The following is a 1,153,433-nucleotide window of genomic DNA, read 5'->3' as shown; positions in this document are numbered from 1 at the left end:
TATACCAAGCACTGTTCAAGCATTTTTGCATATATTCAGTTAATTACCCCCATTTTACTGAGGAGGAAAATCAGGCACAGAAAACTCATTTGTCAAGTTCGTATAGCTTCTATATATTTAGCTGAGATTCAAATCTAAGGAATTGACTTTAGTTTCTACCCTTTTAAACACTGAGCTTTAGTTCTTAATTTTATTATGAGACAAATGACAAACTGTGAAGAAATACCTTCAATACTTTAGATAGATAAACAAATCAATAGTCAACAAAAAGCGTTTACAAATTGAGAATAAAATCATCAAACAATATCATAGAAGAACGGGCAAAGGTTGTGCATAGAAAATTCGTAGACATTCAAATCTGAATTGCCAATGAATATTTTGAAAATGTATTCATATTCACATAGAGAAATATAAAAGCAAGTAACAAAGAAATATCACTTCCTCTCTGACTGGAAAAAATGAAAGAATAATAAAACTTATTGCTGGTCGAGTTGTGAGAAAATGCTTGCTCATACTGTATTAGTAAAAGCAATGCAAGAGAGAGAACCTAAGATTTCAGAGGCTTAATACAATAGAGATTTAATTGTCACTCATGTAAAGTCCAAAAAGGGGCAGGAGAGTATTCCTGATGGGCAGGTGGATCTCTTAACAGGCAGTGACTCAGGAAACCCATTCCCTTTCATTATTTTTATTCTATTGTCTTCAACACAAGAGTTCTAAGACACTGTACTCACCTGCATCAGATCCAAGGGGAAAGAGCAAGGAAGATCAATCATAGAAAGATTTTCTGGGCTAGACCCAAAAGAGGTACATGTCGCTTTCTCACATTTCATCGGCTGGAAATCAGTCACACGGCCGCCCCTAACTACACAAAAGGCTGGCCAGTGCAGTCTAACTGGGTGCCCAGGAAGAAAAAGAAATGGGTTTGGTGAGAAACAAGTCAATCTCTGGCACACGTACATTACCAGTTATGCATTTGTGGAAACTAAAATTAAAAGACCAAAAAAACCAAAGATTGAGTAAAAAAAGTGGCCCAGATAAAAATAAAAATGCCGTTTATAATTATAATATGATCTTACTTGTAATATATATACATATACACAGAATCATACGCATGAAAGGATGGTTACTAAATACTTTTAAATTTTTTTAAACTGTTAAAAATTTTTTTATTTTATTTTTCAACTTTATTGAGATATAATTAACATTTAACATTGTGGAAGTTTAAGAGGCATAATGTAATGATTTGATACACTTATATATTGCTATATGATTATGACATGTGGGTTAGTAAACACTTCCATTATCTCACATATTATCATTTCTTTTTTATGACAAGAACATTTAAGATCTACTCTCTTAGCAACTTTCAAGTGTATAATACAGTATGGTTAACTATAGTCACCATATAGTACATTAGATCCCCAGAAGTTATTGATCTTATAACTGGAATTTTGTACCCCTTGACCAACATCTCCCATTTTCCCCACCTGCTGAGACCCTGGCAACTCTCTACTCTCTGTTTCTGTGAATTCAGCTTTTTTAGATTCGCATATAAGTGATATCATACATTATTTATCTTTCTCTCTCTGACTTATTTAACTTACCATAATGCCCTCAGGTCCATTCATTTTGTCCCAAATGGCAGGATTTCTTTCTCATGGCTGAATAATATTCCATTATATATGTATACATATATCACATGATCTTTTTTCATTCATCCATAGACAACCACTTACTTTGTTTCCATATCTCAGTTATTGTGAATGATGCTGCAATGAACATGGGAGTGCAGATATCTCTTAGAGATCCTGATTTCACTTCCTTTGGATATACATCCAGAAGTGGGATTACTGGGTCATAGTGTATTTACATTTTTCATTTTTTGAGGTATCTTTATACCGTTTTCCAGAATGGTCACACCAATTTATACTCCCACCAAGAGTGCACAAGGGTTCCCTTTTCTCCACATCCTCACCAACAGTTATCTCCTGTCTTTTTGATAATAGCCATTTAAACAGATGTGAGGTGATATCTCTTTGTGGTTTTAATTTGCATTTCCTTGATGATTAGTGATGTAGACCATCTTTTCATGTACCTGTTGGCCATCTGTATGGCTTCTTTGGAAAAATGTCTATTCAGGTCCTCTGCCCATTTTAAAATCAGATTGTTTATTTTTTGCTATTGAGTTATATGGGTTCATTATATATTTTGAATATTAACCACTATCAGATATGTGGTTTGCAAATATTTTCTCCCATTCCATAGGTTGCCTTTTCATTTTGTTGATTGTTTCCTTCTCTGTGCAGTAGCTTTTTAGTTTGACGTTGTCTCATTTACTTATTTTTAGTTTTGTTGCTTGTGCTTTTGGTGTAAATCTAAAATTGCTGAGACCAATATCAAGGAGCTTTTTCCCAATGTTTTCTTTCAGAAGTTTTATGGTTTCCAGTCTTATGTTTAAGTCTTTAATTCATTTTGAGTTAATTTTTCTATGTGGTTTAAGATGGGGGTCCAATTTCATTCTTCTGTAATGTGTTTATCCAGTTTTCCCACCACCATTTATTGAAGAGACTATCCTTTCTTCACTGCATATTCTTGGCTCTTTTGTCAAATATTAGTTGACTACATATGCAATGGTTTGCTTTTTTAGGCTCTCTATTTTATTCCATTGGTCTGTGTGTCTATTTTCATGCCAGTACCATACTGTTTTGATTACCATAGCTTTGTAGCATAGTTTGAAATCAGGAAGTGTGATGTCTCCAGGTTTGTTCTTCTTTCTCAGGATTGCTTTGGCTCTCTGGGATCTTTTGTTGTCCAATATGAATTTAGAATTTTTTTTTCTATTTATGTGAAAAATACCGTTGGAATTTTGATAGAGAATGCATTAAATCTATAGATGGCTTTGGGTAGTATGGATATTTTAACAATATTAATTCTTCTGATCTATGAACATGGGATATCTTTCCATTTATTTATGTCTTCTTCAATTTCGTCAGTGTCATAGTTTTCAGTGTACAGATCTTTCATCTACTTGGTTAAATTCCTTCCTAAGTATCTTATTGTTTTTGATACCATTATAAATGGGATTGTTTTCTTTATTTCTTTTACAGATATTTTGCTGTTAGTATATAGAAACTCAACCGATTTCTGTATGTTGATTTTGTATCCTGTAACTTTAGTGAATTCGGTTATTAGTTCTAACAGTTTTTTGGTGGAGTCTTTAGGATTTTTCTGTATATAAGATTAAATCAACTGCAAATAAAGACAGTTTTACTTCTTCCTTTCCAATTTGGATGCCTTTTATTTCTTTTTCTTGTCTAATTGCTTTGGCTAGGACTTCCAATACTTTGTTGAATAGGGATGGTGAGAGTGGGCACACTTGTCTTGTTCCTGATCTTAGAGGAAAAGCTTTCAATCTTTCACTGTTAAGTATGATGTTAGGTGTGATCTTGTCATATATGACGTTTATTATATTGAGGTACATTTCTTCCACACCCAATCTTTTGAGAGCTTTTATCATGAAAAAATGTTGTATTTTGTTAAATGCTTTTTTTGCATCTGCTGAGATGATCATATGATTTTTATCCTTCATTCTATTAATGTAGTGTATCACATTTATTGATTTGCATATGTTGAACCATCCTTGTATCCCAGGCAATAAATCCCACTTGACAATGGTGTATGATCTTTTCAATGCGCTGTTGAATTTAGTTTGCTAATATTTTGTTGAGAATTTTTGCATCTATATTCATCAGGGATATTGGCTGGTAGTTTTCTTGTAGTGTCATCTGGCTTTCGTATCATGGCAATGCTAGCCTTGTAAAATGAGTTTGAGAGTGTTTCCTCCTCTTCAATTTTTTGGAAGAGTTTGGAAAGATTAGAGTTAATTCTTCATTAAATGTTTGGTAGAATTCACCAGGGAAACCATCTAGTCCTGTGCTTTTCTTTTTTGGGAGGTTTTTGATTACTGATTCATCTCCTTACTTATTACTGGTTGTTCAGATTTTGTATTTCTTCATGATTCAGTCTTTGAAGGTTGTATGTGTCTAGGAATTTATGCATTTCTTCTAAGTTAGCCAATTTGTTGGCATATACTTGTTCATAATAGTCTCTTGTGATCCTTTGTAGTTGTGTGGTATTATTTATAATGTCTCCTTTTTTATTTTTTATTTTATTTGAGTCTTCTCTCTTTTTTTCTTAGTCTAGCTAAAGGTTTGTCAATTTTGTTTATCCTTTTGAAAAGCCAGCTCTAAACTTTATTGATCTTTTCTAGTGTTTTTCTACTCTCTATTCCATTTATTTCTGCTCTGATCTTGATTTCCTTCCTTCTGCTAACTTTATGCTTAGTTTGTTCTTCTTTTCTAGTTCCTTGAGGTGTAAAGTTAAGTTGTTTATTTTGAGGTCTTTCTTGTTTCTTAATCTAAGTGTTTATCACTATAAACTTCCCTTTTAGAACTGCTTTGGCTACATCCCATAAGTTTTGGTATGTTGTGTTGCAATTTTCATTTGTTTCAAGATATTTTTTGATTTTTCTTTCGACTTCTTCTTTGACACTTTGTTGTTCAAGAGTGTGTTCTTTAATTTCCACTTATTTGTGAATTTTCCAGCTTTCCTCCTGTTATTGATTTCTAGTTTCACACCATTGTGATCAGAAAAGGTACTTGCTGTGATTTCAATCTTCTTAACTTTGCTGACTTGTTTTGTGAACTATCATGAGATCTATCATGAAGAATATTTTGAGTGTCCTTGAGAAGAATGTGTATTTTGCTGCTGTGGGATGGAATGTTCTGTATATGTCTATTAGGTCCATTTGGTCTAAAGCATATTTCAAGTCCAGTGTGTCCTTATTGATTTTCTGTCTGGACGATCTAGCCATTGTTGAAAGTGAGGTATGAAGTCCCTACTATCATTGTATCATTGTCTATTTCTCCCTTCAGATCTGTTAATATTTGCTTAATATATTTAGATGCCCCATGTTGGGTGCATATGTATTTATGATTATTATATCCTTTTGATGAATGGACCCCTTTATAATTATATAATGACCTGATTTGTCTCTTGTTACAGCTTTTGAGTTAAAACCTATTTTGTCTGATCTAAGTATAGCTATCCCTGCTCTCTTTTTGTTTCCACTTGCATGGAATAACTTTTCCCATCCATTCACTTTGAGCAAGTGTATGTCCATAAAGCTGAAGTGAGTCTCCTGTATGCAGCATATAGTTGAGTCTTGTTTCTTCATCCAACCATCCACTCTATTCCTTTTGATTGGATAATTTAATCCATTAACACTTGGAGTAATTATTGATAGGTAACAACTTACTAATGCCATGTTATTAATTTTTTCTGGCTGTTTTGTAGTTCCCATGTTCCTTTCATATTCTCTTGTTGCATTCCTTTGTGAATTGATGATTTTGGTGGTATGCTTTAATTCTCTTCTCTGTATCTTCTGTGAAACTACTGTAGTTTTTGCTTTGTGGTTACATGAGGCTTACATAAAACATCTTATAGATATAACAATCTATTTTATGCTGATAAGAATTTAACTTTGATCACATACAAAAACTCTACACTTTTACTCCCCCTTCTCTTTTATGTTTTTGATGTCACAATTTATCTCTTTTTCTATTGTATATTCATTAACAAATTATTGTAGCTATAGTTATTTTTAATAGTTTTGTCTTTTAACCTTTATATTAGAGTTATGTGGTTAACACACCACCCTATTACAGTACTGACATACATTGCTTAATGACAGGGATATGGTCTGAGAAATGCTTTGTGAGGTGATTTTGTCATTGTGAGAACATCACAGAATGTACCTACACAAACCTAGATGGTATAGCCTACTATACATCTAGGCTATATGGTACTAATCTTATAGGACCACCATCATAGATGCAGTCTGTTGTTGACCAAAATGTTGTTTGCAGCATGCGACTGCATCGTGTATTCTGAAATTGACTATATATTTGCCCTTACCAACGTGTTATATATTTTCATATGTTTTCATGTTACTAATTAGCATCCTTTCATTCAGCTTCTTGTAAGGCAGTCTAGTGGTGATGAAGTCTCTCAGGTTTTGTTTTCCTGTGAAAGTCTTTTTTTTTTAATTGAGGTATAATTGACATATAACATCATATTAGTTTCAGATGTATGGCAATAATGATTCAATATTTGTATATATTGTAAAATGATCACCACAATAAGTCTAGTTAACATCTAGTCTAGTCAATAGGTCTGATTAATATCTAGTTTAGTTAATATCTAGTTAACATAAAGACATTCCTTCATTTCTGAAGGGCAACTATGTAAGAGAGAGTATTCTTGTTTGACATTCTTTTTCTTGAGGCACTTTTCCTTTTGGTGAGGAAGATTTGCCCTGAGCTAACATCCATTGCTGATCTGCCTCTTTTTTTTTCTTCTTTTGCTTGAGGAAGATTAGCCCTGAGCTAACATCTGTGCCAATCTTCCTCTATTTTGTATTTAGGATGCCTCCACAGGACGGCTGTTGAATGGCGTAGGTCCACGCCTGGGATCCGAACCAATGAACCCAGGCTGCCAGAGTGGAGAGCACAGAACTTGAACCATTCAGCCATGGGGCTGGCACCTCTTTCAACACTTTGAATATATCATCCCACTCTCTCTTGACCTGTAAGGTGTTTGCTGAGAAATCTGCTGATAGTCTTATGGAGAGTCCCTTGTAAGTTACAAGCTTCTTTTCTCTTGCTGCTTTTAAGATTCTATCTTTGTCTTAGATTTTTGACAGTTTTATTATAATATGTCTTGGAGAAGATTTCTTTTTTATTTATTTATTTATTTATTTATTTATTTATTTTTTTAATTTTTTGTTTATTGCAGTAACATTGGTTTATAACATTGTAAAAATTTCAGGTGTACATCATTGTACTTCTATTTCTGCATGGACCACATCATGTTCACCACCAAAATACTAATTACAACCCATCACCACACACATGCACCGAATTATCCCTTTCACCCTCCTCCCTCCCCCCCTCCCCTCTGGCAACCACCAATCCAATCTCTGTCCCTATGTATCCGTCCATTGTTGTCACTATCTACTACTTAATGAAGGAAATCATACGGTATTTGACCTTCTCCCTCTGACTTATTTCACTTTGCATTATACCCTCAATGTCCATCCATGTTGTCACAAATGGCTGGATTTCGTGCGTTTCTTATGGCTGAGTAGTATTCCATTGTGTATATATACCACAGCTTCTTTATCCATTCGTCCCTTGATGGGCACTTAGGTTGCTTCCAAGTCTTGGCTATCGTGAATAAGGCTGCAATGAACACAGGGGTGCATGTACCTTTGCAAATTGGTGTTTTCAAGTTCTTTGGATAAATACCCAACAGTGGAATAGCTGGATCATATGGTAGTTCTATCGTTGATTTTGAGGAATCTCCATACTGTTTTCCATAGTGGCTGCACCAGTTTGCACTCCCACCAGCAGTGTATGAGAGTTCCCTTCTCTCCACATCCTCTCCAACACATGTTGTTTCCTGTCTTGTTAATTATAGCCATTCTGACGGGCGTGAGGTGATATCTCATTGTAGTTTTGATTTGCATTTCCCTGATAGTTAGTGATTTTGAACATCTTTTCATGTGTCTGTTGGCCATCTGTATATCTTCTTTGGAGAAATGTCTGTTCAGGTCTTTTGCCCATTTTTTAATTGGGTTGGTAGTTTTTTTGTTGTTGAGATGCATGAGTTCTTTATATATTTTGGAGATTAAGCCCTTATCAGATGTATGGTTTGCAAATATCTTCTCCCAATTGTTAGGTTGTCTTTTCATTTTGTTGATGGTTTCCTTTGCTGTGCAGAAGCTTTTAGTTTGATGTAGTCCCATTTGTTTATTTTTTCTATTGTTTCTCTTGCCCGGTCAGATGTGGTGTTTGAAAAGATGTTGCTAAGACCGATGTCGAAGAGCGTACTGCCTATGTTTTCTTCTAGAACTTTCACAGTTTCAGGTCTTACATTCAAGTCTTTAATCCATTTGGAGTTAATTTTTGTGTATGGTGTAAGGTAAGGATCTACTTTCATTTTTTTGCATATGGCTATCCAGTTTTCCCAACACCATTTGTTGAAGAGACTTTCTTTTCCCCATTGTATGTTCTTGGCTCCTTTGTCAAAGATTAGCTGTCCATAGATGTGTGGGTTTATTTCTGGGCTTTCGATTCTATTCCACTGATCTGTGTGTCTGTTTTTGTGCCAGTACCATGCTGTTTTGGTTACTATAGCTTTGTAGTATATTTTGAAGTCAGGAAGTGTGATACCTCCAGCTTTGTTCTTTTTTCTCAGGATTCCTTTAGCTATTCGGGGTCTTTTGTTGTTCCATATAAATTTTAGAATTCTTTGTTCTATTTCTGTGAAAAATGTTGTTGGAACTTTGATAGAGATTGCATTGAATCTATAGATGGCTTTAGGAAGTATGGACATCTTAACTATGTTAATTCTTCCAATTCAAGAGCATGGAATATCTTTCCATTTCTTTGTGTCTTCTTCAATTTCTTTCAGCAATGTTTTATAGTTTTCGGTGTACAGATCTTTCACCTCTTTGGTTAAGTTTATTCCTAGGTATTTAATTCTTTTTGTTGCAATTGTAAATGGGATGGTATTCTTAATTTCTCTTTCTGTTACTTCGTTGTTAGTGTACAGAAATGCAACTGATTTTTGTATGTTGATTTTGTATCCTGCAACTTTACCATATTCGTTTATTACTTCTAAAAGTTTTCTGGTGGATTCTTTAGGGTTTTCTATATATAAAATCATCACATATTAGGCCACAAAACAAGTCTCCATAAATTTAAGAAGATTGAAATAATACCAAGCATCTTTTCTGACCACAACGGTATGAAACTAGAAATCAACTATAGGAAGAAAATCAGAAAAGCCACAAATACATGGAGATTAAACAAAATGCTACTGAACAACGACTGGGTTAACGAAGAAATCAAAGAAGAAATCAAAAAATACCTGGAGACAAATGAAAATGAAAATACGACATGCCAGAATTTATGGGATACAGCAAAAGCGGTTCTAAGAGGGAAGTTTATAGCAATACAGGCCTATCTCAACAAACAAGAAAAATCTCAAATAAACAATCTAACAATGCACCTAAAGGAACTGGAAAAAGAAGAACAAACAAAGCCCAAAATCAGTAGAAGAAGGGAAATAATAAAAATCAGAGCAGAAAAAAATGAAAGGGAGACCAAAAAAACAAGAGAAAAATTAATAAAACCAAGAGCTGGTTCTTTGAAAAGATCAACAAAATAGACAAACCTTTAGCTAGACTCTCCAAGAAAAAAAGAGCGAAGGCAGAAATAAGTAAAATCAGAAATGAAAGAGGAGAGGTTACAACAGACACCTCAGAAATACAAAAGATTATAAGAGAATACTATGAAAAACTATATGCCAACCAATTCGACAATCTGGAAGAAATGGATAAATTCTTAGAATCATACAACCTTCCAAAACTGGATCCAGAAGAAGTAGAGAATTTGAATAGACCAATCACCAGTAAGGAGATCGAAACAGTAATCAAAAACCTCCCCAAAAATAAAAGTCCAGGACCAGACGGCTTCCCTGGTGAATTCTACCAAACATTCAAAGAAGACTTAATACCTATTCTTCTCAAACTCTTCCAAAAAATTGAGGAGGGGGAAGCTCCTAACTCATTCTACGAAGCTGACATTACCCTGATACCAAAACCAGACAAGGACAACACAAAAAGAAAATTACAGGCCAATATCACTGATGAACATCGATGCAAAAATCCTCAACAAAATACTAGCAAATCGCATACAACAATACGTTAAAAAGATTATACACCATGATCAAGTGGGATTTATTCCAGGTATGCAGGGGTGGTTTAACATTCGCAAATCAATCAACGTAATACACCACATTAATAAAATGAAGAACAAAAATCACATGATCATCTCAATAGATGCAGAGAAAGCATTTGACAAGATCCAGCATCCATTTATGATAAAAACTCTGAATAAAATGGGTATAGAAGGAAAGTACCTCAACATAATAAAGACCATATATGAGAAACCCACAGCTAATATTATCCTCAATGGTGAAAAACTGAAAGCTATCCCTCTAAGAACAGGAACCAGACAAGGATGCCCACTGTCACCACTCCTATTTAACATAGTATTGGAAGTCCTAGCCAGAGCAATCAGGCAAGAGAAAGAAATAAAAGGGATCCAAATTGGAAAGGAAGAAGTGAAACTGTCACTATTTGCAGATGACATGATTTTATATATGGAGAAGATTTCTTTAAGTTGAGTTTTCTTTGGAGATTATGAGTTTCATGAACTTGGATGTCCAAATATCTCCCCAGATTTGAGAAGTTCTCAGCCATTATTTCTTTAAATAAGCTTTCTTCTCCCTTCTCCCTCTGTTCTCCTTCTGGGATTTCAATAATTTGCAGATTGTTTCTTTTGATGGTATCCCATAGATCACGTAGGCTTTGTGGACTATTTTTCATTCTTTTTCTTTATTTTCCTCTGATTGGATGATTTCAAGAGTCCTATCTTCTAATTCACAGATTCTTTCTTCTAATTATTTCATTCTGTTGCTGATAATCTCTCTTGCATTTTTTCATTGCATTCATTGTATTTTTAAGCTCCAGAATTTCTGATTGGTTCTTTTTTGTGATTTCTATCTCTTTGTTAAACTGTTCACTTTTTTCATGTATTGTTTTCCTGATTTTTTTGAATTGCCTTTCCAAAGAGCTAATTGTAGCTCATTAAGTTCCCTTAAAACAGCTATTTTGAATTCTTTATTGGGCAAATCACAGATCTCCATATCTTTGGAGCTGGTTACTGGAAATTATTGTGATCCTTTGGTGATGTCATGTTTCCTTGGTTTTTCATATTCTTTGAAATCTTGTGTTGCTGTCTTCACACGTGAAGTAGCAAATCTCCTCCAGTCTTTACTGACTGCCTTCAAAAAGGAAATACCTTCATTCAGCCCTGCTAGAGCTTCTTAGGTTTTTTTCAGATCTTCTATGGAAACACCTGCTCAAACACTTCCTTCTTCTGGTGGCAGAATTCTTAGGCCTGTATGCCCTCTCTTCACCCCAGAATGCAATAGTCCAGGTGCTGAAAGCCTCTCTTTTGCTTTCCCAAGAGTAGTGCTAAAACTCAAGTTTGTGATCTTTCCCTGGCCCACAGATTTGGGACAGCTTTCTGCAAGTGCTCACTCACTGTCTGCCAAACCTCACTCTCATTACCATTGGGAGCACACACAGGGAGCCAGCCACAGCATGGGTATGTGTGTGTGTGAGGCATGTGGAGCACTGGGGGTTTTCATGGGCCAGTTGGGGGAACCCACGGACAAGACATCCCTAGCTCGTGGGAAGGCTTCATTTTGGAGTCCGTGATATGATAAGTAGGATTCATGTCCCTGCAATGCCCTCTGAGAGTCCTAGCTGCTGTTCTTCCAGCAGCTTCCAGCCCCCCAGTAGTGTAGCTCACAACTCAGTACTCTGAATGGGGTGAGAGAGAAATGGGCCTCTTTGACAGCATCCTGCATAGCTGAGGAAGGCAGATGCTCACTCACATACTCTCACCTTACCTTGCAGAAGAAATCATGGGCCAGAAAGGTCTCTCTTGGCACTGAGCTGTGCTGCCTTGGAGAAGGGGTCACATAGGTAAAGTCAAACTGCTCTTCTTACCCTCTCCAATGCATCCAAACTCAAATTTTTTTGCTTTAATGGTGTGCTGGATCTTCTCTGGAAACCCAGACTTCCACATCGGCTCTGTTGTCTGTGAGTGACTGTCTAAGACAGTGTTCTCCAGGGACTCCCAGACCACGGCTGAGAGAGACAGGAGCTGGTTCACAGGCCACTTCAGGATCTGTAGTTGGGACTGAGGTCTGGATGCCTATTACATGATGCATGGATGGATGAGTCTCCTCCTGAGTGCTTTGGGTATGGTATTGGATCCCACAGCTCCCACAAAGGCGCTTTTGTTCGTAGATGGATGCCAAAAGTTGTTGATGCTAGGATACTAGCAAAGAACATGTTATTCAGCCATCTTGCTTACTTCACTCTGCTGGTTACTAAATATTAATGGTGATTATCACAGGATGGCAGAATTTCAGGTGATTTTTATTTTCTTCTCCTTACCTTTATTGATTGGTTGGCTTCTTTTCTTTTAATTTTCACAATGAGCAGGTGTTGTTTATATAATCAGAAAAAAATGAAACTAGTTTTACTGTGGAGAAAAGAGTCTTATAATAATGAAATGAAATTTATTTGCTCCCATCCTTTGTTTTTGATTCCTGCTGAGAAAATAGTAGGATACTTACACAGTTTATGTCAAATTGCCAATCAACAACAACTGTAGTCTTGCCATGGATGATCTAATTTTCAGTGTCATAAATTTATTTCTGGATTTTTGTTCTGCACATAGATGCCAGGAGCTGGGAGCTAGGAGTTACTTACCATTTATCGAACATTTACTATGTCAGATCTCTTAAGCATATCATTTCAACTGTTTCTCAGGTCTGAAGAACTATCTCCATATTTAAGATGAGAAAATTAACACAAGACTAAATAGCTAGTTTGTAACCAAGTCAGTATTCAAATCTAGTCTTGACTAATTCCAGAACTTGTACCATTTATCATTATGCTCTATCACTAAGTTTACAAAAATAAGTAGACCATACATCCTTGTCGTTACACACCTACAGTTGGTCTATTTATCTGCAGAGGAAGCTCCTAAATAGACATTAGCTCATTTAATCCCCATAGCATCCCCACGAGGTAGAAATGTCCATGTTTAGAGATAAAGCAATTAAAGCCAGAGAGAAGTTAAACTCTTCCCAATACTTTACAGCGTGCAGACAAGTGACAGGCCTTCCGCAGATAGTGGTTCCTAAACTCAACCTCACCATTTCATTCTGCCTGGAACTCCTGTGCTTTGAGGTTTCTCACTAATTCGTGCCTCAAAACAGCCTATCCAGGGAGCTGCAACTCCAGAGAAGTTCTAGACTCATCCCACGCTCAATACGAAATTAGGCTGCAAGAGGATTGATGCATTCCTTCCAAATTATCAACAACACACTAGACTTAATTAACCATCTTTTCCCCAAGAGCTCAGGGAGTATTTCTTGTCATTGGAATCAACAGAAACATGATTTTGCCTCTTGTGTAGACAGAAAGAAGAGGTTTAAAAGTATTGAGTTGTCCTTTGGTATCCAAGTGTAATTCAAATTTCTCTATCCAGCCTCAAGCATGTGCTCAAATAGAATCAACCAAACAGGAGATTTGCATGCTGCCAATTGATGTATCTCAGGTCACAGATGTCGTATCCATTTGAATGGTGTGTCCTGGTTTTGTTTTCCTTAAGAAGAAAACAGATACACGCTGTGTACTTGGGGTAAAGAAGTAAGGGACTGAAGCTGGTTATAATGTTTCTATTTCTAAAAGACCTCTGTCTAGCCAGGGGTTATTGGAGTACAAGCCACTTTGTGTCCATGAGAGGTTTCTCCAGCCCACCCCACCCCCCATCTCTGGCCCAGATCCTCCTCACATGGTGGGAGGACCGTGTTCACCACCTGGAGTGAAAGCTGACAGGAATGAGCACAGGCAGGGAGCAGCGAGACACGAACGCGTTGTCATGCATGACTGGCCAGCAGCTATCAACGGCAATTAAACATGGAGAGTTCAGGATCTTTTTGGACAGGTTCAAGTTCCCTGGCACTGCTGTGATTAGATGTTTCGCACTGTTTCCCTGTAGTCAGGATGTGACATATTCCCTTTTTTTGCTCTTTTTTCATCTTTTCTGTGCCATCCTGGTGCTGCCTGATCACCCAGCACAGACGTTTAGATAGCTTCATTTCCAACAAGAGCCTGGTCGAAGCAGATGCGAGAGGAACCAAATCAGAACTGGCCTTAATTCGAGGGAAATCAGTTTTTTAAAAAAAATGCTATAATATTTTCCAGATGCATGAATTTTAGCTTAGTAGGTATAACCTGCCAAGGAGAAATGCCTATCATTATTTCCTTTTCTTTGTGCTGATTTACATCTGGAATAGGATTCTGCAATTTGGCTTCTTTAGAACTCTGCTTTTCCAAGGGAACTGAAAGGATGCTAAGCTGTGCTTTTTAAGTGCCTTTGGTTACTTAATTCTCACAAAGTTTGCGATGGTCAGGTTGCTGGAATTCTTAAAATGGCTGACATGTAAGTAAACAGAATTATACTTATGAAAATGGCCTCACAGGGAAAAGAAACTGGCTCATTTTAACAGAGTTAGATACTAGTTTGGAGTATGGGGGAAAAGGAATTGATGAAGGAAAGGAACCCATCTCTCTAAAGATAAATGAAAATAGAGGGAGGAAATTGTCACTTATCTCCTGCCCCTAAGATCTGCCTACAATCATGATTAACTTCCCTTAGTCTGATCATTCCCATTGCTCCTCCGTTAACCGAGTAATTCACTAATATTTAGGGAATGCCTTCTGTGTCATGTGCGAAGTGTGTAGAGTGGGGTTATAAAAAGGTATAATTCAGTGTGACACTTACTAATCTCCCATACATGTCAGGAACTGTCCTAGGCATGGGGATACCATGAGGACTAACGTCAGGTGCCAGCAGCCAAGGAGGGGACACAAACACATCTACACAGAAGTGTCAATATGAGGACCAGAGAGGGGACATCCGGGAAGTGAGAGTCTGAAGTCACAAAATTATAAGGGCATCTGGATATGGAGCAGAGAGTAAACAAATATCTCTTAGATGCAAGAAAGTGAAATGATTTTATAAGTTGTAACTGAGGGGGAAGGGAGATACTAAAATCTAACTAGCATATAAGAGATGATCAATTCAATTAAATCAAAAGCACTGTGTCCTTGGGGCCAGCCCCATGGCCCGGTGGTTGAGTTCCACACTCTCCGCTTTGGCCGCCCAGGTTTGTGGGTTTGGATCCCGGGCGTGGACCTACACCACTCATCAGGCGTGCTGTGGTGGCGACCCACATACAAAATAGAGGAAGACTGGCACAGATGTTAGCTCAGGGACCATCTTCCTCAAGCGAAAAGAGGAAGATTGGTGACAGATGTTAGCTTAGGGCCAATCTTCCTCAGCAGGAAAAAAAAAAGCAGTGTCCATTTTTATTACATTAAGATAGGTAAAACGTCATTAATGGAGATGAGTGTGCTGTGCATTGTTCTATTATTGAGAACATAAAAATATTTATAAAGGCTGCTCACTGCTTCAAGGCTGACCTCTCTTGAATTTTAAAACATTGAGGTCTCCTTTGAGGGTATTTTAGGAATTTAATTCAGAAGTTTGGGAAAGTACTATTGTACTCGATTTGGCTCTGAGTTAGAAAACGTGCGTCTAGTTCATGACTTGAGGTATTCCCTTTTGCCTCCTCAAAACTTGGTTTGAAAAGTAAGTGCTGTAGACAAATAGGAGGCTTTTCTGGGGGTAGATAACAGATTTAAGCTGTTTGAAAGTGGGGTCGCTTAACATTTTGATACATGACAGAGAGTCTGCTTTCTTGCTGAGGGATAGCCCCTGCAGGAATCCTTGGATGTGGCACTCATGACCTGTATCCTTAATATGTGAAAGGAAACAGGAATTGGACTGCAGTCAACGCAAAAGAGAAAAGCAGTAGACGAGAAAGTGCATAGGCTGATCCTGGCTTGAATTTCAGTTCTCTGCCTTCCTAGCTGTGTGACTTGGGGCTACTTTCTTACCTTCTCCAGCCCCAAGTTTCCTATTCTATAAAAGGGAAATTATACCTCTTAATAGGGTTATTGTGGCATGAGAAATAATGGAGGTGAAAAGTACCTGACAGAAGATGATCAATAATTATTATTGATAATTACTGTGATTATTATCATGTGGGTTCTGGTGACTGCAGCCTTGGAACAGCCTTGATGTTTTGTGCACAGTTAGACAGGTGCAGGTCAGAAAATAAGAGGTAAACCAACAAAATTGGATTCTGGCTTTATTAATTTTATAAACCCTATTTAAGCTCCTAGCCAGCCCTGGTGGTCTAATGGTTAAGATGTGGTGCCCTCACTACTGCGGCCTGGGTTCATTTCCTGGTCAGGGAACTACACCAGCTGTCTGTCAGTTGTCATATTGTGGCTGCTGTGTGTTGCTGAAAGCTATGCCACTGGTATTTCAAATGCTGCAGGGTCACCCGTGGTGGACAGGTTTCAGCAGAGCTTCCAGACTAAGACAGACTAGGAAGAAGGAGCTGGCCACCCACTGCTGAAAAAATTGGCCATAACAGCAGTAGAGCATTGTCTGATATAGTGCCAGACAGGGAGAGGATCATGCAAAAAGACCGGGCAGAGTTCTGCTCTACTGTACACAGGATCACTAGGAGTTGGAATCAACTTGATGGCACTAACAACAACAAATTTAAGCTCATGCTTATAGTTTTGGAGTCCAGCTTTCAGGAACTGTCTGCACATCTTTAACTTCCTAATTCCCTTCTAAACATTTTTAGTGGCTGCCTCCTTGAAAAGTGTCTAAGGAGGATTTATTGCTAATGCACAGCATCTAAAGAATTAAGCATGTCAGGGCATCAATACTAGAAAAGCCTCTAGACATTGATTTTTCCTCTCTGTGAAATGGGGATAAATGGATCATCTGCTAGTGAAGTCCACCTGAGAAGTAGCAAATAAAGATGACTAGAAAGCAATGTAGGAAGCTTAGTGAGTGTATTAGTTAGTTTTGCTGTGTAACAAACCATCCTAAAACTTAGTGACAAAACAACAATCATTTGTTAGCTCACAAATCTGTGGATTGGCAATTTAGGCTGGGTTCACTTGGGCAATTCTTTTTATGTTCCTACCTGGGCTCACTCATATGTCTGCAGTCAGCTGGCAGATAAATTGAGGGCTGGGTGGTGTAGGATGGCCCTAGTCACATGTCTAGGAGTTGGAAGGCAGCCAGCCAAGGTGCCTAGGTTTTCCTTTATGTGGCCTTTCCAGAAGGCTGGCTTGTGCCTTTTCATATGATGGTCTCAGGATTCCAGTTGTAGCAAGAGAAGGCAAACCTCAATATCACAAACACTTTTTGAGCCTCTCTTTGAAACATGTTTGTTAATGTTCCATTGGCCAAGGCAAGTCATATGGCCAAGCCCAGATTCAAGAAATAGAATCTGAGGGAGAAATGGACCCCACCTCTTCATGGGAGGAGTTGCAAAATATTGTGGCCATTTTTTCTCAATCTACCACAGTGAGGGAATGTAAATGAAATAGGAGTCCCAGGTCTACCATCTAGGCAGAAAGGCAGGGGTATAAGGAATTAACCAATTTACAGAGCACCCGATAAGACTAGAGTTGATTGGGATTACTCAAAACTTCAAAAAGATAAGATTTTTTGAACAGGTCTTCTGTGAGTAGGGGTGGATGGGAGGAGACTCTGCTTAGTACAGTAGAGATAGCCAGAATTGCTATTGCTGTCGTTAAGAAACAAGCCATGTGTTGTTGGTTTGGTTGGCTAGAGTGGAGAGTTCAAGTGTGCAATTATGAGGAAGTTGGAAGACCAAGCTGATAAGTGCCAGTGGGAAGAGAATCTTTAATTAATGCTAATTCTCTGGAAGTCAAGACACCTTCTACTCTGGGTCTTATCATTCATTAAGAAATAAAACGTTTTAAAAATTATTTCACTTCCTTGAACACTTACCTATCAAATGGAAATTATGGAATAAATAATCTCTTAATTCTATTTGTGCTCTAAAAATTGATTTTACCTTTAATATATTTTCACTCAGTTAATGCATTTAGACTCTGCCCGCTTAGACCTTATAGAATAATATAGAAATAGACCATTCATTCCACCAATACATATTTATTGCGTGATTGATCCTGTGCCAGGAGCTGGGAAACATCAGTGAACAAGATGGACAAGGTCCAAGTCAAAGGTGGTGGATGGGGTGGGGGAGGGGGAGAGAGAACTTACAGGGAAGCAATCAGTCAACATGATGGTTACCAATCATGTTAAACATCGTGAGAGCAATCAATAGAGTGATGAGATAGATTAAGTGTGTGTGTGTGTGTGTGTGTGTGTGTGTGTATCAAAGGCTACTTTAGTTATTATAACCATGGAGGTCCTCTCTGAGGATATGACATTTAAACTAAGACCTAAAAATGAGAAGGAGCCTGACATGTAAAGAACAGATATGGAAGAATGTTCCAGGCAGAGGGAATAGAAAGTTTAAAAGTCTTATGACAGGGGCCAGCCCCGTGGCATAGGTGTACACACTCACTGCTGGCAGCCTGGGTTCGCATCCTGGGTGTGCACCTACACACCGCTCATCAGGCCATGCTCTGGCGGCGTCCCATATAAAGTGGAGGAAGATAGGCATGGACGTTAGCCAGGGCCAGTCTTCCTCAGCAAAGAGAGGAGGATTGGCATGGATGTTAGCTCAGGGCTGATCTTCCTCATAAAAAAAAAAAGTCTTAAGACATAAACAGGTAGTGAAAACAGGGAATTGTGGTAGGGAACGTACAGAGTGCTACAAGAAATTTTGTAAAATCAAAGAAGAGAGCTCAAGCATAAACAGGGATTCTCCATGAGCCAAGCTCTTAATCACCAAATAGTCCTATGAACAAAGACTAAGAGAAATCCTAAAAGACACTCAAGGCAGTTGAGAGACACTAAGAAATTAAATTTTACCTTAATCACAAGCAATGCCAATTACAAAAGAAAATGTTGGGAGATAAGTCTACAGAAACCAGTGGAATTGACCAGATAAAGAACTCTCTAATGAACTCAAATATAAAACTGCAAAAAGATAGACCCAGGAAGACTGAGGCCAACAATGGGCAAAGGTCATGAAACTGGAGAGAAAAATAAAAGAAAAGTCTAACTATATTTGGAGACAGGAGGACAAAGAAGAAAGAGATGCACATTTTGGGATGTTTGGTGTAATATTTAGCAGGCAGGTTATAGAAAGAAAACCAAGTTATTCAATTTCCATTTGGCCTCTGTGTTTTGTATCACGTAGAATGATACTGAAAAATTAAACATATAGAACAAGAATGTTGAAACAGACCCTGAACTCCAGGATAGGGAACAGTGCAGGAGGTCCTGGTGCAGATGAAGCAGGCATAGGACAAGAATAAGCTGAAGTGGAGTCAGCCCTCATGGGCTAGTGGTTAGAGTCGGGCGCTCTCACCACTTGGTGGCTGGGGTTTGTTTCCCGGGTGCAGAACCACACCACCTGTCTGTCAGTTGCCATGCTGTGGCAGTGGCTCACACAGAATAACTAGAAGGACTTACAACTAGAATATACCATGCACTAGGGCTTTGGGGAGGGGAAAAGAGAGAGGAAGATTGACAACAGATGTTAGCTCAGAGCGAATGTTTCCCTGCAAAAAAAAAGAAGGTGAAGTGTTGGGATATTCCTGGCAAGGTTTGACACCGAGTGGACAGCTATTTGTTGATAATCCATCCTTATCTGTGTTAAGAGCCTGTATTATTGTGGTTTGAGTTTTGTCTAAAAATCAAAGGCAAACAAATGTATTCTGTTTAACAGAATATTAATGGCACTATGGAATCATTTCTATTATAATCAATATTTACATTCTCATGGAACTTCTTTCTCAAAAACTCTATTTTTATTTCTACTTTCATTTATCACAAAGCTTAGCCATTTTCTTTCAACATAGACTAAGGTAATTGCCATAAGCTAATAATTCATCACCATCATCACCATCATCATCTTTAGCAACACATTTATAGGTTGTATTGTGCTCTGGTACACTTTATCTTATATGATCTTTACATCTACTCTGTGAGGCAGGCAGAGCAAATATGATTTTACCCCCTTTTACAGATGAGAAAGAGGAGGCTCAGAAAGTAAGAGCAATATGTTGTGATAATAGAGCTAGGGAGTTGCTTGTATATACTCAAAACCAAATTTTTGCATTCCATGCCCAGTACCCTTTATCCTTAACCATCTCGTGTTCATTAATTTAAATGCATCTTCCTCCTTTCCCCCAAAAATGTGGAATAAATAATTCACAAGTTTTAATTTATGAATGTACTGCTTGTGTACAGAGGATTGTCTAGGTTACATTTGAATTTGAATGTAAACAAGCTAATATCCCTGATTTTTCTCATTTCCATGCCTTAACATATATGCTGTTCCATGGATGAAGATATTTCTCAGGCCTGCTTTTGCCTTAATGATGAGCTCAGTGGGGTCCAACACACTGAGTTATTAAGGTCCTGTGATCATGTGCTTTGTGATACTACGGTTGGAAGGATTGCTTCAGCCTGTCCCGATCAGTGCCTCTAGCTCACAGGGCTGGGGCTATCAGGCCTTTCGGAAGATAAACATCTTAATAGAACAGGTATGTAAGATCTCTATTATCACTCCAGAGGACCCAATTCCTGAGTAATCCTCAGTGTCTGGCTCATCTCATCAAATCCCTCTCTAAAACACAGCACTGTTCTCCCACAATGAGATAATCTGTAAGAGGAAAGCTTACAGTTGAAGAAGGGAAATGGAGGAGAGTCTGGCATTTCTCGTTAATTTGATAGTTATGTCTTAAACAAACAACCCACAGGCATTTGAACTGAGTTATTTATTTTGCCTCTGATGCCCCTGTCTCAGAACAAAAGCAAATGTACTATTAATTCTCATTTGCAACACTAGTTTGATTTCGATTTCCATCTCAATTTACTTTTATGCTTTGTCGTGGTGTGGGTATGTGTTTAGGATCCAGAGATGTTGCAATAGAAAGACTGGATTGGATTAAAACAAATGTTTATGAGGTTTTTTGTTTGGCTTTTAGATTTTACCTGTCTTTTTGTAAGTTTCCCCTCAATCTGCAATATCACTCATTTGGTCATACTTATTCTTTTGAAAAGTGACCCCCTTTTTTCTTTCTTTCCTTTTTTTTTTTTTGTTTTTTTTGAGAACCTCTGAGTATCTGAGTATCTGATATATATATATCTGAGTATTCCATTAACTGCTAGATTGGTTCCACAATGTCTTTGTAATGGCTTTTTGCCTCCTGGGAGATTTCTCTCTATCTTATATTCTTAATTAATAAGTTCTTTACCAATTGCCACACAATAATAGAGTATTCTTTTAAGCTTAGGAAATGTGTTGGTGCTTGTTAACTCATTCTAGGTCTCTATCCTAGAAAATCTGTGTTGATACCACTGACGGAACTTCCGTGCACATAACTGTAGGTATTCTAGTCCTAAGAGAAAAGGATGGCACAATTGATTCCCCAGCCTTCAAGTGAGCTTAGTCAGGTAACCACTTGTGGATGGGAAAAGCTAAGTGGCAAATAACAGCAATAGCTGTAGGAGAACAAAGGTTAAGAAAATCATTTAGATTCTTGAGTGTTCTTGAGGAAAGAAAAAAACAAAAGATGATGTTACCAGTCCCCTGTCAAAACGCATCTGACTATAACTTCCTGGGGGCAGTAAGATGTAATTCAAGGGATGTTTCTCCATCTTCACTCCATTTACTCATTCGTTCATTCATTCATTTATCTCTCATACTTTTCAGCAGTTATTATATGCCAGGCTTAGACTGACAAAGAGGAATAAGACACAATTCTTACTCACAAGAGAAAGATCTATGTCAGGTGTATCCTTGAAGACCAAACAAATAAGAGATATACGCAGGAAGGAATTATCAATTGAATATTCATCAGATGGAGTAGGGAAGACTACTTCATCCTATGCCCTAAGGACTTATATGCTATACTTTAATGAAATGTTAACCTGAAATTTTTCAAAGAACTAAGGGGTCCAAAGTAAGAAGCCGCAATGCCGCCACAAACTGAGGTGGAGGAGGGGTGGGAGTGAGGAAGGGAGACCTTGCAAATTCATTTCGAGTTTGATAAGGTGAGAGAATTCTGAAATACTAGAAATTAATGGGCCTGAAGGAATAGGTCAGGTCTCTCATTCTGTGGACGAGGAAAGAGGCCAAGAGAGGTTAAGCACACTGTCTAAGGTGAAATAGCCAATGAGTGGTAATGTGACTCTTGTCTTGCCTTTTTCCATTCAATCCAGTGATGTCCTACTGAATATTTCTGAATTCGAGTGTCAAACTCACCTCCTTCCTTCACATTCCCTCTGCCTTGCTTCAGGCCCTCATGGTCTGCCATCTAGACAATACAATAGCCACCTTCTTGATTTTCTTCTCCCAGTGTTTTTGTACTCTATCCTTTCCACAGCCCCCACCCAAAATTGTCTTCCTTATTAAGAGCTCACTGTTCTAAAATCTTTGATGGATCCCATGCCCTACTGAATAAAGGCTGATTGGGTACAGCATTCAAAATCCTCCTAGATCTACCTCCAAACTGTCTTTTTAGACTCTTTTTACTTTTTCTTATGAATCTTGTGCTCCAATGGCCCAAATCACACCTTTTACAGACCAACTCTAAGTGTTTGCTCATGTTTTCCCCTCTGCTCCCAATCAACTAACATGTGCCACGTACTATCCAAGGTGTTGGAGATACAAACTTGACCAAGTTGGACAAGGTCTCTGTTCTCTTGGAGATGACGTTCTAGTGTAGAGGCTTTGGCCAGTGTCCATATAAATTATCATGCTTCTTTTGTGCTATGATTCAAAAAATATTTGGGAAACACTGTTCCAGTAAATGACTTGAATGCTTTTCACTTCCTTCACTGTCTATCAAAATCATATCCATTCTTCAAGATCCGGATCAAATGCAGACTTCTCTATGAAACTGTCCTCAAGTCCCCCCATTGGTAATTTCCCTTCTGTATGTTCATGTTTAAGTCCTTTGCAAGTTTGTTCCATCAACAAATATTTATTGGCCACCTACCATAAATGCCAGGCATGGATCTAGGGGTTAGAATTACAGCAAAGAAGAATAGATGATATAAGCAGGAACCATTGTTTAGTCATCTTGGTATCCTTATCTTATTTAAAAGATTTCTCAAGTACTTCATTATCTTCTACATTAATTTTACAATATGTTTGTGTAACATATTTTATAATAATAATGATAGTAGTAGTAATAATAATAATATTAATAATAATAATGACTTTCCATGCACTTTCATTTAATCATCACAACAATCTTAGGAAGTAGTTATTCTTATCATGCTCAATTTACAAATGAGAAAACTGAAGCATGAAATTGTTAGCTAACTTTCTCAAGGTCATATTGGTGGAAGGTGGCACAGGTATTCGATAAATGCTTCACGAGTTGACATGTGTCACATAATTGATCACATCTAGAGGGCTAGGTGATATTTAAAATATAATTACTGAAAAATCGCTGGCATGTTTTAGTGATCTTTGGAATCCAAATAACCAAAAATGTCTACAACCCCTTTATCCCAAAGTAAAATCTAGATCATAACCTTGGGGAACTGAACAATAAGCCCTTCACCATTCAAACACTAGAAACATAGGGTGGATTAGCAACACCCAAGCAGCAGGGGTTTCATTTGAGGATAAGTTAATCACTTGCCAAAAGCATGATAAAACTGGCTGTCTAACTCTAGAGGGTTATGGAGGCTTTATACCAAGAAGTCAATACATAACAAGAGTAGTTACCTGCTCTAACACCTACCTGAGGGAGGGGACTAGATCAGAGGATCCCTGAGTCTCTTGTTCTTTTCGGTTCTGCTCTAGTCAGCGTTGCTCCAGCACATTTTCTTCAGCCTACAGTTCTTCTGTAGATAATACACAGTGCCCATGGGCCTACCCATCTCTGCCCTCTCATTGAAAGGCAAAATCTCTTCAGAAAAATGCTGTGTCAAGAGCAAAACTCCACAAAAACTAAAAATCACAAGACATACGAAAGGACTAAGTTGGCCAGGGGGATTGGGCTGAGGGAGAACGTAATTACGTGAGTTGGAACTTGGCCAGCAAACAAGGATGAATGCAGAAACAGGAAGGCTTCCATCCTGTGAGAAGTTCCAAGCAAGCCTTTGGGACTAGAGGTGGTCAAGGTCTACGCTTTATGTTTCACTGATTTCTGCCATCCCTGGAAACACATTGGCCCCTTGCTGAAACGGTTAGTTCCAAACTGACTTGAAGAACAGCATTGCTTACTAAAACATCAGCATTATCAATTACTCTGGACAGTCTAGGAAGCAAAAGGGATTTAAGTGTTGGCAGGATTATGAAACACAGTCCAGCGTGTGAGAAGGAGAGAGGAACGGAGGACGTGCTATTTCAGGAGTACAGACAGGTTGTACTTAGAAGCTCCCTAGTGGCTCTCAAATCTCGTCCCTCCCTTCCCTTCCCGCATCCACCAACAGTTCAAGCTTTTTTGACTGGCATTTTTGCCCGGATTGTGGCAATGAGGACACTAAACTCTAGGGGGAGCTCAAGCTTCCCTGGTGGGTTCTATGCTCTGGGTTGGGAGTAGGAACTCGCGATGTTGCTTTGAAATGCCCAGTAAACGGGCGATATGGCAAGAACCAAAAAGCTGATGGCCGTCCCTCTGTCAGGAGACCCTCTGTCAGGAGCTGTCTACTCTCTTGGATAGTTCCATCTCTCTCGTGCTGCTGCAAAGCAGCTTGGGACTTCTTACATGAAAGACAAAACAACTCAGGGATTCAAAACAAAGGGCAGGTGCCAGGTGCTGGGGGGATGGCAAGTTAATGTTGAATGGGTTCAGAGGTTCAGTGTGGGATGATAAAAATGTTCTGGAGGTGGAGAGTGGTGATGGTTGCACAGCAATGTGAATTTACTTACTGCCTCTAATTATACACTTAAAAATGGTTAAAATGGTAAATTTTATGTTATGTATATTTTACCACAATTTTTAAAAGTCTTTCATCGTGGATTTGGATAGATTTAAAGATTTCAATTTCTGGCGTATTGCAATGATGGCATCTTTAAATAAAGCTATATCACGCTTTAAAACAAACAAATGAATGGCATTGGAGGCATGTAGACCTGTGAGCCTCTCAGGTAAATTACCCTCCAAATTCACCCTCTCCACGGGAAATGTACTCAGAGAAAGCCAAGATTGGAGTCCACCTTCTTGCCTTACAGAGGAGGAAACTGAGACCAATGCAACAACCTGTCTAAATCTCAGCCCATAGTCCTGAAATCTTTATCTGGACCCATGATGCTATTATCCATTTCCATACTTTGTTCAAGGTGTTACCCAGGCCCTCACCTCCTAATGCTCTGTGTGGCTAGCTTAGCCCCTCAAGACTCTAACTCAGTTGTCACCTTCTGTTGGAATGGATTAGACACCCTTCTCTGTCCTCACCTGTGTTTATTGTTTTTCTTTCTGAATTAGACAGTGAACTTCTAGAGTGTAAGGACCATCTTTAAATTCTTAATACAAAAGGCAGTGTCTGGCACACAGTAGGTGCTCCACAATATCTGTTGCAGTCAACTTCACCTAATATGAATCCCTAAACAAACTCCGTTCTCCAATTCCTGCAAAGACTCCAGAATGACCAAGCTTAGATAATGACCCCCTCTGTGCAAGGAGAACTCAAATTCTTGTGCAAGGAGGTCACTGGAGAAATATGCAGGTGACAGAACGAGGGCAGGGAGTGGAACCAACATCCAAACCCCAAATAGAACTCTAAACTGGAAGCATTCTTCACAGAGTGATAATACTCCACGGCAGCGCGGAGTTAACTTGGCTGTTTCATTCACTCCTACATCCACTTGATGTCACTCTCACTGCCCAGTAGGACTGTGTGTCGAAGGCCTTTGGTCACAGAGCTTTGTGAAAAGCACAGCTAAACCAGGTTTGGGAGGTACTGAGGGTTTCCTGGTGACAGAGTTACCGGCCAGGCATCATCCTACCTGAACTCCCTCCTCCTTACTCCAAGAACAAGATACCCTCGCCCTGTTTCATTTCCAAGTTCTTTGTCCTGAAGACAACCCAGAGAGAGACCAATACTTGTCGTGCTTGGCACTGAGCCCAGCATAGACGGGCAAATGCCACCACTCACCTGAGACGGGACTGGGGATTAAATTTAGGAACTTTTCTTCCTATTCTCCGTAGATTTTATTTTTTCTGCTGTGAATTCTCCAGTTTGTGAGTTGACCAAGTATATTTTTCCCCAAGATAGAAGTTTGCTGTTGGTTAGTTTGTAGTTCCTGAGAATGCAAAAATAAAACAAGAAATTTAGCCTGGTCCGTTACAAAGAGTAAAAGAGTTGGACTATCCAGTTCTCTTCGTGGCCCTTGTATTCACTTGCTAGGTGACGTTGAATGGGTCACTTAAGCAGATTGTGTCTTTTAAATGTGTTTTTTAAACCAGATAAGCTATGTGGATAGTTTTAGGGTCACGATGAGAAGAATGTGACAATCTTTCTAGAGAACTTTTGAGGAAAATGTACAATATAAAGCCTGGCTGGCATTATTCTCCGTTCTGAACCTGATCAGTAACTTACAACTTTGGAAATTCACAACAATAGCTGAGAGCGAGCTGGAATCATGAACGTACTTTCCCCTCTCCTCTCTTTCACCCTGTAGCAGTCTCATCAAAGTGCCATGTGACTGAGAAAAAAGCACTTAGCTTCTGTAAGCCTGGATTTAAACAATTGCTCAACGTAAAACCCAGCTCTTGCCAGTGAGCCATTCATTGGCAAAGCCCATTGGCCAGGGTGAAGTACTCTGGGGACAGCTGTCTGCTGCTCCCAGAAGCCTTGATCCTCTCACTGCTGTCTGCTTGCAGCCTGAGCCGCAAACACTTGTCGGTTCATAGTTATCTCCTGGTGTCACAGTTCAAATGAGATCTGATGCTGCTGCAGAATCATGGTTCTTGTTCTTCTCCAGCCTGGGCATGAGTGCTTTCTTTTTCTTTGCTGCTCTCTCCTAATCAGTCAGTTGTTTTGAGCGCTCAGGCGGCTCTGAAGAGGGTCTCAGGAGCCTCAGTGACTCAGCAACGCCTCCCATCTTGGGTGCCTGTACCTACACGTGGCCCTTGCTGATATTCAGATGAATATCATCCAGACTGTGCTCAATTGAAAAGACACAGTTTTGTTAACCACATACATAAAGGACCAAGACAGCCACAGACAAGTTCAAGTTACTCAAGCAAATGAAATGGTTTTCAAAAGCTCTTCCTTCAAAGCACTTAACCATTGGTAATATGTGGTTATACATTTTGTTTGTTTAAAATTGTGTTCCCCATAGCTGGTGAATTCCACGAGAGCAGGCACCATGGGTATTTTGTCCTCATTGAACTCCAGAGCCAAGGCTGGTATAGGTCTCATGCTTGTACTCACCAGGATAACATTTAATGGAAAAAATCGAACTCTTCAGAAATCTTTATTTCAGAGACTCTTAAGGAGTTAAAGCTGATAAAAGAACTTGAGTGATTATCTTCTTCAATTTCCCTTAAAAGAGTGAAATAACTTACCTAAGATTACATAACATATTAGCAGCAGAGGAGTATGCTTCTGGAAGCTCGTTCATATCAATTCTATTTTGTTCCCTCTATGTCCTCAGGGTTCAAATATTTCCTGGTATAGGGTAGGTGTCACATGTAGTTCCAGGGACCACAGTGTGAGATCCACTGGTCTAACAACACCAAGCTTCCTATACTTAGCTGAGACATCAGATGCTTAACCACAACCACATCTGGGACTTGCTTATCCTTCATCCCCGCACGTCTTTCACACAGCCTCTCCTTAGTGTCACCCAATGTACACACTTCTACTATAGCACGTACTATATTAGAATGAAACTTGTTCTGCCTGCCAGTCCCCCCCACACGACTTTGAGCTCCTTAAGGAAAGGCATTATCACTGAGCCCTAAGGGACTGGTGGCAAGGGGGTCCTTTTGCCCAGAGCCGCTCACTCCAACAGAACAAGACCCGGTTTGGAATAGCAGAGCAGAAATGTTATTCATTGATCAGTGAATGGAGGAGGCAGAGCTCATGCTCTAAAATAGCTTCTCCCGGAAGGGAAGGTGAGCAGGGTTCTTACGGGATGTGCAGGGGGAGGGGTCTCTGCGTCATCGCTTGGGGTGGGGGCATTTGGGGCATGCGCAGATCTTCCCTTCTTACACACGTTTCCTTTTGCACAGGGCACCCCATTGCCAACTGGGACCTTTCTGGTTTGGACCGGTTCTGTGGTATGGCTGGCATTGTTCTGCCTTGGTTCCTATAAGCAAACACAACTTAAAAACAAAGCATTAGACATGGAAAAGGTTTTAGGGACTTCCCTGGGTGACAGCATAATATTTCCCCTAATCTCACTGTGATCCCAGAACGGTGCCTGGTACATAACAGGAGCCCCATAAATGTGTATTGGTGGGAGAAGAGCTGAAAGCAATTATGATCAGTCACTCTATACATTCCTTCAGACCTGTGTGCCAAGGATATAGTCTTTTCATATCCTGGTCTTCCAAACTCAGCAGACACCAGAGAATAGTTAAGGATAATTGAAATTGTGGGGAATGTTTACAATAGCACTTGTACCATTACACCCTAACCACACATCATGTGTGTTCCATGAGGGAAGGAACAGTGAGTGAAATTTCCGAAGGAACAAGGAGATGTGTGTACAGAGAAGGAAGGATGAAGATAAATGAGCCTGTTTCCTGGCATGGAGAACCTACTCTCCAAATGTTGTTGTTGTTTACCGTGAATGTTGGATGCATCGGGCACATTATCCAACTTTCAAAATGAATAATTTACATGGTGTTTCTGCACAGGATGAAAATGCAGCAGCAGAATCCTGGAGAACAGGTTGAAGAATCCTGCTGAGGCTGCTGGAGTGGAGTTGGGGAGTGCATTACCTAGTACGAATCCCAACAGTGAATATTCTAGAAGTCAGATGTCCTGATGAGGGTGTGGACTTTGAAGTCAGAGCCCACTTGACATCATGTCTATGCTACTTTCTATGTGACCAGAGTCAATTGCTTAACCTGTTTGAGCTTTAGTTCCTTCATCAGTAAAATGGAGCTGAAATCTTGGCCAGTCTGAGGATTAGGTGAGGTAATGGATATAAAGCGCCCAGCACAGGTCAAGGCAGGTGCTAGACAATGAATAAATGGCAGGTATTATTATTCCACTAGCAACTCCATAATATTCTGTATAATCACAGAGACTTTTAACATATGTTAAATGGATTCTCATAATATTTTTAAAGAACAATTAGAAGGACCTTGATCCAGTGATCAAAACACAATTCCACCTTCACATGGCGGGAACAATGGCACCAGCGTTCAAGGAAGGCTCTAGTGCATTTGTTTGGATTTTGTCATGATTTTGTCAATATAGGAGTGAAAATTCTCACTCAAAATAAATCCAAAGTTAAAGTAGAAATTTAAAATGCCAATGTTATTGCTATTATTATTAATAGATCTCATTTAATGATGTCTAATATTTGTCAGAAACTGTGCTAAGAGCTATATAACTATGATTTCCATTTACTCCTCCCATGGATTAGGAGGGATTTACTCTTATTAGAATATAGGTTCTCTGAAGTAGGTACTGTTATTATTCTAGGTGGTAGGTACTACTATTGTCTCCATTTTAATTTTTTGTTGTTGTTGTTGTTTTTGTTTGTTTGTTTTTTGTTTTTTGTGAGGAAGATCAGCCCTGAGCTAACATCCATGACATCCATGCTAATCCTCCTTTTTTTTTTTTTTTGCTGAGGAAGACCGGCTCTGAGCTACCCTCTATTGCCAATCCTCCTCCTTTTTTTCCCTTTTTCTCCCCAAAGCCCCAGTAGATATTTGTATGTCATAGTTGCACATCCTTCTAGTTGCTGTATGTGGGACGTGGCCTCCGCATGGCCAGAGATGCGGTGCGTTGGTGCACGCCCAGGATCCGAACCCGGGCCGCCAGTGGCAGAGCGCACACACTTAACTGCTAAGCCACAGGGCCAGCCTTATTTAATTTTTAATTAAAAAAAATTTTTTATTTTTGGTGAGGAAGATTGGCCCTGAGCTAACATCAGTTGCCAATCTTCCTCTTTTTGCTTGAGATAGATTGTCCCTGAGCTAACATCTGTGCCAATCTTTCTCTATTTTGTATGTGGTATGCCGCCACAGCATGGCTTGGTGAGTGATGTAGGTCCACACCTGGGATCTAAATCCATGAACTCCAGGCCACTGAAGCAGAGCACGTGAACTTAACCACTACACCACTGGGCCGGCCCCTGTCTCCATACTAGAGATGAGGAAGTTGAGGCTTGGAGACAAGCAGCTCGGGAATGAGCCCAGAGATGAAAACACGTGGCAAAAGTAACTCACCAAGGTCACATGGCAGAGTGCTCGGGCCAGGACTCAACCCCAGGTCAGCCTGACTCACAAGGTCATGGCCTTCCCCTCAACTCTGTATGGCTTCCCATATATATAATATAGAATCATTCCATCACACCTAGAGTCATGACTCCTGGTATATTTACCGACCAATTTAGGAAACATTTAGCAGGAATGGTACTATGTTCAAAGCTCTGTGCTCTCCGTGGTGGGAGATTTACTAACGGATATGTTCTGATCTTGTCTTCAAAGCAATTTGCAAATAACAAAAGGTATAAAAAGAAACCAAAACTGAGTACAAAGTCAGGTGTGGGCAAGGGGCAGAAGCGCTGAGTAAGAATCCAGGCAGCCTCTAGCTTCCAAATTGGAACTCTTTTGATCTAGCGTGGGCCTCTTTTAACTCCTGTCTGAGTGGCACAGTTCAAGACGGATTTTTGCCAAGGTCTGGGGCAGACAGGCCGGATGGACTGCTTTTAAATCCACAAACTCCCCCACGTCTGGCCCATCAATCCAAGATGTTGTTTCTTCCCAAGATATCTCAGACGCAGCTATCTTGGCAACTAAGTTGCATATCTAAGTTGAAATCATAGGTTCAATTCTGCTGATATCTTCCTGGTAGCCTGGCTGCTCACCTTTTCCCCCTCTCTGTCTTTTAAAAATGTCAGCCTCTCACCTTAGCTGTTAACAGAGTGTCTCAGGAAACTCTCTCCTCACACTTCTCCACTCACTTCCTCAGGGTTTCTCATTTCAGGGCATACTGGACTAAGGCTGGCTGGTTAGAAGTGAGAGTGGACCAGACTAATTTGCAAAGTGAGATTAATCGATGGAGGTTGTTCCTTATAATGCATTTTTAACATACCTGCTGTTGTCTGGGGGGGGTGAACTCCCTAATTTTATGTGGTTGTTTTCAGAAATTAGTATATGACTGACTTTTTTGCTTTTGACTTTATTTTTACTCAAACACAGGTTTCAGTTAGAAATGAAGGCAAAAACTTCGTTTTAGTGAAATGAATGAAAGTCATGATATAAATATCAAGATGCCTAGATATAAGCATGTATAGAATAGAACAGCACATCTTTTTCCCGGTAGCAGTGGTCCATAAGCACGGCACGGTGTGAAATATAGGAAGCAAACTTATAGGGATAAGAAATATGCATGGGAGGTTTCAATGTTCTTGTGCGGGCCAGGGCAATATCAAGAGAAGATGGTAATGAGTAGTTTGGGGACTGCATAGGGGTGTCAGTAAAGGAACGATGGAAGTAAGGGAGTGAAAAAGAAACAGACCCACCAGGACAGGAGGAGAAGGGGGTAATGCTTGGGAGAAGGAAGGTGCTAGAGACAAATTCCTGTTTCACTATTTTTCGTAGGTCCAAAAATGTTAGAGTCATAACAACACCACCAGCACCACCACCAGCACCACCACCACCATCATCATCATCATCATAACAGCAATGATAAAAATAGCTGTTGTTTATTGAGTATTGTTTATCCTGTGCCAAGAGTTACACTAGATGCTATCCAAACATCTTTCTCCATTCCTTATAACAGCCCTGCATATAAGTATAAACTATATTCCCACATAGAAACTGGCACCCAGGGAGGTTAGGTAACTTGCCCAAGGTCAGGCTAGCAAATGGCCAAGCCAAAATTCAAACCCAAGTTTCTCTGACATCAAAGTGCTCAAAAATACGTCTACCCCAGGTCTCATACAACACTTTCCAAAGTGGTAAGACACCTTGGGGATGGAGGGATTGACTCAGCAACACCTACTACGCACCCGGTAGTGAGGGCAGCCTCCTCCTTCCAAACGGCAGTCATGACACAGCACACAGATCCCGGAGTGAGAAACTATCGGGCTGGAAGGGGCATTGAGAGTCTTCTGATCACCTAGCTTCATTCTTGAAGACTCAGAGAAATGAAAGACTCTGTTTTCCAGACTGCTGGTCTCAAGCTTTTTCTACTTCTTTGGTATTGTTTTGTATGGGGCTGGCCCTGTGCTGTAGTGGTTAAGTTCAGCGTGCTCTGCTCTGGTGGCCTGGGTTCATAGGTTTGGTTCCCAGGCGTGGACCTGTACCACTTGTCAGCCATGCTGTGGTGGTGTCCCTTATACAAAAAATAGAGGAGGATGAGCACAGATGGTAGCTCAGGGTGAATCTTCCTCAGCAAAAAAAAAAAAAAAAAAAAGGAATTTTTTCTGTCAATATAGCTACAGTTTTTTAAGCATTTATTAATCCAGGTTCTGCATGAAGTTACACATTTTAATACAGTATTTTTATTATTATCTATATTTTATTGATGAGGAAACTGAATTTTGAGGAAACTGCCTCATTGTTTGATGTTAAAAAAAAATTAAAATAAAAACCTTAAGAGGTCTGTATAAAATCTTCAGCATCCTTCTGCCTCCTCCTACAAACTCAATCCTTGTTGTTTAGAACACTCTTTGGCACACAGGCCTGCACTGTATCATGCCATGTGGGTCCTGTTGTCCTTTGTGAATTTATTGTCCTTTTTAATTTTATTTTACGTGAACATAACTCACCGTTTGATTGTATACTCCTTTAGCCTACCCTACATCACACCTTGCATTAGGTTATATATGCGGTAGGTACTTGATAAGTATTTTAATTCAACATTTATTATGAACCTACTAGGGACCTTACATATGTTGTTTCGCTTACTTCTCATGATGATGTTATGTGATAGGTAGTGTAGTCTCCATTTTATAAATGAAGAAATCAAGGCTCAGGATGGTTAAATAGCCAACCAAAGCTGGTTTGATGACAATCGGGTCTCAAGAATGAGTGGACTGGGAGGCCAGCCTCGTGGCATAGTGGTTGAGTTTGGCACACTCCGCTTCGGTGGCTAGGGTTTGCAGGCTTAGTTCCCAGGCGCGGACCTACACCACTCACCAGCAGCCACACTGTGGTGGCAACCCACATACAAAATAGAGGAAGATTGGCACAGATGTTAGTTTAGGGCGAGTCTTCCTCAGCAAAATAGAAAAAAAAAGAGTGGACTGATAAATGAGACCCCTCGGAAAACCAAAAGCACCAAAAAGAAGTCTGTTTCACTCAAGTTGGATGAGAGATTTCTGTCATTTCAGTGTTTACTTTAAGGCAATCAGAAATTTTCATTAGCTAAGAGAATATACATTCTTTTTTCAGTGGTCAAAACAATGGCCAAAATAGGATAAACCAGTGACCAAAAAGTCAGATCACATCCAGAGTAAAGATTTCAATATATGCATAACAATGCTCTCAGGCCAGGCTCTTACGCACAGGTCTCCAGAGTAGGGACGTTCATTAAGGCTATTCTATTCTCAGTTGTGTGATCACTGTTCTTTTTGCACTGGTCAGCCAAAATGAAAGAAAAACCTCATTTATTCTATCTAAAATGAGATCAGTGGGTATTCCACACGTGTTTAAGGAAAAAGCTTATGTAAGGGAACAAAGTCTTAGATTGACATCTTCGGTGTCAATGAACCAAGGTTGCAGATCCAGCCCCATGCTGGGGCATTGACTTTCAGAGAAGAAAATGCTCCTGTTCGTGCCTCTATGGAGCATATCTAACTTTAAACAGTTTTCTCCCAAATGAGTGTGTTGGTCCTGGAAGGAGTCTCGTGGGTCTGACTAACTTGGCCAGCCCACGACCATGACTGAGACAAATCCTTGCCAATAATTCCTCAGTCAGCACTGTTGTTTTGTAGAGGAAGGATAGAACATGTGCAGAGTAGTTACATACAGCCAAGACTCATTCATTCGGATTTCATTTGCGCATCAGACATTATTAAGAAAGTACTATGGGGCCGGCCCCATGGCTTAGCTGTTAAGTGCGCGCGCTCCGCTGCTGGCGGCCGGGTTCGGATCCTGGGCGCGCACCGATGCACCGCTTCTCCGGCCATGCTGAGGCCGCGTCCCACATACAGCAACTAGAAGGATGTGCAACTACGACATACAACTATCTACTGGGGCTTTGGGGGAAAAATAAATAAATAAAATCTTTAAAAAAAAAAAAAAAAAAGTACTATGTTCTGGACAATGGGCCAGGCCCTGGGGGGACAAAGATGAATAAGCAAGGTTCTAGAATTCAAGCAGCTCATGGTCTAGTTGGGAAGGATTATTCTGTGTTAGTGAAAAGTATAAGATACAGATTAGTTTTAAGGTCCTGATTTCTTAAAAAAAAAAAAAAAAAGCCAATTTGAAGGGATCAGTTAGAAGTGCATGTTCTTGAGTTCTACCTACTGAATCAGAAACTGTTTGTGAGGCCCAGAAATCTGTGCTTTAACCAGCTCTCTGGGTGATTCTGGAGCAGCTAAAGTTTGAGAACTGCTGTATGAGAGCACGTGACACAGGAGTTGCAGGAGATGAGAAGGTGTGGGCAAATGGTGTAGCATGGAAACACTTGCATGACATATAAGATTTAACAAAGAGATGCCACTGGGAAGTCTTCAAGCAAAGGAGTAGCATGGTCCCATTGGCATTTTAGAAAGAGCCAGGAGAAAAAGTCACTGAAATTTTTCTACTTTAATGATATCAGGCATATGGATATTTGCTATATGGCCAGCCCTGCAGAAGTACAGAAGGAACCCAAAAGACAAAGGCAACATTTGGGACTCCTTTTGGTTGTAGGATGATCCTCCATTTGTGATTCAGAAATTTAGCCTGTTATTTTGCTAGTGCAATAAGCTTCTAGAGTAAGTTTAAATCAAGTGATAACCTAATCACTTCTAATTTGTCTACAAGGTATTCCTCCACAAATATTATCCCTGAAGGCACTTTAGATATATTGACACCTTATTTCTCATAACGACCTTACGAGGTACTATTATTATTGCCATTTAAAGATGGGGAAAATGAGGCACAAAGAGGTTAAGTAACTTGCTCAGAGTCACACAGCTGATAAGTGACAGAGCCAGAGTTTGAACCCAGACCAGAGCTTAACTTTTCACCATCGCCCCAACCACACTGTGCCAAGTTCTACTGCTATGGTCATGAAAATCAGTAGGCCTATTTGTGTTGTGGGGGGTGAGGAGCTCCAGGAGACAGTGAGGCATTTTCCAGATGTGGAGTGTGATTAATTTACACTATGTTGGTAGTTTTCCTGAGGACCACAGGGAGCGGGTGAAGTCAGCATCTCTAAGAAACTTTGTCCAGTGGCTCATCATCCCAGTCTATTCACATGCATTAGGAATCTCTGCAGACCCTGGGACAGGGGCCTTGCTGAAGATGCCGCTGAGACCTGAGCTCTTTCTGCTTTGAATTATTTCTAATGTGCTCCAGGGAAGAGCCCGAGACTCCTCTGCATAACTAGACCACAGGTGGGAGTTGTAAGGGCCTAATATCCCTAAGGACTTATTATTGACCAGCCCTTGTGCTAAGCATTTTCAACAGACATCGTCTTATGTAATAACCACAACAACCAGAGATAAAAATCACTGTCTCTATTTTATCTGAGAGCCTGAGGTTAACTGACTTGCCCAAGGCCATAAATAGTAGCTGGGACTTGGAAGTCAGTCCTATATAAAATAAACCCCTTGCTCTTTCCAACTTACTGTATTTGAGAGACACTTTTATTTGCCTACCCAGAGCACTTCCATCTTTCATCCTTGTTGACAGAGTCCAGTTTTGTTCAGGGTAGCAAAGCTCCATGTCATAGCCAATCATGACAATCGTGATTCTGGATTTCCCAGCCTCCCTTGCAGCTAAAGGTGGTCATGTTATACAGTCGTCTAGAGGAGATTTCTGGGAAAGATTTTGTTTCCTCCATAAAAGGAGACAGACATGACTGGCACAGAGCCATTCCCCTAGTTCCCTTCATCCTATCTTGGATGCTGACCTATGGCTAGGTCTAAAGAAGCCATCTTGGATGAATGACGGAAAACCCAAGGAAATTGAAGAGATGTGAGCCCCAATATGATTGAGCTGCTGAATCAGCACCAGAAACCACTCACTTCTTGACTTTTTTTAAAATTTATTTTTATTGAGATATAGTTGACATATAACATTGGGTAAGTTTAATGTGTATAATGTGTTGATTTGATACATTTATATATTGCAATATAATTACCACGGTAGCTTACACCTCTGTCAAATCACATAACTATGATTTCTGTTTTTTGGTGGGAACAATTAGGATGAAGTCTCTTAGCAACTTTATAATACAGTATTGTTGACTATAATCACTATGTTGTGCATGAGTGATTATCTACTTTCTACTTGTTGCAAGTTTGTACCCTTAAACCACATCTCCCCAATTCCCCAACCCTCAGCCCCTGGTAACCACCATTCTACTCACTGTTTTTACAAATTTGACTTTTTTAGGTTCCACATATAAGTGATATCATACAGTATTTGTCTTTCACTTATTTCTTATGTCAGAATAATATGCTACTGTAAGACAGGGTTTGTGTTTCGTTACTTGCAGCCAAACATGTTCTCACCCGCTAAGCTCTATTCTGTCCCTGAGATCTCACCTCCTGGTTCCCAAACACGTGTCCTGTGAACTGTGATCCCTTTGACCCCCACCATAAAGGGGGAATTACTGGTTATGGACAATACTGTGCCTCAGAGACAATGAGGAGGTAAAGATCTTGTCATTTTTGTCTCCAAATCTGGCTCCATATAGAAATTGTAGTTTATCTACAGGAAGCTCAGATTTTCTTTCTGCAAAACATAAGGAAACACCATGCATCCACTTTAACATTATATTCTTGTTCTCTAATTCCAGATAAAACATGCTTCAGTGCAACCAAGTAAATTCAAGCTTTGGAGCAGAAGAAATTGGATCACGTTCAGAGACGTTTGAGTGAGCGGCTCTCCTCCTCTGTTGCTGTGTGTGGGGAGCAGTGGGGACTTCTACTTTAACTTTATCTTGCTCTGTGTTCCTACACTCGAAGAAGGCAGGGAATACAACTGTCCTCCCCAGTTCTCATGCGAAGGGCTCTGCCTTCACAGAGTAAAAAACTCCTTCCTTTCAATTCCTGGAATTTTTTTTAAAAAGATGTTTTCTTTCTTAAAATTATAAAATGTAGATTTGGGAACAGCCTTGGGAGTCATTTGGTTCAATCTCTGCTCTCAAATAAATCAAAATGAAAATCCGACTACCTTTTAAAAAAAATTCCTTGAGAAGACAGATAACACAGCTGTCTTCGGCAGAATTTGATTAAACTTGTGTCAAGTATTTCTTCCTTTGGCTTAATTGAACCTCCTTTCTTCAATGAAAAATGTAAAAGGAGAAAAAGAAAGAGAAAAAAACCCAGACTATTGCTTATTCTCAAAATAATATTTTATGGACTTGCAAATAATTACTAATTCTTTCTTTCTTTTTCCAAGATGAAACAAGTCTAAATACGAATCTTATTAGAATCTTTCCATTTCCATCTTTTCATTTCATCTTTCAGAGTTAGATTCAGGTAATACTGTAAGATTGGGCTGTGTGGGCCACACGGCCCTCCTGCCACATTCTGCTTACACACCAACTCCTTTTCCACGTCCTTCTCTTCTGCTCTGCAGCTCTCCTCCTTCCCTCTTCCCAAACACACACAGACACACATCTTCCATGGTCTTTGGCATCCCCCAAGTCTCCCTGCATCTGGATGGAGGGGGAATATGCTTCTCTGAGACTCTCAAAATATTCCCCATCGGCCACCACACATTCAGCCTTCAACTAGGTTTGGCTGTTCTCCTTTGATATTCTGTTCACTGTTTCCAGGATTCCAAATTATTTTTTTTAATGTAGCAATTCTACTAGACATGGGGCTGAACCCTCAAAAGGATGTAAGCCTAGTGATTTCCTGCCTTTTCCTGTTGTTATGTTATTGCTCTCTATCAGCTTTTTCTGTGTGAGAAGATGCATTTTCTCCTCCGCCAGAGACCACCAGCCCAAGTGGCCCCATCCTTCGGGCTCAGTGCAGTCAGGGAGAAAAAAGGGAGTCTAAAAGGAGGACTCATTTCAGAATTAAGTGCAGGCTGAGCCAGTGTTATCGACAGAAACGCTCTCCCTCATAATCGGTCTGCAGATAGACTCAGAGACTTGGAAGGCTTCAGCCTTTGAAGAGGAGCCATGAGGTAAAGCTATGTCCTGGCCAAGCCAGCGGCCGCCCTCTGAGTGATGGGTTGATGACACCATCCTCTGTCAGCACTATTGTTTCTGTCATCCCTAGAGACCAAAGCAAGCACAAAAGCTAAGAAAACTATGAACTCAAAAGCAAATGAAGTCACTCTCGAGGTTCCGTAAGCAGATCCTTCCTCAAAACGTGGCTAAATATCCTTTGCATCTCAGAGCACAAGAGGAGGGTCTATTGCCTATTTTCTTGAAGAATATAATCTATTTTCTAATTTTATACACTTCCAAACCTGTCTCTTCTCTGTGGAGAAAACATTTCTCTTCTCTTTATTTACTATTTCTCTTTCTTTTCGTTTACTTTTTCACCAAATATAAAATGTACACTGCCCTGCAGTAAAGACCACTCCGCACATCCCTGCATTTTATTTTCTCCATCTTTTCTCCTTTTCTGGCGCTGCTTTATGACAGTATCCATGAGGATTTCCACAATCTTATTAATATTTAACATTTACGGTTAGTCTCTTGAGCCACCACAGAGACATATATTATCTCTTTGCAAGATTTAATGTCACCCTTAGTGATTCATATTCTCAATGGTACGCTTTCTACTTAGGAAAAAAAACACTTCTTTATTTCCAAATTAAAGCATTCTGTGCCCAGCTGAAGTTCCGCGGCTCGGGCAGAAAGAGCAGGTAGCAGACGATAAGGTTATTTACACTTCATCCACCAGGGATCAGAAGTTTTTCACAGAAACTTTTGGAATTATTCAGCTCACATCCTGTATTTATATTTCTTTTGAAGTGCCTTAAAATATAGACTTTAATTAAATTAAAAACTTAGAGAGGCCAGACATTTAACTTTGCACTGTCCTGTAAGAAAGTTTGCTCGGCAACCAAATATTATAAACTCAATATCATGGGATTGATTGACCTATCAATGGGAACAAATTATCTTTTAATGTTTTAGCAATGCCCATCCACATACCAACAATTACGTAGTCGTTGAAAATGATTATCTATTCAAAAATGCAATCAGCAGATCTCACTGGGAAATACTTGACTGGTTTACTTTGAGTAACGTGAACTCCAAAGATATAAGGTCGATTTATTGTTTTTAAACGTTCTCTAATGCTGATTTCTATATTCCAAATTGGTCATTCACCTAACTAGTGTTTTTGGCTCCAACCCCACCATAAGTATTTGAATTTGCTGTATAGTCTATGCAGTTCAAAGCATCTAGGTTTAGACACCAGACAGGCCTCATTCGAATATGGACTCCATTTTTCCTTGCTGGGTGACCTACAGAACTAGCATTTAATCTCTTTAAAAATATCAATTAGCATAATACTGAGAATAACAACTGTACTTATTGAGTTATAACTAAGTTTTAGTCACTTTCATTGGGGCATCTGCCAGTCATTTCTGACGGATGGGAAAGTTCATGCATAGAGTCAGGTGACCCTGGCCACATCCCTGAGCTCTGTGCAAAGCCACATTATGTCACAGTGTTGGAGCACTTTCTTCCACCTCATGGAGACCAAATGCAAAGGTTGGTGAGTTTAATAAAAGATCAGTATGCCCCTGGTGGTCCAAGGTAAGTGTTTTGTTATTCTTTATCTTAAATGTCATTATCGCTTTTCAAGAAGCATCTTATGTGCCTGCGGATGATCCTAAACAGGAGGGCATTTCCCCTCCAAATATTCAGCCTCTGATTCAGGAGTATCTCTGTGATGTCTTCCTTTTTATTTACTTAGTACTCTGCTTTAATCTGGGTAAGTTAGTTGCATCTGCTCCTCCTTTTGAAGGTCTTTAAGATAAACTGCCCTAACCTCAAGAATTAGCCAGACAGATCTAGTCCGGAGTTTGAACAAGAAGGTAAGGAGCATAAGAGAACAATCTACTTTTCTGGATATTCTCTTGTTTTAGTAACTAACACTTATTAAGTGCTTACCAATATTATTATTCTCGTTTCACAGATGAAGAAACTGGGGTCCGCAGAGGTTGAATGACTTGTCCAAGTTCACGTAGCTTCTAAGGGACAGAGCCAAGATTCACACATCGCCTCTTGAGCTTGAGTTTGTAAAATTTGGGCTGTCTTGCCTCCTTCTTTGATGCAAAAAAACCCCCACTTCAACCCCTTTTGTTTTATTTTCTCACTTGAGATTCTGTCTCCTTCTTCTTCAATGTACGCCATGCGAACAAATAGGTATGTTCCTGACACCTCTCTCCAATAAGCATCTCAGGTTCAACTCACTATAGGTTACTCAGGAATTGCCCAAGAACCTTATTTTCTCCAAACATCTTCATAAAGTTATCCCATCAGAGTTCTTTGTTTATGGGGGAGGGGTGCATAAACAAGACATGTTTCTTAATTTTCCAAGTTAATAACCAATTGTCATATGGATACAGAAGACAGACAGGTATAGATATATAGATTTTAATTGGATTTTTTTTTTATTGTTGAATTTTAAGAGTGCTCTGTAATTTCCGATACCAGTCATTTAATAGCAGCTACTTTTTTTTTTTTAAGATTTTATTTATTTATTTTTTTCCCCCCAAAACCCCAGTAGATAGTTGTATGTCATAGCTGCACATCCTTCTAGTTGATGTATGTGGGACGCGGCCTCAGCATGGCCAGAGAAGTGGTGCGTCGATGCGTGCCCGGGATCCGAACCCGGGTCGCCAGCAGCAGAGCGCGCGCACTTAACCGCTAAGCCACAGGGCCGGCCCGGCAGATACGTTTTACAAATATTTTCTCCCAGTCTGTGGCTTGTCTTCTCATTTTTTTAACAGTGTCTTTTGCAGAGCAAAAGTTTTTAATTTTAATGAAGTCTAATTTATCAATTTTTTCTTTAATGGATCATGCTTTTGATGTTGTCAGTACCAAGCCCAAGGTCACCTAGAATTTTTATTATTTTATCTTCTAGGAGTTTTATAATTTTGCATTTTACATTTAGGTCTATGATCCACCTTGAGTTAATTTTTATGAAGGGTGTAATGTCTGGCTCTAGATTCTTTTTTTTTTTTTTTGCTTGTGGATGTTCAGTTTTTCCAGCACCATTGTTGGAAAGATTGTCTTTGCTCCGTTATATTGCCTTTGCTCCTTTGTCAAAGAGCAGTTGACTATATTTGTATGAGTCTATTTCTGGACCCTTTCTTCTAGCCCATTGATCTATTGTCTATTCTTTCTCCAATACACACTGTCTTGATTACTGTAGCTTTATAGTAAGTCTTGAAGTCAGGTTGAGTCAATTCTCTGAATTTGTTCTTCTCCTTCAATATTCTGTTGGCTATTCTGGGTCTTTTGTCTTTACATATAAACATTAAAACCATTTTGTCAACATCCACAAAATAACTGGCTGAGATTTTGATTGGGATTGCAGTGAATCTATAGATCAAGTTGGGAAGAACTGACATTTTGACAATGTTGAGTCTTCCTGTCCACATACATGGACTATCTCTCCAGTTTTAGATTGTCTTTGATTTCTTTTTAGTAGAATTTTGTAGCTTTCTGCATATAGACCTTGTACGTATTTTTTAGATTTACATCTAGGCATTTCTTTTTGTTGTTGTTGCTAATGCAAATGATATTGTGTTTTTAATTTCAAGTTCCAATTGTTCATTGGTGGCATATAAAAAAGCAATTACTTCTGTACATCAGATATAGATTTTAAAGATGATATTTATTACTGAGTAAAGCTGGATTTGAGGATGTGGATACAACTGTGCCTTTCTAATGCTGTATAGTGGATTAGACCATCTTGCCTACCCACTTAGACACAGCTGAACAGCCACAGGTGACTACCAGACTGCCCCAAGGAGACCACCCCAGAGAGAAGCAAATAATGTGTCCCGACGACAGGCCTTCCACAAAGAGGGAGAGAAGCCCAGGAAGGGGAGAGCCAGCTTTACTATCGGATAAGTCTCTCCTTCTCTTGGGGGCAGGAGCAAGGTCAGAGGCTGAGAGAGACAAGGAACACAACTCTAGCAGGAGCTGCCTGTCAGGAAAACATGAGACTGCAGAATAGGAATTCCTTCCAAAATTCTACGCTAGCTCGTCCAATTTGAAAAGATTTAAAAAATCAAGAGAGAAAGCAAAAGCTAAAAGTGGCATCAAAAAGTAATTTGCTGTGTATTGGTGGTTGTATGTGTTTGTGTGCGTGTTTATACATCCCTTATAACATGTATATCAAACCTTCTGAAATCAGTTCTATCTAAAATATTGTCCCCTAAGGTCTGGGCCTCTTACATACATGGCACCTCACCAAGAGTCCTGTTTCCTTTTTTTTTTTTTAAAGTAATGTGTCATTTAATAATAAATTATTAATCATAAAATGTGGACCAAAAAAGCACAAATAAGAGTATAAAAACCACTTGTCATGTCGCCACTCAGAGTTCAGTATTTCCTTCTATGCAGATATATAGAAACATACATATTTAAAAAGAGGATAGTAATATACATACATTTTTATAATCTACTCTTTAACTTCATATATCTTGAAAATTTTTACATCATTAAATAAGCTTTTACAAGATGACTTTTAATGTCTGAGTAGTATTCTATTAAATGGATATGTAGATGTTCCATAATTTATTGAGTCAACCCCATATTCCTAGACTATTAGGTTGTTTATAGATTTTTCTTTATCTTAAACAGTCTTATAGGAACATCTATGTTCATAAATCTTTGCACAATTGTCTAATTATTTCTTAAAGTTCCAACCCTAAAAAAAAACTTCCTGTATCACTAGGTATGCCCATTTTTTAGTCTTTTTAAACATTTGTCAAACCAGGCTTTCACCTGCAATGCTCAATGAATTGATTCTCCCAGTTTCTCAGTTACACACATGTAGTAAATTTGCCACCTTTGGAAACTTTTTACAGCCATTTAGATCATGTTTAGACCGTGGACTATTCTGGAAGAATAATTGAATTAATGAAGATTCTGAAGTTAGGAAGTAGCAAAGAGAGCTAACCCCCCAAATACCACGGTGCATGCACAGTTATGCTTTTCTCCAACTTTCTAAACTTCTCAGAGTAATTGAGACTGCTTCTTTGGTTAAAATGCTGTATAGAGAGAAACTCCTTAAGCTCTGAAATACCTTTTTACCTGGATCCTGATAGACAGCAAAATCTGTGGTGTGACAAATGGCATCTGACATCCAGGAAAGAACATATCCTGAAAAATAAATCCCTATCTCTCATCCATCTCTAATTTCAGGGGACAGGCTCTCGTGCAAGATCCGTATTGGCCTCTGACTTCCACAAACACCAAGTCTTGGTTTTCCGGCCCTATAATCAACTTGGCTGAAACACAGTTACAACACAATCTGAGTTAAACTTTGTTCCCATAAACAGCCATGACATACTGCTTGTCTAAAATTGATTTCTAAGGAGAAAAATATAAGTAAGTGAGCCACTATTTTAAAAAACATATTTTTGCTGTTTTTTAAAAATGGGTTTAAAGAATCCATATTTTTGCATTCATATATATCCATCAGTGTGTTTGGGCTATTTGAGAAGAATATTTTTAATAGACATTAGGTAATTAGGACCTTTTTTATGAGTAATTCAAGGCACAGTACTGTTAAAAATTAAGTATATTTTCATTCCTTTTATAAACATTATTGAGTTCCACTTTGCATTTGATATGGATGATAGTAAAATAAATAACATTTTGACCCAAACTTAAGAATCTCCCAATATAGGTGAAAAAATGCTGAACATCATTAGTCACGTTGAGGAACTCATCATTAGTCGGAGAAATAAAATCAAAACCACAATGTGATAGCACATCATACTCACTAAGATGACTATAATAAAAAAAGATGGGGGGCTGGCCCGGTGGCATAGTGGTTAAGTTCATGCATTCTGTTTCAGTGGCCCAGGGTTCATGGGTTCGGATCCTGGGCGCAGACCTTTTCACCACTCTCAAGCCATGCTGAGGCGGCATCCCACATAGAGTGACTAGAAGGGTGTACAGCTATGACATACAGCTATCTACTGGGGCTTTGCAGAGAAAAAGAGAAAACAGGAGGAAGATTGGCAACAGATGTTAGCTTAGGGCCAATCTTCTTAAAAAAAAAAATGGACAATAGCAAGTGTTGCCAAAAATGTAGAGAAATTAGAACCTTCATGCATTGCTGGTGGGATTGTAAAATGGTGCAACCACTTTGGATACCAGTTTAGCAGTTACTCAAAATGTTACACATAGAGTTACCATCTGAGTCAGTGGCTCCACTCCTAGGTATATACCAAAGAGAACTGAAAACATATGTCCATACAAAATTTGTACATGAATGTTCATGGCAGCATTATTCATAATAGCCAAGAAGTGGAAACAACTTAAATTACCATCAACTGATGAACGAATAAACAAATTGTGGTATATCCATACAATGGAATATTATTCAGCAATAAAAAGGAATGACACGCTATAACACAGATGACTTTTAAAAATATCATGCTACATGAGAGAAGCCAGGCACAAAAGGCCATATATTGTGATTCCATTATAAGAAATGTACAGACCAGATAAATCCGTAGAGACAGAAAGTAAATTAGTGGTTGCCAGGGGCTGGGGTAAGCGGGAGGGGGAAGAGAGTGATAATGGTACAGGGTTTGTTTGGGGATGATAAAAATGGCCTGGAATTAGATAGTGGTGATCGATGCACAACCTTGCTAATCTATGACATACCATTGAATTGTACTCTTTAAAAGAATTAAATTTATGATATATGAGATATATCTCAATAAAGACATTAATAAAAAAAAAAAGAAATTCCCAGGATAATGTGATTCATTCCACCAGTAAGGTAGGGAAAGGCTTCATGAAGTCACTAATATCTGTCCCAAATCAGGGATGAGTAGGAGCAAGGTTAATGAAGGGAGCGGAAAAGGACTTCTAGGTCAGGGAATGATACAAACACCTAGTAGATATGAAATAAATATTTTTTGAATGCATTAATGATTTTGGAGAATTAATTGATTTGAAAATGTCATGAGAACCCCCTCTCCAGGTGCCAAGATAATTGGGGACATGTCAGAACAATATGACCAAGCTGGATTGGGAACCACTGTCCCTTGGCTGACTGCACAATGACAAAGTTGTGATCTTGTTAGTTTCCTCTGATGTAAAACACCTGTGAATTTCTCTCTCTATATATATCTCTGACTGGTTTGATCTGTGACAAGCCTCTAGAAGAGATTATTGCTATTCCTTTTATCCTAGACCGTGTCTACAAATACAGATACAAAGTCTGGTGAAATATTAAGCAAATGCTAATCATCTCACCTCATATAAATAGGAAAATTTGTGTTACATATTTTCTTTTTTAGCTTTTCAACAAACCTTTTTAGAATAGAAGACTGTAGACTCATGTGTATAAATTCCATACATTTTCTACATTATGAGTGATCTTTATAGAATCCACAGCTAATCTCTTCTATTCCTATATTTCAAGGACATTTAAACAAGCTGAATGTTTAAAATATGTTAAAATTAAATTCAAAAACCACAATTTGAATACCAGGAGGTTTCAGCTATGGAAAAATTTAGTTAAACCAATGAAGGTAGGAGATGGCAATTAAATGGAGTTCGGTGCTACATAATTTAACTTAAGAAAAACATAATTAACCTGCATATCATTCTACATCGTTGATTATTTTAAGAAGAAGATTTGGGGCTGGGATGATAACATGAACCAACCTGAGTAAAAAATCATGTTACCTAGGAGAAACTGTCAGTGGTTTGCAAACACGAAGAGAATAGACATCTGAGAGGTGAGTTAGACGGTAATAGGATTTTCCCCTACTGTGGAAACTTAAGCTACAGATTGGAAAGCTTTTATGTGCTATCACCTTTTGAGTGACAACTGTCGATAGGAGTTGAACAGTGGTGAGGTCAGTATGGATTTTTTTCTAGGTCTCCCTGCTGCCATTGCCTGTCATGAGAGATGTCATTTTCAAATCACTTACATCCATTCAGCTATTTTACTGCACCAGAATGTGGCAAAAACATTGAGGTAGTAATAATTATTTGTTTTAAAATTTCTTCATCTCAATGCATACCAGGTTGGGAAATGCTCTGAACGCTGTTTAAAGCTTCTTGCTTTAAAAATAGGTTAATAACCTGCAAGTAATTTTTTTCAAAGACTTGGATAATTTAATCTCATAGTGTATTTTATGTTTCCTTTAATGAACAGAAAATTACTTTTGTTTAAAAGACTTTCATTCACTCTCGTACATTTTTCATCTGATGTAGAGAAAAATCAATTATTTTAAGAGTTAAGTTCTTTCTGGCAGTTCATTTAAGTAAATCCTACTAAGTTAAATGCCCATCAGTATTTTTTCCTTATTTATCAACTCCAAGAAAAGAGCTATAATGTACAGAAGTGGAATATAATTTGCTGTTGAGGAAATGGCATTGAGTTTCCCGTCGGTTAAAGACTGCTAGTTGGAATACAAGAATAATATGTTAACTTCTACTTGACAACATTTACTTGATGAGAATTATTCTAGAATTAGAAAAGGAGGTGGCTATTCTCATATCTGTATAACCAGATTATGCTTGCTGTAATAAATGCTCAGGTGAGAATAGAGAAAGGATGTTAAGTTTGGAATAACTATAAGCAAAATCATAGCTTACAATTTAGACGTGCATAATGTTTTGAAGTATATAAAACACTTTTACATACATGACATAATTTAATCACTCATACATGAATTTTATGTAGTCAGGAAATGAGGTGGCTAAAAGGAAAGACTGCCTTCATACTGTAAATTAAATTATATAATACATCTTATGGCCTGTCTACATTTGATTAAAACACACAATGTACTTATATCTGTTTCACTTCATGAGGTCCTAACATTTGATTAGGTATCCACAAAACTGTCAAAATATATAAACTAGCAAAATATAAAAACTAGCAAAATATATACACTCTCAAGGGTAAAGATCATACCTTTTATTTGTGGATTTTTCTATACTGGCCCAGATATCAAAGTGACACAATCAGTAACGATTTGGTGTGCTATTTCTCCCCAAAGGCATTAAATAGTGAGGACATGTTAGTTGGAAACTTGGGGGGCTCTCAAACAGCTCCCCTCACCCCCAGCCGGTTCAGGACCAATTGAGAGACAGACAAGGAGTGAGGCAGAAGGAACTCTGGGAGAATGTGGCTCAGTTGTGCAGCAACAATGGGCTTTCTGACATCCTCACCTAGCCCCTGGGAAACCATAGGACTGTAGGTCTCCTTCACAGGGACAGAGCCTGCCGAGGTAAAAACAGTAGAACAAGAGCCGAGATGAAAGGAACAGGTAGCAGAATGAGGAAGGCCATCAAGTCCATTTCATCCTCTCCAACAACTCACCAATCTGATACTTTGGAGGTGTGAGTGAGGTGACAGAAAGATGCCAGAGGGACTCAAATGGATGTCCCGCCATACTAAAGTCCCTCCACTTGGAAATGTGAGGTGGGCAAACAGGAGGGTGCCCCTAACTACTATCAATAAATAACAGACAATAAATACATTAACTATAATATTTCTTGACTATATAATGTTGTGTTATGTGACATATCTTCAAAAATAATTTTGTTAGATTTTGGTGAATATGCAAAATATGTGATTAAGCATATATGTACAAAAAAAGGGATCTTATTGAGAATTCATCCTCTTAAATACCAAAACTAGTGAAGAGAAACACCTCCTGGTTGTTTCTTGCGCTGTAAATTACCTCAAGTCAAGAGAGGTTTAAAATAGTTTAAAAATGTGTATTGAAATGTTCATAAGAGAGCTGAAATCTACAATACTGCCAATAAATTTATAATTTAAAAGTTGTGAGCTTTAAAATGTATATCATATGGCAGATAATAATAGTAATATTCAAAAGAATATGACTGATATTTATTGAGGATATACTATGTTCTAGATATTACATTAAACATTATATATGTCGGGTTTCATTAAAACGTCACAACTGTCTTAGGAGGTAAGTACTATTATCATTTTTACCTAAGAAATGTGTACTTGACTTGAAAATTCCATACAGCAACATTTGAGTTAGACTATCTGTATTAACTGTGTTTTCTCTTTAATTAATGGGAGAGATAAACATGAATCCTATCCTCTTTCATGGTAAATAGAACCAACATCAGTTTTCTACATGTTGGCTCTTAAAATTATTCTAGTTAGGAGATATGAAAGTTATTATATGCCTACTGAGATGTAGGCATTGAATAATATAAATAATTAGTCCAGGGAAGCAACATGTTTCAGGAATTATTAGTAAGAAAATCATCAGAAAGACCTGAATTCAAGTCTCAACAGCACCTTTTTCCAGCTGTGGACCTTAATCTCTTGAAGATTTGGTTTGATCCTCTCAAAAATGGGAATAATAAATGCTAGGTACCTCACAGGGTTATTTGAGAGTCAAAGAAGATATTAAATGCAAGAAGTAGTATAAAATGAGTTGCATACATAGAGGCAAGCTTTTCTCCTTTATTTTTCTGGGTTTCCCCTTCTTTCTCCAGTTCACCCCTAGGCCCTCTTGCACACTCCTTCTCGAAGCTTGCTCCCTCCTTGGTCAGGGTTCTGGGCTTAGCCCTTCCCCACCCCATGGTAGTTGTCATTTCCACCATCTCTGTGGTCACATCATGTCGCTCAGGGTTTTCTGTCTGTAGCTTGATTACAAATCACTTATTTTTTAATTTTTATTTTTTTATTTATGTTTTACTTATTTATTCATAAATTTTTATTATTTTTTATTTATTTGGTGAGGAAGATTGGCCCTGAGCTACCATCTGTTGCCAATCTTCCTCTTTTTGCTGAGGAAGATTAGCCCTGAGCTAGCATTTGTGCCCATCTTCCTCTGTTTTGTATATGGGATGTTGCCACAGTATGGCTTGATGAGCGGTGCGTAGGTCCACACCCAGGATCCAAACCTGGGAACCCCGGGCCGCCAAAGTGGAGTGTGCGAACTTAACGACTACACCACCGGGCCGGCCCCTATATTTATTTATTTTTTATATTTATTTATATATTTATATTTATTTTTATATATTTATATTTGTTTTATTTCATTTTCATTTTATTTTATTTTCATTTTTATCTTGTGTTAGAGCAAACACACACAAATGAAAAAGCTGAAACATACCTATTCAGTTTTGGGATCAGGCTTAGAAAGAAACACTTTTTTATTGCAAAAGTCAAAGACCTCAGAAAGAACATCTTTTATCAAAATGAGATGAGTTCCCTTAAAAATTCATATTTTTTAAACTAAAATATACATATTAAATAAAGTCCATGACATTCAGATCCTTAAAGACACGAGGCTTTGGGTATTATTTTTATAATGTCTTCCTAAGTTCTCCTTCTGTCAAGTTTTCTTGGATCCAGTTCCTACCCTTTCAGGTAGTCTTTGACTTTCACTTGGAAATGAAACCAGAAACCCACACTGATAATTGGAGACTGTCATCTGAAGACCAGACATCACCTGGAATTAGCTTCTACCAAGCCACTGACGCAGGCTTTGCCATGGCATCTGTCTTCTATCCTCTTTGAATCATAAAGTGCTAGTATTGAAGGAACAGTAGAGGTTAGATAGCTCAGAGGTTCCCCTCCACCACTTGAATATCAGAACCTCTTGAGAGATTTAAAAACACACATATTACTTGGACCTAGAATAGCTGAACAGGTGAGAGAAACAGACACTAATTTCTAGACCTCAAGGTCTGGAAGAGAGTCGGGGGACCAATTATGTTGCATAAAATGGAAATCCTGTGCAGAGATTTTTAGTCTGTCTACCCCTGCTGGAGAGCTTGAAAAATTTTTTTCTTTAGGGTTGAATGTGCTGGTTGTCCCCTCTCTTTCTGGGATGATCCATCTCCTCCTCTTCTAAGTCAATGCTCCCCAAACTCACTTCATTGTGGCAAGATGAATCTCAGTTCCCAAACATGTGTGAAGACAAGGCAACTTTCTCTACAGTTGAACTTAATCTTTATTTCAAGCTTCCATTCTACCAGAGCATGGAAACCCAACCTCAGGCAACTCAGAAATACTTCAGGGGCCATTCAAATGCCAAGACATCAGGGTGGGGATGAGCATAGAATCTTGACTTGATATCATCTACCCTGTTGGCATTCCTCATTCCTGTGGTCTATGGGCACCCCCACCTCTGTCCACCATGGTCAACTTCTCTGGTTTTGGTTAAGGTCACCAACGATCTCCATATTGCTAAATTTAAGAGAGAATTTTCATTTTCCTCTTATTAAGACATCCATCAGCTTTTGACCTAGTTGACTATTTTCTCCCTAAACCACTTCTTTCCCTTAGCTTCCGTACACCACGCCCACCCAGTTTTCCTCTGGTTTTTTTTTTTTGCTAATTTTTTTTTTAGACCTATCTCCATATCCTTCGGGAGTGCCTCTGTTTTGGAGGTTTTCTCTTCTCTCTCTCCATTTTCTCACTATATGACATCTTTTATTTCTATTGCTTCAAATATAATCTAATTTTGATGACTTAGAATTTTTATCTTCAGGCCAGAGAAAGTGTTCCAACTCTATACTTGTATATTTGATGATCAACATTACATCTCTACTTAACCATCTCCAAGACACTTCTGAGAACAAATCCAGAAGTAAATTCAGAGTCATTGCGTCTACAAAACATGATTATCTTCTAGTTTTTCCACCCAGAACAGTATATTCTTGAATCTGTCCATTTCACTCCTTCCCCTATACATCAAGTCCTTCCCCTATACATCAAGTCCTATGACATCTTTTCCCCAAATATATCTTAAATCCATTCATATCTCTCAATCTCCACCACATAACCTGAGTCCAGGCCAGCATTGTTGCCTTCTTGGACCACTGCAATGGCCTCCTATCTGGTGACATACACTCATTCTTGCCTTCCTCCAATTCCTTTTCTGCAGAGTAACTGGAGTGATCTCTTAAAATGACTCTAATCACATTACACCCTTCCAAAAATTCTTCAGAAGACTTGTGATTGCCCTTAGGATAACGTCACTAATATTTAACACAACCTGCAAGGACCTGTATGATGGCATCCTTGACTGTATCTCCTGCATCATCTTGTGGCACCGATCTTTCAATCATTATGATCCAGACACACTTACCCAACAAAGCTCCTACATATCTCAGAGTGTTGGTACTTTCTTTAGAGTTTTTAGCTTTCTTCTACTATAATGGTCTCCAACATCTTCCCTGTTTATCTGGACAATCTTCCACACCTGGACAACCTTACCCATTGTTTGCCTCATTTGAGGCAAAGTCTCCCCCAAATTCTCAAAATACGCCTCTTATTTTATACTCTCACAGTAGTATAAGTACTGCGTTTATTTAATGTCTCTCTTCATTACCATATACCCAGTACCTGGCGCAGTACCTGGTAAATAGTAGGTAATATATATTGGATACACAAATATACAGCCTGTATTAGTTTCTTGTGGCTGCCATAATAAATTACCAGAAACTTAATGGCCTAAAACAACAGAAATTTATTCTCTCACAGTTCTAGAGGGTAGAAGTCCAAAGTCAAGGTGTCAGCAGGAGCATGTTCCCTCTGAAGTCTCCGAGGAAGAATCCTTCCTTGCCTCTCCTCACCAGCTTCTGGTGACCCCAGGCATCCCTTGGTTCATGGCAGCGTAACTCCAATCTCTGCCCTCATCTCCACATGGCTCTCTTCTCCCTGTGTCTCTTTGTGTCCTGTCCTCCTTCTTATAGGGCACCAGTTATTCGATTTAGAGCCCACACTAAGCCCAGGATGATTTCATCTAGAGATCCTTAATTAGTTACATCTGAAAAGACCCTATTTCCAAATAAGGTCATGTTCTGAGGTTCCAGGTGGACATGAATTTTGGGGGTCACTATCCAACTCACTACACAGCCCATCCCCTGATAATTCTTACTGTTCCTTTTTCCTTCCTCCTGCCCCCTCATCAGCTGGAGTTCATTAGAGAAGCTGGCTCCATCGTTAACATTTATAGCAGGATCTTTCCCAGCTGCTCAATTAGAGCTTAATTCATGAAATCAAAATAACACCTTAGGGGGGAAAATTCCCCTGTGATTATACTTATTGGTGAAACAAGGAACATCTTTAGAAAGTAGATACACTTTGAAGAAGGGAGAGAATTATCCAGCTTTCCAAGAGGCTGAACATAAAAATGACACATGGTACCTATTTTATGTGCCTTGCTTCCAGACAGGAAGTGAACTTAAACATAATATTCACTTCAATTATATGTGTAAATGTGAAAAAAGAAGTGTATTATTTTTGAAATCCACGATCACATAATCTGCTGTGAATAATGATGGGGAAGAAAAACTCTCACTTGGCCCAAACAAGCATTAGCACAGCAAACTGTTCACTTTGCAAACGTGTCTTGGGAAGAACATTCTATGACATTGAGCTTCCCATTCATAAAGAGACTCAGCCAGAAGCACTCGGGGCACCAAATTCATGAAGTATCCCCAACTCTCTGTCCCTAAACTACCACCTGAGAAATATAAGGTAATGATTTTCATAGTCCTAGTATGTGGCTATACTTCCAGCATGTTCCACGCCCCATATACCCCCCGGCCCTCGCTTTGCCAGACTCCCACCACTGATGGTCGCGTGTAACCACGAGAAGAAGCTGACGCCCAATGCTGGCGAGCAGATGGTAAAGCTCTTCCACTCTTATGTCCTAGTGGCAATATAAAGAAATACAGATCATTGTTAAAGTGATTTCAGGATATATTTTTTTAAATATAAAATTAATTGTGGGCCGGCCCCGTGGCTTAGCGGTTAAGTGCGCCCGCTCCTCTGCTGGCGGCCCGGGTTCGGATCCCGGGCGCGCACCAACGCACTGCTTCTCCGACCATGCTGAGGCCGCGTCCCACATACAGCAATTAGAAGGGTGTGCAACTATGACATACAACTATCTACTGGGGCTTTGGGGGGAAAAATAAATAAATAAAATTATAAAAAAAATTGTTATGCCTTCCAAGTTTAAGAGATTTACAAACTTTTACTGAGCATGGGCCAGGCTTGGTGTTGGGCAGGGGTAGGCAGAGGTTAATAGGGAATGGTTCCTGATATCAAGGAGCTCAAGTTTCATAGGGGAGACAGACATGTAAATAAATAATTATGACATAGAGGGAAATGTTAAATAGTAGAACTCTGCTCTTGCTTCAGAAATAGGACTGGAAAAAAAAAATCCAAGACAACAACAACCAAAAAGGAATGAGTGGAATCTATTTGTGTGCAAAGCAGAGAAAGCTTCCCAGAGAAGGGATCTGAGCAGATTTTTAAAGGATGAAGGGGGATTTTTACAGACTGGCAGTCTTGGACAGGGTGGAGGGAGGGAAGAAGTAGCAATGCTGGGAAAGGGAGTAAGTTGTGCAAAAGCAGGAGACAGGAATAACAGGGATTGTCCTAGGAGCTATGAGAAATTTGATAATGCTGGGACATAATGGGAGTTTGGTGACCAGAGGATTGTCTCAAGAGGTAGACAAGGCCAGAAATGAAAGTCTTGTGCATCATGCTAAGGATCATGGACTAAGACCGGGGAAGATTTATTTAAGAGACTTAAGCTGTGTGTCTGTGTGTCTGTGTGTCTGGGTGTCTGTGTGTCTGGGTGATGGTGGTGGTGGTGGTTGGGGGAAAATATGGTCATAATTAACCCATTAATTTCACTCCTATACCTGGTGGTCCAGTGGCTAAGATCCAGCACGCTGGTCACCATGACCCAGGTTCGTTTCCCACTCAGGGAACCTCACCACCTGTCTGTGGTTGTCATACTGTGGCGGCTGCTTGTTGCTGTGATGCTGAAAGCCATGCCACTGGGATTTCAAATACCAGCAGGGTCACCCATGGTGGACAGGTTTCAATGGAGCTTCCAGACTAGACAGACTAGGAAGGACCTGGCCACCCACTTGCAAAAATATTGGCCATGAAAACCCTATGAACAGCAGCGGAGCATTGTCTGATACAGCACTGGAAGGGGAGAGGATGGTGCAAAAAGACCAGGCAGGATTCCACTCTGCTGTGCGCAGCGTCGCTAGGAGTCAGAATAGACTCAACAGCCCTGACAACACAAACCGTTAAAATAACCCTAAAATGGTAAAACTACCTTTACTCATAATAATAAAATGATAGCTCAATAGCAAAAAGAGAATTTATTATATTATTGCACATCAAAATAAGGAAATACTATGTCACATTTAAAACATAATGGAAGACTTTGTAGCATATGACAAAAATTATATACTCTTAAATGTGACAACATAAATAAAATGAGGTGCAATACTCATAAACTGAAATTATTGTTTTATCGAATTCTTTGATTTTTCTATGGAATTTCAGGTAACCTCTAAACAAATGTCATAGTGAACAGAAAATGTTTAATAAAAATTAAAATAGTTAATGTTTATGGATGCCGTTTGTTAATAGTATTTAAAAAAATAAAATTCACTTTTTAAAAGAAAGTTCTCAATTATCACATTCTCATCCAGTAACATATATCCAAAGGTTGTGTCTTGCTGTTGGTGCCAGTGAATGATCATTGTCTTCTAAGTAACTGAGTGAACGTACTTGCCCAGGAGAAATCAGTGAGTATAAACTGCAGTGTTCAAGTCCTCTCATTTGTATACTGCTTTGGAATTTGTAAAGGACTTTCACATACATTATTAAAGCATGTGTCTGATACACAGGTATCGCCACATGAGTGAATTTCTTATTAAACAAGTTTTGGTCTTGCCTGGGAAACTGAGTGTTTGGTTATTCGAGAACAGAATTTAGTTTGTCTGGGTTCAACCTACCAAACAGTCTGAAGTGCTAAACCTGCTGGCTCTCCAGCCCTTCTCAGAAGGAATATGCAATATCTGAAGTCTCCATGTAAGAATTACTGCACAGTCCACCATTCTGTGTGTGGCCTAAGACAGGAGACCTAATGCTCAGGCCACCAGGAAAAGTCTCATGTCTTGATGGATTTGGTTTTTGTTTTTTTTTTGTTTGTTTGTTTGTTTTTAAATTTTTTGTTTATTGCAGTAACATTGGTTTATAACATTGTAAAAATTTCAGGTGTACATCATTGTACCTCTATTTCTGCATAGATTACATCATGTGCACCACCAAAATACTAATTACAACCCATCACCACACACATGTACCCAATTATCCCTTTCACCCTCCTCCCTCCCCCCTTCCCCTCTGGTAACCACCAATCCAATCTCTGTCCCTAGGTGTTTGTTTATTGTTGTTATTATCTACTACTTACTGAAGGAAATCATACGGTATTTGACCTTCTCCCTCTGACTTATTTCACTTTGCATCATGCCCTCAATGTCCATCCATGTTGTCACAAATGGCTGGATTTCATCGTTTCTTATGGCTGAGTAGTATTCCATTGTGTATATATACCACAGCTTTTTATCCATTCGTCCCTTGATGGGCACTTAGGTTGCTTCCAAGTCTTGGCTATTGTGAATAAGGCTGCAATGAACACAGGGGTGCATGTACCTTTGCAAATTGGTGTTTTCAAGTTCTTTGGATAAATACCCAACAGTGGAATAGCTGGATCATATGGTAGTTCTATCGTTGATTTTGAGGAATCTCCATACTGTTTTCCATAGTGGCTGCACCAGTTTGCACTCCCACCAGCATTGTATGAGAGTTCCCTTCTCTCCACAACCTCTCCAACACATGTTGTTTCCTGTCTTGTTAATTATAGCCATTCTGACGGGCGTGAGGTGATATCTCATTGTAGTTTTGATTTGCATTTCCCTGATAGTTAGTGATTTTGAACATCTTTTCATGTGTCTGTTGGCCATCTGTATATCTTCTTTGGAGAAATGTCTGTTCAGGTCTTTTGCCCATTTTTAATTGGGTTGGTAGTTTTTGTAGCTGAGATGCATGAGTTCTTTATATATTTTGGAGATTAAGCCCTTATCAGATGTATGGTTTGCAAATATCTTCTCCCAACTGTTAGGTTGTCTTTTCGTTTTGTTGATGGTTTCCTTTGCTGTGCAGAAGCTTTTTAGTTTGATGTAGTCCCATTTGTTTATTTTTTCTATTGTTTCTCTTGCCCGGTCAGATGTGGTGTTTGAAAAGATGTTGCTAAGACTGATGTCGAAGAGCGTACTGCCTATGTTTTCTTCTAGAACTTTCACAGTTTCAGGTCTTACATTCAAGTCTTTTGGATTTGGTTTTTGAATAATAGTTCAAGTGAATTAACTATGGTAAGAAGATCTAGTAAGGTTCTTAAATATCTATAATGAATTTATTCATTCTTTCTAAGGGTTTATTGGCTTCCAAGTAACGCCCAGCATTGCATCTGCAGCCAGAGAGGGTAAATTTACCAAAAATTATTGAATGGTACACTCACAATGGGTGAATTTCATGTTATGTTAATTATACTTCAATAGAGCTATTGAAGAAGGAGGAGGAGGAGAGGAAGGAGAAGAGTAGAGAGAGAAAGGTGAATCAAATTACCCAACTGTCGCAGTGGGAATTCCAAAAGGAAGAGGGCAGGATAGAATAGAGTTGCTTTTCCCAAATTTTAATCATTCGTTGGTAAATTTCCAATATTTGCCTTATCATTTAATATCCATATTTTTATTAATTGAATAGTTCTCTATTTTGGGGTATTATTTTTAAAAACTATAACAACCTTATTCTAATAGTTCTTTTTAAACCAGCTTGTCTTTTTTTTAAAACCTAAATTGATTAATTTAAACAGGAAAAAGAAAAAGAGACGCCCTTGTGCTATAGGAGCTAACAACGTAGTTCGAGGAGATAATATATGTAAATATGCATCCAGATAAATTGTATACCAAATCAAATTTTATATAATTAAATGCTATAGTTAATAAGCAGAAGACAAGCATTATATAACTGAGAGAAAAGTGAGATTACTGTGGGCTAAATTTGTGAAGAGGGTAAATCATAGAGATATTGGGAATTGAACTGGACGTTGCAGAATGGGTAAACTTGGAAAGATGGAGGAAACAAATTTTATCAAATATCTGTCACTTATTGTGCCCCTATCATATGCTATGCTAAACACATTATTGGCAATTTACACACAAGTAGTACATATTATCTTATTTAAATGTCATAGTAATCATGTAAAAGATGTACTATCATAGTTTACATATGAGGAAGTAGGGGCTCAGAGAGGTTAACGGACACACTCGTGGTCACACAATTTGTAAGCGATATAGCCATATTTCAAATCCATGTCTGTTTGACGACAAAGCCAATGTTTCTTCTGGAAGGAAGAACAGTCTAGGTAGAAGGAAACAGTATGAGTGAGGCCATGAAGTCATGTGTATGACATGTGAGAGCCTCTCCTGCTGGGAATAGAAAGTTCTTGAAAAATAACTCATCACCTATCTTCACAGAATTATGATCTGCTATGATGGTATGTCTTTCCACAGAAAGAAGAGGAATATTTACTATTAGGAGAGGAGGGAGACCTGGATCCCAGGGATTTCTACTCCAAGCCAACTGGATGATTTAAAACTGGTTGTCTTTAGTGCCGCTGTGTTCTTTAATACGACTGCATCATTCTTTCTCTCCATGATGGAGCTGTTCCTCAATATAACGACTATACTAGTCTACTACAATCATTTTAATATTTCATATACTCAACAGGAAGATGTGGTTCAACGAGAAGATGTCCCATCCCCTAAACACACACACACACACACACACACACACACAGAGTCATTCGAGGGCGTAAAAAATGATCAGAGCATCTTCTTCCATTTCTTTGCAGTGAAAACGTGTATAAATTATAATGTGAGCAAATAGAATTTGATTCTGCTTTAAGAGTCAACAATAGTGTCAGTCTAGCTCGCATTGTCCAATCTCAGAGGTGACATGTAGAAACGAAAATATCTGGGTTTAACATTCAGATATTTTACAGGATTTCTAAATAATATTTTTTGCATTTAATTTTGAGTTTAAAATAATACACGCACCTTGTCATGTACCTCTTGGTCATTGTATGTCTTTTTTGGAAAAATGTCTATTCAGGTCTTCTGTCCTTTTTTAAACTAGATTTTTTTTTTCTATTGGGTTGTATGAGTTCTTAATATATTTTGGATATTAACCCCTTAACAGATATGTGATTTGCAAATGCTTTCTCCCATTTCATGGATTACCTTTTCTTTTCGTTGATGGTTTCCATTGCTGTACAGAAGCTTTTTAGTTTGTTGTATTTTCGCTTGTTTATTTTTGCTTTTGTTGCCTTTGCTTTCGGTGTCAAATCTAAAACATGATTGCCAAGACTGAAGTCAAAGAGCTTACCCCCTATATTTTCTCCTAAGAATTTTATGGTTTCAGGTCTTACATTCAAATCTTTAATCCATTTTGAATTGATTTTTGTGTATAGTTTAAGATAGGGGTCCAGGTTCATTCTTTTGCATGTGGCTGTCCAGTTTTCTCAACACCATTTATTGAAAAGACTATCCTTTCTCCGTTGTATATTCTTGGCTCCTTTGTTGTAAATTAATTGACTATGTGCGCGTGGCCTTATTTCTGGGCTCTCTATTCTGTTCCGTTTATCTGTGTCTCTTTTTATGCTAAGAGAATAGACCGTTAGTATTGTCACTATAAAAAAGAAATGGTAATTATATGATGTGATGGAGGTGTTAGCTAATGCTGTGGTGGTAATTATTTTGCAGTATTTAAGTGCATATAATCATCATGTTGTACACCTTAAACTTACACAATGTTATATGTCAATCATATCTCCATAAATCTGGAAAAGAAATTAAACAGTGCCTTGCACATAGTAAGAAAAAGAAATTAAAATTAAATAAATAAATAAAATGATACATGCTTTATTATTAAATTTAGAAAATATGAAAAGGCATGAAGAAAATAAAAATGATCCCAAATTCTATTACTCACAGATAATCGCTATTAACTTTTGGTTATATCTGTTTATCTAAGACCAGGGGTTGGCAAACTAGAGAATGTGGAATAAGCCTCAGTGGCCTGTTTTTGTAGAGACAAGAATGGATTTTACATTTTTAAAGTGTTGTTAACAAGCATATGCAACAGAGACCATGTCTGTCCTGTAAAACCTAAAATATTTCGTATCTGACCCTATGCAGAAAAAGTTTGCCAATCTCTAATTTAAGATGATTGCAGATCAAGTTTTTGAAATAAAATTAGGACCATTGTGAATTTTCCATTTTTAACATACTTTTGAGCTCAAGAATCTATTATAGTCATTTTCCTCTATGTTTTTTTAAAACATTTTTTTTATTGGCTACGTAGAATTCCTTCATAAAATTCGCTGTGATTTATTTAACCAGTCTCTTACTGTTAAATATTTAGGTTGTTTCTAATTTTGGCTGTTATAACTCTGAGATAAAAGTCTTTGTATTGAAATAATTTTGCACATCTCTAATTGTTTCCTTAGGAAAAAGTCCTGGATGGTAATCACTGGGTTAAAGATATGAAATAGTTTTATTTCACTTTTTTTTTATTTCTTCATTCATATCTCAAACTCCAACTGTCTTTGAGAGTGCTACTTCTCCACATCCACTCACAACCCAATTCGTCACAAACCATGGGTACTATCATTAAATTTATGAGTGTATATATATACTTATCTATTTCTTGTGAGGAAAAAATGGCATTTCATTGATTTCGTTGAAATCAATGAAATGATCAATTGAATGAATTCAATGAAATCAATTGAAATGATCAATGTTTATTGATCATTTATATTTGTCTTTTTGTAAATTACTTTTTAAAATAACTTTTGAACACTCTCTATTGAGATATTTGCTATCATTGATTTGTAAGAATTCTCTCTTTGTATTAATAATATAAATTCTGTCACATATGTTGTAAATGTTTTCTCTAATTTTCATGAATCCTTTAATATCATGTCTCAAGATTTGGCATAATGTAATCAATCAATTTTTTGCCTTATTGCTTTTTATATTTTTATGTTAGAAATGCCTTTCAAAGCAGATGATTTCATTTCTTATATTTATTTAATTATTCAACCTATTATTATTTTGCGTTGCTATGTAGTGTGAGTTGAAGATACTCTTCTTTTTTTTTGTCCAAGTAATTAATCAATTGTCCCAGAACCATTTAAAGAATAATTCAGATATTTTCCCCATTGATTTTAAAAACCACCAATACTGGACTATGTTTCTGGACTTTTTCTTTTGTGTCATTTCTGTTTGTCTTTATGTCAGTTGTATCTCTATATTAATTAATTAGTATTGTAATGCATTTTTACTATCTTTAAATTTTTTCCCTGTTATTATTGGAAAAATAAATTCTTCTGGATGAATTTTAAAGTCATTATAGAGGTTTCCCTTTCCTCATTATAAATTAATGCAGCACAGAGTTTTTTTACACTTTTTGGTTACCCGGGATTTCTCTCCATAAAAATCTTTTTTCATGTCCCTCAATATAGTCTTGTACCCTATATATGCAGGAAAAAGCATATAGATTGAACCCATTTCTTATCAAGTTCATTCCTGGGTGCATATTTTTAGTTGATATTTTGAATGGTGACTTTTTTCTTTTTATTTTCTCACTCATAAGTATGTATACTTTGCTAGTAGCCATCTTAATAAATTTACCAAATCTTCTTATTAGTTCTAATTGTCTGTGGTTGGGTTTTCTGAATTTTCCAAGTCAATAACTGTGCATATTGTCTGCATATAATGGTTTATTTTTAGTATTTTTGCATCTTTTTTCTTAGTTTTTTTTCAATTCTTGCCTTATCTTTTGTTGGCTGGAACTTCCAGTACAATGTCAAGTAATAATGGTCACAGTTTGCATTCCTGCCTTTATTCTAACTCATAAGCATGCTTCCAGGAATACTAGCTACCATTTGTTTGGCTCTTACTTTTTGTCTGGTACAGATTATTTCATGTAATTATCAAAACAACCCTTTGAGGTAGGTTCAATTATTGTCCCCATTTCATAGGTGAACAAACGGTTTTATAAGTTGACTTGCCCAAGATGAAGTAGTTAGCAAGTGACAAAGCTACTTTTGAACCTGAGGAAGACTGACTATAGAGTATAGTCTGTTACGCACTTTGATGTCTCATCATAAAGTATCATTTTGCCTCTTAGTTTGAAATAAATGTTTCCACTTAAGGAAATATCTGTATTTTTCTAATCTAAGTCATTTTTAAAAATCATAAATATATAGTGAGTTTCATTAAATCTCCTTTCACCAATAATTGAGCCACCTTTTGTTATCTATTGAGCCATCCTTGCATTCTTAGAATAAACTTATTTGACCATAACATATTCTTTTAATATACTGATGATATGATTTACCTAAATTATTTTACACAGTGTTTATCTTCATTATTATTTTTTTCTGCTTCTCCTATCAATACTGAGAGAAAGATGGTGAAATCTCTCAAAGTAATGGAGATTTTAAAATTTATCCAAGTTCTATCAATTTTTACTTTGCATACTTTTAGATTATTTTAACACGGATATACAAGTTTAAAACTATATGCATCCCCGGTGAACTAAACCTTTTGTAAATAAGTAGTCATCATTAATAATACGTTTTGTATCAGTCTATTTTGTATAACAATGATATAGTTAAAACTGCTTCTTTCTGGTTTAAATGATAAATTTTTCCTTCTTTTTCCTTTTATTCTTTTTTATGTTCTTTTATTTTTAGCGTGTCCCTTGTAAACACCATATACAGGATATTTTTGCCTACTCTAATAACATAATTAATGAGTTCAATCTCTTTAAATTGACTAAGATGAACCATATAGTTGGATGTAATTGGAATTTTTCTACCATTTATTCTCTGATTTCTATTTACACCTCTGTTTTCTATGTTTCTTCATTTTTTTCTTCTTTCTTAAAATGTTTGATTTATTGATATTTTTGGTTTATTATTTTTTCTTTTTTTTTGTTTATTTTTGTTTATCCTATACATATGCATACTTTCTTGCCCCATACAAGAACCTTAGAACTCTTAGTTCCAAACTCTTCTTTTGAATTATGACTATTGCAGTTATCAATTTAAAAGGCAAATTTGCCTCTTATTTTATTGCAAAATGAGTTTACTCAGGAATAGCAAAATAATTGCAATTCAGAATGTGTACACAATGGCAAACCATAGGCAAATCCAGAAAACGAATGGGGGGAGCTGCCTTTATAGAGAAAAAGGGGGAGGAGGGAGGAGCTGTTCTAAATGAAAGTCCATTGGGGGAAAGTAGCATTTCAGTGCGACAACGGCTTCTCATTGGCTGAGCTGCAGCATTTCTCATTGGCTGGGCTGTTGCCAGGTGAGGAGAGAAATCTTCCTGCAGCAGTAAAGTAGTTTTACTTCCTGTCCAAGATGCAAGCCTCCATCTCTTCCTGTTTGGTGTAATTGACAATGTGTGTCAGGCATGAGAACTCTCCCTACAGGCCTTCCCAATTCCAATTTAGTTAAGGTTTCTTTTATTAATGTCCACATGGTACAATATTTTAGTTCTGCTCTTAATTCATCTGCACAAATTAAACCTAATTATTATTATTTTATCCAGACAATGTTTGCTTAAATTTACATCTTTTGGTTACTATTTTATATACTCAACATTTCTTTTTGCGTGTCAGATGACCCTTTGGTAAATCATTTCTTTCTTCTTGGAATGCATCCTTAAAATTTCCATTGGCACAGGCTTATTGATGGGAAATAGTTTCATTTAATTATAAAATAAAATGTTTTCATTATAGAATAAAATCTCTTTATTTTGCACTCATGTTTGAAAGAGTTTTTCCGGATACTCAATTCTAAGTTGATAGTCATTTTCTATCAGCACTTTGAAATTATTATAACAATATCTTTTGGCTTCTTTTGTGGCTGTTGAGAGGTGTGTTGTCAGTCTAATTGTCAGTCTTTTGTAGGTGACCTTCCTTTTCTCTCCAGCTACTTTTCAAAAGCAGTCTTTGTCTTTGGTGTTCTGCAGTGTCACTGTGTTATGTCTAGGTATGGATTTCTTTTTACTTATCCTGATTGAGAAATGTTAAACTTCCTCAATGTGGGTTTGTATTTTTCATCAGTTATGAAAAAATCTCAGTAATTATGACTTCAAGTTACCTTTATGATCTCCTTTTGGGACTCTGACTAATTATATGTTAGAACTCACATTAGCATCTATCTCTCTTAATTTCTATTTCATGTTTCATATCTTCTTGTTAGTTTCTGCTGCATTCTTACTGTTTCAGATATATCTTTTAGGGGACTATTTACTCTCTAATTGTATTTAATTTGCCGTTTAATCCATTCATTGAGGGTTTTCTTAACAACTATATTTTCACTTCTGGACATCCACTTTGTTCTTTTCTCAGATTATACAGTCATTCCTGGTGATCACCTGGAGCTTGCCTATTGTTTCATGATTCCATCCTTCAGTTCTTCATGTATTTCATACATAACTACTCAATATTCTGTTTATGATGATTCAAATGTATGAAGGCCATGGGGATCTAAATCTGTGGTTTTTTAATTTTCCTAATTTTTTCTTTTCTCTCCCCAGTAGAGGCTTGTTCTCTTTTGTGCTTGATGATCTTTGTGAACTCCAAGTTGTACAGTCTTTATCTGTGGAGATTCTGCAGGATTAAATTAGAGGTGCTTTCCTTCAGATGCAATATATGTTTGCCTGTGCTGTGAGTAGATGGGGCCATCAATCTACAATCCTTTTAGCTGCCTTTATGGATTCTGTCTTGAGAAGTTGTCCGGTTCTAAGCCTATGCTTTACTATTGACCCAAAACATTGTGTCTTATCCATAGGCTGTAGGGCTGCCATTGGCATCGCTGTCAGGATAGTGCTGGTCCTCTGGCCAGCTCACTGTTCCCAGCAGTCAGTCTTCATGGTTTGTCTCCATGGTTTGTGCCCATTCTTTTGAAGTAGGGTTTGGGGGAGAGGCTTGGAGATTTTCCCTTCTTCCTCTAAGCCCAGCAGTACAACAAGTATCTTTTGCAGCAGGAAGGTCCCCTAGACTATCTGGTGTGCCAAACTTCTGAAAGTAGAAAATCCTTGTCTGATTTTCAGCAGGAAAGTTATATGCCTTGAGTATAAAAATAAGAATAAAAATTCTAGGCGTTATCATGTAAAATGCAAATAAGATCCAATTCAGCCTGATGTGACATATTTCGAAACACAGTAACAAATAACTTGACTGCCTGAATTACACCATAAAACTTACTTGATGTGCTAAAGAAGCACTTCTACTTACAAATAGTTTAGATTGTGAAAGCCTTTTCCTGATTCCATTTGTTGGCAAATCTGATGTGACACATTTCAATTGACTAGGCCATAGCATCTTGGTACCTTTTAGTTTCATTTCTATTTCTATCATAATTATTTTCTTCTCCCAACCCTTTCAACATTCTCACATTTTTTATACTTGTATTTGAGTGAATACTCCCAAATAAGTAGAAGGATAGTGAATATACACTAGATTAACCCACAACTCAATGGCTAGCACTACACAATGACCTATGCTTGCTAACCCTTTGTGCTGATAGCAAAGACAGTGTTTCTTGTTCTAGCTATAGCTTTGGTCTAGCTGCAACCCTCTTTACTTCCCATGGCCTCAAAACTAGATTTTCAAATTGTCAATAAGCAAAGAGATGGAGAAATTATAGGTCCTGGGGAACGACGGTGAATATGGGGGAACTGAATTTGGTCAGAACACACGTACATGATCTAATTGCATGTAGCACTATGCCAAATACCATACTACATAATTATACTGACATGCTCTTGGAAACTAGAAGTATGCAATATAAATCAGAATATATGAGGTATGTAAAAGAATCACAGAGAGCAGAATAAAAATATTAACGCATTCCAGAATAAAGTGTTTATGTCACCTATAGGTTAATAGTGTATGGATTTTGGGAGTAGACAGAAGAAAATATTCATGTTGGGAATAAAGTCTAAGTTTAACCATTGCAAATCTTTGTTGAGCTGGGCTGAAAAGAAATTATCAATAGTTTTGCACCAATTTATACTGTTAAGAAAGGAATGCTTCTTCCCAGTCCTAATGTTGCATTCGTTGTTGGTGACACACAATAGTGTAACTAACTCCCATTCTTCTCCATGCTTTTACTCACTTTCAAGGAGGTGGAGTAACTCCCGGTAAAATTGGAAACAATAAACTGAGGATGCTCGATTTGGCTTCTGCATTCTCCATCTTGGGAGCAACCTGCTCCTGGGGAGCAGGCATTCTCCTCAGCTCCAGTGGGGCAGGTGCTTTCCCCATTATGTGAGGGGTGGTGGGGAGGGGTGGGGCTGTCACCCTCCAGCCCTGCCTGAGGTGGGGCAGGTAAGTCAGCCCGATTCTCTCGTTCAGTTAGCAGGTCGATTTGGCTCAATATGCTGTATATGTTATATTGCCCAACTTACCCTTCTCAGTAACAAAAGGGATATTTTGCTTTTGTCTGCTGACTCTTGTCTTACTTGACTCAGAATTCATGGGGGCAAGAGGAAAGCTACTTATTATTTTCTTTTTTCATCAGTAGCAGCATCACTCAGCCATTCTTTTTGTATTGTGGGATCGGAAACCAAAATGCCATTTGTAAAAATCTCTAAGAAATGTACTATATAAGAAATGTGCTGTAGCATCACAACACCAGCAAAGCCAGTTCCCAGAGGTGATGCACTGTGCAGGAGAGTGAACACACTTCTTAGTTCAGCTCATCGTCTAGGCATCTTTCCAACTGTGCCCACATTGTTGCTTTAGAGTGCCATATTTGATACGTTCTATCTCCAGGACAGACTTTAAGCTTATCTTCCAAATTTACTTTGCAGCGAGAGCTCTTCTTGTTACATTTCTAGCTGTAACGATTGCCAGAGAGAATGTTTAGAGGGAGGCTGCATTTATCATTTCTGTTATCATAATTTGAGGTAGTTTGCTGAATTTATTTATCTCCTAAGACAGGGTTTAGAGAAGATCAGAGCAAAAAATTACATTTTATAGTTACAAATGTTGGAAAAGAGCTACAGATAATCAGACTATGAGACCATTTAGCTCACTCCTCAGCATAGTGTGTCCCATTTCGCGACAGCAAAGATCTACTTGGCATTGATAGAAATATTTTTTCCCAAAGCTAAAATTTTTGAATTTATTCTGAATGCCAATGTTTATGCTCCTTGAATCAACATTGTGAATCTATTTCCATGGATAGAAGTTGGTATCACCTTCAGCTTTGTTTTACTCTCGCCTTCTTTCCCTGGATTGCTCACACACAATGTGTTTCCGTTGACTATGGCAGAAAAACTTCTTTTGGTTTGTTAATTCTCATAAATGGGTTCTTATGGATGTTTTATACAAGATATTGAGCCAACTAGTTGATTTTTTAAAAATCAAATTCTGAATGGGATTACTATACAATTGACCCTATTTTGCAGGGTCAAATGACTCAATAGTCACCATATGGCCAATGGTGAAACTGACTCACCTTGGCTACATCTACTCAGTTCAACAAACATTCATTGAGGGCTTATTAGGAGGTATACACAGTGCTAGGCCGGGAACAAATGTGCATTCCCCTTTGTGTCAATCAAGTAAATAGTTACTTTTAAATCAGTTTGATTTGTTGATGTCCTAAAAATATTTTTTTATCTTTTTAGGGTTTTTCTTTTCTAGCCCATGTAAACTACAGCTAATTGTCGTGTTCCTTGTTTATTTGAAGAATTTCTAATTATGCACTGCTTAGTGCTCAGGCTACCTAAGGCTGCCAAAAGGGCTGATGACAAAGGACATCCACAGATGGGCAATTTGGGGATTGAGAAATTTAGTAAATGACAAATTTTTTTTTTTTAATTCACACTTTATTTCAAACAGAAACTAGCCTGACTTAGAATATAGATTTCTCTGATTGTGTTTTATTTCCCATTGGGTTTCCATTCTGTGAAGCAGAGCTACAAGAAAGCGTTAGCAAGAAATGTGTACATATGTGTACATTCATGTCTTAGTTAACGGAGCCAGACAGTGACCCTACGAAATTAGGAAGGAGGCAAATTCAAACCCTCCTGCTTTTGTCACACACACACATACGCACAAACACACACACACCACAGAATAAGTATGACGAAAATGAATTATTATAATAAAGGTAAGAAAAAAACTCTTAATATGAGGAAAAAGGTTAATAAATATTGTGTTTTGGGCTTGTTTTTTTTTTTTTTTTTTTGCAGGGAAAGATTTGCCCTGAGCTAATATCTGCTGCCAATCTTCTTCTTTTTTTTCCCCTCCCCAAAGCCCCGGTACATAGTTGTATATTCTAGTTGTAAGTCCTTCTAGTTCTTCTATATGAGCCACTACCACAGCAGGACAACTGACAGATGGGTGCTGCGGATCCATGACTGGGAAATGAACCTGGGTCGCCAAAGCAGTGAGAGCGCCAAATTTTAACCACTAGGCCATCAGGGCTGGCTCGTAATAAATATTGTTTTTAAAAAGACCCTTTCTGACTCTAAATACCACAAAAACTTTCTCAATGCCTGTGTTTAAACACAATACAATTTTCTGATAAGAAATTCAAAGTACATTACTCATCAGGTAACAAGCACTGTTACTTTTTAACTCTTTTCTAGAAAAGGGGGAAATAATGTATCCATTCATTTATTTTTTCAATTTTTATGTAATATTTACTAAGTGCCAGATTCCATGAAAAGTGCTGCAAATAGAAAGTAAAATCAGGTTGCTAGCTGTGGCAACTAACAGTCTGTGTAGAAAGACAGACATCTAAACTCACAAAAACAGTGTTATACAATTTGTGCTATAAATACAGCTACTGATGGCAGTTTAAATTTAATACATTGTATGTTTTGCCTTATAATCATCAAAAATGATGAATCAAAAAACCAATCAGCAGAAAGTAATCATTATGAATTTTCTTAATTCCAGTGTACCACGGAATCTTCGTAATGGGGAAATTGGTCTTCTTTAATTTTGTGTCCTTCAAGGATCCCTAACGCAGTTGAAAATGTATAAATATCTTATTTATACTCCTGTATATGAGATCTTTGGGGATCTGTGGTTTTCTAGAACACTTCCAAGTTTATTATACACTCATTGTTAACTCCTATGAATAAATTACATTTATTGAGCAATTATTATGTGCAAGCCTCTATACACACATTATCTTATTTAAGCGTCACAGCAATCCTAAAAAGTAGGATTTTACAGATGAGATGCCCGACGCTTGAAGAGGTTGAGTAACTTTCCCAGAATCCCACAACTAGTAAATGGTGAAGCAAGTATTTGAACCAAAGTCTGCCTTAGTCTAAAACCTTGCTTTTGACCACTATATTTATTGCCTCCCATTTTGTATAGACGGTTCCATCAGCTTTTCTGCATTTTTGAGAAATGAATGGAAAAATCCAAATAAAAGAAATGAAGTACACAGGTTCTTTGGTAATTTAATAAGTTAGAAGCTATTTAAACTGTAGGGAACTATAAAAAAAAAAAATGCAAGTAAACTGGCCCGGTGGCATAGTAGTTAAGTTCACACACTTCACTTCGGTGGCCCGGGGTTTGCAGGTTCAGATCCCAGGCGTGGATCTACACACCGCTCGTCAAGCCATGCTGTGGTGGCATCCCATATATAAAGTAGGGGAAGATTGGCACAGATGTTAGCTCAGGGACAATGTTCCTAACCAAAAAAAATATATATATATATACAAGTAAGGGATCTCCATTAATATGCATCTTTGTGGTAACTGATCGTTGTTTTATTGAAATACATATTATTTTGCAGCCCAGTAAAACAAGAACTAGACCAGTGATTTCTGTCTACTTTTATTTATTTATTTTTTGTGAGGAAGATCAGCCGTGTGCTAACCTGCCAATCCACCTCTTTTATTGCTGAGGAAGACTGGCCCTGGGCTAACATCTGTGCCCATCTTCCTCCACTTTATATGGGACGCCACCACAGCATGGCTTGCCAAGCGGTGCGTTGGTGCGCACCCGGGATCTGAACTGGCGAACCCCGGGCCGCTGCAGTGGAGCACATGCACTTAACCGCTTAGGCCACTGGGCTGGCCCCATCTGTCTACTTTTAGATTTTCTGTCTTTCCACCCTTGGTTTGAGGAGTGCATTGAGGGTAAGGGCTTTAAAAAATCTTAGTTCAAAGTGAGAAGTCTGATGGGGAACTTCAGTAGTCTGAAACAGATTGTTTCTTATAATACTCAAGACAGGGTACAGGATACAGTCAGACTTCTGCTTTAAGATCTGAAAATGGGTCTGCCTGGTGGGCCTATTTATAAAGTAAAGCTTTTGATAAAAGTATATCTTGCAGCACATCTGGTTTGATTTAGCAAAGTCCACAGAAACAGTGTATTTGCCTTAGAAACCTCATCCTTAGGGGTTTGGGCATACTGAATTATCCACGAATATTATCCAGACATGAATAATACAATGTTCTTGCCTTTATTAGCTACCTAAATCACTGGTCATGAGCATTTGTTTCTGATGAGTCATGTTACTTTTCTGATGAGTCATGTCACATTACTGTACTCTTTCGCAGGGAAGAGGCATGTCATTTTGCCGAAATGAGTTACAGCCAGACACTGAAACAATGAACAAAATAAAGTACGTAGTTAGAAAAATCACTTGATCAATAGGCCCAAAATATCAAACAGCTCTAATGAAAAGTACAGAATGTTCACACTGGAAGCGAGGCAACACTCATCCAGTCTACTTTTCGCTCTGCAGTCTCTTCGAGGATTGAAAAGGAGTGCCACGTATTCAGTTTCCAACACTCTCTTCCAACATATCACTCTATTGTAAAACAATAAATCACTTTCGTTTTCACAAATGCCAACAACATGTTATACTAAAAGGAACCCAGCTTGGAGTCAGAGAAATTTGGGTTTAAAATTCAGACTGGCCATTTACTAGTTCTGACGTCAGACAAGTTAGCTAAGTTCTCCCGGCTTCTGTATCCTTGTATGTAAAACTTTGCAGAGTTACAGTGTGTTTTGAAAGAGATAACTGATGTAAGATGCCCAGCACAGTGTCTGGAGTCAATGAATAAGTGGGAGTTACTTTTATAATGGTTTCTTGTTACCTTGACTTTCACAGATGTATTAGCAGGATGCCTCTCTCCATGTGTTGTATTTACTCAACTCAACCAACATTTTATTTTTCTCTTTTTAGGGTATGAGTCATGAAATTGTGTGAAAAAGTGACACAGGACAAAAACTATGAATCAGAACCACTAATCATGTATGTCCACAGATAAGTCATTTGATCTCTCTGGAGTTCTATTTTCTCTATAACATGTGGGAACTGGAGATCATCCTGAAGTTTCCCTCCAGCTCTGATGTGCTATAATTGCATGATTTGAACTTTCAAGAGAGGCAAAACAAGATCAAGCAAACGTTGGGTCCCTGGTTACTCCTTTACATACTAATATAAGCTGGTTAATGTCCAGTTTGTGAAACAAGCCATTTGATGAAAGACTCCCATAGTCAGGGAGAAGACTTATCAGATGACACACAGGCCAGGCCCACAGTAAAGGTATAAATGAATGGTGGAATACAAAGAAAATTGTTCCACATCTGATTGTGACTTCTTGTCAGTATGGAGAATCTTAAGGGTATGTTGAAAATAAGAATAAATTCTTTTGTAGATAAATTGAAGTTATCTATAATGATGGCTAATTGATATTTACAACAAAAGCTTGATATAAATGACATGAAATGCTAAAAATATTGTTAGTCTTACAATTGTTAGTCTTAGGCTCTGTTCTTTTATCATCATAATCAACAACAACCATAGTTGTTTGATACGCATCAACAGTATTCAATATTGAGCATTGACTGGCATATTCATCAAATACAGTGTTTACTCTCTAAGGTAAAGCATTTCACAGAGAAAGTGAACGTTGATATCCATGGGAGGAAGACTTTATCTTTAAGAGGGATCACATTTTCTGAAACATTAGATCTACACAGGATTGGGGACCATGAGGGAAAATGCTGCACTATTTAAAAGCCATGTGCGTGGTAGAACTCTGCCACTCTGGAGGACCTATTTCAGTTTCGGTTTTCTGGAGACACGATGACTTGCTAATGGGTACTTACAGTCTTGGGAATAATGTACTAAGCAGCACCCTGGAAGCTTATTTTTATCTGTAAAATAAGGGATAGTAACAGTATCTACTTTACAGGACTGCTATAAGGATTAAATAAGATACAGCTTTGCATCAATAAGTACTTAATAAATGTAAGCTATTATTAGTAGTGATGATAATATACTAGTAAGTTGTACTTGGGAACTTCCTAGAAATCAAAGTTCCCCAAAGAGCTCATATCCAGGACTCTAAATAAGATATTTGTAAATCTGCAACCATATTAGGGTTTTTTTGGCAGATATTAAACTAAGGATATAGAGTAATATGCCTCTTGAGAAAATTCTGTGTGTACTCTAGAATTAAGAATATTTTTAATAAATGTTAGGCTGACAATACTTTTTAGAGAACTCATAGATTGGGAAGGGGTGGAGTAAGGGCAGATTGTGGTACTTGAAACTGTTGGAGAAATAAATAACGCGTGGAAACTTCTCGGGATCCACTGTCTGAATTGTAATGCAGGAAAGAACAATCTTGACTTCTGGTTGGCCTGCTTAAGTTTAGGGCACATAGCTGAGCCGAACCATCACAAAGGAATTATCTAAAGAAGGGAAGATCCTTTGCCTGCTTCTGTGATTCAACCAAGGAACCAACCCTAATAAAGAAATGAATATCCTTTGAGGTTAAAGCAATATCACTGATGATAGCAGAGATCTTAATGGAAGCACTTTTTTTTTTCTTACATATGCTTTCTGAATAACTTACCACATACGATTTGCTTCAGGAAATTCAGGTAAAATTAATAATCTGTTAGGAAATTTTCAAGCTGCAGAATAAAAAAGTTGATTTACATTTGTCTTGACAGTTGGAAAAACATGTTTGTAGGATGTTTGCTTCTTAAACAACTACTTAAGAAATTTCATGTCATTTGGTAATAATAGAGATAAAACCATTTTTCATGGTTTGAATCAGGGATCAAACAACAGAAAACACTATTAACATCTCAGTTGAGTATACATATGTGATAGCGATTGAGGAAATAATTGAATTTGAATCAACTCAGACTGGATTTGAAGATAAGAGAGTTGTTTCTAGAAGTGACTTTTTTTAAACACAAATTACATGGTTCTTTTAGGCGCTAATTTTGTTACTTGTAAAACTCCATTTTTTTCTTACTTTTCTTCAGGACTGAACTAGGCATGTACAAGAGATTAGTAAAGGCCCCCACAAACACTTCATTGCTTTGTCTTATTTGGCTTTGATTGCTTCAATACCATCCTCCTGATTCTTTCATTCTGTCTCCTCTGGATGTAATAAAGCTTCCCCTGGAGTTACAGAAGCAAAGATATTCTCACCACTGCTCCTGAAGAGAGAAGTGAAATTCTCTCCTCTATATATTCGGCCGTGCTTCCCTTTAGGGGACACCCAAACACCAGTCTCCGCCAATGCCACGTGAAGAGATACATTCTTTTAATTCTTTAAGTGTCAGCAGACAAATGGATGTGTGCTATAAATTCCATGTTAGGCTGGGACATTATCTTTTATAAATTCTAAATCCACCATAAATATTATTTCTTTGTGGAGTACAAGTTGGTGGTTACTAGAAGAGTTTCTTCACAGACCTTCAGTCACTAGGATTTCGAGGGATTGGTTTTCATTGTTTTGAAATGATTCAGTGGTTCCCTAGGGAGTCAGATACCCTAGACCAGAGCCTGTTGTTTTCCTGATAAGATCCCAGAGTAGAAAAAATAATCCTAATATACTACCTTATGTCTTCTTTAATTTCTGGTAGCTCCTAGTGTTTCCTAGTTGGCCCATAGATAGCTTTCCATGCAAAGAATTCATGTCATTCATGGCTTCAAAAAAGGCAGAGCCGGCCTTTCACAAAGAAACTCGGCTCAGAGTTTCAAAACGAGTTTTTCAGAGCCCATAATAGAGAAAAAAGTCTGAAAACTCAAAGGGTTTTTGGTTTGTAAGAGTCAAGCTTATGCGAAAGATATATTTTCAAGGAATCTAAAAACATGGTATCTTAAAACTAAGGCCAGGAATCTTTGGTCTGTGAGTTCTACATTTTTTCCATACTCATTGTCAAAGCCCGGTTCAGTGAATGGGCCAAAGGAAGTAGGTGGAGGGAGGCAGAGGAATGGTCTGTGTTTCCTTTAGCTCAAAGCAGTGGACCAGGAATATGGGTGAATGTAGGGCTGTAGAAGAAGATGAGGCTAAATAGGAAGGCAGAGGTCAGATGACGAAGTGTCCTTCATGCCATCCTAAGAAATTTGGATTTGATTCCAAAGGATAATAGGGATCCATTGAAAGATTTAATGCTGAGAGTAATATAGCAGGTTTTCTCTCAGCAAGATTTCCCTGGCAGCAGTGAAGATAGTTTATTAAGAGAGATGGGTGTTATTTGACTTATGGTGTTAGGAAGTTAGCAAGTGCAGTAATCCAGAGAAGGCAGAAAGAGGGCCTAAATTAAGGCAATAGAACTGGAGGAGGAAGATGATAGGGCAGGTTATTTAGGCATAAAATTTGTGGGACCCCTTGACTGAGGATGTAGGAGAAAGCAGGAAAAGGAGGTTCATGGAATGACTCCAGTGTTTCCACCTCAAGTACTGGTTGTCCCACTCAAGGAGCAATAGAACTGAGGGCAGAAAAAGCAGTTGGTGTGGTGAGGACGGGTTGGCGATGGTATGAATTTTGGACATCTTAAGTTTGAAGAGGCAGTTGGAAGGAGCTGAGGATTTAGATTTGAGAATCTAAATTTGGTGGCAGATGATGCCAAACACCTGAGTGAGGTTTTTACCTGTAGACCCTCTCCTCCTCTGAGTTAATGTTGTTTCTATCTCCTTTTCTAGATAAGAAATTACCTTAATGTTTTCACTCACTATAGAATGGCATACATTTAGTAAAGTGCTTTGAATTTCTTTAGGACTCAGGAACCAGGTAAATGTACCCATTATTTTCCAAAACAACTTCATTATATATCTATGACTCACTTTAAACCCTCCTAAGTTAGGAAAAATGAATTTGTGTGCCTTCCAAGCATACTATTTTTGCAAGGCCCAACCATCATTTTCTTGATTGAGTTCTTAGGGACGAGCTTTGAATTGGACTCAAAATCTAGTTCAGTTTACTTTATAGGTGAGGAAATTGGGACCCAACCTCAGTGCGCTTCCAGAAGGTCATCCTCCAGCTAGGATTTCATATTTTCCTCTTTCTCCGCTGATCTACAGCTTAGCTATTTCCACCCCTAGTTCTTACAAAATTATCCATCTTCTTTACTATTTTCTTTTTTCTCTCTCTCAACACTTCTTCAAGCATTCTATAGAACAAGCTCTCACCCAATGAAAAATTAGATGATGACAATATGTGTCAATAATATTTGATATCTTTATATTGAAAAGAGCTGTCCTCTTCCAGTTGTAATAAGTAAATACCTTATTTGACATCCTTAAAAAATTACAAAAGGAACATTTTTAACCTTTTTTTGGTTGTTGTTATGGCATAGCTCCATATGTGAATTCTTGCACACTGAAAGTGTCTGATGGGTGTTTTTATATCTACCACACGGTGTTAAAGTTGGGTCTAGATGATGTAGTGGTACTGATATATTTTTTATGCTTCATGTACTAAATTTTTAAAAAGTTACACCTGCAGATTTTTATCTGTGTTCCATCAGCATAAACACTCCAGGATCAGCACTTTTCAGTTCTCCCATGAAAAGTGATGAGGTCTTACAAGGGCTGGGGTCATATGATCTGTCTCAGTGCTGTCTTAAACTGTGCCAGAAGCTAGGGCATAAAGTGAGTGCTATTTTGGCCACACTTTACTGAATTCCCTCTCCAGATGCTCCACATATTTCACAGCAGAATTAGTAACAGCCATCATTGCGGAAGAACATAAATGCCCCAACCCCTCTCTCAATCCCTAAACCGGTTCACAGCTACTATGAGCTGAAGATGATGACAAACTTATTCTATCCACCTGACTGTGCAAAAAGGCGATGTGCTGGAAGGCTGTGGAGCTCCACGGAGGGGAGGAGGGAGGTTAGGGGAAACGTCATGGGAATGCAAAAAGTTTGGCTTTGAAGACCGAGATTTCCTTGCTCAACATTCTGTATATTTTATAGGGCCTAAGAGGGCAGCCAATAACCCTCAACCATGCTTCAGACCCTCAGCCCCAAGCTGGACTTGTCATTTTTGTTCCAAACTCACATAATCCTCCCACAAGCCCTTGCATGCAAATCCACTGCAGCAGGTAATTTGCATAGCCAAATATTTCTTGAAAAATTTCTCTGGGGTGAGCTTACCTGGGAATCTCTATGGTGTCATCTGAAATAAAGTGACCAGGATTTTAGTTTTCATTTAAAACTGCAGTCTGGCTCAGCAGTTCTATCAAAGTGATGCTAATGCACAATAATATTCATAACAGCCCATGCCTTGTGGGAGGGTGTATTTAGAAGTTTTTCTTTCTGGGCTGCTATTTGAGGCGTGTGGATCAGTCTTCTTAGCATGGCATCCCCTCAAATATAGTAAATGACTGTCAGCAAATAAGTGCCCAAATCAAACTAAATCTTCATTTTTATGCTACGAGATGGGAATGAAGCACCCACATGAACTTTAGGATTCTGCAGTAGTCTTTATTATTGGTTATCTATGTGGCCTACATGACTGGGTGGTAACTTGCAGATATATTTCTCCAATGTTTATTTTCCTGATCAAGCTGTATGAAAACTGAGTGGAGCCATGTTCCATCTTAATGTCCATCACTAATTTTATACCTCCAGTACATGACTTTTCTCTCTAACATCTGCCCTCCAAAGCATTAGAAATGCTAGGAGATTCATTTATGTGAATGATATAGGAATTTTATGACATGTATTTCTTTTGGTGAGGAAGATTGGCCCTGAGCTAACATCCACTGCCAATCTTCCCCTTTTTGCTTGAGGAAGATTGTTCCTGAGCTAACATCTGTGCCAATCTTCCTCTGTTTTGTATGTGGGATGCCGCCACAGCATGGCTTGACTAGCGGTATATGGGTCCGTGCCTGGGGTCCACGCCTGGGGTCCGAACCTGCGAACTCTGGGCCGCCAAAATGGAGTGTGCGAAATTAACCACTATGCCATCAGGCCTGTCCTATTTTTAAAAAAATTCTATGCCTCTTTAATTATTAGTGTTTTGGTGCTCTGACTTTTGGAGTTAGACAACAATTTTAGGCCCCCAAAAGTTAGATTATCTAATTATTGTAAATAGCATCCACTAATTTTCCCCAGTTTTTTAGGCTATTGACTATAGTGACCAGCACATCTTGGACTATAATCCTGAGGAAAATTGTCCCGAGGGAAAATAGTTTTGAGGAGTTTAAATGACAAATTCAGCTCACTGCATGTTTGATCCAGCGATTGAACTATTTAAGGTGCTGATAGAAATGAATTGATGGAAGAACAGTCACTTTAGTGGCTTCAGGTTGATCTGAATCGCACTGATTTCCATCTTATTTTGGTTTATTTATTTAACTGATTTATTTATTTATATTTTTTTTAGTGAGGAAGATCAGCCCTGAGCTAACATCCATGCCAATCCTCCTCTTTTTGCTGAGGAAGACCAACCCTGAGCTAACATCTATTGCCAATCCTCCTCCTTTTTTCCCCCAAAGCCCCAGCAGATAGCTGTACGTCCTAGTTGCACATCCTTCTAGTTGCTGTATGTGGGACGCCGCCTCAGCGTGGCCGGACAAGCGGTGCGTCAGTGCGCGCCTGGGATCCTGATCCAGGCTGCCAGTAGTGGAGCGCGTGCACTTAACTGCTAAGCCACGGGGCCGGCCCCCTGGTTTATTTATTTAAAAGTGCAGCTCATAGGCTTTGTTTAATTATTGGGGTAATATGTTCTGCCACCCTGAAATCTCTATCAGAAAATCATAGATTCTTTGGCCTGGAAGTTATCTTGACTAACTGCCCAGACCATAAACTGCCTTCAAGCAGAAACATACCAATATCAGTCTACATGCTTTTATTTTATTTTACTTTATTTATTTATTTTTGTTGAGGAAGATTGGCCCTGAGCTAACATCCATGCCAATCTTCCTCTATTTTGTATATGGGACGCTGCCACAGCATGGTTTGATGAGCGGTATGCAGGTCTGTGCCCAGGATCTGAACCCACAAAGCCCAAGTGGCCAAAGCAGAGCACACAAATTTAACCACTACACCACCGGGCTGGCCCCTACATGCTTTTATTTTAAGCCTCAAGAAAGGACAGTTTCACAGCTGCACCCATGTTCCCTTTGCTACATCCAGAATGGTACATCTTCTCTACTTTAAGACTCTGCTACCCATCCAGCACCTACAAACGTACACATACACACACTCACACACACAGACACGTGCACTACCATCCACTGATGTAGACCATTTCCTGTAGTTTCGTCCCTTACAGAAACCTTTGTATATAACACTGACTTTACAGCACTTGAAAACACATCCTAGGTTTCTTATCCAGTATTCTCCTTTGGCTGGGTTGTGAGGATGTTAACAGTGAATGGTGGAGGTGGAGTGAGGCCTCTGTTATCATGCAAGCAATTGCTAACTGTGGACCTCTGACTTTGTAATTTGTTCTTTATGGACTTGCCTGCAGCCAATAAGCAAAATCAATAGTCTTGGCTGAAAAGTAAGCAAGTGCCAGTGTGTTATGTGACAGGTGAAGATACATGTGCTTACCAGGGGTCAGGGGGCCACATCAAATTTCTCTCTGACTTCTTTTCAAAAAGCTCAATCCATTTAGGGAGCATTCGTCATTGGAAAATGTTGCAGCGGGGAATAAGAACGGCTGTGGCTCTTCTTTTCTCATTTAACGATGTTTGTTTTCAACAGCCTGTTCAATAATGTCACTGAGAAGAAATTATGTGAGAAGAATAAAGTGCTTAGAGTCTATTTATTTATTCATTCATTCATTTCTGTAGAATAACACGAGCTGTTGCTTTCTCATGTATATTAACACACCTGCAGTTGTCTCAACATTTGTTTGTTCTATTCCTTTCCAAGATATAGGTAAGTCTCTTCCCATTGCCATGGAATTGATTATCTGTAGTTTAACATGGAGGGAAGGTTATATGAGCTAGATGGGAGACATACATATCTCCAAGCCAACATTACGGTAGGATGTAAATCTTCTCAATAATTTGGCTTCTGATAAGATGCCAAGACCCTTTTCTGTTTTCCACTTAGATCCATCAGCCATCAGGCAGTTTTGGAGAAGGATATAAAATAAAAGACTAATAAGTGAAACTGGATTCAAAAGAACTAAAATAAAATGGGCTTTGAATCTTTGATATTTTATCACTGCATTTCTCCATTTGGCTCCTCATATTCCAATTTGTTTGAATATTCAGTTCAGAAAGCAGGGTTTCCCTCTCAAGCAGAATTTCTTAACCAACCTGGTAGTGAATTGAAACAAGTAAGGGACAGGGGATTTTCCTTTTCTTATTCAGGGAATTTTGCAGACCTTGCAGAAGACCATGAACCTACAGTTCTAGCAATAATGAGGTGGGGTTGTCCACGCAAGAGAATGCTGAGCAACAGCCTTGTGGTTGCCCCTTGGCAGGGGCTTGAGAACACAGTTTCATGGGGCATGCAATCTGCTGCTTCGACTTGGAAATTCTTCCACAGGAAAAATTACATTTAGGACATGTTTATGTCAAGTATAGCTTGACTGTAGTGATTTCTGTGTTCATAGTAGTAAATTTGATTTTGTTTTTGTTTTAGAATCATAATCAATCTGTATTTTTGCAGTTGTGTCATTCCAAGGGCAAACATACATGCTTTGCTAAGAACCAATAGAAAAATTAAGATGATAACCAGCAAGAACTATTTAAGTGGTACCATGAGTTGTTTTGAAATCCTTTGAGGAATCAGAAATCTATGGCATCAGAATTGATGCTCAATAAGATTACAGGTTATCTCAGTACACGAATTCATAACGATGAAAATTCCTACCTGCCAAAAGGATATATAAAACCCAGCTAATATCCCGCTTATTTCATGTTATATTTAATATCACAGAATTCCAGTGTGCAAAAGTAATTTGGGCAGTATCTTAGAGTTCATTGGGCCATGCATTTCTCCCTAAACATAGTATAAATTCCTTGAGAGTAGGGACTGTGTCTTACACTTCTTTGCATTCACTGTATTTCAGCTACCAATTCAGTCTTCTTTTTTTGCTGAGGAAATTCACCCTGAGCTAACATCTGTTGCCAATCTTCCCCTATTCTGTATGTGGGTCACCGCCACAGCATGGGTGCTGATGAGTTTTGTAGGTCCGCGCCCGGGAACCAAACCCAGGCTGCCAAAGTAGAGCGTGCCGAACTTAAGCACTAGGCCATGGGGCTGGCCCCCCAATTCACTCTTATATGAGCAAAATCTGAATCTGAATTTGAGGCTGACATGTATACACAAATTTATCTATGTCTATGTGTAAAATATGTGTAAAATACATATATGAGATACATAAAGCTATGTCAAAGTAAGATAATTTGTTTTTGAATTAGATAAAGCTATATATATAAGCTTCAATTTCATTTGCACATTATCATGTTTATTTTGTATTTATGTTTATAACAACTATGATAATAGGATACGGAATAGAAGTCCTCCCTCTAGAAGAATTCAACAGCCATTCCAATAAGCTACCCCCCTCTGCTGCCATGAAGTAATTACAGAGGGACAAATACTCTTCTAATTTATAGACACACAAACTGCTAGAGGGAATGTGAAGCTATGCTGTCCAATGTGGTAGCCACATGCGGCTCTTGAGCACTTGAAATGTGGCTAGTCAAAATTGATACCTCATTTAAGTGTAAAATACATACCAGAGTGTGAGGACAGTATGAAAAATACATTGTGAAATATCTCATTCATTCTTATTTTATTGATTAGATGTTGAAATGACAATATTTTGCATATGTTGCATTGAATAAAATATATTACTAAAATTAGTTTCACCTGTTTCTTTTAACTTTTTGAACCATGGCTACTAGAAAATTTAAAGTTTCATTTGTGGCTCATATTTTATTTCTATTGGAAAGAAAATGATCAAGAGTGACTATCCAACTTAACACAGGCTGCCAGAACCAAATCATTATATCAGATCCACTTGACCATTTATATAAATATCATTTCCTATTTGTATAGGCTATAATTAGACAACTGTCACATTTTTGTACATTTTTCCCTTCAAAAAAGACGTCTAAATGAATAACTACATGTGGTTAAGTATTTCATTTTCATTATGCTTCTTACAAAAATGAATTTATATGCACCGGCCTGGTGGCTCAGCAGTTAACCACAAGCTCTCTGCTTTGGTGGCCCAGGGTTCACAGGTTCGGATCCCAGGCACAGACCAACACACCGCTTGTCAAGCCGTGCTGTGGCAGCATCCCCCATAAAGTAGAGGAAGATGGGCATTGATGTTAGCCCAGGGCCAGTCTTCCTCAGCAAAAAAAAAAAAAAAAAAAAGGAGTATTGGCATCGGATGTTAGCTCAGGGCTGATCTTCCTCACAAAAAAAGAAAACAAAATGAATTTATAAAGCAAACCAAAAGCTTTGTTTGACCTGGTGTTCTAAGTTTGGGAGTATAAAAAGAGAGTCACAGTAGCAATTTGCAACCTTATTCATGGACAGATAGAAACCATTTGCAGGTGTTTCTCCTATTGATAGTATCCACTTACCGGTTTGCTATCCTCCTCCTGCTCTAGCCTTCATGTTGTTCCTTCATGGTTCAGTCCAACATCACTACACCCTCAGCTTCACTCCAAATGCTCTAATTTAGAGTTTTCACGCTGTACATGTTCACAACTCTGAAATCGAGATGCAGCTCAAGATCGATGATATCATAAGCATCATGGCACAGTTTAATTGACAACATTTTTTAATTTCTTAGAGATAGGTAAAATGATGCTCCTATCTGTATTTGATGGTATTTTAGATTTGATGAAAAGTGGTGAATCGCGTAGAGAAACTTTATGAAACACAGCTTTCAGAGCCCCATCCCGTACACAACGAGCCACAACATTTGGGGGGTGCAGCTTGGTAATCTGCTCTTGTCACACACCCTCTCAGGGATTCTGATGTGGTCTTAGGACCAGTATCTCAAGGAACAACACATCTCAAGTCCTGTTTATCACAGTGTGGGCATCCTGACAATGACATCGATTCAGTTCATCCACAAAACAACCAATTAACCAATAACCATTTTTACTTAGTACCAACAACTGCTAGGCACTGAGCACGCCATAAGAAATGGGTAAAACAGTCTTGCCTTTCACAGTGCATCAGGATTTTTTAGATTCCAGGATTCTCCTGAAGATCAAATGTAACTCTTTTGTCATTCTAGACAATCAGAAGGGAAGCATTGTTCAGTGAGGAGTCGACTACTACCTCTGCGAAGAGTCAAGATTGTGTGCTGACCACTCTGGAGGGCAAATCACCTTTTGCTGAGGAGTGGAGACTGCAGGCCCGGAACCGTGGCAGGGATGTAATTTGAAAGTTGGATCACAGGCTGCACAGGAGGTAATGAGTTCCCACTTTTGACTTAATTAAAACTTTAATGGTTATAAGGACCAAAGTCTCTCCTTAATTCCATACCAACTGAGGGCAGCAATTTCAGTCATTTTGATAATGTTGACCCGAAGGGACAAAAAAAGGGAAAAAAGCTTGACAGTACTAGGATCCTGGGTTATCCAGGTCACTTTGAGCTCTAAGCCAGGAGAACATTACTATCCTATGGCTTAAGTTATCTCCTAACTCTAACCTAGCCGCTTGACATAGACCCATCAACCTGCTGAGGCCCTTGAGGGGCCATTTGGAAGGAGATAAGAGTCACATTCACAGAAATGGAGCTGGAATTTGAAGCACTCTGGGAATGCAAGAAGCTATCCTAGATAGCCTATGGAGGGAACTAGAGGGCCCCTTATGCGGCATCCTTTGAAGGCTGATAGGAAGGAGCTTCACCCCCTTCCCAGAAGAAGTTTTCTCCTTGTCCTATCACAGATGGTTGAAATTTTCCATTGGAGATTCCTTTGATAACATTAAGATATTTTCTCCCCCAGCGGGCAAATTCACTTAGTAGATATGACATATTAAACTATCATTAGTCATCCATTCCTTGAAGTTAAATACTTAATAAGTCATTCAACCATTATTTATTGAGCCACACGTATAGGTCACACACTGTGCTAGGCACTGGGAAGCAAAAGCAGATACAGCTTCTCAACTCATGGAGTTTACAGTCTAGTAGTAGAAACAGGTATTAATAGAAAAAAATTGCAATTGTAAATGCATGAGCATAAATGAAGTAAATAAGAGAGACGAGCATCAGCTTATGCACTAGACACTAGTAACAAAAGGACTTGAAACTAAAGTAAGAAGTCAAGGAAAGAAAGCTTCTTTGAAGAAATGACTCTTGAACTAAATCTGAAATAGGAATAAAGATGGGTAGGAATTGACCTGGTAAAGAAGGAAGGCAGTGTTTGAGCCTAACTAGAATGGATTTCAGCCCTCTTAAAGACAGATTTTGTTTGATAAGATTTCTTATTGACAAATTAAGGAGGATGGTACACCTGCTAGAACATGAAAATATCTTTGCTAGAGATTATTTCTCATATGTTTGTGAAACGAATCTTTGCATATTAACAAAACTTAATAATTTAATTATAGGTAGCAAATCAAATTTATTTAAGGGGGTAGAGAGTAGATAAAGCTCAGACAATTGAAATCCACATGCAATACATATATTTATTTTAGAAAACAATTTACTTTCTTCTCTGAACCAGAATGGTCTGGATCATGTAAAAATAATTTGTGTGTATATGTATATGTGTGTGTGTTCTATTCCTAATATAGAGGTTGCTAAAATAAGAAATGACTGGTCATCAGGGGAAGGATAAAAGAGAGAATAAAAGCCCATAAGAGAAAGGATGTAGGGTTTAGATCATCCATTCTTAATGGCGGTAGGAGAAGAAATCAAGGTTGAAGGGAGAAGGAAAAATATGAGATTCCAAGCCACTAATGGTTGAACAGTGTGAGACTTCCCAAATCGTGAAAATCGAGACCATCGAGTCACTGGTGATTCTATACAGCTTCTGAAAAGGGTAGCATGCAAAAACTTTTTTTTTCCTGAAAGAATTGAATTGATTTCAATTATGTGTAGCAAGTATTTTCATCTTACATGCCAAGTCCTATAGATCGAAAGCACATACTTGAGAGTTGAATTTAGGATTGTTGAAATAACTTTCTAGACCCAGGATGGAGCCACTCCTGCTCAGGTGTCATGTCAGCAAACTGAAACTTAGATAACTTTTGTGTCCTTGTAAATACTCCACTTGACCAGATACCGAGTATATCCAGTCAGCCAATCCCCAAACGCCAAACCAACTCTGGGCTCTATGTTTATTTCTTGTTCCTTTTCACTCCAAACAAGGTTGACTATGGGGACCCAGCCAATCAGATATCTTCTGTTTTTCCCTTCCTTGTTCTTTATTCTTTATCCTATAAAAGCTTCCTGCCTTCAGCCCCATTTTGCAGATCGTCGAATGGAGACTGTCCACTTCATGAAGTGTTAAATAAAGTTTGTTTGTATCACCTAAATTGTCTTCTTTAATCATTTTTTTAACAGGATACAGAAACCATCCCAGCTTGGCAGGAAAGAGCACCCTAACTCATCAGCGAAGCCTATCATAGACCAGGCAATAATGATGTGATAACTGGCCCATCACATTTTTGCTATCTCTACTCTAAATAGTCTCATCACCTGCCTTTTACTTATTTTTCTCTTTCCTTTGGCCACCTAGAACTATTGCAAGAGACAAAGAAAAGAAAACCATTTATTAGATCTTTACAAATTTTTATTATTACAGAAGCAATATTAGTGCATTGCTTTTTTTTTTCTTTTAATGATTTTAGAGAAGAGAAGACATAAAGTCAGCAAATAACAAAGGCAATTTCCTTAACATAAAGTTGAAAGTTCTAAAAAAATTTGCATTTCCAATGCTGGGAAGTGTCAGGCATTTTTTGGACTCAAATCCCCTCATGTCACATCAGGGCAAGAAGGGTAATGTTTATAACATTTGAATCTCTGAACCAGTGACTAAAAGATATCAGTGTTACTTAGCTGAGATGTGAATAAATATTCATAACAATGGCACGCGCATAACTAATTGAATGACTTTTGTTAATATTAAACTAGATATTCATGGACATGTGCCTTTTTCTATAATGAAAATACTGCCTTGGGCTAGTTTTGTTTTTCTTGTCTAGAACAATTTATGTGCTTTCACTGAAATGAATATAAACTCCTATTCTCATGACAAAAGAATTCACCATTAATTTGAGGAAAGAATCTCTTTATTCCCTTTGTGGTATACTTGATTGAAAATGCAAACCCTAAACTTATCTTGAAATTTTTGTTCATGCATTATGTTTAATTTCAACAATACACTCAATGTCTATAAATAGGGATTTCCAGCATTATTAGGACCAGATGTATCGTTATCAATTCCTTAAGAGATTTTTTTCGATTAATTTAAAAAATAATAAAAACAAAGCAAAACCAAATAAAATCGCTATGTGGCTGTGTGTGTGAAATTTGAAACTAATATTTTTCTTATTTCCTCAATCTTTTTTTCTCCTCTTCATTTCTCCTTATGTGCATGGCAATGGATATTTGGGTTTTATTGGCTGCTTAGCATTTATTCTCTCTTCTTAACAGCACCCAGACTTCCTTTTGGAAAACGAGCTCCTCCTTGCTGTGATTGGTCCTAGTCCTCCCTTCCACTAAGATGTCTAGGGACCTGTATCCACCCTCTTGCTGGCACTGCACCATCAAGGGAGCTGGCAGTGATCTAAGTATGACCAATTAGATATTCTCTCTGAGAAGGTTGAATGTTAAACAAGGTAGGCAAAGCTGGAATGAGCTCTTGAAGGTCTTCCATCTAGAAGCCACGGTAGCAGTGTCCTGACCAGCCTGTTCCTGTGAATGAGATGATTGCTCTGTGTCTTGCTTCCTAGACCTCCAAGTTTCCTTGATTTCTGCTCATTGACCAGCTCTTTCTTCTACCACCAGCCAACTTGGTGAGCCCCAATATCCTTCCAATAAATTCCCATTAGCATAAGGTAGCCAGAATCTAACAAACACTGACATATACTCATCTATTTCCTACTCTACTCTCTTTCTGTTAACTGATGACATTCATAGCTCAGTAATTTATACAATAGCCCCCTGTTAGATTCCAGTTTGCCAATACATTGATTCATCCCCTAACATTTGCCTGATATGACCTGATAAAAAATTTCTGTGACCTGAGTAATACACTGAACACAGGGGTATATAAAATTCACAGTATGACCCAAGAGGTTCTTCAATTCACAATCATTCTGTAGTGATGGTAATTGAATTGAACTTGAAGCTGTTGAAGCAACTAGACTTATCATGTCAGAGCATCAATATCACTCTTTTATTGTTTTCAGGACTTAGAAAACCAAGAGATGATCTATAAAGACCTGAAAAAATACAGAGGGATTGGTTGTTGTATAACCTGCTTCTTGGGGCTTGCTCACAGGACTTGTTCTAGGGCAGAGATTTCTAAACTTGGTTAATAATCAAAATTACCTAAGATCTTCCGTACAAACTCAAATTGGGCATCCTGACCCAATTCAGGATATTCTGAGTCACTAGGTCTGGGGTGTAATTAGTGTTAACAAATGTGTACAATTTAAAGAGAGGGGGACTATATTCAGGGACCCCAAATGAGATGATTTCAGTACTTGAGAGGAGAAATTTTGAAATTTCCAAATTAAGGCAATAATAATAGGAAATAAATAGGAAGGAATGGATTTTAAATATATTTAGGAGGTAAAATAAACCAGCCATGCTTATGATTAAGTTAATGGGGTTGAAATAAATAGAGCCAAGCATGAACTCTAGGTTTTTAGCTTACAAAACTGGGTAGATAGTGTTTCATTGTTAAGGCAGAAAATACTGGAGGAAGAACAAATTTAGAAAAAGGTGTGTTTGGAATTCATGTGTTAAAAGTTTTGTGTGATGCCCAGAAAAAATTTTCAGCATGGAAGCATGGTCTGAAGCTCAGGTTAAAGCTAACATCCAGAGATACAAATTTGAGCACTAACTGCATACAGGTGGTGGTTCTAATCATAGACCGGATAAGATCATTCACGGAAGTTTTGGAAAAGGAAGAGTGTTGAGTCAGGATTAACATTTCAGGAATACTAACATTTAAGGAGTATTAGGAGAAGAAATCTGGGAAGAGGTATGAGATGAAATGCCCAGAGGAGGTGGGAGAAGTAGAAGCAAGTATAGACAGAGAAGAAGAGAATACTATGGAAGAGGAAGCAGTCACCATTGTCAGCTACAGTGAAGTCTGTGAATATAAAGACTGAAAAATGCAGATTGAGTTTGCAGAAGAGCTCAATATATTTTTGACCAAGATCATCAAGTAAAATTTTGAGAGCAAACTTTGGGTAGAAATGGGTTGAAGAATCAAGTAGACTACACAGGTAGGCAATTGTTTCAAGAATCATCAGGTGTTTCATTCAGTTCAGATCTTCCATCCCATGTACAGGCCAATCTTGGGTTCACAAAATGCCAAGCACCCAAATTCAGGGTAATTATGCAGTCAGACACTGCCCTACAAGGTTCAACTCGATGGCAGAGATATTTAGCTGTTCACCGAAAATTCATGCACCCCCTTTCATGGTGTAGGATTGTTTCTGGTTGAAAGCTGTGTAGCCACCGGCATTTGCAGCAGCCTTTGTATTCAAGTGCGGCCATAAGACTAATTTTCCCCCATGTAATGACAGTTGTCACTTCCTGACTGAGGCTTTTAAGAAACAAGAATCTCTACTTTTTCTTTCCTTGTCCGTCAGCTATATGCAGAGGACTCCAAGGCCCAAGGTCATGGCAGAGCACAAGATGGAAAGAGTCTGTGCATCCAGATCTTTCAAGAGGAAGCCAACCAGGAATATCTGCATTGGATTATTATGTGTTATGTTACTGAAATGTTGGCATTTATTTGTTTTAAACAGTGTTAATACAAACCATATCTGAGCACGATATTGACCAAACTTGTAGATAACTGAATTATTAAAAAAAAGATTTTTTTATATATGTGGATGTATTGGCATCATAGAAATGTAGGTTACAACATTTATTTGTTGCAAATCTGAGACACTGTGGTCCATCTTCCAATTCATTATTTACAAACTTGGCTAATTTAAACTTCAGTGATACTATTCAAAGGTAACAAGTGGTATTAAGTACTAACTAACTAATCAATTAATTCAATTTAGAAAGCAAATTAAAAGTAAATAAAATGCAACTTTTTCTACTAGGTGATTAAACTTTAATGATTCACCAATTATTTTCCTTGTGGGTTGCATTAAGATATCTTCAATCCATTATTTCTACTCAGATAATTGTTTGATAGTATGCCTGTGTACCAAAAGGATAGAAACAAAGATGAGATGGGTTTTTTCTTTTTCTTTTTTTTGTGAGGAAGATCAGCCCTGAGTTAACGTCTGCCAATCCTCCTCTTTTTTGCTGAGGAAGACTGGCCCTGGGTTAACATCCATGCCCATCTTCCTCTACTTTATATGGGACGCCACCACAGCATGGCTTGACAAGCAGTGCATCAGTGCACGCCCGGTGTCTGAACCGGCGAACCCCGGGCTGCCGCAGTGGAGCACGTGCACTTAACGGCTTGCGCCACCAGGCTGCCCCCCCACTTTTCTTAAATGTCATCTTAAAAAGTAATGCAAGTTTTTGCTCTGGAGCCAGGGAGGCCACGTATGGCTCTGTCCTCTGCACGAGTGTATGGTTGAGGCACAAGTGGGGTCAAAATCCTCTCCTGCTCCCTTTATAGACCATGGGTCCAGGCAACGACTGTGTCTGGGCAGAAGAAGGGGACATCTTTTTCTAATTTGTACAAAAGCAACATGTGGGCTATCAATGACCCTGGACAGGGACACTTTCTTTCCTCTTTAATGTTGGAGCTCATTTAATACAACTACATAGAAAGCTACCTTTTTTTAATGGCTTCATAACTTCGATTAATAGACATATTGAATTACTTTCAAATATCTGCTCTTACAGACAGTAGTGCATCGAATATCCTTGTACATATGTCTGAGGATTATTCTAGGATAAATTTGTCAAACTGACATTGCCACCTCATAGATTTGATGTATTTGTGATTTTGTTAGGTACTATCAAGTTACACTCCATAAATGCTGGGTTAATCTACAGTTCCTCCAGTAATATACGAGACTGCCTGTTTATTCTCACCTCCAACAACTGATGTGTTAGTTGACTTTGGACCTTTGCTAATTTGCTAGGTGAACAGCCTCCTCTAGAGCAGTTTTATTTTGAACTACTCATTATGAGGGTAGGACCTTCTCTTATGTTTAAAAACCAATTTATGTCTCTTTCAGTGAACTGTCTTTTTATTTGTATGGTAAGCCTGTGTACATTCTTCCATTTTTTTTTCTTTTTTTTTGGTGAGGAAGATTAGCCCTGAGCTAACATCTGTTGCCAATCCTCTTCCTTTTGCTGAGGAAGATTGACCCTGGGCTAACATCCATGCCCATCTTCCTCTACTTTATGTCGGATGCCTGCCACAGCATGGCTTGATAAGCAGTATGTAGGTCCATGCCTGGGATCCGAACCTTTGAACCCTGGGTCGCCGCAGCAAAGTGCGTGTACTTAACCACTATGCCACTGGGCCAGCCCCTATACGTTCTTCCATTTTTAACCTTTCCTTGTCAATGTGTTTTAAGTGTGTGTTTATTGTATATATCACGTGGTTGGATTTTATATTTTGATATAATTTGAGAGTCTTTATGTTTTAACAGGAAAGTATATCTCATTTATATTTACTGATATGAAGTATACCTTTCAGTTATAGTACTGTTACCTTTTTATGTTATTATTCTTATTTTTATGCTTTTTCCAATCTTTTATTGTATGATTTATGTTTTCTTTACTCTTTTTAATACAAGTTTCTTTCTGAATATCTGTATTCTATTTTTAATCTTCTAGTGATATAATTTACAGCTAAAATTTATAAAATATAATAAATCCTTTAGGCAGTATCTACTGTTTCCTTACTTCAAACAATGGATAAATTAGTATATTTGTATTTCTTCTCAGCTTTTGTCCTCCCACACTTGATTTAACTAATCATATTATTGTTATTAGGTTTTCTAGAGCTTTCCTGTGTTTCTGTAAATGTGTTTTAATATATACTACTTAGTATGTCAGATTTACATCTTTTGACACCCACCTTTCCCCTTCCCTCTCTATAAAAGGTGAGAAAATTAAGCTATATACTCTGCCTTCCTCCTTCTCATCCTTTTCCCACCTCACCATTATTTATTGTGTTGTATTGTTTTTATTGGAGTGATTTCAGAGAGGAAAAGAGAGAAAAGATCCCTTTACTCTGCTATAATTAGAAGTCTCAATTCATCTTTGTCTACTCCATCGTACGTGGTACATTATTCTGCATGTAGTAGTTACTCAATATATCTAAAATATTGAACTTGACCCATCCATGGTTGAACTGGCCTGGAAGAGTGATTTAATCCATTTGAGCATATACACTCAGTTATAGGCAGCACTCAACAATTAAAAGCCTTCCCCTACAAAGACAGAGCATTTACCCCTGAGCTTATCATGTGACCAAGAGCAGACCAATGCTCATGCTCCCTGCAAGCAGGCAGATCCCATAAGTGACCTCCAACAGGGGCTGATCCATGCATTTCCAGTTCTTCCTCCCAAAGTCATCAGTCACGTAATGGGGGACAAGAATGAGGGACTGTGTAATAGAGGCTAGGAGTTTTTTACTAGAGAATCTCTCTCCATATGGAAGGAAACATCAGGAAAAGGAAATGTGTCTCCCCCACACCCCCCAACTATCCCATCCCAGTATCTCACCTGCTTCATATCGCTCCTGAAACAATTCCTAAGTAGACCAGGCAGTAGCTAATAATCACAACAACCAATTCCAGAAGGAAGGTAATTATATGAGGACACTTTAACCAATAATTACTCATCTTTTGGCATTTGGGATTGTGGTGGACAAAATAATGGCCCCCAAAGATTTCCACGCCACGTCCTAATCCCCAGAATTTTACAGCAAAGGGGTGTTTGCAGATGGGATTAAGATTACAGATCTTAAAATAGGGAGATCATCCTGGATTATCTGAGGGGCCCAATCTAATGACTTGAGCTTTTAAAAGAGGACGGTGAAACAGTCAGTCAGAGAGATGCAGCAGAAGGGGAGGAGGCGGGAGAGATGTGGTGTGATAAGGCTTCCATGCACTGTTGCTGGCGTTGAGATGCAGGGAACTACATGCAAGGATTGAGAGAGGCTTCGAGGAGCTAAGGGTGGCCCCCAGCAGACAGCTAGCAAGGAGACAGGACCCCAGTTCTACAGCCACATGGAACTGAATTCTGCCAACAACCAGAAGGAGACTGGAAGGAGAGTCTTAGAGCCTCCAGGAAGGAAGGCAGTCCTGCCAACACCTTCATCTCCGCCTGCTGTTACTCTAAGCAGAGTATCAGCCTGCTGTCCCTGGGCTTCTGACCTACTGAACTGTGAGATAATAAATTTGTGCTGTTTTAAGCCACTGAAGTTTGTGGTAGTTTGTTACAGCAACAATAGAAAACTACTACAGGGATAATTCAAGCAAAAACAAAACCCACTTTGGAATCTGGTGGTCTACAATGGCAGTCCTCAAGATCTGTGTAGCCCAGCCACTTAACAGACAAGTAACTACAGGAAGCAGCATGAAAGTATAAATAGACTTGAAGATCAGGCACTTTAAAATATCTCTGAGCTATTAGGAAACAACGTAAGTAAAAGCAACTGATAATTTCTTCCATTCATTTGATAAATTCAAACATCCTGATCAGTTGCTGGCTTAGTTTTCCCAGTCTGTGTAAAAAATTTATATTCAGAATGTAACTTTCAACACTCCTTCCTTTCCTAACCTCTTCTGTCTTCACTTGGTATCTTGCATTTCCTCAACAGTACGTTAGCAGTGAAACTGTACATTTCTATCTATAGGGTTAGTTGACTTGGCCTCAAAAAATGAACTAAACCAATAGACACCTTGTTCATTCAGATAGTTAAACAATAGTGACAACTCTAATTAAATCAAAAGGAAGAACAACTGGCTTACCAGTTTTATCCCTCAAGTTAGTATTATTATTAATTATATTATTGCACAGCAAATTACTTAAATGCTTTGCTTTGGGGATATTTATTTTATTTCACCCTCACGATATTCTTGGATGTAGATCACAGATGACCACGGAAGCACAGAGTGGTTAAGTGAATTGACCAAGCTAACACAGTGAGTTCTCGGTAAAACTGGGGTTAGTACACAGGTTTTCTTATTCCCACCTGCTGATTTTTTTTTCCAAATAAGTAAAATCCTCATTGTCTTTTAAAGGTCCAGCCAGATGGATGGCCCTAAAACCCATCCATTGCCTTTCGTTATAATCCAGTGTTTTACCAGCTCACCAATGATTTCTCTTTAATTCACCACGTAACAAATGAATAAAATTTTGAGACAAACACTTTTCTTAATTAAAGAAAATTTTCCCTAAACTTACAATTGTCATTATTGCCTTCTAGAACAATGATGATGTGCCAATTAATACAGTCATGCACTGCCTAACGATGCTTCAGTCAATGATGGACCACATATACCATGGTGGTCCCATAAGATTAGTACCATATAGCCTAGGTGTGTAGTAGGTTATATCATCTAGGTTTGTATAAGTACATTCTATGATGTTTGCACAATGACAAAATTGCCTAACAATGCAGTTCTCAGAACGTATCCCTGTCGTTAAACAACATATGATTGTGTATAGGGAATTAGGCCTCATTGCTGGTCCTCCTCTTCTCCGTATTGTGTAGCGCTTAATGCCTCAATAACTCTTAGTTTGTTTCTCTTTTGCTGATGGGGGTTGCCATCCTTGCTCTGTGCTCCCATACAGAAAAGAATTGATCCCTTTCAATGAGAAGATAGAAGTGTAAAGAGGAATTACATACGTGAAACAAAAGAGGTTTAGTGACTTTTGTACCATGCAAAATCCATTCTCATAATTTATCTCTGAAAGGATATAGAGGAGGGATATTTTCCCTGTTTATCTTTTGGAAATTTTGAATTTTGTATATATGCAAACTATCACCCATTCTGTAAGTAAATTAAACTTGAATCTTAAAAAGAAAAAAAGTTAAAAATAGAAGAAGTCGTACAAACAAACAAAAAGCAAGCCAACGAACAAAAAGAGGGTTACAGTTATAGTGGACAATGTCAGTAGTCTGCCTAGATGCCCAGGATCCTTTTTCATCTTTTCTGTGCCCTCCCCCTCCACCATGCCCACTTCTCCATGCTTCTCTTCTATGGACCAGTATCTGTAGCTCTGCCCTGGAGTGCTGCCCTTGGACTACTGGGGCTATTTTGCCCACCCTATACAGAGATGTGGATGTTTGCATTCCAACTGGGTGGCCCTTGTCCAAAGGCTGATGGCTGTAAAAGTACCAAAGTCTAGCTCCCTTGTTTGAGATTGGGACAATTCTGAAGTGTCACCTACACTTGAAAGTTCCTCTCAGAGATCTACCTTTGGAGGAACTTTTGCCTGAGATGGCACTGATGCTGGGCTTCCTCCCTTTCCTTATCCTGCCTTCCCCACTCTTTTACTGGTCTTCCTGGGAGCATTTTCTGAGTAGTTTCTGAAATTATTTGCATACGAATCCTCATCTCAGGGACTGCTTCTGCAGAACTCCCCTGAGATAGTTGGCACCAGCAGTGGTCCTAGGAAGCCGACTCTGGGGACCAGATTCTGAACTTGGCTACTCAGTGGCCACCTGAAAACAAAGGCCCTTTATGGGTGCTAAGTGGAGTAGTGACTATCCCTGGCAATAGCATACAGTCACTAAGACTTTCACTTGTGTGAAGTTGGGCTGGCCTACAGATGGAAAGGATGCTCTGACTCACACAACATAGCTTGCATTTGAAAGGCATGGGTAACATCCCCAATAAAAGAACTGTGAAATTTGTTGGTTGTTGCTGAGCGCTTTTAATGCATCAAAGAGAGAAAAATACAGGGTTAGGTCAGTCAATTACCAACTTAAGGCACAGTATGAAAGGCAGCAGGACTTTAAGAGTGTTTAAAGAGATCCTCATATCCTTCAGCTGGGGGAATGACCATGCTGAAGACCAGGCACAGGATTCAACAGTTAGAGCAACAAAACTTCAGACTGAATTTAGCACAACAAATGCCCTACACCAAAATAAGGAAGGAGGGGGGACCCTGAGACTCAAGACAGGTACATCTGAGTGGATATGCTATAGAACATGGAATCCCTAGAGTCTACTGAATCCTTGGACTGCAAAATTGCCAAACTCTCTTTTTCTAGAAGACAGCAGTTCCCTTAATGCTTGGAGATTATGCAGAAGCCTCAACTCAGGTGCATTGAAAGGTAATACTTGCTCTCCTCATGATCTGCCTCCACCTTTCTTCCTGACCACTGGACTGATAACTAGAATTAGGCCTCAGCATCACTTAGCCAGGGAAATTTTGGCCTTATTAAAGGAGGAAGAAATTATTTGCCACAAGGTCTGTAGGACTTGGTTCATATATGCTATCAGTTCCTGGGAGAGCATGCCTAGCTGTAGATATTGAGGATGCCAGACGAAGATAGTGGTTCAGGAAGAGTTTATTCATATAAGGCCACTCTCCTGTGACTCAGCATTTAGCACTCTGGTAAGGGCACCTGGAGCTGGTCCTAATTTGCTGCTGGAATAGTTCCTGGAAGCTTGGAACAAATAATGACCTGGCAGAGTATTGAGAAAGGGATCAAAAGATTTAGAAGTGTGAACATGACTACATTCCTCATGAAGGCCCAGAGGGAAGTTCCTTCTCTACGGCAATGAAGAATGTGTGTGGGAGTAGAGCATGGAATCGTTGTTAAATTCAGTAGTGGTGGAGAGGAATCTAGAATGGGTGGTAGAAGAGGGAAATGATAAAATGTTGTCACTTCAGGACCAACTGCACCAGTAAAGACTGTAGCTTGTTTGACTAACTCTCAAACTTACAGTTTTTCCCCAGAAATTTTGAGCAACCACCACCTTCAAGAGTTTTTAATAGAATGGAGTGAACTTAACATGAAATGTGAAGGAGTTTAAGCAGGACAAGGGGTGGACTGTAGCAGAAAATATTGGTACTTTGCCCAGATCCTCTCATATTGTTTGTGATATTTTCTGTGCACAACATCCACTGCCCATACCATTGAATTCTGTGTGTTTTTAATGTCTGGGACTTGAAGCTTTTCTTCAGAGGACTGCCCTCAGGCTACTGGAACTGCTTTACTGTATACCTGGAGAGCAAAACGTGCATGCTTGGGGTTTACCTCTCCCCTAGGCTGGCCCTTGACAAATGACTATCAGACACCAGAATGTGAAGTCCAGCTCCCTTTGCCTCTGCTTGGGACAATTCTGGGGTTTAATTTATTCTCTAAAGTTCTCTTGAGGGACCAGGCTGAAGCCCAAGCTCTGTGGCATGTTGCCTGAGAACACACATTTACCTGGCTTCCTTCCTTTCCCTATTCTGTGTCTCACTTCCTTACTGGTTTCCCCTGGAAGCGCGTCCTGGATAAATCACTTCCATAAGGATCTTCATTTCATGGTTTCCTCTTGGAGAACCCAATCTAAGACCTCAACCTTTAGTCTCACATATTGTCGACGGAACGAAGTACTATTACATCTTTCGGGACAGCAGTTTGGCAATATTGCCAAAGACAGTCAGTAGACTTTTAAAATGTGTATAACTTTTGAACTATCCACCCCACATAAATATTCATGCACAGTAAGGTTTAATGCAGCGTAGTTTATAACAGCAGTGAAATCGAATGAAAACAATCTAAATATGCAGTAATAGGAGATTTGGTAAGCCACGATACATTCATATCATGGAATATTAGTGATTGAAAGTCAATTTATTTAAGAAACAAGAAATAGATGAAACAAAAAAATTCTTCCCGTATGTTCAGGCTGGTGTTCATCATCCAACCTGCCTACCTAATATCTTCTATTATGTAGAAACTAGTTCATTCATGAATCTTACAGTGGTTTAGGAGGCATTTCTAAATCATCTAGTAGTTAAGTGGGAAGAAAACTGCACTTGGAAGCCCAAAATCTTGATTCAATCCCCGTTATACTATTTACTACCTATAGGAAGCCTTAAGAAAATCACTTTACTTCCATCTCTATGAGAAAAATTTGTATTTCTTCCATTATGAGAGCAATAAAAATTGGGGTTAACCAAACAAAAGATGTGCTGGCTTCACTGCAGTAGGCATCAGTAACCAAGATGGATAGAAAATATTAGCCCCAACATAGCTGGTAATATTATCCAATGCTTTAATCAGAGGATCTAGGGTAAAGCAGGGTTATAAATGTTAAAAATTTTCTTCAGGAATGTCTAAGTCCATTTGAGCGTGTGGGTGGAGGAGAGATTGACTGTTGTCCCTCAATATGCATGCTTTCCTTCTTTAACTGTAATAGAACTTTCGATTTGGACAAAAAAAATAGAGACTATATTTCTCACCTTCCCTTGCAGTTAAAGGGTAGCTGTGTGATTAAGTTCTTCCCAATAGGATGCAAACAAATATAATGTGCAGTTTCTGGGTGGGGCCTAAAGGGAAGGGATGGTCCCTCTCCTTTTCTCATTGTGTAGTTGGAATGTGGACATAGTGGTAAGCCATCTTGAACTACGCAAATTAAGGTAATGCCCTAGGAATATTTTTATTAGTAAGTGTTCAACAAATATTGGCTGTCAGTATGATGCATAGATTCAGGCACATAGTGGGTACTCAATAAATATTAGTTTATTTTTATATTAGTCTGCTTGGCCTGCCATAACAAGATAGAACAGGATGGGTGGCTTAAACAATAGAAATTTATTTTCTCACAGCTCTGGGGGCTAGAAGTCTGAGATCATGGTGTCAACAAATTTGGTTCCTGGTGAGAGCTCTCTTCTTGGCTTGCAGACAGCTGCCTTCTCACAGTGTCTTCACGTGGACTCTCCTCTGTGCACACGGAGAGCAAGAGCACTGGTGTCTCTTTCTCTTCTTATAAGGACCCCACTCCTATTGGATTAGGGCCCACCCTTATAACCTCATGGAACCTTAATTACCTCCTTAAAGGCTGTATTTCCAAATAGTCGCATTGGGGGTTAGGACATCAACATGTGAATTTTGGAAGGACACAATTCAGTCTATATAATTTTGCTCATCCATCATTCAGTAACTTCATATATAATTATTGCAAAGAAGAGACATATTAGTAAATGGAGAGATTCCTGGTAACAGAGCACATGAATTTCCTAAACATTGATATATACTTGTCGAGTCATTTGTGTTGGATGTTCTAACAATCATATCCTGGTTATATAACTATGTCTAAATACTTATATCCATACATTATGGGGGATTTGATTTTAAATAGATTAAATTGATAATTTGTCTACGTAGTGGCAAAGTTAGAATACTACTATTTTTGTTTCTCTGATAATAAAAAATGTTCAAGTAGGGCCAGCCCGGTGGAATAGCAGTTGGGTTCACACGCTCCACTTTGGTGGCCTGGGGTTCAAGGATTTGGATCCCTGGTGCGGACTGATGCACCGCTTGTCAAGCCGTGCTGTGGCAGCCTCTCATATAAAGCAGAGGAAGATGGGCACAGATGTTATCCCAGGGCCAGTCTTCCTCAGCAAAAACACAGGAGGATTGGCAATGGCTGTTGGCTCAGGGCTAATCTTTCTCACAAAAATAAAAAAAGAAATGTTCAAGTTGGCTGAAAGTCATGGTTGAAAGCTTCTGCTTTTTTCTTTCTCTGAATGTGTAGCTTTGGTAGACTCTAACCTCTGCAAATGCAGAGATTATATTTTTCTAGTCCATCACTACGTAATAGGTGCTCAATAATGTTTGTGAATAAACAAAACTGATTTCTCTTCTTTGCCTAGACTATAAGCCTTGTGATGGATCAGGTTCTATCTTATGCTTTGTTTGATACTGATCTTCTTTACCTCACTCATTGCCTAGCAAGTTAATATCCATTCAGAAAACCCTTTATAAAGTTGAATATATATGACAAACTATCTAATGGAAATTTTTATAGAAGTTCAATTGGTAAGACTCCTTGTCTTCAATGTAAGGAGCCTTTTTTAAAGTATGTATATTTTACAGAATAAATTGTATACTTTGGCCTTAAGAATATTGGACCATGACCCTTTCTGGGCTATTTCTCAAAAAGCAAAATACAAAAAATTACCAAGAAGTTGATGCTATTTATGAGGAATTTCTTTTCCAAGAAGATAATTTGTCTTCTAATGGAACATTTGTTCAATTTTTAATAGTATTTCTGTGAATGTTACAGACTATTTTTAATAGAAGAGCCCTGAAATATCTATAATTCACATAATAGGGACTCAGAAGTAGAGACACAGTCCCAGACTCTACCACAAGAACAGGAAGTTGGTTTTCAGGGACCTGTGCACCAAGCACTGTGGAAACGGGGAATGCAGAAAGCATGGGAGAGAGGAGTGTGAGAAAGGGCACAGAGGGAGCAGACATGCGTGAAGACAGTGACAAGACTGGCCTCATAAAATAGAGAAAGAATATTTCTGTAATTTCCTCAACAATGAGGAAGAAGCTTCCCATGAAGATTATACTCGTCATGTGACCATATGAACTCCAGCTCCATCATTCTGTTGTATTCAAGTCTCTTCCTTAAAATAACACACACACACACACACACACACACACAACTTCTTGGACCTCACAGGTCCCTCTGGCTACTTGCCTATCTCTCTCCTTCCCTTGGCAGTTACTTGTATTCTCTGCCTGATACCACAAGTTAGCACCTACTTTTTCTTCAATTTCCGCTCAGTTGTCACCTTCTTACAGAGGTATCTTTGGCCTCACATTAGTCAAATCCCCCTATTGTGCACTCTCATAGCCTCATGCACCTCTTCTTTTTAAAACTTCACACAATTGTGATTTCACATATATGTGTGTGACGATTTGATTAATATCTGAAACTCCACTAGGCTATAAGCTTCATTAGGTTAGGAATAGTATCTGATGATGATGATGATGATTATTGTTATTGCTATGGACCTAATGTTTATGTCCCCCCAAATTTATGTGTCAAAGCCCTAATCCTCAGTGTGATGGTATTTAGAGATCGTGCCTTGAGGAGGTAATTAGATTTAGATGAGGTCCTGAGGGTGGAGCCTTCATGTTGGGATTGTCCTTATAAGAAGAGGAAGAGATCAGAATCCTCTTTCTCTACACCCTGGGAGGATACAACAAGAAGGCGGCCCTCTGTAAGCCAGGAAGAGAGCCCTCACCAAGAACCACATCTGTCTGCACCTTAATCATAATCATGGACTTCTCAGCCTCCAGAACTGTGAGAAGTAAATGTCTGCTGTTTAAGTTACTCAGTCTATGATATTTTTTTATAGCAGCCCAAGTTGACTAAAACTATTATTATTATTATTATTTCTATTTTCCAGCCCTTAGGACTTAATTGGAGAAAAACATGGCATTAGGGGCAAGGAAATGTGAAAATTTGAGATAAGACCAGTCCCTGAACAGCTCCTGTGTGTCACATGAAAGTTATTATTCCAAAGAATTAGATTTTTCAACATCTTGACATTCTCTGGCACTTGTTGAAGTTGCCACCCAGCATAACTGTAGCTTTCTCGTCTTATATACCTATATCTCTCTTATTTATTTTTTTTTTTTGCTGGGAAAGTTTTGCTTTGAGCTAACATCTGTTGCCAATCTTCCTCTCTTTTTTTTTTCCTCCCCAAAGCCCCAGTACCTAGTTGTATACTTTAGTTGTAAGTTCTTCTAGTTCTCCTATGTGAGCTGCCACCGCGGCATGGCTACTGACAGATGAATGGTGTGGTTCAGTGCCTGGGAACCAAACCCAGGCCACCAAAGCGAAGCATGCCGAATTTTAAGTGCTAGGCCATCAGGGCTGGCTCTATACCTAAGACTGTTTGATTTGCTATGTGCCTGAGCTGCTGTGAGCACTTCTTCCCATGCCGAGCTTTGCCTTAGACAGCCTATCTCTCATCACGACCCGATGAACTGTGGCCACTGCACATAGACTGGATCCTTACCAGCTTTCCTGCACACAAGCTGCTTCTGGATGACAATGCTCCCTCCCTTTCCAGATGAGAAGGTGTTGTCAATCTACCTAAGGCTGAACCTGGACATTATTTCTATTGTGAATCTCTTGTCTAGGGCTCGCTTAGCCGAACCGATTATGTATTTCTGAGTGTCTTATGAGCAAGCTGCCAACCAGGCCAAACAGTCTGCTGGGGAATTTGAGAAAAGTGTTAACTGGGGCTGAGTCTGAGCTTGCCAAGTTCACAGCTCACCCTGATATTCAGTGGAGACATTCAGTGCACTTAACACAGTTGCCCAGTCCCCCTTGCTTTAGTTAGTGTGATGATTAATGCCTTCCTTGCAGGGTAGAGTTCACTGAACCAAAGTGCATGCTCATGGTCTACATCTGGCCAGGAGACAGATTTCCCCTGGAAACGTTTCTAGAAGCCAGGTGGTCAGTCTCATGGGACCTGAGGCCTTCTTGGGGCACAGATGTCTGAACTATTTGCCACAACGTCTTTGGGTGTTATGGATCCACCTTTCAGAAAAATGCAGGGGCATTTTGGAGTTTGCCATTAGATGCTCTGGCCTCCACTGTGGCTCAGTGCGTATATAACCTCTGGTGAGAACAATTTAAATGCACCATTAATCCCTCGATGGTCACGAGTAGCTGTGCCCTCTGGGGTTTCAGCGGCAGTGCAACTGGCAACAACTTTCTCATGATTTAGCAACGAAGCCAACAAGCTTTGGCTCTGGATCTTGCTTCTTCTCCACAGTTTTATCCCTGATTCAATTTGTTAATTTTTTCCATCATGAGAACTTTCTTTGGCTTCACCTACTTGCGTGCCAATGCTGGGGCACAATCATAATGTTTTTGTCTCCTTTAGAAGGTGAGCATGTAAAACAAAGGGCAGGACCTTATATTTACCTATAGTCCTAACACCCAGTGCAGCACTTGGAAAATTGTGAGTGATCAGTACATATGTAGAACTGAACAAAATTCTTTTATGTCTTCTAAAATTAAGGCTCTGTATTTCCCTACTGTATTATTTCAATTCCTTTAATAGGAAGTTGGTACCAATTATCATCATTATCATGATATCATTTTCTCTAATATTATGCTGGTCATTATAGAAAGAAAATTTTGTAAATGTGGTTTTGCTGCTATAGAAATACAGTTCAAGATGGCTAACATTGCCTTGGGTCTATGTTGCCAGAAGCACAAGAGAGTAAAAGCATTAAATCAAAATAGGAATGGTCAGGTCATATTTAGGTTGGGGGGGATGTTTGAAGTGAGGACTCAGATCTCATGTGTACACAGGTGGACACGAGGAGGGGACTGGCTGTGGGAGTTTTTTGTCAACACAGACTACAGGGAAGGGAAGCACACTGCACTTCTCCAGGAGGCACCGTTAACTTTGCAGACTATTGAATAGAGCCTCTTCTGCGCCCTTCTATGGACAGACATCACTAAAGTTAAGGCCTGGAAGAAATAATAGAGAGCATCTAATCCAACCCTTTCATTTTACAAATGAAGAAACTGTGACCCAGACAGGTGAAATGACTTGTCCAAGGTAACACAGCTAGTTGGTGGCAGAGCTATGCATAGAACACAGATTTCTGAAATCCAAAGTTAAGATAATATATGTAAAATATCTAGAAGAGAACCGGACACCTGGGACATATAGTGAGCTTAACGGTGGCTTCAAAATATAGGTCCATGTTTACAACCCCGGAACTTGTAAATGTTACCACTTAGACAAAGGGTCTTCGCAGATGTAATCAAATTCAGGACCTTGAGATGACATCATCCTGGACTACCTGGCCGGGCCCTAAATCCGATGACAAGTACCCTTCTAAGAGACAGAAGAGAAGAAGATATGGATAACAGAGGAGGAGGCAATGTAGCCACTGAGGCAAAGACTGGACTCAGATGCAGCCACAAAGAGTGCCAACAAACAGCCGAAGCTGGAAGAGTCTAAGAACAGATTCTCTCCTACAGCCTCCAGAGGGAGAGTGGCCCTACTGACACCTTGATTTCAGACTTCTGGACTCCAGAACCATGGGAGAATAAATTTCTGTTGCTTTAAGCCTCCGAGTCTATGGTAATTTGTTACAACAGCCACAGGAAACTGATACAGTAGGTATTAAAGAAGTAAGTCCTATTCCTTGATTCTGTTGCCCACTTCTTCCCTCTGCATCAGGATGTTCACAGATCACTTGTTATTTTAAGTAAATGGCAATTAGAGCAACCAGGACCCCCGCTCAGCACCACAGCCTCCCTGGGATCCAGGGTAATGTAGTGAAGAGGGCGACCAGTTTGCCTCATTGAATCTCAGGGAATTTTATTGATCTCGTGATGCCTCCTGGCATCTTGGGAGCAGGCAATAAAATATCTCAAGTCCAGTTTGCAAAAAGAAATTTTTATAACAATTTATATAGCTTCTGTCCTGTTCATGTTATATAATTTTCCTCAGTTCATCCCACCCCCTAATTACCATAAGAATCCACATCACACAATATGCTACAGACGAGTTATCAGGAAATCTGGAAGAAATAAACCTGCAATTGTGATCTTAGCCTCCAATTCAGAGAAGATTATAAATTGAGATTCCATTCTTAGCTGTTGCTTATGAGCACTTGGCATCATGTGAAAAATGTGCTAGCTCCCAAACACTAGAAAAGTCGCCAGGTAGATCGAGACACTGTCAACATCTCAACGCATAGATACATGTGTGTCCTTCCTAGTGTCCAGCCTCATCAATAGACAAGACAAATATACAAATACAGAAATCATATATGCCAAATAAGAGGAAAAGAAAGGGCACGACTCCTCTTATAGATGTTCTAAGACAGAAGGGAATGCCAGCTACCACCAGCTAGCCCTACAGAAAATGAGACGTCAAATCTTAGCAGTAAAAGAATGATCCAGGGAGAGCAGAGTGCAGAATAGCCCAAGGCCAAGCTGACTGCAATACTTGTCTCCTTAAACTGGGCAGGTACAGTTTAACAGTTTTGAAAGAGTACATTCCCTTCCTTGCCAATACCAACGATGACTGCTAGTGGAAGGGCTTCAGAAGGAGAAAACAGGGATGCTGATATCTGAGAGGTCAGGACAGCTGTCCAAATAATGACACTCACCTTGACACAGCTCCTGCTGTGCCTGCTCAGTGAGTCCCATGGCTGTCATTACCATGAAAATCAAGATATTCCAGAAAATCCTTGTTGTTTTGAATTGTCTTGGTTTTGCCTTGTGGAATGCAGTTCTCTATGAAAGGACCATCTGTCAAGCATTTCCAATACCTCAGGAATGAATGAATGAATGAATGAATCTAATATTGTTCCCTTCTAATTGTGCACAGGAGTTTTGTTCCTCGTAGCGAGGATATCTTGGGGTGACCTTAAGATACAAAGATACAAGTTGTTTGTTGGTGAACAGGGCATGTACTTTAATGTATAGATAACTATTTCCTCTTTCCTCTGCATTTAAGGAATAATCTTCGATGATAGACTCAATTTTCAGAGAACTCTTGAATCTTTTTGGTCAAGTATTCCAGGCAGTTAAATTTCACCCTAAATAAAATCTGCCTAATTGGCACAGTTCATTTTCAGCCTTTCCCAAAAGACTCTTTCGTTCCCCCATGGGCTCAGCAAACCGGGGATGTTCATTAAATTAGGATTACTATTTGGCTCTGACAGACAAATGTGTTTCCTGGAGCAATGTTGCTTGTACATTTAGAGTGTTATATTGCTTTGTTTTAAAAGACATCAGACTGTTTCTTGGTGTATTACCAAGAGAGCAACATTAATCCTTACAGCCTCAAGTAGGGATACTTTTTCAGTGAATTTAGCAGTGGGATTACATCATTCAGGGATATAGATCTATACGTCTTGCTGCCGTAAATCTAGGTTTTCCCAAGTTTTTATACTTTGACCAATGAGTAACAAAATTTTCTAAGATTTGCTAATTTATTCATTCAGATTTCTTTTTCAACACTCAGCACATACCTATTCTTCTGAGTGTCTGTTCTTCTTCCTTTAGTTCTCAGTGCAAGCTCCTTGAAATCTTTGATAGTAATAACCTGATTGGCTTCTCTTCCGTGAGTAACTTAAGTTTAGCATGATTTGACTTTTGATTCTTACTTGCCTCTTTATTTCTCTTAGAATTACTCTTCTCATCATCAAACTTCTGGAAACCGTTTGTTGACTACCTTTAAAACATTTTCCTGAGCCAAAAAGAGGAATTTACATTTTCCCATCAGAATGCCTCACCTCTGAATAATTTCCAGAGTGGCCTTGATAAATATTAGTAGGAGCTGAATTTCTCTTCCTTTTCTGTAAGAGAAGAAAACAAACTAACACAAATCTTTAATGTCTGAGTTGATGTTGCTCTAATGTCCTGTGCAGAGTTACTAATATTTCAGATGTTTATGGGTTAAGAAAAAATAGTTTTAGGAATAAATGACCTTTCTAGCTTCTTCTGTTCTAATGTCGCTAAGAACAACAATGATCCTTCAGAAGCTTCTGATGAGGATTGATCCTGCAAGGAGGAACAAAGTTCCTGGCCTAACACAACTCAGTGAATCAGCTCAAGGAAAAAAAGGATTGCATACAGGATGCTATTTATGAACTGAGTCTGGCTTAAACCCTCAGGAGCAAGTAGCCAAAGTTTTGGGAGTAGGAGAGTTAGATTTTTTTTGAGTTATTAGTTATAAAAACCAAGCTAAACAAATAATCTTAGAGTGCATCAATTTCTTGGATTCCAAAAATTAAAGTTAGAGGAAGGAAAATTTATACCAGCATTCAGAAGATAAGACAGCACAGAAAAGAGCTGAAACCAGGATAAAAGATTACAATTGATGAGGGCAATTTAAATGGGTTTTTGTCAAATAGTCACAGTGAAAAAATACTCGAATAAATCAACAGGCTTCATTTTTATCAGAGGCTGATACCAAATGAGGACATTGGACTGGACGTCAGTCAGTGCCTGACGACAGAACTCATCTTGTTTTTCCCTTCCTAAAGAGGCATCCAGACACAGTTCAGCACTTGACTTGAGTGTTCCTTATTTCACTTAAACCAATCAATATTTATTTATCTCATTGCAACAGTGCTCAAAATACAACAGAAAGCTGCTTAAGTATTAACTTAAACTCATATCTTATCTCCTTGATGACTTGCTTGCATGTGCATGTGTCACGTAGACAAAGTAACTGGACAAATGGCTATTTGGGGGTTTTAATGGGTTGCTTGCTTGGATACCAACAAATTCAGCCCTGGTAAGGTCATGGGAGGGATATCAAAACAACGCTCTTTCTATCCTTTACCCGCATATCAAACTAATGCTCATGGTTGCAATTAAACCCTACCTCTTCCAAAAATGTCTGGCTGCTCCAGTGTACCATGTTCTCTCCTCTAAACTTTTATAACACTTGTCAAATGTAATCTTCATCATCGATTTGACATATATCACATACTAAACTGCAGTGTGTTTGTTTAGGCCTTGTGTGTGCACATGCCTTTTCACCTCAATGAAACTTCAAGTGGTTCAAACGTTGGAATTAAGAAGTCTTACCTCATGGTCTCCCTAACCAGCAGAGAGCTAGGCACACACAGGGACTTTGATTAATTAATTAATATTAATTTAAAATATGCGTGGGGCCAGCCCGCCCAGTGGCATAGTGGTTAAGTGCCCGGGGTTCATGGGTTCGGATCCCAGGCACAGACCTATGTGCTGCTCATCAAGCCATGCTGCAGCAGCATCCCACATATAAAGTAGAGGAAGATGGGCACAGATGTTAGCGCAGTGGCAATCTTCCTCAAGCAAAAAGAGGAGGATTGGCAACAGGTGTTAGCTCAGCGCCAATCTTCCTAACACACACACACAAAATGTTTAATTATTTTATTATAAATGATGCAATTAATTAACAGTTAATAATAATCAATTATTCATTTACCCTACAAATATTCATAAAGGATCTACTATGTGCTTGGCACCATTATAAGTGTTGGAGATTCAGAACTGGTAATATCTCTGCCCTCATGGGGTGTGTATTCTAGTCAGGAAGACAAACAATAAACAAACGATGCAACAAATAAATAAAATAATCCCAGATCAGGATGAGGGTTATGAAGAGAAGTGAAGCTGGGTAAATGAACAGAGAGAATTAGACCACTGCTTACAATAAATTCCTTCAAGAGAGAAAGAATTTATCTACTTGTTTCCTTCTCATCTCCTCTTGCATTGGTCAAATTTCACTGCATAAGGAGATAACTACCTTCCACTTCTGGGCATATCATTGGGCCCCTTTGGCAGCTCCTTGAGAATTCAGATTCCTCATTCTGTGGTGCGGTCTTTCATCCAATCTGGAAGTAGAAGGAGAAGTCAGAAACTCTGTGTATGTGGTTGATAGGGCTCAGGTGACAGAATCACAGATTTAGGCCAAAGTGGTGGCTTAGGCAGAACAAGTAGCTGAAGTTCTAGGAGGCAGGTGAGGCTGAGAGAATCTAAGGAAGCAATTAAAATATAACTAATATAGTTACACTTTGTGCTACTCAGACACATTCACACTCTCCCAATTTATATCCAATCCTATACTACCATATGGGGCCTCCAGTGTGTGTGTGTGTGTGTGTGTGTGTGTGTGTGTGAATAAGATGCCCTAATTTCTTCCTGCGAGGAGAGCCACAAGCCCAGTTTTTTAGTTCCCTTCAAGGTGATAGCCCATCTCAAACTCCTGAAAGACCTAAGGCCTGATGGGGTGACCCGGACCTTTATCCCCAAGGAGTCTGAAACATTAGTTGTCCTTCTCTATTGGGTTACAATCGCTGTAATTGTCCATAACAGTATTAGTGGGCCTGGATACTTAAAAAATGATTCCCCTAGGATCCAGACATACTCCTCCCTATCTAATTACATTGTGTTGTAGCAAGCCAAACTTCTCATTGTAATCAGGGTCAATTGCTCTCCACGATAATTAGCTACAATTATTCCAGTAGCTCCTGCTGGTGCGCTGGCATGAGAAGCCCAAATTGGCCAAGGGCAAGTCAGAGCTTCCAGTTGAAGGGAGTTCTTACTGTTTCCTCTGGAGGAAGTATTCTACCTCTAACAACCAGGACTCGATGCTGATAGAGCTTTAGGCTACGAGTGTGTGAAGTACAAATTCCACAAGTGAGTCACTGCATGTGATGGTGAGAGGGTCCATTCCAACTTTCATTCTTTGGTTCCCAGCTCATGTATGATAACTATGAGGGACATAATTCCATATATCATTCATTGGTTCACTGAATATACTGCTTGCTGGAGGACAGTACCCCAAATTCAGAAGATGTCCCCCTGCTGCACCTTAGCTAAGCCTTCAACAGCTGACTGCTTTTGGATAATGGGGTACATGGTAACACCAGTGAATTCCATGGTCATAAGCCCACTATCACATCTTTGGAATAAAAGCAGTCCCTTAGGAGGCTATGGTGTGTGGGCTACCATGTTGATGACGAAGGCATTCTGTAAGCCCTAAGATTCTATATGTGTCTGGCTGGCAGAGGCACTGAGGGCAGGGAAGGAAAACTCTTATTCAGATTATATATAAATTTGAGTAATGATGAATCTCTGCCTTTTCAAAGTAGAAGGGCAGAGCTATCTTTGACCTACCACAGGTGGCTGGTTAGTCAATGGGGCCATATCAGGGGCTCAGTATTGTTGTCTGCTGCCAGCAGGTTGGGCACTCAGCAGTGTCAGCAGCTAGAACAATCTTGGTGAAAGGGAACCCATGTTGAGCCCAGAATAGTCTCCATCTTTGCCACCATGGCCATTCTGTTCTAGGCCCGTTGCACTGAAGCGACCTTGAAGAAAGGCTAGCTGACATCTCTAGGAAAGATTATTCTGTCCACCTGGCAGGATGATGAGAATCTCTACTGCACTAGAGATGTTCTTTGGTGGACACCAAACTGAGACACAAAGATCGTCACGTTTGGAAGCCATCCCTATATGTCCAATCACATAGATTTTCCCTAGACCTCCTTGTCACTGATCTTCCAGTGTTACTCTTTTCAGGTGCCCAATCAACAAGGTAAATCACTTGCTTCTGCCTAGGAATTAATACATATCTCTATTTCAAACTTCAGACCACCTCCCTTCATACAAAATGCACAACTAAGTGTATGTCTCAAAGCTCTGCCCACTGGGAGAACTTCCCTTCACTGCTATCCTCCAGGGCTCCCTGAGGTGGGGCTATAATGCAGAAGTGGTCCATTTCCAGTTAGAGCCAACATTGTACCAATCCATCTATAAACTAGGCCTATGTCCTTTTCTCTTCTGTTGATTGGCCACTTGGTAATCACCCTCCATTCCCCAACACACACACATACTTACCTCCAGTGAGGCCATGATGTGTATTGAAGGAAATGTCATTGTAGAACACAGGTGGGTGATAAGGGAGTCTGGGGTGCCTCTCCATGTAATTTACTTGCGCTTTTTGGATCTGCTTGAGGTTGGTCCTGAATGCATCATTTCCATCCCATAATGAATAGCTGCTGTGTCCACCCAAATTTATAACTAGGTGAACCCAATAATGCTGAGTTCATGATGGGTAGCTCAGGTTGAAGTCGTTTGGGCCCTGTGGTCAGATGCTCAGTGTCTACCATGGCCAAGTAGTAAGTCAGGATCTGTTTTACAAACATGAAATGGTACACTGCCACATACAGCATAGTCTTATCCCAGCACTCTAAGGTTCTGAGCTTTGACCCTCCTACAGGGGCTTGCGAAAGATGCCACATAGCAATATTATCCATTACAGAATGTTGCAGCACCACAGGATTTGCTGATACTGCCCAAGCATCAGAGAAACTTTCACCATAGCCCAGACCACACAGAACTCCCTCTTGCTCTGAGCCTCATTCAAAACCAGAAAACTTCATAAATGGACCATAGCAGTAATCCCAAATGCAGTATGACATTGCTTCCAGAATTCAAAGGGATCCAACAGATATTGAGCTTCTTTCTTAATGGTGGAAAGAACAAGGTACAACAATTTGTTCTTTATCTCAGAAGGGATATGTCCAAGGCCACTAACTCCTAAAATCTTCACCAGTGTGGTAGGTCTGTGATCTTTATGGTTTTCTCCCACTCAGTGGCATGCAGATATCTTGCCAAGACTGTAGCATACTTGCCATGTCCTGTTCCTCAAGGCCAGTTCACATGATATCATCCACAAAGTGAACTGGTGTTATACTTTATGTAATATAAAGACGCTTGAGGTCCCCATGCATTATATTATGTCAAAAAGCAGGAGAGTTAACATAGCCCAGGAACAAGATAATGAGGGTATGATCCTCTCCTTGCCATGTAAATACAAACTGCCTTTGATCCTTCCTATTACAGTTTTGAGAAGAATTTGTCAAATCAATACCGACATACCAAGTGCAAGAGGCTGTGACCAAGTGCAAGAGGCTGTGTTCATCTTTTTCAGTGATAACACCATATCAGACAATAGTTGCAACTGCATCTACCAACTAGCTAAGTTTACTGAAGTTCACTATCATCTGCTAAGATCCATTAGGTTTTGTGAGACCAAACAGGTGAATTAAACAGATAAATGAGAGACCACCATGCCTGTATCCTTCTGGTTTTTAATGATATTACTAATTTCTGTCATTGCTTCAGGAATGTGATTTGCTTCTGATTTACTATCTTGAGTTGGGTGGGAAATTGGGAGGGGCGGTTTTAGGGACTTGGTCATTTATTGGTCATTTTCCTGTAATAATGACCCTAATTCCCACGTTAGGGAACAAATGAAGTTATCCACTGTATTACTTTACTAGGGCTGCCACAACAAAATAACCACAGACTGAGTGGCTTAAACAACAGAGTATTTTCTCACATTTCTGGAGGCTACAAGCTCAAGATCAAGGTGTCAGCAGGTTTGCTTTCTCCTGAGGCCTCTCTCCTTGGCTTGCAGATGGCCACTTTCTTGCTGTGTCCTCACACGGTTTTTCCTCTGTGTGTGCACATGTCTGTGTCTGAATCTCCTCTTCTTATAAGGACACCAGTCATATTGAATTAGGGCCCACCCTAATGATCTCATTTAGCTTAATTACCTTTTTAAAGACCTTATCTCCAAACACGCTTACATTCTGAAATACTGGGGGTTAGAGCTTCAACTTATGAATCTGAGGGGCAGAGGACAGGCAATTCAGCCCAATGTGTTAGGTTGTATTCTAAAATCCCACTATTCTGAAATAATGTCAGAAAATTCAATTTAAGACAATATTTTGAGCTAGTTCATTTATTTTGGGTTAGGCTTTTCTCGTTTCATTCAAAATAAGCCCGTTCATAAATAACCTAAAAATAAATTCTTAATTGGGCTCATGGTTTATATTTTTAAAAACACCAGATGGTGTTTGCTGCCTAGTTCTTACTCATACTCCCTGGCACTCTCTGGGTGCAGATTTGTTAAAATGCGGTGAGCCTGGGTCGGTGTGTGCAAGTGGTTTTCCTAACATCTGGGTGTTATAAAATCATGACTGAGGGATCCCACAAAGGATGGTCCCCAGGTGTTCCTGAAGAATTGATTCCCTGTGTAATTCCCGGAAGAGCTAAAGATGGCTGTTGGTGTTCACACATGGAAAGCAAAGAGGAGAATTGAGTCAATTACCTGAATAATTATAGCTTAAATGAGCCCTTCTTTTCCTTATATAAATACTTCAGGAAATTTTGAGGGCAAGGACTTCATATGAGACATCTAAAAAAACTATCCTCCACTTTGCTTAGGGTATATACACGCTTTTGATATCAATGGTTCTCAACCAGGAGTGATTTCGTTCCCATCCCAGAGGACATTTGGCAGTGTCTGGAGAGGTTTTTGATTGTCACAACTTGAGAGAGATACTGGAATCTAGCAGATAGAGGAAATGAATGCTGATAACCAGCCTACAATGCACAGGACAGCCCCCTACAACAAGAATGTTCCAGTCCAAAATGTCAATAGTGTCAGGGTTGAGAACCAAACAATCCTCTCTACAAATTTGTCTACATCTGTGATATGTTATACCCAAAGTTTTGTGTGGGAGAATTGGGGGCAATTAATAGGGTTTGTTTTTCTCTTTGATCATATTTACTGAAATTATAAAACAAAAGTACTCATTCAATAAGGGAAAAAAGAGCAATCTTAGGATATTATATAACTCACTAATTTGGACTAGGACAGGGACCTAGAAAGCATATAGAAAACTCATTCAAAAATTACATTATAATTTTATTTTTTACAGATAAATCACACATTTGAAATTCCTAGCACAGCACTGCAGATATGAGCCACCACTTCGGTTGAATTTTGGTCAGATTTAAGTGTTTCTGCCCTACACTTAGTTTCAGGTTATGTATTTGAATTCTTTATCTTCAAAATCTTAATCTTGCAAAGCAACTATCTTTTTAAGAAAATTATACATTGTGCAGAAGAGTACACAGATGGGTGACCACATTCTTTAAACCAAGTGGAAGGTTCAGAAGTTTTTCTTGGGACATTAATTTTTCTTTAATGAAATGGGGAAATGGTCATTTTACCCCTTGTTGGTCTTTCCTACCGTAAGAAATTTAGCTGTGTATTTATGAGAAACATAATATCCGTCCTCAGACGAGGCATGTGGCTTTGCAAAATCATGGAAATCCTAGTCATCGAGAAATGTGATTTTTGATTCCTGACTCACATCCCTCATCTCACATCTCACAGGAGAAAGCATCCCTGAGGAAACAGTAAGCTTAATTTTTTTCTCCAGGTTTTCCAAATCTGTCAGATTATAAGGAACACCAGAGGTGCTTATTTAAAACACATTTGCAGGTAGATGTGTTTATTTTAAAACAAGCTCTCCAGGTTATTCTTATGATGTGGCAACGTTGGGAAATACCACTCTAGGATGTGGGTCTACAAACTATAGCCCATGGGCCAAAACTCTTCTGCCATCTGTTTTTGTAAATCAAGTTTTATTGGAACGCAGTCAAGTCCATTCATTTACTTATTGTCTATTACTGCTTCCGCACTATAACAGCAAAGTTGAGTAGTTGCATGTGGCCCACAAAGCCAAGAACATTCGCTCTCTGGCCCTTTACAGAAACAGTTTGCTGACCCTGCCCCAGACAGGGGTAAAGCGCGAAGTGGTGGATATGGACGAAACAGACTCGCTCTCTGCCTAAAACTGCAACACGGTACTTGCTCAAAAACAAACAGAGCCATTCACTTAAGTTCCCTGGGAGTCAAGCAGTTTGAAGGAACTAATTTGCTGCTTCAATTAATCAAGACTTATTGAGTCCAGAAATGCATTCAGAAATATTTTAAAATATGAAGACCTCTGCCTTTTGGGAAATTGGCCAAATATAACATATATAAGTCAATTAAAGCAAGATGATATGCTCCGCTGTATACTACTGACTAGAAAATCACCAGAACGTAAAGAAGGCAAAATGAGATAAGGAAGGTGCTAGGTTAAATATGAGATTATGCCGGGCATGGAAGGAGTGAGTAGTAAATACATACTCGACTGGTTGACTGCTTGACTGACCAATTTATTGGTTGATACGTATCAGGAGAGTTTGCATCTTGATGAGCAATGGGAAATAAGATTGGGTACTGAATTCGTTATCTATTGCTGCACAACCAATTACCGCCAAACTTAGTAGCTTAAAACAGCAAATGTTTATTATCCTACACCTTCGCTGAAGGTAATGAATCTGGGAAGACTTTAGCCAAGTGGTTCTGGTTCAGGGTCTCTCATGAGGTTGAGATCAAGATATAGGCTGAAGCTGCAGTCAAAAAAAAGCTTGACGGGGGTTAGGGGACCCACTTCCAAGATGGCACACTCACATGGTGTAGGCTGGAAGCCTCAATCTGTGGCTGGCAATAGGCAGGGGACCTTCATTCCTTAACACATGGATCTGTTCACAGGGCTGCTGAAGTGTCCTCACCATGTGGCCACTGGCTTCCTGCACAGTGAGGGGTCCAAAGGAGAAAGAGATCAAGGAGGAAGCTGCAATGCCTTTATTGACCTAAGACAGATATGCCATCACTTTTGCCATATTCTACCTGTTGGAAATGAGTCAATATCGCTGGCCCATATGCAAGAGGATGGGAATTAGGCTCCAACATTTAGAAGGAGGAGCATTGCAGAATTTGTGGACATATTGTAAAACCACTGCAGATACTATCAATAAATGTGAGTCAAAGCAAGAATCTGAGACTAAAGAATTGATGTTCTTCTCATCAGGCTCAGGAAGACATGCGGTTTGTTTCCACCTGTAAACCCCAAGCCATCAGCCATCATTAATCAACTGAATTATCTCATTTGTGGATTTTTCAACTGCCCTTGTCATAATCCATCCAAAGGATGTTTTCTCTTGATTTACTCAAAGAGAGGTCAGTCCTACAGGTTCCTCTCTCTGTATGCCCTTTCTCTTTTACCAGAGAAAAATATGGGGGGGAGGGGATAAAATGTAACATTTTTTTCCCTTTTATGGCTCCAATGTGTATATTGTTAAGCCATGCAGAAAAATCATGAAGCTTATGATAAAATACTATAAAGAAAAAGGAAACTAAGTCTCTGGAGTCATTTAAAATAAGAAGTATGACATCTTATTTTTCACAGATAGGTAATAATAGACTTTATTGGTAAGTAAAGTAATTACTTTAGTTTCACTTATGGTATTGGCTTAGTGTTTATACAGTTGTATCTTTATTCTTAATTTTTTTTCATGTCATCATCCATTAACATGTGTACTTAATATTACAAGCTACTGGTGATGAATTATGTGTACAGCTCAACTTATCATCACCACACAATTTTTTTTTTTTTGGTGAGGAAGATTGGCCCTGAGCTAACATCTGTGCCAGTCTTCCTCTATTTTGTATATGGGATGCTGCCACAGCATGGCTTGATGAGCTGTGTGTAGGACCATGCCTGGGATCCGAAGCTGCAAACCCCGGGCTGCTGAAGCGGAGTGAGCAAACTTAACCACTACACCACCGGGCCAGCCCCATCAACTTATTACCACACTTTTAAAGATGATTCTAATCATAACCATTAACTAATTAACTTATTTAACCATTCCTCAAATTTGTTTTACCTGCCTCTATCAGTGGTTTTGATCATATAGTACTCTCTCATCATTCTTTTGGTAAAATATTATCTTAAATTTCTTCTGAGAAACGACCTCTGGCAGACACTTCAAGACTTGTCTGGGATTGATAATATTCTTAATGTCAAAGGGTGAACTCTGATGGCCTTAAGTCAATCAGTACATCCTGTCCGTCTGGCCGCAGAGATAGGAATGAGTATGACCCTATCTGGGTCAGCAAGCAACAAGACCTGGGCTCTTTTTCAAAGGTTGTGTGAGAAAGCTTAACTCCTTTCCTTGGAAGCCATTTTGCTATCAGGTGGGAGTTCCTTGCTTCGCAGGGGAGAATAAGGATGACGCTCACACCACAGAAGGAAGAACAGAAGGAAGCAAACACTGCGTGAGTAACACTGCATGAGCCCCTGGATCAAGACTTACCAGAACCAGAGTTGAGTTTTCTGTCACTTGAAATTCAAAAAATCCTAACTGATAAAACATTTACTTGTTGGATTTAATTGAACTCTTTTTTTTTTCTTTTGGTGAGGAAGATTGGCCCTCAGCTAACATCTGTGCCAATCTTCCTCTATTTTTTCTATGTGGGACGCCACCACACCATGGCTTGATGAGTGGTGTGTAGGTCTGCACCCAGGATCTGAACCCACAAACCCAGGGCCGCCGAAGCGGAGAGCACGAACTTAATCACTACACCACCGGGCTGGCCCCAAATTGAGCTCTTTTTTGTTTTTCTGTATATTAGTTTGCTTTCAAAACTCTTCGTGTATAGACAGCACAAATTAGATCACTGGGCTCTCACTGGGCCATTTCTCAAGACTGTGGTTCAAGTAAATGTTATTACTGTTGAGTTGTCTCACTTTTATGTGGGCTTGGGATGGGACAGTAAGATGATTTTTTTTTTAAACATTAAGTCTCCCTGGGGGGCATGTCATTTGAGGCTTGTGTTTGTCATGCTTGTGGTGCATTCAAAAACACTCACTAAATTCAATCTTTGAATTAAGCTGTAACCAAGCTTGTATATTCATTAGAGAAGAAAAATTCTCCTTGAAGAAGTTCAAATTGTTTATTGATTTTCATTTCTGTGTTCAAAGGAAGCCTGAGTAAGTCTGTCTCAGCACAGTCCCCATGGGACTGAACAGCCAACGAGAGCATCACATTTAAACCCAACTGAGCAGCTACCAACCAGAATGGGAGGATTCTTCTAAAACTATATTAATAAATAGCAAGAGGACGAGATTTCCAGTTCAATAAAGTTGATTCTTAACAAGGAATAACAAATTTGCCACAGCTGGCAATAAATGACAGTTTAGGGGAAAGCTTGAAAAAAAATGAAAACAAAATAAGGGAAGTAGAACTTGCATTTGGGTAGCCTCCTTGTGCCTTCAGCTACGGATAGAGAAAATTTTAAAAATCACTTCTTAACTTTGATAATTTAGCTGTCTATGTGGTAACTCCATTGCTTACCCAGTTGGAAGAATGTATGTGGTGGTTCGAGAAGACAAGAATATGGATGTTCTATTTGTTAAGAGCCACACTTTTCCACATGAATACCCTGTCAGGCATCTCTGAAAGAGGCAGATACCAGTTTATGAAAAAGAGTATAAAGATGAAGATTTTGTGTGTCTTGAAGCAAAATCTAAAAATTAGCTTTGAAAAATGAATGTGAGGGTTGCTGAATTTTCATGGCCCTTTTATAGATGTTTACCATCCAAAAAAAGTCACCACATCCTGATACAAGGAGGCTGTAAAATCTTTTATTGCCCTCGTTTCCTTTTAGAAATAAAATTAAACATGTTGCATTTTACCAAGTATAAAGATAAACTTAGGAAGATAGATCTTCTCTCCCAGATTCAAGATTGTAGCCAAAGAGTTTTTGAAAAACATTGACATTTTAGTTGTGTTGTTTTTGTTTTTCTGATGAGGAAAATTGTCCTTGAGCTAACATCTGTACCAATCTTCCTCTATTTTTGTGGGATGCTGCCACAGCATGGCTTGACAAGTGGTGCGTAGGTCTGCATCCGGGATCCGAACCCGTGAACGCTGGGCCACCGAAGTGGAGTGCGTGAACCTAACCACCACGCTACTGGGCCAGTCCCAATATTTTAGTTTTTCATTGGTCCTGGAAGACTCAACAAGAAAATGGACCAAAATCAGTTTTAAAATCAGCCAAATTTTGTTCAGAAAATTATATGAACTGAATTTTTACCTTTATAAAATAGGAGAGGAAATCCTTTGACTATTCTACTCCTCAAAAACTCAGTTTTTAACCCCAGTTCTGCCAATGCAGTCTATAGGCCTAGAAAAAGTTACTTCATTTCTGTGTAAGTTTCCTCATCTGTAAACTGGAGAGATATGCATTGGTTCTGCCTGAGAGGGATGTTTTAAGGATGAAATATGATAGTGTTGGCAATAATATTTTGGTTCTACAATGAGAAAAATTTTCATCTGATAAAGGTATTAAAATAAACACCATCAAATTTAAGCAGAAAAAAATCAGGCTGCCTCCAAAAAAGAAATTTAGAATAACTGGCTAAATCGGTAGTGATGTTGAGGGCTGTGAACTCTCTCAGCAGGATGACATTCATGTGAGAAGCCTAGGGAAAACGCATGGGTCGAGAGGGTTCTCCCATTTATCAGCAAGCCTTCATTAAGTTGCATAATTATAATTCTCAGAAAATAATTTTCACCATTTTGTATTAAAAGGAATCATTTATTATTGAAAAACATTGTCTGATCGAGAAATCTGATTTTTTAAAAATGCAGTGAAGTGTAGTGTCACAAAGTAGAGGCAAAATCTTTTCATTCTGGTCCTGGATCAAGCACTGTGCAAGCTTAAGAAATTCATTTATGCTTCCAGTGTCTGTGCAGACACAGCAAACATCCAGATAAGAGGGAAGATCATGAAGTTCTTAACCCAGTATCTATTAGAGCTTCTGGAGTGTACCTTTCTCTGGTGACTAGGAGGTACCCAGAAGAGTTCCAAGGGCCTTGGATGCCTGAGGGTCCTATGCTTTGCACAAAAACTCTCACAAAGAGTCCCTTGCTTTTAAGACCCATGGAATCTAGCTAAGCCAAGCCTCCTTCCCTCATATGACTATGATCAATTGATTTCCAGGTTATTACCTCATATTCATTGACTAGTTTGGAATCCAACTTACTACTTTCATTTTTATTCCACCTCCTGATACTATTCTTAGTCATTACAATGTGCATGTGAATGAGCCAGTCAGTAGATGAGTTCTTGGACTTCCTCAGCTTCAACGACCCTCACTTCTCGTCCCTCCAATCCTCTTGTACTTGGGGTCTCATTCTGGACCTTCTCTTCTCCTGGAGTGACTCCCTGTCAGCCTTAGACTCAAACATCTCGCTCTTAGACTAGTACACACTTTCTTGGCAGCTCTCTCACTGCTCCGTCTCTTCTACCCCATGGAGAGACCAGTCCTTTGATCCCCTAATTGTTTCCCAATCTACCAGAGCCCTGCTGGCTTCATGGCCTCTGCTACCCAGCTTGGACCCCATAATTGATCACCTGCTCCGTTTTCTTACCAGCGCCTGCCACCAAGAGTCTCTATGGTCTCCTCACCCCTCCTCCAGCCTCATCACCAGGCTGCCTGCCTCGTCTTCTATGCAGGAAGAGTACCAACTTGCTTACAGTTCTCTACAAACATCACACAAGGCTGTTTTATGTCTTTGAGCCTTGCCATGGTGTCTGAGATTTGGCTCAGGCATCCTCTGATCTGGAATTTACCCCCTGACACTTTCCCCCAGCCCTTTTACAGACAGAACTAAGGACCTCTGCCCCTGCACACACTGCTCTCATGGCCACCACAGTACTGACCACACACTAGTGACAAGATCTGCTAACATTTCTGTCTTTCCCAGAAAACTACAAGCTCTCCTGGAAGAGAGATTTTATCCTTTTAATCCTTGATTCTCCCAATACCTATCAGAGTAGCAGGGATATTATAGGTGCTCAATATATGTTTCTTGAAATGAAGTGAACAAAATCTCTGCTCTTCTTCTATATTTGCTCCTCAAATTCCCTAATCAGAAGCAACTAAGCAACCAGGCTTCTTTGTTCTTGTACCACAGAAAGGCACATCACCATTATCCCTCTAGAAGGCAAACTCCACGAAAGCTTGGCTGAATCTCCAGTGCCTAGAACAACTAAGCGTATATTAGGTGTTTAAACATTTATGGAATTTCAGTATTGCATCTAAATTTATAGTTTTCTAATAATAGATGGGCTCAAAACATATCGAATTTTTTTCTTACACTTAAGCAGGTTTTCTCTTATTTTCATCAGAGATTACTCTAAAATTCTCTCAGTCTCTTCAAGCTTTCTAACACATCTCCAGATGCTTATGAGAAAAATTCCCTCTGCTAAATACCAATATTTCCATCAACTTGATTATTGACTAACACTAAGACTTTATTATTTTTTATTTATTTATTTATTTTTCCCCCCAAAGCCCCAGTAGATAGTTGTATGTCATAGCTGCACATCCTTCTAGTTGCTGTATGTGGGACGCGGCCTCAGCATGGCCAGAGAAGCGGTGCGACGGTGCACGCCTGGGATCCCAACCCGGGCCACCAGCAGCGGAGCGTGCGCACTTAACCGCTAAGCCATGGGGCCGGCCCTAAAACTAAGACTTTAACTCCACGCTTTCAAACACAGGTAATGTAAATAGGTCTATTGAAAAAATTCTTTTGCATTATTGTTAATAATTATTTGTCTTATTAAATCATCTTACAATAGCCAACAAACTATATTTCACTATTGTTATCAATAACCAGTTCGTATAGTCTGCACACGTGGATGTCTGATCCTGTGACCTACTGTGGAAAAATTTGGGTGATCCCAAGATGCAGAAATTAGTATCTGCTATCAGGTAAGTCACTCTTAACCAGTAAGAGAAGACAGAGAGAGATTTTTGTTGTTGTTGAGGAAGATTCGCCCTGAGATAACATTTGTTCCCAATCTTCCTCTTTTTTTGCTTGAGGAGGATTCACCCTGAACCAACATCTGTGCCAATCTTCCTGTATTTTGTGTGTGGGTCACTACCACAGCATGGCCCCCGATGAGTGGTGTAGGTTCACGCCTGGGAACCGACCCCAGACTGTCGCAGCAGAGCACCAAACTTAACCTCTAGGCCACGGGGCCAGCCCCACGTAGAGATTTTTAATTATTCAATACTCTTCCCATAAAAACAGGAAATTTTCCATTATGGTTGGGGTCCTAGAAACATTGGCTGGTAGTTCAAGACAGTTATAGATCTTGCAAACAGTAATCCATTTAAACGTATCTGGCATGCCAATTATTTCAAAAATTAAAATTCAGTTAAAAATGAAAAGATTAAATCTGTGTTTGATCTTTATCTATATTTAATCTATCTAAATCACAAGAACAATTATTTTATAGTTTCCAGATATTTGTCTTTAATTTATTCCTTTCCATATATGCCCTATGTCTTTAGCTCAAGAGGCATTCTTATCACAGTTTTCAGAAAAACTATAAATAAATGCAGGTAAGACACTTTTTCAAAGTTCTCAAGAGTTCAGTCAAACTTTCTTTGTTTTAAGATTTTCTTGCGTCAACTGTTACTTGAAATAGGAGAAAATAAGAGTTAAGTTTCTGGCTCTTCAAAATATATTTATGTCTAAAAATATAACCCTACCCATCATCTCAGAGGATGCATTATCTTTGTAAAGCACCCTCCTTTAAAAAAAAATGTCTCTGGCTCTAAAGGAGATTTGATTGCAATGTGATTTGTTGCAATATAATTTAACCTGGATGTAAGCTATAATCAAAAAAGCAGAAAATGGCTCATTTGCAAATTAAGAGACATGACCTATCAAAGTACAGAAGCTTTATTTATTGCTTAAAAACACAGAAGATTTATTTATGACTTAAAAATTATGAAGTTAATTTTTTAAAAGTATTGAGTTCAGAAATAGAGTTTAAAACCAATTAAATTAATACCATTGATTTGAAACTAAATAAAAGCTTTTTTATGATTGTCATTATTTTTGAGCTCACTATGTCAACTCAATAAGTGTTTGTTAATTAAGTTAATTGTTTTGACTAAAGAAAAATAGACTTTTACATTAATGTCATCATTTATTTCAATCCCTGAATCAGATTTTTTTCGATACTTGGAAAGTTTTCTGCTGGTTTGCAAACTGTTTGTCCAATTTCCAAACAAGCTATTTCATTACAAGAACCATTATATATACTCAAGGTCTAGAAGACTCTCAGAAGAAATGGAAAGATCAAATGCTACTTATGCTGACAAATATGCACTTCCTAGACTAGAATATCCTTACTACTAGAAATAAATATTGAGTAGAATTTTTTGAGAGAATGAACGTGAAACTAGAACGTACTTCTGGAAGGAGAAATAATGTGTATAAAGAAACAGGGGCAGAAACAAAACGGGGAAAAGTCTTGAAAATGTTTGCCTGGAAATAACACACCCTACCATAGCTTTATCATAAGAGAAAAGCATATTTTTACTCATAAGATTCTATTGTTAAAATCCCCATATTTTATATCATAACCCTTTTAAAGATATCATTTCCTATCAGGAAAATCAGCTCAGAAAACTAGGTGATGGAGAATCTGTATTTCAACATTTATTCATGTAAGTTGCTGAAAAAAAAAATGTCTTTGAATATATTTATAAAGTGACTGTGGCTGGCCTTGTTTTATAGTGACACCATATTGATCCAAGTCATTGAGAATGTGCCAGATTTTGTCTATGTCATTTGTTTATAATATAATGAGTGAGACTTGGTTTTCCTGTCTTGAGATCTAAACACTAAATTAAGGTATATTTATGCATGATTTACAGTGCTTCCGAATTACTCACAGACAACTGAAATCTAGCTATGGGCTAAAGAAAGGAAAAACAGTTTTTAGAGGCGAGCTATTGGTCTGTATCACACCAACTGAGTGTGGGCCACTATACCAAGAACTGAAAATACAAAGTTAGTTCCTGAAGGAATTTATAACCTATTAGGGAGACTGACACAAAACAGATCATTATAAAACAATATAAAGGTGCAATGGTAGATTGGATGACCCATATTGCCCTGGGCCTTCTGTTGCAGTTCAGTGTATAAAGCATTTCTCTCTTTTCAATTGTGATTTCAAAAAGTAGTCTGTAAACCAAACAAATTCAACAATTTTATGAATTTGGCCCAATTATCTTGGTCAAAGTTTTTATGGTCATTTTAGTATATAGTTTTATATCTGTTGGATCACAGACAACCCAAGAGTTCATGCTTTAAAACTAGCCTGAATTTCAGATGGCTAAGAAGATAATTTTGTTTCAGTTCAATATCCTGTGCTGTTCAGAAACTGTCCCCAACCTTCCTTGGTACGCATGCTGGTAACAGAATGACTTGCTGCAAAGTTATTTGAATTTGAATTTCCTTTTGCTGCAATCTTAAGGCTTCTGAGAAAAAAGTTCTGGCCAAAAACACTTGTTACAATAGTTCTTGCAAAATAAGCACCTGTTGGTCCTTTCTTTGATGTACTATGGAGACCAGCATTTGACTACTGCTTTTTGAATGGTTTCTGATGCATCCACATGCCTACAAAGCTACAGCTTCCACTCCCAACTCTCACTCTCTGGATATAGACCACTTAATGGAGTTTCTCCACCAGTTTTTGGGTTGTGTTCCAGTTTCTTGGTACTCCTCAGCACATCTGTCTGGAGACCTGGTCTCCTGCCCAGTTCCCGCTTCATTCTTCTCTCTCAGCAAGTAGACCTTACTACTTCTTTGAGATTTATTCCAATCTAATAAAACTCCCTAGAACCATGATTATGGAGCCACATTCTTCAGAGACTCCTAATGCTAACCCTTTCCATCAGATTAGACTCTTTGGATAGCGACCCTCTGAAAGTCCTGCATTTACTCTACTCCTTTAGCAGTGACAACAGTAGTGCTAGCCACTTCCTCAAGTTAAACTCCCCAGCCCCAACTTCACTATTCCTATAACAATGTACTCTTTCTGTTGACTTGCTTTAAGTTCCTAGATGCCCTTGAATCTGAGACCACGAAAGCTAGGATAAACATCTTTACTGAAATTGGGGCAAAATTTTATAAATACAGCTCCCTCCCTTCTAAGACTGGTGCAGAAAATAAGAGTAAGGAAGAAATTTGGCTATAGATGTCTGACATGGCAGAGGTGGTTCAAATATTTCTGGGCCCTTAGTATGTTGCAAGAATGGTACTAGGCAAAAGGGATCTAATGGTAAACCAGACAGAGAAACAGCCACAAAAAAATGTTTATGGTCCGATTGGAGAGAAGGTCAAGTGAAAAAGATAGTAAGCTTACAGTGTGTGCATACTGTGTTAGGTGCAAGAATAGAGGGTGATGGGGACATATGAGGGATTCTAACCCAGGCTTAGAAGTTCAAGGAAGACTCTTTATTGGAAATTATAACTATTTTTTGATATTAAGTATTAAGGAAATTGCTGGATAAAGTAGAAGAGTTAGAGAAAGGCTAAAGTGTTAGAGGAAGAGGAGCTACAGACAATACACGCAAAAGAAGAGATGAGAGAGAAGATGATGTATTTGGAGTACCAAAAGTCTTTCATTCTTATATGATTATAATCATTAGAAATAGGTAAATACCTAGAAGCAGGCTCTAAAATCAATTTAAAATACTCAGCATCCATAAAATTCACCTCTAATTTCTCCACGTAAATCTGCTCAAAAAGTTTATCTAGCAAATGCACCTAAACTCTTTGACTTCTCCTATTATAAATGTTCTCAATGTTCCAGTCTACCATCCTAAAATCTGTCTTAGTCTCTTTGCCTTCTAGGTCTTCAAGGGCTGTGATGAGAGCAAAAATGGAAATCCAAAATGAAATACTGAAGCATAGCTTGTGTTGCTACAACAGTAGTTGACAATCCTGATGGATGTGCAATAAACAAAAACTTGGTGGGGGGGATAACAGAGGTGGATGGTGGGCTGGGAGAGACCTGGGAATGATGATTTCAGAACAACTGACTAATGGAGAATAAGGGATCTATTTTATCGTCCAAAGCATTGTATGAGACTTTGCTTATAGAACATGGGGCTCAATTTTTTGCCTGGTTGCTTGGTTTTCTGTAGCCAGTTGCTACAGTCAAATCAGCTAGAACATTCAGACCCAATATAGTGAAATTGTCTTCTGGGCTTTTTTCACTTCTACTGCGAAATTGACATTAGGTAACCCATATAACTTTTTTCTTCTCCCTCTCTCCTCTATGAAAATTTCTCTCTCGGATCCCTCAATCTTACCACGATGCAAAGAAAGACCTGATAATAATTAACACTCCGAAGGGAATTTATATTTCAGTGGATAAATGCCTGGCTCCTTAATTTCTAGGCATCAATTGTCAAGTAGGTCAGAAATATTTCAGGGAGGCACTGGCACCATCCTGCTACCCAGAATCCATATCAGTAGGCGAACATCTACTCTTCCCTAATTCATATGCCTCTGAGAAAGCGTTTAGTGTCCCTTTCAGCAGGAAGGCCACTATGTCTGAAGTGTGTGGGTACAGATGACAAGCCCTGGTCCAGGAAAGCATCTAACCTAGGAAGGTCGGACAGATAAAAGATAGCAATGGGAAGACCAGGCAGAACTAAGGAAGGCAGAAAGAAAGATGGTACCAGGGAAGTCTCTAGTAGCAAGTTTCCAGACAACAAACTGAAACTGAGAGGTGGGACTGAATTCAGGAAGAACCAGATGCCCGATTACCTAATTAGGAGGATCAGGGGTCGGAGTCAGACTTGGTAGCAAGATTGACAGCGGTGAATCTCACACACTTTCTTGGCCTTTAAGCCAGCCAAGCATACCCACCCAACATGTACCCACAAAAGTGACGAGGCAATAACCAAAGACCTCCTCAACTCTTCTTGACATTCAAGCCCTTCAGTGTCTATCTCTGATATCTACACCTTATTTATGATCTTGCTCCTCTCCATCTACATTTCAATCCTCTATCCAAGGCTAGGACTCCTCCATTGGCTCTTCTTAATACTTTACCACCTTGGATATTCTTGCCATGGCCAGCCCATCATGAGTCAACCCCCAACTCCAGCCAAGATCTGGAACCCTATCTGACCTTGCCCACTTTTAGAGATAGGACATTGAGACATTAAGATTGTCCTCAAAGCCTGAAACAGGACTAAACTTACAGGTGAAGGAATCAAGTAGTCTATGCTTTAGGAAAAGGATATAAACAGCCTGGCAACTACTAAACACACCTTTAAATACAAATAGCTTCCAGACAACATACAGTAACTCTAACAATGAAAATATAACATTTTGAACAGACTTCCAAATACGGATGTATTCTATTTTTATTGCATCACAAAAAGTCATAACCTCAATATTCACTTAGTAGTGACTAAGATCCTTTTCTTTCCAGCCCTAGGTGGGTATTCGCCTCTCTGTGTGCTACCACTGCACTTGTTCTCAATTTTATGCTTCTGAGCTCTCGGTACATTCATGCTATACCTGCCCATGATCATTGAACTGACTAGGAGATACATATTTTTTAACATTTCACGTCTCTTTTGGAACAAATTCAATATGATTAACCATTCTGCAATCTAATTCAGACATTACAACAGTATTAAGTACCCTGATTTTTGAACTATTTTTAACTATCTGTTTAAAACCTATATAATTTTGAATTTAAATTGCTTTTCCATAACATCCAGGGCCATGCTTCATTCTCCACGTCAGTGATGAAAATCTTCAAAAGAAACAATGGGTCTAAGACCCTCTCCTGAAGAAAACCTCTTGTCCCTCACTCAGAGAGTCAGCTCACATTTGTATATTTCCATTAGTGAGAAGTATCTCCATTCCCATGAAGAGTCTAATCTCAAAAGCTGTTTTTATAGTATGTCATTGGCAAGTCGACTTGCTGAAGAGCATTCTAATCAGTAATGTTGAACGCCTTCCATAAACGAGATGGCTGTCACCAACGTTCTCTTGTTTCTGTCTCGGGTGGCAATAAAAAAGAACAAATAAAAAGAGAAAACTATAATTGGTCTGGTAATTGAGCCGTGAAAATGTGCTATAAAGAATGGAAACTGAAAGAGAAGCCACAGAAATGGTGACATTCCAGATAATTCAACTAGCATTCCAAATAAGTCACCGGTGCATCCTGGTTGGCATACCTGAAAATATTTTTTTTTCTTACATTAAAGGAATGTCGGCTACATTTCGGAAGCAGCAGGATTCACTTCAGGATTTCCTCACTTCACTAAAAAGACATATCTGAAAAGGCTGTAATTTTATTCAGAGCTTCATTAATTTGACCCTTTGTCCTTACATCGGGAGAATAAAAGAGAACTTTTTTATTACAGCTGGCTGAAATATGACAGCATGAAATTTTTCCTACCTCTTCTGCCCCCAATTCCTTGTTTTCTACCTAATCTCTCATCAAAGGAGCTTTATTAGCAATTTACGTTGTGGTATCATTCTGCAATGATGATGCGTCCTTATATAAAGAGAGCATGTGTCTGCCATACACTGCAAAAAACTCTCACAACCTGGATCATCAATTGATACAGTCCCTGTTGAGACCACTGGGCAGAAAAGAGGACCAAAATAGCTAGCAAAAGGAAAAAAAATGGTTTAATTCCAAGACCTAAGTTTTTCTGGGGAAGGGTGATTTTGGGGCACAGTATGTCACTATGGCTGGAAACATTACTTAATTCAGCAGCGCTAGCACGGTGGATATGCTTTTGAATTAAAAGCCATAAGTATGAGTACACAATGAAGAGCTGTAACGTGGAGAACCCTGGTAATCATAGCTGCAGGTAACGGTCAAGTGAATGACCTTGTCTTACTCCTGTTACTTCCTCCCCACCACACACACACACACACACACACAGACACGCACACACACACACATATTGAGATACTACTGTTAGATAACTGAAATATTGTAACAGCAGTGGATGGAGATGAGCTGGCACAATGAGAAACCACCTGTTTTCCATAATCATACCATGAGGCAGCGACTGCAGACTCTCCAGCTCCCCCCTCCACCTTCCTAAAGGTATTTAGAAGTCAGGATTGGCTCTTTGTGTGAAGTTTTAGTTGTAATATATTCAGTGGTGGTGATGGTAATTATTCACAACAAATCAGTTCACAAAATCAGTCAAAACATTTATTGAACACCAGTAGGTTCCAAACACTAGTAACTGAACATATGGCATTGAATGAGACAGGGCCTCTGCCCTTAAGAAGCTTATATTCTGGGACAGAGATAGACCCCTACCCTGCAAAAAACCACAGATAAATAATTATAAAAATAGTTTCAGGGGCTCGCCCCGTGATGCAGTGCTTAAGTTTGGCATGCTCCACTTCAGCGTCCAGGGTTCAAGAGTTCAGATCCTGGGCACGGACCTACACTACTCATCAGCCATGTTGTGGCGGTAACCCACATATAAAGTGGAGGAAGACTGGCACAGGTGTTAGCTCAGGGCTAATCTGTCTCAGAAAAAAAATTAATAATAGTTTCATGTGTCCACTTGTATTTTGAAGACGATAAAATAGAGACAGAGAATTACGTGAGAGTGGAGGTGGTTGCTTTAGCTAGGTTTGTCAGGGGAGTCGTCTCTGAGAAAATAACAGTTGGTGTTTGAATTGGATGACATTTCAAAGAAGGTAGCCGTGGTGGGATCTGGGGGAAAGTGTTCTAAGCAGGAGATCAACTAAGTGCAAAGTCCCTGAGATGGGAACAGAATTGAAAAGTTTAAGATGCAGAAATGAGGGCCATGTGGCTGGAGCAGGCTGACCAAGAGGCATAATGGCAGGTGGCGGGAGATGAAGTCAGGGAGGAAGGGTGGGCTAAGGTCTTACATGGTTTGATGCTCATGATGCGGAGTTGGAGTTTATTCTAAGCATTGCGATGAGTATTTTTAGAAGGGATTTTGGCAAGAATAGTGGTGACCAGCAAATCTCTCTGGATTTCTCTTCAACAGGCATTCAGTCTATGGCATTACTGCAGTCTAATAACCCACTGCAAAGTTACTGGCTTCTGATGATATGATGGCTTTTCTCTAAGCTCAAGGTGGATACAAACTCTCACTCTAAGGGTGAGCTATTGGGACAGAATTATATGAAATATTCTGCAGGATGGGATTATCCCAGCCTGAGTGACCAGGGAGAAGAATAGGAGATTCTTTGGTGACAATATTGTGGTTAAAGTCATATCATATTTTGAACATTTTACTGGTAAAGTTTAAATACAATAAAGTGGGTAAAGGACACTAATCTTAAGGGTACTACTCACTGATTTTTTTTTATTGAGGTATAATTAACATATAACATCATATTAGTTTCAGGTATACAACATAGTGATTTGATATTTGTATACATTGCAAAATGATCACAACAGTCTAGTTATCATCCCTCATCACACATAGCTACAATTTTTATTCTTGTGATGAGAACTTTTAAGATCTACTCTCTTAGCAACTTTCAAATATGTAATACAGTATCATTAACTATAGTCACCATGTTGTACCATGTTGTACATTACATCCCCATGACTTATTAATTTTATGACTGAAAGTTTATATCTTTTGACTCTCTTCAACTATTTGGCCCACCCCTTCCCCCCGATCTTTGGCAACCACCAATGTGTTCTCTGTATCTATGAGCTGGGGGCTTTTTTTGGCATGTTTTCTGTTTTTGTTTTTTTATTCCACATATAAGTGAGATCATATGATATTTGTTTTTCTCTGTCTGACTTATTTCACTTAGCATAATGCTCTCAAACCCCATTCGTGTTTCACAAATGTTAGGATTTCATTCTTTTTTATGGCCAAATAATATTCCATTTTGCGTGTGTGTGTGTGTGTGTGTGTGTGTGTGTGTGTATCAATCACATTTTCTTTATTCATCTAACCATCACCAGACACTTAGTTTGTTTCAATATATTGGCTATTGTAAATAATGTTGCAATGAAGGTGCGGGTGCATATATCTTTTCAAGTTCGTGTTTTCCTGTTCTTCAGATAAATACAGAGAAGTGGAATTGCTGGATCATGTGGTAGTTCTAGTTTAATTTTTTGAGGAATCTCCATACTGTTTTCCATAGTAGCTGCACCAATTTACATTTCCACCAACAGTGGGTAAGTGATCCCTTCTCTCCACATCCTCACCAACACTTATCTCTTGTCTTTTTGATAATAACCACTGTAACAGGTGTGAGGTGATCTCTTATTGTGGTTTGATTTGCATTTCCCTGATGATTAGTGATGTGGAGCATCTTTTCACATACCTGTTGGCCGTCTGTATGTCTTCTTTGGAAAAATGTCCATTCAAATCTTCTGCCCATTTTTTAATCAGATTATTTGTTTTTTGCTATTGAGTTATGTGAGCTCTGTATATATTTTGGATATTAGCTCCTTATTAGATAGATGGTTTAGAAACATTTTCTCCCATTTGGTAGGTTGCCTTTTCATTTTGTTGATGGTTTAATTGCTGTGCAGGAGCTCTTTAGTTTCATGTAGTCCCATTTGTTTATTTTTGCTTTTGTTGCCTTTGCTTTTGGTGTCAGATTCAAAGAATCATTGCCAACACCAATGTCAGTGAGCTTACTGCCTATGTTTTCCTCTAAGAGTTTTATGGTTTCAGGTTTTACATTCAAGTCTTTAATCTCTTTTGAGTTAAATTTTGTGGACGGTGTAAGACAGGGGTCCAGTTTCATCCTTTTGCATGTGGCTGTCCAGTTTTCTCAACACTATTTATTGAAGAAATTGTCCTTTCTCCATTGTATATTCTTGGTTCCTTTGACATAAATTAATTGACGATATAAATGTGGGTTACTTCTGGGCTCACAATTCTGTCTCATTTGTCTGTTTTTATGCCAATACCATACTGTTTTGATTACTGTAGCTTTGTAATATATTTTGAAATCAAGGAGCCTGATGCCTCCAGCCTTGTTCTTCTTTCTCAAGATTGCTTTGGCCATTCAGCGTCTTTTGTGGTTCCATGAAAAATTTTAAATTGTTTGTTCTATTTCTGTGAAAAATGTCATTGAAATTTTGATAAAGATATCTTTGAATCTGTAGATTGCTTTGGGTAGTAAGAACATTTTAACAATATTAATTCTTCCAATCCATAAGTACAGAATATCTTTCCACTTATTTGTGTCTTGTTCAATTTATTTCATTAATGTCTTACAGTTTTTAGTATACAGGTCTTTCACCTCCTTGGTTAAATTTATTCCTGGGTATTTTATTGCTGAATTTTTACTTCAGTATATACTATGTACCCACCATTCAAATCAAGATATAAAACATTTCCAGTATTCCAGAAGGATTTCTCATGCCCTTTCCCAATCAATATCACTCTTTGTTTCTCATTATGGCAATCATTTAACTATTTAATTTAACTTTAATTTAACTTTTAAAAGAAATATGACCTTATTTTGGCCACAAGCTTTGGGCCAAAAGTACATATATAATTTTTTTCTTATAAAACTTACTTCAATTTTTTTTTCAGGTACCATATCATGAATCTTTTCCAGGTACACAGGCATATTTTACAGCTGATGGCTGCATAATATTCCATTGTATGGATATACCAGATTTTATATAACAAATTCTCAATAGCTCTGCATTAAGATTATAATCAATTTTGAGCTATCATTAAACAAAATAGCTATGAAAATCCTTGCATTAACATCACAAGTATGTATTAGTTTGCTAGGGCTGCCATAGCAAAATACCACAAACTGAGAGGCTTAAACAACAGAAATTTATGTTCTCACAGTTTTGGAGTCTAGAAGGCAAAAATCAAAGTGTTGGCAGGTTTGGTTTCTCCTGAGGCCTCTCTCCTTGGCTTGCAGATGGCTGTCTTCTCGCTGTGTCCTCACATGGCCTTTTCTCTGTGCATCTGCATCACTCTGTGCATATCCCTCTTCTTATAAGGATATCAGTCATATTGGATTAAAGTCCACACATATGAGCTCTTTTGACCTTAATTGTCTCTTTAAAGGCTCCGTGTCCAAATACCATCATATTCTAAGGTACCAGGGGTTAGGACTTCAACACAAAGGTAGAAAAATAAGAACCAATTAAAGCCAAGGTAAGTAAAGGAAGTTAATAATAACCATAAGAGTGGAAAGAGATAAAATATGAAACAACAACAAAAATGTAAAAATTGGTTAATTAGAAAGATAATTAAATTGATAAACTGCTAGCAAGATTGATCAAGAATAGAAGAGAAAATACTAACTCCAATATCAGAAACAAATGAAATACACACACACACACACACATACACACACACACTCAGGTCTTACAGATATTAAAATTGTAAAAAGGCAATATTATAAATAATTTAATGCCAATAAATTCTACAACTTAGATAAAAGGGGAGAATTTCTTGGAAAAAAAACAACTTATCAAGTTCCAAATAGACCAATATTAATGAAAGAAATTGAATATGTGATAAAAGCCCTCCCCACAAAGGAAACTCAAAGTCCAGATTGTTTTACTTGTGAATTCTATCAAAGATTTAAGGAAGAAATAATATATTCTTATTATTCTTATTCTCAAAACACATAAATGTTTTGAGAAAATAGAGAAGGGAACAATTCCTAACACATTTTACCATGTCAGCATAACCCTGACACCCAATTTGACAAAGACTTTACAAGACAAGAAAATTATAGGCTATGGGGATCAGAATTTACCACCCCAAAATATGTCTCTTTGGCTTGATTATTTTTTTTTTTTTAAGATTTTATTTATTTATTTTTTCCCCCAAAGCCCCAGCAGATAGTTGTATGTCATAGCTGCACATCCTTCTAGTTGCTGTATGTGGGACGCGGCCTCAGCATGGCCGGAGAAGCGGTGCGTCGGTGCACGCCCGGGATCCGAACCCGGGCCGCCAGCAGCGGAGCGCGCGCACTTAACCGCTAAGCCACTGGGCCGGCCCTGGCTTGATTATTTTTAAGAACAAAAGACTCAGAAAGAAACTTTGACCTTCTCCCTAACTGCCTAAAGGCATTTAAGATAGACAGCCTGTCCCAGGAAGAAGCTATCACTACAGATAACTCTAGATGTGGTAGACTGGGAGGAACCTTGCTGAGCCCATTTTTATCAAAGTTTTCTCTTGGGTCCCATTGTCTATAGAAGGCCCAGCAAACATTTGTTTACCAAATATTTGCTTTTCCATCTCCATGTGAATGGCCTTCTTTCCCTTTGAAGTCCCAAACCACTACCCCCAGCATCCTCCTTTGTATTTAACTAAAGATGGTATTTAAGGTGGTGGCTTCAGCCATTTTGGTGAGTTACTCAGTTATCCTGGGTTTCTCCCACGTGTACATGTTACTAAACTTTGTTTGATTTTCTCTTGTTATTCTGTCTCACATCAATTTAATTCTTAGACCAGCCAGAAGGACCCAGAGGGTAGAGGAATAATTCTCCCTCCTCTACAAGGCCAATATCTCTCATGAACAGAAACATAAAAATCCTTAGCAAATTATTAGTAAACTGAACCCAGAATTACATGAAAAGATTATACATAATAACCAGCTGTAATTTACTTCAGAAACAAAATTGGTTTAACATTTGGAAATCAACCAGTGTAATTTAGCTCATCAATAGGAAAAGGGGAATAATATATGATCTATATAATCATCTCAATAGACATGAAAAAAAGCATTTGACAAGAGTAAACGCATATTCATGATTTAAAACAAACAAGCAAATCCTAAGAAATCTAAAAATAGAAGGGAATTTTCTCAAATTTTCTATTATTTCTATAAATTTTCTATTGTTTCTATAAATTTCCTATTATTCTGATAAAAGGCATCTTTGGAAAACCTTTGGCTAACAATATGCAATGGTGAAATATCAAACAGAAACAGAAACAAGGAAAGAATGTCACCACTGCTTTTCATCATTGTATTGAAGGTTCTAGCCCATGCAATAAAGCAAGAAAAAAAAAAATGAAGGCCACATAGACTAAAAAGGAAAAAATAAAACAGCCTTTATATGCAGACAACACAATCATATATATATAGAAAGTCCTGAGAATCCACCAAAAAAACACACCTTATTGAACTAATAATGATTTAGCAAGGTTGTAGTATACAAAGTCAATACACAAAATTAATGGCATTTCTATACACTAACAGCACTGGAAAATGAAATTTTAAGTTTCCATTTACAGTAGCACTAGCAAATATAAAATATTTAGAAATAATTTTTTTTTTTTTTGGTGAGGAAGACTGGCCTTGAGCTAATATCTGTTGCCAATCTTCCTCTTTTTCTGAGGAAGATTAGCCCCGAGCTAACATTTGTGCCCATCTTCCTCTATTTTGTGTGGGACACCTGCCACAGCATGGCTTGATAAGAGGTGCACTGGTCCATGCCAGAGATCCAAACCTGGGAACCCCGGGCCACCGAAGTGGAGCCCATGAACTTAACTACTACACCACTTGGCCAGCCCCAGAAATAATTTTTTAAAAAGTTGTGTGTGTGTAGTACCTCTACAGTTGAAGCTACAAAACACAACTGAGAGAAATTTTTAAAAGCCTTAATAAATGGAGAGACATACCATATCCATAACCTGGAAGAATCAATATAATTAAAATATTGATTTGTTGCAAATTGATCTACAGATTCCACGCAATATAATCAAAATCTCATCAGGCATTTTTTAATAGATATTGGCAAGCTGATTCTAAAAGTTTTATGAGAACGCAAAGAACGTGGAATGGTCAAAATAATTTTGAAAAACAACAAATTTGGAAGGCTTACTCTACCTGACTTCAAAACTTACTATAAAGCAACAGTAATCAAGATAGTATGGTATTAATGTAAGGAAAGACAAATCATTGGAACATAATAAAGTCCAAAAATATACCCACACATAAATTTTCAACTGATTTTCAACAAATGCATTAAAGCTGTTCAACACAGAAATTTTATTAACACATGGTGTTGGAACAATTGGACAAAATATGAATAAATAAATGAACCTAAACTCCTCCCTCACAGTCTACACAGAAATTAATTTGAGACAAGTTGTACACCTAACATTAAAAGCTATGATATAAAGCTTCTAGAGGAAAACAGACTAAGATTGTGACCTTGGAATAGGCGAATATTTCTCAGCGAGGACACAAAAAATACTAACTACAAAAAAATTGTCATATGTTCTTCGTCAAAATTAAAACTTCTGTTCATCAAAAGACATATTAGGAAAATGAAAAAGGAAGCCACAGAGTGAAAGAAAATATTTGCGTTACACATATATGACAAAAGACATATCTAAAAGATATAAATCCTACAAATCAATTATAAATAGACAAATACCCAATAAAAATATATGCCAAAATCTTGAACAGACACTTTACAAAAACAATTATATGAATGGCCAATAAGTACATGAAAGTTTGACTAACACCATGAATCATTAGAGAAACTCAAAATAAAATCACAGTGGCTTATCACTTCACACTTAGAAGAATAGCTAGAATTAAAAAGACTGAAAACACCAGATGTTGGCAAAAGTTGTGGAGCAGCCAGAGCCAATGGTACAACTACTTCAGAAAATTGTTTGATAGTTTCCTATAAACTTAAAAGTTTACCTACCCCATCACCCAGAATTTCTACTCCTAGATATATATTCAAGATAAAAGAAAATATATGTCCACCAAAAGACTTCTATGAGAATATATTTAGTAACTTTCTTTATAATGCACAAACATTGTAAACAAACCAAATGTCCTTCAATAGGAGAATGAATAAATAAATCGTGTTATATTTATATAATGCAATACTGCTTAGTCATAAGAAAGTATGAACTACTGATATACTCAACGACATGAATAAATCTCTAAAACACTGTGTTGAGCAAAAGAAGTCAGATGCAGGAGTACACACTGTGTGATTACACTTATATGAAGTTCAAGAACAGGCAAAAGTAATCTATATGATAGAAAATTGAAGACAGGCAAAAATGGTTGCCGATGGTGAGGAAGAGATTGGAAGGGGGCACAAATGTTCTATATCTTGACTTGGCTGTTGGTTATACAAATGTGTACATTTGTCATAAGTAAGGGAATTGTACTCTTAAGATCTACACACTTCACACATAACAATTTTACCTCAATTATTAAAAAGTTAAAATTTTAAATGATAAAATACATTCATAAACAAATCTGCCACCCAAATAATTCTTGTGGTGACTGTTAGTCCTAGAAAAATAGAGAGCACGCTAGGGTATGTGCCAAGTTTAGCATGTTTTAAAATATACTTTAACAGAGAGGCTCTCTTTAGGGCTCAGAATCTGATCTCATGTCTTCCAATGCCTCAGTGTAGTTATACATTAAAGGTGAGAGGATTAAAAATAGAATCTTCTAAATTTCCCTAGAAATAGACCTGCCCGTGAGGCAGCAGCAGCAGCAACAGCAGCAGTAAGAGCTCAGGACTGATCTCTGTTCCCCTCTTTCCCCAGCCTTGCTTTGAAGACAGAAGTGGGTCATCTGGTCTCCCCGGCTTTCAGAGAGGCTGCCAATACGAGGGTTAGTCAGGTCACTGGCTTTCTGAGAAACATCCCCCAAGAAACGCATTCAGATTGTCTGCTCCCTAACTGAACCTGATGGGATGTGATTGTAAACATGAGTATTTGAGGAGAAGAGTGCCCCAAATTCACCTGGTAAATTACAACCATACTGATGTATTTGCGTTCTCTGAGCCCACTAGTCCAGCTCCCCAACACATGTATTGGAAACTGTGTGAAGACTTGATGTAGAATTTAATATGTGGGATCCCTATTCCCTGCCTTACTCCTCTGGCTATCAGTAAGCAGTAAATTAGTATTCTAGAAGAGGAATAGATTCCATGCTTGCCAAAATGCAGCAAGGATTGGCCAGAATGGCTGTAAGCTACAGTTTTATCCATTCCCTCTACAAGGGGCACAATAGAAAACACATCCTTATATTATCCAGCTGTCCCCCAGATTCCACAGAATCTTAAATGAGGGCCATTTGCACAAATAGGATTCAAATGTACCCTGAATTTTATTTTAATTATGAACCAAGAAGCTGTGACAACAGACACATCAGGCCATCTTGGCAATATGGTCCTGTACCACAGAGATAACTGTTCTTGATGATTGTCAGAAAATTTGATTACTTTTCTATCAGCTGTGTCTACAGTCATAAAAATTTTGAAAAATCAACTACTATCTATTTGTTTATCTGAATTCCACAATTTAAACTGCCCTTTGCCCTTTGATAACTATTTAACCAGAGGGTGGTCAATTAAAACACCAGATCCTAGATATATTTTAGTGACACCCATGGGTGTGGTAAATGAAGAAATCACTTCCAAATGTGGGTACAGAGAATACCTCATTTTTCATTTACAGCGTGAGAAGTGTTTATCACCTATTTTGTTACTTAGCCCATTTCTCACTCCAAAGCAAGCTACCCAAACTTAGTGTCTGGCTTTTTAAAGAAGACTTCAACGAGACAGCTCAGCGAAAGGGAGTTCCCTTTCAAAAGCACACACATACAGGCAAACACCCAACGAGACCCTCCATCATTTCTTCATGATCTTATAAAAGGGACAAAGGGGAAGACAAACATTTATGGAGAGGGAGATTTTTCTCATAATGGCCCCATTAAATATGTTTGTTGTAGACAAATAAATGTGGAGGGAAGACATGCAAGCCTGATGTTGAAGAAAGGCTTGTTCATGCTTAATACATGGGAGAAATTTTCAAGAGCTGTTCAACCATGTTAAAAAATATTACCGCTGTGATGCTGCCAAGGACAGGGAGACCTATGGTGGCCAGCTGAATAAGTGCTGGCCGTTCAAGTTAAAGTGCCTGGGGGCAGAAATAATTTACGTACCCAATTTTTCCAGTGTGTCAACAACTGAAATTTCAAGGAGGAATGCGTGTATCATGGGCATACGGGCTACTTGTTTATACACACACACGTGCGTGCACACGTATACTCATACACTGGAAGTCCCTGAAATTTACATTTTTTAGAAAGAGAAAAGTAGAGCAAAGGAAAATGGGTTGTCAACTTGCACTGACAAGAGCCTTACCACCTCTCCCATACCCCAGGATTACCTGTGGGCTATGAAAACAATCCAAACAACAGTCTAAGGATATAGGATAATTCCAGAATATGGAGTTAAAGGTTGCAGTATGCTTTAGTCACAAATAACAAAAGAAAAGCCATATATCTTTCAGCTCCTTCAAACTTTATCCTCCAAAGCAAATTATTGCAATTATTAAAGCCAGAAGACTGCTATGGTTCTTTCTTCCAAACGATACTGTTCAACAGTAATAAGATAGTTAAAAATTCAGATTTCACAACCGAATTGGGTTGGTACAAAGTCTCTCTCTGCCTGTGGCAAAATTTATTGCGACTCTGAAAGCTCTCTGCCAATCACAATTATAATCACGAAACCGAACTGGTATTGCAGGTCATATAACCAAGTCTTCAAGGAGAGGATGACAAGATGGATAGGAATTTAATGGATTTATGGTATTAGACAATGAAGAAAAATACCTGTCTGGACTAATCATAAACTTTTCTTTAGCTGCAATTAACCTCGTGTTGAAATACTATGTGGAGGCTGTGTAACTGATAGCACTTAAGGAAAGCAGTGAATGTCTAATTGTCTGGAGCTTTTTGGAAAAAAGAGCTCTTGAAAATGAACATTTTCACCAAATAATATAACACTGTGCTTATATTTAGCGTGTGTTTGAGAGAATATTTTAGAGCTTTAGCTTGCAATGAGAGATATTCAAGCATTGAACCCAGCACCAAAGATGGTGACCAAAATACATCTGTTGCTCAAAAACTTTTTCCTAAATAATTAAGCGGACCTGTAATCATAAGAAGGGAATCATGTCTATTCAATTAACATAGTAACACTTGAAATGAATACAGCAACAGAGTATAGCAACAGCAGCAGAATGAAACCTAAGATGAAAAGAATAGGCTGTAAGCTCCTCAAGAGCAACGATCTTACGCTTTGTTGTCGCTATTGTAGTTATTTTCTGTCTCCTCCCCATTTTACATCCAACATTTAACAAAGTGCCTGGAAGATAATGGGCACTCAAATATTTGTCAAAAGTATATTCATTTGGGGCCGTCCCGGTGGTGTAGTGGTTGAGATCGCATGCTCCGCTTCAGTGGCTTGGGTTCCCGGCTTTGGATCCCAGGCGCAGACCTACGCACCATTCGTCAAGCCATGCTGTGGCAGGCGTCCCACATATCAAGTAGAGGAAGATGGGCATGGATGTCAGCCCAGGGCCAATCTTCTTCAGCAAAAAGAGGAGGATTGGCAACAGATGTTAGCTCAGTGCCAATCTTCCTCACCAAAAAAATAAAAGTATATCCAATAAATAAAATTATTCCCAAACATTGTCTGGTAAAAACAGTGTCTGGGCCCTGACCCTACACTTCAAACCATGTCATTGATTTTCACTTGCCTCCTCTAGCAAGTATTTAGTCCTATAACAATCAGGAATTGTCTTCTACCAGAGTGGGAGGGAAATAGTTAAACTTGGCCAAAAGAATGTCTTGGCTATTAGAGTTTACCTCATTTTACTTGATTTCCATGATATTTCCAGACTCTTGGTCCTGATTTTTATCTGAATTTTGACTTCAGCTACTTGAGTGACCTTTCCATGCAGGTAGTTTTAAAGGTATCACCTCTTACTTATCTGTGTCCCAACCTTGGGCCCACAGTTTTCTGTGACCTAGATATGCACATGGACTTACTTCATCAGTGCACCTTCTCTCTCTGAATCTTATTTTGATCCCTAACTATCTTTAGAATCCCAGACCATGGTATAGCATTTTTGGTCTTGGACAACATAATAGAATTGGTGAATGGGACTTCATTCATATATATTGTTGATACATTCTTTGGTTTCAGAATATATTTCTTGATGATCTTAATTTGGATACACAGAAATACTTCTTGGTAGGCTTGTAATTTTTTTAATTAAAAAAACTTTATCATTAACTGTGAAAATAAAATCCCCAGAATACATAGTGAAGGCAGCAAGAGTGGAATGGTTGTTTAATTGTTGTCAAATAATTTGAATTTTTGCAACACAAACTGGGTTTGAATATACTAATAAATAGCAAAAATTGTTATTTTTGAGTGTGCATGTGTGTAAGTTCTGCTTTAATTGGAAAGTATTCTGCAATACATTGTAGAGTGATCATATAATTTATTGTCCAAGCTGAGACACTTTTGAGAGTGAACGGGTACACAATGAATAATTATACCAGGACAACAGGCATAAATTGAGACTGTTCTGAGAAAACTGGGATGTATGATCACTCCCAAAGAAGTGACTGGGGCTCATTTCAACAAAACTGACAGACACCTGGAAGCAACTTGCATGGGAACCTGTGCCTGAGAAACTCTGGTCAGTGGGTGCCCACACTCAGCCAGATTGTGAGTCATCGTTCTGGAAGAAATTGGGTTTTCAGTTTGGACTTGAGCAGTGTTTTGTAATCTGTCTCCTAGAGATCTGCCAAGTTCTGGTTGAACACATGGACTCCCAGAAATCATCCATCTTGAATTGTTTGGGACAAAAATAGATTTCAGAAGTCCCAGGAAAAATAGTATAAGATTTCTATGAAACAGAAATGAGGATTAGAGGTAAATACATATGGGAATTGTAGGACAGGGGGCAAATGGATGCTAGAAATATTAGGAAGGAGGACAAAAAGTTTTAGAGGTAGCTAATGGCTATATGTATGTAAATATGATGCATTGATTAAGTTGGAAAATTAAGCTCTAAAAGAAGTCTTCTGTTACTGTTTTGATATTTAAGTTTTTGGTTATTTTCTTTTCTTTTTTTTTTTTTTTGTGTGAGGAGATCAGCCCTGTGCTAACATCCGCCAATCCTCCTCTTTTTTTGCTGAGGAAGACGGCCCTGGGCTAACATCTGTGCCCATCTTCCTCGACTTTATATGGGACGCCACCACAGCATGGCTTGCCAAGCAGTGCGTCGGTGCACGCCCGGGATCTGAACCAGCGAACCCCGGGCCGCCACAGCGGAGCGCGCGCACTTAACCGCTTGTGCCACCCAGCCGGCCCCAATTTTCAAAATCAGTAGTTGAAGTGGGGTCTAATTTACCTTGGGGTCCTTGAAGGCATTTGCCATCTGCTCTTCTGTACCTAAAATCCCCTCAAGAACAGATCCTTCCTATATGCCTTCCTGTCCTGGATACAGATATTTTCATATCCTAGTGGTATAAGGTAATGAGGTAGGCAGAAAGTTCTAAGATGGTCCCAAGATTCCCATTGCCTGGTCTACCTGCCCTGTAAAATCTCCTCCCCTTGAGTGTAGCTGTGACCTGTGAGTATGATAGGATAGTTACTCCCTTGATTTGGGTAACATTATATGACAAAGATAACGGGATAGTCACTCTCATGATCATCTTCCTGGAAAAGCTGATTTTCGGTAGAGCTTAGTGTAAGGGCCAAATAGGCTTGTTACAACCTCCTAAATTGAACGAAGCCTCCCAGTCACAGGCAGTGGCTGGAAAACCACACGCTGTGACACTATTACAGTGGAGAGGAGCAGAAAAGGCACATCCTCTGCACACAGCAAATCCCAGAACAGCAAAGGGCCTAACTGAGCATGCTCATAACTTCTCTGGAACTCACCAATCAGATAGTTCTCTCATCCTGCCCTCCTGGTGAGGGGGAGGGCAAGAGGTGGAAAGGTAACCTCAGGGAGCTCCCTCCATATGGAACTACGAAGGCAGAGGAAAGTAAGTTTTCCCTCCAACAGAAAACTGGAGATATATAATCAATCAGCTTTCTGTCACTTTATTTTGAATCTAAATGGCTTAGATATGCCCCTCCCCCCATCAATTGAAAGAATGATGTGGGAATATATAACAAACTCTCTCAATTCCGTAATAGGAAGGCTAACAAGCTGATTTTAAAAAGGACAAAAGATTTGAACAGACACTTCACCAAAGAAGATATATAGCCAATAAACCACTAAAATATGCTCACATAATTAGTTATGAGGACTAATTTCCTTAAGACTAACTAAGGAAATTAAAATTATGAACATAATGAAATATCAAAAAACAACCGCTAGAATGGCTAAAATTTAAAAATCTGATAATACCAAGTGTTGACAAAGATGTGGAGCAAGTAGATTTCTCATATGTTACTGGTGGAATGCAAAAGGGTATGGCCACTTTGCAAAAGAGTTTGGCAATTTCTTATAAAGTTAAATATATATTTACCATACAATTCAACAATTCCACTCCAAATACTTACTTACCTGAGAGGAATGAAAACATATGTCTTGCACAAAGAGTTGTACATGAATATTCATAGTGGCTTTATTCATAATAACCAAAGGCTGAAAATAATCTAAATGAAAATCAACTGGTGAATACATAGACAAATTGTGGTACAACCATACAATACAATACTACTCAGCAATAAAAAGGAACAAACTACAGTTATGCACTGCATCATGATGTTTCGGTCAATGACAGACCGCATATATGACAGTGGTCCCATAAGATTAGTACCACATAGCCTGGGTATGTAGTAGGCTATACCATCTAGATTTGTGTACATACACTCTATGATGTTTGCACAATGACAAAATCACCGAACGATGCATTTCTTAGAATGTATCCCTGTTGTTAAGCAACGGATGACTGTCCGAATACATGCAACAATGTGTTTGAATCTCAAAAGTATTGTACAAAGTAGAAGAAGCTGTTTATAAAAGATCATATGTTTTCACTTATAGAAAATTCTCAAATAGGTAAAACTACAGTTATAGAGAGCAGGTGAGAAGTAACTGGAAACCAGAGGTTGGGGGAAGGGGTTGACTGAAAGGGAGAATGAGGGAACTTTTGGGGATGATGGAAATATTCAATATCTTGATTAGGGTGACTGTTACATGATTATATGCATTTGTCAAATCTCATGAGACTGACACTTAAAATGAGCAAATCTTATTTTACGTAGAGACTGCAATTGCAGTCCTAGGATTATTTAACGTTTCAGGATACTGGAGAGTGATAATCAGAGCTGCTGCGTGTGGTTATGTAAGTTGTGTGGTGAAACCTGCTCGGTTGAGTGCAGAATGCCCATTTGAGAACCCCGGTAGCCCCAGTTATCCTCTAGCTTGGATCGTTTTCCTGCCCTTGTCTCACCCAAACAAAGCAGAGACCATCCTAAACCTGAATTTGTAATATAATTTCCTTCTAAAGTTTTAATTAAGAAATTTTATCCACGCAAGTATAAACAACCTCAACTAAGTACAAGGCTTTATCACATTTAGTAGAATGGGGACAGAATAGACACTAATACACATAGTGGTCACATCTTATCATCTTATCTGTCTGCTTACTATCCTTTTACTTGGGCACCTCATGCTGTAATTATCCAGTTGACTCAATGTAAATTATGTGGGGCGGATATTGCCCTTCTCCTGCCCCAAGTTCCAAGATGGGTTCATAACCCAGGTCCAGCAAAAGTATTTCATCCCCCTAGCTACAGTATTTGATTCATGGAAAGTCATGTGACCCAAACAGGAAGTTAGGAGATACATTCCTCAGGCCTATAAGCTAAAAAGACCATGTAAAACTAAACCTCTTGGTAGCTTTCTTTATGCCTCATAGAAAGAGCCTGCCTGGGAATGTGGCCAAAAACTAAAGCAAAACTGAGAGATGGAAACAAACAGAGCCCTACAATATTTTTTGGGCATTTGAATCCTGCCATGCATGGACTTTTCAGGTACTGGAGCCAATAAACATCTGTCATGTTTAAGCTAGTCTGAGTTGAGTTTCTGTCGCATGCCACCAAAAGAGTGCCCACTCTTACGAAACATACACTATAGGAGACTTTATAAGACAGAACAAAAACTAAAATGCAGAAAGTGCTTTACTCAAAATTATAGGCAGTTGATATGTTGAAGACTGAATTGGCATCAAGACCTCACCCTAATCCTAAAATGACCAGTGACTCACTTTGGAATGTGGAATCAATATCTCAAGCTTCCGAGGAGCAGTTTTCTCATATCTATGATGAAAGCATTGATCTAATCCACTTTGAACTCTAAATGCTGCAGGGACTTTATGGCTGGCCAAATGAGAGCCCTAAAACTGTTAGTGTAAGCAGCCCTCCTCCAAGATTTCCCAGTACATGTTATCAGCCATTGATAAGCACAGAGATCTTATTTTATAACCGGTAGAGAAGGTTTGGGTCTGGGTGGGATGAGAAAGGGCATGGCAGTGGCCACACTGAGACTTCTTCATGAGAGTTCACAGGCATCATCAGAGGAAAGGAGGGAAACAAGAAAGGGCAGCCAGGGAGGACAATGTTTGGTGACACACTTGGGCACAGACTTGTGTGGGAGGCCCTCTTTAGGAGACTTCAAGAAATAACTGAGGTATACTTGATGGGGAGTGGGGAGGGGAGATACTGGTAGTCATCAGGCCAGTGGTGGCTCAAGCTTTTAATATATGGTCATTAAAAATAACTGAAATATGAAAATATGTTCCATTCTATTCATAATCAAAATGAGAATTAAAATTATGCTGAGATGACATTTTAACCTATTCATCATTGCATTTAAAAATCATTCTAGGGGCCAGCCTGGTGGTGTAGTGGTTAAGTTCGCAAGCTTTGAAAGCCTGGGATTGTGGGTTCAGATTACGGGCACAGAACCACACACTGCTCATCAAGCCATGCTGTGGCAGTGTCTCATATGCAAAATAGAGGAAGACTGGTACAGATATTAGCTCAGGGACAATCCTCCTCAGGCAAAGAGAGAAAGATTGGCAACAGATGTTGGCTCAGGGCCAAATTTTCCTCATCGCCCCCCCCCCACCTCACTCCCCCCAAAAAAAATCACTCTAAAACTTAGTGCCTTAAATGCAGCCATTTATTACCTCTCGTGAGTCTATGGGTTACTGGGCTCAGTAGGGTGGTTCATCTGGAGGTATGACTTTGCTGGAACATCCAAGAAGGCTCGTTCACTTGGTGGGGTCTGGCTACCTGGTAGCTCATCTGGGGCTAATGACTAGAGTACCTTGGCTCTTCTCCATATAGTTTGCACTTCTTATTGTCTAGGTTCTACAAGAGTGAGTATTTCAAGCTTGAGAAAGCAAAAGCTGCAGATGTCTTAAGATCCAGCTCCAGAAGTTATGCAATGTTAATTCCATAGCATTCTGGTGGTCAAAAACAATTCACAGGGCCAGCCCAAATTCAGAGGCAAGGGATATAGACTCTGCCTCTTGATGGTAGGAATGCAAAGAATTTGCAGCCATCTTTAGCCTAACACAACTTGTATAGAAGAAAATTTGACAATATCTATAAGAATATAAAGGCACATACACTTTGACTCAGCCATTTATTCATTGCAGTATTTTTTGTAAGAGTAAAACATTGGGAAAAAGGTAAATGACCAACAATAACAAATCCACCTTACAAATTGTGGTACATCCATACAATGAAGTAATATGCATCTATTAAAAATGCTGAGAATACACTTTATAATATATGAAAATATATCTAAGATGAATTATGTGTGAAACAATGCATAGAATATTTTGTGAAATATAAAAATATCTCTAAAATGAATTGTGATAAACAACACAGAGCATATTGTTAAATTTATTACAATTTCTGGGATCAAATTGTGCTGGTCGCTTCCAGGGAGGGAACTCTGTGACTAGATAACAAGCATTAGAAGGTAAATACTCTTTTATAACTTCTGAATTTTATACTATATGATTGTATTCTTATTAAAAATATAATTAAATAAAATTATAGTTTTCCAAGTTCAAACACTATAACACAGCAACTGTACTTCTTAGTGTCTACTCCTAGAGAAATACAAATCGATGCACACAAAGAGGCATGTATAAGAGTGTTATTGCAGCACTGGTTGTAACAGCATAAAATAGAATAACCTAAATAGTTATCGAGAGTAGAATGGTTAATAAATCACTGCATAGCCATATAATGGAATGCTATGCAAAATTTTAAACATTAAAACATATACTGTGGCTTGGTGGTTAAGTGCGTGCGCTGCGATGCTGGTGGCCTGGGTTCGGATCCCGGGTGCTCATCGAGGCACCACTTCTCCGTTCATCCTGAGGCCGAGTCCCACATACAGCAACTAGAAGGATGTGCAGCTACGACACACAACTATCCACTGGGGCTTTGGGGGGAAAAATAAAATAAATAAAATCTTTAAAAAAAAAAAAAAAAAACATATATACCGACACGGAAAACTCTCCAAGATATATTCTTGAATATTAAACAGCTCAACCCTCAAAAAAAGAATTATGAGTTCAGTACAAAAACATCATTAAATATGTCTATACGAACACATGCATACATACATGCTCAGACATAGGACAGAAAAGAATCTGGGGGCCTAGGGAGCTTCAGTCTCTGTGTGGTTGCTTTTCTAGAATGACAATTATTTTTTTATTACTTGTAAAATTATATATTAATGAAATTAAATCAAATAAAAAATAAATGTCAACTTCTGGCTTAAGATGGTGGATTTAGCACTTTCAAACAGTGGCTACTGTCTCCTAAACCTCACTTCCATCTTCTTCAAACCTCATCCCACTTGACTGAAACAGAAGATAGAAAGAGACAAGAACAGCTAAAGCAAGCAGTGGTGATAAGTAGAACACAGTAAAAAGTAACAGGGAGGAAGATGAGAGGAGTTGACTAAATAAAAATAAAATAACACCATCACATCCAATGCCAAGAGACCAAGTAATTTACTAAAATGTGCTATAAAAATAATTATTTTATAGAATGCAGTGTATGTGATTCAAATCAGTGAAACATGAGCTTGTTAGCTATCCTTCACATATTCTTGAAAAAAAAAATTAAAGCCCATTTTCCAATAAAAGTGAGATTGATAATGTGCTATAAACTGTCATATAGAATCCTTCCTGAGTCGAAATGGGTGTGAAAAAAAATGTGCTTTATTCTACATTTACAGGAGTAGTACAGTGAACGTTTCCATCTCCTTATTAATTCATTCAAAGACAGGTCCTGAACCTTCCATGTGAGATACTCAGATCCTACAGAGCCTGGTAGAAGAGACAAGCATTCAAACAATTACAGCAAGCAAGTTTCTAGGAATATGGCTGGTAGACCACTCATTTGGGCTTGGGGGAAACAGGGAAGGATGATTAGAAATTACTGCCGATAATATTGTAACATCTAATACTTTGAGTCCCTACTAAGCGCCAGGCATTGTGCTTTAAGCTTTACATACTTTCACTCTTTAATTCTTTCAACATTCCTGTAGGATAGATATCGTCATTATCCCATTTTTCTGGGGAAGATTCTAATGGGTAGAGACTTAAGTAATTCCCTTAAGGTTGTACAGTCAGTAGTGGAGCCTGGATTCCAGCCCACATCTGTCTGGCCCCCATGCCCTTTATGTTTTCAGGAGCCATGAAACATCACTGGCATCAGGCAATCAGCTTAGCTGATTTTTCATGGATTGGTAGGCTGACACTGTGCCAGTTGAAGGAAGCATAAGAGAGGTAGTATTTTTGAAGATCAACAGGTGGTTTATCTTGGCTGAAACTCAGGGATTGTGAAGGAAAGTGGCAGAACATGAGGCTAGACGCGTAGGCATAGGCTGAACCATAAATGGTTACATGCCAGTAAAGGAATTTGGATTTTATCATATACACTATAGGGAGACATTGAAATGTGAGGACAAGTCAAGGATCAGAATTCTGGCAGCACAAACTGCAAGGTATTCTAAACGTATTCCAGAAGAAAAGAGATCAGTTAGAAAGATGTTTAAAGAGTCCAATCAAGACATACAAGTAGGGCCGGCCCCGTGGCTTAGCGGTTAAGTGCGCGCGCTCCGCTGCTAGCGGCCCAGGGTTCGGATCCCGGGCGTGCACCGTCGCACTGCTTCTCCGGCCATGCTGAGGCCGCGTCCCACATACAGCAACTAGAAGGATGTGCAACTATGACATACAACTATCTACTGGGGCTTTGGGGGAAAAAAATAAATAAATAAAATTATTTAAAAAAAAGACATACAAGTAGCTTGAGCCAGTAAGAGTGGAGAAAGTATCAGTGTGAGAACTATTTGGCCTCTCAAATTCATATGTTGCCAGCCTTCTGAGAGAAAAGTAATAAAATTGCACTAAATAATAATAAATAGAATTATGTCTGTATATCAAGGCACCAAATGTACCGTTTTATTAACATTCACATTCTAACACTGGCAGCTACAGCCATATGTTGCTGTTCCCTTCCTGCTTTTAATTCTTGGGCCACTGACCCCAGTCCCTGAGTGATTCCTTTGTTAACATAGGGCCGAGAGAATGTCGATTTGACTTGTTAGGATTTCATAGCTCGGAAGAAGATTGAAAGATATCGTGCAGAGTTAACGGATTTGTCAGCGACTTACTAAATGCAATATACGGTCTTGGCTAACTACCATCTTGTTCGCTTATATGCACGGTCTTCGTGTTTCATATTTCCTAGTGTCCCAGGGTGAAATTCTCAATGGGTCTGGAAGTGGGAAAAAGATGAAACTAAAGCAGGTTAATTTTGCTGCTTGATTGCAGCCCTGGTAAAGGATGGGTACATGAGGAGATTGAAAATACTAGTTAAAAGTGAGACTTGAGATTACTTTTTTTTCCAATTATCCATCACCACGGAAAATCAACTCAGTCACAGTGCCAAGAATCCTTCTTTGAATGGAACACATCTCAAGTCAATGAGTGCTATAGTGGATCACTTTGGGCTGCCTTTTTAATTTGAAGGGTGTTGATATTTTAAACGTGTCCATTTTAAAACAGTATTGTAGCTACTACTTGTCACTTTTCAGGCAAATATTTAGGGACTTAAATTTTAAGTATTAAGGACAATTCTTTTCCCTAAGGAAAACTTTCAATTATAAATCTTTGTTATCAGAGAAAAGAATTTAAATATTTTAAAAATTCTGAATGCTAATAACAATAAATACTAGTAAAAAAGAATTGCTTTAAGTCCCTCTGTCACAGAGGAGGCAAGCTGTGCAAGGAGTGATCATGGGGACTGGGAGCTGGGAGAGCTGCTTTCCTCATCTCTACCCACCTTTGTGGTGGCACATCACCCAATATCCCAGGGTTTCCATTTCTCCACCTACGAAGTGGAGATAAAAATGATTTTCTTTATCCCTCATTGGCTTCTGGGGAAGGTAAGTGATAGTGTGGCCCAGGCCAACCACTTGGTGAAAAATCAAGATTTCAGTTAATCAAATTTTTTGGTTTTTTGAGATCACAGTAGCAAAGAAAGGGTCTAAGTGATTTTTTCCACTAAATTAACTGACTTTTAGTTTCACTGAATTGATGGAGTTGGCCAGTGCTTTGGTCTAGATTGTCCCCTCTTCTTAGACTGATCCCGCATCCCATCAAGCTACGCTCTGCTGATTTTACCTTCCAAACATTTCTCATAACTGCCTTCTCCTCTCAACACCTCTGCCATTTCCCTGGTTCAGCAACGTAGCATCTTTCAACAAATGTTGCAGGAGCTTCTTAATTGATCTCCCTGTCTCCATTTTTGTCCTATTTCAATCTCCCCTCTTATTGTAGCTCAAGTCATCTTTCTAAAACTTAATCTGACTTGTCTGTGGCTTCCTATTTCCTGTGGGATAAAGTCCATGCTCCTTAGCCCGATTTGCAAGAATTTTCATGAACTTGTTCCCCTTTGTGTCTTCAATTTTTGCTCATTGTACTGCCCACCTTGTATTTCATGTCCTAGTAAAAGCAAACTCTCGCAGTTCCTTGTATACACCAGGCTATGTCATCCCTCTAAGGCTTCCCTCTGCATGGAACATCATTCCCACCTTTCTTCACCCAGGTCACATTCCTCACTACTCAAGGCTTCGCTGGTCTCATGTCCTGCTGGAAGCCTTCCCTAAACATCTCATTTGAGTTGAGCCTCCTCCTCTGTTTCCATAGCCTCTGTGTTCACCACTACCGGTGCACTAAGTTCTTACACCAACATGGTGTTCCTGCACACGACTACAAGCTCTTTAATAGGAGGGACTGCATTTTGATGGTCTGTGTCTCCAAAACATCGGACAACGGATGGTGCTTGGTAACTTTCAATAACGTCCTTTTCTCTGATTCTCCCTCACTCTTCTATCTTCATTCTTTCATTTCTTCTGTAGAACTTTAAAGCTGGAGTTAGAGACCATCTGGCCCAAGTCTTCTCTCTCCCAACCCATTTACAAGAGAAAACTGAGGTCAGAGTTATATGCTCAAGATCATACAACCAAATAGTGGCAGAGGTAGAAGTAGAGCCCAGTTCTCCAGAGAACAAGGGGCTAAACTAAATGAAATAAAAGTTATTGTAAAGTTCTTGGCAGAATGCCCTGCACATAGTAGGCACTTAGTAAGTGGTAATCCACTTACTAATCCACTGGGTAATCTTAACCCAGTATCTTTCCATGATGCACACTGCCTTTCTGCAGAAGACACTCTTCTGATTGCTTTCTTTTTCCTCTTCAGTCTCTTGAGTAGATACCGCTACAGAAATCAGAGCTTTGAAAGTACTCAAGAGGAACTGTATATTATAAATCCAGCATTGCTGACTGCTGAAGCTGTGCTATTAAAAATGTTAACTCACCAGGACCAGAAGCACCCCAATGAGGGTGCAGAGTTTTCCTGTTACGTTTAATTAAAAGATCATTTTTATGACAATATCATATTAGGGGTAATAAAAAGATCATAAATTGCTTCATGAGGTCACCAAGAAAGTTCCAATGCCCCATTAGTTTTCATTGTCCAGTCCCAGGATATCAACACTCACTTTTATCACAAAGTACATAAAACATATGACCTTTCTGGTTGCAGTACACAAATGTTCCCCAAAATCATATTGAAATTGTTTCACATCTTAAACTTATTACTGCCAAGGGCAGATGTAAAATGTGACCAATATTTTATATGCCATAAAATGATGAAGTTCCGGAAAATTACAGATGTAAATGCTTCGATCTCTGAAACTTAACATGTCATTCTGTAAATAGCACAATTCCAACCTCCTATTTTAAAATTATAAAATTTACATTATTATAAAATTACAACCTAAAACATACAGTGGAAAACTGTATATAAACAATACTGGTAAACAGAGATGATTACTGTTTAACTGAAGCGTGAGGTTTTGTTTAGAATGGAAGGGAAAATTATTTTAATTTTGTTATTTATGGAAAGATGTTATTCTGCAAAGATGTATCTATCATAGTCATTAAGAAATGGTTTTATATACTGTCAAAAAAAGGCTAAACTATTAACCATAATTTAACGGAGAACCCATCAATTTCCACAGGGGTGACTGAATCTTCTGTGTCTTTGTTACTTTGGTTTGGACATGCCTGCTTAATATTCAAAAAATCATAGTGCAAAGGAATTTCCAGAAGTTTGGTTCTCCAAAGTGGTTTTATGAAGCACTAATTTCTAAAGCCTTTGTAAAATGATTTTATTAAGACCTTCACTGAAAACCTTGATTTTTCTTTATCACCTGGTTTGTTCCTCTTTCCAAAGGAAGGGACCAGCCAAAACTGTCTGTATGCAACAAAAAGATAAAAATTTCAATTAGGCTCAGTGCTGTCATAAGCAGACCACATGAGAAAGGTTGAGATAATCCACATTACATATTGATGTCTATCAGTGCTGAGACCACAGCCGTGTTTCATTCCAGGCCTCTTTTGTAGGTTTGGCAGCCACTGCACCCAATAAAGCCCTAATCATATTAATTTATGCCCCTATCAATTATACATTCAGATTCCTCAGATAGCTTGTCAGTTTTTATTCACTATTTTCCGAAAAATACGCCTATTACAGTTACTGTGCAAACAGTAGGACTGTCAGAAACGGAGATTTAAAGAATATTACTTAAAAGAGGTGGGCTTCCTTAATTTATAAATGTTGTATTATATGTCATACATGTGCTAATTTTAAAATCAGGTGGAGTTTGAAGATGGAAGTCACATGAAGGACTTTCACGAAAGGGGGGGAACCTTCTCAATCCCTTTGTCGTGTTTTAATAGTTCTTTAAACCAAACAATCTTTGGTCTATCTCTGTAAAATATCTCAGATATTTTTATTCGAAACTATCATTTATTTTTGTGTCTCAAACAAGAAGAGTCAATTAAATAAGACTTTAAAGGCACTGTCCTCACGCTCTCTTGCACTGTGTGGTCGAAGTTCTCATGAAGGTGGTTCCCGAAGCGTCTGTGTCCTGTCTTCGGAAATGGTATCTCAAGCTTCTGGCTAAGGCAGAAGTGTGCCTCAGGATGGTGGGAGAATTCCTCTCTATCAGCAAGGGTTAAGAGAATATCAGGATCCCAGGAACCAGGAACACTGGGGACAATTCTGAGTTAATGAGTAACTCACATCGTAAGATTCTGGGAGTCAGGCAGTGACTTAGCCAGAGCACGGGGAGGAAAGCAAATCAAGTCTAGCTCTGGGGCCCTCTGCTTCTGCTTTTTTGTCACCATTCCCCAAATCAGCTGTCCATTCACGTCCATGCTTACCTGACTCTGCTGGCTGACAACTAGTTCTTAATTCTGAGTTGGCTCAAAGCTGAGACTTTCCAAGAAGAGGGGCAAAAAAGACTCTCTATATGGGGGACCTGAGTGGTCACCTAAACATTATATGGAAGGATAGGGAAGTTGGATCTGTTTAGATCATGTTGAACAGGGGAAAGTCCTTCGTTCGTTGATCAAAAACATATAGAGGTCTATAAAAGAGATACAGGCTGACTCATGGAGCTTAGATTCTACTGGGAGAGTGGTCAACCAACAAATAAAGATATAATTACAAATTGTGTTAAGTGTTGTGAAGATGAACGTAGGATATTAGGAGAAAGCAAATCAGGGGACCTCATTTTGATGGGAAGGTCCTGGAAGACCTCTGAAGAAGCAATATTGAAGCTGAGAGTTGAGTAGGAGTCAGCAACAGAAGAAGAGGGATCTGAAGACCCAGGTTATCTCAACTTCCTAACTCCACAGAAATGACAGTAAGGAATTTAAAACTATAAACCCGCAAGGAGAAAAAGAATTGTTACAGGAACAAACATGGGTCCCTTCTTGGGAGTTAAGTCAAACTGCAGCAGAAGTAGTTGTTTCACAAAGCAAAATTTTTATTTGCGGCATGCAGCGAAGAAAAATGGAGACCACAGGCAATAATTTCACAAAGCTATGGCTCCCTGAGCACAAGGAAGTGAGTATCTTTATTTGGGGCAGGGAATGAATATTCAAAGGGGAAGTTTCATCATCGCGTGTAGAGGTGGGCATAAGCTTGTACATGCATTGTTGGAAATCATGCTTCTACATACCATGCATGACAGAATGAGAGCAGAAACCACAGCAGATGTATTAACGAGATGTTGGAAGTTGGAAAGTCTAGTCTTTCTTTGGGTTCCCCTGAAAGCAGAAGGTGAGAAAGGCCTTATATGGGAAGTGAACCGAGACAGCAGAAATGAGAAGGGGGAAATGTGAGACAGGAAAGGGGGGTTCGTGAGCTGGTTACTGCTGTGCACCAGTGGGTCTCAGGTCCTTCGGTGGCTTTCTGAGGAATCATGTAGCACCAGCACAGAGCAGGCTAGAGTATTTATTCATGACTCCCTCCCCCAACTGTGAAGGGCTGCCTCCAGGAATGTTAGAACTGCTGTACGTCTAGACTGCCTCCAGGCAAGGACTTCAGACAGCCCTGGGGCCGCAAAGACAGGAGAGGCTGAGACCATACTTGATGTGGGATGCAGACAACATGTGTGGGACTGTCCACCGCTGCCCTGACATCAGCTGGATGGAGGGTTCTTCCCCCACAGTGTCCCACAAGTGGCTGCTACAGGCAGAGAACAAACAAAGGAAACAAGACTGACTGCCTGCAGGGGGACCACCAACAAGAACAAAGCTGGCTCACATCACAAACCCCACGACCTCTGAAGGCTGGGTGTGAGATGGAGTTGACAGCAGTAAAACTGCTTGAAAGTCTGTGTAAGGAGTATTTACTAACCCGAGCACCCCTTCCCCAGCCCAAGCCACCAAGCGTCTTCTTCTCCCTCTGCCAGAAGAATGGAGGCTGTTTTCTAAGGAGCCCAGTGGGGACCATCACTGAAAAACAACCATTAATGATGGTAATTGCTCCTACTCTCTGGCTATCTTTTTTATTGTTTCTTTTGCAGTTCTTTGAGTAGCTGTAGTCTTTTTCTCTACTTGTTTTCCTTTTTCTAATTGTGTTTACATGGTTCTGTTAGTTTTTAATAAGGATCTTCCTTTACGTAGTGTGACTCCCAAGTGAACACTTGTGTGTATACGCCACCAGGAGCTACTGTGCATCAGGTGAATGTTTTCTAAGTTCTAGTCTCACCTCGTGAGAAGGATAGTCTGCTGAGTTGCCCTTCTGCCAGACACCTATTCTCATTGCTTTTGTCTTGATGGGTAATCCTCGGAGAATTCTATTTCTCAATTTTACCAAGCTCCTTCTTGCCCTTTTCCATCCTACCCCCCTACCTTGGCTCCAGGCCTGAAAGTGATATGGATCACTTCCACAAACATATCATTGAACAGAACTAGTTTTCTGGCCCACTTAGATGCAAAAGAGGCTGGGAAATGAAGGCTTCCTGTGCCCAGAAGGAAAACAAAAATAGCAAGTAAACACATTGTGTTGTCTCTGCACAGTTACCCTGGTCAAGGGTCAATTTCAGTATTCTAGAATCCCAGGAATATTATTCCCCTGCCACCTTACTCCCACCCCATTCGATTTTCACTCATCTCTATTTGTGCACTGACTTTCAGGGACCAGATTTAAGATAATCAGTGCAGTGCCTGGGAAGTTCTCTGCCTGTTGACAAGAGAATGGAATTTCCCTGGGGTATATGGGAGGAATTTGGGGAATGCTGGAGTAGACTAGAAGACCCAAGAGTTGTTTCATTTAAGAAAGGAGAATGGTGCTGGAACAGACGATGAATCTGATGCAAGGACTAATCAGAAAGTACAAATGAAATAAGCTACAACTATCCCCTGGAAAGCAGAACCACTAAAACTGATTGATCCAGAAAAGATGGACTCATTGAGAAAGAGAGAGAAAATGGAGAAAAGAAGGAAAAGGAGATGTCTTAGTCAGCTCATAACAAAATACCATAGACTGGGTACTTAACAGACATGTATTTCTCACAGTTCTGGAGGCGGGAAGTGCGAGATCAGTACCAGTATGGTAGGGTTCTCGTAAGAATCCTCCTCTTGGCTTGCAGATAGCTGCCTTCGTACTGTGTCCTCACATGGCAGAGAGAGGAAGCTCTGATGTCTCTTCCTCTTCTTATAAGGGCACTAATCCCATCATGGGGGCTCCACCTGCATAACCTCATATAAACCTAATTACTTTCCAAAGGCCCCCCACCTTTTAATGCCATTACGTTGAGAGTTAAGTCTTCATAAGGAATTTGGGGTGGGGGAAGCAGACAGTTCAGTCCATGACAGGAAGTCTGTTGAGAAATAAAATTTATTAATGAGTGGCTTTTCGGCAAACACGTCAGAAAATACAGGAAGTAAGCATTAAAGACTTTCCTGTTTATTGTAGGATATTTGATTACTTGTTATTAATCAGAACAGAGAAGTTCAGGATGAGCAGCTGGCAGGATATTAACCCAAGGATCTGTGTACCATTTGTTACGTCTTACTCACATCACTGAGAAGGAAATTCTTTGAAAAGAAATTTGACATAGTAAATGCCTTTAACAGACAGTAAATTTTACATGGGTGGACCTCAAGGGTATTCTGCTAAGTGAAATAAGTCAGATGGAGAAAGACAATTACCGTATGACTTCAGTCATATGTGGAAGATAAACAAACACATAGATACAGAGAACATATTGGTTGTTACCAGAGGGGAAGGGGAAGGGGGCAGGGGGAGGGCGAAAGAGGTAAAGGGGCACATGTGCACGGTGACAGATGGCAACTAGACTTTTGGTGGTGAACACGATGCAGTCTATACAGAAGTCGAAATGTAATGATGTACACCTGAAATTTATATAATGTTATAAACCAATGTGACCTCAATAAAATTTTTTTTAAAAGACTATAAGTTTGGGCCGGCCCCGTGGCTTAGCGGTTAAGTGGGCCCACTCTGATGCTGGCAGCCCGGGTTCGGATCCCAGGCGCGCACCGACGCACTGTTTCTCCGGCCATGCTGAGGCCGCGTCCCACATACAGCAACTAGAAGGATGTGCAGCTATGACATACAACTATCCACTGGGGCTTTGGGGGAACAAAAATAAATAAATAAAATTATAAAAAAAAAAGACTATAACTTTTACCTGAGTGTCTAAAAGACAAATTTGTCTCCGTTTAAGAAAATAGTTTTCTATTGCTTTATCAAGATTTTATATAAACCTTAGCTAAACTAGGGTCATTATACTGTAGTCAGCTCTTTATTTTCCATGATAGAATAACACTCTTCCCTTGGCCTTTGAGAATTTTATTTAAAAATTGTTGTTTAAACATCCACTACATGGAAGATACTATCCTCGGAGTGAACAGAATAAAGTCCCTGGTCTCATGGAGCTTCCATTCTTTGAGGGGAAGACACGTGCATGAGCAAGTAAATGGACTAGAAAAAGATCACGTGGTAATAAGTGAGGTGAAGACAATTCAACCAGAGTAGGACAGAGAGGGATCAGGAGGTGAGGAAAGCCTCTCTCAGAAGAACACATTTAAGCTGTGGTCTCAATGAAAAGGAGGAGCCCGCCATGCCAAGATAAGGGGGAAGAATATTCCAGACAGAGGGAGCAGTGGATTCTCAGAACCACGAATGATCTTGTTGAATTAAACTATAGAAGAGGAGCATTTTGGCTCAAGGGTTCAGGTGAAAAAGAGAGGAGATGGCAGGGGATGTTGATAATGGGGGAGCATATGCATGTTTGGGGGAGACGATATATGGGAAATCTCCGCACCTTCTGCTCAATTTTGCTGTAAATCTAAAACTGCTCTAAAAAAATATTATCTATTCAAAGAGAGAGAGAGAGAGTAGATTGAGATGATGTTGAAGAGGTAGACAGAGATCAGATCATGCAGAACTTTGAAAGCCAAATTAAAGATTCAGAACTGTCTTCTAGGTGTTATTATAATTCTTCCCATCTCCTTTTTGCACATCCCTCTTTGCAATGCGCCTTTGGAGTGCCTCTCATCAAGAGGAGACGTCTCCTTCTCTGCCCCTAGAATCTCTGCAGGTCTTGTGACTTGTTTTGGCCAGTGGGACGTTAGCAAACATGACACAAACAAAGGCTAGATAAGCACTAGTGTGTTGGGGCTTGCTCTCGCTTGCTGCTCTTTGGAACTCTGCCTCCACCGTGGGAAGAAGTCTGGGCTAGCCTGCTGGAAAGAAGAGACCACATGGAGAAGAGAGGAGCCATCCCAGATAAACCCTCTACTCCTTGACCAACTAGCCAACCACAAGACCTGTGGGTAAGGCCCCCCCCCATACCATCTGCCCCAGCTGATCACTCTAGACCAGAACAATCATTCAGCAGACCCATAGAATCAAGATTGAAAATAAATATGTGTTGCTTTAAATCACTAAATTTTGGGATGGTTTGAAATACAACAAAAGCTAACTAATTCAGTGTGATAGGAATCCTCCAGAGGGTATTAAACAGAGAAGTGACCTGATCTGATTTACATGTCCACGTTTTTCAATCTCTCCAACAGTAGTGCAGAGGGTGGATAGTAAAAGGATAGTGAGAACAGGAGATCAATTAAAAAGTTAATGAAGAAGTCCAAGTGAGAGATGAAGGAGGCTTGGACAAGTCTGAAAATATTAGCATAACAGTTGCTGTGGTGTCATCCAGTTCCATGGTTTTAAATATACTGTATTTGCTGATGACTCCAAATTTACATGTGCAGCCTGGCCCTCGTCCATGATTCCTGACTCAGACATCCAGTTATGCCTTTTGGACAGCCTCATTTTGAGGTCTAATTGGCATTCCCGATGGAACAGGATGCGTGATTCCTGCTGATTCCATCTGCCAAAAAGACATCAAACCTGCTCCTCCCATAGTCTTCCCATTCTCAGTAATTGACCATCCCAAACTTCCAGTTGCTCAGGCTGAACACCTTCAGTCATCCTGGACACCTTTCTCTTACATTCCACATCCAATCCGTCAGCAAATCCCATTGGTTTGGCCATCACAATATATATCATTGATCCAATATATATCCTGATCCAAGCTACCATCATCTGCCATATGGATCATTGCTATAGCCCCTTAACATGTCTCTCTGATGCTTCCACCATACCAAATGACCACTCTAGACGAGAATAATTATTCAGCAGACCCACAGAATCGAGTGAAAATAAATATGTGCTGCTTTAAACACAATAGTTTTCTTTTTTTTAAAATTTTTTGTTTATTGCAGTAACATTGCTTTATAACATTGTATAAATTTCAGGTGTACATCATTATACTTCTATTTCTGCATAGATTACATCATGTTCACCACCCAAATACTAATTACAACCCATCACCACACACATGTGCTGAATTATCCCTTTCACCCTCCTCCCTCCCCCTTTCCCCTCTGGTAACAACCAATCCAATCTCTGTCTCTACGTGTTTGTTTATTGTTGTTATTATCTACTACTTAATGAAGGAAATCATACAGTACTTGACCTTCTCCCTCTGACTTATTTCACTTTGCATAATACCCTCAACTTCCATCCACGTTGCCACAAATGGCTGGATTTCATCATTTTTTATGGCTGAGTAGTATTCCATTGTGTATGTACCACATCTTCTTTATCCATTCGTCCCTTGATGGGCACTTAGGTTGCTTCCAAGTCTTGGCTATCGTGAATAACGCTGCAATGAACACAGGGGTGCATGTACCTTTGCAAATTGGTGTTTTCAAGTTCTTTGGATAAATACCCAACAGTGGAATAGCTGGATCATATGGTAGTTCTATCCTTGCTTTTTTGAGGAATCTCCATACTGTTTTCCATAGTGGCTGCACCAGTTTGCACTCCCACCAGCAGTGTATGAGAGTTCCCTTCTCTCCACATCCTCTCCAACACATGTTGTTTCCTGTCTTGTTAATTATAGCCATTCTGACGGGTGTCAGGTGATATCTCGTAGTTTTGATTTGCATTTCCCTGATAGTTAATGATTTTGAACACTTTTTCATGTGTCTGTTGGCCATCTGTATATCTTCTTTGGAGAAATATCTGTTCAGGTCTTTTGCCCATTTTTTAATTGGGTTGTTAGTTTTTTTGTTGTTGAGATGCATGAGTTCTTTATATATTTTGGAGATTAACCCCTTATCAGATGCATGGTTTGCAAATATCTTCTCCCAATTGTTAGGTTATCTTTTCATTTTGTTGATGGTTTCCTTTGCTGTGCAGAAGCTTTTTAGTTTGATGTAGTCCCATTTGTTTATTTTTCTATTGTTGTGTACAAATTACTACAAATCTAGTGGCTTAAAGCAGCACAAATTTATTGTTTATTATTAAAACAACAAATTATTATCTCACAGTCTGTGGATCAGGGGTCCATGTACAGGTTAGCTGGTTCTTCTGCTCAGGGTCTCATCAGGCTGAAATCAAGAGGTCAGCAATCTCATCTGAGGCTCAGGGTCTTCTTTCAAGCTCACACGTTGGCAGCACTCAGGTCTTTGTGGTTGCATAACAGAGATCTTCATTTCTTGCTAGAAAAAGTGTTGGCCAGAGATTACTCTCAGCAACTGGAATCCACTTGTGGCTTCTCACCACATAGCCCCTGTAGGCATTTCTCAGTATGGCTCTTTGCTTTCTTCTAGGCCAGCAGGAGTGCACCTGCTACTGCTTTTCTTTTTAAGGGCCTGCCTGACTAGGTGAGGCCTGAGTAGCATCATCTCCCTTGTGATCAGCTCAAAGTCAATGGATTCGTAACACAATCACAGGAACGATACCCTATCATATTCACAGGTTCCACCCACACTCCAACAGAGGGAATTACACAGGGTATGAACACCAGCGAGGCGGGTTCTTGGGGACCATCTAGAATGCTGTCTACCACACCAATTTTCACTCTGTTCTCTGAGTAGCAAGTAGAGTAATCCTGCTTAAAAAGAAAAAAAAAAATTAGATCATATTAATCCTCTGCTGAAAACATTTCAATGGCTTCCCATCCCAGTGAAAGGAAAACTCCAGTCTTTATCTGGTCTGCAAGACCCTACGTGATCTGTCTCTCCATGGCTTATCTGACCGTGTCTGCTCCCAATCACCCCCTTGCTCAAGTCATTCCAGATATCTTGGCTCCTTACTGGTCCTTAAACACACCAAGCATGCTCCCATCTCAGGGTCTCTGCACTTGTTATTGTCTCTACCTGGAGCACACTCCCTCCAGATATTTGCACACCTCACTCACTCACAAATTAATCGATTCTACCCATCTGAATGGAAAGGAATTCAATAAATATAGTATGTATCTGGTCACTTTCTAGCTCCCTGACCTTGTTTTATTCTTCTTTTTCCCACTGAGTGAGTTTGCATCCTCCAAGAAGCAGATGCCAAGGTGGATTTCTATGCACAAGAGATTTACTGGAGGAAATACCTTGTAAGGATAAAGGGGAGAGGGAGGAGGAATAAGTGGGCAGAGCCTTCAGACTCAATGTGGGTCTGACACCTGTGAAAGGAGAAGGGAAAGGGGGAAAGACTGGGGAGGAAGAGCAGGTAGGGAGGGCCTCAGATTGCAGTGCAGCTCTGAGAAAGTCTTGGGCAAGCTGATGGGAGGCCCTGGAGGAAAGATGGCCCATTAGAGGAGTCCCATGTTGAGCAGAAATGATCAGGCTCAGACATTCCTGTTCAGTCACTGTTTAGGATCAGCCTGGGGGCAGAGGTCTCACTGTGAACACAGGAAGTGGGGGTGGGGGAGGTGTCCACCTGTATGACAGGTGGAGGCCATCAGCTACCTGTGCTCCTCAGAGCTGGTTCTCTTAAAGAAAGGTCAGAGAGACTCACTTTTATAGTAACCATAGCTGCTATGTATATTTACTCATTTTAATCACCCCCCACCCCCATTAGAATGTAGGCTCCCTGAGGCCAGGATCTCTGCTCTGTTTCCTGCTATCTCCCCAGTGCCTATCACATAATAGCCACTTTATAGCATTTGTAGACAAATGACTAACAATAGCTAATCTTTTTTGAGTGTTTACTAGGTACCAGGGATTGTTAAAAGCGCTCATACTTTAACTCGATTAATTCTCACAACAACTACATGAAGTGAATGCTATTTTGTCCCCATTTTGCAATGAAAGAACTGCGGTAGAGAGAGCCTGAGTAACTGAACTAAGTTCTCATATCTAGCAAGAAGCTCAGGGTTTGAACACAGAGCCCAGGCTCCTACCCTCTGCTTTATCCCCTCTCCCAGAAAGAATAAATGAATCCAAACTCAGGATATGGGTGTAGGCGGAATCCACAGAATTACTAATGAATTGAATGAGAAAAGCTAAAGAAACAGAAAAACCAAAGAGTGCTCTGCAGTATTCGTCTTAGACAATTTGGCAAATAGTGGGTATTGAAATGAAAAAGATTGGGGTTTTCTCTTATCTTTTGTAAGTTTAGGGAGGAAAACTGTTTTAGTTTTGAGAGGTGTATTAAACATCCCTGAAGTCACAGAGTAGGCATCTGACTATCCAAGACTGGATTTCTAGGGACCTGGAAATACGGATTTAGAAGTCATCCTCATAGAGTTGCTATTTAAAGGCATAGGATGAGATGAAATCTTCTAGAGAAGCTATGGAGATAAAGATGTGAAGTAGGCTCAGGGCAGAGCCCTGGATGGATCTTAAGGGCATTACACTGAGTGAAAAAAAAGTCAATCACAAAACATCCTGTATAATACCATTTGTGTAATATTCTCAAAGTGACAAAATTATAGAGAACAGATTAGAGGTGGCCAGATGTTACTCTTGCTGAGAGGGTAGATGTGACTATAAAGTGATAACGTGAGGGCTCTTCTTTGTGGTGATGGAACAGTTCTGTATTCTCTTTATAGTGATGATTGCACAAAACTATACATAGGATAAAATTTCTTAGAACTATAAACAAAGTGCTTACAAAAACTGATGAATCCTAAATAAGAATATGGTCTATGACTGAGCCAGCCCTGATGGCCTAGGGGTTAAAGTTCAGCACTCTCACTGCTTCGGAGGCCCAGACTCATTTCCCAGTCATGGAACCACACGACCCGTCTGTCAGTTGCCATGCTGTGGTGGTGGCTCACATAGAAGAACTAGAAGAAATTACAGCTAAGATATACAACCATACGCTGATGCTTTGGGGAGGGAGGAAAAATAAAAGGAAGATTGGCAACAGACATTAGCTCAGGGCACATCTTTCCCAGCAAAAAAAAAAAAAGAGAATATGGTCTGTAGTCAGGTTATTAGTATTGTAGCAAAGTCAATTTCCTGGTTTGGACGAATGTGCTCTAATATATCAGATGTTATCAGCATGGGGAGCTGGACGAAGGGTCCACAGGAACTCCCTGTGGCATTTTGGTAACTTCTTGAAAATCTTAAACTCATTCAAAATAGAAGGTATTAAAACATATAAAGACATTCTTTCTGTAAAAGTCCTGTCTGTACATTTATTTAGATTTCCTTAAATGCTTGTCAATAAAATTTTATAATTTTCTACACCCAAAAAAAAAAAGAAAAGAATAGATTCAAACTAAATTCCTTTTGCTCCTAGATTGAAATATTTTAATACAGAAATAGACTGCAGAGAGGAATGCATTATCATTTATAATACTGGGGGCCATTTAATTCATTTATTTATTCAACTGACCCTGAGTACCCATGATGTGCTGTGCAGTATGCTAGACAGAGGGAGATGCACATGTAAATAAATGATGCACAGTCCTGGCCTCAGGGAGGTCCCATTCTAGTGTGGGACACTAGACAAACAAAACTAACAGCTACAATGCAACATTTTATAGGTGATTTAAAGCTCTCACTGTGGTCATGTATTATGGGAGATATGGAAAGGAAAGCAAGTACCAGTTTAAAACCCTATAAATACAGTTTTTTTAAAAGGCAGAGACATTAACCTTGTGTTAGTCTTCAAGGTCTGAGGACAAGATTATTTTGGTTTCCAATTTTGCCAGACTTCAGCTCCTAATACTATTAAATAGTTTCCTAAGCAAGAAAAATGACTTGGATCAATAATAATTAGGCTATCCTTCTACTGCTCAGACCTCAGAAGTAAATAAGCTGGAGAAAAGCCTGCCCAGTTTTGAGGTACACTTAGTTACGTTGGAACAGGCAGGAGGGGATCCCCGCTTCTCAAGATAGGAGGAGACAGGAAAGTTATAAAAAGGACTGAGCCCTGATCCCAAGGAGGTGCTGCCGGGGTCAGTTGGTTCTTTTTATTGAGACTCAAATCAACCTCTTTAATTTTCTCCTAACAGAAGACTTAGCAGAAACAAGCTGTGATGCAAAAAGGGAGAATCCTAGACAGTGAGAATGACCTGCCTTGGCGTCAGTGGCAGGAGATTGGGAGTGACTGGAGGTGACTGTCACTTCCTTTTTTGCCCACTATATTCAGTGAACTGTCCTCTTTTCCTTTTTAAAAAATGGTTGGCATTTGATGAGGAACAAGTTATTTACATAGTCTCAAAGAATCTTCCACCAAATATTTATAAATTTAAAATAGTAACTTTTAATAATAGAGACACGTGGCAGACACACCTTAACCAATGATCAGAGTTAACATCCCCAATATCAGAAGAGACTGACATCATTCAGTGAGGCACTGAGAAAGACGCAACATCCCGTCTGTGGTGTTCCTGCCCAAAACAGAGAAGCTAAATCTAATCATGTAGAAACACCAGATAAAGCCATATTGCAGGACATTCTACAAAATTAGTATACCGTACTCTTCAAAAATGTCAAGGTCAAGACACAGAAAGGCATAGGAAGCGTTCCAGGTTAAAGGAGATTAAGATATACGACAACTAACTGCAATGCATGATCCTGTGTTGGATTCTGGACTGGGAGAGGGGAGAGGGGACAGCTCAGTTAAGGACATTATTGGTACAAGTGACAAAATTTGAAAATGGACTATGACTAGATAAGAACATGGCACCAACGTTAAATTTCCTGTTTGTGGTTATTGTGTTCTAAGTATACAAGAGAATATCCTTGTTCTTAGGAAATATACTCTGAAGTATTTAGAGGCAAATGAAGACAACTGTTCCAACTTTCAAATAATAAAGGGAAATTTTACATATACGTATATACCTGTGTGTGTGTATATATGTATGTATATATACTGAGAGAGAGAGAGAATGAGAGAGAGAGAATGATAATGCAAATAGGGCAAAAGGTTAATTGGTGAATCTGGGGAAAAAGTGAACACGGGAGTTCCTTGAATTATTCTGGCAACTTTTCTCTATGTTTAAAATTAAATCAAAATTAAAAATTTAGGAAATCGGGGCCGGCCCCGTGGCTTAGCGGTTAAGGGCGTGCACTCCGCTGCTGGCGGCCTGGGGTTCGGATCCCGGGTGTGCACCGTCGCACCACTTCTCCAGCCATGCTGAGGCCGCGTCCCACATACAGCAACTAGAAGGATGTGCAACTATGACATACAACTATCTACTGGGGCTTTGGGGAGAAAAAATAAATAAAAATTAAAAAAAAAAAAAAATTTAGGAAATATGTGCTTGTCGTTGAATACTCAAATTGATCAGCCCCCTTGCATGCATTAGGTCAAATTAGGGTAGCGATTTTCCTCAGCCCCTGGTAGCTCCGGCCTTCTCCGCGTCCATACCAACGACAAGATAGGGGCAATAATAAAGGAGTGCACAGAGACTGTGACAGCACAGAGAGGAAGCTCCTGACCCAGGCTGTGGGTAACAAATAGCTGCCCAGGGTTGGTGACCCTTGAACTGAGTCTTAAAGAATAAAGTGTGGTTAGCCAAGCGATGGAGAGCTGCGTGGCAGGAGTGTTTGCAAAGGCAGGGAGATTTGTGTCTCTTTTTTCCCCTAAAACCTATTCTTTGTCCTTCCCTTCTCTGTGTCCGGGAAGAGTCCATAGAGAAAACTCTACGGACTATATCACTTGGACTCCCTTGCCCTCTGTCTTCCGGAGGTTTGACCAATGGAAGACACTAGAAGGAGATGCAAGGCCAGGCAGAGAGAGAGGTTGAGGTATTTATTCTCACTGTGGTTTTGACAGTTCCTATTGAAAGCTACTGCTCCTGTGACCTGACCCCCTTCACAGTTCCAGCATTCTCCAGGCCTCAGTACCCCAATTTATTCCTCTAGCCTCTTCAGTCTTGGAGTAGCAACGGCTTCCTGCTATTGCTAGTTCTGTGTGCCTCATCAACTTTGTTGGTTCCCCTAATTGCCCACTTTCCTGAAAATAATTCTTCATTAAACTATTTGCAGGTAAATTCATTTGAGTGTGCCATGGGTTTCCTGCTAGGACCCTTCCTAAAACACAAGGTGTGGCCGGAGCACAGGGCATACGAAGAAAGGTGGGCGATGAGACTCACATGGGGCAGGGGCTAGACCAGAAAATGCCGGCTTTGGCTTTTATCCTGTTGTTGCAACAATCCGGACATTACAGAAAAGACAGTGCTGTGTGGGGAAGAGAACTCTGCAGTGAGACAGACCTCAGTTGTGTGACCTTGATAAGTGACTTAGTCTGCCTGAGCTGTTCCCTCATTTATGAAAAGAGATTAACCTCACAGGGTTAATGTGAGAAATAGATGGAGATGCAGCAAGTTCACCTGAAAGCCCAATTCCAGAACCATCCCTTTCAGAAGGCTTCTCCGACTGTATCAGTCCCCGGTGACCTCTCCCTTCTCTGAACGTCTGTTGTGCGTATAGTCATAACCCAGACTTCATATCTCACCATTTGTAGTTATTTTATGTATGTATATGTATAATTGTTTGCTGTGATTCTCCATCTAGATTTTAAACCGTTTCATGTCAGGGACCATGTCTTACATGTTTTTGACTCTCACCGTGTTAGGTGCACTGGGGACTTAATAACACTTGTTGGTCGATAAATGGCGAGAAATGATTTTGAGCATCAGAGCATTCAAGAGCACATTCGTAATCCTCTTCCATTGTTTCTGATCTCTCTACCTCTAATATGATATCATTGGAGTAAAGGGGCACATGTGTATGGTGATGGATGGAAACTAGACTTTTGGTGGTGAACGTGATACAGTCTATACATAAGCCAAAATATAATGAAACATACCTGAAATCTACACAATGTTATAAACCAATGTGACCTCAGTAAAATAATTTAAAATAATAATAATAATATCATTCTAAAATCAAAACGAATGAAAAATCTTTCCTTCCTTCTTTCCTTCCTTCCTTTGAGCATAGCTTTTAGTACCTACTACATGTAAATAGCCATAGACATTATTTATTTGTTTCATTAACTATGATCATTTAGGAATGGGGAATTTGGAACAGATATACAGTTGCAAAATTAAACTATGTTCATGCTTCAAAAAAAAAAAAAGCTTGGGTGAAATGATAAAGAGGAGATGGTATTTCACAAGTGGACATAATAGGGTCCCCTCTCTCACTGTGTAAATTTTCTTTTTCCTTTGCTAAAGTTTTGATGGCTATTTTTTTTTCTTCCCCATCCTCTGTAGTACTAGGTCTTTCCATTTAACAAATTTTTCCTTAAAGAGAAATGAGAAACTTAAAATAAGTAGAACTAGGACTAACATTACCATAGCACTTGATAATTTCCTCACATTGCCTCATTAATGTGCAGGGCACTCACGAGGTCACTAAATATGATGATTATCACTTTTGGCCAAATTAAAATACCAAGGAACAGAGAGGTTAACTGAGTTTCCCACTCCCTACACACAAAGTTATTGCTGAAGCTTTTAAATGGAACTCATTCTAAGCTTCAGCCTGATTGTCATGGTTTCTTACATCCCTCTAAATGCCTTCTCTAGTAAAGAAAAAAAATAAGAGATCCTAGACCAGAGAAAGCAGGAGTTGGTTTTTCTAGGTCTGAAGGATAGACCTATGCTCATTTCCTCATGCTCTTTCGTACAGGAAACAACCCAAGACAGCCCTGGCCTGGACGTGGTCAGAAATAGAACTGATCAACAGCATGGGCCTGGTGACAGGCCAGCGTAGGTTCTACAGGCCATCAATTTTATGTGCTCCTTCCCAGGAACTCTCGGAAAGTGGGGTTCCCATTGGTCATGGAGCCATGGTCCAGGAATGAGGTAGGAAAGAAGCATATGAGATTTTTTTACCTCTGTACTGAGATTGGGACAGCTGTTCACAATAACCAAAAGCACCAAGGAAGGAGTGACCCTAACCTGTCTCATTACGTTTATTCCCCTGTATTTGTCAGTGACAAAGCCCATGAGCCCAATGCCCATTATTGACCCAATGCCTACAGGGGCATGGCAGGTGGTGTACATGAGGAAGGGGAGCAGAGTGGACATAGATATACAGCTACTGTCCTGGACTGAGTAGTCACGCCTGGGGCAAGCTGCAAAGTGCAGGACCAGTCTAAAGAGGCTAGTCATCCTTAGCACCAGCAGGCTGCTGTGTGGGGGTGTGGGCCCAGAGGAGGTAACTATGCCAACATTTTAAAAGAAGCAAGAAATCTGAATTTCTGTGGGAATATGATTTATGAAATCACTTAAGTCTTATTTAAAACATTGTGCAAAGCAAACATTCCATGAGTAACCCGTTTATGGCCCCTTTGATAAGCAGAGATGCAGTTTGATTAATGAGCATGGTATTCATCTTGGTTTGGGGCCCCAAAGCAGACCCTAAGATAAGGTCTTGGGTGTGGGTAATTTATTGGAAGGTGATTCCAGGAAACACATGTGAACAAGAGAAGGGAGAAATGTCAATAGACGGTGCACTAGAGAGCAAGTTACCTCCATGGACAACTGGCGTCCAATCCCACTGGGACCCACTGGGAAACCTTGAGGAACACACTTCAGAATCAGGAGGACTGGAATTATTGGGGCATTTGGACTCTCATCCCTCGTTGGTTGAGAGTTGCCCCCAGGGGCATGATCACATGTGCACACTTCCAGGTTGTGCTTGCTTACAGGGTAGCAAGCTCCACGGAGCCAGAGAAGAGAGATGCAGGTCAGGTGGGAAGCTGACTGTGTGCTGGGATATGTCTTCTGCACCTGCGGGTAAACTCAGGTGGACCGAGGCAATCTGGGCAAGGCACTGGCTTCACGTGCTGCACCTCCCAGGCTGGAAAGAGGCTTTTCTCATTCACAGTTTCATGAGATTTGGTGACAGATCTGAAGTGAAAATAATCCAGGTGGGAGAAAATGGGAGATCAGGATAACATGGCACTGTTAGGACTCTCCCTTTCCTATGAGTGGCTCTAGCTAGGAGATGGAAGGGAGGTGATATGAATATTCTGGTGCAGGGTAGAACTGAGAATAAAGATGCGAGAGGATAAGGAGAGGGTACAAATGAGGCAGCATTTTCTTTCCACTTTTATTTTTTTTTTGCTGAGGGAGATTCGCCCCGAGCTACCATCCATTGCCAATCTTCTCCCCCTTTTTTTTTCTTTTTTTTGCTTGAGAAAGATTAGCCCTGAGCTAACATCTGTGCCAGTCTTCCTCTATTTTGTATGTGGGTCACTGCCACAGCACGGCTTATGAGTGGTGTACGTCTGCATCCAGGATCTGAACCGGCAAACCTGGGCCGCCAAAGCAGAGCATGTGGAACTTAACCACTAGGCCATAGGGCTGGCCCCTCTTTCCACTTTTAAGATTAGTAATTTCTACGATAATGAAAAGGTTAAGCTTGCGTGTTGCTCAGACTGTCATGAGAAGCTTGGCATTGTGCTCTGGTGTGGGAATGTTCTTTGCAGAGTAGAGAAAAAGTTGACTGACTTCTGAAAGATGATCAGTTTCCTAGATAGACACAAAGGGAGCCCAAGAGGTCATCAATTCAGTTCAATAAGCACTCACTGAGCCCCAGCATTAACGCACTCCTCTGCCTCCTGTTGTGGCAGAGGGATATGTCTGTCCACATTTTAAATAGTGCTTTTGAGCTTCCAAGTGCACAGTAATCAACTGGGGAGCTTGTTAAACGTGGATTTGGGGAATTTGGAACCTGCATTTTAACAAAAGTTTACCCGATCCTGGTGTGGGCGGGGTAGATGACAGTTTGAGAAATTCGCACCAACTTCCTACCGCATCTGCCTCTAGTCCTCGTGATAGGGCCCACTTGATGTCTTGCAGCGTTTTGCTGTCACTGAAGGCTGACTTCCTCTGGACTTGGAAAATTTATGTGAATGAGTATTGGTTACAGTTGAGGAGAAATTTGCACATGGGTACTATATAGTTTTCAAAATAAGGGCAGCTGTTTAAACATCCTGAGCTTTGAGAGGCAAACTCGATAGGAGTGTACACATATGTGTTCACATGCACACATATGACAGTGGTAGGATAAGTGCAGAACCAGTGATATTAGACTCTATTTTCATAAGAAACCAGCATCAAATACAATCAAGCCAAGTTACTCTTTGTAAACACTCACATGCTGGTGTCTGGGATTTTTTTTAAGAGGAGGGTCTCCATTAGTATGAGGTCAAGTTCTGTTGGACTTTCCAAAGGGACATTAGTTTTTGTCTTTGTCCAGTAGTTTATACTCAATAATTACAACATTTGTAGCTACTGGTAGTTTGTAGCTGATGTTATTTCCCCACACTTGCCTATGCCCTGGAAACTCTGCCCAGTGAATTCAAGGGTATTTTTCCCCTCAGTTTTGTGATGATTCCATTCCACCAACAGGGTGCTGGAGTTGATTCTGTCCCCTGGATGTCTTTTAGGACATACTATTGAGATTATCAAAGGTTGGGACAAAAATATTCAATGCCAAGAGGCGGTAGGTTATATTCAATAATACAGTGCCTGGGTAGCTACACTTTACACCATGGGCACCTGGGTGACATGTGACCAGAGGCTCCCCTGTCCTCATTAGCCAAACACGCCTCTGTCCATGGAGGGAAGGAACAGTGTTAGTCATGAAAAGAACAGGCCTGTTGGTTTTTACTTCCACCGTGCGTTTCAGAAGCAAATATATATCAGAACTGTCTATAGAATATCCTCAAATGTGTTAAATTTCCCTCAAAGAAACTTACTTGAAGGATGTTGAGAGATCATATTGTAATTTATATATCTGCCTTGAAACAAGTTCTGTCTAGGCTGTAGCGTCCTTGAGCTAAGTGCCCATGTTTAATAACTTTCTCTAGCAAAAGAACTGTTCCCGGCGTTCTCCTTGGCCTCTTAAGATGCTGAATGTTCTTCTTGTTCAGATGGCTGCTCGACTGTTACAGTGGCATCTCTAATTCCAAATATGCAGTCTCCTAAGTGGGACGAGTTCACGAAACTCTACTACCCTTAGTGCAGACTTCGGTTACTATCCATCTTCTTCCTGTATTAAAAATTCAAGTGAGGGGGCCATCCGGTGGTGCAGCAGTTAAGTTCACACGCTCGGCCTCAGCGGCCCCGGGTTCACAGGTTTGGATCCTGGCGCACACCAACAAACCGCTTGTCAAGCCATGCTGTGGTGGCGTCCCATATAAAGTGGAGGAAGATGGGCACGGATGTCAGCCCAGGGCCAGTCTTCCTCGGCAAAAAAAAGGAGGAGGATTGGCATCGGATGTTAGCTCAGGGCTTATCTTCCTCACCAAAAAAAAAAAAAAAAATTCATGTGAGAGGAGTCAGGTAAAATAAGAAATGATATAGAAAGGGGAGGGAAAAGAATATATAGTCATGGTTATTGTATTCGTCTGCTTGGGCTGCCATAGAATTCTACCATGGACTGGATGGCTTAACAGAAATTTGTTTATTTATTTATTTTTTTTTATTTTCTTAATTTTTATTTTCTTATTTAATTTTTTGTTTATTGCAGTAACGTTGGTTTATAACATTGTATAAATTTCAGGTGTACATCATTATACTTCTATTTCTGCATAGATTACATCATGTTCACCACCCAAATACCAATTACAACCCATCACCACACACATGTGCCGAATTATCCCTTTCGCCCTCCTCCCTCCCCCCTTCCCCTCTGGTAACCACCAATCCAATCTCTGTCCCTATGTGTTTGTTTATTGTTGTTATTATCTACTACTTAATGAAGGAAATCATACGGTATTTGACCTTCTCCCTCTGACTTATTTCACTTTGCATTATACCCTCAATGTCCATCCACGTTGTCACAAATGGCTGGATTTCATCGTTTCTTATGGCTGAGCAGTATTCCATTGTGTATTTATACCACATCTTCTTTATCCATTCGTCCCTTGATGGGCACTTAGGTTGCTTCCAAGTCTTGGCTATTGTGAATAACGCTGCAACGAGCTGTGAGAAAATAAATTTCTGTTATGATCCAGCTTGATAACAGAAATTTATTTTCTCACAGCTCTGGAGGCTGGAAGTCCAAGATTAAGTGCTCTCAGGGTTGTTTCCTGGTAAGATCTCTCCTCCTGGCTTGTAAACAGTCACCTTCTCACCACTGTGTCCTTACATGGCATCCTCTCGATGTGCACATGGAGGGAGAGAGAGCTCTGGTGTGTCTTTCTCTTCTTATAAGGACACCGGTCCTATACAATTAGGACCCCACCCTTATGACCTCATTTAAACTTGATTACCTCTGTAAAGCCCCATCTCCAGATAGAGTCACATTGAGTATAGGGCTTCTATATATGAATTTTGTGGGGACACAATTGAGTCCATAATATTTACTATTAGAATTTTAATTTATAAGTACTAATCAAAAAAATTTCATATTCACAGAAAAATAAATCCTCTGACAAAAATCATTTCAATAAGTATAATTTGTTCTTATTTCTCCCTTCTACGGCAATCCAGTCAATCCTCTATAATCCTTTTGTTAGTAGATTTCATATATAAATATAGCTATACAATATGTACATCTGTTTATACCTATATATAATACATTAATTATAATAATATAGATATATAGATAGAAGCATATATATATATAATGCATATATATGTCTATAAATACATCTATGATACATCTATATATACACATATGCAATATATCTTTATATATCTATATACAATGTGTATATTGATCTATAGATGGATAGATAACTATAGATAGCTATATAGCATGCACTTACATACTGAAACTTCAAGTTACTTCTCCCATCATCCATCAAATGAAATATAAAAGTATCAATATATACTTCAAGGCTTCCCATCCTCAAACTATCAAACTCTGGTCGTTTTCTGGAACTTATTCTCGACAAACTCACTGGTTTGTCACTTGCATTCATTCATATTTCACTTGGCAGCCTTCTTCCTTTTCTCCTAAAGTCTAATCAAAAGGTACTTTGTGTGAGGGAAAGAAAGAGGGAGGGAGACATAGAGAGAGGTGGCAAACTCCCTATCACACCTCCTTCCCCCAGAAATGTCTCCCTTCAATTCAGCATCTCCCAAGCACCATTAATTTGCATTACTTAGATTTGTCCTTTTTGTGTGTTCTTAAAAATTTGTACTTCCTCAAAACACAGAGACTAAGCCTGAAGCTAGAAGATACCAACCAACTCATCAATTCAGTAGGAAAGAAGATTAGTCAAACTCTCTACTTAACCGAATCACCCGTCTACTTGACAGAATGACTTCTACTTCTGCCACTGCGTTTGGATTCTCCTACAAACAGCACATCATGACAGTCTACATTCATTAGCTGCTCTCAAAGCCACTGACACAGGTTTTGTCTATGCCATGGAAGACTAACTGGCTGAAAAGTGAAATTTTAGGTCTATAAAATTATCCACAGAGTGCCGAACAGCTGAATTTACTTTTTTTTGTTAAATTGAAACAAGTCATGTTTTGATCTGAATTTTCAGGCTTGATTGAATCACAGTTATGAAATGACCATCTGATTAGTTTCGGGGGTACAAAAAGAATTGTTTTTGGGGCCGGCCCCGTGGCGTAGTGGTTAAGTGCGCACGTTCCGCTGCTGGCAGCCCGGGTTCAGATCCTGGGCGCGCACAGATGCACCACTTCTCCGGCCATGCTGAGGCCGCGTCCCACATACAGCAACTAGAAGGATGTGCAGCTATGACATACAACTATCTACTGGGGCTTTGGGGGAAAAAATAAAATAAATAAAATTAAAAAAAAAAAAGAATTGTTTTTATCTCAGAATACTTGAAATATATATATAAATAAATATTCACTACTCATGTACATTCTATACATAATGAGATTTTATATTGGTCTAGTGAAATAACAGAATTTCTTCAGTTCAGAATAATGTCTATAATCAATATAACTCAGATGGTATTATTACCAAGGGTCTACTCATACAGACATACACACACAGAGTAAAACCTCATATATAAATCCATTGATAGAAAACAAATGAAAAAAGATAAGAAATAGTATGGTACAAAATTTCAAGACTTTCCCACATCAAAATTTTACATTAAGACCAATTACCACTGCAATTTCTGTTGTATAATCAACTGAGGAATGGCTGACTGCCTATTTTGAGTTCCCAAAATTGGTCCCAGGATGGGTGTGTAGGTTTGGTCAGAATGATTTCCCACCCTCTGTAAGATCAAATCAAACAGAGCAACTAGGGTGCCAGTCTTTTCATCATGTAGAAAACAAAAGGAACAAAGTCACACTCAGTGTGGTCTCTGCCGCCAATCACCTGGGGCCCGTAGCAAGAGGTAGCAACAAGGTCTCCTGGCTTTAATGATGCTTCTGTGGAAATCATTTGAAGCAGTGTTTTCTTCAAGCGTGCTCTGCAAAATGCTTGTCAAGTGAGATGCTCCACAATAAAAGGATTCTATGGTCAAGCAAACTTGAAAAACACTGACTGCTGTGTCTCCCTCTGGGAGAGTCTTATTGTATCTTAGCCTATCACAGGCATTGCAAAGCCACCGCATAAAGCAACCTTTTAAACCGTGTTTAAAACAATGTTTCTCCTAACATTCCTTTGGGAAATGTTGATGTACAGAATTTTAGTTTGGTCTTAGACTAAGTAATCTGATCTAATTTTTCAATGATAGGAAAATATTCAGGGCACTTTCCTTTTCATGGTTAATAAACATACAGGACACCACAAAGCTCTTCAAAAATTCCAAGAGCCCAATGTTGACAAAGAATCTATACTATTCCTCAAAAGAATAAAGGCAATAAATGACACAATACCAGATATCTAGTACTGCCTTATTTTTTCTCACTGCTATCAAGTTGATTTTTAAGCTGATTCAAACCCTGTGCTATCCCAGCTGACCCAGTGGGATCACCACAGGCTATTTCATATGAATTTACTAGAATAAAGTAGTGGAAAGGCTCCACTGTCTACATTTATACACCAAGATTCTGCACTGAAGAGAAAGGCATGCTGTAGTATATCTAAGTAATTACCCTTTGGATGCTCTTATTTTGTGTCTTGTGGGGTTGTGCTTACGGCCAATACATCTTAGAGGTGATATTTTACTGTGAAAATGGTGTGTGTGTGTATGTGTGTGGAAATCTCTGATAGTAATACCATCTGAGAAATGCAAGAAAAGCTACTGCATCAGACCAGTGGTTTTTCCAAACCTGTATTTCATCTGTGCTTTGTCGTACCAAGAATTGATGGAATGAGTGTTTGTCCCGTCCTTTGCTTTTTTCTAGGTAGTATGTTTTCTTGGCTTTACTGTCATCCTGAGCCTTGTTTTGGAGGGCAGAAGAATGCTTAGGTCATGTTTAGTTTTTATAGCCTTGTTTAGTGGAAATGGATCCTTTGGGCCCAGTCTATGCCCATTGCCTAAATTTAAAGCTCCCTTTCTTGCAGGTGGGTTAATTTATATTTGTTGATGGCACAATGAATGCAAATAACCACACGGGTGACCTTTAGGAGTCTGTAAGAGCCAAACCAGTTATGTGAGTGTCTCGAATTCAGAAAAGGATTTAATCACCCAGGAGTTATTTTGGAAACCTATAGAGAGCTAATCTGTGGTAAATAATCATGTGTTTCTACCATACACCTGGATGAGTGGTATGGTAAAAGGAAATCTGAGCAAAATTACAGAACCACTAGAATGGAGTACCTGTTCTGTCCATTTTATTACATCCCTTTCTATCCTGGCAAGTCTAAACCTATACCTAAAATGAGAACATAATTAAGACTGAGTCATGACCTAATATGAAGTGATATATGAGAGAAATAAATTGTTTTCTCATGATCTGAGAGCTCTTGTTAGGGAGACTCTGTCCAAGAATGTCCAAAATGTTGCTCTGGCTGCAGCTAGTAAGGAAATCAACTAAATGAAATACCTGATCTTCTATCGCAGATTAGCTCTCTATATGTTTCCCAAATACCTACTGGGTGATTAAACAGTTTCTTCCCTCAAGAAAAAGGTATTCATAGAAATGCTAATAATGAAAGAGACCCCTTGTCTGGAAGCAGCAATGCAGAAGCTACTCAATCCTAAAAATTTTTACTCTATTTGATCAGTAGAGCTAATTCCATAAATCTACATATTTGAAGCTAATAAAACTTATTTCAAATATAAATAGCTCTAATTTAAAAGTCAATTTTGAAATAAGGAGAAAATGACTCTTCTGCACAATCGGAGGGAAGAGAAAAAAGTGAAAATGACTGAAACTTTTCACTCATGTTTTGTGCTATCAAAATCTGTGTGATTCATGGTTTAATTCATCCCTCGTCTCCCCACAATAGATCCCACTCCCCCAACCCACCACTAAGTCCTACTTCACTATCTGAGGGTCAGTCTTAACTTTAAGCAAGAGCTTTTCCCAACACCCGGAATCCAGTATTGCCACTAGAGTCATTCTGATTGCTGGCACTCCAGTGCTGAAGACTGATGTTCCAACTTATTCCATTGTACCTAGTTCTCTGTTTCAGTAACCCACTTTTACCTCAGCCTTAAGGAATGGACGTTTTCAGCTTTTTGACAGGTTGGAGGATAGAATATGATCTTTTTTTTTTTAATTATGTTAATGAGGTCATATTGGCTTACAACATTGTGTAAATCGCAGGTGTACATCACTATATTTCAGTTTCTGTTTAGACAGCATCCTGTTCACCACCAACAGTATAGTTTTTATCTGTCACCATACACACGTGCCCCTTTACTCCTTTCACCCTCTCCCCACACACTTCCCCTCTGGTAACCCCTAATCTATTCTCCTTATCTATATGTTTGTTTGTTTATCTTCCACATATGAGTGAAATCACATGGTGTTTGTCTTTGTCTGACTTATTTCGCTTAGCATAGTACCCTCAAGGTCCATCTATGTTGTTGCAAATGGCACGATTTTGTCTTTTTTATGGCCAAGTAGTATCCATTGTATACATATACCACATCTTTTTTATCCATTCATCCATTGATGGGCACTTGGGTTGCTTCCATGTCTTAGCTACTGTGTATAATGCTGTGATGAACATAGGGGTGCATATATCTTTTCAAATTATTGATTCCACATTCTTTGGATAAATACCCAGTAGTGGGATAGCTGGACCATAGGGTTAGAATCTGATCTTTGAAGTCCACCCTACTTGTCTAACTATTGGATTGACACATAGACTTTCTCTGTACTTCTTAATGTCTGCCACCTTGGGGCTCTGATCATCTTCTGATGGTGGTTTGCCCCATACTCTGCTTTTCTTGAGGGTGAGTCAATTAATTTAACCATTCTAGTTATATTCTGTGACACAACAGGTGTCTCATCTGTAATAAAATTGAAAAAAAATAATATCCTAGCCTTCTTAAAAGATAAAGTAACCTCTTCATTAGAAAATTACCAAGCTAATGGGAATTATAGAATCTTTGTTGACTTATTGGGATCATTTGTGTTTATTGAAAGGATTTTAGCATGGCTGCAGTATTTATGGGAAGTAGGGGCATTTAAATTGTTTACAGTTGATGAAGAATGAACAGAATTTTAGCTTGTCTCCTCTGGTGCCTTACTGGTTGGAAACCAAAAAAAAAAAAAAAAACCTACTCTTAAAGGAGAAAAGGTAAAATCTTATATGATGAAACTTGTAAAAAACAGCTTTAAAACTTACGAGATCAGAAAACACACATTAAATTGGACAAAAAAATGAACATTGGAACTTGGTTGGGGCTACTGAAAGCCCTTACCTACCCAATAAAACAAGAAAAAGAAACAAAAGACACACAGATTGGAAAGGAAGAAATAAAATTATTTGCAGACAACATGATTGCCTATGTAGAAAATCCCAAGGAATCTATTAAAAAAAAACTAGAACTAATAAGTGAGTCCAGCAAAGTTGCAGATAAAAAGTTCACATGCAAAATCAATCATATTTCTGTATAGTAACAATGAATAATTGGAGACTGAAAACAATAATAATATTTAAAATAGCTCAAAAAAAGAAATGCTCAGGTATAAATATAATAAAACACATATGGAATCACCATACTAAAAACTACAAAAAAGTGATGAAAGAAATCAAAGGAAACCTAAATAAGTGGAAAGACATATCATGTTTATGGATTTGAAGACCCAACATAGGAAAGACGTTAATTCCCCCTAAACTGATCTACAGGTTTATTGTAATTCCTATCAAAATACCAGAAGGATTCTTTGTAGATAGAGACAACTTGTTTCTAAAATTATATGTAAAGGAAAGGATGTAGACTAACAAAAGTATTTTGAAAAATAAGAATAAAGCCAGAAGAATCACACCTCCTGGTTTTTAGACTTACTATATAACTACAGCAATCAAGACTGGGGGTATAGACAGAGAGACAGACATGTAAATTAATGGAAGAAAACGGAGAATCCAGAAACAGACCCACACAAATAGGGTCCATTGATTTTGACAAAGATGCAAAGCCATCTTAATGGAGAAAACGTGGTCCTTTCAACAAACAACGTTAGAACAATTGGACATGTATAGGCAAAAAAAATGAACCTCAACCTAAATCTCATACCTTATACAGAAATTAACTCAAAATCGATCATACATCTAAATGTAAAATGTAAAAATATAAAAATTCTGGGAGAAAATCTTGGTGACCTGGGGTTAGGCAAAGAGTTCTTATTCATGACATCAAAAACACAAATCAAAAAAGAAAAAAAACTGACAAATTGAACTTCATCAAAATAAAAACTTCTGTTTTGCTAAAGACACTATTAAGAGAATTAAAACACAAGCTACAGACTGGGTGAAAATATTTGCAAGTCACATATCCAACAAAGGACTTGTTTCCAGGATATATAAAAAGCACTCGAAACTGAATAGTATGAACACAAACAACCCAGTTAAAAAATAGGCAAAAGACTTGAGCAGACATTTTACAAAAGAGAATATACAGAAAGCAAATAAACACATAAAAAGATGGTTAACTTCATTAGCCATTAGGGAAATGCAAATCTACAATGAGGTACCACTGCACACCTATTAGAATGGCCAAAATAAAAATTATTGATAATATCATGTGCTGGTGAGGATGCAGAGCAACTGGAATTCTCACACATTGATGGTGAAAAGGTACAGCAACTTGGAAAATAGTGTGGCAGTTTCTTATAAAGTTAGACATACATTATGTCACCTGGTAATCCCACCCCTATGTACTTACTGTAGAGAAATGAAAACATGTGCACACAAAACTTGCACACCATGTTTATAGCAACTCCATTCATAACAGCAAAAAAATGGGAAACAACCCAAACATCCTTTAACAAGTGAATGGATAAACAAACTGTAGTATATCCATACAATGGAATACTACTCGGCAATAAAAAGGAACAAAGTATTGATACATGCAAAAACTTGAATGAATCTCAGAGGCATTATGCTGAGTGAAAGGAGCCAGTCTCAAAAAAATCCAAGCATACTGTATGATTCCATTTTGAGACATTGGAAAGACGAAGCTATGATGACAGAGACCAGATCAGTGACTATTCAACATTACAGGTGGGGGTGAAGGGAGGGTGTGGTTACAAATAGATAACACATGGGAGTTCAGGAGGTGATGGACCTGTTCAAAAGGATGTAACGAAAAAGATAAACTCATCCCACCCCAAAAATGAATTGTGAGTTATAGGATTACAGCCAGACAGAAAGTACAGAAATATTTGTATTACTATGTAAAGGTGAGCTGTAGGTGCATGGGCCTTTAGGATGCACAGATCTGATTTTTTGGAACTGTTTATTTTGAAATAATTATAGACCCCAAATAAATTGCAAAAACAGTACAGAGCGGTCCCATGTACTCATCACCTGGCTTCTCCTTATGTAACATCTGACATAACTATAGTATATTATTAAAACCAGGAAACTGACATTGGCATATTTAACCAAATTACAGAAAGAAATCCAAGGACACACATTTGAGGAATGGCAGGATATAGTCATACAGAGAATTAAAAAGAAATTTTAGGGAATTACAGGGAAACTTTGCCATCCTGTATCCTGATTGTATTGGTGGTTATACAAATCTACATACAGCACGTGTTGAAATTCATAGAACTACGCCAGAAAAGGGTCATTTTCACTGTATGTTAATTCATATTTTTATGAGACTCTCTCCTAATAGAGGGATAGCCTTCTAACTTCTATTTAAAATGTGAAATTGAGTAATTGATTCAGACTAGTGACTATAAGGTGATAGCTTACTAAACCTAAGTATTGCTTTTGGAATATCTAAGAAAAACTTTAGTTCACCATACACATATGCATCTCTTAGCTGTGTAGAAGTTATTTAATTCCTTGGGAAAGTTCTGTTAATTCAGATACAAATAAGTGAACTATTTAAAAATGAACTAGAATAAATACCTTTATAATCTGTTTAAATGCTTGGAGGCACAATTAAGTCTGTAAAACGGAATAAACATTTTTGAAAACCTTCTTCTAAGTGACTGATCAAATCTGCAGATTTAAAAATAACATAATACGTGTATGCTGATCTTAAGAGCCAAAGAAAAAACTAATATCTTGAATATCAACTTTGTAACCCAAAAGAAATTTTCTGGGAAAAAGAAAACTAGATTGATCAGGGAAATTGTTGAATGGCCATAGAATCCAGGACCAAGAAACAAGCTAATAAACAAGACTGAAAAGCGCCACTTAGGAAAAATCAATAACTTAGTTTAAAAAAAGAGAAATTGAAAAATATTTTCCAGATTATCTCTCTAAATTAAGAAGTGTGACTACAAAATTCTATTGAATAAGTAAAATAAAATATAAAAACAGTCTTGATGGGGCTGGCCTCATGGCCTAGTGGTTAAGTTCAGCACGCTCTGCTTTGGCGGCCCAGGTTCAGTTCCCAGGCTCAGACCTACACCACTCATTGGCAGCCATGCTGTAGCAGTGACCCACATACAAAATAGAAGAAGATTGGCAACAGATGTTAGCTCAGGGAGAATCTTCCTCAGAAAAAATAAAAATAAAAACACCCTTGATTTCTAAATAGAACCAAAGTGAAGGAGAATACAGGAGGTGCAGGGGAAGAGAGTCAAGAATGTTACCAGAAAGCTAGAGAGCTGGAAAGACAGACCCAGAGAGCTTCACACACAGAAAGTCACAGAGTGATACATGGAAGAAAAAAGTCCATTAAGCAACATTCACAGCTTGTGATTTTTCAGCATATTGTTACTATTTAAAGTAATTCTTTTTCCCCAAGCAAAGCTTAAAGAAAAGTAAACAACTTCTGTGGTTCTTGCTCCATAGCCAGAAAAAAGTAAAGTCCAAACTGGATATCCTAACGACATACAGTGAATTAGGAAGAGTGCCTGACTAGGAATTGGAAAATATGGGTTCTAGTCTCAGCTTCTCCTGAGAAAGTACACTCATCTTCTCTGATCTGCTATCATATTTAAATGGGAATAATAATCGCTGCTTTGCCTGTGTCACAGAATTTTCATGAAGATCAAAGAGATAATAAACGTGAATTTTGAAAAGTGTAAATTACTATATACATAAGATATGATTATCATATTTAACTGATGCAAATGAAGAGCTCCAAAGGAGTATTAATTCTATTTGAATACATTTCGCTGTGAAAAGACAGGACTTGGTTTTATCTGAATGTTCAAGGTATTTGTGGTTTTGGTTATCTCCTTCCGGTCTAGCCCAAAGGCAATCATTTTCTTATTCCTTTGCTTAAAGTCTGTTTCTCCTACTGTCCCCTCATGTTCTATCACCCCGCCCCCAAAAGCTCCTCTCCAAAAGTAGTTAAAACTCCAAAATAGGAGACAACTCGTGTAATAAAAAAGATAATTTCTATTCCCCAACACCCCTTTTCATCAAAAAAGTCATTGGTAATTATATGATTACGTCCAGAGAGTGCAGCAATATTTGTATTAACATGTAAATCTCAGCTGAGGTGAGGTTGGCTTTTAGCACACATAGATCTGATTTTTTAAAACAACCTTTTTATTTAGAAATAATGATAGACTCAAAAGAAGTTGCAAAACAATGCAGAGAGGCCCCACATACCCATCACTTAGCTTCCCCCAATGTAACATCTCATATAACCATAGTGCATTGTCAAAACCAAGAAATTGACATTGGTGCAATTAACCAGGCTACAGAAGGAAAGCTAAAGACATAAGTTTGAGGAGTGGCAGGGAATCAAGGGGAACTTTTAGAAAAAGACAGATAAAAACCAAGAGTCAATAGTTTTCAGAGTGCCCTGATCATGTGGAATGAGTGAGAATGTGGTCTGTTAGAAGAGAGAAGACAGAGTTCACAGGCCAAACGTGTAAAGAAGGTATTTGAGGCAGGTCCAAAGAAACATGATTTAAGATGTTTCTCTGTAATTTAAGATGATATAAGAACCATCATTACGTTTGCACTAGAGGTTTTAATGAAGAGTGAAAAGAAGAAAGAATGGTTAAGATGTACGCTGTACACGAGATTTTGTCAAGTTGAACTGAATCATACTGAGATTTTCTATCTATAACTTGTCTAATTTTCATTCTCCCAGTGTCTGGGCAACCTGCACCAGGAGTAAACATCATGAGTGGTATAGTAATTAATAAAAGAACCTTAACTAAATTGGAGTCAGAATGGCCTGTAGGGGGAGCTCTCACACGCTATCACGTATCATCAATTACACCAAACAGGAAGAGACAGTGGCTTGCATCTTGGGCAGGAAGTAAAACTATTTTACTACTGAAGGAAGACGTCTCTCCCCACCTGGCAACAGCCCAGCCAATGAGAAGTGCCTCAGTTCAGCCAATGAGAAGCCATTGCTGCTCTGAACTGTTACTTTCCCCCAATAGAGTTTCATTAGAACAGCCCCTCCCTATTCCCCCTTTTTCTCTATAAAAGCACCTTTCCTTCTTTCTTTTCCAAGTTTGCCTATGGTTTGCATATCATGCACATCCAGAATTGCAATTCTTTTGGCTATTCCCAAGTAAACTCATTTTGAGGTAAACTAACAGGCAAATTTGCTTCTGAAGTTGACAGTGGGGAGGTTGGTGTTGCAGAGTAGGGAGGTATATGGGGAGAGGGAGAGAAAGAATCATAATATGAAGAGCCCAGCTTTGGGAGGAGAAAATCCTAATCCTTCTGGCAAGTGGTGAAGTAAAATCCGTTTTCTCAAATGGAACATTTTCAGTTTGCCAGCAGCCAGAGTCCATATTTCCTTATAACTTCAATGACAAGTCTTAAAGCAGCCCAGATCAAATTTTGTTGCAACAAATCAGTCACAACTAAAATGTATGAAAAGCAAAAACATTTTCAATATTCCAGTACGATGAAATAATTTGAGTTTAATTTTTATTTCTACTATTCTCTTTAGTCTAGACAGAATCATTTATTCAATTGATAAATAATTTCAAAATTCCTTGGCTCTCCTTAGAATCATTCTCCACAAGAATCACACAAAGAGTTGGAGGAAAGTCTAATTTTTGTCTTTGATGTACTTTCCGTGATCTTTACATTTTGACCTTGTTTATATTTTCAGAAGCCACGCATAGAATTGTGGAGTTAGTCAATAAGATAATCCAATCATCAATAGGATACAAACTTCTTGTTTATTAATACATGATTAAAAATGTATATGATAAAAAGATATCGACTGTAACCAAGTATGTGGATGACAAGAACAATTATGGTTCAGACTCCTAATCACTGTGTGAGCTGTGCACCCCAGCAAAAGTCAATAGTCTGTTTAAAAGTCACAATGCATCCTCCTCTTCTTTTTTTTTAATTTCAAGTCCAGCCATGGGACTTGTTATCTTTTATTTTATATCTGGGTTTATTTTCATAACTTTAATTCACTGAAGAAACATTTGTTGCACAACCACCCTGGCTCTGGTCCCACATTAGGCTCTGATGATACAGAAAATATTCCTGCCCACAAGGGGTCATGCTGACTGGATATTATCTAAATCTTCAAACTAAAACAAAGGGTAGGAGACCAGATGTATCAATATTTTACCATGCTCGTTTGGAGATCATTCATCAGGAAGCATGAGCTCTGATTGTTTTAGCGAGAGTGGTGTTAGCTTGTGTCCTCCCCGGCTTTCTTCTCAGATAAACACATTTTCCAGAGGCTGTGGAGACTGGGGGGTTCAGTCTGTGACCTGGGAACCAAGCGAGAAGGACCGACCATATGGGCACTGCAGCTGCATCTTGGGTATCATTAACCAACGAAGCTGCCCAGACAATTAAAGCTTCAGAGGGTATACGATTATGCCTTTATAAATATAGATAGATATAGGCATGTGTGTGTAACTTTCATTCCAGTGAGTCTGAAATAGTTAAGCAGAGAGCTTCCAGGTGGCTGCAGCCAAAAAAGATGATTACTGTTTATATCAGATATAAAGAGGAATCGCTATTTCCTCAAGATGCAATGAGTGAAGAGAAAGTCTTTTTTTTTTTTAACTCCAATCTGGACACCATTCTTCCCAGCAGGTTATAAACTGTGCCTTCCCACTGCCCAGCCTCTGTCCCATAAACATAGAACACAGGTAAGAGAGACAGAGATAGAGAGATGAGACAGAGAGAGAGATAGAGAGATGAGAACTACAATGCAAAATCATTTCCTAGTAATAAATAGCTGGTGGCAGTCACTTAGCAGAGCCCGCTGAAGGAAAGCAATCCTGTTAAATGCTGGCTTTGGACAGATCTGGAAAGTAGCTATAGGTTAGCAATATGGTTGATAAGGACCTTATGTGAAGTGTGAAGAACTTTGGAGAACTAAAGCTAAGATTTGAGAGCTTGGGCATTCTTTGCAATTATTATTAAAAGCTTCTATAGAAGGAGACAATCTCAATCTATCCTGACATGACAACTGGACATAGAAAAAAAGGATGAAGGAAGAAGAGAATAAAGGCATTTTCTAAAGCCAACCGTGGATAAGGGTTTCAAAGTTTAACAATTAGGAAAAAAAAGTGGAAGTTAATATCCCCACTTGATGCCACTTGTAATTGCTTACATTATCTTTTTGCTAATACAAAACCATCCCCATCCACGGTATAAATTCAGTCGTTCTCAAATAACCCTTTTGTAGCCCTAATTATAAAGTTCCTGCTTAAGTCTGAGTAAAAGTACACAGGAGTAAAAATAAAAGTACACTAGACAAGGTCAGCTAGCTGCCTGCCAAGGGACCTCCTCGGATAGTGTTTATAGTCGATGGAGAACTCACCAGTTCCAGAATGTGGTCCTTAAATTCAGAAACTTGATTTTGAGGCTATGTCAACATTGTGTTCACTCCTGAGGGTTAGACTCATGTTGTCACAGCCAACAAAAGCCTGATGTATAAAACCAGGCTAATGCTTGAGAGTGTGGGCTTTAGAGTGAAACAGACTAGTGTTTGAATCCTGGCTCTGCCATATACTTAGCTATATGATCTACACCAGCCTTTTTTTTCCATCTGCAAAGTAGCAATAATAACTTGCTTTAAAGGTTTTTTGTTAAAATTATTTGGGAAATGTATGTAAACAGCCTGTCATACAGCAAGTACTTAATAAATGGTGGCTACAGAAATGTGGATTTACAATGAATAATGCTGTAACTGTTCTAGGATCCAGGTCTTGGGTGTACACATCAAATTTCCAGACCATTAGCCCTCTCTTACCTGACTGTCCCCTTTTGTTCAGAAGGTGTGTCCTCAGAAAAGATACAAAATATTGGTTAGGCTTGTACATACTAAATTAAAAATCACATTCCAGTCTTGTACGTCTGAGATCATGCTTTGGGTCACCTTCTCTGGAGCCTTGGGTATTCCCTAACTTGGCGTGTTTATAGCAACTCCTTGGTAGACATAATGCGTAATCACGTTGTTACCTTTTAGTCTCCCAGAAGCCGAGCTTCTTTGCTTTATTTGCAAATTGTTTAGGAGAATTTCACTCCTACTCCAAACCCTGCCAATAGCCCCTAGCTAAAGACTCTTTCTGGTTAAACTTGCAGATAGATATCTGGTTTAGATGGCCCCATCTGATAGTGACACTTATTTTTGTGGGAAATAGAGTGGGCAGAGAAGAAAAATAGCCCAGATGACCATCCTATTAAGGCTTTCCCTAAACTAGTGAGCCTCAGGTACATTTTTAGAAAACAATAGCTATTATTCTCCTGGGCACGCACATAACACAAAAATCTGTTCAAAAATACCCGACTAAATTGTACCCACAGATTCCTAATGCAGACTGGCAGGTGTTCAGCAGTAGAGCATCTCTCTATATCTTGGTTTCCTTATCAGTAAGACTGGGTTAAGAGAGCCTACCTCACAGGATGGTGTAAGAATTCCCCGGGAAAGCACATACAAAGCACGACTGCTGGTGTCTGGTACAGAATGAGTACCCAGTAGAAGATAGAGATGATGGCAATGATGGAGACCATGACGATGGAAAAAATTTAACATAATACTTCTGCACCCCATTAAGGTAATTTATGTTTTCCAGCTGTAAGTATATTATTGTTCCATTCAATATAATACTAAAATACTCCAAAATATGTTTGTTGTCTGTCTTGGAAACCTTCCTTGGGGTTGATATTCTTGTACTAATTCACGCTATTCACTAGGCTATTTTAACATTTAGTGTTGTATGCACATTCCTTCACTGTTAATGGATAGAAATGAAAATATTTATGGAAAGATTTTGCCAAGCAGGAAGACCTAGAGCCTAAGAGCTGGGATATGCTACTAATAACTTACTTATTAACATTATGGAAGATGATCGACTTTTTATTATTAGTTAATAAAATTTATTTTATAGAACAGTTTTAGGTTCAAGGCAAAACCTAAAAGCGGAATGTATGGAGAGTTCCCATATACTGCCTCCCCACCACACATGCACAGCCTCCCCCATTGTCAACATCCCGCCCTAGAGTGGAACGTTTGTTACATTGAAGAACCTACATTGACACATCATAATCACCCAGAGTCTATAGTCTACATGAGGGTTTACTCTTGGTGTGGTACATTCTATGGGTTTGGACAAATGTATAATGACATGTATCCATGATTATAGTATCATACAGAATACTTCCCCTCCCCTAAAACTCCTCTGTGCTCTACTTATTCATCCCCCCTTCCCCTCTAACTCCTGGCAACCACTGATCCTTTTACTGTCTCCACAGTTTTGCCTTTTCCAGAATATCATATAGTTGGAATCATACAGTATGTAGGCTTTTCAGACTGGCTTCTTTCACTTAGGGATATGCATTTAAGGTTCATTAAGGCCTTTTCATAGCTTGATAGGTCATTTCTTTTTAACCTTGAATAATATTCCATTGTCTGAATGTACTACAGTTTATTTCTCCATTAACCTACTGAATGACCTCTTGGTTACTTCTACATTTTGGGAATTATGAATCAAGCTGCTATAAACATCCATGTGCAGGTATTTGTGTGGACACAAATTTTCAATTCATTTGAGTAAATGCCAAGGAGTCAATTGCTGGATCGTATGTAAGAGTATGCTTAATTTTGTAAGAAATTGCCAAACCGTCTTCCAAAGTGGCTGTACCATTTTACATTCCCACCAGAAATGAATGAGAGTTCTCATTGCTCCACATCCTCACTAGCATTTCTTGTTGTCAGTGTTCTGGATTTGGGCCATTCTAGGAAGTGTGTAGTGTTATCTCATTGTTGTTTCAATTTGCAATTTCCTAATGACATATAATTCTGAACATCTTTTCATGAGCCTACTTGCCATTGGTATATCTTCTTTGGTGAGGTATCTGTTAGGTCTTCTACCCATTTTTCAATCGGGTTGTTAGTTTTCTTATTATTGAGTTTAAGTGTTCTTTGCATATTTTGGATAATAGCCCTTTATCAGATGTGAGGTTTGTCTTCTCATTCTCTTGATATTGTCTTTCACAGAGTAAAAGTTTTAAATTTTAATGAGGTCCAGTTTATCAATTGCTTCTTTTATGGATCATACCTTTGGTGTTGTATGTAAAAAGTCATCACCATACATACCCAAGGTCATTTAGGTTTTCTCCTATGTTATCTTATAGGAGTGTTTAGTTTTGCATTTTGCATTTAGGCCTATGATCCGATTTGAGTTAATTTTTGTGAAGAGTGTAAGGTGTGTGTTGAGACTCATTTTTTGCATGTGGAGGTCCAGTTGTTCCAGCCCCATTGGTTAGAAAAACTATCTTTGCTCCATTGTATTGCTTTTACTCTTTCGTCAAAGATCAGCTGACTATATTTGTGTGGGTCTATTTCTGGGTTCTCTATTCTGTTCCATTGATCTATTGTCTATCCTTTTACCAATACCACACTGTCTTGATTACCATAGATTTATAGTAAGTCTTTTTTTATTTAATTTTTGCTGGGAAAAGTTCACCCTGAGCTAACATCTGTTGCCAATCTTCCTCTTTTTATTGTTCCTCCCCAAAGCCCCAGTACATGGTTGTGTATTCTAGTTGTAAGTCACTCTAGTTCTTCTATGTGAGCCACCACCTCAGCATGGCTACTGACAGATGGGTGGTCTGGTTCGAGAAGTGAACCTGGGCTGCTAAAGCAGTGAAAGTGCTGAACATTAACCACTAGACCATCAGGGCTGATTCTATAGTAAGTCTTGAAGTCAGATAGTGTCAATTCTCCAACTTCCTTCTTCTCCTTCAATATTGAGTTGGCTATTTTGGGTCTTAGCCCTTTTCATATAAACTTTAGAATCAGTTTGTCAATATCCACAAAATAATTTACTGGGATTTTGATTGGAATGGCACTGAATCTATAGATCAAGTTGGGAAGAACTGACAGCTTCTCAATACTGAGTCTTTCTATCCATGAATGTGAAATATCTCTCCATTTATTTAGTTTTTCTTTGACTTCTACTTATCAGAGCTTGCTAGTTTCCCTCATATAGCTCTTGAACATATTTTTTAAGATTTATACCTAAATATTTCTTTTTTTTGGTGCTAATGTAAATGTGGTGTAAATTTGGTGGTAATGTGTTTTTAATTTTAAATTCCTTTTGTTCATTTTCATATAGGAAAGCAGTTGACTTTTGTATATTAACCTGGTATCCTGCAACCTTGCTATAATTGTTTATCAGTTCTAGGAGGCTTTTTTATTGATTTTTTTAAATTTTCTACATGAATGACCATGTTCTCTATGAACAAAGACAGTTTTATTTCCTCCTTCCCAATCTGTATACCTTCTATTTCCTTTTCTTGTCTTGTTGCATTGGCTAGGACTTCAAGCACCATGTTGAAAAGTAGTGGTGTGAGGAGACATCCTTGCCTTGTTCCTGATCTTAGCAGGAAAGCTTTCAGTTTCTCACCATTAAATATGATGTTAGCTGTAAGTTTTTTGTAGATTTTCTTTATCAAGTTGAGGAAGTTCTATTCCTAGTTCACTGAGAATTTTTATCATGAATTGGTGTTGGATTTTGTCAAATGCTTTTTCTGCATCAATTGATATGACCAGGTGATTTTCTTCTTTAGCCTGTTGATATGATGGATTACCTTAATTGATTTTTTTGAATGCTCAACCAATCTTATATATCTGGGATAAATCCTCCTTGGCCATGGTGTATAAATCTTTTTATACATTGTTGGATTAGATTTGCTAATATTTTGTTGAGGGTTTTCGCATTTGTGTTAATGGGAGATATTGGCCTGTAGTTTTCTTTCCTTGTAATGTTTTGGTTTGGTTTTGATATTGTGGTAATGCTGGCCTCATAGAATGAGCTAGGAAGTATTTCCTCTGTTTCTATATTTTGGAAGAAACTGTAGATAATTGGTATAATTTCTTCCTTAAATGATTGATGGAATTCTCCAATAATTCATCCAGGCCTGGTGCTTTCTGTTTTGGAAGGTTATTAATTATTGATTCAAATTATTTAATAGATACAGGCTTATTTAAATTATTTCTTCTTGTGTAAATTTTGGCAGATTGTGTCTTTTAAAGAATTTTTTCATTTTGCCTAGTTATCAAATTTGTGGAAATAGAGTTGTTCATAATATTCCTTTATTATTCTCTTAATGTCTGTGGAATATGTCCCCTCTTTTATTTCTGATATTAGTAATTTGTGTCTTCTCTCTCTCTCTTTTGTTTTTGTTTTTTTTTTTTGTTACTTCGGCTAAAAGCTTATCAATTTTATGGATCTTCTCAAAGAACCAGCTTTCAATTTTGTTGATTTTCTCTATTGATTTCCTGCTTCCAGTTTCATTGATTTCTGGTCTAATTTCTATTATTTCTTTTACTTTGCTTACTTTGGATTTAATTTGTTCTTCTTTTTCTAGTTTCCCAAGGTGGAAGTTTAGGTTATTGATTTTAGATCCTTCTTCTTGTCTAATACACGAAATTCAATGCTATAAATTTCCCTCTAAGCAGTGCTTTTACTGCATCTCACAAATTTTGATAAGCTGTATTTTCATTTTTATTTAGTTCAAAATATCTTTCAGTTTCATCTGAAATTTCTTCTTTTACTCACGTCATTTAGAAGTGTGTTGTTTAATATCCAAGTGTTTGGGGATTTTCCAGCTATCTTTCTGTTGTCAATTTATAGTTTAATTTTATTGTGATTTAGGAACAGGCATTGTATGATTTCTATTGTTAAATTTGTTAAGGTGTGCTTTATGGCACAGAATATGGCCTATCTTGGTGAATGTTCCATGTGAGCTTGAGAAGAACATGTGATCTGCTGTTGTTGGATGAAGTAGTCTATTCATGTCAATTATATCCAGTTGATTGATGGTGCTGTAGAGTTCAACTATGTCCTTACTGATTTTCTGCCTGCTGGATCTGTCCATTTCTGATAGAGGGACATTAAAGTCTCCAACTATAATAGTGAATTCATCTATTTCTCCTTGCAGTTCTATCAGTTTTTGCCTCATATATTTTGATGCTCTGTTGTTAAGTGCGTACCCATTAAGAATTGTATGTCTTCCTAAAGAATGACTCTTTTATCATTATGTAATGCCCTTCTTTATCCCTGATAACTTTCCTTGCTCTGAAATCTGCTTTGTCTGAAATTAATACAACCATTCCTGCTTTTTGTGTGTGTGTGTGAGGAAGATCAGCCCTGAGCTAACATCCATGCCAATCCGCCTCTTTTTGCTGAGGAAGTCCAGCCCTGAGCTAACATCTATTGCCAATCCTCCTCCTTTTTTTTTCCCCTTTTTCTCCCCAAAGCCCCAGTAGATAGTTGTATGTCATAGTTGCACATGTCTCTAGTTGCTGTATGTGGAACGCCGCCTCAGCATGGCCAGACAAGTGGTGCATCAGGGTGCACCTGGGATCCGAACCCGGGCCGCCAGTAACGGAAAGCATGCACTTAACCGCTAAGCCATAAGGCCGGCCCCCTGCTTTCTTTTGATTAGAGTTAGCATAGTATATTTTCCTCCATCCCTTTGCTTTTAATCTGTGTGTGCATTTTTGTTTTTGTTTTTGGTGAGGAAGATTGGTTCTGAGCTAACATCCACTGCCAATCTTCCTCTTTTTGCTTGAGGAATATTGTCCCTGAGCCAACATGTGTGCTCATGTTCCTCTATTTTGTATGTGGGATGCTCCTACAGCGTGGCTTGACGAGCAGCGTGTAGGTCCACGCCTGGGATCCGAACCTGTGAACCCCGGGCTGCCGAAGCAGAGCATGCAAACTTAACCACTATGCCACTGCGTTGGCCCTAGAGTGTGTGTTTTTATATTCAAAGAGGGTTACTGGTAGGTGACATCTAGTTGAATCTTGCTTTTTGATCCACTCTGACAATCTTTGTCTTTTAATTGGTATATTTACATCATTGATGTTTAAAGTGATTATTGGTACAGTTGGATTAATATCTACCATATTCATTACTATTTTCTATTTGTTGCCCTTGTTCTTTGTTCCTATTTTTGTCTTTCACAGTTTTTATACTTTTTGTGGTTTTAATTGAGCATTTTATATGATTCCATTTCTTCTCCTTTCTTAGCATACTAATTATATTTATTGTATTACTTCTTTTTAGTCATTTCCTTAGAGTTTGCAATATGCATTTACATTTAATCCAAGTCCACTTTCAAATAATGCTATACCACTTTCTGGTTAGTGCAAGTATCTTATAATAACAAAACACTTCTAATTCCTCCCTCTTATCCTTTGTATCATTTCTGTCATTCATTTTCACTTATACATAAACGACAATCATTGAATATATTGTTGCTTTTATTATTTTGAACAAACTGTTACCTATTATATCAATTAAGAATAAGAAAAGTAAATGTTTTTATCTTAACTATACCTTCTTAAAAGCTCTTTCTTTATGTAGATCCAACTTTCTTATCTGTATTGTTTTTCTTTTCTCTGAATAACTTCTTTTAACATTTCTTGCAACCAGCTATACTGGCAACAAATTCTTTCAATTTTTGTTTGTCTGAGAAAGTCTTTATTTCTCCCTCACTTTTGAAGGATAGTTTCACAGGGTACAGAATTCTAGGTTGGTAATTTTTTCTCTCAACATTTTAAATATTTCGCTCCTCTCTCTTCTTGCTTGCATGATTTCTGAGGAGAAATTGGATGTAATTCTTATCCTTACTCCTCTATAGGTAAGACTTTTTTCCTCTAGCTTCTTTCAAGATGTTTTCTTTATCTTTGATTTTCTAAAGTTTGAATATGATATGTCTAGGTGTAGTTCTGGCGTTATTTTTGACATTTACCCTACTTGATGTCCTTAGAGCTTCCTGGATCTGTGGTTGGTGTCTGACATCAATTTGGAGAAATTCTCAGTCAATATTCCTTCAAATATTGCTTCTGTTCCTTTCTTTCTTTCCTCTTCTGGTACGACTGTTGTGCATATTATATCTTTTGTCATTGCCCCACAGTCCTTGAATATTCTGTTCTTTTTTTCTGTCCTTTTTCTCTTGCTTTTCAGTTTTCAAAGTTTCTATGTCATATTCTCAAGCTCAGAGATTCTTTCCTCAGCCATGTTCAGTCTAGTCATGAGCCCATCCAAAGCATTCTTCATTTCTACTACAATATTTTAGATCTCTAGTATTTCTTTTTGATTCTTTCTTAGAATTTCCTTATTTCTGCTTCATTATCCATCTGTTCTTCTAAGTTGTCTACTTTTTCCAATACAGCCTTCAGCATATTAACCATATACATTTTAAAATTCCTGGTCTGATAATTCCAACATTCCTGCCATATCTGATGGTTCTAATGCTTGTTCAGTCTCTTCAAACTGTTTTTTGCTTTTTAGTGTGTCTTGCGATTTTTTGGTTGAAAGATGGACATGATGTACTGGGTAAAAGGAACTGCGGTAAATAGGCCATTAGTGATGTAGAGGTGAGGTGTGGGGAGAGGGAAAGTGTCCTATAGTTCTACGGTTAGATCTCAGTCTTTTGATGAGCCTATATCTCTGGATTGTGAATTTCACCAATGCATCTCAGTTCTCCCTCCCCCCCTTAGGTGGGACAGGATAGTTTGAGGAGCTGCAGTTGAGTATTTCCCTTGTCTCAGGTAGGTTAGGCTCTGATAAATCCCCATAGGTTAGGCTCTGGCAAATTAGTTTCTCCTGCAAGCATTCCTTGTTAAAAAAAAAAAACAAAAACAGAATGCTATGGTGTATTTAAAAATGTTTTTTTCCCCTTCTTCCTGCCACCAATATGAGGAGTCCCATCTATAAGTGGCTCCCCCTGGAGTTTTTAACTCTCACATTTGTCCACACTGAGCCTCTAGCAATTTGTCAATTTCAGTTCAAATTTTCCAACCCCGGTACTGGTTCCTGAGGAGGTTTCAGCTCCAGCTCTTGGGTTTCTATTCCCATAAGTTGTAACTGTCTTTATTCATCTGTCTGTCTCTCCAATTTTGGGGGAAGCAGTTTGCCCTCTGACCTTACTTCTCTAATGGATCTAAGAAGAGTTGATTTTTCAGTTTTTTCAGCCTTTTACTTGTTAGGGTGGAGGGGTGACTTCTGAGCTCCTTACACACCAGACTGCAATCATTGACTTTTGAATATCCATATTACCTAGCTCATACTTCTTGGACATGAGTATGAATAACAGCCATAGAACTAAGTACTGACTTAAGGAAACTCCTGTCAGCTTTTTGATTTGGATCTGCTGAACCAACAGTGAGCCATTGTAATGGTCTGTTTTAGCTTCGTTAGCTGTTATATTTCAAAGAGCCTACAATATTATGATCTGTGACAAAGAAAGTCTTTGAGGGAAAAATAGAATTATTCTATATACATAATTGAGAGATGAATGGATAAGCAAATAAGTAATTTTCTCAGATCCCCCATATCCTAAAGCCTACCGATACCATTAATACATCCAGAAATGTTTAATATCAAAATCCAATCTGAAAGCAAACAAATAAATTCTTTCTTTATCTTGAAGAGAATACACATTAAGTAGTAACATCTGATCTGTGAAAGTTTTAAATGATATACCAATATACCCAGGCAGGTACAGTAGTGTTCTTCATCATGCCTAAACTCTCCTTGTAGCCTCAATTAGGTATTTTTGCTCCCTGTCCCTGCTCTCTGATGAATCTTGCCAGCCAGATATCATTTGGTTTGCAGACATATACACAATCTTTTCTGTATTTAATGCTGCAAGTAAGATGTGCATTTTAAAGAATAAGTCTTTTTCTTTGGTTTGGGTAAATTCATTCACATTCTTGTTTTTCCCTCTTGTCACTTTTGGCACATAATTATCCAGCCTGGTCAGGGTTGGGGGAGGTAACACGCGACTCTTGAGCATGGAAACAATTAACCACAAGATTGACTCTGGGCGGTGTTCTAAACTAAATAACTGAGCTAACCAGCCCTAACAATTGGTGTTCTAATAATCCCTGAAACAATTAATTGAGGAAAATAATGCAGCTGGTTAATTTTTCTATTATATAATATCAAGCAACTGATTTTACTTTTATCCATATTATATTGAATTACTGTTTTAAAGTTGAAGAGTTAAAAAAAAAGCAACAACCTTTGTGCAATGGAGGGCAGGAGAAATCTGTTCAGTAATACCTAACACATCTAGGATTCAATTCAATGACAGAGATCTCAGCTACTTTTTAGTACATCAAATGAATGCACTGGTGGTATTTGTAAACATCTGGAAACAAGAGACAAAAATACATTATTATTGGGGCCGGCCCCATGGCGTAGTGCTTAAGTTTGGCATGCTGTGCTTCAGTGGCTCGGGTTCATGGGTCCGGAGCCTGGGCATGGACCTACTCTACTCATCAGCCATGCTGTGGTGGCGACCCACATACAAAATAGAGGAAGACTGGCATGCATGTTAGCTCAGGGCTAATCTTCCTCAGCAAAAAAAAATAAAAATACAAAAGTTAAAAAAAATTATTATTTAGGCTCATACATATTTGCGTGTCATTGGGCATTCACATTTCTACGATAATGCATATTAATTCCAAGTATTTTAGAAAAAAACTACTGGTGCCATTTTACTAATTATTATTATTTCATTTTTTTCCTCTAAATACTTTCACTGGTAACCAAAAAAACCTACAAAAAATGGAGGAAAAATCGTAACATCTCTAGTAGGATATCTTCATTGGTCATTACGATTCCTGATAAGGATTATTATCTTTTTGTTTATTTGTTTGTGTGTGTGTAAGATTTTTGTTTCACATTGTAATACACTTGTATTACACCCATACTTTGAAAATCTGAGCATGGTTATTCTCAAACAATTCCATGAAACACTGAGTGTGAGCAGAAATGAAAGGTGATTTTTTAAAATATACTTATGTTAGTCTCTTGGTTTGGGATCCATATGCTTCCTAGTCATCCTGACTCAATGACCACAATTTAAATGTACAGTTTTCTTTCCAAAAAAATATCCTGATTGACTGAACAGATTTAGACCAAATAAGAACCCAATTTCCTTCTGATTTCTATTTGACATTGTGGTTCCTTCTGTTTACAGACCACTAGAATTCAGGAAGAACCAGACACAGGAGAGTTTAGGTAGGATTAGATGAGAAAATTGCTGTGGATACTAGACAACAGCCTTTGCACAGTTCACACAATGTCTGGAGAAGCAAGCATCTCCTAGAACTGCTCTTACCATCTCTGACACCATCACTCTGTGCCAATGCGGCAAGGTCTTAGCTGTCTTGATTCAAAAGTATTACCTCTATCAAGTATCAAGAGGTGAAGACTGATGACATAAAGGAGAATTTATCTAATGAAAAACTTTCTCTGTGAAGTCACTAAGCAAATTAGTAGAAGAACGTTGGTGACAATACTTTTTCCCTAAATAGAGTTGAATTGCCAAGGCTCTTTTCTCTCAGTAATTCTTTGTGACATTTTATACACTGTTAATCCATTATTATAATTTCAAAAAAGGAACCAAGGAGGCTTGCTACTTTAAATATTCCAAAATCCTCAAAAGAAACAGGTTGTTATAGGCCAATTAGATGCTGAGGTCCTGAAGGACACAGGAAGATTCCCGTGTCTTAAAAGTCTATATGGTTCTCCTGTAAGCCACTTACCTACTTCCTTTGAGAAAGACAGAAGGGGGAAAAAGATAAATGCTCACAGGAACTGATGATATAACACCGTGCAGCTGCTAATGCATATGGATGTGTCATGCAAATATCCCCAGCAGAAACAAGTTCTTTAGTTTAAGCCTGCAACCATATTCAGCAATAAAAGAGTTTCCAAATCAAACTGCTGACTCCTTTTTTTTTTTTTTTCTTATCAAAACACTCCAGCATACATCTTACCAGGCAGAGTAAATCAAAAGAACCAGCTGGAGTTACCATCTCTTGTTTTTCCCCTGGATATCAGGTGTGGGCTGCAATTTTGCAGATCAATTTGTGAGCTGAAATAAGCGGCTGTGGTCCACTAAAACTCAAGATAAAGCCATTTGGGCAATGCTTGTGCTAACCTTCCAAAGGCCTGTCTTGGCAAAGGGACATTGTAATTTACCAACTGATTGGTTTTTTTTTCCTGACTAAAGATGTGTGTTGATTACACTTTTATCTGAACAGAAAAAGATCTGGTTTGCTGGCAGCCCGGGTTCGGATCCCAGGCGTGCCCCGAGTCACCACATCTCCGTCCAACCCGAGGCCGAGTCCCACATACAGCGACTAGAAGGATGTGAACCTACGACATACAGCTATCTGCTGGGGCTTTGGGGGGAAAAAATGAATAAATAAAATCTTAAAAAAAAAAAAAAGAAAAAAAGAAAAAGATCTGGAGGAACTCAGAGGAATCCTGAGTAATAGAACTTTGTTCTCTTGTCTTTATCTTTTCTATTCCTTAAGTTTTAAATAATGCAGATTCTCTGATAAGTTGATAGGAAAAGTAGATTCAGGGGAAGGACAAAAAAAAAAAAGAGAGAGAGACAATAAGAATAAGAAAAAAAGAGGTGGAAGGAATTTGGGGAGCGATCTTGTCACATTAAATTTCCCAAAGCATCGACAGAGTTAGAGCATATAGCTGTGAATTTATTGCGACATATACTTCTCCTTGTGCTGGTACTGAGTATTTATTGAAAAGTTCTGTATTGGGGAATGAAAAATGTCAAACAAGAAACTTCAACTGTTACCTAGAGGGGACGTTAAACGGTAACTTGGGAGCGATTCGCTCCAACTTTTTTATGGCTGGGAGAAGGAATACCACTTTGACATTTTTTTATAGGGATGTATGCTGAAGCTAAGCACTTAGAAGAGCGAGGCGGTCGAGATTAGACGCGGAAAGGGAAAATGAGTACGTACCTGGGGATAAACCTGCATTTGTGCTCTACGGGGAAGCAGGCTAGGCACTCACTTTGAAGGCACCACTCCAGCGAAACGCCATCAATTCTGAATGAAATTACTTGGGGTGAAATTGCGTATCTGCAGGTGGCAGCGTCTGGGATGCGCTCCGGGTTTCTTCCTCCCTCCAGCTGGGATTTGACTGGCTTGACTGGAAGATCGCCCCTGAATAGCCTAGACTTCTGTGAAAGGGCCTAGCGTCCCCAAAATAGCCACTAGTTTCCTTTGCCCTGGCCTGACAGCAGCGCGCTCCGAGCAGGGGGACACCTATTCCTCTTCCTTAAACCTGGAGCTCTGCAGTTGGTGGCTTAGCCTAGGACAGCCAGAGGCGAAGGCGAGGAGGTTGGGAGGAGGAAGGCCAGAACCGGAAAAGGCAGCCAGTGTCTGGTTCTCTTTCCACCAGGAATCTTGGCCATCGCTTCTATTCATTAACAGAGAACTCGGTCCATTCAAAGAGCTCAGGCCCCAGTCGGGCTGGTTAGAAATGGCTTTGGGGATCTTCCCTCCCATTCGCGCCCAGGGTCAAGTCACATTAAAGGATGTAAGAAGCCTGCTCCAGGAGCCGGCCATCTACTCTTTTTCTTTGTTGTTTTCCTGGAGGTAAGGCGAGAAAAACGTTCACAGAAAGAGAGTGAATGGTTGCGATTTGCACCCCCTTCGCGCCCCTCGACGCAGGCAATTCCTCGCACTCAGCTGGCGGCGCGGCCCGGGCGGCTTCCGCGCGGCTAATATACATATTTCGAGGAGGAGGCTGGGGGGCTGCCTCTTCGCCGGGTCAATGTGTTAATTAAAAGTTGGTCCGAGTTGGTCAGCACGCAGTCCCAGATGTGCTTAACAGCATGCAATTAACACATAAGGCAAATCTTTTTGAAGATACCAGAATTGAAAACCTCCCAAAGAAACTCCACCCCGCCCCTGCCCTTAACGTGCAATAGCAATGGCAAATAAGGGAAAAGTCATTAAAAGACGTAATTAAATGTGGGCCGCCGTTCTTGAAGGGGGTCGGGCTGGAAAAAGAAATTCTCTAAATCTATATATTTCAAAAATAAATAGCAAATTGATTTTTTTTTTTTTTCTGCAGGACGTGCAGGCACGAGATCCGTTTCCCTCCGTTCCCACTCCATGTATATTAAACAGCGGGCGAGCGGCGGGTGACCCAGCGAGCGCACGGAGTCCCCGGCCTGGCGCGGGTCCGCGCGCCGCCGCCGCCGCCGGCGATTGCAGAGGGGCCTCTCGCAGCCAGATTGGTTTCTACATCCAGGGATAATTACGGCACGCTCACTTGCCTAGCGTCCTTTCTATTTTCAAAAAGTGCAGAGGAAGGGTGTGTGTGTTGTGATAGAGTCATTCTAGATAAAATATATTTATAGGAAAAGTAAAAGTATTGGTGGAGACACTTAATATCATCATCGCCCCCAGCGGAGAAGCCGGTCCGGATTCCACTCGCCCGAGGCTGAGGCTGCTTCTGCCAGCTTGCGCCTGCCGCAGTTTCTACCTGATTTAGCCTCTTGCACTCGGTTCTCAGGCCTCCACGACTCAGTTTGCTTCTATTTGTCTTATAATTCGGGTTTACTCATTTAATATATTTTTGCCACCTTTCAGAGCCAAACAAAGACCCCGATCTGTTAGCCCCCCCTTCTCCCCTCTACACACATTCACACAGGCACGCGCGCGCGCACACACACGCACATATGCACACACGACTCTGCAAGTTCCTCACTTGCCAGGACTTGCGGAAGCCAGACCAGGACTTGGTGCCTAACTGGGCACCCTGAGGCCACACAGACCCTCTAGTCAACTTCTTGGTTATCATCTTAGACTTGTGTCTTAGGATGGTCTGGTTTCGGGGGTGACATGTGATTCCATCACCAACACCACCCAAAAGAGGACCAGAGGTAGCCATCGTAACCAATTAATTGTATGTATCGTATCTAAAGGGCGTGCCTTATTGATGACACCTAATGAAGCAAATAATGGATTTGCAGTATCTTGGTTATTCATCTGGTCCTTCTAGAAACCTGAGTGTTAAGGAGAGATGGATAGTGATGGATGGAGAGAAAGAGAGAGAGAAAGGGGGGAGGGAGGGGGGAAGAGAGGGGGTCGGCTACAGATCCTTGCAAACGGATCAGATTTGTTGAATGTCAGCGGGAAGAAGGCAGTCTGAGCCGTGATTTAAACATGGGCCAGTATCGTTAACTAGTGTCCAACGACTCTCCCCCACCCCCTCTCTGCCTTCCTGCCGCTCCCTTCTTTTCTCTCTTTTGTAGGATACAGAAGGTGAATAATGAAACCATTTTGCTAATAGTTTATGAGCCATGAGATTGGAAATGTATATGGATAGACCGGAGCACCAGACTAAAATCATTTGAAAGAAGCGTGAGGCTTGGCAGGGAAAGAAACCCGCCGTGTCCTCTCTCCCCAGACCGGAGTGGAATGGGACGCATGGGGTGGCCTTGTGCCTCTCCGCTCCATCCGAGGGCAGCGGCTTGGCCCGTCCTCCCGCCAGACCCTTACCCTCCTCGTCTCCCCGAGGGGCTGGAGCGAGAAGGAGATGAATTGGGGCGATGGCGAGATAGCGCGAGCGGGAGATAATCGTTATCACCAGGATTTTTCTTCCAGTGATGGGATCTAAAAAGATCTATCACACTGGGCAGCTTTCCCCGAGGCAGAAAACAATAGACGTGAACTTGGCGCTGAAGACAGCCACCGGGAGGCTGTCTGTGCATCTGTCATTTCTGTCCCTATAGAGCCTGTTCCCCTAGTACGAACACCCAGAACCTTCGAAAAACGCCGCAAGCACCCATCTGACCCCCACACTCGGCCCGCGAGGCGGTTTCCACCCGCTTTCTTTGCGGAGTTAGTACACTTTCAAAGCCTAGACTCCAGGGGCGGGATGAAGGGGAAACCGAGGGAATAGGGGGAAGTGTGGGTGGGGTGAAAGGTGAGGCACTGGCCTGGACCCTCTCTTCCCAGCCCACAAAGGGGCCGCAAAGCCTGGGGAAATTCTCGAAGCCAGCTCGATACAGTGGCCCAAGCCAATGGCCCGCGAGACACCGCCCCACATCTGGCCGAAAGTCCCGGAGAGCCAGGGCGCGCGGGAGAGGGCGGGCACCGCTGGAGGCGGCTGGCTCCCGGCCGGGCTCTCCAGGCGGGTTAGCAATTGGAGCGGGAAGGCCGGGACAGGTATGTAGGAAGGGGCGCGCAACCAGGCAGGAGTGCCCCGGGACGCCCGGGCTCCGTCCAACTCTGTCTCGGGGTCACCCTTAAGCGCGCTTTGGGCCGGGGCCGAGGGGTCGCCCTTGGGGAGGGGAGGGAAGCGCAGCCGTCTGTCCAAGCGGCCGGAGCGCGGGCTTCCCGGGGGCTGGAGATACGCGCGCACCCGCCTGCGTGGAGTTGGGGGCAATGGGCACATCCTGCAGGGAGAGCGGCCGCTGTAACCCCCTAAGAACCTCTGCCTTTTCCTCTCCTTCACAACTCGGCTGGATTCTGGGGAAAACAAAATAACTTTTCCGTGGACGAGGAGGAAACTGGCGGGCAGAGGTATTAGAAGCAGCGCGAATGGGGCAGCAACGCCCCCAGACCACCTGCTTCCGGATCCCTCTTTGATCTTCTCCCGCGGGTAGGGGTAGAGGTTAGGCATTTGACATTTCCGGTTATAGGCGGCGAGATGGTGTTGGGTGTGGGTAGGCAATGGAAAGAAGCAGCATCCCCGTTCTCTGGCTCCCTACCCCCCAACCCCCGAGCTAGAGGTCGCCTTTCTACCCGTTGGGCAGGCTTGGCCCCCGCTCCGCAGGCCTTGCGTGGAGAATGGAGCCTCCAAAGGGGGGCAGTGCAACCTCCTTTCACCTGTAGACCCTCACCTGCAGCATCCTCAATTTCTCCAACCCCCACACCCACCCCTACTGCCTATTCTCTTGACTCCGGTTCGTGTGAGACATCCAGCATAAATTTAGTGAAGCAGCCTCTAGAACTGGGGAGTTTGGAGCGGAGAGCGAGTGTCTGTCGTCCTTTCGGGGAGGGGGGAGTATTTTTGAGGAAGCACCTAGATTGAAAATAAAAATCGGACTAACCCAATCACCATTCGCAATGCGGCCCTGGCTTAAGGAAAGGGGGAGGGTGGACGGCGAGTGGTGTTAGGACTCCCAGGCAAATAGATCTCTTCCGATCGGCAGGTGGGGGCGGGCTCGGCCAAAAGGCGACCGGCCCTGGGGAGCGAGCGAGGAAGACCCCCGGACGCCCTTCGGCAGGACGCGCCTCCCCGAGAGCTTGCTACCCCCAGGCAAGCGAGGACGTAAACCTGGCGTGCGCCTCCGCTCTCCCTGCCTGGTCAGGGGCGAGTGTTCTAGTACAGTTGCCGAGAGGGGGGTTTGTTGGCACTGGACGGTTGCAGTTGCCCTTGGGATGGGAACCCTGCGCTCCAGGAACTCCTTTGTGCCTTCTGTACTCGCCCTTTCCCAGTGCCCTCCCAAACTTGGAACTACCTAAATTCCCGTCCTGGCATTTGAAGAAAACCCCAAGTCCTGGCAGTTTCCCGCCTTCCCTCCGTCGCTCCCGTAATCCCAGGGGAAACCCAGCTCCGGCTTCCCCACCCCCCTCTGCTTCTAGAGCCAATCCCCAAGAGCTCCGCTCTCCTGGGCCTTTGCCCTTCCTGCCTGGAGTGCCCGGCTGGGCGATGGGGCCAGAGGAGCGAGGTAGGCGGATAGGGAGGGTCAAAGAGGCCGAGTGGTTCCCCCCTCTTGCAAAAATAACAAAACTACTGGAAAGTAGAATAAAATTAAATTCCACCCCCTCGCCGAATCTGTCCCCTTCCAACTCCTGCCTGGAGAGTGGCGGGAGGGGTGGTCGGGTCGTCCCCGGAAAAGGGGGATCTTGCGCAAATTTACGGCCGCTCCTCTCATTTGTTAGTTGATTCCGTCTAAAACTTCGCTATTTATAGGCTACACGCGGCAGCCCTGCGGCCGCTTCCCGGTGCGAAGTGAGAGAGGTCCCCGCGGCGCCGCGCGGCCCGTCTCGATTGCGTCCAGTGACTTGTTTTGTTTTGTTTCTGCCCTCACAGCGCAGGCAGCCGGGGTGCGATCGCGGGGAGGCCGGAACCCCCCACTCGCTGGAGTTGAGAGAGCGGCTCTGCAGTCCGACCATGTGAGTCCGCGCTTGACCTCACTCCGCGCGCGCGGGCTGGAGGGCGCGGAGGTGGCGCTGCGCTCCGCCGCCGCGCCCGCGCCCCTCGGCTGGCCTCCGCCTGCGCCTCTGCCCCTGCGACCTCCAGCTCCCTTCTTCTCTTTCCTCCCCCTTTGCTTTCTCCCTTCCTTTTCTCTATTTCCATGCATCTTTGACTCTCTCTGCTCTCAACTTCCAGCTGAGTTTGCATCTGGGTACAAAAAGAGACAAGACTGGCCTTTACGCGGGAGGCGGGGTGGGCTGGGCGCGTGTGTTTTATAAAGAAGAGAACTGTGTGCGGCTGGGGGTGGAGGAGGCGCATGATGTAGCCTGCCTGGAGCGCAGCCCCGCGCGCTGGGGGAGGGGGCGAGGCGCGTTCGGCTGGAGACCTTTCCTTCCGCCCGGGCGCCAACCGTGAGGGGGAAACGCTGGGCTCAGCAAGGCTCACCATTTGGGACCATCCCTGTGCGAGGCAGAGACAGATGTCGTAATCGGAATCTCGGAACCGCCCGGGAGGAGGGGAAGGACGTGAGCATGGGCTGACTGTAGCCGGCAAATAGAGTCAGAGTCGGGTTCCTAAATTCCTGGTAGAACTGGGCGCTGCGGCGCCTTTTTCCCCAGCGGCTGCGGACGGGACTCGCTGGCGGAGACAGCAAAGGCGCAAGCGGATGGCGGCGGTCCGTGGGCCTTAATCTTGTCCTCTTTTTCTAAATGCCGGAGCCTAAGAAGATGCTTCGGTGTTTTAGAACCCAGACGTCAAGGGGGCGGGGAGCAGGACTGGAGAGGTTCCCCGAGCCCGGGGCAAGAGGAGCGCTGGGGCGCGCGTCTGCGGCGCGGGGAAGGGCTGTGCGCGCCGAGCGGCGGCCAGGCCGGCTTTCTCGTAGGTGCCCGGCGGCGGGCGGGAGGCTCCCGCACCGCGGGTCAAACTACCCTTTCTCCTCAGAGCCGAGGCACGACATTTGGGGGGCGGGGCTGGGGGATGCGAAGACGGTTGTGATTGAAAATAATCCGGGGCTTGTATCCATTTGGCCGAGGATAAGAGCCCCAGTGCGGAGAAGAGGAGGAGTTAGGAACCAGCGAGGGGCGAACCGCGGCCTCGCCTCTCGGCGCGCGCGCGCGCGCGGCCTGTGCCCTCGCCAGATAAGAATCTAACCCGCCACCCATTTCTCCTCTCACAGTGTATGTCACAACTAGAATCTCCCTATGGTCTTATCCCCAAAGCGCTCAGTCTGCCTTTGTGCATAGATTGGTGGGGAGCTAAGACCCCTCTGTGCCACAGAGAGGGAACTTTCCTTTCCAGGGTCTGTGCTCCCAGAGTTCCCCGTCACGAAATGGGGCAGGGGTGTGTCCCCAGCCCGCGTCCCTGCTTCCTTCCTGGGCTCACACTGCAGGGACAGTCTGGTTCAGACAGGACGGGGGCCGCCCAGACCTGGCCCAGAGCTGCCCGGATGCTCACCCCGGCCCGCCCCAAACAGCTTTCCAAAACTCAACTGCCAAGTTCAAAGCAGAAGCAAGTTTCTGTTGCTATCCCCGGGCCGCGTGCCGACTTACGGGTAGATCAAACTTAGTACAACTTTATAGCCAGAAACTAGCGGCAGGGACTCGTAAATATCAGAATTCGGGGACTAGGGGTGCGATATCTTAGTATCCCATACCCATTCCCCGAAGTCCTAAGAGGAGGAAAAGGAAGGAAGGAGAGAACGAGATCAAAGTAAGAAAGATGGAAGTTAAGAGGAAATGAGAGAAAAGACGCGGTAAAAGAAAGGTGTGGTCAGAAAGAATGACCTCTAGCTAGCTGTTTTTCCTCGTTGTCCCCTTTGAAAAGAACACGATGTTTCGAGAGCAGTGGGGTTAGCCCAAGCACAACCACGCTCACCCCAAGTTCTCTGGCCGTGGCCGGCTAGTGGACGCGCGTCTGCGCGCGCACTGGCTAACTTGCGCTTCTCAGCCTCCCCAGCTCCCGACCCTCAGCCACATTCGACTACCTTGTCCCCAGTGTGCTACACACGCGTCGCTCAGGAGCTGGTCAACGCTGGAGAAGGCCAAGCGCGCCCCCTCCGCAACCCCTGCGATTCTCCTTTGGCATAGAATCTGGGACCGCAAGGTGGGCGCTGCGCGCCAGGCTCCGGTACTGCAGTGGGAAAAGAGTGCTCGCCTTAATCATTCTGCTTGTAGGAATTTTGGGAACCGGTAGGGCTTTTTCCCGTCTCTGATGGGATTTTAGAACTTGGGAGCTTCCGCGGCTCAGCGATGTAAGATAAACTTGCCCTGAGCCCTGGATTAGCAGTCTAGGCAGCCATGCCCCCGGATTCTTCCAGTTCTCTCTCCTGGCTGCGGATTCTTTTCTGTCCCTGTCCTTCCTCGCTGTGCCTCTACTGAGTGGCCTTCAGACCCCTGGGGCTTTCCCCGCAGGCGAGGGTCTAGATAGGAAGGACCTCTAGTTCTCTTCCTCAGTGTAAGTAAAGATGACATTCCACCATGCGGACAAAACTGGAGAAGAAACTGTGTATGGAAGGAGGTGAGGGCAGAGAACAGGGACGCCTGTTTGTTTCCGAATAACTAGTGAAAGGACGAAGAAATGCCACTCTTTCCAAAATAGCTCACGTTTTTCAGGGAACTCTGGAAAGTGACAGGACAAGGGATTGTCCTGTTAGAAATTCCTCAGGTCTGCGAACTATCAGCCCTGGGAAGAGGCGATGAGAAGGAAACCATCCACGAGGGTTTGGCAGAGGACCACCTGTGCCCACCTGCGAGCAGGCCTTGCCCCTCTTAGATGGCCTTAGATCATGGTTACAAACAGTCGCCACCGTTTTATGAATAATCAGAGCATAGACACCTGACAGTCCCTAAGTCATGCTTTGCATGGTGCCATGAGCTGCTGTGCCCTTGGGGGTGGGATGATCAGCTTGAACCATCCCAGACCAAGAGAGTTTCATGAGCCCTAAAACTTTCTGCTGCAGTATGCCAGTCCCTGCCTTCTTCAGCCTTCAGCCTCACCCTCAACCCCTGAGCCACCATCCTGTGTTCTCTACAGCATGGCTGGGTCATCTGGGGACTAAAATGGCTTAGAACCAACTTGGGGTCACCTCTCTCCCTTTCCTCAGCTAGACCTTTGACTAGAAAAAAAGTTACTCTGCTGAGTGTGTGTGGATGGATGAAGGCAATGGCCCCCTTTCCTAAAAGCTGGAGCAATTCCTTTCCCTAGCCCCAGGAACAGTCTTTCTTGGGTCAATGATCCCAGGGCTCCAGCCGTGGGGTAATTTCTAACCTATGTAAGGAATTCCTAGCCTGTATGTTCTCCCTTTTAGAGACTTCTCTTACTAAGAACTGAGAACTTAGAGGAGCCGAGTACAGTCTCCCTCCAGGATTTCATTTGATCATTAAATTTACACCTATCTGGGCAAAGAGCTGAGGCCTGAAAGGTATATAGAGGGAGGGCATTTGGGATAACCCAGAGAAGAACTAAGTGACTGTTGGCAAGAAATTTCCATTAACTCCATGCTTTCCTCTTATGTCTCACCAGTTTAACTTCATTTTTCCCCCTTAAGTGAAGAAATAGAATTCTCAGCTTCTGTGACTATTTTTGCCACATCCTTAGATGTATGTTGTGGCCGAGCGCTTTTAGAATGGGACCCCTGAATACATATGCTACCTGCAAAGTTTTCTGTGCACTCTTTTATCTCACTTAATTTTGACATAAAATGTAAGCATTTATTTTCATCAAGTTCTTGTTCACCTTCAACAGGTTGGTTTCAGTTTCTATAGTTCTCAAATTTCCTTACAATAACAGTACATGAATTAGATATGTTTAGCTTCTATGAAACAGGATTATTCCCACTACAGTTCTCCAGGTGGTTCTGGCTAAAACCGCCTCGGCTTTCACCTAAATGAGACACACACTCCAGATGAAAGTGAGTGTCTTTTTTTTTTTAAACCTGAATTATTCAAAGACTTGTTCTTTTATTTCCTTCTGCTTGTTTGGAATGAACCTGGTCATATTAACATTTAAATAGATATGTCATAAAAGATAAACATGACTTTTTATGTAGAAATTTTCTTTGAGATTTTTAAAATCATAGCTAAGGTATTTAACATAATTTCAAGAGATTGTATCTTTGAAATTCGTTGACAACTAGATTTATTTTCAGAACTGTCTATGTAACTTTGTCATACTTCTTTACAATTATATCCTCTGCTCTAACTGAATCTGCCGTCAATTGTTTAACAAGTATATATTCAAATGAGGTTTTTTGCACTTAAGTTTTTTCAACATTTCCCCTTGTATAACCTAGTTGACAGGAAAGTTTGCAGCTCAGAAAAATTAAATTTGGAGCATATAGTATATTCTACTGACTCATTTATATAATCTCTATTTCATTAACATTTTAATAGTAAGAAAGATATTTCTTTTTGAGAGATAATATGTCTTCTTTTTCAAGGAGGCTTACTGAATAATTAGTTTTTCTCCAGTGTTCTCTGTTTTTTCTATCAGCTATATCATTGTTTCCTATTCATTTATCTCATGTAAATTAAGGAAAGATTCAAATTACTGATTTATAATAAATCGTATCCCTCCTCTTACCAGAGTCATCAATATTCTATTATTTCAAATTAAACATTTTAATGTAATTTAGAAGGGAAGAAGTTCCTACATATATTCATTAATCAGTGATGGCCAGATTGGCTCAACTATTGACAAGAAACATTTGGAAGTGAAGATGTAACATCAGAAAAGTTGAAGTGTCTACTGGCAAACTGACAAACCAGAAATGCCATTCAAGAGCAAAGGGCTCGTGATAAATGACGCTGAAATAAAGGGAATGAGGACAATTTGTCAGCCACTGATTTTCTAGATGTGGTATTTCACTCCTTAATATCATTTGGGTGATATATCGTGCGAGAGACTTGTATGAGAAGAAGAAGATTCTTGCTTTTCTTATTGGGGGTTCAAACCAGTATTTTTTTTAATGAGGTACGATTTCAGATACCATAAAATTCAACATTTAAACCATTTTAAAGTATACAATGTAATGGCTTTTGCTGTATTCACATTGATGTGCAACCGTCACTCCTATTTAAGTCCAGAACATTTTCATCACTCCAAAAAGAAATCCTGCATCCCTTAAGCCGTCACTCCCCATTCGCCTCTCTTCTCAACCACGGCAACCACTAATCTGCATTCTGTCTCTATGGATTTGCCTGTTCTGGACTTTTTGTAACTGACATTGTTTAACATTTGGCCTTTTGTGTCTAGCCTCTTTCACTTAGCATTATGTTTTCGAGATTCATCCATGTTGTAGCATGTGTCAGTACTTCATTCCCCTTTATGGCTGAATAATATTTGATTTTATGGATATACCACATTTTGTTTATACACTCCTCAGTTGATGCACATTTGGGTTGTTTGTACTGTTTGGCTGTTATGAATAATGCTGCTGTGAACATCCATGTACAAGGTTTTGTTTGACTGTGTTTTCATATCTGTTGGGTACATACCTAGGAATAGAATTTCTGGGTCATATTGTAACTCTGTGGGTTTTTTTGAGGAATTTTGAGTTAAACTCTATGTTTAACGTTCCACAGCGGCTGTACAATTTTACAGTCCTGCCAAAAACATCTGAGGGTTCCAATTTTGACACACCTTTGCCAATGTTTATTTTATTTTCTGTTTTTTTTTTTTTAGTTACAGCCATACTAGTAGGTTTAAGTGGTATCTCACTGTGGTTTTGATTTGCATATCCCTAATGATTAAGGATGCTGAGCATCTTTTCATGTGCTTATTGGCCATTTGAGTATCTTCTTTGGAGTAATGTGTATTCACAGTCTTTGTCCATTCACAGTCTTTGTTGTTTTTTTGTTTTGTTGAGTTGTAAGAGTTCTTTATCTATTCTGAATATTAGCTCCTTATCAGATATGTGATTTGCGAATATTTGTAATTTCTTTCATTCTCTGGGTTGTTTTTCACTTTCTTGATAATGCCCTGTAATTCATAAAAGTTTTTAATTTTGATAAAGTCTAATTTAGCAGTAGTTACTTTTCACAGTAGGTGCGTTCCCACAGATTAAACATAACACACAAAAAAATTGAAAACTCCAAACCGTAAAAAAAGAGAGGACTCTTCTGTAATGTCCAAACAACGACTTTATCAAATGCAGATTATCAGGCACTAGGCAAAATTACTGCTGTTGTTCAAGAAAAGGAGACAGCCACAGCTACATTGACCTTTTTCTTAAAAGAAGTCCTGAGTTATTCAGATAAGTTGTCTACCCCAATGAATGAGATCTTTTATCTCAAGATGACAGTAGTTGTTTTTTTTTTTAAATTGTCATTGTCAAATTCATCTACCAAGACATTTCAAATAGTCTCCTCTGTTTAAATAACATTAAGGATCTGCCTTAAACCAACAACAACCAGGAAAATCAAAGGAAAGGTTGACAGGGCGTTCCTGACTTAGCAGTTTCCAACGCACAGCCACCCACAGGCCTGTGTAGCCAGGTGACATACTTGTAAAGTTCCTGGAGAAAGGTCTTGGAGTCAGAGGGAAGAGAAACTAAATTATTGCAAAACATTTTAAAAACAAAAATTAATAAAAGAGGAAAGATAGAAATGGACATTATGGAATGCAAAGGCTTTGCCTATTCTCTCAAATAGGCTCCTTTTGGGTAATTAATTTATGGATTAAAAATAACCAAACAGTGTTTTGAATCAGATCTTCATTTTATTTAGTTACTGAGTAAGAAGGCTTATGGTGAACACTGATTTAGACATCTCTGATTCTGTTCATCAGAACTCTTGGGCTAGATTCCTGCATCTGTCATGTTATGGAATATGCTGTTGGGCAGACCGCTGGATATTTTCTAATTGTCCATGCATGGCTGTCGTCCTGAACAGTCCGGAAGGATCCTGAGGGAAATTCATTTTCCTCACTGGTAGAGTAACACCTTCATCCCTCAGTGATGGTGGCAAAAAAATGAAACAAGACATGTGAGAATTATAGGACATTTTGAAGTTTTAATGTGTGTTTCCTTGTTTGAGTAGCAGTTACAATGAACCCAGTATGGTCCTAAGATTTAATAAATATTTAAAAATTAAGTTTTCATACAACCCTATGAGGTGGGTAACTGTTAGTTTCCCCCATTTTACAGGTGAGAAAACTGAAGTGCTGAGTTTTTATATAACTTACTCAAGGACGTAGAGCTGATAAGTGGCAGAGCTCGATTTTGAAAACTCAGGCATTCTGGTTCTAGAGTCTGTGTTCTTATTACTACATTGGGCTGCTTATGTTTAAAATCTAGAGATTTCAGATGATGATTGGAGTCTCTGTATTAAATGATTCAATAAGTATTTATTGAGTATCTATTATGTGCCAGACTTCTCTGAAAATATTGGAAGGTCTAGGAATACTCAGCTGCATTACTGCATTCTCTCAGGGCAACAATCAGCTGGAGTCGAGTTGTTACTGCCATCTTTCAATGGGGTCACCAAACTTGGCTTGATTCGTTCATACCTGCATGCACCCTGTAATCAATCACATTTGCTACTGCTAACGTGAGACACAGGCAAGGAAGATAGGTCACCACCAAAACATTAAACAGAAAGGCAATAATAAACATAGGAAAAAACCATTATGGCAAGAATTTAATTCTGCAACATTCTCTTGCAGCTGTCATTAACCACAGATGAATGAGCCGACGAGAGTTGGTGGGTATCCACTGGATACTTGGGCTGTTGAGCAAGCACTTAAAATTTAAGAGTTTAAAATCCAAAGGTTGAGAAAAACCAACACAAAAAGCGACTATAAAATAATATATGGGAAATAGAGTAAAAATCCCACTAATTGGAAATCTTTAATAATTAGTCTTTTAGGCAGAGATCTTTCAGTCATAGAGTTTGTTTTCTTATTTTATGCACAAAAGGTGAATAACAAGCAATATCAGATCTGTTCCAAAAGGCAGGCTTCAGAATATGCCATGAAGTTGGGAAACAATCAGTCCCATCTCTAGGGTTTTCAGAAAATTCAAGCAAGTATAATTGAGCGGTGTTCATAGAAATTATCCTGAATGCTACGGGCTCCAGAAGAGTCTTCTGAATGGAGAGAGAATTAAATATGCTGAAAACTATATTATTACATGTATTCCGTTGCATCCTAATTTTTGAACAATGGTTAATTATTAATGACAATACTTGATAAACAAGAACCTTCCTTTTGTAAATATATAGATGCCACCAAAGAGTTTATTCTAGCTGTTTGCCCACTTAAGAGGGAAGATTCTGCTTTTTGAAGGTCTGGTACCAAGTAGAGGAAATATTTCAACACGCTCTGTGCTGTGGCCGATGTCGCATAGCTTGGTCCTCGCCATGACTTGGCCAATACCATATCTGTGAGCATGAGCCAGATGTTCTGTGGAACAGTTTGCCAGGCTGACTGACACAGATGCATACAGCACTATTGGCCCAGCCCTGTTTTATGTGTCTTTAAATAATCAGCAGAAAATCCTTTCTGTGTTGAACACTTGCTGTGATATAGTTTGTTTAATACTATAGAATGTCAAAACAACTGTGAACTTATTGCTTTGTTGAACAATGTGTGTTGAGTGCCTGTTAGGTTTCAGGGCAGAGTTTTATAAAGGCTTTCTCCTTATACCATTCTATGAGGTGGGTGGGTAGGTAGCCAGGTAGGTCGACTGAGAGACTATTATGAATGCCACAGAGAGGAAAGTGAGCTTAGAGAGCAAGTAGTGAGGGTGCAGATATGGGTCTCAAACCCAGGCTTCTGATATCAAGTTGAGGGCCCCTTGTCCATAACGTCTCTTGATCAGCATTTCTGAGATTGTGTTCCACCTGAATACCGATGTCAGAATGACCTGGGATATTTGTGTAAAGTACAGAGTCCTGGACCATGCTCTGGAAATACTGAATCCCCAGGAGTCAGCATTTTTAATAGTCCCCTCAATAGATTTTTTTTATTCTTGGTGAGGAATATTGGCTATGAGCTACGATCCATTGCCAATCCTCCTCTTTTTACTGAGGATGATTGGCCCTGAGCTAACATCCATGCCCATCCTCCACTACTTTGTATATGGGACACTGTCACCGCATGGCTTGATGAGCAGTGCATAGGTCTGCACCCGGGATCCGAACCTGCAAACCCCGGGCCACCAAAGCAGAGCACGCGAACTTAACCACTATGCCACGGGGCCAGCGCCTCAATAGATTTTTATACACAGTAAATTTTATGCATTGCTGGTCTAGATACTAAAAATTTTGAAATATTTGGTTAAGTTAATTTGACACTAAGAAAAGATAGCTTGAGGAGAAAGGAGAAATTTTCTGAGCACAAACAGTGAATGTCAGTGGACTCTTAATAGTTAACCTCACAAATTGGGATTTAAAGATTCAAAGTGATCTTCCCATTTGGGGAGGCTGTCCGTATTTGAGGTATTTCACAGAGGTGTGATGTTTTTATAACATAGTTTATAAAGCGTGTTGTATGGAACCATACTTCCACAGAATATTCATTAATTCGTCAAATATTCATTAAAGTGTCAAGGACCACGTTAAGCGCCTGAGAAACAGCAGTGAAGAAACAGCATGGACCTTGACTTCATGGAACCCACAGTCTGTTGAGGAAAGATGTTAATAGGTGCTCTGCACCAAAAGTTTTCTTGTAACAAGTGAATTTGTGGAATAATGGGTTCAACAGGTTTCTTCACTGCAGGACATGTCAGAGCCTTATGTGTACTAATATGTGCGGCGAATATCTGAGAGAAAATTCTTGTATGTGATATTTTCCAGACTTACCACAGCATCTTTCATATAAGAACAACCCCTAGGTCTGGTGTTCCACGGAGCACCTTTTGGATCACACTCTGCTTACACATTTCAGTGAAATCCTGTCCCTCTCTGGAAGGGCCAAATCTGTGGCACTTGTATAGATACGGGGTGTATTATAGAAATGGAATCCCACTGCACCCCCACCTCCCAAGATAATTTTGTTCTGATATCCTAGTGAGCACTGGGACAAGCCACGGGCAGACTTTTAGTCAAAGAACTAGTGTCCAGGGATATAGGTCAGCTTCGGGCTATCTTCGGAGGTTGGGCTGGGTATGAATTTTAACATGGAGTGGATCCCTGGATGTGTCTCTGGTCTCTCCAGCTGGGGAGTGATTGAGGCAGAAGAATTGTTTCAGGGTCCTCCAGGGATCCTGAGGCCATCTTGAAGTATTTGGTGTGGGAAGAGTGTTAATGGGGATCACGTGGTCTCCCTACATGGAAGGCTGCATATTATTTGAGGAACACCCAGCTTTTGACTAGGTGTATAATCAGATTATTTGCTGAAAAATACCTCCTGTCTATGCATTGCCTACTTTTATGAGGATAGTTGCTGGGAAAGGGAAAATATAAGCATTTTCAGTAGGCTACCTAAATCCAATTACTCCCAATTTTTTCCTTTTTCTTCTTCTTTTCCTCAGGCAGTGGCTATATCTAAACAGAACAAAGTGACTTGGCAACTGCTCAGTTAACTCAGAATGGTATGTTCACCTGATGGATGGATTTAAATAGTTTGGTTGTTGACATTTATCAAATTACCCAGAGAACTGCCACATCACCACCTCGATTCATGCGCATAGAGAGTTCTTAAAGAAGCTTCTTCAGAATTGTTTGTTTTTCATAGTTATCATAATATTTAAAGATATGTTGCTTTATTGTTTGTTAAGTACGTGCTTTATTCATCAGCAGGTCTTACCACGCATGCTTCCTCATGGACATACAAAGTAAAATAAAGAAATGTAACAGTATCTCAATAATTCAGGTAATCATCACCTGAGTGTATAAATACTTGAAACAAACTGCTTTTTTTTTCCCTTTTCCAGAGTTGCCTGAATAAAAGTTCACCTTTTCATTCTTTTTGAGGAGACCTCAGATCTCTAAGTGTTAGTCTCTTAAATTCAAAGTCTAAATTCAGTTTATTGTTTTAATCTCTTTGAACAAGAGAGTTAAATGCAATTGCTGTCTTCAGGGAGCTTCCATTTTAGGCTTGGAGGTGAAGCGTAAGTACATATATTGTTATAATACCAAGTAAATATCTGATAAATGCTAAAGGAAAAGGTTATAAGCACAGTGATTGTGGTTCAAAGGAGTTTAATCTGGCCGTGAAGAATTAGAAAAAGCTGATTCCAGGAGACGGCTTTGAGATTGGTCTTTAAAAATGGGTAGAGGTGTAATTGGTGTAGCAGAAAAGGAAGAAATGGGCTTAGGGTTTTGTATATAAAGGCAAGAATGTGAATAAAGACACAGAAATGGGAAAATATGAGGCCTATTTGGGACACAGTAGAGGTGTATTTAGGATGGAGGAAGAGGGGGAACTAAGAGGGAAGAAGGTAGAAATCTACCATTACTGAGGGCCCCTTAAACGTGATATACTGCTCGGTGTATTATCTACCCATTTTCGCTTTTCATCCTCACAACAAGCAGGGCAGATTAATTTGAGGCCGCTGTTCACCAAGAGTCACGTACTGTTTCCGTTGTACAGTCATGTGTCACCTAACCACAGGGATACATTCTGAGAAATGCATCCTTAGGCAATTTCGTCATTGTGCGAACATCATAGAGTGTACTTACACGAACCTAAATGGTATAGCCTACTGCACACCTAGGTTATATGGATCTTATGGGATCACTGTCGTATATGCAGCCCATGGTTGCCCAAAATGTCATTACGTGGCATATGACTGTATGGTCTTTCTGCTGGGAAGTGACTGCCAAGGGGGTACCACATTTCCCAGGCCCCTTTGCCTCTAGCTGGGGCCAAATGATTGTTCTCAACAATGTAATGTGCATGTAACTTCCAGGCTAAAGCAATTAGGATGCCTGTGTGCTCTTTCCACCGTGGACCATGGAAGGGAAAAGGCTGTAGACAAAGGACTTCAAGATCCTAAGGGAGAAAGGGCCATTGGATGGAGGAGCCAGGGTCCTGCTTGATATGCACCTGGACTTCACATAAATAAGAACTAAATTTCCTTGTGTTAAGCTACTGAGTTGTGGAGATTTATCTTTATAGCAGCTGGAGTTTCCTTAATACAGGTATTATTACAGGCTTATTTAATACAGGCTCATAGATGTAACTTACCCCAAATCACATACATAATAATAAGCGAGGCCAATACAAATCCAGGTCTGTCTTCAGGATGCTTCTTTTTTGATTGTATTCCCATAGTTTTAGCTACCGTCTGTGTGCTAATAGGTATCAGTTCTTCATTGTGCGTCCAGACCTCTTTTTATAGGTCCAGGTGTAGACAGTTACCTACTGGATTTTCCTACTGGAAAGTCTATATTATTTAGGGCATAAAATAAACTTTTAAAAATAAGACTCCAGTATACAGTGGATTACATAAATAAAGTTTTTTCCCCAAGTAGAATAAGCGTTCTGGGTGGAATGCTTGATCTAACCTATCTACTTCATTGACCCTTTGGTTTTTTCCATAGTGTTTTCCTGCTGTTCCCTAAGGTGTTGTCTCATTGGCATGTTAAAGCTAACCCAACTCCTGATTATCTGAGAAGAAATCCAGGACAAGCAGTTTCCTTTTAAGCAAGTGTCAGAGGTTGCACACCTTGGCTCCTATTCCATTGTCAAGAAGTTAGTCGTATGGACATAGGGAGGCTGGACGATGTGGTCACTAGTAGCTGGTTCTGTGCTCAGCTGAAATGGTATTAGATGAAAGAGGAAGAGAAGGGCTTTGGAGGTCAACCATCATTCCAACACAAAGGCTGTCAGATATTAAACCTCAATGAGTTTAGAAACACTCAGCCATCTACTCAAATTGACTTCTTTATCTTGTACTCCCTAACTTGGTTAATGACCACACCACCCTCCCAGATGCCCAAAGACCAGGTGATATGCTTTGACTTTGTCTTTTATCTTACTTTCCATTGCCAGTCATTTTCATCTCTTCGATATCTTTTGAAACTGCCCGCTCCACTTAATCCCCTAATCTGCCTTGGTTTGTGCCTTCATCATCGCTAACGTAGACCTATAGGATGGCCTCCTACCTGGTCACCCTGTCTCCACTATCAAGGTATCAAGGACATCCTTCACACTACCAGGAGAGTGATTTTTCTAAAATGCAAATCTGATGATCATTTTACTCCCTTTTTACAACTCTTCAGTGATTTCCCATGGCAAAAGTCCAAATTGCTTTGCAGAGCACAAAAGGCCCTCTGTGGTTCAGTCCCTGAATCTCTCCAGCCTCATTTCTGACACTTGACTATTCCCTTCCCCCAAACAGATCACACCCACAGCTTCAGTTATACTGAGCTATGCCAGACTGTTTCATTTCTTTGTGTCTCTGCTCATGTATTCCTTCTGCCCAATGAATGATTATATATTTTTCAAGATCCAACACAGCTGACACCTCTTCTGTGACATTATCCCAACTCCTCTCCAGGCAAAGTTCATCACCCTTTCTTTGTAATGTTCCATGTATTCCCTGAATTTTATTGAATATCCGTCCCTTTTAGGCTTTGTTTTTAAGCGCTGGATGTGATGAGCAGAAATAGATGTGGTCCTTGCCTTGCGAAGCTTGCAGTCTAATGGCAGAGTTGGACATAAATCAAATATTCCCACAAACAAATGTAAAACTACAACTGTGACGAATACTATGAAAAAGAAAAAAGGGCACAATGATTAGCCCATAATAGGAGAATTTGACCTAGTAAGAAAATACAGGGAAGACTTCCACTGAGGAAGGATGCTTAAGCTGAAATGTGAAAGATGAATTAACCGGGTCAGAACAATGAATTGTAGGCAGAGGCAAGTGTCCACAAAAACATTATGTTAGGAGGGAATTGGGGATTGTAGGGGAGGACAAAAATTTCCCTTGACCCTCTTAGGGTCCCTGGCTGGGTCTGAAAATTAAACTGACAAAGACAGATTAACAGGAGAAAATCACACAAATTTGTTTAATGTAAGTTTTATTGTGACATGAGAACCTTCATAAGAAAATGAAGAACTGAAGAAATGGTTAAACCTGAATGTTTTTGTGCTAGGTTTGATGAAGAGTGGAAAGTCGTGGAAAGATAAGATAGGATAGGGCAAAGAATATAAGCTAAGCCTGGTGAACTGGGGGAGACTTAGCAAGGCCTGTTCATCTGGATTCTTCTCAGTGTCCCTCCATCTTGGAGACAAGAATCTTCCTTTCCTCTGGGTGTAGAGAGGGTGCCTCTCACATGAGGGTCTTATGACCTGTTTCAGGGGAGAAGACTGGGGGGAGGTCAGAGTAACCTTCCTGCTTCTGCCATTTTCTCAAACTTCTGCAGCCTAAAATATTCAATGTGCCAAGGGGACACATTTTGGGGTAGCATGTCCTGAACCCCATCGGGATATATGAAGGGACTGAATAGAGACAGGTAGGGGCATGGGTGAGGAATGGAAAGCCATTTAAAATGAGATAGAAAAATATGATCAGGGTTTTTTTTGTTTTTGTTTTTTTTCACCAAAGAATTCGTCCTGACTACTGTATGAAGAATGAGTTTGAGGGTTAGCCCAGTGGATGATGCCAAACTTTTTAGTTCAGGCAAGAGATACTGATATATGGAATTAGGATTGTGATAATGGAGGTGAAATTATTCATATTTAGGATTAGATGAGGGAGAAGGAGATATCAAGGATGGTCCCTATGTTTCTGGATGGATGATAAGGCTAGTCATGGAGAAAAGAAACACTAAAAGAAAGCTAGTTTGGAGAGAGTTTGAATGGGGATATCTAGGAGTGTATAATAAGTGTACATTAAGTATAATTCTATAACTTCACATATACTGTATTATAATTACTGTTGTGTGTTTCTCTTTATGAGACTCTGAGCTTGTCAAAGGAATGGAGCTGAATTTACTTGTTATTATTCTTATTCTTTTTCATTTTTGTATCCCCAGTACCTATTACTGTAATTTACGCATAATATTTGCCTAGTAAATGTGTGTGAACAAACGATCTATCTGACCCCAAAGCCCACACAATTTCTCCCCCACCAGTAATAGGGGCAAGAAACACTGGAAAGGCAAGTTGGGGCTCAAGTGTAGAGTGTTTTTCAATCCCTGGCTAAGAAGTTACATTATGATACAAAATGTAATTAAACCTTAAATTTACATTTGCTTCCAATCTAACCTTTGTTTCAAATAATGCTTCTGTTATTGTTAAAACCCTATAATGTTTATTCAAGGGACATTCTCTCCTAAGTAAATCAAAGCCAGCCAAGCTACAAGAAAAACACAGAGATCATCCTCAAAAAATGAACTATGCCTTTATGTTGCAGGACTAAATGAAATTAGAATGAATCTACAGGAAAAGGGTTGACAGATACAAAAGAAATGTAAATAGGCCTATTCATTTTTTCACTCTCTTTCTATCTTATATTGGAGGCTAGCATTCAGCCATTAGGGCAGGTCTAGAGAGGGATTCAGACATTTACACGGTCCATTGCTGGGTCTATTTTCACAGCATGGATCTGAAGGGATTAATTTTGAAGGGCCACCACTGTTTCTTGGCGTCAGAGTGCTAGAACAATATTTTGAATCTGTTGAATTCAGTACTAATCACACAAACAACCTCTCTCTATGGTAAAACACAGCTATGTCTATAAATGCCCCATGAAGGGTTTGGGATGTGGGCCCCTTAAAACTGGCTTGTGCAAGACCTTGTTTGAACTCAGTTGGTGCACAATAATGAATGGTGCTGTTTCAGTTTCATTAACCCAGACGGAAATGAGAGTTTTTTCTACTCTAATCCTGAAATTGGATAAAGTGACCCTTATTGTTTTATGAGAAATATATATATATATATATATATTTTTTTTTTTTTTTGGCTGAGGAAGATTGGCCCTGAGCTAACGTCTGTGCCCATCTTCCTCTATTTTGTGTGTGGGATGCTGCCACAGTATGGCCCGATGAGCAGTGCACAGGGCTGCACCTGGGATCCTAACCAGCGAACCCAGGGCCGCTGAAGAGGAGCGCATACACTTAACCACTACGCCACTGGGCCGCCCAGAGAAATCTATATTTTTAAGGCCCCATACCTATCTTACCCCCCTACATGAAATATGCAGATAATTGAGGCCCGAGTGTGTATTTCTTCCCTTTGTATGCATTTTTGTGTGATTCGTTTTCTTCCTTTGGAAAGTTGTATAATCCCTATATAATGTGAGCAGAGGAGATAGTAGTTGGCTTGAATGAACCCAGAGTTTCTTCTTAGAGATCTTAACGATGAGAATCAAAGTTGAGTATCATGTGACTGATGGCTCAATCATATTGATTTTAATGATTGGGTGTGGCAAGCATGATTAAATAGAGCCACAGACTCTGAGACCCGGTCTATACAGTGTGAAGTGTAGATCTAGCAGTTACCCCGTAACTTCAGGCCACAAAGATGGCCAAGCTGAATGGAGGTCTTAGAACTGTCGGTGTTTGGTAGAGTGGTTAAGAGCCCGGGATCCAGAATCAGACTGCCTGGCTTCGTTTCCTCTTTTAGCCACTTACTAGTGGTATAACCGTGGTCCAGTTATAGAACTCTTTGTTTCTCAGTTTCCCCACATTTATTTATTTATTCATTTAGTGAGGAAGATCGGCCCTGAGCTAACATCCGATGCCAATCCTCCTCTTTTCGCTGAGGAAGACTGGCCCTGGGCTAACGTCCGTGCCCATCTTCCTCCACTTTATATGCACAGCCTGACAAATGGTGCATCAGTGCGCGCCCGGGATCTGAACCAGGGCCGCCTCCGAAGGGTAGCGCGAGCACTTAACCAGTGAGCCACCAGGCCGGCCCTAGTTTCCCCACGTTTAAGATGAGGTTAGTAATATGTTTACTGCATAGGATTGTTGGGAGAACTAAAAGCATTAATATCAATAAAATGCTTTGAACAGGGTCTAGCACACAGTGAGGGCTACATAATTTCTAGCTACTATTATTACATTAGGAAGATGCTTAGATGGGAGCTTTGTAAAGACAAAGATTTTTGAAAGCAAGGTCAGTGCAACTTTTGGTGAAATGTAAAGAATTTTGAACTTTTTGGTGAAGCATTAAATACACATCATCTGCTTGACCTTTTAAACTGAATTATTTTAGAGACTGCTTTCTATAAATATTCTCTAAAAGTATTCAAGTATCTGGGGCCAGCCCAGTGGCGTAATGGTTAAGTTCGCGGCCTCTGCTTCAGCGGCCGGGGGTCCCAGGTTCAGATCCTGGGCTGAACCTAAGCACTGTTTCTCAAGTCATGCAGCGTGCCATATAAAGTAGAGGAAGATGAGCACGGATGTTGGCCCAGGGCCAATCTTCCTCAGCAAAAAGAGGAGGATTGGCAACAGATGTTAGCTCAGGGCTAGTCTTCCTCACACACACACAAAATAAGTAAAAGTATTGCAAGTATCGAAAAATATTCTAGAGAAATTGAAGACATAGGTATCATTTAGTGAAGGTTAAAGACCTCAGGATGATTTTGTTTGGTGAAGAGAAAGCCAAAGAAAGTTTACCAGGCTGGACTTGGAAATGGGTTTATTAAAAATTATAATAATATCAACTATTTATTGAATGCTTACTATGTCACCGGAACTTTATTTGATTTCAATTAATTCTTTAATTTTATTTAAATTGTTTTTTTAAGCTTATTCTAGCAAAGCTGGGTATTTTTTTTGTTTTTTGTTTTCTGGGAAAGATTCGCCCTGAGCTGATGTTTGTTGCCAGTCTTTCCTCTTTTTCTTTTTCCCTCCCTAAAGCCCCAGTAGATAGTTGTATATCCTAGTTGTAAGTCCTTTCTAGTTCTTCTGTGTGAGCCACCGCCATAGCACGGCTACTGACAGGCGAGTGGTGTGGTTCCGTGCCTGGGAACCGAACCTGGGCTGCCAAAGCAGAGTGCACTGAACTTTAACTGCTAGGCCATTGAGGCTGGCTCTCATTTAAGTTTTTAATCATTTAACTTCATTTAATTCTCATGGAATTCCATAAAGTATTATCTCCATCTTACATATAACTAAACTGAGGCTCAGAGAGGTGATGTTGCTTTTCAAGGTTCCAAAACTGTTTCATACCAGAATCAGAGTTTGAACCCACTTACGACAAATTGCAAAGCCAGTATTTTTAACTTCTATGATCTATATGCTGTTATTTATATTAATAACTATCATCAATATGGCATTTAAAGCACTTTAGAAAGCCCTATAAGTTAAGCAGTCTTTAAGTCCCAATTTTATGGATAAGAAATTTGAGGCTTAATGAAATTGATTGATATGCCTAGGATTATTCACTTACTGCATATCCCATTCATATGGCTCCAGATTTTCTAATTTATCCACAACCATCTAATGCTAGAGAGTCTTGCCAATTCCATACTTACCAACTACACAATGGGCTGACGTATGGAGAGAGAGAGCAGAAACACCAATGAGAAAGAGATTCAGAGAGGAGGGCGAGCAGCAAGGATGTGGAAGAAAAGCAGAACCATAACTACCCTGCATTGTCTCTGCCAGTTAGGAAATATCTAACTCGGTTGTCACATTCTCAGTAGTAGGATGACTGGCTCCTTGATTTTCTGTTTTTTATTAATGATGTCAAAATTATAACAGAAAATATTTGTTAGACTTTAGTAAGAATATTATGACTTTATGGGTGTTAAAATGCTAAGGAGTTATGGGGAATTGCTTTTCCCATGGTTTGTAAGACATGATATTTGTCCTACCTATTACCATGTTGTATTTCAAGTAAGCATCATTAGGGTCAACACATTTGGCTTTTGATAAAATATTGTCAGTAAGTCCAATAGATGCTACAGGAACTAGCTCACTTCTTTAAACATGTCAGGCACATCATGGGTTGTTACTAGTTTGGTTTGAATTAGTAGCAAATCATTATACTCTATTTGGGAACTTGCCAATGAGATGACAACCAGAGTTAGGACCTGCCAGCAATCACTGTTATCTGTGGTGATGGCTTTATACATTCCTCTCAGGATAATTAAGATATTTATATCCATAAAATGGAAAAGTGCCTATCTTAATCTATTTTATCTATAACATCTACATAGAATCCAGACATTTTAGCAGGCTGAGTATGAGATCAGGATCTTGGAAAAAAAAAAAACACACACGTTAATAAATCTTTCATTCAGTCTTTTCTCCTCTCCGTATCCACTTATACCAAAAATTACCATTGAGAAATAGTCCATGGATTGGAAATGAGCCTGCAATAAACTCATTCATTCATTAAAATTTATATTGAACAGCTATCAGATAATAGGCACTGTTCCAGATGTTGGGTAGTGAATGAAACAGACAAAAGTCCCTGGGTTCATGGAGCTTATATTCTAGTGTAGAGACAGTTAGTGAACAATGTGAGTGGATAAATCTATAGGATATAAGATAATGATAAAGTGCTGTGAAAAGAAAAAGGAAAGGAAGGGGATATGAAATGTTTGGGAGGGTGAACTTTAGGTCAGGTGGACTGGGAAAGCATCCATAAGAAAGTGACTTTTGAGTACAGACCTGAAGGAAATGAGGAAGCCAGCCTTACAGACGTCTGTGGGAAGAGCATTTCAGGCAGAGGGAACAGCAAGTACAGAGGCGCTGTGGGAGGAGATGCGTGGCATGTTTGAGCAAGGAGGAGGGGGAAGCTGGAGCACAGTGAACAAGAAGATGAGCATAGAAGATGCAACAGAGAGGTCCTGGGGTGGGAGGGGTAGGATCCTGTGAGGCCCTGTAGGTCAGAGTTTGTAGAATTTGACTTTCTATCATGCCAAAACCAGGTGGGTAGGGGCAGAGAGGGAGGAGCTGTTCTGGAACACGCATGGATGGGACTCTTTTCATTTCAACTCTCGTTTATTGAATACCAGCCACATGACACGCACTGTGCTGTGCTCTGGAGGCCCAAAGCAGAAACAGGAATACATTTCCCTCAAGTTATTCAGTCTGGTAGAGGAGATAGAAAAGTAAACACTTAAAAATGCTACACTCTAGGGCTGGCCTGGTGGCATAGTGGTTAAGTTCGTGTGCTCCGCTTTGGCGATCCGGCGTTCGCAGATTCGGATCCCGGGTGCGGACTTAAACATGGCTTATCAAGCCAATGCTGTGGCAGGTGTCCCACATATAAAGTAGAGGAAGACGGGCATGGATGTTAGCCCAGGGCCAATCTTCCTCAGCAAAAAGAGGAGGATTGGCAACAGATGTTAGCTGAGGGCTAATCTTCCTCACCAAAAAAAAAAGCTACACTCTGGGATAAACTTCCCTTTCCCAAGTGAAGAGTTTTACACAAGTCTGAACAAATGCCCCACCATATTTTCCCTAAAAGTTAAGGGAAGGCTCACAATGACCACAGAGACCTCTCTCACTCAGCAGCACAGAGTGACTGCCCACTTCCTCACTTCCCACATGCCACACATCTCTCCAGAGAAGAGAAGACACAGTTAACTATAAAACTTTTTCTTTTTTTTTTTTGCTGAGGAAGATTGGCCCCAGGCGAACATGTTGCCAATCTTCCTCTTTTTGCTTGCAGAAGATTTGCCTGAAGCTAACATCTGTGACAATCTTCCTCTATTTTGTACGTGGGTTACTGCCACAGCATGGTCACCAAAGAGCGGTGTAGGTCCGGGCCTGGGAACTGAACCCAGGGTGCCAAAGTGGAGCATGCCAAACTTAGCCACTAGGCCATGGGGCTGTCCCCCAACTATAAAACTTTTTAGATCTTCATGCACAGGTGACAGTGTACCCCATTTTATGGAATAACAATGTTCTTGAAAAGCCATAGATGAATTGAATTTGGGTCCAGTTAGTTATAATCAAATGAATTCTAAGACATTAGTAATGCCAATAAATATATCACATCATTTTGTGAAATGAAAAAGCATCTCATATTTTTTCCAGTAAGGCAAAATCTTCTTACCCTGCCAAAGTAAGAGTATAGCTGTAATCAGACACCTCAATCTGGGAGGACTAATTTTCTTCAGCCTTGCTCTGTAGCAAGAGTGTTAGATCTTTGTGGCTGATGGGCTAGTACTGTCTTCTGCATCCAGGTCAGGGGGATATTGGTTATTTTGTCCTTGGTTATTTGCTACTACCTAGCACTTATTTACAGCTTCATGTATCAAACTCGCAGGAAACTTTAAATTTTAACAATTTTTACTTTTTGTGGTGCAGTGTAAGGAAAGATCCCTGATCTCAGTCTTATCTTTAAATAGTGTTAGAGGTCCCACTCTCTCTCAGTCCAAATTCTTAAAGGGAAGAGTAGCAGAGAATTTGCAGTCGTCTTTAATTAACCACAGTTTGCCCTCTGGTAACAAATTAATTATATTCTTCCCGAATGAAAAATACTCTCCTTCCCTCCCAATGCCCCAAAAGTCTCTTCCCTTTGTAGCATTGGTTTAAACGTCAGGATTTTGTCATCTAAATCAGGTCCACACATGGATGGGGCTCCCTGGAGGGCAGTTCCTTGAAAATGGGTTTCTCTTAATCTGAAGGCCTGTGAACTAAAAAGATAAGTTTCTACCCCTCCACGCGCCCCACTCATTATATACACAGAGATAAAAGAACTGATATAAACACTCTCATTCTAAAAGGGGGAGGAGGAATGTTACTGATCCATAGCAGTTCTGAAATTGAGCTGGTCACATGTTTCCAGTTCCTGGCTTAAGGTCCAGTCTTGCTGCCTCAGAATGATTCTCTGAGGCTCTTGTCTCTACCTTTGATATCTTGGTTCCACCTTTGAATCAACCTTCCTTAAAAAAAAAAAAAAAAAAAGGCCCATGTTTGCAACTGAGAATCTTTCTTAGCCTATTTCCTGCTGGTAGAAGGTTGGGAGTCTAAAGGTGTCTTTTCATGTGTTATCTCTGTCTGTTTTAGTGTCAGCTGGAAGCCCTTCTACTGATACAATTCTCTTAAAAACATCTGGGTTTCCCATGACTTGTTAGCATTTACTTTATTAGTCAAAAACCTCACCTACATAGCTCTTCGAGATATATCCTTGTCTGTCTTGAGTCCTGTGTGAAGCTGCTATAGAATAACACTTAAGATTCTTGGAAGTTCTATTGTTTCACAGAGAAGGTTTATGAAGCTTGCTCTTAGAACTTTAGAAAGCCTTTTGTACAGCTGAACGGTTCTGTGGAGCACCATCTCAAATCTTTCTGAGGTCTTAACAAAGACTCCAGATTTGATCTTTATCTTGAAGCAATAAAGTATTTCTTGCTTTGAGAATCCTTTTTGAGAGACTAGAGATGAGAAATAGTTTCTTTTGAAACCCAGCAAATCCTGAATCTAAATACTGCTAAAAAAAGTTGAACAGTCTTTCCTGTAATCTCTCTCTCTCTTCTTGAATTATATTATAGGCAGTTGGAAGATGCCAAATAGCACTTTCAACATTCTTCCTGGAAATCTTAGTCATAGTCCCAAGATCATTAGGAACTCTGTCTTCTCTATTGTCCACATTGCTATAGGTAATAGTTTCCTAACTGTTCTGCCCATATTTAATTCATGTCCCCTTTTCTCCAGCCTCCCATGTATTTTCTTCTCTGTCCTTCAAGTTCTCATCTCCTTGAGGCCCTTCCAGCTTTCACTAACCATCTCTTCAAGGCCCTAACAGCTAGTGCCTACTACTTCGTCCCAAAACCAATGCTACACTTTTTAGATTTTTTAGACAGAATCCCACTTCTGGAAGCAAATTCTACTTCAGTTATGTATGGCTATGTGAACACTCACCCTAGAACTTAGTGGCTTAAAACAATCACTTTATTTTGTTCATGATTTTGTGGATCTGGAATTTGGGAAGCGCTTGGCTGGACAGTTGGTGCTTGGGGTCTCTTCTTCAGTTGTGGTCAGATGGTGCCTAGGGCTGTGGTTACCTAAAGTAGCTGGGCATCCAAATGGGTCACTCACATGGATGGCAGTTGATGCCAGCTGTTGTCTGGGAGCTCAGGAGGCATTGTCAACCTGAGTGTCTATATATGGCTTTTCCTTGTTATGTGGGCTTCTCACAACATAGTGGCTAGATTCTAAGAGAGGATGTCTTCAGAGATAATGTTTCAAGATACTCGGATAGAAGCTGCCAAGTTTCTTTTGACTCATCTTTGGAAGTTCCAGAATGTCATTTTTGTTGAATTCTAATAGCTCATTTTCAATGGGTGGAGCTATTATCTTCTCAATGAGAAGAAGAACAAATAATTTGTGGCCATCTTTAATTTTCCACGTGGGTTATCAGAGCCCTCTCAAACTACCCCACTTTTGGGGAGATATTGGTGACATGTGTGCTTACTGAGAGCCAGCAGCATAAAATTTGCGAGGTTGTTCTGGGGAATCTGTGGTTTGGGGGAGGTACATAAGGAATTCCAATCCAGAGAAGTCTTCTAACTAGAAGCTTTTTTGCCCTGAAAAAGTTCTGAAGTTTATGAAATCTTGCAAACCTTTAGAAGATGCCTTTCTTCTTTGGCTCATTCATATTGTTCACATAGTTTTGAATGCCATGGACTAATCTGTACATAAATTTTGAAATTGTGTGAATCCCTGTCAGAATGGTCCATTTGTTACCTTCAGCTGGACGGTCCACCCTATTTTATAGTCTCTGGCAGGACTCAGTGACCTTTTAACAGTAGTGTGTCAAAATCTTGACCTTTTGTTTTGGAGAGCTGGGTGCTAAGGAGGCTGGAACGGTAAAACAGTGTGGTCATATCCCATGTGTGAGGGAGTGTGGCGGCCCCTGAGCTTGAGGCTTAATGGCTGGATGTGCGTTGGAGGAGGTGGAAAGAGGGGGCCCAGGGCAATTTTAGTGAGCCCTTGTCTTTGTCAGTCTTTGCACCATCTTAGGCTCCTGGTCCCCAGTGACTGACTTCTATCCTACTTCTTAAATGGAGACCTGGCCCTAGGCGGCTTTCTTGTATGGCTGCACACTTGGAGCAAATAATAATAATAAAAAAAATCAGGACTCTTCTGGAACAATTAGGACATTTGGCCTCTAACCTTGAGTGGCATTCATGAAAAGATGGGAATGGAAGCAGGGCTGACTCTTAACAGGGAGGAAACTAAAGCCGGGAGTCACTTGGGTAAAATTCAAGATCAGATGCACGCAATGGCTTGGAAACTGAGAAATCCCAGCAAAAATCAAAGGCAGTGATTTCCTGAGGTCAACAATAAGCTAGGTTTGTAGGATGGGATCAAGAGAGAGGCAAACAGGCAGAGGTTTGCTATGGTTATGAGCAAGCTGAAGGTCTGTGAATCAGGACAAAGTGGTAAAAGGGACCACATTTTGGAGGCCAAACAGACAAGTTTAGGTGATTTGAAGGCATTTCCTTATGTGAGGGTGGTATAGTGGTTTTGACTCACTGCGGTTGCTTTTCAGAGTGCTATGCTGAGAACAATTCTGAGACCACGTTTGGTGTGTACGTGAAGGGGTGCCATGACTGATTAGCAATGTCTGCCATGGTTGCCTAGGCTGGCTGGGGTCGGCAGCCTGTGAGCCATGTGGTTGTCATCTGTAGCCAAGCTGATGAAGAGGAGGCTGGCACATGGACTCTAGGGTGTGGCTTTGAAAAGCTCTCTAGTCAGCAACAAAGTAGGCTAGACGAAGTGGCTTGGAATTAGAAACTAATTGAACTGGGATGATTTACCCCTGAAAAATGTCAAAGCTCACCTACTTCAACTTAAAAACCCTTTAAGGATATGGTGTGTTCTGGAAGCCAGAAATTAAAACCTCTCAGAGTTCACTAACACCAGAGCTATTCATGAACTATGACCATTTTGCCACTAGCTCCTTGGATTTTTTTTTTGGCCTTTTTCCCACTCATGTTGAGAATATCACTCCTCCAACACCATTAAAAATTGAGAATGTTTACTATTTCCCAGGCTTCTTTGATGATATATCCAGAACAATTAGCACACATTTGGTCCTGTCCAAAATATCCGCCGGACATTTGGTTCATGGGAAAAGGTCCTTGATATTTGGTCATCTCTGAAACATCCCTAAGCCATTTGGTCCATCAGGCATTTGATTCACGTCAAAAGGTCCTTGACATTTGGTCCTGTCCAAAAAGCCCATGAGCATATTTGATTCATGCTACATGGTTTTGGACAGGACCAAATGTCAAGGACCTTTTGACGTGAATCAAATGCCTGATGGACCAAATGTCTGATGGTTGTTTTGGACAGGACTAAATGTCCTACAGTGATCCAGAACTACTGAGTGCTTCATCTAGCTCATTCTAGAGCGGAAGCAAGCAGACACATCTGAATGCATTTGATTGTAAGGAAAAGGAAAAGGACCTTGGCTTCATAATTCTTGCCTGGGCATAAGATGGTCTTTAGCTCTGGATTTGTAGGTGTTGAAAAGGAGTATACGAAAGAGAGTGTAGAGTCTGTAGCCAATTTTCTTTGTGTTTTTGCTCAATGCCTGTGTAAAGCAGTGTTGCACAGCATCTAAATGGAATGAAACTCTCATTCCCATTCTATGCCATGAAGTTCTCTTGGAATATTCTCTTCACTGGTGAAAAGAATTCCTGAGCACCTAGGTGGGAAAATCAAGCTGATATTTTGCTCTTGTGCATTTGTTGTTGTCCAAAATCTGTCTGATGGGTAAAGTCCTTGTCTTTTAGACTATCCCATTGCATTTTTGGGTGTGGGCTACAGGATATCACAATTTAACATATGTGCCCATGCAATCTGTTGTAAATATATTATTGTAATGATGTTTTGTTTTGTTTTTGGTGAGGAAGATTGGCCTGAGCTAACATCCGTTGCAAGTCTTCCTCTATTTTGTGTGCGGGATGCCACCACAGCATGGCTTGATGATGAGTGTATAGGTCCGCGCCTGGGATCCAAACCCACGAACCCCTGGCCGCTGAAACGGAGCCTGTGAACTTAACCACTATGCCACCTGGATAGCCCCTGAGATGATTTTTTAAAAAGACCCATTTTATTTAATTAAACAGAGTTCTGGCAAATACCCTCGGAGAGCTATAATGAACTATGGAAGTCCAAGTGGTGGAGAAATGATGTATAGGAGGAGATGGCAAATGACTACAAGGAGGTAGCATTTAGGAAGAGATTTGAAGGATGACTGGGATTGTGATAAGTGGAAATAGTGGTGGAGTTTGAGAGAGAATCAAAAGTTTCGGCGTAGTGGCAGCTATATCTGGTTTTGTTTGAACAGGTTAAGAGTGTGTATGGTAAAGAATTAGGAGAAAAGCCAGGAAAGATTTTTCAAAATTGTTGAGAGACTTGAATGCCAGTTTGGGGTATTTGTTTTTAATTTGATAAATTATGGGGAGGTACTGAATTTTTTAAAACATAGCAGTAAGATTATCAAAGTCGGGAATGACATGCTTTAAACAGAGTTCATCTCAAATGGGCCACTCTGTTTATGAAGATTTTTATCTATATAAGCACATAAATATGTACATATAAATTTCCACAGCCAAAGGAAAAGGTTGTATTTTATGGCATAAAATTATATTTTTTTGGCTCTGATTCAGCAGTCATAAAATCTAACTATTTCCAAGCATGAGAAAGATGGAAAACACTCTTTATAACATCTTAAATAATTGTATGGAGGCCTATCCTGTGGCCCTTGTGCATAAGTAGCTTACACTGAATTTTAGGGGAGTTTTTTAATACATTTCAGCATTAAGTTTGGGCATAGAAACAGACCATATATCTAATAGGTAACTTCTCTGTGAATTTCCAGTCCCCCTATCTACAATGAAATGTTCATATATGCATTTAAATGCAACTATTAAGAAGAACTTGAACCTTTTCCTATGTCTGTTGCCTCATAAAGCAAACTTTCCAAACTAAGCCCAGGCAAAAAAAAAAAGCAATATCTATGTATAAGTTTCAGCTTCCAAGTAAAAGGAGATGACTAGAAATCACACAGGACTCTCTATCAAAGAAGCATTGGCATTTGATTTGGTCATGAATAAGTTATGGTTGTAGTTTGAATGCTGGGTAATGTCACCACTAATAAAAATTAATGTGACCTAAGCTATTAATACAGGCAGGAAAGTTGGAGTCGTGTAGAATCTGGTGAACATCAGTCAGGGGCATCTTTTCAAGTGTTCTTAGAAAGAGGAGGCTTGAAGTAGTATTATTTACTTATTTTTAATTTTTCTGGTGTAACATAACAGAGTTGCAAATTTTTCTTGTTTTTTTCTTCCAAGTACTAAGATTAAGCCAGACTATTAACATCAGCCAGAGGATATTGAAATTAGTCAATGTTTGAGTTCTGCTGTAATATCTCTGCTTAGCTTACAAAACGACTAATACATGGAAAATGATCAGTCTAATCAATGCATTTAGATCTTTTTCAACTGTCTTTTTTTTTTTTTTTTGGTGAGTAAGATTGGCCCTGAGCTAACATCTGTGCCAATCTTTCTCCATTTTGTATGTGGGACCCTGCCACAGCATGGCTTGATGAGCAGTGCGTAGGTCCATGCCTGGGATCTGACCCACAAACACTTGGCTGCTGAAGTAGAGCACGCTGAACTCAATCACTACAAGTTGTTAACAGTTTTTAAAATTTCTCAGTTCCAAGTAGGTAGTAAAGTGAGGGCAAGTGAGGGAGACCAATTTTTAAATCATGATAGGCATATAGAGCATGGTAAAAGCATAAAATTAGGTAGGATCTATTGTTTTCCAAGAAGAATTTTTACAGCGTAGTCCACTTCAGATCGATAGGAGTGAGTCTGGCACAATTCAAAGCCAGGCAAAGGAGGTTGTCAAGGTTAAGGCAGTAAGGCTGGAGACCAGGTTATGGTCACAGGAGGAGGGTGACAAAATTCAAAGCCAAGTGTCTCATGTCAGCCAAACTTCAGGCTGGCCAAGCAGCTTGTAACAGGATAGTTGATGTTGCCAGGAGGATTGCTAAGGGAATTTTGATTTCAAAAAACCTCCTCTCCTGGTAAGTGAGGCTCTTTATCCTAGTCAGTTTAGAGCTTTTCTTCTTCTGTTATATCCTGTACCTAAAGTAAACCATCAACATCTTTTGCAACCTTGTCATCTCAATCGACACTTCACTAAATAGTTTCAGGAACTAGTTATAGAATCACTTAAAAATAACCAAAAGGGAGGCTGGCCCTGTGGTGTAGTGGTTAAGTTTGCACGCTCCACATCAGCGGCCCAGGGTTCACAGGTTTGAATCCTGGGCGCGGACCTACCTATGCACTGCTCATCCGGCCATGCTGAGGCAGCGTCCCATATACAAAATGGAGGAAGATGGGCACAGATGTTAGCTCAGGGAGAATCTTCCTCAGCAAAACGAGGAAAGTTGGCAAGGGATGTTAGCTTAGGGCCAATCTTCCTCACCTGAAAAAAGGAAAACACAACCAAAAGAACACTGAGACCAAGTGATGTGTGTGTGTGTGTGTGTGTGTGTGTGTGTGTGGTGTAAGCTGAGGGGTTTCCTGAGCTGTGATGAAGCAGAGAGGGATAAGTGAGAGGAGGTCTGGCCTTCATACTGCTGTTTACTCAGAGAAGCTCTCTTTTGATCTCTTATATGTGGAGATTCCAAGTACCATTACTTTAAAAAACAATGGTTCCCTTGCTTGAAAATTGTTTGAAATCTATTGCTCAGATATGATTGCATTTAAAACTTACCTAATCTTAGGGGTTTTTTTTGGTTTGTTTTTTGGAGAAAACATATGTTTCTGTTCTTTAGCAGTTAAGTCTACCATTTTGGTTGCCAATTTGGGTATGTTGCATTAACATTTAATTTCTACATCACAATCTTATTCAGTCACTAATTTAGTTCTTAAAATGATAATTTTATGATCCCAAGGTTTATTTTTTTAATCTAGAAAGTGAAATAAGGTGAAGGTGAGAATTTTTATTGGTTTCTACTTCATGAAACATCTGACCTTTCCCCTTAGGAGACTCCAAGGTCACAGCCCAACTACTTCACATGCTTTGAAATCAGGGGCTAGAAAAACTGAGACTTGAAACTAGAGGCGGCTACTAGGAAGGGGCAGGGGCTGGGCTGATCGTCCGTGTGCGGGCTTGGGGAGGAAGTCAAAGCAGGAGATTAGCGTGCAGAATGTGTTACCATGGAGACAGGTCAGTGCTCCTATATGAGTTAGCCTCAGGGAAGTCCAGTGAGTGGTAGGTGGTGGCTGTTCCAGCCAGCCAGGTTGTCCAAGGGAGACCAGTCAGCATGGATCCAGAAAGACAGGCAGACTCTGGGCTTTAGAGAGGACTCATGTGCAGGGTCTGGGTTAAAGTACCCAGACCATTCTGATTAAGGCGTGGGAGATAAACAGCTCAACCCAAATCCTGGACCACCACTCACTAACTCACGGCCCTGACCAAGTTATCTAATCTCTCTAGACTCCAGCTTCTGTAAAGTCTGTAAAAATGAGATAGTGCCTACCTTGTAGGGTTACTGTGATGTTAAAAATAAGAAAGCACTTAGCACACACCTGAACCACACAAAGAATGCAACTTATGATAGTTTTTTTAAAAAAATTGGTTATTAGGGTTATGCCTAAAGTAAAGTGGGGATTTGATTATAGAAAACAGGAGCTCACTTACTGGGGTTAGGATACCTGGACAGCACAAGACCAGAAGAATGATGGTTATGATGAGATAGTTAGCCTTCTTGGATTGCCCTTGACTAGAGGATGGATATCATGCTTAGAATGGAGCTGAATTTGCATGTGTGTCTGATGGGGTCTCTTTGGGAATGAGAGGGTCACAGGGACTAGGAACTAGATGGGATATTGCACTTACTTTAATTATCCAACTGAATTCACATGAAACCATGTTTAATCCATGATCCTTCAAAAGCTCTTTTCTAGAGACTAACCCATCATGTGAAATTTCCCCAAGATTTGTTACTCGCCATCGAAGCCTCATCTGTAAGGAAGAGTTTTATGATGAATCTCAAATCATAGAGTTTATAAAATTGTTCTCAATTGCAAAACATGAAATATTAGTTATGAAATTCATTATGAATGGGAAAACTGCTCCTTTTCATCACATGATGATGTCACTATTTTCTTCCAGTTCTCCTTATCCTAAAGCCCAGTGCCCTGTGCTACCCAACACTTGGTTGCTCCAGGCTCTTTCCTACCTCTGTCTCCACTTCAAGACACTCCAGTTCTCTGGCTTCAAGACCTTGCTTCAAGACTAGTCAGCTGATAAGATAATGCTGTCTCACCCTCATACAGTCCATTATCATTTACAAAGTGCTTTGCCCCTTTGATCTCATTTCAGTCTCCCTCCTCAACACGATGAGACAGGAATCATCTCCATTGAATGATGAGGAAATGAGGCTCAGATAGTTGAATTGCCCAGGGCCAATCGGCTGGTAAATGACAGAGCCTCATCTAGAAGTGACTCTCTCCACTTTACCGTGTTGACTGCAAGCTGATGGAGGTTTACTATTTGCCCCTCTCCCACTTCATTTGTGTTTTAAACCCTGGCTTCCAGAGTTTTCGCCAGTTGACTAGGCACTCACTAGGTGCCAGCTCTCTGCTCTCAGAACACGCTGTCCACACCAGCACTGCTCATAGGGGCTACATGGGAGAAAATGGCAGTCCTGTCTTTGACTTTGTTTTCCTCTTGAGTCAAGATAAGTGTATGACAGATGTAAGAAGCTGTGAAACTTAAAAAGGAACAGGCACTGAGGGAAGAGCAGTGTCTGAGAACGTTTTGGGCGCCGGGCCCTGTTCTAGGAACAATATCATGTATTATTCTGTGGTAGCATCAGGATCAGAGCAAACAGGGTGGTTTTTTTTTTCAGAATAAGTCAGATCAGGATGCTCCTCTGCTCAGGACCCTGCAGTGGGTGCCATCTCTCTGATCTTGTCCCCTATCATTGTCTGGTGCCCCACCCTCGCCCACCTCTGATTCCCGTCACCACTTGGGTCTGCTTGCTGTCTCAAATATGCAAGCAATGCGAAGAGATTATACTTCCTTTTTTGGGCACGAGGAAGCCACTGAGGGTTGTGAGGCAAGGAGCGGCATCAGTCACCTGCATAATCCATTCTTTGACGTAAATACAATCACGTCATTCTCCTTTTAAAATCTTTTAACTGCTACCCATTGAAGCATGACAGCCAGACTCCATAAACTGGTTGAGGAGCTCTCCATCTTCCCACGCCCCGCTTCACGCTTCACATTCTAGCAGTGCCTGCAGAAGGAGGATGACTGAGGGAGGATGCTGGAGCCCCATACTCTCCATCAGCTCCCTACCTCCTCCAAGCAAGCCCAGATAAACTTATTAAAACTGTGTGCTTGTGTACGCACCAAGCTTCAAGACAGATCTCCAACCCAAGCCTTCCAGATTGAGTCCTTAAACCCCCCGCAACGTAGAATGGCAGGAGCCATGCTGAGCAACACAGAATTATTTGGAGTTTCCTACTCACAGCATATTTTCCCCTCTGCTGAGAAAGGTCTCTCTCCTTTTTTATTTTATTTTGTTTTTTTCCCAGTTTTATTGAGATATAATTGACATATAACATTGTATAAGGTTAAGATGTACAGCATAATATTTTGATGTAGGTATCTACTGCAAAATGATTACCACAATAAAGTTAGTTAATAATACGTTGTGTTACATAGTTAAAATTTTTTTTTTGGTGATGAGAACTTTTAAGATCTACTCTCTTAGCAACTTTCAAAGATACAATAGTGTATTATTAATTATAGTCACCACATTGTACATTACATCCCCAGAACATTTTCATTTCATAGCTGGAAGTTTGTACCTTTGACCACCTTCCTCCGTTTCCACTGCCCCGCACTGCTGGCAACCACCAATCTGTTCTCTATTCCTATGAGTTCTGTGTTTTTAGATTCCACATATAGGTGAGATCATACAGTATTTGTCTTTCTCTGTCTGACTTATTTCACTTAGCATAATGCCCTCAAAGTTCATCCATGTTATTGCAAATGGTGGGATTTCCTTCTTTTTTATGGCTGAATAATGATAAATATACCACATTTTCTTTATCCATTCATCCATCGATGTTTGTTTAGAGTGTTTCCATGTCTGGGCTATTGTAAATAATGCTGCAATGAACATGGGGGTGCAGATATCTCTTTGAGATGGTGATTTTACTTCCTTTGGATATATACCCAAAAGTGGAATAACTGGGTCATATGGTAGTTCTATTTTTAATTTTTTGAGGAATCTCCATACTGTTTTCCATAGTAGATGCACCAGTTTACATTCCCACCAGTAGTGCACGGGGTTTCTTTTTCTCCACATCTCGCCAGCACTTATCTCTTTTCTTTTTGTTGATGGCCATTCTAACAGGTCTGACGTGGTATCTCATTGTGGTTTTGATTTGTATTTCCCTGATGATTAGTGATGTTGAGCACCTTTTCATGTACCCATTGGTCATTTGAATATCTTCTTTGGAGAAATGTCTATTCAGATTCTTTGCCTATTTTTAAATTGGATTATTTGTTTTTTTCTATTAAGTTGTATGTAGCATATATTTTGGATATTAACCCCTTATCAGATATGTGATTTGCAAATATTTTCTCCCATTCCATAGGTTGCCTTTTCATTTCGTTGATTGTTTCTTTCGCTGTGCAGAAGCTTTTTAGTTTGATGTAGTCCCATTGTTTCTTTTTTGTTTTTGTTGCTTGTGCTCTCGGTGTCATATCCATAAAATCATTGCCAAGACTGATGTTGAGGAGCTTTTTTCTTAAGTTTTCTTCTAAATGTTTTATGGTTTCAGGTCTTAAATTTAAGTCTTTATTTTGAGTTATGAGTGGTGTAAGATAGGGGTCTAGTTTCATTTTTCTACATGTGAATATCCAATTTTCCCAGCACTATTTATTGAAGAGTCTGTCTTTTATCCATTGAGTATTCTCAGCTCACCTGTCAAATGTTAGTTGATCATATGTCCATGGGTTTATTTCTGGAATCTCGATTCTGTTCCATTGGTCGACGTGTCTGTTTTTATATTAGTACCGTACTGTTTTGGTTACTGTAGTTTTGTAACACAGTTTGAAATCAAGAAGTGTGTTGTCTCTAGCTTTGCTCTTCTGTCTCAGGATTGCTTTGACCATTTGGGGTCTTTTGTGGTTCCCTATGAATTTTAGGATTTTTTTTCCTATTTCTATAAAAATACCATTGGGATTTTGATAGGAGTTGCATTGAATCTATAGATTACTTTGGATGCTATGGACATTTTAACAATATTAATTCTTCCAGTCCATGAACACGGGATATCTTTCCATTTATTTGTGTCTTCTTCAATTTCAGTCATCAAGGCTCTCCTTTCTTTCCTCTCCTTTTCTCTACCTTATCAGCTACCTGGCCAACTCGAGTAATCCTCTAAGCTCATGCTTGGCCTTCTTTGACCCATTCTCCCCCCATCTCATGCCATCCTGTGTTAGGGGCTTTTTTCTGTGCAACTGTTTGTGCACATGTTATACATTATAGAAATTATCTGTTTTTCACCACCCTCCCCAAAGACTAAGAGCTTCTTGTAGACAAGGCCATGTCAGATTTACCTTGGATGTGTGAATGATGGATTAGAGAAATATTGCTTGGAATAGAGTTGTTTTTGTTGTATTTTTTTGTGAGGAAGATTAGCCCTGAGCTAACATCCGTTGCCAGTCCTCCTCTTTTTGCTGAGGAAGACTGGCCCTGAGCTAACATCCGTGCCCATCTTCCTCTACTTTATATGGGATGCCGCCACAACATGGCTTGACAAGCGGTGCGTCAGTCCCTGCCCGGGATCCGAACCTGTGAACTCTGGGCTGCTGAAGTGGAGTGTGCTAATTTAACCACTATGCCACCGGGCTGGCTCCTAGGGTTGGTTTTTAATAAATGCTTTTTAGAGAATAAATGACAAGAACTAAGCTTTGGAGAGGTTATTCTGAAATCTGAGTGTGAAGTAATTCCAAAACTTCTCAACTGGGAGGTGCAGAGAAGAGTTGGGAGGTAATTTCATTAGCCCAGGCAATACACAATGAAAACCTGAACTAGAGAAGTGTCAGCTCGTACTTTGTGGGCCCCAGTTTGCTCATCTGCAAAAGAAGACTTTTTAATAGCATCTATGTCATAGTATTGTTGTAAAGGTATACCGTGCTGAGAACTCAACACATATTATTATTATTATTTTAAAGATATTTGCATCAGTGGTGAAGAGCACAGCTCGGGACCATGCTGCCAAGATTGTCCCAGTTCCCAACCTAACTGATTTGTGCCTCTGTTTTTACATCTTTAAAATGGAAATAATAACAGCACTTAATTCATAAGGTTGCTGTAAGATTTATATTAATTAATGGATGTCCAGTGTTTAGCCCTGGCATGTAGTAATCTCTTAATAAACATTGGTTTAAAACGCACACATGCGAGAGAGGAAAGAACAATTGTTGAGGTAGAATCAACGTGACTTTATCATTAAGTGAGTGTGCACGTGGGTGAGTGTGTATTTGTTGGCATGTGAAGTAGAGTAAGGGAGGAGAAAGAATCTAAGATAAATTTGGCTTGGGGACTGAATGACCCTACAGATAATTGATACCTTGAACCAAGATTGGGAGCAGAGAAGCTAGAATGAATTTGAGTAGTTGAGCCAATATTTAATTCAAGTCTGTATCTGATCAGTTTGAAATAGTGATAGGCATCTATGTATTAATGGTAAGCCCAGAGTCTGAGATTTCAGATGTAGAATTTATGATTTAAGAATTATTAACATGTATTTAAAATAATAATACTTAATATTTATTAAAAACTGTGAACACTGTGCCAAACATTTGATATACATTATCTTACTTAATGCTTTCAGCATGCCTAGATAGGTACTGTGATTAGCTACATCTCACAGATGGGGGAAACTGAGGCACAGAGCAGCTAAGTAACTTGCCCTAGGTCGCTGATTAAATGGTTAGCAAGAGTTTGACTCCAGGCAATTTTATTCTGGAGTCTACACTATTTTTTCTTTTTTGGACTGTCTCCAAGGCAAAGGTTGAAGCCATGAGTTTTGCCAGGAGAGCATGATGAGAAGGAGAATGTGTCCAATAGGTTTTTTTTTTTATTGAGGTCATAATGGTTTATAACATTGTGAAATTTCAAGTGTACATTATTATTTATCAGTTTCTGTATAGACTGCATCATGCTCACCACCAATAGTCTAATTTTTATTGGTCATCATACATATGTGCCCCTTTACCCCTTTTGGCCACCCCCGCAAATCCTTCCCCTCTGGTAACCACTAATCTGTTCTCTTTGTCCCTGTGTTTATCTTCCACATATGAGTGAGATCATGCAGTGTTTGTCTTTCTCTGTCTGGCTTATTTCGCTTAACATCAAACCCTCAAGGTCCATCCATGGTGTTGCAAATGGGGTGATTTTGTCTTTTTTTTATGGCTGAGTAGTATTCCATTGTCTATATGTACCACATCTTCTTTATCCATTCATTAGCTCATGGGCACTTGGGTTGCTTCCACGTCTTGGCTATTGTGACTAATGCTGCAGTGAACATAGGTGTGCATAAGTCTCTTTGAATACAATACGGATGTTTTTGACCTAACCATCCACATCCCTTCACTGATGTGAAATGAATGATTGGATGTTAGAGGTTCAGGCTTTGTGGCCATAAAGTAGAGGAAGGTTCACTGGCTCAGACTGTCCTATCAGCAAGGCACTGCAACACCCAGTTCACAAAGAAAACTGGGTGTCTCAGAATCATCTGGGATGGTTGCTCAAAAACAGACTCCCAGGGCTGGCCTGGTGGCGTAGTGGGTAAGTTCGTGCACTCTGCTTTGGTGGCCTGGGGTTCACAGGTTCGGATCCCAGGCACAGACCTGTGCACCGCTTATCAAGCCATGCTGTTGCAGGTGTCCCACATATAAAGTGGAGGAAGATGGGCACAGATGTTAGCCCAGGGCCAGTCTTCCTCAGCAAAAAGAGGAGGATGGGCAACAGATGTTAGCTCAGGGCTAATCTTCCTCACCAAAAAAAAAAAAAAAAAATCAGACTCTCAATTCCCAGCCCTGACCTACGGTACAGCAAGTCGGGGTCAGCCTAGCACACGGTGTCTTTAGTAAATGCCTGAGAGATTCTGATGGGCAGCCAGTTTGTTACCCGCTCCACTGACCAAGCAATATCGCCTGGGATTGAAATGTCTCTTTGTTACATAAAGTGCAGCCATAAAGGTTTTCTTGTGTGAGTCCTAAACCAGCTATGAAGGTGATTTTAAAAGAGGAATTCCCAAAATGTTGAGAGCAATCACAGGATCGCTGAGGTAATTACATAGCCTCCCCAAGTGACTATTTTGTAGGGAAATGCTCATTTGGATTTGTAGTTTCTGGTGTGTTTAATAAATACCACTTTCATTACTGAAAGAGCCTCACTTCATAAATGTGGTTTTTCTGGATAAAAAGGAAAACATAGAGGAGCAGAGCATTCATCCGATGTTATTACCATGTATTCTTCACTTCATTGTCGCTCTCTGTGTTTGGAGAAGAATTGGTCAATTGGGTCCTTTTCTGAGCTCCATGGACCATCATCATCTCTGCTTATATTTGAATTGTTCATGGCACTTTGACCTTTACAGAGAACAGCTCTACACTCATGCTAAGCATTGTTATTATATAGTGGAGCCTTTGTGAAATGGTGGGGGAGGATCCAGCTAACACCTGTGCTACAGGCTGACTTCTATTAGAATTCCATAGAACATTTCTCAAAATATGATTTGACCTCCGGAGAATCTGAATCCAGGCAATGATTAACATTGTTATATCAGGGGCCTGCTGAATTTTCATATCTTGGTTTTGGTAGATGGAAAATAGTTTCCTGGCCTGATACGTTAGGCCTGGGTGCAATTAATTCATGGCTAACTCCTTTATATTAGATTTCATAGATACTGTTGGAAACATCCAGCATATACTTTATCCCACAATAATTACACAGAAAATTAAAAAGAATCAATTCCAGTTTAACAATCTTTTGCTTAACCAATTTTTTGCTCTGCTTACAGATCTAATTGCTTTAATTCTCATTTTGTTTTTCTATATAGTAGGGATCATAGCCACTTCATTACATCTTTGTAAGGGATAACTAAGAATTAGAAAGGATATCTTTAAAGGGACCCTAACTGTGGAGAAGATACCGTCATTTGAATTTCTTCTGTGGCACATTTCTCTTTGGCCCTTCATTCATTCCTTTAAGACATATTTATTAAACTCCTACTCTGGGCCAGGTATGCTTCTAGGTGCTGGAGATATCACCATGGAAAAAAAAAATAACCAGAAAATGCCCTGCCCTCATAAAGTGTATAGACTTAGAGGACGAGGCAGATAGTAAACAAAATAAGTAAATTATGAAGTCTATTAGAAGGTGTTAAGGCTATGGGGAAAAACAAGAGGAAAGCAGGTGGGGATGACTGGGCTGGAGACAAGGTGGTGTTTCAGTTTTAAATAAGGTACTGAAGGGGGGTCCCTTCTGAGAGGGTGACACTTGAACAAAGTCTTGAAGGGGGTGAGGAAAGTCACGGTAGCTTCTATTGAATGGTGTTCCATGGGGCATCAGTCCCAAGAAATGCTGAACTTAAAAAGAGTTTCATTGTTCAATGAGTTTGGAAATAATTTTTAGAGATTTACAGTCCTTTTTAGCATATTAAAGAATTTGAAAAGGCCGACTGGAAAGAAACCTGTTTAACTCGAACATATTTAACAATATTTTTCTCCTTCCCTCCCTCCCTCCCACCTCCCTTCCTTCCTTCTTTCCTTCCTAACATGCCAGAGCACCGAGATCATAGCTCTGAACCAAGCTTCAAATGTGGGTACGACCCTGCTGACTGATGATCAGTAGGGCTGCGGAGGCAGAATGGTCCAGGGGAGGTGCATCCATTCTGGAACCTTCGACCTAAGTGTGAGACCTGAATCTGCCACTTTGTCCCTGAGCAAGTGAACTGTTTTTATTTTTAGTTTCATCATCCAGAAATTGGGCATAATAATGCCAACTCCGCAAGGCTGTTGTGAAGATTACATAAAATGAGGTGTTAAAGCACTCTCTGAATCGTGAGGTAGTACAAATACAGGTGTCTTATATACCTTGTATTTGCTTTCTTGGTACTTGGGATGAGTCAGTTCACTGTTACCACCCTGTCTAGGGTTCCTTTGTAAGGAGCTTGCCCTAGGAGGGCTAAAGGAGAAGGAGCAAGCATCCTGTGTGTGTGAAAGAGGAAAGAGCTGCCCTGTTCTGGACCGGAATCTAAAACTCAGGCCTTATTAGCATTAGGCTGCAGCCAGTTAAATTAAAGGGCCACAAGCCCATTTCTCGGTGTTAGCCACTGGTTCCCAAGCTTTGGTGCACGCCGGAATAAGTTGGGGTTTTAAAAAATAAATTACCTTTGCCTGGCTCCAATCTTCAGACATTCTGACTTAACTGCTATGGGATGTCGCTTGAGCATCCGGAGTCTTAAAAGCTTTCGAAGGGATTCCAGTGTGTGGCAAGGTTTGGAGACCACTGACATAGCTAATCCCTGTGATCCTCTTTTTTAGCAGCCTGGCCAAGAGAAGAGCTTACAAGTCGATCACCGTTACAAATCAATGAAGTTGATTTTCTTTTCTTCTGGGAAGGTAAACAGGCAAGAAGGAAGAAAGGGACGGAAGACAATTTGTTTTTATTAGCTGTCTCTTTTGACCAGGCATGATGCCTTCATGTGCATTATCTCATTTAATCCTGCCAAAAACCCTGATACTTAAATATTATAATTTCCGTTGAAAGATGCAATAACTGATCATAGAGAGTTTAAGATCATTTTTTAGGAGTTTGAAACAGGACATTCGGTATGTTTTCTGGGTCCTTTCCGCCATGCTGTGACAGCCACTCAACCCTCCTTTAGGTTCACAGTGCCCTCTCTCACCTTCTTCGTTTACCACTCCTTAGCTTTCTGGCAAAAGCTGGTATCCAGCATTTATATATCATGTCAAATGAAGTCAGTGTTAACTTTTTTTTTTTTATTTTTTTTGCTGAGGAAGATTCGCCCTGAGCTAACATCTTCCTCTTGCCAATCTTCCTCTACTTTGTATGTGGGTCGCAACCACAGTATGACCACTAATGAGTGGTGTAGGTCCGTGCCTGGGAACTGAACCTGAGCCACCAAAGCAGAGCTCGCTGAACTTAACCACTAGGCCACTGTGCCAGTCCCCAGTGTTAAAGCTTTTTGGAGGGAGGGGAAGATTTGCATTTTAAGCTTAAATATGATTGGGAAATGACATACTTTATTTCCTGATCAGAACTGTACACATAAGGTACAGCATCATAACAGTAAGTGTAGGAGTTTTGTAAGAGAGAGGCCTCTTCTGGCATAGCTCCCATCCCATAGAGCCCTGGCCTATCAGTAAGGCCGGCCCTGCTTTATTTATTTATTTATTTTTGGTGAGAAAGATTAGTCCTGAGCTAACATCTGTTGCCAGTCCTTCTTGCTGAGGAAGATTGACCCTGGGCTGACATCCGTGCCCATTCTCTTCTTCTCTATATGGGATGCCACCACAGCACGGGCTGAGAAGCAGTGCACCGGTCTGAGCCTGGGACTCGAACCTGCGAACACCGGGCGGCCAAAGCAGAGCGTGCGAACCTAACCACTACACCACCTGGCCCTGCTTTTTTCATTTCCCAGATTAGCTAAAGAATTTTCATGGAGTAGGAACAGATGCAGGCAAATGCTCTCCTCTGATCATAATTTGTTCATTTAACATTTGGGGAGCACCTACTGTGTGTTAGGCAGTAGGAATAAAATGATAACTAAAACATCTGTTACACTAAAGGCATTTACCACTGAGCAGCAAAGACACACATATTAACATAATTACAGTGACTATGGTAAGCACAGTCCTAGAAGTATGTTGATGGGGGCAGAGAGAAAGGAGTGACGGACCCCACTGGGTGGTCACGGGAAGGAGAGTGGGAGGCAGCATCTGGGAAGAGTTCATCAAGGAGGTGACCTTTGAAGCTTGTGATTGGGCTCACTCATTCCATCCCTTTGGGGGTCACCTAAATACCAATGCTCGAAAGACCATTCCCTGAGGATGGTAGGGCATTTATTCAAGAGGAAATCCAGGTTGTAAGAAGTTGCGTGACTTGCCCAGGGTCGCAAAAGCAGGAAGAGGGAGAAATTAGACTCACACACAACTGTTCTGACTCCAGGTTTTGTGTTCTTTCCATGACACTGAGTTTCCTCTGCTGTTTCAGCAACTGGCAAGGCCACATAGCTGAGAACATAGTCGGTAACTTGAGGCATCGGGTGACACCTTGATTATTTTTTCCAGTTGAACCTGGTTGCCAAAGAAAACGTTTCCTCCCTTCTGAACCCAGGCAGTGAATGCGCAATCTCGGAAGGAAAATAGAGCCTTGAAATGAAAGAACTCCAGAAAACCCCAGGTGTAAAATAAAATCTGAGATGTATAGTTCTATTTGGAAATTTCTGGTACAAATATAGGTGTCTATAAATCACCAATTCTATTTTGCCTTGGGTGTTATATAATTTCATATGTTACAAATTAGATTTTATTTGAATAGATGCAATTTTATTTCAGATGCTCCTAAATTATTTACATTCATAATTTTTCCCCCATCTTTATTACCAGCTTAAGTTGCTGCCAATTGACTAATGATTCCCACATAAATTCCTCGGGCCACACATCTCTTCTAAATCTTTTCCAAGGCTAGTGGACTCTGGCTGTTCCACAGGGCTTTAAACCTAACATATCCCAAATCAAATTCATTATTTTCTTAATGTAGCCTGTATTTGTACCTCTTTAACGTTCTATCATTAGTTCAGTTGCCCAAGCTAGACTCTAAAGTCTATTGATTCCAGTTTCCTGCCAAATATCCCTCCAATCCCTCCTTCTCATCTCCATGCTATAATTCTGCTTCAGGACCCCATTCTTTGCCACCTTACAGCTACAGTGGACCTTAACTCCACTCCCCAAAACAATGGGTATTTCCCACACGAGTCTACCTTTCTTAGCACATGGAGAATTGTCCAGCCAGCTTAAAACCAGAAACCTCTTCTTATTTTAATTCAATATTCAAATATTTCTAAAAGGCTGGTACATTTTCCTGTGTCAGTTAAGTAAAATACCTTGAAAATAAATTTCTTTGCTGATTGAAGCTTTTATTGTGTCTCCAGGCCATCATTCTGAATAGTGGTGATTGTTATATGCTATCCGTGTTGTAGTCACCATGACATTTGGCTTAAATGAATGTGTTATTCTCTTTAAGATCAGTGTTAGGGGCTGGCCCATGGCTTAGTGGTTAAGTGTGCGCGCTCCGCTGCTGGCGGCCCAGGTTCAGAACCCAGGCGCGCACCGACCCACCGCTTGTCCAGCCATGCTGAGGCCGCATCCCACATACAGCAACTAGAAGGATGTGCAACTATGACATACAACTATCTACTGAGGCTTTGGCGAGAAAAAGGAGGAGGATTGGCAATAGATGTTAGCTCAGGGCCGGTCTTCCTCAGCAAAAAGAGGAGGATTGGCATGGATGTTAGCTCAGGGCTGATCTTCCCCACAAAGAAAAAAAAAAATCAGTGTTAAAATAAACTATTCTTACATCAGTGGTTCTTAACCTTTCTGGAGTCATGAGCCCTTCTGAGAATGTGATGAAAGTTATGGGTCTTCTCTTGAGAACAATGCGCGCGCGCGCACGCACACACACACACACACACACACACACAGGCATTTTGCCTACAACTTTAAGATTTTCTTAATTCATCCATGGATCCCTAGAGCTATCATGAAATCTGAGTTGAGGACCTCTGCCTTATATGAAATTGTTTTTATTCTTTCATGTCAGAGGCATAGTATCAATTTCTATTTTAAATAAATGTTCTAATGCATGTGGTCCTACTTGATTTTATTTGCTGTAATACTTTCCCAGTCTGTACCATGTCTTTTGAGTCTGCACTGGGACAGGGCAATTGATCTACACAGTCATTCCTGATTCCACCCTTAGCTAGCTGTAGGACTTTATGAAGTCCTATAACTAGCAAGATATAGTAGAAATCAACTTAGATTCTCAGCCAGGGGACCTGAGTACTTGTCTCCATATGCTCTACTAACTTTGTAAAATTTTTTAGAAACACAATTCTGGTGTAAAATGAGGTACATCTGCCATGATAATAGTTTGTTGTATTGGTTGAGTGCTTTCACTTCTGCTGTTTCATTTTATCCCAACAAAGACCTGGTGAGAAGGTTGATGAGTTAGAGTATTCAATGCATAAGGATAAATAGGGAAAGGAGCACAGAAGCTTGCTCAAAGTTAGTTACATCAGGAAATATGTATGAGGTCCCATTCTGGTTCTAGCCCCCAAGTGTCTTCATTGTAGACCTGTGCCGTTCAACTAACTTCATGATTTAATTCAAGCTACACATGAGTCTAAGGCATCCAGGTCAAAACGGTTGGATCCATTCACACCAAATGAGATCTGTACAACAATCTGATTGTGTTAGAAAGAAAGTTGTAAGCAAGTGTGAATGATGACTAATAACATTTTGGCTTATATGGTGGGCTGCTGATACACTCTGTTATTAATCATTTTATCTCATTTTAAAGAGACCATGTTGGAAAAGGTAAGTTTGAATATATTTTTGTGTGTGGATTTTTTTCTGAGCTACACTTAACAATACTTAGAAATTAGAACTATGACTTTGTTAACTTTACCTGAGCTCTCCAGCATATTTTTTGTATCCTCCAAAAAAACCCCAGTTTTACTAGGCTGCGCCCTCTCTTTCTCTCTCTCCTTCTCTCTCATATCCTGTTTCAGACTTGTAGAAGCTTAGAGCTGGAGGAACTGTGGAAACTGATTAAATCTCTCCTTGTGCAAGACGGAAACTGAGGCCCAGAATGATTAAATAATTTGCAAGAGGTCACACACAGCTGATCGGTAGCAGATGCAAAATAAGATCACAGGTCTTCTGACCACTGGTCCTCATTTATTTTTTTATATTTTTTGTTTGTGAGGAAAATTGCCCCTGAGCTAACATCTGTGCCAATCTCCCTTTATTTTGTATGTGGGATGCCACCATAGCATGGCTTGATGAGCGGTGTGTAGGTCTGTGCCTGGGATCCGAACCCATGAACCTTAGGCCACTGAAGTAGAGTGCACCAATTTAACCACTACACCATGGGGATAGCCCCTATTTTTATATCTTTTTAAGCAGAAAAATTAATTTTTCGACACTCAGAAAATTCAAATTATAGAAGATAAAGTCTCATAACTGCTACAAAGTCATAATGATTAAGGTTACAGTTGCTTTCGAAACACAGTTATACATGTGTCCACCCTTCCTCCCTCCAACACACTCTCATTAAGCTCTGCCTCATCAAAATATGCTTCTCCAATGAAATAATTTCACCTTTGATCTTTCTCGGTGTTTTCTAGGTTCTGTCTGAAATATGGAGAAATAAGCTTGCAATTTCCCTAGTTAAAAGGATAAAACTTTTGCTACAGAAAATTTCCAATTTCTTTCAAATTGAAAATTGGCATCCTAGCTCTCCAAAGGGGATTTTTGTGTCAATTAGTGCATCAGAAGCCATTTAATGAGAGCCAGTGTTGTACTTGGCCCTATGTTAGGCAAACCTGAAGAGATTAAAAAAAAAAGAAAATACATAATCCTGTCAGAAAGGAATTGAGAGGTGAAGAAGAAATTAAAAAATAAACCCCAGAAACAGATAAGGAAAAATGATGTCATATGTAGAAGTGAACATTGTGGAACGGAGAGAGAATGATCAATACACCCAAGAATAGTAAATAACGGCTTTGTGGGCAAAGAAGGATTTGAACTTGGCCTTGACCAATGGATAGAAGTTGAATAACAATGAGGCAGAAGTGGGCCTTAAATGTTTGGGCAATGACATTGGAGTAGGAGTGTAGAGTGTGTGAGACGGGCAGTGGGTGACCAGCCTGACTGAACCATGGGTGCAAGATCTGAGTAGTTGGAAAGAAAGTTGAATAGGTAGGTAGGTAGGCAGAGAGCTTGACAGTGAGGGCTCAAGGCACTTGAATTTGAATCCTAGCTGTGTAACTTTGGGCAAATTACTTAACTTCTCTGTGCCTCTATTGCCTTAGGTAAAATGGAATACCAAAAATCCCTCTCTCATATTGTTGTTGAGAAGATTTAATTAGATTTACAAGGTCTAAGCACAAGTAAAGTTTAGAACAGTGCCTTTTGTGTGTTCCATCCACCTTAGTAAGCATTTTACGCCCTTTGGTTTGCTTGGGCAGTGAAACTGAACATGCTACAACAATATTAACTATTATATTTAGGGTGAAGCCAGAAAATAAAGACTTGAAAGTAGTCTGAGGAGTGTGAACTTGAATAAACAACAGAGAGCCATTCTTAGGCAGAATTGGATTTAGAGAGTCTGGGCTTAGAAAGGATCTATTCAAACCTCCAGAGAACTTGAATTCTCTGCCCTTGCCCTTTGCTAGTTGCTCAAACATCTCACCCCTGGGGAAGGAAATCCCTCGGCTGCCTGCACTGGCTTGTGGATTGGTGACAAACAGCGTGGAAGGCATTTGTCTGGAAAAAGAAAAAATTGGATTTCAAGGGATTAAAGTTAGTCAAATTTTTATGGGTATTTCCTCTTTGCCATGGGTCTTTAAGGGTCCTGTTCTGAGGTTAATAAGTAAAAAAGTTGGAGAACCAGGTTGGTAGATTGAATATTAACGAGCCCCTCTTGGATACTTACTGAAAAGTTATCAGTGACATCGATAGATGATGCTACTCAAGTTCTGAGTAGGCCCTTGCCTTCTTTAGGATCATCTTTGACACTGATAACTTCTAAGCACAGGACAAGACTGCACCAATTTATCCTTCTGGCATTCCAAGGAGACTGAGAAGCAGAGCCAGAGGACTATGACCAATTGTTAAGAGTGGCGAGCACTGTTCAGGTTTCAGAATCCGTCTCCTAGTCAATAGTCCTGAGACCTTTTTAGGTTTACCCTAGTGAGGCTCTTCTCCAATTCTGATTGTCTGGTCTTCGCATAATTACATTGTCTTCCCTATGGAATTTGCTAGTGACTCTTGATCTGTGACTCTAAAGGGAAAAGACCTAACAAGTTACTAGCTATTTTCATTAAACTTAGCCAACCTCTCAAATAGGTAAACTCTTTTTAAACCTAACGCAGCTGCAGATTATCTTGGATGAATTCAAAAGTTTTTCTCCCCATTGGTTTTGCTTTTCAGATTTGACACTCTCCTCCATGGTTTATTTTTTGCAACCTCGGCTTCTGCTGTCATCTTTTAGGAATTTGGAATCAGTAGGAAGAGTGGCTTTAATAATACATGATGGTGACCAAAGTCAACAAGAGGCTTGGGGAAAAAAAAATTCCTAACTCCATTCTTCTAAGCCAAATGGGGAATTAGTGGTTAAAGAAGGGTAAAGTATTTGCCAAATCTGGTGCTAGATATTTATTTTTCAGTAATGTACACATGATGATTAATATACACAATATTATTAATAGAAGCCACATAAAACATACCAATGTACAAATAACACAAACTAAATATTATAAAAAGATACGATCTCTGTTTTACCTGTCATGTGGCTGCACCATCTAAAATACATTCTCATGTTTGCAGAAATGAATATTAAGGGTTATTCTTGAGACCTTTCCTACGGATTCTAGAGGACATAATTATAAAAATGACAAATACAGTGAATAGCCAGCAATAATATTTTTCTATGAAAAAAAAGTTTTCCTGCTGTTATAGAAGAATTCAAATAAAAGCCAGTTATCCTTTCTGCCCTTTCTAACTCCCCTTGTGGGGGAGATGTCAGTAGCCCCCCCCAAATTTCATGATGTGTCTGCAGAGCCTCTGAAGTGGGGACTTAGGCTTTTATTTCTTTCTCTTTCTGGCTCTTTTTCTTCCCTGCCCCCTCCTCGTTTTTAAAAGGCTTTAAAGAACATCTCTGGGAGACAAAAATAGCCCCAGTTGTGAGAGGCCTACACACCGGGCATGCAACTGAGAGATGCAAGTCAGCAATGCAAACGCGAACATGAGTGAGTGGCCCTGCGTGGATGCTCCTGGCTGTCTTGGTGCCGACTCTGCGCCTGGGCCCGGTGGGTAGAAGGGAAAATGGTTTTTCAGGGGTGGGAGGTGGGTCGGGGAGATTTGGGGTCCGGTAATCGAAGGCATGGAAACCCCAGCCTTCGGGCCGAGGGGCTCTTCCTTCCCCTCCCCCTACGTTTTGAAAATTTATTTCGCCCAGGCGGGGATGGGCGACGGTCAAAAGGGAGCAGTTGGCACTGAATGTCACCCTGAAGGTAAAATGAAAGACAAAAGATGAACGCAGGCTTGCTTTCCGTTTGCAGCGGCTGCAGCGGCGGCAGGAGCAGCCGGATTTAAAGGGGAATAAAAAAAAAGCAGACGCACATACACACAGATCTACACACCCAGAGGCGTCAATTATGCCAACGCAATAATGCATTCACATCCTGACAGTGCGGAGAATTTTTTTTTTTTTTTTGCAAAAAATAGAGATATTTATTTTGCAAAAGAGAGAGAGAGAAACGCATGCAAACAGAAACGTGCACATACCACGTAACCACCCGAGGAGAACCTGGCAGCCTCTCGCTTCTTCTGCCAAGTTATCATTGAGAAAACAGACAGGCATCATGACGTCCTGGGTCACAGGGAGTGCGGACCGACGCTACCAAGAGAAAAGGGAGGCGCCTCGGCGCTCCGGCTAGCCGCGGGCGCCCCTCTGCCCCTCGCAGCCCGGCTCGGTGAGTCCCCAGCCGCTCGGGACGCGGACCCCGGGGGCCAGGCCGGCCCCGCGCCCGCGGGGACAGAGCGGGTGGCCGTGCCCTTGCCACCGGCGGGCCGGCCAGCACCCCCTCGCCTGCTGAGGTCGCGGGAGCCCAGCGAGAGGAGGCGTGTTGTAAGATGTGCAATGTTCCTGCATGGGGGTTTTGTAGACTTTCCTAGCCCAAGAACCCGGCTTCGGCTTCTTTAAAATCCCCGACGACTCACCCGCTTAACCTGCTGCAGTTGTGACCCTGCCAAGGTAATTGGTCCAAATCCTTCTCATCAACATCTGGAGACAGACATTTGCATCGGGGGCATTCTCGATTTGCAGTCCTGGTGGAAATCTCTATTGCCACCCCCTTCCCCCTTCACTTGTTTAGAGTCTCTTGGAAAAAAAAAAAAAAAAAAAAAAAAGAGCACCCCCTTCCTCAATAACACAACCATAAGTCCTGTCCACCTCGGGTAGACTTGCCTTACCATGACTGCAAAACTGCCAGCGCGTGTGCTAGAGACACAGATAAATTCTCATTTCAGTGAGATTTGTTTTTTAAACACCTCTCCCATCCCCCTTCCAGGAGAGAGACTTCAGGGCTTGGGAAAGTGGCGAAGAGTGAGGGCAGAGTTGGGGCACTGGGATTGGGAGGGGTTGGGGGGAGTCCTCCGGTCTTCTGGGGCGAGGGGATAGGGGAAGGGGTCGTGGGCGAGAGGGTGGTGTCAGGAGTTGAGGATGCTGTCATGGGCTGGAAAATCCTTCTGTGATTGCTGCTGCTGTAGTCTTAGGTGTCTCCGTGCTGTCCTCTACGCCTCATTCCCTCCCGTCGGCTCCCCAACCCCTTCACCTTCCCCAGGGAGTCGCTGAAGTTGCACGGAGGTCACCCGACCATCATTTAAGTATTTTAAATCACCTACCCCCTTCTGCTCCTCAAGTGTGTCAGAAGCGTCTGCAGGATAGAGGTCCTCCCCTCGCCCCCCCACCCCATGTTTGGTGATGGGAGATTCTGAGAGAGAGAAAGACAGAAGAGGGCAAATCTCTTCTCTTCCCCTTCTCTTCCCTTCCATAGCCTTTTCCTAGCTGCACCCCCTCCCCCTGGCAGAATCTTAATGAGCAATTCTGGAAGAGTCCAGAAGGGCCTGGAGAAACCCCCGCCTGCCTCAGTGCTGTGGAATGATTATGTATGTGTTTATTTATTGTGCTGGCTTCGGGTATGCTGTGAATTGTCACATGGGTCTGCTTAGGCCGGGGGAGCATGCTTGCTCTGCTTCCGGTAGTACACAGAAACAGTGGCCGTAGAACAGGACACAGACACACACAGAAAGCAAATGATTTTGCTAACGCAAAGCGGAGGGCAATGTTGAAAATAGCACCTTCTCTCTCTCTCTCTTAAAAAAAAAAAGAAAAAAATTCTCAGCATGTGAGTTAAGAGAAGCTGTTAGGTCCACATATGACCTCCTACTACTTTGAAAACACTCCTGCTTAATACTTTAAGTCAAGATCAAGAGACCTGCGGATGTTTTGAAGTGTTTTGGAGCAGCTGAATGACTTGGTCTAGTTTTGAAGAGAAACTCTCTTTTGTTTCTCACGCTGCCCAAAGACCAAATAGGGGAGTGTGTTTGGCAAATGCCCAAATTCAGAAGCAGCAGGCAAGAGAAAAGAGGAAGAAATGTCCTCGAGCCAGCAGAAGGCAGAAGAATGGGGTTGGGGAGTGGTGTCAGGGTTCTTTTTCTTTCCCTGGCCAGTAGATTTGATGTTATCAAAATGAGTTAACCAACCTGAGAAACAGTTCTGTCATTGTGGGAAAGAGAGGGAAATTTAAACAGTTCTCGAATCTGAGCTGAGGAATAGCTGACAATAAGAAGGTAGGTGAAAACATTGATGGGGATGAAGTGACATTGATGGAGCTTCTTTTCTTTCAAATATGAAAATAGTCAAGTATATCACGAAACAGGCCTAGATGATCTTTCAAACATATATTTGTCTGTTATTCATGGCTTTGTCATTTTTACGAAAACAGTTCTCGTAACTCTTTAAACTCACATTTCATAGAATTAGAAGTGTGTATACTGAGGATGGTATCTAGCACATAAAACTGCCCCTTGACTGGGGTGATGAACGTAGATAAAAGATCGTTTATTTTCTTTAATAAATCCAAATAGCGTTTAAATCTTCACGCACAGTTATACCAAAACCTCCTGGTCGTCTGTAACGGGCATTGCGAAAGGAGCAAAGAGCCTTTCTGATGGGTGGTGCTTTAACAGAATAGAGCAGATCAATCGATTAGGTTTCCATGTGTGTGCTGCTCAGTATATTCTGTACAATTTTTCCAGAAATTAAAGAGTTACCAAGAGAGTACCTGTTCCCATCTCCTACTGAGCACCACTTATTACTGCCGCAGTATTTCAATATTAAGTGATCTTCAAGATATTTCATCTTTCATTTTAAGTTCTGAATTTGAATCAGCATGTGAATGGCAGTGCAGCAAGATAAGGTATAGCTAACTATGCAGACAGCTGAAGGGCTGGTAGGGAGAGCGTTCCTGGGAAGCGTATCTGGGGTTGTTCTCAGTAACCTTGTTGACAGGGACGTTTCGGTTCCGGCTAGAATTTTAGCAAGAGACTGCCAGAGGTAATGGGCTTATGTTTGAAATGGATCATAAGTGTCTCTTTTTTCTCCCTCACAGACATGCTATGCACCTTAGGTGAACACTCAGGGCAAAACTTTCCTGGTGGCTGATATTTTTTAACACCGACAAATCCTTGGATTAGTGTGTCAAAGAAAAGGGGGTTATTTACGAGGTTCTCCTTTTGTTTACAGATGTGTGGATACAAGTGGCATTAGTCCTGTTTTATTATTATTTTTTAATGTCTTGCATCCTTGACTCTGTTAAATGCAAAACAAATCGTATCTGAGAAAGTTAAAATATCCCTTACAGATTGACTTATGAAATTGGCTTCGGACATTGAAGATCTCATTATCCTAGTGAGGGAAATTTATGATATAATGCAGGAATTCTGTGTTTGTTTCAAAATTATTGGAAAACTAGGGGAACAGAAAGATTTTGAGGGAAATGCCAAAAGCCACATTAATGAAGAAAAACACTGTTGAGATACTTTTGAATAATAGATAGGCTATGTAATGGTCAACCACAAGATAAAATTTTTACACAGTATTTTTATGGCTTTAAATTGGCTGCATTGTAAACTAAGCTTACTACTCTATTAAGTCATTATACCTTTCAATTATTTAACATTTCTGGCCAACCTATCTTCTGTGGTCTTTTTCTGTACACATCAGAAATGATATGTATAGTAGTAATTGTTTGTTGTTAGTGTGGGGACTTTGCAATGCAGCAAGGTTTAATTTTAACTTCTTGGGACAAATAGTACAAAGAATGCACAGAGGAAAAAGAATGTTATGGAAACAGACTGAGCCCTGTGAAATGGAGATGCCTACAGAATCAAAATGTACCTAATACAATTGGAGTTATTCTCACTAAGAAACCTTGACAGTATCTGCCTTCTAGGTATGGTGCATTTGGAAATATATCTCCATTTAAATGCAGATCTTCTGTTTTCTCCAGGGAGCAGTTGGTGAATCTTTCAATTGAACCACTGGTATGAGAATACCAACTGAAAATTTCTCCATGAACAATAGAATCTGTCATTTGGAAGTAACGATTACCAAGTTTCGTAATATTGTGATTTTTTTTTATTCATTTAAAATATCTTTAGAAAGTCAAAATAATGTACTGGGGCCTCTTGTGCAAACAAAGAAATTTTCTCTTGTCACTTTGTTGTCAGTTTTTTAAAGCTGTGAAATAATACGACTTTGCAATTCAGTTTTTCAGTAAGCATTGTCATCGCAGTAGAGTACGTGCGCCTTAGCAGTCAGAGCAGAGAATGATGAATAAGTTCTGCGTGCTCCTCACCCTGTCCTGCTGGCGGATGGGGATGGGTGCTGTTGGAGAGTTTAAGGATCTTTCTCTGGAATGATCTTCTTTTGATTATTTTGAACCTAATTTATAATAGTACTTTGTATAAGGATCAATGGTGGTGGTGGCCAAAAAGGAAGGCCAGAGTCTGTGGGGTCTTCTTTTAAGAGATGATGGCACAAAGTAAGACAGTCTTTTGAAATAGAATGTAGGTACACTGCTTTATGGTTTCGGATCTTCAGATTCAGGTAGCTGGAAAAATCTTTGCAAACCTTTAAAGAAGAATTCCTGAAGTATACATTGTGATAATGTTAAGACTCGTCTTTATCTTGTAGCTAGGGAAGTTTTCTTTTTCTTGGAGATTAGATACCATTCATTTACTCAATCCTGATGATTTCCAACTGTGAAAGGCCGCAACCTCCTTAGCTTTCCTCCTCCATTGTATTGGGTGTCAGTTCCACTTCCCATGCTCCCTCCAACATGTACACCATATACAGATATCTAATGGTGTATTTATTACCATTATGCTTGATAATACCTGTAGTTGTCAACAAGAATCATCCGTAGTTTTAAACCAAGCCTCTGTGTATATTTCTACTACGAAGGATACTTAGTTCATTTAAACAAGGGAATGACCATAGTTACCACAAAAGAGGGTCTAATATGGGGACCAGCCCAGTGGCGCAGGTGGTTAAGTGCACGTGCTCCGCTGTGGCGGCCCGGAGTTCACTGGTTCGGATCCTGGGCGTGCACCAATGCACTGCTTGTCAAGCCATGCTGTGGCGGCGTCCCATATAAAGTGGAGTAAGATGGGCATGGATGTTAGCCCAGGGCCAGTCTTCCTCAGCAAAAAGAGAGGAGGATGGGCGGATGTTAGCTCAGGGCTGATCTCCTCACAAAAAAAGAAAAAAAACAGGGTTGAATGTGTTTGTAATCCCTGTGATAAAATGCCAAGACACTGCAGATTCAAAGATATTTTATTTACTAATGGATACTTATGGCTGTTTCAGATGGCACATCAGCTAAAACAAATAACCTGGATAGAACTCTATAAAGGATACTAATTAATGAGTGTACTTATTTTACTTCACTTCTCTTATATAAATGAATTTTTCTTTAACTTGGCAAATATGCACATCTGACATAGTGATTTTTTACTGTTTTGAAGATTCAACTTCAGGATGCTAACTTTATATGAAGCATAGCACAACTTTCATATTCCTATTCTGATAGATACTTTGCAGTAGGATAAACAGTGTTTCCAGATATCTGTGTTACTAGAGTGGCCCGTTTAAATTAGATTTCACTGTAAGATATATTAGATTAATAAGTCTGATTTTTATGACCAATATAATTTATATTCATGAATACCTGTTTTTATTAGAGCAATTATAGATTATAAAGCAAATTTCTGTATGTGTTAAATACTAAGAACAACTAGCATTTTATAGTGCATTACAGTTTATAACCATATATTATCAATAAGCTGTTCTTTGGAAGAATATATATTGCACTCTGTTACTTAAGAAGGCAATCAGTTTTTACAATTTAAACATTATATGAAAATAGATTCTTTTATCAGAGTTTCCTCCTTCCCTTCTTCCCTCTCTTCCTTTTTTCTTCTTTCCTCTCTTAATGCAGAAAAATCTAATGACATTTTTTTTTTGGTGGATCATGTATAATTGCCTATCACACGTTTCTATTAAAAAAGGAGCTGTAACCAGCAATCCAACATGAGTTTTGGAATATATCTTCTGCCTACCAGTGTTCTTGAGGAAAATGTAAGGTTGCAGAAATCATTTCATGCCCTGTATGTTTTCAAACATAAATCAGGAAAATTGTTAGCGAGTTATAGCTCTTCTTAGAGACTGTGGCTATAGTGCTATAGTAAACACAGGCTATATATTTTTCCAAGTTATTATGTGTGGAGAGAAATCCAAAGTTGGCTATCGAGATGAACAGTTTAAATCAGTTATTAGAAATTCATTTTCTATTTAGTATGAACATTTATTTTCCAAAGGTTGCAGAAATGGGACATAATACCTGATGAGCCTTTGGATTCATCACCTTCAGAGTTAGAAATTTGCTCTTTTTAGCTAATATGTATACTATTGAACATTGATCTTTAGCTAAGGATCAGTCAAAATGGTCCTAAGCAGAGTTTATATGATCTGGTTTCCCTTTTCATCGGAGAACAGTGGAACTTTGTCTCTTTATTTCTAAAATGAAGGAGTTTGACTTAGTGGTCTCTAGCTTACTTGGCCCCTGTGATTCTGAATTAAGTGATTGATTAATAATGAATCAACCAATTAATTATACTCCTGTTTATTTCTAGTCTATAAACTAATTATTTACTTAAGTATGGCCTTATGTCATGACTAGAAATATTAATATGTAGAGTAGTAAATGAGTTCAGTGGTTTGAAATGAAAGCCTCATGAAATTTAGACACTCAAATTTACATTAAAATTTTTCATTTGTAGATCAATTGTTAGATATACAAAACACATATTTTTTTTTCTCACAGAAAACAAGCTTAAAGGCTGATTACTTTCCTAGGCTAGACGGTAAAAGCCTATGTTACTTATTGGAGTGAAATATTGTATATCAGGGATGAAAAAAATGTGAGAAACAGTTCTATTATGATACAAGTGATAAACATAACATAAAAGCCATAAAATTGAATGATAGTTTATCATTTATCTAGACTCTGGAGGGTTGATGTTTAAGAGAATGCACATATAACTGGAAGTTAAAAAGATAGATGGAAACTATGGCCGAGTATCTGAAAGGGATTTTTAGAAACTTTCAGGATTTTTAGAGGCTGGTTGCAAAGGATAAGGTTTTTCCTTCCCTTGGAATAGCATAATATTAGCACCACTTCTAAGTTTATCACCTGTGATGAGATTTGTTTTTTGACACTCAAATTCATTGAAAAGTGGGAGAGTGAGGAAAGACGGAGAGAAAAAATTATTCTCTGAAGTAATTGGCCAAGATGTGAGAGAAGAAAAGATGGTAGGCAGTTGAAGGTAGAAGAGAGAGGCGTGTGTGTGTGTGTGTGTGTGTGTGTGTGTGAAAGATAGTCTGGTCTGCATTGAACTGATCTGTAGAATGAGAAACCAAAAGGAAAAAGAGGGAAATGAATGTGTGTATATTCTTCCTGAAGGGAAAGTACAGTATGTTAGTTATGTGGAAAAGCTTTGGAATTAGAGTTAGAGCTGCCATTTTGAAATTTTTGCTGGGTCACTTACTGCCTGTATGATCTCGTGAATTTATTAAATTCTCTGATTTTGTCTTATCTGTAAAAATGTGTGTACTAAAAGTGCCTTCTTCCAAGATGGTTGTGAGGGTTGAGTGAGGCTCATGGGTATATGTTGAGTTTTAGGTGTTGAGGGAAAGTCATTGAGTTGACTAGTTCTCCATGCTGACCAGGTCTGACCAAGTCCTAGGCCAATTTGTTTAGCTCCAGAGTGGTCTTTGGTAGGCGTGTTCTTGTCCACTGTGGTCCGAGAACTGGGGTAGGTACTTAACATATTATTTTATTTAGGTAGGAAACAGGAAATAGTACGCAGCTGGCCAGTTGAATAGCAACCCTGATAATTCTAACGTATACAGTGCCAATTGGTAAGGAGCATGTTTACTTTCCCTTACAGATGGCCACAGCTTGTCTAAATAAACAAGTGAATGACTTTGGAAACAAAAACAGTGTATTCAATAATTGTTTTTTTTGTCTCAAGCATTGCCTGTCATTTGCACTTTTGCCATGACATTGATATTAATTTAAATTTCCTGGATTTTTGTTAAGGCCGAAGGAATCATTGTTTGGCAGTAAATACTTATAAATAATGATATAAGTTCTATTTTAAAAAAAGACTTCCAGGATATAACAGAACTAATTAATGTAATACATCAGTTGAACTCCAAGTTCTAGATTCTATACAGAGCTCTTTCAAGAATATTTTTATTTTTATGTATGATTCACTGATAAATGTCTAGCCAATTCTTCCATCAAAAATGGACTACATTTCAAAGCATAAATGAAGCAGCAGATCAACAATTATTCAAGAAATTTGGGCTGTTTGTACAGACAATATATTATTAAAAAGGAGATCCAAAAATCTGCTTGGATTCTACCTGAGATTGGCCGTATGCTCTGCTCTGATTCGAAAGACAATAATGATCAATGGAATTCCACATTTTGTGAGCTGTTACGCCTAGAAACTGAAGTGGACCTAGAAATCAAGAGATATTTTGGGATCAAGTTTGAATTTAAAAGTAAACATTTAATCGCTCTTAGCAAAATTCATTAGGCCCTCAATGTAAAGAATAAGTGCTAAACAAATAAAGAAAACAATCGTTGGGTGCTTAAATATGAGTCAATGTTAAAAACTTTGACATGCATATAATTATTTAGAAGTAATTGCAGACATGGCATGAGCCCTGGAAGGCCACGAATAACCTCCAAACCATTATTTGTTGAGGAGTTGTGGCTGCCTATGAGACTGATTATAGCTAATCAAATTGAGCTTGAGTTTCTTTAAATTTAGGAAAATTTATTAAACACATCATACATTTAGCATCATCTTAGGTCTGTCAGAGAATACGAAGGAATTTCAAGATATAGTTTCTATGTTTAAGGGACTTACACCAGCTTTAGGTTAGTACAATATACACACATGATACTATTAAGATAACAGTACAATATAGAATTGTGTAGAAAATGAATGCTACATGGCGAATTCAGATGTATCCTCTAAAGAGTATGGGACAGAATCAGAGCTTGGGTTGTCGTTCAGGCTACCATTTGCTAGCTGTGTGACCCTCAGCTCTTTAAGTTGTAGTTTTCCCATTTGCAAATTGGGCATAGTTACCATGAGATATCCATATCTTATAGGATTATTATGAGGATCAAATGAGACGAAGTATTTGAAAGTGTTTGTGCTTTATGCTAGAAATTACACAAATTACAAGAGGGAAGGAGGAAAGATGTAGTGCTGGTAGCACCGCACTTGAGAGTGGGGGCCATATCTCCATTGACTTTATACCCCCAGTGTCTGGTACCGTGTCTGGTTTCCAGAGGAGGCCCAGTAAATGTGTGTAAATGCATGCACGCTGGGCACACGGTTAGGTCATTCTTTACATCTTCACAATAATCTTGTATGGTAGATATATTGTCTCTATTTCGTGGATAAGGAAACAAGAATTCAGAGAGTTTAAGCAGTTCCCAACCTCATGCAGGTAGAAAGTAGTAGAGTCAGGAGAGGAAGCTAAACCTATTCACCACCAGAGCCCAGACTTACATTATGTGGGATCTCCAATGTAAGGGAATTATCATTACTTCTGAACAATAGTGTGGCACAAATGAAAAGCAAAGGCCTTGGATAATTCACCAGTTGCCCAGGCAGCTCCTGGGCCGGCTTTTGGATAAATCGGGGAACACGTCCCTGTGCTGCCTGACACATTTAACATGGCCTTTTTTGAAACTGTCAATTCTGATTTCTGCCCTTTGAAGTAAAATACACAATAGTGAGAAAATGCCATATAATAGACCATAACCTAGACTTGTCCTAAGGACAGAAGGGAGAGGAAGTGCAGTGAGGAATACATAGATGATGAAGTGGTTGCCAATAACTTGGATTAAGTTTATTACAGCAACCACCACCCCAGTCTCCTATGCTCTCTTAACTTTCCCTCTTAGAGTGGGCAAGGTCTAGAATTTCCATTCTTCTCCATAGTGAGGGTGCTAAAGAAGGTGATTCCACTCCCCAACAGCATATTCCATGTTCTTCCATGCTTGCCTGCTCCTCCTATCTCTACAGGCTTATTATAGTAGTAGGTTGAGCTGGAGTGAAGTTCTGCAGACATGCCCAGTATATAGTGAACAACAATAAAATAGCCCCCAACAAAACAATAATTTTAAAACTGCAGCCTCTGAATTTGGAAGCAGTATACAGAATTAGGGACCACACCACCCAATCCTATATTAATTTTCCCTCCGTTTATTTGTGAGGCATGTCAGAGGGTCTTAAATACTCAACACAGGATTAGTAACACACTGTGGCTTTGAAGGTTTCTATAAGAAACAGAGGGAAATACATTTTAAAAATTGGGATTAATTTTTTAAATTCTGTGAACAGATAGTCCATGGCAGGTCAGGACAGCAGAGGTAGAGACTCTGTTTAAGATAAGCCCAGGGAATACCTTACGCTGTTGTCTGAGTCCAGTCGGTAACAGTGTTTGGTTTCCCAGGTCGGTAACTGTGCTAACACACTGGAGATGAAACCCAGAGGGGAGACACTTTCCACACTCCTCCGTGACCTGTGGTGAGTCTGCCGGGTTGAATTGTGTGAAGTTGTCAAAGGTTGCTCTGCTCTCCAGCACTTGGCACCAGCGCCGCTGCAATGTGATGCCGTTGGTTTTCAGTAAAGGTTCCTTTCTGCAGGGCTGCAAATACAGATCAGCTGCTACTGTGTATACACAACCAGGGAGCAAATCAACCAGCACATTTCAAGCAGCCTTTTTAACCCCGAGACTTTCCAAGATCTCTTCTCCACGCAGGAAGTTTCCTTCTGTCAGATTTAGCACTGTGCTCTTGTCATCAGATCCGAGCTAGGCTCCCTGCTGCACAGTAGAGAGGCTTCCTTAAGACATTTGTCCTTGAAACTGCACCAAACTCTTGGAAGAACCCAGAACGTGTAAGTATGTATGATTTAGGCAGCGAGAGGACAGGGCAGAGCTGCAATCAACCATTATACAATATCCGATTAGCAGAGCAGGAGGAATTTTTCCGACGTTATGTTACATTCATTTTCAATTCGTTCTGAGGAAACAAATCAATTCTAGCTTCTGATACAGTGACTTTGCAGTAGGTGGGGTTGTAATATGTTAGCTTTAACTATTTGCTGTGCTCATTCAGCATTTCGATGTGACTTGTGGGACAATTATTGTGGGCATTAAACTATAAAACTTCTAAATTGTTATTAGGAATTATAATTGTTGGTCATGTCCATCTTGAGAAACAAGTTTGCTGTGGGGAATGTTTGTAAAGAATTAACCACGTAAATTCATGGACAATCGAATGAATTTGTCCTGTTCTTGCTCTTAATAAAACATATTAGTTTGCAGTTTTAATTTACTCTGAAAGAGCATTCCACTGAGGTTTTGTCTTAATTGAATTCTACCCAGTGCTGTCTGTTTTGTGTTTTACTGTCTCATATGTATCTGTTTAAGTTACTTTGCTGGGACTGCAGACTGGTTAAATCTGTGTTTAGGTACTCTTTCGATCCTGAGAACATTCAGGTAAAATAAATGCTCACCAAATTTTGAGGGGGTGGTGGATTTGCTTTAAAGAGTGATCGTATTATCTTTGGAAGCTTTTTAGATGCACAACCTGAATGGCTGTCAGATGTAGACCACAGGCTGAGTACTCTGAGGCTGTAAGTCGAATCTCAGCTTGTCCACTTTTGCAACTCCAAAAAATAAAAGCCCGTGCCCCCTTTCTATCAATTTTTAATATGTACCAATACTTATGTTTATAGGATTAATTTCTCTCAGATTAGTCTGATTGATAGCTGGATTGTGGTTTCTTAAGAGCTTGCTCCCTGAAACCCACAGCAGACCTGCATTCCATTTAACTGGTGAATGTGAAACGGGTAACCATGGATTCAGCCACCACTAACTGCCAGTGCAATGACTTGTTGTAAACAATACAAATGAGCCAGGAGAGCAGAGGCAACCAGACATGAAATGATTTTAATAGAAATTACGGTAAAAGGTCATGTGATATGGTCTCAGCTTCTGTTCAGTTTTAAAGGGAAAGTCTTCCTTTTCTTCCCCCACCGTCCCCCCCACCTCTTTCTAACCAACCCAAGTAGGTATCTCCATAAACTTGGCAGGTCCCCCTCTCTGCTTCCATGGAGAAGGGTGGCCAGTCTCATTCTGGGCAAAGTGTGGTGACTTGTGGATTTTTACCGGTAAGTACCTTTCTTTTAGAAACAAAAAGGAAATCTGTGTATTCCAGGGCTTCCTTCGTGGAAGGTCATGCTAATTGTGTGCTAGAAGTCCTCAAGCTTTGACGGAAGAGGAATAGGTGATTTTGTTTTTTAGCTTTCACATGATGCCACTGTCTTTGCTCTGCCTTCCTAAATCTCTGAATTATTTCGTAACCTTGGTCTTTCTGAAAACTGTTATTTGCTTTAGAAGCAACTTCTGCAATATGGTAATGAGCACATGCAGATACTCGGAGAGGTGCTGTGCCTAACCTCAAGGTTTTCATCCACGCAGACCTTTGCTGAGTTCTTCAAGGACCAGGCTTTGCAATGCTTTTTACATTTCTCTGGTAGAGATGGTTTCCATATGTGAAAATGATTGTATTCATAAATTTGCCTTCGACCAAGAAATATTAACAAATTGTACCCGTGTTAAGCGCTAACCTCGTGGTTTGTTTGGTGTACCGATACCAGCTATCAGTACTCTAGTTGTCAAAGTTGGAGGAAAAATGGGCACACAGAAGCCAGATTTGGAGGGTGGACCTAGTTGGTACCCAGTATGCAGGAATGAAGGAGCTCAGAGTCACTGTCTCAGACAACCACAGGCACTTGAAGCAAAGGTCTGCCTCTAGGTGTGTTGTGTCTCAAGGTGAAACAGACATGAACTGGTCTCCTGAGCCACACCACCTTCTACCCGCAGATGGTGGAAATAATCGCATCATCTTGGAACAAAAGATAGTGATGTGTTTATACTTTACCTCCTTTTAACATGCAGATACTTCTGAATAGATGCGTAATTGTACATATATAGATGTCATAGTGAATAATAGAATTTCAAGTGTTTATTCGTCTATTGATACCTCCGCTATGATAGACCCAACTAGCGCATGAAAAAAGCATAAGGGTTATAATTTAAAAGCTCAGGAAGCTGTAACAGCATCAGCTCCCTCTATATACACTCAAGAGTTTTATCTAGCACACTCTTTGTTTAGGTCTGTAAGTGTTAACATAGTACTTAAGCTTTTTTTTTTTTTAAATGAAGCTTTTAAAGATGTTGGAGTGCCTCACTGCATGCTGAGATGGAAGAATTCCTCAGAATGTTGTGGTTAGCTGTGACCTCACCGTTTGTTTGATAGTCTAATGCTAGCTTTGTTGATCAAAAAGAAACAAAAGAAGAAATTCTAGTTTCATGTTGTGGGGGGAAGGAGCAATTTGAAACCAACATAGTAACACCAAGTCCAAGTGAGGTTTTGGGTAAATTATAATAAAACATATTATTTTGACTTTCCAGGCCTTGATTCTCTAAGTTTAAGAGTAGGAATAAAGTGAGGCTGGCCCCGTGGCCTAGTGGTTAAGTTTGGCACACTTCACTTCAGCAGCCTGGGTTTGTGGGTTTTGTTCTCGGGTGCAGACCTATGCCACTCATCAGCCATGCTGTGGCAGTGACCTACATACAAGATAGAGGACGACTGGCACAAATGTTAGCTCAGGGCAAATCTTCCTCAGCAAAAAAAAAAAAAAATAATAAAATAATAATAATAATAAATAAATAAATAAACAAATAAATAAGGAATAAAGTGTCAGCTGCCGAGTGTTGAGGAGCACCATCTTTGGAGTCAGACATGGGTTGGAGTCTTTGCTCTGGACCTCACCACGCCTAAGATTTAGAGCAGAGTGGCTTCTCTATGAGCTTCCACAGCCTCATCTGTAGATTGAGGATAATAATGCACACCAATGGGTGGGTGAAAGGGTTAAGTGAGATAATGCATAGAAAGTATTTCACACCATGCCTGGCATATAGTAAGTGCTTAATAAACTGTTGCTGGTTTCATTGTTATTTCTGATTGAGGACACATACAATTAAGTAGAATTCTGCTCTATGTGTTGGGTCAGAGAAAGACAATGTTCACTCATAGTTTGGTTCTGTTCCAGTGACATTTGTACACTGTAGTCACTTGTCATCACTTGGGAGATGGTGATTCAATTTGTAGCATAGTGTAGTGTTTTATATAACATTTACTAAAAGGCAAAAGTAGTATTTTAATCCTATATATTTTTCCATTTTTATGCAAATTATTTAGGAAAACTAAGTTTTTTTTGTATTTAGGATTTCTGATACTGTGGGTATTCAGGCAACATGCACATTTCATCTAGATCCTATTGCTAGAGTTGAGAGCAAAGGGACACTTAAATGTATGACATTCATAATGACATCAATCCTAAAAGCTTAAAACTAGTGTTACTAGTTGTTCTCAAAGATAATCATATATACTAAAGAGCAGTGATGATTAATATACTAGTAAACGTGGAGGTTATATGCTACCAAAGAGGCATTTCTTGAGAGGATTGTCTACATGTTCGCTATGTCCTTTGACCTTTGAAGTCTAAGTTTCTGATTCTCTCTCTCCTTCCTTCCCTCACTCCTTCCTTCCTTCCTCCATTTCTTCCTTTCATCCTTCCTTCTCTCCTTCCTCCCCATCCTTCTCTCCTTCTGTCCCTCCCTCCTCCCTTCTTCCCTTCTTCCTTCCTTCCTCCCTGCCTCCCTCCCTCTCTCCTTCCTTCCTTCCCATCCTTCCTTCCTTCTTTCCTTCCTCCCTCCCTCCTTCCTTTCTTTCCTCCCTTTCTCCCTTCCTTCTTTCCTCTCTTCCTTCCTCCTTTCCCTACTTCCTTCCTTTTACCTTCCTTTCTTTCTTTTAGCTCCTATATATTCTCTCAGCTATGTAGCATTTTCTTTTCCTTTTTGAACCAGAGGGGTTCAGAGAAGAGAAAAAGAGGTACAGGAGACCCACGATCTTTTTATGTCAGCCCTGGTTTTATAAATGGAAACTTTAAGAGGAGTCAGAAAAACCTGCTTTTCTTTCTCCTGCTGTTGAACTGGAGAGGCACATCTGAAGTGACCTGCAGACCCCAGGGAAGCCTTGCTCGGTAACTATTTGTTGATTCATTGATTAAATGGCATGGAGGGAAGGGGCATCAAGCACGGAGATTCCCTTAGCAGTGAAAGCTTTGAAACCCCAAGCTGCAATGAGCAGTAGGATGGCTTCTCTGTGACCTTCCAACAACTAATCTCCTTTAAGAACTGAATCAAAGCAGTTCAGGGATTTTGTGAGATGGCTTTTGCCCATAGTTGGGTTTTTGGCAATTGCGTGTAGAAGGCAATACGTTCTTCACAAGGATATGAATTTTTTTTTTCAGAAAGGAATGAAGACGGGGTGCCAGCAGAACTCTCTAGAGAGGGACTCTTGTTTATCCATGGTATTGTTCAGGCCCAGACAGCTGTAAGGTGGATGACTTTCTCACACTTCTCAGCCAACCTTCTCCTTAACCACCCTCGTCTGATGATCTGGTCAACAAGCACACTGTGAATGCTGTGGGCCCTTCTCCATAATCTTCTCTTCCGAGGGCAGAGAAAAAGCCTGTGATTAGAACCGATATCATATGAGTGACAATGGGTATCTGCTATCTGTTTCTAGGGAGATCTTAGCATGTGTAAATTAGAGCTGGAAACTATTCATTTAAATGGATGAACAGCTTGTCCAAAGTTATACAACTTGTGAGTTGTAAAACCAGGGCTTGAACTTGGGATTTCTGATTCCGGAGCCGGCACTCTTTTGAGAGCTCCTGCATCGTGGTGAATAGACTACAAAAGGGAGAGTTTATATCATAGTGGAAAAAAAATCCAGCTTAGGAAATGGTAAGACTATCCTAAAAGAATTGCTGCAAAGATCCTATGGGTCTGGTTCTAACCCTGAAGCCATAATTTAGGAACTCTGTGATCCTTGGGAAAGAGACTAAACCCTTCTGAGCTGTGGTTTCATTCATTGTAAAATTGAGATTAAAATAACTAATCAAGGGGCTGGCCCGGTGGCGTAGTGGTTAAGTTCACGTGCGCTGGTTTGGCAGCCTGGGGTTCACAGCTTTGGATCCCGGGCATGGACCTAGGCATTGCTTGTTAAGCCATGCTGTGGCAAGCGTCCCACGTAAATATAAAGGAAGATGGGCATAGATGTTAGCTCAGGGCCAATCTTCCTCAGCAAAAAAGAGGAGGATTGGCATAGGATGTTAGTTCACGGCTAACCTTCCTCACCAAAAAAAAATAATAATAATAATAACTAATCAATAAATATAACTAAGCAATAAATACAAGGCTTATATTTTAGCTTGTTGTGAAGATTAAGTAAGATTACATATGTGAAGTGCCTAGTCCAGTGCTTGACACAAGATAGATATCAGTAAACATTGTTGCCATTCCTCTTCCCTTTTCAAGGTTGGTGGTCATGGATGGTAGAATTATGAGACAAGGCTTTTAAGTGTGCATCTGGAATGGTATATAGCTCAATGGTTTTCAATATTTTCTTCTCCTGTAACACATACAGAAAACGTATGTGAAGACTTACCACATGCCTGCATCAAGTGATCCATAAATAGTCATATGATGGTGGTGATGATAATGGTGGGGGTGGTGACGACAAAGATGCTGATGCGGATGGGCCATGTGCACATACCACAGATGAGCCCAAGGCTATAAGCACTTCCCAGAGCTTTAGCTTGACTTGCACTGCTTTCTTTCCTACACTAGCAGGGAATAAGACCTAGGTGAATAAGACCTATGCCATTGTAAGTGCAACTCCACTCGTTTAAATTAAAAAGAAAATAATCATCAAAGTTCAGGACTTTATTACCGGTAACAAGTTACTAGCAACATACCAGTTGGTCTAGAAGATGCCATCTTTCCTGGAAGACTGTGATTTTGAAAGATGCTTTAGATCACAGTCCTGGACCTAGAATACATGGTTTTGAATTCTGGATCAACCACTCCCTAGCTGTGATGACCTAGGGAAAGAACTGAACCTAAGTCTCTATTCCCTCATCTTTAATTGGAATAGTAGTGGTACCCACTTCATGTGATTATTGTGAATGAGTTAACCCACGTAAAGTACTAAGAAAAGTGTCTGGCACACAGTAAGTTCTCAGTAAGTAGTAGCAATTTTTGGAGTTTTTGTCTTCCAGTTATTTGGCGGGGCAGCATCCTCTCTTGAGATTCTCTCTCAAGATTGCCTTTATCAACGTTAGCTATGGTATCATCAATACGTAAAACTGATTTTTATTTTTCACATAATAAAAGCTGCTCTTTATTGTGCACTTACCAGATAACCAGGCATTATGTCATGTGTTTTATACGGCATTTTAATTGATTTAATTCTCCCATTACTCTTATGAGTTAATATTACGCCCATCTTATAAATGAGAACATTGAGTCTCCAAGAGGTAATAGAACTTGCCCAGCTAGTGAGTGACAGAGCCAAGCCTCAAAATTTATAATCGTCCCTACATAGCTTCCCTGCATGGCCTCATTAAGTTGGAGACAGTTTGCAGAGGTGATGGGAAAGGTGTATTTTCTGGAATGAAAGATAGACCCAAGAATCATGAAATGGATTTATTCTAGGGTATTCAAAAGTCTCAAACCAGAAACATGGAAAATGATCACAGTAAAAAGCAATTGAATTTAGTTACTCAATTATCAGGAAATCTAGAAATATGACTTAATTCCATCTTATGGACAGGAAAAGATAAGAGAGGTGGAAGAGGATAATGGATAATGAGGAGGAGGAGGAGGAGGAGGAAGAAAAGGAGGAAGAAAAGGAGGAAGTTGAGATAGAAATAGAGAGAGAGAGAGACAGAGAGAGATGCCTTGGACAAAATAATGTCTTAGGGGAGAATGATGATCTGAGACCATCTACCTCATCATTCTCCCTTAAGACATTATTTTGTCCAAGGCAGTGCAACTAGAAACAATGCATTTGGGATTTACACTATGGTATTTTACCTTTAAATCCAGAGCACTCTTCAACTACAGTGTGCTACCGTTTGCGACAGAGACGTTCATACAAAGATATAGACACATGGAGAGAAAGAAGTTTGAGTGCATTGGCATGGGGGCAAATAATGTTAGAACCATCTTTTCACTTTTTCAGATATTAACACTGGAGATTTTTCTATAGCCCTGTTGTGCTTTTGTAACTATAGGCATACATTAGATTAATCTATATGTAGGAGACTAGATGTTTAATAATATTTAATGCTTTTTATTTAAAAGTAGTTTTTACCTTTCTTCTTGAATTAATTAAAAGAAAATCTTGTGAGCTAAATAAGTCACATTTTCTTCCCAATTTTACAGATGAAGAAACTGAGTTATACAGAGATTAAATTATTTCCCTAAGATCATAGCAACTTATAGCAGATATGAAAGTCATTCTCTGGTTTTTGAGTCTCCAGAAAAAGATTTCTCTCTTTACTGTGATGATCCCTTCTAACTGGTGTGGTTATCACTTAATCAACTTCTAAGAACTTGGGGACACATGGATGGAGGAGAGTCACACCTGTATACATAATCAGGGTCTTTCTGGGAACCAGAAACAGAGGGTGACCCTTTATGCAGGTTTCGCACTTGCCTGCAAGTCTAGGATACCATAATCCGATCTTTAAGGAATGATGTAAGGGCTGTGGTTTACAACATTCTTTTTGTGCTAGAATCCGGGCTGGACACTGGAAAGAATCCTGTGCCTTCTTGTGCTTTAGCCTCCTGGGGTCCACCAGACGCTATGGTGTCTTCCCCAGACAGTTGCCTGCTGCTCCCACGATATGTCGGACTGGCACTCTGTTTGTAGAGCAGATGGAGTTCCCTTCTGAGAGGTACCTCCTGCTCTGCATGTTTGTTTTGAAGATGTGGGTTTGGAGAAGTATGGGGGACCAGGAAAAGAGGGAGGTACCAAACCATTGTGGGAAAAAGAAGATGCAGTCTAAGGCACAGTGGAAAGAGGGAAATGGGAAATCCTCGTCATTTTCAAGGTTAGTGCCAAGCCAGACCACCTTCTTAAATCAGCTTAAGAAGAATCCCTGAAGTTAGGCCACTAGGCAAAGACCTCAAGGTCCTTCTTGGGAAAAAAAATGGTAGCTGTCAATTACCCCTTTTCAGTGTTTGAATGATGGGGGTCGAGAGGAAGGATTGAAAGCCGGAAAAAGTGATGGCTTTCCACCTTTGCCTTTCGAAGGTCGTGGAACCATATGACTAGCTTTGAGCAAAGCTGCCTGAGAATAACTCTGCTTATGGATAAATAATTGTTTTCTTACTTCATCCACTGAAATAACATGCAGAATGACTCCCCTCCACTGTTTCTCTAAATTTAAGTATTTCTTCTAATAACACATGATATGTGTGTGCTGAAAGTTTATGAAGTCACAAATTATCATTTCCCTTTTACAGCTGAGTTAACTTTAACAAGATTAAGTGGCCTGTTCAGAGTAACACAGCTTGTTAAAAAGAGAGCAGAAGACTAGAAATTGGGTCTTCTGACATCTAGATCTGGATTGATTCTGCCTCTTAGAGATTCCAGTCTTAGAAGAGGGTCAGTGCAGGGTAAGACTAAAGACTGAGTGTGAAGAAAGTCAGGAGGTGGGAAAAAACAGCTCTGAAATGTTTGAAGGAACAATTTGTAATGTCATATTTTGTGTTGGATGTAGTATCTATGACTACACGATGGTGCAGATTCTGATTTTGTCGTCAACTGAAAAATGAAGGAAAGGAGAGACTTGGAGGCTCTCACAGGATGCGGATTACCTCTCTCTACCCAGTCTTCAGGCTTTCCTCTCTTTCTGAGGCCAGGGAATAGAGTAGAAATAATATAATCTGTGCTGCTCAGAAGATGAAATTGAGGCAGCTCGAAGCAAAAGAGAAACGCTCTTGTACATGCAAGCTTAGTGCCCGTGTTTATGGTCGTTTCACCCACTTTAGCATGCAATAGAAGAGTAATCCTTGTCAGTAACATCATCTTAAAAGTGAAGGGAGAGCTAATTGAGATCCAGTGTGTGGGTAGATGGTGCAATATTCCTCATCAAAGCAACTAATACCCTTAGGATAAAACTGCGTGAGCCTGATACTCAGTAAAAAAAATGAGTGTCATTCTTTTTCCTTTGGAATGAAACCATACAAGTCATGTGGATATTAGAAGGTGACATGAATGTGTATTCTCTCTCATGTGAGCTCTGTTTTACTAATATCAGGTAAATGAGATCCCAATATAGCTCTTTGTAGTAGGGTGAATTTCTTGGCTTGGCTTAATTCTAAGATTATGACAGAGAAATTATGTATTCGATAATGGCTCTGAAATCTTCAAGTTGATCTGGCATTAGTCAGCATTTGACCATAGATTCCCGGTAGGAAGTCCATTCAAGCTATTGCTAATGCTTCAAAAGTACTGTGTGTGACTGGCAGAATGAGCAAACCAGTGTCATAGAGATGTCTGCTTTTTGCCCTCAAACCATCATTAACCAGTAGCAGCTACCAGCTAATATTTCAACATTACTTTTAGAATGTCAAACTATTACTCATCATATGGACAACAAATATGTTCAGTTAAAAGATACTTGCTTCAAAGCAAGATGGGTCTTTGGTGTATCTCAACGTTGTTTGTACTCTAGCGGTTTACTCTGTATTTCTCTTCGTTGGATTATTTAATAATCAATTTAATTTTAGTCAAGTTTCACTTTAATACTTCTAGAAACGAGAGGAAAATATTGCCTACACTCATTTGCTGTTTTCCACGGACACAGGACACAGCAAAGGTAAAAGATAAAAGATCAATTCTTATGGATCTCATAGTTCCAAGCTTTTAAGGCTGTGTTATAGAAACTTTGTAATTATTGTGGGTAATCTTGCAGAAAATTAAATGTTGAGTTTGCATATGTGAAGAAGTTTGGACTCTTTTGCTCACCATAGCTTGTTAGTGCTGAGCATCTCAGTGTCCCTGACAGGCTTTGGGCTTCACTTCACTGATAGTAAAATGCTATTTGTGGAATAAGTGAAATCCTCCGTGGGGCACGCCATCTTACATCTGAGGCATATTTTACAGAGCTTTTGCCTGTAGTTTACGTGTCTGTTTCAAAATGACTCTAGACTAGTGATTCTCAGCTAGGGGCACTTTTGCTCCCCCAAGGGACATTTGGCAATGTTTGAAGACATTTTTGATTATTATAATTGGGAAGAGTGTGCTATTGGCATCTAGTGAGTAGAGACCAGGGATGCTACTAAACATCATACAATGCTTAGGGCAGCCCCCCCCCCCCCCACAACAAAGACTTATCTAACTTAAAATGTCAACAGTGTTGAGATTGAGATGCCTTGCTCTAGACTCTTCCAAAGTTTAAAAGGTAAGGGAGAAAGTGGCAGCTTAAATATTTTCAGATTTTTTTTTCTTTTTGCGAGGAAGATTGGCCCTGAGCTAACACCTGTTGCCAATGTTTCTCTTTTTGCTTGAAGAAGAGTGGCCCTGAGCTAACACCTGTGCCCATCCTCCTCCTTTTGTATGTGGGACACTGCCACAGCAAGGCTGATGAGTGGAGTATGTCCATGGCTGGGATCAGAACCTGTGAACCTGGGCGACCGAAGCAGAGCACGTGGAACTTTAGCGACTACACTGTGGGGCCGGCCCCCAATATTTTCAGAATTTTTAAATGGCTGATTTCATGATTAGAATTTTCCCCATGGGATATAGAATAAAGATGAAAAATACAAACAAGTCACATATTTGCTTTAAAAAAATATTTGGGCAACAGCTCTACAACTATGATACACAACTATGTACTGGGGCTTTGGGGAGAAAAAGAAAAAAGGGAAAGATTGGCAAGAGATGTTAGTGCAGGGCTGATCTTCCTCAAAAAAAAAAAATTTAGAATGTAATATATGTGTTGTGGCTAATTGAGCTACATATAACAACCACCATTCCAACAATAGCCATAGCTACAATTTCTATAGAGCTTACCGTGTACCAGATACTGTCAAAAGTGTCTGTCCATATACTAACTGAGATAATCCTCAAAGCAGTTCTGTTGAAGAGGTACCATGACCGTGCCCTTCAATACACAGACACTTCAAATACTCGAATCTGTAGGAATAAGGTGAGCTCCTGGCAGGAAGCGTAAGGAACAGAGCAATGCCAGTACTGACAACAATATATCTGGAAAGAGGAAGGCTTTATTTTTCTAAATGCCCCTGGTTGCTCTAGCTTTTATTCTATGGTGCTATTATTGCAAAAGTGCTTCTCTGGGAAACTAGGATTGCCATCATAAAGCAGGTTTATATTTGCTTCTGGAGGGAGAAGAAGAAAAAGATTTTATAACTCTCTTCTTGCCAGTGCTGCACCTGGCCCTGTGCCTATCTGTTTTTACATCTCCAGTAGCCTTTCTTGACTGAACTGGTCTTCAAGTTGTGTGTAAATGACAGAGAGTATCCACTGTGCTCAGCCTTGTAAATACCAAGTGGTCGCTTACACCTGTGGCGGTCACCTCCTAGTTGGCTGTCCTCTGAGGCGGTCACCTCCTAGTTGGCTGTCCTCTGAGTCTCATTTCCAGAGTTTGCAGAGGGGATATGAGATTCTTTTTAAATTTCATCATTGGGGTGGGTTTGATCCGCTAAAACCTTATGTTTGAAAGAAAAATAGGTAAAATTTCTCTAAGCAAGCTTCGTGGGAGATTCTCCAAGAACACATTTAACAGTGGATTTTTCCCTGGAAATGCCACGTTGAAAGTCCTATTCCCAGTGCAGATTTCTGTGGGAATGGGGAAGTTAGCTAGATTTGCTGCTTTCACAATCTACAGAGGGTTTTGTGTCCAGGGAAGTAAGTTTGTCATCGCTAGATCTCTTACCTTGGCCCAACTGGTCTATTGTATTAAACCTCAGTTGCCATCAAAAACTGGAAAGGAAAACATCACAAATCACTAGAAATATATCAGCATTCTGAGCAGCAGGATTTATGGGGCACTAATGGATATCCTAGGCTATTTATCTTTCTAGTAGCAGTTGAAACACCTCTGCCTTTTTCTTACTATAAAAGGCCTTCCCGTCAAGGAGCTATAGAGTTCCCAAGCCTAGTACTGGAGTTGGAGGAAAGTGACACCCTGGTTCATGTTTTCTTTAATTTCTTGCTCTCTTCTCCTTTTTGCCCCTGCCTTCCTCATTGGAAACCCAAAATAGATTGCAGTAAGGATAAATTCAAGTTTGGGGAGCCTGTACAGAGACTGGCATTATTGGCATGGACAGCGGAATGGAAAGCAGTACAATTCACATGTTCTATATGCCCTTCTGTTGCAAAGGCTAGTCAGCTTTCACTTATTTATCCAGGCTTCTCTGGGCCTGAAGGCTGATTCCTACATGCAATTCATATGGGTTACTTTGTTCATCAAGTTCCAATAAAGTTTATGAGGAATGCCCATGCTTTGGAGGACGTCTAATATTTTGCACATGTTATCTTCAGCCCTTTCTCAAGCTCGTGGCCTCTCCTCACTCTTGTCTTCTGTGGAGGAAAGACCTAAAATGCAGGTGAATTATAGCCACATCAGGAGGGGCTCCAGCTCCTTCGAGACTTCTCCCCATGGCAGTCTGTGGTTCCATTTGATAGGAGCAGATCTAGGTTCTGCACCTGGCTTTGTCTTGTGACCTTGTGACCGTGGATGAAATTACTTAATGTTGCTCAGTTTTCATGACTGTAAAAATGACTCAAATTATGTGTACATATATGTATATGTATTATATATAACATGTATATGATGATTAAATGATGTAAAATATACAAATCACAAAATATAATGAGTAAAGAGTTTGATGGTTTCTGGGGTTACACTACTGTACATACTACTGGAGTCTTGAGAAACTTGTCTTAGTGCTTAGCTTTCTAAAAAATGTCGTCCAAGGACTACAAATCTAGAATTGTCTCTGTACTCGTTAACATGCAGATTCCATGCCTCTAGCCCAATGGTTTGAATAAGAATCTCTTGAGGGTGGGATCCAATGGCTTGTATTTTTAGAAACACCTCATGTGATCCTCCTAGACTTTGTAGCTTGAGGAGCACTAGGCTAGCCACTAGCCTTTCCCATTCCGTGACCCTCTGTCCTTCCTCCAGCTGTATAAGTAAATCTAGAGAATTTTAGCTCCTGTAAAAGAAAGTTCTTTTTTACCTGATGGAGTCTGTCTTTGAGTCTAATAACTCTCTCTCCCGAGTTTATAAGCAGTCCTTTTTATGGTAGGCCCCACATGGTTGGGTAACCTAAATGATGTGATAATGAGGATGGACCAAAGGTCACAAGATTGTGAACATGTGTGAGGAGCTTGTAGGCTTAGCCTATCAGGTGAGGGAAAGGTTAGGGCACCAACTGTATCCACACTTCAAAGCATGTAGCTGGTTTGCGCACTAACTTAATTACTTGGGCTGTTGATATCTTTGACGAACATTTCTAGACCCCGGACACAGTTACTACACAGGAGGAGAGAGCAGGAGGTGGCTTGTTCGGTTGCCAACTTGCTAAAATGTTTTTTAGAGTCAGCTGGCTTGCTTAGTCTTCTCTTGCTCTTGGATTAAATATAAAAATAACTATGTAAAGCATATCAACCCTCTTTTCCCTGTCTGCTGAAACTGCAATCTCCTAGGCTTTTTCTAGAACCCATTAAAAAGGGAGAGGAGGGGAGGGGTAACAATATGTAAAACCCCAAAGCCCCACATTGGATATTCTCCCAGAACGGATCCTGCTGTTAGATCTCAACTGAGGGAGGAAAGAGCTGGTCACATAGGCACCTGTTTGGTTAAGGGTTGATTAAGTACGTTGAGCCTGTCTTTATTCTCGTTCTTCCTTCTCTCTGTAGCCATGTTAGTTTTATTGACATCTCCACCAGAAGCCTGGAAGGCAAAGAAATACAACCCGAACCAGGTGATGTTTTCATTTCTAAGCCATAAAAGTGTTTGATGTTAAGAAACATTTGAAACTATAGACTGAAGGGAGGCATCTGTCTCTACCCGGTTTTTGCTGATCCAAACCAGCCTTGTTCCTGTTTCCACAAAAACAGGAGCACTGGTTTGCAGAAGCTTTCCAACGAGAGGGACTTCAATCTCTGACACTCCCCTTTGATTGTAGCTCTTGGGAACAGATTTTCTCTGTCAGGTGTTGCTTTAATTTTTTTTAACCTCCTTACAAGGAGTATTTTTGTGTTCACGTACCTGAGTGGTGGGCATTATTTTGGAGCAGCTGATCTGGTGACTTTTCTGCAAGTGGTGTGATCTGAAATGTAAAGAGACAGGATTACCCACACCCCTCACTGCTCTGAAATTGAATACGGTGCCCTGTTCTTTGACGCCAAAATGTGGCCTGCTGTTGAAAAGCCAGGATGTTTAATAGGCAGAGACCAGGGGAGAAATTTTCAGCTTTTCATCCTTCTCGCTCTTGTAAAGTCTCTCATACAGTGTGCCACTGCTTTCAAAACATGGTCATTTTAATGATAAAAATGCCATGGAGAGAGTGCCGGAGCGTCACGAAAAACCAGCTTCGGCATCCTGCATGACGTTCCAAATATTAATACGAATAGAATTAATTCACACGCCGGGGGTGTCTTGGGAATCCATTTTAAATTGGCGCTTAACTTGGGCTTGAGATTTCCCCGTGGCTGCTCAGGTTGAAAAATGTTTGCTAAACAAGGCAGTGCTGGGCTGCCCTCAATCTATAAATTGACTCCAACTAGTTCATTAACTAACACTTGATTTTAACTAGCAGCAAACGTAGGTTAAAAAGTAGATAGCTGTTTCATGTCCTTGCTTAGCAGTAAGGTTGTTATGAATGTTATGCCTGGCCTATCACTCTTAATTTATTTTGGGGAAAGTGCAAAGATGATATCTTTATTATTAGTGGATTATTTAATGATGTAATTTCTTAATTCATTAAGGATTTACTCTAGGATTGAAAATATATCTGTTTTGTAGATTCAGTGAAGAGGGTGCTGATTCCTTGTATCTTGCATTAAATTTCGTTTGTGGCTAGACTAAAGTGAGACTTTCTGTGTCTTTCTAGTTCTCCCTAGCCTTGCCCTTCTATTTCTGCACAGTGAATTTAATAAAGAAACTATCTTGGAGTAATAATTCCAACAAGCCCGGGACATTCCTTTGGGGGAAGAAGACTGACCTTTTCCTGTTTTTAATAAAACCTCTGTGAATTTGGGCTTGCCTCTTCTGCAGTCCAGCGCAACTGTCTTTTTATTCCATATTTAAGGGTGGGGTAAGCCCATTTATTTCCTCTGAGTAGGTAGCATGAAAGTGGTGCTGGGCTCTTGTGAGGTTGTATCCCTCATGCCTTTTACATTTAGTACTTATTTACACACATTTAGGCACTTTGATTTATATTCTCTCTTTAGTGGTGGTTGTTAGATTTTGTTCTTTATTTGTAATTTAATACCCCACCTATTTCTAAAAGAACTGAGAAATAGCGCTTTTGTAATATGAGGTTGAACTATGCTCTGGTGATTGGCAGGCCATTTTATCCTAACTGTGACACTGGCAATTTTAAAAGCTTCATTTTTGCCTTTGTCTTGAACGAGGAGCATTTTACACGTTATTAATTCCTGAAAATCCCACTGGATGGATAATTTGGAATGGAAGAACTTAAGACCTTTGGGGGGAAAAAAGAACAAATCCACAAAATCTCTTCTGATTATTCTTTATGGTCACTAAAAATATTTAGCATACTAAACAAAATAGCCTAACCATGAAAGTTTGATATGTTTTAAAATAGGATAATGGGTGTAAAATAATCATTCCTAAGAGATATCTCCTCCACAGCCTCAAGAAGACACTTGTGAATTTGTTTTGATTTTTCGGGCATACCCAGAGGTATTTATTCCCTTGTGTCTGTCTGTCTCTCTATCTAGTGTTCAATGTCGTTTTGATTTTATTGCTCAAAGTTGACTCTTTTCTCCTGAGTCCTAGCATAGTCCCTGAGAAATAGAGTAATTCAGATGCTTGAAAAGGCAAAACGCTCTTGATAACCTTAATTTAATATATATGACACAGTGAGCAGGTTTCTATTAAATCCCAATAAACAAGGTTAGGGTGGCTTTATCCATGATAACGGCGTTGGTCCATCCCTCTTCACCCACACAAGAGTACAGTTTTATGGCCAAGGTTTATTTTGTATCATCTTTCCTTAGCTCTCACTTAATTATACAAATATGAGAATCAAGTAAATGATGGAGACATTAAGAAGTTCAGAAGAAAGGGGAAATCATTGGACTCATAAAAACCTTTAAGTGGATCTACATTATCTTCTAAATTAAATATAACTCTGCAAAGACTTTTGTTGACCTTCACGATCTGCCCTCAATCATCATTTCCTAGCATTCTTTCCCACTTCAACCATGTACTGTGCATTGCCTTCTCAGTAGGAGATTGGATGGTAGCGAGAAACTCATAGTCTTTTAAAAAAAAAATATTGTTGTTGTAAATAAAGCACAAATAGAGAAAATTACATGAATCAAATGCATATCCTGATATTCGGTATATATGTATATTGTATATATATTGTAGCCAGCCCTGATGGTCTAGTGGTTAAGATCTGGGGCTCTCACCACTGCAGGCTGGGTTTGTTTCCTAGTCAGGGAACCACACCACCCATCTGTTAGTTGTCATACCACAGTGGCTACTTGTTACTGTGATGCTGAAAGCTATGCCACCAGTATTTCAAATACCAGCATGTCACCCATAGGGGACAGGTTTCAGTGGAGCTTCCAGACTAGACAGACTAGGAAGAAGGACCTGGCCACCCACTACCAAAAAAAAAATGGCTGTGAAAATCCTGTAAATAGCAGCAAAAGATTGTCTGATAGAGGATGGGAAGGTGAGAGGATGGTGCAAAAAGACCAGGTTCCACTCTGCTGTACACAGAGTCACTAGGAGTCAACTAGAGGGTACTAACAACAAACAACAAATATGTATCATATAAAACATGTGTCCATAAATGAGTATATGTATATGTATATTGTATACGTATTGTATACAAACCAGGACAAGAAATAGAATTTTACCACCCAAAAAACCCCTCCATGTGCCTCACCAATCACAGTCCTTTGTACCTCCCCCATAAGTAACCATTATGCTATTATAATAGTCACTTCATTATAATTTTAGAAATACGTTTATCACCCAGTGCACATCCCAAACACTATGTATAGTCTTGCCCATTTAAAAATCGATACACCTCTAAGTCTCTTTTAATCTGTAAGTTCCTCCTTAATCCCTTTCATTTCCTTACAATTTATCTATTGAGGAACCCGGGCTGTTTGACCTACAGTTTCCCTGAGCCTGAATTTTCCCAACTACACAAGCATAGTGCAGTTCAACATTTTCCTCTGCCTCTGCGTTTCCTGTATATTGGCAGCTAGGTTCCAAGACTGGATCACACTCAGGTTTGATCCCTTTGGCGAGACTACAGGTAGTGGTTGGCAAGGGTACAACCATGACTGAAGCTCAAATTGTCCTACTTTAGCCGGTGGGACCTCTTTAAGTTGGGTCATTGCCTTAAAAGCCTTTGGTTACTTCCCTTCTATCTGGTAATACAAGATGTTCTGGGTTCATCTTGTATATTTCCTGCTCTAGATCTGGAATCAGCCATTTCTGCAAGGAGCCTGAGTTTCTTTAGGTGAGACATGTTACACTCTGGGTGCTAGGGATGCTCATTGCTGCTAGGTTGGTCATTGTTTCTTAACTCTTGCAAAGGCCAAGATTGGGGATCTATCTCTATCTATATCTATCTAATCTACAATCTATCTATATATATCATCTAATAAACTCATAATATAATATATATATTAATATATCTATACATATCTAATTATAATGTAGACATATTAATAGATCTTATAACATATATAATATAGATATATCTATATTTTTATGAGTTTATTTTATTACATATTTTATGAACTTTTGAGTTCATGTTGATACTCCAATTCAAATTTGAGATTACTGAGTTCTATTTAACCTCTTCTGCATTACATTTATATATCCTTCCTTCCCCAAGAATCTTGATTCTCAGAGGATAATAGAATTAGAATATCCCATAATTACTCATTTGCTTCATCCCCTATTATGCACACAGTAGTCTCAGGAGAACAGTACTAATACTAGTACCAAGACAATTATTGAAAACATTAAAACTTTTTTTTGCATATGGTCCCCCCATCCTTCCCTCATTTTTACGTAGTTGTGCTGTATCTACATTGTCAGAGCTTATAGCCCTTAGATACTCTGCTCTGTACTGCTTAGCCTCCCTTTAGTCTTAATTCCACAGGTAACTATATATTTTACTATTTGCCACCAGTCCTTACGTTGATGGTCTCTCTAATTGGTTTGATTGCCTGAAGCTCATTCTCTAAACTGTTCTTCAGAAAGGATTCAGGGCAACAATGTTCTTTCAGTTCTTGCCTATATCCATAACAGTTTGTTTGAATCCTTTATACTTGCAAGTCAGTTTTGCTGGGTATAAAATTATTTTCTTTCCTCTAGTATATCCAATAGGCAACTCTATTTTCTTCTGACCTAAAGCATTGCTTTAGAAAAATCTGATGATAATTTAATTTTCTTTAACTACAAGTCATGTAGTCTTTTTGCCTAGAAACCCAAAGGATTTTATTAGGACATGTCTTGGTATCAGTCTTTTGGGTCGGTATTGTCAGGTACAAGGTATAAGTTTTCAATGTCATTTCAAGATTTTTTTATATTTTGGGAAATTTTCTTAAATTATAGTTATTAGAATTTGTTATTTCCTTTATTTTGGTTTCTTCTTCAGAATCTCTTGTTATCCACATGTTCAATTTTCTTTGCCTACCTCGCTATTTTTCTCTTTCCCTTCGGATCTTTTTACCTCTTTCATTTCTTTTGTATTTTTAGCTTTCTTCCTTTTTACCTTTTATATTTATTAAGGGATTATCTGTTGTGTTTATTTGTTTCTAGTTTAGTTGGCATTTATGAAATATTTTTTCCCTTTATTTCTAATTATTTTCTGAGCCTTATCACCATATTTACGAGTTTTTGTAATCTGATTGTGGTGTTCTTTTATATTTTGTATCATTTCTTTTTCTTTTCTTTTTTTTTTTTTTGGTGAGGAAGATTGGCTCTGAGCTAACATCTGCTGCCCATCTTCCTCTTTTTGCTTGAGGAAAATTGCCCCTGAGCTAATATCTGTGCTGATCTTCCTCTATTTCTTGTATGTGGGCCTCTGCCATAGCATGGCTTGATGAGTGGTGTATAGGTCTGCACTTGGGATCCGAACCTGTGAACCCCGGGCCACCGAAGTGGAGTGTGTGAACTTAACCACTATACCACCGAGCCAGCCCCTATTTTGTATCATTTCTTAATGTCTTTAAGCTTCTTTTGAAATGGTAAGTTATAATTTCATCTATTTTATGAGAATGTCTTTCCAGCATGCATTTGTTGTTTTTAGGGATGTTATTCTGCTCCTTATTCTTTTTTGTAATTATGATAACTTTGTATGGGATTTGACCTTGATACTTTTTAGTTGTTAATTTTTATGTAAAATTAATTTTCCTCACCTTTTATGGTGAAGTAGCGTTCAGGAAATCTCACTAACTTCACAGAGCTTTCTCTTCTGTGTTTGTGTGTGTGTGTATGTGTGTGTAGGGTCGAAACAATATGGTAGATTGCTGTCAGGGATTCCCTGGCTGCTTTCCCCTCTCCCACTTTGAGCTAGACCTTCTCTTTCTTTCAAATCTCTTGTTCTGTATGCTCAACTTTGATGCCACTCTCAGAGTTTCTCATCAGTGGGGGCTCGCGGTGGAAGGGAGCCCTGGTAGCTTCATAGTTCATGGGGGCTAACCTGCTCTATCCCTTTCTATCCTACTTACCATGGGCCTCTTGCACTTAGATGTTAAAATGGACAAAACCCCTTCCACTTATAGCTGTTGTTCAAAATTGGCTCGCAGAACTTTCCAGTGAATACACTTGGCTATTTTAGGGTTCTTCTGTTGTCAGTTCCATTAGATGCCACTCTCATTATTACCTTCTTCTTCCCATCCAGATGCTGAGTCCATGTAGAATATGTGGCCACTGGTGGTTTGCTCTATCAACTTGTATTTTGGGGTTCATGAGGAAATCTTTTCTCTAGTTTTGTTTTAAATGTTGTCCATGGGTTTTGGGTTTTGTTGTCCAGTTGTTCTATTTTTATAGTATTCAAAGGATTAAAAACTATGCTGCCATTGCTGCCAACATCTTTCTGGAATTCTCTCCCCCCATCGTCTTTTAAGTAGTGCCCTATGTGATTAGTGGCATGCATCTGAGAAACAGCAGCCCAGGAAAAGGGGTGCAGCCTGGGTCTCCAGAAAGGCTTTCTTCTGTTCAAGCTAACTAGCCCCAATAGGTTGGAACCCATGAGTGCAATTTTAGTGGCACCATGTTCTAGCCAACTTAGCTAGTCATCCCAGAAATAGAAAAATGTCTTGCATAGTTTTGTTTTTGTTTTGGTATGAATTCAGCTTTTCTTCCCTTCAATAAACATGAGTTTCTATTTGTACCTAGACTTCATCCAAAAATAAACATATGATGACCTATAAAAATACCACAGTAACAAAAGATAAAATATAATTGATAATATCTGTTTGAGTGCATTAGTCAAAGTAGACTAACTGCTGAAACAAACTCCTAAACATCTTGGTGTCCTAAAGTGTTTCTCACTTATGCCAGAGTCTAACTTGGATTGGGGGGGTGGTAAGTAGGGTGCTCTGCTCCACACAGTTATTCAGGGACCCAGGGCCATCCTCCAGGGCCTCAGAGTCTGGAGCACCGGAAGAGAAAGAACACAGAATATCTGAAGGGAGGATTTTAGGGACCAGTGATGTCAAACATCATTTTTACCCACATACCACTGGCCAGAGTTTAGTCATATAGAACAATCTGATAGCAAGGGAGGCTGGGAAAGGTAGTGTAACTATGTGCCCAGGAAGAAAAAGAAATGGACTTTGGTGAGCCTAGCATCTGCCGTGGTGAGGGAGAAGAAGAAGGAATAATTTACCAGTGTAGAGAGGGCATTTCAGCCAAAAAGGAATTGTCTAAAGACTTAGTTGTGGGGAAGAATATATTGGCTTTGGAAAACTGAAAGAATTTTGGTGTAGTTGGACCATCAGGTGAAGTTGGAAAAGGAGGCTGCAGTGGCCTCATAAGAATGGGCTTGCTTATTATCTGAGGATTCTAAACCTTATCCTGTGTGAGAAAAAGGGCTATCAATGGTTTATAAGCAAGAGAGTGCCGTAATCCAATTTGTGGGTTTTTTTGTGTGTGTGTGAGGAAGATCGGCCCAGAGCTAGCATTTGCCAATCCTCCTCTTTTTGCTGAGGAAGACTGGCCCTGGGCTAACATCCATGCCTATCTTCCTCCCCTTTACATGGGACGCCGCCACAGCATGGCTTGACAAGCAGTGCGTCGGTGCACGCCCGGGATTTGAACCAGCGAACACCAGGCCACTGCAGCGGAGTGTGCGCACTTAACCGCTTGCGCCACCGGGCTGGCGCCTCCAATTTGTGTTTTTGAAAGACAATTTTGGCCCCCAACTATTATCAGCAATGTCTGTGAAATTGAAGAAGAAACCTATTCTGAACCTTTCTTGAACAGGCACCTAGTCATCTAAACCCAGGAAAAACTGAATTCACCTCTGCCTGTGCCCATCTAAATCATGCTTACTTGGTAGGCTCCCATTAATGTGCTACAATCGCCACCAGAGTCTGCTGTGAGTTCTATAAATTCAGACTGGAAATGTAATTTCAGATCTCACCGGGCCTGTGTTGTTTCAGTGATATTATAATCAATGGCGGGAGCTCCCTTTGAAGCTCATAAAGTGACCTCTTTTGACATTGATTTCTCATCTGTTTTTTTTCTCTGACCTTTCTTCACCTCCTATGTCTCTTTATTTGCTAAGGCATAGTATTTTATTGCCCGGCACCCTTATAATAACCACAGTAGCCATACATTTAGCTTTGTTCATGTCATTACTACCTAAATAGACGCTGTTGTGGCAAGATCTAGTCCTAGGAACTGGTGTTGCAAAGCTCTCAGAAGGGGAGACTGTTTTTCTTTCGTTAGAAGATACCAAAGTGTGCTGTCGAGGAGTCTTCTTTGCTCAGACTGGAGTCTAGGAATATTGCCACACAAATTTAGTTCTTTCTTTTGAGTAGAACTTTCTTTTGAGCCCTGAATTGAGAAAACCTCAGAAAATGATCACAAGTGTGGCATCAATCCTTACACGGACATTTCTAAGACATTTCCGTGTCTTGCTAAAAGCCTGTAGGAGGTTAAATAGGAAGGTAAATGAAATGTGCATCTTCCTTAAAGAAGTGTGTGGTTTGTCTGGCATTTATGCTCCCCCCAGTGTGACCTTTAGAAGAGAATATGATCGATAGCCTATTGGATCGTCTCTAGTCTGGCTGTCAAGGTTCAGGAGGGGGAAGTTGAGGAATTTCGATGCAAAACACCTGAAATGGTGAAATGCAAACTTAATCGAAAAACACTCATGTTTTTTTCAGTAGTTTCCAGAAGGTTCCTAAGGACCTGATGTGTGATGGGCTTTTTCATTTTGGGCATCTGCTGTCTTTGCCTAGATCAACATTCCAACAAGGGTTTGTTTTGTTTTTTCCCCCAAAGCTCAAAACTGAACATGTCAGCAGTGAGCAGCCACCGAGCTTTGTAAAGAATGCCACGGCTGACAACTTCACAGCTGCTAAGGAGTTGGCTGAGGCTTTCTTGTAAAGCAGTACTGTACACAAAAGCCTTTGAGGCATTGGGACCCACCATGGAGTTTCCAAATGCCCTTACTCTTGGAAAAATATGCCAACCCCTCCTTACCATGTTGCCCCAATGTCTAGTGATAATAACCATGACTCTAGCCAGCCCTTTGGTAGCTCTTGAAAGAACACAAAGGGACTCTTCTTCTGTGCTATCAGAGTAAAAAACAAAACAAAACAATCACCATATTTTAGGAACAAGACCATTAATTTATTTGTCATGCCACTCAAATTGTTTGGACCAACAAAAGAAATAATTTTGGGAACACATAAAAATTTTTGTGTTAATATTTATTCTTGAATAATTCAATGGATGTCTAATGACTAGAACAAGAATGACACCATTTTTCTATGTTAAGAGTTTTTTTGGCAACCACTTTAAGCTACGTGATTTCGATATGATTAAGGATGAATGAATGAAGGAAAGTGAAAGAAAAGTACGTCTTGATCTCCATGTTCATCCCCAGGTGGCCTATTTATTTTCATCCAAACTCCCATAATATGCAAGAGCCCTCTGAGTGATTAAGAGTGATTAGCTCATAGACTGGCTAGAAGACACAAGATTCCTTAACCAACTGCCCCAGATTGCCTCTGAGAAACCATGTAAGGAATGTCCTGCTGTTGTTAACTCTCACCATCAACCACACTACAGTTCTTATTATCTCCCACCCCAATAAAAGGTAGACATTGTCCTCTTCTAAAAGTGCTTGTTGGCCATTGACTAGCAGTTGCCCATTAGAAAGTCTAGAAATGTTCAGTCAAGTCAAGAGGAGCTTCTGGTTTCTTTGAAGGAGTTTTGGATATTTTGTCAGAGATATTATTAAACACCTGGTTCTGAACATGTAGATCTCTCTGCGACCATTTTAGAAAGATGGGGAGTGAGACAGAGTAATATTCTAGCATAAATATAAGACATGCTTACTATTTATGTAGTAACAAGGAATTCATTTGGAATAATTTACAGATGGAGATTCCTTTGATGTTGATGCATTCAGTCACTACGCAACTTGCCCCAGCCTTTGCTTCAGGGCTGCCCATTGTGCCTTTGGATATGTGCAGATCATTTTCTGTACCAAATCTTCAAGTTGATCTGTTTTGAATCACTCCAGTTCATTCTGGGGCACTTCTTCAAAAGTTGCATAAACACCTTCTGCATAGTTTTAAAATTCAATCTCAAAATCCAACGTCTATTTCCATTTTATGTTCTTAGTATGTCTTCCTGTACACCTTGAAATGATTCTACTGGGGTTCTTTATTCAAGATGCATTCCCTGCTCTTGCCATTGTTATTGTCACAGAACTTTTGAGTATTTTATAAATGGGAAATGGGACTCCTGATGGGTTATGTTGCTTTTTCGTAATCCCACTCAGCTGTTGAAAAACATGTCAGTATTTAACCCAGCTATCCTGTCTCTTAGGGCAACTCCTATTCCATATGGCTTGTTTCTCGCTCACGTATTAATACAGAAAATGGCACAGTGACTGTTCCAGAAACCTAAGTAAAGAATGGCCCATGCCACTGGGCATGCGTTGACTCATAATCATTGCCCTTTTAATTTGAGGCTCTAGCAGATGGAAAATTATTTAGATGTTGCAGAAACAGCAAAAATAATGTTGGCTTCCTCTCAGCTTTTGCCTGGAGAAGCCTGAGAAGCCTGTTTCTTATAATTAGAAGGTGCGTGTGAACTTGAACTGTAGCACAGAGTCAACCATTGTGAGCATGAACTGATTCATCTTTTAGAAGTGACAAGTGAAGAAATCAGCCTAAGGTTGCCTGGAGCTTTCTTCAGGATGATACCTGAAGGGAAACCCTTGTAGGTTCAAGCCAAGAATTATCAAATGACCCGGTCTTTCCTGCCCCCACCCTCCCTTTATTCACTTCTTTATCTCTTGTCTCAGAACCACCTGAGGACATGAAACTGCTGACTTCAGCTTCTTGGCCAGTGCATAGTTCTTAGATCCTGGATGTGAAATAAGGAGGAAAAAAGTCTTTCACAAAACCTTTCTTCCATAATTTCATTTTCCCCTTTGTCAGCCTATATGCACATCTTAAAAAAATTTCTCTTTCTACCTTGGAGTCTGTTCCGGTCACTAATTCTTTCTCACACCTGGCTATTTCTAACCTGATGGCCAAAGCAATGTTCCTTGACTGGAGCAGTCATTTTAAATGACACTATTTTTATCATTTGGAGCTCTAGAAAGGTCTTCTAATAACGGACGCAGACATTCAAGTCCTAGTGATGCAGTGAGTTAGGCCATGACTGTCCCCAGATTTCTTGATTATTGGTTTAGTGACGGCTTTGTTTTGGTGGCAGTCCCATCTGCTGTGACCATTTATAAACAAGCAAGTTGAGGAAAAGGCAGTCGCTAATACAGCAGAGGAAGAGATGTGATGAATTAATCCACATCTAGGTTTGGGCGATGGGTAGCCTGGAGCCCCTCCTTCTGCCCTGAAGATTCTGCTCTTCCAACCATAAGGCCATCCTGAGAGCACTGGTTATTGGAGGTTGGCATTTCGTCCATTGACCACCAATCACCGCCTCTCTCTAGAGTTTCTTTTGAAAGGGAAGAGATGCTTGGCTTCCGTGCCGGCAGCCTCCAGATGAGGAACCATTCATGTGCAGAATGTCTGGCCCCTCTGTTATTCAAACTTGAGTTGTCCCCTAATGACCTATGACTTCAGATGATAAAGTTGCACCAGTTATGGGGTCTATCCCATCTAATAGAAAATAATGTAGTTTTTCTGGGGAAGCCACTATATTTTATCAAGCTCTTTCTTATATGTCACCTAATTTTTGTTGGACTGCATCTAGTTTTACTACTTCAGCAACTTCCCCGGGCCAAAGAATCCATTTATTAAAGCTGTGTTGCCAGAAGTTCTTTTTCACCTCTCTGGCTTGGATATCTTGGCACATCACTGTAGACAATTCTCGGGGTCCAGGTCAGAGGATCACATAGGTAAGATTGCCTTCTAATAAGGTTCTTTGACATCTCAGTTATTAAATTCCCTTGAATGAGGTTTAAGCACATCTGACTTACAGTGAAGTTTGCTCTCTGTGGAGCATATGCCATAAATCTGATGGGACGTTTTCTCATATTTATGCTGTTCTTTGTAGATTTACTTTACTAATTACTAATCCAAAATGATGCCACCTCTTTCCCAGAGCAGGTAGTCCTCCCAAATGGGAAGAGAAGACCTTCCTTTCCATATGGTCTTCCCAAATGGGAGCAGAGAAGACCACATTCCACTTTCCTTTCTACCCCATCCCGGCTCACTTTCTTTTCTCGTGGCCTCTTTCTTCTGGCTGCCAGAATAGCTACTGTTGACTTCTCATGAGTGGCACTGGCTGGTCTCCCTGGATTGGAACCAGCTCTGGTGCAGCCTGTGGCATGAGAAGAAGATGCTTGAAGCTCATGCTGCAGCCACGGGCTTAGGAATTAGGTGGAAGGCACTGGACAGTGGGGAGACCATGAGTGCCCAACACGGGCAAACCCCTTAATGCACATCCAGATCTTCTTCATGTGGCTGATGGGCACACCAATTTTCATTCCCTTTTCTCTCCTCTGCTGTGTTACCACCTTATCGCTTCCTCAAAAGAAATTCAACATAAGAATTTTCCCACCATGGGAAAAGTTATTTCTTCTCTTCTTCAAGAAGCCTTACTAACTTTAGTTATTCTTTGGTCTTCAAGGAGACATGATTCTTGGTTCTGTGAATCTCGTGTTAGCATTTACCAGATGATTTCTTACAGATACTAGTTCTGTGAGGTGGAGAAAAGTATTCCAGGTAGATAAGTTTAGGAAACTGCATACTTCATCCTGCTTCTTGGAGAGTCACACTAGCATAGTAAAGGCTCTGAGAATTCCTGCAGTTAGGAAATTAGTTTTTTGGGTAATCCTAGAATTTCCCATGGATAAAAATTCTGGTCTGAGAAAGCTTGCCTGAGGAAGAAATAGTTAAGTTCTGACTTAAATGATGACTAGAATTTGAAGTGAGGGAGTAAATTTGGCGGTAACATTCTGGGCTGAGGGAATACAAGTTCAAGGAACTCTGAAGATCATTGTGACTGGAGAATAGTGCACTGAAGTGAGAGAGGACCTAAATGAAGCAGGAGGTGTTATCCACCTGGTCTCCCCCCAAAGATGGCACTACTGGAATGGGGGAGCTTCCTGTGCTTGAGACATTGGTGGAGGGGGGCCTGGTATTTGCATATGGGTCTTTGGTTGCATATGGGTCTCTGGGTCTCACTGCTGCCCTCTACAGGAAGAGTACCTCATTGTCCGCCTAGTTCCTGCTGCCCTGCCTCCATTTGCTGCAGAACCCTGTGCTGGATGAACTCACTATCTGTTCTATTTACTTAGGACCTGGGACCCTCTTCGCTGCCTCATTTGCGCCTGAGCCCTATCTGGCATTGTTGCATCATTACTGCCTGGAGTCTGGCCCTGTGTTCCACCTGGACTCTAGTACGATACCCACGGCCTCCCAGTCCCAGCCTCTGGTGGGCTCCCAGCCAGTGCCGTCAGTGACTGCCCACGTCCCTCCACAGGGCACACAGGACCTTCTGCGGCCTTCTGTATTACACTAAGGCCAAGGGAGCAACTAAGGAGCTAGACTTGGTCTTTCTCTCCACTTCTCCATGTTACCCCCACCCTTATGCTACTGAGTTGCCCCAGGTTGGGAGCTGGGGAGCATCTGGTAAGCTGGGCCGAAACAGGAAGTGGAGAAAAACTCTTTACATGCCTACCTGCTCCAGTATTTCACTCCAGAGAACTGCGTCAAGACACATATTTCAGGGTTTGCTGCTGTTCTATCTACCTAACTTCTTCCTCCCTGACACCCTGGGCTAGAAAGGTGGGCTAGTTCTTTTCTCTAGTCCCATTTTGTATTCTGTCTCTCTTGGCCTGTAGTCAAACACTAAAATCCAGTCTAAAAGCCAAAGTTCTTACTGTGGAAGTGAGAATTCTCTTTCTTGCTTTCTGCAAAGCTTGGCTTTTGAAACTTTTGTCTAGTTACAGGGGTCAAGCTTTGAGTCTCAAAGCTGAGCAATGTGTTCTTTTTTCTTGGTCATTCCCGTCTACTCCCTCCATAGGGACAATAATCCTCATGGCTCAGCTGTGGAAATGGACAGGTGCAAAGGATTATGATTTAATACATCAACTTAATATTTCCAAAATATTCTCCCTGTTAAAAAACAGGAGCAAGGTCTGCTAAGAGAGCTATTAGTAACTTGGACTTGGACGATGACCATGGGATTGAGAGAAATTAATGGATTAGAAAAATATCTAGATGGTAGGGATGACAGTACTTGGTGTTTGATTAAATAAGGTGAATTGATTGAATGTCGGGATCTCAGGTTTCTGGTTTGCGTGGATAGATGGTGATGCATTTACTAAGACACAGAACATTGGAAAAAGAATTGGTTTGGGGGACTAGTCCACTTTTGGACATGCTAAATTTGAAGTTCCTGTGAGATATCCAAGTAGAGATACCTAGTAATCAGTAAGATGCACAGATTTATAGCTCAAAAATGGATGTTTCTAAAGGAAATCATATCATAATCATAAGGTTGGTTGGTGAGTATGAAATTAGAAGAGTGATAACTAGATTAATCAAATGATAAATAGTTTGATGCAACTGTCTCAGAGTAGGCAGAGGCTTACCAATGAGACTTGATGATAAATAAGTCTATTGGTTAGTACTCCGTCTCCCATGGCACATCCATGGTTTACCTCTATCTCCTCTTCTGAAAGACACAGCCTTCATTTACCTGTTTAATATAGCGAATCAGTTTATGGCAAATCTTTCCAACTAGGGAATAATTTTGGCTCTTCCCAATGATGTTGCATATCTCTATTCTGATTCTGTGTTCTTCTTAAGAATTTACTCTCAACAGTCAATTTTATTTCTATTATTACTATATTCCCTAAATACTTGCAAAAATATTGATGAGTGATGAAGCTAGAAATATAGGTAGGAGCGAAATAACTCGAAGATGTTTGGACTTTGTCTTAAGGTAGGTAATGGAGAGCCATTGAAGGGCTTTAAACCAAACAGTGAGTAACATCATTTGGGTGTACTTGACTAGGATGACTTCCTTGAGCTAACGCCAGCAAGTTGATTCATTCGGTCAATTCAATTCCCATTTATTGATCATCTTTTTTATATAAGATGCTGTGCTGGAGCTATGTGGATATAAAATTAAAAGTTAAAAAAAAGTCTCCTGTTTTTATGCTAGTACCTATTTGGGATATAAGTGGAAAAAGTTAGCATTAATTTTAGGTTTGATTTGTAAAGGAATGCAGAGCATAGGATGTCAATGGTTTGTGACATAATTCCTTCTATTGAAGACATGCGTTAACCCTCTCGGGTCATGTCCATAGACATTATCTTTTTCAGAACTGGAAATGCCATTCTACTTATTCTTGTGGCCCTCATCTTGTCATTTAGCAGAATTATTTTATTTTTCCTCAGATACCTCATGGAAAGTCATCTCAATATATCATAACTATATATGTGTGTGTGTGTATATATATATATATATTTTTTTTTTTTGCTGAGGAAGATTTGCCCTGAGCTTACATCTTTGCCAGTCTTCCTCTATTTAGCATGTGGGTTGCCACCACAGCATGGCCGCTGGCAAGTGGTGTAGGTCTGCGCCCAGTAACTGACCCCGGGCCGTCAAAGCAGAATGTGCCGAATGTAACCACTAGGCCATGGGGCTGGCCCCCATAACTACATACTTTTATTTTATTTTTAAATGCTAAAAAAAAAAAAAAAAAAAAAAAAATGGAAGAAGCAAACAGGCCAAAGACTTTCATGTGAAAATTACATATTTCAAAAGAAAACTAGTAGCATAGAAGAATGTATCTCTGCGGGAAAGTGGCAAAGGGATACTTTTAGGGTTGGATTTTAACATCTCTGACCAGTTGGGTGAAAACTGTTTTGAAGATGTATTACATTCCCTGATCAAATGGAAAAAAATGACACCTGCCGTCGTATCTAGGAAACACTCGGCTAACATGGCCAAGAGCCACACACTCCTCCCCACATTGCCTTGCTGTGAAAGCTTTCCAATACCCCATCCTTGGCAACTGGGGCGACCTCGTGCCTCCTCATGGAGACCAGCCATCTCAGACAATTAGGGAAAGCTCTAGACTTGTCGTTATTTTCCCTTGGAAGTTCCCAAGTATAGTTAATAGGTGATCTTTTCTCTTTAATATTTAACCTAGCAGATCTCCCTTTTCTGCCACTTTTAATACCTGAGTCAACTTTGTAGATACTTATACTTTAAATATATGAGTCAAGATGTTTTGATGGAACCATGTTGCGTTAAAAATTTCTATCGGGTACACTTCAGGGTTGTGTCAATGGTTTCCTGGGTTTTGAACTTTCTATAATCTGGTATTATGCTTTTTTGTTTTTCCAGTCCTACAGGGGTTAATTTTCTTCACTGCTGTGAGTGTTTGATTTGAATTCTCCTATATTAATGTGGTTTTTGAAATGAAAAATCCCTGCCTGCACAAAGAGGGCCTTGGATAGTTTTGCATTTGCAAATAAAGCCCTAACAAATGCTCATTTAAAAAAATATATTTTCCCAGCTGAGCACTTTAAGGCTATATGCTACATCTTTGTGTTCACTTCAATAAACCAGGTGTGCTTCTGGAGATTAGCTATTTTTTATAAAGAATGATTTTGAAATAAATGACAATGGGCTCATTTCTCTTTATGCTGAGGATAACATTAAACGAAAAGTGCCGTGATTAGTTTTAATATCTCAGATAGCTTAATGAGTACTTACTAAAAATGTGAGTGTGTGTGTGTGAGAGCACAGGCACAGAAGGTAGATATATGTGTACACATGTGCCTGAGTAATTTTCTAACATCTTAAGTAATACCTGTCAAGGATTTTAATAACCTGGTGCCAATGAATTATTCTGGTAGCTGTTTTTGCTGAGGCTTTCAGCAGGAAGTCCATTTTCCCGTGGAGCTGGTGTTTTTCTTTTTTAAAAAGTGCCAGTCGGAAAATGTGAAAATGGACTGGGATTTTATGTGTCAATTATAGTCAGTGATGGCGTGCCTCTTCATAAGTTATCTAAAGCTCTTTTGCACTTTACGTCTCGTCTGTAATGTGAGGTGGAGGTCAGCATAGGGATGTGGATAGGTTTGGAATGCTTACTATGTGGATTACATTCGGAACCAACAAGAGATGGATGAGAGATGTCCAAAAAGGGCCTACATTAATTTATATAGAATGAACTTGGAGTGCGATGGAATTGTGTCATTCCATGGATCTTTCTAGTACAGTCCTGTAGTTAATGAATAGAGTGAGTTGGTGCAGATGGTGGGAGGAGCCCCATGGTTGAGAAAGTTAGGTAAGCGAGAGCCTAGGGTATTAGAGGGCTAATGTAGAAGTGGCTAATCACAGGGGCCAATCTGGGCAGGCATTCCTGGGTAGCCAAAAGAAAGGGTGATCAGCAGACAGAGTGATTTCACAGGGATCTCTCAGACATCCTGTGGAGGGGAAAGAACTGCCCTGAGCTGCATTTCAAGGTATGCTACCCAGTTCAGTAAACTCAAGAGGTGATTATTACTTGATTAGAGAGTTGACTCAGTCTTCATTATTTAAAGACAGATTATCCAGGGAACAATAGTCAAAGGATCCACTGGGTTTCTTTTTCCTTTTTTTTTTGTTATTTTTTTTTTCCTTTTTTCCTGCCTTTGGCTATTTTAATGCTATTGGCATTTTTCCAGGAATTGGAAAAAGAAAAGTGAAATTAAAATCTGGTAGATTTTTTCTTTTGTTCAGAACCCTGGGTGCTGATATAAGGGAAGGGATAAGATTGAAGCAGTAGCTAATAGGCAAGTGGGTGAATATCCAGGAAAGACAGTTATCTCTATTTTCTGTAACCCTAGGTGATTGATCTTTAGCTCTCCATTTTGAGTTCTTAGTTTTTGTTTTGTTCCTGTACGGGCACAATCTATATAAAGAACTTTAGCACTTTGTCTATACAAATGTGACTTAAATTACTGTCTATATGTGTTTTTAAGAGCCAGGATGTGGATGCAAATAAACGTGATTCTCCTGTTGAGAAGCTGGCTCAGTGTGAGAGTAATGAATTAAGAACCAAAATAGCTAAATTTAAAACTCTGGGTTTAGATAATGGCTCTTGAATAAAAGTATTGAGGAGCACTATTGACACAGGATTCTTTTTTGGCCGCTGTAAGGCTGAAAAGGGTCAACAATGATGTGTTTCATTTCCGGAAGTATGACAGAGAATTTTGGTTACCTAGACCTAACTGGTGCAGTATTCATTTATTATTGATAGGTTTTGAAAATGACACAAACTTTTCAGGTTGAGTCTGCGGATGTTATATTGTTTGTGTAAATGGGAGAGAGAGGCTTCCTTTCTGTAACGGAACCCAGCTTCCTCCTTTCCATTTATGGAAAGCGTCTTTGCAGCCCAATTTAGCTGCGATTGGTGAGGGCACTCACTTTGCTGTGTCTAGGCTTGGAATATGATATGATCGCCCCGTAGATATATACAGTTTGTCTTCTTTGCTGAATTTCCTAATGGATGTTGGGGTTTGAGCAACTATACATAGGTTATTGTGGAATGGTTTTTGTTTTTTCTGAATGCCAAGAAATGCTTAATGTTTGGCCTTAAATTTGAACTGGAGCTGGGAGCAAAAGGAGAAATAGGAATTTATGAGAGTGTATTTTTTTAAATATATTTGTTTGTTTGTTTTGCTGACAAAGAGTCGCCCTGAGCTAACATCTGCTGCCAGCATTCCTCTCTTTGTATGTAAGCTGCCAGCACAGCATGGCCACCGACAGACAAGTGGTGTCTGGAAACGAACCCGGGCTGCCGAAGCAGAGCGTGCTGAACTTAACCACTAGGCCACCAGGGCTGGCCCAAGAGTGTATTTTTGAGGATACAGGGGGAGACATCAGGCCACCAAATAATGGCACAATTAATATCCTGTTCCAGAGAAGGTGGTATCATACCATGACAGTGGATGAAAATCGTGGCTTTCTTCACGAGGAACTAGGAAGCATCCTCATGGTACAGTGGAAAAGCTGACAAACAGCAGTTCCCTGGCTGTGTCACCATCGTTGCTCCTTGCCAAATCAAAGCTTAGGGCTGCTCTCATTTAAATAAACCCTTTTAGAGACCGTTTACAAAAAAGTGAACAGATCGGGTTTCTAAATTTAGCTGTGACAGCTTATAATTAGAAACATCTCCAAATTTGTTTACAAACACCTGCGCAGATACTGTATGTTTGCTGTTTTCGAGTGGGCCTGTGGTGGCACAGAGAATGGGGAGTTGGGGGGTGATGAGGTCCTTGTGTTAGTGTGTTCTCTTACTGTTGCTGGATAGTCTGCAGTGTGCCTGTGTGTGTGTGCATGCACGTGTGTACATGTGTGTTTGTTCGTGTGTGTGCAGATTTTTTCTTTACTTTCCTCCCGGGTGAGTGCCTCACGCTGATCCAGCAAATGCTCTGGCTTGCGTCACACTGCGGAACTCTCCTTTCTTGGGAATCAAAGAAATCGGTGGTCAGTTATTATTTGGGACAAGGTTAGATTTTAAATGACACCCTAGAGAGAAATTTTAGCCACTAATTTTAGCAACTCAGGATCTGCACTGGATAAAATGCTTTCTCTATTTCCATAATTTCTATATTTGTATGTCATTCAGCATACTGCATAGCTGTGTGATTGAAGAAAAACAAATAGAGAGAGCTATCCATAATATAAATAATTCTACATTTTATCAAAGCAGAAATACATATCTATGGTTAGAATGAGCCCACCTATGGAAGTGATGGTTTCTTTCAAACTGAAATGGGATGCTATCAGGGAGCATCAAAAGATGACAGCAGTTGAAGGATAGAACTCGAACCTGCTTCTCATTGATTCTGGATCATAGAATGTCCTTTGAGAACCTATAGGTGCATTGCTTTGAATATAACGGTCATGATATTTTAGGACGAGCATAGTTATTCCTTTCAAAGAATGTAAAAAAAATATTGCATGCCAAAGCAAGATTGAAAATAAAAAGCAAAATTAGCACACATACACACAGACCAATATGTAATCCTAATTAAAGTGGAGATTCTGTAGGAAACTAAGCAGGTGTGGGCTTTAACTGACACTTGAGTCTGCCAGCTGGTAGGGTGACAGTCAGATGCCTGTGTACTCTCCAATATCCAAGACCACTTAATGTTCTGGGGAGCAAACAAAGTAGAAACAATAAACAAAAACTATATATACAGGGCTTGTTGTGGAAACTGACTTATCCAGAGAAGCAAGCGATGGAAAATTTACTTTTCACATCTAATCTGGACCTAGCTAGCTTCTTTACTGTCATACATGGGATCAATTAGATGAAATGACTATTTTAAGTCTCTACTGGATCTATTCCTTTTAAAACTGTGTACTGTATTCTGTACAGATGGACGTGTGCTTATGTGGGTGAGTATGTATATAGACACTCTTTCAACTCCTGAATTGCACTACTTTTCTACCAACCTGCAATGCATGTTTAAAAGATTTAATGCATTTGCTGTCTCGTATCAGAAGAATAATGGGGGGATTAGATGAGGAAAAAGGGTTTTGGGCACAGCCTGCAGGCTGTTATTTTCACCAACTGTGGTGTCAGCTATGATCTTTTTTCAGTGTTTCTGACTATGGGGCCTCTTAGCTAGAAATCTTTGGGTCTTTGTGATTTCATTTTTTTTATAAAAAAGAGGAGAATATTTTTCAGGCTTTTCCTGAGCACCCATTTTGGACAGAGTTTTAAGCCAAGATTGAGGGGGAGGGTATGGACTAATATAGGAGACCGTCCTCGCTGTTGAGAGTGCCCAGTGTGGAAGAGAGTGACCAAATATATGATAGGGCAATGGGATATATTGCCAGAAGCTACAAATAAAACTCAGCATGCTCTATGTTGAAGTAATTGATCTAGTATGTCTTTCCTTCAAGCCTAGCAAATTTCTGAGCCTCCCTTTGGGTGGAGTGGAGTAGGGCCAACAGGGTCAACATCTATTGAGTACCACTGTGTACTAAGCACAGATACAGGGAGTAGGATTCCAAGTCAAATTAGGTTGGTTTGAATCATTCAACCTAATTGCCTGTGGATTGCATTCTACCTTGGACAAATGACCTAACGTCCCTAATTCACAGTTTTCTCCTAATCCAAAAAAAAAAATCGCATAGGATTTTTTTGAAGGTTAAAGGTGTACTAGCATTGTGACGGTATTTCACAAGAGAGGAAGCAATTTAGTTGTTGATAGAAAAATCCCAAAATATTCCAAAACTCAAACCCTCATCAGTGGAAAAAGGAAAAAAAACGGTTTGATTCCTAACTCACCACCATAAAAGTTGAACTAAAGCAAAAGTTTTACTTATTAAATCCCAAAGTAACAAGATGAATAATTTGAAAAGAATTATAAAATTCCAGTTCAAGAGCAAGTGAATCTGGAAAGGAAGGAAAAGGGGTGTTTCCTTCTCTGTGGCAGACAAGTGTCAAGATGACAGGGGCATCCTCTCAGGTTCCTTCTTCATCAGACTGTAGACAGGAGGCGAGGCAGTGACTTCAGAATTTTCTTAGCCAAGCCACTGAAGAGACAGAGTTTGAACTCATCAGCCTAGTGACTTTTTCTTCCATGACCAGTCCAAAAATCTATTCCGTTGCCACTTACATAACCTATTTTGAGACCACTAGTCTGAAATTTTAAAAGAATATAGTGTCACAGTTCTGATGAAACAGAAGGCAAAAAATAGGAGGGCAATTATGTATGCCATCGGAGATATCATATTAAAATTAAGCTAGTAGTTCTTGTCATCCCTCACCTTTCTCTCTCTCTCTCCTCCCCCTTGTAAGTTGTGTGTTTTGTATGTGTGTCTTGTGAGTGCATGGTGTTGACCTTTATTTCCACGTGTTCCCATGGAACCCAGCCTACAGAGATTAAGACAGAGTTGATGTTGTCATGTGGATCACTCCGTGACTGGCTACAGAATACTACTATTCAGGAGGCATTGAGACAGAGTTAAAAAAAAAAAAGACAGTCTTGACACTGCAGGAGTTTACGTTAATGACGGAGGAACAGAACATACCATGGTACAAACAATTTGAGAACTCATCAAAAGTTTGTGAAAACAAGTACAAATTGAAAGGGTGAAGCCTATGTGTGTAAGTGCTTTGAAAGGGAACTCGTAGTGGATTTAGTTAAATCAGAAAAAATATAAAACTTGTGGAGAAGTGAAAATAGGCTTCTTAAAGAAATGTAGGAGGGGATATTAAATATTTCCCCTCTCTAGGTATTAGAGAGGAGTCTGAGGAGACCAGAGATAAAAAGGAAAGTAAAGTACTTGTCATCAGGGAGCAGAGTCCTCCTCTCAAGACCTTTGACCACCTTACCCAGTATCTACAGAACAAGCTCAGCTTGTGGTCCAGGGACAAGCAGCCCGGAAATGATTCCTTTGACCTTGGAGGAGAGATTCTTCTCTGGTGGTCTGTGTTTTCCAGCTGGGATTCAAAGAAAGGATGCTGCTTAGCTCACAACCCCGGCATGACTGAGGAGAGCTAAAAAGGAACGAGGTAGGGACCACCTTGGGAAAAGAAGTACCGTGATGTTGACCAGTTGACTGGCTTCTTATTATGTGTGATGTTGGAATTAATGGGGTACTGACTTTGGCCAGAGGCACAGATGTGACTTGGGCTAATGTGGGAGTCCTAGATCTTCTTTAAACTCTGAGAAATACTTTAGTATTTCTTTTGCATAGCTCTGCCTCCAGCTCATAATTTTTTCAGGGAATCACTAAAGATTTAATTTCAGGCGAATTTTTGACTTTTGTATGAAACCTAAACATTCTGTTAAATATTGAAGGGCCTAGTGATTTTTTTTTTTTCTATATGTATCTCACTTCTGTGGCCAGAGATATTTGAAGAGGCTGGCTTTGTGGAGAAAACTGTCAGTAATTTGCTAAGAATACAGGCCTGCTTCTCAATTGGCATTCTGAGTAAACTTGACCTCATCCCTCAACTTATAATTTCTTATACATCTACTAAGACTAGTAGTAACAAGAGCTATTCATTATTTAAAAAGTGCATTAGCACTTTGCTAAATACTTTTTTTTTTTTGCAGGGAAAGATTTGCCCTGAGCTAACATCTGTTGCCAATCTTCCTTTCTTTTTTGTTTTAACCTCTGCAAATCCCCCAGTGCATGGTGGTACATCCTAGTTGTGAGTCCTTCTAGTTCTTCTACGTGAGGCGCTGCCACAGCATGGCAGCTGACAGATGGGTGGTGTGATTCTGTGACCGGGAAATGAACCTGGGCCACCAAAGCAGTGAGAGTGCAGAACTTGAACCACTAGGCCATCAGGGCTGGCTCTAAATACTTTTTTTTTTTAATTGAGATATAATTGACGTATAACATCATATTAGTTTCAGGTGTACTAAACACTTTTTTTTTTTTATGGTTAGGAAGATTAGCCCTGAGCTAACATCTATTGCCAATTCTCCTCTTTTTGCTGAGGAAGATTGGCCCTGAGCTAACATTCATGCCCATCTTCCTCTACTTTATATGTGGGACGCCTGCCAGAGCATGGCTGGATAAGTGGTGCATAGGTCCATGCCCAGGATCTGAACCTGGGATCCCTGGGCCGCTGAAGCAGAGCGCACGAACTTAACCACTATGCCACCGGGCCAGCCCCCTAAACGCTTTTTCTATATCATCCATTTAATTCTCACCACAATCTTAATGAGACAGATATTATTAGTTCCACTTCAACAATGATGAAATTGAGGCCAAGGCACGTTCAGAAACTCGGCCAAAGTCACACAGCTGGGATTTGAACTCAGGACCAGCATGCTCTATCTTGTCCTCCATCAACAAGGAGGCTTTGGCAAGGTTTTTGGCGTTGAATTAGAAGACCTTTTGAAATACTTTCAACGTGTTAAAAACAAAGTAATTTATAGATAGATAGAAGGTGTTATTTTCCTTACAACACAGGGAATGCTAGTTCTTGACTCTTTAATTTATGGTGTGATGTTCCATCTTGGATAGCTTGCCAACAGCTCCTCCATGTTATTGAAAGTACCGTTAAGCACATGGCGTACTCGCTATGATACAGTGTGCTCTGTAGGCTGGCTCCTGCTCTGTCCTCACAGAGCCTCTGAGCACGGCAGGAGAAGAGAAGGAAGAGTGGGAGGGACTGAGCCGACTCACCTTGCTTCCATGCTTTCGGCTTGCCCCCATCTTTGTTGATCTCTATTAAAAAGGTTTTGTGGGAGAAAGTTGGCTTTTGTCTCAGGGGAAGCAGCGATCCTCCTGGTGGTTCAGATGTCAGTACCCTGGACAACAGAACAATGTGTTTAATTGTTCTGTGGCCAGCGTGAAGCTTACGATAGTGCCAGATCCCCCAGTGGTTCACAGGACTGAGCTGAATTGGGGAGAAAAGTCCCTCCAGGCCCATCTGAACTTCAGAGTCAGACGTGGCAGAGTTTGAGACAGACCAAGAGGAACAAAGGAATTTCAAAAAGACATGTGTTGAAACAATAACAAAAAAAAAATCCAAAGCCTGACTTTGATATAAAAGGATTTCAGAGTTGAAAAGGGAGAATTTCAGTAATGTGGGAGAAATAGGAATGGCTTCAATATTCAGAGGCCATCTCTGTGCTAGCCTCGCTGAGCTCCCAGGGCTGGGAGGATCCCGTGGTAGTTCAGGTGAGGAATGGGCTCTGGGACTCGTGGGTTTGGAGTGGGTGATGGATGCAGCAAGGATGCCAGGTGGAACCAGGCACTGCAGAAAGGAAGACAGGTGCTTCCAGAGGGAGAAGGGCTAGGACACAGCAGGAAATTTTTTTTTTTCTTTCACGGTCCTCCCTCTGTCCTGGGCGTGGACCACGTTACCTCTCTTTGCAGGCTGCACTCTGGGCAAAGTCCTTGCTGGGGACTTGATGCAGCACTCAGCCATAGCTAATGAGGTTTCAGGGGGTGCTTTTCTAATATAAATAAAGGATTACAGGTGCACCCCCTTTTCATCTACCCGTCCCTTCCATAAGCCTTAGTCATGGGTTGCTGCAGGCATATGGCCACAGGGGACCGTCTGTGCCTAAGGCTATCAGTTGAGATAGCTATTTAAGAGGTTTTACTTCTACATCTGAGCAGCCAAATTGTGCATGTAACAATGGGGACCAATTATTGCACAATAGAGCATCCCTGATGAAACATAGAGAGTGTGTGTTTAATATGCAATGAACGACACCATCTTCTTCTAAACAATGAGGACATTTCCATGCTGTTTGGAAGAACGGGGGTTCCATTTTAAAGTCTTAGTTGTTTGTGAAAGTGGTATATAGTATCATCTCGCCCATGATTCTCAAAACAATCACCCCAAACTAATGAAACAAGTAATAATAAAATGTCGACATTTAGGTTCATTTATACGGGATATATAACTTTTTTGGGTTTGAAGTGTCATTTATAGACCCTTTTCTTTGGAAATTGGGTCTTGTTGGGTTCTCTTTTATCTCCAGTTCAAGCAATTACAGTGTTGAACAGTTTAAAACCCTTAAAAAAAAAATCCGTCCTAGGGGCTGGCCCAGAGGTCTAGCGGTTAAGTTTGCATGCTCCACTTCGGCGGCCCGGGGTTCATGGGTTCGGATCCTGGGCGCGGACCTACACACTCCTTGTTAAGCCATGCTGTGGCAGCATTCCACATACAAAATAGAGGAGGATTGGCACAGATGTTACCACAGGGCCAGTCTTCCTCAAGCAAAAAGAGAAAGGTTGGCAATAGATGTTAGTTCAGGGCCAATCTTCCTCACCAAAAAAAAAAAAAAAATCCACGCTGTTGACGATTGTTTTCTAGTCAACCTGACTTGAACATGAATCCTGAATTGAGAATCCTAATTTCCCAAAATGTTCTTCAAGTCTTCTGTTTTATCGTCAAACAGAAATCACTGGGAAGAATGCATTATCTACTTGGGATATTTTATAGAGGAAAAAGTGAGGCCCAGGGAGGTTAAGGGATTTGATCCAAGATCATAAAATGAAGGAACTGAATAGTCAACAGAGAACTTACTGAAAATTTAATTTTCAATAACTAAAAGGCAATGGCAATAGAAAAGGCAAAAATTCAACATGCAGCTTTATTAAAGAAGGTATTTCTATTAGAAAAAATATGGTTAGCATGCATTCTTTATATAATACAATAGCACAGTTTTCACGGGTCATATTTAAAGAGACCAGCTCATTGTGGTTTGCCCAGGACTGTCCTGATTTGTATACTTTAGCATGTGGGAAGCCCGGAATTCCAGGAAATCTCTCAGTCCTGGGCAAATAAGGATGGTCGGTCACACTGAATATGTCCTACCCCCCGCCCAAAAAAAAACCCTTCAATATTAGAGTTAAAGTTGTCATATTTTTCCCCCTAGGCTAAGTTTCTTCATGCTCAGCTATTTTCTCTGAAGAAGGAAACTGAAATCTGTGAGGTAGCAATGTATGTTAGCTTTGCTGCTATTATGGTTAGACGGGGAAAATCAGCATTGAGTCTGGAGTATCCCTTCCTTCTTCTAGAATTCTCTTCTTATCCTCTCTACCACATTTAAGACGATGATGGGAATATGGAGATTGGTGGGGGAATTCCCTCCAAGCATCATTTTTCTGGCACCCTGTTCCCGATTGGAGTGTTTCTATAGCATCCAAACCCTGCAAGGAGCAGAGTGGAGGGTCGGCAAACTTTCTCTGTAAAGGGCAAGATAGTAAATATTTTACCCTTTGCTGGCCGCCCATGGTTTCTATAACACAGTCTCTCTCTGTTTTTTAAACAACCCTTTGAAGATGCAAAAACTCTTTTTTGCTTTCAGGGTGTATAAAAATAGGCTGTGGACCAGATTTGGCCTCCATGCCAAAGTCCTGTAGAGCATTGCTGTCCAACGGAAATATAATGTGAGTCACATTTTTAATTTTAAATTTTCTAGTAGCCACATTAAAAAAAAGTAAAAAGAGGGGCCAGCTGGGTGGCGTAGTGGTTAAGTTCATGCACTCCACTGCAGAGCCCAGGGTTTGCAGGTTCGGATCGGATCCTGGGCCAGGAACTATGCACTGCTCATCAAGCCATTGTGGAGGTGTCCCACGTATAAAGTAGAGGAAGATGAGCACAGATGTTAGCCAAGGGCCAATCTTCGTCAGCAAAAAAGGAAGATTGGCAACAGATGTTAGCTCAGGGCTAATCATCCTCACCAAAAAAAAAAAAAAGTAAAAAGAAACAGGTGAATTTAATTTAATTTAATTTTTGTGAGGGGATCAGCCCTGTGCTAACATCTGCCAATCCTCCTCTTTTTTTTGCTGAGGAAGACTGGCCCTGGGCTAACATCCGTGCCCATCTTCCTCCACTTTATATGGGACGCCACCTCAGCATGGCCTGCCAAGCAGTGCATCGGTGCGCGCCTGGGATCCGAACCCAGGAACCCCGGGCCAACGCAGCGGAGCGCGCGCACTTAACCGCTTGCGACACCGGGCGGGCCCAGAAACAGGTGAATTTAATTTTAATAATGCATTTTATTTAATCCACTATATCCTAAATATTACCATTTCAACATGTAACCAATATAAAAATTATTAATGAGATATTTTGCATTTTTTTGCTACTAAGTCTTTGAAATCTGGATTCGCCACAGTTCAAGTGTTTAATAGCTACATGTGGCCCCTGGACACCATATTGGACAACACAGCTCTGGAGCATCTTCATAATGTATAATTTGACAAACGTTCAGCCTCTCTCCTCTAGTCCATTAACCTGTCGATGAACACAGGGAAAAAAAAAGATCTTCCAACTGGAAGGTGGTTTAGAGATCAACTCATCTAACCTTTCGTTTTGTAAATGAGGAAGCTGAGGGTCAGAAAGCCTAAGCAGTTTGCTCAAGGTCACACAGTGAGTTTAGCAGCAGACCTGATACTGGATCTCAGATTTCTGGACCTGCCAGTGACCTTCCCATCCCGCTGTGAGGTCTCTCAATTATGTCACTTTGGCTTTAACGACTCTATGCTTGGGAGTCATCAGGAAAATGGTTGATTTTCTAGTCACAGTGATGTGTTTATTCTATGCACAGCTCAGTGTTAGGTCCTACTTATGATCGTGGCAAATGTGTGAGGGGTCTGGTTGAGAAAAGGGGTGCTGTCTGTGGCTGGACAGAAGAGTGAAGAGAAGGGGAGACCTGTGCTTTCTTTGGTCGCCTGGATGACGGACATGTAGATAAGATACATACGCGCGCATGCGTCGTGCGTGCATATGTGTCTGTGGGGCACTGCTTATGGACCATCTCATTGTGTCTTTATCCTAGACAGCAACCTAGATAAAGGGTGGAATCTGAGGGTTGGAGTCTGGCATGGTGGCGAGGATACTGAGCGTTGGTTGTTCTCTTTTCTTTGCCTGGGAAATGCCTGTCCCTTGTGCTAAGGGGAGGACTCAGTTGAGTAAATATTAGTTGTGTAATCAGAGTAAATGGAAGAAAGAGAAGTCTCATTTCTTTTTATAAGCAGCTTAAACCCATGACTTTCCTTACGCATTTTCTTTCTTTTTGGTCAGTGTGCATTTTTCTTTTTTGGCCCTGACTCCTTTTCTCCCCACTTAAGGGAGTTGCAGACCAGCTAAAGAATTTTATGAATAGGAGAGCGCTGTAGTGCATTTAGCTTCGGAAAACGTCCCTTGGAATAGATTGTTTCTGAGTCAAGTGTATAAATATTCTGGCTCAAGACTATACCCTTTTTTCTTAATGAATTGGTCTGGCGGTACTTAAAGCCAAGTGTGGTCTAGCAGAGTGCTCCAGAGAGAGAATTGAATGGACACAAATCCCAGTCATAGTTTTCGACTTTATATAACGCGTTTCACAATATATTACAAAATTAACTTTATGACAACTGGAAGAACCTGCTGTGTAAGTCGGTCAGTAGTAGCTGGTGTCTTTTCTTCTCTTTCCTGACCATCTCTCTTTAGTGAATTTTGGAGACACAAACAGCTGCCATGGGGCCTGCTGGGTTTCCTGGCAAGTCATTCAAGTTTATCATCCCTTACAAGTCAGTTTCCAAGGTAGTGAGTATAAAAAAGGAATTTTTCACGGACTACTTTAAAAGAGGGCTGCTAATCAATTTTTCTTATTATTTTATGCCCTCTGCTTTTTACACTACCCCCACCAGCTGGTTAATCGTGCAAAAGCTGAACACTTCATTAGCTAGTACATGTTCGCCCACGGGCATTTCTGTAGTAAATTAGTTCTTTCTATTTATACAGGTAAGTCATGGCAAAAGTCTTATAAGGTGCCAAAGGTAAGGGTTAGAATTAATTTCTTCTTCTTTTTTTTTGAGTTTTGTAGAGAACTCATTTTAAACTTGGAGCTCAAGTGATGCACAATTACTTTTGAATTTAAGAGGAGATGGAAGGGAGATATTTTTCTGGAGCGTCCAGTATAGTTTAGGGACGGCTAGTGTAGTTTTCTGTGCAACCTTTGATTTTCAGAAAGCGGGGGCATCGGGTGCCGATATTTAGTATTTTTTCAGGGCAGTAAAATTCAAAAAAAGGCAGGGTAAAGGCTAAACAGAGTCATCAACAAATTGTACCAGAGGGTTGGTGACATGTGCTCATGTAGTTGGGTATGTGGCCCATGCACAGATCCCTTAACTACATGTGAGGTTTTGTTGTTTTTTTTTTTTCCCATTTTGTGCTAAGTTCCAGGAATTGGAAAATATTCTTTGCCAGTTTTATTTTGTCAGAAAAACTACTTGTGTATTTGAGGGGAAATAGTGATGGCTGACTCCTGAAATTTGCTGTTCCTAAAGACACAAAATTCAACCCAGAAGTTTCTCTCACTCCTCTCCTGGGAGGAATTATTTCCACTAGAGTTTCTATAGTTTTGCAAATTCAGCTAAACAGGCAAAGCTCAGACCTTTTCTGAACTGGGCGTCAAATCTTGATAAGTCTGTCCTCAAAAGGAGTGTTGGGCTTGTATCTGCTGGGTACAGTTCTCTGCATGTTTGAGTAAAGTTTCTGCCTCCAGTGAGGATTCTTTTAGTCTTTCTATTTTCTGCAGAAGAGTCTTCTGGCAACATCTACTCTAGTTGTTTCCTCTATGGATGTTTTAAGTCCTTCCAGATCTGTATAGTGTGGTAATGGTGATAGAGGCTGAATTCATTCCTTCCATAAAGCTGAAATAAGATGCTATTCTGTAAGGTCTGTATCCCTTTATAGATTACGTTGAGAGAAGATGCATGTACTGATGGAGGTGACAGGGTGCAAGGGTTGTATAGAAATTCTGGGAATGGGATCCAGAGGGAAATACAAGGCCGAATCTGCTCGTGCTTTGAATTTTTGCTTCTTGTTACACTTTCCAGAAAATGGGGATAAATGTCGGTTGATGGCTGTTCTCTTTCCCAACTCTGCGAGTAAGACATTAGTTTAGAAAACCTTGATAGGCATGAAGATTGGAGAAAGGCTAAATTGACACAACAATTATGCACAAGTGATGCTCTTGATAGAGAAAGCGTCTTTCATTCTTTTAACCCTTTAAGGTCAAGTATGATACCATATTGTTATCTTTGCTTTATTCTGTTGTATTTTTATGCCTGGAGTTTTCACAAAATCCCACCCTAAACTAGGAACCCAAGCTTTGCCTCACGTGTTGCACCTCCCTTCTGATCTATACGTAGCTTCTTTTGGCATGGTGGGCCGATGATTGCTGGGAGTGAAACTTTTTCTTTTCACATATAGCTTTAATTCCAGTTTAATGGTGTGGTTTGTGGCTCTGTGCTTGCAGTTCTGTTCCTGTTTAAATACTAAAATCTATCGTTTGTCTCCATTTCTAGACAACATAATTGCATTGCTAACTGGCAGGAGCAATTAAGTGTACAGCATTATGAAAAAATAAAGGTTTCAGGCCCTAAGATGTAACTTGACTTCTAATTACACTGAATCCCCTCTGTAAGGGTGGCTGGTAAAGGCAGAGAATGCATGTAACAAAGAACTAGAATATAAGGAGAGAGATCATTCAGTGGAGGTTTTAGTGAGCTGATTGTCTTTAAGCTGGGGCCGGTCGTTGGGTGTAAGATTGGTGCCCATTTCTTCTATTTATTATATGGGTTCAAGCTTGATTAATTCTTTTTTTTTGGCGAGGAACATTGGCCCTGAGCTAACATCTGTGCCCATCTTCTTCTTTTTGTATGTGGGGCGCTGCCATAGCATGGCTTGATGAGCGGTACATCGGTCCACGCCCGGGATTCAAACCTCCCCGGGCCGTCAAAGCAGATCCCATGAACCTAACCACTAAGCTACTAAGCTGGCCCCTATTCATTCTTTTTTGAGTACTGGAGATAGTAACAAAATTGTTCTCTGTGATTTTTCTGGAATTATTATAGTCATTAGGAAGTTGTTTGGGGGGACAGTATGTTTTGGGAACAGGATAATGTGTGGCCTCTGATGGGTGATTTTTTTTTTAATTTACGTAAAACATTTGAAATTCTTACCTTATAAGATACATCTTTTCAAACAATCTTGGGAGACTTGGCCAGCAATAAAACCTAGAAAAGAAAGTGGTACCGGCTGGTCAGAGAAATTCTGGCAGTTGAGTAAAACCATGAATACCCTAGAGTGGGCTCTTTTTTTTGGGTCCTAGCCAAGGTTGGCAGGGAGGGCATCTCCTTTGATGGAACAAAATTTTCCAGCAGTGGGGCTCAGCGTGGAATGTTTTTTGTTAAACAAGTCATCCATAAGGCACCGTAGGCTGTTTTGTGTAACAGTATGTTGCAGGCTGCAAAGTTAATGCAGTTAATATACAACTGAACTTTTGGGGGGTTACTAATCCCTTAGGCAGATTCGCTAGAAAAGGCTACACATTAATAGCACTCCAAATCAGACACCCTCAAGTGGATAGCCACGTATGCTATCACATGTAAAACATTACACCATTTTAACCAAACTCAGGGCAGAGGTGCTGTTTAATAATCCTTTTGCTGGAGCGCTGGCCTTCTCTGAACCCATAACTCTTTGAGAAGAAGTGAATAGCCTTGAGTGAGTGGACATTTTACATACTCTTTAATTAACACTGAGTGATGTCTTTAAAACTCTTATCATTTGCAGGGTCTTCCAATAAGTGTGACCGACTTGGTTCTGACTCTATACTGAGTTTAATTGAAATGAAGCCTTTCTGGCATCTCTTTCTTTGCCTTAAAGGGAAAGATGTTCTTTTGCTCTGTGGGCGCTGGATCCAGGTGGGGATCTAGTCAGCAGGTAGAGTGGTGGCTGTCACACAGGCCACAGGCCAGGGCTTTTTTCATGCTTCCAACTCATGTAGGAATTAAATCACAAGTTGCTGAAATTTCCATGGGGCTCAGCAGGCCAGATGAGAAGTCAGGAAACTAAAGGCAAAGTGGTAAGTCACCATGCACGCCTGACCTCAGTGGGGAAGAGTGGGGCAAAGATTGTTCTTTGCTGGGGGTCATGGGCTTAGCTTTTTATCGTTTTACAAGAATTTTCCTTTTTCAGCTATTTCTTCTCTCATCTTAGGCCATGTATTATTCCAGACAGGAAGAATATGTAAAAGGGGGAATTGAAAATCAGAATGAAAATGACCTCCATGACTATGGTAATTTAATGGTAGTGTAACTGTATAATCTTGTATTAGCGGTTTTCTAGGGTGGGAATCTCCTAAGACTTTGGTATGGTCCTCTGTCTTTTCTTCTTCTTCTTCTTATTATTTTTTTGTGAGGAAGATCAGCCCTGAGCTAATATCCATGCCGATCCTCCTCTTTTTGCTGAGGAAGACTGGCCCTGAGCTAACATCTATTGCCAATCCTCCTCTTTTTTTTTTTTCCTTTTTCTCCCCAAAGCCCCAGTAGATAGTTGTACGTCATAGTTGCACATCCTTCTAGTTGCTGTATGTGGGACGCCGCCTCAGCATGGCCGGACAAGCGGTGCATTGGTGCGCACCTGGGATCAGAACCCGGGCCGCCAATAGCAGAGCACGCGCACCCAACCGCTAAGCCACGGGGCCAGCCCCGGTCCTCCGTCTTAAATATAATTTATTAGTATAACGAACATTCATCCAATATTTATCAGGACACTTGGCTTTTGTTGCATTCTTCTATTACCACAGCAAATGTCTTGATCCTGGGTTTTGTGTAATGTGAATATGGACTGCACTTGGACCTTTCTACATAGAAGTGTGGGCAAGGATAAGAGGTCAAGCTTGTAGATATCACTGTTTTAACAGCCTTAGTAGATGGTGAAAAAATTATTAGCGTTTGAAAACGACTAAAATGGAGTTTCCAATTATCTGTGGACATTCTTGGCTTTCCGCACTATCCTTGACCACAGATAGTTAATTTTCTTGTGCACATACTTTTTCCACGATACATATTGATTTACCCCAGAAATTAGAACTAAAAGCCTTAGACTTATGTTATTTAGGTTTTTTAAAAAGAGACTTGTTTTTGGCCCCAATTACTTTAAATAGTCATCATCATATTGAACTTTAATTTTTAATGACTGACACTGGCAAAATCGTTCTCCAGAAACACGTGCTAAATAATTCTGGACTTGTTTTCACTAAACAAAAGCACTCTGTGGATTCCTTTTTCCTATTTCCTAGATTTCTAAAGACTTTTTTGAACCTGATGGCACCGTAGACTCCAGGACCAACCAGGCGTAGCTCTTTGCCTTCAGCATCGATCCTGGTCCCCAAGCCTTGTAGCCTTTGGACTACATCCTAGCAGGATGATGAGGAAGGTGGGGGAGTGTTTAGAAGCACAGGGTCCACAGTTAGGTGACCTGGCTTGAAACCCAGTGCTGCTTCTTATGAGGGAGTGACCTTGGTCATGTTACTGGAACTCTTCATGCCTCAGTTTCCTCCTATGTGAAGTGGAAAAGATATTATTAAATCCCTCCTATAGTGGTTGTGAGGAATAATTGAAATAGTGTTCATAAAGGTCTTAGCATAGTGGCTGGCCCACAGTAAATGAACACTAACCTTTAGTAGTGGAGACAGTATGTCTAATGGTTAAAAGCAAAATATATCTCTTGCTAATTAGCTGAGTAATCTTGAGCAAGTTACATAATCTCTCCACACCTCAATTTGCTTTTCTGTAACAAAATGGGTTAATAATAGTACCTACCTCGTAAGGCTGTTGTGAAGAATAAGTAAGGTGGTGAATATTAAAACAGTATAGTTTCTGGCATAATAAGTGCTGTGTAAATCTTGGTGTTATTACTGTTATTCTTACAGCTGCTGGGAAGGAAGACCTAAGGCACTGTCAGGGAGAAGCAAAAGATGGTAAAGATTGGAGTAGGTGAGTAGAAATAGAGAGAAAAAAAGGAAAAATAGGACAGAAAGAAAAAGATGGAGATTAGGAATCAAGAAAAAAAAGTACAAACCAGGCCTTATGGCCTAGTGGTTAAGTTTGGCACAACTCTGCTTTGGCAGCCCAGGTTTGGTTCCTGGGCGCAGAACCACACCACTCGTCTCTCAATAACCATGCTGTGGCGGTGGCTCACATAGAAGAACTAGAAGGACTTAGAACTAGAATCTACAACCTTGTACTGGGGTTTTGGGGAGAAAAAAAAAAGAGGAAGATTGGCAACAGATGTTAGCTTAGGGTGAATCTTACCCAGCAAAAAAAAAAATTGCATTTGATGGTGAATGATTGAGTGATGCTCATGTCTCCAGGTCTCAGTGTCTTCATCTCTTTTTTCCATGGAAATTGGAGTGAGTAGAGTGGGTGGGTGTGGAGTGGGTGATTGCAAAGATCCCTCTTGGCTCTAACCTCTGGTAGTGTCATCTGAAGCAGCCATGACAAAGACAACCCACCTGTCTTAGCCTGAAGTGTGTACAGCTCTAAAATTTCTTTGAAAACCATATGCTACAGTTATGTTTCTACCAATCATCGCAAAACCATTTTGTTTTCCAAATGCAACTTTTAGGTTTATGATATCTTTTGAATTTCGTGCCGTGTTGTGACTATATCTTCTATCTACCATCCCAATTTAAAAGATGGCCCCAGGGACAGCCCCATGGTCTAGTGGTTAAGTTTGTCCTGCTCGGCTTTGGTGGCCTGGGTTCAGCTCCAACTCGTCAGGACTACACCACTCCACCACCATGGCCTATACCACTTATCAATGGCCATGCTGTGGTGGCAACCCACATATAAAATAGAGGAAGATTGGCACAGATGTTATCTCAGGGCAAATCTTCCTCAAGCAAAAAGAGGAAGATTGGCAACAGATGTTAGGTCAGGGTGAATCTTCCTCAGCAAAAGAAAATAAAAAAAAGAGATGGCCCATTCACTCATCCTTCGCCACACCTGGTGACTTTTCACAGACCACTCTGGAACTAGTTAGTCCTGATGGGCAGTCAGGGAGAGGTGGCAATGACACAGATGGTCTTCACCAGGTATAGGTTCTTAGTTGCTGGGAGGATAAATATTCCCCTTCCCCATCCCCAGCTTTTAGTTTGGGGAGCAGGGGGGTTGAGAGGCGAGTGGTCGTATCACAACAGAAGCCTGGCAAGGAAGTCCACACTCCTGTAATTGTACCAGGAAAGCGTTGCAAAGAAGGGGATTTCCAGAGTTGGCTGTATATGGGTGGACGGTGACTGTTAAATTGTAGTTGGTGTTACGTAAGTTTAGCTGTTAAAGATTTTGCCTTCCTTCCAAGTAGATCCAAGAAATGGTAAAACCTCACCGTCACCCTGACTGGTGATTTCGCTGTCTCCAGGCTCCGTCTCTGCATTGAGGAACCGGCTCAGGACAAATCTAACTTGTCCTTCCAGAAGTAGGATTAACTTGAGGCCTGGGCGCCACGTGGGTGCAGGAGGCAGGAGCGTTACCCAGAGCTTCCGTGTGCATCTTCCTTCCGGATGCTGGGCTTCTGCTTTCTCTCCTGTGCCCTCCAGATTGGACTCAGCTGTCTACATGGGATGGCTAGACAAATGCAGCTAATTCCATTTCTTAAAATATATTGAGAAGTAAACTGCAGGAAAATCTTAGCTCTTTTAGAGGCACGCTGGCTTTTGTTCAAGCCTACTGTACATTTTGATAAAATGGTGCATTAAATTAAAGTGTTGCATTTGCTTCTTTTCTCCATTGTGAGAGGATCTTGGCCAAAGTAGAAGGATGTGATGGTTTGATAAAAGAGAACCGATCTGGCAATTTTCTGTGCCTCCACCCTAGGATAGTTTTCAGAAATGTGTCCATCCTAGCACACAAAAGGAATATTTATTTAGAAGATACGAAACTTAACGCCTTAGTCCCCCTGGACTATCGGCCTGGCTACTTCCTTTCTTTCCATGTGTCTATTGAGTGCCGACAATGGGTTGATATTGCTTCAGGTGCTGGGGGTGCCACGTTGAACATACAGAGTTTACGTTGCTTCCTAAGGCCTTGGAAGGGCCGTATTACTCAGTCGTGAAATCTTACAGTCACTAGACGTACCTGTCAAGGTGCCAGGCGAGCACAGGGTCGATGCCTCCATTAAGCCAGCCCTGGTAACTGCTGCTGCTGCAGCCTCCCAGCCATGAAGCCCGTTGGGAAGAACTCATTTACTATCAAGTATAATCAGCGTTAAAAGAAATGACCATCAGTAAATTTGGGAAGTCTTCGTTTTAATTTCCTCGCCTCAGTGTGTGCATATGAGCGGCCTGCCATTTGCATATGCGAATCCTATCATAACAGCTTCAGGAAGTGATTTGTTAATAATCAAGTTCTCCGAATGGCCCTAAATCTGTGGTTGATGTGGGTCTGGATAAAGCAACCCTTCCACCCGCCTATTTTGGGGACCATGTTTTTCGCAGGGTTTGAGCCAGAATGAAAACTAGCCATCAGAACAAAATTTAGGACAGCTGGGGTGCTTTGCAGCAAAGACTTTTGGCTCTACAGTTCAAATAATCACAATAGCAGTTCGATTTAGCCTTTGGCTGAATAGCTTTGGCAGGGCACAATGAAAAATAATTATTTCAGGGCCTGCTTATTTTTCCCTTAACCAATAAACTCTCAGACCTCTTCAGGCTTATGTAAATATTCTGCTGTGGAGGAGGCCACGCACACCATAATATCCCTATTTAGGAAATGGTTGTATTTCACCCTTGTGGGCCGGAAGGCACAACTCAACAACTTTTTGAGATATCTGTTTAGAATGGGGAAAAGAAAAAAGATGGGGAGAAATTTAATGGCTGGAAAGCGAGCCCACAGTCACAGCTACAGAGAAAAAAAAAGTTGAGTCCCAGGCCCTCCCTTAGAAGGCAGGGCATGAGGAGGTGTTATTGGATCCGATGTGGAAGCAACAATATTGCACACAGTATGCTGGACCATGCTAAGTGTGGTATAATAACATCGAGGACAACAGTCTAATCCTTTGTAGCTGTAGCTTTTTAGGCTATAGATTTGTCAAAATTTTTTGTTAAGCGCTTGCCTGCTTTGCTCTCATTGCATTCAGTATGTGGGAACTCTGTCCTTGTTTCATCCTTTTGCCCTGGGTTATTTGAATGGAGTCATGGAGAGGTGGATGGGATAAATTAAGCATGGCGGCAAGACGAACGGCCACCCTAGACCTGAAGCCCTTCAAGGTTTTTGCTCAAATCCCATCAATCTTCTGTATTTTATATCTGCCTTTTCAGGTCAGCTGCATCTTAGTGAAGGGCATCTGTGCCACTTGACGACCAATTCCTCTTCAACGAGAGTCCCTGGGTTTGCACTGAGTTGGTCAAAGCTGAGTGTTAATGAGATCTCGGTCATGGGTTTGATCCCTACAGGAGCCAGTTAACTCCATTCTGTCCCGTTCACCCCTGCCAGCTGCCTTAGGTCATGGGTGGAATGGGGTGAGAGAGTGTGAATGGCTCACTACAGACCGTCCCCACTACTGGGCAACCAGCTAGTCCCACTGACAATGAGTCAGGAGCGTTCTCTCTGAATGGCAGCAGATAGAGCATTAGAAACAGAGAAACAACCATGAACTGAATGCTGCTTCCCCTCCCCTGTGCCCCTGTGTGTGTCGGGGTGTCGGGGTGGGGGGCATGTTGGGGTAGGGGTGGGTGTTTCTACTGTTATGAAAGGGTAGAGTTTTCTTGCTTTGAAAACCCTGCACAAATCACACTCATACTATGATCCTCATGATCTGGGTTTACTGAGTGGCATTTCTTCTCAAAGTATCTTAAAAAAACATTGGTAGTCATGTCATGCATCAGGATGAATTTCTAAATGTAAATGAGATTCTCCCAGTAATTTATTTACATTTGTTTTCAGCACAACAAATGAGACATCACGTAGCTTCATAATTTTCCGTGACCGAGTCACCAGCATGCAATGTGTAATTTACCGTGATTTAAGATGCTTATCTGTAGATTTTTCAACAGTACCTTATAAGGCTTAAACAAGAGAAAGAGATCCTCTGTACTATTTCACTTCTTGCTCTCCTTGTCCTTGCTACCCTCCCGCACAAGTGTTCTGGGGCCCACTGAAATCTATAATCTTGCTTGCATCTTTGAAGGATCTTGCGTGGAGAGTGGAAGATATTGGTCCTTTTTCCATTTCAAGTAGGGCTGAGAAAACTCTGATATAAAGAAGAGGAAGCAGTATTTCCCTTTGGATGTTAGAATGTGTGAAGTCACATAATTTGCTGTTCCAGGCTTTGTTTCCTCATTTTAAAATGTTATAGTAGACAATCTTGGCAGTTTAGCAATAGCATTCTAGGCCAAGGTGGAAGATAGACTGTGTTTGATGGATAACTGAATATGTTATGAACTCTATCCAGAAGCTTGGAAAATTTGTTATATTTTCCTACAGTTTTATATATATATTTTTGCTCAGGAAGATTGTCCTTAAGCTAACATCTGTGCCCATCTTCCTCTATTTTGTATGTGGGACACCGCCACAGCATGGGTCAATCAACAGTGTGTAGGTCTGTGCCCAGGATCCGAACCCTTGAACCCTGGGCCACCGAAGCAGAGCACGTGAACTGAACCACTACACCACTCGGCCAGCCCCTGCAGTTTTATATTTTTATTTTTAAAATGTGGCACTATGATACCAGTCTTCCTTAATGGTTAGCACCCAGGTCCAAAATAGGAAAAGATCTCCTAAAATTTAGCATGGGCCACTTATATGCTAGTTTTCCCAGGGATCTTGTGTGTGTGTGTGTGTGTGTGTGCACGCTTCTTTGTTGATTGGAAGAAAGCAATGTGAAGGTATACCAGGATCTTTGAGGTTTAGGGAAGAGCAGGAAAGGGAGATGCCATATAATTATTCTGTGGCCTTGAGTGAGCCTATAGCTGGAAGTCCATGAAGAGTGGTATTGGGGATACCAGAGATCTGGCCGTTTTATCTGGATACCTAATCATGAATAATTCACGGTGTGGCCTTGCCCTATTCCAAGCAACCATGGAGATCAGTCAATTAGAAATACTTTCTGATTAGAGTGAAGATGTAGAAAGGGGTTTTTTTAAGTATGTTCTCTAAGCAAAAGTTTCTAGTTTTGTCCAATAAGCAAATATGAAGAGCTTTCTGTAGGGCAGCCATTGTAGTAGGCACTGAGGATGAATAAGGTATAGACACTCCCACCAGCGTGTGCTCTGGTCCTCTTAATATAAAAGAAAACCTCATTTCTAGAAAGAAAAAATAAAGATGAGTAAAAGAGAAGGACAAATGTGACAGGCTCAATGTTTCTTAATACACAAAGTATCTTCTTTAATTATTTGTCTCAAATTCACCTGGAATGTACTAGTTAGCAGTTTTTGCTGAGTAGTATTTGACTATCTCAGATGTGTGTTTTGGTCCTGATAGTCTGTCCTTTCAATAGTATCCTTGCACACTCTAAGCATTGTTCTGCTTCCAACATTTTTCTCCTTACACAGATATGCTTGTAAGATATTTGTCAAGGTTTTTCAAGCATTGACATGTAAGCAAATGTTATCAAAACATGAGAAACTCCTTTGGAAGTGGTGGGAAAGTCGTGTATTTGTGGGAAATTATGTGTATCTAAATCCTCCCTCTGAATCTTTCTCTGCTGGAAAGCTTTCCAACTTTGAAGCAAGATCTCATTTGGCCAAATTCTGATCTTTGTCTAGTGCTGGTGATAGCTGTTCAAGTGCTATGTATTTCTAGTTTGTTTAATAGAGAAAGGTCAAAAGCAGAGAGTTTTCTTCAACCTGAGCATTAAACTGTTTAGAGTTCTTCCATGAGAACCACAGATAGAGAAAAAACCTAAAATTTATCTTATGAATAAGACATCTGAACTTTTTTCCAACTTTAAAGTTTTAGTGGGTGGTGGTTTTTCATACACCTTCAAAATCTATAGTCTTGGTGAAAAGTTATATGAAACATTTTTATTTGTGAAGCAGATTTTACTAAGCACACACTCTGGTTGCTGTGCTGAGGATGTCTGGTTGAAGAGTCGGGGAAGATGAGCAGGCACATAATTACAGCAAGTCATTGCACCATAATGTGACCCATGCGGTAATATGTTAAGTGCATGATAGCAACAGGCTTAAGATGCGGTGGGAGTTCAGAGGAAATGTGAAGAGGTCAGAGGAGACTTCGCAGATGAAATTTTGTTTGACAGGATGTACAAAGGATGAGGAATAGTCACCTGGCAGACCTAACTGGGGAGGGACAGTCATGTCCAAAGGGCCAATGTGACCGAAAGAGCAGAGATATAAAATTACTTTATATTCAAAGAACTTCAAGTCATTTGGCTGGACTGGAATACGGGCTTTGTGGATTGGGAAGGGAGGAGCTGAGCAGGAAGGTGAGGCTGGAAAGAGGTAGGAACCAGATCACTGAAGGCTTTGTGCACTTTATTAAAAAGTTTGATCTGTGTTGAGTAGAATTATAGAAGGGCATTGAAAGATTTTAGCAGAAAGGCAAGATGTCTAAGTTTTGATTTTGAAAAGGTCGCTCACTCCTGGGTGCAGAATGGATTGGATGGAAGCAGGAAGACCAGTCTAGGAGGCAGTCAGGATAGAACACTCCTTTATGTCATACTTGGGAGGTTTGTCTTCCTATTTTGCTGGAGAACCTGGCCTAACGACGTGGAGACTTGGAGTGTTAGAGCAATGAGAGGATGAAAGAGTTGGGGTATCAGTTCAGGAAGGGAAGTGAAATGAGAGTAATTTAGTCAACAGGCAGAAAGGCCAGGGGAAAATTTAATAACCGTATTTCCATAATAAAGTTTCGCTCATATATATCAATTTGTAGTTCAAATCCAAAATCTATTATCCACGATTCTAAAATCCAAAAGAAGTTGTTGGTTTTTATTTTTTAATTTATTTTATAAATTTGGCCACAAAACTTATTTGGCAGCAAAATCTGACCTTCACTGACATTAAGCTAATTACATTCTTTTGTTTATTCCACTGTGTGACTATGTATATCTTTTACTACAGAAATATTAGTGTATTTGATTATGATCCTGCTGAGGGATTATGTAATTGACGGTGTATGCCTCTTGTTGTTATTGCTGCTGCTGCTACCACTATTAACTCTTACTATCAACTAACATTTGTACAGCATAATACAGTTTTTAGGACATTTAATATTTTTTTATTTCAATTGACTTTTTCAAAAACCCCATGGGATAGATACTATTAGTACCCCATTCTAAATACATGAAAAAAACTAAGGCACAAAAAAGTTAGGTGACTTGCCTAATATGACATATTTAGGAAAGGGTCAACCTGGAAATTCACTCTAATTTCTTTTTTTCCTCTAACTTGAAACAAAGTAAGCAGAAATGTCCTGACAGTGAACACTGCAAATAGTGGAATAGGTTCCCCTTCTTTTGAGTTCTGTAGACTCTTTTTTTCTCCAGGGATCTTGTAAATAAAAAATCAAGATAGATTCGGTGGTGTCTGATGTGACTCAGATGTGATCCTGTCTGACGGCAGCATGAATAATAACACTTTCATTTATTCTCAATGTGAACGAGGCTCAGAAGAGTTGTTTTTATTATATTACGTTCTTCTCAGTTTGTGTGTTGGTAATTTCCACCCTAATGTATTGCATTTCCCTCCTCCCTGGGCAGAACCTGTAGTGAAAACACTAGCTTGATGGCTGTAGATTATACACTCCTCCACAAGATAGTACAACTGTAGAGCTGCCCATTGGACAAGGTAACTGATGTCTACAGTTCTAAAATAAGAAGCTTTTTACTTGTATGTCATGGCAGAGCATTCTCTCCCAACTTCTGATCTATAGCGTACTTATTGCTGAAGCCAACATCCTAATGTTACCAAAGAGTAAAACCCTCCATCACTTATTGGTTTGCAGTCTGTTAAAAAGTGACAACAGGCTTTTTTGGTTATGTCTCTCAGTAAAACAGCTCACTTATTGGATTTTCAGTTTTCCTGTATTGTGTGAGGGTAAACTATATAGACATAAGCCTGGATAGATAGGCGTCAAGTGTCGAAGTTGATAATTACATTTTGCAAATGAATTCTGTAAATATTCATATTTTACTCGGATTATGAACTTCTTAATGACGTTAGCCAAACTGGATCCATTTATAACAAAGTTTAGCAGAATACCTAGCTTTGGAGACATCTGCAGTAGGGTCAAAGAGAGGAGATATAAAGGAAATATCTTTTGAGGGTTCTCTTCCTGAATTTGTAGGTAAATTATTTGTAAGTGTGTGATTGCAGGGAATCAATGCTAAAACAAGATTTCCAGCCTAAATGTTTCTCCCACGTAATGATGATGACAATAATGGGTAGTAGAGGTTGGAGGAGGAGGACAGGAGGGAGAAGACGGAGAAGAAGGATGAAAATAATGATGATAGCTTAGATTTGAAGAGCAGTTTACAGTTTCACTAAGTGCTTTCAGAGATCGTAGGGTAGGCAAGGCGTTATTTTTAAAATGAGATTTAGTCTCAACTAAATTTTTACTTGTTTAAGGTCACTTATCCAATCACTTGAGAAGCCAGATTCCATCTCATCTGACTCCAAGTTCAGTAATTGTCCTATTACAGTCTTCAAAAAAAGGAAATGGTACCTCTCTTTATAAAAATATATGAATAATGCTGTACTTACAATGAGTAAGTTGATAGCATCTCAGTCTACGCTATATTATGTATGGTACATATAGAACGTATACTATATTACGTTGGAGAATATATAGTACATATTTGTGTACTGTTTAGCATTTTGTTAGACTGGATTTTATTCTCATATTATCACTTTTTCTCTTTCCCAACTCTTTTCATTTTCCCACCATCTTTTTATCTATGTTCTAAGATTTGTACTTGACCAGACTTATTGGACTTTTTGCAGTAAGATTAGAGAAGTAGATTTCCTTTCCAGTCTACTCCCCAAATCAGCTGTTTCAGCCATAGGAGGGAGAAGCTAAGATCAGCCCAAGTCTCCTTCTCAGTATATTTCTTCCCATTCTCACTCAAAATCTAGCCAAAAAAATCTGATGTCCCTGAAATGTCTCACCATACATTGTCACGCATAATTAAGATCCTCACTAATATCTTGGATCTTATATATATTTTTTCAATTAGTGAGAAAATATGATAGCATATACAATTTTATTTTACTAAGCAAATTTTCTTACACCAAGATGGCATAAACACTTAGAGACTCTGTGTAGAGGAAAAAAACCCTTCTATAAACCCCCCCACATGGAATGATAAAAAGAAATTGTGTGAGTTTGTGCCAGGTTTTAAGAAAATAAATCTATGTTTCTATATATTTTACTTCTTCCAAACTATGGATTTAATTCATATTTAGGTAGTGTAAATCGGAAGCATTACCAAGAAGAAAAATTTACTTTTCCAGCAGGGATCTGGAAGATGGCCCTTAACAAATGCAAAATTTGACATTCATATAAAAGGGAGCTAAAAAAGACCAATAAAGAGGTGGCAGAAATAGATTGCAGCCAGAAAAATACAAAGTAATGCAAACCTTCAGCCCCTGCACTATTTTCAGAAATCCAGGAGCTGACCTATAAGGGATCCTGGGCTGTGTTGGTATGTGGTGTAGTATTGAGAGGTAACTGTTATATAGAAAATAGATGATTGGATTCACATTCCTAGGAAGCTGACTTTAGAGGAGGGTCACTCTTCATTATTTGCAGAGCATATTATTCCATGGTTTTCTGCCTTATTTTTTTAGTGATGCTTGGAAAATATTCAGAATTCAATTACTTTTTGGGCTGTAATGAATGTCTGGGGAGTGAGGGTCCTGAGAAATAGAAGATTTGGGTCTGATTAGTATTTGGTGTGGAAGTCCTGCATCTTATTTAATCATATACCCTACTATCCAAGAGACTAGTAAAGGTGGGTCATAAATAAATGAATTGAAATAAGAATAATTGAACCCAACTTAAATCTAAGGTAACTAATATGCTCCTCTTTTCACATCATACATGCATTATTTCGTCTTTGGAATTTCCTTTTTAAATGCCTACAAGGAAGAACTTGCCCAGCCCCAGTGTGGAGCTGGCAGGCTGTCCAACTCCATGATTATACTAGTTGGGAATTTCTTTGGGAAGACTGTTCAATGCTTTTTATTACTTCGACTTCCTTACCTGCACAATTTCATAGGGGGCCAATATCCTAGGGGAAATGTGAAGAACAAGTAACCAATGAGAAAAAACAGCATTGGAAAGCATTTGTTTTAAAGCAAAAAGTTATGAACACAGATGCAGAACAGAATGGTACAGAATGAAAACAATTGAGGGTTTTGATAGATATGTTAGAAAATTCGAGTCACTGAACGATTTCCTATTAATTCTGGGGCACTTATACTATTTTTAAAATATCCCACAAACCTTTGCCTGACAAAGAAAGAGTACAAAATAAAGCCTTAGTCTCTGCAGTGACAGCTATTTCCATAGCAACCTGCCTGTCAATCAACACCCACTTCATCGAGCTTCAGAAAACACCCCCAGAAATAAATGTCAAAAGTCTTATGCGAGTTCCAAATTTAAATCAAACTTTAAAATAAATTAAAATAAGAACCCAAACACCCACAGCAGTCGCAAAAGTAAATTTTATTTTGGAAGGAGGGAAAAGGGGGTAAAAAAGCAAAGGTCAAAGGAATTCTTTAAGCATATGCAAGATGGAAAAGAAGAAGGATAGGTGTCCTTCAGCCCTTTCCTAGCGTTGCTTGATCAAGCATCTTTCACCTGGAGGAACATCAACTGTAATCCATCCACAACTTTTTCCTCTTGCTTTAATGACTGACTTTCATTTTCATGACCATCACGTTATATTCACGTTTTCCATTCCCTCTGGTATGCTAATGGTTCAGCCCCTCATTTTGATGGTATGAGGTGAGACAAGGTGCTAATAGCCAGTCAGGTGGAGGAACGTGCTTGGTCACTCTTTCAGCGGGTTCACATTAAACTAACACTGACTAGCCCTCCTGGCAAGTAAAGTGATCTCACCTGCCATTTTTAGGTCCTTATGTTGCAGAAGAAGAATTTAGCACTAAGCAATTCCCACCTCTTTTACCTGGAGATAAAATACATTTAAAGCCTAACACAGTTCAGTGGTAAGTCATCTGACTTCACTTCTCTTTTCTATGAGTCTTAAGTTCCTTAGCAGAGGAGCATTTTAAGGAACTATAGTTTATCAGAGACTGTAGAATGCTCATCCTTCAAAAAGTGGAACGTGTTGAGTTGACTTGTTAAAATGTCTACCGCCATGGAAGCAAAATCGTTAAGGGTTATACAATTTCACATTATTTGCCAAATTTATTATAATTGTCATTCAACATCATATCAGTTCGTACACTTCTATTTTTTGCTATTAATGAAAGGCATTCTCGAAACACTCCTTTGGCATCCTAAAGTTATGTATGCTCAGAAAACTTACTTGTATATAGTCACCTTAGCTGCACGTCTTTTTTCTCAGTGTATAGTAAAGAAAGCTTGTGATAGTGCTGTTATGGGTTGAATTGTGTCCCCCTCCTGAAAGATATGTTGGAGTCCTAATGCCCAGCACCTCAGAATGTGATCCTATTTGGAGATAGGGTCTTTACAAAGGGAACCAGGTTAAAATGATGCCATTAGGGTGGGCCCTAATCTAATATGACTGGTGTCCTTATAAAAAGCAGAAATCTGTACACAGACACAGATATGCATAGAGGAAAGAAAATGTGAAGAGAATCAGGAAGAAGACAGTCATCTTCAAGCCAAGGAGAAAGGCCTGGAACAGGTCCTTCCCTTACAGCCCTCAGAAGGAATCAAGCCTGTCAACACCTTGATTTCAGACTTACAGTCTCTAGAACAGAGATGATAAATTTCTGTTTTAAGCTACCCAGTTTGTAGTACCTTGTATGGCAACTTAGCAAACTAATAGAAGCCCCAAGGGTCTAATTCAGTGATGTTCAAAGAACTCAGAGTTAAGGGAGCAGTGAGCCTTGCTAACTGCTTGGTGTGTGGACGAGGCTGGAGAGCTTCCTGGCAGAGTATAGTTACTGAGGGAAAATTGGGAGACCAGGGAGGGGAGGTGGCTCGAGGACACTGTGGAAGGAAGGAGATGTTCCCATACTCTCCAATTCTTTTAGCCTAAACTTAGCCTGTGAGTTTGCCTTTCCTGAATTGCCAATGTCAATGTCAACTTCTTGTTATCAGTAACTCAAAATAAGGGTTATTGAGTTTTTCTGTTGCTATCAGGTTAGGAGCTATGTCAAACGCTATCAAATTAGGTGTGCATAAGTAACTGTTTCCAAGTTAATAAATTGGGCCCGTGATCTTCTTTTCCTCAAATTTTATGCATTGGAATTTTGGGGCCTCTATGATCCCATCCCATGATCATTTTTTAATTTACATCAGTGGATATTGATTGTATGCCTCTTGGAGGCATAAATACTTGCAAATTTTATTAAATTCTCAAATTCTAAAGGAAAACAAAGTCTTAAGTAGTATAGAAATAGACGGGCTTCTTAGAAGACTGGTCAAAAGCCTTTGATGGGAATCCACCAGAATTATGGAGATCCAGTCAAGGGCAGATTTACTGAGATGCTGATGAGATTTAAGCACCAGGTCATCTCTCTTGCCTGGGCCCCCTCCAAAGCTCTGTTTATAATTTATGTTTATGTTTTTGTATTCTTTTTGTTAAAGAGAGTCCCTCTTCAACTGCATAGGTTTCAGACACCTCAAAACGGTGACATGTCCCTGGTTCCAATGATGGTGTGGCTTCAAGGAACCAGTAAGTCCTGCAAAGGGGGCAGGAAGCCAGAGCCAGGGAAAGTTAGCACAAGGCTGAATACAGAAATCAGGGATAAAGATGTGAATAGTCCAAACTCGTGGTCAAGGCTGAGTTGAGGTTAGCCACTCACAACCTCTCTTCCCTCCAGAGCTGGTGAAAAGAGTCCGCTAATTTCACAGTTTTCCAAGTCGCCACTCAGATAGGCTCTGAGAAGGCCGACCTTGCTTGCTGGCATTGTAGTGTCCACCCGTACACCTGTTTTCCAAATGCCAGAGAACTCTCTTTTCAGTGGGGACTTCCTTTTATGTTCCAAATATGACCTAAAATCAGGAGAAACAGGTTTGGAGGCCAGCATTTTATATCACTTTCACTTGGCTTCCTTCAGCGATAGCCAGGCAATGTGTCATTTTCTCTGTAGAGTATATATGCAGCTGGAGAATGAGTTATTTATAATAAGAAGACTTTGCATTTATGGAGATATTTGCATAGTAAGCAGATCATATGAAATTGGTGGCATCTGGGGGGTAACCTTGGAATCATGAGTATATCTAATTATTTAATGTGGCTTGCCGAAATTTGCAGACCGTTGCCCATGGATATTTTAGCCTCTTGGTGCTGAAACCTGTTTGCCACAGATCAAAGGCATTTGCAGATCGAATCTGTCTCGAGGGATGGGTAAGGAGGTAAGGGGCTGGTATCATAGAGAAGAGAATCAAATTTCCCTATCTTTTGTCTTTTCCGCCTTGGCTTCCCAGTCTCTACTGCACACCTAACTTAATCTTATTTAGCCATAATTTTGCATGCAAGGTCATTGTTCCCCTGGTCTTTGGCTGTTTTATTCAAACCCTATTAGGCTCTCCAGATAGTCATTCAATGACTCCTGTTCACAGGGCAAAATTCAGTGTGAAGTTCTATCTCCAGCTTTCGTTCCATACCTTTGAATGAAAAGATAACCTTTGACAATGCTCAGTTCTTTATGAGGATCACTCTAGCACATTGCCTGACGGGCGGCATATATGTGAGAGAATTCATTTGGACAGATTTTCTATCGAAGGATAAATACACCCCCAAATCACAATGGTAATCAGAACCAGCCGCCTCATTTCTGATGATTTTACAGATCAGTTGGGTTTCAAAGATGTGTCCACATGACACTGTTCCCGCACAGAGTTGTTTTGGCTGCAGGGGTGGCTGTGATTTTCTCTCTCTTTTTTTGCTTTCCAGCTGCATTTGTGAGTGTTTTCATCCTTTGCTAAAATATGTTTTTAAAAAATGTGATTAACAGTCATTTTCAGATACAGATATTGGTTCTCCTTCGCCAAAGAGACACAGCATGCAAGAACAGGCAAATATCAAAATAATACAAAAGGGTATGTTTATTTATCAGAAACTGTGTTAATGACTACATCTGCCCCTCTGATTTTGGGCTGGCTGGGATCATCTCTGCTCTTCTGATTTGCTGATGTTTCCCCCTGCAGTGAAATCTCTTCATTTTTTACCCCATAAATAAAAAAATCCCCATGGTTGGTCTGATGTTTATGCTCCGAGTGTAAGTTAGAGCAATTTAAAATTTGAAAACTGTACTCAATGGGATATGCTCACGGGATACATGGATGTAGAGGTCTGGCACTCTGAGCTTTCCTTAAACAACTTTCAGATCTGAAGTATTCATGCCAAACACTACTAACAATAGACAATGAACTGACCTACTCGCAGAGCATCGCAAAGCAATGGGAAATTTACCTCTGTTTTATAGCCTGCCATTTTTATTTGTTTATTTTCCAAGTCAAATAAAATAGTGGACTTATTTGAGTTGCTTGGGGCTGTGTCTCCTGATATTTTCGACTTGAGAGCTTTGAAAGCCCCAAGGCCAGGGGCTTGGTCATCAGAGGAATTGCATTTACTCTAGGCCAGTTTCAGGAAAAGTGTACATCATCTACCATCCTACGGAATGAATTTTAAAGGGCAGTCTTGGAGGTCATACCTTAAAGGAATAAATCAACCAATACTTAGTATCCCCCTGTGAGCCCTGCATTGTGCTAGGTACTCTGAGAGAGGTAAGAGGGGGTAATATCTAGTCTTTTAACATGTAGAATTTATATCAGATTGACTTGAGCAGGAAGCGTTTTAGTAACAAGGAAGCAAGGTAAAATTACAGAGATGGAAATGAATGTGACACATTAAGACATAAAATATTTCTCTTACCATAAAGAAAGAGGATGTTTTATCTGCTTGCAAATAAAAGTTTGGACGTATACAAAATAATCCTCCCAAATATGTTTGCAACAGGTAACGTAGAAACCTGGCCACTAATGTCTCTGGTCAAAGTTTTAGAAAGGTGTTGCTTGAGTTTCTGAGTCCTGCAGAATATTCCTGGTGTCTGGTGGGAAGATGCTCATTTAGCCAGCAGTTGGTTGGGGAACACTGGTCTATTTCAGTAAGTCTCTTTACCAGGGAAGGAAGTCAAGGGCCACTGTCCCTGACTGATAACAGTAGGACTAGTAAAGTTTCTGGAGGTAGAAGTTGGGATGCTATTTCACATGGCAACTTTTCATACATGTCTGTGCTACCTTCGGGGTTTAATTCTTTACCACTTCTTGTTTTCCCTACTCCCCACTCCAAGAGTTCTGACACCACTGGCAGCCCCAGCCTAGAGAGTGCAAACAATCTAAGGAAATACAGTGTATTTCCCATGCAAATTCAAGGAAATCTTTTCCAACCAGTTGCCATCCAATATCCCATTGGATATTAGACATTCTAGAGCAGTCACTGGAGGCAAGGCAGCTGCTCTGTCCTTCCACTGAGTGCATATTCTGACTGTGGAGATGTAATATGGTATATGGAAAATGCTTTGTGTTTGGATCAGAAGTCTATGTTCAAGACCTTGGCTCTGCTATTTAGCTTTGTAGCTTTGAACAACCCCTTTGCAACTTGCTGAGTTTCACAGTACTCATCTGCAAAATGGAGATAATGAGACTTATCTTGCCCACATCACATTCTGGCTGTCAGGCTCAAAGGACTTAAAAATATGAGTGATTTATAGTGGTGAAGATTTTAATGTGTTCTGCGCTGGGTTTGTGGTTTTGCTGCCCTAGCTCTTTTGTGTAAGTGCCTAGGTTTTGGGGATATGTTTGAGCACAGTGGGTTAAAGGTGAGACTGTGATGTGGGACTAGACCCACAGGGCAGGAGACCTGTGGTTTTTTGACTCCCCTTGGTAGATCATTTCTTGTTTGTATCATGGCTCCTGTCTTGGACACACTATGGATCACTTCACATCTTCTCTTCCTCTGCATCTGCTCCCACCTCAATCCCGTGATTGGGCTGGGACCGTTTTTCTTATTGACTCTTGACTCCCCAGCACCTAGAACAGTGTTTGGCACATAGTAAATGCTCACTACATCTATACTGAATGAACACTTGAAGGAAAAAAGGAAAGAGGAAAGGAAGGTGGGGGAGGGAGAGAAGGAGGGGGGAAGGAAAGAAGGAAGGAAGTCCAACACTTCTTTGATAGGTTTAGAAAGCTTGGTTTCATCAAGGAAAATCACCTAAGAATAGAACAAGAAGGGGAACAGTTTTATGGAGACTTCCTTAATAAAGATATTTATGAGATTGAAGTTTTTCACTCCCTAATCCTCCAAAAGGAAGTCATAAATGGTTTTTGACAATAATCCTTACAAGTGCTTATATATTCAGGCACTGAGCTGAAGATAAGGATAATGTCCCTGAATTATCCAGTAGCACAATAACAACGTTCCACGGTTTGTTATGAAAATGCCATTGGCTTAGGGTTTCTTTTTTGTCCTGACTTCCCCCTTTGGAAGGAGAGACTAAAGTTACTGAGTTAGCAATTACATGGTAGCGTGGGAGAATATCTTAAAAATTTTAGACTGAAACCATATGGTGATGGCTCTCTCTCTCAACTTTCTCCCCATAATTTCGAGAGGAATTGAAACGTCACATTCAAGTCTTAACGTTTTGGGATGGTGGGGCATTCTACTACATTTAGAATACTGTATGTCTATGTATATGGGATGATGAAATATACCTTTTGCTCTCTTTGTGAGTACCCTGTGAATTTGATCTCTATCATCTCTGAATTCATTACAGCCCTTTTAAAGATCTAAAGAAAAATCTCAATGGATTATTTAAAGCATTAAATCACATAGAATTACAATGGTTATTAGAAGCCTGAAACTGGTGATAAGATTTATCCAGTACTGGTGGGGAAGTGAGCCTTTATCACCGATGACAATAAATAAAATAGCACAGCAGCTTAAAAAATTACTTTGACAACAGTTTACTAAATAGTTAAAATCAATCATTGTTATTAAGCCAGTTTCAAGGTAACTATAGTGCAATATTGGCTCCACATATTCTGTGAGTTTTCTTGAAGTTATATGTATATTGTAGTCTTAAAATGAATAAACTAAATTATCAATGATATTATTAATAGAATAAATTTAAGTTGTATATGTTAATCACTCAGATAAGTATATCACCAGTAATATTAAATAAAAACTGTGAGTCTTTACAGTATCAAATGAATTGTTATAATATTCAGTTATATTTTACTTTTTAACATACTTTAAAATGATTATTAAATTTATTCTTAGCAGGATAAATTATCCTGAATATTGAGCATGTGTTTATTTTTCTACACTGTATCATAGTATACAAAAAAAAAGTTTGATAATAAGCCAAAAGGACTCAATTCTGTGGCTTCAAAGCCATTCCAATTCAAACTGGATTCAGCTATGTGAGTTAAACAGTAGTCTCTTGGTTTTAAGATTGAGCCAATTCTGTGCCTAAATATTACTTGTTGCTCTGTTGAAAACAAGTTATAACATACTTGGGGATAAAATATGCATCAATAAAGACCACTATGATTTACATGATAATGAATTTACTGACCCTGAAGTTGACAATTTAAAAGTAAGTGAGAGCACTTTTCCTATCAACTTGTATAGGCTACTTGACTTAGAAATGCGTAGAAAAAAAGAAGAACTTTGATATAGAAAAGTTGTGGTTTTGGATCTTTTATTAAAATATTTTTTTCTAATAGTCAGAAGAGCCATTTAAGAACCAACTCTAATGTTACCATACAAGACATTAAATGAGAATTTAGAATATTGTAGATGTCAGGTTATCTTTTGAGTTAAATGTAATAAACAACGGAACTTTCTCTTTGGTTGACATTGACACTTTGAAAAGGAAAACATGACAGAACAAGTCCTTTTGTGTGTTGTCTCATCTCTTTGGCCTTCCTGAAGTCCTAAAAGTTTCCTGTTACTTTGGAGGGCTTATCTGTGAGTGCCAAACAACAATTGTGCTAGAAACTTTTATTGATTTGACTGATTGAGCTGGTTGTTGTCGTGTGTGAACCCACAGTGATTTTAGCATGGTGGTGCAAGGACACTAAGCTTGGGTTTAAAATCTAATTTTCATTCCTGTTTATGCCACTGTTAAACTATGTACCTTTGGACTAATCATAGAACCTTTCTGGTCTTGAACTTCTTCGAAAGAAGGCAGTTGGGTCTGAATAATTCTCAATTTAGGATTCTTGGAGGAAGTAATGGGAGAATGACTCATTTTCAGGATTTTAAAAAGTCTAATGAAAATAAAACATAAAATGTGCACAAACTAACTAAAACATCTCCTTGTTTTTGGTTTTGGTTGGGATTATATACTTTCCTCTTTTTTTTTTTTTTTTTTTAACAGCATTCAGTTATTTTATACCAATTCTGTCTGGCAATAATATAGCTTTTTATTAATAAAAGTAGAACTGTTATTATTAACTAAATTCGGTTTGATTGCCAAACACAAAACAATAGGAATCATGGGAGAAGACTCTAACAGGTGTCAAGTGTCCTTGGTAGTAAAATATCCAGAGTCCCTTTACTATTTTTAGTTCAGTAATTTCACAGTGATGTACTATTTATGATGGCAGCTAGATAGCAAAATATTATTCTCACTTCACAGGCACTCTATCTAAATTGTCAGACAGCATCATTCATGAGAATAAACGAATGTTTTTGGAATAAATCAATTGGTTGATATAATCATACAGATTAATTTCCTAACCAGCACAATCTGTTTTCCTTCAGAACTTCTTTGGGTTATATGCCCATGGTTTACCATACTTGGGGAAATCTTGGATTGGGTACCATTTACCTCATTGTAAATTTGGTCGGTAATTCCATTCTGCTGTATTTTTAAATCCTCTCTAAAACTTGTGTAAACAGGCGGGATAAATAAACTGGGTAAAACATACCTTGTTGTCTGTCAGTTCTACTTTGTAGAAATCACTCAAGAGAGAGCACTAGAAGTTAAGGTCTTTGGGAGCAGGGACAGGTTCTACTGGAGTTTCTGTGCCTCTGATGCTTATTATAGTGCCTGGCACATAGACCATGTTTAATTACACAGGATGTTGGTAAATGTCGTGAATGTCAGGGTCAAGACTCTAGTATAAATTACTTGTTTCTTTTAATTCTATAGACAAAACTTTCTCTATTCATTCGTGAGATTATGATTAATTAGATAATTATGAGTATTCAGTCTGAGTTAAGCCATATTTCCAAATTAGAGGTTACCATTCAATTAATGGTATTCTTAGAATTAATGATGACTTCCAATTTTTAATTTTTTTGGTCCAACCATGTAACTACTCATATGTCATCTGGCCATTGAAGTTACTTTTATGATGAAAATTTGAAAATTAAAAATGAGTCTCAAATCTTATAAATACAATGGTGGATCTGATTCTGCAAAGTATTTATTTAGATATTTCCCCTTTCCAAAATTTAAATGACATTGCAGTGGCCGATAACAAATGAATTACTGATTATTAATACTCTGAATTTTAGTTAGAGACAAGCAAATAAAACTTATACACACACATTAATTTATTGTTTTTAGAGTGTTTGCCTTTTCAAAACAAATATGGCCCAGATTCATTTTAATAAAAGAGAAACTGATGTTTGTTGAATAAAATTATTTGTACACATTACCTTACTTAATCTCTCAGCAACGTAAGCTAAGCATTATGTTCCCTGATTTGCAGATTGAGAAACTGAGGCTTAATCAATTTAAGTAATATGTTCAAGCTAGTAAGCGGCAGAGCCATTATTCATACCCATTTTTTTTTCCCCTTACTCCAAAGGCCATGCATTCTCCAACGTTCTAGATCACTCCAAATCAGTACTTTTTAGTTTTGGTATTTCAGTCAAATGAAAGTTTTTGGTATATATTTTTATAACTTCCCAACATAGTTTTGTCTGGTTGTGTCTGGTTGTGATGTTTAGTTTGAGTTCAGAAATTCAAAAAACAAGTCCAATCAAAATAAATGTTGTAAACAGTAGCTAACTGATGACCACTAGAATATTTGGGTGTTAGAAGGTATAACAGTTATCTATTGCTGAGTAACGAATAACTCCAAAACTCAGTGGCTTCGAACAATAATGAGGACCTATGATCTCTCATGGTTTCTGTGGATTGGAAATTTAGGTGCAGCCTTGTTGGGAAATTCTGGCTGAAGGTTACTCATGAGGTTGTCTGTCACCAGGAAGCTCCATTTGGACGTTGGCCAGAGCTACAGCGAGAGGAAGGCTTGAATGGGGCTGGAGGACTCACTTCCAAGGTGGCTGCTCATGCAGCTGGCAAGTTGTTTCTTCTCCATGTGAGCCTTGCCTCACAGCATGGTGGCTGGCATCCCCTAGAGCAAGTGATTCTTGAAAACAAGGCAGAAACTGCAATGTTTTTGATGACCTAGCCTTGGAGGTCACACACCATCACTTCAGCCATTTTGAAGTGGTCACGCTGGCCAGCCGTGATTCACTGTTTATTCACTACTTTTATACACACGGGTGTGAATAGCAGGAGACGAGACCTCAGAGGCTCTCATGGAGGCTGGCTATCACAGATACAAATACCATATATGTATAATTTTATACATAATTTTGTATCTGTACTAATTCCTTAATTTTCAAGAGCAGGAAATAGAATCCAGAACTTCTCATATAACTTGAGGGAAGAAGCTACCTTAAAATGAATGTTGTACAATACGTATAACATTCTCTTTATTGGTTCTAAACTCATTAACAGTTGGAGATTTGAGCTTGGCTTTTTTCTAGTAGAGATTCATTGTGAAGGGCCATTTACGTGTGCTGAAGGGTTTAAGTTATCCATGCTTAGCCATTCATTTTTGATGAGCAGGTGACTTTTCTGATGTAAAAGAGATTTTAAAACATAATTCTGGTTAGTCACCTTGTTCAAAATGCTGTTATGTCTCTCCATTTCCCTCAGTAAAAGTCAGAGTATTTATAATGTCCAAGAAGGCCTTTCCTGAGCTGCCCCTCTCTCCTCCCTCATCCGGTCTCTCACTCTCCACTCATGTCTCTGCTCCAAACACCTTGGCCTCCTCACTATTCCTTGAACTTACCAGGCTTGCTCCTGCCATAGGGTCTTGGCACTGGCTGTTTCCTCTACTTGAATACTCTTTTATATATCCTTGTGATTAACTTCTTCCGTCATTCAAGTCTTTCTTCAAATGTTACCTTTTCAATGAGGTTTACGTCGACCATCCTCTAATATTGCTGGTCTTTGCCTAGAACAGGAGTCGGAGACATGATAGGTGCTCAAAATTTTTTTTATTGAATAAAAAAATTATTGATGAAGGCATAGGGGAGGTGCTGAGGCTGCTTTTTAGTGTCCAAGGCAGTTTGATATCATCCGCTTGACTCATTTTCAGACACTGGTGCTTGGTCTTTGTCAAGAGTCTCTAAAGGCAGTAATCAAGTGTGAATGTGCTTTATTTCTGTGGGAGATTTTCTGTAAATCTGAGATCAGCACTCATATCTTTAGAGTTCCAACGTAAAAAAAGAACAGAAGAAAAGAAAACCACTTCTGTTAAGGCATATTCTAGGGGACAGGTTGATATTATTTAAGGGAGAAAATTAATTGAGCTATTTCTGTAGACATTAGGCAAATTGTGTAACTCAGAGTTAAAAAGCAGCTTGGGAGTATCAAGTATAGGGTGCTTGCATGCGCTTTATGATGGTCTTAGCTTATGACCTTATATCACTTTTATTTCTCTATTAAATCAAGATATGTCTCATTGAGGCCGCTGTCCCACATGACACAGCATGGTTCATTTTGATGCACGTGAGCAGAATTGTCTCTGATTGAATGGAAAGGTGTATCTGTCTTTGACATGTACATAGTGTGGATGGTCTGTAGGCAGGAGTTTTGATCAGCATGGATCTCCACAGAATGGGAACAGAATGCATAGGCCCTTGCCATGTGGGTTGAATGCTTTGCTGAACTTCCACCTTCCCTAGCCTTGAAGCTGTGTCTTGCCTTCTGCTCTGTGGGTTTCCAGTGAAATGTCCCCACGTGATTCTTTGCTTGAAGTTAGTGCAACAGGAGACAACTGATCTTTTAAAATTTGTGAAACATCTAAAGAAATCAAAACTTTATAAAAGATAACTGGTATGGGTTGAATTGTGTCCCTTCAAAAGATGTTGAAGTTCTAACCCCCAATACCTAAGAATGTGACATTGATTAGAAATAAGTTCATTGCAGATGATCACGTTAAGAGGAGATGAGGTCATTAGGGTGGACCTTAATCCAGTATGACTGGTGTCCTTATAAAAGGCGTAAATTTGGACACAGAGAGAGACACAGGGAAAATGCCATGTGAAGATTGGGTTACACTGCCAGAAGTCAAGGAACTCCAAAGATAGCCAGCAAACCACCAGAAGCTAGGAGAAAAGCATGGAACAGATTTTCCCCCACAGCCCTCCAAAGGAACCAACCCTGGTGACATCTTGATTTTGGACTTCTAGCCTCCAGAACTGTGAGGCAATAAATTTCTGCTTAAGCCACCCAGTCTGTGGTACTTTGTGACAGCAGCCCTAGCAAACTAATACAATAACTATTCACTTATGTATCATAAAGCAAGCATTAAGCAGCATTCAGATGACACTATAACAATCCACTTAGCACATTTTACATGTGAAAAATCTTGGTTATAAGCAAAGATTGTGGACTAGGTTATGCTCACGTAATGAAGTAATAGTTTAATGCACATTTCAATGGAATGTTATTTGTTAATTATAGTAGCTTGATATTGACTTACCTGCTACAAAATGACTGTAGATATTATTTGAGTATTAGAACAGAGGCATGAAGAGATATTACCCCTTTAAGAAGCAGACATGGAAATGATCTTGTCTAATCTCTTCATATTACAGAAGAAGGTACTGTAGTTGGCCTCAGTAGAACCACACAAGCTAGGAAGGAGGCTGGGTCCAAGATTCCCAACCGCTCTTTTTTTTTAAACCAAATTCCCTCTCTTGCAACCTATGAATCATCATAGAGTAGCTATTCAACCAGTGTTTGCTGAATGAATAAACGGATCTAGACATTTTTAAGCAAGGCTTTAGGGTTTTGGTAAAATACCAGATATTTTTCACTAGTTTAAGTAGATAAGAATTTTACCTCTTAGAATAGGAAGAAAAGGAGACGTGAGCTGGTTTTGAATCCCAGTGCGCCCAGACTTCGCTGTGTGAGGTTGAGCAAGTTAACCCCCTAAGCCTGTAGAGTCACAACATCTTCATGACAGAGATGAGAATACCTTGCAAGGTTATTGTAAGTATGAGATAATGTATATAAAGTGTGGAGCACAGTTCTTAATATATTAAGTGCTCAGTAGTGGCTCTCCGTCTTTAAAGATAGTACACATAATATTTTTACGTACCTAAACTATGCTGTCGATATGGCAAGTGCATTTGCGCTGCCTGGTCTGTTAATAATGATGAGGTGTGAACCCAATTCTAGCTCTCGTCTTCCTCCAATCTTCTTTTTATCCAAGAGCAGGGCGTCCTTACGCAGGTAATTGAGGCTGTGTGATCCAGAGAGGGCAAAGCTGAATAGTTCGCACAAGAGTCCAGTCCACAGCCTTCTCTGTTCTGACACCTTGTTGTACTCCACCACATGAGAGAGTCACAATAATCACAAGTAATAGACCACGCCATGCATGCTTATTTCAGTAGCATGCAAAAGATGAGGACGTGGCACACTGGCTCCAGCCCAGGGTTCGTGGGTTGGGTGAAACATGCAAATACAAGTGCCCCTGTTTGGTTATCTTTTCTGCAATCTGCTTCCAAGGCTGGATATCGCCCACATTGTCTTGATGGTCATTTATCATTTTGTCATAAATTATATAAATTTGTTGAAATGCATTCTAAATCTATTTATATTTTTCTTACTTGTCCAATAACTTGGGGTTTATGAAATCTAGAAGTTCATTTCATGCTGGATGAAGGAATATTTTTACTTATCTCTTATAAATGGAGTGATTAGGGATGTACTCATATATGCACACTGCTGAGACGAAAATCACTGAAAACTGATTCTTAATTGTGATAATATAAATAATAAAATGTGAGCAAAATGCTAAATTATGTAGGGATGATGGAACAATAGAAAATATTATAAGTGCCTTTATATTTGCAAAAATGAAGTAATGTCTAGATAAAATATGCCATTTTCAAAACCTATTTTTAGACTGATATCACACAGTGACATGAGGATAGTATAGTAAAATAATAATAATATAATTGTGCCATGTTGGTAGGCAAATGACGCTGGCAAAGGTGTAGAAAAAGCATGTTGTTAACACTTGAAAGTTCATTTTTAGTTTCTTTTGTTTTTTTCTTCATCCTAACTTTTTCCTGTAGCTTTAAGAAGTAGAGAGTTATAGGCAATGTTAGGATCTATTCTTTAGATAAATCATCTGGTTTACATTTTAGGTATTTAGCTTTTCTTGCATTTTATTATAAGAAACAATTGCTTGAAAACAAGGTCTTTGTTTTACAAGAAGTTAGCTGCTTCCACTTGAAATCACAATCCTTTGTGATATTAAAATTAGCTCCTTAGTGGGAACTATGATGTCACCAAGGTGGAGAAGCAGCATCAGTAAGTAGCAAGGGGATCAATCCTCAGGAAACAAAGATCCTGTTTTTGTGCAAATATCTTTAGTGATTAAAAAAGGAAAAAAAATGGAGCATGGGTGAAAGAGCTATTGGTGCTATGTTTTTAGAGAAATCACTGAAAGCTATTTAGCCATGCAAACTGATGACCTTTACAGTTCTCTCAAGGTTAATGGGGTCCAGGAAAATGGTAATGTAATAATTTGGGTTTCTTGGATGTCCCGCTGACTTAAATTGTATGTTCCTCACATTTCCTAACATTTTGTAGGGTGGAGGAGAGTATTGTTGATTATAAAATGTATTTGGAATACCTCTGTCCTTATTCTAAGCTCCTTTCTATTTAGAGGAGTGATGCAAAGTATATAAGGAAAGATGACCTCAGTGGGAAATTACATACATTCTCCCTTCTATTCAAATTAAATGGGAGGCTACAATTTGTAGCCCAAATATAAAATAGTAAAGCATATTTGTTACAGGAAATTTGTAATGTAATATCACAACTCTTAAAGTCTAAGACATTCGTGACCAGAAAACCTCAAAAGCTGGGAGTTCAGTAGGACTACGTTGCTGAAATACGCATCTAAAAGGTCTTCCCACTGTCCCCGTGTGAACAGCGAAGGGAAGCTGTTCACTCCTTTGCTAAGGATCCAGGAAGGAAAACTGGACATGGGTCTGGGTTTCTGTCCATAGGGCTGACAAATGAAGTGGCTGCAGGTTCCCTGCATGAATATCCTGCTAGTGGCAGGCTCTGCAGGGCCGCCCTTAAGGAGCTCTTGAGAGGCCAAGTGTTTTGGTGTTATCAAGAGGGCCTCATTATACCGAGGGAATCAATTTAGAATGACTTTAATGGCACTGGGAGTCAAACTGCAGTATAGCCCGATGACAAAGAGAATTTAAAGTACCCTGTATTTATTATGCCTTTCTCTCTTTAATTATGTCTGTCTTTAACATTCTGCTGTTAGCTCCTTTAATGTTTTTCTTCTCCACGTTTTTGGCATTTTTATGATTTGCAGTTCCATTCTAAATGGGCACATGTCATAATGTCATCTAATTCTATTGAGAAAAACGCCCCTGTTTCCTGTGGCTTTTGGCCAAGCCATACTCTTATTTTTGATGGTGATATTCCTTTTCACAGATTATGTAGGCTGTGCAATATAAAGTAGAAGATTCTTTCCAGTTTGAAAAAGAGACTTAATGCTTTCTTTTGCAATCTCCTTGGGGGCATAGGTGATGTGTCTTACAGTCAGATCCTTAACACCTGATACAGTGTCTGGCCACTGAGAGTGCTTATTAATTGTTGGCTGAATAAATGAATGAATGAATGAATGATATCAGCATTCAGACCTAATCATGTTATGTTATTTAATATTAATATAAAATAGAATTTTGTCCTCCGTTGACTGGGTTGGGGGAGGGCCTAGCACTTTTGGGGTATAATGAATACATAACATGGTATACTGGATCAAAGTCTAAATATTTTAACCTTTTTGGACATTCCCTGACTTTTTTCTCATCTCTCATTCATTTATTTATTTATTCAAATGTCAAAATAAGGCCCCTACTATGTGCAAATTAATACCATATTATATTTTCTCCTCTCTTTTCTTCTTCTTTTTCACTTCTTCTCTTCTGATTTATCTATTCGCCTTTTACGATTTTTACTCTTCTTCTCCCCTTGGATCTTACTCTCTCCCTCTCATCTGCTTTTCCTCCTCTCCTCTCCTTACTGTCTCCACGCTTCCCATTTCCTTTCCTTGGTCTCCTTTAGTACATATCATTTCTATTTCCAATCCTCTGCATATATATTTTTTATACTCTCCTTGTAAAAATATATCCCATCATCTCCTTATCTACCTGTTCCTTCCCATTTTCTCCTTGTGCTTCTCTGCAAAGTCCAAAGAAGCAGAGACATAGTCATGGAAGGAATCATTCCAGACTCTTCACCTTCATTTTAAAATCTTGCTCAGATTATGACAACTGATCCAATAGATTCCATTATCTTCACATAAGATCGTGCCTAAAACTCTTCAAGCATAAGATAAACTGTCTTTAAAAAAAATGTAAATAAAAGCCCTCCCAAAAAGCTATCGTTTGATATTCCTTAGTAACCCATCTTTTGAATCCTGACTTTGAGTGGAGATCCCAGTTCCCTCTGCATTTCTGTTGGTCTCTGCTTTACGTGCAGAGAGGCCCATAGCAAGAAAAAAAGAATAGAATGTGATCAATGTGATCAGGATACAAGGTTGATTTATAACAGAACAAAAAGAACAGGACAAATGTAGTCATGGAAGAGAGAAAATGCCGTAAGCCATTCTTGAAATCCTGATCTCATTTATGTATTCATTAAAATAAATTAAAGTCTAGATACCATATTAGGGACTAGGGATTCAACAGTGAACCAGACACAGCTCCTCCTAAAGAGGATAATATTCCACTATAGTGTGGTGAGCAGCGTGATGGGGCTATAGGAATGGCACCCAACCCAGAACTTGGAAGGATGAGGATACACTCCTTGGAAGACATGACAGTTACGCTGAGTCAAGAAGGATAATTTAATAGTAACTAGGAAACGTGGTGGGAGGCAGCAAGCCATACCAGGTAGTTGAAAGCATTATAGGAATGAAATGACTAGGACATATGGTTTCTATGATATGACTACAGAAAAGGAGGCCATGGGGATGATATCATAAAGGTCTTATTGGCTATGCTAAGGAATATGGACCTCATCCTGAAGCAATGGGGAGCCTCTGAATGATTTTAAATAGGGAAGTGACATTTTGGAGAGAATCTCTGCAAGTATCGTGGAGAATGGGTGGAGTAAAATTGCAGACAGGGACAGAGAGAAGGTTGTAGTATCAAGGGGAGCAATGGCAGTTGCCTTCCCTAAGGTGGCAGGTGATGATGGAAGTAAGTGATGAATTCATGGTATATGAAGTGGATAGATGGACAGGCCATGCTGATAGATTGGATGCAAGAGATAGAGGAGTTGCAGGAGGTCAAGAATGGCATTCAGTCTCTTGGGTTCTGAGAAAAGGTATTATTTTTGAGGAGTCATCTCAGTCCTCTTTGATCTTTAAATACAGGCTAGTGTTCCTAAAAGCTTCCAAATTGTCATCCCTGAAGACTAATGCCATCTTCTCTTTCATCAGAGTGAACAGCAAGGCTGGCTTATGAAGATGCTCTTCATCTGTTTGTAGAAATCCTGCATAGCAAGAGCAGGACCACAGAGGGTTTTAGGCATATTCTTAAGTTGTTGAACAGTTTGGATTGAGCTCGGTGTTGTCAAGTAAATGGCTAAAATGTATTTCCTACTGTCCCTTATGGATGAGTTCAGTCAAAATTGTTGTATCAGGATGTGTGTATGTGTCTGTGTTTATGTGTGCGTGTGTGTGTACACATCTTTATACATGTATGTCCATTCACAATGTGCATATGTGTGTGTGTGTTTTTGTATACAGATACATTTCTTCCATTTCCCCCATCACTGGGAGGATCTTGTTTAATGCCTATGAGATGATAGTGGTACTTGTGAGATGGATACCTAGGAACTGGGTACTGGAGAGAAGCCATTAACCCATTTCCACAAAAGTAAGCCAAACAATTGTCAGTTATCATGATTTTTTTTCTCACTGCCTGAAGTCTGGACTAAATTTGAACTGGTAACTTGGAAGTGAGTGACTCCATAGCCCATTACCAGTCCCCTGAGATACATAATCCACTTTAGAGATACATTTTAAATAGCCTACTATGGGAAATGTAGTTAGCAAGCTCGGAGATATGCTAACATTTAAGAATGCTCAGAAATGCACTTACAGATTTAAGGAAAAAAGTCTTTACAAAGAGTATAATGCTCATGAAAGAGACGATTCATTTTATTAGAGCAATTAAAACGTTGGCTCCTGTTTTCATCCATCATACTCATGAAATAAAAATATATGGGAGAAAAAGCGATATTTACCTGGAGATAAAATTTAAAATATAAGGAAGATAAAAGTCCATTTTTCTGAAAGAAGTCACTGAAAATCTGCTGTAAGTTATAATTCAGGCAGAACCTCATCATTATGGACCAGGAGCTGGAGTGAGATCATTGTGGAACAGGAGCCAGGGTGAGCGCAATCTCTACCCAATATTTTTTGAGGCACAAATGTAGCCAGGAGTGAGTCATTCAACAGGGTACCTCAGAGGTGGAGGGTCTTGGATATAAATGGGCAAGACTGCAGCACAGGAAAATCCATCACCTTAACCTTGGATGTGCCGTCGTCATCTGCCGGTGAGTTCACAGAAATCAACTTCTCTGATTCTGGTCCGTGCGTTAGGTCATGTTCACGCTGCAGTGATGCTTCAGGTGACTCAGAGATGGCTCGTAAATCCGGCTCTCTCTGCTCCCAAACTCCAAGTGATATAACCTTTCCCTCTTGGGTTGCAAATAAGTTATACGAAAATAACATGAGAAATGATTAATCTGTGTGGACTTTGCTCATTGCCTTCCTTTGAGAATGTGCCAGTGACGAGAGACCTGGAGACTTTAGTCCTGTCAAGGAAAGGTAGGAGAAAGAGGGAGAGGGTGAGGAAGGGAGGGCTTTCCATCACCTTCTTTGTTTATTCAACATGTGTCAGCATGGGGTACCAAGAAAGGGTGGGACTTAGAGAAATATAATTGCAATTTCTTGGGGCTAAATGTACTACTTTGCAGAGTTGTTTTAAAGGGTGAATGAAATCATTCACACATTCATTCATTCATCGAGTATTTGTTGAGTTTTTACTAATTACTAAAGAACCAAGAGTAAATAAAATAAAGTCCCTGCTCTCATGGAACTTACGCTCTAGTGGGTAGAGCTAGATCTAATAAACAATTGAACAAGTAAATATGTAAAATATCAGCAGGTGGATGGTAAAGCAAGGTAAGGAGTGAGAGGGACCAAATGGTGATGCTATTTTAAATATGAGATTAGAAGAAGCCTCTTTGATGGAGGAGGTGCCATTGTGCAGTGACCTGTGGGTAGTGAAGAGAGAAGACTGTAGGGAAGCATCTAGCACATTTCTTGGCACATGGTTAGCACTTACTCAGGCGTCACTATTGTTATAATTACTGTCATCATTATCCTTGATAATAATGATATACATTAAGCCTGTATGCCCTTTTGAAATGTTGGGAGTCTGTAAAGTATTATGGGAAATTTGGTTTAGAGCACACTTATAACAGAATTCTGTATATATAACAATTTTTTATTTTCTGTTACAATTTAACTTTGGGGATAGCTAATAATGTTTACAGGAAAATCAACAAAAGCTTGTTTTTTTGTGTGGTTAAATATCTTGCAATTTCTTTCCCCTTCAGTACAATGAAATATTTCTTGCCAACCTCCCTTGTGTCGGGCACTCTGCTGGGCACCGGGGAAACAAAAATGTGCACTTGAGTCTTTGCCCTCAGGAAGCTTATAATCTTATATTTTTCCCTAATAATTCCAGACTCTTGTACTATTTGTTTGATTAGAACGTGCAGGAGGGATTTATATGCTGACAAGGCTCTGTCGAGTGTAGGAAAAACAAGTTGCATTTGAGTGTTAACTTGGATGTTTGTTTAGTTTTATAAAATATGTAAGAGGCTTTTCCATTAGTGAATAAGACTTTCAAAAAGCTTTCAGATTCTCATGTCACAAGCAGTAGTTAAATGTCACTAAAGGGGAGTCGCAAAGACTGACAGCTTGGAAACTTAAGCACAGTGTGTGGTTTAGGATGTGTGGTCCAAGTGAAGCCCCCATTCTCATCTTAACTGAGGTCACACAGGTCCAACTGATTCATTTGGTCTGAAAAATCCAGACTACATGGGAATCCAGAATCCACTTGGCAACTTTCTAGTATCCTTTGGCCTTTGTAAGCAGCATATCACACCCTGTCTGGCTAAAGTTAGGGATGAAAATCTCAGCCTAGGTGTATTTCAATGCTGGAATGAAGTGGAAGTTGGGAAAGTGCTTTACACCTGAGAGACACATATGGGGTGTGTTAAGTGGCACAAATAAAATACACCTGGAAGTTGCTTTCCAGAGTCTGTTCCTGCTATTTCAGAGTCTGTAGTTTACTTTGGGACCAGACATGGCACCTGCTCAGAGAGGCCTTCTCTAACTATAACATAGCCATGGCTCATCACCCTCTACCTCCCTTCTCTCTTTTTTGTTCTTCAGAGGAACGTTCTGTTGTGTTCTGTTCTATTCTGTTCTATTCTATTCTATCCTGTTCTATTCTATTCTATTCTATTCTATTCTATTCTATTCTATTCTATTCTATTCTATTCTATTCTATTCTATTCTATTCTATTCTTTCTGTAGTTCCCTGTTAGGTGTGCATTTATCTATTCATTGGCTGTCTCCTCCATTAGATGTGTAAGCCTTGTGAGGGCAGGAACTTTGTCTTGTTCACCTTTGTATGCCCAGTGCTTTGCCCAGAGTGGGCTCTCAATGAGTATTTGCTGAATTAATGAGTTGTAGCCATGATGGATGATAGCAGCAGGAGTAACAACAACAAAACCCTTGGGATTCAGGAGAGCTCGGCTAAAGACAGTCATAGCTCTGTGACATCAGAGCAAGTCTTCTAGTGTTTGTTCAGATGGCAGGGCACTTGGTGCTCTTTGTGGGACCACATGAAATATTGATACATGAAATTAACTATTTTTTCTAAACTTTGTGATACAAAAGTGGTACTATGTGTGAAATGTTAAAAGAACTATATGGATTGGGCTAATAAGTTGTTTGCATTGATGGTTTTTAAATATATAAACTTTTAACCTTTTAAATATTTTTTTATTTTTGCAATTTGGATAAGGGATATTATTATTCAAATTTAACAACAGGACTCATTGATTCAGGTTGCAAAACAGCCGTGTTCTGGGGTAGGGGTGCATATTGATTAACGTTCACTGCTCTAGAAACATCATCATTGCCCTTCATGCTATCCTTCAGGTTCTATCCTTCACTGACACTACTGACAACATCTGGATGGTTTGAGCCAAGCATAGAACCATGTTGGAAAAATCTCTGATGACATTTCTTTGTGAGTTCAGATCATTTTAAGAGAATTGCTGGATATAATAGAGATTTTCTTAACGTTGCTGTAAATAATTTATGTAGCTTGTTAATCATCCACATTTCAACTAAGAGTCATTGTAAAGAGCTCAGGATATCTCCCCTCTCCCTGAACCTCCTACGCACACCATTCAGCTAGGCTAAACCCAAACCAAACTTCTCAGACAGTAAATTTTCTGGAAACTGTTCAAATATACCAGCAATTAGATATAGAAGAACTTTCTTCTCACCAACCCTTTCCAGTGTCTTGCAGACACCTACTGTTGAGGCACAGGTGGAAGCCCATGGAAATCAAGACATACTGCCTAGAAAGAGAAAGCTACAGGAACACACTTTTTCTCTGAAAATTAAGGAAAGCGTGTGCCATCACTGAGTTGTTGGGCATAAGTGAATAATGAGTACACATCAGAATGGGAAATTGTATGAAGGAAATTTGGTGCTGTGTTTAGACACACACTCGTGTATACATGTTATCAAAGATTTGGGTTGCGTTTTTGATGGGTGGTATCTTAGAAATCATATTTTCACCTATTGCTTAATGATTTTAATTGGAGAAAGGGTGATACATTAGGTAAATCTAGAAATCTCTTCTTTTTGAATGAAAAGATACTCATGTCTGATGTTTAGTTTCATCTTATTGACAAGAATTACCCACCCCTCAATTCTCAGACAAGTAGTTAGATACAAACAGTAGGCCCTTGGACAGGCAAGAAAGGCTCCGTCTGCGCGTCTGCCTTCCAGGTCTCATGGTGGAAGTGTGACTGTTGCCCTTCCAATGAAAGGGCTACGACTGAGGGGCTATGGTTACTCTTAGCCTTCCCTCTGGTGGAATAGAAAACTTGAGGCACTCCAACAATGCATAAGAGGCTTTTTCTTGTTCTTTATGCATATTTACTTTCTCATTCACTTTTGTCTGAATAAGTATTCGTAATAGACGTTCTCCTTGAGCATGTGGTAAATTACGGTGATAAAGGGGAAGGCTGCCCGGAAGTGTCTGGTCCTGCTCTCTGAAAGGACCGTCAGCTGGGAAGATACCACGAGTAGCACTTGTAAGGACCAGAATCTCAGCTAGGGAAAGGTACACATGTGAGGCCACCAAACCCAAAGCGTTACCCAAGAATAGGAGCCAAGTATGAACTGAATAGTCAAGCCATCAAATCAGAACCCGCTGGATCTCAGAGATGGGGTTCTCAGACAAAAGGGCAGAAACTAAGAATGAGGCCAGAGCCAAGTGCTAGACACACAGGGACACTGAGGAAGGAACTCCACAAAAGCAGGCAGGAGGTGGGAGGCAGTGGGCTTGTTACCTAGTTTCTGTGTCCACAGGCAAAGTCATATCCTGAGTGATGAAAGTTACAATGAGGAAAGCAAAGGACAGGTATGAGAGATCATGGGCAGAAGTCAAGGTGAGACCAAAAATAGTCTTTCACAGATAGTCGAAAAAGTCTCTACCATTTTTATGAAATACCTAAATTCTGATGGTAAGTCATTTTTCCTCTTTAAATCTCTTATTCAAGGTGACTAGCAAGAAAAGATGCTGATGGACACATAGATCCTCTGAAGTTAATTATGATAAGTAATGTAATAGTAATTATGCAACTCTGGGTGTGTCTTTACTTTCTTCCAAATGTGTTCTCTGTGGGGCTTAAATACCCCAGAGCCTTAGATTGAATACCCACCAAAACAGACCCCAAGACGCGGATTCAAAGGCAAGTAATTTATTGGGGAAGTGATCTCAGCAGAAAAGTGAGGAGGTAACAAAGAGAAGGGAAGGCAGCCAATAAAAGGTTTCGTTGTTGAGGAAGTTACTTCTGTGTATAACTGGAGTTCAGTCCTGCTGGGAAACCCTGGGAGGCCTCTGAGTGATCCCACCAAGAGGTGAAGGAGATGGAGTATTTGTCCACCGACTCTCCTGTCACTCATTGGTGAGGGCTGCAGTAGGAAACTGATTCCCTGGCACATCACCACTGCCATACAAGCAAGCAAGCACAAACCATCACGGTGGCCAGAGAATGCCTTCTGGCAAAAAAAACGCAGGTGATGGCAATTGAGCCAGCCTATACTGAATTGGTAAGGGAGAAGGGCTGCGGGCAGGGACTGGTGGCCTCTGCTATATCCATTGAGTGCCTTGGAGACTGTCCTGGTCTTAAGCTCATATGACAAAAAATGGTAGACAGGAAATGAGCACCCTCGTCAAACTCTTGACTTGGACTCCTCTAAAGGCCTAGATGGAAAGCTTAGACGAAACCTCCAACATCCCTTCACGTGTCTTTTCCCCTGAAATTAGGTTTTCCCCTCAAAGAGGAAGTGGGATTGTAATCGAATCACATCCCTTATTAAAGCACATGCACGCTGAGATGTTCCAAACCTTTAGCACTGGAAACGTATTTCCAAGCAGGAAAGAGAAGCTGACCCAGGCAGCAGCAATGATTATTCTCTCCTTGGGTCATCACTGAAGCCACTAGCATTCTGCTTCTCCATGGGTTGCTGGCTTTTCTTTACGTTTTTGGCCCAAGCATAGCTGCGTGCTGCCCCCTCCTTAGCACAACTGTGTTAGAGAAAGGATATAAAATAAAAAATGCAAAATTAGCTACAAAAGTGAATATTTATCCAGAATGAGAAAGGAAATCACAACAAATTTTAAATTTAACAAAGCCTACAAATATCACAACGTTAAAAAACTCAGAAAAACAACAAAATTTTAATTAGCTCTCTGACACTCCTAGAAAACATTTTTTTTTCCTACAGTTTTTGGCTACATGCTCTTTGATTGCCTCTTCATATGACAACAAAGATTTTTGTAATATCATTTTCTGTAGAGAGAGTAGAAAGATAATTTAGTCTTTCCTCTAGCATGTTGATTGAAATTTGTTCTTTATTGTTGATGGTTTAAAAAAGCTTCTTTCAGTTACACTGCTCATTATTGGCAATGTTATGTAAATTTTTAGGATTGTTGTCAAATTTTTGGAAAAACTCTGTCAACCTTCTTTCATATATGAGCTGTGAAATTTAGAAGAATTTTCTAGACTAGCATCTCGCTTCATACATTTCAAACCTTATTTCTCTTCCAAGACCACATATATTCAATGCCAGGCCCCCAAAGGACATGTTTACATCTCAGTATGACTTTTGGCCCTGCATTCTCAGACATGATGCCCATGGTGGATGGAGTGGTAGGAACACTCCTGCAAGTTTCCCCTACACGGGAATGACTAACAATAATTTAGCTACATGTGGAAGTGATTGTGAGCCACATAGATATAAGCTATTAAACCCACTAACTGTAGTGCCAACTCAACTGTCCATTAGCTAAATTCCAAGAATGTCTGTGGCCACTCCTAGGCCACCCAACCAAGGAGAAGTATGGAGAGAAAGTCTGAGATCAATTGTTGTTAAAATATCTTGCTCTAGGAAATGTCACCAAAACATGCAAACATGTGTACACAGGACTTGGGAGGGGCCTCCGTAGTGGTGGGACCTAAAACTTAGACTTCTTTAGCTTCGTGGTCAGTCCACCTTTGCCCACAGGATGGTTTTAGAAGTTATCATAGTCTTTACTTATTTCAATCCTGTCTAGGAGATCTATATTCTAGCTCCCAAGGACTGGTATGCATTTGTACGGATCTTGCTTACCCCTTTGCTTCCCAATTTCTTACCTGTCTCTGTGTGGTAGCCCCTCCTGTCAACCTGACTCTTCTGAATCAAGCATAAGGTAAAGGTTTTAATGCATTTACCCTCTTAGGGCATTGCCACTAGCTGTCCTGAGTGCCCCTCCTCCCATGAGTGATGAGATTATGGTAGTTGATATCATGAATGACATCAGACAAATGGCTTTTAAGCAAGACTTAACCACCATTGCCTTCCACAATATAGAAGAGGTGAGTTTTATCCCATTTAACTTTATGGAAAAGCAATTTCTTAACTGAAAGTGATAAGCATATCATTTAAATGAAAAATATAGGGGTGAGGAAGATTTTTCCATCATAGGGATATACAAAGCCATTGACTAGAATTTAGTCATCAGGGGGACAACTTTGCCTTTGAAGTGTTTGGAGAAACTTGCAACACGTCTTGTTTCTCCAGCCTGGCTCTGAGGGTGAAGTTTCCAGCGTATTACTCTGAGTTTTATTGGCCAGCCTCTTCCGGTGTGAGGAGGTTCTTTGGGAGAGGCACGTCTGTTGGCCAATGAATCTCTTTAACAGGGATCTTTTCCTATAGGGTTGGAAGAACAATGGACGGTGACTTATAAAGCTGTTCAAAAGAGCTTCTTGCCTACACCACCACCTCTGATACTTATAAATGCATTTTGAAGTTCAGAGCTATTCACAGACTCTCTCCAAGTGATCTTGTACAGGTTTGGTTTTGTGAAAGTAGCCTTGGGATGTGTACCTGCCGTAAAAAAGGTTCCACACTGGCAAACTCCTGCATGATTCTGAAATTGGCACCTCCCTTTTGCCTGTGAGGAGGGCATTGCAATAATAGGGCATAATAGTTACATACACTAGTGATTTGTATGAAATTATTCTTGAGTTTATTATTTAATAAAGAATATTCAGAAATAGGCAAGTAAAAAGTGTCATTTATGTTACAGATGAAAAAGCTACATATATGTATTAATGGAATTCATTCACTGGTTTATGGACCCAAACTTCTCCTGGGACTCTACAAATCCACATGCATGTAGACTCCCTCTCAGTTTGATAGGAATGCAGATTAGTCACCAAATATTATCTGTGAATAGCCTAGGATTATGCAAATAATTCTCTAGTGGGTTCCATGAGAGATTCTCTTCTATAGTATATAGCCTAGAAAAACTTTGAAGGGGGACAGCCCAGAGATTTTCAGCACTTTGGGTTGATTGTGCTTTTGCTGAGCAGACATTTTTATAGACACCTGGGCCATCCTCTCTGTACAAAGAATCTTTGTAAACATTTCCTCTGGTCAGCACTTTCCTGTTATAGGAATGGTTAAAATTATCAGGTATCGTCCCCAAAACAGATGTGTGTTTCTGCCAAAACGTTGTAAAAAGCATCCATCCTGAAGATGTTAGAGAAACAAATACTTGCAACTGAAGTATGTACTCTGCTTGCTAAGACTCTGCCAAATAAACCTTTGATGTTTAGGGAGCTATTTTTCATAAAGCTAGAGCCAGCTCATGTGAGCAGGTCATTTCCTAAGTGTGGGATGGATGCAGCTTGAGGCTTGGAAGGTCTTACGGGGTCATAAGGATTTATTTTGAGCTCTCAGTTCTTCAAAAGCAAAAATATATACCCAAGAGTATATTCCTGCCAGAGGCTCAGAGAAACCTGGGCAAAGCCCTTGTTTCTTTTGTTTCAGGAAACAAAGCATGAGGTTTGCGTGAATCCTACACATGGGAAGCTCTAAATGTACTCATGCTCTTTGGTTATTTATAGCACATGAGTCTCCACCTAACCCCCCTTCTTATTATCTCTCCGCCCCTCCCCCCGCACCGTGACCCTATGTTAGATCTGACGCTTATCTTTAGACGCTGTGTGACCACAGCAAGGTTGTGCCTCTGGGAAGAGTGGCAGGATCTGGGGTTATTTCGCCTAATGGAGGAGACATCCGTTTGGAATATTTTCACCTTCTCGGAGAGAAGGTTTTGCTCTATATAAGGAACCCAATTAGCAGGCAAGATCTCTTTGATATCATTTTATAGAAGGAAGCATTTTTCTAGTAATCTGGTATTGCAAAAAGCACTGCTGTTGTGTATTACCAGCTTTTTGGAGTAGATTCTTTATATATATATATATATATATTCACAAGAGAGGGATCATTTTATTCATATTTGGGTAAAATAAAAATTCTAGTTAACAACAACAAAATTTTTCATCCAGAAAGATCTATGATACCTGCTTTTGAAAAAGGAAATAAACATTTGAAGATACGTCAGGAAATTACCAAAAAGAAAAAATGATCAATGCGCTACGTTTGATCCTAATTTTAATAATAACGAAATACTAGCACATTTCATGTAGTATTTCATTTAATCACCATGCGACATATCAGGTGTGTAGTAGCATTCCCCACTTCACAGATAAGGAAGCTGAGGTTTAGAGAGTTAAATAACCTATTCAAGGTCACTGAGCTGGTCAGGTTTAAACTCAAGTGGTCTGACTCCTGGACCAGAGCTTTTGACCATTATCCTAACTGCCCTTAGATACAATTCTCTGATGGCTCATGTTCTCTTGTGTGTTGTGAAGATAAAATTGATGATGATTGTGACTTAGGCACCTGCAGGTGGCCTGAAAAGACCAGTGCATATGGTGTCACCCTTTATACGGGCAGAATCCTTATTGTGCATTAAACTCTAGGTCTCCATTCAGAAATATCAGGTGCCTCTTTGTCTATTGCTTGTTGTGGGGTGGAGTTCTCCACTATAGCCCTTTTGCTACTGAAAGCCAGTTATATGGCTGGAAAGAGTAAATTTGGAAGCCACGGATTGGTTTTAAGAAAGGTGTTCTACTATCTACTCTTCCATTCCATTAGGATAATTTCCTTTCTTTGCCTTTTCTCCTGAAAATGCTTTATAAAACCGCAAGCTCTGCAGAAATTGCCCTCGTCACCCTCCAATTGCATCCCTGCCCATGAGTACAGCGTTGGGATGAGCAGGTGCTCTCCGTATGGGAGGAATGGGGAAGGATACGCTCCAGATATGGCGGGGCTTTGTTTATGGTGGAAAACAAGCAAACAGTGAGAGAGAATCTCTCGGATCTGTTGTTTCAACTTAGCATATCATTGCCCATCTAGGACAAATCACTTTTGCCTTGTTTTCAGATCTAAAAAAAGACTCTTTTCTTAGAAAATACCCATCTTACACCTGTGTGTTTTCTATCCGGTGAAAGGCAATGCTGTGGTGTTTGTATTAGAGAACTTAACGTTTCATTGTTTTCTTCTTCATAAAGTGGCATTGGGTGCAGCTAAGCTGTTGCAGACTTGATGTCAAAGTTTCATGTTGCAAAAACACCCGTTTTTGAAAACAGGGAAAAAATCCTGGCATTTTAGGGAAAGGTTTTCTCTGAAGGAGGGAGGAGAAAAATATGGAGAATAATGAATTCATCAAGCTGAAAATGCACGAGGCAGCGAAGCGCTCAGGCTTCAATACGTGGCAAATGGAAAGAGAGCTCCCATTACTGTCGAGATGCACAGACACAGCCCTGCTAATCGCTTGGTCATGCTTCGGAGACACTAAGTCATCACAGGCCATGACATGGTGAGAACAGGGTGCCAGGGGTTTGTTGTAAGAAAAAATTGTTGATTTAACATCCATAACCAGCAGGACTCCCTTCCCCGACCCTCATCCTCAGATGACAAGCCTTGGTTGGAAAAATGCTTGTGTGTGATGTGTGTGTGTGTGTGTGTGTGTGTTTAACTCTCCAGGTTCAACACAATTGGAAATAATAGAGGAGGTAAAAATTGTTAAGTGACTACTTGAACCAAATGATTAATTTTTATTTATTTCCACAATTTACTCTCTCATATGTGTAGATGTGCAGTATTAAATATAAAATAATAAAAGTTAGCATTTATTGAAGAGTTCTTTCGTGCCAGGTGCTGTTTTGAGTTTTTACTTGTATTATCTTATTGACTCCTCACAACAGCCCTATGAAATAGGTTATCATTATTGTCTCCATTTTATAGAAGATAAGTAGCCTGCCCGAGGTCACATAGTTAATGAATAGTGGAACCAAATTTGGAACTGAGATTGGCTGACCCCAAAGCCTATACTGTTGACCACTGTGCCTTGTATTAGATTATGTCCTTTGAGAAATCTAGAGAAACCAGAGGACAAATTAGTTGAAGAGACAAAGTATATTTTTCATTCTTTCAACATATTTTATTGAGTACTGTACTTATGGGAGAGTGGAAAGACAGACATGCACATAATGCCAACTTAATATCATTTTTTGCCGTAATGGAAAGATGCATTGGGGCCAAGGGTGTCATGGAGGAAAAGGCACCCCTATTTCCAGAGATTGCTTTTGTGTGTACTGCTATATAATCAGTGGTTAGCATCATATCTGGCTATCTTAGTAAGTACTCAATAAAGAGTATAGTCAGGAAAGGATGCAAATGGGTAACATTTGATCTGAGACTTTATGGATAAATAGTAGTTTCCCTATGGAGAAGGTGGGAATAGGCATTCCAGAATGAGAGAAGAGCATATGTAAAGACAGGAGACCACCTGGAATGTTTTGGAAACTGCACTGGCTCTATACTGCTGGAGCGTAAAATGGAAGATGAATGAGTGGGGGCAAGAGAGGGAGCCAAGATTTGTTAACAGGCAGAGTCATCATGGACATTGTGTACCATGCAGCGGGATGTGGGTTTATCTGGATGAGTGAGGAAACCATTGAAGTAATGTGAGACTGTGGAGGAGTGGTCCAGGTGAGGTTAGGGAAGCAGCCCCTTGGATGATGGATTGAAGGGGTTGGAGGACTGGTCAAGACTAGAGTCTATTGCAGTGCTGCTGGATGAGATTATGTGGGGGTGAACTGGTACAGTGCCTGTAGAGTTGGAGAGGTGGGGTACACTTAAGCAATATTCAATAGATAGAATAGAAGAGGCTGGTTGTTCATTAGATATGAGGAAAGAGGAGACGGGAGGAGCTGAGGATAAATTTCTGGTTCAAAAAGTTAGTAAGCAATGGTGCCACTAATTTGATGAGGAATGTAAAAAAATGGAACAGATTTGGATTAAAAACTGTGAGTTTAATTTTGTTAGGTTTGAGGTTCCTTTGGGACATATATCTGGAGATGTCTAGAAGACAGTTGGACACCCATGACTCAAACTTAGGCAACAGGGCTGTGTTTGAACAAGAGCCATCAGCAGACATGGAATTCATAGCTAGGGAGTTTTACTAAGCAAGGTTTTCATTCCAAGCATGGTGGTGAAATACAGAAGGCAAGCGTTAGTACTACACAAATTCACAAATGGGCAAGACAGAGTAGAGTTTAGTAGCCCATAGATGGGGTTATTAAAAGGACTTCATGAAAGAAGGGATTTGGAACTAGAAAGTTAGGTTTTAAAGTAGGTGGAAAGAAAAGAAGGGGAAACAATAGTATTATATGGAAAAGTCGTCAGGTTTAGCAATGTTATGTTTTAGAAGCTTCCCTTGGGAGATGTCCATGTCAAATATTGGATTGTTTGGCTCTGAAGGTTATGGTGCTTTAGGAATTACTTTAAAAAGAACTAGGGGAGCCAGCCCCGGTGGTCTAGTGGTTGAGGTTCGGCGCGCTCACTGCCACAGCCTGGGTTCATTTTCCAGTCGTGGAACCACACTACCTGTCTGTCAGTTGTCATGCTGTGGCAGCGGCTCCTGTAGAAGAACTGAAGGACTTACAACTAGGATACACAACCATGTACTGAAGCTTTGGAAAAAAACCCAGAGAACTAGGGACTCAGTGAAGCATGGGTTTGTGTTAAATCATTATTGAGCCCTCTTCTGAAATTGGACAGCTGACTATATGTGTAATGTGTTGGTGATGGTCTTCCTCTAAAATAAAAGTTTAATTTTCAATCCAGTTATTAAACACGTATTATAGTCCTTGTTATGGTACCAGTCATAGTTCTAAGTACTTTATATCTATTAACCCATTTAATTTTTCACAACACTTCTATAAGGTAGGGACATTTATTATCCCATTTTACAGATGAGGAAACAGAGGCACAGAGTTTGAGGGATTTCTTAAGCAGCTAATAAGTGGTTGATTCTGGATTTTGAATCTAGATGTTCTGGCTCCATTACCCAACACTATATTGTCTCCCTGATATCATGATCAGAAGACTCAAGAATCTAAGAATCCTGGCCATGACCAAGCTTTCCAACTCTTGAGAACCCCAAGGGATATTCATGACTGGCAAATCACAGGTCAGGGTGGGGGTAGAGGGTGGGGGTAATACTTTATTCGGACTGTATGTTTGGTGCCAGATCCCAAAGCAGAACTCTGGTAAGTTCAGAGGAGAGGCTTACTGTCCCATGAGGCCAATCCTGAATCACGAATTACACCCTTCAAGGAAAGGCCTCTCCAGCACATCACCATGGTCTGAGGAGCTGAGGCCAGAGGAGATAGTGTCAGAGAGCGTGGGAGTAGAGGAACATTTCAGTTTTCAGACTCAACTCAGTCTCAGCTACATCTGTGAGTATACGTGGACAGCTTCAAGAAGAAAAGAAAAGAGGGCGGAGGAGGAAAAGGGAGAGAGAGCATGGGGGCAAACTTCTCTTCTGGAAGGTCTGCTGACTATTCAGATGGGGTGAGTGAAGGAGAGGTCCCAGCACATGTGCACTTGGTCGCTGTGGCCTTCAGCCCCTGGAATGTTTCACCTCTTTAAGCATGAAACCTAATCAGCTCCAGAAATGTTTTCCTCTGGGAAAGGAGGGTGGAGAGAAGAGGACAATGATGGAAAGAGACCTTGGACTCCTTCTTCAAGAGGCCAAAATGGTCCACAGTTCTCATTTCATCAATGGATACACAGAGAAAATTTCTTTTTCAATGCAAGGTACCTGTACATTATGGGAACATGCTAGCTTACATGCATAGAGATGGCTCTTTCTGTCCTGAGTATCACTGAAGAGATTGGCATTCAGAAACATTGCACACAGCGTTAGGGAACTGAGACACGGGCTTGGCCATGGGGTTAGAAACATGGATGGATATTGAAAGATAGGTAATGGATATGCCTTTGCAGAGTTCAGCCCACGATGTCCAAGAGATCTTTCTTGATTCTCATAGGATTAGGGTAGCACATTTGAATAGATGATGTTTTATTCCCTGTGTGAAAAGAATTCAAACATCTGGGTTTTAATACCAAACTCGACACTGTGTCCTTTAGGCTAGGAGCTAGGAAACTTGTTAGGTGAAGGCCAGATAGTAAATATTTTCTGTTTCTATTCAACTCTGCCATTGTGTGCAAAAGCGGTCTTAGGCAATATGTAAATTAATGAGTTTGGCTGTGTCCCAAAAAAACTTTAGTTTTAAAAGCAGGTGGGGGTGGGAGGGTGGAAGTTGGGGGAGGTGGATTTGGCCTACTGGCAGTCATTGCCAACCCTTGTTTTAGGCAAATGACTTGACTTCTCTATGTCTCTGTTTCCCCATTCATCCAGTTGGTTAATTATTCTCACCCAACAACTCAGGAGGTTGCAAATACCTGGCTTAATAAATTGTTCATGGAAGAAAGGAGGCTGGGTAGAAAGTCAGGACACTTAGGCTCTTGGAGCCCCAGGCACCAGCCAGCTGTGGGACCTTGGCCCTGTACCTATTCTCAGTTTTTAAGGACCTTCTCAGCTCTCACATTCCATGTAGAAGTGTTTGAGAAAGTGCTCTCCAAGCATAAAGTAAAATTAAGACTATAAGTGTAGCTACAAATTTATTTCAAAAACTAGTCCTCCTCCTATCTTAGGTTAAAAACAGAAGTACAAGTCCTTACGGAAAATTAGTTTCTGTAGTCTCTAATTTTTAAGAACTTTTCCTCCTAGTGTCATTAGGTTGCATTAGAATTTGACTCCTAAGGGATTGACAGACAACGTGCAGGGGACAGGAGGCAGAGGAAATGTGCCATAGTCTAGAGGATGACAAAGAAAGTTTCTCCTAAAAAAATTTTTAATCCAATAGCGGAGCAAGTATATAATTTCTTGCTCCAATACTGTTCCTAGAATTTCTCCAAACAATGTAAGAAACAGACATAAAAGAAAAAGAGATGACATTCCACTGCCTTTAACCCTTTTGTGAATATAAATGTAAAAAATACTCAGCGTAATATAAGAAAGAAAATGATTCCATCTTTGCTCTAGAGGCTCCATACTCTGAGTCCAGCGTGAATAAACTAATGCAGGTGCTGGGGCCAGAGGAAGCTCCAAATTCACTTGTTTCCCCTCTGGTGCACTTAACTTAAGGCGGGATACAGCATGGAATGTGCCTAAGCACTCTCTTTCTCTCTCCTTCCTTATGAAAGTCATCAGAGTAATAAGGAGGAAAGACAGATTCATTTGAGTACAATCCATCGTTTAAGCACAAAACAAAACACAAACCTCATTATTGAAGAGTAATAAAAATGAGTCTAAGTGGCAGTTAGGTTCCTACAAATAAAAATTGTTACCACTGCTGCCATTGCTTGTCTTTGTGAAATGAAGAGAAGAATGCTACCTTTGTTCAATGAGCGCATAATTAAGAGGTGTTTAACATTGAAGTCTATTGCTTTAAAAAGATATTGCCATGTAAATGTCAGACCAATGGAGACATTGGGTTATGAAGGTTATACCTGCTAAAGGTAAACTTAATAACACAGCCAATGGGACTGACATGGTTTAGAGATTCACCCAATAGCTTAAACATTTGCAACCTCGTGGAGTAGCATCCTAGTTTAATTCTTTCCAACTTCTTTTTATTTTAGGCTGGGAGTGCTGGAGTGGATGGGGGAAGGGAGTAATAATATGTGTGCTGTACACATACACACACCTTTAGAAGCATTTTCTCCTTTGAGACACCGGGCTATACTTACATAGCTGAAAGTGAGTATTAATTTAGAGTTATTCAAGTGATCTGTATTTTGCATATTTATATGTCTTCAATACCAAACAATTTCTTCATTCTTTTTGTATTAGCACTAGCAATTTTGTTGGCTACACCTTTCAAGTAACTTGGATTGGATGCTTCTATTCGTTGGTGTTAGGTAAATTGCAAAACATGCTCTGAAGTAGATTTCAGCCCTGGGATAATTGCAGAGCTAATGAACTTCCAGAAGGTGGTTGGATCTGTCATGGAAAGCAGTCCATTTTGCAATTTTTGTCACAGGGTGAGACAATTTGATGCTGAGCTCTTTGGGGTAAGAGGTTAAGGTGATTTGTCCCAGGTGTCTGCTCCTTGAAATGGAATATGTAAAGAATCCTACAGGGGACTGGTATGCAGTAGGTGCTCAGCAAATGTTCCCATTGATGTAAGAGATGTCCTGGTTATTCCATCAGTTGCCAGTTTTTTAATCCCTTTGATTAAGAATGGCTCTTTGCAATCAAAGAGATTAGATCCCAGACCTCTGTGTCTCTAGCACCTCCCCTCAAGGCTTAAAAATAGAGCAACAGAATGCATAAAGGTTGAGAATTGAAGTGGATACTTTCAGAATTCTGTGCATGCCTTTTTAATGAGCACTGTTTATTTCCAAAGTGCTTGAGAATCCTTTATTTCTCTGAGTAAATGAGACCAGAGCCAGAATAAAGGAAGGACCCTCCAAGATCCAGGACAATCCAAGATGGCAGGACAGTTACACCGTGATAGAAGAATTTATGACTCCCATCACCTGCGCTCAACCCTTGCTTCTGGCTTTTTGTGCTTTCTGGTTTTCTTCCTTTTGGATACTGGCTTTCCCAAAAATTAAACAGAAGCTCCTTCTTTTTGTCTTCCTCTTTCCATATCTGTCCTTGATCTGGCCAGTTTGTTGTATTAAAAAGGTGATAAAAGATAGGACACGGAAAGAAGAATGTGAAATAGAACGATGGTTGTTCCTTGGTTGATAAAGCAATCTGATCTCATTTCTGAGTCTCCAACTGATGTTTGTTTTTATTTAAAATGTCTGTAAGGATAACTGTTCTGAGTCTATTATCCAAGATAATAACATTAACTAGCTTTGCTGCAGAATCAATAGAAGTAACAAAAATATACGTCTGCTGATTAAAAATGACACAAAACAAATTTGTTAACTAAAATAGATAGACTTGACAGCTTGAGCATACATCATATGATGTTTAAATCCTATCTGGGGTTCTTATCTTTTTGGAAAAAAAAATTAATAAATTACTTTTTAAAGTGTGTTTGTAGCCTGCTGAGAAAATTCTGAAAAAAAAAAAAAAAAGGAAAGGTAACCCAGAAACTGCCCTCCCTGTCCTCCAAGGGGAGAGAAAAAGAGAAAGAGAATGGTGGGAGTCAGGGAGGGAAAGAGACCTGTATACTTCATCCAGGAAAAGTAATTGAAAATGCTAATTCTGTGCCCACAGACTAAAACTTTGAAGGACAGGTCCTTGTCATTGGACTCCTCGAGAAACAGCAGAGCAGAAATAAAAATAGATCATTGACCAAAAATATCCCTTTCCAACTGAGAAGTTTTAAAGTGCTGCTGCCCATTTTTCTGTTGAAAAAATTATCAACCAGCCTTTTTATTCTTTACCTTGAGAACTTTGGAGACTAATGTTTATGTGGTTTAGGGATAACAATATTATGAATCTCAGTTTAAGAAATGTAGAGATCTTTTTATTGCTATTTTTTTTTTCCCCTTGGAAAATGAATTATCTAACAGAGTCAAGTCCAGGTTATTGTCAGATCAGGAATTTCAGAGGCTCAAGTCAATTAGCAAGTTTTGGAACAATGAACATAGTTGGAAGTTACCTACTTTTTTTCTTTCAATAAACAGAAATGTTAACGATAATGATTCCAATTATTATAATAAGCCCTTTCCACTCTAACTTAAAACTCAAGAGTTACACCAGGATTTGTGACTTATTTACAGTGTATAACCAATGGGGTGGAGACAGTTATGGCAACATAGTTTTGGAAAGTGCCCTGATCATATAGTACATTAAAAACTAGGCATATACTTATTGGTTCATGAGAATGAAGAATGTTGTTAGAATGCAAGGCTTGGAATCCATTCCTTCTTTCTTTCTTTTATTCTTCAACATACATTTATTGATCCGTCACTGTTCTGGGCACTGGGCATACAGCAGTGGCCAAAGGAGACAGAGCCTCTGCCCCCATAGAACTTACATCCTAGTAAGAAAGTAAACAAAGAATAATAATAGACAGTATGTCCGGTGATGGAAAAAATAGAGTGAGGGAAGGATGGTTGGGTTGTAATTTAAAATAGGGTGGTCAGGGAAGACTCCACTGAGAAGATGACCTTCGCAACAAGACCTGAAGAGGTTGAGGGAGTGGTTATGTGGACGGCTGGAAGGGGTGAAGCCAGGAGGTGTGAGCAGCAGATACAAACGTCCTGAGGAAGACAGGTGTCCGGTATGTTCAGGGAAAGCAAAGACAGCAATGGGACTGGAGTGAGGTCTACAAGGAGAGAACAGGGAGAGGTGATGTCAGGGAAGAAATGGAGTGGGCTAGGTGTGTAGGGCCATTTAGGTCACTGTCATGCCTGTGGCTTGTCTTCTGAATGAGAAGAAGCCATCTACGGGATTTTGAGGAGAGGAGTAACATAATCTAACTTACATATTTGTAAAGGATCATTCCAATAGCTGTTTAGAGAATAAACTGGAGAGAGGCAAGGAAAGAAACAGGGAAACCTACTAGGGGGCAATGCAATAATCCAGGGGAGACGTGACAGTGGATCCGACCCTCGAGGTGCACATGGAAGTGGAGAGAAGTGGTTGGGTGTCTCTGAATATACTTTGAAGATAGTGGCAACAGGATTTGGTGATGGTTTGGATGTGGGGTAAGAGAGAAAGACAGTCTTTGAATTGCAGACTCTCATTGCACAACCTTAAAAACCTTAGACGATTTCTAACTAATATCAACTATAACAACAAAAGTTTACATGTGCGCCTGTATTGTACTTTAAAGATTGAAACACTTTTATTTACATTATTTTAGTTGAACTTATACATTAACTCATCTTTCAGATTAAGTAACAGAGGACTGATGATGTTAATACTCTTTATCAAGTTTGCCAGTCAATGGCAGAGCAGACACGTCAACTCAGATTGCCTGCAGAATTGGTTTCATAAAGGTAATCTTCCTAATTAAGTGCTGGGACCATAGCTTATGGGGTTCCAGCATTTCAGTTATCTAAAGAGCTTTTTTGAGGAGTTGAGTCAATGCAAAACATCTCTAATACTGTTGTTAGGAGTTCCTGTAGTATATGGACATGGATTATCTTTTGAAGATGGAAGTGCTGACCTACAATGAAGTGCATTCGACCATGCACTTGGTGTTCTTTTTTTCTGGTAACTAGCAATTAATTTACCCAGTTTGGGCCACCACACTCTCCTCCAGTGACTCTTGTGTAACCCACTGGCAGTTATTTGTGGTTTAGGGACGCCTTCTGAATTACTGGAATAGAGCAAGACTCATTAACTTAACCAACAATTAAAAATATGACTTTGACCTCTGATAGGATGCTAACCAGCTGACTGACTTATCACAGTTTCCCATCTATTTATGGATGTGGGCAACAACTGGCATTGTTTTAGCATATCAAGGGCTTTGGCAGTTGAGAAAGCCAACCGGCCCCACTTATTGGTCTAATGGATGGATTCAAGGCTGAAGAGCAGGTTGAACTACCTATTAAATGGAAAATAATATAAATAGAAACAAAAGCCATACCAATTTAGTTCATCAGAGGTCATAATATCTAAACATCTTAACCTCAAAATCATTAGTCTTGAATATCAATCAATATGGATTCTCTCAAAAATCAATTTGCCGCTACAAATATGATTGTTTAATAATTCACAAGTTATGGACCTTCAGGCTAGAAAAGGTGAGCATAGCTGAAGGAAATGAGGTAATCTCCAGCTCACGTAAGATTTCAATTAAAAGAAGAGAATGTCTACAAAATATAGTTTAATGTTAGGTGTGACAAGCTTTAATGTGTGTGTTTTGAGCTGTATGTCCTACTGGGAAGATATCAGTTTAGTTCAGTTTCATTGTTCACTTTCAGATCAGAGCTATTTAGCTATTTTCCTGAAGTATCCATAAATATTTTATTAAAATAAACCATAGCAAATTTCACTTTTACTTACTAGATTAAAAACAATAATTTTAAATAGCTAATGAATGGTGCCAAATCATACAGACATTCTTCTCTGCAATATTGGGGAGAAAGGACATGGGAATCTTAGAAGGCATTTTGGTAACTGTTTTGTGACTTTTCTGTTTTATATCAGAGAAGGTGATGTTGTTTTGTAAATTTTGCCTTTGGAGGGGTCCTTGATCAATGTCATCAGTTTGGATCAGATGAATTCCCAGTATTTGTAATTCTAACACATCTCTTTCATGATAAATCTGTTCACTGAAAAGATGTTTTTAAGCCTGGCTTTATGAGAGGGCTCCCCTATCCTGCAATTATACAATGTGGGTAATTTACTGATTCCTATAGGTTGATCTTTGATTCTCTTCACTCTCTATTCTCCATCAAGAATCTTCTGGCCTAAAAATCTCGTTAAGCTGTTATGAGGAGAGACTGTTTTTGTATTTTGATTTTTTTTCCTCAAACAGCAGTTTTTGCAGCCACTGACTAAAATGTTCTTCTACAGTATTTTATAATGGAATAGATAACTGTTGGGTTGGGGGTTGCCAGGGTCACTGCTGTACACCCAGGAGAATGTCCTGTCACCTGAATGACTTGGTCCTGCCCCCACCCTGGGCCACACCCCCATGTAGGGCTGGGTGACCTTTCTGTCTATTTGCATAATCTTCCTTCCTTGGATTTATTCTCCATGCCTGGGTCAAAAAAGGGGGCTCATTAATAAACATTTATTGAGCACCAACAGGGTATTTGGTTCCAAATATATTCCCTTCCCCGTAGGCTTGGAATCCACAATTCTGGCTCCCAGCAGTCACCTCTGCCCTGATTTTGAGAAGAGTAAGTTATCTAAGCGATTGAAAGGACATTCAAATATTTGCGAACTTCCAAGGGAGATAGTCCTTCATCTAAAATGTCCTTTTAGATGGTCAAAAATTTCTAAATATTCTACTTGTCTAGTCAAGTCCAGTGAACTGTGAGTTTCTGGGATGCAGATAAGCCTTGATAAGGTTAAAAATATTAACACTCATAGATAATAATTAGGGTATCAAGTTAAAAGCATCTGTTCAGTTAGATGTGAGGACTGTAGAGAGAGAGAAAAAACAACCTCATAAAAATTGAAGAACGTTGTCAAGGTCATTGGCATATAATTTTTAAAGTCATTTGGGCTAGGTGCTGTTGTGCGAAAAATTCGATCAGTGGGCCAAGTTGAAGAAGACACTGTGTTGTTAGGATGTGTGAAGGAAGCTTTTTACTGAAGCATGATAAATAATTGAAAATGCCTTTAGCAAATTCCTTTTTTAATGGGAAAATACTTTGTCATGCAGTTTTTCAATTAGTATTCACTAATTCAAATTGGATGATCATTTAGCCAACTGCACATTAGATTTCTAGTGATGCATTTTCTCATCTTCATTTTTATTTGTGGATTTTTCCGTGGATAGTAAAACCTTTGGTGGCTTTAATAATGTGTCTACTAGTGGTTCTCACCATTTTCTGCCTGATGCAATACCTGAAGGATTAAATTCAAAAATCACCATCAGTGGCTCAATTGAACCTGATTTTGGTGAAGGGCTATGGGATTTGTAGCTCTATGAGTTAGAATCTGGGGTGAGGAAAGGGATAAATTTTAATTTGAGATAAAGAAGGTGGTGATTCTTTTATGTGCTTCTGCCCCTTCCCCTCAGAGTCAAAGGAATCCACACATATCAGTTGTTTTCTTTGCTGAGGAAGATTTGCCCTGAGCTAACATCCGCTACCAATCTACCCCTCTTTGCATGTGAGCTGCCACCACAGCATGGCCACTGAGAGACGAGTGGTGTAGGTTCAAGCCCGGGAATCGAACCTGGGCTGCCCAAGCAGAGCCTGCTGAACTTAACCACTAGGCCACTGGGGCTGGCCCCACACATATCAGTTTTGAAAGGCATTCTCCATCTCATATTTAGCATTCTTGTTTGCAAATTTCTATAGAAAGGCCAACAGTCCAAAATGTACTTCCTAAAACATCAGCCAGTCAATCATTTAAGTATTTCTTATGCACTGAAGGTGAACTCATCATTGAATTAGTTCAGGGGCTGCAGTCAACAGAAACCTAAAAGAGATCCTCTATCTAATTTTTTTTTTTTTCAATTTGGTGAAAGCAAAGGCTAACCAAAAGTGAAGTTCTTTGGTCTCCATAAGGAACTTCAACATTCAGTCATTCATTATTTAATGAGTATACCCCCACAAGTGGGTAACTACTATCAGAAAGATTTTCTTATATTTACATTTGTTTATTGCCTCCCTTTCCCATTAGAATATAAGTTCTATGAGAGTAGAGAACTTTATGTCTCTGCCTTATCCCCAGAGCTTAGACTGACAACTGGCACACAGTAGAAATTCCATATAGTAGAAATTCCGTATATATCTGTTAAATGCATCCATGAGTGATTCAATGAATGATTAAATATGTGCTTAAGAAATATTTCTCAAACAAGTTGACAGGTGCTCTGAGACCTGAAGGTTCAACAGGAATTAGCCTAAGAAGAAAAAGTGGATGGCAATAGCATTTACGTTAGCACCCCCAAAATTAAATACTTAGGTATAAATCTAACAAAATATGTGCAATATCTCTATGAGGAAAACTACAAAACTCTGATAAAAAGAAATCAAAGAACTAAATAAATGGAGAAAGATCCTATGTTCATTCCTGGGGCATCAGGAAGTTGCTAGAATGAGGAAAATAGAGCGAGAAAGTTGAGCTGGGTGAGAAAGGAAGGGCAGGGTGGGAGAATCCCCTGGGATAGCTATGTGTCTAGACCACAGGTGAGCCTGCCCCCACTGAAGGCGTACATCTTCCTGCATAGGAGTGTCAGTTTCTACTCTCTGATCTGGTTCTCCTGGTTTCTAGTTGCAAGATGACTACTAAGAATTCGAGTTGGAGCCCAAGGGCTTGGGAGCAGTGAAGATAGGTGAGTGGAATCAGTGGAAGCAATTAATCCTCTGTGGAGACTTTGTACTCCAACCTAACCCTTCCCTTATGATGAGATTTCTATGAAAATGTGGGAGTCATTGATGAAAGAGATATACAGGGATGTCCCTAACGTTTGTGGGGCTAGGGCAGGAGTACCGATGGAGGCCCATGTACCACGATTGTTGGAAAGCTACAAATCAAGGTAACAAATTGTTAAATAAAACATGTTCTATTGTTCTGCTTTGACAAATATACCTTCACGATCCTTTTTACTTAGTCTGGTCCACATACCAGCAGTATCAGTGTCATCTCAGAGCTCATTAGGAATGCACACTTCCAGGCCCTATCTCAGATTTACTCAATCAAAATCTACATTGTAACAAGACCTCCAGGTACTTTGTTAGCACATTAAACTTTGAGAAAACTGTTCAGAATGACCTGGAATGCCAAGTTCTAATGTAGAATCCCCAGATGTCTTGGAGTACTGCTCCAGAACGTGGCAACATGACAAGAACTGTCTCTTGGCCTCCAACCCCTATCCTGAACCCCTATCTTCCTACTCCCAGCTTCTTCCAACATCTCAAAGTGCCTTGTGCACACATGAATGGATACCCCAGTCTACACATTCGTATCCCTTTGAAATAGCTGCTTTTTGGCCTCCCCTTGGGCCCAGGAGTGTACCATTGGCAGAACAGTCCGCCCCTGGGAGGATGGATGCAGGCCTGAGGTAAGTTTAGGATCATTAGGGTAGGGAATTTCAGGGTTCCAGGACTTAACAGGGTCTAAAAAGGGGGCATGGGCTCTAGGTGGGCACATGCCCTTGACTTTAAAGATGTCTCATACCATGGAGAAGGGCACAGCCAGAGAAGGGCCCACTAAAGTAGAGGGCCCAGGTTGGAGCTCTCCTTGCTCTGTTAAGGATAGTACTAGATAAGTGTATCTCTTTCTCTGGTTATGAGATTATTGTGGTGATGGCATTCAAGCTAAACTGTCTTCAACAAAATCAGGTAAAGAATAGATGGAAACTTGCTCTAGAAAACTCATCCGCATATTGAAAAAAAAAATGGAGCTATTGAAAGTCATCCAGGATCACAGGCTTTGGGGGTTGACAACTCTGAGGTCTGAGTTTCCTCCTATTTGGAGTGGTTTGGAGAAAGATGTGTCATGAGAGACTTAAGAGATTGGATCCTGACACAACGAATATAAAGAGTAGAAAAAAACGCATATGTGCAATTTTTCAGTGGCATTATATTTGACGTGTCCATAATAAATTTCACTTGCATTTTCATCGTTAGTCAAAAACTAGCTCCCTAAAAGATATTTTGTACCCTCTTTCAAAATCTGGCTCTCCATCAAATGGAATCTCTTTTTTTAAAAAAATGTAATGAAATGTGATTAGTGCAAATGTCTGTGAAATTTATTGTACTATTAAAATCCTATCGAGTCTTTGTTTATGAAATGTATTTTTCCATATTTGAAGTTTAGGGAGGCTTGATAATGAGGCTTTGAAGATTCATGGCCTCTTTTCTATGGCTTAATTTAGGCTCTATATCAAATATGTAAAATAACATTATATCTTCCCACCACCTCTGTGAATCATATATTTTGTTATTATTTCCCTGCCAGGGTTTATTTTTTCCCTCTCTTCTCCTTTTGTAAATACAGAACTACTAATAGTAGGAACATTTTTAATAGAGAGAGCCATTATCTAGAGCAGAAAGAAGGAGGAAGTTTGGATGATGATTTCTCCTTCCTGGTCTACCTCTAGGATTAGATGGACACGTACTGATTTGCATTCATTGTCAGCCTGCACCCTCACCCCTCCAAAAACTCATTCCATTTTAGGAAATGCATATTCCATCCTGTACTACCAATATTCAAACTCCTCATGGCCCATCATTCAGTTTCTTTAGGGGGGGAAATGACTTGCTCAGCAGAGTTGCCCATGAGGTACAGAAATTAAGATGATCAGGCCCCATGGTCTACTCTGGGGGGAGATAAGATTGCTGGCGGTACACCTGTGTCTTAAGGAACCATCCAGTGATGTTTGATCCTCCCTCCATTCCATCACAAAGCAGTTAAAGCCATTCCTCACCTCTTCCACAAGCAATTCTTAGGTTCTGCAGTTTACTTTTCTCTTAACCTACGTTTCACCAGTGATTTCGCATTGTTCTAAGGATCAAGACCAAAATCCTAAACATGGCCTAAAAAGTCCCTGTCTGGTCTGGCCCTACCCACCTCTCTCATCTCATCTCACCCATGCTCCCCACCCTGTGTGCCTGCCCTGCTACCTCCTTTCAGATCCTTGCACTCACCTTGCTCCCTTCTGCCACTGAACATTTGAACCTGCTGTTCTCTCTGCTTAGAAATCTCCATGTCGTATCTTTGCCTAGTTAATACCTACTGTTTCCTCAGATATCTGCTGTATCTTCTCATCCTCAGGTAACCCTGACTTGGCTTCTCTGTATTGGTCAAATCCCTTTATTGAACACTTTCAAGGCACGTATGTTCAAGAATGTGGCTTTGAGTAACATCAGCCTCTCCCACTAGCCTGAAACTCTTGGAGGGCAGAAACGTGTCTGCGTTAGCTTTTCCCTTGTCTTCCCAATGCTTATCATAGAACCCTGCCCAGAGTGGGTCCTTGATGTCCCCTGTGAGAAGGATCTTAGTCTTCTCAGGGATTCCCTAAGGACTGCCCTGCATATTTAATATTTGGCAAAATTCTGTCCAATTTTATAGGTTGGTGGCTCATTTAAAAATGCTTCATTTGGGGATAACAGAGGGAGATAGACACGTCTTCATTCAAGTTTTCCAAGAGGAAGCCAACAAATGCTTTAGAATTACATAGTTTGCTGTTGTTAGATTATACATTGTATAAGGCTGTCTTTAGAGGACTGAACTGGCTAAGGAATTTTATTAACTTTGAGCCCAATTTTTATCCTGGGTGGCACCAGAAAGTGTCACATACTCTATCCCTCTACCTCTAGGCAAGCCTGTTTTCATTCTCCCAAGCAATGGCAGTTTATACCTCAGAAGGCAACTCCGTTCCCTCCCTTGAAATCAACATCACAGTCAGGATGCTTTTCTTATTGCCTAATAAAAATTCCTTTCGCTATAATTTAGTAAGCCCATTTCCTTTGTTCTTTCCTCCGGGGAGAATCTGTTTTGATAATTATTCTTTAAATAGATGAATCACATTTGTATAGTGTCTTACAGTTTACAAAGTGTTTTAAGTATGTCGTCTCATCGAATCTTTGAACAACTCAGGGAGTTGAGTATTATTTCCCCTCCTTTCACAAAACAGCCCAGAGAGATTGCAGAACTTGTTCAGGATCACATGGCTTGTACCTGACACAGATGGGTCTCACATCCAGGTGTTTGTGTTTCTAAACTCCAAGTTGTTTTCACAATACCAGGAGCCCCCGTCTGTATGCGAGAAGAGTGATGTTCTACCTAGATCTTCCTTCAGTTTATCACCATCTTGTCATATTAACGTATATGTTTTCTCAGTTGCTATTTTCCACACCTGTGCTTGTTTTCACTGTTCTTTTCTGAGCTCTAAGTTTTCCACATATAATATTGGTTACATAGCCATGAAATACAGTGTCTTAAATAAAAAAGAATAATTAGATGTCAAAGATTCCTTATATACTGCATTTTTATTCATACATTCGGGTATTGTGCTGGCTTAGATTTTTAACACAAGAATTTGTTAGCCTAATAATGACTTTTATAATTTAGGGAAAAAAAAAGAGAAGGTCCCTACTTGTAGGAACGCGAGATCTAATGGACGAGATGACAGATGCCAGACTTTGCAGATTAAATATCTAGTCTGAGATATTCCTTCACACCCCTCTCTCTGCCATGCTTTCATGTGGGAAGAGTTCTTTAAACATTCACAGACAGAAGGGAGTTTTAGGCACTTAGCTATACTAAGCCCTGTCTTTTTTTTTTTTTATTATTTTTTGTTTATTGCAGTCACATTGGTTTATAACATTGTATAAATTTCAGGTGTACATCATTATACTTCTGTTTCTGCATGGATTACATCATGTTCACCACCCAGATACTAATTACAACCCATCACCACACTGAAGACAGGGAGGAAATCAGAAAAAGACTTTCCCAGAGGTCCCTAGTCGAGAGGAAGTAGCCAGGTCACCAACATTCAGTGGTACATGGATAACACTGGGGCCTCACACTGCAGTTACCAGCCTGTTGGCCATGGTGCCCATCTGTAGTCAGAGGGCTGCTCTCCCAGATTCTTCCAAACCACTTCCTTCCTCTCTCTAGTTCTTTTCATTTCTTTGTGTTTATTCCATAGTTCAGAACTAGAACAAAGCTTAAAAATTGGACTTCTCTCTTTGCAGACTGAAAAAAAAAAAGAGAATAAAACATTTTTTGTCCTTATTTGGGTTGTATAAATTATGTCATGTTTGACTATTGTTTTAGAATCATTAAAAAATTTATTAGGTAAAATAATTGCAATAGCGATCTTGTAACAAGAACCATACTAGGTAATTCTTTTAAAATGAATTATCTATAGTAAAGATTGTGTCACAGTTTATTTTGTGTGTGGATATGTGTGTGTGTTTTTCTCCTTTAGCCGAATGGTTTTCAATAGCAATTACTGAAGTGTCAATGACCTTCTGGTTCAATTGAATTAAAAAACTTAAATGAAGTTTTACTAGTATCAGTCTTTGCTGTCATACAGGTAATTGAGAACATGATATATGCTACAACAATGCCACCTATAGTTAGTAGCCTTTGTTTAAAGCAAGGTAAAATTTTACATATGCTGCAACAGAAAACAGTCTAAAATAAAAGTCTATTAATCAACAATGTTCATGGAGAACCTACTCTTCGAAGCATGAGGAAAAAACAAAGAAATGGTAAGAGTAAGATACTGAAGTAGTGACTCTTTCAGGGAAGATAGGACTATAGTTAAAAAAGAAATCCTTAATAAGAAATAGATAATATGTGTTCCAAACCTCTTCTAAGAGTAGTGGCTTCTCCATTTATTTTCTTTATGGTATCCTAAGATGAAAAGATTTTCTGACTTTTAGTTAGAATTTATCCATCTTTCTCTTTAGGGTTGATGCTTTTTGTGTTGTCAAAAATAATTTTCTTTTTCCTAACTGAAGGTCATAAAGATATTCTCTCATATTGTCTTCTTAAAGTCTTAGAGGTTTGCTTTTCACGGTTTTTAATCCATCTGAAATTTGCTGTTGCGTATTGTATAAGGTAGGATTGCTTCTAAGGATAATCAGTTGTCTCAGCACCATTTACTGACTAGTTCATCTTTTCCCCACAGATCTGCAATTTACTTTTGTTAGGTACCAAGTTACCATCTGGTGTTGTCTTATTTCCAAGCTCTCTATTTGGTTCCATTGATCAATTTGTCTATCCTTATATAAATATCATATTGTCTTAGATTAGCTTTATAATGTGTCTTGAGGTCTGTAGAAGAAGTCAGCAGAAGGATGGACAAATAAATTTGGTATATTAGTAAAATAGAATATGCTAGAACAGTGACATCAACGAACCACAGCTGTGTGTGTCAACATAGATGAATCGAGAAGCTTGACAGTTAATGAAAAAGCAAAAAACAACCAGAAAGGACTATATACAGCATGCTACCATCTTGAAAGATCACTTAGAAATAAATCTAAATGATATATTATTTAGGGACACATTCCTGTGGTAAAAATAAGGGAATGATATGCACACAATTCAAGATAGTCTTTACTTCTGGTGAGGAATGGTGCTGAGTTTGAGGAAGGGTCCATGGATAGCTTTTGGTAATGCTCATTACTTAAGCTGGACGGTAAGTTCAGGAGAGTTCATTCTATTATTATGTTTCATAACTTACATATGTGATACATAAATTCTTTTCATGTTAACTATTACAAAAATAAAATTTTAAAACTATAAGAATATGTACCTTATGATAATTTTATAAAAGCATATGCATATTAAAATTTTAAAACCTCCAAGGGACTAGAATTATTATGTTTTCTTTTCTGTATATTCCAGACTTCTTTTTGTAAAGTTCTAATTCAAATTAAATTTATACACATGCATACACATATGTGTATATATAACATTTAGGCAAACTGATACAATATAATACAGTTCAAATCCTGGTTCTGAGACTGACTAGCTCTATAAATTTAACAAGTTATTTAAATACCCTAAGCCTCAATTTCCTCGTCTATAAAGTGGGAATAGTCCCTCATGGGGTTCTTGTTAGAATTAACAGTTCCTGGCACATGATAAGCAGTCAGTAAAGATTATTTATTTATTTTATTATTATTCTAATTAATAGAATCTCTATACATGTATGTGTACTGTGTGTGTACACATAAATATATATGTATATATATATATATAATTTTCCACTTTGTTCTAGAAAGTCTATTTGGTTCATGTGTTTACTCAGCCTCATTTTTTAAAAAAATGTGTCATGGATTTTAGCTTTGTGTTTGAAAGCACAGTTTTAAGGTTTTTTTTTTCTTTTAAATAGATGTATTTGCAGATTTTTAAAGGAAAGATAGATGAGACTAAAAATTCATGTGTTTCAGTTTGCAGACAGCCCAGATATACAGTCGTCTCAATACTTATAGAGGGTTAAAAATTTGTTCTAGGATCTGGGAATATGGCAGTGAACAACATATTCGTGGAACGACTGGGCATACAGTGGTGAACAAGGGTTCCCATTCTCATAGGGCTTACATTTTGGTAGAGGTAGATCAACAAACAATAGAAGAAGAGAGAGAGAGGGAAAGAGAGAGAGAGTGAGAGAGAGAGAGAGGAGGAAAAAGAGAAGGGAAAGAAGGAAGAAAGGAAGGAACAGCGTGAGTAAAAACTAATTGTAAAAACAATCACATCTTACAGCTAAGTATTATGGAAAAAATAAAGCTAGGTAAGGGGAATAGAAAATGCTGGAGATGTGGTTGCTGTCTTATGTAGAATATTCTAGAAGGCACTAATGGGAGTGAGAAAACAGTCAGGTGAGTATCTGGGACAAGAAAGTCCCCCCAGAGGGAACAATGAGGAGCTCTGAGATGGTGCGTGGGTGGTCGAGGACACAGGAGCCTGAGTGGCTGGGGTAGACCGAGCAGTGATGGGAGACGAGATCATGGAGTCCCTTGGCAGCAGATTGTGTGGGGCCTTAGTGGAAGTTGTAAAGGTTGTGGCTTTTACTTAGTGAGCTGACATGCTCCTGGACTGCTCTGAGCAGAGGAGTGACAAGACCTGACATATTTTTAAAAGATCACTCTTTAAAAATGGGCAAAAGACTTGAAAAGACACTTCAAACGATACACACATGGTCAACAGGCACATGAAAATATGTTCAAAATCATGAGTTATTGGAGAAAGGTGAATTAAAGACACAATAAGATACCACTTTGTACCCACTAGAAGGGCTAAAATTAAAACAAACGACAAGCCCTGCTGACAACAATGAAATGCTTGTGTGTATGTAAAGCAACCTGAACTTTTTTTGTTGCTGGCAAGTGTGTAAACTAGAACAATCGCTTTGGAAAACAGGCAGTTTCTATGAAATTAAAAGTTTCTACCCTATAGGGGCTGGCCAGGTGGCATAGTGGTTAAGTTCAAGCTCTCCGCTTCAGCAGCCCAGGGTTTGCAGGTTCAGATCCCGGGCACAGACCTATGCGCCACTCATCAAGCCATGCTGTTTCAGGCAAGCCACATACAAAGTAGAGGAAGATGGACACAGATGTTAGCTCAAGGACCATCTTCCTCAGCAAAAAGAGGAAGATTGGCAACAGATGTTAGCTCAAGGCTAATCTTCCTTGCCGAGAAAAAAAAAATTTCTATTTTATGACTAGTGATTCCACACTCAGGTATTTACCTAAGAACAATGAAAACATAGGTCCAGAAAAAGTCTTGTACAGAGTGTTTGTGGCATCTTTATTTGTAATAGCTAAAAACTGGAAACAATTCCACATGTCCATCAATGAATAATGAATAAATTATGGCTTATTTATGCAGTGGAATACTACTCATCAATAAAATGGTATGAACTATGAATGTACTCGACAACATGGATGAATCTCATAAATATGCTGTGCAAAAGAAAACCACGTGCAAAAAAGTGTGTAATGTATGTTCCATTCCTGTGAACTTCTGAAACAGGCAAAACTAAGCTTTGGTAATAGAAATCAGAACAGTAGTTGCCTCTGTTTGGGAGGTAATTGACTGGAAAGGGACATAAGGAAAATTTTCTGGGTTGCTAGAAATGTTCTGTAGCTTGATTGAGACGGTTTTAAGGATGTATATACGTTTGTCAAAACTCATCAGTTAGTACTCTTAGAATTTGTGTATTATTTTTTGTAGGCAATAGTTAATTAATTAGTAACGTGATACTTTAATTTAAAAGAGAAAATAGTATCACTCTGACTTCTCTATAGAGGATAGATTGAAGAGGGCAAGGGTGGAAATAAGGAGACCAGTTGGGATGCCATTGCAGTGGTCCAGGAGAGAGATGATGGTGGTGTGGATCAGGATGGTGAGGGTGAGGTGATGAGAACTTGTCAGGCTCTGGATATATGTATATATTTTTAATTTTTTGTTTATCGCAGTAACATTGGTTTATAACATTGTATAAATTTCAGGTGTACATCATCATACCTCATTTCTGCATAGATTACATCATGTTCACCACCCAAATACTAATTACAATCCATCACCACACACATGTGCCGAATTATCCCTTTCGCCCTCCTCCCTCCCCCCTTCCCCTCTGGTAACCACCAATCCAATCTCTGTCTCTATGTGTTTGTTTGTTGTTGTTATTATCTACTACTTAGTGAGTGACGGTATTTGAACTTCTCCCTCTGACTTATTTCACTTTGCATAATACCCTCAATGTTCATTCTGGATATATTTTGAATGAAGAACCAAATGGATTGCATGAGTGGTGTTAGAGAATGAAAGAATCAAGGCTATCTCTAAAGTTTTTGGTCTGAGCAACCAGAAGATGGAAAATATTTGAGAAGTATAGATTTAGTTGAAGGGTGAGAATCATCAGGAGTCATTTTGGAAATGTTGATTTTGAGATGTATGGTAGATATCCAAATGAATTATGCTGAGTAGGAAGATGGATAAATGAGTCTGGAGTTAAGAGGAGGCATCTTGGCTAAAGTTATAAATTTAGGATTTGTCAGCATATATGTGGTATTCAGAATTGTGGATGCTAACTGCGACCACCTAGGGAGTGGGTGTAGAAGATAAAAGAAGAGGTCCAATTGTTATAATTCTATAACAATTAAAGGATGGGGAAATGAAAAATCAACAGAGGAGACTGGGAAGAAGTAACCAGTGAGGCAGACAGCAAAAAGAAAGTGGGATCCCTAAAATTTGGCAAAGAATATAAGAATCTAATTGAGCCTTTTCCAATTCTAGGTTCTTTGTAATCATTTTTATCCATTGCTAAATACTTTTAGCCTCACAGTGTTTTTCATAATCTGTCTTCATAATCTTGAACTCTTTATCCCCTTTAGGATTGAAAGTATAATTTTAAGATTACTGCAGAATACTAGGGTTTCATCTGTTTTTTGTTTTACTTTGTTGTTTTTTTCTATTTTAGTTAAACTTTGGGTTTTGTTTATTCCTTGATAGAAAGCTTTTGATGGGTAAATGATTGGCACATGAGTGACACAGGAATTGTTCACACCAATCTCTGTTAGCTTTCAGAATTTTATAATTTCTTCTGAAAGACTTGGCCATTTCCAATGTCTGTAACTGTATTGTCAAGCGTGTGACAGGCTAGCTCCTATGTACACAACGGCTTTATTTCCAGTGCATCACCACAGGGCAGTCTTTTCTGAAGGCATTTTAAGAGATTCAAATTTAAGTTAAAACCAACTCCATATGCTGTTCCCAATGCAAATAGTTCCAATGAGGTGACAATCAGATGAACAAGTTCCAATGAGGTGACAATCAGATGAACAGCTAAGTTCACACATGCTCGGGCAGGATCACTGTAAGATGTCATAACTTACTCCTCTTCCTGTCAGCTGGCAAGAACCTTAACTGAGGAAACACAGCACATATATTTACATGAACCATACCCATTTATATATGATACCCTTGGTATTCTCAGGCATACATCATATACACATATTTAGAACCTGATTGGGTAATCAGAATATTGTTCAGCTGGTGGAATGCTCAAGCCAGGATCATTGGCTCATTTAATATAACGTCCCTTTATTTACACATGCCTTGATCAACTAATTAGGAACTTTTGAGTACATTATATTGAAAATTGCATAATACATTCTGCTCCTGTTTCCTTAGAACAGGCCAAGATTCATCATGTTAAATTAAGCAGCAAGAAGCAGGAATAACAGTGGTATTTCCAGAGCACAGAAGGAAGCAATCTGAACTTGATTTTGGTGGCTCCCATGCAGGGATAAGAATTTTTTGTTGGGTGACTTCACAGAGCTTTCCTGAAAATGGCCATTTGCAATATGTGATTACTTCTTCAGTGGAGAGGGGCTGCACTGAGGTTTTATTAAAAAAATGTTATTATACTGTATTATTACTTGTGGCGTTTTTTGTCCATGCAGTCTTGCAATTAAAAAAAAATAGTGTTGGGCCGGCCCCGTGGCTTAGCGGTTAAGTGCACGTGCTCCCCTGCTGGCGGCCGAGGTTCGGATCCCGGGCGCGCACCGACGCACCGCTTCTCCGGCCATGCTGAGTCCGCATCCCACATACAGCAACTAGAAGGATGTGCAGCTATGACGTACAACTATCTACTGGGGCTTTGGGGGAAAATAAATAAATAATTAGAAAAAAAAAATGTTGTAACTTGTATTAACAAATCCATTATCTCATAATTTTAGAAAAATGTCCCAAGATGAGATATTATGATGCAACGTTACTTATAAGCTAAAAAAGCAAGCTGACAACTGATTAATGTTCAGAGATAATTTCTCTTCCATTTAACAATTAAAAAATAAAGTTGAGCATGGAGTCTATAGAAAATCCAAAGTCTGGGTCATTTTTCATTTTGCATAGGCTCTTAAATGTTTTCCTTCTTACTATTCTTATGATTTTCTTCCATTGCCTCCCAAATTGAGAAATCATTAATGATGGGGACCATATTATTGCTTTTAGTATTTACATTTTTGTCTGTAAAAAGATAAAAAGGCATGAATTTATTCATTTCTCTCAGCATTTTGAAATAAGACATGAAAGAGTATTTGGGCTACATTTTATATTATTTCTAAATAATTTTGGCATTCTTTCTACTTTGCAAGTGGAGCCTTGCTGGTACAGTGCTTTGATTTATGATGACATCACGTCCTTTCAGAGACAACATTATTATGTCACTGAACTCGAAGTGGTGAGGTCAAAAGTACGCAAGGAGTAATTATGGGCCCACAAGACCATGCTTCAGTTCAGAGGAAGGCGAGCAGGGCCGAGAGTTAGGATGAAGGAGCCAGGGCAGAGGGGAAAGAAAAGAAGAAAGAGAAGAAAGCAAATCCTGAAGTATGGTCATTGGCCTGAGCAGAAATTTTACCCTCAGCATTTTCCTGCTATGCTTTGGGAAGTGAAAAAACAAAAAATGAATGAAGAGAAAAAAAAAAAAGCCAGCCAGCCTTTGAAACTTTACTCAATGGCATTACAAAGAAAGGCTTTGGAAAACAGAGGGGTTACGTAAATGAGAGCAGGTGCGGTTGTGCAGAGGTAACTATTCAGCATATGTAAGTGCAGTTGGAAAATCATTGTCTTGCAGAGAATACTCGAAATTGGTCCCTAATGGCCTTGGTTTTTGTCATATGGTCTTGATTATAAGGCTAAAATTGCATTGCCATGCCTTTACTGTGAACGAGATGGATGGATAATTATTACGTGCGCTGAATACCTTTCTGCAAGGAGGAACCAGGACATCCCTGGTCACTGTAGCTACCATTTCGCCTGGCTGTCAGAAAAGCTCTCAGCGGCCAATTCATCACCATATTTATGTGGAGGAGAAATGGAAATGTGCCTTGAGGTTGGGTGTGCACACTCCCACGTACATATACATATGCAGATTGTTGGCAAACCAGAGTGGCTCAACTTGAGTGATGGTAGGCAGTGTTCAGAGAAGCAGGAGCATTTCTGGAAATGAGGGATACAGAAATGAAGCAGTGAGCCCTGTAGCAAATTGATGACACTTGGTGGTGTCCACATGCTGGTAGCTGACACAAAACTGTACCAGGAAAGATGTGGGGCTCCGGTTGAAATGTTGCAGGAAGTTTAAAATTATTGACAATAGGAGCTGTCAAGTAAACAAGAAATGTTTACAGAAGACCAATGTTTTTAGATACACTAAAAGAAAAAGTCTTCCCTTCGTTAATATTTTTAAAACCTATTTTGCTATTTTGCACAGTTCTCAGGATCCTCTCAAAAATTGGATATAATGGCGGTAACTAAGATTCCAACTGCTGTTGCTGCTGAAGATAAATTTTACGACTATTTAATATTTGCCACCACCACCCTTTCTGGCAAGGACATCAGAGGTGGGGGCCATGGGGAATAAGAACAAACACAGCACTCTGTCCTGAGTGGGTAAGATTCAGGACAGCACTGAGATCCCTGATCATGACCACACAACTCATTCATCACGGCCATATTTATTATGCATCCTGGCCTTGGGAGGCTGTGGCTTCCCCTTTCCCTGCAGCCCTTTGCAAAATATGGGCAATTAGCTATGAGGGCCACTTTCTCTTCCACACTGAGCCTTGAACTTTGAGGCCAGCACTGAGGGGACAAACAAATCACAATTTGTGAAGAGCTCATAGAATGTCTAATGTGAGAGCAGGCACGGGTTTGAGAGAATAAGGTTCTGAGTCCAAAATCAGTGTTTGGAAGTTTTCTGATTGTGATATATAATTTGCCACTCGAAGCTCAAACAGTGTGTGTGTGTGTCGGGGGAGTACACAAGTTGATTGATCAGATTAGCCAATTAGCCAGTCACCCCAGTTGTTCTGCTGATGAGCTTTGGATTGTTTTGATGCAGGATGTATATTGTAAGGTAAGGAGTAGCCAAAACAATAAGGATGGATGTTTCTTTGTAAATGAAAGAAGAAGAGGGAAATATAAAAGTGTAGATAGAACCTATATATATAGAGAGAGAGAGGTTATATATATATATATATATGCAGAATCGGTGTGTTATGCAGAACCAATGTGTGTGTGTGTGGATATGCTATATATATACACGTGTATATATATATATATTCTTATACAAAAATATTTAATAGAAGGTATCAGAAAACCTGTAACAATTATTTTAGCATATTTAATGCAAGCTTTTATTTTCAGGTGTATATATATTGATACATGGCTCCAATATACCCATTATTATGCTATACCACATGGTAATTAAATCTGGGATTCTAGGGCAATAAAACATGAGAGTTACACTCTTTTGCTGCTGTTTTTAGCTTTCATTTCTATTGAAAAATGCTAAATTAGTAGCATTTTATCATTCCTGATTTAGCTCTTTTAATAAGAAGCAGAAGCTAAAAACAGTCCAACCAAGCAGTGGAAGTCTTATCACAAGCCAGTAAGATCAATAAGCTAAAAAAAGTATGAAAAGTTTTTGAGTGACAGCTTAAAAATGGAAAATTTAAATATATATCGCTGCCTTCTGCTCCATTGTGTAATGCAGAAAGCCCATTTTGGCAGTAAGTTTTTAAGCAGTCAAGGAAGTGATTTATTAGTATCAGTGGATTTGTGTTTATGTTTCATGCTGTAAACTATGCTTATAGCGATATATCTGTATTAAGACATTAATACTAGGAGTGCTACCTAAGCTTAACATGACTAATGTTGTTCAAAGTGTAGTTTATTGGGCTGTAAATAGTAACATCAGTATTGACACTTGCTGCATCACCTAAGTGACTGGATAACTTGTCTGATGCTAAATGACCATGCTGCTGACAGTATGTAAAACATAAATAGTGACCACGAATGATATTTCCTGCTACTGCTGGTGTTTGTATTCCCCTTTGGTCTGCAGGGAAGGAGTTCTATGTGTACAGAAACATGGCTAGCTTTTCCTTGTGTTTATCAGAGGGATTTGATGAGAGGAAATCATATCTTGATTTTAAACGTTCTTATTTCACGTGACCACTAATTTTATGTCCCAAATAAGAATAAATAACCATTGTCCACAGTAATGAAAGGATGGCTAGCAAATCAGGAATTGCATTTGGGTTTAACCTTCTACGCCCAAGCTAGGTCTTTACCTTGATACGAAGCTGGTTGTTAATTATTCATTCATTAAACAAGTTTTAATTGAGGGTTGACTACTGTCTTAGTCTGTTCGGGCTGTTATAACAAAATAGCATAAACTGGATGGCTTATCAGGAATAGAAATTTATTTCTTACGGTTTTGGAGGCTGGGGATTCCAAGATCATGGCTCCAGCAGATTTGATGTCTGGTGAGTTTGGCTTCCTAAATGGCTCTCTTTTTGCTCACTTGGCGGAAAGGTCAAGGGAGCTCTCTCAGGCCCCTTTTGTAAAGGGTGCTAATCCCATCACGAGGGGTCCACCATCATGACCTAATCACCTCTCAAAGGCCTCACCTCCTAATCCCATCACATTGGACGTTAGGATTCAACATACAATTTTGTGGGGGACATAAACATTCAGTCCATAGCAACTCTATATGGTGGACACCGTTGCCAAAGACAAGCATATGTTCTAAGTTTGATTTCTTTTGTTGAAAATCAAGACAGTATTTCAATCTGTTTGAATTTCACCAGATACTCTCTCCTTTATTAAAGGCTATAAATGATAAGAAAGAGCGTTAAGAAACGCTCTTTCTTAAAAGTTGCCTTCAGGAAGCAAAGCAGTCACATAAATCGTGAGTATGCTAATTTATCTAGGTGTTCCTAAATATACTTTGTAAAGACTAATGACACATATTAAATTAAGCTTCGAGTTCCTTAGGATTGAAAGAGAATAGTCATGTCTAGTAATTCATTCTTTCATTCATTCAACATACTTTTATAGAGCGCAGGCTGTGTGCCAGGAACTGCGTGGTTCTCTGGAGAATTAACGATAAGTGGAGCACATCCCTTATTCTAAAGACGCAATCAAATGGTATCACATTTTGTTGAGGTAATCCAAAGGAGTTATGAAAAAGTTATTTTTCCCCCAAACTAATAAAAAAGAGGAATTAGATGCATGACATGGTAATGATCAAACATATTTTTGTTAGTTTGTAATTTCTTGCTAGTTATAGAATATGAGAGAGGCAAGCTCACTGAAATGCTAAGATATTCATGTACTTTGCCTGCCCTTTTCACCACAAATATCTTACTTCTTGGGATTAATTGCATGGTGACAAGAAAGATACCAGTTTGGGTAACCCATAGAAGATGGACAGCTTATGATGTAAGATAGTAATACAAGGTGTGCTAACTATGCTCAACGTTATTAATCTTATTAAAAACAAAAATAAGCAAGCATTGACTGCCTTCTTTCAGTTGAAAGGAGGTAAGTGCCAGAGAAGACAGTAAACTAGGAGAAGGGGATTTTTCTCATCAAGAAAACAAGAAATACATGTTCATCTTTTCAAAGCCATAAAAGTTTGTGCCTTGTGCCCGTTAAGGAACCTTTAATATTATTTGACTGACTTTGCAGTAAATAAACCTGCATCCTTTGCCTGCTTGCAGATAGTGGCCATGTGGTTAACGCTCAGGGAACAAAGAATGGGGGAGTCACCAAGAAAGTTCTTTCTCTCCTTTCATCCACATCCAGATCGAGGAAGCTAGAGATGGATGTGGCTGGTCAAAACTGCTCCATTCAAGAAGCCAGTAGAAATAGGAAACATTAAATTTCCAAGAAAAAGCTCTAGGAAATAGAGCTTCAGGGTGGTGAAGGTGTTGGGAAGGCAGGATGTTCTCTCCTTTTCTAGTTGGTCCGTTGACAGCATCCAGGGGAGTGTTAAGTCCATGGTAGATTCCTCCCCCAAAGTCTACCAGAAAGAACACAAAGCACATTAAACATGTTGTTATTTCTTAGACCCTAAATATATCCCTGAAAAAGTGCACAAAATGATGGCAGAGTAAAGGTTAGCAGCCCAGGGACCTATGAAATCCAATGTTTTTTCATTAATTCCTCATTGCCTCCTTTGTTAGTTGAAACATTCAGCTTTGGTCTAACAATCAGCTAAAAACCATATGCAAAAAGCTTATAAACAAACGCCCACTTGAACCATCTGGTCTTATAACACATACAAGTGATTAAGCTTCAGAGCTATGATTGTTAAATTTTTAAAAACACAACAACCCCAAACATCCCCAAATAGACTTCTTATACAAGTTTATAGGGAAGAAAACATGTGATGCTTTACGTAGTAAATAATATGGAGAGAATAAAATGACTTTTTTATTTCTCTACTTCTCTCTCTGTTTCTTTCTTCATCATGAGTGTTATAGAAAGAGAAAGGCTTAAGATACAAACATATGGACTAAAAATACATTTATAGTTCCACTATACTGAGGCTACATGGTTAACAAACTAGAATGGTTTCTTATCTTTACCTTCATTATTATTTTTGCCCTTGATAGAAAGAGAAACTTGCATGCTGGAATGTATGTGTGTGCATGTGCACACAAGGGGATGTCTTAGTTCCTTCTAGAATATACTAAGCAATCCAGGCTATTTGCAAATAATGAATTCATACTTTTTGTCCATAATGACTGAAGAAAGGCAGGTCGGGGGAAATTAAATATGTTAAGAGCTCTCATTTTAATTGTATAATATCGATACTATCTTTATGGTTAATTTCCTTGACGAGTCGTAGGGCGTATGGATTGGATTCTTTGTATATTTCTAACATGGAAATGATTCTAAATTGGAACATTTCATTTAGGTGACATCACTGAAGTGGAAAAAGGTAAGTGGTAAAGTGTACCACAAGCGTATGGAAATAACACAGCTTTCTAGCTGATGACTGTTGAAATGAACAACACGTAGAACCAAACATTCTCAAGTGAAATAAAAACTCTAAGTGAAAAATCAATATCATTTGAGGTCCTCTCTTTCTATCTTCTCAATCTTGACCGGTCCGCATTCCGAGATTTATCATGTCAGATGGAGGGAGGAAAGACAATAGTTGAAAGAGGAGGAGAAAGAGTGTTTAGTTACGGTAATGGTGACTGATGTACCAAACAAACCCCCCAATACTAAATGGTTCACATATAATAAAAATTCATTTTTCTGTCACGTGAAGTCCACAATGGGTATTCCTGATTGGGGTGAGTCTCTTTCAAATGGTGGTTTGAAGGCTGAGCTACTTCTGTCCTGTTGCTCTCTGACTTTAATGGATGGGGTTCAAGGTTGCCAATATCATCTACAAAAGCCTGTGGAAAGGGAAGTGCTACAGACTGTGTGTGGGAGGGTCTTATGGACCAAGTATGGAGAAGCTTCTCTCACTTCTACTCATTTTCCGTGGAGGAAAATTCAATCACATGACCATACCAAACTGCAAGGGCAGCTGGAGGATGTGGTCTAGTCATGTGCCAAGGAACAAGAGGAGAGGAGTTTGGTGAACTGCTGGCTAGTCTCCGCTTTAAGGGGCAAAGAGAAGAAAAAGATGAATGTTGATGCAGGACACTGTATAGTATTTTTTTCTTTGTTAAGAAGGAAACAAATTAAAGCCTTTTTCAGTGATGTGCTGGTAAACTGTCTCTCTGGGGGGTGAAAAAAACACCTGATTTGTAATTTTTGCCAATTTCCTTGGTGTAAATACTCCCACTATGGCTGATTTCAAGCTACCAACATGAAGTCACTCAATCTGGATCGGGGACGAGATGCACAGACTCAGCTCTAGCAAGCTGGAACAAGCCACTCTAGCACTGCATTTTACTAATGAATTCTGAGAAAACACGTCGGAGGCAGCCCTTTTTGGGAAGGAAGTGAGTGTGCATTTTCCCCTTTGTATTTGACACAAGGAAAGATTCACTTCAGAATGGAATGATCATCTAAAAAACCATCAATATGATGTATTCATATCAAGAACAGAGGGGGGTATACACATTTTTGAGTCAGAGAAAAATAGCACCAAGGGCACAATGAGTCAAGGCTGCCCATCTGTACTGAATCCTGGGTCACTCTATGGCAAAATTTAAAGCTTCTAAAACAACTTTCCAAGGAGTGTACCAAGAAGTCAGATGTCACTTATGGAATTTCATATGACTGTTCCCGTAATTGTTTTCCGAAAAGGGGGAAAGATTTGGAGATGGAATGGATAATGGTGATGAGAGAAGAGAGATGCCAAGGGTGATTCCTTTGTTTCTGTCTGTAAAACGAGTTGGATGGTGGTATCAGTCCCTGTGAGAGAAGGAAAGAAGTGATATAAGCTGGTCTGTGTTTTAAGAAAACAACTCTGAAATTTAAATAGATGCTCAGATCTCAATTGGCTAATTAATTAAGATTGTTATTAATAGACCAATGGCTGTATATCCTTCTGAAATTTCCACTATTGCTTGTCTACTTTCGCTGTCCAAAGAATCAGGCCATGTAGTGAGTGATCAGTTTGAGTCATTCTTACTATTCTGCTTGATCCATGCAGATATGGTGCTCTCAAATCAAAGTCCAGTGGTGCACGTGGACGATCAAGACGTGTGATGCACTAGGCTTCAGCCCAGTGGTTTTTGCTCTGTGTGGGTTTGTTTCCAAGTGTTACAGTCTTTCAAGTGTAAAGATAGAACACCTCTTGAACTGACGGTGTAGCCTGAGTCTACATTGTAAAGGCTCAGTGTTTTGTATCAGGTACACACTTCTTTGTTTAATTCGGAGGGTTAGAGACATCACTAAGATTCCAATGTGTTCTTTTTGTGTGCAACACAAGCTGAGGCAGATCAAAACCTAAGAATGAATTAAATCTCTGATTTATTGGTTCTAGTTGGTTACTGGTTTATTTTAGGCTGATTGCTATTTTTGGAAAGTACTACAACTGGTAGCGACAGATCAGGTATTGAAGTTTCTCAAACAGTTAAATCATTCACTTAGCAAATAATGAGCTGTTTCAGTTCTCCTCCTCCCATATTTTTTAATGATGGTACAAAGTAAGCTCCTCTAAAACTAACTTTCCTCATGCCGACCTACCCTATTGAATTTTTTCTTAACTGTGGTCTGCCAAAAAACAGAGCTAGGACTTGGCACACCAGTTTTGATCAGACCAACCATCAGAATCATAATGTCCTGAGTATAAAGCTCACTAATTGAATTTCATTCGCTGGACTTGAAATATAGCAGCCAAGACAGAGAACACTGTCGGCTGTTTTTTATGAGGTCCAGAGTCTAAAGTCATTTTTAAAATGTGAGTGATGCAGTTTCTTGTATCTTTCATTTAAAAGGCTGCTTGGTAAACAGTGTTTCAGATTAGTGTATTTGTAATTTAAATGAAGACAATACATCAAGCTGAATCTGAAAAGAAAGGAGAAGTTTAGGAAATGATTTTCTCTTTTTGTGTGATCTACTGTAGAAAACAATAAATAAATAGGGAAGGAGAGAAAAAAAAAAAGGTGTGTGGATTTTAGGAGGCAAAATTGAACTCTTTCTAGAAGAGTCAGTCCCCATAGCTAAATCTTTGTTTTCTTTGAGCAGACTAATACATTCTGCCTAATTCATTTTTTATTTTGTCTCGGGGTCTGCTTTTGCAGATTTGCCTCAACAAAGGAAGCATCATGTTACATCTTTTAAATAATTGATGGCTCTCAGTCCAAGCCAGCTTGAAGGAAATTCTGAAAATAGGTACTGATTGAGCAAAGGCTTCCTTCTTCCCCTTTCTTCCCTCTTCAGCATCCTCTACTCATCTTCGTTTAACAAAACTACTTTTCCCTCCTCCTTTTGTTTCTTCCCCTCTTTGACTAGTAGAAGATAATGGTATCATTTGGTTGTAGGCTTTACTCCCCACTTGGTATACCTCATTTATTTCGTATCATTCTGCGTATTTTATTAAAGATGGGGAGCTGTTAATTATAAGCTGACTGATGTAATGAAGAGCTCTTAATTAATCATAAGAAATGCTATGTCATAATCACCACTAGAGACGGTTTGTTGGGACTGTAAAAAATGGGGCTTAGAGCTTGTCCCTCTAAATTTGGAGTGTGCTATCTCCAAGGGTCGAATTACTCTGGAAGCTGGGTCAGCCGTGGCCTTGCCCACCTCCAGCTGTTCCTGCAGGTTCAAATAGTGTGAGCTGATCTGTGTTTTCCCCCCAGAGAGAGAAGGGCATCTCCATCTTACCTCACTGTTGGGGTCATTAGCGATTGTCTATGACTTGCAAAAGCCATTACTGCTTTCAGGCAGCTGTGGTTGGTAGGACATTAGACTGGTCCACGGTGAACCTGGCTTCTAGTCATGACTTGTTAGTCACTTTGCCTTCCAGGTCCTCCATTTCCTCACTGGTAAAATGAAGGCTTTGGAGTGGATCATCTGCAAGAACTCTGTCAGCAATTGCGTTCTTGTATCCTCTAGGGAAGGGAGTAATAAACCAAGGGGAAGTTGCACTCCATTTGATTTTGGGCGCATTAATGGTATTCCGAGTTTGAGTGAATACACTGTGTGCATCCTCGTTGTTGACCTTCCTCTTTCTTTCCATTATTTTTCTTTTCTTCTGGTCTTTCACTTATTTATTCTTTTCTGCTACGTATCCCTTCTTGACTTTCCATGTTTCCAGAGTCAAAGTGGAAGGAAGATGATTGGCAATGTGTTAGAATGGAGCATCTTGACTGACTTAAGGAGGAAATCACTTATTTTCAAAATATTCTTCCTCACTTTCAGAACAGTTTTCTCCTTCAGAAATTGCATCAGAAAGTAGCCAATATTATTGAATTTGGGAAGACTAACTATAGAGTGGCAAATTCTGGAAGATCTAAATCTGGAATTCTCAGTTTGGGCTCAGTTTAACTCGGGGAAAGCCTTACACTGTGTCCGTCACTGAAAAAGCTGTATCTAAATTGATGGATTATTGTCCACTCTCAAAACTGTATCTGTCTCTGACCTACTGTTCCTTTCAAGCGACATATGTTTATTATATTGTTCCATTTTTCTCCCTTACTGGAGCAAGCTTGGAGTGCGGAGGGCTAAAATCATCTTTACCCCAAATCTGCCCAGTAACAAGTAGCTCGTTCGTATATCCCGTGCCTGCCCAGGATAATCTTTTCTGATTGCCTTTATACAAATCCTGAAAAACATCTTCAAATAATCAAACCTATTTAGACCCACAGGAGCAGCGTATGGCAGGGAATCTAAAAAGCTGAGGAATTGCTTCTGTGTATCTTTTATTATCTGACTATATACTAAAGTTATATTCAGAGGGATCATAGGAACTCTCTGTGTGTCCCATTTAAAAATCTTCTGCTATTCTTTTACTTTTTGAGATTATGTGCTGCACAGGTTTCTGTATCTATATGTAAATAGATTACAGGTAACTCCTCCCAGTAAGATGTCTTCCTAAGGTTTTGGAATCAAAATGTACTTTTCTCCACATTGGTGTTGTTAATAGTTGGGTTCCACTGTTGTGCTAGTATGTTTCAGGAATATTATGTGCTAAATGGCTTCTTTCTCTCTCTCTTTTTTTTTTTGGTGAGGAAGATTGGCCCCTGAGCTAACATCTGTTGCCAATATTCCTCCTTTTGCTGAGGGATATTAGCCATGAGCTAACAGCTGTGCCAATCTTCCTCCATTTTGTATGTGGGATGCTGCCACAGCATGGCTTGATGTGTGATGCCCAGGTCTGTGCCCGAATCCGAACCCAAGAACCCCAGGCCCCACTGAAGGAGAGTGTGTGAACTCAACCACTACACCACCAGGCTGGCCCCTAAATGGCTCCTCTTTTTATTGGAATATCCATTCTCTGTACCAATTTAGAAGCTGAAGAACATATTTCTCTCTCTCTGCAAGTAGAGAGGTAATTCCCCATCTTCTAAGGAGATGACTACAACAACCCAGAGGCTGCTGCTAGTGGGAATGGGGGTGGTGTAAGTCCTGTTGCTTTGGGGTCAATGACTTTGTGGGTGAAAAGACACTGATAATTTAGTTCTTTGTATTTGCTCTAAAAATATTCTCTGGGATAGGGAATGGAACCCAGATGCTTCCTCCCCCAATGCTACACTGTATAACCATGTTTGGGTGGCACCATTCACATTGTAATCTGTGTGAAAGATGCCCTCTGGAGTTGTGCAATGCAAAATCCGTGTGAATGTATCTGGTACTTCTTAGTCCTGGAATTAATTTGCTTGTTGTCAGTTCCTATGTCCAATCTCAATAATTAATTGAGTATAGGCAATTCCTAATTTACAAAACAGTAGTGTCCGAGTCTACATTTTAAATTTGGTTGTTTGTAATTCAGAATATTTGCAGACAGGGAAAAATGAGTTTCTAGGTTACACACAAAAAAATCTTCTCAATCATACTGTAGCTGAACTTCTAAACAGAAGATCTGTTACAGCAGTCTTGTTTTCTATCCTTCAGTAAATTATCTGCAATATCATGTAAGAAATCTTCTAGCTGGGTTGGTTATCACTATTTAGGACAGAATTAATCTGGGGAACTGTATATTGCATTCTGTAGTAATAGGAGATCATTGGGGTCACAGGAACAAATTCCACATAAGCTTCCAATGTCCCATCGTGTTCCCTCCCTCCCAAACCCTGAATAGGACAGAGCATGAAATGGAGAATGAGTTGTGTATGGCAAAAATATGCAGAAACTGGGGTCGGGGGAGAGCAGTCAAAGAGCTAGGTTCTAATTCATCCTTCACCCCTACTTCCCAAGAACTCCCAAATAGCAAGATCCCAATTGGCGATGGGACGACTAGCTCATGTGTCTTTGGGCTCAGAACACTTCACATTCTTTTGTAAAGAATTATGGAAGCACTAGGCATCCATCTTTTCTCTCCTTGCAGCAACTCCTGAAGGTCTTGTGCATGACTGAAAGGGAGATTAGTGACTAAGGTAGTAGTTGCTCCTCCCCAAGACTCTGAGAGCAGGATGCCACTGTCTGCTGACCTGGGCTGCCCCGTATGTATGGGAGATCACAAGTAAGAAAGATGATCCTGTGTTGAATGCTTCTGCTCTGAGATAAAGTCTGTGTGTGCCATCAAAAGGAGAACTCCTTCCAAAAACTGTTATTTCAATATGAATGTTATTTTGAATTTTCATTGATTTCAGAGGGGGCTTTGACAAGTTATATATTTCAAACGTTAACTTGAAATCACAACCACATTGGTCATGACCATTGGCGTTATTACAGCACAGCAACACTATCTGATGAAATCAGCACCTGAAGGATTTTTGTTCCTTCAAATCCTTCTTTGGTACTTCTTGAGTCCTAAGTTTTCTTTTTTTTTTTTTTTTTTTTTTTTAAAGTAACAATCTAAATTAGTTCCCCTCAGGCTTCTTACCCCGTAGTGTCAGTTGGGTGGGTTCTCGCCTAATGTTTCTTTATACTTATACGAATTATAGCTTTTTAACAGGCCTCCTATATTCACAGTCCTAGGAAATAAGCAGGATTGGATTTTCGTGTTTGAGTCATCTTGCCTTTTTTCTCACTCATGAATGTACTGGAAACATCCTCCTATTTTTATTTGCAAAAGCACCTTCCTCTCTTGATTCTAGACTCTGTCCAATTCCAATTTATACTGGAAGCCTCTTTGGTCTCTGGGCTTAGTGGATCTTCCGCTCTCACTCTATGCAAGAATTTATTTTAAAATTATCCCTTTGTTTTCTAATACTCAAATAAGTTTCTCTTCAGCCTGAAAACAAATGATCAAAGTTTGATTCCAGTTGCTTTTCGTAGACTTGGGGTATTAAGGTGAAGTTGGAATTGAAACGTCAATCTTGTTTAATTGTCAAACATTTTACTTTTAACTTCGTTCTTTAAAGAAAAGGGAAAACCTGTGGGTTTGAAGGGTGTCTTTAGTGAATACGATTTACAGCCCCTCTGAGAATCTTCTAATCACAGTACAGGCGTCTCTTGGAAGTGGTCACTCCCCAAAGTCTATGGTTACAACATTCATGCCTCAAAGGGTGTGATGGAAAATGGCCCGGTGCCGCCTGATTGATGAGTTTTCCTACATCTTTTACTTAATAAACTGCACGGGAGTGTGCCCCAAACAAATTATTAGGGGCGTTTGGGTTGACCATTGGTCTCAACCTTCTCTTCTTCTGCCTTCTCCTTTCCCTGGGCTGCAAGTCCAGCACAGAATTCCCCTGAATATCCAAGGGATCACTGTGTTGCTCTGAATAGTTTTCTCTGATATGAAAGAAAAGATATAAGAAGTATTTAGTTAAATCACGTGGAATTGCCATTTTTGTAAGTCAAGATTGGTAGAATATTGGCAGTTTCATGAGGTTCAACGTCATAGATTCCTCTGGTAAACATTCTACCTAAAACAGCACGTTGAAGTGCAGATTTGGCTACAGCCCACTGTGGAGTCATTTAAAACAGAAGCTTCAAGTTTTTCCAATCAAGAAAAACTTTGCTTCTCTGGCTGTTCCCTTTTCTGAGGACCAGAGAAATAAGAAACAAACCCCTCATATTTGGAGAAATGCATATATTTTGAGACTAATGTGAAATGAGTAGATAGTCTTTTTGTCCCTGTGGTGGAAGAATTTTTATTTCCTGAAAGTTATATATGGGTGTTATAATGGAAAACGCTTTGGAAACTTAACTGGAGCATTCGCTATAAATAAGAGAAGAGCTGAAGATTAATAAATCTGATAAAGATGAGAAGAAAACTTAAAATAAGAAATGAGAACTGTACCTTACTTTGAGTGTTAATACAGCCCTGAGTATATATATAGGAAAAGTCAAAGACTCGCTAAAGGCAGAACGTAGTAAGTCATAGCTATTAATGCCTGCTTAACTCTATTGCCTGGGAGATTTTATTAAATGCATCGGCCAAGGAAACTGACCTCACTTTTTTTTTTTTCCTTTTTTGGGTTGGATCCTTGCTCACGTCACGTCGCATAAATGAATAGAGCTGACAATTTACTGGTTCATCAATGAAACAATATTAAATTATGAAGATGTAAAGAAAAAATCCTACGCTCACGTTGTTTGAAAGGTAAGCTGTTCCCCTACAAGATTAGGAGATATTAATGTTCATTGAAAACCTACATAACATAATGCCACGTGATACACATAAGAGGGTTAAGTGTCCTCTTGGCATCTCTGATTCCCGCTGTGGACCTGGCAAGTATTTCATTAGCAACGTACATGAAGAGGCTCCCATGTTTTCCTCATTCTGTCTTTTCAAATGCAAAAATACCATTTTTCATGCTTTTAAAGTGTTTTATTTTATGTGCTATTCTGACAAATTGGACTTTACTGATTGTGTGTTGCAGTGATTATGTGGTTCCTTTTGAAAGATTTTGCCCTTATTTCTGTTGATTCACTATATTGACCATTAAGCCATGGTTGTCAGGGTCAGAATAATTTCTTAATTCTTGTCTTTGGTGATACACAAGGAGTAAAATATTATTTTTCTATATGTCTTGTTCCGTGCTTAAGATAGGAAGCTTTCTCTCCCTAATTTGACCTTCTGTGAACTTACTAAAAGTTCTTGGTATGCTGTCACTTACCAATTGGATACCTAATTCTTTCCAAGTATATCTAGGTATTAAGTCCCCTTGTTGGCTACCATCAATTACTCAATTTGTCTCTTAGACTCAAGTCCTTTACTTGGCTCCATGGACCCCATTGTAATAATTATCATATAAAGATCAGAGCATGGAGGGGCTTTTTCAGTGGCGAGAGTTTGTGCTTCCATCTGATTCTCAAATGGGTTCACAATTCAGGAAAGGTGACAAATTACTGCCCTAAATGGTTAGCTCCTCCAAGGCAGGATCAGTTATTCATTTGTTATCCCTACTACCTGCTGCAGTGCCTGGCGCAGAGGAGGTGTGCAGGAAATCCATGCACACTTGCTGCCAATGATGCCTCTCCATCCAGCTTGGTACCGAACCCTCTGGAGCAAGTCAGATTTTCTGAACAGCATTCAGCAGATTCCTGCTTCAGTGTGCAAAATGGCACTTTAGAAGTTGAATTACCTTTTTCATGGCGCCCGAGTTGCTTAATTTGCAAATGGAGAATAATTTAGGCAATGGGAGAATATGTTTCCATGTGTGAAGTGGATTGAAATGAGTTTGGTGTTCTCTCTGCTCCTTCAGCTCAAATGATCCTAAAATGGAGTTCTGGCCAAAAATCATTCAGTTACATGATTCTGGGATATCGTCTGTTGTTCTATGTGACATCAATTTAGTTTTAATTATTGGTGATGCTTAAATCTGTCTTCTTATAAACTGCAGGTGTGCCTCGCTTTAAGAAAACTGGAATGTGCTTCAAATTCGTGCTCAAACTATGCCTTTGCTTGAAGGGGCAATTATTTGCACTCTCAAAATAGCTTGGCTTTATAAAATAATTTATCACAAGACTCCTTTAAATAACTAACTCTCTCAGAGCATTTAAAATATGATGTGATTTGAAAAATCAATGTCCACTGGCTCAACTTTTCAAGAACACATCTGCTTTGTAACATGAGGCTGGAGAAGGGGGAGGAACGAAGCTACGAGGACTGACGGTCTTAAATGAGCTGAAGAGGAATTAATTTTAATTTACAAAATAATTTGCTTTTCTAGAGTTTCCCAGGGAAAACACCTTCACCTTTATCACCTCCAAAGTACATAAGAAAAAAAAAAAAAAACAGGCCAATTTGAGTTTGGAAAAGATAAATCTATTTCTTCGGTCGGTCACATTCTGCATTATGCATGTGCGTAAAAGTGAGGTTTGCTTTGATCCTGACTATTAAAAGTTTATTTTTAAACTCAGACTGGGCAGGAATCCAGCGATGCTCTTTCTCCCTGCAGCACATCCTGGTTTCAGGTCCCCAGCCTAGCGGAATGCAACTCAGCAGCAGGAAGTAGTTGAAAAGTGTGGAGACTTGATGGGTGCTGAGGGTTTCTCTTCCCCCTTCTTCCCCTCCATTTTTGAAATTCAAATTGAATGCAATTTTCAGCTCATTTGAGCCAGAATATACTGTGGCTGAGCTTCAGTGGCTCTTAAATTCAAACTCACAGGAGAAAACAGATATCATCTGTCACAGTGGGTGGGAGAGAGTACACTCCAGCATTTTATTCATGGGAGAGAGAGCTCTAGTAACTAATTCAAACCTTTCTCACTAATCGACTAATCATTCACCAGCAAACTTATCAACTAATCAATGAAACCTTTAAGACACTCGTCTTATGAAGTCTGGGAGCAGTTTCTCTCTCCCTTTTAAAAAAATAGTTGTTCAAGTCTATTTTTGTGTTGCTGGCATTTCAATACCTTTTTTTGCAAACTGAGACAGAATATCATGGCAATCTTTTTTCTGCCCTTCCTGACTATTTTTATTGTTTCCTTCTTTAATGTCTTTGTCAATGCTGTTTATTTATGACTGAGAATTAGCAGAAAGCTTACTGCTGGCTACGTGGGGCCAACATTTGGAGTTTTTTCTTTCCTGAACAGACAGCTTGAAAAATATTCTTCTTTCTTGGAGCAAAGGTAAGTTTTGCTCCAAGAAAGAAGTTTTAATTTTACCACTTAAAAGAGGAAGACCCACTCCTACAGTCCTTGAGTTTGCAAATGTGGCTCATCTGCAGGGTGGCTGTGTCAGGATGGCTTGAGAATGCCTCTCGGGAAGCTTCTGGTACTGGGTATGTGTCTAGGGAATGCAAATGGGTTTGAACAATTGATAATCTGAAATCCGCCCTCCGATTTCAGAAAGGATGTGATGTGGCACACTGGTTCTGAAATGTAGGTTTTGTTCCTTACCACTGGTGCTTGTCTTTGACTGTTTTAGTGTAAGCCAAAATTCCCATGGGACATGGAGGCCATTAGCTTTCCCTTGCTTTTTTTTGGTCGAGGTCCATGAGAGACAAGTTAATTTTGATGTTATTTCAAAGTAAGTAGGAGTAAAATAATTTGATCCCTAAATACTATCATTTCTAATGAAATTAGTTCATAGCATCACACTTGGCGTTTAAAAATGTTTGCAGTAAGTGTATGATTAGGCCATATATATTTATACCTACTTGTGTGTGTGTGTGTTTACATATCCCCAAGGTCTCCAAGAATATGACAGCAGGAATTTCCAGTCATTTTCACGTTAATAAAGGCATCGGCCACTTTATCCTCTTAGTGGTAATGTGCTTGTGCATTGGGTAGAAGACATTTATTTCATTTCCTTTATAAGAAAGAATACCCTGATTTGTTAACCTTTTTCTTACTATTGTACCTCATACAACTTCCAGAACTACATTGTTGTTTCTTCGATACAGCTGTAAGAAACCAAAACCTACCTTGACAAAGAATCCAAACTTTTAGCTAGTTACAAAATTAGTTAATAGAATTTTAGTTTTTCTACTAAAATATCTGATCTTTTCAGTTTATAAGAAGTTACTGAGTATTTGCTGTGTACCAGACATATAACAGATAAAAGAGTGGTTTTCTTACCTAAGTGAGGTAGACATTGGAGATGAAATATCAGCATCAGTTATCTGGGAGAGGGTGAAGCTTGAAAAGGCCCCCAGTTTCTCAAATGACCTCAAATCTGCAGTCCCCCTCCATTTCCTCAGTTGATAAACACTGGTGTAAAACAAATATGATTTAATGTTGAGGTGGTCGAAAGGATGATACACCAAATAAACAGTGAAAAGGTTAACAAAATATGCATACCGAGGTGCTAAATGTATAGTATTCCTCAAAAATGCTTACAGCATTGGGCAAGGGGCGGACTGGGGGGTGCTGTTACTCTGCACTGTGGGATAGGCAGGCCAGGGATCAGTGGGGGGAAGCACGGAGGACCAGGTCTGGAGGGAGGCAAAGCTGGAGTCAGGGAGAATGTTTGAGGGAGGGTCCTTAGTGGTGTGCTGGAGCCTGCTCATACCAAGAGAGCCAATTGTTAAATTTCTGGGATTTTGTGAGCCAGCTCTTACAAAATATTATTAAAAATTAAATTGCATAAACTTACAATTAATGAATGATATTCAAAACAACAGTAGTAAATACTCAAAACTTATAATTTTGGGGGCTGGCCTGGTGGCGTAGTGGTTAAGTTCGCATGCTCCGCTTCAGTGGCCCAGGGTTCGTGGGTTCGGATCCCGGGTGCGCACCACTTATCAAGCCGTGCTGTGGCGTTGTCTCATACAAAACATAGAGGAAGACTGGTACAGATCTTAGCTCAGGGACCATCTTCCTCACCAAAACAAAACAAAACATCACTTTCTAATTATTACTTCCCCCTGTATGGCTATTATCTGTGCTCTTGAGGTCTGTCTATTGTATCTGGATGGTGGAAATACTATATAATGTGAACTGCTGCCCATTTCTTCCCAACTCTGTGTAGCATGATGTCATGTTGGTAATCATGGCTGTTGAAATCAGCCATGGTGGGAGTATTTATACCAGAGAAATTGGCAAATGCTAAAAATTGTTTTTTTTCTTCATTTGAGAGCCAGTGATTAAATTTTACCAGACAAACACTGAGGATGGGGTGGGAGTGGGGCTAAAGAACTGGAAAGTGTGAGTGGAAAAATGTCAGCAGGTAGGGTTGTGTAAGGAGAATGGTTCGTCTCAATGAAGAGCAGGGCTTTAAGTTAGGCAAACAGTTTACAGTTGATTTATAAATAATTGGGAGCCATTGATATTTCAATACTTTTTTATTATTATTGTAATATATGTTCACTGCAGAAAATTTGGGAAATAGCATAATAGCTTACACTTCTATAATGTTTTCTCTGTGCCCCATACCTTTTTTTTTTTTTTTTTGGTGAGGAAGATTGGCCCTGAGCTAACGTCTGTGGCAATCTCCCTCTATTTTGTATGTGGGACACTACCATAGCATGGCTGCCAACAAGTTGCATAGGTCATCTCCTGGAAACTGAACCTGGGCCACCAAAGTGGAAAGTGCCCAACTTAACCATTAGGCCACAGGGCTGGCCCCCAACCCACACCTTTTAAGTGCCTTAAATATAAGAAATCATTTAGTCCTTGAAACAGCTGCATCAAATAGTTGCTATTATCCCATTTTGAAGATGGGGAAGTTGAGATAGAAGAGTTAAGATGTTTGGCCAAGTAGCGCAGTCCCACGTGGCAGTTCACTCTGCTCTACTGCCGCTCAGTGGAGAAAATGACAACCAGTCATCACCTCACCCCTGGAGCGCCTCTGAGAAACTGGACTAATTGTGGTATCATTTAGGAGGGAGGAGGGGACCTCTAGTTGTAGACAATTACGATTTGAGGTGTGGGGAATCTAAGTGATGAGGCTTCCAAAGCAAATCAGCCTGGAGAAGGCATGTAAGCCTAATTTAGGGACAATCCCTGCTTGTCGTCATGAGGAAAGGTTGATCATCACGGGGATTAAGCAGAGAAAGAAGACCTTTAAGGAAAACTAAGCTTTGGGAAGAAAAACAAGGAAAAGAATCAGTGAATGAAAGAATGAGCATGTGGAAAAGGAGGAGAAAGATGAGAGAGGCGTACAGAACAGTGTCATGGACATAAGGAAGGAGAGATTGGGGAAGTTCTTGCTAATTAACAACACCAAGGGCTTCAGGGAGGTTTTATAATGGTGGTCATATAATTTGTCGTCCAAATCGAATCACTTTGTGAGGGGAAGGGGCGCTATTAATAATTAGGCCGGAGACAGACATAAGCAGCCAACAGTGATGTCTGGTCATGCTAGGTTTTCAGATGGAGGAAATTGGCAGATTTCTAAAAGTTCATGACGGTCTGGAAAGGATTTCTCTTTAACCAACACTTACTGAGCATCTACCGTGAGGAATGCTGAGTGCTGAGGATAAAGATACATGTGGCAAAGTTAAAAAATATTTTGTAGGGGGAAAAAATACAGACAAAATTGGTACATGAAGCGTAATCATCCTTTGCCACGCATACCAGGAAGAAGTCACTATTCACAGTTTATTAATAGCTTTTTCTACATATTTTAGTGTTTACAGAGATATCTGTCTAACTAGTTTCATTTTCAACTGAAAAATGCAACCATGCCACATATAGGTCTGCAGTTTGCTTGTTAACATATATACATCTTTTCATATTCATCTTTAGTACCCCCTTAAATGAACATGCCATAATATATTTAGTCTTTTTACTTTTTTTTTTGCTATTTCCAATAATGCTATGCAAATTTTTTTATTCTTCTGTTCTTATATTTCTGTAGGATAGATATCTAGAGTAGGATTGCTGAGCCAAAGTGTATCTACATTTTCAATTTTATGAGAAAGCATCGGTGGATCGTTAAAAAATTGTATAAATTAACACTTCCACCAACGTTGTATGAAGACCCATTTCCTAGTCAACCATGGTTATATCAGACTTTCAGATTTTTTCCCAATTTATTATTGGGAAGTGGTATCTTATAGTTATTTCAATTTGCATTTTAAAAATTATTAATGAAGCTGAGCATCTTTTATAATTTTTATTGGACATTTATATCTTTTTTAGTGAATTTGCATTTTCATATTCTCTTGCCCATTTTTTCTATTGAAATAGTCATCCTTTTCCTTATTTGTTGAAACTTCTTGCATACTAGGAACATTAACCCCTTTTCTCTTCAGTGTGTTACAAAAATCTTTCCCTGTTTTATTTTACCTTTTCATTTTGCTGTTGATAATCTATCTTTCATCAAGGAGAAGTAGTCAAACATGTTTGTTTTGATTTTTTGTGGCTTCATGTTTTCCCATCTTGCTTAGATTGGACCCTTCTCCCCTAAGAGAAAGAAAAGTAATATTTATTTTGTTCTAAATCATTTACATATTTTTCAACATAATTCTTGATCCTCCTAGCTCATAGATGAGTTGGGAAGACAGCTGCAGAGACCAGGTATTTCCACTTCATGGGGTTAGTGCTCTGAGGGAGGCCCAAATGCCATGAGACCCCAGAGGAGGGCATTTGGGTGGAAGGGAGGGAAGGGTGTGGCTGGGCTTCCTGAAGGGTTGACATCTGAGCTGAACCTTTAAGGCTGAGGCAGCAGGGGTAGGGAGGGTTTCCAGCTGAGAGAAATGACAAGTCAAAGAGACATGAAAACTTTGAAAAGCCAGTAAGTTTCACAGAAAGAGAAGCCACGTGGTTTCTCAGGGTGGGTCAAGGGAAAGGGAAAGCTTTTTTTTTTTGGTGAGGAAGATTGGCCCTGAGCTAACATCTGTTGCCAATCTTCCTCTTTTTTTTTTTTTTATTGATGTCTTAATAGTTTACAACACTGTGAAATTTTGGTTGTACATTTTTGTTTGTCAATCACCATATACATGTCTCCCTTCACCCCTTGTGCCCACCCCACACCCCCATTGCCTCTGGTAACCACAATACAGTTTTCTCGGTCCATGTGTTGGTTTATATTCCACATACGAGTGAGATCATATGGTGTTTGTCTTTCTCTTTCTGGCTTATTTCACTTAACATAATACCCTCCAGGTCCATCTATGTTGTTGCAAATGGGATGATTTTGTCTTTTTTTATGGCTGAGTAGTATTCCATTGTATATATATACACCACATCTTCTTGATCCAACCATCAGTCAAGGGACACTTGGATTGCTTCCACTTCGTGGCTATAGTGAATAATGCTGCAGTGAACATAGGGGTGCATAAGCCTCTTTGGATTGTTGATTGCAGGTTTGTTGGATAGATTCCCAGTAGTGGGATGGCTGGATCATAGGGTATTTCTATTTTTAATTTTTTGAGGAATCTGCATACCGTTTTCCATAGTGGCTGCACCAGTTTGCATTCCTACCAGGTGTGTATGAGGGTTCCTGTTTCTCCACATCCTCCCCAACATTTGTTGTTTTTTGTCTTGGTGATTATAGCCATTCTAACGGGCATGAGGTAATATCTTAGTGTTGTTTTGATTTGCATTTCCCTGATGATTAGTGATGTTGAACATCTTTTCATGTGCCTATTGGCCATCTGTATATCTTCTTTGGAGAAGTGTCTGTTCATTTCCTCTGCCCATTTTTGGATTGGGTTGTTTGTTTTTTTGTTGTTCAGTTGTGTGAGTTCTTTATATATTATGGAGATTAACCCATTGTCAGATATGTTTTGCAAATATTTTCTCCCAGCTGGTGGATTGTCTAGCCAATCTTCCTCATTTTGCTTGAGGAAGATTGTCACTGAGTTAACATCTGTGCCAGTCTTCCTCTATTTTGTCTGAGGGATGCCGCCTCAGCATGGCTCAATGACCAGTGTGTAGGTCTGCACCTGGGATCCGAACGCACAAACCCTGGGCTGCCAAGCAGAGTGCACGAACCTAACCACTATGCCACTGGTCTGGCCCTCATATTTTTAATGAGGAGAGAACTAGTTTCCTGAATTTTTCAAAATTTCCACAAAGAATAGATATTACTTTTATGGTCAGTAAAAGGAATTTTAAACTGAAGAAAAGGAAAACTTGGAGAGTGGGATTAAATAAACTAAATAACAAATCAGTAAGGGTAAGAAAAACCTCCCCCCAAAAGTATTAGGGATGAGACTAAGGTGGACAGGGATCCTTGTTTGAAGATTAGGAGGAAGGTGCTTGTCATCTTTAATATCCATGTGCCTTCCTGCAGTGACATTGGGACCAGATGGTGACAGGTGCCACCTAACTGAACTTGGCTTTCAGCCTCTCAACTTTCAAGCCTCATTGCGGGCCACTCCAGAATAATATCCCATTATCTGTAATGAGGTCCTTCCTGACTGACTTGGCAGTTAAAATCTCCACAACGTTATCCCATCACACATTCCTAATTCTACCACACCATTGTGTTCTTCTGCTCTTCACTTTAAAAAGCGTAACCACATTCCACAATATATACAAATATTGAATCATCATGTTGTACACCTGAAACTAATCTGATGTTATACAGCAATTATACCTCAAAAAGAAAAAGCGTAACCACTGTGGGACCTTGTGTGTTCCACCCACATGCTTCCTACTTGCAGTTCCTTGTCTTTGGGAGCCCTTCCTTAACTCTTTGTCAGGCCTACTGGAATTCCACTTATGCTTCAAGGCTCAGCCTAAAATTCGTTTCCTTCCTGTATCCTTCCGTGACCTCTTTAGCTAGAAGAAACCTGGATGTTGAAATGTGCACCAGTACCATTTAGGACTCATCCTAAAGCAACAGAGTAATATAGTGATATAGTCCTGCATGTTCCTTACTAGATCGAAATTTCCAGAAGGGCAAGAACTGTGTCTTCTACTTCTTGGCAGTTCTCAGGTCTTTAACACAGTGAAGTCCCACCTTCCCCAAAAAAGGCTGGAACATCAAACCCATCTGCAGAAACAGACCTGTGGACAGCAAAGGCTAGGACACATGAGGGATGAGGGTGCTCACAGAATAAATACTCAGAATGTAAAGTCGTTTCCTGAAAGTAAGAGGTTAGGAGCTTGAGGAGAGGGTAATTCTAAATAAACCTCAGAAGGAAGTGAGCTCAGGAATGCACAGGCAATGACTAAATGGATTACCTCGTTTTCATGGTGGAGGGCCGAGTTGAAGTTATGTGGAATGAACTGATAATGAGACAAGTTCACATCTTCCTTCACGTTTGGTGACCAAAGAGCAATACGGATACAGAAGAGACCTGAGAATATCTGAAGATCTGAAGCAGAAAGAAAGAGGTGAGAAGAGAGATTCAAGACGCAGGAGAAAAAGAAGGATGCTTGTGAGAAGGCAGAAGTGAGTCAGAGAAAGGTTCTTCAGAGGGGATGTGAGTCAGAAAGGAAGATTACATAATAAACTTGGCAGAATGTCTATGAAGTGAGGACAGTGGTGAGGAGGTTGACCCTGGCCTTAGAGAGGGAAGCTCTCCAGTGAAACCGTGTGGTGCCTCATAATTTGAGTGAGGTCAGAGTGACATGGTGTGGGCAGAGGGGAGGTGTCGAGGGGTGCTCTGGGGAACCAGGCACAGTTTCTGTGAGGACACTGGGAGGATGATGGCATAGCAGGCAAGGTAGCTGTCCTTGGAAAGGATCACAGACTTAGCAGCGTTACAGTTGAATAGCATCGTAAACCAAGAAGGGGCCCAGGAGATCTGGTTCAGTATTCTCATTTGGTATTTAGGAAAAAAGTCTACAAAGCTTAATGTCATCTCTCAGGTCCCCCTTGCTCTACTCTCTGCCTGCCTTTCTGGACTCATCACGTGCCTTTCTGTTCTCTCTCTAAACTCCAGCCAAACTGCTTTCCATCCCCTAAACCTTACATTCTTTCTCGTTGGCACCTACAGTTCTCTCTGTCTGGAAGGTTCTATTCTTTGCCTAATTCCCATTCAAATTCTAGCTCTCAGCTTAAAAACCTTTCCTTAAAGCATCTTCCCTTTCCCCTCTCCCACACACTAGATAAGGTCTTTATTATGTGCTTCCAAGAATTGGTCTCCTATGTCTTAACTTTTGTGGGACATATAGTTACTTCTTGACCGTCTCTTTTATTTTCTAGATTGTGAGTTCTAGTCAGTCCCATCTTCTAGTACTGTACCAGTCACAGAGTAGTTGCCCAATAAAAATCTCTTGAGTGAGTGAAGGAAGGAAGAAACATAAATTTAACTGACAAGTTTTCACCACCAGTTGTTGACGGAGCCTGCCATGCTGCTTCTGAAACGCAGTACAATCAGGCTTAATTCAAGTGTGGTTTGAACATTCATGTGCAGATTTGGGAAGCCAGTGGTTTTTTTTTTTTTTTTTTTTCCTCTAGTATTTTAACCATTTCTAAGTGTACATTTCAGTGGCATTAAGTACATTTACATTGTTGTGCAGCCATCATCACCACCACCCATCTCTAGAACTTTTTCATCATCTCAAATGGAAACTCTGTATCCATTAGACGATAATTCCTCCTTTCCCCCCACCCTCCCCCCAGCACCCTGACCTTACAACTACTCTAGGTACCTCAGCTAAGTGGAATCATATAATATTGTCTGGCTTATTTCACTCAGCATACTGTTTTCAAAGTTTATCCATGTTGTAGCATGCATCAGAATCTCACTTCTTTTTAAGGCTATTCAATATTCCTCTGTGTGTATATACCACATTTTATTTTTTCATTCATTCATTGATGGACACTTGGAGTGTTTCCACAGGAGACCAATGTTTTAAATCTTGAGATACATAATCTATCATGTAACCTGGGGGATGGTCAGTGGCATAAAGGCTAGTGGTTTCAAGCAGCGGAGGAAGCGTAGATTGAAGAATCACCATGCGCATGTCAGAGTCAACAAAAATGTCCAGGAACCTAGAGACTTAGACAGGAGGGAGAGGAAATGTTTCCGTTGGGTCAAGGCAGCCTTGATATGAAGAGGGTGATGAAGATGGGTGCCATGAATTTCACATGATAGTAAATATTGAAAAGTAGGATTGAGAGAGACTCATTTTTCCCTTTCCCTTGTTATCAAAATGGAGGAGTGAGATGAATAAGAAGGGGCCTAAAAAAATAAGACATCAGCTGAGAGGAGAAACTAGGGCAAGAGGTGAGAAATAGATGCAGGATGAAGGGGAGTTTGGCCACAGTCTAATAGGTATTCCACAGGGCACAGGGGAAAGATGTAATGATGAAGGAAGAGCCAATCACGTCTTAATTCAAATCCATCCTACAATCTTCATGTAGGAAGAGTCCTCAGCACTACAAGATCAATGACTATATTGTGTAGTTAATGACAATCTGAAGAAAGAGATTCCACAGCCACCATTAGGCACCAATCCCTCATGTGCAAGACTTTCTTCTTTTCGACTAGACTGGTTTGGGCCCTTTTCTTCTCCTTGACTTTTCAGTAGCTGGAGAAGAATTATTCGTACTCATTCCATCAAAATCCCTCACACGCCTGAATTCTTTCTCAGTTAAAGATAGCAACTAGATTAAACTCTTTTTCCTTTCTTTTATTTTATTTTTTTTGGTGAGGAAGATTGGCCCTGAGCTAACATCTGTGCCAATCTTCCTCTATTTTGTATGTTGGATGCTGCCACAGCATGGCTTGACGAGCAGTGTGTAGGTCCGCACCCAGGATCTGAACCCGCAAACCCTGGGTCACCAAAGCCAAGTGCGTGAACTTAACCACTACACCACCAGGCTGGCCCCAAACTCTTTTTCCTTAAGAACATTTTAGTTACAATTTTCTAAGCCTTTAATGCCCTTTGAATTATCTGCTCTAAGTTCTCTTGAGTTAGGTACACCAGTTGGAGTAGCCAGATTTTCTCATATCCTGTTTGAAGTTAGTGTTCTCCTTAATTATCTGGTAGCTCCCCCTCACCATGCCAGTATCCAGTATGGCATGGCCTTGCCTTGGAGTGAAAGAGCGCCATATTTCTGAAAGCAGCCTGATGAGGGGGGGCTCATTACGCACCATCCCCATCAAGCTCAACCTCTCAGCCTAGAGGCAGAGTAAGTAACTTTCCAAGATATTGCTGGCCCTGAGATTGTGTTACCTCTTTGGAAAAATTATTTTTTTCTTTCTACTTCAGAAGTCCAGACCATCGGCCCATTTCAAGTTGCCTCTGATCTCTAACTGCTGCTCTTCAGCCCCTTGAATCCATCCTTGGGGACATTCTCACTGGTCACTTTGCAGAGCCCCCTCAGGCCAAGAAATCCTCTCTCACTTTGTTTCCACTTAACCCTTGCCCTTCAAGGCGGCGAGGCACCTTCTCTGGGCCTCCTCCCTTGTAGTCTGTTATTACTTGCAGGTGATTAGCGGGTGGCTTCTAAGCAAAAAGGAACATTGCCCCAGGCACCGCTCTCCCAAAGGCTCTTGCCATTTTGCTACAAAAGAGAAAAATCAAGCCTTTGAAGAGTGTCTATACACTATTCATGTACTTAGAAAGAAAGGAATGTCTATAAAATTTCAGGAACACTATTAGATTTTACTCAGTTATCAGAAGACAGAACTATTGGGTTCTGTCTCGGATTGCTTTTGGAATTAAAAAGAAACAGTTGCCTTGGCTAAATGTCTAGGCTTTTAGTAAAAGCTTATTTGAAAATTTCTCTCTAGACGCTAATCTCCCAACCAGTTGTATTCCAGTGAGACAGAGTGTCCATGAAATATAGTAATTGGTGCTGCGTTGAGCTATTTTTCTTGCAGGGGGAGCTAGCTGCATCACAGCATGCTACGTCCAAATTCAGCATTCCATGTGCACACCGGCTACTTACTGACTAGATGAAAACTCCCTTCTCTACCTCAGTCCTCCAGACTTCTTTGTCACCTACACTGCTACCTTCAGAACCCCCAGGGGAAATATTATGTGCTTCTTTCAACATCTTGAGCTACTGTCCCCGGCATTAACTGAAACATACTTTTTTTTTTTTCCTGGATCTCTAAACTATCGCTCCAAGTACCATGTCCCACTCGGAACAACAACAAAACTAACCAGTTCATTTTCCTGAGTTTTTAATTGCTGGTTTCTCTCCTTTTATTTTTAGTGGAAAAATAAAATTAAAAGCCCAGCAGAACCTCCTCCCCAACTCTGCCAAATAAACATTACCAAACCATTCCATAGTATTTGGATTCAAGATGTGCAAGAGCCCCAAGATCATACGTGGAGTCATTTTTTTTCACGCGTGGTCTCAGTTTTCCTGGGAGGGAAGCTGGTTGTGTTGAAGTAGCTGATTGTGTAGCAGAATGTTTCCCAAATGTGCTCAGAGTCTCCAGGGCAGGACCTGGCACTCTGCATTTCAACAAGCACCCAAGGTGCCTCCTTGGGTCCAGCAAGGCCGGGAAACACTGGTCCATTCATTCTCACATTTTGCTAGCAGAGGTGGCCGGATCTCGGGGTTGTCCGAGGGAGTGTGGAGTTGTTTGTGTGGCCTTTTTCTCTTGCTTGGCTCAGATTATTTTGTCCTGAGGAGATCATGAACACTGAACAGCAGGCCCATTTTGAACGAACCAGGAAAAGAGGCAGCCTATTAAAAAAAAAAACAACCTAACCCAAAACAAAACCTGAGGGGTGTGTTCTCTTTTATTTGAGAATAACCTTAGGAGGTGTAAAGTTGAAATACTCCTCAGGGCAACTGCTGTCTTGCTTGTCTCAACATGTTTTATATGACAACAATAATAAAGGCTGTTTCGCCATCCTGTTTAAGTCACAAAACCAAGTGGATTCTTTGTTTCCCTGCATGAGAACTGCATGTGGCTCCTATTCCCTGATAAGGTGGCTTAGAAAAGTGACCTGTTGCGATGACCTGGAAATCTTCTTGAGTATAATCCTCTAGATAGTGGTAGATGATAGAGAAGAAAATCAGGCAGCTTTGGGGTGTGCTGGGGAGAGCTGCTGGCTGTAAATACACATAAGGCAGACAGCACACTTTTATTATCTATTGAATAAGGCAGGCTGGGGACTGAGGGACAATTGAAAACAGTATCTTGGGTACATAATTGAGTTTTAGATGTTCTCATCTCACCCAGGGCTGCTCTGCTGTGTGCCCAAGTCCCGTTTCCACCCTGCTATCAATAAACCCGAGCTGGGGCTGCAAACTAGATCAACAACAAAAAGCCATGACATTAGCCTTTCCTTTATTTGCAACACTCTTTGGATTGCCATGGCAACAAGAGTTTTAATTATGGAGAGCCAAAATGATAACTTGTATATTAGATGTGGCTCACTTTTCCCCATGGATGAAACTCTGATTGGAGAGTCACTTTGTAGGTGGCTTTTGCTTCTAGGCTGGATTTTATTATCTGCTCTGACAGACAGCTCTTTTGCTCATGGAATGAACCAGAGGAAGCTGAAGTCCTGGCTGAAGGGGCTGCTGGCCAGAGGCCCTGGTGGGGATGAACTGGACCTTTTTGTCTCAGAGGCAGACTGATGTACTCATCCCTCATGAGTTTAAGAATCAAGCGAGCCATTACCTCAAGGGCTGCTTTTGGCTTCCCCTTTCGACCAGTGGAAATCCACGTGTTAGGAGAGAGACTTGCATGAAGTATCATCTGGTAATCAGCCTTGACAACGTTCAGGATTATGCTAGGGGGGCAAACAAGTAATTCGATTGCCGTAACAGTCATGGAAATACACAAATCACAGCAGCTTTGCAATCAGAGCTATGGAGAGGGAAATGTGGGAGAGGGCGTCTTCCTACGCATGCGCCCCCCTGCCCTGCATTGCTGGATCTACTAGGCCGTTCCTTGAATTTCTCTTCAGGCTTGGAGAGGCACTACACCATACCTAACTATTTCCGGGCTTCCTCTTTCTGAAAGCTCTTGCAAAGCTAAATAATCTTCCCCTTAGGTAAGCATAAATCATTGTCTACCTTCTTTGCTGCTTGAGTAGACCTTTTGATACGTTCATTAATTATGGCCGCTGCCTGGTGGCACAGTGATGGCTGAGTCACCGCTGTGAGCATCTTTCCTGGAACGCCCCCATATCTGACACTGGGCCCTAAAATCCAATTGAACGTTAAAGAAGCCCTTCTTCTCTGTAATGGACGAACGGATGGTAGTGAGGAAAAGAAATATGCCTGGAAAATGTGGCAATGTGGTTGTAGGAGTGAGAATAGGAGAGGGGTGGATACATGGAATATTGATGGAATGATGTTGTCCTGAAACACGCTGCCACTGTCTCTAATCTCTGGCAACCCCTGGAATAAGACCCTGATCCTCTGCTCAGTAGATTTGCTGCCTCCGTCAATAGTCCAGTTAATCACAATCCCAGTTTTCGAAGGCCAGAATGCCCATGCAGAACTGTTTAGAAATAGGCACCATGGTTCTGATTTCTAATCCCTTCCCACATTATTTTTTTAAAAATTCCTAATTTTTGCTAAATCTTGCTTAACTAATGACACAGTTCTCTGTGTTTGTTTTGCTTCCACGTTCAGGAAGCTTTGCGGCTATGATTTTGATTTTGGAGTTTAGGCATGTTAATTAAGCCTTTGTATGAAACCAGAGGGTTCTGTTTCTTGTTTGTTAGTTTAATAAGATTTTGTGTCAAGAATGGCACTGAGAATCTGTCAGAATTAGCTTGGCTGCATATGTGTAGCTCAGCGCTTTGAGACCCTTGAAATGTCTGTTTTTAGGACATCAGCAGGGGGCTAATGAAAAGGCTTTGTTGATTTTAACGAATTGCAAGCCACTGTAGCCAAAATAAATATAATCTGCTTTTTGGATTAGTTGTCACAGATGATTTTACCTACTAACAGTGATTAAAGAACCCGAATGGACCAGGAACATAGCTGCTCTCCAGTGACTCTTGCTAAAATAGCAATAAACAGAAGTAAATAAAGACTTAGGGCATTAGTTATCTTTAATAAACAATGACACCAAATATACTGCGTGCAGGCGTGAAGGGGTAAGAGTGGGGGCTCCAGGAAGATCGGGGTGTCAAATACCTACATGGTGCCCGATTGTTAAAATAACTAGAGTACTCCCCTGTAATGTTCATCTCAGTAAGAAGTGGGTGGTTAGAAACACAGAGCTGTCTTCTGGTTTCCCAGCCCCCACTCCGAAGCCAATCCCATTCATTGCCATTCTGCTCTCATCTTCCTGTGGACTCTGGGACCAAAGTTGAAATCCTGCAACTATAGGATTAGAGTATGAAAATGAAGGAAGTGTTAATGACTGGTGTAATTATTAACCTTCTTGCTGCAGTAATTCTACCCAGTTAAGGAACAGGAGACCAGCACTATATCCTTGCCTGTATTTTTCTATCCTGATGAAAAGAATGACTTGCCCTCATGGACAAACCGAGCCTCATTTCCCCAGGAACATCTGACTGTATTTTCCCTCACTGCTGCTTAACATTAACCAGAAGAAGAAAAGTTGTGGCTGAAACCCTCTTAGGTCGAGTGTGTTTGTTCCAGCTGAAAGATGCCTTTAGTAGGCAGGAAAAAATCCTCGGATGTGAGAACCTATGGTTTTCCTATTTTTAATCTTAGCAAATGTTTTAAATTATGCTGTGGTTACTTCATCTCAGATGGCAAAGTAAGTGGCAAACAGAGCTTTCCTTACCTTCTTTTTCCCCTGGAGGGTAGACATTATGGTATGTGTTTACAGATGCAGAAACTGGTAGGCTCAACACCCACAAATGAGTCATGGCAAGGACCAGTGGTAGAGCAGCAGCCTTCCAGTACCTGGGTAACGTGGGTGTTAGTTGCACTGTTGGCTGGCCCCAAACAGCACATACCCACTCCCAATTCCAAAGGTTATCATCTTACCTATGGTTATACAACCTCAAGAACTAGTAGCTGTCATTTATTGAGTTCTTACCATGTGCCAGGCACTGTACTAAGTGTCTTACAGATGGCATGCCATCTAAGAGCTTACAACAAATCCATTCGTCCCGTAGATGTGTATTGACTGATCTCGAGTACGAGGCTCTGCTGTAGAGATACAGCAGGGAATAAATTCGATACAAACTCCTGCCCTCTTGAAGTTTTTATTCCAGTGACAGGGGTTAGGACAATAAACACAATCAATTAAAAAATAGTGTTCTATTGGAAGATGGTAGGTGCTAGAGAGAGAAAACGGGAGTGGAGAGGTGTTGCAATTCTAAATAAGGGAAGCAGCAAACCACCCCCAGTGAGGAGGTGGCTTCTGAGCCAGGGCTTGAAGGAAGTGCGGGAGCAGCCATGTGGGTATCTGGGAAAGGCAAAGACAAGTGCACCGACCTTGAGAAAGAGCTGCCTGGAGTGTTCTAGGTGCAGCAGGCAGCCGGAAAGGAACGGAAGGAGAGGGAGGTCAGAGTGAGTAAGAGGTCAGGTCTGTAGGAGTTTGCAGCCCCTTGTAAGGACTTCACCTTTCCCCGCAACCCCCCTGCCCCCAAGAAGGTAGGAAGCCCCCTGGGGGGTTTTAGGCAGAGGAATGACATTATCTGTGGTAACATTTTCAAACCCTAAGAGATAGGTAGCATTTCCTCATTTCACCAATGGAGCCACAGAGAGAGTGCAGAGTTAGTTCAGTTAGTCCTTGTAAAAAGTCACAATGTGATTAAGACCAGAGAGCATGCTGTCTTCCTCCTCAACACAACTACTCCGCTCTGCCTCCTGATGAAAGATGAGTCTGGTGTCTACATGATGTCTTTCTTACCGGCAAATGGGAAAAATCTTGTAAACATTATTTTTCAGATGATAGCTTTTGAATATCTGGATTCAAAGTCATGAGTAATTGGACCATTCAGGGTACCATTTGCATCATTAAATCCAGTTTTCCAACAAGACAGCAGAATATAGTGAAATCTGTAAATTGGGTGAAATTGCTTGAGGTCCCGTAAACAGGAAGTGGCGGATCTGGGATTTGAATCTAGGTCTGCTGCTTGACTGTGAATCTCATGCCCTACTCATGCATCACGCTGCCTCTATCGCTCTTATAACTTTAGACACTAAGCTGCATTCAGCATACACAGGGAATGAGGTATGGTACTCTGCTTGCACTGAGCAGATGCCCGTAGTAGTGACCTTTTTATGTATTTCCTTCCCTTAACCTCTTCCTCCACACTCCAGGACAGATCCTTGGGCAGGTGTTATGACCAGAGGGGCAAGTATCAAAACCCTATAGCTAGAAAGAGCAACAGTGTAATAAGTGACATAGCGTTGCATAGAGGTAGTCTATTGGAGGCTGTCTCTAGATTTCATTTGTCTTCAGGAATTTCTTTTCCAAATCCTGTAAACCACCACTAAATGATATAGATATCGTTGAATATCAGTAAGGGTCTATTCTTTCATGGTGAATTTGCAAGGTAAATAAGCATCATTAAATGTTCTAAACTAATTCTTATAATGAATGTGAAAGGCCATACCCACTCAGACAAATGCAGGCTGTACATACAGAAAAATGTACACACACATACACACCCACACACCACCAGAGTTCTCTGTTTTCTAGGTCTTCTGTGCAACTTTGGTGTTAGGTATCTTGATCAAATCTATTTGTAAGGTTTAAATAATTACGCTGTCTTTTGTGAGGAGCCAGACCTTGCTGGGGTCAAGGCCAAATTCTGGACATGCCTTTATCAAGAAGATTTTACGTCTAAAATCTTTAGAATTTTGCTGGACTAAATAGTTTTGTAGCACAAGCACAGCCTTGCTATTTTCCTTTTCTAAATAACCTTGGATTTCAACCTTGTATTTTTTACCAAGAAAGTGCTGCTACATGAACGAATGATATACAACTTCATCTTGCTTCCTGCAAAAGTTTTCTGCGATATATTTCTGAAGTTATCACACACTGTGGTTCTACCTTTTTGTAGGGTTTATGTGGCATCTGCCACCATTTCCCTGAATAACATAACAAGATGCCAGCGATATGCAGCCTTAGACTTATTAGAATAAAATTTAATACAGGTGCTCTGTTCATTTTCCATGGAAGTCTTACTTGGGTGTCTGGCATTTTGAAATAAGAGGAAGTAATTATCTTGTTATACCACTATACACTGACAGGTGGGATGGACCTGAACAAAAGCTTGATTCTGCTTAAAATTCAAATTAACACCCGGGTCAGCTCTGTGGTGGTGTAGAAACACGATATTTCTCCTCCATGCAAGACTAATTCGGGTGCGTGACGTGAGTTATTCTGGTCTGATTTCTAGAGAAGGGCCCCAGCTGTGGTGAGAGCCTGTTTGGTTTTTCCCTGCAATCTTTAAGATAAGAATAAAAAGAATGTATTCCCTGTTTTAATAAGTTATTAAGGAAGCAAACTTTGTTTACTGGAAAACATTGTTAACCCAGCAACGGATTTATACTGGTTGGTGTTCAAATTTTGGAGCTGCTTTTCAGCCTGAGCCGAGGGCTCTAGCTGTGGGATTGGTCTTCTCACCAAAGCCTTGGAAATAGGATGCTTCTCAGTTCAAATCTAGAAATGCTGTTCCTTTAATGACGAACATTTTGACAAATTAAATGTAAAAGTACTGCTGCCATGTGGATGGTGTTTTATTTACAAAGGGACAAACTACCAGATGACTTGGAATTAGCAAACCCTTGGCTCTAGGAGAGAGAGCATCAACCTGAGCAGATAAGCACATGAGGCCTCATGTTTGAGATCCTCAAAGTGATGGCAAGCTAATTTCCCGTAGTTTCTTTAGTGGTTAGATATAAATAGTTTTACTCTGAAATAGAAACATTAAAGAAAGTGAATTTATACCACTTTATATTTGAAACTGAGATAAAAATATGTAACGGTGGGGCCGACCCCGTGGCCTAGTGGTTAAGTTCAAAATGCTCCGCTTCAGCTGCCCAGGGTTCAAAGGTTTGGATCCTGGGCGTGGACCTACACCACTCGTCAGTGGCCATGCTGTGGCAGCAACCCACATACAAAACAGAGGAAGATTGGCACAGATGTTAGCTCAGGGCTAATCTTCCTCAAGCGCAAAAAGAGGAAGATTGACAACAGATCTTAGCTCAGGATGAATCTTCCTCAGCAAAAACAAAACAAAACAAAAAATGTAATGGCTAATACCAGATATTTAATTATTATCACTAATTTTATTTGCAGTTTATGAAATGTTATATTACTCATTTGATATTTATAATAAATCTGTGATGGTGATAGTATAGGCTTCATTATCCTCGTGTGATAGATTAATACCTTAAAGTTTAGAGTTTGATTTGTCTAAGGGCATAGACCTTATTTTGGTTTTCAGATTTTCTTATTTAAAATATAGAGCTTTTAAAATTGTATACCATTGACTTTCATAGATTATTTTTCTTTTTAGCTAATGCTCCAATTTATATTATATATATTTATTTTAATTCAAATTGCAATTTGCTTATCACAGAAATTTGGGTTATAGAGAGGTCCCTTAGATTGCTATCATTTTTTTTATCTCATAGTGGAAAAGTTAAACAATAATGAGACAAAAAAGAAGATGGGAAGAGTGTTTGATGAAGTTTGGATGTGAGGAGTAAGATGGGCATATAGCATATCTATAGAGAGAAGTGTGCATGATCTGGAACTGTGGGGAAGAAAATTTGCACTTAATTTTACCCTTACAAGTAGGTAACAAATGGCAGTCTCATTTTTTTTTTTCACCAAGATATAGAGTTGAGGTAGAATGAGATGATAGAGACAGCAAAGTTTTCCTTCTAAGGGATGATGGGTCGCATATTGGTTTTCCAAACTCTCTGTGTATACAGAGGTGATTACATTCATTAGTACATTTAAAATGAAGGATAAAAGAATTTTGAGTATTTAAAATAAACTTTAAAATATCTATATCTGAAAATAGGAATATTCCCAAGAGTAAACAAAATGAATTCTCCCAGAAGCTGATGTTTGGAACAAAATTACAAATGCCTTTGTAGATTTTAAATTTGGCAAAACATGTTCTACCATCATTTAAAAATAACAGCTCTAAAAGGCTCATAAATAAAGACATAACAGGCATTTTGACATTTAATACAAAAACAGCATTTTGATGAACTGGGTAAAAATGAATCACAGACATATGGATTACATATTTCTTATAATGTGCCTGAGTTTTAAAATTGAGGTGGTGAAAATCTGGCAAAATATTTTTGGGGAATTTGCTATATATACTATATTTAAAAAGAGGTGAAGATGAACTCCAGACTGCTGTGATTGCTCATGACATTGAATTTGATAGCTTTTCATTTGCGTATAAGAAATTCTTCTGAAATAGCTCAATCTCTCCACGTGTTGTGGAAATGAGTTGCTGGAGACGGTGTATACCAATTCATTTGGTCACATAGTCAATCAACAAGCACTTATTACCAGGTGCTTGCTGAATGCCAGGCTTTGTGAATGTTGGGCACTGGGACGACTTCTAAGGTGGCTAAGATGAATTGTGGACTCTGCTGTCATGAGAGGGGTAAACAGTGGTAGGAAGGTGCTCACAAATTTCTGGGTAATCCAAATACTTTGGGGTACACAAAAGAGACTATTTACAGGGTATTTACTGTGTGCTGGTCTAACCACTTTCCATTCATTATCATGTTTAATTGTTAGATCTCCATAAAAATAGAGATATTATTATTTCCTTTTAATGGATGGCAAAACTGATGTTATGTCAAAATGTATAGACTAAGTGATTTGTTAAGTGACCGTGGTAGTATGCTAATTGGTAGCTGCCAATGACCCCATGCCTTCTGTATTCACACCTGTGTGTAGTTACTGCCCCTTGAATCTGGGCTGGCCTTGAGATTCACTTGAACCAATGAATTGTGGCAGAAATGGCATTGTTCCAGTTCCAAATCTAAGCCTTAAGTAGGCCTGGCAGCTTCCGCTTTGGTAGTCTTGAAAGCCCCAAGTCACTGGGTAAAAAAGTCTAGTTACCCTACCGGAGAGCATGTAGAGAGACACATGGAGAGGGAGGGGCCCTGAGACTACAGAAAGAGAGAGAGAGAGAGAGAGAGAGAGAGAGAGAGAGTACAGCTAGAGCCCAGCATCCCAGCTGAGCCCAGCCCCCAGCCAACCAGCCGCTGAATGTATCCACATGAGTGACCACCAGTAAGATCATGAGAAGAACTGTCCCACTGAGCCCAGCCCACATTGTAGAACTGTAAGCAAATACAGTGGTTGCTGGTTTTAGCCACAGAGTTCTGAGTGGTTAGTCACACAGCAAAAGAAGACCAAAGCTGTGACTGAGTAGGTTTTGAATCCAGGTCAGTCTGACTAATGTATACATTTTTCTTACTGTGTTGGCTCACAAGTTGCAGAGGAGGAAGAGGGGAATGGAATCCAGTGATATTTGAGCACCTCTCAAAATGGTCTGACATGAATAAATTGTGAAAAAGTTAGAAGACTTTTTACTTTGTACTTTAGAGGAAAAGAGAAACATTCCAGTGGTACAGGGCCCATCCCTAGGGCCTTCTTGCTGCGTGTACCTTGTAGAGCATGTATCAGAAAGAACATGAGCAGATGGCCCCAGATTCTCATTCCTGATACTCTTCCTGGGCAAATGCCATGTAAATGTTTGTATTGACTTTATTTAGAATTATCAAACTATTAACTGATGCTAATGAATTCCTCTCTTTCTCTTGGGAGTTTATAAAGTGAACACGGACAGGAGCTTTAAAAAGTACACAAGTGCAACACACACATAGACACATGGGGGATGTTATGAACCGTGACATAAAACAAATGGTGATCAAAAGACGTGAAACAGGGGCAGCATGCAGCGGCCAGGGAGAGTGGAGGGTCCCCGGCTGGTAACACAGGGGAGCACTTGAAAGGATAATTTTCCGGCAAGTCCACGTTTGAAGTGATGTCATCTTTTTATTCTCTCAACTCAATTGCTTCTCTGAAGCTCACTCTTTCCATTCTGATGAGGAGCAAAAGTCTTACATCAAAGATTAATGCTTGAATTGAGGCTGAAAGGGAGAGGGAAGTGGATGGGCACATGTGCACACACACACACACACACACACACACACATAGAGGTAGAGAAAGAGAGAATCACAAACGACTAAAAGTTCTTGAAAATATGATATAAAGGAAAATAGCCGTCTTCCTCCCCCAATGAATACTTCACAAGATTGCCTGGAGTTTGGATGTGAACTGTCACTGTGTGCACAAACAAGGGGTACTGTTACCAGCTGTTTCCTTTGGAAGTTTGTCGTGGTCAAGTGTGTGAAAAGGGGCATCGTAGAACCATCAGCACTTCCCGTCCTGATTTGCCGAAACAGCTATGACTGGGTTCTTTTCTCAGCATTACCGTGAGATGACTTGACAGTGTTATTTTTCCGTTCCTCCTTTGGGGAAGATCTTGAATAGACTACCCATGCATCCTGTGTATGCGGTAAAATACCAGTAGTTCAAATTTCTCTTTATAGTCAAGTACACCTTTCCGGGGTATTTTTTAAAGCTGTGCTGGCTGTTTTGGGGTGGATGGTGGATAGGTTTACTTCTGTACTAATGCAGTCTGCATGTTGAAAGAGAACATTCTCCCTTTCTCTTCTCCATTCCGTCTGCAACCTCCTTGAGGATGATGGAATGCATGGTTGTTTTTCTCAAGGTGTGCTCAATTGTGACAGTCTATTTGGCCTCTTCTTGCCAACCAAGGGATGAGAGGGTGAGAAGCAGCCTGGCTTCTGGGTGACCCTGCTGTTTCATCTTGCCTGTCTTTTTTCAAGTAGCCCCACGGAGGGGTGATCCAGAAGTTTCCTGGGTAACTAGCAACCACAGGCTGCCCATTATAGCCCTTCAAGGGGTGATGGCAGTCTCCAGCAGCCAGAACCAAAGAAACTGAGCAAATGGAAGAGATTCTGAGGAACCTTCCATGTTTGCTGATAGAAATTCGAGGGAGAAATTTGAATACGTAGCCTATATTTTCACACACTAGTGATTAGTTCTCTTCTACTTCCAGTTTCTTCAACTTGTATTTGGATCTTTGAACAAAGGTCTGGGAGATAGAACCTGAAAATAAATCCCTCCTATCCTTTGCACATTTTCTCAGAACCTAGGATTTCTGGATGGAGTAGGAAAGAGGTAAAGTACCTGTTCCCTGTCACCTGCCTGTCTGTTGAAACCTTAGGTCCTCCAGCCAGGTAGCAGCCATGGCGGCCAGTTCCCATGGACTATCTTAGGGCACAAGAGATGGGCGACCTCCTGCATTTGGTCCCCACTGCCAGACTGTTAACGTTGAACACCAGGAATGCGGGCGTCGGCACCCTGCTGGCTTAGCAGAGGAAGTATCAAGGGTTAATGTGCACAAGAGCAAGCCATTCGCACAGTTAGCTGAGCCCTTTTGGAAATTGTACAATTCAGTTTTGTAGTGATTTCAGCTGACAATTAGATATGTTTACATGGTCAAAGCCCTTTTTCATACTGAGACGTTTTATGTGAGTGCTCCTTCTGAGAAAAGCTAAAAGTTTTAGAAAATTGCAGGGCCACTGATGGTTTGAAAAATGACCTCTTCACAGTGTGTTTCAATTACAGTGGAGGGACAGTGAGCGTTTTCCTAAATAACACTTTATTTCATGTGTGTAACGAAGCTCATATAGTAATCGATATTAAATACGCGGATCTACGCTGGGGCCAAGTACACATGCGGATATGCTGCTAATACTGATTAAAAAAACCTGAGAATTTTCCTCTTCGGGAGACATTACAAATATTTGTTTATTAATCCCCCGTGGCAGAGCTGAGATTAGAACCCAAGCTTTGCCTGCCAACTGATTGACTTTATCCTCTGATGATAGTAGAGCTCATGGAAATAACAGTATAGGAGGAGAGTGTAAAGTTAAAAAAAATGGCAAGGAGAGTTGCTGTGATTTTTAAGAACTTGAAATAGATTTTTCTTGACCAAGATCTACTGGAATAAACTATTCTAGTGCTTTCCATGTTGTCATTTTCTGTTTGCAAATATAGCATTGTAGTTTGCTGCTATTAGTATAGAAATATGATGCATTGTCTTTATTTTTTTTCCTCTTCCTAATTCCTCAGGATATAACTGTGGTCCTTTCAAAGTCATAAAAGGGAAAAAAAAACATACATCTACTGCTTTCATATAAGCCTCCTCAGTGCTTTGCTTTTTTGTTTATAATTGCTAATTATAAACAATTGCTAATAGCAATGCTTACAGCATATAGAGTTTTGTACGTTGTAAAGTACTTATTGCCTGGGTGATATTATTTGATATTCACAACTGCCCTTTGAGGTAGACGGACAGATATTTTTATTCCCATCTTAGAAATAGTTAACAGACTCAATGTGCTTGAGGGATCCTCAAGGGCCACAGAGTGAGTAAGCCTGAAAAAAATACAGAGTCAAGGGGCTGGCCCTGTGGCCTAGTGGTTAAGTTTGGCACACTCCGCTTTGGCGGCCCAGGTTTGGTTCCTGGGTGCGGACGTACACACGACATCAGTGGCCATGCCGTGGTGGCAACCCACATACAAAATAGAGGAAGATTGGCACAGATGTCAGTTCAAGGACAAGCTTCCTCAGCAAAAAAAAAAAAAACCAAAAACAAAATACAGAGTCAGCGCTTGAACCCACATCTCCTGACTCCAAAGCCACAATCCACTGATCATGTGAGGCAATAATGGCACATTTAAGAAAAACTCTGAATATTGGATATAATATTCTCTATACTTTCCTTGGTATGATTGGAAAACTATAAATATGAAAGATGCATATATAGAGAAATACTGTACCAGAATTTTATATGGGCACACCTCATGATTTTTTAATAGATATTGTAGTATCATCAGTAATATAGAATTGAACATATAGGAGATAATTATTTAATAGAATGTTACTATATATTATTTACCAGTGTGAATATAATTGCAAATGTATTTGAGGAGAGACAGATGTAAAAGAGGTTGATTTGAATAAAGATATGTGTGTATCTTCCAGGTATTTTAAAAATATAAATAAGTGCAGAAAAACATAGGCTTCGAAGTTGTGCAGACCTAGGTTTGCATTCTATTTCTGCCATGTGTAAAAGACTGTAAGACTTTGGATATATTAATATACTTTTTCCAAGCTCGCTTTTTTTTTCCAACTGTAAAATGATGATTAAAAGACACACTAGCTGAGATGATTTATATTGGTTAAATGAGTGCTGAATAAATGTGTATAAGGTGCATTGTATATAAAATGCATTCAGTAAATGGCTGTTACTAATAAGCAAAAGCAACAGATGTATAGAGCTACCATTTATGTTGGAGTATATAGTTAATGTGCTTGAGTATATGCTTCTTAATATTGACATGCCTGCAGTCTCAAAATTTTCTTAGTAGATATCTTTGTAATTTACCTTTTTTCAGGACTCCGTTCTTATCAGTGTGCATAGGTGAGTTTTTTTTTCTTTCTTCTCCCCAAAGCCCCAGTACATGGTTGTATATCTGAGTTGTAAGTCCTTCTAGTTTTCTATGTGAGCCATTGCCATAGCATGGCTGCTGACAGACGAGTGGTGTGGTTCCGCGACCGGGAACTGAACCCGGGACACAGAGGTGAAAGTGCGGAACTTTAACCACTAGACCCTGAGGGCTGGCTCCATAGGTGAGTTTTTAATAAAGTAACAATCCTGTTAAGGAGTGCCTCCCTTCACACATTTGGTTTGCTCCAGGTCTAATGAAGTCTCCATATAGTCAATGATGGATAAGGCACCTCGCCATAACAAGGAAAGCATTGTCTGCCCCATTTCCTCACATCAAGAGTATAATAGTGTTCTGTCAAACTTATTCAACGGTGTCCTATTTATTAGAAATGCCAAATTTTCATCCTCTGTCCAGTCTTGTGACTTGTGCTGAATTACTTTCAATTGCTTTTGTAAGGTCAAGGCCTTTGTGACAATCCAGTGGAAGTTTCAAGGAAGGTGGTGATTATGGATTCTTCTTTAATTCGTTGGAGTGCTCGTAATAAAACTAATGAATGGAAAGGACTGAACATTTTCAATTAGCTGCATAGAGTAACATCCTAAAAATAATTCGTGGCTGAGATGCTGTGTCGTTATTTTAAAATACTGTTTCTAGTTTGTAAAGATCTTGGTTGAGTTTGCTTTGGAATCAAGCCATTTGGGAGAGAGAGAAAAACCTACAGTGTATGTGTGTGTGTTTGTGTGTGTGTGTGTGAGAAGAGCTTTTTCATTTCCATGCAAAATAAAGTAATAGTGACTAATGTTTTTTAGTGGTTTCTAATTTCACAAATTTTTCTCTTATTCATATTAACTCTTTCCTCACAACAATACTTTGAGGTCAGTATTATTATTCTATTTATTTTAACGAGGAAACAGGCTGTATATGGTTGAGATTGCCCCCTTAAGTTTACACAGCTAATAAGAATTGAGGAGTTAAGCCAGGTATTGCGACTCAAAATCCAATGCTCTTTGTACCATACACATTCATGTTTCTGGGTTTTTCTTTGTTTGTGTTTATTTGTTGTGTTGTTGTTGATGGTGGTAGTTTGGTTTTGTTTTTGAAACAAGACTTTGACACTTTAGTGCTTTTATTTTTTATTTTTTTTAAAGATTTTATTTATTTATTTATTTTCCCCCCAAAACCCCAGTAGATAGTTGTATGTCACAGCTGCACATCCTTCTAGTTGCTGTTTGTGGGACGCGGCCTCAGCACGGCCGGAGAAGTGGTGTGCTGGTGTGCGCCCGGGATCCGAACCCGGGCCGCTAGCAGTGGAGCGCGCGCTCTTAACCGCTAAGCCACGGGGCTGGCCCAGTGCTTTTAGGTTTAATCATGTGTATCTGTCCCTCAGATCTCAATTCAATAAAGAGTTGTTCTGCTAACACTTACTGAGTGTCTCATACATTGAGTGCTTGGTATAGGCATTGTGCTTGGGTCTAGGAAGTTAAAAACAGATTGGATAAGGCCCTTATCTCAGGAAGTGAACAGTATAACTTATAGTGTCAGATCTTTCCAGTCTGGTTCGGCCTCGGGGAACTGGGTGCCATCCATGGTTTGATAACTGAAACCACCAGGTGAGTGCGTGCTCTTACTTTCTTAGACAGGGGAAGGTCGCAGAGTTATTGGTCAAAACTGGATTTTTGTGAATCTGGATCATATGTGTTCTTGATTGAGGCTTTATAGCTGTCAATGCTTCACAGATTATGATATTATTCACATATATTATCTCATTGGCTCTCCATGGTACCCAGTGAAATATTTATTATTACCCTGATTTTAGACATGAGGAGCCTAAGGCTATACAAGGTCAAGGGACTGGGCTTCATTTTCCTTATTTGTAATGTGAGCTAGTTGAAAATTTCTTGAAATTTCCACCCATGTAATCCAAAAGCGAGGTCAAGGAACAGGTACTTGTGATTTGTGAGTGTCTCAGTCAGTTCCAGCTGTAACAGAGTACCATAGACTGTGTATGGTGTGGCTTAAACAACAATCATTAATTTCTTGCATTTATTTATTTCAATAAATAAATTAAACATTATTTCTGGAGGCTGGGAAGTCCAAGATCAAGGCACTGGTAGATTCAGTGTCTGGCGAGGGCCCACTTCCTGATGTAGATGGCCATCTCCTCTCTGTGTCCTCACATGGCAGAAAGCGGTGAGAGAGCTCCCTGGGGTCTCTTTTATAAGGACACTAATCTCGTTCATGAGGGCTCCACGCTCATGACCTAATCACCTCCCAAAGGCCCCACCTCCAAATACCAGTATATTGGGGGTTATGATTTCAACATATGAGTTTTGGGGGGACACAAACATTCATTCCATAACAGCAGAGGTCTGGCCTGAAATGGCCAATAGCAACCAAAACATTCGTTTTTTTAAGTGTCTGTCTTATCTTTAACATGCATATGAAATTTGCATTTTGCTACATAATATGTTTTAGTGTAAAAAATTGTCCCCCAGACCCAAATAAGAATAAAATTTGTGCTGCGGGAGATACCCTATGTTTTTTCCTGGGGGTAAGTACCCTCTGGCACACTGCCTTACACTGGGGAGTACCCAACAAGACCAGGTAAATCCCACATCCGTCCCGGTTTAACTATCCTATGTTAGAATTAGTGATCTTAAATTTAGCCCAAGGTTTTACAATTTGTTTTTCTTTTGCTCTCTCTCTTTTTGTCTTTCTAATTTGTTATCTACTATTTTATTCCAAAAATTATTTGAGGGGATTCTCACAAGGACATACAATAAAATATAAAACATCTGAAAATAAGGTGAAAGACAAGCCAGGCTGTCCCAGCAAGATTCAATTGGGATGTGTTTTGGGGGTAGATATCTATCTTATGCTCTTGCAAATTTGCTAGAAATAGACGATTGATTTGGCTCAAAGCTGACCCCTAGCCCAGACACTCTCAGCCTGAAGTTTCGCCTTGTCTGTATCATCCACACTTAGGAGGAGCCCACGCTTATCCTAGCCCTGAAGACTGAGGGAAGTTTCTCCTTTGGGTCCGCATAAGGTGGACACACTCTGTGATTGCCAGCCATCCTGATTAACACTCCCATGGCAAAACTCATGCAGAGTGTCATTTGGCTGCCTATCACAGCATCCCTGAGGAAAGCTGGAGGATATGATACCAAAACCGAGTGTGACTGTGGCAGGCCTCAACCCAGGTTTTCTGCCTGTGAGTCCACTGTGATTTCTGACGAGGATGGATTATAGTCTTGTTTCTTTCCCATCCAAATAGCATTCTGGATAGAGTTAAGAGAAAGTGTATAATAATATTTTCAATGTAGTGTTTTTCTCATTAGGAGAGAAAATGAATAAGTTGGAATTTTAATGGTGAGCTTTTTAAATAGCAATCCTTATGATTTATTATGCTCTGTGGGATTTTATTCACAGTCTTAAGATCTTAATAAAAATATATATTTAAAAAGAGGAGTTGTTGGCTTCTCCCAGTGGAACAAGTTTTAACATGAGAGAAGAAGAAGAAATTTGCACAGAAGACTCAGAAAGAGTGATCTTGATTGTTTGTGCCTTCCTTCATTAGATGGATATGAATGAGAGCCAGCAAGAACAAGGGATATGTCAGCTGGCATTGTTCTGATCACACACTTATTTGAAACTTTTGATTTGGGGAGGTCTCAGATTATGCACTCCTCATAAAGGTGCATTTCCAGAGTTTATATGTGTCTGGTTTATTCCACTTTGTATATTTAGTAGTGAGCCACATGTGAGGCCAAGTCTGTAAGATGTCGCAGTACAAAGGGGTCGTCTACTGGTGGCAGAGGTGGGGGGAATCGCTATTCCTTGGCGATTCAGGTCTGCCAACAATAGTGATAAAAACTTAGACTGGACTGCACACATCATACTTGTTCATTTTGAAATAGACTCACAAATTGCTGCAAATCCCTCACTATTTCTTTCCAGCCCTTTCCTGGTTCCAGACGTTTGATTACAAATGCAGCATTTCCTTGCTAATGCTGTGCAGGTTGATAAAACAGTTGCCGATCTGGAATCCCTAAAGAAATTATTAATTATCTGGTTAATGTGCATCAGGCTGTGGGAGTGTTAGATTAATCACCAGCAGTGGGATGAGTTGCTGAAGTGGATTTTGTTTTTTTTTGTCTCCTGTCACTCGGTAATGGCTTTTCCTTCCTTCACCATCAGGTGAACAGGTGCAGAGATGCTGTATTTTCATTTTCCCAGAGTCAGGAACAGCCGGTGTCCAGGCGATGCCTTTTCCTCAGTCCTGCTGCATGAGCAGTTTACAACACAGAGGATTACCTGCTCAGAATCTTCCAGCTTTTGGAGATTCTCCCAATGTGACAGGTCCTACTTCAACTTTTTCAGCATTTCAAATGTGTGCACGTATACACACACATCTCCCCAACATACACACACTCATGTATACACATGCAAACACATATGCAGGCAGTTATAAATGTACATGGAAAACTTCCAGAGATATTTCTGGATGCTATGAATGAATCCAAGCTCAACACTTCATCTCATTTCTTTCTTTAGAAACACGTTCCTTATCTCTACGTGTAAAAATACAAAGGAAAAAGCTGTATGTGGCTACTTCTTTGAGAGAGAAAGAGAAGCTGCATACTAGTCATTTGGTAGTGGGTAATATAACACAGATATTGCAAGAATTCTCTGGATTCTTCCTCTACTTTCTCTCTTCTAGGTGCTGGGTCCCATGTCCTAGGAAGTTATCTTCATTCAGGTCGATCATTCGTTTGTGACATAATCTATTCATTATGATAAGCTCATTTTCAGAATGTGAATCTTTGGTTTCCATGTTGTTAATGTGTCTCGGAGTTTGTGAAGTTGTTGAGGAAGTTTGGCTAGTGTTGCGGGTTGTAGAAGGCAAAGGCCATCCTTGGAGCGAGTTACAGGAGAGCTTTGCTGTTCAGTTAAGACTGTACTTCCTGACCCTTGGGAATGCAATGACAGAGGCCCTAGTAGACCACGGATGCTGAAGGTTTCTATTGGTTGAATGAGTCCATGTCAAATCTAGGCTCTCTCTCTTCTCCTTAGACTTGAGGCTGAGACTTCTCAGGAGAGTATTCTGCTGCTTCACAATGATGCTAAGGATGTAAAACTATCAGCAGCACTATTGATTTTAGCTTATTATATTTATCCAGAGTTTGACATTTTTTCTCTTTCAGTTTGAATAAATAAAATGGAATGGGGGGCATATATAATGGGAAGGTAGAGAGAAGTAGCCAGTTGAAACTAGTAAAAAGTCTGAAATGTAAAATTTTTGAATGCATGTTTTATTACTCTCTAGTACATACTATACTTTTCAAGTTGTTTCTAATTAGAGGTCTTTCAGGATCTTCTTTAACCAATATATGAAATATCTTGTAATTAATTTTCCTTTAATAATTAAATATTTGTTGGGAGCTCCAGATACTGGGGCTACAGTGATGACAAGACAGACAGAGTCTGAGCATATACAGACCTTAAAGTCTAGTGGGGGTGTACCATGATTAAATAGGTATACGAAGAACTATATAGAATTCCAGACAGTGATACGTGTTAGGAAGAGAATAAAATGGAGGCATGATGGAGAATGACTAGACAGTCAGAGAAAGCTTGAACTTTAAGGGGTAACCTTTGAGATGAGAGCTGAATAATGAGAAGGAGCCGACTCTAAAGATTTGAGGGCAGAATGTTCTGGAAGATGAACAGCAAGTGGAATGGCCTTGAGGTTGGAATGAGCTGGGCTGGTTCTGGGAACAGAAAAAAAACCAACACAACCGGAGCCTCGTGAATGAGGGAGGGTTGAACTGGATGTTTGTAGGTAAACTGAGACCCCGGGACATTCAGTCCTGGAGACCCCAGGAAGAAGTGTGCACTTCATTCTGTGTGTGGAATGGACAGTCATTAGTATTTGTTTGCCTAAAATGTGCTGAAAACCTTAAAGTTCATTTAAGTACAGTCTCTGCAATATTTCTTGCATCTTTAATTTGCTTGGCTAATCTTTCTTTATGCATAGTACGAAGAAAAATTCAGCGTATATTGGATTTTCACAAGAATTCTGAAATGATTCCAGTTTGAATGAAATAAAATGCCATTTTTTGCTGGATGGCATTGAAACGAGTGTCACAGGCAGTTATCTGCACTGGGCCCTTAATCTCATTTGGGGTGAGGAATTTTCCTTGAGCAGTTCAGAAGAGGGTAGCCTTCTGTTATGTGTATTCTCTTTATATCTCTGCTCTGTGCTAAGATCCCAGTAATCACTTAGAGCCCCAGAATGTCTGCCTTGTTATAAACTTCTAGGCAGGGGCTGGGGTTTGCAGCCACATAAAATGCAGATGACTCATTTGTGTTTCTAAAATCTAAGCCTGCCTAATAGTCACACAGCCACAGGGGGGTTTTTGGTGTTAAACCGTCTTCTGGACTTCTCATTGAGCATCGAGTCTCTGGTCTTTGGGTCACTTCTACCTACTCCTAGGGCTTCGTGAGCTCGCCCTGGTAAGTAAAGCCAAGTTTACTTTGTTAAGTTCAGCAGTTCCCAGCGGCAAAGAGATAAGAAAGAGGAAAAAAAAATAAGTATCTTTAGCAGAAAAGAAGCTGTTTGTGTTTATAATGGGCATTAAGTACACTTTTTAAATGATTTTATTTAATTTTAGCAATCGCACACTGCATTTACCAGAATATCTGAAATAGCCGGTAAACTTTGAAGTTTAACATAGAGGGTTTGATTAAGCTACTTGTCTCTGGCGGAACCAATTCCTCTGCAGGTAGAATCGTCTGGGTTATTTTAGGAATGTAAGTTGCAGTAAGTCATCCATGAGGGTGGATTGTTGTTGTTTATCTTATTTAGAAAATTAAGAAATGAAATCTAACTAATCATCAGTTGGGGGGAGTGATTGCATTTGCAGTAAATATTATAATCTATAGCCGTCTCTTGAGTTTTCGTTAAGATTTACTACTTACTGAATCCTACCCGCTTTGTGGTGGGGGTTTTATTGGAATCAATAAAGCAACCCTGCAAACCAGCTCTGATGGTCTAGCGCTCTCACCACTTTGACGGCCCAGGTTCGCTTCCCGATCGCTGAACCACACCACCTGTCTTGTCAGTTGCCATGCTGTGGTGGTGGCTCGCACAGAAGAGCTCGAAGGACTTAGAGCTATGTACTGGGGCTTTGGGGAGAAAAACATAATAATTATTATTATTTAAAAAAAAAATAAAGCAACCCTGCAAGGTAGGTATGAATACTGTCCTTGTTTTGTAGATGAGGAAACTGAACCTTCAAGAGGCTCAGCAATGTGCCCGAGCGGAGAGTTGCAGCCAGGCTCTTTGCACCAAGCCCACTGCCTCCTTTCCTTGTGCTCTGGGCTGTGTGCTACCCTCCTCGAAGCAATGTCCAAGTGTCTAAGGAAGACCATAATTGGATCCTGGGTAGAGTTACCTCTTGTCTTGTTAATGAAATAATGATCAGTACCTGGTAGCCTGCTGTCAGAGCTGCAGAGGATGGTTGGTGTCGATGGCATGTAAGTGGCATTTAATTTAACCAGGACATCCACTGCCCTCATCCTCAGTTCCCCAGGGCACTTCTTATTTTCTCGGATGGATTTTTCTCCTCCGCATCTCTGGGTATTTCTGCAAATGAGGCTCAGTCTATCCCCTGAGTATATAGGCTAGCAGGGACCAGCTGTGCAGGGCTCTGCTGCCTGCTGTTCCCTCTGTGAATCACGTTCACACCCGCCATTCCTTACAGCTAGGGAATCAGATCCTAAGCATATCGCTTCAAACTTGTAATCTTGTTATTTCTGATCTTTCCTCCATAGTCCCCCCTGTATACACACATACAACCACACATATACATGAACATGCAGTCACCGACACACACACACACACACACACACACACACACACACCTCTTTGCCTAAGTGCCTGTTTTAGCTTAAAAAAGAGATTGACCCTGGTGCTAGATAAGTCATGGTCTTTAAAAAAGCACGCCATAAAGAATTACATGCTGAGTAATGTGTCCTGTGAACATTTCCTGTGGCAGAGATTTGCCACGGTGCAGCATTATGTAGTACTAGTCAGACATACTTGAGGACACGGGCCTTGAATGCACAATAGACTAAGACAGAGAGTCAGGGTGACACAATTCCAGGTGTGTTTTACAAAGCTCAGAGAAACACGTATACACATACACGCAAATATGCAAACACACTCATACATACAGTGAAACACAGGTGATTCCCTTAAAATTGGGTTGTGAAAGCAACCGCAGCACTAGGCTGTTCACACAAAGCCTATTCATAAATGTTTGGTGAAACAATAAGAGCTTTATACTATACGGACAAGTGGGAACATGAAAACAGAAAGAAGTTCCGTTGGCCGGCAGTCACCGTGGACCTCAGGCCAAATGTGTCAACAGGAGAGAACCGTCACTCAAGCTGGCAGATCCAATGCTACACGTGTAGTCATGTAATCTATCAGCACGTTCCATGAGGTAGAGCACCCTTGTACTGAGTATTGTTTGGACTGTTAGGATTGTTTTCAATAGGGAGCCACAAAACCATTTCAAAAGCTCTCGTGTTTTCTAGCTGGTGCAAGTCTCAGAAGAGATGAGAATCTTCACCAGCTCACTACAGAGCTCTAGAACCTTCTAATAGAAATAGGTCCAGTGTTGAGGTGTGTGTAGGCGGATATACTGGAGGATAGGCAGAGAGGACTCAGATTTCTCCTCTCTCTTTTTCACGGAGGCAGGAATAATTACCATTATTTTCAAGGTCAGAACCACCCTGGACCACAATACAGGATTGATATAGAGGATGAAGAGATGATTCGGAAAATAGAAGTTTAGGAAATAGCGGTTGAGAGATAAGCCTTGTGAAGATCATGCTAATGGACTTGGGTTATAGAAAGAAGTATTGGTAGACACCTTGCCCCTGATTGCTTTGTGAGAATACAGCTACATAGCTGAAGAGAGTACATTTAAATTTTATAAAGGGGAGGGATGACTTGAATTATATACTGGGAAAAATCTCTTGGAACCAGATACAGTATTTTATATGTCGGAAGTGGAGAAAGGGGGATTAATAATTCCATGCAGGTGAATTGACTGTAGCTTTGCTTGGAGGGCCTTTCTAGCTTCTGACTCTCTGATTCTGCTCCTGCCTATTTGCACAACAAGGCAGATGAATTTCCTGGCTATCCCAGCCCCCCTCCACGTGCCCTTTCGATTCCAATCATGCTTTCCTAACACAGACACGTAATCACAGAATTAAGCAGCAATGAATCTGGGATTGCCTCTCATCATCAAGCCTTAGTTTCCTCTGGTGTGACTACTAGGAGCAAGTGAGTGAGAAATTTGGGCTCCCTGCATGAATATTCTAGAAGCTTATTTCACTTGGCAATGTGACACCCTTAGTGCACTTCTAACTTCTGCTATTTCTCTTCATAGTCATTATCTGAGATTCACGAGAACTGGATATGGTTACATGTCCTGGAGTTCTCTCTGGTGTACACTTTGCAATTTAAAGATACAGATATAGTAAAGGTACTATGATTACCTGTGAGCCCTTAGTGTAACTAAAGGAGATCAAGCTGCCGTGGTTTAAAATTTTATTACATAATCTACCCTTGGTCCACTCCTTAAAGCGTCAAGGTCCTTATGATTTGGGACCAAGAGAGAAAACGAGGCTAACTCTTTATATAAAGGTTTGAGATATTACGGTAGGTATATTAGGATAAAATTTATATACTAGGTTAAGATTCTTTCCCTTTAAACCAGACTGAACTGATACTGTTTCAGACCATATACTGCAACACACACACACACACACACACACACACACGCACTCACACACACACCCACACACTGCCCAGATATCATTTTGCTCAATTCTCTAACTGCTTCTGGGAGTGTGTTCCCGTTTCTGTTTTACTCTGGGAGATTTCCAATATCCGCAATCTGAACACCAAGTTGAGTGGGCAATTTTTTCCCCCACCCTTCTGGAGAAACAGTCAGCATGTTGTATTAAACCTGAATAATTAGAATATTTTGTTTGTCTTTAACAAAGCTCTGAGAATTCCAGGTTTGTGAATTGTCAGCCTGGAAGCACTGGTCCATTGTTAGAGATAGCTTAGTTCCTCTTCTTTGACTCTCCTCTATAGCTCCTGATCATTGAGGACTATATCAAGTGCAACAAATGCTTGTTTATGGAGTATTCTATGCCTTATTATTTAAATCTTTTATAACGGGGTTATAAAAGCTTCTGATTCTGAAGGGTAAAGAAAAACCTAATTTGGATTTCTTAAACAGCTTTATGATATCATACAGAGAGGACAGAATTGTTGAATTGACAAAAGCAAAGAGATGAAGGGAAAACACCCATCTGGTCTACTGGAAGGAGCGATTCTGATATACAAGTCTTAGGCATAGAACATAACTCAGTTGATGAAGCAGTGGGTTATGGCTCTGCATCCAGAGACTTGGCAGGTAACCCAGCTGCCTTCTGGGCCACTGTGGCTACCAGCACCTGCCAGACCCATCTTCTGATGGGCTGTTTGGCTTCTGCTACTTTTGCCACCTACCTTTCGTTTGGGCTTTAGCCAAACTTGCCCTGTCTTCCACCATAAGCATATGAATGTTAGCATCATCTGAGCATCTCTGACAGCTTCCGTAGATGCTGTGTGAGATCTGTAATTGCATGATTGTCAATGCAGGTGGGGAGCAAAGCACACTGGAAGCGACCTTATGCAAACCCCTACTACTTTCATGGTGGCTGGTAAGTCCCTTCTGGTGTTCACGCATTGAAGTCAGAGAGGAATGTCAGAAGACATTCTGTTCCAATGGAAATTCCAAAATGATCTCCTAGGTCTTCTAGATTGCTAAGTGTCAACTAAGCATCTCTTTCCCTCATCTTCAGTGGCCCTGAGCAGATGAGCCATTGCCTTTGAGCCTTTATTTTCAAGGATAAAATTAGTGGCTGAAGGAGTGGAAATAATAACATGAACTCATTCCTTTCAAATCACTGTTCAACAATATTGAAGAACATAAACACTGTGAACATTGTCTATAAAATTTAGCACTAATGAGAATATTTATTCAAAGAATAAATTCCAAATGTACCAGTGAATATTATCAATGAAAGTGGTTAAATACTCATATGGAAACAAAATCCAGGGTATAATTCATATGTCTTTGGTTCTTAGCCCTGAAACTTTCTTGTTATTACCTGTAAAGTTTCTTAACCATTCGTCTCCAAAAATGTCCCCAATTTTTTAAGGGAATTAATAACATATGTCCAGATGACCAATCTGCTGTGCCCTCCTACTTTCCTTGAGACCCTTAGAAGTCCTTTCTAGCCCTTCCTGTGACCCAAGATCATGCCAGAGAGAAGCACATGCTCTTTCACTCCGGAGGCACTTGAGTTAATGGGAGTGTGTTGAGTTGAGGAAGCTCGGGTTAGGGTGGCCTTTCTCATTGCCAAGCTAAGAAGATTTCCTTTCCACCTTGGACAACAGTGGAGGAAGATGTATCATAGTGTTCCATAGACATGTTTTCCCATAAAAACAAGAGTTCATTTACTTATGAGTTAGGTAGGCTTCTCATGTTCCAGGCTTTATCTTGAGGGGACAGCTTATTATCTCATTTCACCCTCATAATTTGTGAAGAGGTGGCTTTGTATTTATTGTGCAGAAGTCTGCTTTAGAATGTATATTTGTTGTGCAGATGAGGAATGCCTACTGTGTGCCAGGAAATGAGCTGGACCCTGTCCAAGATTGCTCTCCTACTAAGTGATGGGTAGGACTGGACTTGGACCCAGCTGTCTCTCCCCATCTGCCACGCTGCCCATGTGGTCACAGCAATACCGACATAGTGACGGCTCTGTAAATGGAGAGGTGATGTCTCACTTTTTTTTAAATGACTGGGTTCTTCAGAAATTGTGTCCCCCACAAAAGGAAATGATTACCAATTTTCCTAAAATTGAACTGAGGCAATTGAACCCTGAGATGACAGTCAGAACCACACCATTCTGTATTTTGGATGAACAAGGTAATTTCACATATTTGAGCCATTTATTGATTCTTCTTCTAATCTCCTGCTCCCCTTTGCTCCCTTACTAATCATACTCCTGGAGACTTGATTATGAGTCAGAATTGTGGGCTTTGCAGGAAAAGCCTATATGAATGGGTTTAAAGTCTTTTTGAAATGGCAACGCCATTTTTAAAACTATGTGTGCTCTTAATATTGGAGAGCCATTTTCTCAGTGTAGTCCACATACTCACTGGCAGTGCTAGTTAAAAATGCAGATTCAAGCCAGCTCTGATGGCGCAGGAGTTAAAGTTCAGCACTCACTGCTTCAGTGGCCCAGGTTCGCTTCCCGGTCGCAGAACCACACCACCCATCTGTCAGTTGCCATTGCTGTGGTGTCAGCTCACATAGAAAAACTAGAAGGACTTAAAACTACGATATACAACTATATACTGGGGCTCTGGGGAGGGGAAAAAAATCCACCCAACGTCTTTAAAAAACTGCAGATTCCTGTGCTCCTTTCTTGATCTATTTAATCCACATTTCTCAGGGTGGCCCAGAACTCTGAACACTGTACAAGGTGATCTTTAGGCACACTGATGTTTGAGAGCTACTGATGCAAAAACAGGTGATCTAAGGCGTGTTGACATAAACAATCCATAGCCAATCTATAAATCAAAATTGGGGTGAGTTTATTATGAGCCAGATCTGAGGACTGGGGCCTTCCTTCCTCAAGGAAGGAAGGGCACTGAAGAAATGGGAGGTAGGAGTGGTTATATACTGTCTTGGAACAAAGAGCATACATCACATATGATAGGAATGTCCCTTTTACAATTGTCATGAGATGCTTAGCTGGCATAGCAGGTCGGTGGTCACAAGGTGAGTGGTCACGAGGTCACAGAAGGTCAGTAATTAATCCTTAGTTTAGGGAGAGATACTTTTCCTAAAGGAAATGCCGAGGTGGGAGAAGTTAAATCCCTGGCTTTAGGGGCATCATTCTTGTCTTTGGGACATAGTAAATATTTAAAGCAGATGTACAATGCATGCTCAACAGGCCACATCAGGCCCTTTTGGAAAAACAAGGTCAGGCTGAATTAGTTTTAACCCAAATGGCTTCCTCATATCCTCCAATATATCCTATTGCTTTTCATTTATTTATCAGGCAGAAATGGTCAGGGACATCTAAAGTCCCCCGCTCCAAGAGTTAACTTAATGGTTTTACTCCTAAGTACTTTTTTTGTATGCCAAATCCTGCGGGTCCTTCTCATTTGTACATTGCCTTCCCCCCCCCATTCATTTCTTCCCAGAGTTACTTTTTCAAACTTCCGTGCTCTTCACGACGACTGATCAATGAACTCACACATGAAAGCCCAACTTCAAGTCTTCTCATCTCTTTTCATCCCCTCCACAGCAAATGCCCTTTCATCTTCTCAGACATTCCAAAATGTGGCTGAAAAGATGGCTCTGCAACAGACGCAATTCTTTCTAGGTCTCTAGGTAACATTTTAACCTGTGTAATGTTCGCTGCACAGCATCTTAAGTAATATTCCAGGAAATACACTGCTGCTTGTTAAAAAGGATAGGACCCCAGAGATGTCTTTAAATATGCCTGTAAAGTGAGAGGTGCCAAGAGAAAGATAATATGGCTGATTATAGTTATTTACCTTACGTTTTCATTCGCTTTTAACTGGGTGTAATTTAGGGGCATGAAATCTCTTATTGGAAGTGTATTTGCATTAAACAGCTCTAAGCAACCATGAAAGTGCAGAAACGGAAAAATTGACAGACTGGGTTCCTAGAATCCCAAAGTAGCATTTTTGTAATAGGCATACAAACAAATCGAATAAACATGTTTTGCTTCAGCGATTTAAAGAATATGGTCTTTGGAGTAATTTGTCTTTTTTTAACTATCATTTCTAACCTTTTCATTGCCTATCTCTAGTTTGCAGCTCCCCCTAACAATCTGCGGCAATTTCCCAACCAGCTGTTGGTGTTCTAGTGCTGGTGTTTTGTTTCCATTTTCTTGAGCTCTCAAATCAACCTATAAAGGGGATTACCTGAGTGCTGTTGGTTCCCAGGTTTGCATTTAGCAGTAGGTTTGTTTTTTTGTTTTTGTTTTTTGTTTTCTCTAGATGCTTCAGTGTATGGAAAGTTCGCTTGAAAAATTGCAGTGGCCCTGAATTACGATGCTCAAGCCAAGTATCAGAAGATAGTTCTATTAACGCGAGCTCCTCTTTCTTCCCAATTCATAGTAACAAATGTAAGCATTGATCTGTTGAAATTTTAGCTTGATTTTTTTCAGGTATGAGTAAAGGTTTGCACAGACTTTCTTTGGAAGAGAATGTGTGTTCATTTCATCAGTCTTGGCATGATTTAAAAAAAATCTTTTGGGGCCGGCCTGGTGGCTTAGCGGTTAAGTGCGCGCGCTCCCGCTGCTAGCGGCCCGGGTTCGGATCCCGGGCGCGCACCCAACGCACCGCTTCTCTGGCCATGCTGAGGCCGAGTCCCACGTACAGCAACTAGAAGGATGTGCAACTATGACATACCACTATCTACTGGGGCTTTGGGGGGGAAAAAAATCTTTTGTATGTACTTACCCCTTAAATCTTTTGTATATACTTACCCCTTGGAGACAATGAGGGATAAATAAAATCAGTGTTTACACTTGGACTTGGTGGAAGAATAAGTGAAAGGAGAAGCTTCATCTTTTGCTTAGGATTTTGAATCTCTAGTTAAAGAGAAAGCAAAGAAGCCTTTTGTTCGTGTTCTTTATAGTTATGTTCTGATTTCCACTTGGACACACTTGGCAAACACTAATTTTTCTGTTTTATGAGGGGATACTGCCACTTAAATTATTAAATAGAAAGAAGGAAAGAGGGAGAAAAAAGAGGCATGAGAGGAGCTCTTTTTGATTCCTTTTCCTTATCTTCCCAAACCCCTCAAGTTATATTTTAATTCAGGTCTGTCTGACTATAGTTAGTGAATGTGTTTTCAGTAACATCTCCATCATTAGGAGGAAGAGTTGAATCTAAGCTTATTTCCAGAGTCATGAATAAGATTTCCTCATTTGAGAAGTCCCTTTAGTTTATTTGGAACTTGCTAAGATAGAAGAACATTTGTATCCTTCAGAAGAAAATGTTATCTTCCAATTAGAGCTGAGGAAGAAATTCTCAATGAGAGACTTACTCTGTTTAAACTGACTACCTGTTTTCTCACCATGCTGATAAAATGACAAGGATTTTTCCCCCTAATTGGCCCTTTAGTTTTTGATCCCCATGTATGTTATGATGTGCCTTCTGTCAAAAAACCCCAGAGATCAGTAGGTCTTTAAATTAATAGGCTTTATGGTCTTGCTCTTAGATAGATGTCAGTCATATTTTTTAAAAGTGAGAAACTAGCAAAAATAGTTTCCAAGTAATTTCCCTCACACTTGAAAGAAATGAGAGAAGGGTCTTATTTCCTGTCAATAGCGTTTTTTTTCATAGTCCAGTTCCAAAAATTTAGAGCAGTTTTACATCTCAAGGAAAAGTGATATCCTTTTATAAATCAAAAGCAATATGAGCACCTATGGAAAAAAGATAAAAAGAAAAAGCATATTTCTTTGTGTATGGGGCAGGTGTTTATACCCACCTAATTTTTATGGTTTGTCCTAGTCACTGAAAGAAATAAGTATAAGGAGTTATACTGTACATATGTAAATCAGAGCTGCACCCTGGCTTTGAAAAGAAATATACATTTGGAGTTAATTTTTGTGCATGGTGTAAGGTAAGGGTCTACTTTCATTTTTTTGCATGTGGCTGTCCAGTTTTCCCAACACCATTTGTTGAAGAGACTTTCTTTTCCCCATTGTATGTTCTTGGCTCCTTTGTCAAAGATTAGCTGTCCATAGATGTGTGGGTTTATTTCTGGGCTTTCGATTCTATTCCATTGATCTGTGTGTCTGTTTTTGTGCCAGTACCATGCTGTTTTGGTTACTATAGCTTTGTAGTATATTTTGAAATCAGGGAGTGTGATACCTCCAGCTTTGTTCTTTTTTCTCAGGATTCCTTTAGCTATTCGGGGTCTTTTGTTGTTCCATATAAATTTTAGGATTCTTTGTTCTATTTCTGTGAAAAATGTTGTTGGAACTTTGATAGGGATTGCATTGAATCTATAGATGGCTTTAGGAAGTATGGACATCCTAACTATGTTAATTCTTCCAATCCAAGAGCACGGAATATCTTTCCATTTCTTTGTGTCTTCTTCAATTTCTTTCAGCAATGTTTTATAGTTTTCGGTGTACAGATCTTTCACCTCTTTGGTTAAGTTTATTCCTAGGTATTTTATTCTTTTTGTTGACACAAAAATTAACTCCAAATGGATTAAAGACTTGAATGTAAGACCTGAAACTATGAAACTTCTAGAAGAAAACATAGGCAGTACGCTCTTCGACATCGGTCTTAGCAACATCTTTTCAAACACCACGTCTGACCGGGCAAGAGAAACAATAGAAAAAATAAACAAATGGGACTACATCAAACTAAAAAGCTTCTGCACAGCAAAGGAAACCATCAACAAAACGAAAAGACAATCTAACAATTGGGAGAAGATATTTGCAAACCATACATCTGATAAGGGCTTAATCTCCAAAATATATAAAGAACTCATGCATCTCAACAACAAAAAAACTACCAACCCAATTAAAAAATGGGCAAAAGACCTGAACAGACATTTCTCCAAAGAAGATATACAGATGGCCAACAGACACATGAAAAGATGTTCAAAATCACTAACTATCAGGGAAATGCAAATCAAAACTACAATGAGATATCACCTCACGCCCGTCAGAATGGCTATAACTAACAAGACAGGAAACAACATGTGTTGGAGAGGATGTGGAGAGAAGGGAACTCTCATACACTGCTGGTGGGAGTGCAAACTGGTGCAGCCACTATGGAAAACAGTATGGAGATTCCTCAAAAAATCAAGGATAGAACTACCATATGATCCAGCTATTCCACTGTTGGGTATTTATCCAAAGAACTTGAAAACACCAATTTGCAAAGGTACATGCACCCCTGTGTTCATTGCAGCCTTATTCACAATAGCCAAGACTTGGAAGCAACCTAAGTGCCCATCAAGGGACGAATGGATAAAGAAGCTGTGGTATATATACACAATGGAATACTACTCAGCCATAAGAAACGATGAAATCCAGCCATTTGTGACAACGTGGATGGACATTGAGGGTATAATGCAAAGTGAAATAAGTCAGAGGGAGAAGGTCAAATACCGTATGATTTCCTTCATTAAGTAGTAGATAATAACAACAATAAACAAACACATAGGGACAGAGATTGGATTGGTGGTTACCAGAGGGGAAGGGGGGAGGGAGGAGGGTGAAAGGGATAATTCAGTACATGTGTGGTGATGGGTTGTAATTGGTATTTTGGTGGTGAACATGATGTAGTCCATGCAGAAATTGAAGTACAATGATGTACACCTGAAATTTTTAAAATGTTATAAACCAATGTTACTGCAATAAACAAAAAATTTATATAAAAAATAAAATGACCTGATGTTTGATCAGAAAAAAGAAAAAAAAAAAAAGAAATATACATTGGCAAGATTTTTTTTAATTAATTAACGGAGATTTTTTTTTTTTTTTGGTGGGGGTAAAATGGACTAGAAATAAACAGCTGTATACTACGTCATTACGCTGCTGCTTGGAGTGATTTTCCCATTGATTAGTCTCAGGGCTAACGCTGGTTCATTCCTCATTTCATTGCTAATTAACGTCAGTGCAGCTTTTGACCACTTGACCGTGTTCTCTGGTGAACATGTGCTGGTTTGGCAAGGAATAGCTCTCTCCTCACTCCCCCTGTCCTCCCCCCACTGCCTCCTTCCCCCACCCCCAGCTCCCTCATCTTCTTCCTAAAAAGAAGATTTTAAGCTAGGAGGGAAGGAGGATAGCCTTTAAGTTATAGCCTGCTAGTTCCTCTGTAAAGACAGCAAACTTAATAAAGAGATTATATGCAAGCAAGAGAAATAAACATAGCTACTCTACCCAAGCGTTTGATGGAGGGGCTGTGTCAATACGGATGATTCGCTCAGGCTCCCATATGAACTGGCTGGCTTGGTTCATTTTGCATTTGTCTCGTTGATTCAGGCTTTTTCAGAATATTTACAGGACAAATTACCTGACTCAGGGAGTTACGACCAAAGATCTTTAAAAGAGAAATTGACCATTGGCTTTAAGGCATCTATTTTTTAATACTGTGTACCCTGTAGTTCCTGAGTCTGTGAAATGAAAGTCATTGCCAGATCATAGTTTCTTGATCTGACCCATAGTTACAGCTTTTGCGAGGTGATCCACAGTCAAGCAGAACATGGGTTATAATCGGAGCCGAATACTCAATTTGGCAACCCAGGATTAGGGATGGGAAAAATCCACAGTTAAACATAATGAAAATCACTTGCTTCTGTTCCAGGTCAGGAGGTCAATATTTTTATAAACTCAAGCCAACATGCATTTTGGAAAAGACTTTCCAGAATCATTGAATAATGTGTTGTTTTGACTCAATTCCAAATGAAAAAAAATAAAAATAAAAATAAAGATATGATTTCTGCAGACTGAAAAAAAAATAATAAAATTTTCTCCCCTTTCTAAATAAAAAAAAAAAAAAAAACAAATCATAGCATCTCTTTTAATTGCATCAAACATTACCTTGCCTTTAGAAAATAATTTCAAATTCGTTTTGATTCTTGCAGTTTGATGCATTGTATTCCCTAATCACAAAGCAGGCTTCCTTCAGATCTACCTTGTAGGAGCAATCACTAGAAGACAACCTTGACATTTCTTCTGCTTTGTTCCATAGTCATTTTCCTTGACATCATCGTTTTTCCAATAAGCATTTTAGTATGTATTTCTTGCCTATCTGTTTATGTCTTATCATCTCTATAAGATTGTAAGCTCCTTGAGGGAAGGAACTTGTCCTGTTCACATTTGCAGTTAAATAAAGACATACTGGTGGCTTTCTACTTGGCAAACCTTGTACTTACAACAAATGATGCACTCAGCTGAATGAATGAAGGAGCTCCATCGTTCTTTGATAGTAACATCATTCCTTGGTGATTTATCTTTAACATTCATTTTATTCATATCTTTAAAGTTCATGTCTATTCCTATGTGCCTGATGGGGCCCTGGCACTATATTAAGTCCTATGAAATTTTAGCTGATCTAATAGAGACTTGGGAAAATTACTACTTGCTGAAGCATCAGAAAGACATTGGGGAATTATTGCTGAGTCTCAGAGGATGCTTTAGATTTTGAGTAGATTGTAAGCTCCCTGCATTCAGGAACTGTGTCTACTTGTTCACCAATATTTTTCCAGTATCTGTGGTATTGCCTGGCAAGTTGTTTGCTCAATAAGTGCTATTGGAGGAGGGAAAATGGATGGGAGAGAGCATTCTAGACAGCAAGAACTGCATGATCAAAATCTTGGAATCTGGATGTATGTTTGTTTGTACAAGAAACAGCAAATAGTTTGTTGAGTGTGATATATATTAAAAAAAAACACAGAAAATAAGTTTGGAAGGGTAGCTTGAGACCAGACTGTGAATCATCTTAAATATCCAGCTAAAGAATTTTGACGTTTTCTTCTAGGCATAAACTGAATATGGTTAATGACTGATAACTGTGACATTTATTTAAAGAAAATTGCCTTAAAACAGGGTAAGCTTGGCCATCATATAGTAAGAACACAAAGAGTTGGCTTTTATTTTGGTTCTGGAGATACCAAGCAGGGCGGGTGGTGGAGAGGATGGTTTAATAATTCAGATGTGCTGGCTGTAATTGCTGTAATAGCTGAACACTGTTAAAGGATGTGAGGACAGTGCTGGGTTTATTGCTATAGATTAGCTTGCCGCTGCTTCGCCCTTTCAGTGAATTCAGTTTCTCCTTCTTTTCTTTGCCTTCTGTACCACTGGTATAAATTGGTTCATAGAGAATCCAACAGACTCAGCTTGAATAAGCTGAGGCCCTCTAAACCCCCAATATCAACTTTTGCTTCCTTAAAGAGGATAGCAGAAACTGAAATAGTCCCTCATAGCTTTAAGTACCACAGTTAAATATCCCATAATATTATTTATGTTACATAGGAGCCAATTTTCTTTCCCCTTTTGGAGGTAATGTATAAACCCCATAGGGAACCTTCAGGATAAAAGGCAATGCTCTTATTTGAAATCTAGAGCCCTAGGGGCTGAAAATCAGGAAGTATGCCCCTTTTCTTCTGAAACTGCAAAATTAACAGACCCCCAGTGAGAGAGTCTCCTTTTTGGTAGGCACACCTGATATGATATTTGCCCTGAAGTATTGTAAGGCTAGAGTTTAGAATTGGGTTCTCGTTATCTGAATACCACAAGAGGCACAGTAAGAGTTCTTCATTAAAGTATGTTTTCTTTGGTAAATTAGATGTTAACTTCACATTTAAATATCTGCTCACAAAGAATCCACTGACTTAAAGGTAGACACAGCATGAAGGATGCATTTCCTCAAAAGTCTCCTGATTTCTCTCGATACCTCCTTTCCCTCTTGCCCCCTAAAGGAAAAAAGTCTCTGTGAATAAAATGTAAGAGTCTAAGATAGAACTTTATTGAGAATATACCTCTTAATTGACCCATGTTTTGCTATTTCCACGTGTCTGACTCTCCAGAATATAAACTGATGGAGTACTTGCAAGTATCTGTTGCCAAGCTTTTACAGCTTCTCAAGACAGAGGCAGGATCATAAGTGAACTACCTATTATATATGTGTGTGTGTGTGTGTGTGTGTGTGTGTGTGTGCGCGCGCATGCGCTCTTGCACACATATGTGTGTAAAGGAAAGAATTTTCTTATTATAGTTCCGAAGAAAAGTAAGTTGCATTACTTGAGCATCAAGGAGAGATTCAGCAACAGGATTGATTGTAATAAGCCTCACTGTTTTACTAAAAATCCATTACTTATTGAGCTATTAAGTGATGCAAAGGATTAGGAGAATTTTAAAAAATCTGATAAAGATGATAACAGTGGAGCATTTTGTGAAATTTGCATGTGAATTTATAACATTAGAATCTGTCGGCAGACAGCGTTATTTGGCAGAAGGGAAAAAACTGTACAATACATAGAGGCATAAAAAATGCAACAGCGGAGTTTCCGGCCAGGAAACCTTTTTTTCCATATGGGCATCCATATGTTTTATCTTGAAATCCATATTTTTGGCCTTGATACCCATATGTTAGCTTTTTGCCCAAATAAGATTGTGTAATCATTCTTTATTATTTCTTCTTTCCTAGAAGTTATTACTCTAAGGTTTGGGGGTAGGTAGGAAAGCAAATGGACTGTTTTACATACTAGGAATACAGACATGGGAAAGAAGCAAGTGCTGTAGGAGGGACAGGCACAATGTATGTGTATGTGTGTGTGAATATATATTCATTTTTAAATACTAGGTTCATGTCTATTTGGTCAAGACGAGACTCCCATAGGTTGGGTTTTTATTATCACAGGCCATCTGTGTCAGGTTACTGCATCCACGTGTCCTACTGGGCGATGAAGAACACTTCCAGTGTGGGGGCAAAGAGGGATGTATTTGGCTGAGTACATGCTTCTGTACATTGGAATTGCTCAGTATTCACTGTAGAGCCCTGATTTTGTTATTTCCAGCCCAACAGGAGCAGGAATGGGGTACATCATTCATTCTATCATAAATGTCTAATTACGTGTAAGACTTCCCCTCTAGACCATGAACTCCTGGAGAACAAAGCTGGGATTGTATTTCATTCATTTTTGCATCCCCAACTCATAGCTTATAGTTGGATTTCAATAAAAGATTTTAGACTTATACATCTATAAAAGTTTGTTCAAAAGGGGAAGATGATATAGGCTTTTATAAAACCCCTCAAATCAACAAATCCTCAAGCAAGTAAACTCACTTCATCACAAGAATTTAACGTGGAGATAAAATTAATTGTATTCAATCTGCATGTTGGGCTATCTCCATATTAGATTCCATCTAATATTTTCAACTCTGGCCTAAAGTAAATGAAAAGAGACCTTTCCATCTTTTCTTCCACTTTCTATACACAATAGAATAATTATTAGATTTAAATGATCTCATAAATTCACCTAGAATTAACTCTTGATTTATTGAGAATTGATTTGCCAAGAAAGCAAAGCCAAGGGATGTATGAGATATCCCACTCAATGAGAAATACTGCTGGGAAACCAAACAAAAACCAAGAACAAACCACGTATACCTGCATCTAAAAGGAGAGCCACAGAGCACCCTTCCATGACAGCAGCTCGTTTGCCCTCTGGAGATTTAGGTGAAAGCAGAGGATGGTGCACAGTGGATTTGCAAAGGAGGCCAGAGTGAAGAAGTTCCTTTTAGAAATAATTTTATTTTGTTGGAGGAATTTCTGCTGTCCGCCACTTTCCATCCTCCTTGTTCTGGTGGCCCAGCAGGGTCAGAAGTGGATGTCCATGGTCTGGCAGCCTCAGGACCTTTGATTGACAGACTGCTGAATTGCTCTCTGCAAGGAAGGCTGCTGCAGTGTGCCTAGCATGTGCAAAAACCCTCTATGTTGACCATTTCCCAGGCATTTTGGCTTGAAATTTGTGCTTCAGCAACCTTCTTTGAAATGTGTCAGGGCCACCTCTGCTGGATATCGCTCTATGTGGAGAGTCAGCATCTTGACCCCCCTCTCACCGAACTAGAAAGGTGTCAGCAATCTTTCACTTATTATATTCCTGGGAAAAGATGCTGAGGTAACTCCAAGCACTCAGGGTGTAACTTCAGTTGATAAGCAGAGAAAGTAAAAGTTCACTCCTCTCAGGGTTTCCCAAGGATTTTCAACTGTGAAATTCTGTCTTTTGCCTTTTCTCATTCTTCTGAGGATTGGGATGCGAGTAGGAGCTTATTTTAAGATTCCACAGGGCAGCATTTCATTCCTTGACTCTTCTATTCTTTGCTGCATTACCTCACCGCATTAGTCCTTGTATCTCCCTCTGATGGCATCCAGTTCCCTTTCCATTCACAGCGGCCGGCCAGGGATCATATCTCTGATCCACTTAGAAACACAGTGAGCTCTACCCCTGAGAATGTAAACGCTTTCTCAGTCACATCTATTGATCTTCAGGGCTCTATTTCTGGATTTCCATTCACACACTCATTTGGCATTTGGGATATTGGCTGTTCCTTTGAGGGACAAGAGTTAAGTTGGGTGCTAGGAACTCGATAAAGAATATTTCTTTGATTCTGTAGAAGCAAGTTTTACATAGGTATTGATGAGAGTCTGTATGAATCCCATACTCCTGTAAGTAAAATAGAGAAAGATAAAGAACAGTAAATTTGTCTTGCTGGGCATGCTGAAGGAAAAGAGCACTTTGAAAAAAAGGTTTTAATAATGTAGTCATTTCATTGAAGCTTGGTATTGTGGAGCCAAGTGTGAGGTAAGTGAATAACTAAAATAAAGAAACAAACAAATAGTTAAAGAAATTTAGTGGATGATTCCTAGATTGAAATTCCTATTTCTAAAGAACAACAGAGCATATTCCTTTGAAGAGTCAGTGGTTGCTACAATTTGGAGATAATACATTTTATGATGTAGGAAATAAGGAAAGGGAAAAGCAGAATTGGGTTAAAAAAATTCTTCAGCTGTAATAATGAGTTGTTGCCATGAGAAAAACACCTAAATTAGAGGCAAGTGACTGTCTGTTTTAATAAGAGCCATAGTGGAAAGCCCTTCTCGAAACAGAAGTAAAATAAGGGAAGGATTGCGTTGTTACAGGGCTAATTTGATGAAGGGACCTCAGTAAATTGTGATTGCACAGTTAATAAACCCTAGAGCTTTTTTTGGAAGACGAAATTAGTTGTTCAGTGGTAAAAAAAAAAATCAATTACCAATTGTGTTGTTTTCTTTAACCAATCAGACAGAGAAACCACCATAATAATGAATATGCAGAGTGAATACAACCTCACTTCATCTATGATTTAACTCCGTTTTTCAATAGGAGACTGCAAACTGACATTTCTAAATGAGGAAAATATTCCTTCTTATGGCATTGAAGGGATGCTTCCTATTCTTTTCATATAAAAGGCCTGTGGAGAAACATGAACCTGTTTAGGTATGTCTTTTAATACAGGTTAATGAAGATAAGTTTATATAAGTTATATAAGATAAGTTTACATAAGTTTTAATACAGTTTAATGAAGATCTTGTGGTATATTCAGAGCGGAAAAATTAGCCCTTCAAAGGAAGGGGGTGGGTGTTTCTACATGGACGGAAAATTGACAACACCTATGAATAGGTCAGTTTTGTTAGTAGATAGAAAAATGCAGAATTCCATACACAGAGCCATAGTATATGTGTTTTTAAAAAATAAACAGAGCATTATCATTTTTGTGAAACAATTCCAAGTACAAGCCATATCATCTTTTTAGAAAAGTGACAGTCTATTTAAGGACCGAGAGTCAATCTCCCCATTTTTCTTGACCTAAGTCAGACATGTATCAGGATAGAAAGTCTTGGACCTAAAAGTGATTGTGTTTTAATAGTTTTGATAGTTCAAGTTTAAAATCAGTTCCTTGAAACTTAGAAGGTATTTTTCCATAGTGAGAATGTAATATATGACAATTGGACTATTTCAGGAAAGCTTACTTAATTGATATGTGGCTGAAATACTGTACATATGAAACACTGAGTGAAATGGTCTGAGGGGCCCTGTGGGAAGACTTGGGCTCTGGGGTCAGCCAGAACCAAGTTCAAATCTTTCTCTCAACTCAATGACTGTGGACAAGTTATTTTGCCACTTGGACCCTCAGTTTTTTAATCTGAAAAGTAAGGAAAATGATACCTTCTTAAAGGGTTGTAGGTAAATGCCCAAACAATGAAAGCAGTTATTATAATTTGGAGATCTTGGCAATCTAGTAATTAATAGAAAAACAAGACACTATTTTTTAAATCGAAGAACAGTTTTTAGCTATTAAATGGATTCTTGAGGGAATACAGGCTTATAAGAGGGTGAGGAAGCTTTTAAAGGCCTGTTTGCAGCATATTCATAGATTATGTTGGTGTGGCCAATTCTTTGTTACATTTTTTTCATACCCAAATGTGGCCCAACTTTCATTTCTCACATGTTTTGCTATTAGATATGCTTCCTCTATGAATACATTTTATACTGCATTTAAAATATTAGATTGCAACTATCAGTTTATGTGAATGTTTTCCCACTATGACCACAAAGTATTCTTATGTTAACCGGACAAACATTAGGAGACATGGAATTGTCTTAGCTCTGATCAGTGAGGTATAAGGAGGGACAATTCCCTGGTCCAGCTCCAGGTGACCCTGTAGGCACGGGACAGTGTGTCTCAAGTGCAAATGTAAAATGGAGTGGATAAAGCTCAGGTTAGCTGGAATGGGGGTAGGGAAAAGGATCCTACTTGTGTTCAGCTAGTTATTCCTACTTAAAGGACAGTCATACTCAGAGATTATCCATACTAGGCTTAGTCTGGCAATTCAAAACTAAAAGTGAATTAGAAAACATGGAAAATATCTTCAGAAACCAATGACATTCATTAGAAGGTCAAATAGAGGAAAGGGATTAAGAAACGGATGAAGGTAGTTATTGGCTAGAGTTTCTAGGAAGGGATTTATGTAGGAGGGGATCTGAGTTTAGCCTTAAAGAATGAATAGTAATTGGATAGGTGGAAAGAAAGAGAATTGGAAATAAACATAGCTTATTTTATCAGAGGAAGAAAGGAAGGCCATGTGAAGATCAACTTATCTGAAGGAATGGTAGCATGTACCTTGGAGGAGCAGTGAAAACTTGGGCTGGAAAGGTAGTGAGGGAATAGGAGACTTTTCCCAAACAAAATCTAACTTGGCAACTTGGAACTCTAATTTATAGAATAGATAAAATGGAACCCCAAAGGTTAGTGGTTTCACATACCCTAACCCTAACCCTCCCCTCAGCATCCCCCAGCCCACATCTCCTCTCCCCAGACAGCCTTGGAAGCAAATCTGAGCGATTCTGACTCATAGTTCTATTCACATGCATATTTATAGATTGAATAGTTAATATACATTCTATACATATATTATACTATATATGTTCAGATAGCATGTAGATGGTAATATATTATATATTTTAAACATATGATTAAATGAATATGTATTACATGAACACACACAAATTACATATTTATTTTTATATTTAAATGAATCAAACTTTCTCTTTCTGCCATGTCTCTTGCTATCCTCCTGAAATCTGCTCTGAACCACAAGTCATGTAGCCTCTTTTGTCCTTCCACTTGGAATATCTGGACTTCTGAATGTCATGATTGATTTTTCCCTTCATCTGAAGGACCCAATAAGAGCTGAGGGGAGGGGATTTGCTGAATGCAGAGTCACTGGTCTTCATCCTCTTCCCTACACCTCAAAAGCAAAAACAACAACAGAAGGAACAAGGTATAAAAGTGTGTGGAATGTAGCCAGCCTCTTTATTTACTGCTGTACCATGTGGCTGTCATCAAAGGTTTAGTTAATTTGTTAGGAACTTCTTCATAAACCAGAGTAAAGCAGCTGTGAACTTCACCATGATGAGATCAGAGTCCAATATAGCAAGCAGGGCATGTGCTTTCAGATATGTTCCAAGTGAGACATCATGTCCATTTCTCTCTCCAAAACCTTGACAGAAGATTCCAGAGAGAGATGAGCTGTTCTAGACTAGAAAAAACTGAGAGGTAAGCTCTAGATATTGAAGAACCCTCAAAGCAAAGATTTTAGCAGCCCATGAGAAGTTTTGCAAACCTCTGAGAAACCTTCTCTTTGTTGGTATGGTTATTGAAAACCTTGAATCCAAGGGAAGCTTGAGGAAGGTTCAGACAGCCACTACACACATAGACCAGGGTAAATACATTGATTTTAAAACAAAGATAAACTTACCAGTAACTGGCACAATGCCTTGGACATAGTAGGCTCGCAATCAGTGTTTCATGAATTGAGATTTATTTTTTTCTGGAATCATGTGCATAACAAAGAGTGAATTTGATTTTGTTAACTTTTGAACATGGCGTTTGCCCTGCTAGGTAAGTCCTCTTTGCAAATATATATGTAACCCAGCATGCTGGATTCTTACTATATATTCATAAAGCAACAGATTTATGTTTCAGTCTAAAATCAAATTGGCAAACCTAGTTTCCCACAGCAGAGCATTAAGTGACTTGCTGAGGGGATTCCAGAATATTCCTCACAAGCCAAAAGGGGATCCAAGTAAAGGTAAAACTTTAGGAAAGCACAGTCAACAAGGGAAGAAGTTTGGTAATGCTGATTTATAAAGACACTGTAACTTTTAAACGTGTACTTTCAATCTGAAGGACTGCAGTGGGGATTTAAAATATGACTATTTAATTTTTTAAAATTACATAAATTAAGTGAACAGCCCATTAGCAGGACGCCATCAGGATCACATGGCCAATTCAGATCAAGTTATATTATCTTGCCTGCCAGATTTGAATAAGAATTAAGAAATTACTATTCCAAAGTGGTGTGGGACATTGATCCTCATTTGCAATGATATTCTTCACGGTAACTACCTGTAACTGACTGCTCTGACAGCTTGCCCCTGAATCTTTGTGGGGCTACCATTGGGGGATGATGAGAAGCTGCTAATTAATTGTTCTACCTGCCTTTGATGAAGACTTATACTGCAGGGACCTCGTGTTAGAGCAGGAAGACATGCCTAATTTAAAAGAAGCCAAATATGACAGCCATTGGACTTCACCTTTTTGTCCACTTTTCTGGATTAAGTTTAATCTTCATGGCCACATTGAAGCAGGAGAATCTTTCATTCTTGTCACTACTGACTCCCTTCTGTGACCTGCATATTTGAACTTTTTTGTGTGTGTGAGGAAGATTAACGCTGAGCTAACCTCTGTTGCCAATCCTCCTCTTTTTGCTGGGGAAGATTGGCCCTGAGCTAACATCCATGCCCATCTTCCTCTACTTTATATGTGGGATGCTGCCACAGCACGGCTTGATAAGCAGTGCATAGGTCTGTGCCCCGGATCTGAACCTGCGAATCCCCCGGCCGCCGAAACGGAGCACACGCACTTACCCACTACGCCACCCGGCCCGCCCCTGAACTTTTTATTTTAAGCAAATGAGTCATGACAATCCCATTGAACAGCGCATCTCAGAAACAAACCCTGCTTAAGAAGATTGAACTCCTCTGGTTCTGCAGCTGTCTTAGTGTATTGATAATCTATGCAGAGTTTAAGAAAGAAAGAGGTGGATCTCAGTCAATACAGACTTCTGCTTTTAGATAGTGTTATTTTTATCTAGACAATGATTTCAAAACTGTGACTCTCTAAAAAATAATAAAAATATCAATACATTTTATGTCTCTTGGACGCTTCAACAGCTGACAGTGTGAAAATAATTTAATTTCTTATTATGTAATTTTAGAAATTAAAGTTAAAACAAATATATTCTCAGTTTTACTAATGTCATTTTTAATGCTATTTTTTAAAACTCTGTGATTTTGCTTCTGCTTTATCTTTGTCTATTTAAAGGCCATTTTCTACCCCTTCCTATTTTCTCTACCATTAATAAGTTAACTATTTCCAGGTACAACTGAAATCCTAACTTCTATGTGAGCCATCCTTGACTACTGTAGTACATATGCTTTATACTGAACAATTTAGTTCTAATACTTTGTACCTTGCCCTTACCATTTTGTTAGTCTTATTGGGACAAAAATCTATATTTTGTTTATTTATTCCAGCACTTATCACATTGATGAGTACATTCTATGTACTAGGAATTGCTTGGTGTTCCTTTCTTCATTAATTCACTCAACAAGCTTTCACTGTTCTCCTACCAGGAAAGGCATTGTACCAGGCACTCAGAATCCTCAGTCCCTCCCCTCAAGGAGCTTACACCTAGTTTGTGAGCAATCTGGGAAGCCAAAAGAGGGCCGATGCTCTGATAGCCCACAAGCCTTGCATTCTGATTCAAAACCTACAGGCAGTCTAAGGAAGTGAAAAGATCAAGGAATTTATAGTCCGGAGTCCTGACTATGCAACCATCATCTGCGTATCCTTGGGAAAGTCACTAAAACCCTCAGAATCTCATTACCTTCTCTGTAAAAGGGCAATTATCATCATAATGCCTACTTACCCATAAGATGGTTGTAGTGGCTGAACGAGGGTATGATATGGAGAGTGCTTATGTTATCCTCTAAAACATCATACAGAATTTTATTTAGAGGTCAAGTCCATGCCTTTTCTTTAGGATTTTTTTTTTTTTTTAAATCCAATGCTGCGACCTCACTGCATTCAGAAGACTCGTCAGCACAGTTTTGGAATTCTGTACTTTGAAAACATGACAACAGATGCTAATGTATGGGGCTATATAAGTCACTTACCAGATGGCTCACAACACATCTTTCCTATTAGATTTATGCAATAAATCTTCATTCCCCTTGAAACGTTTGTTTGAATGTGTCCATAACTTTTTATCCTCCTTTCATATGTTTGTGGAGTACACATCTGGCTTCCTTAACATCAGATTATAATTGGGGTCAGGTACTCTTTCCCTTGACCTGTGTGGCAAAATTAGTCTCTACTTTTTTTGTAGAAGGGAAGGTGGCAGCAGAAGGGTTTTGCGATAATGATGAGAACCCTAGGTAAACAGGGAAATTTGCAGGAGTCTTGATATTTTTACACCTCCTTTGATGTGGTTACAGTCTCTCTCTGCCCTTTAACCCCTAGCCCCACTCCCACTCGCTCTTAACTTCAGATGCTATATGAGAAGAGGATGGAGGGAAGTTGTGTGGCAATTCATAGGCAGAGGAAATGTAGTTTACATCTATTAATATCTTTGAAAAACGACTTTCTAGTGCCAATGATACTTATTCATTACAGTTAATTTCTTCAGATGAGGATGCTCTATTTGACAAGCTACCAAGCTTTGCAGTTGTTTTGAAGATAACCTGCATCTGCCTTCTATAGCTTTATATATTTGGAGACCATCCTTTAGTGAGAAAATTATGGAAGATGTTGAAAAAATTAGGAGTTTATTTAGGAACTGGTTCATTCTAAATAATTTTTACCAAGATTTTCTTCGGTAACATTTATTCATACTCATCATAAGAATCATTTAATTGACATAAAAGTAGAAGCATTGCAACTTTGCAAGTTTAATTTATGCTTTTTTTTCTTTTATCTTGTATTTTAGGGATTATCCCTGTGGCTCACTGCAGAGCGACCTCAGCTTCAATTAATATTTATTTTTTATCTGTAGGTTCAATTGTTTTAAGGTAGAAAGAAAGCATATTAAAAGGCGGTAATTATCCTAGTGTGTGTTCAATAATAATGGATCAGCAATGCTTTTTATCTTTGCAAAATAGTTAGTTTATCTTTATACTGAATACTTTTAATATAAATGAGAATATATTTGAGAATTCTAATTTTCTCTTGATTGTAGATTCGTACCTCATGTTCCTTAATAATATACTTTCTCACCATATCTAGTTTTGTACTGTCATATGATTATAAACCAGTATGTTAAATATTTCCTAAATAAATAAAAAGGAGAGAGTAAATGATGTTGGTGTTATAAATGTAAATACTAAAGGTTAGAAGCATTTGCCTGATTAAAGTCAAGTAAAACATTAATAAGTGCGTTATAAAATTGTGAATGCAGTTTGGGACCTATATTTGGATTAAGCGAATGGAAACTCACTTAGTAGAAATCTGTAGGTGGCTGGCTGAATGATTACATCAAGTCTCTTCCTCTTTCTGAGTTTTAGATTCTGCATCTGTAAGATAAATGTTAGATAAAATTATCTTTGTGGTTTCTTCTGGCACTGATGTATCAACCTTCTGAATATTAATGGGTGCACCCAAAGTATTGAAGGTGCATGAAAATAGTATCTTCTTTGAAGTAGTTTAATTATTATTTACAATAATTTGTAAATAAATGCACACCTTGTTAAGTACAGAGTCACTTCAGATTAATATCTATCTATATAAATCACAAATTCGGAATTCATGAAATCCTAAATAATGATGTTTTACTAGATTGCATTGGTGCCACCAAGACATTTTGCTGGTTTAAATGTGATGTAAGTGTACCTTATTTGGAAAAGGGCACTGGGAGATGGGGGTGAATTTAGGGACAGAAAGATGGCTGCTAAATTCTCCTACTTTGGGAGAAGAACTGCATTGGGATTGAGGTAATTATGGAGGGTTGTTCAGAAAATTCCATGACTGTGCTTCCATTAGCTCTCTAGCGATATTGTCACTAACGGGATAGGGGGAAAAAAAGAGAAAGGAAACAGCAAAATAGACGTCTTGTCTTCAGTCTGCTGGGTCTGCATTAATGCAGTATCGTTGCAGCTGCTATCTTTTTAAACAGCTCTCTTTTTTTTCCTGGTGGCCTTTTTTTCCCCCAACCAGAGTAAGCCAACCAGATTTTCACTTTATAAAACTGGGACAACCCAGCAGGGGACAAGAATTTCATGAACTATCTTCTGGGGATAATAATATCAGTAATCAGAGAATGTCATGGTAATCGCAGAGAGCAATGAATTGCAGTGGACAGGAAGTCAACACTGTTTTGTTTGTTCTTTCTGAGCGTGAATTCAGTGCTCCATAACCGTTTACCAAAAAGTTGAGCTTGAATGCAATCCCCCGTAAACTCTTGAACTCCAAGTTATTTAGAGACCAAGACAGATGGCAAAGCAGATTTGCTAAAGAATGATATAAATGGACTATATTCCAGTGGCTATATGTTCACCTATTTGCCTTTAGAACTAAACTATTTGTGCTTAAGCCAAAATTGTTGGTTAATATCCAGTTTCTCTCATCTCACATTTGGTCTTTGTCCTTTATGCTCACCCAGCACTTTTTCTACATGTCTATATAGCTGTAATTTAATAATTTCTTTATTCAAAAATATATTCCATGGCCTATTTAGTTCTAGGCATGATGCTATATATTAGGACATACAAGGATAAATAAGATAAGCAAATCCAAAATTTACATGGAAAAATAAAGATCTCTTAGCACTTTATCCATACTTTTGTAAAATTGTAATGAGAATATTCATACTTTTGTAAAATCTATACTTTTGTGAAATTATCCATATTTTTGTAAAATTATAATTTTATAAAATGAAAATTTGATCATTCAGCAAGTTTCTTTTGGATATTTCAAACAAACAAGAGACCAATAGTACAGAATAAAAGCACAGAGAAACACACTGTGAAAACTTAGTACTTATTAAAGATGGCATCAAAAAATTAATTAAAAGTGGAAAGGACAGATTGTATTTTATGTGGCTTTTTGAAAATGCTTATTATATGGAGAAATATAAAACTGATGCCTTCTTAAACCTTTTATAAAGCATATTATAGAAATAATTGTGGAAGGTAAAAGCTTAAAAATAATGCAGGAGAATATCTTCATGACCTAGAGATGGAAAAATATTTTTTAAAACCTCAAAAGGATAAATTAAGACAAAAAATGTTGATGAACTTATTTATATAAAATTTAAGGGTTTACATTTAACGAAAAAAAAATAAAATTAATACTCAGTTAATAGAACAAAATAATTACTTATGGTGTCTAATATGACGCAAGATTAATGTCTAGGCTATAAAAAGAACTCCTGCAAATTCAGAAGAAAAAGATAGCAATCCCAGTTGAAAAGATAGGCAAAGGATATGCTCAGGCACTTTATGGAAGAAAAAACCCAAAGAGCTAGCAAGCCTAATTAGATGTGCTCAAACTCACTAACAATAAGAGAAATGCAAATTCCAACAACATAGATTAGATAGGCAAAAATTAGAAATTGGAATTGCGTAATGCCAAGTGTTAGCAAAAAAGTGAGATCTGGAACTCCTCACATATGGTTGGTGGAACTGTAGACTGGTATAGCCAATACAATTAGCCCTCCTATCGTTGGTTCTGCCTCTGTAAATTCAACCAACCATGGATGGAAAGGCCTAGGAGGGTTAATCTGCGCTGAACATGTACAGACTTTTTTTTCTTGTCATCATTCCCTAAACAATGTAGTATAACAACTATTTACATAGCATTTGCATTGTATTAGACATTATAAGTAATCTGGAGATGATTTAAAGTAGTATAGAAGGATGTGCATAGGTTATATACAAATAGTATGCCATTTTATATAAGGGACTTGAGCATCTATGGATTTTGGTATAGGGGGAAGGGCCTGAAACCAATCCCTCCCTACCCCATACCAAGGGACAACTCTATGTACATACTGCATGCCACAAAACTGTGTGCAACAGTTTTGTTCCTGGTATACCTCCCAAAGAACTTCTCCCACTGTCATAATGACATAGATTCCAGGGTGGTTATGCAGTATTATTTGTGGTGGCAGGGAGCTGGAGTGTCTGTCACTGGAAGACTGGATAGATAAAACGTGGTGGGTGTATGCCTTGGAGTACTGCACAGCAGTTAGAAGCGAAGATCTAGGTGTGCTCATAGCAATGAGATACACTAAGTGTAAAACATAGTGCTGAATGAAAAAATAAGGAAACAGAATGGATTATATAACACAATACTATTTACATATATTAAAAACATATACACACAAAATAACATGGCATACTTTGCAAGAATGCTTAACATATATGAATGAGCATACTTGCAATTTTGCAGTAGGGGCATGAGAAATAGAAACATATAAAACATGAGACGGGTCTTGCACAGACCACCAATGATGATGGTAGGGGTGCTGGGTGAGGGATGATCCCTATCCACAAGGATCTCACTGTACAGTGGAGGAGACAGACACATAAGTAATTATAAAGAAATGTGGTAAGTACAATTATAGGGATCTGTACAGAATATTAACATGTATTACTTTTCTACTAGACTAAGGTTTCCATTAGGGCAAATACTGTTTTGTGTTGTTTTTGTTTACTCTTGTACTCTTCCATACATCATATATTTTATATATATACATGTAAAGGGTATCACCCAGTCATTACGTTAGTCATGAGACTGAAGACTGAGGTTTAAATCTAGGGAGCTTTGTAATTCTAGTTTTTCATTTTTTGCCTGATATCCATTCTAGGTGATGACATTTCTCCCTAACAATGGCTGTTTCTCTATCAAAAAAACGCCTTCCATCTGCAATCAGAGTGCTCATAACTGCTGGTGGGAGTATAGGTTGTTAAAACCACTCTGGAAAACTGTAGTATCTACTAATGCTGAACATATGCATAGCCTCTGACCCAGCAATTCCATTTCCAAGAATATACCCAACAAAAATGAATGCCTATATGCACAAAATATCTTCATAGCGTCATTTAAAACAAAAAACTAGAAAGAACCCAAATGTCCATCAACATTGAATAAAGAAATAAATGAGTAGAAATAAATATAGTATTTGTATAAAGGAATACTATATAACAATGAAAATATACCACTAGTGCTATATGCAATGTGGATATATTTCATAAATATAACATTAAGGAGAAGAAGATAGACATAAAACATGCATTCTGTGTGGTTCAATTTATAAAAAGTTCAAAAACAGATAAAAGTAACCTGAGATACTGACAAAGATAATGCTCACCTTTGGGGAAGAAGGCAGAAAGAATGATTTGGAGAGGTCTGAGGGGCTTCTTGGGTGCAGGCAATGTTTTATATGTGGATCAGGTGGTAATTAAAAAGTGTGTTCACTTTGGGATAATTAATCAAGTTGTATGTGTATGATCTGTGTATTTTTCTTGTATATATGTTATACTTTAATTAAAAAGTTTACCAAAATACAAAAAGTAAAGGCTAAACAGTATATTGTTCAGGGTTATATACTTAAGTGATAAAACTATAAAGACGTGCAAGAGAATGATTGCTTCTAAGGTAAAGTTACTGGTTATTCCTATGAGGGGGAAGGAGTATAAGCATGAAAAGCATACACAGTCGGATCCTAGGGGACTAGTTAGCGTCTTCCAGTTTTTAACTTAGGTGGGGTTACACTGGTATTTATTATGTTATTGTTTAAACTTTACATATATGTTTTATGTTTTATATTTTGTGTGTCTGATACATTCATTTCACAATTTAAAAACAATTTAATGGAGTTTTGCTTCTGGATAAAATGGAATAAGCACAATCCACCCTATGTTTCCCACTGAATTCAGCTATGAAACCTGGACAGAATTCACGGAGCCACTATGTGAGGACATTGAAAAGTAAATAGTAGCAGATGGATTGGGGAAGAAGATCAGTATTGGAAGTACCCCTAAACGGGTGGTGAGTTTACCATTGTTCCCCTTCTGGTATCTCCTGACCTGATCTCATTGGAGTTGAAACCCAGAAGTGGGCACCAGAGCTCCAGCAGAGAGAGCTCCGGGAGAAGTCCTCCGGGTCAGCCTGAGGAGTGGTAAAGATAAAAAGAAATATCTTTTTTCCTTTCTTTTCTTCATTTCCTTGCATCCAGGCCCTAAGTAGTTCCACGGCAACATCAACAATAATGCCAACAGGAGTCAAACATCTGAGAGAGGGGAGCCTTCTTCTCACGTCAGTGGAGCTGTGTCCCAAGAGGTGGAGAGCATACACATAGCTTTTTTCTCTCTCTCCATTCTTGCACTACTTGGTGGCCAAGTAAGAAACTAAAGCCCCAAATTTGTAGGTGGAAGGCTGAAAACGGGAGCCCAAGGAAATAGAAAATACCAGAAGTAATGCAGTGGGTTAAGGGCTTGGGAAAGTGACCCCATAAAACATCTCCCTGGGCTTACCCCTAAGCTGACATGCACAGATCTGATTCTAATTTATTGTATCAAAACTTTGATAATTAAACAGATAAAACGTTATCTATGTCCATACTGGCCACGGGATGGTGCATGTATAGGAAAAATCTGAATAGCACCACAAAGACTGAAAACTGACCTAACATTGGAACCATAGCCCACAGAAGAGTAGTTGGAACTTGTGGGCTGACCCTCTATAGTTTGATTGCCTGCTAAAACAAAAATATCACATTGTCCATAGGATTTAAACAAGGTACGTAGTCTTATAACATGACATTAAAAATGTCCAAGATACCATGCAAAATTACTTAGCATACAAAGAACCAGGAACATCTCAACCTGCATTGAAAAGACAATCAAAAAGATGCCAATAACAAGAAGATACAGATGTTGGAATTATCTGACATAGCCTTTTATAGAAGCTATTATAAAGAATACTCCAAAAATCAGTGACAAACACTCTTGAAACAAATAATAAAATAGAAAGTCTTAGCAAACAAAAAGAAAATATAAAGAAGAATGGAAATTTTAGAACTAAAAAATACATTAACCACAATAAAAACCTTACTGGATCAGCTCAGTAGCAGAATGGAAATGAAAGACTAAAGAGTTTGTAAACTTGAAATTAGGACAATAGAAATTATTAAGCCAGATAAAAAGAGAGGAAAAAAATTGGGAGACAAATATACAGAGCCTCGAAGACCTGTGGGACAAAGAAAAATATTTGTTAAGTCCAACATTTGTGTCATTGAAGTTCTAGAAGGAGAAGAGAAAGAAAGCAGTACAAAAATTTTTGAAGAAATAATGGCAAAAACTTCCCTCATTGAGGGAAAGAAAATAACCTATAAATTCGAGAAGTTCAGTGAAAACCAAGTAGGATAAACTCAAATAAATCTATGTTCCGACACATCTAATTAAAATGCCATAAAAATAAACACAAAAAAATCTTAAAAGTGGTTGGAGATAAAATATGCATTTCCTATAGGGGAACAACAATTTGAATGAATATAGATTATCTCATCAAAAACCACAGAGAGCAGGAGGAAGTGACACAACATTTTTAAATTACTGAAAGGAACTGCCAACCCAGAATTCTATATCCGGCAAAGGTATTGCTCAGAAATGAAGGTGAAATAAAGACATCCTCAGATGAAGGAGAACTAAGAGAATTTGTGGCCAGCAAACCAGCTCTAAATGAATTTCTGAAAGTTCCCCAGATAGAAGGAAAAGAATACCAGAAAGAAACTTGGAACATCCAGAATGAAAGAAAGAAAAAGAAATAGCAAATATTTGGTTACACATCATAGACTATTCTTCTTCTCTTGAGTTCTTTAAAATACGTTTGACAGTTGAAAGCAAAAATTTTCACTTTGAATGATGGAGTTTTCAATGTATGTAGATGTAACATACGAGGCAACTACAACACAAAGGAGAAAGATAAAGGGAACTATAAGGTGGTAAGGTTTCCACATTCCTCTTGAAGTGGTAAAATTGATTCTAAGTAGACTGTGAAAAGTGAAGGATTGATATTATACTCCCTAGAGCAACCACTACAAAACTACATAAGAGATAATAAAAACACAGTAGACAAATTAAAATAGAATGCTAAAAAATGTTTGAGTAACTCAAGTTTCTCCTCAGAAACTGAGAACTGAATAACTAAGAGAACAAATAGAAAACAAATAATAAATTGGTAAATATAAATCCAAATGTATCAATAAAAATATTAGATGTAAATGGTCTAAATGCAACAAACAAAAAGAAATTACCAAAAGGAGTAAAAGAAAACATGACCTAACTCTGTACTGTCTATAAGAAACTCCCTTTTAATACAATACTATATGTAGATTAAAAATAAAAGGATGGGGGGGCTGGCCCAGTGGTGTAGCCAGTAAGTTCGTGCGCTCCGCTTGGGTGGCGCGGGGTTCGCAGGTTTGGATCCCTGGCGTGGACCAATGCACGCTTGTCAAGCCTTGCTGTGGTGGCGTCCCATATAAAGTAGAGGAAGATGGGCACGGATATTAGCCCAGGGCCAATGTTCCTCAGCAAAAAGAGGAGAATTGGCATCAGATGTTAGCTCAGGGCTAATCTTCCTCACACAAAAAAAATGATAAAGAAAAATAAAAGGATAGGGGCCAGCCTGGTGGCTAGTGGTTAAGTTCACATGCTCCGCTTCAGCAGCCCAGGGTTTGTGGGTTCAGATCCTGGACACAGACCCACACACTGCTCATCAAGCCATGCTGTGGTGGTATCCCACATATAAAGTGGGGAAGATTGGCACAGATATTAGCTCAGGAGCAATCTTCCTCAAGCAAATAAATAAAGCAAAATAAAATAAAAACAAGTAAAAATAAAAACATAGAAGAAGATGTTCCATGCAAACACTACTCAAAAGAAAGCTAGATCAGCTATGTTAATAAGATAAAATAGACGTTGAAGCCAAAGAACACCCCCCAAAACAAAAACAAGCAATAATATCAGGAATAAAGAGGGCTATTACATAATGATAAAGGGATCAATTCACCAAGAATATGTAACAATTAATGTGTATGAACTTAAAAACTAAGCTTCAAAATACATGAAGCAAAAACTGATAGAAGTGAGAGAAGAAATAGACAAATCCGCAATTATAGTTGGAGACTTCAACACTCCTCTCTCTGTAATAGATAGAACTAGTAGACAGAAAACCACCAAGATTGTAGAAGATTATAGAAGAACTGAACAACATCATCAACCCACTGGAACTAATTGACATATTTTAGAACACTCCACCCAATAAGAGCAGAATACCTATTTCTTTTCAAGAGAATGTGGAACATTCATCGAGATAGACCATATCCTGGGTCATAAAACCAATTTACAAAGTTTAAAATGGTTCTGGACAACATAGGAAGATCCTAAACTCACCTCCTCCCCAAGACACTGAGTCTACAGCTAAATACAGAACAGTTTCCTCTTAAAACAAAAACCTAAAGATTGGCTAAGTGATGGCTACACATGGGGCAAATGACAAGGAAACCACATGCACGCAATTTAGATGAATCTTCATGCTGAATGAAAGAAGCCCCTCTCAAAAGGTTACATACTGTATGATGCCATTTATATGACATTCACAAAAAGACAAAATGGTAGTGCTGGAGACAGATCAGTGGTTGCCAGGAGTTAAGGGTGGGGAGCAGTTTGACGATTAAGGGGGAGAAACTCCAGAGAGAATTTAGGGGGGCAGGTAATGGAATTGCTCTGTATCCTGATTCTTGTGGTAATTACATGAATCTACTCATGTGTTAAAATTTGTAGGACTGTACACCAAAACAAATGTTGATTTTACTGTTTTATAATTTAGAAAATAAAATTTAAAATGTTTTATACTGAAAAGAAAAATTTCCTGCCATCGTGGCAAGTACAGTATAGCAGGGTAGAGCGGGGAGATGGACAAGAAATTAAAAAGTATCTCAAACGAATAGAATTGGGATTGGATTTACTGCTAATAGAGGTGCTCCGATTTTTTTGTAGTGAAAGTGTTGTTTCTAAATTAACAGAGCCCCATAAAGCTATTTTATCTTTGATAGTTAAATATCTCCTATGCAAAATTTTTTTGCTGTTAATTTACTTAGAGAAATTTTTCTTCATAGATATATGAAGGCAAAATTCTGCCCAAGCTATAAAAATTATTATAAATTTAAGGTAATGATATTTGAATTGATGCTCCAAGTTTGGCAGAGAATTTGGCTGTGTGTAAAAATGAAAGGTTAGAAATCTATTACGAAAGCAAAAGAAGAGTTATTTTGGAAGATGATTTGAATTAAATTATTCTGTCTCCCTCTCAATGAATTTGTGTGTGCTGATACAGTCTTTACAAGTTGTTGGACAAGTGATTTTTTTCTGTGCCTTAGTTTCCGCAGATACGTAATGGGAGGATAGTTATTCTGGCAGCTGATACATTTCCTGAGACCATATCGGCATACATATGGCACACATATTTAAGCACAAGGCTTAAAGGCCCTTGAAGAAGAGCATCAATATTTACCAAGTTTCAATATTTTATTTCTTAAAACCAAATATATCTTTTCCTCATTTCACAGTTTAAACATTGATGAAGAAAATGATAGAAATTTGTAATTAGGGAAATGTTAAATATTTACAGTTAGAAATAAATGGCTATGGAGCAGAAATGAAGGAGGAGAGATATCTTTCTATTGTCTCTGTTTTTTTTTTTTTTTGTGAGGAGGATTGGCCCTGAGCTAACATCTGCCAATCCTCCTCTTTTTTGCTGAGGAAGACTGGCCTTGGGCTAACAACCATGCCCATCATCCTCTACTTTATATGGGATGCCTCCACAGCATGGCTTGACAAGCAGTGCATGAGTGCGCGCCCGGGATCCGAACCGGCGAACCCTGGCCAGCGCAGCGGAGCTCACGCACTTAACCACTTGCGCCACTGGGCCGGCCCCTTTCTATTCTCTTTTTAAGTTTGAAAACCCACATGAAAGAATGAAAGGAAATTTATTCACACATGCCAGAGTTTGAAGGCTGTAAGAAAAGCCATATAGAAGAAGAAATATGGACATACCTTAAATCCCTTTAGAAGACAAAGATATCATGAAATATATATATTTTTACTACATTAGAGAGACAGTATATGTGATTTCAATATGGTCATCCTGGGAACGCTTAAAGCAGACCTGCAGTAGAAACTAATATGTATGCTTGTTGCTTTCCCCTAAAAAATACATATTTCAATATTGATAAGGACATACATATTTAAATAACAATAAGGGCATTCTTTAAAATATGTCATTGTGTTGTTATAGCTGCACAAGATAAAGTGCATGTGCATACATATCATATTGTATATGAACACTTAAACTCTGGCCACTTAATAGTCTGTCCAATAAAACGTGTGTGTGTGTATGTATGTATGTGCGTAGCTTGTATGGAGGCCCACTTAATAAATATGTTTATTACTTGAGAGCATGTTTTACAATATTACTCTTCGTAAAAGTGGTAGAGATGACATTTCGCTGCTGTTCAACAGCATGTTCACAATATTTGCATTTACTGAGCAAGAGCGAATGGTAACAGAATTTCAGTGTTAACGCAAATATCTGGGCAGCTTAATTCAAATATAGTTTATAATTGCGCTTTCCAAAGATAAACTGGAGGCTCTGCAAAATGTCATGTCTTCTCTTGGATGATCTTTCCTTAAACATTTTTGTTGGCATTACTATAAGATGTAAGACTCTAGAACTTCTACAAAGTAAAAAATATACATATATGTTATATTAAGTATGGATGCAAGATCTGCTGATATTGTCTGATATAGGACTTAGCGTATAGAAAATACAAAGGTGACTTTAGTCCTGCTCTGTCCACTTCCTTTGCTATCGTCATGTCCCAAGAGGAATGTCAATGTAAGTAACATCTCAGTGTCACCAGAGAAATGAAGGACTTTCCTTTTTAGCATTATCAGTCAAATAGCAAGAGTAAAATCTTAAAAATGGTGTTCTGTTGTATTGTATATTTAATATGCATTGGAATTTTGTATCGTTCCAACTGCTAAAGCAATTGCACTCTGTTTGCTTTTTTTAAGTTAACTCTGATTTTTTTTTTTCCCTTTTTGATTGTAACATAAAGTTTTCAAAGACAAAAAGGAAGAAAGGCCAGCAGGCCCATTTGAGCTGTGAAGCAGCTAGGAAACTTAAGCTGCTTCCCACTACAGCATACTTCGTAAATGTGTTTCTGAAACTCTTAAGGTAAGACTTTAAAAAAAAAATTGGACAATTGTCAAGGATGGTTGATTTTTAAGGCTTAACTACCTGAGCAATGTTCATTTAAAATAACATATGAGTCTCAATCAAAATGATCTAAGCTGGGCAAACGGCTGCTTTGTCCTTCCCTTTCAAGAAAGTTCCGAGGTGCTCAAAATCTGCGAGAGTGAAATTTCTTCGCATAATGCTCTTTATTCCTTTTTGGTAATATATATATTTTTTCTGCATAGCTTTAAAAAATTCAAGACTCTTGGAAACTTTCTTGTAAGAAACTATCCTAGTCAGAGTCCAACTTTTCTTTATTTCTCGTTCATCGAAATATGGATTCACCAGAAAGAGTGTGAGGGAAAAGAATTGTCTTTTGTGTGTGAATCACATTTTTCTGTCAGGGGTCACTTCCTGTTGTGCTGAGGGCTGCGATCCGTTATGCTTTTTGGGGTGTGGCTCCCAACTGTTGGCCTCTGTGGTGGTGGAGGAATCTGGAAGCCAGGAGCCCATATCTCAGGCCAGCTGCTCTGCTGGGCTGAGGTTATTATTCAGTGCCATCCCACATTCCAAACAGTGACTTACCTTCCCAGAGAACTCAAGTTGTTCTCCCATGGGCTGGGCCTCTGGGCAGTGTCTCCTTAAGTGGACAGATGCTTCCTGCTTAAGTCGGTTTAGTTATTCCACTCAGACTACCAACCCGTAAAAGTGTGTAAAGATGACAGTCATTCTGGAGAGAAATGCCTAGATGTCCCCTACTTTACCTTGCACTCTTGGCACATCCTTCCTTCTGGTTGAAATGAAAATTTCTAGGAAAGATTTTTTTCCCTGGATCCTTTTTGTTCTTTTGTTTCCTTAAACCTTTGTTTCGGGCTGTTGTAGTAGAAGTCTAGAATCATGAGTGGGTGCCATCAGGGTCCTTAAATGTAACCTGAATTCATGAGCAGACATTTTTAAATGGCTCTCATAAATGTTTTAAATGTGTTCCACAACAGCACTCACCTCCTCATAGGTAATTCTGTTAACAAGACTGGCCTTTGGCTGCTTTATACTGACTTGTTGATTTAGGGACCAGCTGCCTCCTAGGAAATTGTGATCAAAAGCTATAAAAGCAGACCATAAATATGTCCAATGCATGAGTAGGAATTGAGAAACTTGATTTGTCCTGCAGCCCCATCTGGGTTAAAGATTGGTGCCACTTGAAATTACTGTCCTTAGAGAAGTTGTTAACATCCCCCCAGATAGTTTGCATGTGCGCGTATGCGTGTGTATGTTGTGTATTTATAATTTCATCCCACATCGTCCTCTCCAATTTTATGATTATAGATTGTTACCCCTGTCTCGCTCCTTCTCTGTCCCTCACACTCTGTAACTCAGAGAGGATCAGGGAAGCTGGAATGTCCCAAATGCTACTTCATTACACTAAAGAGAAATAAATTATTTTTTTAAGTAGAAAGAAGTGGGGTGAGTATGTTAAAATGATTTAGAAGAAAACACTCAAGAGTAGACCTTTGGAAGTTCTAGATGGAGGCATGCAGTGGAGACCTGGGGAACAGAACAGTTGCCTATAAGCAGAAGAGTGGGTGTGGGAGTGTGCCGGATAGTTCTTCAAGGAGTTGATGTCTAAGCTCAGACTTCATTAGAATTAGCCAGATTAAAGTGAGCAGGTAGGATAAAAGGTCTTGTACTCAAAGTGAATAGCAAGGACTAAAGCTTAGGATTGAGAAAGAGATATTAAATATTTTTATTGATTGATTGATTTTGGTGAGGAAGATTCTTCCTGAGCTAACATCTGTTACCAGTCTTCCTCCTTTTTGCTTGAGGAAGATTGGCCTTGAGCTAACATCTGTGCCAGTCTTCCTCTACTTTGTATGTGGGTCACCGCCATAGCACGGCTTGATGAGTGGTGTAGGTCCGGGCCTGGAATCCGAACCCGTGAACCCGGGCTGCCGAAGCTGAGACTGCTGAACTGAACTACTATGCCACCAGGCGGGTCCTTATTTTAATTTATTTTTAATCTCTAATAGTAACTTTTCTCAAAAGGATGTAGGAGGAAAATAGTTGAAATATAACAGAAAGTGGGAATAAGGGATTTGACTAGTTGGACTACACCCTTGCCTGGTTCTTAATTTGCTCATAGGTTTGAGATTTAATTGCTTTCTGAAAGGATGGTGATTGTCTCTAAGCCAGTGCAACTTGTATGAGATATACCTGAAAGGCCTGGAATTTTCTGTAAGAACATATTAAAATTTTAGGGGGAAAAATTCTTAGAATAAAATAAAATTTTATTTACTTAAATTTCGTTTTATTTCACTGTAAACTTAAAGAAAAATAAAAGCCTTTCAAAAATGCTGTAATTCTTCCTTTTCTAAATTTGCTCTTTATTCTATGGTATTGTATTCTCTCATACATGTCAATGGTTCTTAAAGTGTGATCCTGGGACCAGAACCACCACTATTAACTGAGAACTAGTTAGAAACTCAAGTTATCAAGCCCCATGGAGACCTCCTGAATCAGAAACTCTGGACATTGGACCCAGCAATCCCACATTTTAACACTCCCTCCAGGTGGTTCTGATACACATGAAATTTTGAGAACCACTGATGTATACTATTCATGTTTTCTGTGGGAAATGCTTTATACTATCTTCTCATTTATTAAATCAATTTTTGTATAGTTTTAATAACTAAATTTTAAATTCCTTATGGACAACGATCCTCTCTTTGTTTGTAACAGCTGTATTGAGGTATAACTGACATATAATAAACTGCATGTTGAAAATGTACAATTTGATCAGTTTTGACATACGTATATACCCATGAAACCAATACTATAATCAAGGTAATGAGCAGGTATATCACCCTAAAAGTTTTCTTGTGGCTCTCTGTAATCCTTCCCTCTTACCTGTCACAGTCCTCCTCTCCCCATCCAGGGCAACCACTTAGCCATCTCTGTAGATAAATTTGCACTTCCTAGAGTTTTATATAAATGGGATCATAGAGTATGTACTCCTTTTTTGGTCTGGTTTCTTTTACTCAGCATAATTATTTTAAGATTTATTCATGGTGTTGCATCAATAGTTAGTTCCATTTTATTACTGAGTACTACTTAATTGTATGAATATACCACATTCTGTTTATCCAGTAACATGTGGATAGACTTTTGTGTTGTTTCCAGTTTGGGCTGCTTACAAATAAGCTGTTATGAACATTTGTGTACAAGTCTTTGTATGGCCATAGGATATCATTTCTCTTTGGTGAAAATCTAGGAATGGATCATATGTTAGGTGTATGTGTAGATTTTTAAGAAACTGCCAAACTGTTTTCTAACGTAGTTGTACCATTTTACATTCTCAACAAGAGTGCATGAGTGTTCCATTTGCCCTAAATCCTCGATATATTCAGGCTTTTTAATTGTATTCATTCCAATAGGTGTGTAATAGTGTATCATTGTGGTTTTAATTTGCATTTCTCTAATGACTAATGATGTTGAGCATCTTTTCATGTGCTCATTTGTCATTTTTACATCTTCTTTGTTGAAGTGTATATTCTAATCTTCTACCTGCTTTTGTATTAGGTTTTTGCTTTCTTATTATTGCATTTGACAGCTCTTTATTTATTATAGATACTGGCCCTTAATTAGATTTTATGATTTACAATATATTTTGCCAGAGTTTGCTTGTCTTTTCATTCTCTTAATGGTGTCGTTCAAAAAGCATATATTTTTAATTTTGAAGAAGTCTAATTCATCAATTTCATCTTTTATGTATTGTGATTTTGATTTTATATCTAAAAGAAAACATTTTGACTAACCAGGTCACACAGGTTTTCTCCTATGTATGTTTCTTGTAGGCAACATATAGTTGAATTTTGATTTTTTAATCCAGTCTGACAATCTTTACCTTTTAATTGGGATATTTAGACCACTTATATTTAATGTGGTTATTGATATGTTTAGATTTAAATCTAGCATCTTGCTATTTTTTCTATTTATCTCTTTGTTTCCTTTCTCCTTTTTTATTATGTTTTTTTGCCTTTTTGAGGATTAACTGAATAATTTTCTTTTATTCCATTTCATCACCTCTGTTGGCTTGTTAGCTACAACTCTTTGCTTGTTGTTGTAGTGGTTGCTTTAGGATTTATAGTATACATCTTTTACTTATCATAGACTACATTCAAGTGATATTATACCACTTCATTTATAATTTGAGATGTATAATAGTAGACTCCATGGCTCTCCTCTTGACCTTTGTGTTATTGTTGTCACATATTTTACTTTTATAAATATTATAAACCCCACACTACAGAGTTATTATTATTTTTTTGTTAAACAGTAAATTATCTTTTAAAGAGAAGTAAATAATAAGAAAAAATGTATATTTATCTATGTAGTTACCATTTCCAGTGTTCTTCATTCCTTCGTATAATTCCAGATTTCCATCTGGTATCATTTTCTTTCTGTCTGAAGGACTTCCTTTAACATTTCCATTAACAGTGCAAGTCTGCTAGTGATGAATTATTTCAGCCTTTGTATGTCTGTAAAAGTATTTTTTTTTTTGGCTTTGTTTTTGAAAAATATTTTTATTTTAGTACTCTAAATATATTCATCCACTGTCTTCTTACTCACATTGTTTCCAATAAGAAATCTGCTGTCGTACTTAGCTTTGTGTCTCTACTAGAGTGTTTTGTCTCTGGCTGCTTTCAAGATTTTCTCTTTCTCAGTGATTTTGAACATCTTGATTATGACATGCTTTGGTGTAGTTTTTCTTATATTTTTTTATGTTGGCGTTTTTGGAGATTCATTGATCTATAGGCTTATCAGTCTCCCTTGCCTCAACTTTAGAACATATAAAATATAGTTATCATAACTGTTTTAATGTCCTTGTCTGCTAATTCTAACATCTGGGTCAGTTTGGGGTCTGTTTCAATTAATTAATTTTTTTCTTTTTATTTGGGGTTTTATGTTCCTGCTTTGTTTGAATGTCTGGTAACTTTTGATTGGATGCCAGACAGTGAGAATTTACCTTGTTGTGTGCTGGCAATTTTGCATTTTTATTAATATTCTTAAACCTTGTTCTGAGATGCAGTGAAGTAACTTGCTGAAAGCTTGATTCTTTAGGATCTCATTTTTAAGATTTGTTTACTTGAACTGGAACAGTGCTCAGTCTAGACTAATTATTCCCCACGATTGAGTCAAGATCCTTCTGCGTACCTAACCCAATGCCCCATGAATCATGAGGTTTTTCCAGTCTGGCTGATGGGAACAGGTACTACTCCTGGGCAGTCTTACCTCTAATCTTTTTGAATGGCTCTTTTCCCAGCCTTGGGTGCTTTCTTTACATGCATCTGCTGATTAGTATTCAGCTGAATCCATCTGCAGATCTACAGAGTTCACTATCTGTGCAGCAATCTCTTCCCCAGTACTTTATCCTACAAATTCTAGCTGCCTTCATCTCCCCAGACTCTCAGCTTTGCCTCCTTAACTGAAGGAGTCTGCTGGACTCTGCCTGACTTCACCTTCTTGCATATGATCTGGAACCTCCCTCAGGGCCGTAAGCTGGGATGATCATAGGTCTTAACCACATTTGTTTCTCATCTGTCAGAGATCACTGTCTCTCCTTTCCTCATTCCAGTGTCTTACAAATTGTCTATTTTGAGTAGTAGGGTAAATCTGGTCCCTATTACTCCATCTTGGCTAAATGTAGAAGCTGCTCGTCCTATTTTATTGTCATTTTATATGTTAGAGCTTATTACACAGTGATGGAGGGTAAGAATAATAACATTGTTCACATTTATTGAGTACTTGCCATTAGCCAGGTATTTTTCTAAACATTGTACAAGCTTATTTGATCCTCACCACAACCCCAGGAGATAAATGTTATCTATATTTTACAGATGCAAAAACTGAAGGATGAATGACTGGCCCAAGGGTTCAGAGCCAATAAATGTCAGAGCCAATATATCAGCACAGGTTTCCTGAACTCGTCTCTTAACCTTGCTGTACAGAACTACTGTCCACCAGAAGCAGCTCGCTGTGGAAGGTGCCTTAGGACTGGGTCACAGTTTGTGCTTCAGATGCAAATCTCAGCTCTGCCACTTAGGCAAATCACTAAACCTTTCTGGGCCTCACTTCCTCATTTGTAAATAGGGAATGATCATCCCTACCCTACAGAGTCCTTGTGAAAATGAAATAAAATACCAAGTGCAAAGAATCTAGCATAGTGGCTGTCCCATTTACTGAAAACTTGCTGATTAAATATAAGGTGTGGTCATGCTCAGCCTTGGAGAATTTCTCACTACTAATTGGATAATAAAGCTTTTAGTGCAACTCTGGTGAGGACATACAGCAACTTCGTTTAATTTTTTATTTTTAATTACAGCTTGTAGGGGTTTAATTTTCAGAGAGTTTTCATATCCATCTTTACACTCATGCTGGGAGAAAGAGCTGTTTTTCCTCCTTATTTTACAAAGAGAGAAACTGAGACTCAGAGAGGTTAGAAGATTTGGTCAAGACCCCATGATTAGCACGTGGCAGAGCCAAGGTTGCCACTCAGGATTTCTGACTTATATCCGTATGAGTTATGTCCATATATCTTATATGGACAAAATGTCAATCAGTATTTGAAAAACGCTTTGAGAACGTCAATCAGTGAACTTTTAAGTGGTTGTATTTATGTTCTGCATGTTATAATTAAAACCCAAATACTGGGTATTTTTCTAGCAAATGGGCATGCATTTTGGTAAACGAGTCCTTATGTTTCTAAGAATGAAGGGAGTTGTTTCTTGACTCTGGCTTTGTTGAAAATTAGCATCTAGACTAGACTTAGTTTTCCAAATGCCACGTGACTCTAGCATGACCCTCAGAGATGATGAGGTACACAGAGTTGCAAAATTAGATTTTTCTTTCTCCTTCTAGACTTTTATATTGTGTGCATTTTTGAAGACCATCTTTAATGTTTATTTTTAAATGTGATACTATGTGGGTGGTATTGGTGCCTTTCTTTTTATGTGTCTGGAATTTAAACCTGCAGGCAATAAGAGTGCTATAGTAAATTGGCCCTAGACAGTTAATAAATTCTAAGCAGAGATGCATAAATCAGCAAAGGGTATTTTTTTAACTTATTTTTTTCCCAAAGGGTGGTTAAGGGAGAACAGGAAAGAAATGTCTTTTGAGAATTGTTTCCTATCAGTTCAGAAAATAGAGGAAAGCATTGAGCGATGCCCAGTGCTGGTGAGCAGATTGTCATTCTTAGGTTTGATGTTCCAGGGTTTAATTGTCTTTCATGTGAACAATAGCAGACACTCTCTAGTGTGCTATGCTAACATGATAAAAGGGGGTCGTTCTTGCATAGCAATGCCTTTTTTTTATTATTAGCGTAAAAAATTAGCAAGCTGGAAGTCGTTAGAAGGAGTTCCACTGGCATTAATTGTAATGCAGCCTGAATTTGTTTGCAGACCAGTGCCGCAAGACAATAGCAGGGAGAAAAAAGAGTAATATTAATAGCCTTCCACTTATTGTATCATTTTAGTGGGCCTTAATAAGGTGTCTGCTGTCAACCGGAATTTATTAAAAAAAAAAAAAAAAGACATAGTAATTGATGTATTGCAGTTAGTATGAATGAGGGCTCAACTTGATTAATGTGTGAGTTGGCTTTTTAAGGCATTTTAAAAAGGCTTCTTAACTGGGTCTTAAGAGACTGGCACAAGCCCACTGTAAACTACCTCTTTGCAGTTGGAAAATAGGCTGACAGCTGCTGATGTCTCTTGTGGGTTTTTCTCTTTTTTTCACTTCCTGATCAGAGAAAACTGAAGCAATATACTCCTCGTCAATAATTGCAGTGCTTAAAAATCTTATACAGGGATTTTGACTCTTCTCTCCAGAGATAACTTTCCAAAGGTTAAATTAGTTTTACTTGTGTGTGCTTCAAATATCACCACTTTCAGTAAGGAGTGAATTTGATTGTTAAATAAGCTGCTATTGTGTGGGTTGCTTGAACCCAGACCCTATGTGACAGAAGCTGTCTTTTTTTTGCTGAGGAAGATTCGCCCTGAGCGAACATCTGTGCCAATCTTCCTCTTTTTGCTTGAGGAAGATTCTCCCTGAGCTAACATCTGTGCCAGTCTTCCTTTATTTTGTATGTGGGTCACCGTCACAGCATGGCTGCCAATGAGTGGTGTAGGTCCACACCAGGGATCCAAACCTGCAAACCTGGGCCACTGCAGGGGAGCGTGCAAACTTAACCACTAGGCCATGGGACTAACACCCAGAAACTGTTTTGATGGAGGAGATAGACTTGGTCCACGAGCAGTTTCAGGTCAAGATCAAGATCCATTTCTTCATTCTTAGATGGCTTGTGTTGTTTCCAAAGTGTGTGTATTTGGGGTGGAGAGGGAGGTGAGAGAGAGAGAGAGAGAGCAACCAGTCATATCTGTATGGAAAAAGTAAAGAGCAGGCTTCCCAGAAAATTTCCCTTTACATCAGTTTGAGATCCATTCCTCCATTTCTCCTTTTGCTCAACACACTGCATATCAACTCGACGCTGTATTTTCTTTTTACAGAAAGCTTTTTGTAAGAAACAAAGCAACTGAGTTATAATCCCAGGAGAGACAGGAAAAAAAAAAAGAAGAAGAAAATCGAAATATTTTGCTTTCTTTGGTAGCCATAGGTGTCAACACAATGCCCCAGGTAGTAGGTCACCTCTTTTGATGATAATAAAAAGAAGATATTTGAAGAATTCCAAGCTGGCTGAAACTATCAGGCTATCACCATGCCAGGCTGAAGGAAGCACCTCATTGTGATTCAGCACCACTGCCTCCACTTGAATTGAGAGAAAGTCCATAAACATGAGAGAAAGAAATGAGAATGGAAAGAGTTGAAGGGAAAACCTGTACTCTGCACAGTCCTGTGGGGGGACTCTTTTGCTCAACTGGATTTGTAAGTTGGCGGCTGACATGGGTCATGTTCCGTGGGTGCACCAGCGAAATCATCTTTGCAGCTGGGCTTATCCGGTTGGTTCACAGGTGTTTTGGCTTATATGTGAGTGAGTGAGTGTGCAGGCAGGGACAACTGATTGGGTAGATTAAGTTCAGCTATATCCCAGAAAGGGCGCTTCTCTCCACATGTCATGTATTCAGACTTGTTGCTGCCTTAACATTATCATCTTCACACTGAGTTACAGAAGCATTTTGTCTTCCACTTCAGCTGGCCACAGGTCCTAACTTACCTTTTGATTTCATACGTTTGTTTTTGTTGTTGTTAAGGAAGATTCACCCTGAGCTAACATCTGTTGCCAATATTCCTCTTTTTTTTTTGCTTGAGGAAGACTTGCTCTGAGCTAACATCCATGCCAATCTTCCTCTATTTTTTATGTGGGTCGCCACCACAGCATGGCCGCTGATGAGTGGTATAGGTCCGTGCCTGGGAACCGGATCTGGGCCCCTGAAGTGGAGCACACTGAACTTAACTGCTAGGCTATGGGGCTGACCCCCATATGTTTTTATTGTTCATGTTCAGAGTTTGAGTTTTCTCATCTGTAAAATGGGGAAATAATGATACCCACAGGGATTTTTCTAAGAATTAAATGAGATAATTCACAGAAAGCACTTACCCCAGTGTCTGGCACCAAATAAGCATTCAAGTCAGCTGTCATAACATCTGCAGCCACTTTAGGCTCAAGACTGGGCTACTGTTTGTTGTTTCTTAGGTGCTGTTGCCAGGAACCTGGCTTTGTCCCTAAATCCTGTATTGTTCAAGCCAACTTTAACAGGAGTGTTTTTTTATTTTTTGTTTTTGCTGAGGAAGATTTTCCCTGAGCTAACATCTGTGCTAATCTTCCTCTATTTTGTATGTGGGTCACCACCTCAGCATGGTCACCGATGAGGGGTGTAGGTCCACATCTGGGAGCTAAACTTGGGCCGCCAAAGTGGAGTGTGCCAAACTTAACCACTAGGCCGTGGGACCAGCCCCAACAGGAGTGGTTTTTTGTCTCAGATTATTGAATCCAAGTATCATAACAGTTATCCATAGGTCCCAAGAGATTTTGAAAAAAGTATATTACCTCGTTTCTTCAGGATGAAAATATATGTAGGACAAATTCTCCCAAGATGGAGCCTGACATTGACCAAGAGAGCTAACCTGAAAGACTCTCCAGCCAGGAGCTGTTTGTTGGTCCACAGGTATTTTCAGAGGACAAGGCATTTCTAGAGCCTTGAGCAATGTGACTTGCTATTTCTGGTGTCCATTAGCTGAGACTATTAGACAGCCATAAGTAGCAACACCCCCCGCTACATGTAGACATTACCATTTCCACTAAGTGCACCACTTTCTGTTTCTCCTGCCCTAAGACATGAAGGTGGAAAGCATGAGTACTCTTACACTGGGCAACCAATTAAATTGCATTTCAACAAAATCTATTACATACCCACTTATGCTTGGATTTGTGCATAAATTTGGGTACCTACAAGGTATGTGTTTGATGCTTTAAGATGTACAAAGATGGATAATACAATTCCCTGATCTTCAAGGAGATTACAGTCCAATAAGAAAAGACAGATGGGGGGCCAGCCCCATGGCCTAGTGGTTGGGTTCAGCATACTCCACTTCTGTGGTCCAGGTTCCATTCCCGGGTGTGGACCTACACCACTTGTTGGTGGCCATGCTGTGACAGTGATCCACATACAAAATAGAGGAAGATTGGCACAGATGTTAGCTTAGGGTGAATCTTCCTCAGAAAAAAAAAAAAAATCATATAGGGGAGTCTTTGTGGCAGCTGCATAGACATCCAGCTGAGCCTAACCTCCAGCTCCCTCACAAAGTAATTGATAGCATTGTGTCTGGGTGTATCCTCTATATCAGGAGTATCACAGTGTTTTAGATTTTTATGTGTGTGTGTGTGAGGAAGATTAGCTCTGAGCTAACATCTGTTGCCAATCTTTCTCTTTTTGCTGAGGAAGATCGGCCCTGGGCTAACATCCATGCCCATCTTCCTCTACTTTATATGGGACACCGCCACAGCATGGCTTGATAAGCGGTGCATAGCTCCATGCCCAGGATCCAAACCTGTGAACCCTGAGCTGCTAAAGCAGAGCCTGCAAACTTAACCACTACGCCACCAGGCCAGCCCCAGTGTTTCAGATTTAATGGAAGGCTTACATATTTTAGAAGGTATAAACAGACTTTTAAAAACTATAAATGGTAAAAAATATATCCAGTGAAGAGATAGATAATCAGTTGAATCATTTCATCGAGAAATTATCGTGAAGTGGTTGAAAAATAGGCACGATGAAATAGAAAGATGAAAGCTAGAGCTAGACATCAAAGGAACGCACTGTGGAAGTTTATAGGAACAAATGTTTCATGGGGGCTCAGGGGTTGGGAATGGCCTCTTCGAGGACCAGCCAGCTTAGCTTAGCTGGTCTTTGAAAGGGAAGTAAAATGTGATGGGTGAATACATTGGCGGGGGTGGGCTGGACACAGGGAGATAAGTGAGTGTATGTCTCTGTGTGGGGGGCGGATATTTAGTGTTCTGGGCCTGCGTGAATAAGATAATGAGGTGTGAGAAGGAGACAGAAAAATGGAGGAGCTAAAGTGGAAGTGTGTATAGAAACTGGTAGGATTGCTACACAGAATGCTAAATTGAGGACAAAATAGGAAAGATCCCAAATACTATACAGAAGAGTTTGGAGTTTATTATTTATTATGTAGGAACCTGTACCACTGAACATTTTTGAGATTGGATCTGACATGATCCACACTGCGTATTGGGGAGCTAACTGGCAGCATGCGAAGGGGACGTTGATAAAGACAGCGAGTCCACTCTGAAAATTAAGCCTAGATTCAGAGGGCTTCTTGTTTCTCTTTGATACCAGTCAGCCAATTGGCCTGTAGATACTGCTCCAGAAAAGAACCTTGGCTATTTTTCACCTTTAGCTTGATTCAGTCCTTTAGCAGAATATATACCTGTCAGGATATAAACATTTTAGATGTGTGTTTGTGTCCTTGGGAAGGATGTAGAGAGCTACCAAGCTTGCAAAATAGTTACAAAGAGCAGAGCTTCTAATAGATTTAGATATTGAAAGCTAAAAGTACTTCTATAAAATCTCATTTACAGAAAATTTCTGGAATGAGTGGGCGGTGCCTGGTGCATACCGTCTCCTGGGACTTAAAAAAGTGAGTAGAACCATAGTCAGAAGGGCTTAACTGTGTTTCCAGACAGTAGACCAAATAAATCTTGATCTGGAGAACTCTAGTAGGACTTTAGAACAGAAGCCTGAATGAGTCCCATCTTTGGAGCTAAACTTTCTGATCTTGGATTAGATTCTCAGCCATTTGGGGCCTCAATTTGTTTGTTTTTTTTTTCTTTTGCTTGAGGAAGATTAGCCCTGAGCTAACATCTGTGCCAATCTTTCTCCATATTGTATGTGGGTTGTTGCCACAGGATGGCTGATGAGTGGTGTAGGTCTGCACCTGGGATCCGAACCCTTGAACCTGGGCTGCCAAAGTGGAGCGTGTCAAACTTAACCACTATGCCAATTTCTTAATTTGAAGAATCAGATTATTCAGCTGAATTTTTTTCTGGACAATTCTATGATTTTTCAAGAGTCCCATAAACCCAATTTTGTTCAAAATTCAGTGTAATTGTAACATATAAGTGCCTGCTTACCTATGCTCAATTTTGTCCTGTATTCCACAAGATAGCAAAAAATATTTTCTTGCATTCCAGGAGTTTACAATCTCATTGTAGAAATAAATCACAACATATGTTAAATTGCCAAAATATGTGTAATACACAATAAAGTGCTTAGGAGATAAATGAACTGTTTTTCATGATTATATCAGAACTTTCTCACCTTATTTATGTCTTTAATTGCTAAGCTGTGTACCATGGTTTCCACTCCAAGGAATTTCCTATGCAATATACTGCTTACCATTATAGTGCTCATTATCTTGATTAACTAATATTGGTTCTTTATTAACACCTTGTAAGAAAGAGTGACAAGAACCCAGCATATATCAGTAGTATCTATGAAGAAGCCAGCATTTACCACTAACCTCTTTAAAGCTGGTGACTAATTAATTTCAAGGGTGAAGGCCTGGTCCCAGCCCTGTGGCATAGTGGTCAAGTGTGCGCACTCCACTGCTGGCGGCCCAGGATCGGATCCTGGGCGTGCACTGATGCACCGCTTGTCAGGCCATGCCGTGGCGGCATCCCATATAAAGTGGAGGAAGATGGGCACGAATGTTAGCGCAGGGCCAGGCTTCCTCAGCAAAAAAAGGAGGATTGGCATGGATGTTAGCTCAGGGCTGATCTTCCTCACAAAAAAAATAAAGGAAAAAAAAAGAGTGAAGAACTCAGACTAGACATAATTTTCAAGGAACATTTCTCAGTCTCAAGTAAACTAAGCATAAGCAACCCTTTTGAGACACTTGTTTTTTCTCTTTGCTTTGGATCTTTATTGATTTAACTGGTAAACTTCTCAGTAGCAATAGGTTCATCTAGTTCATTCTTTTTTTTTTTTTTTTTGCTGGGAAAAATTCACCCTCAGCAAACATCTGTTGCTAGTCTTCCTCTCTTTTTTTTTTCCTCCCCGAAGCCCCAGTACATAGTTGTATATTCTAGTTGTAAGTCCTTCTAGTTCTTCTACATGAGCCGCCACCACAGCATGGCTACTGACAGATGAGTGGTGTGGTTCTGGGCCTGGGAACCGAACCCAGGCTGCTGAAGGGGAGCATGCCAAACTTTAACCACTAGGCCATCAGGGCTGGCTCATCATCTAGTTCTTTCTTTATTAGTCTTCTTTCTTATTGTCCAGTCTGAGGTCTCTTTGTCAAGGTTTTGGATCCTCTAGTTTTGACTGAGCCATTTAGTGATTCTTTATACTTATTATGTAAAGTTGAAATCAATTTTTGCCCTCCCTAAATATCAGTTTCCTGATATTCGTTTGATAGGTCTTGTTTATTTCTATAATATTCAGGAAAAAATAAAAGGACCTTTACTAGGGGCAGTGAGAGGTGCACACTTCTGCAAATTGGCAGGCAACAGTAGTTCTCTGCTAAACTACTGTATTTCAAAACTGATTTTGATGCCAAAACAGACTAAGAGCAGAAAATGCATCTTTTTGGCTTAAGGGGTCACACTGACTCAGAGTGGGCAGCTTTTGGTAATGAGTGGACACTCTGGATAGTGTTCTTATTCCTTCTTTACAAAAAAATTATCTTTCTAATTAGGCATAGTTCTTTAACCTTTCTTGCTAGTCCTGCCAGGAATTCCAAGAAGAGTCTAGAAAAATCCGATTACATCATAATATCTGATCAAGTATAAAATGCATTCAATGAAAGCAAAATACTGTGTTGGTGGAGAGAGTTTACATATATCATACTAGTTAAGTAATCTACGCATCTAAACACATGGGTCTATACCACACTTTTTTTTAATGTTACAAATTTCTAGAAGGCCACTTCTTCAGGAAAAGATAAAACATTCATCAGCACTTTGGATTACAGTTTTGATAAAATACAGTGATATTATCTAAGTACTTAGATATTAAATAAGTGATATTTCCAAAGATCTTTTTGACTCTTTCTTTCTTGGTAAACTCTTCATCAGTAGATTCAGTGAGAAGTATAAAACCTATAATCAATACCATCAATCTTTCTTTTTCCCATTTTGGAAAACAGCAGACTATTTATTAAAGATTGTAGGAAAAGTTTAATTTCTAGGGAAAATGATATATAATATGCTCTTTTCATATTAAACCCTGCTACCTTTAATTTTACATACATTGAAATGTAATCAAGAATTGTACCTTTGATTATTGGTATAAAGGAGATAGGAACTCTATAAATTATATAATTATCAGATCAAAGATACACATACATGTGTTTGATCACTAAATCTCATTTTTAGCCTGTTTCCAGACATGGTGCCTAGACGAGGTTTGAGGTTTTTGTTTTGAAACTACCTATGGTGAATTAAGTAGCAACTACATCTGTCTTTTTTTTTTTTTCCTGAGGAAGATTGGTCCTGAGCTAACATCCGTTGCCAATCCTCCTCCTTTTTGCTTGAGGAAGATTAGCCCTGTGCCAGTCTTCCTCTATTTTGTGGGTGGGTTACTGCCACAGCATGGCTGACAAGTGGTGTAGGTCTGCGCCCGGGAACCAAACCCACTGGAACCCAGGCCACTGAAGCGGAGCGCACCGAACTTTAACCATTAGGCCATAGGGCCAGCCCTGCAACTACATCTCTTTTAAGGATGCAAATGTTATTGAACTTAATGCCACTCCCACCAAAAGTAGTATGTTCTTAACAGTAAGAATACCTAAAATAACTAACGAATGATGTTTTTTCTGGAAAAGAGGAAAAGTAATAAGGTAGCATTTGTTAGAAAGTATATTCAGGTTGACAGCATAGGTAAAAAGCAAAAACCTAGTTGTCATTTAACAAACATTTTCACAATTCATTTCATTGGAAAAAATAAAATTCAAAAAGAGTGATTTTAGGGCTGGCCCAGTGGAGTAGCAGTTAAGTTCTCAGGTTCCGCGTCGGTGGTCCGGGGTTCGCCAGTTCGGCTCCTCGGCGTGGACCTACTCGCCGCTCATCAACCCCATGCTGAGGCGGCATCCCACATAGAAGAGCCACAACTCTACAACTATGTTATACAACTATGTACTGCGGCTTTGGGGAGGAAAAAAAAGAAAAAGAGGAAGATTGGCAACAGATGTTAGCACAGGGCCAATCTTCCTCAAAAAAAAAAAAAGGCACGATTTTAAAGAAAATATTCACTCGGAAGATGCTGATTATTTGGCCATCTACATTTTTAAATTATGCATACATTTTTATTTGAAATCTTAATAAATATATTTAGCTCATTATAGACAAAATGTCTATAAAACTGACAAGTAAGTCTTTTCTTGTAGAAGGATCCAAAATAAAGTGCATTACACCTTTCAGAGTCTCCATTTATTTAGAATGAAAATTTGAAGGTGTAATTAGAAATATTCCTAATAAATCAGCCACCCAGGAAGAAACTTCATAAATGTCTTGCTGCTGAAGAAGATCCTTCAATGAGGACACTTAAAAGAGTCTTGTCCTATTTTTAACCCAGGACGTGATCTGGAAAAACTGTAATGTGGATGGCTCAATATTGCTGTTGTTTCTCTAAGCTCTATTGAAGGAATTCAGACAGCCTTCTAATGGGGAAGACTCTGAAAGTTCACCTAAAGCAGCTGACATTTCTGAATATTTGGGGAACATGGGTCTTTTTATTTTCTTATTAATCTGTTTCCCTGATAATCAGTGTCAAAGCAAGTTTTTCAAGCAGATTATTCCTGATAGCCAATGCAGAAATGAAGCAGGAAGAATCCTTTTGATCTGTTGGAAGTAAAATCTGTTTGCAGATAACGCCCAACAAGAGCATTTCTGTTCCTTGGCTCTCCAAGGTAATACAAACAAGTAGAATTTAAGTTCAGCAAAAGATAAATAAATAAATAAATGGAAGGCTCCTATAGGCTTTTGAATGCATACCTTTATATATCGAAAGATAACGATTTGTCTAGCATTGTTATATAACGAATTTCTTGTCTTCTGTTGGGTTCATGTGACGAATTCCAGTTGATAAGCCTCAGACTCTGGAGTCGCTTGTCTGGCTAGTTATTAAGATTAAGATAAGTACTAAGAACGAAAGATACAGTGCTTTGTACTACCTTTATGGGATTGGGCCACCTAGGATTCTGAGTGTAAACAATGAATTAGTTCACCCTGACTCTCTTTCAGACCTGAAGTGAACACTGTAAATAGTGGTGAAACATGATTGAAGCAGAGTATGAGGATTATTTTTTTTAATAGAAAATATTTTTCAAATTACCAAAAATTCTAAAATATAGATAAATATGGCCGTAAGTTTATAGAAGAGAGATATACTGTCTAATTGTTCTTGTTATGCTGGTATTCAGAAATAAAGATGTAATTAATGGGTTGTAGGTAGTTCATATTAGAAAGGCATTTTATCCTCATAAAATATGCCAAGAGGAAAAAATACAAGATATTTAAGTGCATTTAGGGGATTGTAAGATGAAAGATATATTAGTAAAAAATATATTTCTAATGCATATTCAAAGCTAATATTGCCTATTACATGCTTCTCACTAATTTTTCAGAGTGAAAAAAGTGCATGTACTGTTCTCTAAAGCTGATGGATTTTCCAGAAGCACACCAAACAGAGACAAATATTTTCCGAAGTTCAGTCAATGATTCACGCTAAATATAGTAAATATGAGCTTTGCTGCAAATTGGTAGGCAACATTTTCAGCACAGCAAAGTTTAACTGTCTATGCAATCACTGGAGTAGTGATAGAAAGGGGTAATTTAACAAGCATTCCATAGCAACACGCTGTGCAATGGAGAGCGCTGGGTAGCTATTAATTTTTGTTAATGAATTTAAAACTAGATGTATGGAAATGGTTATATGAAATGTATACACTGCTAAACAGTTAACTAGTCCTTAGGGCTTAAGTTTAATTATCTGTGTGTAAATCATTTTGAGCAGGGCGATCTAATGAGTCAAAAAGTAAAACCACCAAGAAACCCATATCTAGCTTTGTAATGACTGCTGAACACAATTACCCAGCTATTCCAACCTGCAGGTAGAGAAACAGTTCACATGTGTGTGTAAGACTCAGTCCTCTTGGGAGCACTTGTCAGGACTGTGTGGTTTGCTGCCTTTCCCATCCTAGAACCATGTCTGGCAGAGGAGATGGCCCAGTGCCGTCTCCTCTGTGTGCTTCTAGACACTTCTCTGCCTTTTGGTTGCCATCTAGTTCCCTCTAATCCAGTGGTTCTCAATTGGGGCAGTTTTGCGTCCCAGGGGACATTTGGCAATGTCTGGAGATGTTTTTGGTTGTCACAACTGGGTGGCTGCTACTGATAACTAGTGGGTTGAGGCCAGAGATGCTGCTACACATCCTACAATGCACAGGACAGCCCCTACGAGAAGAATTATCTGGCCCCACATGTCAGTAGTGCTGAGGTTGAGAAATGCTGTCCTATTCTGACACTTTGGAACAGCATTTATTTATGATATTTTAAAAAATGTATAGTAGCTACAGAAGGAGGCAAGAATGGAGTTGTCACCTCTCCGCTCCCTAAATGTATTGTTGTGTGTTCAAGCTTTAGAGGACAAAGCCACTGCCATGGTGTCTGTTGCCAACCAGATGCCCAGTGTCTGTCTGTGGACCCTTCAGCTCAACAGTTGTGATGTTTGGATAAGAGGGCGGAGACAAAGAGTAAGTTCACCCAAAGCTTAGGACCACTTAGTAGAATTGCAAACCTGGACACGCCCAATTTAGAGAGAGACAAGATGCTGAAGAATAATGAAAACCGCCCTGCCGACACAGGAGCCTGGGCTGAGATGACTCATGGGGTCCATTCCAGCCCCATCATCCCTGATTGGTTGTGGAGAAAGGGATATATTTACAGTTAGGAAGAAAACATGACAGAATGCAAAAAAAACCTGCTCCTAGTCCCCTGAAGAAAGTCATGTTAGGAATTAAAATGTATCCCTTTCCTTTCCACTCCAGTTAATCATGGTGCCTTTTGAACTCCCTCGAGGCGTTTATTAAGATTCCTTCTCGGCTGAGAATAAAGATAAATAACAAGCAGGCTCTCCACCCCTGTACAGTTTATTAAGTAAAACTCAAACTGGAACATCATGCCATGTTAGAGCAGATTTATAGTGAAAATACTAAACATTACTTGAAAACTTTAGATAGAAGACATTTATACCCTCACACATTTTCAAAATTTTCATAATATAGCATCCTGGTAGCAGGGATTGTACACAGAAGGCTTTGATGTATTATGACTGGTGTTGTCAACACAGCTTTGTGGCCTAACCAGTAATCATAATATATCATTAACAACCGTCTTGTCTTGCTCATTTTAAAATAAGAAAGCAGTAGCCACCCCACTGTTGATGGCCATTGAATTCCTTACCTGGAAGGACTGTGGGATTATCAAAGCCCTGAAAATTCAAGCCGCTGTGTCTTTTCTTGACGTGGTAACGGCACTGTTATGGGAATCCAGAAACTTGCTTTCTGCAACTGAATCAGTTATGAAAGGTAGATCATTGAAAAGATTTGCATAAATCAAATGAAACTGAAGACTCTGGCTCAGCCTTCTCTGGGCCTCGGTTTCCCTCCCCCTTTTTTTATTTGGTGAGGAAGATTGGCCCTGAGCTAACATCTGTTGCCAATCTTCCTCTTTTTGCTTGAGGAAGATTGTCACTGAGCTAACATCTGTGCCCATCTTCCTCTGTTTTGTATGTGGGACACCTCCACAGCATGGCTTGATGAGCGGTGTGGTGTATATGTCCACGCCCACGATCTGAACCTGTGAACCCCAGGCCCCAGAAGGAGAGTGTGCGAACTTAACCACTGCATCACCAGGCTGGCCCCTCTCTCCCTTTTGAGGAATGTTAATTGGGTCAGAACTCCTCTAAATTATGAAATAAATGACTTTGTTACTGTGAAAAATCAAGGAAACAACCATATTTGAGATCACTAATGAGTATAAAAAATCTGTTACAAATGTTCACACCCTTGAACTCAGTGATTCCATTTTTAGGCTTCCTGGGAAAGTAATCAGAGATCTACACAGGGGTTGGAATGGCTAACTACTGGCCTGGGACAAAATCTTGTCCCCTGCCTATTTTTGTAAATAAAACTTTATTGGAATACAGTCACAGCCATTTATTTACATATTGCCTATGGATGTTGCAGAATTGAGCAGTCGAGGTAGAAACATATGGCTCAACAAAACCTAAAATATTGTGGAAAAATTTACCAACCTCTTTAGACAAAGACATATGTTTATTGTTTCCTTGTTTATAAGTAGAAATATAATTTATTATAGAGCATTGTTAACTAAATGGCAGTAAATCCCTCTAATGAAATATCCTGTCCTGCCCAAAATGTTTATCAAGAATTTTTGAAGACATGGAGATATTTTCACAATACAGTAAGTGGGAAAAGTAGTTTTCAAAACTGTATTTAGAGTAAGATATTAACCATATAAAGATGTCCAAAGAGAATAGACTAAATGGAAACAAACCACAAAATAGTTATTTAGGGATAGTAGGTTATGGGTAATTTTAATTTTCTTCTTTTTATATGATCTAAATTTTCTACCGTGTTTTTTTTTGTCTGGTTTTGTTTGTGAGGAAGATCAGCCCTGAGCTAACATCCATGGTAATCCTCCTCTTTTTTTGCTGAGGAAGACTGGCTCTGAGCTAACATCTATTGCCAATTCCACTCTTTTTTTTTTTCCCCAAAGCCCCAGTAGATGGTTGTATGTCATAGTTGCACATCCTTCTAGTTGCTGTATGTGGGACACGGCCTCAGCATGGCCGGAGAAGCGGTGCGTTGGTGCGTGCCCGGGATCCGAACCCGGGCTGCCAGTAGCGGAGCGCGCGCACTTAACCACTAAGCCACGGGGCCGGCCCTACCGTGTTTTTCAAAAATTACTTTTACCGTCAGGAATAAAAAAGATTAAAGCGTTATAGTAAAAAAGAAAGAAAAGGAAGCAAAGAGGCTCTGGGAATTCTTCTGTAGGCTATTTCTTTCTTGGAACAATGGAAATGAGGTTTTCCCTTCCCTTCCTGGAGCAGAGAGACCCTGGGCGGAGGGTACATTGCTATTCCAGGAGAGTGGAGTCAGGTTTACTACCAGCACCGGCTGTTGCTTTTAGATCCAGAGGTTTACAGATTAGCTTACGCCTAAGAGTAGAGACTTGGGAGAATGATGGGTGAACTTGGATACTTTGGAAGAAAAAGAATGAGTCAGAAAGTTCCAGAATTGGAGCCTTCTGGGGAGAGGGAAAAACTGAGTCAGGTACTGAAAGGAGGCCACTGGGTGCATTGGAGCAGAACAAGGAGAACAATACAGTTTACTGGGAAAGGGCGCAGAATAAGGGAGGTGGGGAAGCAGTTCTGACAGGCGTCACCTGTTTCCCAATTTTGCCCAGAGTCTGCTTTGCTCTGAGTCAGATTTTTCTTTTCAGATCTTCAATGTCTCCCCACTCAAGCAGATGATAGCTGCCATGACCAGCTTTGTCTTTCTACAGGAGGTGGAATAAATTACACTGTAGGAATGTAATCTTTATATTATTTAGGTTCTTTATTGTGTCACTGGTAACATTAGGTGAAGAAAAGTTGCATCATCTGTAACGCGATTCTGATCAAGGCTCTTGCACATTTGACTACCTTTGGTTGAATTAGATTTGTTCACATTTAGCAAATACGTGTGGCACCCCTTCTACGTCAAGTGCTATTCTTAGCACTAAAGACACCAAGGTGGGCAAGACAGAAAAACATTTTTCTGCCCTCGTGGACATTGAGTAAGAGGTCGGAGAAATAGACAATATATATACACACACACACACACACATACATGCATATAATATTTCAGATACTGATAAGTGATAGGAAGACCATAAAACAAGGTAATAGGCTAGTGACTTTGGGGAGTGGGTTGGGAAAGCGCTAGGGGTTCTCTGTGGAGAAAACATTTGATCTGAAACGGGAATAATGAGACAGAATCAGCCATGCAAAAATTCAGTTCCATTCAGCTAAACAAATATTTGAATTGTGCTAGGTACTGTTCTGCTCACTTGAGTTGTAGTAGTGAATGAAACAAAATCCCTGCTTGGGTGAAGTTGTCATTTATTTATGTGTGTGTGTGCATGTGTGCTGCATATAATACTATTTTGCACACACGCAAATGCGTGCTATGAAGAAAGATAAAGTGCGCACGAGAGAGCGCATGACTTGAGTAGGATGAGGTGCGTGAGTATTATTTTATAGCGAAGTTTGGAAACAGCCTGTGAGTTTGCATTTGAGTAGAAGCCTGAAAGGAGTTAGGGCAAGGTGTCCGAGTAGAGTGTCCAAGCAGAGAGCCTTGAGGGGGGGGAGCTGGGTGTGTTTGATGACAGGGAGAAGGCCGATGAGGCCAGAGCTCGGTGTGTAGGTTGCGGAGCAGTGGACTATGGCATCAGAGCAGAGCCGGGCAGAGCTTGTGAGGCCTTTTAGATGAAGGTGATGAATTTGGATTTTATTCCTTTGGGGAGGTTTGAACGTGATCCACGCAATTTCCACTTAGTTGAGAGACTTAATAGAGATAAAAGTGGGAAAGAAGGTATAGATACTTATTTTAGGTTTAAAATATCCAGACAATGCCCATCCATTCAGTTCCTCCCCAATCAGAACTTTTATTTGAGCTGATCTTAGGAAGAATGAAATATTTAGGGAGGATCTGATTCTTAATTCTCCTGCCTTGTGATGAATTTCAAGAGCTATCCTCTGTGTTCATAAAGAGGTTCATCTAGCTGGAAGGAAGGAGAAACAGAAGGATTCTTCCTCTCCTTTTCCCCTCCCCTCATTCCTTAGTTTTATTAAGAATTGTATTTTCATTTCCCAAATGCTGCATATTAAGATAACAAGCCAGAGGAGAATGCACCCAAACAGTGCATGAGGTAAAATTAGGACAATACTTGAATTCCTGAGGGCTGTAATTAAAGCTATCTGGATTAAAAAAGAGTTATTTCAATTCAGATTTATGTTCCAAGGAAACAAAAAAGGAAGAAAGAATAGGAAAGTGAAATACAGCAAAAAGAACTCTTAATTCCAATGTATTCAACTCACCCATCAGAAGAAATGGCATTAATTCCGGTACCCAATTACAGTAATGTGGTTCAGAACACCTCAGTAGGTGTTTCAATCTCAAGCCAGGACTAACATTTGTAATCCTTTAAATGCACTTAAGAAATTGATGTTACAGCCCCACAATCTGTTAGGGGCTTTGCTTGCTGGATGATTGCAAAGTATCCCACCATTAATTGGATCATCAGAATGTGATCCGCGTCCTGGTCCCTGGATTATGGAAGACTGACTCTGCTCTGACGTGTTGAACCAGAAGCTCCTTTTGCTAGAGATTTTGACCCTTAATGTAGATAAGTGGTATTTTTCATCAATCTTATCTTGCATTAAAAAAGGGGAAATGTCAATTCAATGTGGGGCATTTAACTTAATTCAACATCTTTTAATTTAATACCTTGGAAAAGTTCGTCTCTCCGACCTGCCTCACACTTCTGCTGATGGAATATTTCGTAAAGCCCTGTTGAGAAACGGTTGTCTTCTACGCATTAATAAAATCACAATTTTGAAACTCCCTGCTTTTTATGGTATTGTTGCAAAAAAAAAGAAAAGAAAACTTCACAAAACCTAGGCAAAACAGAACAAAATTAAACTCAGTTTCTTAATAATTTTATTTATTTTTTAATTTTTTTCCCCAAAGCCCCAGTAGAAAGTTGTATGTCATAGCTGCACATCCTTCTAGTTGCTGTATGTGGGACGCGGCCCCAGCATGGCCGGAGAAGCGGTGCGTCGGTGCGCGCCCGGGATCCGAACCCAGGCTGCCAGCAGCGGAGCGCGCGCACTTAACCGCTAAGCCACGGGGCCGTCCCTAAACTCAGTTTCTTAATAGCTCCCTTTCTGAGGACAGTGTTGAAAAGCTGCATGGAAGTAAAATTAAAAAAAAAAAAAGGAACCTGTTTCATTTGTCTCCTATTCATCTGTGTTGGAGCTCTGGAGCAACTAGGTTGCTTGATTGCCTGGTCATCATGAATTTAGGACAAGGTAGAAGGGGTAATTTTATTCCCTTTAAGGCAGAAAGAAAGCAGAATTAATCCATACTAATGTTTGTTCACAGTCCCCAATTTTTTGACGGTATATATTTCACAGGTATAAAGTCTGGATTCCAGTGTAGTGGGTTTTTAGGAAAACTGTACCAGCTCAAAAAAGAATTAACATCCCTGCATTTGTGTGCGTCAGCTCACACCTGACCGATGAGACGGTAAAGCAGACTTCAACCATCTTTTACTTCGTCAAAGATTTGTGGTATAAATACAGTCAAACCCATGGCAACTTTGCTTCTTGGATTAGCGGTGGTGCTTTTCTGCCAATGGGTAGATAAAGATGCATGTCTTCCCGTGAAAACCATTTACAACTGAGTAAAATGGCCAGGTTAGTCTCTTGTTATCAGGTTGTCTTGTAAGTGTGTCACGTACCGCTTAATTGGAGTCTTAGGGGACAGTCAGGTTGCTGGTGCACCTCCAGGCGGAAAGTACCTCTGCCACTTGCTTTAAGGATGCTGTAGTTTGGAGAGAGAAGTGGAGTTTGTGACAGAGTAGTCTGCTGGCTCCTGATGCTCTGAAGACAAATAGAATCTCAACCACAGCTGCTGCAGCCAGCGCCCTGGTGGTGCCATTCAGACAGCTCTCGGTTCAGACTTCCGTGTGCCCTTCGTTCCTAATGGGGTCCCTTGGTAGTGAGTGCCATGCGAGCACGGGATGGATGAGATGCTCTGCAGACCTGTGTCGGACTTCCCTTGTAAGCAATCTCTTAACTGAACTGTGAACCAGGGTTCTCTTACGCCATAGTCTGAGGATATAAATTCAACTCTGAGACAGAAAAGGAAAAGGAAGTTAAGAGCCTTCCGTAGAACTACGTACTGTGAATAGGTTTATAGCATAGATTTCCTAAGTAAGACTGTCTTGCATCAAAAATGATCTTTGATTGTTTGGTATTTTTTTTAGTCATCCTTGCCAGGTGAACAGCAGAGAAAAATACCTTCTGGCCTTACTTTGTCCAATCTGGCAATGAGCTGCTAGATAAATTAATTTTATTCTCCTTAATGGCCCAAAATCTACTTTATATTAGAGGGTTACTTAATTTAGCTTTGAAAAATGAAAACTAGACATGAAAACTGGACCTCATTAGGAAAAATATTTTTCTCTTTTTAAAAATCATCTCTGCCATCCTAAGTCTGGATATTTTCTTCTTGTTTTTCCTTTTTAAATGTAAAGATTAATAATAATAATAATAATAAAAAGTGATGTTTGCTCTATTTGCTGAACCTGGATGAACCGGTATGTACATTTCCCAAAGGTTTTCTGTTAGAACCAGACACTTGGCTTTTTGTCTTTTATTCTAAACCGCAAGCTACGTCTGCCCCTGGAGGGTGGAGGGGAGGTTAAGAGGTGCCGGCGTGATAAAGTAAACCTGCCATAAGCTACCTGTCTTATTGGTTTAGGTTTTCACCTGGCCCGCCACTGTCCCAAGGAGGCATTATTCTTAACCATTCTCGAAAGTGGGCAGCAAAATGCTCCTAGACCTTGTTCGTTCATGTTCAAGTTCCATCCTAAATGAAGTTGGCAGCTGTTTCTGCCTGGTGTTCATGTACCTCTACAGTTTCCTCCCTGATTGAATTCCTCTAGAATCCCCCAGGACAAGGATAGTGTGCAAACCAATGCTGACCAGACTCCTAGCCCCTGGTGTTGAGAGTAAGATGTTTACCCTGAAAACAGGCCTGTTTTATGCTCTAAGATTTCCTAAAAAGCGAGAGGGGCTCCTGGGAGGCCAGTGCTGGGAGTCTACCTTGTGTGTGTGTCTGTCTGTCTGTCTCTATCTCTCTCTCTTTCTCCCCTCCCTACTTCTTCTCCTCTTGCTCCCTCTCCAGAAATTAGAAAAACAAATCCTATTTTAATTCAAAGATCCACAGTACTCTTTAATAAAGAGGCTACCAATCCAATTTTGATGATAACTATAACCATTTAACAATTATTTCAACCTTAAAGAAGTGCTGTTTAATGTGAATGTAGTTGGTTAGAGCATGGTAAATCGAGGCCAAGGTCGTGAATTCCATCTCTGTCTAGGCCAGTTATTTTCACTCTCTTTTAATAATGTCACAGTATTCTTCTAAAAGTTGTCAAATGTCTTAACAACGTGTGCCTCTAGTCACTGCAGTATCAGAAAAGGAAGTGTCAAGGCTTCAAAGTCATTATCAAAACTGGGGGGGAGGAGGGAGACTGGGACTGGCCCGGTGGTATAGTGGTTAAGTTCGGCATGCTCTGCTTTGGAGCCCAGGGTTTGCAGGTTCCTATCCCGGGCGTGGACCTACACCACTCATCAAGCCACGCTGTGGTGGTGTCTCACATACAAACTAGAGGAATGTTGGCACAGATGTGCCAAACAAACAAACAAACAAAAAAAATAGGAGGAAAAATTGACAAACATAGGTATGCTAATTGTCAGTGGTATCATCTTCGTATACTAAAAACAACACTTTTGTAGATTGAAAAACAAACTAAAACCAATTTTGATGCCACAGCTTCTGTCATCCATTACCAGAATCAGAACCAATTTTCACTTGGTGATACTGAGAAATTATGATATGAGTAAACAGGAAATGATCTCATTCTTTCTTCTCAATTCCTGGTTTCAGGTGCTCAGCTAGGAGGGAAGTGTAAGGCAGAAGAAAGGTGTTTCCTCTGGTGGGTACAGATAGAACACAAGAGCTAGCTGTAAGGGTGGCTTTGGTCTCCATTTCATGCCTTCTCAGTTACAGCTGTTTAAGGGAAGAGAAAATTTTGGGGAAACAGACTAAAGAAAAGCTCATCTCCCAAATCTGGCTTATAGTAGGACTTTTTGCTGTATGCCACCATAAATCCACTCTCCCTTTGAAAAAATATTCCTGCAATGTAAAGCTTCTGAAAGCTGGATGCCCTTGTAACCTACTTTATAAGAAATCCGCACCCATAACTATTAGACAAAATTAATTTCAGCACTTTTTAGATTGTTAATCTTAGAAAGGACAGCTCCCCGGCTGATCCCACAGGTCGTCTTTCCTCATGCTGGAAGCCAGCGTGCCGGAAGCTGTGGTCATGGTTCATGGCTCAGGACCCCATCAGCCTGCTTTTTAGCTCCCTGTGGCCTGTCAGGATGAATTCCTCATCTTCTCCGGCCCACTATATCAAATCTTCTTGATGACTAGATGACTTGAGGGAACCTTTGGGCTGCAGGCACAAACCTATGGGTTTATCCCAGAATTTGCCAGTCCTAAATCAGTGACTCTCCACTTCTCCTCCAGTAAGGATGGTTGGACATCAGTGCATTAATTCAAGCATGAAATGACAGTGTTAGGATTCTAAAAATCGGAGATTTCTATGGAAAGGATTGCCTCTTCTTCTTCTTTTTTTTTTTTTTTTTTGGTGAGGAAGGTTAGCCCTAAGTTAACATCCATTGCCAATCCTCCTCTTTTTGCTGAGGAAGACTGGCCCTGTGCTAACATCTGTGCCCATCTTCCTCTATTTTATATGTGAGATGCTACCACAGCATGGCTTGATAAGTGACGCGTAGGTCCACGCCAGAGATCCGAACCCTTGAACCCTGGGCCACTGAAGCGGAGTGCGCAAACTCAACCACTACACCACCGGGCCAGTCCCAAGGGTTACATTTTTTTAAAGCTAAATATATCTTTATCTACAAATGGACTAATACTTTCTCATATGGTAGTTTATTTGATATTCTTATTATTATAAGGTGATCTCATGCTCGATCTGCCCAGTACTAAAGCTTGGAAACATTTGCCTTTTCTTCTCTAGTGTGTGTGTGTGTGTGTGTGTGTGTGTGTGTATACCTGTGTATCTAGCAGCCTGTTTTATGTGAGATTATCATTCTCAGTTATTTTTCTTCTTTTTCCCTCTTTTGTCTCTGCCACTCAAACCAATTTCAGCCATCCACCAGCTCTCATTTGGGATAATAGCCTCTCTTTTTGCCATCGTCTTGTCATGTTTGATTCGGCTGCACAGGGTTTTAAATTAGCCAAAACGTTTGCACGCTGGGCTTGCTCTGCCGCCATGACGTGTTGCGGAGCCATCGCACCGCTTGATGCTAATATTGATGATTGCTCAGAAAAAAATAAGAAAGGGTTGGTGGCGGCGGTGACGCTCATTCACGCCAAGCCCCTTTATACAACAGAGAGTGAAGAGAAGGGTGGCCTGTGTTCCCGCTGCCTCGCTGGTCATCCCATTGTGCTGGTGCCAGGCTCCCGCTGGGAAATTACGGTCTCGTTTAGGCCTGTGATTGTCGAAATAAAAACAGTAAAGAAGTAAAATAAAATAATAAGAGATGTGCGGTTACAGTCAATGACTTACTGCTGATGGGTGTTAACTCGTTGGTGAGAAAGGAACCTAATTTTCTAAATCTGCCTCCCTCACCATGCGTAAGCAGGACCTGGAGCTCCCAAAATATTGTACTTGTTTCGGAGGTAAATACAAAATTGAGCATGTACATGTTTTTTTTTTTTAACTCTGCTGTTTGAGACAATGTGACTCTATTGAGCTAGTTCCACATGCTTCTAGAGCAATGGGATAAAAAGTAGAAACTTCAATAAATCAAGCAGTTATTTGTTTACAATTCATCAAAAAAAAAATCACTTTAGGGGCTGGCCCCGTGGCCTAGTGGTTAAGTTTGGCATGCTCCGCTTTGGTGGCCTGGGTTCAGTTCTCGGGTGTGGACTTGCACCACTCCTCGGTGACCATGCTGTGGTGGTGACCCACATACAAAATAGAGGAAGATCGGCACAGATGTTAGCTCACGGCGAATCTTCCTCAGCAAAAAAAAAAAAAAAAAAAGAAAGAAAAAGAAAAATCACTTTAAGTTCTCTCATTAAATGTTACAATATAAATATTACAGCCTTATATATTTTTTTTGAGCTTTGCTTTTGCTATTTTACATGACTCCTGTTATGGGTAGTTTGTAATCCTTTTAAAAGACTGGAAGTTATCATGCATTTCATCTTGCCACTCATTTCCATAGTCAAGTTAAGCAGAGCTTTAGCACCTTCTCTCCTCTCCCACCTGTGGTGAAATGCACCTACCTCCCTGCCAAAGCTGATCCCAGTCCTTCCTGTGTTCTCTAAGACTCAACTCTATGAGTTAGTCCCTCCAAACATGCTGAATTCTGCTAATTCCAATGACCTCTTTCCTATTGTGGGAAAAAAAAACTAAAACAAACAAACAAAAAAACCTCCCCACACCTTGATAACTGCTCAAATAGCTACTTTGCTTTTTTCATTTCCCTCGCCATCACTTTTCTCGTAAAAGTGTTTCATGGGCCCGATCTCCACCGAGTCATCACAATCTACTCCTTAACCCCTTGTGATCTGCTGCTGCCTCGCCACTGTCCTTCAATTACTGCCTCTGTGGTCACCAGTGACCTTCCAGTCATGGAATCTGTTGATCTTATCTCAGTCCTCATATTCTTGAACTCTCTGCTGTATTTAACAGCCCTTTCCTTACTGACACTTTCTTGTTCCTCAGCTTACATGACCCTGTGCATGCCTGAATTGCTCCCTGTTTCTTAGCCAACATTTTGTTTCTGGTGCCACCCAGCCGATAGCATCTGCCACCATCATTCTTCCATGAGTAGGGCTTCAAAGTTTGTCTATGTCTGTAGTATCCAACTGTACATTCCAGGTTTGACCTCTCTTCTAATTTCCAATGCTTCAAAATGCTGTCTAAGCCACTTGAAGGTGCTGCCTGAAGCTCAACATACCCATATATATATATTTTTTTTTTGCAGGGAAAGATTCGCCCTGAGCTAACATCTATTGCCAATCTTCCTTTTTTTTCCCCTCCCCTAAGCCCCAGTACGTGGTTGTATATTCTAGTTGTAAGTCCTTCTAGTTCTTCGATGTGAGCCACTGCCACGGCATGACAACTGACAGATGGGTGGTGTGGTTCTGTGACCAGGAAATGAACCTGGGCCGCAGGGGTGAGAGCGCCAAAGTTCAACCAGTAGGCCATCAGGGCTTGCTTTCAACATACCCATTTTTCAAACAGTCTTTCTTCTCTTCCTTTCTAAGTTATCACCTGACTATCTGATTTTGTTAATGGCCAGTGCTTTACTCCAACATCAACACTAACAAACTTCCTAAGTCATCTTTGACACTGCCTCTTTCTCATCCAGTTTTACGGCTTGCAAAATGCATTAGCTCTACAATAGTTTATTTCGTCGTCATTACAGTGCTGTTAGTTGGACAACACTGTCCCCATGTTCATTCTACAGAGGAGGAATTGGAGACTCTTGATCTCATCTCATCTTCAACGTTCAATGTCCCATACCTCCCACTGCATAGAGAATAACTCTATAACATGGCAATAGGGCCCTCTCCAAGCCAGCCTCAACATATACACTACTCATACCATTATGTTGATACTTGCTTGCTCTAGAGAGCTACATATGGGTGCCATGCTGGCAAGTTTCCCCCAGCAAAGTCTCAAAGAACACTTTTTAGATGGACTGTGATATACAGCAGACTGAATGCAACTATACTGACAGAAATTTGGTAATTGGATTAACCACCTTGATTTAGACAGACGGTCTTTCTCCTAAATTTAGACTTAACTAGTGTCTACGGCTGCTCCTTTAAAAGAGGGGTAAAAAAAGAACACAAATGAGAGGACTAATTGGCCAATTTTGTATGTCAGATTTTTCACAGAAACAATGAGTCCAGGTTTTGAAAAATGACCAAACTACCTAGAAGCAGTGAAGTGTCACCGTACCATAAAGACTGCAGATCTACAAATAGATATCTCGTCATTATTGTAAAGGATAGACAGCCTAGGCAATTGTGTCTAAGGCAATTAATGATACATAGAGCCTTGGAACTGGATATCAAGTGCTATGGATCTCATGATTGAATTCTTACGACTAAATGGATTTTCTTACTGGATGTGTTATTTCTCAATTACTCATTTTCAAAATACTATGTGATCAAATCCTGTTTTTATAAAATTTGAAGTGTAACATGTGTTGTTCTTTTGATAAAATATGCAATTTTCTCAGCAAAAGGTCAATCCACAGGTGATTTTTGGAGCACTTATTATATGGAAGGCATCACACGAGCTCAGTGAAGAGGTTTGGGCTAATTAGTTCTAGAGCTTCAGAGCAAAGTGGTGGAGAATTGTGAACACACGGACCCGCCTGTCACTGTGAGTGTTAGTACAGTCGTTGCCTTTCAGTCATTCAGAACTGCTGCTACTCTCCTCAATCTTGGTGGATGACCTATAGGAAAAAAAAATGAAATTAAATTAAAAAGTGAAGATGGTGGTGGTGGAGAAATTCAAAAAGAGTGTAATGAAATGAGATGGCCTTGTCTTCTCCCTGACTTTGGTGTCTTGGGGTACGCTATCAATGGGAGTGTTTCCTCTATTATCTAATATGACCATTTTACCAAACTACCTTGTGGGCTTTCATTTCCAGAGTTGTCAGATGGAAGATGCTCCTCAGGCCCCAGCTGTTTCTAGAAGGGGTTATGTATATGACCCTGAAGCAGGATGACGTTTCGGTAGGTAACTTGTCTCTCTCTCCTGGATTAGGAGAATAATGCTCATGTTTTCCACCTACCAGAGGAACCTGGCCAAAACTAATAGTTCAAAGGAACTTTCCATTCAGTTTAGGAGCTTCAGTCAATGTTGAGCAAGGAGGAATTCCCTGAAATGTGTATCATTTTTGTTCTTTTGTATCATAGTTGTCCTTTTTCTGTACGATGTTTTACTTTTTGCTAAAGTACTGCTGTTCTTGAGCGGAGATGGTGATGGCTTTAAAAATAAGGGAGGGGGTGTTAAAGGAAAAAAATTAATCAAAATGATATTAAATGCACACTGATATCGAATGAGCCGTTTTGCCATGCTTGCTTGTAGAGACGAATGCACTGTCGTGTTTTGTATTAGTGTTTTGCCCCTTGTACACTGTGGAAGAGCCCAAGGGCGCCTGTGAGCACCTTGAAGCTCCATATAGGAAAATAAAGCGTAAAGAATCATTTGCAGACAGGCTGTCCACTCAGGTAAAGGGTAGAAGCAACTTAGGAAAAAAGAACAATGGATAATAGTCTTCTAACTTTGAAACAAATGTATGTATATATTTTGCAAAGAAACATCCCCAGTGAATGGCAAATATCTTTCTCGTCATTCTTGGGGCTCATTTCTACCCTATCTGGGACGAGGCCTTACATTTAAAGACCCAAGAAGGCCTTCGCAATAATAATGAGTTCTGGTTTTCCCCAATTCATTGCCTGGAAAATTATTTGTAGATGATCACAAATTAACTATACCCAAATGCATATTATGCTTTGCTGGATGAGAATTACCTAAATTTGTTATCTAATAGTTTACCTTAGGTAATTTCAAATTTACTTACTATTTCTATTAATATTTAGTATAAAGTCTACAGCTTTTTCTCTCTCTCTCTGTCTCTGTCTCTTTGTTGAATGCGAGGCAGAAAAACCCTTATTTTCCCCACAGCTCTGTCTTCTCAGGCTTCCTTTGGTAAAAGTGAGTTTAGATTAGATAATTTTAGTTCTTTGTGTGGAGCTATTTTTAAATGTAATTTTTGCTAATAATGCAATTAATTGTGTCTTGTGCATAATTTGCAACACAGTGTTGAGGTTTAAGAAGCTTCATTTTATTTTAATTAACAACTGATCGGTAATAATAACCAAGAGGTTGCTAACACGACCAGCTTTAACTCTTAAAAAAAAAGGCAGCAGACACATTAACTCCTCCTCTTCCTTCCCCTCCCCACTTTGAAATATTTAATAAGAATGCCATGTATAAAATTACCCTGTTGGAGGTAACGAGAGTCGCATCCCAATATAGATCACAGTGGAAAATCGCTCAAAATTGCATGAGCAATCCCTCCCCCAGCCTCCCCTCCCCCCCTCCCCTACTCTCCTCCCCCTACTCCTTTCTAATTGTCTGTCTCATAGTTCGGTTGTGGGGGGTGGGAGCGTGCAAGGTGGGTATTGTGACATTTCAGTTTACTGGTTCCTAACAATTCCTTTGCACGTTCCATTAGCACATTATTTATAGCTTCATAAAAGCGTCCTTCTTTTCTTTCTTCGAACAATATCCTTGTATCTCTGATGATAATGCTATCCGAGGATTGAACTGTTATTTTTAAAAAATCTATTCCCTATGTCAACTCCTCATTGGCTCACTCCATTTAGCATCCCCCTTGTCACACTTAAAAGTCAGCCCTTAAATCTCAAGAGACGCGGCTCAAATCGAGCAGTTGAAAAAGGTCCGAGAGAGGCTGGGAGAGCCTAGATCCTACATCTTACAACGTGCAGTTCCGAGGCTGCCGAGAGCCCTATCTCCAGATGCTTGTATAAACAGGACTTCCTAGAAATCATTACCTCATAACTCCTCATAAGCTTACACCTGACAAGCCTCTCAAACCGAGAGGGCTGTGTTTTCCCTAATAAATTCCTTTTTGAACCCACTTGTTAGTCAAGCGTTGTGCACACAACTACAGAAAGGACCCTGTGTCTGGGGCATAAATTACTCTTCTGTGCCACTGTCTTCGAGCACCCCCCAGTTATGGATTACTTCGTTCTCGACTTGACAGGAACATAATTAGAACTGTTGATGAAATCTACCAAATTGTTCCTCCGTGGCCTCAGTGGTCAGGAAATTTGGCTGAGTCTTATTTGTCACCGAAGTGGAGGCTCTAAACACTTCATATTAACTATGTTATTAATGTGCCCATGAATTGGTAACACTTGAAGTCAGCCCAGCCCTAATGGCACCTTGCGATGAATACATTGTGGGGCTGCATTAAAAGTTTCAGCAGAGAGAAAATGCTAATAAAATTCCTGAGTGTATGTGTGTGTGTGTGTGTGTGTGTGTGTGTGTGTTTGCTGTTGGCACATTGATGCTTTCATTTCAAAGCACGGCCTTTTTAGGCCTTTACAGATCCCATAGTTTGTGCATTATTGAACTTGACGATATTTTAGCTGCTTCTTAATCTCATAAATCCTCTAAAAGGTGAGAAGGCAGTGAAGTAGAGTGGTTAAGAAAGAGGCTTTTGGGAATGAGTTAGGTCTGGGTTCAAATCCTGGCTTCCTCGCTTATTAGCTCTGGGTTTCTTTTTTTTTTTTTCTTTTTTTTTTGAGGAAGATCAGCCCTGAGCTAATATCCATGCGAATCCTCGTCTTTTTGCTGAGGAAGACTGGCTCTGAGCTAACATCTATTGCCAATCATCCTCCTTTTATTCCCCCAATGCCCCAGTAGATAGTTGTATGTCGTAGTTTCACGTCTTTCTACTTGCTGTGTGTGAGACGCGGCCTCAGCATGGCGCGAGAAGCGGTGCATCGGTGCGCACCCAGGATCCGAACCTGGGCCGCCAGTAGGGGAGCGCGCGCACTTAATTGCTAAGCCACGGGGCCAGCCCAGCTCTGGGCTTCTTAAACGTGTTTCTCAACCTTGTTATGCCTCATTTTCCATCAGTAAAATGGGAATAGTGTAGTTGTAAGGAACTAAGTGAGAACACCTCTGAAAGAATTTAGCACAGTGTCTGGTTAGTTGTCAGTGAACCGTCCTGTGATGATAATGATGATGGTGATGATTCATTGCAGCCTGATCCCTCCTGTCATCAGAGATTTCTCCTTGTGTGTGCACATGTACTCACAGTCATGCTCCAGAATGGCAGGAGTTCTAGTTCTCTTTGAGTAATGGTTATAGTATTGGAGAAAAAATAAACTTCATAGGTTAACAACTGCAAGGGGCTGTTGGGTGTACTTTGAATTCCACAGTCGTACTAGCAACGTGATTCATATTTATTGAGACAGCTTAATCTTCTAAAATAAAAGAATGAAATGTGTCATTGAAGCATGTACCTGTATACCTATATCCCATTGTTTTTCCTGTCTTTACCAAAGATTTGAGCCCCTTCTCATATTCCATAGAATGATCTTTAACACTGCATATATATCCCTAACCATGGAGCTTTGAGACACCAGCAGGTTGACAAATGTTAACTGAGCTGTGTACCATGATCAACTGTTATGAAAACAATGTTGATTAGGATGATGGGTTAATAAAAGAGAAAGAATAAAAGATGTGCCACTGGTGAGAGGATATCATTCTTTACATAGAAGTTCCAGCATCGCTGGAAACATGGTAATGAAGTTATTGGTCACTGAAACGTGGCCTTTGGTTTCATCTGTTAATTAGACATGAAAAAATTTTTTAAAATTACTTTTTTTGTGTGTGTGTGTGAGGAAGATCAACCCTGAGCTAACATCCATGCCAATCTTCTTTTTGCTGAGGAAGACCGGCTCTGAGCTAACATCTATTGGCAATCCTCGTCCTTTTTTTTTCTCTTTTTCTCCCCAAAGCCCCAGTAGATAGTTGTATGTCATAGTTGCACATCCTTTTAGTTGCTGTACGTGGGACGCGGCCTCAGCATGGCCGGAGAAGCGGTGCGTCGGTGCGCACCCGGGATCCGAACCCGTGCCGCCAGTAGCGGAAGGCACACACTTAACCGCTAAGCCACGGGGCCGGCCCGTAAAATAACTTTTTTATGACCAGTTGTTCTTTTTGGGTCAATGCATTGTGCATAGGTTTTCTACTTGTAGAAAATACAAATGCCCACACATGTAGAGACTGCAAGCAATCTCTAAAATATTAAGGAAAAGAGCTTGTTGTGTGTGTGTGTATGCACCTCTGCCCCCCAAGAATAATTAGATAATTTTGTTGAGAGGGTATTCGTATTCTGATAACATGACTTTTACCTGCCTTTGTTTCAAACATTGTTAAAGCTTTTACTATTGCTGTGCACTTTTCTTTCTTCTTCTTCTTTTTTTTTTTTTTTGGTGAGAAAGATTGGCCCTGAGCTAACGTCTGTTGCCAATCCTCCTCTTTTTTTTTTTTGCTTGAGGAAGATTGTCCCTGAGCTAACAACTGTGCCAATCTTCCTCTATTTTGTATATGGGCTGCCACCACAGTATGGCTTGATGAGCGGTGTATAGGTCCACACCCGGGATATGAACCTGCAAACTCTGGACCACCCAAGGGAAGCACACGAACTTAACCACTATGCCACCGGGCCAGCCCCACTATGCACTTTTTCTTTTTTTTTTTTGTGAGGAAGATCAGCCCTGAGCTAACATCCATGCTAATCCTCCTCTTTTTGCTGAGGAAGACCGGCTCTGAGCTAACATCTATTGCCAATCCTCCTCCTTTTCTTCCTCCCAAAGCCCCAGTAGATAGTTGTACATCATAGTTGCACATCCTTCTAGTTGCTGTATGTGGGACGCGGCCTCAGCATGGCCGGAGAAGCGGTGCGTCGGTGCACGCCCGGGATCCGAACCCGGGCCGCCAGCAGCGGAGCGCGCACACTTAACTGCTAAGCCACAGGGCCAGACCCCCGCTATGCACTTGTAATAATAACCCTCTGATATAGGTACTATCAGCATCCCCACTTGGCAAATGTGGAAATACAGCTTAGGTAATGTGGTCTTCATTTGCCTCTGCATATCTTCCTTCTGTGAAGGATATGCTTCGCAAAAAAGACTCAGCCAACCAAACAAACAAAAATATAGGTAAATAAGTCCTTACATCAAGGTATTTTCAGAGTTTTCAGCCCAAACCAACCAAACAAAAACACAACTTGCTTTGAATCCTTTAATTTGCAGAATAGATGTAAAAATTTGGCTTTATAACAAGACTGTCTAGAATTACACGAATCCATTTCCTTCATAGCTAACAAGGCTGTGAAGGTCCCAGGCTCCAGATCAATGCTCCTCCCTCTGGGAAGTAGCCTCCGAATTCAAACTCCGGTTCTGTCTTGGGCGTGAGAGATGTTCGGTCATTGCTAGTTTCAACCAGGAAAGAGTTGGGTTGTAAGCAGAGAATAATGAGCAACAACACAGTTGAAAATGATTTGCGTAGGCACAATACTTAGAGCTAGAGATGTAAACAGAATTCAAAACTTCATAATTTTTCTTAATCATGTCCCCAATTTCCAGCCTGTGAAATTCTGCTCATCTTTCGAGGCCCTACTCAAATGCTACCTTATATATGAAGTCTTTCTTGCTCCTGGTTCTATTTGGAATTAACCATTCTCTCCCCCAATTTCTCTTAGCATTTAACTTTTCTTATTTACCTTTAATGTTCTCCACACATCCACTCTGACTCTATATACACAGTTTATACTCTTTCATTCATTTATTCATTTCACCAATTGATGAAATAGGACAATACACAAAAAGTCAATTTAAGAAAGTCTAATGTCAAATGACTTATATGAAATAAGTTCTGTATTTATCAAGAGGAAAGTAAAATCATGGAGGACTAGAGAATTTTAAGAAACTTCACCTCCATGCGAGGAAGTAGATATTATAATTCCTGTTTTAGAGGTGAGAGATGGGGGCTGGCCTGGTGGCACAGTGGTTGGATTTGCACACTCTGCTTCGGTGGCCCTGGTTTGCAGGTTTCTATCCCGGGCATGGACCTACACACTGCTCATCAAGCCGTGCTGTGGCAGCGTCCCACATACAAAGTAGAGGAAGATGGGCACAGATGTTAGCTCAGGGACAATCTTCCTTAAGCAAAAAGAAGAAGATTGGCACCAGATGTTAGCTCAGGGCCAATCTTCCTCACCAAAAAAAAAAATAGAGGTGAGAGAGATTAAATTACTCCACGTTGTGCAGTTAGTGAAGGACAGAGGCAGGATTTTATCACAGCTCTTCCCGCAGTTATTATCAGATGCTACAAATCAGAAAAGAAACCAGAGAGCATCGAATAAATGCAATATAATTACAGATGACATTTTAGTAAGTTTTAAAAACCAGACAGAATAAGGAGAGTGTCTTAGTACACTAAGCGAGAACATTTTAGAGAGATCTTTTTAAATAAAATCATCAGACTAGTATATCACCATGTTATTTTTAACATGACTTCTTTAGTAACAAAATAATGCATATCTATTGTACGATATTTTAAGAATACAGACAAACCTAAAGAAGAAAATGAAAATCACCATTGTTCCATTAGACACAGAAAGTCACTGTTATCATTTAGTATAAATAATTCTTCCAGGGTTTTTCTTTGGTCATAACCTGTAAATCTGAGCTGTATTTTTCTTTGAGTTTTGGAGCAATCAATGCATCATTGTCAATGTCTGTGATGGACAGCAAGGATCACCCTCCTTCTGATATGGCTGGGAAAGAGAGAAGAGAGAGCATAGAGGGCTCTCATGAAAATTCTGCCCCAGTTGTAGATACTGAAAATTAGTGGCCAATGATCACTTGGTCAGTTGATCATTGCAGAGCTTTCCAAACCTTTCTAGCACCAAAGTATGGAAAAGTATAGAGGAACAATTTCAAGATCCTTTCTGAACTGAGAACCAGAAGCAATGACAGTGTCATTCTACTAATGACTCAGGGATCCAATCTGAAATTGGAATCTATGTAGTATGGATTAAGAGCAAGACCTTTGGATTCAGAAACATTAGGCCCCTTACCCTCAGTTTCCTTATCTATAAAATGGGATCAATGATATCCCCCTCAAAGACTTATTAGTATAAGGACAAAGTTAAACTAGGAAATGTTTATCAAGCAATTTTTCACATGCTATCCAATAATATTCTGATATAACAGCATTATTATCACTAACCTCTGCCTATCATCTATTTTGACTTCTGAGCTAGGTTGTAAACTGTGCTTGATATGGGTGGCCAGCCCAGATCGCACAGCTAGTACTGGAAACTCAAGGTCAATGGCTGTGCCAGAGCACATTATTCCACACTGTACATTCGCTTCTGATACTGCATTTCAGTGGACTGTTTGTTGACAAGGCCAGATAAATGTATCGTATTAGAATTGTACCTTCGGCTAATGTGAGTTGACTTACTGATTGCACACCGTCTGTGTGTCTCTATGCATGTGTGTGTTTTTTCCTTAAACAATTTGCTTGGATTATGGAGACTTGAGCACTTTATCATTAGAACTTAACTTAAATTCAAAGTAACTCTATCTACCTTCCCTTTACATCTTGGCATTTGAGAATTTTTAAGTAAATCTTGCTGCTCCCCTAGTCTTGTTAGTAAGGGAAAGATAGGAAACTTGAGTGGGATTTTATACCCCCCACTAGATGCTACAAAGTCAGCGTTGATTGACCCTTCAACACAGATAATAGATTGGCTTCAGACCACAGGTTGGTTGGGAAGGTTTTGTCACAGAAGAGCTAATGGATTCAGTTGTAATCTGGGGAATTCGTAAGTGATGGGAGACTCATCTGCTTAAGACCATGTACCTTACAGTACTGGGCTGAGGACACCCTATCATTACATTTCCAGAGGGTCCTTGTTAGGATGCTGATGCCAAGGAGTCATGTTACCTTAAGTTCTTCTCAGTCTAAGAAACTTCGTAGAGTATAAGCAACCTCACTGAGGTCACACAGCTGTTCAGTGGCAGAGACTGGATTTGGACCCAAGACTGCCAGTCTACCCACCCTGTACATTTCCAGCACCAATAGGAACCAGACTGATTTGTCTCATTAACTTACTAACTTATTTCTTTCACATTAAATATAAGTAAGGATACACCATCTTGGAGTTTTCAGGCTGTCTTTCTTTCTTTCAGTCATTGAAATGTTGCTAATTAATTCAGATCATTTTCCTTATGGCAACACATTGCATTTGCAAAGCTCCTTGCAATATATCTTTGCCTGCATTATCACATTGGATGCTTACGACAACCCAATGTAGATAGTATTAACCAAATTTTATTATTTTCTTGTCTTTTTACGAGGAGGATGTCTAAACAATGTTTTATATAACCCTAAGTAGTGGAGCTCAGTCCGATATCCAGTTCTGCTGAGGCTCAGGCCAAGGATTTCTCCATTTAAACCTTGCCTTAAGGAACAGAAAGAATGTAAGAAGGATTTGTTTCTGGGCCTAGAGCTTTCAGAACCGACATGTAGAGATCACAGTACTGCACTTCGTGCATACCTTGTCATGAAGTGGGGAAGAGGAACCACCATTACTATCGTAATTTTTATGGTGTGGGGCCAGAATCTCATGACAAAGAGAGACTCTCGCAAGAAGCGGGCAGATGGGTCAAGTTATCAGGGCCAGGCCTCTCTGCCACTGTGACAAATTCTGTAGACGCCTGACCTCCTGATCCTAGTACAGTCTCTGCCTTCAAGCAGGACCATATGCAGACAGATATTGAATATATGTTTTTAAAATATTATTCTTCTTTTAGTAAGGTGGGGCAGGTCGACAGCAAACTCAACATGGTTCATGGATTGTTACTTCCCATCTTCATTTCATGGACAAAAATGTGCTACAAGTCCGCCATAATAAGACACTAATTTGGTAATTTGGTGTGTGCTTCAACATTCCTTATCTGGAGCATATGCTAGTGGATGCTCATATTTGAAAGGATGACTCACAGTTAATCATTCTAAGAAATAGGCTTACCACTTCATAAACTCTAGGAAAGACTGTTTTCTTTTCTAAACATTTAAATTACTCAGCCATTTTATGCATTAAAACCCAATTATAACTTAGTATGTTGGAGAATTTCAAAAGCTGTTCCCTGCAGGATCTGTGCCTAAGACTACATTTTATCATTCAGTAGTTCACACTCTAATGCAGGCTTTAAAAAAAAAAAAAAACCCGGCAGCAGCAGCTCAAAACACAGAGAGGCACTTGACAAGACATTGGGCGTTGCTCCCTAATATGGCCGTTCTCGAGGAATGTGGGGGAAAGAGTGTCATTTTCCAGCTTCCCTGGACTTTGCTCCGTTACTAGATGTGCATGTGGTTATATCAGAAAAGGGATAAATTAGAGAAATGTCTTGCAGTAGGAGACCTGTCCCCAAGTCCTGTAGAGCTCCAGCCAGGGGTATGTTGTAAAGAGTGTATACAAAACAGACTTGTCTTTCATTGTGATGGGGGACAGTTGATCAGTAGCAAAAGATATGAATGTTACTTTAAGACTTTCTTCCCGACGGGTTGTGAAATCATAAATCAGTAGCCAGTAGACGTTTTGGATTGCCCTGAGAAATCTCTGTTAATCTAATGCCTCGAATCCTGTAAAGAAAACTTAACATTCCCACCAGAAACCTGGTGGCTCTAACACTCTAGATGAGACAATAAACAAATCAGTTGAATTGGAAAACCTAAAAGTTGAGAAGAGCTGGAATTCGATTTATTGGTCCACCTAGAAAGGGAAATGGAAATAAGATTAAGTGATTTAAATTTCTTAAAAAGAATGCATTTTCTTTTGTGTTTTTCCTCCTGGCACTAAAGCAAAGCCATATTTACGTGGTAACGAAAGTAAGATTGTGGAATTCCAAAGGAAATATAAAGAAGGACTCCCTAGCATCTCCAACCCCATCGCAAGACAAACATCTCCAAAAATCATCAGAGAAACATGCAGTTAGTTTCTTTCTAAACATAAAGGAAACAACACAAAGAATCCATTGCCATCACTCGGGATCTTTTGTATAACCTTATAAGCAACAGTACTATGGCACTCTTCCTTTAGCCACTAATATAAATCTATCAATCAATTTCAGTATTGTAAATGCATTAAATGGTAGAACAATTGGCTGTTAGAGTTGAAAGGGGTCTTTGCATCCAGTCCTGTTGCCTCCTTATACATCAGAGACATGGTTCTCAGGGAGGGTCCGTCGCTCATGCACAGTCTTTCAGATAATGGAATGCTGGGACGGAAATCCAGGTCCCTGATGTTAATCTACGGTTCTCATCACAGGATTTTTTTCTGAAATATCTTTGAATTTGGGGAGTGAGACGTGTGAGGGAATCAGACAGCTAGAAGGCTAAGATACAAGTCAAAGACCCTCTTTTCCCTTCTCTAATTGAGTAGACTCATCTTCCATCTCAACAACAATTAAAGAAAGCAAGCAAAACTATGAGATGGCAGCATGTTTTGAATCTTGTCTCAAATCAGGAGTGTGTCTTCTACGTGGAGCCTAAGTTAAGATAAGCGTCTGGGTTATGTGCCTTCTTTGTAAATCTGGAAGATTGTATTAAGGTTCCAAATGATATTGAGATTTGCTGAGTAAAGTCCTGCTTGTCAATAGCTCCTCTTGTTGGATATTTAAAGTTCAAGAGCTTTGTTTGCTTTGGTTAAATGATCTGAAGTGTTTCAACAGCCATTGGCCCATTTATATAAACAAATGAAGGAACACACTGATAATCCATGATACCCGGAAGCAGCCAAGTCCAAGGAATAACAGAAATCATCGATGACTTAAAGATGTCTTCCACACACCTGCCTAATTCACTTTGTTAAACGACAACAGGTGTGTGCCAATGGGCTTGAATGGCGTAAGAGGGAAGGACTGGGAAAAAATATTTACTACTTTGACATGTTTCTTTCTTTAAATTTATTAATTTGTGAGCCTTTTCCTAAGAAGTGCAATGACAACCTTGATAGGACTAATTGTTTGCAAGAGATAAATTTTCTTTTGTTGCTGGTCATGCCTTTTATGCATGAGACAATTGTAGTTGGATTTGTTAAAAAATTGGTTTTCTCCAAGTGTTAGTTATTTTGTGTAATTTCCCATCCATTCAGACTTTCAGAAACTATCATTATTTCTTAAGGAAACTCATTTTAGCACAGTGACTTTTTTTTTCTAGTTAACATTCATCACCATACATAGTTACAAAATTCTTTTTTCTTGTAATGAGAACTTTTAAGATCTACTCTCTTAGTAATTTCCTAATATGCAATACAGTATTATTAACTATAGTCACCATGCTGTACATCTCCATGACTTATTTATTTTATAACTAGAAGTTCGTACCTTTCGACCCCCTTCACCATTTCACCCACCCCCGACCCCCCACCTCTGGCAACCACCAGTCTATAGAACGGTGACTTTTAAAGCTACTTGGGCACAATACGTATCTATGTATAGGTTGAAATTCACTATCAAATAATGTCACATTCGAACAACTCTAAAAAAATTACATCTCCATCTTTATAGAGAGAGTGAGATGGTCCCAGTCTGAGATCCTGTGATTTATCACGCCAGAGTTTCTAAACACTTAAAAGGTGGATGTGATGGTGCCAAAATTCTAACTCCCATCCTGCTTGGCTAGGTGGTGGAGAGTTACTGAGGGACCTTAGAACATGGAGGTCAGAGCCTGAGCTTTGAATCCACATAGACCCAGTTTTAAAGCCCAGCTGTTGTCTGTGAGTAGTCGTGTGACACTACACAATGTTAGTAAGATAGAGGTAATAGTATCTACCACAAAATACCAGTGTGGGACTCAAGGGAGACAATGTATTAGGTTGCATCATACAGAATTTTCAATATTTGATCATTATTAACCCCACACAAAAAAATCAATAATTTCAAGTGGTTCAGTTGAATGGGTAAAATATTTAGAGTATTTCTCAGCAAACTGAAAATCCTACTAAATAGCAACTTCAGAAAAGGGGCTGGGAGGAGGGAAATCGGAATTTTCTAGCGAAGGTAAAGCACACATCCGTGCCGGGAAGAGGGAGCAGGCGAGGTAAGAGGGATGACAGCGGCAGTGGCCAGTGGCTCCTCTGTCCAACTGTCTGTGATGGTTGGCCCAGCCCTGGTGTATCCTCATTAGCTAAGATTTTTATATGAATTAACACATATATAGCAGAATCTGTAAAAACAAGTTAGGCTGGGGGCCTGCCCTGTGGCTTAGCGGTTAAGTGCGTGCACTCCGCTACTGGCAGCCCAGGTTCGGATCCCGGGTGCGCACCGACGTACCGCTTGTCCGGCCATTCTGAGGCCGCGTCCCACATACAGCAACTAGAAGGATGTGCAACTATGACATACAACTATCTACTGGGGCTTTGGGGAGAAAAAGGGAAAAAAAGGAGGAGGATTGGCAATGGATGTTAGCTCAGGGCTGGTCTTCCTCAGCAAAAAGAGGAGGATTACCATGGATGTTAGCTCAGGGCTGATCTTCCTCAAAAAAAATAAAAAAACAAGTTGAGCTGTAAAAACTTCATATTGTAGTTTATTCATGTTTTAGAAATATTTTCCCAAAAACCTCTAATCAAATATTAGCAGCTCACAAAGGTAGGGAAAGCAAAGTTCATGAAAAATAATGAGAGAGCAGGTAGACGAAGGAAGAAATAGTTCCATGGGAAGGAGGAAACAGCTTTCATGAATGGAGTTGGCATTTTGTAGAATTTAAAATGAGCAAAGTCTTACCGTGTTCTCTCCCCCAGCATATGTGACACCTGGACCTGTTGTCAGCTGTTAGAAATATCAGGTAATATATGAACGCTAACAAGTCTGAGTGGCTAATTGCAAAGCAGTGTATTGTCTATAAGAGGCTTTAGCCAAGTGCTGGATGTGCTCAGCAAAGAATCTCAGAGCAGCTGAACCACCTGCTCTGGGTTAACACATCTTGGTTCACACAAGAACTTGAGAACACTCCAGAATTCTTGAATGATTGCCTAGAGTCGAAAGACTCACTGGCATGGGAATTTGAGCTGAAAAAAAGATGACATCATGTTGTAGATGGGACCGTTGTGTCATAATCAGAACCGAAGGCAGTTTGTTCTGACATAAGACAGGGAGAGTGTAGACATTAGGTTTGGTTTTTCCTACAGTTTACATCAGCTTTAACAAATTGTTTTCTCCTCTTTTCTTCTTCCCGTTGATCACACCATATTTTGATTATTTTCTTCCCTCAAGTTTCTTAATGTCTTTAAAGAGAAATGAGGGAATCAGCTTAAAATCTTCAAGGTGGAATGGGATTAAAATTGGATGGATTCTCAGCTTATCTTGACTCTGGAACATATTGTGAGGGTTAGAGAGAAATGGTGACACATAACTGCTAGGCAAATGGCAAAGAGGGGTTGGCAAAGATTTTAAGAGCTGTAATTGGGACGTGAGGACTTCTTGAAGGCTTTCCTTCTTTAAAATTTTACCAGGCTATGCTTTCGTACTTATTAAATTTGGGTGTAGAGGCATCACTTCCCCTAAAGAAAGCCCCATTTTTCTCCCGGAAATAGAGTGAAGAACTCTTTTCTTCTCCTCCCTGACACATACCCCCTTCATGGGGTATACATCTTTCTATTGCTTGGTGAAAATGGGAATTTTCCTTTCTAACATTTTATTGTTTGTTGTTCCACATCCTGTAAATGTTCCCATTGTTCTGCAGAGCTGCGTACTCTCTTTTCTGTTAGGGTCAGCGTTTGAGGTGGTAGGGCATGCAAGTCTCTCTCCAATTTCTTTTCTTTTTTTTTTTTTTTGAGGAAGATTAGCCCTGAGCTAACATCCGATGCCAATCCTTCTCTTTTTACTGAGGAAGATTGGCCCTGGGCTAACATCCATGCCCATCTTCCTCTACTTTATATGGGACGCTGCCACAGCCTGGCCTGACAAGTGATGTGTTAGTGAGCGCCCGGGATCCGAACCTGCGAACCCGGGCTGCTGAAGCAGAGCACGTGCACTTAACCGCTACGCCACCGGGCCAACCCCTCCAACTTATTTTTTCAAAAGTGTTATATCTCTGTATTTAGCATCATTCCTGGAAACTAACCACGTCCACAACAAGTAGAATTGTCTAATTGGAGTAGTGAGCTGAAAAACAGTGAGTATAACCAAAATAAAAATGCTTAATAAAACTAGTTTCAATCAATTCAACCACAACAAATTACTTAATACCCACTAGGTGGAAAGAGCTGTGATCAGTCCTCCAAGAGAGAAAATAATGGAAAAGAAGACCCAGCCTGTGCCCTGAAGGGACTTAATCCTGTAAAAGACATACTTATAAGGCAAAGGACCATATCACAAGACAGAATGTGATTTGGGCCATAAGAAATTTGCTAGCAATATTAGCATAAAAGAGGGATCAATTCTTTTGGGTGAATAGAAGAAACTCCTCTTAAAGGAGATATATGTGAGGCTTTAAAGAATAGGTAGCATTTTATACAGTTTCTGTTATGTTGGTTTTCCTCCTTGTTACAAGGCTAGAAGTGCTCATTAAAGATAAAAAATCAGAACATACAAAGAAACTGAAGGAAGAAAATTTAAAAACACCATACCTGCTGGAGGACTACTGCTGTTAACATGGGGCAGTTAGAACATGGGCTGGTATTCCACTGCTGGGTATTTATTCAAAGAACATGAAAAGATGAATACATAAAGATACATGCACCCCTATGTCCATTGCAGCGTTATTCACAATAGCCGAGACTTGAAAGCAACCTAGGTGCCCATCAAGAGACAAATGGATAAAGAAGATGTGGTATATATACACAATGGAATACTACTCAGCCATAAAAAAAAGATGAAATCTTGCCATTTGCAACAACATGGATGGACCTTGAGGGTATTATGCTAAGTGAAATAAGTCAGAGGGAGAAAGCCAAATACCATATGATCTCCCTCATAAATAGAAGATAAAAACAACAACAAACAGACACGCAGAGACAGAGCTTGGATGGGTGGTTACCGGAGGGGAAGCAGAGAGGGAGGAGGGCGAAAGGAGTGATTCGCACATGTGTAAGGTGACGGATGGTAATTATTCTTTGGATGGTGAACGTGATGTAATCTACATGGAAATCGGGGAAAAAAAAAACAAGAGAACATGGGCTGAGAGCATGGGGATGCAGCTGCCAGGCACCTGACAGTTGAACTGACTGCTGGGCATCTGATGTCCAGTATACTTTCTCTTTCCCAGTCTTCCAAATGCTCTCCCATAAGTGCTCATACCAAGCTAGGCAATGCTGGCTTATTCCTCTGTAATTTCCTATTCCTTGTTACAATATTTATTAATGCCCAGTAGACAGCCTCATCTCTCTGCAAGGGAAGGCAAGGAAAGCCGAGAAGAAATGCCCACCTTTCCTTCTTCTTGTCAATATTTAAATGCTGTATCATATCAATCCATTAATTGGTAATTAAATGACAAAAACACCACTTTCTTTCCCCTCGAATGACACCAACTTTCCTTCCTCCCAAAAAGCTGTTTCAGGAGATTTTAGCGGGATGAATAAATTGTCTTTCTTTTAACACTTTTGTTGTTTAAAAAGCCTATTGTTTCATTTGAGGTGTGAGGAAATGTGCTAACCTTGTCTTCGTTGGTGCAGCAGAGCAGAAATGATAACTGTATATACATGTTTTTTAAAATAAAAATAGAGAGGAACAGGAAGGAGAGAGACAACTTATTTAAATCCTGAATACAGTCAGACCTCATATGCATTGTTAAAAAAAAAAGCCCTAAAGAATTGCATATGGATTAGAGGGATGAATATTCTATTATTTCAGTCTGTTCTGCTGATCTTCTTATTGTGACTTTGTGCTTCAGAAATCTGCTAGGAATTTGGCTTTGCCATCATAGGCAGTAATTTTAAATGTGTATCAAGTACTTGATAGTGTATGATTTGCGTGCTGTTGCATTCCTATTCCCTAAATTTTCCACCCATTTATTACTTTTTTCATACTGTTTTAATATTTCAGGATGATGAATATATACAGCATCATTAAAGGTAAATAAAAAATGCATGAAATTAAAAAATGGAATATTAGATGTTTCTTTGCTATAATCCCTCGGCCCAATAGGAATGAAATGTCTCTATTCTATCAAGTAATCCCTAAACATGATTAGGACCCTGGGGGTGTCCACATAGCCCACCTAATATTTGTATCACCTAAGCCTATTTATGTAAGGTTTGAGTAAAAGTTGTTATTAGAAGACCTATAAACCCATTTTACAATTCCGAAAGATATGCTTGCCTCTTAATCTTTTCTACCTTTATTATTTTTGCTGGAGTTGATGACAATGTGTTCTTAATTCATTCTTCAGAATGCTATTACTGTACATTTTTTTCATACTTTGATGAGACATTGGCTATTCTATTGAAATACATTTTAGAGACCAAGGATTGCATTCAGCAGTTAATCTGCATCTTGTAGCTGGTTTTTCAATATTTATAGGAAGGAGGAGAGTTCCTTTCCTAGGGTCTTTTATAACTTCTAGACATTGTTTGATATGTGTCGAGAGCAAGTTTTCCCACAGCGTTTTCTCTTTTAAGGAAGTCTGTTCTATACTGACTTACTAAGCCTCTGGGCTTTTTTAATTGTTTTTTTCTTTAATAACAACAGTTTGCACTCTTTGATGCTTTGTGACAAAATTGTTTAAATTTAGTTTTGATTTTTGAACCAAAGAAAGCAGGGTTTTGTAAAGAGAATATCTGAATATAAAAAGACCAAAAAATGTTTTCTGTAAACCATGAGTAGGATAAGGAAGCCTTGATATATGCCCCACCTGGCTTAAATGACTTCTTTAGAAAGATATTCTGACGTTTTTATTTTTTGGTGAGGAAGATTAGCCCTGAGCTAACATCTGTTGCTGATCCTCCTCTTTTTACTTGAGGAAGATTGGCACTGGGCTAACATGCGTGCCCATCTTCCTCTACTTTATATGTGAGACACCTGCCACAGCATGGCCTGACAAGTGGTGCATCAGTGCGCGCCCGGGATCCAAACCTGTGAACCCTGGGACGCCAAAGCAGAGCGTGCGAACTTAAACACTGTGCCACCAGGCCAGCCCCAAGATATTCTTTCTTTATTAGCAAATCTTCATTATTCACCTTCTTTGGAAGGCCTCTTTTAGAGAGAAGTTTTTTCAAAACATCATAAAAGTCATATGTATGATGCCTTTTTTCTCTTCTCTCCAGTTATATTTTAGAGGATACCTTGCTTCTCTTAATACAGTTTACTTCTTTTAAATGTGCAAATATTGGTCTAGCAATTGCATGTAAAGCACTCTTGAATTTCAAGAAACTTAGGTGTGCACCAATTGAGTTCTTATTCCAGACACCTTAAAGTCCTAGGGCGTTTCTGAAAAGGCATTATTTTACTATTCACCTCTAACTAAAGTCATGGAAGGTGAAGATCACAATTATGAAATGTGTTCAGTGACCACAATGTGCAATGAACACTTACTGATGTGGTATATTTTAAAATCATGTTTCAGACAGCACCCCAAAGATATGACGGGACCTTTTAAACCTTTGCTCCTGTTTTGACAACTTAGCCCTGATACCTAAGAAGAATCCTAGTAGCAAAAGAGGCATTCCATTAGCATCGGTGTAAGTCAAGTTCAAGTTGGCTTTTCCTGCAAACACCAGGGTTTGAGTGGAGGAGCCACACTTTGCAAGTCTTCCGTTTGCTATCCACGCTGTCAGCAATTGTGAAACTTTCCCCCTGGAAGCCAGTTTCTATGTGTTTGTTCCTCATTTTGCAAAGAAAACAATGACACCAAGTAACATACGGCCGATAGTCCCTTGGCTGAACCTTATTCCTAGGAAGGCATTTAAGAGCTGGGAGAAAAAAAAAAGTTTTAAATAGTCCACACGCTCATGCTAGAAAAATTAATAGCGAGCCTCTGCTTTCGTAATGGTCCTGTGACATTGCTGCCCCGTTGTGTTCAGTTCATCGGAAATCTGAGCCACCCACCACCAGCTGCGCTCAGCCGTACCCAAATGTCTCGGGTTCAGTTGGCAGATAAAACTCTGCTGTGTCGCAACTGCAGTGTGTGGGGCCTACCAGGTGCAGAGCGGCCGGGGAGGCCTGAGCCCGGGTGGTCTTCTCCCAAGGCAGGTGGCAGGAGTGGCCGTGTGTGTGTGTGTGTGTGTGTGTGTGGATTTGGGAGAATATCCACAGATCCCCAAGAGGAGGGGGAAAATCTGGGCCCCTATTCTGAATATTTTCTGGATTGAGTATGTAGTAAATGCCATTCCTCGAAGCCCTTCCAGATGATGCTGACGCCAGCGATGTAGAGAGCAGTGTAGCCTGTGGGTTAGAGCTCATCCTTTGCAATTAGTTCCCAGCTGTGTGACTTTGGGCCATTTATTTAAAGTCTCTGGCCCTCAGTTACTTTATTTGTAAAATTAGGATAATAATATCGCATATCTACTTTGAAGGATTAAATGAGATATTCCTTTTAAAGTGCTTAGCTCTGAGCCTGACACATAGTCAGCACTCAACAATATTACCACTGTGAAGCTCTCGTTTGTGGTATGTGCAATGCTTTCCTTTTATAAATGGAGAAACTGAGGCTGGAGATCATGAGGTCACCTAAGACCCCTGGGCCAAGAACAGAATTCGCTTTTCCTGGCTTTCATGCTATTATGCTAACCACTGATCTGCGCTTCTTCCCTGCATCAAGCCCGTAACATTCCTATTCTTGATTAAAGCGAAGGGAGGATTTAAGAAAACAATGGTAAGAAACAACCTCACAGAGATTAACTTAATCTGCTGCATCTCATCCTTGGAGCTGATCATATTTGAAATAAAAAACAATATGTTTTCAGGCAGTATCTCCCCACAGCTAAAATTATCGGATTTTTAAAATAGAGCTTTTACATTGTTGGTGAAATTGGCAAGTTTTTAAAAATAATTGTTTTGGGTAACTCTATGGAGTCTGGTATGCTTCTAAAACTATCCACAGACATTTAAATGGGCTCTGAGCCTTGGGCAGAAAAAGGTGGAAAAATGTTTACAGTTCAGAGTTGTGAACGTGTGCTGGAGTGGTTTGCCTTAAGCAATACAGAAACTCCTGGGAGAAGCCAAAAGCACATTTTCAAAGTGAAACAGACTGAAGCGAGTAGTAGAAATATTACATGGTGAGACTGAAAACCATTTATGAGACTGGATTAAACAGCATAGACAATGAGGAATCTTTATGCGTCTATTGATAATGAGTTGTGTCTGCATTCACAAGTTAGTTTGCAAATTAATATTTGGAGTTGGCTAAACAACTGGTTATTAATTTTTTGAGAAGCAAAAAGTGGAATTCACCAGTTATTTGAGTGATTTTGACACGCAATTCCCCAAACAAGCAAACAAAACAGTTTGTGTATATAGGCATAGTATAATTCATCTCCCTCTAGGTTGTGAATTTCATTCTACAGATGGAATTCCCTTCTACCCCAAAAATAAATACGAAATAAGCCCAGGTCTGCTGCTCATGTCCACAGTGCAGGCAGGCTGCTAATTTGGTTTGATTGCTAGATATGGCTCAGTGGTCCGGGGTGTTTCTTCTCACCAAATAGAGCAGGAGCCTTTTTTTTTTTTTTTTAATCGCCAAGGAGCAAAGCCTTTTGGGCACATTAGTGCTACTTTCAGCAAGTAATGCAAAATGGGAAATAATTGGGTTGAGGAGCTCCTGGGATATTAGTGGTGCTGCAGGCAGGAAAGCAGGCATTGGAAAATAAATGACAAATTAGTCTGCTTAATCTCTTTATTGTGAATAGATGCCACGGCAGAGGTTCATAATACATTAATAAACACCAGTTAATGCAACTGAGATACTATTTCTCAAATTCACAAGAGTGGTAAGAATTCTCTCCCGAGAGAGTAAGCATATTTACCGAATGATCTTCCCTCTACATAAGCAAGACTATGTGGTATAAACCCAGGTAAATAATAATCATCATTATATGTGTATAGTGCTTAAGCAATTATGGACAGTTTAATACATATCAACCTGCACAAGCTTCACTATGACATCCCTGGGAGGCACAGATTTTTCTATTTTCCCATTTTTCAGACAAGCCACCTGAGAAGTTAAATGTGCAAATGTTGCTCAGTGTTAAACAAGCAAGAATTTAGATCTTGATTTTCTGGCTTCAAAACTTGTGTTCTTGGGGCTGGCCCTGTGGCATAGTGGTTAAGTCTGGCACTCTCTGCTTCGGCAGCCTGGGTTTTCGGCTTCAGATCCCAGGCACGGACCTATACCACTCATCAGCCATGCTATGGTGGAGACCCACATACAAGATACAGGAAGAATGGCAGAGACGTTAGCTCAAGGCTAATCTTTCTCGAGCAAAAAAAGAGGAAGATCGGCAATGGATGTTAGCTCAGGGCGAATCTTCTTCAGCAAAAAAACCCCCCAAAAAACTTGTGTTCTTGCTACCCCATTACCCTACCTATGTAGAATCAAATCTATGTATAACTCTATATAATATAAATTCTGATATTTTCTGAGTGGAGTTATATTCCCTGATCCATTTTAACTAAATTCCATAATATTGCAAGTATAACTAAATTCCCAAATATTACTAGATTCCTGATATTACAAAGACTGCCCTTACATGTCCCCCTAGCACTGATGACATAACGGAGTCTCATGACATTTTACCTATGGAAACTCTGAGACACGCAGAAGGTCACAGCTGAGCCCGTTAGCATCCAGAAGTATCATTAACCAGGCTTGTCAAGGTTACATCTCTAGGTGCTCTGACTTTTAGCTGCTCATATCATGTGTTTGACGAACAGCAGCATCTGAGTCGTGCACTTTCCACTTTAGCGTCTCCAGAACATGAGTCAGCCATCACGGCTCACGGGATCTGTTAGTGACTGGGCATCTTTACAGTAAACCTGTCCAACTCCAATTTGGCTGCTCCTGTAGTTTATTGTCCACAGTACTAACACTCAACTATGCAGCTGTACAGTGTTCTTTTGTGATAGTTAACATGATATTTTGTAATTATTCTAATACTTGTTATGAGAGGGACGTTTTTGTCTGTGTCCCTTCTATCCTCATTTACATCAGCCCTGTCCTCATTGCTATATGGTATCAGGCACTAAATTTATGCTTATTGGTCAATTGACCAGAGGTGCTTTGGATAACCGCAATCCCTCTTATTTGTTTACATAAGAGCACCTACCCTGCGGTCAGTTAGGATATGGTCCTAATAGTAATGGGAAAGAGAAGATGTTATCTGGCCAAGGTCATGGAGAGGGACGAGTAGATTAAAAAGATGCACAAGGGATGCAAACTATAGAAGTTAGACTTATATTTGAGCCAGAGTTATCAAAATGTATTTCTAAGAAAGAAAAACTGATTGCTAACGAGAGGAAGACAAATCATGGTACATAGTGAAGAATGCTCGAAGCAAACATTGCTCATTGTCTTATAGCATCTATGAATGCTGTGTCTATGGGGTCAAAAATGGTTGCTCTCCCAGTGGCTGGCCCTGTGGTGTAGTGGTTAAATTCAGCGTGCTCCACTTCAGTGGCCTGGGTTCGCAGGTTTGGATCCCGGGCGCAGACCTACACTGCTCATCAGCCATGCTGTGGCAGGGACCCACATGTAAAAAATAGAGGAAGACTGGCACAGATGTTAGCTGAGGGCTAATCTTCCTCAAGCAAAAAAAGAGGAAGATTGGCAACAGATGTTAGCTCAGGGCGAAACTTCCTCACCAAAAAAAACCTGGTTGCTCTCATTTTCGCCTTGTTCATTATGTAATCTACTGTCTGAACAAAGAGCTTGCAGAAATTGGAGGCCCATCACCCCCAAAATAAGTTAAATAGAAAAGTCATCCATTCAGTGATTATGCAAACATGAACGTTTTTATAATTTGGTTTTTGCAAAACACTTAAATGTATCAGATTGTCAGATAAAAGCAAAATTTTCCTATTCTTTCTAAATGAACTTTAAAGAAATGTGTTAACAACAGACAAGGTAAAACATTGTGGATTTCATGTCTTTGTCTAATAACCTTCTTAATCATTTATTTGAGTCTTCAACTTGATTGTTTCTTTCAGTATCTTCTCTTGAGAGTGGGACTCAGACACTTGCTTGGTAATTATGCCTTCTACATTTCTGAAGACAGTCTGTTACTGTTTTCTCTAAATAACCTGTGATCATGTGATGGATAGACAGTATTACCTCTGTTTTAATGAGCCCTCTGATCTTACAGGGCCCGGCAGTGTGCCAGAGTTGGCTCCTGGACCTCTGTTTTTGTTCTACATTCCTCAGTACTACAACAAAAATTATTTACGTTTTGCTTGAATAGCTTAAACACCATTTTAGAAGACTTTAGATTGCTTTTGAACACATTTGAATGCATCTTTAGCCATCACTGGGCTTAAAATGGAAACCCTTTTTTCAGCTTATCTGTATTAAACACCTGTAAAAATCAATGGTACTGTATTTTTTTTCTTATAATGCTCTGTTCCTTTAACTAATGCCAGAAATAATGCACAATTTATTCCAGCATTTCTTTCCCCTTTGCCTGATGTTCTCCGGTAGTAAGAGGCATAGTATATAAGAACTCACTTCTGCTGACTTAATAGTAAAATTGCCAGGTTGATGTTGAAATGCACCAATTGGAGACTAATCCTCAAGAAGAAATTTGCTGTCCCTCCTACTGATTATCATCCGTCTTCTTCATAATGAATATGCAGAAAGTTTATTTTCTTTTTTGCAAGTGTGCACACTTACATAAATGACCAATAGGAGAGGTGAGAGTTAACTAGTGGTGTTTTTCTGAGCATTGTTATTTTTCCCTAAAATCAGAAGTCATTACATTTATATTGAAAATATTGAGTGGTTTGTATGAGCTTTATGCCAAACTAAGATTAGTGTGCTGTAGCCCATTACAAATGTGGAAGATTGACCATTTTTTATGAGTTAGAATAAAAAATATGATAATAATGTCTTCTCATCATCATAAAGAGAGATGATAACGACTAAATGAAATATTTATATTATCTCATTTTATTTGATAGGTTCCATCTTCTCCCACACCAAACACTTCCTCAAGAGCCTCCCATTTAAAAAAGAAATCTTTGTAGAATTCAAGTTTGTCATATGTGTCCTAATAAATCCAGTAAGAAATCGAATATTTTACTCATTTTTTTTACTCTCTTTAGTTTCTGAAATTTGTTTTGCCTCTCAAAACAGAGTCCAGTGATGTACTATGTCTTGATCAGGGCTGTGCGTAAAGGCGGGTTACATTTTAGTTTCTATATGCATCTCCTATTTGTCTGTTCCCAAGTATTGCTTTTTGAAAACTGGGCTAATTCTTAAACAAAAATGCATGTATACATATGTGCGTATATGATACATATATATCATGTATGCTCTCTATTGCTGACCTGCATCTTCTGTATACCACCCTGTCTTTCCATCACCTACATTTTAGGCTTTTCCCAGCCTGTGTCTCGGAGGTCGTGTCTCCCGTCTCACGCACTATCTTGCCTTCTTCCCAGCTGGACCCTTTCCAGACTTAAATGTTTTCTTTGCGAGTTAACATATAAAAACACTGACGTATATGCCACCATAAAGTCATGTCAGGATTGTTTTATAACACTTATGCTCTGAACATAGGTTATAACCAGCAACAAAAAGGAACAGAAATGGCATGGAGAAAAGGTCAGGTGTTCCAGCCATTTGCACAAGGGCATCAATGCTCGTATTGCAGCATCCGGTGCAAGTTTGGGGAAGGAGACGAGCCCCGATGATCTGAAGGTGGGAAAGTGGATGACTTGGCCCTGCTGCTGTTCTGTTTTCGCTGCCACCACTCTCATAGAAGATTCTGAGTGCCCAGGAACAGTTTTCAGGCATGTAGTTATGTCACAGTGCTTTCGTGTAGACTGAACTATCCCTCTCTTTTGCTCCATCTCTCCCTTCCTCATTCCCCGCGCTCATCTGATTGAAGTTCGAGAAAAGAAAAAAGATTTGAGGCTTGCCCGATTTGTTCTGACATAAAGAGATGTTTAGCTCTGTGAAAGGTGGTGCAGCCAAGCTGAGCGCCTGGCTGACATGTCCACAGCGTGTCTTCGGGGACTGCTCACTCCCTGTCCCTCTGCTCGGCTGCCTCACGGCCCCCGGAGAGCTCTGTCTACCTTCCCTGTGAGAGCGGTGACAGTCCCTCGGGCACTGATGCTCTACACCTTGTTAGATCTGATGAAAAGAGACACCATTTTCAGTTTAGCACTTGTTTCCTACAGGAGGATGAAGAAAACATTTCTGAGGAATTTTAACTTTTAAGGTGAAAAAAGGCTCTATTTTCTGAACACATTGATTCGTTTTAACATTTTCTTAAATTTCAAGAAAACATTTTGGATTTAGCACAAAAACTGTTGGTATCGCCCATTTTTCCTTAAATCCCTAATCTGCAAGACTTCAAATGACAGAAATGTAACTCATCCTGCTACTTTGTAGTTGGTGCTACTTATTGGCCCCAATTCACTCTCTTCTGTTTTTAGTGATGACGATCAGAGGTCTTTTTTGTTTTCTTTTTTGGTGAGGAAGATTGGCCCTGAGCTAACATCTGTGCCAATCTGCCTCTATTTTTTGTATGTGGAATGCCACCACAGCATGGCTTGATGAGCGGTGTGTTGGTCTGCGCCCGGGTTTGAACCTGCAAACCCTGGGCCACCAAAGGGGAGCACTCGAATTTAACCACTATGCCACAGGGCCAGCCCCTGTTTTCTTTTCTTTTACTATAACAAAGCAGTCAGACCCATATTGGGTTCAGATATTACATTAAGATGTAACAAGAACAACAAAAACACCAAACAGCCTTGTGCAGTGGGAAGGAGTAGAATTTTAGAGTCAAAGTTAGTTCCAGGGCCTTGGCTTAATTAATTATCTTTTCTAAGTCTTCTTGACTTATCATTAACTTTTAGAAAAACATATAGTTGGAGAAACAGTACCCACCTTGCAGGGTTGTTGGGAGACCTTAATAAGGTAATGCAGAAATTTAGCACAGCACCTGGTATGGAAACATGTAGATATGTACACATGTAAATCAGCAGAGCACCTGACAATTACCAGCCACTTAGTTTCTTCTCTCCCTTCTCTCCTTCCTCCCTTCCTAACTTCTTTCTTTCCCATTTGGGGAAAAAAAAAATGAGACAAAAAAATATCCTTTGACAAATATATATGAACTGAAACCTGATGTCATGCATAATGATGTTATGAACTGAGCAATGGTCTGGTTGGGACTGGAGATTGTTACCAAACCTGATGTTTCATCTCCAAATTGTTAATTTTAGATTCATTGGTGATCTCTAATCAAGAGTCATCTGAGTGTCTAGTTCAGAAGGGACTGTTTTCAGCCAAGTCATTTTACATGGACTTTGTCTCGTCCGATCAAAGCCCAGATGTTGTGACATGTCACGTTATCTATGACCCATGCTTTAGCTTTAGACCACCCGAACATCAGGAATTCTAAGTTTTCTTATCAGCAAGGATCCAAAAACGTTTGGAACATATTTGGATCTTTCTCTAAATTCCCCCAAAGAGACTCATCCCTGAAATGAGTCTCATTTAATCAGTCAGGTTTAGCATAGGAGGAATTCCACATTGGAGGAAGGTTGGGTGAGTACATTTCTAAGATTTCACTCAACTCTAGAGTTCTGTGACCTTTTGATTCTAAAGTAGGAATGTGCCACACACTCCAGCATCTCCATGCCCAGCTATGAAATTGGTCAATTTCTTTTGTTGTCTACCCACCTCGCATACTAGGTCCATGAATATATGAGTGCACCGCGAAAGCACTCAACAATGGCTACTATTATTACTACTTAATGAGGCAGGTTTCTTAGGTAGCCATCCTCATCTTGGTTCTCTCTCCCCCATCCACCCCGTTTGAAAACTATAATCACAATTCATGATAAATTTTTATATTGGCAGAAGGAAGAGTAGTTATTTTAGCACAGCTGAGCCCTGCCTGCTTTCTCTCAGCTATCCGTATCCCAAGGTTCCTTATGCTATATCACCAAAATGAGACACCCAGACCCTGAAAGAAAAAGCAGTGTGCCCCACCCATTTAATGCTTTCCATACTACATTTTAAGTATTTTTAACAATGTCAGAAACAGAAAAAAAACTGTTGAAAAATGGAAACAAATTAGGATGGAAAATCCAGTTTGCAAACTAAACTTAGTTTCTCTTATAGCAAGGTAAGTTTTTCTATGACTCCTGAGGACCATTCTAATATGACTACAAGACTTGAACCATATCCCGAGAAAAAAATTGAGGAAAAGAATTTGCAGAGCCAGCCCTGATGATCTAGAGGTTAAAGTTCGGCACTTTCACTGCTTTGGTGGCCCGGGTTCAGTTCCTGGTTGTGGAACCACACCACCCGTCTGTCAGTAGCCATGCTGTGGCAGAGGCTCACAAAGAAGAACTAGATGGACTTACAACTAGGATATACAACCATGCACTGGGGCTTTGGGGAGGGGAAAAAAGAGGAAGATTGGCAACAAATGTTAGCTCAGGGTGAATCTTTCCCTGCAAAAAAAAAGAAAAGAAAAGAAAAAGAAAGTTTGTGTACCCTCACTAAATGGCAACACATTTCACATAGAAAATTATAGGATGCCCAAGAGAGGTCCCCTACCTTTGCAGATAAAACAATGCCATTAGGCAGTGGAACAATTATATTAAAATTTTGGGAACTTCCAACTTGTTCTCCAAACCAGAAGCTGGTTTACTAATATGCATGTCAAACCATGACTCCAGCCTGCCATGAACTTGATTGTTAATTGTCAGTTAGTGATTATAGCCACCTCCAGCATGCATTAGAGCTCAAGAAATACAGAATTGGGCCTTTAATCAAGAATGTGGAATTGCCAAGCTATCACAGACGAGAGAAAGCTGCAGATAAGTTACGGAGCCATGGACTCACAGACAGGGTTCCTTTACAAGCCCACAGGTGCCCTTTATGCCTTCTCTCTCTACCATAGTGTGATAAAGGCAGTAACATCATTGGATGATGGGTTTATTCTCTCCAAATTTCAAGATTGAAATAGAAAGGCGACACCTGGATATATTTCCCAGGACAGCCAAGCGCTGTCCAGCCCTCACAAGATTCCCAAAAGCAAGTGAAGCTCCAAACAAGTCTATTAGGGGATTTGTTTTCTGAGCTCAGTATTTCTTACAGTCGAGTTTTACCTGATACTTAATTTAACTCCATGAGTAATCTAATACATGGGGGCTGGAGACTAGAGCGAGGTGAATGGTATTGTGGCCTGCACATTATGCCTGACCTTGCAGCTGAGTATTAATTTGGAGGAGTGGAATTAAAATTTTCTATTCTTTTGCATTGTCATGCCTCACATTGATAAGCACAAAGAAATGTAAATAAAAAAGACCTATTTCAAAACCTTCCGTACAACCTTTTTGTTTTATGACAAAAGACAGTTAATTAACATACTAGCAGTAAGCAGCCTTCCCAAACTCATGCTAATTATGTATTCTGTTGACCGTGACTCTAGTCATAAGGTAATTGGCTTGCAGCAACATGACATTTCAAATCATCTCTTGAAATTACATCAAAAAGCCAGCCTGTTTTGTTTTGATAGGGGAACAATCAATTTGATAAGTGGTAACACAGCTCATTGTTTCACATTAATTAGACTAATTGCTGCGTGTTAGCCTCTGAAATAGACAGAACTTGGAGAAGACAAAGGCTGCGGCCTTTAGCATGCAGTGCGTGTGATGGTTCCACTTGCTTGCACAGACTGTAGGCAGCAAACAGGCCTGTGAGGAGGCAGCCTTGCGGGAGACTGGGTGTTAACAGTAGTTCGATGTGTTATGCTTAATACACTGGCTTTCAATTATAGCATCCAGGTCCCAAGTCCCACAGAGGAAAGAAAGGACGACTCCGAAGAACTGTTTCCCAGCTAACCAGGTTTGCGTTTGAGGGAGTTAGAACAGCCTTCCAGTCACTCCCTCTCCTTCAAAACCTATAGGCTTGGGGCCGGCCTGATGGTGTAGTGGTTAAGTTTGCACGCTCTGCTTTGGTGGCCAAGGTTCGAGAGTTTGGGTCCTGGGCGCAGACCTACACACTGCACATCAAGCCATGCTGTGGCGGCATTCCACATACAAAATAGAGGAAGATTGGCACTGTTGTTAGCTCAGGGATCTTCCTTAAAAGCAAAACAAAACAAAAGCCCATAGGCTCTAAGTCAGATGGAGAGAGTCAAATGTTCTGTGATCTTACTCATAAGTAGAAGATAACAACAACAACAACAAACACATAGATACAGAGATTAGATTGGTGGTTACCAGAGGGGAAGTGGGGAGAGAGGAGGGCGAAAGGGGTGATAGGGCACATGCATACAGTGAATGGTAATTAATCTTGTAGTCTACAGAGAAATTGGAATACAATGATGTACACCTGAAATTTATATAATCGTACCTCAAAAAAAAAAAATACCCATAGGCTTGGGCCTGGCCCTGTGGCATAGTGGTTAAATTCGACACGCTTTGCTTTGGCTGCCTGAGTTCACAGGTTCGGATCCTGGGCAGACCTGTACCACTTGTCAGCCATGATCTGGTGGCAACCCACATACAAAATAGAGGAGAATTGGCACAGATGTTAGCTCAGGGCAAATCTTCCTCAAGCAAAAAAAGAGGAAAATTGGCAACAGATGTTAGTTCAGGGCGAATCTTCCTCAGCGGAAAAAAAAAAAAAGAAACCCATAGGCTCTTATGTCCCTGCCAGGGAGACCCTACTTATGTCTCTTTGTAGTACCCTGGGCATAAATCCTTAAAAAACAACCTGAAACAAAACAAACAAAGCCAAAACACAACAAAAATACCGAAAGGAATAAAAAAGATTCATTTTTTCCAGTTGCAAAACAGCGTGTTTTAACCCACAGAGATTCAGCAAATGGTCATTTGTGGAAACCTAACACCAGCCCTGCAAATCCCTTTCACTTTGACAGACTGTACCTTTGTTTAGTCTCCAGACCACCAATTTCGCCAAATTGGACCGTGCGATCTTTATGACCACAGCACGTGTCAATCTCAATTGGCAACGAAGAGCATTTCGCTTGTGACCTGCCGGGACTTCTGATGCTCACACAGGTTGATGGTATCGTGTTACTGGGTGACTGATGCAATGGAACAGAACTCCTTTCCAAGTAAAAGGCATCCAGCGCTTAAAAAAACCAGATGCACTGCCTCTGTCGCTCTGACGCTGTCTAGTCATCCACACACGACTTCGGAATCTTGCTCACTAACTAAACAAACGTGCAAATCGGCAGCCTGTTGTGTGTGTACCTATTCACGTCTCTACTGCTTTTATATGTGAAGTGGGAACTCGGTCTAAATATTTGATGCTGCAGTTGCATTTCACCAATTCAATGCAGTTAGATGGTAAATCACCTTGTTGGCTTTGGGCTGTGTTTGACCTAAAAGACAAAGTCTCAAACAACAGACTCTGCCAGCTGCTACAGCAGCTCAATTCAAAGAATAGTTTTCACACGTTCGTGGTGTGGAAAGGACTTTCTGGTTCTCACTAGTTTCTTTCGCTTTACCAGGAGTAGTGGTGTCTTTGAATAGGAAGGACAGCAATGTATAAACATAACAGTTTTTTTCCTAAGATACACAGCTGCAATACACATCCCAAAATTGTAAGTATGATGTTCCTCCATTTGTAAATGCTTATGGGCTTTCATTGAAATTACAGAGGGAAATATGACAGTGAAATTTGGACCTGGCTTGGAAAATGAATTGGAAACATTTAAACGAGAATGATTTGCTTCTGTGTATGAAAGCATCTCGGGTGGGGGAGGCGGGGGTGTGTGGACATTTGTACCAAAGGAGAGCATTTCAATTCTTCTTTTTATCACTCCCTCAAAGGAATGATCCTTTTGCAGGAACTTCAAAGCACAAATTCGTGTGGCAGGTTTAATTTGGTCATTTAAAAAAAAAAAAAAATAGTGTGTGGTGTAGCAGAGGCAAGCAATTAAATGATTGCTCCTACAAGTTAATAAATCTTCTACAGCCTTTTAAAAAGGTACAAGGATTTGTGATTTAAGTGTGCTAATGTGCTGTTTTCCCTGTAAAATCCCAGGGTTTATTCAGAAAGTAAATGATGGGGAAAAAAAAAAGTACCAAGATTGAAGCCCCCTTAACATTCAGTTTAAGTGTTGGTTCCACTTGCCTGAGCACAAGTTGGAAGCAGCTTTGTTAGGATTCCAGCCGGCACCCTCCCTGTCACTACTGGTTCTTGTATAGTCAAACCCCACTCCATGCCGAGCAAATCTTTGCTCAGTTAAGCAAGTGTCAGTCACTGGTAGGCTTGGCTGGCGGCCCAGGGTTGTTAGACTTTTCCATGCTATACCTGAATGAGATAGTGATGGGGCATTGCTCCCCAGAGTTGAGAAACTGGATAAAAAAATTAATTAATTAAATTGTCATGGGGCTGACAGAATAATTTTGAAAATGCGACTTACACTTCCAGTGTACAAGCAGAACACAGAAACTACTGCTTGCTTGGGGTGAGGTGATGTATCATTTGGTGGGTCGAATTTTTTTCCACCTCTCAATGGTGGATTTGGAATGGCAGGTGGGTGAGGGAAGAGAGAGGTACTGGCAGATTATTAATGGGTATAAAGCCTTTTGGTCAGTTACTTGCTTATTTCGAATGGGCCTGTTATCTGCTTCACAAAGGCTCCCCCAAAATAAAACGCTGTGGAATAAAGTTACAAGGCTTTGGAGTGGGGAGAAAACTCTGACAGCAGGTAATTTCTGCTGAGGAGAAAAATAAGGATCAGAGAAAATCAGGGATGGAGTGGAAAAAAGACATAGAGTAGGAATAGTTTTTAAATAGGAATGCCTGGCAGAGCTATTAATCACACAGAACATTCTGAGCTACAGGGTCATGTGTGCTGCCAAGGCTGAAGGACAGAGGGGGGGGACAGAAAGCCCTGAATACACCCCCAAAAGTCTCCCCCAATGTGTAACATGGAACACCTGTTCAAATAGGCTAAAAAAAGTATATAAAAATCTAAGGAGTTTTAGTAAATATTTAGAGGCTTTGGTTTTTACTGTTGAATTAATGTTCTGCTGTGATGGTGGCAATTCTTATTCTCATCCTAAAAGGGAAAGGTGAATTTCATTGATGGCAATAGATTATTTGGGTTATTCAGCAGCATTGATCAGAGCAGGGAAAGGGGGGAACACTCTGATGAACCCAAACACTCCAGCAAGCCTTTGTTTCAAGAAACTATTAATTGAAATTTGCTGGGAGAAATCAGAAATTACCATGGGTTCTGAAGATTTAATAACTTCTTTTAAAATAGATTCAGTCCTTCTGTTGTGTACATGTGCTTTTTAATGCATAATTTCTCATGGAAATTATGTCATTTCTTCTTATAGCTGTGTCTGTGTTGAAAAAGGACAATTCTGAGAGTTGCTGGCATTTGGCTCCCTCCGTGTCCACCTCACATTCTTCCTAGAGGTAAATGTTTGGGGTCTCCGTCGGGTGGTGGAACTGACATGGCACATGGTAGCCATTCACACTTCAGTCTTTCACTCACCACTGTAAGCACAAACTCTCTGGTTGACTTCACAGAATCTAGACTTTCAGGGCTCAGCCAAAGAAGAACCCATAGCAAAGAAAAAAAACACATACATGTAACAAAATATGTACAAAATATAAACATGTACAAGTCACTATTGGGTGCTCGCTGTAATACAGCATGGCACAAGGCATTGAGGGCATATCTTGAAGATATATAAGATCATGTTTCCCTTTAGTAGATTACTTCACCTTTCTTAACTTTGGTTTCATAATCTATAAGTGGAGATGGATGTCTACCTCATAGAGTTGCTGAGAAAATTGAGTATAACGCTCCTAGCCTGGTGCTTGTCACATATTAAGTGCTTCATGGCAGCCATTTTGAGAAATGTGGGTTATTTACCTGTGGTAGTAAAGAATAAGTGCGAACATCTGAAATTTTCTTCTAATATAATCAGGGCCATATTCGCATATGTGCAACCTGTGTAGTCACACAGGACCCAGTGCTCAGAAGGGCCCTAGGCTTTCTTTAATGTTCTGCTGTCACCATCTTGAAATTCTTAATAATTTTGGAACAAGGGCCCTGTATTTTCGTTTTGCATAGGGTCCCACAGTTATGTAACTGGTCCTGAATATAGTTCATTGATTTTGCCCACAATTTCTATTTATTTTCCAGTTACAACTTTGTTGGATATTTTAAACTAGGTTTTGGCATCATCAAGTACAAAGTAACCACTCAATTAATTCTCCCTTTTTTGTACTTTCTTGCTTCTTTATTCCTTCAATTAATGTCTGGTTAGCTCCAATCACACAACAGTTCTCATCTTTCCCTGGGCCCGCTGTCCCATCCGCTCGAGAAGATGTGCATTGCTATTCCTTTGTGTCATGAGTACCCTTCCTGCCCTTCCTGGATAAGCTTCACTTAGCCTCCATACAGGTCAATTTCTCTACCTCCCCCAGCAGAAAGAACCCTTCCTTTGGGGAGTCCTCAGAGCACCATGTTGTACACCTATTTTAACACTTATCAGTCACTGCATTAGACAGTCAGCTCTTTCAGGAGTCAAGACTTTCTCTTTTTCACACCTGTCTACCACCATTCTGTTGCAGAGTTGGTATTCAGAGTTTGTTGACTAAGTGAACTAACAAACCAATTACCAGAGCTCCCAAGAGCACAACTAACTCATTTTCATCTCACCTTTAAAAATCTGTCTCTGCTTTCCTTCTGCAAAGTATTTTTGAGCAATGGAATGCCTCAAATGTATGCAATAGGAACCAAATGGAAAAACAAATAGGCAGGATTGCCTCTGAGGTAGAAATGAGTTCCTAAATGTCAAGAATTGGTGCGAAATTAAATGGACATCATTGTGTACCATGCAGTCAGTAAAATGGAATACATTTGTAACTCCTATTCGATTTGAAAACATGTTAAGACCTCTTAAACTCTTGTTCCAAGGTCTTAAGCATGTTTCTTTAGCACAGGGATTATAAATTCAGGGGTTTATAAGTCTTTAACCCATGGACCCACCAGACAATAGAGAACCAATAGGCAGGGATGCGTTCGATGGTGGGCAGAGATGTGAGTCAGGAAATTCTGTTGAAATTGAATGCTAAATTTCATAAGCATATGCAGTTTTCTGAGGAGAAAGTCCCTGGCTTTCATCAGATCCTCAAAGGAGCCTCCGGCCTAAAAGTAATTAAAGACCCCTGCCTTGGTATTTCAATTTGAGAAAATGATGTTTCTTTCTTGTTAAAGTAGAATACTGTATATAATGACTTACCATTATTAAAGGGATGCTTTTCTGACTTTTAACACCACCCCCCCCACACACACACATATGCCCCAGTTTATGAACTGTAATTTAGAAAAGGTGTTTCTTAAATGGTCTCAAGTTGGTTGAAATATTTGTGCTTGCTTTTCAAAGTTATCTGAATTGTTTCCCTTTTTTCTTTCTGGCCTGTATTCTTCCTGCTTTGCCAAATTCTGCAGTGTATAGAGATGCACCAAGAAAGGGAAGTTGAGAAAGCACGTGTGCCATTGGCTACTCAGTGGTGCATTCCTTCTGTTGTTCTGGGCTGTTTTTAGAATTCATATCATTGACGTGCTTGGGGTATTGGTGACAAGATGTTAATGGTTCCCTTACTGGGCAGACAGCTGTGTTGAGAGGTGTTAAGTTTTCTGTTAAATCATCTGTTTTATTACTTCAAATTTACCTGCAATGTTCGCTCATTTACAATGAATTTTTGGTCTATTTTTCTCATCTTTAGCAACTTCTGTTTCCTTTCTGCTTTTAGCATCATTTCATTTGAAAGGTACTGAGATTCTTCCTCCCCTCCCCTCGATAAGTTAGGATATTTTTACTCACAAATTAATGTGGGTTTGGGAGGGCTCCCCTTCCTCGAGAACATTGTGTGGTTCTAAGGCTACATAAGTGGTAATCCCCAATTACCAACAAATGAAGTGTTTGCAGTTATCATCCAGATAAATTCACCCAGCTTAGTAGAAGGGTCTGGCATGTTTCTGTTTTGTTCCTTTTAGTTTGTGTTTCTGTTGAGAATGTAAGCTGTGCCAGGGGTGGGTAGAAGCACAATTTTATCCTCTTGGTTGAGATTTTGCAAACTTTTTTTTTGTGTGTGAGGAAGATTGGCCCTGAGCTAACATCTGCCAATCCTCCTCTTTTTGCTGAGGAAGACTGGCCCTGGGCTAACATCCGTGCCCATCTTCCTCCACTTTATATGGGACGCCGGCCAAAGCATGGCCTGACAAGCGGTGCGTCGGCGTGCGCCCGGGATCCGAACTGGCGAACCCCGGACCGCCGCAGCGGAGCGCATGCACTTAACCGCTTGCGCCACCGGGCCGACCCCTGCAAACTTTTTGTTGATGTAAAAACTTCATTGTGATGATATATCCCAATGTTCTTGGCTTTTTTTGTCATTGCATATCCCTTGTTCCCTCTCCTCTGAATTCTGTTCTGTCTACCTACAGTCTGAATTGAAATCACTCATAATTTCTACAGTCTTATATCCAGTCTTGTGTATGGATTACCCTTGCCTACCTGTGTGAGCTGTAAGCTTCTGGAAGACAAGGGCCTGTCTTCTCTGTACCACCCATAAATCCTAGTCTAATGTCAGACCCATTGTTAATGCTTTTAAATCTTTGCTAATTCAATGATTATAATGACCCTCTTCTATCCTGAGGAATCAAATCGGCCGTTTAAGCTGTGGTTCTGCAGGCTTTGGTTGTGTCTTTGGATGTTTAAAGTCTGCTGAGATGGATTCTTTCCTGAAATACTTTCTAAACATGGCAGGAATAGCAAGATAGAGTCACTGTGTAAAGGGTAGAAATGCTAGACCAAATTCAACTGGCCCTGAATGTGAAATGTTTAGAAATGAAAAAATCAGTGTCATATTTATCAGAATTCCTTAGTCAGGAGAACACTTTTTCATCCATTGTCAATTTTTTTGAAAAGGGTCTGATGGGTATTGCAATGATGTAGGTCAGATAAGATAAGGTAACATTTATTGAGTGAGCTCTTGGGGATAGTATACATAAGAGTTTATGGTCCTCTTGGACCAGCAAAGAATAATGGTTAAGAATACTAACTATTTGGGGGCTGACGTAGTGATTGGGTTCGCATTAATCACCATTTTTCCATGAGCCAGGCACTTCTTTAAAGGCTTTGCATATATTCACTTATTACTTCACAACAGCTCCATGAGGTGCATATATGATTATCCCCCTTGTACAGATGAAGAAACTGAGGTACAGAGAAGTTAGGTTGCTCACTCAAGATCACATATTTCTGTCTATCTCTTGAATCTGTCCTTTTTCCTCCATCTCTACTATCCCTAATTTAGGCCACCCTACCGTCACCTCCTATCTGAACTGATACAGAGGCCATGCAACAAGTCATCTTGTATCCGTTCTTACTGCCCAGAGAGATTCTGCCTTTGGCTGGTTTAACAATCCATTTAAAACTCCAATCTGTTCATGACACTGTTAGTGGGCACGCGTAGCTTATAGGATTTACAAGAGGCAGCTCTTCTTGGCTTTCCAGAGGCCTCTTTCATCCTCTCTCTCTTGCTTGTGGTGCTGGAGCACTTCTCCCATACTCCCTCACATATCAGAGTCTTTGCACATGCTGTCCCTCTATCTAGAATGCTCTCTCCTTTCTTGGATCCCCGTTTCATGGGCTTACTTCTACTCACCATTCAGATCTTAACTCAAAAGTCACCACCTCAGGGAAGCCTTCTCTGACTTCCTAGCTAAATTGGATGCCACTTTTATAAGCCTTTGAGCCCTCAGGGACTATATCCATTTGACATACCGTTGTGTTCCTAAAGCTAATACTGCCTGGTGCATAGAGACAACGATCATTTGTTAAAGGAGGGAAGGAAAGAAGGAAGAAAGCCCTAAGGTGCCAGGAATAATTCAGTCTCTCTCTTCTTTCAACCAAGAAATCAGGGCATGGAGTTACATCTGGCTTATATCCCCACTGTACTGCTTACTTAAGGGGAAAATGCATGAAATGAGAAGCAAGGGCAAAAGAAGAGTCAAAATAGATGCTGAGAAAAATCCAAAATAATATCAATAGATATTCTGCCCTGAACAAGGAGGAACATAGCTCCCCACTTTTTAAAGGTAGGCTCTGCAGAGTGACTTCCTTCCCAAAAGTACAGTATGGAAAGAGGTGGGAAAGAGGAACTTTACAGTGGAGGAACTTGACTACATGACCTCAGCCAGGCATTCAATGTCAACATCAACAGTGATAAATCATGTTGATTGTATGTATGTACCTTTGATATGATGTGATGAAAACAGCACTTTTCCTCTGTGGTCTTCTGCCCCAAAACCCATAACCCCAGTCTAATCAGGAAACAAACATCAAGCCAATCTCAGTTGAGGAATTCTATAAAATACTTGACCAATACTCCTCAAAATTGTCAAGGTCGTCGAAAAAAAGGAAAGTCTAAGGAACTGTTATAGTCAAAAGGATCCTGAGTAGTCAAAACAACTAAATGTAGGGATCCTGGAACAGAAAAAGAACAATAGGTAAAAATTAAGGACAGCTGAATAAAGTATGGAGTTTAGTTAATAATAATGTATCAATATTGGTTCATTAGTTGTGACAAATGTACCCTGCTAATGTAAGATGGTAACAGTGTGAGAAACTGGGTGCAAGATATATGGATGGGAACTTTCTTGTATTATCTTCACAACTTTCCTGCAAATTTAAAACTATTCTAAAATAAAGTTTATTTTTAAAAAGAGTGATGCTGAGGTTTTGAGGTTGGGTGATTGGGAAAGAGTCAGTAGTGTCAAAACAGCACAAGAATGAACCAAGAAGTCCCTGCCTTTGAGCATTAGGAGGTGTGGAGGGGGTTGGTGGCGAAGCAGACCTCAGGGTTAAGGAGAAGCCAGGAGCTGAGGAGGAGGAGGTTCCACAGAAAGAGGCAGGAAAAGAAGGAAGGGAACTAGATTGGATCTAGAAGACACAATAGAGGCCAGTGAAGGATTTTTTGAAGCTTTGGAAAGATGTGCGTTTATCCATAACATAGGAGAAGAAATTCCTCAAATGCTTCTTCCATTCATTTTTACGAGTAGAGGTGATTGTTAGATGCATGGTTAGGGATTGTGATTGGGTTGGTTTTACTCTAGGATGATTTTGTTAGCCAGTTTTTTTTTGTTGAGAGAATCCCAAAATACTGGTGTCTGTAGGTCTTTTCTCTAGAACCTTCTAGTTCTACCAGAGTCCTCTAGTGTCCTGCCTTGGGGATATACAATTGCCTGAGGGCATTCTGGGAGCCCAGCGGGGAGGAGAGGTAAGGGTATGCAGACTTTCCTTTAATGCCCTCCTTTTCAACAGGGTATTCTGAGGCACTCTGCTTTCCCTTCACCTCACTGCTCCTAGTATTCCCGTCATTAGAGTTTCTCTAACTCAATTACTCCAAAGACAAAGTGAGGAGGAAGAGTGGTTGCTATGCTTTTGAGGGAGTAGGTAGAGGATGTAGGGGCCAGACTTTCTGCCAGCCCCACTTGTATTTGGTCCCGTGCCTCACCCCACCTTACACCAATACCTGATACCAAATGACCTTGATTCCTGGGCTTTCGGAGCAAAGAGTTCTGCTTCTTGTTGATATCCCACTACGGTTACAGTTGACTTCTTGCATATCTCTTAGACCGTTACCACTCTGCACACTGCTCTTCAACTTCATGTCCCAGAGTTCAGGGTCAAGTACGCCTCCTATTCTTATCAAAGATGAAGAATGCGTTTCTGTTTCTCCTTGTTGTTTTACTGATAATTTCTGAGGTGAAGGAGACAGAAAAGTCTTTACCTTCTTAAAATCAAAATTCCAGGATCTGACATTTAAAATCTCTTTTGGTTTCTTATATGTGTGTTTGTGTTTTTATAACATATGTTAAAATTTAATGTACCTAGGCTGATTATTTATCTGTTTATTTTAATGCAAAAACAGATGTAATTAAGGAACAGAGCATCAGTTTATTTTTCTGAGTCTGTTGGTTTAAGGTTTAGTCTTTAGAGCATATTACTTTATGCCTTTGAGGCAGTCCTCACATTTTTTGAGAGTAAGCAGCCTTTGTCAAGTGATGCAAGAATCCAAGCTTGTTTTCTGGAATGGAAATTAACTGAACCTGAGGCCTTTTCTTGTACCACCCCTTTTGGTTCTTTTCTCTTTTAATATTTTAGTGGTTTTTTAAAAATGAAAAAACAATTGATTCTGGCTCTTGGTTTCTTGAGCTGTATTCACTTGTCAGCTAGTTTGAGGGTGGAGGGAAGGAAGACAGCTTTTCCTGAGTCTTTTTTTCCCCAAAGAAGGAGAAGGCTAGAGATTACCCAGGTTCATGGTCCCTAAAGAAATAGCTCCTGCAATCCAGGGAAATTATGTCCTAGTGAAATGCCGTCCTTTTTCATTCATGCAACTTGAACTTTCCTTTGGTCAAACTTCAACTGAGCTGAGCAAAACCTTTCCTTTTCTTCTTTCTACCCACTGAACCCTTTTCACTATGCTCTGGAGTAATAACTCCAATAACTCTCTCTCAGAGGAGATCACTGTCAAGGAAAGGGGCTCAGTCAGTAGAAAAAAAAGAAATGTTGCCCTGTTAGTAAATGTCAACCCAAACAAGCACATCTCCTAAGAGGCTTCCAAATGGATGCATCTTCATTTCTCAACATGGTAATGGGATTATTTTACCCCTTTGTGTAACCTGTGTTTTGCCAATAGGAATATATTAGAATATAGGAGTTTATGAAGTGGCTATCAGAAGAGACTCCTGCTACTGCAGAATAGAGTTCCCACCTACAGAGGCTGAGAAAGTGCTTGGTCCCTGATTCTCCCCAAGCTGTCAAGTTACTAAGGGATACTTACTTTTAGGAATGTTTTCCCTAGGTCCTATTGAATGTAACTACTGTCCCCTAAAACCCAAGACCTACAAGAATTTATTTATTTTGCACTTACATCAGCCTTTACTCTTTCCCATCATGCTGTCATGTCTTAGCTGGCGAGTCCAAGTTTTAGTTTGTAATCGTGAATGCTTATAAGGCAGGAGGCCAAGGCTTCCTAAATTGCTCACTGAGCCTCATTGTAAATTTATATTGAACTCTTAATGGTGGGAGCATTAAAAAGTTGGAGCTTCGGAAAGGTGATCTCATTTCAGAATTTTTTTCTCTTCTATATTCTCTGAGTTTAACCACATTATTTAAAAAAAAAAAAAAAATCCTTAGTTAAGCCAGAAGTCTGAAGTGTAATTGTCATTGAATTTACTTTAATGATAAAAACAGGAAGGAGATGATCATTCATTCAGAAAATGGTTATTGGATCTGCTATGTCCTTAGAAACTCAACTAAACCTAAAGATGAAAAAGATACAGCTCTTAGCCTCAAGTCACTTAAAGATTAGAAGAAAAGCAAAACAAAATAAAAACAAGAACCATATAGTGCCTGTTAGTATATATTATGCTGCATAACAAATTACTTGAAAAGTTAATAGCTTAAAACAACAAATATCTATTATGCCACATCCTGGGAGCAGCTTAGTTGACGAGTCCTGACTCCAGGTCTCTTATGAGGTTGCACCAAGGTGTTCTCTAGGACTGTAGTCTTCTGAAGGCATGACAGGGCAAGAGAATCTGCTTCCAAGTTCACACACATGGCTGCTGGCCGGAGGGTCTGGGGTCCTTACCACATGGGCCTCTCCATGGGGCTGCTTTCGACATGGCAGTTGGCTTTCCCCGAAGCGCATGATCAGAGAGAGAGAAAAAGGGCCCAATAGGAAGCCATAGTATTTTTTATAACCTAATCTCAGAACTGACATACCATCACTTCTGCTGTATTCGATTGGTCACACAGACTCATCCTGGTGCAATATGGGAGGGGCCTATGCAAAGATATGAATACAAGAGTGGGGAATCTTTGTGGGCCATATCGGAGGCTTACCACCGAAGTCTTCCATCCAAATGCTGACCTACTCACTTTCCAAGACTAGCAGTGAAGAAGCATGATCAAAAATATCCAGATGTTAGCCAACACCGTGGGAAGAAAAGAACAGTAAAATTTAGAGGTGGGGTGGTATAGACATGGAGGATAAATATGGGCCAACCAGAAGGAACAACAGCCTCAGATATCAGTCTAGGAAATTTGTTATATAGAAATTCTGAATTCTAACTGTCTGACATGATTCTGGTTTTGCAAAGAAAGGGATTTAAGGTTACTCATTGTATTCCTATTTGCAGCAGACTAGGAGTGATTCTTTTTCTGTAAGGGATCATGGTGCCTTATGAAAATTGAAATGGGAACAGCATGAGAGACTGTATTTGAATAGTCCCCTCTATGGCTGTAAATATACACCACTATATTTAATGCACTGACGCGGGGTTTGTTGTAAGATAATCTAAGAAAAAATTTTGTCAGTGCATTTACAAAATTATTTCTGATTTGGACTGAAGCGTCGTATTCTACTGCATAGTTCTCTGCTTAATGACTGAATTACTTTACATAAAGAAGTCTATTAAATAGCATTTATTCAATCTGAGAAAATGCACTCAAGTACACTATGCGTTTTCCCTATTGCCGCCACTCCATTTTTACTTCAAATATATGAAAGGTACCTAAGCAAATCCGATTTTTACCTCCCTTTTTCTCCTGAATATTTGTTTTTGAAGCATTGATTGAGGGCTATAAATATCTAAAGGAACTTTTCTCCTCTGGCCTTCCCCGGCTTTAACCTGGCAGAAACCCTGGGAGTGTACAGCGAGAAGTAACTAGAGAAAGGAAAGATAAATTACACTGGTATTACAGTCATGTGTCACTTAGCGATGGAGATACGTTCTAAGAAATGCATCATTAGGTGATTTCGTTGTTGTGCAAACATCATAGAGTGTATTAGGACAAACCTAGATGGTACAGCCTACTACACACCTTGGCTATATGGTACTGACCTTATGGGATCACCATCGTATATGCCCTCCGTCATTGACCAAAATGTCATTATGAGGCACATGACTGTACTTCCTAGTTCTGTACTTATGCTCAGGCTGACTTCCAAACCTTGCTTAATTTAGGTCTAGATCTAGAGAAATAAGCCAGATATAGGACATGATAGGAAATGAGATCATATCTCATTAGTAAATCATGCGTGGATGTCACGGAGATAACGAATAATACTGACACCATGCTTCTTGTCCTTGTGTTTGTGCTCAGATAAGTCCTTTTGATCTAAGTGTTATTAAAATATTCCACTTTTTTTTTTTTTCTTTTTGTGGGGAAGATCAGCCCTGAGCTAACATCCATGCTAATCCTCCTCTTTTTTTTGCTGAGGAGGACCGGCTCTGAGCTAACATCTATTGCCAATCCTCCTCCTTTTCTTTTTCCCCCAAAGCCCCAGTAGATAATTGTATGTCATAGTTGCACATCTTTCTAGTTGCTGTATGTGGGACACGGCCTCAGCATGGCCGGAGAAGCGGTGCAGCAGTTCACGCCCGGGATCCGAACCTGGGCCGCCAGTAGCAGAGTGCACGCACTTAACCGCTAAGCCATGGGGCCAGCCCCTAAAATATTCCACTTTAAAGTTGATATTTAGACACATATGCTACTGGTAAGATGCACTAACTATAGGTAATGCCAAGAAATCTTGACCTTCCCTCTTTGAGCTTTAAAATAAATTTTTTGAGGCCAGCCCCATGGCATAGTGGTTAAGTTGGGTGGCCTCTGCTTTGGTGGCCTGGTTTGGTGGGTTTGGTTCCTGGGCATGGACCTACACCACTCGTCAGCCATGCTGAGGCGGTGACCCACATACAAAATAGAGGAAGATTGGCACAGATATTAGCTCAGGGCTAATCTTCCTCAAGCAAAAAAAGAGGAAGACTGGCAACACATGTTAGCTCATGGTGAATCTTCCTCACCAAAATAAATAGATAAATAAATAAATAAAACCTTTTCATGTATTTCTTATACTAGGAACAAATAGAAAATCTAGTTGACAGCAATGGGACTAATTGCGATTTTTCGTGGGGAAAAAAAAAAAAGCAAGAGCTGAGTTCTAGGTCATGGCTTTTTGCAAAGCATGTAATACAGTACCTAGGCCTGAATTTCCTCCTCTGTAAAGCTACAGAGAGCTGGCCCTGGTGGTCTAGTGGTTAAGATTCAGCGCTCTCACCGCGGAGACCCGGGTTGGTTTCCCAGTCAGGGAATCACACCACCCATCTGTTGGCTACGTGTTGCTGTGATGCTGAAAGCTATGCCACTGGGATTTCAAATACCAGCAGGGTCACCCATGGGGTACACGTTTCAGTGGAGCTTCCAGATTCGACAGACTAGGAATAAGGACCTGGCCACCCACTTCCAAAAAAACTGACCATGAAAACCCTGTGAATAGCAGCAGAGCATTGTCTGATATAGTGCAGGAAGATGAGAGGATGGCCCGAAAAGACCAGGCAGGGTTCCACTCTGCTGTCCACAGCATTCTAGGAGTTGAAATTGACTCGACAATGGCGCTAACAACAACAAAGCTATGGAGATCTATTTGACTTAGCAGGGTTTTCCTAGCTCTAAAGTTTTATCAAAAAACCTACTGGCTGATTTTCTTTTGAATATATATGTAATTTTTATGCACCAATGGTATGATAAAAATGATAATACTTCTAAAACAAGTACAAATTATCAATAACAAAAGTGTTTCTTTCTTATAAAGTGAATTTCTAGATTGCTTTTGTAAATATATCTTAGAATGTTTTTGTGAGGGGCTATGGCTCTGATGCATTGATCATGAAGGGCACATCCAAGAAATTAAAGTGACAATTTTGTAAGTAATCTCTTCGGAGATCAAATCTTTCCCCAGATATGTTGTTCTCTGTGATACCAAGTTAACACTGTTTACACTGCTTACTCTTTAAGAATGCTTTCAGCTGCAAGTAACACTGATGCCAACTCACGTTGGTTAAAAAATAAGCATTTTGTTATCCCATATCACAGGAAACTTAGAGATAAGTACTTCCAGTTTTGTCCAACTGCTTCACAGTGTTGAGATTCTGGGTTGGCATCTCTCTGATTCTCCTGGGCTTTCCTTTAAAGTCAGAAGATGGCTATCTCAGATCAGAGTAATGCATCTCTATAGAACAGTGTCTCAAGCAAATAACTATACTCAACCAAAGCATGGGTAAAGAGGATGAAATTACTCCCACTAACTCAGGTCAATCAGAATTCATTATGCTAGTGTTCAAGTCTTTCTTACCCCCTACAATCTGACCCTCAAATTTATCTTCCAGCCTTATTTCCCATTCCTCTTCTACTGGCTTCCTCTACTATATTTTTCTGCTATTCTCTGAAAAATGCACTATCTATTTTTACTTTTGCACCATGCTTTTTCTCCTCCTTGTACATTTTCTTTGCAAGTTAAAATCCTACCCAAACATTGATGCTTTTGAACAGGATCAAAAGAGGTTGAGTGACTTTCTAAGGCATCATACTACCCAACGTGAGATTCAAGCCTGAAAGAGTCAGAGGTAATAAGCTTCTGTAACAAACATTCTCCAAAATAGTGTGGAATAAAGAATATCAATGTTTATTTCTCTCACATGTGAAAGACAACAGCAAATGCTCAGCCCCTCACAGGTATTTAGGAGACCCAGGCTGCTAGTATTTTGCCATCTTCAACCCATGGCCTCCAAGGTTGCACTGACTTTGGTCTTTCCAGCCAAGGAAAGGGGAAAAGAGCAAAGTCCAGGTCCAGATATTTCCTCATGAGTAAGTGAGGTGGAAGTTGCATTTTTGCTCATAATTCGTTGGCAAGAGCTTGGTCCTGTGGCCTACCCACTGCTAGACTGGGAAATGCAGTCTTCCTTTGAGTCCAGGAAACAGAGAAGAGCAGATTGGAATGGACATGTAGCCCTTGTCTGTCACAGACCAGGAATACAGATCTCATGCCTTCAGGTCTGGTTCTAGTTCACGTTACTGATCGTTGTCCTTTAGTCACTTATGATAAAGCCAAAAAGGAAGGAAGTCTGGTGGAGGGCATCATCCTTACAGCGCATGAATCTCTGTGTGAATTGCAACAATTAAACCACGTAAGGGAGGGAATCCCCTTAGTACTCCTGGGCCCCTTGCATCTCATTTTAAAAACTCTGAGCAGCAGTTTTCTTTTATAGACACTAAGAAATAGCACACCAGGCACTGTCCACTTCCCTGGTGGCTGATCTTCAGGGAGTAGCAGATCAGACATGTTCCGTTGCCTTCCACCAATTATACCATACCTAAACTCCCACCACTCTGAGCTGGGCGTGCTCTGTGCCATCACTGCTTCAAGCATGCAGCAAAACATGCAAAATGTTATGATTTGTTACCATGCTGACAGCGTCAACTTAACTACAGCTGACAAACAGTTTTTAAATAGAACACGTCAGTTCATTACTGTATTTTCCATCTGTGGTTTTTTTTTTTTTCCTTTCCCACACTTAACACCAAACATTTGAAGAATGTTGCCCCAAAGGTTGGGTTTAGACTTCCAGTCACTTACATGAATGACTTGTTAAAGATTATATTTTGGAAATGAGCAAAACAGTAAACAGTGATTTTAAAAAAAGGACACCCTTCTCTTGCTCCAGGAGGCAGTTCTCAAAACTGTTTTTAGTGGTTTGGTTTATACTGCCGAGCATTCTTCTTTGCTTTCTCGTGCTTTCTTCGGCTCTGATATTGCCACTGAAACTAGCTTTTCCCTCCAACTCTGAGCAAAATTTCTATGAAGTTCAGAGCGCATGCTGCACAAGATACAGGCCTGTGCAAACCGTGCCCTCACACTGTGGTGTCTAAGGTCCTGGCCATTGTAAAGGCTCATCTCGCCAACTCTTGGCATTCTGCTGACAGGCAGGCTGCATCCGTGTTCCAATTCTCTACCTTCTGGACACTTACCTGCTCAGACGCACCCTTTCCCTTTCCTCCTGCTATTTATTGAACAGAAAAACTGAAATAGCCCATTATGACAGTTAATGTCAAAACTCCATTAAATGCCTTAATTGTGTTTTAAATGATGTCTTAGGTCTGTGTGTCCTTATGATGAAATGTAGAGTGACGATTTAGGTCTTCGAAGTCTATTCCTGCGATGGTTCAATTTGGCTAGCTTCTGTGTCACTACAGATTTTGAAATTCTAAAGAAATTTGATTAAAAAAAAAAAGTCTTGTTAACACTCGACTTTTCATTCTGGGCACTGAGGGTATTCCTTGCTGTTTCGTAGTTTAGGCTGTGGCTGCAAATGTTTCGACATCGGCTCAGAACATCGTCTCCCAGGGAACATTTTGCAAGTGTTATCTCCTTGTTCACAGGAATCCGAGGTGGACCTAGTGGAGAATTGTTTAGTGATAGAAACTGAAATAGCAATAAAAAGAGGGATGGCCAAATTATGTAAAATCAGAGTGTATGAATAATTCAGGACTCGCTTGAGTGCGATTTTTATTTTTGTTGTTAAATAATACTAGCATTTCCTTGAACTAATAACACACAGACTAACCAACTGGTAAGCTGTTTGTTGGGGGTTTGGGGTGACAGGGAGGAGGAAAGAAGAAAGGAAACTGGGGCCAAATTGTCGTCTTTTAGAGATTGAGTGTGCTCAGTGAAACATTGATGTAATCATCTGTTGTATAGTTCCTTAACTGCATTGAAAATAAGGAAATGAAACCACAGAGAACTTCATTAGTACATCTTTGTTTTGAGATCATCTGGCATAATTGTAATGTTTTATGAACTCCCTTGTCTCCTGAACCTCAGAATTTGAATCTAGTGCTTTATATATTTTTTTAAACATAAATTCTAGGATAAGTGCATGCATGTGTTCCTGTGGTCATAGAAATAAAGTATGTAAGTGGTTCTTTTATTACAACTTCTGAGATGTAGTTTAGATATATATTTACGGTGGAAGAGAATGAAGGCCTCTGCAAGGAACTTATTTGAATCTCAAACAAAAGCTATTCTTAGCTAACAAGAGAAAAATCTTGACTACAATTACGTCTAACATCATGGGTATTTTAAATAGGTTAGGAGAGGAATGGAAAATGAGGGAAGGTGTTAAATTATTGAGAAAACACTAAACATTGGAGAGAGAGAAAAATAAGATGTAAATTATGAAAAAGCAGCTCTCAGAGGAGTATGATGGGGTGACATGAACCTTTAGCTAGTTGAATGAATAGACGAACGCTGCTTTTAATGGCCTTACTTAATCTAATGAAATTGTAATTAGCTCAGGAAGAACTGTATTAACTAAGAGATCAAGAAACAAAAGCAAGAGACATGGTTGAAAATGACTAGATGGTACCCCAAATTATGGTGGACCCATCCAGGACTGCAGAAGAATGCAAGAGAATATGATTTTGAATTTTAAAATCAAATATATTCTTTTTAGTTCTAATTCTTTGAGAGAGGGTGCAAGAGATTTCATAAACCGATAGTGGGAAATATCTTGGACTGAATATAAACTAGAAAACATCAAGAGAGTCTGGGCAAAGTTCAGACAGGAATCCTATGGGAGCATAGTCTTGGGGAGGTCCCTTAGAATGCAGTTCTGTCCCCCTAGATATCACCACAGTATTGTCCAAACCCTGCAAAGGGACACAGGAGAATTTGAATCCTATTAGGAATTTGTGAGAGATTGAAGAGGGAGGAGATCAACTGAGGTTGGGAAATTCTGAATATATAAGAAGCTAGTCTTTTAGCACAAAGGGATATATTTATAGATGTACAACAGAAACTAAAGGTAGGATCAGGAAATGTGATTTCCTAGGAGGTAAAATAATCTAAATTATTTTTCATTTTAATTAAAGATTAATGATGAAAAAATTGGAAAAGACAATTTCTGAAGGAGCTAGATGTTATAAGGCAGATTGTGCTATCGTTAAGTACATTAATATTAATAATAGTGCAGCTAATAAAGTAGCATCGCTTTTATAAACATCCTCGTGTGTGTGTGTGTATCCTGTGTCTTAAAGTTTTAGGATTAGTTTTAGTTTTTTGTTTGCTTACGTGAGCTTAGCAAAAAAAATATTTTTAAACATTTAAACATCTTCTTTTGCTTTTAGCAATTTTTATTTTAGTAGGTAAAACCCTTATTTGGTTCTTGACAATCCGTTCTTTGCTTTTTCTTAGGTCTCATGATCTGAGATAATATGTAATATAATTGAGTATGATCAGGCAAATCAAGGAAATAAATTCTAAGTTCTCAATCAGAAGATATATCAGAATCACCTCAAAAGTATTTTCAAACTACACAAGCCCATCCCCCCAACTCCCTCAAACCCCAGTTCCCTGGGAGATTCTAATATGCTCTCTATTCTTAGGAGAAATATAAAATTGGAGTTATTTCATACTTCTTTATTCTGCTTTCTGATATCTATACATGAGATTATTTATAATGAACAGGAGACATCCGAGGAGAATTTCTTTTTAAGGAGAAGGAGAAACAAAGAAGGAGAAAATATTTCCCCAAATTTCTCATTGGTTCAAAAGATTGAATACCTGTGAGCACTGACAAGGAATATTTTTTATTATCAACCATGCATTTCCTGTCACCTTCTCTGGCATGCTTGTATTATTTATTTGTAAGGAAGGAAATGATTACTGTCAAGCTATTTTTGTCTAGGATCTAATACTTTGATAAAAGGAATAAAATGGAGATCTCAGACTCACTCAGAAAGAAACTCAGAGGGTTTTCGTGAATGATGATCATTAGCCTTGTTATGAACTATTGACAACACGTTATAGCTTTGTTGAGAGCAGAACTTGTATTCTTTTAAAGAACTAGTTAATTAGAAGTTCTTTCTAATGAAAATGACCTAATTCTGCTGCTAAGTGCTGACTTAAAAAAAAAAAGAAAGCTAAATGATATAGTTTGCAAAAATGCATATTGATCCGCATAAATCAGTAAGTTAGAACATGATTGAGGTTCGAATTCCTCTAGAGTTTCTAAAATGTCCTCTATCTTCTCAGTGCAATAGCAGAAAATATTTGCCTGCATTTTGATATCCAACATGGGAATTAGATATTAATATATACAGGGAAAGACAGAGACAGAGAGAAAATACTTAACACCTCAAGAAGGAAGGAATCCTGCCATTAGTCACAAGTGGCAAGGCCGTGAGTGACTTACTCAGTCATCCTGTAATAAGTGCAAATCTTTCTTTCAGACCAAAAAGAAAAGAGATTTAAAAGCATCTACCAGCCCTATTATATTTAAGTGCTTTTGTGTTGTGCTGGAAAACCTAAGCCTTTGTAATCAGGCTGTAACTATTTACTCACACAAGACTTGCAAATAACAGAAAGAAATGTGAAATCAGTTTCTTTTTGAAAGCTGGAAGAAATGGGGTGTCATAATTATTTTGGAAATGGAGGCCTAGCTGTTTAAAGCTTATTAGGGTTTATTTTCTAAAAATTTCCACTTTGTCAGCCAAGGTGACAGCAAGGCCAGGTGACCCCAAATGAGACTTATCAACCTCCAGACTTTTCAGTCAGACGCTTGTCACCTTGAACTCACCAGCATTTGCACACGACATGTCTGTGTACCACTGTGCAGGACATAAGTATGAATCTGACCAATCTGGCTCCTACTTTGCACGTTAATGATTCCGAGGAATTATCTGGGAATGAGCTAGAGAGTTAGGCTTGCCACTTCTCTATGATTTCTGTCTTACGTGGTTACATCTCTGGCTTTATGAGGCAACCACGTGAAGAGACAGAAGTGAAAAAGGGGATATTTGCAGGTGCAAATGTGGTCTCTCCTGCATCAGGGCGCCAGAGGTGGTATGTACGTTGGCTGACTTCTTTTTGCTTGCTTTGATTAGTCCACTAAAGTTAAGCTCTTTTGAACTGTGACAATATGATTGGTTTAGCGTTTGGAATGCAGAAGTCATTAAATGAATGTGAAATGATTGGTTGATGGACCTCTTCTGCATATGCTCTCACGGTTAAATCCATTGTTGGACATGGAGTAATAAGAAAAAATTGAAGGCTAAAGATGCTTGCAAATATAGTATTTATTATCTACTGTTTTCATCACACTGCTCTTTAAAAAAAATAACTAAATAAATTTACCTTAATTTCTCTATGGTCTTACTCTCCAGCATAGATTGAGGCAAAAGATTAACCTTTGCTGAGTGAAAGAAAGAATGTGTTATGCAAATAGTGGAGAAGTTAAAATGTAGTGTACTCTCCTTTTCTATGAACTTATTACCCACAAACCAGGTGTATTTCTTATTTGCTTTGGATAAGACAATGATATTGCGTAGTGTTTTGAATTTGGTTACAAAAATAAGTGCATAGTTAGCAGTTTTAGGTTGCATCACATTATTACCTATTTTGAAATTTACTGGTTGCGTTTAGTGCTGAAGTAGAAAGATAAGGGACCTATGTGTGTTATTGATAGACCAATGAGTCCCAATAGTCACCATACTTAGTTCTGTGTCATGAACGTACAAAATTTTGTTTTGCTGAGTACATTCTACTCTCTTACGCTAGAGCCACAATTCAGAAAGGACACAGGGTACATGAGAAAGAACATGGGTCTGGGAACTGAGTTCCAGTTGTCACTGACCAGCTGTGGGACCTTGGAATCCTTTCTCCTCTCTGGACATCTGTTTTCCCTTCTGTAAACCCCACTCCCGCTATGTGATTTGTTATATTATAGAGATAATATAGATTAGAGGAGAGCAATCTGGAATCAAAGAGCCTCCAGATCTCCTTCTGCTATAGTTTTCTCTTTGGTGAAATGAAAGTAATGATAGTAATGGACCCATAGACTTTCCATGACGATTAAAGAGATAATTTATGCACAACGCCTGACTCTGTAAGCATTTAGCAAATTTCAGCAATTGCTAGATCTCGTTCTATATCTAAATATATATGATTGCATGAGAAATTGTCCCAACCTTTCAATAACTCACCTTAAAAAATGTCCAGGCATTCCCAGGGTCCATCGTGATAACTTCTGTCAGGTAAAGAGAAGAATTGCTGGGTTTTCCATTTCAGATCTTATACACGGAGCATTTTCAATTTTGAAAATGTCAGCTCTTTGACAGTACTCCTTTAAAAGCAGCTTTGTTGTTTTTCAATTACATTTGTTAAGCTTGAAATCCATAATGTGAATGGTAGGCCCTGGTGGTATTTATATAAAAATTAAAACTGTCAAGTTGTATTAAAGTTTAATCACTGGATGTGGCACATGAGTCACAATTTCTTTGCACTTCCCCTCTTCATACACTTTTTTCTTTTTTTCTATAGATCTGAGCTATGGAAACATCATGTGCCTTTTGTTTAAATTTTAAGACTCATGTTCTTAGAAAATTCCTCAGTCAGTTTATGTAGAAGACAACGAAGCAGAAGAAACTAACATTGTTCTATGCAAGGTGCATATAATAGGTTGGGTGCTGGTCACTTTACATATGGCGGCTCATTGAACTTGAACACTACCCAGTGGTGCATTATTGTGCCCTTTGTACAGGTGAAGATACTGAGTCTCAGAAAGATAAGCCAATTGGCCAAGGTCATTCCCCAAATACTGAATCCTAACCTTCTATCATATTCTTCTAACACCTACCTGGGTGAATCTTACATCCCCTTTTCTGACCTTAAAGGTACTTCTAATTACCTTAACATTTGTGACTAGATTGTTAAGAAGACGTGTTAAGATAATTTTAAATCCATTATGGTTCAAAATGTGAGACTGTAACCAATAGTACTTTTTGAAATAGTGGAAGTCTTTTGAGGGTGAACTGCATAAATGTATTGCCCTGGCGGTTTTTATATATAAGGCTCCTCATAATAACAGAGACACAAATAGCATTTAAATAACCACTAAAAAAGGGGTTTTCCTCACAGTTCGGGTTTGTATTCTGGCGTTGTTTTGGTGTTGTGTCACAGCTGAGTGCAGTGACCTTGAGGATAAGGCCCATGGATTCACACATTAACATTGCTACCTCATGTGTCCCTCTGAGGACCTATCGCCATAGACAGGTTTCTATCCAAAGCTTAGGTTTTCTCTCAACTCCAGTGTGTTTATCACGTTTGAGAAATGAGCATCTGTTCTTGCTATTTCCTCTTCTCAGAACAATGAAGTTAAGTTTTTCTTCCTTATGGGTTTAATTCCAACTAGATGTCCCTCAAAGCAGAGGATGATTTATTATTCTTAATCCAAGTAGTAAAGTTTCACAACAGGCGTACTATACATTTCAGCCAAAGGTAAGCCTCTCCCATAGGTCTACAGTCTATTGGGGCCTGGTGGGCACTCTCTGGTCAGGAACTTCTTCAGCGTCACTGGGAGCCCAGCCTCTGAACCTGGGGTGGGCTAAGAAAGGTAACTAGAGACTGGTTCCACAGCCAGTGACCCAGGAATTGGTAGACCTGCCAGTCAGGGTCTGACCTCTGACTCTGTAGGGGACGCTGTGGTGTGCTGCCCAGATCCCCTTCCAGGACAGAGAAGTTCATTCCCACAGCTGCCGGGAGTGATGCTTCACAGTGGAGTCTTCCTCTGGAGTTAGCCCCTGACAAAGGAAGCTGCCTCTCCCAGGGTTCCATGACTGGTCTATTCGCAGGTACAAAGGCCCAGCTCCCGTGCCTCAAACAGAGACAGCTCTGAAGGACCATTCGAGCTCCAGAGCTCCTGGTGGGATCCACTGCATTGCACTTCCACCCCTCCCTCTGCCCATTCTGCTTCCCACACCACTCCTTTTTTTGGGAGAGTGGAAGGGGAGGGTGAGGAAGATTGGCCCTGAGCTAACATCTGTTGCCAATCTTCCTCTTTTTGCTTGAGAAAGATTGTCTCTGAGCTAACATCTGTGTCAATCTTCCTTTATTTTGTATGTGGGTTGCCGCCACAGCATGGCTTGATGAGCAGTGTATAGATCCATGCCTGGAACCCAAACCCACAAACCCTGGACTGCTGAAGCAGAGCGTGCAAACTTAACTACAATGCCACAGGTCCGCCACCCAACTCAGTTCTTAAGAGCACTTCCTAATAGACCTCTTGCACACAAATTCCAGAATCTATTTCTCAAGGAATCAACCTATGACAGCCTCCAACAAGTTTCTCTCTTTGGTCTGTTTTATAATTTCCAAAGATCTGAGACCAGATCTGAAAATGGCTCCTAGATACTTACTCATTAACATTAATTAGTCTCAGCAGGTTGCTCTGCTGATAATTAGTTTGCAGGTACCAGGCAGGTGAAGGCAGCAAATGTTTGAATTTAAGGCAGCAGGCAAATCTAGGTTTGACTGTGGATAGCAGCTCTGGTTGTATTCATAAGTCAGCATGGGAGGGACAATGGAATAGAGAGTACGTGTATTGTTCCACAATTAGAGATCTCTGAGAAACAGTCCTGTCTGGGCATTCAGAATAGTAAATACCAAATTTGTGTGTGTTATGTGTGTGTGTGTGAGAGAGAGAGAGCGAGAGAGAGAGAGAAAGAGAGAGGGTGTGAATCATTTGCAATAGGACTACTATATTGTGTTAGATGTTGGGATTATAGAGATGAATAAAGACAAAATCTCCATTTTAAAGATGAAGAAACTGAGTCTCCATGATTATCCAATAGGAACATAATTATTCAGCAATGGAATCAGAATTCTCACTTAGATTTGACTCCAGTACTGTTGTCCATTACATAATAGCTTGCTGATTCTCATCCGTTGTTTTTAGTGGTCTGGAACATATTAAAAAGAAAAGTCTCTGTGTCAAACAGGTAGAATAAAAACTAAAATAACACTGGATGTTTGATTTGAGGTTGTAAATATTTGTGGAAACTCCTCATTAGCTCTCGTTGAGAAGGTCTTTATGTTGAGTGGGCTGGTAGCTAAACTGCTGGGATACCATTGGGTAATGGGATGAGCTGCCGGGCTGAATGTTAGCTTTCCCTTGGAACACCCTCTCGCACAGACTTAAATCCTGGATCTTCTCTGCTAGAGGAGTCTATCTCTAGTGCTTTATATTCTATTACCCCATAATATACAATGCGTTTTATTTATGTTAGTCATCTTTTATAGAGAACTGTCACAAAATACGTCATTGCTGATTACAGCCTGTATGGGCGAGCTACACTGGTGAATTATGCCCCTTACCATCGATCATGCCAATAGTACCTTGCTGGGAAGAGAGGAGGATAAATCCAAAAACATGATAGATGTACTTCAAGAGGTGAAGAGATGCCTGGGTGTGGAGACAAACCTATGGTTGAAAATGCCTAGAGGTGCCCTCCCTTCTTTTTTTTTTTTTTTTTTTAAAGATTTTTATTTATTTATTTTTCCCCCAAAGCCCCAGTAGACAGTTGTATGTCGTAGCTGCACATCCATTCTAGTTGCTGTATGTGGGACGCGGCCTCAGCATGGCCGGAGAAACGGTGCGTCGGTGCTCGCCTGGGATCCGAACCCGGGCCGCCAGCAGCGGAGCACGTGCACTTAACCGCTAAGCCACGGGGCCGGCCCCCTCCCTTCTTTTATCTTCTAACTTCTCCACATTCATCTCCTTAGAACGTGCTCTCCCCAGCTGTTGTGAACATTTGTGGTTCTCATTGCCCACCTGGCCATGCTCCTAGTAGTTCCTCTCGTCTTCCAATAGCAGCCATGTCCATCCCCACTTTCTCCTTTAACTTTAGCAGGATTTGGAGAATTTTCCCCCTCTCTCGTAATATATATATATATTATATATATTACAAATATATAATATATATAATTTATATATAAAATTATATATATATATTTTTAAACTGTATATAGTTATATATATTTAAATATATATATATATATATATATTTTTTTTTTTTGCTGAGGAAGATTCACCCTGAGCTAACATCTGTGCCCATCTTGCTCTATTTTGTGTATGGGTCACCACCACAGCGTGCCTGCCAACGAGTGGTGTAGGTTCGCGCCCAGGGAACCGAACCCAGGCAGCCAAAACGGAGCACACTGAACTTACCACTAGGCCACGAGGCTGGCCTGTCTTGTAATGTATTTTTGAAAGTCATGGAATATTCCTTTACCTCATTAACTCTATAAAATCTTTACTACCAACATATTTGGTGAGGTTCTATAGTATATATATATGTGTATATATATATGTGTATATATATAGTATAAATCTATAATATATAGTATAAATCTATAAATCTTAAAACTATCTAAATGTTGTCTATGCTAACACAGATATTTGACTAGAACTTTAAAAATAGCCATTCAGTGCAAATTGGTGCAGCCTCTATGGAAAACAGTATGGAGATTCCTCAAAGAATTAAAAATAGAGATGCCCTATGATCCAGCCATCCCACTACTGGGAATCTATCCAATGCACCTGAAATCAACAATCCAAAGAGGCTTATGCACCCCTATGTTCATTGCAGCATTATTCACCATAGCCAAGAAGTGGAAGCAACTTAAGTGTCCCTCGACTGACGATTGGATTAAGAAAATGTGGTATATATATACAATGGAATACTACTCAGCCATAAAAAAAGACAAAATCGTCCCATTTGCAACAACATGGATGGGCCTGGAGCGTATTATGTTAAGTGAAATAAGCCAGAAAGAGAAAGACAAACACTGTATGATCTCACTTATATGTGGAATATAAACTAACACATGGACAGAGAAAACTGGACTGTGGTTACCAGGGGCAGTGGGGGTGGGGGGTGGGCACAAGGGGTGAAGGGAGTCATATATATGGTGATGGACAAACAAAAATGTACAACCCAAAATTTCACAATGTTAGAAACCATTAAAACATCAATAAAAAAAAATAGCCATTCAGCATTTATTTATGCTATAAGAACCTGTAAGAGGGACTGTGCTAGGGATACACAACAATGAATAAGACACAGTCCCAACCCTCAAAGAGTCTGAAGTCCAGAGAGGGAATACAGACTCATGAAGAAGCAATTATAATAGAGTGTGGTAAGTGCTAGAACAGGAAGAGGCCCAGGTCCTTGGCATCACCTGAGGTGCATCTCAGTCAGCCTTGGGAGGCTTGAAAAGTCCTGAAAGACAGACATTAGGATTAGTCAGGGGAAATTTGTGTTGGGAGTGTAGTGGGGAGGGGTTGCCATGTTGTGTGAAGGTCAGAATATTATTGGAGTACCCTAAGCCACTGATTATGGTTATCATGGTTTGTTGTAGTTATTGGTAGGGCTGTAGGGAAGGGAGAGGTGATACAGAGAGAAAGGAGTCTAAATACAGATTTAGGCCAACTCCAAAAGGGCCTTATTAAACATATTAAGCAGTTTGACCTTAATCCTAAGAATAACAGGGAGCGATTAGTGGGATTTACCTAGAAGAGTAGCAGGAAAAGCTCACTGTTTTACAATGATCACTCTGGCTTCATTAGCAAGAATTAAGGTGAGATTGGGCCTTTTGCAATAGTGTTGGTGAGAGGTGAGAGTACCTTCAGTTATGACAGTGACTCTGGGAAAAGAGATAAGTGATAAATTGGGAGTAATTAAAAGAGAAGATATAACATTTTATTTATGCAGGAGAGACTCCCTGGTGTCAGGTTTGAGTAAGTGAGAGGAGAGTGGTGTGGTTCACCAGCATGAGGAACACAGGAAAAGAAACAGGGATGGGGAGGGGTGATAACATTTGAAGTCAAGGTGCTCATGGGACAGTCACGTCATGCTGTCCGTTAGGCCCCTGGCTACATGGTTGCAGAGCTCCATGAGCGAGAGACAAAGAGACAAGAGCGAGAGACAAAGACCATTACCATAGTTACAAAGTAATTAAAGGCATAGGGTGGATGAATTCACACAGGGAGAGTGGGAAAACCAAGAGGCAACTCATCTTGGAACCCAGAAAACACGCTTGTTACACAATAAATGGATGAACAACAGATGGCAGAAGGCAAACTGAAAATAGGGCCATATTTCCATGTTCACATTTTTACTACAGTACGAATAAATTCTCAACAACAACTAAAAGCCAAAAAAAGAGAAAAGAAATCATTGTGTCCCCCTACCTTAATTTTTTCCACATTCCTTTTTAGATCCTGTTCATGTATATTCAGTTGTCACGCCCTTTTAATCAGCGTGTGGATTTAGTGCTGCATTCTAGTCCCTTTCATTAATATATTATCAGCATTTTTCACATTACTTCAGAGTCTTCATTACTGAACGATGGTTTGGAATATGACAGTGCCTTTAGGAAAGTGTACAGTATTCTTCTTGAAAGAGAAAAAAAAGAGACAGATTTGGAGGGTTTAGCAACAACGATTTTCATTCATAAAGTGAGAGTAATGTGATGATGACACAGCATGACTGATGTACAGAGGAGGCTTAAGTTTAGAATTTCATGTTGCTTTTGCAATGCATCGCCTCCGACCACACTGTGTAATGGAACATCATGTGCTTTCACATCTGCGACCTGAGCAATGCTCCAGTGCAGGCTGAACTGTGGCCCCTGCTGCAGACTTGTGACACGGGGTAAATCATCATCTTGAAAGGAACCTAAATGTTTTCTCGTGCCTCCCTACACGGCTTCCAAGGTACAAAGAAATGGGAGCCAGAGAGAGCTACGAAATACCAATTCTATTGTCTCTGAGAGCAAAGTCTGACCAAGCTCTTTAAAGAAGCCCGGGGTCTAAGTACCCTTGTCCTTAGGTCAGAAAGTCTGGGTTTGGGTTCAAATCTTGGCTCTGCCACTCATAAAGTATACTGACTTTATGACTGTGAGTGCATTCACGTTTAAATTGTGGCTCAATATTCCTTTTATAGAATTGTTCTGAAGACTAAATGAAATAATATGTAAATGATATCATACTTAAGTATTAGTTACTGTTTCATTATTTTTATTGTTATAATCATCTAGTGCTTATGTTTTAAGTATAAAATTCCTTTAGTACTTTGGCATATTATGGCTGGGACAGTATCTGTGCCGGGGAACTTATCAGGGTCTTGTAGGGCATGATTTCTAAAGGCCTTCTCGTTTCTAGAAGTGCATGAGCCTGTGGGTACCCTTTACCCTCCATTGTTCATTTTATCTTTTTTAGCTTCAAAACAAGCTGATCTGCAGCTACTTCCTCAAAAAGATCCAAGTTTAACTATTTTCCCTTAGATGGATCTCTCTCTTTTCTTCACGAAAGAACTTAGAGGCTGCTTGTTGGAGATTTATGGATGTTTTTCTATCTTTTGGAATTTATTGAAGCCCTGATATCTCCTTTTGTCTTTTTATACTTCTGATTAGGTCTATCAAATATTATTTATACAAAAGCCCTTTCATAATTTGAACTACAATTAATAATTTCATCAAAAGTAGGGAGATCTCTAGGGTCTTCAGTGGGATCAGGAGTGCAGAAATAAATTCCCTAAGTAAGGTACTGTATCTACATCAAGGCAGTCCGTGGAGTAAATAAAACTCTTTGTTGCTTAAATTATATCATTGTGTTTCTGGTGGAAGTTTTAAACCAAAAGCAAGCTATATCTATGTGGAAAATGCATGCATTCCATGGTGAATCTTTTATCTGTTTGGTAAACCATCCAAGTTTCTAATTCCGATCTCTTGGAAACAAAACCAGTTTACACACTTTTACTATGGATATTACAGAAAAGCATATGTAGTTTAAGTCCAAAGTTTCTTTACTTAAAATCACAGTTTCCTTGCTTGAGATTTTTTTCATGCTCTCGTTTGCTTGTTGACATCTCTGTCCAACCCAAATGGTCAGATCAAGAGCAGGTTAAGACCTTTAGAAACCGTCTTGAGCGTTAAAAGGGATGCCCACCTCTTCATCTCCTACCTAAAGATAATTAAAATAAAAACAATATCTAATTACAAGATAGTGTAAGATATCAACAAAGTTCTGATTTTTTCACCTTAAGAGTACTTCAGGTTTTTTTCTTTTTTGGAAACATCAAATATCAGTTTCTTTCCAAAAAAAAAAAAATAATAATAATGTATTGGTGTCCCTGCTTTGCTGCTGCCCAAGCAGATTTCTTAGCTTCTCTTCGGGTAACCTGACACTGGGTCAGATCTACTAAGCTATTCCGGAATCTGGTTCCCCAGCCAGAAGATGTTGGTAAGCGAAAAATAACTCAGTACGTGGTTCTATTTTATAAAACTTTTTCTGAGGTCATTGGCAAATAACACATACCTTTCAAGCTAACGATTTTGCCTTTAACTGTTGAAGAGTGACAAAAAATAGGTTTTGACAGTTTAAAAAATTATGTTGGAGAGAGAAAGCTTAAGTACTCTAGCGTTCGTATCTGAGTGTCGGAATTATTGTTTTTCTCACATTGCATTCTAGCTATGGGATAAAGGTAGAGCTGTATAAATCTAGAAGTTTCTGAAATGCTGTGGAGTTGAAGGATCTTCTGGAACTAGTCATGTGCAGCTTCTGCCCGAGCTGCTGAATTCCTCTGGGATGGTGGAGCAGAGGGAGCGAGCGGTTGAAAAGGGCAGAGTTTTTTGGGGAGCTGAACGTCAGAGGCCCATTATTTTTGAACTGGAAATTACCTTTGCAATCATCCATTGCAGATTTTGCTAACTGGCTGTATGTGGGCTGCAGATATGGTTTGTTTGTTTCTTTGTCTGTTGGGCTGAACGGTGTTATTAGAATTCGAATGCATTTACATGGCGCCTCTTTTCTCCAGTTCTCTATGAATCGCATTACTCCATGTTGCTGAAACCTGCCTGGTACCTGCCTGATCCTATAGGCATTGGAGTTGATGGAACTGCTACCTTTGTAAGACTGCCATCAGTTCATGCTGATGTCATCTCCGTTTTATAAAGGGATGGTCTCAGAGGCTGAGAAAGGTTGTGTTCACCTACGGGCATGTAGAGCTAAGACCAGAACTCCGGCCCCCCGACTGCTACAGTAGTGTCATTATCACCACGCAATTTGGGGTCTGAAATTTAAATGTACCCCATTAGCTAGATCTTTCAGAAAAAGAAAACATACAGCTTTCAAAATAAATACTATAAATAAATTTACCACCTGCATATCTAATGGTATCACAGGAAAAAACAACACAATACGGTAAATAAACTCAACAGGACTGTCCCACGTTATTTTCTCAAAATATTTCCAGGGATAGGCCTATTAATGATTTTTCTAGCAGTACATAAGGAAGCTTTTTAAATACAATATATAAGCATCAATGAATAAAGACATATTTTTTCCTATGGCAGGAATATTTTAGATGCATACTTGGACATAGTTATCAGCATCTCCCAGTTACAAAATTTTGACAAATTCTGACTTTAGATATATATTTCACACACCATTAGAATACATTAGAATATATTATAAATTCCCTTAGAGTAGGGCTCTTCTTCATTGTTCTACATATTTTACTTATTAGATAACTGTATGCACATTGCTATGGCAAAGATAATAAGGCATTAAATTAGAAATGTGCCTAATTTAAATTTTCCAATTGAATTTTTTCATACTGCTATAAGCATATGTATATTGATGTTAAAGACCTATTGAGTATCTTTATTAGATGAGTAAAATTAATATAAAAGGCGAGTATTGTATTCTTCTCTTATTTAGGGGAACTTTTAAAAATTCTCATTAATTGAAACATGGTGTTTGGTTTATTTGATGAAGAAATATATATTTTGAAATTATTTGTAGCAAAGTCAGGTGATAAATCAAGGCTGATGCTTTATCTATCCAGTACCTGGCATAGAGTGAATGAATATCTGGTGAATGAATGAGTGAATGAAAGGATGAGTGGATGAATGAATGGATGAATGGGTGGATGAATAGATCTTTGTAGCAGGACCTTGACCATGGATCTATTATCAGCGTTTTAAGAAAGGGCAGGAGTGGGGCCGCCCGGTGGCGTAGTGGTTAAGTGCGCGCGCTCCGCTGCTGTCCGCGGGGGTTGGGATCCCGGGCGCACACTGGCGCACCGCTTGTCAGGCCATGCTGTGGCCACGTCCCACATAAAGTGGAGGAAGATGGGCACGGATGTTAGCTCAGGGCCAGTCTTCCTCAGCAAAAAACAGAGGAGGATTGGCAGATGTTAGCTCAGGGCTGATCTTCCTCACAAAAACAAAAAAAAAACGGGCAGGAGTTGTTGAATAATTATATACAGAACGTAATCCAAAAATAAAGCAAGTATTTTTTGTTCAAAATATGGTTTTCAGAGATTAAATGAGATAATCCGTGTAAAGTATTGTGTACTTATTGCTTAACATTTTTTGTCTATTATTATTTATTGTTATCAGCATTATTTTCTCCTTTTTTCTGTTAATTGTTTAAAATTCTAAGGAATTTAGAATATGCTCAATGAAAGAAAATATTGATCTTCTAACTATGACTTGAGAAGAGTATGTGGGGAGCCAAAAGCTATAGCTGACCTGTCTCCCAAAGCTAAAGGACCTTGGCACATGCTTAAAACACGTACTCGTGAAAAGATGCAACCATTTATAGAGTAAAACCTGAATAAATGCTAATTCATGCAGAAGAATCCAGGACAATGGAACTAGCTTTCAGGCTGCTTCCTCTTCCCACATGTTCAAGTCTCCCATGTGCTTAATAAAAAATTAAACCCGTCTAGACCCAGCTATGTTCATGAGCCGGTTCTATCTTGCTCCTTTCTCTTTTCTTCTTCTGCTTTTCTTCTGCTTCCTAAAAGGGGGCTTATCCTTGGTTTTTATTCCTTTTTATTATTTCTGTGTATTCTCTTTCTTAATGGTATTATCTACCCACTATCTCTATGCAGGAGAAATCCAAAATCTTACTTTCCAAGCCAACTCATACCTTCACTCAATGTCTCTATTTTCAAATGTCTACCAGAAACCTCAATTCAGATGTTTCTTCAGCACTTCAAATTCTACATCTCTCACTATACCTCCATTACCAGTCATCTGGAAGTTCCTGCAATTTATCCTTGGTCTTGCTTCCTGTCATTTCTTTCCATCTCTACTGCTAGTATGCATACCTAAAAACTGTAATTAGCATTAATACTCTATTGCAATAGCCTCATAACTGACTTCTTGACTAATATTTAAATACTCTAGGCCAACTTACAGATGGCTGCTTCATGTATACCCAAGATTTTTCCTCTTCCATAGTATAATATCTTCCATGGCTCCCCAAGACCTGCAACAATACCCATATTTTTTAGCCTGGAAGTTGAGACTTTTGATGGCCATCAATGATCTTTCAGCTCGCACTGTTTTCTTACATACACAAAATACTTCAGCTAATTTGGCCCAATCACTCTTTGTCTCTTACGCATGGTGACTTCTGCCATCCCATTTACCTTGAATGTCTTGTCAAAAATCCATTATTCAAAGACTACCTCATAAGAGACCCTTGGGAAACAGCCCCTGATCACTCCGTTTGGAAGTGGTCTTTCCTCTGAAATGGAACTGCGCTCTGTTCATTCTTATTTTGGGGCATGAATCAAACATTGCCTGACATCATGGTTTTATCGCTATCTTCAATTCTCCTACTGAATTCTGAGGTCAGGAGGCAATGCTCTAATCATTTTTTTGATCTCCATTTCCCAAAGCATCTACTTCATGCTGCTCGTGTCAATACATATATTAGGCACTTGTTGACGTGTTTCACGATAAAAATGTGATTTAAAATAAGTCGGTTTTTACTTATAAAGACAAATGTTGTATGCTTATATGCTTAAATGAGAGCTTATATGTAGAATCTAAATAAATAAATAAAATTAAAATGAAGCTCATAGATACAGAGAACAGATTAGTGGTTGCCAGAGGCAGGAGGTAGGATGTGGGAGAAAGGGATGCACTGTTTTTTTTTTTTTTTTTTGTAATTTTAAATAAATTTGAATATTTAAAAAGAAATAGAAAAGAAAATATATACAGCAGCTTTATTCACTATATCCAAAACTTGGAAGGACCCAAGATGTCCTTCAACAGGTGAACAGATAAACAAAGTATGTCACAGTGGTTGTGACTCTTGAGGTATACATGGGCTGCAGACACAGGGGAAGAAAAAAAAAGATTTCATGAAATATTTGTCCCCAGTCTAAGCTGGAGTACCTCATTACATAGGACATTTATTGTTAAGAGCATATCTCCTGCAAATCCCGGGATTTTCACTTCTGCATGAAAGGCTGAGCAGACTCTGTTATCCCCCAATATAGTTTTTAAGACAAATTACTGTAGTAGCTAATCATTCATTCAGCTCTGGCTATATGGCTGTATACTAACAGTGATGGGTACTTTAGTATATTTTCTTTAATCCTCTCAATAATGCTTCCAGGTAAGATTCATTATCTTACATATGAGGAAACTAAGGCTCAGAGAAACTGACCTGCAAAAAAACAATAATACTAAATAAACTAGTATTTAATAAATGATAATAGCTGTTTGAGGTCTTACTATGCACTAGGCATTCTCTTGAGCATTTTACATCCATTTCATCTAATTGTCAGAGCAATCCGAAGAAACTAAGACACAGAGCACAGGGCTTTGTACGTTATAGACAGTCAAAATATATCCAATGGATGAGGCTCAGAGAAGTTAACAAAGTCCACTGCTGGCAGGCTATTTGCTAGAGCCCGGAACAGAGCCCCCCGCAAAAAAGTGGGTTCTATTTTGATGCTAGATTTTGAGGCTTAAAATACAGTAATTATAGCATAGGCTCTAAACCAGACTGTGGAATTTAAATCCTGGCTTCTGTTCTTTGTAGAGTGTGATCCTAGACAAGATAGTAACTTTTCTGAGATTGAGCTTCCTTGAGTATTGAACTTATTTACATAATATTTACCTCACAGGATAATTATAGGCAGTCAGTAAAAAAAAGTGGTTCCTCCTTTCTCAAAAAAAAAATGTTTTTAAAGGAGGAATAGTATTAGGATATTAAAGCATTCTTAATGGTGAATGGATATTTTATAGACTGTAACAGGGCAACATACATCAAGGATGTAGCTTGGAGTTTGGAGCAAGACATTCCTGAATTTGAGTGTAGATGCTGCAACTGTTAGCTGCGTGGCCTTGCTCTGGTCATAGAATAGTTCTGAGCTTCTGTGCTTTGGTCTCCTCAACTCGAAAGTGGGTTTATAATAACTTTTTGACAGGACTTTTGTGAGGATGAGAGACAATATATGTTAAATGGCGAGCCCGTCATGGGCCACCTTCGATAATAAAGCATACCAGTAATTTAGGTAGGTGCAACAGCTTTGCTGACTTTTTACCTTGACTTTTAAAATTTCATTTTAGCCAATAATCTCAGGTGTAACTGCCTAATAGTTGACAATCCTCTCATGGAATTATTGTTTTGTGAATAAAGTCAAATGACACTTTAATCAGATCTTTTTTAATAGACTGCACTTTCCCTGCCTATCTTGTCCCAAGATCTCGTCCCAGGATGGAAATGCATACTTAACTTTTGAAGCCCAGAGTAAATATAAGCTATCATAAAGAGAATATTCATCTGAAGAAAAACATGCAAAAGGCTGTCCCTTGCCGTTTAGACATTCACATAGCCGTAGGCAGGTGACCGCTTTCTAGTTACTCGGCTATCTGCTTGGCATTGTATAAGTTGTGTATCTATTTAAGTAAACTGTACTAGTAGCAATCAAAGGCTTAATGATTGCTTATATTTTTCCACCATGAGATATATTGGAAATTACAGACATCATGGAGCTATAGCTGACAAAAACCCAGTATCTCGTTATTCAAATACCTTTAAACTTACTCTTGCCATAACCCGCGATAAACATTGCATGTGATTAGATTATGGTTAACCTATCTGGATGGCATTTTAGGCTCAAAAATTCCCTCTTCTTTCCATATGCCCTTAGTTTTCAGAAATAGTGTCTTTGAAATTTTGGCCAGTAACCCCTCCTTTGTGTGTTTTTTCTTTTCTTTTTTTAGAAGTCAATGTGACTTTAAAAATTTAAGGAACGAGGAAAGAAAGGAAAACCTTGTTAACTCAGTATGGTTTGCTAAGTCAGCATGATAATCACAATTTGAGTCAAGTTTGCTACTTCTTATGACCTTGGACAAGTGTCTTTCCCCTTGCTGTGCCTCAGTGATCTGTTCGAACAAGGATATGGGATTATATGATTTGAAGATCCCTTCTCGTTCTTAAGTTCAGTGATTGTAAGTGATTTGAGCTTCATCAAGTTTTATTTGTAGGGGAAGAGAAATTGGTTTAGATCAGAAAAGAGATTATGTAATAACCACAATCAAATATATAACATCTACACTAACTGAATAATGGATAGAGAACACTGGGTCTACAGCTGGAGGCATTCGGTCTGACTCATGTCTGACCCAAGAGAGCAGAATTATTGAGATCAAGATGGATGAAGTAGAGGCTTCTGAGGAGACTCTGATTCTCTTTTTATATACCTGCTGACAACAGGTCAGTGTCTGTGGTGTAACTTTTAATATAAATTATGAATCTCTTCTTGATAATTAATAAAATACTCATTGCCATTTCATCAAATATCACGCTACTTTTCCTACTAAGTCAGGTAAAGATTTTCAAAGTGATGAGATGTTTTCACATTGAAACCCATGGAATGTGCTCGTGTCCCAAAGCAGTTCGTATGGTGCTGGGAAAGTTCCAGTAAATGAATTAACAGTTTCCTAATTTCTTTTTCAGTCTAAGTAATCCCCAAATTTGGACTGGGGTTATAAGACTGAGAGAGAAAGATGGAATGAATAGGAGCATCAATAAATATATCAAGTAGCTAAGAAGGAAATCAGGGTTGTTTTTGGTCTGCTCCCTTATAACATTTTCCTCCATCCTCTTCCCCACGTAATTCCCTCCACACATGTGTCTTCTTTGCATAAATGTACCTCCTGAGCGCCCCTATGGGAGGAGTTGTTATCGTCATCCTTCTGTTGGGCTGAGAATTGATTGAGCAAAAGAAAGAGAGAGAGAGAGGCATAATACTAACAGAATAATAAGGCTTGGGTTCTTTTGTCACAGTTTTACATGTGAGTGCACCTCTGTGAGGACAAGGATGCTGAATGAAGAGATCAAAACCCGACAGGTTCGCTTTACAAGATTTGTGACAAAGATTGCTTTGCTTTACTATAACATTCTATTTTTACCCCCACTGCCTTGAGATATTTTGAGTTTGTCTTTCTATTGCTACTGGTATAAAAAGTTATATCAGTGGCAAGAAATGAAAGGTGAAAAAGAACCAGGGATCCGTAATACTCCATTAGTGAGCAGCAGTAGAGCTGTCTTCCACCTCAGCGTGTTGAGTTCGGCGAAAGCCCAGGGGTTAGCTGAGGGCCCAGGTTCTAGGAACAGCATGTTCAAAAGCTTTGTGAGGTAGTGGAGGGCCCTACGGCCAGGATGAAAAAAAGCAACTCCAAGGTATGATGTTCCAGGCTCTCTCCAGATCCCTTAGTGTCTGGCCACACCCCCCTGGTCATGTTTTCCTCACATGCTGGGCACTTTTATCTCTCCTACTCGTTTCTCTCAGCTTGGAGCCCACTTTCCCTCAGAGAGCACCTTTTGAGACAGTAGAGCTGTCAGCACAGTCCCAGGGGGCAGCTTGCCTGGGTTAAACTCTGCTTTCTGTTAACTAGCTGTAACCCGAGGCAGGTAGGTTAACCTTTCCTCAGTCTCCTCGTCTGTGCTAAGGATGATAACAGGACCTGACTGTGAGGCTATAGGGAGGATTAAACAACTTAATACGTGCACAGTCCTTAGAAAAGTAATACATAGCAAAAACTCAGTAAATGTAGCTATGATTATCATTATTATTGTTGCTAACGTTTTAGTCATTCTCAACCTTCAGAGCTATTTCATTCGTGGAGTCTCCCCACCCCTGTTGCCAGTCTTCTCCTTTTCCGTGCCAGTTGTCTCGTATCTGCCCCTCCACATCCACCTCCAGCCTTTCCCACTGGCTTCCACTCCAGGAGGAGAGCTCTGTAGACCATATCAACAGGGCTCCTGGGTTCTCTGGCTTCCACTTGGTTCTGGCCATTGCAGAGGCTCAGTAGGAGACTGGAGAGAGGAAGAAAAGTGAGAGCAAAGTGTTTATTCTCCAAATTACCACCCCCGCCCAGACTTGTTCTGGCAGTATTCCTCAACCAAAGGTCACAGTTCTCTTCCACACAGCTCTCCCTCTTCCAGGGTGTGCATCCCTCCTTTGGCCTGGGGGTGTAACAACTCCACTGCTTCTCCCCCTGGCTTCCTGCATTATCCCTTGTGGCTCTGCTATGTCCTGTAATTAGTCTCCTTACAATTAGTCCCTCTAGAAGTAAACCCTCCTGGGATCATCCCAGGTGGAGTGTGCCATCTGTATCCGTTGGGCCCTTACTGATATATTTCCTCTTTCTTCCTAGTAGAGATTCTCAAACTTTAGTGAACATAGGAATCAATTAGTGAGTTTGTTGAAAATGCAAATTTGCAGATTCCTGAATCCAAAACCCTCGAGACTCTACTTTGTAGATCAGACATGGGACCCAGAAATTGACATGATTAGCAAGAGCCTCTGGGGATTCTGATAGCTGTAGAAGTACCAGGGCTTAGAAGGCATTGCTTTTAACCATCTTAGCATTTATTTCAATCTGTTTTGAATTTTATTTAATTTTTTACAGATGTGTCTTCCCTACAAGACTGCTATGTACTAGTTTTTCCATTGATTACAGTTAATAATCACAAACCTAGATAAGGCATTATTCTTCTTACTTTACAGATGACAAAATTAAGGAGACCTTGGGTAGTATATGCAGAGCTGGTGATTATCTGAGATTTATCTACGTCTACATCTGTTGGGATCCAAAACCTTTGTTCTTCAAGTCGTGTGCCACTACCCATGCATGGTGAAAACTGTACCAACTTAATGTTGGAGCGAATTTAAGCACAACCACAAATCAAAAAATAGAACTTCACCTTACAATACCAGAGGAGGAAATAGTGGATTTTAACCAGCTGAAAACTCTAGGCATATGTTAATTTTGTAACCGGTTTTCTCTTTAATGATTCATTTTCATTCTCCTCTCTCTTTTTTCCTGCCTTCACTCTCCTCTTCTCCTTCTTATCCTCCACTATATTTTATTGGTCAATAATGTGAACTAAAATGTGATTTGTAAAAAGTAAGTATTCAAAATTAGCATAACCATTGCAATTGAAAACAAAGGATTTTTTTTTTCAAATAATAAAGATTCTGTTTTTTTTAGAGATTTATTGAACATTGTGATACTTCTTGAAGAGGCCTCATGATCAACAAGAACATGTTATGGCTTAAAAAGATTCACACTATAGCCATTTTTTTAGGAAGTATTATATGAAAATGTATTCAATACGCTTAGGAAGGAAACCAAAATGAAAATGTGAGGAAAATGAGCTGAAATGATTTCCTCACATAAATGACATGTGCCAGTGTAAATAGTCCCTTCCCTTCCTTGCCGCCGCTAATCCATTTTTTTTTTTTTCTGGGGAAGATTTGCCCTGAGCTACCATCTGTTGCCAATCTTCCTCTATTTTGTATGTGGGTTGCTGCCACAGCATGGCCCCCGATGAGTGGTGTAGGTCTGTGCCAGGGAGCCAAACCCAGGCCACCAAAGCGGAGCGTTCCGAACTTAACCACTAGGCCATGGGACTGGCCCCTCGACTAATCCATTTTTGTAAGTTGCTTTTTTTAGCCTATAAATGATGAGAATGGATCAGAAAAAATTTCTATAGGAGTTGGTGCTCTTAGGTAACTTGTGAGTTTAATCCAAAAAGCATTTATTAAATGGCTGTGGCATAGGCTGTCAAAAATTTACAATCTTGGGAATTTCATGCAAATCATAATCCAAGGATCTGTCTGTGTAAGGTACTTCTATGCTATGTATTGTCATTCGGTGTCTGCCTTTGGGAAAGCATCTTGAGCTCAAGAGTTATGTCCAGTTTGTAGGCATTAGGATTGTCAAAGAAAAAGTGCTCCCTGACCCGACTAGCTCCTACAAAGCACTGGTTCTCACTAGCTCATGGCCTTGGGCAATTACATAGCCCTCCAAGCTTCATTTTCCTTATTTGTAGGAAAAGGGGGCAGTGAATAACATACCACCTATCCTAGAGTGTTATGGTGAGAATTAATAAAGCAATGGGCCTATAGCACTCAGCAGAGTGCTGGTATTATTATTGTTATTGTTAACAGCCACTGCGAGTGTCATTATCACAGTACTCGAGAGTTGGATGACTGGAGAACTAGATACACACTCTTGGGCTATAATCCATGAAACTGATTCCCTGAAAACTGGGCAATATGCATTGAAGAGCTGGACAGCTCCGAGTTGTAAACCTCAAGTCATGAACCAGTTTGTATACCAGTTCCAAGAAAGGATTTGTCCATGATCTCAAATTGCCTTTTTCCTTTACTTGACAGGTATTAAGGTATTTCAAATTGTGGTCATATTTAAGCCTACTACAGAAAGCCCGGACTTTTCAAGGCTTGAAAATATAAGTGAAAGATTAATTTTGCTTCTTTTCAAACTATTTGTTGTTACTACTATTGATGTTTTTAAGTGTTGTTTTCTTTAGATATCATCACTGGCAGGGGCAGAGAGGATACAGTGAATCCAAGTCAGCCCGTTTTGTTATTTGCAGCCACTCTACTTTAAAGATTCACTGAGGTAGATATTTGCAGTGAATATGACATTGTGGATCATTCATTCACTCAACAAACATTTACTCCAAGTCAAGAAATGAGATTATTTGTAAGATTTTAAATTTTTTCCTGGTTTCCATTAATGAAATTTGCCACTTTAAAATCTTGTTGGATTCTGAAGACCAGTGTACTCTTTGCATGAATTGTGTAAATTAATAATCATTTTACTCAGAGCTGACCCTGAAAGATCTACAATTTGCAAAAGAGAAATGCCAGATATTGATGGAAAAGAGTGTCTGAAGTGGTGGAATTCACTTTCTAAATCCTTTTTTTTTTTTTTTTTTCTGGCCCTTAAGGTCTCTCCCCAGCAGGAGTTTCTGGTGGACTTTGCAAGGAGAAATGGTGGGTTGGACCTACTAGATTGAGCCTCTGTGAACAAAAGAAACTGAACAAATGAGATCCTTGTAGCCCTTCAAAGGGAATTCTATGTGCCTTTACTGTCTTTGCCTTGTTCTCGATTCCTCTGCTCATCCATTCTTAGAATTGGAATGTTTTAATCATCTTTCACCACCTCATAATGCCTACTGGTGTGCTGGTCCTATGAGCTGAGGCCCGATACGATTTGTCGAATTGAACTGACACATCTTAATAAAATATCAGTTTCCTTGATCAAAATTGCAAACGCAACAAATGGACACAGCCTCTGTCTTCTGATCCCTCTATCCCTCTACTGAAGTCTGCCCTTACCCTCTTTGGGAAATTTGAAACTCCATCTAGAATGTCCTTTATTTACTCTTAATTCTAATTTTAAAACAACAGAAACCCCAGGCCATGAATACCAGTTAACTGCCATTCTTCAGATGATATATATCTGATAGGATATATATATCCTATTTCCATTTTAAAAGGATTGGAGGGTTTGTTTTTGTTTTTGTTTTTGTTTTTGTTTTGGTGAGGAAGATTGTCCCTGAGCTAACATCTGTGCCAATCTTCCTCTATTTTGTATGTGGGACACTGCCACAGCATGGCTTGATAAGCGATGTGTAGGTCCGCACCCGGTATCCAAACCCGCAAATCCCGGGCCACCAAAGTGGAGCTTGCAAGCTTAACTGCTACGCCACTGGGCTGGCCCCAGGACTGGAGATATTTTTTATTGGTTATGAGAGTAAAATAATTTACTCTAGGATAGACAGCCTTCCATCCATCCATCCATCCATCCCTCCATGCAGACAATATTTATTGAGTACCACATCTGTACCAGGCATTGTCCTTCATGTTGGGGAGACAACAGTGAGCAAGATAGACTGGTCCCCATCTTTCATGGTGCTTAGTGTTGTGTGGGGGATATGCACAAGCATGGGAAAATCCTGGATGCTCTGGAAACCATGGACACTCACCTCATTCAGGGATGCAGTAAATGGGGACATATCCTTGAAGAAGAGACATCTGATCTAAGATCTGAAGGCTGAGCAGGAATCAGCCAAGTGAGGAGAGGGATGATAAAGTACTAGGCTGAGGGAACTGTGTGTGTGAATGCCGGCAGGCAAACACGCTTGTCCCTTCTGAGGAGCTGAAGGTATTTCCATAAGGCCAGAGCTGAGGGATATGAATGAGGCATGACATTCAGATTCTCTTTAACAAATTACTAGAGCAAGAGAAAATTGTTCCATTAGTATAGTAGGTGTATTAGGAAGCAAACCCTGGTATACCTGGTGCCTAGCCTAGTCCTGAGGACACAGAAGGTACTCAATAAATGTTTTATGGCTGATTGGCTGGCTGAATGACTAAATGACTATCCAGTACTATGTCAGGAGCTTCATACTTTGATTTCTGCCTTTCTGTAGTTAGTCTTTTCATTTTATTATGAGACTGGTGAAAGTTTAAAAACAATAAAAGGGTTTTGAAAATCGAACAAGAAGTCAACAAAAAGCAGGCAGGTTTTAAATGCCTGATGCGTGGGTGGACAGCCAAGTGGTGGATGGAGGAGACACTGGGGGGGGGGAGTTTGGTGGGGTACATGGGCTGTAAGTGGTACCCGAAAGTTTCCACCTGAGGAGACCAAGTCAGCTTGGCCAGAACCCCCCTGTTAAGCTACAGTGAGGAAATTGAATCATTATTTCTTGTAACTTGAAGTGACCATCATTATCCGGGCCTGAAGCAGTAACAGGCAGCCTATTCTTGGAAACTCTAGCCTAGAACCATGGTAGTATTTTCCACTAAAAATCTGGGGGCACATTATCTGGCAGAGGTATAAAAATGTATAAGTTAGAACCCTCCCGGGAACTCCAGGATATATGATCATTATAGACGTGAGTTGTCAATGGGTGTGATGACCAGTTTTCATAGGGCCTTATGGGTACATATGCTTTAAAGCCAGTTAGACCTTGTTTTAAATGATGCATCTGCCTGGTACCAGCAGTGTAAACTTTGGTAAATTTCTTTACTTCTCTAAGCCTCAGTTACTTTATCTGAAAATGGGGATAATAATACCTTCTTAGGGGTCATTTGGTTGAGTCAATGAAAAAAATTAACATCAGTGAGTCTTAAGACTATGCCTGTGACAAAATATGTTCTAAATAATATTATTGTTATTTAAGATAATAATAGTAATAAATCAGCCTAACGTATGGGAATAATCAAACCCTTCCAGGAGTATATAACCACTTAAAGTCTTTGACTTTCCACGTACCCATCATTCCCAGGTCTGTAAATGTGTTTTTGTTCTCAGTTCAGCTTTTATCAGGATTCCCAAACTCACTGATTAGGCTGGCTCTCAGGCGCCAACCTGAAAAAGAATTTGACTTTGTCAGGATTGGGAAAATATTTGTAAAATAGTACAGTCAATAAATATATATACCGTAGACTTTGAGTCGCTTTAAAAAAAATTGCCCAGGGGGTAAAAAAAAATTCTGGGCTCACCATGTTAACTGGGTTTGGTTTAGTATTTGGACAAAGAAATCCCTGAACTGAGCAGAAAGATAAGCGCCTTGACTTGCAGTAGATTAAGAGACCTGCGTTGGTGAGAACAAACCCCCTCTGAGGGCTCCCTGAGTGCCGCCACATTTAGATTTCAGATTATCTGCCGCTGAATGGTGGAACGGCTGTTTGTTTTATGAAACAATCGCTAATGACATTAAACAGACGGAGCCCCTTCCAACATGATTGTTCATTTGCGATAAACTGAGAGAAGCCCACCAGAGATTGAAAAAGAAAACTCCTAAGTGCTTCATTTTGAGGCTCTGATGATGTTCTATGGGAGGTGACAATGAATGGAAGTGAGACTCTGATTTGGAGCACATTTAGATGGAGGGAGGGGTAAGGCAGCAGAGAAGCAGTGTGAATTTGCTTGCTTTTATATTTATATTAAGGAATTGAGTAATCATCATTTCATGACAAGTTTTCCAAGGAGGATTGTCTTTTTTTTTTTTTTTTTTTAAATGCTGTCCGTCTGTTCATTTCTCCTCCCCCTACAGCTCCTGGCAGCCTGAAGCTGGCACCAAGCATTTGCTGTGTTAAAAAGAGTGGTATCTATTAGTTCAATTAGACATTAGACATTTACTTTTGAATATATTTGGAGCCTGATTTGATTTCGGTCCAGTCATTTAAAATTGAGAGAGCAGAACCGTGTACAGAACTGTGTCCAGCTATCTGCAGCTCTGAAGTCTTAATTGCAAATTCAGATAAGGACTAGATAGGACTGTCTCTTTGTAGACCAAAGGTATTTGCTAACACCTGAGTTAGAAAGGGTGGTATTCTGTATTTACTAATTCAGGCTTTTGCCTTTGGATTTTTATGGAACTTTCAATATTTTGATTGAAAACAACAGTTTGCACCAGCATTAAGAGAACATATGTGGGTAACATCTCAAACAAGCCTCGCTTGTGTTTTCATTATTTTGGTCCAGCTCAAAATTGAAATAGTGTTTACTTTTAAAAAAATTGTCAAAGGCCATGTTACAGCATTAAGCTTTTGTTTTATACACAAAGAAATATATTAATGAAAAGTGTTTTAAGTGCTTATTATAGAGATGGTTTGTTTTGAAACATAGGCTTTTTCACAGCAGTTTTACACTTCATTGTGTACCATGAAAGACATTCTAAGTAGAGGTTGTCAGTCTCCCATCAGAAGTAGAGTACGGCTGGGGAATGGAGCCATTTAGGATGTCACTCAAGCAAGACTAATCTAGAGTAGATATCTTATAAATAACCAGTAACGAAAAAACAAATCATTCCTCTCCCCACCAGAGCAGAGAGAATTACTGCTTAGGAGAAGGAAATCTTTATAATAAAGATTTACAGTTTGAATTAGTGAATTGTTTGGAGCAAAGCATTGCACAAAGTTGCAATGACAACCTTTAGATAGGAGTTCAGGAAGCTGTGAAAACGCTTTTATGAAGAGAAAGAGGGATCTTGGATATCTGCACGTCTTCCTTTGCTCTTGGGGTAGTGGGGGTGGGTACCCTAGAAACCTACCAGTTACTAGATATGGGTTTATGACAAGATTTTTTGGTCTGTAATACATGCTCTTCCCCTCTTACACCTCAAAGATATTTTCAAAATTAACGATGATCACCATTTTATAAATAGAAAATTGTTGTACACATTTAAAGCAATGGTAGAATATAATGAATATTCTTTTTCTTTTTTTTTTTTGGTGAGGAAGATTAGCCCTGGGCTAACATCCGTGCCCATCTTCCTCTACTTTATATGGGACACCACCACAGCATTGCTTGACAGGCGCCCGGTGCATCGGTCCGCGCCCGGGATCCGAACCTGGGAACCCCGGGCCGCCAAAGCCGAGCGCGTGAACTTAACTGCTATGCCACCGGACCAGCCCCATGAATATTCTTTTTTCATTCTATGTTATTTCAATTGTCATTATTTAATCTTTTACTTTGTTGAAATAAATACTGGCTTCTGTAGATATTTGCAGGGTCCCTAGCTTTGGAAATCTTACCCATACTTCTCCTCTCTTGCCTCCTTCTCTTTTAAAGGACGTAAAACCAGCTATCTCTCAATTCCCAGTGGGAAAAAAAAAGGCTTTATCAAGACCCATTCTGAGAGCTATATCTGTCAGAGAGGAAAAACCTGATTTTCTTGATTCCAATAAGTACAAATTCCTCTTGTTGAAGCTCCTGGTGTGTCCCAGTTGTGATGATGTGCAGAGAAATGACTGGGAATGTTTTGCTGGTTAAAATAATCTCCATTTCCCCACTCTGAATCATTCTCTTATTCCAGGACCAGGAAACGGCCTATTTCCTGGGATCTTTGAGCCTGCCTACCCATACTGTACCATTCTGATATCCTAGAATACAGAGGAAAAGACGGAAAACCTCTATTTATATATTACCTTTGTTTCAGTAGTTCGATTTTAATGGGGTCGGGAGAGAATGGATTTTACAGAATACCAGAGTTTTCCATTTTTTTGCGTCTATTCCCATACATGCCTGTAAGTTAGAGCAGATGCTAGCTACATTTTTCAGGTAAGAAAGTTAGAGTACTCAAGGCTTCCTTAAGATCTTACTCAGGGATCCAGACTGCTTCGGGTTTCTGGGGCAAGATAACCTGTAACCTGCAGTGGGCCAGAGTGAGGAAGCATCTCTGGATGGCTACTTATAGGGGCCCATCGTCCAAGGGGAAAGTACTCATTGTTTAACTAGAATCCTTGAAGTTAGTAGATGCAAATAACTCCTGGCACATAAGCTGAAAAACTTTTTAACATTATATGTTGCAAAGTAAATCCTTAGCATAAAATTACAAACTGCTTCTTGCTGTCTCGGCCACTGATCATTTACACTAAAGAGAGAGGATGCGGTTCCGTCTGTTGAGTGTGTGTCCTGATGGGGCCACCTGAGAATCCGCAGAATATGAAGACTGGGTGTGGGAGATTGACAGCAAGGGCTGAGTTCAAGGTCATTCTTCCCTGATATGTGGGGACCACATGAGGTAAATATGACTAAAAATAAATTTCATTTTCACCATCAATAGTATAACATGCTGTTCTATATAATAAAGTTAGATAAAGATATAGATATAGATATACATGTGTAATCAATAATTTAGAATAAGAAATTCTGTATAAAAGATGCATGATGCAGTCATTTTGACAATTCATTTAGTCATTTATTTAACTAAATGCTCCCTTTTCATAACATAATATGCAGTACCTGAGTTTTGGGGGCTCTAAGATGTAGGGTTCTAGTCTAAACGGAATAAAAACAAACCATGACTTGAAATTTCCCAAATTAATTTCTGCGTTGAAGGCAAGTCATGTAATTTGCTACCACTCTGAGTGAGATTTAGTATAAAACCATAATTTAGGAAGTTAAAAACATCAAAAAAATTCACCAGTTTACTGCTTCAAAAAAAATAAAGTCACATTTTATTAAGAATATCTTATCTCATTAATAAATAGTAGAAGAGATAAAGACATGAATTGCTTTGGAATCCACAAAATATCCTTTATGCAGCCCCCTTCTCTTTATTGTTCTTTGTAAATGTGTGCATAGAATACCTGAAATATATAAACAAAAAAAGATATATTATCCTTCTTCTATATTCTGTCGTAATCTGCCTCTTTTAAAGAGGCCTTGTTACATGTTAGCAAATTTGATGTCCCTGTCATCGTCTTGAAATATTTGTTGAATGAATGGATGGATGCATTCCCCATCTGTGTAGTCAGGTCTCAATTATCCATTATAATGGAGTTGAAATAGGAAAGGAACATTTGAGAATGAAATCCACAAATCATTGAGAAAGTTCATGGGAGCCATTACTTATAAAGTTTCCCACCAAATCTTTACCCAACTTGATGAAAATGTGGCAAAAATGGCTACCCATGAGTTCCTTCTCTTTTTCCTGGCTCTACTGACTTCGATATTAAGGAATAAATTCTAAGTTAGGGATCGAAACAAGTATCCAGAGGCTGAATGATTATCTCTGAATAATCACAGCAATAGGTGGGGCTAATTCAGTGTCCCTATATACAGTTTAGAAAAGGATTTTGTTTTAAGCATAGTTGGTAAACTTGAACTAAGAGATCAGGAGGTAAGGCACCCTAAAAGGATATTGAACAATGAAAGTTGACTGTCACCTTTGCAAGAGAATAGAGAGGGGAAAACACAATTTAAATGCTCTAGGGAGTACTTTCAGATACGGGACTGTGGAGTAAATGTGTGAGATATTTCTGTCCTTTTGTAACAGTGAATCCCAAGATAGGACTGTGGTGTGTGCATGTGTGCATGTGTTTCCATCTGTGCATGCGTGCTCCGGAGGGAAGGATCGGAATTCCCTAGGGCCTGGACCTCTTGAAGACATGAATAGGCTGTGTCAAGGTCACATTCATTCTTGGTCTCATGTTTCAGAATATTTGGAAGGAAGGATTTTTTTTTTCCCTTCTCTTTTGAAATGTCTAGCTGCTTCCCATTAAGTTACTTTTGAAAGCTCTTATGGTTTGGGAAGAAAAAAATAGCAGTAAATTCAGCATGGTCTCTGACTAAGGGCCTGCAAGCGACATTGGTAGGATAACCAAATGCCACAGAGAGTTGATAACACCAAGTGGAGTCAGTGCTGAGCAGCACAGCCCAGGAAGCCCGGCTTTATGTTGCGTGCAGGATCACTGGTGACTGATTTTATTCCTGCTCTGAAGAAACTGTAGACAATACGCGCACACATAGTCTTCTTTCTTACCACTCCCTGCCCCCACCCTCCCGTGATATTTGAAACCAGAGTTTCTTACACGGGGATATGAAGTCGTAATACATAATCTTTACTATCTCCAAATAGACTTTGTTTTTCAGCTAGGAAATTATGTATGCTTTAAGTTTATTTAAGCTATACCTGCAGACTTTGTTAAAGGACTACCATATATGAATGTAAGAATATATTATGTGTTCTTAATATATTTGCACGACTATTAGAAAATACGCAGAAAGCCCAAAAGTACCTCTGAGATTAATTGTTTTTTCATGGAACCTAGACTTAAGATCAAAGGAAACCTGTAAGTAGGAGTTGTATTAGTTTGTTGAACTCCTTTACTGATACTTTTTCTTACTTTTGTTTTTTTCAGAAGGAGGGTGGCGGTAATAGTTAATATGAACTTTTAAAATATCCTTTGATGGTTTTCTTTGGCCATGTCTCATATAGATCAACTTTTTTTGATCATGCAAAGAGTCTGATATTACAGACCAGGCAAAAGTCTCTCAATATTAATTGAAAGAATCCAATTCAGGTCTGGCCCCATGGCGTAGTGGTTAAGTTCAGTGCGTTCCACTTCAGCAGCCCAGGTTCAAGGGTTCGGATCCTGGCGACGGACCTACAACAATCATCATTTATGCTGTGGCGGCGACCCACATACAAAATAGAGGAAGACTGGCAATAGATGTTAGCTCAAGGCTAATGTTCCTCAGCAAAAAAAAAAAAAAAAAAAAAAAGAATTCAATTGAATTGACATATGTTTGCAAAGGAATAAAAGCATATCATATCTATAAGCACTAGTGTGCAGTTTTAAACTCTTAATATAAGAAACATGTTTATGTATGCATAGGAACATCTAATGATACTATGCTGTGTGTATGTGTGTGTGTGAGACCCTTTGCCTTCAGCTATCATTTGCCCATGCTAATTGGTAATGCCTGCAGGTTATGAAGACAGTGAAATCAAATATATTGTTTCCATTAATAGAAGTGAGACATCATCCTGGTAGAAACTTACCTTTAGTTGCTAATCTTGCCTTTCTTTTATTTTCAATCTTTAGATACAAATACAGTTGAGTGAGAAGAGACAGCAAAGGATTCTCGTTGGAACAATTTTGTTCTCAGCATCATAACAATTTTACTCTTTTAATTCTCCCATCAATCCAGTGAAGTAGTTAGTGTTATAAACCCATTTTATAGGGGAAGAAACTGAAGCACAGCAACATTAAATAATGTGCCCAAGACCAGACAGCTAATGAGGCATAGATGGGACCCAGATGCTAGTTCCAGAATTCATGCTCTTGATTACTAAAATACTTCTATAATATAGGAAAGGTATATATAAAGGAAGAAATGTGCAAGACTAAAGTAGTTAGTAATTCCCATCATATTGAATCCATGCGGGACTAAACAGTTCTTTGATTTGGCTAGTTTTAGTTTTAATGCCCAGCAATTCTTTCTGAAGAGAATAGGACCTCTGGCAGTGTATTCTGAACTGCTTGCCAGAGGTAAAGAGAGGTGTGTTTCTCCTGTTTGCTTCAGGAAAGAAACATACATAAAAGTAAAGAATTAGTTCCTGTCTGGCATTTTATCAACTTCACTAAAAACTTTTATTTTTTTCCCCTAGAGGCAGCTGGGATGAATTGTTGCAAAGTGCCTACCTGTTCAATAAGAAATCTATTCTCTCCTGTCACATGCACCTGTAACTTCCATTGCTAGAACCTTTCAGAAAATGGAAATGAAACAAATGTGTAATTTCTTATACAGAGAGAAAGCAGAAAAAAAGAGGGCTGTTTGCTCTCTTGCTATTGAAACAAAGAGCAAATCCTGCTTTCTTTTTTTTCTACTTGACTTTTAAAAACTATCTATATATAAAACATTTAATTCTTATTTCCCATTTTCCCCTCTGTTAAATGGGAATGATAGCTTTTCCAAGTGCCTGAATATTCTGGGGTTAAAAGGCCTATTGAGTCTGGAATGGAAATATACCTATTTTCTTTTGCTGTGGCTGAGGGCTCCTTGAAGTAACCAAGCCACAGAGCAAAGACGATGGCCTTTATCATATAGAGAGTGGACGACCAGATGGCCAAGCCGATTCTACATAATGACTCTCACTCTGGTGGTTTGTAATTTATGAAGTGGCCTTCTAATCAAAGGCGCTGTTGGCTGCCAGAGAGCTCTGCCACAGCATGGAAACAGCTTCTTCCAGAAAGAAAAAAAAAATCAACCCAATATTCTTCCACCTAATGTGATAAACAGTCCAAACCCAAGATTAACAAAGACAATTCTGACTTTTATTTCACAAACCCTGAGGAAAGAAGACAGGGGATAGATTATTTAGGGAGAACTTTTCTTTTCACTTCCTCGAGGAAGAGACAGGAAAAATTTCAGCCACACTTGTGACTTGTGTCTTTAGGGTCCACTTGTGTCTTGTAGGCCCTGATGCTGAGGCAGGGCGGTAAAAAAGGGGAAAAGATAAATAGTGGATGAAAAGCAACAGGAGAGAAACAATGAAAGGGATTTGCACAGCTGGGCTGGGCAAAATACCCCCACCGAATGCCAGTAGCTGTCTTTTCGTCTATGAACCATAGACGAAAAGACATTGGAGGGCCCGGCCTCCTGACAGTTGTTAAGTCTGGTGTGCTGCGCTTCGGTGGCCCAGGTTCTTGGGTTCAGATCTCAGGCGCGGACCTGCACCATTTGTCAAGCCATGCTGTGGCGGCAACCTACGTACAAAATAGAGGAAGACTGGCACAGATGTTAGCTCAGAGCGAATCTTCTTCACCAAAAAAAAAAAGACATTGGAGGAATATCTCTAATTTCCATAACCGAAACTTAAAAACAATCAGACATATGATGAATATGGTGATAATTCTGCAACCTCTTCTCACAGTCTCTAAGATTTCGCCTCTTCATCTCTTTTACTGGAGCTAAAATTCCTATCGTTCATGATCCCAGTTCTTTTTCTAATATGACAAAGGCCTTGCTAATCCAGCTATCGACATAAAGACAGTTTCCAAAGAACTTTGCTTGATTTAGAGGCATACACTGCCCCATTTTCTCTTAAGCGTGTAAGGAGACTAAGAATAACCCATCCACGACTTGGTGTTGGGTACATTTCCAATCTGGCATGCCAAAATTCCCAACTCCGAGGTGAGAAATAAATCTGTTTCTTTGAATAGCAATGAGAAAGATGGGTAAGCATTTTAAAAGGGTAGATGATGAGAGCAGATAGTGGTGCTAAATGGAATTTTATGTTCTTAGGAACCATTCGGTGTGAAATGATAGAGTGTTTTCTGATTAGGTGATTTTAGCTTTTATGGTGAGAAAATGGTTAAACACCAGGCACTCTCCTAAGGTGTTTCATATGAGTGCTTTTCTCCTTTACTGAAAGCCCGTCAGGGAAATGGAAGATGCATCTCATTTGATTCAAGTGAAACAGTTTAAACTGTTATGGCTTTGAGTTTAAAAAAAAAAAAAATAGCTCTCTTTAGTAAAGAACTACATCTACAGTATGCTCTTCTGCAAGTGGTGGCCTGGTGCCTATCAAGGTATCAATTTGTGACCTTTGGTAGCCATTATGTCACTGGACAGTAGGTTGTTGGGACATATATTAAAGAGTCACAGCCTATGGAGCTTTCATATTTTTAAGCCAAAATGCCAGCAGTTGGGCCGGCCCAGTGGCTTAGCAGTTAAGTGCGCACGCTCCGCTGCTGGAGGCCCGGGTTCGGATCCTGGGCGTGCACTGACGTACCGTTTCTCTGGCCATGCTGAGGCCGAGTCCCACATACAGCAACTAGAAGGATGTGCAACTATGACATACAACTATCTACTGGGGCTTTGGGGGGAAAAATAAATAAATAAATAAAATTATATCAAAAAAAAATGCCAGCAGTTGCATCATCTCCCAATGAATTGCATTTAAATGGGGTTAGGAAGAAGAGCAATAAAGTAAGAAGAAACGCTTTGAGGACAGCAATTCATAATCAGAAAAGCGAAGAGATATTAAAAAAGATCACAAGCTATTAGCAAATAACAGATTTTTTAAAGCAGTGCTTTGAAAACTAGAAGTCGAATATAGACTGATAGAAAAAGAATCAAGGCAGCTTTCTGAGGAGAGAGAGAATGTCCACGGCAACTGGAAGGTGGTGCCCGGAGAGGTAGGTGAGCTGGAGAGCGAGCCAAAAGTAGAGGAATGATTTTGTTCTCTCTGAGGCGAGACTTCTGCCAGATCAGAAGCACAGTGCCCTCTGTTGTTCGCAAGAGAACTGCAGGATTGCCTGAGAACAGGCCTGGCGTTTTTGCCTTGTAAACAGACATCTCTGCAAACTGCGACTGATGATAATCAGTAGAGTGAGGAAGAAAGGAAGGAAGGAAAGAAGGAAGGAGAGATGGAAGGAAGGAAGGAAGGAAGGAACCGATTGATTTGTGGCCACCTTTGTATTATTTGAGCACTAACTATTGTCCAGATGTTTAAAACCTGAAATGTATTAAATACGGTTTTCCTGGCCTAACTATTTGAGTTTATTAACATAGGAAGTGCTCCTCAGGAGAAAGGTACAATTTAAGTTTACTGGAGTTAATAATGGAAAAGATCTATCAACTTCCTCACACTTCCTTTTTTGTTCTGGTGAACCTCTCTTTACACACCAGCACTTAATGAACCTTGATAGAAAAGTACTGATGCTAATATCCAGTGTTCTCCTTTGCACAATTTATATTTCTCAGTCATGATTGTTATCTGTCATCGACATGGAAAACACAGGCATTGGAAACTTTTTTTAACTAAAATCACAGTAAAACGAACACTGCTCAGCTCTGTGTTTTAGTAAATGAAACGTTGCTCCAAGACTGACAACTTCATTCAAGCGGATCTTTTGGAATTACATTCAACAGCTGCTGTTAAGCAGCTGACGACAAGGGAGCCCAGTTTGATCTCCCCAGCCCCGGGACTAGCAGGGTGCGGGGTTGTGAAGAGCACATTGTGCTCCCTTCAGACCCACACACGGCCTACTCCCCATCGTGCTTGTTGCCAAACACCGGGCTTTCTAATCGCTTTGTATTCACTCAGAGATCCAGGAAGTCCAAACCCAGCCAGACATATGCAGAACAGCTTAACAGAAGCCGCTTTAACAGGTGCGGTCGGTAAGGTCTTAGGGAACCTGAGAGACACCACAAACAATGGGGGATGTTGGTCAGTAGCATCTGTTGGCCCCAGTGCACAGGATGGCACCAGTCCCTGAATAGCACTTTGCCATAGAGGCCGGTTAATTGATCCTTAAGTGATGGCATGAGAGTGCAAAAAAATATTTAGACACCTTAGCTGGACAAGTCCCCTGCAAACAGACCACTGCTGGGTGGCTCTTGTCGGCTCCCTCTGCTCTGTATAGTGCCAGAAACAGAAGGGCCTGGAATAAAGAGCATGTACCTGTTCAGAATTAAAAGGGATGGATGAGAGAGTTGATTGAAGCGGATGCCTTCCTATTTTGAAAATAGGCAACTGCAGAATGCCACCACATTAGCATCTTCATAAGTAGACGGGTCGCTGTCCCATTCTGTCCTTGTCTGCAAGGCTATGTGGTGGACTCCAGCGGACCCCACTCACATGCCATGTTGCATGATTATTTCTAGTTTTCGAGGCCCACTTCGTGCAGTCATTGATTTGCTTTCCTTATCACACTTGGGATCACCCACCTCAATAATAACACTTGATTAAAGTCAGCTTGGAAAAGTTGGCTGACCCTACAGCATCCTTCCAAATCCTATCCCCTTATAAATACAGGGATGACTTATATATTCCACATAAGGAATAGGAAATTGTGCGTTGGCCAAAGGTTCATGAACTTACATGTGTATACTGAGCAAGCATGAGAGAAAGCCTTAGAGAATCCTGTGTGTTTAGATAGAGCAAATTGCAGAAGAAATTCGAAAAATCTGCATTAAGGTAGAAAATAGCCTATATAAATAGTTCTATTGCTATTCAGACTCTTGGTTTGGTACTGATAGTAAAAGGAGAGAGAGAGAGAGAGAGAGAAGGAGAGAGAGAGAGAGAGAAGCAAGGCCATGTTTTAAGTTCTTTGAAATTACTGGGAAAGTGTTTGCTTTTGCAGCTGGGGAAACATTTGACTATTTTGTATGTTTTTCTTATTCTGGATAAAAAATGAGGTCCCAGGCAAATCAGGGTAGTTTGGCTTTCTGGGATCACAGAATGTCCATTTCTTTTCTGTCTGGGTAATGTGGATTAAAAAATGTGATATTTCGGGGCCAGCCCCGTGGTGTAGTGGTTAAAGGTTCGGCGTGCTCCGCTTCAGCGGCCTGGGTTAGCGGGTTCAGATCCCAGGCATGGCCCCACTCCACTCATCGGCCATGCTATGGCGGCAACCCACATATAAAGGAGAGGGAGACTAGCACAGATATTAGCTCAGGGCTGATCTTCCTCAAGCAAAAAAGAGGAAGATTGGCAACAGACGTTAGCTCAGGGCTAATCTTCCTCAGCAAGAAAGAAAAAAGAAAGAGAAAAAAATGTGATATTTGTAACCTGTTCTGAGCAGGCCTTGATCAAGGATATACATTTACAGGTGAATTAAGAGTCTGTTCTTTATGATAGAGTCCAGCTTTATCCTCTGCTGCAAAAAGCCTCTTCTTTTCTCAACTATATTTGTAAATCAGTAATTGTATCCCAATATAGTCCTATCAGAACACACACACACAAGTTTTTTAAGAGTAATGCCTCTATTTCAGTACTATTCATTATTTGAGGTGCATGTTACCAACACCATAGAATTAATCTTTATACAATCCCCTTTCTAGTTCAGGAAACTGAAGCAAAATGGGGTTTATGGATAAGCAACATTATACACAAAAGAAGGGTGAAAATTTATTGGACTGTATCATTAATCGTGTTTTTTGGCCTCCTGAGCACAGATCTTCCTTGAATTATACCAAATGCCATTTTCATAGATTAATACTATTTTGGGGTTTGAATAGACTTGGTATAAATTGGTCCATTTCTCTCACTGTAAAATCAGTCAACTTAGGCTTAAAGAGATTGAATGATTTGCCCAAAGTCACACAAATTGTTCATAATAGAACCAGGATTGAAGAAAGCTACCCATAGATATTTTGGTATGAAGTGTTTATAAATTGTTTGACAAAATCATCATATCTAGTTTAGAAGGAAATGCAATCATGGTGCCCATAGGTCCAGTTCGTCTACATTCCTGTATCAGGGATATCTGGAGAAATCAGAGAGAAACTGCACTGGTGGGGGTGGGGTGGGGGGAGGGGAAAGGGATTGAGCTATTTCATTGTATCGTTGTGATGATATAATGGAGCTGTGCAGAGGAACAGAGCTGTGTGGATGATCTCGTGAGGATCCAGCACTGGGACAAAGAGGTATATTAACACTGCCATTATTTTTATCACATGGTCTTACCACAGTGTCACAGGGTGAGGTGGGAGAATGGTGGTGGCACTAAAGCAGAGAAAGGAAGCCTGGTGAGATTGGGGTCACTACTTTGAAGTTTGTCTCTGCCGCTTATGGGTAGATATGTTCCAAGGGAATTTAAATAACCCCTCAGAATGTTTGTTTTAGAATCTATAAAACTGGAAAACTAACATCATTTATCTCACAAATAGGTAAAAGGACTAAATGAGATTATGTGTGAACAAGGATTTTGGAAGCTTTCAAGTGACATGTTTGTGCTAGAAGTGAGTCAAATAAAATATGAGGCCTATAAAATTGATTAATTCCATTAAGCCCATTTTATGGGTTCTTAGATGAGGTTTCCTTTGCTAAATCATATTGATAATTACTGCTAATAATCCAAGGCCTTTTGAATATGTTGAAGAAAAAATTTTAAGTTAAATTAGGCTGTTTTAAGGAAAATATTCAGAATTTTATATAACCAGGTATGATACAAAACAAAGCAGAATGGTGTGTGTGTGTGTGTGTGCGCGCGTAGGCACAAGTACATGTGTGCACACATACACAGTGCATTTATTTGATAAGTAGACAGTTTTTGGAATTAGGGATCAAATTTTGTGTACTTAGTGTTTGACAGCTAAGATCTCCAAGGTAAGGGGTGAAGAATCAGGGGTATTTCTATTCTCTCATCAGAAGTTTACTATGCAGGCCAATTGGCAGCTACAGAATATAAATAAATGGTATGATGTTCCCAGTGATACCTTTAAAAATTAATAAATCTGTCTGCATTTTCAAATTCGATACAATTCTTGTTCTATTATCAGGCAATGAAAAATGCTATTAAATTAAGAACTTTAAGCAAAGAATTCTTTGAAAAGTTGGCTTTGATGCTTCTGCAATTTACAATCACGAGGATAGCAAACTGGGATGTAAAACAGTGTACACATAAAATTAATATTTTGCTAATTAGAGCATTTTTGCCTATGGGTATCAATGTTTCGTCGGTTTTGTATTATTTTTCTTTTGTTCAGCCTAGCCTGGGCCTACATTACATTCCTCGCATCCAGGAAAAGCGTGTGTCATAGCAGAAAGCACATAGCCTGTGGTGACAGAGTCCTGGGGTCATACCCTGCTTCTGTCACTTACTGGCTTGGTTTTCTTGGATAAATTAATGTCTGAGCTTCATTTCCTTCTTTTCATTTATTCATAAAATGGAATTATCATAATATCTACTTCTATATATTTTAAACATTAAATTAGATAATTGCACAATAAAAGAAGGCTGTTATTTTTACCTCATTGAACTTTTTTTTGAGTGTAAACAAAATAATGTACGGAACGCATGCAGAACAGTCTTTGAGACATAGCAGGTACTCAACAAATGTTTTCCGTTTTTCTTTGGCACAAACTCTACATTAAAACCTATGTGAAACTCTATCTTAAATAGTAACACCACCTTCTATTTGTATACTTCTTTGTCACTTACAGAATGAGTTTAATGCACAGGTAGTTGCCCTATAAGAAAGACTAAAATATAAATATAAATCTCATAATACAATTAAAAAATAATGGCTTCTCTTGGGGCTGGCCTGGTGGCGTAGTGGTTAAGTTCACGAGCTCCACTTCAGCAGCCCAGGGTTCGCGGGTTTGGATCCCAGGCACGGATCAAGCCATGCTGTGCGGCATCCCACATACAAAATGGAGGAAGAGGGGCACAGATGTTAGCCCAGAGCTAATCTTCCTCACCAAAAAAAAGTAATAATAATAGCCACTCTTTATTGACTATGTCCTTTACAGATGAGGAAACTAAGTACAGAGCGTTTAAGTAACCTTCCCAAGGACAAACCCCTTGGAAGAGACAAGAGGTGGCATGGAAACTTAGCCACCTCCTAACCAATAGGCTACCCAGCCTGCAAGACTACATGCAGTGAGATCCTTGACAATGGGACAGTTCGGGGGAAACCTAGCCTTTAAACTCAAGAGGGTAAAGATTTCTCTGTCTAGCACAGTGTCTGGAACAGAGTGGGTACTGGATAAACATTTCTTAAATGAAAGAAGGAAAAGCCAAATGCAAAAGAAGATGGGAAAATTGAAGAAGTAATATCTTGAATAGACACACCTCTAAATGACATATGGTTATAAAGAAAAATTAAATGCCCTGTACCGAGTCCTCTGATGGCTCAGCCAACAATATCTTGAGGAACTTCAGACTGTCTATTTGACCCTAGCAAAGAAGGCTGCAAGCTTTGGTAAATAGAGCAGAAACATAGATGTTTGCTAATATGGAACCAAAATTAAAACCTGCTCGGAGAACTACAGAAAAATATACTTGCCTGATCTCACCTGGAGAGCGAAACAAATGGGTACTAGAGAAAATCTAGTGAAATGACATCATGAAGGCTGATGGAGCTCCAGTGGCAGTGGGCCAGCAATATTGCTAGAAGAACAGATGGAAGATGGGACACATTTGTAGCCAAAAAGAGACTACTCATAGGTAACACAGCATGCATTGCCAGGAATAAAGATGGTGAGATGTGGAAATAACCTCTATAAGTCCTATGTGCGTGTGTTTCTTAAACTCAGATTTTTATTGTTGCGTGTATTTTGCAAGTCTTCCACTAAAATCTGTGCAATCCTGGCATTGTTGAACCTTTGTTTTCAGGAGTGTGTTGAGAAGGGTGTGTGTGTGTGTGTGTGCGCGCGCACCCAAATGTGCAAGACTAGACTCAGATGAGATAAAAGATCTGATTAAAACATCAAATGAGTTACTCTGTGAATATTGCACAGTTGATGTTTACTTTCTAAGGAAAGGATGTGGGCTTGCGTCTCTCTTGTGTGTAAATATTTTGCTTAGCGCCTAGTGCAGTGCGAACAACAATGTGATAAACGCTTGCCAAATATAATACAAATAAATAAATTGATTTGATGCCCTGAAGTTAGGTATTCTTTCTTTTATTGCCATTTGTTCAGACACAAGGTAAAAGAGACTCTAGCAGACAATGCGTTTCTTACTCCCTCATGTTTCCTTGTCCACCCAAGATTGATGTTTTTAGCTTTGTTCTCTTAAAGCACTTAACCCTTTCAAACCTTCCTATTAGCACCTTAGATAAAAAGAGAGATGCAGCAAATAAATGAATAGAACCACACTCCATGTGGCACCAGATTCAGAGCAATTGCAGGTAAAGGAAGGTCTGGTACCTAATGGCAGTAAATGGAATGGTTAAGAGCACAGGTTAAGTTCCCGTGAGCAGGGTTAGAATTGTTTCTGCCGGTTCAACCCACTATAGAAGTTGTAGTAACTTATGAAGCCTCAGTTTCCTAATCCGTAAAATTAGAACATTTATTAAGGTTATTGTGAGGATCAGATGAGCTAAATTATGGAAGATGCTGAGCTCAATCCTAACACGTCGCAAACTTGGGATACTGAGCAACACTGACCATGATGACAATGTCGATGATGATGGTGACAATGAAGATGATGATGATGGTGGGAGAGCACTTGTAGCTAACAGCTTGCTAGGCAAACTCTTAAAAGGAACCATGCCAAGATCTGTTTCTAGTTTATGTTTCTGGGACTAAGACTTCCTTCAAATGTGCTCTTGGATTTTGGAAAACTTAAACCAGCTCTCTAAATTAAATTACCCTGAAGAATTTGTAGTTTTAATATGAAGGATTTACTGAATTGTATGCCACATCCAGAAAAACAGTTTTATTACTGAGATATTTATTCCGGGGTTCTCTTCATGTTACTAAGAGTCACTTCGAGGATGGTGTTACCGTTTTATTTCAGCCACCTTGGCACACTCTCCTACCACTAATAATGAATGAATAGAGTGTGCCTGTGTTGTAGAATTTTTTTCTACTCAATGACTTTTCTCCTATGTAGCAAATCTGGCAATGGGATAGACTTTCATTGTATGCTACTGGTGCAAAGTCATATCTTCTTGGGTTTTAAGACACACGTTTTATACAAAGACGTGTAGCACAGCTAGCAGCCTCATTCCATTGGTCTCTAGTGACTCTCGTGGTGAGTCTGGACTTTGACAAAAGGAGGAATTCACTCCATTAAGCAAACATACTGGAGGCTCCATATCTTGTTGGAGTTGAGAATTTAATCTTTAACAATGAAGCAAAACTGAAAGACACTGCCCTTCTCATTCGATGCTACACCCATTTTGCATTTACCAGGAAAGGTAGAACTCTCCTTTTTTTGAGGTAAAATCTTCCTAAACTGTAAGTTTGAGGTTTTTGTTGTCTGAGAGAGTCCAACACCAGAGGGCGATGTGAATATAACATTTTAAGTCGTTTTTATATATAGCTTATTTTGGGTGTGTAAACAGGATAAGCATATTTTGTGTTCATAACAGTTAATTTTGCCTCTTAAGAATTTTTTTTTCTGGGAACTGAAATTTTATTCTCTCTGTCCCTTTTCTTACTTTTGCATTTTTCAAAGAACTGAAAGATTAAGAAAGCATTTACTTAACTGGTATTTATTGAGTACTTACTATATGCGAGATACCATATTAAAGATTTGGAGGGAGTTAGTACAAAAATGAGTAAAGAAATATTTACTGGTCAACTGCTGCGTACAGACACTCTGATAGGTTCCATTGGGACTATAAGATGAACCAGGCAGGTCCTGTCCTCAAAGAACTTACAGTCCACTGAAAAAATATGGCTCTTTGCTTCTCTTCTGTCATTAAAGACTATTGACTTAATCCTGAATCCTTCCTCCCCCAACCATTTTTTAAGACTTAGCTCAGAAAACCTGTCTCCTTTGTCCCCTCTCCCAAGTAGAATTGGCCCTGTCCTTTTTCAAGGCTCCAACCTTCTTTTAAAGACATATCACATCTATGAAGAGCATTACAAATAGGGGGACTTTCCATATAGGATGGAGGGAAGAGCTGGAGCAAAAATCCTGGAAATACGAATGCATTCGATATGTTCCAATTAAGTAGAGATTGTTATATTTAGGTTGCTTAAAGCAGAATTGTGAGAAATAAACTCGGAAGAAAGATTTAGGTCAGTTTGTGAACAGACTTGAATTGCAGGTTACAAAAATCTTGATTTTGTTCTGCAGAAATGGAAAACATGGAGTAAAGTGCTTGAGAACAGCATATAAGATGGATTAGAAAGAAGCAGAGGGGCCGGCCCCATGGCTTAGCGGTTAAGTGCGTGCTCCGCTACTGGCGGCCCGGGTTCGGATCCCGGTCGCGCACCAACACACCGCTTCTCCAGCCATGCTGAGGCCGCGTCCCACATACAGCAACTAGAAGGATGTGCAACTATGACATAAAACTATCTGCTGGGGCTTTGGGGGGAAAAAATAAAGGAGGAGGATTGGCAATAGATGTTAGCTCAGGGCCAGTCTTCCTCAGCAAAAAGAGGAGGATTAGCATGGATGTTAGCTCAGGGCTGATCTTCCTCACAAAAAAAAAAAAAAAAGAAGAAGCAGAAAAATGGAAGGAGGGATATCACTTAAACCACTGGTTAGGAGAGTCAGGTGGTTGGAATTTAACTTGGAGAACGTAGAGATGACTTAAGGTTAGAACCAATAGGTCTTGGAAACTTACAAATTTATTCAAAGCACTTCTGTGCAAAAGTGGTATTTTTTGGTGACTATCAATTAATCTTTCTCATGACAGTAATAATTCAAGGCTCAGGAAGCAAGTGCTTTGCTATGCTTTATTCATTCTTTTATTCAATAAACAGCTATTGAACATCTGCCCTCTGTCAGGCCTTGAGCTGTGTTCCAAGCATTTGGAGATGAATAAGACAAGGTTCCTGCCTTCAAGGAGCTCCCAGTTTAGTGGGAGAAATAGCATTATATACAAACCAGTAGGAGAGCACAAAATGATCGTGCAATAAGAGATGCAATAAGAGATGCCTCCAGGGAGGAGGTGATCTTTCCGAGTTTCCAGGTGAAAAAGAGATAAGTGGGTGTGTGCAGGTGTGTTGGGATGGTGTTGTGCGGATGGTATTTTAGCCTGAGGGATCAACAAGTGTAGTGACATAGAATTGTGAACAGGTATAAAGAAATAATTAGAGGGGCTGGCCCAGTGGCTTAGTGGTTAAGTTCAGGGTGCTCCACTTCAGCAGCCAGAGTTCGGTTCCCTGGTGAGTACCTACACCACTCATCGGTGGTGATGCTGTGGCGGCGACCCACATACAAAATACAGGAAGATTGGCAACGGATGTTAGCTCAGCGCGAATCTCTAGGAATGGCTCCTCTGTTTAGACAATGTTCTGTTTTTATATCTGATGTGATTCCCTTATGTCGGACAGTCTTCCCCTCTGAGGATGGGGTTGCCAAAGAAGAGAGAAGACACAGGTTAGGGACTGTGATAACTCAGTGCCAGTTATATTTGAGAATCAATTTCTTATATGATTAAAAAAATTGTCAACTGAAAATTAACACTTTAAATTCTGTCCACTGAAACAGTTAAATTCAGAAGGTGGAAAAACTAAAGAATGTCAATATATATAAAATCCCATATTGATAAATGTGACATAGTAAGTTCAAAGCCACTCCAATAAATGTCAAATTTAATACAAAACACCTCTGCCTGCAAATAATCTCTAGAAATGAGGAAAATAGTACAAATAAAAAATTGAACCTTTTAAGTTCTTGATAATTTTTTAGTTACTCTGTTGGTTATATAGAAAGAGGTGTGAAAAGCATTATTTTTCTACAAGCATCTAAGACAGGGTTACCATTTCTTTCTTCTTCTTTTTTTTTTTTTTTAATGTTAAGCACGTTCCTTTGCAGGGCTTAGAAATCTCTCTAGTCCAAAATTGAACACAAAAGGCCTCCTCTTGTGCTTTTTTTGTCAGGCTGATGAAGCCGTATAGAAATGTAAATGTAATGTAAGGAATGGTATGTGGGAAGCTGGTGCTGCTCTCTTCCCTTATCCGCGCTCCCTTCTAAGAAAATTCTCCGATTTTGCTGTGTGTGTACGTCTCTTGTGTAAGGGCATTTAATTAGCTACAAGTTACAACAAAGACTTTTGAAAGGAAAATATATCTGTGGTGCAGACGCCTTTATTTTCATTCGGCGAACAGCCACATTTTTAACTCCCTTATCAAGAGCTGCATGAACCGCCCAGACTAAATTGCGAACATCTCCACGCTGTTTGACAAATAGATTTTTTGTAAACTGATTTAGCCTTTTCATTGTTTGCATTTCATTATATAGCACACTTTGTATCACAAAATCGGTATTCATTCAAAATAGAAAATTTAGAGATAGGACTGTAGCCAGATAAAAAATATTGCACAGGTCAGGCCTATGAAGCATAGAAGAATAGCAAGTCAGTGATCCAAGGGGTTGTTCTTCAGCAGGGAAGAGGCTGACATTCCCAGGGTCAGGAGTCAGACCCAGGACTTGAGCTGTGGCTGTGGTCACATTTACAAGACAATTTGCCGGGAAAATAGCAAAGAATGAAGGCGTCTAGCTGGGTAAACTAGAGAAAAGAGACAGGTTTGTCATTTGCATCTTAAACCTCATTCTCCTGAGGGGCCAGAGGTGGGAATTTTAAGTGTAGCTGGGTCTCAGTGTGTTCTGAAACACTTGCTCATCAGAGTTCGGGATTCCGCCGCCCATATGGCAGAGCCAAATTAGGGAAATCGACTTTGAAAAGAGGTTGAACACTAAGACTGCTTTTTCATTTTTCTTTACTTTTCTTTAGTTGAGACCAGTGGGTCTCAAAATTGAGCAGGCAATAAAATTACCTGGAAGATTTGATAAAACACCGATTGCTGGGCCCCACCCTCAAGGTTTCTCCAGGTGGGGCCTGAGAATTTAACAGTTAGTAGGTAATAGTGATTCTTCACTTTGAGAACCACTGGTACATATTCCAGTCTATGCCAGTCCCTAGAGGATCAAATATTAGCATTTCAAAGCGCCTACCAGTGAAATCCATTGGGCAAAGGCCCCTGGCAGCTCTGTCACCTAACCTCAGGTGGAAAGCCCAAAAGATCACCATCAACAGTTTATGCAGAGGGATCTTCTTTGTTCAGTGTTATTAAAAAAATAAAGCTATGATTGTATGACATCTTATTCTTGCCTCTGTAGGAATTCCTGCCTATTTCCTACAGCCAGGTAGCTTTTTAGTTTAGTTTAATGAGTCTTCAGAGATCACCTTTTGTGCACTTGTCCTAAGAGCTGGGGTTATTTATAAAGATGAGCAGGACACACTTTTATTCTCAAGAAGCTTATAGTCATGGTGGAATCAGACAAATAGGAGGAAATGTCAGTAGCATTTGGGTAGTGGAGATGATAGAGGATGCTGGAGTCGCTGTCCTACAAGAAGCCTCTTCTGACCCCCCCAGGTGAACTAAGTATTAAGGATAAGCAAGATTTTCTAAGAAGAAGGAACAGGGAAAAGCAGAGAGAAGTAAAATATGGGTGTATGTGCTCAGGAATCTGCTAGGAGTTTGAAAGTTCTGGAATTTTCTACCTGAGCTCTCTCAGCTGCTATCTTCATTTAGTCCTTTCCCTCCACGTATTCTACTTTTTCCATCACAGTAAATTTCATTTGACTATTATTACCTGTTAGAAAAATAATCCACATTCGTTGTAAAACCATTCAAACAATGCATTAGAATCTAAAGAAGAAAATGAAAAGCAACAAAGTTTATTGTTTGTGATGCCACGTTAATATTTGGTTTGACCATTTCACATCTCATTTTATTCTGAAGCATAGTGTTAGAATATATTTTTAAATTATACTCAGCACCCTGGTGATAAACACTTTGTGGTTCACTTTTTTCTCCTAGATGCTTGGCAGTACTGCACTTATTTTAGTTAAATTTCATAAACGGATGGATCTGTGGAAATTTGGCTCCTCAGCATTACATCACATAAAAGCTGAGGCCCACAATGCTTTTCAATTTACCCGAAGCCACTTCCCCAATGCTTAACTTCCCCTTTTTGTTCTCTCTTTCTCAACATTGGCTGCAGTTTGGAATCACCAGTGGACTTCTTTCCAAAAATACCACTGTGTGGACCCCACCCTCAGAGATTCTGACTCAGTTAGTTTGGGTGAGACCCAAGTTTCAGTAGTCTTAGAAAGTCTCCAGGTGATTCCAATATGGAAGCAGATGATCTCATTCCATGAATACCTTTGGGCTTTGGGATATTAGCATGGCCTCAACAACAAAAAAGGGATGCTCATCAGCAGGACTAGTGAAGGTCTAGAAGTCACCTGCATTTAGTGACCTGACATGTAACATGGGCCACTGACAATTCTGCAGGTTAGAAATAGTTTTCATGGGCTACATGTAAGAATAATCTTTTCTTACATTTGTGTAGTTCACAATGGGCTTAGACTTACATTATCTCATTTGTTTTCACAACAACCTTATGAGGTAAGCAGGACAGGTATTTTTTTGTCCTCTCTTCCCTCTTGTTAATTGTTATTCCTAACAGATGATAACACCAAGACAAAACAGTTCAGGTACTTGCCCAAGATCACACAGCTAACAAGCTGAAGAGACAAGATTGAAACTAGGCCATCCAATAACCAAGTTTATGCTTCACTTCAACTTCCTTTATATGGTTCAGTAATGGTGAAATAATGATTCCAGGTCTTGTGCTCAGCAATTTTCCAGTGGTTCTCCAGTCTCAACTTGGCAGCATCCTGAATTCACCCGGGGAGATTTAAAAACTCCTGATGCCAAAGATTATAAATTAATTGGCTGAGGTGTGGCCTGAGGATCAGGATTTTTCAAAGGTTGAAACCACTGATGTATATAGACCATTTCGTTTAATCCTCTTGACAACAATATGAGATTTGAGTCATCACCATTTTAAAAATGAGGCAACTGAGACATAGGAGAGTTGAATCCACCAGCCCACCAGTCCCCAGCTAAAGAAAGACAGAAGCCAGACGCGTAACCGGGAGTGAACCTCTGTCCGCAGCAATTCCAGTCACCGTATCCACCTCTCACAATTTTAAGGGTTTTACTTCAAATCTTGAAGCAGGAAGAGGTGAGTGAAACAAATAAGTGTACACTAACTAAAAAAAGAACCGAATTTAGAGTTTTCTAAAAGTTTACGAACCACATTCCTGTCTATGAATTAGCCATAATAGTCAGCAGAATTTTATTTATTTGTTTATTTTCCCTTTAATTGTTGTACAACTTTATAAAACTCAGTGCACTGAAACATGAAGTTTAAGAAACCTGGGGCGCAATAAGTGAATAACAAAGCGAATTCTGAGCTATTTGTTAAAACAGAAGCTGGATGATGAAACTGTAGAATTTTAGAGCAGAAAAGAACTATAGTGGTCCTCTAGCCCAATAGTTCTCACACGTTGGCACGTATCAGGATCACCTTCAGGGTTTGTTAAAACACAGATTACTGGCTCCAACCTCCCAAAGTGTGGGATGCAGAGGTCTGGGGTGGGGCCTGAGAATTTGAATTTCTATCTGGCTTCCAGTTGATGCGATTCTGTTTGTCTGAGAGCCACACTTTGAGAACCCCTGCACTAGTCCAATCCTATTGTTCACTGAAGCCCAATGAGATGAACGCCAAGACCAAGGTTACGGATGATGGAGAAGAACCAACGTTCCCCAGTGTTCTTTCTGCCACATCTCACTTCTCTGGGTGGGAGGGGGGAACTTCTAAGACCTCCTTTTTACACTTACCTCAAAATTCAGCTCGACTTTAACTTGAGGGGATAAACAATGGCGTTAGCATACTCTTTAACTCTTCAGAAGCATCAGATTTTGGATGAATTACACAGTCTAAAAAGGTTACTCATTAATACGCTAGAAACTGCCACTTGGGAATTTTCCTTCCTGTTCTCTTTCTCAAGAAGAGGTGAGTATAGTGACCCAGAAAATCCAGCTCTTAAGGAAATCATTCAGTTAACTGAGACCAGTCAGGGCCACCTAAGGTTGTAGATTTATTTATGAATATGATTTTAAGGATTCAAAACTAGTAAACAGTTGTTCCAGAGGGTCTCTCATGGATAGTGGAGGTGGGGAGAAAGCAGGGTTTTGCCATCACTGTGCAACCCTGTCTTAAGAAAAAAATGAATACTGAAAAATGTAGTCAACATTTTCTTCTTATCCACTGAGGGGGCGGAGGGGATTTCAACAATAGCAACGCTCCTTTCCTCACAAGTCAAAATACAGTTTCATTTAGTGAGTAGTTAATTATGAAAGACTAAATATGTTAGCCCCATTAAAATACTGACAGGATTTCTTCAGAGAAACGTTGAAACTCATTTACAAAAAAAAAAAAAAAAAAATCAAGCAGCATGCATGAGACGATTTTTACCAAAAATCAGCAATTTATTAGGCAAATATTTATTGAGAGCCTAAAATGTCCATATTACAGTACTAGGCACAGCACAGATGATTCAAGGCCATCAAGAAGTTTAGTACATGGAGAGCATAGAGACATAGTACAACTTACCTTGATACAAAGCAGTTAGACTAGTTAGTGCAAAGTATTATGGGATACAAAGGAGACAGCCATTGATTCTGCCTGGAGACCCCTGGAGGAGGTTCACAGATGCGGAGACATTTCCGCTGGCCTTGAAGGACTGGAAGGGTGTTCTGTCTACCCTGTGGATTGTGTTGCTAAACGTTGTAGCTGACTAAATGAGAGCCAGAATTACAAGGAAAGGAACACTTGCTTTGCAATACTACCTGGTTTATTTATAAATATATCACTTTCTCCCCCAGTAAGAGCACATGAATTCAGTCTGGTAAAAATGAACAACAAGTTTACATTTACATTCTGGACATCTCAAAATATTGATAGGGATTGAATAATTGAGTAGGACTAACTGCTCAATCGATGGAAATGAGGCCATTGGTGGGGCCAAACTGGAAAGCTCTAACCACAGAAAGAGCCCATTAAAGCTAATATTGTCTCATTTAATCATCGTTGCTAATAGAGAAAACAAAATGTGGCCATGTTTCCTTCCAGGATCTTCTTAGCAATAATACACTCAGGCCCAGGAGCACCTAGCACTATGCAATGCAACCCCCTTCTATGGCATTCTGGAAAGATGAGAGAGATGAAATAATTCTGAAGAGAACACTGATGTTTACAAAGCTGTTACATGATTTCAGTTGATCATAATTCTTTTTTATTAATGAGGAAATCTTGGCAAAATTCCAGGCAAATGTGATTTTTACATTTAATTTAAATTTTTAAAATTGTTGTTGCTTCTGTTCTAACGAAGAATGGTTTTGCTCCTCTTTGGGTCTCTTTCTTCCTTAGCTTAGATATTTGAAAATTAGATTATGGTTGCATTACTGTGAAACTTTGTGGAAAAGAAGTAATCAATGGGGAGCTATACCAACCTTTCTGAGTGAAATCAGTGATACAGAAGGGAACTTGAGACCTCAGCTTTCCTTTCTGTGTTTTAAATTCTCACTAGTATTGTAAGTGTTTATCCCAGGAAACTCACACAGGGCCTGGTACAGAGCAGGCACCCAAAAGGTGAGCATTTCCTCAGGAAGAAAGGAAGAATGGAGGGGCTGGACTCATGGCCTAGTGGTTAAGTTCAGCACGCTTTGCTTCATCAGCCCAGGTTTGGTTCCTTGTCACAGACCTACACCACTCCTCAGTGGCCATGCTGTGGCAGTGACCCACATACAAAATAGAGGAAGACTGGCACAGATGTTAGCTCAGGGTGAATCTTCCTCAGGTAAAAAAAAAAAAAAGGAAGAATGGGATGTATATTGTTAGGAGCAGCTTTATTACACTGTCATAAAACAAAACCCCAACAAAATTTGTTGGGAGGCAAAAATGCATGCTGATGAATGCTTTTCTGTACTCCTTGTGTGTCTTTTTAAGAGGATGCAACAAGATTTATGGGAAAAAGCTTGAGATTAGGAGTGCAAGAGATGTAGAATTTAAGAAACAAGAATTTAGGTCCTGACTTTGCAACGTAACCACTGAATGTATTTGGGCAATCAAATAAACTCTTTGGACCTCAGTTTTGCCATCTATAAAATAGGGATAATGATAATATAGCTTCTACCTGCCCCACAGGGTTGTTGAGAGGAATGAAAGATATGTGTGTGATAAACTGCTTTGTTAATGTTAAATTATAGCAAAAAATATTAGTCTACTTATTAATTATAACTTAAAAATTTTCTAAACAGCTAAGCTTTTCTACCTGGCTATACTTGAAAAATATAAAGTTTGAAAAACCTTATTGCTTTGTTAAATTTTACTTCTTTATTTAGAGTTCTGATTTACCCAAGGATGAATTAATCTGTTTCTTTTCTCACTAATGAAAATTGTCTTTGATTTCTTTAGTTTGCTAATTCAAGTGGTAACTGAACTCTAGAAAAAAATGGAGTCTTTAATTATATTATTTGCTTTTCTGTAATACAAGGTTTGATTGGATAAAGCTTGTGATAGAAATAGCTGTGCTTTTAGTGACAGACTACAGGTGAGGAAAAGAGCCCCCAGGGTTTCAGGGTGAGGATTGTCCTCATGGCCCCCTCCCCCATCACCATTCCTGTTACTTTAATCTACCAGGGAAATGGGAAAGGAATTCTTTATCTCCCTCTCTTTTGCATCCAAAGTGTGGTTTTCTAGAAATTTCTTTTGGCTCTCCCTGATGTGATGTGTTCTCATGAGGGTCTTGCTGTTGGAATGAAACCACCAAACAGAACATACAGGACTAGGTCAAAGAATTACAGGCAGTAAAGAGAGGTAGAGAGTGGTGTAAAGGCAAGACCTTTGTCTTTTTCTGCTGATTAATTAATTCTCTTCTTCCTCTCCGGTAAGAAGAGAAAAACACCTCCTTTCTGAAAGTATTCGGTATTCAGTGCTGCTCCCGCCTAATGCCTCATAGAAATAGGAGATAGACTGCCGTTCGTCATGTGATTCTTGTCAACATTTAACCAATGAATCCCTAGAATCCTTAATATAGAACTTTTTATGTTGCATACAAGAGCCAGTTTTGAATGCTTTTATAAAAAAGTATTTGTTTTCAGGACATATCTAGGGTATCATCATTTTTTTTTTTTTTTTTTTTTTGTGAGATCAGCCCGTGCTAACATCTGCCAATCCTCTTCTTTTTTTGCTGAGGAAGACTGGCCCTGGGCTAACATCTGTGCCCATCTTCCTCCACTTTATATGGGACACCGCCACAGCATGGCCTGCCAAGCAGTGCGTCGGTGCGCTCCCGGGATCCGAACTGGCGAACCCCGGGCTGCCGCAGCGGAGCGCACGCACTTAACTGCTTGCACCACCGGGCTGGCCCTGGATATCGTGATTTTTAAAAGCATTGCTGTCAGGTTAAAGGAGAAAATGCTTCCATTTTATCCTGGTAAGGGTCATGGTTTTAGGTATGGATGTGGCAGCTTTGCTTGCTTGCTTTTGTTTTAATAATAAATATTGTTTTTCATTATCTAATACTTAGTCAATATAAATATTCAGAAGACAGCAAAAATAGAAAGGAGAGGAAGAAAGTAATCAGTCTACATTGCCCCTTCTTAACTCTCAAAAGAATAAATGGTGAGAAAGTGCTAGGGTGCCTTAGTATGGCAGGCATCATCCTCTCATTCTTTCTTCTCTTTTGTCTTTTTCTACCAACCTCCCTCCTCTCCATTTACTTTTTTTTTTTAATCACTTTATCTTTTTACATTTCCATGTATTACTCTAGTAATCCAACTGAATTATAATCTTTAAATTTGGCAGCCTTCCTTAAACTCAATAATAATAAACTGAGTAATAACAATTGTCATTAGCTCATTCATTCATTCACTCGTCCAAGACATATTCATTGTGCTCCTGTAACATTGACAGGAATATTTACCAAGTTCCATTACTGGCCCTGGGGACACCATCAGGTCTGGTGCAGCTCTACACAGATTACAGTTGGGTGGGTTAGGGTGGGGAAAGGAGTGGACATTTAATAAAAACTAGATCCCTAAAAGAAATGATAGTCAAAACATGCTTATAAAAGCACAACTAATTGGCTGGGGAGAAGAAAGAGAATTTATCTCTACTAATTCATCCCCACTTCGTTTTTTTGGTGAGGAAGATTGGCCCTGAGCTGACATTTGTGCCAGTCTTCTTCTATTTTGTATGTGGGTCACCACCACAGCATGGCTGACGAGTGGTGTAGATTTGTGCCCAGGATCCAAACCCATGAATCCCAGGCCGCTGAAGTGGAGCACAGGAACTTAACCACTACACCACTGGGCCAGCCCCTCCACTTCTTTTTTAATGTGTGACTCTTTTTATCTTTCTAAGCTTTTGGATAAAGTAGAGGGCAATTTGGTAGACACTCGGGTATGTATTTATCTCTTGGGATCCGATGGCCCTTGGATCCTCCTTGGGACCTTTGTTCTTAGAGGGCTCAGATCTCAGCTGGAGTTCTGTGCACTGGTGTATTATCAACAATTGTGAGATTCACATTAGTAGCTTGTTACTAAGTAAGCACTGGAAAGGGAAGAAATGTAATCTTTTCTAATGTGAGCTTTTCTACTACTTCGGTATGTAACCCGGGTTAAGGCTTTACCACTCTGAGCCTTATTTTCCTCACCTGTAAAGTAACCAGGTTGGACTTGTAATCGCTATGGTCTTCCCCTGCCTGTAATTCCCCATTGCCCAGACTTTCTGTTCTGCCATAGATTAGTGGCCATTCAACGTAACAAGAACAAAGCCTTGTGAAGAAATTGAGTTCCTGGGGTATCTGATCAAAGGAACTCCTGGGTGAATGAGCTTGTGCTTGGGATAGGAATAAAATCAAGAGCATTATTGACTGAACGGCTAGGGTGGAGGGATGTGGAAGAAGTGTCTCAGAGGAAGAGAAAAGGAGTCTGAGCAACTCCTCTTTCCCCTTCTTTCTGGTAAACAGTGTACAATCAAATGCTCTGGATAGTCAGCAGTATCACCTCACTTCCCCAAGTCTGTCTTCCTCATTCTCTGCACAAAACATGATGGTAGCTTGAAGGGGGACATCTTTTATTTTTCCCTCCCATTACATTGGGCCAATATAGATGCGGTGGTATTACAGCAAGCAGTTCATATCATCTTATGGTAAAAGTTATCAGTACTTTCCCTGGGGAAACACTTGCATTTTCTTTTCTATATTAAGTACCTTGAACTCCTCCTAGTCAAAGATGAAGGCCAAATGAATCGACAATGCCATTCTCTTATATCTCTTCTTTCCTTTAGTGAGAATTGAAAGGAATATGGCTAATGTTTATGGAAGGCTCACTAGGTGTAGGATGACAGTAAATTTTATTATCCAAACTGAGGCTCTTTGGAGAGTAAGGAGACAGTACAGTAAATTATTAGGCTGTGAGAACTGGCACAATCCAGAATATCCCTGGCCCACTGGGTCATATGGTCCCCCCAACCAGGACCAGACACTGTGCAAAATTGGTTTAACTTGTTTAATCCTTGTAACAATTTTACAAGACTGTTGTTATTGTTATTCCCATTTACTAGCTGAGGAAACTGAGACTTAAATGGGTAATGTGACTCTTGTCCAAAACCTCATCCCTCAGAATTGTAATCTGAGCCCAAGGCCTGACTCCAGACTGGCTATTACCCCCTTGCTGTAATGCCTTCTACAGTCTCCTGACTTCTGCCAGGCATGATGAACACACACCCCCCTAATTAATTTGCCTTGGTTGGGGGAAGCAGATTTTTATCAAATGTATTCATTCGCAAAAAGGAACTTTAGAAGTGTGTCAGAGAGTTCTAACATCAAAAAAAGTGTAATAACCTCTTTAAGCCTGTTTAGATGAACACCAGATGCTAAATATCTCACTTAAAAAAATATTTTTAATCGTCCTTTGAAAATGTGGACAAAAGGGTTAACAGAAGCCATAGGAAAAGAGAACTTTCAAATAGTGTTGAACATTCATACACATCAGGAAAAAATGCTTTGTGCCTTTGTGATGTTTCATGGATATATACATTTTTAGCTTCAAATATATTGTATGTTGAATGGGGTGGTTAAGATGGGTAATTTGATCATTTTACTGGTATCAAAGCAAGTATTGCTTATTCTGAAATCTGTCATATTTGTCCTCCCTCCTTCTCTGTCTCCACTACTCCCCCCGCCCTCCTCTCGGAGTTCAGCTACCCTTTATTTTGGATAACACTATCACACACATGATTGAGTCAACAATTTATGGCTTTTAAAAATAGGGATTTTGTCCTCTCTTAGGTTTATTGTTTATCATAATCATCTTTCAAGTGAAAAGGCTAATTTACTCTTTCTATAGGAATATTTTAAGCTTGATTATCATAATATTACAGCTGCCTGAAAAGGTCTAAAACGGGACATTGACCTTGAATGTTTTCTGTGTTTAGCTCTCGGTGCTTAACATTCAGGAAAGAATATAACGGCAACTCATTTATTAACGTATAATCTCAAAATGTTAACTATTGCTCTGTAAATACATGGCATGCAGATTATAGAAAGCTTGTAGGAGACTATAAAAGGCATTTGCTATCTTACCAGGGTAAGTATGTTGGAAATACAACATAACTAAAGTCAGTTTTCCCATTGGAGCTACTGTAGTTTATAATTTAATTTTTACTCACATTTTCCCATGTATATTATTAGCTTGACAAAATGAAAGTGAAATAATCCTGAATTAATTAAACAGAAACTGAATTGCCTCTATTAGTTTCTCTGTCTTCCTTTGATTTTTTTTTTTTTCTACTTTCACAAACACACTGGGAAAAGAGTTTGGTGTGTATGGAAGTGAGCTAATTGCTCCCCAGAGAATGGGCTTTTTTTTACACGGATTCGGTAATTTGGGAATAGGATGGATTTATAGGACAAGAGGTTTGTGAAAAGGAAAGGTTTTTATTAGTACTTCTGCGGAAGCGATCACTTTCCGGAGAAATGATTGCTTCTTGCCAATCGAGACAATAATTTAAATATCAAAGCCTGTGCCCTAGAAATGAAAGGCAACAGAAAATGAGGTATGATGGATTGATAGAGGTTTGGGGTAATATAAAATAGGCATACTGACTTCGAAAGAAGTCTTCATGTTCTCAGTGGGAAAAGTGTGTTCTTAAGGAGGTTTATAGCATAGAAGAAATCTCAATGATGAGGAAACCAGGGACAGAGAGGTGAGGAGACCTGCTCAAGGCAACACAGCTCGTGAAGGGGCAGAAGGGAGCCTGGGGTCAGGCCTCCTGCGTGTCCTTCAAGATTCTTTCTCCAGGGATATTCTTTGGGGGTTTTCTTTTGAAGTTAAAGATAGTACAGTAGGGAAGATGGTTTAAAAAGTTAAACAGCTTTTCAAAGGTTTTATGATCTTGAGGAAAGATCTGAAAACGTAGATTACAAGGCAATTTGAAAATCTAAATTGACGACACCTTGTTTAGTTTTAAATATTTAACAAATGGCAAAGGTGCCATATAAAATCAAAATTTGCTTCAAAAATAGTGTGGCAACTAGGAAAATTTTAATACAGATTAGTCCTCATAATTTTCAGAAAAGGAAGGTGGGAACGTAAAATAGCTATTAATATGCAATAACAGCAAGACTGAGCATTTCTCTTAGCAACCTAAGAATTCCTTGTTAGAATGTTTTAGGAAATGATTCTGAGGAAAATACAACAAAATTGCTAGTATAGACGAGAGGAATCTACCGTTTGTTTTCACTTGAGTTTTGTTTGTTGCCATTTCATTCTTTCAAATGGAAATGTATATTTTCTGTTTAGTGTCTGTGCCTTAGTTGAGGTTTGAGAATGAAGTCATTTGGATATTTGTGACCTCATTGTTTAAAGAAGAGATTGGAACTATGTGTATACCCAGGACCTGATGTATAATAGACTGATACTAACTAATGTATTAATATTCTTTGTGAAATAATGATCAGAAGTTCTTTTGTTTGGTTTCATTTATCCTGCTTTGGGTAGACTCCTTGTGGTAAGATTGTGAAGTGTATAGACTGATTAGCAATATGTATTTATTCTAAGCTGTTTATCTATTTATTTGTTTTATTTTTTCCCAAATCCTTTGCAGTTGAGATTCTTAAAGGTGTGTGCTCAATATTGCTCCTGGCATGTTTATTTCCTGTGATTATCCACTCTTTCCTCCTGCAACGTGAGAAAACTGTGACTAGGAAAGATTCTGGAGACAACTAAGCTGTGTGTTTATAGAATATTCTGGAAGCTGTCTCACGAGTTTAGTGCAGTAGATATTATTTTAAATTTTAAATTGGTTAAACTAGATTCAAGACAGTAGGTGTAATCTTAGGTCCTTGACTTGTAGACGTGACACATTGATCCCAAGGGGACAACATACAGCTCTACAAACCTAGTGCACTTCTGGTCATTCAGAAAGCAGCTAGCTTAGTGGACACTGCACATTGCATAGATGAAATATGGTGAGTGAAGGATGAGGGGAGACTATACTGTGTATTTGTACATGGATCTCTGTGAGCACAGAGAAAAGACTTACACGAGTATGAGTCTAAATATGTTTAGAAATATATACCAATGAAATCAAATGGTTCACAATGGGTCAGATAAGTAGCCAAAGGGAAATAAGAAAATTCCAGGAAATAAAAGATAACTCCTATGAAATGTAGTGACTTAAGGACCATCGGTAAATAATTGACTACAAATCTTGTCTTTAAAAAGCCATTTCAAAGGAGTAATAAACGGGTTCTGTCACAGCATGATAATGCAAAGAAACTGAATACAGTACATGATTCTGCACAGGTGCAAAATCTGAATGTGTTGAGTACATTAAGATGTGTTGAGTACATTAAATAATTTTTATTTTTTTAAAAAAGTCTCTGGACAAAATAAAAAGGAAACTTTTTTTTGGTATATCTTTTAAAAATGTGTACAATTGGATACATTAATTACCCTGAGAATTTTAGTTTATTCAGAAATCAAGAGAGTAATCTTTGAACCAAAGATATTTTCCTGTCTTTCTAGTGCAGTATTAGCTTCCCCATGTCTTTTATCATATTTTAGAAAAATCATGTTTCTTTTTCAAATGCCTTTTTATTTATTTTTTTTAATTATCAAATGATTACATGTCTCATTTTAGATTGAATAGACAAATCTTTTTTTTCGGGTGTCTGCAGGGGCTTGGATTTTCTGCTACATCTCAAAGCTCTTTTAATTCACTGCTCACAACCAAATTTACATCTTAATTGCAGAGTTCACATTTAACAATATAGACAGCATAATGCTACTGGTAATTAAGCTTTTACTACCTGCTTTTATACAGTATTCTCAGGCACAGTTTTTGCTATGTGAGTTCTCATCTACTAACTTGTCTGCATTTAGACCACAAATAAAAAGAATCAGGCCCATATCTTAGATATGGCTAAATACATGGCAGGGAAATTGCTCTCTTCTTGGCGGGACCACATCATGTCTGTCATTTTTATGTTCTGAATTTTAATGTGGCTGTTCTATTTTAGTGTTTTGTTTTTTAAAGACCTCGAAATTTGAGAGGGTTGAGAAAAAGAGTTGGGTTCTGATTTAGTGAATTTAACACACACTAAATATCTGAACTAATTTATTTTGATCTCAAAGATTATACTATTTATGTCTGTAAGACAAGATGCAAAAGCTTGGTAAGCAGTAGAGCTGAATTATATCAAAACTGTGGGTCTTTCAACTCTCCATAAGGTAGCATTTATCTCTTTGCCATAAATAGCTTGTATCTATTCCAATATCCATTTGCTAGTATAAAAAATTCTGTATTTTAAAGTGGACCTAAGAAAACTCTGTTACATGGAAACTAAAAGCACGCTATATACTATTGGAGGAAAAACACCCTTCTCTTCTTAGATCCTCTTTTTTTAAAAACAACACTTTTGATTAAGTCTTAGTTTTGCAAATTATTATCTGTTTGAAACTAGTCCTTATAATGACCAGACTGTGTGATGATTTACAAACTGTTTCTGAGTGGATTTTTTAAAGCCTTTAGGGTGTGTTACATGTAGAAACAAATATGTAAACTGCATTTTATTCGAAAGCTCATGTTTTGGGTAAAATCATATATATTTGTATATGTCTCCCAGTTTGGAAGCTTGTATTGAAATAAGTATATGATTAAGAACATTTCAGTGCACTGTTCAGTAATGCTCTCCCTTCAAAATGCGTTGAGATGGATTTAATGTTCTTTTTACCCCACAGCCCCTGGTCTCCCACCTCTGAAGCTGAAAAAGCCAATTTGCCCTACATTTCTTTACGTTTGTTTTGAAAAGCTATGCATTGTCTATCGATATGTAGAGAGACAGCAGCAGGTAAAGAAATATTTACACGTGTAATTTACATGGGCATTTTCTCAAATTGTCCCGATGCACTATTTCCTCTTCCGTAGTTGTGTAAAACTGCATTCCACCTCAGGGATGACGATCCCAGTTCCTATGCCCGAAGCATTTGGAAGAACGTCTTTGATTTCTAAAATGCCCAGGATACATCAGGAAAACAGGAAAAGACACGAGTACGAACAAACGAGAAAGCACCTCACTACACCAGAAGCAGCCCCCAGTGGAATAAAACAGACAACGGCTGGACAAACTTAATTCTCTACCTTCCGCAGAATCCTTTCCCAAATTAACTGAGAGTCTGCGTGAGTTCTTCTTAGCAAGGCAAAAGAGATCTTAGGTTAGAAACCAAAGAAAAATCCCTCCAGTGCTTAGAGAGTTAAGTTAGTTATGTTTCTTTGGTAGCTTCCGAGGGAAAAAAAAAAAAAAAAAGAAAAGAAAAGAAAAAACAGTCTCTAACGGGAGCGCTGCAATCTCCCTCGGCCTCGCTCTCTGTTTCTCTCCCACTCCCGGTTTTCAGCCCCCTTCCCTCTGTGCACCCTTCCTACCTGCCTGGCTCGCTCGCTCCGTGCAGCCTCCCGTCGCCTCCCTCCTGATTGGGCAGAGGCCCCCCAATCGGCTGCGCGCCTGGGCCGGTGGGACTGCATATGTAAAGCCCTACTTCATATTAATAAGCTCCAATCGGGGCTTTAAGTCCTTGATTAGGAGAGTGTGAGAGCTTTGGTCCCAACTGGCCGTGCCTATAGGCTTGTCACTAGGAGAACATTTGTGTTAATTGCACTGTGCTCTGTCAAGGAAACTTTGATTTATAGCTGGGGTGCACAAATAATGGTTGCCGGTCGCACATGGATTCGGTAGAACTTTGCCTTCCTGAATCTTTTTCCCTGCACTACGAGGAAGAGTAGGTACCTTTTTCTTTCCTTTTGAAACTCGTCGCGGGGGTGCGTGCGTGGGGGTAGACAGAAGGTGTCTTTGCACACTGATTCAGGTAATGCCCCGGGTGTGTTGCGTGCACGAGTGCTTGTTGGTGTCTGTCTTGTGCCTTTTGTGTGGAGGGTGAGCTCCTAATTCAGCAAGTCGAGAATTGTTCTCTGACTACAGTGTTACCTTTGAGTCGAAGCTCAGTTGGCTGTCGGTAAAACAGCTGTGTGACAGTCACTTCTTATTCAGGTGCTAAGAATAGGCACTTGGCACAAATGCTTAGTGAACTGTTAAAACGCATCTTTTACTAGGACCCATTTTCCCAAGGAAAGATGTTTTAAAATACAATATTCAAAATGATTTCTCGTAGTGAGTGCCTCTTATGTATTTGCAGTTTGACAGATATTTCCAGCTCCCTGTCATTTCTGACCTCGCAGAGTTAGAGGCAAAATTGCACATTTACTAATTCTCCTTCGGAGAACAATTTAAAAACTAGCCCTCTGCACTTCAGGGCTAGAATAATGTTATTTGCATGGTTAGCGTTAAGTCAGCACTTAACTGACAAATCAGTCCATTAAGTAACATGAGATTTTCACACATTATAAATATTTAAGGAGAGAAAAAACTAAAGATAAAACAGCAGTGACTTTTAAAATTTCCCCTTGAATAGACAATGCTGAGATTGTGGATTTATTTCATGTATCGTGTCCAGAAAATCTAGAAAAGTACTTTTGTTCTTAAATGCAGTTTAATTCATATTTGTGAATATCTTTATGCACATGGAAACATATATATATATATATTTGGATTACTCAAGATGAGAGAGAAGTGAGTAGGGGGTAGGAGAAGTAAATTAGGCATTCTTGTGTAAATGAAGAGGTCGTAAACTTAATTTCAACCCACTGTTAAGATAAAATATTAGTATATCACGGGAGCTGTCACTGGTTCATCTTTCTGTTGAGTCAGTTATATTGCTTTGCTTTCACATTACAGTAATACCAACTGTTATAATTCTGAAAAGAGTGCTCTTGGCAAACGTTTCTCTCTATAGATTGTGGAGAAAATATAAAACTCTAGAAGACGAGGTCGTGCATTAGAGGTAGATGGCCACTAGCTGCCCTTAGTGACTGCATATTGCATTGCTTTGTAATTAAGTAAGGGAAGAAAGTGGCTTGCCGTCTCAGTGGCTGCTCGTGTGTGTGAGAGAGTGTGTGTGTGTATATATATGTATGCATGCTCTCACACACATACACACTCACACAAGAGATATTAACCAAGAGATGGACTTAGGAGAAACTGAAAGATTGGAAGGCTGTGCCTGCATCAGTTTAAAACACGCAAAGTAAGAAACAAACTTAAATTGTGTGAAAATAAAAATGAAATATAAACAAAGGTAGAACTGCTCACTTGAGTGTAGTTTAAAGGTTAGTGCACCTGGGACTGTAGAACTAGAGAGTTTAAAATGTCTTCATGTCAGGAGGAATGCATTATCTGAGCTCACCCAGATTCTGAACTTTCTCTTGTAAATAAATAAACAAAACAAACTTTAAAAATCCCCCGGAGGCTTCTTTTAAAAGTAGTTTCCTTGAATTGAACTTCTTATAGCCAATTTGAATAATTTAGATAAGCCTCTTAAAGCAGATGCATTGAAATGAAATCAGGGCACATGTCCTTTTGGCTTTGGCGCAAGATTCAAAGTAGCTTTCTTTTTGGCTCAATTAAAAGTCATCTTTAAAAAATACGGATTTATTGTCTGGATGCAGTTCTGATGGTTACGTGGTTCACTGGACAGACAGAAAGATCTAATGCTAAGCAACGCATCTGCCTCTCTGTCTCAATTAATAAACCACAGAATTTATACATGCTATTAATATTCATAGTAATTGTACTGGGTTAAACCCCATCACGTGTCTGTGTATACATGGAAACGAAACCAGAGTTATGCAGTTTCAGAGGAAAATATCGGACAATTTCTGCTTCCGAGGCTGTTAAAAAGATTCGTGCAATTTATTGACCACCATTAGGAGAGCCTAAAATGTTAACCTGTAACTATGTATTTTTTATTTTAGATGTGCCAGCATATTAAAGAACATAATACTTGCAAGCTTGTTTCACATTTAATAGCAGTAATAACTGATAGCATAAATAGACGAAAATAATATATCTGCTCATTTTGACATATGTGTCAGTCTAATCATTCTAAATGAGCGTGCTCGTCACATGAGTCCCTTTCAACCTCTGATTAAAATGTAACATTGACTACAGGATTATAGAGCGGACTTAATTTTACTGACTGTTTTAACAGTTGTCACAGCTGTTGGAAGAAGGAAAGGCAATTGAAACACTCCAAAACAGGCAGGGCGAGGAGGGAACAGTTTAGTAAATTTCAGCCCGATCCCTGAAATCCAGACATTGAAAATTAAACAGATTTATGTTTTAAGGTTCCTGTTTGGAACTATGCAAGTTTCATTTTGTCTGGTCCACTCTTTCTGGTTCAGAGTTTTGAATATTTTTCTCTGCTTCATCTCGCCTGATGAAAAGCTAGAGTAAATTGAAATACAACTATCCAAAAGTAATATTATAATATAAAAAATATATAGGATAAAAATAGGCAGGAAGGAAAAATTTATACAGTAACAACAACAGCAAAAAGCCTAAATCAGAATGGATGCAATTTTTTAAAAAAAATAGGAGCTTGCCTAAGTCTCTTTAAATGTGATATTATTTGAGAACTATGAACAGACACTTTAAGTTTATTTTTCTAAGAAAGGATACTTAAACTCCAGACTTGGAGCTCATATTACTTTTCTTCCTGTTTCGTCTCTATAAATCTGTTGAAAACACCTGAAGCCTTAAAGGTAGGTGGTGTAGGTGTGGTTTTCAGAGGATTTCTTTGTAAATGGCTGGAAGTGACAACCAACTGCACTTAGGGGCGAGTGTTCCAGAGCTGTAGAGTCTTGTAACCTTGCCCATCACATCACTAAAGCATACAGATTAATGCTATTTTTCTAAAAATTTAATAACCACTGTACATATCCCAAACGCTATATGGTCAAAATAGCCAGACAGTATGTATTATGTAACATGTGATTTTCTCATTGGAGTAAACAAGAAAGTGTTCCTGAGTTAATGGAATAAATGTTGAATGGGAGTGGTGAGTAGATGATGGCACCCCATGTTTCACCAGCCCTTTGTGTCAATGTATTTATGTATAACCCTCTACACAATTGGTGGTAAGTTTGGAAATCCTCCTTTTACAGAAAGGGGTGGAAAACAGCTTTCCAATTCCTGGGCAGAGGCAAGGGTGACGGTGTTGGCTGGTCCTTATAGTGATGGTTTCTCATCTTAATGTGTTTCTAGTACTGCTGCTTTATTTCCTGAGCCTAGTGTGTTGCAGCGGTAATTAACCCATGTTATTAGCAAAGCCCTTGTGGATATCCATTAATTCTCTTGCATGGATGATCATTTTTCCAGTGTTTTCCCCCCAATAAGGTATCACTGTGCTTTTTTTTTTTTTTTTAATTCTAAATCGATGGCCTTTGATACATTTCTTTGATTTATCTGACCTGTAATATATATTGGCCATCTTATAAAAAATGGTATTGTAACTAAGCTTTACAAAATGCTAATAGAGGCCAGAGAAAAGATTTTTTTGTTGTTCTTTTCAAAGTAAAAGAGAAAGGAAATGAAGGCGTAAAAAGAAAATAATGCAGGGCATCAGTTTTAACTCCAAATTTTTCACATCTTAGAATTTATGATAATTTGTGTCTTTGAGGTCTTTTAATCAGATTTTTACTTAGTTAATAATACTTTAGGCATTTTTGTAAAATATTGAGCCAGCAGAAAAATACTTGTGCTTCCTGTGCTGAAAAAAGATAAGGTCCATCTCATTAGCAGGGCCATACTTTTGCAATTAATTTTAGATACATGGTGCTATTCATCAAAGAGGGCAGGTAACTTCTCTATGAGTCTATTTAACAATACTTTCACATTACCGCACTCCTGCGAGAACTACAGACAAAGGAGAGACCGTTCTTTTGGAGGGTAGGCATAATGCCCAATCTCAAGTCCGTATCACTTGTGAAAAATTCCTCAACATTTGTTTTAGCCTAGTGACTAAACAAAATATTCCTTTGTTTTACTTCTAAGGTGCTGTTCAGCACTGAAGGTTTTGCTTCTATTATTTCATAAAAGAAATTAAAACCTGTGCTTTTGGTTGATACTTTGTCATACAAGTGGCAATGAATAGCAGTGATTTCTATCAAACCAATTAATATCCAATAAACTTTTGAGAATCACGTATCAAGCATTTAGAAATATGAGGACAGAATTTGATTCGAGGTATCACAATAGAACTTTCAAGTCATTGCAGCCAGTAAGCGTTGCTCTGAATTTTGCTTCATAGCAAATTCATGGACGAGAGAAACAATGCAATGTTGATCTGTTATAAGTGCATATGAGCTCCAGCCCTCGCCAGCTCTCTGGAGAAAATCTTTGATTACACTGGCCTAGTTTGTTCAGTTTTTATCTCTTTTACATCCACTGGCCTTGTATTAAATTGTCATTGTCCTAAAGCACATGAGATAGAAATGAATTGCCGTTCTCTACATTCTGTGACAGTGAAATATTTAGGTTCTCTTTCTCCAATCATACTTATGTGTGTATTTGATAGTGCGAGGATGACACCACGCAGCTCTGCCTCTGGACATTCTTCTTATTACATTTGGTATGTTTTGCTGTTGATTATTATTCTCATAGCCATGTGTATATGGATATACATGGTCTGTACCATTATGAATAAATACACATATGGCACTTTAAAATCCAAAGCAGTCAATAGAATCCACCATACACGTGTGTGTATTTGTGTGCATGTATGGTATGCATATGAAATATGTATATATATGGGAAAAGGTATATATGTAGACTATAGTTATGCTGCTAAGCATGTTCATGTACATTTATATAATAAAGTAGATCTCAAGTATTTTTCTAATCAGTCAGTTGCCAATTAAATTTGCCAGGCATGATTTTAACCTGGAATTAGTATTTCCCAGGTCCAATTTTAAACTGAGTTTGTTTAACTACTATATAAAAGACAGGTAAGAGGTAACCTAATAAGTAAATTTGTTTCTGATTGTATAAAATTTTAATTATCATTCCTAAATTTAATATCTAGTAATCATAAATAATTTGTAAAGTAGGAAATAAGCTACTAATATTAAATGCATAATTTAATGGTTTGGGTCCATATCCAAGAAACAGTTTTGGATTAGCTCTTGGCTATATTCTTTTCTTATACAAATGGGCCTGACAAGTACATCTTAATGTAAACGTGATAGCTTTCAAATAAATGCAAAATAATGTGAATTTCATTTATCTGCACTACATAAATATGTCATTTGCTTGGGGTTTTTTTGCTAAAAGCAAATATAAAAAATTAATAAGTATTCTATTTGTATAAAGTACATCAGAGATTTCAGAATTTTTGAATTTTATTCCAAGAGGTAAGTTTAGAGGTCTGTGATTTTGCTTAGGAAATTTGAATGAGTGTTTTGAGAAAAGATTTATCCAAATGCTCTTTCTATTCTAATTCTTGTTCAAATTCCTAAATTCATTTTCTACCTTTATTTGTTTGTATAACACTTTAACAAATTTAATGTTTCTGCATTAAAAAAAAAAAATCCTGCTGTTTCTTTATGGCAATCCATCAGATCAAAGTTACCTCCTATATTATCTGAGGGTGATAAGTGACAGCCTTCTGCCTTTTGAAGGATTTATCTGGCATCTTCTTGTTTTAAGTTCATTTTAGACTCATACTTTTTAAGGTCTAGAAAAGTCAGCTAATGAAATAATTTCCATTCAGAGTTTTAGCAAACACATCTTTCTTCTCTGCTTTTTTCTTTTTTTTTATGGAAGTGCCAGATGTTTCTTTTTCTCTGATTTGGACAATATTTATCAATCTTTTCCCAATGTATTTTCTAATCAATTATACAAAACCATTGAATTGAGAAGATCTAGATTCTGTGTGTGTTGTGTGTGTGTATGTGTGAACATACATACATCCCCCTTTTAATTAAAAAAACATTTTTAAATGTTTGGAGTAAACTTGCTTATTATGTTTTGATTTCTTCAAATGTTATGCCATTTTAATTTATGGCAATGCATGTATATTTGGAAGATAACTCCCTAAGACAAAGCAATAAAGAAAAGGTACAATTTTAAATAAATTGGCTGCTCACTGGTCAATTAAAGTCCATTTCAGTATACTGGCATAGGTCTCTATGTACATTTGAATATAGATATATAACATGCAATATTAGCCATTAGAAATGCAGCCTATGGCTATATGGAATTCTTTCATACAATATAGTCAACAAAAACACTGGCTTTTGGCATTTAAAATCTATTACTTATTAAAAGTGTTAAACTCATGGAGAACCTACCTAAGATTAGATTACGTTATAAAAAAAAGAACTTAAAAGTAAATTTATGTTTTAATTATAAAAGGAAATTCTTTGTCATAAACATTCCTGTACCTTCTCGTATTGCTTTGAGTGAAACAAAATTGCATATATACTTTTCATCATTTTGATTGGAAGTACACATTATGTGTAATATGCTTTGGCAGCACTTACCCAGCCAAAGAAAACAAATTAATATTGGGCATACTGAGGGCTGTCAGGCATATTACAGACATGTCAATTTAACTTTCCTTCATCATACACCTTCTCCGCAAACAGTTTGTTAGGATGGTACTAAATAAAAGGGAAGCTACCAATGAATTCTCCTATTGTATCAGAGATTGATGGCTAGTAGAAGTGTAATGAAAACCATCTTGCTTGCTTACTTCTCTTTAAAACTCTGTAGGAATACAGAGAGCATAGATAATAATGGGTTTTGCAAAATAATAATAATAATAATAATAATAAGAGTATAACTTAAATTTGTTCAAATCTTTCTTCTACCTTGGAAGTAACAATGGGATTTATTTTTTAAAAAGTCTCTGAAGGGATGAACCTCAGTTGTTCTTAGTGTGAAGTAAATAAAGACTTTAAGAAGTGGAGAACCAGAAGGAGTGTTATCAATCCATTTTTAACAAGGAACATCTCTGTTTTGTTGCACTTTACATATGTTTTCTGAGAAAGAAAAAAAATCGTGGGTTTCTTTTTGTATGGCTTATTCAATGTGCAAAAAATGAGATTTTAAAAAGTAAATTAAGAACTTGTACAGAGAAAATAGGCAGAAGCACACTAAATTCTTTTTTTTCCCTCCATGATCAGAATGGTATCTTTGTACATGATAATTCCTTTTCCATCTACTCTAGGAAGATTTGACTCACTTGTAATGGCTTTTGAGAATTTAAACAAAGGATTCATTAAATAAATACATTTCCTTTCCTTTTAGTACTCCCAATGTGAGTTAAAATATTTTAAAAGGTATACTTGTAAGGCAGTTAATATGTAGTTACATTTTATATTTATAAGAATTTATTTTGCTTTGAAAAGAATGTCTAAAATTATACCTAGAGTTAGCAAAAAAAGTGGTAATGTGAAAAATTATGGAGACTAAGTTACTTATTTAAGAGAAAAAATTCAAATATGAGGTTAATTGATTGCCCTTTGCCCTCCGTAATTCTAAATTATTGAAGTACTTTAACTTCTCCAAAAATGTAAGATGGCCATGTTCAATTGTATTTATTTTTCCATGAATGAAAGAATACTCTGACAATGCTTTATTCACAGCCATTGAGCTATTAAAATAGATCAGATATTTTGAGGAGGAATGTACCTGTAACCAACTGTTCATGACCAAAGAAAGGGATGAGAATCGTGTTTTTTTCCTATCAGAAAGTGACTGTATACAGTTGGTGCTGGGTCCTATAAAATGACAGAAGCATCCCTTTTATCCAGACTTAACTGAGACCTGCCTCATCAGTCATGGGATCATAGTGTCACAGATGGAAAAGCAATCATCAGCTGAATTGTACTGAACTACACACTTGGCTAATTCATCTTATTGCTCTACACATCTAAGGGAAGGCTCATTCTGTTCTTGGAGTCTAGACAGAATCAGGAGTTGGGCTCAGGTGGGAGCATGTGGCCGCGTTTTTTTGTTCTCTCCTAGCCATTCAGCAAAGGGAGGTGAGGAACAAATGGACAATTCGTGCACAGAAGCCCAAGCAGAGATTCTTTCCTAGGGTCAACAATTTGTTATTCAGTTGTTCAAGTAAATTTCAGATTTCTCTTCTGTTCTAGAAATGTCATTGTTGTCTTGCATGCTCCTAAGAACTACCCATGAATGATTAGGTGTGTCTCTCAATTTGTATGAACCATGAACTGGTTTAAGCATTTTTTAATAGATAGAAATAGAGAGCAGATCATCTACTTATGTTAGTCTGGATGATGCTTCTTTTTTCATACCTTTATATGGAACTATTCAGTTGGTTAAGTCTGAAGAATGAGAAAAATAATGAGGTTAAACACTCAAATTGTATTTTTTTTATTTTTTTATTTCCTTATAGTGAACAAAACTTTAATGTCTAGAGCATTTATGAGGGTTTTAATGATTGGAAAATCTATCCTGAGAATGTGGTCACCATATGTGACAGCCTTGCTTTCTATCTTGTCTTCAGTTTATGGGGTAAGTTCGGTGATATTGTCTATTGTCTTACTTTGCTTATGTTAAAGAACCTCTCTGCCTCCACATTGCGATAACCTGAAATGTGGGAAATGCCTGCTCAATTCTAAAAAACTTTCCTGAACCTCTTCAATCCCAGCCGTATTTTCTATTAAAATTTGTTTCTATTCGTCTGTTTTGCTAAAGGATCATTTACTTTGGTAAAAGGTAAGTGCATGATATTTATCCCTCTTTGCATACACAGTACATTTTATTCCCCCCATGATTTCCAAAGAGATTGCCTTAACTTTTCATATTTGTTTTCCTTTTGTTTCTGTTTGTTGTGCATTCTAGTTGAGTGCTTTTATAGTGTTTTCTTGGTTGTTGTTGGTTTGGGGTAGTGGCTGCTGACATTTTTGTTAAGTTAATGTCACAGCAGAGAAACCAATGGCAAACTGGAATCTGGCTACAGCGTGTGGAAGATCCAACTTATGTTCGATTGTGTGTAAATACAGTTAGTTAGTCGGGGGTTTATCAGATAGCTTGGCAGAAAGAGAGAGGAGCAGTGCAAACTGTTTTCAGTAACTGTACTGTTCATACACCTGATAAGATTGAGAGAGCTTTTCGAAATGCTGATGGCTTGGAATAAGAAAAGAATAATCACTTCTGCTGGCACCAGCTTATCGGGAATGAAGTAAAATGCCAACACTTTTGCATTAGCAAAAGTAAATGTTTTAGACACGCCGTGCCTTTTTTCATTCAAGTTAAATAGTCGGGGTGCTTTTGAGTGTGCTGTAATGAATAGCAGGATTTATTACCTTGACTAAAGTACAGGTGAATATGTTGATAAAGGAAACTTCAGCATCAACAGCAGCTTCTGTGATAAGCAGGTGCATCTATGTTGTACATTCTCTGGAGAAATCAAGTATTCCTTTTTGCATTTCAATTCTATTAAACATCATTTTTGATGTAAGAAGATGCAGTTATGTCCTATGTCAGTGGAGTCTCCTTGTTTTCTAGCAAATGGGTGACAAACATTTGAAACTTAGCCTATCAGATTTGTAAAATGCTGGGGTGCTGTTAAATAAGTTGGGGCATCTGTAAGTTTATATCACTTGTGCTGAACCAGCAAATTCTTATACACGAAATCTTATTTTTTTCCTCAGGAATGCAATGAGATTAATTATAAATTTAGGGTACTGTAATGAGAAGATAAATGTATCTGTCCAAATAATAGTCCATTTTCAAGCACCTCCCCTGAAACAAAAGAGATATTGGTTTTGCTCTTCAATATAAACCATTAACTTTCTCAGCTCTACCATTTTCTCTGCTGTGTAACTTGATGCTTACAAATAATTTGGCGTATTCAGATTTGATAAATGATAGTGCAAGACCAGATTGATTGATTTTGGATTACTATTGATTACTCTCAATGAGATCACTGTGACACACTCGAATCAATAGTATTCGATTAAGCGAGGCACCACTGTTCTATACATTCAGCAGGAGTGGGGATCAGGAACAGAATGTTCACAAGCTGATAAATTGACAAAGCGTTCAGCTTTAAATAGCTCTTTGTACAGCACTAGTTCCTTAAAATATATTTCATTGGAAAGTTCGTTTTTGCAACTCTGGGCCTTTCTGTGGAAGAACGGTCATCAGTTTAAGGTTTATTAAATTTTAACTAAAAACAACTGGGCTCCATTTAGGTGTAAAATAATTTAAGTACTTACTGCAGGCAACCTTCATGCTTTTGAGCTGTTGCTCAATGGTTTCATTCTTTTACGGAGATGTCAATTGTAAACATAAAAATGCATCACTGGAAATGGAATGCTTTAAGATTCAAACTGAAATAAAAATTCCTGCCTCAGGAAAGCACTATAATCAAAATAAGGTGGTCTTCACTTCCTTCAGAGGCGGGCATGCTCAAGAGCAGCACTGGAAGGCAGCGGCAGGTAGAACACCTTGATCAAGCTACTGATTCTTTTTTCCCTTCTTATCTGCGAGTATTCATCACGTCACCAATATTACATGCAAAACACTAAATATCATTTGATCTGAAAGACGCTAGTGCTGCGGAGACACTGAAATCTTTCTGTCCTGAGCAAACTTACAAAGTCAGTGGGGAAAAAAAATCATCCGTTTCAAGTCCTTTAGGGAAGGACCTCAAGGATAAGATTTTCCATCATATTCCGTTGTTGTGCAGTCTTGGCACTCAGAAGGAAGCGTTTGCTCTTATGTTATATGGGATTGCCAAGTTGCTTCTCAAAAGGTGAGCATTATAGTATTATAGTAAACGCCATTGAATATGTGAACGTTCTTATGCGCAAAACTTGACTTCCAATGAAGTTTTGACTCCTACTGCCTGTGTATCCAAAATCTTAACAGGTTCAAGTCTTAAATATACTTAGATAAATTCTCTCTCTTGTTTTATTTATTTATTTTGGTGAAGAAGATTAGCCTTGAGCTAACATCTGTTGCCAATCCTCCTCTTGTTGCTGAGGAAGATTGGCCCTGGGCTAACATCCGTGCCCATCTTCCTCTACTTTATATGTGGGACACCTGTCACAGCATGGCTTGATAAGCAGTGCGTAAGTCGGCACCTGGGATCTGAACCCGCAAACCCCAGGCTGCCAAAGCAGAGCGCTCGAACTTAACCAGTACGCCACTGGGCCGGCACCATAAATTCTCTCATTTTGATAGTAATGAGAAAAAAAAGAAAAAAAAAAAAAACTAGATGTGGCTTTCCGAGGGAAAATCAGTAGAAAAGTCAAGTTTGGAATCATGAAATTCCCCCAAAAAACTTCAGGCTTTTTTGCATGAAAGTGAGTTAATAGGATTTTAATTAGATTAGGCTGAAGCACCTGAAATTGCCATTTTTATAGGTCAAAAAATGGTCAAATATCAGCAATTTCATGCGATTCAGCATAATAATTGAATTTATTCCTATACTGTTCATAGTCCGTAAACAAATTGAAAGCGACAACTGTGTTTTTTGTTTTGTGATGGGCTGTGTCAGGTTGTGGGAGACAGAAGGATGCTGTCTATGATTATGCAAGTGTATTATACTATCATTTTTTAACAACTACTTTTTGTCTTTAGCACCATTAGAGAATTCGCAAGCATGCAGTGTTAAACTCACTGAAAAAGTGTGCGTTTATCTGGCTTCTCACCTGTTGTTCTGTAGCTAAGCTCCTTCTGAGCATCCATGTAAATTTTTCATCTGCTGAGGAAGAGTATGGCACAAGCAAAAAGAGTAGGCTCCAAAAAGAGCACATTGTGAAGGGTAAATAGTTGAAAAGCAAATTGGGAAAAAGATGCTGACCCCTCAAATATTTCATCCTCACATTCATTCGTTAACAGAACTTTAATATGCTAGTTAGCGCTTTTTGTGCTCCCCCCAGAGAAGTATTAAAACTGTGCTCCATTAAATCTGGGCACCATTGTGGGTTAGACAGATGCAGAACCCCCCGAGCTGGCAGTGGAGCCCAACATGCTTTATTGGCTATTGCAGGGAGGAAAGGTGCTACGGGAGACATAATAAAATGGTCCCAGAGCCTCTGTTTGACCCCCTAGATGTGCAGCTCATAGTGGAGCTGTGCTGTGCTGGCCAATAGAAGCTTTCTGCGCCCACCTGCGGGCAGAATCCGGCTCCCAGATAGGAAGGAAATTGGCTCTGTCTGTCTTCAGGAAGGAGGGAGGGGCTCCGGTGCCATCGCCACCGCTGGCGATGTCAGCACATAGACCATCTTGACATAGGGTCACGTCAGGACTGGGTAAGTGTTTCTCAGTCGGGGTGAGCGCACAACAGCCTACATCTTGTTTCAGAGAGGAGGGTGGGCATCGTTTACTGGAACTTGATTGAGTGAGTGCCCCCGACTGGTCCCACTGTCAGTCTTGGAGTTTTCCCTTAGTAGTGCATCCCTCCTGTGTGTGGCACTGAATTTGATTTATCGCTGGTACTAAGATCAAAAAAGAAGTCATTCCTTTTGATGTTTGCTATTAGGCACACGCAGTGCAGGCTGGGGGGCGGTCTTAGCATACAAGTCACTGTCCTGGTCATACCGTGGCCACTGATGGCAGAATATATATTCTGTATCTCTGTTCATTTTGAATGTAAAATTCTATGAATAGAGAGATTACTAATAGGGTATTTTAAATTAATAATTGGGTTTGTTTCAGGTACAGATTCTTTTGGTAAGGACAAAGAGGAGAGGCTGGCATGTACACCTGATTAGAACAACATTTTTTTTTTTTGACTGTATTGGCATTAATTTTACCAACAGCCATAAAAAGCTGAAGAATATAAATAAGCCAATGGGGTTCTGTGTTTCTTTCAAAAAGGAGCAATTGGTTGCATTTATTGTGGGGTGGCCAACTTGGGACATCGGAGCCTGATCTGCAAACGAGAGAAAGATTTTGCGGGGTCTGCTTCTCCCCCCCGTATTCTGGACCCTGCTCGAGCTTTGTTTCCAGCCCTGTCCAGTAGGTTTTGTCCAGCATCTCAGTTCGTGGGATTTCTCTGAGCAGCGTGAGCCCCAGCCCATCAGCAGGCTGCTAGTCAGCAGCAGGTGTGAACAACATAAAACAGGATTAACACTGAACCAAAGTGTGTACTAAAAACAGAACCCCTGCCTTGCTTTTAAAAGGACGGCAGGACTGGAAGATAGAAGCCACTCTGGTCCCGCACACCCCTGTTTCCTAAACAGTGTTCAATGGACTATGCAAATAGCTCTGTTTAGGGGCCAGGAAGGCATGCAAGGGCTTGTGGACTCCTCTCTCTCTCTTTTCTTTGAACTATAAACTCAAAACTTACGTAGAAAATTCTTCTCAGACTTTCAGAGGGGAAACAAAACAGAACAAAAGTAGTCTGGGTAGATCTTGAACCAGGATTACAGGTGAATATTGCAAAGATACTGTCTTTACTTACAAATTAAAAGTTGATAGCCATTCAGTGTGCTGTATTTCCCACCTCTAGAAAATATTATTGGTTAGTGCATTCTGTTATATTTTGTATTTAATTATGTGACAATTTATATTTTTACCTAGGTAGATAAACCACAAATAAGCAAAATAAGTAATTTCATTAGAGATTATAACCTCCCCTCCCAATTTTTTTTTAATCAGCACTAACTACATAGGAACAAGAAAGCCAGCAAAAAAAGAAAAATCATAGTTAATATAGGAAATTGCATGAGTTTAACAAATTGGGCATGGCATTGAATTTACGGCATATGCACCACTTTATCAATATTTTGTTTAGGAAAGATGACATTTAAAAATACGTTTCTTTTTGAATTATACTAATTCTAGGATACACTATATATCAGATCAAAATTTGGATATCTGTGTTTTCTTCATTAGGTTTATACTAACTTGTATTTTGAAACTTTAAGACTTGGTCACATCCAGAAAGGGGTGTGAAATAAGGAAGTAACAGTTCAATCAGCTAGAGAAATTGTATTTTATACGTATATATATATGTATATATATATATACATAGACACACATACACAAACACATATATACACACAAATACAGACACAAACATAAACTAACTCTTCTTTAAACACACGCAAAGCAAATGTAGATTTGTTTTGCATGTGTATGTAATGGCATTACACTGATTTCTGATGCTCCAAAAATATGTTCAAATATAGACATTTATATAAAATGGATCTGTTTGAGGATATCATATAGACTATACTAAAAGAATAATTTTGAAATGTCAAAAATTAAAATTTTAATTATCTATCACTTTCAGCAGCATCTTATATATTATCTTTATTATCTTCTATATCTGGGGCTTAAATTGTAATTATTTACTCATTCCTTCACCCTTTGCTTATACTTACTGTTTTTTATTTTTAAAATGGAAATATTTTTTATTTAAGCCTTTGCTACTACTTTTATTTTAGAAGTAATATTGTCTGCCAGTTTAATTGTGGCAGTCTTAACTCGCACCGAATACACCAAGAATATTCAAATCATTATGAAATATATAAATTCTAAAAGTACTATTTTAGGGCCGGCTCCGTGGCTTAGCGGTTAAGTGCGCATGCTCTGATGCTGGCGGCCCGGGTTCGGATCCCGGGCACGCCCCAAGGCACCACTTCTCCGTCCGGCGCGGGGCCGAGTCCCACGTGCAGCAGCTGGAAGGATGTGAACCTATGACATACAGCTATCTGCTGGGGCTTTGGGGGGAAAAAAATGAATAAATAAAATCTTTAAAAGTACTATTTTGATTCCACCGTTACTATCTTTAAATGTTAATTTATTACTGTTTGCCTTATCATGTGTTTCTAAGAAATGTCCATTTCCTTCTGTTTAGTATTATTAAGTACCTTCAGTTATGTACATTAATTAGATTGTGGACAAATAGCTTAATGATAGTTAATGAAATCAAGTTTAGAAGATATCAGTTTAAAATTGATTTTTGAAGTGTATATTTTATAACCAACTCTCTGGTGTCAAACTGATTGCTTATGGTAACTTCCCATGTTGCATCAAAAAAGATTACGTGCATTCCTTTGCAATTTTTTAAATCATTAAAGTAATCAATTTAGTGCATTAAACTGCATTTTCTTGATCATTCATTCAAAAATATTTGACTGTGTGCAGTCACTGTCCTGGGCACTACAACCCTGAAATAAATGATAAAAATATAAAATGATCTTGAGTGCATAAAAAACACTTAAAAATAGGACTTTTTATACCTAAGTCTCCAATTTAAGTTTGGATCAGTCTTCAGGAAATGATTTCAGGAATTTAGGTAGCAAGAGTTTCACAAAAAAAAACTTGAGCAAATTGAAGCTTCCATCCTGTTTTTCCGATTTTGGCTTTTTAGAGCTGATATGACGTTAACATCAGGAACACAATTAGGAATTGTACATTTAGATCCTGAATATTGCGAGAGTGTGGTTGGAGGTCTTGGAGCGCTCAAGTCTGGTCTAGCCTGTGCTCCTCCAGCTAAAAAGCTGGCCCGACACTGCTTCCTTGTGAAGCCTTTGAAGATTTGATCACCAAAGTTGCCTTTACATCTTAAAATGCTCTAATTTACTTGTATATGTGTGTATATGTCTGTTTTTAGACTGAAAATGAAAGGGGAAAAAATACTTTCAAAAGATCATGTCAGAAGAAATATTCCCCCCCAAAAAAGAAATATTTCCCAGATTGTAGGGAAAGCAAACAGAATTTATTTGAACTCTAGAAGGTTTATGTGGTTTGACTTGGAGGGAAAGGTCTGAATTACTAAATTCATTCTAATCGAAGTAAGCGACTATTGAAAGGTAGTTTTTATAAGGAAACCTTGTCCTTAATCTTGTGATAATCTCCCAGTTACTGTCTTTGTCCAGCATTCCTGCAAAACTGGTCAACAGAGTTCCCAAAAGCCTGGGATTTCAATTTGCCCGAGGACTCAAAGACGAATTCAAAGCAGTTCTCTCTCTCTGCAGCATCTCGTCAGTGGCTGCATTTTATTCAAGTGTTTATTTGTGTTTTTTGAAGATACAGATTGGTTTGCTTCAGGTCATTAAAATTATTGTCTTTTGCCTTTTTAAGTGTTTATAATGAGATGATTAGTGAAGTTGGGTAATAAGATTTATATTGGCATCAGTTAAGTTGATAGAAGGATTAAAATCATGGTATCATGATACCATTGCCAATCGGAATATGCCAGAAATATCTCGGGAGAATTTTTGTCAAGTGTTTATGCTCAATTAAAATTTACACTACATGTTACTGAGTGATTGCCTCATGATAGTTTGGCATCATGGTGTTGCAAATTTTCAATTTCAAGTGATATGCAGTGCAATTTGTTTTGTGTTATATAGTACTATAGAATTACAAACTTTGGAAGGGAAACGCCACACTTCTTGGAAATGACACTAGAAATAGGAGACAAAGAACTGTCTCAACTTGGGCACAGCTAATATTTTCTGCAACACCAAAAAGCTGTAAAAGTACAATTTTTCTCTCCTCCACTTGATAATAGGCAGAGGGTAGCTTACCTTTATATAAGAGCATTGCAGACATGAGCTGAGTCATCTTACCTGTGTTTTCACTTCGTTTGTGTTTTTGCAAAATATTTATGAAAATATGTTTTTTTCCTCGTGGTCTTCCTGACTCTTCCGGCATCCGTCCCCTTGAATCCTCTTTTCTTCACTTTTTGTTAAGCTGAGGTGGAATTTTAAAATAGTTGCGTCCTTCTTTATTCAGAGTGCCAAAATGCATTGCGAAACCTTCACCATAGTCTTAAAAAACTCACTAACAAAGCAGCAGTGGAAAACATCTCGAGGTGGGGAGGTGGGGGGGTGGGAGGGAAGGCAGGGAGGAAGAGGGCGGCTGGTAATTTATGATTCCTCTAGTATTGCACGTAAAGGATTTGCCAGTGCCCCACTTCTACCCCACCCCCAAACTACACACCACTCAGGGTTCGGATGATGATAATGTACCTGGAAGGAAAAGGCAGTCCGTGCCGGAGCAAGCAGCATCAGACAGGGCGCCTTACCACCTGCCCCACCTGCTGCATCGTGAGTCCATCTGGTGACTGCAATAGCTCATTGTAGGCCTCTTCCGAGGAACATGCGGGCTGAAAAGCAGGCAGTGTGAATTATTTAGGTAGCTAGTATAAATAAATAGAGGGAGAGGAGGAGAGGCTGAGGGAACCTGATGCTCCCGTAGCCCTGGGAGCTTTGGAATGCTGGAACGCATGAAAGCATTCGATTTGCATATAGATTTAGATGTATAGATCATTGTGCAGATTACAAACCAATGAGTTTTATCTAGATTTAGATAGCGCTCAGCCTGTTTTCCCCTTAAAATATGGCCAGCTTCAGGTAGAGAACCTTGGGGACTTTCACCATAAGTGCAACTGATGAAATGAAATATTTTTAGGCATCGATTGAGCAGAAATAAAACAACTGTGTGCCCTCTCTGAAACAGATGATTTTTGTGTGTGTGTAGGGACGACATATTTGACTTTTTAGTGAATTGTGATTTATACATATTGTGTCCTTTTTTTTTTTCTACTGGATAGAAAAAAATGACAAACGTTTCTATGTTCATTTTATTTGTATATGTAGCCTGTCAAAAATATTTTGGTTAGCTACTGTGTACAAAACGCTGTTACTGAATTCAGCATACACATTAATGTATACCAAGTATGAAATGAAAACTTTCAATCATAGAAATCTGTGTATGACTTTGTGCGTTTTGGATCTAAATAAACCACGTAGACAGGCACAAACACTCTAGGAATTACCTGATTAACATGGAAAGAAAATACTTAAAGTATTACTTAATACTTCACTTAAAGTAACTGGAGTCAAATAAGTCATTTATACTGAAATAGACTCTTTATTGAAATAAGGAAAGTTTAAACAAAATGGTTTTAAAAGACTTATTGGTATCGTTTTGTATTTAACAAGCTAGGTTTACAAGGCTATCTTTGTCATTGACGTCTAGGAAGATCTCATTTGTATAGAAATGATTCTAAATTGTAAATGAAGGTTTAGAACTGTGAATGGAATTGGTAGTATCTAGACTTGAAACAAACTGTTCCTATTTTTCTTTCCTAAGAATCATTTAGAGGGTAATATAATTTGGGATTGGGGAGGGGGGCTTCATTTAAATTAATTTATGGTTATGTACGCTTCTTGTTTTTACTGTATAGAGTAATACAGATATATGGATAGTGTTATATAGCTAGCCTGTTTATGTTTTAACTGACAAGCCTGTGATAGAGCCATGAAAAAGAGAACGTGTTGGTGAATATTTCCCCTGGTTCTATATATATAGAAAGGCGTATGGTGTTTTGTGTTCTAGAATAGACTAGATTCTTTAGGGTTCATTTACTCCATCCCACTTGACTCAATTCAGTTGCAAAGTAAATTTAATGGATCTGCTTTTTTGAGTCAGTAAAGTGCTAGCCTTCACTTAAATAAGCAACATCTGTCTGGAGCAAAATATGCATGAAAATGAATCAGATTGCTAAAGCAAAATATAGCTGGTAACCCACTTCATATTTGTTCAAATAAAATCCTTTTTTATTTTAGGAAATTTATTTATAACCAACCTCTTCCCAAAAGTATTTGAGATGATTCCTTTTTATCTGCATTTGAAACCATTTTCCAGCGCCGAATAAAATGAGATATTTGTCTTAAGCCAAGCAACTCTGTAAAATTTAAGGACATTAAATAAAATTCAAGAGGCAACACCTAGTTCACCCCCTCACCCAATCTTTCTTCTTTGGCCCCCACATTTCCTCTTGTGACATCCCAGCTCCCTCTCTCCCCACAGTAAACAATAGAACCCCCACCCCCAGCTTTGAAAACATGCCATTATAAAAATAAAGCGAAAAAAAAAAAAAAAAAAGGATTATATTTTCCCAGAATTGGTAACAAGGACCTTTACTCACTCTTCTTAAATTATCTTTTCCTGGAAAACAGTCTATTCCTCTTTGAAACTGTTTGCTCTTGACAGGTCAAGAAGGAGGAAGTTGAGAGAGACATGAATTAATTAGAAGTAACATGTACGTGTTAGTGGTGGTGGTTAACTACAAGAACAAGAGTTGATTCTGTTTAATTGGCAACTTCAGGGAACATGTATAGATATTTTGAGGCTCCATACATTTCATATACAAAGTAATGAAATGTTTTAGAAAAAGTTTTAAATATATCTATACGAGAAGGCTTAAGCTTTTTACATATTGCCTTAAATAATCACTTGTATTCACCACTATTTAATGTGCTCACTTTTTAAATTTTATTTTTGTTTAAGACTTAAGGGCAACAGTCCTCCTGAGCATTGCTTTATCGCCTTTTGTATTCCAGTGTTAGGGTGTTGGAACATCTCTGATCTAATCTGGACACGGCCGGCTTTATATTATCTTTGAATAATTCACATATGTATGATTTCATCAAATCATGTGCTTGTGTCAACTCTGCCTGGAGTATATAATTACTTAGTTTATCTTAAACTCATGATAAAAAATATATTTGTTTTGACAGGAGGAGTTTAGAGTGTGTTTATTTCCATAAAATGACAGTGGAAACTAAGTAGATGAACATGTATGGTCACATTGTACTTGCTGTAAACTTCTCTTTTTAGCATTTTTCAGATTTCTTCCTTCATTCTCTTTCATAAGACCAGAAAATTCATAATCTGCAAGTTGATTTTATTTTTATTTGGTGGTTGTTTTCATTGAAGGTGTTATTTAATGACATGAACATCAACTTTTAAAGGAAGTTCTGTGCCCAAATATTTGTCAGGAATTTTAAAAGAGAAACTTCGTAATTTGTCAAGGAAATACCCAGAAGGAAATTAATTAGTGTTACTATTTGCTTTTTAAGAATGCTGACTTTATAATTATGTAGTCAATTGGTAAGTCTAATTATTTAATTAGAACCAAAAAATAAATTAAATAAATGTTAGTAAAAGCCTTTGTGTAACACATTATGTATTTCAAAAGCAAATCTCCTCTTAGTGGTCCCTCTTAATATTTGCCATTGACAGTTTAGTCAAATCAGCTTTATTTATGGAAGACTAACTGCTTTAAATACTGCTCTCTAATAGCGGTTATGGTGTTATTAATTATATGGGATAAGTAGCAAATAGTAGCATCCATGTTACTTCTTAATAGCCTCCCATAAAGAACTTCATTACCCCATTCATAACAAAGAAGAAGGATGTAATATATTATAAATCATGGGTATTTATGGGCTTGTAAGTGGGGAGGTAAGGTGACCATTTGGGGTTTCCCCAAAGCAAGGCTAATAAATAGAATGGTATTTACTTAAACACTGAAGACAGTCAGCATGGCCTGGTCATCTTTTGTTTTGAGTTGTCACAACTGGCCCAGGCATGATGCCAGATTTCTTAAAATATATACTTTAAAGCCTGATTGTGGGGCCAGCCCGGAGGCATAGTGATTAAGTTCTCGAGCTCCACTTTGGCAGACTGGGGTTCGCAGGTTCGGATCCCAGGCGCGGACCTATGCACCGCTTATCAAGCTGTGCTGTGGCAGGCATCCCACATATAAAGTAGAGGAAGATGGGCACGAATGTTAGCCCAGGGCCAATCTTCCTCAGCAAAAAGAGAAGGATTGGCAGCAGATGTTAGCTCAGGGCTAGTCTTCCTCACACACACACACAAAAAAAACAACTTGATTGTAAGTCGTGGGAGAGAACCCATAGCAAGAGAGGAGATGGTTCTGCTGTTGAGTGCAAACAGGAGCAGCACCTGTGCACACAGAGGGATGAAGCAGTTAAGAGAAATCTACCAGGGCCTTTCTGCTACCCTTTCTGGTCAAGATCTAGCAGAATACCCTCCTGTGAATCTTAGGGTCAGAGCTTGAGGGTCCTATTGGATGCAGGAGTTAAAAATAATGCATTGTATTTTGGGATGTAAGATACTATGGTATAGACTCTGGGTTTGGAAGCCTGAGAACTTTATGCTGTTACTTAAAGTATGTTAAGTTTAACGATCTAATAAAATCACATGCAAAAAATGCTTGGTGAGAGCAGGCACTCAATAAATATTTCATGCCCCCTCCTACTTTGCTCTTAATAAAGGGGTTGTTAGTAGCACTAGAAGAAAAGTGCAAAACTGAGATTTCACTACTCAAAACCAAATTAGCTTCTTACCTCAACCGACAAATTCTGAAGTCGAAATGAGTCATAATGAGGATTAGTCAGGGAAGCTTGAATTGAACCTATTTCTCGTGCGTGTGTGAGTCCTTATCAGTCTCCCACTACTTATAATTGCTGGATTCACTTTCTGAAATTAGCAAAGGGGGAAGCCAAGTAAAGACAGAAACCTAGCCACTTGCAGGTTTTTTCCCTGCCTAGAATGTTCAGGTAAGACTAGGACTATAAAAATATAATATTTAATTATTAGAGGCAATGTAGAAATAAAACTATGAAGGAGAAAATATAGATTCTACCAAATTACTGTGCCGTTAAAGATCTTTGAAGAGATTCTCCTGTGTTCAGTTTCTCCTTTTTTTTTTTTTTTTTTGGTGAGGAAGATTAGTCCTGAGCCAACATTTGTTGCCAATCCTCCTCTTTTTGCTGAGGAAGATTGGCCCTGGGCTAACATCCGTGCCCATCTTCCTCTACTTTATATGTGGGACGCCTGCCACAGCACGGCTTGATGGGTGGTGCACAGGTCCAGACCTGGGATCCAAACCTGTGAACCCCGGGCCACTGAAGTGGAGTGCAAACCCAACTACCACACCACCTGGCTGGCCCGTCTCCTATTTTTTAAACAGCATAGATATACCTCTCTTTTATTCCAATCCAGTTGGAATTGGAATAATAAAATAAACACTGCAATCTGGCTTCTGAAGTTAAGAGTCCCTATAATCCTTGTTGCCAGCAGTATGAGTGCCCAGCTCAGATTTTTCAGACTCTGAGTGCACAAGTGTGTGAGTGCCTATGTGTGTGTGTGTGTGTGTGTGTGTGTTGTGTTTGTGTCTGAGAGGTGGTCCTGCCTCTATTTCAAGCGAGTTTCCTGAAGGAAGAGTTAAATTAACTGGTCGAGCTGATTTTACTCTCCTGTGGTGATATTTTATTTATATGATAAAATGCTTGGAAAGTGATTAATTTGTCAGGGGAACATCTTGTGACTGTAAATTTGCTGAATACGTAATAAAATTGCCATAACGTAGATGGGAAAATGAAGACTTTTGAAAACCAAAATAGCCAAAGGGTCTTCCTATATTTCCATCAGTTTCTTTTTACTTGAATTTCTCCCCTTAAAAACAACAGCTTTGAAAGACTCCTAGCTTGCAGTTAAGGGAGGCATCTGAGCTGGTGAGGTTATATAAAAGGGAGAGAATGTAATGGGAGAAGCAGAGGTGGCGTGGTAGATGTTGGTGCTTCATTCTCTCTCCCTGGACCAACGATGACTGATACATCCATTAAATTTCAGCCCAGGCTGATTGACTGAGTGGATTTATATAAATTAAAAAATACAGGTCATATACCTTTTCTGATAGACTGTAAATGAGAAATAGGAATTCCTTTAAACCTCAAAGGAGGAAATCCATAGGCGAGGCTCTCTAGTCAATAAAGCTCTTCAGCGTCAACTCTTCTTGCTGTGTTTGTACAATAAGTTTTAGTTAATAGATAAATATTATACCAGCGCTTCCCCGACTTTTTCCAGCAAGAGGTAATTTGTAAATGAATTCACGTGGCGTTGAAGATTTTTCCAGCTTTTGTTGCAGTTGGAACTTGTGCTTTCCAGACATGAAGGAGACAGAAATCATTCCCTGCTCCATTTTTTTTAGTGTAACAAATGAAAATGGCATTAGTTAAGGAACAATGACTTTTATTCACACTCTCTTTCTCAGCAACGTGTCCATTTGTCCATTGGAATGAGCCACTTATCTTGCTTCCGGGTTTTTCCTCTTTCAACATCAAGAGTTATGAAAGGAAAATTCCATTTTTTCCCGGCCCTCCATGACAGGCAGACTGAAGATTGTGGTCATTTGGATTAAAAACATATCCATCACCACCAGCCGGCAGGTTATTATGATGTCTCCTTTGAATATATGAATTTCATACACCGCATGTTGGAAGTCTAAGAAGGCCAACTTTTTAGATAAATAATTATCCTATTGGTGATGTACAGCATACTGTTGCCATATTTTCTCACTTTTACAGCATTCTTGCCCTTATCACCCATAACATAAATCTTTTGCTTTCATATTTAATAAAACTACTAGGGTAACAACCCCCTGTACTCAGTATATAGTCAACCAATCACATGCCATCGTTTGACTATCATTATTTGTTTTCTTGCGACAGATATTTTAGTAGACCGTCTGGTTTAAATTTGACAGCATATTTGATACAGCGATGCAGGTGAATAAGTGGATGACCTTACTTATGTGCTGGCTATGACCTCAGCATGCAGCCCTCAGCTTCATGAGGTTCCATGGATAGAAAGATGGATGAATGAATAAAGTTCCCAGCATCAGTCAGCGTTATTATCTGAGCCTGCTAATCTGTCAGCTGAATTTTGGAGAGTGGGGAGAAATATGGACATGTTGGGGAAGCCTAGGACAGGAGTGACCATTTCTCAAGAGATTCATTCTTTCTAAGCCTCAGTTCCCTGAGTCACAGAATCTATGGTTCCTTAGGCGTGAGAGAGAGGCCATTACTCCATCTCTCATGGAGGATTCTGAAGTGTTGAAACCAAACTTCTTATTCCATTTCCCATTTCTTTTTCTGATCTCCTCCTCCCCACTGCCCAAGTTTATTTCTCACTATGGACCTTAGTTTCCATGTCTGTAAAATTCATGCCTATACGTTGATCATCACTTACTGTGAGTTTGGTGGTTTTCCAGTAAACAAATAGGATTAGATAGGAGCATGGAGTTTGCATGAGGGCATGTATGCTCCAGGAGGACACTTGAAATCTTATATATCTTTTTTTTTTTTTTTTTGATGAGATTAGCCCTGAGCTAACATCTGTTGCCAATCCTCCTCTTTTTGCTGAGGAAGATTGGCCCTGGCCTAACATCCGTGCCCATCCTCCTCTACTTTATGTATGGGATGCCGCCACAGCATGGCTTGATAAGCAGTGTGCAGGTCCGCGCCCAGGAACCGAACCTGTGAACCCCAGGCTGCCACAGCAAAGCACATGAACTTAACCACTGGGCCAGCCTGAAATCTTATATATCTATTTAGTCAGCTACTATGCAACATTGGTCAAGTGTTTCGTGAGATGGACTCCACTAATTTTTCAGTTTTCCTGTTTCCTCTCAATATTTCCTCCTGGACTTTGAATAAGAACGAGACATATTCTTGCCCTGTCCTGCTGTCTGGAAAATGGATAGATTAACTGTCATAGAAGAGCTTTGTCTTAGGGCAAACAGAGGAGGCAGGGAATTAGGTTTTTGAGAGTGTGATCCAGCAGCTGCTGAGGCTGAGAACCATTGTGACTAACACTGTGCATTGTTGGAGTAACTCCACAGAGAAGTTTTCCACGGTTCTGTCATGAAGACTATGCCGCTAGTCGTAGGAGTCCTTTTTTTCCTGAAGTGGTAATAGATAGGTTTATCCACACCATCTTGTCTTGTTCTCCTTGTGGTGAGTTGCTAAGATGGTCGAATGTGGTTAAGCAATGTCAGAAGTTGTCTCTAGCTACATTTTTTTTCCCAAACATGTTAAATTAATTGTTATCAACATTTAATAATAATTAAATTATTAATAAGGTGGAGAACTCAAAACTTATTAGTTTCTTGCATAACTTCCACACCACCCTAATTCTTAGCGTGGATATTTTGACCTTCTCTGAAACTCACCACGTTTTCCTTTGGAAAAAGATCTCATTATTTTTCACAGCCAGCCCCATTCCTTGCACTTAACAGATACTCGCTAAACATTTGTGAATTGATTCATTTAAAGCTCTGCTATAAACAACTAGTATAACCTCTTAATCTCAGGTACTGAGAAGTTAAGGAGATCATTTTGTGTGATATTGTAAGTTGGTGAAAGATCACTAAAAGTCAGAAATCTTTATCAAAGTATTTAAATAAACACAAATCACAAGAAATCTCAAAAGTTGAGTAATTTTTTTGTGAGAACCCCGGGTAAGTATGGACTTACATTTCAAAACTAGGTGCAGATTTACTTTCAGATTCAGTTATTCCAAAGATTAAAAATGAGATTTTGTCCTGCAAATTTATAGTAACACTTTATTTTTTGTTTTGTTTTGTTTTTTTTGCTGAGAAAGATTCACCCTGAGCTAACATCTACTGCCAGTCTTCCTCTATTTTGTATATGAGTCGCTGCCACAGCATGGCTGCCGATGAGTGGTATAGGTCCGAGCCTGGGAACTGAACTGGGCAGCCAAAGCGGAGGTGCCAAGCTTAACCACTAGGCAACAGGGCTGGCCCCTATAGTAACACCTTAGATTTGCATAACACTTTAAGCTTTTCCAAGTTTTCATATCTATTTTCTCTTTTGAGTCTTAACATTCTTGTGCATTAGCTAGTATAGGCGTTAATTAGTAACCCCATTTTAATGATCAGATTGAGGCACAGTGAGTTATTTATTTTTTATTAATTATACATATTGATTCAGTTAATTAATGACAGAAGCTGGTTGGCCAGAAAGTTCTACCTAATATCTAGCTCCATTTTTCCATGCTGTGCAATAAGTCAATTTCTCCTTACTGCAAGGCTCTAATCCTGTACCGATTAAATAATAATCATACTTTAGCCTTCTTCTTTCTATGATATAAATAATCTAGTATTTTATAAGTTGCTCAGTCATTTTGACTTTTCAACCTTATTATTCTTTGTTCTTGGTCATTTAAGGATTAATCTCCTCTTTTTCTTTTTGGTTTATTTTGGTCACATTTTTGTTATCACGGGTTCAAATAGTCATCACAGATACATCAAGGCACTTACTGAGTATCCAGTTGTTTAAGAAAATTCAAGCATTGAAAAATAACATCTTTAGAAGATTAGAGTGTTAGTAGGTACAGCTATGGCTACAGTTGACATACTTAGTTAGCTATTATAAAGTGTTGTTATTAAATCTTTGTGGTGCAGCATTTTGCAGTTCAGAAGACAGAATTTAGACATGCAAGTTCAGGTTCCGGTTCTATCGCGGTCCTGTTTCCTCCCCTGTAAAACGGAGATAAAACTTGTCTCACAAGGTTGTCTTAAGAACCACTGTGGGACTGTAACTTCTTTTCCCACCATTAAAGAGAAAAAGAAAAAAAAATTCCAGATATCCTCTTTGGACGTATGAAATCATATGAATATTTCTTAAGAATGTCATCTTGAGAATTCAGCCTACTCTCTTAGAAGTGCCAGAATAGAGGACCATCTATGCCATCATCTTCATGACCTTGACTAACTGTTTTCTGGAGTCAGAGTTTTGTTATTTAAAGGAATGTCATAGACAGATATAAACCACACATAGAAACCCATGTGATCAGGTTTATAACAACATTAGTAAAAAATAATGATGCCTTAAACTGGCATAATGCCTTGCGGTTCATTCATTTATTGATTCAACAAACATCTATTAAGTGACAAATTTATTAAGTAGCTAATATGAGTTCAGCATAGTACAAAGTGTTTAGCATATTAGGTAGAATAGGCTGCAGCTCATGTCTTCAAGGAAAAGGTTAATTTTAAAAAAACTTTTTATGTTGAGATAATTGTAGACCCACATGCAGTTGTATGAAATAATACAGCAAAATACCCATACCCTTCACCCAGTTTCTTTCAGCGGTAACATCTTGCATAATTATAGTACAGTGTCACAACCAGGAAATTGACATGGATATAATCCATAGACTTTATTTGGATCTCACCAGTTGTATCTATTTATTTATTTATTTATTTACTTATTTCTTTGATGAGGAAGATCAGCCCTGAGCTAACATCCGATGCCAATCCTCCTCTTTTATTTGCTGAGGAAGATTGGTCCGTGGCTAACATCCGTGCCCATCTTCCTCTACTTTATATGTGGGACACCAGCCACAGCAAGGCTTGAGAAGCAGTGTGTCGGTGCATGCCCTGGATCTGAACCTGGATCCGTACCGGGCTGCCAAGTGGAGTGCACGCACTGCACACACTTAACCGCTACGCCACTGGGCTGGCCCTCTCACCAGTTTTATATGCATTTGTGTGTGTGTGTTTCATTCTATGTAATATTATTGTATATGTAGATTCCTGTGACTACCACCACAGTCAAGATAAAGAACAGGTCTGTCACAAGGTGTTCATTTGTTTTATATTATACTTTACAAAAAATTATACTGTCGAAGAAATTTTAGCTTGACTCATATTATTTATGGATCATTAGGGGTGCAAAAACCTCTTCTGATGATGCTTTTTAATATTTATCTCATTTTTTTCATTCTCTTTGCACTATCTTAGTTCAGGTCTTCCTCATCGTTTACCTGGATGGATGTAATAGCTTCCTAGTTGGGCTTTAAATGCTGTGAGTTCAGAGATCTGCTCTGTTTGTTTTATCAGGTTATATGCCTAAAGCATAGTAAGGATGAATGAATGAATCAATAAATAGAAAGCGCAGTGCTACAGCCAAAAGTGTATTTAATGAAAACACAAATTGGGTTATGTCTCTTTTCTTCTTAGAAATCTTCAGTAGCTTCCCATCGCCTACAAAATGACATCTAATTTGCATTCGGACCTTCCACGATCTGGCCCCAACCTACTTTCTGAACCCATAGCAGATGCCAAATCTCCCATGGTTTTCTTTACAACCACCCTCTCCTTTATTCTCTGAGCCTGTCCTGTGCTCTCCCTCATCTGAGTCATCCTCCTTCATCCTAAAATGTTTTCTTTCTTCTTGTCACTGATATCCTTCTGAATTCAATGCAAATAATTCTGCAAATAACTTTTATTCAGTCTTCCCACAACTCACTGTGAGAAATACTTCCCATTTGTTAATGGGAAGTATTCAGCGACTGAGGTTTGTAGATAACATGTCAGAGTCCACGTTAGTAAATGATAGTGTTGGTGAACTCAAGTTCAGCTTCTAGTTAAAAATCTTATAATCATTTACTAGTTCACCTGGCATTTGTTTTGTTATGATTTAAATCAGATCTCTTAGCAGGTTTACCGTGAACTAAGGAGATATAAAAATAGCTCTTCTGTGCTTAATGCTTTATCTCACAGATTCTTGAGATTGTATGAACAACACTTTCATTTAGGAAATATGTGCTCCAACGTCTAAAGTCCACCACTTTTTGTGTGTATGTGAATTCATGGTTTGTTCATTCACTCAAAAACCCAGGTACCGGGTGTTAAGTGCAATTGTAGAAAGAGGCTCGTGGAATTGTGGGAACATCAGAGGAAGGAGTGTCAGGAAAGACTTCCTGGAGACGTGATAACTCAGTTGAGTTTTTGCTAATGGCTATGAGCTAGCCAGATGATGAGGCAAAGGGAGAAAGAGATGCAGTGCAGAGAGAAGGGAAAGCTGGTTGGCCTTTGGGAGTTACAAATTGTTAAGCATTGCATATCTCTAAGGTACAAGGTAGGGAGAAGAGAGATTGGGTTGAAGAGGATGGCTGGGTCAGTGATGGTGAGACCCCAACTCCTTGGCTAAGGGGTTTGGTTATCAACCTGTGCAGGCATTAAAAGAGATAGATCATAAACTTGGCCAGATTTGTCTTCAGGAATATACCCAGTTTTATTATTCTGCAGAATCCTCTTTTCAGGAAAACACGAATTCACTGTATAGTGATGTAATTTCTCCTTAGTTACTACTAAATGCTGTAACCTTTGTGTGTATGCAAGTTAAAGAATGAGAGATATGTGCTCTGTGATTTATTTCCTTTCCTGGTAAGGAAAATCATCCAGCTATTTCTACTTGAGAAGCATCTGGTAAATTGGTGATGAAATCATTTTTAAATTTATTTAAGTTACTCTGCAAATTTTCTTTCCTGGCAACTTCTTAGAAATTATACATTTCTTCTGAAATGTATAATTTTACCTACTCAGTTTTTACATATTACACCTTTTCCCATAATACTTTTTACTTTGTTTATACTTATGTCTAAACCATATTTTTAAAAATCAGATGACTCTCCCATTTTTCTTATTTCCACTTCTTAAATCCTAAATTTTTCTTTATCTCCCATAACACCTATCTCCTGGTTATAAACCCCAAACCAAACCAAACCAAAAAAATTTTGAAGCCCACCTTGAATTACTTACAATGACACATTACAACTCACATATTTCCTATTTGCTAAAGGCACTGTATCATGGGCCATGTTTTGGGGGAAGACGATGGGGAACGAAGTAAGGTTAGCTTGCTTTACTTCTAAAATATGTAAATGAATGCTTAGAATTATTTTGTGTTTACAGCGACAAGTATTTTATAAGTTTTTAAAAACAGAGTAAGGAAGGTATTTATCACTCAGATCAGTAGACTATGATTCACTATGGGTCTAATTTTGATTTCATCCTTTGCCTCATTAATAAGTTAGAAAATGATCTGGCCTAAGAGAAACCTGGAATCTGGACTCAGTTCTCCCTCTAATTCTCGGTGTCCTTGAATAAGTCATCTGTCTCTCTTCCCTGAGCCACTGTGTCCTTGTGTGTAAATGAAAAGGAGAACTAGGTGTTGAAGAATATTCTAGACCTGATTATTTAAGACCTGGTACAGGGCATAGGAATCAATGAAAACTTCCAGTAATACAAAGTTATTATGTTTAATTGACCTATTGTTCCAGAGTTTCTTTTTAGATCAATTTTATGAGATAAAACTTACATACAACAAAACGCATGTTTTCCATGCATGGTTAAATGAGTTTTGACAAATGTGATCCATTTAACACATACATCCACCAGCTGCCTCATGCCCCCTCCTAGGCAATCCCCACTCCTTGCTCCAGACGACCACTGGTGATTTCTGTCCCTACAGATTAGTTTTGTCTGTTCTAGAACTTCTCAACAGAATCTTAAGAGTATGTACTTGTACCCACCTTGTTTTTGCTCACCAGGATGTCTTTGATATCCAGCCATGTTGCATTTATCACAGTTCATTTCTTTTTCGTTGTTGACTAGGATTCCATTGCTTATATGTATATCACGATTTGTTTATCTATTCATCAATGATAGACATTTGATTTGTTTTCAGCTTAAGGCTATTATGAATAAAACTATGATACACATCATGTACAGTTTTTTTTTTGTGGATACGTTTTCATTCTTAGTAAATATCTAGGAGTGAATTGTTGTGATCTGATAAGTGTCTGTTTAACTTTATAAGAAACTTCCAAACTATTTTTTCCAAAAAGGGTGTACTGTTTTATACCCCACCAGCAATGTATGTGAGTTCCAGTTTTTCCACATCCTTACCAGCATTTGGTGTTGTCCGTCTTGTGAATTTTAGCCATTCTTATGAGTGTGAAGAAAATAAAAATTTCTCTTTGATTTACAACTATCATAGAAACTCTAAAAATTATACAATACAAATTGCTATATGTAACTTAGGGATATCAGAATTAGCATATTCCTTAATGAATATTGAAAACCTTAACAGTGTTGTTTTATATTTTTATCATCTTTATAATCTTTAATTGCTCATATGCATTTATGACACCAGTTGATGTTTTTATAGGTGATGTATATACAATATGTTCGTGTCTTGTGTATGTGTAACTGTTACAATGTTATGCACAGTTTATCTTCTTCCATAATCTTCCATATCTCTTAAAAATCAGGCTTTTATTGTTGCTAATAGTTGAAAATATCTGGACACCTAATCAGAAGATTCCATCAGTAAAACAGGAGAGTCTTTCCTGAAAGTGTACGTCTTTATATAACAGATTTAGGATTTTTTTAAAATTTGGTATTAAGATTCTACCAGTTCACTAATGGATTTTACATGATAAAGTCTTCCCTACAAAAATGTGTTTATGGGTGATAATCATGTCTGTCATGAAAATAAATATTTTGATCATGGCCTCTTTTAATTATTTACTGAAGCTGAGGGATTGATATCATGTGAACCAGCCAGCGTTCTATGCTACTGGGTTGGAGAACAAAAGGATAATTCTTCTAATGTTCATAGAAGAATTAGGTAGTGAGCCAGTTGACTAAACGTGTAATCAAAACTTCTCACCCCAGTATTCAGATAATATCTTTTCTCATTTTGTAATGTATGCCTGCGATCTTTATGTACTATTGCCTCTAGAGATAAATTTTCACAGCGTTAGAAAGCAATAAAATACATTTAACACTAAATCTTTACTGAGCGTAGTTTAATCTTTCTCTGATGCAGAAAGCACTTGATAATTTTATATCTCCACTACCTTGTTATTGTGAATGCCAGTTGTTGTATTGGCTAAGAGCAGAAATGATGGTCAAGCGAAAATGTGTGCTAATGGAATCTTAGACTGAGGGAGGCGGAGGTGTGTTTACCCATATACATCTCTTTATTTTAAACCCTGTAGGGTTTTTTTCTGTTTCCATTTCTCCTAGGTTTCTCCCCTACCCTGCTCTACTCTTTCTGAATATATACATCACTCTCTTGATTTTCTTAACCAAAATACCGTTTCAGGCTTTCTCTATGTGAAAACCATGACCAAGTGATTTTATAGCCAGTTCTGAAAGTGACTAAACTTGACAACAATTGTATTTTATGACAACCTCTGCTTTCATGTCCCTGGCCTACTTTGAAATCCGCATTTTTTTTTTTTTACCCCAAATATGAACCATTTCATATCTCTGCTTTGGCCGAAAACAAATCCTTTTACCAGGAATACATTTTCATGCAGGAGAGCGTGCTTCGCTCCAGTCACCAGGGCCTTAACACCTTAACTCTATAATATTCAATTTCTCACTCACCAAGAACCAAAGCTTTTTTTTCTTTTTTAGTGGTTTGTGTTCATAGGGGTTGAGGAAGAATTAGTATTATGGAACTAAACCAGATTAAGGGGGAATGTGAATTAGATTTGGTAACAGATGGTGCCGTGGAAATTAAAGGTTCTTTGCGAATGGAAGCGACAGCAGCTTGCCTCAGTCCCTCTGACTCTCTCGTTCGTGCACTTGATAGACGGGTATAAATCACGACAATCCTGTCTTGACAGCCAATTTCGAGAATTTGATCTGGTTAAAGACACGGCTTTCCTGTTCCACTCACCGAAACCTGCTTCTATTTTATTTTTACACGGCACCTCGTCATGTTTAGAAAAGCAGACTCACCCACCTCACCTTAATGAAATTTTTCTTAATTACAGTTTTAGCTCTTCAGCGTTAATTACTTTTCCATTCAGCCTGAGTTTTCGTAATATCTCTGAGGGATTTTTTCTTCTTTTTTTTTTCCCACCCTTTTTACTCATGGGTATGCTTTTGTTGTTTCTAGATGCTTTTCATTGTCAGAAGTTGTTCAGAGAATTCTGTTTGAGAATCCTAATTACCAAAATCATTATTTTTAAGGAGAAAGGCTTTCCTGGGAGGTAGTCAAGTTACCAAATCAGAAAAATGTTTAAAGGTGTCAGAAGCAGTCACCAAAAATAGCCATTATTTCAACAAAATTGCATGAAAAGGTGAGTGACAACTTTTTTTGGCTAATAAGATTTTTTTCAGAAAAATCTTCTCCATCAGCTGAAATAAACCCCACAAAGTCAAAAGATGTGACCACAGTGTGGCCAAACCAGTTTGTGTCTAGGTTGACCTTGTGATGAGCTAGGAAATCAGAATTAAAATGCAGAGAATCTAAATGATTCTCTAGACATCTTGAACCAATTGCAAAGACATCCAGGCCCTCAGGTCTGAAAGCTCAAGAGACAAGAACTTAAGGTTGCATCTTACAAATCCACGTGGCACGTGGGCTTACGACATAGCGAGGAAGAGGAAATAGAAGAGAGGGGAAAAATCACTCCAGAAATGAAGAGAAGATTCTTTGAGCGAGCCACTAACAGTTGGTAGAAATGAAGCTTCCTACTGGCAGTGAAATCAAATGTAGTAACAACTCCAGGGCTCCCCACTGCTCGCTGACAGCGTGGTGTCACACACTGGGACAAACATTCACTTAAACACTGATTGCACGGAATTGCCCTTTCCGCCAACACCTCCCACCAAAAAAACGTAATGAGCAAAAAGAGGACCATTTCTAGGAAAAACCGAGAGGTCTGCTCCCCAGCTCCCCCCAGATTGTCATTGAACGATTTGTTCTTTTGTAGCCCACTGGGAATGATTCCCCAGTTGAATGTTGTTGCTGCAGTTTCGCTGTTCTGTAGCAAGTTGCTTGTGTAATTATTCCTTCTCCTGCAGCACACACACACACACACACACACACACACGGGCACACACACCGCCATGGTCCTGAATGGTGGCTGAGGGCAGTAGCAGCTAAGGAAATGGAAGTTTGGGAACTGGGCTTTAGTGTCACAGTCCTTGCTGTCAGGTCTGATCTGAATCAGACCAGCAATCAGGCCAGTGTGGTTTTTATGTGAGTAAAATATAGTTTTTAAAAAATGACAGAAGTTACTTTAGAAAGCATGAAGGCGAATCCTCTCATTTTACAAGCGAGCAGACTGAGGGTCAGAGTGGTGCAGTGACTTGTCTCAGGTCACACAGCGTCAGATCCAGAGCTGGAACTCCTGTCTCCTACTGTCAAGTGCTATGAAAAGACAGGGTTTCCTGGGAAAGAAGAAGACAAGCTGTGGGAACTCTGGTGCAGTACTTTTTTTTTTTTTTAATCAGTTTTTCAGAATTGTGAATAAGATTTAGAAATTTTTCTCTGCATGTTTATTTTTGGAACTTTGAAAGGCAAATAAGCAAGTCCTTCCCATCTGAACTCCCAGCTTGTCGATGGCTTCCATTGGCTTTGCTGGATGCTGTCTCATTGCTGAATAATCTCTTTTATGAAACCCGTTCTGCCGCAGAACAAACCCTTCGTCATTTCCATGGCTTGAATTAAATATAGGTGTGCGTATATGTTATTTTCCCTTGCCTGCAAATAGTGGCTTGTGTGTTTTAACTTCAACTTCTCTTCAAGCAGCCAGCTCATTGAAATGTTTGAAAAAAGAGAACAGGGGAAAAAGTCTTAAGATGAATAATTAGCTGATTCTCCCTCCTCCACGCCCCCCCCACTCTCCTACTTCAGCTGAACAACACCTGATACGAACAGAATATCATCGTAACCTCTGCTATCATAGATCACCGCAGACCAGCTGCATTCGCATCCAGATGTTAACTACTGCAGACTAAGCTATTAAGTTAAAAGTATAAATATAGTTTAACTGCCGTCCAACAGGGAAAGATGTGGTTTATTATCTCTGGTTGTACTGTGAATCTCTACTATGGAAATGTTCATATCTGCTCGAAGCAACCTTTGTTTCACCAGTGGTTCCTTCTCAGCATTTAGAGTTTTCTCACCACTGTAATTTACCCACTTTCAGAGTGCGTTTTAGAGTTCCACTCCAAGTGAACTGGCCTCTCTCTATGGAGGCAGCTGGTTTATCGGTCATTGTAATTGCTTTTGCAAAACATTTTCTTAATCAGTAAAGGGTGACATCAATATGGTGATCTCAGTATCCTTACATCAGCTCCTGATGGCGTTCTTATTTCTTCTTTCAGTGGAGCAAAGAGAACAGGAAGGGAAAATTTGGGCAGCCTGAGCTTTCAATGACCTGGATTTGATTTGTGAACTCCATCACTGGAGTGCGTGTGTAAAGCAGCTATATTCGATTGTAATTTGTAAAGATCAGTACATAGACTTTCTATGAGTTGAGCGTCTGTTTATTTCTCCTCTACGAGATGCTGTGAGAAGGTCTTCATGTAGCTGTCAGTCCCCTCCTGTTGTGTCGGCGTTTTCTCTTCGGTGGGCTCCTTGACTACTTGGGAATTGTCTGAACACAAGCAAACTTGATTGATCCATATTTCTGTTTGAAAGACCAGAGATTTGTAGAAGTAGCAGACTATTTCTTTTCTCTAGGAAGTTTACTGCAAAGGAGGTCCGCTCATGGCGTAGTAAATCTCTAAGACCGAATAAATGTTACTTTCAGCATATATCATAAGGTTCATTTTGATGATTTATCTTAGGTAGTTTTTTACCCCATACTAACCTTCCTTCCTAGCGGTGGTCCCCAGCTCCTGCCCAGGGCTGTTTTACTCTATCCTGGGAATAGTGACCTGGTCAACTCTTGGGCATTTACTACCCAAGTGGGTTGACATAGGGTACACTATTCTAATGCCCTTCTCATCCTTAATATTTTGGTCCCAGGAGAGTCATGAAATATTCTTTGGAATCGGAGATAAAAGGCTTGCTTTGCATCAGTTGTGCGTCTGAGTTTCTGACTAGGCATTTCCTGAGATTCTCTGTCAACATCCATAGGTGTCACGGAGTTGGGCAGTTGTGAAGATATAGTTAATTAAGCTGCATTAGGGCAAATATACACACTTGTTAAAACACTTAATTTATCTCAATAATATTGATTACATGGCAGAAGTTTGTTTAAACTAAATGGTATTTTTCCCCTACTGTTAAACAGTCCTTGAATGCAATCTGCAGAATAGCTAATAGCCATCATCAGTTAAATATCATGTTAGTTATAAAGTAATGTCATAAGAATTGATTGGGACTTGGCAATGGAGGAGAGCTCCCCCTTCAAAGCCGATGGAGATGATTAGCCAGAGTTTTAAGCAGAATCATGGTTCGTATAAACTGTGAATATTTTATAGACTTATAGCTACTCTATATTACATGAGTGCCCATTATATTAAAGAAAAGCTCAGACAGTTAATTATGCAAAGCATCATGTATGCAATTACCCAGCATTATTATGCATTTAACAGTTTTATTGATTTGCCAGTAGCTCACTTACTGTATTTAGAGCTATAAACACGGGATGCTTACCCCCAGATTGAAATAGGTCCAAGGAAACAAGCTAAGGATAAATTACACTGCTAAGGGCCTCTGCATCAGATCGAATCCTTAAATACAGAAACTGTCAACAATCATAATGTGCAACACATTGTGATAGCACGGGACCATTTCTTTTCCCATTAATAAACTTTATCAGCCAGGAAGTATCAGAAATCACCTAGCAATACAAATGGAAGCAACTGCAATTTCCTACATCTAAAATAGTCTGGATAACTTAACAAGGCGATCAGCAGTGGCCTCCAGCTTGCATAGCATAGGAAAGTGGGATGCTGGTGTATTTAGAGGCACTTTCTAAGGCATACGCATGCGTTAGAACACCCCCAGTCTTGGTAGGTTGCATGCTTTTATTAGTGCATTTCTCCTGCCATCGTTCTGGGCCTTCATTGCTGAAAAGTAATGTTCTCCATATCCCCTCCTTTGTTTTGGGTATAACAGCAAGGGTGGAGGCATAGGAATCTATAGGTCTTGCTCTATGTTGGAATGGATGGCCATCTGTCCTGGTTTGCCTGGGACTGAGGGGTTCCCAGGGCATGGAATTTCAGTGCTTAAACCAGGATAGTCGACCAATCTAATGTCAGGACAAAATTGAGAAGTCTAGAACTTTCTAGAACTTTCTTTGAGGGTTCTAGACTTCAATGTCTAGAACTTTCTTTGAGGGTTCTAGATTTCAATGTCTAGAGCTCTAAAAGCAGACAGGGTTTCACTGAGGTCCTTCTGGTCGTGGCTTAGTCATTAGGTATGAAGTTCTATTCATGGGGCACTTACCTTTCAATGACTGGCTAGAAATGAGTTGCAAGTCTCTTGTTTATTTTTCCTAAATTTCCTTTTTTGGTGTAGTGCACAGCCTTTTACAGAATTGGGAAAGCTTTCTGCTTAGACAGAGGCTCTGATTTGTTACTTTAGGGAGCTGGCGCCTTGTCCCCACGCTACTTAACTACATCTCTGGTCAGTAGCTTCAGCACCAGCATTGCAGGGGAGCTGTTTGCTTACTCTTGTTCTTGATGGAGTAAGTTGGAAAGTCTTTTAGACTAAATGCACAAGTTACTTGTTCAAAGAATCAAGAAGCAGCATTGCTAAATCATTGTGATCCTGTAATGCAGAAATCTGTTCCATTAGATGGGCCTCCACGTTTATGAAAGAAGGCCTGAAATGATACATAAGTGTGTGTGCAGATGTGTGCACGTGTGTTTTAATCTTTCTGAGCGTGTGGATCAGGATTTACAGTTCTTTCTTTACAATTAATGATCTCCTTCCGTTCGGTTAACCAGGCAGACCTTAAGATATTTCTTATTAAAAGAAAAAATCCTTTCTCTTCCTTCCCCAACTAAGCCAGTGTACCTTAATGCAATGATGATATGTTAGACCCAGCAGTTGTCAAAGCAGCGTATTACTGTGATGCCATAATGACACCCTGTCTCTCTAAAGTAGTCATGTTTTCTCAAATCACACGTTGCACCGTTGATTTCTGACATGACACTTCATCGGTCGCTCTCCTTTCTTCAGCATCACCATTCTCTGACAATAGCAGCTGGTGCCCATTTTCTTCCTAAGTGATTCGCATTTTTCCACTTTACGAGAGTGCAATTAGTTGAAGCAGGAAGCAAAAAAAAAAAAAGCTCATTGTAAAGTAGCTTGCTCAAAGTTGTAACTCAGGCTGCAAAGGGAGCTGCTGGGGTCAGGGGCTCTGAAGCTGGGCCTCCGGGAGTTACAGCGTTAGTCTTGGACGTTTTCTTCAAAAAGCGTTAAAACAAAACAAAAAACCTATAGGCTAATAAAAGCTTTTAATTTTTTTAAACAAAAATACTTAAATACTTAATCTGGTGATTCAGAAGGTAGAAAACCAACCAATCCTCGTAGATTCATTCCTATTTTGAATAGGTAGTGATTAGCTGGTAGAAATTGACAACCTTTCTTTCCAACCCAGAAATTCTGTGATTCATTGAGAGAGCTAAGGACTCTGTCTTCTTAGTTCTCTCTCTCTCTCTCTTTCGTATTTGTAAACTTGCAGGTTTGCTGACTTCAGTGTCCTTATATAAAAATTTTGAATATAAATTGATAAAGTGTTTGGAATTTATAATGAAGATAGGTACTTTTTCAGACTCTTAAGGATGACAAGGAAGAAAATAAAATTCTGACTTCTTTAGTTGGTTGTCATTTATTTAGACTGTTAAGATGTCTGTCACTGATATAGATATAATAAAAGTTTCAAAAGATCTTGCCTTAGTGTAACAATCAGGAAGGCCAAAGAAGACTGGTGCATACATGTTCCTTATGAGAGTTTTATGCACCATTTATTTTTAGTAGGGAAAGAAAGTAGTAAATAAATTTGTTTGGTATAAAATTCAAAGGATGAAATACAGCTCTTTGTTAAGAACTTACAGTTTGATGAAAGGGTTAGTAATCTATAAGCCCATGGAATATTAGAGTTATACCAGTGTTTAACAATTACAGTATTGGCTATGCTTAAGTCCCAGACTCCTGGGAAATTCCTGGTGATTCATTTCAAGATCACACACTTACCTGCATCTAGGTGGAATCTTTGAAAACAATGAAACTTGATCATTATAATATAAATTGAATATTAACTTAACAGATTATCTTGTTTTCCCCTACAGCAGCAAATTTAATGGATTCTTATTCTTTCTTTCTCTCACTTTCTCTTTATACATGCACATATATACACACAATTAACTTTCAAAAATTACATTTTTAAACAGTCCAGCAACCAAGAAGTTTTATTTGCCTGGTTATTAATGTCTAGCACCAAAGATAGGTTTTACCCTTTTTGTCCCTTAGGCAAGGCTAGACAACAAGTTCCTATGTTGAAGCTTGAAAATCAGTGTTATTTGAGACTGTAGCTTGAACTGTATTGAAAATGCTTTTTGGGCCAGCCCCAGTGGCCTAGTGCTTAAGTTTGGCGTGCTCTGCTGTGGCGGCCCGGGTTCAGTTCCCAGGCACGGACCCACACCACTCATCAGTGGCCATGCTGTAGTGGCGACCGTATACAAAACAGAGGAAGATTGGCAACAGGTGTTAGCTCAGGGCAAATCTTCCTTAGCAAAAAAAAAAATGCTTCTTAAGACACTGAAATTTGTCTGTCTTGGGAAGGCTGTTAAATCTCTCAAATTTAGTTTCTTATACTGGAACTAAATGTTCTTTTTGACATAGTTGTATCTCCCTCTGGTTTATTCTCAGGGTGTTCTCAGAGGTTTGTTCTCAGAGAAGGTTTTTGGAAAGTCAGTTGTCTTGATCCCCTTGTGCTTCTCTTCTTTTCTCTTAAAATAATAAAATAAAAACAATGGCCCTAAGGCTTTAAAATAAATATTTCCCACATTTTCCAACACATGTTATTTCTATTCATAATTCTTAACTAAACTTAGATTTTTATTAATCCAATGTGACCTAAAATTTCTGCATTAACAGCACAATGTGGAATTGGGCTTATTCTCTTTGGCTACAGATAAAGCCATCATCTTGAAAATGGCTCTTTCTGACAAAAAGGTGTTCTTTTGAAATAAAGTCTTATTCACTACATTCCTCTTAGAGTTAATGTGAATTTTAGTGCCTCTAATTTTAGATTGAAGTGAAGTCTAGAATAAAACCCACCAGCTGACAATTGAATTTATAGATAGTTGTGAATATTTCAGGCTTGAATAATAGAGCTGTAGAATTTCAGAGACAGAGAGGGAGAGAATTAAGACCCACTGTAGTTTTAGGGTATAATGTAATGATGTCTAGGAAGTGTTCAGTGTAATGGGCTAAGTAGTAATTAGGAGACAACTGTGTTCTTTCAGAGATTCTGTTTAGGCTTCATTCCAAGTGGAGAGGGTGACTCAACAGAGCAGACCTCCAGCCGGTGTGGTGGTCCCTTCTGCCCCTTTCTACTCATGGATGAACTGTGGATGTAATAGATCTGTGTGTGCCACCTCTACCCCTGCTTTCTTGGCTATTTTTAAAATATCAGTGAACACCTTTAAAAACTCTCTATTGGGGGCTGGCTCAGTGACGTAGCAGTTAAGTTCATGTGCTTGGCTTCGGCAGCCGGTGGTCCGCAGGTTTGGATCCCGGGTGTGCACCTATGCACCGCTCATCAAGCCATGCTGTGGTAGCGTCCTATATAAAATAGAGGAAGATGGGCACGGATGTTAGCCCAGGGCCAGTCTTCCTCAGCATAAAAGAGGAGGATTGGCAACAGATGTTAGCTCAGGGCTAATCTTCCTCAAAACAAAGAAACAAACAAAAAACTCTCTATTGGCTTCAAGATATTTCTGCACTGGACTTTGGAGCCAGACCTGAGTTCAAATCCTGGCTCTTCCGCTTCCTGGCTGCATGACTTTCAGGAAATTGTGTGACGGCTGAGCTCTGTTTCCTAAAGAATAATACCTCCCGCACGGGGTGGTCGTGGGGATTAAATGAGGTAATATTTGTAAAGTGCTCAGGTCACAGCCTGGCACATAATAAGCACTTGATAAATGGTAACTCTGACTATTATTATTTCCACCGAGCAAAAGGTATTAATTAAGAAAGCAGTTGGTGTCTGCAAAGAAACATGTACAACCTGCAGCATAAATCCAGCTTGTTCACTGTCATTTACAGCTGCAGTCGCCACACCTTGTGTAGGAGAAGATACTGCCACTGTCCAAAGACTCCTTTGACAACTTGAACTTCCAGAATTTCCTTGCTTCCATCCAGGTTACTGCAAAGTGATAGACTAGGATTTTGGCTAAGACAGTTGGGTGGAGACTCTCAATTTTTCAGGGATTTAACCCAGTATATTTGACACATAAACATTTGGTGACTTAGCAAATAACTGTTCCATAAGTGGAGGGTTAATTTCTGACCTTGTTCCTTAATCAAGAATTCTGCGCGGGCTGGCCCAGTGGTGTAGCTGTTAAGTTCGCACACTCTGCTTCGCTGGCCTGGGGTTCGCCAGTTCGGATCCTGCGCGGACCTACTCGCCGCTCATCAAGCTATGCTGAGGTGGCATCCCACGCAGAAGAGCTACAACCCTACAACTACGATACACAACTATATACTGGGGCTTTGGGGAGAAAAAAGAATAAAGAGGAAAATTGGCAATAGATGTTAGCACAGGGCCAATCTTCCTCAAAAAACAAAAAAAAAAAGAAAGAAAAGAGTTCTGTGCTAAGGTTTCCACTAGAGATGCAAGAAAAAAAGTGTCCTCGTGCTTTCTGTCTGTCTGATTGTGGCAGCCAAGATTGAATGCGGGAATATAGAGGAAAAACACGGAGAGAATTTTTGCAACTCAGAAATAACCTTGTAAACAGTGAAGAGCCTGTTTTACTCCAAGGAAAAATCTAAAATTTGAGTTAAAAATAAAAAAAGAAATCTGCAAATTTTAGAAGTCTATGAGAAAAAGCCTGAGGGGAAGAAAATTGGGATGAAATTGACCACAGATGATGCAAAAAAAGAGAGAGAAGAAAAGAGAGCCTGGAGAAAGCCTGGTGTTTTGTGATCAAGCAGCTCGCAGCCACTCTCTTCTGGAAGAAGAAAAAAAAGAAACAGTGCCTTGCAGGCAGATGGCGAAAGAGTTAATTGTCATAGCTGTGAGAAATTCAGTGCCCGAGAGAGGAAAGGGTAGCAACCATGTTTTAGTACCCTAATAACTTCTAACTCTCTTCTAAGATCATAATGTATGTGCGAGCAGTCCAGTAATTATAAGGTAATAAGTGAAGTGGTGGGGTAAGTGCTCTAAATTAAAAGGAATTCGCAAGGCTGCTGTAAGTCAGTGCCGACCCGCTTTCTTTCAAACGTTGACTTGAGGAAAAGTGCTTAGCCCAGAGTGCAAGCAGGGAGACAAGGAGAGCGATCTATTAATTACAACGCTCATTAACAGTGACGGGTACAAGGCAGCAGATGCAGACGGGAGAGGACGCCGTAGTTCAGGCTGGCGAGGGGGATACTTTTTTCTTTCACTAGTTCTTGGGGAAAGGACAGTACAAGTGATGGGCGAAAGCCAGAAGATATTTTTGTGGATTTCTCCCTCCTCTTTGCTTTCTCTACATCCTGATTCTGCTTTACTTGAGAAAGCAGAACAAAATTGCCAGTGTGCAGTAGATTGGTTAAGAGGCAAATTCTTGCTCTTGAGACTGCCTTCTTGGAACAGTTCAGCAAACATTCCTGATAGGAAATTCCATCTTTTTCTTCATTTTAAAGTAACAGACTGGTGGGGGGAGGGGGACCTGGAGGACAGCATGAAATTTGTGCAATGATAAAATATCATTAGATTTATAGTGAAAGAGGTAATTGCATCCCTTTGGTTATATTGTGACTACTCCCCCAAATTCTAGTGAATGACCATTACCCTGTGGGATTCCCATAAATCAACTTTCCACTGGGAAGCAATTATCTAAGTCCCTTTCTCAACTCTCACCTCTTCTTTCTATAGTGGGCTCTCAGAGGTTCTTAGAGACTTTACTAAAAGGGGTTTTGCACTGTGGCTAAGCGGAAAGAAAATAGGACCAATTATATCTTTTCATCTAATTACCTTTTCAGAAATTTGATCACTTATGGGTCCAACAAAGAAAGAGGGGCAGTATGTTTCTTCTAGATAAGAGAGAGAGTTTGTCAGATTAGATGCTTCATCATATTTGCTTTTAGGAAGTATGATGTTAAAAAACCAAAAGAAGGGAGAAAAAGGGACCATCACAAATCTCATTTTTTCAGGAGAAAGTATGACACATTCTTTACTTTGCTGAATGTAAAGTATCAGATTTATAGATGCGCAAGTATACAGAAGGCTCAGATGGCTTCTCCTGATTCATCTTTCAAACAATGGCAAAGCACACACACACAAACACACGCATATGTTTATTAATCATTGCTGGTGATCATTTCACTAACTTTTGTGGGCTGTAGGAAATCATCCTTAAATATTGGCTAGAATTTTATACTTGATGTCTTTCTATATTACTAAATGGCTATGAAATAGAGCAATTTAAATAAAGAAGCACAGTGATCGAGGATATATTCCCTATGTGTCTTCGTCAGATCAATAAAAGACACAGTTATGCTTATGGAAGCGTGCTGACAAACAGTAATTACAGAGCTGAGGAATCATCTGTTCAGTCTTGAAAGTAAAAGTTTGATTCTGCTCATCATAAAATGATTGCAGCTTCAGAATGTGGAAGGGAAAAGTAGAGTGAGGATAAATACAATTTTAGAAATAATACGGACTCTGCAAATCACTCCTCTTCCAGGGATAAATTTAGCATCTGGCGAGTAGATTTAGATATTGACATGTTTCTCCAGGAGAAAGGTAAAATAAAAGGAATTGGACTGTTAGAGCTTTTGTTTATGGCCTGTCTGGGCACTTTGATGTAACCCTGCCATGGCCTAATGCTGATTACCTTCTTGTAGAACAAGAGATATTGACTACGGAATGAATGATGTGTAATCCCCAGCTCTTAGGCAGCGCTCTCAAAGAGCGATGTTTTTAACATATGAATTCTTCTATTTTTTTTTTCTCCTTTCATCCTTCTCTTTCACTTTCTCTATTTTTTCGTCTTTTTGTTTCTACCTCTTTGGTCTTTGTGTTTGACACTCTTTCCTTCTCTTTCTCCCTCTCTTTGTATCTCCCTACATTTCAGGCTTCTCTGCAGAATGTCAAACAAAGATCGGCACATTGATTCCAGCTGTTCGTCCTTCATCAAGACGGAACCCTCCAGCCCGGCCTCCCTGACGGACAGCGTCAACCACCACAGCCCAGGTGGCTCCTCAGACGCCAGCGGGAGCTACAGTTCAACCATGAATGGCCATCAGAACGGACTGGACTCTCCACCTCTCTACCCTTCCGCTCCTATCCTAGGAGGCAGTGGGCCTGTCAGGAAACTGTATGATGACTGCTCCAGCACCATCGTTGAAGATCCCCAGACCAAGTGTGAATACATGCTCAACTCGATGCCCAAGAGACTGTGTTTAGTGTGTGGTGACATCGCTTCTGGGTACCACTATGGGGTAGCATCGTGTGAAGCCTGTAAGGCATTCTTCAAGAGGACGATTCAAGGTTAGTATTGGACCTGGGACTACCCTACCCTCTTCCAGCCTCACATGATGGTTGGTTGGTTTGTTTTCCTAGTCCTTATCCTTATTAGTCAAGTTTTGCCGTCTTAATTCTATCTTGAGTACAAAATAGAAATAGATTAAAATTGATAGTGGAGGATTCATAGAATCAACTCCCGCTGGATATACCCCTTATCAGTTAGTTCTGCTTTCACTGTGCTGTAATGATGGAATGATAGTAAGCTTTGGGTGGAGTTTAAAAGAGCACAGCTCCTATTAGAGTAATGTGGGTCTGCTTAGCAGCTGAACAAGTGCACACTGGATTAATAGTGCTTTTTCCCCTTCGGTTCTTCTTACAGACACATGAAAATAATAAATACTTCAGGCCAATGGTTCTGGAGAGCTTGTTCAAATGCAGATCACTGGGCCCCATCCCCAGATTTTCTGATTTGTTACACCTGGGGTGGCCCTAGAATTCATATTTCTAACAAATTCCCTGGTGGTGATGATGATGATGCTGGTCCAGGGACCACACTTTGAGAATCACTCCTCTAGACAAATTTAATTATCTGCTACCTTCCTTCTTTTCCTGTGGTTGGATATACTTTCCCCACTTTTTAATGACTTTGTGTGAAAAGTCTTCCAAATAATGCCAAATTATAAAATAGACCTCCAACATATATAAGATATACCCAAACCTTTATAAATCTCAAGATTTATGAATAGCAATATTATTTCCCATATAAGATATAGAAAAACATGAAAAATTTGCGTGTGCCTCTTTAAACTAGTAATCCATAAATATAGAACTCAGCTCTTTTCAAAAGCTATAGATATATATTCCCACAGAAAATTATGTTTCACTTTTTTAGATCCTTTGTGATACACTTTTGAGGAAAATAGGGGAAGGAAAGAATAATTGTTTATCGAGGATCCTCAGCACACCAGTGATTCTGTTCTGCTCAATGGTTTACAAAATGTGTCTTCTTAACAACCGGTTGTGGATACAAGTGTGTCTTCTCACTCATCAGTGGTTCTCAACCTTGCCAGCTCACTGGAATCACCTGGAGACTTTTAAAAAATACTGATGCCAGGGCTCATAGCCCAAAATTCTCAATTAGTTGGTCTTGGGTGTGGGTCTTGGGTACAAGGAGGGATTTTTGAAAGCTTCCTGGTTGATGCTGAATATAAAGCCAAGGTTAAGAACCACTGTGCTGTACTGGGCTGTGTTCTATAACAGGGCTTCTCAAAGTGTGGTCGCTGGACCATGAGTGTCAGCCTCATCTGGGAACTTGTTAGAAATGGAGATTCCCAGGCCTCATCCCAGACTGCCTCAGTCAGAACCTCTGGGGGTGGAGCCCCACCATCTGTGTTTCACTAAGCCCTCCAAGTCATTCTAACGCTCTCCCAAGTTTGAGAACCACCTCTTTATATACCATGGTGCTGCTGATTTACCACTGACAACTAACTGTTGTCATCTAATGGTCCCTTGTTGGACATAACTGAAATCAGTTGAATAACTTAGTGATATACTGATTTTTAAAGTGCAAAAGAGATTATGTTTGTTAAACTAATCGTTCTAAATATTTTAACAAAATCCTGAAACACTTATGTGCACAGAGAGTAATCTCCCATCCTTCCCTTTTGAGAGCATCTAGGAGGCCAAGTCTTCTTAATCAGTTGCACTGAAGATTTTAGTGACTGTCCTTAGTGGAATAGGTTGTACTGTCTCCCACTTGCTTTTGTGTTGTGTATTACATAGCTTCCTTGATGTGTGGCTGATGAATATGCAGTTAAAGAGTTTACTTAAAGTGCACAGTTTTTCAAGACATCATAACTCTTACATAATAGAGTGGCTATTTAAGGCTAACCTTTCCATGGCCTTTTATAGTTTTAACTGAAGAAGACAAGCCAAGTTAGTGTGAGTATGCATGAATTGCCTAAATGTTTTAATAGCTGTATCTTCATATTTTATGGATCCTAATTGCCATATTTTATTAGCATTTTCTTACAAAATCTTTCCTCCACTGGATCTATGCTTTTTGTTTCACCTATAAATGGAAGGCATTAATACTCACCTCATGGAATGCTTAGGGATAAAATAAAATGTAAAATCACATGTAAATCCTTTCACTTTGGGACATCTGAAAAATCTCTTCAGCCTATTGACTAATATTGCAAAATTTGAGAGTGAACACACACTTCAGATCTTTTGAGTTCTTATCAGCCATTGTCCAACAGTATTAGAATACTTATGTTACAGAGTACCTAAAATTTAAACTGTTAGTAATTTGATTTTGTGAACTCAGTTTATACAGCTCTGAGTTTAACTACACAAAGATAAACAAATATTTTGGAATAAATTAACAAATGCTGTGTATGCTGATCTAAGCAAGAAGTTCTCAATATGAGAACCACTCCCATTCACTCAACAAGTATTTACTGAGAACCTACTGTGAGCCGGGCAGTCTGCTGCCTGGAGATTCATCTTATCAACATCTTTTTAAAGCTTTGCTCCCAAAGGTTTGTGAGTTGTGGTGAATTCCTCAGACAAATGTCTCCCGCCTTGAGGGAATACCAAATTTTTGGGGTAGGGTGGGGATTAAACTCCTTGGTCCTCAGTATGTTTTCTAAAGATAAAACAACAATGTGAAAAAATTTCCCGACAGATGTTTAAAAAAAATCATATAGCTTAGATATGAATAGCTATGCAATGGTTATTTATTTATTTACCTTTTTTATTGAGGTCATATTGGCTTTTAACATTGAGTAAATTTCAGGTGTACATTTTTATATTTCAGCTTCTGTATAGACTGCATTGTGTTCACCACCAGTAATCTAGTTTTTATCCATCACCATACACATGTGCCCCTTTACCCCTTTCACCCTCCCCACATGCGATGGTTATTTACTGAGCGATAATTGGAATAGAACAATTGGAATTCTATGCCTGATTCTTCCTTAGGATGCTGAAATGCTCCCAAAAGCTTAACAAAGCAAAGCACAGGGTGATTCCTGGCATTGATGTATAGTGCTCAGTTTTGCTCCATATTGGAGAAAGCAACTTTCAAGGATTTTGAGCAGGAGACAGAGATGTCACTGTCCAGATTAGCGCTCTGGACTGGCCCACCTGGCTGTGTTTGTAGCTGGCAGCTGGGCAGCACTCAGTAAGGGTACCCCGCTAGCCGCATCAGCGGGCGTCACACGGTGGTGCTTACTTAGCCCCCAAAAAGGCAGTGAGGCAAATAAAGGGATTAAATTGTGAAAGTCTAATGTAATAATTAGGTGCTTGTAAGGAAGACAGGAACAGTCCCTCCTTTCTGTGGCCAAATAGTGACAGCGATTGAACTCCAAAGATGTTCACAAAGATGTGGCTGGAAGAATCTGTTGTATCATCACAGATTCTTATTCTGATGTTGAAGGGACCATAGAATCCATTCTCATGCCTTGAGGCAGAATTGCAGCCAAACTATGACAGATAGTAGTCTCTCCCTTCCCTCCCTTAAAGCTCTCCAGGGAATGAGAAAGGACTTCGAAACTCCCCTTAAGAACACGTCTTCTACTGTCTCACAACCCTTCTGGCCACAACATTTATGAATGTGGATTATTCCTCACCAGGACCTGGTTCTGCTCTCATTCATGTGACGGAAGGACAATATTCATGGGAAATGTTGCCTCTTTAGAATCTTTATTTCTTGTGATAATAATTTATTTTTAAGATTGGTTATAAAATATGTAATAAATATAAATTTTAAAAGTTGGGCAAAATACTTCTTAAATTTAGAGCCAAAAGAACATACTTCCAGAACACAGCTTGAGAAAAGTAATGAGAATTGTTCTTTTCAAAGCTGAGTGTGGTATTCCAGTTGTGAAAGGCAATTAATCATAGATTTCAGTGAAAGTCAACCAGAAAGGCATATTTTCTTTATTGACTGTTTCCAGGTTATCATTGGAAACCTATGAATGAGGTTAGCACGTAGGTAAAAGTCAAGGTTTTTGTTTTGTTTTGTTTTGTTTTTCTGCTGACCAATTTTTTAGAGGACATTGAGAGTTCTACCCTATCATCCAGCAAGGTGACAGTGGCAGTGGTGATTTCATTGTAATTTTCTAGGTTTATTAATTTTTGTGTTTGTGATATCGTTATTTTGATTTTTTTCTAATTCTAGTTTTGGCCTCAATTCGTAAATGACTGGGGATTTTTTTTTTTTTTTTTTTGGAGCTTCTCCTTAAGAGTTTTCCATGGACTCTGGCTAAGGAGACAATAGAAGGAAAATGTCTTTATACCCAAAAAAGGTCAAAAGATATTTCCTTATTTAATACGTAGAACACTAGCCCCCGAAGTTTTTATTTCTATATAAGAATATGGAAAATAAGCTTTATATTTTTTTATATGTATTTGTGTGGTTAATATAGCCGTTTCAACTGTTCATTCTAGGGCTAACAAGAAGCCATCCTTTATTCCCCCACTTTTAAAAATATGAGTTTTTTTTAGATATTTATTGTAGCCTGGATTTTGGATTCACATAAAACCACATCCAAATCTCAACCACTTACCAGCTGAGAGAGACCTTAACTTCCCTGCACCTCTCTTTCCCAGGTGGTGAGGGTTAAATGAGAGAATGTACTGGAAAGTGCCTGGTCCATAGTAAGTGCTCACTAAATTATTGACTTTGGTTGATATTGGCTATATGACTGGGACACTCAAGCACTGGGTGGTTCGAGTACTGTAGCACAAAGAGGTGTCCTTGGTGCTAAACTAGGATGCCTAACCTTTCTCAGCTCACAGCTGTGCACCTTTCTGCTGTGATAACGGACACTCTTTCCCCGTAGCCATTCCTCACGGAGGGTGCCCTTTTATACCAGGAGGCATTTAGGTGAGCTGACTGGAAAGTCCATTGGTTTTATGGTAATCAATTAACTTTTCGTTTGCTGTGACTGTGTATGGGAAACCGGGTAAATCAGAAAGGGAGCCGGGATTTTGGAACTTGCCTAAAACATCAGATTCCCAGTTGAGCTTAAGCCTGTGGGATTTAGGAAATGAAGCAGAATGTCTTTTCCACTTGAGACAGAGGAGTGACCATTATGAGAACTGAAGTCCAATCGGAGCGTTTGTGGGACCCAGGACAGGAATATAGTAGACACCCACATACCATATATGTAAATATTTAAAAGTTTATAAATCAAGGTAACAAACTGCTGAGCAAAATATGTTCTATTCTCTCTCTCTTTTTTTTTTTTTGTGAGCAAGATCAGCCCTGAGCTAACATCCATGCTAATCCTCCTCTTTTTGCTGAGAAAGGCTGGCTCTGAGCTAACATCTATTGCCAATCCTCCTCCTTTTTTTCCCCAAAGCCCCAGTAGATAATTGTATGTCTAAGTTGCACATCCTTCTAGTTGCTGTAGGTGGGAAGCAGCCTTAGCATGGCTGGAGAAGCGGTGCGTCGGTGCGCGCCCGGGATCCGAACCCGGGCCACTGGTAGCGGAGTGCGCGCACTTAACTGCTAAGCCACAGGGCCAGCCCTGTTCTGTTTTCTTATTTGACAAATACACCTTCATAATGGCCTGGGAGGCCGGCTTTGCATTTTTAATTCTTAGACTCGTAGGAGTTGTATGTCAGAAAGAGACAGAAGAAGGAGAGCAGGTCCTTAGCCTGCAGCTAGCCCATTTCTCTTCCTCCCCCTCTACTTCCCGTCGTGTCTTGTATATAGTGTGGACACTCCTGCCCACATGTCCAGGGCCCATCCACCCTTCCAAACGGCTGCCCCTTGACCATGCAGAGGCCTCTTAATGTGCACATCAGCACTGCACTCCAGTCCAGGCCACCTTCCAGAGGATAGACCCAGCAGGGAGGCCCACACAGGCCCTGGAAGGGATTTTGTGGTGATTTCGCCATGGAATTTGAGAGTCCCAGGTACTGGGGATCATGGGGTACAAGGGGGTCTGCTGCAGCTGGGCTTATCCCCTTAGCCTGTTAAAGGGCTCCTTGCTCTCTGGATGCTTCTAAAGCTCAGGGCTTTTGGGTAGGGGCTCTTCTTGTCTGGGTCTAAAGGTTGCATTGATAAGAGCCTAAATATCACCATAAACATGGGGCATCAAAAAGTAAGCATTTGCCTGGAAGCCATATGCTAAAGGCTATGGGCACAGCCCTAGGATCTGATGCCGCTGACTTCTTTTCTGTATGGAATTGCTGACTCCTTCCTGAAGTGTAGTCCTAGAGGATCTTTCCTGGATGTTTTCTTTGTCATCATGTGCTATTTTAGTCTTAGAATATTTGCAACACTGGAGGCAATAAGAACTTACAAATTGAGTATATGAACAACATATGAACCTTCCAAAGGAAAAAAATAAAATATTGTCTATTTAACTTGAAGAATGTTTAGGGAAAATAATTACCCCAGTTTATAAATGACAGCTTTAAAACTTTAATGCGTTCTAAAATTAAAATCCAAACGAGTCTGGAAATGTTTAAATTGACTTGAAGAATCTCAGTGATTATCAGTTTGGGTGCCGTATTAAGTTAAATGTTGAGGTAATATTTTCAAAAGAAATATTGTCTAAAATTCATTTGCTTTAACTCAGAGCTTGCTTTTGTTATAGGTTTAATTGACTTTTCCACTTTTTCTTGCATTTGATGACAACTTTGCCTGATTTTTGGAAATGCATTTATGTTGCCAAATGAGAAATATTATTCTGCTTCTGCTATTTTAATTGTTACCTTCACTGTTTATTTTAATAGTAAAATTTAGTGGTACAGACTTTCTCTGTTGGTAGATAATATGTATTATATGAATGGATGTTTTAGGAAACAGCATAATTTATAGTTTCAGTTCTCTCAGTTTTGGCTTAGTGAACCCAGTTCTTGGGATGAATGAGTAGTAATTCCTTTTCCATGGGTTGTTCTGACTTTTAGGAATTGACCTAAATTGTCATCACTTCTGAGGTTGTTAAAGAGCCACTGGTCAGCAAACTTTTTCTGAAAAGGGTCAGATAGTTAATCAGATAGTAAATACCTTATGATCTATGGGTCACATGCCTTCTCTGTCACATACTCTGCTTTGCTTTATTTTATTTTTTAAGCTGTTTAAGAATATAAAAAAACACTCTGAGCTTGGGGCATATGAAAACATGCCTAGGACTCCACTTGACTGCTGGTCATAGTTTGGGTAACTGCTAGCCCAAAACACCCTCACTTTATCTTCCTTTTAGTTAGTATTGACTGCCAAGATTTTCATTCCAGAAGACTTCCTAGGCAACTTTGCATACATATCATTTGTCTACTGAAAGCAAATTCTCTATCATGATAACTTTAGTCTATCATCTCAGTCTTCAGAATATTTTTACTTTTTAAGGGATCAGAATTTTCTAGTCTCTTTTCACTATGACATGTAAGTGCGTGTATTGGCTAACTAATCAGAAAACAGTTCAGTGTAAGTTAAAATAAAGTAACATGTAGAGTGGCTGACAAAAAGTGGGATCTTAGGTTGTATAAAATAAGAGTGATTATTTTCAGAGATTAAATTGCATGGTTGGTCTTTGATCAAGGAAAAGAAAAGGTAATGATCTTCACTCTGTTTTTGTCCTTCAGATATTAAGAATTCAAATTTGCGACACCAGAATCTCTGGTGTCATTTACATGTTTATTAAACACATCATATTATGTTACTGTATTTTGAAAGTCATTTAGAATCGACGAATCATTTTAACTTTTGACTCAGAGGGTATATTTTCCAGTTGGGTGACACTGGATAAGAACCTGTCCCATGTGAGGGGTATATACCAATGGCATTCAGGGAGGAAATGAATTTGCAATAAAACTTTTCATGCCAGGGTAAAATGTCCAACTGTAGTTCACTCTCAAATTAGTGGGGTTTGATAATTCGTCAAATTAGGCAGACGAAATTCACTTTCTTAGCAGTGTGTTTGCAAAATGAGTGACTCTCCCTTCTACTGTGTATGTTACTTCAAAGTGGTTGGGAAGAAGGTATAGTATGCATTTCATGTTCCTGTGATAAATTATATTACGTTTATTTTTATTTAAAGAAAAGATGTTTTGTAGTAGCAGTATCACTAATTCTTAAAAGTACAATAATTCCAATTAATAAAAGGACAAGCTTTTTAATAATTTTTAAAACTTAGTTCTCTCTTCATATTTTCACTGAACTTCTAATATATCTGTAATATTCATATATTCTCCATCAGTTCTACTCGGATATGGCCTACATTATAGGATCAGAAAAAATAACGATGTTATTCTGGATTATCTTTACATATGCATACTTAAGACCCCATGCGGGCCAGCCCCGTAGCGTAGTGGTTAAGTTTGCGCACTCTGCTTCGACAGCCCAGGGTTCGCAGGTTTGGATCCTGGGCACAGACCTATGCACTGCTCATCAAGCCATGCTGTGGCGGCATTCCGTATACAAAATAGAGGAAGATGGGCACAGATGTTAGCTCAGGGCCAATCTTCCTCACCAAAAAAAAAAAAAAAAAGAACAAATCAATAATAAAATTAAAAAAAAAAAAAAGAGCCTATGCTCTCTTTCATTTATTTTTGGAAACTTCTTTTTTCTTTAACAAAACCCTCTGCACTCAGAAAATAAAATCAGTTTTCCATGGTTGACCTGAGCCACTGTCCTCGGAAGTAGCCACAGGAAGGAAAGATGCTCTCAGAGGCTGATTGTGGGTGGAGCTGGCATGAGACCTGGTACTTCCCTAGTGGCAGGGTGATAACATCCTATGTCCTGAGCCACCTGGGCCACGTGAACATACCTCTTCCTGACTCAGTCGCTCTCTTTCAGAAAGGAAGTTCATTGCCATTTTTTCCAAGGCTTTTGTTGGTGAGTAATTCTCTTTTCTTAGCCTGCCCTAGACTACCACTTGTCAAATCCAAAGGCTCTCCTGCCCTTCCACGCAATCCTTCTCCCAGCAAGTAACTGTTTACATGCTCAGGTCTGAGGGACTTTAAGGATTGGTTCCAATTAATTCTTTAAAAATACCTTTTACTTTCCTGTCTGTTACAAGGTGGACTTTTTACATTTGTGATGGGACTTCTTAAGTTGTGGGGTGTGGCTGCTGCTTTACTTGCAGATCACTGGACTTTCCTGAGGGTGTGCCCTCCTAGTCACCCTAGTATTATCTGATGACTATTTTGATGTAGGGGCTGGAGGCCCTTCTTTGATTATACAATAAACACCCAAGCAAAGGTATCAGTGCCTCTCTTGACATTCTAATAGCTTTCATTCTTTCTTTCTTGTTCTCCCTTAATCCAGAACCCAGCCCTGACAAATAACACTGTTTTTATTCAGAGAAACAACCAATAAATTACCTTGTTAGGATAGCCCCAGTCTACAGAGCACCATATTAAATGCTCGAGTACAAATAATAGGAATGATATGTTGTACTCTATATTTTCCAAAATGCATGTTTTTATACATAGGTTAAAGTAATGACATGATAAGATGCTTCCTCCAGCAAACTAGACTTTTGATGGTGAACACGATGCAGCCTATACAGAAGCCGAAATACAAGGATGTATGCCTGAAATTTACACAATGTTATAAACCAACATGACTTCAATAAAATAATTAAAAAATAAATAAAGAAACTCAAAATTGGTTATGGCTAAATCCAGTTAGAGTAGATGGAAACGTTCACCCTAAATGTAGGGAAGAAAACAAAAAATGAGTGTTGAGAATTTTTTTGTCTGAAGTTTCTATTGATGTGAATGTGGGTCACTTTTTTGAGTAATTAGTTGTAGGAGTCAGTGTCTCAGTATGATTTGCTGAACCCTGAGGAAAGGATACATCAGTACTTGTTAAAATTCAAGTTTTGGAAGCTGTGAGACAAGTTATAAGGAATGGCAGGGTGGGGTTCAGAGGCATGGGTCAGAATTTTTTTGTTTACTGGGAAAGCCTAGGGCAGTGATTCATTTTTCTGATATATTACTTGATAAACTGAGATAATATCTTAGAGTGATAAAGTATACACACTGCATGGATTTACTTTCTTTTGAAGTTGCCATAATGGGACTCAACAACATCAAGGCCTTGTCATTGGAGTTCACTTACACAATTTTCAAAGTTTTACGTAAAAGCAAAATTAGGTAAAGGATGCTGGTAAAGCATTCTAGTTTATACTAAAAGTAAATATAAGTTTATATTTAAAAGAAATGGTGTTTCAACATTAATTTTTAAAATTTATTTTATTTTTTTATTGTAAAAAACACATAACATAAAATACATATAACATAAAATGCACATAACATAAAAAATACATAACAAAATTTTCTATCTTAACCATTTTTAAGTGTATAGTATATTAGTGTTAACTATATGCATCTTGTTGTACAACAGATATTTAGGACTTTTTCTTCTTGCAAAACTGAAACTCTATACCAATTGAACAACTCCCCATTATCCCCTCTCCCCAGCCCCTGGTAAATATCATACTACTTTATATTTCTATATGTTTGACTTCTTTAGATACCTCCTATAAGTGGAATCATGTAATATTTGTCTTTTTTGTGACTGGCTTATTTCAGTTAGCATAATGTCCTCAGGTTATCCATGCTGTAGTACATGACAGGATTTCCTTCTTTTTTAAGGCTGAATAATATTCCATTGTATGTATATAATGCATTTTCTTTATCCATTGATCTATCAGTGGATATTAGGTTGTTTCTGCCTCTTGGCTATTGTGAATAATGCTGCAATGAACATGGGTGTAAAATATCTTTTTGAGATCCTGTTTCCAATTTTTTTAATATATACTCAGAAGTGGGATTACTGGATCATATAATTCTATTTTTAATTTTTTGAGGAAGCTGCATACTGTTTTCCGTAATGGCTGCACCATTTTACATTCCCACCAAGAGTGCACAAGGGTTCCAGTTTCTCTGCGTCCTCTCTACCACTTGTATTTTCTTTTTTTTGATAGTGGCCATCCTAATGAGTGTGAGGAGAATGTTTAAACATTTTTGAGGAGTTTCAGATGCTCCCCAATTTGAAGTTCTAATATTTTACCTCCTTTGGCTTATCCATAAGTAATTACATATGTGGACAATATAAATAGTTGTTTTCAGCCTCTTGAGTTAGTACAGTGCCTTTACCAATAATAGATGAAGAATTTATTAATTTGTCATAGTGATAATGAATATATTAGTTTTTACAATACGCCACACATTGTTCTAAGTGCTTTCCATTAATTATCTTATTTAATTCTTCCATCCTCTCAGTGAAGTAGATACTACTATTATAATATTATTATACTATCTTATTTATAGATGTGGAACTTGAGGCACAAAGAAGTAATTGCCCAAACACGACTGGGTCTCAGACCGTCTGAACCCAGAGCCTGATCTCTTAACTCCTCATTACCCTGCCTTGTATATTTTAAAAGCTTTGAAAGCATTGAATAATTTTAGACTGAATTTTTCTTGAGAGATTTTAGTCTATGGGCAAAATTTTCCATTAAGTTGTTAAAATAAAATAAGAATGGGGAATTAAGAATATTCCCACAGTTATGATGAGATGATATTGAAGGTTTTTAAAAAGGAGGCAGTCAGAAGTGAGTCTTAAAAATATCTAATTTTTTATAATTCATTTTCAGAAACGCCCTAAATATGGTTTAAGAGTTCAACTCTTCAGTCCCACTCTATCAGTTTTCTGTCTCAGTTTTCTGAATTTTTATCTGCTGACACTCATTTCACCACTCGATTTTTAGTTGTTAGTCTTCAATTGATCCTAAAAATGTACCTCCACACACACCACTGATAATACTTCCCAGACTCTTAAATTCTTGATTTCAGGAGGAAAAATGCTTATTTTTCTTCCTGTTTTGATGTGACGATGATTGTCCATTTGCATAAACTTTGTGACCACGATTGAGGACAGCTCAGAATTGATTTATTTTTTTTTTCTTATGATGAGTACTAGTCAGAAGGAGGGAGGAAAAAAACCATGATTATATGAATGTATCTGTATTTTTAAAGAAAAAAATTACATTCTTTGGGATTAAATCTTGTTTTATTTTGGTTTGAACAAGCTTAAAGAAACAACCACATTTTTATATACTTTTTTATAGGGCATCACTGAGTAATACTAGAAAGAAGAGAATTTAGGACAAGGAAATCTTGATTCATTTAGAATTTAGAGCTTGAAATCTGACTGTACCTTTAGAGTGAATCAGAAAGTACACCCAAAATCTGCATTCTGATATCCCTTTTTTCAGGGCATACTATTAACATAGTTTCCAGTTGAGGAAGATCAGAGGCAAGTACAAGAAGCTTCAAAAGAATGAATCTAGCCCAAGATTTTGTCCTCGATTTCATCTTTTTTTTTCCTACCACCTCCAAAACATCTTCACTATTCCCAAGGTACCTCCTTGCTTCTGGAACACCCTCACTGTTCCCCAGAGTCTTCAGACTATGTTTTATATGGAGAACGATTTCGAATGTTGTAAATATTTAAAGCAAAAGCTCTCCAACTCATTCTTCCATTGAATTCTTCTTATCAATTTACTAAGACTTCTTTTTCTAATAGCTGTACTTAACTTGTGGGAAGCTACTTTACAGGGTTGTGAACAAGAATGGAAATAATGAATAATAGATTGTGAAGTATTTCTTATCATTGCAATCTTTTGTCCATATGTTTTAGATCAGGGATCAGTAAACCAAGGCCCCGGGGGCCAAATCCATTTTGCTAAAGAAAGTTTTATTGGAACACAGCCACGCCCATTCTTGTATCGTCTGTGGCTGCTTTTGTGCTTCTGCAGGAGAGCTGAGGGGTCGCAGCAGAGACTGAAGGACCTGCAGAGCTGAAATATTTACACTGTAGGCCTTGAAGAGAAAGCTTGTGGACCCCTGCTATTATATGAAGGAGCAAGAGTTAAACAAGTTTCCAGGAGGAGAGAGCGAGGCATCCCTTCTACCTCCCCTGGACTTTCACCAAACAGGAAACTCCCCACCTTCCCTGGCTAACTTTTCCTCTGTACTCTTCCTCCCTGAGGAAATGCCGGGCACTTTTCTGCAATCCCTATCACAGCTGACAGTTTAGGCGCACGGGTTTCATTTTAGAGAGGAAAATCTTCAGGCACAAACACTACACGTTTGGAGTTTTCCTAGCTCTTGGACTTTCTCTGTTTTATTCTCAATCCAGCTGGCAGCCCTATCTGAGTTCCTGACCCTTGGGGTAATTAGTAATTCCTCTTTCTTCAATGTTTGTTTGCTTGTACTTCTTATAATGTGCCTGTTGATTTAACAGGCCTACTGTGCCTACTAGCCTTTTGGCTTACTAGCACCAGACCAGAAGGAATTCTCTGCCTTCTCAAGTCCCTCTTAGCTCTTCTGCATCCTGAATCCCTCCCCCGAGTATAGTTACAATGTTGTCATTATTGTCGATAATCAGTGCTCACTCTGTGTCAGGCACTCTGCTGGGTACCTTAAATACCACGGTCTCATTTGATTTTCACAGCAACCCTGTAAGGTATCAGTTGTTAGAACCCATCTCCATTTCATTCACAAAGAAAGTAACTTCAAATTTAAATGTTTTCTCCAAGTCACACAGCAAAGGGTAGGACCAGGACTTGAAGCCAATTTGATTCCAGCATCTTGTTGGTAATTGCTCTTACACCACCTCCTACAGTTTAAGTAGACATCAGTTACCATCACTTGTATCAAGCAAGATTTCCCAAAATCTGTACCAACTTTGGAGGATGCATATAGATACCTGTTGAATACCTGAACTTGATCTTGAAGGAAGAATCTAACACCAATGTCTCTTTTTGTTTTTTTGGTGAGGAACATTGGCCCTGAGCTAACATCTGTGCCCATCTTCCTCCATTTTGTATGTGGGACACAGCATGGCTTGATGAGCAGGGCATCGGTCCATGCCTGGGATTCGAACCTGCAAACCCTGGGCCACCAAAGCAGAGCACTCGAACTTAACCACTACGCCACTGGGCCGGCCCCCCAACGTCTCTTTTGTGACAAAGTTCTGGGCACATTGATAGCATTCAAGAACAGAAGCACTTAGGGACACTATTGGCAAAGGATGTGCTTGCTTTCACCTGTTAAAGGTACAAGGAAAATCTCAAGATTGGTATGAAGTCAAGTTCCTATTTGAGTCATTTGCTTTGGTCACATGGGGTAGGATCCAAATGCCTGCACACTTGTCGTATGGACTCACTGTACCATTGGTAACTGCCACTGCAAAATGTAGACATTGAAACGTTTTCCATTGAAAGATAGTGGATGCATAAGACTTACTTAGCATCGCTTTCTTTCACCAAGAGTATTTTATTAACAAACCTTTCTTTTTAGTTTTCTGTTTTAAAAGAGAGAGAGGCTGACTCTATCAAGGTTGTTTAAAATTTGTAGATAGAGAAAGAACATATAAAAGTTGATGTTGGATACTGAGCATAGCAGATTTGGGGGTTATGATGAGCTCAGATACAATGGCTTTCTTGTGGCGGTGTCATTTTTGAGCTCTTTTACGAAGACTTCTGTGACCCCACCCCTACACTACAGAAGCTTAAAAACTAAGATGAAGTGGCTGTACACATCATGTAGGGGATGCGTTCCATACTGCAGGAGAACAGTTGCCTCTCCCAAGAAGATAACATCACGTGGAAGTGGAAAACATTGAATTTTTGCACACTGTGGGTGAGAGATATTGATATTCTCCATCGTTTTCATCAATGAGTGTATTTTTATGATATTCTTATTATTCTCTTTTAAATGTATTTCAGAACACGCCGTCCTGATTATAGATTAACACCCCCCCCCATCATGAACAATAGCATTATTTGGGATCTTTAAAATGCATTGTTTACAACTTGACACCTGTTGCTTTGGTGACGTGGTCTGTTTGGTTTCTGTGGAATTAAACTGGTCACAAACCAGAGTGGTACAGAGACAAGTTGAGGGATTTCTTTGGGAGGTGTTGAGAGATTCCATTCTCTAAAAGCAACCCTATCCTCTGCCACAGCTGCCCTTGCCCCATAAGCCTGACAACAGCAAAAGACAATGCCAAGATCCACCCTCATCCTATCCCTCCCGGGCATCAAAATTTCCTTTCCAACCAGCAACAATAGCAACAACAACAGCTACACAAAACACCCTCTCGGAAGATAGAATTTCATTTTTTATTTCTATTCCAAAAGACACTCAATTAATTACTTATAAAAGATGAGAGTCAGGCAGCATTGCATCATAGTTATGAGCATAGACTTTGGAGCTGGAGTGCCTGGGTTTAAATCCTGGCTCTGGCACTTATTAGCTATGTGATTCTGGGTATGTTACCTCTTTTCTCTGTGTCTTAATTCTCTCATCTGCAAAATGGGGGTTCATGTATGTAAAGCACAGAGAGGAGTGCCTGGCACTCTTAGTGTTTATTATAGGTATTCCAATGTCAGTTTTAATGGGTGCATTTAGGGAGCATTGGACTGGATGTCAGAATATTTGAGTTTTAGTCTTTTTTCTGCAATGAACTCACCCTTATCCTTGTAAAGAAGGTCAGGTGATCATAGGTAGGTCAGTACATATTCATATCTCTGTGGTCTGCGTAAAATGAGGGCGCTGAACCAACTGGAATTTAGGATCTCTTTGAAGTCTAATATCCTATACATCTGTGTTGCTTTAGGCCAAATGATATATTATTGGTAGATTGCGGTCAGTTTTATTCTGTCCAATTGATTATACTTAGGTTTTTTTTTTTAATGAATAATTTGGGGTTAACCATTAAAATGATGGAATAAGGAATAGGATTGCTAAAAATCAAGTTGACAGATAGTGAGTATTTCCTATGGCTTGACTAGAAATTCTCTTGGACACAGAAGGCTCTCAGGGGAGTAAGTCCTTGCCCTCAAGGAGTATGCAGTTGGGACAGGAGATGGGCAATTCAATAGACACATATAATAAAGTATGTTCAGTGCTAAGAGAGGGACTCACCTGAAGATAAGTGTGAGATGAACTAGTTACAGCCCCTAGGGACCCCTAGCTCCGTCTTGTGGGAGAGCTTTATTGAAGAAATGATAAAAGAAACACATGAGGAGGATGACCAGGAAAGACAATGCTGCTTTCTAGGAACTTGGAGTAATTCAGCGTGGGAGTCAGACAAGGCGGTTGGGATAGGGGTAGAGATTGACCTAGGACTGTAGCAAGAGATACGACTGGGTTGAGATTTTGAAGAGTTTTGCAAATACTTTACCTTCAATTATAATCAGATTACACCCAGTGATAGGCAGTTTATGAACTCCACTGTGGTAACAGGAAATGTTCACGAGAAGATGTGGTTGATGTCTTGGAAATTCACTTCTTAGACAATTTGGTACTTAAAAAAAATAGCTTGAATTATTATACTTCTTCCTCTCCTCTTAGTATCTGTAAAATATAACTATATGTGCTGTAGTGGTTGGCAAGGCAAAATCCTCTTTCAACTTCTCTGGGTGAATGGCATATTCATTTTCACACCGTTGCATAAATCCGAGGAAGGTTGTTTTTATACTATTCCCAAACTCCAGATTTAGGTCTTAGAGTCAAAGTATTTAATAACCAATGGAATCTTACAATATTTCTCTCCTTTCTTCTTAGAAGGGAGATCAAAACCATATGTGGTTTTAATACATCTATTTCATGTTATGCTTGCAGTGTTATAAAGCAGATATGAATTTTCCTCTTCTGTAATTTAGCAAACTGAGAGTAATACAAGTAAAGTAACAGTTCAAGTTTACACAGCTCATAAACGGCAGAGCTGGAGTTTAGACCTAGGTCTGCTATACCTTCCTCCCCCTTCCCTCCTCCTCTGCGCTCACTCATTCATCCTCAGATGTTTTCCTGACCCATAAGAAGGCAGGATGCTAAGGATGGACATACAATGGGCATACAAGAATTGTTTCCACCTTTTCTTGGACTTGAACGTGCACAGTGCCTAGTGTTGAGTTAATTGTTGCGGAATTAAAGCAATAAAGGAATGGCCATATTCACAAATTTGGGGGAAACTGAGGCAGGATATGTCTTTCCAGTTTAAACAACTGGAAAAAAATTGTCTAAGTAATTTAACCCCATTTTATAGCATTGTTTTCCTGCTAAACCATTTTTTATTCAATACAATGGGGAAATATATTCTTGTGATTAGATATACCATACAGAGAAGTGGTCGATGCTGGTGCCCACTGAGGCTCGGTGACGTTCCCAACACAGTTCACTGGAGGATGAAACCAGAGTGTGTGGTCTCAGTCTCCAGTCACTGGACATTGCTCAGGGTTTATAAGCCTGGCTGCTTGTGGGTTTCTTTCTGATCTTTTGTCCTTAAAAGTAAAGCATCATCAATTCCCATTTGGGAGCTAGGCCTGAGCATCACTGTGAAAATGCAGCACTTTGTGCCAACCTACTATCATGGCTCTTATATACTGTGTTTGTTATCAGAATTTAATCCTGTAGAACCTTAAAGAACCAAATATCAAAAGACCTTTTCTATACCCACCTGTCTCCCACCTCGTTTTTTAGGGGGTAGAGGGACAGCAGAAAGGCAAAGACCGTGAGACTTTGGCTAACCCTACGTATGAAATTGCTTTGATAAGAACTGGATGTGACTATTAACCTGATCGGACGCTCGTTTCCTCCCACCACCTCAATGTGCTACAACCTCCACTTTGCAGTGGTTTGGGGTCCCTTTAGTCGTCTGGCACTGCCATTCCTTGTAATATTTTTGAGCATCCTCTGTTAGAGCTTGAGGCAGATTCTTGAAATATTTTCAGTGATCTGAAGATCTTTGAAATTTGAAGGTAGACTTAAAATTTAATAATGGACAAAAATCATTTGGCATCACGTCTTGTGATAGGGAGGCCTGTTTTGAGTGAATATGAATGAAATATAATTTGATTTCTTCCTCCCCCACCCTCCCTCCCCCCATAGCTTGTAAAGTGACTGCAGTGGCATTTCTAAAGGAAGCTGCAAAAAGTGTTCAGAGCAATCCCTTGGGAACAGGTATTGTGTCCCTAGGTAACTTATTTTGAAGTCTAACTTGGAGTGTATTTTTTGGAAAAAAAAATAGCACCCTTAACTTATATGCACATTGATAGGATTATGACTTTTTTGCTACAGATGTGTAATAAATTATTATTCCATATTATGTAGTCCCAGCTATAGATAGTATTATTTTCTTTTTCGGGTGGAATGAGCAGAAAGTAGCTAGAAACAAAGGAGCATTAAAAACAAGAAAGAAAAGAAAAGAAAGGAAAGTTGTGTCGCTGTATGGAAAACCCTTTACTACTCTACAACAAAGAGAGGGTTTTCTTTCTTTGTTTTTTTATGTTTTTGGGCACTTAAAACAAAAATACTACAGATTATTGCCTGCGTGGTTTTAATGCTCTGTAATTGTGTACTGAGGCAAATCCCATTATTTTTAAATCACTTAATGTTGGAAAACAATTGGATAAACCCCACTTGGAATGCCCTGTGGGTCATCTCAAGCCATTTGGTTCTGTTAATAAAATTAAAACAATTGAGGGAAATATACAGATGCTTTCAAATTAGTTTTACAATTATGATGTCTGTATGTATGAAAAAGAGGGCAACTCTCAGGAACTACATAAAGCCAAATGCATCATTACTGTGTGCGAGCGATGCGAGTTGCGAGTAAAGATTTGACATATATTTTTATTTTGAGATGCCATGCTAATTTACATCATTCAGCCTTTTCACTGCCAAACTGTAAAAGTCCATTAAGTGACTGAAAGGAATATACAAATTATCCACTGGCACTCCAGGCTGGAGTTTTACATACACCCTGTTATTCTATCCGCCAGCTAGCTGCAAGATTCTATTAAGCAGTAAGTGAGAAAATTATATTGCCTGCAAACTAATTGTACAAAAGACTCTGAAATAAGTAATCAGAGCCCAGGACTTTCTGAAAAGCCGCCAGGAGATATTATAAATTGCTCTATCATTCTTGTCAGCCTAGTTTAAAAACCCAGAGCTTCCATGTTGATTTGGTTCCCTCTGCAACAGAGCACACTTCCCCAGCTATTGACAAAACTGGGAAAATTCCAGTCGTGTCATCAGTAGCTGCCCAATTCAGTCCCTGGTGCCATCTAACAAATGTGTCCCAGAAAATCACAAGCTATAATCCAAGAAAACTCCGTGTCTGAAATGAGGATCCTAGACTGTGTACAATAACTTCTGCATCCTCCTGAATGACTGTCCAGCATTAACATTCCAGGTAACCTCGGTTGCTACTGGAAACATTTTTGTCTAGTTTTCACTTTTCGTGAATTAGTGGAAAACAAGTGCCCCATAGAGATCATATGGTCTACTGGGAGTAACGTCTTTGAGCCATTACCAAAATAGATGTAACATTGTTACCCAGGTGTTTGGGGCAGCACATTTTTAGGATAAAATGCTTCCTTTATTGACTAGAAAAAGCACCAGGGAAGGTTTTTCAAGGGCAGAATCTTTGTAGACTCTAACATGGATCAAAGACTGTTGGGCGGGTGATCATAGCCAGCAACGATGAACTAGGTAACTCAATGGGAGGGCTTGGAAATTAGAGAGGTTTCCCTCCAGCAAATACGTTCTTTAGAGTGATGTTGATTTGTTTTTCAAGATATAAACCAGTGTTACTTAGTGAAATCAAGGTTATCATCCATATACAAGACGAATTTATTGAAAGAGGAGATTTGGCTGAAAGATACCTGATTCATCATAAACAATTTCTATACACTTAGCTGAAAAGATCTCATTTATGAAAACAATCAGGACCACTATATTTTCTATCCATTCACAGTTTTACAAAAATGTTGTGTGTCCTATGGCTTTGGGAAGATTCCTTTACCCCAAGATAGTCATCTATTCATTGTTCCTGGCATAATTCAAGCTTTTGCTCCTATGTGAAGAATTCACTGACTTTCCTAAGGGTAATCCTTGCGTTTGTGGGAATGTGTGTGTGTGCACCTTCATGGTATTACAGAATACAGAACCACTGCACCACACACTAAGTTGTGTTGTTATTTGTTTACATGTCTTGTCTCCTCTGTAAGATTATAGACTCCTCAAGAACAGAAACTACATCTTTCTATCTCAACTCTGCGCCTGATACAGAATTGCAGGCTCCTTGATGAGCACTGAGAATTCAGAAATGAATAAGACAGAGCTCCTCCCTCAAGGATTCATTCTAAGGCACTATTAAAAATTTCTCTGCCTCTACATTTCTCTTTGTCATTGAAGAATTATGGAATGTAATGGTTAGAAAGGGAACTTAGAGTACTTTTTTATATGTGCTCTAAAACTCTCCTGTGGCAATTTGACAATTTCCTTTCTGTTTTTTGAAGAAATTTAAAAATCTTTACTCAATCATTCATAGAAGGGTCATTCATAGATTTAGCTACTGTTATTGAGTGACTCCTAAATATTTTCTCCAATGTGGCTCCAAATCTTAGACCACCTATTTTGTAAATAATAATAGGTATTATAATAAGATAAAATTAAATAACTCTTTTAGTGCCATCTGTCTGTATTTTCATATTTTCTCTTTCTTTTATTCTTGTCCTATTTATATCAAGATGCACTTTTATTTCCTTTAAAGCCTCTTATAGTTTTTTTTTCTTTTCACACTTTACTCCCCAGAAGCCTTTGTATTTTTCTCATTTTCCCCTTGATGATTGCTCCCTGTTTTGCCATGCATTTTTTTGTCAAAGCTACCTTTCAAGATTTTCAAAAATTAACTAGATTTTCTTCTACTATTTTTAATTTGTGGAGCGGTTTTCCCAGTGTTCCTAATATTGCTTCCTAATGGGCCATCCAGCTCACTCGACCTCGAGAATAGTAATGCACCATAATTGATGTTCATAAAAATGACCTTGAGATATCAAGAAAATATTAAGTAATTCTAAGTGCATTATTTTACATATATACTACTTTTTGGTGGGGGATTTCTGTATGGCATAAGAAATGGTCCTTGCCTCCAGGATCTTACCATCTAATGGGTCATATGCATGTGAAAAGGGTAACAAAATCTGGCATGTCTGTGTATGATGGGGGTTCCTGAAAAGATATGAGAACCAAGAAATCATTTTCCGCTAGGATGGTCTGAGAAGCTTTCATGCAAGATTTGAGTGGAATTTGAGTTGAACACTGAGCCTTGGAAGTAATTTTAAGAAGGAAAGAGGGTCAGAGAGAGATCATTCTCAGAGGGAAGTCTGAAGGACACAGCAAAAAATGAATATATGGACTTGGCTGCCTCTGAAAGTTCATATAACGTAATGATTGTAATATTGCTGGAAAAGTAGGTGAGAGTTAGATTGGGGCGGGGATTTTGTTTTCTAGTCTAATGTTTTATATTTAATTCAGGAAACCATAGGATTCCATTGATTTTTTATTTTTTTTAATTAGGGCAGCGACACGATCAAAGCAGTCATTGGAAGAGGTCTAGGATAGTGGTATGCAGCATGGATTAGAGGAGACAGAACGCCCAGTTAGGAGATAACTGCCATGTCCAGGTGTGGGCTCACACATACTGACTTAGCTTCCTGTCAGAAGTGCGTTGTTGTGATGAGTGAGGATATAATTTTCAAAGAGGAGGAGGAACTAGTTTGAAAGGAAAGATGATTATCTTATGTGTGTGATGGTGGGTCATCCTGGTAGAAGTTTCCAGCACTAGGTTAAAAGTGTGGGACTAGTGCTCATGCCTTGATACTAAAAAGTGAACAAGATATGACTTCGTTATGGACTTTTCAGGAACAAAAAAGGGAAAGAAACGCTGTTTGGAAAACATTTTTTTCTTTCTAACTCATCATTGTTTAGCTCTTCCTAAGAAAGCAGAAACCTGAGTTTCTTTTTAAATAAGTATAAGGAGGGGCCAGCCCAGTGGCTTAGTGATTAAGCTCGTGCCCACCGCTTTGGTGGCCCAGGGTTCGCGGGTTCAGATCCTGGGCCCAGACATACACACCGCTCATCAAACCATGCTGTGGCAGCGTCCCACATACCAAATAGAGCAAGATTGGCACAGACGTTAGCTCAGGGCAAATCTTCCTCACTGAAAAATAAAAAAATAAAATAAGTTTGAGGAGAGCCATGTGGAGTGGAAGGATTTGGTTGTAGAATACTAATTAACCCCTAGGAAATTACTAGCAACACTCTCCTGCTGCAAAATAAATTTTCAGTGATGGTTAAAGAAACTCTGCAGTGAAATATGGTTCATCGAAAGTTCAGATTCCAAATTCTTTTATTCTCAGACATGACCCAGCCAGTCTGGTTCCTTTGACTTATCCTTGGTTTTCTGAATATAGCATCAGTAATATCTCTGAAGAAGGTGATGGTGTGTGCTTCTCTTGATGCAATTAATATTACTCTTGTGATTTAACCTCTTATGTTAAAAAGTAGTTGCTTTTATTATTATAAATGCCCTGAATTAGAATGCGAATTTAGTCAAACAATTTTGCTAGGCTTATCTCAAGTTTTATAATGCACAGCTTTTTTTTTTGTTTTAGTTGTGCATACTCAACCAATTTTCAGTAGTTATAAGCAGTTAGGTATTACTTCCTGTTGAATTAGCAGTTGCTTAGTAGTGGAGTCTTTGTACAATCCTGCAATCCACTAATGTGGTATTTAATGAGGAGACATCAGTCTGGAGAAAGGTAGTCAATATAAATCAGTGTTTACAAAGTGTGATTAACTCTGAAATATTTCATCAATGCTGTGGTCCCAGGCAGACTCTATGCTAATTACCAGAATCTGCGTATGTTCCAGGGGACTTGGACGGACCCTGAGTGTTACAAATATGGAGCAGCAAAATTGCAATTATGCTCGGACCGTCTCTGATGACAATTTATGCATTTGGTGTGATGACCTCCTCCTTCCCAAGAGGGCAATAAACAGAATGCATTTTCATTAAGATACTAATGCACTTAATCACAAGGGGAAAGGGTTAGGAAGTAACGAAAGACCTCCAAGCACTATGTGACAGAGCTGATAGGGGAGAGAGGCTTTATTTTAAAGGCAGCTTCTTTACAAAGCTGTAGGCAGCCCCAGAGCACATCCCACACACTGTCATGGGTGCTCATTGAAAAAATTTTGAGTTGAAGTTTGGATCTTCTTCTGGCTACATCCTTATGTAAAATGTTCATGTACTACCATAAATAATGTAAACTCTAATATTAAAAGTATAATTTCATAGCAATTTGTTCTTATTTATAACACTTCCATGGAGCTGGAGTGTTTAGCATTCATTATGCAGGTAATGTAACAAACATGATCATCATTTTCATCATCATCAGTAAGCATTCACCACGCATAGAATTCTGCTGTAAGGCTCTGGTAAGTGTGGTAGGAAGAACCATGTAACTTCAGTTCCTGCCCTCTAGGAGCTTACTGCCAGGTCCCAAATTAGCCTGCTGATTGTTTTGCACAGTGAGGTTTATACTCTTCAGTGTCAGAAAGACAATAAGGCTGATGCATCAGAGCATTCGTAGCCAAAAGACATCCAAGGTGGACGATACAAGAATACAGTTTTGCTGTTTATGTTTTTATGGAAATAGTCTGCTTTGAAATTTCTTTTGGATCCTAAGATTCTGAAAGACTGTTACTTTGTGTGGGTGGACTAAGCATAACGTTTTAAAGGCTAATCTTAAACTCTCTTTTGAAAAGCTTTACCCTACGTCGTCGTCTTGTTCAATGCATCTTCAGTGGTGACAGCAGAGCATCCGCTTCATGACATGTGCAACATCCTCATGAATCCCACGTGACTTTTTTTTTTGAGGGAAGGGGGCAGCAGTAACAGAGTTGGCATTGCCTGGAGATGCTAATATTTCCTGGATCTTGCAAATCTAACAGCTTCTTTTCTTCTAACTCTATGTTTTAGGTAATATAGAATATAGCTGCCCTGCCACGAATGAATGTGAAATCACGAAGCGCAGACGTAAATCCTGCCAGGCTTGCCGCTTCATGAAGTGTTTGAAAGTGGGCATGCTGAAGGAAGGTAAGGCACTTTGCCAGTGGCTCTGTGCGTTGGGTGGGGAATGGGGGGAGGGCGTGTGCAGAGAATCACAAAAATGTTAGAGAAACCAGGAAAAAATGGGGCAACAGTAAGTACCCTGAATCTAATGGCAGAATACTCCTTCTTTACACCTGAACTTTCTGATACCTCGTGGCTAACTGCTTGACATCGACAGGAAGGGACAAGGTAGGACACGTCTGATGTACAGCTAAACCCACCAGGTATGCTTGGCAGTTCTGGTCTTTTCATCTGCACAATTTGCAGAAGGCAAAGGATGAAGGACAGCCAAGATGCTACTGTCATTGTCTTTTTGCTTTTCTTCTCATTACTTGGTTCACAGAGAGATTCCTCCCATCTCTACTGAGGCATAATTGGCAACTAAAAATTGTATTTGTTTAAAATGTATGACTCAATGTTTTGATATACATATCTATTGTCAAATAATCGTCATAATCCAGCTAATTAACATATATATCACTTCATATAGCTACCATTGTTTTAATTAATCTTAGGTTTAAAGCACTCTATTTTTTCCTAATCTTATCTTTTGGACTTATTTTCTATTATAAAGAGCTTGTAATAATGATATTAAAATTGTTTTCCATTTACTTTCAGTTGGGGATAACAGCCACAAATACCAAATAGTAACAATGGACATGTATTCTGTGCTAAACAAATTGCTTAAGTTCACCCAGCTAACAAGTGGGGGAGCCAGGAACGGAACCCACATAGTCAGATTCTAGAATTCACTCAACTCCTCCATCGATATCAAAGGTGCTGAAATATTTGTGTATTTCAACATGTCTAGTAAAACTAATATTTTAGCTAGGAGATAGGGAGAAATTGTTCTTTTCTCTGGAAGGCCTAGATTTAGTTTAGTTTTTTGTTTTTAATGTATCTCTGTACATGTCTGTGCTTTTGTAGATGTGTATATTACATCCTGCCTTTAGATTTTACTGTTTCCTTCTCTTCCAAAAATTTGCCAGAGTTTAAAACAGATATGGTAGTTTTATAAAGTAGCAAAGTAAAAACGTCGTAATTGAAGTTTGAAAGAAAATTAGCTAAATAAAATATTGAAAAGTATAGCTGTTAAGTCATAGAATATTCTTGTCCATGGGGTCAGCGCTGTGAGTTGGTACATTTTGTTGTTACCGGAGATCACGTGTTTTTTTAACTTCTAAACCCAGATAGATCCCAGTGTTTTATTCCTCCAGAAAGAACCTGAGTTTCAGTTAGGTGTGGCATTGCTAAATCTGATAATTCTTCCTGGTTTGCTCTTATTCTAAGATTTTTACTGTGAACAATGTTATAAGAAGATGAGTGGATCAGATTATATTTGGGTACGTGGAATTCATGCTGTCTTTCTCTGCGTCTTGTCCGCTAAGAAGTAACTCGTCCCTTGACTAGGAACAAAGAAGACTCTCTCAAATTCTTCTCATTTTCCATTTGATAAGAGCTGTAAACAAATAAGCGTATAACTTTATAATTAAAGCCTTATGAAAAGATGACCAAGAAAAATTGCCAAGTAATAAAATAAAAAACAAATTGCTAAGTTGTATGATTCAATTTATATATAAGTATATTTTTATATAAAATATATGTTTATATTAAATTTATATTAAATAAAAATTTTTATAATAATTTATATTTAAAAAGTAGAGAGAGAGGGGGGCCAGCCCCATGGTGTAGTGATTAAGTTTGCCTGCTCCAGATATGAGGGCGATCTGGCCGGGACATCTGTCACCCCATTTATCGCCAGGGTTGATTTGGTTGATCTGGCTGGCTAGGCGGGTGTCCCCTTCCTCCCTCACCGCTCCATGTGCGTCCCTCGCGAAGCTGCATGCTGGGTCGAAGAGGACGACCTTCCCCGATAGAGGAGGACCGTTCTCCCGTCAAGGGTATACGAGTAGCTGTGCGCCCCTGCTGGAACCTCCAAACAAGCTCTCAAGTTTGCCTACTCCCCTTTGGCTGCCCGGGGTTCTCAAGTTTGGATGCCAGGCACAGACCTACATACCACTCATCAAGCCATGCTGTGGTGGGCCTCCCACATTCAAAATAGAGGGAGATGGGCACGGATGTTATTTCAGGGCAAATCTTCCTCAGCAAAAAAAAAAAAAAAAAACATTATATATATATGTGTGTGTGTGTGTGTATCTATATATAGAGAGAGAGAGAGAAAGGAGAAAGAATGGAAGGCAGCAGATATACAGTGCAATGGTATGTGCATAGAGCCGTGGAAGGAAGGATAAAGATTGGTGATGGTGTTACACTGGTGAATAAAAGTGAGGATGGGGTAATCTTCCCCTTTTCACCATACCGTCTTTGGTGCTGTTAGGATTTTTCACAGTTATGTTTTACATTTACAATCCATTTGCTAAATAGTTATTAAGTTCTTCCCAGGTACCAGGCACTATTCTAGGCTCTGATGATGCAACAGCGACAAAGGCCCATATGGTTGCTCTTGCTAGAGAAAGCTTATATGAAAAATGCCAAAAGTACAGTTTGAACCACTACGCCACCGGGCCCGCCCCCCGAGGGTTACTTTTTCGAGGTGGAAAACTTTTTCGATCTTAGTAATTGCCTTAAACCCTAGAGCAGAATAACAAACAAAATGTATTTCAGAATATAAGCGATAATAATCATCAGTTATTGACAGTCAATTTTTGGTCTTCATATTGCCACTTAGTTGAGCTGTAGAGACTCAAACTAAATTTGTGCTCAAAAAGGCTTAATTAAGAGTTGGTAGTTGAGGACTCATTATTTTTCAAAAGAAAATCAATTTTTTTAAATGATATAAATATCTCAATTAAAACTTTGGGGGCCAGCCACGTGGTTAAGTGCACACGCTCCGCTTCAGCGGCCTGGGGTTCTCGGGTTCGGATTCCGGGCACGCACCAACACACCGCTTCTCAAGCCATGCTGTGGCAGTGTCCCATATAAAGTAGAGGAAGATGGGCACGGATGTTAGCCCAGGGCCAATCTTCCTCAGCAAAAAGAGGAGGATTGGCATCGGATGTTAGCTCAGGCCTAATCTTCCTCACTAAAAAAAAAAAAAAAAGAAAGAAAAAAAAACCTTTGAAGTCATGTATCCTAGATTTGGATTTTATTTCAAAAACTAAAGTGCGTGGAGCTATGCCTCCATGTCCAGGTAGATAGAATTTTTTTGATCAGTTTGATTTCACTGCTGTAATTTACTCAACCGTTTGTGCTACCGGGTTTAAGGAAGAAGTAGAAAAAATATCCACTAAATAATTTTCCCCATTGTGATTTTCAAGCAAGAGCAACCCTGAAGGGTGGTTAGAGTGACTGAAGAAGTGTGAACTGTGTTTAATTAAACATTGTTGGTGAAAGTGAGTGGGACTATGCTTATCTGTAATTCACACCTCTTCAGTTGCTGTTATCAAGCCTTTAGAGGGTCTGTTTTCAAGGGAATTGCTGCTGTTGCTGATACACTCAAATAATAATTTATTTTCCTTTACTTCCTTATGCCCACTTGGATGGGAAAATGTCAGTTCTCTAAGCTTATCCCCCCCACTAGAAAGGATGGAATGGTTTTAAGTAAATATAGAATATTCTTTTTCTTTGAACTTAAAAAAAAATGCAGTGAAATATAGCATTACACCCTGCATATAAATACACAATTATACTTGGCCATCTCCTTGGCTCAAGACTTGCCTTCTCAGCCTGAAGAGAATGATAACGTCTTAAATGTATCTTTATGGATGGAGAGGGATTTCGGTCCCATGTAGCATGTCAGAGATCATGATGTAGTAAATCTATTCAAATGTAAACCTGTTCAATTCAATTACCAGTTCATAATAAAATTTGCTGCTACAACCCCCGTGTTGACCACAGCAGTCCATACAGGCTGGTGGCACAGCAGGTCTGGAAATTGACAGACAAAATCTATTTAAACAAAAAACAACATTAGTTCTAGAATCTGAAATGAAATCAGATTTCAACAGCTTTGATGGGAATCTTCTTTCCTTTAACAGGTATTTTTATTCAACTGGCTAAACACATCTTAGATAAAGTGCTGCCTGAGGGAAATGAAGAAGTTTTCATTAAAAAGGTGGTTTATAGAAAAATGAGACTCTTACTCTTTTAAAAATAATAATCCTCAGTTTTATTGACTGGCATTTCTACCCACGATGTGAGGAGCAAAAGGGAAGTGATGACTTAGTGGGTAAACAATTCCAGTTGCCTCACGTTTCTTTTTTTTTTTTTTTTTTTTAAAGATTTTATTTATTTAATTTTTCCCCCCAAAGCCCCAGTAGATAGTTGTATGTCATAGCTGCACATCCTTCTAGTTGCTGTATGTGGGACTCGGCCTGAGGATGGATGGAGAAGTGGTGCCTCGATGCACACCCGGGATCCGAAATCAATGAAATCAATGAAATCAATGCTGGGCCACCAGCATTGCAGCGCGCGCACTTAACCACCAAGCCACAGGGCTGGCCCTCACGTTTCTTATAAGATATAATTTCTCATTAGCCAGCACCAGAATTATATCTGAATGAACATTTGATTTTAACATTAGAATTTTTGAATCAAAAAATTATCAGTTGAAGCAAAGAAACAGTTGTGTAGAGAAAACAATGAAATACCACAACATAACAAGACTTTGAGAAGTACAGGTAAAAAAATGATGGTTTGTTCAAATCCTAAATGGTGCAAAGTGGTTGTACCATTTTGCATCCTAAAAAATCCCCTTCTCTCTTTCTGGGCTCTACTTTGCTGGTGAGCCTCACGAATGACGGGCCAGTATCATTTTTTCAGCATTGTACCGTACTGTATGTCAGAGAAAACCCATCTATTACAAGATATCTGGGCTCAACACTCCCTTTTCATTTTTTTCAGGTATTGCTCATTTGAAGGAAAAAACAAGAACTAATCAAGGTGCACCTATAAATCGGGTCAAGATTTATTTTTATTTTGATCTCTCTCTTTGGTCATTTAAAGGCTATGTAGGACATTCTGTTCTGTTTTCTCTCTATCAGTGGCGAACGGAGACACTTTATGAAAGAAATAATTATTTTATTTAGATACAGAATTCACTGATCAAAGGATTGAAGGGCTTTTTGCTGTTTATTGGCATGCTGGTTTCCCCTTAGGCAACTCAAGTATTTTTCTTTAACTTTTGCAAATGAGAACAATAGATACACATTTATGCACAACATTATAATCCCCGGCCAGGTCAGCCTGTATGCCAAAGTGTAGATGCATCAAGGCAGCATGGAGCAAGTTTAGTTATCTCATCCCAAGGTAGTGTGCTTTTTACTTTGCCTTTAAAAAAAGCATTACTTAACCTTTCTAATCTTCCTTCCTTTTTATCATCTGAAAAATGATGATAGCAATAATAATATTTGCAAATAAAGTATTGTTGTGAATATCCGATAAGATAGTGCAGGTTAAGTGCTCAGCATACCACGTGACCTAGAATAAAGACCAGATCAACATTAGCTCTTGTTGTTGGAGGCAGTAAGGGTCAAGCTTTAGCATCAGGTGGATCTAGATTGAAGTCCTGTCTCTACCATCTTCTGGACCCGGGGCAACTTATATAACCTCTAGGACTCACTTATTTCAGCCTGTTTATTTGTAAATATGGGATGGAAGATATAACTTACCTTGTGAGGTTTTTGTGAAAAGCAAGAAAGCTAACATAGACACAGAGTCTGGCAGATGGTTGGCGGGAGACGCTATGAGCTAGAATCTGGATATCATATCATATTGACCTGCTAAACTAGCACAAATTCATGTAAAATTTGTTATTCTTTGGTAATATTAATGGCCTTAGGGGTCCTTTCCAAACTTTTCATAGAAGCAACTCAATAGGTGAAAATTTCCTCAGAAATTTCAAGAGGAAATTTAGTCTTTAATATCTGGCCTTAGGTCAAGTGAAGAGAGACAACAATATAAAAAGGAAGAACAATATAAAAAGGAAAATATATATTGTTTTCTATTGACGACAGTATAAAAACAGTAAAAAAAGGATAAGGGACTTCAAGCCAAGCACAAGTTTTTACCAACCACATTATAGGTGAAGAATGCCTTTAATTCCTGATGTAGATTCAGAAAGGAGGACTCATTCCTTTGTCCACCAAAGAAAATAGACAAATCATGCACATTTTTAAATGTGCAAGAAGAAATACAAGAATTCCACTAACCTCGTAGGTACATTAAATTTTACTGAGGACATTTTCATATCAGAGAATAGTGGAAAAAATCAGAGGATGGAAATAAGTTTTAGTACACCTCAATAAATATTAACTGAGAGCTTTCCCCATGTGTCTGGCAAAATATTGTGCTTTAGCTTTTAATTCTGATTTTTCCACTACCTAGAATTGTGATTTGGGGCAAGTCCATTCAACTCTGTCTCCATTTCCATATGTGCAGGGGAGCAGTTCGCCTACTTCCTCGCCCATCTCTTCTATTCTAAAATTACATAAATTTTGTTTAAAAAAATGATATAATTTACACAGAAACATTATCCCAATATATGACACAAAGATCCTTATAATTATGATGATGATGATTATATCCATAAGTTTGAAAATACAATAAGAAGTATGATTTGATAGATGTGGCTAGTGAATTGTGCTATTTTGTTAATTTTGTCTCAACTGAATAATTCTTCAGATGCTTTTCATCTTTTTAGAAAAGCAAGAAGTATGTTATTTTTGTCAAAGTTAACAGCATTGAGAGTTGAAGGAACAGTAGAGCAATTAAGAGACATTTAAATACTTAGGAACTGAAGTCTTGATTATGTATTTTTATCTATGTTTGAAAAACTTTTTCTTCATATTTCCTCTCAATTCTTGCTATCTCTTGTCAATATATTGAAGTGCAGTCAGTAGAGTTTTATTTTTGTGGGCATCTGAAATCTCATCACAGATTGCTGTATTGCTAACAGTCAGACTTATTTGAAGTTACATTTTTAAAATAAAAATATTGACATATTGGGAGAGGAGAAGAGCAAGTTTATATAATTTTAAATGCCTTTTAAATACTTCCTCTAGGGAAAAATGAGTCATTAAAATGAAACAAATAACATATTTATATGTTTTATTGATAACAATATTTGCTTTTCAAATTTGATTTGACTTCTTTAAAGTAAGTTTCTACTATAGAGGTGCTCAATATTTTTTCCCACTTTGTAAAAGTGTAAAAAATAGAAGCACGAAGATTCCAGGTAGGCAATTCAAAAAAATGTGTAGAATTTTGAGTCCTCATGTTGAGAATGAAGTCAAAGCAGAGGTTGGGAATCAGCCTTTGGAATAAATTGCCATTCAATGTGGAAAGGGCACAGGATATTAAGGCTTCATTATCACCTAAAACCTCACCCAATAGAGAAAAGTGGGGCCCTGGGTGTCAGATTATCGTTAATCAGATAATCTGAAGGAGCCCAAGGTTCAGAAAGTTTTGGTGACTTACCTAGGTTGCCATTGCAGATAAAATGGCAATGGGATTAAAAGTCGGGTAGGTCATATTCCCAGGCTTATTTTGTATCTCTGTCAAGCTGTGTGTTGCAGCCTTGGCCAAACAAGGGAACTTTCTTGTTCCAATCTTGGGTTGATTGCCCACAATCTCAGCACAGCAGGCCTGTAGTGACCTGAAATATTCATTTGGGGGTGGAGGAAATGGGAAAGAGTCCTGGCACTCCCAGGAAGCAGCAGAGATTATGGGTTTAACAAGAGGTTTGTACCTGAGGTGTACGTGTAAGTGACATTCATAAAGAGGGGTATTCTGATCTCAGGGGACCAAGTTTCTCACCTGGGGTTTGATGGGGCCACTGAAGATACAGATAACGGTGGGATTGGTCCAGGAAAGGTCTTTACAGAATAACCGAGCAGCTAGAGTATTGGCTGATTGTGAGTTGAAGAAGACATTGTGTATCAGGAGCTGTGGAGGTCAAAATGGCAAGGTTTAAGACACTACTTAGAACCATTCGTTTAGGTCTATTCATTTTCTTCAAGTTGAGTTGGTATCTGTCTCTAGATAGGGAAAAAAGTTAAACTAAAAATGTGTGGGGATCTAAAATGATCTTTATTTTCATTCCTTGATGGATCTCCAGTACCTTAAAAGGGTCATGTCGTCTATTCCCTACTTAAATCCTTTGGCTTGACAAATGATCCTAAATCCATCAAGAATTACCAGACTCTATAGAAGGGAAGACCCTATTTTTTGCTCTGGCCAGACTCTATAGAAAGGAAGACCCTATTTTTTGCTCTGGCTCCTGGATTAATAGAGCTGACCTAATTAAGCTATGTGCAATGTCCTAATGTTTAGCAAATCTATGGGTGGAAGAAATGGTAGGAGTATAGAGGTGGTAGTAACCCTTCTTCCACATTGGAGGATTCTTTGTCCATAGGCCCTATTTATTCTAAGCTATCTCATCACAATCCATAGGATATACTTCCTATTTCTACCTTTTAGTTTAGAGAAGGCATTTGTGTATGAGTGTTTGTGTGCGTGTACGTATATACATATATATGAGACAGAGCACAGATTATACATTTATTCATTTAGCTGCCATTACATCTCTCCAATCAGTTGTCTTGAGCCCCCAGGATATAAAGAAAAATGATCCCAGAACTGTTTTGCTGAAACCACAGCTTGTATCTTGATTTATATATGGTAGTGGGAACTCAGAGAGTCTTCTGGGTTTACCCAATCAGCAGGAGGAGCAAAGAACAACTTACTTGTCCAATTACCCTTCTGTTTCATAGCTTCCATTTTAATAAAATGTTCGTTTAACGGGTGTAGCATTTTCCAGGTAGGTTCCCTTTAAAAAACATAAAGCTATTTAGGTCATTTAGTAACAAGCAGATTTGTTTTTGCTCCCATAAAGAACCTGCTTAGTACAATTTATCCTAACAAAATATCTTTTGTAAAAACCTCTGAAGAAGACATTGCCAAGGTGAATTTTTTTTTCCTCAAGTCCAATGTCATTATGCTGCCAAGTCGAAAACAGAAATTATTGGTAGGGAAATTTGGGTTCCTACTGCCTTCAAAAAGCAGAACAAAGGAAAAGAGAAAGCTTTAATGGTATTCAAGGAAAATATTTCTGTGTTAGATGACAGTTAATAGAACTGCATTGACCTCCTGGTATTTCTTGCACTCTCTGTTGTAATATTATCCTAAGAAGCTCCCTCATTAATGCAGAGTATTAAACAAAACTCCCAAGTTATATTATAAGTAATAGCAAAGAGCACCTTTTTTGTGAGCTTTGCTTGACATTAAGCCGTTTGGGAATATATTTAAGATGCCACAAAAAGTTATTTCGTGTACAGATACTGCATTACCGGATGGTGATTTTTTTTGTCATTCTTTGTTGGTATGAAACTTGAATAGTCTGTCACAAAACGAATAGTGAAGATTTTGAAGGTAAGAGTAATAACACAGCTTCTTGAGAGCTTAATATGCATTAGGCTCTGCGCAATGTGCTTTCATTGGATTTTTATTTTTTTGCTAATCCTTCCACTGACCCCCAGAGGTGGGTATTTCCCCCTTTCGCAGAGGAAATAGAAGCTCAGAGAGATTACATTGCTTGCCAAAGTTCTCACAATACATGATGGAGTCTGGATTTTATAGCAGGCATTCTGGCTCTGGTGTCTGTGCACTGTATTTGTTTAATACAGTTTTTTTTTTTTTTTTTTTTTGTGAACCACAGGAATATTCATGTATATATTTAGCTTGGGATTCTTCAGAGGCTATGGGTATTATGAGATACTGAGCTCTTAAAAGATTACTTAAGTAAACCCTTTTTTTTTTTTTTGAACCAGGGCTCAATACATTGCTCTGAGTTCTTCACTTAACATCCAGAAATAGAATGAACTGTGTCGGAAGGCAGTGAGTTTCCCATCACTGTGAGAGATGTCGTGGAGAACAAGTTCAAGTACCATGTGGGGATTAGACTAGAATATATTTTATGGTGACTTCCCATTCTGAGATTCTTGAGATCCCGACATAAACTTTGGAATAACTCACCAGTTTATCAACTGTGTGAATAAACATCAGCAACACTCAAGCTGTTCAATTCCTGGGAACTCTATTTCAGGGGTCTATGTATTTGTCAAACAGTGTATGACATCTTATTTAAATCCAAATTGCAACAGAGAGGAACATTTGGCTTATGGCATCGTTTTAATCTGTGACTCCAGTTTTTAGGAAGTAAACTTCAGAACCAAATTCCTTATAAATTTTGCCTTTGTAGAGAGGAGTGAATTAGATTTACTGACTTTGAGCACCATCTGCCTCAGTTGTTTTGAAGACATGACCAGAGTATATCACTGGGGTATTACCATCTTATCCTTTTTTTTTTTTTGCTGAGGAAGATTCACCCTGAGCTAACATCTGTTGTCAATCTTCCTCTTTTTGCTTTAGGAAGATTCACCATGAGCTAATATCTATGCCAGTATTCCTCTATTTTGTATGTAGGTTGCTGCTGCAGCATGGTCGCCGACAGGTGGTATAGGTCCACGCCCAGGAATCAAACCCAGGCCACTAAAGTGGAGCATGCCAAACTTAACCACTAGCCCATGGGGCTGGCCCTCATCCATTTTTATAAACAGGGAAAATTTGATATACTAATGTTTAAAGGTTTGTCCATGATTCTGTGTATAGTCTGTGTGGATCTTAGACTATCTCATACTCCCTGTGCATGCCTGGTTCTGGGGAACCATTTTATTTTCACCTATCTATCTCTCAAAAATACCACTTATGTTAGAAATGGAGTAGTTAGATTCTCTCATGTGAACTTACCAAACTCAGCACCAAGAATTATTGGAACTGAATGAATCTACCCTTGCTACCTTTGTGTTAGAGAGGACAGAAAGATTGAAATGATAAGAAACAGTTCTTTTAACTCCCTTCCTCTTGCTTTAATTGGAACATTATTAAAAGTTAATCATTTATTTGACTGTCCCCATTTGTCATTTCCATTTGTGAACTTGAACTAGGAAGCCAGCATTTATCTACTATGCTGCAAATTTTTATTCCTTTTGGATTATAAAAAATCCCCAATGGATTTTGCCCCAAGGGGGGAAAAATCTGCTTCAACATTTGCTCGTGCACTAGAAGGCCGGTGACAGCATGGTAAGTGGTGAGGGAGGAGGGAGGGGAGGCCCCAGCCTATAGGACTCTGTTTGACATGTAATTTTTTTCCACTGGCTTCCAGACAACAGATTTCTGTTCTTTTTCCCCAATGCACACATGTATCAAAGTGGCATTGATGTTTATGACATCGTGCTTAAATTTAATGTAAAGAAATTCTCTTATACATTTGAATAAGGCCTGTTTAATGAAGTGCTTCTGGTTTTATTTCATTTGGGCACCATTCCTAACTTGTTAGTTACCTTTCTTGTTAAGACTCTACAGAGTCCTACTCTATCTATGTTATATCAGATTTCGTACACAATTTTGTTCATTCCTAAGTCTCCCTCAGCTGAAAGTGAGCACTGGTCATTTCTTGAGAGGTTGCTCTGTAGTCTTGCCTTTCTCTCGCTTAGTAGGTTGTAGAGCCACCAACCAGCTTCCCTAAGGCAAGCTGTCTGCAAAGGAACAAGCCAGCTGGCTTGGCCAAGGTTGATCAATGATGAGAGGCAGGCTGGGTTCCAGGTTCACAAAAGCCACTCAGTGGAGAGTAGGTCAGCGGCTTCCCCAAAGCCAATTAGCTGGCAGAAGTCTGAGGTGCCTGGTGCTAGCCAAATTCCCTGAGCCTGATGGTACTGGTGGGGAGTCCATCCTTGGGCTTCCTGGCAAACCAGACTTAAGTGAATGGCAGATTGCGCTGTTTGAGAGCCAGTGTGGCTTTGTGGCTACTAGAACAAATATCAGGGACCTGCCACTCCCACCCAGCCTTACCCAGGGAGACTGCCCAGCCCAGGCACAATAATAACTGATCCTCAGGTGCGATGGGTGTCAGCTGATTATCCACATAAATTTGTTTTTATCTGACTTCAGCTTAAAAGCTTGTTAAAGTTGACATGAGTATGAATCATGCCTTTAAAAGAGAATAACGTGGAAATGGTTTTGGAAGCAGGAAGTATTCTAGAGACTTTGACAGGAGTGTGGTGATTTCTACTATTTTTATTTTTTTATTTTTTTTGCCGAGGAAGATTCACCCTGAGCTAATGTCTTTGCCAATCTTCCTCTCTTTTGTACGTGAGTCGCCACAACAACATGGCTGCTGAGAAGTGGTCTAGGTTTGCACCCAGGATCTGAACCTGGGTCGCCGAGGTGGAGCATGCTGAACTTAACCACTAGGTCATGGGGCCAGCCCCGATTTCTACTATTTTTAAAAGCCCCAATTATAAGAGTGTCTTCCTTTATTGATGACTGTCCTTGTAATAAAATGGGACCTTTGGCAAAACCCAAAGGGAGGGTTTCTTAGCAATTCCTCTTTGGTTAACCAGTTTCTGCAAAGATTATGTGTATCTAGGATCATAATCCCTTCCTTATTTTTCTCAACTATTACGTTTTCAACTATTAAGTCTTTTCTACATAGGGTGTGTAATCATCATTTTAAGGTGCCTGGACTATTTTACTAGAGTTTTTAGGTATATTGGGGATGTGGGGAATTTAAGGAATAGAGTATGTAAGAATGAGATCATTTACATTACCTAGTTTAACTCAGCATCTGTTTCTACTTAGTTCTGTACTAATTTTCATGTCTGTTTCTTAGTTCCAGCCAGCATGTTACCCCTTAGGAAGTTATGTCCGTTTTGCTCACCTCTAAGTGTTTTTCTTGAGGCCACCTGAGCCCTTATTTAGTGGCTTCTCCCTGAACAGTCCAATTAATTTCCCCCAACTAAACTTCTCCCTCACACATAACTTTTTGGGGCTAACAACTTCCTCTTCCTCCCCCTCCCTTTTTTGTTAACTTATTTTGTTCCAAAATTTCCTCTAAAAGCAAAGTTTCTTCACAACTGTACTGAGTTGCCATTTGGTGATTCTCAAGCTTATGACCTTCATAATTATCCCCTCCTTACCCCCACCTCCCATGGAGTCAACTCTCTGCTCTCTTAGAGGTTTATCTCCAGGCCTATTAAGTCTCTTCAATATCAACATTATCATAATTATTAGTATATTTGAAGCCAATTAAATGACAATTACTTTGACCTTAGCTAGTCTTAGGTTATTATCAATTCATGCATAATTTGGAAATATTTGGAAGGAAAGTGGATTCTTGCCTTACGGTCTAATCTGTGTAAATATTTCTCTCTGCTATCTGAGAAATCCAGTCTGCTCTTTATAACATCTAGAGTTGGGGTCAGGTTATTCCTCTAGGAGCTGCTTTCTAGCTCCTTATGGATCCAAATGATACGTATTTGTCAGGCCCATCTCCAAATGTTTATTCCTCCATCCTTTATCCACCCATTCAATGAATATTTTTTGAGGCCTTGCTCGATACCACTCACTTCATTAAATGCCAGGGATTAAAAGTGAACAGAACAAAGACCGGCCCTGTGGCGTAGTGGTTAAGTTTGGCACACTCCACTTCGGCAGCCCGGGTTCTCGGGTTTGATTCCTAGGTACAGACCTACAGCACTCGTCAGCCATGCTGTGGCGGTAACCCACGTACAAAATAGAAGAAGATTGGCACAGATGTTAGCTCAAGGCTAATCTTCCTCAAGCAATAAAAGAGGAAGATTGGCAACAGATGTTAGCTCAGGGCAGATCTTCCACAGCAAAAAAAGAAAAAAAAAGTGAACATGACAGACAAGTTTCTGCCCTCATAGAGTTTATGATCCATCATAAGCCTGATTAGTTACAGTTATATAGGTTTCCCCCCTTTCTGAATTTCACCAGCATTTATGTTATGTTTCATACAGTTTAACGTTTTAACTTCATGTTTTCCCCTTGGAAGGTAGAGTATAAAGATAAAATACTTGGTCCTTCAGATCAGATGGAATCTGTGACTGTTGACTGAAGCCCTCGAAATGTGTCTAATGCAATTTTAGTTAATTTTCATTAAATTAAGTAGCCCCACGTGGCTGGAGACTACCATATTAGACAGTGCAGAAATAGAATCTGATCCACTACAAACTTTACTACTTGCTAGCTATGTTATCTCAAGCAAGTTCCTTTACCCTTTTTAAGCCTTATCTATAAAATGGGGGTTGTAATTATAACTTCATCTGAGGATTGTTTTGAAGTTTAAATGAGGTAATAGATGTCATATTCTTGGCACAGTGCCTGTTAAACAAACACTCAGAAAATATTGTGGTAGTCATAATCTTTAGTATTCTGTTTGCCACATAGTATGTCTCATAGGGAAAAGCATAAACAACTTGAGGACAGGCACTGTGTCTATTTCTATCTTAGTCCTCCGTAACAGCTAGCATAATAATGATCCCATGGTAGATGTTCAATCAAATATAACTGATTAATTTTTTCTTTCATTTTTTAGCCTACTTTGTAGACTTTCAATGACATTATTAAAACTTGAGTGCAGAAATAATTTTGTCATAAATAATAATTTTAGAAACAATTCATGGGCTATCATCCTATATAAATTACTTCTCCATTTTCCTTTATATGTGTGTGACCCTGACAGAATTGTATTTATTTCAGAAGTTATGCTGTATTGAATTTATATTGAATACCCTGACAATATGGCAATTGGTATATCCAGAGTCCAAAAAAAAGAAAAAGAAAAAAGATGAAAAATGACATTGGTTTTCATGTCTTCCCCATAGACATTTGATAAGTTCGTGAATATAAATGAGAAAACTAAGACCTATTTTAAATAACTTGTATAAATAACTTGCCTAAGATCAGACAACTAGTAAATGGTAAAGCCAGGATTCAATCTGGATTTCACAGACTCTGAAGGAATATGCTGTATTGATATTCATAATGAAGCCTTTCGGTTCTTCTCTTAATTAGTTAATCTTACTGGAGTGTCAAGAGGTGAAATATTATTTCCGCCACATGGAAGCCACTGGTCTTTGCTATTACTTCCTTTTGTGACCAAGGAAACCTTTATTTCAGGGAACGGTTTTGGAGCCAGAGCTGTCAGAATTCCAGACTCACTCCTTGCTGGGGCCACTCTGAAACAAGAGGGCTATGCAGTAACAGGAACATTTTCTGAGTTCTGTATATATCGCTCTCTGCAGGACCACAATATCATTTCTTAAAGTTTCTATGTAGAATATTTCTACCTTTTCTTAGAAATGGTTTAAATAATGCTGGAGCTACTCGTATTTCTGAACAGCACCCCTTCCGTGGAGACTTTGATAGGCTATTGTTTAGTGGAAGAAACTGACAGTGCCTAGCATCTGTCCCCAAGAGGCAGTCCAGGTCATTGTCTGATGATTTCATTTTCCGTTTGTAGCATCGCTTTCGTGCTCTGCAGTCAACAGGTCCAAATTGTCAGTCTGTGAACAAATGTATTTTTCAATGATTCCATAAATGTCTATAGGTCTCTCCAGAAGTCATTAATTAGGATCTGGAGGGGATAGTGTGAAAAAATAAAGCTTGAGTAATAGGGACAAAATAAAAGGAAGAGAAATTCAATTCAAACGCTGTGTGCCTAAGAAATGGTAGAGAATCTCTTGGTTACCTTGCAAATCTTTAACTATTTGGTTATGTGCTCCAGCAGAGAAAATCTATCAAAAATTTTGTTAAGGTAGAAAAGAACAAAATCCCCCGGCTTTTATAAGTAATTCTACTTCTATTTTCATGCCACACAGGAGCTGGCCTGTTTGAAAGTTTCCAAGCTTATAAAGCTAGGAATTCTTCCCTTCTTCAGCTTTCTTACTTCACTTGCAGTTACAGAATCTAACTAGCAGCCTCAGTTAATGCATTGATTTTAACTGGAAACCCTGAAGGAGACAGTGCTGTAGTCAGCTGAACTCTTAAACAGTCCTGGGAGACCAGTGATTTGCACATCGGAAAACAGCTAATGGGCCAGGGAAGCAGAGGTTAGTTTCAGGGCTGTTACTACTGTCTCCTTTCCATCACAGTGAAAGAGATCACTGATAAAAAGTCTTCTGAAGTGAAGTGCTAAGGCACCTACACCGTATTCTTTTTCTTTATTTTTACTTTCATTTTTCTTCATGGCTGGATATTTTCAAGAAATTCAGAGCTGAGGGAAGAGGAGGGAAAAATGATGAATCGTTAGTTTCTTCTCATATTGTAAAATTCTAGTAGGTAGTGTGATATCTTACAAAGGCATGGGTTTAATATGTTTGCAAAATAAAGGTAATACATTTGGAATTGTATTATAAACACATCACTCTCCATGGCATATTATTAAGATCATGGAATTTGCTAATAGACAGCCCTGAGTTGCTAAGTTGCCAGTTACTAGCAAGTTTCTTAATGTCTCTAGTCTCAGATTTTTCATCTATAAAATAGTGATGATATAGTAATGCCTATCCTGTAGAGTTTGCTGTGAGGATTAAATAAGATAATGTATTTAAAATACTTAGCACAATGTCGGACAAATATAAGTCCTTGGTAAATGTTAGCTATTATTATTATATTCATCATCACTATTATTTTGTTGTTCAAGTGTTTAGGACACTGCCTAGCTAACCCCAAAACAGATCGGTTCTGCCTGGTCTCAAATGTCATCTTTCTGGAGTTCTTTTCCCTCCAAAATGACCGAGTGCTCTGTGCACAGCAGGCCTGGGTTGTCTTCACACTGCTGCTCTCCATGACTCACTGGGGTCAAAGGTCCCTGATATTGCTCTGTGTGACTCCAGCCCAAGATCTGAAGGTGACAGGCAGGGTCAGCAGAACCTGCCAGAAATACAGAGACCCCTCCGTGGATTGTGGGGGGACAGCAGGAAAGTCTGTCACAGACCAGAAACAAATGACCTTGAATCCATGGAGTAGCTTCACATCCAGATCATTGCTAACTTTTCCCAGGTGTCATTTCTGGCGTGTCCAGTTACTTTTGTACATGCTGATGTGTTCATTCAGTCCTGGCTTTTCAGGATAAACATTATGAGTCATTAGTGAAGAGAAGGTTTTCACCTCCACCTAGAACTTTTAACAACGATGCCATTCCATAAGACTGTTCTGTTTTAGGTTTTGTTTTTGTGGGGGTTTTTTGGTGTTTTTTTGTTTGTTTGTTTGTTTGCTGAGGAAGATTCGCCCTGAGCTAACATCTGTGCCAGTCTTTCTCTATTTTGTATGTGGGTAACGGCCGCAGCATGGCCACTGATGAGTGGTGTAGGTTCATGCCCAGGAACCGAGCCCCAGGCTGCTGAAACAGAGCATGCCAAACTTAACCACTAGGCCACGGGACCAGCCCCTGTTTTGTTTTTAGGGCTTTAAACAATTGGGTTTAAAAGTTGCAGGTCACTTGGAACCCGCAAGTTCTTTACTTGTCTTCTCAAGTTCTGCCTGAAAGGCACTGTTTCGGCAAGGGAAGTGGAGAGTGTAAATTACCCCTGCATGGGAGTCGTTCTCCCCGTGCTCCCTTCCTTCATCTTTCCCTGCCTCCTTTTCACCCTAGGATTGACTTGAGAATATCAAAGAAATGGCAGCATCTCAGAGTTCTGTACAGCACCTGTACCCTTTAAGGCTGGTTTTGTGTCTACACTGCAGTTCTCCTGGCAATGGTTTCAGTCCCAAAGTATGGAGGTTGGAAGGTTTGGCCTAGAGAGAAAGAGAAAGCGAAGAAAAAAGGAGGAAGGAGAGAGAAAGGAGGGGAAACGAAAAAGGAAAAATAAGCTTAAAGTACAGATGACTTAGTTCTCTGCTTTTCTTAAAACTTGCTTTCTTTAACACGGTTTCTGTTCTTTCTCTGTATATACAGTGGCAAACGGGCAGAATACTGATGATCAGAATGATGTTTGAGTCTCTCTCTATAGCCCACCCACCCACACCCCCAGTGTCCTTTTGGGGAAGGAGGAAATGTATCAGCCCCCCAGGTTTGTTCCTTTACTAAGTTGCATCCTTGAGTGAGAGACTCACCCCCCTGGGCAGTCTGGTTACTAGGTGGACTGCCTGTGGAGCAATTCCTCCACTGGCTCGTCTCTAATTAAAATACTTGCTATGAACGATTTTTAAGCACTGGCGCTTTAATGAAGTTAGAAAAAGGATTTGGAGACAGTTTGTGAAGACTTCAAATTGTTTGAGTTTTTTCTCTAGGGAGAACTGTAAAGTCTGGAGGCATTTTGAATTACTTAAAATGTATTCCATTTTGTTCTTTTAAAAATTTCTCTTTTAGTGGTGCAGAGCTGAAAAAAAGCTCACTACCCACCTCCCACCCTGCCCCCCCCCCCACCAGGAAAACACTGTAACTCTTGCATTGCAAAGTGGCTTCTTGGGAATTTACAAGTCTTTGAATACTGTTATCTAATTAAAGGGATGCCTGTGTCTTTAATTCTCATTGGCAGTTCTGCCTTTGACCCCCACCGTATCTAGGAGTTGAAAGTAAAGTCGCATTCATCCAAGATAACCTGAAGGTTGGTGCTTATCCTTTTACTGATGCCTGCAGCTCTGTGCCTCAGAGATACTGGGCTGAGCAGGAAAACAGTGATCTCTACGGTTCTGTGTAGATCTATGGAGTGAATTCCTCTGTCCATTGGTGGTTTACTGCTGACCAGTCAAATGCTGCATAATACCTTCTGTTAGAGATCGGAGTAGCAGTAATTTGTCATCAATAGCTGTAATTAGGTTTATCTACCCTTTTAAGCAATACCACAATCTTTACCATGTTGTTATTGTTTGGGGCCATTGAGAGAATTCTGAAAAACTATTTTAAAGATTGATTTCAAAGCAGTTCAACCTTTAGGGATCCTTCCTTTTATCCATCCCACATTCATTTTCCTCTCAAATATTCAAATGCCTTCTCTGAATAAAATGTCATGAGAGCATGTCATGTATCTGAAAAATAATTAATATAATTGACAGGAATGTCGGTTTTCTGCTGAGGTGTGTTTCTACTAATCCCAGTGTGCAATCTTTAATATTGATCCAGTTGTTAGGAAATCTTGTCAGTCTCTGCTTACCGTACCTTGGTGAAATATTTTCAGGACTGAATTTCCTTGCACTACATAATATTTACATCAGTATTATAATAATCATTTGACGAAAATGGGTTTCCTTTCACTTTTGCGCTGAGACATGTGTACATAACATGTATGCATGCTAGGGGTATGTGCAACGTACAGTGCTTGCCTAGAGTTGACAGTTTATTCATTGTGTACACTGCATAGAATATTGCAAATGGCACATCAGTGTGTTGGAATCTAGGCAATAGGAGTTCAGCACTTAAAGTGTCCAGGTTGCACCTGACCTAGCCGGAGCCTGCCAGCCTCTGCAAGCCCACTGAGAGCATCTGTCTCGCCACCGCCCTGCTCATGCTGTCTCCTCTGCAGGCCCTCCGATTCTTCTGACTACGAGCATAAATCATCCACCTGTCAGGAGCTCTTGCCGCCTGGATTATGCAATGTGCCTGCCTTCATTTGGAGGTGGTGTGAGCAGAAGATTGCGGCAAATGGTTTGCATTCATTTTCACGCCATCCCAGCATTTCTTCAGCTTTAATGAGGGGATTAGGGTGGTGACAATGACTTTCAGAGACAATGAAAGTCTTCAAGATTCTGGAATTTGCTTTGTATGTTGGAGATAGCTTAGTTTGAGATTTCATTTTTTTTTAATCCCGAATAAATCAATGGTTTAAACAGTTAGGCAAAGGAACAGGGTATTGTGCAAAGCCAGCTGTCTACAGCTCTATTTATTGGGTTTGTAATAGTTTTCTCCAGCTGACAAACTTAAAATCAGTCAAATTTATTGCTGATCTTTAATTAGTTACTTTTATCTTTTTTCCGGGGTTGCATTTACACAGATTGGGGAGGCCCCATCCGCTCCACCCACCCACCCCCACTTTTCTCCTGTGCTTCCTTTTCTTGCTCTGGAATTAAAAAACTAGAAACTCTTCAATAACTTCAGCTTTGCTAATCGTTGACTAATAAAGGTGAATCATGCTTTTAAAAAAACCTCCCTTTTGTGTTTTTAATTTTAATCTTCCCTGGTAGATTTAGAATAACCTCTATGCAAAGATTGAAATTCCACTCCCTCACCACCAAAATGTATTAATTTTTAATTAACTCTGTAGTCATGTCAGCTTTATATAAAGGATACATACAAAAACATGAAATTATCCTTTTCTTTAATTAATAGGCCCTTTTGGCATATTCAGACCTCAAGCAAAATGAGACCTAACTAGGACCGTGTTTATTTGAAATTGAGAGAATGAGAATTGCAGTGATTCTGCTGCTTTTGAATAGTGAAAAGTTTTCACAAATGCTGTCATCACATATAGAGACATAAGTTGTCATAAGATCGGAGGATTGAAAGGAAAAATCGCTTTAAAAATAGGACTTGTATCAGTGAGCCATCAGCTAAGATCAGAGCAGTGAGATATGAGATTATATATGTTTCATAATATCTTTTAAAAATGCTTGGGGCCGGCCCCGTGGCTTGGCGGTTGGGTGCGCGCGCTCCGCTGCTGGCGGCCTGGGTTCGGATCCTGGGAGTGCACTGACGCACTGCTTCTCCGGCCATGCTGAGGCCGCGTCCCACATGCAGCAACTAGAAGGATGTGCAGCTATGGCACGCAACTATCTACTGGGGCTTTGGGGGGAAAATAAATAAATAAAAATCTTTAAAAATGCTTGGATATAGTTTAAGGCAGGAATATTAATGAATTAAATCATATGGTAGTATTCTGGACAGAGTATGTGTGTTTTCTAAAATACAGGATTCTTTTATTGTCACAGAGCCTCAGATAAAGTAAGCATGGGATTTAAATTTCTACGTAGGTTTCTTTCTTAGAAGCCTCTGGGATCTGCTGCATGTGTTTATCTGCTGAAGATGGTATTCAGGGTCCCTCAGGAGTGGGGGGATGACAGTTCTCTGCTGGAGTCCTATCCCCCTGCTTACTCTTCTCAATCTTCTTTCCACCATCAAAGCCAGAGAGCTTCCTTGGGTACATGTGTGTGAATTTTATTAAAATCTGAGACACTAACATTCATGAAGAGTAACTTTGACATTCCTTCCACTGTGTGTGTGTATATATGTGTGTGTACATGTAAATATTGTATGTGCACATATAATACATATATGTATAGTACCTCCATATATAATACATATGTATATGTATATAGATACACCATACATATACATATGTACTGTATATGTATTATATATGTATAATACATATATAATACGTATCTTATATACAAATACATATACATATACACATACACATTCGTATATCCCTTCTGATAAAATACCTAAATTAGGTTTTTGTATTAATGCTGAACACACTGAGATTTGTTCTACGTTGGGAGGTGGGGGAAGCAGAGAGTTAACAATGCTCTAGAGAGCCTGGGCCTTTTATAAAATAATTCTTCAGAACTGAAGAAAAAATAATTTTTTCCCTCAGCAATAGTACCTTTTTTATGTGTGTGTGAGGAAGATTAGCCCTGGGCTAATATCCGTTGCCAATCTTGCTCTTGTTTGCTGAGGAAGATTGGCCCTGGGCTAACATGCGTGCCCATCTTCCTCTACTTTATATGTGGGACGCCTGCCACACATGGTTTGACAAAGTGGTGCCTCAGTCCGTGCCTGGGATCTGAACCTGTGAACCCCGGCCACCGAAGTGGAGCGCACAAACTTAACCACTATGCCACCGGATAGTGCTTTTTAACAACTTAGTTACACAGAAAATTCTTTAATGTGGTGAAAATACATTTTCCCGGGTTTCAGCAAACCAACACAATTTGCCAAGGTAATATACCCCTCAAATCTGGAAGTAGCAGCTTTCTGTCTGCTGTAAAGGAGTCGCTGATTCTCTCATGTGCTGAGAAGGTGACTGTGTGGAGACAGTTTGAACAGAGCAACTTCCTGTGGGCATTTTGAGGAAGCATTTGGTCTCAGTGAATGAAGCACACAGAATCTGAGTTCTGAACTTAGAAGTTTATTAGGCAACGAGTAACAACAAGTTAACCTCCCACTCTTCGTGCCAGTTTTTAATGTGATAGAAAAAGCATCACTTTTTTCCTCCTTTTCACTCTGTAGTAACCTGAGGGACTCAGCTTCCTAGAACAGAAAATGTGTTTCATCATCATTTTTTTTCCCCGTCACTGCCAAATCTAAATTTATGTGTATTTAAAAAAAAAGAAAACAGGAACATTTGAAGAGATAAATGCAACACAACACTGACAAAGTCTGATGAAAAATCTCGCTCTTTTATCTATGGAGAAATTAGGTTTATCATCAGGAAAGCATTCTCTTTTCATTTTCTGAAAGGTGCTTTCTGACAGACCCTTTGCAGTGGACGTCACACTCACAAAACTTGCTGTCACAGGGCTATTTGAATATGGTGACAGGCTCATTATCATGTTGAAGGCTCCTGACAACATTGCAGAGGGGAAATGGACAGGACTGCCAATCAGCTGTTGAAAAGACTGTGGTTGAAATAGGGTTTTTTGTTCCGAGAACAGTGGTACAAATTGACTGCATTAATTCTTTTTATTATAGCCGTGCACACTGTAGTTAAGGGCTCAGGAGGGTTTCCATTATCAACCCCTGTTTTCAGCAGGTTTATTAGCTGGGCATAAAAATTTGTTCCCAGCTGAAATTTGGCAGAGGTAGAAGCCTTTTCCTATAAGATTTGAGTGTGTGTGTTAGTTTTACTAACAGTTAAAAAAAAAGTGCCAAAATGAAGTTTGATGAGCAGGTAGACAGAGCTTCTAAAGTCTTACTAGAATTCACTAGGTTGGAAGGGAAAAAGAATTCAAGCTCATAATCTGGGATTGTGATTTAGGGCATCAGAGGCTCTCTGATCACAGAGAAGGAAAGAACTTGATGATTTACAAACCAAAATTCAGAAGAGTGGCTGTCATGAAGCAAATAGTTTTTCATGGCACTCTTCTTGTTTGTCATCGAGTTCTGACTTCCTGGTAAAAAAGCAAGGTGGTTAAATTCAAGTTATTTCCCCAAAGTTTCCAGTGACTTCGCCACTTCATCAGGATTTCTCTTGTAATGGTGGTGTCAGAGTTTCATCTTTTTTGTGGGTATGTGTGGCTTTTTTTTCTTTTATACAAGAGAAGGATTAACTCACTAGAATATCTAAAGTAACATTATTCAAGTAGTGTTTGAAGCCAACAATTAACAACCGCAAGAGTTATAAACTGGCTTTCTTTCCCCAACTTTGAGCCCTGTGAATGTAGGTAAGACTTGGTATTTTACCTAAGTCTCCACTCCAAGGGCACCCAAAAAAACCCATCAAATGCTAACCTTCACATAAGGCAAGGGTATTTCTTTTCATAAGTTTTGTGTAACGGTTTCTAATGATCCCTGTTCTGTTCAGTGCGTAAGTTACTTCCCAGTGGTATGACACATTAGGAACCCACAAGAGGGACATTAATTGTCCTCTGCCATTTGGTGTATTTCAGCATTTACACACTTGATTAGACTCTGCTCTGGTGAAAAAAGTTAGCATTCTTATATAAGAGCCAAATTCTCCCCAGGGAATGATTTAGATATTGGAACTAATAAGTCCAATAGGGAAATTTGACTTACCTTCCAGAGTTATTCCATTCTGACGTAACTGGCTATGTCTTAAATTTGCTTCTCACAGTGCTATCTTATATCCATACGCACCAAGCAAGCCAAATTATTTGGCATCCAAATATTATGTTTGGGAAAAAATATCTGTCTTTCCTTTTTTTATGTTTAACAAAACTGAACCCTGAAATCTCCACTTTTCACTCATTGGTTTACGTGGCGATACACCTATGGCATTTTAGTTTAATTCCTTCATTTATTCCTTGATTCATTCAACAAAGGCGTATTGACTACCACCTCTTCCAAGGTGATGGGGATGAAAAGTGAGCAGGAGTTTGAGGAGTTTACTGTCTGGTTGGTGGAGGGAAGGGGGTGGTGGTGGCAGCAAGGTGGCATGGGAGCACATTCCCATGTACATGTGAGCATCTGCCCCATCTTGTTGGGTTTATGAAGAAAGTGATGGATGAAGTGATACCAGAAGAGTGAGCACCTAGTCAAAGACGGGGATAGGAGACCAGAGTCCCCAGGAGAGGGCTGTTGATGCAAAAGCTGAGAGGCTTTGAGAGAGTTCTGCTCCTTTGAGGAAGTAACAGTTGCTAAATGTGGCTAAAGGATCATGGGTGGTACAAAGAGGCAGGTTAGTTGTGCTGAGGATGGAGTCAGGGACTCGATAATGAAGGATCTTGAAATCTAGTTAAGAGTTTTAGACTTTGCCTGAGTTAATGAGGAGTTTTTGTTTGTTTGTTTGCTTTGGTGAGGAAGATTCACTCTAAGCCAACATCTGTTGCCAGTCTTCCTCTTTTTTTTGCTCCAGGAAGAGTAGCCCTGAGCTAACATCTGTGCCAGTCTTCTTCTGTTTTGTATTTATTTGTGGGTCGCTGCCACAGCATGGCTTGATGAGCAGTGCAGGTCCGCGCCCAGGATCCAAACTCACATCCTTGGGCCATCGAAGCACAGCACACCGGACTTAACTACTATGTCACAGGGCCGGCCCTTAATGAGGAGTTTTTGAAGGTTTTATTCTTTCTTGTTTTGGCTAGGATCAGATTTGTGTTTTAGGAAGAACACTATGGTTATAGCCCATGCCCAAGGGTGGGGTATGCCTAGACTTGCTGCCATTGTCAGAATTAATTTTATTCATTTTCTTTCCAGTTTATTTCTGTGATCTTTCTTTCCCCAATCAAATTCAAAAACAGGAATTTTTGTTCATATGATGGTAATAATCAGGCCCATGTTCATTCATGTGCTTCTAAACTCCAGAAGTAAGACCATAAGGGAGTCTATTGCAAATTGGCTTTGAGCTTAAGTCTTTGAGATTTGATTCTGTCAGGCTCAACAGAGTTATTTGTATTCACAAACAGAGTGTTCACTGTGAATGGAGAAAGGGCACGATGAACATTTGTGGCTCCAGACTCTGAGATCCTTTCGAACTCTGAGTCCATTATTCTAATTACAAGGATATACATGCAGAGGGTATTAGAAGAAAGCACACCATCAGGCTCTAGGTCTATTGTACAGTTCATAGTCCATGAACATTGTAAAATAACTATCCTCATAGAGGAATACATAATATGCTCTCTAGATAACCATACCCATGCCTTAGTGGTGAAATTAGTTTTCACATGATTCCAAGCACACCTTATATTCTGTAAATATAAAAACAAAGCATAAGAATATTCTCATTTTCCTAATACTTTAAACTTTGTCACCTAGTATAAGAAAAAAAAAAACCTTTTTAATAATTCCTAGAGCATATTTCACAATTATCAAATAAAAATTTATATTTAACTTGACCGTGCTAAATGAAGCCTCCATAATAGGGAAAATAATGATTTGCCTGTCTTTTATTTCTTGATAGAATAGTCCTTATAGTGTGTAATGCTTATGCTGTGACTGAATTGAACACATTTCCACTTCAAATAAGCATGCTGTCAGAATTTTAGGTTTCTGTCCAGGTGTTTGGGAAATGGGACTTAAGTTATCTAACCAAAGTAAAAGTTTTCATAGCTTTATATCGATATCATTGCCTACGTTTCTTTCTTAACCCATCACAGCAAAGTAGAGTATTACCTTTTTTTAAGCTGGCACCACGCTGTAAAAAGAAGCGTTCCACTAGATGGAGCAGAGTGGAAGTCAAACTAAGCAGAAGTAGAGTGTGTTGACAAGCTGAGTTGCATCTGAGAAAGTAAGAGCCAGATTCAATGTGACCATAAAGAAAAGGAAGGGAATTCCAGGGCGGGATGCATAGGAAGCTGGAGGTAGAGGGAAGTCGTGAGAGAGAGGAGGCTTATGAATGATCAGGAAATCTGTGAATTAAAAAGAATGGCACTTAGAAGGAAGGGATTTCCAAATTTACAGATGACATTTTAAAATTCATAGCTGCAGACTAGTTATTTTTGTATCGATTAGGGACATTTTAATTATTATTTGCATCCACAAGGAGCAAGACTTTGTGTATCAAATCATACCATCATAACCCTATGTAATATTTATTCCAGTTCTGGAAACCAGTGCCTTGAAAATGGGTTAGAAAATCTGCTCTTGAGGATTCCCTTGACCTTCAATATACATTAGTGGCCACAAACCCCAGAGCTCCTGCTTTTCTTATGTTTTAAGTCTTCTAGTTCTGGCAGAACCACTGAGCACAAAGATATGGAAAAATAAATCTTAGCTCCATGGAATAAACTTATGGTATAGCATTGCTGTTTTAACTCCAACCTACTATATTTGTCCATCCTTGCCCTGAGTCTGTCTCAATATAAATAACTCTTTTACTGCCTCTCTTGAACCTCAGATGATTATCCCTACTTTTGCCTTGTGGAGCCACACAGAAGTTTATACTTTGGTGCGTATGAAAGTGCTTTGAAAATCAGAAACTGCTCACTTTTCCCTTCTTCATGATTTTCCAGGCTAAGTATCATTAATTCTTCCCTAAAACTACTTGCAGGCCCTTTATTGTTCTGGTTGTCTTCCTTTCATTATTTTTTACTTAATAAATGTCCTTCTTAAAAGCGTGGTTCTCAGACCTGCACACAATAGTGCTGCTGTTTTATGACTAAATACTGCCCACCAGATCTGTTAGCTCCCTTAGGTATTACAGCAGCTCTTCCCAGACTGTTGATGCTGTTCACCTTCTCATCTGCTCCAGTCCTCAGGTGTTCTTTCATGACTCATTATCTAGTCTTGATTCCCATAGTCTTTACTTACCTAATTGATTTTTCAGCCTAATTTTGAATTTTACATTTAGCCTTATTAGATTTTTTTTTTTAATCTTCTGCAGTTGGATCCTATAGAATCACTTCATCATCCTATATACATTTCTTCTTTGGTTCACTTGTAAATATCATAATAAATTTGAAATCTTTTGTCTTCAAGTCATTGTAACTAATATTGAGCAGGACTTACCATAAGAATTCCTAATCCACCTCTGGAGTTCTCCTTCCCTGCAAATTGACATTAATTCATGAATACACATAATTTGAGTATGATAGTACATCCAGCTGTGAGTCCACCTAACTCTAATGTCATTCAGCCTCAAATTCTTCTAAATTTACTATCCTCCACCCCACAAGTTTCTGTCTTGTCCACAGGATTTTCATGGAGATTTTGTTAAGTACCTTGTTGAAAGCACTGTCAGGATTATCTGTGGTATTCCACTCATCTACTAGGAGAATAACCCTATGAAAAAGGATATGAGGTTTTTCATGCTATGATATAATTTGACCTTTACATTTGTTTTCTTCCATTTTAAAAGGATTAACTATTCATTCTAGAAAATGAATGTGGAAAATGCAGAATAGGAGGAGGAAGGAAAATTCACCACCAAAAGGCAACTACTGTTTCTATTGTGTGCTTGGGTTGAGCACATGCTTGCTCTTAGGCCACTGAGCCTAATTCACTCCAAAATTTGGTAAGGGGTACACATCAGGATCTCTAGTTGATAAAGTCCTCTGTTCCCCCTTTTCTGGAGACTCTAGACATGTTCACATCTATAGATGGGATTCTTCTGTTCCCATGGTTTCTCAGAGATTAAAGAAAGTACACCTTTAGTTTCATAAGTACGTACATTATCCTAGTACTCTAGATGTAATCTCCTTGAGCCTAGAATTTTGACTTTTATCAGAATGTGTAGATGTTCTCTTATTATTTTATTTTGTAGCGTATTGACTTTCATGCTGCTTTAGTTAGAGGGTGGAGGAAATAGGGAAAAACAACAACAAAACAAAAAAGAAGCAGCAAAATAGTTTACTATCACTTGCTCAATTGTTCCTATTACATTATTTTACCAGCCAGGCTCTTGTTTGCAATTAACAGAAATCAATTTTAGTTAACTTGAGCAGAAAAGGAATATACATGAGCAGGAAAATTGGTAGCTCAATGATCAATGGGAAACACTGAGAAACAGGCCCAGGAATTGGGCAGGGGCCGCAGGACACTGAGTGCCTGGACCACAGCTAGTTCATGCCCAGGCACATCCTCTAAAGGACACTACTGTGGCCACCACAGGAGCTGTGCCCACTGGGCACTGGATGCTCCTGCGGTTGGCCCTGGAGTAAGTTCTCAACACTCCCTTCTTTGAGTCAGATTCCCTTCTGGGAGATCATTTAGGGGTTCTGATTGGCTGAGCGTGTACCCACCCCCCGCTGCTGGGGCTCAGATTAGCAGATGTCTTGAGTTTTAGTTGTCTTGTGGTGGGAGATGGTACTCTCCTCTCCCCAAGATTCCCACACTAGTGGATGCTCAAAATGTAAGAGGCCAGTGCCAGCCATCCATAAATAACCACTTATTATAACCATCCTTCCTAAACATATGAAAAGCAAGACAATTAAAATGGACTAAAAGACATTTGGTGTTTTGACATCTTTTATAAGCCCTGGCTAATTTGGGAATATGTAGTTCTTATCCATAATTTCTTTCCTTCCTTTTGAAATTTTTTAGTCTTTCTCTCCTTTTACTTCCATTTTTTGTTTGTTAAAATTCAAATTTGCAAAAGAATGGCCTGTAGTGGGATGGTCTATTAGTAAGGTTCTAGGCCAGAACCAAGGGTTCCACTTTTGACTGTACCACCTAGTAGCTTTGAGCCTTAAATAAGCCATTTAACCTCTCTGAGACACAAATTCCTCATCTATAAAATGGAAATAACAATACCTACATTGTAAAGTAATTGAAGAACTAAAGAGAAATGTTTCAAAGGAGCAACTCTATAAAAGATGTTCAGTAAGTGATAGCTTTACATTACCATTAGCCACAATGGGTTCTGAAGATAATGCATTCTTTTCTTCCCTTTTGAAATTGTTAACAATTTAATAATTAGATTTTAAAAACTAATTAGATATCTAAAAACTGACTTTCCTGTTGGAGTCATGGTCTGTTGTTAATCTTTCAATTTTTCCATTTCAAAAGCAAATTTATGGCAAATATAATTTTTATTATTATTTCTCTATGCTCTCTTTATTCACACGTATATTTCATAGTTGTAATCATAGTGTGTACATTACTTCTTACATATACTTTTGTATTTTTCTTAAATGCCATGTTATTAAAAATTAATGTCATAATTCACCTAATTATTTGCTTCATAGGGATCATTTGTTGTTTTGGGTTTTTTTCCCATTATAGGTAAGATCATCCTACATATCTTTACAGTATTTTTTTTCTTTGGAATCATTTCTTTAGGATAACTTCATAAGGGAGGGAAACTAGGTCAAGTTGTATGGGCAGTTTTATAGTTCTTGATGTGACATAAACATCACTGAATTTTTTTACATCTGTATCTATATATACATATATACATATATTAGAGTCTAAGATACATGGTTTCGCATTGCTGGCATCACCTCTTTCACTATTATAAACTGCAAGGTGATATGGTCACTTACTCTTGAGATTTGTTTTACTTCCACACTCACCGATATTTTTGCCAACACTGCTTCCTTATTGTAGAGAATGACGCTATTAACTCTCTTGATATTATCTCTTTCTCCTGAGACATTATTACATTATCAAGCAAGATAGTCATGAAAAATTTTTTTAGACCAAAAATATGATGATGCCCATTAGGCACTGAGAGCTGCAGCTAGGTTCATTCATTCATTCATTTGATAAATGCATATTGATCAGCTACTAGGCACCAGTTAGTCTTGTGTTTTGGGGATAAGGTGATGAATAAGATATGAACCCTGCCTCTAAAGAGTTCAGTCTATGAGAGATTGTTTTTATAAAGTAATTATAAGATATCAAGAATTGCAATATTATAGGTATGTGGATGGTGCAAACAAAACTCAAGGAAAGATTGCCTGATTCAATCTTGGGAAGTCAGGGAGGGCTTATGGCAGAGGTGACATCCAAATCCAATGCTAAAGGACAAGTAGGAGTTAGGGAAACAAAGAAGAGTGACTCCAGAGAATTCCAAATAGAGGGAGTAGAATCTATGAAGGAGAATGGCACTTTAGGCAACTGCAAGTAATTCAGTTTGGCATCTGAGAAGGTGAGTGATGAGAGATGAGGCTGGCAAGATATGCAGGGTCCTGATGGAGATTGTCACCAAAGAGTTTGTATTTTATCCAGACGGTAGTGGGAGACACAATGAAGGGTTTAACCTGGGAGCTGATAATGATTAGATCCCCATTTTTATAAAGATAGTCCAACTGTAGTGTGGCCAAGGGACAAGGCAGCCAGCAAGGCCAGTTGCAAAGACACCAGTTAGGAACCTAGTGTAGGAATCCAAGGTAGAAACAGTGATAGACTGAAATCAGATATTAGCCCTGTACTGAGAGAAGTGGGCAGAGTCAGGAGGTAATAAGGTAGTGAACTGGACAGAACATTGTAAGTGGAATTCAGGACAGGGACATACACAGGCATCTCTGACTTAGGCTACTGAGTCAATGGTGCTGCATTTCAGTGCCCTAGGGAAACCAAGATGAGGAGCAGGACTTGGGGGTGAAGGGGAAGAAGGGATGCATATAGCTTTTGACATGCTGAGTTTGAGGTAGGATAGATGAGTAGAGATACTCAGTAGGCAGAACGGAGTGCTAGAAGAGATGTGGGCTGAAGATGAAACTGTGGGACCGGGCAGTGTATGATGGTAATGAAAGCCATGGGGAAATTTGTTTAAAACATAAAAAGAGGAGTGCATTCAGGACAGGATCCTGCGGTTGCTGATGTTAAGTCAAGGATAGGGGGAGAGGAATCTAAAGGAGATTAAGAGCAGAGATGTGGAAGGAAAATCCAAGAGAATGTGCTATCGCAGAGGCCAAGGAAATGGAGATTCAAGGGGGGAGTGGTTGAAAAAAGCTGTGAAACCTGGAGAATGGTCAATTAAAAGAACTGAAAAGTATCTTTGGCTTGGCCACAAAGAGGTCAACACTGATTTTGGCAAGAACAGTTTCATTAGGATGGTGTGTGCAGAAATCGGGTAGTGGTACTGTGAGGATTTCATGGGATGGAGGAAGTAGAAATAATGAGCATCAACAAATTTTCCCTCAACGAGGTGAGGGAGGTTGAAGAGAGAGAGAGGGATAGAGAGAAAGAGAGAGAGAGAGGTAAGGAGAGGAAGAGAGAATCAATGAATAGTGGCTAGAAGAAATATAACAGTAACTAAGAATAACTGAGTTATTAACCATGTTGCATACTCTTCTAAGCACTGTATATGTATATATATGCTCATTTGATTCTTACAACCACCTTAGGAAGTAGATATTAGTATCTTCGTTTTACACATGAGAATACTGAGACACAGAAGTTAAAAAGTTTCCTGAGTTTATGTAACTTTTAAGTGCTGGATCTGGGATTTGAACCCTAGCAGTCTACTCCAGAGTTTGGATCCCAATTACTACAGTATGTTGCCTCTTATGTCACCACTTCTAGCAACCTGGAATTTAGTCTTTGTTTAGGGAAGCATGATATTCTCAGGTGAAAAAATTGGAAGACAATATTATAAGGATCAACCTCATAAAGGGAACCAGTGTTAATATGTGCCTGGGTGTAGTTAGGACAAAAACAATCAAAGGGTGCTATGGGGACAATCCCTGTGTATTAAGGATTGATGGGTAGGGTGGACGTAGTTTAGAGAGACATTAAAAGACAGCTGTGATAGTTGAGAGTTAATGTGACAAAGAGTTGGGGTCCAGTATGGGTTCCTAAGGAAGGAGCCAAGCTATTGTTTTGTGAATCCTAATCCTGTAGAAGTAGTAAGATTAGATGAAAGGGGAAAGAGACAGCTGGTAATCGTGCTAAGCTAGGAGGTAGTTTCATTGGCCCAGGTATTAGGTGATCAGTGTCTGACTGAGGGTTGTAGCCTTCAAAGGGGTAATTCTGACAGAGTTTATGAAGAAAGAATTAAGGGATTTGGTATTTGAATGAGGGTCCAGGGAGGGGTGGTGGTGGGGAACAACTCAATGAGACTCAATTATTTCAAAGAAGCAAAGTAAGAAACCAGTGGCTGGGAAGTGGAATTGGGGAATGTGGAAGTCGTAACTGGTATGAGAAGAAACAATTTGTTTGAAACAAACATGTTTGTTGAGTGCTTTCTCTGTCCTATGAGCCGAGCCCTCTGAGAAGTACTGAACGTGGATTCATCATGAGTTTAGTTCAGGGGTGCTGGGTTTCACAGTAATATTGGGGTAGCCAAATCAGAATGACTCACAGCAGTTAAACTATGGGGCTGGAATCTGGGTCAGAATTTCAGGGATGGAGATATTTATTTGAGAGCAGTAACATAACGATGCGAGTTGGCTCATGGATTGATTCAAAGATAGTCTAACCTGAACAAGAGTCTCATTTTGTGTGTGTGTGTGTCTCTGTGAATTTCCATGTAGTATTCAAGGGGGGTATGCTGAATATTCGTTTCAGAGTATATTATCTGGTCCAGATAGGGCGTAGAAATGATGTCTCGATCACCTGTCATCAAATATCTCCTGGCGCTTTTTTAGAGTTAGCACTTGGACCCCAGGGTCATGGCTACAGTCTACTGTAGAGGTTTCTTACCTCTGAGAAATTTTGACAGGTTTCTTAGAGGTCTGGAATTATTTCTGTTCTAAACTGTCTTCTATTATTAGACACTGTTAAGTATCTAAATGCTTTTCATCTTTGCAATGATAAGTGAACACAGTAATGGAAACTCACAGTATTGCTGGAAAAGAGCGAAGTTAAGTTTCTACTCATGGTTCTAGAAATTTCTCTTCAGATTTTTTAGTGCTCAACACCCTACTGCCTATGATATAGGAGGGAATGAGACCAAGGCTAACATTTGGTGGCCACTGTGGGTGTTTTGTGCCTCCCTGGGCTTTTTTTATAGGTCTTAGTGGAAATAATATTGGCCGAGCATATTTTGGGAAAAAGGAGAGTGTTTCAGATCTTTTCCAAATAATATTACAAGTCTGAGAATATGGACTTGGCTAGAGGAGATTGAGTTATAAATGATAATCCTGCTGGAACAGAACATTTAAGCTACGTGGATATACACCCTGAGCACAATAAGTATCTACTCTCTATGTAGACCTGCCTTTATTATTTATTTGTTTGTGTTTCTGTGCATTTTGCTGTACGTGCACACACAAGCTATTTATGCCCGTTCCAGCCTGCATACAACACTAGCAAATCCTCAATGTATTTCTCGTATTTAGTTGCTCTCAACTTGAACGTCATTCAGAGGGTAATGTCTCCTAGAAAGGTCATTAGTTTAATGTGACATGGGTACATTTTCAGGGCTGCAGGGTGTAGTTATCCTTGTCAGTATTTGTAAGAATCTAACTAGTTCTAACAGGTCTTTCTTCCTTCCCTGCACCTGCAAAAGTTGATAAAGTAACTCTTCAATTTCCTTAGTCACTCAATAGCCGAATTTTGACACTGGCACCTTTCCTGCTTTGCCAGAAAAGCAGGGGCAAGCAATATTTTACATTAGTACTTTCTGGTCTCACATGTGGGGATGTTGTTTATAGGATGCAAGAATTTAGCTAGATAATAATGATGTGGGTGATGCTAATCTATATAATGCTGCAGACAAGATCTTTCCTCTTCCCTGTATTATATGTGCTCTTAAAAGATAGAGTTGAATGATTTTGACTGATGCCAAGATTAGTCATAAGTTGCACTGAATTGTGACTATAGAAGTACATATTTTGAACTCCTAGAAAAAAAAGAAGATTGTTTAAATGATGATATCTTCGATAGAAAGCATTTAGATTAGTTCACATGACTCTATCTCCCTTGTTTCTTTATTTCCCTATCTTTAAAAAGTGCCAATCTCATCTAGAAATAGGGAAATTCCTTTCAAAGACACTAGTAATTTATTTATTTTGAGATTTCAAAAGGCTCAAATCAATGTAGAGTATTTTGAATAAAGAAACTTGTAACCAAATGATTCATACGCATCTAAAATTCTTCTTCGGGAAAATTCTGACTTTGTAAATTGAGCTTACAAGAAGCGAAACACTGATAAAAAGCATGGTCTACTAATGACGTCATTATGTGTACCACCTTACGGGGAAGAATATATATAATTAAATATATACATGTATAAGATATTATATAATTATACGTATAATTTTTCTTTGTTTTCCACTGGAGCTATTTAATAAAAGGGAGAAACACAAGTTTCTTTTAATATCATAGTAAACAAATTTTCCATTATGTATAGGTCATTCTAATATGTACAGGGAATTTCAAATGTAGAGTCTGTGCCCCTAAAAGGCTAATGATCTAGTTGGGAAAGATCAAAGAACACCTAAAAGAAAATTAACAGTTCTCGAGAGCACAGACAAGGTCCCATATAAATATGGCTGATACTAGCTATCAGAGTTCAGTTCCTGAACTGATTAAAGATGACCAGAGTGTTTTTTGTTTTATGTTTTTGTGAGGAAGATCAGCCCTGAGCTAACATCCATGCCAATCTTCCTCTTTTTGTTGAGAAAGACCAGCCCTGAGCTAACATCCATTGCCAATCCTCCTCCTTTTTTTTTTCCCCCATTTTCTCCCCAAGGCCCCAGTAGATCGTTGTATGTCATAGTTGCACATGCTTCTAGTTGCTGCATGTGGGACGCAGCCTCAGCATGGCCGGAGAAGCCGTGCGTCTGGGCGCCCAGGGGATCTGAACCCGGGCCGCCAGTAGCGGGGCGCACGCACTTAACTGTTAAGCCATGGGGCGGCCCCGACCAAGTGTTTTAAGAAGTCCTTTAGAAGTGGACTTTGTACTGTTTTGAAAAACATGTTAGTTCTTAGGACTGCAGAGGTCAGGAGGAAGGACTTTCCCCATAGGGATAACTGTGGTCAGCAAAGTCACACAAGTGTAATTTAAGTCACAGGTATAACTTAAGCGGTGTTTTCAGGATACAGTAAGTATCATTTTGGCTAGAGTCAAGATTTTGTGAAAGGCAGAATTTGCAGATAAGGATGGAGAAGTAGATAAGGCCCAGATCATGGAGGGTGTTGCTTGAATTCCAGGCCAAATATGTGCCCTGCGTCCTCTAGATAGTAGACATCCAGTTAAGGCTTTTGTGCCTTAAGGGAAGTCATGGGGGAACATGTGTCTATGGTAGAAGAATGGAGAGAGGGACAGGCATGGAGATATTTCAAGTGTCAAACAATGAGAGTTCACATGAGAATGGTGGCAGAGGGACTAGAAAGAAAGAGATGGACTTGAGAAACATTTCAAAGGCAGAATTAGCCTGACCGGATTTGGGAATGTTGTTGGAAGGAGCGATAATCACTTCATCAGAAAAATCAGTGTAGCCATCTATGGCAATAGATTAGTCCCTGCATGCCATCAATCTGCAGTTCTGAACAGCAAAACCAAGATGACTTGGGAGAGTGGAATTTTGTCTTCTGTCATTCATGACTTGCCCCCAAATGGCTTGATCAATTATAGGACATTCTGCTTCCTCAAGATGACAGTGTGGGAATGGTATTGCTGAGAACTCTAGATATTGACTAGATATGAAAAATACCTGAGGGGATCCTTCCTTCTAAGGGGTGTGGCTTTATCATCATGTGGGTTAAGATCTTTCTCCATCTCTTTTTCCATCACCTAGCAACAAAACACAAGGCTGCAACCAATGGCTATCTTTTGATTGCATATGTGGAATTGACAAAAGTAATCACCATGTCTGACCCTCGATATTGCACCTTTTTGTCAAAAGTCTTTTAAGTACATATCACAAGGATGTTTCTTTTAGTAATATCATGAGGTAGACAGGCGTATTTTTCCAATAAAACATAAAGAAAAGAAAATTCTTTAAATTGGATAATAAATTGGATTTTTGCCCATCTGGAAAGGATAGGTCAAGGTTAGTGCTTTGAGTGCTTTAGCCTAGAATAAGTAAGCAAAATTTTATACATAAATATCACTTATATGCCACTTACATTAAGTTTCTGCTGTGGATACATATCAAGGGCTGCTTTCAGGGTCTTATCCATATTCATTGGCTGGTGTAAAAGCATACTGGGATGGGAGTCTTCGTTGGAAAACACTGTGCATCTTGACATCTCGTGTCCAAACTTGGTGTCAATATTGATATTATCTCAAGAGATAGCAGATTACAGATTGGTGATCCAAACATGTTTAGAGATCAATCCCCTTTCCTACGTCATTCAAAATACCTTTCTGCCTTGAACTATTTTCTAAAAATAGAGAATATTTAAATAGATAGCTGCTCCAAATGGTAACTACAGACTCAGATCAAAGGATCATGGATGAAGGGAGATTACCACTTTACAGGAACGTACAGTCTTGTAAATATTTACTTTTTTTTCTCTAGATCAAATAAAATACATCTTACACATTTTCCTGGATCACATATAAGTGATTAAACCTCTTATTCATTTTTTGCCCACAATGTAATATGAATGAATTAGAATTAGTGAAGGGAGGATTGGCTTATATAATTCAAATAATTACTCCAGCCCACTGAAATTCATGCATGTTGTCAAGAGTAGGCCTTATTAATTCTTTTTATTGGTTTGCTATTTCTTTAGTGGTTCTCTAAACTCTTTTAGAGAACACAAACAATTGAATGAATGAATGAATAAAAAATTGAATAGGTAAAGAGGATTCTCTAGGAGCAGCATAGTATTTAAACTAGCAAACTGGTTCTGTGATAGACTGATCTAAAATGTATTAGATAATAATGATGGTTTAAAGTTAGAACTTAACTCGTGTTCTAAGTGCTTTAGGTGTATTAAGTCGTTTCATCCTGAAAACAACATTATGGATTAGATGTTGTTTTTAACCTATTTTCTAGATGGGAAAATTGGGGAACAGAGGTATTAAATACCTTACTCAGAATCACACAGCTGATAAGTTACAAAGCTGGCATTCAAACCCAGATATTGACTTCTGAGACCAGGCTTTTAAAAACTATACTATACTATTTGTTATTATAGAGTGGAGAGCTCTTAAATTATATGAAAAGTTCTTTTCTACACATATTGAGAGCTTTTTTAATATCAGAAGGGATTATTTTTTAATTTTTGAAACGTTGGGGGAGACCGTGAGATGGAGAAGCTGTGTGCTTTGGATCTTCTTGGCTCAGTTTTGTATATTCGGGGCTTCTCTAATTCACATTGAATGAGCATTTCAGTTTAAAAACATTTTAAAGTATCTTGGCGACTAGGTATTTCCAGTTAAGTTAGACTCTCTGCTAGCCACATGTGTTGGGTGTACACTGTGGATTATTCAGTTATCAAGTCAGTTTCCTGGGTATCTATTAACTCTTCAATCAAGCAAACCACTCTATGTTATGCAAAATGTAATTGGATTTTGATATTTACCTAAAAAATATAATTGGGAAGGCAAACATGCTTCAGGGGAAGGGACCATAATACATGGCAAAGTGTTATTTGTAGTCTTGTGTCTTCCATCACCACTGCATATATGTAGAATATAGCAGAACTTCTAGTTTATTGTTAGCTACAGTTTTGCAGGAAAAAATTTAACGTCCTAATTGTAAAGCTCATATAGCTGCCATATAAATTGTTGCTGAAGCCTACTTATTTGACAGGCAATGAAAGTGGGAGACGTTAATTCCCATTTCTTTTTTTTTTTTTGATGAGGAAGCTTAGCCCTGAGCTAACATCTGTTGCTAATCCTCCTCTTTTTGCTGAGGAAGATTGGCCCTGGGCCAACATCCGTGTCCATCTTCCTCTACTTTATGTGTGGGATACCTGCCACAGCATGGCTTGATAAGTAGTGCATAGGTCCATGCCTGGGATCCGAACCTGCGAACCCCGAGCCACCGAAGTTGAGCGTGTGAACTTAACCACTATGCCACCAGTCCGGCCTAATTCCCATTTCTTTGAAGAAGGGAAGCAGGAACAATGACAGTCACAGGCCTTTTGATGAATTCATTATCCACAATAGAATGAAGATGGCCCCCAGTATACCTGATGGTTTCTTTTCTCTGTTTATTCAGATAATACTTCTGAAAACATCATTTGACATTTTTTATTTAATATTTTCTATAAATTTCTGATTCAGGCATCTCTGTAATTTCTATAATTATCGCCCTCTTTCATACATGTGAGCAAGTGTACACACACACTCCCCTCAAAATCAGGATATTAGGAAGTCTTTCATTTCTCTGATTTCGTAGTGTTATATATATTGTAAATGCACTAAACAAGGAAAATAGCTAAGGACCCACGTATTAGTGTGACTTATTTCTCACTGGATTTTGTGGCTCTGAATGCTGTGCCTAATGAATTTGCCATCCATGAGCCTCAAATTCTGACAGAGTCTACAGGATTCTAGTGAATGTGTTTGCCAGTAAATCACCATCCCACAGAAATCAAAGCGACCTGTGTCAATGGCACGGCCGTTCTTAGAAGACTTGGTTGTTGACCCCAGACCACCCGGCCTCCCTGAGTACCTACATATATCTCTCACTGAGAATTTCTAGTGGCCTACTATTCAGTCAAGTTCATTGAATTTACAGTGATCACTCGTAACTTTGAACACATAAGGTAAAGAAAACAAATTCCACCAATATTTTTAGGTTTATGTTCTACACTGGATTTATGTGCAAATTGCAAGGGTCACAATTTTGAAAATTATTTTCTTCAGCATTCTAAAATGCTGTGAAAAACCAACTAAATATTCTAAATATCAAAGTGCTTAAGGACTAGAACTTGCATGAATATTCTAATTTTTTTTTGTGTGTGTGAGGAAGATCAGCCCTGAGCTGACATCCCATGCCAATCCTCCTCTTTTTTTTTTTTTTTTTTTTGCTGGGGAAGATTGGCCCTAGGCTAACATTCATGCCCATCTTACTCTACTTTATATAGGACGCTGCCACAACATGGCTTGACAAGTGGTGCATCAGTGCGCACCTGGGATCCGAACCAGTGAACCCTGGGCCGCCGCAGTGGAGTGCACGCAATTAACCGCTGTGCCACTGGGCTGGCCTGAAGTATTCTAAAGAGTTTAAAGTGAAAGTGGGCCACATATGCATAGTTATATACATATGACTTATTTATATATATGTAAAATCAAGTGGTGTACATGTGTAAGTGTTTAGCTAGCAAAATAGGACATGGTACTAAATGAGGCTAAGGTTGCAGGCTCAATTCCTGTCCAGCCTGTTTAGTTAATTCTGTTCTTTTAATCCATAGATTGAACCCCTGACTCTTGGTCGTATCTGGTATAATACCGCAGCAGGTCCAAAAAGGCAGAGCAAATGATTCAGTGCAACTCACCCCACTATAGGGAAAACAAGCAAATCTATCAGGATAGACCCTTAATGTATCTGTTCTTTTGAGGGCAAGTTTAATTTTACTCTCAAATTCAATGTGATTTTGATATTTCTATGTAAGTCTTGTTACAATATGTAAGTAGGGCATTTGCTAAACTGTCTTTATTTAGTATTCTTTTAAGTGATCATAAAATTGTAATGACTATTATTACTGATACTCTAATAAGTACTTCAATGAATTTTTTGATGTACTTAATTTTAAGTACTAAATTTTAAATATAATTTGTATGTTGTTCTGGAATCTCAATATGGGGATTTTAATATTGAAACATTACCGTAAAATATTCATGCCATCAGCCTTCCGTATTGCTATACCATAGAATAAATGCATGTTGATTTGAACTTAAATCTTTCTGACAGTCAATGGTTTGGATATCACAGAATCTTGTAATGCGTTAGTCATTCAGCTGAGGGAAAGTGACTTGCATTTTCAGAGTATTTATAAATTGATGTTAAAAACCATTTGATTCTAGCCAAGAAGACTCTTGCTCCACAGTCTAATTTTGGACATATATGTGGGTTACTTAAATAGAGAGATAACATTAAGCTTTCAGTAGCAACAAGTGCTGGGTGAGGTAAGGCCAAGAGTTAGCATTCCTGTTATCAAAATGCTATTGTCGGACTGAAGGACCGCACTATATGATCATTGCTGAATGGTCAAATAATTTGAATTCTTTTGGACTCTGCTGTGTGATACCATATTTCCTCACATTGTAAGTCCCCCTCACCCCTGAACGTTTTTTTTTCAAAGGCAGACCAGCAATTAGTGGGAAAGATTTCATCTCCTATGCCTGTGATTAACTTGAGGCCAAATGAAGCAGCTCGTGAGACTGTTCATGCTGCTATTTATGTAGACCTTAGGCACAGGAACAGACTTTTAACAATATGACGGCTTGGGATTTATGTTACACATCATGAAGCATTTTGTTGATGCTTTATAAATAGCATCACCTATTTATAACTTTGAGCCACTATTCTTTTAGTGGCATTCTCAAGTGGCCTTCGGTTTGGTTAACATCAGCCACTCGTGTGCACTTCTGCTCTGTTGCTTGAAAAGTTCAGTGGCAATATGAGTTTTAGCCAGCCAATCTCATGAAACTCTGGGAAATTGTTAAGAGGTGGAGAAGTGAAGATATAATTGATATCATCTAAAAAACATGGAAAACGTTGAAAAGAAACAGATAGGATGAGTTTTATATTATGAAAATGTCATTTGACAGATACAGAATGGTAATTTTATTTGAAAAGATCTCTACATACACTGAGAGTCTTATATTCCATTAAAAGAAGAAAAGGAAGAAAAAAACCTGAGGTGACAGGAGATTCCTGTGGGGGAAGAGCTGTCTGTGCATATTTCAGGGAGTCTGTGGGGGACATTTATTCTCATCTTGGAGGTAGAGGGAAGATTTTAAAGTTAATACTGTTTCTGCCGCCTTACTCTTTGTTCCTCTTGTGCTTACAGGCAAAGGTGAAAAGCTGCCCTTTTTCCCCTGTGTCTAATAGAGGATCTACATCAAAAGCAGGAAAGTGAGAGAAGAGAGAGGAGAGTGAGGAAAAGAGATCAGCTCAGTGGTTTGTGGCAGCCTGTAAAATCAGCAAAGGCCTTTACAGAGACAGGAGCCAGCAGAACTCCCACAAAGTAGAAGTAACGTGTTAGCAAATGCAGGCCAGTTGACAAGCCCGAATGACTTCTGTTTGTCGTCACCATGGGTACAGATCAACAAACAATTCTAACACATTTGCATTTATCAACACTGTGGAGAAAGAGCAAGATGAAATGAAGGGAAAAAAAAAACCTTTCTAAAATTTTTCATGTGGCACATTTTGATTTGGGGAGGATTATTGCGAAGAGAACGTTGGTCAAACCTGCATTTTCTGTGTTATATGCCCTTTCCCAACTGGTTCAGAGCAGAATGTATACTTTTAACTCACTCCCAACCTCCTGGTAGGCTTTCAGTGATAACAAAAGCCACTCAACCCCGTAGGTTAGGATAGCTTTGCGGTAGTTCCATTCTAGATATCTATGGGCACACAGTAGTGGAGCCAAAATCCGGTAGACCTTCTGTGATCATCCATTGCAGCACCCCTCTTAGTAACTCCTGACAAAATAGAGCTGCTCGCCATAGGCCCTGGACCCCTCTCCTGGGGGTGAAATGCCTTTTCCTGGCTATAGAAATCAAATGGATGACTCCTATGTGATGTTCAGACTGAAGTTGAGGCCTGCCTTTAATAGGCAAGGTCTGTAGGTCTTATGCATCATATTCTCCCTTTCCACATATGGTAACAATAGGGTGATGACAGGTGTTAAGGCCTGGAGAGGATATAAAGGTCCACCATAATAAGAGTAGATTAGTGTATATCGCAATGCCATGTGCCAAAAAGGGAGGTGACTTCTCTGTCCCAACTGATTACTCTGAAATGCCATAAACTGGGGTCTGCTCTGTAGCCAGCTGAGTTTCTGAAGCAAAGTCATTAACAGGGATCATACATCAAGTGGGATAGTTACTTTAAAATGTGGTTCAAGGAGCCCAAAGTAAAGGAAATGAACCAGGATGAGCAGAATAAGTTGAGCACTCACGGAGTGAGCTACACAGTAGAAAAACATTTTATGCCTAAGAACCTTAAAGTATAACCCTAAAAAAAGTGCTCAAAGAATCTAGATATCCTTTAATATTTTGTAAACAAAGTGGTTTCGGAGTGATTTCCCTGAAGGTTGGCGTTACCCTGCCTAAAGGTTTGTGGTCAACAAAAGTCTTTTGGGAAAGATCTTTAGCCACTTTGAAGTAGAAAGTCAATGCCTATTCTGAAATGTGACAGGCTCGTAAACCTCAAACAGGTCTGAATGGAGTGGAGGCAAGAGAGAATCAATTCTCCCTGCCATTCTAGTAGTTAAAAATCTTAGAAACTTTCTTCCATCAGTTTCTCGAATCTTCTATTTTCTTTCTTTAAAGACTAAGCCAGCTATAATAATCCAGCAGATTATACATATAAAACACACTGAGAGGTCTGTTAATTAATCTGGGCTGTGGGTTCTATCAAGCATTCCTCAATTATTTCCCATAGTCAGTGTTTTTTTTAAACCTGGCAATGATGTCAACTTCAGTAAGTGAAGATGCTAAGCTCTCTTTGCTGTTTATGCTCCGGTGCCTTATTAAATGCACCAGCTAAACAGAAAATGCGGTATAAATATGTTTCATGAGTCATTTAAGGATTCAGCCAAGAGACATTGCAATTGACTTTTGAGTCCATTTTTAGAACAAACTCTTTTAAGACTCTTCTCAACAGGAACACTTCCCCCTGTGCTAGAACTGACAAGACTGTATGCATTACTTTATTTTGATACTGACATTTAAACAATAAAATAAAGCCATTTAAAACAAATAGTAGTGCTTTAAGTGTCTGGACTGTCAAGATATCAAATTATATAACTTGGAAAAAATCAGAATTCATTGTTAGTGGTATGCACTTAACACAAAGGGTCGCTGTGGAGGACTCAACAGACATATATTCCGCTACCATGTTGGAGCTAACAGGCTGTATTCCTTTAGATAGAATTGACTATATTCACTTAAATGGACTTGACTCTAGTACAATCACTGTATTCAAATGTCAAAAAGAAAAAAAAGAGAGAAAGAGGATGTCACAGAGGGTCACAAATTATGTTGGATTTTGACAGATTGTAGCCTTGCTTTACAAGAGCAGTAACATCTCATTTGTCACTGTTTGATCTGTAAGTGCGGGAATGGGAGCGGAAGGCCCTCCATCTCCGCCACAATTTAATCGCTCTGAGGCCGGCCATGGTGGTGGGAGCCACCTGCCCGTGTACCGCACTGCTGATCTGTTTTAATTTAATCGTCCATCAGCTGGATGAAAGCATAAATCGTCTCTCTTTGATCTGCAAATGGTGTGTTTTTGTAAAGCGGGGTGTGGAATCGGGGAGAAGGGAGTTTAAATTTAGTGCAGCCTGGACAGTGTGGCCCTACGGAGACACCAAAATGATGTTTTACTCAACAGGAGTTGCAAACCAAGAAAAAGACTCGCATGAAAGTTAGAACCAAGCAGGGAAAAATAGTGCAAGGAAAGCTATTTGTGTTAAAAGGTTAACAGTGAAATAAAAGCTTATGAGCATAATAAGATATTGTTCTCAGAAAACTAAAAACAATTCTTCCATTCATCTCCATCATCATTCAAATACATTTTGTTGTTGTTACTGTTTAAACTTTGGCTGCCAGAGACACAACAGAGGAGAATGTTAAAGGAGGTTTTATATTGCCACTTTGAATGATCAGCATTATTAACTCAACCTGAAGTTTTCTAAGGAGCATGTGAACAGTAAAAGATGACTTTGTGAAAATTGGGATGTGTTGAGAGACAAAACACTTTTAAATAAAATAAGTGAGATGATAATTGAACACAATAAATGTTACATCAAAATAGTTATTATGAGCCTTTAAGTGGTCTCATAGACAAACATTTTAAGGTGCTTTCCACATTATTTCATAGTCTATTTCCCAGAATCACAAATGATGTATTTTTATAAATAAAAAGGAAACACTTTGTAGCACTTCTGCCAAAAATAAAGTGGGGAATGAAGAATTCTCAAAAACACATTCAGTGTTTTGTAGTTTTTAAAATAATGACTTCTTACCGTAGAGATTAAAACAGTAGTATAGGGTTTCATAACAATTAGTAGAAACTCTTCGCCCATTATAAGATGTTACCATTATGATAGTATTTTTATGACTCCTGTAAATAGAAACTTAGAGGCATGCTACAAATTTTTGTACAAAAAATTTCCAACATATTTTTTAAATTAATAACCAAACTATTTCTAAAGAAGTATCCATTTCAGGAAAAATCCCCAAGAGTAACCCAGAAATTTCCAAAAGACTTCCCCCGGTCCACAGGGAATCACTTCACAAACCAAAGAAAAATTCCCCCTGAAATTCTTTTAGGATACCATGGAAAGCAGAAACAATTTATAGTTCAGTTCGAAAAGCTAAAATTTCTTCACTGGTAATGGTTCTAATAAAATTGCCAGCAGAGGAGAAGGCCCCTGAAGACCAGTTGAGTCATTCTACTTATTCTGGCCCATGTATTTAGTTGGCTTTCCCCTTCCATAATTCCCATTAATGGCTTTTCTAAGCAGTATTTGCATAGGAAATAGAAAGGTGTCTCTGCCACTTACATTTATTAAGTTATTCCACTGTGCTGCTACAGGCTCAGAGGTAAACATCGCTGAGCTTTGAGGTTAAATAAGTCCCAGAAAGCAGTTTTGGAAGAACCTGAATTTTTATAATGGGATTCTGAGGAGTGTAAAGTAAATTGTAGTTGTGACACTAATGTTAGTGTGAGTTAAATGGGAGAGCAGATTATGTGGATTCTTCCCGCCTTGTAGGGCAAAGCTCTGCTGATGTGTTTGGGCCTCCAGGAAAGGAGAGGGGGGAGATAGAAGAAAGAGGAATGGAGAGAGGAAGTGTAGAGAATGTATGTTATGTATATATTTTGGGAAGTGGTGAAGGGCCCCCAACAAGCTCCTTTAGGTGTTCTTCACTGTAACCCAAGATATCTACTCTTCTACTTCAATTTTACAGCATCTTAGAATTGAAACAATTTTTTTCCTGCCTTTTCCTCAGAGGTAAGTCCGTCCTCCCTTCCTTCCTTCCTTCTTTCCTTCCTTTCTTCCTTTCTTCCTTCCTCCCTCCCTCCCTCCCTCCCTTCCGCCTTTCTTTCTTTTTGAGCAAGAGTAAATTTTAAGAGCGTCAAGTGTACAGACTACTGTCATTAGACACATCCCGGAATTCATCCTTTTCCTAATCCTTGCATCTCTTCACTTTCTAAGCCTGGTGGATTCTACCTACAGAGGATCCTTTCAGTCCTTCTCTTTCTAGTCATCCCCTTTGCCACGACTTTAGTACAGATCACTTTCCTTTATGGCCTAGGCTATTGAAATAATCTCCACTGGTCTATATGTCTTCAGCACCTCTGTTCCCATCATCTTTTGCACCACATAGGGTAAAGACCCAACTCCCTAGAATTCAAATAAGCAGCCATTCACAATTAGAACCTAATTTATCTTCCTAGCCTTCTTCAGGTACCATATGTTTTAACCAGCTTGCTCTTCTCGGGATTGCCTGCATATAGGATGCTTTTCATGTCTCCATATCTCTGCTGGCTCATTCTCTCAACATGAACATCCTTCTCACCCTCATCTTTGCCTGGAGAAGTTCAACACATCTAAAAGAAACCACTTCTATTTTGTGAAGACTGCCTGAATCCTCAGGCAGAAGTAATTGTTTCTGGCTCTACATTCCCATAGGATTTTTTACATACCTCTAGCATAGCACAAAATACATTACAGTGAGTTATTAAAGAGTTCCCAGTGGGTTCTGGGCCCTTGAGGGCAGACAGTAAGTTTTATTCTTGTCTGACCTCCTCCCCTTCTGCCCCGAAACCCAGCATAGTGTTTGTGACCTGAGTCTGTGTTCCATCAATATTGATGATAAACTCATTGGCAGTGGATATTCCAGAAACTTTCTTTAGAGGCTTACTTGAATTTTATGTGTGTCTGTGTGTTTATATGTGCATTATATTTGTTAGTAGGCTTAATATTTATATACACTCATAAGATTTCCTATCTAGTGACTCCTTGCTAGGATCTGTTACACCAACTGAATTAGTCCTTCAGGTCATTCTAATAGTCGTTCTGGCTGTTGATTTACGTGAAAAAGAAACACAAGGAACAAAGAGATAGAGAGAAGACTTTGCCATTTATATTGAGGACCTACTGTGTGCCAAACTGTGCTAGATGCTTTTTATAATCTTAGTTATACCTCTCAGAGGCAGTACAAGAGGTAGGTCCCAGTTCTGCCATTTTGTTGCATAAAACTCGGGCAATTACTCATCCACTATGTGCTTGTGTTTCCTTTGCTTTCTTCCTCATAGGGTTCTTGTAAGAATACATGAGTTAATACATGTAAAACAGTTAAGACGTTGCTTTGATAAGTGTTCAATATTGTCCACAAATAAGATGTATATATATATATATAAATTTACTATCCTCATATCCTTACAGATAGGGAAGTTGAAGCTTGGATAGTGGATATCCTACTCAAAGTCACACAGTAAGGGGCAGAGCTAGGGCAAGGGGCAGGGGTATGAAATGCAGACCTTTAGGCACTTAGGTTTTTCTTCCGTTGCTCACATCTCCCTCTCCAACATTCACGATCAGAGCGTGTCTTAATCATTGGTTAAAAGATTCAGAAGGAAAAAAAATTAAGATGGTCTTATCACGCTGAAGCTAAGTCAAATGGAAAAAAAAAAAATACTCCTTTAAATAGTCTTGAAATGCCTTCAAGAGCTGTAAGCTGTGTTGACTTAACCTATTTACAGAGATGGGGAAATTAGGGAAGGATAAAGTTGGTTGATGGGGATATTGTAAGCCCGTAGTTTTCTAAACTCAGTGTTAAATCCTGCCAACAATAAAAATTCTGGCTGGGGAAATGGCAGCATCTTTAGGATCATTTTGGAAGCTGGAGCAAAAGAAAATATACACATTGAATTTTGTACAATTATCTCGACTTTCCTCTCAGGGCACTTTATGTTTTTAAAGATTACAAGTCTATTTTAATAGCTTATATTTCTGTTGCTAAATGTGTGACCTCTAAATTGAAGGCACACCTGCTATTGTGCACTCTGCTCTGTACCAAATACTGTATAGGGAAATAAATGAGGGCCAGGCCCTTCTGTGACAGTGAACTTCACTTTCAAGGAGACTGATCACTCTTGAGAGGTGATAAATGCCAATGGAAAGGTACAGTAAGCCATCATATATTAAATATGGAAAAGTACTTTTAAATAATACTGAAATGTGCAAAATACAAGCTGACAGCCTCCACCAATAGAATTATGGGCCAAGATTTTGTTTGACAGGATTAACTAATGAAAATTTTGACAAGTAATGCCAACACACACAACCTATATATTAGCTAATATGTCAACACTGTTATTTTTATATCTATGTCTTCTATCTTTTTCATGGCAGATTATTTTAAGATAAAAGTAGACTTGTTAAGTGGTTTTCAGTGAAGATTGTTTAGTGAATTTCAGAGTATGGAATTCAATCAGATTATAGAATCTGATTGAAATAGTTAGGGATTCTACTTAGCGTTTTTTCATAAAACAGATATTGCCGAAATATGAAACCTCAGTTATTGGTTTTGCTATTTCTGGATGGAAGTCTGAATGTAGAGTATCAGAAACTTTGCCCACCTGGAGTTTATGGCTGCTACAGAAGCTGTGGCAAAGGATGAAGTGAGCTCTCCTTGGTGTAGATAAAGATGTTACTCTATTCAAGACTCTCCCAAGACAAGTACAGAGTAAGTGTTGACTTCTTTGAGAAAAGGTCTGTGGTCTCTTCATTTGACGTTTCTGTGCTAGACATTGTGCTAGGCTTTAAGCATACAATCGTAAACAAAAGCCAGTATGATCCATGTTCTAGAAAAGTTTATAATCCCATGTAATAATCTCATGAATAAATGTAACTGTGAAGATGCTATGTAGCAGAGGTAGATGATGCCATGAAATTCTATGTGTAGTAGATTAACAACACATCTTATATCAACATCTAATGTTCTACACATTACAAACACTCATTTGGTATAGATCTGTTACAAAGAGGTAACTTGCATTGGAGATTGTACAACGCAAAAGAGAAGGTGAAAGAAAACTAAAACAGAATAACTAGAAAAGATGTTCATGTCCTGGAGACTCCTTAGAGCAATACAGAAGACATCCGTGTCATTTATTTGTGTATTTTTCTGGAGAGACACTTCCTCCTCTCTTTTTTTTCTAGATTATCCTAGATATATTGATTTCAGAAGTGTTTTGTGGACTAGAGGAAATTGGTAAAAGTGTTTTTATAACAAGATGCAACCTGATGGCTTCATTAGATTTTAATAATATGCTTGGAGATTTCTGCTTATTTTAAACGAGCTACAATCCCTGAGAACCATCAGGCTTAGGAACTGTATAACTGTGCGTTGGGTTGGGGAGACTGATTAAGCTAAAGGTGGCAGCTCCTCCGTTGTAGAGCCAAAAATAGAACACTGGCTTCTGAGTTCAGCGTCTGGGCACTGGAATATCCCACACATTCCATGCACAAGGGCCCAGTAACATTGTCCAGCCCATCGTTTCTGTGAATTAGATACCAAGAGCTCCAGGGAGGATTAGATTATGATTTGGAGAATCTATGATACCCTAAGAAGGTTTTCGGATGTCTAAAAATATCTTCCTTTCTGTCTTGACACTTAGAGGAAATCTATTTCATGGTCGCCTCAGAAAGAGGACTGAAATGAATCTATGACCTGAATACCTACATTAAATATTTGCCCTAAAAGCTATGAGACCAGGGCAACTCTGTATATATGAAATACGCATTGTTTCAGGAGAATATTTTCAGAATCTGCAGTCATGACAAAAGTAATAAAGGAGGATAATATTTAAGTTGATAAAAGATGCAAACATGGCTTTATTGGGTTTCTAAATTCAAATTAAAAGAATAAATATTTCATCAGTGATACTAATTAAAGATTGGTCAAAGATTTGTCTGTGTCTCATATAGCAAATACCAATCAGAACTGATTAAGAGAAGTAACATTTATTGGACTGCTCAGTTATAGAAAGAAATGATTACTTGAAGTCCATTTTACTGAGTAATGGTTATTTGATTATAACTTGTTTTTCAAACGACATTACTACTTCTTGATATCGTGGCACTCTGCTCTTTCCACAGAGTAAAATTTTGATCTGGAGGTGGCAGAAATAATGCTTTGGGATTAATTATATAATGATAATTAATTAATTATATAAACTTTATTTGTCAGTGGTTTTGTGTGGTTACATGCGCTTTTTGTGTTTTCATCTGGTGCCACTCTTGCTTTTTAAAAAAAGCCAATTAAAAATTGATTGGCAGGACTATGATATTCAGGAACTTATCTTTTGATCAACATTGTCACTTTTCTCACTTTTCTGTTTTAAGTATCTCTATGTCTCATTAGACGCAAAATTCTGATAAAATAGTGTGTGTACTCAGTTAAAATAGCAATTGAGGAAATAGAGATTGGAGAAGAAAATGTAATATTAGGCCATGGTCGCTGGCCTGGGTCGCCTGGTGTATCTTATTGGGGCTGTTCTGTGGTGGGGTCCAGCGGCTGATAGATCAGAAGCAGGCATGAATATGGACACATAGGGCTTACGCTGTGACATCTTTCTGTCCATTTCATTCTTTAGATTTTGAAGTATGTAAATTACCATGCAACTGCCCTCTCTGTCTGCCTTTCCGGACCATTGTGCTTGCTCTGGATTTCTTTACTTCTGTTTTGTAAGTTAGGCTGATGCAAAAGTATTTTTGCTTGTCTACATAATAAATGTAAAAAGTGAACCAGAGGTCACCATAATCTAGCCTGTGCTAATGTCAGCCTTAGTCGCCAGTTTTTTGGGCATCTAACTCCATTCACTTTCTCAAGGCCAGGGTCGTGGGGGTGTAGGGATGTGGTCAGCATTGAGCTAGGGAACTATCTCTAACCCTCTCAGGAGTCTGAATGTGATGGGAATAGATCTAGAGATTTCTTTTATACTTTCTAGGTAACATGTTTTCATGAATGTAGAAAGTCTTTACAGTTTCCTAAGGACAACAAAACCATTATGGATTCAGTTGCTATCATATAGTGAGAGAGTTCTCTGCGAACAGCCTCTTTCAAAGATATACAGATCAATCTGTGGATTTATCTAACGATAAATTACCTTTCTCTGTTAACCAGATGAAAAGAACTAGAGCATTGTGACGTCTTCTCTTTCCCCCCTCAACAGTTGGGCTGTGCACTTATGTAGACATGTGTCTACCTGCAGCTGTTTTTACGAGCAAATATATGAAGCAATGCAGAGTTAAAATAATTCTCAAACTGACCTCTGCATGCTGCTCTCACACTGTCTCTCTTTCTGTCTGTATGTGTTACATACCAGGTACATTAAAATTCACATTTAAATTTCAAATGAGTTAAATACACCATTGCTTTCAAATAAGTGACTGATTTTTGTTCCTCTCATGTTATATTAATATTAATATTATCGAATCCTGTACCCTTGCATTCCTGGCTGACTATCTGATAATTGGGTTGGGGGGGTGGAGTACCGAGGGTCATCTTGTTTAGCTTTATCTCTGCAAGAGAAAGAGTGGCCAATAATAAGGGAAAGCGGCAATAAAATGGTAACAAAAAATTGAAAAGAAGATTTAATCTCTGGCCAATTTGAAACATATCCCAGGGAATCCATAGAGAAAAAGATAAAGTGTGACGATGAGTAAGTTAACTAAACACATTACACTGTGTGAGAGCAAATGGAGTTAGTCCATTGTACATGTTTAATTTCCTATTAGTCTCCGGTGTTTACTACCACATCTGAGTTGGGGCATCTGTAAATTCAGTTAAATACAGCGCATTGTCTAAACATATCACAGTTCCAATCAGTCACCCCAGCTGCTGATAAGAAGCCTCTTGTATTATTGAATCTACAATGGGGAGGCTCTGCAGGCACCAAGATAACAGCTAGGTATTTCACTTTTAAGTATGGAAAGAAAGAAAAAAAAAGGAGCTGAGCTGCTGCCTTTGCCTTTACAGCTCTGACATTTATTACTGCGCTCAGATTTGCTTTATATAGTGATGTGATTTTGTTTGGGGATGCATTATGTCTTTCTTTGGTTTTAACTTAAACCTGTGAATCAAAGAGAAAGAAGGGAGCAGGGGCAGCAAAGTATTGCAAACAAACAAAAAAATCAGCTTTCCTGTTATTAGGAAGATAGTAACAGCTTCTTCAGAAGGTGTTTTTGGTTTTGTTTTAATTTAAGCTCTCTTTATTGATTTTTGCTTTTCTTCTAGACGGGGCACATAAGGATGAAACTCAGTCTTCTGTTTACTTTTCTCTTTCATAGTTTCTTTGAAATTTTTATTAGAGGTCCTCTAATGATTGATTTCAGAAAGCAAATTACTTTGGCTCTGATGAACTAGAGGGCAGATCTATGCATAATATAGCAAATATCTTTCCCAGGTTCCACATACAATTTTTCTTTCCTATGGTTATTATTACTTTATTTAGCCTTGTATAGTTATATTACACTGATCATTCTACTATTGGTGACAGTATAGATACATAGTTATTTTTAGATATAATGCTATTTTATATTAAAAAAATTTCTTTTTGCAAGGGAGATGTTAATAGGTATCTCATTCCCGAGAAATATTCACATACCATTTTCTGAAACCTTATTCAGATACTGGCTATTATGTTGTGTGAAGATTATTATGTTACCTGTTTCACACTTTGTTTTTTAATAGAATGATTGATAATCTTTTACAAACTACTCCATATGTCTAACATTCACGTATTTGTGAAAGTACAGATCGCACTGCCTTCATTGCATTTTATGAGTTTATATTTCCTCTTTCCCAAACAGATGTTTTACTCCAGCTGCTGTTTGTTTAGTAAATTGGTTCACGGGCCATAGTTCTGTTTTCAGATAACATTAAGGATCTGACCAAAAACATTAATGAAAAAAAAAAAAGAACACCTCAGTCCTTTATCAAGTTCTGGTTTGAGCTCTGTTTCTTGGTTACATGTTTTGGCCTGATTTTGCACCGTGGTTCCCTTTACAATCGCAGCCTCGTTGTACACACACATTCACCCGCCTCTCACATACAGCCATCTCCCTCTCCCCCTTCCATCCACCTGTCCACCTGGTAACAAGCCAGAGCAGCCCTAAAGCCACAGGGCTAGGGTTTCAATATATTCCAAAGAGTATTCATCCTGCACACGAATACTACAGTGTATTTGGTGACAAATGATGATATAATTTGTCTTTTTAAGGTTAAAAAATAAGCTTTTAGAACAAGGAGCAATAGACAAATGGTTTAGATGATAGAGACCATGTTAAAGAATGTAAATGTAGGAGTGAGGTGTGAACATTAGGTATTAGCAACAGATTATTGGCTCATGAAAGTGACCCAATCCTTTTCTAATGCCATAGGATGCACTTTTATAGAAAGGTTACTGTTTCTTAGAGATGAGGTTGATGATCCAGTTACGAAAGCGCTCTTAAGCCACATGCCCTTTATCAAGCTATTGTCTCTCAGCCCTAAACCCACCTTTTTGTGATGCGGGGGCTGGGATTCAAGGCAAAAGGAGGGAGAAGAAATCTGATCGTTATGTTTGCTTCCTGTTGACTTGTTCCTGACACTGCCACCCCATCAGAGACCCTTTGCCCTGGCACTGACAGTTGGCACCGTTTCTAGCTCTTTCTGGCACTTCAGATCAAGCCGCATCGTGCACCTCGGAAGACCCACAGTAGTCACTGGCTTCTGCTGCTCAGAGGTCTGAGTCGCGGCCCATCAGGGCCTCTTCTCCGGGCTTCCAGATTCTGATAGCACTGCACTGAATTCTTCCTTTTGTTCCCACAATTTGCAGAAGCAATAGTTGCTTCCTGCAGTTATTATCCCAGTTTTATTTTTGCTCTTACAATTCTCCAACACCCTTTGAACCAATTTCTCATGCTAAATTCTCCCTGTTGAAATGCCTAATCTGGGTTCTGCTTTTCTGTCTGGACTCCAGACAGATGGAGCAACGATTTCCTAATTTTATACACATGATTTCTTTTAATGTCACATCCTTACTTCCTCACTGGGTACTAGAATGTGTGACTAGGATGTTATGGCATAAATTAAACAATTTTTCTGTTTTCTTTACTGGAAATCTCACAGTTTTATAGACTAGTTTGGAAATTACTGAGATCTGTGAATCACTGTGTTTGTTTTTATTTTTTGTATGTCTGTAACTTAAACTGATTTGCAGAGAATGATCTTTTGTGGAATATTCACAGGCTCCTTAGCATTCAATAGTGTCTTTTTATGGTGAGGATTAAATAGAAATCTATCTTCATCCAGCTAGTAGTCAAACCAGATAAAGCAGATAGATAAATACAGTTATAGCAAATATTTGCAAACTACTTCAGGGAAAATTAGGATCGATTTATGGATTGTGTCAGTCTTCTGGAGAATGGATGAATACGATAAATTTTAAAAAAGTTTGTGTAGAATGTGTGTTTTGAGTTATATTTTAAAGTAAGCAAAGGAGTTTAGTGTTAAAAGTGAACAAGAGGAAATATTAATGAAAATTAAATGATATTTAAAAACTACATAAATTATCTTTAAAAATGTCATTCAGCACATTTAATGATTAAAATGAGATTTTAAGTATCAAATATAAAGGAATAAAATTAATGTGGTTATTGTGATCAATACACATAGCAGCTAAATTCAGTAATTTAAGTAAAAAGATAATACATTGAAATCTTTATTATCAGATTTTGCTATCTGTAGCAATCAAATTAAACAGAGTATTTCTACCTATTTTTTTTCCATTCTGCTATGTATATAGTTTAACACTAAGTTATGATACAGCAGAAAAGTTATTTTGTCTTTATTTTCTTCAATGGCAATGAAAACAATGTCAGATTATTGGTTAGGTATTAATTTAAAGGCTAAATTAATTTACAGTGAGTCTATATTTATTTTATGAACCTTGAGCATGAAGAAAATCATTTCAGGGTTCTGTTATCTGTGAAGATGTTGCTCAGTGAGGTAATTCATTAAATCATAATTTTGAAAAGTTGGTTCATCTAGACTGTATGTCAGAGAAATTCTTGTAAATTTTAGAATAATCCCTGCAGATCTTTTCTCCATTGCACTGAATCAACAATCCACTTGGGAACATTTAACCTGGAATAGATAATCCAGGGAAGCCTGGCATTAAAATGGCCCAAGTGTTCCAGGTCAGAGTAGGGATTATCCCCACACAATGGCTCATGGAAAAATTTTATTAGCACCTGTTATGGTTGGCCCTCGTTCTGATTTTCTTATCCCAGCCTTATTGTTTGAAAAGTGCAAAGAAACAGATTGTATTTGGTATTGAAGAATATTTGCTTTCAAAAGCAAAATTTTATTTTTTGCATTGTGTTGCATATCAAAAGCTGATATTTCCCTAGAATAGTCTCGAAGCCTTGTCAGGCTCATGACAAGCTAGGATCTGTGGGCATTGAGCCTCCTCGGGTAAATGTAATGGAAGAGGAATCTTCTGCACAGCATAGCCAGGTCCTCCTCATTCTCCCACTAATCATTACAAAATCCCTGCAGATGTCACAGGCTCGTTCAGGCCAGCACTCTCTGTGCTAATGTGGTTAATAGCCTTAACTGTGTGTTAAACCATTACTATATTTGAAAGCACCAGGCATTTAAGCCGAACACAGAAAGACTAGGATTTATTCCGACATTTTCATACATTTTTATCTTCTGCTCATTTACTAGCTGTGTGACCCTAGCCAAGTCATTCAACCATTTTGAGCCTCATTTATTTATTTGTTAAATGGAGGTATTGTAATAATGCTTCCAAAGGCCCATTTCAGTTGGAAAAGCTTTGAATGGATTTCAGTTTTTCAAGTTGTATAGGGTACTTTAAAAAAATTCTAGAATTTTATGAAGTATGCTATAGAAAGCCTGGCAAATTAATATAACCTGATACTTTTTTTTGTCTTGATACAAGTGATTTCTTCCTGTGTCGTTATTTCTCCTTGTAAATTGTAGGTAATAATATCTGCCTCCTGTTGTGGTGATTAATGAAATAATCTTCCAACCTGTGGGCAAGGGGATTGTGGGCACAACAGCTATGACAAGGGACGTGGGAAAAAAGCCACTGAAGAGAAAGCAACTGAGGAACAGTAACTTGCACTAAATATATAGTGTTTTATATATACTACATGAATACTGTTTAGTAAATGTCTTCAATAATGCACCCACTTGTTTCCCCATAACACTCAAGATGTGTTTCTTATATATAGCTTGAATCTCTAGTTTTCTGGGAGATTCCCTCCTTCTCTGGGGCCCACGGTCTGCGTTTCTATGTTGCCTCTGACGTTGGCCCCTGATGCGCACAGCGCCCTCGCGGGGCTCCCAGGCAGTCCCTGGAAGTCTGCGGAGGGGAGCCCCAGGGAGGCACTGGGGTGCGCTGGCTGCAAGCCAGCTGTCCTGCACAGGGCGCCCCCTGCACCCAGCTGCCCGCCTTGCGAGCAGAACCCCTGGCCTGGCGCCCATCGGGGACCGTGGGGGGCAGCCTGCGGGTGGCCTGGGGCTGGAGCTGGCAGCTGGAGCCTGGCGCTCCCTCCCACCCGCAGCTGCAGTCGCTGGCGCGTCCGCTGGCCGGCTCGGGAGCCCCTGCAAGGCCCTTAACAACCTACCGGAGCCAAATCCCAGTGGAGGATTTGGGGGGAAGGCAGCAGCCGCTTTTTCTCTCTCGTAATTTGAGATGCTATTTTATCTTTAACAATCTGCTCAGAAGGGAAAGCTTGGGGTGAATCTATGTGTCAAGGAAAGAGGATGCAACCTGTGTACAACAGGAACGCCTCTGTTAGGTTTGCTGAGATCAGCTTTACAACCAATCGTTCTGCATTGGTTTCTCTTGATGTACTTACACTTAAAAAATTGAATTAAGTAAGGAAATCTAGCTGAAAACTACATGATCCTTTAGTCTCCAGTTCTTTCATAGGATTTGGGATAAACGCAGGAATCATGTAGACCCCAAAAGTGGATTTCTGTGGGGAAGGATTCTTTTTCTTTTTAACTGACTTTATTTTTTAAAACAGTTTTAGGTTCACAGCAAAATAGAGCGGAAAGCACAGAAAGTTCCTGTATACCCTCCTCCCCACACACATGCGCAGCCTCCCCTACCATCCTGCGCCAGAGTGGTATATTTGTTGCAACTGATGAACCTACGTTGACACGTCATTATCACCCACAGTCCGTAGTTTACATTGGGGTTCACTCTTGGGGTTTTGTGAATGATGTGTATCCACCATTATGGTCTCACTGCCCTCAAAATCCTCTGTGCTTCGCCTATTCATCCCTCCCCCCACAACCCCTGGCCAAAAGTAGATTTTTAAAAATTACACATCCATGAAGCCAGCCATGGCATAGTGCTTAAGTTCGGCCTGCTCTGCTTGGGTAGCCCGGGTTCAGTTCCCGGACGCAGACCTACACCACTCGTAAGCCATACTGTGGCAGTGACCCACATACGAAAAATAGAGGAAGATTGGCACAGATGTTAGCTCAGGGCCAATCTTCTTCAGCAAAAAAAAAAAAAAAAATTACATATCAGACAAGGAGTTTCTCCCTAATTAGTTGCTTGTTTTCCTTATGGACTGCTTCCACCTCGTAGAGAAGACATAGTAGCATGAAGCCTTCTTTCATGGGTTAGGTTTTGTTAACAGGGCTATTAGTGTGTGTGTGACTTCCTAATCCCCCTTCTGCTGAGGGGCATCTCCAGCCCCACCCGTTTTAATTAACAGGGAAATGCTCATCTTATTTTGGTACTCTGATTACAGGCAAAGCCAAAGTAGAAGTCACTTTGAGATCCCAAGGGATTTCAGTGTTAAAAAATGCATAGGGTACCTTTTTCTTTTCTTTCTTTCTCTCTTTTTTTTTTTCCTTTAATTCTCCTCCTCCATGAACTCTAGATAAGCAGCAGGCCCGAGCCAGATTTCATTACCATCACGCACTCTTCATGGTCATCTTTTAATATTTGAAAGGATCATTTGTTAACTGGAAATGGTCAATTTTTTTTTCTTTGGCTTTTGAAATATAATTTTTAATTTGATTCATTTAGATGAAATCATTAATCAGGGTTGAAACTGAGTTAATTTTCTGGAAAATAAATGAGGTTGTTACAGTGAACATTATTAAGTGGGCTCTTTGTAAGAAAGGAATAATAGCTGAAAATCTGGAATACTTGTGAACTGGAGCACGTGGGTAAAAATCGAAAGGATTTTTTTCCTTGTTAAGTGGAATAATTCGTTTTAAAAATTAGTTAGATCGGAGGCTTTTGAGCATTAAGCATTATAAACACCCCATTAATTATATTAGAAATTGTAAATAGCAAAGTTTTCAGAAATTATAAGGAAAGTACACTGTGTAGAGTTCTCTTTCTTGTAAGGATGTGCTTTATCTTTAATATACTTTATCTTTCAGATGCTTTATTTTCAGATTTTTAAAACCTTTGATTTTGGTTTTATTATAAAATAAATCAGAAAGAATTCATTGGGACCCATTACAAATATCCAAACCTATGATATGTTTAGTTCGCAACGCTTCCTACATGACCTGATTTATAACCAGTCTCCTCCAGGTTATCTTCCTTTCTTAACCCCATATGGCTGTTCTCACCACTTTATCCTACATAGCACTCGGGGATTCAGTTTATAAAGTGTTATTTTATAATATTGACTATTTGTTGATTTTAATTGTTGTCTTATTTCCTATACATATATTTGTCTCTTTTAACTACATTTTACAAACTTTGAGTGTCAGAATTATGAGTAAATTACAACAAAGCTATAGGGTTTTAAGAGTTTAGCTTGGAGAGAGATCCAGGCCTCAGACCATGTCAGCCCTCTTTTTTTCCACTAGAACCTGGATCAAATTTTGGCCATTAGAGAAGAAAGCATATTTCACTAGCTTACTGTGGGGCACAGCATGACTTTAAGTGATTAGGATGGTGAGCAAAATGCCCTACCTACGAAAATGAAGAAAGCTGAGATTTGGCCAGACATCTAGCCATCTCAATTCCCTGTTTAAGTGAGATGCAGGTCACTGGAGAATTCACTGCTTGTGATTGCTTATAATTGTTGCCTCCATTTCTTAAAGTTTTGCACTGTGGATTTTCTATACGAACAATTGCTTTCAAGGCTTTTAGTTGAATGTTCTATGTAGAGAAGTTCCCATCAATGCAACTCCAGAGATTTTCATTGACACTTCCATGAATGCCATATTACCCATTTGTAGACCCGGGTAGCAAAAACACAATCAACTCAGCCCACAAGTTCCAAGATAACCTGCTTAAGGCTTAAGTTTGGTTGGCAAGATGAATTACACCATCGATTCAACCTCTCCATGTATTTTTCTGTTATTTCTATTCACAGTTCTTCATTTCTAATCTCACAAAATAATATAAATGAATAATTAAATGGAAATATTGGCCTATAGACCTCAACATGTTTCTCTAAGATATCTTTCCCCCCTCCATCATAATGAGTGAATACATGTGAAATATTTGCAGTAGTGCCTGGTTCATAGTAAGCATTCAATAAATGTTTACTATTATTATTATTATTATTATTGTTACTTGCTGAAAAATGGAAGAGGAACAAAACGTATATGGTTGGTATGCATGTGTGTAGGATATTTGTGTGTGTGTGCAAGTGTGCATGTGTGTATGTGTGCCACTCTCACTGTAGCTTGAATGAAGTTCTTTCTATAACACAAATCTGATCAAGTTATCCATGTCTGTCTCCCTCATTTACTCACATTACTTACTCCACCACTTAAATTCATCTATGGCTCTTCAAATATCAAAAGCTAAAGCCTCCGTTTTCTTTGAGTTGTTTCGCAGGATCTACAGGACGAGGTCCCTTCCTACCTTTCAAACCTCGTAGCTCGTCACTCCTCAAAAGCCTACGTTCCTGAATCAGCACTGGCCAATAGACCTTTCTGCTGTGATGGAAATGTTCTGTGACTGCACTGTCTAACATGGTAGCCACCAGCCACCTGTGACTATGGAGCATTTGGAATATAGCTAGTGTAACTGAGAAACTGAATTTTAGATTTTATTTTAATTAGTTTACACTGAAACTTAAGTAGCCACATGTTTGACAGCACAGTTCCAGATCCTGTTTTCACTTGCTTCTCCGCCACTGCTGTCGTCTGTAACTAAAATTTCCTTCCATCTTCCTCATCTACCTATGCACCTTCACATCTCAACTTGATGATGCTCGAGGACCTTCCTTGACTTCCCCAGAAAACTTACGTTTTCTTCCTCATGCTCCTCCTAGGGCCTGGCCCGTACTTTAATTCGAAAGCAAGCATTCCATGGCTGTAGTTATTTATCTGTACACCTGCCTCCCCACCAGACTGTGCGCCCTGGAAGAAATACTCTACTATTGCCCCTTGCCTACCACAGAGCCTGACATAAGAGGAGCACTTCATACATATTTGAATAAAGTGAATTAGGTGACTATAATGAGGCCAACAGATAAAACCAATCACTTTTAGATGTGATAGAAAATTAAATGTGTTCCACTTATTGTTATTACTATTATTATTATTGGACGGGGCAAGTTTAAACATTTTAGAAAAATACAACAGAGAAGATCCTCTAGCTGGTCAGCAGCTCTTAGCTTTATCACAAACGTGGTGGCTATCCAAGGGCCCCAAAAGCGATGTATAGTCTTAATTAGTTAACCTGTCCTCTCTGGTATTTGCAATACATTTAACCCTAGGAACTGTATAGCCTTAGTACTCAGGATGCCATGGCCAGATCAGATTTGGCCCAAGTCATATTGCAGACAGATGCAAACATATGCCACTGATTGCAAAAAAATTAAATTTGGTTACTATTTGGACGAGGAAGCCTAAGCCGCGATTCACTTATTTCGGAATTGACTGCATTGTGATGGTTTAGCCATCTGTCTCACATGTGAAATGCTCAAGCTCACATATACTTGTGACATTGCAATTGGCTAGTGGTGTTGGCCAAAGTGAATAAAAATGTTTAATGTTCACAAACAGAAATTGGTTTAGAGATAGCTGCTCCGTTCTCCTCCCTCCCTCCCCTGCTCCCTCACGCCCAAGTCTTCAGACGTTGTAAAATGCAAGTGAGGCCAGTGGAGGAGTAAAATGGCTCAGCTTTAACTTCCTTGTTCCAAGGGAGGCTCCTAGGTCAGTTTCAATCCCTTTCAAACATCCTCCTCTGACTTTGCAGACAGAGCACCACCCCCTCCATCCTAAAGCTGGGCACTGGCCCTTTTTGTTTTCTCGCACTGAAAATAAAGTGTTCACATGAGCTCATTTACTCGGAGTGAAGTTGGCAGACTTATCAGGAGAAGAGAAAGGAGCTCTGAAGATGAAAAGCTCTCACAGTGACAGAAGTCTTTATTACTTTGGGCAGTAATGGAATGCGGTGTGCACAGGCTAAAGTGACGGCTACCCAGAGCATTTAGGGAAAACCAGAGCAGTAATCGTGTCTTATGTTGTTCCTCATCTGACTTTCTCCACGAGCCAGTTAACCCCAGGGATGGGGCTTGTACAGGTTGGAAGCAATGTAAGGACGCGTTTTCTTCTCTAGAGAAAACGGAGCTGCGGGTAATCCCTGATTGCTCTTTGAATTGGCTTTGGGGCAGCTTGTGTCAAAATAATGCATATGAAACATGGCAATAAACCTTTGTCTTTTCCCTACACGACTAGAACACCCAACTTGTTGCAGATTTTTATTTTTTATTGTCCTACCATTTTTCTACTAAAATTATGTGAAGAAATGCTATTAATGCTTCGTATGTGTTTTTCATAATCTAGCGTTGTAGAAAATAAAATCATTTGATCCCAAGGGCTTTGAGGCAGTTTAAGCAGAAATTCAGCATTCTAAAAAATCAGAAGTTGGGGAGAAATAGCCGGGAATGCCCTTAGCTTTTTCACTGAGTTGTACTTGAATAGACAGCTAATTAGGTTCTCTCAAAATTTATTTGTCTCCAGAAATAGAGGAAAAGTGCTAAAAGCATAATAGAAATGAAATCTCTGCTGCTCTCTTTTTAGAAATTGACATTTTATGCATTTGACATTTGATTCTAGCAGTTTATTTTTTAAATTATTGGAAATTCAATTCTCTGAAATAATTTAAACAGGTTCTTAGTGTCCATGCTTCTCAATGAATTTACAGTATATATTTTATCAAGTGGAAAAATAAATAAGCCCAATTATGATTGATTATATTAGATTATAAGAAGTGTGCCACACCAGAGTTTTCTGTGTCTGTATGTATCATGATGCTGTCATTCTTGAGCTAACCTGAGTTCTTAAAGTAATGAGAGCTGAGTGCCAGGAGGAATAGAGAATTTTACGTGTCAAGTGAGCCTTCCCAAGTTCATAATACCAACCTTGAAAAAAAGGCCATGTTTTCTATCATTAAACATTGTTTAATGCGCTACGTGACATTTTGTTTTCATCATACTGGTTTTCTCTTTTCAAACGTGTATTTAGAATATTTGCCTAGGAAGCAACATCCCTCTCATCTTTCTTAGAAGGAGGGGAGGTAGATTTACCACTCTCACACAAGTACTTGCAGGATTTTTTGTAGAGGAGTTTATGGAAACGTCACCTCCAGCGTAGTCTACTCTCTCCACGATGGGTTGAGTGGTTGCCTATTGCAATGTGACAGATGCTATAAATGCCCCAGGTCTCAAAATATCTTCTCTACCAAGATACTACTGAGCCCTGAAATTCAACCAATAAAGACTAATTTCTTTGCATTGCCATTGTTTCCTTTACATGTTCATCCTTCTTGGGAAAGAATAAGATGAAGGCCATAAAGAATTAATATTTACTGGGTGTCTGCTATGTACGAGGTACTGTGCTAAGCCTTTTAGAAATGTTGTTTTTCTAATACTTCACACTAACTCTGCAGAAGAGGAGGAAAATGATACTCAAAGGTGTTAATGAATTGTGCAAGGGTCAATAGCGAGAAAGTGTTAGAGCAGTGATTGGAACTCAAACCAATCATTTTTTTCCACTTCACTTCGTTGTGAACTAAGTGATCAGATTTCATTAGCTGGTTCCAGGATGCTGAGCGCTCTGGTCAGCGGTAGGATGGAGGTCGAGGACCACTTTGAAAGGTGGGAGTGATAGATGACAGTTTGCCAAAGGTCTTCCCTGTAGACTGGATGGCTAGCCATACGATAGGGCTGATGGGACCATTGAGCAAATAGGTACTTGTGGGCTATCCTCAAAATATCCCAACTTGAAATAGTATCCAAAGAGATATAAATATATCTTTGTCCCTGAAAAGCATAAATTCCTAGATAGGAATATGAAAAACTAAAAGTCTAAGGGATGGTAAAGAGTATTTGTAATGCAAATGTAAATAGTAATAATAGCTAACATTTTTTGTACCAGGGACACATCGTCTCACTCAGTCATCATGTGTCTGGGAGATTCATACTGTTATTATCCCCATTTTACAAATGAGCAAGCTAAGGCCCAAAGAGCAAAGATCACACATCTGGGAAGTGTGGAGCGGGGATTTGACCCCATCTCATAAATTTAAAGTCACAATGCCACCATTAAGGGCTGCCTTTACACCAATTATAAAAAGTTTCCTTGTGTTTTGGAATTCGCACTACTATTAAGACTCAGTCAGTGTGAGTGGGATAAATCCTAGAATTATTCACAGGGAATTTATTCAAACTTATATATAGCTCCTTTTGATTTCAAATCTGCAAACTCTATCAAATTACTTTAAACTAGATAACTGTCTAAACTTTACAAAGTGTACAAAGTGGTAGGCTTATTAGGCTTTTAGAGGAATAATTAGAATGCAGGTAGTTATTTTCAATTGGCCATTATCAGAATCCAATCTTCTAGACAGTGGTTGGCCTGGTCGTCAGAGATGTTCCAGTTTGAAAAAGACAGGATTGGAGTGTGGAGGAGGGCCAGTGTCGGAGTTGGAATTGTCTTTTTAATGTCTTTAAAACAATGGGTCTATATTTCTATTTAATTAAAACAGTAAAGTTGTGCCTCAACTATATGGAATTCACCAACAACTATAATTGATTTTGTTCATTTTCCTTTTTTTTTTTCTTTTCACTTCTTTAAAAAAAACCACACAATTAACAATAAAGGACTGTCCATTTTAGTTAAAAAGCTAAGCAACAATGGAAAAGAAGATAGATTACTGCAGCCTTCCATATGTTAATTGAGATGGCTTAGTGACGGTTACTCATTCACATTGAGCAGCCTGAATAATACCATCTTATTTCAGTAGCAATTCTTTGTTTAATTGATTTCTTCTTTTTTATAATGCTGAAATGCAGACAGTTCCTGTATATAAGGAAGGCGGCCATGTGGTACTGATGTTAGATGTTAGTTACTCACTGTAATCCACAAACCTTGTAATGGATTGAATCTGCCTCAATTTCCTCGTTTGTGAAATAGGAAACATAGCAATACCTAGCTCTCAGAGTGGATATGAGAATCAGAAGAGGTAAGCTAGGCAAAGTGCTTCATAAACCAAAATATAGTACACCAATATTCTTCAAACGGTCAGCTCTGACAGGTTTTACCAAGATGGTAGCACCATCCTGAAATTGCACTAACTCTAGTATCATTAAATTCAATTGAAAATACAGGTTGAAGATGTAGAAAAAGAAAATCAAAATCCTTTGGTGGATAAATGGGCATTTTGGTATCATTGTTTCCAGGTAGAACTAACCTTTTGGATTCTGGGGAAAAGGAGAGATGAGGAAAAAAGAGAGAGGAAGGGACCGGCCCCGTGGCCTAGGGGTTGAGTTCGGCACACTGCTGCAGCGGCCTGGGTTGGGTTCCTGGGCATATACCTATACCACTTGTTGGCAGCCATGCTGTGGTGGTGACCCACATACAAAATAGAGACGGACTGACACAGATGCTAGCTCAGGGCGAATCTTCCTCAAGCAAAAAGAGGAAGATTGGCACAGATGTTAGCTTGGGGTGAATCTTCCTCAGCAAAAAAAAAAAAAAAAGAACGGAGAGAGAGGGAAAGACGGAAGAGAGAGTGAGCCACACTGAAGGAACTAGAAACAAAAACATTAAGCTCAAGGAGTTACTGAAAACTATAAGACCAATCTATTTCCATTGACACAAAATATGGGTTTATAATTAAATTTACGTAATTTCCTTGACTTTCATGACTGGCAATTTTGAAGATTTCAGGGCAATTATTTTGTAGAATGTCCTTCAATTTAGGTTATTATAATGTTTCTTCATGATTAGATTTGGGTTATGAATCTTTGGCAGGAATATCACAGAAGTGATGTGGGGATCTCATTATGTCATATCAGGTGGCACAGGATGCCCTGTTATCTCATTATTGATGACATTAGCTTGATCACTTGCTTGAGAATATCTACCAGGCCTCTCCACTGTAAGGTTGCTCCTTTCCCCTTTGAGAGTCATAAGAAACTTGTGGGGTGATAATGTGAGACTATGTAAATATTCCATTCCCCACCCAAACTTCAGTTTGTTTATTTCAATATGGACTCATAGATTCCTATTTCATTCAGTGAGTTATAGTCCATTGCTATCGTTATTTATTTTGATGCTCAAATTGTCCCAGGTTTATCCAGTGGGAGCCCCTTCAAGCTGGCTTCTTGTGAGTTATTGACAGGTCCCTGTCATTCTTGATTCGCCTTCTTACTTTTCTGAAATGAAAAGACGATCCAGCTTCATTTTGTACTTTCTGTGCCATAGCCTTAGAGTCAGCCATTTCTCCAAGGAGCTTTAGTTCTTTGTAGAATGGTATAGAATGGTGGAGAATGGTATTAAGAAACCAAGATCTAGACGTTATTGCTGCTGGCTTTTTGTCATTCTGAGGCGTTTTCCAATACCAACGACCAATTCTCTGATTCTCCAGATACTACCTGGCTGTCCAATAATTCAATTCAGTTCCAACGCTGTCTGCCTGGAGTTAGTATCAGATCCCACAAGTTAAGGGCTCAGTCCCACAAGACTGCCCCCACTTTCCATGCCAATTGCAAGTCCCAGTCCATCCATACTTTTGGATAAATCTAAGGTTCCCATGATCCTCCTGAGGTTTGATAATTTGCTAGAATGGATCATAGAAATCCAGAAGGCACTTTACTAACTACTACTGGTTATTATAAAGAATACACCTGAGGGACAGCCAAATGGAAGATATGCATAGGGCAAGGTATGGGGGGAGGTTCTGGTGCTTTCCATGTCCTCTCTGGGTACACCATCCTCCCAGTACCTCAATGTGCTTACCAACTTGGAAGCTCTCCAGACTGTCTCTCATCATTTGGGGTATTTTATGGAGGTTTCCATTAAATAAGCATGATTGATTAAATTATTGGCTATTGGTGGTTAACTCAATCTCCATCCCCTCTCTCCTCCCGGGAGATTGGGGTGGGGAGAGGTAGGGCTGAAAATTCCAAGCTTCTAATAAATGCTTGGTCTTTCTGGCAACCAGCCTCCATCCTGAAGCTATCTAGGGGCTCAACAAGAGTTGCCTCATTAGAACCAAAGACTCTCCTATCACCGTTATTTGTCAGTCAGACAATTCCAAGGGTTTTGGGAGCTGTCTACCAGGAATGGGGACAAAGACTATCTTTCTGTGATACCACAGTCATCGTTGTTTCATTGTTCGCATCAATGGAACATCACCTTACCACGGGTATTGGTCATGTGTCAATAAAGCATAAGTTTTAGGAGACAAATGTTATTATCCCATCCTTTAGTTACTGAATGTGAGTCTGTTGGAGACACCGTCTTGTGGCCTGTACTCTCTTGTGTAAAATGAGGTTGAGTTCGTAGTTCTCATGTTATGACATGTCAGACAATAACTGTATATATTTTAAGACTTGAAGTCACAGAATAATATCCAGTCTTTTGGGTTTTCATCATTAGAACAAATTCTACTGCCCTCTGCTTTTATTTTCTCCAAATAACTGTAACTAAACCTTTAGCCCAGAAAACACATCAATCATCTTTGTAAGTGAAACATAATTTTACAGGCTGTAAGGTTTCAATAGGCTTCTTATTTCCTAAACTCCAGACAGAGAGGAAAGAAGCCAGTTTGAACTCCTTTTTTGTGTATATCAAAATTCTTTTGCCCATCCTTAACATATGTAATATCCTTACATAAATCTGTGTTGATTGTACCGATTGTTAAGTTTATAACCCTCAGAGTACTTCAAAGTACTCTAGAGTGATGTCTCATAGGAGATTGGTTCTTTGGGGGATTTAACAAAAAATAACAGAAATACCAAAATTAATCTAGTTCCATACTATGGATCTTAGAACTGTTGGTAGCAGGAAGCTTTGTGGTTTTTCTAGAAAATATAAGGCTGGTAAAATTCCTAGTTTATTTGTGTGTTGATATCTGCTCCTTTATCTACTCTTTTTTTTCAGTGTATTAAAGAAAATACAGGGCTATATTGCAACCCAAACACTAAAGGTTTCCTTTAAACACACACACACACACACACACACACACACACACACACAAATAGAGCAGTAAGATAGGATATAATAGTTTCCTTTTTGTTATAATTCATTATAATATAATTATATACTAGTCATACTGTTAATAATGATTGCTTTTAGAAGGGTTTGGATTTGGATAAGCATCTATGATACTGAATATATTTTCATCAGGGTTGATAGAAAAAAACATTTTAGAGCTGGCCCCATAGCCTAGTGGTTAAGTTTGGTGCACTCTACTTAGGCAGCCCAGGTTCGGTTCCCAGGCGTAAACCTACATCACTCATTGGTGGCCATGCTGTGTCAGCGACCCACATACCGAATAGAGGAAGATTGACACAGATGTTAGCTCAGGGCGAATCTTTCTCAAGCAAAAAAAAAGAAGATTGGTAATGGATGTTAGCTTAGGGCGAATCTTCCTCAGCAAAAATAAAACACAAAAAACAAAAAACAAAAAAACATTTTAAAGCATATATATGCACACTATTTTTAAGACACTCAATTTTATCATAACCTATAGTAATATTGCCATGTGTTCCTTAAGTTGATATTATATTCTTTCTTCAATTTTACTATTACCATTCTTTTTGCTAAATTTGTAGGAATTCCACTTCTTACTGGTTTCTCCTCCCTTGGTTTGCATGGTACAGTAATCATCGATTTTCCCCCTCTTACTCTCAAAATCACCGATTCTTAGATTCTGTCTCTGATTTCACTTGTTGTCTCTCCTCTGTATTCATGAGTGGTTCCCAAGATTGGTCCCAGCCCTCCTATTCTACTTTCTGAAAAAGAAATCTACACCTATATTTTCACATATCTGTGTTGTGGCTCAAGTTTATACCAGGTAAGTTTACATCAGTTCTGAGTTCTATGTGATATCTCTTGGATTTGCCCAGATCGTCTCAAACTTGACAAGCATAAAACCATACTTTTAAGTCTTTGTTTAGAAACTGATTCCCCTTCCCAATTTCCCCCACTTTGGCCAAGAGCGTTATTTTTCTTTCCTTTAGGATCTAAACTTTGGCACTTCTTTTGAGTCTGTCTTCTTTTCCCCTCCCACACATTCAGTTGTGACTCTTGGTGATAACACACTTCATGTCTTTAGATCCCTGCCTCTCACTTTGTTCCCATTGATCGCATGTCCTCAGAGAAGGACACAGTAGATAGTCAAAGTGCTTGTTTGGGGGGCCGGGGGTCAGGGTAATCAATGAGTGAAGGATCTGCTTCTCTTTTCTTTGCTTCTTTCTTTTTCCATTTCTTCTTATTTTTATAATGTTTTTGAAGATTTGGAAAATGGGGATACATATATATATATGCTAGTATAAAGAGCACTTGCAATTAGCAAACAAGTCCAACGTCTTGATCACAACTTAACTCTGAGCCAAACTGGAGATAGTAATCCTATATTTACAGCACTGAGTTATAAGAATTAATGAGATGATCTATATGAAAGTGCTTTGTAAACATTAATAATTCACTTGAGTGTTTTTTTGTGTGTGAGGAAGATTAGCCCTGAGCTAACATCTGTTGCCAGTCCTCCTCTTTTTTAATTTTTTAAGGATATTTTTACTTTTATTTTTTATTTGTTTTTTTGGTGAGGAAGATTAGTCCTGAGCCAACATCTGTTGCCAATCCTCCTCTTTTTGCTGAGGAAGATTGGCCCGGGGCTAACATCCCTGCTCACCTTTCTCTACTTTATATGTGGGACACCTGCCACAGCATGGTTTGACAAGCAGCATGTAGGTCTGTGCCTGGGATCCAAACCTATGAACCCCAGGCCACTGAAGTGGAACATGCAAACTTAACCTCTATGCCACTGGGTGGACCCCTCACTTGAATGTTTTTATTTACCGTATTCCAAAGTTTTTGAAGTAGAGGTGATTAATATATTTGAAAAATTGGAACATAAAGGTATTAAAATTATAGTTATTTTTATTTTATATAAGACAATGCCAGAGTTAATTTCTAATAATAAATTTATTAATACTAATGGTCCTGATTGCCTTTACTTTTTTGTTGTTTTTTTAATGTACTAGTTCTTCAGTCTCACATCTTCACATATTAAAAGGTTATAGAAGAAACAGTAGCCCAAGGGGACAAGAGAGATAACAGCAGTATAATTTGCAAGTTTGCTAAACTCAAATAGTACTGACTTCATGTGCTCAAATCCCTAATGATCAATGGACAGCAATCAAATTAAACCAGTAGATTGAAAATAAAGGTGAAATCACAGGTATAATCCACTTATTTATTGATATTGGTTCACATTAATTGATGATTGAGCATTAACCGCAGGGAACACATGTTAATGTACCATGCCCACAAAGACACAGAGGAATTCACACAACTATCTGTGATATATTTCATATTCATTTCATGTTTATACTGTTGCTGCTAAATGGGATCTTACTCTATTCAGAGCTCAGGCATCAAAAGACGTTTAATGTAAAATTAGGATTAATGGCTCAATGTAACCTTTCTAAATAGAGTTATGCTTCGGAAATGGACACACCTCAGCAATAACATACTGCCTGCACCGAACACTAATTATCATGTATTGTGTTCATAGCAAGCCTGCAAGCTATCCCTGCTTTAAAAAGGTTTATTACTAAGGAGAGAACACTATACATGTTTCTTACTCCGTAATGGTTTCCTTGCAGACCCCTTTTCTTTTGTCTCTTTCCAAATAGTTGTCTTTAAAAATATGAATTCTTTTTTGAAACTCTAAACATAAATGCTTTTATGAGAGTGGGAAGGGAGGCAAGCCTTCTCTTGTGACAATTATTTTCCCTATTTTTTTATTTATTCATTTTTGGGTTAATTTAGTCTGGCTAAAATTACATACATATTCATGTTTCTTAATAAGAACAAAGCTTTACTCTTGGTTATTTTCCATAAATTTGTCCTCATAAGCAATTTGATAGACATGTACTTTAACTATTAGAATGAAAGTTCACAGTGAATCTGTGGAACTTGGTTTCAGATCTATAATTCATTAACTCCTTCCCCAAAGGTGCACATGCTTCTTTATCAGATTAAAATAAAATTGCTACTGCTTTTTTTTAGAATTTCAGAGTGGGCACATATTGTAATCGAGGTGTAGATTGTCTAACTATTACTAAATGCATTAAAGTTTCTGAATGTAATTTCATTTTTGTCCAAAGCATTGATTTGAAGCAAAATTACAGACTGTAAAATGAGTTATAATTTTTTGAAAATAATTTTCTTGCTCAGAATTCCATGGAATGTATGTCTAAATTTTTTTTTTCATTGGTTTATGACATTGTAAAAATTTCAGGTGTACATCATTTTACTTCTATTTCTGCATAGATTACATCATGTTCACCACCAAAATACTAATTACAACCTATCACCACAAGTACCGAATTATCCCTTTCACCCTCCTCCCTCCCCCCTTCCCCTCTGGTAACCACCAATCCAATCTCTGTCCCTAGGTGTTTGTTTATTGTTGTTATTATCTACTACTTAATGAAGGAAATCATACGGTATTTGACCTTCTCCCTCTGACTTATTTCACTTTGCATTATACCCTCAATGTCCATCCATGTTGTCACAAATGGCTGGATTTCATCGTTTCTTATGGCTGAGTAGTATTCCATTGTGTATATATACCACAGCTTCTTTATCCATTCGTCCCTTGATGGGCACTTAGGTTGCTTCCAAGTCTTGGCTATTGTGAATAACGCTGCAATGAACACAGGGGTGCATGTACCTTTACAAATTGGTGTTTTCAAGTTCTTTGGATAAATACCCAACAGTGGAATAGCTGGATCATATGGTAGTTCTATCCTTGATTTTTTGAGGAATCGCCATACTGTTTTCCATAGTGGCTGCACCAGTTTGCACTCCCACCAGCAGTGTATGAGAGTTCCCTTCTCTCCACATCCTCTCCAACACATGTTGTTTCCTGTCTTGTTAATTATAGCTGTTCTGACGGGCATGAGGTGATATCTCATTGTAGTTTTGATTTGCATTTCCCTGATAGTTAGTGATTTTGAACATCTTTTCATGTGTCTGTTGGCCATCTGTATATCTTCTTTGGAGAAATGTCTGTTCAGGTCTTTTGCCCATTTTTTAATTGGGTTGGTAGTTTTTTTGTTGTTGAGATTGTATGTCTAAATTTTTACACCTTAAATATACCATTATTTTACTTCCATTGCCAGTTTATTATGTGTGTGTATATAATAGGTTTATAATACCTATTCATACTGAAGTTTCAATGATATGACACTATTTATTAAACTCTCAAGTATCATATGGGTGTTGGTTGGACAACAGGTATAGAAGTTGTAAACAGGATAAAATGTCTCAAGTATTATGACAGTGCTACTAGAGGAAAGTTTGGGAAACCCAGAAGTTACTTAGGCTATCAGCTTCCTTGGACAAGTAGAAATTGACATAGAGTTTTCTATGATTTCACTTAATAGTTGTATAATTATTATGTATTATATTTTTTTAAAAGTTAACATAAGGCCTCTAATGGCCATAATGCACCTTTTAACTTTGTCATTAATTTGCTTTAAAAGAAAACATTTACCACTGGTTTTCAAAATGCAGTTGTTTCTTTTATGGCAAAAATATCTTTAGAAGTTCTTATTTTCAAATATTTTAAAAGTAATTTTTATTCCAGAGTCCTGGAAAGATTTTGCTAAAGTTTGTTTTGGTAAGGTAGCTGAAACCCAGGTAGAAACTAGGTAGAAACTTTGCCATACAGGAAAGTAGAACAGTTGCAAAGATTTGAATTTTCAATTTAAGGAATCACTTCTCTGGTTGTGAATTATCATTTGTATTGTATTACGTTTCATTACTTACTGGAATTTCTTTAAAAAATAAAATAACTTTTTAAATATAAAAGAGTTAGCTTTATTTTTATGTATTTTTCATTGGATTCAGTCTTCGGGATTGATAAAATTTATATAATTGATCCTATATTTTTATTTATGTTGCATTATCCAATAGCAACTTGTGATGGTGACATTTTTAAACTGATGTGCAACTGTTCACAAACATCTATTTTGACATGGTTTGAAATAATTAACATCCTACTTTTGAAAGTATTTTTTTCTGAAAACTCAGGTTTACTCCCCCATTTATTGATTCAGTGAATATTTTAGGATTTATTTACTCCCTTATTTTTGTATTTAAGTACTTGATTTCAAGAGAAATTTTACAATTATGTATTCTAAATTCAGATCTGTCCACCGTGTTCTCTTAAACAGGCAACATATGATTCAAATTTAGAAATAGTACAATGTTTGGTGTAATTACATGCTAAAGACTGGACATGAAAATTCAGACCGTGTTAGCAGTTTACTAAATGTGGAAATATAGATTTAGAGTCCATGCCATATTCTTTAATTTACCATTTTCTTGAAGTGTATGTCAATCTTGAGATAAAAAATCTATAACAAGCACCAGGGAAGCATAAAAAATACAGTATTAAATGAAGTATTAAAAAAAGTATTTTTTGTAGATGATTTTTTATACCTCCATACCAGGCCCCTATCATATCTTATTTAACTTTTGAAATTTATCACAATTTGGGCTGAATATATGTTGATAGATGGATGAACTCTCATTTTTTTAGAACCAATAATTAATAATTCCAGTTATTTTTAGTTTCATCTTTGTTAACAATAAACTTTTATTTGATATTTTTGGTACCATGATATCTGGAACATTTTAATACTTTCCAGTATTTAGCGTATATCTGGTCTTAAAACTACGCCATAACATATTGATATTCTTGAATCATAACCTCAGCAATAAAAAGTAAGTCATGCTATGGAGGGATCTATAGAGAATTATAGAATTTAGCCCTAGCTTAACAATACCTTTCTTATTTTCCTTTATAAGTAGCAAGTAAAATACGTATAGAAGTGATATGAAAATTTTTAAAAGATATGCAAATTTTTTATCATAGTTGGGAAATTATTTGAAATCGGTGAAATAATTTGAATAGTGCTATGCAAGGAATACTCAGAAGAGTTTACTGATGTATTTATGTTTTTCCCATTTATAACATTTAAGTTTTTAAAAATAAAGCACATTGATTTACAAAAAAAATATACTTTTAGAAACATCTGCTCACTCCTATACATATATTCATAAAACATATGTGTGTGTATACTTAAATTTATTAATTTATTAATCAATTAATTTATTGGCCAAATGGGATAAGAAAGAGAGAATAAGGAAAAGAATGACTTTTCTATGTTTCCCCACCAAAACACATAAATTCTTGACAATCTTGACTGTCTCCCGTAGGACGTAGTTAAATGCATGAGTGAACCAAGATAAATGACTATCCAAAACTTTTCTTGAAATCTAAGTATTGTACTTTTTCCCATCTCAACATTGTGATGGAAATGTTATTATGACTTTAAAGCATGTTCTCGGGCTGCTTTAGTGGCCCAGTTGCTGCACCTTCTTGACCTGCCATGTGGTGACTTGGGTTCAATTTCACGGTCTTTCATTTCCTTGGGCAGCAGGGACTCTGAGTGCTGAGAGGGCAGCAAGGAAGCCCCTGTGGGTGGAGGGGACGCCTCACGCTGCCCAACAGCAACCTTCTTGACTGGTTAGGGCACTGCGGTGACAACTTCCAGGGGATTCCTATCTAGTGCTTTTGATGGCAGCAGAGATGAGAGGCTTTGAAAGATGTAAGTTGGAAGAAGCCATTACCTCTCCATCAGAAACCCACGTTGCTGGAGTGGTTTGGTGCTAATAGGCTTGTGGAATAACCATTGAGTTCAGCAGGTGGACTCATTTGGCTTTCATCTGTTACTAACAAGTTTATGTTTTTACTGATCCTCGCCACAGTGATATGTTGATCCGGGACCTATTGCTGGCTGTCCAGTATGTGTCATGGCTTGTTTAAAGACTCATTTTTTCACCCTGTGTAATATGTTATTTGGCATATAGCAAGTTCTTCATAATGTGCTTGCATATTCTTTAAACATTTATAGAAAAATAATTTTTATCATCTTCTTTATAGGTTTTATTTTTTAAGCACTCAAGAGTCTTTTCAAATTAAATTTCCTTCCCTTTCCTTTCTCTCAGAGTATCATTGATAGTCATACTACCTTGGCCGTGTCCCACCCACACCCACCCCCTCCAGTTTTTCATTCTAGCAGCATCTTCTGGTCCTTTGTATTCTGTGATCTACTAACCCAAAGAAGCACTGTTAAAACCTGATTCCTCCTAGGACTGTTCCAGAATACATTCAGCATCATCTTACTCTCTTGCCAGTTTAAAGACCTTCTCTTCCGTATGATGGAAGAAGTTGGGGGAGAAAGGGTCCAGGCTAACAGAAGAGTGATTCTTTGTTAGCTAATTCCCAGTGATGATTAATTTGGTGTAATATTAGTGACAGTGGAGATGCACCAATTGTATTACAAGAATTGACTTGCAGCTTCCAACAGATTTCACTGGGCAGAAAGACCTTCCTTCGAAAATTGAAAGCATGTGGTAAACATAAAGGATGAATTTAAAGAAAGCCTTTGCTGCTGTTTAGTATAAATAGCAGTGGAGACCTGGGCTTAGTAGGAGATTCTTTAAGAGGGCTTATGTGGACCAAAATATGTCGACGTTCTTTACTGACAGGTGCTATGTATGGGCATGGATGATTAAATTTTTACTTTTGTTTGAGATGATTCCTAATGAAAATCCTTATATTTTATATTTTATTATTATACTTGAAACCCTACTAAATAGTATTTTAAAGTTAGAATTTCAAATGTTGCCTATAGAACACTTTAAGCAGCTAGGTCATTGAATTTATACTCATATAATGAGGGCCTAAGTAAAATAAAAGAGTAATTTCCAAATAGCTACCAACTTGTAATATGGCCAGGTTAAATATGACTGATTTAACCAGCCAGTTGTCAGACTTGGCTTCTAATAGGGAACTTCTAACAGTAGGCCCCTGTGTAAAAGAATGTAGACCAAAGGCTATAGCTGGCAGACTAAGGGCCACCAATTAGCTAAAATACTGTGTGAACATTTAAACATTGGGTGATGTTGTATAATAATCCAGATTGCTGGCTTCTTATGGAAATGGGAACTCTCATAACACTGGACTCACATTCAGGCGTGCCTACCGCACTCCCACAAGGCTATATCACATTGGCGCTGGCAGAGGCTGTGCACATTTGTAGGTCAAATGCCCTCTGATTCACCACAGTACACTCCTCATTCTTTTTTAACACATAGTCCGTTTCACTCATTCATTCTACGTAAGTAGTACCCGTAGTTGTTTGAATTTGCACCTCCCGATATAAATGTTAATATAAGCTCACATAACATGGGCTCTCTTTGTTGGGAAACATTTTGCAAATAAATAATTCTCACAAAATCACTTGGCCAGCCAAATCATTATCAGGAAAATAAAGAAACTGAGTAATGTCTTGTTGGTTTAGAATTGTGTGTGTGTGTGTGTGTGTGTGTGTGTGTGAATCTCTATGTATCTATGTACATATACATGTATATATACTATAATTTCTGAGAAAAGGATCGCTATAGATGTTGAGATGAAATATTACCCATTGTGGTATATTTACTGAAATCCGGTCGTATTTAGCCAAATGTCTTTTTATTTTTAAACTCTAGATGAAATTCAGTGAAATAACAGAATAGCCATTAGTTACTCATTGGTTGCCTTAAAAATATCCATTATTAGGTCATAGTCTCCTCTCAGTGTAATCTAGTCTATATGTGGTAAAATGCCCACAAATCTGAAGCCGTTCATGGTTTTCCATACTTCAGTCTCCACAGCGACGTGCGACAGGCATTGATCTTTTCCTAATGCGGTAATAAGCTAGAAGCATTTTTCAAACACGAGCGCTTTATTTGGTTTATTATGATCAAGAACAAAAGGAAATGCATTTGGCCAAGGTCACTGGGAGGGGAATGCTAAGACCTGTGCCAGAAAGCCTTCTGTTCTTCTGGTTCATTAATGCTTCCATTTGGCTCTGGTCTTCCCTGATTTAAGATATGAAGTATGTTGATGTTTCCAACTGCCAAGGCAGTTGTCCTACTCTGAATCTGCGGGTCAATTCCATCCTTTTAAGTACACCGTTTCATTCATAGAATCTCAGACCTGGAAGAGAGCTTAACACGTGATCGAACTCATTCATCAACTTCCAGGCAAGAGAGCAATAAAAATGTCTCAGAAAGAGAATGGTTTTCTTTCTTTGTCAAAGTTCCCAACTATAGGGACCTATGATCTTTCTTGCTCAATTTTCAGTATCTAAATATAATTCTCATTAGTAAGCTTTTCTTAATATTTATCTGGAGTTTTTCCAGCAAATCAAATACTGTTTGCTCTCATATTGTCCAGGATGAATATTGAAAAATTAAACTCTGATGTCCTACCTTTCAGCAACTCCTTTTTTTCAGTGCATCATGCTACTTTGTTTTCTTCAAGTTTTCTATACCTTTCTAAAGTTTTAATATACTAGTGCATTAAGGAAAACATGCCAAACAAGAATTACTGAGAGAATTGACAAGAGGGTCATATCTTTCTATGTGTACATTCTGGGTTTAGAAGTATCAAAAGAAAAACAATCAAATGAAAAGAACCTGATTAATACATGGCTATAAAGCACATTATAAATTCATTTATTTATTCGCTTACTCAGTGTTATGTTTTTTTGTTTTTTTTTGGTGAGGATTGGCCGTGAGCTAACATCTGTTGCCAATCTTCCTCTTTTTGCTGAGAAAGATTGGCCCTGAGCTAATATCCATGCCCGTCTTTCTCTATTTTGTATATGAGATACCACCACAGCCTGGCTTGATGAGTGGTGCATAGGTCCACACCCAGGATCCAAACCTGCGAGCCCCAAGAATCCCTGGCCGCCTAAGTGGAGTGCGTGAACTTAACCACTATGCTACTGGGCCGGCCCAAGTTACTCAGTGTTTTTGAGTGCTTACTATAGGCAGGCATGTGGTACATACTGCATGAGTAATATACAATTAAAACATACACCCAAGTCATTTGGCTATATTTTGATCCTTTGAAGCTGTTTAAATTAGCGTGTCATTTCTTGTCATGCTCTCAACCCTCAATTTTTTGTGAAATTAAGCTGGATATATACAATAAATAAAATATCTTGAAATATGAGTTTAGCCCAGGCTGTGTTTCAAAAATATAGAGAGAGCCAATTGACAGGAAAAGACTAAGAAAATGTGGTTTGAAAAATTGCAAGGAGATTTTCCGGGGTAAATTCTGCTTTCTCCTCCATGAGGTAGTGACACTTGGAGTCCTTACGCCCAACATCTAGCCTTGAACTGCCTTGTGCCTGGAAAAGTGTGTTTTGTCTTTTCTTGGCACGCTTTGGGATTTAAATATTCCTCCTAGCATTGTGGATCATTTTGAGTATCCTGGAAGTATCCTTCCAACTATCCCTCAGGTAACAGCCATACACAGGGAAGTTTATCAGGAAATTCACAACATGGTACAAGTACAGTCTTTCCTCAGCCAAGACCCAGTGTATTTGGCATCTGGAAACATCATTAGCATTTTCTATATTCTTTCAGACACTCTTCACACATCCTAATTTAAGAATAAAAGAACAGGTTGTGTACTACACTCTGTCACGATGCTTTAAATGTACAGTTTTCTTATTGACCTTCAGAGTATGCATTTCCCTGGTGGTGAATTTCTTTGACAGAAAATTTTTATCCATTTAGATTTAATTATGTATAACTCTCCCCCAAATCTTTAACATTATATATCAAATAAGCATGAATCTGGAGTAGCTCCTTATTAAAACCTAGATTCTCAGAGTAGTAAAATAAAGATGTCCTTGAACATTGGCTTGAAAATCAGATGTAAAAAAGAAAGGTCTTTTTGTATTCATGTTGTCTGCAGCAAATCAAACTGAATTTATAGTCCTCTTACTGAAACCAGGTAGAAGGGAGATTCTGAAACTATTCAAAAGATCAAAGGGTGATAAATGGAAATTAATTGTACAGGAAACATTACTTATTTAATGTGTCTGTTATTGATAGCCTTTTAATATTTGCCTTTATTTAATTTTAGTTAATATGTCATCTATGTGCAAGTGCTTTCTTGTTATCACTGCCACTCATGATTCCCTCACCCCAGTTTTTCTTGTGAGGTCTTAAATTCTTCAACACTCTAATTTGTCAACTTTGGGGTAGAAAAACTGTATTTTAATTAGCTTGAAAATGTGCCACGGTAGCTATGTGCTCTTGTGGACGTCTCAGGGCTCAAAGCAACTGGGAATATATTCTGATTCTTTTATGTTTGTTTTCTCCACTTGTGAATTTCTACAAGGCTTATACCGTTCTCTCATACTCTCTCTTGTTTTTCTTTTCTTTTTCTCCATTAAATTTCCTCACAAATATTTAACAGCACAATTGGCGGGAGAATGGGAGTTAGTGATGATATATAAAGTTGGTTGAGAAGGGAATGGAAACCATTGTATTTTCTTTATTTCATATCAGCCCCTGGATTAACTCATTGCAGAGTATCTCTCTCGTTTTTGTTTTTTTTTTTAAAGAGTGGTATTTTATTTTATTTTATTTTTATTTTTCGTGAGGAAGATCAGCCCTGAGCTAACATCCATGTCAATCCTCCTCTTTTGCTGAGGAAGACTGGCCCTGGGCTAACATCTGTGCCCGTCTTCCTCCACTTTATATGGGGTGGCGCCACAGCATGGCCGGACAAGCAGTGCATTCACGAGCACCCAGGATCCGAACCCCGGCCGCCAATAGCAGAGTGCACGCACTTAACTGCTACACCACGGGCTGGCCTCTCTCTCTCCTGTTTTATGTTCCTTCTTTTCTTCTTTTTTTAGTCTGTTTCGGTTGCTGTAACAGAATACCATAGACTGGATGGCTTATAAACAACAGAAATTTATTTCTCACAGTTCTAGAGGTTAAGTCCAAGATCAAGGCACTGGCAGATTCAGTGTTTGGTGAGGGCTTCCTGGTTCATAGACAGCCCTCTTTTCACTGTCCTCACATGGTGGAAGGAGCTAGGGAGCTCTCTGGGGTGTCTTTTATAAGAGTTCTAATCCCATCCTAAGGGTGGCACCTTCATGACCTAATCATCTCCCAAAGACACTATGTCCAAATACCATCACATTGGGGATTAGGTTTCAACACATGAATTTTGGGGATACATTCAGTCCCTGGTAGCTGTTGTTTACTCCGCTAATGACTTAACAGTGGAGCCACTAGACTCCACTATATTCCTCTCCATTGAATGAAACAAAATGACTATGGCTCTCATCCCAGCCACTTGAAAACCAGCTTGTTTAATTTCATATTTAATTCATTTTTACAGGGTATTGAATTTTGCATAAATAGTATTTGTACTTCTGTTTACACAGAGCATCCCCATGAGTGCTGTGCATTGTTATTACTACTATTATTGTCTTAAACTTATTGCTGCCAGTATCACAAGAAATAAGAAATGTGTCACAAGAAAATTTCTCACTGGTATGAGATTTGGGCATGTATACATTAATATGATATTCACATTTAATACCTATTGAACTAATTTGTTTTCCTACATATTTTGTGTTAGGTATAATTCTCTTTTCACATGGCCTGGACATGTATATTATGTTCTTTGTACTAGATTTGCTTTATTTCAAATCTCAACTTTGCCAAATTGTAATCTCCAGAAAAATATTATTAGCCATCGTGTGTCACTTTGGTATCTTATAATTGGTTCTCAGAATTTCTGCTTGAGCCTGGTAATACATTTTTATTATCTTTGGTGAGTTACTAACAAATTGGCCAAGACTTAAAGTTTTGCCTCCTAAAATCATAAGCTTCTCTTTGGAGCTTCATAAGTTCCTTCTTGACTACCTATGTGACTTAGCGTGACACATGCTAAAACCAAATGACCTCCAGACTCACTGCCACCTTTCTCTGTCACTTATTTCCTTTCTTTTTTCGAACCTATATTCTCTTTGAAATCCACATCTACCTTTCTGGTCATTAGATTCTGCTGTATTCTCCTCCATTGAATGAAACAAATTGACTATAGCTCTCAACCCAGCCACTTGTAAACCAGCTTGGTTGATTTCATATTTAATTCATTTTTACAGGGCATTGAATTTTGCATAAATAATATTTGTGCTTCTGTTTACACAGAGCATCCCCATGGGGTGCTGTGCGCTGTTATTACTGTTATTATTGTGTTAAACTTATTGCTGCCGGTGTCACATTTAATTGTGAATTAGAAGAATCACTTTTTCTCATGTTGATGTGCAACCACATTTCATGTCTTTACCTAGTAATTCATAACTTTATTCACAGGAGAAGGCGATTTCAAAAAAGATAAAGGAAAGAGTCACTGTTGTTAAATAGTAACAAGACAAAATCGAGTTTAGATAGGCATAAGTCACAGCAATATCTTTTTCAATAGTTTATGAAAATTTTTAACAGACAAAAAGAAGGAAAGGGAAGATTTTCTCTTTTTCTTCAAACGCAGTCTCTATGTTTAGCAAATGCAGGCCAAGCATGCTCTCTCTCTCTCTCTCTGACATCAAGCAAAGTAAGAAATAGTGCCTTTTGAATAGGAGATTTCCTTTAATTACATTGGAGAAGTGATAATGGTAGGTATTGCATGTTTAATGTAATGTTCTGGATGCCCCTTTTTCTTTCTTTTTTTTTCCCTTCACAGCCACCTCATCTTGAGCAGAAATAAAAGGTTCAAGGCTTGTCAGCATCAGTTTATAGATAGCTGTTTAAAAATAATGAGATATTGGGTATTGTAAGGCTCAGGGCCGTCTTGCCAGACTCATTTATTTCCATTCCCCTTTTGTCAGAATTGCAGACAGAAGACATTCAATTAAAACTTGTCACCTGTTGCAGATGACCTAATTTGTACTTGTATGTGTCATAGATTAGGGCTCCGTGCTTCAGAAGAAGCAACTTTACCCTAGATGGAACAACATTTCCCTTGAAAAATATTTTGTCTATGGTTATTTCAAATTTCTATCATTTTGATTTCGGTTCCAATCCGGATTATAAATTTAACACATATGCCCCTGAACCAGCCAAGAGCAGTGAATCACACCTTGAAAAAAACAAGAAGGAACTGAGCTGGGATTATGTCCTGTGCGCAGAAATCAACAAATGCATTTGGATGCAACTTGAATGGGAAAGAGAGGGAAGCCTTTGTAATTTCGTACGCAAGCCTCCCGTGTTTAATAGTCTAGATAGCTATCAGGAGACCAAAACGAAAGACTTCCCCTTGCTAATTGTTAATTCATCTGTAGAGCAAGGAAGCTTTAATGTGAGTCACAGCTTTTATCTCTTTTAGTGATTGAGGACTCGGTTTAAAAAAAAAAAAGGCCCGCCTAATGGATATGCACTTTCTCTTCCTGTGTGATTTTTTCCTTTTGTTTCTGCAGATCTATATGGTGTTTCCACATGCAACCAAGCAATTTCCAAAGTTCCCGAATCGTTGTCATGATATGCCAGCAGAAGTATATGTAACGATTGGCCAGGGCCTCTAGTGGAAAAGCCACCGTCTGGGGCTCCCTTCTGAACTGTAAAGTTCAGCCCGAATGTTGCTTTGCCTCTGTGGCCCTGGCAAAACAGGCCTTGTCTAATTTGCAGTAACATTTTTTTTTTTTTTGATGAGGAAGATTGGCCCTAAACTAACATCTGTGCCAATCTGCCTCTATTTTGTATGTGGGACGCCACCACAGCATGGCTTGACATGCGGTGTGTCGGTCTGCACCTGGGATCCAAACCCGAGAACTCTGGGCCACCAAAGCAGAGTTCTTGAACTTAACCACTATGCCCTTGGGCCAGCCCATGCAGTAAAATTTTAAGGAGGAACAAGGAACAAGGAAATTGATATCTCTGGGTCCCTGCCTCCATGGAAAAGCAGAGTGACTGGATCTTTTTATCTCTTTTGGTTTACTCACAGTCTCACAGCTATAAACTTTTCTAAGTGAAGACACCTTATGGAGTAACAGATGCAAAGTTAGTAGCCCTTTAGTTGAGTAAAAGTATTAATTATTCCCCCTACTCGTTCATCATTCTACCCACCTCTTTCCATGCACCCCGTAGAATGATGCGAGTATTGTTTACCACAATAACGGGGTTTTATCAGCCTGTGCTTCTGCTTTTGGAGTATATACCAAATGCTCTTTTCTGAAAATAGAATTTGATGACAGAGAAGCAGTATAAACATAATGCTTAAGAATGTGTGTTCCGCAGCCATTCTCCCCAACTACTGCTCCTGGCTCTGCCTCTTGCTAGTTCCAAGTTTCTCATTTGTGAAATAGGTTAATAATAACACCAGCCTCAGAGGATTGCTATAAGGATTAAATGTTCACATATGTAAAACAATGAACCCATTGCCTAGAATATCATAAGCTCTCAATAACCAATGAATGTTAGTAACTGGCTATTTTGGTTTATTCCAAGACACTTCATTCAGAGATTGATTCATTCAATTAGCAACAAAGACATTGCTTGGTGGGGAGATTTGGGTATGAGGAGTCAAAGACTGTTAAAATAGGAAGACAAGGGGGCTGGCCCGGTGGCATATAAGTTCGCATGCTCTGCTTTGGCGGCCCTGGGGTTCGCAGGTTTGGACCCAGGCGTAGACCCTCACACCACTCATCAAGCCACGCTGTGGTGGTGTCCCACATACAAAATAAAGGAAGATGCGCCAGATGTTAGCTCAGGGACAGTCTTCCTCAAGCAAAAACAAAAACAAAAACAGAACGAAAGGGACTAAATTATGAAGCCATATCTAGCAATATCTCTGTATTTATTGGGAAATGACAATAGTTGTTAGAGAAAATATCTAGGGGTTGGGGTGTTATATTGTCTCATATGATCCTCAAGAATTTAATATGGTTAGGTTCTCCCTGGAGTATATATGTGAATATACAAATAATTTTCACTCATCCCCTTACTGAGAAGCCTGTAAATACGCACAACTACTCTAGGTTAAACTGGTACACTATGTCAGGACATTGTCCCAAAGGAAAACCCACTCAGAAGCTGCCACCCAAATTCCCGCTGCTGTGTCTCCTACTGCGGATTTGCCTTTGCTTCTGTTCCTGCAGCACCTCAAAAGGATGTTCTCTTTCCTCTGTTTATGGTGGTTCCCTCACAGAAATCTCAGGAGAATTCAAGGGCGCTGCTAGGTACTTCTCTTCCTAAAGGGAAGGAGCGAGCTTTCCTTCCACAGCAAAGAGAGCTGCTGTATCAAGAAGACACAGTGGAGGAGACAGTTTCCACCCTCTTCACCACATAGTTTTAGAAGTCTTGCTTTTCCAGTCTGTTCCCGATACTCAATTACAAACCATGTTTGATAACATTTATTCAATACAACTATCTATTTAGAATTCATTAAATTCACTAATCTTTTAAAAATTAATTCACTATCATTTAAAAAAATCATTATTACTTTAATATGACTATTTGCATCCTTCTTAAGTATTCCAGGGGTCTGTGTAATTAATGTTTTTAAGAAACTTTTGTTTGGGAACAGCATTAGAAAGGACTTGTCTTTAATTTAGGAAAGTAGCCTAGGTATCCTTGTGTAATTCTCTGAAGGGGAGATCTTGTATTAGCCTATGAAATGCCTCTGACTTCATGCTATTAAAAATGTGAGAAATACTTTTGACTTTGGACTATATAATATTATACAAATTTGCATCTGGGCATAAAATGTCGACTTAAAATTAGCTGACCTAAGAAGACCTTGTGCTGAACTGTTTTACTTCTTTTGGTGTTTATTTTCCTTACGGCATATTTTTTTCCTCCTTGCCCTATTCTTGCTTTCTCAATTTTGTAAATTCTGACAATGTATAAGATTTGTAATTCCCTTGTGGCACTGTAGGCACATGCGGTTTTCGAAAGAAGAAGCAATGTGAAATGTTCTACTTGGTAGGTAATGCCAACTATTAAAATCTTTTATTTAAAAAAAAAGATAATGGCATTCTCCACATGAATAGAACATCCAGCTGCCTTAATTAACTTCAAATCTTGTCAGACATGGAACATCGTGGATATCCTATTTCCTAGGAGAAATCTTATTTTTAAACTTTTTCAAAACTGGTTTACAAGTGAAGTTCAAACAGAAATTGTTTATGTTTAAGATTATAAAGATATAAAGAAACAGACTTTGTTATTTTCAATGGAAATATTTGGATTAGTTAGATATTTCCTTATGGCAAATATAGATTTCCTGTGTCTTGATCATAAATATTGTTGTTTTTCTTTGTTTCTGCTAAAATAGTTAATTTGAGACTTTTAAATGTATTAGGTTAATTGGATAATTATCAGTTTTCTACTTAACATTGTATTGTGTGCTTATAGCTAAACTCAGGGAAAGCATCCCTCTTTTTGATAGAATTTAGATCTATTCTGTATCTATTCTAAAATAATCACATACCTAGATGATATTATTAGTGACAGGGATGAGCAGTAAATAGAATGAGACACGAAATATTTCTATAAATCACTTAGACATCAAATAGTATCATTATTTGGCTGATATCCTTTGAATTATCTTATCATTCCATCATACCTCAAATCTGTTTACCTACAGAATTAAGGAAGGGTAGACTGTCAAACTCCATAGGGATAGATTTTCAATAAATGATCATGACGCAAAATATTTTTCAATAAAGTAATATAGTAATATTTCAACAAAATGATATAATGGCAACTTCCTTATTTTCCTTGGCATTTTAAGGTTTATAAAATATTTTAATAATGCATTTGTATAATATCTAAATATATTAATATAGCATTGGATAATTACAGGAAAACATCAGGGAGAATATTGTCTTTCTATCCATCTGACATTTGGAAAAGCAAATAGGTTAAGAAACTCATCAGAATTTACAGAGCTAGTTAATGAAAGAGCCAGAAAACAAAACCTCAACCATTCTGACTTGCAAACTATGCTTATTTATTTATTTTTTTACATATTCTTCATATAATATTTGGGAATAAATTGTTATATTATTACAGTTGAAAACATTAAAAGGGAAATCTTTAATCTTTTCCCAAAATCATGATTGCAGACAATGAACGAAGCTAATAGGGATTTATAGATTGATGATTAATTATCCTTCATTTTGATATATGCAAGGCTAAAAATTTTAAGCCAGATAATCCAAGAAATTTTCTACGAATTAGTGGTAGTTACAAATAATTACATAAAAATATTCTTATTTGGTGATTTTTTTTGTGTGAGGAAGATCAGCCCTGAGCTAACATCTGCCAATCTTCCTCTTTTTTTTTTTTTTTTTTTTTTTGCTGAGGAGGACTGGCCCTGGGCTAATATCCATGCCCATCTTCCTCCACTTTATATGGGATGCCGCCACAGCATGGCTTGACAAGCGGTGTGTCGGTGCGCGCCTGGGATCCGAGCTGGTGAACCCCCGGGCCACCGCAGCAGAGCGCGTGCACTTAACCACTTGCGCCACCGGGCCAGCCCCTTTATTTGGTGATTTTTATTAGCTTTTCATTTTTCTCTGAGCCCTCTTCATTTTTTTATGGATATGTATTTATTTTTTAGCTCAACCTATCATTTGCGTGTTGCTCATTGCTCTCCTACTAATGAGAAATTGTGGTTTAAATCTATGTCCTAGGCAAGTGCAACAGAGTTAGAATCTTTTTCATTGCATTTGATTTACAGTATTTTAATTTAAACTTCAGTAGCATTTTTTGCTGAGGAAGATTCGCACTGAGCTAACATCTGATGCCAATCTTCCTCTTTTTGTATATGAGCCGCTGCCACATGATGGCCACTTACAGATGAGTGGTGTAGGTCTGCACCTGGAAACCGAATTTGGCCCACGGAAGTAGAGCATGCTTAACTTAACCACTGGCCCATTACTTTTTGATTAAATATTTCTGTTCTTTGCTATCTACCTTTTATCTCTATGAAGTTAGCATCCTAACTAAGAAGAAGTATAGTATCCCAGTTATGCAGAATTTGTTTTCCATCTACTTTTCTTACAATTATGAGAGGTGTTGGTCATAATCTGACGTTTGGCCTCCTCTCATCCTTCCCTTACTGATGTTTTAATTGTATTGATGTCTTTAATTTTTAAAACATATTTTTATAGAAAACCTTTAAAAATAGAAATATCCTGAAAATATAGAGATAGCTTAATGATATCTGTATAGTATTGTTTTATCAGACCACTTAAAATAACATTATCAAAATATCAGTGCATATGTTGTATATGATGAATATAAATAAACCTGTTTGTTTTCAAAGATGCACAAATAAAGAGGCTGTGTCCACATGTGTGAAGACCTATTTGGGGCTGGTTTAACTTTTAGGGCTATGTCACTGTGTGTCGGTGTGTTATGTGATTGTCCTGGAAAAAAAAAAAACTAGTTTTACTGAGTGGTGTTTTTCCCCCAATAGAACTGAATAAATTGATGAATAATTTTAGTATGATGTAGAAGTTGTTGCAGATGTGTTACTAGGGCTTGGGTTTAAACATTTCACCGACTATGAAGTCAGCTAAACTAAATCATCATCATCATCGTCATCATCATCATCATCATCATCATCATCATCATCATCATCGTCCCACTAGAAGATGCGTAAAAAGCAGACTTTTCAGATTTTGGAAAGAGGTTAAAAGCAGTAGCATTGTTTTCTACTTGGTTGGAAGTACTTGAAATTGTTGATATTTGCCTACTTTTGACCCCCTGAAATGGGAATGAAAGTTTCACATATATGAGTCAGTATGATCTTTTAAAATATATTGACTCTAGAAATTTTTACCATTACTTGTTATCCAAACTTGGCAGGAATGCTTTTCTGCCTATTGACTCTCTGTCAATTTTTACTATGTAATTACATAATCTGAGCCTTTTTTTAGGAGTATCAATATCTATTTTTTTTCCTCCACAGTAATCTACTGAGTATGATATATATAAAATTACAAATCATAAAAGAATGCTTTGTCTAACTGATCGTTATTTTAGGAAATAAAGAAAGTATAAAACCATGGCTCATGTAAAAAGTTCTTGAACGTTTAGAAATTGGACAGATACGTGGATGGATGGATGGATGGATGGATGGATGGATGGATGGATAGATGGTACATATGGATGCATGAGAAAGGTGAGATAGATACCCACACACAGGACGGGAGGTAGGAGAGAGAGAGAGAGAGAGAGAGAGAAAAGGAGAGAGAGAGAATGAATGTGAGTGAGAACACTCTCTTAAATTTTGGCAGAGCATGTAGAAAATAATATGAATATTTCTGTAAGTCAGAGTTCAAAGTTGAAAGGAAAGGCATAGTAATGAAATTACTCGATAATACTTAAAGAATCTGTCTTACAAATATAAAAAATAACATGTAATACATAAAAATTCTGTCAATGAAGAGTGTATTTTTTCTTCATGATGTGTAATAACTAATTTTCAGTGTTGCACTTTTCCCATAGACTTGACCTGGTTGGCTAAGCTGATTGGTAGCGTTAGTGTGATATGACTGTGTCAGAATTATTTCCATCCAGAACCTTGACTGAGGTCTTTGAGCCACGATCCTCTTCCATAGGCCTTTGTGATGGGAAAAATCCATTGTCAGAAACTCACCAGCTCTGACTTCTCTATTGGAAAATACGTAGTATATTGTTCAATATTGGGGGATATGGGAATATATTGCTAATGGTGAATGCATTCCCTGACGACACCAAAAGCAAATTTAGGAGTTCAAAAACCTAATCAAGTTTTATTCTATAAGCTTTCTTGGGTCTAACAATTTTAGAGATGTCCAAAAATGTTCCATCCTTCTTTAACCTGACAATGTCTTTCTTTATCCTCATTTGTTTTTCCCTGTCTTCTCTTCACACCTCTAATCATATCAGCTTATTGTTCTCATTGGGTTGGAGTTGGATGAAAAACATGTTAGGATACAACTAGTATCATATATGCTTTTAATTTTCTAATGTGATTTTGAATTTTAAAAACTATTCTAATGAAACAGGTTTGAACGTATCTTAGATGATGATTTTGAATTTTAAAAACTCTTCTAATGAAACAGGTTTGAAAGTATCTTAGATGACCAGATAAAATGAGACCACCTTATATAAACTGGAAAAATATCTTGGCGAAAGTTTTGAAGAGGAAGAAATGAAAAAAGATAAAATATGATAATAGAGGAAAGAAGGAGAAAGTGTTAAACTTTAGTAAATATAGACACATTAAAAATAGAACATTAGAAGGGCTGGCCCGGTGGCATAGTGGTTAAGTTCTTGCGCTCCGCTTTTAGTGGCCCGGGGTTCACAGGTTGGGATCCTGGGTGTGGACCTATGCACCGCTTATCATGCTATGCTGTGGCAGGCATCCCATATAAAGTAGAGGAAGATGGGCACAGATGTTACCCCAGCGCCAATAGTCCTCAGCAAAAAAGAGAAATATTGGCAACAGGTGTTAGCTCAGGGCTAATCTTCCTCACACACACACACACACACACACACACACACACTAGGAATTAGATGAACAGAGGCACAGAACTCTACTGTAGGCAGAGAATGCTTTAAAAGAAGCACTTAGGAAAGATAGATTCTTTGTGACTCACACACACCATTATTTTCAGTGAATACTTAGACACTGTACCTAATCCCTTTGTTTTTTGATATTTGTTTATTTAAACCTACTTAATTACTCTTGAAATTGTCTCCTGATTTCATTTAAAATCTGCTCTGATGTTTCAGTATGACGTGTCGGGCTTTATCTAGAACCAAGTGTATGTGTGTTTCATGAAAAGATAATCAACTCTTTTTTTTTCTGCTCTGAGCTAACATCTGTTGCCAGTCTTCCTCTTTTTGTATGTGAGCCACCGCCACAGCATGGCCACTGACAGACAAGTGGTGTAGGTCCATGCCGAGGAACCAAACCTGGGCCACCGAAGCAGAGCACACCAAACTTAACCACTAGGCCACCAGGTCTGGCCCAATCAACTCTTAAAGTAGTATTATTAAGATAATATGAATAATTGTGTTTTTCTTTATCTCATGAATCAGTAATAATCCTTAATTTTTGACTATATATATTCACCTTCAGGATTCACATAGAGATATACCAGCCCTTCCCAAACTGTTTTGTATAACTCAGATAACCCACAACTCGGATGTTTCACATGTTATTAATAAATATTCCAAAAACAGTACCCTTGGTTAAATTGGTTTGCAAAACATTGCATAGGCTATATCTCCCTCTGAGAGTTTTATAGAGGCTGTTTGCATATTAAACGCTCTGAGAGGCCCTTCAGTAAAATAATAATTCTGATGATGCTGTTAAGCCAAATCTGTTTTATAAACAATTTGAGAAATGCCAAAATATGTACAATGAATTACTTGGCTGAAATTATTAATGGATAATGTTACACTGTTTTATCAATTAAGGTAGAGCCTAATACCACAAAAAGATCCCCTTACCTCATTTTACTCCCAAGTAATCTTTTTATTTGATAAAGATTTATATGGTCCTGTCCTAAAAGTTACAATTACAGCCCAGAAACCAGGTTATTAACAAGCTCTTCCCCACCACTCCGCCATATAAACGAAATATGTCTTTATTTTTAATCCCTTTCTTTCCCTTTTGCCTCTTTCCTTAATCTTATAAATCCACTCCAACAAAAACTCCCCCAACCCATCACTCTTTGGGAAAAAGTTTTACTAAATGCCAGTCTACTTTGGCCTACTTTCTAGCTTCACCCTTAAGCTCTGCCCTACTAACATATCCCTCCTTTGACATCCTAGCTTTCTGAATTTGGGGGGACGCTCCTCTTTCTATCCTGTGTTCAGTCCAAATCTACTCTCAGTTTTCTGTCATTTGAAAGAAAATACAAATGTATGCAAAATGTAAATAACTTTCTTTTTCTGAGACACGTTGTCATTATAATATGGAGCCACCCTTGCATCTGGTCTTGCGTTGTGTAATTTTGGCTCTCCACAGCATGTAGGTGCTTTCAATTCAATTCAATTTCCACAGGTCTATATGGAGACCTCTGGTAGACCAGGAAGGATTCCATAGCTCTCTGGGTCTGCTGGTCTACTTGATCCTACACAATGAACTTTCAAGGAGGACTGATAAAGAGGATACTTTTTATTGCTACTGTCTTTAATTTGAGAAACTTCACTAGTACCAAATAACAATTTCTTTGTATTAATTCACATGGAAGTGTGCCTTTTCTTTGATGTGTAAATATGACTTTGATGGGCTTGCATAAAATGTCTTTCAGGTTTGTCATCCTCTGCTAGATTTGGTTTCCAACCACCTGCAATCTTGGTTTAACCACCACTTTTTCACATTCCTCTAATACCCCTGGACCATTCTGTATTCAACACTCTGTCTCCATAGCACCCATGGATGATACTCTCTATGTGTTTGGTTGGTCTCAAAGATAGCTACCTCAACAGTAAGCCAGTGCCTGTCTTTGCCCACAGGGGTGCGTCTTGACAGAGTACGTGGAGGTCGGCAGAAGTACAAGCGCAGAATAGATGCGGAGAACAGCCCATACCTGAACCCTCAGCTGGTTCAGCCAGCCAAAAAGCCATGTAAGTACAGCAGATATATCTGGCTTTCCAGCACACGAAATCCTCCCAGTTGGCTCTATGTATATCAGTTTTGGCATGCCCATCCCTACTGACTCCAAGAAGACTTATCTTTAATGGGGGGACATGGCTATTTTCCCAGGGATTGCCTTTGAGGAGCAAAGCAACTCAGCTAATTATCTTTTTTTTTCTATGATTTCCTCCGTCCTACCTTTTTTCGCCTAGTCATTCTGTGGAAGCATGAACATATTAAGACACAGCTTATATAGTACGAATTTTACATTTACTGGTTATCTTTATTTTCAGAGGTACATAAAATGGATCATACTGCGATCATTAGTTCATTGGAGCTGTTAGTTTCAGATTTCACAAGAAAGTGATTTTTGTAGTTTTCACTAACTAAATGAGTTTGACTGCTCAACCTCCCAATGAAAATACATTAGGAGCCTCATTAATTTGGAGCGATAGAAGGTTAACACACTAGCCAGCAATAGATTAAAACAAGAATGGGCCCTACTAATAACAAGCATAGGTTGGTGGTTCCATCTCAGATGCCCTTATGGGCATTACGAATTGTTTTTAAAGAGCCCGTGGTTTTATAATGCCAGGTTGCAATTTGAAAGGATGACGGGTACATTGCTAAAATGCAAGCCCCATTCTCTTGGTCATTAACTAAAAAGAGCTGGAGTATAGATTGAGGAATAACTGTATCCCATTTTCTGAAAAATCAGTTCATAGCTGTAGTGCAACAGAGCTAACATTTTAGGATGTTGACGCATAGAGTTCATATTAGGCGCTAGAATTACTTTGGTGGAAACACTTCTCACAGTTAGCTGTCTTTGTCTCAGAAGACACAACCAGCACTCATCAGAGGAAGTCGCATCTATAGCAGTTCTAGAAAAGATGCGGGTAGTTTTTGATCGGCTTTCAAGGGACGAGAAAAAGTGTCCTCTCCTAATTCAGATTCTCCAGGAGGGGTCACTGCTGTGCATCATACATGTGAGCATATGGGCATCTGTTAAATCAATAAAACAGACCCTGAACTGTAAACGAAAGGACATTTTCGCTATGTCAAAGGAAAAACAACCGGTTTTACATAAAATTAAAGCTTAAGTGAACATATGGCATAGTTTCCTTTTGCCTTTCCAAAAAACATTATGTTGATTATGCCTTCAATTGTCCAATCTGGCATCTCCTCAGCCTGCATAAGCTGTTTGGCTTCTGCGGATACAATCTAGGACTGCATTAAGCAGATTTTGCACATTATAATAAAAAACTTTCTGATAATACAATAAAATGCAATAAACACTAATGCTTAATTTCATTAGAGGTTTAGCTTGCCTGGATTCAATAATATACAGACTGCCCATTTCTCATTTGTTTTATACAAACATTGACTGAAACCGTTGAGAATTTCCTCTACTGAGAGAGAAATGAGCACCAGCCCGTTTGTAAGTCCACATGAATGAGGAACGTCTGTGGTTTTCTGCATGAACCTGAGAAATTGGGAAGTGGCTTGTCGAGTACCTTTAAGAAGATTACAGCAATTTCAGTGAGCCCCATTTGTCTGAGCTAAAGAGGGCCCCTAATAAATCATTACTCACTATCTCAAGGCCTCTGTGTTAATTTCCCTTAGTCCATCCAATTAGTGTGTTTTTGTAACAAACATTTATAAAACTTAATTTTCAGATCCTGTCAGATAAGTGTCAAGAGACTGAACATGGGCTTTGCTGAGAAAGTGGCTGGGGGAGATTTCTGGGCCCTGACTGATTGTTTGTGTATTACGAAAGCCCAAGAATGAAAATTGGGTTCTATTGATTCTAATTAGGGAAACATTAAATAAGATTTACCTAGATACAGTGCTGCCGGCAATTCCATTTTCTGAGTGACGGGAATTTCTAAGCTTCAACCAAATTTCTCTGACCCTCCAGTCAAGTATCCATTGACTTGGGTAACAGGTAACATTTTCCTTGTACTAAAAGAACTAGAATCAAGATTTCCTTCGGTTACATTTTTGTGCCCTTTATTATTGCATTTTCTTCTAATCCTGAGAATCTAGTGGTTGCTGACAGGTTTTGTTGCATTGTCAGAGCAATGAAAGTTGAAACTTTTCCAAGCGTAACTAAAAATACGGGGTGTTGTTTCTATAGCATATACAGGAAATAAATGTCATTCTTTGCAAATCCTGCAAATCAAAAAAAGAATCTCTATTTAACTTTAAATTTTTTTCTAGAAAGTATGATATTTGGGAATATTTCCTCCCAAATCTGCATTTTAATTGGATGATAATTGAATATTACTGCCAATATGAGTGGTTATCTGTTGATTATTTGCAATAAATAGAATTTATATGGCAGCCATAATAATAAAATTTTAAAATATGTCAGCAAAATTGCTAATTATGGTATGGATAAGCCTGCTTGTTATTTCATTAAAGGAGACTAAAAGAATGCTATATTTTCAGTTCTAAGTAAATGAAATCTTGCCAATTTGGCTTAAAAAGTGAAAAACTTACTGTGAAAGGAAAATGATCCAGTAAATGCAGAGAAAACTTTTCCTTTGCTCACAAAAATCCCATTTAATGCCCTAATTTGCTAGAGTAATAGTACATAGAACATTGAAATGTTTGGGTTTATTCCTACCCATTTGCATCTCCTCACTTAGAAGAAAGTATAAAATCTAAATCTCCACGTAGAAATGGAAAATAGGGCCAACAAGAAAAATCATTCCGTTAGCAAGGCTTTACAACCCTTCCATAAACTCTCACATGCCCCTGAGCCATAAAACACATTTGATGTGATGCTTTCCATTTGTCTCTAGTGTTTATTTTATGAAGGATTTTAAAAACATATATCACAAATTTCAGACAGATAAATCTGAACCAGAGAAACTAAAGACAACAGATGAAAAGAGAGGATTAAAGAATTAGACACTCTGAAGACAAAATACTGTAATGTTTAAGTAGGAGTATTTTTCTGCAAGCTGATATTGGCTATATTGGGAAGATTGGCTGGGTGTGTAGGGAGGGGGAGAAAGGAAAGAAATCCCTATTTAATGCATCCCACAGAGATAGAGTTATATAGTCAGTAATTCACCCAGGCAGAAGGGCTCTGACCTTTGCCCTTCTTTAAAGGAATTAAGACAATTAATGACTTTCATGACCATTACGACTGTAGGCATTAGTAGTTCTTTGCCTCCCACATTATATTCTATATTTCAATGGTTTGCTGTGGATTTTTATTTTAAAGCTGTTGTATACTGTTTAATCTGTTTCCCCAAATCCTGCTTAAGAATCAAAGAGCAAACCCAGAAAGCATCTAACTTCTCTTATCTATTTGCTATAAAAAATTTCATTATCTATTTGCTATAAAAAATTTGAAAGAAGAAGAAGAAAGGAATACATTCCATTACAAATTCAGCAGCTTTGTTCTTGCTATGCGTTTTCCTGGACATTGTTTAATATACATATATTGAACCTTAAACAGAATATTTGAGGTTTATTGTTGGCGATTTGAATTATTTTTCAAAACGCAACACACTTTACGGTTTGTAAAAGAGGGATGATGCTACTAGTGATTTTGCAGTGCTCTGGTCTGATCCTACAGATAACAAGATTGTGTCACATTTGTTGGTGGCTGAACCGGAGAAGATCTATGCCATGCCCGACCCTACCGTCCCCGACAGTGACATCAAAGCCCTCACTACACTGTGTGACTTGGCCGACCGAGAGCTGGTGGTTATCATTGGATGGGCGAAGCATATTCCAGGTACATTTTCTGAAAAGAAAAAAAAAATGAAAAATAAAAGATTGCAATTAATTCCCTAGGTTGTAGATGTAGATGTAGGCAAATTCAAAATTTTCTCATTAAGATTTTTTTCAACCTTTACATTTGTTTTTATCTCACTTAATTTAGACCTTTCCTAATCCTAATAGAGTCATAAACCTTTTTATGTCTGTACCGTCTTGAACTCTTGTCCATTATTTTTTCATATATGAAGGTACTATTGCCAACATAAGATAAAGAGAATAGAACTTTTAAAAACATTACTTTTAAATATTTAAAATTCTGAGCTTTCTCCTAAGGAAATACTTCTAGTTTTTCTTTTCACTTTAAAAAATCTTTTTGTCAGCAGTAATCTAATGTACCTTTTCTCCTTTTAAGAGTCACTCATTTTGTTGTTCCTGGTGGCTATTTATACTGAATTGCTGTTCATATTCACAAGCTTTGCTTTGGTTTACAGTTAGATATTTACCACGAATTTACACGTAAGTTATGAAAATAAATGTTAAATTAACATCATAAGTTTTCTCCTTTGCTTACTTAAAAGTAGTATTTTTAAATCTCCTATCACTTTATTTTTTCTTGACTCATCCTGTAACATCAGTAAACACACACCCAATCACAAGTTTTGAGAATTTTAATAGTCCACTTGAATTATTTTTTGTGTGTTTGTTTGAACTTTGATCTTCAAATAGATTGTAAACAAGTTTTGGAGGGATGAGCAGTGTTTTTCTGGTACAGTTAACTTATTTCTGTCTCCTTAAACTAGTTTGTCTTTATGCTTTGAATGCTACAGTAATTTCTTTAATCAAATTGATGGAAGTCCCTTTCCCAGCCCACACTGAAACCAATTTATTGGTCATGATACGCCAGCCATGTTGCTAACAGTCGTAACGAACTGTCAGGCGATATCGCAGTGAAGCTAATTTGAAGTCATTAGGTGTGCAGCGTGCAGGCGACAATTTGTTACAGTGGTTAGGAACACAGCTGACATTTCTGAATGGCTTGGTTCGGCGCAGTTCTAGATGAGGCCAAGCAAATTGTAAACTAATTTAAACATCACTCTGTATTATACCAGCTACTTTGTCTTACACTGTTTGCTAATAAAGCACCCTAAATTAAGTCAAAACTCGTTAAATAGGTGAGCTTGAGTGTGTTCTGTAGAAGATACCTACACAAGGGCTACTGCATGTAATAGAAGGGTGAGAATTTGATCAGATGGATAGTTGATGTTGCATTTCGATTGTAATCACACCTAGATGACTTTTAGAAGAAGCAAAAAAGACACAATAAGATATGCTAAAAGGTGTTAAGACCTTTGGGAATTGTGGCAGTGGGAACAGCCAGAATTTGCTTAAAGGATATATGGAAACTTATTTGGAAGGAAAGTGTTATGAAGGGTTTTAGAGCAGAAAGAAACAAAGCTAACATTTGTTGAAGTGTCCAGAGACTTTTTTTTTAGATCATCAATATATATTATACCATTTATATTTATATATTTTATCATTATATATATACACACATGTGTACATATACATTATATATACATACGTGTACACACACACATATACATATATGTACTCACATATTTGAAATATTGTTATTCTAACCCAGGGTTTCTCAGCCTTGACACTATTGGTATTTGGAACCAAATTACCTTTTCTTGTGGGGGGCCATACTGTTCATAGTAGGATGTTTAGCAGCATCCTTGGCTTCAACCCACTAGCACTCGAGTTGTGACAAACAAAGATGTCTTCAGACATTGCCAGATGTCCCCTGGGGAGCAAAATCGTTCCCCCTCCTCCCCAATTGAGAACCATTGTTCTAACCCAGGAATCAGGTATTATTATCTTTAATTCTAAGATAGGGAGATTTGAGGTAGATAGAGATAAAAATGCTAGCTCAAGTTCACAAATGCCTTCCAGTGCCTTCAAAGCATATATTTAGCATTGCTTCCTGGCGTAGAATCGGGATATTTTAATGTCCCAGTTGATTGCGCTTGAAAGAACTATTTCAAAATAATGATGATGATAGTGTTATTGTTATTAATAACAACAGCATGAAAAGCTATGTCACTATGATTACAAACCACACATTATTTCAGAGAACTCTGCCCAAGTTCTCCCTGAATACAGGGATTTGTTAAAACCATATTTTGATATTGTACGGACATTCCATAATAAGGACCAATAAAAGTCAACAGCTCCTTCCCATGTTCTCTGGTAAGGAAAAGTGAATGATAAATTTGTGGGTCCAGTTGTGCATCTGAGTAGAAATGTCAGCTTACAAAGGAACTTGTCACAGTAAAGGGGCTCTAGTGACTTTTGTGAAGACAGTAACTTTAAATAACTATGAGTAACAGCATTTCCAGTGGTGGAAACAATTACTATACGATTATGTGTTCAGTCTTAAGCTGAGGCTTAGAATTGGTGGGCACTGACGTTATTTTCTCCCCATAGCAGATGCCACAGGAGGTCACTCTGGGGTGATGATTCACAACTCCGGTTTTTGTGATACCCTGAGGGTGTTTTGAATGATTGCAAGGAGTATCTTGGCTTTTCAGAAAGGGATTAGCAAAACCAGAATAAACTGAAATTCTTTCTAACTTTTGAACAATGAGTGGGCCATCCAGCATTTTGAGGTAGGAGAGGATGCTCTTATATCAGAGTGCTGGTACACCTGGGTTCAGGGAGCTTGGACACAGCAGCAATGTGGAGTTGGTTTAGGAGGGTAAAGACAAAAAGAATGTAAAGATAAAAGTCACATTTCTGCCTTGATAAAAGTAAAATCGTATTCTTGATAAGGGGACCCAGTCCTGATAACTGGGGTCAGAGCTGAAATAAAAGCCAAATCCGAACTGAAATTTTGGCTGTCTTAGTCTTAACTTCAAAACTCTTTGTTTTTGTAACACTTATGTTAAAATTAAAGTGAAATCTTTTTTAAAATATACTAAAATTCCAGGCTTGGCTCTCTTTATGCTGTTCTCAGTTTGTGTCATAACACACACAGACACACACACACAGACACACACACTTTTTTAAAATTAAATTTAACATCTAAGATAAGATCAGTAGTCTTTCTGCTCTGCTGGGAATGTACTTTTGTATCCTTGCTTTTGCTACATAAAAAAGTAAAGAATTCAACAAAAGAAAATATTGAAGAAAAATACATATGGAGTGGTTTTTTTTTTTATCAGTAAATAGAATTAGTTGACTTACTTAAATAAATCATATAAATGGAAAAGCGTGTTGTTATGAAACATGACCAGACTTTATCTATAGAAGAGAAAAGATCACAAGGTCTTTAGAAAATGCTTGACTTTAGTTAGAGGAGCATGAGGGCACAAGAACAGATGATGGTGCCCTAATAGCCCTTTTTAAGAATGACAGGGCCCCGCCATTAGCATCCTTTTATATCCTTGGAAATTGCTCATGCCTCGCTTTTCTGGTTCCTATCTGCCTGACTCTTTTTTATTTCTCTTTCAATTTCGTCTGCGCTCGGATAAGCGCATGCTAACACAATATGATTGAGCTGTAAAATGGAACGCTGTCGCCTCTAATCTCTTTTATGTAGATACGGAGGTACTGCACACTGCACTTCATTCTCTCCCCATTGTTGGCCTTTTTTAGAATGGGCTGCCAAGTAATGGAGGCTCCGTCAAATATTAGAGCTAGGTTTCACAGGGTGTGATAAGACGATTATCAGCCCAGCCGTCAGATCTATTATTGTTCTTCGCGGTTGATTAAAATATTATTATGTACTGTAACTTCGTTAGCAAAATGCAGAAGATGCTTAGTTAGAGGATGCTTTAAAAAGCATACCCCACATTAGCTGACCTATATAAGTGGCTTAAATATATTTATGGATCTCGCCAGACAGTTTACTTTAAAAGAACAGAAAGGTATTTGAACAATTAAGGGGATGAATGCATTTTAGAAAACTTTTTTCCTTTATTAAATATGGCAACTTTTCAGGTAGGCTTGCTTATTTTTAACATGAGAAATTAAACAATTACTAAAAAGGAGGACTCTGCTGAAGTTTGGGGCCTCTTAGTCACATTTTTAAAATCATGTCTACTGTAATAACATCAAGCAGGAAAAAAACAATTTTCCTACACACAAGTGAAAGCAGAAAATATTAAGCTCTAAAAGAAAACCACACTAGGAAGATAATGTGATAAAACAGTCTTTATGTAAGTTTTTCACCAGAAATCTAAAGTATAGAAACCAATATTTTCCATTTACACTGGCAGATTTTTTGCAAAAGCATTTAGTTAGAATAATGTATCAAAAATTGCTGATTGAGTTGGCTTTTTATATTTTTCTTAACAGAAGTATAGACTTTTCTAGAAATGACAGAAATCTCTAAAGTACATAGATTAACTATTTCTACATTAGGATATAAATTTTGTGGGAGAATACCCAAGAATATTTTGAACATTTATTGCTGATGATACTGTTTAAAGATATATTTATTGTTTGAATTTATTTTATGTAGAGATCAGTTTTTAAGATTATAGCATCACCCAACCAAAGTTGTAGAGGTTTTTCCTTTTTTAAATGCACATTACTTATCTTAAACACCATTAAGTGATTATGATGTGTGCAAAAGCACAAAAAAAAGTGGTGGGAATAATTAGTGTAAGATTATATTTCTATTTTGTAACACAAAGTGTGTTTCCATGTGTATATGTGTGTGATTATGGTTTGATATTCGGGAAACAGGGCATGGTTGACTGAGAGAGAGTTAAATCATATATAAACAACACCTAATACTGTTTTGGATCTGCATCATTGGCACTTGAAAAATGTTTTATTGATTAGTTGTTTAAAAATATGCATAGCACAAAACTGTTAATGGGCTGTGAGGCTCTACCCTCTGCCCCATCCCATAACTGAATCTACATATAGTTGCAATTTCTACTTTGCTATGAATGACTTAAAGCGATTATAGCTTCTTTTCTCAGGATTAATTTTTCTTTTGTGTGTGTAACATAATGATTTCAGTAGTAAGAAGTAGTTGAGTCTTTTAGTTAAGTGGAGAAAATGTAAATTTAAGGCCCAAAGCCCTGGCACTTAATAATACTATTTAAATTATAAGTATATTCAATTACCAAATATTTGGAGGTTATATTTAATGTACCTGGTGGCTATATACCTGTGTACCTGTAGTTGTGGTTTATAAGGGTGGAATGATTCTGAAAGTAAAATGAGAAAACCTGAGTTGCAGTTGAGTAATTTTTTGTGAGTTACTCAATTGCTCTAGGCATTAGTTATATCAATCAAATGAGGAAAAACATATACATGCAAGTTATACACATATGTCTAATTAATTTGCAAATTATAAAGCGTGACCTAAACATAAAATATTCAGCATTCATTTTAGTTTCTAAGAACCTGCACATATATTTGCCATTTTATTGCAATTAAAACCAAGTGATCCAAAAAGTTAGTATTCATAAAAGCTATTTCAAAAAATATTCAGAATAAATATGGCTTGTAATAGAAAAGAGTGAGGGGAGGCTTATGTAAGCAGGAGGATCCTTGTATGGATATTGTCATCATTCTGTGCTAGGTGGGCAAGATCATTAGCATCTAAATAATTGAGTCCTTCCTCCTTGGCCAAACCTAAAATAACTGAATGTCTATATCAGTCTCTGAAGTCACGACTGTGATATGGAAATATGGGATATGTTGTGAAAAAAAAAATAATCTGAAATACCTCCTAAGGACTTCTTCATTTTCCACAGCTACCCTTGCTAAAAATGGAAAAGTATAGATCAACATACAAGTTGCAAAGTTTCCTAGACTGAGACCTGGTTTTAAGAGACAACCCAAATATTGTCAAAGATGCTTGCAGAGACCTATCCTCACCACTCAGTGCCATTGTTTGTGACCTACTGCAGCGTTCTGTTACCATGCTGAATTACCTGTGCTCATGTGACCTCTCTTCCAGCATTACTTCTGCTTGATTACTAGATGTCCCAAAAATATATTTGCCATCCATACATGGCCATGCCATTGTATACCTCTGACCAAAGAGGAATCATGATTTCAAAGCAATCAGGAATACAATTTAAGTATTTGAGTGTCTGCTATGTACCTAACACTACATTTGATACTATGGCAAATATGAAAGATATATATGACATATCTCTACCCTGAATCATGTATCTATGTCTCCATAAATATACATGCATATGTGTGTGCATATATATGTGATAATCTCCTTTTTCATGGAATTAAGCTTTAAAGACAAAAATAACTAACATCTACATAGTTCTTTATTGTTTACGAAGCACTTTCACAAATCTTATTGGATGTCCACAACAATTCTGTAGGTGTTCTGTAGGTAGTTTTATTCTTATTATCCATATTTTATAGATGAGCCAACTCGCGAGTCAGGAAGTTTGACTCATACTATTAGTGATGTTACTCGGATACATAGAATATTTAACTTAAATGACTTTTTACCAGTAGCTTCGTTATGTCTTTCTTCCCACTCCTCAAATGACAAAAAAAATTTGTCATTTGTTCCACATTACCTGCTTCTCATAACAAGTCTAGGCAAATGTAATATATTTGCCCTATTAAATTTTATCTATACATTTACAAAATGAAAGATCAAAGGAAAAAAGGATGAGTCAAAAAGGAAATGTATGACACATCTTCAAATTAGTAAAAATCAAGGTATTTGATTGATAGTGTACCCTAGACATCCCTGATCGCAAATTTTAGTGAAACAAGGAATCACTGTTTAGCTGCTACTCATCTGAATAGTTGGAAAAGTCCTTAAATGATTGGTGGCTAAAATTGGATGCTCCCCCTCCCCAACTCTGCTCAGATTCACTGGACATTGAATTTGATTGAAAGTTATAGGTAAAATAGAGCAGAAGTGAGTTGCATGACTTCCAACCATAGCAAATATCAAAACTAGTAGCTTTACCACTTAACATTGAATCAGTTTCTTCCTCTCTGCTTCTCTCCTTCTTTTCCTTCCTCCCCTCCTTCCTTCCTTGCGTAAGCGTTTCGTGAGCTCTGTGTCAGGCACTGTGCGTGAAGAATACACACATGCATACAGCACGGGTTCTGCTTTTAAGACCCTCACAGTGTAGTGGGCGATTCAGAAAGATGAACTGACGACTATAACCCAGTGATGAGGGCCGGGCTAGTGCTCTCACACAGAGTCGCGTGGAAGGAGCAGGATGGGGAGAAGGTGTGGTGCAAGGCTGGAGACAAGGGCAAAGGCCCCATCATGAAAAATCTTGAATTCCATGCTAAGGAAATGACACTTTATACTGAAGGCAATGAGGAGCCATTAAAATCTTTAACTGAGCGACGTGATCGGAACTGCCTTTTGAAAAGATCAAAGTCAGAGGTTTTGAGACAACTTACATAAAGATTATCCAGCACTTTTGAAAATAACGTTACATTCCTGACTGTTGAAGATTTCTATAAGTGCTATGTCCTAATATATGGTAACATTTTCAGGCAAGTTCTTGGTAATTGCTAAGCTCTTTAGAATGACAAGGGAACAGGATGAGTCCAGTCATTCAGTTTACTATATGTCATGATCTTTCAGAAGCCTGAAATAGCCTGAAATCTACTTGAGGATGATCAAAACATTGACATCCTAGAGAGCTGGCCCAACTCCTATCTTTCTGGTCTGGAACTCTGTTAATGAAGCTGTTACTTCTGACTTTTTGGTTCTCCTCAAGGCTACTTGATGAGTTAAAGAGAGAAAGAGTTTTGTGTCTTGTGAAAAAATTGTTCTATGAAAGCTGATGAAATTTGGATAATCCATATATGCTGAAATGCTTAATTAAAATATCTTTTTCCACCTCTAAAAGGAGAATTTGAGGGAAAAGAGCAGGACAGGATGCCCGCATGTTTTGTTTCTCCATTCGCTCCTTTTTGACCCTCTCTCCAGCCCTAATCCCACCTCCCTTCTGTGGGCTGCTTGCCCTTTTTCCCCTGTGTCCCCCTTTATCTGCCTCAGCCAATCTCCAAATGAATGCGTGTCTATCCTGGCCTTGGCTTTGACACTCTGGATATATTGATTAATAGTTGCCCTAAGCTCCTTTTAGCAAATCAAATTTTCACTTTTAGCAAGGATTTCGCCTCTGATTTATTCAGCAAAGTGAAATGCACTAAATTGACTTTGACATTCAGGGAAAATAGCTGAAAAACAAAGAACAGAGGAAAGAGATATAAATTGTGTGGCAGCTGGAGACTTCCAGCATCAGAGAGACAGTTTTGTATAGAATACAGCGTCATTTAAAAGCACTTTTTAATCACACAGAGAGGGAACTTCTTCAGAAAAAATTTAACCGCTGAGTTTTCTTTCTGAAAGAGCAAGTAGGTATTACTCAGCTGAACTCAGAATTTCTGGTACCATACATTGTATTTTGTAGATAAAAATAGCTGCGTAACCAGGATTGCACAGATCAAAATTAGTTTGTGAAAGCTAGAAAGTAACGTAATTATGTTGGAAAAGAAACCTTGAAGTCATCCCACACAAAACAGAGTGGTTAACTTGCAAGTATTAGTGCGTTGTAGTAGTGTGTGTCTTGTGAAGAAAGGAGCTTTTTCATCACCATAAGGAGAATTTGAAATAATTTTGGATCACACACTTCGGTATAGAGAGGCCTGTGACTTTGCTCCTCTGTATGCCTTATTCCCAAGAATGTCAGCCTTGACTGTGTTCTTTTATGGAACTAAGTCAGCCTACTTCCTTGTTAAACCAAACTTCAGTGAGTAAGTAACCATCAGGTTCAAGATACAAAGTGTGGTTTGATGTGTAAAAAGACATGGCGCTGGTGTGGATGAAGCAGAGAGGAAAGGGAGTTGAACTGAACTCACAATGGGTGCTTGGGGAGGAACTAAAGGTGTAAGGAATATCAGGGACTATTTTTTGATATTGCGATCTAATTGACTGTTGCATCACCTCTGTTGAGGGATTATCAGAGTAGCAAAAGGAGAGGGGGAAGATGAAATCTACAGCTGGAATTTGCTGTTCATTTACCTTCTTCCTGTTCAGTATGAATTTTCCTTCTTAACCAAAATCGGAGTCTACATAGTCAAGGCCCCGGCCTCCGTTGAACTATATATTTTATTATTCTCTTTCCTTTAATTTTCAACAAATCTACATCCAAAGCGACCCAAGCTATCCATATCAGTGGCATTTTACAAGTCAGATAATTTCTCAACACTATACCACATATACCCATAGGCATATGGTTTCCCTCAAATTAAGTTGCCTCTTCCCCATTTCAGGCCACTTTTCAACCCTCGTAAATGATTCTTAATTGGAAGAATCCAATTAGAAGAACCGATTTAACCTGCCCAAATCATTTTAATTGACCATACTTTCTAAAAAGTTTATGCTTTATGATAAACAGACATAACACCTCCATTTGTTTATAAATACCTTGATATTTCTCTTAAGTAGAGAAATTTTCTCTTTTTATCCCAGAAAAGAAAAAACTATGATTTTTTTTGTCTCAAGCAATCAACAACTTTTATTTTTTATTTATTTTTGTCAGGTTATATTTTTTCCTCTGGCAGGAGGCAGGAATGATGTACAAAGTATACAAATGCCAAGAAAAGGGAATATTTAGCTTTTGTCTTATACTTGGATCTCTTATGGTGCCATTCAATATTATTATTATATGAATTAAAAAGTCTTAGGGGGCTGGCCCTGTGGCCGAGTGGTTAAAGTTCTGTGCGCTCTGCTTCAGTGGCCCGGGTTTGCGGGTTTGGATCCCGGGCGCGGACCTACTGCATTCATCAGCCATGCTGTGGCAGTGACCCACGTACAAAACAGAGGAAGATTGGCACAGATGTTAGCTCAGGGCAAATCTTCCTGACCAGAAAAAAAAAAAAAAAGAAGTCCTAGTGCATTGTAATTTAGTTCAAGAGAAAAATATACAGGATAAATACCACTCCTTGGTAATTCTGAGAGCTCTGTTCAATTCAACATATTAGTCCTCAAATTTTACCAGTCTCCATTAATCACATACGTTTGCTTCCAATAAGGAAATTATATTTCCAGTGCCAGGGTGGGCATTAAGGCCTAAGTGCACATCGTTAATATTATAAAATCAAGAAGGAGAAAGGACTGATGTCTTCAACTGAGTTTAGATTAAGCAAATGAATAACTGGATGTCCAGGTCAGCATCACAGCCTGTCCAGTTTCAGAGTCATCGGAGCCCAATTAAATACCGTTAACTCCAGAGGTGTCTCTGAAGAGCAGCTCCCTCCTCTCCCTGTGAAGGAGGCTTCACACCTGCTTAACCTACATTAGGAAAGGATTAATTACCTGAAGTGCGGGGCCCTTCAGCCAGTCAGCACGTTTGTGGCAGGGCACATGGTGGCCTGGGCTGAGGTGGGAGGGAGGGAGAAGGGGCAGCTGGGGGTTCATGGGAAATCTAACTCCTCCTGACGCGGTCAGCACTTTAGGAAAAAGAAAGTCCAGCTGTACTTATTCTTGTGCTTTTCTGCGTCATGGGAGAGCCCAGTGGCAGAGTGTTTTCAACACAGATTTGTACACATAATGTAATCTATGCAGAAATAGAAGTATAATGATGTACACCTGAAATTCTTACAATGTTATAAACCAATGTTACCGCAATAAACAAAAAATTAAAAAAAAATAAAAATAAAAATAAATAAATTTAGCAGCATAAAAGAAGGCTATTCAAAAAAAAAAGAGGAATACACTCGAGAAGGTTGTTTCAACCGTGCATGTTCCTCAGGTTACCTTTTTGTGGAAAAACATAGAATAATTATTTAAGGCATTTCAGATTTATTTCTGTGAATTGCTGTTATTCTGAACTAAAGTGCTTTGTGATAGATTTTCCCAAAGTTTCTAAAAAATGCTTGCTTAGAAACATGCTTAGAAGAAGCTTTGTGACACCCTTTTTAAATAAATGGGATAATGTCAAAGAGAGATCTCTTCCCCCCAAAAAAATCAGTTCTGGGATGATAGAGCCAGAAAGGACTTTAGAGATCATTTGCTAGAACTTTGCTTTTTTTTTTTTTTTTTTTTGGTGAGGGAGATTGGCCATGAGCTAACATCCGTTGCCAATCCTCTTTTTGCTGAGGAAGATTGTCCTTGAGGTAACATCTGTGCTCTTCTTCCTCTATTTTATATATGGGAGGCCACCACAGCATGGCTTGATGAGAGGTGCATAAGTCCATGCCCAGGATCCGAACCTGCAAACCGAGGGCCGTCGAAGCGGAGCTCGTAACTTTAACCACTATGCCACCAGGCCAGCCCCTTAGAATTTTGCATTTTAAGAGGAGGTACTATATTGTAGTGGGCAGTGTACCATTTTTGGAGTTAGAGACCTTGGTTCAAATTCTGATATTGCTACATGCTGTGAACTCAGTTTATTTATGTATAAGATGGGGATGATAATGTCTGCTTTATAGCTTGCCAGGACAGTTCAGTGAGCAAAAGTACATGAAGTGCCCAATCCCATCTTTGATGTGTAATTGTAAGTGTTAAATAAATGTTAAATGCCTTTACTTGCAAATTCACTTGTGGATAAAGACACTTAAGACCAGGAAAGTTGAATGAATTACCCAGAGTCACAAGCTGGTCAGCAACAGAGTTGAGACTAAAACTCAGGTCTTTTAACTACCAGTTGGGCACTATTGATATTTATCATTGTCACTTCCAGTTTTTCAGGCAAGAATATACATATATATGCACAGTATTAAATCTTAGCAAGTTATCATCTTAACTTTTTCTCTATTCTATATTATACTACATTATATTGCATTATATACAAACATATATATATTTATATAGACAATATATTGCTTTTTTTTTTTTTTTGGTGAGGAAGATTAGCCCTGAGTTAACATCTGTTGCCAATCCTCCTCTTTTTGCTGAGGAAGATTGGCCCTAGGCTAACATCTGTGCCCATCTCCCTTTATTTTTTTATATGTGGGATGCCTGCCATAGCATGGCTTGATAAGCGGTGTGTAGGTCCATCCCTGGGATCTGAACCCGCGAACCCTGGGCCACCAAAGCGGAGTATGCAAACTCAACCACTATGCCACTAGGCTGGCCCCTGACAATATATTTCTTTATGATAGACTAGCAGCGAAAATGTTATAGAAAAATTATTGTAGTATATTTTAAAAATTGTATACCACTAATTATAACCAATAAACCCATTTTTTCTTTTGTTAATCTTTGATATAGCCTGGGTATAATATCTGGGTATATCAGATCAAACCCCTTTATTTATCTATAGGTCTGGCTTAACATCCTTCTGTTTCATGCAGGGGGAGATAGTAGAGAGAAATCCCTGACTGAGGTGAGGTTAGAAAACATGGCCTACAGCCCAAAGTGGCCAAGAGTTTGCAGGATGGAGGATCTTGATGCGTAGCTACATGTCTAGATGACATAAGAATCAAATTACATGGATACATGAGGTGTGCCTTATTTATAAAGCAAAGAGACAGGAGACATATACTCGCTATATAAACACTGATACTATCTTTGAGAACAATGTCTCTGGCAGATCGGTATATAACGTTTGGTTAAAATTAGCTTGTGAATAATCCACAGAGTTTAATTAATGTAGTCAGTTATCCGACCCATTACACTCGGTGAGGGTTTTAGGTTTTAACATCTCTGTATTTGCCATGAAACTTTAATTCAAACTTCCAAGGCAATTTTATATAGTTAGAATAGAATTATTTATTATTTAATTTGAATCTGACCATACTATATTGTTATGGTTGAATAAATTTTATATGGGCTGAGAATGGGTGATGCAATTATCTTCAAAACATCAACTAGGAGAATATTTGAGATATCTGAATATGGTAAAAGTGCTGTAAATTCAGTTTGACATTTTCCTAAACACTTTGTAATATTCAATTCCCCAACAAAAATACCATGTCTAATATATTTTTGTAGCAAGCTAATACCTATTCCTTCATGCACTGAACCAAAATGTATATATTGAGAGCCTACTATATATAGGCCTTACACCAAAGTTGCTGTTTTGGGGAGACTGTCTCTGTCATTACTTTATGATTATGAGGCATAGTTGATCTATCAAAATGCTTTGGAACTTCTATTTCAAGAATGTTGCTCTGCAGCTCACTCAGGATTACAGTTTTCATTTTCTGTCACACATACTCAAGAATCTAGCAGAAATGGGTTTTGCTTGTTTGTTTGTTTGTTTGTTTTTCTGAGGAAGATTCGCCCTGAGCTAACATCTGTGCCAGTGTTCCTCTATTTTGTATGTAGGTCACTGCCACAGCATGGCTGCTGACAAGTGGTGTAGGTCCACATCCAGGAACCGAACCCAGGCCACTGAAGCAGAGCATGCCAAACTTTTAACAACTAGGCCATGGGACCGGCCCCAAGAAATGTTTTAAAGTGATCTAAGTCGGATGTCAACCATGCCTCCTGGCCCGGTATTTCAGAGTCTACCACTCTACAACTCTCCATCCCTCTGTTCTGTATATCAGTAATATTTTGTGGACTAAATTGAGGGCCAGCAGCTGCTGGAGAGCGTTTTTATGGTATTTTCCAACCATATATATGTGGTTGTTCTGAACCCATTTGGATTTTAAATGGTTAAACTACCTGGGAAATGGAGTGGCTTCATGAACAGAGGTCTACTTACTGCATTAGGAAGGATGGCAGTATTTTTACTTTAAGAAAAAGTTTTTCATTTGCGTTGACTTAATATGGGAATCTAGAGCTGATTAGAGCTGTAGCTTTTCTCAAGATTGTTAAGGTCCCGTTGCATCTCCTGCGTTAACTTTTGTTCTTGCCTGCAACAGCACAGTTCAGAGGTGTGGGCTCCATGTTGCATCCATACTTTGCTTGTTATCCTCTTATCAAGCTCTTAGCATCCCTTTGTTTATTTGAGGCGACAGGAAGACTGTGTAAAGGCTGCTTAGTCAGGGATATCAGCCTTGTTGGCAGGGGAGTGATTGCCAGTTGAAAAACAAGGCATTATTGCTCATTTTTTCCCTCTTATTAGTTTGATTACATTTGCAAATCAAATCAATCCATCAGACATGATCAGGCCTCGTCCGCATTTTAAGGAATAGTAATCTCCGTCTAATAAGATGCAAATGTGTCACATCGGTAAGTAACCAATAAATCATCGTCTTGTCTTTGGCAATCATTAAATATCAGAACCAACAGTCAATTTTTAGTATTTTCAATTTGCGATATGCCGCTGGAATATAAAGATAGATGGACGTAATTACACAAACCAAACACTATTTCAGTTCATTCCAGACAGCAAATTTAGTGGAAGGTATAACTGGCTTGTCATCACACTACATTATTCCTAACGGTTCATGCAAAGTTCACAGACGAGCTTCAAATGGACATTGGTTTTTTTTTTTCAACTTCTAACAACGTCCCTACAATGGCAAGCAAACTTGGATGTAAGGACTTGAACTGACTTCCGTACGGCTGTGGCCGTCCAGTGCCAACATGACAGGAGACATATGCTCTCTCCCATCAGAAACTGCTGGCAGTACCAGCTCCAATCTTTGGTATTTTCTATTACAAAGAAGATGAACTCACAGATGTAAAAATAAAGAAAAACAAAAACAACCAAGACCTCTTCAGATGATTTAAAGATTTTATTTATTCATTTTTTTCCCCCCAAAGCCGCAGTAGATAGTTGTATGTCATAGGTTCACATCCTTCTAGTTGCTGTACGTGAGACTCGGCCTCGCGTTGGACGGAGAAGTGGTGCCTCGGGGCGCGCCCGGGATCCGAACCCGGGCCGCCAGCATCAGAGCGCGCGCACTTAACCGCTAAGCCACAGAGCCGGCCCTCTTCAGATGATTTATACCATCCTCATCTATTTTGACAGAATAGTTTCCCTCAGGCGGAAAATGTGCAGACAAACTTTTTATTTTTCTAAGTTTCACAGTTTTAGAGCTTCTCTGCTTAGGCAATGTATTCTCTTCACCTAAGCCATTCTTTGTGAAAATGTGCATGTATGCAGTGATATGGCCAGGGAAGAAAGAGTGTGTTAATTTTTGGCACAATAGTGAAATGTTGACATATATAAAATTTTATAATTCAAAGGATAAGAAATGAAATTGTTTGGATGGAATATCTGATCTAGATGTCTTTTTCCCTAATTATGCTTGTTTGGCAACTCAATATCTTCCCATGAACTGTGGCAGTCGCCCGTTTATTTATTCATTCATTCATTTGCAGAAATTGTCTTCTCACCAAGGGAGGATCCTTCCCAATCTCTCTTGGTTGGCTGTATTTGATTATATCAATGCAATCAATATTCATACTTTTCTGTCCTTCCTCAATATTTTTCTCTTGTCTCTCCATTTCTCTTTTTCTGAGTTCTAATATAAAAAAACTTTTTGAAATCATTGATCTGATGAAATTGAAAATTTGCGACATTTCTCTCTTTGATTTTGTTTTTCTCTTTAGCCTCATCTAGTTACTGACATCACTTTGATTCTTTCCCTTTCTTCTCTGCAAAAGTTATTTACTTTCTCCAGTGTAAGCTGCTAAATAGGATGTGAAGAACATATTTACATGACCTTGGTTCACCTGCTACTTATTTTGGTGACAGTCATCATTGACTGATTTCAGTTTGTCTTAACAGATTTATCATATTCTTTATGGTTAAAACTTAGAGCTTAACATTTGGCAGTGCCAGTCTTCTGGCCTGCTAGAGAAAAGTAGTGAGAGAAGCAAAGTCTTTGGAATATTATTTAATGAAAATATCTTATTTAAAGTTGACAAAACTAAGTTTTTGACTGTGTTGCTTATTCATTTTAAATGTGTTGGCATCTGTATGATAATCGCTCTACTGGACAGTGGGATACCAAAGTAAACAGGGTAGATATGGTCACACCGTTGTGTAACTTAGAGTCTGTTGAGGGATACAAACAACCAAAGAGGAAATTACAACACGGTGTTCTAATTGATGGGGTAGCACAGCACACTAAGGGACTCCAACTTTGGGAAGCAGGGAAGGCTTCTTAAAGCCTTGGAAGCTTCTTGTGTAGGAATCCAGGGAAGATAAATGTATAGGGAGGTATCAAGATGGAGTTTTAGTTGAGCGTTAGCTTCCTTCTGTTAATGAAACCAATAATGTAGGTTAAACAGGCTCATTTTCTGCCCCATTTGTGAGCAGGTCTGGAGAACATCATTCGTTGAAGAATGAAGAACATTCTTTCAAATTTTAAGAAATTATCATATAGAAGTTGGATTAGACTCTGATTGTAGACAGGCCAGGAAGTTTCAAAATTAGACAATGAAAACATACACTAGCTTGAGGTCATGGTCAAGACACTTTGAATCAGCATAATAAACTTCTTAAATGTCTCACATGTGTACCTGTTGGATGCCCTCTCCATGCCATACATTTGGGCAGGCTAATGCACCGTCACTTTAGGAAAACAATTTTATCCTCTTCTGCCCCTCTTCCTGCACCATATCCACTCGACTTTGTAGATTTCTAGCATTCTTTTCCTTTCTGCAAAACTGTTGTGAATTTTTTAAATACAGCTCCGTTCTTTCCAGGTGATGGTTTTGCCAGCCAGCCATGTAGCTCAAGGAACCCCATACATAGCAGCAATTGCCAGGAACCCCTATGAGTTACAGCTGATGAAAGCCACACAGCTCATGCCTTTGAAGCTTTGTACCAGAACCTTATGCTCTCTCTAACCGATTTACATACCACCATGGTATGTTTAATTTGCTTTTTCATCAAATCAATAATGGGTCTAATTGAAAAAATTGGCAGTGCTACGTGCAACCTAACTACTGATCTCAATGTTTGCCGGCGGAAGGGAATGTTGCATAGCTCTGTTCAGACACCTGTGTTATTGGTGTGCTCCTGCTACTAATGCGTACAAAAACAAACATTAATACAGGTGGAGCATCTGCACCAATTGATCACTATGCTATGAGAATTAATCACCTGGCTTTCAGCTTGAAGAATAAAATTTACATCTTTAATGTATGAAATGTATTACCACGCAAGCTTGCACCATCGACTTAGGGTGATGTCAGCAGCCGAGCACGTGCAGCCCCATTCAGATGTGTTGCCCTGGACATGTGGACCTGGGTGTGTAAACTCAGGGCCAGGCTTTCAGCACTTGATAGCATACTTAAAATTTAGATTTGAGACTTTTTTGTGAGTAGTGATTGGAAAATATTGGGCAAGTATGAGTCAACCTAAGAGACTAATGCTTTGAACTCTGTAAATTTGACTGCAAAAACTGTATGATGAAACTTCTGAGATGGAATTTTATTTTTTCATCCCAATCCAGAATGGATTTGGGCAACATCATCGTCGTCATAGAACTGCATACACTGAGCGCTCACCAGATGCCAGGCCCAGTGCTAATTGTTTTTTATACATTATCTCCCTTGTTCTTCCAAGCAACTCTGCAATTGAGGATTGCCTCTGACACAATTTTATTTTATTTATTTATTTTTTTAATTATTTTGTTGAGGTCATATTGGCTTATAACATTGTGTAAATTTCAGGTTCTGACAGTAGTTTATAATTGAGAAAATGGAAGCTTAAAGAAGTCAAACAACTTTCTGAGATCACAAAGTTAATAAGGTAGAGGATGAGATTTAAATTCATATTTTTTGGAACCTGATTTTTATCTACTGATTTTTATCTACTCTGCTAACCCAAATTTCTGATAAACTAGTTCATTTTTTTTTTTTTTAAGTTCCAACCTGATTTTTTGTTTAGCACAATGGGATCTCAAAAACTTCTGCTGACAATCATAGATTTCATTGGTGCATCCTCATAATTGCAAGACTGGCTACATAATTGGTGGAGTCCAAGGCAAAATGAAAATGCAGAACACCATTGTTAAAAAATTATTAAAAATTTCAAGATGGCCACAGCAGAGCGTTAAACCAAGTGCAGCTCCCTACCCAGGGAGCTGGGTTTCACATCCATGAAACTGTCCTGCTGTTGCTGTGAGAGTTGGAAATTTTACCTGGGGACAAGTTTAGCAAATAAAGGAGTCCTTCTTATTCAAGTCTTGGGTATAGTTAGGTCCGGGAAAGTGCTACATAGACCAAGACAAGCTATTTTTGGTACCCTCATTCTCAACAGCTAGTAATTCATTTAGAAAGGAAAAGATGTTTTCCATCTTCCCTAACCAGTGGTTCCCACCCAGGGGCAATTTTGCCTCACAGGGAACATTTGGCAATGGCTACAGACAGTTCAACTGTCACACTCAGGGAGGCAGCAGGGAAGGGGGAGCATCTAGTGGGTAGAGGCCAGGGTTGCTGCTACCTAGTCTACAATTCATGGGACAGCCCTCCACCCCTTGGTCCCCAAGAAAGAATTATTCAGCCTAAAATGTCAGTAGTGTTGGGGTTGAAAAGCCTGTCTTAAACCATCATACTTGGCAGGTTTTTGAGTTTAGTATTCCATCTTGCAGATCTTGTAAATGAATACATAAATAGATATGGTAGCTTCATGACCAGAGAGAAGGCCTCACTGCACCAGAAACCACCTTCATCAACAAGATCAGTAAATATTTTTCGGGCCGCCAAGGTGCATTTGCACCAGCCAAACTCTAAGTTTTATCTTTGGTATTTAAAAATAACACAGAAAGGTTAGTGAACTCTGAAAAGTGACCATGGCACATTTGAATTAAGAGCTTTCTTGGAAATTTTATAGGAGATATTTATTGTGTGGCTAATTACATACTCACATATCATGGTGAGTAAGGAGCCATTGTAACACATTGAGGAAGCAATATGCATTTTAACAAATATATAAATATGTCTTTATTCATCAAGCAGAAACATTTTCTTAGTTATCTGGATGTGATGTTTATAAAAATTTATAAACATTAAGTGAACATTAAGTGATAAATGTTCTAACCACTCAGGTAAATGCTATGTATATTTAAAGACTTGAATTTTTTGACAGAGAAATCTTTTATATGAGCTTATACAAATAACATCAGAGTAACTCTAAAGATGTTAATATTAATCTGGACATTCTTAGAATTGGTGAGTTGGTGTGGGTATGTCCCAAGCTTGTCAATGAGTGGTATAAAGTTTATATAGAACCATTATATGTAAATATATTGCTGTATTGAATAAATACTTTGGCAATTACTTGTAAACATGTATGAGGGTATATAATTCGACTTTTCCTGGCATTTCCTAATCCTTAAACTGTTTTTCTAATCATTTAAGAGGAAAAACAATAAACCATAATAACCATATTTTTACGTAGAAATTTCCATTTAAACAAATTTTATGTCACTGTCCTTCGGCTCAGTGTCTCTCCGTCTGGAGATAATATATCAAATTTCAAACAGCCCCACTCCCTATAACATAATTGAAAAGGAACAGAAAAAAAATTTCTGGGTAACCTCTAAAGGTATTGTAATTATGAAGGAATCCCTCAGCCTCTCACTCAAAGGCTATTTCAGCCCTTTCTATGAACCATTCTAACTAGCTTGACTCTTCTTCCAATACACAGCAAATTTGAGGAAAGATTGATGCCAAGGGGAATCCGTGGACAGCAATAGGAAGGAAGAGTCTGCATGCAAAAATATTACATGCAGATCAAGAACTAAGAAGCCTAGACCTGGAGGCCATGTAGCGTGAGTTTGGGCAGGCCCACATTCCTCAGTTTCCTCTCCGGGCAACTCACTGAAGCTCAGACAACTATCTCACGGTAGTTCTTGGTGTGCTGATTCTGAGTCATCAGGAAAATAAAATATGTATTTAATAGACTTACTTTAAGAAGAGAAATACGTAATCATTTTAAAGGAATCTACCCAAGCTGACTAAAATCTTTAAAAAATGTTCTGGAATTTTATATAATGAAATTCACCTAGGTGAGATACTGCCTTCCTTTACAGGTCTGAATTATTATTACTATTAGTGAAATAATAGTAATGATAATGATTGTCACTGGCATAGGGATGCTCAGATTACAAAATGATTCCAAATAAATTTGATGCTCACTTGCATTTAATACCTGTAACATCTTTGTGAGGTTGTTATATTCACTCTCTTAAATGTTCTGATAAGGAAACCAAGACCCAAAGATTAAGTGATTTTCTCCAAATTCACACACTTGACTCTGTATGCACCTCTATCTCCTGAATAGTATCACTTGGGTAAATTGCTATTCACATTTCACAAGATATGTGAATTCAGTTTGTCAAAAGTGTCTGTTATCTTGATTTTGGGAACAATTTTCCAAGATTTTTGTTTTCATTTTTAACATGTATTGATCATAAACACAAAACTGATAAACTTCTGTAATCTCGTCTTTCTATTTTTTTAGATAGGTCTATCTCTTAAAAATATATATAAGCAACTTTGTCGTTATGATGTTAAGTGTAGATGGAATCCTACAAAGTTTAGAATGGTGTTAAAACACTGTTCAATTGATGGCGAGCGCTGTATTTTTGTTCAATAGACTGAGAGAAGACACTGCAACTGTAATAATAGTTTTGATAGTGAATCAATGGAAATAAATGAAATAGTGGTAATAATACAAGCTGGAATGCAATGTTTTTCTAATCCAAATTTTAGTAGTTAGTCTCCAAGAGGCAACAATTAGACATTAATATTGAGATAATAAAACAAAATTAGAAGCTCACTGGAGTCCTAATGTGATATAAACTTGTGTTGCCAAGATAATCTTCCAGCTTTGGGGTTCAAGGAATTTAATTCTTTACTCTTCTGAAGCTGTCAGAGATTAGTAGAGGCATAGAAGAAATTTCCTGGATGTTTGTGCTAAAGAAAGAATGATGTTTTAATCCTTAAATTTTTTTAATAGTGATAAATAACTTCAAAAAATTCCAGATAAAAGGATGTATAATGATATTCTTGAAGGCAGATTTGGAAACAATCATCTACGACCTGAAAAATTGTGTGTTTCCATGGCTTTGGGATGAACATTATGGTGCTGTGAGAAATTTCAGAACACACAATTTCTTGTCAATGATTTGAAGATGTTCCCATGTGCATTGTTGCAAATGGCGACAGTGTAGTCAATTTCCGGTTTTATTTGTGTGGTGCACTTAACTCATAGCATTTTTCAATGGGGTACTATTGTGATTTTGAGTGGGAAATTACTTATTTTGCAGTACTTTTAGCATCCTTTGGTTCTTCCACTAAACGTCTCAGTTCAAAAAACACCTGCATATATTTCCAAATGCATCTGCTGGGGGGAGAGGGACAGAGTGGGTAGTATTGTTGCCTGAGAATAATTTGAGTGGAAATAGACATTAAATTTAGACCAGTACAAATCAAAATGAACTTTTTTGTGCATGGCATATGCAAAACTATACGAACCATACAAAAGTGTGGACATAGCGCTCCATTAGTAAATGAATAGATAAATAAGTAGGTAGGAAAAAATTCAGTTCTACAACATTATTGAGTTTTTTTGTGTGGAATGTGCTGTTTTTAAAACACCGTCTAGTCATTAAAATATATTTGAAAAAACAGTATACAAATATGCAAGTTTAAAAAAACAAAGATTTCAAGGACAATTCCAGACACTTGTGGAATAAATGCTACAGTGTCCTAATGTCCCAATGTCCTACAATGCTACAAGTGTCCTAACTCAGAATGAGAAAACGATAGCTTTCTCGATATTATTGAAGTGTAAGCTCCCAAATGGCATTCCGTCTCTTCATTCTCCCATTACTTTGGTTGCTGATAGAGAACTCTAAGGATATATGTGATGCATGATCCATCCTTGCCTGAATGTGGCTCTCTGTTGCATACTTACATATTCATGTCTCGTTTACATATGTATTTAAGAGCTACAGCTGATTTTTAAGGATTACTTCATAAGGACTCAAAAAGAGGTGGGTCCTTTTATTCCTCCAGGAGAGTAAAAATCTTGAATCTTACTGAAGTAATTAAATAAGAAGTCCCACCTCTGGGAGGGAGATAGAAAATAGTTCAAGAAAGAGAAAAACATGGAGATCAGCAGGATGTGAGCATTAGAAGAGATTTCTTTTGCAAATACCATAGAAAGGATAGGAATTGATCACTCAGGATTAGTACTAGAATCACAAAACTCTGCCCCTTCCTGCCCACACACAAAACACACATAATACACCCACAGAATGTAATATATCCAGTTCTTTTATTTTTCCCTCCCCGAAGCCCCAGTGCATGGTTGTACATCATAGTTGTAAGTCTTTCTAGTTCTTCTATGTGAGCCACCCCCACAGCATGGCAATTGACAGACCGGTGGTGTGATTCCAAGACCGGGAAGCGAACCTGGGCTGCCAAAGCAGTGAGAGCGCCGAACTTTAACCACTAGGCCATCAGGTCTGGCTCTATCCAGTTCTTAAAGACTCACCAAAGAGTACATTTTGGGTCAGGTTATTACCAGGAAATTCGCCTGAGTTAGGCTCCCAAAGCTGTGGACAGAAAGAAAAAGCCCAAACCCTTGATAGTCGAAGCTCCCAGGAACCTACTCTCTAGTCACACTCAGAGATCACAAGGTTTGGTGTGACAGCTTTGAGGATAAAAGTAAATGGACTATTTGAGAAAAACTAAAGGTTTGGCTGAGAGGAAGTCAGGCAGGATTTGGTCTAAAAATGATTACAGACATAGAATAAAATAAAAGTTCAAAAACATATTTGGAATTTATCCTGACTTTGTCTAAGACAGAGAAAGATTTAGGTCTTCTCTTATAGTCCCTCATCTCATGCTCATGGCCAGGGTATATAGACTAGCTGATCAGAAAAATGATCAACAGACTCAGAAATATCTGAACAAGCCTGCTTTACTTAAATATCATTATTTCCTAAACTTATTATGAAACAGAAGTTCACACTCCATAATGTGTAACAACGTAGGAGAGAAGATAATGCCATTGGCTAAGAGATAACATTTAGCTCTCAATCCTTCTGTGATCCTATTGAATTTGCCTGTTAAATTCTTGGTGTAATTAAAGCAGATAGGAGCATTCATAGACTTTGTTGCAAATTGATATGATCTCCTTTGTCTGTGATCTAAGTGAGATTGCCCTGTATTTTTTAATTTAGCAGGTTAAGAAGCACAATTAAAATATCATGAAAAAGATCATAATCAGAGACCGTCTTTTGGGTTGTCCCTGCCAAGTTGATAAAGGGATCGGTGTATTTAATAATTACCTCCTTTGCTGTACATTTGTTCTATTTGTGGGCTGAAGTGTTAATAAATACCTTGCGCTATTCCAGCGGGAAAGGCTTTCCACCTAATTAATAAAACTTGGAAGAATACCTAGGACATTGAACCATATCTTTTTTATTAGTGCTGCCTGCCTCAAAAGAGAATCCCTCTCTCCTCACCACATTAGTAAATGTCATCTTCCTGGGTTATAAAGAAACCTCTTGAAAAACTGTCGGTTTTCAATAGAAATAAAAAAGCAAATTCTTTGATGGTTTTTTTTTTTTTAAAAGAAACAATTCAACCGTTGAATTTTAAGTAGCAAAAAATCCTAATCAAGCACAACAGGAATTGTTCTGTCTAAAGAACATACCTTAGTAAAAGGACCGGAGTAAAGAAAGGTTCATATTGGGATATAATTGGCTGTGAATTAGTCTTTTTTCTTTTTTTTTTTATAATTTTATTTATTTATTTTTTCCCCCAAAGCCCCAGTAGATAGTTGTATGTCATAGCTGAACGTCCTTCTAGTTGCTGTATGTGGGATGCGGCCTCAGCATGGCCAGAGAAGCAGTGCGTTGGTGCGCGCCCGGGATCCGAACCCGGGTCACCAGTAGCGGAGCACGCGCACTTAACCGCTAAGCCACGGGGCCGGCCCCTGAATTAGTCTTTATTTCTAGCTATTGTTTCTCCTGTGGTTCAATTGCTCAAGTGCTTTCTAGGCCTTCATCCTAGAGAAACTCAGAGTTTAGCATCTAACACCATTATATCTACACCGTTAACTGTTAAAATTTTTAAATGCCAAGTGACTTGTGAATATTTTCATTTATATTAAAATTGAACTTAGAAATGAAAAGCTTGAAGACACATTATTTCAAACATGATATTGACTAATAGAGACAACTTGCTCTTATGAGTTTATGCCTTGAATGAATATTTGAGCACCTACTTTGTGATGTAAAAAATAGACCAGCCAACAAAGTAAATAAGATCCTTTGTTTATGGCCACATTTAGTCTTTAGTTAGATGCTTAAATTATAAGTCTGATGTTACACCTTTTTGTTCTAATTAACAGTATGTAATAAGAGGCTGGCCCCGTGGCCTGGTGGTTAAGTTCAGCATGCTCTGCTTTGGCAGGCCAGATTTGGTTCCCTGGCACAGACCTACACCACTTGTTGGCAGCCATGCTGTGGCGGCAGCCCACATACAAAAGAGAGGAAGATTGGCACAGATGTTAGTTCAGCAACAATCTTCCTCAAGCAAAAAGGAAGATTGGAAACAGATGTTAGCTCAGGGCCAATCTTCCTCAGCAAAAAAAAAAAAAAAGTGTAATAAAGGAAAAATATGTGTAACAAATCATCTATAAAATTTTTCTCTGCATAGAGTATGGAAGTTTACACCCATTTCATTATATACGAATTGTTGAGTACATTGGCTTTGCTGAGATTCTTCAGAATATGAAAGTAGCAGTAGGTGAATTCTACGAGAGGCGTTAATGAGAGACAAGACTCACAAAGCTACCTCTATCACAGGCATGTGATAAGGTGTAAATATTAAAGTACATAAATTCTACATCAAATGTGGCCAGACGGTATCTCCTAGAATGGTTAGGGAAAGGGAAATAGGGTCTATTTTAAATTTCTTTGTTAAATTATGGTATTTTTCTTCCTGTTTATAACTTCATTTCAAATATTACTCTAATCCAATTAAAATTTAAAATAATATTTTTTACACTGCTCTTTAGAGGGCAGATTGAAGAAATATTTTGAAAGAAAAATTTGTGTGTGTTTTTCTTAAATCTCAAATTAAGTTCATTGGTCTTCCTTTATATTGAAGGTGGCATAAGAAACTAATATATTTTGAACACCTTGCATTAAAAACCTACTAAATTCACAATACAATACTAGTGCTGAGAATACTGTCATTCGTCTCTTCATTCATTTATTCGAGGATTTTGTAAAGCATATACTCTGAGGGAGGCTTTGTTAAATACTAATGATGTTGCAGTGAAAAAAAGTGACAAAAAAATCCCACCCTTGTGGAGTTTAAACTCCAGTGAGGGAGACAGAAAATGGACAGAAGGGACCGTATGTGCAAAGGTCCTGAGGCAGGAGTGTGCTTGAATATTACAGGGATAGTAAGGAGGCTCAGGTAGTTGGAGTAGAATGACCTGGGGATGGGGCAGGGTAGCAGAAAATGAGGCGGGGGAAAGGGGTAGAACTGACGGTCTCAGTACTTTCAAGTATATCATCTCATTTAATCACCTGTGTGTTAATATCCTCAATAATCACCTAAATTAAAATTTTATACTTTCAAGCGATGCTAGGGATATGCCATCCTTGTTAAAGGTTTATGCTATATGTGAAAATTCTCCAAATTCAGTAAATAAAGAAATTGTGAGCAAACACATTTTAGCATGTGGCTTGGCCAAAAATGCCCATGTTGACTTCATTCTTTCTTGTATCTGAGGAGCAATCCTTCCAAAAATTTGGTGTTAGACTTTATTTCATTTGTGCAATCAAAATGGTTATCCTCATTTCCTAGACTGTATTTGGAATGTTGGGCTTATATTTTGAGAAATGAGTATACGGTCATGTGTCACATAATGATGTTTTGGTCAACGATGGACCGCATATATGGCGGTGGTCCCATAAGATTAGTACCACATAGCCCAGGTGTGTAGTAGGTTATACCATCTAGGTTTGTGTAAGCACACTCTACAATGTTCGCACAACAATGAAATCGCCTAACAACACATTTCTCGGAGTGTATCCCCCATGTTAAGTGACACATGACTGTACATATGAAAATCAAAGTAATTTTCAACATATATCATGGCAACAAGTGTTTAAGTCCCACTATTGCTAATTAGAGTAATTGTTAACTGATGTGACATATCTGATATAGTGACGGAATTTGTTTTCCTAAGGACCATGAGCTTTCTCATCTTTTTGAATAAGATAATTGTTAAGAGCATTTCCTGGGCTTGTATCCTGTGCTCTTATGGACTTCATTTAATAAACACCTGGGAACTTCATCAGACTGTGGCATTTAGCTTTTCAGAGTTACCTGGAAACAATTTTGCTGTGAGTTGGGTGCCTGGCATGCTGGAGAATTAGACCTAAGAATGTGGAGCAGTAGCTTCGTGTTAAGCTGGGGAATATGACCATGGTTAGGGTCCTTTTAAGAGATTTTAGCATGTTCTTTTTGGGCTCACGAATGCATTTGCTGCTTTTTCGCTCTCAAACTCTTTCAGCTTCTCAGGCTTATTCTGTGTTCCCCTTGAGGAATTACACAGCTGCCTGAGTCACCTCTAGCTGGGCAGCAGCAGTGGAAAGTCTTCTCTGTGTTCTGACTTCCAGCCTTGAGAGCAGAAAGCGGCACCAGGAATGGGGTCGGGGGAGAGGTGCTTGGAAGCTCTCTAGCTGCTTGGCTGTTTGCAGAACCCGGCAGTCTTGGCTTCTTAAGACTCACTGATTTCGTCTTTTCCCAAGCTGTGACCACTCTCTCTTCCCGCCACTCATTTATTTTTTTATTTTCCAAACATGGACCAAGATCATTTAGGTCCTTGAGACCATGCAAGCTCTGAGCATACGCACAAGAAAGATATTTCAATTAGGGCCAGCCCAGTGGCCTAGTGGTTAAGTTCAGTGCACTGCGCTTCGGCGGCCTGCGTTTGGTTCCCAGGCATGGACCTACACCACTCATCGGCGGCCATGCTATGGTGGCGACCCACATACAAAATAGAGGAAGATTGGCAAAGATGTTAACTCAGGGCGTATCTTCTTCAAGCAAAAAGCAGAAGATTGGCAACAGATGCTAGCTCAGGGCAAATCTTCCTCAAGCAAAAGAAGAAGATTGGCAATGGATGTTAGCTCAGGGTGAATCTTCCTCATCAAAAAAAAAAAAAATCTCAATTCAAAAAACACTGCTTTTACCAAGCACTGGGGATACAAAGATAAGTGAGTGGTTTGATTTCATAGAAGAGATAATGACTTCAGTGGTATCAACACAATGTGATCATGGAAATAAGGCAAAGTGCCAGAGGAGAAAGCAGTAGATAAGGAAACATCACCCTCCCTGAGGTCATGAAGGAAATGCTTATAGAAAAATATTTAAGATATGTATGGGTGGTTTAAGAAGCATTTTCCCCGCAGAGTGGAAGGGAAAAGGCATTCCACACAAAGATATGGAAATATCTAAAAAATAGAAGCACAAAAGAGTATGGCTTGTTACGGAAAAGGTAAACGATGGTTGGAACATAGGAAGGAACCATGCTGCATGGTGGTTAAACTACAGCTTCTGGACTCAAAAGGCATGGGTGCAAATTGTAACTCTAGTACTTCTAACCATGTGATCTTGAGTGGGTTTGTACCTCAGTTTCCTCATGTGTAAAGTGGGAAAGAGAACAGTACATGCTCCATGAGGTTTCAGTGCAAGTTGAATGCTTGCAGCTGCCTCTCTCCTTTCCTACACCTAGTCAGCTTTTTAAAATGCAAGTCAGATCCTGTCTCCTCTGCTCCAAGCCCCCAGTGGCTTCTCATCTCACTTGAAGGCAAAGCTGCAAAAGTTTGCAAGAAGTTGCAAGGCCTGTGTGACATGCGTGTTCCCATTACCCCTCCAATCCCACCTCCTACTCTTCCTTTCCAGCCACAGTGGCCTCTTTACAATTCTCTGAACTGTAAAAAGAAGGCTGCTTCTTCAGCGTGTGCCTTTGCCGTTCTCTCTGCCTGGCAAGCTCTTCCACAGATAGATGCCGGGCGTGCTCTCTCAGCTCCTGCAGATCTCTGCTCCAAAGTCCTACATCAGGGAAGCTTTCCTTGACAGCCCTACTTAAAACCCTTCTGTGGTACGTATTTTCTCCCATAGTTTTGTGGATTTTTTTTTTCTCCATTGCACTACTATAGTACGGCCTCTTGTATGTGTGAATTTTTTTTTCCTTCTCCCCAAAGGCCCAGTGCATGGTTGTATATCTCAGTTGTAAGTCTTTGTAGTTCTTCTATTTGAGCCACTGCATGGCAGCTGACAGACGGGTGGTGTGGTTCCGTGACTGGGAAACGAACCCGGGCCACCAAGGCAGAGCACACAGAACTTTAATCGCTAGACCATCAGGGCTGGCCCCACCTTTTGTGTTTTTATTTGTTTATTTTCTCCCCACTCCCCACCCCTCCAAAGGTAAATCCCCAAAGGGACAGTGCTTTGTCTTTTGTTGTATCCCTCCTGCCTGGCTTATAATAGACACTTGACAAATAAATGGAAGTGCTTAGCATGGTGTCTGGCACATAGCAAGCCCTGAGTGAATTTCATAAATTTTTATCATCACCATCATTCAACAAGAAATAAAGAAAGGTAAATTGAGCCATGACTGTGAAGGATTCAGGGGACCCCACGGAGAGAAACCATAAGAGCAGAGAAGGCATGATCTCTGCTTAATGTAGATCTAGAAGAAGTGAGATTCACGTCAGGGAAATCATGAGTTAGGTTCAAGTGGGAGATAGTGAGGGACTGAATTTCTATTGGGACAGGAAATAAGAGGTGGAACTAAGAGATATTTCTTAGGAAAAATTGAACATAGGAGGAGAGTCAAAGATAACTCCAAAATTTCGATTCTAGCTTGTTGAGTACTTGATGATGCTCTAGGAAATACATTGGAATAGGTTTGCAGGAGATGAGTTTAATTTCAGACATTTTGAGGTGAGTTGCCTGTGGTACATTTTGATGGGAATGGCCTGTAGGGAGTTGGAAATATAAAAGGCTAGTTCTTCGAGGAGAAGTGTGTGCTGGTATTGCAGGTTTGTTACATCCATAGAAATGGGGAGAGCAGATAGGGGGAGAAGAAAAGAAGCCAAGGCAGAATTATTGAAAGTATCACATGCAAAGGGTTGGCCCAAAAGGATGAAGGAAGACCAGGAGAAATATGTGGTATAAGTGCCAACGGGATGGGGGAGTGTTTAGGGAAAAGAAAGGGGACAGAATGGGCTAAAGAGATCAAATAGGATCTGAAAGAGGATAGGCCATTGGATTTGGCAATTAGATGATTGTTGGTGACTCAGTATGAGAAAGGAGCTGAGACACAATCCAGACTTCAGTGGGATGCCAATGAAAGGTAGCAGAGAAGTGTAAATACACCATTTTTTTAGGAATTTTGATGGTGAGAGGGTAGGGGACGTGGAGAGGGAGATCCACACAGACAGACAGAGAGAGAGAGCTAGCTATGGAGGAGGGAAGATTTTATGAGAATAGAGGGATGAGGGAATAGAACCTCAGGAGAAGGAGAAATTAACAGACACAAGAAAGGGAGAGAGGCTGAGCAGAAAATTGATGGAACAAAATCTTCAAGGTGGCCAGGGCAGATGGGATTGACAACATAATAAAGGCCTTCTTTGGGAAGAAGGAACAATCCCTTTTCTTTAGAGACAAGCAGGAAGGTGTTAGGAATGGTACAAATGGGAAGGGAGAGTAGGTCAATGGCATTTATATCCAATATTCTCCATTTCTCCAAAAAATGGGAGGTGAGATCACATTGGCAAAATAAAATACAGTCAAACCTGTAAAGGGATCCAGGGAGAGACTGTCCGTTTGTGTAGGGAAGGTAAGTTTTGGATCCACACTTTCTCCTGCCCAAAACAAAGAACATCAAAAATAATAGAATGTTCAGTCTGGAGTGTACGGTAGACTAGCGCATCCAGTTGAGCAACCTTGTCTGGTAGATAAGGAAATTGAACGGTTCAGTGGCTAGGATTGCTCAAGATTGCAGAGCTAGTTAGAAGCTGAGATTGTACTGAAACCAGTTTTTCTCACTCTTAATCTGTACTTTTTTTGGCGGGGGGGGGAGGAAGATTTGCCCTGAGCTAACATCTGTTGCCAATCTTCCTCTTTTTGCTTGAGGAAGATTGTCCCTGAGCTAACATCTGTGCCCATCTTCCTCTATTTTGTATATGGGACGCTGCCACAGCATGGCTAGATGAGTGGTATATAGGTCCAGGCCAGGGATCCAAACCCACAAACCCTGGGCTGCCAAAGCAGAGTGCACAAACTTAACCACTATGCCACCGGGCTGGCCCCTCTTAATCTGTGCTTTTAATGAACTGTTTCATGTTGTGCTTTCTGGAGACTTAATGCCACTTAAACCAATATTACATCCTGTTTTATATGCACCACCCCCCTTACACACACATGCACCGTGCCTCCCTGCCAGTCTTCAATCTCGAAATCAGCCTACATGCATCCTGCCCCTTTTCTTTCTTGCCATGTGAGGTCCGCTGTTTCAGCTTGCAGCCTGAATTGGATTGACCCTCAGAGGGGCTTTTTCTCCTGGATAGGCCACGTCGCAGACTGGCTGTCTGGTCATATTCGTGAAATGAGCCAGCATGAGGCTGATGCCATCATAAGGACTGAGGGCATTAGCTCTGCGAAGTTGCTGCCATGTCCCAAAGGCAGAGTTGAACTAGATGCTCCCTGGAGTGTAGCACTTACGGTTGTCAGATGAACCGCCTAGCTGGCCCTCTTCCACTAAACTTGATATTTAAAAGGATCTGCATAAATGCTCAATTCACAAAAAGAGATACCTTGGAAATATATTAAGCAAACCATAGCTTTATTATTTCTTAGGCTAGATGAATTCTTACATCCCAAAATGAAATATTGGAAATGAAAATATTTTTGAGCTACAGACATTTTGGTTATATGTGATTTTATTGTCCCAGTCTACATTTCAGCGTGGGATTTTTTTGTTCTTGCATTATTTTTTTAAAATGTTAATATCTGTAAAAAAGATACTCCTGAGCTATCATCTAATTTGTTTCGGAGGACTTATTTTGGATTGCCGTATGAGTGCAATGTGCAGGGAAAAAAATCCCAGATAGCTGGCCTTTTTTTTTTTTTTTTTTCCCCACCACTGAAATAGATGTTAGGCTATCTGAGTAGTTTCTGTCCTTTAAATAATGCACTAAATACAATGCTCATGGACGCCCTCACACCCCTTCCTTCTCTCATTTGATTTCGAGATACAGCGAATAAATGAGACGTTCACTTGGGTTTCGCTGTCTTTTATGAAATCCAACCCATTCTGGAGTGAATGAGCAAGAGACGCAGGAGGCCCCCTTCGTGGGAGCAACTGCCTCTCCCAAGTGCCTCATCCTCTCTCTGTCACCCCCAGGCGATGTGCCTGCATTTGTGTGTGTAGATTTATAGTTTATCTTTATCTATGGCTTCATCTGTAGGTAGCTATTATAGCTGCCTTGCCTGGATATTGTTTGGGCCTGATAGATCTGTCTGTAGTTCATCAAAGGGGAGCCGAGTGCCTAAAAGCCATCGAGTCCAGCTGAGGATGACATACGAGCCATCAGCCTTGGTAATGGCTGTAAAATTTCATAATTACACGGCCTTTATTACATTGCATAATGATCCTGAAGCAGTATGGAACAATTAATTAAGATTTTCAACCGTGGCTCTTTCAGAAATTAAAAGGTGCTAGGAGCTGAGAAATGGGGATCTGTCTTGTCCTAAAAGCATTAGGGATGCTTAAGAAATACTTTCCTAGGCACTTCCATTTTTTGTTAAAGAGGAACATCTCCCAGTTAGAGAAAAAGCATTAGTATCCCACGCCTATTATGAAGTTTTTATTCCAACTTCAAAACTGATATTTTGAAAGGAATGGGAGTAAACAAGAGCTAAGGGTCTATATAACTCCCCAACTTTCCTTTTCTCTTCTTTGGAAAATCTATTCAGCTGCCTGCTGTAGCCATTTATCACGTTTATGGTTGTTCATCTCCACACATTAAATAAATGCGGGTTCTGAGATAGGGGGTCACTTACTGCTTACTATACTATGCTGACGGAGGAGTTTCTCTTACACACTCTCTCATATCTTGAGGCATTAAAATTCTTTCAAGATCTCTACAGTTTTGACTGTCATCCCCAAAGGAAGACTTTACTATTTTCATTTATTATCCTGTGAATGCAGCATGTCACATCTAATATATACCTTTTATTTATTTTTTTCCATAATCTCATCTTCACACCCCATAAAGAGTAATTAAATTTGGTGAGTGCCTAGTAAGACCCACTAGGATTTGCTATTTTTAGATAACAACAGAAGCTAAAGAAGACTCTGTAGTGTCCGTACACATGTGTGTGCATTTACACATATACATTATGACACATCCTTGACTTGATTTTTCATGTCGAGGAGATGATGATTGAGATGGTTGCATACAATAAAATACCAAGGAAAAGACAGTGAAAATAAGGTCAGTATTTTTCTTAGGATGATTCTAAGCCATATCATGAGGTTTCATCCATGTATTTGATAAAAAATAGATATGTTTCAAGGAAACATTATCAATGGTATTGTCAATTTAAATGAAAGAAAATAAAAAAAAGAAATCCCTGTCATCATTGTGATTACCCATAACTCCTGGATATTGTTCTCGTCAAGTATTATTGTTTTTAAATTGACAATCATCATGTAACATCTTACGGATCTAAATATTTCAGGGGAGACGAAAACTCCCCCTGGGCATCCCCAATAATAAACTTTCCGCAGAAAATTTGGAAAAGATGATGCACTTGAAGGAGGAGCTGCTGCTCGGAGTAAATTCTCTTGCTGAGGCATTTAGTCCCTTAATAGGAATTTTCTGATCTGCTGTCATTCTTGTTCACACACCGAGTGTCACTGCCTCTAAAACACTTGTCATTCTTTAATGGAAACAAAATAGTCATTGCAGCCAGAGCCACAATGTCATTCCACTACCCCTTGCTGCGTCGGCAATGGCGAAAATGACAGAGTGGCTCTCAGTAGGGGTAATTAAAATGTAAATATTGATATTTTATTATTTGAAATTACTTTCCAGTGTGGCATTTAATATCTCTCCATCTGTGCGGCTCTGTTTAGCGGTCACTTTAGAGCAGCTCTGGGATACCAAGCAGCGGCTTGATCCCCGTTATGTCAAAATGCTTGTTGCTGCTTAATTTTGATATCTAATTAAGTGGAAAAGTACAGTCCACACTGTAATCCATGGCATCTTAACCAGCTGCTTGGGTATATTTAGAATTAATCTCCACTATGGAGTCATCCTAATGTATGCAATTAAGAATCTGCCGATGGCTAATTAGGTGTATTAGAATCAGGAAGTTTTTTTTTTTTTTCTCTCTTTTTTTTCCCCCCTTTTCATTTTGGATGGTTGCAGACATAAGAGTCTCTGTCTCCAGAGGTAGTCTTAATGCTGCTCAAATCGAGTTAGGAAACAGGGCGACTTCTGATTCATCCATAGACGGTAACCCTTGTATTTTTCTTTGCGTATTTCCTCGAATCAGCCTGATACAGGAATTTCTAGGATTTCCTGGATCTATGTGCAGGATCTCAGTGACATGAAAGGGACTGGTTACAGCATAGAGGAGAGGTGGGATGCAATAATAAACGTACTTTTCAACAGATCAAAGCAGCGAGCCTGTGAAACATTGCCTTGGGTGCTCTTGTTCATTTGGGGAGGAGAGGAATTATAGCTGAGAGCTTTTTAACAGCCACATTTCCCTCCTCCATTCTACTTTTGAATGGAAGAGTGTCTCAGAAAGAGTTATTGTAAGAGGCATGGGTTCGGTTTGGATGTTATGTATCCGTGGTAAATACGACAGGCAGCCTTTTACTACTGATAACGATTCTGCATTCATGTGGTTGAGGAATTCCAAGAGCTGTGTTGTTTCCTGTTTTTGTTTTTGTTTCATTTTAACTTGGCCAGTTATCCAAACCGGGGGCAGCGTAGAGAGGAAGAAGGGAAGGCAGAGAGGAATCGAAGGGGTTGCCTCTATTGTCAATGAGAAGATAAGTGGTAGCCTCCCCAATGGAAAGTATGCCAAGCCATAATGACTTAGCGCTGCTTGAGCCAGCAAACACCAGCCGTGAACTTGGGAGTGAATATTCGTAAACAGATCTTCATTAGCCACCGAGAAAAATAGTGTGGGAGCCTGACTTGAAACCAAATTCTCGGGGCTAGAAATTCAGAGAAGCTGTTTTTCCATGCTGCCCAGAGCACAGATATGCCCAGATCTTTCAGCACAGATAACGAAGATTTCTAATATTATTTGAATGTGGAGTTTCAGGGTCAGCGTGCTATAATTTCATATCTGTGACATGCATCTCATGGCTAACATATTTCTTCTACATTCTTTCATGAATACATATGACACTTTATTTTTAATGGCCTGTACTATAAATCCTGTAACTTCTGTTTATGCAGAAGACTTCCTGATTATTTTTTTCTGCCTCTCCTCCTTCGAGGACATATGTTGGAGACACTGAGTTATAGTGTCTCTCTATTTTGGGAAAATCAAGGAAAGCACACCTGAAGGATTTTCTTTTTTTTTTCTGCTTTACTTGTAACTAGTGAAAGTGAGAGAAGGGGAGATATTAGTGTTAACTCCACAAACACCAAGTCTCTAAGAATTAGTGCTCTTGTTGGAATTTGTGTTTCTATATCAAGGGACCAATTAGGTAAATTCGAAAAGATTTGAAGGCGTGTTATTTAAAATTATATAGAAATTATAAGTGATTTTCTCTTAGAGATCCCAAATAGAATCAGTTCTTGGTCGTTTCAGTGAAAGTATACAAGATGATCACAACTCTCTATTCTTTTGTAGCTGAAATAAAATTTTCAAATTTTTAGAGGAGCTCATGAAATTACCCAGGTTTTCACAATGCCAACATCGTTTCATATGTGCAGGTGTGGCCTTCACAAATGGGAAAATGATAACAGAAAGACTCCTTTGATAAGATACCCTGAGCCTCAAAGACAGCAACTCTGCCTTCGTTAACGCAAGCAGATGCACTGGGAGACACTTTGAACTCCCACCTTCCTTAGACAGACAATGTTTAATCCAAAATCAGATTGGGATGGATCAAGCATTTCTCTTTTCCTTCTAATTTTCTTTTGTGCTATCTCAGTAAATATATATGTATTAAAAAATATTTTTTTTTATCCACTACAGCTTATTCCTCATTTATCCAGTGTGTGGAATGTGCTTTTAGATTCTTCAATATCAAAATATTACGTTAGGTCACATATAACAGAAAAAAAGCAGTCACGGCTAACTTTCTATTTATAGATTTCCTTCAGTAGTTGAATGTTCCCAAGAAAGCAGTTCATTTAAAAAAAAAAGTTATTAAACTTCATGTTTGTACAAAAGAAAAACTCACAAATTTCATTTTTTTGACTTAAAATATGTTTTTAGGTCAGAAACAACAGTAAAAATAATCAAATATTAGAAATTATAAAGGAAAGTAAAAAATACCAATAACTTGTTTAAAAAGTTAACCAAAACTTACAGTTGAAATTGTTTCTCCAATAGTTCTAAAGAGTATTAGAGGCACTTATATATCTCTCACTGAAGTCTGACAAATGATATGCTTAACTTACTGGCTAGTTTATTAAAACTTTGGATGGGGAAAAAGTATATATTTGATCCTAAAATTTATGTTAGCAAAATTTATCTTCTTGTGTTTCTCCCCATATCTCTATTTTCAATGAAAAATTATGGCCTTCAACAGATATAATTTGTTTGCTCAAAAGTCCAAACTCCCAGCCCAGTATGTACAAAAAATGGAAAAAATAACAAAAATAACGTGAACCCACCACCTGACTTATTAAAAATATTTTTGGCCTGCTGCTTGATTTCCTCATGGTCCAATCTGACTTCTGTTAGACTTAAATGGATTCTGCTTTACTTGCCCAGAATATTTGCACAGGGCTATCTCTAGCTATGGTTGTTCTGACAGCAGGTAGAAATGGTTCCCCTTCAAAATTATTATGTAAGAAGAGATATACAAACCAATTTGATAAACCTGAAACATGTCTAAATGGCATTTAAATTACATTAACACCTACTTGTAGAGACACAGTGAAAGGTCATAACCTACAAATAGCATCTTCGCTGTTTGTAAATGTCTAATTTGCTGCTTTAAAATGAGAAGGCACCTCACTCCCTCGGTGCAGCTCAATGACTGTAGTGTTGCAAATACTTCTGACAAGTGAGTATTTACTTAGTGAGAATCCATTGTTCTAAAATGGACTGAGAGGGAGATGCCGCATGAATGCATTTTTATTGCATTGCATTCTCTTTGCTGTTTTTGATTCAGAGAGAGGAAACCCATAATAATAAAAACTCAGGCTTTCTAAATCTGCTTGCCATTTTTTTTTTTAAATGTGGGAAGTGCCTTTATCAGTTACTTGGGCTCTACAAAACTAAATTTGGAATGTTACATCCAAAAGCTAGATTTGGAATCTCCTAAAAATTTATATAAAAAAGTAGACATTCAAATTTTTATTCCTGCAAGTAGAAAGAAGCAATGAGCATTTGTTTTCATTCCTGCCCTGACTAGGTTAGGATTTCCGAGGTTAAAAATTCTAGCTACAGAAAATAAATTTATACATTGTCAAAATAATTGTATAGCTGGGATAAAGTAGAGAAATTAATTACAGATACTTGTAAATAATAAAAAAGTCATTGTGACATTATCATGGAATCTGTTGTGATGGTTATTTGTAAATATGAGAGAAAGCAGTCAGGTCATATGATAAAAATGTCAACTTTAATTACAAATTAAAAAGGAACTGGCTGAAGTTGAGAAATTTAGGCAGGACTTTATCGGAGTTTAAGTGGCTCCAAATAAAATTCTATACTCTATATAGGCACTTATAAGCAAATAACTTTACATACAATCAATCACTGCCTTAATGAACACTTGTTGAATATGAAAAAACATTAGGCAACTTTTCTTGTTATGTATTCAGATATTTTTTCATGGGGGAGGGGTCCAGTATCTAGAATGTTCTCTTCATTTCTAGCCACCTATTCTTTTTGAAAGTCAGTCAGTGAGTTAAGGAATTACCTATGCATTCATTTGGCATATTTATTGAGCATGTGCTGTGTGGCAGGCACTGTTGGAAGTGCTGGGGATATAGCAAGGAACAAGGAAGAGGAAGTCTCCACTATGAAGAGTTCAGAGAACGTGGCGACCCACTGAGAAGGATACAGATATATCTGTAAGGCAACACATCATCACACCCATTTCTTTACTTGCGTTTATCTTTACGTTGAGCTCCTCCTCTATAATTTTCAACTTCACAACTGTAAATGCCACTGGATGCTACACAGAAACCTTGATAATGGCAGTAGGAATGGAAAGAAATGTGTGCATTTGATTTCAGAAATATAAAAGAAAATGCAGTGATAGATCAGTGAAGGACTAGGAGTGAGGTGGCTGGTGGATGGTGAAGCTACTCATTTGGAAAGTTGTGGAGCTGTGGGTTTTGATGTTGGGGTTGAGAAAATGAGCTCACTTTCCCACCTGCTAGGCCATCTACAGAGGAGTTACAAGGGGAAGGTTTTTCAGGAAATATGACAGGAAAGAGAGAAAAGGGCCAAACAGTGAAAGAAAGTCCATATTGTGTCAGAGAATTTCATTTTTGTCCTTTAGCAGATATGGAAGCCAAGAAAGCATTTTGATCAGTGGATAGCACACTTAGATTTCATATTTAAAAGAATGCTTGAATAGCCATGGGTAGGATGGAAGAGGAAAATACCAGATATAAGGATTTTGGTGTCTCTTTGTCCCAAAAGAGGTGATGGAGGCCTGAACCACGACTATGCAGGGGAAAAAGGAGAGAAAGTGATCAACACATTTAGGAAGATGTGTACAACCAAACACCAATGTTTCCTCCTCTGCATATACATATGCTTTGATCATTCTTAATGGCACCTACCTTTTTTTCCTCGTTATGGTCTAATCTACGTTTATGGTACTGTAAAATCTTAGAAGGCAGGGATTATATTGTCGTACTCATCTTGTACATTCTGGTGGTTCTAAGCAGAGTGCTTCACTTATCATAGATATACTAAATATTAATTTCTTTTTTTTAAAGATTTTATTTATTTTATTTTTCCCCCCAAAGCCCCAGTGGATAGTTGTGTGTCGTAGCTGCACATCCTTCTAGTTGCTGTATGTGGGACTTGGCCTCAGGATGAACGGAGAAGTGGTGCCTCGATGCACACCCGGGATCCGAACCCGGGCCACCAGCATCGCAGCGCGCGCACTTAACCACCAAGCCACAGGGCCGGCCCCTAAATATTAATTGATTTGAATTTCATTACAGTGGAACCATTGGAAACCTAATAATGTAGGGCTGCACCAAGGCTTTGGGAACATTTTTCCCACCTTCTCATTTCATAGATTAGAAAGCAGGAACCAGAGAAGTTGAGTCATTTCTCAGAGTTGCACAGTTACTTGGTGGCAGAGGTGGCACCCAGTGCTAGGTCTGCTTACTCTCAGTCCAATGATCTTTGTCTGAGGTGCTCACTGTTCCCCACACAGCCTTGTGCTTCATGTAAGAAGTTATCCGTTTGTTACTCTGAATCAAACAGTGTTGGAACTGGAAGATCCTTCAGTAGTGTCTAGCCTACATTTTGCATTTGACAGATGAGGCGTCAACTGTGGGTCTGTATTAGTTTCCTCAGGCTGCTGTAACAAAGCACCACAAATTGGATGGCTTAAACAACAGAAATTTATTGTCTTTCCGTTCTGGAGGCTGGAAGTCTGAGATCAAGGTGTCAGGAGGGTTGATTCCTTCTGAGGGCCATGGGGGAGAATCTGTTCCATGCTTCTCTCCTGGTTTCTGGTAGTTTCAATCATCCCTTGCCTTGTAGATGGCATCCTCCTTGTGTATCTTCACATCATTTTCCCTCTGTTTCTATCTCTGTGTCTAAATTTCTCCCTTTTTTTGAAATTACAGTCATATTAGATTAAGACCTACCCTAATGACCCTATCTTAACTTGTTTGTCTACAAAGACCCTATTTCCAAAGAAGGTCACATCCACAGGAACTGGCAGTTAGGATTCCAACATCTTTTGGAGGGATACAGTTCAGCTAACAACAGGGGCCAAGTTAACACCATTGATTGTAGTGTGAGTGGAACTAGAACCCAGCTCTCCAGACCTCAAAGTCACTCCTCCCTCATATGTATCACTCACTGGCAGTAAACCCTTAGCTTTTGGATATTTGACATTAAATATTTCCCATAGATTCTTTAAAAGTCTGTGGAAATGTGTGTCATCCTTACAGATCCCCAAAGTTCAAGACAGAGTCAGTATGCACTTATTTTGGTGGTGTGATTTTTAAATCAAGTATTAGACCAAATTTGCTGCAGACTTCTTGGGAATTTCCTGAAGAGGATAGTGCCCACATATCTGATGTCCAAGCTGGACTGATTTCTCTTGGACCACTACTGGTCAGTGCCCCGTAACATCCTATGATATTTCTTGACCCAGTCCTACCAGTAATTGGGTAGAGCAAGTCAGATTCAAACACGGGTTCTTTGTCTTTCAGATAAGAAATGTGGCTTCAAAATGGTGCTTCTCCCTACTCAGTATCCATCTAATCACAAAGTGAAACTGAAAATGCCCTTTTATAAGATTGTTTTTTTAGAGTCCTATATTATATGGCACTGCCTTCCTTTTTTCTTCTTGGTCAGATGAATTTTAGTCACATCCAAAAGGAGAACTTTCCAGGCAGAACTTTCTTGTTTTCAACCAGTACAAAATAAAGGTTGTAGGAAAAGAAACCCATTAGGTTTCCCTCCTTTAATGCAACTCAGCCCAGATTTGCCTCCCTGCACTCCAACAATTTTTCTTTTTTCTTGGCTTCAATGAAAGGATGGAAGAAGAAAAGTTGAGGCCAAGAAAGAGGGAGTTTGGGGAAAGCTAAGGGAATGATTTCAGATCCTCTGTAGTCGTTCAGAAGTGGTAGGTAAGTGGGATTTCCAAAGAGCAGCTGCACCCTCCGTGTAGATATTCTCTTCATTCATATTTTGCATTCCTCTACCCTGTATCTAGTCTTTTTTTGAAAGCAGGTTGGCAGTTGTTAACCACCCATTCACAGAAACAAACAAAAAAGATCTTATCATGTTGAGACTGTGTTGTCACTTAGAAACATCTTTCCTTGGCTGCTGTTATACTTTTAATTTTTTTAGCAAGGTGGACTGGGAAAGAGGAAACAATTCCTAAAGAAAACATTCCACCAGTGCCGTGAGGGCATGTTTTTGATTTTTGCGCCCATGAGTGGGCTAATTGTAAACTCATTTGGCTGTTCGTGTAATCAGCATGAGTGGTCAATAGCCAGTTGCAACATAATCTCAGTTTACAGGGATAATTCTATCTTGGACTGGAAGATATTACCTTTACAATTCTGTTCTTCCCTCTTTTAACTTATCACCACTATCTAGATCATTTGCTAAGTTTTATAGACGGTGGTCAATTCCGCCACATCGATATAAAGTAATTTTTGAATCTGAGTTCTGTCTTTCAAATTTTCACATATGTCCTGTGAAACCACTATTTTAAAATAATGGGTCCATAAAATCTTTGTGAATACTACTTGAAGTATAAAAACAGAATTAAAAAAAACAGATTCTTTATGGAATCCACAAATGTTGAAACAAATGGTCAAATTTTCAAGAAAGGGAGCTATCCCATTTTTGTCAGTTACTCTTATGTTTCACCCAAACCAATTGTGATTGGATCTAAATTATTGAAATCTGGATTATGGTCAGCCTAAAAGAGTAAAGATGCAAAGGGCAACGTTGTAGGTATTGTATCTAATGCTTAAGTACTAATATAATAGAGAGAGAGTAATTATCATCCCTTATAAAGAAAATTCTTAAGTAAAATGCTTCTGATGGCACCAAGTAGATATTCCAGCTTTCGCTGCTTAACTCGAGCGCCTGCTGGGTTCCAGTCCATGAAGTCCATCTTTATGACAAAAAAAAAAAAAACAAAGAAAAAAGATTTTAATGTATATTACATATATATTTTAATATATATATACGCACTACAGCCCCAGAGCTGTGTGTTTTGTGAATCATAGAGCAAATGATATGTCTGCTTATATGTGAAAAGAGCAACTGGCTTAAAAATACAGAGTAAGTTTCTCTCTAACAAGAGTTATGCATCTGTGTGTCTCTTGGCAGCTACGATCAAGTCTTCATGCTGTGGTTATTTTTTTCTCCCCTAGTTCCTATAAACATTAGGTTTATTCGTATGGGAGAGAAAGAATCTAGTTTCTGCCACGTTGCTCAATCAGCTTCTCTCAATGAACTTTGTTTGCGAGCTCAGTGAATCACTATGGCATAATTACAATTCTAGCATGATACGCTGTTTGTTGAAAAGTGTCCATTTTCAGTGGAACAGAGAAACTACAGTTCAAAAACTGGGAGCGGGCAAATCAATGCCATGATTAACTGATATTAACAGACACCCTGAAGATTTAAAATGCTGGCTCTCGGTTTCAAAACAGCAGCCGAGAAGAAAATGCCTGGCAGGGGTTAAACCCAAATGGCTACACTGCAGCCTATTTCTGTCAACACTCCGTTCGGGAAATAAACATTTATGCTTTCTGAAATGAAAGTGTATTTTTGAAGACTAGCCGTCAGATATTTTTTGCCCTTCACACTTTCAAATGCTTAGCCTTTTTTGTAAGTTGACTGCAAAGTGCATCAGTTTGCCAGGCTCAGAAAAAAAAAAAAGTACTTGACAAGTGCCCACAGCACCACTGTCATTCTCCGAAGTTTCCAGTAGAAGCAGGCAAGAGGGTTGGCGCAAAACATGCTTTCTTCGAGCCTATTACTGCAGGGTACCTGCCTCTTGAGATGCTTTTCAATCCTTCCAAATGATGTTATTCCCCACTGTCATCTGGTTTATTTGGAGCACACTGTACTGCAGATAAACACGCTATTTAACTGCGGGTCAAGGTAGAGAGCCATTCTGCTGGCAAAATGCCCGATATACATTAAATGGCACTGACTCCAGGACGGAGATGAAGAGAGATCAGAGTTGTCAGCGATATGCATGGAATGGACTATAGCTAGGGAAGGAAAAAAATGTGCTGTGGTATCAGTGTATTTTAAAAAGCTGTAATACGGCTGAACATTTAAAACTATAACCTGTCACACACCAAAGATTAAGATCCCGGGATGTACAAAACATAAAGTTCAAACGACACAACTGCAAAGCATATTTTATTTCACATGGGAAAGAGGTTTCTCTCCAAAGATAGCTCAGTGTTATAGATGAGGACCTCTAACTTACAGCCTCTTAGCTACAAAGTAACACTAAATGCCTGATAAAAGCAGAAACAAGTAACTATCATTTGGATACAAGTATGTGTGTGCCAATAAAGCAATAGTGCTTTTAGCAAATTCCTTAGACTCAGTTTATTAAAACGTGCATTTTCATTTAGATCTTGGTCATTTAGGTTTTTATTCTTTGCTTAGGTCTACTGATAAAAATATTATTTTATCCATGTGTCTGTATGTATGTAAAATATAGCTAGCACTCCTAAAGGACTGGTAGAAGAATTTGGTGCAGTTAAAATATAATCTCTATTATGTATTCAGCCTCCTTAGTGACCAGGTGAGCACAGCTCTCATGACAAGGCTGTTTGCTACTCAGGCATCTGGGCAGTAGAGCTCTTAGTTGCTTCCAGATGGCAGAGGTGTGGTAGGAAGGGGTTAAAGTATTGAGATTCAGCTATTTCTGGACCAAAAAGAGATAAAAGTCCAGACTTTTATTTGTATTGTGTAAAGCATGAATTGTCTTTTTTCCTATCATTTTGTGAAATTATACCTCCTTTAATCAGCTGAAATGGACTTGAGGATATCAAGGAAGCAAACTTGTCAAACCTTTTGTGCTAGATCCATCTTCCCATACTCCCTGACCAAAAAGAAATAAAAAAGACCCTTTTCTTTACTGTTTTCCTTCTTTTTATTTCATTAAGAAGTGAAAAGAAAAAGTTAGGTTTACAGGAAGGAGATACACACACACATACAGCTATCGATATAGAAGAAATAAATTACAGGATCCACCTTAAAAAATGGAATGTTATTGTTTTTTGCTTAATTAAACCCCAAAGAAATGTGTGAAACATGGTTATGGCTGAAAAATTGTTAATTTGTAAATCACAGGGACAAAGGGGCCTCTGTGCAACTTTAAAGTTTCCGTGCACGTAAATGTCGATAGCGTGCCTTCTCCATCATCAGCACTAAATTCACATTGATGCCTCTTTTCTTCTCTGTATTGATCCTTCCATGAGAACGTAGATTTGTATCTGTTAATTAATGCGTCCTGAAACAGCGTTTGTATTAATCAGGCAGATAAGAAAAATTGGATGCCTGCATCCTCCTGACAACCGTAAAAGTGCTGGCCCTGATAAAATCGTGGATGGACCTCAATAAAAAAGTTCCTCCTTCCACTCAATAAACTAATCATCCTGCTTTTAATTATTCGGCAGAAAGATGTGTGGAGATTGGAGAATGTGTAAATCTATTTACTAACAGCAGTGTCTGGGAGGGAGAATAGGGCTGTCACAGGAAGGTGCTGTGGGCTACGCGCTCTGTCCATCTGCTGCTGCAGAAAAACTGCTCTTGGGAGCTTGAAAAGGAGGAAGAAAACGATGGCAAATTGAAAATACCATCCCTTTTTGCTCATCACTTCCTAGGTGGTCATTTATTTTTTCACCTACGTAATTGACAAAAGAAATTCCTACTTAGTCTCTTTCCTTGAGTTAGTTGGATTTGCGAGGCTTCTTTTTTTCTTGGGAGGGGAGAATAGAAAAAGAGCAATGTTGTTTGTTTGTTCATTGTGAGTATAACCTTCTCAGAATCAAAAGCAGATGGAACCAAACCCGCTCATAGTAGATCATTATTTTCCTCTTTTGAATCTCTGTTTAAAATGCTATCAATGATTATATTTCTAGTTCTAAACGGATATTTATTAATTTAGCCCCACATGGCAATGACCCAAAAAAGAGGAAAAAAGACGTACACAGTCAGTCCAAAAGAAGATCTGTCAAGTAATATGTAAGCAGCTTGATAAACAATGAAAGAAATGCTTTTTACACATGCCTAGAGACCCCCTTAAGGAAAGCTTGACTAATCCCTTTTGATGATTTTATTAAACATTCTAGGTAATGTTGCCAAATGGCAAACTACTAGTTTTCACCAATAGGTCAAGAAATCTTTTCCTTTTTCTTATTGTGCTGTAGTTCCTAATATCACGTGGGGTATGAACAATTTGATATGAATAAAGATAACAACAGGGGCCAGCCCCGTGGCATAATGGTTGAGTTTGGCATGCTCTGCTTCAGTGGCCTGGGTTCGCAGGTTCGGATCCTGGGCGCAGACAGAAATAACAACAACAATGACCATAAGCAAGAGCCTAAGAAGATTGGGCAGCAGTGGATATTTATGATTTGGGTAACAGCGTCTAGAAGGGGAGTAAAAATATTTTTTTGTGTGTGAGGAAGACTGGCCCTGAGCTAACATCTGTTGCCAATCCTCTTCTTTTTGCTTGAGGAAGATTGTCGCTGAGCTAACATCTGTGCCAATCTTCCGCTACTTTATATATGAGACGCTGCCACAGCATGGCTTGATAAGCGGTGCGTAGGTCCACGAACTCACGAACCCTGGGCCACCGAAGCCAAGCGCCCAAACTTAACCACTACACCACCAGGCCTGCCCCTAAAAATAGATTTTGTAAGTTGCATTATTAAAAATTTCCCCCTTCTATAGAATTACTGCTGGTAGTACCTTAAATCGTGGTACCACCGTCCTCAAAAACCATGAGTGGGTGGTCACCCTCGGCTTCCTGGACATAACCTTGGAAATGAAAGTGAAGTTGTAAGAAACGTTTCTGTTTTAGGACTCTTGGAAAAAGTATGTGGCTGATCATCAGGTATATTCACTAAGACTTCCTTTTAGAGTCTAGATCTCATCCCTCTGAGATATAAATTTATATATTTACTCCTAAGTAGGTTTAATTGTATGACCTCATCTTTCCCTGTTGAACCACATTTTCTCTTTAATTTTTCTTGCAAAAGTTTTCTGAAGCTCAGAAGGGACTTTAAGCGTGTACATGTGAATGCAGACCAGATTTTTAGTAAAAAATTGAAGCAATCATCCAGATACTTCAGATAAAAATAATACACAATATAGCTATACTTATTGAATGCATATTATAAATTGATGTTTTGCTGGATGTTATTTTATATTTCTCGAAAACAAAAATTAAAGTATAAGTAAATTCTCTTGCTCCAAGTGGAGCCAATATTTAAAGTCAGGATTTGGCTCTGCTCATATCCTGTCCATCAAATGCCATCACCTCCACACTTAACTTCTTAAATACCTGGGTCTTAATACCAAGAAGGAACTTACTATTCTATTTGGTGAGGAGGCCAGGCTGCTAGGTCTTCCACTCTTTTTTATGCCAATAATCACCAATTAAAAAAGGAATTCATGTTAAATATCAGTGGGGACAAAATATCCAATTAAGAAGGCTCTTTGGCGTGTAAGTATACTCATCCTTCACCGTGTTTGTGTGTATTATGGAAAAATGTTTCCAAATTGCACTCTACTGTGAGCCTGAATTGTTTGTTTTTCTTTATGTTTTGGCTTTTCTTTTATGTTATCAACAGTAGTTTTCAGAGATGAGGTAGTTGAAAATCTGACTTCCTGTAAGATGGTCATGCCAGAAATCAAGTACATGTAAAGATTACATGGTATTTTCTTCTCCAGTGAAAGAAACAAAACTACTTTTCTGTTCTGTTCTCCTCAGCTGTGCCTATATACCTTCGAGAAAACACCAACAAGTTGAAAGCTGGTTTGTGACTTTTACTTTGCCATTTGCAAAATGACCAGGGGAAAATTTAAGAGCGTCTAATCAGAGTCAAGTGTAATTTTGACCACTGATGCCGACGCCGACTACCACGTGAAACTAACGTTGCGTTGTGAAGTTATGGCTTTAAAGTAACTTGATCTGCCCATCTTCCCATGCAGGCTTCTCCACGCTGTCCCTGGCGGACCAAATGAGCCTTCTGCAGAGTGCTTGGATGGAAATTTTGATCCTTGGTGTCGTATACCGATCTCTTTCATTTGAGGATGAACTTGTCTATGCAGACGATTATATAATGGATGAAGACCAGTCCAAATTAGCAGGCCTTCTTGACCTAAATAACGCTATCCTGCAGCTGGTAAAGAAATACAAGAGCATGAAGCTGGAGAAAGAAGAATTTGTCACCCTCAAAGCAATAGCACTTGCTAATTCAGGTTGGCATATTGACGTGGTCGTTGTTACATTTTTTAATATGTCAGTTTTACTCCTTCCCTTAACTTCTTCAGGGATTTGCTATACCCAGTTGTCAATTCTGAATGAGTCAGCAAAATTATAATTATTATAGCTTTCTAGTGAAAAGTTAGAAATAAGTAAAATCACCTTACAGGGAATTATTTTTATTTTCTTCGCTTATTTGAAGCTGTGGAACTTTTACCACCTAAGACATTTACTCATTTGGACCATTGCAAAGCAAAAGCTCTTATGGGAGTAGTGTAAGCAGACACACTCAGGACAAAATTACCTCCATTGTCCAGTATGCACAAGTGAAAATGTGTGAATTATGGATACATACAAACTGTTTTTTCCCCTCAAAAATGCAAATTTTGGGGGCTGGCCTGGTGTCATAGTGGTTAAGTTAGGCGCCCTCTGCTTTGGCAGCCCAAAGTTCGGATCCCAGGCGCGGACCTACACACTGCTTATCAAGCCATGCTGTGGCAGCGTCCCATATACAAAGTAGAGGAAGATTGGCACAGATGTTAGCTCGGGGCCAATCTTCCTCAAGCAAAAAGAGGAAGATTGGCAAGAGATGTTAGCTTAGGGCCAATCTTCCTCACCAAAAAAAAAAAAAATGCAAATTTTACAATTGGAAAAGTATATTTAGTGTTGTTTTTAATTTTGGTTAACAAAGAACACTCTGTTTTCTGACATTCTGGAATTCTCTAGAAGTCAAATTCTGCTGAAGGACTATTTCCCTCAAAGGTACTACCTATATGCAGTAAGGGTTAAGAATTATGGGAATGGACGGTCTTTGCATTTGAACTGAAATGTACTAAAATAGGGAGCAACCTCTGATAAGTAAAAATCGTTGGTTCTTTGTTGTTTTTCCCTTTGTGCCTCTCCTGACGCTTTATGGTGGCCTTAAGTCTCTTTTAGCATTTGCATAAAGTTCAGGATAGATCCCTCCTTAATGACGTGCTGATCATTAGATACCTGCGTGTCAATAGCGTGCTCTGATGCTGTGTACCATTGACAGTCACACCGTGCCCCTCCATCTACTTTTGTTTTGACCCTATCTTTGAACTTTATCTTGGTTGCTGGCCAGTAGTTTTCCCTTTAATTACAAGAAGGAAACTGTCAATAAAATCTGTTAAATGGGATGCAATGAGTGGCTTGAATGGGCGGACGGCTATTTGTTCAAATTCTGCAGCATTCAAGGTATTGACAGTTTGTTTTCTGGGGCCATATGTGACGATCAATCTCAGGCTGGGCTCAGCCACGCTGAAAAATGAAAAACCAGATTGCTTTTGCTTACTTGTGGATGACAACTTGGTGATTTGGCGAGGTCCTACTGAGATGAGACCTTCTGCCCAAATTGCCCCCATGAGAGCCAGGGACGCGTGACTGTTTTTAGAAATAATTTTTAATTGATTTTGTAATTAACAGTTCATCTACAATATTGATACATGAATCCTTGGACTGATAGGAGGGAAATTGTTTTCAACAATGAAGTTGTACTTTCCTATTTGTCTTCATAATGGAGTTGAGCATTTCACACTTTTAATTGCAAACGTAGCCCTCTGCCTTATCACACCATTTACTTCCCTTCTCCTAACTCCCCTGTGAAACTGTAAAATATGATTCTTTATGACAAATGGCATTGTTGTTACAAACCCTCAAGAACCCCTTGTCCTGCTCTCTAGAAGACCAAAGTGGGAGATGGGATAGAAATTTCTTGAGAATTTGTTAGTTTGTATGGACTTCGCATTTAAGCATCTCTCCTGATTAGATGAAAGTTTTTGCACCAATAGTTTGGGGAAGAATTTTTATTTGGTAATTGTATAGTTATTCTAATTTAAAACATTTACTCGGTTAATTATTTTTAAAATACAGCAAGCATGTTTTATATCTTTTATGTTTCAAATTGCTTTTTTAAATTATTAATGAATCACGAATGTTGAGCAATGCTAAAACTTCATCATTAAAATAGCCAAAATTTTATAATTTTAGATGCTATGGGTTATACTTTATAGCTATGGGTTGTAATGTAGAGTACCTGAATTAATTAGTAGCAGCATTTCTGTCTCTGTTGTTTAGAAGTATAATCATTAATATTTCGATACATAAATATTTGAATCCCACATGCTCTGCTATTAGCAGGAGGAAGTGACCTACTTTAGAGCAGTGACTGGTGATTAGAAAGTATTTAAAGAACTAGTTAGTTTATTTTTCTTGTTTAAAGCCAGAAATAGCTAACTTTCTTTTTTCCTTATCATAGTACTGATTAGCATTACTTTTTCTCAGAAAATTTCTCCATGGCGCAAAATTTTCTTGCAAGCTATTTTAACATTCTTTTAGCTGCTCAATACCAAGAAAAATTAATTGAATCAGAATCCATGATAAAGAAGAAATGATTAAGTACTGTAAGGACTATTTTAATTTTTAAATTGTGCCACCTCTCCTGTGTTGTATAAATATGGCCTTTTTCTTACCCAGTCAACCTGTAAGCCCCACCATTTTAGCTTGGGTTGAAGCACTCTGAAAGTCATTTTCTTTGATGCTGTCGATAATGATGCTATTTTATTCCATTTTTTTGACCATTAATTGAAGGACAGCAATAAAGTTGTAGATTCGACCTTGCTTAGATCCAATGATTCTTAAACTGCTCATAAACACATCAATAAGAAAATGTTTTAATACTTTTCATAAACACCTTAAAAGATTTTCTTTTAGTGTTTACAAATTTCAAGTTAACGTAAGTGACTTTTTATGCAAAAAAAAAATATTTTATTGTTATTTATAGGTATCTTAGCATTCCCTGTGTGGCTGTAGGTGTTAACAACCATTGTCTCATTAATCTAAATTTCAGCTTATTTTAAACATCTGTCTTTGTTCAATAATTGTAAACACCGTGCTTATGCTCGGGAAACAGGGAATTGGCTTCCTGATAATGGCTGTCATATTTTTTGTAGCTATGTTTCTGTCATATGTGAATTCAGGAATACTTACAACACCAGAACACCATTGGAAGTGTATTCCCTATCTTCAGGTATATGGCTAAAAAAAACCCAATATATCATGAACTAATACTGTAATTTTCACATTCAAATATTTGAAAACCCTAAATAATTGTTGCAATTATTTTTGAAGGGAAGAAACTCACAGGCTCACTTAAACTATGTATTTTCTTATTTTTGAGTGCCAACAACCTCTTGAGCAATTATTGCATCCCTGATACATCCCTGTGGAATTGAATTTAAAAAGGAAAATCTAGGGGTCAGCCCAGTAGCATAGTGGTTAAGTTCAGCATGTTCTGCTTTGGTGGCCCTGGTTCACAGGTTCAGATCCTGGGCATGGACCTACACCACTCATCAAGCCATGCTGTGGCGGCGTCCCACACACAAAATAGAAGAAGATGGGCACAGATGTTAGCTCAGGGCTACTCTTCCTCAAGCAAAAAAATAAATAAAAATAAATAAATAAAAAGGAAAATCTAGGTTACAATTTTAATGTTGTAATTGTTAGGCCCCAGTTTTCCCATGTGTACACCGAGAGGTTAGACTGATCCCTAGAATTCTTTCCATTTTGGAAATTCTATGATTCTATGATTAATTTTGTGTCTTTATTGGAAAATATAGTGATATATTACCACAAGCATTTTGGGTAAGATTATATCATTTTGATTCTATTCTCTCAATTGATTCTATTTATTCTATGTCTAAGAATTCGTTTGAAACTATTATCACTCATCCCAAGGTCATATACTCATTTTTATATAGTGGAAGATTCAAGGTGTTTACGATTAAGAATTACTTTAATCTGCTCACGTCACAAGACCCTCAAGCTCCGTAGGTGTCTCTCACATCCCAACTGCTGTGACCCTGGCCCTACCCCTAGCCTGGAGCCCTGTGAGCCCAACCCGTTCAAGAGTAAACAGACTGCTTGCTAAAAGTCAAGTTTTCTTTTTACTTCTATACAGTACTTCTGGAATAATAGCATCCATTGATATTAAGCTGCAAGAAATATTTTGGTCATCAATTTTAAATCATGAGTGATTATAACACAGTATTTTGTTCTTAAAGACAAGTAGTCCGTGTGCAGAGTTATAGTGTAATTTCAAGGGATAGACTGGAATGGGCACCATATTTCATTAGAATATTGGACCCTCATAAAGTTTAGACTAGTGTTTCTCAATCTTTTCTCATTATCACTCCTTTAGGATAGCCTTTTTACATATGTTTTTCCTAATAAATCCCCAATGAAATATTAATATCACAAATATACTACGTATCTGTTTATGTACTGTATATAATATACATTTTACTTAAAAAGAGAGATTTTCTTTTTCTACTCTCCAGTTCCAAATTTCACCTCCTGTGAGAATGCATGGCTTAGCCATGGAATGGTTTTCACGTCTGTAAAACAAGGCAGGTGAATTAGACATTAAACAATGTCTAATATCTCCTAAGTGGCTTAAAATTTTTTTCGGTTACTTTCAAGTGAGGATGATGAGTTTGGTCATATATTTTGTGTGTGGTGTGTGTGTATTTGTGCTGAATTTGCAATGTAGAAATATTAACATCTTCATGGATCTGAACAACTAGTAAAAGTGGAAAACCTCTTTAGTTCTTTAGTATCTACTGGGCCCTCACACAATTTTACTGGAATTTTGACTAAATTTGCTGATTTGATATTCTGGAGATAGTTTTAGCTGTTGGTCAAGAGAGTATCCTTTTTTAGATTCTTTTTGTAGACATTTCTTTTTCTTTTTAGCCTCTGCTTGGGAATCTCATTTGATTTCCACAACATGCCTATGAAGTAGACATGTCCAATACCGTTTTACAGGTAACTGAAGTGAACTAATAAAGATGTGTGGCTACTGAGAGGCAGAGGGTTGGACCCTCTGTCCCTTGCTATCAATAAGCTATCTCTATTCCACAAATCAGTATATACCATGTCTTTAAAAGAGTCAATGCAGAAGACTTTAGCCATTGCAACTTCACATCTGCCAACTTAAATTAGTATTCTTAATTTAGTTTAGTATTTTGTGCCCACTTCCTTTATCTTACTGTCTTCTTGGAGTTCTAGTACTATAAAGCCACCCAGGAAAGTGACAAAAAGAACCGGAGACAAGATGTTTACCAGATTATAGCATCTTATAAGAAATAAATATGGGTAGGTCTTTTATGGCAGGTAGATATTTATTCTTAACTTTTACCCAGACCAAACCGTAATTAATACTATCAGGTAAATCAGAAATCAAAATTATGACTTTCCATTCCCTAGTCTACTTTTCTTTGGGTTTTGCTCAAATATACCATCACTGTTTCGATTACTTTAATTTTATTTAACATGATATATTTGGGATTTTTTTATTTAATATAACCCTTAAATTTCCTATATATTATGATATTTCAAATTTTTATGTAAAAAAATAAAGGCTGGTTCTTAAATGTTTCTTATCATGCTCCATGGTCATTATGCCTTGACATAGTATAGGAAATATTTGCTACAAGTATATCTGTGCTAATAAGCACATAAAATACTTTGCTGTTGCTTTACTTCCAGGGAGTAACATGACATCTATTTTCATTTACAAGTCTTAAGACAATGAGCAGTCTGTTACAAAAGGTCATTAGCATGGTGCAGATCATTTTTGATGTTGTGGAAGGTGAAATATTTACCACCCAAGTTGGTATCAACATTCACTTATTGGTATAGTTGTCTTTATCACTTCTAGTCAGAGGAGTTAGAAAGCTCCTAGAAAATTGTAAGATACTGGAGGGAAAGGAAAGGCCTTGGAATTGTAAGGAAATAGAAAAGACCTAGCAGGGAAATCCCATTATCCAAGGGAAACATAACAATGATAATGATAATTTGGGATTGTGCGGGAAGCCTGGAGTAAAGAAACTGTGGACCACAGGTGGTTCAACATTTCTGTGGTTCAACATTTCATATAAATATGGTATAAGAGTGATTTATATGGCTAGTGTAGATGTAGAAGACTGTCTTGACAACCAGGGCAAGAAATGAAGAAAACAGCTTTCCCCCAAAAATAAGTGTGTCTTAATGGAAAGCTGGGAAACAGAAGTTCTATTCTTCTCAACATGGTTAAGTACAAAATCAAAATTATTAGTACTATTTCCAATATTAGAATTATAACTTTTCTGGGTTAGAAAAGATCTAAAAGGTTTTTGATTCAACTCCCTACTTGATATGTGAATAGCTTCCTTGGTATTTCTGCCAAATGTTTCTACATTCTTGATAGTTCCCCTTGACTCACCACTTTCTAGAAGGCACCAGTCCATCAGAAGTTTCTTACGTCCCCTCTTTATCTCTTTCACCATTTGAACGTAAAATAAAACACAAGAGTTTACAAAACCAGAAAAAACAAATGTGTAGCTTCATGAGTAGATGAGCTTCCTATGGCTGCTCTGACAATTTACCACAACATGGTAGCCTTAAACAATACATATTTATTCTCTTACAGTTCTGGAGGTCAGAAGTCCATAATCAGTTTCACTAGGTTAAAGACAAGGTGTCAACAGGACCACACTCCCTCTCAAGGCTCTGGAGAAGAATCTGGGTCCTTGTCTTTTCCACCTTCTAGAACAGCATTCCTTGGCTCATGGCACCTTCCTCCATCTTCAAAGCCAGCACAGTAGCATTTTGCTTCAGTGGTGACATTGCCTTCTTCTTCCTTTGCCTCCTTCTTATAAGGACACTTTTGATTTCATTGAAGGCTCATTTTGTGTAACCTACCACAATGAATATATAAGCAAGGTCAAGAAATAAAATTTTGTAAGATATCCCGGAAGCCCCTCTGTATGTCTTGTCTCAGTCTCAATCCCCTCCCTTCCCACAAAAGTAACCAACATCTGGTCCTGACTCACAGTCATCGCTTCTTTATGTTTCATGATGGTTTTATTACTAAACGTGTATCCTCGGACACAATAGTTTAGGCTTGCCCATTAAAAAAAATATTTTTTCCTACAGATTTTAAGTCTCCTTTAATCTAAAAGTTCTTCTTTCATTGTAATTTGCTTACAATTTACCTGTTGAAGAAGCCAGGACATTTGCCTTGCTGAGTCTCCCACAGTCTGGCCTTTGCAGATTGCACACTCCAGGTGCAGTTCATCGTTTTTCTCTGCCCTTTGTGCTTTGTACAAATTGACAACTGGATCCAGAGACTTAATCAGGCTCAGGTTGGATCCCTGTGGCACCTGTAGGTGGTGCATTGTTCATTGGGAGGCACATAATGTCTGGTTGTCTCTCTTTTTGTGGTGATAGCAGCTGTTGATGCTCATTACCTGAATCCATTAATCACTGGGGGTTGCAAACCGATCATTGTAATTTTATTGTTTCTTTTTTCATTCAGTAGTTGGGGTACTTATATAAAGTGATGCTTTCTCTCTTCTCTTATTTGTTTACCAGTGTGCAGTTAGTATAGGAAAGGTAGGATATATACTTGATCCTTTCTCTTTATTGACCAGTTTTCAAGATAAAGAATTGGTACCTTTTTTTAATGTCATTATAAACACATATATTTAAACCTATTCAGTGGATTTCAATCAATTGCAGTAGTAATCCTTTTGGAAGCTCAAATTGTCCCATTTTGGGTCAGTGGGAACCTCTTCAGGTTGGCTTCTGGAATCTTTTTGAATGATTTAGTAGTTGTAGATAGTGTCCTTCCTATCTAGTATGACAAGAAGTTTCATACTTATCTTAAATATTTCCTGGGGCTGGTCCGGTGGCGCAAGCGGTAGTTTGTGTGCTCCACTTGGGCGGCCCAGGGTTCGCAGGTTCGGATCCCGGGCACGCGCCGTTGTACCGCTTGTCAAGCCATGCTGTGGCAGCATCCCATATAAAGTAGAGGAAGATGGGCAAGGATGTTAGCCCAGGGCCAATCTTCCTCAGCAAAAAGAGGAGAATTGGCAACAGGTGTTAGCTCAGGGATGATCTTCCCCTCAAAAAAAAAGAAAAAAATATGTCCTGGCCAGGGCCTGGAATCCAACTCTACTCTGGGTGCTAGGTTGCTCATTACTCATTACTGCGCTTCTGGGTTGGCCATTCTTCCTAGACCCCTTCCGTGGACAGAGCTAGGAACACAGACACACGTACACTAATCCTGATTTTCTGTGTGAGTGTGTGTTGTGTATCTTGGACACATTTGCCACTTACTCTTGTTGTGAGTGTTGTGTATGGATTTTTGGCTTTGCCATCTAGTTGTTATGTTTTATCATGTGCAGATTTGGAAAGATTAAAAAATCTTGCTGCCACCACTGCCTTCTTTCTAGAATCCAGTCTACCTATTTTTAATAAAAACTTTATGATAGGAACCTTTTTTAAAAAATTGAGGATCAATTCTCTGTGTTAATCAAGAGCCAGTTTGCATGGCAGTCAACCAGTGTTCCTCAGCACCCACGCCGATTGCAACAGAGAGGATCACTCTGTTAGCCTCCTCATATATTGCATATAAAACTTTTGAGATGCAAATTATCTTTTAGAAAATAGACCTTGCTCTCTTCTCTGTCTTTTCCATCATAACTGTGTTTCCTTCCTTTAGTGATTGGAGAAAGTCACGTTGGCTGAAATCTTAACTACCCCTCTTCACGTAGGTAGTTTACGAACACTAAGGAAAATCAACACCTATGTTCCCCAGAAAAGCTTACTCTGTGTTGGTTTATATTATGTACTAGACTTGACTCTGAATATACTTTGTCTGTTTCTATTATTCAATTCTACCCTCAAAATCAGACTTGGCACCATTGAGAAAATATTGCCAAGGATGAGCTTCTAGTCCTGAAGATAGTTCCCAAATAGTTGGGCTTTCTAGAGTAGCTATGCCCATGCCCACAATAATTAATATTTTTATCATAGAGAAGGGCAGTATTTTATCCCAGGTAAGATATACAAATAAAATCTTCTTTTGCAATGGCTCTAAGTCTCACTGAATTTTGCAGCTTAGGTGTAAAGATATTTAGCTGTCTTTCCAAGGTAAATGATCTGAACTAGACACACTGCTTTAGGATCCCACTTCACAGAGTAAAATATTGGAATTTAATGAAAGGATTCTATTTTATTATTGAGTGTTGAAACTTAATATATGGGTGACAATACATGTACCATTTGAACTCTGGTTATCTTTTGAAATCTTGATACTTTTAGAATAGCATCTGTTTCTCTTATTGTTTGGTTCTGTAGTTCTCAACCCTGCTGGCCCAATCTGGCCATAGAATCACATAGATTTTTAAAAATACTGATGTCTTGGACCCAGCTCCAATTTTCTGATTTAATAGGTCTGGGCTTGGGCTCCAGCATCCTAGTTTTTTTAACAACTCACCTGGCCTTTTTAATGTATAGCCTCGCCCTGTCTAATTAATTCATAAACCTATGATTTCCATTATTAAGTTTAACTGGTTCCCATTAGCACAAATACTGGGACTATTTCTTCTAAAACATAAAGTTAAAAAGAAACCAGCACCACAACCAAAGCTAAATAATTACATAAATTAAGGCCGGTTCTGTTGAATCAGACATAAATGTATAAATTTAGCCAAAGAACAAAACAGAGATTAAAGCCACAGAGCCAGAACTTGAACTAGGATCCCTAATGGAGATTAATATTTTCTTCAGCAGTCTGCCAGCTGAATCATGGTCTAATTAAATAGTTCAGATTTAGTGAGTTTGCATTTCAAGTGTTAGCAGATCCGAGAATGGGTAAAGCTAAAATGAGTTAGAATCTTTTCTGTAAATGGGAAGTTAAATTATCATGGTGATTTGATTAAATCATTTTTAAATCTCTCAAGCTAAATCACAGCCTTTAAAGAATAGTTTGAAGTCTTAATTGCTGTTTGTGAGCATATCTCTCTGCTATTTGTTCTTGCCTCATTTCCTGTGACATCCTATAATATATCTCCTGCCGGGCAGCAGTAGTGGGGAAGGCAAGACTTGAGGTGGGGGCTGAGGTGACTGTACCGCTGATTTCAGGCGTTTAAAGATCTGCCATGGAGAAGAAGGACATTTATCCTGTATTGTTCCAGTAGTTAGAACCAGGACCAGAGGATGGAAGTTGGAGACAGATTTGGGAAAAGAGGAAAGAGACATTTCTAGTAGTTAGTTCTGCCCTTTGTAAAATAGAATGTTCTACATACAACTGGAAATGTCTTCATTAGAAATGTTGTTGATGAAGACGGAAAGTTGAATGAGATGAGCTCAGCCGATAATTTCAACTCATTTTTTTAAAAAGAGGAAATGCTGGGGCCGGCCTGGTGGCATAGTGGTTAAGTTCTCGTGCTCCACTTCGGTGGCCCGGGGATCACAGGTTGGGATCCCGGGTGCAGACCTACGCACCACTTATCAAGCCATGCTGCAGCAGCGTCCCACATACAAAATAGAGGAAGATGGGCACAGATGTTAGCTCAGGACCAATCTTCCTCACACACACAAAAAAGGAAATGCCATGTCCAGTGTTATAAATTCTAGCAGCGTAATTTGATTCAAAGAAACCTGAATCAAAGAACCTTTGAATTTAAGCCAAACTCTGACACTTAGTACCAGTGCCCCCTAACTTGCAGGGCTTTTGGAGATGAAATGAGGCAATGTTCATAAAGTGATTATCAGAGACCTCACCCGAAACAGGTATTTAATAAATGGTTTATTTAGTATACCATGCTCACCATTTTCCCTTCAGACAGCACTTAAGTGTAAAGGTAGAAATAAAAAATATCCAAGCGTGTTGTCTCCATCTCCATGACTATTTTTCTGTCACTAACGTTACCAACTCTTTAGCCAGCTTCAGAAATTATGTATGCTGGTTTCTAAGAGGACACACATAGGAAGAGGATACGATTGCCATCCATCCAGAAACCAGGTTAGAGAGAAGCCTCGGTAGAAACAATTCATAGGGAAAGGCCAGGATATATGTTGGGGAATGTCTTGAGTTCCACTCCAGGGCACAACTATCAACATTTCCAACCTGGAAGAATTCCTTCTTTTGGCTCCATCAGGCAGGATTCAAGTCCTAGCAGTCAATACTTATAAGCAACTTATATTCCAGATTATTTAAAACTCTTCTTAAAGAAATATGTCATTAACCACCTAAGGCAAATCATGGTCAATTCACCAATGATGTGGTGAAATGATTCAAAAGGACAATGTAAAAAAAAAAAACAATAAACAAAATATAAGGAAGTTTTAAAAACACATTCCTGCTTATAGCCATCAATCTTTTAATTACTTTGCCAAATCTTTTTTATCATATGTTTAGCCACTTGATTTTAAATTGCATTTCCTCTCTCTTTTTTGTGCATGTGATCTGATATGTGAATTATGTGAAAAATTAGGCTAACTACATATATCTTAGAGCTCTGCATTCTCAGAGAACTAGAATTATTAAACATGAAGAATCCCCCAAAGACTCCATTATGTGTAATTAACAGATAAACTGTCATCAGAATCAATAAAACGTGCTAAATGATTCAAACTTGTATATAATTAAGTGTCTGTTTCCGAGCTCGAGCTGTAAGTTATTTTTCCCCCCACATCTCACATTTCTTGCAAGAATGATTGTGGCAACCCTGTTAACCCTTTCCTTGCTTGATTGAATTAGATTTTTAAATTAGTCACTTAAGGGCAAAGTTCACCTTCACAAATGTGAAAATATTTCAGAACTCATTAATTTAAAGACTTCCTTTGTTTTCCAGTACAGAAGCAGACTCTATAAGGATCTTTTAATGAACTGTTAACAGTGCACTAAAAATCCTAAAAGAATAAGCAATTTATTGTGATTTCTGTACAATCTACAACCGATATAGTGTTAGCTTCAGTGTATTTACATGGAATTCTTAAAATCTTAATCATCAACCTTTTTCTTTCCTTTTGTGAAATATGGGCTTTATGAGGGCAAGATCAGAATTTCAGACAACTTTTACCCCCACAGCATTTTGACTAATACTTTTAATAGATGGCCTTCCATAATTGTTGAATGAAGGAATGACTACATAAATGAGATAATGAATGAAATAGCCAAGAATGTAATCTGTTAAAAGAAAGTCTTCTCTTGCTTAGGAAGAAGAAACTCACACGTTTGAAATAATGGATCTTCTATAGTAATTCCCATGTTCTGAATCATTATTGGAAATTATCTACAGTAGTGAAATTTAGGAAAAAGAATCCAGATTTTGGAAGTGTGATATTCTCTGAGCCAATCACAGCTTAGAGATGTTCAAGAATAATATGTCACTGTCTTAGCTCTATTCTGCGTAGGTGTATTATTGTTAATCTTCTTGTTGATGTTTTTTGCTTTGTTGTACAGACTCCATGCACATAGAAGACGTTGAAGCCGTTCAGAAGCTCCAGGATGTTTTACATGAGGCCCTGCAGGATTATGAGGCTGGCCAGCACATGGAAGACCCTCGTCGGGCTGGCAAGATGCTGATGACGCTGCCCCTCCTGAGGCAGACGTCCACAAAGGCGGTACAGCATTTCTACAACATCAAACTAGAAGGCAAAGTCCCCATGCACAAACTTTTTTTGGAAATGCTGGAGGCGAAGGTCTGACTAAGAGCTTCCTGGGCCTTCCTACCTGCACGCTGAAAAAGGGAAAATAAACCCAAGATTGATGTCGAAGAAACTTAGAGGTTAGTGAAGAACATCAAAAATCAACCAAGACTGCACTGATAATTTAGCAGCAAGACTATGAAGCAGCTTTCAGATTCCTCACATCTTCCTGATGAGTTTCTTTCTACCTTATCTCATCTTCTTTTCTCCTTTTCTTTTCCTCTTTATTTTTTTTTTTTTCCTCCTTTATTCCTTCTCTCCCTCATTTCTTGGCTTCCTTATTACTGGTTCCCTCTCTCCCTCATTTCCTTCCTACCTTCCTGCCTTCTTTCCTTCCTCCTTCCCTCCTTCCCTTTTCGCCTCCTTTCTTCTCTATGCTCCTCCCTCTTTGCACATCCTCCCCTTTTCTTCTAAATGTTAAATAGCTCTAGTTGTAAGAAAACTTCTCTTCCTTTCCTTTTCTTTCTTTTCTCCTACTCCTTCCTGCCTTCCTTCCTTCCTTCTGCTGCTGAACTTCTAAAAGAGGTCTCTAATTGAAGAGAAATGGAAGCCAGCCCTGCCAAAGGATGGAGATCCATAATATGGATACCAGTGAACTTATTGTGAACCATAACGTCCCCAATGACTAAGGAATCAAACAGAGAGAACCGACGTACCTAGAAATACAGTGCAACATAACGAATCGACTGAGTGCAGTATTAGATTTCATGGGAGCAGCCTCTAATTAGACAACTTAAGCAACGTTGCATCGGCTGCTTGTCATTGCTTTCCCATCTAGATCAGTTACAGCCATTTGATTCCTTAATTGTTTTTTCAAGTCTTCCAGGTATTTGTTAGTTTAGCTACTATGTAACTTTTTCAGGGAATAGTTTAAGCTTTATTCATTCATGCAATACTAAAGAGAAATAAGAATACTGCAATTTTGTGCTGGCTTTGAACAATTATGAACAATAAATGAAGGACAAATGAATCCTGAAGGAAGATTTTTAAAAATGTTTTGTTTCTTCTTACAAATGGAGATTTTTTTGTACCAGCTTTACCACTTTTCAGCCATTTATTAATATGGGAATTTAACTTAAGCAATAGTTGAAGGGAAGGTGCATATTATCACGGATGCAATTTATGTTGTGTGCCAGTCTGGTCCCAAACATCAATTTCTTAACATGAGCTCCAGTTTACCTAAATGTTCACTGACACAAAGGATTAGATTACACCCACAGTGACTCTGAGTAGTCACGTTTATAAGTTCCGCACATGGAATACAGATCCGTAGAATTATCAGGAGTGCATCTCTTTTCCTGGGAGGTACAGTTGCCATATGATTTCTAGCTGCCACCGTGGTTAGGAATGAGATACTGCCTGTTTGCAAAGTTACAGACCTTGTCCCAGAAGGAGCTGTGAGCCAGTATTCATTTAAGAGGCAATAAGGCAAATGCCAGAATTTGAAAAAAAAAAAAAAAAATCATCAAAGACAGCAGACGCCTGGCCAAATTCTAAAACCTAATCTATATGAGTTTATTCATTTAGGAATGTTTGTTTAAATTAATCTGCAGTTTTTACCAAGAGCTAAGCCAATATGTGTGCTTTTCAACCAGTATTGTCACAGCAAGAAAGTCAGTCAGGTTCCAGACTGTTAAGAGGTGTAATCTAATGAAGAAATCAATTAGATGCCCCCGAAATCTACAGTCGCTGAATAACCAATAAACAGTAACCTCCATCAAATGCTATACCAATGGACCAGTGTTAGTAGCTGCTCCCTGTACTATGTGAACAGTCTTATTCTATGTACACAGATGTAATTAAAATTGTAATCCTAACAAACAAAAGAAATGTAGTTCAGCTTTTCAATGTTTCATGTTTGCTGTGGTTTTCTGAATTTTATGTTGCATTCAAAGACTGTTGTCTTGTTCTTCTTGTGGTGTTTGGATTCTTGTGGTGTGTGCTTTTAGACACAGGGTAGAATTAGAGACAATATTGGATGTACAATTCCTCAGGAGACTACAGTAGTATATTCTATTCCTTATCAGTAATAAGGTTCTTCCTAATAATAATTAAGAGATTGAAACTCCAAACAAGTATTCATTACGAACAGATACACATCAAAATCATAATAATATTTTCAAAACAAGGAATAATTTCTCTAATGGTTTATTATAGAATACCAATGTATAGCTTAGAAATAAAACTTTGAATATTTCAAGAATATAGATAAGTCTAATTTTTAAATGCTGTATATAAGGCTTTCACTCAATCATCTCTCAGATGTTGTTATTAACTCGCTCTGTGTTGTTGCAAAACTTTTTGGTGCGGACACAAACTATTGCTACTTTGTGTGCTTTAAAGAAAATACCTTGGGTTGATACTTCATCAACCTAGTGCTAGGAATACTGTGTATCTATCATTAGCTATATGGGACTATATCGTAGATTGTGGTTTCTCAGTAGAGACGTGACTGTAGTGTGATTCTAGATAAATCATCATTAGCTATTCATTCAGATGGTCAATAACTTGAAATTCATAGCTGTGATAGGAGTTCAGAAATTGGCACATCCCTTTAAAAATAACAACAGAAAATACAACTCCTGGGAAAAAAAGGTGCTGATTCTCTAAGATTATTTATATATGTAAGTGTTTAAAAAGATTATTTTCCAGAAAGTTTGTGCAAGGTTTAAGTTGCTACTATTCAGCCACACTATCTATAAATAAAATATAGACACTATATACATTGTTTTCACTGTATCACATTCAAGTACTTGGGCTTCAGAAGTAAGAGCCAGCCAACTGAAAACATGAGATGGAGATATGCGAGAAGAACGAAGTACAATTTTTAGTTTTCGGTTTAAGTGACTCTCGGCATTACAAAGAACAAGTATCTCACAAATAGGAAATACTAGTGAAAATGTAGGTCTAAAAGAACTGCACGGGCTTTAGGGTAAATGCGCAATTTAAACCTCAGTGGAGGTCAGTTTCTTCAAGTTTCAAGCAAGACCATTTACTTAATGTGAAGTTTCGGAAAGTTATAAAGGTGTATGTTTTAGCCATATGATTTTAATTTTTCTTTTGCTTCTTTTAGGTTTTTCTTATTTAAAGCAATATGATTGTGTAACTCCCTGTAGTTACACTTGTGTTTCAATCAGATCAGATTGTTGTATTTATTCCACTATTTTGCATTTAAATGATAACATAAAAGATATAAAAAATTTAAAACTGCTATTTTTCTTATAGAAGAGAAAATGGGTGTTGGTGATTGTATTTTAATTATTTAAGCGTCTCTGTTTACCTGCCTAGGAAAACATTTTATGGCAGTCTTATGTGCAAAGATCGTAAAAGGACAAAAAATTTAAACTGCTTATAATAATCCAGGAGTTGCATTATAGCCAGTAGTAAAAAGAATAATAATAATAATAAAACCATGTCTATAGCTGTAGATGGACTTCACATCTGTAAAGCAATCAATTGTATATTTTTGTGATGTGTACCATACTGTGTGCTCCAGCAAATATCCATTTGTGTAAATGTATTTATTTTATATTGTATATATTGTTAAATGCAAAAAGGAGATATGATTCTGTAACTCCAATCAGTTCAGATGTGTAACTCAAATTATTATGCCTTTCAGGATGATGGTAGAGCAATATTAAACAAGCTTCCACTTTTGATTGCTCTTTTGTATTGTGTTTTTCCCCCCCACTAGAGAACCAAATCAATAAACACTGCCCTTTGTTGCTTCCATTCAAACAGTATCTCTGAGTACCTGTTCCCTAAAAATAAAGTCGGAGTTTAAATAAGAGCTATATAAAGGCTTGTCAGAATGAATTCTAGGGTGCCAAGAGACATTTTGCATATTTAAGAGTATGCAAAGTGTCTCATGGCGCATTAGAATTCATTCTGACAAGCCTTTATATAGCTCTTATTTAATCTTAAGGCATCTCCACATCATCCTGCATTACTCAAAATCATCGCCTCTATGTCAATGTCATAACAGAAAACTTTCCCCCTATTTTAAGATCATATTAAAACCTGCTAGAGAAACCTATTATTTCCCTCCATCCACAATTAAATCATGTGCGAGCAGCAGGCTTGCTGGAGCAGCAGTGGAGTTGCTGACCAGATTTCCTGAATGGGAAGTCAACAGCAGAGCTTATAGATCGGTGAGCCTGAGCAGGGGGGTTGTCTTCAAATTCAAGAGGGTTAAACAGGGCTGCTGACAGCCAGTGGCTTCCCCTTGCCTATTTCGCTCGGAGAGGTTACGGCCCTGGCTGCTCCGGGTCATGCTGCACGTCCACTGGACCCTCCTGGAGCCATCACCGAGGTGCTAATATGTGCTTTCTTGGCTTCTCTGCATATCTTGAAAGTGTTTGTCATTGTGTTTGCCCACCGTATTTCTCACCTTTCAGAGGTGTCTGGTTCTCTAGAGAAATAAGCTGATGACACAAAGACCACTAAACCTAATCACATTTAGGGGCATGAGGTTACCTAAATTACTAAAATGCAATAGGCAGCAACATAACTCAGAGTTTTCTTTTCCTATTTTAATGTCCTTTGAGTGGAAATAGCTCAGCATAGAATCAGACATGTTTGACTTGATATTTTCAAAGTACTTGGGTGGAACAGAGACGATGCAAGATACAAACCCGAAAAGAAATAGTGTCTGTAGTCTTCCAATGAGGTCCTCATTTAAAAATCTATCTTATGCACACACACTTTTAAGAAGTTGTCAGAATTATCTTGCTCGTTTTTATAATTTAGAATTATTGCAGAGCAAGTTTCCAGTCCTGACATATTTAGCACAGATGCCTCAGGTGTAAAAGAAATTACAAAGTAGGATTTCGACGTTTTAATATGTTGTATTTCTCTGTATATAAACAACGAGTAGCTCTGACAAGTGGATTATGTATTTGTGTCAAAAATACATAATACAAAAATACTTTCACCTGTTGCTTGTAAATGATTTTTTTCTTTAAACTAGTGGTTCCCAAGCTTAGCTGCATATTGGAATCATCCAAAGGCTGTTAAAAATTCCCAGTGCTTCTATCCCACCCACCCACAGAAGTTTGGGGTTTCATTAGTCTGAGACATGGCCTGAGCTTTGACATAGTTAAAAAAAAAAAATTCCAAGTGATTCTAATGTGAAGACAAGATGAGGAAACCATTGCTTTAAATTTTTATACATTTCTTAAATAAGACAGGAATATTCTAAAAAATGAAAAACTTTTCATACATTGGCCCTGAATTTTTGTTAGGATTTTAGACTATTTTTTTTCGATATCAAGACAAAGGACTTAATCTTTTTTTTTTTTTTTTAACTTACAAAGCCAATGAAATAATCTTGGATCGTTTTAACCTATACTTACCTGCCACCCCATGCCCCCGCTTCCCATCTCCATCCTTCCCCAGCTCACGTGGAGAACACATTTTATTTGATGACTCCCAAGCCACATCTTTTGGTTATGCCCCGTATATAAATGGAGATACCTGCTCAAAAACTTGTGCAGAATGCCTCACAATCTTTTTTTCTTTTAATCCTGCTCATTTGCCCTTTTGTGTACGTTAAAATTAAGTGGTGTTGTCCAAAATACCTGTTTTTCCCTACTAAAAAACAAAATTACAACAAAATTGATTACTTGGAATGACTTCTCTTACCTATATTTTCCAAGTTGCTGATTTAGGTAAGAGGTAGAAATGAGATAGAATATTTCATTCTTGGGCTTATGCAAAAACTTTAGGTACACTTTGCTTATTATGAAATTTAATTTGTGATTAAACTGTAAAAGAAAAGAGAGAGATGCTTAAGGTTTTTGAATCATCCACAATGGTTTACAAACTGAATGGGTATGTCCATAGTCTAATAAATAGTGAAGTGTTTACATGAGTGTTGCCAGTCCTTTCAAAGAGTCTAGCTTCGTGCCCCTTGGTAGCGTGAAAAAAAACAAAATGAAACAAGTAGCAGTGAGATGGATTGCACATTGCATCTTATTATGAAAAAAAAGTAGAAAAAAAAGGAATTTCAAAATATAATCCCCCTTTCCCAGGAGTATTTGTCTTGTTCTCCATGAAGTTAAAGGTTTGAAATAATGTGCCCATCAGGGGCTCAATGTTGCATGTCCGTGCCAGTCGGTCCAGAGCCTTGTTATGATGGTAATGACCTACTGAAACGTGAGCTTGGATTGCAACAATACAATTGCTACCAGCTCACCCGCTGGGAGAAATATTTTATTATTGTCAAATGTCTTCCATAGAGATTTGTTTTGCCTGTTCCTGTTTAAATTAAATTCAAAGCAGAACTGCATTATTATTTCTCTGGAGTATATTTGAGATAAACAACTAGTCTCAAAATTGAGGATTCCTGGCTAGTTCAAATTTGTTTATTAGCAGAAAAATTACAATAGGTGACACCATAGCTGCAGGAATGTTATGATTGCAGCCACACAAGAGATTTACGTACTGAGACTATGGCCTAAAAGCAAGGGAACTCTCTCTTTCGTTACAGATGCCAGCCAGATTAATAATTAACTATTCCATCACTTGAAGGACCTTAAAAAAAAAGATGTCTCAATATAGTAACACATTGCCATAACATGCCACAGGATATTGGATGTGAGAAAATTTGCTCCAAGTAAGAAGTGTTTTTAAACTTAAGATCGTAAACCCAATGTGTGTGTGTGTGTGTGTGAAAATATTTTTAAACAGTAGCATAGTAGACATAGCACAGAAGCCCAAAGCATGAATGAAAATGCTCTTTGAGCATAATATACTTTTTCCAATATTATTTTTAAAAAGAATGTTCTAGAATATATGGAATCATTTGGATCATTTTACCAAAGGCCCTATAATGCAGCTTTGACAAAGGATTCTGAAACAGTGATGCTTTAGTCAATACAAATTTTGTTACATGCAGTCAAATTAGAACTGGACATTACTCTACAAAAAAATGTCTTAACCTTGGTGAAAATCCTAGTGGCCTGTGGGTTTCATAATGGACTGAACTTTGGCGAGCTGATTTTGGGAAATGCAAACGAACTGTTGGGAGGAGTCCCTAAAAGGGCCTAACAAGAAAACGTTTCAGACTAGCGGGAGCATTAAATCACGAGATTCACGCTCAAATTGGATCTGCCATGCTCAGTCGAATTTCACAGTTTTGTTGGGAAGTGAAGAACTGGCTGCTATTTAGAAAAGCAGCACGGGAAACTCAAGCCGGAAGAGGTATTTCCAAAATGAGGTCTAGAGCTGTGTAAGTGTTGGCTTTCTTCTCTTAAAATATGTGATTTCATACCATAACAAATGAAAAATACTAAACATTAGCGTTTAAAAAATATGCTGCCGATGTTTTTGTATTAATCTCTCTGAGATGTTTTTTCTCCACTAGACTTTTATTTTGCCTTGATTTTCCTTTAGTGAACAAAATGAATTGACTGGCCCTGAAGTATCAACTTTATGCTTATAAATCAAAACAGATATATAGCCTATATTTTTAAGGGTATGTATTGAAAAAAAAAAATCACTTCCTCCACAGAAATAATATGTAGTTGAGAGTAATTTCTGGGTGGGGTAATAAGTAAAATGGTGTTTAGATATGAGGATGTTTTTGCACATAGGGAATTCTATAGCACTGACTTCCTTGTGGTTCTGGTTTAATAGATTTGATCGTGCTGAAATAGACAGGAAAATGATGAAGGGAAACAGTGCACCATACTAGTTTCATGAGTGGACTTCGAGTCATTTATCCATGGGTTCAAATCCCAGGTCTGACACTAACCAGCTATATGATTTTGCTACTAAAGCCTATTCAGCTTCAATAAATGAGGATAAATATACTATGAAAGGGTTGTTATTAGAGTCAAATTAGATAATTTAAAGAAATACCTTGTACTTAACAAAAACATTTAATTTGGTGACAATTAATTTTGTTTCTGTTTTTTTTTCCTTTCCCCAAGAGAGGCTGGATAAGACTCCAGATAATCTAATTGAGACTGGAGGAAAAAGTCATTAGGGCAGGGGGGTAAAATGTAGGTATTTTGGATCCAGATGCATCGTGGCTCTCTGGGGAGTGTCTCTTGACTGGACAACACTGACAAGGTATAAAGTCAGCATTGACTTGGCTACTTACAAGGCTAATTTGGCCAGAAGCCAGTCATGGACATAACTGTGTACTGGGCACTCTGCTAGTTCTTTGAATGTATTATAAAATTTAAAATTCACCACAGCTTTATGAGGTAAGTACTATTAATATCTGTATTTCATAGATGAAGAAAAGGTGGCTCTGAGAAGTTAACTTGCCCAAGGATCCTATAGTTAGTACACAATTCAACTAAATTTGAATCCAGTTTGTCTGACTCCTGAGTCTAATATCTTAAAACATTAACCCTGTATTTAACCATTTCTCAAAATCGAATAATAGTGGATCTTTTCTTCTATTTGGACATATGGGACACAGGGTTGAATTCATTTGATTGTTTAGATCAAGGAATTCTGTCCTCATCCCCTGACATCACTTTCATTTCCTTCCTCCACCGTAAGTCTCCCTGTGAATCCTTGGAAAATAGATAATGTTGGTTTATGTGGGTGGGAATTTTCATATACAGAAATGGTGCTGTGTTGACTATCTGGTTCTGCTTCTTACTTTTTACTCTACACTAGATTTTTAAGATTTTCCCATGTTTTAGGAGGAAATCTGATGCATAGTAGACCATTGGAGGCACAGATCACATTTTATCTATTCCCCTGTGATGAATGATAAGGTTGCTTTCAATTCCTTAATACAATCAATAATGCGATGAACATCTTTGGGTGTTTTTCCTTATAGACCAATGTAATTATTTTCCCAAGTTATATGCCCAGGAGGGACTTACTGAGTTATTGACTATTGGTATGTTTATTTTCACTACAGAAATTATTCTAGAGAATTAGATCAGTTTGAACTCTCACTAGCAATGTGTTCAGGTTTCGTTTTCCCTCTGCAGCATACAATTTTATTTTGCTCTTAAATTTTTACTAATTTGATTATTTTTAAAGTAGCATAGTGTTGTTTTGGGTTACACGTCTCTGAAATCTTTTCTTATTCTTGTATCAGTTCAGGATCTCCATTCTGTGAATTGCCTGTTGTAACCTTTGCTTTTTTTTCTATTGGGTTTCCTATCATTTTCTTGTTCATTTGCAAGGGTTCTTTGTGTATTCTAGATCTTGATCCTTGTCAGTTTCAGTTTTAGCAAATGTCGTCTCCTAGTCTGTCATGCATCTAGTAACATTGACTTTTGTCTTTCTTCACTAGAAATTATTAATTTTCATAGAGTCAAATTCATTAATTTCACCCTCATGCTTTCAGAATTAAAAATATATTTTTTGAATTTTTTGCAGTTATTTTTACAATTTATTTTTTACATTTAGGTCTTTTAAAATGCAGTTTGGATATTTTTAACGTGATATAAGATTCAACTTTATTTCTCAATCTCTTTTTTCCCCACCAACGTATGATGTCACATCTCTATTATACCAAACGACCATATATAAAGTCTATTTCTTGATTTTTTTATTCTGCTCTATTACTGCTACAATGCCATATTATTTTATTACTATAGCTTTGTAGTTTGTCTTAATAGCTGACAGAATGTATCCTCCACTCACTCCCACCCAATTTGTCTTATTTTCAAATTCTTAGTTTTGGGGGAAATTCTATTCTTCCTCATAAATCTCATAATGATTTTTTTTTCCTCCCCAAAGCCCCAGTACATAGTTGTATGTTCTAGTTGTAGGTCCTTCTAGTTCTTCTAGAGGAGCTGCTGCCACAGCCTGGCTACCGACAGATGAGTGGCGTGGTTCCATGCCCTGGGTACCGAACCTGGGCCACCAAAGCAGAGCGCACCTAACTTTAACCACTAGGCCATCAGGGCTGGCTCTCAAAATGTTGTTTTAAGTTCTCAAAATGATGCTTCTTTATATTTTGTTAGAATTTTTAATGTACAAATTAATATGGAGAAAATGAACATTTTTGCAAATCAATATCAATTGAGGTGTTATATCTCTTCATTTATTCCTCTTCTATTTCTTTAATAAAGATATTTTAAAATTACCTCCATAAAGTCTCCTTTCTTTGAGTCAGTTCTTAGATATTTTATAGATTTGTAGCTCTTACAAATTACAACTTGTTTTCTATTATATTAGTGAATTATTTTTTGTTCTGTTTTGTTTTTGAATAAAAGAGAGCCACTTCATTTTGTATGTTGATCTTATACTTGAGAATTTGCTGAACTTCCTTATTAGTTCTAATTGTTTGTTTACAGTCTTGGATTTTCTATGTAAATGATCTACATTCCCTCTAAATTCAGATTGTAAACTGACCAGTTTATTTCTGAGTCCATCTCTTTCTCATTGTGCCCTATTATGGGCAGTTAAGAGCAACAAACTCATGCTTTTAGCATCTGTCTATAAACCATCTTTCCCAAGTCCATAAACCTGTTAGATTCATTTTCTCTCTTCCAAGTTACTAAAGGCAAAACTTTTACGAATGGGTTGCCATTTTATAAGGTGAATTGCCATTTTTCCAGCCTTTGGTACCATTTTTCCAACTTCTGTCAAAGTTCCCCACTGCCTTTATCCCAAAGCCACTTCCACATATTTTAGGTTTTCATTACAGCAGCAAGTCCATTGCTGGGTACTGATTTTTCTATCCGTTTTTGCTGCATAACAACCACAAAACCTCAGAGAGGAGTAAAACACGTACTTATTTCTTGGAGTTGGTTGGAGTGGCTAGATAGGGCTGGACCAAGGGGCTCTACTTCAACCTGTGGATCTGGCTGGTTCACGTCTGCTCCTCATATCTCACTCTGGGGTCCAGCTGAAGGGGCAGCAGCTACTCAGAGACACTCTTACCATGATGATTACAGAGGGCACAAGAAAGCAAGTCCCAAGGCACAAGCATATTTCAAGCTCCTACTTGTTTTATGTCTTCACCTCCCATTGGCCAGAGCAAGTCATGTTGCCCAATTCAGTCAAAGAGCAGGGCAATACACTGCAACTTTACATTTACATGGCAAAGGGTGTAGACACAAGGAGAAATAAAGAAATAAAGACAAGAATTCAATGTACCACAAATACTTTGATGATTTCTACTCAATTTTTAATTTTTTAATGACTGCATTCAAAGCCATTGCTTTAGCAGTATTCCACAAAATTTGACATGCAGTGCTTTTGCTAGCATTCCAAAATTTTTCTTATGATTTTTCTCTTTAATCAAGGGCTTTTTAACAGTGTGATGTATATGTGTATATATTTGCAGGTATATGTTTTTAAATATTTATTGTTATTGATTTCTAATTATATATATATTGTTTTGGTGAGGAAGATTAGCCCTGAGCTAACATCTGTGGCCAATCCTCCTCTTTTTGCTGAGGAAGACTGGCCCTGGGCTAACATCTGTGCCCATCTTCCTCCACTTTATATGTGGGATGCCTGCCACAGCGTGGCTTGATGAGCAGTGCGTACATCCACATCCAGGATCCGAACCTGCGAACCCTGGGCCTCCAAAGCGGAATGCAAACTTAACCACTACCCCACCCAGCCGGCCCCTCTAATTATATTTTGTTATTATCAGAGAACATAGTCTGTACGAGGTTGAATCATACAATTTAATAAAGCTTCTTTTGTGGCCAAGTTAGATGCAATTTTTGAGGAAGTTCCACTTGTGCTCAAAAAGACTGTGAATGCTCTGAAGGGTGGGTGAAATTTTCATTTTAGCACATTATTTAAATATTTCATCACTGCTTATTTTTGTCTGCTTGATATTAGAGTTTCTTAGGGGAATGTGTTAGAATCTCCAGTTACACTTACTGATTTATTTGTATGTTTGTCAGTTAATGCTTTATATATTTTGAGTCTATATCATCAATTACATATATGTTCACCATCTTCACGACATTTTGATCAATCATTCTCTTTAACAGTAAATAATGTCTCTTTTTAAATATTTTTAAACATAGAAAAGTGCATAAGACATAGATATTCCTTAACGAATTCTCATAAAGTTAACACCCATGAAAGCATCAACCAAGTCAAGATTTAGCACACTGTGAGTTTCACAAACATCGCACCCATGACCCTTCCACAAAACAAAGGTAACCATGACCCACTTTTCCTTCTAATCATATACCTCTAAACAACATAGTGGGAGTTTGTCTGCTTTTGGCATTTATATAAATTGAATTATACAGTATATAATATTTTGTGACTGTTTTTTTTAATCAACTTTACTTTTGAGAAATTCATCCATGTTGTTTATCTTCAGTGCTGTATACTACTGTTTATTTTTCCAAATGATGGACTTTTGGGTTGTGTACAGTTTTTCCTAGTACAAATGATGCTTCTATAAACCCACTTGTTTATCACATCACCTGGCTTATATGTACACACATTTGTTGCTATAGTCCAAGGGTAGCATTACTGTATCATAGAGCCTGCCTAAGTTCAACTTTAATAGATAACCCTAAACTATTTTCCAAAATGGTTGTTCCAATATACCGTCCCACTAACAGTGTGGGAGAAAGTTCTAGATGTCTGAATGTTATCACATACTTTTAAATTTTAGTCATTCTGATGACTATGTAGTGATATTTTATAATGGTTTTCATTTTCATTTCCCTGGTGACTAATAATATTGAGCACTTTTTAAATTATTTTATTAGCCATTTGGAGATCTTTTGTATGGAATCTCTGTTCCAGTCAGTTGCCCGATTCGTATTTCTGGTGGTGTGTCCTTTGTAGGTGTTTTTAATATATTGTGGGTAAGAACCACTTGTTTGTCATACGTGTGGCAAATAACTTTAACTCTGTGGTTTGCATTTTCACTCTCTGAATGCTATGTTTTGATGAAGAAGTTCTTAATTTGAATATGATCCAAATTATCAATCTTTTCCTATAGTTTGTGCTTTTAGTGCCCTATTTTTAAAAATCTTTCCCTTCTTTGAGGTTATGAAAATAGTATCAAATATTATCTTCTAAAAGTTTTATTGTTTTACCTTTCTCTTTTATGTCTTCAAACTACCTGGAATTGATTTTTGCGTATGACATAAAGTGGCGGTCAAGTTTTCCATCTTTTTGATTTTCTATATGGACATCCAATTATTAAAACACCCTTTATCAAAAAGCCTGATTGGGCGGCGGTGGCGCAAGAGGTTAAGTGCGCGTGCTCCGCTGCAGCGCCCGTGGTTCCCTGGTTGGGATCCCAGGCGCCCACCCATGCACTGCTTGTGGAGCCGTGCTGTGGCAGCGTCCCATATCAAGTAGAGGAAGATGGGCATGGATGTTAGCTCAGGGCCAGTCTTCCTCAGAGAAAAGAGGAGGATTGGCATCAGATGTTAGCTCAGGGCTGATCTTCTTCGTGAAAAAAAAAAAAAGGCTGATCTTTCTCTACAGCGCTACAGTGTCACCTTTGATATGCACCGGTCTGTTTCCGGGTCCCTTTGTCTGTTCTATTTATCAATTTGTTAATATTTGTGCCAATCCTACACACCCTTAATTAGTTCCTGAAATACTTATAAGGCTTGATAGCTTCCAGAGCAATCCTTCTGCACTGTTGTCTTTTTCCTAAGTATTTTGGCTCTTAGCGTTTCTGTATAAACTACAGATTCATCTCGTTAATTACACACAGACATACACACTTGTTAATATTTTAATTGGGATAACATTGAGTCTATAGATCAAAGTATAGAAAATTTATATCTGTGTTACATTGAGACTTCCAATTCATGAGTATGTTACAATTCTCAATTGTATTTTTCTTGAACATTTTTATGCTCTTGTAAAATAGCATCTTTAAAAAAATTTTGAGTTCTTATAGCATAAGTATTGTAAATGTTTGAAAAATTTTCCTGCTATTGTAAAGGATATATGTCTATAGTTAGTTTTTTAAAATTTCATGTTCTGATTTTTGCCGATATACAAAATTAAAGTTTCCTTTGTGTATTTATTTTGCATCCACCAACCTGGATAAACTTAAGTATTAATTCTAATGATTTATCATTGATTTCTTTTGAATTTTTTACATACCCCCACATATCTTTCACACATAATTACTGCTTTATTTTTCCTCTCTCAACTCATATCTTTTACTTCTTGCCTTTGTCTTATTACACTGGTAAAGACATTTTTATGTTGAATAAAACTGGTGAGATCAAGAACATTGTCTTATTCCCTATCTCAAAGAAAAAGTTTCAGCTTTCACCATTAATTTTGATACAGGTTCCTTGTAGACACCCTTTAATAGATTAAGGATGTTTTCTTCTTTTCCATTGATTGCTAAGAATTTTTATAATGCGTGGATTTTGAGCTTTATCATATGCCTTTTCTTGCATCTACTGAGATATTCTGTGATTTTTCTCCTTTATTCTGGTAATGTGGCAACTTACTTACATTGATTGCTATTTTAATGTAAAACTAATTTTGCATTCCTGAAATAAATCTACCTTGATCATGGTGTATTAATCTCTTTATGTATTGCTGAATTTGGTTTGCTTATATTTTGTTTAAGAATTTTTCCATCTCTGTTTATGAACAATAAAATCCTATAATTTTCTTTTTTCATAATATAATTGCCAGATTATTGTATAAAGGTTATCATAAAACAAGTTGGAAGAACGGTACCTCTGTGTCTTTTCTCTCTGGGAGAATTTGTAGGAGATTGGTGTTATTTCTTTGGTAAAGGCATGGTAGAATTTGCAGGGAAACGACGTGGGTCTGACATTTTCTCTAGGCAAAGTTATTTGCTTGGGATTATATTTTGTAACAAGTATAGCACCATTCAAATTTTTAAATGTCTTCTTGTGTCATGTTTGGTAGGTTGTATTTTTGTAGGAATTTGTGCATTTCATTTATATTTTCAAATTTATTGGCATAACATTGTTCACAGTCTTCTCTTACTAATTTTTTAGTGACTTCAATGTGTATAGTCGAGTGGTTGTCTTAATTTCTTGTGGCTACTGTAACAAATTACCACAAATTTGCTGGCTTAAAACAACAGAGATTTATTTTCAGGCCAGAAGTCTGAAATAAGTCTCACTGGTCCAAAATCAAGGTGTCAGCAAGGCTACATTCCCTCCAGAGGCTCTAAAGGATTCTCCATTCCTTGCCTCTTCCAATTTCTAGGGGCTGCTAGCATTCCTTGCCTTGTGACCTTATTAATCCAGTCTTCAAGGCCTATATCTTCAAATCTCTGCTTCATCATCACTAGGACTTCTCCTCTGTATGTACGATATAGTCCTCTACCTCTCACTTATAAAGATATTTGTGATAGCGTTTAGGACCCACCAGGACAATCTAGTATAACCTCCCCATCTCAAGAGCCTTAACTTACTCACATCTGCAAAAACCCTTTTTCCAAATAACACGATAATTACAGGTTCCCAGGATTCAGACCTGATATCTTTGGGGGCGGTTATTCAGCCTGCTACAGTGGTGTTTCCTTTTTCGTTTCTGACATTGGTTATTTGCATACCCTCCTTTTATTTCTTAGTCAATCTCTCCAAGGTTTATGAATTTTAAAAATTTTCTCAAAGAATAAGCTTGGATGCTTTTTACTTCCTCTATGATATGACTGCTGATATGCTCATTTCTATTCTTATTCCGTCCTTTATTATGTACTCCTTAAATTCACTTGCTTTATTTTTTTAACTTCTTGATATAGATGCTTGCTCATTGGTTTTCATCTTTCTTTTTTTTCTAATATATGTTATGGAATTTCCTCTTTGACCAATTTTCCTCATCCACATATTTTAACATTTAGTGTTTTCTTAACATTAAATTCAAAATGCCTTCTGATATCCCCAGCTATTTCTTCTTCTTTAAAAGTATACTTCTTGATTTCTTTTGGTTATTAGTTTCTATCTTAATTGCACTATAGTCAGATGACATACTCTATAAATTCAATGCTTTCAAATTTGTTGAGACTTACTTCGTGTCTCAGTATATGGCCAACTTTTGTAAATGTTCATATTTGCTTGAAAAGAATGCATACTCTTCAGCTGCTGGTCCAGTGTTCTATATATTTCCATTAGGCCTACTTTGTTGATCAAATCTTCTACAATTTTTGTAATATTCTAAAATCCTACTGATATTTTGCCTGCTTGTTCCACCAGTTACCAAGAGAGGTATATTTAACCATCCCAATGTGATTATGGATATGTCTATTTCTCATTGTAGATTTGTCAATATTTGCTTTATATTCTTTGTGGCTATGTAAATGTAGACTTGTTATATGGTTGAGGCAAATGACACCTTTACCATTAAGAACTTTCCTGCTTTAGCTGTAGGATCCATTTTTTCCTTGAAGTCTATTTTTTCTTATAATATGGCTCCACTAGTGTTGTTTTTTCATGACGTATGTTTTTCCATCCTTTTTTTTTGGCCCTGTTGTCTTTTCCTGCTTTGCAACGACAAACTGGATGGGGAGTGGAGGTGAAGGTGGAAAGCGAGGGAGAAAGAAGGCCCAGGGAGAAAGCTGTTCCTCACTTCCCCAGCCTCTCTCCTCCTGTGTGCTGTCTCACCTCTTGGTGCAGTTTTCCTCCCACATGGTACCTAAAGTATTTCTCCCTTTTTTTTTTAACACTTCATAAGTTCATCTCATTTTTGTGGCATCTCCAGTGTTGAGTGTAGGGGGCATTATAAGCAGCTCATGCTAGTTAATAGTCCTGATGCTTTGAAAGAGAAAAAAATGTCATAGATCTCCAAGATTTACTTAATTATCTTTTACAATAATGTTACTTAAATAATTACAAATGCCAGATTAGGTGCACTCCTTCTGCAATTATACAACAAAATAAATCTACAAAGTAAATTCAAAGCAAATATATAAACAAATTGACAGATGATGCTATTCTCGTAAAACTAGATTATATGGTACAATGTCAATACGGTGCCGGCCACTAAAACACAGGTTCTATGGCATTTGGCATTTACATGCCATTGTGAATGCAGGTGCGGAGAAGGTTGTGGCTGAGCTAGCTCCCCATGAGCCGAGTCATGCATGTCTGTGAGGGTCTGCGCTTGCCTGGTCAGTATCCTCATGCTGGAGGAACTGAGACATTAAATAGCTGATAAAAACACCATAATAGGTCAAGAGAGAGTCCATGAGAGAAATAAAAATGCTTTTCCTTTCCTTGGCTTTTTGGACAAGGGGTCCCACATTTTCATATTGCACTGTGTCCTGCAAATGAGGTAATCGACCCTCATTGTGAATTTGACTCTACCATTTTTCTCTATATAAACTACTCACAAACCTCTGTTCTAAAGTACACCGTGCTTTCCTTCAGCATGCATTTGGTGCCCAGACAGTGTTACATATTAAATAGCCCTCCATACTTTTCTCTTATTCATACAGCAATTTGATGCCAAAGTTATGGTGGACACACACTCAGATGGGCACTGAAATTTCGGCAGCACTGGGTGGGCATCCAGATGGATTGAAGCAGGCTTAGTGGTAAATATGTTTGGATTTTTATTAAAATAAATCACAAAATTAATATTAAAATTTTTTAGGGAGAGTTCTTGTACGCTACAATGTGAGAACATTGAAACAGAACGAAACTATTGATTTAGCATATAAATCCAAAATAACAGTCTATGAAAGGTCAAACAGAGTTAAAGATAGCTCACAAAAATTAAAATCTCAATAAACTTTGACTTTGCTCACCTATATAGAACTTTTGACTGAGGTTCTCTGGCACTGTGGAAAAGTTGTTCAGTCACCTGATCAAATTATGTTAAATCTGGCCGAACATGACTTTGGTTAAAGTCAACATAGCTGAGAGAAAGGAAAACGAGAACTTCCTGAGAAAGATTGGCCGTGAGCTAACATCTGTTGCCAGTCTTCCACTTTTTGCTGAGGAAGATTGGCCCTGAGCTAACATCTGTGCCCATCTTCCTCTACTGTATATGGGACGCCGCCACAGCATGGCTTGATGAGTGGTGCATAGATCTGCACCCAGGATCTGAACCTGCGAACTCCAGGCTGCTAAAGTGAAGCACATGGACTTAACCACTGCACCACTGGGCCAGCCCCTGTGTAGCTGTTTTTACGTTAATCCACAGCTCTTTCACTTAGCTTCTGCCTCATTTTGTGGTTTCATATGTGGTACATGTTGAATCTGTAGATTCGCCAATAGTGGTAGTCCTTTCTTTTTCTGCTTCCCGGTCTTGGTTCCTTTCTCATAATTGCCATGGAATAAAATCAATTATTTCTGAAAGCCTGCAGTGTTTCACATATGTGCATTTTTGTATTTTTCAAAGTTATTTGCGTGTGACTTTTAGAAGAATCTTGGAGATTTTCTAAGTGAAATTTCCAATGATTACTTCAGCATTCTGGTCTAGGTGTACCCACAATAGCTAACAGTTGGACCACGGAAAGAGGCAATATTGCAGCCCAGTTAATCTAGAATACAGATATCTTTATTTATACTATCCTTTTATGGTATAAACAAAGTTATAGCATATTAGAACTGGAAGTCACTGCATGGGTGATCTGGCCCGATTCATTTATATTACAGATGAAATGTCACTGAGAGGGTTTGAAGCTTCAGTTCGTTACTTGATTTTTTCTTCTTCATTCCATCTTTCTCCTATTTAGTGCCATGCCCTCATCATTTTATCCTTCAAATGACGCTACTCGATGTTAATTGACTTCCTGTTCTCTCTTCCCCTTTCCATCTATCTTGGGTCTCAGGTTAATTATCGTAAAATCTGCTGGTTAATACAATTGTCTGTCACATGAGGCACAGAATTTTTTTTTTTGGCATTAAGTACTCTCTTTGTCTGACCCACCCTTCGAAGCCAGCCTTATCTCCAGGGTCCCAGAGATCAAATCCTCCCCTCTGTCTTCAATGCCACAAGTGTGTGATGTTCTTTTCTTCTTTCCCACCTTGCTCATGCTGGTCCCTTCTCACTCTTCTCAAGGAAGTCGGCCCCAGCTTATATTCCCTCTTACTTTCCTTGACATCTTGTGGATCTGCGCCACGCAGTGTAGTTTTTCTTTTCTGTTGAGTATTTTGAGCTAGAAAGCAAATAACTCAAAGCCAGAGCACCTTTCTCAGATTTTTATGTGTATCATTTCTAACCTAGCACTGCTACTGGGCACGTAGGCTGGAACCATGCCAATGACTGAACCCCTAGGCTCGTTCTAGGATTGGCACTCTTCTTTCTCCCTTCCTCTCATTCACTAGTTCATTCAACAAACACCTTTCTGATGGCTAGCTTTGCCCCCTCACCTCCTTTAGATCTTTGTTCAAATCCTCAGTGAGATTTTCCCTAATCACTTTATTTAAAACTGCAAACTTCCTCCCCAGCCTCACTCTCCCCTTTTCCTGCTTTATTTTTCTCCAGAGCACTCACCATCATCAAACATTTCTCTACAGAGTACCTTACTTACTCATGTGCTTGTTGCTTGTCTCCCCTCATAGGAGGTAAGCTCCATGAAACAGAGTTTTTGTCCATTTTGCTCATCACTGAATGAACTGTGCCTAGAGCAATGTCTGTTTCACAGACTGAAGAAGTATAGACTGAGAGTTCATCATGTGCTGGGTGGCATGGTACCTGGAGAAGCATGTGAAAAAATAGGCATATCCCCTGCACTCATGCAGTTCAATGTTAGAGGGAGGACAGGCTTTGAGGAAATGATTAAAACTATAGGGAGTTTTTACAAAAAGGAAGTCCTGCCTGCTAAGGAGTGTGAAATGAGAGCCCTAATGAGAGCCTCACTAGGTTGAAGAAGGCCTCTCTGAATAAAAAATATTTGAACTGAGAATAACTAGCTGTTAGATTCCCTGAGGAGAGAGAGTAAGGGAAGGGAATACACGGGTACCGGAGATCTTAAAGCTGTGCACCAAATGCTTGCTGGATGACAATAACTAGAGGCCAATTTTTGACCCCCAGTTGTACCTTAAGCCACACTTGATGGCATGTAAACCAATTGTGCGCCATGGATGTTTGTCTTTCCAATTGGTTCTTTCAACCCCCAGCAACACTGGCACACTCCCAATGCAACTGACCGGCCTAAAATGGCCATATACCTTACAATACATTTTAAAGGAAAGTGTAGACCTAAAATAATAAACAAAAGGTTTTAGAAAGCAGTCCTGATTATTAGAATATTGACTAAATTGTAATTTTCTCCCTTTCTCTCCCATTTTCAATTTTTTAAGACTGTATTTGTGCTTCCTCACACAAAATCTATATGGCTTTCTGTCCAGAGAGCATTCCCTGGCCTGTGTCAGAGCTGGGTACCATCTGGACCTGCTACTGTTTTCCTTGTGCCAGATGCTTTCTATGGATGGGGAATTGGTTCTCATCCCTATGCCCACTACTTTTCCTTCAGTTTAAGGTTTATATTCTTTTATCTCAGGTTGAAAAGTAGAGGTATTTTTCTTGAAAGTAATTCTGTCATCATCTAGCCTTCTGTATACATCCCGAAAACCCACTCAGTGGAATTGGAGAGGGATTAAATGACTAATTCAGACTAGTTTTAGTAAAGCTATGTAGGAAGTAGTTTTAAAAATTTAACATCCTTGTTCTCAAAGTGACATTGCTGATGTATAAAACTTTTCACACCCCAACCATACTTGTTTGGTCTTCATCAAAAGGAGATAAAATTAAAATTTAACCACAAGAAGGGGGGCAGAGGCCTATAAAAAATAAACTTTTTTAAAAAAGGAAAAGGAAGTACTAGTTATTTCAATTAATCTTTCTGGGATGGACCCTGTGGAGTCTATTATAATCTCCATTTTTTAAGTTAGGAAACAGAGAAAGAGAGAAAATAATTCAGTGAGCAATTATGAAAGAATGAGACTTGTATCCAGGTTTACATGCCTCTAAAGTCTGTGTTTATCCATCAAGCCAAGTGGCCTCCAAGAAGGAATGAATGCATGAATACAGGAAGATAAAAATAAGGGATGCTAGAAAAAGGAGGGAGAAACAGTGTGTTTCTTTCATGTATAGCTTTCATTCAACAACTGCAGGTAATTAAGTGGTTTTCTGGATATAGTATTATTCTTTGCTAGCTTGATTGTGGAACCAGTACTTGATTTCCCAGTATAACATTGCTAGATATTGGAAATTAAATTAGAATGTCAATGGAATCCTCTTTAAACCAAATGATGTACTTGAATGTTTGTGTCTATGGCATGTGAAGACACTTCTACTGAGAAAAGTTGACAGGGACAAATAAGAGAAACAACTAGACAGTCTTATACGTCAATTGATATCTAATTAGGGGTTAAATGGGAGGAAGAACCAAACTCAAATTCTCCTGCCTTTTGCTTTGCTCCCCGGAAGTCAGAGGCCGTGCCTGGTGGGTCTTGCTGCAGCTCTGGGAGTTGCTATTCCACAGACAATGAAAGAGGAGACTATTCTGTGACTCTTCCATGGACATCTGTTGGGTGATCTGTGCAGGGAGCTAACATCCCTCTGTCAAGGGACTTAGAATCTCGGAAAGAGGAACAAACACACACACGCATTTGGAACTACGAGAGATCGAAAGAGAATGTAACCTTCATCAGGACTGCTCAGGAAAGGTGTCAAAAAAGGTGCTTCGAGTTGGTAGTACAGAAAACCAGAGATCAGGGAAGAATCCTTTGGGAATGCTTCAATGTAATTAGACACCAGAGAGGGTAATACTTCTACCCGGGACTCTTCAAATTGTAAAAAAGTTCAGAGAACCTGGGAAGTGCTAACCAAGTATCATAAATAGGGTAGAATGGCAAAATAAGGAAGAGTTGAAAGAGCTCATGCCAGCGATTCACTGAGTTTCACCTGGAAGTGAATTTCCAGGTGAAATTGGATGGAGGCCAGAATATCCAGGGTCTTGTTGGTGATTATACCTGCGACTTTTCACAAGTCATGTCATCTTTTTAACACTTAATTCCGTCATCTAGAAAACAAGAGAGTTGCATTAAATTATATATGAGATTTCTCCCAGCTGTAAAAACGTGATTCCAGATATGTGAAGGATGTGTTTCTAAGACAGGTGCTCAGAAACCATTCACAGTATCCAAAGGAGATAATTAGGGGTTTAAATAAAAGGCAAAGAAAGTATGCAATTAAAAATATTCTCATTTCCTTAGATTCTTCATTAGGTCCACTTAGATACTATAAAATTACGACAGACAACCATTTGCTGTGGACAGTTTTGGCATAATAGCTACCATTTTTTGGTGCTTCTGATGGGTTGTTATATTTAATACTTTACATATTTTATTTCATTTAATACTCAAGACCTATGAGGTAGGGTGCCATTATTGTCCCCACTCTGACAATGTGTAAGCTGAAGGTTGCAAAGCTGACATAACTTTCCTCAGGCCACATATGTACTAAGAGGCGGAGCTGGGATTGGACCTCAGTCTGTCCTACCGCAAAGCACTTGCTTTTCACCTTAACGACCCGGTGTCTTAGATCAAGAATGGGCCAGAGGGATTTGTGAGATCCCTTCTTTGATTTTGTGTTCATGGAACAGCTGATAAAATTTTGAGTACAACTTCTTTCTTTCAGATGTTACCTATCACAGAACAAATATCTAGTGTTTACAGAAATAAAAGTTCTATTACATTTCTTCATGTCAGAGTGTACAGAGGGTTTATGTGCTTTTCTGGGAAGAAAAGGAAATACAGATGTTTTGCAGGTAATAAAAGTTTATTTTATGTCCTATTTTCTTTAATAGTGATTGCTCTTAACTTGGAAACTCTCCTGGCATTTTGCAGGCAATAAAAACGTAAAAAGAATGCTCTTTGCAGAGTTTCACAGGCCTGGCCCCCAGTTCATAATCTGGGAGAAGGCATTTGCAACCTGATTCTAGAGTGGTTTATCAATATATCCAACAGAAACATACAAACCAGGGCCACTCTTCTGATCTGCCTTGGGTCAATTCTTCCATCACTGGAACCTCATGCCAATTTGAGAAAATGCTGAGGAAAATGTGTCCTGCAAGGAAGAAACAAAAATGAAAAGTTGACTATTGCAAAGTAAAATTTATAATTTAATATTAATAACACTTAATTGCTCTCTGATTAAATATTCTTGTCCAAGCTCAGGGCTAGTCCAGAGCAGAACCATAAAAGAAACTATGTTCGATGCCTTGGAAAACTCCTTTTTTTGTTGTTGAGGAAGATTGGCCCTGAGCTAACATCTGCTGCCAATCCTTCTCTTTTTGTTTGAGGAAGATTCACCCTGAGCTAACATCTGTGCCCATCTTCCTCTATTTTTGTATGTGGATCGCCACCACAGCATGGCTGACAAGTGGTGTAGGTCTGCAACTGGCATCTGAACCCACGAAGCGAAGTGGAACATGCTGAACTTTAACTACTACACCACGGGGCCGACCCCAGAAAACTCCTTTTGAAGGATCCCCATTGCTTACCCTACTGTAACCTCCTGCTCCCCAGATCTCTGTAAGGTCCCATTCTGAGTGATCTTCAGTGGTCAAGTCTTGTTCTCTGAACCATCTCTACTCTTCATTTGGGTCTCATTGGGTTTTTCTTGCTACTAATGAATTAATCTGGATGAATGGGCATGGGCACCAGTGAATTACTTGCCTTTTTAATTTTAACTTTTTAAAAATAAAATATCTATTTGAAAATTACTGCTCTGAACTAAGCATCATGGTGGGTGTTTTATGTAGATGGGCTCTGAGTCTTCCAAGAGCCCTGCAAGATGGATATTTATGGAGGAGGAATGGGGGCCTGGAGAAGTGAAGGGATTTGCTCAGGAGCCCACAGAGACTAAGTGGGAGATGATGGCAGCAAAACCTGTGCTTTCCTCACTCTTCTGCATTTCCTCCCCATGACTTTTTCGTCATGGCCATTGGACGTGATGCTAAAATTGTGAGTTCTCAGGCTTCAGACAGACCCATGTGTAACAGCGAAGAAAGAGGAGGGGTGTTTAGCAGGTCCATCTCTCTTCAACTGAATCAACTCTGGAATGTTCTATACTCCTTGTTCATTCTCTCACCACCTACAAACATCTATTATCATAATAATAACAACAGTACCTATCATACTCTCTTACAATTGCCTAATACTTTGTTATATTGTATCAGCTATATCAGGAAAGAGATCTTCGTCCCAGCAGCGTTTTGTTTATTCTCTTAACTGCTTTTTGAAAGTTCAGAGAAGTAGTAACACTACTTCCTAGACATTTTGAATTTATAGAGCTTAACTGGGAGGTACAGTGGAAATTCAGGATAATTCTATAGTTGTAATTATTTTATCCCATTGTGAGGGGACTCTGAGGAAACATCACACGTGTGAGTGGTTGACGTTTGGTTGTTTCAGTGGCAGTGGCTGTTCAGGGAGAAAGAAATTAAGAAAATCTCATGACCTACTACAATTTATCAATATTGAGGTCAATGTGTCCATGGCGAAACAGTTGAACAAAGTATTTTGCAATTTATAATGACACTCTTGGTTAAATTGATGACCTAAAGGATAGTGGTGGCTCATGGTTCTGAGAATAGGTCTTCCTAGTGACCCCTTTTGCATACATATCTCAACATTTTAAAGATCAGTTGGCAGATTGGATCATGAAGAGCAACACCCAGGAACGCTGTCAGTTCACAAGCATCAGCAACGGGGATATATTGTAGTGTCTGTTTACTGATCAGAACAGGTGCTAGAGAAGGTGCCCTCAGGGAAAGAACACAGGGGTCCCCAACCAGTCCTAAGTGGTGAATTGCAATCAGGGACTTGTGAGGAAGTTGAGGAAAGGCTTCAGAAACATTTGGCCAGACACAAGCTGTTGGGAGACAAATATAACAGTATCTCAACAGTTACAGGCTCTAACAGCGCTGGAGGCAAGCTGACCTTTCTATCTACTTTTTCACAAATGGAAAAAAACACAGGATTGCGTTAGGATCTAAAAATATGAACACCAATGTTGAGTGGCAAAGCTAGGAATCTGCCGTCTCTCATGAGAATTTCAGAAGGGGTTTCATTGCCACGAACTAAATGGATTTTTTACTCTTGGAATACAGGGGATGTTAATACTGCTTACACCCAGAGGAGGAGGATTCTGTCCCTTGCTCAGAGACTTTGTTCTAAAGAACTTTTTTGCATTTTGCCCACACAGAAGTGTCATTTGTGATTAACCCTTAAGACTTTAAATAGCCAATCCTTATAGAGGGTCTCTGAAATATCAGCAATGTTATTATAAGTTCAGTGGTTTTTGTTTTTGTTTCTTAGCTTTTGAACTTTCTAAGATTATCCTGCAAATAGGGGTCTTATTACATTATCTTAATATTCCTAGTAAATAGCAGTTTATCTCTTGCTGGCTAGATGGCTCTTCTCAACACTTTCAGGTTCCAAGTCACCAAGTCTTACTAGTATTTCTTGCATAATAATAGACATATCTTTATAATAATAGATAAGTCAAATGTGACTGTGAAAAACCTTTAGAAAAAGCCTATCTAACATGAATGAACATATTAAATAGGTATACAATGTCTTTTGTCATCACATGATTTAATATTTAAAGTTCACACAATCCCTGGGACATAGCAGGACTTAATGATTGTATAAGTAAACTGATGTGCATAAAAATGATAATACTGACATGTTTAAAGAAAATTGAGATACTACATAATAGTTTTAGCAAGTAGGTTGATTGCCCTGGTAGCCTCAACACAGCATTGAGGACCTAGATATTGAGAGTTTAAAATGGAATATATCCAATAAACTACTGTAAAGTGTACTCATTTAGTTTGATTGATATGTATGTGTGCCAGGTACTACACTTACAGCTGTAAACCATAGATAAAAAGGCACACGTCTATTTTCAAAAGGTTTGTTGGATACTCAGATACAAGTGTAGAGTTTATAGATCACATAGAGTTACATTGCATGTACACTACATGTAATTTTACATGTGTATGCAAACTTGCATGTGATATCTATCTATGGATCACCCAGGAACATCAGAGAATGGGAGGGAAAAGACAAATGCCTTCCACTAAACATCTGCTATGGAAAATATCATGATATGTACGTCGGTATTTACTCACCATAATTCTGATGATTTGCATTTGACTCTCCATACTGCATGGATACTGAGGCTGAGAAGAGAAGAAAAATTTGTCTAAGGTCATGCGTCTTATAAATAGAAGAATCAAGTATTGAACAAAACATTTGTGGCCCCAAAGCTTTCTACCTCATCTCCTCCTCCTTCTATCTCCGTTGCACCATACTGCATCAAATACTGCACACATTTTCTATTTATTTGGGGTTTTTTTTTCTTGCCTTGATAATGCAGTTAAAATATTCTTTCTTGGCCCCCTATGCTTGCTTTTGCTGAGTATGTAGGGGCAAATGAAGATGAGAGCTAGCCCAGGAGATTAGTGTCTGATTGCACAAGGCTGACCAGCTGCTAAAGAATGGGTAATTCACAAAATAAATCTCTAATTATTATCTACTCAAAATATAAAATGTAGGAGCTGGAAAGGACCTTAGAGGCCTCCTCCTTCATTTTACAAATGAAGAAATTGAACCTCACAGTAGCACAGTTAGTTATAATCCATTAGTCAATCACTTATTAAATGGGGCAGCAGAGAATTTTATTTGGGGATTATTAAAGCAATGATTCGCAGGAAAAGACTTATTATTTGTCACTTAGATTCTTCCCACTATTTTTTAAACCATGTTTGCTAAAATAAATATACATCTTCAGAGTAAGTGGATTACTGGTATGTTCTTCTTGCCTGGGATTATGAGTTTCCGAAGGGTTGGATGGAAACAAATTATAAGGGGAAAACTAGGAGGAACTAATCTTTGCAGATTAATTTAGTTCTCCCACCCCAGTTTATGAGGCAGCAATCTTGCCATGCTTATTGATTATCAGACAAGACTACTAATCCCCTTAAGGTCATTAAGTGTACTTAATTAAAGAGCAGTTAGCAAGCTTCTCTTTACTAAAGTAATGTGGCTGTTAAAAGTGATTTGTACTTTACCAATAAGGTAGCTATTAATCTGAAGGTCAATTTGTCATTTATATTTCCCCAAACAAATATATTTGGTAGGTCAAGTGAGCACTGATATTTATCACATACACCCTTGATACACTGTATCTGTAACTGTCAATTAAAAAAAAAACTTCCAACTGCCCTGTCTGTATAAGAGAACGGCAATTCCTCTCTTTTTGAGCATCCCACCCAATTATTGTCTCCTTAACAATCTGCTACCTTCCCCCTTTCACCAAGGGTGTTGTAGGGAATAGAGTTGATTTGAAAAATAAAATTTTTTCTTTGCAACTTGCTAGGCTTCATAAAGAATTTGAACAGGAATGAAGGAAACAAACTCATATGAGGGAGTTGTTCCAGAGATTTAAAAAAAACTGAGTTCACAAAATTCACAGTTGGAAATCATAGGTTGCTTCATTTATTGTATATAATTCACGGTAGTTGTAGGAATATGGAGATGATAAAGTTTATTGACTGGCCTCCCATAGCAATCTCTGTTTGATCCTTTACGCTTTATTTTAGGACTACACTTGCAATACAGTAAATGCTCAATAATATTGTACCCACTAACAAACACTTGTGTGGATGATTAGGTATTAAGGGGTTCCCAAGGAAAAAGAAGAGTAATTACATAAACCATGTAGCTCTAATGAATGCCACACGCCACTTCTGCTGGGATGTGGCGCCCAGTGCAACTGGAGTTCTTACAGGAAAGACTAGGGAAGTTCCTAGCACTCAGAGAAGAGATAGCGAACCCAGGAGCTATCTCACTGCCTTCTCTCTTTCTTCTAGGCTTCATTTCTATTTTCCAATTGGAAAATGGATTCACAAAGATGGTTCTCTCATTTGGGAACACGTAAGATAACATTGAGCTCCCTGGAGAGAACAAAACCAAACAAGCCAACAAGGTTTTATTAACAGAGGTTATTTTTGGTCTGTTTCTCCAAATTGCAGGTCAAAAGGTTAGACCATGATAAATGGGGAGAGAAAAGACTGTTGTGTTTTTGTGAGGTGAGCAGCAGGGGAAAATATATCTAAGTGTCATGTCATTGAATGACAGGTAGGGATATTCTTGACCCTTTCTGACTCCAGATCCCTTTACAACCAATTTTTTTTTTTTATTTTTTTTTATTTTTTTTTTATTTTTCCCCTAAAGCCCCAAGCGATAGTTGTAAGTCATAGTTGCACATTCTTCTAGTTGCTGTATGTGGGACGCGGCCTCAGCATGGCCGGAGAAGCAGTGCGTCTGTGCGCGCCCGGGATCCGAACCCGGGCAGCCTGCATCGGAGCGCACGCACTTAACCGCTAAGCCACGGGGCCGGCCCCAGATCCCTTTACAACCTCAGCTACAATTTCCTATTGGTATCCACCTTCAGAGCTGGACCAGCTCTGCTAAACCTAACAATGCAGTGGCTGGCACAGCTGGCACAGGCTCCAGCCAACTAACATCAGTCAGATTTCCCTTCTGGCTCTAGAGTATCAATGTGGTGGTGCTGAGATTGTCTAGTGATTCTAATTTTGCTTTTGGGATGGAGACAAATGTTTTGGGGTAATTACCTGGCTCTTTGGGACTATCTCTGACATATTCATCCTTTGTATTTCCAACCACAATTAATCTAACATACATAATTCAGATGCACTGTTGTAGTACCAGGAGAGCAGTTTGATGAGCCATGGCCCAAATTAGGAGGTTCCCAGAAGGCCATCAGCAGAGCGTTGAACCTTGGGGTTGGAGCCAGTTAGTAAAGCTTAAGAACTTAGAGGTGTAGTGTGAAGAGCATAACAACAAGGAACATTTATTAAGCTTGTTGGTCCTACCAGGCATATGATTACCTCTCTTATCACACAACCACCTGAGAGATATTATTATTAGACTCACTTGGCACTTTAGGGGATTGAGACCCAGCAGGATCCCCCATGCAGTAAGGTGACTCTAGGTTGAAGCGCTGCTCCATTATACCACCACTTTAAAAGGGCAGATGAATGAGCACTTAAGAGGGATAGCCAGAATCATCCCAAACCATGCCCCACCAATACTCAAACACTGAAGGGCTAATGACAATCATGACTCTTACTGCCAAGGTGAGTGGTAGGAAAGAGGGATGTTGCTTCAAGTATGGTGTGTTACAGTAGGTTTCTTAAGCTCTCTCCAGTCCACTGGAAGAGTTGAACCCTAACATAAAACTAACCACACTCCAGAGAAAAGTATTTGATAGTGTTTGTAGTATTAGGATGTTGTAATTATGCACTAAAATCATACTGTATTGTTCAACATTTTTATTAGACTCAGGATTGATGCATTTAAAGCAGCAGAAACTAAGACTTAGTCATATTAATCAAATTCTTAACTTTCACTCTGTAATTGGCTTTCCTAGCTGTTATTCTGGGCTTTTCTTTAACTTTCTTTATATGTGTTCATGTTTGCCAATGTCACAGCCATATCCAGGACATCTCTTTAATATTCCTTCAGTGACTATTAAATTTGATTTAAAAATATATTCATTTAAATATTTTCAAGCTGCTTACCAGTTAGCAGTATTTTTAATGTCCTATTTATCTAATACAGTTGTTTGTGCCATTTTCATAATCAGATAAGGGTCATTAAACCATTTTTGAGATTCAATAGCACAAAACCATTTTTTCTGTTTATGTGCCCTGTTAATATTGGAGCTTACAGTTCCCATGGTTTAACGTTTCAATTTTTAAATATCATTTATGTTTATATGAAAAGGATCTATTATCTAATTGTGAGGATTATTTCCATTACCTTCCAGCAGAATCTCTGCAAATATTGGCCTCCATATTTCTTTGAGCTGACAGATTTTTTAACCTTGGGCATTTCTCAGGGCATCCTTCAAAGTACTGTTGTTTACCCTTAGTTATTAAGTTGTTTTTAAGACTCGATTTGTTTAGAGCAGTTTTAGGTTTACAACAAAATTGAAAGGGAAGTGTAGAGATTTCCTATATGCTCCCTGCCCCCACACATGCATAGCTTCCCCCATTTTCAACATCACTTACCAGAGTAGTACTTTTTTTTTTTTTTTTTTTACCAAGGATAAACCTACATTGACACATTACAATCATCCAAAGTCCCTAAGTTCACATTACAGTTCCCTCCTGGTGTTGTACATTCTATAGATAGGGACAAACATATCCATAAATTCATCATTATAATAGCATATACAGTATTTTCACTGCCCTAAAAATCCTCTCTGTTCTTCTTATTCATGACTCTGCCTCAACGCCCACCAACCCTGGCGACCACTGATCATTTTATTGTCTCCATAGTTATGTCTTTTCCAGAATGCCATATAGTTTGAATCGTCCAGTATGTAGCCTTTTCAGATCGGTTTCTTTCATTTAGTGTTACACATTTAACATTCTTCCATGTCTTCATGGCTTAATAGCTCATTTCTTTTTAGCATTGAATAATATCCCATTGTCTGGATGTCCCACAGTTTATTTATCCATTCACCTACTAGAGGGCATCTTGGGGCTTCCAAGTTTGGCAGTTATGAATAAAGCTGCAATAAACATCTGTGTGCAGCTTTTAGTGTGGACGTCAGTTTTCAACTCACGCGGGTAAATACCTAGAAGCATGATTGCTGAATCACACGGTAAGAGTATTTTAGTTTTTTAAGAAACCACCTAACTGTCTGCCAAGGTAGCTGAACCATTTAGCATTCTCACCAGCAATGTATGAGAGTTCCTGTTGTTCACATCTTCTCTAGCATTTGGTGATGTCAGTGTTCTGGATTTTGGCTGTTCTGATAGGTGTGCAGTGGGATCTCATTGTTGTTTTAATTTGCATTTCCCTGATTATGATGTGCAGCAGTTTTTCATATGCTTTTTTGCCATCTGTTTATCTTCTTTGGTGAGTTGTCTGTTAAGGTTCTATTAATAGCTGAAACATAAGGTCTTTGTAAATTTTATCCAACATCACTTACGATGATGGGACAGAAGATCCTTCCATGACAAGACTACCAATGTATCTCTTTGTTCAGCCTTTCAATCCTCAGAAGTGGGGTTGCTTTGTGTACCATGTACCTGCTACACAGGTGACACCTCCTGAGGTGGCTCTGCTGGCTTGGATGCATCTCAGTCCCACAAGCTGGCTTCTCCCATCAGTGACCCAGGGCACCCACCACTTCTTCCCATGCACCTTGCCTTTTCCCAATTCTGGCGCCAATGTCGTCAGTGATTCAGACTCTCTACGTATTATGGATAAAGTAGTATTAGTTCCCCTTAGCTTGATTTATGTTTCCCTAAAAGGAGAATGATTCTTGTCAAGAGTAGCTGAGAATGCAAACATTGTGGCAAGACTTTTGGATTTGGGTTTAGGAGTCCCAGGTTCCAATCCCTTCTCTCTTATTTACTAGAAAAGTCACTTACACTCCCCAAACCTCAGTATTCTTTCTTAAAAATGGAGATGAATGTCACCTACTTCTCAAGGCTCTTATGAAGATTAAAGTAGATAAGCGTACATAGATATGGTTTGTAAATTGTAAAATACCATACTAAATTTAGATGTCCCCAGACTTACTCCCAGTAGTAATATGTGTAAATGTAAACACTTTAATAGCATCTCCCATGTGCCAGACTCTGTCCCAAGTGCTTTATTACATCATTTTGACTCCTCCTAATTTCCTTGTGAGATGGGTACAGCGAATATCTCCATTTTACAGATGGGTAAACTGAGAGGATAAGCAACTTGCTACAGTCCATAGCTAGTAAAAGAATGAGCTAGAATTTGACTGCAGAGTCTATGTTCATAACCACTATATTAAGCTGCTTCTTGAATAACGATAATAATAATGATGATGATTATAATTACATCACAATAATATACGTGTTTTCTTTACGGATCAGTAGATTAGACTTTTTTCTGATCATCCTACAGTCTTTAATCATTGACCCAGCTCCTGAATAAACATTTTTGGTAAAGTAAGGGAATGACTCAGCATGCAGAAATTTAAAATACATGTCCTAATTCAGCAGGTCAACATCTCATTTCCCCTTCTGGTGACAGTGTTGTTAGGAACAGCTAAATTTAAATAGTAATATATTTTCATTTGATATAAAATATTAATAATGATTTTAAACTATCTTTTCAAGGAAATTATTGGTCACATCTGTGTCTACAATGTATTCTGCCACCTTCTTTATTTTAGCTGTCTTCAATTTAGATAAAACGCATTAAACTTGTATTTATCTCTTCTCAGGTATTCATGACACTTTAACGATTGTTTAGTTACACTTAGGATTGTCATCCCCAGCATGTAGCTTGCCAAATGGAGTTACAATATATGCTAATAGATGTGAACGCTTCCTAGCTGTATTGTAAAACTTAGTCTGTAACCCCACGAATCTCTTTATTGAGTCCCCATTCCCCCTGATGGTTGAAGATATTTTAGTCAGTTCTGGATTTTCTCAGTTATTCTAGATTTTAACTCAGTTAATTAAAAAATTTCCCTTCTTTATTTTACCCCCATGAGTAGCATTTAATTCCTGGGGCTCACATAGCATCATGACACCACAGAGACGTGTCAGCCATGATGATGTTGGCTGAGATGGCCACAGTTCTGCATGGTCTCTGGTCATCAATCATGTATTCAGAAACTTCCTTGGTCTGAACTCAGGACCCTCTTCTTTACATTGACCAAATCTCAACACTTACACAATTCTTTTAGGGGCGTGGGAAATTTGAGGAAATTATCTTGTGCCATCTGGGCTTCTGGATATTTGTGGGAGCAGAGCGGGGGAGTTGGAGAGGATATTGTTTCCTGACTTCTCTACCTGAACCTGCCCCTGTTTAATACCCCTGACTTACACTGCTGTTCCTGCATGCCAGCATACGATCTCATTCGCTTTATTGGGCTCCACCTGAGTGACCTCAAGCCTCCCTTCTTCTGCACCCTTCAACTCTGCTCCATCTCTCCTCCTAGGAGAAGGATCATGATTTTCCCAGCTTGGGGTAAGAGTAGGGGTTTGGAGATGAAAAGAGTACAATACAAAATTGGTTCTGTATGATGGCACATTCTTGCAGATGTTTCTTTATAGGAAAAGTATTTACACCCACACTAAAACTTTGAACCGAAAAGCAAGATGATGATGATTTTGTCCGATCACCCCCAGAGTACATGTTTTCCTAGCTGTGGGTGCTCTTGAAATGAGAGAGGGTTGAGGTTAGCATATGGGACTGGGCGGGAGGTGTGTGTCCTGTCAGTATCATCTCACCATGTATATTTAATTGTACTTCTCCAGTCTAAGTCAGTGCAATTGACTTAGTCTCTTAATGCTCTTAGTGCTAAGAGAAGCACCTGTCCACTTTCTCTTCTTTTTTTCCTTTCCTTTTACAAGTGTGGTGCAGTTTGCATTGCTAAAGAAGGAATGGTTGTAGTTCTGCTTCTCTGCCCCGTAGATGTCCTTATCTAGCCATATATATATATATATATATATTTTTTTTTTGCTGAGGAAGACCCACCTTGAGCTAGCATCTGTTGCCAATCCTCCTCTTTTATTGCTTGAGGAAGATTAGCCCTGAGCTAACATCTATGCCAATCTTCCTCCATTTTTTTTGTGTGTTGGACACTGCCATAGAGAGGCTGATGAGTGGAATAGGTCTGTGCCCAGGAATAGAACCCGCGAACCTGGGCCGCCTAAGCAGAGTGTGCAGAACTTTAACCACTCAACCATGGGGCTGGGCCCTCCAGCTATATTTTTTGACTGCATGTTGCAGGGCATTTGATCTCTCTCTCTCTCTTACTCTCTGCAAGCTCTGGACTATAGTCTGCCCTTCCATTTAAATTTTTGTTCAATTATTTACATTTGTTAGCAATTTAACGTTTAATTCTAAAATGTACTCAACTATTAACATTGTTTTTTTGAGGAAGATTGGCCCTGCGCTAACATCTGTTTCCAATCTTCCTCTTTTTTTTTTCTTTTTTCTCCCCAAAGCCCCAGTACATAGCTGTGTATCATAGTTGTAAAGTTGTAGCTCTTCTATGTGGGGCACTGCCTCAGGATGACTTGATGAGCGGTGAGTAGATGTATGCCCTACCCCTGGCCACTGAAGTGGAACACACAAACTTAATTGCTACACCATCAGGCCAGCCCCTTAACATTTTAACAAATAAGAATTTTTAAATGAGGTCTCAAATATCTAAACAATGTACTTATTGTTTCTTTTCAACATATTTTTCTGATATTTATTGATGCGCCCATGTAATTTTTTTGTACCATCTTGTTTTAGACAATTGAGATACAGCAATGAACAAAGCAGGTAACAGTCTCCACCTTTATGAAGTTTGTATGCTCTCTTAAAAGATGATTATTAGGTACTAACCATGAAAGATGGTGAGTGCAATGAAGACGGAATAAAAGAATTGAGTATGTTATAGCCATAGTTTTCCAAATTTGCCATGTGGTATAAAAATAGAAGAAATATGTACCTGGGATCAAACTGAAGTTGACTCATTCCATGACCATTCCTTGTGACTCCTATGGGAGTGGGAATGTTAACACAGAGTCACCACTAATTATAAAATATTACAACTAAGTATAAATTTGATGCTTCCCAGGATGTTAAAGAGATCCTATAACTGACTAAAGAAAGGCATATGATGAAACTACAGTTTCTTTTATTATATAAGAAATACAAAATGTATATAAATAATATACTTTATTATTTTATTTCAACATTAAACATTATAGGTATACAGCATGATACTGATAAGTTTGACAAAAAAACTCTGGAATGACATTCAGCATATTCATCCACAAAAATAGCCGTGACTACATTGGAATACGTTGTTAAAAATAAACCAGCATGGAAATATGACTCACTCATAATCAACTAAAAGTTTTTCTTAGGAAAATGGCACCAATGCAGCAAGCTGAAACATTTAGGAAGCAAATAGTTGGTTAGTATGTTATGGTGGAATTTGTATTGATATTTTTAAAACAATCATGAGAAATTTGGTTGGCTTTGTACTAGACAACCAGAAATAAGATCACACTTCAGGAGTCTTGGTCCAAAATTATATTTGCTTTTATAGCTTTTGTTTCTTATCAACTCCAGTACCTTTTTTTTTTTTTAAACAAAGATTTCCTTTCACCAGAATTGTGCCCATAATGTGCAGCCCTATTTCTATAAACAATGCCTGCCCTATGGCTAGCCAGATAAATATGCAGTTTGCATGTGGCTGATTAAAATGAAAGTCTGTATATGTATATGAATGTCTGGTCACATTGAAAAAGAAATCTCAAAAGCTGACAAAATACCTTCCCCTTTTCTATGCAATCCAACAGCTTGAGTTCTTGTATACCAGCTAAGCCTTATGCCATATCTTTTTAACAAAGAATGAACCCTTGTATGAAAGGCAGCCAGGAAGACTTTGGCTTCATGGATCTGCATGAAGCAAATGCCCCATGAGAGCCTCTTCCTGCTCCTTCTCTCCTCTGTTTCAGAATCCCTGGATGCTGGTCTTTGAATGATGTAGCAATAGGTGCTCATGGGATTTCTACCCGGCAGTGAGAAGAAGCCCAGTTTTAGATCATAATAGACCAGCCACTGGTGGAGAACACAGAATGTTATCAGTCAGCTTTTACATTGGTTTCTTGGAAATGGATTGGGGGTGGGGGTGGGGGTGGGGAGCAAAGGAGAAATTGAGTAGAAGATGCTGTCCCTTGTCAGTTTCCAGAGTTACACTGGGAGACCATGGAGACATTTATTTTAAACTATTTTTACCAGCAGCCACTGGTAAAAATTAATGTTCTTTCAAGAAGAGGCAGATTGAGAATAAGACAGCTACTGCTGATATGGTCAGAAGAGGTCATTTTGCAGATTTACATCTGAAGGTGTAATTAGAGAGGTCCTTGCAAAATTCTTAACTTCCAGGAGTAAATTATGTGGAAGCTCACTATTTTCCCAGAACATCTCACAGCTGCACATGTGAGAAAAACTCCCCGCCTTCTAGTTCTGAAACCAATCAATACATTCATCCACACCAGATTTCTCACTTAGGTCATTTATTTACCTTCTAACTGGGTCGTAAAAATAGTAACAATAGTTGAAATCGTCAAAAGGCAAAATTTCTTTCTCTCTTCCAGAAAAGATGGGAGTGGGATTTATTTGAGATCCATTTGTCTTGCCTTTGCCAATAGAATTAAACTGTTTTACCAAACTGCTTTACCGTTTACATTTATGAAGTGGGAGTAGAAAAATTTTTTTTTACCCGACATACATTTAATGTTTGATGGGCTTTGTGTGAGGTGCTGGGAATAAAATAAAAAAGAATAAATATATAGAAAATGACAGTCAATCATCTAGCACTTAGCTGTTGGCTATGTTGTAGATGTTGAATAAAGGTTATTTATTGGAAGGATGACTAGCATAGGAATATATCCCTATATTGGTAGCTCTAAAGGAATGGTCCATCCTCTCTGGGACAGCCTGGGAATGTTTCTCAGAGAAGGTGACACTTGACTTTGGTTTTTCAGTATGATTGGGAATAATAGGAGAAGTCCATTTTAAAATAAAGATCCTATGATGTGTGAAAGACATGAAGGTACAGAATATGGAGCATATTTAGGAAACTCTGAGAAGTGTGGTGTGATGGGAGTATGGGAGCACGTAGAGAGAGGATGGAGACGGGGCTAGAAGGTGGAGTAAGGTCCAGGGTGCAGAGAAAGGATGGCCTTGTATTATACTCCCTATTGCACATTCAATAAAAACAGTACCTGGTTTTTAGTAGGGATTGAATGGATATTTATTGAGTAAATGAATGGATGGATGAATGAACAGATAGTTGGATGGAATGAATGTTATGCAGATGGATGGAATGAATGTTATGATGTCATTAGTCTTCTCTTAGAAAGGTCATTCAGAACTTTTGAACAGAATGGTGACATCACATGTATAGCTCTGATGAAAAGTTTGAGGGCTGGAATGATGGAGAGACTATGTCAGGGAGATCACTGACGTAGCAATGCAATTGTCTGCTGACAAGTTTCTAAGGGGAACTTTGCCTAAGGTAGAATAGTGCCAAGAGAAAGAGCTAGATACAAAGCAGAATCAATAGATATTGTTGACCCACTGAATATTGGGGGTGGAGAGTTGAGGGTGAGTGGCTGAGCAATTGCTTCAGACTAGCGGCCCTTGAGGAAGCTCATAGGTTTTAAATAGAGATGTTCTGTAGGTAGTTAGAAACATAGGTCTGGAAGTCACATGTGAAAGGTTGGTGTTCAGGATACAGCCGTGGGAGTCGTTAGACTATAGATGACATTTGTGAAGGAAAAAATGTGAGGGTGGAATTTTGAGGATTATTAAATATACAGAAAGGTCGAAAGAGGAGCTAAAAAATACACGGAGAGGGAGACTCAAAACAACAACCAATTAAGAGAGGACCAGGAAGAAATGTGACTATTTCATATTTCTTATTTGCTCACTGGGACACTTTGAGCAGTGTCACGTATTGGAGTCCCTGAATGTAATTTTTTTCCAGTCCATTTGAACTTTTCACTTATCCTAATGCCCAAACATTTTCTATTGGTTGCTGATTTAATACAATTATGCCATTTGACTTGGGCTTCATGAATATTTAGGATGCAATGGTGCTTTCTGATATTTTCAGAAAACTGCTTCATTATTCTCTTATATTAAGATAATCTTTATTTTTACTTCTTCATACCAGGTGAATACTTTGCACCATATTCTAACTTTCAAAGTAATACTAAGGACGCAGGTATTCTGTTGAAATCAGGCACAAACCTAGAAAAAACAGTGAAAAACTTAGGCTAGAACATAAGATTATTTTCCAAAAAGAGGAAGAGGAAGGAAGGGTAGAGGTGGGAGACATGCACACCAATCCTGCAAGATTAGAAAATCTCAGGTTTCCTTTTCTTCTTTTGAAAACCGTTTTGTCCAGTGGGATTTATCTGCTACTCAGAGAAACCAGGTGAGTCAACTTCGCCCAACTGGACATTTGTCCAGATCCCAGATTCGATACAATTTAGCACAAATGATCAGTCTGTGCTGAGAATAGCAGGGTCCACTTTTCCACAGTTCCCCAGTGCTTTTGACAGAGCTTTGAGGGGAATTTGCGGCGCTTACCGGCACTAAGTCATTAGTCAGCATTTCAGTCAGCACCGGCCTGCTGTGTCTTTCAGGACCCAGAAAGCAGCACTTGCCCCTTCAAGAAAATCAGGGAAAGTGTGGAGCAAAAGGGAAATCAATTAATTCTACAAATAATAACAAATACTAATAAGGTAAATGAGATCATGGGAACAAATTAAGAAATGCATTGCATTTTTTTTTCCTTAGACACAAATTGGTTTTTATAAATTAGGACATTAATGTATATATAAATCTGGTTGCTACTTACACCATTAATTTATTATCCCTTCCCGAGACAAATGATAGCTATTTAGATTCTATTAAAAGCATTAGTCGAATTTTTGAGCTTGTTTATGAAGTGAGGACGAAGTATCCAAGTTCCTCCAGCATAGCTACCTCCTGTCTATTTTTATTCATTATTTATTTTCTGAGACTGATTAAAAAGATGATTTTACTGTTATCTTTAAAATCAGAATATATACTACTCTATTCATAAACTTAGAATTAATATACTGAAAGAGAGAGAAAGATCACTGGATGGTCAGAGTATGGGGTTATAATTCTGGCTTCGTTTATCATGGGACCCTGCAAAAATCTGGTTTACTTAACCCTGAATTACCCTTAATGTGAAGACTACATGCATTTATAATTTTTGATAAAGCTCACAAGATTTTTCTTCTCTTTTCCTAAAATTCAAGCACTTTCCTTAAGACAAGACAAGGCAAAAGAATACATAAGATAGTGAGAAATATACTCTTTCATTTAATAATCATTGAGTCCCTTCTATGTTTAAGAAGTGTGATACGGATAATGAATACAGTAGTGAATAAGATATGTCCCTTGAGGAGTTTGGAGTTCCCAGTTCACAAGTCTACCGTGGAGACAACACAAAGCAACTATGATATATTTAGATAACCATAACAGATAGAATTTTAAAAAATATGTTTATTTGCTTACTCATTTATTCCACAGCAGATTTGATGTAATACACACACACACACAAATACACACACTTTTACAAAAGTAGAAGTAGATAATAGTTGAAGAGAAAGGAAAATATGGACAGTAAAATAATAGCAAATAAAACCAGGGATAAAATTGCACTCAGACAGTATACCGTTTGGGTCCATGCAATTGGGGTTACTGAGATGGTCAGAAAAATTGGTCTGTAAGCTTCCCAGAGGCCAAAGCAAAGAAGAAAATAGTCATTTACAAGATTAAATGCCCCAAAGATAAAAGCATTGTTTCGATGATGTCATCTGTAGACATCATTTATTGGGCACTATGTTTCTTAGTTGATTCTCCCAATAACTCTGAAAAAATAGAAGGACAGAAAGGATAGGTAACTTGCTCAAGGATCCACAGCCAGTAAACAGCAGAGCTGAGATCAGAAGTCAAGGTTGTTGGACTTCAGAGCCTGACCCCCAAGTAAGCTATACTGTCCTCTTCTCTAATCCTTACTGTCTCACAAGACCCTGGGACAAACTGTGCCTGGAGTCACTAAGATGTGACATCATAGAGGCATTTCCAAAATGCCTTGGGAACATAGAAGAGGAAATATTTCTGCCTGTATATGTGAAAGGATGCAGTGAATTTATAGAAACATTGGCATATATGCATTTTTAAATAATTTGTATGTTTTTAAGAAAACATTTTTTACGATCACCCGGATTCCTTTCTGGTTGTTTTCTTCTAGACATGCAACCACACCAGCATACATATCTTCCTTTTTTTTCCTCCCTAAACCTTTTAAAAATTCTAGAAGATAAAATGTTGGTTAGAGATCGACTCACGAATCTTATACTAAAAAATTTATCTACAAGGGCTGGCCCGGTGGCGCCGTGGTTAGTTGTGCACGCTCCGCTTCGGCAGCCCGGGGTTCACGGGTTTGGATCCCGAGGGTGCACTGACGCACTGCTCTTCAAGCCATGCTGTGGTGGCATCCCATATAAAGTAGAGGAAGATGGGCATGGATGTTAGCCCAGGGCCAATCTTCCTCAGCAAAAAAAGAGGAGGATTGGCATCGGATATTAGCTCAGGGCTGATCTTCCTCAAAAAAAAAAAAAAATTATCTACAGTGCTCACAAAATATTTAGAAACATGCCAAAATTTGGTTGCAACATGTCATATTTCTTTAATCAATAGGCCAAGGATAAATGCTATTTCAGAGCTGTGTTTGAAGGCTGGTAATAAGTAAAACAGTATTTTTTTATGAGTTGCATAAATGCTTTGTGGTGTTACTGAAATATCTTAATTGCTTTTATGAATGTATTTAATGAGTTCCATTTAAAATGTGATGTTATTTACCTTGTGGGACTAAATGATTCATTCTATCCAGACATTGTGCAAATCCAAAGGAACATTGCTTTTTGCCTGCAGTGCAGGGTGAACCAGAAAGCTCTAACTCCAACTGGTAGTCGCTCTGCTCTGCCTGTGTGAGCTGTGTGCTGTGCCCACAGGAGATCTGGGCTGGACTCTCCATCCAGGAGCCTCTGGTCTGGTATCCAGGCTTAATTGAATAACAGCAGGGGCTTCCACTAGAAGAGATGAGATGGCCAGTCAAGATGGCTGCAAGGTCAAGAAATAGCCTCAGAGGAAGTAGTGTTTATATCACAGAGTTGGGGGAAGATCAATTTCCAACAGTTAGTGAGTTGCTAAGAAGAGTTTCGCTTTATTGTAGGATGAGAAAGAGTGAAGGCAAGGGGAACACCTACTATGCTAGAACCTTAGTAATCAGTGTAACTCAGAGCCAAAGCTCTTACCTTTCTTTAAAATCTTCTTTATTTCCATCTCCTTTCCCCATGATTTTATACTCCATTCATTATACTAGGGTCTAAGTAATAATAATACCTAATTCTTTTTTAATTTTTTGTTTATTGCAGTAACATTGGTTTATAACATTGTATAAATTTCAGGTGTACATCATTATACTTCTATTTCTGCATAGATTACATCATGTTCACCACCCAAATACTAATTACAACCCATCACCACACACATGTGCTGACTTATCCCTTTCGCCCTCCCCGCTCCCCCCTTCCCCTCTGGTAACCACCAATCCCATCTCTGTCTGTATGTGTTTGTTTATTGTTGTTATTATCTACTACTTAATGAAGGAAATCACACGGTATTTGACCTTCTCCCTCTGACTTATTTCACTTTGCATAATACCCTCAATGTCCATCCATGTTGTCACAAATGGCTGGATTTCATCGTTTCTTATGGCTGAGTAGTATTCCATTGTGTATATATACCACATCTTCATCCATTCGTCCCTTGATGGGCACTTAGCTTGCTTCCAAGTCTTGGATATTGTGAATAACGCTGCAATGAACACAAGGGTACATGTATCTTTACACATTGGTGTTTTCAAGTTCTTTGGATAAATACCCAGCAGTGGAATAGCTGGATCATATGGTAGTTCTATCCTTGATTTTTTGAGGAATCTCCATACTGTTTTCCATAGTGGCTGTACCAGTTTGCACTCCCACCAGCAGTGTATGAGAGTTCCCTTCTCTCCACATCGTCTCCAACACATGTTGTTTCTTGTCTTGTTTTTTTTTTTTTCTATAGATTTTTTTTTTTTTAGCTTATTTGTTTATTGCAGTAACATTGGTTTATAACATTGCAAAAATTTCAGGTGTACATCATTGTACTTCTATTTCTGCATGGACTACATCATGTTCACCACCAAAATACTAATTACAACCCATCACCACACACATGCTCCCAATTATCCCTTTCACCCTCCCCCCTCCTCCCTTCCCCTCTGGTAACCACCAATCCAATCTCTGTCCCTATGTGTTTGTTTTTTGTTGTTATTATCTACTACTTAATGAAGGAAATCATACGGTATTTGACCTTCTCCCTCTGACTTATTTCACTTTGCATTATACCCTCAATGTCCATCCATGTTGTCACAAATGGCTGGATTTCGTCGTTTCTTATGGCTGAGTAGTATTCCATTGTGTATATATACCACAGCTTCTTTATCCATTCGTCCCTTGATGGGCACTTAGGTTGCTTCCAAGTCTTGGCTATTGTGAATAAGGCTGCAATGAACACAGGGGTGCATGTACCTTTGCAAATTGGTGTTTTCAAGTTCTTTGGATAAATACCCAACAGTGGAATAGCTGGATCATATGGCAGTTCTATCGTTGATTTTTTGAGGAATCTCCATACTGTTTTCCATAGTGGCTGCACCAGTTTGCACTCCCACCAGCAGTGTATGAGAGTTCCCTTCTCTCCACATCCTCTCCAACACATGTTGTTTCCTGTCTTGTTAATTATAGCCATTCTGACGGGCGTGAGGTGATATCTCATTGTAGTTTTGATTTGCATTTCCCTGATAGTTAATGATTTTGAACATCTTTTCATGTGTCTGTTGGCCATCTGTAGATCTTCTTTGGAGAAATGTCTGTTCAGGTCTTTTGCCCATTTTTTAATTGGGTTGTTAGTTTTTTTGTTGTTGAGATGCATGAGTTCTTTATATATTTTGGAGATTAATCCCTTATCAGAAGTATGGTTTGCAAATATCTTCTCCCAATTGTTAGGTTGTCTTTTCATTTTGTTGATGGTTTCCTTTGCTGTGCAGAAGCTTTTTAGTTTGATGTAGTCCCATTTGTTTATTTTTTCTATTGTTTCTCTTGCCTGGTCAGACATGGTACTTGAAAATATGTTGCTAAGACCGATGTCGAAGAGCGTACTTCCTATGTTTTCTTCTGGAAGTTTCATAGTTTCAGGTCTTACATTCAAGTCTTTAATCCATTTTGAGTTAATTTTTGTGTATGGTATAAGGTAAGGGTCTACTTTCATTTTTTTGCATATGCCTATCCAGTTTTCCCAACACCATTTGTTGAAGAGACTTTCTTTTCTCCATTGTATGTTCTTGGCTCCTTTGTCAAAGATTAGCTGTCCATAGATGTGTGGGTTTATTTCTGGGCTTTTGATTCTATTCCATTGAATCAACATAGAAAAATCAGTTGCATTTCTATACACCAACAATTAAGTAGCAGAAAGAGAAATTAAGAATACCATCTCATTTACAATTGCAACAAAAATAATAAAATACCTAGGAATAAACTTAACCAAAGAGGTGAAAGATCTGTACACCGAAAACTATAAAACATTGCTGAAAGAAATTGAAGAAGACAAAGAAATGGAAAAATATTCTGTGCTCTTGGATTGGAAGAATTAACATAGTTAAGATGTCCATACTTCCTAAAGCAATCTATAGATTCAATGCAATCCTTATCAAAGTTCCAACAACATTTTTCACAGAAACAGAACAAAGAATCCTAAAATTTATATGGAACAACAAAAGACCCCGAATAGCTAAAGGAATCCTGAGAAAAAAGAACAAAGCTGGAGGTATCACACTCCCTGATTTCAAAATATACTACAAAACTATAGTAACCAAAATAGCATGGTACTGGCATAATAGCTAATTCTAATGAGCACCCACTATGTGCCAGACACAATACTAAACACTTTTACACATATTATCACATTTTGTCTTCCTAGCAACTCTGTGAGGTAAACATTGCTATTATTAGTATCCCAGTTTTACGTATGAAGAAACAAAGGCTTGGGGCTGGCCTGGTGGCATAGCAGTTAAGTTTGTGTCCTCCACTTTGGTGGCCTGGGATTCACAAGTGCGGATCCTGGATGCGGACCTACATACCATTTGTCAAGCCACGTTGTGGTGGTTTCATGCATACAAAATAGAGGAAAATTAGCACAGATGTTAGCTCAGGGCCAATCTTCCTGACCAAAATAAATAAATAAATAAACACACACGCACACACACACAAAAACAAACACACAGAAGAAACAAAGGCTTGGTGACTTTGCTCAAGGTTATGTAGGTATTGACTGCTAGAGGTAGAATTTTAATCCAGCACTTAGCAACTAAATTCTCTTGGCATTTATATTGTGATTTATTGTTTTGAGTCAGATTTATTGTTATTAAATCCATATAGTAAAATTCAGTTTTTTAAAATGTATAGTTCAATGAGTTTTGACAAATCTCCACAATCATGTAACCTTCACTCCAATCCAGATGTAGATCTGAACATTTCTATAACTTCAGTAAGTTCTCTCATGTCCCTTTATGGTCAATCCCCTTCCCTCACACACAGCCCATGGTAATCAAATTGATTTCTGTCTCTATAGTTTTGCCTTTTCCTTAATATCATAATAACAGAATAATACAGTTTTAGTCTTTTGCTTCTGGATTCTTTCACTTAGCATAATGTTTTGTAGATTCATCCATGTTGCATATATTAGTAATTTGTACCTTTTCATTGCTGATACTTTTCCATTGTATGGAGGTACCACAATTTATTTATCCATTCACCACTTGATGGACATTTGGGTTGTTTCCAGTTCTGGGTTACTTTGAATAAAACTGCTATTAACATATAGGTACGGGTCTTTGTATGGACCTATGTTTCATTTCTTTTGAGTGAATACCTAGGAGTGAGATTGCTGAGTTGTGTGGTGTGTATTTGACTTTATTAGAAGCTGCCCAACTGTTTTCACAAGTGGCTGTACCATTTTGTATAAGAGTTTCTCTTGCTGCACATCATCATCAGCATTTAGTACTGTCTATTTTTAAATTTTAGCCATTCTTATTGGTGTGTAGTGGTATCTCATTGTGGTTTTATTTTGTATTTTCCTAACATCTAACGATGTAACATCTTTTCATATCCTTATTTACCATCTGCATATTTTTTTTGTTGAAATATTTGTTTAGCTCTTTTGCCCATTTAAAAAATTGGATTGGACTTCCAGCTTCTGGTTCTGCATGTAAGAAGTTTGGAAGTTGCCACTCCATCCTAACAACAAGTAAAAAACTGAACAAACTGAAAAATCAACAGCTCTTCTTGGGTCCATAAGAGCCGGAATGAAACAGAGCAAATAGCTACCCCCAAGATTGGAGAGACAGATAGTTTAACACAGGTCATTGCTGCTCACCGGAGCAGAAACCACAGGAGGACCCAGTGCCAGTGGTAGGAAAACCTGAATGGTAATTGACAAATTGCTGGAGGCTCAGTGTGGACAATTCAGAGAGTTAAAAATTCCAGGGGTACCTAGTCATATAGAGGTTCCCACAATTTTGTGAGATTTACCTTCAGGAGCTCAACCAGGTTCCCAGAATAAATAGCAGAAAAAAAAAAATCTCATGCTTTTGGTAGGGGGAGGGGAGAAGAACCATTTTGAAGTATACCAGAGCACTCTGTTCTTAACAAGGCCTGCTTTCAGGGGAAACTACTTAACCAGGGCCTAAGCTGCTGGGTTATTATCAGAGACTAAATGACCTGGGGAAGGGAAATACCTAACTCCAGCCCACTCTAGTCATCCTGTCCCACCAAAGGGTGGATGGGGGAGGGAGGAACCTGAGAAACTCTCGTGAAGTTCACAACCCAGAGGTGTAGGCTCACTAAAAGACTGAGACATAATCACAGGACTATAGATTGCTTCCCTTCCCCCCACACCTCATCACCACATCACTAAGGCCTATTTACAGCAGTTCTTTTTACCTGGTACATCATGTCTGGCTATTAAGAAAAAAATTACAAGGCATACAAAAGCAAAAAACAAAATTTGAAGAGAACGAGAAAGCATTAGAACCAGATATGGCAGAGATGTTGGAAATATTAGACCAGAAATTTAAGACAACTATGATTAGTATGCTAAGAGCTTTAATGGACAAAGTAGACAGCATGTAAAAACAGTTGGAAATATGAACAGAGAGATGGAAATTCTAAGAGAAAACCAAAAAGACACACTAGAGATCAAAAACACTGTAAAGGAAATCAAAATTGCTGTTGATGGGTTTATTAGTCGATTGGACACAGCTAAGGAAGAATCTCTGTGCTAGATGATACAATTGAATCCTCAAAAACTGAAAAGCAAAGAGAGAAAAGACAAAACAGAAAATCCAAGAACTGTGCCACAACTACTAAAGATGTAACACACACATAATGGGAATACCAGAGGGAGATGAGAGAAAGAAATGTTTGAAACAATAATGACTGAGGATTTCCCCAATTTAATATTAGACACCAAATCATAGATCTAGGAAGCTCAGAGAACACCAAGCATGATAAATGTGAAAAAAAAAAATATACCTAGGCATATCATTTTCAAACTACAGAAAGTCAAAGTTAAGGAATAAATCCTAAAAGAAGTCAAAGGGAAAAATATCTAACCTATAGAGGAAGAAAGATAAGAATTATATCCAATTTCTCAGAAACCTTACAAGCAAGAAGAGAGGGAGTGAAATACTTAAAGCAGCAGCCTAGAAATCTGTGCCCTGTGAAATTATCCTTCAAAAATGAAGAAGAAATAAAGACTTTCCGAGACAAGCAAAAATTGAGGGAATTTGTTGTCAGTAGACCTCCCCTGCAAGAAATGTGAAAAGAAGTTCTTTAGAGAGAAGGAAAAGAATATAGATCAGAAACTCAGATCCACATAGAGAAAGAAAGAGCATCAAAGAAGAAATAAGTGAAAATAAAACAAAAACTTTTATTTCTCTTATTCTTAATTAATCTAACAGATAACAGTTGGTTCAAAATAATAATAGCAACAATGTATCTGATTATACATGCTTATGTGTGTATCTTATGCACATATAAATTCTTATGCATGCTTATACATCAGTGAAATGAATGACAGCAATGATACAAGGAATTGGAGCAAGGAATGAGGATTATCTTGTTACTATAAGGTGCTCACACTACCTGTGAAGTGGTATAGTATTATTTGAAAATTGCCTTGGATGAGTTATAAATGTATTGCAAATTCTAGGGCAACCACTAAAAGAGGTTAATAAAAAGAAGTATAAATGATATGCTAAGAAAGGAGAGAAAAATGGAATCATATAAAATGCTCAATTAAAGCCACAATAGGCAGAAAAAGAGTGGAAGAGAAAAATAGAAACAAAGAACAAGGGCAATAAATAGAAAACAGTAATAAATATGGTAAATATTAATCCAACTATATCAATTATCATTTGAATGTCAATGGTTTAAATGCACCAATTAAAACACTGAGATTGTCAGAGTGGATCAAAAAACGTGACTCACCTATGTCATCTGCAAGAAACTCACTTTTAATATAAAGACACATGTAGGCTAAAAGTAAATGGATGGAGAAAAATATACCATGCTAACACTAATCAAAGGAAGGCAGTAGCTATATTAATTTCAGACAGAGCAGATTTCAAAGTAAGGAAAGTTGTCACTGATGAAGAAGAGCATTACATAATGATAAAGGGGTGAATTCTCCAAGAAGATATAACAATTCTTACTGTGTATGTACTTAAGAACAGAGTGTCAAACTACATGAGGCAAAATTGGTAGAACTGGGTGGAGAAATAGATGAAGCCACTATCATAGTTGGCTTCCCTCTCTCAGAAATGGACAGATCCAGCAGGCAGACAGAAAGACATAGTTGAACTCAAACACACTATCAATCAACTGGATATAATTGACATCTATAGAAAATTTCATCCAACAACAGCAGAATACACATTCTTCTCAAGCTCACATGGAACAGTCACCAAGATAGATCACTGGGCCATAAAAGACACCTTAACAAATTTAAAGAATAGAAATATACAATATCTGTTCTCAGACCACAAAGGAATTAAAACAGAAATCAAAAAACCAGAAAGATAACTGGAAAATTCCAAAATACGTGGAGATTAAACAACATGCTCCTAAATATTACCTGAGTCAAAAAGGAAATCTCAAGAGAAAAAAAACATTGTGAACTAAATTAAAATGAAATCTCAACTTATCAATATTTGTGGGATGCAGCAAAAGCAGTGCTTACATGGCAATTTGTACCATTGAATGCATATATTAGAAAAGAAGAAAGATCTAAAATCAATAATCTAAATTTCTACTTAGAAAAATAGAACAGGAAGAACAAATTAAATCCAAAGTAAGCAAAAGAAAAGAAATAATGAACAGAAATCAATGAAATTAAAAACAGGAAATCAATGGAGATAATAAAGGAAATCAAAAGTTAGTTCTCTGAAAAGATCAATGAAATTGATAAGCCTCTAGCCAGGCTAACTAAGAAAAAAAGAGATGACAGAAATTACTGATATCAGAAATTAAAGAGAGGACATTACTATAAATCCCATGGACATTAAAAAGATAATAAAAGAATACTAAGAATAACTCTATGTCCACAATTTTGATAACCTAAATGAAATAGACCAATTTTTTGAAAGACATAATCTGCCAAAACTCACACAAGAAGAAATAGGTGATCCAAATAGGCCCATATCTCTTAAATAAATTGAATCAGTAATTAAAAATCTTCCAAAATGCACAGCACCAGGCCTTAGTCGGTTTGTTTGTGAATTTTACCAAACATTTAAGGAAGAAATGATACCTACTCTTTACAATCTCTTCCAGATGATAGAAGCAGAGCGAATTCTTCCTAACTCATTCTATGAGGCTAGCATAAACCTAATACCAAACCAAAGACAATACAAGAATAGAAAACTATAGTTCAACATCTCTCATGCACATAGATGCAAAAATCCTCAATAAGATTTAGTAAATCAAATCCAACAATGTATAAAAAGAATTACAAATGATGACCAAGTAGGATTTGTCCTATGTATGCAAGGCTGGTTCAACATTTGAAAGTCAATTAATGTAATCCATCACATCAATAGACTAAAACAGAAACTCACATAATCATATCAATAGTTGCAGAAAAAGAATTTGACAAAATCTAGCACTCATTCATGAAAAAAACTCATTAAACTAGGAAAAGGGGAACTTTCTCAACTTGATAAAGACTATTTATAAAAATCCTACAGCTAACATCATACTTAATGGCAAGAAACTTGAAGCTTTCACACTAAGATCAGGTACAAAGTAAGGATGTTCCCTCTCACCACTCCTTTTCCATATCATACTGGAAGTGCTTGCTAATGTAATAAGGCAAGAAAAGGAAATAAAAGCTATACAGATTGGGAAAGAAAAAATAAAAATGTTTTTGTTCACAGACAACATGATTGCCTATGTAGAAAATCTGAATGAATCAACAAAAAACTCCTGGAACTAATAAGTGATTATAGCAAGGTTGCAGGATACAAGGTTAATATACAAAAGCCAGTCATTTTCCTCTATAGCAACAATGAACAGGTGGATTTTGAAATTCAAAACATGATACCATTTACATTAGTGCCCTCCAAAATGAAATATTTATATATAAATCTAACAAAATATGAACAAGATCTATATGAGGAAAACTACAAAACAGATGAACAATATGAAAGAAAAACTAAATAAGTGGAGAGATATTCTATGTTAACTGATAGGAAGACTCAATATTGTCAAGATGTCAGTTCTTCCCAACTTGATCTACAGATTAAATGCAATCCCAATCAAAATCTCAGCAAGTTATTTTATAGATATCGACAAATTGATTTAAAGTTTATAGGAAGAGGCAAAAGACCCAGAATAGCCAACATGATATTGAAAGAGAAGAACATTGTATTCTTTAAACTTACATATGTTATATGTCAATAATATCTCAATAAAGCTGGAGGGGAAAAAGAGAAGAACAAAGTTGGAGGCCTGGCGCTACTCAACTTTAAGACTTACTATAAATCTATAGTAATCAAGATAGTGTGGTATTGGTGAAAGAATAGACAAACCAATGCAACAGAATAGAGACCCCAGAAATAGGTCCCCAAATATATAGTCAACTGATCTTTGACAAAGGAGGAAAGGCAATATAATAGAGCAAAGGTAGTCTCTTCAACAAATAGTGCTGGAACAACTGGACATCCACATGCAAAAAAATGAACCTAGACACAGACGTTACACTCTTCACAAAAATTAACTCAAAATGAATCATAGACCTAAATGTAAAACACAAAACTATAAAACTCCTTGAAGATAACATTGGAGAAAACCTAGATTATCTTGAGTATGGCGATGCTTATTTAGGTATGACATCAGAGACATGATCCATGAAAGAAATACTTGATAAGCTAGACTTTATTAAAATTAAAATCTGCTCTGCAAAAGACAATATCAGGAGAATAAGAAGACAAGCCACAGACTGAGAGAAAATATTTGCAAAAGACACATCTGATAAAGAACTGTTATCCAAAATATGCAAAGAACTCTTAAAACTTAACAATAAGAAAACAAACAACCCAGTTAAAAACTGGGCCAAAGGGCTTAAGAGATACCTCACCAAAGAAGATATGCAAATAAGCATATGAAAAGCTGCTTCACATCTCATGTCATCAGAGAAATGCAAATTAAAACAATAATGAGATAACTATTAGAATGGACAAAACCCAGGACACTGACACCACCGAATGCTGGTGAGGATGCGGACCAATAGGAATTCTCAATCATTGATGGTTGAAATGCAAAGTGGTACAGCCACTTTGGAAGACAGTTTGTCAGATTTTTACAAAGCTAAGCATACTCTTAGCATATGATTCAGCAATCATACTCCTTTGTATTTAACCAAATGAGTAGAATACTTATGTCCACACAAAAATCTGCACATGGATGTTTATAGCAGCTTTATTCCTAATTGCCAAAACTTTGAAGCAAGTCAGAGATGTCCTTCAGTAGGTGATAGTATAAATAAACTGTAGTACATCCAGACAATGGAATATTATTCAGTTCTAAAAAGAAATGAGCTATGAAGCCATGAAATGACATAGAGGAACATTAAATGCATATTACTAAGTGAAAGAAGCCAATCTGAAAAATCTACATACTGTACGATTCCAACTATATGATATTCTGGAAAAGGCAGAACTGTGAGACAATGAAAAGATCAGTGTTTGCTAGGGTTGCAGGGTGCGGGAAGGAAGAATAGGCAGAGGACAGGATTTTCAGGGCAGTAAAAATACTCTGTATGTAATTATAATAATGGATATATATCATTATACATTTACCCAAATCCATAGAGTATACAACACCAGGAGTGAACCCTAACGTAAACCATGGACTTTGGTTGATTATGCTGTGTCAATGTAGGTTTTTCCCTTGTTAAAAATGTAGCATTCTGGTGAGTGATGTTGATAATGGGGGAGCCTATGCATGTGTAGGGGCAGGAGGTATATGGGAGATCTCTATACGTCCTTGTCAATTTTGTTGTAAACCTAAAACTGCTTTTAAAAAATAAGGTGTTAAAAGAAAGTAAAGGAAAAAAAAAAAAGAAATAGTTAAAAAAAATTAGACTGTTTGTCTTATCATTGAGAGAATTCAATATATATTCTGGATATAAGCCCTTCATTCATCTGTTATTCATTCCTTCTGCTTATCTTCTACCAAATAATCAATAAACATTTATTATGTATTTCTTATTAGACACTTTAGTTGGTTAAATAGTGTCCCTCCAAAATTCAGGTCCACCTAGAAACTTAGAATATGACAGTATTTGGAAATATGTTCTTTGCAGATGTAATTCATTGAGGATCTCGAGATGAAGTCATCCTCGATATAGGGTGGGCTCTAAATCCAATGACTAGTGTCCTTATAAGAAGAGGAGAGGAGAGAGAAACATAGAGAAGCCATGTGAAGACGAAGGCAGAGACTGGAGTTATGCTGCCCCAAACTGAAACCACTAGAAGCTGGAAAAGGCAAAGGATTCTCCCCAGAGCCTTCAGAGAGAGCATGGCCCTGCTGACATCTTACTTAATTCCAGTCTTCTGGCCTCCAGAACGGTGAGAGAATAAATTTTTGTTGTTTTAAGGCACCAAGTTTGTCTTCATTTTTTGTAGTAGCTCTCAGAATCTAATACAGACACTATTCCAGGAAATTTGGGCTACTAAAATGAACAATGTGTAGTGCTTGTCTTTAAGAAGTTTAAAAAGGGATGATGGAAAATAACCCAAGAACAAGTTCATGCATATGCATACTGAAAGCATGTGCAACATGTTTACAGAATTAGCAATATTGGAGCTTATTTTTAAAAGGACTATTGGGCATTGCCTGTTCAGATGTAGGGTGGGAGGAAGGAGCAGAGAGGTAAGAGAGGCAGAGCAGATGTGGCAAAGTCATGGAGCCTGAGAGGACTTGGTGGGGATGGAAATCGTGTGAATCTCACTGTGGCCAAAGCAAAGACCGAGCATGGTAGGAAATTAGGTTGAAGAGGTTGGGAGGTGGAGATAATCTGAACAGCCTTGTATGCCATGCTCAAGAGTCTGTTTTATTTTGTAGGCAACATAGAAGAAGCCAAAAACTTCAAGACAGAATACAATGTAATCAAACATCAGTACAGTGGAGTGATTAAGAACACAAGTGCCTGGACCTGAATCCCAGCTCTGCTGCTAACTAGGTATGTAAAGTTAGGCAAGTTTCTTATCATCTGTCATCTGCAAAATGGAGATAATATAGTTCCTAGGGCAAAGTGCTGAGGTGAGGTGTAAGTGAATTATTTAAACAGGCGTAATTCTTAGAACAATGTCAGGCATATACTAGGCATTTAACTGAATGTTAGTCATCATTATCTAATGTGCATTTTATTAATAAAAAGTTTATTCTGGAAGCCACGTGGAGATACTGAGGCAGAGACAACAGTTTTGAAGTAGTAGCATTCATTGAAGCAAAAGTCTGAACAATGTGGTGAGGAGGAAGAAGAGGTTTTGAAGATATTTCTTATATAGAATCAAAGGGTTGTACTGATCAATGTGATGTGAAGAATTAAGAAAGAAGGAAAGATGTTGGCTCAAAGATTTCTACCTTAACACACAATAGATACTGGTGCTATTACCAAAGGGAATATACAACAACCAATGGGATTCTGGAGAGAGACGGTAGGGAGTGGGAGATACATTTTGTTTTAGACATGATAAGTTTAAGGTGACTGTGATATCCAGATAGAGAAGCTTAGAAAGCAGTTTAGAAGGCATTCTAAAAGAAAGGGAATGGATGGAAATTCTTAAAGTAATATTTCTTAAAGGGAGCCCCTTGAACAACACTGTATGAGAATCATCTAGGGCTCTTATTAAAAATGCAAATCCATAGATCCCATTCAAATCCTACAGAATCAAAATACCTGCCAAGCAGGCTTGAGGAGTGGCATTTTAAGGATTCTTCCTAGGTGATGCTTATGCATATAAGAATCATTGGCTTCTGGAAAACCTATAAGCCTCCCATCCTGGCAGTTCACTAGAATCATCTTAGGAACTTAAAAAAATATTGATGCCTGGGCTCTACCTCCAAGAGATTCTGATTTAATTGGTCTGGGAGGGGGGACCACAGCTTCAGCCTATTTAAAAGTACCCAGGTGGGTTGGGCCTGGTGGCATAGTGGTTAAGTTCGCGCGCTCTGCTTCAGTGGCCCGAGGCTCACAGGTTCAGATCCTGGGCGTGGACCTACACATCACTCATCAAGCCATGCTGAGGCAGTGTCCCGCATACAACTAGAAGGACCTACAACTAGGATATACAACAACTATGTACTGGGACTTTGGAGAAAAAAGAAAAAGAGGCAGATTGGCAACAGATGTTAGCTCAGGGCCAATCTTCCTCAAAAAGAAAAAAGAAAAAAAATGAACTTCCTTTAAAAAAAGTATATTTCCAGGAGCAAAGTCTAGTTAAGGAGAAGAAATTCAGAGTTTTAGGTGTAAAGAGGAAAGATAGTTCTCTCCCTGAGAACGAGAGGTGAGGATGAAAGAAGAGGGTGGTCTGTGGAGATGGGAGCATATTTGCCATTATCTTCTGCTGTGGAAGAGGAGGTTGGAGGACATTGGAGGGCTGGAGGAAGTGAGTATTGTTTGCATGGGGAATGCAAGAGGAAACTCACTAATGACCAATATAAACACAACTGGACAGTTGTGAAATCGTAGATTTATAGTGGCAGCAAACCATATAGCCCAGTGATTTTCCCTAGCAACATTTAGGAGTTTATATGTACGAAATAGAAGGCTGTATCTGGGTTAGGTCAGGCAGGGGAAGGGTGAAAGAACAGAAGTAGAAGTGACAATATTTTTAGAGCACTGTTAACGTGGTTGATAAAATGAGTTTCTGATGTGGGCTGGTGTGTGGGGTGGAGAAGCTAGCCTGGGATAATAAAGAAGGATGGCGCAAGCATTACTAATCTTCATGAGCTCCTGCTATAGGTTTAATGGAAGTGAGGGAGTGAAAAAGAGGTGGGAAGAATGAAGTTAGTAAACAATAAGTGGGATTTCTTAGTTTAAAGTTTCAGAAGGGGTGAAGAAGTTGGTGACTACAATGCCATTGGTGTATTTAAGAGAGTGAATTGCTGATTGTAGCAGATTAATGGTAAAATGAGATGAGAGAGAGAGAAAGAGAGACCAGATACCCGGGTTCTTCATGAACTTGCATAGTGATTTGGGGTTGCTAGAAGGGAGTGATGAATTTGATAAAGTCGGGGGTGTAGCCCAGGTTTGTAGGCTTTGAAGAGAGACAGTGTTGGGTTGGAATCCTAACTCTATCCCTTACTACGTGGATAATGTTGGGCCGATTATTTCTGAGCCTCAACTCTTTCACTTATAAAAACAGAGATAATGGTAGTTATTACTTCCTAGTGGATTTTTATTATTTTACTTCTAGGATAAATAAAATAAAGCATTTAGCACAGGTCTGGTGCTTACAAATGCTCATGAAACATTAACTCTCTAATTTCTTCCCACCTTCCCTTATTCTTGTGCCAATCAAAGAGTCTGGGAGGCCATCAAGCAGCTACTTATGAAGTGTATACTAGCACTAACAAACTCTGTCATTAAGGTAATCAAGAAACATGCTTTCATTTTTCTTAATTTAATTTCAGCTCATAGAGGTTTTCCCCAAAATTGCAACGAAGTTTTGCGGAGCGTATCTAGTAAGGAGATGATGACGAGGGAGGCATCTGGTCTACTGGGAGGCCAGCGTTCAGTTTCTCCCTTGGCTCTTGATTCAAGCCTGTTGTCATTGAGACATTGCTTTTTGCCTCTGTTTCAGTGCACTGCTTTGGAGTATGGAAAAGAGCCCAATGCTTCAGGGCATTTTTTTTTTTTTTTTGCTTTTTAACACTTTATTAGAATATCCATAGGAAAACTTGTTTTTCTGTAATAAGAGTAAGTAACAACAGAGTTCTAAACTAAGAAACCAAATGTTTTGGGCTCTAATCCCAGATTTTTATGAATCAGAGAAAATCTGATTTCCTGATATAAAAGCTGCATTTTCATAACAAAATAGCTAACAAAAATCAAAGGGCATCCCCTTTTTCCAGCTTTCTGATGGTCAAGCTATTTTTTTTTCCCCATCCCTTCCCAAGTACCTCCACTCCCTCCCGTCCATAGCCTATATCCAAAGTAGTGTAGGTTCGAGCATTTGGGAAGGTTAACAGGGAGCCCTACCCTTTACAATTCTCAATGCCCCTGCCCACAAGCATTTTATGACTGTCTAGGGAGCTCTTTATTCCCTTAAGGGATTTGACCTTTTTAAACCAAGGTCATAAAGAGAGCTCTTTTACCCTCTCATCACTTTTCTGCCCTATCTTAGCCTCTCCTGAGACAATGAGCAAAGAACTTGGCTACTTGGGAAGGATGGGATGTGAAGGAAAATAAATTTTGTGGAAAAATAATCAATTAGTATTTCAAAAGAGTCAACCATCTCTCTCTCTCTCTCTGTATATATATATATATATATATATATATATATATATATATATATATAGACTATACATTTTCCTTCTGACACAAGTGTACTCTCAATCTTTTATCTATCCCAGGCCAGAAAAATAATTAGTGATGAAAATTCTAGAGAAAGTCAGTATGCCATTTTGTAGCTATGTAGGGGATTGCATAATAGAGGGGCTGCAACTCCAAAGAGGGAATAAGAGAGAGAAACCCCTAGAAGTAGCCTGATTAAGTAGCAGCCTCTTCTGCGTAGTTTCTACATAGAATTCAAAACTTCTACATCTTGTTGAATAGTGAGTACACTTTTGGAGAGATTGGATAATACTTCAGGGGCACTTGTATGATATAGACACTTGCCTCATAGACATGCTCATTGCCTACTTTAAAAATTCTTCATCATTATTTACCTTAGATGTTTCTCATTTTAAAAAAGCCTGATAGAATGCAATCGACATAAATTGTTTTAAAAATCTGGTCTAAACTGCTTGCAAATGAATTTGATAAAATTCTTTTAAAATGTTCAAAACATTTGGTTAGCCTAATTCATGATATGGAATGTAACTGAACTGAATATTTGACAGCAGACTTCTCTTCTACGTTAACAAATCTCACAAGAGAAAATATAACTCTTATGTTCTTTATGCAAGATTTACAGAATACACCTGCAAGGGCTGTTGCATTGTACCGCACCATGGGGGCACTATTCACACTGTATTCTATGTGAAATGTGCTCTTAAGGCACAATTCTAGACACTTGCTATGTGAGAGAAGAAGCAACATCAAGAAATTAAGGATACATAAGTTGTGGTATAAAAGACCAGAACAAGAGTGTTAAAATCTAATAAATAGGGCTTGAAGTCCAATTGTTCTAAATTTGGGTGTAAATCAGTACTGAAATGAGTACTGAAATTAGTATTGTACTGAAATGAGTTGGAAAGAGGATTTGCAGTGCAAACAGCAAAAACAATGATTCTAAATATTCTAAAAAGTAGGTTAAGACCAAGAAAAGCTGAAAGTAGAGAGAAGTAAAGGTGTAATTAATTCACCACCTACTAGAGGTGGAGTCAAAAGACCTTTTTCTTTTATTCGTAACTTTGACAGATGGAAAGCTATGTTAAAGAATGTTTTGAAAGAATAAAATACCTAGGAATAAACTTAACCAAAGAGGTGAAATATCTGTATACTGAAAACTGTAAAACATTGCTGAAAGAAATTGAAAAAGATACAAAGAAATGGAAAGATATTCCATGCTCTTGGATTGGAAGAATTAACATAGTTAAGATGTCCATACTTCCTAAAGCAATCTATAGATTCAATGCAATCCCCATCAAAGTTGCAACAACATCATTTTTCACAGAGATAGAACAAAGAATCCTAAAATTTATATGGAACAACAAAAGACCCCAAATAACCAAAGGAATCCTGAGAAAAAGAACAAAGCTTGGAGATATCACACATCCTGATTTCAAAATATACTACAAAGATATAGTAACCAAAACAACATGGTACTGGCACAAAAACAGACACACAGATCAATGGGATAGAATTGAGATCAAGAAATAAAACCACACATCTATGGACAGCTGATCTTTGACAAAGAAGCCAAGAATATACAATGGAGAAAGGAAAGTCTCTTCAACAAATGGAGTTGGGAAAACTGGACAGCCATATGCAAAAAAATGAAAGTAGACCATTATCTTACACCATACACAAAATTTAACTTAAAATGGATTAAAGACTTGAATGTAAGACCTGAAACCATGAAAATTCTAGAAGAAAACATACAGGAAGTACGCTCTTTGACATCGGTCTTAGCAACGTATTTTCAAGTACCATGTCTGACCAGGCAAGAGAAACAATAGAAAAAATAAACAAATGGGACTATATGAAGCTAAAAATCTTCTGCACAGCAAAGGAAACTATCAACAAAATGAAAAGATAACCTAACAATTGGGAGAAGATATTTGCAAACCATATATTTGATAAGGGATTAATCTCTAAAATATACAAAGAAGTCATACATCTTAACAACAAAAAAACTAACAACCCAGTTAAAAAATGGGCAAAAGACCTGAACAGACACTTCTCCAAAGAAGATATACAGATGGCCAACAGGTACATGAAAAGATGTTCAGCATCATTAACTATCAGGGAAATGCAAATCAAAACTACAATGAGATATCACCTCGTGCCTCTCAGAATGGCAATAATTAACAGCACAGGAAACAACAAGTGTTGGAGAGGATGTGGAGAGAAGGGAACTTCTCATACACTGCTGGTGGGAGTGCAAACTGGTACAGCCACTATGGCAAACAGTGTGGAGATTCCTCAAAAAATTAAGAATAGAACTACCATATGATCCAGCTATTCCACTGCTGGGTGTTTATCCAAAGAACTTGAAAACACCAATGCATAAAGATACATGCACCCCTGTGTACATTGCAGCGTTATTCACAATAGCCAAGACTTGGAAGCAACCTAAGTGCCCATCAAGGGACGAATGGATAAAAAAGATGTGGTATATATATACAACGGAATACTACTCAGCCATAAGAAATGATGAAATCCAGCCATTTGTGACAACATGGGTGGACATTAAGGATATTATGCTAAGCGAAATAAGTCAGAGGGAAAAGGTCAAATACTGTATGATCTCACTCATAAGTAGAAGATAAAAACAATAACAAACAAACACATAGAGACAGAGATTGGAATGGTGGTAACCAGAGAGGAATTGGGGAGGGAGGAGGGCGAAAGAAGCGATTAGGCACGTGTGTGTGGTGATGGGTTGTAATTAGTCTTTGGGTGGTGAACATGATGTAATCTATGCAGAAATAAAAGTATAATAACGTACATCTGAAATTTATACAATGTTATAAACCAATGTTACTGCAATAAAAAAATTTTAAAAAGTTAAAAAAAAGTGAATATTTTGAGACTTGTGATTCAAAATGAATGACTGAGCTCATGCTATAGCACTTCCTGCCCGACCTCTAAAAATGTGACTAAGGGGACCAAAAATCAACTCCATAACCACACTGAAACTAACAGGGGAAAACTGAGTGCCAAAAGCTAGGAAAGAAAATTAGAAATGGTAAGCAGAGGGTTCCAGACTGAGAAAGTAATCATAGTTGAAAGCTAAATGGGACCTTAATGCCACCGAGGGTGGAAGCAGTACTTGGGAGCAGGATGGAGCAGAGCGGCAATCCACAGGTTGATGAGTTATCTGGTTGACTCTTGCAGCATCCCTCGCTTCCTTCTCCTTAGGCCAGAAAGAAGCGACGGGCAGAGGTTAGATGTGGGAGCTTGAGGCAAACAGACTGGAAGGCAGCGCACCCAGACGCTGATGAGATCTGGAAGAACAGGGAACGCTGGCAGCCACAAAACCAGAAACTTAAAGATCTCCTTGATTTTTCACTCTAAATATGCAGGAATACAGAGTATAGCCTTAAGTCCTGTATATCTTTCAATCAGGTGGTCCAAAGAGAAACTGCAGACTATCTAATGGACAATTTTCTACTACAAAAAAACTGCACATTTAGGACTCATCGGACATTTGAGGAAAACTCACCATTGGAGAGAGGATGGATTCAAAACACAAAGAGTTTCTAACAGAATTTGGACTATAAACAACATGGCTTCGAAGAAATATAAGTAATATCGCCAGAGCAAAACGCAGGACTATAAAAACAGATTAAATAAAGTCCGAGAAATTGAACTTAACTGTTGAAATGAAAAGCTTAAAATTTGGCTGGATTAGCTCAACAGACACAGCCAAAAAGGACATTCGTAAACTAGTAGGTGAGCAAAGAATTTCTCCAGATGTAGCACAATAGGTAAAGAGAAATAAGTATGAAATATGTAGGATAAATACATTAATTTTAATAATTTCGTTAATAAAATGTCCAGAGGGAAAATGTAGAGACTGTCGAAGAGAGAAACTATCCAAACCACAAACAGAAGATAATTTCCTGGGACTGAAGCGAAATAAGAGCGTTCACGTGAAAGGCTTAACTATGCCTTGCAGCAAAAATTCTGAAAATGACTCCACATCTAGAGTCAACATATGGAAATTGCAGAAAGAGAAAATTGTAAAACCCCAAAATTGAGAGTGGGAGAAACCTGATTAGCTACAAAGGCAGGATAATCACTATATTATTAGGTTTCTTATCAGAAGGTAGTGGAACAAATCTAAGATCTCGGGACAAATAACTTTTGACCTAGAATCTATACCAAATCAAAATATCATTCAAATATGAGAATGAGACAAAGACATTTCAACTATGTAAGAACTCAGAAATTTGACCATTCACAGGCATTCTATGAAAAAGAAAATATTCCTTCAGCAAGAAGAAAATAAATGTAGGAGGTAGAAATGAAATGTGAGAAGAAACACTGAGTTAACATTAATAAAATTCATGGATATGTCCAGGTAAATGTTGACTATGAATTTAAAATATAATTTGGAACTAAAATTCCAAATGACACCCACGTAAAGATGAGGAGAGGGAGGGGTGTGGAAGCAAGTAAAACCATGCTGGAATTCTTGACTTCTTTAGGTAAAAGAAATTCTGACTAACTCTGGCACATTTTAAGGAAAATAATATGGAGGTAAAAAATTGAATAGTGTAACCATTACAAGAATATGAATAAAATGTGTAATTGTTCACTAATGAGGAAAAGAAGATGGACCAGGAAGCTTGTTCAAACCATATAAAGGCAGAAATGCAAAAATAATAGATAGCATAAATAAATAAATCCTAAAGTATCAGCAATAATAATATCCATGGATTAAACTCATCTATTAAAAATGTGGCCACTGTCTGATTGACTTCTTTTTCTTAACATTTTATTGAATTATAACATATATGCAAAGTGGACCAATCGTTAAGTGTATTTTATACAAACTGAACATATATTTTCACAAGTGGAACGTCCTATGTAACCAGCATCAAAATCAAGAAACAGAACATTTACAGACCTTCAAAAGCATCCCCTCTTCCCCACCACCTACCTCTTCAATGCTACCTCCATCCAGGCATTTCTTCTAAGGGAAACCACTATATTGACTTTTGTCATATAGCTTAGTCTTGCCTGTTTTTGAATTTTAGGTAAATGCAATCTACATTATGTACTCTTTCATGGATGGCTCTGTCACTCAGCATCATGTGTGTGAGATTCAAACATGTCATTGCATATAGTTGTAGACTGTTCTTTCTCAATGCTTCCTTGAGTTTCATTGTATGAATATTTAACAATTTATTATTTATCCATTCTATTGATGATGGACTTTGGATAGTTTCCAATTTTTAGCTATTATGAATAGCACTGCTATGAACATTATAATACGTGTAAACATATGTCTTTTCGTATGCATGTACACATTTTTGTTGAGTTTAAACCTAGGAATGGAATTGCAGTGTATAAGATTTCAGTTGTGCCACATGTTTGTCCATACTTGGTATTTCTTGTCTTTTAAGTTTTATCCATGTTGGTAGAGGTGCATTGTTGTTATTGCTGTTATTTTTTAATTCTCTGATCTTGGAGGAGGTTGAGCGCATATTCATATGTTTATTGACCTCTTGTGAAAAGCTTGTTCAAGTATTTTGTCCATTTTCCTATATTGTTTCTATCTCATTGACTTGTAGGTGTTCTTTGTATACTCTGGACAATAATGATTTATCAGACATGGCAAATGATTTATCACACTCTGTGACTTGCCTTTTTACTCTTTAGTGATGTCTTTTTATAAACAGAAATTTTTAATGTTAATATATTTGAGTTTTTTATTTCATATTATAGCAAGTTGATCCAGAATCATTTATTTATTTAAAAAAGCAAAACAAAAACAGCAACAAACCTTTCTCACTGCTCTAAAGTGCAATATTTTCATAAATGAAATGTCTATATATGTATAAATATGTTCCTGGCTTTCTACCCTGTTTCCTTTGGTGTATTTGTCTATTTTTGCCGGTGCTACACTATCTTCTTGTAGCTTTATTGTGTCTTGATGTCCGGTACTGGTCTTCACCTTTGCCAGCTTCTTTTTACTTCAACTTTGTCTTTTTCTTCTTCATGACTGTCTTGACTGTTGTTTATCCTTTTAGTTTCATATAAATTTTATAATTAAATTCATTTATAATTAACTCTTTTGGGATTTTGATTGGGATTACATTGGATTTGTTGCTCAATTTGTGGAGAATTGACATCTTTATACTATTGAGTCTTTCAGTTCAGGAACGTGGTCTAGCTGTCAATTTATTTGACTTATATTACTTATTGAAATAAAATTTCATGCATTTCTTGAGAGCACTGAATCTTAACCCCCAAACCACCAGGGCTGATTAATGATGATATATCTTCCTAAATACTTGGAACAATTTCCTGATAAAGTCATCTGTGTATGGAGAGTTATTTGTGGGAATATTTTAAATTACAGATCCACTTTCTTTAATAGATACAGAAATATCAGCTTTTTGATAAATTTCTTTTTCTAAGAATTTTCTGTCCATATAATTTTCCAAATTTATTGGCATGAAGATATTAACAATGTCACTTTTTTCTTTTTAGTATCTGTAGGTTTTACAAAGTGTCCACTTGATATTGGTAAAGTTTGCTTCTTTAATTTTTTTCTTCATCCATTAATTATTAATTTTATTAGTCTTTCCAAAGAAATGACTTTTGGTTTTCTTGATATTTTTCTGTTATACAATATTCTTTGCATAGATTTGTGCTCATTGGTTATTTTCTTTCTTTTATGAGGGGGAGGTTCAATTTATTCTCTTTCAATTGCTTGAGCTTAATTGCTTGAATAATCGATTTTAAATCTTTTTATCATATGTGCATTTAGGCTCTTCATTTCCTTTTAAGGTTTTGATGTCTTATTTTCATTATTGTTAAGCTCAAAATATTTTCTAATATCCATGTAGTGATTTTTTTTTTGATCCATGCATTATCTAGAGATATATTGCTCAATTTCCAAACACTTAGGGATTTTCTGAATATCTTTATTATTGATTTATCGCTAAATTTTGCTGTGGTCTGATAAATACTTTGATGTATTTGAATCTCTTGAAATTTGTTGAGACTTACTTCATGGCCCAACATGAAAAATTTTGGTAAATATAATGTGTGTATTGAGCACAGCGCTCTCTATATGTTGACTAGGTCAAGTTTGTTCATTTTGCTAAAAAAATTTTTTTAATCATTATTGATCTATTTATTACTTACTAAGATAGGTGGGTTAAAAACATTTGCTTATGATTGTGTATTTGTCTATTTCCCTTTTAATTCTGTCAAATATATATATTTGGAAATTAAAATAGAAACATATAAACTTATAATTTCTTATGTTGTTCTTGTGGATTGACCCTTTTAGTATTATATAATGTACCTCTTTATCTCTAAAAATGCTTCTTAAAGTCTACATTTTCTGAAAATTTTATTATAACTACCCTGGATTGTTTGGGTTAGTGTTTGCTTGGTATATCATTGTCCATCCTTTTAATTTTTCTAGAGTACCCTGTAAGCAGCATATAAACTGATGATCATGGTCTTTTAATTTAACTATATAGTCCATTAACATTTAAAGTAATTATGGATCCTCCTTACAATTTGTTTTGTATTTTCCCATCTGTTCTATGTTACTTTTTTTCTATCTTCTTGTCCTCTTTGGACTAATTGTTTTAAAATTTTATGTTGTTCCATTTTTCTCTTTACTAGCTCATATTTATATATTCTTCTATTCTTTTTGTTGTCACACAAGGGATGACAATATGCATCCTTGATTTCTTAGAGTCAAATATAAATTAATACTTTTTCAGTTAGACGGTGATAAACTCTTTAACTTCATTTATCCCATCCAAATTTTTGTTTGCCTTTTGTCATTAAATTAATTTACTTTATTCTATTTAAATGTCCCCAAACATTACTTTTATTGTTTGGTACACTGAGTACTCATTTATATTTACCACATATTTTCTTTTATGTTTATGTTCTTTCTTATATCTCTCCCCACCCCCAAGTTCATTTTCCTTCTGATGGAAGGATTTCTTTTAGTTCTACTTTAAGTGCAGAAGTACTGGCAACAAATTCTCTCAACTGTTGTTCATTAGAAAATACCTTTATTTCATCCTTGATTCTGAAGGTTATTTTTGATGGTTATGAATTTCTATGTTGTCATTTATATTTCTTCAACACTTCAAAGGTGACATTAAATTGTCTTCTGGCTTCCATTGTTTCTGTTGAGAAGTCAGCTTTAAGTTTTATTCTTTCTTTTTTAAAGGTAATTTAGGAGAATATTTTAAAAGTTATTAAATTTGCTTGTTTATATCTTTGTTATTCATGTCTGATCTTAGTCACTATGGTCAGAGAATGTGATCTTTAAATCATCTGTTTTTAGTAACTTACAAAAATTTTCTTTGGATTGTAATATATAATATTTGTAAATGTTTCATCACATTGGAAAAGGAGTTTTAGTCTCAGTAGGTATAAACCTTGAAATATGTCTATTTCAATGGATTTATTCTAACTTATTTCACAATGTGTCTATTGTAATAGATTTACTGTTCCAATTTTCTATCTTAATTTATTAATACTTGGGGAAATAAATATGTTAACATCTCCACAATAATTTTATTTTCTAAAAATTTCTACTTGTACTTCTAATAGTTTTTACTTAAAATTGTTAGATTCTCTTCTCATAAAGTCCATGTCAGCTTTATGTTCATTATGAATTGCACCAGGGTGTAGTTTTTCCTTGAGTTACACGTTCTAATCTATCTTTCTTTTTATATCTTTCATATTATTTTTAACCTCTTTATTTCAATACAGTTGCATGATTTTTAGTTTTCAGTCACACGAATTGAGTTTCAAATTCCTCCTCTGCCATTTATTCACCATGTATCAGTGAATGCCTCAAATAACAGTTTTCTCATCTGAATAATGGAGTGTTGTGAGAAATAATGAGAAGATATGGAAATCTCTTATCATAGTACCTGTCACATTGTAAGCACTCCATAAAATTTAGTCATCATATTGTTAGTTGCCTGAGTAATACTAATATTAAATAAGAAAAATAAAAAACAATAATTGAATGTGCTATGCCAAATAAACCCAAGGAAAACAGGAGGAAGAATTAAAAGGGATAAAATAGAAATCAGTAAGAATGTAAACAATAATATTGATAAATACATCTAAGAGCTAATGCTTAGAAAACAAAATAGATAAGTCTTTGTCTAGTCTAATGGAGAAAAATAGGAAACCAACTAATAATAAGTAGAGATTGACAAAATTATGTGAATATTTTTTCCAATTCTATGTTAATAAATTCGGAACTTTTGATAATATATATAATTTTCTAGAAAAATATAAAAGTAAAATTAGGTCAGAGAAAATATATCACAAATATTGGGAAATTTTATTTATTTTTTAATTTTAATTTTATTGTGGTAACAACACTTAACATGAAATCTACCCTCTTAACAGATTTTCAATTGTACAGTACAATATTGTTAACTATAGGAATAGTGTTGTACAGCAGGTCTCTAGAACTTATTCGTATTGCACTACTAAAGCATTAAACCCATGGATTAACAATTCCTATTCGTCCTGCCCCCTTCCTTTGGAAACCACTGTTCTCTGCTTCTATCATTTTGATTATTTAGTTACATCATATCAGTGGAATCATGCAGCATTTGTCCTTCTGTGACTGGCTTATTTCACTTAGCATAATGCCCTCAAGATACATTCATATTTTCACATATGGCAGGATTTCTTTCATTCTTAAGGATGGATGATATTCTCTTGCATACATTTTCTTTATCCATTCACCCATTTATGGACACTTAGGTTGTTTCCACATCTTGGCTATTGTGAATAGTGTTGCAATGAACATAGGAGAGCTAATATTCTTCAAGATCTGGATTTTAATTCTTTTGGATAAATACCCAGAAGTGGGGTTGCTGCATAATATGGTAGTTATATTTTTAATTTTTTAGAATCCATCATACTGTTTTCTGTAGTGGCTGCACCATTTCACATTCCCACTAACAATGTACAAGAGTTCCAATTTCTTCACATTGTCAACACTTGTCTCTGTTTTTTTTTTTTTTATAATAGCCATCCTAACAGATGTGAGGTAATATGTCATTGTGGTTTTGATTTGCATTTCACTGATGATTAATGACATTGAGCATTTTTTCCATATACTTCTTGGCCATTTGTATTTCTTCTTTGGAGAAATGTCTATTCAAATATTCAGCCCATTTTTTAACTGGGTTATTAGTTTTTTTTTTTTGCTATTGAGTTGTAGGAGTTCCTTATATATTTTAGAGATTAACCCCTTATCAGATATATGGTTTGCAAATATTTTCTCCTATTCTGTATGCTGCATTTTTACTCTGCTGATTGTTTCTTTTCCTGCACAAAAGCTCTTTAGTTTGATGGAATCCCACTTATCTATGCTTGATTTTGTTGTCTGTACTTTTGGGGTCATATTCATGAAATTGTTGCCAAGATCAATGTCATGAAGATTTTCCCTTATGTTTTCTTCTAGGAATTTTGCAATTTCAAGCCTTATGTTTAAGTTTTTGATCATTTCAACCTTACTCAGCTGAATGGATGTTAGCTGTGGGCTTATCGTATATGGCACTTATAATGTTGAGGTACTTTTCTTCTATTCCTAGTTTGTTAAGCACTTTTGTTATAAAAGAGTGTTGAATTTAGTCAAATGTTTTTCTGTATCTATTGAGACAATCATGTGATTTTAATCCCTTATTCTGTTAATGTGATGTCCTATTGATTGATTTTTGTGTATGTTGAACCATCCTTGCATCCCTGGGATGAATCCTACTTGGTTATGGTATATGATCCTTTTAATGTGCTACTGGATTTGGTTTGCTATTTTATTTGTTGAAGGTTTTGCATCTATATTCATCAGGGATATTGGCCTGTACTTTTCTTTTCTTGTGGTATCTTTTTCTGCCTTTGTTATCAGATCTATACTGGCTTCATTGAATGAGTTTGAAAATGTTCACTCCTCTTCAGCTTTTGGAAGAGTTTGAAAAGGATTGGAATTAATTCTTTAAATGTTGGGTAGAATTCACCAGTAAAACCATGTGGTCCTGGGCTTTTGTTTGTTAGGAGGTTTTTGATTAGTGATCAAATCTCCGTATTAGTTATAGATCTGTTCATACTTTCTATTTCTTCATGATTCAGTCTTCGCAAATTGTACCTTTCTAAAAATGTATTCATTTCTTCTCAGTTATCTAGTTTGTTGGCATATAATTGTTCATAGTAGTCTCTTATGATCCTTTTTATTTCTGTGGCAACAGTTGCAATGTCTCCTATTTCAATTCTGATTTTATTTATTTAAATTTTCTCTATTTTTTTCTTAGTCTAGCTAAAGATTTGTCAATTGTATTTATCTTTTCAAAAAACCAACTCTTAGTTTCATTGATATTTTCTATCTCTATTTTGTTTATTCCTGTTCTGATCTTTATTTCCTTCTGCTAACTTTGGGCTTAGTTTGCTCTTCCTCTCTAGTTCCTTGAGGTATAAAATTAGGTTGTTTATTTGAGATCTTTCTTCTTTTGTATGTGTAGGCATTTATCACAATAAACTTTCCTCTTAACGCTTTTGCTGCATTCTATAAGTTTTGGTATGTTGTGTTTTCGTATTCATTCATCTCAAGGTATTTTCCAATTTCCTTTTCAATTTCTTCTTTGACCCAATGGTTGTTCAAAGCATGTTAATTTCCATGTATTTGTTCATTTTCCATCTTTCTTTCTGCTATTGATTTCTAATTTCATTGTGTTCAGAAAAGATACTTGGTATGATTTTAATCTTAAATTCAAGGCTTGTTTTGAGACCTAACATATGACCTATCTTGGAGAAAGTTCTATGTGTTCTTAGGAAAGAACATGTATTCTGCTGCTGTTGGGTGGAATGTTCTGTATATGTCTGTTAGGTCTATTTAGTCTATAGTGTTCAAGTCTTGTGTTTCTGTACTGATTTTCTGTCTGGATGTTCTATGCATCATTGAAAGTAGGATATTGAAGTCCCCTACTATTATTGTATTGCTGTCTATTTCTTCCTTCAGTTCTGTCAATATTTGCTTTATATATTTAGATGCTCTGATGTTGGGTGCGTATACATTTATCATTCTTATATCTTGCTGGTGAATTGACCCTTTTATCGTTATATAATGTTCTTTTCTGTCTATTGTGACAGTATTTTACTTAATGTTTATTTTTTCTAATGTATGTATAGCCACATATACTCTCTTTCATTTACCATTTACATGGAATATATTTTTCCATCCCTTCACTTTCAGACTATGTGTGTCCTAAAAGCTGAAATGAGTCCCTTGTAGACAGCATATAGTTGGGTCTAATTTTTTAAATCCATTACTCCACTCTACATCTTTTGATTAGAGAATTTAATCTATTCACATTTAAAGCAATTATTGAAAAGTAAGGGTTTACTATTGCCATTTTGTTGGTTTCTGTTAGTCTTTTGTGCCTTTGTCTGTCTTTTCCTCTCCGTGTTTTATTGATTTTTTTGTGTTGATATGCTTTGGTTCCTTTCTCTTTTTCTTTTGTGCAACGTCTACAGGTATTTTTGTGTGTATGGTTACCTTGGGGCTTACATAAAATATCTGATAGTTATAAGAGTCTTAAAGCTGATAAGTTCAACTACATACAAAAACTCTGCACTTTAACTCCTCCTTCCATGCTTTATGTTATAGTTTTCACCATTTATATATACTTCCTGTATATCTTTTAACATTTTTTTAGTTAGTTATTTTTATTACTTTTGTCTTTTAAATTTTACACTAGAATTAAAAGTGATTTATCCATCACCATTGAGTAATACAGAATTTTATATTTGTCTATTTATTTACCTTTACCAACAAGTTTCATGTTTTCTTATGCTGTTGGGTTGCTGTTTAAGCCACCACAACCAAGTAGGGTTTTTTCCTTCCACAAATGTAGAAGCATCTAATATGTAATAACCTGACAATAAAGTATGTTACATTATTATATCACAATAGAAAAAACAAATAATCTTTTCAAAATGTAAGTTTAGAATTATAGAAGCAGTATGAATAGCACCCTAGAAATTCAAAAACACAGTGTTGAAATTTTGAAAGAGTAACTAATTTTTGCAGTTGTGGCTTTATAGTTTTCCAGTTGTGTGAGAAGCATTTCCATTACATTAAGGTGTAATATAACAATGTCTGCTGTCAATCTCGTTACTGAATTTTGTTCCGGATGTTTCAGTAAACATGATAGTGTATAAAATAAAAATAAGGGCAACAATTATTAGAAAATAGAAGGTAATATTATCACCAATTTTGCAACTGATAGTCTGCAATTAAGACCTAAGTTAACCAACTGAAAACTTGAAATATAATATTGTTCAATAAGGTGGCTGACATGTATTTTAAAAAGTAGCTTTTTCATATATGGCAATAATCATTTAAATATTATAATAAAAATAAATTATGCCTTACATGATATTTTGAGAAAATATAAATTATATAAGAATAATAACAAGAAATATGTGGGACATTTCTGAATAAGTATAATAAAAAAACTTTTGGGAACTTAGAAGAAGTCTTGAATAAACATAATAATGTACCATGTCCTGGAGGAAAGGACATAATTTTAAACTATGTTAATTCTTTACAGATTACCTTACATGTTTAATATCATCTCAAATATGCCTAACAAGGTTTCTTTATTTAATCTTGAATAAAGCAATTCTAAAGATTCTAAAAGAATACTGGTATAGGAAGAATCAATAACTTTTTCAAAGATTAGAGAAATAAGGGGGCTACTTATTTCACTTGTTATTAAAACATAATGTAATCCTTTAATGAAGGCAATGTATAAGATCCAACAGAACACTATAACAAACAAGAGAGTTCAGAAACAAATATTATCACACATACAAAGATTTTTTAATATGATAACAGTGACATTATCACATTTATAGTAGAAATGGAAGTATCCTTAATAAATGGTGCTCTATTAATTAGTTAAGTTTAGACATAGCACTTAAGTTAAAAATGATGCCATAAAATGAGTAGAATATATAGATGAGTTTCTTGCAGATCCTGGGATAGTTTACATTGTTTTAAGCATAAAGCAATAAAGTAATCACAAAAGGAAAAATGATTTGGGTAAATCTGCATCTAAAGGTATAAAAATCACTCATGTTAAAACACACATACAGCAAATAATCATATGAAAAGATGCTCAACATCAATATTCATTAGTGAAATTCAGAATAAAACCACAATACGGGCCAGCCCCAGTGGCCTAGTGGTTAAGTATGGCACACTCCACTTCCATGGCCTGGGTTCGGTTTCTAGGCATGGACCTACACCACTCATCTGTCAGTGGCCATGCTGTGGCGGTGGCTCACATATAAAAAGAGGAAGATTGGCGATGGATGTTAGCTCAGGGCAAATCTTCCAAAAAAAAAAAAAAAAAAAAAAAAAACACCACACAGTGAGTTACCCCTTCATACCTATTAAGATGGCTATTATCCAAAAAAACTTCAGAAAGTAGTAAATGTTGGTGAGGGTGTGGAGAAATTAGAACCTTTGTGAATTGTGGGTGGGAATGTCAAATGGTGCTGCAATTGTGAAAACAGCATAGGATGGTGGCTCCTTAAAATATTAAACTTAGAATTACCATGTGATCCAGCAATTCCACTTATGGATACACACCCAAAAGAATTGAAAGCAAGAAATTGAACAGATATTTATACATCAATGTTCATAGCATCATTATTCACAATAGCCAAAATGTGAAAGCAACCCAAGTGTCCATCATCAGATAAATGGATAAACAAAATGTGGTATATACATACAATGGAATATTATCTAGCCTTGTAAAGGAAGAAAATTCAGACCTATGCTGCAACATGGATGAACCTTGAGAACATTATGGTAAGTACAATAAACCAGACATAAAAGGCAAATATCCTATTATTCCACTTATACGAGGTACCTAACATAACCAAATTCATAGAGACAGAAAGTAGAATGGTGATTGCTGGGGAATGGCGAATTATTATTTAAAGGGCATGGAGTTTCAGTTTGGGAAGATGAAAAAGTCCTGGAGATGGATGGTGGTGATGGCTATAGAACAATGTGAATATACTTAATGCCACTGAACTGTATACTTTAAAATGGTTAAAATGGTAAGTTTTTTGTTATGTATATTTTACCACAATAAATAAAAACACACATGCTTCCCCTGAAAGAAATTAAAATGTATGCAATAAACTAGGGAAAATATTTTCTGTTGGCATGCCAAATTATTAATATCCTTAAAATATGTAATCTATTTTTTAAAATTCTAACCTCATGGGGCTGGCCCGGTCGTGTAGTGGTTAAGTTTGCACACTCTGCTTTGGCGGCGCAGGGTTTGTGGGTTCGGATCCTGGGTGCGGACCTATGCACCGCTTATCAAGCTATGCTGTATCAGGCGTCCCACATATATGAAACAGAAGAAGATGGGCACAGATGTTAGCCCAGGGCCAATTTTCCTCAGCAAAAAGAGGAGGATTGGCAACAGATGTTAGCTCAGGGCTAATCTTACTCACACACACAAAATTCTAACCCTGAACAGAAAACACAAGCAAAGGATATGAATTGATAAAATAGAAATGGCAAATAATCTTATAAAATTTCAACTTCACTAGCAGATAAATGAAAATTTGAAAATAAGGATGAGATTTTATTCACCCCTATCAAATTAGTGAAGATTAAAAATTTGTTATATTTGGTGTTGATGTTGGTGCACTTTCATACACTGGATAAGAATGGCAATTTATTACAGCTTTTCTGGAAAGCAATTGGACAGTATGTTTTAGGTCTTTAAAATGTCCATTCTTTTTGGTCAAGTCGTGCCTCTATAGGAATTTATTCTAAGACAATTAGCAAAAATGGAGACAAAAATATTCCTTATGGCATTATCGTAATAGTTAAAAACACTGATGAATAAAAAAAAGACTAAAAATTATTAACCCAAATTTATTAAAAATATAGAGACAACAATGACTGGAATAAAAAATAGCAGTGTGCTAATTGTGGCAACCTTGGTGGTAGACTTATGGGTGATTTTTCTTGCAAGTTTAAAAATGTTTAAAAATTGTTATGTTTAGAAATTTTCTATACTGATCAAGTATTACTTTCATTATTTAAAAAAAGTGTTATTAAGTAAAGAACATATTCCTTTATTTTTATTTTATTTCATCTCTCCTCCTGGCTTGTTAAATGATGTTGGGGAACTACTGCGTTTGTAATCAAAGTGGAAAGGTAGGAGAAGGAAGAAACAGAAACCACTGAGTGGCTCAAGACAGGAGTGTCACAAGCCTGCTAAAGTGATGAAAGAGCGGGTACAGAGCATTGCTGCTTGCGTATCATCTCTCTGCTCCCAGAGACAAACTCAGTAGACTTTGTTATTCAAGATTGTGTCCTGAGAAGAACAAGCTGAGCTTATATGTTAACAAAGGTACAATAGAATGTTGACTTTTTAAAAAGTCCATTTTGATCTTCTGAGTCTGTTTCAAATTCTTTTTATTTATTTTTTCCTTCTGACTCTTTTGGTTTCTCTTTTCCCCCCTTGCCTGCCAGTCCTCCACATCCCTCTTACCTGTATGTTGATGTTCTGAGGAGCTCTCGAAGCTCTTGGGTCTTGTGATAGCTCTGGGTTTTGTATGTCACCCTGAAGCTAAAACTGGAGCATGGAGTATGGCTGTCTAGCCTATGGGTTGACAACCCAACCAGGAGCATCATTATAGATATGGAGCATTTGTTCATTCATTCAACAAATCATTGATTACTAGCTATGTGTTGGTATCCGATTGGATATGATACAAACATGCATAGCAGCCCTCTCTTTGACTGCGAGTTGCTGAGGATATAGTAAGTCCCACAATCAATCTTCAAGTGATTCTGTCCTGTAGCCCACTTTCTTCCCTCATAATTGTCTCATAGGGCCTCTGCCCATCCTAATTGTTTCTTTTGAACTCCATTCTGCTTTAGATGGGTCATTTGCAGACTGTATTCCAGTTCTATTTCAATTCTTGTGGCCAGTCCCACAACTGCCTAACAAAGAGGTCTTTTTTTGTGGTCATAGTGTCTTGTCGAGTTAGGTTACTCTTTATTACATTCTCACTGCAAGCTGCAATTCAAATAGAGAGTATTTATCCAAGTAGAAAGAATTTTACGACCCCTGTAGTAGTATTTTAGGTTGAAATTATAGTCGATTCATTTGCCCCTACATAAAATGATTCCCTTATTGCCAATAACTTCAATCTTATCAAGTACTCATTCAAAAATGTGCTTTTCTCCTCATTTTTTCCATCTTTGTGATTTTTTCTCAGATGACCCTTCTGAACGTGCTCTATTACTGTTGTTCTAGAACAACAGAATTGGAGGCATCTGAACACACGACAGCCAAAAAGAGCTACTTCCGTGGATCACAATTAAACTAAGGGCTTTCTATTCCCTTCTAAAATAAAATCTTTTTTTTTTTAATGCAAAAAGCCAATCTTTAATTTCTAGAGTTTTCTTAGGCCACTCATCAATTAGTGTAACACAGGGCTTGATAGACTACAGATGCTTACTATCACCTGAATTACTTAAGGGATATGTTTAGAATATGAGAAAATGTCTAATACTAGAACGTTCCCTGAGATTGTCGCTTTTAAGGATAATCTGGTATTGTGGTGAAAATTTAGATGGAGCTAGATTTGAGTCTTGTTTTTCTTCCTAAATATTAACTATCAGACTTTAATAAATTATTTGATATTCAGGCAGGTCTCAGCATCCTGATATCTAAAACAGTGGTAATATTAATTATTGCTTGAGATTTTTGTCTAGGTTAGATGAGATAGTATTTCCAACATGATGCCTTATATGTACTGTACACTCAGTTAACATTATTATTATTGTTATTATTCAAAGGGATGTTCACATTGATTCCTTTCTTCATGAACATTTTGTTTTTATATAGTAATCAAATGTGTTCTTGGGTATGGAATGAGGTAAAAGTAATTCCGGTCTGGTCACCACGAAATCTGGGTTTTGGTTCAAACTCTAACAAGAATTAGTTCCATCAGAGTTGAGCCTCACGTCGTTTCTCTCATATGTGATTTCCTTTTCAGTTAAATCTCCTATTTCTCAAACTATCTGTTTTAGTTACACTGATAATGATAGTACTTGTGCATATTTTAGAACCTGTCCTGCAAATGTGTTTTGCTCAAATTTTATTATCTTAATCTAAAAATTATCTATTTTTTTAATTCTTGCTCTTTTCTTCTTGAAGCCTTTGGTTTCTGAACCTAAAAAATCATTCATGAACCACATAAATAAATTAACATGGAGAGTTACAGAGACATTTAAAAAAAGTTTACTGATTTAGCATATTCCATATTATCTCCCCTCAATTAAAACAAAAAACTCTCAAACACATAATGTTTGCTTTTTCTCCTAAGCAAAACTATTTCTGTTCCCACCATCATGACTTTTATGTCTCCATTTCACTCCAAATATGGCACACCTTTTTTTCACTCTATGGGACTGTTTTAGGTGTCATTCCACTGGATTGAGTTTCTAAGACCAAATATACCACTCTCCCTGCTTAGTTCACTCTCCCCTGAATCCTGCTGTGTCTTCATGTTTCCTCCATCAATATAATGACACTTTCTCAAAAACATTTTGAAACCACACACTCACGGGTTTCAGACAATCCAGGGCTTTCCTACTTTGTGAAAGGGGGGCCATGTCATTCTTAAGAGCATCCCTCTCTGTAGAAACTTGAGCCTTAATTATTGTCGATTGCTTGTTTGGCTTGGGCTCAGTTCTGTGCTCTGCTTGCCTGCTGTCCTTCTCCCCATTGTGTCATTTTCATTTTCAGACCCACACTTACCTATTTGTCCTGCTCGCCAGCCATTAACTAGCCTGCCGCTACCTGTCCCATACTGCTTCACAGCTGTTATTTCACTTTCAGGCTCAGATCTAGAAAGCCACTCTTGAATTCACCTGCCAGGCTCAGTCTGGGCTCTTGCCCAGGCTGAGCAGAAAGAACGGACAGGAATTAGATGGCCTGCCACATGCTATCAATGGTATCAAGTTCTTCTCGTGTCCCAGCGCAACCTGAAATATCAACGCGAAGCTTTTATGCCTCAAACAAATAGGATTCTGGGATCATCTGAGAGTTTGCATAATTTAAGAAGTATAAGAACATGTGTTTAACTGTTTTGACCAAAGCAATAGAATGATCACAGCTAGGGCCTAGATATTGAATAAAAAGCTGAAACTCCCAGAAGTTACATATGATACCCTTGTTAATGCTTTGACCATTTTCAGAAAAATCTGGAAATCTGAGAAATTCTACTTTAGAGGGCTGAATTGTATGCCTCTAGATATTTCGACAGGAAATTGTGTTCTATAAATGTAAGACAATCTTTTTCCAAACTCAGTGTCTTCATTCATGTTGTCTCTGTCACTTGAAATGCTCATTTTTCCATCTATGAAAATCATCAACTCTCGGGGCCGGCCCTGTGGCCTAGTGGTTAAGTTCAGCACACTCTGCTTCGGCAGCCCAGGTTTGTGGGTTTGAATCCCAGGTGCAGACCTACACCACTCATCAGCCATGCCGTGGTGGCGACCCACATGCAGAATACAGGAAGATTGGCACAGATGTTAGCTCAGGGCTAATCTTTCTCAAGTCAAAAAAGAGGAAGATTGGCAATGGATGTTAGCTCAGGGTGAATCTTCAGCAAAAACAACAAATAAATTAAAAAAAAACACCATCAACTCTCAAGGCACCATTCAACACCCCACTACTTCCATAAAATCTGATTAGTTCAGCCCTAGGATCATGAGAACTGTGCTCAATCTTGATAATCTCGGCTTTTGTCCAGGTTTTGCCACTTACCAATTAAGTGACTTGAAGCAAGCCACTATAGCCCTGATTCTCATTTTCTTCATGTGTATATTGGGAGTGATATTGTCTCTGTTCAGTTTGTAGGGTTGTTATAAAGATCAAATGAGGTAATCTATAAAAGTGTTTGGTGAATTCTAATGATAAAGAAATGCATAGTAGTATTTCCTCCAAATATACTTATTCTACCTATCGCCGTTGGATGTACAATTACAGAAAAACTCAGTAAGTATAAATTGGAAAAAAGTATAACGAGAGCTAACAGTAATGACCCGGTCATTGCTCTATCGTCTCTACATTTAATCCCCCAACAACCCTAGGAGGTAGATATTTCCATTTTATAGATGAGGAAGTGAAGCAAAAAGAGGTTAAGTAACTTGTCCAAGAACACACAGCTAATAGGTAGTGGAGCCAGGATTCTGACCCAGGCTGTCTCTGGAGCTTGCATTCTTCTTCTTCTTCTTTTTTTTTTTTTTTTTTTTGGTGAGGAAGATTGGCCCTGAGCTAACATCTGTTGCCAAGCTTCCTCTTTTTGCTTGAGGAAGAATGGCCCTGAGCTAACATCTGTGGCAATCTTCCTCTATTTTGCATATGGGACGTTGCCAGAGCATGGCTTGATGAGTGGTGTGTAGGTCCACACCTGGGATCCAGGCCTGTGAACCCTGGGCTGCCACCGAAGTGGAGCACTCGAACTTAACCACTATGCCTCCGGGCTGGCCATGGAGCTGGCATTCTTAACCAATAAATGGTCCTATCTCACATAATGCTCTGGGTGATGGAGGATATATGGTCTGTTCCTTTAACCTTATCTTTTCTTTTTTTTTGGCAATCTCCCTAAAACATACTATGTCCCTCACCAGCTTCTCTGCATCTTATGGGAGATGGGGCCGAGCAACAACAGCAAGGCGTGGGGCTTTGCGAGTCTTTTCAGTGACTTCCCCTTCAGATTGTGAAACATTCCTTCACTCTGGCCCATAAAGTCCTCAAGGGTCACATCCCTAAGGGCAGGTCTCTGGCTACCCCATCAGGAAGTGCTACCATGTGGCTTATCTCTTTCTGTCTTGTTTTCTTCTTGGCTGTAAGAGGTTCTGAAGTTTCTGATCTTCTCGAGGAGGCAAATGCTCCATTATCAGGATTCTAGGCCTGGCTTTGAGGATCAAACGATTCTGAGAAGTCAACTTCTCTGGAGACCCTGGGTGAATCTCTAACCCACTCCAAGGAAGGTGGCTTCCTTTCTGTCGCATATTAAGAGTTTTCCTAGAATTAAGACGTAGCTTCTGCCTGAGACTTAACGAACCAAAGTGGGTGGTATACAGGGGAACTCCCTAGGTGCCCTGCTAGATGGGATGTGTGACCAGAAGTGAGACTGTTTCACGGATGATCCCCTTGCTGAAATTTCTGGTTGTTTTCTCTGACTTGACGTGCTACCAGCTTACATAAGCTCTTATCCTTCTCTTTCACTCACGTCCTGGCCTGTCCCCCTCTTCCCACAGGCCGTTGTTTGGGAGCTTCCCTTCTCTTGGAGAGTTTTGCTTGCTGGAACGAATTCTCTCCTTTTCCAATACCCATCTGAGAAGATTGCAGCTAGTTTTTTTGTTTGTTTTGATATCTATTTGCCAACCAACTGGGTCCAACATTGCTAAAGGGATTCCAGCCTTTTGTGGGCCAAACAGCTGCTGCATCCTTGGATATAACTGAAGAATTAAAGATGCAATAGCTCCCTTCCAGGCACTGCAAGTAGATGCTTCCACGTTGCAGGGTCAGCCCTGCCAGCTGACTGAAGGAAATGTGATTTTATGGATGCGGATTAGGTCATTAATTGTCTACTAGGGCACCGGTCTTGTTTTCAATACATTTGATAGGATTGTCAGCAATTGTCCCACTGCAGGTGCAGCTGTATAAGGAAATGTAGCAGGCCCTGTGTATCACATGGGGTCATTCCTACAGTCAGAACAAACAGTCCTGAAATCTCAGTGGCTTAAAACCACATGGGTTTGTTTGTTTATTTATTTCTTGCTCCTACTACATGTCCCACATGTTACATGTTCATTACAGGTAATACAGGTTGCTCTAGGTAGTGTTGGAGTCATTTGGAGACCTGGAGGATGAACATTCCATCTCAATATGATTAGCACATCAGTGGAGAGAGCCACTCCACCTCCGGCTCTTTAAACTTTTCCCTACAAGGGACACATGTCACTTTTATTTGCATATCATTTCTTAGATTTATTCTTAGGTACCTTGTAGTATTAGCAGCCTTAGCAAGACTTAAAAAACCAAATAATATGTGAATTATTGCTGTTCGAGAAAAAAACGATTTAATTTACTCTCTGGGTTTAAAGCATTACAATGGATTGTATTGGCTCAGAAAACTGCGAAAGAAAATGGAAGAGAATTTTCAAAAATAGGAAACATTTTGCTAAAATTTTCAGAATATTGAGTCTGAAAATTTTCTGTTTTGTGTAGAACATACGTATTTCATGTTTATAGAAAGGTCAAAATTCTAACAGTGGAGTCATAATGAATAGCTGATGGTAGGGTATGGATGATGTCTTCAATTTTGTTTCTCCATATTGCTTAAAATTTTTTTTTAAAGTGCTCATATATTACTTGTGGAATCATAAAAGAGAAAGAAAAGATATGGGGTGCAGGAGGGAAGAAACTCAGTTTTTCCTCACCTCGTTAAATATGCCCTGACATATATTTAAAGCACATCAATCTGAATGGGTATGCCTTAGCTGAGTTATCTCTAATTCCAGACTAGGTGTTTTCTCACCTACTTCTCTCCTGTGAACATGCAGAATATGCCTCCTGGTGCACAGTGCTAAGATTTTCTGATGAATATGCATAAGCATGAACTTGCTGTTTCTTAGGCTATATGTAGCTTCAACTTTTCTAAATATGCCAAATTCTTCTTTAAAGCATTTGCATCAATTTACCCTTCCACCAGAAATATTTAGAGTTCCTGTTGCTACATACCTTCCATAACAGTTGGTATTGTCTTAATTTAAAATTTGTGCTATCTAGCACGTGTAAACTAAAATCTCATTGTGGTTTTAATTTACCTCTCCCCGATCACTGAAAAGGTTGAACACTGTATGTTTATTGGCTTCTCGTATTTACTCTTCTGTGAAATGCTTGTTTATATCATGTCTTTTTAAGAAAAAATTGGAAGATTTTTCTTTGATTTGTAGGAATTATTTAAGCATTCTATATGTTCATCCTTTTTCCATTACATGTGTGACGTCTCTCATGTTGTGGCTTATACTTTTTACTTTACAGGGATATTTGATGATGAGAGTTCTTAATTTTAGTGTCGTAATATTTATTTAACTTATCTTGTATGTTTTGTGTTCCTTGTATCTAGTTTAAGAAACATGTTCCTATCTCAAGTCATTAAAACATCTTTAATATCAAAAGATTTTAAAGTTTTCTCTCTTATGTTTTTTTTTTTTTTTTTTTTTAGTTTTCTAATTTTTTGTTTATTGCAGTAACATTCGTTTATAACATTGTAAAAATTTCAGGTGTACATCATTGTACTTCTATTTCTGCATGGACTACATCATGTTCACCACCAAAATACTAATTACAACCCATCACCACACACATGTACCGAATTATCCCTTTCACTCTCCTCCCTCCCCCCTTCCCCTCTGGTAACCACCAATCCAATCTCTGTCCCTATGTGTTTGTTTATTGTTGTTATTATCTACTACTTAATGAAGGAAATCATACGGTATTTGACCTTCTCCCTCTGACTTATTTCACTTTGCATTATACCCTCAATGTCCATCCATGTTGTCACAAATGGCTGGATTTCGTCGTTTCTTATGGCTGAGTAGTATTCCATTGTGTATATATACCACAGCTTCTTTATCCATTCGTCCCTTGATGGGCACTTAGGTTGCTTCCAAGTCTTGGCTATCGTGAATAAGGCTGCAATGAACACAGGGGTGCATGTACCTTTGCAAATTGGTGTTTTCAAGTTCTTTGGATAAATACCCAACAGTGGAATAGCTGGATCATATGGTAGTTCTATCGTTGATTTTTGAGGAATCTCCATACTGTTTTCCATAGTGGCTGCACCAGTTTGCACTCCCACCAGCAGTGTATGAGAGTTCCCTTCTCTCCACAACCTCTCCAACACATGTTGTTTCCTGTCTTGTTAATTATAGCCATTCTGACGGGCGTGAGGTGATATCTCATTGTAGTTTTGATTTGCATTTCCTGATAGTTAGTGATTTTGAACATCTTTTCATGTGTCTGTTGGCCATCTGTATATCTTCTTTGGAGAAATGTCTGTTCAGGTCTTTTGCCCATTTTTTAATTGGGTTGGTAGTTTTTTTGTTGTTGAGATGCATGAGTTCTTTATATATTTTGGAGATTAAGCCCTTATCAGATGTATGGTTTGCAAATATCTTCTCCCAATTGTTAGGTTGTCTTTTCATTTTGTTGATGGTTTCCTTTGCTGTGCAGAAGCTTTTTAGTTTGATGTAGTCCCATTTGTTTATTTTTTCTATTGTTTCTCTTGCCTGGTCAGATGTGGTGTTTGAAAAGATGTTGCTAAGACTGATGTGGAAGAGCGTACTGCCTATGTTTTCTTCTAGAAGTTTCACAGTTTCAGGTCTTACATTCAAGTCTTTAATCCATTTGGAGTTAATTTTTGTGTATGGTGTAAGGTAAGGGTCTACTTTCATTTTTTTGCATGTGGCTATCCAGTTTTCCCAACACCATTTGTTGAAGAGACTTTCTTTTCCCCATTGTATGTTCTTGGCTCCTTTGTCGAAGATTAGCTGTCCATAGATGTGTGGGTTTATTTCTGGGCTTTCGATTCTATTCCATTGATCTGTGTGTCTGTTTTTGTGCCAGTACCATGCTGTTTTGGTTACTATAGCTTTGTAGTATATTTTGAAATCAGGGAGTGTGATACCTCCAGCTTTGTTCTTTTTTCTCAGGATTCCTTTAGCTATTCGGGGTCTTTTCTTGTTCCATATAAATTTTAGGATTCTTTGTTCTATTTCTGTGAAAAATGTTGTTGGAACTTTGATAGGGATTGCATTGAATCTATAGATGGCTTTAGGAAGTATGGACATCTTAACTATGTTAATTCTTCCAATCCAAGAGCACGGAATATCTTTCCATTTCTTTGTGTCCTCTTCAATTTCTTTCAGCAATGTTTTATAGTTTTCAGTGTACAGATCTTTCACCTCTTTGGTTAAGTTTATTCCTAGGTATTTTATTCTTTTTGTTGCAATTGTAAATGGGATGGTATTCTTAATTTCTCTTTCTGCTACTTCGTTGTTAGTGTACAGAAATGCAACTGATTTTTGTATGTTGATTTTGTATCCTGCAACTTTACCATAGTCGTTTATTACTTCTAAAAGTTTTCTGGTGGATTCTTTAGGGTTTTCTATATATAAAATCATGTCATCTGCAAATAGTGACAGTTTCACTTCTTCCTTTCCAATTTGGATCCCTTTTATTTCTTTCTCTTGCCTGATTGCTCTGGCTAGGACTTCCAATACTATGTTAAATAGGAGTGGTGACAGTGGGCATCCTTGTCTGGTTCCTGTTCTTAGAGGGATAGCTTTCAGTTTTTCACCATTGAGGATGATATTAGCTGTGGGTTTGTCATATATGGTCTTTATTATGTTGAGGTACTTTCCTTCTATACCCATTTTATTCAGAGTTTTTATCATAAATGGATGCTGTATCTTGTCAAATGCTTTCTCTGCATCTATTGAGATGATCATGTGATTTTTATTCTTCATTTTATTAATGTGGTGTATTATGTTGATTGATTTGCGAATGTTAAACCATCCCTGCATACCTGGAATAAATCCCACTTGATCATGGTGTATAATCTTTTTAACGTATTGTTGTATGCGATTTGCTAGTATTTTGTTGAGGATTTTCGCATCGATGTTCATCAGTGATATTGGCCTGTAATTTTCTTTTTTGTGTTGTCCTTGTCTGGTTTTGGTATCAGGGTAATGTCAGCTTCGTAGAATGAGTTAGGAGCTTCCCCCTCCTCAATTGTTTGGAAGAGTTTGAGAAGGATAGGTATTAAGTCTTCTTTGAATGTTTGGTAGAATTCACCAGGGAAGCCATCTGGTCCTGGACTTTTATTTTTGGGGAGGTTTTTGATTACTGTTTCGATCTCCTTACTGGTGATTGGTCTATTCAAATTCTCTACTTCTTCTTGATCCAGTTTTGGAAGGTTGTATGATTCTAAGAATTTATCCATTTCTTCCAGATTGTCGAATTGGTTGGCATATAGTTTTTCATAGTATTCTCTTATAATCTTTTGTATTTCTGAGGTGTCTGTTGTAACCTCTCCTCTTTCATTTCTGATTTTACTTATTTGTGCCTTCTCTCTTTTTTCTTGGTGAGTCTAGCTAAAGGTTTGTCAATTTTGTTGATCTTTTCAAAGAACCAGCTCTTGGTTTTATTAATTTTTCTATTGTTTTTTGGTCTCTATTTCATTTATTTCTGCTCTGATTTTTATTATTTCCCTTCTTCTACTGATTTTGGGCTTTGTTTGTTCTTCTTTTTCCAGTTCCTTTAGGTGCATTGTTAGATTGTTTATTTGAGATTTTTCTTGTTTGTTGAGATAGGCCTGTATTGCTATAAACTTCCCTCTTAGAACCGCTTTTGCTGTATCCCATAAATTCTGGCATGTCGTATTTTCATTTTCATTTGTCTCCAGGTATTTTTTGATTTCTTCTTTGATTTCTTCGTTAACCCAATCTCCATGTATTTGTGGCTTTTCTGATTTTCTTCCTATAGTTGATTTCTAGTTTCATACCGTTGTGGTCAGAAAAGATGGTTGGTATTATTTCAATCTTCTTAAATTTATGGAGACTTGTTTTGTGGCCTAATATGTGATCAATCCTGGAGAATGTTCCATGTGCATTTGAAAAGAACGTGTATTCTTCGGTTTTTGGATGGAATGCTCTGTATATATCTACTAGGTCCATCTGTTCTAGTGTGTCGTTTAAGGCCAATGTTTCCTTATTGATCTTCTGTTTGGATGATCTATCTGTTGGTGTAAGTGGAGTGTTAAAGTCCCCTACTATTATTGTGTTACTGTCTATTTCTGTTTTTATGTCTGTTAATAATTGCTTTATATATTTAGGTGCACCTACATTGGGTGCGTAGATATTTACAAGTGTTATATCCTCTTGTTGGATTGTTCCCTTGATCATTATGTAATGCCCTTCTTTGTCTCGTTTTACAGTTTTTGTTTTAAAGTCTATTTTGTCTGATATGAGTACTGCTACCCCTGCTTTCTTTTCATTGCCATTTGCCTGGAGTATCTTTTTCCATCCCTTCACTTTCAGTTTGTGAGTGTCTTTAGGTCTGAAGTGTGTCTCTTGTATGCAGCATATATATGGGTCTTGTTTTTTTATCCAGTCAGCCACCCTATGCCTTTTAATTGGAGCATTTAGTCCATTGACGTTTAAAGTAGCTATTGATAAGTATGTACTTACTGCCATTTTTTAACTTTTTTTTTTTTTCCCCTCAGTGTTTTAGTAGTCCTTCTCTGTTCCTTACTTCTTCTATACAGAATTGATGGTCACTTTAGTTTGACCTCTGTCTGAAAGCTGTACTCTTTAACTACCCTCCTCCCTCCTTTTATGTTTTTGATATCATATCCAACTTCTTTTTTGTGCATTTGTATCCATTACATTCTAATCGTGGAAATAGATAATTTTTCCTATTTGTGGTCTTCTCTTTTCCCCTTAAATCAGTCCCTTTAACATTTCTTGTAACACTGGTTTCTTGGTGACAAACTCCTTTAATTTTTGCTTGTCTGGGAAATTTTTGATCTCTCCTTCCATTTTGAACGATAACCTTGCTGGGTAGAGTATTCTTGGCTGTAAGTTTTTTCCTTTTAGCACTTTAAATATATCATGCCATTCTCTTCTAGCCTGTAAGGTTTCTGCTGAGAAGTCAGCTGATAGCCTTATGGGGTTTCCTTTGTATGTAACTTGACATTCTCTTGCAGCTTTTAGGATTCTCTCTTTATCTTTAATTCTGGACATTTTGATTATGATGTGTCTTGGTGTGGGCCTCTTTGGGTTTATCTTGTTTGGGGCTCTCTGTGCCTCCTGTACCTGGATGTCTGTTTCCTTCCTTAGGTTAGGGAAGTTTTCATCTATTATTTCTTGAAATAGATTCTCTGCCCCCTTGTCTCGCTCTTCTCCTTCCGGGACACCTATAACACGGATGTTAGTGCGCTTGATGTTGTCCCAGAGGTCCCTTAGACTGTCCTCACTCTTTTTAATTCTTTTCTCTTTTACCTGTTCACCTTGGGTAATTTCTTCTAGTCTGTCTTCCAGCTCACAGATCCGTTCTTCTGTATCCTCTACTCTGCTTTTGAGTCCCTCTAATAAATTTTTCATTTCCAGTATTGTATTCTTCATTTCTGATTGGTTCTTTTTTATATCTTCCATTTCTTTGTTGACATTCTCACTGAGTTCATCTATTCTTCTCCCCAGATCAGTTAGCATCCTTAACACTCTTAGTTTGAACTCTCTGTCGGGTAGGTTGCTCATTTCTGTTTCACTTAGTTCCTTTTCTGGGGTTTTGTCCTGTTCCCTTACTTGGAATGTATTCTTTTGCCTCCTCATTTTGCCTCTTTCCCTGTGCTTGTGTCTATGTATTAGGTAGGTCAGCTACGTCTCCTGCTCTTGGATAGGTGACCTTATGTAAGTGATGGCTTAGGAGGCTTCCAGTGTGCTTCCCTCAGTTCTCAATGTTCCAGGGGTGGCCCCTATGTGGGCTACGTGTGTCCTTCTATTGTGGCCTGTTAGCTCTCCCTATAGGCGCCCAGGGAGGCTGAGTTATGCTCCTGGCCAGCTGTTGTAATGCTCAGCTGCTTGTAGTTGTTGTGGGCCCTTCAGTCTCTTTATCAGGTGTGAGGAGCCCCAGCACAGTTGGCTGCAAGTTCTAATACCACATCTGTGTTGCAGTATTTCTTTTAAGTGAGTAGGCCCCCAGCGTGGCAGGTTGTTGGCTCAGGGCCTTAGAATTGCTGTAAACCTCTAGCCTATTAGGTCTCTTGTCAGCTCTCTGAGGATTGCAGCTGGGTGGGGCTGCCCTCAGGCACAGGAGCACCCAATTGTTTCAGGCTTTGGAAGGTGGGGCAAACCTCCTATGTGGGTCTTTGAGAAGCACAAGTCTTCTGCAGCTGACAAGCCCTGCCGCCCACAGGTCCACACACACAGTCAACACAGTCCTGCCCCGTGTGGGCGCCCCGACCTCCCCAAGCGGACCCAGTCTCTCCACGGCGGGAGCCCCACACACTCCGCCACCACCCCACACTCTCCACCCGCTCCTTGTGCACACCCTGCCCCGCTCAAGTCAGCTCAGTTGCCAGGCTGCAGAAAATCCAGTCACCAATCTATGCAGGCCCACACGTTGCCTGAGGGTTTGTTGTTAGGTGGGGCCAGTCTCTAGGGTGGGCTGCCTGCCCTGGCTGAGCTGGATTAAATCGGTGCTCTAGCGGGTGGGGCAGACCCTGGGCTAGCAGGTCTCAGGGAAAACTCCAATGGCGTCTGTGTCAGCACGCTCACACCAGGCCACAACAATGGCCGCCGCCAATGTCCCAGTCCCTGGAGAGGTCTCACCCCTCACCGAGATGCACTCAGGGCCTATTAGGTGAGTCTCTTGTCACCAAAGCAGTGTGCACCTTTCTTTCTGGTGATTTTAGGATGCTTTCTGGAACGGGTGAGTTTGTGCGCGGGCCCTTTAAGAGCCAGTTTTAGTTTCTTTGTGAGCCGGGTTTTCTGGGGATGCTACCCAATGCTTTAGTAGCAGCAAAGTCAGATATTATGCCGCTGGTCTCGATTGTGCTGGGTCCACACAATGCCCACAGCAGGGGCGCTCCCCCGCTCAGGGCCCCGCGCCTCCAGGGAGGCTGCGTACCTGTGAGCTGCTCCCGGCGGCCGTGAAGCTGGCGGCTTGTGAAGGCGGCGTTTTTCCTCTCCGGAAGGGAGTCTCTGCCTCTTCCACCCCAGTTAGGATTGTCCGTTGTTGCAGGAGTTCCTCTTATCCAGTTTTCAGCTCTGTCTCAGGGGTAATTTTTCCACGAGTAGTTGTAAATTGGCTGTGTCCACGGGAGGAGGTGAGTTCAGAGTCTGCCTACGCCGCCATCTTGACTCTCTCTCTTATGTTTAAGTCTCAGTCTATCTGGAATTAATTTTTGTATATAGTGAGTGGTAAGGATCTAATTTCATTTTATTTTTCAATAAGGGTAATTAATTTTCCTTGCAAAATGTACTAACTAGTCCATCTTTTTCCTAATGATATGCAGGGACAAATATAAGTTCATATATGAGAGTCTTTCTTGTGGTTTCTGATGTTTCTATTGGATTCATTTTTCTATCTCTGCACTAATGTTACACTCTCCTAATTTATATGGCTTTAATATATGTCTTGATATCTGTCAGCAAAGCTCCTCACCTTGTTCTTCTACATCTGTAATGCCTTGGATGTTGTCGGCTGTTCGTCCCTCTTTGTATGTTTTAGAATAATTTGTCAAGTTCCATTAATAACTCTTGTGATTTTTATAGGAATTGGATTGGATTAATAGATGACTATAGACAGCCCTGCCTGGTGCTTAAGGTTCTGCCCTCTCACTGCCATGGCCCAGGTTCTTTTCCTGGTCAGGGAACTGCACCACCCATCTATCTGTTGTCATACTGTGGCAGCTATGTTTTGCTGTGATGCTGAAAGCTATGCCACCGGAATTTCAAATACCAGCAGGGTCACCCATGGTGGACAGGTTTCAGCAGAGCTTCCAGACTAAGACAGACTAAGAAGAAGGACCTGGCCACCCACTTCTGAAAAAACTGACCATGAAAACTCTATGAACAGCAGTGGAGCATTGTCCGATACAGCGCTGGGACGTGAGAGGATGGGGCAAAAAGACCAGGCAGGGTTCCGCTCTGCCGTGCACAGAGTCGCTAGGAGTCGGAATCCACTTAGTGGCACTAACAACAAAATAGATTACTGTATGAAAATATAATCCTTGTGATAGTCATTCAATCCAAGAACATAATATATCTCTCCATTTGTTTTAGGTCTCTTAAATGTTATTCAATAAAGCTTAATTTTTTTGTAGTAACACATTTTTTAGATTTCTCCCTATGTCCCTTATAATATAAATAGCACGTTTTAGTTAGTTACATTTTCTAATTTGTATATTTCATTTTCTGACTGGCATAGAGAAGTGTGACTGGTTTTTGTCTATTGATCTTTGTGTCACTCAGGTTAGGCTAAGTTATGAAAGAATGCTAAAATTTCAAAAAAGTTCCTTTGAACAATAAAAGTTTATTTTTCACACATGCTATATGTCCAACAGGGTCAGCAGGGAGGACCCTAATCTATGTCTCCCAACCAGGGAAAGAGGCTGATAGAGCAGCCACCATCTGGATGCGGCAGAGTGAAAGAGAGGGTGAGCATAGTAAATTGCACATTGCTACTCGCAGCTTCCCTCTGGTAGTGGCGCATGTCACTGCTCATATTTCATTAGCTAAAGCAAGTCACATGGCCCCCTCTATCTTAACATGTGCCTAGAGCAAAGAAAACCCCCAAAATTGATGAACAGTATAATCAAACATACACCTCTCCAGAACCTAGGTCAAATATTTGCTTTAGATTGTGTAATCTGGAGAGATATGTCACATTTGGTAATCATTTCTGGTACTCGTCCTTTAGTATTTATTTTACTTAAAATGTTAGATAGAAGCAGTGATAGTGGATGTCCTTGTTCTAATCCTGATTTTAACAAAAGTGCTAATTATTATGAAGATTATCATTATTATTATTTATGCTGTTGATTTTGTAAATGACATGTCAAGTTATAGAAGTTTCCTTCTGTTTTTAGTTCATTAAAGACTTTGGCCCTAAATAAATAGTTTTGGAACTAAATAAATAAATCCTTTATTAAGGATTTTGGTACTAAATAAATCATATAAATTTTTTCCTTTGACCTATTTTTATGGTTAATTACATTAATATATATTTTTTAATTTAAACCTATTTTGTAATTTCTGGAATAACCTCAACTTGGTCAGGAGACTTAAGCTTTTTATACATTTCTGGATTCAGTTTTTTTATGTTTTATTCAAAACTTTTTTTGCATTTATGTACATAAATGTGATTGGTCTACAATTTTTTCTCATGTTCTCCTGTCTGTTTTATATCTATATGTGTATTTTTATGTCTGCTATCTGTCTATCTCTCTATATATCTCAAGGTTATACTAGCCTCATAAAATAAATTGGGAAATATTCTCTTACTCCATTTGCAAGAGTGTTTGTAAAAATTGGAATTACAATTTTCTCAGATGTATGGTAAAACTGATTTGCACAACTATCTGGATCCACTATTTTCCTTATGGGATGAAATTTAACTGCAGACTATTTAATAAATAGAACTATTCATGTTTAAAAAAATTTTTAAACATTTACCATTCTTTTTTATTAAGGTATAATTTGCACAAAAGTGCACAAATCTTAAATGTACAGTTTGACGAACTTTTTCAAATGTATCCAGCTGTTTAATCACCACTCACATCAAGATACAGAAATTCCCATCACTCTTGCCGGCTTCCACGAACCCATTCTCATTTGATCCTGTGTTTTAAAGAGAGAGCACTATTCTGACTTCTCTCCCCATATCAGCTTTGACTATGTTTGAACTTCATATAAATGGAATCATACAGTATGTTCAGGGTGTGTCTGGCTTCCTTCAGGTCTGTGAGATTTATCCATGTTGCTGCTTGTAGCAGTAGTTCATTTCATTGTGCTATCTGATTCCAGTGCATGAATATACCACAATTTATAATGTATTCTGTAGTTGATGGACATTTGGGTTGTTCCAGCTCTCTTTCTTCTTGAAGAGAGAAGAATCAGCCTAGGTTGGAAAGTTCTTCAGGAATTTGCTCAATTTGCCTAAGAGTTCATTTAATTCTCATAAAATTATCTACAATATTTTCTTATATTTGTAGTCACATTGCATCTGTAATTTACACCTCTATTTTCATATCTAATATTACTTATTATACGTACACTGTTTTTTTTTCCTGGATCAGTTATGCCAGAAGTTAGTCAATTTTAACAGTAAATCAATGGATGCTAAAAACCCAAGAATGGGGGGGAAACCCTTTGATTTTGTCCATCAATGGGAGCTAAGCCTCAAGTGCCTGAGAAACTAAGCTTTTTATAGAAAGCTTTTCCAGAATAATGAGTATGAACTTGTTTATAGTTGTCTAAGTCAAACATCATTTTCCTGACTTTTTCAAAACAAGGAAATTTTGATTCAATGTGACATGATGTCTTTACAACTAGAAAAAGTAATTGCTAGCAACCCTCTGTGGTAGATTGCAAAATGGTCACAAGTTCTTTCCATTCTGTACGTGTGCCCCTTTTTGTAACTTTGCCATTCCTTCTTTGAAGAGTGGAGTCTATTTCATAGCTCTTGAATCTGGGCTTGGTCATGTGACTTGCGCTGGCCAGTGGAATGTTAGCAAATGCGATACAAGCAGAGGGCTGAAAAGTACTTGCACATTAGGGCCTCCCATCTTATGTTGCTGGGAATTTTTCTGCTACTCTCAGAATGAGCCAGGTGTAGACTTTCATGACTGTCAAGCCACTGGTAGAGAGTAAGGCCAAATCAGACCATCCTACCCCAGCCAAGCTGGTCCAGACCGGAAGAAGTACCCAGTGAATCCACAGAAATATATGAAAAAAAATAACAGCACATAACTACTTACATTTAAACTTTCCTCCTGTACACTTTTACTTTTTTTCCTGTACTTATTTCTCAGGCATTTATAGGGGTGGTGGAACTGCTGGTGCCCAACTCATTTACCGGATGTGTCCTCAAGATTTATAGTACTGCATTGCAAAAGTTGAGGGATGTCAATCTATTGTCTGCCTTTGCAAATTACAGGCAGAGTTTCTGAATGTGGAGCAGAATTGCTAATCTTAGATTGTCTATTTTGAGTCATGACTTCCTACTCAAAGCAGGAGTTATATGGTAGGAGAATTCTTATCCCCAGAATGGTGACCCAAAAGATACTCTGAAGTACCACAATTAAAAATTAAATTTATTCTTTGGATTCACAAGGCATGAGGAGAAGCCAGTCATTAAATAACTTCTTCAAAGACAAACATTGGTTGCATGTTTTGTAGCAGGTCTGAACAATCCATTTTTCTAATTCACTGTGTCCTATATATCTGTTGCCAAACAAATTTTCCCAAATTCTTAAAAGTCCTTATATATTAGCTGGTTTTACATTAAAATTTGTTTTTAATAAAATTTTCCCTTTCAAGATTGTAATAATCAACAAATAGGATATTTTGTTAAAGGTGACAATTTCCTCTGAAAGCACCTAGTTCCAAGTGATCAAGTTGATATATAAAAGGATGTGGTTTCCAGGTCTCTCATCAAGAGAAATTAAAGAAAATCTGAGTTTAATCTGACATTAAAGGAAATTTGGGTTTATCTCTGGCTGCCTTAAAAGAAGAAACACCATAAAAACATTTCTCTCATTTCTAAACATTTCTCTAAATATGATAACTTTAGGGAGAAAACCACATGTGGCTAGTTGTTTCTCAAACAAGTTTCCCATTTTTAAGATAAAAATGAAGGGCTAGAAGTATTATTTGCTTTTGAGTATTTCTCATTTAGGATGAGATATCCTAGATGGTAGAAAATAAAGAGTTTTGGATGTAATAGAAACTACATGGAGTTGACATGAAATATGCAATCATCAATACACATTCATATCCAATCAGGCAGCTAAAAAGTCAGCAATCCTGTTGCTTCTGTAGTTTAATTAAAATCCCTGATCCTCCAAATGCAACATTTAGAGATAACATCAGATGCTCCTCATAGTCTAGAGAAGCCTGTGTATTTAGGAGAGGGAATCCCGGGGTGAAGAATACAGTAACAACTCAATGGTCGACAGAAACTTCTATCCATGGACCAAACTTTTAGAGCATCAATATATTAAGATTTAGAATCCCATTTTGTATCCCAGGAAAGAGAAAGAACACTGGAGGTTACTCATTGTGTTGCTGTCTAATAGTGGCAGGTCATTTTGATTACATGATTAAATGGATTGAAGCGCATGAAAGCAGTAAAGGGGAGGGGCGTAAAGGGGATTATCGGATAAGGTGTACTGCTACTTTAAAATTATGCATGCCTGGCCCCATCCTGGTCCCTCCCACTGCTCTAGGCACCTGCTGGAAGCTTGGGGAGCTCAGTTCCAGGCAGGCCACCAAGCCGACTGCACTCTCTGAGTTTCAGGTAACCCAGTATTTGCTGTGCGGGATACCTTACTTTGGCACACAAGTGTTCTTTGCGGCATTACTGCTGTTGCGGCCTCTTTGCTAAGAGTCACCGGGGGTTACTGCAGCGTTGCCAGGCAACGAGGGACAGCGGTCCTGTGAAGAGCCACTTGTCACATTGAGGGGACTGGTTGAAATGCAATAAAGAAATGGTAACTCAGCTTATTTATCAATACAATTACTTACACAGTATTAGGGGTCCATATTTAACCGACAAACACAGTCATATGAGGAAACACAAACGTTTGCTAAATACGAAAGCAGGTCGGACAGATGGTGTTGGGTTTCTAATCAGCTTTACTGTGGGCTTAAAGTTGTCGCACCTGCTGGGATGAAGGGGAAAGGCCTGAAGTGCTCTGCCAGCTTTATTTCGGACATCTGCAAGTCCCCTCTGTGTTCCAACATACCGTGACTGTGTACAGAAAATCTATACCATTCTTTACCTTGTTAAGTAGAGTGGATAGTGCTAATTCCCTGGGGTAGAGTAACAATCTGAAACTGCTGTGTGGTGAAATATATTAATAAGAATATGTTTCTATATGTATATATAAAACTGGTTGTCCTGTGGACTTTTAAAGTGCATGATTTGCCCCATACAATGAAGCTATTTATCAAGAGAATGAGTGTTGCGCTCTGGACAATGTACTTCAAAATGTTTTCTGAGAAGTTCAATGATGTTTCTTGGCAGGGGCTCAAATCCTCATGCTTAGGATGAACTTAAGTTTTAAGGATGTAGCAGGATTTTCTTGACACTCTGTTTTTGGTTCCCAGACACCAGCTGCTACTCATGTCTTCGCCATTGCTAAGAACGTCTCTGATACTACCTCAGTGTGAAAACGTGTCTGCGGTTTCCCGAAAATGGAGTATCTCAATGTTCCTTAAAGCAACCGGCTTGAAAGTGTTGCTGGCGAGCGGCATGGGCCTTATTATTTATTTAAGAATGCTTTATCAGGAGGAGAATGCTTTTCTGTAAACATGAATTGCCTGGCTCTTTCCCTGGGCTTTGGCTTCTTGTCTTATGTCACTGAAACATTGATCTTTGCCTATTTCGCTTCCGTATCCTTGGCTGACTCACAAGGTCTTTTCCCGAGGCTGGAGAATGTGGGAGCTTTCAAGAATGTTTCAGTCGTGCCAGCTGAAGCAACGTGTGGACTCCCAGGCCGAAGCACTTTTTGTCACAGCTCTACTGCTGCTGAAAGTATCCAGTTCTGTACCCAGCGGCTTTGCATTCAGGATTGTCCGTACAGATCTTCATCCCCAACTTATAGTGCCCTGTTCTCAGCAGGCCTCAGGAGCTGCATCACCGCAGACCAGCATGATCTGCGTCCTGACTCCCATAGCAATTCTACAAGTTTTATTTTTGGAAATCGCAAGAATTGCTTTGCTTCTCCTCCTTCTCCAAGGCTGGAGGCATCATTTACTTTAGCTGTGTGGTTGAAACCTGAGCAAGAAGGTGTAATGTAAGTAGTTGAGTGAGTGTAAGCTTTCCTAGGGTCCTGAAAAATCTGTAGTAGTGAAGATGATTGCAATTTGAATTCCAAACTGGAAATGAAGGCTAATACTTTGGAATTCAGGCGATTGAAGACCAGCTCCTATGTTAGTCTTTCCTATTCAAGTTTACGTTCCAAACATTTTTTCCTAATTTAAAATTTTTATCTCCTTCTCGTGGATGAAGTGAGCCCTCAAAAAGAATATGTTAAAAAAAAAAAGAATATGTTAAAATAGTTTCATTGCAGGCAGACATGTTTACACCTGACTCATTTTTCCTAGTAGATTAGCTAAAGTTTTGGTCTTAGCCAAACCTTCAGGGGCTAAACCAGGCTCAGTTGTGAGTTTTCAGGCATAGGGACTAGCAATACAAATAATTGATATTTTCAAAGTCTTGGTCTAAGTTTGTATAAACACCTGCTCTTACTAGAGTATAAAATTTTCATTAAGTAGATAGCTCTCTGAGGGCTTAGAATTGTGTTTTATTCATCCTGATTTCCCCAAGAAGAGATGTGTGTTTGACTCATGGAAGATGCTCAACAATATGAGTTGAATAAATGAATAACACTCCATCTCTGAAAAGATATAGCTTTTGGCCCTTTACCTTGTGGTATTTTCATCTTCCGATTACTTAGGAAATATGTAGATAAGCATGAAAGATTCTCAAAAGCTTTTATGCCATTGATTCCAGTAGAAATCCCTTCAGTGAGTTTGAAGTGGGGCTTCCTTAACATCAATTTTTGTTAGCTTATGTAATCACCTGTTCTTCATTCTGTAATAGTTTCTAAAGCTGATATCTAATGTGTTTCCCTTAAGTGTTTAGAGCCGATCTAGAAACTGGAATAAGTAGGACAGTTTTGAGGCATTTTTTGCTTATCTTTAGTCTTCCTGTAGGGTTTGGCTCTTCCCCTTGTGACATTTTCTTTATGTGAGTGTGTTGGCCAAATATCTAAAAACTTGTGAAACAAACCAGAAAAGTCTTATAATCTCATAAGCAAATATGACTTCAATGTCTTGGGTGTTTATTTTTAATTTGCCAAGTAGAAGTTGGCATATTTTCATTTTGTTGTATTTGGAATGAAAATAATCAAAACTACAATCCCTATTTCTGTATCTCCCCTAAAAGAAAATCCTGTTTTCTTACTATTTGAAATGTCAGTAAATCCAGCCTACTCAGTTTATGTAACTAGTGTCCAAAGAGACTTAAAAAATTGTTTCTTGACAAATATGGCTAGGATAAGAAATTTTTGCAAGGGGTATGTCTCTACCAAATTCATCTTCTATTGGTATCATTTCATATAAATAAGACAGAGGAGTATTTATAGAGGTAGTAACACATGGTTTATGATTTTGAGAGTTCCATGCATCAAGGTCGTTTCCATTCTCAAAACTAAAATACCTGTGGGAATTGAGAGAATTTCGGGGTGTTTGCACTAGATAAGTAAAACAAACAAAACATGGATTATCCAATTATTGTTTATCCAGGAGCAGAATAAATCCAGTTCCTAAATATTTTGCAACCTGCCTTCCTCTCACATTCATTATCTACCAAAGCTGGTATGTTTACAAGCAAACAAAATAGCAAGTAAGATAATCAATAACATATTAAGAAATGCATTTTCAGTAAGCTTGGGGAAATAAGCCTGCATTTGATAAATACATTCTTGAGTAATGGTCAAATTCTAACTTGTAGATTTAAACTCAAGAAAAACAAACAGAGGCAAACTTCTCTTAGACTGTTTAAGACCTGGAGGCAGGGAATAAAGAGAAACTCTTTCATTCCAGTGACTTAGAAATACCCAACTACCAAAGGGTTAAAAAAAAATCACAGAATTTCTATAAAACCTTATTTCTACTTTATGTAAAACTTTTATGTCAATTAAACCTATTTGCCTAAATTAAAAATATACTTGCTCTCATAACTTTATCACCAAATAAATGTACAAGATGTAGTAAAATAGTGATAGTAAAATAGTCACTATTAAGTATTTTCCAATCTTATTCTTATCTCTCAACTTGGGGAAGGAATAAATGCAAGCGAGAAGGAATAATTTGTGAAAAATGTGTCCTTTAAGGAAAGTTTTAAAACATGTTTAGCAATAATTCTTGGTTGGCTCAATTATACCTTTGCCTCTTTGATGCTTCCTCCTTAGTTTGATCACTAACTTATCATTTTTCAAGGGTCTACAGTATGCCAGGCAATGCTTCTATCCTCAGAAGTTCGTGATCTAATGGGAAGACAGACAGATTGTTCTTGTTACTAAGGCAGCCAGTGTGTTAAGTGAGCACAGAGGAAGGCCCCTTCAGCAACTTTGAGCAGAGAGGGTTCTAGGATCAGGTATAGTCCTGGAGACAACTGGTGAGTTAGAGGCAACCAGGTGAAGAGAGAGACCCAGGCTCCTCCAGTACCTGATAGAATTCTCCTTCCTGGGATGTACCACCTTCTTGAGTTCTTGTCTGTGAGGTGCAGGCTGATACACATGTTATATAGCTAGTTATTTGGGGAGATGTTGATGGCTACTGTCAGTGATATTTCTCTTTAAACAGCAGATCTTTGGGAATAACATACTCAGAAATCTACTAACAAGCATTCATAGTATTCTCTTTTCTGCTCAAAAGTGGAGTTGCTAGGTTGAAATTTGATAGAGAGGGATGAGGCTTAAGTTCATAACTGTTTTTGCTCAGTGGATACCGAGTGGCCAGAAATCTGCAATGATACAATTAATATAAAATAAAATAATTTATATTAAGCATAAATTCATATAGAAAATGAAAAACATTTTTGCCATATGTCTATTTAAAGGAGTGGGAAAGGAGTACCACTGTGATAAGAATAGAAGTGATTTTTTAAAAAATAATTTGATAACTGGCTTACATGGGACCTAGAAATTTTCTGAAAATTCTTCTATTTTATCAAAATATTGTTTCACTGTGTTCTTAGAAGATGGGATAACCTTTCACCCAAGATCATTAACATTACCACAGTGCCTCAGTTGGGCTGTGTGGTCATGGAGAGCTAGTCAGTTGTCTTATAGATGCTGGCTTTGGCTTCTGGCCAGTTGATGATGAGGTAAGTAAAGACTATAGTTGTCTACTCGCCATTTCATCATGGGAATTAAATAGAGCGATTCTGACTTCAGGGCTGGCATTTTAGAGCTTTCTATAGACACTAAATTCTCTTTACCTTAAACAAAATAAAAAGAAAAAGATTTGCACTGGTGGCTCAATACTCAAGCAGGATGTAGTGTATTGTGCCGCTTCCTATAAAAGAAATAGCGGAGGAGCTAATGAGCCAATAGGCTAAATGTTAGTTTTCCAGGATGATTCAACCACTTTAGTTTCCATCATGAATCTCTAATAAAGGATGTTGAGGTTCTGGGGAATATATTCTGAATAAGAATTCTATTTTTTACTGAAATAAAAGGGCTTCTTAATTGGAATAAAGTTTGCTTTGAATATAATGACATTCAGGCATTTATTCAGAATGCACCCCTTTGAGTGGAATTTGGGGTCAGTTTCTCCACCGTAACTGCACAATGCCTTCGCATGTCTTTTGGTTGGTCGCTGACCTTTTCTCTTTTCTCGTTGCTTCCTAAGGTGTGTTATAGAAAAGACGGTGGATGGGCATATTATGTTCAAGCTTACAATATCTGAGAAAGAGACCATGTTTTATTATCGCACAGTAAATGGTTTGCAGCCTCCAATAAAAGTAATGACACTGGGGAGAATTCTTGTGAAGAAATGGATTCATCTTAGTGTGCAGGTGAGTAAAATAAAAAATATTTAACATTTGGTTAAACACAAGGATCTGTCTTCCTTTCTTTTCTTTAAATGGCATCTTCCCACAAGATCTGAAGCAGTATCTTTTAGATTTCAAGTATATGTAAATGACAGCTAAAGAAAAACAATATTTAAATAACCTAATGGTGTATCTCTTGACATACTAGCATTTTCCCTGTCAAAATTGCTGTGAAAATTCCCACAGAAGCTTAGGACAATGCTTTTTGGAATAATAATATCCTCAGGAAATTTTTGTTTTATTTGGTTAGTATAGTTTGTTAAAAACTGTGTAAGGGCTCTTTCGGTGTCTAGTACTAATTTTACTATTGATGGAGGTATTAAAGCCCCTGCCTGGTTTTCACAGCTCTCTTTCACAGATAGTGTCTGATGATGTGAATAAAATTTGGCTGCTGCATTAAAATGCTGACCCTAGGACTAATGAACTTTACACTGCAGACACTCAAAAGGTGTTATATTATTACTTTAGCTGTCAACCACAGTGTGTATTAGCCTTAGAAGCTGCTAAAGGCTGAGATAACTGTGAGGAACTGTCTGGTTCCTGGGAATACAGACAGTTTATCCTTTTGTTCCTCCAATACAGAATGGCCCAATGCTGCCAAAAGTCACTCTTGCCTTTTGTTTCAGAGGTACTGTGTACCTCAGTTCCCAGTATATGCTCTCAAAAGAGTGTCCAAATGGTGGTCCACGCAAACCCCATTCCCACTAGAGGACATTTGCACCCTCATTCATTTTATGACAATAATCTTTGATTTCTCATATTATTTTTCCAACCTGAAGCAGGCAGTGAGTAGACGTCCTTAGAGGGTCTTGAGAGTTGTTATTTGGGTTTTAAAGTCTATTTCAGCATAGAAATCGTTCTTGAGGATTTAAATACAACTCGTACATGTCTTTATTTTGCCTGGTAATAATGTGAAATTCTGCCATGTATTTGCACAGTAGTACATTAAAAGCCTTAGGAAGACTATTCAAAAATATAAATGCAGAGAGATAACAATGATTGATGTCTGTAGGAAGGTATGGACAAAGTAATCAGCGTGTTATGCCTTATCTACTCAGCTTTTAGTTAAGATATGAGTTTAGCAAACGCAGTTGGCAGGGACCACCATTTGCGTACCACCAGGGTTGGTACAAAAGGATTGGTCATGTCTGATGTCAGGCCTTGTCTATATAGCACATGGTGGCTTCAATCTCTCTGTGCTTACCTCACATGTTAGTAATTAGCAGATAGGGAACTAATTTGTTCTGTATCTTGAAGTTGTGCGTTCCACCCGCTGACCAGTTCAACAGAATCGGGTTATAACTTTCAAAATGTGGAAATAGAAACTGCCAAAGAAAGGAAATCTGCAGAAGATGTCAAATAGATTGTTTGTTGCATAGTTTTGTATCAACAATGATGAAAAAAAAGAATTCTTTTTACTTGCCTTTAGTTTGCCTTGTCTGTGAAACTATGCCATGTTTTGGCAGGCAGTGGTACATTAAAAGCTTTACAAAAAAAGTTTAAAATCCAAATGCGAAGAGGTAACCATGACTGAATTACTCTCCTGGGGGTGAAATGCTCTTAGAGTGCCTGTTGAAATCAGCATTATCATTTCCATACATGTCAGATATGAGCCATTTTCTAGTTTAGATAAAATTTCTTTATAAATCTTTAAATCTTCACCTTCTTTCAAGAAAAGGTTAAGGTACTTAGGATTTAATAGGAGTGCTTTATTTCAAAACTGTTTGACTATCAAGAGAAAACTTGTCCATTCCAATTTGTACCACTTCTTTTATTTATTTTTACATAAGTTTTTTCCCATTCTACATTTTACATTAAAACTACAGAACTAAGCAGTTATAAAACAGAAAAACCAGGCAGATCAGTCATTTATTTGTCTGGCATTTATTGATAGATTTGGGGGTACCTAGCATTATGAGAATCTGGATTCATTCAAATGAAAATGAAAGAGCAATTATTTACTCTGAATTGGAGATCTGCATAGGGTTCCTTTAAATTGGACACCAGTCTGAATACATGTAAGATATTATGAAATTTATAATAATTTATATTATACATGTTTCAAATGCAACGTGCTCATTCCTTAAAAGTTGTTATAAAAAAGTAGTGGGAAGGGGCTGGCCTGGTGGCATAGTGGTTAAGTTCAAGTGCTCCGCTTCAGTAGCCCAGGGTTCACGGGTTTGGATCCTGGGTGCGGACCTATGCACCACTCATCAAGCCATGCTGTGGTGGCGTCCCACATACAAAATAGAGGAAGATGGGCACAGATGTTAGCTCAGGGTCAATCTTCCTCAAGCAAAAAGAGGAAGATTGGCAACAGATGTTAGCTCAGGGTGAATCTTCCTCACCAAAAAAAAAAAAAAAAGTAGTGGAAAGGACAAGAGAAGAGAAGTAGGGAAATCTGATTCAGTTAATGCTACTCTGTAGTCTTGACAAATTCATTTGACTCAGTTTCTTTACTTATATAGTAAGAGAATTGGACTAGATGAGCACAATGAGGCTTCATTGAATTCTACATAAAAAAGTAAGTGGAGTAATCTACGCAGAAATAGAAGCATAAAGATGTACCCCTGAAATTTACACAATGTTATAAACCAATGTTACCACAATAGACAAAAAATTGGAAAAAAAAAAAGGTAAGTGGAGTATAGAGGGAGGCACAATTTATTAATGTATAGAAAGCTGTTGAGTTGTGTGGGGTTGTCCAGATAGTAAGCGACAGAACTAGCTGACTATCAGACCTATACTTTTTTCTGCTTCTCTGTGCTGTCTACTATTTACACAGAAACATATTTTTGGTAGACTTTATGGCCAAGATATGGACAAATGCAGCTTGTGAGTCTTTCATTGTATAAGTGCCAAGAATATATTTTAAGATAAAGTGTAACTTACTCGCTATTTCATTATTATGTAGTACATCCAAATTCTGTTTGGTTTTGGCATTAGGGACTTTCATCATGCTAGGCAGAGGATAGAACACATAATTGATAATCTGGTTTAGTCAAGTTTCAAATTGCAAGTCTGTAATTAATGTGTATGCATATTTTTATTCATTCTCCAATATGACCACAAATCAATGAATTTATATGGTGTGTGTATGTGTGTATAAAAATAAAACATAACCTTTACTCATGGGGTTGACTCAGACATCAGAATTTAACTTATAAGGCCCAGTGACATAAAATTAATCAACAGATCTGACCTTACACCTTACCTCAGACAGTTGACTCAGTATCAGCTTTCTATCAGTAAAATCGGAATTCTAATTTCCCAAATTCAGAAAAAATAAATGAGTTTTAAATAATTAAATCCCTGGGCAAAAAAGGTGCCAGGAAGAGCCAGACGTACTGAATATTGGAAGTCTAGTTTCCTAAACAAAAATTGCCTGATGTTATAGTAATGAATCTAACAGCTTTTCTTCAAGAACTAGCATTTTGAAGGTTCAACCTGTTGGAAAATGATTAGTTTTTAAATTAATATTCATTCAGGGACTTGAATCTGACACGATTGCCAATTTAAATTTCACTTTGGGGTTTAATATATTGGCTATTGCAAATTATATCAAGCTGAAATTCGTTATGTCATATTTTTTGTACTAAAACTGGAAAAAATCAATTCAGACTTTTTATTATCAAATGGGGAACACTGATAACATTAGCAGATTTTTTAAAGCTTAGTTTTCATATTGAATCAGCACATGCTCTAGTTATTGTAAGAGATCTCTTTTGGTTTTCTTTTTAAAAAAAGTTTTGAAATATGGAAAAGGATTGCTTTGGTAGTTTGTTGTGAATTGGGAGGTAAAACAACTTGGAAATATATTCGCATTTAGTTGCATATAATTTAAAAGTAAAACTCAGAGTTTCCTATGAAAACACTGTTTTTGCTTAAGCAGTTCTACACATTTTATAGGACAAATAGCCTCAAAGAATCATTAGTATAGTAACCCTGTAGTAATTATGCTGAAATGCAGTAAAACAATTACTATAATTTAAAGCTGATGAAATACTGCAACTATGGAAGCAAGAAATGGTTTAGCAATGGGTTATTCACATTTTCTATGCTACTTTGAGGGCTCCTTGATACACTGAAAATTCAAGAGCCATAGATAGTTCTAGCTACAATAATGTGAAAAGGAGCAGTTCTAAGTTGATACAAGGAAGCAAAAAAATGCATGGTAAATAAAGTTTTAAGAATCAATAGATGAAGAATAGGGGTTTCATAATCAGAGTTTGTTCATGAAATATGTTCTTTTGATTTATGTATTCAATCTGAAAAAGGAAAACTATCGATAGTTCTGGAGAAAAAGAAAATGGAATTTAACCAACATTTGTTAGAATAGATAAACCAAGTCTCTCAATTAATCTCTGGAATGTATGCCCATGTGCAACTTTGTAAAGGTATTTTCATATCTCTATTGATTGAGGGAACATAAAATGTCCATTCAGCCTCATAGAAGCTTCCTCATTCAGTCTGTAAGCTCTATGTCCTGGGATTCTCATGGGAACACCACCTCAACCCCTCACCCCAAGAGAATCAATCCATATCATCCCTTTAATAATTTTCATTGCTTTTATCTATAACTATTTATATGTTTGTGTGTGCATGTGTTAAATATTATTTATTTGTGCAAAGACTTCTGTTTGTATCCTGCCAGCTGAATATCACCTGAGCGAGTTGAATGGTTTTAGTTATTCAAAACTAAGTAAAGATTAATAGAATTTAATGAAGCTTTTCAGAATAATCAGTTAAAAATGATGATAATAGCTGTCATTTTTGAGCACTGATTATGTGTACTGTATTAAACGTTGTACATGCTTAAATTTCAAACACTAATAATAGTTCTGTGACGTTGGCTTATATATCTCCATTATAGAGATGAGAAAAATGAGCCTTAGGAAGGTTAAATTACCCACCTAAATTTACAGTCTCAAATTTCTCTGACCTTTAACCAAAAAAAATAATAAATTGCCATGAACCTAGGTCACTGTGAAGATCTAAGGAGTAATTAATTTTCAAAGTTCTCTGAATCCCCCCCAAAAAACCAAGAACTGAAAAGATATATTTGTAAAGTAAATATAAATTAACTTTTGTGCATGTTTGTACATGTTGGTAATGTAAATATTTGTAATGATCCACATATTTACATGATTTGTACAAATAATTAAAATCAATATATTTTGCAACTATATCCCTCATTGATACAAGTGGTTTAAATGCACAACAAAATGTAATTTTATATGAAGTTCTACTCAATATCTCTATTGTTTATGGCAGTCAGGAAAGACTACAGTGGATTAAAAAAAGAATATTCCACTTAAACCATCCTGATCACCTGATCCATGCCATACAGAACCAAGCCTTGTTATGATACAATAGAAGCAAGAAGGGGGGAGTCTTCTCGTTTGATTATGGAAAGAGGTAAAACCATCCAAGTAAACATTAATTATTCTCTGTGCATTTTTGCACGGGACTTTAAAATACAATATGTAGTCAGAAGGCAAGTCTTTAATTCTTGAAATTTTACTTAAAAATTGTGCAACCTTAGGAACATTATGTAACTCTTTGAAATGTTAGATATCTACTACAAATTGAGAACAAAGATAAACCCAGCCTATTTAGCTTAAACCATAAATGTGACATGTAAAGAAAATAATGTCTGATAAAGCACTTTATAGTCTGCTGTGATGGAACTTACAGTCTATTAGGAGGAAAAGACAATCAAATAATCACACCAATGAAAGCAAACTTATAGCTGTGATATGTTCTATGGGATCATCTGAAGGACGATTTGATCAAATCACTGAAGTGGAGGAAGGCTTACTTGAAGAAATTATATTAGATACGTGTATGAGTGTTTTAGGCCTGCCCTAAAAAAAATCACAAACTAGGTAGCTTAAAACAACTGAAATTTACTATCTCACAGTTCTAAAGACCACAAGTCAGAAATCAAGGTATCCACAAGGCCATGCTCTCTCTGAAACCTGTAGAGGAGTATCCTTCCTTGCTTCTTCCAGCTTCTGGTGTGTACCAACAATCTTTAGCTTTTAGCTGCATCTTTCTAATCTCTGCCTCCCTTATCACATGGCCATCTTCTCCCCTTGTGTGTCAGTGTCTTCTCTTCTTATAAAGACACGGATTACATTGGATTAGGACCCACCCTAATTCAGTCTGACTTCATTTTAACCCGGTTACATCTGTGAAGACCCAATTTCCAAATAAGGTCACATTCACAGTCACTGAGGGTTGGGACTTTAATCTATCTTTTTGGGGGACACAATTCAACTAATAACAATATGTATTGAAAAGAATGTGTGAGATTCAACTAGGCAAAGTGAGTAGAGAAGAACTTGCCATACGTGCAGAGCGAATAATGCAAATGCCCTTTTATAAAAGGGAATCTGTTGCACATGAGAAACTAAAAGGCGAGTGTGGGCAGAGTGCAGCAGACAAAGTGAAACAGCATATGAATGAAGCCAGAGCAATCGAAAGATGCTATGTTTTAAAGAGCATTGTTGGCCATGTTACTTTTTCAATGGGACTCTACTGAAATGTTTTATGTAGGGAACAGGAGACAAGGAAGGAAGAGGAGTTAGGAAAAATGTATGACCTGAACAGATTATCTTTTCAAAAAGACTGCTTTGGGTGCAGTGAAGAACACTTTGCATGAGGACAAGAACAAAGGGTTGTTAGTTTACTCTCATGGCCCAAATGAGATGTAAGTATATCTTGAACTGTAATGGCAATAGTAGATATTCAGAGAAGTGGTCAGCTTTGAGAACTGTTTAAGAATTAAAATCAAAGAGTTTGTTGATGGAAAGAAGGTGGAGGTTATGGGAAAGGGAGTTGTTGATAAATCCCAGATTTCTGGCTTGGATAATTACATGGATAATGGTTTCATTTGCCACAATAGAAACAGTGGAAGAGATTCAGATTTTGTGTGTGTGTGGGTGAGGAAGGCCGGCCCTGAGCTAACATCTGTGCCAATCTTCCTCTATTTTGTGTGTGGGTCACTGCCACAGCGTGGCTTGATGAGTGGTGTAGGTCTGTGCCCAGGATCTGAACCTGAGCTGCCAACACAGGGCACGCTGAACTTAACCACTACGCCACGGGACCAGCCCCAAGAATCACATTTTTGACACTCAGTATGTATGAGCTAGACTTCAGCTCAGGGCAACAATTCTCAACTGTATAAATCATTAACATCATTGAGAAACTTTAAAAAATATTCTGATGCCCACACTCTGTGTCTTTATTGGTCTGGGATAGGGCCCAAGCATTATTTCTTCCTCCCTTCTTTGATGGATTAAAAAGTGTGTAACAAAAAAAAAAAATCAGAATTCAAGACAGGAAGTGATCATCTCCATTTCAGGTATGTCAGGAAAGATACATAAAGTAGGTAGGTTCTGAGTCAACTCTTGAAAGATAGGTAGGTTTTTAATAGGTGGATAAGAGGAGGCAGGAAGAAATTCTATGTATCAGGAACAAGGGAAAAATTCTTGGGAGATGAAAATAGCAAACTTGTCAGTAGAGTGGTGGTCTGAGTTTCTTAGAAAGAAATGTATCTTGTGCTGAAAAAAGTAGTGTAGAGGTATAGAACTATAAATTTACTTCCCCCTGATAGACAACCGGTGTTTTTTCACCTGCTCCTAATCCAATCTATTTGGTAACTGTTACTAGCCATTCGTATATATATACCGTATATGTATACATACACCAAAAAAAAAAATTTTGTTTAGCTAATGTGTGCAAAAAAGATCATCACACATCACATTACAGTGTTTTCCTTTTAAAAGTCTGAATATTACCAGTCTAATATTTCATAGCAAAAATTCAAGTTCAGTAAGACTTTTCCTATGGAAACACCTCCAATAAAGAACTAAAGCAAGCCACAAATAAATGAACATTCAAACTTAGAAACTGATATATGAAGAATTTAGCATTTTTTCCTGCTAGAAAATGGCAGATTCTCAACCAATAGCTATAAGATGTACAATATATACAAAAGGAAAATATATACAAATATTATAGTGCATATTTATTACATACACTACTAAAATTGAAAATTGCTATAAAAAGGAAAGTATTTTCCAACATCTGCTTATTTGTTTCAACAATCTCTAGTCTTGAAAATGCCACTATGGTAATTCTGTTAGATTTATAATGGTTAAAATTTGATGGTAGTGCTTTTTAAAACCTATATTATCTAATGGAATTGTCATTTATACTATATTACTTTCATATAAAAGCCAAATATAATAAGACATAATTTTGGCTTCTTTTGAGGGTAGGCATTTTTGTGCCTACAGGGCTAACGGATGCCTTCAGTTATACATGAACAGTTCCCACTCAAGTCAGAAAACACAGCGTGTGTATAACCTAGGGCAAAATTTGGCCTATGGTATGTATCACTTGGTAATGGAATGGAGAATAAGACTTTATATAAACATGGACTTGAGTAGTTTTATTTTCCCACACAGTTTCCCTTGGTATTTCTCTCTTAAAACGTTAACATTCAAAAGTATTCCAAGCAGCTGTATGTTCTGGATGCATAATAAGGGCATAAGTTCAAGACACCAGTTTAGATATCTATAAGCCAAAGAGAGAATAGTTAAAATAAAAAAAATTAAGAAAACTTTTCCAAGAATGAAAAGGCTGTAATAGGTCTGCTCAACTTCCAAATATCTAGCTACAGCAGTGAAAAAATACTGATATTTACAAATTATATATGTAATTATATGTGTATATATATTATAAGTGCTTGTCAGAAGAGGCAATTTCATTCTACTTTCTAAAGATTACATGAAATAATCCCTGAAAAGTTGAATTGTATATTCTAGAAGTAGAAAAAATAATTTTGTTTATGCTTAGTGTTCATGGTTCTCAGTCTAAGGAGGGGAGAAAGAAAGAAAGAGAGACAGAAGGCGAAGGGACAGAGAGGCATTTGAGTTGGTGAGGGAAGCATGGGGAAAGCCAGAGCCCAGGGGCTGAGGAGGAGATTCAGCCCATGCCAATTTCACTGTGGCAGAATTGACCAAGAAAGTTTAGATGATGAAAGTATACTATGTAATTTTAGGTTGTTTGTTTTCTGGAATGCAAATCCTGTGTGTTATTCTAATTAATTTGGCCAAAATCTGTTACATGTAGCCATTTTGGGGGTGTTGGGACTTTAGGAAATTTGTAGAAAGGAGTTGAGTTCAACGTTTGGGTCGAATACTAGGTAGATAGAAAAAACAATCAAAGGTGTGAGCTACAAATGAAATGAATTCTGTGGGAATACACATTGGGACAAATGGTGACCATTATAATTTAATCTCCTAAAATATCTGCAAGCATCTCAGGCAGAGCATCTCAAAGTATGTGAGAAGAGGCTTTTATAAATATTAAAGAGAAGTACGACCTCAGAAATTTTGAAAACTGGAGAGCACTAAGCTTGGAGAGTTCCAGCATAGCTAGTGCTTGTTTGTCTGTTTATTTTTAATTACTTTTTTGTTTTTTTTTTCAGATAATTGTAGATTCACAGGCACTTGTAGGAAGTGACACTGAGAGATCTTATTTATCCTTTATCCATTTCCCCCAATGGTAACATCTTGCAAAACTATAGTATGATACAACAACAAGGATATCGACATTGATAGGAATTGATACAATCCCCTCATCTTATTTAGATTTCCCATTTTTCTTGTACGTGCGTGCATGCGTGTGTGTGTAGTTCTGTACAATTTTATCGTGTGTAAATTTGTGTACCCACGATAGTGAAGATATAGAACAGTTCCACCACTATAAGTGTTTTATGACCACACCCATCTTGTTCCTTCTTCCATGGCAGCCCCAGGTCCCTAACTTGTGGCAGCCACTAATCTATTCTCCATTTCTAAAATTTTGTCTTTTCAAGATGTTATGTACATGGAATCACACGATATGTAACTTTTTGACAATGGCGTTTTTCACTCAACATCATTCCGTGAAGATTCATCTAAGTTGTTGAATATATCAAGTTCTGTTTTTATTGCTGTGTAGTAGTTGATGATATGGATGTATCACAATTTGTTTAACCATTCACCCTGTGAATGACATCTGGGTTGTTTCCAGTTTTTGACTGTTACAAATAAAGCTAATATAAACAATTGTGAATGGGTTTTGTTAACATAAGTTTTTATTTCTCTGGGATAAATGCCCCAGGGTGCAATTGTTGGGTTGTATGGCAAGTTGCATGTTTAGTGTTTTAATAAACTACTAACTGTTTTCCAGAGTGACTGTACCATTTTTAATTCCAACCAGCAGTGTGTGGCTGATTCAGTTTCTCTACATCCTTGCTAGTATTTAACATTGTCACTATTTTAATTTTAACCATTCTGATAGGTATGTAGTGATATCTCATTATGGTCTTAATTTGCATTTCCCTGGTAACTAATGATATTGAGCAACTTTTCTTGTGCTTGTTTGCCGTCTGTACGTCCTATTTGGTGACATGTCTCCTCACGTCTTTTACCCATTTTCTAATTAGATTCTTGTTTGTAGCTTCTTTTTTTAATCTCTTAACAGGGTCTTTCACAGAGCAAAAGTTTTAATTTTAATGAGGTCCCGCCTATCAGTCCTTCCTTTTATGGATTGTGCTTTTGGTGTCAAGTTTATGAATTCTTTACCTAGCCCTAAGTCCTGAAGATTTTCTCCTATATTTTTTCCTAAAAGTTTTATAGTCTTATATTTTAAGATTTATTTATATACAGTTATATGTTATTAAAAATAAAATATTTTAGAGCCAACCCTGATGAGTTAAAGTTCAGTGTGCTCTGCTTTGGCAGCCTGAGTTCCACTCGTAGGCCCAGAATCACACCACTTGTCTGTCAGTAGCCGTACTGTGGTGGCGGCTCACATAGAACTAGTACCTACAACTAGAATATACAATTGTGTACTGGGGCTTTGTGGGGGAAGTACAAAGGAGGAAGACTGGCACAGATGTTAGCACAGGGTGAATCTTCCCCTGCAAAAAATAATTTTATTTTAATATTTTATATTTATCTTTTTATATTTTAAAATATATATTTTATATTTACATTTAGAGTTAATGTACAAGGTGTGAGATTTAGATTAAAATTTTTTGATTTGTTTATTTATTTTTTTGCCAGTGGATGTCCAAATGGTCCAGCAACATTAGTCGAAAAGAGTATCCTTCATCCAGTTAATAGCTTTTGCACATTTGTCAAATATCAGTTGGGCATATTTGTGTGGGTCTATTTCTGGGTTCTCTATTCTGTTCTATTAATCTATGTGTCCATCCCTCTACAAATACCATGAAATTTTGATTACTATGAGCCTTAATGTTTGGCAGAGTGATTCCTCCTATTTCTTTTTTTTTCTTTTTATTCTTGTTTTATTTTTTTTAACATATTTCAGGGCCTGGGCCTTTCCATATAAGTTTTAGAGTAAGTTTGTCTATGTCTACAAAATGTCTCCCTTGAGAGTATCATAGGAATTGCATTAAATCTATAGATCGACTTGTGGAGAATTGATATATTTTACCATGTTGAATCTTCCAATACATGAACATGCTACATATCTCCATTTATTTATGTCATCTTTGATTTCTTTTATTGGCATTTTGTAATTTGCAGCATACATGTCCTGTACATGTTTTGCTAAGTTTATTCATAAGTGTTTCATTTTCTTCAGCATGATTGAAATTGGTCTTGTGTATTAAATTTTGGTTTCTACATGTTTACTGTTAGTATATAGAAATGTTATTGATTTTTGGGGAGTTGATCCTATATTTTGAAACATTGCTGAACTTACTTATTAGTTCTGAAAGTTCTTTTGTAAGTTGTTGGAATTTTTTCTGTAGGCGATTATGTCATCTACAATTAGGAGCAATCTATATGATTTTTTATTTTTTTTTCTTTCCCTATTGCAGTAGCTAGAATTTCTAGTGCTATGTTGAATATGAGTTGTAAGAGCGAACATCCTTGCTCTGTTCCTAATCTTAGGGAGAAAGCTTTCAGCCTTTAGCCATTAAGTATTATGTTAGCTGTAGATTTTTTATAGTGCTCTTTATCAAGTTGAGGAAATTTCCCTCTGTTCCTAATTTACTGAGAGTTTTTATTATGATGAATGTTGGATTTTGTCAAAGGCCTTTTATGCATCAATTGATATCACCATATGATTTTTCTTCTTTAGCCTGTTAATGTGGTTGATTACATTGATTTTTCAATTGTTGAACCAACCTTATATACCTAGAATAAATTCCACTTGGTCATGATGAATAATTCCTTATAAAAGGAATTATTGCTGGATTTGATTTGCTAATATAATTTTGAGGATTTTTACATCTATGTTCATGAGATGTGTTTATCTGTAATTTTCCTTTCTTGTTGTACCTTTTGGTATTAGGTTAATACTATTCTCATAAAATGAGTTAGGAAGCATTCCTTATTGTTTCCTAGAATACCTATGTAAAATTGGTGTTAATTCTTCCTTAAATGTTTGGTAGAAATCTCCAGGTTTCCAGTGAAGCTGTCTGGCCTTGGAGAGCTCATTTTTGGAGATTTTAAACTAAATTAGATTTCTTTTATAATTATAGAAGTATTCAGATTGCCTATTTCATCTTGGTTGAATTTAGATAGTTTGTGGTTTTCAGTGAATTGGTCCATTTCTTCTACGTTGTTGAATTTGTGACTGTAATATTGTTCATATTATCCTTTATTATCCCTTATTGTCATTTTACTAGCTACAGGATCTAAAGTAATATCCCATTTTTTATTCCTGATAGTAGTAATTTGTGTCTTCTCTCTTCTTCTATTTGTTAGTTTTGCTAGAGTTTTCTCAGTCTTATTGATATTTCTGAGGAGCCAAATGTTTGTCCTCTTGATTTTTCTCTGTTGTTTTTCTATTTTCAGTTTCACTGATCTCTTCTCTTCTATTTATTATTTCCTTCCTTCTGCTTGCTTTGGGCTTATTTTGCTCTTCTTTTTCTAATTTCTGAGGTAGGAACTTAGATTAATGTTTCAAGACCTTTCCTCTTTTCTAATGTAAATATTAGGTTTAGTTTAGTGCTGTAATTTAATGTGTAATTTAATTTAGTGTTTAACTTAATTTAGTGCTGTAAATTTCTCTTTACACACTGGTTTGGCTACACCCCACACATTTTAACATGTTGTATTTTATTTTCATTCAGTTCTGTGTATTTTTTAATGTTATTTGAGACTTCCTCTTTGATTCATGCATTAATTAGAAGTGTGTTGTTTAGTTTCCAAGCATTTGAAGATTTTCAAAATTATATTTTTGTTATTGATTTCAAATTTGAATCCATTGTGGTTAGAGAATACACTCTGTATGATTTCAGTTCTTTAAAATTTGTTGGTTTTTTTTTCTTTTAATGGTACAACATGTAGTCTATCTTGGTGAATATTCCACGGGCACTTGAAGTTAATGTGTATTCTGCCATTGTTGTGTAGCATGTTTTTATATACATATATATAGAAATATATATACACTGTATATATATATCAATAATCTATCTATCTAATTTTAATCTATTATGCCAATCTCTGTCTTTTATTTGGTACATTGAGACCATTTACATCTCAGCTTCTTATTGATGTGTTGAGCTATGTCTGCAATTTTATCATTTGTTTTCTATTACTTCCGTTTGTTTTTGGTTTCTCTATTTCTCTTTTCTTACTTTGCTGTGAGTTACTTGAACACATTGTAGGATTCCATCTTTATTTATTTATAGCATTTTTGAGTATGTCTTTCTGTATAGTGTTTTTAGTGGCTCTAGGTATTACAGTGTACATAAGGAACTTATCACAGTCTACCAGCATTGACATTTTGTCACTTCTACTGAAGTGTAGAAGCTTTACTTCCATTTGGGTCCCTTTACTTGCCCCACTTTTTGAGTATAATTGTCTTGAATGTTTCCTCTCTGTACACTGAGCACCACATAAAATGGTGTTATCATTTTTTTTGTGTGTGTGAGGGAGATCAGCCCTGAGCTAACATCCATGCTAATCCTCCTCTTTTTGCTGAGGAAGACCGGCTCTGAGCTAACATCTATTGCCAATCCTCCTCCTTTTTTTTCCCCAAAGCCCCAGTAGATAGCTGTATGTCATAGTTGCACATCCATCTAGTTGCTGTATGTGGGACATGGCCCCAGCATGGCTGGAGAAGCGGTGCGTCAGTGAGCGCCTGGGATCTGAACCCAGGCTGCCAGTAGCAGAGCGCGTGCACTTAACCGGTAAGCCACGGGGCTGGCCCGGTGTTATCATTTTTGCTTCAGCTATCAACTAGTATTTAATAAACTCGTGATAAGAAGGATAATCTACATATTTACCATTAATATTTCTCATTAGGATATTCTTATTTTTTTTCTGAATTTCTAAACTTTCTGTTACCATTTTGTTTCTATTTAAAGAACTTCCTTTAGTCATTGTTTAAGGGTAGGTTTGATGAAAACAAATTCTCTTAGTTTTCATTCATCTGAGACTGTCTTGATTTTCCCTTTATTTGTAAAGTAAATTTTTGGTGGATATAAAATTCATGATTGACAATTAATTTCTTTCATTACCTGATAAATATTCTGCTCCTTTTGGCTTCCGTTGTTTCAGATGAGAAATCTGTTGTCATTTGAATTGATGTTCCCTTATAAGTTTTGCATCATTGTCCTCTGGCTGCTTTCAAGATTTTTTCTGTTGTTTTTTTTTTGTGTGTGAAGAGGACTAGCCCTGAGCTAACATCTGATGCCAGTCCTCCCCTTTTTTCTTGGGGAAGATTGGCCCTGAGCTAACATTTGTGCCCATCTTCCTATACTTTATATGGGACGCCGCCACAGCATGGCATAACAAGTGATGTGTCGGTGCGCGCCCAGGATCCGAACCTGCAAACCCCAGGCCGCCGAAGTGGAGCACACACACTTAACGGCTTGAGCCACCAGGTGGCCCCTCTCTGTTGGTTTTTTAAAATTTTTTCCAGAAGTTTAATATTGAATGCCTTGGCATGAATTTCTTTGGTTTTAACCTATTTTGTGGAGTTTTTTGGAGTATTATTTGGAGTCTGGGTTGCTTAGACTCTTTAATCTATATTTTATGTCTTTTGCCATATTTGCAATGTTTTCAAACATTCTTCCTTTGAAAACATTTTCAGTGCCACTCTTGTCTTTCTAGAATTCTGATTATCTGAATATTAGCTCTTTTGTTATTGTCCCATAGATCCTTGAGGCTTTCTTCATTTTATTTCTTTTAATCTCTTTTTTCTCTTTTGTTCAGATTAGGTAGACTCTATTGATCTGCCTTCACGTTCACGGATTCTATTCTGTCATCTCCACTTTACCCTTGAGCCCATATAGCAAGTTTTTATTGTTTCAATGGTTGTTTTTTAAATTTCTTTTTGGGTCTTTTTTTTTAAACTTTGTTTCTTTGCTGTGATTTTCTCTTGTTTCTTTCTTTTGTTTCAAGCAAATTCATAATTGTTTGCAGAAGCATTTTTATGATATCTGCTTTAAAATTCTTGTCGGATAATTCCAACATCTGATTCATCTCAGTGTTGGTATCTGTAGATTTTCTTTCCTCATTCAAGTCATGGTTTTTTTGGTTCTTAATATGACAAGTGATTTTTATTTTCTCCTGGACATTTTGAATATTATGTTATGAGACTCTGGATCCAATTTAATCTTTTTTATTAGCAGACTGTCCCCTGTTGGGGTGTAGCATAATGGCCAGTTAGGTGTGTATGTCCAACTTCTCACTTGGCCCTGCCAACACCACCTCAACAAAAGTGGAGTAATAACTCACACTGCCTTGTTGCAGATAGGTGGGGTGGAAGTTTAGCTTTCTCTTCAATACTTTCCTAGTGAACATGGGCCGCCTATTGGTACCACCTTGGTGCCTCCAAGTGGTGATGTATTCTTAACTGCCCACTGAGTCCCACTGCAACCAGGGAGGGGAAAGCACACTACTGACTCACACCACTTCGTTGCTGTGGGGTGGGAGTGGGAACTCAGCTTCCTATTGGTCCCTGTTGACACAGGGGAAGGGGGAGTGGAGTGTTAAGTAACCCCCTCTCCTATCACTTTATTCTGCCTCATTGATGCCAAGTGTAGTGGAGGCTCAACTTCCCTCTGGGTCCAGTTCACAAGGAAGTAAAGAGCACAGTGGGGTACTGACTAACCCTACCTCATACCACATCCTTCAGTCTCACCAATATCAATGGGGATGGGGGCTCAGGTCCCCACTAGGCTCTGCTCACTTGGTGGAGGTGGGGTGGGAACCAGAATATACACTAGCCTTGACATATAACACTGCATTCAGTCTCATTGCTGTGACGTGGGTGTGGAGGGTCAGCTCTCAACTGGATTCCCCTGACACCAAGAATACGTCCTTGTTCAGTCTTGTTGATGCTGGGTTAGTATGAAGGTTCAGCTCCCGATGGTCCCTGACAGAGGTTGAGGGGAAAAGTAGAGTGCTGACTAGCCCTGCCTTGCACCACCTCATTATGTCTTCTTGTTGCCAGGTTGGGGAGGGAGGTAGGCTCAGCATCTTGCTGGGCCTAGGTGACACTACCCTGGTGAAGAACTGGAATACAGCCTACTTCAGCCAGATGAGGGATGGTGGATCAGCTCCCCACTCACCCTGACAACACTACTTTGAAAGAGGAGTCAGGGTGCCACCTCCTTTCGTTGAGCAGGAGATGGAAAATATGCTCTTTACTCAGTCCCACCACAACTGCAATTACAGTTAAATTGGAGAGTTGCCTGCTTCCACCAAGTGGAGAATGGAAGATCCAGTTCACTGTTTGGTTTGTCAGCACCCCCCTGCAGGGGAATTGGAACACTGCCTGCTTTTGCCAGGAGGAATGGAAGATTAGGTCTCTGCGTGGCCCTGTCAACACCACTGTGTAGGGAATCAGAGTACTGCAGCCTACTTCTGCTGGGTGGGAGGGTGGGGCTAATGATTAGCCTCCTGATGGGCTCTGCTGGAACCTTGTGAGAAAGGGAGAGAGAGAAAGAGAGAGAGAGAGAGAGAGAGAGTGTGTGTGTGTGTGTGTGTGTGTGTGTGTGTGTGTGGTTTTTCCATTGGTATTTGGCTAAAGTAGGGCAGATAATGCCAAAATAGGCTACCATTTTCCTAGTCCTTTGTCTGAGAGAAGTAGACTTTTCTTGGAACTTATTTTGTCTGTGCCTATTGGGAGTTCTAGAATAGATGCTCTTGGAATGGTCTGACTAGGATATATCAGTGGTAATAAGAAAATCTAGGGGATTTACCGCCATGTTGTTCCTCAAATCCTGAGGTCCCTAAGTTTTTTGCCTTCTTCTACGCACCTTGAAGAGTCATCCTATACTATTTGTCATGTTATGTCTGGAATATTTTAATTGTAGAGAGAGGACATGGGAGGAATAGGACTACTCCATCTTTGTCACAACCAGAAGTCATAAGGTTTTCATTAGGACCTTGTCTACCATTTTTTAATGCTTGTTCTTATAAACTCTTCATTATGTTTAAAATGTATTGGCTAAAATGGTGGGAAGTAAGGAAGAATCCTTTGTAAAATGAATTGGATGTACGAAAAAGAAGAGGGAGAAGATATGCTGGTCAAATATTGCAAAGTCAATTCTGACAAAGCTAGACATGGTATTATTTACAAATAAAAATTTGGTGTAGATTGCAGCAGCCTTCAGATGTACTGGCTAATCGTAAAGTGCTTATGAGAAACCTATGCATGAGCATTTGCAGATTCTCAGCATTTTTCAGCAAATATTTTGTCAAAATTGAAGCTAAAAGATAGGTTGAAATTGTTTCTGAACCAAATATCACATTGCATATGTGTAAAATAACTACATAGGCCAACAAGATGGCTCCTGTATTGCCTGTGATTCCTGCTGATGGCAGAGAGCCTTCCCTTGCATGTGGGCAAGTAGAAGATTAATTCTCAATTAGAAATATATGTTTGATGCAAAGGCAATATTTAACTTGGCATCAACGTGTCAACATTTCAGCAAATTTACGTGACCATGAGCACTTCAGAGGAAAGAGAGATTGCTAGTGTTTCCTATTAAACACGGGGATGGAGCTAGTGGAAATAATGCAATTTGTACTTTTTAACATTTGTTTCAGTTAATTTTGGCAGATATGTCTTTTTGAAGCAACTTTAGGTGTTGAAAAGCTATCTGTGAACCCTTAAGACTTGTCTCTTTCCATGTTACAATTACCATCACCTTGGTTTATATCTGATTTGTGAATGGGGGAAAGTAGACTCATTACAGTGCAAAATAATTTTCATCATTATTTGCAGATCTCATGACTAGGAGTTTCTTGTATATATGTAGTTTGATGTTCATTTGTACCATGTGTAACTGGTTCATGTAGTGATTAAAATAATAAGCAATGCTTGATCATGGTAAAATAAATACCAAGGATATATTCTTCTATTAATTAGTGAGAGCTTATCCAAATTAGCATCTATAATTATGAACTGTTGTTAATTTTTGTTGCAACCTATTAGACATATTGTCCTAAATCATTAACATTAGTATAGCTGAGCATTAATGATAAGTGACTTACTTTTTATATGTACAGTGGAAGCACCCATGGAAAATGTATACTAATAAATACACATTTTAGATAATATTTCGAACAGAATCAGAGAAAATTCATGTGAAATTTTAGATTTAGCATAAATGTATTAGGTTTGCTTATTGAGCCACACATTAAAAACCAGGACTGGACCGGCCCATGGTGTAGTGGTTAAGTACATGAGTTCCACTTTGGAGGCCCAGGGTTTGCAGGACCTACACACCACTCATCAAGCCACGCTGTGGAGGTGTCCCACATACAAAATAGAGGAAGATGGGCACCAGTGTTAGCTCAGGGACAATCTTCCTCAAGCAAAAAGAGGAAGATTGTCAACAGATGTTAGCTCAGGGACAATCTTCCTCACCAAAAAAAAAAGCAAAAACAAAAACAAGAAAACCCCCCAGAACTGTGTCCCTATGCAGAAAGTCTTTGATTCAAGATTTCCTTGCATTCTGACTCATTTCTAAATGGCTTTCTGTTTCCTTAAGTCACATTACATTTATTTCTATTACAAACTTTTGATATATTTTTTCAATTGATACAGTCTTATGCCTTTGTATGGCAAGTGATAGATAAAGGACTATTACTGCTTCTTGATGTTGAAAACTCTAAGCTACCAGTGTATGTATGTAGCTGTGGAGTAGTTGAAACAGAATAAGTGAAACGCCTAGGAATTATCCCAAGTTGTGATTTTCTTTGTGCTCACATTTTTATTAGTATATGTCACGTTCTTGAAGAGGTTAACTGCTTTGGGGCAGGATTTCTCAATTTCATCACTACTGATGCATTGGACTGGATAATTCTCTGTGGTGGGGGCTGTCCTGTGCATTGTAGGATGTTGAGCAGCATCCCTGGCCTCTAACTGCTAGATATCAGTAGCAAACCTCGCACCCCTCCACCTCCCTCCTTCCCAGTGACAATCAAAAATGTCTTCAGACATTGCCAAATGTCCTCTGAGGGGCAAAACTTCCTTTCTTTGAGAAACACTGCTTTAAAGTTTAAGCCTTAGCTATTTTATTTCCTTATAATTTACACGGTATTTTTTTTTTTTTTTTGAGAGGCGTAAGTTTTGATGACACGTGTACAGAGAAGGCTTGGATTTCAGGTTAACCATATTTAATTGAGAGAAGTTTATCAAAGCATACAATAAGGAAAATAAGGATAAAAAGGAAATTCTAAAATGGCTTATGCAATTTCTAAGGATGGCTAATAAGAATTCTGAATTGGTGATATATTTTGATGTAAAAGAACATACAAGTTAAGGAAAGTAAAGTTGATTGTTAAAATTTCTATTCAAAGAAAGTGCATAGAATTGTTAGCATCAGAAATAACGTGCTGAAGACAATAGCCAAGACTTGGAAGTAACCTAGGTGCCCATCAAAGGGTGAATGGATAAAGAAGATGTGGTATATATACGCAGTGGAATACTACTCAGCCATATAAAAGATGAAATCCAGCCATTTGTGGTAACATGTATGGACATTGAGAGTTTTATGCTGAGTCAGATAAGTCAGAGAGGGAAAGTCAATTACTATATGATCTCACTCATAAATAGAAGATAAAAACAACAACAAACAAACATATAGAGACAGAGGTTGGATTGGTGGTTACCAGAGGGGAAGGGTGGAGGAAGGAGGGCGAAAGGGATGATTAGGCACATGTGTGTGGTGATCGATTGTAATTAGCCTTTGGGTGGTGAACTTGATATAATCTACACAGAAATCAAAACATAAAGATGTATACCTGAAATTTATATAATGTTATAAACCAATGTTACCTCAATTTTAAAAAAAAGAAATATCGTGCTGAAGAGAGAAAGAGTCTCAGTTATATGAAAATAACAGGATTTTAGTAAATAGTTGATTTGAAAAGGGACACAATCTTGCAGAAGTCTCAAAAGTGTTTTGGGGGTGACATAGTGTTTAGACATGAGATCAGATTGTTAGAGTTAAAAATGTTTGGATCAGTTATTAGAGCCTCAAGTTGATGGTCTAAACCATTTGCAAAATTGACAGTTGAGAGACATTTGACATTTCCATGAAAAGTCTGTGAGTTATCTATTCCAGTAAAGATTTTGAAAAGGCTCATTATCACGTACTTGTATGACGTTTTTGTCTTTTTACATTTTGTTATTTACTAAAAACTATATTTACATAAAACAAAATTTACTCTCTTTTTTGTGTACTGTTCTATTAGTTTTGGCAATGCATAATGTTATGTAAGCACCCTCCAATCAATGTGTAGAAGAGCTCTATAACCTCCTTTGTGCTACCGTTTTATAGTCATATACCCTCTTCCCATTCCCCACTCCCTATCAACCTTTGATCTGTTTTTTGAATAAATATCTAAGAGTAAGATTGCTGGCTCATATGATAGGTATATGATTACATTTGTCAGACATTGCCAAACTTTTCTCCAAAGTGGCTGTATCATTTTGCATTCCCACCAGCAAAATGTAGGATTACAGTTGCTTTGCATCCTTGCCAGCACTTACTTGATATCATCAATTTATCTATCTATCTATCTATCTATCTATCTATCTATCTATCTATCTATCTATCTATCAATCATCTATCTGTCTGTCTATCTACCTATCTAGCTATCGTCTACCTTATCCGTTCTTCTGATAGATATTTATCAGTATTTCATTGTGGTTTGGTTTGCATTTCTCTGGTGATTGATGACATTGAGGATCTTCTCCTGTGTTTATTTGTCCTCCGTGTCTCTTCTTTGGTGAAGTGTTTGTTCAAATCTTCCCATTGTAAAAAATTGCATTCTTTGCTGTCTTATTATGGAGTTTCAATGGCTTTTTAAGTATTTTGCTTACAAGCTCTTTGTCAGATATTTGTTTTGCAAATATTCTCCCAGTCTGTAGCTTGACTCTCCTCATTGTTTCAACAGTGTCTTTTACAGATCAGAAGTTTCCAATTCTCCAGGTTTTGACTCTCCTCCACAATCTATTTGCTTTGGTTCATTTTTCAGAATCCGTGGGTAGTTGCTTTTTGTATCTTGCCCATAGTTTCTAATTGTAATTGGCAAGGCGAGAGAGGCTGACCTGGGCTTATTCCATCTTGGTCAGAATCAGAAAATTGTTTTTTAATTTGCAATGTTTTATAAACATTATTTTTGATCCATTAATAATATTTATGGTTGCCATTTTCCATATGAGAAAATGAAAACATCAAAATCCATAAGATTTTTTAACTTTAGAAATAAATAAAAACCACCTGGAAATAACCAGTGACCTAAAACACCTGGAACAATGAAGCCTTAAGAGGTTAAATCTTATTTAGTGTGTTCTGACTGTAAGGCCCTAGAATGCAAGTTGTTTTACTTATGTACCTTATTGAATTCTTGCTATTGTTTTATATACTCTTTTTAGTATTTTGGAACTTCTTTGATTAAATTTTCAATTTCAATATTGGGAAAATAATAAATTTTTAACAACTATGTGAACAAGATCATCAAGGGACTTTATTTTTTACAATATGAAGGAGGGTCTTCTTTGTTCAATATTCTTTGGTGACACAATAGTAGCTGACTCCAGCAAATGACACAGTGTGCTTGATGAAAAATCACCTGTGAAAGTCAGGGTTTGCAAATGTGTCTTGTTATTACATGTAATTAGTAGAAAAAAACCTCTACGGTCATTTTCCTAGTAAACAAGTCAAATCCTCTTGCTTAAAGCGTTTTACCTTTATAAAAAGATTGTAGATATTTACTATGAATACAACACTTTTTCAGAGGTCTTGAGGTTACTAAAGATAGTGAATCCATGGCCTCTATCTTCAAAAAGCTGTACTTAGGAAAAAAGAAACAAGATTTGAGGTTGGGTAGAGATTTTTGGGAAATAATTTTTGAATAAAACAAGATTTTAAAGAAATCACAAAAGTTACAGAGCAATATTTTGGAATACTTAGAAAATAAATAAGAAAAAGGAAAGACAAACCCAATCAACCCCCTCCAGTAATTTTGTTATCATGTTAATGTAATTCCTTCCAGTCTCTTATATGCATCTTTTATATAGTTCTAACCATAGCACATTTGTAGTGCATATATAGTATTGTCTACCCCACCTCCTTTTTTTAAAAGTTAACATTGTGGGTCCGGCCCCGTGGCTTGGCGGTTATGTGTGCGCGCTCCGCTACTGGCAGCCCGGGTTCGGATCCCGGGCGCGCACTGATGCACCGCTTGTCAGGCCATGCTGAGGCAGCGTCCCACATACAACAACTAGAAGGATGTGCAACTATGACATACAACTATCTACTGGGGCTTTGGGGAAAAAAAGGAGGAGGATTGGCAATAGATGTTAGCTCAGAGCTGGTCTTCTTCAGCAGAAAGAGGAGGATTAGCATGGATGTTAGCTCAGGGCTGATCTTCCTCACAAAATAAATAAATAAATAAAAAGTTAACATTGCATCACAATTTATTTTCATGTAGCTTCATTAGCTCAAGGTAGGTCTTGAAGGGAGTAATAGAGAATTCTCTGAGAGAAAATGAAGGATGTTGCTAAAGAAGGGACTAGCCTGTGAGTTTAGGAAATGGCTACATTCTGAATTAATTTTCTTTTTTTTATAATGTAAAATGTTATGTACTTGTCCTTATGTCTGTAAAGATTTGTCCTTAACAGTGCATTTTCTCTCAGACAATAAGCTCTTAGAGGGACAGGGCAGTACTTGCATAATATTTTAAAAATTAAGATATGAATCTACTCATCTATGTCTATTGGTTTCTTACTGAGTCAAGGTTTTTACCTGTATCATTTTATGAACTACCCTATGAAGAGGGTACAGATGAGACTACTGAGGCACGGAACAGTTGAGGATATTTAACAGAGGTGAACAGAGCGTCAGAAGCAGCTTGGAACTCACATATTTTTCTTGGTTGAAAATGTGCACCGACAGAAAAGGAATGGATAGGAAATTTGTTCAATATAGAATTAAGACCTGGAACAAAAGCATATGGGCACCGGCAGAATCTGCTTGAGAGGTCACGATACCCAAGGGGAAACAACTGTAAGCAAGTCATTTAACCTCCCTCACCTTAGTTCTCTTGTTGGTATAATGCAGTGCTTATACAAACTCAATACATGTCAAAAAATATCTGCAAGGCATTGTCTAAAATTGACCCTCTGGATTTCTTCATGCATGTCTGGTTATTATTTATTAAGATGTATTGGGGGCAAGTCTCAAATGGTAGAAAAGATAAAAGGCAGATCTGCAAAAGGAAGAAGTGGGCTTAAGCGCAATGCAACAGAAACTCGTATACTAATCCAGTAGGACTTTACCTGTCAATCAAATCTATAATCATTATTTTTTTTAAAGATTAATAATGGTTTGTTAACTGAGCAAGCTGGCAGATGTTAGAGCATTGAGATGAGATTTTGGGGCATCTATGACCAGGTGATGACTGACTGACTGACCAATTTCAAAAGATGCTATGAAGGATCATAAAGTTTAGTTCCGCGTGTATTTTGATGATAGTTGCATCTATATTTAAAGCTTTCTGTCACTGGAAGCACTCTTGGTGTTGTCAGACTGTCTATTGGACTGGATGAGCTGCAACTTCTTGCAATTGAATGTCAATAAGACCAAAGCAATTTTAGTTGATTCATAGCACCAGCCTAAGCATATTCACTTGCACAGATTACATTTGACAGATAGTTACCTTCAGCTGAACTCTGTGGTTAGAAGCTTGGGCGTACTCTTGACAGTGAGCTTAGAGTTGATGCCTAATGTTTATTTCATATCCTGTTTTTACCTTCCCTCCTACTGCATGTGTAAATCTATATTTAAATATATTCACAGCTGATATTCTCGTCAGTCCACTTGTAATCTCTGGACAGAGTGCTGTAATGATTCAATTTCATTATTTTAATAAAAACGACTTACGCTCTTCTGGTTTTAATTTCATTAAATCAGATGAGTAATGATTAATTTTAAAGGATCTCTTTGATGAGCAATTGTAACAGGAGCAGGAAAATGCCCAAGTGATGGGAGAATTCCTACATCTCTAATACACTTAAATCTTTAAAATTTGGTGTGTAATTATGATACCAAGAAAATATATCCATATTTACTTCCCATACCATTATTTCTTTGTCTTCTGTTAGTTATCTAGGTCCATCAATTCTCTTCACAGCTTAGTATTATCTATTTCAAGAATATTTAGCCCTTTAAAATGAATATAATTTAAACGATGTATTCTAAAATGTTTTCATTGAGTGATAAAACACATATAACCCAGTACACTATAAAATTAAAAAAATGCTGCAATTTATGAATATTTAGGTGGGAAAAATAATTAAGACGAGGTTTTATGTTCAGGAAGAAGTGGAATTATGGTGTGAATTTATTCTTCATTGTAGTATTCTCAACTTTTCAGTTATGTTAAATTCATTAAGATTCTGGTTGGGAAATTTAAGGGACATATAGATCTAATAATCTGAGCCTAAGTCTCCTGTTCTATACAAATAACACTGCAGATTTCTGGAATCCCTTTATTTGACTAGTTGTGTTTGCATCGGTCTCAAGCTAGCTTGGAAATAGTGATTTTAAAGCAAACACATTTGACTCATGCATTTCCATCTTTTCTAGAATCTGTGATTTTAAGACATCAAACGATTCAAATTATGTAGTTATACATTTCACACATGAGAAAAACTCATGCTGAAGTAGGTTAAATATTTTTCAAAATTATTTTCTCTGCATTTACTGGTATACTTTCTCTTTCTTACTCTTTTTTAACACTGACAGTCAAGTTTTAAATTTTTCTCTTTTACTGACAGCTAGTAAATGTACTGACAGTTGAGAAGACGTAAATGTAAGTCACTATTATTTTGGCCACCTGATACCTGAGCATTAGTAGAAATGCTTGGCTATATTTTAAAATAAAAACTAAATTGTTTCCAATGGTTCTTCCAAGGGAAGATGTGGAGAAAAACTATTCTCTGTAAATAAAAATGTGTTGGAAGCAAGATTGTAGTGCATTTAGAAATATCATACTTTCCTCATTAGGGATGTGACTGTTATTTTGTATTGAAGAAAATAGGCCAATTATTTAAGGCGTGCATTTACTTTCTGTTCCATTAGCTATAAATCTTTTCAGCATGTAAATCTCTTTTAGAAATTAATGGAGAGTATATAAGTGGAGAAAAGAAAGCAGGCTAAGAAGTTAATGAATATCAGATTAAGAATTTGCTCCTGCTTAAATATAAGATTCAAGATTAAAAATTGTTTTATCTTAATTAGAAAAACTCTTTTTAGTAAATTTATCCCTTGAAGAAATGCTATACATGTGGTTGGATATGAAGAATTATAATCTGTTGGTAGAAGTATGTTGAGCCAAACTGGTCCAACATTTTTATCATAGCAGGACTAATTCTTTGCTTCCTTTAAAAAATGATTTGTCATTTCCCTACGTTGTCAATAACAACTGAATTTCAAGACACAAGGAGATAACTAAAGGCTAGTGTTAACTTATTTACTACTTAGATGGTATTCACAGGATTTTATTTCATCTTTGTTTTTTTCGGTACTAAAGTTATTCTTATGTATGTGGGAATTGTTAGAGTGGAAAGACTTGAGATTTATCAATTTTTATATTAAAGCATGCAATTATAAATTGGTCAATTTCACCCAAAAACGTTTTCTTCTTTTCACTTATACTAGATGCTTAAGAAAGGAGCCCTTAGTTCCTTCTAATTGTTTTATTCTGCTTCTGTCACTACTTTTCCATGTTCTTATCCTTGTACTGCAATTATATATAGCTTTTGTGACAATTTGTCCTATAAGATTAAAAATTGATTTGCCTTGAAATGTGGTAGTTTCAATATCCCTTTGATTGTTTGAAGAGTTCCTATTGAGAGACAAGGAAAGTCCTGCATAATAAGTCACAAAGGCAGAATTTCCACACAGAAAAAACAGCGGGCGTTTCCTTGGCAGGAGCGTCAGCAAGTACTGTCAGTAGTTTAGAAGTTGCCATTGGTCTGCGCTGTGCAGATAAATCGCAACTCTGGCTTGCCCTGCAATGTCATTCTCTGATCTCTCTCTCTGTTAACGTGGCATTTCCATTTTGGTCTGACTGAGAAGAAGGCCCTGTGCAAATACCTCATGACATGTGTAGAAAGCTGCTTTTACATTAAAAACGATATGTTTTCTTGTTCACTATGTTCATGATAAAAATTCCTCTTCTAAGTCTTTTTTTTTTTTTTTTTTTTCAGCGTTAAACTCATCTTTTATTTATTTTTTTTTTTTAATTTTTTGTTTATTGCAGTAACATTGGTTTATAACATTGTAAAAATTTCAGGTGTACATCATTGTACTTCTATTTCTGCATAGATTACATCATGTTCACCACCAAAATACTAATTACAACCCATCACCACACACATGTACCGAATTATCCCTTTCACCCTCCTCCCTCCCCCCTTCCCCTCTGGTAACCACCAATCCAATCTTAAATCATTTGGAATTCCTTTGTGTATTTGCAATTTCCATTCTAAGTCAAAATATTAAAATACCAACAGTGGAAAAGAATATTTAACAAACTACAAAACAACAAAGCTAGTTGGTTACCGTCAGCAACAATCAAAAAGTAGTCTAACCGAAACCCACAAAATTAGTGGATTTCCGGTGAAAGAGAAAATCCTTCAGATTTGCTTTAAAGTGAGCACCCAAAAAGAGAAATAATTAAAACAATCTCATTTATAGAAAAAGTATTATTCCGTGCCATACATTTGTTTCGTTGACTTCTCAAATTGGAGACACCATTTGGACAACTTTGCCTTATGTGAAAGCTAGATTTCTCTTGCGAGAGTAATGGTTATAACTGAACTCACTGAGTTAAATTTAAAGAAGTTTGTTGCTTTTAATTGTAAATAGCCAGGTAACTGGATCGTGGCAGAATGTAGTCAGTTCTGGGCAAGGACTTCTTCCCCTTTCCAATAATGCTATTCTAGGGGAAGCCAGTTACTGTGTGACACACGCTTGATTCTCAGGAGGTTCGGACAAAAGAGAGGGTTAGAGGGTCAGGAGAGCGTGATGCTATTCAATGAGATATTTGAGTCGAATTCACACATCAGAATTTTGCCTCATCCCTAATTCAGACAACGTAATAATGGGGGAAGGAGGGAAAGAGAGAGAGTGGGTGGAGATGTCCTTTCAGGTTAAATGTTAAAATAAGGTCCTTTATTTCTGTCTCTGGTGACACAGGGCATTAAAGACCCTGTGACACATTTTGGAAGTGTTGTTTTAAAATAGATTTTAACGTTTGAGGATCTGTAAAGGGTATTATTGAGTACTTAATAGATTCTGTGTTTGCCCATTAAAGTCACTACCCAGCCAATATCCACCTCATTAATTTGTAAAGCTCTTTGGAGACTATGTACTATATTAAAACTTTTTTTCCCAGTCTTATTGAGAAATAATTGACATACATCATTGTATAATATTAAAGCATGCAACATGATGGTTTGATTTACATATATTGTGAAATGATTACCACAATAGGTTTGGCTAACATCCATCTCATATAGGTACAATAAAAAGAAAACAAAGAAAATAGTAAAGGAAAAAAGAATTTCTCCTTGTGATGATAGCTCTTAGGATTTACTCTCTTAATAACTTTCCTATATATTGTACAGCAGTGTTAGCTATAGTCATCCTGTTGTACATTACATCCCTAGTACTTATTTACCACCTTCCTCCAATTCCCCCTCCCCCTACCCCCGGCCTCTGGTAACCACAAGTCTGATCTTTTTCTATGAATTTGTTTGTTTGTTTTTAACTTTATATTTAAGTGAGATCATACAGTATTTGTCTCTCTCTGACTTATTTCACCTAGCATAATGCCCTCAAGGTCCATCCATGTTACCACAAATGGTAGGATTTCCTTGTTTTTATGGCTGAATAATATTCCATTGTATGTATATACCACACCTTCTTTATCCTTTGGTTCACCGATGGATACAGGTTATTTCTATGTCTTGGCCATTGTAAATAATGCTGCTATAAACACGGGGGTGCAGATATCTTTTCTAGTTAGTGTTTTCATTATCTTTGGATTCATTCCCAGAAGTGGAATGGCTGGATTTTATGGTAGTTCTATTTTTAATTTTTTGAGGATCCTCCATACTGTTTTACATAGTGGCGTACTAGTTTACAACCCCACCTACAGTGCACAAAAGTTCACTTTCTTCCACATCCATGCGAGCGTTTGTTATTTCTTGTCTTTTTGATGATGGCCATTCTAACAGGTGTGAGGTGATATCTCATTATGGTTTTAATTTGCATTTCCCTGATGACTAGTGAGCATCTTTTCACATACCTGTTGGCCTTTTGTATATCTTCTTTGGAAAAATATCTATTCAGGTCCTTTGTCCATTTTTCATTGGATTATTTTTTTTTTTCGTTATTGAGTTGCATGAGTTCTCTTTATGTTTTGGATATTAACCCCTTATCAGATAGATGGTTTGCAAATATTTTTTCCCATTCTGTAGCTTGTCTTTTCACTTTATTGATGGTTTCTTTTGCTGTGCAGAAGCTTTTTAGTTCGACGTAGTCCCACTTATTTATTTTTGATTTTGTTTCTTGTGCTTTGTCATATCCAAAAAATTATTACTAAGATGTCATATCCAAAAAATTATTACTAAGACCCATGTCAAGGAGCTTTGTTCCTACATTTTATTCTAGGAGTTTCATGTCTTATATTTAAGTCTTTAATCCATTTTGAGTTAATTTTTGTGAATGGTGCAAGATATGGGTCAAATTTCAGTATTTTACATGTGACTATCCAATTATCCCAGCACCATTTATTGAGTAGACTGTCTTTTCTCCATTGAGTATTCTTGGCTCCCTTGTCAAATGTTAGTTGACCATATATGCTTGGGTTTACTTCTGGGCTTTTGATTCTGTTCCATTGGTCTATTTGTTTTTATGCCAGTACCGTACTGTTTTGATGACTATAGCTTTATAGCATAGCTTGAAATCAGGAAATGTGATACCTCCTGCTTTGTTTTTGTTTCTCAGGGTGCTTTGCTCATTCAGGGTCTTTTGTGGTTCCATAAAAATTTTAGGAGTGTTTTTTTCTACTTCTGTAAATAATGCCATTGAATTCTTGATAGAGATTCCATTGAATCTATAGATGGCTTTTGATAGTATTGACATTTTACCAATATTAATTCTTCCAATTCATGAACACAGGACACTTTTCCATTTATTTGTGTTTTCTTCAGTTTCTTTCATTAATGTCTTGTAGTTTTCAGTGTACAGATCTTTCACCTGCTTAGTTAAATTTATACCTAGATATTTTATTGTTTTTGATGCTATTGTAAGTGGGATCCATTTCTTTATTTCTTTTCCAGAAATTTTGTAGTTAATGTATAGAAACACTGCTGATTTTTGTGTGTTAATTTTGTATCCTGCAACTTTAGTGAATTCATTGACTATACCTAACAGTTTTCTGGTTGAGTCGTTAGGATTGTCTACGTATAAAATCATGTTGTCTGCAAATAGAGACAATTTTACTTCTTCCTTTCCAATTTTGATACCTTTTATTTGTTTTTTCTTGCCTCATTACTCTAGCTAGGACTTTCAGTACTAAATTAAATAGGAGTGGTGAGAGTGAGCACTCTTGTCTTATTCCTGATCTTAGAGGAAAAGCTTTCTTCCTTTCACTATTGAGTATAATGTTAGCTGTGGGCTTGTCATATATGGTTTTTATTATGTTGAAATGTGTTCCTTCTATGTGTAATTTGTTAAGAATTTTTATCATGAATGAAAGTCAAATTTTGTCAAATGTTTTTTATGCATCTATTGAGATGATCATATGATTCTTTTCTTTCACTCCGTTAATGTGATGTATCATATTGATTAATTTGCCTATGTTGAACCATCCTTGCATCCCAGGGATAAATCCCACTTGATCATGGTGAATGGTCCTTTTAACATGCTGCTGAATTCAGTTGCTAGTATCTTGTTGAGAATTTTTGCATCTATATTTATCAGGAATATTGGCCTGTAGTTTTCTTTTCCAGTAGTGTCATTTTCTGGTTTTGGTATCAGGATAATGCTGGCCTTGTAAAGTGAGTTTGGGAGTGTTCCTTTCTTTTTGAGTTTTTGGAAGAGCTTGAGAATGATTGGTGTTAATTCTTCTTCAAATATTTAGTAAAATTCATCAGTGAAACCATCTGGTTTGGGCTTTTATTTGTTAGGAGATTTTTGAGTACTGATTCAATCTCCTTACTAGTAATTGGTCTATTCAGATTTTTCATTTCTTCCTGATTCAGTCATAGTAAGTTGTATGTTTCTAAGAATTTTTCTTTCTTTTAGTTTGTCCAGTTTGTTGGTGTTAGTTGTTCATAAATTCAAAGCATCTTATCCTTTGAATTTCTGTGCTGTCAGTTGTAAAGTCTTCTTTTTCATTTACCATATTGTTGATTTAGGTCCTTTCTCTTTTTTCCTTTGTTAGTCTAGCTAAGGGTTATCAATTTTGTTTATCTTTTCAAAGAACCAACTCTTATTTTGGTTAATCTTCTCTATTGTTTTTCTGTTCTCTATTTCATTTATTTCTGCTCTAATATTTATTATTTCCTTTCTTTGGTTAACTTTGGCCTTAATTTGTTCTTTTTCTAGTTCCTTAAGGCATAGAGTTAGGTTATTTGATATCTTTCTTGTTTCTTAATGTAGACATTTATTGCTATAAGCTTCCCTCTTAGAAATGCTTTTGCTGCATCTCGTAAGTTCTAGAATGTTGTGTATTTTTTTCTTTTTTCCCAAAAAACTTTTTTATTCTCTTTAATTTCTTCTCTGATCCATTGGCTGTTCAGGAGAGTGCTATTTAATTTATATGTGTTTGTGAATTTTCCAGTTTTCCTCTTGTTATTGATTTCTAGTTTCATGCCATTATTGTCAGAGAAGATACTTGATATGATTTCAATCTTCTTGAATTTGCTAAGACTTCTTTTGTGGCCTAACATATGATTTATCCAGGAAAATGTTCCATGTGTGCTTGGGAAGAATGTGGCTTTTGCTCTTGTTGGATACCATGTTCTGTATATGTCTGTTAGGTCCATTTGGTCTATAGTGTTCAAATCTGCTGTTTCCTTATTGATTCTCTGTCAGGATGATCTATCCGTTGTTGAGAGTGGGGTATTAAAGTGCCCAACTATTATTGTATTGTTGTTTATTTTTCCATTATCTCTGTTAGTTTTTGCTTTCTATATTTAGGTGTTCCAATGTTGGGTGCAAAAATATTTACAATTATTATATTTTCTTGATATATTGACCCTTTTATCCTTATATAATGACCTCCTTTGTCTCTTTTTGCCATTTTTAGTTTGAAGTCTATTTTGTCTGATATAAGTAAGTATAGCTATCCCTGTTCTTTTTTCGGTTACCATTTGCTTGAAATGTCTTTTTCCATCCCTTCACTCTCAGTCTATGTGTATCTTTAGGCTAAAACGAGTCTCTTGTATGCAGCATATTATTGCATCTTATTTTTTCATCCATTCAGCAATTCTACATCTTTTGATTGGAGAATTTAATCCATTTACATTTAAAGTAATTATTGATAGATAAGGACTTACTATTGCTATTCTGTTAATTGTTTTCTGATTGTTTTGTAGATTCACTGTTCCTTGTTCCTTATCTTGTTATCTTTTTTTGTGTGTGTTTTGATGTCTTTTGGTTTCAGTATGCTTTTTCTTTATTGTGTTTTTTTGTGTAATTACTACAAGATTTTCCCTTGTGGTTACCATGAGACTTACATAAAATATCTTAAACTTATAACACCTTATTTTAAACTGATAACAACTTAATTTCAATAGAATTTGTATACTTTACACTTTTACTTCTTCTGTCCCTCGCATTTTAGGTTATTGCTGTTACAATTTACATGTTCTTTATATTGCATAACTAATAACAGATTATTGTATGTATGGTTATTTTTGCTACTATTTTTTAACTTTTAAACTAGAGTTGTAAGTGAGTTATGCACCGCTGTTGCCATATTGCAGAATCTAACTATGATTATACATGTACCATTACCAGTGAGATTTACGCTACTTTTTAATTTTTTTATGATGTTAATTACCATTCTTTTACTTAAATTCAAAGAACTTCCTTTAGCATTTCTTGTAAGGCAGGTCTGGTGGTAATGAACTCCTTCAGCTTTTGTTTGGGAAAGACTTTATCCCTCTTTCATTTCAGAAGGACAGTTTTGCCAGGTATAGAATTCTTGGTTGAGTTATTTTCTTTCCTATATGTTATCCCATTCTCTCCTGGCCTGAAAAGTTTCTGTTGATGGAAGATCCTTTGTATGTAACTCCCCTCTTTTCTATTGCTGCTCTTAAAATTCTTTCTTTGTCTTAACTTTTGGCAATTTAATTGTCTCAGTATATTCCTATTTGAATTCAACCTATTTGGGTTCCTTTGGGCTTCAGACATCTGTATGTCCATTTATCTCCCCAGATTCAGGAAGTTTTCAGCTATTATTGCTTTAAATATTGATTCTGTCTCTTTCTCTTTCTCTTCTCCTTCTGGAATTCCCATAATGAGAATATTGTTTCTTTTCACTCTCATAATTCCCATTGGCATTCTTCAGTCTTTTTCATTCTTTTTTCTTTTTGCTCCTCTGAATGGGTAATTCCCAATGTCCTCTCCTCCAGGTTGCTGATTCTTTCTTCTGCATGACAGAGTCCACTTTTGAAACTCTCTATTGAATTCTTTAATTCAGTTATTGTATTTTTCAACTCTAGAAATTTTTAGGCTTTTTTTTAATGGTTACTATTTCCTTGTCAAACTTCTCATTTTGTTTGTGCATTGTTTTCTAATTTTATTTATTTGTCTGTCTGTGTTTTCTTGTAGTTGACTAAACTTCCTTAAGAGGATTATTCTGAATTCTTTATCAGACAGTTCATAGGTCTCCATTTCTTTAGGGTCACTTATTAGATCTTTGTTAGCTTTTTTTTTGGTGATGTCATATTTACCTGTCTTTTTGTGATCCTGGATTCTTTACATTGGTATCTGCTCATTTGAGTAATGGGGCTCCTCTTCTAAACTTTATAAGTTTGCTTCAGCAAAGACATTTCTTCACCAGTCAGCTCAGTTGGGTTTCTGGGCATGTCTTCTGGTAAATCTTTGGGCAAGTGGGACCTGCTATTATGGTCTGTTTTGGGGTGAGGCAACTGTTCAAGCTCTGAGGATGGGGATCAGGGGGTTTGCCACTGGCTGAGAACAGTTGGATAGGACTGCTGGCTTGGTTCCCTACCCAAGTGAGGCTGTATGATTGGCTCCATGATTGCCTGAATTCCCTGGTCAGGCTTACTAGAGGGTCTGGACTGGGTACTATACTCAGCAGTAGATGGGGTGATGAATTAGCTTCCCTGGCAGGGCAGGAGGCCAGGGCCTAGGGCCTGTATAGCCCTGAATCAGGGCTGAGTGTGCACTGAATTCCCTGGTCAGTTGAGGCCACTAGTTTTGTTTTACGGACAGGGAAAGCCACAGGCTCTGCTCTCTATCAAGTGCCACTGTACGTAGGGCTATTGACTGGGTTGTACAAGTTCCTGTGTGTTCTGGTTAGGTTCCTGGTCAGAAAGGTTGAAGGCTATACTCAGCACTAAGTGGGCCTATGAATTATATTTCCTGCCCATGCACAGTAGGGGAAGCAGCTTTAAAACCAATAAAGCTCTTTGTTTGTTGTCTTAACTCAAGCTGATCCACGCCCTAAGTTCTGTGGCTGAACAAGGTCACTGGTTTTGCTCTGCAAACTGTTGGCTCTATCTGCCCTGCACTTGGCTCAAGCACCACTGGGCTACACAACTCTCAGGTGTTTTCACTGGCCCTTCTGGTGGGATGGGGCCAGAAGACATTTGCCACAGTGGGTGGAGCTACTCCTCAGCCCCCTTGCCTGGGAAGGAGGGGAAGGGGTTGCTCCAGGCTACTCTTAATTTCCAAAACAGACTCTCCAGTTGGGATGGGCCAGGAGCAACCCTCAGCATTGTCTATGAATTAACCCCCCTGCCTGTGCATAGCGAGGGAAGCCTCCACACCAGGTACTGGCTTTGCTCTGGGGGCAGTCAGCTCTGCTTGCCCACCTCTTGCCTCAAGCACTGCTGAGCCACACAGCTTCCAGGAGTTGTCACCAGCCCTTCTTGTCAGATGGGGCCGGAAGACACTCTCCACAGTGGGTGGGGCTGTGACTCAGCACCTTGCCTCGGCAAACGAGGTTCTAGAGCCAGCAAAACTCCCTGTTAGAGGAACTGAATCAGGCAGATCTGCACCCCACTGAGTTCCCTGGTCAGAATGCACCCTGACTTGGTCCTGCAGATTAGCAAAGCTGGTGGTTGGGATTACTACTTGGGCAATGCAGGTGTGAACTTGGTCTGCCAAGAGCCATGTGCTGGTTGTTGCAAGCCTCTACCCGCTTTTCCTACAGAGTCAGCTTCTTAGATTCCCCTGCAATTACCATGGTGCAAGATCAGAATAGAGGCTCCCACAAAGTGACCCACAATGCTGGGGGAGGCTGGTTATCGCCCCTGGGTTCTCTTTTCCCACTGGAGAAACTGAAGGCTCAGGCGAGACCTCCCTGGTGGGGCTGCCCCGGCCTAGGGGAGGGGGCAGTGTGGTCAACATGCAGCTGCGTCTCTTACCTTCTAATGCTGTGTCTGTGGTGCAGGTGTGTGCTTCAGCCTTACCCCCATATTCTAGGATTCTCTCAGTGGTGTCTTGTTCTTGAATAGTTGTTAGTTGTTTTTCTTGTGAGGGGAAGCAAAGTCAGGAATGACCAATGTCGCCATCTTGGTGACATCATTCCCCAAAACAACTTTTATACCCAAGATCTTCTTGTCTAATGATTATAAAATGTTCAACATCTGAACAAAATTGTCTAAATTCCACTATATTGGTCTTGGATAGTTTAGCTTGCATAGGATATCCCATGTGGAAAAATTTGATCTATATTGAAGACTTTTTTCATCAGGTCAACTATATCATACTAAATTGTGAAAGGAAATGAACACTAAATTGTTAAAAATGGATTCCATAGTTCTGATTGTCAGAATGTTATTGTCATTGAAGTCTATTACTTTATAGCTTGGGAAAACCAAATTTAGGTACTGTAAGTGATGTCTTTAACCGTTTTCTCTGTAACCAATTTCTTTATCAAGTTGATGCTAGATTTATAAGTGTTTCTGATATTCAGCTTTTTAAAAAATTTTTTTCTTTTCCAAATTATATTGTATTACATTCATAGAAGTATAAAGTTTATAAATTCTGGATCTTTCATAGCTTGTATTGTTTTCTCCTTTGTACAAAGTAATTAAACCATGTTCTTAAAAGTATTTCTTCTTATCTTACTTCAAAACCTCTTCGTGACCTGTCAGGATTTTCAAGTTGTTCTGTGGTGAAGTTCTTAGAGTCTGAGAAGTTATATGGTTTGAGCTCTCCCTAGAAACCTGAAATAGCATAAACAATGTCATGAGTTACTATTCTTTTTGATGACTTCTATTCTATTCACTGTTTCTGTGTTATTTATAATTGCTGTGCAATTTAATTTGTTTTTCAAGTTGAACACTATCTGCAAGACACTGTGTAGAGGCTTTGGAAGTGACAAAATTAGCTAAATAGAATCTTAGTTCAAAGGAACTTCGTGGAAGACTTAAACACTGGTGATTATAACATTTATAGAATAACAAATAAGAGTCTTTATACTTGTTGAGAGTAAGCTGTGATTTCTTCTGATTGTGGTGAAGCTTCATGAATTATAGAGGTTTTAATTTGAAGGATCAGAAAGTTTTCCAGAGACAGAAGTGGGGAGAGAAGAATTCCAGGTTGGGGGCAGGGATATGGAAAGGCACAAAGGTTCAAATATTAATATAACGCTTGGAAAAGAGTGACTAATCAAGTTTGCCTTGAGTAGGTTTTATGCAGAACATAATAAGATGAAAACCTGAAGGAAGTTCAGTGTCAGATGATAGAAACGTGAATGAAGTTGACTTCTGGAACCTTGGGCAACCCCCACCCTGAGAATACAATAAAAAGTCACCCCTGACTCTTCATACTTCTCAACATCAACATCATCTTGGTTAATGACCGTGTAGCCTCGCTTTCTCTCCTCTTTACCACTCCAGTCACTTAGTCACACTAAAAGCCCTCCTTCCGATGACATATCTACCCCAAAATGATAACTTTTGACAATAGACTAAAGTTAAGCCTCTGGACCCTTGTATTTGTCTTGGACTCTATTGGGTCTTTTTTGGGTTCACGTCCTTCACTTCTAGCCTAGGCCACAAGGAACGTGGCTTCAATGGTCTTAACCATTTCTTTCATTTGCCTCTAAACACTCTTTCTCAAATCATTCACCTGACTACTGTGCTAGTGCCTACGTACAGACTGCAGAATAATACTGAAGAAAAACAAACAAATATGTGGACTGAGGCCATTATAAATTAATGATTTCCAACTGGAGCTGGTCCCTCAGTGCAGCTTTAGGGCAAATTTCAGAGGTGCAGTTTTTGATTCAAAGCAAGTTCATAATTTTATTTTTGATACGTATTGACAATTGCCTTCAGAAAATGTTTGACTAACACAGACTCCTACCAAAAAATCATAATGCCTGTTCCTCAAATTCTTGTCAATATAGGAAATTATCTTTTTTCCTTTCCCCAATCTGATGGGCAAAATAATATTAATGCATTCTTGTTTCATTTTGCATTTCTTACCCTAACTTGTGAATGTCTGACTTTATCTAGGCTTATTGGCTAGCCGTCTGTATTTTTTTCTTCTGAGTAGTACATGTACATTGCTTTCTTTTTTTAAAAAATTAAGGGATTCGCATTTTTATTGATTACTAAGAAAACTTAATGTATTAGTAATGGTTTTCCTCTGGGAATTTGGAAAAGATAAAGTTTGGTTTTATTTATACTAGTGATTATTTTAAAAATCTATATGTAAAAATAATTTAAGCTTGTATTTCTCAAGTCATAAATTTCAGACATGAACTATATGTTAACTCCAATAGGAAAATAAGGAAGTTATCACACCTTCACTTTTAGAATTCTTTCTTTCTCTTCCCACATTCTGGTTTTTGTTAGAACAAATGAAGATTCTTATCCCAACATATTATAGCAAAATCATTACATTAAAATGATGAGACTTTTTTTGTGTGTGTGAGGAAGATTAGCTCTGAGCTAACTTCCATTGCCAAGCCTCCTCTTTTTGCTGAGGAAGATTGGCCCTGGGCTAACATCCGTGCCCATCGTCCTCTACTTTATACCGAACGCTGCCACAGCATGGCTTGACAGGCGATGCGTCAATCTGCACCCTGGATCTGAACTTGCAAACCCCGGCCACTGAAGTGGAGCACACGCACTTAACTGCTACACTACCAGGCCAGCCCCACAATGATGTTACTTTTATTTCAAGCATTATAACATTTCACAGCTGTTATTTAAAAGTAATGTGTTTAAATGGATTCAGAACTCATTGAGCATCATTTTACAACATAGTTATCTGATTTCTTAATTTCTGTTGAGTCGTCTTCTATTTGATGAATGTATTTTCATTTTCTGAAAGGGAACGTGGTTGGTGATGTACGCTCTGAATCCTGGCATAGTTGAGAAGATCTTTCTAATGTCTGTACCCCTGAACAAGGACTTGGATGAGAATGAAATTCCTTTCATGTCTTCTTTCCTTTCTGAGCTTTTACTCCACTACGTCATGTTTCTGAAGAGAAATCTGAGACAAGCTTGAGAATTATTTTTCAGTGTGGATGTCCTATATGTGTGTGTGTGTGTAAGATTCTTAGAGGTTTCTCTCTTTATCCTTAAAATCCCAGGGTCACTAGCATAAAGCGTGGTATTAATTAATATTTATTTGTTTTTCTGGGAATATGGTTAAGCATTTTTTAGCTGAATTTTCAGATCATCTTTTTAATCACTAAATGTTGATTTCAAGTATGTCTTTAAGTTTGTGTCGTAAGCATTTTTTTTTTTTCAGGCTTCCATCCTGTAAGATTAGTTTCTTCCTTTGATAACAAGTTATACAAAAAGTTGTGTATACTCTAATGCCTATTCATTATCTACTTATTCCACTCACCTCAAACCTCTTTATCAAGAGCTTCTCTTCCTCCACTCAGGCTCTGTATTTTGGTATTTTCATGGCTCCTTGCTTAGTAGTATGCACTCTTCATTTCTCACACTCTCCCTGGGAGACCTCATTTACAACCATGACTCCTAGTACCATTCCTATACTCATGATTACAAAATCTCTAATTCCTAAATTTATATTGTCACAACACTGTCAATGATCTTTCAAAATTTAAATATTAATTTTATTCTAAGTTTTAAGATTTCTTAGCTTGGAACAAAGACCTTTAATGACTTAGCTCTGGCAATTGCACAGCCTCATGTCCTGGAAGACCTCCCCATGTACCTTTCATTCTAGTAACACTGAAATATCTCTTCTTTCAATGGTTCAGTCTTTCTCATGTCTCTTCTTTACTCTGCCAGGAATGGTCTCCCCTACAATTTATTCCACTTAATCCTACTTCTCCTGTAACTCATTTGGCATCAGATTCTTCAGGAAACATTTTCTTATCTCAAAATCTGAATGAGATATGCTCAGTCCTTCTTTGAAATCATTGCAATTAATTCAGTGTTCTTTATTTGTATCGCCTGCTAGACTACAGAACTTTAGGTCAAGGAATTTTCCATATTTACTGTTGTTCCCTTCAGGTCTTGGCATCATGTCTGAGTGTGGTTAATTCTCAATAACTATTTTTTGAATGAATGAATGAATAAATGAGTGACTGAATGAATGATGACATCATGCACTGTTGTAATAAAGAGATTTGGAAAACAGGACAATCAGTTTGGACGCTCCTACAAAAAATCCAGGTGGGAGGTATAAATGGATTGAATATGTAGCGGGAGAAAACTAAAGGCAAAACAAGTTTATGAGGCAAATTCACAGGAAACTGAGAGAATTTCATTACTAACTTGGAGAGTAGAGAAATACTAAAGATGACCCTAAGTTTTGAACACAGTTCTTTACAACATGGCTTACAAGTAGGAGCTAGAAAGAGGAGCCTTCATTAACTTTGACTCAGGATATTAGAATCCATTTATAATTGTTCACTTTCCACTCCCCTACGCCCAGTATTTTCAGTTATTTGTCTTTGAAACAACCTCCGTAGTGAAAACTATTTTCTTTTTAAAATAGGAATGTGATTACACACCTCCTCTGTTTAAATAAACTATATACTTACCATTGCTTACACTCTAGGGTATGAATTCTCCTTCTCTTAGCAAAGCTTTCAAGACCATTCAAAATTTGTTCAGCTGTACATTGGTGGCCTCATTGTCCTATGTACCTTGAACTTCAGCTATGCTGTTTTCTGCATCTCCAAACACCATGTACTCCATGGGCTCCTCCAGGCTCTTCCTGCTCCCTTAATTCCGTTTCTTCTGCCTTGTTCCTTTCTTCTTCTCCCTCTTAACCCTTAGTTCTTTGTGTACATACTTCAGTGACGAGCAGAAATGCAACTCTCTTTGTAAAAAGCACTCTAACTTCGTCTCCTCTTTTCTCCTATCTGCTCTTATAGCACGTTTTTTTCACCTTGGTCATGATATATATATATATATATATATATATATATATATATATATATATATATATAGTGTGTGTGTGTGTGTGTGTGAGGAAGATTAACCCTGAGCTAACACCTGTTGCCAATCCTCCTCTTTTTGCTGAGGAAGATTGGCCCTGGGCTAACATTCGTGCCCATCTTCCTCTACTTTATATGGGACGCCTCCACAGCATGGCTTGATAAGTGGTGCGTAGATCCTCCCCTGGGATCTGAACCTGTGAACCCTGGGCTGCTGAAGCGGAGTGTGCAAACCCAACCACGAGGCCACTGGGCTGGCCCCCATAAGATATTTTTTATATAGGTAGATTTTATTAGATATTTATAGACAGATTTTGAATTTATTGAAGCAAAATACTTTATTTTATTCATTTAGGTGTGTTAAGAACATAGCAAAATGTTTATTGCATGGTGGATGTTTAAATAAAAATACAAACAAATGGAATTGAGTGAGTTTGGTAAAGAAAGATGATATTGAGAAAAATGGGATATGTGATGGAATGAAAGCTCAAGATATTTTTAAAAGATAAATAAACATTTACAACTTTGCTAAATTCTATATAAATCCTCTCTTTCTTTATCCTGAACAAAATTATCTTTCCCATAATTGGTGATCATTTTATAGTCTGTTCCAGTGACGATGGTCATATAGCTCAGTGATCTCTTTTCTCCAGTCAGTTAAAAAAAAACTGACTGAACTAGTGATTCTATTTTTTTTCTCATATTTTGTCTCATGCTGAATTCAATGATGTTCTTTTCTCTCCATGGATGTGCTCATGTTTAGCCTTTTCTGAACTCTGTTACAGCCCAGAGGATAACTGGAATTTCCTTCAAAATAATACACATTTTCTTAACTTTTCATATCAAGGAAAAAACACACAAACACTGGCTTTCTCTCACATTGTGCAGCACTTTTTTCTTCTGCATTTGGCATTTCTGATCTCTGACTTTTCATGATTCCGGCTCTGTATTCTGCCTGGCGTCTGGAACAGTATTGCTCCCCAGTAAATATAAGGTAGTGATAGTAACACTCATATACATTTTGAGCTACTTGGAAAGAGATGTTATTTAAAATCTGTGATCTGAATGCCCTTCCATTTAAATAGGGTGAATGTCGTACACAGTTCCTGCCCAATATCTAGTCTTGCATTTTCTTTTGGGTTTTTTTCTTGGTGATTTTTACAATACCTATTAATTTAGCGTCATCTGCAGATTTCATTAACAGACTAACTGCCTTGCAGATCATTAATGAAAAAGTGAAATAAATCTGGAATTCCTTATCAATTCCACCTTTAATTCCATAAATATTTAGTTTTAAATGACAGTGCTTGAATTCAAGTTCATATGAAATGTTATTTCAAATAAGATTGAGTTTTTATGCCTAGGTGGCTCCTTGGTTCAATTATATTTCAGTTTTGTTCATTTTGTTTTCTGTTCCTTTGCAGTATCCTGTGCTAAAAAGCTTGTCCATTAAAATATATATTCCTTCTGAACTCGGTTAGAGCACAAGTGGTGTAGCCCTCTGGGGAGGTAAATGTAATTTGTTTGATTGGATACTCAAGCTTTCCAATTGTTTTATTTTCCTTAGAGAAATAGAACCTTTCTAGCTTTCAGGTCAATTGGTGTAATGGTTGGATTCAGATGGAATGACACTTTCTCCTTCTTGTAAGTTTCTGGTTCCTCAGAGAAATCCTTGAGAAATCTGTTGACAACTTGCTGTCATCCAGCTGGTCTAATGGTATAAATGACTCAGACATTGATTCTGAGTGGTGTGAAAGCCTAATGCAGAAGTGAACTTTTGTGAAGATCTCAAGTGCATTATGAATGAGCTACTTAACACCTATGTTCATTTCTTACAGTTAGTTGATCAGGTCTTTGCTGTGTTTTGCTGGGGAAATGGATTTACAATTTTAACCTACTCAGACTCTGCTCAGATTCCAATGATGATTACCAGTGACTCTAGCAGCTGATCAAAAATGCGACTACTGTGAGGCATAGAAAAGAATACAATTATTGTGCATTGGTTTTAGGAATCTATGAAAGAAGAAAGCAGATGAGATCAGATTGGTAAAAGAAACCACAGTCAAAATACACATGAGCGAGAAAAGGTGTGGCAGAGGAGAGCACTGAGTTGCGGGTGCTATAAGCATAGAGCTGACAGACCCTGCAGGCAGGAGGACGTGGGGGTGTGACTACCAGGTCTATGACTTGGCAAGTAGTTCTTGGAGTGACACTCTGGGTCAACTTCTCATACTCTTCCCCATCGTTAGGCATCAGGCAGTGGAAACGTTTGACCTCAGTTTGGAGCACAGAGTATGGACTCTAGGCCATAAGAAGCCAGGCTGAAGCAACCGGGATGAAAGAGAGTCCCTGTGCCAACCAAGAAAATGAGTTGTACTGCATATCTGCTCTTTCCCCACAATGACTGGATCCAGTCTAGAGTGAATAGAATCACGTCCACAGACAGATCCAATGTCCCCCTAATAGGAGTTTCTAGATGAAAGCAGAGAGATTGAATGGGAATAAAATCACAGATCATAGAGAAAGTTGTGTTAGACTTGCAAAAAGACATGTCTTCAAATCAGAAGGGCTTTGAGTTAGGTGCTAGAACTGATGCAGTGAACTGATTAGAGCTGATGTTATAGTATGTGTGTGTGTGTGTGTGAGCATGCACGCATGCACATATGTTGAGGGATGGATAGAAGAGAAAAAAAAACTAAACAAACAAGAAATATATTGAGAGAAAAGTGGTGTTCAAAGAATTAACACAGGATAATATGATAGAAAGCTATTAGGTGATTATTTAGAACCGCTTGGTTATTAAAGAGCTCTCTGAGGTGTCAAGAATAAGCCGAGAACTGAGTAATAATAAAGATTCAGCTAATCCTATATCCCTTCATCCCTATGACCTATGCCAGAAAAAAGTCTCATATGTCCTATAACCTCAACTTAATTTGGGTATTTAAACCTTATGATTCAAAGGCGAATTTGTAGAAGGTAGAGGTAATCTATTACCTGATGATACTTACCTAGGTGGGAAGTTTTACTAATTTACAAACATCCATTGTTACAAGTACTGGGGGATACAAAGTCCCAGTGAAATATCCTGAACAACAAGTTTTATGTGAAAGTCATTGGATATTATGCTGATTTTTTTGTATTAGATATTAGAAGCCAAGTAATTCTCACTCTTACTTTTTTATTGTTTCACCCTTTAAATACCCACCTTCATTCTTGATTTGCTTTTTCTAAAGATACACTGAAAACAGTTATAAGCTCATTATTTTTCTTTTTAATAAGTAATATCAAGATGAAAATGTTTCTCCCACTCCGTGTTTTTATCCTGGACCTCATACTTCTGAGGCCTGTCAACCTTTGGAGAAGCATAATCCAGGCTTTGCAAGAAGAGATGAACTGGGCCTGGCCTGGTGGTGTAGTGGTTGAGTTCCACACACTCCACTTGAGCAGCCCAGGTTCGTGGGTTCAGATCCTTGGCGTGGACCTGCATCACTCATCAGCCATGCTGTGGCAGCCACCCACATACAAAATAGAGGACGATTGGCAACAGATGTTAGCTCAGAGTGAATCTTCCCCAGCCAAAAAAAAAAAAAAAAGAAAGAAAGAAAAAAGAGAGGTAAACTCTTCTAAATACACAGCCCCACCGAATTTAGAGATTTTTTTTTTTTTTGACAGCTGTTGCTTACCTGGGGGAAAATGGCTTGGGAAGAAATATGTAACAATTGGACTGAATAAATATGGATTATAAAAAGGCAAAATGAATATAATTTTCAACAGCCCACTAGAATCTGGTAATCCAGTTGGTAAGATGAGGTTCTTCAGATGATAATAAAAACATACTGATACATTGCCCAAATTGATGACACGATCTCAGTTTTTTTGTTGTGAAGGGGGTAAAAGAAAAGAAACTGCTGAATTTTCTGCATTTGACACATAAATTGCTACTTTTGTTTTTAGGGCTGATAGAATCCTTACCTTAAAAGAATGCCTATTTGCTAGTGTCATTTCTTTTAGTCTAAACCAAATTAAATGTGCGTGTTTCTCCATTACTGATTGAGGAAAAAACTGCTTGGACAATTACCATCTCCCCAGCTTTAGGGCAGAGAGCACCACGTTTAAACAAGAGTCACTGTGAAGACCTTATTCTCAATTCTAGAATGTCTTGAAAGATAAAGCAATTCACATCAGATTTCATGTGACAATTCTCTAAAGGAGATTAAAGAGATTCACATTTTTCCTTTGGCCTAAAATGACTCTTCTTCATTTAGTTTGTGAGACATACTTTTATTTTTGTTTATTTATTTTATTTATTCATTTATTTATTTTGTGAGGAAGATCAGCCCTGAGCTAACATCCGATGCCAATCCTCCTCTTTTTGCTGAGGAAGATTGGCCATGGGCTAACATCCGTGCCCATCTTCCTCTACTTTATATGGGACGCTGCCACAGCATGACTTGATGAGCAGTGCACAGGTCCGCTCCTGGGATCCGAACCTGTGAACCCTGGACCACCAAAGCGGAGTGCATGAACTTAACCACTATGCCACTGGGCCAGCCCCCTGTGACATACTTTTAATAAATTTTGCTCAGTACTACTGGAGCTGAAAAAAACCTAAGAGGACACAGAGTGGCTGGAAGATAGGTTCTCATGGAAAAGCATGTATTTCTTTGAAGAACGTAAAATTAATAAATAATCTGTTAATTATTTAATGAAATATTCCACCTTTGTTGAAGATTTTAGTAGGAGTAACTCATGCCTAGCGTAAGTGGGCGTTTTACCTCTGTTTTGTTCATATGGCAGGACTCTATTTCAACTTACAAATTACTGCTCAGGATCTTTAAGATGTCAATTGAGTACTGGCATGAAGTTTAGTTTTGGACTGTACACAGAAATGATTTCTTGTTTTTCCATCTACATGTTGAGGGCTTGATTGATGACCCTTCTTGACTTTGGGTCAGGAGTGAGTTTACATCTATTGGCAGGGAGTTGACTTACTTCCTGAAAGTGTAAACAGAAATCCAACATCCACCGTTTTTATTATCCTACTTCAGGCATAGTTTGACTTAGTGATATGCAACTTTATCATTACAATTTAGAGATTAAAAAACTGGAAAAGATTTAAGGAAAAGTGAGAAAGATGATTTTAAATTCAACACATTAAAAGCAAGAAAAATTAAAAGAATGGGATTGATCAGCATAGATGGAAGGCTTGGGGTAACTTTTAAGCATCTTTCCCTTTTTTTTTCTTGTGTTTTTCTCTTTTTCTACAACTCACTTATTCCTTATTCTCTACCACTTCCATACTTTGCTAATTCCCATTAATCCTTCAAGAGTTAGTTGAGATGAAGCTTCATTCATTTGATGAAGATTTAATGGGTACCTAAGAGTTGCTAGTTACTGGGGAATGAGGGAACAGCAGTGAACAAAACAGCAAAAGGAAACAAAAGAAAACCTCCTCCCATGGAATTTATATTATAGGCCTGGAAAGGAGATTAATAATAAAAAAGAAAAGGAAATAAAATATGTAATATGTTATATGTGGATGAAGAGAATAATCAGGAAAGGCAGTTAGTAAGGATTAGGGTCTACAATTTTAGATGTGGTATCTAAGAGATATGGTAGCTAAGTTTTGCTAAAATCACATATGAGGAAATATCTGAGAAGATGAGGGAATAAGCTAGCAGGTATCTGTAGGAATAACGTCAAGGAGAAGGAATAGAAAATGCAAAGACTTTAAGGAAAATAAGTGCCTGGAATGTTTGAGGAGGGCAGTGTAGCTAGAATAGAAAGCACGGGGGCATACTAATTCGAGATAAGCCAGAGGTAACAAGAGGCCAGACTGGGTAGAGCTTTGTAGAACTTTAAGTTGTACTCGGGGTAAGAACTCATTGCAGATCTTTTTGCAAAGGAGTGACGTGATCTGCTTTTGTTTTAGCAAGAATCCCTGGCTGCTGTCTTGAGCATACATTGAAGAGGGACACATACCAAATCAGGGAGGCCAGTTAGGAGGCCACTGCAAAAATCTAGGGGACAGGTGGTGGTTTGGATCAGGGCTGTAGCAGGAGGGGTGGTGAGCAGTGAGGGAAAGAGAGGAGTCAATGAGGACTCCAATGATTTGGGGCTGAGCAACTGAAAGTTGCAGTGTTCCGACGTGGGGAAGGCTGTGGAAGAAGCAGGTTTTGGGCATAAGCTAGGGCTCTCTTTTGGAACATTTATGTTTGAAATGCCTAATAGACTTCCAAGAAGGGATGTTGAATAGAAAGATGAGTGTAGGGATCTCGATTAGAAGTCTGAATTAAAGATAATCATTTGGGAATAATCAACCTAATGATGGTATTTAAAGCATTGAGATAAGATGATATTATCAAGGGAGTACTTATATGCAGAAAGGAGAAGAGGTGCAAGGATTGAATCGTGGGACACTTCAATATTTATAGGTCCAGGAAAAGAAGAGGATCTAGCAAAGGAGACTGAGAAAATTTGCCTGAGGGGTAAGAGGAAAAGTAAGGGAGTTTGATGTATTGGCAGCCAGATGACAGACATGTTTCAAGGAGGAATGGTCAGCTCTGTCAAATGCTGCTGATAGTTTGATTAGGGTGAAAACTAGAGAGTTGCTATTTGCTTTAGCCTCACGGAAACCATTGATGACCATGATAAGGGAGTTGTGATGATGTGGCAGGCATAAAAATGTTGGATTGTTAGAGCTTGTCTGGCTGGAGGACTGCCTAATGGCGGGAGTAGCCTGGCACAGATGTCAGGACCTGAGTGTGATGAAGAGGAGTCTTTGGGGGCAGGGGTGCCATGACATCTGGATATTGGTTATGTACAAGAGAATTAATCAAATAAGTGTATATATTGAGGATAAGGGGAGCCAGAGGAGGGAGTTACAAAGAAAGAGAGAAAACTAGAATGAACTCTACGGTGTTGGATTAGAGTTGAATTTATCAGTGTAATCATCTCATTTTATGTATGTGTGTGTGTGCATACATATGTGTGTGCACAAATATATATACACATAGATATAGAAACAATATAGAAGTAAATGTGTATGTGTATCTATCTTCTATCTATCTATCTATCTATCTATCTATCTATCTATCTATCTATCTATCTGTCTGTCTGTCTACCTACCTATCTATCTATTCCCTACCTCTGTCCACTGAGAGGGAGGGAGAGGGAGAATCTGAGAGGAATAACATCCAAATAGCATGAGTATACTTAGCTCTGAACCTTTGTTCCTCAATAACAGTCATCACTTAAGGAACCAGAATTCCTTGGAGAAAGAGATGATTCCAGAGCTGGGGCAGGGAAGTATGAAACAAGCCTGGAACACGTTAGGTCAGAAAACAAGAAGATGCTCAAAGAATTATGAGTACATGTCGATATGACACAGAATCCAGTTTTACGGGGCCTCCACTGTCTAACATGGAAGAATTTGAAAACTGAAATATGTATTGAGAGTATTGTATTATATCCCATTGAATAACATAAGGATTTATGAGTCCATACAGATACAAATAAATAAATGCAAACAATGAACATTTAATAAGAAACAGGATATTTACACAGTCTCAAAGTATCTGCTCACAAAGTGCTTATTAATTGCAAAGAGACATTTTGTATTTTTACAGTAGAGCAGCCTGGCAGATACCGTCTTAATCCAAATGATCAAAGTTAATATCATCAATAATGGAACAAATAGAAATTATATAACACATGGTAAGATGTAATGAGATGATCATCGAATCACCTGAATCTAATCATGAGGAAACATTCTACAAACCCAAATTGAGAGGCAATATACAAAATAACTAGACTGTAGTCTTCCATAGAGTTAAGATCATGAAAGCCAAGGAAAGATTGAAGAACTGTTCCAGATCAAAGGAGACCTAAGAGTCATGACAACTACATGCAACATGTGATTCTGGACTGGATTGGTTATCTATAAAGGACATTTTTGGGACAATTGTGACAGCTTGAATGGCATCTGAGAATAAGATGGTAGTGATGTATCAGTGTTAATTTCCTAATTTTGATGGTTGTATGGTTATATAGAAGAATGTCTGTTTCTGTTGGAAATGCACTACAATATTTGGGAATAATGAGTTAATATATCAGCAACTTAATCTCAAATATTTCATAAAAATATTCTTGTATTGCTCTTGCAACTTTCCTGTAATTTTGAGATTTTTTTTGAGTAAAAAACCCCAGAAACTATTAATTGAGCTGCATTACAGAGAGAATAGGAAAAGATAAACTAGGTGAAGCAAGTATAGACAACTTATTGAGGAATACCACGGTGAGAAACAGAGAAATAATCTCAGAATTCTGCTCCTTCAAATACTTCCCCATTTCCCTCCTTCCCACTGTAGTGGTTCTCCCTAAGCACTTTATTCGTATTTATTTTATTGAATTTACCACCTTGCGTTGAAAGTATTTTTATATGCCCATTTCCATTGCAGGTGGCAATTTCTTGAAGAAAAGGTCTGTTTTATACGTCCCTTATGTGTGGCATAACACTTAGCATATCATAATGTGCTCATTAAATATTCGAACAAAACCATTTTCAAAAAAGCTATGGTTTATAATGGAGGGTATGATGAGCAGTTTTCTTCCTAAACATGGAAGACACGATAAGAAGGTGACTTACTTTTAAGGAGAGAAAATTGTGGTTATAGCAAACAACTTCTGGAGTTCAGGGTATAAAATACTGAAAAGATTACTAAGGTGTTTTACAGCTAATCTTAATAATCTTTTAGAAATCATCTGTTCTGAATGTATAAAATAGAAAAAGGAAACAATGATATACTGAGATAATTAAGAGTGTGGAATATTGTGATTATCTGTGCACCAAAAGTGTTCTTAAATGTGGACTTGTATGTGAAATGATCCTAGGCAGTACCTACAGAAAATAGGCTGGCTCTATCCCTATTCCCTAGGAAATCAACAATAAATCAGACCACTGGCAGATTTTCCATGATGTATATGTGTAAATTAGTAGCTTTTTTTGAAGTAGAGAGAGTAACTTAATAGTTTGGGACGAAGTGGCCATGAGATTTTCACATCCACTCAAGATGGGACAAAGAAAACTATTTACATTCGTATGTTAAATGTTTACAGATTGATTAAATTGGAGGCTTGTTTGTAGGAGATGGCAGTATATAGAGAGCTTTAATAGATATCAAGGGGAGAAGAGCAAATCCAAACCATCATACCTAGGGTGAAAGTGTAATACACTTAGGCATGGATCACTACAAGGGCCTGGCTTGTCTGAGTTACTTAGAGGGAAAAAACAAAAGTGAGTGTGTGTGTAGGAGGTGGGGGGGAGGGGGAGTGGCGGTGATGGGAGGGGGAGGGAAGGGAAAGGAGCAAGTGTTGAAATAAAACATATGAGCTCAAGGGAAATGAAAAACAGAAACAACAGCAAAGAAAAATCTTTGAGGGACATATCTGTGTATGGCGTCATTTCTCTGTAGCATCTTTCATATAAAGAGAATTAAGACAGAAGCAGTTATTCAGTGAATCAAACTAGTGATGGGAACACACTCACATTCCAAATATTTGCAGGCAACCCATGTGATTAATTTCTGCCGGAGAAACCTTTCCTGAATAATTGCTTCAACTCTTATTTGCTTATTGTTTGTATAAATATAGCTTACTGGAGAATATTTAATAGACTGGAGTATTTGTTTATAATTATATAAAAACCCATGTTAGTAAACAAGGTCACTCTGTAAAGGTGAAGAATCTCTGTATGACACATTTTATGTTAGAAAATGGTGCCTTTTCTTTATTGCTTAGAATTATAACATAGTGTAGATTGTGGTGGTGGTTTTATTTTTGGAGTATCAATTAGTCAGTCAATCAATTAGTATTTATTGAGCTTCTGCCCAGCACATAGGGCACGCTCATCAAATTTGCAAATGACACAAATCTTGGAGGATGGTAAATACATCGAATGACAGATATAGCATCCAAAAAGATTTTGACAGCCTGGAGCAATGGGCTGAATCTAACAAGATGAAATATAACGTGGATAAATATAAATTCCTGTTCTTGGGTCCACAAAACTAACTGCATGTGTACATGAGGGGCTGGATGTGATTTAGCAGTGATGTAAGTAAAAAAAGACTTAGTAATATAGTGAATAGTCAGCTCAATTTAATTTATAAGTTTTAGCAGCGTGATGTCATTGCCAAAAATCTAGCATGCAATTTTGGATTATATTAAGGTGATAATCCTATTTCACTTTGGCAAGTCAGAACACACATAAAGACTGTAGTATTTTTGGAGCCACGTTTTAAGAAGAGAGAGACCTGAAACCATGTCATATTTAGAACACGGCAGAAACTAATCACATTTATCCTGAAGAAGACACAGGAGAAGAATGACATCTTTCTTTACATCTGTGTAAGTTCTCCCATGGAAAAGGGGTAAGATTGTTTGGTATGGTCTCAAAAGAGCTGGGACTTAGGAATTGAAGTTCTAAGGAAATATTTTTCAGTTCAATCATTTATAACAGTAAAAGCTGTTCAAAGATGAAAGGGTTCCCACAGTCTGCCAAAGCAGAACACTGCAGCAGTTAAACCTCACTCTCCTCATTTTGGTGATAACGCTGCAGAGGGCAATCTGAGAAGTCAGCGAGGTAATATAAGTAAAGAATTTAGCACGGTACCAGGCATGTATATGGCAAGTGATTATATAGCTCGGTGGGGTCGTTACCCTTCTTGCTGTGGGAGGTGTTGACACGAAGTCTGAGTCATCACTGTGTAGGGTTATAGCAGAGAGACTCAGTGACTGGGTCTGATAAACTAGATGACACTGACTTCTAAATGCTAACTGGATGTAACTGACTAATTAAAATTGCTTAAAACAGTCTCTCGAGCCATTCAACCTTCTATGTGACCTTTTTGTTTTCAATTCTCTGTGATTCGATTTCATTATCTTTAAAATGGAGATAATAATAAACCTGCCTTGGGTTGTTGTAAGAATAAAAAGAATGAATGTCCAGGAAAATTTTAGAACAGTGCCCAACATGCTAATTTCTCAATCAAAGTGAACACTTTTATAATGCTGAAGTGGTTGACAAAAGATTCTTGGAAGATATAGGACTTGAGATAAATATTTTGAAAAATACTAAGAATCTAGGTAAATAAAAGGCAGTAGCAAGATTATTCCTATAGGAATTAGCTTGAATAAAACCTGGAGATGGAATTAAGCATTGTGTGGTCATTAGACAGTGAGGGCACCTCACCAATCAAGTGAGATTGGCTGTCGATGACTAGTTAGAAATAGAATTGGATGGGATGAGTGGGGATAAACCTCAGACAACCTTCCGTGCAGGATGATAAGCAATAAAAGGGGCATTCCACATGTTCTCAGGAAAGGGGATAAAATATACAAGTGATATTTTAAAATAACCTTATGGAGTTTTCAGAATAAATTGCCTTCCTTATGCTTAAAAATTGTAGATGGAATAGTAGAATCTTTTATGCAAATCCTTCTTTAACCTAGAAATAGAACTTCTATTTCAGGGCAATTTCTATTTCAGAAAGTCCAAGACTTTTTTTTTTTCCTCCATAAAATTTTCCCTTTGGATTCGTATCACAGTGGTTTTCTTTTTTGTTTGATTCCTTAGCATTCAAAATGATGATCGTTATATTTGTATCATCCATCATCATCTCTTGAGAGTGAATTTGAATTCAAGATATCTTGCCAAATCACTTCCTGTGAAATCTATAAAAAAAGGTGCTATTCAAAATGCTTAAAATAGTTTTGCTTCAAAATGAGACCCATCAAATTAATGAAACTGGTATTCTTGGGAAGTTTGTAAGTTAGTTCTGGGAAGGCAAGTCCCATAGAGAAGATCCAAGAATATGTTCTACACCACACATTAATAGATTAAGGCATAACTTCTCAGAGCAGCTCCTTGAAAAAGACAACACTTTGTTAACTGAATTAAGAGTCAATACTTAAAAACAACCGTCATCATTTATAGCTTTTCCAACACTATCTAGTATATTACAATTAACTCTTTGTTTCGTATGTACAAGCTCCTTGACAGAAAGGATCATGACTTTATTCTCTTGGTGTAACTCATAAGGCCACTGTGAGTACTGGGTTAATGCTTTATCGAATTAAATTTAAATCAAAAGGATATAGGCAACAGGGAAACTATAAAACTATTTCTCTCATGAGGAAGTCAGCACAGGTTCTCTGCCTATTTATTTCCCTGCCTCAGTCAGCAGTTTCTTTTGGTTGTTGGTGGCCAGCAGGAGTAGAGTAGCGACAGAGATTTGGCATTTCAATGTAATAGTGATTGTGGACAATTACAATATTCTAGTTTGGGTGGACTTGGTTGTATTTTTCCCTTGGTAGCTTCTCAGCTGTCGTGTGACTTTCTGGAATTTTGAATGATAGTCCCCTCTAATCAGGCATGAGAGTGGTCAAAAATTCTACTTTTTCTTTCTTTTTTAAAATCTAATACACTCTTGTGCTCAAAGGAATGAGTATAACCTATCACAGGAACACGAATTTGACCCCCCAAAAATGATCAAAATAAAAAATGAAACTGCCAGAGAATGAAGCCTTGAGAATGACCTGTTCCCCTCTGTCTTCTTTCTAAAAGTGTTTTTGGATCTTTTATGAAGGAATTTAAGGCTTTTCTACAATTGCTTCTGGTTTTGTCAATTCATTCCTTCAAGCCACACCAATAAACATGTACCAACTCCTCTAATCCTCATAGGGCTGGAGAATGAGACAGGGAGGAAGTTTACTTGAGCAGAAGGCTTTCTTTTCACAAATCAGAAATTCCATCATATATATTTCTATTCCCCTAAATAACTGGCAAGGGAATCATCAGAATGAGCTATCGCAGAAAGCCATCTTTGTCTTCTCAGTGTGATGGGGCCCCAGACCAGAATTGCAAAGTAGTTTACGGAATCTTGGAATATAAAACATGGTATGGAACATCAAAGAAGATTCAATCTTATTTATGGAAAGGTGGTCCGTAGGGGAGGAGACAACAAACGAGAGTGGCTTGGGATCACCATTAATCATTTTTTAAGGACCAACAAAGTGAAAACATCCTTCTGGAATTCACTGCAAGTGACACTGAATCCTTCTACTAAGCAAATATGTGATGAGTTGATAAAAAAAAAGAAGGTCTTGAACTCTTGACTACAGATATAATACAGTGAACACAGAAAATCAAAAACATGCTTTCTATCTGACTCAAAATAAAGGTGCACTTAAACTTGTAAAAGACAACATTTTTATTTGAATGATATGACAGAACTGTCACAGGAGTGTTACCTGCTATAAAGAAAGCCTAAGAATTATTACCTTTATTAGACCAGTGACACTGAGGTTTAGCCATACATTTCTAACTTCTGTCCCTCTACAGAGACAATTTTCTTTTCTTAAATAAACTGTCATGCTAGTGTTAATATATTGTTGGCTCTCTCATGCTCTGAGAATACTGCTGATATAAAACATGTATATGTTAGATTGGTAATAGTATCTTTAGTGTAGCTGACTAGAACAAATGTGTTTCCCTCATGGCTGTGCTAATGTGATAAAGGAAAATTGGCTGTTCATCAACTTTTGGCTGGGTAAAGACAGTAGAGATGGAACCACATTCTTTTTTATGCATTAATACCATCGAGAACTTTTCACTAGTTATATTTCATGTGCCTGCGTGTTGTGCAAAGATGTTGTAAAACATGAGATAATGCTACAAATAACAAAGTAGAAAAGCCTGTATCTTTTATAATGATAACAGTCAAACACCAAATGACAGTAACAGGCTGTAAAAAATGGGATGCGAAAAAAAAAAAATGCAGCCCTACTACTCGGCAGAGAGGTATATAGCCAGGTCCACAAGGTGTTGGTGTGTGATTTTAGGTCTTTATGTTAAAACTTTGTTTTGTAATTAAGTAAAATGCAACGCTGGGTCAGTGGATTTAAGAAGAAGACGCTTTAAATGAAAGCAAGTTGGATTGAATGGAGAAAAGCCATACCGAATAACTTTTTGAAGAATTAATATTACCAAGTAATTATGATGTTAACTCTCAGAGTTTCTTTTTTTTGGGAGAGAGGAGTTTGTTGAAAGGGGTTCTTAAGGCAATCACATAATGATTTAAAGATGTCAGAGAATGGTTGTTTATTTTCATCAATTTTTGCAAGGCCATTTTAATAGAATAGCATTCTCAGTGCTATGATTTGATATATTCTTTATTAAGACGTTAGCATCTAACCTTTCAAGTACAAGATATTAAATTTCTCTTTCTCTCTCTTTCCCCACGCTCACCCCCACCCCCCAGTCTTGTGTTAGCCATTTCAGTCCCTTTACTAAAGAGTACTAATGATGCCTTTTACATTTAAGTTAAAAGCACTTGAACAGGACTATTTGTAGAGACTAAAGTTGATGTCAAAACAGCACATCAGTTTAGAAATATACACGATCATTGAAGATTTTGTATAGATACTATCTATGAAGTAGTCTGCATAAAAGTTTGATTGAATTGCTATTTAGGGATCACTTCATACAAACAAAAATTTCCTGACTTTCTATGGTGTAAATCAGGGATCGTCAAACTACAACCCATGAGACATCTGGCTGGCCCCTTGTTTTTTTTTTTTTTTTTTTGTGAGGAAGATCAGCCCTGAGCTAACATCCATGCTAATCCTCCTCTTTTTGCTGAGGAAGACCGGCTCTGAGCTAACATCTATTGCCAATCCTCTTCCTTTTCCCCCCCAAAGCCCCAGTAGATAGTTGTATGTCATAGTTGCACATCCTTCTAGTTGCTGTATGTGGGACGCGGCCGCAGCATGGCGAAGCGGTGCGTTGGTGCGCGCCCGGGATCCGAACCCAGGCCGCCAGTGGCGGAGCGCGCGCACTTAACCGCTAAGCCACGGGGCTGGCCCTGGCCCCTTGTTTTTATAAATAAGTTTTATTGGAACTCATCCATGCTCAATCTTTTACGTATCGTAAGGGCTGCTTTCCTATTACAACGGCAATGTTGAGTAGTTGTGATCTGGACGGTTTGGACCATCAAATCAAATCATTTGGTTTGCAAATAAAAAATTATCTCTGTCTGTTTTTTTTGTGTGTGTGTGTGAGGAAGATCAGCCCTGAGCTAACATCCATGCTAATCCTCCTCTTTCTTTTTGCTGAGGAAGACCGGCTCTGAGCTAACATCTATTGCCAATCCTCCTCCGTTTTTTTTTTTTTCTCCCCCAAAGCCCCAGTAGATAGTTGTATGTCATAGTTGCACATCCTTCTAGTTGCTGTATGTGGGACGCGGCCTCAGCATGGCCGGAGAAGCAGTGCGTTGGTGCGCGCCCGGATCCGAACCCGGGCCGCCAGCAGCGGAGCGCGCACTTAACCGCTAAGGCATGGGGCCGGCCCTCTCTGTCTGTTTAAGAAAAAGTTTGTTGCCCCTGGTAATAGAGAGCTGTTAGGTTGCTTGATTAATTAGCCTAGAATATGATTGGCAAATTTTTATGTTATTCTATATTGGAGAAGTACAGCTGAAAATTACCAACTGGACACAAATACCTAAGAAAGTAAATGTTTATGAGAAGTATTTTGTACTAGCAACTTAAATTATATCCATACGTATTACATATTTGCTATATCTGGTTTTGAATTTCTCCCTGTTGTATTCATTTCTGTTTATTTCTAAATATGGCTATAACAACTTTAACTAGTATCTAAATAAACAGTATATCCTCAAAAAACTTATGAAGGCATGGCAGTCAGAGCTGTTAAATATGAGACAATTATGTATACCTGTGAATACACCGGTAGATATCATCACAGCACAAAACTACAATATGTAGGTTTATATCTAGATACATAAACACACAGATATATCATTGAGCCATTAAAATAAATTGTTTTCAGTCTTTTCAACTGAAGAAATTGAAGAAGTAGGAAATTAACTTGAGAAAGACTGCTGAAATGTAGTTATTATAAAATAAAAGGTTATGCAATTAAAATAATAATGGTAATAATTTCTTACAGGTGCATCAGACAAAAATCAGTTTCTTCATCAACGGTTTGGAGGAAGATAATACAGCTTTTGATGCAAGAACTCTAAGTGGTTCAATTACAGATTTTGCCTCTGGTACTATGCAAATAGGACAGAGTTTAAACGGTAAGATTATTTATTTTATCCAATTACATTGTTTCTTAAAAAATGTGTCAAAAATAATATTTTAAAATTTCTAGGTGTATTTGTTTCCTAGGACTGCTGTAACAAATTGGCACCAATTGGGTGGCAGCTTAACACAACAGGAATTTATCCTTCCATAGTTCTGGAGGCTAGAAGTCTGAAATCAAGGATCCTCGGTGTTGGTTTCTTCTGGAGGTGCTATGGGAGAATCCATTCCATGCCTCCCTTCTTTCTGGTAGCTTCCGGCAACCCTTAGGGTTCCATGGCTTGTAACTGCATGACCCCAGTCTTTGCCTCCATCTTCACACGGTCTTTTCCTCTGTGTCTTCTGTCCTTCTCTTTTCTTCTAAGGATACTCGTGGTTAGATTTAGGGCTCACCCTAATCCACTTTGGTCTCATCTCAAGATCCTTAATTACATCTGCAAAGACCTTTTTTCCAAGTAGGGTCACAGTCGCAGGTTCCAGATGGACATATCTTTTGGAGGCCACTTTTCAGCCCACTATACTGGGGAAATTTAAAATTAGAATGTCTCTATTATTAATTTTTAAAGTAAGAACAATGTGTAATAAACTATTTTCTCTCTTTTCTTTTTCTGATTTGGATGTTACTGGTAGGGCTATTGTTAAAGTAGGACTTAGAATGTTAGATAGAAACTGATAAATAATATTCAACATGTAATAAACTGGATGTACAGTGTTCATATCTTCCCACCCTAAAAATGGGCTATATAGTTTAAGAAGATAATATACACTACATCCTACAAAGAACAGAATTCAAATTTAGAGTTATCTTGAAATAACTAGCACAATGGTCTATAAATACACTTTAAAATGGAAACATTATCTTATATTATTAAATAATGCTCATTACAAGAAAATCCAAAAAATACAAAACACTATGAAATAGAAAGGATTTTTCGTTTTTCTACCTCCCTAGATAGATGCACTTAACTTTTTTATACCCTCCTAGAATTTTAGTACATATATCTAGAGATATGCTTATAAATATAATAACTTTCCACAAATGAGATTATAATACATATGCTTTCTCTGAGCCTTCTAAAAATAAATACTTCTCCTCCAAATGTTATGGACAATATTTTACGTTAATATGCCTTCTCATTTAAAATGGCTGCACTGGACACAATTGTATAGCTGTAACAAAAATTTTTTAAACAAGCTCCTATTAATGGATATGTAGGTTATTTCTAATATTTCAATATTATTAGCAGTTATTTGATAGAAAACACTATGTATATCTGTATTTTTGTATCTATATCCGTATCTATCCCTCTTTCTGGTATGCACATATGCGCATACATACATACATACCTACATACATACGTGGGCATTTGAGCAATTGTCTGATTGTGCAGTTCCTTAAGACCTTATGCTTTGGTGTCGATCTGCCTGAGTTCAGATTCCATCTCCCCACCTACTAGCCATGTGACCTGGAAGATTTTGTAATGTCTCTAAACTATAGTTACCCCAAATTTAAAATGATGATATTATGGTTCTATTGTAAGAATCAAATGAGGCTATGTCATGAAAAGCATTACTGTTTTTCCAGCATCTGGCATGTAGTAGTTGCTCGGTATTTGTTGAATGAATGAATAACTGTGCCTTCTACTAAACCATATTGATATGTAACGTATTAATATTATTATAATTATTTCCCTAACATAAATCCATAGAAGTTGAATGGCTAGGTTGAGTATATGGCCATTTTATATTTTAATAACATATTAGAAAGATTTCCATAATGCATAACAACAGACTACCCTGGAAAGGTTGTGAAAATTTACAACCTTATTTAAAAATATAGGCACGAACTTGCTTCCTTAATCACTAACTGACCTTGAAAATTACCCATGTTTTTCACTTTTGCCATGCCTCTCATTGGAAAATATTGTTGGATGTTGCCTTAGAATTATTTGGCCATTAGTGAGTTTGAATAGCCTTCCATATATGTCTTGATCATTTGCATTTCACTTGTGAATTCCTTATTCATGTCGTGTGTCCATACTTATACTCTGGAATTTCTTATTTATTGTAAAAGCTCATTAATGTTAAGAATATTATGTAGCACATGTTTTCTCAAGTTTTCAAATAGCCTAATAACTTTGTATTATAGAAATTTAAACATATTTTAAATTTTTGATGAAGGCAAAACAAGCATGCAACAAAATGCATAAATATTATGGGTACAGCTTGGTGAATTTTTAATTCTTGTATATACCTGTGTAACTCTCATCCAGAAAAAGTTATAGAACATTTCCTGTATCTCTAGGACCCCTAGTGAATACCAACTCTAAAAGTAAAGACAGAATAATGCCATTGTAGACCTCTGTCTCCGTAGGTTAGTGTGGCCTATTCTTGAACTCGTGCAGATTAAATCATGCAGAAGGTACTGTTTTGTATCTGATTCCTTTTGCTCAGCACTATGCCTGTGAGATTTATCTATATTGTGTGTTGCTCTTTCTTTAGGAAATACTTTAGTTTTCTAAAGTGCATGTTCCAATCAGCAATATTTGAGAATTTCACTAGTTCCACCTCCTTACTAACACCTAGTATTGTTGTATATTATTGTTTGTCCTTCTGGTGGATGTGTGGTGTATTTCCTGATGATTGATGATATTGAAAACTTTTCATGTGCTTATTGGTCATATGGATATGCTCTTTTGTGAAGTACCTATTTAAGTTTTTTGCCATTTTTTTAATTGGATAGTTTGTCTTTTTATTAATGATTTATTGGAGCTCTTCAATATGTTGAGTGTGAGTTCTTTGACATACACATGGATTGCAAATATTGCCTTTTGGGTTATGGCTTATACTTGCATTCTCTTAGTAATATTCTTTGATCAGCAGGGTTTCTTAATTTTAATGAAGTCCAATTACTAATTTTTATTTTCTACTTAATACTTTGTATGTGCTGTCTAGGATATCTTTGCAAACCCTGATATCACGAAGATATTCTCCTACACTTTGTTGTAGAAGCGTTATTATATTACCTCTCAAATTTAGGTCTATATTCTATCTGGAATTGATTTTTGAATATGGTACAAGGTAGGGGTCAAGATTTATTTTTTTTCCCCTACCTGAATATCTAATTAATCTAGAAACATTTTCTTTATACATATCATCATTTCTCCACTGCTCTGCAGTGATAAATTTGGTGCAAATTATGTATCTGTATATATGAAGATGAGTTTGTTCCAGAGCTCTCTATTTTGTTCCAAAGATCTGTTTCCCATACTTGAGTCAAAACATTTAGTTTTTATTATTGTAGTTTCATAATAGTCTTAATATCGGGAAGTGTTTAATTTCTCCAGCTTTTTTTTTTTTCTTTCAATAGTGTCTTGAACTTATATGAATTTTAGAAGCAATTTTTCAATTTTCACAAAAATTCTGCTGGGATTAAAATCATTAACTCAATTTTGGGAGAATGGACATGTCCACAATATCAAGTCTTCCAATCTATGAACATAGTGTTCCTTAATTTCTCCTAGAAGTGTTTTTAGTTTTCAGTATAGATGTCTCACTCATATTTGTAAGACTTTGTACTATGTATTTGCTGGTTCTTTTTTCAGGGAATTATACTTGGTATAATTTTTAGACTTCATTTTCTGACTTCGTTTCTATTATATAAAAATACCATCAATTTGTATATTGACCTTAAGTCCAATGACCTTGCCAAATTTTAATTCGAATAGTTATACAGTCCTATCATTGGTACATAGTAGGCACTCAAATCTTATCGAATGTTTGCAATAAATGCATAAATGGCTATAACTTTGGAGTTGTCATATAGATATTTATAGGTGTTATTATTATTAATTTTGAAATAATGCAAAATTTGTTTGTTTTCCCCTATGACCTGAGTTATCTAGACATGTATCTAGTTTAAAGAAAAAAAGTGTATATTTTTAATATTCAAAATACATTGTAAAACACTGTGGTTAAATTTCCAAGCTCTGCTGTCAAACAAACCTAGGATTGAATCCAATCCAGTGTGTGCCTTTAATCAAAATATGGATCTTTTTTTTAAGTCTTAAGTTTCTAATCCATTAAATGATATTTTAATACATAATTCTATAGGGATATATTGTAAGAATTATATGAAATAATGTGTGTGTAGAATATATTGCTTGTCACACAGTAAATGTTCAATAACTGGCAGCTGTTATTAACCTGTTTGAACATCTATCTTCTTATTGTAAGACAGAATAAGAAATTTGTGAAGCAATTTCCATAGAATTGTTGAGAGATCAAAAGACAAAATGCCTATAAATGACTCTATTATTTTAATTTGTATATGTTCTTAGATCAAGCTAAACTTACATGAAGAAGTAATATTTTAAGGAACCTATGCATTTAGAAACTTGGTTTGAGTAATTAGTATATTGAAAAATTTTATAAAGTACTCTGAATGTAGAATTTCTTAATAACACATTAAATCTTACGAGCTTTATTTCAATATTTAATCCCCATTAGTGCTTCTAAAAGTGTTTTATTGCACCAAATGTTGCTCAAAGTATTCAATAGTGTTATAAATTTGTCCAATATGCACTACAGGGTTGAAATGACTTCTATTCCACTCAGTGTACTAAATGTTGAATTAATGCTTCAAAAGGACAGTGTGGACTGAATATGATACTCATTTTTAAACTATGTAAAAATTTGTTTTCTGATTAGAAAACATATCATTGGAAAAGGGTTTATTTCAAATGTTGCTTAGTTTTTATTACAATTTTCTGTTAAATTCCAAGCATTGGAGAGCTACAGGAGGAAAGGATATTTAAAAATAATTTTTATCTTTATTCTACCAATTTATAGGTACAGTTGTACCTACTGTATCTTTTCTCTAATTAGAGATGGCATGTAGACTGGCTCATTACTTCTGCCTAATGAGCCAGGCTCCATGCCACCTCTCTAATCAGAAAAGAGATAGGTACAGAATGTTCCCATGGACTTATTATAAATCATTTTCTTTCCCTCGCTTGCTCCTTTTTTTAATCAAAAAATTAAGTCACTCTCCTCCATACTTTTGTCCATATCCAAGATGGTTTCATTCAGGAGAGGTAATTGTGCAAGAGATTATTGCGAGCTGAATTAAAGGTGCTCTCATGCAGTGCCAGGCCGGCTGTCTCTGCTTTGGAACAGACACTGCCTCAAACACAGCCATATCAAACGAAGGCCTATGGGAGATCAAGATGTCTTTTCTTTCTTTCTCTGGCTAGCCTTAACTTGTTTCTCTGTTTTTTGCACCCTGGAAGCAACAACTTTTCACACGAACGTTGGCTGCTATAGGGCCTTTTCTTTGGGTCTCATTTCTAAGTAGCATAACTTTCTAGAAAAATTTGTTGCAATGACACTTTCTGTTGCTGCAGGCCTTGTCTTTGCCTCCCCTAGGAAATTAATCAATGGACCAAATGAATGCTTTTCACTGAGCCCTGTATACATATTAATGGGATAAGTATACATTTATATCCTAATGGGATAATCTGATTTGGCCCGGGTGATTTCTAAATATACAAATAGAAATACCTTAGACCATCCATATCAACTAGTATGTGTCACTTCCTCTTTAGAGAATTTTCTTCCAGTTGTAGGTTTAATTCAATGCCTCTGGTTGGGCACAAAACCTCAGGGAGTTGTGGGTATCAGAAATGTAACTATAAGGAGTGTCTAAAGTCAGTGTGGTAATAAATACAACAGCCCTCCAAATTTTAGACTTAAATATACAAAATCATGTGAATCAAAATTTTTCAGAGCTATTTCTGAACTCATTTATTAACAGAGTCCTAATTTCCTTTTAAATATGCGAATTTCTACATCATGCATTTAAAATTAAGTAACACCTTCTTTAGAAGGTAATTGGTCATTAAGGAATCAATAAACATTTGTTGTATATCTATGAAAGTGAATGCACAAGGAAGAAACAAATAAATTGTCTAAAGATAACTCCAACTTCCTTTCTCTTCCATATTTTCTTCTGTTTTGTATCTTAATCCACTTGCTTATTCTTCATTCTGGAGGTGGAATTCTACTCAATTTCTACTAGTGTCTCATGAGTTAACATTTGTAACCTGAGTTAGGTATAGAAGTCCATTTTCCTTTTAGTTCAGCTGAGATTATGCTAAAATTTTTCTGAGATAATTTTTTTTGAATTAGATAGAAAGAAAAGATATCAAAAATTTATAAAAATTGATGAATTAAGACAGGTAAATGGAATGGAAGAAGGGTATGGGAACAAGGTACATGCAGGTATAGAGGGGTTTAATTAAAGATAAAGTTGGTGTTTCAAATTGTCGTGGAAGAGATATCTAGGAACGCTATCAGCATAATTGGCCAACTATGTTACAAAAATAAAAAGATAAGTTAAAAGTATACCTTACAACCATACTAAATAAAAACTGTAGAGGAATTAAAATTTAAAAGTAAAATATGAAATCATGAGGGAATAGAGGAAAATGAAGGCAAAGGTTTCTATAATCTTGGCATATTGAAGACTATTAGCATGATACCACTGCCAGAAACACTAAAGGAAAATATTGAAACATCTGACTAATAAACTGAGAATTTAAAATTCAAACAATGCTTATCATTTTGCAGTTAGTTTGGCAAGGAATGAAAAATATAATACTAGTGTTGGAAAGACTTGGGGATAACCTGGCAAGCCATGAAAAGTAAAAATGTGAAAGCTGTTTGATCTAAGAATTCTACTTCCAGGACGTTATCTCAAGAATATAATTAGACAAGGCCTTAAATATGTACTCAAAAATGTTCATTGTAGAATTATTTAAAGGAGCAAATAATTGGAACTAGTTAAAAACTTCAAAAGGAAATTGATTAAATAAATTACAATTCATACCTACAAGGGAAAAGTGTGCACCATTAAGAGAAATGAAATGTATATATTCGTAGACATGGCAACAGGTTTGTGATGTGTTATTACATGAAAAAAGCAAGGGTGTGTAGTATAGTATACTCTAAATTTAACATAGCTTGAGGAAATACAAATCTGCACTGGACATTTAACTCATTGTACATAGAAATTATTATTGCCACAATAATTAGTGCCTGAGAAGCAAGGCATGAAATTTAGAATTAGAGAGATTTGGGTTTGAATCTCAGCTCTGCTTCTTAAAAGCCAAGTAACTTTGGCAAAGAATTTCATTTCTCAATCCAATTTCCTAATTTGTCTCCTCATTTGTAAAATGTGTTTTATAATACATAGCTTTCAAGGTAATTGTAAAACTTAAAAATAATATATACTTGGCTTATGTTAGGTACTCAATAAAATTTTGCTATCATACATATTAATGTTAATATTATTCATTTAGATATTAAGTTTATTGACTTTGTGAAACTTTTGTATTTTAAAATAATTGGCATAGGCTATATTTAATTTTTGGGCTCCAAATCAAAATTTTCCAATGGTGAAGAGGAAAAAAACACGTTGAATTTAGAGCAATGAGGTACTAGATGTTTAAAACTGCTGTATTTTGTGTAGGTAATAAAAAATATGTATATATGTAAAATCCATGAAATAATTTCTTTCTCTCTTTAAAGATTAGCACTTTCTGGTACTTTTCATTATTTCCTGTAAATGCTGTCTTCCACTTGGTGTTATTTCTCCTCAGCCCAAAGGACTTACAAGGACTTACATTTCTGTTACTTATAGTTCAGTTGATGGGAAATAAACTCTCTCAGCTTTTGTAAAAATATCTTTTAAATTAGCTTTGCTTTTTTTTTTTTTAAATATGGCTTTTTCCTTCATTTTACATATTTATTTATTTATTTATTTGCCCCAAAGCCCCAGTAGATACTTGTATGTCATAGTTGCACATCCTTCTAGTTGCCGTACGTGGGACGTGGCCTCAGCATGGCTGGAGAATCGGTGCGTCGGTGCGCGCCCAGGATCCGAACCCTGGCCGCCAGCATCGGAGTGCGCGCACTTAACCACTAAGCCACGGGGCCGGCCCTAAATTAGCTTTGCTTTTGAAGGATATTTTCACTGGATGTAGAATTCTACATTGTTATTTTTTTTCCCAGCACTTTAAAGATTTCTGTTTCATTGTCTTCCTGCCTTCATTTTTTCTGATGAGAAATCAGCCTTCATTCACATCAATGTTCCCTCACATGCTATACGTTGTTCTTCCTTTGCTGTTTTTGAGATTTTCTCTTTGATGTTAACAGTTTGACTATGTTGTGCCTGTGTGTAGTTTTCACTGTATTCATCCTGCTTGAAGTTTGATCAGATTCTTGTATGTATAAGTTGATGTTTTCATTACTTTTGGGAGTTTTTGATAATTATCTCTTTAAATTTTTCTTTCTTTTTTTCCATTTTCTTTCCCTTTTTCCTCTAGTACTTCAGTTACATCTATATTACAGCACTAAATATTATCAGACAGATCTTGGGCACATTTTTGGTTATTTGTTTTTGCTTTTTCTATTCTGTTTTGGTCATGGTGTTTCTCTTCGGATTGTCTTGAAATTCACTGATCATTTTGTCTTTTGTTTCTAGGCTGCTGTTAAGCCTGTCTAGAAAATTCTTCGTTTTTAATATCATATTTTTCATTTCCAGCATTTCCATTTGGCTACTTTTTTGTAGATTCCATCTCTGTGCTTGTATTTCCCCATGTATTCACACACATTGTCACCATTTCCACTAGAACTTTTCATATTTTTGTCTTAGATATTGTCACATCCTTGTTTGATAATCCCAATGTCTGGGCCGTATCTGCATCACCTCCTATTGGCTGTTTCCTTTCTTTACAATGGGCCACATTTTCTTATTTCTTCATGTGTCTTAAAATATTTTTATTGTGTGTCAGGCATTTTGTATAAAAGAACAGAACAGATGGAAGTAAATAATTTTTACCTCTAGAGAAAAGAGCACAACTGGTTCTATCAGGCCTCTAGACTGTGTGTGTCTGGGGGCTGTGAATAGGAGAGGAACACCCAAACTGATTTGAAGTTTATCGGGATGTGGGTTTTATTACAGTTTTCATGTTATTAAGTTCACCACTGGTTTCGGATATTTGATGAGAGAATCAGGACGGGTGCAGACTCACTGTGTGGTTGGGGCCCTTTGGAAGACAAATCTGTCATGCCAACCTCCACGTGACTGCTTTCCTTTCACTCCCTCTGTGACTATCCTCCTACTTCTCACTTCCCTGTTAGGGATGAGAGCAGCCCTGAGTCTCATCTCTCCTATAAAAGGCTTGTTACTTTCTAGAATTTAATTCATTTAGATTTCTCTCTGTCCTCTGCTTTCTGATGGATTAAAAAATGATTTTGTAGCTTATCTGGCTTATTTTGATTGCTAGGTTGATAGCAAAGTGATGGTCTCTTGCGACTTTCTACATCTCAGCCAGAAGCAGAAGTTCAACTATTATTGTAACATCTAATAGGTACCTCTTTTCTTTCTGTGACCAACTCTACACTTTATCTCTGCAGCCTTTTAGATTCTGTCAGCTATGGCTGGTCTCTGGCTCTCTGGCCAAAGAAGGTTGCTATTACGTGGCCCCGAGAATTACTTTGGTAGAATTCAGGCATTGGCCTTACAGTTACTTCTTTTAATTTTTCCTGGAGACTTTTGGCATTTGTGGGCCCTAAGTCTACCTCTGACTTTTTAACTTTTGCATCTGTTTTCTTTGATTTGCCTGAAATCTATTTACTGCCAATATTTAAAACTGAAACTTGTTGAGGAATCTTCACTTTTTTGTTACATGTGTAGAGGTCAGATCTGACTCACTAGTGATCATGTGACTTATGCTGAGCAACATCGTTGCTTTTGATCTCAGTGTTTTCCAGCAGCTCCCTCTGTCTAGAGCAGTCTTTTAATTACTTCATATAGCATATAAATTTCTTGTATTTCCTTTTGCCGTTAGATATAGTCTTGCCTTTATCAGTTCACATGGTCTGCTACCCTGACTCCAGTAATTATTCAACCCCTCTGGGGTCTTCAATGAGTGGATCTAAACAACTTTCCACTGTCCCTCACTCCCTTGATGTGTTCTGTCTCTTCTTACTCAGCCTAAGTTTCATGGTCAAATATTCTAATCACTTCCTTGTGCACACTTGGACACTCCTGCTTTTTTCTCACTTGCTGTGTTACCTGGACAATAACACAGTACTGGTTAATATACCCAATAAGGATGACTTGTCTCACCTTAAATTTATGACCATAAACCTTGTATGTGCCTCTATGATGCTGCTCTACAGTCATTCCATATTTCCCTCATCTGTTCACGTTCCTTCTCTATGACAACTATGTACACATGTCATTCTCTCCTTAAACTTACTCCTTATCTTGACTCTCAGCTGATGATATTATCACTACATCACTCTGAAAATTAAAACAAATCGTAAAAGAACTTGTGTAGCTTCCCACTGCTATATTTATCCACCTCTGTAGTATAATCTAGATCTTACCAAAGTTATTTCCCAGTGTTTTTTCCCATTTACTCCTATATTGTAAAATTTTCTCGTATTAATGGAATATTTTTATTGACATAGAAATGTGTTGTTATTCTTCCTTTAAAAAAATTACTTGACCCCATCTCCTCCACCAGCCACTCGTTCATTTCTTGGTTTCTCTTTTTAAGCAAAACTCCCCCAAAGTATCCTCAGCAATTGCTGCCTTTTTTTATTTTTGGTGAGGAAAATTGGCCCTGGGCTAACATCTGTTGCTAGTCTTCCTCTTTTTGCTTGAGGAAGATTGTCCATGCCAATCTTCCTCTATTTTGTATGTGGGACACTGCCATAGCATGGCTTGATGAGCAGTGTGTAGATCCAGACCTGGGGTCCGAACCTGCGAACCCCAGACCACTGAAGTGGAGTGCATAAACTTAACCACTATGCCACTGGGCTGGCCTCAGCACTCTCTGTCTTTAATTCCTCTTTTCCGGGTCTACCAAATACACTCAGGCTTTAGTTCACCACTACATTTAAACTACACTTGTCAAATCTCTACTGACCTTCACATCATAAATCTAATAGTTAATTTCAAGTTCTTATCTTATTGAACCCATAAACATCGTTTAGCAGAGTTGAGATCATTTCTTCCTTGACATACTTTCTTCACTCGGCGTCTTCAAAATCTATTTAAATAATTTTAAAGATTCTTAAAGATCCCCCTCTCCTATTGTGTATTTACATTTATCATTCCCGTGTGTGTTTTTTATACTTTTATTATAAGGTTGAACCATATAAAATTGCCATTTTTATAGATTAAAAATGGCCAAATATTAACTATTTCAAATGGTTCAACCTAATATATACGTACCTATCCTAACATATATGTAACTATCCTTAAAGAATGTATGTTATTAACTTCACATTGTTAAAATTTAAATAAGTGGCTTCTTAGTGTATTTCCAACTTGGCTTTTTCATAAAAATTGTTTTTGAGAATTATTTATTTTGAGATCTGGTTCATTCATGTTAGCTGCTCTGTTAGTATCCATTTTATGAAAAGCATGCATTATTTATTTGTTCTCATGTTAGGAGTTAAGTTGTTTTCTCATTTTATAATTTATAAAATTGTGTAATCAACATATTGTAAGTTTCTCCTTGTACACCTTTGTTTTACTTCTCCTTTCCGATCTGGAAACCTTTTCTTTCTCTTCCTTAATTGCCCTCGCTAGTACCTCCAGAACGATGTTGAATAGAAGTGGCAAAAGTGGACATTGGTGTCTTGTTCCAGATCATATGGGAAAAGCATTTCTTCTTTCACCATTAATCATGATGTTAGCTGTGGATTTTTATAAATGCCCTTAATCAGATGAGGAAATTCACTTATTTCATACTTGAGTGTTTTTATAATGAAAGAGTGTTGGAATTTGGCAGATAATTTTTCTGGATCTATGGAGATGATCATTTGTTTTTTGTCCTTTATTGTATCAATATTATGCATTATTTGATTTTCACATGTTGAACCAGCCCTGCATCACTGGAATAAATCCCACTTGCTTATGATGTGTAATCGTTTAGTTATGGTGTTGGGTTCCATTTACTAGTAATCTGTTGAAGATTTTTGCATCTGTATTTATAAGACAAATTGATCTGTAACTTTCTATTCTTGTGATGTGTTTACTGGTTTTGGTATCAGGGTAAGATGACTTCATAGAATGAGTGGGAAGTGTTCTTCTTCTTCTATTTTTTGGAAGAGCTTGTGAAGGATTGGTGCCATTCCTTCTTTAAATGTTTAGAAGAATTCACCAGTGAAGGCATGTGGTCTAGGATTTTCTTTGTGGAAATTTTTTTATTACTGATTTAGTCTTCTTACTTATTATATCTCTATTCAGATTGTCTGTTTCTTCTTGAGTCAGTTTCAGTAGTTTGTGTCTTTCTAGGAATTTGTCCATTGTATCTAGGTTATCTAATTGTTGACATACAGTTGTTAATAGTATTCCCTTATAATCTTTTCATGTCTGTAATGTCAGTTGTAATGTCCCCTCTTTCATTCCTGATTTTATTGATTTAAGTCTTCTCTCCTCTTTTTTCTTGGTCAGTCTAGTAAAAGGTTTATCAAATTTGTTGGCCATTTCAAAGAACCAAGTTTTGATTTTGTTACTCGTCCGTATTGTTTTATATTCTATATTTCATTTGTCTCCACTCTAATCTTTATAATTTCCTTCTTTCTGCTTTCTTTGTACTGAGTTTCCTCCTCTTTTTCTAATTTCTTAAGGTAGAAGGTTAGGTTATTGATTTGATATCTTTCTTCTTTAATATAGGTGTTTATAGCTTTAAATTTCTCTTTCATCACTGCTTTACCTGAAACTCATAAAGTGTGATATGTTGTGTATTCATTTTCATTTCTCTCAAAGGACTTTCCAGTTTTCTTGTGATTTCTTCTTTAACCCATTGAATATTTGGAGTGTGTCTGGATATAGTTTATGTGGTATATATTTTTTTTATATCCTTTAACTTTTAACCTATTTGTTTCTTTGAGTTTGTGTTTTGTAGAAAGGATATCATTGGATCATATTTGTGGTTTTGATTTTTTCATTGTGCCAAAATCTTTTTTATTGGGGTGTTTAAGCCATTTACATTTAATATAATTACTGATACAGTATTTGTGCCTATATAGTTTTGTTTCCCTCTCTCTTTTTATTGTCATATAAATTATGTTATTAGATGCCCAACAACACATATGTATAATTATTGCTTTATGCAGTTGTCTTTTAAATCAAGAGAAAAAAAGAATTACAAATAAAAATATATTTATATTCTCTTTTATATTTACTTATGTAGTTACCTTTAAAGGTGCTCTTTATTTCTTCATGTGGATTAGAGTTACTGTCTAGTGTCCTTTCATTTCAGCCTAAAGGCTTACTTTAATACATCTTATAAAGCAGGTCTACTAGCCATATATTCTCTCAGTTTTTGTTTATCTGGGAATGTCTTAATTTTTTCTTCATATTTGAAGGATAATTTTACTGGAATTTTTGGTTGACAGTCTTTATTTCTTTCGGTGCTTTAAATATGTGATCCCACTGCCTTCTGGCCTCCATGGTTTCTGATGAAATATCTATTCATAACCTTTTTGAAGATCCCTTATATGAGATGAGTGATTTCTCTCTTGCTGCTTTTATGATTTTCTCTTTGTCTTTCATCAGTTTTACTATGATATATCTAGGTGTGGATTTCTTTGAATTTATCCTTCTTGGAGTTCATTGAGCTTCTTGAATGTGTAGATTAATGGTTTTCATCCAATTTGGGAAGGTTTTAGTGATTATTTTTTTAGATATTATTTCTGCTCCTTTCTATCTCTCTTCTCCTGAGATTCCTATTATGCTCATGTTAGTACACTTGATGGTGTCCCACAGGTCTCTGAGGTTCTGTTCATTTTTCTGCATTTTTTTTTCTTTTTATACCTCAGACTAGATAATCTCAGTTGACCTACCTTCAAGTTTAATGATTCTTTTTTCTTTTCATTTGTATTTGTCGATAAGCTCCTGTAGTGAATTTTTCATTTTTATAATTTTTGTCTCTTTACTCATATTTTCTATTTGCTGAGACATCATTCTCATGCTTTCCTTTAGTTCTTTAGATGTGGTTTCCTTTAATTGTTTGAACAGTTGATTTAGATTCTTTGTCCAGTAAGTTTAGTACATGGTCTTACAATTGGCCCAGTTTCTATGGCTGCTTTTCCTGCCAACTGTGTGTTGACCATACTTTCTTGTTTCTTTGCATGTGTCATTATTTTTGGTTGAAAACTGGACATTTTAAATAATATAGTGTTGCAAATCTGGAAGTCAGAGTCTTCACCTTCCCAGGGTTTGTTGTTGTTGCTGTTTGTTGTTGCTGCTGTTTGTTGTTGTTGTTTCTGTTTGTTGTTGTTGTTGCTGTTTGCTTGTTTAGTGACTTTCTTGAATAAATTATGTAAAATCTATATTTTTGGCATATGTGCTCACTGAAATCACCGTTCAGTTAGCTTAGTGCTCAGCTAATGATTGAACAGAGAATTTCTTAAATTCCTAGAACCAATAAGTTTTTCAGTCTTTTCTGAGGTCTCTGTATGTGTGTTACAGCATGCCTTCAACACTCAGCCAGGCAGATTAGCACTCCTCTTTGGTCACTACTTCCTGCTGTGCAGAGCCGCAAGGTCAAGCAAAGGTGAGAGCTTAGGTTCTTCTCAGGTATCTCTTGGGAATGCACATGTCCCTGGACATACACATAGCCCTTTGCATGTGCATGGCCTTCTAGATTCCCAGGAATATGTCAGAGCTTTGCAAAGCCCCCTGTGAATATGTCATGCCTCAGCTTTTCCTTTAAACATTTTTGGTTTTTTGTTTTCCCCAACTGTGATTGCTGCCTTAGGCAACTGCAATGTTAAACAGTTGCCACTAATTGTTTTCAACGCATATCCTCAGAGAAAGCCTGTTTCCAATGGACAAGCTCTGAGTCAATTCAAGCTTTACTGATAGAGTTTTCTAGGGTACTGTCAGACAGATTAAATAATGACAATTTTCTGAGGGTGGGGCTTTGAAAGAGCTCCAATCCCATTCTGATTCCTCCAGGGGATGCTGCTTTTCATTGTGAATGAGGAATGTTCATTTTCAAGGTTACCACTGAGTAGCAGAAAGGAGGATGGGAATAGGGAAAGTTAAAATGCCATAAACCTTTTTAAAAATAAACACTCTCTGGATTGTTGCAAATCTTTGGTTAATTTCCAGAGATCCAGGAAAGTTGATTTGACACTCTTTGCTAGTGTTCTCATTGTTTTTATGGCAGAGAGAATTTTTCATTGTTCTTACTCTGCCATTCCTGATGACATCCTGTAATTTCTTTCATCATTGTCTTGCAATTTTACCTACAGACACTGTCATCCTTTGTTACATTTATAAGTAATATTTCATGTTTTGGGCTGATATAAGTGGTACTTAAAAAAATTTCTTTTCCAGTGTTATGTTGCTAGTATATAGAAATTGAATTGATTTTTATATATTGAAATTATATCATATCAAATTGCTAAATTCACTTATTACTTCTAGTAGCTTTTGTGTAGAATCACTGTGATTTTCTAAGTAGACAATCATGTTATCCATGAATAAAGGCAATTTTATTTCTTTCTTTCCAAATGATGTGACATTTATTTATTTAGCCTTATTTCAAACCTGTTTTTACCCTGATGTATATATTAGATTATTTACTCACAGTTTTTCCGTTTAACTAATTTTGCTGTGCCACCAGTTGTAACGAGGATGTACTGCTTCTTTTCAGTCATTACCTACTTATTTTCTGAATAGACAACAATGAGGTCTTTCTGGTATGAGTCATGTCTATTTCCTTGATCAAGTTATATAATTTAGACCTATCTTTGACATATGAATATTTTTTCAAAGAATAATCTCTTTATGAAACATTTATTCCAATGAATATCTGTTGTTAAAAAATTGGCAACTAGCAAAGGAAGTAAAATTCACCCTTATGACTATGTCCTTGAAATATTTTATGATACTGTCCCCTGAAATCGAAATCATAATTCTCTTGTTTGGAAGGGATTATTTACATTAACTCCAGGTCTGTAGAGAACTTTTTCTAACTTTTTTTTTTGGAAATTCCTTCAACTATGAGTTGTATAGTAGAGGATGTGATTGTTCTGTGTTCAGACTCCAAAATTTAAAACTAAAATAGTTTTTAAAGGTCATAAAACCCAGCCCCTTTATTTTATAGATAATAAAATAGATTTCATTATCCCTATGCATCAGAGCTTCCTTTTAACTATTATTAAAATATAGAAAGTGAATTCTAATTTATCAGCATTGAAATGTACACTTCTACTTCTACACCCTGGTCTTACTACCATCATCTTTCACTTGGATGACTATAATAGCCTAAGTGGTCTCACTGCTTCTACCCTTGTGCTCACACATTCTATTCTTAACACTTTTGAATAAACCTAAGATCATGTCACTCCTCTACTCTAAACCCTCCAGTAACTTTCTATTTCACTCAGAATAAAAACCAAAGTCCTTACAATAGGCTACAGGCTTTTAACAATTTGAAACTTATCCCCCCAGCCAGTTACTTGTCTGACCTAATCTTCCAATAGCCTCCCCTCTCTTATCCTGCTCCAGGATGCTAGCTCCTTGCAGTTCCTCTAACATACCAAGCATACTGCCTTAGGGGTCCGTGCACTCATTGACCCCTGTCTGGAATATTTTGCCCCTAGATTTATGCATGATTCGTTCTCTTTCCCCTGTCAATACCACATTCTCAGTGAGACCTCTCTTGAACATACCATCCAAATTAAATTCCAGCCATGCTTTCCAAACTGCTCTAATTTTTCCTTTTTTCATAGCATTTATTATGTTCTAATATACCATATAAATTACTCATCTATTATGTTCATCTAGCTGCTTGAATGCAAGCTCCCTAAAAGCAATTTTTTTTGTCTGTTTGGGTTTTTTTTTTTTTTTTTGCTCCCTGTTTGGATAACTGATGTATCTCTGGAACCTATGAAAGTGCCTAACAAATAATAGGCTCCCAATAAATATTTGTTGAGTGAATGAATGAACAAAAGAATGAAGCCATTCTGACAATTTAAAGCTATGATTCAAGCTTTGACAAAATTACAGTGTTCATCATTTTTGCTGTCTTTCAGTTATAGTAGGTCTTTGAAAATCACAAGTGATTATCCCTTATTTGTTATGGTATATATTTTCTGAGTGCTTTGAGATAAAACATTCCCTAGAGATTCTATGTAAAACTTTTTATACAATTTTTTATACAGAGAAAACAAAATGGATAACATGATATACACGTTATAATTTTTTTTTCTCTCTGATAACTCATTTTGTTAACAAAAATAGGAAATGGTGACTATATTAGTTACCTGGGCCTCCATAACAGAGTGCCACAAACTGGGTGGCTTATAACAACAGAAATTTATTGTCTCACAGTTCTGTAGGCTACAAATCCAAAAATCAAGATGTCAGCAGGACCATGCTCTTTGAAACCTGTAGGGAAGGATTCTTCTTTGCCTCTTAGTTAACTTCTTGTCATAGCTGTTAATCCTTGGTGTTCCTTGGCTTATAGCTGCATCACTCCAGTCTCTGCCTCTATTGTTACATGGCCTCCTCACTGTGTGACTGTGCCTCCATGTGGAGTTTTCCTCTTCTTATAAGGACACTAGTCATGTTAGATAAGAGCCCACCCTAACGACATCACCATAACTTGATTACACCTGCAAAGACTCTATTTCTAAGTACAGTCATGTTCATAGATACTGGGGGAGAAGACTTCAATGTATATTTTTTGAAGGGATAGAATTGAAGGGACACTCATAACAGTGTTTTTCTAATTCAGAGGGATATTTCTTGATGGCAAAGCATGCTTTGAGTATGGTGGGAACATTCTTGTTGTTCTGTTGATGCTGCCAAAAGCAGGATCAGTGTTGCTCAGCTTTTGTGTGTTCACAGCCAGCACTAATGTGAATACTCTAATTGTTTCAAATATCTTTCTTCCTTCCTTTTACTACACTCTTCTTTGACTTGTTCAAATGGCCAATACCTTGCCTCCCCTCTTTTCTCCTGGTCTATCATCTATCATCTGGTTTCACTGTCCATTTAAGTACTGTGGTACATCATGTATACTCCTCTATTACTGGAATCTTACTTTCCTATTCTTCTTGTTTGATGAACTCTGCCTGAAAACTCTCAACTCTGGATACCTCCAATCATTTGATATCTTTCTTGAGTTGTCAGCATGTTTGGGGAAGTCACTCATCTTGCAGACTTGTACCAAGGCACAATTACAGCCTCTGATTTTAGATGGCCCTCAAAATACTTCTTGAGGATCCTTGTATTTTCCACTTGTCAACCTACTCTCTCATTTCCTATAGCAGCCGTTATAGATCTTCATTACAGATCCAAATTCCTCTCTTCCTCTCCGCTTCCCATCTTTCTTTCTTTTTCATTATTAAATATTTTTTGAACAATTTACCATATGCCAGGAACTTAGCTATGAGCTAGAAATAGAACAGCAAATAAGACCAATTACTACTTTGTGTGTCTTGCCAGGGAAGTTTATTTAATACGCTTTTAGCTTAATAGGCAAGATAGAGAATTCAATAGATGTTTGCAGTACAGCTTGAGACGTGCACAGTGCTATAGGAGCTTATAGGATCCTGTTGGACCATAGAAAGTTTCCCACAGGAAATATTTCAAAGCTGAGAAATTAAGGGCTGGGGTGGGGCAGAACCATCTGAAGCAGAGGCAAAATCATACACAAAACCTTAGGGCAGAGAGAGCTTCATAGTTGTGGGGTGTTACAAATTCAGTCTGTAGAGCTGGAAGATGGGGTATGAAGGATGCTAGAGGGGAAAGGGCTGGGTATGGATGGGGATAAGTGAAGTTGAAGAAATAAACAGGAGGCAGATCCAGCTTCCTTCCTTCTAGGAAAACAACATTACCTCTTACCTCAGAAAGAAAATTCATACCATGAGGAGTGCTTTTCCTCGGTTTGTCTTCCCTACTCCCCAGTCAAAAGCACATAAGCACTCAATGACTTAACTGTATTCATACTTGTTCTTTCATTTTTCCTCCTGTCTCCAAGAAAAGTCTGTTCTTCCTTATACCATTCCCTACTTTGCTTAGCTTTAGATCCTGGATCAAGGTCAATTTACCTAGTTGCTTGGAACACCAATTTGCCCAATGAACACTTGGCCATGTTTTCTCATTTCTTTTAACTAATTATAAATTTTAAATCAATTTGTGTTGGAAATCTTCTAAAGATTTCTGTAAACTTTTAATAGAGCGTTTTTTTGTTTTGTCTTCAGAACACTACTTTAGGTAATAATTAGTGCGCACTTGCTTTAGTTGTCTGTTTCTGGGCAGATAAGGTAGAGAAACTCTCATTACAGGAAGGTCAGAGCTGGTGGCTGCCTGGGGCATCTTCTTCCTGTGGGCCTCAGGTTGTGAAGCATGTGGAAGACTGAGACCAAAGGGCAGAAGGAGGGCCTGTAGATATATTTTTTCTTAGAATATATCAATCGAAAATATTTATACTTAACGAAGAAATATTCAAATGTAAAATATTCTTATTTCTTAAATATCTTTTGATATAAAAAACAACGATAATATAAATATATATACACACACTTGCACACAGACACATACTCTTTTATGCCCCTAAGTCTTACCCTCCTTTGCTCATTCATCACCCGCTTTTGAGATCAACATCTCAGACTATTGGGGGCGCTAGTTCTCCTCTGCCTCTTTTATGCATCAGGCATATCCTCACTCTTCCACAGTTTCTTCCAAGGCATCACTGAGGAGCTGCAGCAAAGCTAGTTCAAACATTCTTTAAAACTCTTTTATCTTCCACATCTGAGTGAAATCGTACGGTATTTGACTTTCTTCATCTGACTTATTTCACTTAGTATAGTACCCTCAAGGTCCATCCATGTTGTTGCAAATGGTGAGATTTTGTCTTTTTTTGTGGCTGAGTAGCATTCCGTTGTATATACATACCGCATCTTCTTTATTTATTTATCTGTTGATGGGCACTTAGGTTGCTTCCAAGTCTTGGCTATTGTGAATAATGCTGCAATGAACATAGGGGAGTATATTTCTTTTTGAATTACTGTTCTTATGTTCTTTCTATAAATACCCAGAAGTGGAATAGCTGGATCGTATGGTATTTCTATTTTTAATTTTTTTTTGAGGAAGATCAGCTCTGAGCTAACATCCGTGCTGATCTTCCTCCACTTTATGTGGGACGCCGCCACAGCATGGCCTGACAAACGGTGTGTCGGAGCATGCCAGGGATCCGAACCCAGGCTGCCAGCAGCAGGGCACATGCACTTGATTGCTACACCACAGGGCCGGCCCCCTATTTTTAATTTTTTGAGATGTCTCCATACTGTTTTCCGCAGTGGCTGCACCAGTTTACATCCCTGGCAGCAGTGTACGAGGGTTTTTTTTTTTCTCCACATCCTCTCCAACACTTGTTATTTCTTGTTTTTCTTTTTTTTTTGCTGAGGAACATTCACCCTGAGCTAACATCTGTGGCAGTCTTCCTCTTTTTTGTATGTGGGTTGCCACCATGGCATGGCAGTTGACAAGTGGTGTAGGTCCGCGCCTTGGAACTGAACCCAGGCGCCAAAACAGAGTGTGCCAAACTTAACCACTAGGCCACAGGGTGGCCCCTCTTGTCTTTTTAATAATAGCCATTCTGATGGGTGTGAGATGATATCTCATTGTAGTTTTATTTGCATTTCCCTAATAATTAGTGATGTTAAACATAAACAAACCAACAAAAAAATAAACACATAGATACAGAGAACAGATCAGTGGTTACCAGAGGGCAAGGGGGCAGGGGTAGGGCAAAAGAGGTAAAGGGGCACATGTGTACAGTGATGGATGGCAACTAGACTTTTGGTGGTGAACGTGATGAAGTCTATACATGAAATATAATGATGTACACCTGAAATTTATATAATGTTATAAACAGATGTGACCTCAATAAAAAAAAAACTATTATCAAGACAAAATGAAAATGGAATAGTTAAAAAACAAACACATTTGAGGAAATGGTCATTTGGTGAATTGGCCATTGCTCTAAATTTAGTTTTTTTTTAAAATCCACTTAATCATTTAATTGGCATCATACATTAGATTGCATCCTTTCTGATGTCCCCATGATCCAAAGTCTAGCTGGAATTTTGCCATTTTTATAAAGTTTTTCTCATTATCAAAAACATAACAAAAAACTTAGAGGTGGTAGTTTTCTTATTTTTGTCTTTTCCGTCTCTCTTGGGCTTATCTGTTATTACATCCTAAATAAATATTTGCTCACTGAATTTATAAAATAGTATTGTGTACTTTAAGGTTGATATCTACCTTAAAAGATCATCATTCAATGTGATTTTGAACTTGGCTTACCTTAGAAGAATTCTCACCAGGTGATGGAATTTTGAGACTGAACTAGCATGCCACTGATGTATGTGAATAACTCAGAACTCATGGGTCAGACATTTTCAACTTATCCTCATTTATTGGAGATTTTGTACACCAGGCATTAGTCTAAGTTTGAAGAAGACTCAGACAGATGCTCTGGAGCTTGGAGCTAGAACAGGTAGGATGAGAAGGTCGGGAATCTTTCTCTTGGCAATGCAATTGGAAGCACATGACAATCAAATTTAGGGCTGATGAGATGATAGATTTACGTGTTTATAGACAAGAGAGAATTTGACTTGGGGAGGGGACTTCTGGAGAGAGATTACAAGTTGGGTCAGTAAATAGGCTGGCCAAAACATTCACTCTGACAAGTCCTGCAATATCTGTGGAGATAATTTGATTATTATTGTTATTCATGTGGAATTGACAAAATACACATTAATCTGTAAGAATTTGAAAGGGCTATGTTATAAACATGAAAAGTTTTATAGCTTTAAAGGAATTTCACTTGAATATTTGTCAGCCATTGTTTGGTAAACTGAGACTTCTCATTTTATTGTCTATATGTGTATTTTGCAGGTTTAGAGCAATTTGTTGGAAGAATGCAAGATTTTCGATTATACCAAGTGGCACTTACAAACAGGTAAGCAGATGTGGTACTGTAAAGCCCAAGAAGTGGAAGGATAAATGCTGAATTCACTTAAATAAGAGTAGCATGAAGATTATTGCATTTTTCATCTTTACAGTGTTTGGCAAACATCACCTACTTAATGTTTACAGTGTTTGTTTTGGCTTAGTCTATGGTTGTTATTCACTAGTTTACTCTATTGGGTAACTCTTCATAATATGTAACAGATCAAATTCTTTACACAGGATTTCTTGTAAGAAAACTAGATTTTTGAACAAGTTGTATTATAGAATTTGGGATACATTTGTTTAAACGTTCTATATGAAGTAGTTTCTGATACTTAAGAAGCTGCTATCTGCCTTTTAAAATTGCTTTTTGAATTTATAAGTACTAGAGAATGTAGAACAATGAAAATGATTAATTATTTTGATATATGAGAAAGTCTGAAGAGACTGGGCTATTAGACTTGGAGACAAGATGAATGAGTAATTTGAAGTATTGTTATATATTTTTCTATTTCCAGTGAACAAATAATTATGTAGAATTTGACTAGCTTTAATGAAGTACTTCTTCATTTTAAAATAGGTGGGAAATCTTTCTCAGACGTTCTTAAAGACATACAGATTTCCATTCTGTTCAGAAAAGTTCAAGTGAAGTTTTGCTTAAGATGTCTTCTGAATTTCTTTCCCAAGTTATGATTTGATGATATGATAGTATATTGTTGTACAGATGAGTTTATCTTATTTACTTCTATCAAAAATCAAAAAGAATAATCTTTAGGGCCAGCCCCAGTGGCCTGGTGGTTAAGTTTGGCATGCTCCACTTCAGCGGCCCAGGTTGGGTTTATGGGCATGGACCTACAACACTTGTCTGTTAATGGCCATGCTGTGGTAGCAGCTCATATACAAAAAGAGGAAGATTGGCAGGGTATGTTAGCTCAGGGTGAATCTTCCTCAGCAAAAACCAAACCAAACCAAACCCAACCAAACAAAAAAAGAATAATGTTTATTCATATTTCTTCGAGGGAGATATAGACTAGTATGGTGAATTTCCAAATGACCAGACTAGCTCTTGTAAATTTGAGAAGCATTGCTCTTGAGGGGCTACTATGGTCAGTGGTGTGTCCATTAACCACATAAACATTCTTTTTATTAGTCTGTATAATCAAGAGATGCCTGAATAAACAATGCTGTAACATGGAACACATTATTGGGGAGATTTACTGCCACCAGCCTCACTATCTTTTAAATCACCTTTCTCAAAAATTCCTAAGAGCAGTGTTGCAGTAATTTTGGAGAAATAAAGTGTTTCTTGGGGGCAAAGATTTCACTGGATAGTCACTTTTGGACTGACATCAATTGAAAACCTAATATCAATTGAAAAATATCAATGAGATTTAAAGCAGAAGGTGTGACTTCATATGATAGAGTGAATGGAAGAGCTGTCTGTCTCCACCATTGCCCCACTGGGGTCTGGCCTGGTCTTTGTAGTTAGATCTGGGTTACTGATATTTGGCCTACTTGAAATGTCTGAAAAGATATTTTGTGGAGGAATGCCTATAAATAGAATGACTAATTCTGATCTAGAATAGATATATTGCCCTTAATGGAAAAATTAAATATATCTGCCTGGAGTTGGCATTCTTCTTTGACTTTGGCAGCTGGTATATACAGCATTTTAGGGTGCCAGTACTGATGAGTCACAGGAAACCACTGACAAATGATCTTGGCCTCAGTCCCTTCACCTAAAACAGCAGCACATCAAATACTTGTTTCCTTACTTCTTTTTCATGGATGAACTGGAGACCCTATCTAAAACTCTCACTATTTTCAGTATATTATTGTTGGCTCTCAGTGGTAAGTCAGTTTAACAACCTAAGTGAATATTACCTTTATTTTTTATCACAAATAGGTCTAGTAAAATATTAAGATGTTTAAATAAATATCTTGATAATCAGACAAGGTCTTGTGCATGCTTCTTGCTGTTAAATGTTAACACTTAAGAATTTACTGTTTTTGGTATTCATTTTTATGAGAATGAGTTTGTTTATTTGGCCAGGAATTAGTTTGATTTTATGATCTGTTTAGAAAATTATTAAAATTAAATGGATACTAGAAAACATTAAAATAGTGATATTCATTTGTGGTAAATCTTAGACGTTCTATCATTGTTGAGTTATTTGTCCTTACAGTCTGCCTCTTGACTCCCGCAGAGAGATTCTGGAAGTTTTTTCTGGAGATCTGCTCAGATTGCATGTTCAGTCACATTGCCGCTGCCCCAGCAGCCACCCTCGGGTTCATCCTTTGGGACAGCGGTACTGCATTCCTAATGATGCAGAAGACACAACCCATAATAGAGTGCTACGACTTAATCCTGAAGCCCATCCTCTTTCTTTTGTCAATGATAACGATATTGGTACTTCGTGGATTTCGCATGTGTTTACAAACATTGCCCAGCTTAATCAAGGAGTGACTATTTCAATAGATTTGGAAAATGGACAGTATCAGGTAATTTGAAACAGTGGGATGTGTATTAGTTTCCTGTGGCTGCTGTAACAACTTGCCACAAATTTAATGGCTTAAAAGAACAGAAATTTATTCTCTCACAGTTATGAAGATCAGAAGTACGAAATCAAGATGTTGGTAGGGCCATGCTCCCTCCAAAGGCTCTAGGGGAGAATTCTTCCTTGTCTCTTTTGGGTTCTGGTGGCTCCATGTGTTGTTTGGCTTATGGCAGCATAACACCAATCTCTCCCTGCATTTTCCTTCTTCCTTGTTTCTGTGTGTTTGTCAATTCTTTTCCCTCTTGCTCTAATGAGGACCACCCTATATCAAGGATGATCTCATCTTGAGATCTTTAACTTAATTACGTCTGCAAAGACCCTATTTCAAATAAGGTCACATTCACAGTTACCAGGATGGGGGAGTTAGTACTTGGACATATCTATTTGGGGACACAATTCAACCTACCACAAGGTGAAAACTGAATTATGCAATTGAATATTACCTCACTAAAGTAGTGTGTTATAATGTACGAAATAAAAAGATCTAAAAGAAGATATGCAGGGCCTAAGTTTTTAGAGATTTGTATCAAAATCATATGAAATATTGAAACATTATTTTTTATATTAAGTAAAACAAATTAATAAAAACTGAGATGCTTTTTCTAAATAACAACTTAAGAACATATGTAACAATTATCTCATGTTAGTAGTATCCTTTTTTCATGCCTTTATATCAAACTTAGTATTAATTTCCACTTTAATTTATAAAATCCTTGAGAAGAGAGACAGATACGCAAGTACAGAATGTGTTGCTAAGGGCCGGCCCCGTGGCTTAGCGATTAAGTGCGCGCGCTCCGCTGCTGGCGGCCCGGGTTCGGATCCTGGGCGCGCACCAACACACCACTTCTGCAGCCATGCTGAGGCCATTTCCCACATACAGCAACTAGAAGGATGTGCAGCTATGACATACAACTATCTACTGGGGATTTGGGGGGAAAAATATAAATAAATAAAATATTTAAAAAAAAAAAGAATGTGTTGCTATAGGACTGTGAAATTTCTGGATATCTAATAACTATTTGATAATTATCCTTATGAAGGAGTAAGCCATCACAATTAAGACTGATTGACTCTAACAATTCCATGGTTCTATTTAGACTGATGGGTCAAACTTAAAACTTCAATGACAATAATTAACTTATTCATTTTCAGGTGTTTTATATTATCATTCGGTTCTTTAGTCCACAACCAACAGCAATAAGAATTCAAAGAAAGAAGAAGGACAGCCTAGATTGGGAGGATTGGCAATATTTCGCTAGAAATTGCAGTGCTTTTGGAATGAAAAACAATGGAGAGCTGGAAAATTCTGATTCTGTCAACTGTCTTCAGCTTCCCAAGTATGAACATTTTCGAAACAATTATCTTTGAAGGCACTAAAGAGTTAATTTTAATAGACTAATGGGTTAGTAATAACCTACAGGTAAACTAACTCACTAGGCTGGTAGAGACTTACCCCTACACCAACTTTCTTGAGGCGGATTCTTCTCAGACTCCTCTCAAAATTGAGTGTTAAACTATATTTAAAGTTCTCATAAAAGACTTTAAAGTGTCTCTTGCTTACAGTCTCATTTATGCTTTATAATCTGGTTTTCAGATTGTTTAGCAAGTTATCTATATTAATAGAATTTTTATTATGTCCTCAAGGAAATGTTTTACTATATTTTGCTATGATAATCCTATATTGTTTGCATATGAAATGTTTGTTTTTCCAGAATGAAGAATTTAAGCTGTTACTAATATTGTGTTATGATTTCTGTTTTGTCAAAAATATGAATAGCTTTTCACGATTTCAAATTTCTTTCATCAACAGGTATACTCCATATTCCCGTGGTAATGTCACATTTAGCATCCTAACACCTGGACCAAATCATCGTCCTGGATACAATGATTTCTATAATACCCCATCTCTTCAAGAGTTCATAAAAGCCACGCAAATAAGACTTCATTTCCATGGACAGTACTATACAACCGAGACTCCTGTCAGCCTCAGACACAGATACTATGCGGTCAATGAAATCACCATTACTGGGAGGTAGGGTTCATTACCAAGGTTTCGACTGCAATGTGCACTGTGCTTTTCACTATGAATCTTGTTTTCAACAAGATTTTTGTCATACTTATTTAAAAATACATTGAATGAGATCTTAAAGCAAGCCAGATTCCAAGCTTCATGTGTTGAAATGGTTTCCTACTCTAAGATTTATGTGGGAGATTTGTATGTAAGACTTTTCTGTATCACATTGTTATGGAATCAATTTTCAAAGCTATTGGGTTTAGAAGTTATGATACCCTGAATCCAACTTAGAAATAATTTACCAAATATTTTACTTGGTTTGTTCCAAAATATAATTTTCAAGTATTCTTGAAATCAAAGAGAAAAAGCTAGATTTGGAGTTACAACTATAGTACCAGCTAGTTTGTAAGTACTGGGCTTGGTCTCTCTGATATCACAATTCACGATTTTATAAGGAATATTTGTTTTCCTTTAAAGGAAAAATCTAATGTGTCTTAAGTAATTTATAAATATCTGACCATAATTGAGAACATGGCTCACAGTATTTAAATAAATGGATAGCTGGAGAACTACCAGGCAGCATACTCTCTAGTGTGGAAATGGTGTGTATATAGACTATATTTAGAATTGGGTTATGCTAGAAGAATGATGCGTCCTGTAAATAAGTACACCTTTAAAAACAGACAAGAATACCCATCTCTAAGTGTTATATGTTAAGTAATAGCATAATAAAAAAATAATACTGTTATATATTCACCATCTAATTTTGGGAAAAAATTTGAAATTTGTTAACTTCATTCTGCAGTTTATTCTAAACTTGGTAGTCTTAACTCTGTTTTGAATAGTTTCGAGTAAATGTCTTCTCTTGGAAAATTTGCCACGTGGTTGATATAGGTGTTAACAACCAAAATAGGCTTGAAAATTACCTTCACAATCAATGTGGTTTGGATATTGATGACACTCCTTCCAATGCTTCAGGATTAATTAAAAACTTTCATGAATATCCACATGATTAAAGAGAAACTGATTTTTGTGCTGATTAACATACTCGTCTCCCTTGATGGAATCATACAAGGGATATATACACAGTCTCTTAAATACATCTGCAGTTAAGTTGGCGTTTCTCAGGAGTTGTCTGACGGCTATGTTCACAGATGCCAGTGCTATGGTCACGCTGATTACTGCGACACGACAAGCCAGCCCTATCGATGCCTCTGCTCTCCAGCAAGCTTCACCGAAGGACTACATGTGAGTTCTCTGTTTTATGCATGGAAATCTCAGAAAGAAGGGAGGGCAGGGAAAGTTGAATACAAATTCTTTAAACTTAATTTTGGTCTAATTTCTGGGTACGAATAAAAATGAATTGATATGAACTTAAAATGTCTATTATTTTGGAAAAAAAATTTTGTAGAGAAAAATAAAAGCCATCAATAAGTTGAAAATTTCATTTTTAAAAATAAACTCTATGAGTGAAATAGCAACTAAGACTAAACCTAGAGGTTTTATTTTCCCTTTCTTTTTCTTTCTTCATTTTGTCAGCACTATCATATTTTATAAAACAACTTTTAAGGTGTCTGGATAGACAACATTTTAAATATGCATATGACAGAATATATCAATAATTTCCTTCATGGCTTTTTTTGATTTCAATCAAAAAAAACTAAAAAAAAAAGAGTTTAATTCCCACATCTAAGGGGTATTATGCAAAGGTGTTTATATAAAAAAAAGAGTCGTTAGATGCAGAGAGATCTTTATATATTGGCATCAATGAAGTTTAATTCATTGCTGATATCAGTAATTTTAAGTAATTAATTTGAAAATCTATAGTAAAATGACTTAGGAGTTATGTTACTTTAGTTTGTTTAGTTTAGAGGAGGTTTCATAGTAAAGGTGGAAATTTAGCTACATCTTTAGGAATAAGAGATAAATGGAAAAAAGTTTAAGAGAGATTTGTTGATAGAAATATCCAGCACCAACATCAGTAACAACTGATATGAAAGAGGGTACAGCAGCAGTAACAATCATACCAATAATAAAAATAAATCGTATGGAGTCTTCAGTAAATGATGTTGGAGGCAACTGGCTGGCAATGTGTAAGGAAATGAAGTTAGAGACCTACCTCCTGGCATGTACAAATATCTAGGTGGCTTAAAGGTTTAAATGTAAAAATAACTGTAAATATAATAAAGATTAGAACAATATTTCTAAATCTAAAGCTGAGGGCCTTTATAAGCAAAACATGAAATACACATAGAAACAAAGAAACCTATCAGGAGCCATGAAGGAAATTATTGATATATTCTGTCATATGCATATTTAAAATGTTGTACAGTGTAAGGACTAACATAACCACAGTCTAATGATTGGTCATGAGCTGATAGAAAATATTTACGTCACATTAACAGGTAAAGAGTTAAGATCCTATTAATAAGGAAAAAGGCATTGTTTCTCTATTACTACTGCTCAAAACATTTCTGACACCAGATGTGTGGGTTTTTCCACACCAAGCAATTCTCCAGTTCTCTGTGGACACCAACTGTGTCCTACAATTTAATTCAATTCTGACACTAACCTGAGTTTGCACAAACATCATGGGTTAAGAGCTCAGTCCCACAAGACCGCCCCCACTTCAGATGCCAATTATAAGTACTGGGTTCCCAGATTAACTGCAACTCTGTCTGACTTAACTACAAATTGAGGGTTCCCATAACCCCCTCCTTGGGTTCAATAATTTGCTAGAATGGCTCACAGAACTAAAGAAAGCAGTTTAATTACTAGATTACCATTTATTATAAAAGGATGCAACTCAAGAACAGCCAAATGGAAGGGATACATAGGGCCAGGTGTGGAGGAAGCTTCTGTGCCCTCTCTGAGCATGCTACCCTTCCAGCACCTCAATGTGTTTAGCAATCTGGAAGCTCTCTGAACCTCTCTGGCTAGAGTTTTTGTGGAAGCTTCATTACAGAGGCATGATTGATTAAAGCATTGGACATTGGTGATTGAAATCAACCTCCAGCCCCTCTCCCCTCCCTGGAGATCTAGGAGTGCGGCTGAAGTTTCCAAACATCTAATCAAATGGTTAGTTCCCCTGGCAACTAGTCCTTATCCTTAAGGGGTTTCCAAAAATCACCTTATTAACATAAACTTAAGTGGAGTTGAAAGGAGCTTGTTATGAAAAACAAAAGATGCTCCTTTCACCTTTATTGCTCTGGAGCTATTTCAGGAGCTGGGGACAGAAACCAAATATTATAACAAAGATGCCCCTATCAGTCTTATCACTTAGGAAATTACAAGAGTTTTAGGAGCTGTGGGCCAGAGAACAAATATATATTTCTTATTATGTCACAATCTCTAATACACAAAGAACACTTACAAATAATAAAAAAAGCAGCCACCTAGTAAAAAGGAGCAAATATATGAACAAGCAATTTACAAAGAAAGAACTGATAATTTTCAATAAACACGTGAAAACTTATCCAATCTCAATTTTAATCGGGAAAGTGCATATTATTATAAAATATCTTTTTTAATATATCAAATTAATAAAAAGTTTAAAGATTGATGACATTTAGGATTTGTAAGAATATGAGCTTTTATAAGTCATTGATGGGACTGCCAATTGGTACAACAGTTTTGGAGGATAATTTGACCATATTTATAGTCATGCGCTGCATAACAATGTTTTGATCAACGACGGACTGCATATAGAATGGTGGTCCCATAAGATTAGTACCATACAGCCTAAGTGGGTAGTAGGTTTACCACCTAGTTTTGTGTAAGTACACTCTATGATGTTTGCACAATGACGAAATCACCTAATGATGCATTTCTCAGAATGTATCTCCATTGTTAAGCCTTGCATGACTGTATTATACAATGAACTACGTTATGTAGTTGTCATTCTAAAAAGCAATTCTTCAATGACAAGAGTACTGAATGGTTATATTTGTGTCTTTTGTTACAGAAATATGAGATTATATGTTAGTGTATTTTAGCTTTTAAAATAGTAGCACTGTCTCATAGACTCCTGAATGACTTGTGAACTTCCCTGCCTCCTAGACCCTGCCCTGTACTTGTGTTCAGCTAGTCACTTCACTTCTCTGTGTAGTTTGTTTTAGGATATCATGGTACATCTTGCTTTTTAAAAACCATCTGTCAAGGTTTTGGTGAACTCCATTTCTGTCTTATGAGATTCTTAATCTGATCTAATTTGTTTTCGACTACAACAATAGTGCCTATAGTTCAATGGCAGGAATATTATCTAAAATGCAGACGCCCTCTAGCACATTTAGAATGTAGTCCTGATGCTCAGTTTCAACTCAGAGTCTTTGATTTTTATGGCCTCCTTTCTTTCTTTCCATGTGCTCAAACTCAAACTTTCATGTTCTAGTTCAGACGTCCCTTTGAACTTACTCTCCAGATCATTGCTTTATATTGCTGACCTTTTTATTTATACATTTAGTCTTTACCACACGTTGATAATTACTTTGATTTGTGATTGCCATGAGGTTCATATATAATAACCTATGTACATAGCAGTCTATATTAAGTTGATGGTCTCTTTACTTTGACCTCTTTCTAAAAGCTCTACTCTTTTACTCCTCTCCTCCCACGTTCTATGTTTTTTGATATCATATCTAACCTCTTTTTTGTTTGTTTGTATCCATTACCCTCTTATCATGGAAACAGATAATTTTTTCCTATTTGTGGTCTTCTCTTTCCCCCTTAAATAAATCCCTTTAGCACTTCTTGTGAGACTGGTTTCTTAACGATAAACTCCTTTAATTTTTGCTTGTCTGGGAAACTCTTTCTCTCTCCTTCCATTCTGAATGATAACCTTGCCAGGTGGAGTATTCTTGGCTGTAGGTTTTTTCCTTTTAGCACTTTAAATATATCATGCCACTCGCTTCTAGGCTGTAAGGTTTCTGCTGAGATGTCATCTGATAGCCTTATGGGATTTCCTTTGTATGTAACTTATTGCCTTTCTCTTGCAGCTTTTAGGCTTCTCTCTTTATCTTTAATTCTGGACATTTTAATTATGATGTGTCTTGGTGTGGGCTTCTTTGTGTTTATATTTTTCGGTGTTCTCTGTGCTTCCTGTACCTGGACGTCTGTTTCTTTCCTTAGGTTAGGAAAGTTTTCAGCTATTATTTCTTCAAATAGATTCTCTGTCCCTTTGTCTCTCTCTTCTCCTTCTGAGACACCTATAACATGGAGGTTAGTGTGCTTGATGTTGTCCCTGAGGTCTGTTAGACTGTCCTCACTCTTTTTAATTCTTTTTTCTTTTATCTGTTCAGCTTGGGTGATTTCCTCTAGTCTTTTGTCCAGCTCGCTGATCCATTCTTTTGTATCACCTACTCTGCTTTTGAGTCCTTTAGTGAATTTTTCATTTCCAATATAGTATTCTTCATTTCTGATTGGTTGTCTTTTATATTTCCCATTTCTTTGTTGATATTCTCACTGAGTTCATCCATTCTCCCAAGATCAGTGAGCATCCTTAACACTCTTTGTTTGAACTCTCTGTCAGGTAGACTGCTCATTTCTGTTTCATTTAGTTCTTTTTCTGGTGTTTTGTCCTCTTCCATTACTTGGAATGTATTCATTTGCTGCTTTGTTTTACCTCTTTCTCTGTGCTTGTATCTATGTATTAGGTAGGTCAGCTATGTCTCCTGATCTTGGAGAGGTGACCTTATGTAAGCAATGCCTTATGAGGCCCAGCAGTGTGCTTCTCTCTCATCACCAGTTCCAAATGTTCCAGGAGTGACCCCTGTGTGGGCTACATGTGTCCTTCTGTTGTGGCAGGTTTGCTCTCCCTGTAGGTGCCCAGGGAGGCTGAGCTGTCGCCTTGGCCGGCTGGTTGTAATGCTCAGCTGTGTGGGGTTGTTGTGGAGCCTTCAGTCTCTATCGGGTGTGGGGAGCCCCAGCACAGTTGGCTACAAGGTCTAATAGCACATTCCTGTTGCAGTTTTTCTGTTAAGTGAGTAGGCCCCCAGTGTGGCTGGTTGTTAGGCTCAGGGGCTTAGAATTGTTTTAGGTCTCTGGCGCATAAGGCTCTTGTCAGCTCTCTGAGGATTGCAGCTGGGTGGGGCTGGCCCCAGGCACGGGAGCACCCAATTGTTTCAAGCTTTGGAAGGTGGGGCCAATCCCCTATGTGGCTGTTTGAGAAGCACAAGTCTGTTGCAGCTGACAAACCCCACCATCCACAGGGCCACACACACCATCAACACAGTCTTGGCCCATGCGTGTGCCCCGACCCCATGAAGCGGACCCAGTTGCCCCATGGCAGAGGTGCCACATACTCCACAGATGCCCCACACACTCCACCTGCTTCTCGTGCACACCCTGTGCCACAGAGGTGGACCCACTCTCCAGGCTACAGAGAATCCAGTCACCAATCAATGCAGGCCCACAAGTTGCCTGAGGGCTTGTTGTTGGGTGGGGCCAATCCCTGGCTGAGCTAGATTAAATCAGTGATCTAGTGAGTGAGACAGACCCTGGGCTAGTAGGCCCCAGGGAGAACTCCAATGGCATCTGCCAGTGTCTGTGTCAGCACACTCACACCAGGCCAGGACAATGGCCACTGCCAACGTCCCAGTCCCTGGAGAGGTGTCACCTCTCACCAAGATGCACTCAGAGCCTATCAGGTGAGTCTCTTTTCACCGAAGGACTGTGTACCTTTTTTTCTGGTGATTTTAGGTTGCTTTATGAGATGGATGAATTTGTGCATGGGCCCTTTAAGAGCTGGCTTTAATTTCCTTATGTCCCAGCTTTTCTGGGGGTATTCCCTGTTGTTGTTAGTAGCCAGCAAAGCCAGATATTATGACATTTTGATATTCATGATGTTATCATGATGCTATATCATGATATTATGATATTTTCTCGGTTGTGATGGGTCCAAAAAATGCTTATAGTGGCAACACTCCCCAGTTCAGGTCCCCCACTCCTCCAGGGAAGGCTATGTACCTTTGGATTGCTCCTGGCTTATCATATGATAAAAGAAAGGAAATTAGTTGAATTTACTTGATTGATTCACTCTTTATTCTGCCATAATTGTGTATTTAAATTTTCGGCAATTTGATTTGCTCTTGACTTTTAAAGTTAAAGTGATATTTATTCTATTTTTCCTAGTGTCTTCTCCTTTTTATCCTTTAAGATGGACACTTCTTTCCTTGAAATGAGTTCTTTCTTTCACTAATCTCATCCCTACTCCTAAAACCCACTAATAACCCAATTAAACAGTGCTCTGGGATGAATTTAGTAGGGAAACTTGATCTGACTCTATCTAGTATATGCAAACTAAGGACTGGGTAATACTTTCATACGATATGTTGTTCTCTGAACTCCTTTTGCTTTATTTTGACTAGTTAGTTTCCACTCCATCTCTCTCTTACTCTTGATGCCCCAACCTTTTTTTTCCCTTTTCTCTCTCTATAATTGCTCACAGTTAAGTGATTGATATTTTATGATTCTTGGATGATTTCATGCTTCCCCTTAAAAATAGAGCCATTAAATGAATCAAGGCTTGTGATTGGTCTCAGAAGTCAAATTGGGATTTTTAGATTTGGTCTCAGGTGGTGACTGCTGGATTATGAACTAGTGAAATAATTAACTATAGTTTAGGTTGAGAATACATTTTAATGCTCTTTATTTAGACATTAAGTGCCTCTGAAAACAAAAGTTAAAAAGTTGACTTTTCTGTTACTTTCCTCCTTGACATATTTTGATAATTCATGAGTTTAGCCATAAATAAAAAAAACAACAAAAAACCCCAGCAAAGTTTGGTAAATGCAGCTGAAGGGAAAAAGTCAATAGACTGTTAAGTTGAATGATTTCTCAGTCTTATGATATTTTCAACAATGTGTTGAAAATGGAAAATGATTTTATAAAGCATTCATAAGCGTGAACTTTTCTTTTTGTTAGCATTCAAAGTATTTTAATACATATGGAACTTACGTATCTGATACAGTTGTCTTGCAATAATTTGAAAATATGCTTATTCAAATGCTTTTCATGTTGTTCTACTTTTTAAAATAATAAGTTTTAATATAAGCCGTTCATTTCCTATTGGAACCAATGTTCTTTTTAAAGATCTGGACATAATCCAAAAAGAATGTCTTCAATTTCACAGTATTATGCTAACCATTAATAATATTACTCAATGAACAGGGTTTTTGTGAATTATATTACAGCCATTTGGCAAACAGATGAAAACGTAAGCCTTGAGAATATGCCAGTTCTTGGCAATTGTCGGTTCTTTGAGAAAGTGTTTTTAGCGGAAGTGAAAATGAATGAAGTCGGGAGATAGGATTAGAATGGTAAATTCAGAAGCAAGTTCATAGCCATTTTGGGGAATTTTCTATATAAAACATTCTTCAGTTGTTTATAAAGTTGCTGTCACAAACTGGTGGTCCTCAGGTGGTTTAAACAGTTTTTTATTTAATTTCCAACAAGAGTTGTCACTTTTTTTTTTTTAATCTCTTGCTTCTTCTAATTAGAAAGTAGTCCAACACTATGTCCATGTTCCCCCACGGCAACAACTAGCTAACTCAGGGGAGCAATTACCCTCTTTAGAGCAGTATCATTCTTGGTTGCCACTGAATTCACTACAATCCACAGCCTTATATTTGAGTGAACTCACTTATGTTTACTACCTGGCTTTCAGATACTTTGAACTTGTGAACATTACAAGGCAAAACTTGCTAATAGTTTGAGACTTACACTAGTAGCTAGACTACATGATTAATTATTCTGAATATAGCAAGACCAATTGTCTATTTCAGAGCTCCATTGGTAACTCTTATTTCTTTTGTCCACTCATAAAATTAAAAAGCTAACAAATAACCAAAAAAACTCAAGGAAATCTATTACCAAAGACCCCACTGATCCTGAGATGAATTTAAAGCCACACTTTCTTTTTTCTTAAGTATTCCATTTACATTTTGTGATACCTAAAACATCTACCTTGAGGAGGCTCAGTGACTCTCCTCAGTGCTAATAGACTAGGAACTCTGACATATTTTTGTGTTGTATTGGCAATTTTAAGGCCTTGACTTTAATGTATGATGTATACCATAAATAATAATGGCATATTTCATTAATTGAGAGTAATTTGAAAATATTTGTCACATTTCTCCCCCAGAAATGACTGAAGCAGTGAATAATTAATCTACTGGGTCCATTTTAGGATTACTCTAGGGCAAAACAAATCCCAAAACACTAGATACTATTCAGTAACTTTCAAGTAGAGTTGAATGTTTCAAAGTAGATTTCAGGATTATATGGCATTGAACTTGCTTGATTCACTTGATAAAAAACACATATACTCTTTTTAAGTGATTAATTTTATTTTATTTGGATAATAAATAATTACTGTTACTTGTACATGTATTTCTAATTTTCAAATAAATTTTTTATTTTGAGATAATTGTAAATTCTTATAGAGTTGTAAGAAATAAAACAAAGAGATTTCTTGTATGCTTTACTTAATTTGACCCACAGTAACATCCTGTAAAACTACAGTTGTTTCTTTTTAAATCAACTTTTTGAAGTATGATTTGATACAATATAATGCACCCATTTAAAAATGTGTAGTTTGATTTGTTTTGGCAACAAATGTATACCCTTGTATAATAACCACCCTAATCAAGATATAGAATGTTTCCCTCTCCCCATTGTCTCTTGCTCCTTTACAGTCAATGCATCACCCAACCCTCAGTCCCAGGAAAGCACCAACCTGCTCTATGTTACTATAGATTAGTTTTGCCTGTTCTAAAATTTCATATCGTGGAGTTATTCAATATGTATTCTTTTGGTACATAGGTTCTAAATCCCACCCCCCACCGCCTTGGTCTTTTTTAGATCATTTCCTAACTACTTGTGCTATTACTTTTATTGCAATAAAGTACTTTTGGTCCACCTGTTCAGGAAGTTCATTATAACTATCAAAAAGTATGTGTTAAGTTCATAGGTGTAGAATACTACTTAGGAACTGGAAGCTTCTGTGTGTATATTATATGTCAACTAACATGGTTGCATGGCTACAATATACCTATTACTTCTGTTCTCCTCTTATCTAGTGCTTTCTTTACCTGTTCTAAGAGTTCAAGTGTTGACAGAATCTAGTTTTAAGAAAAGCGTTATCAGTGGAAACTTGCATCCTTATGATTTTTCAATTTCTTTTAATAGCTCTGTTCCCCTCTCAGGGGCTCTAGGCCAAGAGTGATGCAATGATCAGTGCCTTCGCCAAGCCCTGGCACTTTGTTGGCTACTTAGTTATTCTTTCATCATTTTGTGACATCATTACTTGCAAGGGTGGCCAAGCATTCACAGAGCAATTTATTAGGAACCATGAATACTTCTCTTATTCTTTGGCTCTGATTTGTGACCCTTTTATAACATTAATCATGGCTTTTTTGAATTAACTACAATCAAACTATCAGTATGCATTTTGTTAGTATTATAAATAGCAGAGCCAGCTTAAAACATTTTATATAATAAGCCCTTCTACCATTCAATAATTTGAACGGTGCCAACATCACACTCTACAATGCTTATTATGTAAATGAATATCTCCTGTTATTTTAGAGAGTGCGTTCCTTTAGAGCACTAAAGTCCAAAAGTATGAGTCATCGTGACTAACTTGTCTCATATTTTTATTATACATCAAGCTTTACCACTACTTACGTTTTCTGTTTGCTCACAGATTTTACTCTAAATGTATTTCATTTTATATTATAATTTTTGTAATACTAACAAATTAATGCATCTTCATGTAAGTAGCATTCAAACAGTTCATTTATAGAATCTACATTAGATGTACATTTAGTGAGTCAAGGTCAAAAATTTCATTTCCTCTCTGACACATGGTGATATTATTAATCTTTGAAAAACATTTGCATTAGTTATTTCCCTGAGATAGGTATGTGCATAAATGCATTTAAAATGTAAGTTAAAAACATGAAAAAGAGGTTGATAATGTGGGGATAGATTGAAAAAGCTTTATAGAAGAAGCAAATAGAGATAAGGACAATATAAAAATAATTAAAAATTATATTTGAAGGGATAAGGGTAAAGAATTTTCCAAAGCTGAGGAATGACATAATTCTTCTGAATCCTAAGTAGGCTAATAAAAAAAATACATACATAGGTAAGACAGAATAAATCTTCTGATCACCAAAGACCAAGAGCAGATCCTAAAAGTAGCCAGAGAAAAAAAGACAAATTATTTATAGACATAAATTTATAAGAAATTTTGACATTATATTTCTCAAGCCACAGTGGAAGCCAGAAGACAGTGGTATAGTACCTTTGAAGTGCAGAGAGAAAGTAATCAACAAACCTAGAATTTGTAGCTAGATTATCAAATAAAAACAAGGGAGAAAAAAATACATTTTCTGTCTAACAAAAATTTATCCAACTTTACCACCGCAGACTTTCACTAAAAGAATTTTTAAAGGATATATTTCATGATCCCAGAAAAAAAGCCTGATATGCAAGAAGGAATTGTGAGCACGTAAACCAGCAAATATATATCAGCTGTATTAAATAATAATATTGTTTAATAATAATATATTTAATAATAAATATAAATTCTATTAATTAATAATAATAAAGTTATATATGGGGAGTACAAAAATATAGCAAGATACTGCTATAATAGACATTAAAAATAGAATTAAGGGGAAGGGAAATATGGAACGTCAGTTCCCTCTGGCACTTAAGGGGTGAGGAGGGGAGTGACTGTTACACACTCCTTAAAAGACTGAGACCAAATCATAGGCCTATCGAACACTTCCCCTCCCCCCACACCTTACCACTGCATCACAAAAGGTCTATTTTTCTGGAGTTCCTTTCACCCAGTACATCATGTCTAGCTTTCAACAAAAATTAAAAAGCATACTAAAAGACAAAAGTACAGTTTAAGAGGCAAAGCAAACACCAGACCCAGACTCAGATATGGCAGAGATATTGGAATTATCAGACGGAGAACTTAAAACAACTATGATTAATATGCTATGAGTTCTAATGGGAAAAGTAGATAAAATGTAAGACCAGATGGGTAATGTAAGCAGAGAGATGGAAATTTTAAAAAGAATCAAAAAGATATGCTATAGATTAAAAACACTGTTAACAGAAATGAAAATATCTTTGATGGATTTATTAGTAGACTGGAAATGGCTGAAGAAAGAATCTCTGAGCTTGAGGATGTGTCAATAGAAACTTCCAAAACTGAAAAGCAAAGAGAAAAAAGACTGAAAAAAAGAAGAAGCAGAATATTCAATAACTGTGGGACAATTGCAAAGGATGTAACATATGTATAATGAGAATACCAGAAGGAGAAGAAAGAGAAAGGAAAAGAAGAAATATTTGAAGCAATAAAATAAAAAAAGAAAGAAAAACCTTAGTAATTGAGGCTTGAACTAATTTAAAGCTTGAACTAATAGATTCTTGTATCCAGCAATGAGAAAATACACATTCTTGTTAGGATCACATGGAAAATTTATGAACATTGATCATGTACTAACCAATAAAGATGGTCTCAACAAATTATACAGAATTTGTAATCACAGCATATTGTAGGCATTAAGTAAATAGTTCTAAGTGAATGAATGCATTGAATCATTTCACTATTATGCAAACTAGTCAAGAAAAGTAGAAAAAGAATGAAAAAACCCAACTAAAATTATGACTCTTTTAATTATCCAACAAAATTTTGAGTCCTTATCTACTAAGCAGTTGGTTTGCATCTCTGAGCAAAACACAATTATTCCTATTCTTAAAGAGCTTACGTTCTCTCAGAAGTTGGGGGTGTGTGTAGGGAGGCAACAGAAGTTAAATAAATAAGTTAAATATGTAGTATGATAAGGTTTTATCTGAGGGCATAGATCTTAATTATTTTGAACTCTGTCAATGGAAGTGTGGAGGCCAGGAAACAAAATCAAACGAGGACAGTACGAAAAAGAAAATTTATAGGTCACTCTTACTTGTAAACATAAACCTAAAACTTAACAAACCAAATCTAGCTATTTATAAAAACAATAATATATAGTAGCCAAATTGGGTTTTTCCCAGGAATGCAAGTGAAATTTAATATTAATAAATCTGTTAAGGTAATTCACCACAGAAACTCATGAAGGGAGGAAATGATCATTTTAATAGATTTGGAAAAAAGCAGTTGATAACATTTAACGCTTATCTAGATAAATATTTTCAGCACACTCTGAACTGAAGACTCCCTTCACCTGGTAAAGAACATCTACAAATTCCTAGACACAACAGTGCACATGTTGGTGGATCCATTGAAGCATTCCCTTTAAAATCAGGAATAAGACAAGGATGTCTGTTATTCAACATTCTATTGGAGGATCTAGCCAGCTGAGTGTGGTAAGAAAAAGAAATAAACACTTAAAGAATTGGAAAGAAAGAACTGAACTGAAGACAAGATGATTGCATCAGAAAATGTAAGAAAATCAGAAATTATGAAATATTAATGAGAGTTCAGTAAGGTGGCTAGATATAGAATAGATACATGGAAATCAATTGCCTTTTATATACCAGAATAACAAAACAGGAAACTTAATTTAAAAAGAGATACTAATTATAATAACATCTAAAGGAAAATCTTCCAAGATATGTTCATGGTAGAAACATTATTGAAAAATATTTAAAAGACTTAAAGTATCAGAGGGCTACAACATGCTCACGGAGAGAAAGATTTAATACCACAAAGATGTCAATTCTCCCCAATCATAACATAAATTCAATCCAATTCCAATCTAAACATCAATACAATAAATTGAGAAACTGATTCTAACATAGTGATGATTAGAGAAATAAAAATTATAAATAAATTTGAAGAAGGTAATAAGGAGCAGGGTCTTTCCCTACCCAATATAAAGTCTTATTATGAAGATATAATAATTACCACAGTAAGCTATTGGCTCAAGGGTAAACAAATCATAATTCATGGAAGAGACATTTCAAATCTGTGGGGGAAACTGGACTACTTAATAAATAGTTGTAGGAAAATTTATTTTTCATATGAAAAGTTGAATTCACAACTTGTACCATAAACAAAAATTAATTTCTAGGAGAATAGACATCTAAATGTTAAAAAATAAACCTTTAAAATTTTTCCACCGAAAATGCAGTATGTCTTTGCGACTTCTGAATATGTGAAGCACAAACTATCAAGGAAGAAACTGCTAAATGTTTCTACGTTAAAATTGGAATCTTCTAATCATCAAAAGCTACCATGTTAAAAAAAGAAAGAAAAACTATAGACTAGAAGATGATATTAGTAATGCAACACATAGACAATAAGGGAACTTTTAAATCAGACTATTTGAAAAATAGACCAAAAAATGAACAGGTAATTCGCAGAAGAGGCCAGAAGTGGCAACTCAAGTGGCCAATATACATATGGAAACATTTGCAACTTTACTGGTTATCTGTAAAGTAATCAAAGATATGAGATAACATTTTACACTCATGAGGTTGGCAAAGATTAAAAAAATCTGAAGATTTCAATTGCTAGCAAAGATGTGGATTATTTAGGACTCGTACACCATTGATGGGAAGGTGCCACCACTGTGGAAAAACAATTTGCAAATGTTTAAATGGAATACGTACAGCAGAGGTATGAATGACTATAGCTATTACATCTACATGACCAAACTTCTCGAACAATCCAGTGCAAAAAGCTGGCTGTAGAATAAGACATACAGTGTACCGTTTATGTAAAATTTAAAAACATGCAAAACAGTTACTAAGTAATGCATATATAAAGTGTAAATATCAAGAAATGCTTGTGAATGATTATTACTAAATTCAAAGGTTAGTAGTGGAGTGGAGTGTTTATGGCAGTGTTTGGTTTTTAAGTCAAGTGGTGAAAAAGCACAATGGTTTGCTTTTTTATTATTGATTTTGCAGTTAAATATTTCAATGTAATTTTCCTAATATAATAATAATATGATTTATTAATATATCAAGAACATTTCATCTATGGTAAGTATTCAGGCTACTGCTAAAGACAGACTCGAGGTGATTTTCTTTAGCATGGAATAACTGCTACAAAGTTCGTAATTACTGTGTACCTTTATGGTTCTGATGTGAAGATGGATCATTTGCTAGCTTCATTCAACAAATATTTATGAAATGCCTCCCTGTGTAGAGCATTATGCTAGAGTACAGCCATATCATCTTGATTACAGATGCAACTATTTGAAAATATTGAAGGACTTTCATTTGTGAAATTCAAAAAAGATTTTCTGGCAGACACTAATTACTATAATAAATGGAGATGCCTTTAGTGCAAACAAATTATTCAGGCTGACACTTTGTAATTAACAAACAACGTAAATATCATTGACATTTTAAATCTTAAAAGAAAAATGTAAATGCAGCTATATTAATGAAGGGATTTTTTAAATTTGTTAATCTAATACTAAAGTCTAACATTAGATAAAATTTCCAAGATAAAATGACTTTATATCCAAATAGTAACTCGGATGCATTTTTATGTCCACTCATTAAATTTAGAGGAACTCTAAAAACTCAAAGACAGACATATGGATTTTGCTTCTTAATATATCAATCTATATTTGTCTTATATATATGATTTTGAAGAGTTCCATGTAAAGAACATTTTAATAGAATGAATTCATTTTTTCTTCATTGGCTTTCTTTATAAAATAGTGCAGGTTATCCTATACAAATGTGTTCTCTATTAAGGCCACATTTTCTGACATATCAATAAGGTTAAATTATTATGGTTGCTATAAAATAGAATTGCTTTGGCTTAGCCACTACCCACAAACCTGAACAAAACTTAAAAGTTCTCCTTCTGGACTCTTGGGCGAACCTAGTGTATCTCATATGTGTCTTTTCTATTTGGTGCCCTGAACAAGTCTCACAATTAAAGAGGAAGAGGGAATAAAGAAGGGTTGGCAAGCCAAGGGGGAGATCAAGTATCCATGTGGAGTGTTCAAAATTAATGAATAAGACTCCAGGGCCCATCAGGCAAATGGTTTTGTCTCATTCAACAACTAGACAGAGTAAGATGGTCTGCATTCACAAGCCATACAGTCAGGAACACTGTGTTTGAAAATACATGGACTCTTAGTTATATTTACATATAGACAATGTGTAGAACTGAAGCAGTTGTCCAAATAATTCTGTCTACAGTCTCTACTTTTGCAAATGTAGATTTTGTTTCATATGTTATTAAAATTTGTTTTATTGGATGGTTTTCCAGTCCTCCATTGCATTTTGCCTGTAGAGATATAGACAAGGCATTGCATGAATTAAAAAGTTTCTAAAAGTAGCCACCATCTATTAATAGTTGAAATGTCAGACAGGCTGTGTATCTTAAGTGTTCACGATCATTGCATTGTTGCTAATGTCTGATCAGTATTGTCCAATAGCATTAGTAGTTATTTAATTTATGCTATTAATATCTTATATCTGCTAGAGAGCAGGTAAGTACATATTCTCTGTGGACACTAATTATAGGAGAATTTCTAACCAGGAGAAAGATAATTACTGAGAAAGGATAAATATGTGAGCATTTCTGTCTTCTCAATGGCAAAGCATGGTAATTGTTTTGGATTTGCTAATTGAGATTACATAGTAATCCCAGGTAAAGATCTGAAGGAAAATATTGCATTCACCTTTAAACCATTAATGTGATTATTCAATTAAATACTAGACACATTAAGGTATAGTCCTGTAACATGTCATAAATGTAAACAGGCTATTAAGCCATTCATTCATGCATTCGTAAACATATATTTATCACCTACCATGTGCAAAGCACTGAACCATTTTTTGTCTAGATTCTCTCTGCAGTTGGAAGTTTTGTCTATGTTTCCACCCTCTTCCTCACCCAATCTATCACTGATAATAACTTAGCAAATTTGTCTAACAATAGCTGTGTGGTTGGAACATTAGATCTACATAGGGAAACTTCTATTGGAAAAAATAGTTACATGGGTACAGTGAGCTTTTTATGTTTATAAAGATGATTTCTCTGTCTAGTAGACAAAAGAAATTACATGGAAACTACATCATTTGAATTACGATTGAGTTGCTACATCCAAAGGGAAGAAGGAAGCTGTGAATAGAGCCTGAGAACAATTATTATTATTAGAGATTTAGGCTCTTAAAATTTCCAACGTACTGGTCTGGTTTCTACTGATGAGAAAGGAGCAATTTACAGACTTTCAGAAGATCTCTAATTCAGTTAGGCCATTTGGGAATAGTTTAACAAATCACCTCTTTTAGCTCAGTAAGTAGTACTATAGTGACCTCTAAAAAGTGAGCATATTATCATCTCTCAGTTTGAAACAAGTTGCCTTCCTCCCCTTCCCATAGAGGCAGGGGCTAACTACATAGCTCTGAACTTTCCAGCCAGGAGTGGAGTGACTCTTTGGTTTCCAGGGCACTGCCATCCAATTTAGACTCTGAGCAGAAGGAGGTAAGTTTGGACATTTAACCACAGTGAATCCACTCAACACCTCCCTCCCTCAGAGGTCATTTCCTATCCCTGGAGCCAGTATAGCATGGTGCTTAGAAGCGAGGACACTGAAGGAGAATATGTATACATATATACACATACATGTATATATATATATGTGTGTGTAGTATATGTATGCATATATGTTTACATATATATATAAATTGAGTGCTTTCTATATGTTAAGGCTTCTAGACACCTGGAATATTGTTATGAATAAAAACAACAAACATTGATGTCCTTAGAAATTTTTACATTCTAATTTATATTAATTGACATTCTTGTGGATGACTTTAGAAAATTATCAAATTTCTCTCCTATTCCTCAGTTTTCTCATCTGTAAAATGGAGGTAATAGCAACTCGTACTTCATAGGTTGTTGGAAAGATTTAGTCAGCTAATAAATACAAACTGCTTAGGCCTGAGAGCATAAGTCTTAGCTATTTTTATTGCAAGGAAAGCATCGCCTAGATAAAGACATTCGAGGGCATTTTACTGTTGAGGGTAGAAGGGGAAGTAATTTTCTTTCACTTTTGTTTTTTTGCTAGAGCTGGGAATGAAGGAAATGAATTCACTGATAGAAATGAACTCTTGTTGCATCATCCATTCATTAATTTATTCTCTCATTCCTACTTTCCTTTGTTCATTCATTCCGTTACTCAATAAACATTATCGAGCAATTACAATGTTCCAGGCATTATGCTGGGATTCATTAGATCAATGAAATCTAGTTCCTGCTTTAAGAAGCTCAGAGTCTAACAAGAACCACAGATAAATACATGGACTATTATAATATTCTATGATAATTGCAATAATTTAAAAAGTGTAGACGAAATGCTATTTTCTCTATAAATGCTTAATAAAATAAGGCAGCACCCATAGTTATCCTTTGTCCCCGTATGGTATGTATGAGACTTAAGAAAAACTAAAGGATTATTTCATTATTTATCATTATTGGGGAATTAACTACTTCCTGTAAATTTTCCAGATGTGACTTTTTAAAACGAACATTTAAAAAATAGTTTAATTCAGGGGCCGGCCCAGTGGCGCAAGCGGTTAGGTGCGCGCACTCCGCTGCGGCGGCCCGGGGTTCGCTGGTTCGGATCCCGGGCACGCACCGACGCACTGCTTGGCAAGCCATGCTGTGGCGGCGTCCCATATAAAGTGGAGGAAGATGGGCACAGATGTTAGCCCAGGGCCGTCTTCCTCAGCAAAAAAAGAGGAGGATTGGCGGATGTTAGCACAGGGCTGATCTCCTCACAAAAAAAAAAATAGTTTAATTCGTTTTTTGAAATCATTCAAAAACAGATTATTGACTTCTCTTCTTCTTTTTTTTTTTTGTGAGGAAGATGGGCCCTGAGCTAGCTAACATCCGTGCCCATCTTCCTCCACTTTATATGGGACGCTGCCACAGCATGGCTTGACAAACGGTGCGTCGGTGCGCGCCCAGGATCCGAACAAGCAAACCCTGTGCTGCTGCAGTGGAGTGCGTGCACTTAACTGCTTGCGCCACTGGGCCGGCCCCTCTTTCTTCTTTTTATATATATATTTTACTTTATTTTATTGAGGTCACATTGGTTTATAACATTATGTCAATTTCAGCCTTACATCATTGTATTTCGGTTTCTGTGTAGACTGCATTGTGTTCACCATCAGAAGTCTAGTTTCCATTCATCACCGTACATATGTGCCCCTATACCCCTTTTGCCCTCCCTCACCCTCTTCCCCTCTGGTAACCACCAATCTGTTCTCTGGATCTATATGTTTGTTTTTTTATCTTCCACATATGAGTGAATTTATATAGTATTTGTCTTTCTCTGTCTGACATTTCACTTAGCATAATACTCTCAAGGTCTATTGATGTTGTCACAAACGGCACAATTTTGTCTTTTTTTATGGCTGAGTAGTATTCCATTGTGTATATACACCACATCTTCTTTATTCATTCATCCATTGATGGGCACTTAGGTTGCTTCCAAATCTTGGCTATTGTGATGGAAATACCATATGATCCAGCTATTCCACTTCTGGGTATTTATCCAAAGAACATGAAAACGGTAATTAAAAAAGGTAAATGCACCTCCATGTTCATTGCAGCACTATTCACAATAGCCGATACTTCTCTATTTTCCTAATCTGTGAATGTTGAAGACAAGTTAAATTGTTTTTGATGACTCATGGTTGTCATTATAAACTTGAGCTTTCAAAGGGCACTGAGTCTGTTGAGCTCTTCTGTGAGTAACTTGTAGGAAAATCCCTGCCCCCCCGCCACCCGAAAACTTCATGTATTTTTGGCTAAGAGGATATTTTCTTCTTCCTTCATTCAAAGAAATGTCTTACACCTTTAAGATTGTTGGATAAGGGACTGAATAAATGAGGTGCTGCTATAGTTAAATCTCTTTAAATTTTCCTATAAAAGTTTGCATTTTCTCTGTAAATTTGATGGTATTAAGAAATAATGGAGCAATATTGAGACTGATGGGAGTAGAGTTGATAAAAATGCTTTTGGACCTGTGGATTATCTTTGAAAGATTGTCTTTGCTATTCTGTAATAGTAACAAAAGAACACTATACTCCACATATATAGAACAATTAATGATCCAGAAGAGAGAAATGTCATTATGTATTATTAGAATATGATGTAATAAAATAAATTTCATCAGTATCTTCTAGATTTAATGATTATTCTATTATTTTCCTACCTGAATATGTCAAAGTATTTGGCTGCAACTTAGTGGAGTTGATTAGTGGCCTTTAAGAAGCTATCAAAATGAAACCAGTTAGATGAATCAGTGACAAAGATCTTCAACCCTGATATAGCCATTGTCTAATCTTATAATTTGAGCATCCAGGGACATATCAGGGGGAATCCAGTTGTTACAGAAGAGACTGAAACATAATAGGAAGTGACAAATGATCAATTGGAGATTGGGAAAACATTGTAGAAAGCCATTTGGTTCAGAAACTGCATAAAATATAACATAATCGAATATTTCTAGATTTTAAATGAAACTGTAAAAGTCATTGATGGAAAAAAATTGTGAGAATTAAAAAATTTACTCATAATGCTCATAATTTGCTCAAAATTTAGTCATATTTCTTCCATTTTGTCATGGTTCTCCTTGTAGTCTCTAAAAGGAGTTGTAAAGAAACACAATTATGAGACCAAAAATTAACAGTTTCATGAAATTTTATCATCAAAAGATAGACTACAAAGTATTCCTTGTCTTACATCTTTCTTAGTAATCCACAAAAATGATAACACAGTATCATCCTTAAGATCAAAGGCCAAAATGTGTGTCAGTGTGTCTTTTAGTTCTGTATGATTTTTTTTTTTTTAAAGTTTAGTGTTGAAATTTATTTTTTACTCCTCAAATTCCTTCTCCTTTTATTTTTCTTTTATTTTTTTTATTTACATAAGTTTAATTTGAATTTTTTTTTTTTTTTGCAGTAACATTTGGTTTATTGCAGTAACATTGGTTTACAACATTGTAAAAATTTCAGGTGTACATCACTGTACTTTTATTTCTGCATAGATTACATCATGTTCACCACCAAAATACTAATTACAACCCATCACCACACACATGTACCAAATTATCCCTTTCACCCTCCTCCCTCCCCCCTTCCCCTCTGGTAACCACCAATCCAATCTCTGTCCCTATGTGTTTGTTTATTGTTGTTATTATCTACTACTTAATGAAGGAAATCATGCGGTATTTGACCTTCTCCCTCTGACTTATTTCACTTTGCATTATACCCTCAATGTCCATCCATGTTGTCACAAATGGCTGGATTTCATCGTTTCTTATGGCTGAGTAGTATTCCATTGTGTATATATACCACAGCTTCTTTATCCATTCGTCCCTTGATGGGCACTTAGGTTGCTTCCAAGTCTTGGCTATTGTGAATAACGCTGCAATGAACACATGGGTGCATGTACCTGTACAAATTGGTGTTTTCAAGTTCTTTGGATAAATACCCAGCAGTGGGATGGCTGGATCATATGGTAGTTCTATCCTTGATTTTTTGAGGAATCTCCTTACTGTTTTCCATAGAGGCTGCACCAGTTTGCACTCCCACCAGCAGTGTATGAGAGTTCCCTTCTCTCCACATCCTCTCCAACAACACATGTTGTTTCCTGTCTTGTTAATTATAGCCATTCTGATGTGCGTCAGGTGATATCTCATTGTAGTTTTGATTTGCATTTCCCTGATAGTTAATGATTTTGAACATCTTTTCATGTGTCTGTTAGCCATCTGTATATCTTCTTTGGAGAAATGTCTGTTCAGGTCCTTTGCCCATTTTTTAATTGGGTTGGTAGTTTTTTTGTTGGTAAGATGCATGAGTTCTTTATATATTTTGGAGATTAAGCCCTTATCAGAAGTATGGTTTGCAAATATCTTCTCCCAATTGTTAGGTTGCCTTTTCGTTTTGTTGATGGTTTCCTTTGCTGTGCAGAAGCTTTTTAGTTTGATGTAGTCCCAGTTCTGTATGTTTTAAAGCAAATTTTCCAACAAAAATTTAGACTATCTCTCAAAATCCCTGCTTCTATATATTAATCTCATTGTTTTGAAAAATTTCTATTTTTTAAAAATCATACTCTGTTTACTGATAATTCATAAACTCTTTCAGCCTACGTTGTACTTGAAAAAAGAATCATTTTCTTTGTAGTATCTTACTGATCTATGTATAATTTAAAACAGGAACATTTTAATGTTCTTAGCTTTACTTAGTGAAATGTTACATGCAAATGATGTATAATTCTCTTGTAACTATCCATGTGGTTGCATTTTATTTGCCCTCAGGTTTTTAATACATTAGTAATAAATGCATACTGTGGAAAAAAAGTTATAAAAAGTAAAAGTCATCTGTAACACTACCACCCATAGATAACCTTGGCATATGCTCTTCGTTTATATCCTTTCAGATTTTTCATTATTGTTATTCTAAATAAATCTATATTTAGATTATAAAATCTAAATCTGTCTCCATTTTCTTAAAGTTGTAGCTCTATATTTATATCCACAGATGAATCTACCTTTATATAGAAAATAGGATTATACTCTACATATTATTTTTAACTTGGTTTTTAAATTCAAACTATATTACAAATACTTTTCTACATTTATATTTATATATGTTTACATTATATTTCTTTGAAGATATATGACATTTTCAAACCATTCCGCTACTTTTTGGCATTCAACTTTTATCCTTTTCTTCACTATTATAAAAAAATTATTTCTCAAATAGTTTTAAAAATGTAGTTTTCTGAATTCCTAGTGGAATTGTTGGGTCCAAGGGAATGTACACGTCTTGCCTGGTGGGTGTGGAAATACTGCCCTCCCAGGATTAGTGTCTGCAGTGCCCTTTCTATAAACTGTTGCATCCCAGTGTTATAATATTTTTTTTTCAATTTCCCCATGAGAATTGAAAATGATGGCTATGCTTCTTTTCTTTAACAAGAGATAAAATGCTCCCAATGTTGCTGTAAGTTTTTTATTCTCCACAAAAGGAAGTCCACCCATTCTCAATAACAACTACTTGTTAGGATACAAACCACTCCATTAGATCAGTGGCAAATTCCTCTTTGATTTTTAAACATTAGAGAAATCAGGATTGTGTCTTTGGAGCATTGATATAGTATTTAGTCCAGTCTTATTTACAAGAAGTCCTTTTGACAATGACTTTTGTTGACAATAAGGATAAAACTTTAGACTTTTTTTAGATTGTAATCAAAAAGCAAAAAAGTTGTCTTCATAGAAATATCAAAGTGATGCTTTTGCTGGATTTGCTCCACTAGCTCGTGTAGGCAACATCCCAAACTCAGACAGCCAGCAGTTGCTTTGTAGAAGACAAACTGCATCTGTAATCAGTGTGACAGGACCACAGGTTCCAGATCACCACTTCCACCAACTTTTATTCAAGAAAGCATAACTTGAATAATAATAACACCATCATCGGGTGAGCGAAGTCATCAATAAGAATACTTTGAAATAAAGTAAAAAATAGGCTTCAGGAATTGTCTTGTGGCAAAATTTTGCATTTGGTCCAAGTCTGCAGTAGGATAGAGTTTGTTTAAAAATTGGGAATGTGGTTAATTGCATGGTTAATTGACCTGGAGAAGAGAACTTAATGAGCTCATCTCTCTTCTCCAAAGCCAGGAAGTCAGAAAGTGAGTTTTCATCCATTCTTCCATTTATCCAGTTAAAACCTATCTCCTCCACACTTAAGGCTACTAGAAGAAGTAATAGTTATTTCCTAATTATATCTGATGGCTCCTAGGAAGTAAGTGTAGATGAGGCCTCTTCTGTAGCTATACCTGGGGATGATAAAATTAGCCAGAAGTGAATTTTGGTCATAAATTGCTCCTTGCTCTATTCTATAAGCTACATCCTCTAAATCAGACCATGGACCAGTACATTGATGATCACAGAATCCCCTGTTAATGATTATAGACAATATAGTGCATAGGGACAGTCTTATATACTGCTGGTGTCACTTAAACTTGAGATCAACACCTCAGTTGGATTTTTACGCCTCTCTGCAGCCTTCTTTCTCCTCTTCTATCTTGTAACTTCCCAATTCTGAAAGTATAATATGTGCCAGACCTTGAGTTGGGCATGATTTAAATATTACCACTTATCTTAGGTTATTTTGAGACAATACTAATTAAGATATTAAAATGTCTTTCTTTAGAGATAAAGAAGCTGAGATTCACAGAGGTAAAGTGGACTCAAGGACTTACCGTCCAATCATATTGTTCATATTACTTCACCTCTTCAATCCTCGGTTGCTAATCTAATAATATAAGTAGTGGACCATGTTTAATGAGGGCTTACTACGTGACACTCTGCTAAATACTTGGTCTTTACTACAACTCTACGAGGCAGACATTATTACCCCTATGCTAGATATGAGAAAATTAAAGCTTAAAAAAGTAGAATTAATTATACAAGAACACAAGGCTAGCAAATCAAGGAACAGAAATCAGATGTCGGTACTTTATGACCCAAAGCCTTGAGGATTCAATGAAATAATCTGTTTTAAATACTCAATATAGTGCCCCACACATAGAAAGTAAGCATTTTATGTTAGTTTTCACAGTTGCCTTTTCTTAGTGGCAGCACCAATAATTGACTAAGGTGTCTTACTTTAAGCCTATGCCTAATCTCTAACTTTTAATTCTATGCAATAAATTTGATTTACAAATGGTTATTTCTGGTGAGAGAAAACTTAAAGAGGTCAGTTCCCCCAGTTTAAATTTTTTTTGGCCAAAGACCCATAGTTGAGAATATTCTAATGATTGCCATGTATCTTTCTTTTACAAAATGAGTTTCATTTTATATTATAAGTGGGTTATTGCAAATCATCTAATGATAGCCGATTCTGAAGACTTGATATACGCATTGATCTGTTTATTGATTGTTCCCATTGTGTTCCGTCTCTAAATTTCCTCAAGAATGACATTCTTTGGACATGAATATCATCATTAGATGAATTTTCAGTTAGTTTAGCAATTGTTTACTAAGTTCCTACTGTGTGTATGATGCAGGGAGTATAAAAGTCAATAACTTGCATTTCCTGGAAGATAAGTGTAAGTAAACCAATCAGTTCAGTTCAAAGAGACAGGAGCAGGGTCAAGGTATTAATAGAGTGCTGTGGGAGAACAGAAGAGGAGCAACTATCACAGCCCAAAGGGTTAGAATTGGTTTGGGGGAGAGAAAATCTTCATCATTCCAAAAAGAATATGATATTGACTTTTTATATTGACCAAAATGTAAGGGTGCATTCTTTACCAATTATTAGAATACAGCATTACCTGGTGTGAACATTGTGACTTCATGTTTACATTGTCATTCTCTTCGTCTTTTGTTTTCTTTTTTCTTCTCAGCTAGGTAGAAAAATGCAATGTTTTCATGCTAAAATTTTCGGAATACTGTAAAACAGAAACACACTGGGCAATTAAATTCTTATTTTTTTCCTTTCTGCTTTTAAAAATATTAAGGGAAAAATTGTTCAACTATGATCGAGGATGGGAAAATAAATACTGGATAAAACGCTTTTGACTATAGTGCCAACAATGCTTATGAAATATGTCAAATAAACTGTTCTAAAATATTAAATATTTATTACAGAAAATTTAAAAAAGGAATGATCTATGTTGCCCAAAATGTCAAAATAGTTTCTAACAATGTTAATTAAAAAAAATAGCAGAGGACCGTCACTATGAATAGACACGGAGATTTTTTGAGACCCTGTTTTACATGGTTTGACTCTCCTGATTCATAATTTCAATATGTAATTCTGGAATAAGTTGGGCACTTTTGGAAGTCACATTAAGAATTTCACAGCACAAAAAAGAGTAAGAAAAATAATTCAGGAATTCTGGTATATATGTATGTTTGTATTTATTTTAAATCTTGGATGAATCATACTTTATACACAATATAACTTGACAAACTATAATGGGTTTTAGTGTGTATACAAAATGAGAATTTTCTGATTATTCAGATATTAAAATTAACTTAATAAATTCAAATACATATTGATTACCCATTAAAATTTTGAAGTTTTATTTGTTTCAATGTCTTTATAAAAACATAGAGCAATCTAATTTATGAATATAAATGCAGAAATCCTACATACTTTTTACCAATTCTTTACCATTAATGATGTTGTTTATTCTAAGAATGCAAACATAGATTCTAATTACCCTATTAACCTATAACATAATTTATCAACTCAATAGGTCAAACAATTAAATCAGGACATTTAATAAAATTGATGTTTCTTATTTTTTATATAAAAGCATCTTATTTGTTTTGAAATAGAGATTTCTTCTTTTAAATGATAAAGATTATCTACCTGAAATCAATAGTCGACATCATTATAAAGGTTGTAACATTAAAGACATTTTCATTAAATTCAGAAATAAAGCGAATATTCCTACCATCACCACCGTGCCATGTCTCTTAACTATTGTGCTGAAAATTTTGGCCAATGAAGTAGAAAAAATAAAATACAAGTATATATTAAAATTATTAACTAAATCCTTACTATTTTGCAGGCAAAAGAAGAATGTACCTAATATAGAAGAGATTTAAAATCAATAAGAAAAAATGAATATGCAAAATAAAAATGAACAATTTCCTTGAAAAAGACTATATTTGACCAAGAACCAGATGAAAAATATTTAGCTTTACTGGTAACCAAAGACATACATACTAAAACACTGATAAATATTCTTCTAAAATCAAAATAGTGAAGAGATAATCATAGGTTTAAGTTCAGCAGAACATAAAAAAATGGACGTTCTCAGATATTGCTGATGGGTCTATAAATGAGTTTAATTTCTTTAGAAGGAATTTGACCATATTTTAAAAAATCTTTAAAAAATATTTATACTCTTTTATGATGTAATTTCATTACATAATTTTCTTAAGGAAATACTCAAATACATTCACAACAAAAACAAAAAATTAGAAAAAGCAAAATGTTTCTGCAGTAGTTGCAGAATGGTTAAATAAGTTATTTTATGAATAATATGAGAAATAATGCAGTAAAATTCATGAATTTAATGATATGGGACTATGTAATATTATAGGCTATATGTGTGTGTGTGTGCGTGTGCGTGCGCACGTGTGTGTGTGTTTCTGTGTATTCCTAATTTTGAAAAAAAGGGAAAAACATACACATGTACCAGGTTTGGAAGAAATTGTTTCATTTAAATATTTTGGCTTAGCATTTGGCAGTTAAATTATCAGTAATTTTTATTTTCTGCTTCATTTATTTTATAAAAAGTATAATATTACTTTTATTAGGTATACAACTATGCTAAAATTTTAACTCGGTTCAAATCAATAGTTGCTTAATCTATGGAATAAATTTTGCTTTGTCTATAAATTGTATTTATATTAGAAAAGTTAAAATCATTAATGTTTAAAAATATTTGCAGCTTTAATTGATTTGTCCCAGTACATAACAGATCTCTTATGTGACTTAGTAAATTTTTCTTTAGTTATACAGGCAGTCCACTCTTTGTACAGTTCCAACATGCATGAATTTCAGTTACTATAGTTTAGTTAAATAACACCAATCCTCTAACAATATTGTTCAAATATTGGTTATCCTGGCATATTAACTGTCAGTAATTGCACAAAATACAAATTTTGCTGCTAGCTCTTCAGTCCACAAATTACTACATCAATAACAGATGCACATCTTGATCAGTGACCAATCACATCTCTTCTCTCAAAATTTTTTGGTGACTGGTCAGTGCACATCTGTTATTCAGTTCATTCACAAAGAAGCTTGTAGTTGTGTTGCCTCCTTGTCTGTCAGTGGTAAACTCATGTGACATTTTACAAACATGGATGTTCAAAAAAGGAGAATTGGGGAGGGAGGAGGGTGAAAGGGATAATTCGGTACATGTGTGTGGTGATGGGTTGTAATTAGTATTTTGGTGGTGAACATGATGTAATCTATGCAGAAATAGAAGTACAATGATGTACACCTGAAATTTTTACAATGTCATAAACCAATGTTACTGCAATAAACAAAAAATTAAAAACAAAAAAAAACAAAAAAAACTCAGTTAATAAATTTAAAAGGCAAAAAAAAAAAGGAGAATTGGCCAACAAAGATGAAAGTGCTGCAGAGAAAGAAAGTGCTGGAAGTGAAATTCCAATTGAACATTTCTACTTGCAGAAGAAATATCTGATAACTGCTGCTATTTGAGAGACTTTATATATGCAGCCAGAGCAACTCAATGAAGGCGAAGTTATCATAAATGAGGACAGTGGTTGTGACCAATAGGGTGAAGATATTCTAGAGGAAGTGATGCCAACAAGAACTTTACATTAAAGGGATTTTCAGAGATATTTCACAGCACTGAAAGCACGAAGGTTAAAATGATGGAAGTTGATCCATGCTAGAAAGGAGTATGAGTATTCACCAAGGCATAGAAAAGATGCTCGCTCAGTATGGAAAGTTCTGGGATAAGAAAGCTAGCACTGTTCTAGCTGCTCAATGAGTTTTTTACAAAGAAACAAAACAATTTAATTCTCAAAGTTTCTAATCCTAAATTACAGTCTGCTAAATATTAGTTGTATTATTTTTAAATTTCCCTTTACATTTATAATGGATAATAAGGAAGGTTTTAAAGTTTTACCTTCACTTATTCCTTCTTTGATGTTCTTTCTTTATGTAGATCTGAGTTTCTGACCTTTATTATTTTCCTTCTCTCTTAAAGAACTTATTTTAACATTTCTTACAAGGCAGGTCTACTGACAACAAATTTCCTCAACTTTTGTTCATCTGACAAAGTCTTTATATCTCCTTAACTTTTGAGGATGATTTTGCAGGGAACAGAATTCCAGGTTGGTGTTTTTTCTGTCTCAACACTTTTAAGTATTTCACTCCACTCTCTTCTTCCTTGCATGGCTTCTGAGGAGAAGCTGGATGTAATTCTTATCTTTGTTTCTCTATAGGTAAGGTGTTTTTGAACTCTGGCTTCTTTTGGGATTTTTTTAACTTTGATTTTCTGTAGTTTGAAAATGGTTTGTCCAGGTGTAGTCTTTTTGGTATTTATCCCGCTTGGTGTTCTCTGAGCTTCCTGGATCTGTGGTTTGGTATCTGACATTAAATTGCGGAAATTCTCAGTCATTATTATTTCAAATATTTCTTTTATTCCTTTCTCTTTTTCTTCCTCTTCTGGTATTCCCATTATGTGTATGTTATACATTTTGTAGTTGTCCCACAGTTCTTGGATTTTCTGTTTTGTTTTTTTAGTCTTTGTTCTCTTTGCTTTTCAGTTTTTGAGGATTCTATTGATAAATCATCTAGCTCAGGGATTCTTTCCTCAGCCATGCCTAGTCTACTAATAAGCTCATCAATGTCATTCTTCATTTCTGATACAGAGTTTTTGATCTCTAGCATTTCTTTTTCACTCTTTCTTAGGATTTCCATCTCTCTGCTTACATTGCTTATCTGTTCCTGCATGCTCTCTACTTTATCCATTTGAGCCTTTAGCATAGTAATCATAGTTGTTATAAATTTAATTCCAACATCCTTGGTTCTGATTCTAACTCTGTCTCTTCTCATTGTGTTCTTTGCCTTTTAGTATGCCTTGTAATTTTTTCTTAATACCTGGATATGATGTGCTGGGTAAAAGGAACTGCTATAAATAGGCCTTTAGTCATGTGGTGGTGAGGTGTTGGGGGAAGGGAAGTGTTCTACAGTCCTAGGATTAGGTCTCAGTCTTTTAGGGAGCCTATGCCCCCTTGACTGTGAATTGCATAATTGTTTCTCAGTCTTTTCTCCTCCCTTAGGTGGGGCAGGATGGCTAGAGTGGGCTGGAGTTGGGTGTTTCCCTTCTGCAGGTCAGTTAGGCTCTGATAGTACCCCAGCAGGTTAGGATCTGGTTAACTATTTTCACCTGAGAACAGGTATTGTTAGGTAGAACAGAGTGTTCTTATGTATTTCAAAATGGTTCCTTTTCCCTCCCTCTAACAGAAGCACAATAAGATTTTTCTCTGATATTTACTCTGAGAAGTTGGTCAAGCTCCTGCAAGTAAATCTCACAAAATTGTGGGAACCTCCTTATAACTAGGTCCCGCTGGAGTTTTCAACTCTCAGGTTTGTCCATACTGAACTTCCAGCAATTCATCAATTAGAGTTCAGGTTTGTCTATCCCAGCACTGGTTCTTATGGAGGCTTTTGCTCGTGAGTCTCTCCTCCTATAGCTGAGACTTCCTGTATTTGCGTGTCTGTCTTTCCAATCTTAAGGGTAGCAGTTTGCCCTGTGTCCTCTCCTCTCTTATGGATGCAGGAAGAGTTGTTGATTTTTCAGTCTGTTCAGCTTTTTATCTGTTGTCAGGATGGAGAGGTGACTTCCAAGCTCTTCACCTGTGGAACAAGAAACCAGAAGTCAAGTTTTTAATGTTTTGGACAAAAAAAAAAATTAAAAATCGTAGAACAATCATAACTTTTACCATTGGTTATTAAGAATGCAACTTTTACCATTGGTTATTAAGAATGCTTTGCATGGTTTCAGCTCACGTTGTTACTTTTACAATTCTGCTCTACCATGCCTATAATATGCTAATTTCTGATTTATACAGCATTTTTCCAAATACAGTAGTTGCTGACTTTTAACTCTTTGATATTAGCTTTACATCTAGTGAAAGGGCCAGATAGGTAAATAAAAAGAGAAAAATCACAGCTTTATATCTCTTTATTGTTCTGATATTACTTTATTGTTCTAGTGTGATCGCTGCTTGCCCCTTTATAATGACAAGCCTTTCCGCCAAGGTGATCAAGTTCACGCTTTCAATTGTAAACCTTGTCAATGCAACGGCCATTCTGGAAGCTGCCACTACGACATCTCAGTGGACCCATTTCCACTTGAGCACTACAGAGGGGGTGGAGGAGTTTGTGATGATTGTGAGCATAACACTACAGGTAACTAACAAATAACACAAATAACATAAATAACAAAGTCTGACTTGGTCTTTGAAACCCATGTGTTTCTATATGCAATGCATATTATTTTCAAGTATGTTATTGCTATCTTATTTAAGAAAGTGCTTTTGTACTGTTAAGTTTGAAAACAAAAGCTGGTTCATCAAATCTTCATAACTCCAAATAATTAGGTAGTTTTCAGAAATAGCACTCTAGTCTTAGAGAATATCTTTTAAGGAGTATTTTTTTTTTAAAGTTCACACCATTTGATTAACTATGAATATATTTTAGAAAACTCAAGAATTACTGATTTGAGGATATATATATCCTTAAAATAAGTTTCCTTGTGTGACCCTGATCTTCCATTATGTCTGGATTCTCCTGTGGAGATGTTGACATTCATTCAGATTTGGTATGGACCCTGGTAATCCGGGAATACTCTTTAAAAAATGCTAATTAAAGGCAGAAGATGATTATCAGTCTTGTTCTAAAACTTACAGCATTTTGACTATTTTTTGAAAATTAATATTTTCTGAAGAGCTAGTATGTTAAAAGCAGAAATAGGTATCACCTGAATTTGTGAAATATAATGGCCCAAGTCTGATGGGTTTGAAAGTGTGCCACTCTTAAGCATGAATGGATTTATTAGATAACTATTGATGACCCAAAAAGTCACAAGAACTTGGCTAGGTGCTGAAAATATAAAGATGAACAAGATAATGAATTTTCTGGTCTTTCTATGGATTTTTGCATAGTGGGAAAGGTGTACTAGTAAAGGAACAATTACAAAGTTATCTGATCAGTGCTAAGATAGGACAAGTATAGTAGGAGTTAATCAGGTGAAGGAGTGAGAAGAAGAGGGATTAGGGGAACAAACAAAGGATTCCAGTAAGAAAAACAGTTGTGCAATGGCCTAGAGGAGAGAGAAACATGGCACCTTTGAAGAACTGATGGAAAGGCAAATGGCTGATTGTAAGAAAAGGTGCTAGGAAGGAAAGACGGGTCAGATCCTAGAAGGCTCTATAAACCATGATAAAGAGTTTGACTTCTAAGATTAATGAGATGCCACTTAAGGGTTTTATACAGGACAGGGACATAATAAGTTTTATGTTTTTAAAGGATTCATCTGGTTATAAAGTGGAGAATGGATTGGAGAAGGTCAAAAGTGATTTGGAAAAATCAGTTAGAAGGATACTACAATAGTCCAGTTAAGAAATAAAGCTGGAGTACATTTAAGATGGTGTAGATAGAGAGCAGTGGATCCAAGAGATATTTAGGTTGGAAAGTGACAGCATTTCCTGAGGACGGTATAGGGTGTAGGTAAGGGAAGGAAGAAGAGTCAAGACTCACGCTTAACATTCCAGTTTGAGTAACAGGGACAACTTTGGTGCCAGCTATTGAGACAGGAAACACAGGAGGATCAAGCTGACGGAGAAGATGGCAAGTTCTGACTTGGACATGTTCACTGTGTGTTTCAAAGAGACAGGAGAAAGTCTCTTGTGGGCGATTGGACACAGTTCTGAAGCTTGTTTCTTAAGGAAAGCCTTTCGTGATGCCTCAGAAAAGATCAGTATCATCTATACAGTTTAGTGGCACCTTATGTTTATCACAGTTTGTAAATGTATATTTATTCCTATAATTATTTAATTAAGATTCATTTTACCCACTAGACCAAGAAAGCTCTGAAAGGGGTACAATGTGTATTTTGATCACTACTGTATTCCTCAGCACTTAGCACAGTGTTTGGAACATGGTAATGACTCAATAAATGTTCATTGAATGATAAATAAAGGAGAGATTTCTACATTGGAGATATAGATTTGAGAGTCATCAACATATATAAATGGAATATTCTAGAATTATTATAAAGCCATTTAATTTTTAATTATTCCATAGCTCAAATATCCACCAGAATGTGGGTTTTCACTTAAGTTATTTCTAATCTTCTAAAATGGGCCAATTTCAGCAATATTTGAGTAGTTGCATAATGTTTAAAGGGGGAATTGACAGCCTTGAGTTGCATTTCAGCTTCTTTTGGTGGTCTTAAATGCTACTCATATTCACTTTAGAAACACTCTGTAATTTAGATTGTTTCTTATATAAAATGGCAAGGGGAAATTTCTGATTAATAAATTGTAACAAATTAATCATTAATTTATAAGCTATAGGAATTACCTGATACTTCCAGTATGTCAGGATATTCTAATATTTAAACTTTGATATATCTAGATATAGTAAATTTCTACTATGATATTTGAAATGAAAAATAATGGCCATAGCACTAACAGAAGCATTTGCTTTTAATCATGTTAACTATAGAATCATAAATCATATTAAGAGCAGTCTTCTGTTTTACCTTAGTTCTGAAAAAATATTTCTGATACTACATATCTACTTGCTCCTAAGTGTATAACTATCATCTGCCACACATATAGAAATTTCTCATATTTGATTTAGATTAAGTGCCTAGCCCCAGGAATAAAGAAAAGTTTTAAGTTGAGAAACAAACTCTTTCAAAATGGATGGGCTTCTACAAAACACAGCTTTTTAGAAGTGTGGTGTTATATAACAGATGGGAGTTTAATGAAGTAAAGCACAGTTTGTAACAGGTTCATTGTTTCATATGCTCTGGATCACTAAATTGGCAGGTAGAGATGAAAGGTGCATTAAAATGGACGGCCTAAAAATTATAGAATTCCCTCAAAGGAATACAGTCTTTAATTTTGAATTATGCAGCTGATTTTAATGAATTGGAAGTCATAATGCATAACCTTTCCCTGATGCAGGAAAGAACTGTGAGCTGTGTAAGGATTACTTTTTCCGACAAGTTGGTGCAGATCCTTCAGCCATAGATGTTTGCAAACCCTGTGATTGTGATAAAGTTGGCACTAGAAATGGTAGCCTCCTTTGTGATCAGGTGAGTTTTCAGTACTGAAGGTAAAGAATTGCTTTCTTTCAGAAACTAATTTGGGAAATGTTCTGCTATCGAGGACTATGTTTATTAGGAAGTCCTATATAATATAAACAAATTAATATATTTTTATACTATAACACATAAATATAAGAGGACTATATTTGGAATTGAGGACTATATTTATTAGGAAGTCCTCTGTGTGTGTTTGTGTTAAAGAGACGGCTGCTTTAGGAGTGTTCCTGTGCAACTTTTAATATGAGAATGAAATATAAGGCTACTTAGGCGGTCTTTTGTATATAAAAAAGGCTCATTTTATTTTTGATTTTACAAATGTCAAAAAAATCGAGAGGTAGGGGGTTCTAAGTAAACAGGGAAGTAAATTGAATATATGTCTTGGAATTACTGGTGAATTAATATTAATAAGTGATATTAATTAAACAAGAATAGTTTTCTCTATAATTCCATAGAATATATAGTAGCAAAGTTTACTTACATATAGATCCAAATGGAAATTATGGTATCCCTGCTTCTAAATTTCTTATTCCAACCTTCTCTCTATCTTAAACGTACAATCGATTTTTATAATTTTATACATTTTTATTACCAACATCACAAATATTGATGTCTGACCTATATAAATACACAGTCTAACTAACCTGGGTCCATATATTCTATCTCAAGTCAGAAAAAGCAGCTCCATATTTAAATGTGGTGTCTTCAGATGGAGCCTTTTACCTGTTCAGATAATACTAATACAGGAAAATAGATAAAGGGCAAATTTACTTTGAAGAATCAATTCAATGATTTATTAATTTTTAATAATTACGTTTTCTCTTATAAATAATTGAGAGTGAATGCACTGGCTAGGAGCACAAGCCACAATCCAGTTAAAGAAAAAAATTTTAAAAAGTTACATAGTAAAGATAATAAGTTCAAGGCAACTTTCAGCATGTGTTAAAAACTGCTTTAACAAATAAAAGCCAAATATATACTAGACAGAAATATGGATTTGAAGACCTTCGGAGTAACCATAGTATGTTAATATAAGAATATTATATGCTTCATTGGAAAGCTCGAGTAGAAAAATAATTAACAAAGACAATTTCTCCTGTTTTTATTTTATGATATTGAGGAACTATTTTCTCAGAAAGTCATATTACAATTTTACACATTTCAATTAGTAAATTCTGTGTCTTTATACATCTCATCTTTACACATCTGCCCTGAATTTTCAGCATGGCTGTCTTTTGCCCTTACTTAAGTCTCAACTCAAAGATTGATATATCTTTTGAGATGTCTTCAACTGACCACCCAATTACAGAACATTCTCAAATCACTGTCTTTTACGTCACCCCATGTTGTTTTCATTACAGCCTTTGTAAAATTAATTTATTTGTTTACCTCTTTGTGTTCTCTCTGTCCAACATAAAAAAGAACAATTTCACTCATATAATAAACACCCAGTAAATATTTATGGGATAAATTGTTGATTGAATGAAGAAAGACTGTCTGAGGACTGATCTCATAATTCGATGATCATTTAGAATCATTATTATAGTAATAGCATTATGTAAAATTTTCACTTAAATAACAGTTATTCTTCCTGAAGATCTAAAGTCAAGTAACTTTCGTATAGAGTATTGCAAAATGTGAACTAAAGTTCTACTTCCCAAAGTCTCATTTCTATGTCATAACCTATATGAATTGAAGTGCAGCAGATTTGTCTCTAAGTTCCACAACTCAGGTATGCAAGAAATCTAGACCTAATTTTTCTCAAATTTCTGTTTCAAATCCATTTCATTGGGATGGGATACAGTTTTGCGTAGTTCTGTGCTTGTAAATATTTAACACCTGGGTATCTGGGAGGAAACAAAAAGCCCACCATGGTCAATTTCAAGCTACCAATGAGATGTCACTGAACAGGGAGTTTGGAAGAAAAGCACTTAATCTGTTCTTATGAGCAAATGTAGACTACTCCGGCACACTATTGGCTCTGGCCCTCTTTCTCCATCTCTCATGGTGTGAATCAAATTTTCGGGTGGAATTGTGGATGAGTGTACCCAAGGCAAAGACATCTGAGAGAGTAGGGCCTCTTTGGCCCTTGATGCCATCAAAATATGCAAGCATCCTTTGAGATCTTCTTTAAACAGGTGTTCCTCTCCCTCTCAACTAGAGAAGTGTTCTCAGAGGCCTTGTAGAGAATCAGGACTCCAAGCCCTGCCCAGTGGTAACAAGGAGACTCACCCCTGCTGGGTCAATGGAGGCAGAGTGGAGAACCTGGGCTTCTACCCGCACCTGACAATAGTGAGGCAGCTTCCTCCCTTTATCCCCTGGAAGAGTTTCAGAGGAGGCCTGATAAAACAAAAGATCTAAATAAGATTCAGTGTCTATAACACCAAAATGTACAAGTTCCAATAAAAAATCACTTATCATGCCAAGAACTAGGATGATCTCAAATGGAATGAAAAGACAATCATCTGTACCAGCATCAAGATGACATAGATGTTAGAATTATCTTGTGAGAGTTTTAAAGAATTTTAAACATTCTGTAAAGAAATTAAGCAAGCACTTGAAACAAATGAAAAAATATAAAGTTTCAGCAAAGAAATAGAAGGTTTAAAAAAAGAACTAAATGCAAATTTTAAAATAAAAAATACAATTACCAAAATAAAAAAAATAACTCAATGGATTGGCTTAATTCATGCACAGAATGGGAAGAATTGGTGGAATAGAGGGGACAAAGGAAAGGATCAAGGAACTTGAAAGTAGAACAATACAAATTACCCAATCTGAACATCAGAAAGAAAACAAACTGAAAAAAAAATGAGCAGAGCATCAGGGACTTGTGGGACTATAACAAAAGATCTAACTTTTATGACATTACACTCTAGAAAGAGAGAAAAAAGAGGATGGGCATAAAAAGGCATTTGAAGGAATAATGGCCCAAAATTCCCAAATTTAGCAAAAACCCTGAACTCATGGATTCAAGAAGCTGAATGAACCCTTCATAATATGAACCATCACAATATAAACCCAAAGAAACCCACTCCTAATACATTATAACTGAACTGAAAAACTAAATACAAAGAAAAAATCTTAAAAGCAGTTAGAGAACAGTAACCCATCATTTACAGGAGAAAAAAAATTTGAGTGACAGCAGACTTCTCATCAGAAACCTTGGAGGTCAGGAAGAAGTGGAACAATATTTTTCAGGTGCTGAAAAAAAAGAGAATTCTAACAGAGTTCCATATTCATTGAAAGTATCCTTCAATAGTGGAGAGGAAATCAAGACATTCTCAGATGAAGGAAAACTAAGAATTTGTCTCCAGCATACCTACTCCAAAGATTGGCTAGAGGAACTTCTCTAAACAGAAAGGAAATGTCAATGAAAGTATCTTGAAATATTAGAAAGTAATAAAGAACATCAGAGTTAAAATATGGGTAAATACAATACATTTTCCTTCTCTTGAATTTTCTAAATTATGTTTGATGGTTGAAGTGAAAATTACATCACTATCTAATGTGGTTCTCTAGTTATATTAGAGGAGATATTTAAGACAATTATATTAAAAATGGGGAAGGTAAAGGAATGCAAAGGGAAGCAATTTTTCTACACTTAACTGGAATTGGTAAAATAAAAAAACTAGCAGACTTTGATATGTGTATATATAATGTAATATCTAGAGCAACTACTAAAAAGGTTATGAAATGATATATTCAAAAATACTACAGGTAAATCAAAATTGAATTCTAAAATATGTAACCCACAAGAATACAAAAATAAAGTAAATGGAAAAATGCAAAACAGAACAAACAAAAAATGAAAAATAAGATAACGGACTTATTAAACCTTAATATATCTATAATAACATTAAATGTAAACAGTCTAATAAACCAATTAAAATATAGAAATTGTCATAATAGATAAAAACATCATGACCCACCATCTGCTGTCTATAAAAATATTCAAGTATAATAATATATGTAGTCTGGACATAAAAAAAGACGTAAAAACTTATACCATGCAGAAATTAATCAAAAGAAAGCAAGAGTTTATTAATATCAGATAATGTAGATTACAGAGCAAATAAAATTTCCAGAGACAGAGATATTACATAATGATGAGAGGATCAATCAAGCAGAAGATATAGAAAGCCTAGATGTATATGCATCAAACAGCCAAGCTAAAAATGTGTAAAGAAAAGCTGATAGAGCTGAGAGGATAAATAGAAAAAACAGAATAGAAACTTCAACATCCATCTCTCAACAATTGGTAGAACAACAGAAAATCATCAAGAACATAGAACTCAACAACTTCTTCAACCAACAAGATCTATTCGACATTTAGTGAATAGACCACTCAACAACAGCAGGATACACATACACAATACACATATACTGAGGTAGACAATGTCCTGGGACATAAAGCAAACCTCAGTGAATTTAAAAGAACTGAAACCATACAGAGTATGTTCTTTGACCACAATGGAATCAAAGTAGAAATCAATAACAGGTAAGCAAAAAAATATCTCCAATTACTTGGAAGCTAAGCAACACACTTCTAAATTATTCATGGGTCAAAGAGGAAGTCTCAAAAAAATTTTAAAAAACAGTGAACTAAATGAAGGTAAAAATATAAAATATTAAAATTTGTGGATGCAAGTAAAGCAGTGATACAAGAGAAGTTTGTACACTAAGTGCTTACTTTAGAAAAGAGAATGCATCTCAAATCAATCATCCGAACTCCTACTTCAAGAAATAAGAAAAAGAAGAGCAAAATAATCTCAAAGCAAGCAGAATAAATGAAATAATAAAGCTAAGAGCAGAAATCAATAAACTTTAAAACAGAAAGAGAATAGAGAAAATTAATGAAAAAAAGGATCTTTGGAAAGATCAATAAAATTGACAAGTATCTACCAAGACTGACAAAGAAGAAAGAGAGAAAACATACTTTACTAATAGCAGGAATGAAACAGGAAGTATCACTACAGATCTTGCAGACATCAAAAGAATAATAAGGGAACGTTACCAACTACTCTACACACATACATTTTATAACTTAGATGAAAGATCCAAGGAACCCATTAAAAAAACTACCAGAACTAATAAACGAATTCAGACGGTTGCAGAATACAAGATCAATATGCAAAAATCAATTGTATTTCTATCCACTTACGGAAGTCAATCTGAAAATAAAATTATGAAAACTTCATTTAAATAGCATCAAAAGAATAAAATATTTAGGAATATATTTAATAAAAAAGCACAAAATTTATATTCTGAAAACCACAAAATATTGTTGAAAGAAATTAAAGAAGACCTAAATAAATGGAAAGACTTAGTATTGGTAAGATGGTAATGCTTTCCAAATTGATCTACAGATTCAATACAAGCCTGTTAAAAGCCAGTTAGCTTCTTTGCAAACAGTTATGAGATGATCCTAAAATTCGTATGGTAATTAAAGGGCCTCAAAACTGGCCAAAACAATCTTGAAAAAGAACAGAGTTGAAAGACTCACACTTCCAAATTTCAAAATTTGCTATAATGTTGCAGTAATCAAGACAGTATGATGTAGTACAAGAATAGATATATAGATCACTGGAATAATATTGAGAGTCTAGAAATAAATCCTCACTTTCACAGTTAATTGATTTTTGAGAAGAGTGCCAAGAAAATTCAATGGAGAAAGAATAGTCTTTCCAACAAATGATGCTGGGACAGTTGTATATCGAAATGCAAAAGAATGAAGTTGGACCCCCACCTCACACCATATATAAAAATTAACTTAAAATGGAACAAAGAACTAAATGTAAGAGCTAAAACTATAAAACTCTTAGAAGAAAATATAGATGTAAATCTTCATGTCCTTGGATTAGCCAATGGCTTTTTAGATATAACACCAAAAACACAAACAAAAAAAGAAAAATATGGATAAATTGGACTTCATTAAAATGGAATACATTTGTGTTTCAAAGGACACCACCAATAAAGTAAAGAAACAACCCAAAGAATGGGAGAAAATATTTGCAAAGCATATATTCAATAAGAGACTTGTCCTCCATATATACAGAGAATCTTTACAACTCAATAATTAATAGTCATGCAATTAAAAATGGGTAAAGGATCTACATAGATAATTCTCCTAGGAAGATATACAAATGGCCAATAAGCACATGAAAAGATGTTTGGCACTATTGGTCTGCAGAGAAATGCAAATCAAATCCACACTTCTCACTCACTAGCGTGGCTATCATTAAAAGCACAAATAATAAGTGTTGAGGTTGAGAAATTGGAATTCTTGTAGACTGCTGATGGGAATGTAAAACATGCACCCATTTTGGAAAACAGTCTGATGTTTTGCAAAATATTAAAGATAGAGTCACCATATGTTACCAGTACTTTCATTCCTAGGTATATACCGAAACAGAATGAAAATATATATCCTCATACAGTCTTATTCATGAATGCTCATAGCTGCATTATTCATAATAGTCAAAATGTAGAAATAATCCAAGTGTTCATCAACTGATGGATAGATAAATAGAATGCCGTATATCCACTCAATGGAATATTATTCAACGATAAGAAGAAAGGAAGTACTGACACATATTACAAAATGCATTTCAGTCTCAGGAGTGGAAGGAAATAAGGGAAAGAGAGAGACCAGAATAGAGAAAGCTTTTCTAAGACAGTTCTGTGTGTTGATATTTTCCATGTGCAAAAATTTAGTTTAAAAATGCGTAAAAGGAAGGACATGCTTTAAAATGTTAACATTTTTCTTTGTTATAAAAACATTTTTTTCTTTTTTCTCTTTTCTACTTTGCTTTGTTGATAAATTTTATAGTCAGAAGAAAATAAATTCTCATTAAACCTGATGTGTAGCCAGAGAAAGCTACGTATAGGAATCTGAATGTAGATAATATGATAGAACCATTTCATGAATTAAAAAATTCCACATTGTCTATCTCAAAGTCCCATTTATATCTTACTTCAATTTTTATTTTTTTTCTCATGCTCCAAGTACAGGTGCAAAGTATATGGATTATTACCTGTGGAAATATAGTGTCAAGTATACCTTGCCTAAATAACGTTATTAAAGATTTCTAAAAATGTTTACTGTCATTTTCAATGGGATAGCAGAAGGCACACTAAAAAAGTTGTCAACAATGTCAGAGTTATAAACTGTAAAATTTAATTCAAGGACATTTTTTAAGTTCATGCAATTGTAATCCTTAATAATATTAGGCAGCATACAAGAAAATTAGGCAGTAGTTCAAGTCTCATTTTGTTATAATAACTTAGGAATCAAGCCAGCCCCAAATGGCCAGAGTGACTGTGTCGTGCGTTCCGTGTTCTGGAAGGGAACTTTCCCTTTGGCAGTTGTCATTTGCAACTCAATCCAGTTTCATAAGATATGGCATGTTTGCCTTATTCTTCCATAAGAAATATTGTAATTCTTCCTCATGTGGATGCCAAGATTTTGAGGATGGCATTAAGTAATGCTCTGAATCCTAAAGATACTAATGCCCTAGTCAAGACACATAGAGCATCTAAAGCACAATAATAACATTAATATTAATAGGCGAAAGGAAAAGGGAGAAGAGTCATTACTATTATTGAGAAGTCCTTAATATGGAACCTTGCATCCGTAAGGCTACCATGGATGAGTTTTAGGGCATCCATGTATACTTTTGTATATATGTATGTAGGGGTATGTCTGTGTATTTTTGTTTGTTTGTTCATGTATCTTTGAGGAGAGAGCTTTCTGTACTTTCATGAGACCCAAAAGGTGTACATGAGCCAAAAAATATGAAAATTCACTGCCCTGTGGATAAGAAGTCCATTTATCTTAAGAACAGACTTGGCTATTAGCAAAGATACATATAATATGAGTTTCCCAGGATGTCACTGTACTTCCTCGTTGTTTCCTTTGCTCAGTGCATGAGTTATTTGACATCTGTCCTGAGTTGAAGGTTGACTGTGTGTGACTTAAGTCCAGAAGAACTAGACAGAGCCCCAAGCTTGGATGATAACTTTTAAAAAAATATTCTGATGTACCTGGAGAAAGGTCTATGAACCTATACTTAAAGTACATGTACGTAGAGATCCCAGTCTGCTCCTGACCCGATGCTGGAGTGGACTCTGGTTCCAACCTGGCCCTCCACTGACCCCACCCTTCTTCTGTTTGCTGGTGTTTCTGGAATATCTGCCATATCCAGCTGCACAGATGATACTGATGAGGTGACGAGACTTAAGAGAAAGTCCCTAGCATATGGTCTGATTCAATAGAAGGCATTCAAGAAATGTTGTCTGAGTGCATTCCTGCTTGAGATTTTCTCCATCCCTCCTACCTTCTCTCTTTCTCTTACTTTGCTGTGCTCTATTGTCTGGCTGAGGAAACCGTGAGAGTTCAGCCACAACAGTCAAGATGTAGGAGGTCAGCTTAGCAGTGCTCCTCAAACTTTCAATGTGCACGTGAATATCCCAGATGCCTCTTTAAAAGGCTGATTCTGAGTCAGGAAGTCTGGAGTGGGGACTGTGATTTCACATTTATGAAAGTTCCCTGCTGATGCCGTTGCTGCTGATCAGTGGACCACTCTTTAATAACCAAGTAGCTAGAACACTGTCTGTCAAAGAGTTATAGATAAAAAAAGCTGGATGGGGATATGTGTGGTGGGGTGGGGGGGTGGATGTGAGTGTGTCCTTATGCACACATGTATACACTTGGTCAGGGGTGGGCTCCCTCTGTTCCATCCTCTGAATCCTGTCTTAAAATCAAATGGTGTTCTAAGTTTTCTGCTCCACTGAGCCTCTGTTAAATTATGGCCGAATTGTGCCCTAAGCTGTGTCCTCAAAATTAAAAGATCTAACCTAAGCCACTTCTTAAAAAAAAAAGGAAATAAAAAACAACAAGGGAATAAGGGAATCCAAAAGTTGGCTGAAAACTAAAAATATACCTGTAATTATACAAAAAGATAGAAGAATGGTTGTTTGTAATGCTCAATAAGGCATCAATAGCTGGCTGCAATAGAGCCAGGGCAGAAAGAAATGATTAAGGGATGTTAAAAAAAAGATAAATAAGGCAGGAGACTAGTGGTTGAAATGAATTAGATGAAATGCAAAGGCATCAATGAAGGAAGAATTTCCAGGTTCGACCCGTGGAAGGTGGAATCATAAGGAATAAGGACCCTACTCATGAAAATTGATTGTTCCACCAGAGTGATAATTTTCAAGGAAATATACTAAAAAATAAAGCAGTATATACTTTCTCTGCATGATGTATCATTTCCTGCAGTTCATCAGTTCTTTCTCATCTGCTCAGAAATAAATATTTGTTATTAATTACCACAATATGTCGAAAAGTCAGTGTGTGAATTTTCCAGAAATATATTATCTTATATTCTGTTACCCAGATATTAAAGTGTACAAATAGAAGTAATGCACAAGTTCAGATATTAAAGTTCAGCCTTTGAGAAGCTTGGCCTTGAATGGTATGATGTATGGATGTTAGCTATAAGCATTAGGATGGTGAAGGATATGAAAGGTAGGGAGTTTACCTCAAGCTTAAAGAGACACATGAAGATTTAGGCATAAACCATGTGGTCTGTCATTCAGAGACCTAAGGAGAGATGAGTAGTAACATTTCTCTTGCAACTGATAGGCTGAATAATAACTGATTAGCCTGAGAATGTTGAGGACCAGATGTACAAGGATAGGTACAAAGGTCTTGGAGTGTAAAAGGGAAAAGAAGGGGAAAATGGATCTGAGCTGGATAGAAAGGCTTCTACTGAAGAAGTTATCCAAGAACCAAGGTTGTGACAAACTGCCTGAAGGTAAGACAGAGGGAGCTGTACCTGAGGTGAGGTTCCCAGCCTCAGCCTAAGTTGAGCTCCACGTGTTTGGACACATCTGGCATCTCCTTGGGAATGAACTCATCCCAAGGGCCAGGGTATGCAAATGTGACCAAGTAATAACTCTAGCATTTGAGGCTAGATTTGATAGTGATAATAGCATTGGCAGAGACTTTAGGTAGTAGCTGGATGTTAGAAGAATTGCTTTAATTAACAAGTATAAGATAATATAAAACGAGTCCCATTGCATTGCTACTAATACCAGTTAGAATAGGCTAAACAGACATCACAAATAGACCCTAAAATGTCTAGTGACCCAAACAATATAGAAGTTTATTTCTTGCTTATAAAACCCCTCCGAGGCAGCTATTCCTGGTTGCTTGGTGGCTCTCCTCCATATGTCAATTCATATGGGACTCATGCTCCTTCCATTGCCTGGCTCTGCCTTTCCTTAGGAAAGGAAAAGACAGTGTGGGGAAACAGCTCCTGCTTTTCAAATATCTTGGTCCAAAAGAGGCACACATCTCTTCTGCTATCATTCTGCTGGTGGGAGTGAGTCAGATGGCTACACTGGTTACAGGGAGGGCTGGAAACATGTATCCATGGCTGGGTAGCTTCTTCCTAGCTACAGCCGTGTACCACGGAAGGGGAGAATGGGTCTTGGTGGGAAGCCAGCCATCTCTGCCCAATGCCCATATGACAGAAGGTAGCTGAAGAGTGAGAAGGGTGTTCTCTTCCACATACAGAAGAGAGTGGCTTCTGTTTAATGAGAACTCCTGAGAATATCGTGTCTCATCAGCACGTCAGGGTTACCAGACCAGTAAGATTGGTGGTAGTGCCTGGTTGGGAGTAGACTCTGCATAGTGGCAGAGGCATCAGTGGAAGGTGGTGTGCTGCAACCGTGGCAGCACGTGTCAGCAAAAGAGGACTGCATGGGGGAGGAGAACCAGCTTGTATGCAAGGTGAACAGACTTGTTCATGAGTGCATGTGAGAGGGAGGCCCCAGGGACAAGCAAATGAGGAAATAATCACTGCCCCTCTAGGTGCTCCCAGACGAGGGGGCAACATAAAGAGCCATAGTGCGTCGAGGATTCTTGGGGATCATAGATTTTGACTGTGATTTCAAAATATGAGTATTTTAAGACTTTTAGCAAGAGCAGCCATCATTATATGTGTATATCTTCTTGGGGTTATGATAAAAAGGTAAGAACATCTTTTATTTATTTATTTATTTTGATAGATAGATATGGTAAGTTTGTTTTAAAAATTAGTACGTAATAGTGACCCTTTGTATGTGCTTTTTGGTGATACTTATTTATTCACGAACAGAATATAGCCAGCCTCCTTCCTCCATGGCCTGCCAAACCAATGTACTGATCATTTGCAGAGGCAGGCACTCTCCCGGTATCAAGGGTGAACCAGTGACAAGGGCTCTAGGCTTGCAAGACTGGGGAATGTTTCAGCTCCTGGTGGGCTGAAGACTGGTCTCCACCTTGATCTACCTGCCTGCAGTTTTGGTGCGATGTGTGGGAGTGCCACATTTTGAAATGTGTAAGACAGACTGGCAGGTGGATGACACATTGCTAAATATGTATGACAGCAGAAACTAAGTCTGTAGGACTCTCATGTGTTCCATTTGTTTTGCATTCACCATGTGCAAAGGATGATGCCAAGGGTTTTTGGTGAATTAATTCAGTCCTTATTAAAGTTGATGAAGTAGTTATTTATTTAGTCATTACATAACTAAGGACACTGAACCTCAGAGAAATTAGATAACTCCTCTAAGATCCCACAAATAATAATGGGGTAGAGCAGAAATTCAAAACTTGTGTTGTTTGTCTCCAAAGCCCAACTTGAGGTTAGAGACGCTGGGTCTTACTTAAATATGTGTTCCCAGCATTGGGTACAGTGCCTGACACATAAGAGGAACCCACAGCAAGTTGTTAAACTGGATATTTATGTACATTATCCAAAACTAGGAAGGAAACATATCCATTTGTTTTGGCATCATTATTCCAAACCCTATTAATTTAATCTAACTATTAAAAAATTCCTAAATATTTAGGAAATAAATTATACATATAATTGAGTGGCAAATTAATTTCTTAGAACCAATGCAATTCTCAAATGGAGATTTGGGTGATATTGAGGAATTAATGTAGCTCCCTTAGTGTTTAATGTTTACCAAGGAATCAGCTTATTATCTTAGATATAAACTAATTTGAATATTTGGTAAAGGCACTTTTTATTTAGGCCTGATTTATTTAGTTTATTGTCTCAGACGGACACCTTCCTCTCTTAATATATTTGACATTTCCATTTTCACTGGTTCAATAAACTAACACTATAGTAGGCAGGCATTCTACCGTGTAAGTTCACAGCAACTTTGATCATTTTCCAAAATAAAACAAAAAAGATAGTTAAACCAAATAACATTTCTAAAAGCGTATTTCTATATGACATTAACTACGGACTGGAAAATGCATTTATTCATGTTGGAAATATTTTTTAAATGCTACTGTTAGATCTTTCATTTTGATAAAGTCATAACACCATCTTGTTAATAACCACTATATTAATTTTGCAGCAAATTACAATAAGACCGCACTGTATAGTTGTGCCATTCAGATGACATTTATGAAATGCTCTAATTTAACATGGTGACATATATTGCATGCATCTTTTACAAGTTATAGCTTATAACCTCTGAGCGAAATAGACCTAAACCAGGAAAAAAAAGAGTATGATGCAATATGAAATTATACCCCTTTGAGAACTAGAAGGACTATAATTACAGTACTTCCTCTTAAAACCATTCAAGTATGTAACCATTGCTGGGAACAATAGTATGTGGGGAACCTCTTCACACTCTTTCAGTCTTGAACACTCAAAAAGATTGAGAAAAAAATATATTCCGTTCCTACTACTGCTTTATTTGAGCATGCTACAGAATTTAACGTTTTTTCACACTCCTTAGAGATTATGGTGGGGAAGTTTGGGGAGCAGTTTCTCAGAAATGTCTTTCAGAAGGGGAGTTGGGCTATAAAAATATACCAGCCTGACAAATGACAGGCATTGTAGAATGGAAAAGAAAAGACATCTTGGTTTTACACCAATGTAGAAGCTTTTCTTCTCAAATGAATATTTTCGACAGCTGAGCAAGATGATAAACAGCAGTATCACAAAACACTTAAATGGAAACAAGTATTATGATGTACATTATTCACCTGGCATTCTCCAATTCATGACATTTATATGTGGCAGAAACCACTGCAGACTCATTTATTTATTTTTGAAGTGGAATGAGTACCTTACAAAGGTAGCCTGTTACATTAACGTGGACTTTTCTCCTCTACAGAGGCAGAAGCTTAAGGAAAGAAGTCATTGTATCTCTGCTAGAAATACATAGTCCTTCTCAGGGTCACATCTTAGGGCTAAGTTCCTAACAGGGACAATATACTGTATAAAGATAGATAGACAGACAGACAGACAGATAGATAGAGATACATGTATTTTTCCTTAGAAGCACCAGCAGAACTTCAAATCATTAGATATTTCATAAAGGCTTTTTTTTTTTCAAATTGCTAAAACCAGTCTATTTCCAGAATTTACATCTAGGTGCTTAATATAAATACTCCAATATTGAATCAGTTCAGGAAGATTATATTTGTTTGTTGCTCTGTGATGGACCTATCAATAATGTGATGAAATGCACAACTAAGAAGAAAAAAGACGAAGACCGAGTCCCTAGGAATCAATTGACTTAGTGCAGTGACAGAATAGGTAGCAAGTACTAAAGCACTAGTTCTTAAATCTTAGCATTCATAAGAATCACCCACAGAAACTTTTTAAATGAAGATTCTTGGGCTCAACCTTCAGGGACTTTTAATTCTGTAGGTTGATTTATTTGGCTGTGGACAAAGTACTCGACTTAGGAATACACTAAACATATGTTGGATGTAGATTTGTATATTCAAAAATTTTTTAGAATTTAAAAATGGCATATATACTTGATTGAGACAAATATTTTAAAAACTACAAATATATGGTTTTTTCGCTTGAATGGAGGAGGATTTGGAGTAAATATTCTCTAAGAAGCTATTCCAGTCATAACTAACTCTCTACCAAAAGTGAGTAGAAATTGTGATTTCTATAACTCCTATAATATTTGAAATGTTTCCTGAACACATGTCAGTGATATAACAGCTTTTAAATAATTCGTTCAGTCAATATACAAATACTATGGGAATGCTACTATGCACCAGGCATTGTGCTAACCAAGGTGTACATAATGGAGAATAAAAGAAACACTCAGGAACTAGTAAATTAAATTTAATCTTCCTGAAATGTGTTGTTTACTATTTTTATTTTTAAACAAACTTTGGAAAGATTTAATTTTTTTCATTACCAATGACAAACCCATCCTAATTTCAGAATTTCTGTCTTTGAGTACTATATCGTTATTTTAACCATCTATTCTGCCCATCCACTCTTAACAGTTTCTCCTTAGTGTGGGACCTTGTCATGGAAGTGTGCCCCGGTCAGTCAGTTTTGAGAGTTGATGGAAGCTAGACTTCTCCAGTCTCTTCAGTTCCCACTGTGGATCTCTTGCAATCCCTTCTAGCGGGTCAGCAAAACCCTCCCTGTTTCAGCTGTCCATTCTCAAACTGGCACACTGCACTGTATGCTTTCTAGTTTTCAGGTCTTTCTAAAGTCAGATGCCCCGTGACTTCTGTCTCCTTTGTCCCACACAGACACTGACACCACGCAGGTCTTGTGACTGCTGTGGTTCATTCCCATTTGCTTCCTTTTGGGGGTTTCTGGGGATAACTGGTCACCTAGTTTTGTTATAAATATTATTCGTGGCTTTTTTTGGTTTTGCTTTTTAGTTCTGTCTGTTTTTGTGCTGGGATTTGGAGAGATTCAAGAATTCTGTGGCTATATAATCATGGTCCCTGATTCCTCTGGAGACCCTCTTGACTTTTACTGCCTGATTTAAACTGAAAATTTAGAATACATGGAAAAGAGGCAAACCCAAGCTCTTTTGTTGTTTGCCTTTCTGTGTGATGGCTACCATTTCTTCTTTCTCAACCTACTGCACGTATCAATGCCTATCGTTTCCTCTACTTCTCACCTACTCGCCACAATATTCATCTGTACTATCTCAACTTTTCCTACACCCACCCCAACCCAGGTCTTTTTGGTAGTTGAAGTCTCTTATGAAGCTGGGAAGGGAGACACTAAAGGACAAGTGGGGAAGAATAGCCAAATGACTGCATCAACAAGTAGCAGCCAGGCGTAGAGGGAAGCTGATATTTTCTGAGCTAGAAGACTGATGGTGGGGCAGGAAAACAGAGCAAACTAAACACAAAGTAGGGAGACAATAGGAAAAAAAAAACACTGAAAATTAGCCAAAGAGAAATTGGACAAACAATAGTGAAAATGAATAAACTCAGTAGTTGGTTCTATGAAAATATTAATAAAATTGGTGAACTGAACAATAAAAAGGAGAGAAAACACAAATTGCCAACTTCAGAAATAAAAAAAATAGGACATCACAGCATATTCTACAAACATCTGAAGGATAATTATACAATGTTATGAATGATTCTCTCCTAATAAATTTGACATCCTAAAGGAAATGGTCAAATTAACATGAAACTAACACAAGAAGACATAGAACATTGATACAAACCTAATGTAAGAAGAAATGGAAAATCTAAAAAGCTCCTTATAAATTAAAGACATTGAATTTGTAATCAAACTTCAAATTTTCTTTCAACAAGGAAAACTTCAAGCCCCGATGACTTCACTGGTGAATTCTCTGAAAACATAAAGAAATAAATCATATCACTCCTACACAAACTCTTTTAGAAGACTGAGGAGGAGTATATATGTCCCATCTCTTTTTGTGAGGGATCTCTAACCCTAATCCCATAACCTGACAAAACATTTAAAAACAAGTCCGTTTGAATATTTCATATGAACATAGATATAGAATATCTTAATAATATATTAAAAAATTGAATCCTACTATACATAATAAAGGTAATGCATCATGACTGATTGGCATTTATTCTAAGAATGCAAGGTTGGTTTCACATTTGAAAATCAATTAAGGCAATAAACTACATAAATCTCAGATAATAATCTTAATAGATGTTGGAAAATTTTTTAAAAAATTCAAAACACTTTCATGATAAATACTCTCTACATACTGGACACAGAAGAGAACTTCCTCAATCTGAAAAGAGAATCTGCAAAGAAGCTTCAGCTGACATCGTACTTAACAGTAAACATTAAACATTTTCCCCCTAAGATCACAAACAAAACAAGGATGTTTGCTCTTACAATTTCTATTCAAAATTGTAACAGAGGTCTAGAGTAGTGCAAAATAAAAAAATAAAAAGTCATGAATGTCAAGACAGAAGAAGCAAAACTATTATTATTTGCAGAAAACATGCTACTACACGGGCAATGGAAACATGAGAAGTTTCTTGGCAGACATCAAGTCCCTCAGGCCCACATTATCAATTTCCTCTTCCCACCATCGTCCTTCAGAAAGCCACTCAAAATTGGTTTATAATCTAATTAGGAATAATGTGCTTGCTATGCAAACATAGCTACAAAACAATCCCTGAGCAACATTTCCAGCCAAATTGCCATCATTCAGCCCTTCCTGTAGAAACTCTGGGGCCATCACTGATGTAGGCTAGTAATGTTATGTGAGACTAGAGAAGCATGGTAAGGCAACATTGTGGAATTTGAACTTTGTTAGGTAGGCAATAGGGAGCTATTGAACATCTTTGAGCACAGAAGTGACACAGTACCTGTACCAAGTGGGGAGGAGGCAGTGGGAGCAGTCCACCCCAATGGGGAGTAGTGTGTCACAAGTATTGTTGAGAATTACTAGTACTTGGTGATAATGAAAAGCAAAACAACTTTTACCTGATTTGAATTTTTTTTACAGAAAGTGCATCTTATTTTCTCCACCCAGAGGGTTCCACTCTTTCCACCTCACCTTCAAAATGCCACGGAAGTATCATTATCAGAATTGGAGTGGTTGAAAATTAATTTGATAGTTTATTAAGTGGATTAGGGAAGCAAACTCATAAAAATCATTCTGTATACAATTGCTGGGTAATGATGGCAATTCTGTGGTAGAAACTGAGAGGTATTGCTCGTGTAATGCGACCTTATACAACTCATAGGGTGCATACTGTGTGGTTGTATATGATCAAATGTTTCTTGAGTGACAATGTGAATGAATGAATTCCTCAACAGGGAAGAATAGGAGTTAAAAAATTTCTAAAAGAAAAGTCTATAGTCATCTCTATAAAAGAAAAGAATATTCTGAAGAATGTACTCATTGATTAAAAGATTTCTTTTTTGCCCTCATTTGTTTTTCTTTTCTGTTCAAACAAAACCTTCTAAATCCAATTTAATTTCCAAGGCAGACATCCTGTTCTTAAACTTTAGAGTTTGCTTTTCAAATTCTTACTTTGTTTGGCAACATCAACATTACCTCATTGGCTTTTAGTGAATTCTTTGAGAAGATGTAATCTACAGAACATTAGATTTTCTCTACCACCAGCCAAATGAGTGCTTAGGAAGACAGATATTTCTGCAGTTTTAAGTGTTGCTTTAAATTACTTAAAATATAGTGTCTATTACATAGAGAACCTCTGATAAATATTGACTGTGCTCATCTAATTTATTAATCTTTTAATCATACTTCATATTTTCTTTAAGTGCTATTCTCACATACACAAAAGAAATCATGAATGGATTATTTGATGCCTTGAATTCACCCTGATAGAATTTCATCTCTTTTTTTTTTTTTTTTGGCTGAGGATGATTTGCCCTGAGCTCACATCTGTGCCAGTCTTCCTTTATTTTACATGTGGGTCACCGCCACAGCATGGCAACCGATGAATGGTATAGGTCTGCAGCCGGGGACTGAACCTGGGTCACTGAAGCGGAGCGCGCTAAACTTAACCACTAGGTCCTGGTGCTGGCCCCTAGACTTCCATCTCTTAATATGGAGGATGGGTGAGAAAGTTGACTAGGGTAATTATTGCAGACACTTACTCTTTCCTGTTGTCACTAATATCCCTGCCAAATTCATTGGTTCAATTGTCGCACAGTTGACTGTTCCTACGTAGCCTGGGACAGCAGGCTTTTGCAGTATGATGCAAAATGGAGAGGTCCTGAGTGTGGTCACGAGGCGATATATAGCCACCATTAGCAAGCCTCAGTGGTATTCAGAGAAATTCACAAAATAATAACTGGCCTGCTTGCCTGATTTCTTCCACTGTGGTCCCTATCCTCACAGGTATTGGCCATTGCCTTGACCTTCCTTGGGTCCAGCTCCCTTCCCATTGCTGTTATTAGATTTGTAGCTTATCAAAGCAGAGTGAATTTAGCATAGTGGCTATGAGCATGGATGTGGGAATTAGGCCACTTACTAGCTGTCTGGCCCTCAATAAGTGACTTGATCTTTCTAAGATTCAGTTTCTTCTTCTGTAAGATGAAGAGTCATGCATTTCACAAATGGTAAAATGGCTAAAACTCCTTCTACTGCGGAGCTTACATTGCAATGTGGTTTGGGAGTAGGGGGGAGAAGATAGTAATAACCAGTAAATGTTAAAAAAAAGTAAATTTATTTACTAAGTTAACTGCTATAGAAGAAATTGGACAAGGTAAAAGGCCTCAGGAGTGCCACTTTAATAAAGGGAGCTACAAGTTTAGATATGTAGTCAAGGCAGGTCTTCTTAAGAAGATGACATTGGATTTGAGCCCTGAAGGAGGTGAGGGAGTTAGTTGTGTGGAGATCTGTGGGAAGGTACCCAGGCAGACACCCTAAGGTGGGAGCATCCCTGGTGTGTTCAAGGAACAGAAAAGAGGCTGTGTCGTTGGGGTGGAATAAGCAAAAGAGAAGGGAGAAGGACCAACTAAAGCCTTCGGGATCCTTGTGCAGGATGCAAATAATTGGCCTTTTCACTTTGGAGGTGCCTGCCACACCTCCATCAAATGAAGGGTTGAAAAAAGTTTGACTTTCAATCATTTGATGAATTTCCTGCCTACTATTTGTTCATTACCAGTGTGAAATATATAAAGTAACGGTTATACCTAATCTTTACCAAGTACTTTCTATGATCCAGAGATTATGCTAAACACTTTTGTATTAATAATCTCAGTTAATCCTGACAACAGGCCTATGAGGTAGATATTATTATGCTCATGTTATAGGTAAGATTTAGATAGATTTATGTAGCTCGGAGTATAGTTTATACTGTGACTAGTAATTACGGCACATAATCCAAATGATTAAAGATCTTACAACATTTAGTTGAGGAGACACAGAATATGTGTAAGTGTTAAATTCTAAAACCTGATAGCACAGTGCATAAGCATGCAGGATTGCAGCCGTGGAGCCCTCAGTTTCTGTTTAGGCTAGGCCTTGGAAAAGTCAGTTAATGTTTCTATAGCAATTATAATACCTCATGGGATTATTTATTAATAAACAGGAAAAAATATCAAGACCTTGTAGCACTCTGCCTGCAATATTGCAACAATCAAAAAAAAGGTTGTTCATTTATTATTATTGTTGTGAGCAAAGGAGTGCTGGAAAAAAATCAAAGGCTCATTTACTCAAAAAGAACTTGTTGAGCCTCTACCCCATGTCAAGCATGCTGTTGTATCCATGGGTGTTGTAAAGGTGTGAAAAGGTATGGCCATTGGGTTGCTTACAGTATACTGGGGAGGGGCATTTTCAGAGAAGTATACAATGAATATGTTAGACGCTAAGAAATTGTAGGATGGTGTAATTTAGCAACAAAATGTGGTAGGGTAACAGAGAGAAAAATACTTTAACTTGGGAGGAGCTCAGTATTGAAAAAGCATAGAAATGGGTAGAGATCAACTTCCTGAAGGGAAGGCCATGGTGCCTGGTGACTCAGGCCCTGACTTGACTTCTCCCTTCCGTTTTATTACCAACATGTATGTCTGTGATCTGTCCAGTGTTCAGCAAACAGACCTGCTGCTATTTCTTCCATTTAAAAACTCTCTTCATCACAATTCCTTCTCTAGCTATTGTCCCATTTTCTTTCTCTCCTTTTCAGCAAAACTCCTTAAAAGACTTATCTACGCTCATGCCTCCAAACCCTATTCTCCTATTATCTCCTGAAACGATTTCTATCAGGTCTTCACTCTCATCATTACACTGCGATTTCTCTTAAAGTCACCCAGGAGATTTCTAAACCTATAGGAAGGTCTGTTTTCGCTTTACTTGACATACAAGCAGCATTTGACACCGTTGAGCATTCTCTTGGCACTTGGCTTCCAGCACTCCACATTCTCCTGGTTTTCCTCCAAAATCCTTGGCTATTCCTTCTCTAGCTCCTTTGCTGCTTGCTCCTCTTCTCCCTGACCACTTACTGTTGGAGTGCTCCAGAACTTTCTTTATGGATCTTTCCTCTATCTATGTTCATTCCCTTGGTGATATTTACTTTAAATACCGTCTACACACAGACAGTGCTCAAATGAATTCCACATTCATATTTACAATTAAATACTCAATATCTAGCAGATACGTCAAATTTAATGTGTCCCAAACTGATCTCCTAATTTCCCCTCCAAATCTGCCTTGCTCTTAGTCTTTCCCATCTCAGTTAACGGCAACCCTGGCCTTCCAGTTGCTCAGGCAAAAAGCCACGTTATCATTCTTGAATTCTCTTTCTCTTAGCAGCCATATATAATCCCTCAGCAAATCACGTTGAGTCTATCTTCAAAAATACCCATAATATTTTGTTCTACCTAGATTTAATAATTTAATTCTCTAAAGATTTGATAATTTAAAGATCAAATAATTCCTTTGGCTTATATCTGTTTAGTTTTCTATATATCTGTCACTGATTTTTCCCCCAAATGCTGACATCTCTGTCACGTGTATATCTATAAAGTTTTTTATATTTAATATGCCCAAGTTTAGTTATTCCATATGTATGGCCATACATACACCTTCTTCTCAGAATGTTCCATCCTTTGGATCTAGTCTGGACCAATGGCTCTCTGGGATTCCTGCTCAACTATGAGCCTGGAACTTGCCACATACTTCTGAATCTCCATCTCCTGGATCCCATGCCTTCCATTCTTGTAGCTATTGTTTGCTTTCTAATTTGTTGGAGTCATATCTCCCAGTAGCTTTCTCGGAGAGGGAGTTAAACTTTTTAAATCCCTGTATGTCTGGAATATGTCTTTATTCTTTCCTCCCAGGTAACTGATAGTTGGGCCTGGTATAGAATTATAGATTGGAAAATAATTTTACTCATAATTTGGAGGGTATTGTTTCCAATAATTTGAGATAACTTTACTCATAATTTGGAAGGTACGATATAGTTTTCTAGGTTACAATAATATTGCAGAACACTTCAATGAACACTTCAATATTTTGCTTTTACATGTGACTTATTTTATTGGTCTGGAAATTTTTGTGATTCCTTTTTACTCTGGTATTTGAATACTTCATGAGATTGTACCTTGATGTGGGTTTTCTCCCCCACTAATTTTGCTAGCACATGGTGAGCCTTTTGGCTTCACATCTGGAAAAATGTTTATTTTATATTAATACTTTTGTAATTTCCTCCCTCATTTTTTTTCTATTTTTTGGCCTTCTGGAAAACCTATAATTTTATTTTGTTTTTCATCTCTCTCTCTCATTATTATTATTTCTGAAGAATTTTCTTAAATTTTGCTTCCAATATTTTTATTGAGATTTTAATTTTGCCTACTGTATTTTTAATATTCAACAGTTTTCTTTACAGATTGTTGCTTTCTTAAGGCTTTTTGTCTTCTATATTCTTAAGTGAATACAACTCCCACCTTATCTTTCTGAGGATAATAACTACAGGGGTGTTTCATACAATGGATCCTGGTTGATGATTTCTCCTATTTCTCTTCCTTGCATTGTTTTCTTTCATTTCTAGGTTATTATTTATCTTCCTTCTCTTCCTCCTCCCTTTCCTCCTCTTTCTTATTTTTTATTTATCCCTGTTTTTCATGTTGGAAATTTTGCACAAATGTCTGATGAATCCGTGCTGCCTTTTCTATTCTCTAATGAAATTTGAAAACACTTCCAAACTGGACTTTACTCTTATATGTATGAGCAGCAAGAGAGCTTTTCTTTGGAGAGGTCAAAGTCCCAGAAATCAGTTCTAGAGATATTGTTTCTGCAGCTTTTCTCTGCCAGTTTCCTCTATATGGAAAATAAGTCTGGCTCCTGGCTTTCTAGAAGTAGTGTAGGAGAATGGGAACGGTAGCAGGCGGAGAGATGTCTGTACCTTAGTGTATAGACTTTCACATAATCCTCCAGTGTCCACCCTGTGTCTCACCCATTCATCAGCTGTTGATGGTCTCATATAATGAAGATGGTTCATTTAAATTATTTTGACAATAAGACTGATGTCATCAGGGAGTAGAAGTGGTTTTCCTGGGTGTGTAGGGTTGAAATGGGGACCTGCAAAAATAAATACTTGCTATGTAGAATTCCTCTAACTTCTTGATTCTCAACCTTGGCACTATTGGTATTTTGGGCAGATAATTCTTTGTTGTAGGGGACAGTTCTGTACATTGTAAGATTTCTAGCAGCATCCCTGGCCTTGACCCACCAGATGGTAGTAGAACCCCTCCCACCATTGGGAAAACCAAAAAAAAAATCTCTAGCCATGGCTAAAATGTCCTCTGGGGGGAAAAATAACCCCCAGTGCAGAGCCATTGTTCTAACTTTGGGCCTGCATCCTACTTCTTTTAGTGTTTTGTCACCTGTAAATCCTAAGGCTTTTAGAGGTTCTGTAGAAAAAATCAGTTCTCTTGTTTTAAAAATCCAACTCAGCTGGCACCCATATTATAGCTTCTTTGACTAATTGAACATGTTGTCAATATTCATTTATATTTCTTCCTTTCATTTTCTGTCTTTAAAATTTTTTGTGAAATTTATTTGTTCCTTATTGTTTTCTCTACTGGTCTCTGAAAATTTATGGATTATACTTTTTTATTCCAATTATTTTAGTGAGTTATCAGGAAAAAGAGGAAATAGGCACATGCTTAATCTTCTTAATTTTGCCTTGAGAGAATTTCCAGGCCAAGGAACAGGGAGAAAGAAGCCAGGTAGAGCCCTGGGTTGAAATTGAAGAGATGGAGCTGAGAGTTTGGGGTGTCCAAAGTGGCTCGAGTTTGCAGAGAGAGCAACACAGAGAGATAATTACAGCGATCTGCAGAATATCTTCTTTAAGTATTCAGCTGACTATTTATCATTGCTTGTGTATGAGGCTGCAAAAAGAACAAACTGAAAGGATTAAAGGTAATGGTGCTTAGCACTCATTCAAGGCTAGGAATAGTGCCTGTTTCCACTATCCAAACTAGAAAAACTTCATGATTCACAGGACAGCAGTGGAGTACACAAAAGGATCTTGCCTCAGTAGTGGAGAATAGTCCCAGACTAATCAATGCTCCAGTACCACCTAATAAGTCTTAAGAGCAAGACCCCAATTGTACTAACTCTTTCTAAGTGACTTAACTGCATTCCAGAACAAAGCTCAGGAATATCTTAGGAAGACTAAAATATCTAGCACCCAATAAGAAAAAATTTACCATGTCTGGCACCCAATCAAAAATTATAGGTTTGCAAAGAAACAGGAAAATAATGTCCTATAATGAGAACAAAAATCAATCAATCAACACTGACCCAGAGTCCAAATAGATATTGGAATTATCAGGCAAGTGCATTAAAATGGATATTATAACTGTTTTCTAGAGGTTCAAAAAATTACATAGAGATATGAAAGGTAGAAAAAAGACACAAATGAAAAATCTAGAGAGGAAAGGTACAATGTGTGAAATGAAAATACACTGGATGGGATTAATGGTACTTATATGTTGCAGAAAAGATTAGTGAACTTGAAGTCATAGTAATATAACCTACCCAAAAGTAAATATAAAGAGAAAAGATAATTTAGAAAAATGGAAACAGCATCAGTGAGCTGTGGGACTACTTCAAGAATCATAATATACGTGTAATTGGAGTGTCAGAAGGAGAGATACGGTGAAGATAAGGATATAAAAAATATTTGAAGAAATAATGGCTGAAAAATTCTAAATACTGTATAATGAAAACCACAAAACCATAGCCCCAAGAAAGTCAAGAAACTCGAGAAAACCCAAGAAAGAGAAACATGAAGAAAATTACAAAAGGCACATCATAATTGAATTGCTCAAAACTAGTGATAATTTTCTCTTTAATGATAAAGAGAAAATATTAAAGCAGCCAGAGGATACATTACATACAGTGGAAGAACCATAAGAATGACAACAGATATGGTGTCAGAAATAATGCGAACAAGAAGACAGTGAAGCAACATACTCAGAATACAGAAAGAAAAAAAAAAGGTGAACTTAGAATTCTATACCTAGCAAAAATATCTTACTGAGATGGAGGTGAAATAAAAATTTTTTACAATACATAAAATGAAAGAATTCATCACAAGCAGACCTGCACTATAAGAAATGTTAAAAAGAAGTCCTTCAGCCAGAAGTATAATGTTATCAGATGGAAATATGGATCTACACAAAGAAATAAAAAGCTCCAAAAATGGTAACTACCTGGGTAAATATATGATATTTTTCTGATTATTTAATTCTCTTAAAAAATAATTGGCAGTATAAATAGATAACACCTTAGTAAAGGGTTTATAATACATATTCAAGTAAAAGGTATGACAACAATAGCACAATAGTTAGGAGGGAGAAAAGGAAGTATACTACTGTAAGGTTCTTATACTGTATGTGAAGTATTTCATCCTTTAAAGACCGACTGTGATCAAGATGTATACCACAGACCTGAAAGAAACCACTAAAATAATAAAACAATGAGTTATAGCTAATAAGCCAAAAAGGAAATAAAATGGAATCATGAAAATATTAAATAACACAAGTCAGCCAGAAAAGAGGAACACAAACAGTTGGAACAAATAGAAAGAAAATAAAGAAAATAGCAAGATGCTAGATTTAAACCCAACCATATCATATCAATAATCATGTTAAATTTAAACGTTCTACATATTTCACTTAAAAGTTAGAAGATAAACCTGAAGGTTGTAGGAAAAGGAAAATAATAAAAGACCAAAAAAAAAATTATATAGAAGGTAAAGGAACTATACAAAAAATCAAGAAATTCTAAGTATTGTTCTTTGATAAAAAACCAATAATAGATAAACCCTTAGTAAAACTGATAAGAACAAAAGGAATAAAAAAGAGTATGTAACTATATATACAGTAGGGATATAAACATATTTATGCTACATAAAATAAATTTCAACACTGAGATTAAAAAACAATTTTCTAGAAAAATATATTTAAAATAACAAGCAGGAAGATGTAGAGAACTTAAATTAAAAAATAACCATCAAAGAAGTTGGGAAAAAAAATCAGAGATTGGAGGATTGAATGAAATGTAAGACCCCTACAAATTGATTACATACTACCTATAAAAAAGACATTTTAAATATAAGACACACATATGTTAAAAGTAAAGGTTGGTAAAAGATATACCATGCAAGCACTAATCATAAGAAAGCTACAATGACTTTATTAATATCAGAAAATGTAGATTATAGAACTAAAGTTCTACCCAGAATAAATTCATATTGCAAAAGAATTCAATTCATCAAAGACATAACAATTCTTAACATGTATATACCAAACAACAGAGTTTAAAAATACACAAATCAAAAACTGATAAAACTGAAAGGAGAAATACAAAAATCTACAATTATAGGCAAAAATTTCAATATCCTTTTCTCAATAATTAATAGAAAACTGATTGATAGGAAATCAGTAAATATAAAGATTGGAACAACACTATCAACCAACTTGACCTAACTGAAATTTATAGAACACTCAACGGCAGCAGGATACACATACTGTTCCCGTCTACACAAAACATCTACCAAAATAGATCAAATTCTGGGCCATAAAACAAGCCTCAGTAAATTTGAAAGAAGTCAAATCATATAAAGTGTGTTTTCTAACTGTAATCATTAAATTAAATTAGAAATCAATAACAGAATAATCTCTGGCATATCCCTAAATATTTGGAAACTAAATAACAGACTTCTAAATAACTTACAGGTCAAAGAAGAAATCGAAGGAAAATTAGAAAGTATTTTGAATTGAATGAAAATGAAAATAAAACATATTAAAACTGTGGGATGACTATGTAGCATACTTAGTATAATAAAAGCAGTAATTCTCTATATTAGAAAAGAAGAAAGATTTCAAAGAAAGATCTTCTCTCCTAAGAAACTAGGAAAAAAGAGGGAACCAGCCCCATTGCCTAGTGGTTAAGTTCAGTGCACTCCACTTCGGCCACCTAGGTGTGGTTCCCAGGCATGGACCTATGCCACTCATTGGCAGCCATGTTGTGGCAGTGACCTACATACAAAATAGGGGAAGATTGGCACGGATGTTAGCTCAGGGTGGACCTTCCTCAAGCAAAAAGAGGAAGATTGACATAGATGTTAGCTCACGGCGAATTTTCCTCAGCAAAAAAAAAAAAAAAAGAAAGAAAGAAACTAGGAAAAAAGAGATATGACCTGAGCCAGCTAATCAAAGTTATGTCTGAGTTTCTAACTAGCGCTCATGACCCATTTTTCCTCTTTGCTTGTGTGGCTGAAAGCACGCACGACCAAAGCTTACAAAACCAAGACTGTGTTTTAAGATTTAAAGAGCAGGAGACTTTCTATGGCTTGAGTATGAACATGCATTTGTTTGTTATCAGAGACAGTAATTGTACACCATTATTTGTCTTCTCTTCTGCATTTCTAAAGAAATCTCAATATTAGTTGACCATGTGATCATAGAGAATAAACTACATTTTTCAACCTCCCTGGGAGGTAAGTATAAAAATGTAATTTAAGTTCTGGTCAATGATATTGTATCTGTTAACTTTTGCTGCTAAGTTAGTGGCTTACAACAACAAAAACCATTTACTTCGTTTAAGATTCTATGGTTTGGCTTGGTGGTGGTCCGGGCTGGCTTGGGTGGTCTCATTTGGGCTCTTTCATTTGTCTATGGTTAGCTAGCTGGTCAGCCAGCAGTTAGATGATCTAGAGGCCTCACTGACATATCTAGTTGTTGTCAAACGTGCTGTTGACTGGGGTAACACGAGCAGCTACTAGCTGGGGCGTACCTCAGCACTCTTCCACATGTCCTCCAAAACTTCCAACAGGATAGCTTGAGCCTGTGTACAAGGTCATCTCAGGGTTCCAATCCCAGCAAGAGAGAATGAACTCCAAATTTGCAAGCATTTCAAGCCTCTGTTTGCATCACATTTGCTGATATTCTATTGGCCAAAAAAAAAATTGGTAAGTCAACCTAGGCTAGTGTAGAAATATTCTACCAAAAAGCATGGAAAGAGAAAAGTGTTGTATCTGACTTTTTGGAAGCATATTTTTAAAGGGAGAGTCATGCCCTTCTCTCTTTCTACTTCTTAGTGGACAGGAATTGGTCTTAGGGTATGAGTAGATTTATAGACAATCACACAAAATGAGGAGAATCCACAGCCAAGTTGTACAGAAGTCAACTTGTATTTTCAGGTGAATTTTGAGAAACTGATGAAAATGAACTCATTTTATAAAACTTTAAAGCCTTTTTTTCACTTGCTTTTAAACCACATTTTAAGGTATAGCAAATATACAGAAAGTATAATATTTACGTATTATACAAACTTATAGGTTAATGAAATGGTAGTAAAATTACATTATCTTATTTACAGCAGATTTTCTCATGTGGAGAGATTTGATTTGATTGAAAAAAAGTACCTTGATAAGACTGGGGTGTTGCACAAATCAAGGCAATAGGGATGCTTTTGAGATGTTCTGTGTAAAAGGTGAGAGTCAGATGTAAAGAGGAAAAGTAGACAGGCATTAGACAGGAGTGAGGAGTAGGGAGATAGAAGGCACAGAAATGGTGGCTAATTGGAGTGCAGAAGCCCATGAAAATCTCTGATTGTAGAGAAACTAAAAAGATATTAAAATTTGCAAAGTAAAGCTCTCCCTCTTCTTTCACCCCAAATCCATAGTAAAGTTTAGTACATATTTCTTTTTAACAAGAGCTCTTCTTGAAATTGAGGCACTGGCTCACTTGCACCTCTAGGGTGATTCAGGGCACAGCTCTCAGGGGGCAAGAAGATTTCAAAATGGAAGAAGCAGAAATTTAGGGTCAGGGTGACCACAAAAATATCAATACACAGAATTCTGGTCAACTTAAGAAGTACTTTTGTCTTTCAACGGGAGTGAAATTAGGGTTATAGGCATTCTTATATAAATTTCTTCTATCTTGAGTAACGATCTGGTTTCCATGGGTCTGTTTGAGAGTGGAGATAGGGAACACAGCCAGGTCCAAGGAGGCAATTCACGGTCCTTGTGTATCGTTCTGGACCTACATGTGTCTTTGGTATTGAAGTTCATTTTTATCTACAACCACATCTGGTGCATGTGTGAACTTTTATTTAGCAGAGTATTGGACATTCCTCGTGTCAATTGTGTTTTATCCTTAATGATTCCAGTGAGTCCCAATTTCTCAGATAAGGAAAAATGGGACAAGGATAGATTTGTAAAAATTATTTAATTAAAAATCCCTTCTTTACCTCTTTGTAACTGAATCCCAACCTCATGTGATCTTTTTGAGTATCCCTGAGATTTATGGTAATTAAAGCCATGTCTTTCCACACATAGGTTACTTCCCTCTGTGATAACCCTGCCTCCAAATGTGGAGAGCTGGATTCAGTCCAAGTGAAAGGAAATCAGGGGGAGAAATGCCAGTGACTTTACGAGGCTTGATGTCTGTATCCACATCTCTTGTGAAAGACCAAAGTTATTATTGAATTTCTCATATTTATTTCACATTTGATATGTATATGTTTCCTTATGATGTTTTAGCTCTTAATTATTTTTCTATAACTAACATAGTATTATCTACGTATATAGTAGATGTATATAGTACACATATATTTTGTATATATATATATATGCAAATGTATGTCTATAGGAGATATAGTATATAGTACATACATATTTTACGTACTTGCATTCTCAAACAGCACCTTCAAGATGAAAAATACTCCTTTTTCCAGCTGTTATTTTGCTTGACAACGCTCTAAAACACGTAACCTTTTTTTGCATTTTTTACCATAATATAAATCAGCTAAATGTACTTAATGTGATTACTTCATGCTACAAATGAACCATAAATATGCCAAAATATTCCTAAAAGCAGAATTGTGTAAAAAGAAGAAATGTTAGCAGGATCAGTATCAGTGGACATAAATGGATGCTATTAACAAAGAACTTTATTTTAAACATTGTTAAAACCTAATGGGATGATATTATTATAGAAAGATTCTTTAATTTACGCACCTGGCATGTATAAAACAAGTTTGGATCAACAAGACAGTCAATGAGAGGAACAGAGAGGGTGGAATTGTAAAGACTAACTTAACTGCTGCTCTTTTCTATTTTCGATCTCCACATGACTGTATTCTGATTTCTTTCTATGGGGCTTAATGCTTAATTCCACGTTTCCCTTAAGTCATATACAACTGATGTCTCTGGGGTTTATTTTTGTTCAGTTCTATATATTCACTCTGCCAAAGCTTCCCATATTTTTGTGTCAGGAGGAAAAAGACCTTATTACCTTCTTGTCTGTTTAACATTTAAAGTTTTTTTCTCCCTCCCTCCCTGTCTTGTACCTAATGAGCAAATTATCTAAAAATAGATACGTTCATCATTCTACAAAATGTTGTATCTTCTCTAGATTGGAGGCCAGTGTAATTGTAAGAGACATGCCTCTGGCAGACAGTGCAATCAGTGCCAGAAAGGATTCTACAATCTACAGGAGTGGGATCCTGATGGCTGCCGTCCCTGCAGCTGTAATTCCTCTGGGACAGTGGATGGAGATATTACCTGTCACCCAAATTCAGGCCAGTGCAAGTGCAAAGCAAATGTTATTGGTATGTGTAATGCAAAAGTTTACAGTCACATCTCTATTACCATCTGGAATAAAATTCTCTATTTGATTTCTTAACTGAAGAGTAAAGCAAATTTCCTTGCTCAAGGCAGACTGGGGAAAAAAAAACAATTTGGATGAAATTAACTGTCTAAAAATGATTAAATTAATAATTCTATCAAACTACAGCTTGAAGCTTAGTTTAATCAACCCTTTAAAGTTTCTTTATTCTGTAGACGCATTAGTTCACATGGTCCCATACTAATAAGTCATAGGAAAATATAATTTGCCAACTGCATAGATGTTTCTTTTAGAAAATTAGCACTTTTTCAAAATGTTTTACACTTAATGAGTTCTAAGCAAATCATTTCCATGCTAGTTTTCTTAATAGACCAAAATAAATGGATTTTTTCAAAATGTTCTGTGCTACAGGGTCCTTTGTGATAAATCTTTCCATTTTTTTCTATTATATTTCTTTCAACTGTTCCTATGAAATGCAAAATAAGTCAATATAATTCCACAGATCATGTATATGCTAGGGTTAGTTATAAAGGGCCACATAATTTTAATTTTGTAATTCAGTGCCAAGCTGATTATAATAAACAGCTACCTTTGGTGTTATTTATCATTTTTTTGTACAAGACGTGCTTTTTTGTTTGTTACTCCCACAGGTATTTTTCAGAAATTAGATTTGATTATAGCAATTTATTACATCCAACATTTTTGAGGGGAACCACAGCCACATAAGGACAAAATTTATCAAGTGCCCAAAATGCACTATGTACATAATGCACTTTGAAATTTTGATATATGAGAATATTATGAGAGGAAAGTTTCCTGATGAAGTGAGTCTTGTATTGTAACTGAACATGTCTTGGTTAACATAGGCAGTTTAAAAAAGACCTTTACCTTTCTATTGTCATTCAAGACACCAAGTCCTCCATGGTTTTTCTAACATTGACCTGAACCTTATGATAATAAAAACATGCCTGGCAGACACACACACACACAAATGCATATATCCATATATACATACATATGAATGCATTCTGAATAATATTTTCATTTTTGTGATGTAACACTAAAGCTAATTATCTTTATATATGTAGATAAAAATACATCATTTTATACAATTCAGCTAGACAAGCATTCCATTTTAGTTTAATAAGAAAGTATATGGGCATGCTTAATGGTATTACACAAGATTTGTATGGTTTAGAGAAAGATTATATTAAAATTTTTAAAATAACTTGACCTTATGCATTTCAAGCGTGTAAAAACTGACTTTTCAGATAAAAAGAATAACTAACTTGTAAAGAGAAGCACCGTTTTGTATAAGTGTTATCTGTGATCTGAAAGAAGTCAAAGATATGTGAATTCAATCTACGTGGCATGCTTTGTTCTTTAATGTGAGATATATTTTAAATTCAAGATGTGAAAATAAAATTTAACAGAAAGCCTTTAAAGACAATGAAATGGTTATGAGATGATATCAATAAAATCTTCCCTGTGATGGCTAGATTCCAGAGTTTAAGGAAGGAAAAAACAAAGCAAACTTTACTATTTACTTAGAATTTGTTATGACCTCCCTGCCTTTTACCTATATTACTGGTTGAATCAGAGAGTTTTCTGCAGGAAAATATAAATATATATTTTTGAAGATGACATCATCATTTTGATATTATTTCTAGAGTAATTTCTGCACATGCAGTCTTTTTAATAAAAATATAAACTTGATATGTACATATATTTCTTTTCCTAATGGGATTAGCAAGGAATCTTATTCAATTTTACCTTGTTAATATGATAAAAGAACCCAGAAAATATAAGTATATGTTGTCTATGCTTCACAAAGCAAACTGTTAGAGTTAACAAAACTGTTAAATCTCACTAATGATTCTATCACCGGTAAAATACATTAGCACCAATAATTTTATTAAAGTAGGCCATTCATCTAGAATAAAAAGGGAGAAGGATGTGAATTAAATGCCAAGTGTGCTAACTCGCCTGCACTTGTTAACACCGACTCTGGTGCCCTGTAGGCCTTCCTGAGTGTCGTTAGGAATAGATTACCTGTCACGAATATGTATGGCATATTCAAATAAGCACTGCGCATATTTTTAAAACTGATATGATATGAATCCATGTAGACCAATTTTAATAGTTCAAAATGAGTCATAATTCTTGTTAACAATACAGTTATTTTTAAAATTTGCAGCAATAGTGGTCCTTTTGTATTTTCCTTATTGAAATTAAATGATATGCCTTAGGTGAGTCATTCATCACTGTTAAAGAACTTACTTGCCTTCCATTGGCATTCTTGAATTTTTATCCATATATATACATATATATTATGCATTTCCTTCCACTTTAGAAGATGTTTTTCTACATATGAGTTCCTGAGTGTGTTTTTGACTGTTATTTTAGGACTAATTTTTTTATTGCTATTATAGCTTGAAATAAATGTTTCAATTGACTCAACCCCACATAGTTATTTAAATTCATGGATATGTGAAGACTATCTAAAGGAAGTATTTTGCATCTCAACATTTACTATTCAAAAAAATGTTTATTTCTTTGCCTTGTAGTAGTCTTTTTGAAACTAACCTAAGTTGTCAGCGATTTAAGTTTAGGTGATAAAACATTTGTCTCTGTTTGTGAAATGTCATTATGTATTCCTTTAAGTAGAAATAATATAAAGAGCAGAATTTACTTAGTCTTTAAAGAAGTATGTTCTGAATCACACAATATGACAAGCAACGTGATTGCTTTATGAGCCAAGGAGAACGTAATTTATATTAATTGAAAATGATAAAATATAGGAGCATATAAAAGCATTCAAATAAAAATTGTTCTGGATAAGTTTTATTTATAGTAATTATTTAAATGTGTCATATTGAGAAGTCAAATAATATACTATTATCACAAAAATAGTTATCAGCTTAATGTTTTATTATAAACATTTTTAGGAGATTCTGATTTCAAGGAAAATAATGTGGTAATATGCAATTCTTCTGTGTGGCTTTGAAAATGTATTTCACTCTCCACTGTTAAATGACTATGCTTTGTTAATATAAAATAACTAAAAAGAATAGTTTTACTATAGTTAAATAGCTTTAAGATAATAGTTTTAATATTTGTTAAAGGGGAAAAGAGCGCTAGTGTACTTTAACAGAAGCATTTGCATTAAACGTTTTTCTTTGCATTAAGTAATAAATAAATAAAATTTTATAAAGCACATTACAAAAATAAAGTTGTATGTGAATGCCAAATTAAGTATTGCCGTCATATTTTGAGTATATGATCAGCCCTCTATCATATTGCTTGTGAGAAAACACGATATTGTGTGTTTACACTAGATGTCGGTAGTAGCATTGTTTGTGCCTCAGCTATCTTGAAAGCTTGAATGGAATCATTTTCCCATCCTCACCTTTTTAACCACATTGTATCTTTAGGACTTCGATGTGATCGTTGCAATGTTGGATTTAAATTTCTCCAAAGTTTTAATGACGACGGATGTGAGCCCTGCCAGTGTAACCCCCACGGCTCAGTGAACAAACACTGCAATCCTCTTTCTGGGCAGTGTGAATGCAAAAAAGAAACCAAAGGACTTGAGTGTGACACCTGCAGAGAACACTTTTACGGTTTGGACATCACCAGTTGTAAGGCCTGTGACTGTGATACAGTTGGATCACTCTCCGGAAGTGTCTGTGATGCTAGGACAGGGCAGTGCATATGTAAGCCCAACGTAGGAGGGAGACAGTGCAATGAGTGTTTGGACGGATACTTCTACCTACAGCAAAATAATTCTTTCCTCTGTCTGCCTTGTAACTGCGATAAGACTGGGACAGTAAATGGCTCTCTGATGTGTGACAAATCAACAGGACAATGTCCTTGCAAATTAGGAGTAACAGGTCTTCATTGTAATCAGTGTGAGCCTCAGAGATACAATTTGACCACTGGCAATTTCCAAGGCTGCCAGATGTGTGAGTGTGACTCCTTGGGGACATTACCTGGGACCATTTGTGACCCAGTCAGTGGCCAGTGCCTATGTTTGCCTAATCGTCAAGGAAGAAGGTGTAATCAGTGTCAACCAGGTAAGAAAGAAATGTGTGACATTTTCAGTGCACAATGACTTCCCTTTCATTATCCCACATCTGGTGATTCCTCTTTGTTTCTGGGTTGGGACTTCTAGAAAATTTATTTCTGACATCATTGTTGTATTTATGTCATTTTTCATTACAGACATAACTATTTAATTTGTTCAAGATTATGTGGCATATTTGTGTTGCTATATTTGGGATGACCCTTTAGATGAACGCCAGCCAATGAGACATTTAATAATTGGGACTTATATTTAATTTCTCAGCTTGAAGTAAATCCCTCTTTAACAACTAAAAAAAAAAAAATCTGAACTAAGAAAAACAAGAATACATTTTATTTTCCAGAGAAAGGAAAACTTGGGTTGATTATCTATACAATGCCAGGTATTCAGATGATGAACTGATTTTCTGAATAAAGCTGACCAAGTGTTTTTAGTAAATGGGCTATAAGTTCTGGCATCACATAGAAACATCTAGAATTATTTTTAAATGCCACCAAGTTAATAAAATAGGCTACTATTTAGCCCCACTGTACCCATCTTTCCATCTGTTTCCCCATTGGAAGAAAGATGGGCCCTATCCGTGGCTTTCTCCTTTGCTTTATATGAAACAATACAGTTTCTTTATAATAAATTCATCATGATGTCATGATAAGTACAAATATTTATCAGTTGTTTAACAGCTGTATTAATTGTTGTCCTGCCTGACAAACTCAGCTCCAAGTTATCTGAGCCTGTGAAAATGAATGTGATACAAATTTAAAAGGATGATTTGTCTGCCAGGGAAGGGTAGGACTAGAGTCCTCTTTTACATGACAAGGAATCCAGCTTAGGAAAATTGAGCCATACCTTTCCTTTGATGTTGGTCAGTGAGACAAGTAAATCCAAAGAGACAAGAAGGAATTGATGAATAGTTAATTCTTCCTGAGATATAAGTATCAGAAAAAATTTGAATTGGCTTAAACATAAATAGATACATTATTATTCATATATTATCACTGGATGTTCCACAAAACCTGATATGGAAGCTCCCATTGACATATATTCATTCATTCATTCATTCCCATTCATGTTCTCTCTCTCTCTCTCTCTCTCTCTCTGCAGAAGGGCACACTCTGCTTCTTTCTCCCTCTCTGTATGGTTATATGGCCAGCCCACGTCCCCTGAGTTTGCTTACAGTTCTAGTTTCAGCTATACAGAGAGACTTATTAGCTTCCTCTTGGTTACAATTCCAAGAAGGAAATCATAATTGACTCAGTTTTGTTATAATGGCTACGTCTGAGTCCATTCACCATGGCCAGGAGTGTCAGGGTCACATAAAATAAGCATGGCTTCTGGGGACCACTCCTTCAGGTAGGAGCAAGGTGGTAAGTATCTCAGAAAACAGGAAGATTACTAAGAGCTGGGAAGATAGCCTATAGCTACAGCTCATTGTGCTCTTTTAGCTTCAGATTCATCGTTCCAAATTTGCAATCAATTGTTTTTCTTTTTGATATTCTAAGATGATATTTTTTCTCTTTTACTGTTTATTAATATCTCTAATTTTGATAAGGTACTAGGTCCCCTGCACAAATAACCATGATTTATATATTCTTCTTTCTAAATAAGTCAGCAAAAGCTAATAGATCAAATGTTATATCTTTTTGAGTAATTATCCATTGTTAATTTTATTGAATGTTTCACTCTGACCTGGGATATAGCTATGCCACAGATCTGGAGATCAACTGACTCAGATCAGAACAGGAGGATCAGGGATTCAGATCCTCCTTTGGACTGATACATTGAGTGGAAGAAAAAGAAACTGATAGATTTCTTGGATAGATTTCTATTGGAGAGTTTTGATTCCTAGAAATACCTAAGAGATCCCTAGCTAAACAAAGGCAAATTTTCCAAGGAAGGAAATATAATCAAAGCATATTATATGGCAGAGCTGTGAAATAGATTTATATATCCATAATAAAATAATCTCTAAATATTGATTTAACCAAATACAGATACTATTGAAGAGAGGGTATTAAGGAGCTAATTACTCATCCTCTGTAGTAGGAAGATAATAGTCTAAATTTTACAAGTTGGGGTGGAACAATATATGTTATTCAGAAATATGAAAATAAACATCTAAAGGAGTTGAAGGTGGTGGTTCTGGGTAGGGAGATTCCTAGGAGAAGAATGGAGCATTTTACATTGCTATTTTACATTGTGAACCTTAAAATTCTATTTGGTTTTAAAAAATGATCTGCATGTAAATTTTGATAAAAATACGAATTAAATTTAAAAGTTAAAATACTGGAAAATCAAACTCAATCTTTTTCCTCCCCCACATGGTTTCTTGTATCTCCTTCTGGCCCCTTTCTTTTGGGGATTTACCTGGTATAGTGTTTTGTGTTTTGGTTTTTGGGTTTTTTGGTGAGGAAGATTGGCCCTGAGCTAACATCTGTGCCAATTTTCCTCTATTTTGTATGAGGGATGCCGCCACAGCACTGCTTGACGAGAGGTGCATGATGAGTGGTGCGTAGGTCCGTGCCAGGATCCGAACCTGCAAAACTTGGGCCGCTGAAGCAAAGCGCGTAAGCTTAACCACTATGCCACCGGGCCGGCCTCGGTTTAGTGTCGTTTGTTTTAAGAAAATAATTTCTTAGCGGCTATTTGCCTAAGCACAGATGTCGCAAAACTCCTCTCCAAAGGTTTATGGCAAATTGTTCTCTCTTTTAAGCAGGATATAGAGTGAGAATCATCACTATTAATGAAAATAATTATCATATTTAAAATATTCTTGTATTTTCTTTACTTGTACAGTTTTCTTATTTCCCTTGTTAGAATATCAATACGTTGAGAGCAAGGTTTATCTTATTCAACTTGCATAGCCGCAAGACTAGTGTAATTCCTTGTAAGTTGCACGCACTCAGTGAGTGTTTTGTTTAATTGGAGACACAGAAATAATCAGGAGTTTTAACAAGGGGATCTGTATTAGTTAGGGTTCTCCAGAGAAATAGAGCCAATAGGAGGTGTGTGTGTATGTATACATGTATTTTTTTCCACTAAATGTATCAGTCCATGGGAGGATCCGAACCCCCGATCCTCCTGCTCTGATTTGAGCCAGTCAATCTCTAGTTCTGTTGCACAACTGTATCCTAGGTCTGACTTTTGCAGCTGTACTGAGAATTTCTTCATGTCTCCTATGTTGGATCCCCTGTTTCCTGAATTCTATGTGTTCATTTTTCTTGGTTTATTTGTGTATTTTGTAGAGAGAATGCTCCAGTAGCTTCTGAAAAGGAGTGCAGGGAGGGAAGTAAATTTGTTTTTAGAATTTTGGAATGTCTGAAATTATCTTTATTCCATACTCATAGATATTTGAAATTTTACCACTATATAGAATCATTTTCACTCAAAAAATGTATTTCACCATTATCTTCTAGCAGCACCAATTAAAATCTTCTTTCTTTCTTATTTTTCTTTTTTACATTCCAGAAGCTTCACCATCTCGCCATCCCTCAATTCAGAAAATTTCATGAAGATATGCTTTTGGTTAAATGATTTTTCTGGGCAGCCAGTGGGTCCTTTTGTCTATAGATTACTGTTCTTATATTCTGGGAAAATCTAAAAAAAACACTTTCATAGCAACATCTGGACTAGTGTTTGACCAGACAACCGGATACCAACCCTAGCCAAGTTGACACATAGAATTAACCATCACAGGGAGCCTTTCATATAATCTGTGTGTTCACTGTAACCCTTCATCCTTGTACCTGTTGAGTCCAAACCCTCTCTGGTTTAACTTCTAAAGAGAAAACTTGTTGTCTTCTCTCAAAATTTGAGAGGGACAACTTTCTGCTTGAGGAAGGAATGAACTACACCTCCCACCTGACTTCAGAAATCTCTGGAGCGTACAATTCCAAACCTTTCTTTCTAGAGTTATGCAACCTGAATCGGTTAGCTTATTGTTGGCCTCTCCACTGCAAATTCTTCAGTTTTGCTTGTATATATCTATCATTGGCTGCCTCTTCCTCTTCTGTTCTTTTTTATTTTATTTTATTTTTGGGGATTTCAGAAGGGAAAAATCAGTCCATCAACCTATGCCTAACTGAAAATGTTACCCCAGTAGTTTCTGGGTTGTAATCTTTTCAGACCAAATATTTGCAGCCATCCTCGACTCCTTTCTTTTTCCCACAATCCTGTCTGTGCCTGTCTTCCTCTACTTTGTATGTGGGATGCCTGCCACAGCATGGCTTGATGAACGATGTGTAGGTCCATGCCCAGGATCTGAGCCTGCAAACCCCGGGCCTCTGAAGCAGAGCACATGAACTTAACCACAATGCCACCAGGCCAGCCCCAATCTTGTTGGTTTTACCTTCAAATATATACAGAATCTGACCACTTTTACCACCCTCACTTATCCATCTTTGTCCAAGCCATTTTTATCTTTCTCCTGGATTATCTGAATAGCCTCCTAAACTTCCTATTCCTCCCCTTTATCCTTCTTCAGTCACTTCGCAACATGCAGCCAAAGTGATACTGTTCAAACTTTGGTCAGATGGTACCACTCCACCCTTTACTGGCTTCCACCATTGTAAGTATAAAACAAATTTGATGGAAACCCACATGATCTGTGACACCCATGGTCTTTCTGATCTCATTTCCATGAGTCTTCAGATCATTTCATCTGTTCCTCTCCAGCCTACAAGTCTCAATGCTGTTCTTCAGATCGTTCAATGCTCTATCCCAGGCACATAGAGCACATCTCCATAGGAAGTGCTCCATATATATTTTCCAAATTAGTGAATAATTACATTTAAGAAATACCTCAATGGCGTTCTCCTCTTTTTAGGCATGGGCATAGTGCAAGCCTGTGAGTGTTCCTTTAACCACACATAGGGTGGATGCGGTGTTTTACTTTGCAAGGGAGGAAGGAAAATACCGGCCTAAGTACTTAATGTATTTTTTTTGACTAAACAAGATATTCTGCACACACATCTGTAGCATATCAAAAGCTCACAATGTGCTTGCAGACCTTTTTTTTTTTTTTTTGTTCTGCATTCTTCTAGCTTCCGAAACTAGTTTGAATTTTGTTTTCTGGTTTTATTGTCTCTTACTGTGAAATTTACACTGAAAAAAGAAACACTTATCCTGAAGTATCTTTATCATAAACAGATGTTTCACAGTAGCCAGCTCTGCAGTGTGCACCTTAGAATGCACTGCTGCAAACTGAAGCTTCCATTCGACTTTTTTAAACACATCTGAGAGACCTGGATCTTATGCTACAGGGAGGAGCACCACGCCGATGTGCGTGAGCAGGGGTGCACAGACGGGGAATTGTGGGGTATGAGGGGTGAACTAGCCAGCCTAAGGACTTCTGCCTGCATTTTTCATCTGTGATTGTAAATATGACGGCCAATACTAGACTACTGCACATAGACTCTCGTCCCACTTTCTTAAAAAGCATTCTTAAGGAAGGTGCCTATAATGAAACCTCATGTATTATTAACCTAACCTTACTATGAACGTACAAGGAATAGGCTTAATTCAACTAAAATTTATAGGCAATTTGTTAAAGCAGCAGCTCACATTAGAAGGTACATTAGAGCCACGTTGGTTTTAATATGCCATTCAATAACTTGAACAGAGGTTAAAAATGCTGCTTAACCTCCATTAAGTATTTTAAAAATGCTTTAATTTAAAATTATTTGGAGTGTGTGTACATATGTGAATGTACACATACCCACGCTAATAAATATAGCACTAAATCTGTTTTCCCAGCGCGTTTTTTCAGCGCTGGATGACCTCCTAATGTTCAACAGCAGGCACTTAATCAGAGGCCAGGCCGGGAAAGGCAGGGAAGGATGTCAAGGCATCCCGGGCCGGTGACCCACTCTTGCCCTTGAGCACGAGAGGCAGAGAGGGGGTATTGAGGACTCTGCAGCTTTGAAATAAAATAAAGGCTAATTTATAATGAAAACAGCTTCATATGACGTGTTTTGCGCTAATAGGACAATTCCTCATGCTTCCCTCTGGTATTTACTTTTGGTTTTGCTTTATAATTCATACACACCGTTAGAAAGTAAAACAAAGTATCTTACTTCATTAAGAAGCGTATCATATTTGTTAAGGAATGAGCTCATAAACCAGAATTGCATGCAAGGCCCTGCCAATGGAATTGGAATTAGATGGCTGATAGTCCGTTAAAAGTCAGTGCATCAAAGTTGAGATCCGATTACGCCACATGTCCTGGTGTTTGGGGAAACAGCTTTCCAGATTAACATGTTTTTCAAAGAGAGACCTGAGTCTCAGAATAAGTATCCGCCTTGATAAACCACCAGGAAAGAGTCTTGTTATAGGCAATATGAACCATAATCTTAGACACATCTGGAAACAAAAGAGACATTGACAAGTCATTATTGAAACTTTAATTTAGGAAAATCCCACTTTCATAGAAAACTGCTTGATAAAAATTGCAATGATGATGGGGCTGGCCCAGTGGTATAGCAGCTAAGTTCACATGCTCCACTTTAGTTGCCTGGGGTTCTCAAGTTCGGATCCCGGGTGGGGACCTACACACCACTCAACAGGCGATGCTGTGGCAGCATCCCATATATAAAATAGAGGAAGATTGGTGCAGATATCAGCTCAGGGCAAGTCTTCCTCAAGCAAAATGAGGCAGATTGGCAACAGATGTTAGCTCAGGGCCAATCTTCCTCACCCAAAAAAAAAAAAAAAAAGGAAAAGGAAAAGAAAAAAAATTGCCATGATGATAATAGATAATATTTATTGAGTGTCTACTATTTTCCAATTCTTAGAATAGGGTTTTATCTGGAAAGTCCTATTTAATATGCAAAATATTTCTATGATGGAAGGACTAGTATTATTCCCACTTTATAATAGGGGAAATGGGTTCTAATTAAGTAGAAGAGCCATTTACAAATCCAGATCCATCTGACCCCAGAATCTGCACTCTGAAAAAGTGAAACTTTTTCTGACTAACTCAATATTTGACATAAACATTCACTCAATAAATATTTGAGGGTTGGTTAAAATAAATATTCTTACAAGTGTTTGTAACCTTTCCCCACCCTCAAACTCATCTCAACCCATGATTCTGGGTTCTGCTTCAGGTCCTGGGATATCTTGTTTATTGATCAGAATCCAAGTAAGAGTTAAAAAATGAAAATTAACAGAGTCCTAGGAGGCTACAGGGATCAAAGAGTGAGATGGAATGAAGGGTCTTGAAATGGGATTATCGCCATGGACTAAGTTGTAGAAAGTTTTGAGATGGTTGCGATGGCATGAGAGAGAGACTTTAGAGCACACATTTGATAAATATTGAGACTGAGAAAAATGGGAACAAAGAATATAAAAACTTTTCTGTGGCTTATGAATATACATATATATCTATGCATTATAATCTCCAAGATGTAATCAGAGCTGTCGTTATTTACTTTCATTGTTGTTATTAGATTTGATTCTTAGAGAATCTGCTTATGGAGCCCTTTCACAGATATTCACATAAACAGGAAAACCTGTTTTTTTATAAATCATAGAAGTTCAGTAGAATGTTTTCCCAAATATGAGCATGTTATTATACCCTTTGTTCTAACAACAGGAGACATAGTTTTGGGATGACACATTCTTTCTGAAGCTCTGTTCCATCTGTTGATATGGCAAGTATTACGTTTTAAATTTACTGTGCCTGATTCACATACTATTCATATGCATTCCCTGCCATTCCTGATAGGCCAGGCCACTCTGGCTGATCACTCTCATGACTCACAGAGTTATGTTTACCATTTTCCTTTTCAGTGTTAAAGAGATCATCTCATATTTTAAGGGGTAAAGGATATCCATCCATCCATCTACCCCTTCATCCATTCAGCCATCTATCCATTTCATTCATATATCTATTCTTTCAGTAAACATCCATTGAATAAATTACTATGTACCAGAGACTGTGCTGGTATAAGATATACAATCAAAAACGTATTAAGGCATTATGGTTAAGTAGGGGAAACTGACTCATGCATAAATATAACACGTTTAAGTGTGATAAGTGCAATATTAGAAATGTACAATACAGAGAAGTATTAAAGGGAAGGGACTGATTAATTCTTGAAGGATGAGGGATATGGAGGCCTTAGTTGAGAAAGTGATTCCTGAGCTGAGTTCTAACAGTAAATAGGAGTTGCTAATATACTTAAGGAGGGTACGGCAGTCCAGGAAGAAGGAATAGGGGCAGATACTGTAAAGTATATCTAAACTAATTGGAAAGAGTTAAAAAAATTTTTTAAATTAGAGAAATTATATCTTGGGATGAATAATATTAATATTTATGCATTTATTGACATTTGGTCAACTCTATGAATAATAATTTTAGTATTATTTTTATATGAGACCACCAAATGGAGGAAAATTATTATTGTTTTAATTTGAAACAGAGTAATCTACTACACTTTATTTTGAAAATATTGATTTGTAAAACCATTGCTGAAATAGTCTTTTGTTGCCCGGTATAGGGAACCACGGCTTCCTCCCTAGACTCTTCTCTTAATATTATGTCCATTCTCTGGCTTAAGATGAGAGTCTTTTCTTCTAAATGGCTTATAATTAGTGCTTAGCCTCAGCTCTGCACTCCTTTTCTGAATAAGGCCTAGAGGTTAAACTTGTTTTCTTTCTCCCATTTCAAGACCTTGGCAAAGCCTAGTTGTTCATGGTCCTCAGGAGGGACATTGCTAGGAAATGGGCTCTTCTTTTATGCCCAGGACAGGTACTGTGCTATGCAAATAGCCACTACAGGAGATCATACCAGCTGCCTTGCTAATAACTTTGAACTCTAAGGATTCTGTAAGCCTTCTCCTGGATAGAGCAACACTATTTATGATACGGGTGACTTTTTGCTTTAGCTGTATAACACATTACTTTCCACATGAGACTTGTCTTGTTTGGGACCAGGGCTCAGCTGAAATAAAACTGGGGAAAATGATAAACTTTAGTAGGATGATTTGTGCTATATATATGTGAACTCTCAGCTCCATATAATGTAAGGTGATAGCATTGTCTTAATGACTGTGCTTCAGAATGTGGTACAAAATCATTCATGGAAAGAAATCTCAAAAAGATCAGTTAAAATGATACAGACATGAAGATGTGGAACATGAAGTGGAGCTAACAGAGGGAGCTCAGAAATGTATTAAGTTAAAGAAAAGAAATTCAGGTCAGTTATCTTTAAACTGCACTCAGGAGCTGAAGTTTAAGTAGGAGGGAAGGGAAAATGTTGTTTTCTATGGTTGGAAGTCATAAAAGGAGAGGTAATGGTCTAGAATTAGGCACATTCAGGTAAGGCAAGAAGTAATCGCTGAGCAGGAAGGTACCTGAGTCATCCTAATTAGAATTGCTTAAAAATAGGACAACTAAAATATCGGTGGGATTAACCTTTATTATCACGCTCCTGAGAGGAGGAGGGGAATTAACCCCAAGACAAATTCCAATGTAGTCTTTTCCTTGAAGCCCTACCTCCAGGTAGCAGCCTCCCTGGGTGCTTTAATACCAATTTTGTTCTTCTCTGCTTATATCTCTGATTTTTCTGTGGCATTCTTTATTCTCCAAAATTTGGACAACCTAATGTTCTGCACCAAAATGTATCCCCTTTTATTTACAGATTTATCTGATAATTCATTTCTTATAAAAATCACCTCTAATTGTTCTAGAATTCTCTGTGGCTCAAAACTATTGCAATAAGTCCAAATTAATTCTTTGTCTAAGTATCTGTGCTGATAGGTAATTTATCCAAATTGGAGAGCTGTTAGTACATTCATCAAATGTTTATGGAATGCCTACCAGGTGCCAAGCACTGTACTGGATGCTGTGGAGACAATGATGAATTAATCAGATGAGGTTCTTGCCTTTATGAAGGTAACAATCCAGTGGAAATGAGATTAATTAAAATTTTCATGAGCACTCTAAAGGCAAGAAACAAGATGCTATGAAACTGTAACAGACATGCCTAAACCCACCTAGGGTAGGTTACTAGAGGAAGTCACAAGACCTACATGCATAGGAGAGAGCTAAGCAGAAAAGGTGGGTCAAAATCATTTCAGCAGACAGAGCAACCCGTGAAAAGACCTTTAAGTCTCAAGAACAGAAAGGAGTATGACTGGAGAGGGCTGAGTTGGGCATGAGCAGTGAGATGAAGCTAGAGAGATGGGTGGGACCTGACTGGAGGATTGGAGGCTGTGTTAGGGATTTGGATTTTTTCCTAAAGGGAATAGGAGGTCATCAAGTAGTTTTAAGTAGATGAATGAAATGTTCAACCTACACTCTGAAAAAGATTGTTCCAGCTACACTGTGAAGAATAGATTGGAGGGGGACAAGAGGGACACCATTAGATGAGAAAGCCTCTGGAGTTGAGACGCCTGGGTTTGAATCTGGGATCTGCTATTTGTCAACTTTATCATTTTAGGAAAGTTTGTTAACCTTCCTAACCTTCAGTTTTCTAATTTGTATAATGGACATGATAGTAATACCTGAATTATTAGTGTTGCTGTAAGAACTAAATGAGATCATGAATATAAAGCTCTTACCATAGCCATTGGTACATAGTGTTAGCTATAAAAAACTTAGTGGTAACTTTAACTAGGGAAATGGCAGTGGGGATGGAGAGTAGAAGGTTTAAAGTTCTTGAAAGAGGATATCCACAGGACTTGGTAATTAGCTAGATGTAGGGGTGAAGGAAAGTGAAGGATTCAAGGGTTGCCAGATTTAGCAAAATTCAGGATGCTTAGTTAAATTTGAATTTCAGATGATAATTTTATAATATAAGCAAATATCACATAAGACATACTTTTGCTAAAAAAAAAAAATCATTGTTTATCGGAAATTGGAATTTAACTGCACATCCTGTATTTTATCTGGCTACTCTGCCAAGGATGTCTCAAGGTTCTTGGTTGAGCAACTGAATAGATGGTGGTGCTATTTGCTGAAATGGAGATGATTAGAGGAGGACCAATTTTTAGTGGAAAGATTATGAAGTAGGTTTTAAATGCACTGAATTTTAGGTGCCTGGGAGACACCTGGGTGCAATGTAAATTATTTGGTCAGCCTTTCGTTGGTCATAATTGACACACTATTTAAGAACAGCTATAACCACATTTGTGTTGGGAGTTAGGTAATGCCATGATAGAGTGTTCTGTTTTTTGATGTAATCTAAACATTATCTTTTAAAGAAAAAACTAGATAGAAAGTATATATTGAAAACTTCTCATTTCTTTATTTCCAGGTTTTTACATTTCTCCAGGCAATGCTACTGGCTGCCTGCCTTGTTTATGCCATACAACTGGTGCAGTTAATGACATCTGTAATAGCTTAACTGGTCAGTGCGTTTGCCGAGATGCTTCCATTGCTGGGCAAAGTTGTGACCGTTGTAAAGACCTTTACTTTGGATTTGATCCTCAGACCGGAAGGTAAATATTTATAAGAATTAATAATTAAATATTTTTATTATATTTTCAATTACTTTTATTTTTTACTAACAGTGAATTTTTTGGCAGTATCTTTTGTAAAAAGTAATATTGTCTGTCCTCCTTAGTTTGTTGATGTATTTTTGACTCTGACGTCTGCGTTTATTAAACATAATGATAATCTTTGAATATTTCCTTGAGTTCCAATGTTTAGGTTGCTATACATTGATAGATCTGCCCAGTATTGGGATTTGGGGATAATTAACTAAATAAAATGCTTCTCCTTCAAAGAACTTACTATTCATATGTGGAGAAAGACAGATGAAGAGATAACTGTAGAAGGAAACACACACACACACACATACACAATGTAAGGGCCAGGATCATCAGCATACGAATGTACATACTTTGTTCTACATGGTCCCTGAATTTATTGCTTTTTATTTATTCATTTACTGTATCCATTTATCTTGTCCTGGCCTTTCTGACTTGGGTTTAATGACCGGCAGATGAGAAACATATCTTTGTACTTATGATATGATTTTTTTTCCCAGTGTGTAAAGTATATTCTGAAAGTAAATTAACCACTTTTCAAAGTTACACTATCTTTAATGTTCTACTTCTCATTTCCAGTATATCTGTGGGCATTTACCTTCACATATTTGTGTTCGTTGCTGTATTTTTAAAAATGTACTGGAATGCCAATTCCACGTGTGTTTTTTTCTTTTGTCTGATCAGAGTATAAATTTATCTAGTGTTGGGACTATGTCTATGAAATCTTTTCCATCCCTCTCCCCAAGCCACTAGTATTGCATGCTGTACACACCAATCAAATCTGTTTCTCAATATATGTGTGTGTGTGTATTTATAAATATATTAGCTAATTATTCAAGGGTTTGAGATTATCTGGGCTCTTTTCAACTCATTGCCCCACTGCTGCCTGCCTTTTGGCCATTACGCTCTTCATTAACACCTCAATCAGAGTGTGGACAGGGTGACAGGGTAAATTATTGAAAAAGAACTCAAACTAGTTCATTTGGTTTTCTACTAAAATTCAATTTGATTAAAACAACTTTAACATGATATTTAAAATACTTATTAAAACAATTTTTTGTTCTTATTTTGTATCTTTTTTTTTTTTAAATCCATGCTGGTCTACTTCTGCTACCATTGGAATATCATCTTGGTAGTCTGAGAGCATTACCAGTCTTTTCTACAAATGCTGAATCACTCTGAATGGGCATAGAAAACACATGGTACAGTAAATGCTAAATAAAAAGTGTTCCAAGGATTTTGACAGTAAAGCTGGAGTCAGTTATTGCACATACTACCTCCTCTGCATACTTTTTATTGAAAGACTATCTCACAAATTCCCCACTTGGAACTCTGTGGTTGGTTTGTTTCACTCTCGGCCACCTCTGTCTTTAGATGTCCTATCTTTTCCACAGTCTTTCTGACAACACTTAATTACCAAGAGAAAATATTTTCCCCAATCAACAATACTCCTTGGAACACTCATGCCCATCTATGGCATTTGGTGCCAGTCTCTTACCCATTTTTCCCTCTACTGATGCCCCTTGTTATTCTTCCCAGTGTTATCACCAAAACCCCTGTTTAATGACCAAGAGCTGTCTAATTTTCTCAGCTTTTTCACTTATCTTTCAAGTGAAACCCGATTTCCTTATTTCAACACTGCTTCTACCCATTAATGTTCCTAAGTTCAGGCTGATCTTTATCCCATTCTGCTTCTCTCTCATTTATCTACCCATCCCACTCCCACCCCATCTAAGGGCCGAGAACTGCTTACATAATAGTGCTCTATCACCTATCACACTTCAGTAGGACTGGCTAACACTGAAATTGGACTTTGTGGATTAGACGCTGGGTTAAAATGTTAACCTAAATTGGTGAGGAATAGAAAAAGTCAAAAAATCAAAGTAGGTGTAAATTAAATTATTAGAAGCTGCTGAGGTTAGAATCAAGAAAGCAGAGCTCAGTAAAATAAGAAGCATGAGTGTAGGTTAGAGTCTAGGAGAGAGATTCAAAGTGTAAAAAGCTGAGTAGATTCTAGAGTGAAAGATCTGGAGTAAGTGTGAGTTCAAAGTAAAAAGATTCCTGACAAGTTTTATACAAATACAGTTGTATATCTGTACCTATTAGCTGACTCATAATTATATTGAGTCAGGTAAAGAACTACCTTTTTAAAATTACAAATTTTCCTTTGAAATGATCCCACTTTTCTTCCATCCTTATTGTTCTTATTTTCAGACTTCCAAGTTTCCATTGATTGAGAACCTTATCAGAGGGATGGTATTTAATTCCCCATTCATTTAATTCCCCTTCCAGCAACCCATTTCTGTGACCACAGCCTCTATTTTGTGATGACTTGGAACTTCTCTACTCCTCAGATCTTTCTAATCTCGGAAATGCTGCTCTACAGACACATCATATCTTTCCAATCCTCTCATCTCCAAACTACCACATAGTCTGCTCCTAACTTCTCTCAAATCTCTAGTCCATTAGCCCTACCTAATCCTCTTTTGATGAGCCCTGTTCCTAACTTTCTCACCTTCTACTCCTAGTCTGGGGCAAAACCACTTTAATTGTGACTCTATTGAGTAAGCTGATTGCCATCATGATCTTTCCCTTCTGCTGTCCATTGGGTCGGCTTCAGGGAACATAGCCCTGCTCCTGTCCTGTGAGGACTTGAAGGAAGACCATGTACCTGTGCTGCCTGGGACTATACCATGTCTTTACTTCTCATCCCCTTCCTTTCTCTCCCCTTTACGCTATTGTGAGTCTCTTCAATCTCTTGCCCCTGTCCTTGCAGCTGATCTGGCCCTCTGCTTCATAGACAAAATAGAGAGAACCAGACAGAAATATCCCCAGGTTATTTTCTCCCCACCTCCAATTTGTCTACATTGTCACAGGTTCTTAATTTTTAATCTAGTCTTAGAGGAAAACAATGAATAATTTTTTTCTAAAAATAACCTATTGCCTGTTCTTGTGTCCCCTCCTGTTCTTCTCTTGCTCCTTCCTTTCTGTCTCTTCATCCCTCTCTTCCTTCCTCTGAACTTTGTTCCATCAAATCTTCCTTTTATTTTAATTTAAATCCCTCTCCATTGCTTATAGCGATGTACATATATGCTCTTCATCACCATCCTAAAGCCCCTTCTTTTGACTCTGCCCTGCCCTATGAGCCCTGAAAGTTGCTGTCTAGTCTCTCCCTGTTCACTCACTTACTAACATTCGAAAAGAGTGTTTTTTTATTCTTCATTTTTCTCACTGCCCCTTCATTCTTCAGCCACCACATTTGGTACCTACATTAGCAGAACTAGCAAAGTGCAGACAGCCAAGAACTAGTTAGATGACTCTTAAAACTCTCATCCAAATCAAGGAAAGTATATAACCAGATCAAGTACATAAAAATAGGTTAAGGAAAAGATGAATCTAGAGAGGAGGGTTTCACTGGAGGGAGAATAGAGGAGTCAGTGATACCTTCCAGTAAAAGGGTCTTATTAGATCCTTTGCAGGGTGACATGGGTCTCTTGCAGTCGAGGAGGCCAGTGGACTGATGTCTCTCTTAGACCTGGAAGATCTAAATGAGGAAGGACAGTGTGTCTGGGTTTGGATAGGCAAGCTGAGAGTGTTGTATATCTTATAATCCCAGAGTTTGTCAGGACAAGGAAGAGAGTGTATTTCTCATGACCAGATGAGGACCACAAAGAAGAGAGACAACATGAGGTCGTTTTAGCACCCGTACAAAGGGCCACCTGGAAGGCTAAAGAGGACTAGTAGAGAAAAAAGTGAAATTCCTGTGAGCTACAAAATTAGTAAGCAACCAGTTGGAATGGAGATGCATCTGACTACACTAGAACTATAGGTGAGAGATACCTAATGAGGAAGGAGAGACACCAATGAAGAGATCACAAAAGTACCACCCCCAGTGAAATGTCAGCTTTGTACATACACATGCGAGACCAGAGACCACAGCCTGCTTTGAGTTTTGCTAGTCCAGTGAGCTCCTACCCCTCCTCCAGTCCATGCATGAGAGAAGAGGAGAAAAATACAAAGAGGCCAACCAAACTACCTTCCCTGGTTGTGGACTTACTGCCTTCCTCATGTCCTAGCTAGAGAAAAAGGGGAGAAGTCTGTCTTCAAAATGTCTATTCTGGGGGCCGGCCAGGTGGCGCAGTGGTTAAGTGCACGTTCTCTGCTGTGGCAGCCTGGGCTCCACCGGTTCGGATCCCGGGCGCGCACCAACGCACTGCTTGTCAAGCCATGCTGTTGCGGCATCCCATATAAAGTAGAGGAAGATGGGCATGGATATTAGCCCAGAGCCAGTCTTCCTCGGCAAAAGGAGGAGGATTGGCAGATGTTAGCTCAGGGCTGATCTTCCTCACACACACACACAAAAATGTCTGTTCCTTTTTTTTTTTTTTGAGGAAGAGTGGACCTGCGCTAACATCTGTTGCCAATCTTCCTCTTTTTTTTTTCTCCCCAAAGCCCAGTACATAGTTATGTATCACAGATGTAGAGCTGTAGCTCTTCTATATGGGACGCCGCCTCAGCATGGCTTGATGAGCCATGAGTGGGTGCACGACCAGGATCACTAAAATCAAGCTAATTACCACATCAATCACCTCACATTTTCTTTTCTTTTCTTCTTTTTGGTGTGGTGAGAATACTTCTCCCTCTCCCAGCCCCTGGCAACCATTATTCTACTCTGTTTCTATGAGTTTGACTTTTTTTAAAATTCCACATGTAAGTGATACAGTGCAGTATTTGTCTTTTTTTTTTTTTTTTGGTGAGGAAGATTAGCCCTGAGCTAACATCCATTGTCAATCCTCCTCTTTTTGCTGAGGAAGATGGACCCTGGGCTAACACCCATGCCCATCTTCCTCTACTTTATATGTGGGATGCTTGCCACAGCATGGCTTGATAAGCAGTGCCTAGGTCCACGCTTGGGATCCGAACCCACGAACCCCAGGCCACCAAGGCAGAGTGCACAAACTTAACCACTATGCCACCAGGCTGGCCCCAGTATTTGTCTTTCTATGTCTGGCTTATTTCACTTAGCATAATATCCTCTAGGTTCATCCATTTTGTTGCAAACAGCAGGATTTCCTTCTTTCTCATGGCTGAATAATATTTCATTATGTATATGTATGTGTGTGTGTGTGTGTGTGCATGTATGTGTATATTCTATTTTCTTTATCCATTCATCCATTGATGGATATTTAGGAGGTTTCCATATCTTGGCTATTTTGAATAATGCTGCAATGAACATGAGAGGTGTAGATATCTCTTTAAGATCCTGATTTTGTTTCATATACCCAGAAGTGAGATCGCTGGATCATATCGTACTCCTCTTTTTAATTTGCTGAGGAATTTCCATACTGTTTTCCATAATGGTTGTACCAATTTACATTCCCACCAACAGTATACAAGAGTTCTCTTTTCTCCACATTCTCACCAACACCTGCTATCTTTTGTCTTTTTGATAATAGCCATTTTAACGGGTGTGGGGTGATATCTCATTGTGGTTTTGATTTCCATTTCCCTGATGGTTAATGACATTGGGCACCTTTTCATGTGCCTGTTGGCCACTTGTATGTCGTCTTTGGAGAAATATCTATTCAGGTCCTTTGCTCATTTTTTAATCAGGTTATTTGTTTTTTTTACTGTTGAGTTGTACGAGTTCCTTATGTATTTTGGATATTAACCCCTTATCAGATAGATGGTTTGCATATATTTTCTCCCATTCTGTAGGTTCCCTTTTTACTCTGTTGGTTGTTTCCTTTGCTGTGCAGAAGCATTTTAGTTTGATGCAATCCCACTTGTCTATTTTTGCTCTGGTTGCCTGTGCTTTTGGTGTCATATCCAAAAAATCATTGCCTAGACCAATGTAAGAAGCTTTTTCCCTACGTTTTCTTCTAGTAGTTTTATAGTTTCCAGTCTTGCATTTAAATCTTTAATATATTTTGAGTTGATTTTTATATGTGGTGTGATATAAGTGTTCAGTCTCATTCTTCTGCATATGAAAATATAGTTTTCCCATCATCATTTATTGAAGAGACTATCCTTTACCCATTGTGTGGTCTTGGCTCCCTTGTTGAAGATCAGTTGACCATATGTGTGTGGTTTTATTTCTGGGTTCTCTATTCTGTTTCACTGGTCTATATGTCTCTTTTTATGCCAGTACCATACTGTTTTCATTACTATAGCTTTGTAATATATTTTGAAATCAGAACGTGTGATGCCTCCAGTTTTGTTCTTCTTGTTAAACCTGTGCTTTACACTTTAAAATAACTGTAGGACTTTCTATTACCTAAGAAAGGTCAGAAAAGCCATATAACTGACTCACCTTATATCCAAGTGGAAGACAGGGGAGTTAGCCCCATGCAACATATTTAAAGAATCAGTGAAAGATGAAAGTAAAACTGATGTATGGTTGCTTCTTATGACTCAGGGTTTTTCATTGTGCCAATTATTTTATTGTCCTATTTCTTAAAAAATGATCTCTTCTTGTGGCCTCCAAGATTATACTTCTCTGATTTGTTCCCTCTCCCTTTTGCTGTTTACTCCTCTTTAATCTGCCTCATATCTATGTCTATGATTTCAACCATGACATACATGTTAACAACTCTCAAATCTATTATCATTTATTCAGATCCCTATCATGGTCTCTAGGCCTATGGCTAGCTGTCTGAGTTTTAAATTTGCATGTCCTTCATGCATCCTATTCTTCATATAACCAACACAGAACTAATTTTCCTTTATATTACTTTCCTCACCTCCTCCTTAAATAAAAATAAAATAGTCTCATGCCATCATCATCTTGGAGAAAAAGACATAAACTTTAAAATAGCTATTCAAGTCCACACCACCCATGGGAGTGTGTGATACTCTCACATTGGGCAGGATTGCCTCAGATACTGGGCATAAGCTGCCGCTGGAAAGAGCTATTGAAAGCAAGAGCCACCATATATAACACAGCTTCTCTGAAATGAGTAGAAAGAATAAAGCCTCCCATGACCACCTGGGGCCCAAGGAAATGAGCAGGATTTGTCCCTTGCTAAATCAGTCATGTGGAATGCCTGTGCTTTGAGTTGACTCTTCTATTCCACTGATGAATTCTACTGTCTCTTTTCACTTTAACATTGATAATCATTAGAGAAGAAATCCTCTAGCACAGAAGGTCATAGAGAAAGATATTTCAAAATGTGACAATGAGAATTGCTTGAGTTTATACTTTTGCTCATCATTGAGAAGAGATAAAAATGGATTTTATTCTTTTTATGTTTTCCATTCCTTTCCCGAATCATATTGAAATCTCTTTGTTGACTTCTGGTTGTTACTGTGTATATATACTTACATTGACTATTTTGAAAATGTGTACAAAGATGGCTAAAATATATGGTATTCCATCTATTATAAGGAATTTTTGTTTCCAGAAGGAAAAAAATCGCTCGTAGGCTAAATGTATACAGACCTGCAGCATAGGAAAATAACTATTTATGCCTGATGCTAAATTTTTTTAAAAAAGAAAGTCAGCTAAAATCAATTGAATGTACCTTGAAACAGGAACTGTGGTAGGTGCTTGCAAGTATAAATTTATTTCATTAATTTCCAAAATTGTACAATCAATTATATGTATTTTATTTTTAAGCAAGGATAAGATACAAGTATCATTGTACATCTTCATCGATGTGGAAAATAAATTGACTTCCTCATCTGCTTTTTCTATTTATATATTTAAGGGATCTTATTTAACCCCTCCATGAAGTTCACACATATCCCTTACACTTCTCCATGTTGTCTTTATTGTATACATTTATATTTGCTGTACTTTTCTCTTGGCTTATTTTCTTGACTTTTTTTATATCCCAAGGGCAAAATACATAAAATAAAAGGCCCTGACCAGAAACTACAGCAACAACAACAAAAATGTACCAAACACAACAATAACAAGCTGGAAAATCATTTGCCTGTTTTCATCCAAGTAGTTCATTCTTCAAAAGTTACCTATCACAAAAAGGGGACATATATTTTAAAAAGCTGATCCAAGTGCAAAAATCACTCCGTTTCCCTCTGCCACCTAAAGCAAACAGGATTTAATCAGTATCGAAAACAACGAAGCAAAAAAAAAGTCTGCCCACTGAAAAATCAATAAAGCAAAGAAAGTATATTGTATTTGTCCAAACCAAAAACAATGAGACAAACATGGGCCACGTTCAATTGTCTCGGTTGGTAGTTGAGACCCTTATTTGACACACTGTACTCCCTGGCAATGTCCTCAAGGTCACCTGTGACTACTATTCTTCCTTCTCACGGCCCCCAAGGCTGCTCTGGTTCATCTGGTTCACCACTGTTTTTCTTACATAACATCCACACGCCACAATCTTCTAAAGATTTCTTCTCTAATGACTTCTCTCTATATTCATTAGTTGTATTTTGTCTTTTTTTAAGCCTCAAGGAGCTGGAAGTATGACTACTTGTCTCTCACTTACCAGCTGATAGACTGAACTGTAATTTTCCTCAAATAGTGGGGGAATTGGATCTAGGTTGGCCAAGAAATCTAAAGGCTCAGACTTCTAAAACATAAATAAAGTAAAATTCTTCTGTGACCAGACTATTTTGGTTTTACTGCTGACATTCTCCATTTGAAAACTAAGTTATAGATTTTGGTCTGGTAATCTTTTCACGTCATATTTCCAATTGATCTCAAATTGGTCTTTTCTCTGAGAACCAGATCAATGACTTCTAATGAAAGCAGACAACTTACTTGTCAACTTATATCCTTTTGTTGTGTGATAGTGGGAATATTGGGGAATGTGCCTCACACATTCATGCTCCTCGATGACTCTTTGTTAAACCACTGGCTGTTATCAAGGGTGACAGGGGAATTGGGCCCCTTGTCTCTCTTTATCTAGCAGTCTGGCTAGGGCTTGCTCACAAGGTGGTGGCAGAGTTCCAGAAAGAGAGCAGAAGTGTGCAAGGACGCTTGAGGCCTATGTTTGAAACTGCCACAATGTTACTTTGGCCTTATTCCTTTGGCCAAAGCAAGTCACAGGCCAGCCATATTCAGAAGTGGGGAAATAGATTCTACTCTTTTTGTTTTTTTTTTTTGCTGAGGAAGATTTGCCCTGAGCTAACATCTGTTGCCAATCCTCCTCTTTTTTTGCTTGAGGAAGATTAGCCCTGAGCTAACATCTGTGCCAACCTTCCTCTCTTTCGTATGTGGGTCGCCGCTACAGCATGGCTGATGAGTGGTGTAGGTCCGTGCCTGGGATCTGAACCTGCGAACCCAGGCTGCCAAAGCAGAGCATGCCGAACTCAACCACTATGCCATGGGGCTGGTCCCTAGACTCTACTTTTTGATGGGAGGAATTATGCACTTAGTTGCAAAGGACCTGCATAAAGAGAGAGGTGAGGAATTGTGGTCATTTTTGCAGTCTACCACGATCACTAAATGATATGTTCTCCTTTAATTTGGATTCTATCTGATTCTGTAAGAAATGTCAGTTTTTATAAATCAGTAGCATTTATTCAATGTGATGTAATAGGAATAACACAATGTTGGGCATCAGGATATCCTGTTTCCAGTTATGGCTTTTTCACTAGACCAGGCATGTTAGATTCCTATTACTTTTATAATAAATTACTAGAAACTTAGTGGTTTAAAATGACATGAATTTATTATCAAACAGTTTTAGAGGTCAGAAGTCCTAAATTAGTTTCATAGGGCTAAAATCAAGGTGTCAGCAGGCCAATGTTTCTTTGGATACTCTAGGAGAAAATCCATTTCCTTGTTTTTCCCAGTTCTAGAGGCCACCTACATTCCTTAGCTCAGGACTCCTTCCTTCATCTTCAAAGCCAGCGGAGCAGCGTTTTCTCTCTTCTCTGATCTCTGCTTATGTTCTTACATCTTCTCTCTCTGACTCTCACCTTCATGCCTTCCTCCTATAGGGACCCTTGTGATTACATTGGACCCTTTCGGGTAATTCAGTATAATCTCTCCATCTCAAAATCCTTAACTTAGTCAAATCTGCAAAGTTCCTCTTGCCAAGTAAGGTAACATATTCACAAGTTGCAGAGATTGGGACTTTGACATGTGGGGAGCCATAATTCAATCTACTATCCTAGGGTTCAGCAAACTATGGCCTGCCACTTGTTTATGGAAATAAAGTGTTTGTTGGAACACAGTAATATTCATTCTCTACAAAATGTCTATGGCTCTCTTCATACTACTATAGCAGATGAGTTGCAACAGAGATCATTCACCTTCCGCTTGAAAACATAGACCTAAAATAGCTCGTTGTCTCATGAAGCAGCTCATGTTTATTTCAAACAACTCTAATTCTGAGAAAGATAGAAATATATTCTTCATATTGAGCAAAAAGTCCATTCCTGTGACTTCCTTGCCTAGCCTTATTTCTGCCTTCTGGGGCCATAGAGAATAAGTGTGCTCTTTTTTCTACCTGAGAGCACTTTAAGAATTTGAATCTGCCATCACAGCTCAAAGTTATTATGTTAAAATGGTGAGGGGGTTAAGGAAAGTGACACTAGGGTTTCTTCTAGAGATAAACATGTGTGATATTGTTAATATAGTGAATCTTGTGGGATTTCTATTTCTTTTAAATATTTGGTTTTGGTGACCAACATATGGGACATAGTCGGTACACTCTCTGATTAAGGGGATGTCAACAAAGGAGAATGTGGCAGGGGTCTCATACAGTCCCTTGCTAAGCAAGCTCTTTTCTAGATGACAGCAATGTCACTTCCCTGGACTCTGATGTCACTATTGCCTGGATGCAAGGGAGCCACTGCCCAGGTCCAGATATTATGAGTCCCTTTATTTCTGCCTGGGAAATCTCCACCAGAGAGGATGGATTGGGCTCTGTCAACTCCTCCCTTCTGGATGAGACAGTACCACTCTCCCTTCCTCTCCAATAAGCCACGTGAGCATGGTTTTCAGTTCACACAATGAGGATCTCCAAGCCCCACATCCCTCACTATAATTCTGATTCCAGTTCCGAGAGAATCCAATGCCATGAGTAGGCTGTGACGAAAGGCAAACTAAGAACCTCAATGAGACCACACTTCCACTACAGAGATGAAATATAATCTTAACCAGAGGAAAACCGAATTCCCCCAGAGGGCACTCTAGCACTCATGGGATTCTTCACAAGAGGACTGAATTGACAACTCTTCTGGCCTTAAGAAGTCAGGGCAGAAGGCCAATCTTAAAGAAAATAGTCCTTTCACTGGGGGAGAGGTTAATGGGGGACAGAGATGCCACTCAAAAAGGGCTCAAAAGAGCAAAATTATCATCAGAGCTATGTGTCACATTTGGATTTATCTGTGATGTCCTAAGTCTAAAGCTTTCCTAGTGCTTTATTCATTCATTTATTCAACAATATTTATTGAACACTTCTTGTGTGCTAGTCTTTGCACTAGAGACTTATGGAAGAAAACTCTCTGCCCATTTTCCTAAATTTTCCTTGAAGCCTCTTTCCCCTCTATTCATTAATAATCCTTGACAAAAATCCCTCAGCAATATGAGATCTCCTCCTCCTTCATTCTTTAGTTTGAATGGTGTCCCCATCATCCACCTCTCAGCAAGGTAGAAAACTGAGAATAACTGCACGCCCATCTTGCCTTCTCTTTTCAATTTGTCCACCGCTCCTACTGATTTTACTTACTAAACATTTCTTGAATCTATCCTTCTCCTTTCCGTTGTTTCTTACCACTGTCCTAATACAGCAATATCTTACTTCTGCTTACCTTTCCCGCTTTATCTCTCACCACTCCCTATTCCAAATTTATATCCAAAATTTTTGAATTGCTTATAATTTCACAGCCTCTCCTGCTGTTTCCTTTCTATTTTCTCCCCTTCCTAATTTGGCTTATTCCTATTCATCTTTTAATATTCAGCCCAAACATTTCCTCCAAAATTCCTTTTTAATACACCATTCCCTGTCCCCTCTCCTGCGACCAGACTAGGTGGTCACTCCTTTTCTGTGCCCTCAAAGAATCCGCGTGTGTCTTTATTAATGCTTTTGCCATTTTTTTTATTTCTCACTAGACTGTGAGCTCCTTGAGGACAGGGACAACTCTGTCCTGTTTGTCTTTATGTTCTCAGCCCTTATTCCAGTCCTGGAACATAATTGGCCCTCAATAAATGTTGTTTACATCTCTCAATATATCTAACTGAATTTGATGGTACCATGAATTGAGGCTGCAAACAGGAGAGAAATGTCCAAAGAGAAATGTCAATAAAGTGATCTATGTCCTGGAACGTATCCCTGGGCCTCCTCTAGTAGCTCCTCCTCAGATGATGAAGTTTCTGACAATGAAATACGTTATTGAAACATTCTCTTCCTGAATAGTGATATTTCCGCTTTAGTAATACATAAAATAACTCTTTCTTTTACTGTTTGCACAACTGGAAGAAGCTCCCTGGAAAGGAATATATATGAGATTTGTGATTTAAGAGACAGAGGCCAATTAACTTCTCTCGCATTGTATCGAATAAACAGTGAGTTACATAAGGCCCAGAACAGAACTATAATGGCAGGGCGCTGGCAGAGATTAGCAACGCTTTATTCCTCTTTTGTTTACCATAATGAACTGGTCAATAAACATCACAAATTGTTTATCTATATAAATCTTGACAGATTACTCTTTATGAAATTCATTTAGCAACTGAGGTTTTCCCATAAGGATGAAAAATGAAGATTTTAAACAGATTGCAGGAGAAGCTCTGTCTGTACCAGGAGAGTCAGTGTAATAAAGGTTTCTTTATATTAATATTACAAAAAGCATTTATCCTGACAAAATCAATATCACAATTCATCTTAGTTTGGTGTTTCTCTTTCTAAGCTTAAAGTGTCTCTTCATCATGTATAATTTTGTTTTAATAAACGTGAAATATATGTCATTTAGGAGGTGCTCTTGAGAAGGGATAACTTATAAAATGACTTGTAGCTTATTTGCTAAAGAGTCTGGGAAATGTTTAAAATTATATTTGAGTGGCAGAGAAATTTACGGGAATCGTTTTACTTAAACCTTAATTACAAAATTATCCCCAGTGTCCTTTGGGCGAGAAACAAACTATAATATTCAGAAAAATCTCCTATGAGCTTCATTCAGGTAAAATTCTCTCTTACTGATGTCAAGCAATTATAACAAGTCAGATAAGTTGAATATAACAATGGCTTGGATAAGAGACTATAAAATCAGGCATAGTCACATTTAATTACTCAAAACATTGCATGCTTTCCTAAGAAGTGATTTATCTATTCCATTTGGATTCCGAACTTAATATCCCATGGATATTGACAGAGCTGACATGGAGTTAAGCATATAGCAGTTAGCTGGAAGAAAATAGAACTCCATCAAGGAAAGGAATTAGGTTATACACTGGAAACTATTACTCTAAATGTACTGTATGTAAAATAAGTGTGATTGTCTCATGAGTGAATGGTAATAAAAGCTGAAATACTCAAGCGACACTTATTCATGAGTGGTAGGGTGATATATGTATGTGCATTGGGAGAAGCTTGCCTCTCTCGTTTATGCTTACCAATGTTGTGTTAGAAGCCTACAAACAATGTGCTCTGAGTAATAGCATATAATGAAATTAAGAGCAAATCAAATATTTTGTTGCTTCTGTAATTGCATTTTAATTTCAATGCATAATTTTCTTCAGTTCTAATATTTAAATAGCCTAAACAAAACATCTATTTGAAATGAAGTTCTGATGCAATGTCTATACATGGAGGACCCAATATTGTTGTTGGTAGGGGAAAAGTGTCCTTTTATCGTGACACAAAAAGGGCAAACGACGGTATAGTGGTTTTCAAGAGAAACTGTACTTTATTCCCAAGATGATATTAGTCCATATAACAAATTTTCAGCTTATTTACCAGCTTTGGCTTTTATCGGCCTTTTTAAGGGTGTTGAATGATTACCCACGAGATCACACCATAAAAGTTGCAGTGGGATAAATTAACTCTATCCATCCAGCTTCTGTATTAGGAAATATAGATGAATCCATAACGTTGTTTTAAATGTCCCGTATGGAAAGTCACTGTTTAAAGGTGAGTTGTCTCCTTACGTGTGCTGTTTTTGCTTCTCTAAGACTTCACGGTGCCGAAATTGCTTATCCTAATCAGTGACATCGGCATAGGCTAAGTGTTTGAATAATTTGCTCTGTGGAAACAAGTTTGGGTTTCCATCACGGCAAAATGCCAGGACGGTGATTTCTCCAAGCAACTTTGGGTCCAAGAAGTTTAAGTTGAAATGAAGTTCTCTCATTATATTTATATCATTAGCATCTTCTTCTTTTCTTTTCTTTTCTTTTTTTACTGAGGAAGATTCGCCCTAAGCTAGCATCTGTTCCCAATCTTCCTTTTTTTTTTTTTTTTTTGCTTTGAGGAAGATTAGTCCTGAGCCAGCATCTGTGGCAATATTCCTCTATTTTGTCTGCGGGTCACTGCCACAGCATGGTGACGAGTGGTATAGGTCCATGCCCAGGATTTGGGCCCATGAACCCAGGCTACCGAAGCAGAGTGAGCAGAACTTTAACCACTTGGCCATGGGGCCGGCCCCATTAGCATCTTTTCACAGATCAGAATAATGCTCTATTTTTCAACCATTCTGAACAAATGAGTTTAGTACATAAAATAAAAAATGAAATATAGCCTATATTGAGGCATTGACAGTATTTGAACACATCTTCCTCAAACTGTTTTCTTAGTGAAATTTAGTCTTTATAAAACTAAATGTAGAGCTTCAAGATTTTTAGGGAGTGCATTGATAATCACACCAAATTTTCTATTTTACAACTTGATAGATACTTGAAAAGATAATTTTCTGGGTACCTGATCTAGTACTTAGCTGTCAGCACAACCACTTTTGTAAAAAAGCAAAGTTTACAGTATTCTTAATTGAACAACTGGTAATCGAAATAATCCATAAGATGTATCGTAGCACGTAAAAAAGCAATGCAATACTTTTTTTTTGCTATTAGTTAGTTTACAAAGAGAAGGCTTCATAGCGGTTTTATTGTGAACAGCATTTTAATACAGATTTTTTTCTGTTTTGTTTTAGTTCGTGTTTTTCTGTTTGTTTAGCTCAAGAATCCTTTTCACTATATTCGCTAAAACAGACCATCTTATTCCACAATGTTATCAATACTTGTAAATTTTACTGTGAATTATTAATCAAAACATTCTCTTTGATGGTTTATTTGTCTTGTTTTCAGATGTCAGCCTTGCAATTGTCATCTCTCAGGAGCCTTGAATGAAACGTGTCACTTGGTCACGGGCCAGTGTTTCTGTAAACGGTTTGTCACTGGCTCAAAGTGTGACGCTTGTGTTCCCAGTGCAAGCCACTTGGATGTCAACAATCTATTGGGCTGCAGCAAAAGTAAGTGAACTCTGGCCTAGGGTTGGTGTATGAAGTGACGTCACATAGGGAAGAGTATCTCGTTATTTTCTCTCCGCATTGAGAACTCATCAGAAGGCTTAGGTACAATGTGGAGAATTTAGGCGAAACATTAAAAAAAACTAAGCTAAATGAAATTTGTGTTCTTTTTCCTTGGTTACATCATGGAAATGGTGATATGATTATGTTAGTAGTGGGAAATTTAGTGGTTTGTTGGAATGGTATTACTAGTAAGGTGACAAAGTCCTGGTTTTTCCCCAGACTGAGGGTTTTCTGGGGACATTGGACTTTTAGCCAAAATCAGGACAGCACTGGTTAAGCCAAAATGATTGGTCACCCCACCACACAAGAAAATTTCCAGGCAATTTTCTATAAGAAATGGAAGATTTATACTTATTCATTATGAGTTTTATGTCCTTCCATCCCCTAAATTTTATGGGCACTATGTTATTAGTTTATTGAAATTTTAGCAATTATTATCATTATTGATCACAGCTTATTACTTACTCCTATATTTGATATTCCTTTCTTTCTACTTTAAGTTACATTAGTTGTTCAAACAAATATCTCTCACATTTCTAGTTTTAACTCCTGAAAGCTGACGATTACATCTTACTATCTTTTGATCTCTTAATGCCATTCTCTGGTGCCTTGAATTGACTTCTCAAGGTCACCTGCAGTCCTACAATTTCATAACATATTGATGATTTCTTTACATTTACTTGAAGATCGTATATCTTTACCATTCGAGAATTTCTAGAAAATGCCTGCTGAGAACATGTGGTAAGGAGCCCTTTACAACAGATTGTACAATGCATATCCCCCTTGGGGTGTCCTGAGACTATCATGAGTCACAGTGCTAGGAAATGCCCCAAGTGAGGGCAAATCCTCATAGACAAGTGAGCCTGGAACTATGCTATCTGTATTTAAGGGAGAGAGAAATAAATGATGGAATATTGGGCTCCACAGCAACTGTACTAAATGTTGAAATAGTGGAAGGCAGGGTGTAGCTAATGATTAACAAGACATAGTTAGAGATTGTACCTCCTGTAGTCTATCTTCAGTATCCTGTGTTTCATCAGTCCTTCTGGATTTTAATATAAGTAAAACCGTAGGTATTTATGCCACTCTTGGAAAAGGACTACTATAATCGCCTTTGTGTATACATACAGTCTAAACACAAATGTAGATTTCATTGAGCATTTAATTAATATTTGTTATTTGTTGATTATCCATATAATTGATTGATTTGCGCACAACAGAAATTCCAGCATATTTCTTTGGATGTCAGTTGTAGATCATCATTTAGGATAGACTTGTGACAGCTGTATAGTCCACATATAGAATCTTAGCGTTTTTGACTGGTTCTGCCACTAATTTTGTGTGAAAATATTGGCATCTGTTCCACTTTTTGCTACCTATTCTTGCACCTGAGACACAGTCTAGAAATTATACCTCAGGCAAAACTGGATAGTCTGGTCACTGGAAACCTGGCCTCCATTTCTTAGTAGGGGTAGACATTTACTTTTATAGTAAGTCTTTTCTTCTATGGGCTGAACAGTCTTGGTCTTTCCAAATGCTTCTCATGTTTAATCAAGTTAAAAAACTTTCATATTTCTAATTATTCTTCCCTGGACATATTCCTTTTGACTTTCTATCTCTTTAAAATTGTGATCCTTAGTACTGAACACATTCCTTCAATTACTTGTGTTTGTTGCTGCTGCTGGTTGAAGTTTGTGTTTAACACAGTTTACAAAATGCTGTGCAAAGTTAGAAGCTCAGTATCAGCAGAGATAATTCATTAAAAAAAATTTAGAGAGGATTCCTGCCTTCCAGGGAGCTCGAAACATAGTCAGCAAGAGTGATGGGCACACTGATAACAGAAGGGAGTGAACGAAGGGGGCAGGAAAATGCTAACCGGGGGATGAGTGAAGGGAGCCAGCTATCTTTCCTGTTCCACCTTAATTTTCACATGGTACTTGACTCTTTATCCTGGAACAACGAGCTTCACAAAGATATGATGCTATTGAAAGTAACGTATTGCTATCTATTGTTGAAACTGTGAACTACCTCAGGCTAGCATTTTTCTGTGTCCAACAGATGTCAAGAATATGTTTTCCTTGAAAATTGTTATGTTTCATGGTATCCTATAGCATTTGGGAACCATGGGATTTTAACTATTATCTTTTCCACTTCCTTAGAAGCCACTGAGAAAAGTTTAGCAATATCATCTGTGAGTTTTTTTTGTTTGTTTTGACGGAGAGTGGGGGTGGGAATCCTAGAATTGAATTTCCAGAGTGCAGAAGGATTGAATTCAAGTCAAGTAGTTAGACCCTCTCTCATAGTATGCTTTCTTATCGTGTGATTCACTTCTTTCCTATCAATATTTGTTTCATGCTTTCAAAATGATAGCATTCTCCTTGATAGGAGAGACAGAAGCAGAACAGGTATTAAGTAGTTCTGCTTTCTGTATGCTTTCCTGGTGAATAACATTCCAGTTTGCTCTAAACTTCTGGCTATGAACTTAACTGAAAAGAAACATACAGTATATATATATATGCTTTTACGTATTCATAGCTCATTTTCGTTTAAGTTTTCTTGACACTCTTCTCACTTTTATGTTTATTCTTGGTTATTTATCCATTTTTTGTCGTTCACATTTTTTTCTCTGTCTCCACTTATCAGAGAGATTCTTTTTTTTTTTTTAATTTTTTGGTGAAGGAGATTGGCCCTAAGCTAACATTTGTTGCCAATCTTCCTGTTTTGGCTTGAGGAAGATTGGCCCTGAGCTAACAGCTGTGCCAATCTTTCCTCTATTTTGTTTGTGGGTCACTGCCACCGCATGCCTTGATGGGTGGTGTAGGTCTGCGCCCAGGATCTGAACCCACGGACCTGGGCCGCCGAAGCAGAGTGCACAAACTTAACCACTATGCAACCGGTCCGGCCCCCAGAGAAGTTGTTATAGCTCTCCTTTAAAAATATTCTTTTTATTGTGGTAAAATATACATAACATAAAATTTACCATCTTAACCATTTTTAAATGCACAGTTCAGTGATATTAAATATGTCCATAATGTGCAAACATCACCACCATCCACCTCTATAACTCTTTTCGTCTTGTGAAACTGAAACTCTGTACATATTAAACAATAACCCTCCATGTCCCCCAGCCCCTAGCAACCACAATTTTACTGTCTCTATGATTTTAAATAATCTAAGTACCTCATACAAGTAGAATCATAAAGTATTTGTCTTTTTATGACTGGCTTATTTCATTTAGTGTATGTCTTCAAGGTTCATCCATGTTATAGCATATGTCAGAATTTCCTTCCTTTTAAGGCTGAATAATATTCCATAATCTATATATATCACATTTTGCTTATCTATTTGTCTGTCAATGGACATTGGGTTGCTTCCATGTTTTAACTATTGTGAGTAATGCTGCTATGAACTTGGTTGTACAAATATCTCTTCAAGAATCTGCTTTCAATTCTATTGTATATATACCCAGAAATGGAGATGCTGGATCACATTGTAATTCTATTTTTAATTTTTTGAGGAACTTCTATATTGTTTTCCACAGCAATTTTACATTCCCACTAACAGAGCACAAGCTTTCCAATTTCTCTACATCCTTGCCAACCTTTGTTATTTTCTGTTTTTTTGATAGTAGCCACCCTAATGTGTATGAGATAGTGCCACATTGTAGTTTTGATTTGCATTTCCCTAATGAATAGTGATATTGAGCATCTTTTTATGCCCTTATTGGTCATTTGTATATCTTCTTTGGAGAAATGTCTATGCAAGTCCTTTGCCCATTTTTTAAATTGGGTTGTTTGGTTTTTTTGTTCAGTTTTACGAGTTCCCTATATGTTCTGGATAGTAAATCTCTTACCAGATGTATGGCTTGCAAATATTTTCTATCATTCTATGGGTTACCTTTTATACTTTGTTGATAGTGTTGTTAGGTCATAAATTTTTAAAATTTTGATAAAACCAATTTGTCTATTTTTTCTTTCGTTGCCTGTGCCTTTGATGTCATGTTCAAGGAATCATTGCCAAACCCAATATTGTGAAGCTTTTGCCCTATGTTTTCTTCTAAGAATTTTATAGTTTTAGGACTTACTTTTAAGGCTTTGGTCCATGTCGAGTTAATTTTTGTATATGGTGTTAGATAAGGGTCCAACTCCATTCTTTGGCATGTGGACAGTTTTCCCAGTACTGTTTGTTGAAAAGACTGTACTTTCCCTAACTGAATGTTCTTGGCAACTTGGTCAAAAATCATTTGACCATATATGTGAGGATTTATTTCCGGGCTCTCTGTTCTTTTCCATTGTTCTGTATGTCTATCTTTATGCCAATACCACATTATTATGATCACTGTAGCTTTGCAGTAAGTTTTACAATCAGGAAGTATGAGTCCTCTGGCTTTGTTCTTCTTTTTCAAGATTGTTTTGGCTATTTGTGGTCCACTGAGAGTCCATATGAATTTTAGGATGAGTTTGTCTATTTCTGCAAAAAATGTCGTTGAGATTTTGATAGGGATTTTGTTGAATCTATAGATCACGTTGGGTAGTATTGACATCTTAAAAACATTAAATCTAATCCATGAACATGGGATGGCCTTCTATTTATTCGTGTCTTCAATTTTTTTTAGCAATGTTTTATAGTTTTCATTGTACAAGTCTTTCACCTTCTTGGTTAATAGAATTCCTAAGTATTTTATTCTTTTTGATGCTATTATAAATGAGGTTGTTTTTTAATTTCCCTTTCAAATTGTTTATTGTGGACGTATAGAAATACAAATGATTTTTGTTTGTTGACGTATTCTGCTATAGTGCTAAATTCATTTATTAGTTCTAACATTCTTCGGAGTTATCTTTAGGGTGTTCTACATATAAGGCCATATCATCTGCAAACAGAGATAATTTTGCTTCTTCCTTCAATGTGGATGCCTTTTTTTTTTTTCTCTTTCTTGCCTAATTGCTCTGGCTAGAGCAGTTGAACAGTGCTCCAGTACTATGTTGAGTAGACATAAAAGCAGAGATCTTTGTCTTGTTAGATGTTAGAGGAAAATGTTCAGTCATTCACCATGGAGTGTGATGTTTGCTGTGGGTTTTTAATATCTGGCTTTTATTATGTTGAGGTAGCTTCCTTCTATTCCTAGTTTTTTGAGTATATTTTGTCTTAAAAGGATGTTGAATTTTGTCAACTTCTTTTTCTGCATTAATTGGGGTGATCATATATTTTTTATTTCATTCTGTTAATGTGATATATATTACATTGATCAATTTTTGTATGTTGAAACATCTTTGCATTCCGGGAACAAACCCCATTTAGTCATGGTGCATAATCCTTTTATTTATTTATTTATTTATTTTTATTTTTTCATTTGTTTATTTACAGTTTTTTGAGATATTTGTATACATTGAAACGCACAGATCTTAAGGGAACAATTCGATGAATTATGATAAATGGATACACCTGTGTAATGCACACCACTATAAAGATATAGAGCATTTCCAATCAAGCCAAAGTGTTCCTTAATTCATGTTCTTTTTCCAGTTAATCCACTGACACAATAAAGTCCTGACTTTTTTTCACTATAAATCAGTTCTATGTATTCTAGAACTTCATGTAGTTCTGTAAAACATACAATAAGAACATACTGTAGAACATACAGTATGTACTCTGGCTTATTTTCCTCAATGTAATGTATATGGGATTCATCCATGTTGTTGCATGTATCAATAAACCATTCTGTTTTATTGAGGCACATTATACCATTGTATCAATCTGCCATACTTTTTATTTTTTTATTATTATTTTTTCAAATCCTTGGCCCATTTTATTTATTTATTTTTTAATTTTTTTTTATTGCGGTAACATTGGTTTATAACATCGTATAAATTTCAGATGTACATCATTATACTTCTATTTCTGCATAGATTACATCATGTTCACCACCCAAATACTAATTACAACCCATCACCACACACATGTGCCAAATTATCCCTTTCGCCCTCCTCCCTCCCCCCTTCCGCTCTGGTAACCACCAATCCAATCTCTGTCTCTATGTGTTTGTTTATTGTTGTTATTATCTACTACTTAATGTAGGAAATCATACGGTATTTGACCTTCTCCCTCTGACTTATTTCACTTTGCATAATACCCTCAATGTCCATCCATGTTGTCACAAATGGCTGGATTTCATCATTTCTTATGGCTGAGTAGTATTCCATTGTGTGTATATACCACATCTTCTTTTTTTTTTTTTTTTTTAAAGATTTTATTTATTTATTTTTTCCCCCCAAAGCCCCAGTAGATAGTTGTGTGTCATAGCTGCACATCCTTCTAGTTGCTGTATGTGGGACGCGGCCTCAGCATGGCCGGAGAAGCAGCGCGTCGGTGCGAGCCCGGGACCCGAACCCGGGTCGCCAGCAGTGGAGCGCGCTCACCCAACCACCAAGCCACGGGGCCGGCCCTACCACATCTTCTTTATCCATTTGTCCCTTGATGGGCACTTAGGTTGCTTCCAAGTCTTGGCTATTGTGAATAACGCTGCAATGAACACAGGGGTGCATGTATCTTTATGCATTGGTGTTCTCAAGTTCTTTGGATAAATACCCAGCAGTGGAATAGCTGGATCATATGGTAGTTCTATTCTTGATTTTTTGAGGAATCTCCATACTGTTTTCCATAGTGGCTGCACCAGTTTGCACTCCCACCAGCAGTGTATGTGAGTTCCCTTCTCTCCACATCCTCTCCAACACATGTTGTTTCCTGTCTTGTTAATTATAGCCATTCTGACGGGCATGAGGTGATATCTCATTGTAGTTTTGATTTGCATTTCCCTGATAGTTAGTGATTTTGAACATCTTTTCATGTGTCTGTTGGCCATCTGTATATCTTCTTTGGAGAAATATCTGTTCAGGTCTTTTGCCCATTTTTTAATTGGGTTGTTAGTTTTTTTGTTGTTGAGATGCATGAGTTCTTTATATATTTTGGAGATTAAGCCCTTATCAGATGTATGGTTTGCAAGTATCTTCTCCCAATTGTTAGGTTGTCTTTTCGTTTTGTTGATGGTTTCCTTTGTTGTGCAGAAGCTTTTTAGTTTGATGTAGTCCCATTTGTTTATTTTTTCTATTGTTTCTCTTGCCCGGTCAGACATGGGTCTTGAAAATATGTTGCTAAGACCGATGTTGAAGAGCGTACTGCCTATGTTTTCTTCTAGAAGTTTCATAGTTTCAGGTCTTACATTCAAGTCTTTAATCCATTTGGAGTTAATTTTTGTGTATGGTGTAAGGTAAGGGTCTACTTTCATTTTTTTGCATATGGCTATCCAGTTTTCCCAACACCATTTGTTGAAGGGACTTTCTTTTCTCCATTGTATGTTCTTGGCTCCTTTGTCAAAGATTAGCTATCCATAGATGTGTGGGTTTATTTCTGGGCTTTCGATTCTATTCCATTGATCTGTGTGTCTGTTTTTGTGCCAGTACCATGCTGTTTTGGTTACTATAGCTTTGTAGTACGTTTTTAAATCAGGGAGTGATACCTCCAGTTTTGTTCTTTTTTCTCAGGATTCCTTTAGCTATTCGGGGTCTTTTGTTGTTCCATATAAATTTTAGGATTCTTAGTTCTATTTCTGTGAAAAATGTTGTTGGAACTTTGATAGGGATTGCATTGAATCTATAGATGGCTTTAGGAAGTATGGACATCTTAACTATGTTAATTCTTCCAATCCAAGAGCACGGAATATCTTTCCATTTCTTTGTGTCTTCTTCAATTTCTTTCAGCAATGTTTTATAGTTTTCCATGTACAGCTCTTTCACCTCTTTGGTTAAGTTTATTCCTAGGTATTTTATTCTTTTTGTTGCAATTATAAATGGGATGATATTCTTAATTTCTCTTTCTGCTACTTCGTTGTTAGTGTATAGAAATGCAACTGATTTCTGTATGTTGATTTTGTATCCTGCAAATTTACCATATTTGTTTATTACTTCTAAAAGTTTTCTGGTGGATTCTTTAGGGTTTTCTATATATAAAATCGTGTCTACTGCAAATAGTGACAGTTTCACTTCTTCCTTTCCAATTTGGATCCCTTTTATTTCTTTCCCTTGCCTGATTGCTCTGGCTAGGACTTCCAGTACTATGTTAAATAGGAGTGGTGACAGTGGGCATCCTTGTCTGGTTCCTGTTCTTAGAGGGATAGCTTTCAGTTTTTCACCATTGAGGATGATATTAGCTGTGGGTTTCTCATATATGGTCTTTATTATGTTGAGGTACTTTCCTTCTATACCCATTTTATTCAGAGTTTTTATCATAAATGGATGCTGGATCTTGTCAAATGCTTTCTCTGCATCTATTGAGATGATCATGTGATTTTTATTCTTCATTTTATTAATGTGGTCTATCACGTTGATTGATTTGCGAATGTTAAACCATCTCTACATACCTGTAATCAATCCCACTTGATCATGGTGTATAATCTTTTTAACGTATTGTTGTATGCGATTTGCTAGTATTTTGTTGAGGATTTTTGCATCAATGTTCATCAGTGATATTGGCCTATAATTTTCTTTTTTTGTGTTGTCCTTGTCTGGTTTTGGTATCAGGGTAATGTCAGCTTCGTAGAATGAGTTAGGGAACTTCCCCCCCTCCTCAATTTTTTGGAACAGTTTAAGGATAGGTATTAAGTCTTCTTTGAATGTTTGGTAGAATTCACCAGGGAAGGCATCTGGTCCTGGACTTTTATTTTGGGGGAGGTTTTTGATTACTGTTTCAATCTCCTTACTGGTGATAGGTCTATTCAAATTCTCTACTTCTTCTTGATCCAGTTTTGGAAGGTTGTATGATTCTAAGAATTTATCCATTTCTTCCCGATTGTCGAATTGGTTGGCATATAGCTTTTCATAGTATTCTCTTATAATCTTTTGTATTTCTGAGGTGTCTGTTGTAATTTCTCCTCTTTCATTTCTGATTTTACTTATTTGTGCCTTCTCTCTTTTTTTCTTCGTGAGTCTAGCTAAAGATTTGTCAATTTTGTTTATCTTTTCAAAGAACCAGCTCTTGGTTTTATTGATTTTTTCTATTGTTTTTTTGGTCTCTATTTCATTTATTTCTGCTCTGATTTTTATTATTTCTCTTCTTCTACTGATTTGGGGCTTGGTTTGTTCTTCTTTTTCCAGTTCCTTTAGGTGCATTGTTAGATTGTTTATTTGAGATTTTTCTTGTTTGTTGATATAGGCCTGTATCGCTATAAACTTTCCTCTTAGAACCGCTTTTGCTGTATCCTATAAATTCTGGCATGTCATATTTTCATTTTCATTTGTCTCCAGGTATTTTTTGATTTCTTCTTTGATTTCTTCTTTGACCCAGTCGTGGTTCAGTAGCATTTTGTTTAATCTACACATATTTGTGGCTTTTCTGATTTTCTTCCTATAGTTGATTTCTAGTTTCTTACTGTTGTGGTCAGAAAAGATGCTTGGTATTATTTCAATCTTCTTAAATTTATGGAGACTTGTTTTGTGGCCTAATATGTGATCAATCCTGGAGAATGTTCCATGTGCATTTGAAAAGAATGTGTATTCTTTGGTTTTTGGATCGAACGCTCTGTATATATCTACTAGGTCCATCTGTTCTAGTGTATCATTTAAGGCCAATGTTTCCTTATTGATCTTCTGTTTGGATGATCTATCCGTTGGTGTAAGTGCAGTGTTAAAGTCCCCTACTATTATTGTGTTACTGTCTATTTCTGTTTTTATGTCTGTTAATAATTGCTTTATATATTTAGGTACACCTACATTGGGTGCGTAGATATTTACAAGTGTTATATCCTCTTGTTGGATTGTTCCCTTGATCATTATGTAATGCCCTTCTTTGTCTCTTTTCACAGTTTTTGTTTTAAAGTCTATTTTGTCTGATATGAGTACTGCTACCCCAGCTTTCTTTTCATTGCCATTTGCATGGAGTATCTTTTTCCATCCCTTCACTTTCAGTTTGTGAGTGTCTTTAGGTCTGAAGTGTGTCTCTTGTATGCAGCATATATATGGGTCTTGTTTTTTTATCCAGTCAGCCACCCTATGCCTTTTAATTGGGGCATTTAGTCCATTGACGTTTAAAGTAGCTATTGATAAGTATGTACTTACTGCCATTTTTTAACTTTTTTTCCTCAGTGTTTTAGTAGTCCTTTTCTGTTCCTTTCTTCTTCTATACAGAATTGATGGTCTCTTTAGTTTGACCTCTGTCTAAAAGCTGTACTCTTTAACTCCCCTCCTCCCTTCTTTTATGTTTTTGATATCATATCTAACCTCTTTTTTGTGGATTTGTATCCATTACCCTCTTATCATGGAAATAGATAATTTTTCCTATTTGTCATCTTCTCTTTTCTGCTTAAATCAGTCCCTTTAACATTTCTTGTAGCACTGGTTTTTTGGTGACAAACTCCTTTAATTTTTGCTTGTCTGGGAAATTTTTTCTCTCTCCTTCCATTTTGAATGATAACCTTGCTGGATAGAGTATTCTTGGCTGTAAGTTTTTCCTTTTAACACTTTAAATATATCATGCCATTCTCTTTTAGCCTGTAAGGTTTCTGCTGAGAAGTCAGCTGATAGACTTATGGGGTTTCCTTTGTATGTAACTTGACTTTCTCTTGTGGCTTTTAGGATTCTCTCTTTATCTTTAATTCTGGACATTTTGATTATAATGTGTCTTGGTGTGGGCCTCTTTGGGTTTATCTTGTTGGGGGCTCTCTGTGATTCCTATACTTGGATGTCTGTTTCCTCCCTTAGGTTAGGGAAGTTTTCATCTATTATTTCTTGAAATAGATTCTCTGCCCCTTTGTCTCGCTCTTCTCCTTCCGGGACACCTATAACACGGATGTTAGTGCGCTTGATGTTGTCCCAGAGGTCTCTTAGACTGTCCTCACTCTTTTTAATTCTTTTCTCTTTTACCTGTTCAGCTTGGGTAATTTCTTCTAGTCTTTCATCCAGCTCACAGATCCATTCTTCTGTATCCTCTACTCTGCTTTTGAGTCCCTCTAGTGAATTTTTCATTTCCAGTATTGTATTCTTCATTTCTGATTGGTCCTTTTTTATATCTTCCAGTTCTTTGTTGACATTCTCACTGAGTTCATCTATTCTTCTCCCCAGATCAGTGAGCCTCTTTAACACTCTTTGTTTGAACTCTCTGTTGGGTAGGTTGCTCATTTCTGTTTCGCTTTCCTTTTCCAGGATTTTGTCCTGTTCCCTTACTTGGAATGTATTCCTTTGCCTCCTCATTTTGCCTCTTTCCCTGTGCTTGTGTCTACGTATTGGGTAGGTCAGCTACGTCTCCTGCTCTTGGATAGGTGACCTTATGTAAGTGATGGCTTAGGAGCCCTGCAGTGTGCTTCCCTCAGTTCTCAATGTTCCAGGGGTGACCACTATGTGGGCTATGCGTGTCCTTCTGTTGTGACCTGTTTTCTCTCCCTGTAGACGCCCAGGGAGGCCGAGTTATGCTCCTGGCCAGCTGTTGTAATGCTCAGCTGCTTGTAGTTGTTGTGGGCCCTTCAGTCTCTTTATCAGGTGTGGGGAGCCCCAGCACAGTGGGCTGCAAGTTCTAATATCACATTTGTGTTGCAGTATTTCTTTTAAGTGAGTAGGCCCCCACAGTGGCAAGTTGTTAGGCTCAGGGCCTTACACTTGCTATAAGCCTCCAGCCTTTAGGTCTCTTGTCAGCTCTCTGAGGATGCAGCTGGGTGGGGCTGGCCTCAGGCACAGGAGCACCCAATTGTTTCAGGCTTTGCAAGGTGGGGCAAACCCCCTATGTGGGTTTTTGAGAATCACAAGTCATCTGCAGCTGACAAGCCCTGCTGCCCACAGGTCCACACGCACCGTCAACACAGTCCTGCCCCGTGTGTGCGCCCCGACCTCCCGAAGCGAACCCAGTCTCTCCACGGCGGAAGCCCCACACTCTCCACCACCGCCCCACACTCTCCACCCACTCCTTGTGCTCGCCCTGCCCCACTGAAGTCGGCTCAGTTGCCAGGCTGCAGAGAATCCAGTCACCAGCAATCTATGCAGACCCACAAGTTGCCTGAGGGCTTGTTGTTGGGTGGGGCCAGTCTCTAGGGTGGGCTGCCTGCCCTGGCTGAGCTGGATTAAATCTGTGCTCTAGCTGGTGGGGCAGACCTGGGTTAGCAGGCCTCAGGGAGAACTCCAATGGTGTCTTGTCAGCACGCGCACACCGGGCCACAATGGCCACCACCAATGTCCCAGTCCCTGGAGAGGTCTCACCTCTCACCGAGATGCACTCAGGGCCTATCAAGTGAGTCTCTTTTCACCAAAGCACTGTGCACCTTTTTTTCTGGTGATTTTAGGACGCTTTCTGAAACGGGTGAGTTTGCCCGTGGGCCCTTTAAGAGCCGGTTTTAGTTTCTTTGTGAACCGGGTTTTCTGGGGTACTCCCCAATGTTTTAGTAGCAGGCAAAGTCAGATATTCTGCCACTTGTCTCGATTGTGCTGGGTCCAGAAAATGCCCAAAGTGGGGGTGCTCCCCGGCTCAGGGCTCCACTCCTCCAGGGAGGCTGTGGACCTGTGCGCTGCTCCCGGGTGGCCGTGCAGCTGGCGGCTTGTGAAGGCGGCGTTTCTCCTCTCCAGAAGGGAGTTTCTGCCTCCTCTACCTCAGTTAGGATTGTCCGTTGTTTCAGGAGCTCCTCTTATCCAGTTTTCAGTTCTGTCTGAGGGGTAATTTTTCCATGAGTAGTTGTAAATTGGCTGTGTCTGCGGGAGGAGGTGAGTTCAGAGTCTGCCTAGGGCGCCATCTTGACCAGAGCCTGCCATCCATAATCCTTTCAATATACTGCTGAATTTGGTTTGCTAGTATTTTATTGAGGATTTTTGCATCAATGTTTGTAAGATATATTATTCTGTAGCTTTCTTTTATTGGAGTGTCTTTGGTATCAGGGTAATTTCGGCCTCACAGAAGGAGTTAAGAAGTTTCCCCTCCTCTTCAAATTTTTGGAAAAGTTTGAGAAGAATTGGTATTAGTTCTTCTTTAAATGTTTGGTAGAATTCACCAGTTAAATCATCAGGTCCAGTGCTTTTTTTTGTCAGGAGACTTTTGATTACTGATTCAGTCTCCTTACTAGATATAGGTTTATTCAGATTTCTATCTCTTTGTGATTTAGTCCTGGTAAATTTTGTATTCTAGAAATCTGTCTAGTTCATCTAGGTTATCCAGTTTGTTGGGGTACAGTTGTTCATAGTACTCTCTTATAAACCTTTTTATTTCTGTAGAATTGGTAATAATGTCCTCACTTTCATTTCTGATTTTAGTAATTTGAGTCCTCTCTTTCTTTTCTTAGTCCCTGTAGGTAAAAGATTGTCAATTTTATTGATCCCTTCAAAGAACTAACTTTTGGTTTCATTGATTTTCTCTATTGTTTTTTTCTATTCTCTATTTTGTTTATTTCTACTCTCATTTTTATTATTTTCTTACTTCTAGTAGCTTTTAGTTTAGTTTGTTCTTCTTTTTCTAGTTCCTTAAGTAGTAAAGTTAGGTTGTTGATGTGAGACCTTTCTTGTTTTTTTAATGTGAATGTTTATAGTAATATAATTCCCCCTTAACACTGCTTTTGGTGCACTCTATAAGTTTTGATATGTTATATTTTCATTTTCATTCATCTCTATTTACTAATTTTTCTTGTGATTTATTCTTTAATCCTTTGGTTGTTTAAGGCTGTGTTGTTTTATTTCCACAAATTTGTGAATTTTCCAGTTTTACTTCTCTTGTTAATTTCTAACTTCATCCCATTGTTATCAGATAAGATATCTTGTATAATATCTATCTTTTAAAATCTATTGAGACTTAAATTGTGGCCTTACATGTGGCCTATCTCTGGAAAATGTCCTATGTGCACTTGAGAAAAATGTGTATGCGGTTGTTGTTGGGTAGAGTGTTGTGTATATTTCTGTTAGATATAGTCAGTTTCTTGTGTTGTTTAAGTCCTCCATTTCCTAATTTATCTTCTTTCTGCTTGTTCAATCCATTATTGAGAGTGAGGTGTTGAAGACTTCAACTATTATTGTAGAGCTGTCTATTTCTCCCTTCAATTCTGTCAGTTTTTGCTTCATATCTTTTGCTAATCTGTCATTAGGTGCACAAATTTTTATAATTGTTGTATCTTCTTGCTGTATTGAACCTTGCTATATTAATATATTTAATGAATATTAATTATTTGTATCTTGTAGTGTTTTGGGATTTAAAGTCTATTTTGTCTGATATTAGTACAGCCACCTGTTCTCTCTTTTGGTTACTATTTTCATGGAATATCTTTTTCCATTCTTTCACTTTCAGTCTATTTGTGTCTTTGGACCTAAAGTGAGTCTCTTGTAGACAGTGTACAGTTGGAGCATGTGTGTTTATCCATTCTGCCAATCTATGTTTTGATTGGAGGGCATAATCCATTTACATTTAAAGTAATTACTGATAAGGAGGGATTGTTTCTGTCATTTTGCTATTTGTTTTCTATATACCATATAGATTTTTTTGTCCCTCATTTCCTGTATTACCGTCTTCTTCTGTGTTTAGTTGAGTTTTTAGTAAAGTGTTTAAATACCTTTCTCATTTCCTTTTGTGTATATTCTATAGTTATTTTCTTTGCAGTTTCCATGGAGATTACATTTACCATCATAAACTTATAACACTCTAATTTGAATTTATGCCAACTTAACTTCAGTACCTTACAAAAACTTTGTTCATTTACAGCTCCTTCCTCACTCCTTACAGTTGATGTCACAAAATTACATCTATATACATTGTATGTCCCCAAACATAAACTAATCATTCTTTTAATTGCATTAGTATCTTAAGTTATGTGGAAAATAACATGTGGAGTTACAAACCAAAGTTACAATAATGTAAGCTTTTAGACTAACAAGTTTAAAAGAATATATTTCTTTCTCAAATCATGTAGAAGACAAAAAGTGGAATTACAAATCAAAGTTACCATAATGCTAGCTTTTATCATTGCCCATATATTTACCTTTATTGAGATTTTTATTTCCTTATATGGCTTTGATTTACTATCTAATCTCCTTTCACTTCACCCTGCAGGACTCCCTTGAGTATTTTTGCAAAGCATATCTAGTGGTAACAAACTCCATCAGCTTTTGCTTATCTGATGTCTTAATTTTTCCCTCACACTTGAAGGACAGTTTTGCTGGTTATAGGAGTCTTCATTGACAGTTTATTTTTGTTTTAGCACTTTGAATATATTGGCCCACTGCCCTCTGGCCTCCAAAGTTTCCGATGAGAAATCTGCTGATAATCTTATTGAGAATCCCATGTATGTAACAAGTCACTTTTCTCTTGCTGCTTTCAACATTCCCACTATCTTTGGCTTTTGAAGCTTTGATTATAGTGTGTCTTAGTATGAGTCTCTTTGAGTTCGTCTTACTTGGAGTTCATTGGGCTTCTTGGATGTTTGTATGCATGTCTTTCATCAGATTTGGTGAATTTTTAGCTATCATTTCTTCAAATATTCTCTCTGCCCTTTCTCTCGCTTCTCCTTTTGGGATGCCCACAATGTATATATTGGTCCACTTGATGGTGTCCCTCAGGTCTCTTAGACTCTGTTCATTTTTCTCTCATCTTTTTTATTTCTGTCCTTCAGACTCAATATTTTCATTTCCCCATCTTCAGGTTCACTGATTCTTTCTTCTTCCTGTTCAAATCTGCCTTTGAATACCTCTAGTGAACTTTTTTGTTTCAATTATTGTAATTTTCATCCCCAGAATTTATTTTTGGATTCTTTTTAGATTTTCTGTCTCTTTATTAATATTTCCATTCTATTCATATATCATTATCATGACTCTCTCTACATCTTTCCTTAGTTTTTTGAGCATCTTTACAATGGTTGTTTTAAAGACTTGCTTAGTAGATCTGCCGTCAGGGATTTTTCAGGAACAGTGTCTGTTGATTTATTTATTTATTTTTGAATGAGCCACACTTTCCTGTTTCTTTATATGCCTGTTATTTTTTGGATGAAAACTGGACATTTGAATCTAAGAATGTAGTCACTCTGGAAATCAGATTGTCCCTCTTTCCCAGGGCATTCTGTTTTCTGTATTTGTTTTGTTTTCTGAACATTTTAGGCTCTTTCTGTGCCAAGTATCAGCCTAAAGTATTAACTTAAGGTCTTCTCAGATCTTTTCTGAGCCTGTGCCTTTCTCTTGACATACTTGGTCACTTTTTAATTTTCCTTGCATGTGTGGTTGCCTTTTAATGTCTTAGTCTTTAATGTCTGATTCCCAAAAGTGGAAAAGGAGACAAATGAAGAGGGGGCAGCGTGCTGGCCCTTTAAATCCCCTGGAAGTCACTTTAACCAGAGTGTGTGAACTTGCAACAAAGGGGGTTGTGCCACAACAATTGGCCACCATCCTCTTTGTCTGTACCTTACTGATCAGAAGCAGCAATCAACAATCAGAGTATAGATTCTCAGTATCTGGAGGTCAGGGTCCTTTTCTCCCACTCTGGCTCCTGCAAGCTGTGTGCAAACTTTTTCAGGAACACGTGCACACCTGCCTGCCATGAGCAGGCAAGGGAGAATGAATAGCTGCTACTGTGCTAAGACCTGAAATTGACTTAAATTAACTGCAATTTACCATCCAAGAACTCCCCTGGAAGTTGCAAGCCTTCAATAGACACCTGAGTTCCAAAATAGTTACATTAGATAGATTCTGCCAGTACAGTTTTTGTCTGGGTGGGGACACAGATTCCTGGTGCTTCCTACTCTAGCATCTTCCCAGAATTCTGTATGGCTCTCATTTTATTGACAGCTTTATTAAAGTATAATTTGTATATCATAAGTTTAACAATTTTAGGTGTACAGTTTGATTAATTTTAGTAAATTTATGTAAACATAACAATAATCCAGTTGTAGAACACTTGTATCACTTCAAAAAGTTCCCATGTGCCCCTATCTAGTTAATCCCCACTCCCACTTCTAACCCAAAGCAACCAATTATCTGATTTTTGATGCAACAATTTTATCTTTCCTAGAAATTTTATATAAATAAAATCATACAATTTTAGGCTTTTGTATGTAGCTTCTTTCTCTTAGCATAATGTGTTTGAGATTCATTCAAGTTATTGTCTCAGTAGTTTGTTCCTTTTAATTGCTGAGTAGTCTACCATTTTATGGATATATTACATTTTGTCTATCCATTGATCAGTTTTTGGACATATATATTTTTTCCAGTGTTGGTCTATTATGAATAATGCTTCCATGAACATATGGGTACATGTCTTTGTGTCTCTTAGATATACCTACCAGTAAAAAAGGGTGGTTTGTATAGAGAGTATATTTTGAGTATTTTTAGAAATTGCCAAATTATTTTTCATCATCGCTATACCATTTTACGTTTCCACCAGCCAGTTTTGAGAGATCTAGTTTCTCAGCAACATTTGGCATTAACTTTATTTCATTATAACTATTTAATGAATGTGTAGTGGTATCTCATTGTGGTTTTAATTTGCATTTTCTTTAATGATGAATGCTATTAAGCATCTTTTCGTGGGCTTATTTACCATTCTTGTTTTTTCTTTGGCAAAATGTTTTTTAAATCATTTGCCCAGGTTTTAACTGAGTTATTTTTCTTCTTATTGAGTTAAAGAATTCTTTATATATTTGAGATACAATTTGTAAATATTTCCTCCCATTCTGTGGATTATTTACTCATTTTCTTAATGGTATGTTTTAAAAACCAAAAGCTTTTAATTTTGATGAAATCTAACTTACTGAGGTTTTCTTTTATAGATCATATCTTTGTGTCCTAAACATCTTTGCTTTACACAATGTAACAAAGATTTTATCCTATGTTTTGATCTGAACACTTTGAAAATTATTAACTTTTACATTTAAGTCTATGAAATATTTTGAATTAATTTTGTGTATTGTGTGAAGTAAGCATCTAAGTTATTTTATTTTTATTTTTTGGCACATGGATATCCAAATGTTCCTGTAATATTTGTTGAAATGACTACCCTTTTCTTATTGTATTGCTGAGGCAACTATGCAAAAAATCAACTTATGCCATAGCTAACATTATACTCAATGGTGAAATACTAAATACTACAAGGATGCCCACTTTTATGCTAATCAGTGTTGTATTGGAAATTCTAGCCAGAGCTGTAAACAAGAAAAAGAAATAAAACGCGTCCAGAGCCAGCCCTGATGGCCTAGTGGTTAAAGTTCAGTGCACTCCACTTCAGCGGCCCGGGTTTGTTTCCCGGGTATGGAACCACATTACTCATCTGTCAGTAGCCATGCTGTGGCAGCGGCACACATAGAAGAACTAGAACGACCTAACAGCTAGAGTGTACAACTATGTACCAGGACTTTGGGGAGGAAAAAAAAGAGAGGAAGATTGGCAATAGATGTTAGCTCAGGAAAATCTTTCCCCGCAAAAAAAAAAAAAAGGAATCCAAATTGGAAAGAAGTAAAACTATCTCTATTTGCAGATGACATCATCCTATATATAGAAAGTCCCGAAGAATTCACATGAAAGCTAGTAGAGGTAATAAACAAATTCAGCAGAGTTGCATGTTACAACATCAACCCTCAAAATCAGTTGTGTTTCTATACACCAGCAATGAACTATTTGGAGAGGAAATTAAGAAAGCAATTCCATTGACATTGGCATCAAAAAGAATGAAATACTTAGTGATAAATTTAGCTAAGGAGATGAAAGACTTGTACACTGAAAGATATGAAACGCTTCTGAAAGAAATTAAAGAAGGCATAAATTGATGGAAAGAAATCCCATATTTATAATTGGAAGACTTAATATTGTTAAGATGTCAACATTAACCGAGGTGGTCTACAAGTTTAATGCAATTCCTATAAAAATCCCAATGGTGTTTTTTTGGCAACAATAGAAAAACCCATCTTAAATTTAAATGGAATCTCAAGGGACCCCAAATAGCCAAACAATCTTGAAAAAGAAGACACTTGGAGGACTCAGAATTCCTGACTTCAAAAATAACTATAAATTTATATTAATCAAAATTATGTGGCACTGGCATAAAGACAAACATATAGACCAGTGGAATAGAGTATAGAGAACCTGGAAATAAACCCTCACATATATTGGCAATTGATTTTGACAAGGGTACCAAGACCATTTAATGGAGAAAGCACAGTATTTTGAGCAAATGATACTAGGAAAACTGAATATCCACGTGCAAAAGAATGAGGTTGGACCCTTACCGTATAGTATATACAAAAATGAACTCAAAATGGATCAAAGACTTAAACTTCGCTAAAACTATAAAATTATTAGCAGAAAACATATGGGAAATAACTTCATGAAACTAGACTTGGTAAGAACTTCTTGGATATGACATCAAAGGCACAGACAATAAAAGAAAAAATAGATAACTTGGACTTTATCAAAATTAAAATTTTGTGCATCAAAGTGCACTATCAAGAAAGTGAAATGGCTACCCACAGAATGGGAGAAAATATATACAAATCACATATCTGTTAAAGGGATTAATATCTAGAAAATATAAAGAACTCTTACAAGTCAACAACAAAGAAAGCAACTCAATTTAAAAATGAGCAAAGGATTTGAATAGCCAATTCTCCAAAGAAGATATACATATGGCCAGTAAGCACATGAAAAGACGCTCAACATCATTAGTTATTAGGGAAATGCAAATCAAAACCACAATGAGATACCACTTCACACCCATTTAGATGGCTGTTATCAAAAAAACATAAAATAGGTTTTGGCAAGGATGTGGAGAAATTGGAACACTTATGCATTGCTGGTAGAAATGTAAAAAGTTGCAGTCGCTGTGGGAAGGGGATTGGTGGTTACTCAAAAAGTTAAACACAGAATTACTGATACACTTCAACAATTTGACTCCTTAGATAAATATCCCAAAGAGTTGAAAGCAATACTTCAAACAGATGTTTGTACACCAACGTTCATACAGCGTTATTCACAATATCTGAAAGGTAGTAAAAACCCAAGTGTCCATCAAAAGATGAACAGATAAAGAGAATATGGTATGCACGCACAATTGAATATTATTCATCCAAAAAAATGAATGAAATTCTGATACAATATAGATAGTACAATAGAGATGAACTTTGAAAACATTATGCTAAGCAAAATAAGTCAAACATAAAAGAAAAAATACTTTATGATTCTACTTATATCAGGTACCTAGAATAGGCAAATTCGTAAACACAGAAAGTAGAATAATTGTTATCAGGGACTGGAGGGATGAGGAATGGGGAGGTATGGTTTAATGGGTACAGAGTTTCTGTTTAGGATGATGAAAAAGTTCTGCAAGTGGATAGTGGCAATGGTTGTACAACATTGTGAATGTATTTAATGCCACTGAAATGTACACCTATGTGCATACATAATCATGTAGCCCATGAACATAGACAATTTTACTTCGTTTCCAGTATTATCCTTCTAATTTCTTTTTCTTGCTTTGAGGACTTGTTAGAACCTCCAGTTAAATGTCAAATAGAAGTACTGAGAACACACATCCCTGCCTCATTCCAAATAGAAGTACTGAGAACACACATACCTGCCTCATTCCTTATTGTAGGGGGAAACCTTCAGTATTTCCCCATTAAGTATATTAGCTGTAGGTTTTCTATTGATGCACTTTATCAAGTTTAGAAAATTCCCCTCTATTTCTATTTTGTTTAGAGTTGTTTTTTTAATCATGAGTGGGTATTGTTTTTCATCAAATGCTTTCTATGCTTCTATTGAGATGATCATATAATTTTTGTCTTTTATTTTATTGATATGATGTATTAAATTAATTGATTTCCAGAGACTAAATTTTTCATTTCTGAAACAAATGCCTGTTAGTTATGGTAAATAATTCTTTTTATATCTTGAGATATGGTTTTAGTTTGCTTATATTTTAAGATTTTTTACATGTAAATCCATGAGGGATATTGGTCTATAGTTTTATGTTCTGTAATTATCTTTTTGCACATGTGATGTCAGCATGATACTGGCCAGATAAATAAAATGAATTAGGAAATATTAATTTCTCCTCTGTCTTTTGAAAGAGTCCTATTGGATTTGTATCATTTCTTCCTTACATGTATGATAGAATTCACCAGTGAAATATCTGGACTTGGGTTATCTGTAGGGGCTTTTACATTACTAATTGAATTTCTTATTTTGTATAGGTCTATTTCTAATTTTTAGCCAGTTTTGATAATTTGTGTCTTTAAGAATTTTAGTTTTCTGAGGGATGAAGCTTAGATAAATGATTTTAGATCTTCTTTCCAATATATGCATTTCTCTTGATATATGCATTTAATACCATATATTTCCTCCTAAACACTGCTTTTGCTGCATCATACAAATTTCGATAAGTTTCAGCTTCATTTAGTTCAAAATATTTTAAAATTTATCTTGAGATTTCTTCTTTGGTCCATGTGTAATTAGAAGTGTGTTGTTTAATCTCAAAATATTTATGGATTTTCTATTTATTTTTCTGTTACTGATTTCCAATTTAGTTCTACTGTAGGCTGAGAATATACTTTCAATGATTTGTATAATTTTAAGTTCATTAACATGTGTTTTGTAGCCCAGAAGGTGGTCTATCTGGGTAAATATTTCATGTGAACTTGAGAAAAATTTGTGTTAGATGGAATATTCTATAAAAATTAGTTAGATCGAGCTGGTTCACAGTGTTCTTCAGGTCAACTGTATCCTTACTGATTTTCCGGCTGCTGAATCTATCAGGTACTGGAAAGGTGGTGAAGAATTCTCTGACTTTAATAGGATTCATCTATTTTTCATTGCAGTTCTATCAATTTTTGCCTCAAATATTTCAATGCTCTGTTTTTTGATGCATTCTATTCTTGATAATTGACTTCTTCTTCATTATGTAATGCTCCTCTTTTTTTTCCATATTCTGAAGTCTGTTTTGTCTGAAATGAATATAGCTACTCTAGCTTTCTTTTGATTTGTTAGCACAATATATTTTTTCATCCCTCTATTCTTACCATATCTGTTTCTTTACATTTAAAGTAGGTTAAACTACCACATATAGGTGTTGTTTTCATTCATTCTGTCAGTCTCTGTCTCTTAATTGTTGAATTTTGACCATTCACATTTAAAGTAATGATTGATATATCTAGGATTGGAAATTCTGGGTCGTATGAACTCTGTGTTTAACCTTTTGAGGAACAGCCAGACTGTTTTCCAAAGTAGATGTGCCATTTTACATTCTTACCAACAATGTATGAAGGTTTGAGTTTCTCCACATCCTCACTAACACTTAGTTATCTGTCTTTTTAGTCATAGCCATCATAGTGGGTGTGAAGTGCTATCTCATTGTGGTTTTGATTTCCATTTTCCTGGTGTATAATGATGTAAAACATCTTTCCATGTGCTTATTGACCATTTCTACATCTTCTTTGGAGAAATGTCTATTCAAGTAGTTTGACCCTCTTTGGGTTATTTGTCTTTATTACTGAGTTGTAATTGTTCTTTAGAAATTCTAGGTACAAGTGCTTTATCAGCCATATAATTTGCAAATGTTTCTTTCTCATTCTGTGCGTTGTCTTTAAACTTTCTTGATAGTTTTGAAGCAGAGTTTTTAATTTTTATGAAGTCCTATTTATTTTTTTCTTTTGTTGCTTATGCATTTGGTGTCATATCTAAGAAACCATTGCCAAATCCAAATTTATGAAGATTTACTCTTATGTTTTCTGATAAGAATTTTATAGTTTTAGCTCTTATGCTTAGGTCTTTGATCCATTTTGAATTAATTTTTTTATATGGTATGAGTTAAGGCTCCAGTTTTGATCCTTTGAATGTGGCTATCCAGTTGTATTAGCACCATTTGTTGGAAAGACTGTTCTGTCCCTGGGTACTTGGCAATCTTGTTGAAAATCAGTTTACTATGTTCTGTTGCCTTTTAATCTATATTTTTATGTTATTTTATTAATGGCTGCTCTAAGAATGAGAATATACATCTTGTTTGCCACAGTCTACTTCAGGTTTGTACTGACTTAATTCTAGTAAAATATAACAACTATGCTCTGATATAGCTTCTTTTAATTCCCTATCTTTGTGTTATGATTATGTGTATGCATGTGTGTGTATATGTGTGTGCATGTGTGTATATGTTTGTATATGTATGTATATATATTAAACCCACTATACTAATATAATTATAATTATTGTTTCAACCAATAATAGGATTTTTTAAAGTGATTTGAAAGAAGAAAAGAGAACATGAGTACCAAACACACACAGTTTTTAATATTTACCTATATATTTACCATTTCTGGTGTTCTTCCTACCTTCCCATGATTCAGTTTATTCTCTGTGTCATTTCTTTTTAGCCTGATGGATTTCTTTAGTATTTTTGTAGGGCTAGTCTGCTAGCAATGAAATCTCTCAGGTCTTTAAAAATTATTTGAGAATACCTATTTTTACTTTCATTTTTGATGGGTAATTTTTTCTAGATATAGAATTGTTGTTACCAAGAATTCTTTTTTATTTTAGAACTTTAAATGTGTAATTCACTACCTTCTGGCCTCCATTGTTTCTGTCAGCCTATATTGTATTTTTCTTTGACTGTGTATGAGTTGTTCAGTCTTTTTTTTCTGTTCTTTGGATTGAATAAATCATATTGCTGTATCTTTAAGTTCTGTGTATTGCTTTATCTTCAAGTTTACTGAATCTTTCTTCTTTCATTTCAAATCTGTCAGTAAGCCCTTTCTAGGGAAGTTTCCATTTCAGTTACTATGCTGTTCAACTCTGGTATTTGATGTTTTTACACATTCTATTTCTTTATTGAAATTCCCTTTTCATTGAATCATCATCATCATATTTTTCTTTAATTTGTAGAACATATTTATAGTAGCTGCTTTGATGTGTTTATTTGCTACACTCAATACTGGGGACCATTAGGAGTCTGTTTCTATTTACTGCTTTTTTTTATAAGTATGGTTCACATTTTCTTTGAGTGTCTTATAATTTTATGTTGAAAACACTCAAGTTGTTAACATTTTTTTTTTTTAGAAATTTGCATGAGCTTAAATTGTAGCAAACTTTCTCCTCTGCAGTGTGCAGCTGCTAATGTCTCTAAATCAGTTTTTTTTTCTTTAAATTTTAGGTTTTACTTGCCTGGCTTCCTAGGAGTCACCCTAGGATTCCAGATTGGTCTGAACCAGCCAATGATTTGGACAGTGCTGTGCACAAATACTTTTAGATCATACAGCTTCTGCCAATCAATATTTGCATGAGTTGGGAAATGCGTTCAGAGTTATACCTAGTTCTCTGTTCTCCCAGGGCTTTTATTTTTCACCTCACTCTGTTGGTTTTTCCTTACCCATACATCGTTTCCCAGCCAGCCAGGCACTGGGGAGGGCTTATCTAAGGCCTTCTATGTCTCTCTTCTATCCAGGATCTCCTGGTTTATTCTCTGATAAGTTCACCACTTGACCCAGCTGGGAGCACATCCTCAAGCTAGCAAATTTGTGGGTTTTCCTCATTGTTCCCAAATGAGTCTGCTACTTTTAGATGGCAAAGCTATGAATTCTTGCCCCCAACCCAAATTAAGTCAGTCAATCCCCTGTGGTGCCAAAGCTGCTGATATTTATAGCCAGCCCTACTCTGGTAAAACTAACATACTTGATTATGGAACTGGGAGTAAGAGAGAAACCCCATACAAAAAGGCTACAGACTCTTGCTGTTCCTACTCAGATCTGTACCAGTTTTTCAAGAATAAATGTTCTCAATTTATTGTCTGCCTAGGGTTGATTTAGAGTTCCCAGAAATGGTTATTTTGACTGTTTGTCCAGTTCTGTATCACTGAACTCTTCATACTGGCTTAATTAGAAGCATCTTAACCTCCTTTTCCTATTTAAATATCTTTTATAATTTTCTATATATTGCTTTCTTTTTTAATCTCATCTATGGGAGACTTTTAAGTTGTTCTCAATAGTCATCATCCACTTGTTTCAGATTAATAGAGCTTAGAGCTGGGTTCATGACCACATCTCCCCCTGTATTGCGTTGTCACCAAACTTCTGGCCGAAATGATGTTGGCAAAAGTGTGGGAGTCTTTTTTTGTTTTTTTTAAAGATTTTATTTATTTATTTTTTCCCCCCAAAGCCCCAGTAGATAGTTGTATGTCATAGCTGCACATCCTTCTAGTTGCTATATGTGGGACGCGGCCTCAGCATGGCCAGAGAAGCGGTGCGTCGGTGCACGCCTGGGATCCGAACCTGGGCCGCCAGCAGCAGAGCGCGCACACTTAACCGCTAAGCCACGGGGCCGGCCCAGTGTGTGGGAGTCTTGAATTGTGCCCTCATAGGCACAGGGCATGACCTACATCTCTCCTTTTCTCTTTCTCGCTGAATTGGTTGTGGACATGGTGGTCATCCACTTGGGACCATGTATACAAGGATAACCTTCTAAGGATGGCAAAGCAAAAAGATAGAGGAAGTCTAGACACCTGTTTTCACAGGCACAGCAGTCCCAGCCTTTTATGAGAGTGAGGGAAAGGGACACCCCCCCCCACACACACACAGAACGTTTTATCTAATATTATGGTTCTTCTCTGTTCCAACCAATCGTTGTTGAGTAGAATCAGGTCCAGATCAGTAGTTTTCATCACCTTTTTTTCTTAGTTGTAATTATTAAGAATACATTTCACAAATTCACAGTGCTCTTCTTTTAGCAGAATGAGACTCCCGCAAAGAATTTACATGTTTGGAGTCCCCTCTAGCCACCATTGCTCTATGTTATCTCATCATCTGGTTTTGGATTTGAAAAACGAAAGCATCATCTATTTTCCCCATGTACTCAGACAACCTATGGTATAATTCCACAATGTTATTTCTGTTCCTTGTTTCATTTATTTTAAACCATGTATTCTCCAGTATCTTTCTGGTGTTAGACTTATGAATTCCCTGCAAGATATGCATGTGATCATTTTCTCATTAGGATATTAAGATAGAGCATTATTTTCCCATTAGAAAATATTATTTTATGTACCTGTTGCCAAAGAAGGTCTTTACAATTCTTGGATGTAGGAATCAGGGAGTCCTCACTGCATATTTTGAGGGTAAAGAGAGAGAAGGTTGTATTAACTGGACAATTACCTAAAAAATACACACACACACACACACACACACACATCATTTTATCCTCTGAATAACCCTGAGGGGTAGACATTGTCATCCTCTTACTGTAAATGAGGAAAAGTTCAAAGAGTCCAATAGAAATTTGACCACAATCATACAATTACCAAAGTTCCCAAGCTGAGTGTAAAGCTCATGGCTCCCAAACCAATGGGCGTAGTCACAATATTACACTTTCTTTCCTTAAAAGAGAGTTTGTCATAGACAAAGACCATTCTTCGCCATTTTGATGAATGAATATGTGACCATTTTCTCAGAATTCTACTTTCAGCACATAAGGAGTGGGTTCAAGTTATCTCATGCCTAGAATTTCATAATATTTATTCTTAAAATGGTATTGAACCATCTAAACCTTCAGGTCTATGAAAATTCTCATTTAAATGTCAAACAGGCACTATTCTTTTATACTGTCAAGCTGGATGAGATTGTGGTTAGAGATGGTCATAACAAGTAAACTTGAAACATTTGAAAGAGCCTATGTCTGTATGTGTGTGTGTGTCAATATGTTTGCTGCAGAGGAGATTTTCATGTAATGCAAATCATTTTCTACACCCTTTGACATGGGACTGAAACATCTATCTCTCTTCAGTCACCCCAAAAGTATTTCGCTGTCTTAGACAATAGTCTGAGGGTCAGATTTGGTTGCTCTAACTCTGAAATCTGTTGTGTTCCTGATAGCATGCAGAATTTTAGATGTAATCACTAATATTCACTAAAAAATATTAAATTACCGTGGATTGCAAGGCTCTTTGAGAGTGCTATGAATGAAACAGTTTATGAATCTTTGTGGTTCCAACAAGAACAACAGGATTTAGAGCCCTAAATTAAAATTCACTGAGAGGTCAAATGCACTGTGGGTGTCCAACCAATCAAAGTGACCATGTCAAATACGGAAAATCCTTGGATTCAAACACATTAGGTGCTATTTGGAAATAATTCTCTTTTCGTGTGTCATGTTTGAGATTGTTACTTCTCTTGTCCTGTATCTAAATAGGCATATGGACAGTTAGAATTTGAATATAAAAATGCGAATTCCAAAGGAGAAAAAAAGATAAATAAAAGAGTAAGAATGAGAGTGCATCTGGTTTGAATATTTTTATTTAAAAATATGACGTCAATATTATCTACCATAGGATTAGAGACATTGTCTTTAGGAAGCCTATGTATAATATATGGAATTTTATACATTTCCAATTCAGTGCTCTGAAATACTTTCTTAAAATGTTATTAATGGAGTATATCACGTCTTTAAAATGGAGTGTATCACTCATGAGTACTGATGAATTAGTGATAGCTCGTAGCTGAAAGTCTTTGCCTGGTATGCAGGATAACTTCCCTTTACTACTCCCTTCCTCACCCTGCTTTATCCCCCAAGACTTTATATGGTCTGCATCAGCAGGCTCCTTTGCCCTCTGACTTTCAGTTCAACTATGAGCAGGAACATACCAGTCATCTGGAGGGCTGGCAGAAAGGGAAGTCGGAATATTTAATTCCCAGGTCCCCATCTCAGTGTAGGAGTGGCCTTGAACTGGTTGTATCCCCTATGAGTGGCCACAGCTCCAGTCAAGTGATGCTCTCCATACAACCCTTTCTGTCTCTGAGTGCTGTGTCCCTACAAGCTAGGGCTATTGTGTAGAAAAAAGAAAACATAGCAACCTGACTGCGTATCTTTACAAAGACCTGACTACAAAGTTGGCCTTTGCCTGGACTCTGGCAACTTGGATTTTGTGAGGATTCCCACCATCCTCAACACTGATAAGAGTGGCTCACTGTCTTTTAAATTTTCTACAAAGTATATGGTTTATGCTTAACACCTGCCTTCCTTCTGGGAGTCTGGAATTGGGGTACATGCCAGACAGAGGCTGCCTATGTGAACATCCCCCAATACAAACCTGGACACTGAATTTCTAATGAACTTCCCTGGTTGGCAACATGTCACACATTGTCACAATGCATTGGTGGGGGGATTAAGCGGATCCTGTGTGACTGGAAGCTTGTGCCTGGTTTCCCCTGGACTTCCCCCATGTGCCTTTTCCCTCTGTTGATTCTACTCTGTATCCTTTTGCTGTAATAAATCTTAGCCACGAGTAGGACTATATATTATGAGCCCTGTGCGTCCTCCTGGTGAATCTTTGAATTTGGGGGGTGGGGAGTGGTTTTGAGGCCCTCTGACACGAATAGTAAAAGAGCTCTGCTATTACCATATTCTAGAGTATTGCTCCCTTTCTTTTGGTTTTCTTACACTCTGCCTACCCTTTTGAAAACAGTTTCTTTATTAAGCTCTTTATTAAATGACTTAATTTGAATGTACTCTCTCTTTTCTCCTGAAACCTTGACTGTCACCTAGTGACTGCGGGTATTTCATATAAAAATATTGATCATCATTTGATTGACTGATTCATGATTTTAAAAAACTTTTTTAACCATAAGACTAATGGTTTAAAAAATAAGTTAACACAGCAACCTGTACCTTTGACATCTTATTTAATGAGAAATTCTGATTAGATTATGCTTCTCTAAATGGTTGGAGGATTATGCATCTTGTTAAACCAGAAGAGGGTAAATAAACTGCTGGTTGACTGTTCTTAAAAAATAGTTAGACTTTGTTTTTCACTTTTATCTTTAGGTACTCTGGGGAAAAAAAAGAAGGCTTACTCTCAAAAATAGGGAGACTAAGGAAACTATACAGTGATAAGAGACAATGTTTTCATGGTATATATTTATCTTATACAAAATATAACTAAAACAGTGAGATGAGTGCTGTTATGTGCTGATGGAAGCAATCATCTTACCTGTAACAATCGTGGCACCTCTAACAGGTGTTGTAAGCAATCATAGCACCTGTAACAGGTGTGGATGTGTTCACAAAGTACATTCAAACTCTTTCTTGCTAATATTTAGACTATTTAACATCCATAACATCCATAGCTATTTGTATCACCAACTATTATTTTTTCTTTTACACTGTGCTCTGTGAAGCAAGATGAGGCATTGCGCTTAATGGAATGGAAAAGTTACTTTTAAAAATCCAAAAATTATGCTACTTGATTATTTCAAGTTTCAGTGGAACTTACGTATATTAACTTTTAAATAAATTAAGTAGAAAATAAATGTTATGCATCCTTGAATAGTTTCTCAAAAAAAGACAAAGAAATGCTTAATGTAAACTTTTGTGGTTTTTTTCCCCAACCGTATTTGTGTCAGCTGCATTGACCTACGAATTTGTTTTATGCATGTAGATAAAAAGCTTTGTTTTAGAGAACTCATGATGTATACCTTTTGTTTATTAATGTCTTGGTAAACCACAAGTCTTCTTGATAAAGTAATCCTGAATCAGAAAGACCTCTTTGCTGGGTGTCTTACTTCAGTTTACTTGTGTGCTTATTGATTGCCTTTGCTAATAACTGCTCTCTCCATTGTAATTAGCTCCATCCCAGCAACCTCCACCCAGAGGAAAAGTTCAAAGTTCTTCTGCTATCAATCTCTCCTGGAGTCCACCTGATTCTCCGAATGCCCATTGGCTTACTTACAGTTTATTCAGGGATGGTTTTGAAATCTACACAACTGAAGATCAATACCCATACAGTGAGTTTAATGGTTTGGTGATGGAAAGATATAATATTCTGAGAATTGATACATCAGTTAAGTTCTTTGACACTGAGGATAAATGTTGTTGTGGTTTCCTCTGTCTACACAGAGTGTTTCAAGCAGAGAGAGAATTACAAATCTCACTACTAATCAAAGAAATGCAATAAAAATGAGATACTTATATTTGATAAGCCTTTAATGCTTATCAGAGCCTCAGAGATGAAAAAAAACCCACCCTATCCAGCACTGATGAGGATATAGAAGAGCTGGAACTTAACATAAACTGCTGGGATATCTGTGTGGGTTCATTGGTACAATTTTTCATGCAGGATAAATTGTTAAAATGTACGAAAAACCTTCCCCTTTTCATGCCATTTGACTCAGCAACCCTTCTTTAGGAAGTTTGTCTCAAATGAATAGTCATAAATGGACACAATCACAAAAGTTGTCCATACCTACATTATTTGTATTAGTGAAAAATTGGAAAAATTCAGGCATTCAAAAATCTTTCAATAGGTACATGAATCCTGGTACATTGTTAAGTAAATTGCAGTGTATGATGTCCTGTAAAATGATATCTTAGTTTACATATCAATGAATGGAAAATGTTCATGACATATTGTTTAAGGTAATTAAAAGGTATTGAAACAATCTGTGAATTTTATTTTAATTTAAAAATATGTAAAAATACTGGAAGACAATAAACTGACCTATAGTTTTCTCTAGGTGAAAGGATTACAGAAAATTTATCAAATAGTATTTCTGTTATAGTAGGTTCAACTTCTAAAATTCTCAAGTTAAAAATGAGCTTTTAAAAAAGTAGAATCAGAGTACTAATATTTAAGCAAATAATGTAATTTTATGCATATGTTGCTATTTTCACAAAGATAGAACACAACATGAACTTAAATTGAAAGAGGAAGGATGTGAACAAACCATGAAGACTATCTTTGCATCTAGAATTTTTACGAAGATTTTCAAAGAACTTGTAGAAAGCCAACTATTGAGACCTGTTGTCTTTAAAAATATTTACTCAGATGTTTTAGATACGGTTTCCCTCAAGACAGAATGAATAGAAATTTGTACATTTTTCCAGCTCTGTCTTCTCTGATTTTTGCTTGTAGTCATGTTTAGCTACAAGCTAGTTTAAGGAAGTGGTTTAAGAAACATTGGAACAGTGATTCCAATTCAAGTTTCCATTTTGTTCTCTTTATTTAATACCCGATTTTCCAAATTCTCTTTAACATGCTTAATTAGTCAGAAAAGTGTATAAAGCTATGTAGAAATACTGAAGTTCCATAATCTTCCTCAAAATGGTTAGGAGGATGCCTTGTTTTAACATATTGATTGGCTTTAAAACTTCTGCATTGCATACAGGTTTATTCTGTATATATTTTAGTAGATTATATTTTGCACCTAATTCTGTATGACATGCACCTACATTATTATGTCCAGCACTTTTTATTATGTTAACTCTAAATGTCTCTTCAGGACTCTAAGTCTTCTTTGAAGTTAATGGAGACTCTGAACTTTATGATGCAGATTGCAAAGGGAAATGAACATCTGTCTACATCTGCCATGTTGGCAAAGCATCCTAAAAACCTGCTACTAGAATGTTTATTTTCTTCCAAATATCAGCATGATCCAGGTGTCCTGAAACTTAAACTTTTGTGATGGGGAAGAGAGAGTTATAAAAATATTGAAAATGATTTTGAAGATGACAATAACACTGGTTGAATTATTTCTGAAGTTGTGAATTAGGGTCACTCTATTTTCCATACAGCTTAATTCAATAATAAAATTAAAATTCAATGGTATCCTTCAATTCAGAAGATGTTTTCCATAGTAACATATTGTGATCTATTTTATAGATAATTACATGTGAATAAAACACTGGCTCTTTTTCATGATTTCACTTATATAGAATCCAAATAACAGTTTCTTACATAATAAATGTGTGCTCATTCACTAATCAGACATTTATATAATCCTATTAAGCAAGGTATTATTTCCTAAAACCTTATTTTTCATTAAAAAAATGCCACTTCTGGCATTTCTTGACAATCACTATAATTAATGATGTGAAAATTATCTGCATGATGGCATTTGAGCAGTAAGAACAATTGGTTAATGCTGCCAGAACTTTGTATCATTCTAATAATACCCTCATGTTTATTACTCTATTTCCAGTGTGTGTAATATGAAAAGGAAACAGTACTTATATTCAGTTGGATGAACACAAATCTTTGGGTTAAATAAAGGCATTTGGAATTATAGGTGGAGAATCATTGAACTTTTCAAAGAAAATTAATAGTGTTGTCTTCCAAGCAAGTTTAATCATTTGGTTGAGACCATTATAGAATTCCTTGTTAGAATAAAAACTTTTCCTAGCTTGCCTGATGCACTATAGGATTCTCTAGGACAATAGTTTCCAAACTAAGATCATGCACACTAGTGTGTTATCATCTTTAAAGGCTGCAAAGTATTTGTTACTAGTAATAGCACAGTAATAATGGTGAAATAATTTCAAAGTTTTAATAATAAACTTTTAAAAGATAAGTAAAATTTGCATGCTCACAAGCTTGTACATAATCAGCTTTCAAAAATAGAAGAGAAAGGTATAGAGGTCAAATTAGCACATTGGGAATTATACATAATCAGCACCTAATATCGTCTCCACTATAGCCCCCATCTGGTTTGCCTATAGGTATTTTCTGTGTCATAGGTGTGGAGAGAACAGCTATTGTAGGAAATCGCACTCTTCATAGTGTAGCAGTTTTAGGGAGTGATCAATAAATCACACTATTTTTTCCTACTTGAGTTTGGAACTAAAGGAAAACCAAATGTAGGAGTCAGGAAGATGGAAATTAAAAATAAAAATCATCTGCATTACTGATAAAAGCCAGATTGGAGAATACACCCTCTCTCCTGCAGGAAGACAGATTAGAAAAGAGAAAAATCAATGGGCTGATCTGAGCAAGCTCTGTTCCCCACTCCCCAATTTGCAATCAATTAAATCGTTTCTCATTTGGGATGCCATAAGAGGGAAGATAGTCCTCTAGACTAGTGGGGAGATGTTACTCTAAAAAAGTCCTTCTGTAGGGAAATGAAGAGGATGAATATTTCTACATGTGACCATTGCTTACATCAGCTACAGACATTAACACAGTTTAAGTGTAGAGTTTTTGAGAACAATATATCTTAGCGAACCCTGGGATTTCATTTCTACCTTTAATATTATTATCATTTATTATTCCATACCACATCAAGGGATCAATGTGACAAGTGGTAAGATAGTTCAGTTGCCTCTAAGAGAAACAAACAGAAAATATAAGAAGGGAATGAGAAAGAAAACAGAAGATAACAAGCAACTGTTTTTATAAGGCTCTTAATATTCTTGTCTAGAAAAATAAATTGGATATACATGGAAAAATCATTCATTCATTCATTTATTCAATAAAACTTTATTTAGCGCTTACTCCAGATCAGGAGTGGTATGAGCCACTAGAAATACAAAGATGGAAGGAACAGTTCTCATTATTGAGAGTGGAGATAGATAAGTAAACCAAAATTACAATATAATATGTTCAGTGTTGAAATAGAGTAGACTTAAGAGTATTAATAGAGTACTGAGAGTGGGGAGAGGTAACCATGCCTATCGTGGCAGAAATGGTGACTGAGAACCATTGAAAGTTTCACAATAAGGAGCTGACATGTGAGCTGCACTAACTGATTACTGTAGTAGAGGAAGAATAATTCTCATGGAAGAAATTGTATGTGAAAAGGCATGAAGGTGTATGAGAAAATAAAGCACATTCAGGAAACTTGAGCAGTTCCCTGTAGCTTTGGTGGGGGGGTTGTTAGGGGGTGTGCCACAAAGCAGGTTGTGTATTGAAGACCATGAATTAGAGCTGAGGCAAGGAGTGTGAATGTTGTCCTGAAGTGCAGAAGTTTGTGGAAGGAGAACAATTTTCCAAATTCACAGTGAAAGATAGAGCTAATTCTTATCCTTACAAAGGAAAGCAACCTGCTTGATATAATTTCTCTTTTAACCTGAGTATTATTTTTTTGTTATGACCACATTAAGGGAAATCCTATTTATACTCTTTCAATTTCGTTTATTTAGTTCACACTATATGTTGTGTGTACAAATATTCCTACCCAAATATATATTGCCATCCTAATTCTATAATTATTCTAATTACTTATCAAGTAGACTGCTCTGATAGATTTTGATCTTTTGGGATTATATTCCTTTTCTCAAATGCTACAAGCGACCAGGAAGTGCTGAACTTTATTTTAATCATCATCAGGTTATATGTCTTCCAACTTCCAGTTTAAGCTTATGCCAGTCTCTTGGAATATTTAGCAGATATTTAGTTTCATCTTTTAGGTTTTGGTTATTGAAATGTTAGATAGAGCATTTTCCATCATTTTTCTAGCCTTCAATGATTTTTTTTTCAAATTTTGTGAATATTTTCAACAGTATCGTGTGGAATACAGATAAATTTAATTTAATAAATATTTATTGACATGACTATTATATGTAATAGTAACTCCTTGCTGGCTATTATAGACAGAGAAATTTCCCTTATTTTCCCATTGTGACAACAATATTATTACCAAGTATGATGTTCAATTAATATATTTCAAACCAATGTAGTAGTCACTTAAATAACTGATAGAATGAAACTGTTTACCAACTGCTATCAATATATCACAAGCAAATCTTTCTCCTGGAGGATATCACTTTTTTCTAAAGAGTCATAATGAATTTCATCCATCAATTTCACTGATTGATTTAACAAGTATTTATTGAGATTCTACTATGTGCTACAAATACAACGGGGAGTAAGGAGGACATGTTTCTGCTTCGCAGAACATCAAGTCTAGTGTAAAAGAAAGAAAGTTCATCAAGCTATTAAAATAAAATGTGAGAAGGGTTATGTTAAGGGATATATATATATATATACCATATGTATGTTGTAATGGGAGCTCATGGCTAGTTTTGTTTCTTCTATGTCCAAGAAAATATGAAATCTCATCGTATTCTCCCGCTCCTATCCCATTTTAACATGCTTACTGCACTTTTTAAAAAACTTAATATCCACACCCCTCTGCCCTGCAACCCATTTCAATTTTGCAGTGCGGGAAAAGTAAGGAAATAGGAGAGTATTAATCTGGATTTTCTCAGATCATTTAGGTTCTCAGAAGGTAAGAGTTCCCTGGTTTGATTTCACAATAGAAAAACTCACTAATGCAGGAGATAAGAATTAAATATCGATGAGAAAACATTTTTTGGTATTTGGTACTAAACATACTTGGAAGGAAATTAATCAGTGTATATGGTTATTGTTATTAGTATCTCTAAAGGGGAATCTCATGCTGTTCTTGTGCAATCATTTGTCTAAATAGTGATTTTGGTTTTGGTGCGTGTGTCTTTTTGTTATAAGAGTTATATCTAATTAAGAAAGCTTAAAAGAAAAAGTTTTCTTAAAGCATCACAGTTCCAGCTTTCTAGTACAATGACTAATTTCATTTTGGAAAATTTTTGGAGTAGTGTATACTACATTCAAGTAAATGCAGTATTGCATTGTATATTTTTTCTCATATTGCTGTATGGTCTTCATCACTATTGTTTTAAATAGCTACATAATATTAGAATCCTATTAATGTAACAAATTAATATTAGACCAGTATAACCCATTAAGAAATTCCACCTTGATTTACTTAAACATTTCCTATTATAAATAACACATCAATACTTTTACATGCTTCCCTAGGAAATGTTTCCCAAGAATTTACCTAAGGACCACAGTCTGATAGAATACTTTTTAGTGTGTACTTGTTCAAGCTACCAATTTATTGCCTCTCAGTTTCAAACCTACTCTTCATTGCCTGCTTTGTGATAATGGAGCTGGAACCTGTAAACATTTCTCCTTCATTAGCTGGCGTTTGTATGTTTCACAATCCTACAGTACACTTACTGTCCCCAGAGAATGGGAAGTCCAGGCATAGGCCTGGTCATGTCCACTCCCTATCTTTTTTTTTAACCTCTTTTTTCTACCTTCTGTCTCTCTTCACAGTTCTTCATGTCTCGATGTCCTACTTACCCGGGACTTCTCTTGTGTAAATTCTCCATTGCTGATAACAATTGTCTCCAAAATTTAGCAGCTTAAAGCAACAATAAACGTTAGTAGTTTCACAGTTTCCATGGGACAGAAATTCAGGAGAGGTTCCAGTCAAGATGTTGGCCAGGTGACAGATGTGGCCTGTGGCAGTGGTTTGCCAACTCTTAGTCTAGTGTATTAGTGTTTAAAAAACAAACAGGTTACATAGAAGAAACATAGTTATTTCTGTTTCAGATGACTGTAAAAACTTTCTCTTACCTCTTCTATAAAAACAGCTCTGTAGTAACATAAAGACCAAAAGAAGAGCTTAAACAAATGTCTAAGTATTCTTCTTTACAGAAGGGACTTGTCTTACATTATACTGCACAATAAACGTACCCAGTGTTTGCTTTATCTTAGTTTTAAAATATGAACCGTACTCTTATTCAAAAGAGTGGACTGTATAGCTTATGTAGTTAAGTCATATAATAGGGAAATAATTAAAAATGATTTCTTACCGATTTGTGGAATGTAACTATTTTCTATTTTTTTCTTTTAATTTCAGATATTCAGTACTTCTTAGACACTGCCCTGTCACCATATACCTCATATTCCTATTACATCGAGACCACCAATGTGCATGGTTCAACAAGGAGTGCAGCTGTCACTTACAGGACAAGACCAGGGGTCCCAGAGGGAAGATTGAACTTGAGTTATATCCCTCCTGTTAGCTCGGACTCTGTGACACTCTACTGGACTGCACCTTCAAATCGTTCTGGTCCCATTGAGAAATATATTTTGTCCTGTGCTCCTGTAGGTGGCATCCAGCCGTGTGTTCCCTATGAAGGTCATGAAACGTCAGCTACTGTCTGGAATCTGGCTCCATTCACCAAGTACCATTTCTCTGTCCAGGCATGTACTAGTGGGGGCTGTTTACACAGCTCGCCCCTTACAGTGACCACAGCCCAGGCACCTCCCCGAAGGCTGGGTCCACCTGAGGTGCGGAAGATCAGTGCCACAGAGCTTCATGTAGAGTGGTCTCCACCAATGGAACCAAATGGTAGGAATTCAAGGCCTCAATTTCCCTTTCTTGGGAAAAACATGAATGAGAATCTAGGCATGTGGAAATGTGCAATAAGAGTCTGGCAATTGTATTCATTTTTATAACTGTAGGATACAATAATTGAGAAACAATTTCTAAAGAGATAAGATACTATTTGTCCTGGTTAGTAGAACAAGTCTATTTCTTTAATCTAATAACAAATTCCATTCATTTAAATTGCCCCTTAAAAGGCTAATATTATCTTTGCTCTTAATGACATCTGCCACAACACAAATGATGTTTCTAATTTGAAACTCATTTATGAAATGCATTATATTTGACTGTGTCACAAGTTAGGGCACCCATAAGCAGTAAATTTTCTCTTTTAAGCGAGAAAAGGGTATAAAATAATACAAAAAATGTGTATATAAGCTAGCTGACTCCATTAAGTTAATTTTTGTGTTCATACAATTGAACCCTTGGTTATATAGGTCAGACAAACGTTCATAGATTTTTAGTAATTAATATCATGTACATATTATGGCAAAACCTTTTTTCTTAGACTTTTTAAGTTACTTGATAAAACTAAATAGAAATTAACTTTAGTATTCTAGTATTTATGCAAACAGGGCTTATGTTAAACAGATAATCAAATTAAAATCCCCAAATTTGAAAATATACAAATTGGAGGTACAATGATCAAATTACCAAAAAGAAATAGCCATTCTTAGTAGAAATTATGACCATTCATCCTGAAAAAGATTGAATTTACCTATCATAAAATATTGTTGTTTATACCATTTCCCTTTTGCTTTGTTTTTCCCATGAATATGCTGTTTAGTAGTATTTCATACATTTATCTATCCATCAGTTTGTTGTCTTTTATAAGTATCTATTATGTAGATTACTAAAGAAATGGACAGGTAATCTAGTCAGAAGAATAATGAAAAACCAGCACTCTTTAACTGACCTAACCCCACCCCACCCTCCAAATAGTCCATTTGTCTGATGAGTCATCTTGGTTCACTGTTTCGCTTTTCTAGGAATAATTATAAGATATGAGCTATACATGAAAAGATTGAGATCTAGTGGAGAAACCACGTCAGCAGAACGTCAAGTTTTTCAGAGCAGTGGCTGGCTTAGTCCTCAACCATTTGCAGAATCAGCCAATGAAAATGCATTAAAACCTCCTCAAACAACCACAACCATCACTGGCTTGGAGCCATATACCACGTACGAGTTTAGAGTCTTAGCTGTGAATATGGCCGGTACTGTGTCTTCTGCCTGGACTTCAGAAAGAACGGGAGAATCAGGTGAAGATGAATGCTTTGCACTCTACTTTTAAAACTCCTGAATGAAAATATCCCCTCAAATGAAAGTCAACAGCACTAAAGTACATTTTGAAAAGCAAGAATTATAAATTTACATAGGCCAAGGAAAAATTTAATATATCTGTTGGTTACATAAATAACTTAAGGTCATAAAGTACTTTCAGTAAGTTTTAAAAAAGAAAAAATAAATGTATTAGTCAATACTTCAAGGGGGAAAAATGACTTAACTATAGTTATAGTCTTTTGGGAACGTTTGCCAAAATTAGCAATTGGTTTCCAGTCTGGAAGTGGGTTGGCATATGTCCTATCTTGCTCCAAATTCAGCACAATTCATGTTCAATGAAAAAGATAACTGTTACTAATTTTACACATCTGATTTTGTTTTTATTTCTCTTTCCAAAACAAATAGTTTGGGTACTAGATTGTACCTAATGACAAAATCCTGGATATCAAAATCTGTAATTAATTGACAAATGTGCTCATAAGCAATTGGCAATATGGGAAAGGGGGAGGGTGAAAATTTTTAATTTTCTTAAGATATCTTTGCTAAGGGAATGGAGATATTTTTAATTCTTCACCCTACTCTTTACATTAAAACACTTCAAATGTCATGAGTGTTTAACAAAAAAAGACTCTTTTGTTATGCTTTGAATCTCTGAATGTTCAAAGAAACCCAAGTCCTGATTTAAATTGGGTCTGTTAGGACTGTTGGAGGATAAGAGTAGCTTTAGGTTGATGTCCGAGGGAATCATTTCATGAATAAAATGTGCATTGTGCTTGAGTATCTCTTAACGACTACCAGCCATCTTGGGCAAATAATAGTGCCGTGATAGCACAAGTGATGAGCCATGGCATTCTGGAAGGGGAAAATCAAGGTCAGAAATGAAAAATAATGGGTGAAGCTGCAATACTGGACCCTCATAATCTTATGGGTCGCTGGCTAATGAAGGTGCGATGAGGTCCTTTGATAATACGCCTTTGGTTAGCACATTTAAAATCCATATTAAGATCTCAAGGTTGGCAGGGGGAGAATGTGTGTGTGTATATACCCTGAACATTTCAATCAAGATTTATCAAAAACTTTAAAAATTTCTTTGGAGTTAGTTAGAACATTTTAGATTTACCTCTTCTGAAGAATAATATTCTCCCAACTGTGCCGGGTTGGCTCAGTGAAATACTTCTCTACCTAAGAAATCCAATATGTCCCTAGCATTGTTCTGAACTTTGTGGACTGAGACATATTCGGTTTTCGAGACTTCTTCTTTCTTCTCTGTCTTTTTTTTTTTTTTTTTTTTTGGTGAGGAAGAGCAGCCCTGAGCTAACATCCGATGCCGATCCTCCTCTTTTTTTTTTTGCTGAGGAAGACTGGCCCTGAGCTCTAGACTTCTCCTTTCAAACACTTCATGAGACCAATAGTTTCCTGCCCAATTATCTACTATTTATTTTTACGAACATGAGCAAATTCCTGTATGCTTTTTATTTTGTAAATGGAAAATATCTTTGCTGGTAGTAAGAAGATGGAGAACATCCTTGCAGATAACATCAAAGAAGTGAATTGCTTTTATAGACACCAGTATATTCCTCGGTTTTTAAAAATCAAAATATTGTGTAAGGAATGGGAATAAACAGAAACTAGAATAAATGTGTGAATTCAGTTTGAAAACCTATGAGCATAGCCTTCATTGTTTTGCTGTTGTTATTGTTATTGTTGATAGTGCCTGTATTCATGGCCCGTCCCTCAGTCTTTCCACTCTCGCCATATTCCCTCAACGTATCCTGGGAGAAGCCAGCAGATAATGATGCAAGAGGAAAAGTTGTGGGGTATAACATCAATATGATTTCTGAACAATCACCTCAACAACTTCTTCCAATGGTGTTTTCACAGGTATTGTTATTTTCAACTAATGTCCTTTCAGAATTGAATTGTCTTCATTTTGATATTTTCTGAGTTTGCAAAATTCTGTGACAAAATTCTCCCTTATACATTCCTTAAATGGGACATTTGTTTTTTAATATAATAGTATGTGTACAAGGCTCTATAGATTTATATCACTTATTTTTTGTATAAACATATATTGAAACAAAGTTGTATGATTTTGTGTAATTAAATCTGCTTTTTCCACTTAACATTTATCCTTAAATTTCTTGCAAGAAGCTGACTTTAAGTAGCTGTGTACTATCATATTATTTGGACGTATAATAATGTATTTAACAAATTCACAGTCAGTTGATATTTATATTGTATTAATTCTTTTGGAAATATAAACAAAATAGATAAGAACATCTTATATACATTTTGCATATTTTTATTTCCTAAGAAAAAAATCTGAGGAATGGAATTTATCACAGCTTACAGCAAAGGTTATTAACACGTTCAAGGTTTGGGATTTTTAGTGACATATTGCCTTCTAGTAATTCACACTCCAGCTGGCAGTAATGAGAATAATAATCATAGCTAACAGTTACTGAGGCTTTGCTGTGTACATGATCTCATTCATTTGATATATATACCAATCCTGGAGGATAGGAGGCTCTCGTTACCCCCCAGCTTATGATGTGGCCAACATTCCCCATTAGCCTATTTTACCAGCATGAGACAAGCCATTCTGCATACTTGGCTGTTTAGCACCTCTTCTGAGGAAGGTGCTCTTTGCTGGGTATTAACACGACATAAAAAAATCTTCATACTTGATGCCCTCTCCCATAGGCCTATCCACAGTTGTCTTCTTCAGACTTCCCGGTTCCTGATCTTCCAGTCTTTTCTCTTTCATGCCCATGATCAATACAACCAAGCCACTGCTGTATAGTCCAGGTGTCATCTATCTTGAGACCCCTCCCTTTCCACACAAAATGGACAACGAGGTACACTGCCTGAAGTTCTGCCCATTGAGAGGGTTTCTTCTTACTGCTGGTTTTTAGGACCATCTCCGAATGGGGCTAGAGAGCAGCCAACACCCGTTTTTGACTTGCAACTACATACTAAGACAACCCATCTGTGAACCAAACCGCATTTTTCTACTTCCTCAGCTCTTGAGGGACGTCCAAGGAGTCATAGGTATGAGTTGAGATTGAGCCACCTGTATAAGAATGGTGGATGACATGGGAGTCTGAACTACCTGCTTGCACAGCATATTATGCCTTCTGGCTCTGCTTATGCCCATTCCCAGATAGCCACTTCCATTTTATGATGAATTTCTGTTGGGCCCACCTGACCTAAAGACTTGGCATGTCTGACAGAACCTAGCTCATGAGGACTAGCTCCGGCTGCATGGTCATTTGATGTTCCATAGTCAGATTCACTGCTTAACATTGGCCCAATAGCATGCTAGGAGCTGTCTAGCAAATGGTGTTTAATTTCCATTATGTCACAGGTCCTTGTTCCACACCCTATGAGGGTACCTTGTGATTCTCTTATTGGGAGTTTGCCATAAGTGTCTCACAGCATCTTTCCAACTATAGTCACCTCTAGTACCATGGGTCTACTAGGCTCTATCTCCCAGGTTGCTGGTCTGCTTGCAATACAGTCTTGACCTGCTGAAGAATCCTTTCCTGCTCTGCAGTGCACTCAAAGCTGGCCACATTCCATGTTACTCAGCAACTTGGTCAGAATAGTATTCCCAAATGTGGAATATGCTCTCTTCAGAACCGAAGAAGGTCTACTAGACATTCTGTTTCCTTCTTAGTGGTGGTAAATGCCAGATGCAATAATTTGACCTTACTTTGGACAGGATGTCCTGGCACATCTCAGGCTTCTGCACCCCTAAAAACTTCACTGATGTGGCAGACCCCTTAATCTTCAAAAAGTTGATCTCCCACTCTTTGGCGCACATAATTCTTTCCAAGGCCTCTACATACCTGCCATTTCTTGCTTATCTGATTCATTTAATAAGATGTTATTAATATAGAGAACCAATACTGCCAAGGAGGTTTTCACAATTTGCCTTTAATTGATGATTGCCTTAAATTTCAGAGTTTGCCTTAAGAGAATGACCTTCATATTTTCTTTGTCTTTCTTCAATGCATTGATAGCACCTAGCAAGAGCCATCTGATTCCAAGGTCCTCATAATTACTACTTTCCCCAAAGTAGTCTGTGTAATTACCAGTTCCACCAAACCTGTGAACTTCCTTCCACTGGTAATTCACCCCAGTTCATGCAAGTTTACGAATTGTACCACTAAGTCATGCTAGGAGTCATCAGTATTCCACCCACTACCTGGGATGAGGTTCTCATTGCCAGCCAGCTGGTTGGTGATCCAGCTCCAAAATATCATTTTAGACACTCTTTCCTAGGGCACACTCCTGCTACCACTATCTTAGGTCGGGTTCCCCAGGAAGCAGATTCTGTGGTTGAGGATGGAGTACAAGTGGTTTACCTGGGAGTGCTCCCAGAAACAGCACATGTAAAGTAGTAAGAGATGCAGCATTGAGCAGAATAAGAAGCTGAATTGTGATGCAATAATGAAAGGGTCTAAACTGATCCTGGGTGGTTCTGGAGCTGACATGACCTTTTAAGGTTTTCCCAAATTAACTCAAGAGGCTAGACCTTTGTACCCCATTGTATTGGTTTCCTGGAACTGCGGTAACAAATTACCACAACCTGAGTGACTTAAAACAACAGAAGTTTATTCTCTTGTAGTTCTGGAGGCCAGAAGTCTGAAGTCAAAGTGTCAGCAGGGCCGTTTTCCCTCCAAAGGCTCTAGAAGAGAATATTTCTCTGCCTCTTCCAGCTTCTGGTGGTGCCTGACATTCCTTGGTGTCTGGTAGCCTGACTCTAATCTCTGCCTGTCTTCACATGGCCTTCGTCTCTGTATCTCTATCTCCTTTGTGTCTGTGTGTCCTTCTCACTTCTTCTATAAAGATATCACATTGGATTTAAGGCCCACACTAAATTCAGGATGATTTAACTAATTACATCTGCAAAGACTCTATTTCCAAATAAGAACAATTTCTAAGGTTCTGGGTGGATAAGTATTTTTGGGAGACACTGTTCAACTTATTACCAATAAATCTGCCAATATTTCTGAGCGTTTTCAGTGAACAGAGCATATATACAACTCAAAACTAGAGAAGAAAAAGAGCCAGTAAATAATTGATGATACCTTGTTATACTTTTCCATTAGTCTGGATATAAGGACTAATTTGCAACTTTCTCAGGTGATTAAAACACAACTAGCATAATACATATCTTTTAACTTAAACAATTTACTCTACCTATCTAGTATATTATAGGATTTAAGGTAAATTTACAGCTGTAACTGCTATGTTTGGTCCTTAATTTTACGCCATATTTATCCTTGTTGTTTTGTTTTATTGTTGTTTTTGCTGCTCTTTTGCTTTGTAAACTGTTCTTTTCTTATAAAACATAGTTTCAAAACAACTATTGCTGTTCTATAATATTCTATTCCAAGAGAAAAAAATAAGAAAAAAACCCATAGTTTATCAAAATACAGCCTTAGAAGTCAACTTGTTTGTTTGTATCCCACTTCTGCCAATTACTAGCCATATCGCACGTCTCTGTGCTTCCAGGTTTACTCATCTGTAAAATGGGAAAACAGTTTCTGCTTAGCTATATGGTTTTTGTGGAGCATAGGGAGCTTGACAAATACTAGATATTGTTATTATTATTAATGATTATTATTAATGAGATAGGACTACATTACACTTTATAAAATAAATATCATTCAATGGGGCAGGAAAATAAATCTTTTTTCTCTATTGACAAAAAAATGTATATATAATCATTTTTTCTTGTTTAAAAGTCCTTTCCTGAAGGCTGAATTGGAATAAGGATATAGATATGTCACTTTATTCTCTTGCTTGTACTTCTCTCCCCCACAAATATCTATCTACCTAATCATATATTCAAGAAAGTGAAATCAAGAATGGCAAAGTCAAAATTTTCACTGTTTCTATAGTTAAATTTGTATCCACACTGACCTGAGTGTGTCTTGTTATAATCTTGGTAAATAAATAGCAAAAATTTCTGGGGAAAGCCTACTGTAAAATAACTGTTAAGAAATCTTTGCCTGGGGCCAGCCCCGTGGCTTAGCGGTTAAGTGCGCGCGCTTCTGCTACTGGCGGCCCAGGTTCGGATCCCGGGCGCGCACCGACCCACCACTTCTCCGGCCATGCTGAGGCAGCTTCCCACATGCAGCAACTAGAAGGATGTGCAGCTATGACGTACAACTATCTACTGGGGCTTTGGGGGAAAAAAAAGGAGGAGGATTGGCAATAGATGTTAGCTCAGAGCTGGTCTTCCTCAGCAAAAAGAGGAGGATTAGCATGGATGTTAGCTCAGGGCTGATCTTCCTCACACACACACACACACACAAAAGAAATCTTTGCCTAAGAATGTGGCAGAGGAAATATATTGAAGTGGTGATATTTTCAGTGTAGGGTTTCAAGCTTCTACAGAGTTCTTCCCTCCCCTTTAAAGATTTATCTCAAAGAAAATTTTCAATTAGATAAATCCTTTAAGACATGTAAAATGACTATATATACATGGTAATGACAAAGTTTATCTGGGTGGTAATTTTATGTGCCCCAAACTCTAAGATATATATCTTTTAAAATCATGTAATATAAATTAACAACCATATGTAGAGAAATACAAGCCCATCAAAATTAGTATTAACCAACATTTTCTATTTCTTATTATATTTCATATGTGTTCTTGCTGCAAAGAATAATTTATTTAAAAGGGATTCAATTTCCTAAATTAAATAGGAAATACCTTAATGTATTTTATGCTAAAAACAATTTTATTTTCTAAAAATCTACATTAAATCCCTCCAGGGTTTTTCTAAGTGGGATGAATTTTATAGCAATATTCAGTACGCTTTACTCATTTCAAAGTTTTATTTTTCTTAGAAAATTTTAAATCACATTGCACGGAAGAGAAAAGTTTATGCCCCCAGGACCTCAGTAACCATTTTAGAATTAGAGAGATAAAGGATTAATAATTCTGTGTTTGATGTTTTTCTGATTTCTAAATGTAATTACAAGGAAATGGTACCAAAGTTTTAAATTATGCCTAGATTTTTAGAATCTTTGAAATCACCTTTATTTCTAAAAAACGTTATGTAAACGATATAATTTATATTCCAATCACACTGCTTTCTGGAACGACTCACTTAGGTTATAAAATTTTAAAGTCAATACCAAGGCCAATATTTTAAATGAATTTTACTGTACTCCTAAAGAGAAAATAACTAGAAAATTACTCCAAATGTTACTAACTTTTACAGTTATCTGTATTTATATTTATGGAAGATTGTTTGATATGAATGTGTATCAATATCCTCTAGAAAAAAAGTTTTGTCCTCATGCTTGGTGTCATGCTCTCTGTTTTAATGACTTTTTTTCCTGAATATAATTTCCAGTGGTCTTTGTATCTACAGACTAAGTAAATTTACACGGTTGCTTTTGATCAATTCTAGTTATAAGGACGAGACCACCTCTCAGTGCTGGTCGTTTAATTACTTGTTTTTGGACTATGGAGTTCCTTTGTCTCCTTTGTTCAAATCTGCTATTGTCATCTGAAATTGTGTGATAAAGACAATATTTCAAAAAATATAACTGTTTGATCTAATCTGCATGTGCTTATTTGTATAAGAAAGATAATTGAAATTTGACCTCATGTGGATGCTCAGTAATATGTTACTTTTTTTTTCTTTTTCTTCTGTGGCTTTTTTTTTTTTAAGAAAATGGTGGGATTGATTTAACGTAGTGACATTTCTCTGTACCAGCTCCATCAAATGGCGTGTGGGGATTACTGCACTGGGTTAGTTTTGGCCAAGCCTCCTGGTTTTATTTGGACTTTTTCATGATAACAATGACAATGTCACCATCCTTTATCTCTACCATTGGTGACAATAATCATACCACCATGCTGCTTTATGGGGCAATAACTTGGTTTCCTCATTTATCCACTCAGGAACTGGATTATTACCTCATAAAACAGTGTGATTGTACAATTATCAATTAAAACCTAGCTTGTTGAGACTCTTCAAAAAAAAAAATCCCTTTTCCTAGTAGTGGTTGGCAATAATTCCCTCTGTCTGAATTCATGCAACTTTGACTGCCAAGATTCTAGTTCTCACACTGATTATCTCTTATACGACTTTTTTGTTGTTGTTTTTTGCCTTGAAGGTGTTCCACGCTGTGAAATCCCAAGATCTGTATTATATTGTAAAAGGACTAAAACCTTATAGGATATACAAGTTTACTATTTCTCTCTGCAATTCAATTGGTTGCGTAACCAGTGCTTCGGGAGCAGGGCAGACATTAGCAGCAGGTAAGACGTTTTAATGGACGTGAAAAATATATTATGTGTTTATAAACAAACAGCTACAAAGCTCAACACCTTCTCTAGTTTGGATTTAATATGTATCTTTTCTTCTTTCTTCTGCTCCCTCACTAACCCTGATTACTACCTACCTTGACATTTTTCTTTTTTTTTTTAATTTTTTGTTTATTGCAGTAACATTGGTTTATAACATTGTATAAATTTTAGGTGTACAACATTATACTTCTATTTCTGCATAGATTACATCATAGTCACCACCCAAATACTAATTCCAACCCATTGCCACACACATGTGCTGAATTATCCCTTTCACCCTCCTCCCTCCCCCCTTCCCCTCTGGTAACCACCAATCCAATCTCTGTCTCTAGGTGTTTGTTTATTGTTGTTATGATCTACTACTTAATGACATTTTTAAACAAAAAAAATAAACTTCAGTTTAAGAGGTGCCTAGGAGCCCTGAATTGCAGCTGTGTTATAATAAGAAATATAATTAGATGCAGAGTGACTCCAGGGCTCATCCACGACCCCATGTCCTAGCCGTGTCCCGACAATTGTTAGAAGTGTTTAGGAGGCTTTTTATGAGGACTCAGAAAACTTCTTCCCTCCGTCTTGACCTTTTCTTGGGGGGGAGGGTTAGGCTCACCCACTTCTGCCCTGTGGGGCTAAAGGCAGATATCCAAGAATTACTGTGTTGTCCTGGTGTTATATTTTTATATAATGTAATTTTTATATAGCTTAATTTGTAAAAATTGTTTTGTTGAGGACATATTGGCTTATAACATTGTGTAAATCTCAGATGTACATTATTATATTTCAGTTTCTGTATAGACTGCATCGTATATAGCACCAACAGTCCAGTTTTTATCCGTCACCATACATATGTGTGCCTTTACCCCTTTCGCCCTCCCCCCACCCCCTTCTCCTCTGGTAACCACTAATCTGTTCTCCTTATCTGTGTGTTTTCTTGTTTATCTTCCACATTTAAGTGAAATCATATGGTATTTGTCTTTCTCTGTCTGACTTATTTCACTTAGCCTAATACCCTCAAGGTCATCCACGTTGTCACAAATGGCTTGATTTTGTCTTTTTTATGGCTGGGTAGTATTCCATTGGATATATATACCTCATCTTCTTTATCCATTCATCTGTTGATGGGCACTTGAGTTGCTTCCGTGTCTTGGCTATTGTGAATAATGCTGCAAGGAACATAGGGATGCATGAATCTTTTTGAATTGTTGATTTCATATTCTTTGGATAAATACCCAGTAGTGGAATAGCTGGGTCATATGGTATTTCTATTTTTAATGTTTTGAGAAATCTCCATATTGTTTTGCATAGTGGCTGCACCAGTTTGCACTCCCACCAGCAGTGTGTGAGGGTTCCCTTTTCTCCACATCCTCTCCAACACTTGTGATTTCTTGTTAATTATAGCCATTCTGTGAGGTGGTATCTCATTGTAGTTTTGATTTGCATTTCCCGGCAGTAGCATAATTATTAATTCATTTATATTAATAAGAAGCTCCTAAGTTGATAAAATTTAAATAAAAGGCTTGTTATCAAGTATGATTTTAGTAGGAAATGGTTTGTATAAATTTTTGCTTGCTTCACTTAAAACAAACTAGATTCACACAAACTTGATTATGTATATTACTAACACCAATATAACTCAATTAATCTGCTTTTTTTTTTTTTGATGGTTTATTTTTTTTTATTTTTTTATTTTTTTTAATTTTTTGTTTATTGCAGGAACATTGGTTTATAACATTGCAAAAATTTCAGGTGTACATCATTGTACGTCTATTTCTGCATGGACTACATCATGTTCACCACCAAAATACTAATTACAACCCATCACCACACACATGTACCGAATTATCCCTTTCACCCTCCTCCCTCCCCCCTTCCCCTCTGGTAACCACCAATCCAATCTCTGTCCCTATGTGTTTGTTTATTGTTGTTATTATCTACTACTTAATGAAGGAAATCATACGGTATTTGGCCTTCTCCCTCTGACTTATTTCACTTTGCATTATACCCTCAATGTCCATCCACGTTGTCACAAATGGCTGGATTTCGTCGTTTCTTATGGCTGAGTAGTATTCCATTGTGTATATATACCACATCTTCTTTATCCATTCGTCCCTTGATGGGCACTTAGGTTGCTTCCAAGTCTTGGCTATCGTGAATAAGGCTGCAATGAACACAGGGGTGCATGTACCTTTGCAAATTGGTGTTTTCAAGTTCTTTGGATAAATACCCAACAGTGGAATAGCTGGATCATATGGTAGTCCTATTGTTGATTTTTTGAGGAATCTCCATACTGTTTTCCATAGTGGCTGCACCAGTTTGCACTCCCACCAGCAGTGTATGAGAGTTCCCTTCTCTCCACATCCTCTCCAACACATGTTGTTTCCTGTCTTGTTAATTATAGCCATTCTGACGGGCGTGAGCTGATATCTCATTGTAGTTTTGATTTGCATTTCCCTGATAGTGATTTTGAACATCTTTTCATGTGTCTGTTGGCCATCTGTATATCTTCTTTGGAGAAATGTCTGTTCAGGTCTTTTGCCCATTTTTTAATTGGATTGGTAGTTTTTTTGTTGTTGAGATGCATGAGTTCTTTATATATTTTGGAGATTAAGCCCTTATCAGATGTATGGTTTGCAAATATCTTCTCCCAATTGTTAGGTTGTCTTTTCGTTTTGTTGATGGTTTCCTTTGCTGTGCAGAAGCTTTTTAGTTTGATGTAGTCCCATTTGTTTATTTTTTCTATTGTTTCTCTTGCCCGGTCAGATGTGGTGTTTGAAAAGATGTTGCTAAGATCGATGTCGAAGAGCGTACTGCCTATGTTTTCTTCTAGAACTTTCACAGTTTCAGGTCTTACATTCAAGTCTTTAATCCATTTGGAGTTAATTTTTGTGTATGGTGTAAGGTAAGGATCTACTTTCATTTTTTTGCATATGGCTATCCAGTTTTCCCAACACCATTTGTTGAAGAGACTTTCTTTTCCCCATTGTATGTTCTTGGCTCCTTTGTCAAAGATTAGCTGTCCATAGATGTGTGGGTTTCTTTCTGGGCTTTCGATTCTATTCCATTGATCTGTGTGTCTGTTTTTGTGCCAGTACCATGCTGTTTTGGTTACTATAGCTTTGTAGTATATTTTGAAATCAGGGAGTGTGATACTTCCAGCTTTGTTCTTTTTTCTCAGGATTCCTTTAGCTATTCGGGGTCTTTTGTTGTTCCATATAAATTTTAGGATTCTTTGTTCTATTTCTGTGAAAAATGTTGTTGGAACTTTGATAGGGATTGCATTGAATCTATAGATGGCTTTAGGAAGTATGGACATCTTAACTATGTTAATTCTTCCAATCCAAGAGCACGGAATATCTTTCCATTTCTTTGTGTCTTCTTCAATTTCTTTCAGAAATGTTTTATAGTTTTTGGTGTACAGATCTTTCACCTCTTTGGTTAAGTTTATTCCTAGGTATTTTATTCTTTTTGTTGCAATTGTAAATGGGATGGTATTCTTAATTTCTCTTTCTGCTACTTCGTTGTTAGTGTACAGAAATGCAACTGATTTTTGTATGTTGATTTTGTATCCTGCAACTTTACCATATTCGTTTATTACTTCTAAAAGTTTTCTGGTGGATTCTTTAGGGTTTTCTATATATAAAATCATGTCATCTGCAAATAGTGACAGTTTCACTTCTTCCTTTCCAATTTGGATCCCTTTTATTTCTTTCTCTTGCCTGATTGCTCTGGCTAGGACTTCCAATACTATGTTAAATAGGAGTGGTGACAGTGGGCATCCTTGTCTGGTTCCTGTTCTTAGAGGGATGGCTTTCAGTTTTTCACCATTGAGGATGATATTAGCTGTGGGTTTCTCATGTATGGTCTTTATTATGTTGAGGTACTTTCCTTCTATACCCATTTTATTCAGAGTTTTTATCATAAATGGATGCTGGATCTTGTCAAATGCTTTCTCTGCATCTATTGAGATGATCATGTGATTTTTGTTCTTCATTTTATTAATGTGGTGTATTACGTTGATTGATTTGCGAATGTTAAACCATCCCTGCATCCCTGGAATAAATCCCACTTGATCATGGTGTATAATCTTTTTAACGTATTGTTGTATGAGATTTGCTAGTATTTTGTTGAGGATTTTCGCATCGATGTTCATCAGTGATATTGGCCTGTAATTTTCTTTTTTTGTGTTGTCCTTGTCTGGTTTTGGTATCAGGGTAATGTCAGCTTCGTAGAATGAGTTAGGGAGCTTCCCCCCCTCCTCAATTTTTTGGAAGAGTTTGAGAAGGATAGGTATTAAGTCTTCTTTGAATGTTTGGTGGAATTCACCAGGGAAGCTGTCTGGTCCTGGACTTTTATTTTTGGGGAGGTTTTTGATTACTGTTTCGATCTCCTTACTGGTGATTGGTCTATTCAAATTCTCTACTTCTTCTTAATCCAGTTTTGGAAGGTTGTATGATTCTAAGAATTTATCCATTTCTTCCAGATTGTCGAATTGGTTGGCATATAGCTTTTCATAGTATTCTCTTATAATCTTTTGTATTTTTGAGGTGTCTGTTGTAACCTCTCCTCTTTCATTTCTTTTTTTTTTTTTTTTTAATTTATTTTTTCCCCCAAAGCCCCAGTAGATAGTTGTATGTCATAGTTGCACATCCTTCTAGTTGCTGTATGTGGGACGCGGCCTCAGCATGGCCGGAGAAGTGGTGCGTCGTGAAAAGCTATATGCCAACCAATTCGACAATCTGGAAGAAATGGATAAATTCTTAGAATCATACAACCTTCCAAAACTGGATTAAGAAGAAGTAGAGAATTTGAATAGACCAATCACCAGTAAGGAGATCGAAACAGTAATCAAAAACCTCCCCAAAAATAAAAGTCCAGGACCAGACGGCTTCCCTGGTGAATTCTCCCAAACATTCAAAGAAGACTTAATACCTATCCTTCTCAAACTCTTCCAAAAAATTGAGGAGGGGGGGAAGCTCCCTAACTCATTCTACGAAGCTGACATTACCCTGATACCAAAACCAGACAAGGACAACACAAAAAGAAAATTACAGGCCAATATCACTGATGAACATCGATGCGAAAATCCTCAACAAAATACTAGCAAATCGCATACAACAATACGTTAAAAGATTATACACCATGATCAAGTGGGATTTATTCCAGGGATGCAGGGATGGTTTAACATTCGCAAATCAATCAACGTAATACACCACATTAATAAAATGAAGAACAAAAATCACATGATCATCTCAATAGATGCAGAGAAAGCATTTGACAAGATCCAGCATCCATTTATGATAAAAACTCTGAATAAAATGGGTATAGAAGGAAAGTACCTCAACATAATAAAGACCATATATGAGAAACCCACAGCTAATATCATCCTCAATGGTGAAAAACTGAAAGCTATCCCTCTAAGAACAGGAACCAGACAAGGATGCCCACTGTCACCACTCCTATTTAACATAGTATTGGAAGTCCTAGCCAGAGCAATCAGGCAAGAGAAAGAAATAAAAGGGATCCAAATTGGAAAGGAAGAAGTGAAACTGTCACTATTTGCAGATGACATGATTTTATATATAAAAAACCATAAAGACTCCACCAGAAAACTTTTAGAAGTAATAAACGAATATGGTAAAGTTGCAGGATACAAAATCAACATACAAAAATCAGTTGCATTTCTGTACACTAACAACGAAGTAGCAGAAAGAGAAATTAAGAATACCATCCCATTTACAATTGCAACAAAAAGAATAAAATACCTAGGAATAAATTTAACCAAAGAGGTGAAGGATCTGTACACCGAAAACTATAAAACATTTCTGAAAGAAATTGAAGAAGACACAAAGAAATGGAAAGATATTCCGTGCTCTTGGATTGGAAGAATTAACATAGTTAAGATGTCCATACTTCCTAAAGCCATCTATAGATTCAATGCAATCCCTATCAAAGTTCCAACAACATTTTTCACAGAAATAGAACAAAGAATCCTAAAATTCATATGGAACAACAAAAGACCCCGAATAGCTAAAGGAATCCTGAGAAAAAGAACAAAGCTGGAAGTATCACACTCCTGATATCAAAATATACTACAAAGCTATAGTAACCAAAACAGCATGGTACTGGCACAAAAACAGACACACAGATCAATGGAATAGAATCGAAAGCCCAGAAATAAACCCACACATCTATGGACAGCTAATCTTTGATAAAGGAGCCAAGAACATACAATGGGGAAAAGAAAGTCTCTTCAACAAATGGTGTTGGGAAAACTGGATAGCCATATGCAAAAATGAAAGTAGATCCTTACCTTACACCATACACAAAAATTAACTCCAAATGGATTAAAGACTTGAATGTAAGACCTGAAACTGTGAAAGATCTAGAAGAAAACATAGGCAGTACGCTCTTCGACATCGGTCTTAGCAACATCTTTTCTAACACCACATCTGACCGGGCAAGAGAAACAATAGAAAAAATAAACAAATGGGACTACATCAAACTAAAAAGCTTCTGCACAGCAAAGGAAACCATCAACAAAACGAAAAGACAACCTAACAATTGGGAGAAGATATTTGCAAACCATACATCTGATAAGGGCTTAATCTCCAAAATATATAAAGAACTCATGCATCTCAACAACAAAAACTACCAACCCAATTAAAAATGGGCAAAAGACCTGAACAGACATTTCTCCAAAGAAGATATACAGATGGCCAACAGACACATGAAAAGATGTTCAAAATCACTAACTATCAGGGAAATGCAAATCAAAATTACAATGAGATATCAGCTCACGCCCGTCAGAATGGCTATAATTAACAAGACAGGAAACAACATGTGTTGGAGAGGATGTGGAGAGAAGGGAACTCTCATACACTGCTGGTGGGAGTGCAAACTGGTGCAGCCACTATGGAAAACAGTATGGAGATTCCTCAAAAAATCAAGGATAGAACTACCATATGATCCAGCTATTCCACTGTTGGGTATTTATCCAAAGAACTTGAAAACACCAATTTGCAAAGGTACATGCACCCCTGTGTTCATTGCAGCCTTATTCACAATAGCCAAGACTTGGAAGCAACCTAAGTGCCCATCAAGGGACGAATGGATAAAGAAGCTGTGGTATATATACACAATGGAATACTACTCAGCCATAAGAAACGACGAAATCCAGCCATTTGTGACAACATGGATGGACATTGAGGGTATAATGCAAAGTGAAATAAGTCAGAGGGAGAAGGCCAAATACCGTATGATTTCCTTCATTAAGTAGTAGATAATAACAACAATAAACAAACACATAGGGACAGAGATTGGATTGGTGGTTACCAGAGGGGAAGGGGGGAGGGTGGAGGGTGAAAGGGATAATTCGGTACATGTGTGTGGTGATGGGTTGTAATTAGTATTTTGGTGGTGAACATGATGTAGTCCATGCAGAAATAGAAGTACAATGATGTACACCTGAAATTTTTGCAATGTTATAAACCAATGTTACTGCAATAAAGCACTATCAAGCATAAAAAAAAAAAAAAAAAAAAAAAGAAGTGGTGCGTCCGTGTGCGCCCGGGATCCGAACCCGGGCCGCCAGCAGCAGAGCACACGCACTTAACTGCTAAGCCACGGGGCCAGCCCCCCTCTTTCATTTCTGATTTTACTTATTTGTGCCTTCTCTCTTTTTTTCTTGGTGAGTCTAGCTAAAGGTTTGTCTATTTTGTTGATCTTTTCAAAGAACCAGCTCTTGGTTTTATTAATTTTTTCTATTGTTTTTTTGGTTTCTATTTCATTTATTTCTGCTCTGATTTTTATTATTTCCCTTCTTCTACTGATTTTGGGCTTTGTTTGTTCTTCTTTTTCCAGTTCCTTTAGGTGCATTGTTAGATTGTTTATTCGAGATTTTTCTTGTTTGTTGAGATAGGCCTGTATCGCTATAAACTTCCCTCTTAGAACTGCTTTTGCTGTATCCCATAAATTCTGGCATGTCGTATTTTCATTTTCATTTGTCTCCAGGTATTTTTTGATTTCTTCTTTGATTTCTTCGTTAACCCAGTCGTTGTTCAGTAGCATTTTGTTTAATCTCCATGTATTTGTGGCTTTTCTGATTTTCTTCCTATAGTTGATTTCTAGTTTCATACCGTTGTGGTCAGAAAAGATGCTTGGTATTATTTCAATCTTCTTAAATTTATGGAGACTTCTTTTGTGGCCTAATATGTGATCAATCCTGGAGAATGTTCCATGCGCATTTGAAAAGAACGTGTATTCTTCGGTTTTTGGGTGGAATGCTCTGTATATATCTACTAGGTCCATCTGTTCTAAGGTGTCGTTTAAGGCCAATGTTTCCTTATTGATCTTCTGTTTGGATGATCTATCCGTTGGTGTAAGTGCAGTGTTAAAGTCCCCTACTATTATTGTGTTACTGTCTATTTCTGTTTTTATGTCTGTTAATAATTGATTTATATATTTAGGTGCACCTACATTGGGTGCGTAGATATTTACAAGTGTTATATCCTCTTGTTGGATTGTTCCCTTGATCATTATGTAATGCCCTTCTTTGTCTCTTTTTACAGTTTTTGTTTTAAAGTCTATTTTGTCTGATATGAGTACTGCTACCCCAGCTTTCTTTTCATTGCCATTTGCGTGGAGTATCTTTTTCCATCCCTTCACTTTCAGTTTGTGAGTGTCTTTAGGTCTGAAGTGTGTCTCTTGTATGCAGCATATATATGGGTNTTGTTTTTTNTTCCAGTCAGCCACCCTATGCCTTTNAATTGGGGCANTTNNTCNANTGACGTTTAAAGNAGCTATTGATAAGTATGTACTTATTGCCATTTTTTAACTTTTTTTTTTTTTCTCAGTGTTTTAGTAGTCCTTCTCTGTTCCTTACTTCTTCTATACAGAATTGATGGTCACTTTAGTTTGACCTGTGTCTGAAAGCTGTACTCTTTAACTACCCTCCTCCCTCCTTTTATGTTTTTGATATCATATCTAACCTCTTTGTTGTGCATTTGTATCCATTACGTTCTAATCGTGGAAATAGATAATTTTTCCTATTTGTGGTCTTCTCTTTTCCCCTGAAATCAGTCCCTTTAACATTTCTTGTAACACTGGTTTCTTGGTGACAAACTCCTTTAATTTTTGCTTGTCTTGGAAAATTTTGATCTCTCCTTCCATTTTGAATGATAACCTTGCTGGATAGAGTATTCTTGGCTGTAAGTTTTTTCCTTTTAGCACTTTAAATATATCGTGCCATTCTCTTCTAGCCTGTAAGGTTTCTGCTGAGAAGTCAGCTGATAGCCTTATGGGGTTTCCTTTGTATGTAACTTGACATTCTCTTGCGGCTTTCAGGATTCTCTCTTTATCTTTAATTCTGGACATTTTGATTATGATGTCTCTTGGTGTGGGCCTCTTTGGGTTTATCTTGTTTGGGGCTCTCTGTGCTTCCTGTACCTGGATGTCTGTTTCCTTCCTTAGGTTAGGGAAGTTTTCATCTATTATTTCTTGAAATAGATTCTCTGCCCCCTTGTCTCGCTCTTCTCCTTCCGGGACACCTATAACACGGATGTTAGTGCGCTTGATGTTGTCCCAGAGGTCCCTTAGACTGTCCTCACTCTTTTTAATTCTTTTCTCTTTTACCTGTTCACCTTGGGAAATTTCTTCTAGTCTTTCTTCCAGCTCACTGATCCATTCTCCTGTATCCTCTAATCTGCTTTTGAGTCCCTCTAATGAGTTTTTCATTTCCAGTATTGTATTCTTCATTTCTGATTGGTTCTTTTTAATATCTTCCATTTCTTTGTTGACAGTCTCACTGAGTTCATCTATTCTTCTCCCCAGATCCGTGAGCATCCTTAACACTCTTAGTTTGAACTCTCTGTCAGGTAGGTTGCTCATTTCTGTTTCACTTAGTTCCTTTTCTGGGGTTTTGTCCTGTTCCCTTACTTGGAATGTATTCTTTTGCCTCCTCATTTTGCCTCTTTCCCTGTGCTTGTGTCTACGTATTAGGTAGGTCATCTACGTCTCCTGCTCTTGGATAGGTGACCTTATGTAAGTGATGCCTTAGGAGGCTTCCAGTGTGCTTCCCTCAGTTCTCAATGTTCCAGGGGTGGCCCCTATGTGGGCTACGTGTGTCCTTCTATTGTGGCCTGTTAACTCTCCCTTTAGGCTCCCAGGGAGGCTGAGTTATGCTCCTGGCCAGCTGTTGTAATGCTCAGCTGCTTGTAGTTGTTGTGGGCCCTTCAGTCTCTTTATCAGGTGTGGGGAGTCCCAGCACAGTTGGCTGTAAGTTCTAATACCACATTTGTGTTGCAGTATTTCTTTTAACTGAGTAGGCCCCCAGTGTGGCAGGTTGTTAGGCTCAGGGCCTTAGAATTGCTGTAAACCTCTAGCCTATTAGGTCTCTTGTCAGCTCTCTGAGGATTGCTGCTGGGTGGGGCTGCCCTCAGGCACAGGAGCACCCAATTGTTTCAGGCTTTGGAAGGTGGGGCAAACCTCCTATGTGGGTCTTTGAGAAGCCCAAGTCTTCTGCAGCTGACAAGCCCTGTTGCCCACAGGTCCACACACACAGTCAACACAGTCCTGCCCCGTGTGAGCGCCCCGACCTCCCCAAGCGGACCCAGTCTCTCCACGGCGGGAGCCCCACACACTCCGCCACCACCCCACACTCTCCACCCGCTCCTTGTGCACACCCTGTCCCGCTCAAGTCAGCTCAGTTGCCAGGCTGCAGAGAATCCAGTCACCAATCTATGCAGGCCCACACGTTGCCTGAGGGCTTGTTGTTGGGTGGGGCCAGTCTCTAGGGTGGCCTGCCTGCCCTGGCTGAACTGGATTAAATCGGTGCTCTAGCGGGTGGAGCAGACCCTGGGCTAGCAGGTCTCAGGGAGAACTCCAATGGCGTCTGTGTCAGCACGCCCACACCAGGCCACAACAATGGCCGCCGCCAATGTCTCAATTACTCTGCTTTTAATATATTTCAAATCAGTTTTTCTGTCTGCAATTGAATAAGACTTAGTTTTTTGGTGCTTTTTAAGGAAGTGTCCAGATGTGAGAAGGTTAAGGGACTCCTAGATGAACAACAGATATCGTACGAACATATTTAGCTATAAAAATATCCCCTAGACCTTCTTCCTAACTGTCTTCAGGCCCAATTCTATAGTTTTGTTTTAGTTCTGGAAAAACTTGTTTGGCTCAAATTATCTCAACCAAGTAATTTTGTTTCTTCAAATTTTCCATCAAAGAGACTGATTCCCAAATTCTAAGAAATTATGTTTTATTAGCTCTATATCTGAACTCTTTGTATTTTTATATATTTAATCTATATATTTCATATGTGTGCATACATTTATGAAGTACCTAGATTGTACAAAATACTATTCTCCTATAGGACTATTTATTTATTTATTTATTTATTGTGGTGAGTAAGTTTGGCCCTGAGCTAACATCTGTTGCCAGTCTTCCTCTTTGCTTGAGGAAGATATTGTCACTGAGCTAACATACGTGCCAATCTTCCTCTATTTTGCATGTGAGATGCTACCACAGCGTGGCTTGATGAGCAGTGTATAGGTCTCTGCCTGGGATCCAAACCCACAAACCCCAGGCTGCTGAAGCGGAGCGCGTGAACTTAACCACTACGCCACTGGGCCAGCCCTATTTATTTTTGTATACTATATTATTAGAGGGTTTCTGAATATGGATAACAGAGGAAGGCTCCCTATCTCCTTTTGGAAAAATGACACAATTTGAGACTAGAGAACAAATATTAAAAGAGTAATCAGTCTTATGGGCTAGAGAAAGTGAAAAGAGAAACAACACAAGCTGAAGATTGGTCTGGGGTATAGTGGAAGATAGAGGGCTCCCAACCATGTGACTGAGTAGAACTGAAATCACAGCTTCTCAGGGTTTTAAAACATGTAGAAGTCATCTAGTGTGACTATCTAGCCAACAATAATATATTCTTGGTAACATTCCCCCCAAGTGTTTGCCAACCTGTGTTTGGTATCTTTAGTGGTGGGGGAACTACTACCTCTCAAGCAAATCTATACCATGCTTAGAGACCTCTTGTAAAAGGTGATTTCTTATATTGATCCAAAATAGCTCCCTGTGGCTTCTATTCAACATTCTCATCTACTCCCTTGGGGGCCATCCTCAGTCTAATTCATCTTCCTCATGACATCACTTCCAATAACATTTTCAGTAACAATACCTCCACCCAAGTCTTCTCTCCTTCAGGCTGCTTACCACAGCACCTCCCACCTGTACCACACACCGTAGATCCTAGCATTGTTTGTACAGACAACTCTCCTCTGGATGACATCTGGTCTGTCTTTTCATAGACACAAACTAAAGGAACTGAAGGGAGACATGTCTGTCCCCAGAGACTAGACGATTCCTGGAGATGAAAAGAGAAAAGCAGGAAAAATGTCTATGAAACAGAATCCCCCCTGCTCAATGCACCAATGATAACATCTGTGCTGATATCATCCTCATTGGTTACAGCAACAAGTTTCTGTGGCATGGAAGACAGTGCACCTGGGTGCTCTGTGCAGCTCTCATTTTAGTTAATGATGAAGAGACTTAAGGCCACTTCTGTCCACTGGAAGACTAGTGAAGTAAAACTAATCTAAGTCCTCTGATTTCTCTCTGTGCCTCTTTACCCTTGAAAAATAGAACTTGGAAACTTCTTATATTCTCCGAAATCCATGAGATGTGCAAGTTAATTGATTTTTAAAAATAAAAGCTTATTCAGATATTTAGGGGAAAAAATGATAAGCCAAAATGCCAGGGCTTGAATTTGGGCTCTGCCATCTACTAGCTGTGTGACTTTGAGTAAATTATGTTACTTCTGTGCCTTCATTTTCCAATTTATAGATAAGAATAACCTATTTTATAGAGTTCTTATGAGGTTTAAGAAGAGTTAACATATGTTAATTATTTAAAGCAGTGCCCAGCATAGAGTAAATCTTCAATAAAAATTATTTTTTCGTGATTGTCATAATTATTGTATAATGCTTTTATCAGTCACAATGTAAATGTTATAGAATTTCTAATGTTATCAAAATCAGGAAGTTTATTTTATAACTGTGGTTCCATAACATTTTTATAATATAACTCTACAATAGAGAGCCCTAAAACTAAGGATTATAATGCAAAAATAAACTGTAGGAGGGCTAAAATCTAAAAGCATGAGGTTTCAGTTTTGTAAGGAGTATGTCATTCAGAATTATGATATGCATTTCAAAGTTTTTCTCAAAAACTTCAAATTTGGTATTTGCAATATAGAGTTAATAATGCGCCATAACCATATCATTACCATATTTTGTTGTGAATGCTCAATTCAGTATCTATTAAGGGTTTACTATTGAAAGCACTGTGACGGATTCAAAGATAATGCATTCAAAGATGCCTTAATGGTGTCTGCATTACGGGCATTGACATATAAAAGGTGGGATTAACATTATGGGGACATGAAGGAAGGATAAAAGAAAGTTGTAGAAACATAGAACATGGGGTAGATAACTTTGATTTGGGAGATTGGGAAGTTAGATTAAATGGCATTTGAGATGGACTATACAGGATTGGTAAAGGTTTTTGCAGGTATTTACTGAACATATACCATGCTAGTCACTCATTGTTTTAGTACTGTGATTGTTCCAGGTACTGATGTGTTGAAGCTGGGGTTTGTGAAGATTTCTCTGGCAGTGGAGTATAGAATAGATTAGAAGACAGGGTGTAAATAGAGTCTGGTAGATTTTTCTAAGAGGCAATGAGGGAGTAAATCAGACAAATAAATGCAAAGATTGAAAGAAGGGAATGGAGTGGGATCAAGGAAGAGACATCCACAGGTTAAGAAGAGGGAATAATTGAAGATGACAGTAAATATTGTAGACCATGGTGATGCCATTAAATACAGTGGGAAAGATGAAGAAAGACCATATGGGAGAAATAAACCCAAGAATTTAAGTCAGATCATTTGATAGAAACACATCCATGGCAATTATAACCAGCCAGCAGCAGAAAATGCAAATTTGGAGCTTAAGAATGATGCAGATTTTGTAATAATCTGCATATAGATGGGAGCTAAAACTATGGATGATAATGAATTAACGAAGGTAGAGAAAATACAAAATAAAGTTCACATCTCAGTTAATGCCTATATTTGAGGAGAAAGAGGAAAGGAAGAGAGAAATGGTCAGAGTTAGAAAAAGAACCTAGAGAGAGCAGTATCACAAAAGTCAAGGAAAGAGAGAATTCTAGAAGGAAAATGTTGTCTATAGCATCACATCCTATCGGGAAAGTAAGAGAAATGTGAACAACAGGGAAAGTGGGGTATCAGTGACCCTCCGGGAAACACTCTAATTAGCATGGTTGGAGCAGAAGGTGGAATGTAAAGAATTGAGTAGTTCCAGGAGAAGATGTGATGGTAAATTTAAAATGTGTGGTTCTTTGTTCTTTGCCAAAATTTTCCATTTACTCAATTTCCATTTTAAAAAATTACATTAACTTTTTTGTTCTCGTGTGAAATCCTTTCTTTTCTGAAGGAAAAGTTATTTTAGTGTTCTTCTGGGCAAATGTTTATTTCTTAATCCCTTAATACATTTTGCCAGAACTCTCTGATTCTTCATCTGCCAGGCAGAGAATAAAGTCACTTGCAGGACAAAAGTATGGGAAAACAATTTTTGCTTACTGTTTGATTTATTTTAAAATACACTATTTTCAGGGGTGTTCAGATCACTGAGAGTGAACTTTTTTTTTTTTGGTGAGGAAGATTAGCCCTGAGCTAACAACCGTTGGCAATCTTCCTCTTTTTTTGCTTGAAGAAAAAGCAAACATCTGTGCCAGTGTTCCTCTATTGGAGGATAGAGGTAACATCTGTGCCAATCTTCCTCTATTTTGTATGTGGAATGCCTCCACAGCATGCTGACGAGTGGACCATGTCTGCACCTGGGATCCAAACCCGTGAACCTGGGCTGGCAAAGCGGAGCACACGGAACTTTAACCACTTGACCACAGGGTGGGCCCCTGAACTTATTTGTTTGTATTGGAATGCCAGGAAAAGCCCAGCAGTTACAGATCCAACATTCTTCTTGCTACCTTTATTTTCAGCAGATGAATAAGTGTTTTTCTAAAATTTTCTTAAGATTAAACATTTGGATTTAACTCATAGATGTTAAGTCACAGAAATAAACAATGAGAAGGCCAATCCTTTTGAGTGGTCAACAGGTTTGGCATAGAATAGGAATAAAAGTTGACCTGCAGATTTGTGATTCTTCCTGCTGATTCTTCTAGTAAGAAAATTGGGATTTGGAGGGTGTATATTACTGCGACGAATTCTAACGGATTTGTGGGAAATTAAACTCTTAAGTCTAAATGTAGTTTGTATGAGTTCATTATCAGAGATCAAAAGAAGCCAGTGACCATTCAAAAACTTTTGAAAAAGAGCACCAAAAATTAGAAGTAGTATTCAGCCTTTTCGAAGCACTGAATCATGAAAACGTTTCCTCCTTAAATCTCTGTCACAGAAATCAAAAAGATACTCGTAAAGATCTATCTGTTTCATTAAAAAGCTCGAGAATTGTAATTTGCTCTCTTTTGTTTTAAATATTTTTTCAGTTAGAGACATGATTAGAATTGGTGCATTTCATCCAGAATATTGCATTGTCACCCTTTAGTTTTGGAGCCCACGACAAAGATTTCAGGGAGGTATTCTCCCAGCATTAGCTGCCTCTCTCTCCATTGCAAAATCTTCAAGCAGTGTCATTGGTGGCATTGGAGTTGCTCCTGGGTATATGTAATGAACTGATGGACTGGAGCCTCTTAGAGTTCTTGTTATACTTTTCCTTAAGATTACCCTTTTAATTGAGGAAATTTGTGTGTTTCTACCCTTCGCAAATTAAGTACAATTTAAAACTTTCTTAAGAGAAATTCCTTTTGGGGATCCATTCCTGGAGGAACAATGTGATATTTCCTTTCCCTGTCATAAACTGATCTCTGCCCTACAAGCTTAGAAGTGCCCATCTCCCATTAAGCAAGTAATTAGTGGTGCATTCAGTTTCTTTTTCTGAATCCAAAATAAAATGTATAAGCTGTTTGCTGCTCAGTTGAAAACACACATTGTTTTGCATGGAGGTACATAAGTCTTTTCATTGTGAATAGGACCCAGAGTGATTAAACAAGCATTCTTAATATGTTAATTTATAATTTTAATTATAACAATCTTGTATATATAGTCATTAGTGAATACTAATATAAATATTTTTCTATCTTTTTATTCATAATGCATAAACCAATCATCCAGTTACTTGTCTGAGGTTGCCTGTTTTTGTTCCATAACACAATCTTTGTTCTTAGTTATGAATGCATTTTGTTCGTTCCTGCCTTGAATAATCCCTCATTAAGCTAGTCACTTTCTGCTCCATGCTAAAAAGGAAAAATTATCATGCAAATGTGGCATGCCATATTAAAAAGCACATTACCAAACACTTTTGTTGCTGTCCTTCAATTAGCTTCCCTTCTTTGAATTTAATTCCATTTGTTGTTCAACTACCGACTTGATGTATGGACTCATGAATCGAGGCTACTGCCAAGAAAGTGGGGGAAAAAAATCAAAGACTGTTCGAAGAGCCGCAGAGGCGAGCTGAAATGAATTTGCTTCACCTTTGACAAGAACACTTGAACAGCACTGGAATCCTCTGATGATTCAACTTGGCTAATTATCCAATTATTTATTTCAAGAATAAAGGCCCTGTTTTACAGTTAGAGAAGTATAAAGCAATCTGAGAAATTTGGTAATGACAGATGACTTAAGTAACTTCTAAGATAAACATTATCTGTGCAAACTTGTCTCACCGTTTTCAGGCAACAGTTCTTGGGTCTTAGCATCAGTGCAATCCTGAATACACTGAAGGGTTTTTTTGTTTGTTTTGCTCTTTCAACAACAGAAATTATTTCACGCTTTTAACCAACATGTCAAATTTCTGTGGCTCTTAAGCCATGTTGCAGTTGTATTTCTCTTGATTAAAAGCTTTTGGTTCAAAGCAATACTTTTTAATTGCCTAATGATATAAGTCAGTTCTTAGGAAAGAACCGCACATTTAGGAGTTCATTTGCAATATAACTGAAAAATTCATTGCATGGCAGTAAAACAATTTACTGTTAATTACGAGGAGAAGAATTTGCTGTAGCATGCTCACAGATTGCCATGAATCATACAGCACTCCTAGAGATTTATAACAGATGTGTAAGTGGGATGAATTAGCAGGGTTTAATAACAGAGACACAAATCATGCAGACTTCAAGGAGCTTTAATTGATATACTAGAATGTGACGGGCATGAATCACTCAGCCATTCAACAGCACTGTAACATATGGTGAGCACAATATGCTGCATCTTAAATCGGTTGGTGAGTCGTTGGTCGTCCCATATGGTGGAAGCAATATATTTTTCATGATTAAAAAAAAATACATCCATTTTTTAAAGAAATATGATTGCAAAGCATGTTTGTTATTGAACCGTCACCTGAATGCCAAACTGCTTTATTTTTATGATTTTTTTTTAACATGGCATCTTCCCAAAATAAATAGCGGCTACTGCTTGTAATACCAGATCACTGGAGGCGGTATCAGAACAAAATTGGTGCTGTTGGCACACTTGATCCACAGCAAAGTTTATGGAGGAGTGCAGCTAATGATGGCTGATATTGTCAGGGAAATCCTTCAGACCCCAGCAAAGCAAACAAAAATGAAAGGAATGATGTCACTTTCAGAGAATTTCAGGAATGCCCAGGTTTGCAAATAGAATAAAATGAGTTGAATGGGAGACCATTGCTTAGCACGGTAGAAAAGTAGCTGTGATCATACTATGACCCCTAATGTAACAATTGGATGCAACATTTTATACTAACCTCTTACTTAAATGTTCAGTCCTGGAACATTCTAAAAGAAATCCTGGCAGACCATCACATAGATGGTAGTACCAATTCCGTGTCATTCTTGAAGAATTATTGCAGTGTGTGAAAACAGGTATCCTGGTGCAGGCCAGTGACTGGTAGCATGCAAAAATCTTTTTACTGAAACTGGAATCTGGCAGCTTTCGGCAATGCTTTTGCAACATTAGTAAATCCGACAGACTTGAAAAAGGAATATTGCAGCCTTAGAACTGTGGCTGCCAGAATTTAATGTCAACAATTAAAATTTATTTTGATCCTTACCTACTGTTTATTACTGTTTGTATACACAACAGACCTTACTAATACAGAGATGCACTATTAGGTGGAATTACCATCTGTTCAGAGGGAAATGCTGGCATCTGTCTTAGATGCTAAAACTAAAATGATATTATTTCTAACAAAGCAAAATTAACTGCTTTTTACTCACCAACTTTAATTTTGAATGTGTGGATGCAACCGAGGAAAAGACTTGTTGATAAAATATGTAATGACCTCCGTCACCAGGTCTGCATTTAGATTTGTGACTTTAGTGGGGCCTCTATTGGCCTTTTTGGCATGCAAAATCACACTTTTTAAAACACTGTTTCAGCTTTATAATGTATTTACTATAGTAAGGCATTAAAATAATCCAATTAAAGTATGTAAAAATTGCCTGAATCAGAGAGACTATAGTATGCAAAATATTTTGATAGGTGTGCCCTAAATGAGTACAAGGAAAGAAATTAAATAGATAAAAATTCATCTCAACAAAGTTACCATAGGTCCCACAGTTAATACCTTTAGGAAAATATAAGCTGTATCTTCTTTGTTAGACTATTTTTAATTTTCTCTTACATTGACATATATAGAAGATTTATACTCAGCCCCCCCGCCCTTGTTTTTAAGCCTAAGTTATCCTATTAAAAAAGGTCTCTAGCTTTTTGAAGTTAAGAGAATTTGGATTATCAAGGACAATGGTAGTTTCCATACTGATGTTGGATCTGTGATGCTGCTTTCTGAGAAGCCAGACTTCAATTCTATATATCACAAAATAATAAATTGTGTCACACCAGCGTTTAATGCATGTACACAGTGCATTAACTGTAACTGTAGTACATTTATTTGTGCTAGAGGAGACTTGAAAATGATTAAAAAATCAATACTTTGCTGTCAGAGAAGCAAGTGTTACGATGCATTTAAGTAGTTAATTGCATAAGCCCCATAAAATCTTCAAGTTTGGGTAGCAAGGATGCCATAATTACAGTCCAAGCAACTACCTTTTATTAATAGTGGACTTTAGAGAATGGTGCTTGCTGTTATCATTACTGCTGGATGTGCAGTTCAGAAGTCATGGATCCTCTTCTCTCTTCACATGTGGGATGCTGGGTATGTGCCTATTATTGATGATCACCAAAATGAGAGCTGGTTAAGGTAGTGTTTATTCACCAAGGTGGTGGTTCCTGTTAAATTTTCTCAAAGCAGTGCTTTCTGGCCTTTCATTACGTCATAGAACACATTGAAAAGTCATAGCATTTATATGCCATACTGGGGTAAAGAAACAAGGGGAAAAGGTAGCTGGCTTCCTGGAGGGCTGAGGGGATCTGTATGTCCAGCCTCCCTTCATAGGGATGCTCATTTACTAATTGAGAAGCACTACTTGAAAATAGTCATTCACAGAATTTTGAAACTTGAAGAGATCCTAAACATAATCAAGTCTAGTGTGCTCTTCAACAAATGAGGTACTGAAGAGCAGAGAGACCAAATAATGGATTAGCCAATGTTCTTTAACCAGGGGCCTGAAGACCCAGTCTAGAATCTAAGTTTTCTCCTTTCCAGATCAGTTCTACTATACATATTCTCTCTTGAAGGAGACTATAAACAAGGAAGGAAATGACAAAATAGATTTTGTTCTTTTTTCCCAGTCTGAGAATAGATAGTCAACAAGGCAGCATTAAGTGATCTCTGAGGGAGGGGAGAATCTTTTTCTCTTCTGGGCACTGGTTGGAGAGCAGTTGGCATAGGCCAGTTGCTAACTGGGAAACAGGGCTTCATGACTTGGGTTTCTGGTTTGAGTCCTGGTCTTAGCGCCCTTTCTCACGTATTTTGGCCTAGCAGTGTTTGCTAAGTCGCATTTCTTGTGACGGTTCTGCATCTCCGAGAGCAAGTCAAAATCGTTTTCTATTGACAAGGCGCATGAGGATGTCTTATGTTAGTCTGCTCCCCACACATCCCTGAAAGGTGGGAAGACTGTTCATTCCCGAGTTCCTATCTTCATAATAGAAGGTTGGTGATGTCTTAAGAAATTGACACAGCCGTGCAGTCTTCATAGACAACAAAGTCTTCCTCGAAAACAAATAAAGAGATTAGATTTTAAAGACTTGTCATCTACAAGTGCTTCTGCTCATTTAGTCTTCAGTTTTTTTCCTCTGATGCTCAAACTCCACACTACATAAATTTTGCAAGCGTAAATTTATGCATTATGATATTCTATTAATCAGATTATAAAGTAATAAATGCTACATAAAGATGAACATATATTATCAGAGCATTTTACAAAAGAATACTTATAAATAGAAGAGCTAGACTAGAAACTGGATTACAGTGCTATTGCAAAAAGTACAAAGACATTGTAATTTTATTCCAAGTGGAAACAGACTTTGTATGTTGTTATTCTTGGCAATGATGGATATTGAAGATTCACTTTATACTTTACACTTATAAGAGGATTTTCTAAGTAAATACAGGTGGATTTTGAATGTGGATGAATTGTATCCTTTTACAGTATGTAATTTGAAAGATGTGTTATTGGCTAGTAATAATAGTGCCTTGTATTTGTATAGAAATTTGTTTTGTAAAACCTACAGCAACTACGTATATTGTTTCTAAAAGCAGTTATTGTCAAGTTTTCCGCTGAAAATTTCTCCTCATGTTGTAGATGGGAAAACTGAGTCAAACATAAATTTTAGGTGATTTTTCTAAAATCATGCAGAATTGGAAATTACAAAGTGAAATATAATCTCTAAAAGTCTGCAGAGTCCTTTCCACTGTTCTATGTTGTCTCTTAATTTACTGTTTTATGCTTAACAAATTTATGCCTATAATCCCTTCACTTTGATAATATGACAATCTTTTATTCCCCGTATCTCTCAGTGATTCTGTGTTTGTATGAGTGTGTTTAATAGTTCAGGAGCGTCTATTTTTCTTCTCATCATTCTACTTGTGTGTATGTGTGTGTGGCCAGTCTAGTTTAATTGATTGAAAATTCTCCTCTGGTCTTAGAGGAACTCTGAAGATAATGACTCAGTAGGGTGCTCACCCGTTCAAATGGGCTGGGTTGACTCCTCCAAGTGAAATTACAACATACCAGCTGGAAGGTTATTTAGTTTTTTTAAAGCAAGAGAATAAGAAAATATACTCCACTTCGACTCATTCTCTGGAGCTGAGTTCCTAAGAATAGTCTAATTGCTTGGTGAAATAATTCCCCTGTGAACCTAGAAGTACTCTACTACTTGTTAGAGTTTAAATAATCAACATTAATTTTAGTGGGTTCTCAATGCAAGAGTGCCCTTATTGATTATAATCATTTTGCCAAATTAAAAAAAAAAATGTGTGTGCTCTCACTTTTAGGAGATATTAAAACAAAACAAAACAAAAAATCTCCACCAAGTTGCTGGAATGCCTTTTGTTTGTTTTGCTTGACTCTGAATTTATATCCCTGATTAAAAAGTGATTTTGCACTATGCTATCAATGGGAAAATGCTTCTGAATACTATAGTGATACAAACCCTTCATCATTATCCCCTTCCAGTGAAATAAAAGTGGATCAAATGTCAAACAAACAAGATCTTGAGGAAGAGGCTGCTTTTAAACAAGAATGAAACTCCTCAGTTTAAGAAGTACAGATAGTTTATTCATAATTTCTCTAAATATTTACTTAAAATGGAAATCCTATTCTCAATACACCAAATATGTATAATTTGTTATTCTCTAGATCTTTGCACTCCAATATAGTACATATATATGGCTATTTTAATTTAAAATAAAATTAAATGAAATTTAAAATTCCATTCCTTCGTCTCGCTAGCCACACTTCAAATGCTCAATAGTTTTATGTGGCTAGTAGCTACCACATTAGAGAGTATAGACCTGGAACATTTCCATAATTAGAAAAAGTACTATTGGATATCACTGGAATAGATGATACTTTTCAAACTGAAAAGTTCAGGTCCTTGTGTCTCAGAATACTAGGGAATCTTAAGTGGAATACAGAAAACATAACAGAAGAGCTCAAAATTCCTCTTTTGTGCACCTAAGTAGCAAATTTTAGACAATAAAAAATGATATAATTGATCCTCCATTGCTTCCCTGAGCCCAGGACTCAAAAATATTTGGCAGTCCTTCTTCTCCAGTCAAGCTTATAGCCAATAATGACCTGTTGAAATTTTAATATAAAGATGGAACTCCAAACTCTGAAAACAAGCTTAGTGGGAGAAGAAATTTCTGGATGACTTAGCTTTTTTTTTTGTTTAATTTTTTGTTTATAGCAGTAACATTGGTTTACACTATTGTATAAATTTCAGGTGTACATCATTATACTTCTGTTTCTGCGTGGATTACATTATGTTCTCATGTTCACCACCCAAATACTAATTACAGTCCATCACCACACACCATGTGCCTTTTTATTTTGTTTTGGGTTATTTTGAAGACAGATCATTGCTTGTAGAATGAAATCTTTGAAAACCTACCATTTAGCTAATTTTGGGCAAGGACTGCTAAAGGAAATCATGCATAAAATTTATAGATTCATACATGTATAAAAATAAAAATATCACGTGATACTTTTGTGGCAGAAGATGAACAGAATTGTTAATTATATTTCTAAGTTGATGAACTTTTTGCTCTGTGTCCTCTTTTCTTTCCTAAAAGTTAAAATAGAATCACAATTGGTTGTTTCTCTTTGGAAAGCTGGCTAAGCCTTCTAGAAAGTGATAAATAGTCATTGTTCTATGCTATTTTAAGGTGAATTTCCTTTCATGGTTTAAGAAGGTCAATTCTTATATTCACATCATTTTCATTTATGTTTATTGAAACAGGCAAAGACTTGTGTCTGCGTAAGGCTGTGTTAACACAGGTGTAAATTAAGTGCCCAGGCCCTTCGTTTGGGCCCTTAATAAATAGGCTTGGTCATTATGACATTTATTTCTTTCTTCACTTTCACCTCTCAAATCCAGCTGACACATTTAGCGTGGATATGAATGTCAGCCTACAAGCTCAACTGTTTAAGAAAAAAAAAATCAAAACAAGATTCATTTTTAATAACTCAGTTATTATTCTGATCCCCATTCTGGTAGGTTGTAGGGAAAAATCTCAAATCTGTTAGTCCTGGGGTTTCCCAAGGGCCTCCAAAGAGTTGCCAGGGTCCCAGGACCTCAAAGCATGCCAAGGTCCCAGTGTGTGCTTGGGCTCTGGGCACTCACTACCCCAAAGTTCAGGCCCTGCTGGTGGTGTGGTCACTTCAGGGCCAGGAGGCTGCCCAGAGTCTGCCATGCCTGGACCAGAGTTTGTAACCCCCGAGCTCACAGGCTTGTTCCTGAATGTGGATGCTTTGTTTGGCCTTCAGAATGGTTTTTGCTATTTATTTGTTTTAATTTAAGCCAGTTACTAAGCTTTAAAAATCAGAAAATTATAGGGGTTGGCCCCGTGGCGTAGTGGTTAAGTGCGGCTCGCCCTGCTTCCGTGACCCAGGTTCGCAGGTTCACATCCTGGGAGCGGACCTACACCACTCGTCAGCCATGCTGTGGCAGTGACCCACATACAAAATAGAGGAAGGTTGGCACAGATGTTAGCTCAGGGTGAATCTTCCTCACCAAAAAAAACAGAAAATTACATATAAAATGACTTCTTTTTTTTAAAAAAAAAAAAAGTAAAAGATTTGGCAACTGTAGGTCATCAATCCTTCATCATCCATTGGCTCGCACAAATTAGGGACCATTCACCCCCACCCAGTTCTTCTCAGACCCCACACTGCCTCTTGTCTTCCTAGCTAGCCCATTTCAATCATTTTCTTCACCTGCCTGGCCTCTGTGAATTGCAATCCTGAGCTGATGCCACATTAAGACAAGGGGCTC

The 1,153,433-nt window shown here is 38.2% G+C and overlaps 2 protein-coding genes across 4 annotated transcripts in view; both read left to right on the top strand.

Annotated features, from left to right (window-relative positions):
- Nucleotides 1–200,040: 200,040 nt before the first annotated feature.
- ESRRG (estrogen related receptor gamma) lies at nt 200,041–812,241 on the top strand. Of its 3 annotated transcripts, XM_087424360.1 has the most exons (9): nt 200,041–200,131; nt 382,457–382,542; nt 513,433–513,514; nt 631,509–631,924; nt 655,773–655,889; nt 745,829–745,939; nt 749,542–749,703; nt 795,751–796,020; nt 808,341–812,241. In XM_087424360.1, exons 4-9 carry the CDS (start codon nt 631,522–631,524, stop codon nt 808,583–808,585), a joined length of 1,308 nt encoding a protein of 435 aa, XP_087280486.1. In that variant the 5' UTR covers nt 200,041–200,131; nt 382,457–382,542; nt 513,433–513,514; nt 631,509–631,521; the 3' UTR covers nt 808,586–812,241. The 3 variants fall into 3 exon arrangements, with proteins under 3 accessions (XP_087280486.1, XP_004439712.1, XP_087280485.1); XM_087424359.1 differs by lacking the exons at nt 200,041–200,131; nt 382,457–382,542; nt 513,433–513,514 and adding exons at nt 587,811–587,864; nt 596,409–596,527; XM_004439655.3 differs by lacking the exons at nt 200,041–200,131; nt 382,457–382,542; nt 513,433–513,514 and adding an exon at nt 587,687–587,864.
- Nucleotides 812,242–893,899: 81,658 nt separating this feature from the next.
- USH2A (usherin) overlaps nt 893,900–1,153,433 on the top strand; it is a 761,558-nt gene continuing 502,024 nt past the window's right edge. The window contains exons 1-20 of the mRNA XM_087424358.1: nt 893,900–893,960; nt 900,434–901,122; nt 904,748–904,913; nt 961,200–961,332; nt 983,349–983,412; nt 985,610–985,904; nt 987,113–987,297; nt 987,771–987,992; nt 989,129–989,222; nt 1,018,760–1,018,955; nt 1,021,742–1,021,872; nt 1,051,590–1,051,785; nt 1,055,237–1,055,878; nt 1,067,144–1,067,327; nt 1,082,599–1,082,762; nt 1,112,401–1,112,559; nt 1,119,238–1,119,732; nt 1,120,758–1,121,027; nt 1,122,761–1,122,930; nt 1,129,198–1,129,342. Of these exons, the coding sequence (XP_087280484.1) occupies nt 900,638–901,122; nt 904,748–904,913; nt 961,200–961,332; nt 983,349–983,412; nt 985,610–985,904; nt 987,113–987,297; nt 987,771–987,992; nt 989,129–989,222; nt 1,018,760–1,018,955; nt 1,021,742–1,021,872; nt 1,051,590–1,051,785; nt 1,055,237–1,055,878; nt 1,067,144–1,067,327; nt 1,082,599–1,082,762; nt 1,112,401–1,112,559; nt 1,119,238–1,119,732; nt 1,120,758–1,121,027; nt 1,122,761–1,122,930; nt 1,129,198–1,129,342 (4,396 nt within the window). The 5' untranslated portion in view covers nt 893,900–893,960; nt 900,434–900,637. The remainder of the gene's footprint in view (nt 893,961–900,433; nt 901,123–904,747; nt 904,914–961,199; nt 961,333–983,348; nt 983,413–985,609; nt 985,905–987,112; nt 987,298–987,770; nt 987,993–989,128; nt 989,223–1,018,759; nt 1,018,956–1,021,741; nt 1,021,873–1,051,589; nt 1,051,786–1,055,236; nt 1,055,879–1,067,143; nt 1,067,328–1,082,598; nt 1,082,763–1,112,400; nt 1,112,560–1,119,237; nt 1,119,733–1,120,757; nt 1,121,028–1,122,760; nt 1,122,931–1,129,197; nt 1,129,343–1,153,433) is intronic.

Source organism: Ceratotherium simum, chromosome 36 (genome assembly GCF_057802395.1).
Source record: "Ceratotherium simum simum isolate JZ-2026a chromosome 36, ASM5780239v1, whole genome shotgun sequence".
In the NCBI taxonomy this organism is placed as follows: Eukaryota; Metazoa; Chordata; class Mammalia; order Perissodactyla; family Rhinocerotidae; genus Ceratotherium; species Ceratotherium simum.
The sequence above is the reverse complement of the archived record's forward strand: the minus strand, read 5'-3'. Positions and strand labels throughout refer to the sequence as shown.

What these genes read in the sequence shown, in the direction of transcription:
- ESRRG (XM_004439655.3), top strand. Translation starts at nt 587,809, where the DNA reads ATGGATTCGGTAGAACTTTGCCTTCCTGAATCTTTTTCCCTGCACTAC. An exon ending in CTTCAAGAGGACGATTCAAG is followed by an intron (nt 631,925 to 655,772) that starts GTTAGTATTGGA and finishes TCTATGTTTTAG; the next exon opens with GTAATATAGAATATAGCTGC. An exon ending in TCAGCCAGCCAAAAAGCCAT is followed by an intron (nt 745,940 to 749,541) that starts GTAAGTACAGCA and finishes CTGATCCTACAG; the next exon opens with ATAACAAGATTGTGTCACAT.